Source organism: Phyllobates terribilis, unplaced genomic scaffold (genome assembly GCF_046119375.1).
Source record: "Phyllobates terribilis strain yellow unplaced genomic scaffold, ASM4611937v1 Scaffold_10__3_contigs__length_209671492, whole genome shotgun sequence".
In the NCBI taxonomy this organism is placed as follows: domain Eukaryota; kingdom Metazoa; phylum Chordata; class Amphibia; order Anura; family Dendrobatidae; genus Phyllobates; species Phyllobates terribilis.
This window is the reverse complement of record NW_027362770.1, coordinates 151,105,093-152,139,120: the sequence shown is the minus strand read 5'-3', so window position 1 is coordinate 152,139,120 and position 1,034,028 is coordinate 151,105,093. Positions and strand designations below refer to the sequence as shown.

General features: G+C 43.4%; 1 protein-coding gene across 3 annotated transcripts; it reads left to right on the top strand.

Annotated features, from left to right (window-relative positions):
• Positions 1–59,620: 59,620 nt before the first annotated feature.
• Positions 59,621–752,073, top strand: TSPAN9 (tetraspanin 9). 3 transcript variants are annotated; one of them, XM_073649938.1, is made up of 11 exons: positions 59,621–59,899; positions 154,797–154,847; positions 201,299–201,339; positions 394,281–394,348; positions 508,533–508,612; positions 711,239–711,430; positions 714,816–714,890; positions 726,743–726,844; positions 726,937–727,068; positions 728,722–728,805; positions 738,914–752,073. In XM_073649938.1, the coding sequence occupies exons 5-11, from the start codon at positions 508,550–508,552 to the stop codon at positions 738,983–738,985; spliced, it is 720 nt and encodes a 239-aa protein (XP_073506039.1). In that variant the 5' UTR covers positions 59,621–59,899; positions 154,797–154,847; positions 201,299–201,339; positions 394,281–394,348; positions 508,533–508,549; the 3' UTR covers positions 738,986–752,073. The 3 variants fall into 3 exon arrangements, with proteins under 3 accessions (XP_073506039.1, XP_073506040.1, XP_073506038.1); XM_073649939.1 differs by lacking the exon at positions 59,621–59,899 and adding an exon at positions 103,530–103,598; XM_073649937.1 differs by lacking the exons at positions 59,621–59,899; positions 154,797–154,847; positions 201,299–201,339; positions 394,281–394,348 and having other exon boundaries at positions 507,833–508,612.
• The last annotated feature ends 281,955 nt before the right edge of the window (positions 752,074–1,034,028 follow it).

Here is a 1,034,028-nt window from a genome sequence, read left to right as displayed (position 1 = left end):
TGTGAGGTGCCTGTCCGTCACTACTATTCAGTTTTAGGGTCCACTCACTAAGCCATATATTCTCTCATGCAAGAGAATAGGGCCAATTATGCTAATGACACTCGGCTCAAACTCTGTCAGAGCTTCAACTGAGTGTGATCCGATTCTCTCACAGCACAGATATGGAGAAGATGGAGAACTTAATTTCTCCATCTTCTCCATAGTCTCTGTGAGTGTTCATCAGACTGCACTTGGATGACATCCGAGTGCAGTCTAATGTTTTACGTGCACCCATAGACTTGTATGGGTGCACATGGTCCGAATATCGAATGAGATTATTTTCTCATGCCGATAATCGCAGATCTGCACTGTCCCAGAGTATAACATAGGGCCGAGTCCTATCTGATAAAACATCACATAGCATTCGGCCGTGTTATACGACAGTGTGAGCGAGCCCTTAGAGTCAAGGAATATTTACATGCAGATGATGATATTACTCTCCAAGTGCATATTTTTTTAGGCGAGTTCATAGTAAATGCTTTGCCTTTTTGACATGTGATCAACTAAAGAACAAGAAAGATTTAGGACCTCCCCTACAGAGAAACGGAAAATAGTTTAGAGGACTTGCATGTCCTTTTTTATTTATTATGAGAAAATCATAAAAGATCCCGTTTTTTAACCATGCTGTGACTTTCTGCTGAGGGAGAGGGAGAGAGCTGCCCTATTCAGAGTCTGTAATAAGACCTGCTGACAAAAGTGTTGAAGATACAGTCTAATGTGAATTAACAATGAAAAAAAGTTAATTTCACAAATGGCTTGTATTTTTTTTAATACAAACTTTTTTGTGTTTACAGCTCCTTTAAAGGGAATCTGTCATCAGGTTTTTGCCACCTAATCTGAGAGCAGCATAATGTAGGGTTAGAGGCACTGATTCCATTAATGTGTCACTTACTGGGCTGCTTAGTGTTGTTTTGATAAAATCATTGATTTGTCAGAAGGTAATTGACTAGTAAGTTCTGTAGGACCCCACCCCCATCACTGATCAGTAGATTTCTGTGTACACTGAGCATGGGCAGAAAGCTGCCAATCAGTGGTGTGGGTGGGGCTATACAGAGCGCAGCATTCAGAGAGCTGCTAGATCTGCTGCAGATGAAACGGTGATTTTCTCAAAATGACAACAAGCAGCTGAAAAAGTGACACATCGCTGGAATCAGGGTATCTGCCCCTATATTGTGCTGCTCTCAGATGAGGCAGCACAATTAATATTGTGCCAAATTAATTTCCCGTGAACTATCACATGATCTATCACAGGGGATCATGTGACATGTCACGTGATAAATCAGGTGTGTGTGTGGGGGGGGGGGGCCGCGCCTTCTAAACTGCCCGGGGCCCTTGCTACTCTTAATTCACCCCTGGTGGTACCTCTTAGTTGGAAATTATTATTTATTTTATTCGCAATTAATTCCACAGACATCATCATTGCTGTCCCTATTTAGGATCACTATTTAGGAGCACATTCCCTATCAGTATGCTTTTGAAGCGTGGGAGAAAACTGGAGAACCTGGAGGAAACCCACGTAAACACGGGAGGAACATACAAACTCCTTGCAGACCTTGTCCTTGGCGAGATTTAAACCCAAGACCCCAGAACTGCAAAGCAACAGTGCTACCAACTAAGCCACCATACTAGTCAACAGTTTCTTCAATGGTATCTCTGGGGGCACAGTAGTTCTCTTTCTGTTGGGCACCTTTGTCTGGCAGCTCCTTTGACAGGCCACCACTGTGGTGCACCTTCACTCTGTGTCAGCTGAAGGTCATCATGGACTTCTTTATCTCCTTGCCTATTTGATGATGGCACTGGTTCCAGCATACTGAGTTCTTTCGGGTGCCTGATGGCCTCTCTTTCTCCCATTAGGCAGTGCTGTCCACAGGGCACATGCTTGAATAAGTAAGAGCTTATGGTGCCAACCGGTACATATATGTTACTTCTCCTCTCTTCTGAGAGCTCCTGATCACCACCTTCACCAGTGGCCCACAACCTCCTCAGACAGCAGACGTTCTCCCGAGTACCCCTCGTTGACAAAGCAGAGCCAAGAGATCTGTCCCCGTGTTTGTACTTGGACCACGCTGCCTCTTATCTATGAACTACTGAACTATCTTGATGTCTCCCATTTGGCCGATGTCTATAGAGCAATCCGGCAGAACTTGAACGGGCGGATGGTTTACATCTGTGTTTTGTTGCTGATCCTCGCACCGGAGCAAAACTGGGGATGGAGCGAATACACAACATCTGGAACTAACAAGATCTGCAACAGGAAACACGGTGATAATATAGTACATATGTTAGCTGCTCGTTCGGCTCAACGTACTAAAGTAAATTTTAGGTTCTGTATTGCACTATTGGGATCATTGTATTATTTGTAGCCGTCATTAATGCTATGAATCAATAATTTAGTCAATTTTGCAAACAGAAAAAAAAGTCTAAGCAAAGCTGCAGGGTCTTTCCGATATAAGACAAATGCAGTTGCTTTCTTCCAAAAACAGCGCCATTCCTGTCCGTGAGTTGTAGTCTGATATTGCAACTCAGTTCCATCTAAGTCAATGAGGATGAGCTGCAATACCACACCTAACCTTTAGGCAGGTGTGGCTAATAGGGCAGCCAGGTTTATCTAATACTTTACAACCCTATTAAGATTTAGGATCACAATATAGTTTAATAGAAGAGATGAGAAGATCGTTCCACGGAGGATCAAGTTCAAATCAAATTTCCCCAAAATTTGACCAAATTCAAACATTTTTTAGATTCGATTCATAGTTCACAAAAAAAAACTTTTCCACACTGCTGAAGCATCAGTAAGCGGGATAATATATATTTTTGCGTTATCATGGTCTTCCCATAATTCTATGCTATGACATTTAGCAGATTATCACACCTTGTACAGTGGTGGTCAGTATCGGGGCCACCACAGATCGGTTCCCAGCGGAGCAGATCTTGTACAGCAGAGTCGTTTTCCATCTCCAGAGTCACTGGGTAAATCTCTCTCTCCTGTAGAGTATAAGCTGTTACGGTCAGTGGAGTCCTCTCTCTCCTGTAGAGTGTAAACTCTTATGGTCAGTGGAGTCCTCCCTCTCTCCTGTAGAGTGTAAGCTCTTATGGTCAGTGGAGTCCTCCCTCTCTCCTGTACAGTGTAAGCTCTTATGGTCAGTGGGGTCCTCTCTCTCTGTCCAGTAGAGTGTAAGCTCTTATGGTCAGTGGGGTCCTCTCTCTCCTGTAGAGTGTAAGCTCTTATGGTCAGCAGGGTCCTCTCTCTCTCTTGTAGAGCGTAAGCTCTTATGGTCAGCGGGGTCCTCTCTCTGTCCAGTAGAGTGTAAGCTCTTATGCTCAGCGGGGTCCTCTCTCTCCTGTAGAGTGTAAGCTCTTATGGTCAGCAGAGTCCTCTCTCTCCTGTAGAGTGTAAGCTCTTCTGGTCAGTGGGGTCCTCTCTCTCCTGTAGAGTGTGAGCTCTTATGGTCAGTGGAGTCCTCTCTCTCCTGTAGAGTGTAAGCTCTTATGGTCAGCGGGGTCCTCTCTCTCCTGTAGAGTGTAAGCGCTTATGGTCAGCGGAGTCCTCTCTCTCTCCTGTAGAATGTAAGCTCTTATAGTCAGCAGGGTCCTCTCTCCCTCTCTCCTGTAGAGTGTAAGCTCTTATGGTCAGCGGGGTCCTCTCTGCCTCTCTCCTGTAGAGTGTAAGCTCTTATGGTCAGAGGGGTCCTCTCTCCCTCTCTCCTGTAGAGTGTAAGCTCTTATGGTCAGCGGGGTCCTCTCTCTCCTGTAGAGTGTAAGCTCTTAAGGTAAGCGGGGTCCTCTCTCTCCTGTAGAGTGTAAGCTCTTATGGTCAGCGGGGTCCTCTCTCTCTCCTGTAGAATGTAAGCTCTTATGGTCAGCGGGGTCCTCTCTCTCCTGTAGAGTGTAAGCTCTTATGGTCAGCGGGGTCCTCTCTCTCCTGTAGAGTGTAAGCTCTTAAGGTCAGCGGGGTCCTCTCTCTCCTGTAGAGTGTAAGCTCTTATGGTCAGCAGGGTCCTCTCTCTCCTGTAGAATGTAAGCTCTTATAGTCAGCAGGGTCCTCTCTCCCTCTCTCCTGTAGAATGTAAGCTCTTATGGTCAGTGGAGTCCTCTCTCTCCTGTAGAGTGTAAGCGCTTATGGTCAGCGGAGTCCTCTCTCTCTCCTGTAGAATGTAAGCTCTTATAGTCAGCAGGGTCCTCTCTCCCTCTCTCCTGTAGAGTGTAAGCTCTTATGGTCAGCGGGGTCCTCTCTGCCTCTCTCCTGTAGAGTGTAAGCTCTTATGGTCAGAGGGGTCCTCTCTCCCTCTCTCCTGTAGAGTGTAAGCTCTTATGGTCAGCGGGGTCCTCTCTCTCCTGTAGAGTGTAAGCTCTTAAGGTAAGCGGGGTCCTCTCTCTCCTGTAGAGTGTAAGCTCTTATGGTCAGCGGGGTCCTCTCTCTCTCCTGTAGAATGTAAGCTCTTATGGTCAGCGGGGTCCTCTCTCTCCTGTAGAGTGTAAGCTCTTATGGTCAGCGGGGTCCTCTCTCTCCTGTAGAGTGTAAGCTCTTAAGGTCAGCGGGGTCCTCTCTCTCCTGTAGAGTGTAAGCTCTTATGGTCAGCAGGGTCCTCTCTCTCCTGTAGAATGTAAGCTCTTATAGTCAGCAGGGTCCTCTCTCCCTCTCTCCTGTAGATTGTAAGCTCTTATGGTCAGTGGGGTCCTCTCTCCCTCTCTCCTGTAGAATGTAAGCTCTTATGGTCAGTGGAGTCCTCTCTCTCTCCTGTGGTGTGTAAGCTCTTATGGTCAGTGTGAAGAATATTCAAGATAATCCCATGTCAATCATTGTGCTGTTTGGCAGGGATTATAGGTATCTTTAATTTGCAGTGTAATTCGACACTCCTGCTAGTGAGGATGCCAAGAGGCAGGGAGTGACATACCTCTGTAGAAGCAAAACGTGGTGATATTAAAATATAACTTTTAATTTATATACAATAAAATAGTCCGATAAAGTGAATATCTACTGAAATCACAAATTATACACGCAAGGTCCTCATGACCGTATATACAAAGACAAGTACATGCACTGATACAGAATTCTACAATGGAAAATTTTCTAGGAATATATATCACCCACTTATACGAGTATACCTTTAGCCAAAGTATATACCCATACAGGTCAAATGCATACCCAGGAAAACTAGTCCATAAGTAACCGTGGTATTGCAGTAAGTCAGGTAAAGATAATTAAATAATACACCATACCTAAGAACCTATACAATTATAATGATGACCAGGTGTACGCAATCTGCACTTGAGAAACATAGAGTGTTTGGAGTCCATAATACAGTACAGACCAAAAGTTTGGACACACCTTCTCATTTAAAGATTTTTCTGTATTTTCATGACTTTGAAAATTGTACATTCACACTGAAGGCATCAAAACTATGAATTAACACATGTGGAATTATATACTTATCAAAAAAGTGTGAAACAACTGAAAATATGTCTTATATTCTAGGTTCTTCAAAGTAGCCACCTTTTGCTTTGATGACTGCTTTGCACACTCTTGGCATTCTCTTGATGAGCTTCAAGTGGTAGTCACCGGAAATGGTCTTCCAACAATCTTGAAGGAGTTCCCAGAGATGCTTAGCACTTGTTGGCCGTTTTGCCTTCACTCTGCGGTTCAGCTCACCCCAAACCATCTCGATTGGGTTCAGGTCTGGTGACTGTGGAGGCCAGGTCATCTGGAGTAGCACCACATCACTCTCGTTCTTGGTCAAATAGCCCTTACACAGCCTGGAGGACCGTCCATTAAGGAGGTATAGCCCATTTTAGATTTTGGGAGTTTTTAGCTGAGAGAGACCAGGGGTGGTGATTTTGGTTCAGCCAGGAGGCAGGAGTAGGAGTGACCCAGATGGGTTAAGAGTCCAGCTGCCCTGGCTCCATTGTCTTTGTCCTGGGAGGTTGCAAGGATACAATGTGTTGGCGAAGTTCTGCAACAAAGAAAGAGGGCCCCACAAGTCTCCCATGTGGCAGCACCTCCCCCACAAGCCAGGCCTTTCATCTGACTGGTAATTGACTTTTAAGTTCTGCTTATATCTTTTGTACCACTACTAGTGTGTTTGCATCTCTGACCTTTATGTGTGTATAACCCTTATGTATATAGTGTAAAGTCTAGTGTGCCCTTACGGCGATTAAATATATAATTTAACCTTGGGCTGCTCCTTTATCTTGATCCACGAACTCTCACATATGTTGTCTGGTCCAACGAACATGCTACCGGGCTGGTTTCTAGCCCGATATAGGTCCCATCTATTAATAGAAACTGCTGACAACTCTCCCAGGCGGACAAGGCTCTGCTTCACTGGAGCTCGTGAAGGAGCCTCTCAGCCTGTCAGGGGTGTGAGCGAGTGTGGTGCCACGTAAGTGACTGAGTGGGCCACCTCTTCTCACTCCCTGGTACCTTCCTGTACCCGTGTTGACAGGGGGTGTCTGTGTAGGACTGTACCAATCTGACCTTACGCGTCCTCGAGGAGGTGCGGATCGTCACGTTGGTGCAAAGGGCAGATCCGTATAACGTCATCCGTCTAGCGTAATAGTGAAGTCTGGCGGGTTGCGGGGTGTGAATCCATTACAAGTGGTAGAAGCGGTGGGATTCTGCGGGGTCACTCTGCTGCCATTTATTCAAGATTGGTGGCAGTGGTGGTATTCTGCGGGGTCTCTCTGCTGCCATTTTTCACATTGGTGCCAGCGATCGGATTCTGTGGGGTCTCTCTGCTGCCATTTCATCACAGTCAGCAAGGTCATCTCTCTCCTGTAGAGTATATGCTCTTATGGTTAGCAGGGTCCTCTCTCTCTCCTGTAGAGTGTAAGCTCTTATGGTCAGCGGAGTCCTCTCTCTCTCTCCTTTAGAGTGTAAGATCTTATGATCAGTGCGGTCCTCTCTCTCTCCTGCAGAGTGTAAGCTCTTATGGTCAGTGGGATTCTCTCTGTCTCTCCTGTAGAGTGTAAGCTCTTATGGTCAGTGGGATCCTCTCTCTCCTGCAGAGTGTAAGTTCTTATGGTTGGTGGGGTCCTCTCTCTCCTGTAGAGTGAAAGCTCTTATGGTCAGCGGGGTCCTGTCTCTCCTGTAGAGTGTAAGCTCTTATAGTCAGCGGGGTCCTGTCTCTCCTGTAGCGTGTAAGCTCTTATGGTCAGCCGGGTCCTGTCTCTCCTGTAGAGTGTAAGTGACGCGCCCCCTGGGCCTGTGCTGTGCAGGGGGATACCCGGAGCCGGATCGCTGGGGGTTGTAGTCCTCCGTGGCGGTGACCCGGTCCGTGCCCAGGGCGGTCAAACCAGTGGCAGTCTGAGTGTGATAATAATGTCCGACTACGCCACCCGTGGATTGCGGTCAGTGGGGACCGCCGCTGCGCTGCCGACCGCTGAGGCTGATGTTGTTTGCGCAGCCGAGTATGGGATAACTCCCCACGGGAGAAGTATTGCCTCAGGGCAGCTAATGTGGATGATGGGAGTGATGGTGTGAGCGTCCCAGTAGTAATGGTGCTGGCGCGGCAAGGAATCACAGAGGCGTGTGGTGCAGTTCAGGGTCTTTACTGATGGTATAAAGCAGACCCTCCCGGGAGTACTGGTTAGCAGTAGGGGCCTGGTCAGTCTGTGAGCAAGCAGGATCTCCCCTGGCCAGGTGGAGTTGTAGGCCTCCCCGACTATCTGCACTCTTTCCTGGCTACCTTGCTCTATGCGGGTAGAAGTAGCCCACGTCCCTGAGTATACCGCGTGGTGCTCACCCGTATGGCCGGTGACTTGGGGCCCTCCCTTAGCCTTCGCTTCACGATGGCGGTGCTGGTCCCTTGCTTGTGACCGTGCCTTCGGGTTTCTAAGGCCAGAGGACATGGAATCCCCTGCCGGTTGGATTCTGCTGCTGGACCTGGATGTCCCCACAGCCTCGGACTCCGTGTCCGGGTTAGTGTCTTCAGCCAAGGCGAGCTCTCTAGCTTCCAGCCTCTGGCACTCGCTCCTGCTCCTACAGAGCTCCTGTTGTCACTTTCCCTCTGTCTGGAACTCAACTCTTTCTGACTTAATCCCGCCCCAGACCCAGTTTATAAGGGCAGATTCCTCCCCTCCCAGGTCTGGGCGGGCAGTGTTGCATGCTTAGGGCTCCTGACCAGAGAAACCTCCCACTTGCTCTCAGACATAATATCTCTATTACTGTGGTAACCAGACCCCTGGGGTGCCACATAAGCTCTTATGGTCAGCGGGGTCTTGTCTCTCATGTAGAGTGTAAGCTCTTATGGTCAGCGGGGTCCTGTCTCTCCTGTAGAGTGTAAGCTCTTATGGTCAGCAGGGTCTTGTCTCTCCTGTAGAGTGTAAGCTCTTATTGTCAGTGGGGTCCTCTCTCTCTCCTGTAGAGTGCAAGCTCTTATGGTCAGTGGGGTCTTGTCTTATGGCGCCCCTGCGGGTTCAGTCGCCACAGAGGTACTGCATCTCACCCAGAGATGTGGTATCCCACTCTCAGGTAAGGATGGAGTACTGCCCGGGACCCAACCACTTTCATACATTACACTCCACTTCAGAGGGCAGGGCGAGATTGCTCCTAAGGGAGAGCAAAGTCCCTGGTCCCTAGCTGGAGGGCGGAACCATGTAGTGGGTGTGGGTGGAGGAGGAAGTTCAGGGGAGCACTTCAGGAGTAGTATAAAAAGGGATGGAACCATCTAGAAGGAGTCAGAGGAGGACAGTGAGAGGAGCAGGAGCTCTGCAGGAGCTCTGCTCAGGAGGAGCGGGCCTGAGTGAAAGAGGCCCAGGAGGTGAGACTGAAGAGAAGAGAGGAGCAGGGAAGAAGGCTCCAGAAGGAAAGAGGGGATCCTAGCGGTACGGGAAGTGCTGGAGGCCACCCGTACGCCCGAATCTACCAGGACGTGGAGGGATCAAGCCGCAGAGGGGACCGGCCCCTAACTATTGGGAATTGCAATATTCAGCTAGAAACCGGAGGCTTCTACATTTCCAGGGTGTAGTTGCCACAGCCGCAATTAATTGGCAAAAAGGTAGCCACACAGGATCTAGGGAACTCCAGGTTGCCGCCAAGATCTGAGGTTACCGGCTTGGGACACTGTTGGCGAGTAGCAGGGCAGGAGGGTAAGAAACGACCGAGAAAGGAACATAGACAGGGGTCCTCTTAAGTGCTCTGAATTACCTGAGGAATTGCTGAACCCCTCCTCTGGTGAACGCAGGACGACGTGGGTGGTTATAATCTGCAGTTGTAACCAGGAGCAACGTGATAATCGTGAGTAAACCCTGAAGACTGCACCCCACTGTCTCTGTAAATTATTGCTGCGCCATCATCCCCTGCACTACACTGCACAACAAGCGCTACCTCATCATTTACCATCACAGCAACGCCCTGGAGCTAAGTTCTACCTGTGGAGAGCTGAACCAACTCTGCTGCATTACCAACAGCTCCAGAGGACCTGCTCCGCAGCAGCTGCTCCATATAGCCGCATACCACAGGTGGCGTCACGAACATTAAACTATAAAAACTATAAATCCCCTTTTATTGACCGCCCTGGGTCACGAACCGGGTCACCGCCACTGTGACATCCCCCAGCACCGACCGGCGCGGCTACCGAGTACCCCACGGCCCAGGGGGCGCGTCAGTCTCTCCTGTAGAGTGTAAGCTCTTATGGTGAGTGGGGTCCTGTCTCTCCTGTAGAGTGTAAGCTCTTATGGTCTGCTGGGTCGTGTCTCTCCTGTAGAGTGTAAGCTCTTATTGTCAGTGGGGTCCTCTCTCTCTCCTGTAGAGTGTAAGGTCTTATGGTCAGTGGGGTCCTCTCTCTCTCCTGTAGAGTGCCATTATTAGTGGGATCCTCTCTCTTTCCTATAGAGTGCAAGCTATCATGATTAGTGGGGTCCTCTCTCTTTCCTGTAGAGTGTAAGCTCTTATGGTCAGCGGGGTGCTCTCTCTATCTCCTGTAGAGTGTAAGCTCTTATGGTCAGTGGGGTCCTCTCTATCTCTCCTGTAGAGTGTAAGCTCTTATGGTCAGCTGGGTCATCTCTCTTCTGTAGAGTGTAAGCTCTTAAGGTCAGCAGATTTTTCCCTTTCTCCTCTCTGTATTTTCTGAGCAATTACAAGTTTTACAGCATTATGTTTGTACTAATTTATTTGTCAGTATCTAGATGGATCTTCAAAGTTATGGCTGCCCTCGAACCTCCATGGCCAAATAATTTTAGGAAAATATCATTTGTGTAATGATTTATTGTTTGAACTGATCTCTATACTCTTTAATGCTATCTATCTAGCGTGGCGCGGGGTGGTAGCCATGGGTGATTTTCTTCCGCTTCATGCCCCGACACTCTACATGAAAATGGGGGTCATGGCTGGGTGTGTGGACTGGCCCGGACCAGATGTTGTAGAGTTCAATGCGGGAGACCACCACTGACAAATAAACTGTCTTTTACTGAACATTAATGTAGGGAGAAGTATATACAGTAGATAGCGGGTGCAAAACTTTGTGAACGTTTCACTTAGAACATAAGACATTTTTATACAAATTCCCATTCCTCCCTGAGCTTCTGTGGCCGTTAGTTTCTACCTCTAGCTTCACCACCCAGCACAACACTTCGGGAGCTTCCCTAGTCTCCAGCAGCAGCACCACTAATCAGTAAGCGAGAGTCCTATTCTTCAACCCGTAGTTACACATCCTTTTCCCATTAGGGGAGCTACTTATGCCCCTCTTGCCCGCACATAGCTTTTCTGCTTGCCGACGCCTTGGAACTACCACACAGGGCATACTCTTTTTGTTCCACCTTCCTTCTCAGAACTGTTCCATCATTTTACTGTCATATAACTCCATACCGTCCTCTTAGGATCCCTGCCTCAGACATTGTCTCCGGAGAATCACTAACTCCTTTTAGCACTTTTCCTTGTCTCCACCATGGATCACGCTATCCATTGCCTCGGTCTCCACTCACATTAGGGACACCCAATTCATGCGGTTATACTAGCTAATCAGACCAAAGGTCTGCTTCTTACACTTACATGGATGTAAGCATGAACTGAGGTGACTCAAATATAAATTTTGAAGGCTTCCAATAAAAGATCCCTCATAAGTCCAACTTTATACAACATGTTCAACCAAAATCCAGTTTATATGTTCAGCATGAAGGAGTACTGCAGATCTCATTTTGACAAAAAGCCCACTCTACTGATACTACAACCTCCACTATAGGTCGTACTGTACACTGACCCTCATTCGCTGAGTCTGAGAAAGGAAGGGAAGTGACCACCTTGCATAGTAGGCTTGATTTGGTTGTCTCACTTAGCAGCTCCTCACTTGGCACTGATGTAGTCGTAGTCTGGACTGGAAGCTTGGAGGGAACACAAACAAACATCAAGATTAGTTCACAAGTGACCAATGGGCAGACACTTGATGCACGTTACAATGTGTTTCGCCGTTCTGTCCAAGAGGTACACAGTCTTTAGTTGAGACAAATATAATGTTTCATCAGCGCAATGTATACAGGCATCCTATGAAATGTCATGGTGACTTTCTGTGAACCCTCTCGAATCTTTGATAGTCTTGTTTCCTTTTTTTGGCCGCCACACCATTAGTCGGACCACTCTTGGCATATTTAGTGGCACAGGTCACACCGCTGGCATTCAGCACAAGGTCAGCGAACTCTCTTGATTTTAGTGGTAAACGTGTCTACAATAGTGATTGATTGAGAATGGGTCCAAATGCGTGCATTAGAAAGGAGCAAGCTTGTGTCTATGCTAATCGGATTTGCGTCAAATTTTTAGGAATTCGTTGAACCTGGAGAATTTGAACAATTGGATACTCGGTTTGCTACAATCGCTTACAATGGCCATTTTACACATTGCTGAAGATTGGATCAGCCATAAAAGGATCACTTGACCTGGGGTGCAATAATATCTTGCAAATATCTTATCGCATAGTGTAGCATAGTCAAGGAGGGACTATCTCAGCCAATATAAAAGCAGAGGCAGAAAATGCAGCAGCATCTTTGTGGTGAATATATATAGTGAGAGGACGTCACAGCTCACAGCCATATAGATACAGAGAAAAGCCATAAAATACTGAAGAAACTGTACATACAATGTGTGACAGTCCGACAGTGAAGGAGATTAGTGTGGGAGGAGAAGAGGACAATGCAGATTTGATTGACAGGGAAGGATAGGAGTGTGACAGTGTCATATACAATTTTTGAAGGTAATTGGAAGGAAGCTGGAGAATTTGAGTTTCAAAAGATTCACTCATCTCTAGTGTGTATATGTCATAGATATTTAAGGATGCCAATGTATAGAGTTCCCTTTAGGGAAAAAAAGAGAGAAAGTAGCACTTTCTGAGCGTAGTATAATGAAAACTATTAAACCAAATGAAGGGAATATTCTCGCCCTGGTGAAGTTGTGCTAGGGGCACAACTCCACAAAACACTATTTTGAAATCGAAAAGGTGCCGCCAAACTGGTATGCTGTAGAAATTACCTCCAAAGGGAGTTTCGGCAGAGTGTGATAAAATAGGAACACCAGTTAAAAGGAACTCCCGTATTGTTGTGCAAGGATGAATTGAACCAGATGAAAGTGAAAAATAAAAAAAAATAAAAAAATATATATATTTTTGTTTAAAAGTACAATGTGTTTCGACTGTATCCAGCCTTCCTCAGGTGTTTTCCTCAGGATACCTGAGGAAGGCTGGATTCAGCCGAAACGTGTTGTTTTTAAATAAAAAAATGTATATATTTTTTATTTAATTTTTACATTTCACTATCCCTCAACAATACAGGAGCGCCTTTTATCTGATTTCCCTACTCTAAATATCTAGGAATTAATGCTTCTCAATGAGGAGAGTGCCAAACTAGCTTAGGGAGACAAACGAGAAAGGCAATGTTTCCTGGGAAAATGGTATGCAAATAACCTCTGCCAAGAGTGTGATTACTTTCCAATACCTTCCAATAGGTGGCACTAGAGGGCCAGCTTTATTCCTCTTGATATGATTTACATAAATGTGAACATTGACTATTCGTGTTCTCTACATCTCTGGATTTCCTACTCCTCGGGAATATGGCACAATCCAATAAATATTGATTACAATTTCAAGTTAAAGAAATATCAGACCAATTAAAGTGTCTATTAAGCATCCCTTTAAATTCTCGGGTCTCTTTGCAGAATCCACATTTCACCCTTTTTTTCCCCCTTTATTTATCTGTTATTTTTATGTGTCATTTCTCCATATTTTATTCCCACTAATTGAGTGTGAAAATTCAATAAAGCATTAAAAAAAATAGCTAAGAATAGTATTTGTTTTCTGCTCTTTCTCTGCTGAGGTTAAACAGACTTTCTTCTCATTCTTCACCCAGCAAGAGCTCGGAATAATTATGTGAACCCCCAGGGAAAGATAAAGATAGCGCACAAGCCTATAAATACTGAACACTAAACGAGAAGACCACTTCAGCACTGAATGTGTACGCCGCAATTTAGGAGAATGTGGTTTTTGCGACCATTAGGTGGCACTGTTTTACTGAAATCTATGGAGCTGCCTTGTGTCTGGTTTCAACGCGTTTTGGACCAGTCTACATGGATCATGATTTTTAAAGAATAATGATCGATGCAAAAGTCACCAATTTTTGAAATGCAAATTTTTCCTATGTCCTCAGAAGAAGGCAATAGGAAAAATTTGCATTTCAAAAATTGGTGACTTTTGCATATGGTATTTATAACATTTATGGTTACCCACTCATTACTAGACCCCAAATAGTCTATGTACCGACTGTAATAGATAGCAAATACCCTACTTTATCACCTTTACCTGTTGGCACTCAACGTTTAAGAGATGATCACCTATCCTTTACAATGCTAGTATCTCCATCGATCCTTACAATGGGAAATAGGGTGGTGGGTAGGCATCGTGCCACCAAGGCTTTATTCATTTTTTATGGGACAGCTTGAGTAGAGTGCTCGCTAATATCCAGCAGTCCCGTAAAGAACGAATGGAGAGGTGGCACGGACTCCGAAGGAGCGTTTCTGAACCCCGTTCTTGGGATCGGTGGTCCTAACTTTAAATGTTACCACTTACCCTTTAAACTCTAAGTCACCACTGTACCCCTAAACCCTTTCATTGAGATCTATGGTACTTGCTTAGTTTTCCAAAATGTCCACGAAGCTCTCGGGGGACAAAGGATCTTCTGGAAGAGTTGACAAACCTCCCAGACATCACCATGGAACATCCAAGAAAGCAAAACTGCTGATGGCATCAGGATATTCATCATCTGACAAAGCCCCGGTATCCAGCTTCACATTGAATTGGAGGGAAATGGGGTATGTATGGAGGACGGCCTTTAAAGATTGGCATGGTTATGCAAGATATATTGTTTTGTGGGTCGTTCTCTCCTGCAGGATCTGTTCGAAAACTTAGCAAGTATGAGGAAATATTTAGATTACCAAAGAAATTCTTAGGGCTGGCCATCTTTACGGAACAGTTGTCAGAAGAACCACTAATATTAATCAGGAGCAAAACTATCGTAGATAGGAACAGTTGAATCCAAAAATACCCAAGAGCCCCCTTAGCTCATAAAATGTCATCTTATAGGGATGGGAAAAAAGATTTGTGGTACCCAATCGCAACCTTAGGTCCGGTTCTCTTTTGCAACTGGACTTCATTCCTAGAGGAAACATCACCTGGACATCTCTGTCTCTTCTGAAGACTTTATAGGACCCATGACGTCATGAAGTTCATCGTGCTTCGAAGTCACGTCATCGATGACATGACTTCGAAGAACGATGAACTTCATGACATCACGGGTCCTATAAAGTGAAAGAGGTGCCCAGGAGATGTCGGGCAGAGGAGAACCGGATGAAAGGTTGGGAGGATCGGGAACAACAAATCTTTGCGCTCATCTCTTTTTACTTCCTTCTCCAGTGGACATCATGTGTGCAGTTTTACCTTTCGAAAAAGGGGTAGCCCTATAAACAACATGGATGACCTAAATAATAAATATATAATTACTGGGGGATCCAAAGTCCCCTGTGTAAATGAAGCAGTAGTGAGCATGTGCGACCACCAAGCCTATAGATAGCGACTAGAGTAGAGGTCGCACATGCTCACAACTGTTCATTCACATAGGGAACTTTGGGACCCCTGTTTTTTGCGATCAGTGGGGGTCCCATCAGTCACTTGTCTTAGAGATCATACATTTACCTCCCTAAGTTCTCTTTCGGGTGTGCGTTTAATTGGTCTACGAGCTATCCGGATGCAAAACCGATAGTAGGCAGATGGCACACTTACCACTGCATACCACTTAGTATGCACCGAGTATAGCGGGTACTCAAGGGACATGTCCGAGTCCCCGCGGCCGCATGTTCGACATCCACAAAACATGTTGGGATTGCCTGACATGCACGGGCAATCCCGCGTATTTTGTGGCTGTCTAACCGCTGCGAAACATGCGGTGTGGATTCGAACATGTTATTCAAGCACCCGCGATACTTGGTGCACACCCGAGCATCCTCGGCAAACTCAAGTAACGAGCACTTGCGCTCATCAGTAAACTTTACCTAGCTGCCCCATTGGATACTATGGAGAATGAAGAATAGCGCAGCCTATAGCTCTGTTCACATCACGTCTTTTAAACTCAGGTGAACCCGATGAGTTTTTTTTAAGCAGAAGACGCAACAGGAAAAATGTTTTTTGTCAAGATCTTTTTTTTTTTTTTTACTGTCATTTTCTGCTCCTTTTTTTTCATTCAATTGAATAATGAAGAACAGCAATGACAAAACCCTCTAAAAAAAAAAACGCCCAGGGCGTCTTTTGTGTTTTCCCATTGATTGTGAAGTGGAGAGTATCTTCGGAGTGGAAATCGCCAGAGGAATAGACGTCTCTTTTTTTTTTTAATCGTTAGGCATTTTTTAGAAAACTGAAGTGGTTAAAAGATGCTCAAAAGCCTGAACATGTGAACAGCAAGTTGTTTTTACGTAAAAATGTTCAACGCTTTTTCAGGGGGATTTCGTGGTGGAATCCTCCTGAAAAAGCCTTGGTGTGAGTTTTTGCTTCTGCTTTCTCATTACTGGATATAATGACTGTTACAAAATAGATGAATCGTTTTCCACCGAGAAGCATATTTCCGGCAGTATGAACACGGCCTAATTTGCATTTTTATATTGTCTCTCCAATTGTTCCATTGATTACAGGGAAATCACGTTAACAGATGGGGCAATTCTAGGACACGAAGCATCAAACCGGTCCAGCTCCAGTCATCCAACTCATCCCGGCGGCGGCCTCTACTGTAGACAGGTAGAGACGTCCATGAAGTTACGTAGAAAAAGCTTTTGTTTGCTTTTGAAATAAAAATCTCAGGCTTCGCTGTTTCCTGATCATGTGGATCCTGTAAACAATAAAGCCACAAGTCTCATCCAGACGCGAGCCTGGCGCTCGCCGCGGGCCGCACGGATCAACCTTTGTCCTCATCGCACCTTTCCCAAACTTTGATCTCCTCTAATGATTTTTTAAACATGTTCGCTACTTCTGTCCGACGGGGAGTTTTGTTACACATCATTCACAGCCTCTCGCCCATCAAAAGAACAGCTGGATACAGGGAGGCAAAAACAAGCCCCTCGTCTTCTGTGCTGTCAGAACCCAGAAAAATTATAATGATGGCTTTTATCCCTGAACTTAAAAAACTCTAAAAGTTCTCGAAGCGTCAATATATATAATGCGTCAACAGAAAATGACCTATTGTTTTAAATCAGGTTTTTTACAGTGTTTAAAATGATTGTTCATATATATATTTATTTATTTATTTATTTTTTTCATAATCTATATGAAAATAGCTGAAATCTTGCATTTTCACACTGTCCACCAGGCCTAATATTAGACTCATATTTCCTGTTCTTCACATGGACATTAACAGCAATAGATGAACTCAGAGCCTATCTACTGTATATAGAGGTGTTATCAGTCATTGTACAGGAGGAGGAGGAGGTGAGCTGTGACATCACCTATTGTGAATGATGGATCCTGTGTTATCTACTGTATATAAAGGTGTTATCAGTCGTAGAGGAGGAGGAGGAGGTGAGCTGTGACATCACCTATTGTGAATGGTGGATCCTGTGTTATCTACTGTATATAGAGGTGTTATCAGTCATTGTACAGGAGGAGGAGGAGGTGAGCTGTGACATCACCTATTCTGAATGATGGATCCTGTGTTATCTACTGTATATAGAGGTGTTATCAGTCATTGTACAGGAGGAGGAGGAGGTGAGCTGTGACATCACCTATTGTAAATGGTGGATCCTGTGTTATCTACTGTATATAGAGGTGTTATCAGTCATTGTACAGGAGGAGGAGGAGGTGAGCTGTGGCATCACCTATTGTGAATGGTGGATCCTGTGTTATCTACTGTATATAGAGGTGTTATCAGTCATTGTACAGGAAGAGGAGGTGAGCTGTGACATCACCTATTGTGAATGGTGGATCCTGTGTTATCTACTGTATATAGAGGTGTTATCAATCATTGTACAGGAGGAGGAGGTGAACTGTGACATCACCTATTGTGAATGGTGGATCCTGTGTTATCTACTGTATATAGAGGTGTTATCAGTCATTGTACAGGAGGAGGAGGTGAGCTGTGACATCACCTATTGTGAATGGTGGTTCCTGTGTTTTCTACTGTATATAGAGGTGTTATCAGTCATTGTACAGGAGGAGGTGAGCTGTGACATCACCTATTGTGAATGGTGGATCCTGTGTTATCTACTGTATATAGAGGTGTTATCAGTCATTGTACAGGAGGAGGAGGAGGTGAGCTGTGACATCACCTATTGTGAATGGTGGATCCTGTGTTAACTACTGTATATAGAGGTGTTATCAGTCATTGTACAGAAGGAGGAGGAAGTGAGCTGTGACATCACCTATTGTGAATGGTGGATCCTGTGTTATCTACTGTATATAGAGGTGTTATCAGTCATTGTACAGGAGGAGGAGGAGGTGAGCTGTGACATCACCTATTGTGAATGGTGGATCCTGTGTTATCTACTGTATATAGAGGTGTTATCAGTCATTGTACAGGAGGAGGAGGAGGTGAGCTGTGATATCACCTATTGTGAATTGTGGATCCTGTGTTAACTACTGTATATAGAGGTGTTATCAGTCATTGTACAGAAGGAGGAGGAAGGGAGCTGTGACATCACCTATTGTGAATGGTGGATCCTGTGTTATCTACTGTATATAGAGGTGTTATCAGTCATTGTACAGGAGGAGGTGAGCTGTGACATCACCTATTGTGAATGGTGGATCCTGTGTTATCTACTGTATATAGAGGTGTTATCAGTCATTGTACAGGAGGAGGAGGAGGTGAGCTGTGACATCACCTATAGTGAATGGTGGATCCTGTGTTATCTACTGTATATAGAGGAGTTATCAATCATTGTACAGGAGAAGGAGGTGAGCTGTGACATCACCTATTGTGAATGATGTATCCTGTGTTATCTACTGTATATAGAGGTGTTATCAGTCATTGTACAGGAGAAGGAGGAGGTGAGCTGTGACATCACCTATTGTGAATGGTGGATCCTGTATTATCTACTGTTTATAGAGGTGTTATCAGTTATTGTACTGGAGGGGGAGGAGGTGAGCTGTGATATCATACCCTGCCTGAATTAATGGCACGAGCCGCTCAAACCCGCTGAGCTGATTGATTGGATGCAGCGCTGTCTATGTGACAACAGCGACACAGTTAATTACCGCCAGTGGGAACAGTGGCAGGGGCTCAGTACTGGACCCAAAGAGGGTAAGTAAAGCACAGTTTGTTTGTTTTAAATTAACTGCAGCAAGAGTACAAGAGTTTTTCAAAACCTGAAAACTCCTTTAAAGGATATGCAATCTTTTTTCCAATGCATTCCAATATAAAAAAAAATATTAAACAGCTTTGCAAATGGTCTTAATAAGAAATAAAAAAGTAGCCTACCATTTTGTGTCCACAGCTTACATGCGGATCCATGTGCCTTCATGGCAACAGACTATGAACACTGCATTGTCGGGTCCTGCACTTTTACTCACTTAATCTACAAAATATCTTTTGGGCAACTAAATTTTTGCGAAGAGAAAATAAAAAAATTGAAAAATGTCCAGTGTATTAATGTCGCCACTAGGTGGCGCTGTGCTATCAGTGGCAAATTGATGTGATGCATAAAGGGAAGGCTACATAGATAATTAACAGTCTGCAGTCACCGCCTTATTGGGGAGTGAGGTGCAGGAATCTGAACAGGTGAGAAGGACAGGAATTCGGAGGACGCCATTTGTAGACCAAGGACTATTGACTATCTTCATTCCGAGCATCTGCTGTTTACTTAGTCTCAGTCCATGTGTTGGCATTGGACATGTGCAGAACCCATGTTTGTCCGGCACGGGGGACCTGGATTTTGGTGACACACGTAGAACCTTTATGGTGTATGGAAGCGATTCCCAACCATTTGCCGACCAAATAGATGGAATTTTTTTGTGCCACTTTTAAATTCCTTCATCTTAGTCATCATTCAGACGTCCAACTTTTATGTGTTTTTTTTCACAACACGAACCCGTTATGTTTACACCTCCATGTTTTTTTGCAGACCAGTTGATCCACTTTTAATCCGAGTCCCGGATCAAACCATTTAAGTCAATGGGTCCTTGAAAAAAACAATATTGCTTAAGAAAAATTACAGAAAAAAAGAAGGCACAATTGACCAATATATGAGAGCCCAACAGCCATCGACAAGGCGTACCTTATTGTTAGGACCCTAACCTGATAAGTCACCTCTCTTACAAGCCTAAGGTGGTTTTAATTAGCTGGATCCTTCCTGGCCTATAAATTGTAGGTTTTTCAACCCAGGAGAGGTGACTTATCAGGTTAGGGTCCTAACAATAAGAAACGCCTTGTCGATGGTTGTTGGGCTCTTACATATTGTACCTTCTTTTTTCTGTAATTTTTCTATAGCAATATTGCAGTTCCATTTTTCCAATATTTTTCCAATATTTTTTTTCCAATATTCCTAGTGTTTACCTATTTTCTATGGAAGTAATGCAGTTCCAATTTTCTAAATGTATTATCCTTAGCATTTCACAGTGCAGCTAAATTTTGCCACTGGTGAAAAATGGTCCGTTTTTTTTCCAAATACAGGAAAAAAAAAAGTTATTGTCTTCTAATACTATGCTTACCCGTTCTGTCAGTCTGTGACAATCGGAATGCACTCAGACGTCATCCAAGTGACCTCTGATTTTTTAACGGACTCATAGACTTGCATTGCCAATTTCGATCTGTATTGCCAAGTTTTTAGCAATAAGATTCGGATATGACTTTAAAGAAGGCAACCATTGTAATATAATGCAATTTTATTCCGCAGACCATTTAGTCCAAGGAAAAAAATCAGACATGTGCACATCTGCATAGAATATCATAGGTGCGAGTGCTATCCGTGAAAACCACAGATAACGCACGTACGAGAAAATTGGTCGCGCGCACAAGCCCTTAGGCTATGAACACACATTTAGCCAAGTTTTCCCAGGCCAAGCCACTTCAGAAAAACGCTGGCGGCCTATTTCCTGAAGCGATTTTGCCACCAGAAGGTCAATTTGCAGACATGTGTTTCAGGGTGTTGTCCTTCATCAGTGCAAAGTATGAGATCTGATTTGGCCAGGTGAGAGGCTTAAGACTAGTGTCTAAGGTGTAATGTTTCTCCTTGTGGAGAGTGACAAAGCAAGCCAGGCATGTCAGAGTGAGGAGACTTATAAGCCATGCATCCTCCCCTGGGAAATTAAATATGCAAATTGTCTCTTCAGAGAGGAAGAGGTCTAGAACTCTAGCGCCACCTATTGGAAGCAGCAGTCCTAAAAGTCAATATTGACGAGCCTTGCAATCTGACTTAGGATAAAAGCCACGCAAGAATCTCAATTTGCCGACACGGTGTATCGGGTGTTGACAAGACAATTTGAATATTTAATTTCCCAGAAAGCATGCATGGCTTATAAGTCTCTTCACTCTGACATGCCAGGCTTGGCTTGTCACTCTCCACAAGGAGAAACGTTACCCCTTAGACCTCAGTCCAGAGCCTCTCACCCAGCCAAATCAGATCTCATACTTTGCACTGATGAGGAGCAACACCCCGAAACACCATGTCTGCAAATTGAGATTCTGGTTTGGCTTTTATCCTAAGTCATATTGCAAGGCTCAATAAAGAGTCGATATTAACTTTTAGGATCAATGCTTCCAATAGCTGGCACTAGAGTTTTAGTCTTCTTCCTCTCTGAAGAGACAATTTGCATATTTAATTTCCCAGAGGAGCATGCAAGGCCTATAGGTCTCCTCACTCTGACATGCCAGGCTTGGCTTGTCACTCCCCACAAGGAGAAATGTTACCCTTTAGACTCCATTTGCATCATATATTTTGTTAGTTGCTTTTTTTTTTGGAAAATGTGGCCTGTTGGTTTGTTTATGCTGAACATTGTGTACATAGTTACATTTTTGGCTCATAACAAATGTAAACTAGCTGTGAAAAATAAAACAAATAAAAAAATAAATACTACCCGATCAGTAGCAAAAGGAAAAAGATTTGGAATTGTAGATGTTGCTTAACTGTGACAAGTCATGAGAAAATATATGTAAAAAAAAAAGCCAAAATCAATAAAGTACTTCTATTCTGAAAATTTTAAGTATTTGCTGCATCAAAAAACCTGTCTTTTGGCAGGAAAAAAAATACATGACTGCCTGCTTCAAAAAAACAGCACCACCCCTGATTACAGGTTTGATTTGGAGAGAGCTGCAGTACCGCACACGACCTGGAGATTGGAGTGGTGCTGTTCTATGGAAAAATGCTGTCAGGTTTTTTTTTTTTTTTTCCTGGACGATTCCAAAAAGTGACCATCAGTTATAATCATAATCTAGCATTAAGGCCGGCTTCACACGTCCGTCATTCTCCGCGATGTGTGGACCGGCCGCCAGTCTCCTGGCCCAAACTGATCATATATGAGGCTGCTGAGTCCGGCTCGGGAGACCAGCAGCCGGTCTGTACCTGGACGGTGACTGACGGAGGTGTTAAAGCTGCCGAAAACGGTTCTCTTAAGGTCAACCCTTGTTTATGTGGCCATTAGGGTAGATGGACTTCATAGATTTTGCTTGAGATTCCTCTGTAGTAAGCTTCTCAATAAGGGCTAGTGCAAGAAGTGGCTAAGCCTTGTATTATATGATCTCCCCCTCAGCAGAATCAAGTGTACTGACACCCCCCATCTACCGTACTCACAGCGCTGAATATACAGTTTGAGCCCCCTATATTCAGTATGAGCCCCCACATAGTCCCCCTATATATAGTATGAGATCCCCCTATACTCAGTATTACCCCCCACATAATCCCCCTATATATAGTATGAGCTCTCACATAGTCCACCCTATATACAGTATGAGCCCCCCTATATTCAGTATGAGCCCCCACATAGTCCCCTATACATAGTATGAGCCCCCACATAGTTCCACTATATACAGTATGAGCCCCCTATATTCAGTAGGAGCCCTCACATAGTCCCCCTATATATTGTATAAGCCCCCACATAGTCCCCCATATACAGTATGAGCCCCCTATATTCAGTATAAGCCCCCACATAGTCCCCTATACATAGTATGAGCCCCCACATAGTTCCACTATATACAGTATGAGCCCCCCTATATTCAGTAGAAGCCCTCACATAGTCCCCCTATATATAGTATAAGCCCCCACATAGTCCCCCATATACAGTATGAGCCCCCTATATTCAGTATGAACCCCCACATAGTCCCCTATATACAGTATGAACCCCCACATAGCCCCCCTATATTCAGTATTACCCCCCACATAGTCCCCTATATATAGTATGAGCCTTCACATAGTCCCCCTATATGCAGTATGAGCCCCCTATATTCAGTGTGAGCTTCCACATAGTCCCCCTATATTTAGTATAAGCCCCCACATAGTCCCCTATATACAGTATGAGCCCCTATATTCAGTATGAGCCCCCACATAGTCCTCTATATACAGTATGTGCCTCCTATATTCAGTGTGAGCCCCCACATAGTCCCCCTAGGTTCAGTATGAGCCCCCGCATAGTCCCCCTATATTCATAGTGCCTCCTATATTCAGTGTGAGCCCCCACATAGTCCCCCTAGGTTCAGTATGAGCCCCCACATAGTCCCCCTATATACAGTATGAGCCCCCACATAGTCCTCTATATACAGTATGAGCCCCCTATATTCAGTATGAGCCCCCACATAGTCCCCCTATATACAGTATGAACCCTCACACAGTTCCCCTATATACAGGGTGTGTCCCCTCCCCATAGCCCTCCTATGCGCCGCAAAGACACCACTTCTGTCTCAGTCGCACATGCTGAATGGTAGAAGAAGGAGCTGGCGGCTCTCTGCTCCACCATTATATTCACCGCTATTTGCATCCTCAAGATGTCGGGACACCAGGTGGGGGATGGGGGTCTCATGGTGTGGCCCTTGGGCCAGTGTTTTCAGCCCTTCAGCTGCCTTGGTCCTCAGGCGGCACTGGAACAGTCAAATGGCCGAATATTGTCCACGGGACTCACTTTGCCCAGGTCCGTCCTGGCAGAATAAGTCCTTCAGGGCAATCTAGATAGATCTAGTACACGGAACAATATTATGTGTTACTTGCCCTCCCAAAATGTTGTCCCAGTAAGACCCCCTCTAAATCCACAGTTCCAGTACCGGGGTTGACCATTTACCCTGATGGTCCAAAAGTGGTTCCCAACCTTTCTGTTGAAGGTGACTCTACAAGGTCATCTAAGACCTTATTAGGGTCTCATCAGAACCTCAATTAGTAAAGAGAGCGCACACATAGAAGGAGCCATTCCGTAAGTAGTCTAACAATTTAAGTGTAATACTTTATTTCCCCTGCGGGGGTGCTGCAGAGAAATAGAATACTTGTGAATAGATTCCTCCCCACTTAGATCATCAGTGATCGCCCTTTTTTATGTTTTTGAACCCTTCTAACAAAAGGGGCTTGTTGGAAGCAGAGAATAAGGCTCATCAGCGCAAGACTCAACATTGTCTGCACTTATACACAACAAACACGGCGGAGACATTTTTAGTGACCTCCCCGCTATCAGGTTTGTTTGCCTTTGCTCTGAGCCACATTGTGTGGAACAATGGAGAGGGATGAGGCTTGTTGAGTGATGCTCTGCAGAGTCTGGTGAGAACAACTGCAAGTGCCAGGTGATGAAAGATGCAACAACTGTGCAACCTGGAGAACGCACACATGTCCGGGGGGCCTGCAGTTTGTGTTACCAGTGGGGACGGCATCCTAATCTGGCTCATACTCCATGGGTTAAATGCCTGTGAGACAGAGAGCAGTGCAAAAAGGAAAATGGGAAACAGCTACGGATGATCCTTTTCTTTCTCATCATTAAATTACTTCTTTAAGTCTGTGTTCACATGCAGCATTTTTTATGCTGTTTTTTTATGCAAATTTAAAGCTGCTTTTCTCATGCAAACATTTTTTTTTCAATTTTTGTTTTCCTAAATTAATTTGAGAACTGATGCGTTTTTTAACCCCTTAAGCCCCGAGGGTGGTTTGCACATTAATGACCAGGCCAATTTTTACAATTCTGACCACTGTCACTTTATGAGATAATTACTCTGGAATGCTTCAACGGATCCCCCTGATTCTGAGACTGTTTTTTCGTGACATATTGTACTTCATGATTGTGGTAAAATTTATTCGATATCACTTGCGTTTATTTGTGAAAAAAACGGAAATTTGGCGAAAATTTAGAAAATTTTGCAATTTTCAAAATTTTAATTTTTATGCCCTTAAATCAGAGAGATATGTCACACAAAATAGTTAATAAATAACATTTCCCACATGTCTACTTTACGTCAGCACAATTTTGGAACCAAAATTTTTTTTGTTAGGGAGCTATAAGGGTTAAAAGGGTTAAAAGTTGACAAGCGATTTCTCATTTTTCCAACAAAATTTACAAAACCATTTTTTTAGGGACCACATCACATTTGAAGTCACTTTGAGAGGTCTTTATGACAGAAAATACCCAGAAGTGACACCATTCTAAAAACTGCACCCCTCAAGGTGCTCAATACCACATTCAAGAACTTTATTAACCCTTCAGGTGCTTCACAGGAATTTTTTGAATGTGGAAGAAAAAAAATGAACATTTAACTTTTCTCACAAAAATGTTACTTTAGACCCAATTTTTTTTATTTTCACAGGGGTAACAAGAAAAAATGGACCCCAAAATTTCCTGTGCAATTTCCCCTGGGCACGCAGATACCCAATATTTGGGGAAAAAACACTGTTTGGGCGCACGGCAGGGCTCGGAAGGGAAGGAGCGCCATTTGACTTTTTGATTGTAAAATTTGCTTGAATAATTAGTGTTATGATCTGCTACAAGCACTAAGGAAAGACAGGAGATCTGTCCCTACAATAGAACTAAACTGGATCCCTACGATGTAACGGGGAACCTAATCCTGCGATCAGACCCGCTAAAGTCCTCGGCTAGTCTGTACGAAGACCTATAGATGCAAGGGAGGGATCCCTACAAGAACTAGGGACTGGGATAAAGTTGGACACCTCCTAGCAGAAATTGTAGCAGTCAAAGACAAACACACAACAAAGAACATAGAGGTCCGAAGACCTAGAAAACTAACAGAGAACGGTAACAGAGAACCAAGCTAGCTCAAGAGTAGTAAATACAATGAAGTCCAGCAAGGCCAGGAGGGCGGAGCCAGATTAAATAGGCAAAAATGGTCATGTGACCAGCAAACTGGAAAAAACCTAACAGGAGAGTTCTAACAGTACCCCCTCTTCTAAGAGGATCCTCCGGATCCCCTAGGACCGGGCTTATCAGGAAACCTCCTGTGAAACGCTCTGACAAGTCTGGAAGCAGAAACATCATCCGCCCTCACCCATGAGTTATCCTAGGGTCCGAAACCCTTCCAAGCGACGAGATACTGCAAACTCCCTCTATACCGTCTAGAATTTAGGATGCGGGAAATTTCATATTCCCCGTCCTCCACCACCGGAGGAACAGTGGCAGAGGCGTCGCCAACCGACACATCAGCTTTTTTCAACAGAGAAACATGAAACACCGGATTAATCTTCCAGGAGGTAGGAACCTCCAACCTAACAGCAGATTGGTTAACTATCTGAAGCACCTTAAAGGGCCCTACAAACTTGGGACCCAATTTTTTCGCAGGAATCCTCAATCGCAGATTCTTAGAGGACAACCAATCCATGTCACCAATAGCAAACGAAACCTCTTGCCGTTTCCTATCAAAGTACCTCTTAGATTTTTTGTTAGCCTCCTGAAGATTATCACGCACATCCGTCCAAACTCTCTCCAAATCACCGGAAAAACTCTCCTCCTCCGGCACAGCCGATACCAATTTGGAGAATGACCCAAAAGACGGATGTCTCCCAGTACAGCAAAAAAAAGGCGAACACCCAGCAGAAGAGGATGTATGGTTGTTAAGAGCAAATTCAGCAAGTGGCAGAAACTCAGACCACCCCTCTTGATTGTCTCCCACAAAGCAACGCAAGAACTGCTCAACATCCTGGTTCTTTCTTTCTGTCTGGCCATTAGACTCAGGATGATATCCGGATGAAAACGACAAATGAACTCCCAACCTGTCACTAAAGGCACGCCAAAAACGAGCCACGAACTGAGGTCCCCTATCAGAAACAATGTCAGTAGGAACGCCATGTAGTCTGACAATTTCCTTGACAAAGGCCTTAGCGAGTGTCTTAGCGCAAGGCAGTTTGATGAAGGGAACCAAGTGACACATCTTGCTAAAACGGTCCACGACCACCCAGATGACCGTGAAACCCTCAGAGGAGGGAAGGTCAGTAATAAAGTCCATAGCCAGATGTGTCCAAGGTGCACTAGGAACCTCCAGAGGGCAAAGCAACCCCGCAGCAGGAGCATGCGAAGACTTAGATCTAGCACACACAGTATATTGACCCCCCCAACTTAATGACTTCCTTCTGCCATCCAGGCCACCAAAAACTGCGACCCACAAGTCTCTTGGTCTCAGAAATTCCTGGATGACCTGCCAACCGAGACTCATGACACTCAACAAACAAATCTCTCCTAAAGGTCCTAGGCACAAACAACCTCCCATGGGGAGTGTTAGATGGGGCATTCTCCTGAGCTTTAAGAATCTCATCCTCCAAAACGGAGTCCAAAGCAGCAATCACAACACCTTCTTGTAAAATGCTCTCCTCCTCCTCCTCAGCACTGACCATGGGAGAAAAGCTGCGAGACAAAGCATCCGCTTTAACATTCTTGGTACCCGGGATGTAAGTAACGGAAAAATTAAACCGCGAGAAAAAAAGTGCCCACCTAGCCTGACGGGCATTCAAGCGCTTGGCAGCATCAAGATAGATCAGATTTTTATGATCAGTGAAAACCTGAATGGGAAATTCAGCACCTTCCAAGAGATGACGCCAGTGTTCAAATGCGAGTTTAATAGCCAGCAATTCCCGATTACCAATATCGTAATTAAGTTCAGTCTCAGAAAAATTTTTGGAAAAAAAGGCACAGGTATGTACTCCATCCTTGCTTTCCTGAGACAACACCGCACCAACCCCCACAGAAGAAGCATCAACCTCAACCAAAAACGGCTTAGTCACATCAGGCTGCATAAGGATGGGGGAAGAGCTGAACCTCTCCTTTAGAAACACAAAAGCTTCAATGGCCTCAGTAGTCCACTGAACCGCATTAGCACCTTTCCTAGTGAGATCAGTCAGCGGTTTGACAATAATAGAAATTTTTTTTATGAATTTTCTGTAATAATTGGCGAAACCCAAAAACCCCTGTATCGATTTCAAACCAATAGGCCTAGGCCATTCCTGCACAGCTTGAACTTTAACCGGGTCCATCTCAAAACCTTCACTGGAGATAATGTAACCCAAAAAACTAATTCTCTGTACAGCGAACTCACATTTCTCCAGCTTAGCAAAAAGCGAATTGTCCATTAATAACTGTAAAACCTCACGTACGCTCCGCCAATGAGACTCCAGATCAGGCGAATAAATCAGAATGTCATCCAAATACACAACCACATTTTTGCCGATCAAAGGTCTAAGGATGTCATTAATAAGATTCTGAAAAAATACTGGAGCATTGGTGAGACCAAAAGGCATAACCAGATTCTCAAAATGACCCACAGGAGTGTTAAAAGCAGTCTTCCATTCATCACCCTCCTTCATGCGCAACAAATTGTATGCCCCCCGGAGATCAATTTTAGAGAACCACTTGGCCCCCACTAACTGGTTAAACAAATCAGGAATCAATGGCAGTGGGTAAGGATTGTGTACAGTAATTTTATTAATCTCACGAAAGTCCAGACAAGGACGTAAACCGCCATCTTTATTTTTAACAAAAAAAAATCCAACAGCCACAGGAGACTTGGAAGGCCTAATGTGACCGGCGGCCAAGCTTGTCTGTATGTATTCCTCCAAAGCCTTTCTCTCAGGAATAGTAAGATTAAATAAACGACTTTTAGGAAGAGTCGCTCCAGGGACAAATTCAATGGTACAATCATAGTCTCTATGGGGAGGCAAAACTTGCGACTCCTCCTCAGAAAAAACTCTCCAAAAATCCTGAATAGGTACAGGCAATTCCCCTTTTTCCACCGCAGCAATACGTCCGCTACAACACTTGTCATAACATTTAGGGCTCCAGGACTTAATTTCATTGGTAGACCAATCCAGTACAGGATTATGCAATTTTAACCAGGGCAACCCCAATATTACTGGAGAAGGCAAATTGTTCAATACTACCAAATCCAAATTCTCTTGATGAACACCATTAATAGTGAGGGGAAACTCACAGACCTTGTGAGTAACACTCTTCAAGGGAGAGCCATCAACAGAAACCACAGCAATAGGGGATGACAAAGGTTTAGGTTTTAATGTAAGTTTTTCCAAGAATCCCCCATCAATCAGATTCAGAGTAGAACCACAATCCACAAATACCCGAAATTCAATTAATTCTTCCTGAGCAGCGGTAGTAGCAGATAGGAATGCTCCCTTTGTATTTAAACAGTCTATACGTGCATAACTGACCATTTTTTTTTTCTTTGTTCATACGAAGCACACAGTTCTTAATAAAATGACCAGAATTTCCGCAATAGAAACACAAACCTTCAGAAAGCCTGCGGTCTTTTTGCTGAGAGCGGGGTGTCATCGCCTCAATCTCCATCGGCTCTCCTTTGTCAGCACAGACCCTCTCAAGACTCGGAGCAGACATAGCAGAGGATTTGCTCTCATTAACCTTTGCACGCAGTCTCCTGTCCACCCGTATAGCTAATTGCATAGCCTCCTGCAAGTTTCCAGGTGTGGGATAAGCAATCAGCAAATCTTTAACCCTTTCACCTAGCCCCGCAAGAAACAAACTTTTCAAAGCTGAATCGTTCCACCCCACCTGGGCAGACCACCGACGGAAGTGAGAACAATACTTTTCCACATTACCTGATCCCTGCCTCAAACGTCTCAATTCAGACTCAGCAGATGAGACACGATCAGGATCATCGTACAACAAACCCAAATCAGAAAAAAAACTATCCACTGATCTAAAGCACGGATCACTAGGTTGGAGAGAAAAAGCCCATCCCTGAGGATCCTTGCGCAAAAGTGACATTATGAACCCTATGCGCTGTGATTCATCACCAGAGGATCCGGGTCTTAAACGAAAATACAATAAACTAGCATTTTTAAAAGAAAAAAAATCTTGTTGTTCACCAAAAAATAGATCAGGCAGACGTACCTTTGGCTCTACCAAATGTGCTCCAGAACAGCTACTCACGTGTTGTTGGAGCTCGGCCACTTCCAGAGAGAGTCCCTGCAAGCGTTGAGCCAAATCTTGAACCGAGACCATGATGGAAACTGGAGGTCTTTCCTTAGAGAAATTTTTTGGGCTGGACTTACTGTTATGATCTGCTACAAGCACTAAGGAAAGACAGGAGATCTGTCCCTACAATAGAACTAAACTGGATCCCTACGATGTAACGGGGAACCTAATCCTGCGATCAGACCTGCTAAAGTCCTCGGCTAGTCTGTACGAAGACCTATAGATGCAAGGGAGGGATCCCTACAAGAACTAGGGACTGGGATAAAGTTGGACACCTCCTAGCAGAAATTGTAGCAGTCAAAGACAAACACACAACAAAGAACATAGAGGTCCGAAGACCTAGAAAACTAACAGAGAACGGTAACAGAGAACCAAGCTAGCTCAAGAGTAGTAAATACAATGAAGTCCAGCAAGGCCAGGAGGGCGGAGCTGGATTAAATAGGCAAAAATGGTCATGTGACCAGCAAACTGGAAAAAACCTAACAGGAGAGTTCTAACAATTAGCGGACGCCATGTTGTGTTTGGAGAGCCCCTGTGTGCCCAAACATTGGAGCTTCCCCACAAGTGACCCCATTTTGGAAACTAGACCCCCCAAGGCACCTATCTAGATGCATAGTGAGCACTTGGAACCCCCTAGGTGCTTCACAAATTGATTCGTAAAAATGAAAAAGTGTTTTTTTTTTCACTTTTACGAATCAATTTGTGAAGCACCTGGGGTTCCAAGTGCTCACTATGCATCTAGATAGGTGCCTTGGGGGGTCTAGTTTCCAAAATGGGGTCACTTGTGGGGGAGCTCCAATGTTTGGGCACACAGGGACTCTCCAAAGGCAACATGGTATCCTCTAACAAATTGAATGGAAAATCGGCTCAAATTGTTAGCGGACACCATGTTGCGTTTGGAGAGTCCCTGTGTGCCCAAACTTTGGAGCTCCCCCACAAGTGACCCCATTTTGGAAACTAGACCCCCCAAGGCACCTATCTAGATGCATAGTGAGCACTTGGAACCCCCAGGTGCTTCACAAATTGATTCGTAAAAATGAAAAAGTGAAAAAAAAAACACTTTTTCATTTTTATGAATCAATTTGTGAAGCACCTGGGGTTCCAAGTGCTCACTATGCATCTAGATAGGTGCCTTGGGGGGTCTAGTTTCCAAAATGGGGTCACTTGTGGGGGAGCTCCAATGTTTGGGCACACAGGGACTCTTCAAATGCAACATGGTGTCCGCTAACAAATTGTCGGCCCAAATTGTTAGCGGACACCATGATGCGTTTGGAGAGCCCCTGTGTGCCCAAACATTGGAGCTCCCCCACAAGTGACCCTATTTTGGAAACTAGACCCCCAAGGCACCTATCTAGATGCATAGTGAGCACTTGGAACCCCCAGGTGCTTCACAAATTGATTCGTAAAAATGAAAAAGTGAAAAAAAAAACACTTTTTCATTTTTATGAATCAATTTGTGAAGCACCTGGGGGTTCCAAGTGCTCACTATGCATCTAGATAGGTGCCTTGGGGGGTGTAGTTTCCAAAATGGGGTCACTTGTGGGGGAGCTCCAATGTTTGAACACACAGGGGCTCTCCAAACGCAACATGGTGTCCGCTAACAATTTGAGCCGACAATTTGTTAGCGGACACCATGATACATTTGAAGAGTCCCTGTGTGCCCAAACATTGGAGCTCCCCCACAAGTGACCCCATTTTGGAAACTAGACCCCCCAAGGTACCTATCTAGATGCACAGTGAGCACTTGGAACCCCCAGGTGCTTCACAAATTGATTCGTAAAAATGAAAAAGTGAAAAAAAAACACTTTTTCATTTTTATGAATCAATTTGTGAAGCACCTGGGGTTCCAAGTGCTCACTATGCATCTAGATAGGTGCCTTGGGGGGTCTAGTTTCCAAAATGGGGTCACTTGTGGGGGAGCTCCAATGCTTGGGCACACAGGGACTCTTCAAATGCAACATGGTGTCCGCTAACAAATTGTCGGCTCAAATTGTTAGCGGACACCATGTTGCATTTGAAGAGCCCCTGTGTGCCCAAACATTGGAGCTCCCCCACAAGTGACCCCATTTTGGAAACTAGACTCCCCCAAGGCACCTATCTAGATGCATAGTGAGCACTTGGAACCCCCAGGTGCTTCACAAATTGATTCGTAAAAATGAAAATGTGAAAAAAAAAACACTTTTTCATTTTTATGGATCAATTTGTGAAGCACCTGGGGGTTCCAAGTGCTCATTATGCATCTACATAGGTGCCTTGGGGGGTCTAGTTTCCAAAATGGGGTCACTTGTGGGGGAGCTCCAATGTTTGGGCACACAGGGGCTCTCCAAACGCAACATGGTGTCCGCTAACAATTTTAGCCGACAATTTGTTAGCGGACACCATGATGCATTTGAAGAGTCCCTGTGTGCCCAAACATTGGAGCTCCCCCACAAGTGACACCATTTTGGAAACTAGACCCCCCAAGGCACCTATCTAGATGCATAGTGAGCACTTGGAACCCCCAGGTGCTTCACAAATTGATTCGTAAAAATGAAAAAGTGAAAAAAAAAACACTTTTTCATTTTTATGAATCAATTTGTGAAGCACCTGGGGTTCCAAGTGCTCACTATGCATCTAGATAGGTGCCTTGGGGGGTCTAGTTTCCAAAATGGGGTCACTTGTGGGGGAGCTCCAATGTTTGGGCACACAGGGACTCTTCAAATGCAACATGGTGTCCGCTAACAAATTGTCGGCTCAAATTGTTAGCGGACACCATGTTGCGTTTGAAGAACCCCTGTGTGCCCAAACATTGGAGCTCCCCCACAAGTGACCCCATTTTGGAAACTAGACCCCCCCAATGTCACGCTGTCTCTGTATACTGGAGGTAGGGGGCCTAAGCTGACCCTAAGCTGGGGCCCTGACTAGTCCCTCAACCTGGAGGTACTGTTAAAGGTACAGAGGTCCAGGCCGCCAGCGTAACCCCTACCTCCTGAGGATCCCTGCACCTAAGTAATCTAGTCCTGAGAAGGACCCCGATCACAACAAAAGGGGACAAGTAATAATATGCCCACACACAGTACTTAGACGAACGAGACAGTACAAGGGAAAAACCAAAACCACCTTGCATACAACAACTACACAACTACAACAGAGGGAACACCAACGGGAAAGGAGATAAATGGTAAAGCGAGGAAGGGAAAAAACACTCCAAATACACTTATCTCAGAAACTCCAAACACCACGATCCGCTCTGTTAGTCTGAATGAAATGCTTTCACCGACACTTCCCAAACAGACCAGCAGGCATTTGAAGGAGTCTCACTACAGCAGTATTGATTGCAGCTGGGCGAGGCTGGACCTCGTCTAGCACAGAGAGAGAGAGAATTAACTCCCTCACTGCCGAAAAACACAAAGCACCAACAAGTCAGCTGCGAGAAGTCAGGCTGTGTACTCGTGACGATCTTCGTGGCGACACACCCGTGACAGTACCCCCCCTTCTACGAGGGGCTTCCGGACCCTCAGGGCCAGGTTTATACGGGTGAGTCGTGTGGAAGGCCCGAACTAATCGGTCTGCGTTAATATCCGACGCAGGAACCCACATCCTCTCCTCAGGACCATACCCTTTCCAATGAACCAGGTACTGAAGGGACCGGCGATTAAAGCGTGAATCGATGACCCTCGATACCTGGAACTCCAAGTTACCATTGACCACCACTGGAGGGGGAGGTAAAGGTGACGGTACCACCGGCGCCACATACCTCTTAAGCAACGATCTGTGGAACACGTTGTGAATTTTAAACGTAGGGGGGAGGTCAAGACGGAATGCCACCGGATTAATAATAGAACTGATTCTGTACGGCCCGATGAACCTGGGACCCAGTTTCCAGGAGGGAACCTTAAGTTTAATATTCCTGGTAGACAACCATACCCGATCGTTCACACTTAGGTCCGGACCAGACACTCTCCTCCTATCAGCCATACGTTTGTATCGGTTCCCCATAGTATTCAGATTCTTCAGCACCCCTCTCCATACTGAAGCGAGTGATGAGGAAAATCGTTCCTCCTCAGGAACCCCCGAAGAGCCCCCCCTACTGAAAGTACAAAACTGGGGGTGAAAACCATATGCCCCAAAAAACGGGGACTTACCAGTGGACTCGCTCCGCCTATTATTAAGAGCAAACTCTGCCAGAGGTAAGAAAGAAGCCCAGTCCTCCTGGTTCTCTGACACAAAACACCGGAGATATGTCTCCAAGCTCTGGTTCATACGTTCCGTCTGACCATTGGTCTGAGGATGAAAAGCCGATGAGAATGACAAATGCATCCCCCGCCGTGCACAAAACGCCTTCCAGAACTTGGACACAAACTGAGACCCCCGATCAGACACCACCTCAGAGGGTACCCCGTGAAGCCTCACAATCTCCCCAATGAACACCTGCGCAAGAGTTTTAGCATTAGGGAGAGCCGGAAGAGCGATAAAATGTGCCATCTTGCTGAACCTGTCCACTACAACGAGTATGACCGTTTTACCCGAAGACGGAGGGAGGTCCGTAATAAAGTCCATAGACAGATGAGTCCAAGGACGCTCCGGGATCTTCAAAGGTAAGAGGGCCCCAGACGGACGGGTATGTGAGGTCTTAGAGCGCGCACAAACCCCACAGGACGCGACAAAAGTTACCACCTCCTTATGTAAGTTAGACCACCAAAACCGACGCGAGAGGAGATCCACAGTTGCTGTACTCCCCGGGTGTCCTGCAAAAACTGAGTTATGGTGTGCCTCGATCACCTTTTGTCGCAACTGATCTGGAACAAACAGTCTCCCCGGAGGTCCAACAGGGGCGTCCCCCTGAGCCTCCAATACCTCCTCCTCCAGCTCAGAGCATACTGCCGAAACCACCACCCCCTCCTGAAGGATAGGAATCGGGTCGTCCGTATTCCCGGCCCCAGGGAAACTATGAGATAAGGCATCCGCCTTTACATTTTTTGACCCAGGACGATATGTAACGACAAAATTAAACCTGGTAAAAAACAATGACCACCTAACTTGTCTGGGATTCAGACGTTTCGCGGACTCCAGATATAGCAGGTTCTTGTGATCGGTGATGACGGTGACCGGATGGACTGCCCCCTCCAAAAAATGGCGCCACTCCTCAAAAGCTAACTTAATGGCCAAGAGTTCCCTATTGCCGACATCGTAATTCCTCTCAGCGGACGACAATTTTTTAGAGAAAAAGGCGCACGGATGCCACTTACCAGGGGACGAACCCTGTGACAATACTGCTCCCACCCCTACCTCGGAAGCGTCTACCTCTACAATGAATGGCTGTGACGCATCAGGTTGAATGAGTATGGGTGCCGAGGCAAAACATTTTTTCAAGGAGGAGAATGCTTGACAAGCCTTGTCAGACCACCTAGAAAAATCCGTCCCCTTTTTAGTCATGTCTGTGAGAGGCTTAACCATGGACGAGAAATTACGAATGAACTTCCGGTAATAATTAGCAAACCCCAGGAAACGTTGTAGTGCCTTAAGATTCTCTGGCCGATCCCACTCAAGAACTGCCCGCACTTTCCCAGGGTCCATACGAAAACCGGACGCTGAAACCAGGAAGCCTAAAAACTGGAGTTCCTGTACGGCGAACACACACTTTTCCCATTTGGCATACAGTTTATTATCCCGCAAGATCTGTAACACCTGCCTAACGTGCTCCTGATGAGACACCAGATCCGGCGAGTAAATTAAGATATCATCCAGATATATGACAACAAACTGTCCCACCAGGCGGCGAAAAATGTCATTAACAAAGTGTTGGAACACCGCCGGGGCATTAGTCAGACCGAATGGCATGACAAGGTTCTCATAATGCCCCTCCGGAGTGTTAAACGCCGTCTTCCACTCATCCCCCTCCTTCATCCTAATCAGATTGTACGCCCCCCTGAGATCCAACTTAGAGAACCATTTGGCGCCCACGATCTGATTAAAGAGATCGGGAATAAGTGGGAGCGGATACGGATCTCGGACCGTAATCCGATTAAGTTCACGGAAATCCAGGCAAGGGCGTAGGCCTCCATCTTTCTTCCTAACAAAGAAGAACCCCGCAGCCACCGGTGAAGATGAAGGTCTAATATGCCCCTTAGCCAGACTTTCTGAAATATAATCCTTCATGGCCTGCCTCTCAGGACCAGAAAGGTTATACAACCTAGCTTTAGGTAACTTGGCCTCAGGGAGCAGTTTTACAGAACAGTCATACTCGCGATGAGGAGGTAGTTCCTGACACCCTTTCTCCGAGAATACATCCTCAAAGTCCGCCAGAAATGGAGGTAAGACCCAAGGAGTAACCGCACCGATGACCGTGTTCATGCAGTTTTTATTACAGAATTTACTCCATTGGCTTATCTCTCTGGTTTGCCAATTAATAACCGGGTTATGCTTAGCTAACCAAGGAAGGCCCAACACTATAGGAGTGGGAAGACCCTCCAACACGTAGCAAGACAACAGTTCTTTATGTATCGCCCCCACTTGAAGTTTTACGTCATGCACAGCTTGCAAAAAACTTCCCTGACCGAGAGGCCTGGCATCGATCGAGAATATGGGGATGGGTTTAGCCAACTCACTCAATCGCATACCTTGAACCCGGGCAAACCGAGCATCAACCAGATTAGCCCCGGCCCCACTATCCAGAAGAACAGATATCCTCTCAGTTCTCGTACCCACCACCACCTCCACCGGTACGAGAAACTGAGACGAACCTAGGGACGAAATACCTACTCCCAGATTGCCGTCCACCACACAACCTGGGATCAACAGTTTTCCGACGACTCTTCACTCTGCAAGGGACGGGATGGACACCCCCCAATAAAATGTCCCTTTCTCCCGCAGAAGAAACACCTTCCTGTCTTATGGCGCACCACCGGTCCCCTCCCCCGAATTGCATAGGCTCCTCTGGACTGACCAGGGGAACCACCATATGAGGGGACCTTGTAGGAGGTGGAGTCATCACAGGGGGTAGAGTTATCCCGCACCTCTCCCGAAGCCGTCTGTCAACGCGAATAGCAAGGGCCATAGCGGCTTCCAGTGACGCGGGAGAGTCATACTGTGCCAACACATCCTGTAATTTGTCGGATAAACCATGACAAAACTGGCTCCTAAGAGCCGGGTCATTCCACTGGGTGTCCGTGGCCCACCTACGGAACTCCGAACAGAATTCCTCCGCCGGACGATCTCCCTGCTGGATCCTACGTAACTTAGACTCAGCAAGGGAGATCCGATCTGGGTCATCATATACGAGTCCCAGAGCAGCGAAAAACCTATCCACTGACTGGAGAGCCGGGGAGCCCGGGGGAAGAGAGAACGCCCAAGATTGTGGGTCCCCTTGTAGGAGCGAGATGACAATTCCCACCCTTTGTTCTTCACTCCCCGATGACCGAGGCCGCAGCCGAAAGTACAACTTGCATGCCTCCCGGAAAACAAAAAACTTGTCCCGCCCCCCAGTGAACCTGTCAGGGAGAGCTACTTTAGGTTCTGGTCCGGCTTGCTCCTGAGGATGCAAAACCTTGGACCTAACGTCCGCCAGCTCCATGGACAAACTCTGCAACTGCCGAGCTAGACCGGCTACTGGATCCATGGTAGCTGGAGAAAAACTAAGTGGGTCGGTGAAAATGTCACGCTGTCTCTGTATACTGGAGGTAGGGGGCCTAAGCTGACCCTAAGCTGGGGCCCTGACTAGTCCCTCAACCTGGAGGTACTGTTAAAGGTACAGAGGTCCAGGCCGCCAGCGTAACCCCTACCTCCTGAGGATCCCTGCACCTAAGTAATCTAGTCCTGAGAAGGACCCCAATCACAACAAAAGGGGACAAGTAATAATATGCCCACACACAGTACTTAGACGAACGAGACAGTACAAGGGAAAAACCAAAACCACCTTGCATACAACAACTACACAACTACAACAGAGGGAACACCAACGGGAAAGGAGATAAATGATAAAGCGAGGAAGGGAAAAAACACTCCAAATACACTTATCTCAGAAACTCCAAACACCACGATCCGCTCTGTTAGTCTGAATGAAATGCTTTCACCGACACTTCCCAAACAGACCAGCAGGCATTTGAAGGAGTCTCACTACAGCAGTATTGATTGCAGCTGGGCGAGGCTGGACCTCGTCTAGCACAGAGAGAGAGAGAATTAACTCCCTCACTGCCGAAAAACACAAAGCACCAACAAGTCAGCTGCGAGAAGTCAGGCTGTGTACTCGTGACGATCTTCGTGGCGACACACCCGTGACACCCAAGGCACCTATCTAGATGCATAGTGAGCACTTGGAACCCCCAGGTGCTTCACAAATTGATTCGTAAAAATGAAAAAGTGAAAAAAAAAACACTTTTTCATTTTTATGGATCAATTTGTGAAGCATCTGGGGGTTCCAAGTGCTCACTATGCATCTACATAGGTGCCTTGGGGGGTCTAGTTTCCAAAATGGGGTCACTTGTGGGGGAGCTCCAATGTTTGGGCACACAGGGGCTCTCCAAACGCAACATGGTGTCCGCTAACAATTTGAGCCGACAATTTGTTAGCGGACACCATGATGCATTTGAAGAGTCCCTGTGTGCCCAAACATTGGAGCTCCCCCACAAGTGACCCCATTTTGGAAACTAGACCCCCCAAGGCACCTATCTAGATGCATAGTGAGCATTTGGAACCCCCAGGTGCTTCACAAATTGATTTGTAAAAATGAAAAAGTGAAAAAAAAAACACTTTTTCATTTTTATGAATCAATTTGTGAAGCACCTGGGGTTCCAAGTGCTCACTATGCATCTAGATAGGTGCCTTGGGGGGTCTAGTTTCCAAAATGGGGTCACTTGTGGGGGAGCTCCAATGTTTGGGCACGCAGGGGCTCTCCAAACGCAACATGGTGTCCGCTAACAATTTGAGCCGACAATTTGTTAGCGGACACCATGATGCATTTGAAGAGTCCCTGTGTGCCCAAACATTGGAGCTCCCCCACAAAAAAACACTTTTTCATTTTTATGAATCAATTTGTGAAGCATCTGGGGGTTCCAAGTGCTCACTATGCATCTAGATAGGTGCCTTTGGGGGTCTAGTTTCCAAAATGGGGTCACTTGTGGGGGAGCTCCAATGTTTGGGCACGCAGGGGCTCTCCAAACGCAAAATGGCGTCCGCTAACAATTTGAGACGATTTTCCATTCAATTTGTTAGCGGACACCATGTCGCGTTTGGAGAGCCCGTGATATGCCTAAACAGTGGAGCTCTCCCACAAATGACCCCATTTTGGAAACTATACCCCCCAAGGATTTTATTAAGGTGTATAGTGAACATTTTGAACCCAGAGGTACGACACAGAATTTGTTTACATTAGGTCATCATATTGAATAAGTTGTCATTAGTCTTGAGCGCAAGTGCTCGCTACTTGAGTTTGCATCGGGTACTCAGGTATGCACCATGTACAGCGTGTGCTCGAGTGACATGCTCGAGTCCCTGCTCCGCATGTTTCACGGTTATTAGACACCCAAACAAAAACATGCGGGGATCGCTCGTGCATGACAGGCAATCCTCGTAAAGTTTTTTTGGCCGCGAAGCATATGGGGCAGAGACTCGAGCATGTCACTCAAATACCCACGATACTCAATGCATACCCGAGCACCCGATGCAAACTCAAGTAGCGAGCACTTGCGCTCAACACTATTCGCCATATCGTCATCTTTTAGTCTTACTTTTGAAAAAAATCCCAACCCCATCTCAACCCTAACCCCAACCCTAACCCCAACCCCAGCCCTAACCCTAGCACAACCCTAACCGTAGCACAACCCTAACCCTAGCACAACCCTAGCCCTAGCATAACCCTAGCCCCAAACCCAGCCCTAACCCTAGCCCAATCCTAACCCAAGAGTTTATTTTTGATGCCGTTCCTTGTGCGGTATAAGTGATTAGACGACTTTATTCTTCGGGTCGGTGTGATTACAGCAATACCAGAATCATATGGGGTTTTTATGACTGACAGCTGTCACACACTAAAAGACGCATTTTTTGTAAAATCTAGTTTTTGCATCGCCATATTTTGAGAGCTTTAATTTTTCCAGATTTTGGCAGACAGTCATGTGACGGCTCGTTTTTTGCGGGATGACTTGACGTTGTTATTGGTGCCATTTTCAGGCACGTGACATTTTTTGATCGCTTTCTATTCCGATTTTTGGGAGGCAGAATAAACAAAAACCAACAATTCAGCAATTGTTTTTTTTGTTTTTTTTTATTCTGTTTCGCGTGTGGTAAAATTGATAAGGTAGCTTTATTCTTCGGGTCAGTACGTTTACAGCGGTACCACATTTATATCGTTTTTCTATGTTTTGCACTTTTACATAATAAAAGCAATTTTATAGAAAAAAAATATTTTTTAGCATCGCTTTATTCTGAGAGCTATAACTTTTTTATTTTTCGGATGATGGAGCTGTATGGCAGCTTGTTTTTTGCGGGACGAGATGACATTTTCAGCGGTACCATTTTTATTTATATTCGTCTTTTTGATCGCGTGTTATTCCATTTTTTGTTTGACGGTATGGTGATAAAGAATTGTTTATTGCTTCGTTTTTTTTTTTTTTTTTTTTTTTTTTACCGTGTTCACTGAAGGGGTTAACTAGTGGGACTGTTTTATAGGTCAGGTTGTTCCGGACGCGGCGATAGCAAATATGTGTACTTTTATTGTTTTTTTTTTATAATAATATTTATTGATGGGTACATTATATTTTTATTTTTGGTGGATTATTTTTTTTATTTTTTTTTTATATTTTTGCAATTTTTTTTTTTTCACTTTCTGGAAGCTTATATAGCTTATTACTGTGTCCCACTCTGGGACTTTCACTTTTTTTTCTCTGATCGCCTGCATGGCACAGGAATGCAGCACCATCCCTGTGCCATGCAGGCTGTCAGCGCCGGACAGGGAGAAGATTGTTTGGAGATGCACTGCGCATGTCCAAACAATCTTCCTGCTGTCTGGTGACCCGGATGTTGTCATGACGACATCGGGTAGTCATGGCAACACCCGGGAAGCCTTTGCAGACAGCGCTGGAAGCCGGAAGAGGAGGTGAGTATCTGCGATCACCTCCCCTTGCCCCCGCAATGCTGCGATCGACTTCGATCGCAGCATCGCGGGGGTTAATGTGCTGGGAGCGGTGCAGGACCGCTCCCTGCACATAGTATCGGGTGTCAGCTGTGACAATCAGCTGACACCCGGCGGCGATTGAGCCCGCACAGCCTGTTTGCGCGCGCGATCGCCATGACGTACTAATACGGGTCTGGCTCTTAAGCCCCAGGGCACAGACGCGTATTAGTACGTCAGATGTTGTTAAGGGGTTAAATCTGCATGCCGAGGTGGGGAGACTTTTACGCTGCAATACTCCACTGGGAAATACGCAAATTGTCTCTTCAGAGAGGAAGAGGACTAGAACTCTACTGCCACCTATAGGAAGCATCAATCCTAAAAGTCAATATCGACTCTCTGACGAGCCGTGAAAAATAACTTAGGAGAAAAGCCAAACCAGGAAACACAATTTGCAGACACTGTGTTTCGAGGTGCTGCCCCTCATCAGTGCAAAGTATGAGATCGGATTTGTCTGGGTGAGAGGCCAGGAGGAGGAGGAAGTGAGCTGTGACATCACCTATTGTGAATGGTGGATCCTGTGTTATCTACTGTACATAGAGATGTTAACAGTCATTGTACAGGAGGAGGAGGTGAGCTGTGACTTCTCCTATGGTGGATCCTGTGTTATCTACTGTATATAGAGGTGTTATCAGTCATTGTACAGGAGGAGAAGGTGAGCTGTGACATCTATTGTGAATGGTGGATCCTGTGTTATATACTGTATATAGAGGTGTTATCAGTTATTGTACAGGAGGAGGAGGTGAGTTGTGACATCACCTATTGTGAATGGTGGATCCTGTGTTATCTACTATATATAGAGGTGTTATCAGTCATTGTACAGGAGGAGGAGGAGGTGAGCTGTGACATCACCTATTGTGAATGGTGAATCTTTTGTTATCTACTGTATATAGAGGTGTTATCAGTCATTGTAAAGGAGAAGGAGGAGGTGAGCTGTGACATCACCTATTGTGAATGGTGGATCCTGTGTTATATACTGTATATAGAGATGTTATCAGTCATTGTACAGGAGGAGAAGGTGAGCTGTGACATCACCTATTGTGAATGGTGGATCCTGTGTTATCTACTGTATATAGAGGTGTTATAAGTCATTGTACAGGAGGAGAAGGAGGAGGAGGTGAGCTCTGATATCACCTATTGTGAAATGTGGATCCTGTGTTATCTACTGTACTTAGAGATATCAGACATTGTACAGGATGAGGAGGAGGTGAGCTGTGACATCACCTATTGTGAATGGTGTATCCTGTGTTATCTACTGTGTATAGAGGTGTTATCAATCATTGTACAGGAGGAGGAGGTGAGCTGTGATATCAGATATCAATCATTCTACAGGAGGAGGAGGTGAGCTGTGACATAATCTATTGTGAATGGTGGATCCTGTGTTATCCACTGTATATAGAGGTGTTATCAGTCATTGTACAGGAGGAGGAGGTGAGCTATGACATCTCCTATCGTGATTGGTGGATCTTGCATTATCTACGGTATATAGAGGTGCTATCTGTCATTGTACAGGAGGAAGAGGAGATGAGCTGTGATATAACCTATTGTGAATGGTGGATCCTGTGCTATCTACTGTGTATAGAGGTGTTATCAGTCATTGTACAGGAGGGGGGAGGAGGTGAGCTTTGACATCACCTATTGTGAATGATGAATCCTGTGTCATCTACAGTATATAGAGGGGTTATCAGTCATTGTATAGGAGGAGGAGGAGGAGGTGAGCTGTGATCTCATCTATTGTGAATGATGGATCCTGTGTTAACTACTGTATATAGAGGTGTTATCTATCATTGTACAGGAGAAGGAGGTGAGCTGTGACATCATCTATTGTGATTGGTGGATTCTGCCTTATTTACAGTATGTAGAGGGGTTATCAGTCATTGTATAGGAGGAGGAGGAGGTCAGCTGTGATCTCATCTATTGTGAATGATCGATTCTGTGTTAACTACTGTATATAGAGGTGTTATCTATCATTGTACAGGAGGAGGAGGTGAGCTGTGACATCACCTATTGTGAATGGTGGATCCTGTGTTATCTACTGTATATAGAGGTGTTATCAGTCATTGTACAGGAGGAGGAGGTGAGCTGTGACTTCACATATTGTGAATGGTGGATCCTGTGTTATCTACTGTATATAGACGTGTTATCAGTCATTGTACGGGAGGAGGAGGAGGTGAGCTGTGACTTCACATAATATTAATGATGGATCCTGTGTTATCAGCTGTATAGCAGTGTTATATGTCATTGTACTCCTGCCTCTTATGATAAGGAAACTGAAACACATTTGTGAAAGGACAAGAACAATGAGTCTAGAAAAGCCACAGTGGCCATTGTGAAAATTTATAAGATTACTAATTTTTATTTTTAATAAAGTTGAAAACACATTTAATTTAAGCATTTGGAAAGAGAAAAAAAAGAGAGAAATTAGAATGGAAGCAAAGGAGGGAGTGAGAGTGTGAGACAGAGAGAGAAGAGAAAGCGAGAGAGAGAAAGACATAAGGAAAAGAATGTGAAAGATATAGAAGACAAAGAAAGAGCATAAGTGGGAGGAAAGAAAAAGAAAAAATAAGTGAGGCATGAGAGTAAGAGAAAGAGAAAGGGATAAGAGAGAAGTAACAAGAGAGGGAAAAAGAGAAAGAAGATGCATGGGAGAGAAAAGAAGACAGGAAATGACTAAGAGAATGAGAGAAAAAATAAGAGAAATAGAGAGAAGATAAAGAAAAAGATGGAGAAAGAAAATATGGGGGGAAAATGATAAAAAGCAGGTAAGAGGAAAGAAAGAAAGAAAGAAAGAAAGAAAGAAAGAAAGAAAGAAAGAAAGAATTAGTAGAAAGAGAGAGAGGGTAGTGAAAAGAGAACATAAAAGAAATAGGAGAAAGTAAACATGAGAGAAAGAGAAGAAAGAAAGATGGAAAGTGAGAAGGATAGAGAGAGAAGATAGGAAGAAAAGGAGAGAAATGAGTAAGGCTGAATTCAGACGTCCATAAAACATGTCTAATGGGCTGTGTGGTCTGGATCCGTCCATGTCCTGACTTGAGCTCACAGCTTCATATGTATCTATCAATCTGCTCAGTTCGAGTCAGGAGCTCCACGGCCGGTCATCATTTCATGGTGTTTCCTGGATGTCTGAATTTGGCCTAAGTTAGAGAGAGATGGGAATGATAACGAGAGAGAAAAAAGAGAGAAAGGGGGGAAGAGAGAAATGGAAAAGTGAGGAGAGCATTAAGTTGAAAAGAGAAAAAGAGAAGCAAAGAGAGAAACACATCAACTCACGTTTCACTAACAATGGTCTTCATCAGGAGTTGTGTTGTTTTATCCTGTCCAACTTTACCGGCATCAACCACATAAAGTGTCTTGATACACGTTTCACCAATAATGGTCTTCATCAGGAGTTGTGTTGTTTTATCCTGTCCAACTTTACCGGCATCAACATATAAAGCGTCTTGACACATGTTTCACCAACACTGGTCTTCATCAGGAGTTGTGTTGTTTTATCCTGTCCAACTTTACCGTCATCAACATATAAAGCGTCTTGACACACGTTTCACCAACAATAATCTTCATCAGGAGTTGTGTTGTATAATCCTGTCCATCTTTACCAGCATCAACATATAAAGTGTCTTGACACACGTTTCACCAACACTGGTCTTCATCAGGAGTTGTGTTGTTTTATCCTGTCCAACTTTACCGTCATCAACATATAAAGCGTATTGACACACGTTTCACCAACAATGGTCTTCATCAGGAGTTGTGTTGTTTTATCATGTCCAACTTTACCGGCATCAACCACATAAAGTGTCTTGATACACGTTTCACCAACAAAGGTCTTCATCAGGAGTGGTGTTGTTTTATCCTGTCTAACTTTACCAGCATCAACCACATAAAGTGTCTTGATACACGTTTCACCAACAATGGTCTTCATCTGGAGTTGTGTTGTTTTATCCTGTCCAACTTTACCGGCATCAACATATAAAGCGTCTTGACATACGTTTCATCAACAATGGTCTTCATCTGGAGTTGTGTTGTTTTATCCTGTCCAACTTTACCAGCATCAACATATAAAGCGTCTTTGTAACGGGTCTGGGAGGCGGAACCTCTGAGCTACTATACAAGGGGGCGGTCCTTGTAAGGGAGCGGGTGGCAATCAGGGATGACGGGCAGGCAGTCACAGCAGGTGACCGGGACAGTCTCTGAGTGGACGGGCTGGGAGTTACGGCAAGTGACCGGGGCAGTCTCTGGGTAAAGGGTAGGTACGACCTGTGATGGCAGAGCCTCCGGGTAGGCTAGCAGGCAGATGGTAGATGTGTGCTCCCAGGTGAGCAAGCGAGAGTCTCTGGAATGGTAGGTGGTCACAGCACGTGACGGCGAAGCCTCCAGGTAGGCTAGCAGGCAGGTAACAGGTGGGCGCTCCCAGGTGAGCGGGCAGGAGTCTCTGGAAAGGCAGATGGTCACAGCACGTGACGGCGGAGCCTCCAGGTAGGCTAGCAGGCAGGTAACAGGTGTGCGCTCCCAGGTGAGCGGGCAGGAGTCTCTGAAAAGGCAGATGGTCACAGCACGTGACGGCGGAGCCTCCAGGTAGGCTAGCAGGCAGGTAACAGGTGTGCGCTCCCAGGTGAGCGGGCAAGCTGGTCCATAGACAGACTGACAGGAGTTGGAAGGCAGACCGTCGGACCTCAGGCTAGCAGGCAGGTGACTGGATATCAGGCAGGACAAAGGCAGCAAGCTGGCAGGAATCTGGCAGGTAACTGGCAGGTAACTGGCAACGGGACCTGAGGGCTGAAGCACAGGTGAGACACAGGTGCAAACAACATTGCTCGGGCACCTCCATTTTGGAGGAGGTGCCCTTTATATGGGAGGTCCTCCGGCAATTGGCCGGGGACTCCTTAGGACGGCGCGCGCGGTCCCTTTAAGAGAGGGGGAGCGCGCGCGCGCCCTAAGCACACTGCCGGGGAAGGAGCGCGCGCCGGAAGCAGCGGGGAGAGCAGCGCTGGAGGACGCCGCGCCAGGAGCGGGGAGGTGAGAGGGACGGCGTCTCTGCCTAGAACGGGGCAGAGACGCCGATGCTACAGTACCCCCCCCTTTAGGCCCCCTCTTTTTTAGGCCAGAAAGAAATTTTTCAAGGAGAAGCGGGGCGTTGATGTTCTCCCTGGGTTCCCAAGTTCTCTCCTCAGGACCAAACCCCTTCCAATCTACCAGAAAAAAGGTTTTTCCTCTTACCCTCTTGGAGGCCAGAATACTCTCTACCTCAAAGATGTCATCAGCGGAAACCGGAGCAGGAGGGGCACCTGGATTTTTGGAAAAAGAGTTAAAGACAACGGGTTTGAGGAGAGATACGTGGAAGGAGTTGGGGATCCGTAGGGTGGCCGGGAGTTTTAATTTGTAGGCCACAGGGTTAATTTGCCTGAGGACTTCGAAGGGGCCGATGAATCGAGGACCCAACTTGTAGGAGGGTATTTTGAGCCGCACATGTTTGGATGAGAGCCAAACCTTGTCTCCCGGACGGAATTGGGGCGGATCCAGACGTCTCTTATCAGCATATCTCTTCATCCGCTCAGAGGAGAGAAGAAGAGCGGACCTGGTGCTCTCCCAAATAGTAGAAAATTCGCTGACAAGAGACTCCGCAGCAGGGTTGTCCACAGAAACGGAGACAGGAAGTGGAATCCGGGGATGTTGGCCACCAACTATAAAGAACGGGGATTTGGAAGAGGACTCGCTCTCATGGTTGTTATAAGAGAACTCGGCCCACGGTAGAAGATCCACCCAGTCCGAGTGGTGAGCATCCACGAAGTGCCGGAGGTAGCTGGACAAGATCTGATTGATCCGCTCCACTTGACCATTGGACTGAGGGTGGTAAGCGGAGGAGAAATCCAGGGTAATGTCCAGCAGCTTACAAGTGGCTCTCCAGAAACGAGAGGTGAACTGAACCCCACGATCCGACACGATGTGGAGGGGCAGACCATGGAGACGGAAGATGTGGCGGATAAAGTCTTTAGCCAACTCGGGTGCAGACGGAAGACCAGGCAGGGGAATGAAGTGGGCCATCTTAGAAAAACGGTCAGCGACAACCCAAATGATGGTACAACCGGCAGAAACTGGAAGGTCGGTGATAAAGTCCATAGCGATGTGTTGCCAAGGAGCAGCAGGTACGGGAAGGGGCAGGAGATGGCCGGCAGGTAGATGTAGGGGAACTTTGTTACGAGCACAGGATGAACAGGCCGCGACGAAGTCTACCACGTCCTTACGTAGGGTAGGCCACCAGTAATGCCGGGCAATAAGTTGAAAGGTCTTTTTTTGGCCAGCATGGCCAGCTAGTTTAGAAGAATGTCCCCAGCGAAGAACCCTCTCCCGATCTGGCACAGCTATGAACGTCTTACCGGGTGGAAGACGAGTTAGATCCAAGGGAGCCACATTCATCACCTTGGAGGAGTCGATGATGTGCGTAGGTTCCTCCTCTTGATCGGAGGACAGGAAAGACCGAGACAAGGCATCAGCTTTGACGTTCTTGTCCGCCGGACGGAAATGAAGAGTGAAGTCGAAGCGGGCAAAAAACAACGACCACCGGGCCTGGCGAGGATTGAGCCTCTGGGCATTTTGGAGATATGCCAGGTTTTTGTGATCCGTGTAGATAATTACCGGGTAGAGAGCCCCTTCAAGCAGATAGCGCCACTCTCCTAGTGCCAATTTGATGGCTAGCAATTCCCGGTCTCCAATGGAGTAGTTGCGCTCCGACGAGGAGAAGATTTTGGAGAAGAAGCCGCACGTTACCATTCTCCCGGTAGAAGACTTCTGGGAGAGCACCGCTCCGGCTCCGGAGGAGGAAGCATCAACCTCCAGGTAGAATTGTTTATTACAGTCCGGACGGTGCAGGACGGGAGCAGAGGCGAAGGCTTTCTTTAGGGAAAGGAAGGCCTCCTCGGCTTCAGGCGACCATATCCTGGGGTTAGCCCCCTTACGGGTAAGTGCAGATATGGGAGCAGTCCGAGACGAGAAGTGTGGGATGAAAAGACGATAATAATTAGCGAAGCCCAGGAATCGCTGTATCACCTTCAAACCTTCAGGACGAGGCCATTTTAGAACGGAAGAGAGCTTCTCGGGATCCATTTGCAGACCTGTTTGGGAGATGACATAGCCCAAGAACGGAAGGGAGGTCTGATCGAAGAGGCACTTCTCGTATTTGGCGTAAAGGTGGTTCTGCCGAAGCCTAAGCAGGACCTGACGAACATCCCTCCGGTGTGTGGGGAGATCCGGAGAGAAGACCAAGATATCGTCCAGGTATACCACTACGCAGGAGTACAGGAGGTCACGGAAGATGTCATTGACTAGTTCCTGAAAGACCGCGGGAGCATTACAGAGACCGAAGGGCATCACAAGGTACTCGTAGTGACCGTCCCGGGTATTGAATGCCGTCTTCCACTCGTCTCCTTGACGGATACGGACCAGATTATACGCTCCTCGAAGATCCAGCTTGGAGAAGATCCTGGCGCCCTTGAGCCGGTCAAACAATTCGGAGATGAGTGGCAGGGGATATTTGTTTTTTACCGTAATGAGATTGAGTCCTCTGTAGTCAATACAGGGACGTAGCGAGCCGTCTTTCTTTTTGACAAAGAAGAATCCGGCTCCAGCCGGGGAGGTAGATTTTCGGATAAATCCCCTAGCCAGATTCTCTTCAATGTACTCAGACATGGCTCGGGTCTCGGCTGCAGATAACGGGTAGATACGCCCACGGGGAGGAGTGGTGCCAGGTACCAGGTCGATCGGGCAATCGTATGGCCTATGGGGCGGCAACGTCTCAGCTTCCTTCTTACCGAAGACGTCCGCATAGGGCCAGTAGGGAGCCGGGAGACCAGGTAAATTAGCTGGAGTAGGCTGAGGGCGAAGTGGACGGACCGGAACCAGGCAGGTCCTATGGCAGTCAGGACCCCATCGGAGTACTTCACCGGACCGCCAGTTCAATACGGGTTCATGTGTCTGGAGCCAAGGTAGACCTAGCAACAAGGAGTGAGAAAGTCCGGACAGCACATGGAATGAGATCTCCTCAGAGTGCAGCATTCCCACCTGTAGGGTTATAGGTTCGGTGACGAGCAGGATGGTCTCCGAGAGAAGTCTTCCATCCACGGAAGCAACTGACAATGGCTCCGCCAGGGACTGGGTGGGAATATGGTATCTCTCTACCAGAGACTGGGCGATGAGGTTTCCAGCAGCTCCAGAATCCAGATGGGCGAGTTCGAAGAGACGGTTTTCTCCCCAAGCAATAGAGACCGGTAAGGTCAGAGACGGAGAGGACTTACTTTTGTCTAGGACGACCTCTCCGAGTGGTCCTAGACACTGGCGTTTCCCGGCTTTTCCGGGCAGGAACGGATGAAGTGCTTCTTACTGCCACAATAGAAACAGCTTCCCTCGGCTCGGCGAGATTCTTGGCGAGAACCGACCATCTTGGTCTGGTCGACCTGCATAGGCTCAGGAGAGACGGAGGGAGTGACGGGTTGCTGAAAAGTTGGAGCTAGGCGTGGAAACCTCCTCTCACGGGTGACCTCTTTGGCACGCTCCTGGAACCGCAGGTCAATCCGGGTGGCAAGAGCTATCAGGTCATCGAGGGTGGTAGGAATGTCCCGACCGGCAAGTTCATCTTTAATACGGCCGGACAGACCCTCCCAGAAGACTGAAACCAGAGCGTCATTATCCCAGGCCAGCTCCGAGGCAAGGGTACGGAACCGTATGGCATATTGGCCCTCGGTGAGGCTTCCCTGACGGAGGCGTAGCAGTGACGATGCGGATGAGGTCTTCCGTCCGGGTTCGTCGAAGACTTTCCGGAAGGCCGTGAGAAAGGCAGGCAAGTTGGACACCAGGGGGTCTCCTCTCTCCCATAGAGGATTTAGCCAGGCCAGAGCCTCTCCGGTGAGATGGGACATGATGAAGGCAATTTTGGCCCGGTCGGAGTTAAACTGGTGGGACAGGAGTTCAAAGTGCAGGGTGCACTGATTTATGAAGCCCCGAGCCTGAGCGGAGTCGCCTCCGAAGCGAGGAGGTGCAGAAAGCCGGGGTCCGGGGTAGGATACCATAGTGTTGGTGGACAGCGGAGCTGTCGGATTGCGAATCATGGCGCTGGCGGAGGTTGCTGGCGGAGCAGTCAGAGTGTCCAGGCGAGAATTGACATTCCGCAGGTGACCCAGGATGGACTCCTGTTGGGACCTCTGGCGGGACAGTTCATGACACAGGTCCGAGAGCGAGGGAGCTTGGGTGCCACCGGGTTCCATGGCCCGAGCAAACTGTAACGGGTCTGGGAGGCGGAACCTCTGAGCTACTATACAAGGGGGCGGTCCTTGTAAGGGAGCGGGTGGCAATCAGGGATGACGGGCAGGCAGTCACAGCAGGTGACCGGGACAGTCTCTGAGTGGACGGGCTGGGAGTTACGGCAAGTGACCGGGGCAGTCTCTGGGTAAAGGGTAGGTACGACCTGTGATGGCAGAGCCTCCGGGTAGGCTAGCAGGCAGATGGTAGATGTGTGCTCCCAGGTGAGCAAGCGAGAGTCTCTGGAATGGTAGGTGGTCACAGCACGTGACGGCGAAGCCTCCAGGTAGGCTAGCAGGCAGGTAACAGGTGGGCGCTCCCAGGTGAGCGGGCAGGAGTCTCTGGAAAGGCAGATGGTCACAGCACGTGACGGCGGAGCCTCCAGGTAGGCTAGCAGGCAGGTAACAGGTGTGCGCTCCCAGGTGAGCGGGCAGGAGTCTCTGAAAAGGCAGATGGTCACAGCACGTGACGGCGGAGCCTCCAGGTAGGCTAGCAGGCAGGTAACAGGTGTGCGCTCCCAGGTGAGCGGGCAAGCTGGTCCATAGACAGACTGACAGGAGTTGGAAGGCAGACCGTCGGACCTCAGGCTAGCAGGCAGGTGACTGGATATCAGGCAGGACAAAGGCAGCAAGCTGGCAGGAATCTGGCAGGTAACTGGCAGGTAACTGGCAACGGGACCTGAGGGCTGAAGCACAGGTGAGACACAGGTGCAAACAACATTGCTCGGGCACCTCCATTTTGGAGGAGGTGCCCTTTATATGGGAGGTCCTCCGGCAATTGGCCGGGGACTCCTTAGGACGGCGCGCGCGGTCCCTTTAAGAGAGGGGGAGCGCGCGCGCGCCCTAAGCACACTGCCGGGGAAGGAGCGCGCGCCGGAAGCAGCGGGGAGAGCAGCGCTGGAGGACGCCGCGCCAGGAGCGGGGAGGTGAGAGGGACGGCGTCTCTGCCTAGAACGGGGCAGAGACGCCGATGCTACAGTCTTGACATACGTTTCACCAACACTGGTCTTCATCAGGAGTTGTGTTGTTTTATCCTGTCCAACTTTATCGGCATCAACCACATAAAGTGTCTTGATACACGTTTCACCAACAATGGTCTTCATCAGGAGTTGTGTTGTTTAATCCTGTCTAACTTTACCGGCATAAACCACATAAAATGTCTTGACACACGTTTCACCAACAGTGGTCTTCATCAGGAGATATATTGCTTTATCCTGTCCAACTTTACCGACATCAACATATAAAGCATCCCAAGGAGTGTTTCACCAACACTGGGCTGCGTCAGGAGGTATGTTGTTTTATTCGGACCAACTTTATGCCCCTAGGGGTTGTCACCCTGTTTCTACACACCCTGTCATAGGAATCTATTTTATAATTTGATGTGGTTTCTGTAACAATACAGAACAATATAAGCTGAATTTTCAAAGACCTTATACAAGGTCCTTATATCAATTTGAAAAAAAAAGTGTGCTATCACTTTAAGAAAAAAAGTGATTATTTTTTTTCTTTACCAAAACTTTTATAGAATTTAATAATTAAAAAATACCCTGTCACAAGACTTTTGTCCGGGTAAATAGTGCGCCATATGCGAGAGGATCATCCATATTTATTACATTCTGGCCGGCAGTCTTCTGTGATCCACACATCTTAAAGTGACAGACACATTTTTTCTCAGTCAGCTGTGGCATCTGCCCTTAATTAATAACGATTATTCATCGGTGATGAGACATTACACATACTTCGAAAATTAAAGATCTGGGATGATGCAGATGACATTTATGCATTCATAATTCCCTGCTGTTTGCTTGATATTTACAGCAGGAGCATTCGGGAGATTGTTGCCCTCCTGTGTTATCATATTTCACATATTGGAAATAAATATGGCTTGATTTCGTGGAATTAAAAAAATAATAATAATTAAAAATATGAAGCATATCCATGCGCACGTGGCAGAACTTTCTACAGCTACATAGTAAAAGTCCTTTAAATCAATAGTACAAGTGAATATAAGAAACTTAGTAATATATCTGATCAGATGAATCTGCTTCTTTCTCCACTTATCAGCCACTTCTCCAAAAAGTTGGAACCTCAAACTATTATCACTGATCCTTTAGTGGGGGCCATAGATTTTGTTGGGAAGCTGGCCAAGCCTATGACCAATGTTGGGTCACAACAAACGCCAAGACCTGTTCACCCATGTTGGTAGTAGGACCATCTTGTAGATTCCCACCTCTGCCTTCATCTAATGGTGGGGCAACATGCAGACTTTTATAACTCAGGTGCTGAGTGAATTGGCCCAGTGACAGCAGGTCAGTATTCTATAGGCGCTATACAGGACCCCTGTGAACCTCCTACTACCTGCTGGCATCCCCAGCTCCTCTTTTGGGTAGTTGACCTGGCTCAGAGTCACTCCAGGCCAGCTAATCATATGAGTAGCCACAGTAGCCGGATTCCCATCCAGCGGCCACGGACTGTACAGTGTAAGCTCTTATGGTCAGCGGGTTCTCTCTCTGTCTCTCTCTCTCCTTTAGAGGGTAAGCTCTCTTGGTCAACAGAGTCATCTCTCTCACTCTTATAGAGTGTAAGCTCTTATAGTCAGCAGGGTCCTATCTCTCTCTTCTGTAGAGTGTAACATCTTATGGTCAGTGGGGTCCTCTCTCTCCTGTAGAGTGTAAGCTCTTATGGTCAGTGGGGTCCTCTCTCTCTCTCCTGTAGAGTGTAAGCTCTTATGGTCAGTGGGGTCCTCTCTCTCTCTCCTGTAGAGTGTAAGCTCTTATGGTCAGTGGGGTCCTCTCTCTCTCTCTCTCCTGTATAGTGTAAGTTCTTATGGTCAGCGGGGTCCTCTCTCTCCTGTAGAGTGTAAGCTCTTATGGTCAGTGGGGTCCTCTCTCTCCTGTAGAGTGTAAGCTCTTATGGTCAGGGGGGTCCTCTCTCTCTCTCCTGTAGAGTGTAAGCTCTTATGGTCAGTGGGGTCCTCTCTCTCTCTCCTGTAGAGTGTAAGCTCTTATGGTCAGTGGGGTCCTCTTTCTCTCTCCTGTAGAGTGTAAGCTCTTATGGTCAGCGGGGTCCTCTTTCTCTCTCCTGTAGAGTGTATGCTCTTATGGTCAGTGGGGTCCTCTCTCTCCTGTAGAGTGTAAGCTCTTCTGGTCAGCAGGGTCCTCTCTCTCTCTCTCTCTCCTGTAGAGTTTCAGCTCTTATGGTCAGCAAGGTCCTCTCTTTCTCCTGTAGAGTGTAAGCTCTTATGCTCTGCGGGGTCCTCTCTCTCCTGTAGAGTGTAAGCTCTTATGGTCAGTGGTTTCCTCTCTCTCTCCTGTAGAGTATAAGCTATTCTGTTCAGCAGGGTCCTTTCTCTCTCTCCTGTAGAGTGTAAGCTCTTATGTTCAGCAGGGTCCTCTCTTTCTTCTGTAGAGTGTAAGCTCTTATGATCAGCGGGATCTTCTCTCTCTCCTGTAGAGTGTAATCTGCTACGGTCAGTGGGGTCCTCTCTATCTCTTGCCTGTAGAGTGTAGAGTGTAAGCTCTTAAGGTCAGCGGAGTCCTCTCTCTCTCCTGTAGAGTGTAAGCTCTAATCGTCAGCAGGGTCCTCTTTCTCTCTCTCTTGCCTGTAGAGTGTAAGCTCTTATGGTCAGTGGGGTCCTCTCTCTCTCCTGTAGAGTGTAAGCTTTTATGCTCAACAGGGTCCTTTCTCTCTGCTGTAGAGTGTAAGCTCTTATGATCAGCGGGGTCTTCTCTCTCTCTCTCCTGTAGAGTGTAAGCTCTTATGATCAGCGGGGTCTTCTCTCTCTCTCCTGTAGAGTGTAAGCTCTTATGGTCAGCAGGGTCCTCTCTCTCTCCTGTAGAGTGTAAGCTCTTATGGTCAGCGGGGTCCTCTCTCCTGTAGAGTGTAAGCTCTTAAGATCAGTGGGTTCCTCGCTGTCTCCTGTAGAGTGTAAGTGTCAAGGGTGTATCAGAGGTGACAGACAGTCATCCTGCAGTTGGAGATGGAGATCTCTACGTGTGGTATTACAGACATCTTAGTAGAGAGGCTGTCTCTAGGACCTAGCGGCTACCTCCTTCTAGTAATTAGCTCCCTGGCCTGGGTGTATACATACCTGGTGTGTCTGAGAGGGAGGTGCCGGCGATATTCATTTCTACTTGTGAAGGCTTAGCAAGAGCAGTACTTCGTCCTCTCTGGAGCTTGAGGCAGAGTTCGCATTTATCTGAAGTTGTCTAAAGCTAAGCATTCTCTCCCTGTTTGTCTACCCATGTTGTCTATAGAGTTTAGTGGAGATCGACTAGTGCTCATCTCCTCACATCCCTAGCCTTAGCCATACTCCTGGGAAAGACAGGGCGAGGCACGCGTGTAGTGATTGCTGAAGAGGCAATATAGGGACGGTAGTTGAGACAGGGTGACACTAGACCAGACTAGGAGGTCTCCACTTCCCCCTTTTTTTCGTGTCTGGGCTCCCTTTCCCTCTGTCTTGCACTAATTCTTTCTTACACCTGGCGTGACAGTAAGCTCTTATGGTCAGTGGGTTCCTCTCTGTCTCCTATAGAGTGTAAGCTCTAATGGTCAGTGGGTTCCTCTCTGTCTCCTGTAGAGTGTAAGCTCTTATGGTCGGTGGGTTCCTCTCTGTCTCCTGTAGAGTGTAAGCTCTTATGGTCAGTGGGTTCGTCTCTGTCTCCTGTAGAGTGTAAGCTCTTATGGTGAGCAGGGTCCTCTCTCTCTCCTGTACAGTTTAAGCTCTTATGGTCAGCGGGGTCCTCTCTCTCTCTTGTAGAGTGTAAGCTCTTATGGTCAGTGGGTTCCTCTCTGTCTCCTGTAGAGTGTAAGCTCTTATGGTCAGTGGGTTCCTCTCTGTCTCCTGTAGAGTGTATGCTTTTATGATCAGCAGGGTCCTCTCTCTCCCCCCAAGTGTATTTTCTGAGCCCTTACTAGCATTTCAGTATTGAGATACATGTGAGTGTATTTACTGCAAACCAATTTTCTGGGGTAAAAATCAGCGAGGTCAGTGAATTCACATTTCAAAAGATCCACTCATCTCTAATTTCTGGGTTCCTTTCTCCTATGTGACATCCTGGTCTCTGACAACCCTTTAAATTATTACTTTATAACAATTGCTATATTTTCCACTATTCTTGGGCATGAGTCATCTTCCGTACAACATTTTATTCAGTTGTCTCTGTCTTTGGTAAACCAGGGTGCATATACAATAAATGACCATCCAAAAACGTCTGGCTTTCTTTGCTTCCAGCATGGTAAATCTGCCTAGGTACGGATCAGGCTAGGACTGGATATGGCAGGACTATGACGGCTTTATATAACGACCAAATTTTAATGTCCTTATTAGGGTCACAAGACCTGAACCCACTCCACCCTCCGTTGCAATTTTAATGAACCAAACTTCAGACATCACAAAACTCTACGGTGATGGGGTAAGTGGGGTCAATAGAATCAGGTCTGAGAACCAGGTCCAGTTTCTCACAGCGTATTCAAGTGAATCTGTTTGTAGTTCCTTTGAATATTATGGGAATATAATTGGAAAAATGTACTTCAAATTGGTATCCATTTAGCATAAGTTTGTGTAAGTTCAAGGTGACCTGTCAAATGCCTCTGACATTACCTCCCTAGGTCTTTTAAAGCCGGCTTTGGCAGAGGTCAGGCACTTTGCTGTTAAGTAACATTGACCATAGTTGGCTTAGGTTTGTCAAGAATTTGCTACTTCTCTTGGTTGAGCTCCAGCCTAGTGTCCATCATCTCCTCAGCTTCTCTTGACTTTCATGAAATGACCAGAGATAATAGCAAGCTCAGTTCAGGTGCTTGGAGTTATCCACACCAACCTCTCAGCAAGGTAACAACTTCTTGCAATTGTTCACGTCAGACTTCAGCAATCAAGGTAACATAACTTTTCAAGCATATCTCCAGCTTATCTATAATTCATTGCATTGCTACAATTAATCATTTCCTTGCTGGAAGATATCAGACTGAATTTGATTTTCTGTTGCTTTGCTGCTATTAACCATTGCCCTGCTTAAAGATGCCAGAATGCATTTATTTCTCACTTACATTGCTGCTATTAACCAATTCATTATTAGAAGATAAAAAACTGCATTTACTGTTGGTTACTCCTTTTTTTAACCATTCCTTTGCTGGAAGTTATCAGACTACATTCCGGTGATTAACTGTTTCCTGACGGAAAACCGGTAGAAACGTTGGTGCAACGCAAAATGACCATCGTCCTCCACGCTCCCTGCTTCTCAGTTTATATCCTGTGATATGGAATAAAGGACTATTTTATGGAACGGTGAGTGCTGCTTTTTCTTTGTTTTTCTGGCATCTTATGCCGCTACTGCCTCATCTGTGCTACCTTCTCCACTTGTTTATTTGCCGTCCTGCATACCCTGTTATGCTGGCCCTCACTGATCCATGTGTCATCCATCAAGACCGGATCTGCTGCACTGACTCCTCCAGTCCTTGCTGCGCACCTAGACATACGGCTTAGAGAATCCACCTAATAATAATAATCTTTATTTATATAGCGCCAACATATTCTGCAGCGCTTTACAATTCAGTGGTTCATATACAACAGTCATAAGTAACAATTAAAGATAATACAATAATTAAAGCAAAAATATGACGACTCTGCTCGTAAGAGCTTGCAATCTACAATGAGGTCGGGGTGACACAAAGTACAGGGGTTTATTTACAATGATGGTCCAGCCATCTTGAGGGAATGGGGGATAGATAAATAGTGCTTTTAGGTGTGGTGGAGACCTATGTTCAGAGAAATAGAGAATGGACTATATATAAAAAGGACGTTGATTAGGAAACGTGATAGGCCGCCCTAAACGGATGTGTTTTTAGGGAGTGCCTAAAACTGTGTAAGTTGTGGTTTGTCCTAATTTCTTGAGGTAGAGCATTCCAAAGAATGGGTGCAACTCGGGAGAAGTCTTGGAGCCGGGAATGGGAGATACGGATTAGTGCGGATGTTAGCCGAAAGTCGCTTGCGGAGCGTAGAGTACGGGTAGGTCGATAAACAGAAATGAGGGAAGAGATGTAGGGGGGTGCCGCACTGTGGAGAGCTTTGTGGGTGAAAACAAGCAATTTGAATTGGATCCTATAATTCATGGGCAGCAAGTGCAATGACTGGCACAGAGCGGAAGCGCCTGAGTAACGATTAGCCAGATAGATGACCCTGGCTGCAGCATTAAGGATGGACTGGAGAGGGGAAAGTCGAGTGAGGGGGAAGCTAATAGAGAGTTACAGTAGTCAAGGCGGGAGTGGATCAGGGCAACAGTGAGGGTTTTTGCTGTTTCCAAGGTGAGAAAGGGGCGGATTCTAGAGATGTTCTTCAGGTGCAAGCGACAAGAGCGGGCAAGAGATTGTATGTGGAAGGTGAAGGAAAGATTGGTGTCAAACACAACACCCAGAAAGGCGTTATTGTGATGCCACACACGGAGAGGGAGATGTTTGATTTAGGGAGGTGAGCAGACAGTGGGAGCAGAAGAAGTTCAGTTTTGGAAAGGTTGAGTTTCAGATAGAGTGCGGACATGTTGTTGGAAACTGCGGGCAGACAGTCACTGGTGTTCTGTAGTACAGCGGGGGTAAGGTCAGGGGATGAGGTGTATAGTTGTGTGTCATCAGCATAAAGATGGTACTGAAAACCAAATTTGCTGATGGTCTGTCCAATTGGGGCCATGTAGAGAGAGAAGAGAAGAGGGCCAAGGACTGGACCCTGAGGGACCCCAATAGTGAGAGGAAGGGGGGGAAGAAGTAGAGCCAGCGAACGATACATTGAAAGAGCGGTCAGATAGGTAGGAGGAGAACCAGGAGAGAGCAGTGGCCAATTGAGTGGAGCATAGAGAGTATGAGATTGTGGTCAACAGTGTAGAAAGCTGCAGAGAGCTAACCATGTATACCCATAACATATTGATTGGACATGAGTTGTCGGAAGGAATAGTTGTTGGCCAACTGAGTGATTAATTGGCTGATCAATTGATCGAGCAAGCAGATGATCATGTGTTCAGTTGGCTGATTGAGCAAACAGTCTTTCAATCCAATACTAATCGGTCAATTCAGCAACCAATCAATCGATCCAGTAATCCAATGACCACTACCTAATATGTATAGCAGTGTAGAGAGGGAGAAACAGAGAGAGAGAGGGAGAGAAAGAGGGAGAGCGAGAGAAGAAGAAAGAGAGGGAGAGAAAGAGGGAGGGAGAGAGAAAAAGATAGAGAGTGGAAGAGAAGGACAGAGAGAGAGAAAGGGGGAGAAAGAGGAAGAGAGAAATAGGGAGAGAGAGAAGGGAGGGAGAAATGGAAAGAGGGAGAGAGAGGGACAGAGAGAGAGAAAGAGGGAGAGAGAAGGAGAAAGAGGGAGAGAGAGAGAAAGGTAGGGAGATAGGGTGAGAGAGAGAGGGAGGGAGAAAGAGAAAGGTGGAGAGAGAGAAAGGGAGAGAGAGGAGAAAGAGAGGGGGAAAGAGGTAGTGAGAGGGGGGAAGAGAAAGGGGGAGATAGAAGGAGAACAAGAGGGGGGGAGAGGGAGAAAGGTAGGGAGAGAGGGTGAGAGAGAGAGGTAGAGAGAGAGGGGGAGAAAGGTGGAGAGGGAGGGAGAGAGAGGAAGAGAGAGAGAAGGAGAAAGAGGCAGAGGAATAGAAAGGGAGAGAGAGATATTTTCCAGTTCCAAAGTCCGGGTCTCCATTGTTTTCTATGGGGTTCGGGTTCAGGTTAGTTTGGGTACAGTTCTGGTACCAGAACCCGAACTTCCACGGGTCCGCTCATCCCTAATTGTCACCCAACCTTCCCAGAATCAGACATCATAAAGTAGCAGCTGAACAAGAATCTCATCAACTGAGCTTTTTTTTTTTTTTTCGGACTTAATTCCTTCTAACATTAGACTTTCTAGACATATCGCCGCAAGCAAAAAATCTCCGATAAACCACGTCCAACCTAAACACAAGGAAATAGTTTGGCGGAAGAAAACTGCACACTAAGCTTCGCAGATCTGGAAAAAAAAATAAGAAAAAAAAATGAAATGTTCCAGGGATTCCAATCTAAATACAAATGTGAATAATTTTGGCCAAACGCGTTTTGGGACAATACTGGCAGAATTACGATGCTGGTATTTGGAGATGCAATGAGCGTTTATGAACCGGGGCATTGTTTATTTCCTGGCTCTTGGTCGGTTTTGATCCTGAAGGCTTTTAATCTTTGGGGAATGTGTGTGTTGTGAGGGCCTTGTCATTACAGGGAAGGCAGGGCAGGGGAAGGAGGAGGACTTCTGCTAGGAGGAAGGAGGATCAGAGGAGCTCAGTCACAAGAAGAGGAGGAGTTCCCATACTCAGTGACCCTGCTACACTGTAACTGAATCCCAATGTGGCTGCACTTTTTTATGCCAGAGGAGCCTGTTGCTCCATCTCCCTCTCCCCCAACCATTTCCGCCTGTAGCAAACCAGTGACTCCCAGTAACAAATGACTGGTTAACGCAGGAAAGTCCCAACACCATTCCCAACTTTGCATTTTCTTTTATAAAATCCGCTCTTTTTCTTGGGATCTGTCTCCTTTTCCCCTGGACTCTTGGAATACACATTCTTCCCAAAGGTAAGAAAATGACTTTTTCATGTAAATTCCAGATGTAGCAGAGCTGAGGTTGTTGTGAGCTCACATTTACAGATTGCAACATTTGAGCATCATGGTAACTTTCTTCACCTGCATTTGTGTCTAGGTAAAATCTGGAGTTGTGCTGGACGACAAACTTAACACCGCAACATCTGACAAACTCAGCACTGCTATGTCGCTTTTTTTTTTCCGTACAAATTGCTGGCAGAAGGTTGAAAGCCGCATGATTATTATTAGTCTGTAGTTACTTGATACAGATTGTATTTTACTGGTTTGTCAGGAATTTGGGAATGTGATGGTTATGGATTAGATTGTGAGCTCTTGGGGTACAGGATCTCTCCTCGGATCTAAGCATTTGGGAATGTGATCGTTATGGATTAGATTGTGAGCTCTTGGGGTGCAGGATCTCTCCTCGGATCTAAGCATTTGGGAATGTGATGGTTATAGATTAGATTGTGAGCTCTTGGGGTGCAGGATCTCTCCTCGGATCTAAGCATTTGGGAATGTGATGGTTATGGATTAGATTGTGAGCTCTTGGGGTGCAGGATCTCTCCTCGGATCTAAGCATTTGGGAAAGTGATGGTTATGGATTAGATTGTGAGCTCTTGGGGTACAGATCTCTCCTCGGATCTAAGCATTTGGGAATGTGATGGTTATGGATTAGATTGTGAGCTCTTGGGGTGCAGGATCTCTCCTCGGATCTAAGCATTTGGGAATGTGATGGTTATGGATTAGATTGTGAGCTCTTGGGGTACAGGATCTCTCCTCGGATCTAAGCATTTGGGAATGTGATCGTTATGGATTAGATTGTGAGCTCTTGGGGTACAGATCTCTCCTCGGATCTAAGCATTTGGGAATGTGATGGTTATAGACTAGATTGTGAGCTCTTGGGGTACAGATCTCTTCTCGGACCTAAACATTTAGGAATGTGATGGTTATGGATTAGATTGTGAGCTCTTGGGGTACAGGATCTCTTCTCGGATCTAAGCATTTGGGAATGTGATGGTTATGGATTAGATTGTGAGCTCTTGGGGTACAGATCTCTTCTCGGACCTAAACATTTAGGAATGTGATGGTTATGGATTAGATTGTGAGCTCTTGGGGTACAGGATCTCTCCTCGGATCTAAGCATTTGGGAATGTGATGGTTATGGATTAGATTGTGAGCTCTTGGGGTACAGATCTCTTCTCGGACCTAAACATTTAGGAATGTGATGGTTATGGATTAGATTGTGAGCTCTTGGGGTACAGGATCTCTCCTCGGATCTAAGCATTTGGGAATGTGATGGTTATGGATTAGATTGTGAGCTCTTGGGGTGCAGGATCTCTCCTCGGATCTAAGCATTTGGGAATGTGATGGTTATGGATTAGATTGTGAGCTCTTGGGGTGCAGGATCTCTCCTCGGATCTAAGCATTTGGGAATGTGATGGTTATGGATTAGATTGTGAGCTCTTGGGGTGCAGGATCTCTCCTCGGATCTAAGCATTTGGGAATGTGATGGTTATGGATTAGATTGTGAGCTCTTGGGGTGCAGGATCTCTCCTCGGATCTAAGCATTTGGGAATGTGATGGTTATGGATTAGATTGTGAGCTCTTGGGGTGCAGGATCTCTCCTCGGATCTAAGCATTTGGGAATGTGATGGTTATAGATTACATTGCGAGCTCTTGGGGTGCAGGATCTCTCCTCGGATCTAAGCATTTGGGAATGTGATGGTTATAGATTAGATTGCGAGCTCTTGGGGTACAGGATCTTTTCTTGAATCTAAGCATTTGGGAATGTGATGATTATGGATTAAATTGTAAACTCTTAGGGTGCAGGATCTTTTCTCAGACCTTAGCGTTTGGGAACGTACCATAAGAGCTTACCATCTAATTTTAGACTGTTACCTCTTAGGAAAAAGGGGCTTCTATCTGCTCTTGTAGGTTTAATCAGCATTTCTTTTCTAATGTTACTGTATTTGCTGCTTTATATTTGTGGCTTCTTTATAGAAATAGGATATTATTATTATTATTGTTGTTATTATTATTTATTTATTATTATTTTATGTTGCTATTATTATATTATCAGTATGTTGTTGTTATTATTGCGATAATATAAATTCAGAACTATAGGTATTTTGTGTGTATGTTGCACACATGAGCCTTTCACTGCATTGTCATAGATTGTCAGCTACATAATACATATATGTATATATATATATATATATATATATATATATATAGTAATATTTATTTAATAATTAATTAATCACTAAATAATAATAATTATTATTATTATTATATTTACATGCTGTTTGCAGAACTAAAGGTTTCCATGTCTTAGGCCAATGACCAATTCCTGCTATATATATATGACATATATGCCGCATTTTCTGGACTATAAGACGCACCGAATCTTAAGATGCACCCCAAATTTGATAGGACATGTTTATGTTGGGAGCAGTATATATAGATATAGATATACAAACCAGTATCTAATTGATTGTGCAGATCTCTGGTTCTGAGATGCTGGGACTTTTTGGTTATGTTCACACTTAGCATAAATGCTGCATTTTTTTTTCTGCTGCTTTTTATCCGGATATTTTCTGCAGGTGTCCACACATAAATACATAATAACAATATTCCCTGATTATTGCGTGTTTTTTTTTTTTAGCATTTTAGGTACGTTTTTGGTGAGCTGCGCAAGAAACGTAGTTGCAGAAAAGCGGATGGGATTTATAGAAATCTCGTGCCCATTGTGCTTTTTTTTATGCTGCATGAACCGACCCGCGGTGCGGTTTTGAAATCCGCAACGTGTCAATTTCTCTTGAGTTTTACTTGCAGATTTTCCACATAGAATTCCCATAGATGGGTAAAATCGGCCAGTAAAAAATGCACTAAAAATGCATATAATCCGCACGTGACTGTATCAGTAAAGTTTATAAATATCAGGAAGTATCAAAAAACAAAGCAGCTTTATTTAAAGTATGAAACACCAAAAAGAGACAAAAAAGCGTTAAAAACGCATATAAAAAATGCACTAAAAAAACGCAATTAAAAAAAAATGCAAGTAAACTAATGTACATAATAGGTGCAGAATATCTGCAAAATCAAAAACTCACTAAATACTCATCATGGGAATGTAGCCTTATTCGATGGGTTTTTGATGCTGTTTTGAAGCTGTTCACACAAAGCTTTTTTTTTTTTTTTTGAAGATCTGCTCCTAAATCCCCATGAAAGGCAGCTTGAAAAACTATTGGAAAACTTTTCCCACTGATTTCTATGAGAAATCTATTTTTACTCTTCATATGATGAGTTTTTTTTAGTGTATTATTCGTGCAAAAAAAGTTTTGAAAAAAAAAAGTCACTTCTTTGAAGCAGATCCTGATGGAATCCGCTCCAAACTAGGCACTGTCCAATCAGAAAGCTGCAACAATTTTTTAGGTGGAAAAAAAAAAAACTTTTCAAAAATACTAAAGAAAAAGAAAAACTTCTACCAAAAAGCGTTTTATACTTGAAAAACTCATCATTTTTATTTTTTTTTAAAACTCTACAACTAGTTAATTCGTCTTTGTAGTGTTGTGTCTGCCTTTCCTGGACCGTCCCCCCTTCCTCCATTCTTCCTGCTCCGAGCTGCTTCCTGTGTATTGTTTAAGGGGAAAGAAAAGCAAAACATCTCCCAGTAATTCTCATGTTACTTAAAGGTTCAGCATCATTTCAATCTCCCTTTAATTAACATTTCAATCATCATCTGGCAAATGATAGTTTTAGAGATTCTTGGACTGGTTTTGGGAAATTTTTAGCTGCAGGTTTTATGTTACTTTTTTTTTATTTTGAAACATTACATGACAAAAAATAATCCAGAATATTCCATAATCCGGCACTTCTCTGGGCTCTAGCCTCCGGTAATTACTGTACTTGTATTATAGCACAACAGTTACATGTGTCAGGGAATTGTGTCTATATTTGCAAAAAGACAAATGAATGTTTTATGATACAGCCACAATGCCCCTATAACAATGACTACCACAGTTCCCTAATTACCAACCACAATGCCCCTATAACAATAACTACCACAGTTCCCTAATTACCAACCACAATGCCCCTATAATAATGACTACCACAGTGCCCCCATTACCAGCCACAATGCCCCTATAATAATGACTACCACAGTGCCCCCATTACCAGCCACAATGCCCCTATAATAATGACTACCACAGTTCCCTAATTACCAACCACAATGCCCCTATAATAATGACTACCACAGTGCCCCCATTACCAGCCACAATGCCCCTATAATAATGACTACCACAGTGCCCCCATTACCAGCCACAATGCCCCTATAATAATGACCACCACAGTGCCACCATTACCAGCCACAATGCCCCTATAATAATGACTACCACAGTGCCCCCATTACCAGCCATAATGCCCCTATAACAATAACTACCACAGTGCCCCCATTACCAGCCATAATGCCCCTATAACAATAACTACCACAGTGCCCTCATTACCAGCCACAATGCCCCTATAACAATGACTACCACAGTGCCCCCATTACCAGCTATAATACCCCTATAACAATAACTACCACAGTGCCCCCATTACCAGCCATAATACCCCTATAACAATGACTACCGCAGTGTCCCTAGTGCCAGCCATAATGCAGCTATGCATAATTTTTCTCTCCCAAAAATTACAATTTTAAATATTTCCTAAAAGTTTATTTAGAAAAAAATAAAATAAAATTCCAAAAATTAAGTGTGTATATACTATTGGACTTTGGATCTATTTCGGGCTACTACTACCCCCAGCTTCCCCATGTGGCCCCGGGCTGAGGCAGGTTATTAATTAAGCAGCGGTAGATGAGTATAAATAACTCTAATGGGAGAAAAGACTCACAGGTTCTCTACACTCTGCACAAAGTGCAGCTGTTGCCTCCATAACGCGCGTCCCCCCATGTGAGCACAATGGAGACTCATGGGAAGAGTTTAGGACTTTTCCTGTAGATATCAGGGGGAAACCCCATTTGCTAATACAAAGGTAAATTACATTTTTGGGATATACCCTCTACAGCAATGTGGCCCCAGAGAGCAGATCTCGGGCATTGTTTGATACCTCCAGGATCAGCCATGTTCATGTATCATAAACGTTATTTGTATAAAACTGGAAACATTTTTACCGAAATTCTGTAGTGACATTTTTTTCGCCTATCCACCCTATTTCATGGCGATGCCAGTTTCCTGTCCCCATCGGTAGCATCGTCTGGAGTTGACGCCATCCAGACACAAGAGAAACCTCCCAGAAGTGGTTGCTTTTGTGAGGGTTTTAGGAAGCTTTTGTGGCATCCAAGAGAATTTCCAACTCTTCTGAGAGTTCCGAAGAGTTGACAAGTATGTACTGTATATCCTATATGGGCACAAATTGGGTATTATGTTTTTACAGTAGTCTTAGTGAGAAGCAATGTGGCCGCCATGACAGCCTAGGCTGCTTTCATAGAGTCAAGGGATTCAGCACTCCGAAAAAAGACTAAAGACCCCCATACACAATAGAGAAAAGTTGACCGAAACCAGGATCGTACTGACAGTCTAATGTTTGTGGTGGTCTTCCGACTCTCTGCCAACAGATGATGTCGGGAAACAAAAGGATGTGGTATGTTGGATTTTCAACAACTCCTTTTCTTCTCCTTGGAGGTAAGCCTCTGCCAGAGGATTCTGGAGGGCACAGAGGATTCTGGAGGGCACAGAGGATTCTGGAGGGCTCAGAGGAGTCTGGAGGGCACAGAGGAGTCTGGAGGGCACAGAGGATTCTGGATGACACAGAGAAGTCTGGAGGACGCAGGAGTCTAGAGGACACAGATGATTCTGGAGGACATAGATGATTCTGAAGGGCACAGAGGATTCTGGAGGGCACAGAGGATTCTATAGGACTCAGGGGATTCTGGAGGGCTCAGAGGAGTCTGGAGGTCCCATGGGATTCTGGAGGGCACAGAGGAGTCTGGAGGGCACAGAGGAGTCTGGAGGGCACAGAGGAATCTGTAGGACACAGAGAAGTCTGGAGGACACAGAGGAGTCTAGAGGGCACAATTCATTCTGGAGGGCACAGTGTAGTCTGGAGGACACAGGAGTCTAGAGGACACAGAGGACACAAAAACGCTCACCCAGCTCCAGCTAAATGAACAAAGACCGATGTGACAGCACTGGCATGATAGCAATGGATTGCTTATTTTCTTATTTTCTCATGTTCTCTGATGTTTGAAAAAAATAGTTTTAGATATTGGACAACCTCTTTCAACACTGGTGTGAGAAAAGGATAAGTTTTATAGGGGTTGTCTCTGATTTCTATCTTCAGGAGTGCACTGTTCCTCTGCCTCCTGGCTTTTTGCCTGATGATTGACAGTTCTGACTGGCGGCATAACCATGGTTGAGCCAGTGGCTCGAACTGTGCACTGTTCCATGCTGCAAGTAGAGGCAGTTTTGCCTCCTCAGCAATAAAGAAGCACATAGACACCAGATTCAGCCTTCTTCAGAGCAGCACTTGCAAGCTGCAGAGCAAACAGCTTGCAAGCGCTTGGTCCTCGCCTAGGAGACCACATTTTAGGTGAGCAGTACACTACAGAGTTAACAATCCCTCTGTTCTTGAGAATTTTTAAGAGGTAAATTGCAAGCTTGCTTTTTTTTTACCAAAGACTTTATAATTTTACTAATTTAAGGAGTTGAGACAATCCCTTTAAGGTTTGAGGATGTAAAAATGAACTAGTATGACCAGTAGGGGGCAGCATCTGTGGCTGTGTTTTTGGAACTATCCTTGGGTCTAAGGTGTAATGTTTCTCCTTGTGGAGAGTGACATGATGTAAAGCTTGGCATGTCGGAGTGAGGAGACTTATAAGCCATGCATGCTCCTCCTGGAAATTAAATATGCAAATTGTCTCTTCAGAGAGAAAGAAGACTAGAACTCTAGCGCCACCTATTGGAAGTAGCAATCCTAAAACAAGTTATGTAATATGACTTGGGATAAAAGCCAAACAGAATCTCAATTTGCAGATGTGGCACCCCAGGGGTCTGGTTGCCACAGTAATAGAAATATTACGTCTGAGAGCAGGTGGGAGGTTTCTCTGGTCAGGAGCCCTAAGCATGCAACACCGCCCGCCCAGACCTGGTAGGGGAGGAATCTGCCCTATATAAACTGGGTCTGGGGCGGGATTAGTGAGTTCAGTCAGAGCCTGGAGACAGTTCCAGACACAGGGAGAGTTACAGCTGGAGCTCTGTAGGAGCAGTAGCTGAAGACCAGGGGCTGGAGCTGAGCAGAGATATAGCTCGCCCTGGCAGAAGAATCTGATAACCGGACACCGGAGTCCGAGGCCGTGGGGACTGATATCCACCCAGCAGCAGAAACCAGCCGGCAGGGGATTCCAGGTCCTCTGGCCATAGAAGCCCGGAGGCTCAGTCACAAGGAAGGGACCAGCACCGCCATCCAGGAGCGGAGGCTAACAGAAGGCCCCAAGTCACCAGCCATACGGGTGAGCACCACACGGTATACTCAGGGACGTGGGCTACTTCTACCCGCATACAGCAAGGTAGCCAGAAAGAGTGCAGATAGACGGGGAGGCCTACAACTCCGCCTGGCCAGGGGAACTCCTGCTTGCTCACAGACTGACCAGGCCCCTTATGCTAGCCAGTACTGCCGGGAGGGTCTGCCTTAATATCACCAGTAAAGACCCTGAACTGCACTGCAAAGACTCTGAGTCGTTCCAGCTTCATCGCCGCACCAACACTACTAGTGCTGGGACTCCCGTGCATTATCACCCTCACCATCAACTACACAGCCCTGGGGCTCCACTCTTCCCGTGGGGAGTCACACTACCTCAGCTGCACACACCATCAGCCCCAGCGGTCTGCCTTGCAGCGGCGGTCCTCGCTGACCGCAATCCACGGGTGGCGTAGTCGGACAATTAACCTAAAACCCCCACAAAATACCGCCATCGGCCTGACCACCCTGAGCCACGGGACCGGGTCACCGCCACGGATTCTACAACCCCCAGAGACCCGGCTCCGGGTATCCCACACACGTCCACACTAGGCCCAGGGGGCGAGTCACAGACACTGTGTTTCAGGGTGTTACACCTCATCGGTGCAAAGTATGAGATCTGATTTGGCTAGGTGAGAGCCTCTGGACTGGTATCTAAGGGTAACGTTTCTCCTTGTGGAGAGTGACAAGCCAAGCCTGGCATGTCAGAGTGAGGAGACTTATAAGCCATGCATGCTCCTTTGGGAAATTAAATATGCAAAGATCCCAGAGGAGCATGCATGGCCTATAAGTCTCCTCACTCTGACATGCCAGGCTTGGCTTGTCCCTCTCCACAAGGAGAAACGTTACCACTTAAACCCCAGGAACTATCCTTTAAATTTTGGAAGTCCCGTCATTGTTTAGAAATGTTGTGTAAAGGGTCATAAATATTTGACTAAGTGCAAAAGTGGATCATTGAGTCATCAGGCTTCTTACTCTGTGCTGCTGGGGGCACTAGTAAATTATTTGCATTTATTTGGGGATGGTGTTTTTTTTTGTAAGTGACCGTAATGTGAACTAACAAATGATATCTTCAGGAAACCAAATCACTGATTGTCCAAACATGTTTCCTACAAAAATAACATGGAAAAAAATTATATTTCTGATAATTTTTTTAGGGTTTGCCAAGAACCGGAAGTCATAGTTAAGGGGTCTACGGGTGGGGGAAAACTTTATGTGTGATTGTCTGGACTTCGCCCCATTCTCTTTGCATGGCCCAGCTACACATATGGATGCAACTTCCTCAAACTTCTGATTGTTCAGGGTCCTGGGCAGGTTCGGACTGACCCACTGGAGAGCAGGAGAATCCTCCGGTGGGCCCCCCCATGTAGTAATGGTCTCTCTCCATCTCAACATTGATTTAACAAACTACCCCGTTTATTATTATATAGAAATATAGGCAAATTTGTGGATGAGGGTGATGAGATATTTGCATGTAGCTGAACAGTGGGCCAATGTTACTGGTGGGCCCTTGGCACCCCAGTCCGGCACTGGTCCTGGGGGTCCGGGTGGCTCTATAAAATAAAATCTAGCTTCATTTCAGTGTAAAAAATAAATGAAATAAATGACTTTCGTGCCAGGAAACCATCGACAAGCAGGCCAGATGCTTAATAGATCTGAAAAATACTAGAGATGAAAAATATGATTTGGGCTTCCTATCCGGTGTTCCATGGCAGACAGATTTCACTTTGGCGGCCGGCAGCTTTGGCCCGGGATCTTGGAAGCCTCTGAGCCGTGACGTCATGGGGCATACTGGATGCCAGACATAGAATTGAGGACCGGCTGCCATGGAGGACCAGACTTGACTTTTATCCAGATTTTGGAGCCACTGGAAAGCGCTGCTTCTGATCAGGAACCTTTGAAGAAAAGCTACAATGCATGGTTTTCTGTTCATTTTACTGGGTTCATTGGACTCAGTGGGGGGTGAATTTACTATAAAGCGAGGATCAGGTCCTATAGAAAGCTAAATAATGAGATTAATGGCGCCGTAATAAGTAACTGATCACTACTGTATTGTTCCGGGTTATTTTCGGACTCTGGATTCCCCTTGTGATATCGTATTTTGGGCAGATTGGGAAGCTCGCCTTAAATACCTTTTAAGTTAATTATGGCCTTGTATGTGTCTCGCTGACAGCTCACTTATTTATTTTTGACCCCTTGGAAGACTGACACCCATGTATAGACCTAATGGTTTATTTAACAGGTTACTTCATGTCATGATCGGCTCTTGCTTTATTGGACTTTTACAGACTGTATACACCCTGGATCTGTCACGATTGATTGACGTATGGGTGGCTAAAATATAGGGGCAAATAACCATGTGGACCCTCTAGTCCTAGGTTTCAGGGGTATATCATTAAACATCATGAAGACCAGGTGGCTCAGTGGTTAGTAGCTTTGTGTTGCAACTCTGGGGTCCTACCATCCTCGGTTCAATTCCCACCAAGGACATCATATTTCCAAGAAGTTTGTATGTTCTCCACAGTTTTAACTTGCCTGTCCAAAACAAATGTCAGCAGAAATCTATCAGAACTAGCTCACTGACTGATCCCCGCTTAACTCATTCTACATCCAGAAATAAATTGTGTAATACATAGGCTATGGAAGGCAAATGGTGCAAACTTTTTAATGAAACCTAAATGCAAAATCGATTTTTAGCCAAAATTACATGCATTTAACCCCTTTCCGACCTTGGACGTATGAGTACGTCCAAGGTCGCATCCCTGCACCCCATGCCGGCTCTGGTGATGCGCCCGCTTGTTTCCGGGCACATGACAGCTGCTCTGATCAGCTGTCATGGTCCCCTAACAGTCGCGGGTGGAATCTTAATACACCCGTGGCTGTTAACATGTGAAGTGCCATGGTCAATCTCTGACAGCGGCATTTAACATAGCTGTGGCGGGAGGACGTCATTAATCCCACCCATGAGTGCTGCACAGCAGTCAGCACTCATAGCATGTGAGCACTTTAGCTACACACAGTAGGGCTGAAACCCCGCTGTGTGTAGCAGAGGTGATCAGATGTCTCCCATGGTGAAAAGTAGAAAAAAAATGTTTTAAAGAAAATAAAAAAAAATCTAAAAGTTTAAATCACCAGCCTTTTGCCCCATTCAAAATAAAACAATAAAAAAAAAAATCAAAAATACACATATTTGGTATCGCTGCATTCAGAATCGCCCGATCTATCAATATAAAAAAAGATCCGAATCCGATCGGTAAACGGCGCAACGAGAAAAAAAATCAAAACGCCAGAATTACTGTATTTTGGTCGCCACAACATTGCAATAAAATGCAATAACGGGCGATCAAAACATCGGATCTACCCCAACATGGTATCAATAAAACCATCAAAAAATAAGCCCTCAGCTGGCCCCAGATCTCAAAAAAATGGAGACGCGATGGACTGGTCTCGGAAAATGGCGACTTTTTTTTTTTTTTTTGCAAGCTTTCGATTTTTTTTTACCACTTAAATAAAAAAGAACCTAAACATGTTTGGTGTCTACAAACTCGTAATGACCTGGAGAATCATAATGGCAGGTCAGTTTTTGCATTTAGTGAACATGGTAAAAAAAAAAAAAAAAAAAAAAACAATGGTGGAATTGTACTTTTTTAAAATTTTCACTGCAAAACCAATGGCGTACAAGTTGTCCTGCAAAAAAACAAGCCCTCACACGCCCACATTGATGGAAAAATAAAAATGTTATGGCTCTGGGAAAAATGGAACAAAAAACGAAAACGCAAAAACGGAAAATGGGTAAAGGGGTTAAATAAGAAAACAAAATGTTCCCAAAGGTGGACAACCTCTTTAACTACTTCTAGACCGCTCATAGATGACACAGACACAGCCGGACTCCCCATAGAGAAGGTAGAGATGGTTTATTACCGTCTTTGCCTTCTTCGATTACTGTATGCTCAGTGCTGAAGAAGCGCTGTGTATATAGACCATACGAAGAGCTAGGACCCAGCGGCCATGTGATTTCAGGGTGTAGGGATGGAGCAGGAGCTGCTGGGTCCTAGGAGATCCAGTCCGCTCTGCTATGCTGCCAAGATGCAGAATTTCCACTGTAACTGGGGTAATATACCCGGTTACAGGAAAAATCAGGTAAAAAAAAAAGCAAAAAAGTATTTAAATATTGAAATGTCTTTTACAAATTTATTTGAAATAAATAAAAAAATAAATACATATATAAATAAATGAATAAAAAGCAGGAAAAAAAAAATAAAATAAATATAAGAAACCCCCCTATGCCTATCCAAATCACTTTTACTAGCTCCACCCCTGTAGGAAAAGAAACGTGTCTGATATATAAAAATAATAGAAACTAATTTTAAAATGTATTTCAGTGTTCCTATGTGGTGCTAAAAATAAAATAAATTAAAAAATGTGAAAAACAGACACATAGTTCCTTTATTTTCCCGCTGATATTGCCTGATATCAGCAAAATAAAAAAGTACGAAAATAAAAATCATGAAAAAAGATGCAAACATTTTTTTTTAATATTTAAACGAAAAAAATAAATGTCTCTTTAAACCTCATGTATGAAAAAAAAGCCAAAAATGTGCCCATATTCCCTTTATTTTCCCACTGATATTGAATGATATCAGAAAAAAAAGGGGAAAAAAAGTACAAAAATAAAAATCATGAAAAAAGATGCAAAGATTATTTTAATATCTAATCGAGAAAAAAAAATAAAAAATGCGGCTCCTTATACCTTATGTTTTAAAAAAAAGCAAAAAATGTGCCCATATTCCCTTTATTTTCCCACTGATATTGAATGATATCAGAAAAAAATTGTACAAAAATAAAAATAAAAAAGTCATGAAAAAAGATGCAAAAAATTTTTTAATATCTAAATGGAAAAAAATGTCTCTTTAAACCTCACATATGAAAAAAATACAAAAATGTACCCGGTCAAGAACGGGGGTAAATGTCCTGGTCTTGAAGTGGTTAAAGGCGCCATTTGGAAAAATCAAGTTGATATCGTAGTGGAGGGCCGCATTGACTTCCTCGGTGTTACTCAAGGTTGTCTGCATGGTTGCCAATGTCCCACCCCAAAGTGGGCATTCTGGAGTTGGGCGGGGGTGTTCCTGGGAGGTGTTGGGACATTTTTGGGAGGGGCAGTTGTGAAATTGGGGATAGGACTTAAACATCCTCAGAAATGTATAATTCTGTTTTAGAGCTTTTTGAGTTAATAGTGCAGGGTTCCCAGATCCGGGTGGAAATATTTGGAATGAATGGAATGAAAAATTGCAAAGCTGACAGTTTATAACAATGTTTATTTTATTAAGCTCATGAAATTGGAACGAAAGGACGACAAAGTTAACAAAAATGGCCCTTTCTCGTTTCAAATGTTCACAGTTAATTAGGAAAAATTCCGCGAGAGTCGATGAACTTAAAGTTATGTGTGTAGATTCCTAACCTTCTCCCTCCTACACAGAGCAAATCTTGACATAGAAGTTTAAAGAAACTTTTTAGAAACTTGCTGCAGTGAAAGCCAAGAAGATGAAATGTAAATCATCTAACCAAAATATGTATTTAAGCCATTGCTATGGGGATTGTCCAAAAATAAAGGCTGAATAATATCAGGTCGTCATGAATACAAATTAAATTGATGCTCTAGTTTATGGATTAAGGATCCGTCATTTGCCAAAAATCTGTATTTTTTTTACATTTTGAAATGCCGCTCTGTTCTTCTGAATCTGACAATGTTTTTTTTTATTTTTTTTATTCCTGTGCCTGAAAACCGCCTCCTCTTCCCTGAAAGTAAATCTAGTCTTGTTAGCCAAGTGGGTGTGATTCTCTAGAACACTACCATAGAGAAGAGTTGATGATCACACCCCTTTGGGGATTTATATACAGGAAAAATGGGGTTATATCTCAGGAATAGAGAGAAGCTGGAACAAAAGAAATATTCAATGTACAAGAGGGGGAGGAGGTGAGCTGTGACATCATCTATTTTGAATTCTGGATACTGTGTTAACTTCTCTATATGCAATAGATATCGGTCATTGTGCAGGATGTACAGGAGGGGGAGGTGAGCTGTGACATCACCTATTGTGAATGGTGGATCCTGTGTTATCTACTGTATATAGAGGTGTTATCAGTCATTGTACAGGAGGGGGAGGAGGTGAGCTGTGACATCACCTATTTTGAATGATGGATGCTGTGTTAACTTCTCTATATACAATAGATATCAGTCATTGTACAGGATGTGCAGGAGGAGGTGGAGGTGATCTGTGATATCACCTATTGTGAATGGTGGATCCTGTGTTATCTACTGTATATAGAGGTGTTATCAGTCATTGTACAGGAGGAGGAGGAGGTGAGCTGTGACATCACCTATTGTGAATGGTGGATCCTGTGTTATCTACTGTATATAGAGGTATTATCAATAATTGTACAGGAGGAGGTGAGCTATGACATCACCTATTATGAATGGTGGATCCTTTGTTATCTACTGTACAGAAGTATTTCATTTTAATCTTGTTTGTGATGATAATGAGACTGCTGAAAAGTGTTCTGTAGAGTCTAGTATTAGACCTAGTGGACAGTGTGAAAATTGTAAGATTTCATTGTTATCACCAGCATATCTTCCCAGTAAATAGGATTTTCTTGCAGCAACTTGCAACCTGTATGGGGACTGAATAAATAATTATTCCTCCTCATACAATTTTCTCATGTAAAAGAGCCTTTAAAGGAACTATGATCAAATTATCATTTGCTATAGGCGAATGTAAAAAGACCCTTAGACCTAGGCCGGCTTAACTTGTCCTGGTCTCACAGTCCTTGTCTGGACCGGTCACGCGTCCCCTGATCTCATTTTATCAGGAAATCTCAATTTATGAAGGTCTAAAGAGGCCTTACTTAGTGGCGCTATAATAAAAAAAAGTACTAGATAATTGCTCAAAGTGCAATTCCCTAATAAAAAATAAAAAAACACGTCTCCCCTTTTTGCCGCTCAGAAGCAATATGTAAATGCAATCTCTTGGCCTGTACTTAAGATAAATCATTAGCTTCCAAAATAATGAGCCACAAGCCGTCGCTCTTTCATTTTCTGCCAGTGTTCATCATTATCTTCAGCTGTTGCGGCTTATGGATGTGGCAGACGGTAGCCATTCCATTAACCATCCAAGCTCTGAGCCCTGCCCCATCCAGTAGTCGCATCCCGCTTACAGGGAATGCTCTGTGGGGATTCTTGGAAAATATAATGGTATTAACCCCTTCTGCACACCTTTGTGCCGATAAAATGGCCGAAACATTTCAAACACAGCTCCTCCACGAACCCCACAAATACATTTTGCACTGTTAAAGTATATCCTAATTACTTCTTCTTCATTGCAAGATAAGAAAGGTTTAATACTATTTATACTATAATTACAAAAAAAAAACATTGTGGTAGATTTCTCAAAACATTGTCTTTGTTGCCCATAGCAACCAATCTCTACGCAACTTTCATTTTACCAGAGCTGTTTTAGAAATGTAAGCTGTGCTCTGATTGGTTGCTATAGGCAACAAAAAAAAAAAAGAGGCCTACTGTGTGGAAGCCGTTGCGTAGACCACCCTACAGTTCTTAATAACCCCAATTGGGACAGGCAGCCTAGTAATAATCACAAATAACATGGGTTACGGGCTCCATTCTCTAGATAGTTGTAGGTTTTCATACCCTGATGAAAGGCTACCACAAATTTAAAGGGGTATTTTCAACTTTGGAAATTATCCCATATCCACGGGATACGGGATAACTTTCTGATTGCTGGGGGTACGACTGATCTAAAGAGGCCATGTGAATGGAGTTCGATGGTCACTTGATTAAATGTATTGGCACCGTTGGTACTATGCTGGTCATTGGCACTCCTATAAGGATTCGGGGTGGGGGTCCCAGTGGTCAGACCACTAGCGATCCGGAAGTTATCCCCTATCTCATGGATAGGGGATAACATCCAAACTTCAGAATACCCCTTTAAGCAACATTATGTAATAATATGTACTTTCAAATGAATTTGAGAATATATTTATAGGATTTTTTGGGGGGGATTTTAATATTGATAACCTGTTTTTAGGATAGAATAACAGACTGGTGGCTCTCCGGTGTCATTACCGATCACCTGATTGATGGCACTATTATGCACCAGATGTGACACAGCTCCATACATTGTGTCGCAGATGTGAATGGTACTGGTATTCATAAATATGGGCAATCTAGACAGCCCCATTAATCAGCTGATAGATGTAGGTGTCTGGAGTAAGACCGATCTGATTAGCTATCTCGCCCGACTACTCCATAAAAAGCAGTTCTCCCTCTCCTGAGCGCTCCTGTTTTCTCTATGAGAGAGCCGTTGCCGCACAATACTACTCAACATGGTCCTAAAAGGGTCTACTCATTCTTCACTGCTAATTATTATAAGGTCCAGAAGTGGTGAAGACCATTTATTGGGACCCCATGGTTCTTCTCTTATCTCACCAATAGCATAAGGATCATCCACCAAAAATCGGACGTGCAGAATGACCCCATACATGTCAGACTGTCTGCCGAACTGTGGATCTCGGTGTCTAATGTGTATGGGGGGCCTTTAGACTAATCCGATATTGATGACCTAAGGATAGTAAAATCCTGAAAAATCCCTTTCTAGTCAAAGGTTTCCTTCACATCTCCATTTTATAGTGTTTGTAGCACTGAGGTATCTTCTTGTCACTTGTCCCGACCTCACAAGTAGAATTCCCCTTTCTGACGTTTGCTAATATTCAGATGTGGCTAATTTGTTTTTCTAGCACACAGCACCTGTCCACGTAACAGCCAAAAATGTCCCTAAATGCCCATTAGGCTGCAATAAAAAAAATATGGTGGACACCTTGTACCCCTAAGCGCTGAGCAGACAAATTAGAAAACTCCAACTCTGGAGCTACTTTACTGTATAACTAAATATATGTTATACTGTATATTACTGTACACAGGGACAAAAGCTGTCAATCAGGTGGCAGGTGGGTGGGAACATCCGCAGCTCATCCTTGTCACTGGTGCTACACTCTGGTGGCCCTGTTGGAAATCTTCCGATTTAAAAGGGAAGTAATTAAGATGTGTCTTTCATTTGCTGTAGTGTAACTAGAATCAGATGAGCACTGGTGGAAAAATTTGGACCATGGCCCCCATCTGCATATTGGTCAGATATATGAGCCCTTAGAGCGTTCTAGAGCCTATAAAAACATGCGCATCCCCCCTCCATGTAATAATGTCTCCCATTTTGTTTCTTTCCTGTAATAATGTCCCCTGTCCTGGCCTCTTTCATTAATAATGTCCCCTCTCCTGGCCTCATCCAGTAATATTGTCCCTCTCTAGCCCCTTCCTGAATGAATGTCCCATGTCCTGGACCCATTCATGAATTAATGTCCCCCATACTCGGCGCCTTCCTTGTATAAAGTCCTCCATCCTCGGCCCCTTCCTGGTATAATGTCCCCATCTTGGGCCACTTCCTTATATTAAGTTATTAAGTCATCCATCCTGGGCCCCTTCCTGGTATAATGTCCCCATCCTGGGCCACTTCCTTATATTTAGTTAAGTCCTCCATCCTGGGCCCCTTCCTGGTATAATGTCCCCATCCTGGACCACTTCCTTATATTAAGTTATTAAGTCCTCCATCCTGGGTCCCTTCCTGGTATAATGTCCCCCATTCTGGGCCCCTTCCTGGTATAATGTCCCCCATCCTGAGCCCATTCTAGTAATAATGTCCATCTCCTGGCACCTTCCTGTAACAATTTCCCCCTCCATACTGGGCCCCATACTATAACAATATCCCCCATCTTGAGCCTCTTCCTAGTATAATTTCCCCCTTCCTGAGCTGCCATGTGCGCCTGTGACGTGCATGCTGACATCAACTACCAGTCGTTGATTGGCCGGCGGCATGTATTGCTGTACAGGGAACTGCGCCGCAATATATTTCAGCTGAATGCACATCTGAGGAAGCACATCCAGCTGAAATAGCCATTGACGTCAGCGGGCCCCCCTTGGGCACGGGCCTGGTCATGATTACAGCCTCTACAACCGTGATCGTTAGGCCTCTGTCTACTGCATTGCTTTTTAGCCAACCACTGTGTCTACGTTCTTCAATGTTGCCCATTTCTTAGTGTCTTTAATGCTGATTAATACAGGTAGATAATTATTCATCATAAAATGCCATCCTTGAGGTGTCTGATTGGCTCCAAATTTACTCTGTAGCAGGACAACGACCCCAAACATACAGCCAATGTGATTAAGAAATCTCATCAGTATAAAAAAAGTCCTGCAAGGGATAATATGACCCCACATGGTCTTCAGTCCAACATCATGGAATCTGGAAGGGATTACATAAAAACACAGAAAGATTTGCACAGTCAACATCCAGAGAAGATCTGTGGTTGGTACTCCAAGATGTTTGGAACAATCTCCCTGCTGAGTTCCTTCAAAAACCGTGTGCAAGTGACAAATGTATCCAGAAGAACTGATGCTGTTCTGAAGGCAAAGGGCAGTCACATAAAATATTGATTTAATTTAGATTTCTCAATTTCTTTGTATTTTGTTAATTGATTAAAATAAGCTATCAACACTTCTAACTTCGAAAGCATTCTAACTTTGCAATATTTTTTCCACACCTGCCTAAAACTTTTGCACTGTACTGTGTATGTCATCTGCTTTCCAGGTGTATGCGTTTGACTTATAAAAAGCCTTATCGTACTGCTACACTTTGGTGACTTTAGGTGTCCTGGCCCTTTAAATCTTTGCTTGAAAAATTTGTTTTCATGACTTTGACAGTGATCAATGGTAGGACTGCCTTTAATCAGGCCTGCATTCACTTCCTGAGCTGTTCATATAATGAGGGTGGTTACAATGGGGCAATTCTAGGGGGCGAGTGCTAATATCATAGAAGATTCTTTGGTGTCATTATCTTGTCTGTTTTTATTTTCTTTGAGTAACTTAATCTCCAGTTAGAGAGGGACAAGGACAAGAAACCATTGATGATAGTGGTAGTTTATGCAATGTTTTATTTTGGAGAAAGCAGAAAAGAATTTTATATATTTTTTTTACTTTTGAATTCATTATGCTTGTTTTTATATAGCTAATATCCTATTCTTATTAATAAGTCCCACGTGTGATGGTGAGGTTGACTTGACAACTTTTTCGCCCAGTGTGCAGTTACGTCGCTCCACATCCACTGTCAGATTAAACACTAAGGGGTTGTCCAGTACTAAGCTATTGAATGGGAGCTGAGCTGCAGTACCGGAAATGACCACTATAAAGTGTATTGAGTTACGGTGTTCCAGTTCCATAGACTAAGTCACTCGCTCCAGTGGCCTCGGGACCTTGTAACAACTGATCAGTGGGGGCGCATGGTGTCAGACTCCCACCAATCTGAAATTCCTGACTTATCCTGAGGTTAGATTTAGATCCAGGGACTTTAAGTTGTGCCTCTGCCGACTTGTGAATTGGTGTAACTACTTCTAAAGACTATGGTCATTTTTCCATTTCTGGATCTAAATAAGTTGAAGCTGGTTCCACTCATCTGTTAGCCAAAATGGAGAGAAGCTACAGCGCACAGACTGTCTTGCCCTCTGGAGGACCCATAATGCTCATTGATTTCAGTGGGCACTGTGCAATACTTCATTTCTCCAGTGGTGGTGCTGCAGAGAAATAAAACACTTGCTGACTCCGCAGATCACAGCTGATCACTGGGAAATCTAGCACTGGGACTCCCTTGTCATTGGGTGACCTTCCAGGCACATGTTCATAAATGATATTTTTGAGATGAAGTCCAAGATGTCTGTATAAATCTGGGGCGTATGTCCAGAGCAATGAAAAAAAAAATAGAAACAACTTTTCTGCATACCTCTGACATGGAAATAGGTACAGTACAGACTGTTACTGATGACTAGATGGGTACATAGACCTCATTTTCTGCTGCCGAAATATGCTTAGGCTTCTTTGGATGGATAGTTGTAATAGTTGAAATCTCAGTAGCCTCAGTAATGTTACTAATAGGAACATGTGTTACTCTGGATGACCCAGCGGGAGCAGAAACGGGCATGTCAGTATATTTATATATATATATATATATATATATATATATATATATATAGTATATATATACCGTGTATATACAGTACAGACCAAAAGTTTGGACACACCTTCTCATTTAAAGATTTTTCTGTATTTTCATGACTATGAAAATTGTACATTCACACTGAAGGCATCAAAACTATGAATTAACACATATGGAATTATATACCTAACAAAAAAGTGTGAAACAACTGAAAATATGTCTTATATTCAAGGTTCTTCAAAGTAGCCGCCTTTTGCTTTGATGACTGCTTTGCACACTCTTGGCATTCTCTTGATGAGCTTCAAGAGGTAGTCACCGGAAATGGTCTTCCAACAATCTTGAAGGAGTTCCCAGAGATGCTTAGCACTTGTTGGCCTTTTGCCTTCACTCTGCGGTCCAGCTCACCCCAAACCATCTCGATTGGGTTCAGATCTGGTGACTGTGGAGGCCAGGTCATCTGGCGTAGCACACCATCACTCTCCTTCTTGGTCAAATAGCCCTTACACAGCCTGGAGGTGTGTTTGGGGTCATTGTCCTGTTGAAAAATAAATGATGGTCCAAATAAACACTAACCGGATGAAATAGCATGCCGCTGCAAGATGCTGTGGTAGCCATGCTGGTTCAGTATGCCTTCAATTTTGAATAAATCCCCAAAGCACCCCCACACCATCACACCTCCTCCTCCATGCTTCACGGTGGGAACCAGGCATGTAGAGACCATCCATTGACCTTTTCTGCGTCGCACAAAGACACGGTGGTTGAAAACAAAGATCTCAAATTTGGACTCATCAGACCAAAGCACAGATTTTCACTGGTCTAATGTCCATTCCTTGTGTTCTTTAGCCCAAACAAGTCTCTTCTGCTTGTTGCCTGTCCTTAGCAGTGGTTTCCTAGCAGCTATTTTACCATGAAGGCCTGCTGCACAAAGTCTCCTCTTAACAGTTGTTGAAGAGATGTGTCTGCTGCTAGAACTCTGTGTGGCATTGACCTGGTCTCTAATCTGAGCTGCTGTTAACCTGCAATTTCTGAGGCTGGTGACTCGGATAAACTTATCTCAGAAGCAGAGGTGACTCTTGGTCTTCCTTTCCTGGGGCGGTCCTCATGTGAGCCAGTTTCTTTGTAGCGCTTGATGGTTTTTGCAACTGCACTTGGGACACTTTCAAAGTTTTCCCAATTTTTCGGACTGACTGACCTTCATTTCTTAAAGTAATGATGGCCACTCGTTTTTCTTTACTTAGCTGCTTTTTTCTTGCCATAATACAAATTCTAACAGTCTATTCAGTAGGACTATCAGCTGTATATCCACCAGACTTCTGCACAACACAACTGATGGTCCCAACCCCATTTATAAGGCAAGAAATCCCACTTATTAAACCTGACAGGGCACACCTGTGAAGTGAAAACCATTTCCGGTGACTACCTTTTGAAGCTCATCAAGAGAATGCCAAGAGTGTGCAAAGCAGTCATCAAAGCAAAAGGTGGCTACGTTGAAGAACCTAGAATATAAGACATATTTTCAGTTGTTTCACACTTTTTTGTTAAGTATATAATTCCACATGTGTTAATTCATAGTTTTGATGCCTTCAGTTTAAATGTACAATTTTCATAGTAATGAAAATACAGAAAAATCTTTAAATGAGAAGGTGTGTCCAAACTTTTGATCTGTACTGTATATAATATATATATATATACATCTATTTACAGAACACATATTAAAATGATTGCCTGATCATCCTATGTGTTTGGGGGCACCTGGTTATCTCGAGTTTTCACACTTGATCCTTTTGTTCTCCAAAGATACAACCCACCACCAGAGGATTGCGCATCTCATATCAATTCATTGTCGGAGATAGCAGTACAGCACTGAGCTATCCCTGACCGTCCCGTAGAGAATGAATTGAGGTGTGCATGCTCAACCTCTGCTTGTTTTAGATGGGGCCCTGCACAGCCCCCTTCAAGGAATCCATGGGCGTCCCAAAGAACGAAATCCCAAGTGATCAGTAAGTTATCCCATATCCATAACTTATAAACTTGGAACAAACTCTTACAATAGGACCTGTCACCAGGTGTAAATGCTGATGTTCTCCTGAATCCGGCGATGTTCTTCTTTTGTTCCTGCTCCTCTCCGTTCCTGAGATATGGACCCATCTTCTCTGCATATAAATCTAGTCTTGTTGTTTAAGGGGGCATGGTCCTCAAGTAGATGACCCCAGAGAAGAATTGAGGGCTAACAAGACTACATTTACATATAGAGAAGAGAGGGTCATATCTCAGGAACGGAGACACGCAAGAACAAAAGAAAAAGATCGCCGGATTCAGGAGAATAGTGACATTTACACCAGGTAAAAATAATTACATATTTATGGAAAGTTAAAGGTCCCCTTTAATGGAGTATTCTCAATTTTGAAAACTATCCACAGGATAGGGGAATACTTTTCAATCTCTGGGCATCCGACCATAGTGATTCTCAGTGATCTGCGGAACCAGGGCCCTGAAAATCCCCATGTGAATGGAGCAGTGGTCGATCATGTGCACTGCTGTTCCATTCACTGGAGAGGGCCGAGGGCTCCATTCATCTGGTCTTTGGCACTCCTATTAAAATAAATGGAGCAGTAGTGCCCATGATAGACCACCACTCCATTCATTTCTCAAAGATAGGTGGCGGTTGAACCCCCAGCTATTAAAAAGTTGCCCAATATCGTGTGTATAAGGCTGCGTGCCCACGTTGCGGATTACAAGCGTTTTTGATGCGGAATTTCCGCAGCAGAAACGCTTGTTAAACGCTAGGTAATCCGCACCCCATGGTCCCCAATGAGAATCCGCAAGTCCTATGTCCATGCTGCGGATTTTTCTGCAGCGTTTATGCTGCGTTCAAAAATCTGCAGCATGTTCATTAATTTTGCGTTTCCGCAAGCGGAATTGCCTTATTCAATGCATGAAAAAATGCAAGGCAATTCCGCATGTCGAAAACGCGCGAAAAACGCGCGACAAACGCTTGCGGAATTCCGCATGCATTTTTCCGGGAGAGGGCTTGCAGAAATGAAGCAGAAATTTTCTGCTTCATTTCTGCAACGTGGGCACATAACCTAAGAGACAACTTCCAAACTTAAGAAAACCCCTTTAAGAAACAAAATTTTCTCCTTTAAATTATTGAAGTTGTTCTTGATGTAGTTTTCATTATAATAGCCTCAATTATAGTTTCAGGTTTAGACCTTTAAGTTCAAAGAACAAAGGCCCCTGTGTTCCCTGTCTATCACTTTTCTTTGAAAGAATCAATGTTTTAGGTTCACAATGGAGAGAAGTTATCGCTCGTCGAAAAATATGACATCAGCTTCTTCTTAGTCTCATAGGAATGTGTAAATGAATAACTCAATCTGGCTCAGAAAGTGTTAAAAATTAGTCGAAACATATAAAGGCATTGTAATCTGCAGCCAAGAATTGATTAAATCTGAAATATGATGAGTAAGATGAATAAATAGATCTGACACTTATTTCTGTACAAATTATAGATTTATATAGGAGCATAATAAATGTTATTGCCTTAACAAGTTGTACAGTATACTCTGGATGAATCCAGCTGAAAAGGAGAGTAGGGAGGAGCTTTATGAGCTGAGTGTTCCGTTGATGCTGATTGGCTGAGAGCTGCCAACTGACACGATTGTCTTCAGAATGCTCAGCTCTCTTGTCCATTTCAGTTGGATGCAGTCACAGTTGCAAACTCTTGTAATTGATAGTCATGAAGCAAAAGAGAAAATTTCAAATTCCCATGTGGGCATCCTCTGTCACAGTCCACCAAAGCCTTTACTAGTAATATTGTAATGTAATATTCCTATTATAGAAGCCCAGGACTGCAGGGAATTCATTCTATTCAGTTACCGTCATCATGGATAATTGTAATTGATTCCAGTCAGTAACTGAGGCATTAAGATTTTAAATAGAAAGTGGCATGGATATGTAAGCCAAAATGATGCGACGTCTAGCCGCCACTTTGCACTTCGATAAAATTCTTACACCATATTGACTTTTACCTACGTAACATTTTCTAGGTTAATTGTGTCTTTGAGGGGTAAAGCTACTTACCTTGTATTGATCCTAAGTTGCATCCTATATCACAGCTTCCATTCTCAATTCTGTTGTTTGCAACTGGAAACAGTCAACAAGCCTGCTGTCAGAAACCCCCTAAAATTCAAAGGAAATATGAGGGTGGCCATACACCTTAAAATAATGTTAGCCGAACCAGCAGATTTTAGCACAACCATCTAGTTTGTATGGAGGTGTACCGGTTTACCTGATTGCATATGTAAGCAGGAAGATGGATCGGGCTGTTGAATTTCAACATGCCCAATCCTTTTGCTCTAAAAAAAAATGGTGTCCAGCAGAGGCTTATTCTCCTCTCCCAAATTCTGCCAAACTGACTGTGATGAAAGCCGGCCGGTGGGTGCAGCTCTCTGGCGCCCCCTTACCTCTCAGGTCAGTCAAGGTACTGCACCTAGAGAAAGTAGTGCCAGGTAGCTGCAACCAGCGCAGGGAACACGGTAGTGTGTTATCCCTTCAACGTCACTACACAGCACAACTCGCTAGCGCCCTCTTAGCCTCAGGTCAGTCAAGGAACTGCACCTAGGATAAGCGGTCGCCAGAGAGACTGTCCTGTAACCTACTGGGTATCGGGGCCCTCTGTAGTGAGGGCGGTATATATATCTTCCTTGGCCGCGCCAGGAATATATATATCTGAACCTCCGACCGTCACTACTAGCCTTCCCCAATCCCCAGTTGGTATGCTGCCACCAGTCCCTATTTTAGATATACGCCCAGTCCGTGAATGGGCCTATATCGGGTCAGGAACCAACCCTGGGTAGCGTTTTGGCTTGAGCCGAGCTCACACGGACGTGCGTTCGTTATGCAGAATAAAAGGCAGGCCCACAATTACTTGAGGTAATTGATTATAATAATACACTAGATACACGATATACAACTAAATATACACAGGTATAAGGTCAGGCTAAACTATACAACAATGGAATACAACACACAGAATCACCACAGCATATCAGTTACCGGTTTCTTGATTTTCTTGTGACGCAGGGAGAGGATTCTGCGATCGCAGGCACGGTTCTTTGTTACAGGCTGAGGCCTACCACCGCATGGTCAAACTGCTCCTCCCCTTGGTGGCCTCAGCTGGTGCTCAGATGTTCAGCACACCACTCTTGGGTCAAGACTGACTTGTCTCTTGTCTGTCCTGCTATCTTACCTGCCCCGTCCCGCCCACTGCTGGTGAGGTCAGCTGGCTCAGTCTCCACCCTCAGGTCTAACTTCGATCAGAAGCCCAAATTCTATGGAACCCAATAACTTCTTCTGGGATGGTCTCATGATACCCCCAGGGGTTCCCATGGATTCGGGCCGCCGTAACCGACCTTTTGATATCAATTATGATACCATACGGTCCTCAGGAATGGCTCCGCGCTATATCTTGGCTTCCAGAGCACGTACAAACGTCTACCGCGGAGGCTTGTGTGCGCAATGGCTCCGGGACGCCGTGATATTTTTTTATTGGCCCATCCCACGCAACATGCGTGTACTATTCATGTTTCTATATCTTATGCCTCCATGCTTGTGACAGACAAAGAAACTAGTCCTATGGGACAAATGGTCAGGTACAGATAGACGAAGCACCCCCCCCTGCTGGCTGTGTTTCCTCTCGAAGTCTTTGAAGCTCCTAGCATTCAAGTGTTAAGTAGGCTTCTTATCTTACAGGAGCCTGGATGGGGGGAAACTATCTAGTTGACGTTTTAACAGAAGGTCCCAAGGGTGGGGGCTGCTGAAGTGTGGCCATCCCTGGATATGATTTATCATTACCAAGATGGCGGCTACAGGTTCATCACACCTCCCCCTATACGAGGGCGCGAGGGGGTAGCACATTCCTGTGTTCCCCCGTGCGTCCTTCTGCACCCTCCCCTTGCCGGGATAACCCGTCAGCGTTACCGTGGTCACGGCCTCTTCTGTGGCGAATGGAGAAGTGGTACTGCTGGAGAGCGAGGCTCCAGCGTAGCAACCTGCCATTCGACCCAGAGACCGTGTGTAACCAGCTGAGGGGGTTGTGGTCCGTCTCCACGGTGAAATGGCTCCCGTACAAGTAGGGCTGCAGACGCTGCAGGGCCCATACAATTGCCAGGCATTCTTTTTCCACCGTGGAGTAAGCCACCTCCCGGGGCAGTAGCTTCCTGCTCAGGTACAAGACAGGATGTTCCTGGCCTGTCGTGTTGACCTGACTTAGCACAGCACCGAGGCCAAAGTCACTGGCGTCGGTCTGTACCACAAACGGCCGGTCGAAGTCGGCAGCTTGCAGTACAGGGGAGCTACTTAGGGCGGCCTTGAGTGCCCCGAAAGCTGTCTCGCAGGCGACTGTCCAGTCGACTGCGACGGGCAGCTTCTTCTTGGTGAGGTCCGTCAGGGGCTTGGCCAGGGTGCTATAGTGTGGGACGAACCTCCTATAGTACCCGGCGGTCCCCAAGAAGGACATCACCTGCTTTTTGGTCCTAGGAGTGGGCCAGGATGCGATGGCCTCCACTTTCCCCGGTTCTGGCTTCAGAACCCCCCCGCCTACCCGGTGACCCAGGTAGAGGACCTCACTCATGCCCAGCTGGCACTTTTCCGGCTTGATGGTCAAGCCTGCCCGGTGGATCCGACCGAGCACCTGCCGCAGGTGCTCTAGGTGATCCTCCCAAGTGGGACTGAAGACTGCAATATCGTCCAAGTACGCAGCCGCGTACCCTTCAAGTCCCTCAAGCAGCGTATTGACCATCCGCTGAAAAGTGGCAGGGGCATTCTTCATGCCGAATGGCATCACTGTGGACTCGTACAGTCCAAAAGGGGTGATAAAGGCAGAGCGTTCCCTTGCCGCGGGGGTCAGAGGAATCTGCCAGTACCCCCGGCTCAGATCCATGATGGTCAGGTACTTAGCCCCGGCCATCCGATCGAGCAGGTCATCGATGCGTGGTATGGGGAACGCATCGGTGGCCGTTACAGCGTTGAGCCCCCGGTAGTCCACGCAGAACCGTGTAGTTCGGTCCTTCTTTGGTACGAGGACTACAGGCGAGGCCCACGCGCTGCTGGATGCCTGGATCACCCCCAGCTTCAGCATCTCGTCTATCTCTTGGCGCATGTTTCCCTGCACCTCGAAAGAGACCCGATATGCTGAACGCCGGATCGGCGGGTGATCGCCAGTGTCCACGTCGTGGACAGCCATCTCAGTCCTTCCGGGCAGGCTGCTGAACAGCCCCCGGAAGGGGTGCAGGGTGGTCCCCAGCTGGGACCGTTGGTCCTCCGTGAGCTGGTGGCCAACCCCCACATCCTCGATGGACCCACCCGCCTTGGCTTGGGTGAGCAGATCCAGGAGGGTTTCTACCTCTCCTTCCTCGGGAAGGTTGCACACTGGGTGGGCAGTCGCTTCCCGCTCATGATGAGCCTTCATCATGTTCACGTGGAAGGCCTTCCTCCTTCCACGGGCGTGATCCAGGGTGACCAGATAGGTGACGGCATTGAGTTTCTGGTGCACGAAGTAGGGACCTTCCCAGGCTGCCTGAAGCTTGTTCTGTGGTACGGGGACCAGTACCCACACCTTTTGACCCACCTGGTAGGTCCTCTCACAAGCATTCTGGTCGTACCACCGCTTCTGGTCGGCCTGGGCCTGGGCCATATTGTCCTGCACCAGCTTTGCCAAGGCCATCATCCTGTCCCGGTGGCGCACGACATACTCGATGACCGACACCTCGGGGGTGGCCAAATCCCCTTCCCATGCTTCCTTCACCAGAGCCAGGGGGCCCCGTACCCGTCGCCCGTACAGGAGCTCAAAGGGGGAGAACCCCGTTGAGGCCTGCGGAACCTCCCGGTAAGCAAATAGGAGGTGTGGGAGGTAACGCTCCCAGTCTCTCCCGTGGGAGTCGACCAACATCTTAAGCATCTGCTTTAAGGTGCCATTGAACCGCTCACACAGGCCATTAGTCTGTGGGTGATACGGGCTGGCCACCAGATGTTGCACCTGCATTTGCTTACAGAGGGACTCCATCAGCCGCGACATGAACTGGGTCCCTCGGTCGGTGAGCATTTCTTGGGGGAAACCCACTCTGGAGAAGATCTCCAGTAAGGCGGTAGCCACCTTGTCGGCCCGAATGGACGACAAAGCTACCGCTTCCGGGTACCGGGTGGCATAGTCCACTACCGTGAGTATGAAGCATTTCCCGGAGTGGCTGGGAGTGGACAGAGGTCCAATAAGATCCACAGCAACCCTCGAGAAAGGCTCTTCGATGATTGGCAGAGTTACCAGTGGGGCTTTGGGGCGCGGCCCCGCCTTCCCCACCCTCTGACAGGTGTCACACGAACGGCAGTAGGCACCCACCGTGGCTCCCATCCCAGGCCAGTAGAAATGCTGAGCTATCCTGGCCTTGGTTTTAGCGATCCCTAGGTGTCCGGCCATCGGAATCTCGTGTGCGATCCGCAACAATTCCGCCCTGAACGGATAGGGTACCACTAACTGTCGGTCCCTGGGCCACGCCTCCGGTGAACCCTGCTGGACCGTTACCCGGTACAGCCGTCCCTGGTCCCAGACCACACGCTCGCAGTCTGACTCCATGGGAGGCTGTGCCGCCTGTTCCTTGAGAGCTTTCAGGCTGTCGTCTGCTTCCAACGCAGCCTGAAATTCCTGACTTGATGTGGCCAGAATCGACGAAACTGCCACATCCTCCGTCAGCCCCTCCGGGCATGTCACCTGGCCGCTGTCTGACCCGGCAGACACTTGGTCAGAAGTGGGGAAGCCGTCGGACCTCTGCAAGGCTCCTTGGGCTCCGGCGCTCCCACTCCTGGTGACAGCGGCTATGACCGCTGTGACCGTGGGTAGTGCCTGCTTCCCCTCTGTTTCTGACCAAGCCGCCCGATCAGGCAGGCTTCCTAGGCCTTTGGACATCTCGGATGTGGGGAACTCCTGCCCTGGGGTCTTACCTGGCGGCTCCTCTCTTGGGACACCCCCACCTCCCATGGCCTGTTCCTCCCCCTGCAGTGGGCCTATACTCAGCAGCCTGGATACCCCTGGGAGCCCTACACTGCCGGTAGCTGCCCCCCTCTCCATCCCTGAGCTTCCCTCTACAGAATCCTGCCCGCCCCCTCCCTCACCGGAGGACAAGAGGTCACGGCACGCCGGCTGAGCACCTCTGCGGGCATCCCCACACTCCCCACCTGCTTTCACTAACCCTGTTTGTGTTGTGTCTGTGCAGGTGTTACCCTCAGGTTTCACTCCCTCCTCCTCAGCAGGACACACACTACATACAACATGGTTGGCATTAGCAGCAGACAAATCAATACACTCTTGGGGGGCCGAAGTTGGGGGTTCAGAGGGTACATACTGCGATACTAGACGCCCCAAGTCGGTCCCTAATAAAACATTTGCGGGAATATTTGGCGTTACTCCCACCTCCCGCATCCCCCTTCCGGCACCCCAGTCCAAATACACCATGGCAACGGGAAGTGCCGGCTCCACGCCTCCAACCCCGGAGACGGAAAGAGTCTTTCCTGGTACCAAGTCCTGGGGGGACACCACCTCAGGCCGTACCAGTGTTCGTTCAGCGCCCGTGTCCCGCAGTCCCATGACCGCAGAACGGCCTATGGTGACGGGTTGGATGTTGTCCAGGGACCTACCACCACCCCCTCCCACACACAAAACATTGGGCGCTCTCTGGGACTGGGATGGGGTCTTTTGGCGCTGGGGACACTCAGCCCTAAAGTGTCCTGGTTTGTTGCATAGATGACAACGTCTTACATCTGGTCCTTGCCTGGAGAGGGCAACAGGGGGATACACCCCTTGTGTTCTAGGGGCCGGGGAAACAGGGGCATGACTGGGCTTACCCCCTCTCCAGGTGCTGCTGGCAGACTTCTTCAGCTCAGGCGCCCTGTTATTGGCATACTCGTCTGCCAGGGCGGCTGTAGCAGAAGCCCCTGTTGGTTTTCGGTCACGGAGGAACTGTCGGAGGTCCTCTGGGCAGTTCCACAAGAACTGCTCCGTGACGAACAGTTCCTGGACCTCCTGGCGGGTAGTAAGCGCTAGACCCGAGGTCCAGTGCTCTGCGGCTCTCAACAGCGCCCGCATATGATCGGTCCAGGTGTCCTTGGGGCCACGCAGCAGGCTCCGGAACTTCTGGCGGTACGACTCGGGAGTGAGGTTGTACTGCCGGATCAGGGCCCGCTTGATGCAGTCGTAGTTCTGTACCTCCCCGGCAGGTAAGTCCCCCAAGGCATCCAGGGACTTACCCCTCAAACGGGGGGTCAGGTATCTGGCCCACTGATCCCGGGCCAGATGGTGCTGAAGACAGGTCCGTTCAAATGCCACCAGAAAGGAGTCCAGGTCCCCATCCTTCTCCAGTAGAGGGAAGTCCTCAGCTCGGACTTTGGACGACTTGGTCTCCTGATGGGTTGGTTGCTCTAGCGGAAGCCCCCGCTGGGCCAGGTCCAGTTGGTGCTGGCGCTCCGCAGCTCGCTCTGCACGCTCCGCAGCCTCCCGGCGCTCTGCAGCTTCACGCTCCGTAGCCCGCTCCGCAGCCCGCTCTGCACGCTCCTCCTCCGCTGCCTTCTCTGATGCTGCCAGGAGGGTTTTGTAGACGGCATCGCCATGAGACTGGAGACTTGCCATAGCCGCTTGTAAAAGGGCTTGTGATCTGGACAGGCTGGGCTGGGTAGGTGGTGGGCAGCCCACTGCGGGACCGTATACTGGGGACTGGCTCCCTGAGGTGCCCGGGCTGGACTCCTCCTCGCCATGAGTAACAATGTCCTCCCCTCCTGCCACACGGACCGTAGCATTAGCCTCTTGCAGGGTCTTGCTCCTGGTGCCGTCTGCCATCTTGGTAACCGACACCGCTGCAACCCTGAGTTTGCACACACCTTGTTATACTTTTAGCCTGACCGTCTAACGTTGGGCTGACCTTAAGACTCCAGCAGTGGAAGTTACCACTGGCAGTCTTTAGTGCCTGGGAGTAGGGGTCCCACAACACTATTATTCTGCAATCCCACCGCTCTGCCACCAATGTGATGAAAGCCGGCCGGTGGGTGCAGCTCTCTGGCGCCCCCTTACCTCTCAGGTCAGTCAAGGTACTGCACCTAGAGAAAGTAGTGCCAGGTAGCTGCAACCAGCGCAGGGAACACGGTAGTGTGTTATCCCTTCAACGTCACTACACAGCACAACTCGCTAGCGCCCTCTTAGCCTCAGGTCAGTCAAGGAACTGCACCTAGGATAAGCGGTCGCCAGAGAGACTGTCCTGTAACCTACTGGGTATCGGGGCCCTCTGTAGTGAGGGCGGTATATATATCTTCCTTGGCCGCGCCAGGAATATATATATCTGAACCTCCGACCGTCACTACTAGCCTTCCCCAATCCCCAGTTGGTATGCTGCCACCAGTCCCTATTTTAGATATACGCCCAGTCCGTGAATGGGCCTATATCGGGTCAGGAACCAACCCTGGGTAGCGTTTTGGCTTGAGCCGAGCTCACACGGACGTGCGTTCGTTATGCAGAATAAAAGGCAGGCCCACAATTACTTGAGGTAATTGATTATAATAATACACTAGATACACGATATACAACTAAATATACACAGGTATAAGGTCAGGCTAAACTATACAACAATGGAATACAACACACAGAATCACCACAGCATATCAGTTACCGGTTTCTTGATTTTCTTGTGACGCAGGGAGAGGATTCTGCGATCGCAGGCACGGTTCTTTGTTACAGGCTGAGGCCTACCACCGCATGGTCAAACTGCTCCTCCCCTTGGTGGCCTCAGCTGGTGCTCAGATGTTCAGCACACCACTCTTGGGTCAAGACTGACTTGTCTCTTGTCTGTCCTGCTATCTTACCTGCCCCGTCCCGCCCACTGCTGGTGAGGTCAGCTGGCTCAGTCTCCACCCTCAGGTCTAACTTCGATCAGAAGCCCAAATTCTATGGAACCCAATAACTTCTTCTGGGATGGTCTCATGATACCCCCAGGGGTTCCCATGGATTCGGGCCGCCGTAACCGACCTTTTGATATCAATTATGATACCATACGGTCCTCAGGAATGGCTCCGCGCTATATCTTGGCTTCCAGAGCACGTACAAACGTCTACCGCGGAGGCTTGTGTGCGCAATGGCTCCGGGACGCCGTGATATTTTTTTATTGGCCCATCCCACGCAACATGCGTGTACTATTCATGTTTCTATATCTTATGCCTCCATGCTTGTGACAGACAAAGAAACTAGTCCTATGGGACAAATGGTCAGGTACAGATAGACGAAGCACCCCCCCCTGCTGGCTGTGTTTCCTCTCGAAGTCTTTGAAGCTCCTAGCATTCAAGTGTTAAGTAGGCTTCTTATCTTACAGGAGCCTGGATGGGGGGAAACTATCTAGTTGACGTTTTAACAGAAGGTCCCAAGGGTGGGGGCTGCTGAAGTGTGGCCATCCCTGGATATGATTTATCATTACCAAGATGGCGGCTACAGGTTCATCACACTGACCATGCAAGTGAATGGGGCATGGGCAATAAATCTAGCTTTTGTTCGATAGCTCTCTGAAGTGTGTGGCTTACTACACACATCTGAAAGGATGCAGCCTCCTTACACCTCCATGTCAAACAAGTCACTCTCCACAAGGAGAGACGTTACCGCTTAGACCCCTGTCAAAGGCCTCTCATACAACCAGATCAGATGTCTTGCTTTGCACTGAGGAGGGGCAACAGCCTGAAACACCTGTCTGAAAATAGAGATTCTGGTTTGGCTACTATCCCAAGTCATATGGCAAGGCCCGTTAATGGGTCCATATTGACTTTTAAGATTGTTATATTGAGTAGTTGGCGCTAGAGTACAAGTCTTCTTCCCCTCTAAAGAGGCAATTCACATATTTAATTTCACAGATTAGCATTGCGTGGCCTATAAGTCTCTTTACACCGGCTTGTCAGGCATTTCATTCTCCACAACGAGAGACATTACCCCTTAGACCCTATTTGCAGATTCTGGGATATTTCACCTCTGAAACATGTATATTTATGATTGCAGCTCTGGAGTATATTAAGGGCTGTAAATGAAGTCCAGTAGAAATGCAGATACACATTTATACTGCTTTTCATGTAGATTACAGAAAATACGTTTGTAAATGGAATACTTTCTCTTGGTAAACACAAGAATTGGGTCTAATGATCGGTTGAAGAGCCTTTTACAAGAACTAAATATTAAGCTATTAGAATAGAATGGCTCGGAGTGTAATTATACAGCTGCAATTATACTTAGTCGCTATCTGGAGTTACAGAACATTTCAAGCATGACGTCTAATGGAAAAAAAAACAAGTGGATTCATGAAAGTAAAAAAATAAAAAATGTTAACTTTTTAAAAATAACATTGGAGAGTCATTAATGGCGGGATCATTAACTATGATTGTTATTGGTCATACACATGAGTTGTCTGTTGAGCAATCGCTCCTCACCTCCCCATACACATGAGCGGTTGGCTCCATGTGGAAAGAGAGGCATGCTGCTGCTATTTCTTTGGTTTTTATCCTACGTCATGTGGCAAGGGTCCTTAAAGAATGAGTATTGGCTTTTAGGATTGCTACTTCCATTAGATGGCACTAGAGTTCTAGTCCTATTTCTCTCTGAAGAGGCAATTTTTCATATTTAAATTCCCAAAGGAGCATTACATGGCCTATTAGTCTCCTTACACTTGCATGTCAGGTATGTCACTCTCCATAAGGAGAGACATTACCCCTTAGACTGCAATCAGAGGCCTCTCATACAGCCAAATCAGATCTCATACTTTGCACTGAGCAGGGGCAAACACCCTGAAACACATTTGAGATTTTGGTTTGGCTTTTGTCTAGGCTCGGTAAAGGGTTGATATTGATTGACTTTTAGGATTGCTACTTCCAATAGGTGACAATTTGCATATCTGAAAACAAAAGGGTTGAAATTCCAATTGTCCAACTCTTCCCCGACATCATCTGTCAGGGGTGAGTTAAGAGGCCCACATATAGTACACATCAGGTGGTCCCCTAGTCCTATCGAAATTGGCAAGTTTGACCAACTTTAGGTTTGTGGCCACTTTACGTAACAAGACAGAGCATTGTTGTGTACCATGAGCACCACTAGACTAGATGCTGTAATAGAGGAAAATCAGCTGGAAACATAGTAAGACCCTGACTCTGAAATATGACTAGAAGTGTTGAAAGTCTCCTGATCTTATCGAACAATTTGCCAGCAGAGTGGAAAATCTCAGTCCCTTATGAGTCGGCAGTGATTGGATTTGTGCAAGGCAAATGGAAGTCAGCTGAGCTGCAGAACAGATCTTGTCATTACACATGAGCTCACAATTACTGTAAAAAACGCACACAGTGAATGATCTGAAATCTGTCCCACCAGAAACCAGTGTAATGAAAAACTGGAGAATTTACGAAAGAGTTTTTTTTTTATGTACTCAATGATTCACTGATGAGCTGAAGAACTTTGTCTCCCACTAGAGAAAGTTATTCGGAAGCCCTGGAGACCATCTATAAAGACTAATTTTAGCCATACACTTGGGAAATGTGTTGCCCCAATCAGTTGGCTTGGCTGAAGAGCTCATGTGTTGGACGTCCTCCTGACAGTATCCCTGATGGTAGACTTTGGTGGGCGCCAAATGGTAGATTTTGGTAGACGCCCTGACAGTAGATGTTGAGGGAAACAGGAATTGATAATGTTGGATGTCCCCATTGAAATATAGCCATACGGTACTTGGCCAAGAGTTTTACCAACACAAAATTGCATGATAACTAAGGACTTAAACGTGAATTTAGCTTGAAATATTCTAAGCCCTAGTCAACTCTTCTGGAAAATATGGATGGCTCCAGAAAAAAAGTAGAGACTTTTAGGACTCTTGGAAGAATTGAAAAAGTGCATCCTAAAATCTCCACAAAACCTCCCAGAAAACTGAGTTTCCAGAAGGTTCAACTGGTGGATGGGGCATGTAGGAATTTTAGCAGGGGCTTTGTAAGAGGTGTGAAGAGGTTTCAAAGAGGCGGCAAGGGTGTGTCCCATTGGAAAATCTAAAATAAGCCTTACATGTAAGATGACCATTGGCCAAATTCTTGTTCGGTTGACACCTCCCCATCAGTGGTCATAATGTTTATTCCAATAGTGAAATGGGAATAAAGTCCAGCTAGACACCGTTGGTGGATCTCATGTCCCGCAAGATGAAAGATTATTTTTATTTTACTCATTTCCAAACCTAGGGAGACTCATGGGCTACTTCATATACATTACTTTTTTGGCTGATTAGTTTTGATATTCTGCAACTAGTTGATTTTTTTTTCGAGTCCCTCAAGAGCAACATTCACTTAGAATGAGGAAGGCAGCTATAGGCAGCTATACAAAACCTTCCTGACATACATCACTCGTACATTTAGTTAACCCATAAATGGCTTAATTGATGGTAAAATATTAACAATGATTATAGGACAATTACAAGTTGCCTTTGAGGGACTTGTAAAAGTTCATGGTATTTTCACTGTAAAAACTTTGAGATGTTCCATATGCACTTATACATCTCAAGCTAAAGGCAATGTGACATCAGAAGAAAAGCCTATTGTTTAAGTCATAATTTTGTGTTAAATGTATTGCCTTTTTTTAATTTTGACAGTTTTTTTTTTATTTTCCATATCACAATCTGTATTAGAAATAAAAATAAGAAATGTTGCAATTTTTACACCAGCCACTGGGGCTCTTCTTGACTCCTGCTTCCTGTTCTTTCAGGAAATTCACATGTACATTAGCAGCAATAAACTGACTCAGATCCTATCTTTTTGCACTAATCTAATGAGCATGTGCAAAGGTCATTGTGAAGTGCGGGGGTGGTGGTGAGCTGTGGCATCGCCTATTGTGAGTGGTTGATCCTGTGTATATACAGCATGATGATAATAACCAGTCTGAAAATTATTGCAATTACACATGTTTTATTATACTCATGTCTATTTCCTTCGTGTATATTGGAACAACACAAAAAACAGAAAAAAAGGCAAATTGGACATAATTTCACACAAAACCTCAAAAATGGGACAAAATTGCTGGCACCCTCAACTTAATATTTGGTTGCACACACTTTGGAATAACTAACTGCAATCAATCGCTTCCTATAACGCTCAACAAGCTTCTTACACCTCTCAGCTGGAATTTTGGACCACTCTTCTTTTGCAAACTTCTCCAGGTCTCTCATATTTGAAGGCGTCTTCTCCCAACAGTAATTTTAAGATCTCTCCACAGGTGATCAATGGGATTTAGATCCGGACTCATTGCTGCCACTGCAGAACTCTCCAGCGCTTTGTTTCCAACCATTTCTGGGTGCTTCTTTAAGTATGTTTGGGGTTTCATTGTCCTGCTGGAAGACCCATGGCTCAGGACGCAAACCCAGCTGTTTGACGCTAGGCACTACATTGTAACCCAAAATCCTTTGGTAATCTTCAGATGTCATGATGCCTTGCACACAGTCAAGGCACCTAGTGCCAGAGTCAGCAAACTAACCTAAAAGATTTTTGAACCTCCACCATATTTGACTGTAGGTACTGTGTTCTTTTCTTTGTAGGCCTCATTCCCTTTTCAGTAACCAGTAGAATAATGTGCTTTACCAGAAAGCTCTGTTTTGGTCTCATCTGTCCACAAGACACTTTCCCAGAAGGATTTTGGCTTACTCGTGTACATTTTGGCAAACTACTGTCTAGCTTTTTTGTGTGTCTGTGTCAGCAGTGGGGTCTTCCTGGGTCTCCTGCCATAGCGTTTCATTTCATTGAAATGTCTATGGAGAGTTTGTACTGACACTCATGCACAATGAGCCAGCAGGACAGCTTGAATTTCTTTGAAACTTGATTGGGGCAGCTTGTTCACCTTCCGACCTATCCTGTGTTGTTACCTTTCATCAATTTTTTTCTGCCGTCCACGTCCACTGAGGTTAGCTTGCTACAGTGTCATGAGTTGTAAACTTCTTGATTATGTTGCACACTGTGAACAAAGGAACATTAAGATCTCTGAGATGAACTTGTAACCTTGAGATTGTTGACATTTTTCAACAATTTTGGTTCTCAAGTCCACAGACAGTTCTCTTCTCCTTTTTCTGTTCTCCATGCTTAGAGTGGCACACTCAGACAAATAATGCAAAGATTGAGTCAACTTGTCTCCTTTTTATCTGGTTTCAGGTGTGATTTTTATAATGACCACACCTGTTACTTGCCACAGGTGAGTTTGAATGAGAATCACATGCTTAAAACAAAGTTGCTTACCCACAATTTTGGAAAGGTGCCAACAATTTCATCCAGCCCATTTTTGGGGTTTTGTGTGAAATTACGTCCAACACTAGCCACAGATTTTCAATGATGTTCAGATCAGGGGACTGTGAGGGCCATTGTAAAACCTTCAGCTGGCGCCTTTTGAGGTTGTATATTGTGGATTGTAACTTGTGTTTAGGATCATTACCCATTTGTAGAAGCCATCCTCTTTTCAACTTCAGCTTTTTACAGATGGTGTTATGTTTGCATCAAGAATTTGTTGAAATTTCATTGAATCCATTTTTCCCTCTACCCGTGAAATGTTCCCCGTGCCATTAGCTGCAAGATAGCCCCAAAGCATGATTGATCCACCCTCATGCTTAATGGTTGGTGAGATGTTCTTTTCCTGAAATTCTGGGCGCTTTTTTCTCCACACATTCCTTTGATCATTGTGGCCAAAGAGTTGTATTTTAGCTTGTTTCCAAAATGCATCCGGCTTGTTTAGATGTTCTTTTGCATACTTCTGATGCTGAATTTTATGGTGAGGACACAGGAGAGGTTTTCTTCTGATGACTCTTCCATGAATGCCATATTTGTGCAGGTGTCTCTGAACAGTAGAACAATCTACCACAACTCCAGAGTCTGCTAAATCATTCTGAAGGTCTTTTACAGTCAAAGGGGGTTCTGATTTGCCTCTCTAGCAATCCTAAGAGCAGCTCTCACTGAAATTTTGCTTGGTCTTCCAGACCTTATGTTGACCTCCTCTGTTCCTATTACATGCCATTTCTTAATTACATTTTGAACTGAGGAAAGTGCAACTAGAAAACGCTTTGCTATCTTCTTATAGCCTTCTCCTGCTTTGTGGGCCTCCACCATTTTCATTTTCAGAGTGCTAGGCAGCTGCTTAGAAGAACCCATGGCAGGTTAGAGGAGGCTGGGTTTTTATAAAGCTGGGAAATTTACATCACCTGGCCTTTCCTAACGATGATAGTGACCAAGCCATAACCCTAATAGGCTAATTAAGGTCTGAAATCTTAATCAAAGTTCACGTGACATAACATTGCTGGAAAGGCGTCGGCCCCTGAGGTGAGTACATGCTGTTTTTATTTTACATGGGGGAATATGTTAATTGAGAAGTTGTTGTCCAAGTAATGGACAACCCACTTAAGTGCCATGTGAATGGGAAGAAACAGTCTCCTAACTCTTCCTCTTCCCACTCAGACGGCACATGACTGCTGCAACCAATCGATAACCACTGATTGGTTGCTGTGGTCATGTAGCATTCCCCTGCTGTAAAAATAAGTGAGGAGATCACTAGGGGACATGGACAACAGGGCCAGTTGTTGAGTATTTTTGTTTTCATTTTAAGATCACTACGTACCTAATTTTTTCAGTAACATAAAGTAGTGAACACTTCCTTTAAGGATGGACACCTCTGAATAATGTTATACCAAGCAAAAGCCCGAATTCAGCAACCGATAGTCAAGAATGTTTTATCGAGCTGCGGAATATGGTTTTTATGATGGCAAATCGGACTAATTTTACAAGGTCCACTGAAAAAAGAATATCTTTAAAGGGAACCTGACCGCTCATATGGGCAGCTTATATTAGACACTGGCTGTATTATTTCAGCCATATATGTTTAACTTTGGAACTCTGCGATCGGGGACCAAACCTTCTTCTCCTCACCCGCTACCTGTATTGACAAGTCTCTCTCTATACGTGCTCCAGGGGGAGACCTGTCACTCAAGAAGAACAGGTAGAAGGAAGCCGCCAGGGACCCACCTTTCCGACTAGTCACTGATGCAATTTGGTCCCCTGCAGCTTTTATAGTATTTTTGCAGTGTTTCAGAGTCAAACCATGGATTGGATAGCATGTATAATCTGTCAGCTTCCCTTTAAGGCCTGATACAATATCAGCCAAAGGCAGACAATAGCAGAAAAAATCCTTTGATAGGATTATTCTTGGTCATCCTTTAGTATCCCATACAGATACTTGGTATGAAAGATGTCCACTGCTCTACTGAAATCATACACTCGTATAGCTTTGGTGACCAAGGAAGGTGATGGCATAATCCTAAAAATTGGAAAGTCGTACAGAAGGTTATCCTTTATCTATGACTGCCTTTAAGCTTGACTTCAATCATCCCTTAATTATAATTACCTAAGTGGTCTTTGATGTAGTAGACCTCTTAGAGGTTCTTCTGGCTTGATGACTCAAGAACATGTGCCACCAGTGCGGTGGGCATCAGGGCTGTACTTTGTGGAGCTTTTCATCTTTGACTGCTACTGTGCCGGTCCCAGTTAACCAAAAAAGATACTCACAAGATGACTTTGTGCATTGTATTGTAATTTTCATTCCACATTATCACTAAAGGCTTCCTACACCCCACCACGTTCAAGGCAAGGGATATGGTTACTTTGATGTAGTCAAAAGATAATTAATTGTCTCGTTATTCACCCCGGCCACATCCTCTGTTTGCTAAATTCCTTATGCAAATGAGAATCTTGATTTTTTTTTCTCTCTCTTTCTTTTGGATCTTTAAATGGATGCTATCAAAAAGCCAAAAACCATGTGTGTTGGGGAGTGATATCATTTTGCAAGCTCGGATAATTATCACTGTTGATATTACAATGATCCGCTCCCCTTTAATTAACTTCGCTGATTGGAGTCATTCGTAAACTCTTGTATGTGCATTTGAAGCTGTAATGATAAGAAAGAAAATGTTTGTCCTGCTCATTTAAAGGATTTAAAGAACTTCTAAATCCAAATTACTAGCGAAATTACAGAATATAAAGGTCTCGGGCACACCATGGTATTGTGGCTATGGGCCACCTTCGAGATGTACCAATCCAGAATTATAGCCCCCAAAGAGGAGTATATGGTGCCCAACTATACTTCTGATTTCATGCAGATGCTTGATTATTCTCTGTATTAAAAAATACCTTCATAAGGTTTCGTGCTATATGGTGGAACATGTAGCGCTAAAAGGGGTTGTCCTATGAAGACCACCGCTGTCCATATGACCTAATAGAAAACAATGACGACATCGTAACAAGAGGAACCCATGAGCCAGAACAAGAATTGCTGAAAGGGCAGCTCCCATTCTGGCAGCCATGTAATAATACACTTCCCCAGCAGCAAATACCTGGCTGGTCATGGCTATTTGTCAGAGGTGCATGAAATATTATGATCGCCCTGGGGGTCGCATTCTATCACAGGGTTTATGCTTCTCAATCCAAGGCAACAAAAATTAGGCACAGAGACCCTGATTTCAGTGGTGTATCACTTACCGGGCTTCTTGCTGTAGTTTTGATAATTTCACTTGTATTTTCTGCAGCTCTGCTAGTCCTCTCATTGATGAGCTCTGCCAAGCCCCATCCTTACAATTGATTGACTGCTTTCTGTCTACACTGTATATTGGACAATAGCTGCCAATCAATGTTAGAGAGCTAATGAGAACTACGTAGGTGGAGCTCATCACTGAGAAGACTAACAGAGCTGCAGCGTTTTCTCAAAAGCCTAGTAAGTGACCCAGCTTTAGGATCAGGAAATCTGCCCCTACATTATTATTCTCTTAGATGGGGCAGCAAAAAAACTAGTGACAGATTCTCTAAGGCTTTGTAGTACAGAGTTACAATGACTTGTTATATCTCTGTAGGGTCTCTGCTCACATGACTTCACTGGGAACATGAGACCTAAGGATCTGTTTAGAAAATGTGAAGGTCTAGACACTCGTTGATGTGCATTCCTAAATCTCTGATTCATGGTCACTCTTGTCATCATAATACCAGAGAATCCAATGGTGAGGCCCAAGCTCTGACATAATAGTGGAACCAAAGGGTCTAGTAGAAGACAACCCCATTTGGAGTTGACTTAGCTGCCAATCATCTATCACTAGGGTATGTTCTCTGAGGAGTGATTAAAAAACCCCATTACCAATAATGCAATATGTCCTGTATATGCAATGATTACAAGAAAGTTCACAATGAAATGAAAGGTGAATATGTGCATGTTCTTTATGTCTTTATGGGCAGAGAACAGGACCTTATTGGACCCAAGGAACTCTAATCCAATAGAAATATGGTTCCTAAATATATCTGCAGGGCAAGGTAGATTTCCTTCTTCGAGCTTAGGAAACTGTTCAGCTTCCCATAAACATGAGATAAATGTCAATGGAAATGGTCCATTTTGAATACTTCGGCCCATCAACATTTGGGAATTATATGGGAACGATCGTTTATGATGGTCGATGGAAGAATATTGAACATCAAAAATGTGATATGCTAAGCTGGTCATTCGCATAAGATAAGTATCGCCTGGAATGAGGACCATCAGTTTACACTAAGCATTCCGACCATCGACATACCCTAGGCCATTTCAGACGTCCATGATCATCGGTCCAATCTTGGATATCAATGCCTGAACTGACCGCGTGTCTGCTGAACCGAGCGTGACACCCTTATGGAAATATATGAAGCTGTCATGCAGTGATGGCCTTAAATACAAAATCCCCAAAAAATAATAATGGAATTTATTTTTTTACCATTTCACTCAACTTTAAATGTTTTCTCTCTTTTTCTATACACTATATAGTAAGATGAATGGTGTAATTTAAAATGAAAAATTGTCTAGGAGGAAAGGTTTTATGGTAAACATGTTGGTTGTCACCAAGGATGCTTAGGTGTACACTAAAAAATGGCTGAGTAAAATTGGGGCATGCTGGGCTGTCAATATTGTGTATGGGATAGCCCAGCCACCCAACCAGGGAATGGGGCTCGCTGGCTATCCACATGCTAATTTAGGAGTTCCCACCAGCCCAATCAGGTGTCACCTTTCTGGGTGATTGCCTGGCTATTTAGCTGGCTGGCAATGGTCAGACCATTGCCACTCATAGTTTTGCTCGGAGGTGTGTGTATCTTGTGCTTTTGTATTCTGCTGTTCTGATCTTATGCTACCTGACTTCGGACTTTGCCTTTTGACTATTTGTTTGCCTAGCCTCTTTGTCTTGATCTGCTACCGTTTTGAACTTCTGAATTTAGTCTGTGTTTTCTCTTTTGTCTTGCCTTTCTACCTTTGACGTACACTCTTGATATTTGACTCTGGACTTCTTGACTTCCCTGTCTCACTGCTTGTCCGTGAGAAGTGCCGATAGACAGCGTCATTTTGCACTTCATATACATCAAGAAATGGGTGACTGTTGACTGTTCGTTTGCCTAGCCCCTTTGTCTTGATTTGCTACCATTTTGAACTTCTGAATTTAGTCCGTGATCTGTTTTCTCTTTTGTCTTGCCCCTCTGCCTTTGACATATACTCTTGATATATGACTATGGACGTCTTGACTTCCCTGCCTCACTGCTTGTCTGTAAGAAGTGACGATAGCCAGTGTTATTTTGCACTTCATATACATCAAGAAATGGGTGACTGTTGACTGTTCGTTTGCCTAGCCCCTTTGTCTTCATCTGCTACCATTTTGAACTTCTGAATTTAATCTGTGACCTGTTTTCTCTTTTGTCTTGCCCCTCTGCCTTTGACGTACACTCTTGATATATGACTATGGACGTCTTGACTTCCCTGCCTCACTGCTTGTCCATGAGAAGTGACGATAGCCAGTGTTATTTTGCACTTCATATACATCAAGAAATGGGTGACTGTTGACTGTTCGTTTGCCTAGCCCCTTTGTCTTGATCTGCTACCATTTTGAACTTCTGAATTTAGTCTGTGACCTGTTTTCTCATTTGTCTTGCCCTTCTGCCTTTGACGTACACTCTTGATATATGACTATGGGCGTCTTGACTTCCCTGCCTCACTGCTTGTCCGTGAGAAGTGACGATAGCCAGTGTTATTTTGCACTTCATATACATCAAGAAATGGATGACGCTTGGTCAAGGGATTCGCATGTCCATGCAGAGTTTTTGTCTTGTATCTTGACCCTCTTTGATGGCTACAAGATCTGTCCCCTTATGGTCAGTTGCACACTGTTGAAGACCACCAGTTCTACAACTGTAGCAAGTAACAATAATTTTAGCCCCATTCTGTTTCTCGATCTATCATACATAGATACATACATACATACATTATGCAGGATGTTTGGCGGGATGCTCTGTATAATCACACTCTATACCCACCACTTTCTAGTCTCCAGTGACATTAAAGAGGCTTAACATTTCATGGAGAACAGAAATCCATTCTAATGATATTCTGAAGCTTTTTTTTTTCCTCTTTCTGGGCTACTAGCAAATCTTGCTTGTCATTTGAAATGATACTAAAAATAAGAATCCTTGGGTCGTCTTCATCTATTCTTCTTACAGCTGAACGCAATCATTTAATTTGGCTAATTTCCCAAAAGACATTACAATGCAGAATCAGATTGCAAGTTTCTTTTTTTGTCATATTTTTGCACTTCTTCTATTTAAAGTCTCATTATAATCTCACAATGAAGATATCTTTATAACATACAGTACTTGGAAAAAACGATGAAAGATGGAAACCATAAGGCTACACTTAAAAGGGTACACTGCTACACTTTGAAAGGGTTGTCCACTACTTTGGCAGCCCCTTCTCAATCAGCATGTTTGCCCCCAGTAAAATAATAACACCTATATGCACATCCGATTCTGGCTCTGTTCCTGGGCATCGTGTTGACATTGAAGAGGAAGTGGGTGGCCAACTGCAGTTCTCACTTCCTCTTGATTCGTCCGAAGTCGGAAAGAATGAAGCTAGCACTGATAGCAATGTCACACGATCGTCAAGAAAGCAACTGCCTACACCGGTGAGCATAAGTGTTGTTATTTCACTGGAGGCTAACACATTGATTGAGAAGGGGTTGTCCGAGTAATGGACAACACCTTTAAAATAATTTCTTGGGGGTTGTCAAGGTCTCTAGAACTAGAAGCATTGGAGGGGCAGCTGCTGTTTGATATCACTGATTGAGATTGTTTATTCATATAGACCTATACTTACCAACAGAACTAAAAATTTTGGACATTTAAACCCCACCCTCAGGAATGACCTCCAAACATTAAAGGGGTTGTCCGGCGAACAAAGTACATTTGAATTAATAGATAATTAGATTGGTTAAAAAAAATATTCCTGTGCTGAGGTAATCTTATAAATGTGCCCCTGTAATGTACTATGCAATGGCTGTGTCCGACCATGCAGAGCTGCTCCACTTCATTGTCGCCACATACCACAGCTCCTGGCAGGAGCGGACATATCATTGCCAGGTGCAACCTGTGCAGTTGCACAAGAGGTAGAGGAGTCCTTTTCCACCTCAAAAACATGTGGAATTGTGCATTATGATGACCTATTATGGTGCAGAGGGTCCATATTTTGTTCTTGCACAGGGGTCTTCTTCTGTCCATGTGCACCAGTGGGCGATAGCCTAAGTCACTTATGATAAGTAAGTATACAGAAAAAATAGCAGGGGCTCACAGATGCTGCTTTCTGAGGTAACACATTTCCCTGCTTGTTTTACCATAGTAGTGAATGTTTCTGTTGTGTCACCAGTCCTGTGAGTTAATTATAAATCACGTGACTGATGTAGAAGCTCTAGCAGCCACTGATCTTTAATGTCACTGACTTGATTTTTGATGATCTCAGAGAGCTAGAGACGCAACAGAAAAAATCACTCCTGTGATAAAACAGGCAGGAATATATGTTACCTCAGGCAAGGAAATTTGTTACCTCAAAAAGTAGCAGCATTGAGCCCCTGCTGTTTCATCTGTATACTTATTTATCATAAGTGACTTATGCTATTTCTCCTGGCCAGGAAATGTGGTATCTGCTGACCATAAACTGGAGCAGCTCTGCACGGCAAAACACAGCCATTACACAGCAGGTGCACATTTATAAAATGATCTCAGTACAGGAACATTTTTATTTAACACATCCAATTATGGAACTTATAATTATTCCAAGATCTATTAATTAAAATGCACTTTGCTAGTGGGGAAAACCCTTTTTATCAGTGCCCAATTTTGGGTGAGGTTTTGCGAACCTTAGTTCTTTAGCGGTCAAATTTACAGACTGCTTGGCAAAATTAAGGACTGATGGCAATTATGTAGGTTTTGTCTTTAAAAATCACCTTACACATCAGATAAACGGTTGTGATATCTGCTAAGGGAAATTAAAGCTGGCCATACCCATTAGACACATAGATAGAACTGTCATTCAGCAGATGGCTGTCTCTCTAAACTCCCTTGTGCAAAGCAACATTCAGCCAAGCGTTCTTGTGTTCTCTATGAGAGATCCACTGTTAGAATAATTTGGCTTATTTTCCGGCCATACAAAAGGATTGGGTGATTGAATTCCAACCACTGATACTTATGTCTCCCAACATGATTTATTGGGGGACAGTTGAAAGGCCCCCATTCATGTTAGATGGCTGGCTGATCCTGAAATTGGTGGGTTCACTGACTTTTATTATGTGTATGGGGATCTTACCATTTATAGGGACGAGGCTCCAGATGATCCTCCTTGTAGGCCAATGCTCTGGCACAATAATAAACCTCAATGGTTCTGCAGAAGACATTTCAGTTTGAAGCATCTGGCAGCGGCCTATCTTCCAATTTGAAGCTCACTTTGGATCCATTCATTGGCCACAAGAGTCTGTGATAACACAAAGTTGAGAAGACACTTAAATGTAGACGTCAAAATGTTTTGTATGGATGGAGGATGGCCTTCAGAATAATTTCACTGGTAGGTCAAAATAACTCCATGTGATGCTGCGCTAGATTAAATGTCTTATTTTCAAACTCTGCTTGCAGAAAAACAGGAGACCTTTTAAACTCTTGGAAGAGTTGGCAAATCTTCCTCATTTTACAGAAGCCTTTTCAGAAAGCAGCGATCCACAAATGTTTTCTGTTAATGGTGCTGGTGTGCCACATAGTTAGACTCAACTCTAGACTCTAGTGTACTTTTGGGGGTGGGTAATATTAGTGGAAGAGGGGGTGGTCTTCAAAAAACTTATTAAGGGGACTGGGAAGGGTTGTGGAAAAGGGCGCAGACTGCAAAAAAGGGGAAAAAAGGATTAAGGCCCCTACACACATTAGACTAAAATTGGCCACACTTGAGTGCTCCTGTGTATCGAGGAGTCTTGGAAGATAATTCTAGGCCAAACTAACAGTTGGCTGGAAGCCATCTAATATGTATTGGACTCTAGTTGGTACCAAAAGATAAACGACAACAGAAGTGTTTGATTGCTGCTCATCGCCCTCTTTTTATGGCAGTATGCATGCCCGGCTGAGTATGGAGAGTTTAACCTACAGATATGGGCATCTTAAAACTGCACTATAAGACCTCAGTCAGACGTCTATTTTTCTAACGTACAAGAAAAACGGCCTGATTATTTTGATCAGCGTTTGATCCAAGTGTGATCAGTTTTTCTCTCACGTGGAGAAAAAAAAGTATCTCCATCTTCTCCTTTCTGATAGTCCATGAAAATTGGACCACGCTCGGATGTCATCCAAGTGTGGTCCGATTTATTCACGAAGCCATAGACTTGCATTGCCGATTATGATCCAACCCTCGGATCAAAATCGGACATGTGTCCATGATTTTCCACGAAAACTCATGGACATGAGAATGGCCCCATAGACAATCACAGGAACGAGGGTTATCCATGAAAACCACGGATGCCACTCACACACAGAAAACGGATGTCTGAATGAGGCCTTAATCAAATACATGGGAGATTCCTACAAAAATCAATGAAAATTGGGCTGGATCGGACACCTTTTTTCTTATGTGTATTGTATAAGGATCAGAAAAAAAGTTTCTACTCTGAGGGACTTTTAAGGACCAGGAGCTGAGGAGGGAGCTGAGAGTTGGTGTCGTACGGGGATGGAGCAGGTTGCATTGAGGTCACCGAAACCTTCCTGGTTTCCTAACAGTTGTCTGTATTTAGTGTGTGGCCGGGAGATGGTGATTTGCACTGGGTGACAGCTGGAAATACATTGCATGAAGACTGGACTATTTTTAGTAGCTACTGTACTTGTAACGCAGAGCAAATGCTGAATGATACATCTGTAATAATAGTTCTCGAGTATTTCATGACATTACCTAACAGTTATAACAGTTTTTGGCATTGGGGGTTCTGTGCCTACAAGATCCATGAAGGATATGACAATTTTATGGTATACTAGCTGTACTACCCAGCTTCGCCCGGGTTAATAACTGCTGTTACCAAAATAGAATGTGTTAACAAAAATTTATTCTCCACACAAAAACCACAAAACAAATAGATAGAAAGTTCATTGGCTCTTGAGAAAGCAGTTCTTGTTCTCTTGTCTGCAAGCCTCGCTTCCCTCTCCTCAAAAAGTTCATTGGCCCTTGAGGAAACAGCTCTTGTTTTCATGTCTGCAAGCCTCGCTTCCCTCTCCTCAGAAAGTTCATTGGCCCTTGAGGAAGCAGCTCTTGTTTTCATGTCTGCAAGCCTCGCTTCCCTCTCCTCAGAAAATTCATTGGCTCTTGAGGAAGCAGCTCTTGTTTTCATGTCTGCAAGCCTCGTTTCCCTCTCCTCAGAAAGTTCATTGGCCCTTGAGGAAGCAGCACTTGTTTTCATGTCTGCAAGCCTCGCTTCCCTGTCCTCAGAAAGTTCATTGGCTCTTGAGGAAGCAGCTCTTGTTTTCATGTCTGCAAGCCTCGCTTCCCTCTCCTCAGAAAGTTCATTGGCCCTTGAGGAAGCAGCTCTTGTTCTCTTGTCTGCAAGCCTCGCTTCTCTCTGCTCAGAAAGTGCATTGGCTCTTGAGGAAGCAGCTGCTGCTCTCATGTGTGTCAGCCTTGTTTCTCGGTCTTCACATTTTTCATTGGCCCGTAATGCAGCTTTCCTTTTCGCATCAGCTGACATTCGTGCCATGAAATTCCTTTTCTTATGAGGCATTATTGTGGTAAAAATAGTCTGTAACTGGCAGTTTCTATATCCTCTCACATAGAAGTAATGTGACTGACATCAGCCTTTCCACCAACACACCCTAACTGACATCTTATTACCTTACACAAGCTTTGTTATACTGAGAATGTCCTTTGTTGCCTATATTAACCAATCACATCTCAGATTAATTAACTGTAGCAAAATAGAAGCTGAGCTGTGATTGGTTGCTATTGGCAGCCTGATAAATCTTTGTGAGATGCGTTTTGTGTGTGCTGAGGGTGGTATATGTGTTCAAGCACGTGGTAGTGTGTGGCGCATTTTGTGTGTGTGTTCATATCCCCGTGTGTTTTGAGTATGAGTATCCCATGTCGGGGCCCCACCTTAGCAACTGTACGGTATATACTCTTTGGCGCCATCGCTCTCATTCTTTAATTCTCCCTTGTTCACATGTGGCAGATGTCAATTTGCCTCCAACACTTTTCCTTTCACTTTTTCCCCATTATGTAGATAGGGGCAAAATTGTTTGGTGAATTGGAACGCGCGGGGTTACAATTTCGCCTCACAACATAGCCTATGACGCTCTCGGGATCCAGACGTGTGACTGTGCAAAATTTTATGGCTGTAGCTGCGACGGTGCAGATGCCAATCCCAGACATACACACATACATACATACACACACACATTCAGCTTTATATATTAGATTTTGCAGTATGTAGGAGAGTGAGATGAGCGAATCCTTTGATATGAGCATTCACCAGATTTGACAATTTTTTCCAAAAGTATTACAATGCCTCCGATTGCTCTGAAAAGATGCATGTAACACTCTGAGGTCTCCTAGGACTGTATCCAGCCCCTTCCAAACTTTTTAACACAAACACAGCTTTAGTAACATCAAAGTGACCTCTGCCTATGGGTAAAAGGATGGTAGATATTAATACAGTGACTCTCCTTTCTCTGTCCCTATTAAATAAATTTGTATTATTCCTTTTCCCGTTGCACACTAATCTTCTTCACTGCTGTGCTGTTACACACTACCTGTACAGCTTCTTCAGTGTTTATGGCTTTCTCTTCCCATCTCTATGACTGAGCTGTGAGCTGTGACGTCCTATCACTATCCAGGTTCACCAAAAGGTGGCTGCTGCATTCCCTGAATCAGCTTTTATACAGGCTGTGCTATACTGTGTGATGTGTTTAGGCTTCCTGGCATTATTGAGAAGCCCGACTGGTCACGCCACAGGTCATGTGAGTTGTTTCTGTCTGATGCAATCTTCTGAAATAAGTAGATGATTTTCGCAAATCACATATTGTTGGAGATTTGTCGGGTTCATAGAATTTCTAAAAATTCTATATAAATTTGTTTTTGCATTGAATTAATTCACTCATCTATAGTGAGCAGGGGTAGATCCCACTTAATTATAATGGGTTTTTCAGGTTCCAAAAACATCTTTAGGAAATTACCCAGAATTAGGAAAAAAAAAAAGGCCGCAACCCTAAACAAGCCACAAAAATAGCCCCCCCACCCCCCAAAAAAACAAAAAAGATATAGCTAATATGTGATCAATGAATGGTGCAGTGGTGCACATTCAAAGGGTGAGAGATGGGACCATTGTTCTAGTGATGATATTTATGACCCGTTCTATTTAATCAGCAAAAATAAACTTTCCCATATATTTCCCATTTACGGTTATGAACAAAGAAGTGGTACTTTGTGATGTTTTGATCTATTTTTTTGGGTGAAAATTTACTTAAGTTTGGAGCAATCATCTAGACTCAAAACTTTTTGTTTGAAGACGAAACCCTCCAGGGAAAAAAAGAGTATCTGTGGATGAAGACTACAAAAAAATTACATCAATATTCTATTTTCCAGAACCTAAGTGGCTAGCTGAACAAGGGTTTGGCCAATCGCCCAGCCAGTAGCTCTCTCTCAATTCCTCCATACGCAGGTGAACCAACTCTGCTGAGATAGCAGTTGCCGGACTCCTCACAAAACCAAAAGAATTCGCAGTCCGAAATCAGATATGCCTTATCCTTATCTACTTCAAAATCATCTGTCAAGGGAGAGTCAAGAGGGCCTCATACACATTAGACCATTATTGCACAACCTTTGGACCAAGGGTGGCCCGCAATACCATACTGTGTGGCCTTCAGCTATCTCTGACTCCTCTTTGTTTATGAACACCTCATCTTGACTCCATTTTTCTGAAGTTCCAGAAAGGGAACCCACACTTAGAATACCCCTTCAAATTTTAGGTGGCCTTGAGAGTAGTAAAATCACAAAATTTGGCAACGTGGACCAAAAAAGGTTGTGAACCTCTGCTTTAGATTGTTGGACAAGCCTGCCGATATTGGTGGATTTGGCCAACATTAGTTTAATGTGTATGGGGATTGGGAGATCCCAAGATCTCCATGTCTGCTTCATCAGGGGAATGAGACCATTAGCATCTGAACAGTTCTTCTTTCTTCTCTGTATATTAGGAGTATTTCTTGCTGGGTGCAATTTTTGCCAAAAATTTTATAACATTTCTGCAGAAGGGTTGCTGTTTTTCTAAAACTATTTTGCCAAAAGATGCTAAAAAATCTCCCCACAAAATGTCTGCAAAGTGTGAAAATAGCCTTATTCAGGGGGTTACTAAATGTAGATTCTAAAGGTGTCAGTGGAGGAGATGCAGTTGACCATAAAACATAACATCTGCTTCATTCAAACCATGTAATTTTAAGGGATCCAGAGCGAAACATCTCAGGTATTTCCCTTAACAAAAATAGTAAAAAAAACATAAAAAATAATACATAGAACTATAAAAAGTAGTGTTGGTATAGTAAAATAGAATAATTAAAACTGTGATTTTATCAAAACTGGAGCACGCAACCAAGCAAGGAACACATCGCTGGAATCAGGGTCTCTGTCTCTACATTATGCTGCTCTCAGATTAGGTGGCAAAAATCTTGTAGCAGATTCCCTTAAAGCACCCTCAGTAACAGCTCCCTTGACACCCCCATTACTAAGTCCTATTATTTGCTAATTACAGTATTACAGGGCCCACTAATCGTTGGAATATTTTTCAAATTGTCCTTTTTAGAGGTCTGAAGGTATTTTAGCATCATTATGATCCCAACCATAAATGGAGGTTTTCTGGCGTTTTCACGAGCTTCTTTTCCATTAGTTGATCTGACTTTGGAACAGTCTGCACATTCCATACAAGCTTTCCGTCTCTACCTTTTCTTGTACTAGCCCAGACCTGCTGGAAGATGATGAGTAATAATAAATAGACAAATCCATACATCGCGCTTCTACCTGGGTCATTAACACTTTTAAGCGAGCACCACCCTTGTTTGAAGCTAAGATGAAAGCTGTGTACTAGAAACTGGATGGGTCGGCATATTCATAATGGTGAAAACTAACACAGTCTACAGAAAACCTTCTCTACCACTCAGTTGGGTATTGTAGCGTTTTGCTGGGATTCTTAGAATGTCTCAACTTCTTCTCAACTATTGCTCTGGACACAATGTGTGACATTGAGCCTTTACTGACCAAAACATTCTTTTGTTAGCTAGTCAGCTCATTCAGGACCTGAGTGAAGATGAAAGGATTGTCCACTTTGGACAGTACCTTCTTGTAAGAAGAGCCCATCATTGATAAGTTGAGTATCCTACTGATGATACCCCCTAGGATTAGATGGAAATTGTGGAGGAACCCATGTCTTTTGCATCCTGGTACCATCTCTTCCTCAGGTAAATGATGCACACACACACACACCCAACGTTCCATATGAGGTAAAAGCAAATCAGACCAAACCATTGTCTCCCATTGCGCCATGGTCAGTCCTGATGCTGATGTACCCATTAAAGACCCTTAGAGCAGTGGGCTTTCTGATCGGTCTGCATCTATTAAGACTCGTACATTCAACTCCAGTTCCTCAAGTTCTGAGACTTTTCCATTATAGCCAGCACTGACTTTTCAACAAAAAACAGATGGACTAACCCTCACTACCCATGCACATCAATGAAACTTGTAGGTTCACTGGTTGTGCTACTGTTGTTCTACCTTTTGAATACTTTTGGAAGGTACTAACTAGAAATGAATGAATCTGTGAATCCAATTTTGCCTCCAATTGTAAAAAAAAAATCCCCAAATCCTAATTTTTTTGTTATTTGATTCATGCAACTCTAGCTAGATAGTGGCTGGACTATAATTTTCTGAATTGTAGAGGGGGTAAAAAAAATAAAATAGTATACTCAACGCTCAACTGTCCTGCTGACTCCCTCCCCAGTACTCCACTGGTGTCCTCTCCCCAGTCCTCCCTGGCAGTCCTCTCCCCAGTCCTCAAGCGGCTCCGGTATCTTCTGGTCTTCATGGCAGACAATGTCCTAGTCTACCTCTTTATTTACCCTCCAACGGTACTTCTTCTGCTGGATAGGCCTTGGATGATGCATTTCATGATGATATTAGGGCATCACAAAGTGTGTTTCTCAAGACTATGATTCAATTTTGGACATCGCGTGTCGTGATGTCATGATATCACATCATCATGAAGTGTGTCGCCCGAACCCCAGTGCTGAAAGCTCAGGTGCAGAATGATTGAAGAGGATTTCACCTGCCATGAAGGCCAAAAGAGACTAGAGGCTAAGGGGGTAAACCAAGGACTGGGCTGGAAACTGTGCGTTTAGACAAGTGAGTGACGGGGGTCAAACTCCTATTTCTTTAATTTTGTTAACCTGTATGTTTACTATACTCTGGGGTCTGGTGAGACTTGAGCAGAAAAAGTCACATTTGTTTCATATGAAGTAAATTCGACACAAGTCAAATTTTCTGGCCAAATTTGAGTGAATTTCAGAATTTGGATTTCAACAGATTTGCCGATCACTTGTTTTAACCACAGTTTACCGAGAACAGTCTACCAAGTTCTGGAGTTTTCAAGATGTTCTGGCCCTATCTTCTAGCTATCACAATTTGACCATTGCCAAAGTTGCTCAAACCTTTATGTTTGCATAGCTTTCCTACATCAACTTCAAGAACATACTGTTCGCTTGCTGCCTCATATATCCCACGCTTTGTAACCAGATGATCAATGATATTCACTTCACTCTATCAGTGGGTGATCAGTGAATATTATCTCTTTGTCATAGATGAAGGAACGTCCTAAAGTTCTTCCTATTCATGGTCATGTTTCTGACTTAAAGGGGTTATTCCTATCTTCATAAATGGATATTGTTGGATGTTGCAATTTACTGCTTCTTAAAATTTTCATCCATTCTTGAGTTAAATTTTTCTTTTCTTTTGTTTACAGCTTGTTGTCTTGGAGACCGAGCACCTCAGCTATACAGTCCTTACAAGGTATTTTCTATTGAGCATGTAAGCACAGTTTTGAAGCTGGCCAAGGTCTGTGGAGAGTTCAGTTGCCTCCTAATCCCGGCCTGCTTCAGCACAGTGCTTACAATCTAGACAGCAGTGGTGGTCGGTCTCCAAGCCAAAGAGCTGTAAACAAACAAAAAATGTGAATATCTCAAGAACAGCTGAAAATTTTAACACCCAGTAAAATTACAAAAGTCCTTGTTTTAACAAGCACTGTCTGACAATATCCATCTATAAAGATGAAGAATTACCCTTTAAGGTTGGTGAGACCGGTATTAGGAAATTGATGTCTCGCTATAGGTCACAAGACCTTTTGTCACGGCTCTGTTGTCTGATATTCCGAGGCTATGGGCTCCTTCTGTATCCCTGATGCTAGGGGCGCCCTAGCTGTCCCTCCTCCCCGGATTACTTCTAATGGTGAAGACGTCGGGGCCACATATCAGCCCTTATCTGTCCCCTTCCCCACCCAGGGAAGTGGGTAGTAGTTGTATATAAGAATGCACAAACCAGACTAACAAGGGAAAATGTACAGGGATACATGAAAATACCAATCATACAAATATCCACTCACAAACAACCGAGTGGAACACCGGTAAGTAAAGGGAAGGAACAACAAAATAGGAGATGATGAGGATAAGATGACACAGATAAATCACCAATCAAAAGTGTTTAGAACAACACTCCAAACGCCTCCTCAAACAACAAAAACCTAAACTCCACACCAGGCAGTATGAACTAACACTGGCAATCTGATTGCCAGAAGTGAGTATATATAGGAGAGGGGAGTGGCCAACACTGATCAGCTGAGACCATCAAAGCAGGAAAGCTCCAGCAGCTCTCAACTGACTTAACCCCTGCACTGTTAATAGAAACCTGCACCATTTAATATGATTATGAAGTGCTTCTAATCAGTGAAGGAGTAGGAGAAATCAGACACTGTGGTCTTCTGGTCCCTCTCTGTCGCGGTAAACCCGTGACAATATCTATCTAGCTATTTAGAATTTTTACAAGGGTGCCTACAAGCTCTTTAAGTTCTGGAATGTTTTGAAAGGCAAAAAGCAGCTTACAATTGTAAACCAATAAAAGGATCTCTAAGATGTTGGTCAAAAATGGACAATGACACCCTTCATCCATAGTTTACAGAACAAATACCTTTCAGCAGAAGCATAACTGTAAAGGATGAAGAGATTGCAGTCGCACCTAGGTCTAAAGCCTGATAAGGCTAAGGACCCAGTAAGACCCAGTAGCTTGAAGTTATGCCTCTGCTTACTCCCTTTTTTATCATAATCGCAAATTTTATGAGCCAGCTCTCGAAAATCTTCAAACCCATGTTAATCCTGTGACAAGAGGCAGTATTCCATTTTTATAAATAGTCGTACATATTTGTGTTCTGATAACCGGATTGTTTATTTGCTTTGCAATATGTGCGGTTGTAGATTTATTTATTTCCCCACTTAACTTTACTGCACATCTGATGTGATAAGGCGTTCCTCCGAGAGCGTTTTATGGCCGCCGGAGAGACAGAATATGAAATGTGTTGATAAACATTGAGGCCTCGTCCGTTCCCTTAAGTACACTGGCTTCCTGTCTGATGTTCTGATCGGCGGATTTCTAACACGCGGCTCTACAGAACCAACGTCCGCCTGCGTTGTTTGCTCTATAAAAATAAATCTGTTCTGGCAGCTAAGTACGATGGCTTACTCTCTACGTAGATATACAGGAAATAACCTGGGAAGAAAAAACATTGAGCTAAAAAAAGAATTTAGATAGAATTATCTGGACTATGAAAGGGGTTATCCAAAGCAGACGTAAATGTTATAACTGAAAAAAAAATACTCACTTCCCACGGTGACCCAATAGCAATGTTTCGGCTGTCTTCCTAGTCTTTACATGTGGCCAGTGTCAGACTGAAGAACATTGGGCCCACCAGACAATTTGATTCTGAGGTCCCGCCTTTTATCCCCCACTCAAGAGCCCCATAGCTCTTGAAGAAGAAGCTAGGGCCCACCGGAGGATTTTCCGGTTCTCTGGTGGGCCAGTCCGACCCTGCATTTGGCTACTGCAGCAAATCAGGTACATGCTGTGCTACCATCACTGAGCGTTGGCATGGGACCAAAAAAACTAGGAAGACCGCCATGACATCAGAGTTGAATTAAGAAGTAAGAAAGTTTTTTTCGTTTTATAAAATTTTCTGCTGATTTTTTTGTTTACAAGTGGGATAACCATTTTAACGCTGGATACGGCTTACTAGTTGGATTGAGAGACATATTCACTATCATACGCAAAACAACATTTTATGGGTTCTGTTTTAAGAAGTAACTTTTCTCCTTGTGGAGAGTGGCAAGCCAATCCTGGTATGCCAAAGTGAGGAGACTTATAGGCCTTGCATGCTCCTCTGGGAAATTAAATGTGGAAATTGTTTCTTCAGAAAGGAAGAGGACTTGAACTCTAGCGCCACTTATTGGAAGCAGCAATTCTAAAAGTCACTATTGACTCTTTAATGTTCCTTGCAATATGACCTAAGATGAAAGCCAAACTAGAATCTCAATTTGCAGACACAGTGTTTCAGAGAGTTGCCCCTCATCAGTGCAAAGTATGAGATCAGATTTGGCTAAGTGAAAGGCTCCGGACTGGGGTCTAAGGGGTAACGTTTCTCCTTGTGGAGAGTGACAAGCCAAGCCTGGCATGTCAGAGTGAAGAGATTTATAAGCCATGCATGCTCCTCTGGGAAATTAAATATGAAAATTATCTCCTCAGAGAGGAAGAGGACTGTTTAAAAGGAATCTACATAATGTTGAGTCTTCCAGTAGTCCTAAGATGGTCTGTATTATCTTCGGAGCTGCAATCACAATTCTGCTGCTTGTGATTAGAAATAAAATATGTGTGATGGGACACATCCCTATTAGTTTGAAAACTTTTTAGGTACTCCTAGAGCTGACTAAGAAGATTCTCAGGAGCCTAATCCAGTGGCCATGTTGGTAGACGCCGTAATCGGAGCCTTACGAACTTCCTACTACCTGTGATATCCCTATCACCTTTTCTGATTAGTAGACTGCCGCAACATCGTTCATGCGTTGCGCCTCAACATAATGACGTCACAGTGATCTTCTAATCAGAAGAGGAGCCAGAAATGTTGCATGCAGTAGGAGGATCACAGGGCTCTAGTCTGGTGGCCATGGACTACCAAGATGGCCGTTGTGCCGTTCCAGACCCTTTCTTTTTACTTTACAGCAACTCTTAGTTGGCGTACTTTCCACCACGATTATTAGTTGCAAAATTTGTAGGTGCAGAGATTGGCGCAGTTATCGCCAAAGTCGAGGTGCATGGACAATAGTAAATCATGTTTGGAAAATGTGATCTTTTTGGTCATATTCTTCTTTGGACAAGAGAAACCTAAAGTGTGATTGGCTCCTACATCGACTTTAATATAAGAGGCCATATTGAATTATCAATGGATTCTGGGGAAATAACAATTTGAAAAGGTGAATGCAGTTCTCGAATGCCATTAATCTTTTTTTTTTCTGGGATAATATAAAACATTGCAAAAGGTGAAAAATACGTGGCTCACATGGACCAATAATTCTACGACTACCAATTTTTGTAAGTCAGGGAAGAAAATTGAGGGAAGAAAATTAAATCAAATTTATCATGCAAGAAATTGATTGTGAAAATTCCTATTTCTTTTTTTTCTCATTGTGAGGGGTCTATATTTAGGCACAGACAGTGCAACATTCCCCCCCCCCAGCATGGGAATAATGAACAGGCGAGAGTGGACAGTGACCTAGAGCACATTTGGATGGGCATAGACCCAGTTGCTCAATTACTCAGTGGTCAGCTGCCATAAGGATGCACTAGTTAATTGGTCGATAAAATTGCCAGCCCATGATGGGGTTAATGAGGGAAGTGAGTGTTGAAAGTTACGGCTGATACTGGCATTCTCAGCTGCTTAGGAATGGCATCTGTGATACTTCTGTAGAATGTCCCGGTCATCGAAATGAAAGAAATTTTTTACATAAAGTTATAGCCTTTGATTGTGATGGCCGCGGTAGTCTATTTACATTGGCGCTGTCTATGGCCGTTAGACTTTATTCACATATTTCCTCTGTTCATTCCCATCAGCGTGCCTGGGCTTCTTGGTCCTATAAGAGAAAAGAATATTTTTGAAGGTTCATCCTCCATCTATACAGAACATGTGCTCATCCACTTTGGCATTGTCTTCTACTGGACCTTTGTGACCCATCATTGCCTTAGGTTCACTTTAGGGTTGTCTTCTGCTTGTCCTTTAGGGTCTTTTTTTGTCAAGTCTTCTTTGTGTTGTCTACTACTGGACCTCTGAGATCATTTTTGTCTTAGATCCATTTTGGTGATTTTTTCTGATGGTCCTTCTGGGCCCATTTTTGTGTCAGGTTCATTTTCTGCTGAATCATTATGGCATATCACAAGTTTAGGTTCACTTCTTCTGCTAGTCTTGTGGAGCCCTTTTTTTCAAGTCCATTTTGAGTTGCCTTTTGCTGGACTTTTGAGACCATTATTGTGTTAGGTCCATTTTGGTGATGTCTTTTGATGGTCCTTCAGTGCCCATTTGTGTCCAGTTAATTTTCTGCTGAATCTTTATGGCACATAACTAGTTTAGATTCACTTTTGGGTTGTGTTCTACTTGACTTTCCAGAGGTCATTGTTGTGTTCAATCCACTTTGGTGTGTGTTATACTGGACCTTCATGGCATGTCACTGTTTTAGGTCCACTTTAGGGTGATCTTTTGCTAGTCCTTGTCGAGCTCATCATTTTGTCAGTTCTACTTTGGTGTTGTCTTTTGCGAGACCTTTGCAAATCATCAATGTTTTAAATCCATTTTTGGATTGTCTTCTACTGGTCCTTATTGTGCTCCTCATTACAGTATTTCAGGTTCACTTTGGTGATGTCTTCTGCTAGACTGTTTTACATCCGTTTTAGGGTTTTCTTTTGCTGATCCTTGTTCGAACCATCATTTTGTCAGTTCTGCTTTGGTGTTGTCTTTTGCTAGACCTTTACATCTCATCAGTCTTTTAGGTCCACTGTAGGATTGCCTTTTCCTGGTCCTTCAGAGCTCATTATTCTGTCAGGTCCACTTTGGTGTTGTCTTCTGCTAGACTTTTGTCACTCATCACTATGATACTGTAGGTGCACATTAGGGTTGTCCTTTGTTTGTCCATTGGAACCCAATATTGTGTCAGGTCTACTTCGTGGTTGTGTTTGGCACATATTATTATGTCAAAGCCTAGGGTCCTTTGGTTTTCTGGTGGGCCAACCTAATCTTGGTTGTGGCTCTTAGTTCTGAACTATATAACCAAAAACATAACAGTCTCATATTGTACACCAGAATGTTATCATCTTTGACACTACTGTAGCAAAACTTTGCCGCTTGCCATCCACATGGGCTACTTATGCAGCTTGCGATATGAGAAACAATGACGTTTTCTGTCCATCACATTTTACATCTAAGTTAGTGGGATGACAGTGACAATAGAGGTTGTCTGTCATTCCAGTGTTATGTCATCCATCATCTATTGACTTCAATGATAAAACGAATGTATGTAATGTCATTGAATGGTATTGACCATCGGGAACTCCACCACTCACCAGAATGAAGGATAAAGTTGAATTGGGCTGAGGTATCAAACAATGGAATTACAGTAGGTTTCACCAGCTTTGGCTAGTCGTCTCTATCCATATGAGAAGTCTAATACTGGAATCCCAATGGGATCCCAAAACAATTAGCATACTTGCCAACTTTTTCATGACATCCGGAAGGCTCAAGGTAAAAGGGACTCCTAAAAAAATTGGCAAATCTCATGGGCTCTTCACAAACGTGTTGCCAAAGAGAGACGTGGTCCTTGAAAAATGGAGTGTGTTTACTCAAAAAAGTACCCATGGGACTGCTTTGTTGTGTCACGTGTCATTTGGCTTCAGCATTTACTATTTCGTTAGCCATGATCTGCAACCAAACACCGGCGCGTGAAGTGAGCATCCACTTTTATTTTAATTGGGGTCCTTAGTTGATTAAGCTGGGGTTGTCCAGTAGTGAGCAACCCCTTTAAAGGATTTGGACCAAGCTCAGTTACCACCTATCCATAACCGAAATCTTTAAAGAGGTTGTCCACTACTTTTTCATTGATGACCTATCCTAAGGATAGATCATCAATGTCTGATCGGTTGGGGTCCGACAGCTGGCACCTCCACCGATCAACTGTTATCGGTGCCGGACGGAAATATTCCATTGCGATGCTGGTCGTCTTCTTGTAGTGGCCGCAGCCGGGTACAACACAACCATCTCCTATTGATTTGAATAGGAGGCTGATGTGTAGTACCCAGCCTTGGCTACTATCAGAAGACGATCAGCTCTGCAAGTAAGTATAACAGCTGATCGGCGAGGGTGCCAGGTGTCGGACCCCAACCGATCAGACATTGATGACCTATCCTAGGGATAGGTCATCAATGAAAAAGTAGTGGACAACCTCTTTAAAAATGGTGCCGCTACAGGTGAGTATCCATTTTTTTTTAAATTGGGGTCCTAAAATGATTACCCTGGGATTGTCCAATAGTTGACAGACCCTTTAAGTCTTGTCTAGATCCACCCAAATACCGTTCTACCATAACTAAAGCAAGACTATGACCATATTTTATTACCAACCATCAAAAACTTTGTTCTCGTATTCCCAAAAATTGGTTGTAAAGAATGACAACAAAAAAAATGCAGAATTGTCGCTTCATTTGTAACACTCAGAAAAGGATTTCCTTTCTCTGCATCTTTTCATAACAAGTTTTCGAGCTCGGGCAAGCGACCAACACGTTATAATTTATGAAACTGTTTTTATCTGGCGGTGTATTTGTGCCAAAAATAACATAGTATTTTATACAAGTAGAAAGAAGAAAAACTGTGGCCTTTTATGAGTGACTTATTAATTTACAGCTCGCCTGTGTATTGTTACACATTCAGATTTTGCAAGTTGGATTAACTTTCATTGTTCTCCGAAAACCAATTAAGTGTATTCGTGTGCTGTAATCACGAGGGAGAGAGACAAAAATAACTGTTTACTCCAACGGGAAACTTCGGTTTGTTACATACTGAGAAATTCCACCTTAAATTCCACCTTAAATGCACTTTTAAATGGATTTATTTATACAGAATAAAGGAGTGATTAATTGTTAATTCCATTAATTATGAAATTTCGGTTATAGCTATTCTAGTATGCCTCACCGATTACTGCCATGCGGTGAGTATTGTTAAATTAAACCATTTCTTATTTGCCCATCCCCCACCCAACAGATCATATTGGGAACGTTTGGCTCTCCTGATGGCGCAATGTATATTACTGTCCAATCTCAATTTCTGGTTTCATAAGCTGAATGCCTCTATTTAGTACATGTTCAGAAGCAGCATGGAGGTCATTGTCATCAGTGTAGCTGTAAATCCGTCATTGGAATGAGAGAAAACACATCTTACATACACAACACACACAGACATGAGGGATTCCTGCTCTCCAGTCTCTATGTATTACATGTTCAGAAGCAGCAGCAGTATGGAGGACATCATGATCAGTGTAGCTGTGAATCCATCACCGGGATGAGAGAAAACAAGTCTTCCATATACAGCACATACAGACGTGAGGGATTCTTGCTCTCCTGTCTCTATGTAATACCTGTTCAGAAGCCTCAGCATGGAGGACATTGTGATCAGTGTAGCTGTGAATCCATCACCAGGATGAGAGAAAACATGTCTTTCAAATACAGCACACACAGACATGAGGGATTCTTCCTCACCAATCTCTATGTAGTACATGTTCAGAATCAGCAGCAGCATAGGGGACATTATCATCAGTGTAGCTGTGAATCCATCACTGGGATAAGAGACAACACATCTTACATACACAACACACACAGACATTAGGGGTTCCTGCTCTCCAGTCTCTATGTAGTACATGTTCAGAATCAGAAGTAGCAGCATAGAGGACATTATCATCAGTGTAGCTGTGAATCCATCACTGGGATGAGATAAAACACTTGGTAGAAAGCAGCAGGGGAACAGGTCTGCGTGTGTCTGTGCCTCTCTCATTGACTGTTTCTCGGCTTAGACTAACTGTAATCTGATTCTTCTTCACCAATCTCTATGTAGTACATGTTCAGAATCAGCAGCAGCAGCATAGAGGACATTGTCATCAGTGTAGCTGTGAATCCATCACTAGAATGAGTGAAAACACATCTTACATACCCAACACACACAGTCATTAGGGATTCCTGCTCTCCAGTCTCTATGTAGTACATGTTCAGAATCAGCAGCAGCATAGAGGATATTGTCATCAGTGTAGCTGTGAATCCATCACTGGGATAAGAGAAAACACAGCTTACATACCCAACACACACAGACATTAGGGATTCCTGCTCTCCAGTCTCTATGTAGTACATGTTCAGAATCAGCAGCGGCATAGAGGATATTGTCATCAGTGTAGCTGTGAATCCATCACTGGGATAAGAGAAAACACAGCTTACATACCCAACACACACAGACATTAGGGATTCCTGCTCTCCAGTCTCTATGTAGTACATGTTCAGAATCAGCAGCAGCATAGAGGATATTGTCATCAGTGTAGCTGTGAATCCATCACTGGGATAAGAGAAAACACAGCTTACATACCCAACACACACAGACATTAGGGATTCCTGCTCTCCAGTCTCTATGTAGTGCATGTTCAGAATCAGCAGCGGCATAGAGGATATTGTCATCAGTGTAGCTGTGAATCCATCACTGGGATAAGAGAAAACACAGCTTACATACCCAACACACACAGACATTAGGGATTCCTGCTCTCCAGTCTCTATGTAGTACATGTTCAGAATCAGCAGCAGCATAGAGGATATTGTCATCAGTGTAGCTGTGAATCCATCACTGGGATAAGAGAAAACACAGCTTACATACCCAACACACACAGACATTAGGGATTCCTGCTCTCCAGTCTCTATGTAGTGCATGTTCAGAATCAGCAGCGGCATAGAGGATATTGTCATCAGTGTAGCTGTGAATCCATCACTGGGATAAGAGAAAACACAGCTTACATACCCAACACACACAGACATTAGGGATTCCTGCTCTCCAGTCTCTATGTAGTACATGTTCAGAATCAGCAGCAGCATAGAGGATATTGTCATCAGTGTAGCTGTGAATCCATCACTGGGATAAGAGAAAACACAGCTTACATACCCAACACACACAGACATTAGGGATTCCTGCTCTCCAGTCTCTATGTAGTGCATGTTCAGAATCAGCAGCGGCATAGAGGATATTGTCATCAGTGTAGCTGTGAATCCATCACTGGGATAAGAGAAAACACAGCTTACATACCCAACACACACAGACATTAGGGATTCCTGCTCTCCAGTCTCTATGTAGTACATGTTCAGAATCAGCAGCGGCATAGAGGATATTGTCATCAGTGTAGCTGTGAATCCATCACTGGGATAAGAGAAAACACAGCTTACATACCCAACACACACAGACATTAGGGATTCCTGCTCTCCAGTCTCTATGTAGTGCATGTTCAGAATCAGCAGCGGCATAGAGGATATTGTCATCAGTGTAGCTGTGAATCCATCACTGGGATAAGAGAAAACACATCTTACATATACAACACACACAGACATTAGGGATTCCTGCTCTCCAGTCTCTATGTAGTACATGTTAAGAATCATCAGCAGCAGCATAGAGGATATTATCATCAGTGTAGCTGTGAATCCATCACTGGGATAAGATAAAACACTTGGTAGAAAGCAGCAGGGGAAAAGATCTGCGTGTGTCTGTGCCTCTCTCATTGACTCTGCTCCTGGCTTAGACTAGCTGTTATCTGATTTCTCAGTGAACTAGCAGTCTGTCTTCTTTTCACCAAGTCAGAGTTTGGATGTTTTTCATTGTGAATAATGAGTTCAGGAGACAGGCAGAAGGCGAAAAAGTGTGTCATAAGTGGAGACAGAAGTCGATTTCTCTGATAATATGTATTGCAAAGTTCCTCATATTTTCTTGTATTATTTATTTATGCAAAGTCTTCTGAAACAGTGACCATTTAAAGGGATCCTGTCAGGAGGAATTTCCACCTAAATCTAAAGGTATGGCTGTACAGGCTCTCTCACGCAGTAAATCGATACCTTTGCTGTAGAAATCTGCTTTGCAATCAATGAGAAATCCGGCATTGAATTACATGCAAATGAGCTGCAAATGCATTGGGGCGTGACACAGAACGTTAGCTCTCCAACCCTTACTCCTATTCCTAGCCATGTGTCTACCTTCTGCGTTTGATTGACAGATCAATATGGCCTCTGTTATCTACTACTCCTCATTGAGATCTCATGGAAACGCTGGACAGATCTGTCAATCAAACGCAGGGGGCAGGCACCCAATGGAAAGTGAGAGAGGGCTGGACAGCTGGAAGTGTTTTGTCACGCCCCAATGCACTTGCAGCTCATTTGCATTTAACTTCAAAGCCATATTTCTCAGCGATGGCAAAGTGGATTCTACACAAAAGGTATCAATTTACTCATTGCAAGAGCGCTTGGACAGGCATATCTTTAGTTTTAGGCAGAAATTCCTCTTGACAGGTTCCCTTTGAAGGGAATGTCCAAGTGATTGACAGTATTTGTAAAGGAAAGTAATAGTCATCTTCACTGACCCACCTCGTTCTAATGACCACCCTTTCCCTGTTGGTCTCTACCTTCTGGTCTTATCTTGACAGACCAGAAATGACCAAAAATACATGCTTAGCCAATCACAGGCTGAAGTGAGTCACGGCTGCTGCTCATTGGCCAAGCGGATATTTCTTGACTTTTCGATAGGACATTCCATGGGCCAATTTCCTGTCCTGCGAGTTTACCATAGATTGGAAAGTTAACCAAGGCTGGACCTCTATTTCCTACCCACATATTCTGGGCCTATGAGAGGTAAGATCTTGATAAACGTACATGCCCTAAGTAGGAGCAATGGGGTGGCGGCCATTAGTAAAAGAAAGCAATAGTCATCTTCACTGACCCACCTCGTTCCAATGACCACCCTTTCCCTTTTGGTCTCTACCTACTCATCTTATCTTGACAGACCAGAAATTACCAAAATACATGCTTAGCCAATCACAGGCTGAAGTGAGTCGCGGCTGCTGCTCATTGGCCAAGCGGGTATTTCTTGACTTTTCGATAGGACGTTCCATGGGCCAATTTCCTGTCCCGGGAGTCTAACATATATTGGGTGGTTTACCAAGGTTGGACCTCTATTTCCTACCCGCATAGTCTGGGCCTATGAGAGATAACATCTTGATAAACATACATGCCCCAAGTAGAGGCAATGGGGTGGCGGCCATTAGTAAAGGAAATCAATAATCATCTTCACTGACCCACCTCGTTCTAATGACCACCCTTTCCCTGTTGGTCTCTACCTATTGGTCTTATCTTGACAGACCAGAAATGACCAAAAATACATGCTTAGCCAATCACAGGCTGAAGTGAGTCGTGGCTGCTGCTCATTGGCCAAGCGGGTATTTCTTGACTTTTTGATAGGACGTTCCATGGGCCAATTTCCTGTCCCGTGAGTATACCATATATTGGTAGGTTTACCAAGGTTGGACCTCTATTTCCTGACCGCATAGTCTGGGACTATGAGAGGTAGGATCTTGATAAACGTACGTGCCCCAAGAAGGAGCAATGGGATGGCGGCCATTGGTGCTTATGGTTGTATCTTTCCCTTTCTAGGAGACAAATATAACAAATATACATAATATCAAAAGACTATACAAGACAACGACCTCCTTATATTTCCATTCCTTCATTTTTGGATGGGGGGTTGGGTTGAATATGTTTTCCTGCCACATGTACAGTATAATAATCATGTGTCGGGTTACTGGCATATGTTATCTGTTTTCCCTTTTTTTGCTATGGTGTCTTGATGTTACCAACACCATATGCTAATAATTTCCAGCGTCGATCTTGGAGGCAGCGACACAGCTTCTAAATCGCTGGATTCCTGGTCGATGAGTCTGATCCACGGGAAACTCACATCTGTTAGTGGCTCCTAAATTATTAAAAAAGGTTATTAAAATCGGGTTTCCCCAGTCCAAAATCACTTAACCAAGCGGCCGAAGCAATGACCGATCACAAGTTTTATACAGTTGCTTAGGATATGACATATTGTACTGTGCTTCACCTATTGCTGCTTCTATTAGGTACTGTTATAGTACACTAATGTATCCCATAACAGTCCAGGCACAATACCATAAAAACAGTGCCAGCCACAGGTGCATTATCACAGTGCCAACCACAGGTGCATTATAACAGTGCCAGCCACAGGTGCATTATAACAGTGCCAACCACAGGTGCATTATAACAGTGCCAGCCACAGGTGCATTATAACAGTGCCAACCACAGGTGCATTATAACAGTGCCAGCCACAGGTGCATTATCACAGTGCCAGCCACAGGTGCATTATAACAGTGCCAACCACAGGTGCATTATAACAGTGCCAGCCACAGGTGCATTATAACAGTGCCAACCATAGGTGCATTATAACAGTGCCAGCCACAGGTGCATTATAACAGTGCCAACCACAGGTGCATTATAACAGTGCCAACCACAGATACATTATAACAGTGCCAACCACAGGTGCATTATAACAGTGCCAACCACAGGTGCATTATAACAGTGCCAGCCACAGGTGTATTATAACAGTGCCAACCACAGGTGCATTATAACAGTGCCAACCACAGGTTCATTATAACAGTGCCAGCCACATGTGCATTATAACAGTGCCAGTCAAAGGTGCATTATAACAGAGCCAACCGCAGGTGCATTATAACAGTGCCAGCCACAGGTGCATTATAACAGTGCCAGTCAAAGGTGCATTATAACAGAGCCAACCGCAGGTGCATTATAACAGTGCCAGTCAAAAGTGCATTATAACAATGCTAACCACAGGTGTATTATAACAGTGCCAGTCAAAGGTGCATTATAACAATGCTAACCACAGGTGCATTATAACAGTGCCAGTCAAAGGTGCATTATAACAGAGCCAACCGCAGGTGCATTATAACAGGGCCAACCACAGGTGCATTATAACAATGCCAGTCAAAAGTGCATTATAGCAATGCTAACCACAGGTGCATTATAACAGTGCCAGTCAAAGGTGCATTATAACAGAGCCAACCGCAGGTGCATTATAACAGTGCCAACCACAGGTGCATTATAACAGTGCCAGCCACATGTGCATTATAACAGAGCCAACCACAGGTGCATTATAACAGTGCCAACCACAGGTGCATTCTAACAGTGCCAACCACAGGTGCATTATAACAATGCCAACCACAGGTACATTAGAATAGTGCCAACCACAGGTGCATTACAACAGGGCAACCACAGGTGCATTATAACAGTTCCAACCACAGGTACATTATAACAGTGCCAGTCAAAGGTGCATTATAACAGTGCCAACCACAGGTACATTATTACAGTGCCAGTCAAAGGTGCATTAGAATAGTGCCAACCACAGGTGCATTATAACAGTGCCAGTCAAAGGTGCATTATAACAGTGCCAACCACAGGTTTATTCTAACAGTGCCAACCACAGGTGCATTATAACAATGCTAACCACAGGTGCATTATAACCGTGCCAGCCACATGTGCATTATAACAGTGCCAACCACAGGTACATTATAATAGTGCCAACCACAGGTGCATTAGAATAGTGCCAACCACAGGTGCATTACAACAGTGCCAACCACAGGTACATTATAACAGTGCCAGTCAAAGGTGCAGTATAACAGTGCCAATCACAGGTGCAGTATAACAGTGCCAACCACAGGTGCATTACAACAGTGCCAACCACAGGTACATTATAATAGTGCCAACCACGGGTACATTATAACAGTGCCAACCACAGGTACATTAGAATAGTGCCAACCACAGGTGCATTACAACAGGGCAACCACAGGTACATTATAACAGTGCCAACCACGGGTGCATTATAACAGTTCCAACCACAGGTACATTATAACAGTGCCAGTCAAAGGTGCATTATAACAGTGCCAGCCACAGGTACATTATAACAGTGCCAGTCAAAGGTGCATTAGAATAGCGCCAACTACAGGTGCATTATAACAGTGCCAGTCAAAGGTGCATTATAACAGAGTCAACCACAGGTGCATTATAACAGTGCCAACCACAGGTGCATTCTAACAGTGCCAACCTCAGGTACATTATAACAATGCCAACCACAGGTGCATTATAACAGTGCCAGCCACATGTGCATTATAACAGTGCCAACCACAGGTACATTATATTAGTGCCAACCACTGGTGCATTAGAATAGTGCCAACCACAGGTGCATTACAACAGTGCCAACCACAGGTACATTATAACAGTGCCAGTCAAAGGTGCAGTATAACAGTACCAATCACAGGTGCAGTATAACAGTGCCAACCGCAGGTGCATTACAACAGTGCCAACCACAGGTACATTATAACAGTTCCAACCACAGGGACATTATAACAGTGCCAGTCAAAGGTGCATTATAACAGTGCCAACCACAGGGACATTATAACAGTGCCAGTCAAAGGTGCATTATAACAGTGCCAACCACAGGTACATTATAACAGTGCCAACCACAATTGCTTTAGAATAGTGCCAACCACAGGTGCATTAGAATAGTGCCAACCACAGTAGTATAATAAAAGTATCAGAGATGGTGCAATAAAAAAGTGCCAATCACAGTAGCATAAAAAAGTGCCAGCCTCAGAAGCGTAATACCATTGTAAGACACGGTATCATAAAAACAGTGCCAGCCACTGACACATTAGAATATTGATGGTAACAGTAGTGTAATAAGTGTCAGAGACAGTACCATAAAAACAGTGCCAGTCACAGTAGCATAAGTACAGTATCAGCCATTTCTTTGTGCTGCTTTAAGCTTCGAAAGCCATGAAGCAGCTAAAAGAAGTGACCGGTCCATTCTTCAGCCGGCACTATTTTATATGTAAAATTAAAGGGAAAAAAAGACCCCAGCGCTGCAATAGTGGCAAAAAAGTTTTCTGAAAAGATGCTTCAGGAAAAAACCCACCGGCGGGCCATATGCCCATACCCGACCAGTGCCAGCAGTCCTAAATGTGAGTGTTTTGCAAATTCAGACATGGAATGGGGGTGGTTAACTTAATCCTTACAAAAAAAAGTTTGTTGGACAGTCATAGGGGTGGGACGCAAACTTCTTTACTTTACCAACTTTATGTATATTTGCCTTATTGGTTTTTTGGAAAGCTGGGTGACAGTCCCCATCCAGGAGATAAGTATGACTACAGGAAATCGCCGTCCATTTCTTGCCCAGTGTGTTCTACTTTATCAGATATAAATGGATTTTAATATTTTAGATGTAGGTATTAACTTTGTGTTAAAGTGGTGTGAAAAGATAATGTAGGCGTTGTAAAATGTAACGGCGGCTATTAATCGGTAACGACTCATCCTTAATTACACTGGTTAGAAGGACTCCTAGTTGCACCAGGAACATTGACGCATCAAGATTTTGTCTTCAAACGTAAGCATAAAAGCAGAGAAACTAAAGATAAAAAAATTTAAATAATGCATATATCAGCCATCATTTGCTGGCTCAACATGTGTGTATAGTATAATGCACAGCCCATAGTCATCCATGTAGTATAATGAACAGCCCATAGTCATCCATGTAGTATAATGAACAGCCCATAGTCATCCATGTAGTATAATGAACAGCCCATAGTCATCCATGTAGTATAATGAACAGCCCATAGTCATCCATGTACTATAATGCACAGCCCATAGTCATCCATGTAGTATAATGAACAGCCCATAGTCAACCATGTACTATAATGCACAGCCAATAGTCATCCATGTAGTACAATGCACAACCCATAGTCATCCATATAGTATAAGGCACAGTCCATAGTCATTCATATAGTATAATGCACAGCCCATAGTCATACGTGTTGTATAATGCACAGCCCATAGTCATCCATATAGTATAATGCACAGCCCAAAGTCATCCATATAGTATAATGCACAGCCCATAGTCATCCATATAGTATAATGCACAGTCCATAGTCATCCATGCAGTATAATGCACAGTCCATAGTCATCCATGTTGTATAATGCACAGCCCATAGTCATCCATGCAGTATAAAGCACAGCCCATAGTCATCCATGTAGTATAATGCACAGCTCATAGTCATCCATGTAGTATAATGCACAGCCCATAGTCATCCATGTAGTATAATGCACAGCCCATACTCATCCATGTAGTATAATGCACAGCCCATAGTCATCCATGTACTATAATGCACAGCCCATAGTCATCCATGTAGTATAAGGCACAGTCCATAGTCATACATAGCAGTATAATGCACAGTCCATAGTCATCCATGTTGTATAATGCACAGCCCATAGTCATCCATGCAGTATAATGCACAGTCCATAGTCATCCATGCAGTATAATGCACAGTCCATAGTCATCCATGTTGTATAATGCACAGCCCATAGTCATCCATGCAGTATAAAGCACAGCCCATAGTCATCCATGTAGTATAATGCACAGCTCATAGTCATCCATGTAGTATAATGCACAGCCCATAGTCATCCATGTAGTATAATGCACAGCCCATAGTCATCCATGTAGTATAATGCACAGCCCATAGTCATCCATGTAATATAATGCACAGCCCATAGTCATTCATGTAGTATAATGCACAGCCCATAGTCATTCATGTAGTATAATGCGCAGCCCACAGTCATCCATGTAGTATAATGCGCAGCCCACAGTCATCCATGTAGTATAATGCACAGCCCACAGTCATCCATGTAGTGTAATGCACAGCCCATAGTCATCCATATAGTATAATGCACAGCCCATAGTCATCCATATATTATAATGCACAGCCCATAGTCATCCATGTACTATAATGCACAGCCCATAGTCATCCATGTAGTATAATGAACAGCCCATAGTCATCCATGTACTATAATGCACAGCCAATAGTCATCCATGTAGTATAATGCACAGCCCATAGTCATACATAGTAGTAGAATGCACAGCCCACAGTCATACATAGTAGTATAATGCACAGCCCATAGTCATACATAGTAGTATAATGCACAGCCAATAGTCATCCATGTAGTATAATGCACAGCCCATAGTCATCCATATAGTATAAGGCACAGTCCATAGTCATTCATATAGTATAATGCACAGCCAATAGTCATCCATGTAGTATAATGCACAGTCCATAGTCATACGTGTTATTTAATGCACAGCCCATAGTCATCCATATAGTATAATGCACAGCCCATAGTCATCCATATAGTATAATGCACAGCCCATAGTCATCCATGTAGTATAATGCACAGCCCATAGTCATCCATGTAGTATAATGAACAGCCCATAGTCATCCATGTACTATAATGCACAGCCCATAGTCATCGATGTAGAATAATGCATAGCTCAAAGTCATCCATGTAGTATAATGCACAGCCCATAATGATCCATAAAGTATAATGCACAGCCCATAGTCATCCATGTAGAATAATGCATAGCTCAAAGTCATCCATGTAGTATAATGCACAGCCCATAATGATCCATAAAGTATAATGCACAGCCCATAGTCATCCATGTAGTATAATGCACAGCCTATAGTCATCCATGTAGTATAATGCACAGCCCATAGTCATTCATGTAGTATAATGCACAGTCCATAGTCATACATAGTAGTATAATGCACAGTCCATAGTCATTCATGTAGTATAATGCGCAGCCCACAGTCATCCATGTAGTATAATGCGCAGCCCATAGTCATCCATAAAGTATAATGCACAGCCCACAGTCATCCATGTAGTGTAATGCACAGCCCATAGTCATCGATATAGTATAATGCACAGCCCATAGTCATCGATATAGTATAATGCACAGCCCATAGTCATTCATATAGTATAATGCACAGCCTATAGTCATCCATATAGTATAATGCACAGCCCATAGTCATCCATGTAGTATAATGCACAGCCCATAGTCATCCATGTAGTATAATGAACAGCCCATAGTCATCCATGTACTATAATGCACAGCCCATAGTCATCCATGTAGTATAATGCACAGCCCATAGTCATCCAAGTAGTATAATGTAGAGCCCATAGTAATTCATAAAGTATAATGCACAGCCCATAGTCATCCATGTAGAATAATGCATAGCTCAAAGTCATCCATGTAGTATAATGCACAGCCCATAGTCATCCATGTAGAATAATGCATAGCTCAAAGTCATCCATGTAGTATAATGCACAGCCCATAGTCATCCATATAGTATAATGCACAGCCCATAATGATCCATAAAGTATAATGCACAGCCCATAGTCATCCATATAGTATAATGCACAGCCCATAGTCATCCATAAAGTATAATGCACAGCCCACAGTCATCCATGTAGTGTAATGCACAGCCCATAGTCATCCATATAGTATAATGCACAGCCAATAGTCATCCATGTACTATAATGCACAGCCCATAGTCATCCATGTAGTATAATGAACAGCCCATAGTCATCCATGTACTATAATGCACAGCCCAAAGTCATCCATGTAGTATAATGAACAGCCCATAGTCATCCATGTACTATAATGCACAGCCAATAGTCATCCATGTAGTATAATGCACAGCCCATAGTCATACATAGTAGTATAATGCACAGCCCATAGTCATCCATATATTATAATGCACAGCCCATAGTCATCCATGCACTATAATGCACAGCCCATAGTCATCCATGTAGTATAATGAACAGCCCATAGTCATCCATGTACTATAATGCACAGCCAATAGTCATCCATGTAGTATAATGCACAGCCGATAGTCATACATAGTAGTATAATGCACAGCCCACAGTCATACATAGTAGTATAATGCACAGCCCATAGTCATACATAGTAGTATAATGCACAGCCCACAGTCATACATAGTAGTATAATGCACAGCCCATAGTCATACATAGTAGTATAATGCACAGCCAATAGTCATCCATGTAGTATAATGCACAGCCCATAGTCATCCATATAGTATAAGGCACAGTCCATAGTCATTCATATAGTATAATGCACAGCCAATAGTCATCCATGTAGTATAATGCACAGTCCATAGTCATACGTGTTGTATAATGCACAGCCCATAGTCATCCATATAGTATAATGCACAGTCCATAGTCATTCATATAGTATAATGCACAGCCCATAGTCATCCATATAGTATAATGCACAATCCATAGTCATCGATGTAGTATAATGAACAGCCCATAGTCATCCATGTAGTATAATGCACAGCCCATAGTCATCCATGTAGTATAATGCACAGCCCATAGTCATCCATGTAGTATAATGAACAGCCCATAGTCATCCATGTACTATAATGCACAGCCCATAGTCATCGATGTAGTATAATGCACAGCCCATAGTCATCCATGTAGTATAATGCACAGCCCATAGTCATCCAAGTAGTATAATGTAGAGCCCATAGTAATCCATAAAGTATAATGCACAGCCCATAGTCATCCATGTAGAATAATGCATAGCTCAAAGTCATCCATGTAGTATAATGCACAGCCCATAGTCATCCATGTAGAATAATGCATAGCTCAAAGTCATCCATGTAGTATAATGCACAGCCCATAATGAACCATAAAATATAATGCACAGCCCATAGTCATCCATGTAGTATAATGCACAGCCTATAGTCATCCATGTAGTATAATGCACAGCCCATACTTATCCATAAAGTATAATGTACAGCCCATAGTCATCCATATAGTATAGTGCACAGGCCATAATCATCCATATAGTATAATGCACAGCCCATAGTTATCCATAAAGTATAATGCATAGCTCATGGTCATCCATATAGTATAGTGTACAGCCCATAATCATCCGTGTAGAATAATGCATAGCCCACAGTCATCCATAAAGTATAACGCACAGCCCATAGTCATTCATGTAGTATAATGTCTCTAATAGTCATTCATGTAATATAATGCACAGCCCATAGTTCTCCATAAGGTATAATGCACAGTCCATAGTCATCCATTTAGTATACTGCACACCCCATAGTCATCCATGTTGTATAATGAACACCCCATAGTCATACATGTAGTACAATGCAGAGCCCATAGTCATCCATGTAGTATAATGCACAGCCCATAGTCATCCATATAGTACAATACACAGCCCATAGTCATCCATGTAGTATAGTGCACAGCCCATAGTTATCCATTTAGTATAATGCACAGCCCATAGTCATCCGTTTAGTATAATGCACAGCCCATAGTCATCCATATGGTATAATGCCTAGTCCACAGTCACCCATAAAGTATAATGCACAGCTCATAGTCATCCATGTAGTTTAATGCACAGCCCATAGTCATCCATATAGTATAGTGCACAGCCCACAGTCATACATAGTAGTATAATGCACAGCCCATAATCATCCATGTAGTATAATGCACAACACAAAGTCATCCATGTAGTATAATGCACAGCCCATAGTCATACATGTAGTACAATGCACAGCCCATAATCATCCATGTAGTATAATGCACAGCCCATAGTCATACATGTAGTACAATGCACAGCCCATAGTCATCCATATAGTTCAATACACAGCCCATAGTCATCCATGTAATACAATGCACTGCCCCTAGTCATACATGTAGTATAGTGCACAACCCATAGTCATCCATATAGTATAATGCACAGCCCATAGTCATACATGTAATATAATGCACAGCCCAAAGACATCCATGTAGTATAATGCACAGCCCATAGTCATACATGTAGTATAATGCACAGCCCATAGTCATCCATAAAATATAATGCACAGCCCATAGTCATACATGCAGTACAATGCAAAGCCCATAGTCATCCATGTAGTATAATGCACAGCCCATAGTCATCCATGTAGTATAATGCACAACCCATAGTCATCCATGTAGTATAATGCACAACCCATAGTCATCCATATAGTATAATGCACAGCCCATAGTCATACATGTAATATAATGCACAGCCCATAGTCATCCATGTAGTATAATGCACAACCCATAGTCATCCATATAGTATAATGCACAGCCCATAGTCATACATGTAATATAATGCACAGCCCAAAGACATCCATGTAGTATAATGCACAGCCCCTAGTCATACATGTAGTATAATGCACAGCCCATAGTCATCCATGTAGTATAATGCACAGCCCATAGTCATACATAGTAGTATAATGCACAGCCCAAAGTCATACATAGCAGTATAATGCACAGCCCACAGTCATACATAGTAGTATAATGCACAGCCCACAGTCATACATAGCAGCATAATGCACAGCCCATAGTCATACATAGTAGTATAATGCACAGCCCATAGTCATCCGTGTAGTATAATGCACAGCCCATAGTCATACATAGTATTATAGTGCACAGCCCATAGTCATCCGTGTAATATAATGCACAGCCCATAGTCATACATGTAGTATAATGCACAGCCCATAGTCATACATAGCAGTATAATGCACAGCCCATAGTCATACATAGTAGTATAATGCACAGCCCATAGTCATACATAGTAGTATAATGCACAGTCCATAGTCATACATAGTAGTATAATGCACAGCCCATAGTCATACATAGCAGTATAATGCACAGCCCATAGTCATACATAGTAGTATAATGCACAGCCCATAGTCATCCGTGTAATATAATGCACAGCCCATAGTCATACATGTAGTATAATGCACAGCCCATAGTCATACATAGTATTATAGTGCACAGCCCATAGTCATCCGTGTAATATGATGCACAGCCCACAGTCATCCATAGTAGTATAATGCACAGCCCATAGTCATACATGTAGTATAATGCACAGCCCATAGTCATCCATAGTAGTATAGTGCACAGCCCACAGTCATCCATAGTAGTATAATGCACAGCCCATAGTCATACATAGTAGTATAATGCACAGCCCATAGTCATACATAGTAGTATAATGCACAGCCCATAGTCATCCGTGTAATATAATGCACAGCCCATAGTCATACATGTAGTATAATGCACAGCCCATAGTCATACATAGTATTATAGTGCACAGCCCATAGTCATCCGTGTAATATAATGCACAGCCCACAGTCATCCATAGTAGTATAGTGCACAGCCCATAGTCATACATAGTAGTATAATGCACAGCCCATAGTCATACATAGTAGTATAATGCACAGCCCATAGTCATACATAGTAATATAATGCACAGCCCATAGTCATACATAGTAGTATAATGCACAGCCCACAGTCATACATAGTAGTATAATGCACAGCCCATAGTCATACATAGTAGTATAATGCACAGCCCATAGTCATACATAGTAGTATAATGCACAGCCCATAGTCATACATAGCAGTATAATGCACATCCCATAGTCATACATAGTAGTATAATGCACAGCCCATAGTCATACATAGTAGTATAATGCACAGCCCACAGTCATACATAGTAGTATAATGCACTGCCCACAGTCATACATAGTAGTATAATGCACAGCCCACAGTCATACATAGTAGTATAATGCACAGCCCATAGTTATACATAGTAGTATAATGCACAGCCCACAGTCATACATAGTAGTATAATGCACTGCCCACAGTCATACATAGTAGTATAATGCACAGCCCACAGTCATACATAGTAGTATAATGCACAGCCCACAGTCATACATAGTAGTATAATGCACAGCCCATAGTTATACATAGTAGTATAATGCACTGCCCATAGTCATACATAGCAGTATAATGCACAGCCCATAGTCATACATAGTAGTATAATGCACAACCCATAGTCATACATAGTAGTATAGTGCACAGCCCATAGTCATACATAGTAGTATAATGCACAGCCCATAGTCATACATAGTAGTATAATGCACAGCCCATAGTTATCCGTGTAATATAATGCACAGCCCACAGTCATCCATAGTAGTATAATGCACAGCCCATAGTCATACATAGTAGTATAATGCACAGCCCATAGTCATACATAGTAGTATAATGCACAGCCCATAGTCATACATAGTAATATAATGCACAGCCCATAGTCATACATAGTAGTATAATGCACAGCCCACAGTCATACATAGTAGTATAATGCACAGCCCATAGTCATACATAGTAGTATAATGCACAGCCCATAGTCATACATAGTAGTATAATGCACAGCCCATAGTCATACATAGCAGTATAATGCACAGCCCATAGTCATACATAGTAGTATAATGCACAGCCCATAGTCATACATAGCAGTATAATGCACAGCCCACAGTCATACATAGTAGTATAATGCACATCCCATAGTCATACATAGTAGTATAATGCACAGCCCATAGTCATACATAGTAGTATAATGCACAGTCCATAGTCATCCATAGTAGTATAATGCACAGCCCACAGTCATACATAGTAGTATAATGCACTGCCCACAGTCATACATAGTAGTATAATGCACAGCCCACAGTCATACATAGTAGTATAATGCACAGCCCATAGTTATACATAGTAGTATAATGCACAGCCCACAGTCATACATAGTAGTATAATGCACTGCCCACAGTCATACATAGTAGTATAATGCACAGCCCACAGTCATACATAGTAGTATAATGCACAGCCCACAGTCATACATAGTAGTATAATGCACAGCCCATAGTTATACATAGTAGTATAATGCACTGCCCATAGTCATACATAGCAGTATAATGCACAGCCCATAGTCATACATAGTAGTATAATGCACAACCCATAGTTATACATAGTAGTATAGTGCACAGCCCATAGTCATACATAGTAGTATAATGCACAGCCCATAGTCATACATAGTAGTATAATGCACAGCCCATAGTTATCCGTGTAATATAATGCACAGCCCACAGTCATCCATAGTAGTATAATGCACAGCCCATAGTCATACATAGTAGTATAATGCACAGCCCATAGTCATACATAGTAGTATAATGCACAGCCCATAGTCATACATAGTAATATAATGCACAGCCCATAGTCATACATAGTAGTATAATGCACAGCCCATAGTCATACATAGTAGTATAATGCACAGCCCATAGTCATACATAGTAGTATAATGCACAGCCCATAGTCATACATAGTAGTATAATGCACAGCCCATAGTCATACATAGCAGTATAATGCACAGCCCATAGTCATACATAGTAGTATAATGCACAGCCCATAGTCATACATAGCAGTATAATGCACAGCCCACAGTCATACATAGTAGTATAATGCACATCCCATAGTCATACATAGTAGTATAATGCACAGCCCATAGTCATACATAGTAGTATAATGCACAGTCCATAGTCATCCATAGTAGTATAATGCACAGCCCATAGTCATACATAGCAGTATAATGCACAGCCCATAGTCATACATAGTAGTATAATGCACAGCCCACAGTCATACATAGTAGTATAATGCACAGCCCATAGTCATACATAGTAGTATAATGCACAACCCATAGTCATACATAGTAGTATAGTGCACAGCCCATAGTCATACATAGTAGTATAATGCACAGCCCATAGTCATACATAGTAGTATAATGCACAGCCCATAGTCATACATAGTAGTATAATGCACAGCCCATAGTCATACATAGTAGTATAATGCACAGCCCACAGTCATACATAGTAGTATAATGCACAGCCCATAGTCATACATAGTAGTATAATGCACAGCCCATAGTCATACATAGTAGTATAGTGCACAGCCCATAGTCATCCGTGTAATATAATGCACAGCCCATAGTCATACATGTAGTATAATGCACAGCCCATAGTCATACATAGTATTATAGTGCACAGCCCACAGTCATCCGTGTAATATAATGCACCGCCCATAGTCATACATGTAGTATAATGCAGAGCCCATAGTCATACATAGTAGTATAATGCACAGCCCATAGTCATACATAGTATTATAGTGCACAGCCCATAGTCATCCGTGTAATATAATGCACAGCCCATAGTCATACATGTAGTATAATGCACAGCCCATAGTCATACATAGTATTATAATGCACAGCCCATAGTCATCCGTGTAATATAATGCACAGCCCATAGTCATACATGTAGTATAATGCACAGCCCATAGTCATCCATTGTAGTATAATGCACAGCCTATAGTCATACATAGTAGTATAATGCACAGTCCATAGTCATCCATAGTAGTATAATGCACAGCCCATAGTCATCCATAGTAGTATAATGCACAGCCCACAGTCATCCATAGTAGTATAATGCACAGCCCATAGTCATCCATAGTAGTATAGTGCACAGCCCACAGTCATCCATAGTAGTATAATGCACAGCCCATAGTCATACATAGTAGTATAATGCACAGCCCATAGTCATACATAGTAGTATAATGCACAGCCCATAGTCATCCGTGTAATATAATGCACAGCCCATAGTCATACATGTAGTATAATGCACAGCCCATAGTCATACATAGTAGTATAGTGCACAGCCCATAGTCATACATAGTAGTATAATGCACAGTCCACAGTCATACATAGTAGTATAATGCACAGCCCATAGTCATACATAGTAGTATAATGCACAGCCCATAGTCATACATAGCAGTATAATGCACAGCCCATAGTCATACATAGTAGTATAATGCACAGCCCACAGTCATACATAGTAGTATAATGCACAGCCCACAGTCATACATAGTAGTATAATGCACAGCCCATAGTTATACATAGTAGTATAATGCACTGCCCATAGTCATACATAGTAGTATAATGCACAGCCCATAGTCATACATAGCAGTATAATGCACAGCCCATAGTCATAAATAGTAGTATAATGCACAACCCATAGTCATACATAGTAGTATAGTGCACAGCCCATAGTCATACATAGTAGTATAATGCACAGCCCATAGTCATACATAGCAGTATAATGCACAGCCCATAGTCATAAATAGTAGTATAATGCACAGCCCATAGTCATACATAGCAGTATAATGCACAGCCCATAGTCATAAATAGTAGTATAATGCACAACCCATAGTCATACATAGTAGTATAGTGCACAGCCCATAGTCATACATAGTAGTATAATGCACAGCCCATAGTCATACATAGTAGTATAATGCACAGCCCATAGTCATAAATAGTAGTATAATGCACAACCCATAGTCATACATAGTAGTATAATGCACTGCCCATAGTCATACATAGTAGTATAATGCACAGCCCATAGTCATACATAGCAGTATAATGCACAGCCCACAGTCATACATAGTAGTATAATGCACAGCCTATAGTCATAAATAGTAGTATAATGCACAACCCATAGTCATACATAGTAGTATAATGCACAGCCCATAGTTATACATAGTAGTATAATGCACTGCCCATAGTCATACATAGTAGTATAATGCACAGCCCATAGTCATACATAGCAGTATAATGCACAGCCCATAGTCATAAATAGTAGTATAATGCACAACCCATAGTCATACATAGTAGTATAGTGCACAGCCCATAGTCATACATAGTAGTATAGTGCACAGCCCATAGTCATACATAGTAGTATAATGCACAACCCATAGTCATACATAGTAGTATAATGCACAGCCCATAGTCATCCATAGTAGTATAATGCACAGCCCATAGTCATACATAGTAGTATAATGCACAGCCCATAGTCATACATAGTAATATAATGCACAGCCCACAGTCATACATAGTAGTATAATGCACAGCCCATAGTCATACATAGTAGTATAATGCACAGCCCACAGTCATCCATAGTAGTATAATGCACAGCCCATAGTCATACATAGTAGTATAATGCACAGCCCATAGTCATACATAGTAGTATAATGCACAGCCCATAGTCATACATAGTAGTATAATGCACAGCCCACAGTCATACATAGTAGTATAATGCACAGCCCATAGTCATACATAGTAGTATAATGCACAGCCCATAGTCATACATAGTAGTATAATGCACAGCCCACAGTCATCCATAGTAGTATAATGCACAGCCCATAGTCATACATAGTAGTATAATGCACAGCCCATAGTCATACATAGTAGTATAATGCACAGCCCATAGTCATACATAGTAGTATAATGCACAGCCCACAGTCATACATAGTAGTATAATGCACAGCCCACAGTCATACATAGTAGTATAATGCACAGCCCACAGTCATACATAGTAGTATAATGCACAGCCCATAGTCATACATAGCAGTATAATGCACAGCCCACAGTCATACATAGTAGTATAATGCACATCCCATAGTCATACATAGTAGTATAATGCACAGCCCATAGTCATACATAGTAGTATAATGCACAGCCCACAGTCATACATAGTAGTATAATGCACAGCCCATAGTCATACATAGTAGTATAATGCACAACCCATAGTCATACATAGTAGTATAGTGCACAGCCCATAGTCATACATAGTAGTATAATGCACAGCCCATAGTCATACATAGTAGTATAATGCACAGCCCATAGTCATACATAGTAGTATAATGCACAGCCCATAGTCATACATGGTAGTATAATGCACAGCCCATAGTCATCCGTGTAATATAATGCACAGCCCATAGTCATACATGTAGTATAATGCACAGCCCATAGTCATACATAGTATTATAGTGCACAGCCCATAGTCATCCGTGTAATATAATGCACAGCCCATAGTCATACATGTAGTATAATGTCAGCCCATAGTCATACATAGTAGTATAATGCACAGCCCATAGTCATACATAGTATTATAGTGCACAGCCCATAGTCATCCGTGTAATATAATGCACAGCCCATAGTCATACATGTAGTATAATGTCAGCCCATAGTCATACATAGTAGTATAATGCACAGCCCATAGTCATACATAGTATTATAGTGCACAGCCCATAGTCATCCGTGTAATATAATGCACAGCCCATAGTCATACATGTAGTATAATGCACAGCCCATAGTCATACATAGTAGTATAATGCACAGCCCATAGTCATACATAGTAGTATAATGCACAGCCCATAGTCATACATAGTAGTATAGTGCACAGCCCATAGTCATACATAGCAGTATAATGCACAGCCCATAGTCATCCGTGTAATATAATGCACAGCCCATAGTCATACATAGTAGTATAATGCACAGTCCATAGTCATCCATAGTAGTATAATGCACAGCCTATAGTCATACATAGTAGTATAATGCACAGTCCATAGTCATCCATAGTAGTATAATGCACAGCCTATAGTCATACATGTAGTATAATGCACAGCCCATAGTCATACATAGTATTATAATGCACAGCCCACAGTCATACATAATAGTATAATGCACAGCCCATAGTCATACATGTAGTATAATGCACAGCCCATAGTCATCCATAGTAGTATAATGCACAGCCTATAGTCATACATAGCAGTATAGTGCACAGCCCACAGTCATCCATAGTAGTATAATGCACAGCCCATAGTCATACATGTAGTATAATGCACAGCCCACAGTCATACATAGTATTATAATGCACAGCCCATAGTCATCCATAGTAGTATAGTGCACAGCCCATAGTCATACATAGTAGTATAATGCACATCCCATAGTCATACATAGTAGTATAGTGCACAGCCCATAGTCATACATAGTAGTATAATGCACATCCCATAGTCATACATAGTAGTATAATGCACAGCCCACAGTCATACATAGTAGTATAATGCACAGCCCATAGTCATCCATATAGTATAATGCACAGCCTATAGTCATACATAGTAGTATAATGCACAGTCCATAGTCATACATAGTAGTATAATGCACAGCCCACAGTCATACATAGTAGTATAATGCACAGCCCACAGTCATACATAGTAGTATAATGCACAGCCCACAGTCATACATAGTAGTATAATGCACAGCCCACAGTCATACATAGTAGTATAATGCACAGCCCACAGTCATACATAGTAGTATAATGCACAGTCCACAGTCATACATAGTAGTATAATGCACAGCCCACAGTCATACATAGTAGTATAATGCACAGCCCACAGTCATACATAGTAGTATAATGCACAGCCCATAGTCATACATAGTAGTATAATGCACAGCCCATAGTCATACATAGTAGTATAATGCACAGCCCACAGTCATACATAGTAGTATAATGCACAGCCCACAGTCATCCATGTAGTATAATGCACAGCCCATAGTCATACATAGTAGTATAATGCACATCCCATAGTCATCCATGTAGTATAATGCACAGCCCACAGTCATACATAGTAGTATAATGCACAGCCCATAGTCATACATAGTAGTATAATGCACAGCCCATAGTCATACATAGTAGTATAATGCACAGCCCACAGTCATACATAGTAGTATAATGCACATCCCATAGTCATACATAGTAGTATAATGCACAGCCCATAGTCATACATAGTAGTATAATGCACAGCCCATAGTCATACATAGTAGTATAATGCACAGCCCATAGTCATACATAGTAGTATAGTGCACAGCCCATAGTCATACATAGTAGTATAATGCACAGCCCACAGTCATACATAGTAGTATAATGCACAGCCCATAGTCATCCATATAGTATAATGCACAGCCTATAGTCATACATAGTAGTATAATGCACAGTCCATAGTCATACATAGTAGTATAATGCACAGCCCACAGTCATACATAGTAGTATAATGCACAGCCCACAGTCATACATAGTAGTATAATGCACAGCCCACAGTCATACATAGTAGTATAATGCACAGTCCATAGTCATACATAGTAGTATAATGCACAGTCCACAGTCATACATAGTAGTATAATGCACAGCCCACAGTCATACATAGTAGTATAATGCACAGCCCATAGTCATACATAGTAGTATAATGCACAGCCCATAGTCATCCATAGTAGTATAATGCACAGCCCATAGTCATACATAGTAGTATAATGCACAGCCCATAGTCATCCATAGTAGTATAATGCACAGCCCATAGTCATACATAGTAGTATAATGCACAGCCCATAGTCATACATAGTAGTATAATGCACAGTCCATAGTCATACATAGTAGTATAATGCACAGTCCATAGTCATACATAGTAGTATAATGCACAGTCCATAGTCATCCATGTAGTATAATGCACAGCCCACAGTCATACATAGTAGTATAATGCACAGTCCATAGTCATACATAGTAGTATAATGCACAGCCCACAGTCATACATAGTAGTATAATGCACAGTCCATAGTCATACATAGTAGTATAATGCACAGACCACAGTCATACATAGTAGTATAATGCACAGCCCACAGTCATACATAGTAGTATAATGCACAGCCCACAGTCATACATAGTAGTATAATGCACAGCCCACAGTCATACATAGTAGTATAATGCACAGTCCATAGTCATACATAGTAGTATAATGCACAGTCCATAGTCATACATAGTAGTATAATGCACAGTCCATAGTCATACATAGTAGTATAATGCACAGTCCATAGTCATACATAGTAGTATAATGCACAGCCCATAGTCATACATAGCAGTATAATGCACAGTCCATAGTCATACATAGTAGTATAATGCACAGTCCATAGTCATACATAGTAGTATAATGCACGTCCATAGTCATACATAGCAGTATAATGCACAGTCCATAGTCATACATAGTAGTATAATGCACAGTCCATAGTCATACATAGTAGTATAATGCACAGTCCATAGTCATACATAGCAGTATAATGCACAGTCCATAGTCATACATAGTAGTATAATGCACAGCCCATAGTCATACATAGTAGTATAATGCACAGCCCATAGTCATACATAGTAGTATAATGCACAGCCCATAGTCATACATAGTAGTATAATGCACAGCCCATAGTCATACATAGTAGTATAGTGCACAGTCCATAGTCATACATAGTAGTATAATGCACAGTCCATAGTCATACATAGTAGTATAATGCACAGTCCATAGTCATACATAGTAGTATAATGCACAGCCCATAGTCATACATAGTAGTATAATGCACAGCCCATAGTCATACATAGTAGTATAATGCACAGCCCATAGTCATACATAGTAGTATAATGCACAGCCCATAGTCATACATAGTAGTATAATGCACAGCCCATAGTCATACATAGTAGTATAATGCACAGTCCATAGTCATACATAGTAGTATAATGCACAGTCCATAGTCATACATAGTAGTATAATGCACAGTCCATAGTCATACATAGTAGTATAATGCACAGTCCATAGTCATACATAGTAGTATAATGCACAGTCCATAGTCATACATAGCAGTATAATGCACAGTCCATAGTCATACATAGTAGTATAATGCACAGCCCATAGTCATACATAGTAGTATAATGCACAGTCCATAGTCATACATAGTAGTATAATGCACAGCCCATAGTCATACATAGTAGTATAATGCACAGCCCATAGTCATACATAGTAGTATAATGCACAGCCCATAGTCATACATAGTAGTATAATGCACAGTCCATAGTCATACATAGTACTATAATGCACAGCCCATAGTCATACATAGTAGTATAGTGCACAGCCCATAGTCATCCATAGTAGTATAATGCACAGCCCATAGTCATACATAGTAGTATAATGCACAGCCCATAGTCATACATAGTAGTATAATGCACAGCCCATAGTCATACATAGTAGTATAATGCACAGCCCATAGTCATACATAGTAGTATAATGCACAGCCCATAGTCATACATAGTAGTATAATGCACAGCCCATAGTCATACATAGTAGTATAATGCACAGTCCATAGTCATACATAGTACTATAATGCACAGCCCATAGTCATACATAGTAGTATAGTGCACAGCCCATAGTCATCCATAGTAGTATAATGCACAGCCCACAGTCATCCATAGTAGTATAATGCACAGTCCATACTCATCCATAGTAGTATAATGCACAGCCCATAGTCATCCATAGTAGTATAATGCACAGCCAATAGTCATACATAGTAGTATAATGCACAGTCCATAGTCATACATAGTAGTATAATGCACAGCCCATAGTCATACATAGTAGTATAATGCACAGCCCATAGTCATACATAGTAGTATAATGCACAGCCCATAGTCATCCATAGTAGTATAATGCACAGCCCATAGTCATACATAGTAGTATAATGCACAGCCCATAGTCATCCATAGTAGTATAATGCACAGCCCACAGTCATACATAGTAGTATAATGCACAGTCCATACTCATCCATAGTAGTATAATGCACAGCCCATAGTCATCCATAGTAGTATAATGCACAGCCAATAGTCATACATAGTAGTATAATGCACAGTCCATAGTCATACATAGTAGTATAATGCACAGCCCATAGTCATACATAGTAGTATAATGCACAGCCCATAGTCATACATAGTAGTATAATGCACAGCCCATAGTCATACATAGTAGTATAATGCACAGTCCATAGTCATACATAGTAGTATAATGCACAGTCCATTGTCATACATAGTAGTATAATGCACAGCCCATAGTCATCCATAGTAGTATAATGCACAGCCCATAGTCATACATAGTAGTATAATGCACAGTCCATAGTCATACATAGTAGTATAATGCACAGCCAATAGTCATACATAGTAGTATAATGCACAGTCCATAGTCATACATAGTAGTATAGTGCACAGCCCATAGTCATACATAGTAGTATAATGCGCAGCCCATAGTCATCCATAGTAGTATAATGCACAGCCCATAGTCATACATAGTAGTATAATGCACAGCCCATAGTCATACATAGTAGTATAATGCACAGTCCATAGTCATACATAGTAGTATAGTGCACAGCCCATAGTCATACATAGTAGTATAGTGCACAGCCCATAGTCATACATAGTAGTATAGTGCACAGCCCATAGTCATCCATAGTAGTATAATGCACAGCCCATAGTCATCCATAGTAGTATAATGCACAGCCCATAGTCATACATAGCAGTATAATGCACAGCCCATAGTCATACATAGTAGTATAATGCACAGCCCATAGTCATACATAGCAGTATAATGCACAGCCCATAGTCATACATAGTAGTATAATGCACAGACCATAGTCATACATAGTAGTATAATGCACAGCCCATAGTCATACATAGCAGTATAATGCACAGCCCATAGTCATACATAGCAGTATAATGCACAGCCCATAGTCATACATAGTAGTATAATGCACAGACCATAGTCATACATAGTAGTATAATGCACAGCCCATAGTCATACATAGCAGTATAATGCACAGCCCATAGTCATACATAGCAGTATAATGCACAGCCCATAGTCATACATAGTAGTATAATGCACAGCCCATAGTCATACATAGCAGTATAATGCACAGCCCATAGTCATACATAGCAGTATAATGCACAGCCCATAGTCATACATAGTAGTATAATGCACAGCCCATAGTCATACATAGTAGTATAATGCACAGCCTATAGTCATACATAGTAGTATAATGCACAGCCCACAGTCATACATTTATTAGTATGGCCACTGATTAAAAAGAAATACTCACTTTCCCTCCGCTACCCCGCCTCCCGACATCCTCTTGTGATGCCGGCAGTTGACTTCAGCGTGTGACAGTAGCACATGACATCACTTGGGGACCTGATAGGTGCCAAAATTATGATATGACTTCCTAAGTTACAGATATGTCCTTCATCACCTTTACTCTTGGCTTCACAGGAATGGCGGACTATAACCTGCTTTGAGAAAACTAAACCTATTTTTAAGATACTCTGTTGGAAGAAATGTATTCTATATGTGGTCACCTAGTGGTTGTGATAAGTTTTGCAGCCTATCTAAGGTTTTGCTTTATATAATTTTGGCAGCATATGGAATCTTCACTAGTAGTGTTGAGCTCGATGGAAGCTTTATAAATCTGTATGGAGTGAGCTCCCTTGGTAGTGGTAGCTGGTAGCTGCTCTGATGGTGTCATGGAAGGCAGAGCTAATGCTAAAACGCGCTCCTTAGCAATCATGTACGCTACCTCTTGATTTCCTAAACCTTCTGAACAGACTTTGTACATTCTTGTAAAAAAGGGAATTTGCCAAGTGAAAGCTTCCATGTTCACTTTCATGGTTTTTTTTAGTGCAAATTATTACATATGTACATACATACACACTGCACATACATACACATATATACACACACACTACACATACACATGTATATACACACTTACTGCACATACATACACATGGATACATTAACACACTGCACATGCATATACATATATACACTGTGTGCAGAATTATTAGGCGAGTTGTATTTTAGAGGATTATTTTTATTATTGATCAACAACTATGTTCTCAATCAACCCAAAAGACTCATAAATATCCAAGCTTAATATTTTTGGAAGTTGGAGTGTTTTTTTTTAGATTTGGCTATCTTAGGAGGATATCTGTGTGTGCAGGTAACTATTACTGTGCAGAATTATTAGGCAACTTAATAAAAACTAAATATAATCCCATCTCACTTGTTTATTTTCACCAGGTAAACCAATATCAGTGCACAAAATTTAGAAATAAACATTTCTGACATGCAAAAACAAAAATCCAAAAAATTAGTGATCAATATAGCCACCTTTCTTTATGATGACACTGAACAGCCTTCCATCCATAGATTCTGTCAGTTGCTTGATCTGTTTTCGATCAACATGGCGTGCAGCAGCCACCACAGCCTCCCAGACACTGTTCCGAGAGGTGTACTGTTTTCCCTCCCTGTAGATCTCACATTTTATGATGGACCATAGGTTCTCTATGGGGTTCAGATCAGGTGAACAAGGGGGCCATGTCATTATTTTTTCTTCTTTTAGACCTTTACTGGCCAGCCACGCTGTGGAGTAGTTGGATGCATGTGATGGAGCATTGTCTTGCATGAAAATCATGTTTTTCTTGAACGATATCAACTTCTTCCTGTACCACTGCTTGAGGAAGTTGTCTTCCAGAAACTGGCAGTAGGTCTGGGAGTTGAGCTTCACTCCATCCTCAACCCGAAAAGGTCCCACAAGTTCATCTTTGGTGATACCAGCTCATACCAGTACCCCACCTCCACCTTGCTGGCGTCTGAGTCGGAGTGGAGCTCTCTGCCCTTTACTGATCCAGCCTCTGGCCCATCCATCTGGCCCATCAAAAGTCACTCTCATTTTATCAGTCCATAAAACCTTTGAAAAATCAGTCTTAAGATATTTCTTGTCCCATTCTTGACGTTTTATCTTATGTTTCTTGTTCAAAGGTGGTCGTTTTTCAGCCTTCCTTACCTTGGCCATGTCCCTGAGTATCGCACACCTTGTGCTTTCTGATACTCCAGTAACGTTGCAGCTCTGAAATATGGTAAAACTGGTGGTGAATGGCTTCTTGGCAGCTTCACGCTTGATTTTCCTCAATTCATGGGCAGTCATTTTGCGCCTTTTTTGGCCAACATGCTTCTTGCGACCCTGTTGGCTATTTGCCATGAAACACTTGATTGTTCGGTGATCACGCTTCAAAAGTTTGGAAATTTCAAGACTGCTGCATCCCTCTGCAAGACATCTCACAATTTTGGATTTTTCAGAGCCCGTCAAATCTCTCTTCTGACCCATTTTGCCAAAGGAAAGGAAGTTGCCTAATAATTAAGCACACCTTATATAGGGTGTTGATGTCATTAGACAACACCCCTCCTCATTACAGAGATGCACATCACCAGATTTACTTAATTGGAAGTTGGCTCTCAAGCCTGTGCAGCTTGGAGTAGGACCACATGTATGAAAAGTATCATGTGATCAAAATACTCATTTGCCTAATAATTCTGCACACAGTGTACACACATATTGCACATACATACACATGTATACACACACATTGCACATACATACACATATATATACACACTACGCATACACATGTATATATATATACACACTGCACATACAGTACAGACCAAAAATTTGGACACACTTTCTCATTTAAAGAGGAAGGACGCAAACGAAACGCGCGTCGGGGTGAGTTGTCCACATACATAGCAGGAGCACAAGCTGAGCCAGCGTCCCAAGCCCTTACATTGGTATGAGGTAATTTAATCTATATACTATACACCAATTCAGCCATTCATTATCGATTCATTGTGGCATATCTTGATCTATTGGGTTTTATATTCAAATCTCTGTACCTTTCTATATATATTTTTCAATTTTGTTGCCATGAATACCTTTTGGTGTCCTCTACCTATTGTATGATTCATTAGCTGTCTTGTGACACATCCAGCCTCATATTGATACTTTTCTATCCTATATATTTATGCATATTATTTGGCTAATTGTGCCTTTAAATAAAAGGATGTGATCATTTAGACAGTCTGATTAACTGTCAGTCTGATATATTCTGACACCTCTATACTCATATGCATATATACATCTATGTGCTAGTAATTGATTTGGGTTTTGCTAATCGCTTTGGTTACTCATATATATATTATATATTTTTTAGTTTACTTGTGCTATGTAGTGGATGTTCTTTTCTGTGCCACCACATATTATGTTTCAATAAAGGTTTCTCTTTTAAATATGGCCGGTTTGTCGGACAATCATTATAGGGTTTTGCTTTTTGTTATTATATTTCAAGCATACTCCAAATATCAGTCAGCTGAACACTTCTTCCCTTTCATTATACAGATCAGTGGGGGTCTCAGCCCCTATGATCCCAACCGAAGAACACCTCTATCATACCACTATAAACATATTATTATTTTTTTTAAGTGATGGGTACCTTTTAACAGTCTTTGTTGGAAGTACTTCCCCTTTAATCATCGGAACATCAGTAGTAGATTGTGCATTGTTTGGTAAGTCGCTGCATTGTTTCCATTTCTTGATGCCTGGACAGAAATTCTGCACTTGACTAATATAACTGACGAGCCCTGCTAAGAAATCTCCCTGCTATGTTATGGGCACATGAAAGTGAGTCTGATCTTCTCCTTTGAACATTTGCATTTCGCTGTGGTGGGTCCGATATAGGAATGTATTATTTCACCATCGGATAATCCAATCACCCCCTGTAATCTGCAGAGCCTTCAGAGCGGGGCCATCATTGGTGACTGCAGAGCATCAATTCTGTAAATCCCTTGTTTTATAAAAAGTGCAGGAAAAGTTGTTAAAAAACATTTAAAAGTATCAAAAAGTCCTTATACAAAGTCACAAGTGGACACGATAACAGGACTCACATTTTTCTGATATTTTGAAGACCCCAAAGTTAGTAAATTATAAGGTTTTAATGCATAGAAATCAATTTGCAGGGCCCGATCATTATACCCTTGCCGTCGGACAGGAACCCCGAGAACTGCCTCCTACTTTCCAACATCCACATTCAGTGTTGGACTGGGGTGCAAAGGGCCCACCACTAACCAACTCCAGGGCCCCACTTTTTACCTACATGCAAATGTGACATTATCCTCAATAAATCTGCTCATATAAGAGGGTGGTGGCCCATTCTTGCACAGGGGCGTCCCACCAGAGGATTCCCCTGTTCTCCGGTTGGCCAGTCCAAGCCTGTCAATAGCTCTTCCTTTGATTAGCTGGCCTGGCACGATGTCATCGTTGCAGCACATGTGACGTTGTGCCAGGCTGGGTAATCAAAAGAAGATCCATGGATATCGGGAAATAGGAGATGTTTCTTGGGACTCCTGTTTGTTGAGACTCCTGTACGTTGCTGATAGACCGGTTCCTACAAATCAATTTGCATTAACTCTGTTGAGCCCCATTCAATAGAATGACGCTGACCTGCAATTTCAGACACAGCACAAAAGGAAAGAGTGGCGCCGTTTCTCTTAAAAACATTTTTTTAAAGGGATTACACCCTTTCTGCAAGTCTTGGGTTATTTCTCCATCGGCTGTACCATTTGCAGCACTTGTGCCTACATGGATTTTCTGAACTCCCAATCCTCATTATTTTAGATTTCGCTGCTGGTCCCGAGACTTTCCATATTCTACGTGTTATATTAAGTGAATCATAGAGATACAACGTGGAAAGAAGAGATGTTAAGTAAATGGAGCCTTATAGAATTAGGAGTCGGAGTTCCACTTAATATGATATGTGACATTTACACAGCCGAGTCCCATATCTCTTCTCCTGATTTCATTACCTGCAAGAGACGTAATTATCTGCCTAAACTAATTCCCATTGTAATTATAGGTATAAAACAAGGTGATTGGACGATGCCGGGGCCTATAAATATCACATAGCAGTTTATTAAATTATCATGCTTTACTCGCTAGATAGAATATATAGTGTCTCTTTCAGGCAACAGTCCGGAATTTTTAATAGTGAACAGAAGATAACATGTAGAGTTCTGCAGAAGGACATCCTTGCCATAAATTTTAAATTGTGTAATTATATCTGCATCCACTAGAGGGAGCTCCCTGCAAATGGGTTTAATATTGAGTTTGTGAGCTCCCTGTAGTGATGGTTGCAGGCAACATAATTTTAAATTGTGAAATTATATCTTTCTTCACTAGGGGGAGCACACTGTTTAAGGGTTTAGTATTGAGATGTGAGCTCCCTCTAGTGTTGGTTTTTTTTCAACATAATTTTAAATTGGGAAATTATATCTTTCTTCACTAAGGTTCACTGTATACGGGTTTAACATTGAGTTTGTGAGCTCCCTCTAGTGGTGGTTGAAGGCAACAGAATTTTAAATTATGAAATTATATCAGCCTCCACTAGAGGGAGCTTACTGTATACATGTTTAACATTGAGTTTGTGAGCTCCCTCTTGAGTTGGCTTCATGCAACAGAATTTTAAATTGTGAAATTATATCAGCCTCCACTAGAGGGAGCTTACTGTATACAGGTTTAACATTGAGTTTCTGAGCTCCCTCTAGTGGTGGTTAAAGGCAAAAGAATTTTAAATTGTGAAATTATATCTTTCTTCACTAGGTGGAGCACACTGTTTAAGGGTTTAGTATTGAGTCTGTGAGCTCCCTCTAGTGTTGGTTTTTATTCAACATTATTGTAAATTGGGAAATTATATCTTTCTTCACTAGGGTTCACTCTATATGGGTTTAACATTGAGTTTGTGAGCTCCCTCTAGTGGTGGTTGAAGGATACAGAATTTTAAATTATGAAATTATATCTGCCTCCACTAGAGGAAGCTCGCTGTATACGGGTTTAACATTGAGTTTGTGAGCTCCCTCTTGAGTTGGCTTCATGCAACAGAATTTGAAATTGTGAAATTAAATCTGCCTCCACTAAGAGAAGCTCACTGCATCAGGGTTTAATACTGAGTTTGTAAGCGCCTTCTAGTGTTGTCTGCAGACAAGATCATTTTAAATTGTGAAATTAAATCTTCTTCCACTAGGGGGAGCTCACTGTATTCGGGTTTAATATTGAGTTTGTGAGCTCCCTCTAGTGATGGTTGAAGGCAACAGAGTTTTAAGATGTCCACTAGGGGGAGCTCACTGTATAAGAGTTTAATATTGACTTTGTAAGCTCCCTCTAGTGATGGGTGAAGGCAACAGAATTTAAAATTATGAAATTATATCTTCTTCCACTAGAGGGAGCTCACTGTATACAGGTTTAATATTGAGTTTGTGAGCTCCCTCTAGTTGTTGCAAGCAACATAATTTTAAATTGTGAATTATATCTGTCTCCACTAGGGGGAGCTCACTGCATAGGGGTTTAATATTGATTTGTGAGCGCCTTCTAGTGTTGGTTGAAGGCAACAGAATTTTAATTTTTGAAATTATATCTGCCTCTACTAGGAGGAGCTCATTGCATTTGGGTTTAATATTGAGTTTGTGAGCTCCCTCTAGTGATGGTTGAAGGCAGCAAAATTTAAAATTGTGTAATTATATCTGCCTCCAGTAGAGGGAGCTCACTGCATATGGGTTTAATATTGAGTTTGTGAGCTCCCTCTAGTGTAGGTTTTTAGGCAGCAGAATTTTAAATTGAGAAATTATATCTTTCTTCATTGTGGGAGCACGCTGTATAAGGGTTTAATATTGAGTTTGTGAGCTCCCTCTAGTGATGGTTGAAAGCAACAGAATTTTAATTGTGAAATTATATCTACCATAGCTCACTACATATGGGTTTATTATTAAGTTTGTGAACTCCTTCAAGTGATGGTTTAAGGCAACAGAATTTTAAATTGTGAAATTATATCTACCTCCACTAGGAGGCGCTCACTACAAAAGGGTTTAATATTGAGTTTGTGAGCTCCCTCTAGTGTAGGTTTTTAGGCAACAGAATTTTAAATTGAGAAATTATACCTTTCTTCACTAGGAGGAGCACGCTGTATAAGGGTTTAATATTGGGTTTGTGAGCTCCCTCTAGTGATGGTTAAAGGCAACAGAATTTTAATTGTGAAATTATATCTACCATAGCTCACTACATACGGGTTTAATACTGAGTTTGTGAGCTCCTTCAAGTGATGGTTTAAGGCAAATTAAATTATATCTTCTTCTACTATGGGGAGTTCACTGTAAGGGTTTAATATTGAGCTTGTGAGCTCCCCCTAGTGGTGATTGCAGGCAATTCAGCTGTGTAAAGGAAAATAGGGAATTTAGAGATGGTTGCAGGCAACAGAATATTAAATTGTGAAATTGTATTCAACGCCACAAGGCCACAAGGGAGACCTCACTGCATATAGAGTTATTATTGTTTGTGAGCACCTCCTTGTGGATGTTTCAGGCAAACAGAATTTTAAATTGGTAAATTACATATCCCTCCACTAGATGGAGCTCACTAAATAAGGGTTTATTATTAGGTTTGTGAGCTTTCCGTAGTGGACTTTTTTATTTAGTGCAAAGACTATGGCCTTTATCAAGGGGGCGTGTCTCACAGGATCCTCGGGGGCGTGTCTTTTAGGCTTCTCTACACTATTCCCCTGTGACACACGCCCCCTTATATGGATCATAAAAAGGAATGGTCAATATAAAGGTCCATATCACTAGAACTGTATGGCGGATTTCAAAAAAACAAAAAGCAGAATACTCAGGGGAGCGGCAGGAATAAAATAGGGGCAAAACATCCCTCCTTCTCCAATGTTAATGTGCTGTGAGCTTCCCCAGGTAACATACCTGAATACTTACTGCTTAAACCATAGCAATCCACTGACTATTACTAACCCTATCCATACACATTATTTTGACCTGTGTATGTTATAGATGTGGGTGTCCAATTTGTAACCCCCAACCGTGACCCAAACCACAAAGCCAGTTGTGGCAGATTAATTGTGACCAATTATGATACGGCTGACCAATTATTTTGAATTGGCGCCATGTAATGCTACATCTCGCCTGTAGAGGTCACTTTGTATCACTTGTAATTCTTTTATGTAAGCTGTTGTGCTGTAATGTAATCATATGTCATGCCTCACATGAAATATGGAGTCACCTGCTGTGCTGGATGAAATGAAAATGATACTTCCAGCTTTTACTACATCTCTGCTCTGTCATGACCCGTGTTTCCGCTGACTTTAGGACTTTTATGATAATATATGATGATTTTTTCATTTTCTCTCTTTTCTAGAAAGAAAAAGAAAACAGACAAATCTCGGGGATTCAGTTTGCAAATTTCACGGTAAGTGGGACTGAGGGGTTCCGATTTTCCGAAGAAAAATCCACAAGTGTTAAATCAGGTCCTTAAGAGTTAGGCTGACCATACTCTACCAATGCCTCACAGCCACTGGAAATTGTTAAAGGGGTCTTCCGGGACATGGGATGGGGTGTTAGTTTAACGTATACTCCAGAACTAGACCTTTTTTGTTCCATAAGTAGCACCTCTCTTCTTGTCCATGGGATGTATCTGGCTTATCCAATGAAATGCAGTACCAGAAACATCCCATGGACAAGAGTGGCGCTGTCATCTTTGGTGTCCAGTTAGAGGGGCTGCAATGGAGGAGCATAGATATCAACCCACCTATGCAATGTTTGAGGGACCAATCCCCTTTCTTAAGCATGAGTGAAAAATTCTCATGTCAGATCTAGTCATCATCAAGTAGTTGAAAATGCCCATAAATAAAATTGATTAAAGGGGTTGGCCACTACTTTTTTATTTTTTATTGATGGTCTATCCTTGATGGACTATCCATTGGAGCTGCAATCAACTGATTGGTGTCCGTGCCGGGTGTTGGATCTTAAGGATAAGCCATCAATGTCAAAGTCTATTTTAGCTGAAAGGCTAAGTCGTACTTGTCCTTCTGCAGACAGGGCAGAGGGGAGAGGCTCCTGCTGCAGTCAGTTGTCCTACAGCAAGACACAAGAGGAGGAGGTGGGAGGAGCTGATCTCCTGAAGAACAAATAGAAGGTTTCTTCACATGTTTCTCAGCTTTAATTGTAAAATGAGACAAAATTGGATTAAAGAAAAGGAGATTACAAAATTGCAGGAAATATGTTTTTGTGCATTTTCTATGCTTAGTTCTTCTATTGGACCCCCAGGGAGATAAACTACAGGACAATTATTATTTTAATTCTTCAAACTGTGGAAACCAATGTAATGGTACCATGGTAACCAGAGCTCCAAATCTTCAGTACAAACCCAGGATTAAAGGATCCCTGTAATTTTTGACAACTTCATCATTTGATAAATAATATTGTAAATGGGTATCCTGCCATCTCTACAGGATGGGGATGGGTCTTTGTCTCTCTACAGGAAGTGGGGGCGGGTCTATGTCTCTCTACAGGAAGTGGGGGCGGGTCTATGTCACTCTACAGGAAGGGGGGGCGGGTCTATGTCTCTACAGGAAGTGGGGAGGGTCTGTGTCTCCACAGGAAATGGGGATGGGTCTATGTCTCTCTACAGGAAGTGGGGGTGGGTCTATGTCTCTCTACAGGAAGTGGGGGCGAGTCTATGTCTCTCTACAGGAAGTGGAGGTGGGTCTATGTCTCTCTACTGGAAGTGGGGGTCTATGTCTCTCTACAGGAAGTGGGGGCGGGTCGATGACTCTCTATAGGAAGTGGGGATGGGTCTTTGTCTCTACAGGAAGTGGGTGTGTTTTTTTGTCCTTTTGCAGAAAGTGTAGCAGGTCTTCTCTCTGTAGAAGAATTGTGATGGTTCTGTGCCTCTCAACAAGAAGCAAGAGGTTGGTATTTGTCTCTCTACAGGAAGTGGGGCTAAGTCATTGTCTCTCTGCAGGAAGTGGGGACAGGTCTTTGTCTCTCTACAGGAAGTGGGGACCGGTCTTTGTCTCTGTACAGGAAGTGGAGACAGGTCTATGTCTCTCTACAGGAAGTGGGGACAGGTCTTTGTCTCTCTACAGAAAGCAGTGGTGAGTCTTTGTCTCGTTACGGGAATGGGGGCTAATGTTTGTATCTCTATGGGAAGTGGGGGCACATCTTTGCCTTTTTAGAAGAAGTGGGAGTCAATCTTTGTGTCTATGGAAAGTGGGGACAAGTCTTTGTGTTTCTTTAAGAAGTGGCAATGAGTCTGTCTCTATGAAAAATGGAGGTGGGTCTTTATATCTCTAAAAGAAAGTAGGGCAAGTCCTTGTGTCTCAACCGGAAGTTGGGGCAGACCTTCGTCTCTCTACAGGAAGTGGGGGTGAGTCCTTGTGTTTCTACAGGAAGTGGGTGTGAGTTTTGTTTTTCTCTCTACTCCAGCCTTTCCGTTTTTTAAGTTGGCTTTCAATGCAGAGCTGGCCTTCTGGGAAGTGAGAGAAATTAAGTCCTAGCACCTGTAGTGCTGAAGAAGATTGGATGACAAATTACGGAGCATGCAAATCAGGCAATTCTTGGACATATTAGCGTGATATCAGCTCCAAAACCAGTTTTTACTGTGTCGAATAAGATCACCAGACCATGTTTTTCAACAAGTGTGTGAAAATACAGGTATCCTTTAAATGATTAAATTCTGCCTGCCTGTAATGGCCACTAGAGGGCATATACTGCATATTTAGATCATTGTATAAACAGCTCCCCCTAGTGGTTAGTGCAGGTTTATTTCACAGGCTTTATAAATAATATGCTGTAAGCTTCTCAGCACCCCCTAGTGGTTAGTGCACGTTTATTTCACAGGCTTTATAAATAATATGCAGTAAGCTCCTCAGCTCCCTCTGGTGGTTAGTGTAGGTTTATTTCAAAGATTTTTTAAACAATATGCTGTAAGCTCCTCAGCTTACCCTAGTGGTTAGTGCTGGTTTATTTCACAGGCTTTATAAATAACTAGATGGTGGCCCGATTCTAACGCATCGGGTATTCTAGCATATGTCTCCCGACCCTCCTTTATAATGCCCCATGCAGGAAGTCACATCCCCCGTATATAATACCCCATGCAGGATGTCACATCCCCCGCATATAATGCCCCATGCAGGATGTCACATCCCCCGTAGATAATACCCCATGCAGGAAGTCACATCCCCCGTATATAATACCCCATGCAGGAAGTCACATCCCCCGTATATAATACCCCATGCAGGATGTCACCTCTCCCCCTTATAATGCCCCATGTAGGATGTGAGCTCTCCCCCCATATAATGCCCCATGCATGATGTGACCTCTCCCCCCATATAATGTCCCATGCAAGATGTCACCTCTCCCCCATATAATGCCCCATGCAGGATGTGACCTCTCCCCCCATATAATGCCCCATGCAGGATGTCACCTCTCCCCCATTTAATGCCCCATGTAGGATGTCACCTCTCCCCCCCATATAATGCCCCATGCACCAAGTCATATCCCCTGTATATCCATCCCCCCAGAGTGCTCCATGCTGGTTCCCTATGGCCCCATACAAAAAAAAAAAATCCAATACTCACCTCCCTTCTCAGCTGCTTCTCTGGACTCCAGCGTAGCCCGCATGTTGACGCTGTGCGCTGTGACCGGTCAGGAGAGAGCGCGGTGTAAAGACGTCACCGCGTCCTCTGACCTGAGACGTCACAGAGCAACAGCGGAAGACACAGGAGCTGCTGCGGAGGCACGGGGAGGGGTAAGTATGACGCCGGGTGCCGGGGTCCTGATCGAGTGGGGGGAGGGACGGGAGGAGAGGGGAGGGACGGGAGGAGACGAGAGGAGAGGGGAGGAGAGGGGAGGGGAGAGGAGGGGAGGGGAGGGGTAAGTATGACGCCGGGTGCCGGGGTTCTGATCGAGCGGGGGGAGGGACGGGAGGAGAGGGGAGGGGAGGGGAGGGGAGAGGAGAGGAGAGGAGGGGAGAGGAGGGGAGGGGAGGGGTAAGTATGACGCCGGGTGCCGGTGTCCTGATCAAGCGGGGGGAGGGACGGGAGGAGAGGGGAGGGGAGAGGAGAGGAGGGGAGGGGAGTCACACTTGTCCTCTGGAGATGAGCGGCCGTAGCCGCTGATGTCCCGACGATAGCCGCATGTAGGTCAGCGGCGCCTGCGGTCGGGGGACTTATGCTGCGAGTAGCCGGCTGCATCTCCCGGCTGCATCGCCGCTGACCTCCGTGTCGCACATGAGCCGCTAACAGCCGCCATGTTTTTCAGAAATGCTGCATCGCTGATTGGCCGCGGCCGGACCAATCAGCGACCCGGGATTTCCAGGACAGACAGACAGACAGAAAAACAGACAGACAGATAGACAGACAGACAGACAGACGGGATAAGACAATTATATAGTAGATATGCTGTAAGCTCCTCAACTCCCCTAGTGGTTAGTGCAGGTTTATTTCACAGGCTTTATAAATAATACGATGTAAGCTCCTCAGCTCCCCCTAGTGGTTAGTGCAGGTTTATTTTACAGGCTTTATAAATAATACGCTGTAAGCTCCTCAGCTCCCCCTAGTGGTTAGTGCAGGTTTATTTAATAGTTTTTGAAACAATATGCTGGAAGCTCCTCAGCTCCCCCTAGTGGTTAGTGCTGGATAATTTCATAGACTTTAATTTTGGGACTAAAGGCTCATTTTACTTTATTGAAAAACCCTTTTCAGAGCGAGATCATTAGTATTTTGAACATGCCTCCTCCGTGATCGCTTCCCCAGTGTTATGTTAATGTTCTGGCATTATAACTTGTATATCTAGTAGTAAATGTCACAGACCTATCTCGGAGTTTCGCTTACATTTGTAGCTGTTCAGCCGAGAGGTTCACATACCTTGCATGCTGAATAAGCCGCTGTCACAATGGGAGCTGTGTCTGTGCTTTGTGTCTGCTAGGTTGTCATATCGGGGCTCGGTGTGTGACACATCGTCTGCGAGACTTCTGCGTGTGAAAATGACAAGTCAACAGCTCCATCTGCAGACCTCTCCGAACTTTGCCTAGAACAGCTCTGTGAATTAGGATATTCCATAGACAGTTTATAGGGAATTTATATCCAAATACTCATAAAATAAAAATTAAAAAATAAATATCCCTGTTCTTCATCAATTAATTCCTTGCGTTTCTTATTTTGTATGGTATTGAAATTAAAACTTAAGAAATGTATAAAGAAATCTTCTCTGTGTGGCTCATAACCTCAGCCATGTCCACCCTCCTTATCCTTACTGTTCTGTGTGGCTGTAAGAAAACTGACTGCAGCAGGAGCCTCTCCCCTTTGCTCTATCTACAGTAAGAGAAGAGCTTGATAAGCTCCACCTCCTAGGCTGAGTGGAAGGGGCTTTAGTCTGCCACCAGGTGAAGCTAGAATTGATCAGCAAGGAATAGAACCTTATTTTTTTGTCCAGGATTTCCACAGGACTGCCTGTTTCAGGATCATGCCGACTAATGAGGTTGTCTGGTTTCATCCCAGATTACTGATTCCTGTTGATCACCCTCCGATTGTTGGACATGTTTACACTCGCTTAGCCATGATTGCGATCATTATGGTTATTATCACCATCTTTAAAAGACACAAACCTGATAATGAATATTTAAAGGGATTGTTCACTGAAAACAAGTTATCATCTATCTATGGGATAGGTGATAAATTGCTGATCCATGAGGGTTTGACTGCTGGGATCCACACTGATCCCCAAATTTGGAGTGACAGGTCAGATGTCCAACCACCTACCCATTCATTCTCTATGGGGCTGCTGAAAAAAGCCGAGAGCATCGCTCGTCTACTCAGTTCGCGCATGTGCTCAAGTTTGCGCATGCGCATTGCTGCTGGGATAAAAACTGGGATAAAAGTTCCCCGTTCTTCCAATCCCATCCTGCATTGGATATGGATTGGTGATAATTTGTTTTCAGCAGACAACCCCTTTAAATTTTCATTATCAAGTTTGTGTTACTTAAAGGGCATCTTAAATGTGGTGATAATCTCCAGACTGTTTTCTAGGAGTGGGACTTTAAAGGGAACCTATCAGCAGTTATTGTAATCTTGTTATGTAATCTGAGAGCATCATGATGTAGGGGCTGAGACCCTGATTCCAGTGATGTCTCTCTTACTAGGTTGTGTGTTGTTGTTTCAATAAAATCGGTGTTTTATCAGCAAGAGATTATCACTATAGGACTAGGTGTCTCATGCATCCTAGTCCAACCATGCCCCCACCCACCAACAAAATAATTGCACCAAATATAAAAGGTCGATATCTCTGGAACCATATGTCAGATTTTAGAAAGGAAAAAAACTGAATATTCAGGGGAACAGTGGGAATAAAATAAGAGCAAAAATGGTTACTTTTTACCTGGTGACCGGTCTTCTTTAAAATTGGCAAAATCTGCACCTTCCAAATGCATTACTAAGCAGGAAGCAGCTCCTTTAGGTACAGAATTGGGAAAATATCATTTTTTTTGAACACTTTAACTTATAACAGATTTTTTCCTTAATTTGAGCCCTATGAGAACCTATGGACTTTCCATATGGAACCTTTTCTGTCTCTGCAACTTCACCAACCACCACTAGATGGCGCCTAAAACATATGTCACTTGTGTATGACATCCTGTTAGCGTCTTATGTTTGATGCTGTTACAAATAAGACTCCTTCCAATTATGATCGTGGATCCACATTCATCCCAATTAGGTTTCGTTAAAAAAAAAAAAGAGAGAATGGAAAAAAAAAAATATTCATACTGAATTGTAGCCTGAAAACCTCAGCAAGATTTTTTTTTTTTTTTTTGTTTATGTCTGCAAAAATGCCAGACTGGTGCAATACATCAGTTCTAAGTTAATGAAGCAAATCACAATTCATTTAATTTGCATGCAGAATTTGCAGTGAAGTTTCGGGACGATTGCCAGCTCTTGTAAACGCTTCAGCTGCCGCTCAGGCCGCTCGGCTCGTACTAATCATTAGATCATGAGGAATGCGCTGCGCTCCTATGTGATACAAGCAATGCACAGGCTATAATAAATTATCCATATACTGGGATCGTCCATGCCCGCCGTGCAGAATACTCAATGCGCTTTACTGTTGTGGTCCAGCATTACTATTTATGCTTCCTGATGTGGAAATTTCCCGTAATCTTAGGCTTCTGGGTAGATTTTACCTAGACTTGAAAGTATCGACCCAACATTAATGATCTCTGAAAGCTTCATTGTGGCTCATATGTCACCTCTGAGGTCATCTAGTGGTATAGATGGTCATGTAACATGTTTAGCCACATCCCAGTTGGTAAAATAGGAATTTTAAGCCCCGCCTGCAAGACCACCCAAAAATCTCGAAAGAACACACCCACTTTGGGTGGAATTTATGCAAACTAACCACTTTTTTTACCGGGACATTGCCAGCATTGCTTTCAAAAACTCAGCATAGTCCCAACCAGGCTTGGACTGGCCCACAGGAGGACAGGGGAATCCTCCGGTGGGCCACCACCCTCTTATATGAGCGACTCTCTTGCCACCATACATTTGGAGACAAGTTTAATCAGCCCAAGAGAACAAACGACAGGTGCAGTTAAGCTAAAGAATACCCCTATTTCGGGACTTTATGGCTCAGACCCTATAATTGCTTTTTTTGGCCTGTATTCAGGTTCTTAAAGTGGACCTGTCACCAGATCAAAAGTGTCCTGTTTTTGCTCATATTTTATTCCCGCTGCTCCCCTGTGTATTCTGTTTTTTGTTTCTTTAAAATGCACCATACGGTTCCTGAGATATGTGTCTTTTTATTTAGGTGGTCATTTTTATGGCCTTTAGCAGGAGGCTTGGCTTACAGGGTTCTCAGGGGGCGTGTCTTTAGGCTGCTTTGCAAGCCACACCCTCTTATTAAGACCTTAAAAATTAGCACCAAATAAAAAGGCCCGTATCTCTGGATCCATAGGGCGGACTGGAAAAAAACAAAAAACGGAAAACTCGGGGGAGTAGCGGGAATAAAATAAGAGCACAAACTGGACACTTTTGAACTGGTGATAAATCCTCTTTAAAAGTATTGTCCCATGTATATCCACAGGATAGATGATAGATGTATGATCACTAGGGGTCAAACCAATAAGACCAATGGTCCCAAAGTCCTCTGTGTTAATGGAATACTACTACTCACCCATTCACTGTCTATAGTAGTGATGGTCATACAATCTAATTACAATTCCATTCACACTGGAGAATTTTTATCCCTATTTTTAGGATTGGATGGAGTCTCAGCACTAGAGATCATACATTTATCATCTGTTTTGTGGATAGGTGATAAATGTTGGTTATGAGACAACACCTTTAAGTACCGCTGCCCCCTCTCTCTTAGCGTTAATGGGGGGGTCTCAGCACTGCCCCAACCATCACCACTAGAGATGAGCAAAATGTTATGTGCTACCTTGGTCCAGCATTAACTTTGGCATTCGTGGTATCTAGACCAGGGGAGTGGGAACATCCTCCGCCAGAATGCCGATATCTTGGGCTCCTCTTGCATCTTCTATGCTCCTAATCATTAGTTCTCACATGACATCAAGAAGTGCAACATGCACAAAGCCATGACGTTGAGGGACCTAGTAATCTCAAAAGGTGCCAAGGATTCCGGCTTTTGAGTGGCAGCTGAGGAAGTACAAATATTTTTGCTCGTCTCTATTTACCATTGATCACATCTCCACTAAGAGTCAAACAAATTTTTCTCGGCTGGCGAATGTCAAACAAACCAAAACCTTAGGAATCGGCAAAAATATTGTGCCATAACAAGTAACTTCTGGATCCCGAAGTTAAAATTGGAATAGGTTTCCACTTGACAATATTCACCACCATAAGAAGCTCATGGCTACAAGAAATGAAAGATATATGTCACGGGTATGTCAGACAGTCATTCTGGACCAAGCTGTAGAAGGTCATTGTGCTTGGCTCTGCAGGCACCTTCTTGATCTTTCCATCTCTGCAGTACAGTGATATCCTGCTCTCGCTAGGACCTAGAGGATCTAGCAGTTACCATCACCATTTGCTGCTAATTGACACACCCTTGCTGGATGTTTAAATACCTTCAGTCTCTCCAGAGAGTTACCGGTGATAGCTCTATTTTCCTCTTCAGGCTTGATGTAGTAGTAGTTGGCTAGTCTTCTTGGAGTTCCTTTGGAGGATAGTTAGCTTGAGAAGACACCTGAGAGATCACGCCAAGTGTATTCCCTTGTCTGTTTACCTGTTTGTCTTTAGTTTCAGTGGGGACTGACTAGTACTCACCTCGCCCCCTCCCTACCTAGGGCCTATCGCTAGGGGTAGTCAGGGATTAGGTTTCCTGCTCGGTGATAGGTGCGGAACCTATTTAGGGATGTTAGGAGAGTCAGGGTGTTGTCAGATCTGCCTAGGGGTCTCCACTCCCGCTTTCCCTAGTGTGTGGGCTTCCTCCTCCTCTTCCCTTCGTTGTGCACTTAGTCTTTCCCTCACCTGGCGTGACTATATGGTTCCCATGATCTGCATGACAACTTCCTACTTGGCCCGAAGCAAGCTACAATGGTCGTGGTGGTTATACCCTTGTTCCTGGGATTAGATTTCGTTTGTCGTGCGTCCTTTCCTTCCTTTATACTATTTTTATAAGCGAGCGGATGAAAACATAATAAGACCAGATGATGGATCATATTCTATGGGATCAATAAACAAAATGTAAATGCTTTATTTAAGATAACATTGGGGGAAAAAAACAATAAAAAGTCATATAAAAAAACAGTATAAACACCGGCATGCTGGAATGTAATAGCGACACAACTTTTGTTGGCAATACATAAAGAATAGCAGACAACCGGTAGTACACTGTATTTTCCGCTTTGGCATAAGTCATAAAAAGCCATATAAATGCCGATATAAGGTAACATATTCCTTAAGGATCAGGGCAACTCTATATCCCCCAAAGTGCCATACACTCTCCAAAAACAGACCTTCCATTCAGGGTCTACGTACTCATCACAGCCCGGTGGGGTCGCGAGAAGGCGAATTCCCTCCTATAATAAATCCACGACATCGCCAACGGTATAATATAAATTCTCATTTTACAGAGAGAAGGGAAGGAGTTGTGCTCAGTATATATATATATATATATATATATATATATATATATATATATCTTTTTAATGTGAAGCACTTTTGTAGGATGGGACGTCAAAGAGCGAGCATTCATAGTGGAAGTAACACATCTATTTGGACAGCTGTGTTGTAACTTTCTGTATTTTCGGGAGAATTGTAAAAATAGTTAAAGCAGATCGAGCTGTGATCTATGGGTTATGTAGCCATGCTTATTGACTGCTGCTCGAGTTGAGCAAAAAAAAACGTTGGTAGTCCACGGCCACCGGACCAAAACCCTGCGAACCTCCTCCTACCTACCGGCATCCCAACTCACCTGCTGATTAGTCACCGTTGCGGTTGACCCAGGCAAAACGTCGCACCCAAAGCGGCCAATAAACCAGGGTCCTGCCAAACATTTTTCCCAACTCTATCTAATGAAAGACGATGTTTAAAGGGGTTATCCGGGACTGTTTTTTTTTTAACAATGTGCCTGAGAACTAACAGGCAGGTAGTACCCGGCGCCGATCTCCGTCGGCACAGACCGCTCATGTCATGTCGACAGAGCAAAGACTTCTCTCCTGCTTTGCTCTTTTATCTGGATGTGACTGCTAACGTCATACTAATGACAGCCGGCTCCCCGCTGCCAAACTGCGGGCAGCTATCGATCAACAAGACGTTAGAAGTTACTCCTTATCGACAGAGCAGCCCGGAAGAAGAAGAGCTGCCCGGTTGATGTGGAGTAGCTGAATTGCTGGCGGTAGCCGTCAATGAAAGTTGAAGTTTTTAAGCCATAGTTAAAAAAACAAAAAAAAGCCCTGGACAACCTCTTTAAGTCATTTTTTTTGGAACAGGTGAGAACCTGGCTCAAGGATTATCTACAAAAAGGAGAAAGGAGGCTATCAATTTTAAAGTGCTTCTGTAATTTGGAGAAGACATTTTCATACACCCTATTGGGCGTCTTCTGCACAGGATCTTCATCTGTTTGTCATAATGGGGACAAGAAGACCTGTCCTGTCCTCCATTACACAAGCCACCTATTGTTTTTTACAGGCAATTTGTAATGCTCTATATCCCCAGTGGTGGCGCTGCAGAAAAATTGAATAGTTATTTCTTGGTTTCTTCACAGATTACAGCTGATTACTGGAGGACTGGAGGATCAGTGGAGGTCCTTGTTCCAGGGACAGTTTAAGTTCAAATCCTCTTTCAGATGTCCGTTTTTTGCGTGCAAGTGCTATCCATGTTTTTCGCGGATAGCACTCGTACCTGCAATAGTGAATGGAGTCATTTACATGTCCGTGACTTTCTGCGGACCGAGTGATCCATGCAAAGTCACAAACACTTGTCTAATTTTGATCCGAGTGTCGGAATGGCATCGGGAATGCAAGTCTATGGGTCCGTGAAAAAAATTGGACAGTACCCAAGTGCGTTTCGATTTTCATGCACTGTTACATAGGAAAAGAATAGAGAAAAACTGATGATGCACGGATCAAACTCGGGTGAAATTCTGACGAAAAATAACTGATGAAACTCGGTCAGTTTTTCTCATACTTTGAGGGGAGGGCACTTTTTGAATAAAGAGATTGGCAGTGCTGGGTGAAATACCGTATATAAGTCACTGCATTGAGTTTAGGATTTTTGGAAATTTGTAACAAATTATTAAGAAAGTGTTCAACCTTTTTAAAGTCGAGGAAAAACAAAACAAAACCGGTATTCTGATGTTTTCATCTCTAAGGCCCCAAGTGTTTACTCCAGGCTTCTGGTGTTTAGCACTTTGAAAAGTTGCCAAATTTTTGTGAACTGCGAAGTTGTGACATTTGGCATTTTCACGCCATTTTTGGCCAGCTCTGTCAAAAAGGGTGTAGCTAGGGAGGAGCCAGGGTGGGACGCAGCGTGATGACGCCCGCCTGGCAAATTCATTAAAAATGACGGTGTTCCAGAAAAGTTACCCTGGTCCCTGCAAACCACTGATAAGTGGATCTGGCCTTATTACTTCCCTCATTAACACTGGCGTGCATAGCAATGAATCGAAGCCTAAGGGTATGTTCACACATGAAAAAATTACCCTGTGCAGACTCTGTTACTGTTGGTCATTTTGTTGCAGATCCTCAGCAAAATTCACATTTATTACATGGGTGAAATCCATGAGTTGACGCAGTTTTCGCTTGCAAAATATCATCTTCGTGTAGGTGAGATTTTGGAAACTTCATTCACTTTGCTGCTACTCTTATCCGCGTCAAATTTTTCGTTCCCAAATCCAAACAGAAAATTGAATCAAATCCACAATGTGTAAACGAAGCCCTAAAAGCAAATGCACTCTGTGGTTTTTTTTTGGTGCAGATTTTGTGTGCCGAAAATCCTACCTGCTGATGTGATGAGATTTTAAAAATTGTTGCAGATATTTTCCTTACAGAAATTGACCTGCAGTTGCTGATTTTTTAATTCACAACAATTCCTTTTCTGGATTTTCATTGTAGAATTAACTTTTTCCAATGCATAGAGCAAAATCCAAATGTGTCACAGATACTGCGGCTGGAAAATCTGCATCAAATTTGCTACATGTGCATTCACCTTAAGGGTACTTTGCCACCGGACATCTGTGGCGTCAACCTCCCTGTGGTGATATCTATTGCACCGTTTACCACTGGAGATATCCTTGTGAAAATATACAATTACATTCGCAGAATAAATGGACAAATTTTTTGGACAAATTTTTTGCTATATGGGAATGTACCCTTAGTATGATGACCGACATGTGGCCATCTATGCCCAGCGCGGGTCCACCTTCCTGCCTAATAGTGCACGGATTAAAGAACAAATACCATTTCACACTATAAACTTGAGCTCCTTGAACATAACTTGAGCTGCTGATTGATCTTTTTGGAAGTCCCTGGGTTTCTGCTCGGGTGATCTTCTATATTTTATATCATAGCTGAGTGTAGAGTTGCAGTGACATCCCCGACAATCACAGCTGCTTCACCCAGCCCTTGCCTCATCGCCGAACCATGCTTGATTACACTAGAGATGGTCACGCTAAATACTTCTTGGATTGTTTCAATTTCCGTGAGAGATTCACCCGTGTTTGGTGAGCTGGGGGGTGGTAATGACTTTGGAATTCAATAATTTGTGACATTTTCTTTTGTCATGTGACTTTTTATTTCTTTTTTTTAACCAGTTCGGTTCTATATATGTGGATTTTTAAAATGTCTATAGAAAAGCATTGTCTTGCTGCCCTCATCCCCCATAAGATGATATAGCAGTCTAATATTTTCAGAAACTGTCTATATTCTCATGCTCAGAATGTTATAATTCATTCTTATGCAAGTGTCAATTCATTTTTATTAGTATTATTCCTGTACTACAAGAGCTGGAACTTCCTTTCTCTCTATTCCTGGCATTTATTGCTCCTACCATTGTCCAATGGCCTGTTTGCAGGCCTTTCTGTTAAATCTGAATACAGTTTGATGGCCAGAAGAGCAGGAACAGAGAGACACAGTCCCACCCCTACTTCCTCTAAAGAGACACAGTCCCACCCCTACATCCTCTAAAGACACAAAGTCCCACCCTACTTCCTGTAGAGAAACAAAGCCTCACCCCCACCTCCAGTAGAGAAAAAAAGACCCACCCCCACTTCCTGCACAGACAAAGACCCATCCACCCTTCCTGCACAGAGACAAAGCCCCACCCCCACTTCCTGCACAGAGACAAAGCCCCACCCCCACTTACTGCCCAGAGACAAAGACCCACCCCCACTTCCTGCACAGAGACAAAGACCCACCCCCACTTCCTGCACAGAGACAAAGCCCCACCCCCACTTCCTGCACAGAGACAAAGACCCACCCCCACTTCCTGCACAGAGACAAAGACCCGCCTCTACTTCCTGTAGATCGAAAAAGACCCACCTTACTCCCTGTGGAGAGACAAAGACCTATTCCCATTTCATGTAGGAAACAAAGACCTTTCCAAACTTCATATACAAAGACAATGACCCATCTTACTTCCTGTAGAGAAGCAAAAACCCATCCTCTCTTCCTGTATAGAGACAAAGGCCCCGCCCTTACTTCCTGTAGATATATAAAGACCCACCCCATCTCCAGTAGAGAAAAAAAAAACTTTACCTGTTTTTTTACAGAGATAAAGACCCATCCTTATTTCCTGTAAAAAGACAAAGACACACTCATCCTTCCTGTTAAGAGGAAAAGACCCACTCTACTCTCTGTAAAGAGACAAAGACCCACCTCCACTTCCTCAAGGAAACAAAAACTCTCCCACGTTCCATACTTCTGGTAGAGATGCAAAAACCTACCTCACCTCTGGTAGAGAGACAAAGATCTGTCCCCTTCTCCAGTAGGGAAACAAAGATGCATCCCAACTTCCTGTAGCGAGAGAAAGACCCACTACCACCTGTGGTAGAGTGAAAAAAAGACCTATGCCCACTTACTGTAGAAAGACAAAGATAAACCCCCACTTCTTGTAAGAAACAAAGACCCTCCCCCCTTCCTGTAGAAAGGCAAAAATCCACCTCACCTCTTATAGAGAGACAAAGATACACCGCCCACCTCCAGTAGAGAAACAAAGATCCATCCCCACTTCCTTTAGAGATACAAAGACCCCACCCCAACTTCTTGTAGAGAGACAAAGCCCCACCACCACCTGTGGTAGAGTTAAAAAAGACCTGTGCCCACTTCCTGTAGAAAGACAGAGACCCACCCCCACCTCTTGCAGGAAGCAAAGACCGTCCCCTCTTCCTGTAGAAAGTCAAAGACCCACTCTACTTCCTGTAGAATGGCTGAAATCCACCGCACCTCCAGTAGAGAAACAAAGGCCTATCCCCACTTCCTGTAGAGATACAAAGACTCCACCCCAACTTCCTGTACAGAGAAAAAGATACCCCTTACTCCCTGTAGAGAGACAAAGTCCCAACCCACCTCCTATAGAGAAACATCGACCCATCCCCACTTAATGTAGAGAGACAAAGATCCTACATCTATTTCCTATAGATAGAAAAGACCCGCCCTACTAGGTGAAGAGAAACAAAGACCCACCCCACTATCTTCTGTGCAGACAAAGACTCTCCCCCAATTCCTGTAGAGAAAGGAAAACTCACACCTATTTCCTGAAGACAGACAAAGAGATGTTCTACTTTTGTAAAGGGATAAAAACCCACCCCACCACCTGTAGAAAAACAAACACCTGTTCCTCCTTCTGAGAAGAAACAAAGACCTGACCTGTACTTCCTGTGGAGAAATAAAGACCCACCCCCACTTTCTAAAGACCCTACCCCTACTTCTCGTTAAGAAAAAAAGAATTGTGTCCTCTTCCTATAGGGCGACAAAGACCACCCCCACTTCCTGTAGAGAGAAAAAGATTCTCCCCACCACCTTTAGAGAAACTTAGACCCGCCCCCACTTCCTGTAGACAAAGATCTGCCCCCACTTCCTATAATTTGTCTTGCCATTTCTGCTGCTAGAGAAGGATTACTCTTTACTCCGAGCAGAAGACAGCAAGTTAGACCGAAGGAAGACACCAAGCGGTCTTCACTTTGTAGTGATTTTTCAGAATTAAGGTATAAACATAATTTTTGAAGACGCAGTTGGCTTAAGGGGGCCCGGTTGACTGATCTCTTAAATGCCCGGAAAGGGGCAGTGAATAGAATTACTGCCCCAGGGTAAGAAAGTCCTAGCTGTATAGGGGGAAACATAGCGGTGTCACAGTACGTTTTCTGTTCAGCGTTTCATCATTTCTCACCGCCATCCTTTTAATTCATTTCATATTCATATTTGTTCTTGTAAATTTACAGTCGTCGACTACATCGTGTATTTACGACGCAGCAAAGGACACAATTTTAGATCCACTAAGACGGCTTATTAGAACACGCGCGGATTTGTACAGATTAAACATTTATGCAAATATTTGCTTTTCAAATATATCATTGTAGCTAAACAACATATGTTGAGGGGGAATGTTAATTTTTAAGCATTTTTTTGCTAGATAGAATTACAGATATGGGAGAATGTGTTGCAGAAACTGATAAAGTGCTGGTTGGCAATATCTAAAAAGTATGGAATAAAGGAACAAAGTACAAAAGGGTGGAGTTGTCCTCTAAATGGGAACTGTTAGCAGGTCAAAATTGGCCAGTTTTTTTGTCTAATTTTATTCTTGCTGTTTCCGTAAGTATTTTTTCTGTATTTTTTCTTAAATCTCCATAGAGTTCCAGAGATATGGGCTTTTTATTTGCTGCTGATTTTTATGATCTTTAATAAGGAGGCGTGGCTTACATGGTAATTATGCAGTACAGCCTAAAGACACGCCCCAGAGGATCCTGTGAGTCACGCCCCCTTAATAAAGATCATAAAAATTAGCAAATTAAAAAAGTCCATATCTCTGGAACTATATAATAGAATTGAAAAAAAAAGAGCGGAATACTCAGGTTTTTTTTTCAGATTATTTTTAAAATTGGGAATGATCTAAAATAAAGAATTATGTGATGTATAGGTGACTAATAGATGGGTTGCCATCACTTGTCGGGTCATCAGAATGTTTATTTCTTTATTTTAGGATTTTCCCTATGATATGGTTCCATCAAACAGAAATCTCAAAGAAAAAAAAATAAATCCTGAAACATCACTCTGTGGGCAGTGTCTTGTATTGCAGTTAATCTTCATTTGAGTGACTAGGACTGAATTGTAATACCAGACACGGCCTATGCACACAAAGGGAGCTGTTTCTGAAAAAATAAAAATTAAAACAGACCCTGTATTATATGTACAGGTGATCCAAGGGACAAAATATAAAGCTCTTGACCCCAAATGTAAAATCTGGAATTAGGTCCCCCACCTACAGTACCATGTTCATCTTGTATGGGATTTGGGCTCCCTCATGCGACAGAATCTGAGTGTGATTGTTTCCTGTGCACCCTTTAAAACGATGCCACAGAAAAACAGTAATATTAGAGGCATATTATAGTTGTACCCAGATTTTGTGTAGCCACCATTTTGGTACATAATATTCTGTTTTATGAGCTGATCATTTGTATTGCATAGAATAACTAGCAGTGACCACAGTTTTTACATGTATAAACAGCATAGTCAATAATACAGCTCACCAAAACAGGATGTTCCCTAAAACAAATAGAAATTACCTTACCAATACAGAACGTACTACACCAAAGTACCAAATACCTAACCAGTACAGGAAGTGCCTCTGCAAAAGAGGAAGTTCCTTAAAAAAAAGACAGAAATTCCAAGGACAACATCTGCATGGAGCTGGTATGTTCTCCCAATGTTTGCGTGGGTTTCCTCTGGGTTCTCCAGTTTCCTCCCACATTTCAAAGACATTCTGATAGGGAATTTAGATTGTGAGCCCTAGTGGGCACAGTACCCATAATGTCTGTAAAGAACTGTGGAATTAATGGTGCTATATAAGTGAGTAAAATAAATAAATAAAATAAATTACCTTACCAATACAGGACGTACCAGAACAAAATGGGAAGTACCTAACCAGTACAGGAAGTATGTCTCCAAAATATGAAGTTACTTACAGTACAGGAAGCAACTCACCAAAACAGGATGTTCCTTACAAAAACAAGAAGTACCTCACCAAAACAGGAAGTCTCTTACAAAAAAACAGGAGTTACCTTAGCAATACAGGAAGTACCTCACCAAAATAAGAAGTACCTAGCCAGTACAGGAAGTACCTTTCCAAAACAGGAAGGTCCTCACTATTATAGCAAACATATAAGATAACTGAGGGCTAAGGTCAAGGTAAAAATTTAGAAGAAGGATTTCCATGCTTAAAGGAGCAAACTTTAGGTAGTCAATTAGTTGGTTTTATTACAGGAATGAGGTCTGGAAAGGGCCTCACCTGTACAGGAAGTACCTCACCAAAATAGGAAGTTGATTACCAAAACAGGAAGTACGTAATCATTACAGGAAGTATTTCACAAATATGAGAAATATCTCATCAAAAAAGGAAGTTCCTTACCAAAATAAGAAGTACTTCATCATTATGTGAATTATGTCACCAATAAAGGAAGTACCTCACCAAGACAGGAAGTAGCTCACTAATAAAGCAAGTACTTCAGATAATTGAAATCTAAGTGCATTGCAAACAAGTAGAAGGGAAATTCCTAAGCCTAAAGGAGAAGCGTAATCTATAGGTAGTCAATTAGTTGCTTTTATTACAGGAATTTATTCAAAATTGAAGGTATACTGAACCAGCATGGCTACCACAGCATCTTGCAGCGGCATGCTATTCCGTCCGGTTTACTTTTAGTTGGACCATCATTTATTTTTCAACAGGACAATGACCCCAAACTCACCTCCAGGCTGTGTAAGGGCTATTTGACCAAGAAGGAGAGTGATGCGGTGCTACGCCAGATGACCTGGCCTCCACAGTCACCAGACCTGAACCCAATCGAGATGGTTTGGGGTGAGCTGGACCGCAGAGTGAAGGCAAAAGGGCCAACAAGTGCTAAGCATCTCTGGGAACTCCTCCAAGATTGTTGGAAGACCATTTCCGGTAACTACCTCTTGAAGCTCATCAAGAGAATGCCAAGAGTGTGCAAAGCAGTCATCAAAGCAAAAGGTGGCTACTTTGAAGAACCTAGAATATAAGACATATTTTCAGTTGTTTTACACTTTTTTGTTAAGTATATAATTCCACATGTGTTAATTCATAGTTTTGATGCCTTCAGTGTGAATGTACAATTTTCATAGTCATGAAAATACAGAAAAATCTTTAAATGAGAAGTTGTGTCCAAACTTTTGGTCTGTACTGTACTTAAAGGAGCAGAGTAAACTATAGGTAGTCAAGTAGTTGCTTTTAGTACAGGATTTAGGTCTGAAAGGGACCTCACCAATACAGGAAGTACCTGATCAAAACAGGAAGTTCATTACCAAAACAGGAAGTACATCATCAATACAGGAAGTATCTCACCAATACAGGAAGTACCTCAACAAAACAGGAAGTACATCAGATAATTGAGACCTAAGGGCAAGGCAAACATATAGAAGGAGAATTTACTCTGTTTCCAAGGAACAGAGTAAACTATAGAAAGTCCATTAGTTGCTTTTATTACAGGATTTAGGTCTGAAAGGGGCCTCACTACATGAATACAATACAAGAAATATCTCAACAGAAGAGGAAATGCCTTAACAAAACAGGAAGTCCTTCATCATTGCAGGAAGTATGCCACCTATACAGGAAGTACTTCACCAAAACAGGAAGTACCTCATCAAAAAAACAAGTACTTTAGATAATTGAGAGGTAACTGCAAGGCAAACAAGGAGAATTTCCATACCTAAAGGAGCAGCAGAAACTATAGGTAGTCAATTGGTTGGGATTATTATAGGAATTACGTCTTAAAGGGACCTCACCAAAACAGAAAGGAAAGCTCTTTACCAAAACAGGAAGTGCTTCATCAATACAGGAAGTAGCTCACCAATAAGAAAGTACCTAACCAAAACAGGAAGTACCTAATCAAAACAGGAAGTACCTCACCAATATAGGAAATACATAACCAAAATACCAATACAGGAGATACCTCAGATAATTGACAATTAAGTGAAGGATATTACAAGTGCTAAAAGGAGCAAAGTACACTATAGGTAGTTAATTAGTTGGTTTTACTACAAGAATTAGGTCTAATAGTGACCCCTAAAACTTATTCTCAACCTTTCCCGGCAAAATGGGTGACCCTTGATGGAAAATAATTTACATTCAAGGCAGAAAACCATGATGACTTTCACGCAAGGTTGGGGCCAGTTGCTCTTTGTAAACTCATTACATGACATGTGTCCCTTTAGCTAATGGCGTGAATTGGTACATTTGTTTTAATGAGTGAAATATTTGATTTATGAGCCCACCAACCCTCTCAATGCTTGTGGAGGCCATTACCACGCTTATTTTTTTTTTTCTAAAGCATTTAATTTACTAGACGCTGTCTCCATTATGGTTTTATGGATTTGCAAAACGCATTTGTTTTCATGGCTTTTCATAAACTAGCCCTTGAGTACAGTAAAAAGAAATGCGACAGTACTTAGTATTTTGAATATTGAATTTTTACAGCAGAACGGTAGAATCCGTGGCCTGCGCTTAATGATGCCAAATTCTGCAGATGGCAGCATGGACGACGTTGAATGTGGAGCTTACAATCACATGGTTAAATGTATTTTAATATCAATTACTGTTAGTACATTTGACAGCTGCTCCATTATAATTGTGGTGGCTAGAAAATATGTGTGCATGCTCAAAACCGACTAACCTCATTATACTGATGGTAATAAACATTTATGGGATGTATTTTTCCCTAAAAAATAAAGCTTTTCCATCTTGTGTGACTTTTTACATTTTAAAGCCATCTGGTAATTCCAGTTTTAGGTTCCGACCACCTTTCAACAGTTAGGCCAAGGATCTCCCATAGATTGCAGACACCATGTTCATCATATTTTATTCCAAAAAAATGTTCTTCATTGGTTTAAAACACCCCTCTGTAAAGAGAAAACGTAATTGCCATGTCCATCCTGAGACTCCTGGTCCAATAATACAATTTAATAGCTACAGTAAAGACTAACACGGAGGCAGAGTATGGGCAAAAAGTAGGTTCTCCTTAGCAAAAGGAAATTTGGTTTAGTTAAATGACAACCCTATAGTTTAATTCATTTGAAGCCCATGTATTAGCTTTGTAAGTAGAACCATAGAATGCTAGAATGTTAAAGTTGGAGAGGACCTCCAGGGTCATCGTGTCCAACCCCCTGCTCAATGCAGGATTCACTAAACCATCTCAGACAGATGTCTGTCCAGCCTCTGAAGACTTCCATTGTAGGAGAGCTCACCACCTCTCATGGAAGCCTACCCTTTAATGAAGACCCAGTGTTCAAATTCAGTGGATATCCTATGGTTTCCTTCTGTAGAGACCTTATGGTTTGGTTCGGTAGAAACTGTGTTCTAGATCAGTACAGACCTATATTTCAGCTCTGTAGATACCCTATGGTTTAGAGCAACACAGACCCTGTGGTTTACTTATAGTGTCGTTTGGTAGCTACATCTTCTGATAGTTCAGTACAGATCCTATATTCTAGCTCTGTAGGTTCTCTATAGTTTAGTTTAAAAAAAAACCCTATAGTTCATTTCTGCAGAGACCTTATGGTTTAGTTTGGATGTGACTCTATGTTCTAGATCAGCGTAGATCTTAGGTTCTAGTTTTGTAAACACTCTATGCTTTTACTTTTTTACTTCAATGAGGACCCTATGGTTTATTTCTGTAGAGACTTTCTGGTTTATTTTGGTAAAAACACTATGTTTTGGAGTCCCTATGTGTCACGCCAGGTGTTAGTCCAACACAGAGGGAAAGGGGAAAGGGAGCCCAGACACTATGGAAAGGGGGAAATGGAGACCTCCTAGTCTGGTCTAGTGTCACCCTGTCTCAACTACCATCCCTATATTGCCTCTTCAGCAATCGCCGCACGCGTGCCTCGCCCTACTTTCCCTGGCGTATGGCTACAGCTAGGGATGGAAGGAGATGAGCACTAGTCAACCTCCACTAAACACTATAGACAACTAGGGAAGACAAAACAGGGGGAAACTGCTTAGCTTTAGATGACTCCAAATATGCACACGGCCTCAAGCTCCAGAGAGGACGAAGTACTGCTCCTGCTAAGCCTCACAAGTAGAAATGAATATAGCCGGCGACTCCCTCTCAGACACACCAGGTATATATATGACGCGCCCCCTGGGCCTGTGCTGTGCAGGGGATACCCGGAGCCGGATCGCTGGGGGTTGTAGTCCTCCGTGGCTGTGACCCGGTCCGTGCCCAGGGCGGTCAAACCAGTGGCAGTCTGAGTGTGATAACAAATGTCTGACTACGCCACCCGTGGATTGCGGTCAGTGGGGACCGCCGCTGCGCTGCAGACCGCTGAGGCTGATGTTGTATGCGCAGCCAAGTATGGGATAACTCCCCACGGGAGAAGTATTGCCTCAGGGCAGCTAGTGTGGATGATGGGAGTGATGGTGTGAGCGTCCCAGTACTAATGGTGCTGGTGCGGCGATGAAACACAGAGACGTGTGGTGCAGTTCAGGGTCTTTACTGATGGTATAACGCAGACCCTCCCGGGAGTACTGGCTAGCAGTAGAGGCCTGGTCAGTCTGAGAGCTAGCAGGATCTCTCCCTGGCCAGGTGGAGTTGTAGGCCTCCCCGTCTCTCTGCACTCTTTCCTGGCTACCTTGCTGTGTGCGGGTAGAAGTAGCCCACGTCCCTGAGTATACCGTGTGGTGCTCACCTTTATGGCCGGTGACTTGGGGCCTTCCGTTAGCCTCCACTTCACGATGGCGGTCCTGGTCCCATGCTTGTGACCGTGCCTCCGGGCTTCTATGGCCAGAGGACATGGAATCCCCTGCCGGTTGGATTCTGCTGCTGGACCTGGATGTCCCCACAGCCTCGGACTCCTTGTCCGGGTTTAGTGTCTTCAGCCAAGGCGAGCTATCTAGCTTCCAGCCTCTGGCACTCGCTCCTGCTCCTACAGAGCTCCTAGTTCTTGCTTTCCCTGTGTCTGCTGTCCTCCAGACCTGACTGCGTCTCTGTCTGGGACTTCACTTCCTAATCCCGCCCCAGACCCAGTTTATATAGGGCAGATTCCTCCCCTTCCAGGTCTGGGCGGGCGGTGTTGCATGCTTAGGGCTCCTGACCAGAGAAACCTCCCACTTGCTCTCAGACATAATATTTCTATTACTGTGGCAACCAGACCCCTGGGGTGCCACATATACACCCAGGCTAGAGAGCTAATTAGCAAGAGTGAGGAAGCCGCTAGGTCCTAAAGACAGCCTCTTATCTAAGAAGCTGTCTGCAATGCCAAACGTAGAGATCTCCTGCAACCCACTACAGGACGACTGTCTGTCACCTCTGACACACCCGTGACAGTATGGTTTAGTTTGGAGGAGAACCTAAGTTTCAGTTTAGTGGAGACCCTATGGTTTAGTTTGGAGGAGAACCTATGGTTCATTTAAGTGAAGACCCTCTGAAGAACAACTGAAATGGCAGTATAACAGTAAGTGAATTATAAAAGTTTCATCTGACCGATTCCAGACACTTGAAGACTTTTGAATATTCTTCATTTCTTACACTGTATTTAATTAAGAATAATTTAGACTTTTACCAGTAGATAACTTTTTTTCTTAAATTCACATTTCATTTTCATTAAATAAAAAATCTATGAAATGGAAAGATCCATTGAAGATGAAAATAGAAAGTTCAAGATGGAAATTTTGCTAATTGTAGTATAATCTAGCAATGTCCCCAGTATAAATTAATGTATATCAGCTATGATTATCTCCCTCGGGGCCACTGACCCTAATTAATAAGCAAGTAACCAATTAACTTTGCAGAGTATGAGAATTATGTCTCACCAAGAAAACCTGACCTATAAATGGTCTCTGGGGGCTCTCTTTGGACAGTTTGATTCATATAATAAAGGGGTCGGTCAGTGACATTAGAAGGAAAATAATCATTAAAAAGCAATAATTGACTTCTGAAGTTTTTGTGGGTCGCACCTAAAGCACCATCTTCCTTTCTGTGACTAATTGTAGAATAAAGACAGATGTCAACCTTTCTTCCCGATAATACTGTTTTCAAGAAAGGCAAAGGTAAATATACATGTAACCGAAAGGCTCTGGGACTATTAAAGTTGGTATCTTACCACTCAGACCTGTACTGATCAGCAAGACAAAGTGAAGCATTACAGCACAATACAGGAACCCATAGCCATTCCTCAATATCTGAGTTACTCAAGTATGCATGTGTAAGAGGTTGGAAGGCGGAAGATGAAGTTAGTCAACGTTTCACAGCACTTGCAACCAAATGCTGCCATCCACTGGTTGAACCGAACAGACAGGAACTGAGAGATGGAGAGAGTATTCCCTGAGGGAAGAGCTTGAAGGGGACACCGGGTCAGATAACAGCTGTGGCGCAGTTGCTAAATATAAAAGGCAGGGATGGCGAAGCGGGAACGCGCCAGGATGTGAGAAGATGAAGATGCGTGAGCTGTGTAAAGAGCTTGTGGTCATCCCCGAAGTGGAGCTACCTGAGAGTGACTGTATACTAGAACAAGCGAGATGTCGTTGGTCAAGCACTGAAGTCCAGACTTCATCAGTCAAGGCCCAATGTCCAGACTTTGCCGGTCAAGACCCAACGTACAGACTTCTCAGGTCAAGACACAATGCCCAGACTCCCCAGGTCAAGCACCGAAGGTCGGACAGAACAGCTAGATTACATTTGCGATGCAAAAATGTAAGATTGATAGATATGACATTCAATTTGCAAGTGGTAAATTGTTGCACCCACTCATGGATAACGTGCCAGCCATCCCTATCAAAATCAATTACACAGATGTCTACAGAGTATAGTAGGTTGTAACAGACTGTAAGGAGTTAACAAGAAGACACTTATGACACCGGAGAACTTCTAGTCTATATGTGAATAAATTCCTGTTTCCGCGCCGGTTCCAGTTATAGAATGTAAATACTGTCACCTTCCCTGACATATCTGATATTAGATCGAGAATCTGAACTACGAACGCTGTATGAAATATACTATCACACCGTACCCTTATGTGACTGCCTCTGTCTCAATCATTCCCGTATCCTAACCCTAACCCTCCAGCTATAATTACATTGGGGAATATCAATTTACGAATTTGCTTTTTAAGAAGTTTATCTATCTATTATCTATCTATCTATCTATCTATCTATCTATCTATCTATCTATCTATCTATCTATCTATCTATCTATTTCTATCAATCCATCTATCTCAGTATAAATGTTTCTTGGAAATATCGGCAACATCAAATATGAAAGCTTGATTTGATAGAAACATAAAGTCGGCTTGTACATATCGGATTTTGTATTGTCACTGTGCCAAGCTATGCCCACCTGATATACTGGCTCATATGTCTTATCCACAGTCTTAGATATTCCATGCAGGTGGCATCTCTATAAACCCTTCTTGTATTACTCTGCTTACAGAGTCTAAGGGGTAACTATTACGGATCCGGGTGGTGGAACCTCTGTGCTGCGGTGCAAGGAGGGACCAGAGGGGCGTAACTAGGTATCAACTCGAACCGACCATGGCCGTATGGCTGCTCAATCGACTCCGTCACCAGGGAGGGACCGAGCAGAGGGACCAGGTGCTACTCTGGGGACCGACCTTGTATGAGAGCAGGTGACTCCCACGCGTCAGAAGGCAGGGACTGACCGGTACAGCAGATGAGCACGGCAGTCAGGCTGATGGGTGATCCGGGCAGATGGACTGGCAGGCATGGCAGGTAACAAGCAGGAGCCTCCAGGTAGGCGGGCTGGTAGGCACGGCTGGTAACAGGCAGGTGCTTCTAGGTAAGCGGGCTGGCAGGCATGGCAGGTAACAGGCAGGAGCCTCCAGGTAGGCTGGCTGGTAGGCACAGCAGGTAACAGGCAGGTGCTTCCAGGTAAGCAGGCGGACCGAGCCCATAGACAGACTGGCGGACTGGACTGTAGACAGACTGTCGGGCTGGAGAGTAGAAAAGCAGGCGGACTGGACTAGAAGTCAGGTTGGCGGACTGGACTTGTAGTCAGGCTGGCTTGTTGGACTTGTAGTCTGGCTGGCGTGCTGGACTGGTAGTCAGGCTGGTGGGCTGGACTTGTAGTCAGGCTGGCGGGCTGGACTTGTAGTCTGGCTGGCGGACTGGACTGGTAGTCAGGCTTGCAGCGGGACCTGAGGGCTGAAGCAGAGTATCACACACAAAGCTACAACCTTGCACGGGCACCTCCATATTGGAGGAGGTGACTTTTATAGGGGAAGTTCTCCGGCCATTGGCCGGGGACTTTTTAGGACGGCGCGCACGGCCCCTTTAGCACAGAGCCGGGGAAGCTGCGTGCGCCAGCAGCAGCTGCAGGGAGGCCAGAAGACGCTGGAGCAGAACCGCGGCGGTAAGGGGCACTGCATCTCTGCCGGGCAGAAGGCAGAGACGCCGATGCTACAGTAACGATTCTTCTTGTGGAGAGTGACATGCCAGTGTAAGGAGACTTATAGGCAAATCAAAATTAAATATGCAAATTGCCTCTTCAGAGGGGAAGAGGACTAGAACTCTAGTGCCACCTATTGTATTGGAAGTAGCAATCCTTTAAAGAGCCTTGCCACATGACTTAGGATAAAAGGCAAACCAGAATCTCAATTTGCAGACACGTGTTTTGGAGTGTTGCCCCTCATCAGTACAAAGTATGAGATCTGACTTGGCTGTATGAGAGGCCTCTGACTGGGGTCTAAGGAGTAACGTTTCTTCTTGTGGAGAGGAATATGCCTGACATGCCAGTGTAAGGAGACTTATAGGCCATGCAATGCTCCTCTGGGAAATTAAATATGCAAATTGCCTCTTCAGAGAGGCATGTCCCCCTCCACAAGGCATGACAGGCATGTCACTCTCCACAAAGAGAAACGTTACCCCTTAGATCTGAGTCAGCGGCCTCCCATACAGCCTGTAAGTCTCCTTACACAGGGTGTGTCTTCTGATTACTAGGTCCTGAGTGACATCATGCATTCATTCCTCCAGGGAGTCGTTGATGATGCCGGTAGCACGTGATTCACTTGGCTCTGGTCGGGTGACCACTTTGATAGTCCATGTGCATTAGACCTGGTTTTAGTGAACCCCCTCCTATTTGCCAAGATCCCTAGTGGCTCTTCTGATCACTAGGTCCTGCATGACACCATGCATTCATCATGTCAGGGAGATGCCATCAGGATGCGTTTCACTCGGCTCTGGTCAGGTGGTCATTGTCTATCGAAGTAAATGCTGGACCGGAGTCCTACAAATCTTCTTTCTCAACTGCAGTGGTGGGGTGTGACGATGCAGCGTAAAATCTTAATTATGCCAGATATACTTTCTGATGGCAAGTATACCTTTATTTTTATGTTGACTTTTTAACCTGTGATCTTCTTTGGTTGATTAATACAGACTATTGTTTGAATAATCCTGAATGTTGATTTAAAGAGCCCCTGCTATACCAACTATAAAAATAGATTAGCTCAAACAATGAGAGCTGACCCATGTGAGTAATGCCCTCCCTAACCCCGACCTGTGACTGATGACCTTTATTTGCAAATAGAAAAAGGGTTCAGAAAGACTTTACAAGGAGAATGAGAGACATACTTCAGGAAAGTAGATGGATAGCATGGCATCCAAAGAGACAAAGATTTGGATTTTACATGATTCTAGCCTAAGGGTATCGTCCAAGGACTGGAAAGATTCGGATCTGCTCCATTGACCATCAGAGAGACGTAGATACATTTTGGGGAGACCAGGGTGGGACGAGGAAGTCACCTGGCCCAATGGATATGTTGTTTGGGGTTGCCATGAGGGACTCACTGGTCACCTGGAACTCATGGAGACATTCGGAGAAGTCAGATCGAGACCCACCGGTCATCTGGCCCCATGGAAACTCTCGGAGAGGCCAGGGTGGGACTCTCGGGTCTCCTGGCCTTGTACCTCGATAGACTGCTAGCCTCCTAAGCTTATCTTCTCTCTGTGGGGGCCTGCCGGAAGCGGGGGGCCATTGGTTGAGGTAGTTGGCCCTGGAAGTCCCAAAGTCGCAGCTGTTCTATCCCAGGCAGGTGCAGCGGAAGGGTGAGACTGAGTAATGTTGCACCATTTTAGGCATTTGCCGGGACTGTTCTATGTGTTTATTGTCCGCTTTGTGGTTCAATAAAGTATTGCTGTTTAACCCTCACCTTGTGTTGTCTGAGTAGTGTTATGCCCACGGAAGACCCCGGGTCTTCACATGGGGTTTGAAGTCAATCCTGGGCAATGGACTTGGGGTTGGAACTTCAGCTGGTCAACATCAGTAGTGGTAAGTATGCCTTAATTCTCTGGATTGGTGCTGGTCCCAGAGGTTGGATTCCTACTGATCATAAAATGAAGCAGGAGGTTGGACACAATGACCCTGGAGGTCCCTTCAAACTCTAACATTCTATGATTCTAAGTCATATATTAGCAATATGATGGGAATACTGCTTTAATATATTGTGGTGGGTTTCACAACATCTGTCTTCTGTAGGCTTCCCTTTATACCTGTTAAGTGTCCTCCTCTCATTCATACTATACTATGACTACAAGCGTCCTAGGCAGAAGCCTACCGTGTCTTAAAGTAAATCCAGTCTTAATGATGATCACTCTAAGTACTGAACAGTTATGGAACTTTCTAACATTCATTAACTTGAAGGCACAAGAGTGTCCAAATGATTCCTATCATCAGATAATAACCATGTTTGTCCTTTACCTGATTTTCATAATGAAATCTTCAGTGTACGCTTTCCCCCCTCCCCGGCCTTCCAGATGATTTGTTCACACTTATTATTAATTGAAGCGCCCAAGTGCGCTGTCACAGCCAAGCGCTTTGTAATTAATTCACATTAGAACCGGGATCAAGGTGAAGTATTTTAAGATAATTGCATAAAAGCAATAGCGACCACAAATTAAATTGATTTATATTGTAGCATTTTGGATCCGGGGGAACCTGTCACCTCACTATTCTGTAGGTTAGCTCATAATTTACGTTAATATGCTAATCCCGACCGTATTGATAGTGTTTAGTGGCAATTCAGTAGTTAAGTACCGGAATTAAAAGGCTACGACCTAAGCAAATCCATTCAAGGCGCCAATAACTTTTATTTTTCTACCTTGAGGAATTTTTGAAAAGAGAGTAAATGAAGCTCAGAAAAAACATTATTTTTTAAATCAGTTCACACAGACATTTCATAATATCTCAGGACGTCTTGTGAAAAAAAATATGGATGTGATAAAATTCCTTCATTCTGTGAGCTTTTGATTCTCAATGTCAATTATTGGATGTCTTCTCTTCATATAGAACCAACATATCCCATAGTGAGTAGATTGTAATTGATATCGGATCCTTGGGGACATAACCGGGAGAAAGAAGCTTACCGGGCATGTGCAACAGGTGCCAATGTGTCATGCTAGGTATGAGAAGGACCAAGCGAATGACGACGGGAAAAGGGGGGAAGCCCAGCAACTAGGGAAAGGGAGAGTGGAGACCCCCTAGGAAGATCTAACAAGATCCTGACTCCCCTATCATCCCTAAATAGGTTCTTCACCTATCGCTGAGCAGGATACCTAAACCCCGGCTGCCCATAGGTAGGTTGGGGGAGGGGTGAGCACTGGTCAGACCCACTGCAACTAAAGACAAACAAGGGAAACAAACAAGGGGAAACACTTAGCTTTGAGAAGACACCAGAGAGATCACGACTACAATCCACAAAGGAACTCCAAGATTAATCTACCCGAATGCTAGTACACCAGACCTGAACAGAGGAATTTTACTGTATCTCTCTGGAGACACTTAGGATATTTAAAGATCAAGCAAGGGTGTGTTAATTAGCAGCTGAAGGTGGAGATTACCATTGGGTCTTAGAGAGGGAAGGATGATGAAAGGATCAAGAAGGTATCTGCAAGGCCAATGAATTTTTGCTTCATATATCCTTAGGATAGGTCATCAGTATCAGTTTGGTGGAGGTATGATTCCTAACACCCTCACGATCAGCTGATTGAAGGGGTCCCGGCACACCTGAAGTGTAGTGGCCATGAAGAACTTCATGAAGTTCTCTTTTCTTCAAGTGAATTTCAGAAAAATATTGCACTAGCCATCACGGCCACTACAAAATGTAAAGAGTTGTGCCACTCCTGGCGTCCCTTTTATCTCAAGATCATGAGTAGGACTCCCACCAATCTAATACTGATAACCTATCCTAACAATAGGATGATCAATATTATAGTCCCCTAGACTTTCCCCAATTACGATTTAGTTCCTCTAGAACAAAGAGATTTTTCAGTTTCAGAAAACCTCTGTCTTCCGGTTGCAATTTGTTTAAAAAATTATGCTTTACTCAACCTACCCAGGTCCAGGGTTGAGTCTCCGCCTTTGCTCCCAGTGTCTGCAACACTTACATCAAAACAGCAGGCAATAGAAGTTATCTTGAGCAGCAGAAGAAACTCTGCTCTGGACCAGGAAAGGGTGAGTAAGGCGCTTTTTTTTTCAAACATACTGCAACCAGGGATGAAGGATTCCATAACTGGAATACTGGTTTAACGTATCAGAATTCTTTTCAAGTTTGGGAGAAAACTGGAGAATCCAGAGGAAACCTTCACAAATATGGGGAGAACATAGAAGAATCTGCAGATATTACCCCTGACCTGATTTGAACCTAGTACCTTAGCACCCACCCATAGACAAATTATAGGACTATTAGGATTAGGAATGTGGCCAGAAATTAATATTGGGGTCCTTTTTTCTTTGTTGTAGTGGACATCAGACCTCTGTCTCGTGGTGCCCACATGGCACATTGTCTTTATACGCCAGCAGCCGTCCTACAGACCAGTAGGGACTATTCTGGTCTCCATAATGATGCAGATCCAGCATAGACGACAGCTATCAGCAGCACTTGTTTATAGACAACGGCCCAAACAGCCAAGCAAACATGGCACCAATCTGGATCTTGGTAGTCTGGGGGTCTTCCTATGGAAAAATGAGTATGGAAGTGTTGTGTTGTATGTTGCTAATGGCAGTGTAAAAATAACACATAACTATCTTGCGTTCTCGATACATACGGTAGGCCTATTGTTAGGGTATTGCCAGTTTTGGAGCCATAAATATTCATTCCATCTAATGGCTGTAAATCCTCTACGATAATCTGATCCTAGATCAACTATGTCCGGTATGCGCATTTAACACTGTGAACTTGGCATGAACCTATGTGCCCGTGATAGCGTATATCACTGCCATAGTAGTTATCATGGACTAATATCCTTGAGACTTTGTGTTTAAGTTACTGTATCAGTTTCCTTATCAAAAATATAGTGAAACCACACATTTGAGAATTACCGTAAAATAGGTGGTACTTGTCACTTGCCATAAATATGTATTTTTTTTACGTAGTGTAAATGCCGCTGTTCTCCTGAATCCGGCGTCATTTTTCTTTTCTTTCTACGCCTCTCTGTTCCTGAGATATGCCCCCTTCTTCCTTGTACATAAAATTGTCTTGATAGCCAACTGGGTGTGATTTTCAAGAAAACACCCACAGAGAGGAGTTGAAGACCATGCCCACTTTGCTCAAAAGATTAGAATTATATACAGAGAAGAAGGGGCCATATCTCAGGTACGGAGAGGCGCAGGAACAAAAGAAAAACATCGCCGGATTCAGGAGAACAGCGGCATTTACACCAGGTGAATTTTTTTTTTACATATGTAAGAGGGAAGACCGGGGTGTAAGTACTTTCAGAACAAGGGATCCGGAACTGCCGGGGCCGTGCCTCTGGTTGCAGGGGGAAGACAGACTGCGAGCACAGGAGTCAGGTAACCGGGAAGCTGGGGGCTTTTCCAGAGCCAGAGCTCAGGGGTCAGGTGACCGGGGAGCTGGGGGGGCGTGTCTTGGAAGAGGGAGAAAAGGGAGTTTTTTGTGCAGGAAAGCAGGGATTTGACAGTTGAGGTCAAGCCCCGCTAGAGGGAGAAGAGACGCAGGGTCCGTGGAGCCGAGCAAGTGAGGTGCAGTTTTATGGACTAGGAGCTCAGCAGGTCAAACTGGAGATTGCCCGCTACCGCCAGAAGACGTGGAGCCGAGCAAGTGAGGTGCAGTGTTATGGACTAGGGGCTCAGCGGGTAAAACCGGAGACCGCCCGTTGCCGCCAGAAGACGTGGAGCCGAGCAAGTGAGGTGCAGTGTTATGGACTAGGGGCTCAGCGGGTCAAACCGGAGACCGCCCGCTGCCGCCAGAAGACGGAGCATTGTTTAGGCGGGGAAGCCAGAAGAAAACAACACCGGCATCAGCCGGCAACTGCCTTGTGGGGAACAAGAGTCAGCTAAGTGTAAAACTGCCGATTACAACCATGTCGACTCTGCTACATCCAGCCAAACTGTGAATTGTCGTTTATAGTCTGTTACCTGCTACTCCCCTTGTTGTCCCCATATTTCCCCTGTTACTCCCTGCGTGGAGATTGATCCTGTTACAATAAATCCCCCCTGTTTATTAACCCTGTACTGGCTGCTCTGTGTTTCTGTGTCACTGCATCTAAAGCACCTGTGTTACATTTAGCGTAGTCAGCAGGATGCAGTCTTTAGACACAGACACTGCTGATCAGTCCATCCTGGGAGCCCCTAGATCTAGCTTGCCGCTGGGGGCCATGCTTAGCAATCTCCCAAAGTTCACCGGGGACAATATGATGCTGTGGGACTGGGTTGAGAGAGTTAGGAGTATGTTACGTATGCATCCGATGACCCCAGCTATGCGAGCCGAATAGCCCTACTGGCCCTGGACGGCGAGGCCCGGCACTCCGTGATGTACTGTCCTCCTCATGACCGGGTTACTGTAGAAAAAGTGGTGCGGATATTGGAGGAGATGCATGGGAATCCCATCGTGCGAAGACGGCGTTCATATTACCCATGGGACTGTTCGAGTTCAATCGGATGCCCTTCGGCCTAACTAACGCCCCCGGGACATTCCAGTGTCTGATGGAGATGTGCCTGAGCGATTTGAACTTCGAGGCGACACTGATTTATCTTGACGACATAATTGTCTATGCCGCCACCTTCGAGGAGCACCTCCAGCGACTGGAGCAAGTACTGAGTCGCCTACAGAGTCATGGCCTAAAGGTGAAGCCCCAGAAGTGCCACCTGTTCCGCAAACTGATCGAATATCTCAGTCATACTGTGTCCGGTGAAGGAGTCAGGCCCACCCGGGAAAAGGTGGCTGCCGTACAGGAGTGGCCTTCCTCGAAGACAGTGAAGGATGTTCGGGCCTTCCTGGGACTTGCCGGGTACTACCGAAGATTCGTGAAGAACTTCACCCGCATAGCCAACCCATTGCTAGAGCTACTTAAGGGAGTGCCGGCGGGCTCGAAGAATCAGGCGATTCGGTGGGGAAGCAGCCAGGAAGAGGCCCCAATACTTGCCTATGCGGATTTCTCCCAACCATTCATACTCCACACTGATGGAAGCCAACATGGTCTGGGAGCCGTGTTATCCCAAGTACAGGAGGAGAAAGAGCGCGTGATTGCGTACGCCAGTCGCTCCCTTCACGACTGTGAGGGGAACCCAGATAATTATAGCTCTTTCAAATTAGAGTTGCTGGCTCTGGTTTGGGAAATGATTGAAAAGTTCACAGAGTATTTGTCCGGGTCTGAAGTACTGATGAGAAAAGATAACAACCCCCTGGCTCACCTGGAGAATGCGAAATTGGGGGCCCTGGAGCAGCGATGGGTGGCCCGCATGGCCAGGTACCGGTATAAGATCGCCTACCGGTCTAAGGCAGAGAATACTCACGCCGACGCCCTCTCCAGAGTAACATATGAACGGCCTGATCATGACCGCGATGAAGATTTGGAGGCGGATGAGGTCCCTGCTTCCGAAGTTTCGTGGGACCGCTAGGCGCGGCGCAGGGACAGATCGGAGAGACGTCAGAAGAACAAGTGCTAGGGCAGCCAAGAGACGACTGGATCCGACTTCAACAGACTGACAAAGAAGTCGCCCAAATACGTCAATGGGCGGCTTTGAGACAGGTCCCCAGTCGAAAGAAGAGAAGTACCCTGTCCCCGGGGGCCTTGAAAATGCTGGGACAATGGGAGAGACCTTGTTTGCGAGACGGGCTGCTGTACCGATGGGTACAGCTACTGCGAGAGTTCGGGATCACTTGGCAAGTGATCACAGAGAAGTTGGTCGGAGTAGTGGCTAAGGAGGCTTATGAACGAGGGGCTCACTTCGGACCAGAGAAGACATTTCAGTGGTTGCAGAGGCTGGTGTATCACCCCCAACTGCGAGCAACAATAGAAGACACTTGTTGAAGATGTCGGAGCTGTGAGCTGGTTAAGCCCCCGGAGCAGCGGGTCCCCATACAAACCATTGTGACTTCTGCCCCCTTGGAGGTGCTGATGATCGACTATTTGACTTTTGGACCCGCGCATCTCGGGTATGAACATTGCCTAGTGATGACAGACCACTTCACAAAGTTTGCGGTGGTGACACCGACCAGAGACCAGACCGCCGAATCTGCTGCGCAGGCCATCTGCCGAGACTTCATTCGGGTGTACGGCTGCCCAAAGAGGATCCATTCCAATCAAGGTGCCTGCTTCCAGGGCTGGGTGATGGAAGAGCTGCACCGGTTGTACAGGATTGAGAAGTCACGGACTACTCCTTACCACCCTCAAGGAAATGAGGCCTGTGAACGCTTTAATCGGACACTGATCCAAATGCTCCGCATATTGGAGGAAGATCGAAAGGTACGAGGCCTGAGTTTGTGGCCGAGCTGGTGTGGGTCTACAACAACCGAGTGAACAGTATGACGGGGTTCACTTCTTATACCTTACTGTTCGGGCGAAAGGGGCGAGAGATTACTGAGTTAGAGCTGGACCCTGAGGACAACTATCCACGGACGGGGATGTCTTCCTGGGTCCGGGAACACCGGCATCGACTGCAGACCCTCCGACGGTTGGTACAACAAAAGTTTCGGAAGCTCAAACATCATGAGACATTGCCTCTTCGAGGGACCGCTCTGAGGCCCGGGGAGCAGGTGTTGGTTCGAGACAGGCGGCCCCGAGGCAAATTGAGTAGGCGGTGGGAACGGACCCCGCACCGAGTGAAGCGCAGGGTTGGCGCTGAAGGATCTGTGTATGAAGTTCAACCCGAGGGGGCTGAAGGAGCCCCTACCAGAGTGGTTCACCGTAGTATGCTGCGGCCCTGTCTGTCTAAAGATGACGAAGATGAAGAAGGATCACCTGCTTCTAGAGAGGGTCCTGTCACAGTTGCTCCAAGCCACGATGTGGATGAAGAAGAATTGTTGATTCTACCTCCAAGCCCCAGCACTCGATTACCTGCAGTCCCCAGTGCAGGCGGCAAGGGAACACCATCGGTTCAAGCCACCGGGTAGGCGGAGATTGGGAATCCAAGTGTCCCTGCACCCCCCATCGGTCAAACTGAGTTACGCCAGTCAGAACGGACAACAGCAGGAGTGCCTTCTCACCGTTACGAACAAGATCAATTTATATGGCAACGTATCGTCCAGGAAGTCCAAGAATGTGAACATTTGGTGAAGGAACTCTCGCCCGTGGAATGGCAAGTTAAAGGAGAGTGGGAGTGTAAGGGGGAAGACCGGGTGTAAGTACTTTCAGAACAAGGGATCTGGAACTGCCGGGGCCGTGCCTCTGGTTGCAGGGGGAAGACAGACTGCGAGCACCGGAGTCAGGTGACCGGGAAGCAGGGGGCTTTTCCAGAGTCAGAGCTCAGGGGTCAGGTGACCGGGGAGCTGGGGGGCCGTGTCTAGGAAGAGGGAGAAAAAGGAGTTTTTTTGCGTGGGAAAGCAGGGAGCTGACAGTTGGGGTCAAGCCCCGCTAGAGGGAGTAGAGGCACAGGGTCCGTGGAGCCGAGCAAGTGAGGTGCAGTGTTATGGACTAGGGCTCAGCGGGTAAAACCGGAGACCGCCCGCTGCCGCCAGAAGACGTGGAGCCAAGCAAGTGAGATGCAGTATTATGGACTAGGGGCTCAGCGGGTCAAACCGGAGACCGCCCGCTGCCGCCAGAAGACGGAGCATTGTTTAGGCGGGGAAGCCAGAAGAAAACAACACCGGCACCAGCCGGCAACTGCCTTATGGGGAACAAGAGTCAGCTAAGTGTAAAACTGCCGATTACAGCCATGTCGACTCTGCCACATCCAGCCAAACTGTGAATTGTCGTTTATAGTCTGTTACCTGCTACTCCCCTTGTTGTCCCCATATTTCCCCATATTTCCCGTTACTCCCTGCGTGGAGATTGACCCTGTTACAATAAATCTCCCCTGTTTATTAACCCTGTACTGGCTGCTCTGTGTTTCTGTGTCACTGCATCTAAAGTACCTGTGTTACACATATTTATTTCAACAAGTCTGATTAAAAGAGTTGTCCATAAACTAACCTCATAAGTTTTTGTTAGTACGCTAATTGTAGTGACAGGATCATACTTGACCGCTGCTCCATTCAGAGAGCAGCCATTACATACCTCACTAATGGGAGCGTGGTTGGACTTGGAGGCACGAGACACCTAGTCCTGTAGTGATAATCTCCTGCTGATAAAACAATGATTGTATTGAAACAGCATAACAAAGTCCAGTAAGTGACATCACTGGAATCAGGGTCTCTGCCCCTACATCATGCTGGTCTCCGATTACATAGCAAAAACCTGCTGACCGATTCCTTTTAAGTTCTTATACAGACTTTTGCCCGTGCTCTTCTTCAGCAGCCACTTTAGAAACAGCAGGCTTGGATGTCATAGAGGTTAGGATAAGATCTCAGTGCTGAGATGCAGTATCCTCTTGTACTGTGCTAGCTGTAACTGGCCACGACTTAAATAGAAGTTACTACCGGCGGTCCTGGGTACAATGTCCCCTTCAGCACTTCCTGAATCATCTTATGCATCTGGTGTCTCTTTGAAGGTAACAGAGAAAATAGTTCTGTATATCACAGGAGTTAGAGGTAGATATTAGATAGAGATGGTCAATCTGGGGGATATTTGGTCAACAGATGCCAATGTAGCCTAGCTGAGTTATTTTTGTGTGCATTTTTACATAGGACTGCTGATTCACCAACTACTCTCGTCGCACAAAAATAACACAGACCTTACATATTACATTTAGCAATATCACATCTGTATATACAGTGCAGACCAAAAGTTTGGACACACCTTCTCATTTAAAGATTTTTCTGTATTTTCATAGTCAAGAAATATATATACAAACCAGAGAAACCTGACCAGCACCTCCTAGTGTGAACTGGTGCCAGCTGCCGTAACTATAAAATATATCAAAAGAATGCAGCAGCACTCCATATGGCCAAGATACGTCTTAACAATGAAAATAATGAAAATATTAGATCTAAACTATTTTACTTAACAACAAGTACTTACAAATAATGAAGGTTTTTAGCGCATAAAGTGGCCAATTTTGATATATATATATATATATATATATATATATATATATATATAGTACAGACCAAAAGTTTGGACACACCTCATTTAAAGATTTTTCTGTATTTTCATGACTATGAAAATTGTACATTCACACTGAAGGCATCAAAACTATGAATTAACACATGTGGAATTATATACTTAACAAAAAAGTGTGAAACAACTGAAAATATGTCTTATATTCTAGGTTCTTCAAAGTAGCCACCTTTTGCTTTGATGACTGCTTTGCACACTCTTGGCATTCTCTTGATGAGCTTCAAGAGGTAGTCACCGGAAATGGTCTTCCAACAATCTTGAAGGAGTTCCCAGAGATGCTTAGCACTTGTTGGCCCTTTTGCCTTCACTCTGCGGTCCAGCTCACCCCAAACCATCTCCATTGGGTTCAGGTCTGGTGACTGTGGAGGCCAGGTCATCTGGCGTAGCACCCCATCACTCTCCTTCTTGGTCAAATAGCCCTTACACAGCCTGGAGGTGTGTTTGGGGTCATTGTCCTGTTGAAAAATAAATGATGGACCACCTAAACGCAAACCGGATGGAATAGCATGCCGCTGCAAGATGCTGTGGTAGCCATGCTGGTTCAGTATGCCTTCAATTTTGAATAAATCCCCAACAGTGTCACCATCAAAGCACCCCCACACCATCACACCTCCTCCTCCATGCTTCACGGTGGGAACCAGGCATGTAGAGTCCATCCATTCACCTTTTCTGCGTTGCACAAAGACACGGCGGTTGGAACCAAAGATCTCAAATTTGGACTCATCAGACCAAAGCACAGATTTCCACTGGTCTAATGTCCATTCCTTGTGTTCTTTAGCCCAAACAAGTCTCTTCTGCTTGTTGCCTGTCCTTAGCAGTGGTTTCCTAGCAGCTATTTTACCATGAAGGCCTGCTGCACAAAGTCTCCTCTTAACAGTTGTTGTAGAGATGTGTCTGCTGCTAGAACTCTGTGTGGCATTGACCTGGTCTCTAATCTGAGCTGCTGTTAACCTGCGATTTCTGAGGCTGGTGACTCGGATAAACTTATCCTCAGAAGCAGAGGTGACTCTTGGTCTTCCTTTCCTGGGGCGGTCCTCATGTGAGCCAGTTTCTTTGTAGCGCTTGATGGTTTTTGCAACTGCACTTGGGGACACTTTCAAAGTTTTCCCAATTTTTCGGACTGACTGACCTTCATTTCTTAAAGTAATGTTTGCCACTCGTTTTTCTTTACTTAGAATTTGTATTATAGCAAGAAAAAAGCAGCTAACAGTCTATTCAGTAGGACTATCAGCTGTGTATCCACCTGACTTCTGCACAACACAACTGATGGTCCCAACCCCATTTATAAGGCAAGAAATCCCACTTATTAAACCTGACAGTGCACACCTGTGAAGTGAAAACCATTTCCGGTGACTACCTCTTGAAGCTCATCAAGAGAATGCCAAGAGTGTGCAAAGCAGTCATCAAAGCAAAAGGTGGCTACTTTGAAGAACCTAGATTATAAGACATATTTTCAGTTGTTTCACACTTTTTTGTTAAGTATATAATTCCACATGTGTTAATTCATAGTTTTGATGCCTTCAGTGTGAATGTACAATTTTTATAGTTAAGAAAATACAGAAAAATCTTTAAATGAGAAGGTGTGTCCAAACTTTTGGTCTGTACTGTATATATACTGTGTATATCTGTTCTTGTAAACCTGTAATACATTAATTACCAATAAAGGTAATTTGTTAAAAATCGGGAGCCTTAATGATGGACCTTTTTCTCGCCCTATCTGCCTAGAGCAGGATTTGCTGAGCAGATTAATATATAGTTTAGTAGGAAAAGATTCAGTAGAACTTTGTATTTTATAGATGTAATTTTCACCTTCATATCAGCATAGGCATCCGGTGGGCGGAATGACTTGATTGACCGCCTACTGGACTCATAAGATGAGAGGGAGGCAGAATTTACATCAGTAAAATAAATGTTGTGTGGAATATTTTCCACAAAGCTATATGTCAATCTGCTCAGCAAATCCTGCTGTATAACATTTTCATAAGTTCCTTATATCATTTTCAAGCCCCCTTTCCAAAAAGGGGGCTCAAAGTGGTTGTCCACCTTTGTGGACAATATTCTTTTTAATACTTATATGCATTTATTTGGGGCCAAAACTCAGTTTTGAAATTCGGTTTCATTTAAAATTTTGCAACTTTTAATGAAAACCATTGCAAAAATGATTTTGGGCTCAAAATAAATGCATTTAAGTAAAAATTCTTCCCAAAAGTGGACAACCCCTTCAATTCTAAACTTCTATATCTGACTGGTCTTTGGGTCACTAGAAGCCATATTCAGATAGGTCCCCTTGTGGTGGCTGCAAGACTGATAAGAGTTTGACGTTTGAAGCACCACCGATAAGGTCAAAAGATTCTTCTGGGATACTTTCATTTGGTATGGAATTTGTTAGTCTCACAAAGCAAATTGAAGAATATTTTGCCTGTCTTCTTATGGGGGAGTAAAGAAGACAGGTGAAACCCGCGTCGGGGTGAGAGATGCAACTGGCATTTGTTTCAAAGGCCGCCACTTAGGTAAAAGGCTATTGATTATATGTATGGCTAAAGTCCCACCACCACTCTCCCAATGGCCGATGAGATATATTAGAGTAGCTGTTGGTAAATCAAGAAACCAAAAATATATATGACTTATTCTTGTCATTTTGGACCCTGGTGGGTGGTTCCCAATGTTAAAAAAGGTCTTACAGGTTAGTCATCTCTTTAGAATGGACCCTAATGGCAACCAATGGCTTCTTGCAGCTTGGTCTCCTATATCTGCTCCAATGGTTCAGTTTACTGGTCTGATCTTGTAACCAAACACCTTGGCCAAGGAAACCTGACTTGGTGCATCTACTGGTATTGACCACCCAGGCTCCCTGTTGGCACCACCAGCTATGTTCCTGCTTCATCCAAAGTAAACACCTAGTGGTGATAATTTTGGTGCCGGAGCCTTGGTTCATCAAATGAACCTATGGTAGTTTGGTAAATCATTACAGCCCTGGAGGAGGTGCTACAGATTGGTTTGGCCCATTCTCTTACGCATGGACAATGCAAACAGGCAAAAACCCAGTAATAATAGAAATAGGGTGGTGGTGTGGAAAGGAGAGGATCAGTACGAAAGGAAAGAGCTATAGGAAGTTAAGAGAGGTTAGGAAGGTGAGGAGCAATAAAAAGGTAAAGAGAGACAGGAAGGTGAAGAGCGACAGGCTAAGAAGTGATAGGAAGATGAGGAATGGTATGAAAGTGAAGAGCAATAGGAAGATGAGGAACATTTTGGATGGTGAGGACGGAGGTCTAGAAAGGTAACAATGTATTAGAAAGTGAGGAGCAATAGCAAGGCCAGGAACTGGTGAGGAGTGAAAGGAAGGTGAAAAACTATAGGAAGGTAACGAGCAATAAGGATGGAAGCTGTAGGGAGATTAAGAGGAAGCTGAGGAATTATATGAAGGTGAGCATTTAGAAGATTAAAAGCTATAGGAAGGTGAGCAGCAAACCAAAGGTGAGGAACAGTAAGAAGGTGAGCGATAATAAGGTGAGTAGCAATAGGAAGATGAGGAGGAATCAGTAGGCAAGGAGTGATAGGAGGATGAGGAGCAATAGGAAGACAAGGAGTAATAGAAATGTGAGAAGCTATAGATGAGGAGCGATAGAGAGGTGAAAAGCGATACAAAGGTGAGGAGCTATAGAAGGTTGAGGAGCGACAGAAAAGCGAGGAGTGGTGGAAGGGTAAGGACTAAGGAATGGTGCAAAGCTAAGGAGTGATAGAAAGGAGAGGAACGATGGAAAGGTGAGTGATAGAAAGGTGAGAAGCGATAGAAAGGTGAGGAGCCATAAAAAGGTGAGGAGTCATAAAAAGGTGAGGAGCATTAAGCGTGAAGGAAAGGTGAGAAGCAATAGAAAAGTGAGGAAGAATCAGGAGGCAAGGAGTGATAGGAGGGTGAGGAGCAATAGGAAGACAAGGAGTAATAGAAGTGTGAGAAGCTATAAGTGAGGAGCGATAGAGAGGTGAGGAGCGATACAAAGCGAGGAGTGATAGAAGGGTAAGGAGTGATAGGAGGATAAGGAGTGATAGGAGAGTAAGGAGTGATAGAAAGGTGAGAAGTGATGGAAAGGTGGGAAGCAATAGAAAAGTGAGGAGCAATCAGGAGGCAAGGAGTGATAGGAGGGTGAGGAGCAATAGGAAGACAAGGAGTAATAGAAGTGTGAGAAGCTATAAGTGAGGAGCGATAGAGAGGTGAGGAGCGATACAAAGCGAGGAGTGATAGAAGGATAAGGAGTGATAGGAGAGTAAGGAGTGATAGAAAGGTGAGAAGTGATAGAAAGGTGTGGAACGATAGAAAGGTGAGGAGCCATAAAAAGGTGAGGAGTCATGAAAAGATGAGGAGCATTAGAAAGATGAGGAGTGATGGAAAGGTGGGAAGCAATAGAAAAGTGAGGATCAATAGATGGAGAGGAACTATAAAATGATAAGGAGTGATAGAAAGGTGAAGAGCGATAGAAAAGTGAGGAGCGATAGCCTACAAGTCATAGGAAGATGTGGAGCTATGGGAAGTTGAGAAGCTATAGAAAGGCTTGGAATAATATGAAGGTAATTAGCTTTACAAAGATTGCCACAACCTTAGTGTGATGGTCTTCTTCACCAGTCGTCGTCGGGGCCCCAAAATGACTTTGCCAAGTTCCCCCTTCCCCTCTTTGTTTGCTCTTCACTTTTTCTCTAAATTTACTTTATGATTTAGGAAAACATTTTACAAAGTATTTAAAATGTACATTTGGAAGCCGCTGTTATTACCGGAGTGCATTATTTTGACTAACAGAAGCCGGAGCAGCATGAATCTTCATAATGTTTTCACGTAATCTTCAATCTGAAAAGAAAGAGAAAAAAAAAATTGGAAATGCAATAGAGTAAGTCATGTTGATGAATGTGTCCCGGCGGAGGGTAGAGCATTTGTTTGTCCTGGCTTACGTTCAGCTCCATTTCTATGCCTTTCTCTACAGCCTTGTAGACCTCCCATGTCTTGTCGTCTAAATAGTTATCAGCAGATGACTTCAGAATAGATTGTGAACCGGGTGATTGTAATATAGAACTTCCTGCCGAGATCTCACTATTCTTCTCGCTTCATACAATACTGCCAGAATAATACTGCATGGAGGGAAGACTATGGCCGAATACTCACTCTGTATCACTGTCTGACTGCCTACATGAAGACTGACAAGAACAGGACCCGGCGCCTCACACAGCCCAGTATATGGCTCATTACAGCACATAGGAAATATCCTGCTCGTTATCTATAAAGGAACATTAGTCAGTGATCGTCTACAATGTGAGATCTCCGATACACAGGCTGCGGCCTGGATCATGTGCACTGGTGTGTGAGATATCTACTGTAACCTCAGCTTATCTGCAATTCATTCTGTCATCTATCTATCTATCTATCATCTATCTATCTATTATCTATCTATTATCTATCATCTATCTATTATCTATCTATCATCTATCTATTATCTATCTATCATCTATTATCTATCTATTATCTATCATCTATCTATTATCTATCATCTATCTATTATCTATCTGTCTATTATCTATCTATTATCTATCCATGTATCAATCCATTTATTTATTTATTCATTCATCCATTTATCCATCCCTTTCGCTCTACTATCAATCTATCATTCACAACTATCTATTCATCTATCAATCCATTCATTTATCCATCCATCCATCCATCCATCCATCCATCCATCCATCCATCCATTCATTTATCCATCCATCCATTCATTTATCCATCTATCCATCCATTTATCCATCCATACATTGATCCATCCATTCATTTATCCATCCATCCATTCATTCATTTATCCATCCATCCATTCATTTATCCATCTATCCATTCATTTATCCATCCATCCATTCATTAATCCATCCATATATCCATTAATTTATCCATCCATTCATTAATTTATCCATCCATCCATCCATTCATTTATCCATCCATCCATTCATTTATCCATCCATCCATCCATCCATCCATTTATCCATCCATCCATTTATCCATCCATCCATCCATTCATTTATCCATCCATCCATTCATTTCTCCATCCATCCATTCATTAATCCATCCATCCATCCATCCATCCATTTATCCATTCATCCATTTATCCATCCAGCCATCCATTCATTTATCCATTCATCCATTTATCCATCCATCCATCCATTTATCCATACATCCATCTATTATCTATCATCTATCTATCTATCTATCTATCTATCTATCTATCTATCTATCTATCTATCTATCTATCTATTATCTATCATCTATCTATCATTTATCTATCAATTATCTATCATCTATTATCTATCATCTATCTATTATCTATTACCTATCATCTATCTATTATCTATCTATCCACAGCTATCTATCAGTGACAAATGAGAAGTGACAAACTTAATCCTCCACTAAGTATGACTAATCTAACCCAAGTTGAGGTACAGAAACGCCTCAGTAACATTAAAATAAACTAATCACCAGGACCTGATGGCATACACCCACGGGTACTAAGGGAACTAAGTAATGTGATAGACAGACCGTTATATCTTATATTTAAGGACTCTGTTGAGACTGGGTCTGTGCCACTTGATTGGCGACAGGCGAATGTAGTGCCAATATTCAAAAAGGGAGCAAAAAGTGACGCCGGAAACTATCGGCCGGTGAGTCTGACGTCCGTTGTGGGCAAAATTTTTGAAAGCTTCATTAAAGAGGCAATTACGGAGCATCTTGATGCTAATAATCTATTAACCCCGAACCAACATGGATTCCTGCCAAACAAACCTGATTGACTTCTACGAGGAGGTTAGCTCTCGAGTAGATCAGGGGGAACCAGTGGATGTCGTGTATCTCGACTTCTCAAAAGCGTTCGATAGCGTGCCACATAATAGGTTGGTATACAAAATGAGAATGATGGGGCTGGGGGAAAATGTCTGCAAGTGGGTAGCTAACTGGCTAAAGGATAGAAGGCAGAGGGTGGTTATAAATGGAATATACTCAGATTGGGTAAGCGTCACTAGTGGGGTACCACAGGGGTCTGTACTAGGCCCAATGTTATTTAATATCTTTATTAACGACATAGTCAACGGGATAAATAATAAAATGTCAATATTTGCAGATGACACAAAGTTATGTAAAACAATTAATACAAAAGAGGACAGTGCAGACCTACAGAGGGATTTGGATAAGCTGGGTAGGTGGAGCATTAAATGGCAAATGAGGTTTAACGAGGAGAAATGTAAGGTCATACATATGGGAAGGAAAAATGGAAGTCACCAGTACTCACTGAATGGGAAATCATTGGGGAATTCAGAGATGGAGAAGGACTTGGGCATCTTGATTGATAGCAAACTAAATTGGAGTGCCCAAAGTCAGGCGGCTGCTGTAAGGGCAAACAGGGTAATGGGATGTATCAGAAGAGGTATAGCTGCAAAGGAGGAGAACATTGTTCTTCCACTGTACAAAGCACTGGTCAGACCACACTTGGAATACTGTGCTCAGTTATGGGCCCCAATATATAGAAAGGATATAAATGAGCTTGAAAAGGTACAAAGGAGGGCAACAAAATTAATAAAGGGAATGGAGGGACTGCAATACCCAGAGAGGTTGGCAAAACTAGGACTATTCAGCCTGGAAAAGAGAAGGTTGAGGGGGGACATAATAAATGTGTACAAATATGTTAGGGGACAGTATAGAGATCTTGCCCGGGATTTGTTCAAAAAGAGGGATATTACGGTAACAAGAGGGCATTCACTAAGACTGGAAGAGAAAAGGTTTCAGCACCAGCATAGGAAGGGGTTCTTTATGGTAAGAGCAGTGAGAATATGGAATTCACTGAGTGAGGAGACGGTAATCTCGGATTCACTAAACCAGTTCAAGCGGGGACTCGATGCATTTCTAGATACCAGGCAGATTAGGATTGGCTAAATCATTTGGGTTTTTGCCCTCCTCTGGATCAACTTTAGCAATTACAGAACTAATAGGTCGAACCTGATGGATGCAAGTCTTTATTCAGCTTTACAAACTATGTTACTATGTTAATATGTTACTATCTATTTATCTATCTTATATCTGTCACGGCACTGTTGCTGCATATCTGGGGCCAGGGGCTCCTTCATTATCACTCAAGCTAAGGACGCCCTAGTCTATCTCTGCTTCCTAGATTACTTCTGATGGTGAAGACGCCGGGGCCACGTGCATTGCTGTGCTCCTGTATTAACCCTTATCTGTCCCATCCCCCACCCAGAGAAGTGGGGAGTAGAAGTGTATAAGAATACACAAACCAGACAAACAAGGGAAGACAGACAGGGATAAATGAATATACCAATCATACAAATATGCACTCACAAACAACAGAGTGGAACGCCGGAGAGAAAAGGAAAGGAAACTAAACAGGAGAGGATGAAGGTGTGCACACAGACAAATCACCAAGCAACATTCTTATGAACAACTCTCCAAATGCCACCTCCAACAACCAACACTTCCAACTCAATAGACCAGGCAGTATGAACTAACACTAGCGATCCCTGAATGGTGAGTATATATAAAAGAGGGGAGTGGCCAACACTGAACAGCTGAGACAATCCAGGTAGGAAAGCTCCAGGAGCTGTAACTGAACAGATTAACTCTTGCACTGCTAGCAAAAACCTGCACTGTTTAATATGATGGTGAAGTGCTTCTAATCAGCGCAGGAGTATATGAAATCAGATAACACGGTCTTCTGGCCCCTCCCTGTCGCAGTAAAACCGTGACAATATCTATCTAGCTATCTATAATTTTTTGCAGGGGTGCCTACAAGCTCTTTAAGTGCTGAAATGTTTTGAAAGGAAAAAAGCAGCATTAGATTGTAAACCAATAAAAGGATCTCTATGGTGTTGGTCAAAAGTGGGCAACTTTTACTCTTAATTTATCCTTGTTGTTCCCCTGAGTATTCAGGTTTCTTTTTATAAATCCGACCTACTGTTCCAGAGAGATGGGTCTTTTTATCGGTGCTACTTTTTACGGTCTTTATCAAGGAGGCGTGGCTTTCAGGGTAATTATTCTGAGCAGCCTAAAGACACGCCCCCGAGGATCCTGTGAGCCACGCCTCCTTAGTAAAGACCATAAAAAGTAGTACTAAATAAAAAGGTCCACATCTTTGGAACTGTATGACGTATTTAAAAAAAATGGAATACTCAGAGTAGCAGGGGGAATAAAATAAAAGCAAAAACTGACCATTTTTTGACAGGTCCCCTTTAAGGGGTTTTCAGGATTGGGAAAACATGGCTGCCTTTCTTTTTCCAGAAAGAGCACCACTCGTGGCCACAGGTTGTGGTTGGTACTGAATGTAAGTTCAATTAAAGGAGTTTTTCCTGGGTAAATTATAGATGGCCTATCGTAGTCCATTTAATATAAAATTAATGAGGGTCTGATTCTCTGTTGAAAGGAGTGACGAGAGTCGGGCCCCACTGATTTTTCATAATAGTGGCCTCATGCTATCAATATTGTGATCTTGACAAAAAATATTTAAAGTGAATGATGCTGAGATGCAGTACCACACACAACCTGTGATCAAATGTGGCGCTGTTTCTAGAAGATGATATTTTATGCACTATAAATATCATTTACAATCCACATGTCTGAATGAAACCTTATAAGAGATTATTGAATTCACTCGATTCACTTTTATTTTTATATATATATTTTTTATAGAACTTTCCTAGAAAAACTCCACTTTACCAGAACTGTTCCAGGTAAGTCCCATAAATGCTGTGTGGCTGTTTTTGGCAGGTCTGAGCTCCATTTACAATGTGTAACATATCGCAGCTGGACGTCTGAGCTGACCAAGAAAAATAAGTCCATGTGTAGTTTTATGGCTGATAGTGGCAGGTCCAGGAGCTGGACGGTAAATGACAACTTGGAGAATAATAAATCTCCGCTGACACTTGGAGGCACCAGATCTACAGAATCTGAACGGCTAAAGACGTCTGTGAATGCGCGACCGTCATTTACTCGTCAGCCACCTCCTGACATTGAGATTCACATTTTCGATTTTATAAAAATAAAGATTTTTTCTATTATTTTCCTTAATTTTTATTATATTTTTATATTATTTTATGGCATTCATATTTTATGTCGTTCATTATATCACGCATTTATTTTTTAATTTATTTAATCTGTATAATTTTTTTGTATTTTTCTTATTTTTTATAGGATGGGTTTATTATTATATTGATTTATTTTCATGTGTTTTTATTATTTTATTTTTTATTATTTTATTTTTTATTACATTTTCATGTTATTTTTGGGCCTTCATATTTTATGCCATCTATTTGTTCAATTATCATGCACGGACTATATTTATTTTTATTTATTTAATGTGTATATATTTTTTTAATTTTTATGTTATTTTTTGTCATTCATTTTTTATGCCGTTCATTATATCACACGTGTATTTTTTTATTTGTTTAATGTGTCTAATTTTTTTTATTTTTCTAATTTTTAGTGCAGTTTTTTAAGTATTGCATTGGATTATTTTCATGTGTTTTTTTTTTTTATTACATTTTTATGTTATTTTTTGACATACATATTTTATGCCATCTATCCATTCATGTTATCATGCACATGAGTTATTTATTTTTTGTATTTTTGTTATTTTTTGCCATTCATTTTTTATGCTATTCATTATATCCTGCATTTATTTTCTTTATTTAATGTGTCTAATTTTGTATATTTTTCAAAATTTTAATTGCATGGGTTTATTATTCTGTTGGTTTATTTCCATGTGTTTTTTTTAATTAGATTTTATGTTATTTTTTTACATCAATATTTGATGCCGTCTATTTGTTCATTTTATCATGCATGTGTAACGTGGGCGAGGTACTCAACTCTTGCGCCCCGGTCGGGTGTGTGGGTTTGTGCTGTGGGGTCGTAACCTCTCTGAGTTATAAATTCGGGGCTGTATTGCTACTTGTCCTCTCCTAGGACCCATCTCCGATTAATCACTCCGCCTTTCGGTAGGTTTTCCTTCTCTCTTTACACCGGATCACGCTAACCTCTGTCTTGGTCTCCTCTCACTTCGGGACACCCACGTCATGCAGCATTACTTACTGTCCAGACTTTAGGTCTACTTCAGATACATACTGGGCTCTATCTGTCGTCCTGACAGAAAACTCATGTCTTCAAGGGGGAACGAGGGCCATATGTCCATCTCCTTACACATGTATGATTTTTTATTATTATTTATTTAATGTATATATTTTTTGGTATTTTATTCATTTTTTATTGCATTGGTTTAGTATTGTATCAGTGTTGCATTAATACAAAACTGATTATATTGAAAGGTGATGTCCTTATCCTGAAAGTCGCGTCCGCAGTAATTGCATGTGAAGCCATATGACCCAAGGGGGGCAGCCAAAGGATATTTATAATATAAACATAGTGATAAATAGCGGGCATGCTTTATGAGGGGATACCGTGATATGTGGTCCTGTAATATATATGCCGTATGTAACAGATCTGCCTGTTTCCATCGCCCATTTATATATATGTGCAGGTCTGTATTTGGCCAAAGTAATGCTATGCACTAAATCTGCCTAATCCGCCCTTCTCTCCCGCGCCCCCTTGGATTACAATCTACTTTACAGTTTCTGGTACCTACGAGCCTATAAGAAATGATTAGAACCAGATAATAAAACTAACTTTTTATGTATGTGGAATCTACAGCACCAACTCTGCACATCTACTAAAATAATAATAAAAAAATAAATTCTACCGTTTTATGTATACAGCTCCTATGCAGAGCTATACATTTCAATGGTAACAGACTACATACAGAAATTATATTTTGCGGTCATGTTTTATTCCATTCTCCTTTCTCTGTTTTCTTTTTTAATTCATACTTGCCGTACTTTTTTATCCATGCCCACACCTTGTCCACGTGTTGTTTTTTTTACACCCTTTACACCTTCTTTCCAGGAGGAATTGGCAGTGACCCGTAAATTTGCCAAAATCCTTTTCCCGGAAGCCTCTTTGACATTGACAAATATCTACCAATCTACCAGAGCTATACATAGCTTTGCATATAAGCTGTATACTCGGAATGACACAGATAGCCTTTAAGGAGGACCTCTAACTTACCTAAAATATGTATTATGTAAATGCCACCGTTCTCTCGAATCCGGAGATGTTTTTCTTTTGTTCCTACGCCTCTCCGTTCCTGAGATATGGCCTCTTTTTCCCAGCTAAGCTTATTAGCCAACTGGGCATTGCCCTTAAGAAGCACTCAAAAGAGTTTAAGATGACGCCCACTTGTATAACAAGAGTAGATTTTTATGCAGGGAAGAAAGGGCTGCATCTCAGGAACGGAGAGGCGTAGGAAAAAAAGAAAAACATCGCCGGATTCAGGAGAACAGCGGCATTTACACCAGGTACAAAAAAATTACATAATTATGGTAAGTGACAAATTATTTTTAAATGGCAGTCTTCACGGTATATTTAGCATTTTATTCATGAGCCTTGTAAATGTAACTTTTTTCCATTGATTAAAGGGAATATGGATATGCTGTATGCTCGAATCCAGATGAGATATATACCCAAAAGTAACAACAAAATAAAATGACATTCAGATATTTTATCAGATATATCTTCTCTATAGACCCCACAGATATAAATCAGACCCACGGGTAAAGATCCTGTAATTTTGCAACAGCTCTTATTTCAATGTGTGACATGGACCATATGGCGATATGGTAACAGTATCTAGATATCTGTGCGGTGATTTACTAAATGGCGGTATTATTAGACAAATAACCGGATTAACACACACAGTTTGTCTGATCACTCAAACCCCAAACTACAAAGCCACAGATACAGGTCGGGGCAGCTGGGAAAATGCAGGAATGTTCTCATCTGGTGAAACGGATCCGCTTCTAGGCTTTGATATAGAACTTAATGGAGTCAGATCAAGAGGGGAGTAAAATAAGAGACATCGGAATATCTGATTCATACCGGCATATTTACTGGAAAGTTCCTTTAATCTGGAAAAAATAGTCACAGCGCCAGATAGTCAGGAAAAATACCAGACTATTCTTTGGGCAGAGATCAATGGCAAAGCCTTGGCAATGAGGAAGGCGAAGCTTCATGCCAGAAACTTGTGATGTGAAAATTAGATGCAAAAGTTGTGGTCGCACTTTATACTGTGGGCCCCACCCAAAGATACAGCCCTGAAGCACGACTAGTATTAGAACCTTCATCTGTTCACTCCACACATCATACCCCTTAAACACATGTAGAGCATGCACCGTTATTACTGACTTCTGACCCCTATATACAGACCCCTAAAAAATACTGACCCATAAATACAGATTCTACCAGATCCCTCTAAATAGAGACCCCAAAACAACTCCCTTACACTAACAGAGGTCCTAGAACAAACCCCCCGAAACTTACAAAGACAATAAAACAGATCCCTAAACTAATAGAGACCCTAAAAGTAGAACATAATCCTAAACTTAGAGATATCCTAAAACAGACTCCTAAAATAACAAAGATCCTAAAACAGACCCTCTTAGCTAAGAGACCCTACAACGGACCCTCTAAGCCAAGAGACCCTAGAACGCACCCTCTAAGCTAATAGAGACCCTACAACAGAATCTTAAACTAAGAAAGACCCCACAATCGACTCTTAAACTAATATAGACCCTATAACTGACCCCCTAAACTGAGATCCTAGAACAGACCCCTAAACTAACTTAGTTTATGGAGTCTGTTCTTGGATAAATCTAATAGGGACCCTACACCCTCTAAGCCAAAAGAGACCCTACGACAGACCCCCTATATGAATAGAGACCCTAGATCAGACTCCTAAACTAATAAAGACCCTAGAACAGACCCCTAAACTAAGAAATATCATAGAACAGACCCCATAAACTAATAGAGACCCTATATCAGACTCCTAAACTAATAGAGACCCTAGTACAGACCCCAATAACTAATAGAGACCCTATATCAGACTCCTAAACTAATGGAGACCCTAGTACAGACTCATAAACTAATAGAATCCCTATAGAAGACCCCAAAAACTAAGAGAGACCCTAGAACCGACCTCATAAATTAATAGAGACCCTTAAACTATGGTAATAGACACTCTAGAACAGACCCTCCAAACTAATAGAGACCCTAGAACAGACCCTCCAAACTAATAGAGACCCTAGAACAGACCCTCCAAACTAATATAGACCCTAGAACAGATCCTCCAAACTAATAGAGACCATAGAACAGACCCCTAAACTAATAGAGACTCTGGAACAGACCCCATAAACAGACTCTTAAACTATGGTAATACTCTAGAATAGACCCTCCAAACTAATAGAGACCCTAGAACAGACCCTCCAAACTAATAGAGACCCTAGAACAGACCCTTAAACTAATAGAGTAACTATGGTAATAAACATTCTAAAATGGACCCTCCAAACTAATAGAGACCCTAGAACAGACTCCTAAACTAATAGAATCCCTATAGAAGACCCCAAAAACTAAGAGAGACCCTAGAAACGACCTCATAAATTAATAGAGACCCTTAAACTATGGTAATAGACACTCTAGAACAGACCCTCCAAACTAATAGAGACCCTAGAACAGACCCTCCAAACTAATAGAGACCCTAGAACAGACCCTCCAAACTAATATAGACCCTAGAACAGACCCTCCAAACTAATAGAGACCCTAGAACAGACCCCTAAACTAATAGAGACTCTGGAACAGACCCCTAAACTAATAGAGACCCTAGAACAGACCTCTAAACTCTAAATTAATAGAGACCATAGAACAGACCCCTAAACTAATAGAGACTCTGGAACAGACCCCATAAACAGACTCTTAAACTATGGTAATACTCTAGAATAGACCCTCCAAACTAATAGAGACCCTAGAACAGACCCTCCAAACTAATAGAGACCCTAGAACAGACCCTTAAACTAATAGAGACCTTAAACTATGGTAATAGACACTCTAAAATGGACCCTCCAAACTAATAGAGACCATAGAACAGACCCCTAAACTAATAGAGACCTTAAACTATGGTAATAAACACTCTAAAATGGACCCTCCAAACTAATAGAGACCCTAGAACAGACCCCTAAACTAATAGAGACCCCAGAACAGACCCCTAAACTAATAGAGACCCTAGAACAGACCCCTAAACTAATAGAGACCCTAGAACAGACCCCTAAACTAATAGAGACTCTGGAACAGACCCCATAAACAGACTCTTAAACTATGGTAATAGTCTAGAATAGACCCTCCAAACTAATAGGACTCTAGAACAGACCCTAAAATCTAATAGAGACCCTAGAACAGACCCCTAAACTAATAGAGACCCTAAACTATGGTAATAAACACTCTAAAATGGACCCTCCAAACTAATAGAGACCCTAGAACAGACCCCTAAACTAATAGAGACCCTAGAACAGACCCCTAAACTAATAGGGACCCTAGAACAGACCCCTAAACTAATAGAGATCATAGAACAGACCCCTAAACTAATAGTGACCCTAGAACAGACCTCTAAACTAATAGAGACCCTAGAACAGACCCCTAAATTAATAGAGACCCTAGAACAGACCCCTAAACTAATAGAGACTCTGGAACAGACCCCATAAACAGACTCTTAAACTATGGTAATAGTCTAGAATAGACCCTCCAAACTAATAGGACTCTAGAACAGACTCTAAAAACTAATAGAGACCCTAGAACAGACCCCTAAACTAATATGGACCCTAGAACAGACCCCTAAACTAATAGAGACCCTAGAACAGACCCCTAAACGAATAGAGACCCTAGAACAGACCCCTAAACTAATAGAGACCCTAGAACAGACCTCTAAACTAATAGAGACCCTAGAACAGACCCCTAAACTAATAGAGACCCTAGAACAGACCCCTAAACTAATAGAGACTCTGGAACAGACCCCATAAACAGACTCTTAAACTATGGTAATACTCTAGAATAGACCCTCCAAACTAATAGGACTCTAGAACAGACCCCTAAACTAAGAGAGACCATGGAACAAATCCCTAAGTGTAATAAAGACCATAGAAGAGAATCCTAAACTATGAGAGACCCCACAACAGACTCTTAAACTTAGACTCTAAAACTGAGCCCCTACACTAAGACCTTGGAACAGACCCCTAAGCTAATAGAGACCCTAGAACAGACCCCTAAACTAAGAGATGTCCTAGAACAGACCCCTTAAGCTAACAGAGACCCTAGAACAGACTCCCTAAATTCATGGAGACTCTAGAACAAACCCCCTAAACTAATAGAGACCCCACAACAGACCCCTTAAAGACAGACTTTCTAAACATATGGACCTTAGACTACATGTTCCGGTATACAGAGCCTGGACAAGACCGTGTTTGAGACCTTAGCCCATATCCCCCTTTATATAGACCCCAGTCCAAACCCCCCTTTTTAAAAATCCCAGACCAGACCCATTTATTATAGATTCTAGACAGGTCCCCAAACCATCTTATATAGAGACCCCAAAGCAGATCCCTCTATATACAAGCCCATGTTACCCGCCCCCAGACCAGTCCTTCTTCAGACTCCGGACCATTACATGGCCCTGACCAGATCCATTAATACAGACCCCAGACCATTTGTTTACAGGTCTCAGACAAGACCCCCAACATACAGACCCCAAACCAGACCCTATCTGTTCACAGACCCTCTGTTGCTGGGCTTTCTAGACTCCTCTCTGCTGTGTGTGAATACTTATGATTCCCGTCAGACCCTGGAAACTTGCTCGTTACTTTTCCTATTATTTCGCCTTTTCTGAGCTTGCAGTTAATTTGCAAATCATTTCCAATATTCTGAATAATGGTTTCGAGCTGCCGAGACAAACACCTTGAATACTTAATCGTTCTTTTTATGAAACAATAGCGAGCGTTAATAATAACGGCGGCCAGGCTCCCCCCCCCCCACCGCACTGCGCTCGCCATGTTCTTTGTAGATGACTTGGCACAAGTACTTATTAAGTGCAGACAATATTGCTTTATCCCGTAGTGTAAAGCATGGCGGAGTGCTGGCCTGAGGCTGCTGCTATCTGTGCTAATACAGACTTTATTAGAAGCCTCAGACGGAAGGGATACATTACTCTGCGTGGGAGCTGTATACACAAAATATGCCTTTGTGTTTATTAGGACTGGAGGGCAGGAAGCAGGCTTTTTGGGGTGCACGTTATTATGTTAAAACAAAAATGGTGCCATTTTAAGAAATGGGCGAGAATAGATCTTATAAAAGGATGTACTGAAAAAATAAACACACCACACAGTGCCCAAATAATACTGTTATGCAGTGTAGAAATAAACATTCCCACAGTGCCCATATAATACTGTTATGCAGTGTAGAAATAAACATTCCCACAGTGCCCAAATAATACTGTTATACAGTGTAGAAATAAACACATCACACAGTGCCCATATAATACTGTTATACAGTGTAGAAATAAACACACCACACAGTACCCATATAATACTGTTATACAGTGTAGATATAAACACACCACACAGTGCCCATATAATACTGTTATACAGTGTAGAAATAAACACACCACACAGTGCCCATATAATACTGTTATACAGTGTAGAAATAAACGCATCACACACTGCCCAAATAATACTGTAATACAGTGTAGAAATAAACATTCCCACAGTGCCCATATAATACTGTTATGCAGTGTAGAAATAAACATTCCCACAGTGCCCAAATAATACTGTTATACAGTGTAGAAATAAACACATCACACAGTGCCCATATAATACTGTTATACAGTGTAGAAATAAACACACCACACAGTACCCATATAATACTGTTATACAGTGTAGATATAAACACACCACACAGTGCCCATATAATACTGTTATACAGTGTAGAAATAAACACACCACACAGTGCCCATATAATACTGTTATACAGTGTAGAAATAAACGCATCACACACTGCCCAAATAATACTGTAATACAGTGTAGAAATAAACACATCACACAGTGCCCATATAATACTGTTATACAGTGTAGAAATAAACACACCACACAGTGCCCATATAATACTGTTATACAGTGTAGAAATAAACACACCACACAGTGCCCATATAATACTGTTATACAGTGTAGAAATAAACATTCCCACAGTGGCCATATAATACTGTTATGCAGTGTAGAAATAAACATTCCCACAGTGCCCAAATAATACTGTTATACAGTGTAGAAATAAACACATCACACAGTGCCCATATAATACTGTTATACAGTGTATAAATAAACACACCACACAGTACCCATATAATACTGTTATACAGTGTAGATATAAACACACCACACAGTGCCCATATAATACTGTTATACAGTGTAGAAATAAACACACCACACAGTGCCCATATAATACTGTTATACAGTGTAGAAATAACCGCATCACACAGTACCCATATAATACTGTTATACAGTGTAGATATAAACACACCACACAGTGCCCATATAATACTGTTATACAGTGTAGAAATAAACACACCACACAGTGCCCATATAATACTGTTATACAGTGTAGAAATAAACGCATCACACACTGCCCAAATAATACTGTAATACAGTGTAGAAATAAACACATCACACAGTGCCCATATAATACTGTTATACAGTGTAGAAATAAACACACCACACAGTGCCCATATAATACTGTTATACAGTGTAGAAATAAACACACCACACAGTGCCCATATAATACTGTTATACAGTGTAGAAATAAACACACCACACAGTACCCATATAATATTGTTATACAGTGTAGAAATAAACACACCACACAGTGCCCATATAATACCGTTATACAGTGTAGAAATAAATGCACCACACAGTGCCCATATAATACCGTTATACAGTGTAGAAATAAATACACCACACAGTCACCATATAATACTGTTATACAGTGTAGAAATAAACACACCACACAGTGCCCTTATAATACCGTTATACAGTGTAGAAATAAACACATCACACAGTGCCCATATAATACCGTTATACAGTGTAAAAATAAATACACCACACAGTGCCCATATAATACCGCTATAAAGTGTAGAAATAAATACACCCCACAGTCACCATATAATACTGTTATGCAGTGTAGAAATGAACACACCACACAGTGCCCATATAATACTGTTATTCAGTGTAGAAATAAATGCACCACACAGTGCCTATATAATACTGTTATACAGTGTAGAAATAAACACACCACACAGTGCCCATATAATACTGTTATACAGTGTAGAAATAAACACACCTCGCAGTGCCCTTATAAAACAAATATACAGTGTAGAAATAAATACACCAAACAGTCACTCTATAATACTGCTATACAGTATAGAAATACACCACACAGTGCCCATATAATATTGTTATATAGTGTAGAAATGAATACACCACACAGTGCCCATATAATGCTGTTATACAGTGTAGAAATAAACACACCACACAGTGCCCAAATAATACTGTTATACAGTGTAGAAATAAATACACCACACAGTGCCCATATAATACTGTTATACAGTGTAGAGATAAACACACCACACAGTGCCCATATAATACTGTTATACAGTGTAGAAATAAACACACCACACAGTGCCCAAATAATACTGCTATACAGTGTAGAAATAAACACACCACACAGTGCCCATATAATACTGTTATACAGTGTAGAAATAAACACACCACACAGTGCCCATATAATACTGTTATACAGTGTAGATATAAACAATCCCCGCATTGCCCATATAATACTGTTATACAGTGTAGATATAAACAATCCCCGCATTGCCCATATAATACTGTTATACAGTGTAGAAATAAACACCTCACAGTGCTCATATAATACTGTTATACAGTGTAGAAATAAAAACACCCCGCAGTGCCCATATAATATTGTTATACAGTGTAGAAATAAACACACCACACAGTGCCCATATAATACTGTTATACAATGTAGAAATAAACACTCCACACCGTGTCCATATAATACTGTTATACAGTGTAGGAATAAACACACCACACAGTGCCCATATAATACTGTTATACAGAGTAGAAATAAACACACCACACAGTGCCCATGTAATACTGTTATACAGTGTAGAAATAAACACACCACACAGTGATCATATAATACTGCTATACAGTGTAGAAATAAACACATCACACAGTGCCCATATAATATTGTTATACAGTGTAGAAATAAACACATCACACACTGCCCATATAATACTGTTACACAGTGTAGAAATAAACACATCACACACTGCCCAAATAATACTGCTATACAGTGTAGAAGTAAACACACCACACAGAGCCCATATAATACTGTTATACAGTGTAGAAATAAACACACCACACAGTGCCCATATAATACTGTTATACAATGTAGAAATAAACACACCACACAGTGCCCATATAATATTGTTATAAAGTGTAGAAATAAACACATCACACCCTGCCCATATAATACTGTTATTCAGTGTAGAAATAAACACACCACACAGTGCCCATATAATATTGTTATACAGTGTAGAAATAAACACACCTCACAGTGCCCATGTAATATTGTTATACGGTGTAGAAAAAAAACACATCACACAGTGCCCATATAATACTGTTATACAGTGTAGAAATAAACACACCACACAGTACCCATATAATACCGTTATACAGTGTAGAAATAAACACACCACACAGTGCCATATAATATTGTTATACAATGTAGAAATAAACACATCACACACTGCCCATATAATACTGTTATACAGTGTGGAAATAAACACACCACACAGTGCCCATGTAATATTGTTATTCGGTGTAGAAATAAACATATCACACAGTGCCCATATAATACTGTTATACAGTATAGAAATAAACACAGCACACAGTACCCATATAATACTGTTATACAATGTAGAAATAAACACATCACACAGTGCCCATATAATACCGTTATACAGTATACAAATAAACACACCACACAGTGCCCATATAATAATGTTATACAGTGTATAAATAAACACATCACACAGTGCCCATATAATACTGTTATACAGTGTAGAAATAAACAAACCACACAGTGCCCATATAATACTGTTATACAGTGTAGAAATAAACACACCACACAGTGCCCATATAATACTGTTATACAGTGTAGAAATAAACACACCACACAGTGCCCATATAATACTGTTAAACAGTGTAGAAATTTACACATCACACACTGCCCATATAATATTGTTATACAGTGTAGAAATAAACACACCTCACAGTGCCCATGTAATATTGTTATACGGTGTAGAAATAAACACATCACACAGTGCCCATATAATACTGTTATACAGTGTAGAAATAAACACACCACACAGTGCCCATATAATATTGTTATACAGTGTAGAAATAAACACATCACACATTGCCCATATAATACTGTTATACAGTGTAGAAATAAACACATCACACAGTGCCCATATAATATTGTTATACAGTGTAGAAATAAACACATCACACACTGCCCATATAATACTGTTACACAGTGTAGAAATAAACACATCACACACTGCCCAAATAATACTGCTATACAGTGTAGAAGTAAACACACCACACAGAGCCCATATAATACTGTTATACAGTGTAGAAATAAACACACCACACAGTGCCCATATAATACTGTTATACAATGTAGAAATAAACACACCACACAGTGCCCATATAATATTGTTATAAAGTGTAGAAATAAACACATCACACCCTGCCCATATAATACTGTTATTCAGTGTAGAAATAAACACACCACACAGTGCCCATATAATATTGTTATACAGTGTAGAAATAAACACACCTCACAGTGCCCATGTAATATTGTTATACGGTGTAGAAAAAAACACATCACACAGTGCCCATATAATACTGTTATACAGTGTAGAAATAAACACACCACACAGTACCCATATAATACCGTTATACAGTGTAGAAATAAACACACCACACAGTGCCATATAATATTGTTATACAATGTAGAAATAAACACATCACACACTGCCCATATAATACTGTTATACAGTGTGGAAATAAACACACCACACAGTGCCCATGTAATATTGTTATACGGTGTAGAAATAAACATATCACACAGTGCCCATATAATACTGTTATACAGTATAGAAATAAACACAGCACACAGTACCCATATAATACTGTTATACAATGTAGAAATAAACACATCACACAGTGCCCATATAATACCGTTATACAGTGTACAAATAAACACACCACACAGTGCCCATATAATAATGTTATACAGTGTACAAATAAACACATCACACAGTGCCCATATAATACTGTTATACAGTGTAGAAATAAACAAACCACACAGTGCCCATATAATACTGTTATACAGTGTAGAAATAAACACACCACACAGTGCCCATATAATACTGTTATACAGTGTAGAAATAAACACACCACACAGTGCCCATATAATACTGTTATACAGTGTAGAAATAAACACATCACACACTGCCCATATAATATTGTTATACAGTGTAGAAATAAACACACCTCACAGTGCCCATGTAATATTGTTATACGGTGTAGAAATAAACACATCACACAGTGCCCATATAATACTGTTATACAGTGTAGAAATAAACACACCACACAGTGCCCATATAATACTGTTATACAGTGTAGAAATAAACACACCACACAGTACCCATATAATACTGTTATACAATGTAGAAATAAACACATCACACAGTGCCCATATAATACCGTTATACAGTGTAGAAATAAACACACCACACAGTGCCCATATAATAATGTTATACAGTGTACAAATAAACACATCACACAGTGCCCATATAATACTGTTATACAGTGTAGAAATAAACACACCACACAGTGCCCATATAATACTGTTATACAATGTAGAAATAAACACATCACACAGTGCCCATATAATACAGTTATACAGTGTAGAAATAAACACACCACACAGTGCCCATATAATAACGTTATACAGTGTACAAATAAACACATCACACAGTGCCCATATAATACTGTTATACAGTGTAGAAATAAACACACCACACAGTGCCCATATAATACTGCTATACAGTGTAGAAATAAACACACCACACAGTGCCCATATAATACTGTTATACAGTGTAGGAATAAACACACCACACAGTGCCCAGATAATACTGTTGTACAGTGTAGAAATAAACACACCACACAGTGCCCAAATAATACTGCTATACAGTGTAGAAATAAACAAACCACACAGTGCCCAAATAATACTGTTATACACACCACACAGTGCCCATATAATACTGTTATACAGTGTAGAAATAAACACACCTCACAGTGCCCTTATAAAACCGTTATACAGTGTAGAAATAAATACACCAAACAGTCACTATATAATACTGCTATACAGTATAGAAATAAACCACACAGTGCCCATATAATATTGTTATATAGTGTAGAAATAAATACACCACACAGTGCCAATATAATGCTGTTATACAGTGTAGAAATAAACACACCACACAGTGCCCAAATAATACTGTTATACAGTGTAGAAATAAATACACCACAGAGTGCCCATATAATACTGTTATACAGTGTAGAAATCAACACACCACACAGTGCTCATATAATACTGTTATAAAGTGTAGAAATAAACACAGCCCGCAGTGCCCATATAATATTGTTATACAGTGTAGAAATAAACACACCACACAGTGCCCATATAATACTGTTATACAGTGTAGAAATAAACACACACACAGTGCCCATATAATACTGTTATACAGTGTAGAAATAAACACACCACACAGTGGTCATATAATACTGCCATACAGTGTAGAAATAAACACATTACACTGTGCCCATATAATATTGTTATACAGTGTAGAAATAAACACATCACACACTGCCCATATAATACTGTTATACAGTGTAGAAATAAACACATCACACAGTGCCCATATAATATTGTTATACAGTGTAGAAATAAACACATCACACACTGCCCAAATAATACTGCTATACAGTGTAGAAATAAACACACCACACAGAGCCCATATAATACTGTTATACAGTGTAGAAATAAACACTCCACGCAGTGCCCATATAATACTCTTATACAGTGTAGGAATAAACACACCACACAGTGCCCATATAATACTGTTATACAGAGTAGAAATAAACACACCACACAGTGCCCATATAATACTGTTATACAGTGTAGAAATAAACACACCACACAGTGGTCATATAATACTGCCATACAGTGTAGAAATAAACACATTACACTGTGCCCATATAATATTGTTATACAGTGTAGAAATAAACACATCACACACTGCCCATATAATACTGTTATACAGTGTAGAAATAAACACATCACACAGTGCCCATATAATATTGTTATACAGTGTAGAAATAAACACATCACACACTGCCCAAATAATACTGCTATACAGTGTAGAAATAAACACACCACACAGAGCCCATATAATACTGTTATACAGTGTAGAAATAAACACACCACACAGTGCCCATACAATACTGTTATACAATGTAGAAACAAACACACCATACAGTGCCCATTTAATATTGTTATACAGTGTAGAAATAAACACATCACACCCTGCCCATATAATACTGCTATACAGTGTAGAAATAAACACACCACACAGTGCCCATATAATACTGTTATACAGTGTAGAAATAAACACATCACACACTTCCCCTATAATACTGTTATACAGTGTAGAAATAAAAACACCACACATTGCCCATGTAATATTGTTATACGGTGTAGAAATAAACACATCACACAGTGCCCATATGATACTGTTATACAGTGTAGAAATAAACACACCACACAGTGCCCAAATAATACTGCTATACAGTGTAGAAATAAACAAACCACACAGTGCCCAAATAATACTGTTATACACACCACACAGTGCCCATATAATACTGTTATACAGTGTAGAAATAAACACACCTCACAGTGCCCTTATAAAACCGTTATACAGTGTAGAAATAAATACACCAAACAGTCACTATATAATACTGCTATACAGTATAGAAATAAACCACACAGTGCCCATATAATATTGTTATATAGTGTAGAAATAAATACACCACACAGTGCCAATATAATGCTGTTATACAGTGTAGAAATAAACACACCACACAGTGCCCAAATAATACTGTTATACAGTGTAGAAATAAATACACCACAGAGTGCCCATATAATACTGTTATACAGTGTAGAAATCAACACACCACACAGTGCTCATATAATACTGTTATAAAGTGTAGAAATAAACACAGCCCGCAGTGCCCATATAATATTGTTATACAGTGTAGAAATAAACACACCACACAGTGCCCATATAATACTGTTATACAGTGTAGAAATAAACACACACACAGTGCCCATATAATACTGTTATACAGTGTAGAAATAAACACACCACACAGTGGTCATATAATACTGCCATACAGTGTAGAAATAAACACATTACACTGTGCCCATATAATATTGTTATACAGTGTAGAAATAAACACATCACACACTGCCCATATAATACTGTTATACAGTGTAGAAATAAACACATCACACAGTGCCCATATAATATTGTTATACAGTGTAGAAATAAACACATCACACACTGCCCAAATAATACTGCTATACAGTGTAGAAATAAACACACCACACAGAGCCCATATAATACTGTTATACAGTGTAGAAATAAACACTCCACGCAGTGCCCATATAATACTCTTATACAGTGTAGGAATAAACACACCACACAGTGCCCATATAATACTGTTATACAGAGTAGAAATAAACACACCACACAGTGCCCATATAATACTGTTATACAGTGTAGAAATAAACACACCACACAGTGGTCATATAATACTGCCATACAGTGTAGAAATAAACACATTACACTGTGCCCATATAATATTGTTATACAGTGTAGAAATAAACACATCACACACTGCCCATATAATACTGTTATACAGTGTAGAAATAAACACATCACACAGTGCCCATATAATATTGTTATACAGTGTAGAAATAAACACATCACACACTGCCCAAATAATACTGCTATACAGTGTAGAAATAAACACACCACACAGAGCCCATATAATACTGTTATACAGTGTAGAAATAAACACACCACACAGTGCCCATACAATACTGTTATACAATGTAGAAACAAACACACCATACAGTGCCCATTTAATATTGTTATACAGTGTAGAAATAAACACATCACACCCTGCCCATATAATACTGCTATACAGTGTAGAAATAAACACACCACACAGTGCCCATATAATACTGTTATACAGTGTAGAAATAAACACATCACACACTTCCCCTATAATACTGTTATACAGTGTAGAAATAAAAACACCACACATTGCCCATGTAATATTGTTATACGGTGTAGAAATAAACACATCACACAGTGCCCATATGATACTGTTATACAGTGTAGAAATAAACACACCACACAGTGCCCATGAAATATTGTTATACAGGGTAGAAATAGACACACCACACAGTGCCCATGTAATATTGTCATACAGTGTAGAAATAAACACATAACACAGTGCCCATATAATACTGTTATACAGTGTAGAAATAAACACACCACACAGTGCCCATGTAATATTGTTACACAGTGTAGAAATAGACACATCACACAGTGCCCATATAATACTGTTATACAGTGTAGAAATAAACACACCACACAGTACCCATGTAATACTGTTATAGTGTTGAAATAAACACACCACACAGTGCCCATATAATATTGTTATACAGTGTAGAAATAAACACATCACACACTGCCAATATAATACTGTTATACAGTGTAGAAATAAACACACCACACAGTGCCCATGTAATATTGTTATATGGTGTAGAAATAAACACATCACACAGTGCCCATATAATACTGTTATACAGTGTAGAAATAAACACACCACACATTACCCATATAATAGTGTTATACAATGTAGAAATAAACACATCATACAGTGCTCATATAATACCGTTATACAGTGTAGAAATAAATACACCACACAGTGCCCATATAATAATGTTATACAGTGTAGAAATAAATACACCGCACAGTGCCCATATTATACTATCATACAGTGTAGAAATAAACACACCACACAGTGCCCAAATAATACTGTTATACAGTGTAGAAATAAATACACCACACAGTGCCCATATAATACTATCATACAGTGTAGTAATAAACACACCACACAGTGCCCATAAAATACTGTTATACAGTGTAGAAATAAATACACCACACAGTGCCCATATTATACTTTCATACAGTGTAGAAATAAACACACCACACAGTGCCCATATAATACTGTTATACAGTGTAGAAATAAACACACCACACAGTGCCCAAATAATACTTTTATACAGTGTAGAAATAAATACCCCACACAGTGCCCATATAATACTATTATACAGTGTACAAATAAACACACCACACAGTGCCCATATAATACTGCTATACAGTGTAGAAATAAACACACCACACAGTTCCCATATAATACTGTAATACAGTGTAGAAATAAACACACCACATAGTTCCCATATTATACTGCTATACAGTATAGAAATAAACACATCACATAGTGCCCATATAATACTGTTATACAGTGTAGAAATGAACACACCACGCAGTGCCCATATAATACTGTTATACAGTGTAGAAATAAACACACCAGAAAGAGTCCATATAATACTGTTATACAGAGTAGAAACAAACACACCCCGCAGTGCTCATATAATACTGTTATACAGTGTAGAAATTAACACACCACACAGTGCTCATATAATACTGTTATACAGTGTAGAATTAAACACACCACACTGTGCTCATATAATACTGTTATACAGTGTAGAAATAAATACACCACACAGTGCCATATAATACTGTTATACAGTGTAGAAATAAACACACCACACAGTGCCCATATAATACTATCATACAGTGTAGAAATAAACACACCACACAGTGGCCATATAATACTGTTATATAGTGTAGAAATAAACACACCACATAGTGCCCAATAATACTATTATACAGTGTAGAAATAAATACACCACACAGTGCCCATATAATACTATTATACAGTGTAGAAATAAAAACACCACACAGTGCCCATATAATACTGCTATACAGTGTAGAAATAAACACACCACACAGTTCCCATATAATACTGTAATACAGTGTAGAAATAAACACACGACATAGTTCCCATAATATACTGCTATACAGTGTAGAAATAAACACATCACACAGTGTCCATATAATACTGTTATACAGTGTAGAAATGAACACGCCACACAGTGCCCATATAATACTGTTATACAGTGTAGAAATAAACACACCACACAGTGCCCATATAATACTGTTATACAGTGTAGAAATAAACACACCACAAAGTGCCCATATAATACTGTTATACAGTGTAGAAATAAACACACACACACAGTGCCCATATAATATTGTTATACAGTGTAGAAATAAACACACCACACAGTGCCCATATAATACTGTTATACAGTGTAGAAATAAACACTCCACGCAGTGCCCATATAATACTCTTATACAGTGTAGGAATAAACACACCACACAGTGCCCATATAATACTGTTATACAGAGTAGAAATAAACACACCACACAGTGCCCATATAATACTGTTATACAGTGTAGAAATAAACACACCACACAGTGGTCATATAATACTGCCATACAGTGTAGAAATAAACACATTACACTGTGCCCATATAATATTGTTATACAGTGTAGAAATAAACACATCACACACTGCCCATATAATACTGTTATACAGTGTAGAAATAAACACATCACACAGTGCCCATATAATATTGTTATACAGTGTAGAAATAAGCACATCACACACTGCCCAAATAATACTGCTATACAGTGTAGAAATAAACACACCACACAGAGCCCATATAATACTGTTATACAATGTAGAAATAAACACACCACACAGTGCCCATACAATACTGTTATACAATGTAGAAATAAACACACCACACAGTGCCCATTTAATATTGTTATACAGTGTAGAAATAAACACATCACACCCTGCCCATATAATACTGCTATACAGTGTAGAAATAAACACACCACACAGTGCCCATATAATACTGTTATACAGTGTAGAAATAAACACATCACACACTGCCCATATAATACTGTTATACAGTGTAGAAATAAAAACACCACACATTGCCCATGTAATATTGTTATACGGTGTAGAAATAAACACATCACACAGTGCCCATATGATACTGTTATACAGTGTAGAAATAAACACACCACACAGTGCCCATGAAATATTGTTATACAGGGTAGAAATAGACACACCACACAGTGCCCATGTAATATTGTCATACAGTGTAGAAATAAACACATAACACAGTGCCCATATAATACTGTTATACAGTGTAGAAATAAACACACCACACAGTGCCCATATAATACTGTTATACAGTGTAGAAATAAACACACCACACAGTACCCATGTAATACTGTTATAGTGTTGAAATAAACACACCACACAGTGCCCATATAATATTGTTATACAGCGTAGAAATAAACACATCACACACTGCCAATATAATACTGTTATACAGTGTAGAAATAAACACACCACACAGTGCCCATGTAATATTGTTATATGGTGTAGAAATAAACACATCACACAGTGCCCATATAATACTGTTATACAGTGTAGAAATAAACACACCACACATTACCCATATAATAGTGTTATACAATGTAGAAATAAACACATCATACAGTGCTCATATAATACCGTTATACAGTGTAGAAATAAATACACCACACAGTGCCCATATAATAATGTTATACAGTGTAGAAATAAATACACCGCACAGTGCCCATATTATACTATCATACAGTGTAGAAATAAACACACCACACAGTGCCCAAATAATACTGTTATACAGTGTAGAAATAAATACACCACACAGTGCCCATGTAATACTATCATACAGTGTAGTAATAAACACACCACACAGTGCCCATAAAATACTGTTATACAGTGTAGAAATAAATACACCACACAGTGCCCATATTATACTTTCATACAGTGTAGAAATAAACACACCACACAGTGCCCATATAATACTGTTATACAGTGTAGAAATAAACACACCACACAGTGCCCAAATAATACTTTTATACAGTGTAGAAATAAATACCCCACACAGTGCCCATATAATACTATTATACAGTGTAGAAATAAACACACCACACAGTGCCCATATAATACTGCTATACAGTGTAGAAATAAACACACCACACAGTTCCCATATAATACTGTAATACAGTGTAGAAATAAACACACCACATAGTTCCCATATTATACTGCTATACAGTGTAGAAATAAACACATCACATAGTGCCCATATAATACTGTTATACAGTGTAGAAATGAACACACCACACAGTGCCCATATAATACTGTTATACAGTGTAGAAATAAACACACCAGAAAGAGTCCATATAATACTGTTATACAGAGTAGAAACAAACACACCCCGCAGTGCTCATATAATACTGTTATACAGTGTAGAAATTAACACACCACACAGTGCTCATATAATACTGTTATACAGTGTAGAATTAAACACACCACACTGTACTCATATAATACTGTTATACAGTGTAGAAATAAATACACCACACAGTGCCATATAATACTGTTATACAGTGTAGAAATAAACACACCACACAGTGCCCATATAATACTATCATACAGTGGAGAAATAAACACACCACACAGTGGCCATATAATACTGTTATATAGTGTAGAAATAAACACACCACATAGTGCCCAAATAATACTATTATACAGTGTAGAAATAAATACACCACACAGTGCCCATATAATACTATTATACAGTGTAGAAATAAAAACACCACACAGTGCCCATATAATACTGCTATACAGTGTAGAAATAAACACACCACACAGTTCCCATATAATACTGTAATACAGTGTAGAAATAAACACACCACATAGTTCCCATAATATACTGCTATACAGTGTAGAAATAAACACATCACACAGTGTCCATATAATACTGTTATACAGTGTAGAAATGAACACGCCACACAGTGCCCATATAATACTGTTATACAGTGTAGAAATAAACACACCACACAGTGCCCATATAATACTGTTATACAGTGTAGAAATAAACACACCACAAAGTGCACATATAATACTGTTATACAGAGTAGAAATAAACACACCCCGCAGTGCTCATATAATGCTGTTATACAGTGTAGAAATGAACACACCATACAGTGCTCATATAATACTGTTATACAGTGTAGATATAAACAATCCCCGCATTGCCCATATAATACTGTTATACAGTGTAGAAATAAACACACCACACAGTGCTCATATAATACTGTTATACAGTGTAGAAAAAAGCACACCCCGCAGTGGCCATATAATATTGTTATACAGTGTAGAAATAAATACACCAAACAGTCACTATATAATACTGCTATACAGTATAGAAATAAACCACACAGTGCCCATATAATATTGTTATATAGTGTAGAAATAAATACACCACACAGTGCCAATATAATGCTGTTATACAGTGTAGAAATAAACACACCACACAGTGCCCAAATAATACTGTTATACAGTGTAGAAATAAATACACCACACAGTGCCCATATAATACTGTTATACAGTGTAGAGATAAACACACCACACAGTGCCCATATAATACTGTTATACAGTGTAGAAATAAACACACCACACAGTGCCCAAATAATACTGCTATACAGTGTAGAAATAAACACACCACACAGTGCCCATATAATAATGTTATACAGTGTAGAAATAAATACACCGCACAGTGCCCATATTATACTATCATACAGTGTAGAAATAAACACACCACACAGTGCCCAAATAATACTGTTATACAGTGTAGAAATAAATACACCACACAGTGCCCATATAATACTATCATACAGTGTAGAAATAAACACACCACACAGTGCCCACAAAATACTGTTATACAGTGTAGAAATAAATACACCACACAGTGCCCATATTATACTTTCATACAGCGTAGAAATAAACACACCACACAGTGCCCATATAATACTGTTATACAGTGTAGAAATAAACACACCACACAGTGCCCAAATAATACTTTTATACAGTGTAGAAATAAATACCCCACACAGTGCCCATATAATACTATTATACAGTGTAGAAATAAACACACCACACAGTGCCCATATAATACTGCTTTACAGTGTAGAAATAAACACACCACACAGTTCCCATATAATACTGTAATACAGTGTAGAAATAAACACACCACATAGTTCCCATATTATACTGCTATACAGTGTAGAAATAAACACATCACATAGTGCCCATATAATACTGTTATACAGTGTAGAAATGAACACACCACACAGTGCACATATAATACTGTTATACAGTGTAGAAATAAACACACCAGAAAGAGTCCATATAATACTGTTATACAGAGTAGAAACAAACACACCCCGCAGTGCTCATATAATACTGTTATACAGTGTAGAAATTAACACACCTCGCAGTGCCCTTATAAAACAAATATACAGTGTAGAAATAAACACACCACACAGTGCCCATATAATACTGTTATACAGTGTAGAAATAAACACACCTCGCAGTGCCCTTATAAAACAAATATACAGTGTAGAAATAAATACACCAAACAGTCACTCTATAATACTGCTATACAGTATAGAAATACACCACACAGTGCCCATATAATATTGTTATATAGTGTAGAAATGAATACACCACACAGTGCCCATATAATGCTGTTATACAGTGTAGAAATAAACACACCACACAGTGCCCAAATAATACTGTTATACAGTGTAGAAATAAATACACCACACAGTGCCCATATAATACTGTTATACAGTGTAGAGATAAACACACCACACAGTGCCCATATAATACTGTTATACAGTGTAGAAATAAACACACCACACAGTGCCCAAATAATACTGCTATACAGTGTAGAAATAAACACACCACACAGTGCCCATATAATACTGTTATACAGTGTAGAAATAAACACACCACACAGTGCCCATATAATACTGTTATACAGTGTAGATATAAACAATCCCCGCATTGCCCATATAATACTGTTATACAGTGTAGATATAAACAATCCCCGCATTGCCCATATAATACTGTTATACAGTGTAGAAATAAACACCTCACAGTGCTCATATAATACTGTTATACAGTGTAGAAATAAAAACACCCCGCAGTGCCCATATAATATTGTTATACAGTGTAGAAATAAACACACCACACAGTGCCCATATAATACTGTTATACAATGTAGAAATAAACACTCCACACCGTGTCCATATAATACTGTTATACAGTGTAGGAATAAACACACCACACAGTGCCCATATAATACTGTTATACAGAGTAGAAATAAACACACCACACAGTGCCCATGTAATACTGTTATACAGTGTAGAAATAAACACACCACACAGTGATCATATAATACTGCTATACAGTGTAGAAATAAACACATCACACAGTGCCCATATAATATTGTTATACAGTGTAGAAATAAACACATCACACACTGCCCATATAATACTGTTACACAGTGTAGAAATAAACACATCACACACTGCCCAAATAATACTGCTATACAGTGTAGAAGTAAACACACCACACAGAGCCCATATAATACTGTTATACAGTGTAGAAATAAACACACCACACAGTGCCCATATAATACTGTTATACAATGTAGAAATAAACACACCACACAGTGCCCATATAATATTGTTATAAAGTGTAGAAATAAACACATCACACCCTGCCCATATAATACTGTTATTCAGTGTAGAAATAAACACACCACACAGTGCCCATATAATATTGTTATACAGTGTAGAAATAAACACACCTCACAGTGCCCATGTAATATTGTTATACGGTGTAGAAAAAAAACACATCACACAGTGCCCATATAATACTGTTATACAGTGTAGAAATAAACACACCACACAGTACCCATATAATACCGTTATACAGTGTAGAAATAAACACACCACACAGTGCCATATAATATTGTTATACAATGTAGAAATAAACACATCACACACTGCCCATATAATACTGTTATACAGTGTGGAAATAAACACACCACACAGTGCCCATGTAATATTGTTATTCGGTGTAGAAATAAACATATCACACAGTGCCCATATAATACTGTTATACAGTATAGAAATAAACACAGCACACAGTACCCATATAATACTGTTATACAATGTAGAAATAAACACATCACACAGTGCCCATATAATACCGTTATACAGTATACAAATAAACACACCACACAGTGCCCATATAATAATGTTATACAGTGTATAAATAAACACATCACACAGTGCCCATATAATACTGTTATACAGTGTAGAAATAAACAAACCACACAGTGCCCATATAATACTGTTATACAGTGTAGAAATAAACACACCACACAGTGCCCATATAATACTGTTATACAGTGTAGAAATAAACACACCACACAGTGCCCATATAATACTGTTAAACAGTGTAGAAATTTACACATCACACACTGCCCATATAATATTGTTATACAGTGTAGAAATAAACACACCTCACAGTGCCCATGTAATATTGTTATACGGTGTAGAAATAAACACATCACACAGTGCCCATATAATACTGTTATACAGTGTAGAAATAAACACACCACACAGTGCCCATATAATATTGTTATACAGTGTAGAAATAAACACATCACACATTGCCCATATAATACTGTTATACAGTGTAGAAATAAACACATCACACAGTGCCCATATAATATTGTTATACAGTGTAGAAATAAACACATCACACACTGCCCATATAATACTGTTACACAGTGTAGAAATAAACACATCACACACTGCCCAAATAATACTGCTATACAGTGTAGAAGTAAACACACCACACAGAGCCCATATAATACTGTTATACAGTGTAGAAATAAACACACCACACAGTGCCCATATAATACTGTTATACAATGTAGAAATAAACACACCACACAGTGCCCATATAATATTGTTATAAAGTGTAGAAATAAACACATCACACCCTGCCCATATAATACTGTTATTCAGTGTAGAAATAAACACACCACACAGTGCCCATATAATATTGTTATACAGTGTAGAAATAAACACACCTCACAGTGCCCATGTAATATTGTTATACGGTGTAGAAAAAAACACATCACACAGTGCCCATATAATACTGTTATACAGTGTAGAAATAAACACACCACACAGTACCCATATAATACCGTTATACAGTGTAGAAATAAACACACCACACAGTGCCATATAATATTGTTATACAATGTAGAAATAAACACATCACACACTGCCCATATAATACTGTTATACAGTGTGGAAATAAACACACCACACAGTGCCCATGTAATATTGTTATACGGTGTAGAAATAAACATATCACACAGTGCCCATATAATACTGTTATACAGTATAGAAATAAACACAGCACACAGTACCCATATAATACTGTTATACAATGTAGAAATAAACACATCACACAGTGCCCATATAATACCGTTATACAGTGTACAAATAAACACACCACACAGTGCCCATATAATAATGTTATACAGTGTACAAATAAACACATCACACAGTGCCCATATAATACTGTTATACAGTGTAGAAATAAACAAACCACACAGTGCCCATATAATACTGTTATACAGTGTAGAAATAAACACACCACACAGTGCCCATATAATACTGTTATACAGTGTAGAAATAAACACACCACACAGTGCCCATATAATACTGTTATACAGTGTAGAAATAAACACATCACACACTGCCCATATAATATTGTTATACAGTGTAGAAATAAACACACCTCACAGTGCCCATGTAATATTGTTATACGGTGTAGAAATAAACACATCACACAGTGCCCATATAATACTGTTATACAGTGTAGAAATAAACACACCACACAGTGCCCATATAATACTGTTATACAGTGTAGAAATAAACACACCACACAGTACCCATATAATACTGTTATACAATGTAGAAATAAACACATCACACAGTGCCCATATAATACCGTTATACAGTGTAGAAATAAACACACCACACAGTGCCCATATAATAATGTTATACAGTGTACAAATAAACACATCACACAGTGCCCATATAATACTGTTATACAGTGTAGAAATAAACACACCACACAGTGCCCATATAATACTGTTATACAATGTAGAAATAAACACATCACACAGTGCCCATATAATACAGTTATACAGTGTAGAAATAAACACACCACACAGTGCCCATATAATAACGTTATACAGTGTACAAATAAACACATCACACAGTGCCCATATAATACTGTTATACAGTGTAGAAATAAACACACCACACAGTGCCCATATAATACTGCTATACAGTGTAGAAATAAACACACCACACAGTGCCCATATAATACTGTTATACAGTGTAGGAATAAACACACCACACAGTGCCCAGATAATACTGTTGTACAGTGTAGAAATAAACACACCACACAGTGCCCAAATAATACTGCTATACAGTGTAGAAATAAACAAACCACACAGTGCCCAAATAATACTGTTATACACACCACACAGTGCCCATATAATACTGTTATACAGTGTAGAAATAAACACACCTCACAGTGCCCTTATAAAACCGTTATACAGTGTAGAAATAAATACACCAAACAGTCACTATATAATACTGCTATACAGTATAGAAATAAACCACACAGTGCCCATATAATATTGTTATATAGTGTAGAAATAAATACACCACACAGTGCCAATATAATGCTGTTATACAGTGTAGAAATAAACACACCACACAGTGCCCAAATAATACTGTTATACAGTGTAGAAATAAATACACCACAGAGTGCCCATATAATACTGTTATACAGTGTAGAAATCAACACACCACACAGTGCTCATATAATACTGTTATAAAGTGTAGAAATAAACACAGCCCGCAGTGCCCATATAATATTGTTATACAGTGTAGAAATAAACACACCACACAGTGCCCATATAATACTGTTATACAGTGTAGAAATAAACACACACACAGTGCCCATATAATACTGTTATACAGTGTAGAAATAAACACACCACACAGTGGTCATATAATACTGCCATACAGTGTAGAAATAAACACATTACACTGTGCCCATATAATATTGTTATACAGTGTAGAAATAAACACATCACACACTGCCCATATAATACTGTTATACAGTGTAGAAATAAACACATCACACAGTGCCCATATAATATTGTTATACAGTGTAGAAATAAACACATCACACACTGCCCAAATAATACTGCTATACAGTGTAGAAATAAACACACCACACAGAGCCCATATAATACTGTTATACAGTGTAGAAATAAACACTCCACGCAGTGCCCATATAATACTCTTATACAGTGTAGGAATAAACACACCACACAGTGCCCATATAATACTGTTATACAGAGTAGAAATAAACACACCACACAGTGCCCATATAATACTGTTATACAGTGTAGAAATAAACACACCACACAGTGGTCATATAATACTGCCATACAGTGTAGAAATAAACACATTACACTGTGCCCATATAATATTGTTATACAGTGTAGAAATAAACACATCACACACTGCCCATATAATACTGTTATACAGTGTAGAAATAAACACATCACACAGTGCCCATATAATATTGTTATACAGTGTAGAAATAAACACATCACACACTGCCCAAATAATACTGCTATACAGTGTAGAAATAAACACACCACACAGAGCCCATATAATACTGTTATACAGTGTAGAAATAAACACACCACACAGTGCCCATACAATACTGTTATACAATGTAGAAACAAACACACCATACAGTGCCCATTTAATATTGTTATACAGTGTAGAAATAAACACATCACACCCTGCCCATATAATACTGCTATACAGTGTAGAAATAAACACACCACACAGTGCCCATATAATACTGTTATACAGTGTAGAAATAAACACATCACACACTTCCCCTATAATACTGTTATACAGTGTAGAAATAAAAACACCACACATTGCCCATGTAATATTGTTATACGGTGTAGAAATAAACACATCACACAGTGCCCATATGATACTGTTATACAGTGTAGAAATAAACACACCACACAGTGCCCAAATAATACTGCTATACAGTGTAGAAATAAACAAACCACACAGTGCCCAAATAATACTGTTATACACACCACACAGTGCCCATATAATACTGTTATACAGTGTAGAAATAAACACACCTCACAGTGCCCTTATAAAACCGTTATACAGTGTAGAAATAAATACACCAAACAGTCACTATATAATACTGCTATACAGTATAGAAATAAACCACACAGTGCCCATATAATATTGTTATATAGTGTAGAAATAAATACACCACACAGTGCCAATATAATGCTGTTATACAGTGTAGAAATAAACACACCACACAGTGCCCAAATAATACTGTTATACAGTGTAGAAATAAATACACCACAGAGTGCCCATATAATACTGTTATACAGTGTAGAAATCAACACACCACACAGTGCTCATATAATACTGTTATAAAGTGTAGAAATAAACACAGCCCGCAGTGCCCATATAATATTGTTATACAGTGTAGAAATAAACACACCACACAGTGCCCATATAATACTGTTATACAGTGTAGAAATAAACACACACACAGTGCCCATATAATACTGTTATACAGTGTAGAAATAAACACACCACACAGTGGTCATATAATACTGCCATACAGTGTAGAAATAAACACATTACACTGTGCCCATATAATATTGTTATACAGTGTAGAAATAAACACATCACACACTGCCCATATAATACTGTTATACAGTGTAGAAATAAACACATCACACAGTGCCCATATAATATTGTTATACAGTGTAGAAATAAACACATCACACACTGCCCAAATAATACTGCTATACAGTGTAGAAATAAACACACCACACAGAGCCCATATAATACTGTTATACAGTGTAGAAATAAACACTCCACGCAGTGCCCATATAATACTCTTATACAGTGTAGGAATAAACACACCACACAGTGCCCATATAATACTGTTATACAGAGTAGAAATAAACACACCACACAGTGCCCATATAATACTGTTATACAGTGTAGAAATAAACACACCACACAGTGGTCATATAATACTGCCATACAGTGTAGAAATAAACACATTACACTGTGCCCATATAATATTGTTATACAGTGTAGAAATAAACACATCACACACTGCCCATATAATACTGTTATACAGTGTAGAAATAAACACATCACACAGTGCCCATATAATATTGTTATACAGTGTAGAAATAAACACATCACACACTGCCCAAATAATACTGCTATACAGTGTAGAAATAAACACACCACACAGAGCCCATATAATACTGTTATACAGTGTAGAAATAAACACACCACACAGTGCCCATACAATACTGTTATACAATGTAGAAACAAACACACCATACAGTGCCCATTTAATATTGTTATACAGTGTAGAAATAAACACATCACACCCTGCCCATATAATACTGCTATACAGTGTAGAAATAAACACACCACACAGTGCCCATATAATACTGTTATACAGTGTAGAAATAAACACATCACACACTTCCCCTATAATACTGTTATACAGTGTAGAAATAAAAACACCACACATTGCCCATGTAATATTGTTATACGGTGTAGAAATAAACACATCACACAGTGCCCATATGATACTGTTATACAGTGTAGAAATAAACACACCACACAGTGCCCATGAAATATTGTTATACAGGGTAGAAATAGACACACCACACAGTGCCCATGTAATATTGTCATACAGTGTAGAAATAAACACATAACACAGTGCCCATATAATACTGTTATACAGTGTAGAAATAAACACACCACACAGTGCCCATGTAATATTGTTACACAGTGTAGAAATAGACACATCACACAGTGCCCATATAATACTGTTATACAGTGTAGAAATAAACACACCACACAGTACCCATGTAATACTGTTATAGTGTTGAAATAAACACACCACACAGTGCCCATATAATATTGTTATACAGTGTAGAAATAAACACATCACACACTGCCAATATAATACTGTTATACAGTGTAGAAATAAACACACCACACAGTGCCCATGTAATATTGTTATATGGTGTAGAAATAAACACATCACACAGTGCCCATATAATACTGTTATACAGTGTAGAAATAAACACACCACACATTACCCATATAATAGTGTTATACAATGTAGAAATAAACACATCATACAGTGCTCATATAATACCGTTATACAGTGTAGAAATAAATACACCACACAGTGCCCATATAATAATGTTATACAGTGTAGAAATAAATACACCGCACAGTGCCCATATTATACTATCATACAGTGTAGAAATAAACACACCACACAGTGCCCAAATAATACTGTTATACAGTGTAGAAATAAATACACCACACAGTGCCCATATAATACTATCATACAGTGTAGTAATAAACACACCACACAGTGCCCATAAAATACTGTTATACAGTGTAGAAATAAATACACCACACAGTGCCCATATTATACTTTCATACAGTGTAGAAATAAACACACCACACAGTGCCCATATAATACTGTTATACAGTGTAGAAATAAACACACCACACAGTGCCCAAATAATACTTTTATACAGTGTAGAAATAAATACCCCACACAGTGCCCATATAATACTATTATACAGTGTACAAATAAACACACCACACAGTGCCCATATAATACTGCTATACAGTGTAGAAATAAACACACCACACAGTTCCCATATAATACTGTAATACAGTGTAGAAATAAACACACCACATAGTTCCCATATTATACTGCTATACAGTATAGAAATAAACACATCACATAGTGCCCATATAATACTGTTATACAGTGTAGAAATGAACACACCACGCAGTGCCCATATAATACTGTTATACAGTGTAGAAATAAACACACCAGAAAGAGTCCATATAATACTGTTATACAGAGTAGAAACAAACACACCCCGCAGTGCTCATATAATACTGTTATACAGTGTAGAAATTAACACACCACACAGTGCTCATATAATACTGTTATACAGTGTAGAATTAAACACACCACACTGTGCTCATATAATACTGTTATACAGTGTAGAAATAAATACACCACACAGTGCCATATAATACTGTTATACAGTGTAGAAATAAACACACCACACAGTGCCCATATAATACTATCATACAGTGTAGAAATAAACACACCACACAGTGGCCATATAATACTGTTATATAGTGTAGAAATAAACACACCACATAGTGCCCAATAATACTATTATACAGTGTAGAAATAAATACACCACACAGTGCCCATATAATACTATTATACAGTGTAGAAATAAAAACACCACACAGTGCCCATATAATACTGCTATACAGTGTAGAAATAAACACACCACACAGTTCCCATATAATACTGTAATACAGTGTAGAAATAAACACACGACATAGTTCCCATAATATACTGCTATACAGTGTAGAAATAAACACATCACACAGTGTCCATATAATACTGTTATACAGTGTAGAAATGAACACGCCACACAGTGCCCATATAATACTGTTATACAGTGTAGAAATAAACACACCACACAGTGCCCATATAATACTGTTATACAGTGTAGAAATAAACACACCACAAAGTGCCCATATAATACTGTTATACAGTGTAGAAATAAACACACACACACAGTGCCCATATAATATTGTTATACAGTGTAGAAATAAACACACCACACAGTGCCCATATAATACTGTTATACAGTGTAGAAATAAACACTCCACGCAGTGCCCATATAATACTCTTATACAGTGTAGGAATAAACACACCACACAGTGCCCATATAATACTGTTATACAGAGTAGAAATAAACACACCACACAGTGCCCATATAATACTGTTATACAGTGTAGAAATAAACACACCACACAGTGGTCATATAATACTGCCATACAGTGTAGAAATAAACACATTACACTGTGCCCATATAATATTGTTATACAGTGTAGAAATAAACACATCACACACTGCCCATATAATACTGTTATACAGTGTAGAAATAAACACATCACACAGTGCCCATATAATATTGTTATACAGTGTAGAAATAAGCACATCACACACTGCCCAAATAATACTGCTATACAGTGTAGAAATAAACACACCACACAGAGCCCATATAATACTGTTATACAATGTAGAAATAAACACACCACACAGTGCCCATACAATACTGTTATACAATGTAGAAATAAACACACCACACAGTGCCCATTTAATATTGTTATACAGTGTAGAAATAAACACATCACACCCTGCCCATATAATACTGCTATACAGTGTAGAAATAAACACACCACACAGTGCCCATATAATACTGTTATACAGTGTAGAAATAAACACATCACACACTGCCCATATAATACTGTTATACAGTGTAGAAATAAAAACACCACACATTGCCCATGTAATATTGTTATACGGTGTAGAAATAAACACATCACACAGTGCCCATATGATACTGTTATACAGTGTAGAAATAAACACACCACACAGTGCCCATGAAATATTGTTATACAGGGTAGAAATAGACACACCACACAGTGCCCATGTAATATTGTCATACAGTGTAGAAATAAACACATAACACAGTGCCCATATAATACTGTTATACAGTGTAGAAATAAACACACCACACAGTGCCCATATAATACTGTTATACAGTGTAGAAATAAACACACCACACAGTACCCATGTAATACTGTTATAGTGTTGAAATAAACACACCACACAGTGCCCATATAATATTGTTATACAGCGTAGAAATAAACACATCACACACTGCCAATATAATACTGTTATACAGTGTAGAAATAAACACACCACACAGTGCCCATGTAATATTGTTATATGGTGTAGAAATAAACACATCACACAGTGCCCATATAATACTGTTATACAGTGTAGAAATAAACACACCACACATTACCCATATAATAGTGTTATACAATGTAGAAATAAACACATCATACAGTGCTCATATAATACCGTTATACAGTGTAGAAATAAATACACCACACAGTGCCCATATAATAATGTTATACAGTGTAGAAATAAATACACCGCACAGTGCCCATATTATACTATCATACAGTGTAGAAATAAACACACCACACAGTGCCCAAATAATACTGTTATACAGTGTAGAAATAAATACACCACACAGTGCCCATGTAATACTATCATACAGTGTAGTAATAAACACACCACACAGTGCCCATAAAATACTGTTATACAGTGTAGAAATAAATACACCACACAGTGCCCATATTATACTTTCATACAGTGTAGAAATAAACACACCACACAGTGCCCATATAATACTGTTATACAGTGTAGAAATAAACACACCACACAGTGCCCAAATAATACTTTTATACAGTGTAGAAATAAATACCCCACACAGTGCCCATATAATACTATTATACAGTGTAGAAATAAACACACCACACAGTGCCCATATAATACTGCTATACAGTGTAGAAATAAACACACCACACAGTTCCCATATAATACTGTAATACAGTGTAGAAATAAACACACCACATAGTTCCCATATTATACTGCTATACAGTGTAGAAATAAACACATCACATAGTGCCCATATAATACTGTTATACAGTGTAGAAATGAACACACCACACAGTGCCCATATAATACTGTTATACAGTGTAGAAATAAACACACCAGAAAGAGTCCATATAATACTGTTATACAGAGTAGAAACAAACACACCCCGCAGTGCTCATATAATACTGTTATACAGTGTAGAAATTAACACACCACACAGTGCTCATATAATACTGTTATACAGTGTAGAATTAAACACACCACACTGTACTCATATAATACTGTTATACAGTGTAGAAATAAATACACCACACAGTGCCATATAATACTGTTATACAGTGTAGAAATAAACACACCACACAGTGCCCATATAATACTATCATACAGTGGAGAAATAAACACACCACACAGTGGCCATATAATACTGTTATATAGTGTAGAAATAAACACACCACATAGTGCCCAAATAATACTATTATACAGTGTAGAAATAAATACACCACACAGTGCCCATATAATACTATTATACAGTGTAGAAATAAAAACACCACACAGTGCCCATATAATACTGCTATACAGTGTAGAAATAAACACACCACACAGTTCCCATATAATACTGTAATACAGTGTAGAAATAAACACACCACATAGTTCCCATAATATACTGCTATACAGTGTAGAAATAAACACATCACACAGTGTCCATATAATACTGTTATACAGTGTAGAAATGAACACGCCACACAGTGCCCATATAATACTGTTATACAGTGTAGAAATAAACACACCACACAGTGCCCATATAATACTGTTATACAGTGTAGAAATAAACACACCACAAAGTGCACATATAATACTGTTATACAGAGTAGAAATAAACACACCCCGCAGTGCTCATATAATGCTGTTATACAGTGTAGAAATGAACACACCATACAGTGCTCATATAATACTGTTATACAGTGTAGATATAAACAATCCCCGCATTGCCCATATAATACTGTTATACAGTGTAGAAATAAACACACCACACAGTGCTCATATAATACTGTTATACAGTGTAGAAAAAAGCACACCCCGCAGTGGCCATATAATATTGTTATACAGTGTAGAAATAAATACACCAAACAGTCACTATATAATACTGCTATACAGTATAGAAATAAACCACACAGTGCCCATATAATATTGTTATATAGTGTAGAAATAAATACACCACACAGTGCCAATATAATGCTGTTATACAGTGTAGAAATAAACACACCACACAGTGCCCAAATAATACTGTTATACAGTGTAGAAATAAATACACCACACAGTGCCCATATAATACTGTTATACAGTGTAGAGATAAACACACCACACAGTGCCCATATAATACTGTTATACAGTGTAGAAATAAACACACCACACAGTGCCCAAATAATACTGCTATACAGTGTAGAAATAAACACACCACACAGTGCCCATATAATAATGTTATACAGTGTAGAAATAAATACACCGCACAGTGCCCATATTATACTATCATACAGTGTAGAAATAAACACACCACACAGTGCCCAAATAATACTGTTATACAGTGTAGAAATAAATACACCACACAGTGCCCATATAATACTATCATACAGTGTAGAAATAAACACACCACACAGTGCCCACAAAATACTGTTATACAGTGTAGAAATAAATACACCACACAGTGCCCATATTATACTTTCATACAGCGTAGAAATAAACACACCACACAGTGCCCATATAATACTGTTATACAGTGTAGAAATAAACACACCACACAGTGCCCAAATAATACTTTTATACAGTGTAGAAATAAATACCCCACACAGTGCCCATATAATACTATTATACAGTGTAGAAATAAACACACCACACAGTGCCCATATAATACTGCTTTACAGTGTAGAAATAAACACACCACACAGTTCCCATATAATACTGTAATACAGTGTAGAAATAAACACACCACATAGTTCCCATATTATACTGCTATACAGTGTAGAAATAAACACATCACATAGTGCCCATATAATACTGTTATACAGTGTAGAAATGAACACACCACACAGTGCACATATAATACTGTTATACAGTGTAGAAATAAACACACCAGAAAGAGTCCATATAATACTGTTATACAGAGTAGAAACAAACACACCCCGCAGTGCTCATATAATACTGTTATACAGTGTAGAAATTAACACACAACACAGTGCTCATATAATACTGTTATACAGTGTAGAATTAAACACACCACACAGTGCTCATATAATACTGTTATACAGTGTAGAAATAAATACACCACACAGTGCCATATAATACTGTTATACAGTGTAGAAATAAACACACCACACAGTGCCCATATAATACTGTTATACAGTGTAGAAATAAATACACCACACAGTGCCCATATAATACTGTTATGCAGTGTAGAAATAAATACACCACACAGTGCCCATATAATACTATCATACAGTGTAGAAATAAACACACCACACAGTGGCCATATAATACTGTTATACAGTGTAGAAATAAACACACCACATAGTGCCCAAATAATACTTTTATACAGTGTAGAAATAAATACACCACACAGTGCCCATATAATACTATTATACAGTGTAGAAATAAAAACACCACACAGTGCCCATATAATACTGCTATACAGTGTAGAAATAAACACACAACACAGTTCCCATATAATACTGTAATACAGTGTAGAAATAAACACACCACATAGTTCCCATATTATACTGCTATACATTGTAGAAATAAACACATCACACAGTGTCCATATAATACTGTTATACAGTGTAGAAATGAACACACCACACAGTGCCCATATAAAACTGTTATACAGTGTAGAAATAAACACACCACACAGTGCCCATATAATACTGTTATACAGTGTAGAAATAAACACACCACAAAGTGGCCATATAATACTGTTATACAGAGTAGAAATAAACACACCCCGCAGTGCTCATATAATGCTGTTATACAGTGTAGAAATGAACACACCATACAGTGCTCATATAATACTGTTATACAGTGTAGATATAAACAATCCCCGCATTGCCCATATAATACTGTTATACAGTGTAGAAATAAACACACCACACAGTGCTCATATAATACTGTTATACAGTGTAGAAAAAAGCACACCCCGCAGTGCCCATATAATATTGTTATACAGTGTAGAAATAAATACACCAGTCACTATATAATACTGCTATACAGTATAGAAATAAACCACACAGTGCCCATATAATATTGTTATATAGTGTAGAAATAAATACACCACACAGTGCCAATATAATGCTGTTATACAGTGTAGAAATAAACACACCACACAGTGCCCAAATAATACTGTTATACAGTATAGAAATAAATATACCACACAGTGCCCCTATAATACTGTTATACAGTGTAGAGATAAACACACCACACAGTGCCCATATAATACTGTTATACAGTGTAGAAATAAACACACCACACAGTGCCCAAATAATACTGCTATACAGTGTAGAAATAAACACACCACACAGTGCCCATATAATACTGTTATACAGTGTAGAAATAAACACACCACACAGTGTCCATATAATACTGTTATACATGGTAGATATAAATAATCCCCTCATTGCCAATATAATACTGTTATACAGTGTAGAAATAAACACACCACACAGTGCTCATATAATACTGTTATACAGTGTTGAAATAAACACACCCCGCAGTGCCCATATAATATTGTTATACAGTGTAGAAATAAACACACCACACAGTGCCCATATAATACTGTTATACAGTGTAGAAATAAACACACACAGTGCCCATATAATATTGTTATACCGTGTAGAAATAAACACACCACACAGTGCCCATATAATACTGTTATACAGTGTAGAAATAAACATTCCACACAGTGCCCATATAATACTGTTATACAGTGTAGAAATAAACACACCAGAAAGAGTCCATATAATACTGTTATACAGAGTAGAAACAAACACACCCCGCAGTGCTCATATAATACTGTTATACAGTGTAGAAATTAACACACAACACAGTGCTCATATAATACTGTTATACAGTGTAGAATTAAACACACCACACAGTGCTCATATAATACTGTTATACAGTGTAGAAATAAATACACCACACAGTGCCATATAATACTGTTATACAGTGTAGAAATAAACACACCACGCAGTGCCCATATAATACTGTTATACAGTGTAGAAATAAATACACCACACAGTGCCCATATAATATTGTTATGCAGTGTAGAAATAAATACACCACACAGTGCCCATATAATACTATCATACAGTGTAGAAATAAACACACCACACAGTGGCCATATAATACTGTTATACAGTGTAGAAATAAACACACCACATAGTGCCCAAATAATACTTTTATACAGTGTAGAAATAAATACACCACACAGTGCCCATATAATACTATTATACAGTGTAGAAATAAAAACACCACACAGTGCCCATATAATACTGCTATACAGTGTAGAAATAAACACACAACACAGTTCCCATATAATACTGTAATACAGTGTAGAAATAAACACACCACATAGTTCCCATATTATACTGCTATACATTGTAGAAATAAACACATCACACAGTGTCCATATAATACTGTTATACAGTGTAGAAATGAACACACCACACAGTGCCCATATAAAACTGTTATACAGTGTAGAAATAAACACACCACACAGTGCCCATATAATACTGTTATACAGTGTAGAAATAAACACACCACAAAGTGGCCATATAATACTGTTATACAGAGTAGAAATAAACACACCCCGCAGTGCTCATATAATGCTGTTATACAGTGTAGAAATGAACACACCATACAGTGCTCATATAATACTGTTATACAGTGTAGATATAAACAATCCCCGCATTGCCCATATAATACTGTTATACAGTGTAGAAATAAACACACCACACAGTGCTCATATAATACTGTTATACAGTGTAGAAAAAAGCACACCCCGCAGTGCCCATATAATATTGTTATACAGTGTAGAAATAAATACACCAGTCACTATATAATACTGCTATACAGTATAGAAATAAACCACACAGTGCCCATATAATATTGTTATATAGTGTAGAAATAAATACACCACACAGTGCCAATATAATGCTGTTATACAGTGTAGAAATAAACACACCACACAGTGCCCAAATAATACTGTTATACAGTATAGAAATAAATATACCACACAGTGCCCCTATAATACTGTTATACAGTGTAGAGATAAACACACCACACAGTGCCCATATAATACTGTTATACAGTGTAGAAATAAACACACCACACAGTGCCCAAATAATACTGCTATACAGTGTAGAAATAAAAACACCACACAGTGCCCATATAATACTGTTATACAGTGTAGAAATAAACACACCACACAGTGTCCATATAATACTGTTATACATGGTAGATATAAATAATCCCCTCATTGCCAATATAATACTGTTATACAGTGTAGAAATAAACACACCACACAGTGCTCATATAATACTGTTATACAGTGTTGAAATAAACACACCCCGCAGTGCCCATATAATATTGTTATACAGTGTAGAAATAAACACACCACACAGTGCCCATATAATACTGTTATACAGTGTAGAAATAAACACACACAGTGCCCATATAATATTGTTATACCGTGTAGAAATAAACACACCACACAGTGCCCATATAATACTGTTATACAGTGTAGAAATAAACATTCCACACAGTGCCCATATAATACTGTTATACAGTGTAGGAATAAACACACCACACATTGCCCATATAATACTGTTATACAGAGTAGAAATAAACACACCACACAGTGCCCATATAATATTGTTATACAGTGTAGAAATAAACACATCACACCCTGCCCATATAATACTGCTATACAGTGTAGAAATAAACACACCACACAGTGCCCATATAATACTGTTATACAGTGTAGAAATAAACACATCACACACTGCCCATGTAATACTGTTATACAGTGTAGAAATAAACACACCACACAGTGCCCATGTAATATTGTTATACGGTGTAGAAATAAACACATCACAGAGTGCCCATATAATACTGTTATACAGTGTAGAAATAAACACACTACACACTGCCCATATAATACTGTTATACAGTGTAGAAATAAACACACCACACAGTGCCCATGTAATATTGTCATACAGTGTGGAAATAAACACATAACACAGTGCCCATATAATACTGTTACACAGTGTAGAAATAAACACACCACACGGTGTCCATGTAATATTGTTACACGGTGTAGAAATAGACACATCACACAGTGCCCATATAATACTGTTATACAGTGTAGAAATAAACACACCACACAGTACCCATGTAATACTGTAATACAGTCTAGAAATAAACACACCACACAGTGCTCATATAATACTGTTATACAGTGTAGAAAAAAGCACACCCCGCAGTGCCCATATAATATTGTTATACAGTGTAGAAATAAATACACCAGTCACTATATAATACTGCTATACAGTATAGAAATAAACCACACAGTGCCCATATAATATTGTTATATAGTGTAGAAATAAATACACCACACAGTGCCAATATAATGCTGTTATACAGTGTAGAAATAAACACACCACACAGTGCCCAAATAATACTGTTATACAGTATAGAAATAAATATACCACACAGTGCCCCTATAATACTGTTATACAGTGTAGAGATAAACACACCACACAGTGCCCATATAATACTGTTATACAGTGTAGAAATAAACACACCACACAGTGCCCAAATAATACTGCTATACAGTGTAGAAATAAAAACACCACACAGTGCCCATATAATACTGTTATACAGTGTAGAAATAAACACACCACACAGTGTCCATATAATACTGTTATACATGGTAGATATAAATAATCCCCTCATTGCCAATATAATACTGTTATACAGTGTAGAAATAAACACACCACACAGTGCTCATATAATACTGTTATACAGTGTTGAAATAAACACACCCCGCAGTGCCCATATAATATTGTTATACAGTGTAGAAATAAACACACCACACAGTGCCCATATAATACTGTTATACAGTGTAGAAATAAACACACACAGTGCCCATATAATTTTGTTATACCGTGTAGAAATAAACACACCACACAGTGCCCATATAATACTGTTATACAGTGTAGAAATAAACATTCCACACAGTGCCCATATAATACTGTTATACAGTGTAGGAATAAACACACCACACATTGCCCATATAATACTGTTATACAGAGTAGAAATAAACACACCACACAGTGCCCATATAATATTGTTATACAGTGTAGAAATAAACACATCACACCCTGCCCATATAATACTGCTATACAGTGTAGAAATAAACACACCACACAGTGCCCATATAATACTGTTATACAGTGTAGAAATAAACACATCACACACTGCCCATGTAATACTGTTATACAGTGTAGAAATAAACACACCACACAGTGCCCATGTAATATTGTTATACGGTGTAGAAATAAACACATCACAGAGTGCCCATATAATACTGTTATACAGTGTAGAAATAAACACACTACACACTGCCCATATAATACTGTTATACAGTGTAGAAATAAACACACCACACAGTGCCCATGTAATATTGTCATACAGTGTGGAAATAAACACATAACACAGTGCCCATATAATACTGTTACACAGTGTAGAAATAAACACACCACACGGTGTCCATGTAATATTGTTACATGGTGTAGAAATAGACACATCACACAGTGCCCATATAATACTGTTATACAGTGTAGAAATAAACACACCACACAGTACCCATGTAATACTGTAATACAGTCTAGAAATAAACACACCACACAGTGCTCATATAATACTGTTATACAGTGTAGAAAAAAGCACACCCCGCAGTGCCCATATAATATTGTTATACAGTGTAGAAATAAATACACCAGTCACTATATAATACTGCTATACAGTATAGAAATAAACCACACAGTGCCCATATAATATTGTTATATAGTGTAGAAATAAATACACCACACAGTGCCAATATAATGCTGTTATACAGTGTAGAAATAAACACACCACACAGTGCCCAAATAATACTGTTATACAGTATAGAAATAAATATACCACACAGTGCCCCTATAATACTGTTATACAGTGTAGAGATAAACACAGCACACAGTGCCCATATAATACTGTTATACAGTGTAGAAATAAACACACCACACAGTGCCCAAATAATACTGCTATACAGTGTAGAAATAAACACACCACACAGTGCCCATATAATACTGTTATACAGTGTAGAAATAAACACACCACACAGTGTCCATATAATACTGTTATACATGGTAGATATAAATAATCCCCTCATTGCCAATATAATACTGTTATACAGTGTAGAAATAAACACACCACACAGTGCTCATATAATACTGTTATACAGTGTTGAAATAAACACACCCCGCAGTGCCCATATAATATTGTTATACAGTGTAGAAATAAACACACCACACAGTGCCCATATAATACTGTTATACAGTGTAGAAATAAACACACACAGTGCCCATATAATATTGTTATACCGTGTAGAAATAAACACACCACACAGTGCCCATATAATACTGTTATACAGTGTAGAAATAAACATTCCACACAGTGCCCATATAATACTGTTATACAGTGTAGGAATAAACACACCACACATTGCCCATATAATACTGTTATACAGAGTAGAAATAAACACACCACACAGTGCCCATATAATATTGTTATACAGTGTAGAAATAAACACATCACACCCTGCCCATATAATACTGCTATACAGTGTAGAAATAAACACACCACACAGTGCCCATATAATACTGTTATACAGTGTAGAAATAAACACATCACACACTGCCCATGTAATACTGTTATACAGTGTAGAAATAAACACACCACACAGTGCCCATGTAATATTGTTATACGGTGTAGAAATAAACACATCACAGAGTGCCCATATAATACTGTTATACAGTGTAGAAATAAACACACTACACACTGCCCATATAATACTGTTATACAGTGTAGAAATAAACACACCACACAGTGCCCATGTAATATTGTCATACAGTGTGGAAATAAACACATAACACAGTGCCCATATAATACTGTTACACAGTGTAGAAATAAACACACCACACGGTGTCCATGTAATATTGTTACACGGTGTAGAAATAGACACATCACACAGTGCCCATATAATACTGTTATACAGTGTAGAAATAAACACACCACACAGTACCCATGTAATACTGTTATACAGTGTAGAAATAAACACACCACACAGTGCCCATATAATATTGTTATACAGAGTAGAAATAAACACATCACACACGGCCAATATAATACTGTTATACAGTGTAGAAATAAACACACTACACAGTTCCCATATAATATTGTTATACGGTGTAGTAATAAACACATCGCACAATGCCCATATAATACTGTTATACAGTGTAGAAATAAACACACCACACAGTACCCATATAATAGTGTTATACAATGTAGAAATAAACACATCATACAGTGCCCATATAACACCGTTATACAGTGTAGAAATAAATACACCACACAGTGCCCATATAATATTGTTATACAGTGTAGAAATAAACACACCACAGAGTGCCCATATTATACTATCATACAGTGTAGAAATAAACACACCACACAGTGCCCAAATAATACTGTTATACAGTGTAGAAATAAATACACCACACAGTGCCCATATTATACTATCATACAATGTAGAAATAAACACACCACACAGTGCCCATATAATACTGTTATACAGTGTAGAAATAAATACACCACACAATGCCCATATTATACTATCATACAGTGTAGAAATGAACACACCACACAGTGCCCATATAATACTGTTATACATTGTAGAAATAAACACACCACACAATGCCCATATTATACTATCATACAGTGTAGAAATGAACACACCACACAGTGACCATATAATACTATTATACATTGTAGAAATAAACACACCACACAGTGCCCATATAATACTGTTATACAGAGTAGAAATAAACACACCCCGCAGTGCTCATATAATACTGTTATACAGTGTAGAAATGAACACACCACCCAGTGCTCACATAATACTGTTATACAGTGTAGAATTAAACACACCACACTGTGCTCATATAATACTGTTATACAGTGTAGAAATAAACACACCACACAGTGCCCATATAATACTGTTATACAGTGTAGGAATAAACACACCACACAGTGCCCAAATAATACTGCTATACAGTGTAGAAATAAACACACCACACAGTGCCCAAATAATGCTGTTATACAGTGTAGAAATAAATACACCACACAGTGCCCATATAATACTGTTATGCATTGTAGAAATAAATACACCACATAGTGCCCATATAATACTATCATACAGTGTAGAAATAAACACACCACACAGTGCCCAAATAATACTGTTATACAGTGCAGAAATAAACACACCTCACAGTGCCCTTATAAAACCGTTATACACTGTAGAAATAAGTACACCAAACAGTCACTATATAATACTGCTATACAGTATAGAAATAAACCACACAGTGCCCATATAATATTGTTATATAGTGTAGAAATAAATACACCACACAGTGCCCATATATTGCTGTTATACAGTGTAGAAATAAACACACCACACAGTGCCCAAATAATACTGTTATACAGTGTAGAAATAAATACACCACACAGTGCCCATATAATACTGTTATACAGTGTAGAGATAAACACACCACACAGTGCCCATATAATACTGTTATACAGTGTAGAAATAAACACACCACACAGTGCCCAAATAACACTGCTATACAGTGTAGAAATAAACACACCAAACAGTGCCGATATAATACTGTTATACAGTGTAGAAATAAACACACCACAAAGTGCCCATATAATACTGTTATATAGTGTAGATATAAACAATCCCCACATTGCCCATATAATACTGTTATGCAGTGTAGAAATAAACACACCACACAGTGCTCATATAATACTGTTATACAGTGTAGAAATAAACACACCCCGCAGTGCCCATATAATATTGTTATACAGTGTAGAAATAAACACACCACACAGTGCCCATATAATACTGTTATACAGTGTAGAAATAAACACACACACAGTGCCCATATAATATTGATATACAGTGTAGAAAAAAAAAACACACCACACAGTGCCCATATAATACTATTATACAGTGTAGAAATAAACACTTCACACAGTGCCCATATAATACTGTTATACAGTGTAGGAATAAACACACCACACAGTGCCCATATAATACTGTCATACAGAGTAGAAATAAACACACCACACAGTGCCCATATAATACTGTTATACAGTGTAGAAATAAACACACCACACAGTGATCATATAATACTGCTATACAGTGTAGAAATAGACACATCACACAGTGCCCATATAATATTGTTATATAGCGGAGAAATAAACACATCACACACTGCCCATATAATACTGTTATACAGTGTAGAAATAAACACATCACACAGTGCCCATATGATACTGTTATACAGTGTAGAAATAAATACATCACACAGTGCCCAAACAATACTGCTATACAGTGTAGAAATAAACACACCACACAGAGGCCATATAATACTGTTATACAGTGTAGAAATAAACACACCACAGTGCCCATATAATACTGTTATACAATGTAGAAATAAACACACCACACAGTGCCCATATAATATTGTTATACAGTGTAGAAATAAACACATCACACCCTGCCAATATAATACTGCTATACCGTGTAGAAATAAACACACCACACAGTGCCCATATAATGCTGTTATACAGTGTAGAAATATACACATCACACACTGCCCATATAATACTGTTGTACAGTGTAGAAATAAACACACCACACAGTGCCCATGTAATATTGTTATACGGTGTAGAAATAAACACACCACACAGTGCCCATGTATTATTGTTATACGGTGTAGAAATAAACACACCACACAGTGCCCATATAATATTGTTATACAGTGTAGAAATAAACACACCACACAGTGCCCATGTAATATTGTCATACAGTGTATAAATAAACACATCACACAGTGCCCATATTATACTGTTATACAGTGTAGAAATAAACACTCCACACAGTGCCCATGTCATATTGTTACACGATGTAGAAATAGACACATCACACAGTGCCCATATAATACTGTTATACAGTTTAGAAATAAACACACCACACAGTACCCATGTAATACTGTTATACAGTGTAGAAATAAACACACCACACAGTGCCCATATAATTTTGTTATACAGTGTAGAAATAAACACATCACACACTGCCAATATAATACTGTTATACAGTGTAGAAATAAACACACCACACAGTGCCCATGTAATATTGTTATATGGTGTAGAAATAAACACATCACACAATGCCCATATAATACTGTTATACAGTGTAGAAATAAACACACCACACAGTACCCATATAATACTGTTATACAATGTAGAAATAAACACATCATACAGTGCCCATATAATACCGTTATACAGTGTAGAAATAAACACACCACACAGTGACCATATAATAATGTTATACAGTGTAGAAATAAACACACCACACAGTGCCCATATAATACTGTTATACAGATTAGAAATAAACACACCACACAGTGCCCATATAATACTGTTATACAGTGTAGGAATAAACACACCACACAGTGCCCAAATAATACTGCTATACAGTGTAGAAATAAACACACCACACAGTGCCCAAATAATACTGTTAAACAGTGTAGAAATAAATACACCACACAGTGCCCATATAATACTGTTATACAGTGTAGAAATAAATACACCACACAGTGCCCATATAATACTGTTATACAGTGTAGGAATAAACACACCACACAGTGCCCAAATAATACTGCTATACAGTGTAGAAATAAACACACCACACAGTGCCCAAATAATACTGTTAAACAGTGTAGAAATAAATACACCACACAGTGCCCATATAATACTGTTATACAGTGTAGAAATAAATACACCACACAGTGCCCAAATAATACTGTTATACAGTGTAGAAATAAATACACCACACAGTGCCCATATAATACTATCATACGGTGTAGAAATAAACACACCACACAGTGCCCAAATAATACTGTTATACAGTGTAGAAATAAATACACCACACAGTGCCCATATAATACTATCATACAGTGTAGAAATAAACACACCACACAGTGCCCATATAATACTGTTATACAGTGTAGAAATAAACACACCACAAAGTGCACATATAATACTGTTATACAGAGTAGAAATAAACACACCCCGCAGTGCTCATATAATGCTGTTATACAGTGTAGAAATGAACACACCATACAGTGCTCATATAATACTGTTATACAGTGTAGATATAAACAATCCCCGCATTGCCCATATAATACTGTTATACAGTGTAGAAATAAACACACCACACAGTGCTCATATAATACTGTTATACAGTGTAGAAAAAAGCACACCCCGCAGTGGCCATATAATATTGTTATACAGTGTAGAAATAAATACACCAAACAGTCACTATATAATACTGCTATACAGTATAGAAATAAACCACACAGTGCCCATATAATATTGTTATATAGTGTAGAAATAAATACACCACACAGTGCCAATATAATGCTGTTATACAGTGTAGAAATAAACACACCACACAGTGCCCAAATAATACTGTTATACAGTGTAGAAATAAATACACCACACAGTGCCCATATAATACTGTTATACAGTGTAGAGATAAACACACCACACAGTGCCCATATAATACTGTTATACAGTGTAGAAATAAACACACCACACAGTGCCCAAATAATACTGCTATACAGTGTAGAAATAAACACACCACACAGTGCCCATATAATAATGTTATACAGTGTAGAAATAAATACACCGCACAGTGCCCATATTATACTATCATACAGTGTAGAAATAAACACACCACACAGTGCCCAAATAATACTGTTATACAGTGTAGAAATAAATACACCACACAGTGCCCATATAATACTATCATACAGTGTAGAAATAAACACACCACACAGTGCCCACAAAATACTGTTATACAGTGTAGAAATAAATACACCACACAGTGCCCATATTATACTTTCATACAGCGTAGAAATAAACACACCACACAGTGCCCATATAATACTGTTATACAGTGTAGAAATAAACACACCACACAGTGCCCAAATAATACTTTTATACAGTGTAGAAATAAATACCCCACACAGTGCCCATATAATACTATTATACAGTGTAGAAATAAACACACCACACAGTGCCCATATAATACTGCTTTACAGTGTAGAAATAAACACACCACACAGTTCCCATATAATACTGTAATACAGTGTAGAAATAAACACACCACATAGTTCCCATATTATACTGCTATACAGTGTAGAAATAAACACATCACATAGTGCCCATATAATACTGTTATACAGTGTAGAAATGAACACACCACACAGTGCACATATAATACTGTTATACAGTGTAGAAATAAACACACCAGAAAGAGTCCATATAATACTGTTATACAGAGTAGAAACAAACACACCCCGCAGTGCTCATATAATACTGTTATACAGTGTAGAAATTAACACACAACACAGTGCTCATATAATACTGTTATACAGTGTAGAATTAAACACACCACACAGTGCTCATATAATACTGTTATACAGTGTAGAAATAAATACACCACACAGTGCCATATAATACTGTTATACAGTGTAGAAATAAACACACCACACAGTGCCCATATAATACTGTTATACAGTGTAGAAATAAATACACCACACAGTGCCCATATAATACTGTTATGCAGTGTAGAAATAAATACACCACACAGTGCCCATATAATACTATCATACAGTGTAGAAATAAACACACCACACAGTGGCCATATAATACTGTTATACAGTGTAGAAATAAACACACCACATAGTGCCCAAATAATACTTTTATACAGTGTAGAAATAAATACACCACACAGTGCCCATATAATACTATTATACAGTGTAGAAATAAAAACACCACACAGTGCCCATATAATACTGCTATACAGTGTAGAAATAAACACACAACACAGTTCCCATATAATACTGTAATACAGTGTAGAAATAAACACACCACATAGTTCCCATATTATACTGCTATACATTGTAGAAATAAACACATCACACAGTGTCCATATAATACTGTTATACAGTGTAGAAATGAACACACCACACAGTGCCCATATAAAACTGTTATACAGTGTAGAAATAAACACACCACACAGTGCCCATATAATACTGTTATACAGTGTAGAAATAAACACACCACAAAGTGGCCATATAATACTGTTATACAGAGTAGAAATAAACACACCCCGCAGTGCTCATATAATGCTGTTATACAGTGTAGAAATGAACACACCATACAGTGCTCATATAATACTGTTATACAGTGTAGATATAAACAATCCCCGCATTGCCCATATAATACTGTTATACAGTGTAGAAATAAACACACCACACAGTGCTCATATAATACTGTTATACAGTGTAGAAAAAAGCACACCCCGCAGTGCCCATATAATATTGTTATACAGTGTAGAAATAAATACACCAGTCACTATATAATACTGCTATACAGTATAGAAATAAACCACACAGTGCCCATATAATATTGTTATATAGTGTAGAAATAAATACACCACACAGTGCCAATATAATGCTGTTATACAGTGTAGAAATAAACACACCACACAGTGCCCAAATAATACTGTTATACAGTATAGAAATAAATATACCACACAGTGCCCCTATAATACTGTTATACAGTGTAGAGATAAACACACCACACAGTGCCCATATAATACTGTTATACAGTGTAGAAATAAACACACCACACAGTGCCCAAATAATACTGCTATACAGTGTAGAAATAAACACACCACACAGTGCCCATATAATACTGTTATACAGTGTAGAAATAAACACACCACACAGTGTCCATATAATACTGTTATACATGGTAGATATAAATAATCCCCTCATTGCCAATATAATACTGTTATACAGTGTAGAAATAAACACACCACACAGTGCTCATATAATACTGTTATACAGTGTTGAAATAAACACACCCCGCAGTGCCCATATAATATTGTTATACAGTGTAGAAATAAACACACCACACAGTGCCCATATAATACTGTTATACAGTGTAGAAATAAACACACACAGTGCCCATATAATATTGTTATACCGTGTAGAAATAAACACACCACACAGTGCCCATATAATACTGTTATACAGTGTAGAAATAAACATTCCACACAGTGCCCATATAATACTGTTATACAGTGTAGAAATAAACACACCAGAAAGAGTCCATATAATACTGTTATACAGAGTAGAAACAAACACACCCCGCAGTGCTCATATAATACTGTTATACAGTGTAGAAATTAACACACAACACAGTGCTCATATAATACTGTTATACAGTGTAGAATTAAACACACCACACAGTGCTCATATAATACTGTTATACAGTGTAGAAATAAATACACCACACAGTGCCATATAATACTGTTATACAGTGTAGAAATAAACACACCACGCAGTGCCCATATAATACTGTTATACAGTGTAGAAATAAATACACCACACAGTGCCCATATAATATTGTTATGCAGTGTAGAAATAAATACACCACACAGTGCCCATATAATACTATCATACAGTGTAGAAATAAACACACCACACAGTGGCCATATAATACTGTTATACAGTGTAGAAATAAACACACCACATAGTGCCCAAATAATACTTTTATACAGTGTAGAAATAAATACACCACACAGTGCCCATATAATACTATTATACAGTGTAGAAATAAAAACACCACACAGTGCCCATATAATACTGCTATACAGTGTAGAAATAAACACACAACACAGTTCCCATATAATACTGTAATACAGTGTAGAAATAAACACACCACATAGTTCCCATATTATACTGCTATACATTGTAGAAATAAACACATCACACAGTGTCCATATAATACTGTTATACAGTGTAGAAATGAACACACCACACAGTGCCCATATAAAACTGTTATACAGTGTAGAAATAAACACACCACACAGTGCCCATATAATACTGTTATACAGTGTAGAAATAAACACACCACAAAGTGGCCATATAATACTGTTATACAGAGTAGAAATAAACACACCCCGCAGTGCTCATATAATGCTGTTATACAGTGTAGAAATGAACACACCATACAGTGCTCATATAATACTGTTATACAGTGTAGATATAAACAATCCCCGCATTGCCCATATAATACTGTTATACAGTGTAGAAATAAACACACCACACAGTGCTCATATAATACTGTTATACAGTGTAGAAAAAAGCACACCCCGCAGTGCCCATATAATATTGTTATACAGTGTAGAAATAAATACACCAGTCACTATATAATACTGCTATACAGTATAGAAATAAACCACACAGTGCCCATATAATATTGTTATATAGTGTAGAAATAAATACACCACACAGTGCCAATATAATGCTGTTATACAGTGTAGAAATAAACACACCACACAGTGCCCAAATAATACTGTTATACAGTATAGAAATAAATATACCACACAGTGCCCCTATAATACTGTTATACAGTGTAGAGATAAACACACCACACAGTGCCCATATAATACTGTTATACAGTGTAGAAATAAACACACCACACAGTGCCCAAATAATACTGCTATACAGTGTAGAAATAAAAACACCACACAGTGCCCATATAATACTGTTATACAGTGTAGAAATAAACACACCACACAGTGTCCATATAATACTGTTATACATGGTAGATATAAATAATCCCCTCATTGCCAATATAATACTGTTATACAGTGTAGAAATAAACACACCACACAGTGCTCATATAATACTGTTATACAGTGTTGAAATAAACACACCCCGCAGTGCCCATATAATATTGTTATACAGTGTAGAAATAAACACACCACACAGTGCCCATATAATACTGTTATACAGTGTAGAAATAAACACACACAGTGCCCATATAATATTGTTATACCGTGTAGAAATAAACACACCACACAGTGCCCATATAATACTGTTATACAGTGTAGAAATAAACATTCCACACAGTGCCCATATAATACTGTTATACAGTGTAGGAATAAACACACCACACATTGCCCATATAATACTGTTATACAGAGTAGAAATAAACACACCACACAGTGCCCATATAATATTGTTATACAGTGTAGAAATAAACACATCACACCCTGCCCATATAATACTGCTATACAGTGTAGAAATAAACACACCACACAGTGCCCATATAATACTGTTATACAGTGTAGAAATAAACACATCACACACTGCCCATGTAATACTGTTATACAGTGTAGAAATAAACACACCACACAGTGCCCATGTAATATTGTTATACGGTGTAGAAATAAACACATCACAGAGTGCCCATATAATACTGTTATACAGTGTAGAAATAAACACACTACACACTGCCCATATAATACTGTTATACAGTGTAGAAATAAACACACCACACAGTGCCCATGTAATATTGTCATACAGTGTGGAAATAAACACATAACACAGTGCCCATATAATACTGTTACACAGTGTAGAAATAAACACACCACACGGTGTCCATGTAATATTGTTACACGGTGTAGAAATAGACACATCACACAGTGCCCATATAATACTGTTATACAGTGTAGAAATAAACACACCACACAGTACCCATGTAATACTGTAATACAGTCTAGAAATAAACACACCACACAGTGCTCATATAATACTGTTATACAGTGTAGAAAAAAGCACACCCCGCAGTGCCCATATAATATTGTTATACAGTGTAGAAATAAATACACCAGTCACTATATAATACTGCTATACAGTATAGAAATAAACCACACAGTGCCCATATAATATTGTTATATAGTGTAGAAATAAATACACCACACAGTGCCAATATAATGCTGTTATACAGTGTAGAAATAAACACACCACACAGTGCCCAAATAATACTGTTATACAGTATAGAAATAAATATACCACACAGTGCCCCTATAATACTGTTATACAGTGTAGAGATAAACACACCACACAGTGCCCATATAATACTGTTATACAGTGTAGAAATAAACACACCACACAGTGCCCAAATAATACTGCTATACAGTGTAGAAATAAAAACACCACACAGTGCCCATATAATACTGTTATACAGTGTAGAAATAAACACACCACACAGTGTCCATATAATACTGTTATACATGGTAGATATAAATAATCCCCTCATTGCCAATATAATACTGTTATACAGTGTAGAAATAAACACACCACACAGTGCTCATATAATACTGTTATACAGTGTTGAAATAAACACACCCCGCAGTGCCCATATAATATTGTTATACAGTGTAGAAATAAACACACCACACAGTGCCCATATAATACTGTTATACAGTGTAGAAATAAACACACACAGTGCCCATATAATTTTGTTATACCGTGTAGAAATAAACACACCACACAGTGCCCATATAATACTGTTATACAGTGTAGAAATAAACATTCCACACAGTGCCCATATAATACTGTTATACAGTGTAGGAATAAACACACCACACATTGCCCATATAATACTGTTATACAGAGTAGAAATAAACACACCACACAGTGCCCATATAATATTGTTATACAGTGTAGAAATAAACACATCACACCCTGCCCATATAATACTGCTATACAGTGTAGAAATAAACACACCACACAGTGCCCATATAATACTGTTATACAGTGTAGAAATAAACACATCACACACTGCCCATGTAATACTGTTATACAGTGTAGAAATAAACACACCACACAGTGCCCATGTAATATTGTTATACGGTGTAGAAATAAACACATCACAGAGTGCCCATATAATACTGTTATACAGTGTAGAAATAAACACACTACACACTGCCCATATAATACTGTTATACAGTGTAGAAATAAACACACCACACAGTGCCCATGTAATATTGTCATACAGTGTGGAAATAAACACATAACACAGTGCCCATATAATACTGTTACACAGTGTAGAAATAAACACACCACACGGTGTCCATGTAATATTGTTACATGGTGTAGAAATAGACACATCACACAGTGCCCATATAATACTGTTATACAGTGTAGAAATAAACACATCACACCCTGCCCATATAATACTGCTATACAGTGTAGAAATAAACACACCACACAGTGCCCATATAATACTGTTATACAGTGTAGAAATAAACACATCACACACTGCCCATGTAATACTGTTATACAGTGTAGAAATAAACACACCACACAGTGCCCATGTAATATTGTTATACGGTGTAGAAATAAACACATCACAGAGTGCCCATATAATACTGTTATACAGTGTAGAAATAAACACACTACACACTGCCCATATAATACTGTTATACAGTGTAGAAATAAACACACCACACAGTGCCCATGTAATATTGTCATACAGTGTGGAAATAAACACATAACACAGTGCCCATATAATACTGTTACACAGTGTAGAAATAAACACACCACACGGTGTCCATGTAATATTGTTACATGGTGTAGAAATAGACACATCACACAGTGCCCATATAATACTGTTATACAGTGTAGAAATAAACACACCACACAGTACCCATGTAATACTGTAATACAGTCTAGAAATAAACACACCACACAGTGCTCATATAATACTGTTATACAGTGTAGAAAAAAGCACACCCCGCAGTGCCCATATAATATTGTTATACAGTGTAGAAATAAATACACCAGTCACTATATAATACTGCTATACAGTATAGAAATAAACCACACAGTGCCCATATAATATTGTTATATAGTGTAGAAATAAATACACCACACAGTGCCAATATAATGCTGTTATACAGTGTAGAAATAAACACACCACACAGTGCCCAAATAATACTGTTATACAGTATAGAAATAAATATACCACACAGTGCCCCTATAATACTGTTATACAGTGTAGAGATAAACACAGCACACAGTGCCCATATAATACTGTTATACAGTGTAGAAATAAACACACCACACAGTGCCCAAATAATACTGCTATACAGTGTAGAAATAAACACACCACACAGTGCCCATATAATACTGTTATACAGTGTAGAAATAAACACACCACACAGTGTCCATATAATACTGTTATACATGGTAGATATAAATAATCCCCTCATTGCCAATATAATACTGTTATACAGTGTAGAAATAAACACACCACACAGTGCTCATATAATACTGTTATACAGTGTTGAAATAAACACACCCCGCAGTGCCCATATAATATTGTTATACAGTGTAGAAATAAACACACCACACAGTGCCCATATAATACTGTTATACAGTGTAGAAATAAACACACACAGTGCCCATATAATATTGTTATACCGTGTAGAAATAAACACACCACACAGTGCCCATATAATACTGTTATACAGTGTAGAAATAAACATTCCACACAGTGCCCATATAATACTGTTATACAGTGTAGGAATAAACACACCACACATTGCCCATATAATACTGTTATACAGAGTAGAAATAAACACACCACACAGTGCCCATATAATATTGTTATACAGTGTAGAAATAAACACATCACACCCTGCCCATATAATACTGCTATACAGTGTAGAAATAAACACACCACACAGTGCCCATATAATACTGTTATACAGTGTAGAAATAAACACATCACACACTGCCCATGTAATACTGTTATACAGTGTAGAAATAAACACACCACACAGTGCCCATGTAATATTGTTATACGGTGTAGAAATAAACACATCACAGAGTGCCCATATAATACTGTTATACAGTGTAGAAATAAACACACTACACACTGCCCATATAATACTGTTATACAGTGTAGAAATAAACACACCACACAGTGCCCATGTAATATTGTCATACAGTGTGGAAATAAACACATAACACAGTGCCCATATAATACTGTTACACAGTGTAGAAATAAACACACCACACGGTGTCCATGTAATATTGTTACACGGTGTAGAAATAGACACATCACACAGTGCCCATATAATACTGTTATACAGTGTAGAAATAAACACACCACACAGTACCCATGTAATACTGTTATACAGTGTAGAAATAAACACACCACACAGTGCCCATATAATATTGTTATACAGAGTAGAAATAAACACATCACACACGGCCAATATAATACTGTTATACAGTGTAGAAATAAACACACTACACAGTTCCCATATAATATTGTTATACGGTGTAGTAATAAACACATCGCACAATGCCCATATAATACTGTTATACAGTGTAGAAATAAACACACCACACAGTACCCATATAATAGTGTTATACAATGTAGAAATAAACACATCATACAGTGCCCATATAACACCGTTATACAGTGTAGAAATAAATACACCACACAGTGCCCATATAATATTGTTATACAGTGTAGAAATAAACACACCACAGAGTGCCCATATTATACTATCATACAGTGTAGAAATAAACACACCACACAGTGCCCAAATAATACTGTTATACAGTGTAGAAATAAATACACCACACAGTGCCCATATTATACTATCATACAATGTAGAAATAAACACACCACACAGTGCCCATATAATACTGTTATACAGTGTAGAAATAAATACACCACACAATGCCCATATTATACTATCATACAGTGTAGAAATGAACACACCACACAGTGCCCATATAATACTGTTATACATTGTAGAAATAAACACACCACACAATGCCCATATTATACTATCATACAGTGTAGAAATGAACACACCACACAGTGACCATATAATACTATTATACATTGTAGAAATAAACACACCACACAGTGCCCATATAATACTGTTATACAGAGTAGAAATAAACACACCCCGCAGTGCTCATATAATACTGTTATACAGTGTAGAAATGAACACACCACCCAGTGCTCACATAATACTGTTATACAGTGTAGAATTAAACACACCACACTGTGCTCATATAATACTGTTATACAGTGTAGAAATAAACACACCACACAGTGCCCATATAATACTGTTATACAGTGTAGGAATAAACACACCACACAGTGCCCAAATAATACTGCTATACAGTGTAGAAATAAACACACCACACAGTGCCCAAATAATGCTGTTATACAGTGTAGAAATAAATACACCACACAGTGCCCATATAATACTGTTATGCATTGTAGAAATAAATACACCACATAGTGCCCATATAATACTATCATACAGTGTAGAAATAAACACACCACACAGTGCCCAAATAATACTGTTATACAGTGCAGAAATAAACACACCTCACAGTGCCCTTATAAAACCGTTATACACTGTAGAAATAAGTACACCAAACAGTCACTATATAATACTGCTATACAGTATAGAAATAAACCACACAGTGCCCATATAATATTGTTATATAGTGTAGAAATAAATACACCACACAGTGCCCATATATTGCTGTTATACAGTGTAGAAATAAACACACCACACAGTGCCCAAATAATACTGTTATACAGTGTAGAAATAAATACACCACACAGTGCCCATATAATACTGTTATACAGTGTAGAGATAAACACACCACACAGTGCCCATATAATACTGTTATACAGTGTAGAAATAAACACACCACACAGTGCCCAAATAATACTGCTATACAGTGTAGAAATAAACACACCAAACAGTGCCGATATAATACTGTTATACAGTGTAGAAATAAACACACCACAAAGTGCCCATATAATACTGTTATATAGTGTAGATATAAACAATCCCCACATTGCCCATATAATACTGTTATGCAGTGTAGAAATAAACACACCACACAGTGCTCATATAATACTGTTATACAGTGTAGAAATAAACACACCCCGCAGTGCCCATATAATATTGTTATACAGTGTAGAAATAAACACACCACACAGTGCCCATATAATACTGTTATACAGTGTAGAAATAAACACACACACAGTGCCCATATAATATTGATATACAGTGTAGAAAAAAAAAACACACCACACAGTGCCCATATAATACTATTATACAGTGTAGAAATAAACACTTCACACAGTGCCCATATAATACTGTTATACAGTGTAGGAATAAACACACCACACAGTGCCCATATAATACTGTCATACAGAGTAGAAATAAACACACCACACAGTGCCCATATAATACTGTTATACAGTGTAGAAATAAACACACCACACAGTGATCATATAATACTGCTATACAGTGTAGAAATAGACACATCACACAGTGCCCATATAATATTGTTATATAGCGGAGAAATAAACACATCACACACTGCCCATATAATACTGTTATACAGTGTAGAAATAAACACATCACACAGTGCCCATATGATACTGTTATACAGTGTAGAAATAAATACATCACACAGTGCCCAAACAATACTGCTATACAGTGTAGAAATAAACACACCACACAGAGGCCATATAATACTGTTATACAGTGTAGAAATAAACACACCACAGTGCCCATATAATACTGTTATACAATGTAGAAATAAACACACCACACAGTGCCCATATAATATTGTTATACAGTGTAGAAATAAACACATCACACCCTGCCAATATAATACTGCTATACCGTGTAGAAATAAACACACCACACAGTGCCCATATAATGCTGTTATACAGTGTAGAAATATACACATCACACACTGCCCATATAATACTGTTGTACAGTGTAGAAATAAACACACCACACAGTGCCCATGTAATATTGTTATACGGTGTAGAAATAAACACACCACACAGTGCCCATGTATTATTGTTATACGGTGTAGAAATAAACACACCACACAGTGCCCATATAATATTGTTATACAGTGTAGAAATAAACACACCACACAGTGCCCATGTAATATTGTCATACAGTGTATAAATAAACACATCACACAGTGCCCATATTATACTGTTATACAGTGTAGAAATAAACACTCCACACAGTGCCCATGTCATATTGTTACACGATGTAGAAATAGACACATCACACAGTGCCCATATAATACTGTTATACAGTTTAGAAATAAACACACCACACAGTACCCATGTAATACTGTTATACAGTGTAGAAATAAACACACCACACAGTGCCCATATAATTTTGTTATACAGTGTAGAAATAAACACATCACACACTGCCAATATAATACTGTTATACAGTGTAGAAATAAACACACCACACAGTGCCCATGTAATATTGTTATATGGTGTAGAAATAAACACATCACACAATGCCCATATAATACTGTTATACAGTGTAGAAATAAACACACCACACAGTACCCATATAATACTGTTATACAATGTAGAAATAAACACATCATACAGTGCCCATATAATACCGTTATACAGTGTAGAAATAAACACACCACACAGTGACCATATAATAATGTTATACAGTGTAGAAATAAACACACCACACAGTGCCCATATAATACTGTTATACAGATTAGAAATAAACACACCACACAGTGCCCATATAATACTGTTATACAGTGTAGGAATAAACACACCACACAGTGCCCAAATAATACTGCTATACAGTGTAGAAATAAACACACCACACAGTGCCCAAATAATACTGTTAAACAGTGTAGAAATAAATACACCACACAGTGCCCATATAATACTGTTATACAGTGTAGAAATAAATACACCACACAGTGCCCATATAATACTGTTATACAGTGTAGGAATAAACACACCACACAGTGCCCAAATAATACTGCTATACAGTGTAGAAATAAACACACCACACAGTGCCCAAATAATACTGTTAAACAGTGTAGAAATAAATACACCACACAGTGCCCATATAATACTGTTATACAGTGTAGAAATAAATACACCACACAGTGCCCAAATAATACTGTTATACAGTGTAGAAATAAATACACCACACAGTGCCCATATAATACTATCATACGGTGTAGAAATAAACACACCACACAGTGCCCAAATAATACTGTTATACAGTGTAGAAATAAATACACCACACAGTGCCCATATAATACTATCATACAGTGTAGAAATAAACACACCACACAGTGCCCATATAATACTGTTATACAGTGTAGAAATAAACACACCACACAGTGGCCAAATAATACTTTTATACAGTGTAGAAATAAATACACCACACAGTGCCCCTATAATACTATTATGCAGAGTAGAAATAAACACACCACACAATGCACATATAATACTGCTATACAGTGTAGAAATAAACACACCACACAGGTCCCATATAATACTGTAATACAGTGTAGAAATTAACACACCACATAGTTCCCATATTATACTGCTATACAGTGTAGAAATAAACATATCACACAGTGCCCATATAATACTCTTATACAGTGTAGAAATGAACACACCACACAGTGCCCATATAATACTGTTATACAGTGTAGAAATAAACACACCACACAGTGCCCATATAATACTGTTGTACAGTGTAGAAATAAACACACCACAAAGTGCCAATATAATACTGTTATAGAGTGTAGAAATAAACACACCACACAGTACCCATATAATACTGATATACAGTGTAGAAATAAACACACCACACAGTGCCCATATAATACTGCTATACAGTGTACAAATAAACACACCACACAGTTCCCATATAATACTGTTATACAGTGTAGAAATAAACACACCACACAGTGCCCATATAATACTGTTATACAGTGTAGAAATAAACACACCACATAGTACCCATATAATACTGTTATACAGTGTAGAAGTAAACACACCACACAGTGCCCATTTAATACTGTTATACAGTGTAGAAATGAACACACCACACAGTGCTCATATAATACTGTTATACAGTGTAGAATTAAACACACCACACTGTGCTCATATAATACTGTTATACAGTGTAGAAATAAACACACCACACAGTGCCCATATAATACTGTTATACAGTGTAGAAATAAACACATCACACAGTGCCCATATAATGCTGTTATACAGTGTAGAAATAAACACATCACACAGTGCCCATATAATACTGCTATACAGTGTAGAAATAAACACACCACACAGTGCTCATATAATACTGTTATACAGTGTAGAAATAAACACACCACACAGTGCCCATATAATACTGTTATACAGTGTAGGAATAAACACACCACACCGTGCCCATATAATACTGTTATACAGTGTAGAAATAAACACACCCCGCAGTGCTCATATAATACTGTTATACAGTGTAGAAATGAACACACCACACAGTGCCCATATAATACTGTTATACAGTGTAGAAATAAACACACCCCGCAGTGCTCATATAATACTGTTACACAGTGTAGAAATGAACACACCACACAGTGCCCATATAATATTGTTATACAGTGTAGAAATAAACACACCATACAGTGCCCATATAATACTGTTATACAGTGTAGAAATAAACACACCACACAGTGACCATATAATACTGTTATACCGTGTAGAAATAAACACACCACAGAGTAACCATATAATACTGTCATACAGTGTAGAAATAAACACTCCACACAGTACCCATATAATACTGTTATACAGTCTAGAAATAAACACACCACACAGTGCCCAAATAATACTGTTATACAGTGTAGAAATAAACACACCACACAGTGCCCAAATAATACTGTTATACAGTGTAGAAATAAACACACCACACAGTACCCGTATAATATTGTTATACAGTGTAGAAATAATCACACCACACAGTACCCATATAATACTGCTATACAGTGTAGAAATAAACACACCACACAGTGCCCAAATAATACTGTTATACAGTGTAGAAATAAACACACCACACAGTGCCCAAATAATACTGCTATACAGTGTAGAAATAAACACACCACACAGTGCCCAAATAATACTGTTATTCAGTGTAGAATTAACACATCACACTGTGCCCATATAATACTGTTATACAGTGTAGAAATAAACACACCACACGGTACTTATATAATACTGTTATACAGTGTAGAATAAACACATCACACACTGCCCATATAATACTGTTATACAGTGTAGAAATAAACACACCACACAGTACCCATATAATACTGTTATACAGTGTAGAAATAAACACACCACACAGTACCCATATAATACTGTTATACAGTGTAGAAATAAACACACCACACAGTACCCATATAATACTGTTATGCAGTGTAGAAATAAACACACCACACAGTACCCATATAATACTGTTATACAGTGTAGAAATAAACACACCACACAGTACCCATATACTACTGTTATACAATGTAGAAATAAACACACCACACAGTACCCATATAATACTGCTATACAGTGTAGAAATAAACACACCACACAGTGGCCAAATAATACTGTTATACAGTGTAGAAAGAAACATACCACACAGTGCCCAAATAATACTGCTATACAGTGTAGAAATAAACACACCACACAGTGCCCAAATAGTACTGTTATTCAGTGTAGAATTAACACATCACACAGTGCCCATATAATACTGTTATACAGTGTAGAAATAAACACACCACACGGTACCCATATAATACTGTTATACAGTGTAGAAATAAACACATCACACACTGCCCATATAATACTGTTATACAGTGTAGAAATCAACACACCACACAGTACCCATATAATACTGTTATACAGTGTAGAAATAAACACACCACACAGTACCCATATAATACTGTTATACAGTGTAGAAATAAACACACCACACAGTACCCATATAATACTGTTATGCAGTGTAGAAATAAACACACCACACAGTACCCATATAATACTGTTATACAGTGTAGAAATAAACACACCACACAGTACCCATATAATACTGTTACACAGTATAGAAATAAACACATCACACAGTGCCCATATAATACTGTTATACAGTGTAGAAATAAACACACCACACAGTGCCCAAATAATACTGCTATACAGTGTAGAAATAAACACACAACACAGTGCCCATATAATACTGTTATACAGTGTAGAAATAAACACACCACACAGTAAGCATATAATACTGTTATACAGTGTAGAAATAAATACACCACACAGTGCCCAAATAATACTGCTATACAGTGTAGAAATAAACACACCACACAGTGCCCAAATAATACTGTTATACAGAGTAGAAATAAACACATCACACTGTGCCCATATTATACTGTTATACAGTGTAGAAATAAACACACCACACAGTGCCCAAATAATTCTGCTTTACAGTGTAGAAATAAACACACCACACAGTGCCCAAATAATACTCTTATACAGTGTAGAAATAAACACATCACACTGTGCCCATATAATACTGTTATACAGTGTAGAAATAAACACATCACATAATGCCCATATAATACTGTTATACAGTGTAGAAATAAACACTCCACACAGTGCCCATATAATACTGTTATACAGTGTAGAAATAAACACACCACACAGTGCCCAAATAATACCGTTATACAGTGTAGAAATAAACACACCACACAGTGCCCATATAATACTATTATACAGTGTAGAAATAAACACACCACAAAGTGCCCATATAATACTGCTATACAGTGTAGAAATAAGCACACCACACAGTGCCCATATTATACTGTTATACAGTGTAGAAATAAACACACCACACAGTGCCCATATAATACTGCTATACAGTGTAGAAATAAACACACCACACAGTGCCCATATAATACTGTTATACAGTGTAGAAATAAACACATCACACAGTGCCCAAATAATACTGCTATACAGTGTAGAAATAAACACACCACACAGTGCCCATATAATACTGTTATACAGTGTAGAAATAAACACACCACACAGTACCCATATAATACTGTTATACAGTGTAGAAATAAACACACCACACAGTTCCCATATAATACTGTTATACAGTGTAGAAATAAACACACCACACAGTGCCCATATAATACTGTTATACAGTGTAGAAATAAACACCACACAGTGCCCAAATAATACTGCTATACAGTGTAGAAATAAACACACCACACAGTGCCCATATAATACTGTTATACAGTGTAGAAATAAACACACCACACAGTACCCATATAATACTGTTATACAGTGTAGAAATAAACACACCACACAGTGCCCATATAATACTGTTATACAGTGTAGAAATAAACACATCACACAGTGCCCAAATAATACTGCTATACAGTGTAGAAATAAACACACCACACAGTGCCCATATAATACTGTTATACAGTGTAGAAATAAACACACCACAGTGCCATATAATACTGTTATGCAGTGTAGAAATAAACACACCACACAGTTCCCATATAATACTGTTATACAGTGTAGAAATAAACACACCACACAGTGCCCATATAATACTGTTATACAGTGTAGAAATAAACACATCACACAGTGCCCAAATAATACTGCTATACAGTGTAGAAATAAACACACCACACAGTGCCCATATAATACTGTTATACAGTGTAGAAATAAACACACCACACAGTACCCATATAATACTGTTATACAGTGTAGAAATAAACACACCACACAGTGCCCATATAATACTGTTACACAGTGTAGAAATAAACACACCACACAGTGCTCATATAATACTGTTATACAGTGTAGAAATAAACACACCCCTCAGTGCCCATATAATACTATTATACAGTGTAGAAATAAACACACCACACAGTGCTCATATAATACTGTTATACAGTGTAGAAATAAACACACGACACAGTGATCATATAATACTGTTATACAGTGTAGAAATGAACTCACCCCGCAGTGCTCATATAATACTGTTATACAGAGTAGAAATAAACACATCACACAGTGCCCATATAATACTGTTATACAGTGTAGAAATAAACACATCACACAGTGCCCATATAATACTGCTATACAGTGTAGAAATAAACACACCACACAGTGCCCATATAATACTGTTATACAGTGTAGAAATAAACACACCACACAGTGCCCATATAATACTGTTATACAGTGTAGGAATAAACACACCACACCGTGCCCATATAATACTGTTATACAGTGTAGAAATAAACACACCCCGCAGTGCTCATATAATACTGTTATACAGTGTAGAAATGAACACACCACACAGTGCCCATATAATACTGTTATACAGTGTAGAAATAAACACACCCCGCAGTGCTCATATAATACTGTTACACAGTGTAGAAATGAACACACCACACAGTGCCCATATAATATTGTTATACAGTGTAGAAATAAACACACCATACAGTGCCCATATAATACTGTTATACAGTGTAGAAATAAACACACCCCGCAGTGCTCATATAATACTGTTACACAGTGTAGAAATAAACACACCACACAGTGCCCATATAATACTGTTATACAGTGTAGAAATAAACACACCACACAGTGCCCAAATAATACTGTTATACAGTGTAGAAATAAACACACCACACAGTGCCCAAATAATACTGCTATACAGTGTAGAAATAAACACACCACACAGTGCCCAAATAATACTGTTATTCAGTGTAGAATTAACACATCACACTGTGCCCATATAATACTGTTATACAGTGTAGAAATAAACACACCACACGGTACTTATATAATACTGTTATACAGTGTAGAATAAACACATCACACACTGCCCATATAATACTGTTATACAGTGTAGAAATAAACACACCACACAGTACCCATATAATACTGTTATACAGTGTAGAAATAAACACACCACACAGTACCCATATAATACTGTTATACAGTGTAGAAATAAACACACCACACAGTACCCATATAATACTGTTATGCAGTATAGAAATAAACACACCACACAGTACCCATATAATACTGTTATACAGTGTAGAAATAAACACACCACACAGTACCCATATACTACTGTTATACAATGTAGAAATAAACACACCACACAGTACCCATATAATACTGCTATACAGTGTAGAAATAAACACACCACACAGTGGCCAAATAATACTGTTATACAGTGTAGAAAGAAACATACCACACAGTGCCCAAATAATACTGCTATACAGTGTAGAAATAAACACACCACACAGTTCCCAAATAGTACTGTTATTCAGTGTAGAATTAACACATCACACAGTGCCCATATAATACTGTAATACAGTGTAGAAATAAACACACCACACAGTGCCCATATAATACTGTTATACAGTGTAGAAATAAACACACCACACAGTGCCCATATAATACTGTTATACAGTGTAGGAATAAACACACCACACCGTGCCCATATAATACTGTTATACAGTGTAGAAATAAACACACCCCGCAGTGCTCATATAATACTGTTATACAGTGTAGAAATGAACACACCACACAGTGCCCATATAATACTGTTATACAGTGTAGAAATAAACACACCCCGCAGTGCTCATATAATACTGTTACACAGTGTAGAAATGAACACACCACACAGTGCCCATATAATATTGTTATACAGTGTAGAAATAAACACACCATACAGTGCCCATATAATACTGTTATACAGTGTAGAAATAAACACACCCCGCAGTGCTCATATAATACTGTTACACAGTGTAGAAATAAACACACCACACAGTGCCCATATAATACTGTTATACAGTGTAGAAATAAACACACCACACAGTGCCCAAATAATACTGTTATACAGTGTAGAAATAAACACACCACACAGTGCCCAAATAATACTGCTATACAGTGTAGAAATAAACACACCACACAGTGCCCAAATAATACTGTTATTCAGTGTAGAATTAACACATCACACTGTGCCCATATAATACTGTTATACAGTGTAGAAATAAACACACCACACGGTACTTATATAATACTGTTATACAGTGTAGAATAAACACATCACACACTGCCCATATAATACTGTTATACAGTGTAGAAATAAACACACCACACAGTACCCATATAATACTGTTATACAGTGTAGAAATAAACACACCACACAGTACCCATATAATACTGTTATACAGTGTAGAAATAAACACACCACACAGTACCCATATAATACTGTTATGCAGTATAGAAATAAACACACCACACAGTACCCATATAATACTGTTATACAGTGTAGAAATAAACACACCACACAGTACCCATATACTACTGTTATACAATGTAGAAATAAACACACCACACAGTACCCATATAATACTGCTATACAGTGTAGAAATAAACACACCACACAGTGGCCAAATAATACTGTTATACAGTGTAGAAAGAAACATACCACACAGTGCCCAAATAATACTGCTATACAGTGTAGAAATAAACACACCACACAGTTCCCAAATAGTACTGTTATTCAGTGTAGAATTAACACATCACACAGTGCCCATATAATACTGTAATACAGTGTAGAAATAAACACACCACACGGTACCCATATAATACTGTTATACAGTGTAGAAATAAACACATCACACACTGCCCATATAATACTGTTATACAGTGTAGAAATCAATACACCACACAGTACCCATATAATACTGTTATACAGTGTAGAAATAAACACACCACACAGTACCCATATAATACTGTTATACAGTGTAGAAATAAACACACCACACAGTACCCATATAATACTGTTATGCAGTGTAGAAATAAACACACCACACAGTACCCATATAATACTGTTATACAGTGTAGAAATAAACACACCACACAGTACCCATATAATACTGTTATACAGTATAGAAATAAACACATCACACAGTGCCCATATAATACTGTTATACAGTGTAGAATTAAACACACCACACAGTGCCCAAATAATACTGCTATACAGTGTAGAAATAAACACACAACACAGTGCCCATATAATACTGTTATACAGTGTAGAAATAAACACACCACACAGTAACCATATAATACTGTTATACAGTGTAGAAATAAGTACACCACACAGTGCCCAAATAATACTGCTATACAGTGTAGAAATAAACACACCACACAGTGCCCAAATAATACTGTTATACAGAGTAGAAATAAACACATCACACTGTGCCCATATTATACTGTTATACAGTGTAGAAATAAACACACCACACAGTGCCCAAATAATTCTGCTATACAGTGTAGAAATAAACACACCACACAGTGCCCAAATAATACTCTTATACAGTGTAGAAATAAACACATCACACTGTGCCCATATAATACTGTTATACAGTGTAGAAATAAACACATCACATAATGCCCATATAATACTGTTATACAGTGTAGAAATAAACACTCCACACAGTGCCCATATAATACTGTTATACAGTGTAGAAATAAACACACCACACAGTGCCCAAATAATACCGTTATACAGTGTAGAAATAAACATACCACACAGTGCCCAAATAATACTGCTATACAGTGTAGAAATAAACACACCACACAGTGCCCAAATAATACTGCTATACAGTGTAGAAATAAACACACCACACAGTGCCCAAATAATACTGTTATTCAGTGTAGAATTAACACATCACACTGTGCCCATATAATACTGTTATACAGTGTAGAAATAAACACACCACACGGTACTTATATAATACTGTTATACAGTGTAGAATAAACACATCACACACTGCCCATATAATACTGTTATACAGTGTAGAAATAAACACACCACACAGTACCCATATAATACTGTTATACAGTGTAGAAATAAACACACCACACAGTACCCATATAATACTGTTATACAGTGTAGAAATAAACACACCACACAGTACCCATATAATACTGTTATGCAGTATAGAAATAAACACACCACACAGTACCCATATAATACTGTTATACAGTGTAGAAATAAACACACCACACAGTACCCATATACTACTGTTATACAATGTAGAAATAAACACACCACACAGTACCCATATAATACTGCTATACAGTGTAGAAATAAACACACCACACAGTGGCCAAATAATACTGTTATACAGTGTAGAAAGAAACATACCACACAATGCCCAAATAATACTGCTATACAGTGTAGAAATAAACACACCACACAGTTCCCAAATAGTACTGTTATTCAGTGTAGAATTAACACATCACACAGTGCCCATATAATACTGTAATACAGTGTAGAAATAAACACACCACACGGTACCCATATAATACTGTTATACAGTGTAGAAATAAACACATCACACACTGCCCATATAATACTGTTATACAGTGTAGAAATCAATACACCACACAGTACCCATATAATACTGTTATACAGTGTAGAAATAAACACACCACACAGTACCCATATAATACTGTTATACAGTGTAGAAATAAACACACCACACAGTACCCATATAATACTGTTATGCAGTGTAGAAATAAACACACCACACAGTACCCATATAATACTGTTATACAGTGTAGAAATAAACACACCACACAGTACCCATATAATACTGTTATACAGTATAGAAATAAACACATCACACAGTGCCCATATAATACTGTTATACAGTGTAGAATTAAACACACCACACAGTGCCCAAATAATACTGCTATACAGTGTAGAAATAAACACACAACACAGTGCCCATATAATACTGTTATACAGTGTAGAAATAAACACACCACACAGTAACCATATAATACTGTTATACAGTGTAGAAATAAGTACACCACACAGTGCCCAAATAATACTGCTATACAGTGTAGAAATAAACACACCACACAGTGCCCAAATAATACTGTTATACAGAGTAGAAATAAACACATCACACTGTGCCCATATTATACTGTTATACAGTGTAGAAATAAACACACCACACAGTGCCCAAATAATTCTGCTATACAGTGTAGAAATAAACACACCACACAGTGCCCAAATAATACTCTTATACAGTGTAGAAATAAACACATCACACTGTGCCCATATAATACTGTTATACAGTGTAGAAATAAACACATCACATAATGCCCATATAATACTGTTATACAGTGTAGAAATAAACACTCCACACAGTGCCCATATAATACTGTTATACAGTGTAGAAATAAACACACCACACAGTGCCCAAATAATACCGTTATACAGTGTAGAAATAAACATACCACACAGTGCCCAAATAATACTGCTATACAGTGTAGAAATAAACACACCACACAGTGCCCAAATAGTACTGTTATTCAGTGTAGAATTAACACATCACACAGTGCCCATATAATACTGTTATACAGTGTAGAAATAAACACACCACACGGTACCCATATAATACTGTTATACAGTGTAGAAATAAACACATCACACACTGCCCATATAATACTGTTATACAGTGTAGAAATCAACACACCACACAGTACCCATATAATACTGTTATACAGTGTAGAAATAAACACACCACACAGTACCCATATAATACTGTTATACAGTATAGAAATAAACACACCACACAGTACCCATATAATACTGTTATGCAGTGTAGAAATAAACACACCACACAGTACCCATATAATACTGTTATACAGTGTAGAAATAAACACACCACACAGTACCCATATAATACTGTTACACAGTATAGAAATAAACACATCACACAGTGCCCATATAATACTGTTATACAGTGTAGAAATAAACACACCACACAGTGCCCAAATAATACTGCTATACAGTGTAGAAATAAACACACAACACAGTGCCCATATAATACTGTTATACAGTGTAGATATAAACACACCACACAGTAACCATATAATACTGTTATACAGTGTAGAAATAAATACACCACACAGTGCCCAAATAATACTGCTATACAGTGTAGAAATAAACACACCACACAGTGCCCAAATAATACTGTTATACAGAGTAGAAATAAACACATCACACTGTGCCCATATTATACTGTTATACAGTGTAGAAATAAAGACACCACACAGTGCCCAAATAATTCTGCTATACAGTGTAGAAATAAACACACCACACAGTGCCCAAATAATACTCTTATACAGTGTAGAAATAAACACATCACACTGTGCCCATATAATACTGTTATACAGTGTAGAAATAAACACATCACATAATGCCCATATAATACTGTTATACAGTGTAGAAATAAATACTCCACACAGTGCCCATATAATACTGTTATACAGTGTAGAAATAAACACACCACACAGTGCCCAAATAATACCGTTATACAGTGTAGAAATAAACACACCACACAGTGCCCATATAATACTATTATACAGTGTAGAAATAAACACACCACAAAGTGCCCATATAATACTGCTATACAGTGTAGAAATAAGCACACCACGCAGTGCCCATATAATACTGTTATACAGTGTAGAAATAAACACACCACACAGTGCCCATATAATACTGCTATACAGTGTAGAAATAAACACACCACACAGTGCCCATATAATACTGTTATACAGTGTAGAAATAAACACATCACACAGTGCCCAAATAATACTGCTATACAGTGTAGAAAGAAACACACCACACAGTGCCCATATAATACTGTTATACAGTGTAGAAATAAACACACCACACAGTACCCATATAATACTGTTATACAGTGTAGAAATAAACACACCACACAGTTCCCATATAATACTGTTATACAGTGTAGAAATAAACACACCACACAGTGCCCATATAATACTGTTATACAGTGTAGAAATAAACACATCACACAGTGCCCAAATAATACTGCTATACAGTGTAGAAATAAACACACCACACAGTGCCCATATAATACTGTTATACAGTGTAGAAATAAACACACCACAGTGCCATATAATACTGTTATACAGTGTAGAAATAAACACACCACACAGTTCCCATATAATACTGTTATACAGTGTAGAAATAAATACACCACACAGTACCCATATAATACTGTTATACAGTGTAGAAATAAACACATCACACAGTGCCCAAATAATACTGCTATACAGTGTAGAAATAAACACACCACACAGTGCCCATATAATACTGTTATACAGTGTAGAAATAAACACACCACACAGTACCCATATAATACTGTTATACAGTGTAGAAATAAACACACCACACAGTGCCCATATAATACTGTTACACAGTGTAGAAATAAACACACCACACAGTGCTCATATAATACTGTTATACAGTGTAGAAATAAACACACCCCTCAGTGCCCATATAATACTATTATACAGAGTAGAAATAAACACACCACACAGTTCTCATATAATACTGTTATACAGTGTAGAAATAAACACACGACACAGTGATCATATAATACTGTTATACAGTGTAGAAATGAACTCACCCCGCAGTGCTCATATAATACTGTTATACAGAGTAGAAATAAACACATCACACAGTGCCCATATAATACTGTTATACAGTGTAGAAATAAACATCACACAGTGCCCATATAATACTGCTATACAGTGTAGAAATAAACACACCACACAGTGCCCATATAATACTGTTATACAGTGTAGAAATAAACACACCACACAGTGCCCATATAATACTGTTATACAGTGTAGGAATAAACACACCACACCGTGCCCATATAATACTGTTATACAGTGTAGAAATAAACACACCCCGCAGTGCTCATATAATACTGTTATACAGTGTAGAAATGAACACACCACACAGTGCCCATATAATACTGTTATACAGTGTAGAAATAAACACACCCCGCAGTGCTCATATAATACTGTTACACAGTGTAGAAATGAACACACCACACAGTGCCCATATAATATTGTTATACAGTGTAGAAATAAACACACCATACAGTGCCCATATAATACTGTTATACAGTGTAGAAATAAACACACCACACAGTGACCATATAATACTGTTATACCGTGTAGAAATAAACACACCACAGAGTAACCATATAATACTGTCATACAGTGTAGAAATAAACACTCCACACAGTACCCATATAACACTGTTATACAGTCTAGAAATAAACACACCACACAGTGCCCAAATAATACTGTTATACAGTGTAGAAATAAACACACCACACAGTGCCCAAATAATACTGTTATACAGTGTAGAAATAAACACACCACACAGTACCCGTATAATATTGTTATACAGTGTAGAAATAAACACACCACACAGTACCCATATAATACTGTTATACAGTGTAGAAATAAACACACCACACAGTGCCCAAATAATACTGTTATACAGTGTAGAAATAAACACACCACACAGTGCCCAAATAATACTGCTATACAGTGTAGAAATAAACACACCACACAGTGCCCAAATAATACTGTTATTCAGTGTAGAATTAACACATCACACTGTGCCCATATAATACTGTTATACAGTGTAGAAATAAACACACCACACGGTACCCATATAATACTGTTATACAGTGTAGAAATAAACACATCACACACTGCCCATATAATACTGTTATACAGTGTAGAAATCAACACACCACACAGTACCCATATAATACTGTTATACAGTGTAGAAATAAACACACCACACAGTACCCATATAATACTGTTATACAGTATAGAAATAAACACACCACACAGTACCCATATAATACTGTTATGCAGTGTAGAAATAAACACACCACACAGTACCCATATAATACTGTTATACAGTGTAGAAATAAACACACCACACAGTACCCATATAATACTGTTACACAGTATAGAAATAAACACATCACACAGTGCCCATATAATACTGTTATACAGTGTAGAAATAAACACACCACACAGTGCCCAAATAATACTGCTATACAGTGTAGAAATAAACACACAACACAGTGCCCATATAATACTGTTATACAGTGTAGATATAAACACACCACACAGTAACCATATAATACTGTTATACAGTGTAGAAATAAATACACCACACAGTGCCCAAATAATACTGCTATACAGTGTAGAAATAAACACACCACACAGTGCCCAAATAATACTGTTATACAGAGTAGAAATAAACACATCACACTGTGCCCATATTATACTGTTATACAGTGTAGAAATAAAGACACCACACAGTGCCCAAATAATTCTGCTATACAGTGTAGAAATAAACACACCACACAGTGCCCAAATAATACTCTTATACAGTGTAGAAATAAACACATCACACTGTGCCCATATAATACTGTTATACAGTGTAGAAATAAACACATCACATAATGCCCATATAATACTGTTATACAGTGTAGAAATAAATACTCCACACAGTGCCCATATAATACTGTTATACAGTGTAGAAATAAACACACCACACAGTGCCCAAATAATACCGTTATACAGTGTAGAAATAAACACACCACACAGTGCCCATATAATACTATTATACAGTGTAGAAATAAACACACCACAAAGTGCCCATATAATACTGCTATACAGTGTAGAAATAAGCACACCACGCAGTGCCCATATAATACTGTTATACAGTGTAGAAATAAACACACCACACAGTGCCCATATAATACTGCTATACAGTGTAGAAATAAACACACCACACAGTGCCCATATAATACTGTTATACAGTGTAGAAATAAACACATCACACAGTGCCCAAATAATACTGCTATACAGTGTAGAAAGAAACACACCACACAGTGCCCATATAATACTGTTATACAGTGTAGAAATAAACACACCACACAGTACCCATATAATACTGTTATACAGTGTAGAAATAAACACACCACACAGTTCCCATATAATACTGTTATACAGTGTAGAAATAAACACACCACACAGTGCCCATATAATACTGTTATACAGTGTAGAAATAAACACATCACACAGTGCCCAAATAATACTGCTATACAGTGTAGAAATAAACACACCACACAGTGCCCATATAATACTGTTATACAGTGTAGAAATAAACACACCACAGTGCCATATAATACTGTTATACAGTGTAGAAATAAACACACCACACAGTTCCCATATAATACTGTTATACAGTGTAGAAATAAATACACCACACAGTACCCATATAATACTGTTATACAGTGTAGAAATAAACACATCACACAGTGCCCAAATAATACTGCTATACAGTGTAGAAATAAACACACCACACAGTGCCCATATAATACTGTTATACAGTGTAGAAATAAACACACCACACAGTACCCATATAATACTGTTATACAGTGTAGAAATAAACACACCACACAGTGCCCATATAATACTGTTACACAGTGTAGAAATAAACACACCACACAGTGCTCATATAATACTGTTATACAGTGTAGAAATAAACACACCCCTCAGTGCCCATATAATACTATTATACAGAGTAGAAATAAACACACCACACAGTTCTCATATAATACTGTTATACAGTGTAGAAATAAACACACGACACAGTGATCATATAATACTGTTATACAGTGTAGAAATGAACTCACCCCGCAGTGCTCATATAATACTGTTATACAGAGTAGAAATAAACACATCACACAGTGCCCATATAATACTGTTATACAGTGTAGAAATAAACATCACACAGTGCCCATATAATACTGCTATACAGTGTAGAAATAAACACACCACACAGTGCCCATATAATACTGTTATACAGTGTAGAAATAAACACACCACACAGTGCCCATATAATACTGTTATACAGTGTAGGAATAAACACACCACACCGTGCCCATATAATACTGTTATACAGTGTAGAAATAAACACACCCCGCAGTGCTCATATAATACTGTTATACAGTGTAGAAATGAACACACCACACAGTGCCCATATAATACTGTTATACAGTGTAGAAATAAACACACCCCGCAGTGCTCATATAATACTGTTACACAGTGTAGAAATGAACACACCACACAGTGCCCATATAATATTGTTATACAGTGTAGAAATAAACACACCATACAGTGCCCATATAATACTGTTATACAGTGTAGAAATAAACACACCACACAGTGACCATATAATACTGTTATACCGTGTAGAAATAAACACACCACAGAGTAACCATATAATACTGTCATACAGTGTAGAAATAAACACTCCACACAGTACCCATATAACACTGTTATACAGTCTAGAAATAAACACACCACACAGTGCCCAAATAATACTGTTATACAGTGTAGAAATAAACACACCACACAGTGCCCAAATAATACTGTTATACAGTGTAGAAATAAACACACCACACAGTACCCGTATAATATTGTTATACAGTGTAGAAATAAACACACCACACAGTACCCATATAATACTGTTATACAGTGTAGAAATAAACACACCACACAGTGCCCAAATAATACTGTTATACAGTGTAGAAATAAACACACCACACAGTGCCCAAATAATACTGCTATACAGTGTAGAAATAAACACACCACACAGTGCCCAAATAATACTGTTATTCAGTGTAGAATTAACACATCACACTGTGCCCATATAATACTGTTATACAGTGTAGAAATAAACACACCACACGGTACTTATATAATACTGTTATACAGTGTAGAATAAACACATCACACACTGCCCATATAATACTGTTATACAGTGTAGAAATAAACACACCACACAGTACCCATATAATACTGTTATACAGTGTAGAAATAAACACACCACACAGTACCCATATAATACTGTTGTACAGTGTAGAAATAAACACACCACACAGTACCCATATAATACTGTTATGCAGTGTAGAAATAAACACACCACACAGTACCCATATAATACTGTTATACAGTGTAGAAATAAACACACCACACAGTACCCATATACTACTGTTATACAATGTAGAAATAAACACACCACACAGTACCCATATAATACTGCTATACAGTGTAGAAATATACACACCACACAGTGGCCAAATAATACTGTTATACAGTGTAGAAAGAAACATACCACACAGTGCCCAAATAATACTGCTATACAGTGTAGAAATAAACACACCACACAGTGCCCAAATAGTACTGTTATTCAGTGTAGAATTAACACATCACACAGTGCCCATATAATACTGTTATACAGTGTAGAAATAAACACACCACACGGTACCCATATAATACTGTTATACAGTGTAGAAATAAACACATCACACACTGCCCATATAATACTGTTATACAGTGTAGAAATCAACACACCACACAGTACCCATATAATACTGTTATACAGTGTAGAAATAAACACACCACACAGTACCCATATAATACTGTTATGCAGTGTAGAAATAAACACACCACACAGTACCCATATAATACTGTTATACAGTGTAGAAATAAACACACCACACAGTACCCATATAATACTGTTATACAGTATAGAAATAAACACATCACACAGTGCCCATATAATACTGTTATACAGTGTAGAAATAAACACACCACACAGTGCCCAAATAATACTGCTATACAGTGTAGAAATAAACACACAACACAGTGCGCATATAATACTGTTATACAGTGTAGAAATAAACACACCACACAGTAACCATATAATACTGTTATACAGTGTAGAAATAAGTACACCACACAGTGCCCAAATAATACTGCTATACAGTGTAGAAATAAACACACCACACAGTGCCCAAATAATACTGTTATACAGAGTAGAAATAAACACATCACACTGTGCCCATATTATACTGTTATACAGTGTAGAAATAAACACACCACACAGTGCCCAAATAATACTGCTATACAGTGTAGAAATAAACACACAACACAGTGCCCATATAATACTGTTATACAGTGTAGAATAAACACACCACACAGTAACCATATAATACTGTTATACAGTGTAGAAATAAGTACACCACACAGTGCCCAAATAATTCTGCTGTACAGTGTAGAAATAAACACACCACACAGTGCCCAAATAATACTCTTATACAGTGTAGAAATAAACACATCACACTGTGCCCATATAATACTGTTATACAGTGTAGAAATAAACACATCACATAATGCCCATATAATACTGTTATACAGTGTAGAAATAAACACTCCACACAGTGCCCATATAATACTGTTATACAGTGTAGAAATAAACACACCACACAGTGCCCAAATAATACCGTTATACAGTGTAGAAATAAACACACCACACAGTGCCCATATAATACTATTATACAGTGTAGAAATAAACACACCACAAAGTGCCCATATAATACTGCTATACAGTGTAGAAATAAGCACACCACGCAGTGCCCATATAATACTGTTATACAGTGTAGAAATAAACACACCACACAGTGCCCATATAATACTGCTATACAGTGTAGAAATAAACACACCACACAGTGCCCAAATAATACTGCTATACAGTGTAGAAATAAACACACCACAGTGCCCATATAATACTGTTATACAGTGTAGAAATAAACACACCACACAGTTCCCATATAATACTGTTATACAGTGTAGAAATAAACACACCACACAGTGCCCATATAATACTGTTATACAGTGTAGAAATAAACACATCACACAGTGCCCAAATAATACTGCTATACAGTGTAGAAATAAACACACCACACAGTGCCCATATAATACTGTTATACAGTGTAGAAATAAACACACCACACAGTACCCATATAATACTGTTATACAGTGTAGAAATAAACACACCACACAGTGCCCATATAATACTGTTATACAGTGTAGAAATAAACACATCACACAGTGCCCAAATAATACTGCTATACAGTGTAGAAATAAACACACCACACAGTGCCCATATAATACTGTTATACAGTGTAGAAATAAACACACCACAGTGCCATATAATACTGTTATACAGTGTAGAAATAAACACACCACACAGTTCCCATATAATACTGTTATACAGTGTAGAAATAAACACACCACACAGTGCCCATATGATACTGTTATACAGTGTAGAAATAAACACATCACACAGTGCCCAAATAATACTGCTATACAGTGTAGAAATAAACACACCACACAGTGCCCATATAATACTGTTATACAGTGTAGAAATAAACACACCACACAGTACCCATATAATACTGTTATACAGTGTAGAAATAAACACACCACACAGTGCCCATATAATACTGTTATACAGTGTAGAAATAAACACATCACACAGTGCCCAAATAATACTGCTATACAGTGTAGAAATAAACACACCACACAGTGCCCATATAATACTGTTATACAGTGTAGAAATAAACACACCACACAGTACCCATATAATACTGTTATACAGTGTAGAAATAAATACACCACACAGTGCCCATATAATACTGTCATACAGTGTAGAAATAAACACACCACACAGTGCCCAAATAATACTGCTGTACAGTGTAGAAATAAACACACCACACGGTGCCCATATAATACTGTTATACAGTGTAGAAATAAACACATCACATAATGCCCATATAATACTGTTATACAGTGTAGAAATAAACACTCCACACAGTGCCCATATAATACTGTTATACAGTGTAGAAATAAACACACCACACAGTGCCCAAATAATACCGTTATACATTGTAGAAATAAACACACCACACAGTGCCCATATAATACTGTTATACAGTGTAGAAATAAACACACCACAAAGTGGCCATATAATACTGCTATACAGTGTAGAAATAAACACACCACACAGTGCCCATGTAATACTGCTATACAGTGTAGAAATAAACACACCACACAGTGCCAAAATAATACTGCTATACAGTGTAGAAATAAACACACCACACATTGCCCATATAATACTGTTATATAGTGTAGAAATAAACACAGCACACTGTGCCCATATAATACTGCTATACAGTGTAGAAATAAACACACCACACAGTGCCCATATAATACTGTTATACAGCGTAGAAATAAACACATCACACACTGCCCATATAATACTGTTATACAGTGTAGAAATAAACACACCACACATTGCCCATGTAATATTGTTATACGGTGTAGAAATAAACACATCACACAGTGCCCATATGATACTGTTATACAGTGTAGAAATAAACACACCACACAGTGCCCATGAAATATTGTTATACAGGGTAGAAATAAACACACCACACAGTGCCCATGTAATATTGTCATACAGTGTAAAAATAAACACATAACACAGTGCCCATATAATACTGTTATACAGTGTAGAAATAAACACACCACACAGTGCCCATGTAATATTGTTACACGGTGTAGAAATAGACACATCACACAGTGCCCATATAATACTGTTATACAGTGTAGAAATAAACACACCACACAGTACCCATGTAATACTGTTATAGTGTTGAAATAAACACACCACACAGTGCCCATATAATATTGTTATACAGTGTAGAAATAAACACATCACACACTGCCAATATAATACTGTTATACAGTGTAGAAATAAACACACCACACAGTGCCCATGTAATATTGTTATATGGTGTAGAAATAAACACATCACACAGTGCCCAAATAATACTGTTATACAGTGTAGAAATAAACACACCACACATTACCCATATAATAGTGTTATACAATGCAGAAATAAACACATCATACAGTGCTCATATAATACCGTTATACAGTGTAGAAATAAATACACCACACAGTGCCCATATAATAATGTTATACAGTGTAGAAATAAATACACCGCACAGTGCCCATATTATACTATCATACAGTGTAGAAATAAACACACCACACAGTGCGCATATAATACTGTTATACAGTGTAGAAATAAACACACCACACAGTAACCATATAATACTGTTATACAGTGTAGAAATAAGTACACCACACAGTGCCCAAATAATACTGCTATACAGTGTAGAAATAAACACACCACACAGTGCCCAAATAATACTGTTATACAGAGTAGAAATAAACACATCACACTGTGCCCATATTATACTGTTATACAGTGTAGAAATAAACACACCACACAGTGCCCAAATAATACTGCTATACAGTGTAGAAATAAACACACAACACAGTGCCCATATAATACTGTTATACAGTGTAGAATAAACACACCACACAGTAACCATATAATACTGTTATACAGTGTAGAAATAAGTACACCACACAGTGCCCAAATAATTCTGCTGTACAGTGTAGAAATAAACACACCACACAGTGCCCAAATAATACTCTTATACAGTGTAGAAATAAACACATCACACTGTGCCCATATAATACTGTTATACAGTGTAGAAATAAACACATCACATAATGCCCATATAATACTGTTATACAGTGTAGAAATAAACACTCCACACAGTGCCCATATAATACTGTTATACAGTGTAGAAATAAACACACCACACAGTGCCCAAATAATACCGTTATACAGTGTAGAAATAAACACACCACACAGTGCCCATATAATACTATTATACAGTGTAGAAATAAACACACCACAAAGTGCCCATATAATACTGCTATACAGTGTAGAAATAAGCACACCACGCAGTGCCCATATAATACTGTTATACAGTGTAGAAATAAACACACCACACAGTGCCCATATAATACTGCTATACAGTGTAGAAATAAACACACCACACAGTGCCCAAATAATACTGCTATACAGTGTAGAAATAAACACACCACAGTGCCCATATAATACTGTTATACAGTGTAGAAATAAACACACCACACAGTTCCCATATAATACTGTTATACAGTGTAGAAATAAACACACCACACAGTGCCCATATAATACTGTTATACAGTGTAGAAATAAACACATCACACAGTGCCCAAATAATACTGCTATACAGTGTAGAAATAAACACACCACACAGTGCCCATATAATACTGTTATACAGTGTAGAAATAAACACACCACACAGTACCCATATAATACTGTTATACAGTGTAGAAATAAACACACCACACAGTGCCCATATAATACTGTTATACAGTGTAGAAATAAACACATCACACAGTGCCCAAATAATACTGCTATACAGTGTAGAAATAAACACACCACACAGTGCCCATATAATACTGTTATACAGTGTAGAAATAAACACACCACAGTGCCATATAATACTGTTATACAGTGTAGAAATAAACACACCACACAGTTCCCATATAATACTGTTATACAGTGTAGAAATAAACACACCACACAGTGCCCATATGATACTGTTATACAGTGTAGAAATAAACACATCACACAGTGCCCAAATAATACTGCTATACAGTGTAGAAATAAACACACCACACAGTGCCCATATAATACTGTTATACAGTGTAGAAATAAACACACCACACAGTACCCATATAATACTGTTATACAGTGTAGAAATAAACACACCACACAGTGCCCATATAATACTGTTATACAGTGTAGAAATAAACACATCACACAGTGCCCAAATAATACTGCTATACAGTGTAGAAATAAACACACCACACAGTGCCCATATAATACTGTTATACAGTGTAGAAATAAACACACCACACAGTACCCATATAATACTGTTATACAGTGTAGAAATAAATACACCACACAGTGCCCATATAATACTGTCATACAGTGTAGAAATAAACACACCACACAGTGCCCAAATAATACTGCTGTACAGTGTAGAAATAAACACACCACACGGTGCCCATATAATACTGTTATACAGTGTAGAAATAAACACATCACATAATGCCCATATAATACTGTTATACAGTGTAGAAATAAACACTCCACACAGTGCCCATATAATACTGTTATACAGTGTAGAAATAAACACACCACACAGTGCCCAAATAATACCGTTATACATTGTAGAAATAAACACACCACACAGTGCCCATATAATACTGTTATACAGTGTAGAAATAAACACACCACAAAGTGGCCATATAATACTGCTATACAGTGTAGAAATAAACACACCACACAGTGCCCATGTAATACTGCTATACAGTGTAGAAATAAACACACCACACAGTGCCGAAATAATACTGCTATACAGTGTAGAAATAAACACACCACACATTGCCCATATAATACTGTTATATAGTGTAGAAATAAACACAGCACACTGTGCCCATATAATACTGCTATACAGTGTAGAAATAAACACACCACACAGTGCCCATATAATACTGTTATACAGCGTAGAAATAAACACATCACACACTGCCCATATAATACTGTTATACAGTGTAGAAATAAACACACCACACATTGCCCATGTAATATTGTTATACGGTGTAGAAATAAACACATCACACAGTGCCCATATGATACTGTTATACAGTGTAGAAATAAACACACCACACAGTGCCCATGAAATATTGTTATACAGGGTAGAAATAAACACACCACACAGTGCCCATGTAATATTGTCATACAGTGTAAAAATAAACACATAACACAGTGCCCATATAATACTGTTATACAGTGTAGAAATAAACACACCACACAGTGCCCATGTAATATTGTTACACGGTGTAGAAATAGACACATCACACAGTGCCCATATAATACTGTTATACAGTGTAGAAATAAACACACCACACAGTACCCATGTAATACTGTTATAGTGTTGAAATAAACACACCACACAGTGCCCATATAATATTGTTATACAGTGTAGAAATAAACACATCACACACTGCCAATATAATACTGTTATACAGTGTAGAAATAAACACACCACACAGTGCCCATGTAATATTGTTATATGGTGTAGAAATAAACACATCACACAGTGCCCATATAATACTGTTATACAGTGTAGAAATAAACACACCACACATTACCCATATAATAGTGTTATACAATGCAGAAATAAACACATCATACAGTGCTCATATAATACCGTTATACAGTGTAGAAATAAATACACCACACAGTGCCCATATAATAATGTTATACAGTGTAGAAATAAATACACCGCACAGTGCCCATATTATACTATCATACAGTGTAGAAATAAACACACCACACAGTGCCCAAATAATACTGTTATACAGTGTAGAAATAAATACACCACACAGTGCCCATATAATACTATCATACAGTGTAGAAATAAACACACCACACAGTGCCCATAAAATACTGTTATACAGTGTAGAAATAAATACGCCACACAGTGCCCATATTATACTTTCATACATTGTAGAAATAAACACACCACACAGTGCCCATATAATACTGTTATACAGTGTAGAAATAAACACACCACACAGTGCCCAAAGAATTCTTTTATACAGTGTAGAAATAAATACCCCACACAGTGCCCATATAATACTATTATGCAGTGTAGAAATAAACACACCACAGAGTGCCCATATAATACTGCTATACAGTGTAGAAATAAACACACCACACAGTTCCCATATAATACTGTAATACAGTGTAGAAATAAACACACCACATAGTTCCCATTTTATACTGCTATACAGTGTAGAAATAAACACATCACATAGTGCCCATATAATACTGTTATACAATGTAGAAATGAACACACCACACAGTGCCCATATAATACTGTTATACAGTGTAGATATAAACACACCAGAAAGAGTCAATATAATACTGTTATACAGAGTAGAAACAAACACACCCCGCAGTGCTCATATAATACTGTTATACAGTGTAGAAATTAACACACCACACAGTGCTCATATAATACTGTTATACAGTGTAGAATTAAACACACCACACTGTGCTCATATAATACTGTTATACAGTGTAGAAATAAATACACCACACATTGCCATATAATACTGTTATACAGTGTAGAAATAAACACACCACACAGTGCCCGTATAATACTGTTATACAGTGTAGAAATAAATACACCACACAGTGCCCATATAATACTGTTTTGCAGTGTAGAAATAAATACACCACACAGTGCCCATATAATACTATCATACAGTGTAGAAATAAACACACCACACAGTGGCCATATAATACTGTTATACAGTGTAGAAATAAACACACCACATAGTGCCCAAATAATACTTTTATACAGTGTAGAAATAAATACACCACACAGTGCCCATATAATACTATTATACAGTGTAGAAATAAAAACACCACACAGTGCCCATATAATACTGCTATACAGTGTAGAAATAAACACACCACACAGTTCCCATATAATACTGTAATACAGTGTAGAAATAAACACACCACATAGTTCCCATAATATACTGCTATACAGTGTAGAAATAAACACATCACACAGTGTCCATATAATACTGTTATACAGTGTAGAAATGAACACGCCACACAGTGCCCATATAATACTGTTATACAGTGTAGAAATAAACACACCACACAGTGCCCATATAATACTGTTATACAGAGTAGAAATAAACACACCCCGCAGTGCTCATATAATGCTGTTATACAGTGTAGAAATGAACACACCATACAGTGCTCATATAATACTGTTATACAGTGTAGATATAAACAATTCCCGCATTGCCCATATAATACTGTTATACAGTGTAGAAATAAACACACCACACAGTGCTCATATAATACTGTTATACAGTGTAGAAAAAAGCACACCCCGCAGTGGCCATATAATATTGTTATACAGTGTAGAAATAAATACACCAAACAGTCACTATATAATACTGCTATACAGTATAGAAATAAACCACACAGTGCCCATATAATATTGTTATATAGTGTAGAAATAAATACACCACACAGTGCCAATATAATGCTGTTATACAGTGTTCAAATAAACACACCACACAGTGCCCAAATAATACTGTTATACAGTGTAGAAATAAATACACCACACAGTGCCCATATAATACTGTTATACAGTGTAGAAATAAACACACCACACAGTGCCCGTATAATACTGTTATACAGTGTAGAAATAAATACACCACACAGTGCCCATATAATACTGTTTTGCAGTGTAGAAATAAATACAGCACACAGTGCCCATATAATACTATCATACAGTGTAGAAATAAACACACCACACAGTGGCCATATAATACTGTTATACAGTGTAGAAATAAACACACCACATAGTGCCCAAATAATACTTTTATACAGTGTAGAAATAAATACACCACACAGTGCCCATATAATACTATTATACAGTGTAGAAATAAAAACACCACACAGTGCCCATATAATACTGCTATACAGTGTAGAAATAAACACACCACACAGTTCCCATATAATACTGTAATACAGTGTAGAAATAAACACACCACATAGTTCCCATAATATACTGCTATACAGTGTAGAAATAAACACATCACACAGTGTCCATATAATACTGTTATACAGTGTAGAAATGAACACGCCACACAGTGCCCATATAATACTGTTATACAGTGTAGAAATAAACACACCACACAGTGCCCATATAATACTGTTATACAGAGTAGAAATAAACACACCCCGCAGTGCTCATATAATGCTGTTATACAGTGTAGAAATGAACACACCATACAGTGCTCATATAATACTGTTATACAGTGTAGATATAAACAATTCCCGCATTGCCCATATAATACTGTTATACAGTGTAGAAATAAACACACCACACAGTGCTCATATAATACTGTTATACAGTGTAGAAAAAAGCACACCCCGCAGTGGCCATATAATATTGTTATACAGTGTAGAAATAAATACACCAAACAGTCACTATATAATACTGCTATACAGTATAGAAATAAACCACACAGTGCCCATATAATATTGTTATATAGTGTAGAAATAAATACACCACACAGTGCCAATATAATGCTGTTATACAGTGTTCAAATAAACACACCACACAGTGCCCAAATAATACTGTTATACAGTGTAGAAATAAATACACCACACAGTGCCCATATAATACTGTTATACAGTGTAGAGATAAACACACCACACAGTGCCCATATAATACTGTTATACAGTGTAGAAATAAGCACACCACACAGTGCCCAAATAATACTGCTATGCAGTGTAGAAATAAACACACCACACAGTGCCCATATAATAATGTTATACAGTGTAGAAATAAATACACCGCACAGTGCCCATATTATACTATCATACAGTGTAGAAATAAACACACCCCGCAGTGCTTATATAATACTGTTATACAGTGTAGAAATGAACACACCACACAGTGCCCATATAATACTGTTATACAGTGTAGAAATAAACACACCCCGCAGTGCTCATATAATACTGTTATACAGTGTAGAAATGAACACACCACACAGTGCCCATATAATATTGTTATACAGTGTAGAAATAAACACACCATACAGTGCCCATATAATACTGTTATACAGTGTAGAAATAAACATACCACACAGTGACCATATAATACTGTGATACCGTGTAGAAATAAACACACCACAGAGTAACCATATAATACTGTCATACAGTGTAGAAATAAACACTCCACACAGTACCCATATAATACTGTTATACAGTCTAGAAATAAACACACCACACAGTGCCCAAATAATACTGTTATACAGTGTAGAAATAAACACACCACACAGTGCCCAAATAATACTGTTATACAGTGTAGAAATAAACACACCACACAGTACCCGTATAATATTGTTATACAGTGTAGAAATAAACACACCACACAGTACCCAAATAATACTGCTATACAGTGTAGAAATAAACACACCACACAGTGCCCAAATAATACTGTTATACAGTGTAGAAATAAACACACCACACAGTGCCCAAATAATACTGCTATACAGTGTAGAAATAAACACACCACACAGTGCCCATATAATACTGTTATACAGTGTAGAATAAACACATCACACACTGCCCATATAATACTGTTATACAGTGTAGAAATAAACACACCACACAGTACCCATATAATACTGTTATACAGTGTAGAAATAAACACACCACACAGTACCCATATAATACTGTTATACAGTGTAGAAATAAACACACCACACAGTACCCATATAATACTGTTATGCAGTGTAGAAATAAACACACCACACAGTACCCATATAATACTGTTATACAGTGTAGAAATAAACACACCACACAGTACCCATATACTACTGTTATACAATGTAGAAATAAACACACCACACAGTACCCATATAATACTGCTATACAGTGTAGAAATAAACACACCACACAGTGGCCAAATAATACTGTTATACAGTGTAGAAAGAAACATACCACACAGTGCCCAAATAATACTGCTATACAGTGTAGAAATAAACACACCACACAGTACCCATATAATACTGTTATGCAGTGTAGAAATAAACACACCACACAGTACCCATATAATACTGTTATACAGTGTAGAAATAAACACACCACACAGTACCCATATAATACTGTTATATAGTATAGAAATAAACACATCACACAGTGCCCATATAATACTGTTATACAGTGTAGAAATAAACACACCACACAGTGCCCAAATAATACTGCTATACAGTGTAGAAATAAACACACAACACAGTGCCCATATAATACTGTTATACAGTGTAGAAATAAACACACCACACAGTAACCATATAATACTGTTATACAGTGTAGAAATAAATACACCACACAGTGCCCAAATAATACTGCTATACAGTGTAGAAATAAACACACCACACAGTGCCCAAATAATACTGTTATACAGAGTAGAAATAAACACATCACACTGTGCCCATATTATACTGTTATACAGTGTAGAAATAAACACACCACACAGTGCCCAAATAATTCTGCTATACAGTGTAGAAATAAACACACCACACAGTGCCCAAATAATACTCTTATACAGTGTAGAAATAAACACATCACACTGTGCCCATATAATACTGTTATACAGTGTAGAAATAAACACATCACATAATGCCCATATAATACTGTTAAACAGTGTAGAAATAAACACTCCACACAGTGCCCATATAATACTGTTATACAGTGTAGAAATAAACACACCACACAGTGCCTAAATAAGACCATTATACAGTGTAGAAATAAACACACCACACAGTGCCCATATAATACTATTATACAGTGTAGAAATAAACACACCACAAAGTGCCCATATAATACTGCTATACAGTGTAGAAATAAGCACACCACGCAGTGCCCATATAATACTGTTATACAGTGTAGAAATAAACACACCACACAGTGCCCATATAATACTGCTATACAGTGTAGAAATAAACACACCACACAGTGCCCAAATAATACTGCTATACAGTGTAGAAATAAACACACCACAGTGCCCATATAATACTGTTATACAGTGTAGAAATAAACACACCACACAGTTCCCATATAATACTGTTATACAGTGTAGAAATAAACACACCACACAGTGCCCATATAATTCTGTTATACAGTGTAGAAATAAACACATCACACAGTGCCCAAATAATACTGCTATACAGTGTAGAAATAAACACACCACACAGTGCCCATATAATACTGTTATACAGTGTAGAAATAAACACACCACACAGTACCCATATAATACTGTTATACAGTGTAGAAATAAACACACCACACAGTGCCCATATAATACTGTTATACAGTGTAGAAATAAACACATCACACAGTGCCCAAATAATACTGCTATACAGTGTAGAAATAAACACACCACACAGTGCCCATATAATACTGTTATACAGTGTAGAAATAAACACACCACAGTGCCCATATAATACTGTTATACAGTGTAGAAATAAACACACCACACAGTTCCCATATAATACTGTTATACAGTGTAGAAATAAACACACCACACAGTGCCCATATAATACTGTTATACAGTGTAGAAATAATCACATCACACAGTGCCCAAATAATACTGCTATACAGTGTAGAAATAAACACACCACACAGTGCCCATATAATACTGTTATACAGTGTAGAAATAAACACACCACACAGTACCCATATAATACTGTTATACAGTGTAGAAATAAACACACCACACAGTGCCCATATAATACTGTTATACAGTGTAGAAATAAACACATCACACAGTGCCCAAATAATACTGCTATACAGTGTAGAAATAAACACACCACACAGTGCCCATATAATACTGTTATACAGTGTAGAAATAAACACACCACACAGTACCCATATAATACTGTTATACAGTGTAGAAATAAATACACCACACAGTGCCCATATAATACTGTCATACAGTGTAGAAATAAACACACCACACAGTGCCCAAATAATACTGCTGTACAGTGTAGAAATAAACACACCACACGGTGCCCATATAATACTGTTATACAGTGTAGAAATAAACACATCACATAATGCCCATATAATACTGTTATACAGTGTAGAAATAAACTCTCCACACAGTGCCCATATAATACTGTTATACAGTGTAGAAATAAACACACCACACAGTGCCCAAATAATACCGTTATACATTGTAGAAATAAACACACCACACAGTGCCCAAATAATACTGTTATACAGTGTAGAAATAAACACACCACAAAGTGGCCATATAATACTGCTATACAGTGTAGAAATAAACACACCACACAGTGCCCATGTAATACTGCTATACAGTGTAGAAATAAACACACCACACAGTGCCGAAATAATACTGCTATACAGTGTAGAAATAAACACACCACACAGTGCCCATATAATACTGTTATATAGTGTAGAAATAAACACAGCACACTGTGCCCATATAATACTGCTATACAGTGTAGAAATAAACACACCACACAGTGCCCATATAATACTGTTATACAGTGTAGAAATAAACACATCACACACTGCCCATATAATACTGTTATACAGTGTAGAAATAAACACACCACACATTGCCCATGTAATATTGTTATACGGTGTAGAAATAAACACATCACACAGTGCCCATATGATACTGTTATACAGTGTAGAAATAAACACACCACACAGTGCCCATGAAATATTGTTATACAGGGTAGAAATAAACACACCACACAGTGTCCATGTAATATTGTCATACAGTGTAGAAATAAACACATAACACAGTGCCCATATAATACTGTTATACAGTGTAGAAATAAACACACCACACAGTGCCCATGTAATATTGTTACACGGTGTAGAAATAGACACATCACACAGTGCCCATATAATACTGTTATACAGTGTAGAAATAAACACACCACACAGTACCCATGTAATACTGTTATAGTGTTGAAATAAACACACCACACAGTGCCCATATAATATTGTTATACAATGTAGAAATAAACACATCACACACTGCCAATATAATACTGTTATACAGTGTAGAAATAAACACACCACACAGTGCCCATGTAATATTGTTATATGGTGTAGAAATAAACACATCACACAGTGCCCATATAATACTGTTATACAGTGTAGAAATAAACACACCACACATTACCCATATAATAGTGTTATACAATGTAGAAATAAACACATCATACAGTGCTCATATAATACCGTTATACAGTGTAGAAATAAATACACCACACAGTGCCCATATAATAATGTTATACAGTGTAGAAATAAATACACCGCACAGTGCCCATATTATACTATCATACAGTGTAGAAATAAACACACCACACAGTGCCCAAATAATACTGTTATACAGTGTAGAAATAAATACACCACACAGTGCCCATATAATACTATCATACAGTGTAGAAATAAACACACCACACAGTGCCCATAAAATACTGTTATACAGTGTAGAAATAAATACACCACACAGTGCCCATATTATACTTTCATACAGTGTAGAAATAAACACACCACACAGTGCCCATATAATACTGTTATACAGTGTAGAAATAAACACACCACACAGTGCCCAAATAATACTTTTATACAGTGTAGAAATAAATACCCCACACAGTGCCCATATAATACTATTATACAGTGTAGAAATAAACACACCACACAGTGCCCATATAATACTGCTATACAGTGTAGAAATAAACACACCACACAGTTCCCATATAATACTGTAATACAGTGTAGAAATAAACACACCACATAGTTCCCATATTATACTTCTATACAGTGTAGAAATAAACACATCACATAGTGCCCATATAATACTGTTATACAATGTAGAAATGAACACACCACACAGTGCCCATATAATACTGTTATACAGTGTAGAAATAAACACCAGAAAGAGTCCATATAATACTGTTATACAGAGTAGAAACAAACACACCCCGCAGTGCTCATATAATACTGTTATACAGTGTAGAAATTAACACACCACACAGTGCTCATATAATACTGTTATACAGTGTAGAATTAAACACACCACACTGTGCTCATATAATACTGTTATACAGTGTAGAAATAAATACACCACACATTGCCATATAATACTGTTATACAGTGTAGAAATAAATACACCACACAGTGCCCATATAATACTGTTTTGCAGTGTAGAAATAAATACACCACACAGTGCCCATATAATACTATCATACAGTGTAGAAATAAACACACCACACAGGCGCCATATAATACTGTTATACAGTGTAGAAATAAACACACCACATAGTGCCCAAATAATACTTTTATACAGTGTAGAAATAAATACACCACACAGTGCCCATATAATACTATTATACAGTGTAGAAATAAAAACACCACACAGTGCCCATATAATACTGCTATACAGTGTAGAAATAAACACACCACACAGTTCCCATATAATACTGTAATACAGTGTAGAAATAAACACACCACATAGTTCCCATAATATACTGCTATACAGTGTAGAAATAAACACATCACACAGTGTCCATATAATACTGTTATACAGTGTAGAAATGAACACGCCACACAGTGCCCATATAATACTGTTATACAGTGTAGAAATAAACACACCACACAGTGCCCATATAATACTGTTATACAGAGTAGAAATAAACACACCCCGCAGTGCTCATATAATGCTGTTATACAGTGTAGAAATGAACACACCATACAGTGCTCATATAATACTGTTATACAGTGTAGATATAAACAATTCCCGCATTGCCCATATAATACTGTTATACAGTGTAGAAATAAACACACCACACAGTGCTCATATAATACTGTTATACAGTGTAGAAAAAAGCACACCCCGCAGTGGCCATATAATATTGTTATACAGTGTAGAAATAAATACACCAAACAGTCACTATATAATACTGCTATACAGTATAGAAATAAACCACACAGTGCCCATATAATATTGTTATATAGTGTAGAAATAAATACACCACACAGTGCCAATATAATGCTGTTATACAGTGTACAAATAAACACACCACACAGTGCCCAAATAATACTGTTATACAGTGTAGAAATAAATACACCACACAGTGCCCATATAATACTGTTATACAGTGTAGAGATAAACAGACCACACAGTGCCCATATAATACTGTTATACAGTGTAGAAATAAGCACACCACACAGTGCCCAAATAATACTGCTATGCAGTGTAGAAATAAACACACCACACAGTGCCCATATAATAATGTTATACAGTGTAGAAATAAATACACCGCACAGTGCCCATATTATACTGTCATACAGTGTAGAAATAAACACACCACACAGTGCCCAATTAATACTGTTATACAGTGTAGAAATAAATACACCACACAGTGCCCATATAATACTATCATACAGTGTAGAAATAAACACACCACACAGTGCCCATAAAATACTGTTATACAGTGTAGAAATAAATATACCACACAGTGCCCATATTATACTTTCATACAGTGTAGAAATAAACACACCACACAGTGCCCAAATAATACTTTTATACAGTGTAGAAATAAATACCCCACACAGTGCCCATATAATACTATTATACAGTGTAGAAATAAACACACCACACAGTGCCCATATAATACTGCTATACAGTGTAGAAATAAACACACCACACAGTTCCCATATAATACTGTAATACAGTGTAGAAATAAACACACCACATAGTTCCAATATTATACTACCATACAGTGTAGAAATAAACACATCACATAGTGCCCATATAATACTGTTATACAGTGTAGAAATAAACACACCAGAAAGAGTCCATATAATACTGTTATACAGAGTAGAAACAAACACACCCCGCAGTGCTCATATAATACTGTTATACAGTGTAGAAATTAACACACCACACAGTGCTCATATAATACTGTTATACAGTGTAGAATTAAACACACCACACTGTGCTCATATAATACTGTTATACAGTGTAGAAATAAATACACCACACAGTGCCATATAATACTGTTATGCAGTGTAGAAATAAATACACCACACAGTGCCCATATAATACTATCATACAGTGTAGAAATAAACACAGCACACAGTGGCCATATAATACTGTTATACAGTGTAGAAATAAACACACCACATAGTGCCCAAATAATACTTTTATACAGTGTAGAAATAAATACACCACACAGTGCCCATATAATACTATTATACAGTGTAGAAATAAAAACACCACACAGTGCCCATATAATACTGCTATACAGTGTAGAAATAAACACACCACACAGTTCCCATATAATACTGTAATACAGTGTAGAAATAAACACACCACATAGTTCCCATATTATACTGCTATACAGTGTAGAAATAAACACATCACACAGTGTCCATATAATACTGTTATACAGTGTAGAAATGAACACACCACACAGTGCCCATATAATACTGTTATACAGTGTAGAAATAAACACACCACACAGTGCCCATATAATACTGTTATACAGTGTAGAAATAAACACACCACAAAGTGGCCATATAATACTGTTATACAGAGTAGAAATAAACACACCCCGCAGTGCTCATATAATGCTGTTATACAGTGTAGAAATGAACACACCATACAGTGCTCATATAATACTGTTATACAGTGTAGATATAAGCAATCCCTGCTTTGCCCATATAATACTGTTATACAGTGTAGAAATAAACACACCACACAGTGCTCATATAATACTGTTATACAGTGTAGAAAAAAGCACACCCCGCAGTGCCCATATAATATTGTTATACAGTGTAGAAATAAATACACCAGTCACTATATAATACTGCTATACAGTATAGAAATAAACCACACAGTGCCCATATAATATTGTTATATAGTGTAGAAATAAATACACCACACAGTGCCAATATAATGCTGTTATACAGTGTAGAAATAAACACACCACACAGTGCCCAAATAATACTGTTATACAGTGTAGAAATAAATACACCACACAGTGCCCATATAATACTGTTATACAGTGTAGAGATAAACACACCACACAGTGCCCATATAATACTGTTATACAGTGTAGAAATAAATACACCACACAGTGCCCAAATAATACCGCTATACAGTGTAGAAATAAACACACCACACAGTGCCCATATAATACTGTTATACAGTGTAAAAATAAACACACCACACAGTGCCCATATAATACTTTTATACATGGTAGATATGAATAATCCCCGCATTGCCAATATAATACTGTTATACAGTGTAGAAATAAACACACCACACAGTGCTCATATAATACTGTTATACAGTGTTGAAATAAACACACCCCGCAGTGCCCATATAATATTGTTATACAGTGTAGAAATAAGCACACCACACAGTGCCCATATAATACTGTTATACAGTGTAGAAATAAACACACACACAGTGCCCATATAAGATTGTTATTCCGTGTAGAAATAAACACACCACACAGTGCCCATATAATACTGTTATACAGTGTAGAAATAAACATTCCACACAGTGCTCATATAATACTTTTATACAGTGTAGGAATAAACACACCACACATTGCCCATATAATACTGTTATACAGAGTAGAAATAAACACACCACACAGTGCCCATATAATATTGTTATACAGTGTAGAAATAAACACATCACAGCTGCCCATATAATACTGCTATACAGTGTAGAAATAAACACACCACACAGTGCCCATATAATACTGTTATACAGTGTAGAAATAAACACATCACACACTGCCCATGTAATACTGTTATACAGTGTAGAAATAAACACACCACACAGTGCCCATGTAATATTGTTATACGGTGTAGAAATAAACACATCACAGAGTGCCCATATAATACTGTTACACAGTGTAGAAATAAACACACCACACAGTGCCCATATAATATTGTTATACAGTGTAGAAATAAACACACCACACAGTGCCCATGTAATATTGTCATACTGTGTAGAAATAAACACATAACACAGTGCCCATATAATACTGTTACACAGTGTAGAAATAAACACACCACACGGTGTCCATGTAAAATTGTTACACGGTGTAGAAATAGACACATCACACAGTGCCCATATAATACTGTTATACAGTGTAGAAATAAACACACCACACAGTGCCCATATAATATTGTTATACAGTGTAGAAATAAACACATCACACACTGCCAATATAATACTGTTGTACAGTGTAGAAATAAACACACTACACAATGCCAATATAATATTGTTATACGGTGTAGTAATAAACACATCGCACAATGCCCATATAATACTGTTATACAGTGTAGAAATAAACACACCACACAGTACCCATATAATAGTGTTATACAATATAGAAATAAACACATCATACAGTGCCCATATAATACGTTATACAGTGTAGAAATAAATACACCACACAGTGCCCATATAATATTGTTATACAGTGTAGAAATAAACACACCACAGAGTGCCCATATTATACTGTCATACAGTGTAGAAATAAACACACCACACAGTGCCCAAATAATACTGTTATACAGTGTAGAAATAAATACACCACACAGTGCCCATATAATACTATCATACAATGTAGAAATAAACACACCACACAGTGCCCATATAATACTGTTATACAGTGTAGAAATAAATACACCACACAATGCCCATATTATGCTATCATACAGTGTAGAAATGAACACACCACACAGTGCCCATATAATACTGTTATACATTGTAGAAATAAACACACCACACAGTGCCCATATAATACTATTATACAGTGTAGAAATAAACACACCACACAGTGCCCATATAATACTGTTATACAGTGTAGAAATAAATACACCACACAATGCCCATATTATACTATCATACAGTGTAGAAATGAACACACCACACAGTGCCCATATAATACTATTATACATTGTAGAAATAAACACACCACACAGTGCCCATATAATACTGTTATACAGAGTAGAAATAAACACACCCCGCAGTGCTCATATAATACTGTTATACAGTGTAGAAATGAACACACCACCCAGTGCTCACATAATACTGTTATACAGTGTAGAATTAAACACACCACACTGTGCTCATATAATACTGTTATACAGTGTAGAAATAAACACACCACACAGTGCCCATATAATACTTTTATACAGTGTAGGAATAAACACACCACACAGTGCCCAAACAATACTGCTATACAGTGTAGAAATAAACACACCACACAGTGCCCATGTAATATTGTTATACGGTGTAGAAATAAACACATCACAGAGTGCCCATATAATACTGTTACACAGTGTAGAAATAAACACACCACACAGTGCCCATATAATATTGTTATACAGTGTAGAAATAAACACACCACACAGTGCCCATGTAATATTGTCATACTGTGTAGAAATAAACACATAACACAGTGCCCATATAATACTGTTACACAGTGTAGAAATAAACACACCACACGGTGTCCATGTAAAATTGTTACACGGTGTAGAAATAGACACATCACACAGTGCCCATATAATACTGTTATACAGTGTAGAAATAAACACACCACACAGTGCCCATATAATATTGTTATACAGTGTAGAAATAAACACATCACACACTGCCAATATAATACTGTTGTACAGTGTAGAAATAAACACACTACACAATGCCAATATAATATTGTTATACGGTGTAGTAATAAACACATCGCACAATGCCCATATAATACTGTTATACAGTGTAGAAATAAACACACCACACAGTACCCATATAATAGTGTTATACAATATAGAAATAAACACATCATACAGTGCCCATATAATACGTTATACAGTGTAGAAATAAATACACCACACAGTGCCCATATAATATTGTTATACAGTGTAGAAATAAACACACCACAGAGTGCCCATATTATACTGTCATACAGTGTAGAAATAAACACACCACACAGTGCCCAAATAATACTGTTATACAGTGTAGAAATAAATACACCACACAGTGCCCATATAATACTATCATACAATGTAGAAATAAACACACCACACAGTGCCCATATAATACTGTTATACAGTGTAGAAATAAATACACCACACAATGCCCATATTATGCTATCATACAGTGTAGAAATGAACACACCACACAGTGCCCATATAATACTGTTATACATTGTAGAAATAAACACACCACACAGTGCCCATATAATACTATTATACAGTGTAGAAATAAACACACCACACAGTGCCCATATAATACTGTTATACAGTGTAGAAATAAATACACCACACAATGCCCATATTATACTATCATACAGTGTAGAAATGAACACACCACACAGTGCCCATATAATACTATTATACATTGTAGAAATAAACACACCACACAGTGCCCATATAATACTGTTATACAGAGTAGAAATAAACACACCCCGCAGTGCTCATATAATACTGTTATACAGTGTAGAAATGAACACACCACCCAGTGCTCACATAATACTGTTATACAGTGTAGAATTAAACACACCACACTGTGCTCATATAATACTGTTATACAGTGTAGAAATAAACACACCACACAGTGCCCATATAATACTTTTATACAGTGTAGGAATAAACACACCACACAGTGCCCAAACAATACTGCTATACAGTGTAGAAATAAACACACCACACAGTGCCCATGTAATATTGTTATACGGTGTAGAAATAAACACATCACAGAGTGCCCATATAATACTGTTACACAGTGTAGAAATAAACACACCACACAGTGCCCATATAATATTGTTATACAGTGTAGAAATAAACACACCACACAGTGCCCATGTAATATTGTCATACTGTGTAGAAATAAACACATAACACAGTGCCCATATAATACTGTTACACAGTGTAGAAATAAACACACCACACGGTGTCCATGTAAAATTGTTACACGGTGTAGAAATAGACACATCACACAGTGCCCATATAATACTGTTATACAGTGTAGAAATAAACACACCACACAGTGCCCATATAATATTGTTATACAGTGTAGAAATAAACACATCACACACTGCCAATATAATACTGTTGTACAGTGTAGAAATAAACACACTACACAATGCCAATATAATATTGTTATACGGTGTAGTAATAAACACATCGCACAATGCCCATATAATACTGTTATACAGTGTAGAAATAAACACACCACACAGTACCCATATAATAGTGTTATACAATATAGAAATAAACACATCATACAGTGCCCATATAATACGTTATACAGTGTAGAAATAAATACACCACACAGTGCCCATATAATATTGTTATACAGTGTAGAAATAAACACACCACAGAGTGCCCATATTATACTGTCATACAGTGTAGAAATAAACACACCACACAGTGCCCAAATAATACTGTTATACAGTGTAGAAATAAATACACCACACAGTGCCCATATAATACTATCATACAATGTAGAAATAAACACACCACACAGTGCCCATATAATACTGTTATACAGTGTAGAAATAAATACACCACACAATGCCCATATTATGCTATCATACAGTGTAGAAATGAACACACCACACAGTGCCCATATAATACTGTTATACATTGTAGAAATAAACACACCACACAGTGCCCATATAATACTATTATACAGTGTAGAAATAAACACACCACACAGTGCCCATATAATACTGTTATACAGTGTAGAAATAAATACACCACACAATGCCCATATTATACTATCATACAGTGTAGAAATGAACACACCACACAGTGCCCATATAATACTATTATACATTGTAGAAATAAACACACCACACAGTGCCCATATAATACTGTTATACAGAGTAGAAATAAACACACCCCGCAGTGCTCATATAATACTGTTATACAGTGCAGAAATGAACACACCACCCAGTGCTCACATAATACTGTTATACAGTGTAGAATTAAACACACCACACTGTGCTCATATAATACTGTTATACAGTGTAGAAATAAACACACCACACAGTGCCCATATAATACTTTTATACAGTGTAGGAATAAACACACCACACAGTGCCCAAACAATACTGCTATACAGTGTAGAAATAAACACACCACACAGTGCCCAAATAATACTGTTCTACAGTGTAGAAATAAATACACCACACAGTGCCCATATAATACTGTTATGCATTGTAGAAATAAATACACCACATAGTGCCCATATAATACTATCATACAGTGTAGAAATAAACACACCACACAGTGCCCAAATAATACTGTTATACAGTGCAGAAATAAACACACCTCACAGTGCCCTTATAAAACCGTTATACACTGTAGAAATAAATACACCAAACAGTCACTATATAATACTGCTATACAGTATAGAAATAAATCACACAGTGCCCATATAATATTGTTATATAGTGTAGAAATAAATACACCACACAGTGACCATATATTGCTGTTATACAGTGTAGAAATAAACACACCACACAGTGCCCAAATAATACTGTTATACAGTGTAGAAATAAATACACCACACAGTGCCATATAATACTGTTATACAGTGTAGAGATAAACACACCACACAGTGCCCATATAATACTGTTATACAGTGTAGAAATAAACACACCACACAGTGCCCAAATAATACTGCTATACAGTGTAGAAATAAACACACCAAACAGTGCCCATATAATACTGTTATACAGTGTAGAAATAAACACACCACACAGTGCCCATATAATACTGTTATATAGTGTAGATATAAACAATCCCCGCATTGCCCATATAATACTGTTATGCAGTGTAGAAATAAACACACCACACAGTGCTCATATAATACTGTTATACAGTGTAGAAATAAACACAAACCCGCAGTGCCCATATAATATTGTTATACAGTGTAGAAATAAGCACACCACACAGTGCCCATATAATACTGTTATACAGTGTAGAAATAAACACTCCACACAGTGCCCATATAATACTGTTATACAGTGTAGGAATAAACAAACCACACAGTGCCCATATAATACTGTCATACAGAGTAGAAATAAACACACCACACAGTGCCCATATAATACTGTTATACAGTGTAGAAATAAACACACCACACAGTGATCATATAATACTGCTATACAGTGTAGAAATAAACACATCACACAGTGCCCATATAATATTGTTATACAGTGTAGAAATAAACACATCACACACTGCCCATATAATACTGTTATACAGTGTAGAAATAAACACATCACACAGTGCCCATATAATACTGTTATAGAGTGTAGAAATAAATACATCACACAGTGCCCAAATAATGCTGCTATACAGTGTAGAAATAAACACACCACACAGAGGCCATATAATACTGTTATACAGTGTAGAAATAAACATACCACACAGTGCCCATATAATACTGTTATACAATGTAGAAATAAACACACCACACAGTGCCCATATAATACTGTTATACAGTGTAGAAATAAATACACCACACAGTGCCCATATAATACTATCATACAGTGTAGAAATAAACACACCACACAGTGCCCATAAAATACTGTTATACAGTGTAGAAATAAATACACCACACAGTGCCCATATTATACTTTCATACAGAGTAGAAATAAACACACCACACAGTGCCCATATAATACTGTTATACAGTGTAGAAATAAACACACCACACAGTGCCCAAATAATACTTTTATACAGTGTAGAAATAAATACCCCACACAGTGCCCATATAATACTATTATACAGTGTAGAAATAAACACACCACACAGTGCCCATATAACACTGCTATACAGTGTAGAAATAAACACACCACACAGTTCCCATATAATACTGTAATACAGTGTAGAAATAAACACACCACATAGTTCCCATATTATACTGCTATACAGTGTAGAAATAAACACATCACATAGTGCCCATATAATACTGTTATACAATGTAGAAATGAACACACCACACAGTGCCCATATAATACTGTTATACAGTGTAGAAATAAACACACCAGAAAGAGTCCATATAATACTGTTATACAGAGTAGAAACAAACACACCCCGCAGTGCTCATATAATACTGTTATACAGTGTAGAAATTAACACACCACACAGTGCTCATATAATACTGTTATACAGTGTAGAATTAAACACACCACACTGTGCTCATATAATACTGATATACAGTGTAGAAATAAATACACCACACATTGCCATATAATACTGTTATACAGTGTAGAAATAAACACACCACACAGTGCCCGTATAATACTGTTATACAGTGTAGAAATAAATACACCACACAGTGCCCATATAATACTGTTTTGCAGTGTAGAAATAAATACACCACACAGTGCCCATATAATACTATCATACAGTGTAGAAATAAACACACCACACAGTGGCCATATAATACTGTTATACAGTGTAGAAATAAACACACCACATAGTGCCCAAATAATACTTTTATACAGTGTAGAAATAAATACACCACACAGTGCCCATATAATACTATTATACAGTGTAGAAATAAAAACACCACACAGTGCCCATATAATACTGCTATACAGTGTAGAAATAAACACACCACACAGTTCCCATATAATACTGTAATACAGTGTAGAAATAAACATACCACATAGTTCCCATAATATACTGCTATACAGTGTAGAAATAAACACATCACACAGTGTCCATATAATACTGTTATACAGTGTAGAAATGAACACGCCACACAGTGCCCATATAATACTGTTATACAGTGTAGAAATAAACACACCACACAGTGCCCATATAATACTGTTATACAGAGTAGAAATAAACACACCCCGCAGTGCTCATATAATGCTGTTATACAGTGTAGAAATGAACACACCATACAGTGCTTATATAATACTGTTATACAGTGTAGATATAAACAATTCCCGCATTGCCCATATAATACTGTTATACAGTGTAGAAATAAACACACCACACAGTGCTCATATAATACTGTTATACAGTGTAGAAAAAAGCACACCCCGCAGTGGCCATGTAATATTGTTATACAGTGTAGAAATAAATACACCAAACAGTCACTATATAATACTGCTATACAGTATAGAAATAAACCACACAGTGCCCATATAATATTGTTATATAGTGTAGAAATAAATACACCACACATTGCCAATATAATGCTGTTATACAGTGTACAAATAAACACACCACACAGTGTCCAAATAATACTGTTATACAGTGTAGAAATAAATACACCACACAGTGCCCATATAATACTGTTATACAGTGTAGAGATAAACACACCACACAGTGCCCATATAATACTGTTATACAGTGTAGAAATAAGCACACCACACAGTGCCCAAATAATACTGCTATGCAGTGTAGAAATAAATACACCACACAGTGCCCATATAATAATGTTATACAGTGTAGAAATAAATACACCGCACAGTGCCCATATTATACTATCATACAGTGTAGAAATAAACACACCACACAGTGCCCAAATAATACTGTTATACAGTGTAGAAATAAATACACCACACAGTGCCCATATAATACTATCATACAGTAGAGAAATAAACACACCACACAGTGCCCATAAAATACTGTTATACAGTGTAGAAATAAATACACCACACAGTGCCCATATTATACTTTCATACAGTGTAGAAATAAACACACCACACAGTGCCCATATAATACTGTTATACAGTGTAGAAATAAACACACCACACAGTGCCCAAATAATACTTTTATACAGTGTAGAAATAAATACCCCACACAGTGCCCATATAATACTATTATACAGTGTAGAAATAAACATACCACACAGTGCCCATATAATACTGCTATACAGTGTAGAAATAAACACACCACACAGTTCCCATATAATACTGTAATACAGTGTAGAAATAAACACACCACATTGTTCCCATATTATACTACTATACAGTGTAGAAATAAACACATCACATAGTGCCCATATAATACTGTTATACAGTGTAGAAATAAACACACCAGAAAGAGTCCAGATAATACTGTTATACAGAGTAGAAACAAACACACCCCGCAGTGCTCATATAATACTGTTATACAGTGTAGAAATTAACACACCACACAGTGCTCATATAATACTGTTATACAGTGTAGAATTAAACACACCACACTGTGCTCATATAATACTGTTATACAGTGTAGAAATAAATACACCACACAGTGCCATATAATACTGTTATACAGTGTAGAAATAAACACACCACACAGTGCCCATATAATACTGTTATACAGTGTAGAAATAAATACACCACACAGTGCCCATATAATACTGTTATGCAGTGTAGAAATAAATACACCACACAGTGCCCATATAATACTATCATACAGTGTAGAAATAAACACACCACACAGTGGCCATATAATACTGTTATACAGTGTAGAAATAAACACACCACATAGTGCCCAAATAATACTTTTATACAGTGTAGAAATAAATACACCACACAGTGCCCATATAATACTATTATACAGTGTAGAAATAAAAACACCACACAGTGCCCATATAATACTGCTATACAGTGTAGAAATAAACACACCACACAGTTCCCATATAATACTGTAATACAGTGTAGAAATAAACACACCACATAGTTCCCATATTATACTGCTATACAGTGTAGAAATAAACACATCACACAGTGTCCATATAATACTGTTATACAGTGTAGAAATGAACACACCACACAGTGCCCATATAATACTGTTATACAGTGTAGAAATAAACACACCACACAGTGCCCATATAATACTGTTATACAGTGTAGAAATAAACACACCACAAAGTGGCCATATAATACTGTTATACAGAGTAGAAATAAACACACCCCGCAGTGCTCATATAATGCTGTTATAGAGTGTAGAAATGAACACACCATACAGTGCTCATATAATACTGTTATACAGTGTAGATATAAACAATCCCCGCATTGCCCATATAATACTGTTATACAGTGTAGAAATAAACACACCACACAGTGCTCATATAATACTGTTATACAGTGTAGAAAAAAGCACACCCCGCAGTGCCCATATAATATTGTTATACAGTGTAGAAATAAATACACCAGTCACTAGATAATACTGCTATACAGTATAGAAATAAACCACACAGTGCCCATATAATATTGTTATATAGTGTAGAAATAAATACACCACACAATGCCAATATAATGCTGTTATACAGTGTAGAAATAAACACACCACACAGTGCCCAAATAATACTGTTATACAGTGTAGAAATAAATACACCACACAGTGCCCATATAATACTGTTATACAGTGTAGAGATAAACACACCACACAGTGCCCATATAATACTGTTATACAGTGTAGAAATAAACACACCACACAGTGCCCAAATAATACCGCTATACAGTGTAGAAATAAACACACCACACAGTGCCCATATAATACTGTTATACAGTGTAAAAATAAACACACCACACAGTGCCCATATAATACTGTTATACATGGTAGATATGAATAATCCCCGCATTGCCAATATAATACTGTTATACAGTGTAGAAATAAACACACCACACAGTGCTCATATAATACTGTTATACAGTGTTGAAATAAACACACCCCGCAGTGCCCATATAATATTGTTATACAGTGTAGAAATAAGCACACCACACAGTGCCCATATAATACTGTTATACAGTGTAGAAATAAACACACACACAGTGCCCATATAATATTGTTATACCGTGTAGAAATAAACACACCACAGAGTGCCCATATAATACTGTTATACAGTGTAGAAATAAACATTCCACACAGTGCTCATATAATACTGTTATACAGTGTAGGAATAAACACACCACACATTGCCCATATAATACTGTTATACAGAGTAGAAATAAACACACCACACAATGCCCATATAATATTGTTATACAGTGTAGAAATAAACACATCACACCTGCCCATATAATACTGCTATACAGTGTAGAAATAAACACACCACACAGTGCCCATATAATACTGTTATACAGTGTAGAAATAAACACATCACACACTGCCCATGTAATACTGTTATACAGTGTAGAAATAAACACACCACACAGTGCCCATGTAATATTGTTATACGGTGTAGAAATAAACACATCACAGAGTGCCCATATAATACTGTTACACAGTGTAGAAATAAACACACCACACAGTGCCCATATAATATTGTTATACAGTGTAGAAATAAACACACCACACAGTGCCCATGTAATATTGTCATACTGTGTAGAAAGAAACACATAACACAGTGCCCATATAATACTGTTACACAGTGTAGAAATAAACACACCACACGGTGTCCATGTAAAATTGTTACACGGTGTAGAAATAGACACATCACACAGTGCCCATATAATACTGTTATACAGTGTAGAAATAAACACACCAGAAAGAGTCCATATAATACTGTTATACAGAGTAGAAACAAACACACCCCGCAGTGCTCATATAATACTGTTATACAGTGTAGAAATTAACACACCACACAGTGCTCATATAATACTGTTATACAGTGTAGAATTAAACACACCACACTGTGCTCATATAATACTGTTATACAGTGTAGAAATAAATACACCACACAGTGCCATATAATACTGTTATACAGTGTAGAAATAAACACACCACACAGTGCCCATATAATACTGTTATACAGTGTAGAAATAAATACACCACACAGTGCCCATATAATACTGTTATGCAGTGTAGAAATAAATACACCACACAGTGCCCATATAATACTATCATACAGTGTAGAAATAAACACACCACACAGTGGCCATATAATACTGTTATACAGTGTAGAAATAAACACACCACATAGTGCCCAAATAATACTTTTATACAGTGTAGAAATAAATACACCACACAGTGCCCATATAATACTATTATACAGTGTAGAAATAAAAACACCACACAGTGCCCATATAATACTGCTATACAGTGTAGAAATAAACACACCACACAGTTCCCATATAATACTGTAATACAGTGTAGAAATAAACACACCACATAGTTCCCATATTATACTGCTATACAGTGTAGAAATAAACACATCACACAGTGTCCATATAATACTGTTATACAGTGTAGAAATGAACACACCACACAGTGCCCATATAATACTGTTATACAGTGTAGAAATAAACACACCACACAGTGCCCATATAATACTGTTATACAGAGTAGAAATAAACACACCCCGCAGTGCTCATATAATGCTGTTATACAGTGTAGAAATGAACACACCATACAGTGCTTATATAATACTGTTATACAGTGTAGATATAAACAATTCCCGCATTGCCCATATAATACTGTTATACAGTGTAGAAATAAACACACCACACAGTGCTCATATAATACTGTTATACAGTGTAGAAAAAAGCACACCCCGCAGTGGCCATGTAATATTGTTATACAGTGTAGAAATAAATACACCAAACAGTCACTATATAATACTGCTATACAGTATAGAAATAAACCACACAGTGCCCATATAATATTGTTATATAGTGTAGAAATAAATACACCACACATTGCCAATATAATGCTGTTATACAGTGTACAAATAAACACACCACACAGTGTCCAAATAATACTGTTATACAGTGTAGAAATAAATACACCACACAGTGCCCATATAATACTGTTATACAGTGTAGAGATAAACACACCACACAGTGCCCATATAATACTGTTATACAGTGTAGAAATAAGCACACCACACAGTGCCCAAATAATACTGCTATGCAGTGTAGAAATAAACACACCACACAGTGCCCATATAATAATGTTATACAGTGTAGAAATAAATACACCGCACAGTGCCCATATTATACTATCATACAGTGTAGAAATAAACACACCACACAGTGCCCAAATAATACTGTTATACAGTGTAGAAATAAATACACCACACAGTGCCCATATAATACTATCATACAGTAGAGAAATAAACACACCACACAGTGCCCATAAAATACTGTTATACAGTGTAGAAATAAATACACCACACAGTGCCCATATTATACTTTCATACAGTGTAGAAATAAACACACCACACAGTGCCCATATAATACTGTTATACAGTGTAGAAATAAACACACCACACAGTGCCCAAATAATACTTTTATACAGTGTAGAAATAAATACCCCACACAGTGCCCATATAATACTATTATACAGTGTAGAAATAAACATACCACACAGTGCCCATATAATACTGCTATACAGTGTAGAAATAAACACACCACACAGTTCCCATATAATACTGTAATACAGTGTAGAAATAAACACACCACATTGTTCCCATATTATACTACTATACAGTGTAGAAATAAACACATCACATAGTGCCCATATAATACTGTTATACAGTGTAGAAATAAACACACCAGAAAGAGTCCAGATAATACTGTTATACAGAGTAGAAACAAACACACCCCGCAGTGCTCATATAATACTGTTATACAGTGTAGAAATTAACACACCACACAGTGCTCATATAATACTGTTATACAGTGTAGAATTAAACACACCACACTGTGCTCATATAATACTGTTATACAGTGTAGAAATAAATACACCACACAGTGCCATATAATACTGTTATACAGTGTAGAAATAAACACACCACACAGTGCCCATATAATACTGTTATACAGTGTAGAAATAAATACACCACACAGTGCCCATATAATACTGTTATGCAGTGTAGAAATAAATACACCACACAGTGCCCATATAATACTATCATACAGTGTAGAAATAAACACACCACACAGTGGCCATATAATACTGTTATACAGTGTAGAAATAAACACACCACATAGTGCCCAAATAATACTTTTATACAGTGTAGAAATAAATACACCACACAGTGCCCATATAATACTATTATACAGTGTAGAAATAAAAACACCACACAGTGCCCATATAATACTGCTATACAGTGTAGAAATAAACACACCACACAGTTCCCATATAATACTGTAATACAGTGTAGAAATAAACACACCACATAGTTCCCATATTATACTGCTATACAGTGTAGAAATAAACACATCACACAGTGTCCATATAATACTGTTATACAGTGTAGAAATGAACACACCACACAGTGCCCATATAATACTGTTATACAGTGTAGAAATAAACACACCACACAGTGCCCATATAATACTGTTATACAGTGTAGAAATAAACACACCACAAAGTGGCCATATAATACTGTTATACAGAGTAGAAATAAACACACCCCGCAGTGCTCATATAATGCTGTTATAGAGTGTAGAAATGAACACACCATACAGTGCTCATATAATACTGTTATACAGTGTAGATATAAACAATCCCCGCATTGCCCATATAATACTGTTATACAGTGTAGAAATAAACACACCACACAGTGCTCATATAATACTGTTATACAGTGTAGAAAAAAGCACACCCCGCAGTGCCCATATAATATTGTTATACAGTGTAGAAATAAATACACCAGTCACTAGATAATACTGCTATACAGTATAGAAATAAACCACACAGTGCCCATATAATATTGTTATATAGTGTAGAAATAAATACACCACACAATGCCAATATAATGCTGTTATACAGTGTAGAAATAAACACACCACACAGTGCCCAAATAATACTGTTATACAGTGTAGAAATAAATACACCACACAGTGCCCATATAATACTGTTATACAGTGTAGAGATAAACACACCACACAGTGCCCATATAATACTGTTATACAGTGTAGAAATAAACACACCACACAGTGCCCAAATAATACCGCTATACAGTGTAGAAATAAACACACCACACAGTGCCCATATAATACTGTTATACAGTGTAAAAATAAACACACCACACAGTGCCCATATAATACTGTTATACATGGTAGATATGAATAATCCCCGCATTGCCAATATAATACTGTTATACAGTGTAGAAATAAACACACCACACAGTGCTCATATAATACTGTTATACAGTGTTGAAATAAACACACCCCGCAGTGCCCATATAATATTGTTATACAGTGTAGAAATAAGCACACCACACAGTGCCCATATAATACTGTTATACAGTGTAGAAATAAACACACACACAGTGCCCATATAATATTGTTATACCGTGTAGAAATAAACACACCACAGAGTGCCCATATAATACTGTTATACAGTGTAGAAATAAACATTCCACACAGTGCTCATATAATACTGTTATACAGTGTAGGAATAAACACACCACACATTGCCCATATAATACTGTTATACAGAGTAGAAATAAACACACCACACAATGCCCATATAATATTGTTATACAGTGTAGAAATAAACACATCACACCTGCCCATATAATACTGCTATACAGTGTAGAAATAAACACACCACACAGTGCCCATATAATACTGTTATACAGTGTAGAAATAAACACATCACACACTGCCCATGTAATACTGTTATACAGTGTAGAAATAAACACACCACACAGTGCCCATGTAATATTGTTATACGGTGTAGAAATAAACACATCACAGAGTGCCCATATAATACTGTTACACAGTGTAGAAATAAACACACCACACAGTGCCCATATAATATTGTTATACAGTGTAGAAATAAACACACCACACAGTGCCCATGTAATATTGTCATACTGTGTAGAAAGAAACACATAACACAGTGCCCATATAATACTGTTACACAGTGTAGAAATAAACACACCACACGGTGTCCATGTAAAATTGTTACACGGTGTAGAAATAGACACATCACACAGTGCCCATATAATACTGTTATACAGTGTAGAAATAAACACACCAGAAAGAGTCCATATAATACTGTTATACAGAGTAGAAACAAACACACCCCGCAGTGCTCATATAATACTGTTATACAGTGTAGAAATTAACACACCACACAGTGCTCATATAATACTGTTATACAGTGTAGAATTAAACACACCACACTGTGCTCATATAATACTGTTATACAGTGTAGAAATAAATACACCACACAGTGCCATATAATACTGTTATACAGTGTAGAAATAAACACACCACACAGTGCCCATATAATACTGTTATACAGTGTAGAAATAAATACACCACACAGTGCCCATATAATACTGTTATGCAGTGTAGAAATAAATACACCACACAGTGCCCATATAATACTATCATACAGTGTAGAAATAAACACACCACACAGTGGCCATATAATACTGTTATACAGTGTAGAAATAAACACACCACATAGTGCCCAAATAATACTTTTATACAGTGTAGAAATAAATACACCACACAGTGCCCATATAATACTATTATACAGTGTAGAAATAAAAACACCACACAGTGCCCATATAATACTGCTATACAGTGTAGAAATAAACACACCACACAGTTCCCATATAATACTGTAATACAGTGTAGAAATAAACACACCACATAGTTCCCATATTATACTGCTATACAGTGTAGAAATAAACACATCACACAGTGTCCATATAATACTGTTATACAGTGTAGAAATGAACACACCACACAGTGCCCATATAATACTGTTATACAGTGTAGAAATAAACACACCACACAGTGCCCATATAATACTGTTATACAGTGTAGAAATAAACACACCACAAAGTGGCCATATAATACTGTTATACAGAGTAGAAATAAACACACCGCGCAGTGCTCATATAATGCTGTTATACAGTGTAGAAATGAACACACCATACAGTGCTCATATAATACTGTTATACAGTGTAGATATAAACAATCCCCGCATTGCCCATATAATACTGTTATACAGTGTAGAAATAAACACACCACACAGTGCTCATATAATACTGTTATACAGTGTAGAAAAAAGCACACCCCGCAGTGCCCATATAATATTGTTATACAGTGTAGAAATAAATACACCAGTCACTAGATAATACTGCTATACAGTATAGAAATAAACCACACAGTGCCCATATAATATTGTTATATAGTGTAGAAATAAATACACCACACAGTGCCAATATAATGCTGTTATACAGTGTAGAAATAAACACACCACACAGTGCCCAAATAATACTGTTATACAGTGTAGAAATAAATACACCACACAGTGCCCATATAATACTGTTATACAGTGTAGAGATAAACACACCACACAGTGCCCATATAATACTGTTATACAGTGTAGAAATAAACACACCACACAGTGCCCAAATAATACCGCTATACAGTGTAGAAATAAACACACCACACAGTGCCCATATAATACTGTTATACAGTGTAAAAATAAACACACCACACAGTGCCCATATAATACTGTTATACATCGTAGATATGAATAATCCCAGCATTGCCAATATAATACTGTTATACAGTGTAGAAATAAACACACCACACAGTGCTCATATAATACTGTTATACAGTGTTGAAATAAACACACCCCACAGTGCCCATATAATATTGTTATACAGTGTAGAAATAAGCACACCACACAGTGCCCATATAATACTGTTATACAGTGTAGAAATAAACACACACACAGTGCCCATATAATATTGTTATACCGTGTAGAAATAAACACACCACAGAGTGCCCATATAATACTGTTATACAGTGTAGAAATAAACATTCCACACAGTGCTCATATAATACTGTTATACAGTGTAGGAATAAACACACCACACATTGCCCATATAATACTGTTATACAGAGTAGAAATAAACACACCACACAGTGCCCATATAATATTGTTATACAGTGTAGAAATAAACACATCACACCTGCCCATATAATACTGCTATACAGTGTAGAAATAAACACACCACACAGTGCCCATATAATACTGTTATACAGTGTAGAAATAAACACATCACACACTGCCCATGTAATACTGTTATACAGTGTAGAAATAAACACACCACACAGTGCCCATGTAATATTGTTATACGGTGTAGAAATAAACACATCACAGAGTGCCCATATAATACTGTTATACAGTGTAGAAATAAACACACCACACAGTGCCCATATAATATTGTTATACAGTGTAGAAATAAACACACCACACAGTGCCCATGTAATATTGTCATACTGTGTAGAAATAAACACATAACACAGTGCCCATATAATACTGTTACACAGTGTAGAAATAAACACACCACACGGTGTCCATGTAAAATTGTTACACGGTGTAGAAATAGACACATCACACAGTGCCCATATAATACTGTTATACAGTGTAGAAATAAACACACCACACAGTGCCCATATAATATTGTTATACAGTGTAGAAATAAACACATCACACACTGCCAATATAATACTGTTGTACAGTGTAGAAATAAACACACTACACAATGCCAATATAATATTGTTATACGGTGTAGTAATAAACACATTGCACAATGCCCATATAATACTGTTATACAGTGTAGAAATAAACACACCACACAGTACCCATATAATAGTGTTATACAATATAGAAATAAACACATCATACAGTGCCCATATAATACCGTTATACAGTGTAGAAATAAATACACCACACAGTGCCCATATAATATTGTTATACAGTGTAGAAATAAACACACCACAGAGTGCCCATATTATACTGTCATACAGTGTAGAAATAAACACACCACACAGTGCCCAAATAATACTGTTATACAGTGTAGAAATAAATACACCACACAGTGCCCATATAATACTATCATACAATGTAGAAATAAACACACCACACAGTGCCCATATAATACTGTTATACAGTGTAGAAATAAATACACCACACAATGCCCATATTATGCTATCATACAGTGTAGAAATGAACACACCACACAGTGCCCATATAATACTATTATACATTGTAGAAATAAACACACCACACAGTGCCCATATAATACTATTATACAGTGTAGAAATAAACACACCACACAGTGCCCATATAATACTGTTATACAGTGTAGAAATAAATACACCACACAATGCCCATATTATACTATCATACAGTGTAGAAATGAACACACCACACAGTGCCCATATAATACTATTATACATTGTAGAAATAAACACACCACACAGTGCCCATATAATACTGTTATACAGAGTAGAAATAAACACACCCCGCAGTGCTCATATAATACTGTTATACAGTGTAGAAATGAACACACCACCCAGTGCTCACATAATACTGTTATACTGTGTAGAATTAAACACACCACACTGTGCTCATATAATACTGTTATACAGTGTAGAAATAAACACACCACACAGTGCCCATATAATACTGTTATACAGTGTAGGAATAAACACACCACACAGTGCCCAAACAATATTGCTATACAGTGTAGAAATAAACACACCACACAGTGCCCAAATAATACTGTTCTACGGTGTAGAAATAAATACACCACACAGTGCCCATATAATACTGTTATGCATTGTAGAAATAAATACACCACATAGTGCCCATATAATACTATCATACAGTGTAGAAATAAACACACCACACAGTGCCCAAATAATACTGTTATACAGTGCAGAAATAAACACACCTCACAGTGCCCTTATAAAACCGTTATACACTGTAGAAATAAATACACCAAACAGTCACTATATAATACTGCTATACAGTATAGAAATAAATCACACAGTGCCCATATAATATTGTTATATAGTGTAGAAATAAATACACCACACAGTGACCATATATTGCTGTTATACAGTGTAGAAATAAACACACCACACAGTGCCCAAATAATACTGTTATACAGTGTAGAAATAAATACACCACACAGTGCCCATATAATACTGTTATACAGTGTAGAGATAAACACACCACACAGTGCCCATATAATACTGTTATACAGTGTAGAAATAAACACACCACACAGTGCCCAAATAATACTGCTATACAGTGTAGAAATAAACACACCAAACAGTGCCCATATAATACTGTTATACAGTGTAGAAATAAACACACCACACAGTGCCCATATAATACTGTTATATAGTGTAGATATAAACAATCCCCGCATTGCCCATATAATACTGTTATGCAGTGTAGAAATAAACACACCACACAGTGCTCATATAATACTGTTATACAGTGTAGAAATAAACACACCCCGCAGTGCCCATATAATATTGTTATACAGTGTAGAAATAAGCACACCACACAGTGCCCATATAATACTGTTATACAGTGTAGAAATAAACACTCCACACAGTGCCCATATAATACTGTTATACAGTGTAGGAATAAACACACCACACAGTGCCCATATAATACTGTCATACAGAGTAGAAATAAACACACCACACAGTGCCCATATAATACTGTTATACAGTGTAGAAATAAACACACCACACAGTGATCATATAATACTGCTATACAGTGTAGAAATAAACACATCACACAGTGCCCATATAATATTGTTATACAGTGTAGAAATAAACACATCACACACTGCCCATATAATTCTGTTATACAGTGTAGAAATAAACACATCACACAGTGCCCATATAATACTGTTATAGAGTGTATAAATAAATACATCACACAGTGTCCAAATAATGCTGCTATACAGTGTAGAAATAAACACACCACACAGAGGCCATATAATACTGTTATACAGTGTAGAAATAAACATACCACACAGTGCCCATATAATACTGTTATACAATGTAGAAATAAACACACCACACAGTGCCCATATAATATTGTTATACAGTGTAGAAATAAACACATCACACCCTGCCAATATAATACTGCTATACCGTGTAGAAATAAACACACCACACAGTGCCCATATAATGCTGTTATACAGTGTAGAAATAAACACATCACACACTGCCCATATAATACTGTTATACAGTGTAGAAATAAACACACCACACAGTGCCCATGTAATATTGTTATACGGTGTAGAAATAAACACATCACACAGTGCCCATATAATACTGTTATACAGTGTAGTAATAAGCACACCACACAGTGCCCATATAATATTGTTATACAGTGTAGAAATAAACACACCACACAGTGCCCATGTAATATTGTCATACAGTGTAGAAATAAACACGTCACACAGTGCCCATATTATACTGTTATACAGTGTAGAAATAAACACTCCACACAGTGCCCATGTCATATTGTTACACGGTGTAGAAATAGACACATCACACAGTGCCCATATAATACTGTTATACAGTTTAGAAATAAACACACCACACAGTACCCATGTAATACTGTTATACAGTGTAGAAATAAATACACCACACAGTGCCCATATAATTTTGTTATACAGTGTAGAAATAAACACATCACACACTGCCAATATAATACTGTTATACAGTGTAGAAATAAACACACCACACAGTGCCCATGTAATATTGTTATATGGTGTAGAAATAAACACATCACACAATGCCCATATAATACTGTTATACAGTGTAGAAATAAACACACCACACAGTACCCATATAATACTGTTATACAATGTAGAAATAAAAACACCACACAGTGCCCAAATAATACTGCTATACAGTGTAGAAATAAACACACCACACAGTGCCCAAATAATACTGTTAAACAGTGTAGAAATAAACACACCACACAGTGCCCATATAATACTGTTATACAGAGTAGAAATAAACACACCACACAGTGCCCATATAATACTGTTATACAGTGTAGGAATAAACACACCACACAGTGCCCAAATAATACTGCTATACAGTGTAGAAATAAACACACCACACAGTGCCCAAATAATACTGTTAAACAGTGTAGAAATAAATACACCACACAGTGCCCCTATAATACTGTTATACAGTGTAGAAATAAATACACCACACAGTGCCCATATAATACTGTTATACAGTGTAGGAATAAACACACCACACAGTGCCCAAATAATACTGCTATACAGTGTAGAAATAAACACACCACACAGTGCCCAAATAATACTGTTAAACAGTGTAGAAATAAATACACCACACAGTGCCCATATAATACTGTTATACAGTGTAGAAATAAATACACCACACAGTGCCAAAATAATACTGTTATACAGTGTAGAAATAAATACACCACACAGTGCCCATATAATACTATCATACGGTGTAGAAATAAACAAACCACACAGTGCCCAAATAATACTGTTATACAGTGTAGAAATAAATACACCACACAGTGCCCATATAATACTATTATACAGTGTAGAAATAAACACACCACACAGTGCCCATATAATACTGTTATACAGTGTAGAAATAAACACACCACACAGTGGCCAAATAATACTTTTATACAGTGTATAAATAAATACACCACACAGTGCCCCTATAATACTATTATACAGAGTAGAAATAAACACACCACACAGTGCCCATATATTACTGCTATACAGTGTAGAAATAAACACACCACACAGTTCCCATATAATACTGTAATACAGTGTAGAAATAAACACACCACATAGTTCCCATATTATACTGCTATACAGTGTAGAAATAAACATATCACAGAGTGCCCATATAATACTGTTATACAGTGTAGAAATGAACACACCACACAGTGCCCATATAATACTGTTATACAGTGTAGAAATAAACACACCACACAGTGCCCATATAATACTGTTGTACAGTGTAGAAATAAACACACCACAAAGTGCCCATATAATACTGTTATAGAGTGTAGAAATAAACACATCACACAGTACCCATATAATACTGATATACAGTGTAGAAATAAACACACCACACAGTGCCCATATAATACTGCTATACAGTGTACAAATAAACACACCACACAGTTCCCATATAATACTGTTATACAGTGTAGAAATAAACACACCACACAGTGCCCATATAATACTGTTATACAGTTTAGAAATAAACACACCACATACTACCCATATAATACTGTTATACAGTGTAGAAGTAAACACACCACACAGTGCCCATTTAATACTGTTATACAAAGTAGAAATAAACACACCCCGCAATGCTCATATAATACTGTTATACAGTGTAGAAATGAACACACCACACAGTGCTCATATAATTCTGTTATACAGTGTAGAATTAAACACACCACACTGTGCTCATATAATACTGTTATACAGTGTAGAAATAAATACACCACACAGTGCCCATATAATACTGTTACACAGTGTAGAAATAAACACACCACACAGTGCTCATATAATACTGTTATACAGTGTAGAAATGAACACACCCCTCAGTGCCCATATAATACTATTATACAGTGTAGAAATAAACACATCACACAGTGCCCATATAATACTGTTATACAGTGTAGAAATAAACACATCACACAGTGCCCATATAATACTGCTATACAGTGTAGAAATAAAAACACCACACAGTGCCCATATAATACTGTTATACAGTGTAGAAATAAATACACCACACAGTGCCCAAATAATACTGTTATACAGTGTAGAAATAAATACACCACACAGTGCCCATATAATACTATCATATGGTGTAGAAATAAACACACCACACAGTGCCCAAATAATACTGTTATGCAGTGTAGAAATAAATACACCACACAGTGCCCATATAATACTATCATACAGTGTAGAAATAAACACACCACACAGTGCCCATATAATACTGTTATGCAGTGTAGAAATAAACACACCACACAGTGGCCAAATAATACTTTTATACAGTGTAGAAATAAATACACCACACAGTGCCCCTATAATACTATTATGCAGAGTAGAAATAAACACACCGCACAGTGCCCATATAATACTGCTATACAGTGTAGAAATAAACACACCACACAGGTCCCATATAATACTGTAATACAGTGTAGAAATAAACACACCACATAGTTCCCATATTATACTGCTATACAGTGTAGAAATAAACATATCACACAGTGCCCATATAATACTGTTATAGAGTGTAGAAATAAACACACCACACAGTACCCATATAATACTGATATACAGTGTAGAAATAAACACACCACACAGTGCCCATATAATACTGCTATACAGTGTACAAATAAACACACCACACAGTTCCCATATAATACTGTTATACAGTGTAGAAATAAACACACCACACAGTGCCCATATAAAACTGTTATACAGTGTAGAAATAAACACACCACATAGTACCCATATAATACTGTTATACAGTGTAGAAGTAAACACACCACACAGTGCCCATTTAATACTGTTATACAGTGTAGAAATGAACACACCACACAGTGCTCATATAATACTGTTATACAGTGTAGAATTAAACACACCACACTGTGCTCATATAATACTGTTATACAGTGTAGAAATAAATACACCACACAGTGCCCATATAATACTGTTATACAGTGTAGAAATAAACACACCACACAGTGCCCATATAATACTGTTACACAGTGTAGAAATAAACACACCACACAGTGCTCATATAATACTGTTATACAGTGTAGAAATAAACACACCCCTCAGTGCCCATATAATACTATTATACAGTGTAGAAATAAACACACCACACAAGTGCTCATATAATACTGTTATACAGTGTAGAAATAAACACACCACACAGTGATCATATAATAATGTTATACAGTGTAGAAATGAACACACCCCGCAGTGCTCATATAATACTGTTATACAGTGTAGAAATAAACGCATCACACAGTGCCCATATAATACTGTTATACAGTGTAGAAATAAACACATCACACAGTGCCCATATAATACTGCTATACAGTGTAGAAATAAACACACCACACAGTGCCCATATAATACTGTTATACAGTGTAGAAATAAACACACCACACAGTGCCCATATAATACTGTTATACAGTGTAGGAATAAACACACCACACCGTGCCCATATAATACTGTTATACAGTGTAGAAATAAACACACCCCGCAGTGCTCATATAATACTGTTATACAGTGTAGAAATGAACACACCACACAGTGCCCATATAATACTGTTATACAGTGTAGAAATAAACACACCCCGCAGTGCTCATATAATACTGTTATACAGTGTAGAAATGAACACACCACACAGTGCCCATATAATATTGTTATACAGTGTAGAAATAAACACACCATACAGTGCCCATATAATGCTGTTATACAGTGTAGAAATAAACACACCACACAGTGACCATATAATACTGTTATACCGTGTAGAAATAAACACACCACAGAGTAACCATATAATACTGTCATACAGTGTAGAAATAAACACTCCACACAGTACCCATATAATACTGTTATACAGTGTAGAAATAAACACACCACACAGTGCCCAAATAATACTGTTATACATTGTAGAAATAAACACACCACACAGTGCCCAAATAATACTGTTATACAGTGTAGAAATAAACACACCACACAGTACCCGTATAATATTGTTATACAGTGTAGAAATAAACACACCACACAGTACCCATATAATACTGCTATACAGTGTAGAAATAAACACACCACACAGTGCCCAAATAATACTGTTATACAGTGTAGAAATAAACACACCACACAGTGCCCAAATAATACTGCTATACAGTGTAGAAATAAACACACTACACAGTGCCCAAATAATACTGTTATTCAGTGTAGAATTAACACATCACAGTGTGCCCATATAATACTGTTATACAGTGTAGAAATAAACACACCACACGGTACTTATATAATACTGTTATACAGTGTAGAATAAACACATCATACACTGCCCATATAATACTGTTATACAGTGTAGAAATAAACACACCACACAGTACCCATATAATACTGTTATACAGTGTAGAAATAAACACACCACACAGTACCCATATACTATTGTTATACAATGTAGAAATAAACACACCACACAGTACCCATATAATACTGCCATACAGTGTAGAAATAAACACACCACACAGTGGCCAAATAAAACTGTTATACAGTGTAGAAAGAAACATACCACACAGTGCCCAAATAATACTGCTATACAGTGTAGAAATAAACACACCACACAGTGCCCAAATAGTACTGTTATTCAGTGTAGAATTAACACATCACACAGTGCCCATATAATACTGTTATACAGTGTAGAAATAAACACACCACACGGTACCCATATAATACTGTTATACAGTGTAGAAATAAACACATCACACACTGCCCATATAATACTGTTATACAGTGTAGAAATCAACACACCACACAGTACCCATATAATACTGTTATACAGTGTAGAAATAAACACACCACACAGTACCCATATAATACTGTTATACAGTGTAGAAATAAACACACCACACAGTGCCCATATAATACTGTTACGCAGTGTAGAAATAAACACACCACACAGTACCCATATAATACTGTTATACAGTGTAGAAATAAACACACCACACAGTACCCATATAATACTGTTATACAGTATAGAAATAAACACATCACACAGTGCCCATATAATACTGTTATACAGTGTAGAAATAAACACACCACACAGTGCCCAAATAATACTGCTATACAGTGTAGAAATAAACACACAACACAGTACCCATATAATACTGTTATACAGTGTAGAAATAAACACACCACACAGTAACCATATAATACTGTTATACAGTGTAGAAATAAATACACCACACAGTGCCCAAATAATACTGCTATACAGTGTAGAAATAAACACACCACACAGTGCCCAAATAATACTGTTATACAGAGTAGAAATAAACACATCACACTGTGCCCATATTATACTGTTATACAGTGTAGAAATAAACACACCACACAGTGCCCAAATAATTCTGCTATACAGTGTAGAAATAAACACACCACACAGTGCCCAAATAATACTCTTATACAGTGTAGAAATAAACACATCACACTGTGCCCATATAATACTGTTATACAGTGTAGAAATAAACACATCACATAATGCCCATATAATACTGTTATACAGTGTAGAAATAAACACTCCACACAGTGCCCATATAATACTGTTATACAGTGTAGAAATAAACACACCACACAGTGCCCAAATAATACCGTTATACAGTGTAGAAATAAACACACCACACAGTGCCCATATAATACTATTATACAGTGTAGAAATAAACACACCACAAAGTGCCCATATAATACTGCTATACAGTGTAGAAATAAGCACACCACGCAGTGCCCATATAATACTGTTATACAGTGTAGAAATAAACACACCACACAGTGCCCATATAATACTGCTATACAGTGTAGAAATAAACACACCACACAGTGCCCAAATAATACTGCTATACAGTGTAGAAATAAACACACCACATTGCCCATATAATACTGTTATACAGTGTAGAAATAAACACACCACACAGTTCCCATATAATACTGTTATACAGTGTAGAAATGAACACACCCCTCAGTGCCCATATAATACTATTATACAGTGTAGAAATAAACACATCACACAGTGCCCATATAATACTGTTATACAGTGTAGAAATAAACACATCACACAGTGCCCATATAATACTGCTATACAGTGTAGAAATAAAAACACCACACAGTGCCCATATAATACTGTTATACAGTGTAGAAATAAATACACCACACAGTGCCCAAATAATACTGTTATACAGTGTAGAAATAAATACACCACACAGTGCCCATATAATACTATCATATGGTGTAGAAATAAACACACCACACAGTGCCCAAATAATACTGTTATGCAGTGTAGAAATAAATACACCACACAGTGCCCATATAATACTATCATACAGTGTAGAAATAAACACACCACACAGTGCCCATATAATACTGTTATGCAGTGTAGAAATAAACACACCACACAGTGGCCAAATAATACTTTTATACAGTGTAGAAATAAATACACCACACAGTGCCCCTATAATACTATTATGCAGAGTAGAAATAAACACACCGCACAGTGCCCATATAATACTGCTATACAGTGTAGAAATAAACACACCACACAGGTCCCATATAATACTGTAATACAGTGTAGAAATAAACACACCACATAGTTCCCATATTATACTGCTATACAGTGTAGAAATAAACATATCACACAGTGCCCATATAATACTGTTATAGAGTGTAGAAATAAACACACCACACAGTACCCATATAATACTGATATACAGTGTAGAAATAAACACACCACACAGTGCCCATATAATACTGCTATACAGTGTACAAATAAACACACCACACAGTTCCCATATAATACTGTTATACAGTGTAGAAATAAACACACCACACAGTGCCCATATAAAACTGTTATACAGTGTAGAAATAAACACACCACATAGTACCCATATAATACTGTTATACAGTGTAGAAGTAAACACACCACACAGTGCCCATTTAATACTGTTATACAGTGTAGAAATGAACACACCACACAGTGCTCATATAATACTGTTATACAGTGTAGAATTAAACACACCACACTGTGCTTATATAATACTGTTATACAGTGTAGAAATAAATACACCACACAGTGCCCATATAATACTGTTATACAGTGTAGAAATAAACACACCACACAGTGCCCATATAATACTGTTACACAGTGTAGAAATAAACACACCACACAGTGCTCATATAATACTGTTATACAGTGTAGAAATAAACACACCCCTCAGTGCCCATATAATACTATTATACAGTGTAGAAATAAACACACCACACAAGTGCTCATATAATACTGTTATACAGTGTAGAAATAAACACACCACACAGTGATCATATAATACTGTTATACAGTGTAGAAATGAACACACCCCGCAGTGCTCATATAATACTGTTATACAGTGTAGAAATAAACACATCACACAGTGCCCATATAATACTGTTATACAGTGTAGAAATAAACACATCACACAGTGCCCATATAATACTGCTATACAGTGTAGAAATAAACACACCACACAGTGCCCATATAATACTGTTATACAGTGTAGAAATAAACACACCACACAGTGCCCATATAATACTGTTATACAGTGTAGGAATAAACACACCACACCGTGCCCATATAATACTGTTATACAGTGTAGAAATAAACACACCCCGCAGTGCTCATATAATACTGTTATACAGTGTAGAAATGAACACACCACACAGTGCCCATATAATACTGTTATACAGTGTAGAAATAAACACACCCCGCAGTGCTCATATAATACTGTTATACAGTGTAGAAATGAACACACCACACAGTGCCCATATAATATTGTTATACAGTGTAGAAATAAACACACCATACAGTGCCCATATAATGCTGTTATACAGTGTAGAAATAAACACACCACACAGTGACCATATAATACTGTTATACCGTGTAGAAATAAACACACCACAGAGTAACCATATAATACTGTCATACAGTGTAGAAATAAACACTCCACACAGTACCCATATAATACTGTTATACAGTGTAGAAATAAACACACCACACAGTGCCCAAATAATACTGTTATACATTGTAGAAATAAACACACCACACAGTGCCCAAATAATACTGTTATACAGTGTAGAAATAAACACACCACACAGTACCCGTATAATATTGTTATACAGTGTAGAAATAAACACACCACACAGTACCCATATAATACTGCTATACAGTGTAGAAATAAACACACCACACAGTGCCCAAATAATACTGTTATACAGTGTAGAAATAAACACACCACACAGTGCCCAAATAATACTGCTATACAGTGTAGAAATAAACACACTACACAGTGCCCAAATAATACTGTTATTCAGTGTAGAATTAACACATCACACTGTGCCCATATAATACTGTTATACAGTGTAGAAATAAACACACCACACGGTACTTATATAATACTGTTATACAGTGTAGAATAAACACATCATACACTGCCCATATAATACTGTTATACAGTGTAGAAATAAACACACCACACAGTACCCATATAATACTGTTATACAGTGTAGAAATAAACACACCACACAGTACCCATATACTATTGTTATACAATGTAGAAATAAACACACCACACAGTACCCATATAATACTGCCATACAGTGTAGAAATAAACACACCACACAGTGGCCAAATAATACTGTTATACAGTGTAGAAAGAAACATACCACACAGTGCCCAAATAATACTGCTATACAGTGTAGAAATAAACACACCACACAGTGCCCAAATAGTACTGTTATTCAGTGTAGAATTAACACATCACACAGTGCCCATATAATACTGTTATACAGTGTAGAAATAAACACACCACACGGTACCCATATAATACTGTTATACAGTGTAGAAATAAACACATCACACACTGCCCATATAATACTGTTATACAGTGTAGAAATCAACACACCACACAGTACCCATATAATACTGTTATACAGTGTAGAAATAAACACACCACACAGTACCCATATAATACTGTTATACAGTGTAGAAATAAACACACCACACAGTACCCATATAATACTGTTACGCAGTGTAGAAATAAACACACCACACAGTACCCATATAATACTGTTATACAGTGTAGAAATAAACACACCACACAGTACCCATATAATACTGTTATACAGTATAGAAATAAACACATCACACAGTGCCCATATAATACTGTTATACAGTGTAGAAATAAACACACCACACAGTGCCCAAATAATACTGCTATACAGTGTAGAAATAAACACACAACACAGTACCCATATAATACTGTTATACAGTGTAGAAATAAACACACCACACAGTAACCATATAATACTGTTATACAGTGTAGAAATAAATACACCACACAGTGCCCAAATAATACTGCTATACAGTGTAGAAATAAACACACCACACAGTGCCCAAATAATACTGTTATACAGAGTAGAAATAAACACATCACACTGTGCCCATATTATACTGTTATACAGTGTAGAAATAAACACACCACACAGTGCCCAAATAATTCTGCTATACAGTGTAGAAATAAACACACCACACAGTGCCCAAATAATACTCTTATACAGTGTAGAAATAAACACATCACACTGTGCCCATATAATACTGTTATACAGTGTAGAAATAAACACATCACATAATGCCCATATAATACTGTTATACAGTGTAGAAATAAACACTCCACACAGTGCCCATATAATACTGTTATACAGTGTAGAAATAAACACACCACACAGTGCCCAAATAATACCGTTATACAGTGTAGAAATAAACACACCACACAGTGCCCATATAATACTATTATACAGTGTAGAAATAAACACACCACAAAGTGCCCATATAATACTGCTATACAGTGTAGAAATAAGCACACCACGCAGTGCCCATATAATACTGTTATACAGTGTAGAAATAAACACACCACACAGTGCCCATATAATACTGCTATACAGTGTAGAAATAAACACACCACACAGTGCCCAAATAATACTGCTATACAGTGTAGAAATAAACACACCACATTGCCCATATAATACTGTTATACAGTGTAGAAATAAACACACCACACAGTTCCCATATAATACTGTTATACAGTGTAGAAATAAACACACCACACAGTGCCCATATAATACTGTTATACAGTGTAGAAATAAACACATCACACAGTGCCCAAATAATACTACTATACAGTGTAGAAATAAACACACCACACAGTGCCCATATAATACTGTTATACAGTGTAGAAATAAACACACCACACAGTACCCATATAATACTGTTATACAGTGTAGAAATAAATACACCACACAGTGCCCATATAATACTGTCATACAGTGTAGAAATAAACACACCACGCAGTGCCCAAATAATACTGCTGTACAGTGTAGAAATAAACACACCACACGGTGCCCATATAATACTGTTATACAGTGTAGAAATAAACACATCACATAATGCCCATATAATACTGTTATACAGTGTAGAAATAAACACTCCACACAGTGCCCATATAATACTGTCATACAGTGTAGAAATAAACACACCACGCAGTGCCCAAATAATACTGCTGTACAGTGTAGAAATAAACACACCACACGGTGCCCATATAATACTGGTATACAGTGTAGAAATAAACACATCACATAATGCCCATATAATACTGTTATACAGTGTAGAAATAAACACTCCACACAGTGCCCATATAATACTGTTATACAGTGTAGAAATAAACACACCACACAGTGCACAAATAATACCGTTATACATTGTAGAAATAAACACACCACACAGTGCCCATATAATACTGTTATACAGTGTAGAAATAAACACACCACAAAGTGGCCATATAATACTGCTTTACAGTGTAGAAATAAACACACCACACAGTGCCCATGTAATACTGCTATACAGTGTAGAAATAAACACACCACACAGTGCCGAAATAATACTGCTATACAGTGTAGAAATAAACACACCACACAGTGCCCATATAATACTGTTATATCGTGTAGAAATGTAACACAGCACACTGTGCCCATATAATACTGCTATACAGTGTAGAAATAAACACACCACACAGTGCCCATATAATACTGTTATACAGTGTAGAAATAAACACATCACACACTGCCCATATAATACTGTTATACAGTGTAGAAATAAACACACCACACATTGCCCATGTAATATTGTTATACGGTGTAGAAATAAACACATCACACAGTGCCCATATGATACTGTTATACAGTGTAGAAATAAACACACCACACAGTGCCCATGAAATATTGTTATACAGGGTAGAAATAAACACACCACACAGTGCCCATGTAATATTGTCATACAGTGTAGAAATAAACACATAACACAGTGCCCATATAATACTGTTATACAGTGTATAAATAAACACACCACACAGTGCCCATGTAATATTGTTATATGGTGTAGAAATAAACACATCACACAGTGCCCATATAATACTGTTATACAGTGTAGAAATAAACACACCACACATTACCCATATAATAGTGTTATACAATGTAGAAATAAACACATCATACAGCGCTCATGTAATACCGTTATACAGTGTAGAAATAAATACACCACACAGTGCCCATATAATAATGTTATCCAGTGTAGAAATAAATACACCGCACAGTGCCCATATTATACTATCATACAGTGTAGAAATAAACACACCACACAGTGCACAAATAATACTGTTATACAGTGTAGAAATAAATACACCACACAGTGCCCATATAATACTATCATACAGTGTAGAAATAAACACACCACACAGTGCCCATAAAATACTGTTATACAGTGTAGAAATAAATACACCACACAGTGCCCATATTATACTTTCATACAGTGTAGAAATAAACACACCACACAGTGCCCATATAATACTGTTATACAGTGTAGAAATAAACACACCACACAGTGCCCAAATAATACTTTTATACAGTGTAGAAATAAATACCCCACACAGTGCCCATATAATACTATTATACAGTGTAGAAATAAACACACCACACAGTGCCCATGTAATACTGCTATACAGTGTAGAAATAAACACACCACACAGTTCCCATATAATACTGTAATACAGTGTAGAAATAAACACACCACATAGTTCCCATATTATACTGCTATACAGTGTAGAAATAAACACATCACATAGTGCCCATATAATACGGTTATACAATGTAGAAATGAACACACCACACAGTGCCCATATAATACTGTTATACAGTGTAGAAATAAACACACCAGAAAGAGTCCATATAATACTGTTATACAGAGTAGAAACAAACACACCCCGCAGTGCTCATATAATACTGTTATACAGTGTAGAAATTAACACACCACACAGTGCTCATATAATACTGTTATACAGTGTAGAATTAAACACACCACACTGTGCTCATATAATACTGTTATACAGTGTAGAAATAAATACACCACACATTGTCATATAATACTGTTATACAGTGTAGAAATAAACACACCACACAGTGCCCGTATAATACTGTTATACAGTGTAGAAATAAATACACCACACAGTGCCCATATAATACTGTTTTGCAGTGTAGAAATAAATACACCACACAGTGCCCATATAATACTATGATACTGTGTAGAAATAAACACACCACACAGTGGCCATATAATACTGTTATACAGTGTAGAAATAAACACACCACATAGTGCCCAAATAATACTTTTATACAGTGTAGAAATAAATACACCACACACTGCCCATATAATACTATTATACAGTGTAGAAATAAAAACACCACACAGTGCCCATATAATACTGCTATACAGTGTAGAAATAAACACACCACACAGTTCCCATATAATACTGTAATACAGTGTAGAAATGAACACACCACATAGTTCCCATAATATACTGCTATACAGTGTAGAAATAAACACATCACACAGTGTCCATATAATACTGTTATACAGTGTAGAAATGAACACGCCACACAGTGCCCATATAATACTGTTATACAGTGTAGAAATAAACACACCACACAGTGCCCATATAATACTGTTATACAGAGTAGAAATAAACACACCCCGCAGTGCTCATATAATAGTGTTATACAGTGTAGAAATAAACACACCACACAGTGCTCATATAATACTGTTATACAGTGTAGAAAAAAGCACACCCCGCAGTGGCCATATAATATTGTTATACAGTGTAGAAATAAATACACCAAACAGTCACTATATAATACTGCTATACAGTATAGGAATAAACCACACAGTGCCCACATAATATTGTTATATAGTGTAGAAATAAATACACCGCACAGTGCCAATATAATGCTGTTATACATTGTACAAATAAACACACCACACAGTGCCCAAATAATACTGTTATACAGTGTAGAAATAAATACACCACACAGTGCCCATATAATACTGTTATACAGTGTAGAGATAAACACACCACACAGTGCCCATATAATAATGTTATACAGTGTAGAAATAAACACACCACACAGTGCCCAAATAATACTGCTATGCAGTGTAGAAATAAACACACCACACAGTGCCCATATAATAATGTTATACAGTGTAGAAATAAATACACCGCACAGTGCCCATATTATACTATCATACAGTGTAGAAATAAACACACCACACAGTGCCCAAATAATACTGTTATACAGTGTAGAAATAAATACACCACACAGTGCCCATATAATACTATCATACAGTGTAGAAATAAACACACCACACAGTGCCCATAAAATACTGTTATACAGTGTAGAAATAAATACACCACACAGTGCCCATATTATACTTTCATACAGTGTAGAAATAAGCACACCACACAGTGCCCATATAATACTGTTATACAGTGTAGAAATAAACACACCACACAGTGCCCAAATAATACTTTTATACAGTGTAGAAATAAATACCCCACACAGTGCCCATATAATACTATTATACAGTGTAGAAATAAACACACCACACAGTGCCCATATAATACTGCTATACAGTGTAGAAATAAACACACCACACAGTTCCCATATAATACTGTAATACAGTGTAGAAATAAACACACCACACAGTGCCCATATAATACTGTTATACAGTGTAGAAATAAACACACCACACAGTGCCCAAATAATACTTTTATACAGTGTAGAAATAAATACCCCGCACAGTTCCCATATTATACTACTATACAGTGTAGAAATAAACACATCACATAGTGCCCATATAATACTGTTATACAGTGTAGAAATAAACACACCAGAAAGAGTCCATATAATACTGTTATACAGAGTAGAAACAAACACACCCCGCAGTGCTCATATAATACTGTTATACAGTGTAGAAATTAACACACCACACAGTGCTCATATAATACTGTTATACAGTGTAGAATTAAACACACCACACTGTGCTCATATAATACTGTTATACAGTGTAGAAATAAATACACCACACAGTGCCATATAATACTGTTATACAGTGTAGAAATAAACACACCACACAGTGCCCATATAATACTGTTATACAGTGTAGAAATAAATACACCACACAGTGCCCATATAATACTGTTATGCAGTGTAGAAATAAATACACCACACAGTGCCCATATAATACTATCATACAGTGTAGAAATAAACACACCACACAGTGGCCATATAATACTGTTATACAGTGTAGAAATAAACACACCACATAGTGCCCAAATAATACTTTTATACAGTGTAGAAATAAATACACCACACAGTGCCCATATAATACTATTATACAGTGTAGAAATAAAAACACCACACAGTGCCCATATAATACTGCTATACAGTGTAGAAATAAACACACCACACAGTTCCCATATAATACTGTAATACAGTGTAGAAATAAACACACCACATAGTTCCCATATTATACTGCTATACAGTGTAGAAATAAACACATCACACAGTGTCCATATAATACTGTTATACAGTGTAGAAATGAACACACCACACAGTGCCCATATAATACTGTTATACAGTGTAGAAATAAACACACCACACAGTGCCCATATAATACTGTTATACAGTGTAGAAATAAACACACCACAAAGTGGCCATATAATACTGTTATACAGATTAGAAATAAACACACCCCGCAGTGCTCATATAATGCTGCTATACAGTGTAGAAATGAACACACCATACAGTGCTCATATAATACTGTTATACAGTGTAGATATAAACAATCCCCGCATTGCCCATATAATACTGTTATACAGTGTAGAAATAAACACACCACACAGTGCTCATATAATACTGTTATACAGTGTAGAAAAAAGCACACCCCGCAGTGCCCATATAATATTGTTATACAGTGTAGAAATAAATACACCAGTCACTATATAATACTGCTATACAGTATAGAAATAAACCACACAGTGCCCATATAATATTGTTATATAGTGTAGAAATAAATACACCACACAGTGCCAATATAATGCTGTTATACATTGTACAAATAAACACACCACACAGTGCCCAAATAATACTGTTATACAGTGTAGAAATAAATACACCACACAGTGCCCATATAATACTGTTATACAGTGTAGAGATAAACACACCACACAGTGCCCATATAATAATGTTATACAGTGTAGAAATAAACACACCACACAGTGCCCAAATAATACTGCTATGCAGTGTAGAAATAAACACACCACACAGTGCCCATATAATAATGTTATACAGTGTAGAAATAAATACACCGCACAGTGCCCATATTATACTATCATACAGTGTAGAAATAAACACACCACACAGTGCCCAATTAATACTGTTATACAGTGTAGAAATAAATACACCACACAGTGCCCATATAATACTATCATACAGTGTAGAAATAAACACACCACACAGTGCCCATAAAATACTGTTATACAGTGTAGAAATAAATACACCACACAGTGCCCATATTATACTTTCATACAGTGTAGAAATAAACACACCACACAGTGCCCATATAATACTGTTATACAGTGTAGAAATAAACACACCACACAGTGCCCAAATAATACTTTTATACAGTGTAGAAATAAATACCCCACACAGTGCCCATATAATACTATTATACAGTGTAGAAATAAACACACCACACAGTGCCCATATAATACTGCTATACAGTGTAGAAATAAACACACCACACAGTTCCCATATAATACTGTAATACAGTGTAGAAATAAACACACCACACAGTGCCCATATAATACTGTTATACAGTGTAGAAATAAACACACCACACAGTGCCCAAATAATACTTTTATACAGTGTAGAAATAAATACCCCACACAGTTCCCATATTATACTACTATACAGTGTAGAAATAAACACATCACATAGTGCCCATATAATACTGTTATACAGTGTAGAAATAAACACACCAGAAAGAGTCCATATAATACTGTTATACAGAGTAGAAACAAACACACCCCGCAGTGCTCATATAATACTGTTATACAGTGTAGAAATTAACACACCACACAGTGCTCATATAATACTGTTATACAGTGTAGAATTAAACACACCACACTGTGCTCATATAATACTGTTATACAGTGTAGAAATAAATACACCACACAGTGCCATATAATACTGTTATACAGTGTAGAAATAAACACACCACACAGTGCCCATATAATACTGTTATACAGTGTAGAAATAAATACACCACACAGTGCCCATATAATACTGTTATGCAGTGTAGAAATAAATACACCACACAGTGCCCATATAATACTATCATACAGTGTAGAAATAAACACACCACACAGTGGCCATATAATACTGTTATACAGTGTAGAAATAAACACACCACATAGTGCCCAAATAATACTTTTATACAGTGTAGAAATAAATACACCACACAGTGCCCATATAATACTATTATACAGTGTAGAAATAAAAACACCACACAGTGCCCATATAATACTGCTATACAGTGTAGAAATAAACACACCACACAGTTCCCATATAATACTGTAATACAGTGTAGAAATAAACACACCACATAGTTCCCATATTATACTGCTATACAGTGTAGAAATAAACACATCACACAGTGTCCATATAATACTGTTATACAGTGTAGAAATGAACACACCACACAGTGCCCATATAATACTGTTATACAGTGTAGAAATAAACACACCACACAGTGCCCATATAATACTGTTATACAGTGTAGAAATAAACACACCACAAAGTGGCCATATAATACTGTTATACAGAGTAGAAATAAACACACCCCGCAGTGCTCATATAATGCTGCTATACAGTGTAGAAATGAACACACCATACAGTGCTCATATAATACTGTTATACAGTGTAGATATAAACAATCCCCGCATTGCCCATATAATACTGTTATACAGTGTAGAAATAAACACACCACACAGTGCTCATATAATACTGTTATACAGTGTAGAAAAAAGCACACCCCGCAGTGCCCATATAATATTGTTATACAGTGTAGAAATAAATACACCAGTCACTATATAATACTGCTATACAGTATAGAAATAAACCACACAGTGCCCATATAATATTGTTATATAGTGTAGAAATAAATACACCACACAGTGCCAATATAATGCTGTTATACAGTGTAGAAATAAACACACCACAGTGCCCAAATAATACTGTTATACAGTGTAGAAATAAATACACCACACAGTGCCCATATAATACTGTTATACAGTGTAGAGATAAACACACCACACAGTGCCCATATAATACTGTTATACAGTGTAGAAATAAACACACCACACAGTGCCCAAATAATACCGCTATACAGTGTAGAAATAAACACACCACACAGTGCCCATATAATACTGTTATACAGTGTAAAAATAAACACACCACACAGTGCCCATATAATACTGTTATACATGGTAGATATAAATAATCCCCGCATTGCCAATATAATACTGTTATACAGTGTAAAAATAAACACACCACACAGTGCTCATATAATACTGTTATACAGTGTTGAAATAAACACACCCCGCAGTGCCCATATAATATTGTTATACAGTGTAGAAATAAGCACACCACACAGTGCCCATATAATACTGTTATACAGTGTAGAAATAAACACACACACAGTGCCCATATAATATTGTTATACCGTGTAGAAATAAACACACCACACAGTGCCCATATAATACTGTTGTACAGTGTAGAAATAAACATTCCACACAGTGCTCATATAATACTGTTATACAGTGTAGGAATAAACACACCACACATTGCCCATATAATACTGTTATACAGAGTAGAAATAAACACACCACACAGTGCCCATATAATATTGTTATACAGTGTAGAAATAAACACATCACAACTGCCCATATAATACTGCTATACAGTGTAGAAATAAACACACCGCACAGTGCCCATATAATACTGTTATACAGTGTAGAAATAAACACATCACACACTGCCCATGTAATACTGTTATACAGTGTAGAAATAAACACACCACACAGTGCCCATGTAATATTGTTATACGGTGTAGAAATAAACACATCACAGAGTGCCCATATAATTCTGTTATACAGTGTAGAAATAAACACACCACACAGTGCCCATATAATATTGTTATACAGTGTAGAAATAAACACACCACACAGTGCCCATGTAATATTGTCATACAGTGTAGAAATAAACACATAACACAGTGCCCATATAATACTGTTACACAGTGTAGAAATAAACACACCACACGGTGTCCATGTAATATTGTTACACGGTGTAGAAATAGACACATCACACAGTGCCCATATAATACTGTTATACAGTGTAGAAATAAACACACCACGCAGTGCCCATATAATATTGTTATACAGTGTAGAAATAAACACATCACACACTGCCAATATAATACTGTTGTACAGTGTAGAAATAAACACACTACACAGTGCCAATATAATATTGTTATACGGTGTAGTAATAAACACATCGCACAATGCCCATATAATACTGTTATACAGTGTAGAAATAAACACACCACACAGTACCCATATAATAGTGTTATACAATGTAGAAATAAACACATCATACAGTGCCCATATAATACTGTTATACAGCGTAGAAATAAATACACCACACAGTGCCCATATAATATTGTTATACAGTGTAGAAATAAACACACCACAGAGTGCCCATATTATACTGTCATACAGTGTAGAAATAAACACACCACACAGTGCCCAAATAATACTGTTATACAGTGTAGAAATAAATACACCACACAGTGCCCATATAATACTATCATACAATGTAGAAATAAACACACCACACAGTGCCCATATAATACTGTTATACAGTGTAGAAATAAATACACCACACAATGCCCATATTATGCTATCATACAGTGTAGAAATGAACACACCACACAGTGCCCATATAATACTGTTATACATTGTAGAAATAAACACACCACACAGTGCCCATATAATACTATTATACAGTGTAGAAATAAACACACCACACAGTGCCCATATAATACTGTTATACAGTGTAGAAATAAATACACCACACAATGCCCATATTATACTATCATACAGTGTAGAAATGAACACACCACACAGTGCCCATATAATACTATTATACATTGTAGAAATAAACACACCACACAGTGCCCATATAATACTGTTATACAGAGTAGAAATAAACACACCCCGCAGTGCTCATATAATACTGTTATACAGTGTAGAAATGAACACACCACCCAGTGCTCACATAATACTGTTATACAGTGTAGAATTAAACACACCACACTGTGCTCATATAATACTGTTATACAGTGTAGAAATAAACACACCACACAGTGCCCATATAATACTGTTATACAGTGTAGGAATAAACACACCACACAGTGCCCAAACAATACTGCTATACAGTGTAGAAATAAACACACCACACAGTGCCCAAATAATACTGTTCTACAGTGTAGAAATAAATACACCACACAGTGCCCATATAATACTGTAATGCATTGTAGAAATAAATACACCACATAGTGCCCATATAATACTATCATACAGTGTAGAAATAAACACACCACACAGTGCCCAAATAATACTGTTATACAGTGCAGAAATAAACACACCTCACAGTGCCCTTATAAAACCGTTATACACTGTAGAAATAAATACACCAAACAGTCACTATATATTACTGCTATACAGTATAGAAATAAATCACACAGTGCCCATATAATATTGTTATATAGTGTAGAAATAAATACACCACACAGTGACCATATATTGCTGTTATACAGTGTAGAAATAAACACACCACACAGTGCCCAAATAATACTGTTATACAGTGTAGAAATAAATACACCACACAGTGCCCATATAATACTGTTATACAGTGTAGAGATAAACACACCACACAGTGCCCATATAATACTGTTATACAGTGTAGAAATAAACACACCACACAGTGCCCAAATAATACTGCTATACAGTGTAGAAATAAACACACCAAACAGTGCCCATATAATACTGTTATACAGTGTAGAAATAAACACACCACACAGTGCCCATATAATACTGTTATATAGTGTAGATATAAACAATCCCCGCATTGCCCATATAATACTGTTATGCAGTGTAGAAATAAACACACCACACAGTGCTCATATAATACTGTTATACAGTGTAGAAATAAACACACCCCGCAGTGCCCATATAATATTGTTATACAGTGTAGAAATAAGCACACCACACAGTGCCCATATAATACTGTTATACAGTGTAGAAATAAACACACACACAGTGCCCATATAATATTGTTATACAGTGTAGAAATAAACACACCACACAGTGCCCATATAATACTGTTATACAGTGTAGAAATAAACACTCCACACAGTGCCCATATAATACTGTTATACAGTGTAGGAATAAACACACCACACAGTGCCCATATAATACTGTCATACAGAGTAGAAATAAACACACCACACAGTGCCCATATAATACTGTTATACACTGTAGAAATAAACACACCACACAGTGATCATATAATACTGCTATACAGTGTAGAAATAAACACATCACACAGTGCCCATATAATATTGTTATACAGTGTAGAAATAAACACATCACACACTACCCATATAATACTGTTATACAGTGTAGAAATAAACACATCACACAGTGCCCATATAATACTGTTATAGAGTGTAGAAATAAATACATCACACAGTGCCCAAATAATGCTGCTATACAGTGTAGAAATAAACACACCACACAGAGGCCATATAATACTGTTATACAGTGTAGAAATAAACATACCACACAGTGCCCATATAATACTGTTATACAATGTAGAAATAAACACACCACACAGTGCCCATATAATATTGTTATACAGTGTAGAAATAAACACATCACACCCTGCCAATATAATACTGCTATACCGTGTAGAAATAAACACACCACACAGTGCCCATATAATGCTGTTATACAGTGTAGAAATAAACACATCACACACTGCCCATATAATACTGTTATACAGTGTAGAAATAAACACACCACACAGTGCCCATGTAATATTTTTATACGGTGTAGAAATAAACACATCACACAGTGCCCATATAATACTGTTATACAGTGTAGTAATAAACACACCACACAGTGCCCATATAATATTGTTATACAGTGTAGAAATAAACACACCACACAGTGCCCATGTAATATTGTCATACAGTGTAGAAATAAACACATCACACAGTGCCCATATTATACTGTTATACAGTGTAGAGATAAACACTCCACACAGTGCCCATGTCATATTGTTACACGGTGTAGAAATAGACACATCACACAGTGCCCATATAATACTGTTATACAGTTTAGAAATAAACACACCACACAGTACCCATGTAATACTGTTATACAGTGTAGAAATAAACACACCACACAGTGCCCATATAATTTTGTTATACAGTGTAGAAATAAACACATCACACACTGCCAATATAATACTGTTATACAGTGTAGAAATAAACACACCACACAGTGCCCATGTAATATTGTTATATGGTGTAGAAATAAACACATCACACAATGCCCATATAATACTGTTATACAGTGTAGAAATAAACACACCACACAGTACCCATATAATACTGTTATACAATGTAGAAATAAACACATCATACAGTGCCCATATAATACCGTTATACAGTGTAGAAATAAACACACCACACAGTGCCCATATAATAATGTTATACAGTGTAGAAATAAACACACCACACAGTGCCCATATAATACTGTTATACAGAGTAGAAATAAACATACCACACAGTGCCCATATAATACTGTTATACAGTGTAGGAATAAAAACACCACACAGTGCCCAAATAATACTGCTATACAGTGTAGAAATAAACACACCACACAGTGCCCAAATAATACTGTTAAACAGTGTAGAAATAAACACACCACACAGTGCCCATATAATACTGTTATACAGAGTAGAAATAAACACACCACACAGTGCCCATATAATACTGTTATACAGTGTAGGAATAAACACACCACACAGTGCCCAAATAATACTGCTATACAGTGTAGAAATAAACACACCACACAGTGCCCAAATAATACTGTTAAACAGTGTAGAAATAAATACACCACACAGTGCCCATATAAAACTGTTATACAGTGTAGAAATAAATACACCACACAGTGCCCATATAATACTGTTATACAGTGTAGGAATAAACACACCACACAGTGCCCAAATAATACTGCTATACAGTGTAGAAATAAACACACCACACAGTGCCCAAATAATACTGTTAAACAGTGTAGAAATAAATACACCACACAGTGCCCATATAATACTGTTATACAGTGTAGAAATAAATACACCACACAGTGCCCAAATAATACTGTTATACAATGTAGAAATAAATACACCACACAGTGACCATATAATACTGCTATACAGTGTAGAAATAAACACACCACGTAGTGCCCATATAATACTGCTATACAGTGTAGAAATAAACACACCACACAGTGCCCAAATAATACTGCTATACAGTGTAGAAATAAACACACCACAGTGCCCATATAATACTGTTATACAGTGTAGAAATAAACACACCACACAGTTCCCATATAATACTGTTATACAGTGTAGAAATAAACACACCACACAGTGCCCATATAATACTGTTATACAGTGTAGAAATAAACACATCACACAGTGCCCAAATAATACTTTTATACAGTGTAGAAATAAACACACCACACAGTGCCCATATAATACTGTTATACAGTGTAGAAATAAACACACCACACAGTACCCATATAATACTGTTATACAGTGTAGAAATAAATACACCACACAGTGCCCATATAATACTGTCATACAGTGTAGAAATAAACACACCACACAGTGCCCAAATAATACTGCTGTACAGTGTAGAAATAAACACACCACACTGTGCCCATATAATACTGTTTTACAGTGTAGAAATAAACACATCACACAGTGCCCATATAATACTGTTATACAGTGTAGAAATAAACACATCACATAATGCCCATATAATACTGTTATACAGTGTAGAAATAAACACTCCACACAGTGCCCATATAATACTGTTATACAGTGTAGAAATAAACACACCACAAAGTGGCCATATAATACTGCTATACAGTGTAGAAATAAACACACCACACAGTGCCCATGTAATACTGCTATACAGTGTAGAAATAAACACACCACACAGTGCCGAAATAATACTGCTATACAGTGTAGAAATAAACACACCACACAGTGCCCATATAATACTGTTATATAGTGTAGAAATAAACACACCACAAAGTGCCCATATAATACTGTTATACAGTGTAGAAATAAACACACCACACAGTGCCCATGTAATATTGTTATATGGTGTAGAAATAAACACATCACACAATGCCCATATAATACTGTTATACAGTGTAGAAATAAACACACCACACAGTACCCATATAATACTGTTATACAATGTAGAAATAAACACATCATACAGTGCCCATATAATACCGTTATACAGTGTAGAAATAAACACACCACACAGTGCCCATATAATAATGTTATACAGTGTAGAAATAAACACACCACACAGTGCCCATATAATACTGTTATACAGAGTAGAAATAAACACACCACACAGTGCCCATATAATACTGTTATACAGTGTAGGAATAAAAACACCACACAGTGCCCAAATAATACTGCTATACAGTGTAGAAATAAACACACCACACAGTGCCCAAATAATACTGTTAAACAGTGTAGAAATAAACACACCACACAGTGCCCATATAATACTGTTATACAGAGTAGAAATAAACACACCACACAGTGCCCATATAATACTGTTATACAGTGTAGGAATAAACACACCACACAGTGCCCAAATAATACTGCTATACAGTGTAGAAATAAACACACCACACAGTGCCCAAATAATACTGTTAAACAGTGTAGAAATAAATACACCACACAGTGCCCATATAATACTGTTATACAGTGTAGAAATAAATACACCACACAGTGCCCATATAATACTGTTATACAGTGTAGGAATAAACACACCACACAGTGCCCAAATAATACTGCTATACAGTGTAGAAATAAACACACCACACAGTGCCCAAATAATACTGTTAAACAGTGTAGAAATAAATACACCACACAGTGCCCATATAATACTGTTATACAGTGTAGAAATAAATACACCACACAGTGCCCAAATAATACTGTTATACAGTGTAGAAATAAATACACCACACAGTGCCCATATAATACTGCTATACAGTGTAGAAATAAACACACCACGTAGTGCCCATATAATACTGCTATACAGTGTAGAAATAAACACACCACACAGTGCCCAAATAATACTGCTATACAGTGTAGAAATAAACACACCACAGTGCCCATATAATACTGTTATACAGTGTAGAAATAAACACACCACACAGTTCCCATATAATACTGTTATACAGTGTAGAAATAAACACACCACACAGTGCCCATATAATACTGTTATACAGTGTAGAAATAAACACATCACACAGTGCCCAAATAATACTGTTATACAGTGTAGAAATAAACACACCACACAGTGCCCATATAATACTGTTATACAGTGTAGAAATAAACACACCACACAGTACCCATATAATACTGTTATACAGTGTAGAAATAAATACACCACACAGTGCCCATATAATACTGTCATACAGTGTAGAAATAAACACACCACACAGTGCCCAAATAATACTGCTGTACAGTGTAGAAATAAACACACCACACTGTGCCCATATAATACTGTTATACAGTGTAGAAATAAACACATCACACAGTGCCCATATAATACTGTTATACTGTGTAGAAATAAACACATCACATAATGCCCATATAATACTGTTATACAGTGTAGAAATAAACACTCCACACAGTGCCCATATAATATTGTTATACAGTGTAGAAATAAACACACCACAAAGTGGCCACATAATACTGCTATACAGTGTAGAAATAAACACACCACACAGTGCCCATGTAATACTGCTATACAGTGTAGAAATAAACACACCACACAGTGCCGAAATAATACTGCTATACAGTGTAGAAATAAACACACCACACAGTGCCCATGTAATACTGTTATATAGTGTAGAAATAAACACAGCACACTGTGCCCATATAATACTGCTATACAGTGTAGAAATAAACATACCACACAGTGCCCAAATAATACTGCTATACAGTGTAGAAATAAACACACCACACAGTGCCCATATAATACTGTTATATAGTGTAGAAATAAACACACCACACAGTGCCCATATAATACTGTTATACAGTGTAGAAATAAACACACCACAAAGTGCCCATATAATACTGTTATACAGTGTAGAAATAAACACACCACACAGTGCCCATATAATACTGCTATACAGTGTAGAAATAAACACACCACACAGTGCCCAAATAATACTGCTATACAGTGTAGAAATAAACACACCACACAGTGCCCATATAATACTGTTATATAGTGTAGAAATAAACACACCACACAGTGCCCATATAATACTGTTATACAGTGTAGGAATAAACACATCACACTGTGCCCTTATAATACTGTTATACAGTGTAGAAATAAACACATCACATAATGCCATTATAATACTGTTATACAGTGTAGAAATAAGCACTCCACACAGTGCCCATATAATACTGTTATACAGTGTAGAAATAAACACACCACACAGTGCCCAAATAATACCGTTATACAGTGTAGAAATAAACACACCACACAGTGCCCATATAATACTGTTATACAGTGTAGAAATAAACACACCACAAAGTGCCCATATAATACTGCTATACAGTGTAGAAATAAACACACCACACAGTGCCCATATAATACTGTTATACAGTGTAGAAATAAACACACCACACAGTGCCCATATAATACTGCTATACAGTGTAGAAATAAACACACCATACAGTGCCCAAATAATACTGTTATACAGTGTAGAAATAAACACACCACACAGTGCCCATATAATACTGTTATACAGTGTAGAAATAAACACACCACAGTGCCCATATAATACTGTTATACAGTGTAGAATTAAACACACCACACAGTGCCCATATAATACTGCTATACAGTGTAGAAATAAACACATCACACAGTGCCCATATAATACTGTTATACAGTGTAGAAATAAACACACCACACAGTGCCCATATAATACTGCTATACAGTGTAGAAAGAAACACACCACACAGTGCCCATATAATACTGTTATACAGTGTAGAAATAAACACACCACACAGTACCCATATAATACTGTTATACAGTGTAGAAATAAATACACCACACAGTGCCCATATAATACTGTCATACAGTGTAGAAATAAACACACCACACAGTGCCCAAATAATACTGCTGTACAGTGTAGAAATAAACACATCACACAGTGCCCATATAATACTGTTATACAGTGTAGAAATAAACACATCACATAATGCCCATATAATACTGTTATACAGTGTAGAAATAAACACTCCACACAGTGCCCAAATAATACCGTTATACAGTGTAGAAATAAACACACCACACAGTGCCCATATAATACTGTTATACAGTGTAGAAATAAACACACCACACAGTGCCCAAATAATACCGTTATACAGTGTAGAAATAAACACACCACACAGTGCCCATATAATACTGTTATACAGTGTAGAAATAAACACACCACAAAGTGGCCATATAATACTGCTATACATTGTAGAAATAAACACACTACACAGTGCCCATGTAATACTGCTATACAGTGTAGAAATAAACACACCACACAGTGCTCATATAATGCTGTTATATAGTGTAGAAATAAACACACCACACAGTGCCCATATAATACTGTTATACAGTGTAGAAATAAACACACCACACAGTGCCCATATAATACTGTTATACAGTGTAGAAATAAACACACCACAAAGTGCCCATATAATACTGCTATACAGTGTAGAAATAAACACACCACACAGTGCCCATATAATACTGTTATATAGTGTAGAAATAAACACACCACACAGTGCCCATATAATACTGTTATACAGTGTAGAAATAAACACACCACACAGTGCCCATATAATACTGTTATACAGTGTAGAAATAAACACACCACAAAGTGCCCATATAATACTGTTATACAGTGTAGAAATAAACACACCACACAGTGCCCATATAATACTGCTATACATTGTAGAAATAAACACACCACACAGTGCCTATATAATACTGTTATATAGTGTACAAATAAACACACCACACAGTGTCCATATAATACTGTTATACAGTGTAGAAATAAACACACCACACAGTGCCGAAATAATACTGCTATACAGTGTAGAAATAAACACACCACACAGTGCCGAAATAATACTGCTATACAGTGTAGAAATAAACACACCACACAGTGCCGAAATAATACTGCTATACAGTGTAGAAATAAACACACCATACAGTGCCCATATAATACTGTTATACAGTGTAGAAATAAACACATCACACAGTGCCCATATAATACTGTTATACAGTGTAGAAATAAACACACCACACAGTGCCCATATAATGCTGTTATACAGTGTAGAAATAAACACATCATACAGTGCCCATATAATGCTGTTATACAGTGTAGAAATAAACACATCACACACTGCCTATATAATACTGTTATACAGTGTAGAAATAAACACACCACACAGTGCCCATATAATACTGTTATACAGTGTAGAAATAAACACACCACACAGTGCCCAAATAATACTGCTATACAGTGTAGAAATAAACACACCACACAGTGCCCATATAATACCGTTATACAGTGTAGAAATAAACACATCACACAGTGCCCATATAATACTGTTATACAGTGTAGGAATAAACACACCACATAGTGCCCATGTAATACTGTTATACAGTGTGGAAATAAACACCACACAGTGCCCATGTAATATTGTTATACGGTGTAGAAATAAACACACCACACAGTACCCATATAATACTGTTATACAGTGTAGAAATAAACACATCGCACACTGCCCATATAATACTGTTATACAGTGTAGAAATAAACACACCACACAGTGCCCATATAATACTGTTATACAGTGTTGAAATAAACACACCCAAATAACACAGCCAGACTGTTGTTTAATTAAGACCCCCATCCATCTCTCCATCTTTTGTTGTAGGTTTAGGGATTAATTATGGCCACCCAGACGCCCCCCCCTAAACCACCCATTAACCCATTCCCCTCCATGTGTTTATAATGTAGATTCATTACTTAGACTTTTATTATAAGCAGCAGCAGACGTGAGCGGGAGATGAGATGATGGCGGTATATTGTAGGGAAGGAGGGAGTAGTAATTTCTGCAAATGAGACGTCTGCGGATGAAACACGTTGCTGTCTGATTCGCCCTCGTCCGCCGGATTCGTTATATCTGTCAGATTCGTTTAATGCCAACGCGATTTTGATTTCCTTCACTTCATTGTAATCTATTATTGTCTGTGCCGGTTGTCGGGTGACACGGGGGGCTGCGCCGCTTCGGCAATTGATAGTGACTGATTAACTTGCTGGGACTTGTCTCATCCTCAGAATCCAGTCTGAATGTCGGAATCCGGCGACTTTCACGCCGCGTTTCGCATTTTCTGTTTTTTTGGTGTCGGTAAACTTCACATCATCAAATGTAAGTTAAATTAATTTTCCAGGATGAACTATAGAGGAAATAGCTATTCTGGGACATTTTTTTTGCTGTTCCACTGTTGTTCTTCCTGGAAATATATTGTCATTACAACAGGGCATGACTAACATTGTCAGCAATGATTGGAGGAGGACATTCTGTGTAGGGACACGCTTCATTGACGCACCCTATGAAATAACAATTTTCTGTTCCCATGTTATTCCTCTAGGAAATATAAGGTGGATACATTTCCTGGAGGAGCAACAGGGGAAATAGCTATTCTGGAACAGATTCCTTTTTTTTTTATTATTTCTGTTTCCCTTTTGTTTCTCCTGGAAATGTATTCACTTTACATTTCCCGGAGGAATAACGGAGGAAATAGCTATTCTGGAACATATGTGTATTTTTAATTCCTGTTCCCCTGTTGTTCCTCCTGGAAATTTAAGGTGGATACATTTCTAGGAGGAGCAACAGGGGAAATAGTTATTCTGGAACACATTTCTTTTTTTAGTATTGCTGTTCCCTTTTTGTTCTTCTTGGAAATGTATTCACATTACATTTCCAGGAGGCACAACATGGGAACAGAAAATAAAAGTTCCAGAATTATTATTTCATAAGGTGTGTCAATGAGGCGTGTCCCTACACAGAATGTCCTCATCCAATCATTGCTGACAATGTTAGTCATGCCCTGTTATAAGCTAAATACATTTCCAGGAGGAACAACAGGGCAACAGCAAAAAAAAAAAAAAAAAGTAAACAAAAGTAATCAAGATATGTTCTAGATTAGTAATTTCCCCTGTTGGTACTCTTGGAAATGTATTCCTCTTAAATTTCCAGGAGGACCAACAGAGGACCAGGAAAAAAAAAATAGACATATGTTCCAGAATAGCTATTTCACCTGTTATTTCTCCTGGAAATGTAACGTAAGGTAAATACACTACCGTTCAAAAGTTTGGGGTCACCCAGACAATTTTGTGTTTTCCATGGAAACTCATACTTTTATTCATCAAATGATTAGAAAATATAGTCCAGACATTGACAAGGTTAGAAATAATGATTTTTATTTGGAAGAATAATTTTCTCCTTCAAACTTTGCTTTGGTCACAGAATGCTCCTTTGCAGCAATTACAGCATTGCAGACCTTTGGCATTCTAGCTGTTAATTTTCTGAGGTAATCTTGAGACATTTCCCCCCATGCTTCCTGAAGCCCCTCTCACAAGTTGGATTGGCTTGATGGGCACTTTTTGCGCACCATACGGTCAAGCTGCTCCCACAACAGCTCAATGGGGTTGAGATCTGGTGACTGCACTGGCCACTCCATTACAGATAGAATACCAGCTGCCTGCTTCTTCCCTAAATAGTTCATGTATTATTTGGGGGTGTGCTTTGGGTCATTGTCCTGTTGTAGGATGAAATTGGCTCCAATCAAGCGCTGTCCACAGGGTATGGCATGTCGTTGCAAAATGGAGTGATAGCCTTCCTTATTAAAAATCCCATTTACCTTGTGCAAATCTCCCACTTTACCAGCACCAAAGCAACCCCAGACCATCACATTACCTCCACCATGCTTGACAGATGGCGTCAGGCACTCTTCCAGCATCTTTTCAGTTGTTCTGCGTCTCACAAATGTTCTTCTGTGTGATCCAAACACCTCAAACTTTGATTTGTCTGTCCATAAAACTTTTTTCCAATCTTCCTCTGTCCAATGTCTGTGTTCTTTTGCCCATATTAATCTTTTCCTTTTATCAGCCAGTCTCAGATATGGCTTTTTCTTTGCCACTTTGCCCTGAAGGCCAGCATCCCGGAGTCGCCTCTTCACTGTAGACGTTGACACTGGCGTTTTGCGTGTACTATTTAATGAAGCTGCCAGTTGAGGAGCTGTGAGGTGTCGATTTCTCAAACTAGAGACTCTAATGTACTTGTCTTGTTGCTCAGTTGTGCAGCGGGGCCTTCCCACTTCTATTTCTACTCTGGTTAGAGCCTGTTTGTGCTCTCCTCTGAAGGGAGTAGTACACACCGTTGTAGGAAATCTTCAGTTTCTTGGCAATTTATCGCATGGAATAGCCTTCATTTCTAAGAACAAGAATAGACTGTTGAGTTTCACATGAAAGTTCTCTTTTTCTGGCCATTTTGAGAGTTTCATAGAACAATCAAATGTAATGCTCCAGATTCTCAACTAGCTCAAAGGAAGGTCAATTTTATAGCTTCTCAAATCAGCCAAACCGTTTTCAGCTGGGCTAACATACTTGTGCAAGGGTTTTCTAGGCTTTTCTAAACATCCATTAGCTTCTTACACAGTTAGCAAACACAATGTACCATTAAAACACTGGGGTGGTGGTTGTTGGAAATGGGCCTCTATACACCTATGTAGATATTGCAATAAAAACAAGACGTTTGCAGCTAGAATAGTCATTTACCACATTAACAATATATAGAGTGTATTTCTGATTCATTTAATGTTAGCTTCATTGAAAATAAATGTGCTGTTCTTTCAAAAATAATGAAAGGTCAATACATTTCCAGGAGGAACAATATGGGAACATCAATAAAAAAAAAAAAATGTTCCAGAATAACTATTTCCCATGTTGTTCCTCTTGAAATGTCTTCAGTTTACATTTCCAGGAGGAACAACATGGGAACAGAAAAAAATATATGTTCCAGAATTGTTATTTTATAGGTTGCGTCAGTGAGGCATGTCCCTACACAATGTCCCTGTCCAATCACGGCTGACAATACATTTCCAAGAGGAACAACAGGGGGAATGACTATTTTAGAACACATTTTGTTTTTTTATTTATTTTTGCTGTTCACCTGTTGTTCCTCCTGGCAATGTACTAACCTTACAACAGGGCGTGACTAACATTGTCAGTAGTGATTAGAGAGGGACATTCTGTGTAGAGACACGCCCCATTGACACACCCACTTACTTTTCAATAGGGCGTGGCTATCGTAATCAGCAGCACTGATTGGACAGAAACATTCTCAAAGACAAAGGAACGGTAACATGTAGTTGTCAATTAGGTCATACATTTCCAGGAAGAATAACAGAGGAAAAATATTCCCAAATTATTTTTTTTGGGGGGAAGTATCAGAGATATGTCAGGACAGATCCTTTATGTAAATCCAATGCACTAAACTATAGCATTGTCGATTTAGTCATACATTTCCAGGAAGAATAACAGAGGAGTGGCACAATTTTAAGAAGAAAAAAAAATGCTCCAAAATCCATCTCACTAATCTATAACATTGGGCCAATAAAATACCTGAAATGTTGGAAATAAGTGTCATTTTGGATCAAATACTGATTAATTCTCCTGTCTTGTCCTCTGTTATTCTTCTTGGAAATATATGTATCCGTTAAGAACCTGGCACAACCATTCCCCTTTAAAAATAGGGTGTGACTAATATTGTCAGTACTGATTGGCCAGGAACATTCTGTGCAGGGACACGCCTCATTGGAAATGGACAGAAACACACAGTTGCGGATTTAGTCATTTCCAGGAGGAATAATAGAGGAACGACACTTGTCTTTCAAGGACAAACTCCTTTCACTGAGCAATAACAATGATTCAATAAAGTAAAATAAAATTTTGGATTTTTTCTTAAAATATTTAATCAAATACTGATTCATTCTCCTGTCTTATCCTCTGTTATTCCTCTTGGAAATGTGTGCATCAGAAAAGATGCTACAGAATTTTTTCAAACATTATTTTCCCCGGATTTTCTAAATCAGATACGCCAGCAGAGGGACATACCTAATTGATAATGGAACGATAACACCTAATTGCCTATTTAGTGATTTCCAGGAGGAACAATAGAGGAATGGCACTTGTTTTTTTAAGGTCAGTCTCCTTTCACTGATCTATAACACTGGTCCAATGAAGTCAAATTAAATGCTGGAAATTGTGAAATATTTTATCAAATACTGATTAGTTCTTCCGTACTGTTCTCTGTTATTCCTCTTGGAAATGTGTGCATCAATTAATAACTTGGCACAATCATTCCCATTTAAAACAGAGTGTGACTAATATTGTCAGTACTGATTGGACACTAATGAATAATGGAACGATAAGACCCAGTTGCCTATTTAGTCATTTCCAGGAGGAATAATAGAGGTGACGCGCCCCTGGGCCTGTGTCGCGCTGCGTTGCGCACGCGGGAGCCTACCCGGAGCCGGATCAGTGGAGGGTTGTAGTCTCGTGGCGGTGACCCGGTCCGTGCCCAGGGAGTCAAACTAGACGGCAGTCTATTAGTAGTAAATAGTTGATGACTACGCCACCCGTTGAGTGCAGCCAGGAAGCTGCTGCTGCAGGGCAGACCGCTGAGGCCGGTGGTAGGATTGTGCAGCGTGATAGTATAACCCCCAACGGGAGGGGTATGGCCTCAGGGCAGCCGACGTGGATGATGGGGGTAGCAGGAACCACTCAGAGACGGTACGGTGTAGTTCAGGGTCTTTACTGGTAACAACGACAGACCCTCCCGGAGTACTTGCTAGCAAACGGGGCCTGGTCAGTCTTTGAGCAGATGGGATCTCCCCTGGCCAGGCGTAGTTGCAGGCCTCCCAAACTGACTGTACTCTTCTGGCTACCTTGCTAGAAGCTGATGTAAGTAGCCCACGTCCCTGAGTGTACCGTGTGGTGCTCACCCGTATGGCCGGTGACTCGGGGCCTTCTAATGGCTTCCGCTCCACGATGGCGGTGCTGGTCCCACGCGTGTGACCGTGCCTTCGGGCTTCTGGGCCAGAGGACCTGAAATCCCCTGCCTGACGGATTCTGCTGCTGGGTAGGAGTTAGTCCCCACAGCCTCGGACTCCGGGTCCGGTAAAGAATCTTCTTAGTCAGGGCGAGCTCTGCAGCTGCCAGCCCCTGACTCCTTGTAACTCTGCTGTTTCCTATGCTGCTTCTTGTCTCCACTCTCCTTGTCTGACTCACCCTGCCTCAGCCCCGGGTTTATACAGGGGAAGTTCTTCCCCTCCCAAGACTGGGCAGGAGGTGTGGCATGCACAGGATCCCTGACCAAAGGACCTCCCACCTGCTCTCAGACATAACATTACATTACTGTGGAAAACCAGACCCCTGGGGTGCCACATTCCCCCCTAGTGAAATTTAGTACTCCGGGACTAAACACATTTAGAAAAACATAACAAAGTATAACAATAACAATACTATAAGAAAAACACATAAGATGGTTACGGCGTGTCCGCAACCGGATGCAGTCTTTGAAGAAAAGCAAAGGTGTCCATTTCACCAACACAGGGAGACGTAACCAGGTAGGGGTCTGTCCTACCCCGAGTCCTTAACAGTCTCTAGTCCATCCTGGGTTACGCTCCAACTATATACAAGGATTCCCGGTAAATCCACCAAGGTTTCCTAAAAACAACTGGAAACACAAAATTATACACAAGCAACAATACACAAATAAACATAAATAAAACTATTTTTACACTTCAAATTCTCCAGCGTGCGGGTAACTGGCCTCTAGTGGCCCTAGTGGACCTACGGAGCTGACTGTCTGGCCCTGAACTACAGGGTGTAGGAGCTGTCAAGGGTAAACTGGGCAGCTGTCTACCGGCTCTTTGTCTCACTAGGGGTACGGCAGGCTCACTATAAGCAGAGGGTTGATTCTCCTGTTCTACTCGTGTGGAGTCTTCTGCCTCCTGGACCGGCTGTTCTTCCAGCTCTACCCGTTGCTCCGTAGGTTCTTGGGATGATGGTTGGAGGAAGGTGAGTACGGGTACCACAACTGCACCATTGACTTGAGTCCAAGACCGAGGGAAGTCCCCGAGCACGGTACTAACCATATCTTCCCTTTCTCCCACGGGTCGATGGTCTTCTTGTTCCTCTTCAGGGTTCCTCAGTTGTTCGGGACACTTCTTCAGGTGGTCCCGGGATACAATGGCTGTGGTTTCCCCTCCGTCTTTACTGATGGTACAGACCTTCGGGTTCTCGTGGCTTGAGGGCAGTACGGTGTACGGGTCCTTCTCCCACTGGTCATCCAACTTGTGGAGCCGTCTTTTCCTCTTCAAGACCTGCTCTCCGGGTACCAGGGGAACAGCGGGAGCATACTGGTTGTAAGTCTTCTCTTGTCTTTCCCTAGCCTGACAGAGACTTCGCTCCACGCTCTCTTGTACTCTCCGGTACTGCTGCTGCCTCTCTGTGTCCCAGTCTGTTTCTGGTGAAGTGTCCTCAGGTGTCAGGACTCCCATTTCCAGGTCAACAGGTAACTTACCAGGTCTCGCCCTCATTAGGTAAGCCGGGGTACAGTTGGTGGAACCTACCGGGATGTGGTTGTATAGGTCCACCAGATCGGGCAACTTCTCAGGCCACAGACTGCGTTCTTCCAGGGGCAATGTTTTTAGAAGATCCATTACCACCTGGTTCATTTTTTCACAAAGTCCATTAGTTTGCGGATGGTAGGGTGTCGTCCTAATCTTCCGGCAGCCATACAGATTGCAGAATTCCTGGAAGACCTCCGCTTCAAAGGCAGGTCCCTGGTCCGTCAGCACTTGGTCCGGGTACCCGTGTGGACGGCAGAAGTGCTGCTGGAAGGCTCTAGCTGCTGTTTGAGCCGTTAAGTCCTTGACGGGGACGACAACCAAGAACCGGGAGTAATGATCCACGATGGTTAACGCGTAGACGTAGCCACTTCTGCTTGGGGTCAGTTTTACATGATCCAAGGCTACCAGTTCCAACGGTTGCCGGGTGACGATGGACTGCAGGGGAGTCTTCTGGCTGGCCCGGTCCTTCCTTCTCAGATTGCACGGGCCACAGTCTCTGCACCACTTCTCGATGGTTCCCCTCATGCCTACCCAGTGGAACCGCTCGCGCAGCAGGAACTCCAGCTTTTTCCACCCGAAGTGTCCAGCTCCGTCGTGGTATGCCTCCATCACCATGGCTGCGTCTCTTCGTGGCACCACTACTTGCCAGAGTAGTTCATGCGTCCGGGAGTTGACCATTCTGCGGCACAACTTCCCCTTGTAAAGGAATAGTCGACTCTTCTCCGCCCATAGTTGTTTGGCTTCCTCCGGAGCGTCTGGTTCAAGGCGAGCCTCCGGCCGAGTCAGCATCTCCTTCACCAGTCGGACGGCAGGGTCGCTGTCTTGCGTTTCCGCCCAGTTGTAGTGGGGTAAGGGGTTCAACGTAGCAGCCTGCTTACCCCTTACCCGGTGGGAATACTGGATAGTCCCATGACGGTGGAACGCAGGGAGTTCAACTTCTTCCAGTCCCTCCGGATCTTCTCCTTCGTCCGGCAGGTTGGGCATCCTGGACAGGGAATCCGCGTTAGTATTGGAGCGTCCTGCCCGGTATTTGATTGTGAACTCGTAGTTGGACAGACGGGCCATCCACCTCTGCTCCAGGGCACCGAGTCTTGCCGTGTCCAGGTGTGTCAACGGGTTGTTATCCGTGTATACGGTGAACCGGGAAGAAGCGAGGTAATGCCTAAAGCGCTCGGTGACTGCCCATACCACGGCCAGGAACTCTAGCTTAAATGAGCTGTAATTCTCGGGGTTCCTTTTGGTGGGTCGCAGTTTTCGGCTGGCATAGGAGATTACTCGTTCTCTCCCCTGCTGAATCTGGGACAGTACGGCTCCTAGCCCGATGTTACTGGCGTCGGTGTAGAGGATGAAGGGCTGGCTATAGTCCGGGTACGCCAAGATTTCATCCCCCGTGAGGGCCATCTTCAGCTGGCGGAAGGACTCTTCTTCTAGCTCTTCCCATTTGAAGGGCGGCTTCTGGTTCTTGGCCTTTCGGGACTGGCCTATCAGGAGGTCCTGCATAGGCGCTGCCTTTTTGGTGAAACCGGGAATAAACCTTCGGTAGTAGCCTACCAACCCTAGGAACTGCCGCACTTCTTTTACGCTGGAGGGGCTTGGCCATCCCTTAATTGCGGTGATCTTATCGGGGTCGGGAGCCACTCCGTCAGCGCTCACCACGTGTCCCAGGTATTGCACCTTTGGTTTCAGGAGGTGACACTTGGAGGGTTTCACCTTTAGGCCGTAACTCGCCAGAGCTTCGAACACCTCCGCCAGGTGTTTCAGGTGGTCCTCATAAGTTTTGGAGTATACGATGACATCGTCCAGGTACAACAGGACCGTCTCGAAGTTTCTGTGGCCCAGACAGCACTCCATTAATCGTTGGAAGGTTCCTGGGGCGTTGCAGAGTCCGAACGGCATGCAGGTGAACTCGCTAAGTCCCATCGGGGTGGTGAATGCGGTCTTCTCCCGGTCCGCCTCTGCTACAGGAACCTGCCAGTACCCGCTAGTGAGATCCAAGGTAGAGAAGAAGTTAGCAGATCTTAAAGCAGCCAATGACTCCTCTATCCTTGGTAAGGGGTACGCATCCTTGTGTGTGATACGGTTGATTTTCCGGTAATCTACACACATCCTCATGGTGTTGTCTTTCTTTTTGACTAAAACTAGTGGGGCTGCCCAGGGGCTACAGCTATCCCGGATTACCCCAGCCTCCTTCATGTCTCTAAGCATCCCCTTGGCGTGTTGGTAATGTGCAGGGGGTATGGGTCGATACCTCTCTTTTATGGGAGGATGATCTCCCGTGGGGATGCGGTGTTCTACCCCCTTGACTCGCCCGAAGTCTAACGGGTGTTTACTAAACACTCTCTCATACTCTTGAACCACCCGATAGACTCCTTGTTTCTGATGTGAGGGAGTGGAATCAGTACCCAAATGTAGTTGCTGACACCAGTCCTCCATGTCTTTCTTAGAGCCGTTACCTTCCTCCGGGTGAGATGGAGGCAAGGGTTCCACAGATTGTATAGAATTTTGATTAGTGGTATATAATTTGGCTAGCGTGGCATACCGGGGCAGGTACACTTCCCTCTCCCCGATATTTATTATACGAATGGGCACCCTCCCATGGCGTACATTGACCACCCCCCGTGCTGTCAAAATGGTGGGCCTACTGTCTGAGTAAACTGGTTCTACCATTGCCTGGTAATCTCTACCTCTCAGACCAATAGCTGCCCGGCACCAAATCATCATTTCACTTTTTGGGGGCATGGCAATAGGAAAAGGGTCACACATTCTTACGCTACCAATCTCACCGCCGGAGAGTTCCACTTGTTGCCGTTGCATCAGTGCCCGGATCTCTTTCTGGAGCACCCGCTGCTCGCCGGAGCTGGCGTTCTTGGCAACCTGCTGTAAAAGGAAAATCACCTCTGCAAGACAATTTTCAATTACGTTAGTTCCTAGAGTTATTTTTGGGTGACTCTCATGTTTATCAATATCTACAATGATCAGTCCCTGTGCGGCCAGTTCGACTCTACCGATTTTGAGGGTCACCTCTTTAAATCCGATCTGTGGCACGGGCTGGCCATTGCTGGCGATGATACTCAAGTCGTCGTCAGGGTAGCGGGTAATATCCGAGTCATTCCAGTACTGCTTGAAGAGCACGTACGGGATGGTGGTGACCTGTGACCCGGTATCCAGTAGGGCACTCATGGGAATGCCATCCAGTACCACAGGCAAGACTGGACGTCCTCCCACATATCTGTCGCGCCAGTTCGATGGGCCTGGTGATCTTTTTCCTGGGGGTTGGCCCTCTACCCCAGGTTGTGCCCGTTTAAAGAACAGTACCTTGCCATATGTCCGGGTTGATTGCAGCGGCGGCAGATGGGTCGTCCGTCCTCGCTGTATCGGTCACTGGGTCTTCCTCTGGCCGGTGGGGTCCTCCTTGGTCGACGCCACGGGATGTCCTCCGGTCCGGATGCCAGCTGGATCTTCCCTGGGGTGGAAACCTGTAAAGACTGCACAGTTCGGGTTAGCGCAGCAACGCTCTTAGCTAGCTCTTGGACCTGATGGTGTAGGTCTGGAGCCGGGTCATTGTCCAATGCCTGCGCATCAGCTCCCACAGGCCCTGCCGACAAGGGCGCCGCCTCCTGGTGGTAAGTGATAGCTGGGCGCCTGTGGGTAACAACGCCACCCGGTGCTGGTTCTCGGAGCACCCGGATAGCTCTATCCTTGAACTGTGCAAAGTCCAGATGGGGATCCTGTAAGGCCATTGCCCGCAACTGGGTTCGGTGGGCATTGCAATATAAACCCTCTATAAATTGTTCAGTCAATAGCCTGTCCTCGTTTCCCACCCCATCAGGGTCGGTCTGCTTTATGGCCCTCAGGGCCTCTTGTAGGTTTAGTGCATAGTCCCTTATACTCTCATGCGCTCGCTGCTTGCACCCGTAGAATCTAAGCTTAATCTCGGCTGAGGTGCGGGTATTCAAGGTGTCCTTCAGCCGGGTTAGTATCCCTGCGACAGTCTTCCTCCCAGGTGGCCAGGATTTTACTTCCCTTTTGGCTGCCCCGGTTAGTTGGGCCACCAGGATGCTCACTTTTTGCTCTTCTGTGAGGGGGTACACCTGGAAGAGGCTATCCAGCTTTTCTCTAAAGTCATGCAGGGTATGTGACTCCCCTGAGTACTGGGGTAGCCAAGCTGCTCCCGGGATATAGGGCATGGTGAAGGGCATAACTGCAGCAGCGGTAGCGCTGGCGGGGGTTGAGGCAGTGAAGCTCTCCTCCGTATCCGACATCTTCCTCCCCCCTAGTGGACCGTGGCCTACCTTGCGATGATCCTCTTCCGTAGGCCGCGGCTCCGCAGTGGATCGTCAGGGTTGAGGACCTTCCGTCGCGCTCCTGTGACGTCGGCGTCTGCTGGGCTCCTTCCAGGACCTTACGCAACGTCCGGACGTGAGGCGGGGCTTCAGTTCTCGCGCGCTTTCGGAGTCCACGCCCCTCTTCTTCCCGCGCGGCGTCCTCAAGATGGCGTCCAATGGCGGGAAAACTCCACGGATGGCGGGAAGAAGGTCGAAGATGGCGCCGGATGGCGGGAAACCTTCACCACTGGTAAGTTTGAACAGTCTTTGCTTTTCAGGCACGCAGTACCCGGTGGTTGCGGGCACGAAAACCTGCCGACTACGCCAAAGTTGACGCGCCCCTGGGCCTGTGTCGCGCTGCGTTGCGCACGCGGGAGCCTACCCGGAGCCGGATCAGTGGAGGGTTGTAGTCTCGTGGCGGTGACCCGGTCCGTGCCCAGGGAGTCAAACTAGACGGCAGTCTATTAGTAGTAAATAGTTGATGACTACGCCACCCGTTGAGTGCAGCCAGGAAGCTGCTGCTGCAGGGCAGACCGCTGAGGCCGGTGGTAGGATTGTGCAGCGTGATAGTATAACCCCCAACGGGAGGGGTATGGCCTCAGGGCAGCCGACGTGGATGATGGGGGTAGCAGGAACCACTCAGAGACGGTACGGTGTAGTTCAGGGTCTTTACTGGTAACAACGACAGACCCTCCCGGAGTACTTGCTAGCAAACGGGGCCTGGTCAGTCTTTGAGCAGATGGGATCTCCCCTGGCCAGGCGTAGTTGCAGGCCTCCCAAACTGACTGTACTCTTCTGGCTACCTTGCTAGAAGCTGATGTAAGTAGCCCACGTCCCTGAGTGTACCGTGTGGTGCTCACCCGTATGGCCGGTGACTCGGGGCCTTCTAATGGCTTCCGCTCCACGATGGCGGTGCTGGTCCCACGCGTGTGACCGTGCCTTCGGGCTTCTGGGCCAGAGGACCTGAAATCCCCTGCCTGACGGATTCTGCTGCTGGGTAGGAGTTAGTCCCCACAGCCTCGGACTCCGGGTCCGGTAAAGAATCTTCTTAGTCAGGGCGAGCTCTGCAGCTGCCAGCCCCTGACTCCTTGTAACTCTGCTGTTTCCTATGCTGCTTCTTGTCTCCACTCTCCTTGTCTGACTCACCCTGCCTCAGCCCCGGGTTTATACAGGGGAAGTTCTTCCCCTCCCAAGACTGGGCAGGAGGTGTGGCATGCACAGGATCCCTGACCAAAGGACCTCCCACCTGCTCTCAGACATAACATTACATTACTGTGGAAAACCAGACCCCTGGGGTGCCACAGAGGCACGGCACTTTTTTTTTAAAAGTCAAATTATTTTCACTGATCTATATAACAATGGGCCGATAAAGTAAAATAAAATAGGGGAAATTTTTAAATATTTTAACTAAATACTGATTATTTCTCCCGTCTTGTCCCCTTTAAATTTTTGAGTCACTCAATTAGTGCAGAAGTTGGAGAGACTTTGGGTGCAGTATTTCCTACATGCCAGGGGGGGGCGCTGATCACAGCCTGCGTCCTGGCACTATGGGGTCTGGGAATAGTGCAGATTCCCTGGCGGTCACAGACAGGGGCTAGTCCTGACCGGGCACTTGACTCAGTGACAAGGACAGATATAGCCCTGGATGATGTATCCTCCGTGGGGGGGGCCGGACCTCCCTGCGGTCACAGGAGAATGCTCTTCTCTTAGTGCTGGGCTTATACTATACACTTTCTATACAATTCTGGAGCATTTTTTATGCTGTTCCTCTATTATTCCTCCTGGAAATGTGTAAATTACTTGACAAGAAGGGTGCTCCTTTTTTAATGTGCAGTGAGTCTCTACACAGTTTGATATTTTTACCATGAAATTGTATCACCCAGTTATCAGTTTGGACATTCATTTCCAGGAGGGATAACAGAGGAGATTTCAAATTAAACTTAGCTCTTTTTTTACATATCTGTTTCATTAAATTCCTTTGTTCTCCATGAAATACAAAAACGGGAGGCTTATTTCATAGAGTGCACATCCCCTGTAATCCCTCCTGGAAATGTAAGGACTCTACTTTCTGCACTTCCTCTTTAACCCCCCCTGGAAATGTAAGAACTTTACTATATGCCCTTCCTCTGTAAATCCTCCTGGAAATGTAAGAACTCTACTTTGTGCACTTCCTCTGTAAATCCTCCTGGAAATGTAAGAACTTTACTTTATGCACTTCCTCTGTAAATCCTCCTGGAAATGTAAGAACTCTACTTTGTGCACTTCCTCTGTAAATCCTCCTGGAAATGTAAGAACTTTACTATATGCCCTTCCTCTGTAAATCCTCCTGGAAATGTAAGAACTCTACTTTGTGCACTTCCTCTGTAAATCCTCCTGGAAATGTAAGAACTTTACTTTATGCACTTCCTCTGTAAATCCTCCTGGAAATGTAAGAACTCTACTTTGTGCACTTCCTCTGTAAATCCTCCTGGAAATGTAAGAACTTTACTATATGCCCTTCCTCTGTAAATCCTCCTGGAAATGTAAGAACTCTACTTTGTGCACTTCCTCTGTAAATCCTCCTGGAAATGTAAGAACTTTACTTTATGCACTTCCTCTGTAAATCCTCCTGGAAATGTAAGAACTCTACTTTGTGCACTTCCTCTGTAATCCCTCCTGGAAATGTACGAACTTTACTTTATGCACTTCCTCTGTAAATCCTCCTGGAAATGTAAGAACTCTACTTTGTGCACTTCTTCTGTAATCCCTCCTGGAAATGTAAGGACTCTACTTTCTGCACTTCCTCTTTAATTCCTCCTGGAAATGTAAGAACTTTACTATATGCACTTCCTCTGTAATCCCTCCTGGAAATGTAAGAACTTTATGCACTTCCTCTGTAATCCCTCCTGGAAATGTAAGGACTCTACTTTGTGCACTTCCTCTTTACTTACTCCTGGAAATGTAAGAACTTTACTATATGCACTTCTTCTGTAATCCCTCCTGGAAATGTAAGAACTTTATGCACTTCCTCTGTAATCCCTCCTGGAAATGTAAGAACTCTACTTTGTGCACTTCTTCTGTAATCCCTCCTGGAAATGTAAGGACTCTACTTTCTGCACTTCCTCTTTAATTCCTCCTGGAAATGTAAGAACTTTACTATATGCACTTCCTCTGTAATCCCTCCTGGAAATGTAAGAACTTTATGCACTTCCTCTGTAATCCCTCCTGGAAATGTAAGAACTTTAGTTTATGCACTTCCTCTGTAATCCCTCCTGGAAATGTAAGAACTTTACTTTATGCACTTCCTCTGTAATCCCTCCTGGAAATGTAAGAAATCTACTTTGTGCACTTCCTCTGTAATTCCTCCTGGAAAATGTAAGAACTTTACTTTATGCACTTCCTTTGTAATCCTTCCTGGAAATGTAAAAAAAAAACATAAAAAATTGACAGCTCTCCTGACAGGTTTATTTTAATCTATTCCTCAATGAAATACCAATTCAGAAGCCTCATTTTTTTAAAGTAAGGTTTATGCAGTTCCTCTGTTATCCCTCCTGGAAATGTGGGACTAATTTGATTGTTGGTGTTACCATTCTCCTTGTCAATGGGATGTATCCCTAACCATTCTGAGTTGTCTTTAACAGGGAGGTTTTCCAACCAGTTTTTAATTTATTCATACATTTCCAGGATGGATAACTGAGGAACAGCACAAACCAGTATTTGATAAAAGATGCTACAGATTTCAGCTATCCTGACAGGTTTGTTTTAGTCTATTCTCATCTACCCATAGAAATACCAATTCAGAAACCTCATATTTTAGAAGTTTTTTTTGCAGTTCCTCCATTATCCCTTCTGGAAATTTATGACTAAATTGACTGTTGGTGTTATCATTCTCTTCGTCAATGGGTTGTATCCATACATATACTGTCTTTTCTTAATGGGGAGGGTTACACCCAGCTTTCATTTATTCATACATTTCCAGGAGGGCTAACAGAGGAACAGTATAAAGCAAAGTTAAATAAAAGATATTACACAATTCAGCTATCTAGACATGTTTGTTTTTAATAAATTCCAGTATTTCTCATGAAATACCTATTCAGAAGCCTTATTTCTAAGAACTAAACTCTATGCAGTTCCTCTGTTATCTCTCCTGGAAATGTGTGAATAAATTGACAGCCAAAGTCCCCATTCTGTTTGTCAATGGGATGTCCAATCAAGTGTGTCAATGGCAGACTGTGTAGAGACATCTCCATGGGGAAAGGCAAAGCCTAGCTGTCAATTTAAAAAAAAAAAACATTTCCAGGAGGGGTAAAAGAGGAACAGCACAAAACAGAGTTCAATAAAATATTTTATAGAATTATCCTTTCCAGACATATCTGTTTTAGTACACTCCCATATTCTGCATGAAATGACAATTTTAGAGCATCTCTACTTTGACCCTCTGTTGTCCCTCCTGGGAATGAATGAGTAATCTGAAAACTGGGTGTTGCCATTCCCTTGTCCATACCCACTGTGCAATCAATGATAAAACTGTGTAGAATAACATCCCACGGAGCACGGTAATACCAAGCTGTCAATTTAGTTCTACATTTCCAGGAGGGATAACAGAGGAACGGCACAACAGTGAGTTCTAAAATGCTCAGAAGTATCTACTAAAACAGATGGAATTAAGCCCATAGAGATCGTTTGTAAATTGCCGACTTCTCTGAGTCATTTCTCTACACCCAAAAATGCAAATTTTCCTTTCGTACAACAAATAAAAAAAAGATTATTATTCGTTTTATGCAGAACGGAGCGAAAGAAATAAGGGATTATTATTACCGATCTCCTCCGCCCTCCGCGTATATAGCAGGAGGAAGCATCCAAGGATTGTTTTTTAATATGGTTTCACATAAAAGGTTGGATGACAAACATCTTCAAGGAGTTCAACCCCTATTATGTGCGGCATAAAGCAGGATGGAACAGCCGCTCGCTCAGTGAGCTCTGCTCGCTCTGCGGCTGCTGCCAGGGGATTATACACAGTGACATATTATTTTTTAGCCAATAGATTACTCATCTAAATGGCGATAAATAAAGATTACCCAAAATAAGGTGCACGTAAGCCGTCCAGCATTGTTATGGGTGTTGTCTAAAAAATAGAGTGAGGAAGCACAGGAATTGTGGAGGAGTGAGGAAGCACAGGAATGGTGGAGGGATGAGGAAGCACAGGAATGGTGGAGGGGTGAGGAAGCACAGGAATGGTGGAGGAGTGAGGAAGCACAGGAATGGTGGAGGAGTGAGGAAGCACAGGAATGGTGGAGGAGTGAGGAAGCACAGGAATGGTGGAGGGGTGAGGAAGCACAGGAATGGTGGAGGGGTGAGGAAGCACAGGAATGGTGGAGGGGTGAGGAAGCACAGGAATGGTGGAGGAGTGAGGAAGCACAGGAATGGTGGAGGGGTGAGGAAGCACAGGAATGGTGGAGGGGTGAGGAAGCACAGGAATGGTGGTGGACTGAGCAAGCACAGGAATGGTGGAGGAGTGAGGAAGCACAGGAATGGTGGAGGGGTGAGGAAGCACAGGAATGGTGGAGGGGTGAGGAAGCACAGGAATGGTGGAGGGGTGAGGAAGCACAGGAATGGTGGAGGGGTGAGGAAGCACAGGAATGGCGGAGGACTGAAGAAGCACAGGAATGGTGGAGGAGTGAGGAGGCACAGGAATGGTGGTGGACTGAGGAAGAACAGGAACGGTGGAGGGGTGAGGAAGCACAGGAATGGTGGAGGAGTGAGGAAGCACAGGAATGATGGAGGGGTGAGGAAGCACAGGAATGGTGGAGGGGTGAGGAAGCACAGGAATGGTGGAGGGGTGAGGAAGCACAGGAATGGTGGAGGGGTGAGGAAGCACAGGAATGGCGGAGGACTGAAGAAGCACAGGAATGGTGGAGGAGTGAGGAAGCACAGGAATGATGGAGGACTGAGGAAGCACAGGAATGATGGAGGACTGAGGAAGCACAGGAATGGTGGAGGAGTGAGGAAGCACAGGAATGATGGAGGACTGAGGAAGCACAGGAATGGTGGAGGACTGAGGAAGCACAAGAATGATGGAGGACTGAGGAAGCACAGGATTGGTGGAGGACTGAAGAAGCACAGAAATGGTGGAGGACTGAGGAAGCACAGGAGTGATGGAGGACTGAGGAAGCACAGGAATGGCAGAGGACTGAGGAAGCACAGGAATGGTGGAGGACTGAGGAAGCACAGGAATGGCGGAGGACTGAGGAAGCACAGGAATGGCCGAGGACTGAGGAAGCACAGGAATGGCGGACGACTGAGGAAGCACAGGAATGGTGGAGGGGTGAGGAAGCACAGGAATGGTGGAGGAGTGAGGAAGCACAGGAATGGTAGAGGGGTGAGGAAGCACAGGAATCTGGAGGAGTGAGGAAGCACAGGAATGGTGGAGGGGTGAGGAAGCACAGGAATGGTGGAGGAGTGAGGAAGCACAGGAATGGTGGAGGGGTGAGGAAGCACAGGAATGGTGGAGGAGTGAGGAAGCACAGCAATGGTGGAGGGGTGAGGAAGCACATGAATCTGGAGGAGTGAGGAAGCGCAGGAATGGTGGAGGGGTGAGGAAGCACAGGAATGGTGGAGGAGTGAGAAAGCACAGGAATGGTGGAGGAGTGAGGAAGCACAGGAATGGTAGAGGGGTGAGGAAGCACAGGAATGGTGGAGGAGTGAGGAAGCACAGGAATGGTGGAGGGGTGAGGAAGCACAGGAATGGTGGAGGAGTGAGGAAGCACAGAAATGGTGGAGGGGTGAGGAAGCACAGGAATGGTGAAGGAGTGAGGAAGCACAGGAATGGTGGAGGAGTGAGGAAGCACAGGAATGATGGAGGGGTGAGGAAGCACAGGAATGGTGGAGGAGTGAGGAAGCACAGGAATGGTGGAGGACTGAGGAAGCACAGGAATGGTGGAGGAGTGAGGAAGCACAGGAATGATGGAGGACTGAGGAAGCACAGGAGTGGTGGAGGAGTGAGGAAGCACAGGAATGGTGGAGGAGTGAAGAAGCACAGTAATGGTGGAGGAGTGATGAAGCACAGGAATGGTGGAGGACTGAAGAAGCACAGGAATGGTGGAGGACTGAGGAAGCACAGGAATGATGGAGGACTGAGGAAGCACAGGAATGGTGGAGGACTGAAGAAGCACAGAAATGGTGGAGGACTGAAGAAGCACAGGAGTGATGGAGGACTGAGGAAGCACAGGAATGGCAGAGGACTGAGGAAGCACAGGAATGGCAGAGGACTGAGGAAGCACAGGAATGGCAGAGGACTGAGGAAGCACAGGAATGGCGGAGGACTGAGGAAGCACAGGAATGGTGGAGGACTGAGGAAGCACAGGAATGGCAGCGGACTGAGGAAGCACAGGAATGGTGGAGGACTGAGGAAGCACAGGAATGGCAGAGGACTTAGGAAGCACAGGAATGGCCGAGGACTGAGGAAGCACAGGAATGGCAGCGGACTGAGGAAGCACAGGAATGGTGGAGGACTGAGGAAGCACAGGAATGGCAGCGGACTGAGGAAGCACAGGAATGGCAGCGTACTGAGGAAGCACAGGAATGGTGGAGGACTGAGGAAGCACAGGAATGGCAGCGGACTGAGGAAGCACAGGAATGGCGGAGGACTGAGGAAGCACAGGAATGGCAGCGGACTGAGGAAGCACAGGAATGGTGGAGGACTGAGGAAGCACAGGAATGGCAGAGGACTTAGGAAGCACAGGAATGGCGGAGGACTGAGGAAGCACAAGAATGGCAGCGGACTGAGGAAGCACAGGAATGGTGGAGGACTGAGGAAGCACAGGAATGGCAGCGGACTGAGGAAGCACAGGAATGGCAGCGTACTGAGGAAGCACAGGAATAGCGGAGGACTGAGGAAGCACAGGAATGGCAGCGGACTGAGGAAGCACAGGAATGGCGGAGGACTGAGGAAGCACAGGAATGGCAGCGGACTGAGGAAGCACAGGAATGGCGGAGGACTGAGGAAGCAAAGTTGTTAGCTAACCATAACTTACAAATTGCAGGGGATCCTTCCACTGGATGCCCCACCAAGAACCTGTCACCTCCTAAAAATGGGGCTCTGGGTCCTGAAAGCCAGGCTAAAAGGAGCGGTAGGGCACATGCTTGACCTCAGCTCCATTCATTGTCTACAGGACTGTTGGAAACTGTGGAGCGCTGTTCTGGGCTTTCTCCAGCAGTAGCAGTCCTATAGACAATGATTCACGTGGAGGTTGAGCATTCAAGATGGGACTGATCCTCAAGATCCATAACCGTCTTCCATGGGGAACCTCAAGTAGAGAGTAAGCTACCCCCCCCTATCCTGTAAATTTGGGATTACTTTAAATTCTGGGAATCGTCTCTTTGTAGGGTCTGCAGTGGGATCTCTGAAGGTCAAGGAACCTATGGAGAACTCCCTTTTCTATGGCCCCTGCAATAAAACAAGGGGAGAATGGTCCAAGAGTCAAGGATGGGCGAGCACACTTTTCTCTATGTACGCCCCTGAACATGTCACCGCATTTTTATGAAGGACCACAAATCCTGAAATCCTGTAGGTTCTTGAAATTTGCTGGTGGGTAACCGGAGCCCACTTTTACTCCGCTCCCAATTAACCCCTTGCATGCTACACGTGTCCCTTAAAAACCTTCATCTCTAGACCCTTCTCGGCCCCCATTAGAAGAGGGCATGCTATATTTGTAAGGCCGGTGTCCTTCACGTCATGTGTCACATGTATGCTGCAGTCGTCATTCCTGCAGCAGATGCCTAATGGACGGCCGCGTGTAGAGGGTCGCTCTGTGCCAAGATCCATTACCATGTGGGATCCGCAGAGTCGGCAGGCGGTGGTATTTCCTGACTGCAATCTCCCTCTTGGCATTTTTTCTCCACAGTGCGACATATGACAGGCACCGTGTGCTGACATACATAGTGCGCTGCTGACTCATGCATCAGTGACATGATAAATGGTGTCCCCGGGGAGAGCAGACTCACTGCTTCTTGGCCCGCCTAGGGCTGAAAGGGAATGGGACTCATTGTTTAGGGTTTTTTAATTTTAATTTTTTTTATTATATATTTTTTTACATTTTCCATATCACTACATAGAAAAATTAGAAATCTTGCAATTTATACACTGGACATTAGACCTTATGCTAGTCTCACTCTTCCTTTTATTCACAGAAGACCTTTCAGCAGTCTCAGTATCATCAAAGACAGGTTTACAATGACTGATAACACCTCTATATATAGTAGATAACACAGGATCCACCATTCACAATAGGTGATATCACAGCTCACCTCCTCCTCCTCCTCCTGTACAATGACTGATAACACCTCTATATATAGTAGATAACACAGGATCCACCATTCACAATAGGTGATATCACAGCTCACCTCCTCCTCCTGCACAATGACAGATAACACCTCTATATACAGTAGATAACACAGGATCCACCATTCACAATAGGTGATATCACAGCTCACCTCCTCCTCCTCCTCCTGTACAATGACTGATAACACCTCTATATATAGTAGATAACACAGGATCCACCATTCACAATAGGTGATATCACAGCTCACCTCCTCCTCCTCCTCCTGTACAATGACTGATAACACCTCTATATACAGTAGATAACACAGGATCCACCATTCACAATAGGTGATATCACAGCTCACCTCCTCCTCCTGTACAATGACTGATAACACCTCTATATATAGTAGATAACACAGGATCCACCATTCACAATAGGTGATATCACAGCTCACCTCCTCCTCCTGTACAATGACTGATAGCACCTCTATATACAGTAGATAACACAGGATCCACCATTCACAATAGGTGATATCACAGCTCACCTCCTCCTCCTGTACAATGACTGATAACACCTCTATATACAGTAGATAACACAGGATCCATCATTCACAATAGGTGATGTCACAGCTCACCTCCTCCTCCTCCTGTACAATGACTGATAACACCTCTATATACAGTAGATAACACAGGATCCATCATTCACAATAGGTGATGTCACAGCTCACCTCCTCCCCATTTATGCATGCTTATATAACGCTTCTATACAAACAATTAGGGTCTGAGTCTATTGCTGCTTATATCCATGTGCAGAAGTTGCCAGTGTGAAAATCCCAAGACTATTATTCTAATATGGATGGTGATAAAAAAAAATGAAAAAATAAAAATAATAAAAAATTGAAAAACCCAACTTTAATAACTCATTATCTGAGAACACGTTATTTTTTAATTTTTTAATTAACCCTTTAGTTTTTTTTCCTAAAGTACCTCGTAGTGAAATATTGATTTGCATATAGGTGGATATATGCAAATCAGACCCGGTCTTTTTTTTTTTTTTAATTCTAGTGCTTTTCATTCCAGAGAGAGATCTGTGCTCGCTGCTTCATACAATTTTAAAGTAGAGCCCCAGGCAAGGGTGAAGAGCCAAAATTTCAACCCGGTCTTATTAAATCTCATTAGTACGAGATATGGATTTTGGCTCCGGTGCTGCAGTGTGAAATTGTACGAGTCCCTGGGCAAAGAAGTCTTATAGATTACAAAATTGTACATAGAGACTCATAAAATATACAAAGGTGTCTGGTATTGGTTAAATAAAGTACTCGATTGGTTAAATAAAATATTTACTCTGAACCAAACTTTTTTTTTTTAATTATTGGAAATATGAGGATTTAATGAGAATGTTCCCTTAAAGGGACCTGTCACCAGGTACAAGGTTTCTTGGATGCAGTTTTTTTTTGATCGCCTCTTATTGCCAAAAAAAAGTAATTCTGGCGTTTCTATTTCTTTTCTTGTTACACGATCAGATTCATTTATTCTAGATTTTTATAGATCGGACTTTTACGAACGCAGCGATACCAAATATGTGAATTATTTTTTTTTTAATTGCTTTATTTTTAATGTGGTAAAAAAGGGGCATTTTTTTTATTTTTTTCATATTTTTTTTCTCTTTTTGCTGTGTTTAATAGTCCCCTTAGGGGACTTGAACCTGCAGTCGTCCAGTAGCTTGTGGTATACACATAGATGTGTTGACAGGACTCCAAGAGACCGTGACTTTTTTGGACTTTGTGAAAAACAAATGATTCTTGCGTTTACTATTGTGTGTGTATCACTTTTTAACGGTTTGGACTGTTTGGAATTTATTAACTCTAAAAACTCTGGGATTTTTTTCAAAGCCATATTGACCTGACACTTAAAGGGGTTTATTATTTTGTGCATGGGGCCCAGCTAAGGACTAATTGTTAGTTTCTAACTATCTGCACAGGGAAGATCTGTTACGATTCTGCTTCTTCAATTCACCGTTCGTCAACAGAGCAGCTCTTCTTCTGTTCTGCTCTGTCGAAGGGGCGTAACTGCAGAAGTTGTGCTGATTGACTGCTGGCTCCCTGCAGCTACGCAGCGGGGATCCAGCTGTCAGTCAGCATGACATCGACGAAGATGCCCCCTCAACTGAGAAGAGAGGAAGAGAAGATTCTTCTCTGACGACTTTACGTCAGTGGAAGCTGCAGAATCGTCAACAGGAGTGGCCATGACCACACTGAGCCAGCGGAGATCAGTGGCGGGCAGAACAGGCAGGTAGTTAGCAAATACCTACTTGTCAGTTCTTAGCCCCATACGCCAAAATAATAAAAGTTCCAGATACCCCCTTTTAAGGCTGTTGTCTATGTGCTCTTCATCCATACCTAATGTCGCGCAAGGTGAGGGAAAGACTAAGTGCACAATGATGAGAAATGGGGAAGGAAGCCCAACAACTAAGGAAAGGGGGTGTGGAGACCCCTAGGCAGATCTAATATCACCCTGCCTACCCTACCGTCCTTATATAGGTTCTTCACCTATTGCTGAGCAGGAACCTAATGAATGTCCTTAGAGCTTGGCCCTAGGTAGGGAGTGAACAGGGTGAACACTAGTCAGGCCTCACTACAAACTAAAGAAAACAAGGTAAACAAACAAAGGGGATACACTTAGCTTGAGCAGACACCAGAGCGATAACGCCAACTGTCCTCCAAGGGCAACAAAAGAGGAAACTAGCTGACTGCTAGTGCTCCAAGCCTACACAGAGGTACATAGAACTATCACCGGCGACTTTCTGGGGAAACAGAGAGTTTTTAACAAGCAAGGGTGTGTCAATCAGCAGCAGAAGGTGGAGGTCTCTGCTGGGTCCTAAAGGAAGAAGGATATAACTATACTACAGAGATGAGAGGATAAAGAAGGCATCTGCAATGCCAAGCGCAGTGACCTTCTACAGCCGGATCCAGAGCGACTGTCTGTTACACCTGACACACCCATGACACCTACTGACACAATTTGAAGAGGTGACCCTTTGTGGAGTAAATGGGGCCACTCAAACCGCTCTAAAGTTGACAGAACCATCCAATTTCAGTGGGATCGGCGACTGTGTAACGTGTATGTTGGCCCCCCGACTTTCCTCTGGCACATGAGGGAGTGAAGGGTCTGGCCTGTTGGATATGAAGTTGATGATCCTTTTGTCATCAGGAGATAAGCAGCTGCAAAAAGAGTCTAGTACCAAAAAATGCTAAGTAGGCAATGATGAAGAAGAGATGTAGAATTGTGAATACAGCTCTGGAGGTAATGAGCATAAAAATACTGAAATATGGGAGGATGGTTAGTACAAGATGATTACAGCAAAGTAGGAGTGTAGCTAGGGCATGGTTACTGGGGCAGGTACCATTGTGCCAGGAGGCTGCCAACAAATGAAAGGCTATGACTCTGTATCGGTAGATTCCATGTATATAGTGAGAGAGTTAAAGGGGGTTATCTCAGAAAACAACAGATTACCATAAAAGAGAGTGAGCCTTGTAACAAAGTTAGTTTTTTTGCTTTGATAAACCCAACCCATGTATTTATTACATGGTTGACCATTCATTTGGGAGTCCAGTATGCAATACCTTATTTCACCAGCAGTGGCCACTGCAGGGAAATCTATTACAAGCAGCAATCACTGTGATTAATCATCAGAACTGCTTATTTAAAGAGAACCTGACAGGATGAAAATGTTTTTTTGATCTGCAGACAGTTTTTTATAGAACATGATGAGATGAAACTTGAGATTAATCAATTAATCAATTGTTAGACTAATCTTTTATCTAATTAATAGATTTAACTTGTATTTTATTAATTGAGATCCTTGGTGTTTGTAGACATATGAGTCCAGTGGGCGGTCCTGTTCAATGATTGACAGTCTTCCATGTATGACTGTGCATGCAGATATAACTGTCAATCACTGAGTAGGACCGCGAACTGGACTCATAAGAAGATTGAACTTCACTTTAAAGAGAGAAGGAAACTTCTTTCGATAACTCTTAATTCGGAATAATAAACTGATCTACCAGGAAGCCCCAAAATATATTTTAACTCAAAGCCCAATATTTTGAAAAGCCCAAAATTCTGAGAAGGGGTTGAGTGCAAAAAGTCTAAGTTTTGTAGTCAAAAGTTCAAGTAATGACTTTGCAGTAACAGATATTGACCTCGAGGGACTCCATTAATTTTGATGGAAGGAACGCCAAACCGATCTGAAAATCTGCTAATCTGGCATCAGACAGTGCTCATGCATGCCAGGTTTTAGGTGTAATGGTAGTTTCTGTATCTTCCGTATGTTAATAGGGTCACCTTGGTGTCTGCTGTAGATGAGCGTCTCCCGGCTGTGGCTGTATTTATAGCAATGTGGAACCTTTATTGTCGTCAGTCGCCTTCCACTAGAGCGTTAGTTTAGAATGAAGTCATTCGGGGAGATTATATTGTGTGACATCGGTATTGCAGGATATGAAACCAGCTTTTAAAAGTCATTATGGCTTTGACCCCTCGGTGTCAGGCGCTCTCGTTCCTTCTATTCTTAGATTTCTTTTGTCATCTGAAACGGAAAAGAATCAAAGAGAATTCATGTTTTTAGGGTTGTTATTTTTTTCCTCATCGGAAGAATGAAAATAAGACTTTGTTCTTGTCGTTGAGTAAATGGTCCCGATGTCTCAATTCATTACCGTCGTGGAGGAAGGCAACGGGCGTAAGCTTCCTTTACCGTAATGTAGGACCAGGCTTCAATGGGCTTGGAAGGCCCATGGTGATGGGGATAAACGTCCTCTATGCATGTCATCCAAATGATAGGATATTCGGGTGACCCACATAAACCTTGAGTAGACCCTATTTGTCACCCACCAATCAGCAAGTTATTACCTATACTTTGGATAGATGATAACTGCTTTTCACTGGACAATTCCTTTTAAAGCCATTTTACGCTGGGTCAATAAAAACTGGAAAGGGATCATAGAATCCTAGAATGTTAGAATTGGAGGGGACCTCCAGGGTCATCGTGTCCAACCCCCTGCTCAATGCTGGAGCCACTAAACCATCTCAGACAGATGTCTGTCCAACCTCTGTATGAAGACTTCCATTGAAGAATCATTAATAGGTGGAAAAGGAATCCAGTCAACTGATGAACAAGTGTTTTGCTCGTTTTTCATCCCATCAGTGGCAGGTTTACACGGCCTTGTGATTGGGAACGAACACTAGTTTGGCCAATTCTTGGTCGATTGAAAGAGCTATTACACCTTTCTATGTTCTCCCCATGTTTGCATGAGTATCCTACATACAATAGTCTCCTCACTTATTTCTCAGCTCCCCATGACATTGACCTAATGGGATTTTTTGTCTTTGCCTGAGATTGTATTCACATTGTGAACCCTTAGACTTTTTCGTAAACCCTTGTAGGATTCTGTTCCTTACGTAATAAAGGATGAACCTGGACTGAATACATCTAGTTAGCATCAACCCTGTGTAATAATTCATAGTATACCCACACCTAATCCAACGCAACAGTGTATTATCCATAAACCCAACCATTTTGGCCAGAATTGAAGCATCCTAGATCCTCCATGGATGACATATTGCTTCTACCATTGTGGCGTATGTATTGATCAGCCAAGACATTGGTCCTATTGAAATGTACTAGAAAAGTTTTCAGGAACCTTACAAGTTTACATAAGGTAACATATTCCTGGCGGAGGAATCCTTTAAATGTGGATGAACAATCTTGGTAACTAGATGACGATTTTGGACCTTGAGACCTTGAGATGAATCCACCTTTCCGCATCCTCGGTTCTTCATCTTGCAGCCTTTTTAAATAATTCTCATTTGTCACCCTCTGTGACTAATAACTAGTATCTGTAAATTGCATCATTGTTATTCATGGAAAAGAATTGTAAAGATCCTTTGTGCATTTCCAGTCATTGCATTCAAACAAATGACAAAAAAACCCTTTGAAAATTAATGGAAATCTAAACAATCAGAACTTTTTGATATAATTATTATTTTTTTTTTTGTTGAATTGATTTTTTTTTACCAATATGATTCCCAATACGATTACTAATACCTAATGAAAGGGAGTTTTTCTCCAAAAGACTAATGGCTTAAGTCTTTGGGGTCCAACTAGTAAAATCACTACAGTCCCACAAATGAGTGTGCTCCGTCCCTGGTCGCAGTGGAGATGTGGCTACTAAGGTTAACGAGAAGTGTGGAAATATAAAGCAGCACCCTCACAACAGTGGTCATTTAATGGCAACCTGTTATCAGATTTATGCTGCCCAAAACATGGGTGGCATGAATCAGACGCCGATTGCAGCCAGACATGCAATAGGTAGAGTAGATGCCCACCTAAAATGTTATTTGGAGAGGCACAATTTATAGACTAAAACAAAACCAAGCCTTGCATGTCAATTTTTGCAGAAAGAACCATTGACCACCCAACGGCTTCGGAAATCAAGTGTGGTGGAACATAGTCTGAAAATCCTGCCCTGTCCCACCTCTGCTTAAGCAAGTATCCTTCTCCTATATACTAACTAATGAATCCCATAGTATGTCCTTCTGTACTACATTTTTACTTCAACATTTCGACGTCACCAACTGTCCATTTGGCAGCTAATATGCTAAACTTTTAAAGACTGAAGATGTTGGAGCAAACTGTGAAACCAATGCCTTGGCACCAAGAGAACCGGTTCCTCCCCAGCTTAAACTGACTGTCCTACTCCTACATGCTAACCAACCCTGTAGCATGTTCTTCTACACTTCACATTGTCTTCTACTTTTACTGTAGGTCACAATGATTGTGCATCATGCTGAACTTCAGAGACAATGGGTGGTGGAGTATATTCACAAAACCCTGCCTTGGCATAAAACAGAACTTCTCCCGCCCATGCTTAAATAAGTTAGCCAACTCCCACATACGATTTATCGCCATAGCAAGTCTTTCTGTTCTTCATTTTACTTTTGGTTCTTAACAGTTGTCCATCCAGCAACTATCAAGACTGAGCTACAGGGACTGAAGGTGGTGGGGCGTACTTTTTAAATCCCTTTCTTGGCACCAAGAGAACTTGTCCCGCCCCTGCTTAAACAAGTTAGCTAATTCTTACATACTAATTAACCTCACAGCATATACAGTATGTCTGTTCTTTATTTTACTTTTGGTTCTTCTTAACAGTTGCCCATTCAACAACTATCAAGACTCGGCTTCAAGGACCGAAGGTGGTGGGGCATATTTTTTAAATCCCTTTCTTGGCACTAAGAAAACTTTTCCTGCCCTTGCTTAAACAAGTTAGCCAACTCCTACATACTAATTAAGCTCACAGCAAATCTTTCTGTTCTTTATTTAACTTTTGGTTCTTAACAGTTGTCAATTCAACAACTATCATGCTAAGCTTCAGAGACCGAAGGTGGTGGGTCATATTTTTAAATCCTTTTCTTGGCACCAAGATAACTTGTCCTGCCCCTGCTTAAACAAGTTAGCAACTCCTACATACTAATTAACCTCACAGCATATATTTCTGTTCTTTATTTTACTTTTGATTCTTAACAATTGTCCATCCAACAACTATCATGCTAAGCTTCAGGGACCTAAGATGGTAGGGCATATTTTTAAATCCCTTTCTTGACACCAAGAGAACTTGTCCACCACTGCTTAAAAAAGTTAGCCAACTCCTACATACTAATTAACCTCATAGCAAATCTTTCTGTTCTTTATTTTACTTTTGGTTCTTAACAGGTGTCCATTCAACAATTATCATGCTGACCTTTCGAGACCAAAGTTTGTAGGGCATATTTTTAAATCCCTTTCTTGGCACCAAGAGAAGTTGTCCTGCCCCTGCTTAAACAAGGTAGCCAACTCCTACATACTAATTAACATCACAGCATATATTTTTATTCTTTATTTTACTTTTGGTTCTTAACAGTTGTCCATTCAACAACTATCAAGACTGGGCTTTAGGGACTGAAGGTGTTGGGGCATATTTTTAAATCCCAAGAGAACATGTCCTGCCCCTGCTTAAATAAGTTAGCCAACTCCTACAGACTATTCAACCCTAAAGCATGTCTTTCTGTTCTTCACTTTTACTTTCCCAACAATTATTTTTCTTTTACTTACTCCAAAATTGTAAAAAAAATATGCTTTAAAAAATACACGTCTCATGGCTCAGGTCTGGAGATATCGTAATGCAGGCTCATCCCATAATAGCAGGGTGATTTGATCATGGCATACACGCTTAATTCTCTACGCCAAGAGTTTTTTTCATACAAGTAAGGAAAGATATTACAACAAACCCTGAAACACGATTGTAAAATCCCAGCTTTTATTTATGGAATCTGTGCACAATTTTTCATGCCAAAGTCTAAGTGTTAAAATCAAATACAGTTTTATGGATACTCGCTAATCCCTATTGCCTGCAACCAGCTCCTAGATGCAATATATTTCCAGAGCTCAAACGGCTTTAGCTGTCCCACCGTACTGAGTCATACATCGTGTACGGCGAGCGAAGGACGGCAGTCTGCAGCTGTTTAAGGGCACTGAAGCTCTATTCTGGGTTCTGTTGCTGTGGGAGTCGAAAATAGGGGAAAATCTATATATCACAATAGCCGCTTCATACTTTTGAAGAGGTGATATATATAACTATATATGGGAAGTCACAAATTATTTCCGTGGTTGAAATTACGCCAAAATCTAGAAATATATATTAGGCAAACTTGTCACTACATATTTTGCTTATTAATGGTGGTATATATTGAAATTCGGTTGGGCAACTGCATCAGCAACTCCGAGGTCAAATTGATGTATTATCGGACCCCTTTGCATGTCTTTAAAGGGAATCTGTCAACATGTTTTTCTATTAAATCTGAGAGCAGCATAATATAGGGCAAGAAACACAGATTCCAAAAATGTATCACTTACTGGGCTACTTGGTGCAGTTTTGATAGAATCTCTGTTTCATCTGCTGTAGATGAAGCAATGATCAGAATGCTGAGCTGTCTATAACCCCGCCCACACCACTGATTGGTAGCTTACTGTGTACACTGACAACAAGCAGCCAATCAGTGGTGGGGGCGTGGTTCCACAGATTAGCTGGACTGCTGTGCATGTGAGACCTAGTCAATCACTGACAAAATACTGATTCTATTGAAACTACAACACACAGCCTTGTAAGTAACACATCATTGGAACCAGGCTGACTTGCCCTATATTATGCTGCTCTCAGATTAAATACTAGAAACTTGCTGACAGAATCCCTTTAAAATGTTGCAAATTTCAGCATTCAGCACTCACACATTGTGGGATAATGAACTATTTAACTCTGAAGATACAAAAAAACAAAACTTCTGAGAAGTCATACAGTACAGATGAAGAAAACTCTGTCAGTTCACACATCACCATCTGCTGTCTGCTCAAAAATGCCCCCAACAGCATAAGCCTGCAGCTGTTGTATACTCCTACCAAACAATCCCTTAAAGTGAAGCTGTCATTGCAGATATAACTCTCTCTGAAATGTTCCTTAAATCATAAAGCAAAATGGAAAAATGATAGCCTGTGCCTCCTATGAAGAGTATAATGGATGGTCGTGGTGACCTTGACAAGTCAGCTCCAGAGGCATCCAGCGCGGTTTGATTTTCACAGACTGGCATAATGGAGAAGGTGGAGAAACTTTTTTTTTATCTCTCCATCTCCTAGAAAATCGGATCCCCTTGTGATCAATCTGTAGCATAATCGGACCGCTTTTCTCGGATGGAGAGAAAACGGTTGTGAGACCTAAATCTAAATGTAATTACAGGTTCTCTTTATAAAAAAGCTGAAAGGAAGCACAATTGACCTTCGAGGCTTTAGGACAGTACCTAAAGTTTATGGTCAGAAGAGATTTACAGCCCCTATGTCAGATATACTGTCAGCAAAAAGAATTAACTTGAGGATCCAGACCACTCGTAGTTCAGCCCTGGTACTAAAACCCTACATTCTCATGAGATAGGGGTTGGTCAAACGATCTTCAAGCCTAGAGCTATCCCTCCCAACTTCTCCATACATTGGATAGCTTAGTTCAGCTGACCAATCATGTTTGTCTATGAGAAAGCCACTGTTAGACTCCTCTGGGGCTGGCTTATCTCCAGGGAGGACAAAAGGAATGGTTGTTAGTATTCCAAAGTGCCAATCCTTCTCTTCCAATCATCTGAAAAGGAAAGTTTGGACCCCAGCATACTCAGTAGACTGTTGTCCAATCCCGCCTTAGGCAAAGACCCAGTTTCCCACTCACTTCTATCGGAGCGTGACTCCCAGGGTATCATGCAATTTTAGTGTTTGGTGGGATTATGCATCTAAAGGTCCACGTACTATAATCGTTAATCAACAACCCACACACTGGCATTAAAATGCTCACTACTCATCAATAATATATAAAAAAAGGGCATATACAAGTCAATATCATAAGGATTGGTTCCATCCTGAGCTTACAAGAGTTTCAAGAGACATATCCAACCCAACCCAAAAAAACCCATCAAATCCATAAAATCTATTTCTGAAACATATCAATCTGTATTTTGATGACCACTTACTGGATGACTACCTGACAAACTATGGCTACACACTGGAAATAGGGTTCACGTAGCCCTGGGTAGGTAAGGTCACACTACTGTAGGTTTTAGAAGCCAAGGAAAGCACTCATGGAACACAAAACTTTATTCTTAATTATACCAAACATATTCTTCTGTAGGTCAAGGAACATGAGCAATTGTTCATATGAGCCTGTACGTTGACTCTTGTTATATCTTAATGTGTGGGATGCCTGCTGATTAGGTATAATATTACCCCCCTGTGGTTTACTAGTCTACAGATCTTGGAGGACAAATACACAGTTTAATTGAACAATTAATGTTTGTTAATTTGTTGAATGCCTGCTGATTACATATTGTATCAGCCCCTGCAGTTTATTAGTCTATACAACTGAAAAGACAAATATGCAGATTAATTGAACAATAGAAAAAAGAGGTATTACCTCCCCTCAATCCTGTGGGAGAATGCCCTGAATGAGAGCTGTGGGTATAAAAGGGGCCTCTGTCCCTCTCCAGTGACACTCTACAGGACAGCCGCCAAGAAACCATGGCTCCAACTGGTGAAATACAGATCTGCTCCACTGCCCAACAGTGAACCAACGAAGAAGTTTGGAGAGCCCAGGTTGGGACATTCAGGTCACCTTGCTACATACCTCACTGTACTCTGTCAGCTTCCTAAGCTTGCCGCTACCTCCTCTTTGTGGGTGCCCTCCAAATGCAGGGTGCTACTGGTTGGAGTAGTTGGCCCTGCATGCCCCGAAGTCACAGATGTTCTAATCCCCGGTGAGCCAGCAGAACGATGAGATTCTGGGATTTACACCTTCTTGTGTAATTGCTCAGACTGCAATATATGTTTATTTACTGTTGGTGATCCAATAAAGTATTACCGCAGTGTGTTACCCTCACCCTGTGTTGTCTTAGTAGTGTTCGGTGGGCGTTCAGTGGGATGAGCCCTGCCCCGTGCGGTCTTTCTAAAGACAACTAGGCCAGCGGACGAGAGCACCCACCGATCCTCGTGTCTCCACAGGTGCCAATGCCAAATTTCAAGGATCAGTGACCACCTCTCAAATATTATTTATTCAACTCTCATGTGGAGACTGAAAATGGTTCGTAGTATTTGCCACAATCAACATGGATGTTACAGCATATATCCAAATAACGTCGTCTATATACCGACGATCATGATAACTACACCAAACGATGTCTTTTTTAAAAATTGTTTGCAAAATGCAAAGTTATCTAAGCCTTTTAAGAATGTCTTCTGCTTCCCACCAGCTTTATTCATGCTCTCAACAAACGGCAACATTAGTAGGTTTTCATAAAGCCATGCATTTAGCTCTAAATCATAGCCTTGCCTTGACTTAATGTTGTTATATATTCACATTTTGAACCCATATGCCTCCATGAGAAAACTGCTGAGCTTAATTTTTTTTTTCCTTTTAGTTATTAAAAAGGAATTTGTTGCCTGGCATTTCATTTCAGGAGGTGAAAATTCTTTTTCACAGCTGTTTTGCTTAAGTGACAAAGTGGCCGTATCTTGTCCGCAGCCAGCAGAAAAGCAGTTTATCTTCTGACTCCACACCGTGATGTCTCTCTCTCTCTTTTTTTTTTTTTATAAGCAGAATGATTAAATCTTGGATGGGTAATAAACCAATGCGGAATACAGCCGGGGAATAAACATCTCAGCTGAGGACTACTTCAAGGAACAAATCACCGGAAAGATCTTTCCCGACATTGCACTTCTATATTCATAGGGAATGGAAACCTTACAACGATATCATTAAAGAACATTTCTCTCTCTAAAATCTCCAGCAAATATAAATTCTTAAGTCGTCGTCTTTTGACAGGTTGTCGAAAAATTCTTTTAATCTGATTTTTAGTTGAGTTTTTTTAAAAAAGCTAAAAGTCAACCGTAATGTCCACCATTACAGCTCTGTAGGGGTTACCATTCGACGTCTAGACTACTTGAATCTTTCATGTTTTGCCTTGATATTATAAAGAGGGACATAGTTCTTCATAATTAGGTATATTTGTCTTAAGGACTCAAGGAAATTCTACCTGTAACGGTGACCAAATTGGTTACTAATAAAGACGAGCGAATCTTTTGATTTTCCAATTTGCTAACTTTGCAAAATTTTCCCAAGAAATTAGATTCTCTGCAAATCGAAACCTCCAATTGCCCTGGAAACCATGTAGGACACTATTCTCATTTCCTCACACACTAATTTTCATTTCTGCTGTGCTGTCACACACTATCTGTACAGTTTCTTCAGTGTTTTATGGCTTTTTCTTCCTATCTCTATGACTAAGCTGTGAGCTGTGGTGTTCTCTTACTATGGCTGCTGCATTCCCTGCCGCTGCTTTTATACAGGCTATGATAGTCCCTCCTGCTTGGTTTTGCAATATATTGGGATGTGATACCTAAGCCTTTTCTGTCTGAAACTATTTTATGCAAAGTGTGAAATGGCAGCAACCATTTTAGGTAATTCTTTGCTACTTGCGGTTTCTGTTATTGTCGACAGCGCTGCAGCCAATCAGTGAGCTCAGCAGTTCTGCCCATCATGAGCTGTTCAGGGATACTGATCTCAGTTATTGGCTGCCGTGTTGTCAATGTATGTTTGTTTCGAGTGGTAGAAAACAGTAACAGCTCATCTTCTAGCAGCTACTTTTAATGACCCCGCAGCCTGGTCATAGTTAACTTTGGGTATATGTACAATATTTTATTTTTATTTCCTATGATCATTTTCCATTAGGGAAGGGCACATCCTAATTTTAGTCTCCTGCCCTACCCTGTGTACAGTGAGGTGTGCTCGTGCTTCTCTTCTGAGTAGCTGGAACAATACAGTCCTAAATGTGTCCGGAGACATTAGTAGCCTATAAACACTATCCGTGGCCCAACACGTGTTTGGATCTATGAAGACAAATAAGGTTAAAAGGTGACTCCACAGAAAATATTTTCTGTTGCCCTTAGTTGGTAGGGTCAGCTGTGAACTGTAAGAACATAATGATTCTGTAAAATAAAATGCCTGGTGGTAAAGGATATTGGGCGCATATAAAGCATTTTTGTAAAAAGACAAACTTTTCTTTTTAGAGAAATCACATGAGTAAAAATACCTCTTAGTTGGGGGCCTGTGATTTCTGGCAGCTCAGAGGTTAATTTGGTAACCGTGTTAGTCCTGTTGCCAAATCAGGAATGTAGAAGTGGTCATGACTGGTATTTTATGAAGGGCTAGTCAACTAGAGAGCCGGAGCACAGGAGAGCCAGAGCACAGGAGAGCACCAACTTTACTGCTCTCCTGCTCTCCAGGGCTCCTGCTCTCCTATTCTCTGGCTATCCATGACTGCTGCTCTCCTGTCCTCTGTCTTTAACTGCAGCTCTCCTGTGTTCTGGCTGTTCAGTGATGCTGGTCTTCTGTGCTCTGGCTCTGCAGCGCTGCTGCTCTCCTGCGCTCTGGCTCTCTGGCGCTGCCATTCTCTTGTTCTCCTTCGCTCTTGCTCTGCTGCTTTCCTGTGCTCTGGCTCTCTAGCGCTGCTCCTCTCCTGTGCTCTCGCTCTCTAGCACTGCCACCCTCTCGTTCTCCTACTCTCTAGCACTGCTGCTCTCCTGTGCTCTGGCTCTCTGGCGCTGCCAATCTCTTGTTCTCCTACGCTCTAGATCTGCTGCTCTCCTGTGCTCTGGCTGTCTAGCGCTGCCACTCTCTTGTTCTCCTACTCTCCAGCGCTGAGGCTCTTCTGTGCTATGGCTCTCCAGTGCTGCTCCTCTCCTGTGCTCTGGCTCTCTAGTGCTGCCACTCTCTTGTTCTCCTACTCTCCAGTGCTGCTGCTCTCCTGTGCTCTGGCTGTCTAACGCTGCCACTCTCTTGTTCTCCTACTCTCCAGCACTGCTGCTCTCCTGTGCTCTAATTCTCTAGCGCTTCTGCACTCCTAGGCTCTGGCTCTCCTGCACTGCTACTCTCCTGTTCTCCTACTGCCAAGCGTTGCTGCCCTCCTATGCTTCAATTCTTCTGCACTGCTAAGCTCTGGCTCTCCTGCACTGATACTCTCCTGTTCTCCTACTCTCCAGCGTGGCTACCCTCCTGTGCTCCTATTCTCCAGTGCTGCTGCTCTCCCGTGCTCTAATTCTTTAGCGCTGCTGCACTCCTAAGCTCTGGCTCTCCTGCACTGTCGCTCTTCTATTCTCCTACTCTTCAGTGCTGCTGCTCTCCTGTGCTCCAGCTCTCCAGCACTGCCGCTCTCTTGTGCTCTGGCTCTCTAGCGCTGCTCCTCTCCTGTGCTCTCGCTCTCTCTAGCACTGCCACCCTCTCGTTCTCCTACTCTCTAGCACTGCTGCTCTCCTGTGCTCTGGCTCTCTGGCGCTGCCAATCTCTTGTTCTCCTACGCTCTAGATCTGCTGCTCTCCTGTGCTCTGGCTGTCTAGCGCTGCCACTCTCTTGTTCTCCTACTCTCCAGCGCTGCTGCTCTTCTGTGCTATGGCTCTCTAGCGCTGCTCCTCTCCTGTGCTCTGGCTCTCTAGCGCTGCCACTCTCTTGTTCTCCTACTCTCCAGTGCTGCTGCTCTCCTGTGCTCTGGCTGTCTAGCGCTGCCACTCTCTTGTTCTCCTACTCTTCAGCGCTGCTGCTCTTCTGTGCTATGGCTCTCCAGTGCTGCTCCTCTCCTGTGCTCTGGCTCTCTAGTGCTGCCACTCTCTTGTTCTCCTACTCTCCAGTGCTGCTGCTCTCCTGTGCTCTGGCTGTCTAACGCTGCCACTCTCTTGTTCTCCTACTCTCCTGCACTGCTACTCTCCTGTTCTCCTACTGCCAAGCGTTGCTGCCCTCCTATGCTTCAATTCTTCTGCACTGCTAAGCTCTGGCTCTCCTGCACTGATACTCTCCTGTTCTCCTACTCTCCAGCGTGGCTACCCTCCTATGCTCCTATTCTCCAGCGCTGCTGCTCTCCCGTGCTCTAATTCTTTAGCGCTGCTGCACTCCTAAGCTCTGGCTCTCCTGCACTGTCGCTCTTCTATTCTCCTACTCTTCAGTGCTGCTGCTCTCCTGTGCTCCAGCTCTCCAGCACTGCCGCTCTCTTGTGCTCTGGTTCTCTAGTGCTGCCGCTCTCCTCTGCTCCTGCTCTCCAGTGCTGTAGCTCTCCTGTGCTCCGGCTCTGCATGGCTGCTGCTCTCCTGTCCTCTGGCTCTTCAACACTGCTGCTCTCCTTTACACTGGCTCTCCAGCGCTGCTGGTCTCCTTTACTCTAGCTCTCCAGCCCTGCTGCTCTGTTGTTGTGCTTTGGCTCTTCAGTGCTGCTGCTCCCCTGCGCTCTCTCTCTCCAGCGCTGCCGCTCTCCTGTGCTCTGGCTCTTTATTAGCGGCGAGCACAACTATGGAACGGAAGGGCACAGAAGAAAGAGAAAAAACTATTCCAGAATCATTTGAGCAGTGTAATGTGGAGCGGGGTGAGGTACTCATCTGTTGTGCCTCAGCACGTTACTTAAAGGTGAACTTGTGCTGTAAGGGAGCTACGCTCATGTACGCCACATGTAACCGATGTTGCTGGTTTGCCAGAACCAGATGTTTTACAGTTCAATGAAGGAAACCACCAATTGAAAACTGAATGGGAACTTGGTAGGGAATATAAACAAGAGATAGTGGGTACAAAGTCTTATGAATGTTTCTTTCACAACTCGGAGCATTTTCCACACAATTTCCTCCCTTCGCTTCTTTATTGTTCTCTATCTTCACTATTCTTCTATACTTTTGCTACTTGTTCTCTGTTTCCACTGTTTCTCACTACTTCACCACAACAAAGCTGATCACTACAGCCCTGTTTAGCAAGAGTCATGTACTCATCCCGCGGTTCCATGTCTTCTTTCCCCTAAGGGTGCAAGTATGGCCGGTATTTATCTTCTCTAGTTCTGACGCTCTGGAACTCCCGTCTGGGGCATTTTCTCATCTCATGTACTGAGTCCTGTCTAGGCCCGTTACCTTCATGAGTTATAAACTCTGGGCCTTTCTGCTAGGTGCCCTCTCCCAGGACCACTGTCTCTTAGTCACTTCTGCTCCGATCACACTATCTCTTTCCTTTCGGTTTCCTCTCCCCCCTGCGACACCCTAGAATGTGGTTCTGCTGATGTTGGAACTTAGATCCACTTTCTATGCACTCCAGGCCCTATCTAATGGTCTAACAGGAACTATCTCTTGTCCCTTCATTTAGCCCCTCTCACACTGGGCTAATCCTAACCATTAACTCTTGCTTTCCCTATCAACTAACTGTTGCTGAGAAGAATACAGCCTCATAAACAACAACACAGATCACTAAATATATAAACATCAAGGATTAGGGTCCTCCATTTTGGAGACATGTGGAGGTCTCAGAGCTAAGATTCACACTTACAGTATAAGACATTTATGGCACATCCTTTGTTATAAGGTGACTATATCCCATAAGGTCTGCGCTTTGCCCAGTAAATCCATAGTCTATGATAATGGAATTTTTTTTTGCACAATCACACTCAATGGTCCATTAAATACACTTGGTTTATTATGTATAAATTCATTTTTTTTATTGTCTTTGTTCCCTGTAACTACTGCATTGAGGAAGCGAATATGCTAATTTCATTGTTAAGGCAGTGTTACATATTACAGGTGAGGGAGCGCGGATCCAGTATAACACAGATTGCTTCTAATGGGCTGTGAAACTAAACAGTTCCTGAAATCTCCTGGTGCAAATGACAGCTTCAAACTGTGCCATCTTTGTTCCCTTGTTTGCAATAGGATTAAGCAGCTTTACTGCTGTTGTAAAAGTAACGCTATCAAATTAGCCGCATCTATAAAATCAAATGTTTTCTTTGTTGCCTGTAGACCACCAACTCTATAGATGTGGAATTAATCTTGTGGTGGTCTATACAGGGTGAATACTCTGAAGTAGTTGTAGGGTGAGGAAGCATGACACTGCTGAATGGCTACAAGAGGCATGGAAGACCCATCAGAGTATCAGAGGAGTCTGCTGCAATGACAATAGGTGATGTCACAGCTCACCTCCTCCTCCTTCTGTACAATGAATGATAACACCTCTATATACAGTAGATAACACAGGATCCACCATTCACAATAGGTGATGTCACAGCTCACCTCCTTCCACTCCTATACAATGACTGATAACACCTCTATATACAGTAGATAACACATGATCCACCATTCACAATAGGTGATATCAGAGCTCACCTGCTCCTCCTGTACAATGACTGATAACACCTGTATATACAGTAGATAACACAGGATCCACCATTCACATTAGGTGATGTCACAGCTCACCTCCTGCTCCTGTACAATGACTGATAACTCCGCTATATACAGTAGATAGCACAGGATCCACCATTCACAATAGGTGATGTCACAGCTCACCTCCTCCTCCTGTACAATGACTGATAACACCTCTATATACAGTAGATAACACAGGATCCACCATTCACAATAGGTGATGTCACAGCTCACCTCCTCCTTGTGTACAGTGACTGATAACACCTCTATATACAGTAGATAACACAGGATCCACCATTCACAATAGGTGATGTCACAGCTCACCTCCTCCTCCTGTACGATGACTGATAACACCTCTATATACAGTAGATAACACAGGATCCACTATTCACAATAGGTGATGTCACAGCTCACCTCCTCCTCCTCCTGTACAATGACTGATAACACCTCTATATATAGTAGATAACACAGGATCCACCATTCACAATAGGTGATATGACAGTGACTCGCCCCCTAGGCCGTGGGGCACCCGGAACCGGGCTTCGGTGCGATGCTGGGGGTAGTAGTGGCAACCCGATCCCGTGGCTCAGGGTGGTCAGACCAAGTTGTGGCAGTCTATTTATAGATTTGTGAATGTCCGACTACGCCACCCGTGGATTGCGGTCAGAGATAACCGCCGCTGCAGGGCAGGCCGCTGGGGCTGGTGTAGGTGTGCAGCACAGAGATAGGATAACTCCCCACGGGAAGAGTGTAGCCTCAGGGCAGTGTAGGTGGATGCTGGGGGTGATAGTGCAGGCCGCAATAGTAAGAGTTCAGAGTCCGCTTCAAACAGTTCAGGGTCTTTATGGTAGGAATTATTAATGACCCAACAGGAGTACCGGTTAGGAATGGGCCTGGGTGTCTGAGAGCATTCGGGGAACCCCACTGGTCAGGGTGAGTGTGAAGGCCTACCGTTCTCTCTATGCTCTTTCTGACTATCCCCCTCTTCGTGGTGTAATAGCCCACGTCCCTGAGCTGGCCGTGTACTTCTCACCTGTATGGCTTGCGACTCGGGCCTTGGTTACCTTTTGCTTTCTCCTCGCTGTACTGGTCCCTCTGTGTGGCGGAGCCTTCAGGCTTCTTAGGCCAAGGGACCTGAAATCCCTCGCGGGTTGGTTCTCTGCTACTGGGATAATAACCCTGACAGCCTCGGACCCCAATGTCCAGTTAGAATGGTTCTCTCAGCCAGGACCGGCTCTTGTCGCCTCTGTCCCTGGCTTGCAGTTTCTCCTCTGCCTCACGGACTCCTCAGCTGCTGCTGACCTGTCCCTCTTCTCTGAGAACCCTTCTGGTCACTTCAGAAGTGGGTTCTGGTCTCTCTAACCCTGGCCCAGATCCAGCTTTTATAGGGCTGCCAGCTCCCCCTACTTGCCTGGGCCAGGAGGTGCTGCATGCTAATGGTCCCTAACCAGGGAACCTCCCTCCTGCTCTCAGACACAGATTATTGTTTGTGGCATCCAGGCCTGGGGTGACACAACAGCTTACCTCCTCCTCCTCCAGTACAATCACTGATAACACCTCTATATACAGGAGATAACACAGGATCCGCCATTCACAATAGGTGATGTCACAGCACACCTCCTCCCCCTCCTGATCATGCTTAGATAATGCTTCTATATAAAGATAGTGTCTGAGCCAGTCTATTGCTCCTAATGTCCATGTAGTTGCTGAAAAGAACATGAAGTAGGCCTAGTGGTCAGAGTGTAAATGTAAGATTTTTTTCTATATAGATATTGATGTAAACATAATAAAAAATACTTTTAACATAGAAAATCTGATTTGAGCAATGAGATAATGTCTGATGATACTTTTTCTCTGAATACTTTAACCAGTTCAGTTGGACATGGTGGACAGATCCTTTAAACCAGTTGACATGGTTTTGTGTCTCGTAGACCCATGCCAGATTTGGTAGAACCCTACGTCTTGAGATTTTGGCTGTGTTGGATGTACTGGAAAGTATTTAGCAGTAGACCAGAGGTCTTCAATCTATGTTGGAGAACCAAAGGCTATAGACCACTGGAATAAGCAATAAACCATAACTGGTGTAAAAAACAGAGTCAAAAGACGTCTCGTCAACAAACGGTGAACTCTGAGGAGAACCATAACACTTGAGATTTTGGCTGTGTTGGATGTACGGGATAGTATTTTGCAGTGTTGGAGAACCAAGAATCTGTGTTGGAGAACCAAAGGTTATAGACCACTGGAGGCCATGCTACCAAAAGACGTCTGGTCAACAAAGGGTGAACTCATTGAGAATAACCGTATGACTTCTATTTCTTCCGTAATGGTCTCCTACTATGGATGACATCGTTTTTTTCTTTGGTAGCCATTGGTCTAGAGCAGCAGACAGGAGACATCTCCTTCTCTCCGAAGAACCAAACATAACATTGCCTCGCACCTGAGCCGTATGATTGCACATTACAAGAATTCGGAGTCTTATTCCCCCAGTAGATAGATTGATGTATTAGTAGCCTAAACTCTCAGACATTTTGGCACTGTTTCCACTGTGTGTAGTGTCTGATCTGTAGCCACCGAACTCCCTGTAATTATTTTATTGTGTGCTTCATGGAGGGTCGACGGGCTTAGCTACAGAATTGTCCTCAGAGGGAAAGTCTGTTTTTTGTAACTTTTCATGATCCACAAGCTGGAGGTAAGACTTTGCAGTAATCCCAATTTAGTAAATGGAAGACAGATAAGTGCTAATGTTCTCTGCAACTTATTTCCTTTGAAAGTCGAAACCAAAATCCTTTTTCCCATACATCCTATTCACCTGAGATATTGGGGGTGCTTGATGGGCTCCATATAACTGCCGTCATATATAGCTGTCACATTGGGGAACTCTACGTATAAAAGGATTCTTCCATAAAATATTTCCCATCGGTATGATCGCTGGGGGTCCAACTGATGGGATTTGAACTGATCGAGAGAGTTGGGGTCTCAAAGTCTCCTGTGTGAATGGAACAATAGTGAGCACGTGCAACCTCTGCTCCAATCACGGTCTATAGGAGTCGTGGTTGCACATGCTCACTACTGCTTCGCTCACATAGAGGACTGTGGGCCTCCCAATTTCAAGATCTGACGTGATCTCAACAGCTGGACCTCATCGATTATACATATCTCGTGTGTAGGTGCTTGATGTTTTTCGTACAACCTCTGTATTGTTAGGGAAGTTCACTAGTGTAGTCGTCCAGAGTTGTAATGATGGTGGTTGAGTGGCTGAGATAATCAAGTATGGGTGAGACAAAGGGAACATCAAGAAATGACACACCAGCAATAGTTATTGTATGATTTTCAGTGGACTCCCCTCCGGATCTTAGGGTGTCTCTTTCTAAGACTTCTCTTGAAAGCGGGTAGACTCAGTTTCCCACCCATCAGGCTACCCGATCACCATGGAGAGATCCTTCCTTAGACTCCTAAAGCACATTTCGCCGCTGGACTGCATAGGTTCATCATGAGGTCGACGATAGGTTAACCTCTTGACAAAACCGCAGTCCAACGGTGAAACGCGCGTCGAGGTTCCTCTGTGCCTAACTTAATGACCAGGATGTCTCAAGGTATTATTGGGAGGCCATATGTTTTGCTATTTCGATTTTAAGGTACTATATTAGATAGTTTTGCCTCTTTATTAGAATTGGCATTACTTAATGACATCCTCTTTTTTTTATACTTTGTGCTCAAGAACAAAACTATAGACAGTCCAGAATCAGATATGCCAGATCCTTATCTCCCCCCATAAACATCTGTCAAAGTAGATTCAGCGCCCCATAGAACCCCTCAATATCAGTGGGTTTGGCCAAAATTAGTCTTATGCATATGGGAGCGTCTTCCTTTGGATTTGCCCATCCTAGCTACTACTCATTTTCTCTATCGCCTTTGATGCCAGCTTCCAGCAATTCCCTGGCTTGAACCAGCAAGAGAATCACGTAATATTTTATAGGCTCATACCCAAGTTCTCAAGCAAGCCGGAATATTACCCCCTTATAGATACATAAATCCACGCCTAACACTTTGGCGCCATCTTCTGCACCTCCCCGTCAAATCACACCAGGCTTCTTTCTAAAAAGAAGAACTGTGATAATAGCCTCCAGCAAGAATACCTTGAGACATCCTGGTCACTACGTTAGGCACAGTGGAACCTCGACGCGCGTTTCTCTGCTGGACTGTGGTTTTGTCAGGAGGTCAACGTATCATCGACCTCCTGATGAAACCACGCAGTCCAATGGTGAAACATGCTTTGGGAGTCTGGGTAAGGATCTCTCCATGGTGATCGTTTAGCCAGATGGGTGGGAAACTGAGTTGGGAGTGCCGACTCTTTTAGGTGCCATGTCACCCACCTAAAAGGAGACACCACAAAAAGAGGAAAGCAACACCAACATAATAAAACATAACATAGAGAGTAAAAATATACAGCAAGAGCATATGTACAAGATAATACAACATGAACGCTGACCAAAAGAGCAACCCAATGGACGAGCAACACATCTGTTTTTTTCGAATACCCACCTGGTTTCTACATTATCCCTTATTGAGATTTTTCAATTATTACATCAATAACCTCTAAAATAAAAGTCCAGTTCCAGCTCCATTTCCATTGCAGCTGGACATGCATGCAGAATATCACATAGTGTAAAATGCACGTTGCGAGCGTTGTCGGCTTCCCGCTGTACCTGCGGTTGGTTTACAGTTTAATTTTAAGTTGATATTCACATCCAAGGTTATAGAAAAGGACAATGAGTTGTAAATAAATGGATGAATTCATGAATAAGGAATGCAAAGATGATCACTTGTCAGAAGCCGTGGACCAAAGCGGTCTTTTTTTCGCAGGGTGAGATGCCGAAAACTCTTCTTTGGTGATAGAAATAGCAGAAATGGTCACAATATATTAAAAAACAATTCTAAACATTGTGACAAATTTACCCAATTATTATTATAATTGTTATTATCATCATCAATTTATGCGGCACATCGTCAAAACTAGTGTTAGTGCGCAATGGTCACAATAAAAGTCCAATAAAATTCAGAATTGTTTGGTATCTATTTATCTATCTCTCTATTATCTATCTATGTATTATATATGTAGCTATAAAAACTGGCTAGCACCTCCAAACAGAATAAAGCAAGTGTGAACAGATGTAAGCTGCTGTGACTACATAATATGCAAAAAAAAAAGCATACAGCAGCACTCTGTAAGCACTAAGATGCATGCAAACATTGAATATATGACATTTGGACTGCATTACTGCTGTATATACTTATAAAAGTTACTTAGCTTACAAATTGGTCAATTCATATGTGCCCACCAGCCTTGACAAGACGCACATTTCTCTGGTAAGACCCTAAACCTAATATTTATCACAAATGCTTCTACCAGCTAAAAGCCTACAAATAGCTGATAGGATTCACCAATTGGGAGAGGCATGATTGATAAATATTAGGTTTAGGGTCCCATTTAATAAAGGTCACGTTTTTGTGGCTTGTGGTCTCTCATTAATTGCCTATTATTTTTTTTCCAGTTTATGGGTAGAGTTTTGTTATTCCAGATGTTTTCGGCTGATTCTTCATGGGCGACTTTTTAAAAATTCTCAAAATGTGATTTAACTCCACTCCTGTGCCCCCCTGGAGTGATTTTCTGCACATCAAGGCAAAAATATTCAAAAAGTTGCAAAACTAATGATTAAGATTGGAAAAAAGCCCATTTTTTACTTTGTGCAAATTTTATTTTGATGAATTTGTCACAATAAACATCAGCAAATGCCACGAGAAAAAAAAGAAAACCACAAATGATGAATCGGGGCAAGTGTCTCCATACCATAAATGCTTCCAAATGGTACTATTGTTTATAGAGGCAAAGATACACTAAAAAGGCGTCTGTCATTAGGATCAACCCCCGTAAGCCATTTACATGGGCATTCTGGTCATAGAAAGTAGAACAAAATGATACCTTGATATCTGCGTTCTGATGTCTTATTCCAGCGAAATCCACATTTTTTGTTTATGCAAATGAGCTGTTAAGATCTATGGGCCGGACATAGATCTCCCCAAGAATCTATCTCCAGAGATTATTGTAAATGAAAGGGGGAGTTATCAGTGTGATATGTAATGACTGACAGTCTACTCCAGGGATGTCAAACTCAAACACACAGAGGGCCAAAATGAAAAACTTGGACAAAGTCGTGGGCCAACCAGTATAATGTATATATTATACAGTATAATGGGACCCACATAGTCCGCCATACAGAATAATGGGCCCCACATAGTTCTCAATACAGTATAATGGGCCTCACATAGTTCTCCATACAGTATAAGGCCCCACATAGCCCTCCATACAGAATAATGGGCCCCACATAGTCCTCCATACAGAATAATGGGCCCCACATAGTCCGCCATACAGAATAATGGGCCCCACATAGTTCTCAATACCGTATAATGGGCCCCACATAGTCCTCCATACAGTATAAGGCCCCACATAGTCCTCCATACAGTATAATGGGCCCCACATAGTACTCCATACTGAATAATGGGCCCCATATAATCCTCCATACAGTATAATGGGCCCCACATAGTCCTCCATACAGAATAATGGACCCCACATAGTCCTCCATACAGTATAATGGGCCCGACATAGTCCTCCATACAGTATAATGGGCCCCACATCGTCCTCCATACAGAATAATGGCCCCACTTAGTCCTCCATACAGTATAATGGGTCCCACATAGTCATCCACACATAATAATGGCCCCACTTAGTCCTCCATACAGTATAATGGGCCCATATAATCCTCCATACAGAATAAGAGCCATACACAGTCCTCCATACAAAATAATGGGCCCCACATAGGGGTGGTGGTTCTGGTGTTGCGGGCCAAATAAAACCACCCTGCGGGCCAGATTTGGCCCATGGGCCAGAGTTTGACACGTATGGTCTACTCTCATAATTACACATAACTCTGCAGTGAGAGCAGAGTTAACACAGTACAGCAGAAGTGAAATTTGTCCCATTACAAACACATTTGCAGCAGCACTTGCCTTCTCATAGTGCTGTCATATCTTCTGCAGAGTTGTACCTGATTGTAACTAACACAGTAAAGCGGAGTTGAACTTTGCGTCATTACAAACACAACAAACACATTTGTAGTTGTCCTCTCACAGTGCTCCGGTTTCTATCTCACAGGCGACCAGTGTAGGTTAAGAGCAGTACAGTAGAGCTGACAGCACTGTGAGAAGACAACTGCAAATGTGTTTGTAATGAGACAAGGTTCAACTCTGCTGTACTATGGTAGCTCTGATCTCATTGCAGAGCTGTGTGTGATTATGAAAGCAGACTGTCATTACATGTCTTACACTAATGACATATTTTATTAAAATAATCTCTGGAGGTGGATTCTCAGGGAGATCTATGTCCGGCCCATAGATCTTAACAACTCATTTACATATTAAGAAAAATGTGGATTTCTCTGGAATAAGACCTCGGATCTCAGATATAAAGGTATCATATTATTCAGCTTTTTATGACCTACTTGTCTATATAGACGGCTTAGGAGGTCTGATCCTACTGACAGATTCCCTTTACTCTGTCTCCAGTTGGCGATGCATTATGACAGTGCGCACCATCTGGAGGCCAAAGCTAGAAAACTACAGCATGGGCAAATTTATTCGTCCCTAGTCATAAATAGTCCACAGACTGGCATATTATATATATATATATATATATATATATATATATATATATATATATATATAAAACTATAGACATGTTTTATAAGTAAAATAATGGATTTAACAAAAGTTTGAATGTAATTAACGAAAATGATAAAGTCCTAATAACCGGCATGAAAATTCTTGATCCCCCCATTCATGACTCTCTGCTTCCCAGCTCCAATGACTTTGAAGCACGCAGTTATATTTCTTCCTTGACAGTATTATTTAGTACCTGCATTATTATTTATTGGATAAATGTAAGAAAAAGTGGCTTCATAAAGAGAAATGTATATCTGCTTCCATTTTCCCCGCACAGGCAATTCTTCTTGTATCTTTCTCTCTAAATAATAGAATACTCGGCTTTTGTTCCGTGACCTCTTTTTTTTTTACGCTTTTTTTCTCTAATCTTCCATTGCAGGACTCGTCGGTGTGCAGACCCGAGGATTGATTCATTTGCAACATCTGGATATCCAATTATAGAAGCAGGTGAGTTGTAAGAGCAAACAGAAGGTCAGAGAAAAAACTTTATTTTATAGGAATCACTCAAGGAAGATGATTTAATGGACTTTTTATTTCAGAAATATTCATTATGGCATATAGATGTTGAGGAAGTTACGTTTTCTAATACAGGGCCCTAATGTGGCACCCATAGTCGTTTATAGGGTCTGACTGATGCATGTTCCTTCAGGTGCTGTAAAAAAAGGGGTTTAATACTATTATTTTTTTTGTTTGTTTCCATGATTCATCGTGTCACTTGCCATAACTACACACATTTAGTTTCTGGTGTAAATGCCGCTGTTCTCCTGAATCCGGTGATGTTTTTCTTTTCTTCCTGCGCCTCTCCGTTCCTGAGATATGGCCCCTTCTACCCTGTATATAGATCTAATTTTGTTAGGCAAGTGGGTGTGGTCTTCATGAAGACCAAGCCCTCTTGGCTTATAGGCCTAGCTTTATATATAGGGAAGATGGGTCCATATCTCAGGAACGGAGAGGCGCAGGAACAAAAGAAAGACATCGCCGGATTCAGGAGAACAGCGGCATTTACACCAGAAACTAAATGTGTGTAGTTATGGCAAGTGACAGATCTTCTTTTAAGACATTTTCAATTTACTCACTGTTGAAATAGTACTCCAATTTGTATATCTTGACCTTGGTCATTCTGTTCCGACCTTTTAGCCTCTATAAAGTCCTTTACACCGTTCCCAAAAGTCACCCCCCAGTTGACAGGATGTCAGTAGTCACAAGTCTCCTTCTGTCAAACTGTAAATTTTCCAGTGACACAATTTTGGAACCTCAATCTCATAACTGAGAAGGCACACTGTTCCTATGACAGCGGAAAGGTGCATTGTACATAGGGTGGAAATTATTTTTAGCATGAAATAGATAATGTTAACTGTAGATCCTTAAAGGGAATCTGTCAATGGGATCAACCCTCCTAAGTCACCTATATGGGAATGTAGTTCATGGGAAGCTGAATAAATTGATACCTTGATATCTGCGATCCGATGTCTTATTCCAGAGAAATCCACTTTTTTCTTAATATGTAAATGAGCTGTTAAGATCTATGGGCCGGACATAGATCTCCCTGGGAATCTGCCCCCAGAGCTTATTTTAAATGAAAGGGAGAGTTACCAGTGTGAGACATACAGATAAGGAGAGCAGACTGTCAGTTATTACCTATCTCACACTGGTAACGCTCCCTTTCATGTAAAATAAGCTCTGGAGGCGGATTCTCAGGGAGATCTATCTCCGGCCCATAGATCTTAACAGCTCATTTACATATTAAGAAAAAAGTGGATTTTTGTGGAATAACACATCGGATCGCAGATATCAATATATAATTTTATTCAGCTTCCTATGACCTACATGCCCATATAGGCAGCTTGGGAGGAGGGTTGATCCTACTGACAGATTCCCTTTAATAGAAAATAATGCAGAAGGTGATAAACAAATACAATGGCAGCATTTCCATGAGTGAAATATTTTTTTTTATTTAAAAAAAACAGTCAGAGATTCTGCCCTTGAAGAGTGACTACTAGTGATGAGCGAGTGTGCTCGTTTAACCCTTTCGCCGAACACGCTCAGGTGCTTTCTGAGTATCTTCGGCGTGCTCGTATATTAAGTTCAAGTCCCTGCGTCTGTATGATTTATAGCTGTTAGACAGTCTCAACACATGCAGAGATTGCCTGTTTGTTTGGGAATCCTCACATGTGTTGAGGCTGACTAACAGCCATAAATCATGCAGGGACTCGAACTTAATATACGAGCACGCCAAAGATACTCGGAAAGCACCTGAGCATGCTCGGCGAAAGGGTTAAACGAGCACGCTCGCTCATCACTACTGACTACATTTTTTAATGTATTATTTATCGATCGGCCTTTGCAAAAGTTTTTGTAATATACTTCAATACCTTACATTGCCCCAAAGACATTTTCCCACAGACTATGCTGCCGTGCTGTTTTAACTGCCTAGTTTGTGCTCTCGAAGAATCTTCTTTCTACTGCCGCTCAACAAGAATCCATACTCTACTTACAAACAGAATTTAGGAATTCCCATGTCTGAGTCTCTCTTCTCCCTTCCCTTGTAATTGGCCAAGGAACATTCGTAATACAGATTGTTTGGAAATAGAGATCTGATGTTGGTTGAGTAGCAGTTGAAAGAAATTAAGATTAAAAGCGTCTCTTATGTTATTCTCGTTGCTCCCCTGAGTATCCAGTTTTGTTTCTTTTTAATCCACCATCTGGTTCCAGAGCTATGCACCTTTTTTATTCAGTGCTAATTTTTATGGTCTTTACCTAAAAGGGGCGTGGCTCCAGGGGAATAGGGCAGAGAAGCCTAAAGACACACCCCCGAGGACCCTGCAAGTGATGTCCCTAATAAGACACGCCCCTGAGGATCCTGTAAGTGCTGTCCCTACTAAGACATGACCCTGAGGATCCTGTAAGTGCTGTCCCTAATAAGACACTCCCCGACGATCCCGTAATCTCATTTTATCATACATTTAAGAAAAAAATTAACAAAAAGTAGACTTATACCCCAAAATAATAATCAACTCGCATCCGGCAAATCTAAAATATATTTTCTTCATCTCTTTGGCTTCTTTGGAACATTTTTGACACCGGTTACTCAAAAAAACAAAAAACTTTTAAGATAGTATATGGGAGAATTGGGAGAATTCCTTCAGGATGCAGGTGGGAAGGTCCCTGATATATTTGCTGTCGCGGGACACATGAAGGATATATTATTTACGTTCAGTGGTCTCCAGAGTTTCTAATCAATGGTGAAGGTGGAAGGTTGGATATTGTCCATGGTTTAGTTGATGATTTTTTGTCTTTGCCATTTCATGTTGTGACATTAATATTGATTTTAGAAGATGTTAGAATGATGTTCAAGAAGGTTGATAATTTGGACACTATTTCGTGTCCATATTGAAAGTGTTGGCCAGAATTAGAAAAATATGACCACCTTCTTCCAAAAAAACGAGGGTTCCGTGTGCGGTTATCTTTTTCCGTATGAACTTCAAAGGAGCTTTCCCGTAATACCAGGAAGCACCCATGGACCGTCGTGTCACAGCCTTGATTTTCTAATTCTAGAGAATCCCTTTAAGACTTCTACGGAGGTGAACTTTTCTCAAACTAGATCCCTTTCGGTTTGGTAAGAAAGTTTGGGCTTTTATTCTTCACTTGATTTTTTTTTTTACTTTCTACAAATCGGATTTCTCTTTGTTTTTCTTGTTTTATTAAAATATGCAATTTTATTATTTTCTTTTCAAAGATTTCTTTAAATTGCCTTTTGGTGAATTTAACACTTTTGCCGTAAGACTGTACGGGGGTCTAACGATGTTTTACTTGTTCAATCGTTCAGTTTATGATTTGCAGAATATATCAGTAGCTCACAAATTATATTGTACCTTCAGAAATCTTTGACGTTGTTCTTGGTAATATAATAAGGATTTCATTACATGCATCTTATTTCTCAGAAGGACTCAAAATGAACATTAACTGCAGATTTCTTGCTTGTCCTAACAATAAAAAATCTCAAAATTAGGTTGGTTGAGCGAATAAGAAAACATGTCGAAAGCCATATAATGGGGTCCAACTTAAAGGGTTATTCCCCCCAAAATAACAAGTTATCCCCTATGCCAAGGATAAGGAATAACTTGCTGATCACTGGGGGTCTAAATGCTGGGACCCCCAGTGGCTTTAGATCCTCCAGAACAGAGCCGTGTAGCCCCATCCTGAATGGAGTACGGAATCCGCTGCATTCATTGCCTATGAGACTGTCAGTCCCATAGACAATGAATGAAATGAAGGCCACACATGTGTCAGGAAGTGACTTAAGTGCTCAGATTTTAGGGTAGTTAAGCCCTGATTTCGGGATAACAAATTATCTCACGGATAGGATCGATTTTTGGGAATAACTCTTTAATATCATGCCCATACCCATCGGGGCTTTAATTCCATGCTGTCCTTTTTTTCAGATCTGGGGTAGGTGAACAAACAATATGCACTTTTTTGAGAACCCTATCCTATATTGAGGGTGACCTAAGGTTTGTTTGGTCCGTTTCCCTAAACAATGTACACTGCCCTTCTTTTCAGTGTAGGATTATAAAATGGAAATTTGGGGAAGCCTAGACCTCCTATCTTTTTGAAGGAGCATTTTGTAATTGGACTACCTATGCTTCCGAGAGGGCATTCAAAGTAATTTTTGGCCCATCTCTTTGGGGTTTGGGAAGCTAACACACAACAGGACTTTTTTTCACTTTTGGACCATCCTATACTTTAGGTGGACTTTATAATGAATCCCCATGTAAGGGTGTCCTCTTTGAACCCTATGCTATTCTTCCTACAGGGGTTGGCAAGATGTTAGGTTGGCCAAGGCAATCATTTTTATCCAAACCTAGCAGAGGACACCCTTGTTGTTTTACTTTTTTTTTTTCGAAAATGTATCCGTGTGCTCTACAAACAATTTAATTTTTACCCTCTTTTATAGAACCATGTATTTTAATTGATAAATGATTTTAATTTTTAAATTCATCAACTTTTTTTTTCAAAAAACAAAAACACCAATTATGAAGTCTAAATATAAATCTATGAAACAAGCCGGCAGCACTTTGCTTCCCATCTCATTTCTAGAATAAAATGAAGTATTACCAAACAATTACATCCAGATCAGATGATCTAGACTCGAGAATCGGGGGAGGGCTTCTTGTATAATTTTGCCGCTAGCTAAATCTACAAACGACTTTTAAGTGCTGAGTTGTTAAAAAGCGCTATTGTGAATTTATATGGGCGGTAAATGAGAGATGCTTCACAACTGAGATATGAAGGAATATGATTACATTGTCATTTATAGGCATATGGATCAACTATTCCAAACTTGTAAGGGAAGTAACTGCTCAGTAGTGATTTATGGCAGGAAGAGCCAAGCTTTTTGACAATATTGTGTTTATCTTTCTTTAAAATGTAATTTTCTTTGTTACTTAAAGGATTTCCTGGACTAAAACATTGATGACCTATATGAAATCCTAAAGATAGTTCTTCAGTGTGCTAAGGATTGGATCATCAATGTCTGAAATCCTTAGGATAAGTCATTAATGTCCCAAAGATTTGGTCATCAATGTCAGAAATCCTAAGGATAGATCGTCAATGTCCTAAGTATTGGGTCATCAATGTCTGAAATCCTAAGGGTTGGGTCATCAATGTCTGAAATTCAAAGGATTGGGTCATCAATGTCTGAAATCCTAAGGATAGGTCATTAATATCCTCTAGGATTTGGTCATCAATCTCTGGTATCCTAAAGATAGGTCATTAATCTTCTAAGCGTTTGGGTCATCAATGTCTGAAATCCTAACGATAGGTCATTAATGTTCTAAGTATTCGGTCATCAATGTCCGAAATCCTAAGGAAGTCATTAATGTCTGAAATCCATAGGATAAGTTATTAATTTCCTAAGGATTTGGCCATCAATGTCAGAAAGCTTAAGGATAGGTCATCAATGTCCAAAGTATTGGGACATCAATGTCTGAAATCCTAAGGATAGGTCATTAATAGCCTCTAGAGTTTGGCCGTCAATCTCTGGTATCCTAAAGATAGGTCATTAATCTACTAAGCGTTTGGGTCATCAGTGTCTGAAATCCTAAGGATAGGTTATTAATGTTCTAAGTATTTGGTCATCAATGTCTGAAATCCTAAGGAGGTCATTAATGTCCTAAGGATTGGGTCATCAGTGTCTGAAATCCTAAGGATAGGTCATTAATGTCCTAAGGATTGGGTCATAAATATCTGAAATCCTAAGCATAGGTCATTAATGTTGTAAGGATTGGGTCATCAATTTCAATAAATCCTAAGTATTGGATCATCAATGTCTAAAATCGTAAGGATTGGGTCATTAATGTCCTGACCTGAGGAATGGGTCATCAATGTCTGATAATCAAATCCTTAGTACATTAATGACCTATCCTTAGCATTTCAGACATTAATGACCCAATCCTTATGATTTCAATGTCTGAAATCCTAAAGATAGGTCATCAATGTCCTAAGGATTGGGCCATCAATGTCTGAAATCATAAGGATTGGATCATTAATGTCTGAAATCCTAAGGCTAGGTCATCAGTGCCCTAAGGATTTGGCTATCAATGTCTGAAATCATAAGGATTGGGTCATTAATGTCTGAAATCTTAAGGCTAGGTCATTAATGTCCTAAGTATTCAATCATCAGTGTCTGAAATCCTAAGGATAGGTCATTAATGTCCTAAGGATTTGGTCATCAATATCAATAAATCCTAAGTAATGGGTCATCAATGTCTGAAATCCTAAGGATAGGTCATCAATGTCCTAAGGATTGGGCTATCAATGTCTGAAATGCCTAAGGATTGGGTTATCAATATCTGAAATACTTAGGATAGGTCAATAATGTCCTAAGGATTTGACCATCAATGTCTGAAATCCTAAGGGTAGGTCATTAATGTCCTTTCAGTCATCAGTTTCTGAAATCCTGATGATAGGTCATTAATGTGCTAAGGATTGGGTCATTACGGTCTGAAATCTTAAGGATAGGTCATCAATGTCCTAAGGATTGGGTCATCATTGTCTGAAATCCTTAGGATAGGTCAATAATGTCCCAAGGATTGGACCATGAATGTCTGAAATCCTAAGGATAGGTCATTAATGTCCCAAGGATTGGGCCATCAATGTCTGAAATCGTAAGGATAGGTCATTAATGTCCTGAGGATTGGGTCATCAATGTCAATAAATACTACATATTGGGTCAGCAATGTCTGAAATCATAAGGATAGGTCATCAATATCCTAAGGCTTTGGTCATCAATGGCAATCAATTCTAAGTATTGGGTTATCAATGTCTGAAATCCTAAGGATAGATCATCAATGTATTTACGATTGGGCCAACAATGTCTGAAATCGTAAGGATAGGAAATGGAAAGAGTGCTATCTGTGAAAACCATGGATATAGTAGTCATACAAGAAAATTGGTTGTGTGCACAAGCCCTTAGGGTCATTCCTGTGCTTTCCTGCACTTAGGGAAAATATTCAGTTCAAGGATCAACTTGCCTCTGAGCATCCCACCAATTGCCCCACCAGCTCCCCAGATACACCTCTATATTACCCAGTTGTAAAGTTGTATCTTTTTAATTAAAGTCTGATACAGGACCTCCTAACTATAATTTGATGAATTGATTTGTTGGACTATTTTTCGACTTTTTTTTCATCTTGGTGGAAAATTGAGCTTTTTTCCTCAAGAGATTTCTATATTATTATGATCACATTTAAGGTCTTGACCTGCAGCATTAATGTTTCGTTGCAGAGGTTTAAAGGTCCCTTGATAGTGGATCAATCAGACCTGACGGTTGGAGGAGTTTAGGAGTAATATTTTCTTAGGATGTCATCTGAATGCAGTACGATTTTTTTCACGGACCCATTGACATGAATGGGTGAATACCATATGATTTTTGGAGGCAAAACGTGCATGCAACAAGTTTTTTCCTCGGTTTATTTTTTTCCCCGCCTTCATATGTTCGGGAGAGTCAGGAGACCTCCATACACATTTGATTGTCAGCCATTGCTGCCGATATCTGCAGGTTTGGATGACTTTAAGGATCATTCAGACAAACATATTATATATGTGAGTGCTGTCTGTGTGAGTGACAATCCAGGCCTGGCATGTAAATGTAGGAGACATATTGGCCTTGCATGTTTCTCTGGGAAATTGAATATGCACATTGCCTCTCCATAGAGGAAGAGGACTAGACCTCTAGCGCCTCCTATTGGAAGAGCCATCCTAAAAGTCAATATCGACCCTTTAACGAGTTTTGCCATACGACATGGCCGATAAGTCTCCTCACTCTGACATGCCAGACCTAGCTTGTCACTTTCCACAAGGAGAAACGTTAAACCTTAGATCCCAAAATAGGATAGTATATGGGCAGTAAAAATAAAAATCGCAACATGCACTAGTTTCTTCTGTTTTTTGGATAAGACTCACCCCTTCAAATTTATGAGTGGGCAAAAAAAGCGGATGTAAAAAAATGGACATACGCATTAAATACGGATGGAATACAAATGTCATTACAGGATGAGTTTGCCATCAATATTTGCAGATGGTCTCTGATTTTCCTGTTTTATTACAGCTATAAAATAGTTGCACTGCACAAATATTCGCGCAAGATGTCCAAAACCAAAAGTCACCGTGTAGCCTTCAGCTGCCAGGAGGGTGACTACGAGAAGAAATCTGAACCAGTTGAACACTAAATAAAGTTGCCCATAAAGTCATGGCTGCGTATAAGTCTTCCAGGCTGGAGACATTTTCTCATTATTTTGCAGCTCCTTCCCCTTTCATCGAATTCTGTCATTTTCTGTGGTAAATGAAAAGTGCCATTTCTCCCCGCGCTCCCTTCTCTCTGAAAGACATCGCAGCGGGAGCCGCACTTCACCGCACATATTATTCTGTCTGTGCAGACGGGGAACTTTTCAGCATCTCAAGTTGATATTTTCCGAGGGCTTCAGTCCTTCATCTTTAATAGACAATTATTTAATCTTTTGCCCCAGTGTTTACTTCTGGGGCAGAGAAGTATCCCTGGTCAAATTTGCCTTTTGATAACTATCTAAGCTCTCTACATCTATCTATCAATCTATATTTCTGTCCAGTGGCTCAACTAGAGTCCGATGGGCCCCCATACAAAATTGGGACCTAAGCCCCCATCTGCATGTTGTATGGGTCCTTGTAGCATTCTAGATCCAATAATGACATGCGTGTTCACCCACCATGTATTAATGTCCCCCGTCCTGGCTGTTTCCTGTAATAATGTCTCTCATCCTAGGCCCCTTCCTGGCATAATATCCCCTGTCCTTGGCTTCTTCCTGTTATAATGTTCCCCATCCTGGTATAATATCCCTCTTCATGGGCCCCTTTCTGGTATAATGTCCACATGCTATAACAGTGTCCCCCATCCTGAGCTTCTTCCTGGTATAATGTCCTCCATACTTTAACAATGTCCCCCATACTTGGATCCATTCTGGTACAGTGACCCCCATTCTTGGTCCCTTCCTGGTATAATATCCCCTGTCCTGGGCCTCTTCCTGTTATATTGTTCCCCATGCTGGCCACTTCCTGTAACAATGTCCCACATCCTGGTATAATATCCCTCATCATTGGCCCCTTTCTGGTAGAATGTCCACATGCTGTAACATTGTCCCCCTCCTGAGCTTCTTCCTGGTATAATGTCCTCCATCATTTAACAATTTCCCCCATCCTTGGACCCATTCGGGTATAGCGACCCCCATCCTTCTCCCCTTCCTTTTATACTGTCCCAATCCTGGGCCTCTTCCTGGTGTAATGTCCTCCTTCGTGGGCCCCATTCTGGTATAATGTCCCCCATCCTGAGCTCCTTGCTGGTATATGGTCCAGGTATAATGCTCTGCCACCTTTTTCCAGTACATTCAATTAAATAAATAATTCTTCTTACCTTTCTCCGTTCCCATGATGTGTGGTGTCCTTCTCTGTAGCTAATTTTAGGGTTCCGGTACGGGCAGTGCATGACGTCACTGCCACTGCTGTCAGCTTCTGGCCCCTGATTGGCCAGTAGCGTGTACTGCAGTGCAGGGACCCGATGTGTCCCTACGCAGCAATACACACCAGCTGAATGTGCTTCCTCAGACGCACATTCATCTGAAATAGGTGCTGGTGTCAATGGACCCCCCACCTGCACAGGCCCATTCACGGTGACACCCTCTGTGATCGCGATCATTATGTCCCTTTATCTGTCTATCTATCTATATATCATCTAAAATTTAAAGGAGCTTTATTTGCAGGACCAAATACACATTAGTTTTGCCAAAGCACCTGTACAGTAGGGAGTAGGGATAGGGACTGTATGGGGATGATAGATAGGGACTGTAGGAATAATGGATGGGGCACATCCAGGGTGGGGGTTATGGAAGTCCATGGTAAATCATAGTTCTCTTTCTCGCAGCCTACGGCCGCGCTCACATACCGAGCTGCTGAGTATTTGGTGCGGTGTAGCAGGAAGCGGGTCTCATCCTCCAGGTCACAGTGTGGGCACAGTCTGTCCTACCCGGGCTTGTAGCTCAGTCTGTGCCAGCCGGACTCTATGGGCAGATTGTGGGCACTGAGTCTATACCGGCTCAGGATCTGGCGGTCTCTGGGGTCCGGGAGTTTCTCCAGATATGGAGCCAGTCTATAGTCTCTCTGTAGACTCCGGTACATGGTCAGTTTCTGTGAGGTGATGATATCGTTACTCCAATCACTGACAAATCTCTCCTGTCCCTCGTCTACCATCTTCCTAATTCTGGCTTTTGACAGGCTGCTGTGATTGGTGTTTCGGTCAGGTTGGGTTTGGGTGAGCTTTTCCAGGGTTCTTAGTTTTCATAGATATAGTCACATGGCTACTAGACGTGCACGGCCTTACTCAATGCAAGTGTATTGAGCGAGACTCGACACGTCTAGTCGGAATGTGCAATCGCATTCTTGAGGTCACTTGACCACCCACTCCTGGCACCAGTACCGGAGAATCCTGACAGTGCACACTGTGCGTGACGTGAGGATTCACATAGAGTGACTGCAGACTTGCAAATAAATTTGTCTATTTTATTGAATAAAGATCCCTTAAAAAAATTGCCTCGAAAGATCGGCATGGGTCATATTATTATCCTGTTAAGACCTGCAGTGCTGTGACCTGTCCCTATGTCTGGGACGCCTGTGCTATAATTGCTGTAAGCAGAGGATGGCTGGAAGGGAGATGAGTAACGCCACGTCTGCTGTATACTCTGCACTCAACACTGTGTAAAATACAGCACTAATTTAGCTAACAATATACCCTGCGTAGAAACTCCCCTGAAAGTCAGCATTAATGGCTGTTAACAATCTTTAGCATCTGCCAGTGGCAAGTGAATAATTCTCGCACAATCAATACTTTAGCTTAGTGCTGCTCCTCCACCTCAGGCTATAGACATTGTGGGGCTTCCTATAGACACTGGATTAAATAGAGGAACTGGCGCGGTTAATGCTGGGTACTAGGTGGGGGCCCCTGTCAGGGGACTCAGATATCAGACTACGACAGCAAGTCTAACATTTTCTTCAGGTATAAATTCCAAGATGAGCAGTGCATGGCCTAAAAGTCTCCTTACACTCTCCACAAAGAAAAAGTTTACCCCTGAAATCCCCTATCAGAGGCCTTTCACCCAGCCAAATCAGAGCTCCATATCAGGAGTCAGGACTGCGTTGTCGGCAAATTTCATCCATAGCTTTAGCCTTCATTTTTAGGCCATTCTTATTACTTGCCCCACAAACTCCATTCTCTAACTCACTGACTGAAGAAGCCTCCTGGAATTGCTGGTTTTCTGGGGGTTTCAAGTTGCTTTGGTGGGACTTGAAAGATCTTCTGACTCTTCGGAAAGTCCAGGGTGTCCCCTTTTATTCTGGTATTTTTGTACAGGCCTCGATGTTTCTCTTGATCTCTTTCTTAAGTCATGGTAGCCTGCTTATTTTAATGGGACGTAAACAGGTTTCTCTCGGGAGGCACTGGCCAACAATAGGTCCACATGGAGATACTGGGTTACCTATAGGTTGCTGTAAAATTGTGCCATACCAAACTTCTTTTCTCGGTAAAAAGTGGAAAATGAACTTTTCCTTGGCTCTGTGTCACCATAAAGACCTGTTCTGAGGGTAGAGAACCTCAAGGTTCTTTTTTCCTCCTTTATTCTGCTTCCTTTTTTTCATCCCTTCTGCTTCCTCTTTTGTGATACTTATTTCTTTTTTTACACCTCTACTTGTTTTTCTTTGTCTTCCTTCCATTCCTTCCTATCTATTCCCTCTTCCTTCCTTTATTCCTTAATTCTTTTCTTCCTTTCCTACCTTCCTTCTTTTCTTCATTTTTTTGTCTTTTTCCTTCTTTTCTACCTCAACTATAAGTTGTTGTAAAATTCTGAGAGTAGAGAACTTCAAGGTTACCCAAACTCATCCTTGACTTGCCCTGACTTTATATGATGTCTTCATATGAGTGAAGATGACCAATGATTAATCAGATGAGTAAAATTCCTTGGTTGTGATCGGAGCTTTCTGTAATTTCACATTTATAAGGAGAGGACGGACTCTCCAGACCATGAGAGAAGATATCGCATCTCAGGAGGCATCAAATTTCTTGAAATATTTGGCAGACCCTTACATGGGACACTTGGAGATTACATAATTTGAGATTCCGAATGGGAAGGTACAGAGTGCCACAGGGAATAAAATGTAATAATTGTGAGGTCCATGTAAAAAGTATTGATTGCTTTCTCCAACTCGAAGTTCGGGTCTACTCGAGACTTCCTCATTCCACTAATCAGATAGATTCCACAGGAGTGATATGTACACTCTGGATGGTCGGGTTACACGGTTGTCTTCACGCGCTTTGATCATATATAATTCTCCATAGAAACCTGGGAATTGCTTCTCCATTAGGTTGAAAGGATTTATTTCCATGTAAATCATGGAGGGCAGCCACCTCTTTGAATAAATGGTTAATAATGTGGTTACTTCTCTCCAAGATTCTTGCACAGTAATGTAGTTCAATGTCAGGAAATCAATACCCTGTAATAAATTGTAGAGATACAGCTCCAATTACATCCAATTCCTCGTTAGTACTACATTAAATCATCAAGGGCTATGGTGAGGCTGGGTGTCCATACAGAGCAGTAACATCACCTTGGAAATATTTGAGACCTCTATGGGACATTGATGTGTGGAGTCCCAATGTGACCCAAGCTAATTTATATAATGAACTTGGACATGGCCTTCTTACCACCCTGTATTATATAGCAGGGCTAGATGATGACAGCAGCCACATGTTCCCAGTGTGTTCATGATCAGAGCTGCATCATGTACCTTTGAGGTTGGCCTGAAGATGTCAAACAAGGCTAACATTAATGGGTAATGTCATAAGTCCCGATTTCTAATTTGTATTAGTTGATGTAATGTATCTCTGTGTGTGTGACTGCACACTTTTAGATCTGTCAAACCTTGACTTTAGGTCTTGATTTCATAATGTCAACCAATGTTGGAACATTGAAACAAAGGAAATCTATTCTAATATTATTAAAGGCTATTTTTATTGGTTATACTTTCATATTATATTTTCTGAATAGTTTTAATTAAAAATTTTCCATCATTTGGTTGACGTAGAGTCTGTGTAACACCATCACATACCTGGCTGTGCTGCTGCTTCAAACAGAGATCTGACTTCTGTTCTTTGCCTCCCTCCTCTTAATGTTAGAGATGCTATCAGAGAATGGAAACAGTTATGAGATCGATCAGATTGTGGAACGTGAGGAAAGCATCCAAACCTTCAGGAAATGTAGATTACACATTCTGCATTGTGTCTAAGAAGAGTGCATCACACAGGCTGAGTATCAGTAAAGAGAAAAAAGAGCACTCACAGCAGACTGTAGGATGGGGCGATCCCACACTCCTTGGCATCAATCAGCACAAGGAAGAGGAAATCCCTCTTGGGCTGTAGAAGAAAAAAAGTCACCAAAGTAATAGAGTTGAGAACTAATAAAGACAACAACATCCAACTTGAACACACATTCCTCAGTTGAAACAATTATTACTTGAGGGATGTGTGAGTAGTAGAGCTGGTGAATATTGCTTCAAAGGACCTGGTTCATCAGTGACCTGAGTAATCTACGTTCATTGGACAGAAGCCATGAGAACTACCTCTTACCTGACAGCATCTCTGGCTTCTTTTTTGATTAAAAGGCCTGGTGCAACGTTTTGGTGCAGCTGAATGTGCTGACAACAAAATCACACAAAAATCATCAATGGAAATCAAATTTATTAACCAATGGAGGCCTGGACTTGGAGTCACGCCCAAAATTAAAGTGGAAAAACACAATACAGGCTGATCCAACTTTGATGTAATGTCCTTAAAACAAGTCAAAATGAGGCTCAGTATTGTGTGTGGCCTCCACGTGCCTGTATGACCTCCCTACAACGCCTGGGCATGCTCCTGATGAGGTTGCGGATGGTCTCCTGCGGGATCTCCTCCCAGACCTGGACTAAAGCATCCGCCAACTCCTGGACAGTCTGTGGGGCAACGTGACGTTGGTGGATGGAGCGAGACATGATGTCCCAGATGTGCTCAATCGGATTCAGGTCTGGGCAACAGGCGGGCCAGTCCATAGCTTCAATGCCTTCATCTTGCAGGAACTGCTGACACACTCCAGCCACATGAGGTCTGGCATTGTCCTGCATTAGGAGGAACACAGGGCCAACCGCACCAGCATATGGTCTCACAAGGGGTCTGAGGATCTCATCTCGGTACCTAATGGCAGTCAGGCTACCTCTGGCAAGCACATGGAGGGCTGTGTGGCCCTCCAAAGAAATGCCACCCCACACCATTACTGACCCACTGCCAAACCGGTCATGCTGAAGGATGTTGCAGGCAGCAGATCGCTCTCCATGGCGTCTCCAGACTCTGTCACCTCTGTCACATGTGGAGAGCGAACTACAGGATCAGCCTGTAGTGTGTTTTTCCACTTTAATTTTGGGGGTGACTCCAAATCCAGGCCTCCATTGGTTAATAAATTTGATTTCCATTGATGATTTTTGTGTGATTTTGTTGTCAGCACATTCAACTTTGTACAGAACAAAGTATTCAATGAGAATATTTCATTCATTCAGATCTAGGAGGTGTTATTTGAGTGTTCCCTTTATTTTTTTGAGCAGTGTATATATATATGTACTAGATGGTGGCCCGATTCTAACGCATCGGGTATTCTAGAATAGGTATGCGGCCGACCGTGCGCAGTCAGCAGAGCGGTATTTAAATTTGGCGCCAAAATCGCTGATTGGTCGAGGCTGGCAACCGTGACCAATTAGCAAAGCGGTGTTAAAATTTGGCGCCTATATCGCAGATTGGTCACGGCCGGCGGTCGCGACTAATCAGCAGAACGGGGTTTAAATTTGGCGCCAATAATGCTGATTGGTCGCGGCCAGCGAACACCACCAATCAGCATAGCGGGGTTTAAGTTTGGCGGCAATAATGCTGATTGGTTGCGGCCGGCGGTCGCGACCAATCAGCAGAGCATTATTTAAATTTGGCGCCAATAATGGTGATTGGTCACGGCCACGACTAATCAGCAGAGCGGTGTTTAAATTTGTCGCCAATAATGCTGGTTATTCGTGACCGGTAACCGCGACCAATGAGCAGAGCGGTGTTTAAATATGGCGCCAATATCGCTGATTGGTCGCGGCTGGCCACCACGACCAATCAGCGAAGCGGTGTTTAAATTTGGCGCCAATATTGCTGATTGGTCACGGCCGGTGGTTGCGACTAATCAGCAGAGCGGTGTTTAAATTTGGCGCCAATATTGCTGATTGGTCGCGGCCGGAGACCGCGACTAATCAGCAGAGCGGTGTTTAAATTTGGCGCCAATACTGCTGATTGGTCGCGGCCGGCGACTGCGAGCAATCAGCAGAGCGTTGTTTAAATTTGTCACCAAAATTACTGATTGATCGCGGTGGCCGGCCGCGACCAATCAGCAGAACGTTGTTGAAGTTTGGCGCCAATCTCGCTGATTGGTCGCGGTCGGCCGGCAGCCGCGACCAATCAGCAGAGTGGCGTTTAAATGTGTCGCCCATCTCGCTGATTGGTCGCTGCCGGCCACCGCGACCAATGAGCAGCGCGGCGTTTAAATTTGCCGGCCATCTCGCTGATTGGTCGCGGCCAGCCACCGCGACCAATCAGCAGAGCGGCGTTTAAATTTGCCGCCCATCTTGCTGATTGGTCGCGGTCGGCCACCGCGACCAATCAGCAGAGCGGCGTTTAAATTTTCAGCCTATATCGCTGATTGGTCGCGGTGGCCGGCCGCGACCAATCAGCAGAGCGGCGTTTAAATTTGCCCCCCATCTCGCTGATTGGTCGCGGTGGCCGGCCGCGATTAATCAGCAGAGCGGCGTTTAAATTTGCCGGACATCTCGCTGATTGGTCGTGGTGGCTGGCCGCGACCAATCAGCAGAGCGGCGTTTAAATTTGCCGCCCATCTCGCTGATTGGTCGCGGTGGCCGGCCGCGACCAATCAGCACAGCGGCGTTTAAATTTGCCGCCCATCTCGCTGATTGGTTGCGGCCGGCCACCGCGACCAATCAGCACAGCGGCATTTAAATTTACCGCCCATCTCACTGATTGGTCGCGGTGGCCACCGTGACCAATCAGCAGAGCGGCGTTTAAATTTGCCGCCCATCTCGCTGATTGGTCGCGGTGGCCGGCCGCGACCAATCAGCGTCGTATTATTGTGGGCCCGGGAGCGGCGCTGCTTGTGCGGCTCCGTATTAGTGAGGCCTGGGTAGCGCCGCTGCCTGTGCGGCTCCTTCTGCTGCGAGAAGCCGGGAGATGAGCGGCTGCTCGCAGCAGAAGCATCCCGACCGGCGGCGCCGCTCCCCGGTCCTCCATTCACACTTGCTGTCAGGAGATCAGCGGGCCAAGCCGCTGATCTTCCGACGTTAGCCGCATGGAGGTCAGCGGCGCCGGTCGGGGTAGTTGTGCTGCTAGCGCCGCTCATCTCCCCGCTGCATCGCCGCTGACCTCCGTCCGCCAGATGAGCCGCTAACGGCTGCCATCTTTTTTCAGAAATCCCGCGGCGCTGATTGGCCGCTGGCGGACCTATGAGCGACGCGGGATTTCCAGGACAGACAGACAGACAGATAGACAGACAGACAGACAGACAGACGGGATAAGACAATTATATACTAGATGGTGGCCCGATTCTAATGCATCGGGTATTCTAGAATATGTATGCGGCCGACCGGACGCAATCAGCAAAACGGTGTTTAAATTTGGCGGCAATATCGGTGATTGGTCACGGGTGGCGGCAGCGACCAATCAGCGAACTGTGTTAGTGAGGACAGGAGAGCTTGTTTAAATTTGGCGATAAAATCGACCAATCAGCAGAGCGTTGTTTAAATTTGGCGGCAATCTCGCTGATTGGCCTCGGCCGGCCGGCGGCCGGGACCAATGAGCAGAGCAGTGTTTAAATTTGGCGCCAAAATCGCTGATTGGTAGCGGTCGCTGGGGGCCGCGACCAATCAGCACATCGGTGTTTACATTTGGCGCCAATCTCGCTGATTGGCCGCGGTCGGCCGGCAGCCGCAACCAATCAGCAGAGCGGCGTTTAAATTTGCAGTCTATATCGCTGATTGGTCGCGGCCGGCCACCGCGACCAATCAGCAGAGCTGCGTTTAAATGTGCTGCCCATCTCTCTGATTGGTCGCGGCCGGCCACCATGACCAATGAGCAGAGCGGCGTTTAAATTTGCCGCCCATCTCGCTGATTGGTCGCAGTCGGCCGCCGCGACCAATCAGCAGAGCGGCGTTTAAATTTGCCGCCCATCTCGCTGATTGGTCGCGGTGGCCGGCCGTGATTAATCAGCAGAGCGGCATTTAAATTTGCCGGACATCTCGCTGATTGGTCGCGGCCGGCCACCGCGACCAATCAGCAGAGCGGCGTTTAAATTTGCCGCCCTTCTCGCTGATTGGTCGCGGCCGGCCACCGCGACCAATCAGCAGAGCGGCGTTTAAATTTGGGGCCCATCTCGCTGATTGGTCGCGGTCGGCCACCGCGACCAATCAGCAGAGCTGCGTTTAAATTTGCCGGCGATATCGCTGATTGGTCGTGGTGGCCGGCCGCGATTAATCAGCAGAGCGGCATTTAAATTTGCCGGACATCTCGCTGATTGGTCGCGGTGGCCGGCCGCGATTAATCAGCAGAGCGGCGTTTAAATTTGCCGCCCTTCTCGCTGATTGGTCGCGGCCGGCCACCGCGACCCATCAGCAGAGCGGCGTTTAAATTTGCCGTCCATCTCGCTGATTGGTCGCGGTCGGCCACCGCGACCAATCAGCAGAGCGGCGTTTAAATTTGCCGGCGATATCGCTGATAGGTCGCGGTGGCCGGCCGCGATTAATCAGCAGAGCGGCATTTAAATTTGCCGGACATCTCGCTGATTGGTCGCGGTGGCTGGCCGCGATTAATCAGCAGAGCGGCGTTTAAATTTTCCGCCCATCTCGCTGATTGGTCGCGGTGGCCGGCCGCGATTAATCAGCAGAGCGGCATTTAAATTTGCCGGACATCTCGCTGATTGGTCGCGGCCGGCCACCGCGACCAATCAGCAGAGTGGCGTTTAAATTTGCCGCCCTTCTCGCTGATTGGTCGCGGCCGGCCACCGCGACCAATCAGCAGAGCGGCGTTTAAATTTGCCGCCCATCTCGCTGATTGGTCGCGGTCGGCCACCGCGACCAATCAGCAGAGCGGCGTTTAAATTTGCCGGCGATATCGCTGATAGGTCGCGGTGGCCGGCCGCGATTAATCAGCAGAGCGGCATTTAAATTTGCCGGACATCTCGCTGATTGGTCGCGGTGGCCGGCCGCGATTAATCAGCAGAGCGGCATTTAAATTTGCCGGACATCTCGCTGATTGGTCGCGGCCAGCCACCGCGACCAATCAGCAGAGCGGCGTTTAAATTTGCCGCCCTTCTCGCTGATTGGTCGCGGTGGCCGTCCGCGACCAATCAGCAGAGCGGCGTTTAAATTTGCCGCCCATCTCGCTGATTGGTCGCGGCCGGCCACCGCGACCAATCAGCAGAGCGGCGTTTAAATTTTCTACCAATCTCGCTGATTGGTCGTGGCCGGCCGCGATTAATCAGCAGAGCGGCGTTTAAATTTGCCGCGCATCTCGCTCATTGGTCGCGGCTGGCCACCGCGACCAATCAGCAGAGCGGTGTTTAAATTTGCCGGCCATCTCGCTGATTGGTCGCTGTGGCCGGCTGCGACCAATTAACAGAGCGGCGTTTAAATTTGCCGCCAATCTCGCTGATTGGTCGCGGTAGCCGACCGCGACCAATCAGCAGAGCGGCGTTTAAATTTGCCGCCCATCTCGCTGATTGGTCGCGGCCGGCCACCGCGACCAATCAGCAGAGCGGCGTTTAAATTTGCCGCCCATCTCGCTGATTGGTCGCGGTGGCCGGCCGCGACCAATCAGCAGAGCGGCGTTTAAATTTGCCGCCCATCTCGCTGATTGGTCGCGGCCGGCCACCGCGACATATGAGCACAGCGGTGTTTAAATTTGCCGCCCATCTCGCTGATTGGTCGCGGCCAGCCACCGCGACCAATCAGCACAGCGGCTTTTAAATTTGCCGCCCATCTCGCTGATTGGTCGCGGTAGCCGGTCGCGACCAATCAGCAGAGCGGCGTTTAAATTTGCCGCCCATCTCGTTCATTGGTTGCGGCCGGCCACCGCGACCAATCAGCAGAGCGTTGTTTAAATTTGGCGCCAATCTCGCAGATTGGATGCGTCTGGCGTACGCGACCAATCAGCAGAGCGTTGTTTATATTTGGCGCCAAGCTCGCTGATTGTTCGCGGCTGGCGTCCGCGACCAATTAGCACAGCAGTGTTTAAATGTGGCGTCAAAATTGGTGATTGGTCGCGGCCGCTATTTAAATGTGGCGAACAAATCGGTGATTGGTCGCGGGCAGCGGCCACGACCAATCAGCAGAGCGGTGTTTAACTTTAGCGCCAAGATCACTGATTGGTCGCGTGCGGAGAGCGCGACCAATCAGCGAATCGTATTGGTGAGGAGCGGGGAGCGGAATTGTATTAGTTAGGACCGGGGAGCGCCGCTGCCTGTACTGCTACTTCCGCTGCGAGAAGCCGGGACATGAGCGACTGCTCGCAGCAGAAGTATCCCGACCCGCAGCGCCGCTCCCCGGTCCTCCCTTGACACCCTAGCCTCTGATGTCCCCACAGTATCCGCATGGTGTTACTAAGGTCCGGACATTTGTGTTAAAAATCGCTGATTGGTCGCTGGCGCTGGCCGGGACATCAGCGGCTAGGGTGTGAAGGGAGGACCGGGGAGCGGCGCTGCAGGTCGGGATACTTCTGCTGCGAGCGCCCGCTCATGTCCCGGGTTCTCGCAGCGGAACTATCCGCACAGGCAGCGCCGCTGACATCCTTGCGGCTAGGGTGTGAAGGGAAGACCGGGGAGCGGCGCTGACATCCAATTGGTCGCGGCTGCTATTTAAATGTGCCGCACAAATCGGTGATTGGTCGCCGTCTTGGCCCGCGACCAATCACTGATCTTGCTGCCAAAGTTAAACACTACTGTGCTGATTGGTCGCAGATGCTGCCCGCGACCAATCACCGATTTGGGCGCCAAATTTAAATATCGGCCGCGACCAATCACCGATCTTGGCTCCACATTTAAACACCGCTGTGCTGATTGGTCGCGGCCGATATTTAAATGCGGCGCCCAAATCGGTGATTGGTCGCGGGCAGCGTCAGCGTCCGCGACCAATCAGCACAGCGGTGTTTAACTTTTGCGCTAAGATCAGTGATTGGTCGCGGGCCAAGACGGCGACCAATCACCGATTTGTGCGGCACATTTAAATAGGTCGGGTCCGAAGACTGCGACCAATCATCGAATCGTCTTGGTGAGCACTGGGGAGCGCCGCTGCCTGTGCGGGTACTTCCTCTGTGAGAACCCGGGACATGAGCGGGCGCTCGCAGCAGAAGTATCCCGACCCGCAGCGGCGTTCCTGGTCCTCTCTTCCGCATGGAGGTCAGCGACGCCGGCGGTCCTTCCGCTGCTACCGGCCGGGAGATGAGCGCCTCGCGCCGGTCATCTCCCGGCTGCATCTCCGTCCCGCAGATGGGTTCGGAGGTCGAGGTCCTTCTGCTGTTACCGGCCGTGAGATGAGCGCCTCGAGGCGCTCATCTCCCGGCTGCATCGCCGCTGACCTCCGTCCCGCAGATGAACCGCTAACGGCCGCCATCTTTTTTCAGAAATTCCGCGGCGCTGATTGGCCGCTGCAGGACCAATGAGCGACGCAGGATTTCCTGGACAGACAGACAGACAGACGGGATAAGACGATTATATATATAGATATATACCTACAGTTAATATAAGGCTTGGCCACTGGAGATACCAACAGGATAGCAAGAGTACAACATCAATATCTCACCAGTTATAGGACAATGGATGGAAGAAAAGTATTTATCAATTTCAGTTTTAGATGTACAGTAGATTTTTATAATAATAATAATAATATAATATAGGCATTGAATCGGTTAACATGCAGTCGATGGTTTTTCAATACTATGACAATGACAATAATGCTCAGTGATTTCCTTTTGGTCACAGGTTTAAGGACTTGTAACCCAGCTGTTAATTATCTCAAAGGATCATGAAGTAATGAGATTAATATAACGAGATCACCTCTAGGAACACCTTGGATTCTTCCTGCAGGTTATACAAATATAATACCACGAAGGAGGAGAACAGGACTAATCAGTTTACTCACCCTGATCATGGAAGTAAGAAGACAGAGGAGATAGAAATGTGTGTAACGTCCCGACTTAGGCTATGTGCCCACGCTGCGGAAATGAAGCAGAAATTTCTGCTTCATTTCTGCATGTCCTCTCCCGGATAAACGCATGCGGAATTTCACACGCGTTTATCGTGTGTTTATTGCGCGTTTTCCACATGTGGATTTGCCTTGCGTTTTTTAATGCACTGCAAAGGCAATTCCGCTTGCGGAAACGCAAAATTAATTGACATGCTGCGGATTTTTCCGCGCATCAAAAACACTGCGGAAAAATTCGCAGCATGGGCATTGAACTTGCGGAATCCTCTTGGGGACCATGGGGGCGGATAACATAGCTTTTCACAAGCGTTTCCACTGCGGAAATTCCGCAGCATATACGCTTGAAAAACGCTACGTGGGCACATAGCCTTACAAGAGCAGTAAAAAACCTGGAGTCAAGAAAACAATTGTTAAACATTTACATCATTAAACCTTAGAATAGATACATAATAATAAGAAAACATCATGCAAATAATCTTCTTTCTCCTTCCTCTTCATTCTTATAATCTTCTTTCTGCTGTTTCTTTTTCTGCTTTTTTTTGCCGGCGTTCCTTGTCATTTTTTTATCTAATTTGTTGCAACTTCATTCACTCCATTCTATTCCTCTTCTTGTTTTTCCATTTTAACTTGTTTTCATCCTGCTTCATTCTTTCCACTTTTTATTTTTTATCTTTGTCTTTTCTTTATTCCTCCTTCATTCTACTTCCTTTTTTTGTCCATTTTATATCTTCTGTTTCTTCCTTCGTATTCCATATTTCTTTTTTTCACCTCTACTTGTTTTTATTTGTCTTCCTTTCATTCCTTCCTTCATTCCTATGTATTTCCACTGCATTCCTTCCTTTTTTCCTCTATTTCCTTCTATCCTTACATCTATCCTTTCATTCTTCCTTTTCCTTCCTTCCTTCATTCATGCTTCCCTCCTTTCCTTCCTTCCCTTTTTTCCGTCCCTTCTTTCCTTTTTTTCCTCTTTTGTCTTCCTCCTTTCCTTCCTCTTTTGCCTTCCTCCCTTACTTTTTTCCTTCCATCCTTACATCTAACCCTTTTTTCTTTGTTTCTCTTCCTGCATTCTTTTCCTTTCTTCCCTCATGCTTCCTTTCTTCCTTCCTTCCTATCTATTCCCTCTTCCTTTCTTCCTTCCTTACTATTCCCTCTTCCTTCCTCCCTTCCTTTCTATTTTTTCTCCCTTCCTACCATTTTTCTTTCTTTCTTCTTTCCTATCTATTCCCTCTTTCTTCCTCCCTTCCTTTCTTCCTTCATATCTATTCCTTCTCCCTTTTTTCCTATCTATTCCCTCTCCTTTCTTCATTCCTTCATATCTATTCCCTCTTCCTTCCTTTCTTCTTTCCTATCTATTCCATTTTCTTCATTGCTTCCCATTTATTTCTTCTTTTTATTTAATTCTTTTTTTCTTCCTTCCTCCCTAGACCGACCATTATGCCTCCCATAGTCCAGTTATGCATGTTTTAGACGCGCCCCTTATGCTATCCACTACTGGTGTGCCCCTTTTTCTGTTTTGTACATTTTGGCTGCAGAACATTTATTCTATATGACAAATCCAACAGCCCCAATAAACCTTCATTTTTTCTCATTAAAGTACACTCTGCACCCCATCTTGACTGAAAAAAAACAGAAATGTGGAAATTTTTGCAAATTTATTAAAAAAGAAAAACTGAAATATCACATGGTCATAAGTATTCAGACCCTTTGCTCAGTATTCAGTAGAAGCCCCCTTTTGAGCTAGTACAGCCATGAGTCTTCTTGGCAATGATGCAACAAGTTTTTCACACTTGGATTTGGGGATCCTCTGCCATTCTTCCTTGCAGATCCTCTCCAGTTCCGTCAGGTTGGATGGTGAACGTTGGTGAACAGCCATTTTCAGGTCTCTCCAGAGATGCTCAATTGGGTTTAGGTCAGGGCTCTGGCTGGGCCAGTCAAGAATGGTCACAGAGTTGTTCTAAAGCCACTCCATTGTTATTTTATCTGTGTGCTTAGGGTCATTGTCTTGCTGGAAGGTGAACCTTCGGCCAAGTCTGAGGTCCAGAGCACTCTGGAAGAGGTTTTCATCCAGGATATCTGTGTACTTGGCTGCATTCATGTTTCCTTCAATTGCAACCAGTCGTCCTGTTCCTGCAGCTGAAAAACACCCCCATAGCATGATGCTGCCACCACCATGTTTCACTGTTGGGATTGTATTGGGCAGGTGATGAGCAGTGCCTGGTTTTCTCCACACATACCGCTTAGAATTATCACCAAAAAGTTTTGTCTCATCAGACCAGAGAATCTTATTTCTCATTGTCTGGGAGTCCTTCATGTGTTTTTGAGCAAACTCTATGCGGGCTTTCTTGAACTGAGGACAGGCTTCTGTCGGGCCACTCTGCCATAAAGGCCCGACTGGTGGAGGGCTGCAGTGGTAGTTGACTTTGTAGAACTTTCTCCCATCTCCCTACTGCATCTCTGGAGCTCAGCCACAGTGATCTTGGGGTTGTTCTTTACCTCCCTCACCAAGGCTCTTCTCCCACGATTGCTCAGTCTGGCTGGATGGCCAGGTCTAGGAAGACTTCTGGTGGTTGCAAACTTCTTCCATTTAAGGATTATGGAGGCCACTGTGCTCTTAGGATCTTGGGTAATGCAGAAATTCTTTTGTAACCTTGGCCAGATCTGTGCCTTGCCACAATTCTGTCTCTGAGCTTTCTTGGGCAGTTCCTTTGAGCTCATGATTCTCATTTGGTCTGACATGCACTGTGAGCTGTGAGGTCTTATATAGACAGGTGTGTGATTTCCAAGCCAAGTCCTATCAGTTTAATTAAACACAGCTGGACTCCAATGAAGGTGTAGAACCATCTCAAGGAGGATCACAAGGAAATGGACAGCATGAGACTTAAATATGAGTGTCTGAGCAAAGCGTTTGAATACTTATGACAATGTGATATTTCAGTTTTTCTTTTTTAACAAATTTGCAAAAATTTCTACTTTTCTGTTTTTCTCAGTCAAGATGGGGTGCAGAGTGTACTTTAATGAGAAAAAAAATAACTTTTTAGAATTTACCAAATGGCTGCAATGAAACAAAGAGTGAAAAATTTAAAGGGGTCTGAATACTTTCCGTACCCACTGTATATATGAAATGTAAAAGCTTAATATAAAAATAATTTACAACAAACTAAATAAGTAAAAAAATACTCTAAAAAGAAAGAAAAGAAAATAGAAAGTATCTGAAAGACTAGATAATAAAAAGTGTAAAAAATAGATGAACTAACTACACGGCCCAGACGGCTTGTCACAGACCCAGATACAGAAGCATTTATTTCAAGGTTACACAGTCCCGTTAGTGCACTTATCTTGTCTACAGTTATTGATGGACTTTGGGGAGAGACATTTACAACGGATTGATATTTGGAGAGCACATGACACGCACACGAGCCGGAGGCAACGGACAGAATCTCCACAGAAATCAAAGCTGTTAGACCATGTTTGAGAAATCAGTGAAAATAAACATTTGGTCTGGCAGCTAATTAGGAATTAATGCCATGTCTATTTCTAAATCTTTCGATGTGACAGGAGAATCTCGCAAAATTGAAACTTATCTCATGCATGGAAGCCGGCAGCACTAGTTTTAAAGGGTTTTTCCACAACCATTACAAAATCAGTCCCTGTATTCTCCCTGCTCAAAAAAAAAAAGAATTCCAATATCATTACCAAGTATCAAAAATTCTGACACCATCATCTGGAGCTTGGAGAAGGAGTTGGCCGACAAACTACAAAGGAGCTTGGCTGGGCAAAACTAGCCATGGCTGATAGGTCATCACGAGGGATGATGGATATTGTAGTAAAAAAAGATATTTGGGTTCCATTGTAAGTTGTTTTTTTTAACAGCCTTCGGGTCGATCTCGAGCCATGGTGACTCGATGGATGAAGGATCTGTAGGAAGATCAATGTTGCGCAAGCCTAGGTAGGTCCACCAGGGTCTTCTCCATCGTTATCTTGACAGTATCAACCCATTGGGTTGCTGGTCTCCCTCATCGCCTTGTTCCTTCTATTCTTCCTACCATGAGGCCCTTCTCCAGTGATTGCTTTCTTCACATGATGTGTCCAAAGTAGGCAAGTCGTAACTTGGTGATCCTTTGGGAAAATTGATTTTACTGTTGGGAAAACCCCTTTAAATATGGTATACAAATGTGAATATTCCATATTGGGTTCAGTTCACATTGTATGCGCAGTACATATTCATTGCAAGGGCCAAAAAAGCTCCAAGCTCATATAATAATTGTACCAGTAAGGCCCAATTGACTTGATACCGATTGTGGCTGGTGCAGCAAAGTGTCAACTTAGTGTACAGTAGGGAATAGTTTTCATCTGTTGAGGGATGCTATTCACTTATATCTCAGGTTAGTAGAAAGACATGTTGGTGGTTACTAAGAGGTTAAGGTTCCTTCTATCTACTACCATAAGGATGTGGAAACTGACAATATGTTCATAACGCCTTCTTCTAAAAACTTCAAGGGCCGTTGACTAGCCATTTCTGTTCTAACCTCTCCAGCTACTGTTATTGGACCAGGTCAACATCATCTACCTTACCAATGGGTAATAGGAACCTGTATATGGCTCTCGTATACCCTGACTTTGTAGCTTTAGCAAAAAAATTTGCAGAAAAAGCAAAAAAAGAAAACAAATGGGAAACAGGCCAATGGGTCATGAACTGTTCCTCAATTACAAGGGCTAAGAAAAATCAAAGAAGTCTTAAAAGTTTCAGAACCTCTAGATCCTAGGGGATATTTTTTTAACAAGATTTATGGAATGGCATGATCGTCTATGATACTTAGTAGGACAGTCCTACAGGAGTTGTTCTTGATTGAGGAAACTAGCCAAGGGGTCATGAAACCATCCTCTCCTACAAGATTAGAGAACTATTCCTGAACCTCCAGACCAGGGATCACCAACCTGTGGCTCACAGATCCATGAGGTGTGGCTCACGGCTGTCTGCCATCTTGGTGCATTAGCACCTGACCTAGCATCTAGCTATGAAAGGAAGGTCTCCAGATGGTGACTTTTATGAGTAGCCCAAAACAGAAGAGCAGATCTGGATGTGCATATAATTGTAGTGGAGACAAAGAAATATAGTAAGCTGGAGATAGGAGGATACTGTTAGATAGAGGGGGGCTTGAAGCTGGATGTTATAGTATGGAGGGTATGCTTGATGTGAGAATACTAAATGAGGTTGAAGGTAGAACCTTTGGATGTAATATTTCTGACAATATGGGTACAATGTCTCCATGTGCTTTTTGTGGGGAAGCTTTCAATGTCATACCGGTAATAATGCGTGTCTACTGTGAGGGGAACCTGAATGTGTCTCGCGACCTTCCCTCAGAGTTGAATGTACAGTAGATCTCAAAAAAAGATTGATGGACGACTTCTCTAGACACATACAAATTATTTAGCAAGTTATTTGGAATGATATGACCATGTATAATAACTGTAGGCCTATCCTAAAATGTAAAGGGTTGCCCAAGATTGGTAAATAAGGGTTTGCCCTTTTGCCAGAAATAACGCCAGTTTTGTCCTTAGACAATACCGTTTCTGGCCCATAGCTCAAGGCAAGAGCCACCTCTGCCTTTACTCAACGTACACAAAAATTATAGTTACTATATACCCCTCATTATAGGTTTGACCTCATTCTGTAAGCTCAAACAATCTAATAGCCCCTGTGAACCTTTCCAATCTATTCCAAGCCAAGCCAAATATTAAAACAACTTATTTTAGGATAACGGAGCTACAAATCTGGGTGTAATTCCGGGATATGATTAGCTTCTCGATCACAGAGTTATATCCCTGTGTCTAGGTTTCCAGAGTCAATAATTGGTGTGTGTTTGATAAAACATCACGCTGGTCTCGAGAGTGGAGACCTCATTACTGAAAGTACGTGGGCCTGGTTTTTGGACGGCAGTCAATTGCTTGTTCTATTCTTCACTTCAAGTCCTGGGCGGGTGGTGGTGGTGGTGGTAACGCTGCCTTTGCATTTTCGAAACGCATAAATGAGCCCTGTTGTTAATGACGACAGGGTCATAAAACTGTAGATTAGGTACACCTGTAATGCTTTTGCATTTAGAAAGCCTCATTAATTTGATTAATCTAGAATATAAAAAAAAGCTAAACAACCCATTCAGTAGTACTCCTGCTATTGTATATATATGTGTACGCTCCAAGCGCAAATTGTATTTTATGTAAAGAGAGAAATGCGATTGCAGCGGGAATGTTTCAGACCTAGGTGGCTTTTTAGCCTTTTACTAAACTATATGAGACAAAGATTGATTTAGAGCCATAGGCCTTAATTTGTATGGCTGCACATGCAGTCTCTTTGGTTCTATACTACATAGCTGTAAACACCCGGTGTGCCGCCATATGGCGCCTCGCTGCCTCTATTTGGCATTGTATTACAGAGGTACTCTCCCATGAGATCATTGCTAGACTAGATGTTCTGGCTCACCTGGTGAGTTGGATATGCTAAGCCCTAGGACAGGTTGAACAACTGAGACAAGAGGCATTGGTGCTGAGATACAGCGGAGTAGGATGTGCAGACATTCAATTTGGAGCCTTGTTTCAAGCCAGCCAGCTTGATAAGAAGAGTTGAATGTGCAGTCAGCACCTTGATCCAAGAGGTAACGTTTCTCCTTGTGAAGAGTGACATACCAAGCCTGGCATGCCAATGTGAGGAGGCTTTTAAGCTCCTCTGGGAAATTAGATATGCAAATTGCCTCTTCAGAGAGGAAGAGGACTTGAACTCTAGTGCCACCTATTGGAAGTAGCAATCCTAAAAGTCAATACCAACCCTTTAACGAGCCTTGCCGCATTACTTAGGATAAAAGCCAAACCAGAATAGGTACCACTAAGCATACAGGGGCGTAGCGATCACTGTCGCAGAGATCGCGACCCGGCCCCTGCAAGTGGGGGGCCAGCCGACACCAGGGCAAACTTCAACTTAATGTGCATCCTCGAACGCAAATTCAGCTGAAGTGTATTGCGATGCAGAGACCTGCCAGGTCTGAGTAGAATTTTTTTTTTTTATGCATTAAAGAACAGCAGCAGAATGGGAACATATTCCAGGATGGGGGAGATATATGCCAGGATGGAGGAGATATATACCAGGATGGGGGAGATATATACCAGGATGGGGGAGATATATACCAGGATGAGGAACATACATACCAGGATTGGAGATATACATACCAGGATGGGGATATATATACCAGGATGAGAGACGTATATACCAGGATGGGGAACATATATACCAGGATGGGGGAGATATATACCAGAATGGGGGATATGTATACCAGAATGGGGGATATATATACCAAAATGGGGGATATATATACCAGGATGGGGGAAATATATGCCAGGATGGGGGACATATATACCAGGATGGGGGATGTATATACCAGGATGGGGCCCAGGAAGGGAAACATATATACCAGGATATGGAACATACTAGATGGTGGCCCGATTCTAATGCATCGGGTATTCTAGAATATGTATGCGGCCGACAGGGCGCAATCAGCAGAGCGGTGTTTAAATTTGGCGCCAAAATTGCTGATTGGTCGAGGCCGTCAACCGTGACCAATCAGCAAAGTGGTGTTAAAATTTGGCGCCTGTATCGCAGATTGGTCACGGCCGGCGGTCGCGACTAATCAGCAGAGCGGGGTTTAAATTTGGCGCCAATAATGCTGATTGGTCGCGGGCAGCGAACGCCACCCATCAGCAGAGCGGGGTTTAAATTTGGCGCCAAGAATGCTGATTGGTTGCGGCCGGCGGTCGCGACCAATCAGCAGAGCGTTATTTAAATTGGGCGCCAATAATGGTGATTGGTCACGGCCGCGACCAATCAGCAGAGCGGTGTTTAAATTTGGCGCCAATAATGCTGATTATTTGCCACCGGTAACCGCAACCAATCACCATAGCGGTGTTTAAATTTGGCGCCAATATCGCTGATTGGTCGCGGCTGGCGTCCGCGACCAATCAGCACAGCAGTGTTTAAATGTGGCGTCAACATCGGTGATTGGTCGCGGGCGCTATTTAAATGTGGCTCCCAAATCGGTGATTGGTCGCGGGCAGCGGCCGCGACCAATCAGCACAGCGGTGTTTAAATTTTGCGCCAAGATCACTGATTGGTCTGGTGCGGAGACCGCGACCAATCAGCGAATCATATTGGTGAGGACCGGGAAGTGGAATCATATTGGTGAAGACCGGGGAGCGCCGCTGCCTGTGTGGCTACTTCCGCTGCGAGAAGCCGGGACATGAGCGACTGTTCGCAGCAGAAGTATCCCGACCCGCAGCGCCGCTCCCCGGTCCTCCCTTGACACCCTAGCCGCTGATGTCCCCACAGTAGCCGCATGGTGTTACTAAGGTCCGGACATTTGTGTTCAAAATCGCGGATTGGTCGCGGGCGCTGCCCGCGACCAATCGCCGATTTGAGCGCCACATTTAAATAGCGGCCGCGACCAATCACCGATCTTGGCGCAACATTTAAACACCGCTGTGCTGATTGGTCGCCGACGCTGCCCGCAACCAATCACCGATTTGAGCGCCACATTTAAATAGCGGCCGCGACCAATCACCGATCTTGGCGCAACATTTAAACACCGCTGTGCTGATTGGTCGCCGACGCTGCACGCGACCAATCACCGATTTGGGCGCCACATTTAAATAGCGTCTGCGACCAATCAGCACAGCGGTGTTTAAATGTGTCTGCAAGATCGGTGATTGGTCGCGACCGCTATTTAAATGTGGCGCCCAAATCGGTGATTGGTCGCAGGCAGCGTCCGCGGCCAATCAGCACAGCGGTGTTTAACTTTTGCAGCAAGATAAGTGATTGGTCGCGGCCGAAGACCGCGACCAATCACCGGTTTGTGCGCCACATTTAAATAGCGGCCGCGACCAATCACCGATCTTGCAGAGACATTTAAACACCGCTCGCGATCAGCGAGAGATCGCGACCAATCAGCGAATTGTATTGGTGAGGACCGGGGAGCGGCGCTGCCTGTGCGGCTACTTCCGCTGCGAGAACCCGGGACATGAGCGGGCGCTCGCAGCAGAAGTATCCCCCCCCGCAGCGCCGCTCCCCGGTCCTCCCTTGACACCCTAGCCGCATGGAGGTCAGCGCCGCTGCCTGTGCGGCTACTTCCGCTGTGAGAACCCGGGACATGAGCGGGCGCTCGCAGCAGAAGTATCCCGACCCGCAGCGCCTCTCCCCGGTCCTCCCATGACACCCTAGCCGCATGGAGGTCAGCGGCTCCGGCGGTCGGGAGATGAGCGCCTCGCGCCGCTCATCTCCCGGCTGCATCGCCGCTGAGGTCCGTCCCGCAGATGAGCCGCTAACGGCCGCCATCTTTTTTCAGAAATCCCGCGGCGCTGATTGGCCGCTGCCGGACCAATGAGCGACGCGGGATTTCCTGGACAGACAGACAGACAGAAAGACAGACAGAAAGACAGACAGACAGACGGGATAAGACGATTATATATATAGATATCTATACCAGGATGGGGCCCAGGATAAGGGACATATATACCAGGTTGGGGGATATATATATACCAGGATGGGGCCCAGGATAAGGGATATATATACCAGGATGGGGGATATATATATACCAAGATGGGGCCCAGGATAATGGACATATATACCAGGGTGGGATATATATATATCAGGATGGGACCAGGAAGGCAAACATATATACCAGTGTGACATTCAGAAGTAGTGCCGTTGCTTTAAAAGCATTGAGCAACTATTAGAAGTAACAGAAGCACAGGAGACAGGAAGTGTTGTGCTCCAGAAGCATCCAGCAACTAGAGGGGTTAACACAGTCACAGGAGAAGGGAAGTGTTTTAGCAGAGCCCCAGAGGGATTGTGGGGAAGTTGTTTACTGTCTGGCTGGGAAAAGAAAGATGGTGTGTGTGTTCTGTATCTCACAGACTTGCCCCTGCAAGTGAAAGGATTCAAGTCAGGAGTGAAGCTAAGCACAGGTCAGGTAGAGTTCCTGAACTATCGATGCAGAGTATTGTCAGGCAGAATGATAAGGACTGGAAGAAATGGTATCCCAGGGATCATCTCCCTCAGCAAACTCTCCCCCCTCCTCCATCTCACTGTGCTGTAAAGATTGCTGTGTTCATTAATGTGCCTTTGCATTAGAACTGTGCTGTCCTGTACTACTGGGAAGACTGTGAACTGCTGTGCTGCTAAGGAAACTGTCCTGTTTGTCACTGGAGCCTGTTGCTCATAAGACTTAACTTGCACTGGCTGTGCGGCTTCTTATTAAATGCTACTGTTCTACCATTTATGAGGACTCTTGTCAAGTGTGTCTGGTCAGCAAGTGAAACAACCTATGTGTCTGTGCCTGAGGGTCAATACCCCTGTGTGTCTGAGAGAATCTGCAGCACATGGTCTATGGTCGCCCTGAGTAACGGTTCCCCCAGGATTCCAAAGATTTCATGTAACCTGTCTCGTCCCTATCTGAACCTAGCGGCGTGCGTGTAACACCAGGATATAGAACATATACATATACAAGGATGAGGGACATATATACCAGGATGGAGGACAATTATACCAGAAAGGAGCCCGAGATGGGGGACATTACTACATAATGGGGGAGGTGGTGAAACTTGTATCCTTATAGCAGGGGTTAGGATTCTTGTTTCTGCCAAGGGCCATTTGGATATTTATACCATCCTTAGGGGGGCTGTACAAATTGCGCACTAACTCCGCCCACAAAGTACGTCCTGATGCTTGCTCTGGTGTCAGGATGTAATCTTTGATTGCACGCTCCTAAGGGTTCAGTAGTGAACCCTGCATGCACATGCTCACAGAGCAAGAAGAAATTGAAAGCCGGAGGCCATCAAAACACAGCTGCCGGATCCAGCACTGTGGCCCCAGAATCTCCCCGGGGGCCAAATAAAAGGTCATCAAGAGTCGTAAATGGCCCTCAGGCCTGAGATTCCCCACCCTGCCTTATAGGATTTAGAACACTGCATCTGACCAACATGGGTTGGAGGGGGGTCCAAGTCAAAATCTTGCACCAGGGCCCATTGGACTCTAGTTACTCCACTGATAATAAAAATAGGTAGAAAAAAATACACAAATACAGTCATAGTCATGTTCTTTTGGCACTTGACTATCTTCAGCATCTTCTGGATCCCACCACCCTCAGGTCCTCCAGCTCATGCAACTTCATGGGGCCTAGTCAGCACAGAGGGTGCCAAAGATGGAATAAGATGCCTGAGATAGCCCAAGTGAAGAATGAACGAAGAAGAAGACTGATGAGGGCCATTTTCTCTATTCCTTCCTGCCTTGAATAATTTCGAAAAATACCAGCCTACTGGCCAAAAATTTTCCTCGCTTCACCTGAAGCCAATCTCAAAAAATTTGGATTTTGGTAAATCATTTTTTTTTTTTATATCGAGGCAAAATCCATTCATCTATAGTAGAGAATTTTGGACAATATTAAAAAGTGGACAATTCCTTTAAGGCTTGGTCACTCAACTGAGAATCATAGAGAAGATATCAGTCAATAAACTGAACAATGCTAATAATATGTTCTTTAAAGAGTCTTTGAATTTGCGCCGTACTCCGGCCATTTGTCTTAGTGATCAATGAACGTAGAAGGGAAAACAGAAGTAACATTAAATTCCTCCGGGAACGAAGAAATTACCTCTCGTTGGCTCTGCCGGAACAGCAATTGCATAACTTCTCCATTCAATAAATGATCTATTTTTAATTTTCGCGGTTACAAAATCCCGGCTCTGTATATCACCGTGTAACGGATATATAAGAAAAGAGTGGGATGATCTGTGCAGGTTTACCGTTCGGCGCAGTTGAGCACTTGTCCGCTTTGATTAAGTGTTACATATCCTTTACCCAGAGACGGCACGAAAATGAGACTTCTGTGTCCTGACAACGGGATTCATAATATTCGCTGCCATCTTTTATCTTTCAGATTCCAGAAACAGATCAAAACCCAATATCTAAGCTCGAGGAAGCGTAATCAAGTTTTATGATTAAATCTAATCCTGATAGATTAGTGGGAACAAATGCTCGTGGTCAGAAGTGTTTGGAGGAATTCGTTTCATTATGCAGCAGCTAAGGAATCGCTTCCTACTGCCGGAGACCCATTCACAACTTTTTTTTATCACCTTTTTCTGCCTGTACATAAAATAACAAAGTATATATGTATATAAATTGTTACATTGTTGCATAAAATCATCATCATCAGAGGATGAGGAGGAGGTGAGCTGTGATATCACCTATTGTGAATGGTGGATCCTGTGTTATCTACTGTATATAGAGGTGTTATCAGTTATTGTACAGGAGGAGGAGGAGGTGAGCTGTGACATCATCTATTGTGAATGGTGGATCCTGTGTTATCTACTGTATATAGAAGTGTTGTCAGTCATTGTACAGGAGGGGGAGGTGAGCTGTGATATCACCTATTGTGAATGGTGGATCCTGCGTTATCTACTGTATATAGAAGTGTTATCAGTCATTCTACAGGAGGAGGAGGTGAGCTGTGACATCACCTATTGTGGATGGTAGATCCTGTGTTATCTACTGTATATAGAGGTGTTATCAATCATTGTACAGGAGGGGGAGGAGTTGAGCTGTGACATCACCTATTGTGAATGGTGGATCCTGTTTTATCTACTGTATATAGAGGTGTTATCAGTCATTGTACAGGAGGATGAGGAGGTGAGCTGTGACATCACCTATTGTGAATGGTGGATACTGTTATCTACTGTATATAGAGGTGTTATCAGTCATTGTACAGGAGGCCGAGGTGACCTGAGACATCACCTATTGTGAATGATGGATCTTGTGTTATCTACTGTATATACAGGTGTTATCAGTCATTGTACAGGAGGAGGAGGTGAGCTGTGACATCACCTATTGTGAATGGTGGATCCTGTGTTATCTACTGTATACAGAGATGTTATCAGTCATTGTACAGGAGGAGGAGGAGGTGAGCTGTGATATCACCTTTTGTGAATGGTGGATCCTGTGTTATATACTGTATATACAGTGCTGGCCAAAAGTATTGGCACCCCTGCAATTCTGTCAGATAATACTCAGTTTCTTCCTGAAAATGATTGCAATCACAAATTCTTTGGTATTATTCTCTTCATTTAATTTGTCTTCAATGAAAAAAACACAAAAATAATTGTGCTAAAGCCAAATTGGATATAATTCCACACCAAACCTAAAAAAGGGGGTGGACAAAAGTATTGGCACCCTTTGAAAAATCATGTGATGCTTCTCTAATTCGAGTAATTAACAGCACCTGTAACTTACCTGTGGCACCTAACAGGTGTTGGCAATAACTCAATCACCCTTGCAGCCAGTTAACATGGATTAAAGTTGACTCAACCTCTGTCCTGTGTCTTTGTGTGTACCACATTGAGCATGGAGAAAAGAAAGAAGACCAAAGAACTGTCTGAGGACTTGAGAAACCAAATTGTGAGGAAGCATGAGCAATCTCAAGGCTACAAGTCCATTTCCAAAGACCTGAATGTTCCTGTGTCTTCCGTGCGCAGTGTCATTAAGAAGTTTAAAGCCCATGGCACTGTGGCTAACCTCCCTAGATGTGGACGAAAAAGAAAAATTGACGAGAGATTTCAACGCAAGATTGTGCGGATGGTGGATAAAGAACCTTGACTAACATCCAAACAAGTTCAAGCAGCCCTGCAGTCCGAGGGTACAACAGTGTCAACCCGTACTATCCGTCGGCGTCTGAATGAAAAGGGACTGTATGGTAGGATCCCCAGGAAGACCCCACTTCTTACCCCGAGACAGAAAAAAGCCAGGCTGGAATTTGCCAAAACTTACCTGAGAAAGCCTAAAACGTTTTGGAAGAATGTTCTCTGGTCAGATGAGACAAAAGTAGAGATTTTTGTGAAAAAGCATCAACATAGAGTGTACAGGAAAAAAAAGAGGCATTCAAAGAAAAGAACACGGTCCCTACAGTCAAACATGGCGGAGGTTCCCTGATGTTTTGGGGTTGCTTTGCTGTCTCTGGCACTAGACTGCTTGACCGTGTGCATGGCTTTATGAAGTCTGAAGACTACCAACAAATTTTGCAGCATAATGTAGGGCCCAGTGTGAGAAAGCTGGGTCTCCCTCAGAGGTCATGGGTCTTCCAGCAGGACAATGACCCAAAACACACTTCCAAAAGCACTATAAAATGGTTTGAGAGAAAGCACTGGAGACTTCTAAGGTGGCCAGCAATGAGTCCAGACCTGAATCCCATTGAACACCTGTGGAGAGATCTCAAAATGGCAGTTTGGAGAAGGCACCCTTCAAATATCAGGGACCTGGAGCAGTTTGCCAAAGAAGAATGGTCTACAATTCCAGCAGAGCATTGTAAGAAACTCATTGATGGTTACCGAAAGCGGTTGTTCGCAGTTATTTTGGCTAAAGGTTGTGCAACCAAGTATTAGGCTGAGGGTGCCAATACTTTTGTCCGGCCCTTTTTTGGAGTTTTGTGTGAAATGATCAATGATTTGATTTTTGTTTCATTCTCTTTTGTGTTTTTTCCTTGCAAGCAAATTAAATGAAGATAATTATACCAAAGAATTTGTGATTGCAACCATTTTCAGGAAGAAACTGAGTATTATCTGACAGAATTGCAGGGGTGCCAATACTTTTGGCTAGCACTGTAGATGTGTTATCAGTCATTGTACAGGAGGGGGAGGAGGTGAGCTGTGACATCACCTATTGTGAATGGTGGATCCTGTGTTATCTACTCTATGTAGAGGTGTTATCAGTCATTGTACAGGAGGGGGAGGTGAGCTTTGACATCACCTATTGTGAATGGTGGATCCTATGTTACCTTCTGTATATAGAGGTGTTATCAGTCATTGTACATGAGGAGAAGGTGAGCTGTGACATCACCTATTGTGAATGGTGGATCCTGTGTTATCTACTGTATATAGAGGTGTTATCAGTCATAGTACAGTAGGAGGAGGTGAGCTGTGACATCACCTATTGTGAATGGTGGATCTTGTGTTATCTCCTGTATATAGAGGTGTTATCAGTCATTGCACAAGAGGAGGAGGAGGTGAGCTGTGACCTCACCTATTGTGAATGGTGGATCATGTATATTGAGGTGTTATCCCTCATTGCAATCATGTCTCTGATGATAAAGAGACTGCAGAAAAATCATCTGTACTGATATGAAGTGTAAGTGTAGGATAAGGCCTAATGGCTAGTGTGAAAACTGCATGATTTCAGATATTATTTTTAATGAGAGTATATAAACCCTCATTTTCCTGAAATGCGACTCAATCATTGTTTCAACCCCTAGACCACCAGGAACTTTACCATTAACATATTCATTTCCAAAGACCACCAGGACGTTTACTGTTAAACCTTTCACTATTAAAGGCTTTGGTGGTATACATTTTTAGTGTATTATTTCGGCCTACTTTACTTGTTTCCTAGGTCCTGATTTTCTATAATATTGACCCCACAGCACTGAATGGTAGATGGGAATATTCCCGCTTGGCTTGATCTCCTCTTGACCTGACTGTGTGGGAAAGATCTCATGTTATCGGTATTATCGTTATTAACTGCAGAGATCAATGTCGATGAAGAGTTCTTCCGAGTGTATTACAATGGTTTTATCTGGGGGGTATATTTTCTCTAAGGAGCTGTCTCAGCATTAGGATGCATGCAAACAGAGATTATGTGCCATAGGGTCCATGTCAGGAACAGCTGGCTCACATGTTGCTTATACAGATAGGAATGGAAGGAATGCCTGGGAGAAGGCCGAATCCAATGAAGTTTTGCGACAGGTGGAGAAAGAAAAAACTTCACACAAGGACATTTCCCCCCATCTTGTAACCTTAGATAACGTAAGAAAAAAATAAATGCAATTTCACATCTTTTTTTTGTTGGCTTTTTATACATTTGAAAGGGAGCACTTTAATAGTCCCCTCTTTTTATATACTCTCTTTATATACTTTTATATACTCTTATATACTTTTTATATACATTTTATATACTCTTTTCATATACATTTTATATACTCTTTTCATATACTTTTATATACTTTTTAGATACATTTTATATACGGTACTCTTTTCATATACTTTTATATACTTTTTATATACTCTTCATATACTTTTACATACTTTTTATATACATTTTATATACTCTTTTATATACTTTTTATATACTCTTTTCATATAAGTTTATATACTTTTTATATACATTTTATATACTCTTTTCATATACTTTTATATACTTTTCATATACATTTTATATACTCGTTTCATATACTTTTCTATACTTTTTATATACTCTTCATATACTTTTACATATGTTTTATATACATTTTATATACTCTTTTTATATACTTTTTATATACGCTTTTCATATAAGTTTATATACTTTTTATATACATTTTATATACTCTTTTTTTATACTTTTATATACTTTTTATATAGTCTTTTTTCAAGATCTCTGCTTTTTGTAAGTGAAATATATACTGTATATTTTTGCATTTTAATTGTAAAACACTCAACCTAATCTGGTCTTGCTCAACGATGCTCCCGGTGTGTTATTGCCTACAGCACTGGCATCACAATGACACCGCTGCAGCCAATCAGTTAGCTCAGAGGCTCTGCCCAATTTGACACCACAAGTCACTCAGAGCTGATGATTGCATGCAGTTCTGTCGACAAGACATCGGGGATGGGAAGATGGTGGAGATTCTGCTCTGGACCAAGGAAGGTTGAGTAAGGCTGTGTGCACACGATGCGTTTTTAATGCGTTTCCGCAGCGTTTTTGCAGCTGCGGAAACGCTGCGGAAACGCATTAAAAACGCATGGTAGAAGGGCAGCAATGTTCACCAATGATAATCCGCATGTGCAGTGCCCATGCTGCGGATTTTTCTGCAGTTTTTATGCTGCGCTCAAAAATCCGCAGCATGTCCATTAATTTTGCGGAAGCGCTGCGTTTTCGCCGCCATTGACTTGCATTAGAACGCGCCAATACCGCAAGACTGCACCTGTACTTGTGTAATTGGCGAGTTCTAATGTGCGGATGGTACCCGAGTGTGGAGAAGATGAGACTCTCCTCCACACCCAGGTACCATAAAAAAGCTGTAAAAACAAGAATAAAATAAAAAATAAATGTATACTTACCTTCTGTCGGCCCGCGCACCGCTCCTGCTTGCTTCCCGGCACTTTGCAGTGAGTTGAAGGACCTGCTCTGACGTCAGAGTCATGTGACGGGTCACGTGACGCTGACGTCGGCAGGTCTTTCAATTCACTGTTGCCGGCAAGGGAGAACGGAGTGAGCGGGACACTGGGGGCCATCGGAGGGTAAGTATACATTTGTTTTTTTATTTTTACTACTCTCTCGGGTCACACTATATAAATCCATGCTGTTTGCATGGATTTATATAGTGTGACCTAGTTGTCACAAGCACTTTCCAAGTGATGCTAATCGCTTGGGAAGCGCTTGTCAATCCACATGCGGAAATGTCAGTGGGACCGCTTCATTTCCGCATGTCCCTGGCAGGAAAATGCATGTACAATCCGCATCCGTTTTTTTCTGCCAGAGATATGCAGAAACACTCAGGAACAAATCCTGAGCATTTCTGCAGTGTGCACATAGCCTAAAGCTCAGGTGTTTTTTAAACAGCCAGGGGACAGAGGGTTTCCGAATCTGGAAAACCTCTTTAAAGCCATGCTTGATCCATTGTTGCCACAGGAAATAAGCGGTGTCTGGCAGCCACTTACTTCCCTGTCCCTATTAAGAAACATTGACCGAGCCTATAGTGCATGTGTGGGGGTAATGGGATTGGAAGGGGGTAATGGGATTGGAAGGGGGTAAGGGAATTGGAAGGAATAGCTTTTCACCAAACAAGATTTTGGCCAACAGCTCTTTAAGGCATGTTTAACACATCAGACAATCAGATTCATGGTCCCGGTGTGGACCATAATGTCCGGACTGGCCGGTGGTCTCCTGACCCTAACTCTGCCTCTGTTATGCCTGTGATTGTCGGATGTGTGACCTGGCCTACGGTGTATGGCCACTTTCAGATTCTATGCATATGGCAAAGAAACATGAAAGGACCTTCTTACAGTCCCGTAGGTCTCACATCACCAGATGGTGCACCCATATGGCACTTTACTTGTCCGTACAAACAATGCTCCCCTCGTAATATGACATGCGCTGGAACATGCCAAAACACCATGTGCTTTCAAAATGGCCATCTACGATCATATTCAGTGGCCAACTGCAATATGCCAGTAAGTTTACCCCCTCTTGACAGTTGGTATGGCTGCAGGAGTACACACCGATATGACATGTTGTTCTGTTGATGTGAACTTGCTGGGATTGATATCCTCTGGCTTCTCATAATCCTCTCCTGGACGTCTGCAAAAACGAGGGCTGTCTGAACTTGTGATTGTCTATTTTAATTGGCATTAACCATGGATCTCATGTTAACGCTCTTCTGTACCAAACCATTTTTGCTCAACGTTTACTTGTTGGGAATTATATACAGTATATAGCGGGTACACAACTTGATGAACGTTTCTTTCACGATAAGGAGCATTTTTCACGCACGGTTTCGATCCCTTCCTCTTTACTCGCTTGTCCTCTTCCTTCAACATTCCTTTCTACTTCACCACAAGCCAGCTCAATACTACAGTCCACTTAGCAAGAGTCCTATTCTCAGCTTACGGTTCCACTTCTTCTTTCCCCTCTAGGGAACTATATTGTCACGCAAGGTGTAGGAAAGAATAAGTGCAACAAGAAAGGAAGGTTGAAAAGGGGGCCCAGACTTTAGGGAAAGGGGGTAGTGGAGACCCCCTAGACTGACCTATATCACCCTGTCTTCCCTAATGTCCCTATATTGGTTCCGCACCAATCGCCGCACAGGAACTTTGCCCTGTCTTTCCCTGGCGTTTGGCGATGGCTAGGGAAGGTAGGGGATGAGCGCTAGTCGATCCCCACTAACAACTAAAGACAACAAGGGGGAACAAACAAGGGAAGATAGCTTAACTTTAGTCAACTTCAGAGAGATGACCACACGTCCTCTTAGCTCCAGAGAGGAAGAAGTACTGCACTAGCTCCAAGCCTTCACAAGGGGTCATGTGAGTATCGTCGGCACCTCCCTCTAGCAAATAGCAGGTATTTATACACCCAGGCCAGGGCATTAATTAGCAAGAGGGAGGTCGCCGCTGGGTCCTAGAGAGACAGCTTCTAAGAAGGTGTCTGTAATGCCAAAGTGAAGAGATCTCCTGCAACCAACTGCAGGGCGACTGTCTGTCACTTCTTACACACCCGTGATATATATTGCCAGTATGGCCGGGACTTATCTTCTCTGTCCCTGACGCTCTGTAACTCCCGCACTCTCTTTGTCTTACGTACTCTGTCCCATCTAGGACTGTTACCTCTGTGAGTTATAAATGCTAGGCCGTACTGCTAGGCGTCCTGACCCAGGACCCGTCTCGATCGATCACTCTATTTCTTCGGTCACTTCTCTTCCACTTTCCGCTAGGATCTCACTATCTCTTTCTCTCAGTCTCCTCTCATGTAAGGGACACCCACGTCATGCGGCATTGCTCACACTAGACCTTAGGGCTGCTTTCTACACACACTGGGCCCTGTCTAATGTTCTGACAGGAAATGGTCTCTCTCCCTTCATCTCTGGGCTAATACCAAACTTAACTGTAATTGTCCCTGTTAACTACCTGTTGCTTGGCAGAATACAACACCAACACCATAATGCATTTCACAGTTCACATTATACAAAACACACTTGTTCTTCAAGGGGGAACTTTGGGCAATATCTACATCGCCTTTCACATGTATACTGCTTTTTGCTGGAAGGGAAGAGTTCAGAAATTGAGAAGCAAAACAGATAGGTGTTTCTGTGAATGAACCTGTGTGTATATCGGCCTCCACGATCATAATTCGCCATGTTGGACACGTTCTCAAACATCACTACTGCCCTTCGCAAAGAACTATTCGATGTCAGTGAAGACTATGACGGGGTCCTCAGTCATTTTCTAGCCGATCTTATAAAGTGGAAGCTGAGCGCTGACTGGTTGCTATGGTAAAATGAAAGCTGGACGCTGACTGGTTGCTATGGTAAAATAAAAGCTGAGCACTGACTGGTTGCTATGGGAAAATGAAAGCTGAGTGCTGACTGGTTGCTATGGTAAAATAAAAGCTGAGCGTTGACTGGTCGCTAGGATAAAATGAAAGCTGAGTGCAGACTGGTCGCTATGGTAAAATGAAAGCTTAGTGCTGACTCGTTGCTATGATAAAATGAAAGCTGATCGCTGACTGGTTGCGATAGTAAAATTAAAACTGAGCGCTGACTGGTTTCTATGGTACAATAAAAACTGAGCGCTGACTGGTTTCTATGGTAAAATAAAGACTGAGCGCTGACTGGTTGCTATGGTAAAATTAAAGCTAAGCTCTGACTGGTTGCCATGGTAAATTGAAAGCTGAGTAATAATTGGTTGCTATGGACAGTTTTACGTCAGACAGTTCTGATGAAGGAGGCCCGATAAGACATCATCCCATACAATCCACACCAGGGAAACACAGGGCCGGTTTCCTTGGCCCAACCTATACAATGTGTATGAGTATGGTGCCTAAGAGACTGGTGGAGAGGCACGATCAGGGGCATAACTGAGGGGACTGATGGGACATGTTCCCCAAGTGCTTGGGGATTTTGCATCATTACCAATATTTCTGGGGACGTTAAAGTCCTACTTCAAACCCCACTCTCCCCTTTAGATAAACCACACTCCTTTCATCTCAAGACTCTGTTGACGAGTATGCGCCATCTTTCTTGGATTGGATATTTAGATATAGGCCTAGAACCATAAATCTTTGCCCTAGATAGAGAATATTATAGCCATGACTCTGGGCAGGATGCCTTGTGTCCTCTATCATACTAATAGATAGCTATATGTGCTCATATGGTAGTTACTCGGACCGGAAGTCTAGCGGTTTCTAGGTAACTTAAAGTACCACAGCCAGGTATGTCATAGAATATAAAATATATTGACTCTCCAAACTTATATCACTCTAATTAACCCTCGTGGAGGCAGCGATGGTGTTGAAGTTCATGATAGATAGGGATCAAGTGCCCGGCACGAGGTAGACTTTCTAGACAATTGTTGAAAGCAATTATCGATCGGCGCAGTTGCCGTTTCCAGTTTGGCCTAAGTGCTTCGGAGGGCTATGTGTCATCAGCTTACATCTTAGAGGAAAGGAAATACTCTGCCTGGAGCCCATTATTTGTAAGCCGGGTATGCATAATGCATATTGTTTAGACCTCAGACAGCTGATAGTCGAGTGTCCACCCCAGTAACCAGTGTCAATTTGTTCAGAACTTTTTTTGGAATCATTGGTGGTCATGAAATACCAAGATGTTGAGATATCCAGAACATTTACATCCAAATATAATACGTATTTAACTACGCTCAGGGACGTGGGCTATTTTACCACTAAAGGGGGAAATAGTCAGAAAGAGCTTAGAGAGCACGGTAGGCCTACACCCTCACCCTGACCAGAGGGGCTTCCCGAGTGTTCTCAGACATCCAGGCCCCCTTCTAGCCGGTACTGTTGTTGGGTCATTACCATCTGTTATAATAAAGACCCTGAACTGTTTAAGCGGACTCTGCATTCTGACCGTCGCGGACGGAACTATCACCCCCAACATCCACCTACACTACCCTGGGGCTACACTCCTCCCGTGGGGAGTTATCCTACCTCTGTGCTGCACACCAACACCAGCCCCAGTGGCCTGCCCTGCAGCGGCGGTTATCCCTGACCGCAATCCACGGGTGGCGTAGTCGGACATTTAAAGCACTGATTGATAGACTGCCACAATTTGGTCTGAGCACCCGGAGCCACGGGATCGGGTTGCCACTACTACCCCCAGCATCGTACAGAAGCCCGGTTCCGGGTACCCCACGGCCCAGGGGGCGAGTCATATGCAGTAAGCTCCCGCTAGTATCAGTTGAAGGGAGCCATTATGGTAATATTAAAAGGTTAATCTAAAAAACTGAATCCATATTTTAAAGGATAACTTGCTTATAGATGGGGGGTAAAACCAACGATCTCACTAATGGGGCTCAGGGACGTTCTTCAGCCATGTTCTTAATGGAGCAGGGTGTGCATGCTCAAGTTCTACACCACTCATTGTCTATGGGACTGTTGAGCGCTTCAATCAGCTATTTTAGTCAGTTCCATAGTCAATGAATGGAGTAGAGGCCTCACATGCGGTATTTTCACCTCATTCTGCAGCCCCATCCTTGAGGTTCTAGAGCCGTATTCTCATTATTTCTGGGGTCCTAGTAGTTGGACCCCCAACAATCACCAATTTAAACCCTATCTTATGGATAGGGGATTACTTCTAGCCCTTAAATATGTTTCCTCCCAACAATTGTGGTAACATGTTCTAACACTATTGCCAGTACACCTCTGGATGATCTAATTTGAAGGGATCTGAAACAAAATAATAGGGTTATATAAAATAGGGATAAATTCCCCCATAGGATCACCAGCCCCAATTTTTGGGTGGAGTTCAATAAACTGGGGCTGAGACATGGCCAAATTTACTGGGAACGTTTCCAAAAATTTGGAACTTTGATATTCTATGAGCTTAGGCTGATCCAACACCTGTTGTTCCCAGGAGAACTTGGTCAAATGAATCATAGAATCATAGAATCATAGAATAGTAGAGTTGGAAGGGACCTCCTGGGTCATCTGGTCCAACCCCCTGCTCAAAGCAGGATTCACTAGATCATCTCAGACAGATGTCTGTCCAGCCTCTCTTTGAAGACGTCCATTGAAGGGGAACTCACCACCTCCCGTGGCAGCCTGTTCCACTCATTAATCACCCTAACTGTCAAAAAGTTTTTTCTAATATCTAATCTGTGTCTCCTCCCATTTAATTTCATCCCATTGCTTCTAGTCTTTCCTTGTGCAAAAGAGAATAAAGATGATCCTTCTACAATGTGACAGCCCTTGACATATTTGTAGACAGCTATTAAGTCTCCTCTCAGTCTTCTTTTTTGCAAGCTAAACATTCCCAAATCCTGCAACCGTTCCTCATAGGACATGGTTTGCAGACCAGTCACCATTCTGGTCGCTCTTCTCTGAACTTGCTCCAGTTTGTCTATGTCTTTTTTAAAATGTGGTGCCCAAAACTGTACACAGTATTCCAGATGAGGTCTGACCAAAGAGGAGTAAAGACCGATAATGACTTCACGTGATCTAGACTGTATGCTTCTGTTAATACATCCCAGAATTGTATTTGCCTTTTTTGCTGCTGCATCACACTGTTGACTCATGTTCAGTCTATGATCTATTAGTATACCTAAGTCTTTTTCACATGTACTGTTACTTAGCTCTATTCCTCCCATTCTGTATATGCTTTTTTAATTTTTATTGCCCAGATGTAGTACTTTGCATTTTTCCCTGTTAAAAACCATTCTGTTGGTTGCTGCCCACTGCTCCAGTTTATTTAGGTCTTTTTGAATGAGTATTGGGCCAAATGGATGGAGTATGTTAAAATCCAAATGCTTGATTCTTCTCTCAACCAACATCATCAGTTGGAGAAGAACCGGGAAGCCCCCATACATATTAGATAGAGATGGGCAGTCATGTCAAAATCATTTAAGTTCCAAAGTCCTATCCTCAGGATCACTGGGGGTCTCAATGGTCAGACCTCCATCAATCAGTAAATTACTACCTACCCTGTGGCTAGGTAAATAAGTTTTTATCTTGGGAATAACCCTTTAATCCAATGCGTATGGCCCCTCAAATAACTATGTTATTCCATGGACTGGCCTAATCTGCAGTAAATGACTAGGAACCCATGGATGTTTGGGTTTGTTGGGTTCGACTGACCTTGTTTGGTTACCAGAACTTTACCCGAACTTGAACCCGAACCCAAACCTCATAGAAGTCAATGGGGACCCAAACTTTTGTGCTGTAAAAGGGCTATGGGGCTGCCAAAGGAAGCACAGTATCCCCCACAGAATCTCTCTCTCAGAATCCGAACTCCGAACACTAAATCAGACTTCTGGAAAACGGGAGAAGTCTGTGTTCGGAATTCAGCACCGGATACCTACGAACCCAGAACTTTACAGTTCGGGTTCACTTATGTCTATAAATGACCGACCACATTCTCTAGGTGTACTTTCTATTAAAAATATCTGATGTACCTAAAAATGTAAAAACATTACTGTAGTAAGGTGCACGATTAATAGAAGGTGCATTAGTGCATTAGACCATTAAAGCATGTGGTGGCATCCTCCCTAATGACGGGTAATGCATCCCTTACCAAAAACACAGCCCAGCCGTGACCAAATTTTTGGGATTATGGCCACATTGCCTCAGAAATGGTCAGTCTTATATAGTAAACTAGAAGGAAAATGATGCACCTGGATTCCCGTTTCCATACGTAAATAAGAAGGATAATGAAAAAAAGATGTAATGCCATGAAGTGGTTGTGATGGGCGATAAATCAACGTAAGTGGTAGAGACATTGATTAAAATCTTCACATAATTGAAACTATAGAGATGATTTTATTAGCCGGTCCTGAGTGCACAAATCACTTTGGTCAACTCTAAGCCGGGTAGATGGATTCTTGACAGCAGCAGAGACGAGTCGTATTTCTTGAAGATGTTCATTTTCAACTTAAGATCTAATAATGTTTTCTGTGACAGTGACAGCTTTAAGGAGCGAACGATCCCGACGACACTAATGAATGCGGCATCGGAATATGTTCCCTTCAGCGCACTTTATTTAGATTGATTTATGGACATGAGTGCCTAGGCTGGAATTCACATGGGGTCTGGTTTTTCCTATAAAAAGTGTGTTACATCTACAATTTCAAAAAAATGGCTTTAATTAAATGTAAATTGATATATGAGTTTGATACAAGAACGTATATAGTGTGTTTTGGAGGTTTTTTTTTAATAGGTTCAATACGGGAATCATACAAGTTGATCTCTATGTGAAAGATATATCATAAAACTTTACGTGGACACGGGCATGTAACAAACTATGTTATTTAATATATCTTATTAGTAGTTACACACCTTTTTTCATTGAAGCAGAGCCCCGTATTCCAATATAGACATGTCTTTAGCCACTAGTGACCATTAGAGACCTCACAGGAGTTTAGCAAAGTTGTTGCAGCAGAATCTGACGCATATACAGTATGCCAATGGACCTAGTTTGTACTATATGGATTTTCCCTTCGGGAAATTAAGCATGCAAATTGTCTCTTCAGAGAGGAAGAGGACTAGAACTCTAGAGCCACCTTTTGGAAGCAGCAATCCTAAAAGTCAATATCGACTCGTTAACAAGCCTTGCCATATGACTTAGAATAAAAGCCAAACCAGAATCTCAATTTGTAGACACAGTGTTACAGTATGTTGCCCCTCATCATATGAGATCCAATTTGGCTAGGTGAGAGGTTCTGGACTGTTGTCTAAGGGGAAACGTTTCTCCTCTTCCTCACTGAAGAAACAATTTGCATATTAAATTTCCCAGGGGAGCATGCATGACTTATAAGTCCCATCACTCTGACATGCCAGGCTTGACTTGTCACTTTCCACAAGGAGAAATTTATTAAAACCACAACGCGTTTCAGCTGTAACCAGCCTTCCTCATGTTTCCTCCTGGATTCACATTTCGCGGGACAATTGTTCAAAGACATGTCCAATTTTTGTTCCGACTTGCTAGGTAAATTTACTGCACTGTAACACAGTAGTAGTAATGCTGATAAGGTTTTAGGCTGGGACTACACGGCAACTTTGGCCGCGACACAAGTTCCATGGTCAAAGTCCGATATGTGCCGCTGCCACTTTACAGCAAATTATAAGTGAGTGGGGTTGTATGGTGATCCCTAGAGATACCGCAACAATCAAGTCGCTAAAAACTCTATCGGATTGGAACCAAGCACCAGAGGACATGTTTATATAGTTTTTAGGCATGCACCTCTCCGTACTGCCCTCTATTACCTTTTTCCCACCCACAGAATGTGATCTTATAATGGATAATTCCAGTAATATACACATATAACCTTCTGGAAGGGCTGCTTTCTGGATGGTTTCAGTGGTATCTGAAAGACTAGCCACTTTTCTGGAGGGCTATGAGGTCTCCCTGTTTTTCCAGGAGAGTTGTCAAGTATAAGAGGCAGAGATGAGGGGATCGATTCGTGGGACTCCGGTCTAGCGTCCAAGTCAGTTGCACCTGGCACTAGACAAAAAGCCCACGAATCTCTTACCATCCGGCGTCCCCGGCACGCCTTTTTATTAGCCAGGGCTGGTGCGATGTCATGTGTGCGTCATGTCACACTGATGGCATCACGCCAGTCCTTTCAAATCAATGACATGCCAAGGATGCTGGAAGATAAGCAATTTGCGGGCCTCTCGTCTAGCTACCAGGTGCCATTGACCTAGACCAGTGCCCGCAAATCGATACACTCATCTCTAGTTAAAGGCCTTGTATAAAAGTTGTCTTTGGGACCACCCACATATTGGCTCCATAAGGCATACAAGAATCACATACTTCCCTTTTAAAGGGAACTTTTCAACATGTTTTTACTTGTAAAAAAAATGGTATGGCTCTATAACCACTTTTATCCCAATAAAAATGATACCTTCTTCGTAGAGATCCGATGTTCCAGTCTTGAGAAATCTAGTGTAGAAGCCATATGCAAGTGAGGTTGGAAGTGCTCTGAAGGCTTAGAAGAAGCTAAGTGCACTGACACGCCCCCTAATTTGCATATGGTTTCTACCCTAGATTTCTCATGACTGGCACATCGGATCGCTACAAAAAAGGTATCGTTTTTATTGGAGAAAAATTGCCTATATAACTAAACCACTACTTCAATATGTAAAATGTGCTCTCAGGTTCCCTTTAAATTGCATATTTTGGTACTGGTTCTGTAGGAAGCAATTAAGTAACCATTCACTTACATTTTCCTGATGCGATCAATACCCTGGAACGTAGTGCGGAAGGAGGTTATTTTGTAACTGTCAGACTTTTCATACCAGGCTTAATTAAATCCACTATTTTACAGAGTTGCTGTATTAGCATATTATGACTTTTAACTTTTTTTATTGGTTGGGGCAAGTTTTTCTTCTTTTTGCATAAATCATAAGTTTTCCTACCAGGAATGATTGGGTTGAGGTTGCAGATTATTGCGGAACGTTGAGTGATTATCATCGGAAAGTCCAGGCTGTGTTTACCGAACGAAACTTACAATAAACATCCCGAGAGCCGGGGAGCACATATTTAATGTATGAGGAATGTAATGACATTTTTTGCAGGCAATTTCAGGCTCATCAAAATGACTGTTTGGCAACGTGACTACTCGCTGGGTGTAAGAGGATACCGTAAGAGGAGTCTAATGCTCAGGGCACGGATCCTTGGCACCAAGGAGGTCTAAATCAGGTGCATTTTATTTACAGAATGTGCCAAATCGCTCTCTGTAGGTGCACGCTTTCATTTAGAACAAGCGCTTCAGTATGTAAATGGCTATTGATATTTGCTGTATAATCAATAGGCATTAACTGAACGGCGTGAGGGCAACCGTGAGAAATCAGAACAATGTTCGGAGATTAAACTTTGCTACTTGTGATATTAAAGGGCCAGTGACACGTGTAAAGCACTCTTGATTGATTGGATCGTTGCTCCATCCCGTTGCAGATTTCAGCTTTCAGCAGAAATCACATTGTCGGAGAATGAACAGTTTTACTTGAGTTATACAGCGACCATCATCATCATAACATGATGGATTACAAGGAAGAGCTAAAACACACGAACCAGAGATGTCATGCACTACCGTATCTACAAATTCTAACAATGAACACAGCACCATCTGCTGTCTGCTCCACAAGGTTTCTCCAAAAAATAAGCCTGCAGCTGTTGTAAACGCAACAGATCTACCAATTTGGCAAGTCTTGAAGTACCAGGTCCTAGATAAAACCTTCATCAGGACTTGATCCCTTTGATATTGCATACACTGAGATCAGACTGAAGAAAGAAACCATAAAACAGCATCCATAACATCCCCACAATGCCCCTATATTATAATTCCATTATGTGAGGGATGTGTCTTTTGACCTACTGAGAAACAGGGGTAAACTATGTCCTTGTCCCTTGACATTCACCCACTATAAAGCTGTAATTGAAAGTACTGTACCCAAACAAACATTAAAGCTGGCCCTACACGTGTGATTAATGTTGGCCAAGCTAGCTGATTTTGGCAGAACTGGTTGACCATCTAACAGGTATGGGGGCCTACTGACTTTCTCCTATCCGATGCTGTGGGGAAAAGGATTGGACATGTTGGATTTCAATGCTTAGTCATTTTTTATCTCAAGACTCATTTTGGCAGAACTGGTTGACCATCTAACATGCAAGGGGGCCTACTGACTCTCTCCTGAGACATGATGTTTGGTAAAGAATTGGACATGTTGAATTTCAATGCCTGGTTATTTTTGATCTCAAGACTCATTTTGGCAGAACTGGTTGACCATTTAAAATGCATTGGGGCCTAACGACTCTCTACTGACAGATGATGTATGGTAAAGGATTGGAAATTTTGGATTACAATGCATTTTTCTTTTGGTTTTTGGGGCGATAAACTGCTGCCAGATACATTTGGCCCTCATGCACATTATCGACAGGGTTGGACTAGTGTGTATGTGGGGTGGCCAACTGATGATCAGGAAACATGTTGATGGCACATATCCGATTTCGGACTGCCGATTGCATTGACCTCCCAGAAATAAGCCGCTTGCCGATGTTTCAGTCTGTGGCTTTCTTATAGTGGGCAGCGGAGCGCTCAGTCGAAGAGCACTCCTGTATATGGGATAGTCGGCTGAGATGGCTTTCAGCCAAACGATCGGCCAACAGCTATCTAATGTGAATGGCCAACTATACTCCACTTTCCCGATTCCGACACACTCGAATTGTGCATATGTATACATGTGCACACTCCAAGTATGTCTGAATAGGGAAAGTGGAGTAAAGCTGGCCATACACATTAGATGGCTCTCGGCCAGGTGATCAGGAGAGATAGTCGCCAGTGGAACAAGTGTTCGTGAACTGCTGTTTCATGTGTTTGGCCAGTTCAACTTCTATGGGGAAACTCTAAAGCCATATACATTAGATTCCATATTTTGATCATCTAACATATATGAGAACTCTCCCCCAGTGGATAATCTCTGGATAAAGAGGGCACATTGAATTACAGCGTCCTATAGTTTTGTTCCCAGGAGAGATAAACCGGCACTCCAATTTTCACCATTCAGAATAAGCAGGGTAATATGGAAGTTGAGATACCTATTCGACCCGTAAGGCCAGCTAAGATTCTTCAGATGACTCAATACTTTCTTGACTTTCATCTTGACTCAAGTGGCATCAGAATCTGATGCACAAGTCTTTACGAGCCAATAATGATATAAAACTACCAGTTGTGTTCTTCCTTGGCTTGTCTATAGCTAACCCCCTTGGGTATTGTATTGTGAGATCATTAGGACAAGTCAATAAGATTGACAGGATAGCTTCAGGAGGAGATGATATTTATATATGGACGCTTAGAAGAACAATGGCCTCTGTAATAAATGTTACTTCTGCAGGAAGAATGATTTGCGTGATCACTGAAAAAGGGTTAAGGTTCACCCTTTAATAGAAAAAAAAATCAATTGTAATTATTCTGTCCAAATGAAAAAGAAATAAATAAAAAATTTAGATTGTTACCCAGAGCCAAGAATTTTAGGAGGTGGGTTTCTACCTTGGATGTCTGTCACTCTTGAAACCACAGTAGGCACTTACTATAGTTTGTGCCCAGCACTGGAGAATATAGTATTTAGGATTTTGGAATCTTTTAGAAACTTTCGCTTCCTACTATAGAGTTTTTATTAAAGTTTTTCTTCATGAATGTTCTGCTTGTGAGATGGATCTCACAATGTTTGGATGGTTCTTCCGTGGCAGAGATTGGGGAGCATGGTGGTGGTGGAATCTCATATATACAGATTTTTTTTCCTGTTTATGGCCATGGTGATAGAGACTAAATATTGTCAAGGAGATAATTGACCATGTCCGAGAAACTAAATGTGGTCATACATCTACCTTAAAGGGGTTGTCCACTATCTTGACAACCCCTGTTAAATGAAATAGTTCCTCTTGTAACAAAAATATTAATTTGCTCACCTCCTGCACTGGCATTGTTCTAGCAATGTTGCCTCCAGGTCTTCAAGGGTTCATGTGACATTGTTATGCTATGTGAGCCCTGCTGCCAATCAATGGCCACCATTGGGCTGCTCTGCTGTTGCTTCATCCATTGGACAAATGTTGGACAAGCGGAAGAAGTGAGAGCGAAGCAGCTCAATAGTAGGGCTCACATGGCATAGCAATGTCACGCGATCCTCGGCAGACCACGCTGGAATGGCGCTGGTGTGGGAGGTGAGTGTATGATTTTTTTACCGTAATTTACAAGGGGGCCTACTTAGTTTAAAAAAGGTGTGCTCTAGGTAGTAGACAACTCCTTTAAATAGCCATAAGTCAACAGATACTCTTTCTAACAGCCCTCATAATCATTCATATGTCAATGGGAAGAGGGAAATACAGTAAGCCACTAATAGGCACCTTTGGTGGTGACATCTTCTATAAAAATAAAGGATAGGGCATGGCAAAAACCAAGATGCCCAACCCTTGTTGTCAATGGGGAGAGGGAAATACAGTAAGCCACTACTAGACTTATATTCCAAGAAAATATAGGATAGGGCATGGCAAAAATCAACCGATAAACATTAGGTGGTCGGCACGTCCCACTTAAATTGGCATGTTCAGCTAACACTTATCTAATGTGTATGGCCACCTTGAAATCAGATACTGATGAACTTCAGGTCTCACTTTTATTGAGAAAGGCCTTCAAATGTACTAGTGAAAAAAGGAAGAACTCTGACTTCTCTGTGAGATCAAAAAACAGGAAAAAACTATTCTGACGAAATGTGTAAGTAGGACCGATCTCCATGTATGGTCACTTTTGGTCACCCTACCATTAGATCCCTTTTGCACCACATTCTTCCACTCCATGGACTCACTTCTTCATCAGGAGAACCCCACAGTGCTCTTACAATGCGCTTTATTCTCCACTCTCATCAGTAGCAGTATCACTGTTTTAAGACTACCGTCCTGAAGAATACCATACCAGTTCTTAGCAACGACTGCAGTATCGGTCATGAAAGAAGTCAATTCCGCTATTATAAATTGGGTTTTGTTTTTACGACGTTCAGTACAAAATAAAAATAACCTGGAAACTTGATTCTTCAGGTCAGTACAATGACATTGAAACCAAACTTTTAAACAATTTCTTAAATTTTAAAGGCAAAAAACCCTAGAACTTTGTGAAATAACTTTTTTTTTGTTTGTGTCACCATTTTTTGAGACCCGTAACTTTTACAATTTCGCCAATGGAGCTGTAGTAGGACTTGTTCTTTAAGTGAATGGCAGACTTTTTTATTGATACCATTTTCATTTACATACAATATTTTGATCGCTTTTTGTTGCTTTTTTGAGGGCGTGGGGTGGTAGTGTGGTAACCAAAAACAGGCAATTTGCCATTTCAATTTACTTTTTTTTCTCTTTATGGTGTTTACCATACTGGTTCATTAATATAGGATTCAATAGATCAGACTTTTACAGATGCGGCGATACCATTTTTTTTAAAATTCCTCTATTTTTACACTGGTAAAAGGGGGGGAGGGGGTTTCAACCTTTTGAATATTTCTTTTTGTATTGTCAAAAACTTTTTTTTTTTGTATTTTACTTTTTTAGTCCCCTTAGGGGATTTGGATCTGTCATTTCTATAGACTTTTATGGATGCAGCAATGCCAAATATTTTTTTTAATTCCTTTTATTTTTATACTGGGAAAATGGGTGTTTTAAAACTTTTATATTTATGCATTTAATTTTTTATCTTTTTTTTTTTGTATTTTACTTTTTTAGTCCCCTTAGGGGATTTGGAGCTGTAATTTCTATAGACTTTAATGGATGTGACAATGCCAAATTTTATTTTAATTCCTTTTATTTTTGCACTGGCAAAAGGGGAGGTTTAAAACTTTTATATTTATTTAATCTTTACTTTTTTTAGTCCCCTTAGGGGATTTGGATGTGAAATTTCTAAAGACTTTTACGGATGCAACAATGCCAAATATTTTTTTTTAATTCCTTTTATTTTTACACTGGGAAAAGGGGTAGTTTAAAACTTTTATAGTTATATATTTATTTTTTTATCTTTACTTTGTTTTGTTTTTTGTCCCCTTAGGGGATTTGGAGCTGTAATTTCTATATAGTTAAAATGACATTCTCTTATGAAGCCTAACCACGGACTGGACCAGGAGGGCAGCAGCAGGGAGTAATCAGCTGCCATGGCTTCTTATTGGCACTCCGCTATCATGTCGTGGAGCGAGTGGGTTGATAGGAGCTGGTCCAGTCCATTTAAATGGTGGCATCTAAGTGGTTAAACCACCGCAATCAGATCTAGCTCTAATCGCTGCTGTTAGTACGGGCTCATCACACTGGCTCCGTTCACCCGCATCCAACGTAAGATGTATTTTTATATTAAAGGGTCTATCACCTCTAAAATAAATATCTCCAGACAGAGTATCGCAAAATCGTTTTTTTTATCCAAAGAATATCATCTCTCAGCATTCATTTGGAGAAATGTAAAGCCAAGAGGAAAGGTAAGGAAGGACAAATCTCTTTAGTTTTTCAACAGCTGGCTATACCGGTTGACGACCACGGCTTTACCGGCATTGCATGAAAAAACACAGTTGCACATGTTTCCCACAGATGACATTGCAAGAATAGTAACAGCTGAACATTATCCGGGCTCCAAATCTCAGGCCATTTGTTATTTTGTCTTTATCTGCATGTGCACAGACTGTGACCTGTTTCAGGTCCGGGAGTTAATGGTGAGATCTCGCATCCTGAATGCTCCTAGTTTATGACACTTTATAAATTGGAGCTGTTTTTCCTTCTCTTCCTGTCCTAATGACTCAAGTGTCATCTCATTAACGAACACAAACACGTGTGACCCGTGAACTCGGGATAGGGGAGGCCTACTATGTTTTAATATTCACAGGATGTTCGAGAAAATTCATAGGTTTTTATTTTTTTGGGGTGGTTGGAGGGGGGCTTTCGAAAAGTAATTGCCTTTTTTGGAGGTAATAAAAATATAAACAGGCTGATTCTGGCTTCATCAAATTTAAAAAAAAAAAAAGAAACATAAAAGACAAAAACAATTGGATCTTAAAGTTATAGTCAAAAAAACATCAAATATTTTGTGCAGCTGTTTCTTATCGTATTTTCTTAGAAAGCCGGGTAATGACCAGTATGAAGGCCATAAAGCCTCCCATGTGGTTAATCACCTGTCTACACCCATAAGCAAATTTTCTATACAGAAGTTCGGCATCTAAGTCGCTACTCCGTGTCAGCCGGATCCAAGCAGTACGAACTTCTTCAGCTGGTACTCGAATTTCAGTATTTAGGAATTGCGGGTAATCTGCGCTGCTGGTGACGTATCCAAGAAAGGAATCTGATCCTTTAAAAGGTTAACAGTGCGGTTTTGTTTCGACATGTTACGAAGTGCTCTCACTTCTTCATCAGGAGAACCACACAGTGCGCTTTATTCATGACACGATTCAAAGTGCTCTCACTTCTTCATCAGGAGAACAACACTGTGCACTTTATTATTAATGCGTTTTGAAGTGCTCTCACTTCTTCATCAGGAGAACCACACAGTGCACTTTATTATTAATGCGTTTCGCAGTACTCTCACTTCTTCATCAGGAGAACCACAAAGTCCCTGTGTTGTTTTGTGTCTCACACAATCACATCAAGTGAGCAGTACCACCTCTCGCTTAACGCAGTTATCTGAATAACACCCTATTGCGTTCAGTTGTTCCCACAACTACTTCTCTGTACTCAAATTTTGATACCCCGAGGTGCCTCTTGAAGTTACTTGACCCCCTTTACATCATGACATGCGTTACTCAATAACGTCAAGGTGTTATTGGAGTCTTGTGATCATGAGAGGAACCTAGGATGCCGGTATTTAATTGCCGGCCAAGGAAATTCACGTTTCTCTTTGTCATGTGTCTGTGTTCGAACCTTTGAGCCTGAGCTTTGTTGTCGGCTTCTCTGTCCACCGAGCCACAGCATTTACACGTTTTCTCCAGGTGTTTAGTTTCTATTATCATTGTTTTAGTCTTTTTAGGATAACAAGTGTTTTCATTTACTCATTTGTCTTCCCTATCACCTTTCAGGTGCAACTTTATATATGTTGCCCCTGCTGGAATTTCCTGCTAGTGATAGTCTCATTTTGTTGTCCAGCCATACTGCTGTAGTTTAAGCCAGGCAGTGAAAGACCAGCCAGGGTTTATCTCTTTGTTGTTTAAGTTCTTTACCCTGAAACTATCTTCTGTTTCTTTTTAGGAAGTAGGCGGCATATTTTCTAACAGTACATACTTAAAGGGGTTGTACACTACTATTGAAAATAGCCCAATGTATTTTTATGATGAATAGAAGCTTCTTTGTAATTACCGTGAGACGTGACTAAGCGCTGGGGTGGCTGCTGGGTTGTGGGCGGGGTTACCCCCCGCGTCACACCCTGCATCCACCATGCGCTTTCCCAATGAATGGGGAGAGGGAGAGCACGCGGTGGATGCCGGGTGTGGCGCGCTGGGTAACTCCACCCACAACCCAGCAGCCACCGTGGAACGCAGAAGAGGGACCGTTGGCTGCAGCCTGGACTTGTCGTGACATCAGCGGATGTCAGCACCGGCTGCAGCAGGGGGTCACGTGATGCCTGTGAGCGACCAGTGAGAGCGCCGCTCACAGGCAGAAACTGCAGAGGAAGGTAATTACAAAGAAGCTTCTATTCATCATAGAAATATATTGGGCTATTTTCAATAGTAGTGGAAACCCTTTAACCCTTTATTTTTTATTTTGTGTTTTTTTTTCTCATTCTGGGATCTTTTTCTATTTCAGCACATTTTCCCTTCTGTAGGTAATTTACACTCTGCTCTGCCCTCCGGTTCTTTAGGAGGTATGAGTTTCGCTCAACAGCCTTTCAGGCAGCACAGGTCCACGTTGCCTTCATCTACTCTGTGGTTAGAGCTATCTCAGCTCAAGCATAAACCACTGGGGAATCGGGGGGGTCACGATCTCAAGTCGTACAGGAACTGGGAGGGTCAGTTGAAATTTTTAATGTGTTACCTATTTTCCCAAGTGAGTTGCTACATTGTTATGACACACTGGTTCGGCTTCTACGATGGACCAAATTGGACGCCACACCAAGGTCCTACGAGTCTCTATTAATAAAGATTGGTGACAATCATATAGATGCTCTAAAGTGGTTGTCCACTTTGGACAATTTCATTTTGTTAAAAGTACTACTCTACATTAACCTGATCACAGGATGTAATTTGAAGGGAAAACTGGTAGTGTTCAATTGTCCCTGTAAGTATTACATGGTTCTCATAAATATAGATATTTCTTGATAGTTCTTGGGTCCTCCAGATTTTGGCCACCCAGATGGAGAGGCACTTTTTTTCAGCCCTTCTGTCTGGAAGATGAAAGTCCTAAATTGAGGATCACAATTTTTTTATCTCATATTTCCCTAAGACAGTACTTGAAAATGGGTTTAAAGGGAATCCGACAGCAGGTTTTTACTATGTAATCTGACAGCAGCATGATGTAGGAGCAGAGACTCTAATTCCAGTGATATAGGGAAAAAAAGACCCATACATAGGTCGAAACGCGTAAAGTTTTATGTTCATGTGGGATTGGTTATCCCTGTCTGTCTTAATCTCTACAAATGTTTTTATGAGGATTTGAATAAAGCAAGAATTTTTTTAAACATTAAGAAGATGTGCTGGATATTTTTGGATCATTATTGCATGTGTCTAATTCCAGTGATGTATCACTTGGTTTACTGGATGCAGCAGTTTTGATAGAATCACAGTTTTCTCTGCTGCAGATCTAGCAAAGCTCGGAATGCTGAGCTCTTGGAATGTTGAGCTCGGAATTCTGAGCCCTTGGAATGTTGAGCTCGGAATGCTGAGCCCTTGGAATGTTGAGCCCTTGGAATGTTGAGCCCTTGGAGTGTTGAGCTGTGTATAACCCCGCCCAGACCACTGATTGGCCGCTTTCTGTGTACACTGTATATTGACAGAAAGCTGCAAATCAGTGCTGGGGACTTGCTTGGACTAGGAGGCACGAGACATCTAGTCCTGTAGATATAATCTCCTGCTGATGAAAATCTGATCTAATGAAACCGCACATCACTGGAATCAGGGTCTCTGCCCATACATCATGCTGCTCTCAGATTACATAGCAAAAACTTTCCCTTTAAGCTTTAGGCCTTAGCTATATAAAAGTATATAACCTCTTTAAAGGAATGAATTTCGAGTTGATTCATATAACTATTGGCCTCACCCTTGAAGACTTGTTAAACACTTAAAGGGGTCTTCCCATCTCGTACAATTATAGTATGTCTATAGAACAGGCAATAAATGTATAGTAGATAATAGTAGATGAGAGTCCTACCTATGGGAACAAGGCTCTGATGCTCTCTGTAGTAAGAGAAGAGATGGTCAACGTTATCTTTCTTTTGTACGGAAATTCCGACCACCTCGTTGCAAAAAGCAGCGCACAACAAGGCTCAGCACCATTGTGAAGAAAGCTGTGGGTTCCATTGGTGAGATTCACATCTACTAAACATTTATGACATGTCCTGTGGATTTGCTATAAATACAGTATGTGAGATGGAATAATCTGTAAACTAAGAGGAGATGTAAATATTTTCTTTTTTTGTCCATATTTTTGTCTAGTATATGGCGGTGTAGTTTACGCTATGTGCGGCACTAGTAGTGCACTGCAGGATATCAATCAGCTGACGCTGTTGATACCTATGTAAATGAAAGGAGATCTCATCACTTAATGAATGTCACCTTTTCAGCGCTACACTTCAATTCCCTTTATTTTCAGTCCCGTCTTGAATCCCTCTTGCTGAATATAATTAGATTACCAATCTCCAGCGTTGGACATACTTTCCTCTTGTGTTTTAAGCACTTCTAGGCTTAGTCATAAAGGCTAAATTTGAGATGCAGCGTAAATCCTTACCATAATTATTATTTACTGAGGTGTAGAGATGAGGTCGGTGCAGATTTAGTGGCTTTCTATTGGTTTTCGAAAGGCCAAATAATTGTTGATTTTGGGGAGATCGACAGGGGCGTTGCTATAGCCGGTATAGCGTTGCAAACGCACCCAGGATCTGGAGCATAGGGGGCCAAAAGGTCCATTTGGCCCATATGAAAAGACTAGTAAAGGAGTTGTCTGCTACTTTTACATTGATGACCTATCCTTAGGTCATCAATGTCTGATCAGCCGAGGTCCAACACCCGGCTCCTCGACCGATCAGCTGTTATCGGTGTTGGCGGCGGCAGCCACCGGCCAGAAGTACTCACTTGCCGAGCTGCTTTGTCTTCTGGTAGTGGGCGAGGCAGGGTAGTGCACATCCGCCTCCTACTCAAATCAATAGGAGGTGGATGTCTGGTACCCTGCTGTGGCCACTATCAGAAGACGGAGCAGCTCAGCAAGTGAGTACTTCCAGCTGGCGGCCGACACCGAGAACTGCTGATTGGCGGAGGTGCAGTGTGTCGGACCCCAACTGATCAGACATTGATGACCTATTGTAAGGATAGGTCATCAAGGTAAAAGTAGTGGACATCCTCTTTAATTTTAAAGACCCATGATAATTGGAGGCCCTGTTGAAGATTTTGCACCTGGGACCCTGAGCTTCAAGTAGCGCCACTGGGAATTGGTCCACTATCTTCTGAGTCTTGAGGTTCTCGAATCTCCCTCAACAAATGATATTGGTCTAGAGAAGAATCATCTTGAATTTCATCTCCTGATGCTTTTATTCCTTTCTCTTCACTGAAAATACATGTATGCTCAGCCAAACTAGGAAGGAGTTGTGGTTGATATCAAACAGCTATTGAAAGTGTATGGGAACAGTAATTATAGGTAACGAGAGGATCAACTACCCAACCTCAGTGAGGAGTTTGTATGGAGCAGTGTTCACGCGATTGCACTCTAGTCAGTGTCTATGGGGCTGATGGAAACAGTCGGTATAGCACAGGGAGAAGGACTGGAGGTTCAAGACCCTTGTTCTAGTGATTGGTAAGGGTCCCAGAGATCAGATCTTATTGCATATCCTACGTTTCCATTGTGGGACAACCCCTTTAATATATTTGTTATATCTGAATCTCCCTTCAAAGAGGACCTATCACTTGCCATAAACATGTAATTTTTTTAACCTGGTGTAAATGCCGCTGTTCTTCTGAATCCGGCGATGTTTTTCTTTTGTTTCTGTGCCTCTCCATTCCTGAGATATGACCCCCTTTTCACTATATATAAATCTACTCTTGTTAAACAAGTGGGTGTGGTCCTCCTACTCTGGTTGAGTTTTCTTAAGAACCACACCCAGTTGACCAGAAAGGCTAAAATTATATGCAGTGAAAAGAGGACAATATCTAAGGAACGGAGAGGCGCAGGAACAAAAGAAAAACATCCCCGGATTCAGGAGAACAGCGGCATTTACACAGGATAAAAAAAAATTTAAATTACATATATATGGCATGACAGGTCCTCTTTAAGACTAGGACTATTCTGATAACAGAGGAGGAAAGTTATTAGGGAAATCAGCTTAGGTTCACCAAAGGTGAAGAACCCTATATAGAAGACTTCATCAGATGGGTCCTGTACTTCATCAAGACCCCTACATCGGCACTAATTACATCAAGCCTAATTACTCCATTGGGAACTTTTCAGACAAGAGAAACAATTACGGTCATTGAAGGCAATCTTTGATCCATGATGTTTGCCCGCAGTCCCGCAGCCGTCACAGATCCTTAGAACATTTTCAATGTATTCCGGAATTCATCTAAATCTTTACAGTCAGTACAATTTCGGAATAAAAATCTTAACATCACCTGGAAGAAATCTTTACAACTGTATTTTAGTATTTCCCCCTTCAGGATCCTACTTTAGAAGCCCAAGTAAACATAAATTATTTGGCTTAAGAGAGCACAAATCTCCCGCTAATCTGTCTTGCAGGGAGGAAGATATCAAATTACCATACACATTACATTTGTGGACTGTGTGAACACCTTCATCAGGACAAATGACAAATTTAATGTATATAACAAATTCATATTTTTCTCTACTGCCGGTAGATGAAGCTGGGGATTCGTGTTATTTTTCACTTAATGGTATAGTTTTTCTGTCTGCTCCAGGAATGCAGACATTCTTCGATCTTCCTAATAACTGCTCCTAATGGACACAAAGAGAGACCATGAGTGAGTAATGATGGCAGACTTTATACATATGAAAAAAGTTATTGTCCGACAGGACGCATTTACAAAATTAAATAGCACCTGCAGAGGATTACTCATTTCTTGGGGGGGAGCTTTTCAAGAGGGTTGTCAGTCTAACCCAGTTTTAGTACCGGCACTCTCATTTAGAATTTTAGAAATAGGACAAAAACATTTTTTAGGCTATATTATAGAACAGAGTTAAAACCAAATCCACTCTATCGGTCATGGTGTCTCCATTAGGCGACACAGTAGATGGTCAAGTTTAAGGATGGTCCCAATTTAGAAGATGGTGGTTGTCCAGGAGATACTTTTCTTTTAAAAAAAAAAGTTTTAAAAAGATTCAAACTGAAAGAATTTTTAGAAATTTGAATTCTCCAACTGTTTTGAATTTTTCCAGTAAATTTGATTCATGGCAATGCGGATCGAAAGTAATCCAAAGCCTTCAATTGCCTTGAAAAGACACGTGTAACACTCTGAGGTCTCCTAGGACTGTATCCAACTAATTTCAAGCTCTTTTATACAAACACAGCCTTAGTAATGTCAATGTGACCTCACTATATGCCTGTGGTTGGCTGTTGTTCACTGCTGTGCTGTCACACACTATTTTGTACAGTTTTTTTTCAGTTATTTGCATTGGTTTTCTCTCCTTTTCTTTAAACTATGAGCTGTGACATCTTTCCACTCTCCAGATTCACCAGAAAACGGCTGCTGCATTCTTTGCCTCGGCTTTTATACAGGCTATGATAGTCTCTTTTGATAACACAGGTCTACAAAAAAAAATGTTTCAGGTGCCAAGGTTTTTTGAATGGACTTAGGGTATTTTGAGGGTGCTGAATTCAAAAATCGTATTACTTTTGTTGAATTGGTTCTAGTTTTTGAGATAATTCATCCATGAAAATAATGCATTCCCCCAATGCAACTTGTGTGTGATAACAAATGCAATAGCTTTTGGTCTTTTGGTAGCGACAATTTCAGTCAATTTGCTGACCACAAATTGCAAATTGTTTGAATTCCTAAAAATTCGATTTGCATTGAATCAATTCTATAATCTCTAATCTTACCTCACCAGTATCCCATAGCTCCCAATCTGATACTTACATGCTCCCCACTTTAGTCTTTTTCCTGGTTCTATCTCAACACTTGGGAAATAGCGAGATACTCCCCCTGAACCAGTCACCCAATCACTGGCTAAGGAGGGTCCTCAGTGCACCCAGTGATCGGCATCTGACCATTTCCATTGTACTGTGATAGGACCAGGAAGTAGAGATCAGTAGAGACCGGGTTAAACATTAAAGTGGGAGCTGTGACGGCTGGGTAAGAGAATTATTACTTCTTTGTTTTTTTCCACCAATCTTATCCCTTTAAAATTTATCCTCTGGAGAACCCCTTTAATGAGGTTGTGTGCTCTCAAAATAGTATTTTCAAGTACCCTATCAGGGAATTCAGAATGAATCAAAGGAGGACTCTCATCTGTTAGCAGCTATGGAGAGCCTGCTTTGGATGACCTGGCATGGCAATGCTTCATTTCTCCTGCGGAGGTGCTGTTGTGAAATTAAACACTTGCTTCTGGATTCCCCTTCAAGGATGGCTGATTTCTAGGGGTCCAAAAGATAATCTCTGTGTCAAGACTGGTTTGAATATCGGCAATGCTTTGTTGTAGGCGAGTTCTGATATAGAAGATATCACGTATGGAGCCTCAGATGATGCCTGTTCAGTTCTGTGGATGAACGCAGATAGGAGTCTGGTATTTGGAAACAATTACCCAAGGTCAGGTATTGAACACAAAACTATTCTTTAAAGTGATCACAGTCTAATGCTCAGAAGAGCAAAGGATTAATCTGCACCAACCTCCGGCACGGATTAACTTCTCATGTCAAGTGATGTCTCACCTCAGGCAACATGTCAATAAATTCTCCCCCTATGTGTGTAAATAAATTCGACATTAGCGGAGGAGTTTCTGGATCTCTTAAGTAGAACTTATACTTTGGGAAGCCCCTCTCCATATGGCATTGCCAGTAACAAAGTAGCTTTGCTTCTCGTTAAAATGAGTGAAAAGCCCCTGCAAAAAGTGGCTTTCACTTGGGTGGCCCATACCCATGGCTCCAATAATGATCATGTAGGGCTTCATTCAAAAACAGTAAATGGCTGATTTCCATGTCGATAACGGCTAGTGGACAGAGGTTGCCCAGTTTGAACGAAGAGAGCTCCTTGATAAAATATAAGCCAAAGATGGAAACCCACCAATGGTCACTAATAGATAATGAGATCAAAAGACCTTTGTGGTAGAAGAGAGGACCCTCATCATGACAGACACCCATGTGCTGGACACTTGCTTCTATGAGCTGGATACGTACCACTAACACACTGGACACGCGCCTTCAATGAGTTAAACGCATACCATGAACACAGTGGACAGATGCTGGACATGTACCACCCACATGTTTTTCCACAGCTGTATACAAACTACTTACACACCAGACACATGCCTCTTATGAGCTGGACACATATCACCTACACATTGGACTCATGCCTCTTGCAAGTTTGACACCTACTGTTATATTCCTCAGCATCTGTACATGAAAGACTTAAACACTGAACACATGACCCTTATAAGCCTTACACATGAACCACTTACATACTGGACACATACCTCTTATGAGCCTTACACATACCACTTACACACTGGACACATGCCTCTTATGAGCCTTACACATACCACTTACACACTGGACACATGTCTCTTATGAGCCTTACACATACCACTTACACATTGGACACATGCCTCTTTTGAGCCTTACACATGTCACTTACACACTGGACACATGTCTCTTATGAGCCTTACACATACCACTTACACACTGGACACATGCCTCTTTTGAGCCTTACACATGTCACTTACACACTGGACACATGCCTCTTTTGAGCCTTACACATGCCACTTACATACTGGACACATGCCTCTTACGAGCCTTACACATACCACTTACACACTGGACACATGCCTCTTTTGAGCCTTACACATGCCACTTACATACTGGACACATGTCTCTTACGAGCCTTACACATACCACTTACACACTGGACACATGCCTCTTTTGAGCCTTACACATGCCACTTACATACTGGACACATGCCTCTTACGAGCCTTACACATACCACTTACACACTGGACACATGCCTCTTTTGAGCCTTACACATGTCACTTACACACTGGACACATGCCTCTTTTGAGCCTTACACATGCCACTTACATACTGGACACATGCCTCTTACGAGCCTTACACATGTCACTTACACACTGGACACATGCCTCTTTTGAGCCTTACACATGCCACTTACATACTGGACACATGCCTCTTACGAGCCTTACACATACCACTTACACACTGGACACATGCCTCTTTTGAGCCTTACACATGCCACTTACATACTGGACACATGTCTCTTACGAGCCTTACACATACCACTTACACACTGGACACATGCCTCTTACGAGCCTTACACATACCACTTACATACTGGACACATGCCTCTTACGAGCCTTACACATACCACTTGCACACTGGACACATGCCTCTTACGAGCCTTACACATACCACTTACACACTGGACACATGCGTCTTTCGAGCCTTACACATACCACTTACATACTGGACACATGTCTCTTACGAGCCTTACACATGTCACTTACACACTGGACACATGTCTCTTACGAGCCTTACACATACCACTTACACACTGGACACATGTCTCTTACGAGCCTTACACATACCACTTACACACTGGACACATGTCTCTTACAAGGCTTACACATGTCACTTACACACTGGACACATGTCTCTTTTGAGCCTTACACATACCACTTACACACTGGACACATGTCTCTTACGAGCCTTACACATACCACTTACACACTGGACACATGTCTCTTACGAGCCTTACACATACCACTTACACACTGGACACATGTCTCTTACGAGCCTTACACTTGTCACTTACACACTGGACACATGCCTCTTTCGAGCCTTACACATACCACTTACACACTGGACACATGTCTCTTACGAGCCTTACACATACCACTTACACACTGGACACATGCCTCTTACGAGCCTTACACATGTCACTTACACACTGAACACATGTCTCTTTTGAGCCTTACACATACCACTTACACACTGGACACATGTCTCTTACGAGCCTTACACATACCACTTACACACTGGACACATGCCTCTTACGAGCCTTACACATGTCACTTACACACTGAACACATGTCTCTTTTGAGCCTTACACATACCACTTACACACTGGACACATGTCTCTTTCGAGCCTTACACATACCACTTACACACTGGACACATGTCTCTTACGAGCCTTACACATACCACTTACACACTGGACACATGTCTCTTACGAGCCTTACACATACCTCTTACACACTGGACACATGTCTCTTACGAGCCTTACACATGTCACTTACACACTGGACACATGCCTCTTTCGAGCCTTACACATACCACTTACACACTGGACACATGTCTCTTACGAGCCTTACACATACCACTTACACACTGGACACATGTCTCTTACGAGCCTTACACATACCACTTACACACTGGACACATGCCTCTTTCGAGCCTTACACATACCACTTACACACTGGACACATGTCTCTTACGAGCCTTACACATGTCACTTACACACTGGACACATGTCTCTTACGAGCCTTACACATACCACTTACACACTGGACACATGTCTCTTCCGAGCCTTACACATACCACTTACACACTGGACACATGTCTCTTACGAGCCTTACACATACCACTTACACACTGGACACATGCCTCTTTCGAGCCTTACACATAACACTTACACACTGGACACATGTCTCTTACGAGCCTTACACATACCACTTACACACTGGACACATGTCTCTTACGAGCCTTACACATACCACTTACACACTGGACACATGTCTCTTGCGAGCCTTGCACATGTCACTTACACACTGGACACATGTCTCTTTCGAGCCTTACACATACCACTTACACACTGGACACATGTCTCTTACGAGCCTGACACATACCACTTACACACTGGACACATGTCTCTTACGAGCCTTACACATACCACTTACACACTGGACACATGTCTCTTACGAGCCTTACACATGTCACTTACACACTGGACACATGCCTCTTACGAGCCTTACACATGTCACTTACACACTGGACACATGCCTCTTTCGAGCCTTACACATACCACTTACACACTGGACACATGTCTCTTACGAGCCTTACACATACCACTTATACACTGGACACATGTCTCTTACGAGCCTTACACATACCACTTGCACACTGGACACATGTCTCTTACGAGCCTTACACATACCACTTACACACTGGACACATGTCTCTTACGAGCCTTACACATACCACTTACACACTGGACACATGTCTCTTACGAGCCTTACACATGTCACTTACACACTGGACACATGCCTCTTTCGAGCCTTACACATACCACTTACACACTGGACACATGTCTCTTTTGAGCCTTACACATACCACTTACACACTGGACACATGTCTCTTACGAGCCTTACACATACCACTTACACACTGGACACATGTCTCTTACGAGCCTTACACATACCACTTACACACTGGACACATGTCTCTTACGAGCCTTACACATACCACTTACACACTGGACACATGCCTCTTTCGAGCCTTACACATACCACTTACACACTGGACACATGTCTCTTACGAGCCTTACACATACCACTTACACACTGGACACATGTCTCTTACGAGCCTTACACATGTCACTTACATACTGGACACATGCCTCTTACGAGCCTTACACATGCCACTTACATACTGGACACATGCCTCTTACGAGCCTTACACATATCACTTACATACTGGACACATGCCTCTTACGAGCCTTACACATGTCACTTACACACTGGACACATGCCTCTTACGAGCCTTACACATGTCACTTACACACTGGGCACATGCCTCTTTCGAGCCTTACACATACCACTTACACACTGGACACATGCCTCTTTCGAGCCTTACCCATACCACTTACACACTGGACACATGTCTCTTACGAGCCTTACACATGCCACTTACATACTGGACACATGCCTCTTACGAGCCTTACACATACCACTTACATACTGGACACATGCCTCTTACGAGCCTTACACATACCACTTACACACTGGACACATGTCTCTTACGAGCCTTGCACATGTCACTTACACACTGGACGCATGCCTCTTACGAGCCTTACACATACCACTTACATACTGGACACATGCCTCTTACGAGCCTTACACATGCCACTTACATACTGGACACATGCCTCTTACGAGCCTTACACATGCTACTTACATACTGGACACATGCCTCTTACGAGCCTTACACATGTCACTTACACACTGGACGCATGCCTCTTACGAGCCTTACACATGCTACTTACACACTGGACACATGTCTCTTACGAGCCTTACACATGTCACTTACACACTGGACACATGTCTCTTACGAGCCTTACACATGTCACTTACACACTGGACACATGTCTCTTACGAGCCTTACTCATGTCACTTACACACTGGACACATGCCTCTTTCGAGCCTTACACATGTCACTTACACACTGGACACATGCCTCTTTTGAGCCTTACACATGTCACTTACACACTGGACACATGCCTCTTACGAGCCTTACACATACCACTTACACACTGGACACATGTCTCTTACGAGCCTTGCACATGTCACTTACACACTGGTCACATGCCTCTTTTGAGCCTTACACATGCCACTTACATACTGGACACATGCCTCTTTTGAGCCTTACACATACCACTTACACACTGGACACATGTCTCTTTCGAGCCTTACACATACCACTTACACACTGGACACATGTCTCTTACGAGCCTTACACATACCACTTACACACTGGACACATGTCTCTTACGAGCCTTACACATACCACTTACACACTGGACACATGTCTCTTACGAGCCTTACACATACCACTTACACACTGGACACATGTCTCTTACGAGCCTTACACATGTCACTTACACACTGGACACATGTCTCTTACGAGCCTTACACATGTCACTTACACACTGGACACATGTCTCTTACGAGCCTTACACATGTCACTTACACACTGGACACATGCCTCTTACGAGCCTTACACATGCCACTTACACACTGGACACATGTCTCTTTCGAGCCTTACACATACCACTTACACACTGGACACATGTCTCTTTTGAGCCTTACACATACCACTTACACACTGGACACATGTCTCTTACGAGCCTTACACATGTCACTTACACACTGGACACATGTCTCTTACGAGCCTTACACATGTCACTTACACACTGGACACATGTCTCTTACGAGCCTTACACATACCACTTACACACTGGACACATGTCTCTTTTGAGCCTTACACATACCACTTACACACTGGACACATGTCTCTTACGAGCCTTACACATACCACTTACACACTGGACACATGTCTCTTACGAGCCTTACACATACCACTTACACACTGGACACATGCCTCTTTTGAGCCTTACACATGTCACTTACACACTGGACACATGCCTCTTACAAGCCTTACACATGTCACTTACACACTGGACACATGTCTCTTACGAGCCTTACACATGTCACTTACACACTGGACACATGCCTCTTACGAGCCTTACACATGTCACTTACACACTGGACACATGCCTCTTACGAGCCTTACACATGCCACTTACACACTGGACACATGCCTCTTACGAGCCTTACACATGCCACTTACACACTGGACACATGCCTCTTACAAGCCTTACACATGTCACTTACACACTGGACACATGTCTCTTACGAGCCTTACACATGTCACTTACACACTGGACACATGCCTCTTTTGAGCCTTACACATGTCACTTACACACTGGACACATGCCTCTTACAAGCCTTACACATGTCACTTACACACTGGACACATGCCTCTTTTGAGCCTTACACATGTCACTTACACACTGGACACATGCCTCTTACAAGCCTTACACATGTCACTTACACACTGGACACATGTCTCTTACGAGCCTTACACATGTCACTTACACACTGGACACATGCCTCTTACGAGCCTTACACATGTCACTTACACACTGGACACATGCCTCTTACGAGCCTTACACATGCCACTTACACACTGGACACATGCCTCTTACGAGCCTTACACATGCCACTTACACACTGGACACATGCCTCTTTTGAGCCTTACACATGTCACTTACACACTGGACACATGCCTCTTACAAGCCTTACACATGTCACTTACACACTGGACACATGTCTCTTACGAGCCTTACACATGTCACTTACACACTGGACACATGCCTCTTTCGAGCCTTACACATACCACTTACACACTGGACACATGCCTCTTACGAGCCTTACACATACCACTTACACACTGGACACATGTCTCTTACGAGCCTTACACATGCCACTTACACACTGGACACATGTCTCTTTTGAGCCTTACACATACCATTTACACACTGGACACATGCCTCTTTCGAGCCTTACACATGTCACTTACACACTGGACACATGCCTCTTTCGAGCCTTACACATGTCACTTACACACTGGACACATGCCTCTTACGAGCCTTACACATGTCACTTACACACTGGACACATGCCTCTTACGAGCCTTACACATGTCACTTACACACTGGACACATGCCTCTTTCGAGCCTTACACATGTCACTTACACACTGGACACATGTCTCTTACGAGCCTTACACATGTCACTTACACACTGGACACATGTCTCTTACGAGCCTTACACATGTCACTTACACACTGGAGACATGCCTCTTACGAGCCTTACACATGTCACTTACACACTGGACACATGCCTCTTTCGAGCCTTACACATGTCACTTACACACTGGACACATGTCTCTTACGAGCCTTACACATGTCACTTACACACTGGACACATGCCTCTTACGAGCCTTACACATGCCACTTACACACTGGACACATGCCTCTTACGAGCCTTACACATGCCACTTACACACTGGACACATGCCTCTTTTGAGCCTTACACATGTCACTTACACACTGGAGACATGCCTCTTACGAGCCTTACACATGTCACTTACACACTGGACACATGCCTCTTTTGAGCCTTACACATGCCACTTACACACTGGACACATGCCTCTTACAAGCCTTACACATGTCACTTACACACTGGACACATGTCTCTTACGAGCCTTACACATGTCACTTACACACTGGACACATGCCTCTTACGAGCCTTACACATACCACTTACACACTGGACACATGTCTCTTTTAAGCCTTACACATACCACTTACACACTGGACACATGTCTCTTACGAGCCTTACACATACCACTTACACACTGGACACATGCCTCTTACGAGCCTTACACATGCCACTTACACACTGGACACATGCCTCTTACAAGCCTTACACATGTCACTTACACACTGGACACATGTCTCTTACGAGCCTTACACATACCACTTACACACTGGACACATGCCTCTTTTGAGCCTTACACATGTCACTTACACACTGGAGACATGCCTCTTACGAGCCTTACACATGTCACTTACACACTGGACACATGCCTCTTTTGAGCCTTACACATGCCACTTACACACTGGACACATGCCTCTTACAAGCCTTACACATGTCACTTACACACTGGACACATGTCTCTTACGAGCCTTACACATGTCACTTACACACTGGACACATGCCTCTTACGAGCCTTACACATACCACTTACACACTGGACACATGTCTCTTTTGAGCCTTACACATACCACTTACACACTGGACACATGTCTCTTACGAGCCTTACACATACCACTTACACACTGGACACATGTCTCTTTTGAGCCTTACACATGTCACTTACACACTGGACACATGCCTCTTACAAGCCTTACACATGTCACTTACACACTGGACACATGTCTCTTACGAGCCTTACACATGTCACTTACACACTGGACACATGCCTCTTACGAGCCTTACACATGTCACTTACACACTGGACACATGCCTCTTACGAGCCTTACACATGCCACTTACACACTGGACACATGCCTCTTTCGAGCCTTACACATGCCACTTACACACTGGACACATGCCTCTTACGAGCCTTACACATGCCACTTACACACTGGACACATGTCTCTTACGAGCCTTACGCATGCCACTTACACACTGGACACATGCCTCTTTCGAGCCATACACATGTCACTTACACACTGGACACATGCCTCTTTCGAGCCTTACACATGTCACTTACACACTGGACACATGCCTCTTACGAGCCTTACACATGTCACTTACACACTGGACACATGTCTCTTACACACTGGACACATGCCTCTTTTGAGCCTTACACATGTCACTTACACACTGGACACATGTCTCTTACGAGCCTTACACATACCACTTACACACTGGACACATGTCTCTTACGAGCCTTACACATACCACTTACACACTGGACACATGCCTCTTTCGAGCCTTACACATGCCACTTACACACTGGACACATGCGTCTTTCGAGCCTTACACATACCACTTACACACTGGACACATGTCTCTTACGAGCCTTACACATGTCACTTACACACTTGACACATGCCTCTTTCGAGCCTTACACATGTCACTTACACACTGGACACATGTCTCTTACGAGCCTTACACATGTCACTTACACACTGGACACATGCCTCTTTTGAGCCTTACACATGTCACTTACACACTGGACACATGTCTCTTACGAGCCTTACACATACCACTTACACACTGGACACATGCCTCTTTCGAGCCTTACACATGCCACTTACACACTGGACACATGCGTCTTTCGAGCCTTACACATACCACTTACACACTGGACACATGTCTCTTACGAGCCTTACACATGTCACTTACACACTTGACACATGCCTCTTTCGAGCCTTACACGTGCCATGTACATATTGGACTCATGAATCTTACTAGCTTGACACATACTACTTACACATTTAAAACATACCTTTCATGAGGTGGACACATACTAATTACACAATGGACACATGACTCTACTGAACTGGACACCTACCACTCACGTTTCTCAGCAGCCGTACTTGAACCACTTACACACTGGACACAGGCTTCTTATGAGCTGGACACATACCATTCACACACTGGACACATGCCTCTTAAAATTTGTTATCTACCTCTAATACGCTAGACACCTGCTTTTTACAAGCTGGACCACTTACATATTTGACACATACGTCTCTCGAGATGGATATGTACCACTCACACAATGGACACATTTGGCCTCCAAAAGTTGCACATATGCGGCCCATGCTCACAAGTTGGACATAAGCATCACTCATACTTGGCACATGCTACACAACCTCCACTCTGACAGCCTGTCACACTACACATCATTCACATAAAGATTTCAGACTTTCTTTGTCTAGTTTTGACTATTGATAGATCCTTGCAGCCTCCCGAAAAGAAACCACATTCTGATATTGCAAAGCCACACCTATATTAGGCTCCTTCCCCTCCTGGCAGCAAAGCAATGTTCCCAAATTGCCAAATGCTATCTGAGCTCCACAGTTTTAGGGAAGAACCCCAGGTTCCTGTGCAACTGCAACATCTCTTCCCCCAACCCACAAAAATCCCATGCATTGAATTCAGAAGGTATTCACAAGTATTTTTATAAAACCTTTGCCCTGGATGTATAAAACCATTAATCATTTCACAATTCTGTAAAATTGGAAAAAATTCTAGTCAAAACCTGAAAAAAGGAACCCTTTTCTGTCTGGGGGCTCTGGATCGGCATCTGTTAATGTATTACGAAACTTTATGTTGAACTATCTTTTCAGTATTAAAAACTGACCATTCATCTACGAAGCTGTCAATGTATAATTTCTATCTCGTAATTTTCTACGAGTAATCTGGGAAAATTCCTCCATACCTTTGTTAGGTCATATTTCTCTTTCCGTCCTTTTGCCCATAGGGATCATGTCGAAAAGTAATTTGTTCTATTATGGACTTCACGTCTCGGAGTCTGCGGTGAATTTATGTCCCATTCAGTCAGGCAGTAGAGGAGAAGTAGATACCATGGTTTTTTTTTTTACTGTGCTTGGAAAAACACATGAACAACTAAGCCTGAAGCCCCAAGTTGTGTGTATCTACAAAAAGGTGGCTACTACCTTTTCTGTGGAGCCAAGGGCAGCCAACAGCTAGGAAAAATCAAAACATTTAGGCAATTTTTGTGTGCACAAGTCAATGATGAGTGAAAAAGTCAACCAGTTTGAGTTAAAGAGTCAATGGGGTGGTGATCATCATAAGATGCAGTTGACAAGCACAAACATTCCCAATCCAAAAAGTCATTGGAGCTCATGTCCAACTTTGAGAGTCCTCAAAATTTACAATGATGTGTGTGAGGACAAACTCAAAGTCACCGTGACCTAATTATTGTACTAGGTCTAGGTTTCCTAATCCATAGCCCACTTGTGTCTCTTTCGGCCATAAATGTCAATGAGTTGGTTGACTTTGCGATATAAAATTTTAGTCAACGGTTGGATGAACCTTTATGTTTAGTGAAAGCCTGATCAGAAAAGTGGGTCAGTACCACCATAGTGCACAGTCTATGACTTGATCAACAGTCTACACATAGTCTACAAAGCCCAAGCCTTCCTGATAATCTATCCATAGAGATTAAATCTACTGTGCATACAACAGAGTGGACAATAATGAGGTCTTCCACTCGCAAGTCTTATCAGAGCCTGAGATTGATCAAAAAGTGTCTCATGATCCCTAAAAACCCTCGGAGATGTCATAGAACTGGCTTGATATCCCCTACAAAGCTCCAGAGCCAACACACAATGAGCTCACGATTTCCTACAGAGGCCTAGTGCCATCTTAGATCAAAGCAGTCTAAAGTAATAGTTCATCCTAAAGCAGAAGAAAGCAGTCTCTGAGCCATTAAAGTTGACAACCAATTAGCGGTTGGCTTATATTTTTCGATATTTTCTTTCAAGCCAATCATCTGCTGATAGGCACAAGGTTCTTCTTATTTGGACTAGTTTTCTACAAACTTTTAAAGATAAACAGTGAACAAAAAAAAATTTTTGCAGACCCACATAAAAAACCTCCACAGCTTGTAATCATAAAACCTTTGACCTTGTAATAGAGTAGGATTAATAACACGCATGTCTCTCTGCTAACCATTTCAAACACGCCTGCACTTTGCAGATCAAACCAATCAATACAGCAGCTTCGCTGGGGACAGGGCTTCAAGCAAATGCATAGTGTATACTTTTCAATTGATTTGTGTTCAGATTGTTCTAGAATTGCTCTATAACTCTTCGCGGTGTGTCAGGAGTGAAAAATGCAAAAATGCCTACGATTGGTAGAGTAACTATTTGGTAAAGGTCAGACAATGCTGGAAGAAAAAGCCAAGTATTTTCTTACTTTCCATATATACAACCTAACTTCGAAACAGTTACAAAAATCAGAGTCCAGTTGGTGTCGAAAGATTTTTTTTTTACTTTTCGATACTAGCTTTTTAATTGTTCTACCTCACATTGTGATGGCACAACAAATAGTTAATTTCTGGAAAAAGTTTCTTGTGAGTCAGATATGGTGGAGCTTTGGGCCGCACCACTAGAGCTAAAGTTGAGTAATGTTTCAAGGAGATCATAAAGTGTTGACTTGAATGTACAATAATGACATTAGGTGGCCGATTTGGACCGTTCTTTCAAGACTGTTGGTGTCTGATGTTGAAGGACACTGACTGATAGCAGATTTTTGTGGGTTAATTCGATGGTCCATGTTGGATTATTGTTGAGTGCAGTCAGCGATAACATTTTGAAAGTTTTTCATGGCCAACTATAGATGGTCACCTCATCAATAATAGCTCAGCCAAGGTCACAGATCAAGGACACAATTTGTTGTTCTCAGTTATGACCTTGTCAATCAGAACGACCGCCTTCACAGACCAACCATGAGCTACAAGTCCTTTAGAAACTGGATGTTTGAAGTCTCAGTGTATGGTCAACTTTAGATTAATGTGGGCCATACATGGCCTATTTCTATGCAATTTAGAAACATCAGTTTTTGAAGTGGAGAGATAATAAGATCTTTCAACAACCTTGAGCTTTCTCCTGAAGATAAGTAGATGTTGTAGGAATCTTTGGTGATGGAGTCCATCAACAATAAGTTCTTCGAAGGGTGACCCAATAATTTGACCAACAATGAACAAAACTTATTTGGAAAGGAAACCTAGAATATAGGTTTAGTTTCCCTGCAGGGCCACTGAGGGGGAAGTAAAGAATTTTTTGAGTCCTCCCTGCAGAGCTGTTCCCTTCTTTAGTTATTAAATGGGGGTTCTGAATAAGGGACCCAAACTTGGTCCTTGAAGCCTGATTTTGGTTTTATCAGCTGTTCCTAAATTCAAGATGATAGGTCTATTGATGAACCTCATAATTTCATCTTTGTAGTATGATCATATTAGATAATTTTCATATATTTTTTATTGTGTCCCCACCAAAAATCATTTGTGGTCAGAGTATCATAAATTTTAAGGTTGTAGGTAGACATAAGTCCATCGAGAAAGCCGGTCAACCCTTCCCAGAGGAACGCAAAAACCCTACTAGGCAGATGCTAATTGTCCCATATTAGGGGGGAAATTCCTTCCCGACTCCACATGCAGCATTCAGATTAGTTCCCTGGATCATCGTCCCATCACAGAATCTAGTACTAGAGATGGGCGGATCGATCCGCGAAGGATCGAGTTCACGTCAAATTACCTGAAATTTGCGGTTTCATTGCAAATTCTAATATTTTAAGATTCTATATTTATCTATATTTATGTTGTTTGCTCATATGCAGTATTTGGATATTACTGGTTTGGTTATTATGCCTACGGGGTTTAGGTGATTTTTACCATATATCCACCTCATGTGATATATATTATTTATTTGCATACTGTACATTATGTCTATCAGAGTTAGGTGATTTTTATACGCACTCACCTTATGTGACATATAGTGTCCATCTACACATTATATTAATTTGCTATATGTACTTGTTTTTTGATTAATCTTTATTGTTAGTTCCGCATTATCATTGAACTTTATTCACATGTTTTTAATATTTTTTTTGCTATTGGTTAACCATGTGATTGTTTGATACATCAGAATTAAACTCTATTATGTGTCTATGTGATCAACAGCCATTTGACTTTTTAAGTGTTTTTAATGTTGTCTTTTGTTTCAAGTGCAAAAAACATTCATTATTTTAGGTGATCCCTTTTTGCATACTTCTCTTTATTTTCACAGAGTCATTTTTCATCTCCAGAGTCACTGGTTAAGTCTCTCTTTCCTGTAGAGTGTAATCTCTTATGGTCAGCAGGGTCCTCTCTCTCTTCTGTAGAGTGTAAGCTCTTATGGTCAGCAGGGTCCTCTCTTTCCTGTAGAGTGTAAGCTCTTATGGTCAGCAGGTTCCTCTCTCTCCTGTAGAGTGTAAGCTCTTATGGTCAGCAGGGTCCTCTCTCTCCTGTACAGTGTAAGCTCTTATGGTCAGCAGGGTCCTCTCTCTCCTGTAGAGTGTAAGCTCTTATGGTCAGCAGGGTCCTCTCTCTCTCTCCTGTAGAGTGTAAGCTCTTATGGTCAGTGAGGTCCTCTCTCTCTCCTGTAGAATGTAAGTTCTTATGGTCAGTGGGGTCCTCTCTATCTCTCCTGTAGAGTGTAAGCTCTTATGGTTAGTGGGGTCCTCTCTCTCTCCTGTAGAGTGTAAGCTCTTATGGTCAGTGGGGTCCACTCTCTCCTGTAGAGTGTAAGCTCTTATGGCCAGTGGGGTCTGCTCTCTCCTGTAGAGTGTAAGCTCTTATGGTCAGCAGAGTCCTCTCTCTCCTGTAGAGTATAAGCTCTTATGGTCAGCTGAGTCCTCTCTCTCCTGTACAATGTAAGCTCTTATGGTCAGCGAGGTCCTCTCTCTCCTGTAGAGTGTAAGCTGTTATGATCAGTGGAGTCCTCTCTCTCTCCTGTAGAGTGTAAGCTCTTATGGTCAGTGGGGTCCTCTCTCTCCCCTGTAGAGTGTAAGCTCTTATGGTCAGCAGAGTCCTCTCTCTCTCCTGTAGAGTGTAAGCTCTTATGGTGAGCAGGGTCCTCTCTCTCTCCTGTACAGTGTAAGCTCTTATGGTCAGCGGGGTCCTCTCTCTCTCTCTTGTAGAGTGTAAGCTCTTATGGTCAGCGGTGTCCTCTCTCCCTCTCCTGTAGAGTATAAGCTCTTAAGGTCAGCGGGGTCCTCTCTCTTTCTCCTGTAGAGTGTAAGCTCTTATGGTCAGTGAGGTCCTCTCTCTCTCTCCTGTAGAGTGTAAGCTCTTATGGTCAGCGGGGTCCTCTCTCTCTCCTGCAGAGTGTAAGCTCTTATGGTCAGTGGGGTCCTCTCTATCTCTCCTGTAGAGTGTAAGCTCTTATGGTCAGTGGAGTCCTCTCTCTCTCCTGTAGAGTGTAAGCTCTTATGGTCAGTGGGGTCCTCTCTCTCTCCTGTACAGTGTAAGCTCTTATGGTCAGCGGGGTACTCTCTCTCTCCTGTAGAGTATAAGCTCTTATGGTCAGTGGGGTCCGCTCTCTCCTGTAGAGTGTAAGCTCTTATGGTCAGTGGGGTCCTCTCTCTCTCTCCTGTAGAGTATAAGCTCTTATGGTCAGTGGGGTCCACTCTCTCCTGTACAGTGTAAGCTCTTATGGTCAGCGGGGTCCTCTCTCTCTCCTGTAGAGTGTAAGCTCTTATGGTCAGCGGGGTCCTCTCTCTCTCCTGTAGAGTATAAGCTCTTATGGTCAGCAGGGTCCTCTCTCTCTCCTGTAGAGTGTAAGCTCTTATGGTCAGCGGGGTCCTCTCTCTCTCCTGTACAGTGTAAGCTCTTATGGTCAGCGGGGTCCTCTCTCTCTCCTGTAGAGTGTAAGTTCTTATGGTCAGTGGGGTCCGCTCTCTCCTGTAGAGTGTAAGCTCTTATGGTCAGTGGGGTCCTCTCTCTCTCTCTCCTGTAGAGTATAAGCTCTTATGGTCAGTGGGGTCCGCTCTCTCCTGTAGAGTGTAAGCTCTTATGGTCAGCGGGGTCCTCTCTCTCTCTCTCCTGTAGAGTGTAAGCTCTTATGGTCATTGAGGTCCTCTCTATCTCTCCTGTATAGTGTAAGTTCTTATGGTCAGCGGGGTCCTCTCTCTCTCCTGTAGAGTGTAAGCTCTTATGGTCAGCGGGGTCCTCTCTCTCCTGTAGAGTGTAAGCTTTTATGGTCAGCGGGGTCCTCTCTCCTGTAGAGTGTAAGCTCTTATGGTCAGCGGGGTCCTCTCTCTCCTGTAGAGTGTAAGCTCTTATGGTCAGCGGAGTCCTCTCTCTCCTGTAGAGTGTAAGCTCTTATGGTGAGCGGGGTCCTCTCTCTCTCTTGTAGAGTGTAAGCTCTTATGGTCAGCGGGGTCCTCTCTCTCTCCTGTAGAGTGTAAGCTTTTATGGTCAGCGGAGTCCTCTCTCTCCTGTAGAGTGTAAGCTCTTATGGTGAGCGGGATCCTCTCTCTCTCCTGTAGAGTGTAAGCTCATATGGTGAGCGGGGTCCTCTCTCTCTCCTGTAGAGTGTAAGCTCTTATGGTGAGCAGGGTCCTCTCTCTCTCCTGTAGAGTGTAAGCTCTTATGGTCAGCGGGGTCCTCTCTCTCCTGTAGAGTGTAAGCTCTTATGGTCAGCGGAGTCCTCTCTCTCCTGTAGAGTGTAAGCTCTTATGGTCAGCGGGGTCCTCTCTCTCCTGTAGAGTGTAAGCTCTTATGGTCAGTGGGGTCCTCTCTCCCTCTCTCCTGTAGAGTGTAAGCTCTTATGGTCAGCGGGGTCCTCTCTCTCCTGTAGAGTGTAAGCTCTTATGGTCAGCGGGGTCCTCTCTCTCCTGTAGAGTGTAAGCTCTTATGGTCAGCGGGGTCCTCTCTCTCTCCTGTATAGTGTAAGCTCTTATGGTCAGTGGGGTCCTCTCTTTCTCCTGTAGAGTGTAAGCTCTTAAGGTCAGCGGGGTCTTCTCTGTCTCCTGTAGAGTATAAGCTCTTATGGTCAGCGGGGTCCTCTCTCTCTCCTGTAGAGTGTAAGCTCTTATGGTCAGCGTGGTCTCATCTACACCACATATTTTTTTTTGCTTTCCAGTGTAGAGATTTGTGCAAATTTTAACAACTGCAAATCGAATTTTTGGAAGAAATTTGGTGAAGTCGGTGCTGCTCATCTCTATCTAGTACCTCTAGTCTACTTTGATGTTTTTTTTAATTACTACTAACTGTACTTCTTTTTAAGGAATGTGTCGGTTTTGGGTACTTTCCAACATTTTATCACTTTCTGACTCCGGAGGGTGTGGACATGCCTGTCTCCCTCTCTGCTAGATTGTGGAGACAATAAGGCGCCGAACTACTGGCAGCCCATTGCAGCAGCAGAAGCTTCTACTTTATTTCAGTTACAGTTTTGTTACAGTTATTTTATTTTATTATTTTATTACCTTCTTTGGATTGCAACGTTCCTGTATACTCATATATTGGGGATGGAAGATACAACACTTCCCACACTATCAACTGCTGCTGGGCACACAGCACGAGATCTGCACCTGGATCTTCTTCCACCACTTACAAGTCTCCTGCAGGTACAGACACTCTGGGGCACGCAATACGGACCATCTCAGCTAATGCTACTGAAGGATGTGTGACACCCCAGGGGTCTGGTTGCCACAGTGATAGAGATATTACGTCTGAGAGCAGGTGGGAGGTCTCTTGGTCAGGAATCCTATGCATGCCACACCTCCTGCACAGTCCTGGGAGGGGAAGAACTTCCCCTATATAAAACTGGGGCTGAGGCAGGGTTAGTGAGTAGAGAAGAAGTAGAGACAGAGAAAAGAAGCAAATATACGAACAGAACATCAGGAGCTCTGTGGGAGCAGTGTTACAAGGAGTCAGGGGCTGGCAGCTGCAGAGCTCGCCCTGACTGAGAAGATTTCTTACCGGACCCGGAGTCCGAGGCTGTGGGGACTAACTCCTACCCAGCAGCAGAATCCGTCAGGCAGGGGATTCCAGGTCCTCTGGCCAAGAAACCCGAAGGCCCCGAGTCACCGGCCATACGGGTGAGCACCACACGGTACACTGAGGGACGTGGGCTACTTATACTCGCCTCTAGCAAGGTAGCCAGAAGAGTACAGTTAGTTTGGGAGGCCTACAACTCCGCCTGGCCAGGGGAGATCCCATCTGCTCAAGGACTGACCAGGCCCCAATCGCTAGCCAGTACTCCGGGAGGGTCTATCTTTGTCACCAGTAAAGACCCTGAACTACACCGTACCGTCTCCGAGTGGTTCCTGCTACCCCCATCATCCACGTCGGCTGCCCTGAGGCCATACCCCTCCCGTTGGGGGTTATACTATCACGCTGCACAATCCTACCACCGGCCTCAGCGGTCTGCCCTGCAGCAGCAGCTCCTTAGCTGTACTCAACGGGTGGCGTAGTCGTCCAACATCTACCGCTGATACATCGCCGCTCAGTTTGACTCCCTGGGCACGGACCGGGTCACCGCCACGAGACTACAACCCTCAACAGATCCGGCTCCGGGTAAGCTCCCGCGTGCGCAACGCAGCGCGACACAGGCCCAGGGGCGCGTCAACTTTTGGCGTAGTCGGCAGGATTTCGTGCCCGCAACCACCGGGTACTGCGTGCCAGAAAAAGACTGTTCAAACTTACCTGTGGTGAAGATTCCCGCCATCCGGCGCCATCTTCAGCCTTCTTCCCGCCATCGGTGAAGATTCCCGCCATCCGGCGCCATTTTCAGCCTTCTTCCCGCCTTCCGTGGAGTTTTCCCGCCGTTGGACGCCATCTTGAAGACGTCGCGCGGGAAGAAGAGGGGCGTGGACTCCGAAAGCGCGCGAGAACTGAAGCCCCGCCTCACGTCCGGACGTCGCGTAAGGTCCTGGAAGGAGCCCAGCAGACGCCGACGTCACAGGAGCGCGACGGAAGGTCCTCAACCCTGACGATCTACTGCGGAGCCGCGGCCTACGGAAGAGGATCATCGCAAGGTAGGCCACGGTCCACTAGGGGGGAGGAGGATGTCGGATACGGAGGAGAGCTTCACTGCCTCAACCCCCGCCAGCGCCACCGCTGCTGCAGTCATGCCTTTCACCATGCCCTATATCCCAGGAGCGGCCTGGCTACCCCAGTACTCAGGGGAGTCACATACCCTGCATGACTTTAGAGAAAAGCTGGATAGCCTCTTCCAGGTGTACCCCCTCACAGAAGAGCAAAAAGTGAGCATCCTGGTGGCCCAATTAACTGGGGCAGCCCGAAGGGAGGTAAAGTCCTGGCCACCTGGGGGGAGGACTGTCGCAGGGATACTAACCCGGCTGAGGGACACCTTTGATACCCGCACCTCAGCCGAGATCAAGCTAAGATTCTACGGGTGCAAGCAGCGAGCACACGAGAGTATAAGGGACTATGCCCTGAACCTACAAGAGGCCCTGAGAGCCATTAAGCAGACCGACCCTGACGGCGTGGGAGACGAGGACAGGCTGTTGACTGAACAATTTATAGAGGGTTTATATTGCAATGCCCACCGAACCCAGTTGCGGGCAATGGCCTTACAGGACCCTCATCTGGGATTTGCACAGTTCAAGGACAGAGCCATCCGGGTGCTCCGAGAACCGGCACCAGGTGGCGTTGTGACCCACAGACGCCCCACTACCACTTACCACCAGGAGGCGGCACCCTTGTCGGCAGGGCCTGTGGGAGCTGATGCGCAGGCTTTGAACAATGGCCCGGCTCCAGACCTGCACCATCAGGTCCAAGAGCTAGCTAAAAGCGTTGCTGCGCTAACCCGAACTGTGCAGTCTTTACAGGTTTCCACTCCAGGGAAGATCCAGCTGGCATCCGGACCGGAGGACATCCCGTGGCGTCGACCAAGGAGGACCCCACCGGCCAGAGGGAGACCCAGCGACCGATACAACGAGGACGGACGACCCATCTGCCGCCGCTGCAATCAACCCGGACATATAGCAAGGTACTGTCCTTTAAACTGGCACAACCTGGGGTAGAGGGCCAACCCCCAGGAAAAAGATCACCAGGCCCATCGAACTGGCGCGACAAATATGTGGGAGGACGTCCAGTCTTACCCGTGGTACTGGATGGCATTCCTATGAGTGCCCTACTGGACACCGGGTCACAGGTCACCACCATCCCGTACGTGCTCTTCAAGCAGTACTGGAATGACTCGGATATCACCCGCTACCCTGACGACGACTTGAGTATCATCGCCAGCAATGGTCAGCCCGTGCCACAGATTGGATTTAAAGAGGTGACCATTAAAATCGGTAGAGTCGAACTGGCAGCACAGGGACTGATCATTGTAGACATTGACAAACACGAGAGTCACCCAAAGATAACTCTAGGAACTAATGTAATTGAAAATTGTCTTGCAGAGGTGATTTTCCTTTTACAGCAGGTTGCCAAGAACGCCAGCTCCGGCGAGCAGCGAGTGCTCCAAAAAGAGATCCGGGCACTGATGCGACGGCAACAGGTGGAACTCTCCGGCGGTGAGATTGGTAGCGTGAGAATGTGTGACCCTTTCCCTATTGCCATGCCCCCAAAAAGTGAAATGATGATTTGGTGCCGGGCAGCTATTGGTCTGAGAGGTAGAGATTACCAGGCAATGGTAGAACCAGTTTACTCAGACAGTAGGCCCACCATCTTGACAGCACGGGGGGTGGTTAATGTACGCCATGGGAGGGTGCCCGTTCGCATAATCAATATCGGGAAGAGGGAAGTGTACCTGCCCCGGTATGCCACGCTAGCCAAATTATATACCATTAACCAAAATGCTATACAATCTGTGGAACCCTTGCCTCCATCTCACCCGGAGGAAGGTAACGGCTCTAAGAAAACAATGGAGGACTGGTGTCAGCAACTACATTTGGGTACTGACTCCACTCCCTCACACCAGAAACAGGGAGTCTATCGGGTGGTTCAAGAGTATGAGAGAGTGTTTAGTAAACACCCGTTAGACTTCGGGCGAGTCAAGGGGGTAGAACACCACATCCCCACGGGAGACCATCCTCCCATAAAAGAGAGGTATCGACCCGTACCCCCTGCACACTACCAACACGCCAAGGGGATGCTTAGAGACATGAAGGAGGCTGGGGTGATCAGGGATAGCTGTAGCCCCTGGGCAGCTCCACTAGTCTTAGTCAAAAAGAAAGACAACACCATGAGGATGTGTGTAGATTACCGGAAAATCAACCGTATCACACACAAGGATGCGTACCCCTTACCAAGGATAGAGGAGTCTTTGGCTGCTTTAAGATCTGCTAACTTCTTTTCTACCTTGGATCTCACTAGTGGGTACTGGCAGGTTCCTGTAGCAGAGGCGGACCGGGAGAAGACCGCATTCACCACCCCGATGGGACTTAGCGAGTTTACCTGTATGCCGTTCGGACTCTGCAACGCACCAGGAACCTTCCAACGATTAATGGAGTGCTGTCTGGGCCACAGAAACTTCGAGACGGTCCTGTTGTACCTGGACGATGTCATCGTATATTCTAAGACTTATGAGGACCACCTGAAACACCTGGCGGAAGTGTTCGAAGCTCTGGCAAGCTACGGACTAAAGGTGAAACCCTCCAAGTGTCACCTCCTGAAACCAAAGGTGCAGTACCTGGGACACGTGGTGAGCGCTGACGGAGTGGCTCCCGACCCTGATAAGATCACCGCAATTAAGGAATGGCCAAGTCCCTCCAGTGTAAAGGAAGTGCGGCAGTTCCTCGGGTTGGTAGGCTACTACCGCAGGTTCATCCCCGGTTTCACCAAAAAGGCAGCTCCTATGCAGGACCTCCTGATAGGCCAGTCCCGGAAGGCCAAGAACCAGAAGCCGCCCTTCAGATGGGAGAAGTTGGAAAAAGAGTCCTTCCGCCAGCTGAAGATGGCCCTCACGGGGGATGAAATCCTGGCGTACCCGGATTACAGCCAGCCCTTTATCCTCTACACCGACGCAAGTAACATCGGGCTAGGAGCCGTGTTGTCCCAGATCCAGCAGGGGAAGGAGCGAGTAATCGCTTACGCCAGCCGAAAACTGCGACCCACCGAAAGAAACCCTGAGAATTACAGCTCATTTAAGCTAGAGTTCCTGGCAGTGGTGTGGGCAGTCACCGAACGCTTTAAGCACTACCTCGCTTGTTCCCGGTTCGTCGTGTACACGGATAACAACCCGTTGACACACCTGGACACGGCAAGACTCGGTGCCCTAGAGCAGAGATGGATGGCCTGCCTGTCCAACTACGAGTTCACCATCAAATACCGGGCAGGACGCTCCAATACCAACGCGGATGCCCTGTCCAGGATGTCAAACCTACCGGACGTAGGAGAAGATCCAGAGGGACTGGAAGAAGTCGAACTCCCCGCGTTTCACCGTCATGGGACTATCCAGTATTCCCATCGGGTAAGGAGTAAGCAAGGCGCTACGCTTAACCCCTTACCTCACTACAACTGGGCGGAAACGCAAGACAGTGACCCTGCCGTCCGGCTGGTGAAGGAGATGCTGACTCGGCCAGAGGCTCGCCTTGACCCAGACGCTCCGGAGGAAGCCAAGCAACTGTGGGCAGAAAAGAGTAGACTGTTCCTTTACAAGGGGAAGTTGTGCCGCAGGATGGTTAACTCTCGGACGCATGAACTAATCTGGCAAGTAGTGGTGCCACGACGAGACGCAGCCATGGTGATGGAGGCATACCACGATGGAGCTGGGCATTTCGGATGGAAGAAGCTGGAGTTCCTGCTGCGCGGGCGGTTCCATTGGGTAGGCATGAGGGGAACCATCGAGAGGTGGTGCAGAGACTGTGGCCCGTGCAACCTGAGGAGGAAGGACCGTGCCAGCCAGAAGACTCCCCTGCAGTCCATCGTCACCCGGCAGCCGTTGGAACTGGTAGCCTTGGATCATGTAAAACTGACCCCAAGCAGAAGTGGCTACGTCTACGCGTTAACCATCGTGGATCATTACTCCCGGTTCTTGGTTGTCGTCCCCGTCAAGGACTTAACGGCTCAAACAGCAGCTAGAGCCTTCCAGCAGCACTTCTGCCGTCCACACGGGTACCCGGACCAAGTGCTGACGGACCAGGGACCTGCCTTTGAAGCGGAGGTCTTCCAGGAATTCTGCAATCTGTATGGCTGCCGGAAGATAAGGACGACACCCTATCATCCGCAAACTAATGGACTTTGTGAGAAAATGAACCAGGTGGTAATGGATCTTCTGAAAACGTTGCCCCTGGAAGAACGCAGTCTGTGGCCTGAGAAGCTGCCCGATCTGGTGGACCTATACAACCACATCCCGGTAGGTTCCACCAACTGTACCCCGGCTTACCTAATGAGGGCGAGACCTGGTAAGTTACCTGTTGACCTGGAAATGGGAGTCCTGACACCCGAGGACACTTCACCAGAAGCAGACTGGGACACAGAGACTCAGCAGCAGTACCGGAAAGTACAGGAGAGCGTGGAGCGAAGTCTCTGTCAGGCTAGGGAGAGACAAGAGAAAACTTACAACCAGTATGCTCCCGCTGTTCCCCTGGTGCCCGGAGAGCAGGTCTTGAAGAGGAAAAGACGGCTCCACAAGTTGGACGACCAGTGGGAGAAGGACCCGTACACCGTACTGCCCTCAAGCCACGAGAACCCGAAGGTCTGTACCATCAGTAAAGACGGAGGGGAGACCACAGCCATTGTATCCCGGGATCACCTGAAGAAGTGTCCTGAACAGCTACGGAACCCTGAAGAGGAACAAGAAGACCATCGACCTGTAGAGGAAAGGGAAGATATGGTTAGTACTGTGCTCGGAGACTTCCCTCGGTCTTGGACTCAGGTCAATGGTGCAGTTGTGGTACCCGTACTCACCTTCCTCCAACCAGCATCCCAAGCACCTATGGAGCAACAGGTAGAGCTGGAAGAACAGCCGGTCCAGGAGGCAGAAGACCCCACACCAGCAGATCAGGAGGATCAACCCTCTGCTTGAGGTGAGCCTGCCATATCCCTAGTGAGCCAAGGGGCCCATAGACAGCTGCCCAATTTACCCTTGACAGCTCCTACACCCTGTAGTTCAGGGCCAGACAGTCAGCTCCGTAGGTCCACTAGGGCCACTAGAGGCCAGTTACCCGCACGTTGGAGGATTTGAAGTGTATAAATTGTTTTATTTGTGGTTACCTGTTTTTCTTGTTGCTTGTGTATAATTATGTGTTTCTAGTTGTTTATAGGAGTCTTTGGTGGATTTACCGGGAATCCTGTGTACATAGTTGGAGCGTAACCCAGGACGGACTAAAGACTGTTAAGGACTCGGGGCAGGACAGACCCCTACCTGGTTACGTCTCCCTGTTTTGGTGAAATGGACACCTTGCTTTCTTCAAAGACTGCACCTGGTTACGGACATGCCGTGACCACCTTTATGTGTTTCTTTATTGTATTGTTATTGTTATATCTTGTTATGTTTTTCTAAAATATGTTTAGTCCCGGAGTACTAAATTTCACTAGGGGGGAATGTGACACCCCAGGGGTCTGGTTGCCACAGTGATAGAGATATTACGTCTGAGAGCAGGTGGGAGGTCTCTTGGTCAGGAATCCTATGCATGTCACACCTCCTGCACAGTCCTGGGAGGGGAAGAACTTCCCCTATATAAAACTGGGGCTGAGGCAGGGTTAGTGAGTAGAGAAGAAGTAGAGACAGAGAAAAGAAGCAAATATAGGAACAGAACATCAGGAGCTCTGTGGGAGCAGTGTTACAAGGAGTCAGGGGCTGGCAGCTGCAGAGCTCGCCCTGACTGAGAAGATTTCTTACCGGACCCGGAGTCCGAGGCTGTGGGGACTAACTCCTACCCAGCAGCAGAATCCGTCAGGCAGGGGATTCCAGGTCCTCTGGCCAAGAAACCCGAAGGCCCCGAGTCACCGGCCATACGGGTGAGCACCACACGGTACACTGAGGGACGTGGGCTACTTATACCCGCCTCTAGCAAGGTAGCCAGAAGAGTACAGTTAGTTTGGGAGGCCTACAACTCCGCCTGGCCAGGGGAGATCCCATCTGCTCAAGGACTGACCAGGCCCCAATCGCTAGCCAGTACTCCGGGAGGGTCTATCTTTGTCACCAGTAAAGACCCTGAACTACACCGTACCGTCTCCGAGTGGTTCCTGCTACCCCCATCATCCACGTCGGCTGCCCTGAGGCCATACCCCTCCCATTGGGGGTTATACTATCACGCTGCACAATCCTACCACCGGCCTCAGCGGTCTGCCCTGCAGCAGCAGCTCCTTAGCTGTACTCAACGGGTGGCGTAGTCGTCCAACATCTACCGCTGATACATCGCCGCTCAGTTTGACTCCCTGGGCACGGACCGGGTCACCGCCACGAGACTACAACCCTCAACAGATCCGGCTCCGGGTAAGCTCCCGCGTGCGCAACGCAGCGCGACACAGGCCCAGGGGCGCGTCAGATGCATGCTGCTACCCACAGCCTGTGACAGGGATACAGCCATATGTGAGCGGTGGAGGTCACTGCATACGATCTGCCATGGAGAGGACTGGTGTGACGGGTGGAAACAATGACGGGATGGTGGACCCTAGGTCTGTTGCTAAACGAGCAGTGTATTCTAGGGATTGTCTTCTGGAACTGCGCAGGATAAAGTCTTCTCCAGCAGTGGCAATACTGAATGTTCCACGGGAAATAAGGAGACCTTTCAGAGGCTGCAGAGCAGGCAAGAAGATCAAGTCCTGGAGGAGAAGGTTTAAACCAGTGGTCCCATCCATTATCATGGGTAACGTACGATCGCTGGGAAATAAGTCGGATGAACTGCTGGCTCTGAGTAAGACCCAGAAGGAGTTTAGGGAATGCAGTCTCATGTGCTTTACAGAAACCTGGCTGCATGAGGAGGTCCCAGATTCATGTGTCTCGGTACCAGGGTTTCAAATGGTTCGGGCTGATAGAGAGAGAGTTAGATGCGGCAAGAAAAAAGGTGGAGGAGTGATACTCTACATTAACAACAGATGGTGCAATCAGGGGCATGTAACTGTTAAGGAGAAACATTGCTGTCCAAATATTGAACTGTTAGCAGTGGGCCTCAGGCCTTACTATCTGCCTAGAGAATTCACTCTTGTTATTGTAGTTGTGATGTATATACCACCATCTGCGAACCCAGAGGCTGCTGGGGATGTGTTGTCAGGGGTGATGGCCCGGCTTCAGACTAAACACCCGAACTCTCTAACTGTAATTTCTGGGGATTTCAATCGAGTAAAGATCTCATCTGCAATACCAAAGTTCTATCAATATGTCAAATGTCCTACACGGGACAACAACACACTGGATCTCCTCTTTGCTAATGTTAAGAATGCTTATTCATCGGCTGCATTACCCCCCCCTGGGGAAATCTGACCACAACCTCATACTATTGTCTCCTGCTTACCAACCAGACGTCCGCAAACAACCAGTGACAATTAAAAAGATAAGGAAGTGGTGTCCAGCAGCAGAGGAGGCGTTACTTTGATTGTACAGACTGGGAGGTGTTGTGTACCATGAAAGAGAATTGTGATGTTAATGAGATTACTGGCAGAGTTACTGATTACATCAACTTCTGTATGGACATAGTAGTACCTGTTCAAGAGATTCGGTGTTATGCAAACAATAAGCCATGGATTACAAAAGAGTTGAAACATTTACTAAACATGAAAAAACTGGCTTTTAAAAGGAAGGACAAGGAGGCATTGAAAATTATACAGCGAGACCTAAAGGGGAAAATTAAGATTGCCCGTGAGGCATTCAGAGTTAAATTAGAAAATCAATTTGCACAAAAAAGCTCCAGAGAGGTGTGGGCTGGAATGAAGCTAGTGACTGGGTTTAAGGCAAGGTCAGAGCAGGGGGGTGGTGGACTTAGAATGGCTAATGAAATGAATGAGTTCTTCAATAGATTCAGCAATAAAGGTGCGGTAGCAGCAGGGAAGGGGGAGGAGGCCGGGTAACAACTAGGTAAATTAACAGGGGGTGAAATAGATCATTTCTCGGTCTCCAAAAATGACGTGAGGGACCAGTTTAGTAAGCTGGCCATTGGCAAAGCAGCAGGGCCTGACGGTCTCAGTCCACGTGTCCTCAGAGTGTGTGCAAATCAGTTGTGTACTGTCTTCCAGCATCTCTTTAACCAGAGCTTACAATCAAAGAGAGTACCAGTGCTATGGAAGACTTCCTGCCTGGTGCCGGTTCCCAAGACTACCTTCCCGGCTTCCCCGGGGGACTATAGACCGGTGGCCTTAACATCGCATGCGATGAAGTCCTTGGAGAGAATAGTAGTTGCTCACTTGTGTCCGAGGGTGATGGCGCATACTGATGCTCTTCAGTTTGCGTACCGGCAGGGACTGGGGGTGGACGATGCTGTAGCGTCTCTGCTACAAACAGTACATTCCTTTTTGGACAATGATGGAACCACTGTGCGTGCTTTGTTCTTTGATTTCTCTAGTGCGTTCAACACATTAAAGCCACTCTTACTGCGTGGAAAGTTGATTAAAATGGCGGTGGATGAGGGACTTGTGAATTGGATAATTGACTACCTGTCGGATAGGCCACAGTTTGTTAGGTGGGGGACGGCTACATCAGATAGTGTACTGAGCAGTGTCGGAGCCCCGCAGGGAACAGTGCTGTCGCCATTCCTCTTTACATTGTACACAGCTGACTTTCAGTATAAATCAGACCGTTGTCACCTCCAGAAGTACTCGGATGACTCTGTGATAGTTGGCGGTATTGGGAAGGACCAGGATGAAGAGGAATATAGAAGGGTGGTTGCGGACTTTGTAGTATGGTGCCAGGCTAACCATCTAGAACTAAATGTTAAGAAAACCAGGGAGTTGGTGATGAGCTATGGAAGGTGCAAGAAGGTATGCCTACCTGTTACCATTGACGGTCAGGATGTGGAGATGGTGGACAGTTTCAAATATTTGGGGGTTTACCTGGATAGCAAGCTAGACTGGAAGTGCCACATGGAGAAGGTCTACAAGAAGGGGATGAGTAGATTGTACTTCCTAAGGAAGTTAAGGTCTTTTAATGTGTGTGGCAAAATGCTTGAGGCGTTCTACCAATCCATTGTGGCTAGTGCCACCTTTGCGGCAATAATTTGCTGGGGTAACAGTGTGCGTGTTGCTGACGCCAACAAGCTCAACAAACTTATAAAGAAGGCTAGCGCGACGGTGGGCCTACAGCTTGGGACTTTTGAAGAGGTGGTAGAGGATAGGATTAAGAAGAAGTGCAGAGCTATAATGGGCAACAACACACACCCGTTTTATGAACTGTTTGCGAAACAGAAGAGGACATTCAGCAATCGCCTAATACAACTAAGGTGTAAAAAGGAAAAATACAGGAGATCGTTTGTTCCAACAGCTATGGGGGTGTTTAACAAATGTCTGAAAAGCAATGTCTAAAGCATTCCAAATGTTATGTTATCATATGTGTCATGTTCGAGATCTGTGTTCTGCTGCTGTGATACCGCAATTTCCTCCGGGATAAATAAAGTATATCTTATCTTATCTTATCTTATAATGTCCATTATTTCTCAGTATTATTTGCCATATCAGTTTCAATCTATAGTCCATTTACAAATGTACCTCATTGACTTCAGAAATGCATTACCTCTCTAATTTTCTCACTTTCTCTCAGTTTCCAGGCAGAAGTAGTAGAAGTAATGTCAATGCTGAGGAAAATGTCTCACGTTGGAGCTTTTACTTCTTATTGTGCTCTTCCCATCTAAGTGTTTTCAAGTAATTATAGTTTATCTGCCACTAATTCGGAGCCTCTTCTAGGCCGGCGTAACTAATACTAAGGTAATGTAGCCTAATAGTTCATTAGGGTGACCAAACAGAAGATGCCTCAATGATAAGCCGATAAAACATCTGCTCCTCAATGGGCTTTAAATGGTGAAGACCGTCCTTCCCTTTGGTCATTGAAAGAGGATTGATTTATTTTCATCTGAAGGAGGTTTTTCTACACGTGGAACATCACTCTTAGCCCTATCATAAAATTGGACCAAGCCATGAACATTAACGAGGTTGGTCTTATAACTACATTCCTAGTCTTCTATGTATAAATGGATGCTTTGGCTTGTTGGACCACCAAAGACAAGTTATTCTTGTTCTTAGGTCCTCCTTTGTTTAGATGATTAATTTTTAAGAATCCCAAAGCATTTCGGGTCTTCTATTACAATCAGATGGTTTCTATTGACTTTAACAGACTTTAGCCCTCCTACACAAAGTGATTGGCCTTGGCTTATTGGCCATGAAGTACTGGCAACTACTGGAGGTTCCTTTAGTAGGCTTGTGTTGACGCAGAGAATTTGTACTCAAAATGTTCAAATTGTCTCTTCAGACAGGAAGAGGACTAGAACTCTAGTGCCACCTATAGAAAGTAGCAATCCTAAAAGTCAATATCGACTTCACCAGAGGAGCATTGCGGCTTAAAAGTCTCCTCACCTCGGCATGTCAGGCTTGATATGTCCTTCTCCGCAAGGAGAAACGTTACCCCTTGGATCCTACTCAAAATGTTAAGTTTTGGCACACCAGATATTAGAGATGTTGTCAAAATTTGACCATTATATCCCATGACATGTCATTCTCCGTAAGGAGAAACGTTACCCCTTGGATCCTACTCAAAATGTTAAGTTTTGGCACACCAGATATTAGAGATGCTGTCAAAATTTGACCATTATATCCCTACCGGCATGCTTTCTTTCTGTTATGACATCCATTTAAAATAAAAAAAAAAAAACAGCCATATTGGTTGAATCAGCTTCTCGGACACTTAGGACACATCCAATCCTGTTGTCTCAACTGTAAGAATGACCTACTGGCTTACTAACATTTAGCCAATCTTGGGTGAAAATATTTTTTAAAGATCATGGAAAAAAAGCCCAAATGCTAAAAATAAGGTGAATTCTTCACTCTATCCTTGGCTTCCAAGGCCAATTTTGGGCCATTGCAAGAACATGTCAACCAGTGAGATTCCTATGGCACATCATAACTATCTCTCTCACTCAATCAACATGTCATTGATATGGATGACACTTGAGTAATGGGGGATCTTATTAGTAATGGATTTTTTTTTCTCTTTTTTGGGCTGAACGACATGTTTTTTTTTCGGAAACACCTTTAATGAGAGAAATCTTCTCCATTCTTAAAAAAATGAAGCCATTGGTTGGTCAGTGAGAGTCAAACAGATGCACGAGCCGTATGTGTGATTTTCTTTATTAGCTCCCAGCAGCTGCATAGCCGATAGCTGGTTCATGCAGTCAGCTCCCGCCAGGATCTATCTCTTGCCCAAGACGTGCCATTTGCATAGCGAGTGTACCACATTAAGGCCTTTGTATTTTTAATCAAAGTACATTTGCAAACTTTAAAAAAAAAAAGAATTTAATCCCTTTCTGACGGAACGGATCACAAAACAAATAATTGCATTGTCTGATCCGGTGTAGGTAGAGAACAGGATTGTATTTTATTCTCAGCCAAATGACTTCCGATCCATCTTCTGGACGTAAAAACCATAATGATGTAGCAGCAAGACACCACTCTAGTATGGAGCACTGTGAAATTTAAACCTTTTTCATGATAACCTTTGGAGTAGTAAATTAGAAGTTTTATGAAAATCATATTTCTTGTTAAGCGTCTTGGATTACACGAGGTCTTCAGGGGGAGAAAAACAATTTTGACTTTTTAATGACACAGCTTTATTATTTGGTTTTGACAAACTAGACCGAAGTTGGTATTTCTTTTTATTCTTCTTCAATTTAGGAACCTTTTATCGTGATGTTTTTTTTTCTCCACAGCAGTGTTCAGAAGCGTAAGACGGTAATTTTTCATTAGGTCATTCAGTGAATGGTTTAGTGGGGAGGGTTTGACTTTTGGGCATTAAACCGAGCTGAGCTGTAGTAGGGATAGAGTAGATGTATCTGTATGAAGTATGAAGGGGTTGTGATACTTCTGGTCACCACTGCTCCTTCGTTACATGGATTGGACAGGGACTGGATGGTTTGGTGGTCCTTCCTAAGTCCTGGAAGACCTCTTTAATTAATGATTATTTAATGATTACCTGGAAGTGGGCCTTAAAGGTCTAAGAACCACTGAATGAAGGAAAGGCAATCAATGGTTGTTAAGTTCTGGAGAACATCTTTAGAAATGACTACTTGGTCAACAACCAATGATTAAAGATTGGTGGTCCACCCTAAAGAAGGCCATCAATGTTTTAGGAGTAACTAAATTTTTTTTTTCAATTTATTGATCAGTCTTTGAAAAGTTATGAATCTTTGTAATACAGTGGGGAAAAAAGTATTTAGTCAGCCACCAATTGTGCCAGTTCTGCCACTTAAAAAGATGAGAGAGGCCTGTAATTGACATCACAGGTAGACCTCAACTATGAGACACAAAATGAGAAAACAAATCCTGAAAATCACATTGTCTGATTTGGAAAGAATTTTTTTTTCAAATTTTGGTGGGAAATAAGTATTTGGGCAATTACTAACAATCAAGATTTCTGGCTCTCACTGACTTGTAACTTCTTCTTTAAGAGGCTCCTCTGTCCTCCACTCATTACCTGCAGTACTGGCACCTGTTTGAACTTGTTATCAGTATAAAAGGCACCTGTCCGCAACTTCAAACAGTCACACTCCAAACTCCACTATGGTGAAGACCAAAGAGCTGTCGAAGGACACCAGAAACAAAATTGTAGCCCTGCACCAGGCTGGAAAGACTGAATCTGCAATAGGCAAGGAGCTTTGTGTGAAGAAATCAACTGAGGGAGCAATAATTAGAAAATGGAAGACATACAAGACCACTGATAATCTCCCTCGATCTGGGGCTCCACACAAGATCTCACCCCGTGGGGTCAAAATGATCTCAAGAGCGGTGAGCAAAAATTCTAGAACCACACGGGAGGACCTAGTGAATGACCTGCAGAGAGCTGGGACCAACGTTACACAGGCTACCATCAGTAACACACTACGCCGCCAGGGACTCAGATCCTGCAGTGCCAGACGTGTCCCCTGATTAAGCCATTACATGTCTGGGCCCTTTCTAGACAGCATTTGGATGATCCAGAAGAGTATTGGGAGAATGTCATATGGTCAGATGAAACCAAAGTAGAACTGTTTGGTAGAAACACAACTTGTCATATTTGGAGGAGAAAGAATGTTGAGTTACATCCAAAGAACACCATACCTACTGTGAAGCATGGGGGTGGCAACATCATGCTTTGGGGCTGTTTCTCTGCCAAGGGACCAGAACAACTGATCCGTGTACATGACAGAATGAATGGGGCCATGTATCGTGAGATTTTGAGTGCAAACCTCCTTCCATCAGCAAGGGCATTGAAGATGAAATGTGGCTGGGTCTTTCAGCATGACAATGATCCCAAGCACACCGCCAGGGTAGCGAAGGAGTGGCTTTGTAAGAAGCATTTTAAGGTCCTGGAGTGGCCTAGCCAGTCTCCAGATCTAAACCCTATAGAAAACCTTTGGAGGAAGTTGAAAGTCCGTGTTGCCCAGCGACAGCCCCAAAACATCACTGCTCTAGAGGAGATCTGCATGGAGGAATGGGCCAACATACCAGCAACAGTGTGTGCCAAACTTGTGAAGACTTACAGAAAATGTTTGACCTCTGTCATTGCCAACAAAGGATATATAACAAAGTATTGAGATGAACTTTTGTAGGTGACCAAATACTTATCTTCCACCAAAATTTAAAAAAAAATTCTTTCCAAATCAGACAATGTGATTTTCAGGATTTGTTTTCTCATTTTGTCTCTCATAGTTGAGGTCGACCTATGATGTTAATTACAGGCCTCTCTCATCATTTTAAGTGGGAGAACTTGCACAATTGGTGGCTGACTAAATACTTTTTTTCCCCACTGTATACTCCATTATTGTAGCTTGCTTCCTTTTCTCTCAAACTCAGTTCTGAAAGGGCTGTTTTAATTGCCTTGTTCACGCATTTAGAATAGCTGTTTTGAACTGTAGATCTTAAAAATATCAGTAGTCCTGTGTGAGCTTCTCTGCTCTCCCATGTTCAGACACTACTTACAAACACTCTCACTGTCTGAGCATGCGGGAGGAGAGCAGAGAAGCTCACATTCGAGTTTGGAGGAGGTACCTTAAATAGTTAGTGTCCTTCGGCCGTTGGCCAGGGACACTTTAGGACGGCACGCGCGATCTCTTTAAGAGGAGGGGAACGCGCGCGCCCTAAGGACAGTGCCCGTGAGATCTGCACGCAGTGCGTGCACCCCGGATAGCATCAGCGTGGTGGGAGGACACCGGAGCAGGACACTCCGGGCAGGGACACGGCAGTAATGGGGTTGGCGTCTCTGCCGGGGGATGGGAGCAGGAGGCGGAGACACCGGAGCTACACAGCTACTCGAACTGCATGAACAAGGCAGGTAAAACAGCCCTTTCAGCATGGAGAAAGGAAAGCTAGATAAGGTAGTGGAGTATATTACAAAGGAAAAAACAACTCATCAATAAATAAAAAAATGTTTAGCTCTTTTAAACTTCTGGTCAATACTTTTACCAATGATTAGCTGGAAAGGGACTCTGAAAGTCAAATAGCCAATGATTAAAAATTGGTGGTCCTTCTTAAAGAGCTTTAAATATAGTGTCATAGTGTCAATCTGCAAGTAAATAGCGTTAGAAATTAACCTTATTCCTCTTGGGATCTGTCGACTTCAGTCATACAGATGTGTCAGACAGCATTGTGAGTGGCGGCTGTAAGCACTCCCCGGCACTTGGATTGACAGCCGACTCTACAGTGTATTAGTGCATAGCTATCTGTCAGTCAAAGTTCAGGGGTGTGATACAGACGCCGCTCACAGTGCCGAGAGTGGTGACTGTAGCTGCACCAGCACACCTATATTACTGAATGCCAGAGGCTAACAGGAGATATAAATTAAATTTTCTCCCCAAAAGCCACCCTTTCAGTACAGTGGTTAGGTACCTTTCTAACGCTATTTACCTGCAGATTGACCCAATATCTTCAGGTAATAGCATCAAGGTCCCTTTAAGAAAAGGCCAACATTGTTTAAAGGGGATATAATGGACTTTGTTAAAAAAAAGTGCCTAAACACTAACAGGCAAGTAGTTGCTACCTACCTGTCTGTTGTGCCATTCTTTCCCGGTAAAGAGCAGTCACAGACCACTCCTGCCGGCGATTCAGCTGCCTCTGTTGATGTCACGTCGACAGAGCGGCGGCTTCTTTTCCACCCTTCCCTGTCGAAGCGGCATGACTGCCGACATCATACTGATTGGCAGCCAGCTTTCCTAGGGGATCTGGATGTCAGTCAGAATGAAGTCGGCAGTCATGCCTCATTGACAGAGCAAGGTGGGAAAAGAAGCCGCTGCTGTGTTGAGATGACATCAGTAGAGGCAGCTGAATCGTCAGCAGGAGTATCGCGATTCTCTGGAGAAACTGAGGGTATTTAAAGATCCAGCAAGGGTGTGTTAATTAGCAGCAGAAGGGGGAGATCACCGCTAGGTCCTAGAGAGGGAGGGATGATGAAAGGATCAAGAAGGTGCCTGAAAGGCCAAGCGCAGTGACCTTCTACAGTCGGATCCAGCATGACTGTCTGTAAAGCCTGATACACCCGTGACAGCCAGGCACAACAGACAAGTAGGTAGCAACTACTTGCCTGTTAGTGTTTAGACACTTTTTTGTTTTACAAAGTCCCCGATATCACCTTTAAGTCATGGAGAACTCCATTACCAACAATCAGCTGGGAAGGTATCCTGGAAGTCAAGCAAAAACTGAGTAACGAGTGATGGTCCATCCTAAGGAAACGCCATCAATGTGAAAGTGCTGGAGAACCTCATTACCAATGAGAAGGGCTCAATGATATTTCAGGTCATTGTTGTGCAGGAGCCATAGACACTCATTATGCTGACATACGGTTACTCTCTTGAACACCATATTGTCCATAATATGGCGTACCACAGTAATAAGCATCTAAAGTCCGGAAAACAATTATTTCCAATTAAGTGGGCCATTTTTTCCCAAACAGTCACCCATCCAGATGTCACATCACATGACTGTGGCAGCCAATCATGATAAAGCCATGTGATGTAACATCTCAATGGGCATTACGTCACTCCTCCAAGGACCAACGTCAGGAGAAGCAGCGGACTACTGTACATTAAAGGGATTTTTCTGAAATCCACTGTGATCTCGGAGAATCTCTTTAGTGTTTTCACACAAACGTAAATTTGTCCACATATTGATAACTAAAAATGTCCACTACAACAAATGTCAAGTAAAATAAATAGTTTGGCCAAACTTTTCCCAAGGTTCTAACTTCTGATTAACAAATTTATGGCCAGTTTTACATTTTAGGAGGAAAAGCCCTTTAAGTCAGTAGTTTAGGAGCAAAAAGAAATACATTGTATTTTTTTTTTATTACTTATTACTAAAACAAACCTTTGCAGCTAGAAATCCAATCTGTAATGTGCTCTTTTAAATTTCTACATCTCATATTTCTAGTTAAACCACATCAATTTACTGTGATACCTATAAGAACATTACTTGCTTTCACACTCGCCTTCCAGGATTAACTATAATGCTTTATGGAACCTCGTGGGATTAACCCAGTACGAACCGAAATAAATGAAATAAGTGTAGGGTCGGGCTCTGGGCCAAAGACAGAAACCCTAGCAGAATGCATGAACCTTTAAAATAATTGAAACAAAGAGTATTGGTATTGAAAAAAAGCAAGTAGGATCCAGTTTTGGAGTTGATTAGTTTTATTGGACAGTTTATTATACTAGCTGCCCTTATGTCACTTAAAGTGGACCTGTCACTTGACACAAATATGTATTTTTTTTAACCTAATCTAAATGCCGCTGTTCTCCTGAATCCGGTGATGTTTTTCTTTTGTTCCTGGGCCTCTCCATTGCCGAGATATGACCTCCTCTTCCCTCTATATCATATCTAGTTTTGTTAGACAACTGGGCGTGATCATCAACTCTTCTCTTAAAGACCACTCCCAATTGCATAAAGAAATTCGATTTAGCTACATGAAAGAATAAGGCCATATCTCAGGAACGGAGAGGCGCAGAAACTATTGAAAAACATCGCCGGATACAGGAGAATAGCACCATTTTTTTTGTAGGTAAAAGATTACATAGTTATGGCATTTGGCATATCTTGTTTAAAGGGATTTTCTTAGTGGGCAACCATGTCCAAAATTGTCCATTAGGGCATATGGACTTCTTAAAGGGGGCGCTATTAGCTAGAGAGGAGAGATGCTGCAATCAGCAGCTCTTCCTTAGGCAGACTCGGCCTTTTCTTGTTTTACATGGTCTTCCATTCATTTGAAAATTTAAGGGGAACTAAATGGCCAGCTGAGACTTTAGCTGATTAGGTCACTCCACTAAATACTCTATCAAGGTGCCAGTCAGAGAGTCAAAACAGAGATCTCTGCCTGAGGTTACCTGTTGTAGCAAAGCCAGGTAGGCTAGAGTTAAATTCTAGCACTGCAGATCTTGATTAGCTGCACCTGACTTGCTTTAACTAAGAACCAGGGGCTGTGTTCATTAGGTGTGTCTGTCTGCTGGATGTTGAGCAGAATCGAGTGTGCTGCTGATGAGTGACCAGCCAAAATGTGAGCTGTAGCTGAGAGAAAGACGTGCAAGGGTCTCTTTCTGGATGGAAGCTGCATTGGTCAGCTAGGAAAGCTGAGCAGTCTGTGTGTTGGAGCTGCAGAGAACGGTGTGGAAGCTGGAGTTGAACTGTGCCTGGAGCTGAACACTTCTGTTTGGCAATAGATGGTGCTGGAGCTCAGGCTGAACGTCTTTTTTTGTATGAAGTTTGCTCTGGCAGAAAGTACTATAATCTTTTTGGGTGAGCCCACACTAATATATGTGTCCTGCTAAATGAACTGTTTATTTGTGGTGATACCTTTGTGCCCGGAAGAGGCTGTTTTTGGTTTTGAATCCATTGAAGTTTTACGAAAACAATAAAACTGCACCTGTTTGGACCAAACCGCATTGCCTGTGTGAACGCTACCTAATGTGTACCTGAGTGAGTGAATCCCTACACTGTCCATAGGCTCCTGACTTCTCTCAGCTCTGCTCTTTTAGTTTCTGAGGAATCAAGGGGTGGAGGCGCTCTCTCTATCCCTCTATTGGGCATATAAGAAGGGAATTTAGTTGATTTGATTGCACTCACTATATTAATTTAGATAGAACATCATAATCTGAACTCTATTGGAAGAATTTATTAGAATCTGACTTTTTTAATCCGATCTTAATAAAAAGTCAGCTGTTGTAAAATGAACCTTATTTTTAAGATGGGCACAAATTTTTAAAGGGTCGTCAAACATAAAAGATTAATGACCTATTCTTTCAGTCCATGTGCAAGAAAATCATGGCTTTGAGTTAAATATTACAACAATTTTTGGCGTAACTTATAGTAAACTTTTTTGAAAAATTATGCGAAAGATGAAAATTTTTGTGCCATCAATTGTGCCTGGTGTAGGGGATATGATAAATTCCCCCTTCTATCATTGTCAATTGGTTTTCTGATGCTGGGACCCCCAGTGATCAGTGAAGGAACCAGATAGGGAGTATTGTATTTCACTGCAGTGCCTCCGCAGGTAGAATGGAGCATTACATCTAGTCCCCATGATCACTAGTCCTCCAGAGAGATAGAGATGTTCTTTGTAACTTGTTTCCCGTTCTGGCTAATATATATATTGGGACCCCGATCTAATAACTCATAATAAGGGTATTTAAAAGGAAGTTTTCAAAACTAAATAGACCTTTAATTCGAAAACACCACACTTCCCCGTAAACCACGAATTCTTGGTCCGTACATGGACCGTGAAGATGGACCGTGTAAAGTTATAAAAAGAAAAGGATGTAACTTGTCATAATCATTTAGATTAGAATACCTGGGAAAAGCTGAGTAACAGCACTTCTGGCCACTGTCATATCTGCCAGCTGTCGGGAGATCATTTATTACCTACGTAATAGACCAAGAAAAGATTTCACACAAGAGGACGACTCAGGGGTATTTCTTTTACTCCTGAGAAATGTCTTTGGAATTTATATTTTTAATGAAATAACCCGGAGAGTTCGGTTTTATTTAATGCATTTGACATTTTCAAGTTTCAGCTTTTAAGATTTATTTCAATATTACCATTTCCATTACACAGTTGACCAACCCAAGGTAATGAACAAATTATATACAATTTTGCAAAACATTCTTAAAATGTATCTAGATGGATTTGTCTTATATACGAAGCGCTTAAAGGGAATGTGACATCAGAAAATGACCTATTGTTTAAATGAGTTGTCAACTACTGGACAACCCCTTCTTATATTCTTAAATACTCCCATATAAGCCCCAAATACCCCCATATAAGCACTGACCTAGACCATGGACCAGGGTTGCGCAAAGCGTTTGTCTCATCTCTACCACAAAGGTCTATTTCTTATAAGTTGATGATATGTTAGTTGACAATGAGGCGCCATCCTGGTGCTATCACCACCCTTACAGTTCTTCTTCTTCACCAGAGAAGGAACTATGGTCAGATCAATACTCTGCCATCCCATTTGCTGATGGATAAGTAGGTTTGAGCCAAACCAATTAAGGGCACCCACAGGGTCTAACAGGCACATGGATGACAACAAGTATTGTGGCGAATAGAGATCCTACATGGGTAGACATCCAATAGGGGGGGAATCAATAGGGGCGGACGTGCAGTACTCAGCCACGGCCACTATTTAGACGATGGAGCTGTGTATCTCCGCAACTCAGCAGTTCCAGCCGCCGCCCACACCGGGAACAGCTAATCAGCGGGAGTGCTGGGTGTCGCACCCCCACCGATTAGACATTGATGACCTGTTCTAAGGATAGGTAATCAATTTTTAGGTCCAGGACAACCCCTTTAAGAAAATGTGACCCAAGTAGGCATTTTTTAGAGGTTTTGTGGTCATTTTTAGGCCCTTAAAATAACCTGTGAATGGGTATCTGGATGTTGGGAGCGTTACAAATTTGCCTTTGTGATGTATATATTTGTAATTGCACTGCTTTCCAAAAAAATCTATATATAAGAGAGTGATTTTTCATTTTTGGAACATAGAAATGCTTTTAGTGTAATGTTCAGAGCAGACATCAAATATTACATCTCCCCGCCTGACCCGGCCGTCATCAGACATACAGCCAGTAATGGTAAATGAAATCACTGGTAACGGATCCCTGACACAAGTGTAATTATGATAGATAGAGCTCAGATGATGATTACGACCCGACCCCTATATCATTCCACATAGTGAGAGTAACAGGTCAGAGAGGTAAAGATCACCAAACGCTGCCTGATTAATACAGACACAGAAATTCCTATGTATTATGGGGTCCCTTCACTCTGCAAAGCGGCAGTTGGGATATTTTTAGTAAATATTTCCAAAAATTCAAAAACATTCTAAATTCCAATTAGAGTGTGAATGAATGAATGACCTGGTGATACAAGTCATAAAGGCGTCATCAGGCTTACGGTCTTTTAAGTCATTCCTTAATTATTTTGACACCCACATGGATAGAATCCTTGGTAATAGCCACAAATAGCAGCCTTTACCATGCCCAAAAGGGGTCACCGAAGACCCGGATTGGTAAATCTATTGTTAGGCATTTTCTTGCCTGTTTAGTCATTCTTTTCAAATTTTTCAGCCATTTTTTTGCTAGAGACCTTACGACTAGAGATGAGTGGAAGTTCGGGTTCTGGTACCCGACCAGAACTTTAGTCCAAAGTTCGATTCGGTTGCCAAAACTGTACCCGAACTTGAACCATAACCCAAACCCCATTAAAAACAAAGGGAATCCGAACTTTGGAGCAGGAAAAATCTCTCTCTCTCTCCTCCCGGACTTCCCCTGGAACTCCGGACTTCCTGGAGAAATCAGTGTTCGGAGTTTAGCACCGGACACTAGCTGTCCGGTACGAACCCCGAAATTTAAAGTTTGGGTTCGCTCATCTCTACTTACAACCACTACCTGTCCATACGTATAATAGGATACCTGGGAATACTCTACCATGTAGCATCCATGATAGAACCACCTGAGACAAAAATTCTCAGCCTCCTTTTGAAGAGGTATAAAGGGATTCTCCGGCCTTAGGCTACAAGTCTGCAGTCTCTCTATATGACTACAGACTTGTAATCCTCATAGTCTACACAGTGCGCGCTGTCAGGATTTTGCGTGCGGGTGCAGAGAGCAGGGGGTCATGGGACTGCAGGTGTATGATTTGCATACTTCCAGCCACATTCCAACTAGACGTCTCTGGTCTTGCTTAATACACTTGCACTGAGTGAGGCTGCACACGTCTAGTCGGCACATGACAGCATGTATGCAAATCACATACTTGCAGTAACGTACCTGCCACTCCTGGCGCCGGCACTGGAAAATCCTCACAGCACACCTTGCAGGCAGTTTGAGGATTCACAGGACTGCAGTCACATACAAGGACTCCAATCTTGTAGCCTAAGTCCGGACAACCCCTTTAAGTCCGCACTCACACTGTGTGACTTCAAACTTTTGAGTCCTCACAGAGCGCACACTGTGGAAATAATTTGCATAAAAATGGTCTATTCGGAATGTGATCGAAAGTATGCGATTTGCATTTAGTCGGTTTTAGTCCGGCATGTTTAGTTTGAATGTGGCTGGAAGTATGCAAATCACATACTCTCGGTCACATGACCACCGACTGGCGTATGCATTGGAGAATCCTGACAGCATGCAATATGAGGATTCACAAATCTGCAGTCATATAGTTCAGAACTACCGCTTTAATGGCGATATGTCATCAGAATATGACATTGTTTAAATCACATTTTTGTGTTAAAAGTATTTTTTAAACACTTTTGATAATGTTTTATTCCTTATCACAATTTGTGTTAAAAATAAAAATTGAAATTTTGCAATTTTCACATCGGCCACTGGGGTTATTCTATTACTTCACATGTACATGAACAGCAACAGACAGACTCCTCCCCTATCTTTTGTATTGAAGCATCTAATGAGCGTGTGCAAAAGTCATTGTGATAAAATAGATGAACTGTAACATGGACTATTGTGATAGGTGGATAAAGGGTTATTATCTGGGCATAGAGAGGTGTTACTTATTATTGTGATCCTGCGTCTGATGATAAGGAAACAGCTGAAAAGTCCTCCTAAAAGGACAGGAAATAGCAGCCTAAAATAACCCCAGTGACCAGTGTGAAAATAATTAATTATAATTGTTTTTTTTTATTTTATACAGATCATTATATGGAAAAATAAACTTTGCCAATTTTTTTTTTTAAAAATGCATGTAAAAAAATTTGATTTAAACAATCGGTTACTTTCTGGGGTCACCTTGCCTTTAATAGCCTTTGAAAAGCGTCAATCATGGCATAAGCGCCTATTTTTCATGGGACTTTTCTAAAAAATGGGACTGATTTGCATAAAAATGGGCATTTCTTGCCAATCTTTGGTGACTTTTCTGGGCTGGCTTAAAATGTTTTGCTGGCTACTGGGAGGTCTGATTTTTGTCTGGTTTATATGGAGAGGCTAGACACGTGGGAATATTGACACTTCTTTGGCACATGGCTATTGGAATTGCCAGGGTAATTGTGACAAATGATGGTGAATGTGTTTTTCTGCGTTATCACTAGTTGCTGTAGTTTGGAGGTTATTTTCTTATTTGGCCGACCATTACATCATGTTGCAGCATAAATATACACAATTCTGCAGATCAAGGTGAAAATTTAGGTCTCCCACTCGTGCAATGACTGCAAATGCCGAGCCGATGTAGAGATAAATAGCGAGAATCTGCCATTCATGGGGCTGCAAATTCTAAATGTGTCTGTGTGATTTATCTGTGCACTCTTAAAGTGGTTGTCCAGTTTATAAGACCAATATCATGTCTCTCTGAAGGTCTGTGTCCTATCTTTTATTATGCAGACTAACCACTATGTTTAATGCTTTTGTAATTCCTAATCCCCCCTGTTGGGGTGCTGTAGGGAAAATATTTGCTTACCAACTGATTTCCCCAAAGATCACTACTGATCGGTGGGGGTTCCAGTAGTGGAGCAGTTTATGATCAGCTTTTTGTTAAGAGACCCTTGTAAGAAATAAGGATTTCCAAAGTGGAAACCACCTTTATGGGAATTGTCCACTTGAAGAAAACTATAGGCTATAAGCTTTTGTAGTTATAAGAAAACAAATTGTGTATTACTTACCCTTCCCAGGTCTAGCACTGAGTCTCTGCCGCTGCACCGGTCTCTTTTGTTTGTCTGCCGCACTGAGTTCCACCACTGCTCCTGTTCTCTGTTGTTTGCAGCACTGAGTCTCCGCTGCTGCTCCCAGTGTCTGTTGTTTGTCTGCAGCTTTGAGTTTCCGCGTTGCTCCCAGATGATATTGTTTGTCTGCAGCGCTGAGTCTCCGCCACTGCTCCTTGTCGCTGTTGTTTGTCTGTAATGCTGAGTCTCTGCCATTGCTCCCGGTGTCTGTTGTTTGTCTGCAGCGCTGAGTCGCCATCACCGTTCCTTGTGTCTGTTGTTTGTCTGCAGTGCTGAGTCTCCGCCGCTGCTCCTGGTGTTAGAACTCTCCTGTTAGGTTTTTTCTATTATGCTGGTCACATGACCGTTTTTGCCTATTTAATCCTGCTCCGCCCTCCTGGCCTTGCTGGACTTCATTGTAATTTCTACTCTTAAGCTAGCCAGGTGCTTAGTTTCCTTTCTCAGTCAGTTTAGCTAGGTCTTCGGACCTTTATGTTCTATGTTGTGTGTTTGTCTTTTACTGCTACAATTTCTGCTAGGAGGTGTCCAACTTTATCCCAGTCCCTAGTTCTTGTAGGGATCCCTCCCTTGCATCTATAGGTCTTCGTACAGACTAGCCGAGGACTTTAGCGGGTCTGATCGCAGGATCAGGTTCCCCGTTACATCATAGGGATCTAGCTTAGTTCTATTGTAGGGACAGATCTCCTTTCTTTCCTTAGTGCTTGTAGCAGATCATAACACCTGGTGTCTGTTGTTTGCAGCTTTGAGTCTCTGCCGCTGCTCCCAGATGATGTTGTTTGTCTGCAGCGCTGAGTCTTCGCCACTGCTCCTTGTCACTGTTGTTTGTCTGTAGTGCTGAGTCTCTGCCATGCTCCCGATGTCTGTTGTTTGTCTACAGCGCTGAATCTATGCCGCTGCTCCCTGTGTCTGTTGTTTGTCTGCAGTGCTGAATCTACGCCGTTGCTCCTGGTTTCTGATGTTTGTCTGCAGTGCTGAGTCTCTGCCGCTGCTCTTGATGTCTGTTTTGTTGTTTGTCTGCAGTGCTGAGTCTCTGCCGCTGCTCCCAGTATCTGTTAGTTGTCTGCAGTGCTGAGTCTCCACCACTGCTCCCGGTGTCTATGTTTTTGTTGTTTGTCTGCAGTGCTGAGTCTCCGCCGCTGCTCCTGGTGTTTGTTGTTTGTCTGCAGTGCTGAGTCTCCGCCGCTGCTCCCGTTGTCTGTTGTTTGTCTGCAGTGCTGAGTCTCCACTGCTGCTCCCGGGGTCTGTTGCTTGTGTGCAGTGCTGAGTCTCCGTTGCTGCTCCTGGTGACTGCTGTTTGTCTGCAGTGCTGAGTCTCCGCCGCTGCTCCCGTTGTCTTTTGTTTGTCTGCAGTGCTGAGTCTCTGCCGCTGCGCCCGGTGTCTGATGCTTGTCTGCAGTGCTGAGTCTCCACCGCTGCTCCCGATGTCTGTTGTTTGTCTGCAGTGCTGAGTCTCCACCACTGCACCCGGTGTCTGTTGTTTGTCTGCAGGTCTGAGTCTCCACTGCTGCTCCCAGGGTCTGTTGCTTGTGTGCAGTGCTGAGTCTCCGTTGCTGCTCCTGGTGACTGCTGTTTGTCTGCAGCGCTGAGTCTCCGCCGCTGCTCTCAGTGTCTGTTGTTTGTCTGCAGTGCTGAGTCTCCACGGCTGCTCCCGATGTCTGTTGTTTGTCTGCAGTGCTAAGTCTCCACTGCTGCTCCTGATGTCTGTTGTTTGTCTGCAGTACTAAGTCTCCACCGCTGCACCCGGTGTCTTTTGTTTGTCTGCAGCGCAGAGTCTCCGCCACTTCTCCCGAACTCTACTATTTGTCTGCCATTGCTCTCGGTATCTGTTGTTTGTCTGCAGCACTAATGTCATGTTGACAGCACTGCAGACAATCAGTGAGCTCAGTAGCTCTTGCCCATATGGTGCTATTCCCCAATAATGCAGCATCTGATAAAACATGACACAAATTTTTTAAATTCTTCCACAATTAGAGATAATTCAGACAACTGCCACAAACTACTGACCTGATGTTAGAACCTTGCTGTTAGGTTTTTTTTCCTTTGCTGGTCCCATGACCTTGTTGGCCTATTTAATCCTGCTCCGCCCTTCTGGCTTTGCTGGACTTCATTGTATATCTACTTTCTAGCTAGCCTGTGCTCTGTATCTAACTCTGTTAGTTTGCTTGGTCTACGGACCTCTATGTTCTATCTATTTTGTTTGTTCGTCTGTCTGCTACTATTTCTGTTAGGAGGTGTCCCATATTCCTCCCAGTCCTTAGTACTTGTAGGGATTCCCTCCTCACATCTATAGGTCTCCGTACAGACTAGATTAGGACTTTAGCAGGTCTGATCGCAGGATCAGGTTCCCTGTTACATCGTAGGGATTCAGCTGAGTCTTATAGTAGGGACAGATCTCCTCTCTTTCCTTAGCTTTGGTAGCAGAACATAACAGTAAGTCCAGCCTGCAAATTCTCTAAGGAAAGATTTTTTTTTTTTTTTTTTTTTTGTTCCATCATGGTGTCGGTTCAGGATTTGGCTAAACACCTGCAGGGACTCTCTCTGGAAGTGGCCGAGCTCCGTCAGCACGTGAGTAACTGTCCTGGAGCATATTTCTTGGAGCCTAAGGTATGTTTGCCGGATTTATTTTTTGGTGAACATCGAGAATTTTTTTCATTTAAAAATGCTTGCTTATTGTATTTTCGTTTGAGACCCAAGTCCTCTGGGGATGAATCCCAGCGCGTAGGGTTCATAATGTCACTTTTGCGCAAAGAGCCTCAGGAGTGGGCCTTTTCTTTGCAACCTAGTGATACATGCTTCAGATCAGTGGATAGTTTTTTTTCTGCTTTAGGACTATTATATGATGATCCTGACCGTGTGGCATCAGCTGAGACTGAGTTGAGACGTTTAAAACAAGGATCAGGTAATGTCGAAAAATATTGTACTCATTTTCGTCGTTGGTCCACTCAAACAGGGTGGAACGATTCTGCTCTGAAAAGTCTATTTCTTGCTGGGCTCAGTGAAAGGGTTAAAGACCTGCTAATTGCTTATCCTACACCTGAGGATTTGCAACAGGCTATGCAATTAGCTATACGGGTGGATAGAAGACTGCGTGCTAAGGTTAATGAGAGCAAATCCTCTGCTATGTCAGTTTCTGGTTATGATAATGTGTGTACTAACAGTGGTGAACCGATGGAGATTGGATCGGTGGCACCTCGCTCTCAAGAAAAAGACCGTCGTTTTTCAGAAGGCTTGTGTTTCTATTGCGGAAAATCTGGTCATTTGATTAAAGGCTGTGAGCTTCGTATGAAGAAAGAAAAAAAAATGGTCAGTCACGCCCGTATTGCCTGTTTAAATTCCAAGGGTATATTTTTAGCTGCTTCCACGATTGCTCAGGAAAAATTTATGGAATTTCGGGTGTTTGTTGATTGCGGGTCTACACTGAATGTAATTGATGGGGGATTCGTGGAAAAACTCAATTTAAAACCTGAACCTTTATCATCCCCCATTGCTGTGGTTTCTGTGGATGGCTCCCCTTTGAAGAATATTACTCTCAAGGTCAGTGAATTTCCTCTCACTATTAATGGTGTTCACCATGAGAAATTGGATTTGGTAGTGTTGAATAACTTGCCTTCTCCAGTAATATTGGGTTTGCCCTGGTTAAAATTTCACAATCCTGTACTGGATTGGTCTACCAGTGAAATTAAATCCTGGAGCCATAAATGTTATGACAAGTGTTGTAACGGGCGTATTGCAGCTTTGGATAGGGGAGAATTGCCTGTTCCTATTCAGGATTTTTGGAGAGTTTTTTCTGAGAAGGAATCGCAGGTTTTGCCTCCCCATAGAGACTATGATTGTTCTATTGAATTTGTCCCTGGAGCGACTCTTCCTAAAAGTCGTTTATTTAACCTTACTATTCCTGAGAGGAAGGCTTTGGAGGAATACATACAGACAAGTTTGGCCGCCGGTCACATTAGGCCCTCTAAGTCTCCTGTGGCGGTTGGATTTTTTTTTGTAAAAAAAAAGGACGGCGGTTTACGTCCTTGTCTGGATTTTCGTGAGATTAACAAAATTACGGTACGCAATCCTTACCCACTGCCATTGATTCCTGATCTGTTTAACCAGTTATTGGGGGCCAAGTGGTTCTCTAAAATTGACCTTAAGGGGGCATACAATCTGTTGCGCATGAAGGAGGGTGATGAATGGAAGACTGCTTTTAACACTCCTGTGGGTCATTTTGAGAATCTGGTTATGCCTTTTGGTCTTACTAATGCTCCTGCATTTTTTCAGAATCTGATTAATGACATCCTTAGACCTTTGATCGGTAAAAATGTGGTTGTGTATTTGGATGACATTTTGATTTATTCGCCAGATCTGGAGTCTCATTGGCGGAGCGTGCGTGAGGTATTACAGTTATTAATGGACAATTCGCTTTTTGCTAAGCTGGAGAAATGTGAGTTCGCTGTACAGAGAATTAGTTTTTTGGGCTACATTATCTCCAGCAAAGGTTTTGAGATGGATCCGGTTAAGGTTCAGGCTGTGCAGGAATGGCCTAGGCCTATTGGTTTGAAATCGATACAGAGGTTTTTGGGTTTCGCCAATTACTACAGAAAATTCATAAAAAATTTTTCTAGTATTGTCAAACCTCTGACTGATCTCACCAGGAAAGGTGCTGATGCGGTTCAGTGGTCTTCTGAGGCCATTGAAGCTTTTGTGTATCTCAAGGAGAGGTTCACCTCTGCTCCCATCCTTATGCAGCCTGATGTTACTAGGCCGTTTTTGGTTGAGGTTGATGCTTCCTCTGTGGGGGTTGGCGCAGTATTGTCTCAGGATAACGGGGATGGATTACATCCCTGTGCCTTTTTTTCAAAAAAATTTTCGGAGACTGAACTGAATTACGATATTGGTAATCGGGAATTATTGGCTATTAAACTCGCATTTGAACACTGGCGCCACTTCTTGGAAGGTGCGGAATTTCCCGTTCAGGTTCTTACGGATCATAAAAATCTGATATATCTTGATGCTGCCAAGCGCCTGAATGCCCGTCAGGCTAGGTGGGCACTGTTTTTCTCGCGGTTTAATTTCTCCGTTACTTACATCCCTGGTACTAAGAATGTTAAGGCGGATGCCTTGTCTCGCAGTTTTTCTCCCATAGTCGGTGCTGAGAAAGAGGAAAACATTTTACAAGAAGGTGTTGTGATAGCTGCTTTAGACTCCGTTTTGGAAGATGAGATTCTTAAAGCACAGGAGAATGCCCCATCTAACACTCCTCATGGGAGGTTGTTTGTGCCTGGGACCTTTAGGAGAGATTTGTTTGTTGAGTGTCACGAATCTCGGTTGGCAGGTCATCCCGGAATCTCTGAGACCAAGAGACTGGTGGGTCGCAGTTTTTGGTGGCCTGGATGGCAGAAGGAAGTCATTAAGTGGGTGCGCCAATGTACTATATGTGCTAGATCTAAGTCCTCACATACTCCTGCTGCGGGGTTGCTTTGTCCTTTGGAGGTCCCCAGTGCTCCTTGGACACATTTGGCTATGGACTTTATAACTGACCTTCCCTCCTCTGAGGGTTTTACTGTCATCTGGGTGGTCGTGGACCGTTTTAGCAAGATGTGTCACTTGGTTCCCTTCGTCAAACTGCCCTGCGCTAAAACTCTCGCTAAGGCCTTTGTCAAGGAAATTGTCAGACTTCATGGCGTTCCTACTGACATTGTTTCTGATAGGGGTCCTCAGTTCGTGGCTCGTTTTTGGCGTGCCTTTTGTGACAGGTTGGGAATTCATTTGTCGTTTTCGTCCGGATATCATCCTGAATCTAATGGCCAGACAGAAAGGAAAAACCAGGATGTTGAGCAGTTCTTGCGTTGTTTTGTGGCAGACAATCAAGAGGGGTGGTCTGAGTTTCTGCCACTTGCCGAATTTGCTCTGAACAATCATACATCTTCTTCTGCTGGTTGTTCGCCTTTTTTTTGTTGTTCTGGGAGACATCCGTCGTTTGGGTCGTTCTCCAAGTTGGGATCTGCCGTGCCTGAGGAGGAGAATTTTTCCGGTGATTTGGAAAGAGTTTGGACGGATGTGCGTGGTAATCTTCAGGAGGCCAACAGAAAATCTAAAGACTACTTTGATAGGAAACGACAGGAGGTTTTGTTCGCTGTTGGTGACATGGTTTGGTTGTCCTCTAGGAATCTGCGGTTGAGGATTCCTTCTAAGAAATTGGGTCCCAAGTTTGTAGGGCCCTTTAAGGTGCTTCAGGTTGTCAACCAATCTGCTGTTAGGTTGGAGGTTCCTACCTCCTGGAGAATTAATCCGGTCTTTCATGTCTCTCTGTTAAAAAAAGCTGTTGTGTCGGATGGTGACGCCTCTGCCTCTGTTCCTCCGGTGGTGGAGGACGGGGAATATGAAATTTCTCGCATCCTTGACTCTAGACGGTATAGAGGTAGTTTGCAGTATCTTGTGGCCTGGAAAGGTTTCGGACCCGAGGATAACTCTTGGGTGAGGTCAGATGATGTTTCCGCGTCCAGACTTATCAGAGCGTTTCACAGGAGATTTGCTGATAAGCCTGGTCCTAGGGGATCCGGAGGATCCTCTTAGAAGGGGGGGTACTGTTAGAACCTTGCTGTTAGGTTTTTTTTCCTTTGCTGGTCCCATGACCTTGTTGGCCTATTTAATCCTGCTCCGCCCTTCTGGCTTTGCTGGACTTCATTGTATATCTACTTTCTAGCTAGCCTGTGCTCTGTATCTAACTCTGTTAGTTTGCTTGGTCTACGGACCTCTATGTTCTATCTATTTTGTTTGTTCGTCTGTCTGCTACTATTTCTGTTAGGAGGTGTCCCATATTCCTCCCAGTCCTTAGTACTTGTAGGGATTCCCTCCTCACATCTATAGGTCTCCGTACAGACTAGATTAGGACTTTAGCAGGTCTGATCGCAGGATCAGGTTCCCTGTTACATCGTAGGGTTTCAGCTGAGTCTTATAGTAGGGACAGATCTCCTCTCTTTCCTTAGCTTTGGTAGCAGAACATAACACCTGACCCCAATGCTGGAGCCGCTCCTGGGAGTCCCTAATATTTTTATATCCGAAAGTTATACTATTATTACTATATTATATTGATCTAATATATTATTATTCTAATTACTGTTATTAGTTTATGATTCCTCATATATTATGATAAATTAGTACACAACTGATGGTCCCAACCCCATTTATAAGGCGAGAAATCCCACTTATTAAACCTGACAGGGCACACCTGTGAAGTGAAAACCATTTCCGGTGACTACCTCTTGAGGCTCATCAAGAGAATGCCAAGAGTGTGCAAAGCAGTCATCAAAGCAAAAGGTAGCTACTTTGAAGAACCTAGAATCTATATATATAATCGTCTTATCCCGTCTGTCTGTCTGTCTGTCCAGGAAATCCCGCGTCGCTCATTGGTCTGGCAGCGGCCAATCAGCGACTTGGGATTTCAGAAAAAAGATGGCGGCCGTTAGCGGCTCATCTGCGGGACGGAGATACAGCCGGGAGATGACCGGCGCGAGGCACTCATCTCCTGGCCGGTAGCAGCAGAAGGACCTCGACCGCCGGGTCGGGATACTTCTGCTGCGAGCAGCCGCTCATTTCCCGGCTTCTCGCAGTGGAAGTAGCCGCACAGGCAGCGGCGCTGACATCCATGCGGCTAGGGTGTCAAGGGAGGACCGGGGAGCGGTGCTGCGGGTCGGGATACTTTTGCTGCGAGCAGCCGCTCATCTCCCGGCTTCTCGCAGTGGAAGTAGCCGCACAGGCAGCGGCGCTCCCCGGTCCTCACCAATACGATTTCGCTCCCCGGTCCTCACCAATACGTTTCGCTGATTCGTCGTGCTCTCCGGCTGCGACCAATCAGTGATCTTGCCGCAAAAGTTAAACACCGCTGTGCTGATTGGTCGCGGCCGCTGCCCGCGAACAATCACAGATTTGGGCGCAACATTTAAATAGCGGCCGCGACCAATCACCGATCTTGGCACCACATTTAAACACTGCTGTGCTGATTGGTCGCGGACGCTGCCCGCGACCAATCAGCGATCCTGGAGCCACATTTAAACACTGATGTGCTGATTGGTCGCGGCCGCCGCATGCGACCAATCACCGATATTGCTGCCAAATTTAAACACTGCTTTGCTGATTTGTCGCGGTTGCCGGCCGCGACCAATCAGCGATTTTGGCGCCAGATTTAAACACCGCTCTGCTGATTGCGCCTGGTCGGCCGCATACATATTCTAGAATACCCGATGCGTTAGAATCGGGCCACTATCTAGTATAAGACATATTTTCAGTTGTTTCACACTTTTTTGTTAAGTATATAATTCCACATGTGTTAATTCATAGTTTTGATGCCTTCATAGTCATGAAAATACAGAAAAATCTTTCAATGAGAAGGTGTGTCCAAACTTTTGGTCTGTACTGTATATTGCACACTATTATTATTATGTTGTAGTTTGCTCAATTTTATTATTACTTATTAATTTATGTTTTGCATACTTTGTTATTATTACTTTTTACATTATATATTGCATGCTTTTATTACTCATTTTTATTTTTATTCATATTATTATTATTTTATTTTTATTATTATTTTTATTTGATTACATGTTATGTTATAAATATTTGCCCCCTATTATTACTATTATTACATTATATATTGCACGCTTTTATTACTAATTTTTATTCATATTATTATTATTTTTATTTTATTACATGTTATGTTATATATAATTGCACCTTGTCTTACTATTATTACATAATATGTTATATATTGCACACTATTGTTATGTTACATAGTATGTTGCACACTTTTATTTATTATTGTTATATCTTGTGCACTATTATTATTTTTACATATTATTCCATCCTGCCTAGAGAACTGATCACATTCGCTCCTTGCTCTTCATTTTTTTGAGCAGCCCCCCCACCCCTCTCCCCATCCTGACATTGGAGAGATTCTCTGCCGTGCACATGTATAGTCAAACTTAAATGAATAAGCCTTTTAAAGATATTATGTCATGTAGGCCGTGCCTGCGAGTCCCTTTTGCAGCCTCCATTGGCTAACTGCGGAGTGGGGAGGGCTCGGCAGAGTAAAGCTGGATGACTTGAGCGCTGCTTCAGGGATTTCTGTGGGATTACCCACTAGTGCAGCAGCAGCTGCTGATGCTGCTCCTCTGTACATCAGACACCGCAGCCTAACACAGATCCTGCAGATCCTACGGCAGGGACATAAGCCACCGGGAGACTTCCCAACCTGGCCAAAGTCTCATCGGTGATGCCGTTAGGTGATGCCGCGATCTGCAATTTTTCTTTTATTTTTTTATTATTCCCATTGAAAGTTAAACGACCGATCGGATAATTCGAGTTTAGACCCAATTCTATTTGACGGAGACGGAGAGCGGCCAACCTTCTCCCCCCATTATCACCCTCCTTCTGGGTGTAGGACAGTGACTGTCGGCTAGTGTATTATTATTTTTTTTCCTTTTTTATTGTGCGCCGGATTTAATGCTGAGACATGCAAAACACTAGCTCTGGGAACGGTGAAGCTAAAGACTATGGAAAAGTCGAGTAGCGAAGACTCTTCTATACACCGGAGTCCGTCCGTGGACAGCAGGGACTCAGCTAAACCTTCTACCTCAAGCAGGGAATTTGGTAGAGGATTCACAGCCGGAGCTTTTTATGGCAATGCAGGATCTCGTACACCGAGCAATGCTGGCGTAAAAAGGGACAAGTACTCTGCACCCAAAGGAGGCAAATATGTGGTCTTTTACCTGGATCTATCCTTTGTTTTTCTCCTAGAATTTAAGAAGTGCAACATGGCGAGAGGCTGCCTGTGTTGTTTGAAATACATGATGTTCCTCTTTAACTTGATTTTTTGGGTAAGTTCCATTTTTTACATCCTTACTTCAACTTGTACCGTAATTTTTCATCGCACCAAACCTATGGCACAGACGTCTCCAATTCATTACACCAGCAATGGGGACGGGAAGGGTTAAAGAAAAGGGGTCAGCACCTAAGGAGTTAAAAGTAAACGTAATTTTACATGGGGAGGGGGTCTCTTCTTTTTCCCAATATCTACTTTTGCTCGGATCGGATTGCACCAAACTATTCCGATTCGATGCATATAACATGTTCTATTTATTGGAGGAAAAATTAACAAGGAGGGGTTCTTCTTCACAATTTCATTCATTGGCAATATATTCCCAATTTTTTTTATTTTTTTTAAAAGTTAAGAAATGTTAACATTTTACATAATGTATCTACTTTTGCCCGGATGGGATTGCACCAACCTATTCTGAGTCGATGCATATTAAATGTTCTATTTATTGGAGGAAAAATTAACAAGGAGGGGTTCTTCTTCACAATTTCATTAGTTGGCAATATATTGCAAAATGTATTAAAAAATGTAAGATATGTTAACATTTTACATGTATCTACTTTTGCCCAGATCGGATCACACCAACTTATTCTGAGGCGCCGCATGTAGAAGGTTTTATTCGTGGGCAAAAAAATTCCCAAATTGTTTAAAATTTTTCTTTCTGTTTTTACAGAAATGTATACTTTGCCTTAACTGTATAGCACCAACTTATTCCGATGCGCTATATGTAGTCTCTATGGGGAGAGGGGGGTAGAGGATATCTGATTTAACTATTTCATGCTCAAATGCCACACCAACCAGGGTCTGTGCCAAAGAGTTCGATAAAATTTGCGGGGGGGGGGGGGGGGGGTAAGTTGGGGATGTCTTTTACACTTTCATTCTATTAGTTGACAATAAATTCTTCATATTTTTTTTTTGGGGGGGGGGGGGGGATTTGTAACTTGCTACACATTATTTATGTACATACCAGTCCTTATTGGCTCAGATGGGAAAAGAATATTTTAACAAATTTTCAAGTTTCACATTTTGGGGGAAAAAATTGTCATTAAAAGTAATAGTGTATCTAGTTCGCCTTGTGTTGTATAGCACCAACCCATTCCGAGGTGGTGCATATAGGATATAAGCAATGCCTATGGTGGAAAGGGGTGTGTGGAATATATGATTTAACTATTTCATGCCCAATTAGATAGGCTGTCACATTTTCATTCTGTTGGCAATAAATTTCCCCAAAATTCCCAAATTTCATATATTTGGGATATTGTAATTATACATAATGCATTTACTTCTTCACCTTGCTTGTATATCGCAAACCTATACCATAAGGGAAGAGGGAGGGAAATATCTGATTTAACTATTTCATGTCCAATTTTACAGAAATGGGATAACATGCAACCGTGGTGGCATGCAGGACAATGTACTAACGTATTTGTATAATGTGGTATTAAGGGTGCTGCTCGATTTATGTAAAGGGGGTTTATAAAGGCTGCAGAAATCCACACGTGCTGCAGAAACGGTCCTATGTAAAAGAGCATAATCCTACAGGAAAAATAAGTGTATGGTTAGTAGGTATCAAAATCCTCCCAAATTTACAAAGCCTAAGGCTAATTTCATTCCAACTTGTCTAGTGTCAGGATCGCCCCTTAAAGCCATAGCTCACTCCCAGCTGCAGAGTCTTTGCAGCTATTTTCAGCACTGAGTGACCCCAGACGGCAAAGGTTTGGGTAAGGATAATTACATGGTGTATGCCCGATGGGCACGGACTGCAAGAATGTATCAAAGCTTTCCCTATTACCTGCTCTGATAACTTTAGGGGACCGGGGAAATAGAAATATGAGAGGAAGGTTGCACCAGGGACTCTGCAGGTATAGAGGGGGGTGAGATAGGAGGATGCAGCAAGATGAGCGCTGCCAGGTATTTGCTATGAAGAGGGGATTTATGGCTGAGCTATGGGCACAGCTTGGAAATATATGGATGTAGCCGAGCTGAATTTGTCATTTAACTCTTTTGGCATAAATCATGGTCAACCTTTAGGCTTTGTCCAAACGTTGCAGCAAAACCCCAATTTTTCAATTTTTCGGTTAAAAAATGTTGCGTTTTTCTACCAAAAGAGAGAATTGATGACTGAGCTATGGGCACAACTTGGAAATATATGAATGTAGCAGAGCTGAATATGTCATTTAACTCTTTTGGCGTAAATCATGGTCAACTTCTAGGCTTTGTTCAAACGTTACAGCAATTTTAAAATTTTTCATTAAAAATGTTTGCATTTCTACCAGGTATTTGCCATGAATAGGGGATTTATGACTGAACTATGGGCACAGCTTGGAGATATATGGATGTAGCAGAGCTGAATTTGTCATTTAACTCTTTTGGCGTAAATCATAGTCAACTTTTAGACTTTGTTCAAACGTCGCAAAAACCCCCCAGAAATTTTCAATTTTTCATTTAAAAAATGTTGCATTTCTACCAAAATAAAACACAACGTGGCCCCCAACGCAACCCCATGATGTAATTGGGAATATGGAGGTCATTTATGGATGTAGCAGAGCCGAATTTAACTCTTTCGGGGTACGTCTCGATAACTTGTATAAAACATTGGAATTTAATGTTTACCCCTCCAAAGTGATGTGTGGACACGTGTTGGCACTTCCTCCATGATGGCTGCCATTGGCTGAGGTCCTAGTGATAAGACGTCCGCCAACGTATGGTGCTATCATAATGATGCTTGACAAACTGGGCTCTGCTGCATTCGAAAGGGCTACAAAAATTAAGGATAAGAGAAAAGATATCTTAACTGATGGGCACACTTGATATGGAAAGAGTTGATGGACTGTACGCCCCCCTTGATACACCCCCTCTTTTTTATTTCTAGGCAGCCCCTATAGAAGGCAGGCTCGGGTGCAGAAGTGCTGGTTAAGAGTTAATGGACTGTACGGCCCCCTTGATGCCTCCCCTCTTTTTTTAGTTCTAGGCAGCCCCTATAGAAGGCAGGCTCGGTGCAGAAGTGCTGGTTAAGAGTTAATGGACTGTACGCCCCCCTTGATGCCCCCCCTCTTTTTTATTTCTAGGCAGCCCCTATAGAAGGCAGGCTCTGTGCAGCAGTGCCGATTATGCGCACAGCTCCCACTAATCAGGGAAAGATAGATGTCCTCATGCCGCATTATTAGTTAGTGAAAGCCCCTATGTGGCACTTTATATCATCGATTACTCCGGCACATTCTACTGCCTTCAGGCATCCATACACGAGCATTAAATACTTTATATGGCGGTATAATAATAGAGTGTAACACTGGCAGAAATGATGAACTATTGCTAATTCATCACGCATTATTCGAATGGCGCCAACTCATTGCACAGAATGCCTTGACGGTGGGATCTCTTCCCAAAGGGGTTCACAATCTAATGAACGTGAGCTCAGTGAACTGACAGTCTCTGTTTGCCCAGAGCTTTCCCTATGGCTTTTATGTGTATGATTATTTCTAGGGGGACATAAAACACATAGAAAAATAATATTCTGCTTTTTCTTCCAGAACAGTAGAAAATGATCAAAGGCTCTGGAGTTACCCCCATGGGGTATATTCTGCCTGGGTTAACTACTTGGATTCCTGATGGTTGATTTTTATATTTTTGTATTACATTGATTTCTAGTGGATTTTATTCCTCCCCGCTGCACAAAATTAATTGATTTACAAAACCAATTTTGGGTTAATAAATGAGGGGAGGGGGGGAACCTTGTACATAAAACTACTCTATTTTCAAAGAGTCTCTCTGGAGGTCCCATTCTGTCCTTTGATTTCAATTAGAAAAGTGTAATGCCTTTTTTCTCCTGTAGTGGTGCTGTAGGGAAACTGAACACCTGCTACTAAGCTCCCCTGCTGGCGATCTCAGTGATCAACATGTAGTTTTGGGATTTTTCTAACAAAAGGAGGTTGATAAGCCTTTTAAACTGATAAAGGGGATCCTGCTGTGGAATTAAATTGTTGGCTTCCATCGATTTCAATGGTTATTTGTACATTTCCTGTGCACCTTAATTGAGAGAGCTAATGAGTTTTAGGAGTCAAGATTTTCCATCATCCTGTAAAGATATATATCCAGGCCAAGGCAAAGAGACTAGTTGGCGCCACCGAATAACGGGCAACATAACCCATATAGAGTATTTGAGAAACAGTTACATAAATTACTACTTAAAGGGGATCTGTCACTTGCACTAAATATGTAATTTTTGTACCTGGTGTAAATGCCGCTGTTCTCCTGAATCCGGCGATGTTTTTCTTTTTTTCCTGCGCCTCTCCGTTCCGGAGATATCACCCTCTTTTCCCTGTATTTAGATTTAGTCTTTTTAGCCAAGTGGGTCTGATCCTCGAGTGTTTTTAGAGATCACTCCCACTTGGCTAAAAGACTAGATTTATATATGGGAAAGAAGAGGCCATATCTCAGGAACGGAGAGGCGCAGGAAAAAAAGAAAAACATCGCCGGATTCAGGAGAACAGCGGCATTTACACCAGGTAAAAAATAAATTACATATTTATCGCAAGCTATACAGGTCCTCTTTAAAGGGACGGTCTCATCCAGACATTTTTTCCTATTTTTCTCTGCAGTCAAGCATCGTATTTTGTGGTGTATATCACTAGTTTATCTGAGATTGCTGCACACCATCTGCCGTGGCTTCTTACACAGATTAAACTTGTCTGAGCCGAGGTCTTATGCTTATGGCTTTTAATTATGACGCCGGGATTTTGATCTATACCAAATAAGGAATATACTGGATGCATAAAGTCAGGGAGTCTATGTGCTTTATACGCAGCCTACTGGCACCAGGTGGTGACTCGATTTTGTGATCACACCCGGCACGGATATAGAGCACTGTCAGGGTTTCCACCCTAAAACAATTCCTGGTATCTCCTGATTGGCTACATGATACCGGCACTCCCAGCTGATTATTACGCACTAAGTTAAAGGGATCTTGGAATATGTAACCGTATTTAAAGGTGCAGTGTTTATATCTTATGTAAGGGCATGTATCAACATGATGGTCGTACATAAAGTGTTGATCATGAGGGGAAGATTTCTTTACATAAGCCCACTAAACGGCTGATAACAGGGAGCAATAGAGAGCACAGAACGGCAAATGTAGATAGGAAAGTCTTTAGGTTAAAAATTAAGATCGATCATTTGCGTCATCATGATTAACTCCAATTTGAAGAAGGGGAAGCACGGTCCGATGTTGGGTGGGGGGAGGGGGAGCGCTAATACCGAATCCTCCTCGATGTGACGGACTAGTTGTTATGTTGCGCTCTTACGACTTTAGCTTTCATGCGGGATAAATTTTCAGCTGTGCTGTCAGTGACATCCAGGTGACAGAAGCCAATGTCGGAATTAGAGAGGGTGTGAGAGCGCTACAGATGAGGTTATTTGGAAGCAAGGAAGACAGAATAGGGAGCCGAGTGCTGCTCCGGGAAACAAAATTCAGCTTTTTTTTTTATTAATATTATTATTTTTCAAACCTAAAAACAGCCATATACAGTGGTATTAATGTGAAATTGATTTATAAAGGTATTTTACAGCTCTGAAAAATTCTGGGGACATCACGGGGACCCGATCTGGGCCCCGTCATGCTCTGCGTTCTTCCTATGCAAATGAATGGAAATTCCAACAACCTCCACCTCCAACCGATCACATCCGCTATCCTATGGATTTGCCATAAATGTACAAGATAAAATACCCTTTCATAGACCCATAACAAGCTTCACTGGCTATCCCTTTTATAGGGATTATTTGAGATTGAAAAAAAAAAAAAAAAAAAAGTGACTGCTTTTTACAGAAATAGCGCCACTCTTCTTTAGTGGCCAAGTCTGGTATTGCAGCTTAGCAAAGTCATTGCAAAAATTGAAATAAAATAAGCATTATTTTTAGTATATATACGGTAATACCATGCACAAATTCTTGAGAATTTCCAATGTTTATGATCCCAAATGACCAAGGTTTTTGCAAAAACAATATAGCGATGGGTGAAAAGATTAATAATAGGACATAAGAAAATTAAAAAGGAAGGAAGTTTACTTTTTTTTCCTCCCAGGACAGCGCCACTGTGGTTTACAGGTCAAGTCCGGTATTGCAGCTCATTAGTTGGGCTAAACTGCAATACCATAAACCACCTATGCACAAGGGTGGCGCCATTTCTAAACAAAAATAATAACTAGGACAATTGTGACAGCTGCACCCAGATGACCTAAACTTTTGCAAAAACAATATGGTCATGCCGGGTTGGGGTGGAACAGCTGTCCCCGTGAGTCAGAAAAGACAACAACCCTTAGGCCACAAGTTTTGCAAGGTCACTACAGGTGTCTGATGGAAAAACAACAGGTGGGGAGTCGTCCATGGCCTGTGTGGTGGGAAAGGAGCTGCTGGCGGTATCACCCCATTAGTAGGTCATTTTCGCCCTTAAAGATTAATAGAACTGGCCCCTTTAAAAAATTTCCCATCCCCCCATTCCCTCTGATTAGGACAGATGGCTGAGATCTTTCAATCAGGTTCAGCTTATGATACGGCGACGTCTCGGTGTCATGTCACCAGTCCGGCCCCTGACACGGGCGCTCCATAAAAATAGCCAAAAAAATATATATTCCCCCTAAAAGTCTCATCAATTTTCTCCTTTAGTTCGCACTGATGCAATCTAAATATTTTGGTAATTCCCCCTCCCGGTGGGAATTTATTGGTATTTTTTTCCCAAATGTATAGGAAGTTTTTGATTTATTGCTGTAATTTTACAGCTCACCCGACTTTAATTAACTATTGCTTCTTCATTACTGGTATTTCACAGCGAAGGCATAAATCATCATTTCGGTATCACGTTTCCTGGAATGAATCACCCCCTTTTTGATGGTAATGGGGGTGGTGGGATATTTCTATACAGCTGTGATGAAGCACTTATATTAAGACCTCAAAAAGTCACATACAGCTCTTGTGATCAGGTGATTACCTTATAATTCCAAGTTAGCGAGCACACTGCAGTCACATATTCAATGTAGCGAGCACACTGCGGTCACACAGTCCATGTAGCGAGCACAGTGCAGTCACACATTCCATGTAGCGAGCACACTGCGGTCACACAGTCCATGTAGCGAGCACACTGCGGTCACATATTCCATGTAGCGAGCACACTGCAGTCACATATTTCATGTAGCGAGCACACTGCAGTCACATATTCCATGTAGCGAGCACACTGCAGTCACATATTCCATGTAGCGAGCACACTGCAGTCACATATTCCATGTAGCGAGCACACTGCAGTCACATATTCCACGTAGCGAGCACACTGCAGTCACATATTCCATGTAGCGAGCACAGTGCAGTCACATATTCCATGTAGCGAGCACAGTGCAGTCACATATTCCATGTAGCGAGCACACTGCGGTCACACAGTCCATGTAGCGAGCACACTGCAGTCACATATTTCATGTAGCGAGCACACTGCAGTCACATATTCCATGTAGCGAGCACACTGCAGTCACATATTCCATGTAGCGAGCACACTGCAGTCACATAGTCCATGTAGCGAACACACTGCAGTCATATATTCCATGTAGCGAGCACACTGCAGTCACATATTCCATGTAGCGAGCACACTGCGGTCACACAGTCCATGTAGCGAGCACACTGCAGTCACATATTCCATGTAGCGAGCACACTGCGGTCACACAGTCCATGTAGCGAGCACACTGCAGTCATATATTCCATGTAGCGAGCACACTGCAGTCACATATTCAATGTAGCGAGCACACTGCGGTCACACAGTCCATGTAGCGAGCACACTACAGTCACATATTCCATGTAGCGAGCACACTGCGGTCACACAGTCCATGTAGCGAGCACACTGCAGTCACATATTTCATGTAGCGAGCACACTGCAGTCACATATTCCATGTAGCGAGCACACTGCAGTCACATATTCCATGTAGCGAGCACACTGCAGTCACATATTCCATGTAGCGAGCACACTGCAGTCACATATTCCACGTAGCGAGCACACTGCAGTCACATATTCCATGTAGCGAGCACAGTGCAGTCACATATTCCATGTAGCGAGCACAGTGCAGTCACATATTCCATGTAGCGAGCACAGTGCAGTCATATATTCCATGTAGCGAGCACAGTGCAGTCACACAGTCCATGTAGCGAGCACAGTGCAGTCACATATTCCATGTAGCGAGCACAGTGCAGTCACATATTCCATGTAGCGAGCACAGTGCAGTCATATATTCCATGTAGCGAGCACACTGCAGTCACACAGTCCATGTAGCGAGCACACTGCAGTCACATATTCCATGTAGCGAGCACACTGCGGTCACACAGTCCATGTAGCGAGCACACTGCAGTCATATATTCCATGTAGCGAGCACACTGCAGTCACATATTCCATGTAGCGAGCACACTGCAGTCACATATTCCACGTAGCGAGCACACTGCAGTCACATATTCCATGTAGCGAGCACACTGCAGTCACATATTCCATGTAGCGAGCACATTGCAGTCACATATTCCATGTAGCGAGCACACTGCAGTCACATATTCCATGTAGCGAGCACACTGCAGTCATATATTCCATATAGCGAGCACACTGCAGTCACATATTCCATGTAGCGAGCACACTGCAGTCACATATTCCATGTATCGAGCACAATGCAGTCACATATTCCATGTAGCGAGCACACTGCAGTCACATATTCCATGTAGCGAGCACACTGCAGTCACATATTCCATGTAGCGAGCACACTGCGGTCACATATTCCATGTAGCGAGCACACTGCGGTCACATATTCCATGTAGCGAGCACACTACAGTCATATATTCCATGTAGCGAGCACACTGCAGTCACATATTCCATGTAGCGAGCACACTGCAGTCACATATTCCATGTATCGAGCACAGTGCAGTCACATATTCCATGTAGCGAGCACACTGCAGTCACATATTCCATGTAGTGAGCACACTGCGGTCACATATTCCATGTAGCGAGCACACTGCGGTCACATATTCCATGTAGCGAGCACACTGCGGTCACATATTCCATGTAGCGAGCACACTGCAGTCACATATTCCATGTAGCGAGCACACTGCAGTCACATATTACATGTAACGAGCACACTGCAGTCACATATTCCATATAGCGAGCACAGTGCAGTCACATATTCCATGTAGCGAGCACACTGCAGTCACATATTCCATGTAGTGAGCACAGTGCAGTCACACAGTCCATGTAGCGAGCACAGTGCAGTCACACAGTCCATGTAGCGAGCACAGTGCAGTCACACAGTCCATGTAGCGAGCACAGTGCAGTCATATATTCCATGTAGCGAGCACACTGCAGTCACATATTCCATGTAGTGAGCACAGTGCGGTCACACAGTCCATGTAGCGAGCACAGTGCAGTCACACAGTCCATGTAGCGAGCACACTGCAGTCACATATTCCATGTAGCGAGCACACTGCAGTCACATATTCCATGTAGCCAACACAGTGCAGTCACACAGTCCATGTAGCAAGCACACTGCAGTCACATATTCCATGCAGCGAGCACAGTGCAGTCACATATTCCATGTGGCGAGCACACTGCAGTCACATATTCCATGTAGCGAGCACACTGCAGTTACATATTCCATGTAGCGAGCACAGTGCAGTCATATATTCCATGTAGCGAGCACACTGCAGTCACATATTTCATGTAGCGAGCACACTGCAGTCACACAGTCCAGGTAGCGAGCACAGTGCAGTCATATATTCCATGTAGCGAGCACACTGCAGTCACATATTCCATGTAGCGAGCACACTGCAGTCACATATTCCATGTAGCGAGCACACTGCAGTCACATATTCCATGTAGCGAGCACAGTGCAGTCACATATTCCATGTAGCGAGCACAGTGCAGTCACATATTCCATGTAGCGAGCACACTGCAGTCATATATTCCATGTAGCGAGCACACTGCAGTCACATATTCCATGTAGCGAGCACACTGCAGACACATATTCCATGTAGCGAGCACACTGCAGTCACATATTCCATGTAGCGAGCACACTGCAGTCACATATTCCAAGTAGCGAGCACACTGCAGTCACATATTCCATGTAGCGAGCACACTGCAGTCACATATTCCATGTAGCGAGCACACTGCAGTCACATATTCCATGTAGCGAGCACACTGCAGTCATATATTCCATGTAGCGAGCACACTGCAGTCACATATTCCATGTAGCGAGCACACTGCAGTCACATATTCCATGTATCGAGCACAGTGCAGTCACATATTCCATGTAGCGAGCACACTGCAGTCACATATTCCATGTAGCGAGCACACTGCAGTCACATATTCCATGTAGCGAGCACACTGCGGTCACATATTCCATGTAGCGAGCACACTGCAGTCACATATTCCATGTAGCGAGCACACTGCAGTCACATATTCCATGTAGCGAGCACACTGCAGTCATATATTACATGTAACGAGCACACTGCAGTCACATATTCCATATAGCGAGCACAGTGCAGTCATATATTCCATGTAGCGAGCACACTGCAGTCACATATTCCATGTAGCGAGCACAGTGCAGTCACACAGTCCATGTAGCGAGCACAGTGCAGTCACACAGTCCATGTAGCGAGCACAGTGCAGTCACATATTCCATGTAGCGAGCACACTGCAGTCACATATTACATGTAACGAGCACACTGCAGTCACATATTCCATATAGCGAGCACAGTGCAGTCATATATTCCATGTAGCGAGCACACTGCAGTCACATATTCCATGTAGCGAGCACAGTGCAGTCACACAGTCCATGTAGCGAGCACAGTGCAGTCACACAGTCCATGTAGCGAGCACAGTGCAGTCACACAGTCCATGTAGCGAGCACAGTGCAGTCATATATTCCATGTAGCGAGCACACTGCAGTCACATATTCCATGTAGTGAGCACAGTGCGGTCACACAGTCCATGTAGCGAGCACAGTGCAGTCACACAGTCCATGTAGCGAGCACACTGCAGTCACATATTCCATGTAGCGAGCACACTGCAGTCACATATTCCATGTAGCGAGCACACTGCAGTCACATATTCCATGTAGCGAGCACAGTGCAGTCACACAGTCCATGTAGCAAGCACACTGCAGTCACATATTCCATGCAGCGAGCACACTGCAGTCACATATTCCATGTAGCGAGCACAGTGCAGTCACATATTCCATGTGGCGAGCACACTGCAGTCACATATTCCATGTAGCGAGCACACTGCAGTTACATATTCCATGTAGCGAGCACAGTGCAGTCATATATTCCATGTAGCGAGCACACTGCAGTCACATATTCCATGTAGCGAGCACACTGCAGTCACACAGTCCAGGTAGCGAGCACAGTGCAGTCATATATTCCATGTAGCGAGCACAGTGCAGTCACATATTCCATGTAGCGAGCACACTGCAGTCACATATTCCATGTAGCGAGCACACTGCAGTCACATATTCCATGTAGCGAGCACACTGCAGTCACATATTCCATGTATCGAGCACAATGCTGTCACATATTCCATGTAGCGAGCACACTGCAGTCACATATTCCATGTAGCGAGCACACTGCAGTCACATATTCCATGTAGCGAGCACACTGCGGTCACATATTCCATGTAGCGAGCACACTGCAGTCACATATTCCATGTAGCGGGCACACTGCAGTCACATATTCCATGTAGCGAGCACACTGCAGTCACATATTCCATGTAGCGAGCACAGTGCAGTCACATATTCCATGTATCGAGCACAGTGCAGTCACATATTCCATGTAGCGAGCACACTGCAGTCACATATTCCATGTAGCGAGCACACTGCGGTCACGCAGTCCATGTAGCGAGCACAGTGCGGTCACACAGTCCATGTAGCGAGCACAGTGCGGTCACACAGTCCATGTAGCGAGCACAGTGCGGTCACACAGTCCATGTAGCGAGCACAATGCATTCACACAGTCCATGTAGCGAGCACAGTGCAGTCACACAGTCCATGTAGCGAGCACAATGCATTCACACAGTCCATGTAGCGAGCACAGTGCGGTCACACAGTCCATGTAGTGAGCACAGTGCAGTCACACAGTCCATGTAGCAAGCACAATGCGGTCACACAGTCCATGTAGCGAGCACAGTGCGGTCACACAGTCCATGTAGCGCGCACAGTGCAGTCACACAGTCCATGTAGCGAGCACAGTGCAGTCACACAGTCCATGTAGCGCGCACAGTGCGGTCACACAGTCCATGTAGCGAGCACAATGCGGTCACACAGTCCATGTTGCGAGCACAATGCGGTCACACAGTCCATGTTGCGAGCACAGTGCAGTCACACAGTCCATGTAGCGAGCACAGTGCGGTCACACAGTCCATGTAGCGAGCACAGTGCGGTCACACAGTCCATGTAGCGCGCACAGTGCGGTCACACAGTCCATGTAGCGAGCACAATGCGGTCACACAGTCCATGTTGCGAGCAAAATGCGGTCACACAGTCCATGTTGCGAGCACAGTGCAGTCACACAGTCCATGTAGCGAGCACAGTGCGGTCACACAGTCCATGTAGCGAGCACAGTACAGTCACACAGTCCATGTAGCGCGCACAGTGCAGTCACACAGTCCATGTAGCGCGCACAGTGCAGTCACACAGTCCATGTAGCGAGCACAATGCGGTCACACAGTCCATGTTGCAAGCACAATGCGGTCACACGGTCCATGTAGCGAGCACAATGAGGTCACACAGTCCATGTAGCGAGCACAGTGCGGTCACACAGTCCATGTAGCGAGCACAGTGCAGTCACACAGTCCATGTAGCGAGCACAGTGCGGTCACACAGTCCATGTAGCGAGCACAGTGCGGTCACACAGTCCATGTAGCGAGCACAGTGCGGTCACACAGTCCATGTAGCGAGCACAGTGCAGTCACACAGTCCATGTAGCGCGCACAGTGCGGTCACACAGTCCATGTAGTGAGCACAGTGCAGTCACACAGTCCATGTAGCGAGCACAATGCGGTCACACAGTCCATGTAGCGAGCACAGTGCGGTCACACAGTCCATGTAGCGCGCACAGTGCAGTCACACAGTCCATGTAGCGAGCACAGTGCAGTCACACAGTCCATGTAGCGCGCACAGTGCGGTCACACAGTCCATGTAGCGAGCACAATGCGGTCACACAGTCCATGTAGCGAGCACAGTGCAGTCACACAGTCCATGTAGCGAGCACAGTGCGGTCACACAGTCCATGTAGCGAGCACAGTGCGGTCACACAGTCCATGTAGCGAGCACAGTGCGGTCACACAGTCCATGTAGCGCGCACAGTGCAGTCACACAGTCCATGTAGCGAGCACAGTGCAGTCACACAGTCCATGTAGCGCGCACAGTGCAGTCACACAGTCCATGTAGCGCGCACAGTGCGGTCACACAGTCCATGTAGCGAGCACAATGCGGTCACACAGTCCATGTTGCGAGCACAATGCGGTCACACAGTCCATGTAGCGAGCACAATGCGGTCACACAGTCCATGTAGCGAGCACAGTGCGGTCACACAGTCCATGTAGCGAGCACAGTGCAGTCACACAGTCCATGTAGCGAGCACAGTGCGGTCACACAGTCCATGTAGCGAGCACAGTGCAGTCACACAGTCCATGTAGCGAGCACAATGCGGTCACACAGTCCATGTAGCGAGCACAGTGCGGTCACACAGTCCATGTAGCGCGCACAGTGCAGTCACACAGTCCATGTAGCGAGCACAGTGCAGTCACACAGTCCATGTAGTGCGCACAGTGCGGTCACACAGTCCATGTAGCGAGCACAATGCGGTCACACAGTCCATGTAGCGAGCACAGTGCAGTCACACAATCCATGTAGCGAGCACAGTGCGGTCACACAGTCCATGTAGTGAGCACAGTGCAGTCACACAGTCCATGTTGCGAGCACAATGCGGTCACACAGTCCATGTTGCGAGCACAGTGCAGTCACACAGTCCATGTAGTGAGCACAGTGCGGTCACACAGTCCATGTAGCGAGCACAGTACAGTCACACAGTCCATGTAGCGCGCACAGTGCAGTCACACAGTCCATGTAGCGCGCACAGTGCAGTCACACAGTCCATGTAGCGAGCACAATGCGGTCACACAGTCCATCTTGCGAGCACAATGCGGTCACACAGTCCATGTAGCGAGCACAATGCGGTCACACAGTCCATGTAGCGAGCACAGTGCGGTCACACAGTCCATGTAGCGAGCACAGTGCAGTCACACAGTCCATGTAGCGAGCACAGTGCGGTCACACAGTCCATGTAGCGAGCACAGTGCGGTCACACAGTCCATGTTGCGAGCACAGTGCGGTCACACAGTCCATGTAGCGAGCACAGTGCAGTCACACAGTCCATGTAGCGCGCACAGTACGGTCACACAGTCCATGTAGTGAGCACAGTGCAGTCACACAGTCCATGTAGCGAGCACAATGCGGTCACACAGTCCATGTAGCGAGCACAGTGCGGTCACACAGTCCATGTAGCGCGCACAGTGCAGTCACACAGTCCATGTAGCGAGCACAGTGCAGTCACACAGTCCATGTAGTGCGCACAGTGCGGTCACACAGTCCATGTAGCGAGCACAATGCGGTCACACAGTCCATGTAGCGAGCACAGTGCAGTCACACAGTCCATGTAGCGAGCACAGTGCGGTCACACAGTCCATGTAGTGAGCACAGTGCAGTCACACAGTCCATGTAGCGAGCACAATGCGGTCACACAGTCCATGTAGCGAGCACAGTGCGGTCACACAGTCCATGTAGCGCGCACAGTGCAGTCACACAGTCCATGTAGCGCGCACAGTGCGGTCACACAGTCCATGTAGCGAGCACAATGCGGTCACACAGTCCATGTTGCGAGCACAATGCGGTCACACAGTCCATGTTGCGAGCACAGTGCAGTCACACAGTCCATGTAGCGAGCACAGTGCGGTCACACAGTCCATGTAGCGAGCACAGTACAGTCACACAGTCCATGTAGCGCGCTCAGTGCAGTCACACAGTCCATGTAGCGCGCACAGTGCAGTCACACAGTCCATGTAGCGAGCACAGTGCGGTCACACAGTCCATGTAGCGAGCACAGTACAGTCACACAGTCCATGTAGCGCGCACAGTGCAGTCACACAGTCCATGTAGCGCGCACAGTGCAGTCACACAGTCCATGTAGCGAGCACAATGCGGTCACACAGTCCATGTAGCGCGCACAGTGCGGTCACACAGTCCATGTAGCGAGCACAGTGCGGTCACACAGTCCATGTAGCGAGCACAGTGCAGTCACACAGTCCATGTAGCGAGCACAGTGCGGTCACACAGTCCATGTAGCGAGCACAGTGCGGTCACACAGTCCATGTAGCGAGCACAGTGCGGTCACACAGTCCATGTAGCGAGCACAGTGCGGTCACACAGTCCATGTAGCGAGCACAGTGCGGTCACACAGTCCATGTAGCGAGCACAGTGCGGTCACACAGTCCATGTAGCGAGCACAGTGCGGTCACATCTTTGACCACTTCTATAAGCCAAGGTTTCCCCTTTTGCAGTAGTTGGTGATTTTTCATTTGCCGCAGGGACAGATTATATAAAGAAGGAACCAGTCGGAGCCCCGGGGCTTATCATGGTGCTGAGATATGTGACTGTCATGCTCTTCTCAGTCTTTCCTGACAGCGCTCTGGGCTGAAGGCTGCATCCTCCTCTTCCCTGCAGTCCTCACTATCAGGTGTTTTCTACTGATGCAGAAAGTGATACACTGTGAGATTTACAGATTGCTGAGCTTGTAGATGTGAGTGTACAGAGGAAGCCTGGGAGGGATAATATCGAGCTCGGGGATGGCGGCAGACAAGGCAGAATCATTCACAAGCTGCCGTCTATTTCTTTCTGAATTTGTCTTTTGGAGCGGGGTTATTTTTTATAAGGTTGGCACTATCAGTAGGTGTTCAGCTTCTGAAACCATCCCCATCTTTCCCCTGTAATATTATACAGCTTACTGCCCTGGTTCATAGAGGGTGATCCGAAGGGAGGGGGAAGTTATGGACATGAATTGTCTTTTTGAAACAACCCCTTTCATTTAGAACAATGGGGTACAACATAGGAGAGAATGGAAAGACACAAGAACTACGTCTCTGGTGTGGAGGAAACCTACGCAAACACGGGGAGAACATACAAACTCCTCGCAGATGTTGTCCTTGGTGGGATTTTAAACCAGGACTCCAGCGCTGCAAGGCTGCAGTGTTAATCACTGAGCCACCGTACAGTGCTAACCACTGAGCCACCGTGCTGGTGGTACTAGTTGAGCACTGTTTGATGGAACAAGCCTTGCACTGTACTATGGCATTATTTGAGCACTTTATGGCAGCACTATCTGATCACTGTACGATGATACTTTTTGAGCACAGTATGGCGATATAATCTGAGTTCTGTATGGTGGTGCTATCTGAGCACCCTATAGTGGTACTATACGAGCATTGTGTGGTGGTACTGTCTTGGCACTGTATGGTACCCTTATTTGTGCACTTTATGGTATTAATATTTGAGCACTTACAGAGGTACTATCTTGGCACTGTATGGTGGTATTATTTCACCTTTGTATGGCAAAATTATTTGGGCTCTTTATTGTAGTACTGTCTAAGCACTGTATGGTGGTACTATGTTAGCACTGTATGGGGGCATTATTTGAGCACTTCATAGTGGCACTATCTGAGCACTGTATGATGGTACTATCTGAGCACTGTATGGGGGCATTATTTGAGCACTTCATGGTGGTACTATCGGAGCACTGTATGGTGGTACTATCTCAGCACTACATGGTGGTTCTATCTGAGCACTCTATAGTGCTACTATCTGAGCATTGTATGGTGGAATTATTTGAGCACTTTATGGAATTACTATCTGAACACTATATGGTGGTTCTATCTGAGCACTGTATGGGGGTATTATTTGAGCACTGTATGGTATGGTGATACTATCTGAGCACTGTATGGTGGCATTATTTGAGCGCTGTATGGTATTACTATCTGAGCACTGTAGGGTGCTACTATATGAGTATTGTATAGTGCTACTATCTGGTTATATTATTTGAGCATTGTATGGTGCTACTATTTCAAGCACTGTTTGGTAGTATTATATGTGGACTCTATGATGTAATCATGCAGCAATAATTCAACACCTAATATCACCTACAGAGCGGAGGTCGCATTGGATTGGTTTTCAGTATTATTAGTTATATGGAGTTAGTGGGTTCAAGACGGTTCAGGCAAGAATTTTGTAAGCAATGGAGGAGTGCAAGAGGTGAAAGAGTTGTGTAATGGAGTCCAGGTAGGGCAATATTCGACTGTGATAGGCGAGAGATGTCAGGGTTGCAGTAGTCCATTCGGGACATGATGTGGGCACCTGGTTGCCTCCTGCCATTGTTCCTTTCCTCTTTCCATAATGAGATCAGCAGGTTTCCTGTTTGCACTACGTGATGTATATCTATAGACGCACGGTATAATATATTTATACACTTCTGTAATTTGTCTCCATTGAAGTCCCATATTGCATTTTCTTGGAGGAATCTCTGTAAACAGCGAAGCCCAAGACGCACAGTTCAATCTTCCTTGTTAAATTACACAATAGCTCACCGACGATCTCCGAACTGTGTATATCAGACCGGAGATGGGGTGACAGTCACTCAAGCAGTACACTTGTACTGTTCATTATGCCCTTGTCTAGATTTATACCCTCCACCATGTAAGCATAAACAGTACATTATCTGCAAGATATGTGAACGGGAAGGTTAAAAGTCAGCGGTGTGCATCAAGCGGCCGGCTGTCAGCTCCCACTTTTCCCTATTTCAATCAATAGTAAGCGCTGGAGCTTTTCCTACCGTTTTTATGTGAAGTGGTTACGGTAGAAATCATAGGAAAGTATCTAATTTATACCAGTCTATTCTATGTCAAAAGATAGAATAAAGCTGTATATTATGTCAAAATAGCCACCAAAGCAGCTATTACTGGTGCTCCAGGTGCCCACCTGGTGTGGGGTCACCCAACTAAAATATTTCAACTTTCACGTTTCATCATTACAAGACAACAAGCTCCTTGCCTCCTATACTGTATGTGATGGGGCATTATACTGTGTGGAGGGTTGTGTGGGGGCCATTATACTGTGTGGAAGGTTGTGTGGGGGCCATTAAACTGTCTGGAGGGTTGTGTCGGGGCCATTATACTGTCTGGAGGGTTGGGTTGGGGCCATTATACTGTCTGGAGGGTTGTGTGGGGGCCATTATACTGTGTGGAGAGTTGTGTGGGGGCCATTATACTATGTGGAGGGTTGTGTGGGGGCCATTATACTATACTAGATGGTGGCCCGATTCTAATGCATCGGGTATTCTAGAATATGTATGCCGCCGACAGGGCGCAATCAGCAGAGCGGTGTTTAAATTTGGCGCCAAAATCGCTGATTGGTCGAGGCCGGCAGCCATGACCAATCACCAAAGCGGTGTTAAAATTTGGCGGCTATATCGCAGGTTGGTCACGGTCGGCGGTCGCGACTAATCAGCAGAGCGGGGTTTAAATTTGGCGCCAATAATGCTGATTGGTCGCGGCCGGCAACTGTGACCAATCAGCAGAGCGGTGTTAAAATTTGGCGCCAATATCTCTGCTTGGTCGCGGCCGGCCACCGCCACCAATCAGTGAAGCGGTGTTTAAATTTGGCGCCAATATCGCTGATTGGTCACGGCTGGTGGTTGCGACTAATCAGCAGAGCGGGGTTTAAATTTTGAGCCAATACTGCTGATTGGTCGCGGCCGGCGACCGCGACCAATCAGCAGAGCGTTGTTAAAATTTGGCGCCAATATTGCTGATTGGTCGCGGCCGGCGACCGCGACTAATCAGCAGAGCGGTGTTGAAATTTGGCGCCAATACTGCTGATTGGTTGCGGTCGGCGGTCGCGACCAATCAGCAGTATTGGCGCCAAATTTCAACACCGCTCTGCTGATTAGTTGCGGTCGCCGGCCGCGACCAATCAGCAATATTGGCGCCAAATTTTAACAACGCTCTGCTGATTGGTAGCGGTTGCCGGCCGAGACCAATCAGCAGTATTGGCGCCAAATTTAAACCCCGCTCTGCTGATTGGTCGCGACCACCGTGCGCGACCAATCAGCGATTTTGGCGCAAAATTTAAACCCCGCTCTGCTGATTGGTTGCGGTCGGTTTAAATTTTGCGCCAAAATCGCTGATTGGTCGCGCACGGCGGTCGCGACCAATCAGCAGAGCGGATTTTAAATTTGGCGCCAATAATGCTGATTGGTCGCGGCCGGCGACCGCGACCAATCAGCAGAGCGGGGTTTAAATTTGCCGCCCATATCGCTGATTGTTCGCCGGGGAGCGGCACTACCTGTGCGGGTACTTCCGCTGCGAGCAGCTGGGAGATGAGCGGCTGCTCGCAGCAGAAGCATCCCGACCCGCAGCGCCGCTCCCCAGTCCTCCGTTCACATTTGCCGTCGGGAGATCAGAGCGTTCTTTAAATTTGGCGCCAATCTCGCTGATTGGTCGTGGTCGGCTGGCATCCGCGACCAATCAGCAGAGCGTTGTTTAAATTTGGCGCCAATCTCGCTGATTGGTCGCGGCTGCCGTCTGCGACCAATCAGCAGAGCGTTGTTTCAATTTGGCGCCAATCTCGCTGATTTGTCGCGGTCGGCTGGCGGCCGCGAACAATCAGCAGAGCGTTGTTTAAATTTGGCGCCAATCTCGCTGATTCGTCGCGGCTGGCGTCCGCGACCAATCAGCAGAGCGTTGTTTAAATTTGGCGCCAATCTCGCTGATTGTTCGCGGCTGGCAGCCGCGACCAATCAGCAGAGCGTTGTTTACATTTGGCGCCAATCTCGCTGATTGGTCGCGGTCGACTGGCGGCCGCAACCAATCAGCAGAGCGTTGTTTAAATTTGGCGCCAATCTCGCTGATTGGTCGCGGCTGCCGTCGGCGGCCAATCAGCAGAGCGTTGTTTAAATTTGGCGCCAATCTCGCTGATTGGTCACGGCTGGTGTCCGCGATCAATCAGCAGAGCGTTGTTTACATTTGGCGGCAATCTCGCTGATTGGTCGCGGCTGGAGTCCGCGACCAATCAGCAGACCGTTGTTTAAATTTGGCGCCAATCTCGCTGATTGGTCTCTGCTGGCAGCCGCGATCAATCAGCAGAGCGTTGTTTACATTTGGCGGCAATCTCGCTGAATGGTCGCGGCTGGAGTCCGCGACCAATCAGCAGAGCGTTGTTTACATTTGGCGGCAATCTCGCTGAATGGTCGCGGCTGGAGTCCGCGACCAATCAGCAGAGCGTTGTTTAAATTTGGCGCCAATCTTGCTGATTGGTCGCGGCTGCCGTCGGCGACCAATCAGCAGAGCTGTTATGTTCTGCTACCAGAGCTAAGGAAAGAGAGGTGATCTGTCCCTACGATAGAACTCAGCTTAATCCCTACGATGTAACAGGGAACCTGATCCTGCGATCAGACCTGCTAAAGTCCTAAGCTAGTCTGTACGGAGACCTATAGATGTGGGGAAGGAATCCCTACAAGTACTAAGGACTGGGAGGAATATGGGACACCTCCTAACAGAAATAGTAGCAGACAGACGAACAAAACAAAATATATAGAACATAGAGGTCAGTAGACCAAGCAAACTAACAGAGCAAGACTCAGAGCACAGGCTAGCTAGAAAGTAGATATACAATGAAGTCCAGCAAAGTCAGAAGGGCGGAGCAGGATTAAATAGGCCAACAAGGTCATGTGACCAGCAAAGGAAAAAAAAACCTAAGAGCAAGGTTCTAACAGTACCCCCCCTTCTAAGAGGATCCTCCGGATCCCCTAGGACCAGGCTTATCAGGAAATCTCCTGTGAAACGCTCTGATAAGTCTGGACGCGGAAACATCATCCGACCTCACCCAAGAGTTATCCTCGGGACCGAAACCTTTCCAGGCCACAAGATACTGCAAACTACCTCTATACCGTCTAGAGTTAAGGATGCGAGAAATTTCATATTCCCCGTCCTCCACCACCGGAGGAACAGAGGCAGAGGCGTCACAATCCGATACAACAGCTTTTTTCAACAGAGAGACATGAAATACCGGATTAATTTTCCAGGAGGTAGGAACCTCCAACCTAACAGCAGATTGGTTGACAACCTGAAGCACCTTAAAGGGCCCTACAAACTTAGGACCCAATTTCTTAGAAGGAATCCTCAACCGCAGATTCCTAGAGGACAACCAAACCATGTCACCAACAGCGAACAAAACCTCCTGTCGTTTCCTATCAAAGTAGTCTTTAGATTTTCTGTTGGCCTCCTGAAGATTACCACGCACATCCGTCCAAACTCTCTCCAAATCACCGGAAAAATTCTCCTCCTCAGGCACGGCAGATCCCAACTTGGAGAACGACCCAAACGACGGATGTCTCCCAGAACAACAAAAAAAAGGCGAACAACCAGCAGAAGAAGATGTATGATTGTTCAGAGCAAAATCAGCAAGTGGCAGAAACTCAGACCACCCCTCTTGATTGTCTGCCACAAAACAACGCAAGAACTGCTCAACATCCTGGTTTTTCCTTTCTGTCTGGCCATTAGATTCAGGATGATATCCGGACGAGAACGACAAATGAACTCCCAACCTATCACAAAAGGCACGCCAAAAACGAGCCACGAACTGAGGACCCCTATCAGAAACAATGTCAGTAGGAACGCCATGAAGTCTGACAATTTCCTTGACAAAGGCCTTAGCGAGAGTTTTAGCGCAGGGCAGTTTGACGAAAGGAACCAAGTGACACATCTTGCTAAAACGGTCCACGACCACCCAGATGACAGTAAAACCCTCAGAGGGGGGAAGGTCAGTTATAAAGTCCATAGCCAAATGTGTCCAAGGAGCACTGGGAACCTCCAAAGGACAAAGCAACCCCGCAGCAGGAGTATGTGAGGACTTAGATCTAGCACATATAGTACATTGACGCACCCACTTAATGACTTCCTTCTGCCATCCAGGCCACCAAAAACTGCGACCCACCAGTCTCTTGGTCTCAGAGATTCCGGGATGACCTGCCAACCGAGATTCGTGACACTCAACAAACAAATCTCTCCTAAAGGTCCCAGGCACAAACAACCTCCCATGAGGAGTGTTAGAAGGGGCATTCTCCTGTGCTTTAAGAATCTCATTTTCCAAAACGGAGTCCAAAGCAGCTATCACAACACCTTCTTGTAAAATGTTCTCCTCTTTCTCAGCACCGACTATGGGAGAAAAACTGCGAGACAAGGCATCCGCCTTAACATTCTTAGTACCAGGGATGTAAGTAACGGAGAAATTAAACCGCGAGAAAAACAGTGCCCACCTAGCCTGACGGGCATTCAGGCGCTTGGCAGCATCAAGATATATCAGATTTTTATGATCCGTAAGAACCTGAACGGGAAATTCCGCACCTTCCAAGAAGTGGCGCCAGTGTTCAAATGCGAGTTTAATAGCCAATAATTCCCGATTACCAATATCGTAATTCAGTTCAGTCTCCGAAAATTTTTTTGAAAAAAAGGCACAGGGATGTAATCCATCCCCGTTATCCTGAGACAATACTGCGCCAACCCCCACAGAGGAAGCATCAACCTCAACCAAAAACGGCCTAGTCACATCAGGCTGCATAAGGATGGGAGCAGAGGTGAACCTCTCCTTGAGATACACAAAAGCTTCAATGGCCTCAGAAGACCACTGAACCGCATCAGCACCTTTCCTGGTGAGATCAGTCAGAGGTTTGACAATACTAGAAAATTTTTTTATGAATTTTCTGTAGTAATTGGCGAAACCCAAAAACCTCTGTATCGATTTCAAACCAATAGGCCTAGGCCATTCCTGCACAGCCTGAACTTTAACCGGATCCATCTCAAAACCTTTGCTGGAGATAATGTAGCCCAAAAAACTAATTCTCTGTACAGCGAACTCACATTTCTCCAGCTTAGCAAAAAGCGAATTGTCCATTAATAACTGTAATACCTCACGTACGCTCCGCCAATGAGACTCCAGATCCGGCGAATAAATCAAAATGTCATCCAAATACACAACCACATTTTTGCCGATCAAAGGTCTAAGGATGTCATTAATCAGATTCTGAAAAAATGCAGGAGCATTAGTAAGACCAAAAGGCATAACCAGATTCTCAAAATGACCCACAGGAGTGTTAAAAGCAGTCTTCCATTCGTCACCCTCCTTCATGCGCAACAGATTGTATGCCCCCTTAAGGTCAATTTTAGAGAACCACTTGGCCCCCATTAACTGGTTAAACAGATCAGGAATCAATGGCAGTGGGTAAGGATTGCGTACAGTAATTTTGTTAATCTCACGAAAATCCAGACAAGGACGTAAACCGCCGTCCTTTTTTTTTACAAAAAAAAATCCAACCGCCACAGGAGACTTAGAGGGCCTAATGTGACCGGCGGCCAAACTTGTCTGTATGTATTCCTCCAAAGCCTTCCTCTCAGGAATAGTAAGGTTAAATAAACGACTTTTAGGAAGAGTCGCTCCAGGGACAAATTCAATAGAACAATCATAGTCTCTATGGGGAGGCAAAACCTGCGATTCCTTCTCAGAAAAAACTCTCCAAAAATCCTGAATAGGAACAGGCAATTCTCCCCTATCCAAAGCTGCAATACGCCCGTTACAACACTTGTCATAACATTTATGGCTCCAGGATTTAATTTCACTGGTAGACCAATCCAGTACAGGATTGTGAAATTTTAACCAGGGCAATCCCAATATTACTGGAGAAGGCAAGTTATTCAACACTACCAAATCCAATTTCTCATGGTGAACACCATTAATAGTGAGAGGAAATTCACAGACCTTGAGAGTAATATTCTTCAAAGGGGAACCATCCACAGAAACCACAGCAATGGGGAATGATAAAGGTTCAGGTTCTAAATTGAGTTTTTCCACGAATCCCCCATCAATTACATTCAGAGTAGACCCGCAATCAACAAACACCCGAAATTCCATTAATTTTTTCTGAGCAATCGTGGAAGCAGCTAAAAATATACCCTTGGAATTTAAACAGGCAATACGGGCATGACTGACCATTTTTTTTTCTTTCTTCATACGAAGCTCACAGCCTTTAATCAAATGACCAGATTTTCCGCAATAGAAACACAAGCCTTCAGAAAATCGACGGTCTTTTTCTTGAGAGCGAGGTGCCACCAATCCAATCTCCATCGGTTCACCACTGTTAGTACACACATTCTCATAACCAGAAACTGACATAGCAGAGGATTTGCTCTCATTAACCCTAGCACGCAGTCTCCTATCCACCCGTATAGCTAATTGCATAGCCTGTTGCAAATCTTCAGGTGTAGGATAAGCAATTAGCAGGTCTTTAACCCTTTCACTGAGCCCAGCAAGAAATAGACTTTTCAGAGCAGAATCGTTCCACCCTGTTTGAGTAGACCAACGACGGAAATGAGTACAATATTTTTCCACATTACCTGATCCCTGTTTTAAACGTCTCAACTCAGTCTCAGCTGATGCGACACGGTCAGGATCATCATATAATAGTCCCAAAACAGAAAAAAAACTATCCACTGATCTGAAGCATGTATCACTAGGTTGCAAAGAAAAGGCCCACTCCTGAGGCTCTTTGCGCAAAAGTGACATTATGAACCCTACGCGCTGGGATTCATCCCCAGAGGACTTAGGTCTCAAATGAAAATACAATAAGCAAGCATTTTTGAATGAAAAAAATTCTCGGTGTTCACCAAAAAATAAATCCGGCAAACATACCTTAGGCTCCAAGAAATGTGCTCCAGGACAGTTACTCACGTGCTGACGGAGCTCGGCCACCTCCAGAGAGAGTCCCTGCAGGCGATGAACCAAATCCTGAACCGACACCATGATGGAACAGAAAAATCTTTCCTTAGAGAATTTGCTGGCTGGACTTACTGTTATGTTCTGCTACCAGAGCTAAGGAAAGAGAGGTGATCTGTCCCTACGATAGAACTCAGCTTAATCCCTACGATGTAACAGGGAACCTGATCCTGCGATCAGACCTGCTAAAGTCCTAAGCTAGTCTGTACGGAGACCTATAGATGTGGGGAAGGAATCCCTACAAGTACTAAGGACTGGGAGGAATATGGGACACCTCCTAACAGAAATAGTAGCAGACAGACGAACAAAACAAAATATATAGAACATAGAGGTCAGTAGACCAAGCAAACTAACAGAGCAAGACTCAGAGCACAGGCTAGCTAGAAAGTAGATATACAATGAAGTCCAGCAAAGCCAGAAGGGCGGAGCAGGATTAAATAGGCCAACAAGGTCATGTGACCAGCAAAGGAAAAAAAAACCTAAGAGCAAGGTTCTAACAAGAGCGTTGTTTAAATTTGGCGCCAATCTCGCTGATTGGTCGCGGCTGGCGTCCGCGATCAATCAGCAGAGCGTTGTTTACATTTGGCGCCAATCTCGCTGATTGGTCGCGGCTAGAGTCCGCGACCAATCAGCAGACCGTTGTTTAAATTTGGCGCCAATGTCGCTGATTGGTCTCTGCTGGCAGCCACGCCCAATCAGCAGAGCGTTGTTTAAATTTGGCGCCAATCTCGCTGATTGGTCGCAGCTGGCGTCGGCGACCAATCAGCAGAGCTTTGTTTAAATTTGGCGCCAATCTCGCTGATTGGTCGCGGCTGGAGTCCGCGACCAATCAGCAGAGCGTTGTTTAAATTTTGCGCCAATCTCGCTGATTGGTCGCAGCTGGCGTCCGCGCCCAATCAGCACAACAGTGTTTAAATGTGTCAGCAAGATCGCTGATTGGTCGCGGGCAGCGTCCGCGACCAATCAGCACAGCAGTGTTTAAATGTGGCGCCAAAATCGCTGATTGGTCGCGGGCAGCGTCCGCGACCAATCAGCACAGCAGTGTTTAAATGTGGCGCCAAGATCGGTGATTGGTCGCGGCCGCTATTTAAATGTGGCGCCCAAATCAGTGATTGGTCGCGGGCAGCGGCCACGACCAATCAGCAGAGCGGTGTTTAACTTTAGCGCCAAGATCACTGATTGGTCGCGGGCGGAGAGCGCGACCAATCAGCGAATCGTATTGGTGAGGACCGGGGAGCGGAATCGTATTAGTGAGGACCGGGGAGCGGCGCTGCCTGTGCGGCTACTTCCGCTGCCAGAAACCGGGAGATGAGCGACTGCTCGCAGCAGAAGTATCCCGACCCGCAGCGGCGCTCCCCGGTTCTCCCTTCCGCATGGATGTCAGCGCTGCTGCCTGTGCGGGTACTTCCGCTGCGAGCAGCTGGGAGATGAGCGGCCGCTCGCAGCAGAAGTATCCCGACCCGCAGCGCCGCTCCCCGGTCCTCCCTTCCGCATGGAGGTCAGCGGCGCAGGCGGTCGGGGTCCTTCTGCTGCTACCGTCCGGGAGATGAGCGCCTCGCGCCGGTCATCTCCAGGCTGCATCTCCGTCCCGCAGATGAGCCGCTAACGGCCGCCATCTTTTTTCAGAAATCCCGCAGAGCTGATTGGCCGCTGCCGGACCAATGAGCGACGCGGGTTTTCCAGGACAGACAGACAGAAAGACAGACAGACAGACAGACGGGATAAGACTATTATATATATAGATGGAGGGTTGTGTGGGGGCCATTGTACCATGTATAGGGTTGTACTGGGACCATTATACTGTGTGGAGGGTTGTGTGGTGGCCATTATACCATGTGGAGGGTTGGGTGGGGTCCGTTATACTGTGTGTAGAGTTGTGCCGGGACCATTATACTGTGTGGAGGGTTGTTTGAGGGCCAACATATTATGTGGACAGTTGTGTGGAGGCCATTTTACTGTGTGGAGGTTTATGTGAGGGGCCATTATATTGATTGAAGAGGTAGCGGGGGCCATTATAACGTGTGGGGCATTATCCAGTGTGGGGGTTTGTGTGGGGGCCATCACGCTGTATAGGGTTGTGGGGAGCACTATACTGTATGGAGGGCCACTAAACTGTATGGAGGGTCACTATTATATATGGAGGGCCATCATACTGTATGGGGGCCATCATACTGTGTGGAGGGCTGTATTGGGGCCATCATACTGTGTTGGGGTCACTGTGGCGGTATCATATTTTGCAGAGGTATTAATATAGTGTCATTATTCTGTGCGTATGGGGGTATTTTACTATTACTTACAAATTTGTCGGCATTATACTTTATGGGGGCTATGAAAGTGTTATCTTAGTGCATGGGAGCACTAAGGAGTTTCAATAGGGGCAAAATGACCTTGTAGGGGCTGCAAAGTTGGGGAGATATGCTCTTCTGTGACTCTGCTGAAAATTATTTTTTTGTCTGTGTGTTTGTGAGGAAGGCAATTAGGACTTCTGATTATGGGGTCCCATGATTTCTATGTATGCCCCTGTGTGTAATACTTCATTTTTTTTATCTAGAGAGAAATTGAACACTTGATCCCAGCTTCTCTTAAAATGAATCTGTCACCAGGTTTTTGCTATGTAATCTGAGAGCAGTATGATTTAGACAAAGACCAAGGCAAAACAGGCCAAAACCAAATTGAAAAAAGGGACCAAACAGAGATACCCTACTACTGACATCTAAGTAAATTGGAACCAGATTAATAGATATCAGCTAAATTACCCCAACCAGATAAAAATACAAAAATATCAATATCTAGAGATGCCAAAAGAAAAAAACGTTAGTCATATATATATAGTGGACTTATCTGATCTTTGGTCCATTTAAGGTCCCAACAGGTGCCTTAGGTACTGGTCCTTTGGTCCTTAAAAAAAGTGACCGACCAATTTTATAATCCCGCAGTGTGCAAAGGTTCTTGATTGTGGACTTCAAACGAAGTGTCCCATCTAATTCAGCACCCACATACTTGGTCCCTCCAGATGGTTTAATACCAGCAGCATTTCAATGATCCCAACAAAGTTTAAGTAGTCCCTTTCCATAGTCCCAACGCGTTTCACTTCCTCCTCAGTCTGGGGTTCATCAGGGGACGGTAATATTAGAGGAGAAAACCACAATAGGTCCAAGAGAAGAAATCAATGCATTCTAGCCGGAAAATAGCTGTGCCGGAAAATAGTTGTGCTGGAAAATAGCACAGCTATTATTGGGGGGGCCCTACTAATTCTACCCCGATTTCCAATGACCGATCCTTTTGTTTCTCCCCCGGGAGTCTATCAAGTGGCACTCTTATAGGATCTGAATTTTCCTTGGAATGGAAGGATAGGGATTGATAGCCGCCTTACAGAATGGCATTTTTTATTGGACCATGTAGGGCTGAAGGTAGCACTTAAGTAACAAGTATATTGAAAACGGTCGAACTTTCGTAGATGAGTTCTCACTACCGTAAGAATTGATATATGAAGGATTCATGGACATTGAAAGAGTTAAAGATCCGTCTGCCATATCCGATATCTACATGGATGTGTCAATTCATTGCTGAGCGGTTTTATTGCCTTTTGCAGCTCGACAAGGAGGAGATGACACTAATGTTGTGTGTAGATGGGTCTTCAACAAGCGCCTTCTCTATCCGCACCTCAATAACGACTTCCATTGATGCCAGGCAGTCGTGCAATTTGCATAAGCATCATGAGCCGGGATGTAATGAGCATGAAGATTAGAGGAAATTGTGTTATTAAATTGGACATTGATGAAATGAAGCAGAGACAGGAAAAAAAAGGATCACACTGCGAGCCGGCTGTAAAACCCAAAATCAACTTGACATTTTGCATTTGCATAGAAACATTTATCTCTACACCGTTACATCAGCGAAAGTCAGAAGAGAAGTCCGAAACTGCCCAAAAATGGATCAAGCCCATAAATGTCCTCAGCAGTGGATGGACCGACTAAACCACTAAGGGTCTCATCCAAAAATCATTGGCCCCAAAACTAAGAATGTTCTATTATATAAACCCAGATCTGGCTGTGTAGTGAGGAGTAGGAGGAGCTGGATTATATACATCTGGTAGAGCAGATACAATGTGTCCTCCATGACAGGGTCGGCATCTATATATATAATCGTCTTATCCAGTCTGTCTGTCTGTCTGTCCAGGAAATCCCGCGTCGCTCATTGGTCCGGCAGCGGCCAATGAGCGCCGCGGGATTTCTGAAAAAAGATGGCGGCCTTTAGCGGCTCATCTGCGGGACGGAGCTCAGCGGCCATGCAGCCGGGAGATGACCGGCGCGAGGCGCTCATCTCCCGACCGCCGGCGACGCTGACCTCCATGCGGCTAGGGTGTCAAGGGAGGACCAGGGAGCGGCGCTGCGGGTCGGGATACTTCTGCTGCGAGCGCCCGCTCATGTCCCGGGTTCTCGCAGCGGAAGTAGCCGCACAGGCAGCGGCGCTGACATCCATGCGGCTAGCGTGTCAAGTGAGGACCGGGGAGCGGCGCTGCGGGGCGGGATACTTCTGCTGCGAGCAGTCGCTCATGTCCCGGGTTCTCGCAGCGGAAGTAGCCGCACAGGCAGCGGTGCTCCCCGGTCCTCACCAATGCGATTCCGCTCCCCAGTCCTCAGCAGTACGATTCGATGATTGGTCGCGATCTCTCGCCGCGACCAATCACTGATCTTGGACCAAAAGTTAAACACCGCTGTGCTGATTGGTCGCTGCCGCTGCCCGCGACCAATCACTGATTTGGGCGCCACATTTAAACACTGCTGTGATGATTGGTCGCGGACGCTGCCCGCGACCAATCAGCGATTTTTAACACAAATGTCAGGACCTTAGTAACACCATGCGGCTACTGTCGGGAGATCAGCGGCTAGGGTGTCAAGGGAGGACCGGGGAGCGGCGCTGCAGGTCGGGATACTTCTGCTGCGAGCAGTCGCTCATGTCCCGGCTTCTCGCAGCGGAAGTAGTGGTACAGGCAGCGGCGCTCCCCGGTCCTCACTAACACGATTCGCTGATTGGTCGCGGTCTCCACACCCGACCAATCAGTGATCTTGGCGCTAAAGTTAAACACCGCTGTGCTGATTGGTCGCGGCCGCTGCCCGCGACCAATCAGCGATTTTGGCGCCAAATTTAAACAGCGCTCTGCTGATTGGTCGCGGCTGACGGTCGCGACCAATCAGCAGAGCGTTGTTTAAATTTGGCGCCAATCTCGCTGATTGGTCGCGGCTGGCGTACGCGACCAATCAGCAGAGCGTTGTTTAAATTTGGCGCCAATCTCGCTGATTGGTCGCGGCTGGCGTACGCGACCAATCAGCACAGCGTTGTTTAAATTTTGCGCCAAAATCGCTGATTGGTCGCGGCTGACGGTCGCATACATATTCTAGAATACCCAATGCGTTAGAATCGGGCCACCATCTAGTAAGAGTAATAATACTATTGAGAAAAGTTCTGTCACTTCTGATTATCCTTTGTTTAAGTTTCTCCTGATGACAGTGAGAAATAAAGCCTTGTACACATGAAATGTTTCTCTGAGATATTATCTACATACAAGCAGGAGATGTGATCGATGGGGCACACGAATAAGAGAAAGGGGAAGCAGAAGAAAAGTCATGAAGGGATGTATGAAAAGAGGTGATCGGATGGAAAAGTAGGAGATTAGAGGAGAAAAATGTGTCTAATATTCCAGCTATCTATTATTCTATCCATCTATTATTATTATTATTATTATTATTATTCATTTTTATAGCACCATTGATTACATGGCGCTGTACATAAGAAAGGGTTATATACCAAATACAGATATCACTTACAGTAAACAAACTAACAATGATAGAATCTATCTTATTCCATCTATCATCTATCTATCATCTATCTATTCATCTATTATCTAACATCTGTCTATTTATCTAGCTATCATTCCATCCATCTATCTATCCTGTCTATATCTAGCCTTTATCGATCTATTATCTATCTATCATCTATCTATTATCTATGTATCTATCTATTATCTATCTATTATCTATCTATCATCTATCTATTATCTATCTATCCATCCAACTATCTATATATTATCTATCTATTATCTATCATCTATCTATTATCTATATATTATCTGTCTATTATCTATCATCTATCTAGTATCTATCTACCTATTTATTCATCTATTTATTATTTATCATTCCATCCATCTATCTATCATTTCTATATCTATCTAGCCTTTATCTATCTATCTATCTATCTATCTATCTATCTATCTATTCATCTCTCTAGTATCTATTATTTTATCCATCTATCTAGTATCTATCATCTATCTCTATCATTCCATCCATCTATCTATCCTTTCTATATCTATGTAGCCTTTATCGATCTATCAGTCTATCTATCAATCTATCTATCTCTCCATCCAACCAATGGCGGACACGAACAGAAAAGGGCCCCTGTGCAAGAACAAAAAATGGGCCCTTCACAGCCCAAGAGCTCCTAAAAATGCAAAATTGCAACTGCTTTGGAGGTAGAAATGGTCCCCTTACCTCTTGGGCCCCTGTGCGGCCGCACATGTTGCCCCAATGATATGTCCGCCTCTGCATCCAACTATCTATACATTATCTGTCTATTATCTTTCTATCTAGTATCTATCTATCTATTATCTATCTATCTTCTATCTATCTATCCTTTATCTCTATCTATTTATTATATATCAATGTATCTATTATCTATGTATGTATCTATCTGTTATTTATTTATTGTCTATTATTTATCCATCTATCTATTTATTATCTATCTATCTGTTATCCATCTATCTATCGTTTATCTATCCATTATCTATTATCTATCTATCTATCTATATATCTATCTATCTATCTATTATCCATCTATCTATTTATTATCTATCTATCTGTTATCCATCTATCATCTATCTATCTATCGTTCTATCTATCATCTATCTATTATCTATTATCTATCCATTATCTATTATCTATCATCTATTATCTATCTATTATCTATCTATCTGTTATCCATCTATCTATCGTTTTATCTATCATCTATTATTTATCTATTATCTATCTATCTATTATCTATCTATTATCTATCTATCATCTATGTATCATCTATGTATTATCTATTATCTATCATCTATCTATTATCTATCTATCTATTATCTATCTATTATCTATCTGTTATCTATATATCTATCTATCTATTATCTATCTATCTATTATCTATCTGTTATCTATCTATCTATTATCTATCAATCATCTATCTATTGTCTATCTATTATCTATCTATTATCTATCTGTTATCTATCTATCTATCTATGTATTATCTATCTATCTATTATGTATCTGTTATCTATATATCTATCTATTGTCTATCTATCTATCTATCTATTATCTATCTGTTATCTATCTAACTTTCTATCTATGTATTATCTATCTATCTATTATGTATCTGTTATCTATATATCTATCTATCTATCTATCTATTATCTATCTATCCATCATTTCATATATTTTTTGTTTTCTTCCTCTCTTCCATGTGATACATATTCATAGCTGCATCAATAACTTTCCAATGCCGCTAACTGCGAGCAGTTCTGGGTGACTAATGCTGTCATCACTCACATCTCAGATATGACTTTCCTCTCCTACGACAAGAAATGACACAGACCACAACAAGATGAGGGAAAATATATTACTTTACTCCATTCACTTTCGACAGCTATAGGTGCAGAGGAAATTAGACAGAAGAGCCCTGCGGAACAAGAGATTTAATCACCGTTTTTCCAGGCATCATTGTGCAATCTGCTGAAGGACAACCTCAAGACGGATCCCGGAGTTTTAAATGGACAGGGGGAAAATTTCAGCAAAATGTCCAGTGACAGTTGGCACTTAGCCTAACAAGTACAGATTGGACAGCTGCTCTGGTCGCGGCTAGAGAAGAATTGGCCATTAATCAGCTTTTATCTCTTCCCACCATAGAAGTTCACTCCCCTTCATCCAGTTTCAGTCTCCATCTATTTCACTGTGTAGGAAAATAATCCTATTGTTAAGTGGAGTGAAGCAGACACATGTAGCTGCGGTTATTGTCCCCCCGGGTGGTGGCAATGTGCACCAATGTTCTGTGTGCCATCATCGATATCCTTTGGCCATCACTCAAATTGACTTCTTGTCCACATTCCTAGACGGTCGCATATCTGCTGCTTAACGTCACGTATTTTCTATAGTTATTGCCTATAGGACATTTATTTAAAGGGGTTGTCCTATTTAGACAACCCATTATCATATATCCTACATATGCTGGACTAATTGTAGATGTCCACTCATATCTTGGCCATAGTGGCGAGTAGCTACAAAGCTTCTCTTGGGAGGACCAACCCTGTCCACATTACAAATACAACCTAGGCTTTGTGCAATACCTTATTTAGCCTGTGGGGGCACTGCAGGGAGATTGAGCACTTACTGCCACAAATCAATTGATCATTGGAGGTCCCAGCATGATCAACTTATTGTCTAGGGATCCTTCTAGATAAAGTTCAGTAGATCTCCTAAAATTCAGCAAAAATACAACGTGAATCAAATCCACTGGGAAGAACTTAAAAACTAAACTATTATGCCCTCACCTCTCCTTGGAGCTACCCAAACCTGTCCATCTAACGTAACTCCCCAAAATTTCCCTTCAGGCTTATTCTTATTCTTCTTCTGCTGCTGTAGACTTGGCCCAAGCTGTCACTTGGGGTACGACGTACATCAATGGGGTCAGCATCCAACACATCGGAAGAATGAGAAGAAGCCTAAAGACTCTTGGCAAAGAGGGTTCATCAGAGGACTAGCCAGGGATCTACTGTGGCAGGGCAAGTATGTTGAGGTCTGAGGATAGAATAATAATATATTGTTTTTTAACCCCTTCCCAGCCATCAGAATCCAAATGACACCTGGCTGATTCTTTTAGAATAGATTCACTCATCTCTACTTCGAACATTTAGGGATTGTCCAAAGTGGACAACCTTTTTGAGGCGTAAGGTCATAAATGTCCGTGTGAGAACCATCAATCATTGCTGAGTGCTAGGGCTTCCAAACTTGTATTCCAGGAGTTGAAAATGCCATCTTTTTTGTTATGAAATGGCCTGTTGATATTTTATGCTCTCCGTGGTCAGTGCAGCATGAATTTACTGACACATAACCCTTAATGGACATCTACAGAAAACTGTTAGTCACATGAAAAAAGCCCCCGGTTACACCGGCGAGGCCTCTACGAGCTTGTTCCAATTCATTCTCATTCGTAGGGTTTTCTATTTTGATGTGTCCGTCATAAGGTAAAGAAATCCTTCGAGCTATTCACCCGGGAGAAGGTCATCGATGTAGCTACATCAGCTGTTTAAGAATAGGGACACATGATATTCTGTAGCACCTAGGGCTTAGCAAGCCAACTCCACCTTAGCACGAGGCTTTGACAAGAGAAAGTTGTGTATTAGTAGGGTGACCTTATACCATCAAATGAGTCTGATTAGGTATGGACCTAGAGGTACCTTCGTCTACCCTTGGATTTCTGTTGCTGTTTTGCAGTTTGTACGGCTGCAGATCCAAAAAATGTTACCCCAAGGTCTTTCAATGGGCCTAATCCTAATGCTGCTTAGTACTGTGATAGCACCAAAATTCCAATGAAACTCCGAGCGCAGAAGAAGATGACTTTTTCTTCCAGGAGCAGGAAGTGACTTGTCATTTGGAAACTAACCCTACTCACTTTTGCTGACATTCCTCATATATTACCCTGTGCAACATTTGTTGAAAAGTACTAACGTCTGAGATGTGGTGGCGCCAAAATTGTTAAACTCAAAAGCAGCAGAGGATTATTGTTTTTCTTTTAGCAGGAGGCAGTGACTTTTTACCCTCCTCTCTTTTGTTGACAATCTTCTTGCATTACTCTGTGTAGCATTTCTTGGAAGTACTGGCTTGTCAATTAGTGGTGGCACTAAATTTCTTATGAAACTCGACAACAGCATTGGATGACTATGTTTCTTGTAGCAGAAGGCAGTGACTTGTCATTGAATTTGGAAACTTACCCTCTCTTTTGTTGACATTCCTCATTTATTACCCTGTGTAACATTTCTTTGAAAGTACTATCTTTTCAGTTTGCATTGACATCAAAATTCCAATGATCCTCAAGAGTAGCAGAAGAGTTCTGTGTTTCTAGTAGGAGGAGGCAGTGACTTACCATTTCTTTTGGATACTTACCTTCTTCTCCTTTGTTGACATTTCTCATGTATTACCCTGTTTTTCATTTCTTGAAGAGTGCTGGCTTCTCAGTTTGTGGTGACACCAAAATTCTTATGAAACTCAACAGCAGCGTCAGATGACTGTGTTTTATGTAGGAGGAGGCAGTGACCCCTCATTTAATTTGGAAACTCACCCTCTCTCTCTTTTCTTGACATTCCTCATGTATTACCCTGTGTAATATTTCCATGAAAGTTCTGGCTTTTCAGTTTATGTTGACATCAAAATTCTGATGAACCATGAGAGCAGCAGAAGATGACTGTTTCTTGTAGGAGGAGGCAGTGACTTGTTTCCATTGCTATTTTGTTGACATTCCTTATATACAGTACAGACCAAAAGTTTGGACACACCTTCTCAGTTAAAGATTTTTCTGTATTTTCATGACTATGAAAATTGTACATTCACACTGAAGGCATCAAGACTATGAATTAACACATGTGGAATTATATACTTAACAAAAAAGTGTGAAACAACTGAAAATATGTCTTATATTCTAGGTTCTTCAAAGTAGCCACCTTTTGCTTTGATGACTGCTTTGCACACTCTTGGCATTCTCTTGATGAGCTTCAAGAGGTAGTCACCGGAAAAGGTTTTCACTTCACAGGTGTGCCCTGTCAGGTTTAATAAGTGGGATTTCTTGCCTTATAAATGGGGTTGGGACCATCAGTTGTGTTGTGCAGAAGTCTGGTGGATACACAGCTGATAGTCCTACTGAATAGACTGTTAGAATTTGTATTATGGCAAGAAAAAAGCAGCTAAGTAAAGAAAAACGAGTGGCCATCATTACTTTAAGAAATAAAGGTCAGTCAGTGTGAAAAATTGGGCAAACTTTGAATGTGTCCCCAAGTGCAGTTGCAAAAACCATCAAGCGCTACAAAGAAACTGGCTCACATGAGGACCGCCCCAGGAAAGGAAGATCAGGAGTCACCTCTGCTTCTGAGGATAAGTTTATCCGAGTCACCAGCCTCAGAAATCGCAGGCTAACAGCAGCTCAGATTAGAGACCAGGTCAATGTCACATAGAGTTCTAGCAGCAGACACATCTCTACAACAACTGTTAAGAGGAGACTTTGTGCAGCAGGCCTTCATGGTAAAATAGCTGCTAGGAAACCACTGCTAAGGACAGGCAACAAGCAGAAGAGACTTGTTTGGGCTAAAGAACACAAGGAACGGACATTAGACCAGTGGAAATCTGTGCTTTGGTCTGATGAGTCCATATTTGAGATCTTTGGTTCCAACCACCGTGTCTTTGTGCAACGCAGAAAAGGTGAACGGATGGACTCTACATGCCTGGTTCACACAGTGAAGCATGGAGGAGGAGGTGTGATGGTGTGGGGGTGCTTTGCTGGTGACAGTGTTGGGGATTTATTCAAAATTGAAGGCATACTGAACCAGCATGGCTACCACAGCATCTTGCAGAGGCATGCTATTCCATCTGGTTTGCGTTTAGTTGGACCATCATTTAGTTTTCAACAGGACAATGACCCCAAACACACCTCCAGGCTGTGTAAGGGCTATTTGACCAAGAAGGAGAGTGATGGGGTGCTACGCCAGATGACCTGGCCTCCACAGTCACCAGACCTGAACCCAATCGAGATGTTTTGGGGTGAGCTGGACCGCAGAGTGAAGACAAAAGGGCCAACAAGTGCTAAGCATCTCTGGGAACTCCTTCAAGATTGTTGGAAGACCATTTCCGGTGACTACCTCTTGAAGCTCATCAAGAGAATGCCAAGAGTGTGTAAAGCAGTCATAGAAGCAAAAAGTGGCTACTTTGAAGAACCTAGAATATAAGACATATTTTCAGTTGTTTCACACTTTTTTGTTAAGTATATAATTCCACATGTGTTAATTCATAGTTTTGATGCTTTCAGTGTGAATGTACAATTTTCATAGTCACGAAAATACAGAAAAATCTTTAAATGAGAAGGTGTGTCCAAAATTTTGGTCTGTACTGTATTACCCTGTGTAGTATTTCGTTTCTCAGTTTGCGATGTCACCAAAATTCCACTAAAACTCAACAGCAGCAGCAGCGGATAACTGTGTTCCTTATAGGAGCAGTAAGTGACTTCTCATTTAATTTGAAAAATTACCCTTCTCTCTTTTGTTCACATTCCTGACGTGTAACCCCCCTGCACAGTTCCTTAAAAGGTACTGACTTCCCAGTTTGTGGTAGCACTAAAATTCCAATAAAACTAGACAGCAGCAGAGGCTGACTGTGTTCCATCTAGGAGGAGGCAGTGACTTTTTTATTCATTTAGAAACTTACTCTCCTCTTTTGTTAACATTCCTCATGTATTATCTTGTGTAGCATTTCTTGAAAGGTTCCAGCTTCAAGTTTGTGCAGGGAAACTTACAGAACGTGTGCCTTGGGAAAAAGTGTTCTACCTATAGGTGGTAAAATAAGTTTGTTGAGATGGAAAATACAAAATTTTTATTTACGTTGATTTTTTTTCCAGTTTTCCTCTATTAAATAGTTGCCTAAAATCTGCTTATTATTTCAAGTGCTATAAATTAATATTTAATTTCCATTCAATTTCATGGCTGTTGAGCACAGCTTTAATGTGAATAATTATAGGTTTGCATATTTCAATTTATATACATGAAAAAGTCACTGATACGACGGCTAATGGAGTCATTCATACCTCTCAATTACCATGTGCCGGGCTATGTGGTTTTGAAAATAGTGCCACTTCTGTCTGCAGGCTGTATATGGTATTGCAGCTCAATTCCATCAATTAATTAGGACTAAGCTGCAATACCACATTTTTCCTATGGCCATTAGTGGCGCTAGGCCCACAAAATATCCTGTGCATGTGCAGCTACAAAGAAAATCTTCCGTTTTATATGTCGCTTCTCCTTTAAATAGTCATTATCTCTGCGCATTATCCCAAAGGTCATGCTGTTCACCGATTCATATCGCCTTCCCTCATCTTGTAATTTACAAAGCATAATCTATCTTCCCAAACTCGCCCCCTTCCTTTCCATAACCGCGCGGCCTAGCTGTTTAATACCCGATCATTTATTTTCCCACCTGAGTTTTTTGGAGCTGCAGTATTAACCCATTCACATCTTGGGGAAAAATTGGTCCATTTTGTTATCCTGGTATGTAAAGTAACAATATAAATAAATCTAATGTGAATATTAGTATTTTATTCATTTATATAGCGCCAACACATTCTGTAGTGTCGTACATCACATTCACTGCACATAGAGGGACTGACGGGAGTGATTGATATCTATCTATTATCTATCTATTATCTATCTATCATCTATCTATCATCTATCTATTATCTATCTATCATCTATCTATTATCTATCATCTATCTATTATCTATCTATCATCTATCTATTATCTATCTATCATCTATCTATTATCTATGTATCTATCTATCATCTATCTATTATCTATCTATCTATCTATTATCTATCTATTATCCATCTATTATCTATCTATTATCTATTATCTATCTATTATCCATCTATTATCTATCTATTATCTATCTATCATCTATCTATTATCTATCTATCTATTATCTATCTATTATCTATCTATCATCTATCATCTATCTATTATCTATCATCTATCTATTATCTATCTATTATCTATCTATCATCCATCTATTATCTATCTATTATCTGTCATCTATCTATCATCTATCTATTATCTATCTATTATCTATTATCTATCTATTATCCATCTATCATCCATCTATTATCTATCTATTATCTGTCATCTATCTATCATCTATCTATCATCTATCTATTATCTATCTATTATCTATTATCTATCTATTATCCATCTATTATCTATCTATTATCTATCTATTATCCATCTATTATCTATCTATTATCTATTATCTATCAGCTATCTATCTATCATCTATCTATCATCTATCTATTATCTATTATCTATCTATTATCTATCTATCATCTATTATCTATCTATCATCTATCTATTATCTATCTATTATCCATCTATTATCTATCTGTTATCTATCTATTATCTATCTATCATCTATCTATTATCTATCTATTATCTATTATCCATCTATCTATCTATCTATTATCTATCTATTATCTATCTATTATCTATCTATCATCTATCTATTATCTATCTATTATCTATTATCTATCTATCTATTATCTATCTATCATCTATCTATTATCTATCTATTATCTATTATCCATCTATCTATCTATCTATTATCTATCTATTATCTATCTATCATCTATCTATTATCTATCTATTATCTATTATCTATCTATCTATTATCTATTATCTATCTATTATCTATCTATTATCTGAAAAAGCTCAAACTCCTGCATTGAAGCATTTATTCCGACTCCATGGCCCGGTGTGAGACTCTGGGGGCTGCACGTTGTTCACCAGAGACCCGCACTGTGGCTGTTGCAGAATGAATCCTGAGAGGATCAGATGATGGCAGCTGATATTTATCTACAGATCAGTCTACCTATGATTCCCCTTTGTAAAATTCTGCGCACAGTGCTGCAATGCTGACGGTTTAAGGTTCAGCAACTTTGCCATCATCTTCCTCTAACAGCAGCGCTGGATCAGCTCCAGACCATTATGTCTTCATTCAGGTGGAGCCGCTGCCGATGTTTGTAAAATGCAAACGTTTGTGTTCAGGGCGGCTGCTTGTAGAAATATCACCCCCGTATTCAGTGCACACTGCCTGATATATGTATCTAATGTGTATACAGCCACAGAACAGGTCATGATCATTACATCATCCTAATGATGAGTATTAACATGCAACAGTCATAGAACTACAGAATATTCTAACAGTAATATCTATCTATCATCTATCTATTATCTATCTATCATCTATCTATTATCTATCTATTATCTATCTATCATCTATCTATTATCTATCTATTATCTATCTATTATCTATCTATCATCTATCTATCATCTATCTATTATCTATCTATTATCTATCTACTATCTATCATCTATCTATTATCTATCTATTATCTATCTATTATCTATCATCTATCTATTATCTATCTATTATCTATCTATCATCTATCTATTATCTATTATCTATCTATTATCTATCTATTATCTATCTATCATCTATCTATTATCTATCATCTATCTATTATCTATCTATTATCTATCTATCATCTATCTATCATCTATCTATTATCTATCTATTATCTATCTACTATCTATCATCTATCTATTATCTATCTATTATCTATCTATTATCTATCATCTATCTATTATCTATCTATTATCTATCTATCATCTATCTATTATCTATTATCTATCTATTATCTATCTATTATCTATCTATTATCTATCTATCTATCTATTATCTATCATCTATCTATTATCTATCTATTATCTATCATCTATCTATTATCTATCTATTATCTATCTATCATCTATCTATTATCTATCTATTATCTATCTATCATCTATCTATTATCTATCTATTATCTATCTATCATCTATCTATCTATCATCTATCTATCTATTATCTATCTATCATCTATCTATTATCTATCTATTATCGATTATCTATCTATCTACATCCATGGGCTCTTTAGGTACTGGGTTAATTGCTAGTATATGATAGTATGTAACATGTCTCCCTAAATACCCCGGGCAAAGTGGGGTTAGAAGTAGATCTCTGTGACAAGATTTGGTGACGGAAGTAACTGCCGTCTCTAAACCTGAATATAAGGTAAAGCTTTAGTATCCTCCATCGCTTCCTGAGCTGCTGCCTCCGTGTATTCTGGAGATACCCTGTGATGATACATAATTGCTCCCGTAAAATAGCAGTAAAGAGTGGTTTATAATGACATATAAAAGTATAAAAAAGTGACCACACGGTGCACACCAATAATCTAGAAGGTAGAATCATCGGAGATGTAAAATCAGAGTCTCACCAAAAGTAACAGCAGGTAATAACTGTGTACTAATGTTATCTGTGGTATAATCTATACATAATGTATATAAACATAGAAGGATTGATGGATGAGATAGATGGATGAGGTGGATGGATGAGATGGATGAATGAGATGGATGGATGAATGGGATGGATGAGATAGATGGATGGATGAGATGCATGGATGAGATGGATGGATTTGATGGATGAATGGGATGGATGAGATAGATTGAGGGATGAGATGGATGGATGAGATGGATGAATGAGATGGATGAGATAGATGAATGAGATGGATGGATGGATGAGATGGATGGATGGATAGATGAGAGATGGATGAGTTGGATGGATGGATGGATTAGGTGGATGGATGAGAGATGGATGGATAGATGCGAGATGAATGAGTTGGATGGATGGATTAGATGGATGGGTGAGATAGATGAATGAGATGGATGGATGGGTGAGATGGATGGATGAGATGGATGGATGGATGGATAGATGAGAGATGGATGAGTTGGATGGATGGATGAGAGATGGATGGATGGATAAATGAGAGATGAATGAGTTGGATGGATGAATGAGATGGATGGATGAGTTGGATGGATGAGATGGAGTGATGAGATCGATGGATGGATGAGATGGAGGGATGAGTTGGATGGATGGATGAGATGGAGGGATGAGATTGATGGATGGATGGATGGATGGATGAGAGATGGATGAGTTGGATGGATGGATGAGCTGGATGGATGAGTTGGATGGATCAGATGGAGTGATGAGATGGATGGATGCATGAGATGGAGGGATGATATGGATGGATGGATGAGAGATGGATGAGTTGGATGGATGGATGAGATGGATGAATGAGATGCATGGATGAGTTGGATGGATGGATGAGATGGAGTGATGAGATGGATGGATGGATGAGATGGAGGGATGAGATGGATGGATGGATGGATGAGATGGATGGATGAGATGGATGGATGAGATGGATGGATGAGATGGATGGATGAGATAAATGAGATGGATGCATGGATGAGATGGAGGGATGAGTTGGATGGATGGATGGATGAGATGGAGGGACGAGATGGAGGGATGAGATGGATGGATGGATGAGAGATGGATGAGTTGGATGGATGGATGAGACAGATAAATAGATAGAATGAAGTATTTAGGATATCAATCCAAGGACCTCAATGGCTCATTCATCTAAAAGTAAATACAAAGAATTAGATTTTAAATAGATAATTAGATACCATATATTAGTACTAGATATGGAGCTAGACATGTGATACATATACAGCTCTGTCAAAAATTAAGAGACCACTGCAAAATTTTCATTTTCTCTGTTTTTTCTCTTTATAGGGATATTTTTAAGTAAAATGTACATTGTTGTTTTAGTCTATACTGACAACATGTCTCTGAAATTCAGCTAAAAATGTTGTATTTATTTGCTGCAAATGATAAAGCGTCAAAATAATAAAAAAGAAACAGAGTGCTTTCAGACCTCAAATTACTCATGTTTTAACTCAGGAAGAGTTCAGAAATCAATATTTGGTGGAATAATCATGATTTTTAATCCCAGCTTTCATGCTTCTTTCCATGATTTCCATCAGTCTTTCCATGTTTTCCAATAGAAAACTGTTCAGTGGTCTCTTAATTTTTGCCAGAGCTGTATATACTGTATGCACAGCTCTTCCACATCTATATATATATGGCGCCCCCGAGGGTTCGGTCGCCACAGAGGTATTGCATCTCAACCAGAGGTGTGGTACCTCACTCTCAGGTAAGGAAGGAGTATGGCTCAGGACCCTAACACCTGCATTCATTACACCACACACATTTCCGAGGGCAGGGCGAGATTGCTCCTACGGGAGAGCACAGTCCCTGGTCCCTGGCTGGAGTGGGGAGGAACCACAAGTGAGGGAGAACCATGTAGTGGATGGGGTGGAGGAAGTAGAAAAGGGGAGCACTTGCCAGGAGTAGCATAAAAGGGGATGGAACCATCTAGAAGCAGACAGTCAAAGGAGGAGAAGTGACAGAGCAGGGGCTCTGCAGGAGCTCTGCTCCGGAGGCGGGCCTGGACAGTGAGGCCCAAGTCTGAAGGAGAAGGAGAGAGGAGCAAGGAAGGCTCCAGAATGATAGAGGGGATCCTAGGGGTACGGGCAGTGCTGGAGGCCACCCGTACGCCTGAATCTGCAGGAACGTGGAAGGATCAAGCCGCAGAGGGGACCGGCCGCTTAACTAGTAAAGGAGGAATTCAAGCCTCAGCTAGCAACCGGAGGCGTCTGTACTTTCAGGGTGCAGACACCCACTACCACAGTTAACAATCGCCGAAAAGGTGGCCACATAGGGCCCAGGGGACTGCAGGTCGCCCGCCAAGACCCGAGGCCACCGGCTTGGGACACAGACTGTGAGGCGCAGGCAGGAGGGTGAGAGCCAGAGCAGGAAGACGACTGAGGAAGGTACACAGAACGGGGTCCTGGTAAATACTCTGGAAATACCTGAGGGTGGACTGAGCCCCTCACTGAGTAAGCGCAGCACGCCGAGGGAAGTTGCACTGGTACCTGTAACTTGAACTGCAATAACCGTGAGTAAAGACCCTGGGACTGCACTATACTGACTCTGTGGTTACTACTGCGCTACAACACCCTGCACAACCACCATCATCCACACTCTGCCCTGAAGCTAACTCTTCCTGTGTACTTCCTTGCTGTAATACCACCAGCTTCAGAGGACTGTTCCGCAGCGACGGCCCCCTTTAGCCGCTTTCCACAGGTTGCGTAGTCGGGCTCTTTAATAAAACCCATATACAATTCCCCTTGGATTGACCGCCCTGGGTCACGGACCGGGTCACCGCCACTGTGACTACAACCCCCAGCATCTACCGGCCCGGCACCGGGTACCCCACGGCCCAGGGGGCGCGTCATATACATTATAAAGTGACTATATATACTATGTATATATATATATATATATATATATATATACAGTACAGACCAAAAGTTTGGACACACCTTCTCATTTAAAGATTTTTCTGTATTTTCATGACTTTGAAAATTGTACATTCACACTGAAGGCATCAAAATTATGAATTAACACATGTGGAATTATATAGTTAACAAAAAAGTGTGAAACAACTGAAAATATGTCTTATATTCTAGGTTCTTCAAAGTAGCCACCTTTTGTTTTAATGACTGCTTTGCACACTCTTGGCATTCTCTTGATGAGCTTCAAGAGGTAGTCACCGGAAATGGTTTTCACTTCACAGGTGTGCCCTGTCAGGTTTAATAAGTGGGATTTCTTGCCTTATAAATGGGGTTGGGACCATCAGTTGTGTTGTGCAGAAGTCTGATGGATACACAGCTGATAGTACTACTGAATAGACTGTTAGAATTTGTATTATGGAAAGAAAAAAGCAGTTAAGTAAAGAAAAACGAGTGGCCATCATTACTTTAAGAAATGAAGGTCAGTCAGTCTGAAAAATTGGGAAAACTTTGAAAGTGTCCCCAAGTGCAGTTGCAAAAACCATCAAGCACTACAAAGAAACTGGCTCACATGAGGACCGCCCCAGGAAAGGAAGACCAAGAGTCACCTCTGCTTCTGAGGATAAGTTTATCTGAGTCACCAGCCTCAGGAATCACAGGTTAACAGCAGCTCAGATTAGAGACCAGGTCGATGCCACACAGAGTTCTAGCAGCAGACACATCTCTTCAACAACTGTTAAGAGGAGACTTTGTGCAGCAGGCCTTCATGATAAAATAGCTGCTCGGAAACTACTGCTAAGGACAGGCAACAAGCAGAAGAGACTTGTTTGGGCTAAAGAACACAAGGAATGGACATTAGACCAGTGGAAATCTGGGCTTTGGTCTGATGAGTCCAAATTTGAGATCTTTGGTTCCAACCACCGTGTCTTTGTGCGACGCAGAAAAGGTGAACGGATGGACTCTACATGCCTGGTTCCCACCGTGAAGCATGGAGGAGGAGGTGTGATGGTGTGGGGGTGCTTTGCTGGTGACACTGTTGGGGATTTATTCAAAATTGAAGGCATACTGAACCAGCATGGCTACCACAGCATCTTGCAGCGGCATGCTATTCCATCCGGTTTGCGTTTAGTTGGACCATCATTTATTTTTCAACTGGACAATGACCCCAAACACACCTCCAGGCTGTGTAAGGGCTATTTGACCAAGAGGGAGGGTGATGGGGTGCTACGCCAGATGACCTGGCCTCCGCAGTAACCAGACCTGAACCCAATCGAGATGGTTTGGAGTGAGCTGGACTGCAGAGTGAAGGCAAAAGGGCCAACAAGTGCTAAGCATCTCTGGGAACTCCTTCAAGATTGTTGGAAGACCATTTCCGGTGACTACCTCTTGAAGCTCATCAAGAGAATGCCAAGAGTGTGCAAAGCAGTCATCAAAGCAAAAGGTGGCTACTCTAAAGAACCTAGAATATAAGACATATTTTCAGTTGTTTCACACTTTTTTGTTAAGTATATAATTCCACATGTGTTAATTCATAGTTTTGATGCCTTCAGTGTGAATGTACAATTTTCATAGTCATGAAAATACAGAAAAATCTTTAAATGAGAAGGTGTGTCCAAACTTTTGGTCTGTACTGTGTATATATATATATATATATATATATACATATATATATAGATATATATATCTATATATATACACATTGTGGGTTCTTATTCATGCACACAATTTCATTACAAGGCAAATCTAGAAATCTGCAGCAATTACCATTCGTTAGGATTCATTAAGTCGTTTGCTTCATTGATCACTAACAATAAGCCGGGGCATTGCTATTGCTGAGAGCAGACACGGTGTATAGCGCTTCTCTCTGCACGACAGTGCTATGTAATAATAGTAATGTCTGTATACGGTACAATGTATACGGCGGCTGGAGGAGTTCTGTGTCTCCTGGATGAAGACATTTCATAAAATCCCTCATCCACTTGATCCTTGGCCGCCTGAGTAATTCTTGATGAATCTTTTTCTTACAGTGGCTTCGTAAAGAGGATTTGTCACTACTCCGACCTCTAGAAATTAGGGCATGTGTAAGCCGGGCTGGTGGGTGCTGCTGCCCCCGGGACGCGGCCCCCAGTGAACACAAATTGTTATAATGAGCTGCCACATTCACTGGCATAATATTAGTCGGATACTGAGTCATCATTGTAGTCTGGATATTATAAATAGAGATGAGCGGTGTTCGACTAGAACTGTTCGCCAATCTCAAATTCGAGCTGTTTTGGGCGGTGTTCGAGTTGTTCGACGAACCCGAACGATTTGCAAAAAATTCGGCTGTTCGAGGTTATGTTCGATAACTGTTCGTGCACCAAAAGCGTGTCCTGCATGTCTGGCGCTATTTAGAGCACCAATCATGCAGGGATTGTCTGCCACTCACTGTAATGCCACAGCCATGGTGGTTGTGGCATTACAGTGATTGCCCAAATCGATGGGAACAGTGCCAACAGTGAAACATGAAAAGCCGGCAATTCAGCAGCGGCATACACCTGTACCCGACAATTTAGAACCGAAAGAATAGAGCTTCACACATAGATTAGATAGATATAAACATGTCAGCCACATATATACGAAGTACAGTGAAAGTGCTGCTTACTGTACTTGTCATTTAGCGTAAAGGATTTATCAAAAAAAATAATAGTGTTTTCATGCACCGTCTCTTTAAAAAAGCCGGCCGGCAATTCAGCAGCGGTACCCGACAATTTATAACAGACAGAATAGAGCTTCACACATAGATTAGATAGATAGAAACATGTCAGTCACATATATATGAAGTACAGTGATAGTGTTGGTTACTGTACTTGTCATTTAGTATTAAAATAAAGGATTTATTATTAAAAAAATTGGCGTGGGGTTCCCCTTAATTTTAGGCTCTAGCGGAGGTTAAGCAGACGGCTGGGGCAGATGTTTGAAGCCTGGGAAGGGGGTAATACCCACGGAGCTTCCCAGGCTACTAATATCAGCCCCCAGCTGAATACATAGCCTTTACTAGCTATTAAAATGGGGGACCCCCCCAAAAAAATGACGTGGGGTCCCCCCTAATTTAATAGCTAGCAAAGGCTAGGCAGACAGCTGGGGGCTGATATTAATAGCCCAGGAAGGGTGCCATGAATATTGGCCCCCTCCCAGGCTAGAAACACCAGCCGTCAGCCGCCCCAGAAATGGCGCATCCATAGGATGCGCCAATTCTGGCACTTAGCCTCGCTCTTCCACGCTGCCCTGGTGCGGTGGCAGGGGGTAATAGGGTTGGGGTTGATGTCAGCTTATAATGCCAGCTGACATCAAGCCCAGGTTAGTAATGGAGAGGCGTCTATAAGACACCCCCATTACTAACCCCATAGTCAAAGTTAAAAAAAACACAAACACCCAGAATAAAGTCCTTTAATTGAAATAAAGACACAATCCTTTATTGTTCTAAATTAAACCATACTTACCGTCACGCCCATTCCAGCTGAAGCCAACGATCTCCTGCAATAAAAGAAAAATAACAAAGCAACCTCATCCTTACCTTTCCATGGTTCCCACGACAGCTTCAGCTCTGCTACATCGAGATGACAGGCTGGACCGCAGCAGAACGCTGCCATCCAGCCTCTCATCCCGCAGACACTGAGAAGCGCAGGCTTGCTTGCGCTGCTCAGCGTCTCTCTGTGACGACATCCAGATGAGCCGAGTTCATGTCCAATGAACTCGGCTCACCTCATGCACGTCACTGACAGCGTGGGAAAATTCTCACGCTGAAGCGGTGAGTGCAGGAGAATTCTCCCACGCTGTCAATGACGTGCATAAGGTGAGCTCATGTCCAATGAACTCAGCTCACCTCCTGCACGTCACTGACAGCGTGGGAGAATTCTCCTGCACTCAGCGCTTCAGCGTGAGAATTCTCCCACGCTGAAGCGCTGAGTGCAGGAGAATTTTCCCACGCTGTCAGTGACGTGCATAAGGTGAGCTCATGTCCAATGAACTCAGCTCACCTCCTGCACGTCACTGACAGCGTGGGAGAATTCTCCTGCACTCAGCGCTTCAGTGTGAGAATTCTCCCACGCTGAAGCGCTGAGTGCAGGAGAATTTTCCCACGCTGTCAGTGACGTGCATGAGGTGAGCCAAGTTCATTGGACATTAACTCGGCTCATCTGGATGCCCTCACAGAGAGACACTGTGGAGCGCAAGCAAGCCTGCGCTTCTCAGTGTCTGCGGGATGACAGGCTGGATGGCAGCGTTCTGCTGCGGTCCAGCCTGTCATCTCGATGTAGCAGAGCTGAAGCTGTCATGGGAACCATGGAAAGGTAAGGATGATGTTGCTTTATTATTTTTCTTTTATTTCAGGAGATCGTTGGCTTCAGCTGGAATGGGCGTGATGGTAAGTATGGTTTAATTTAGAACAATAAAGAATTGTGTGTTTATTTCAATTAAAGGACTTTTTTCTGGGTGTTGTGTTTTTTTTAAATACTTTACTAGAAATTCATGGTGGTCATGTCTAATATTGGCGTGACCCCATGAATTTCGGGCTTAGGGCCAGCTGATAATGCCAAGCTGGCCCTAACCCCTTTATTACCCAGTGAGCCACCGCATCAGGGCCCTGGATGAGTTGGGTACAGCGCCAGAAGATGGCGCTTCTATGAACGCGCCATTTTCCGGGGTGGCTGCGGACTGCAATTTGCAGCGGGGGTGGCCCAGAAAGCTTGGGCCTCCCTGCGCTGCGGATTCCAGCCCCCAGCTGCCTAGTTGTACCTGGCTGGACACAAAAACAGGGCGAAGCCCCACGTCAATTTTCTTTAAATTATTTCATGAAATAATTAAGAAAAAAAGGGCTTCCCTATATTGTTGTGTCCGGCCAGGTACAAATAGGCAGCTGGTGGTTGGGGGCAGCCCGTTCCTGCCTGCTGTACCTGGCTGGACACAAATATAGTGCGAAGCCCCACGTCAATTTTTTTTAAATTATTTCATGAATTTCCTGAAATAATTTAAAAAAATTGAAGTGGGGCTTCGCACTATATTTGTGTCCAGCCAGGTACAGCAGGCAGGAACGGGCTGCCCCCAACCACCAGCTGCCTATTTGTACCTGGCCGGACACAACAATATAGGGAAGGCCTTTTTTTCTTAATTATTTCATGAATTTCATGAAATAATTAAAAAAAAAGTACGTGGGGCTTCGCCCTATTTTTGTGTCCAGCCAGGTACAACTAGGCAGCTGGGAGCTGGAATCTGCAGCGCAGGGAGGCCCAAGCTTTCTGGGCCCCCCCCCCGCTACAAATTGCAGTCCACAGCCACCCCGGAAAATGGCGCGTTCATAGAAGCGCCATCTTCTGGCGCTGTACCCAACTCATCCAGGGCCCTGGTGCGGTGGCTCACTGGGTAATAAAGGGGTTAGGGCCAGCTTGGTATTATCAGCTGGCCCCAAGCCCAAAATTCATGGGGTCACGCCAGTATTAGACATGACCGCCATGAATTTCTAGTAAAGTATTTAAAAAAAACACAACACCCAGAATAAAGTCCTTTAATTGAAATAAAGACACAATTCTTTATTGTTCTAAATTAAACCATACTTACCATCACACCCATTCCAGCTGAAGCCAACGATCTCCTGCAATAAAAGAAAAATAATAAACCAACCTCATCCTTACCTTTCCATGGTTCCCACGACAGCTTCAGCTCTGCTACATCGAGATGACTGGCTGGACCGCAGCAGAACGCTGCCATCCAGTCTGTCATCCCGCAGACACTGAGAAGCGCAGGCTTGCTTGCGCTCCTCACTGTCTCGCTGTGACGGCATCCAGATGAGCCGAGGTCATGTCCAATGAACTCGGCTCACCTCATGCACGTCACTGACAGCGTGGGAAAATTCTCACGCTGAAGTGCTGAGTGCAGGAGAATTCTCCCACGCTGTCAGTGATGTGCATGAGGTGAGCTCATGTCCAATGAACTCAGCTCACCTCCTGCACGTCACTGACAGCGTGGGAAAATTCTCCTGCAATCAGCGCTTCAGCGTGAGAATTTTCCCACGCTGTCAGTGACGTGCATGAGGTGAGCCGAGTTCATTGGACATGAACTCGGCTCATCTGGATGTCGTCACAGAGAGACGCTGAGCAGCGCAAGCAAGCCTGCGCTTCTCAGTGTCTGCGGGATGACAGGCTGGATGGCAGCGTTCTGCTGCGGTCCAGCCTGTCATCTCGATGTAGCAGAGCTGAAGCTGTCGTGGGAACCATGGAAAGGTAAGGATGAGGTTGCTTTATTATTTTTCTTTTATTGCAGGAGATCGTTGGCTTCAGCTGGAATGGGCATGATGGTAAGTATGGTTTAATTTAGAACAATAAAGGATTGTGTCTTTATTTCAATTAAAGGACTTTATTCTGGGTGTTTGTGTTTTTTTTAACTTTGACTATGGGGTTAGTAATGGGGGTGTCTTATAGACGCCTCTCCATTACTAACCTGGGCTTGATGTCAGCTGGCATTATAAGCTGACATCAACCCCAACCCTATTACCCCCTGCCACCGCACCAGGGCAGCGTGGAAGAGCGAGGCTAAGTGCCAGAATTGGCGCATCCTATGAATGCGCCATTTCTGGGGCGGCTGACGGCTGGTGTTTCTAGCCTGGGAGGGGGCCAATATTCATGGCTCCCTTCCTGGGCTATTAATATCAGCCCCCAGCTGTCTGCCTAGCCTTTGCTAGCTATTAAATTAGGGGGGACCCCACGTCATTTTTTTTGGGGGGGTCCCCCATTTTAATAGCTAGTAAAGGCTATGTATTCAGCTGGGGGCTGATATTAGTAGCCTGGGAAGCTCCGTGGGTATTACCCCCTTCCCAGGCTTCAAACATCTGCCCCAGCCGTCTGCTTAACCTCCGCTAGAGCCTAAAATTAAGGGGAACCCCACGCCAATTTTTTTAATAATAAATCCTTTATTTTAATACTAAATGACAAGTACAGTAACCAACACTATCACTGTACTTCATATATATGTGACTGACATGTTTCTATCTATCTAATCTATTTGTGATGCTCTATCTTTCTGTTCTAAATTGTCGGGTACCGCTGCTGAATTGCCGGCCGGCTTTTTTAAAGAGACAGTGCATGAAAACACTATTATTTTTTTAAATAAATCCTTTACACTAAATGACAAGTACAGTAAGCAACACTCTCACTGTACTTATTATATATGTGACTGACATGTTTCTATCTATCTAATCTATGTGTGAAGCTCTATTCTTTCTGTTCTAAATTGTCGGGTACAGATGCTGAATTGCCGGCCGGCTTTTTTAAAGAGACGGTGCATGAAAACACTAATATTTTTTTTAATAAATCCTTTACACTAAATGACAAGTGCAGTAACCAACACTGTCACTGTGCTTCTTATATGTGTGACTGACATGTTTCTATCTATCTAATCTATGTGTGATGCTCTATTCCTTCTTGTCTAAATTGTCGGGTACCGGTGTATGCCGCTGCTGAATTTGCCGGCCGGCTTTTTTAAAGAGAGTGTCTTCTGAGCAGTTTGTCAGCTTTTGGACACCTTTGCAGGTGTTTTCTATGTGTTTCTATGTGTTTTTGTTTGCCTGCCATTGGTTTTAACGGTGTTCGACGGTGTTCTAAGGTGTTCGACGAACAGTTCGACGAACAGTTCCTCGAATATCCCGGTGTTCGACGAACCGAACCGAACCCGAACACTACGGGGGTGGCTCAACACTAATTATAAATTACAGTCACGGACTTTATTATATGATATCGGCTCTTACAATAAAGCTTCCCATGTAGATGTGCTCATCTTTACTTGCTCAACATATCTCATCAACATAGGAAAAAAAACAACTGATTTTGTGGTATTCTGTCAAGAGAAGTTGATACCCTGTATCTACATGTGGCCGCCAAGTGGTTATGACGTGAATTACACCCTGATGAAAGTTTTTTTTTTTTTTCTAGCATCATGATAAATGTGTTAAATTGAAGTAATGAAATTCTCAAAAAAAGATAAAGGAGGACAAATCTGATGTGTCCAAATATAAATCTATGTAAAAAATAAATTTACCCCCCAATGTTGACCTCACAGCGAGTCTTAAGCTTATCTTTGTACTTTAAACTGGTTTGAAACAGGAAATTTCAAAATAATTTTTCTAAAACAGCACCACCCTTGCCTACAGGTTGTGCCTGGTATTGCAACTCATCACTGCTATACCCTACAAACTTATGGACCAAAGGTGCTTTGTTTCTTAAAAATGTAATCCAGCCAATGGTTCTGTTTCTTAAATCTTAGCCAACCAATTTAACCCCTTCCTGACATACATCGAACATGATCATGGAGTGGGCTCAGGTGCTGAGCCTGCATCAACACAGCAGGTGCTGGCTGTTTTATACAGCCAGCACCAGCCTCTAAAACCCTGACCAGAGCTAGCACCAGTCGTTGTGGTTTAACCACTTAAATGTCCCTGTCATGGCAGCTGGATTCCTCCTGAAGACCCCCGTGACTGCTATCTTTGTACCCCTATCAGGCGCAGCCGGTGGGCTTCATTGGAGATCGTAAGTGTAACTACTGCAATACGGATGCATTGCAGTGTAGAGTCCAAAAATCCCTTAGGATAAGTAAAAAAAATAAAGAAAAGTGATAAAAAAAGTTTAAAAAATATGAAGAAAATAAAAAAAAAAGTTTCAATCACCCACTTTTTCCAGTACAAAAAAAAGAAATGAATAAATTAAACATATTCATTGTATCCACAAAACTTCAATATATCAAAACATCAAATGATTTATCCTGTAAGGTAAAAGCTATAAAGAAAAAAATTTGAAATGCCAAAATTGTCATTTTTCAATCACCATTCCTCCCCCCAAAAATACAATAAAATGCGATAACAAAAGCAAGACCGCCAAAACAATGGCATAGTTGCACTTTTTTTTACAATTTCACCGCATGTGGGGTTTTTAAGCATTTTTTTAAACTAAATTATATGGGGAAATGAATGGTGCCATTCAAACTTACAACTCGTTTCGCAAAAGAAAAGAGCACTCACATGGCAATAGAAAAACATTGCAGTATACAGTTCAAGAGTCCCTTAGGAGAATTTAAAAAAAAAGGAAAGTAAAAAGTAATACAAAAAAGTTTTAGAAATATTAAGAAAATAAAAGTTTTTCCAGTTCGAAATTAAGGAAATGAAGCGTAAAAAATTATGGCGAAAAAAAAAAGAAAAGTAAAAAGTACTGCAAAAAAGTTTTAAAAATATTAAGAAAATAAAAGAAAATAAAAGTTTGGATCACCCTCCTTTTTTCCAGTACAAAAATAAGGAAATAAAAGCTAAAAATGAATGGTGGAAAAAAAGAAAAAAAAAGGGAAAGTAAAAAAAAAGTTGTAAAAATATTAAGAAAATAAAAGTTTGAATCGCCCTCCTTTTTTCCAGTACAAAAATAAGGAAATAAAGCCTAAAAAATAATGGCGTAGGAAAAGAAAAAGAAAAGGGAAAGTAAAAAGTATTATAAAAAAGTTGAAAAATATAAAAAAAATAAAAGTTTGAATCACCCCCCCTTTTTCGATAACAGAAATAAGGAAATGAAGCCTAAAAAATAATGGCGGAAAAAGAAAAAAAGAAAAGGGAAAGTAAAAAGTAATACAATTTAAAAAAAAAAAAAAAATATTAAGAAAATACATGTAAAGACATTTTTGAATCACCCTCCTTCTTCCAGTACAAAAATAAAGAAATAAAGCCTATTTCACTATTTCACCGCACTTGGAATTTTTGAAAGTTTTTCGGTACATTGTATGGTAAAATGAATGGTGTTAACTCATTTCGCAAAAAAACGAGCCCTCATATGGTCATAGAAAAACAAAAAATTATAACTCTTGGAAGAAGGGAAGGAAAAAAAAATGAAAAATTTTCCGCAGCCGGAAGGGGTTAGAGAGATTAAAGAGATGTACCCTGGTGACCGTCACATGCACAAAGATAAATGACAGGGCTAATGACACGCCTGATGTCCTGCATTACCCCGTGTACATACACCGATTCTGCCAGCTGCTTCCTTGGCAATAATTTCCCTGATTTTTTTTTATTCAGATTAGTAAGTTTTTCCAAAGATGCTCAAAAAGTGAATTTTCTCCTGTTCGTCAGCCCTAAGATTTAGCTGTGTGAGCTGGAAACGGTTGACATAAGCCTCTGGGGACAAGCTGCAATGGGGGAACGTTCCCTGCTTCAGCAATCTTAAGGATTTTTTTTTTTGCTTCTTATTGGTATATTGCATTATGTGGTTGACCCAATCCTTAGTGACAGCTTGTCGAGCTGATTAATGCAGACTCTGGAGAATAGCTATCTGCTGTCTGATTGATTCACTGTGCCAATGCAATCCTCTCCTACATTTCCCGTAGTGCGAACGATAAACAAATGATTTAATGAGTAACCAAAATCCATTTGCTTGAGCTGCTGGTCGGAGATGTTAGAAGAAATGGCCAAAAATAATCCCAAAATAACTTGAAATCAGCCTATTATTTGTTTTTACAGGGTCTCCAGATAATTTTTTTTTATGTACCCGTTAATTATGTAGCCTACTTAACAGAAACAGCGCCTCTTCTAGTCGATAGGTTGTTTCTAGTATTGCAACTCAGCTCCATTCATTTAAATGAGACTGGGCTGCAATGTCGGACAAGAGAGGCGCCGACCTGTATTAAAATCAACATGATATGTGTCAAGGGACTATTTACCTAAAATATATATATAGGTTGCCCCTTACTTTACAGCGGCGGCAGACATACCACATGTGCGGCCAAAAACCTGTCCATTGGGGAGCATTGCAGGTTTCTAAAGTGCTGCTGTGACTGTTCCACTTTCTCAAGATGTTGAAGGAAGGACCCCTGCATTACTCTCTGCTCATTAGATGTTTTTATATTTAGTTGTCCGTCCCAGTATTCAAACTCACAACCTCCAGCCTGGTAGGCAGCAGCTTTAGCTGTGAGCTAAGAGTTGTAGAGTTTTTTTATGTCTAAAAACATAAATGGTATTCTTCTACTTTACAGGCACATTGTACTGGTACATAGAGCTATATCTCTGTATACCTGAAAATTTGTGTGTACCTGTCCAATATGTAAATACTTTTTATGACAAAAGTATTCTTGGAGTGATACCTTTATTGTCTAACCAGAACAAAATATATATTTGCAAGCTTTCTCAGCACAGAGGCTCCTTCTTCAGGCCGGATTACAAATGAATTAATAAGATAAAAGCACAACATTTAAGAGATATTGCAACACGACATTTGTTCATGAGGTGGAAGGGATGATGCCTCCTAAAGATAAGGCAAGGAAATCAAATTAGGCATGGAGAAATGGGGAGGTGGTGGGAATGTTCACTTAGTTATCTAGAGTTCATCTGGTGGAGGTGTGAATTGTATCCATGTAGTGGGTCATAAATCTAGGTGTTAAATTGAGTCCTATTGTCAAGCAGTTGAACATTCTTATCAGTTGGAATTCCCACGTTCTTCTCTTTCTGTCGTCCTTAAAACTACCTTTTAGTATTAAGACTTTTAGATCTGTCATACAGTTTCCCGGTCCAGAGAAATATTTTCCCACAGGCGTGTCCAGTTCCTTATTGTGTGGTCTGTGTAAATTCATCCTTGTTTGTAGTTTTTGCATGGTTTCGCCAATATAGACACCTCCCGGGCACCATTGTATCATGTACACCATATTGGAAGATGTACATGAAAAGAAATCCATGATCTTATAGTCCTGATTTGCGTTTGGTATGTGGATCGTATTTGATGGTAATATGTGGGTAGAAGTCTTGCCCTTCACTGAAAATGATGAGAAGACATTTCTGACAAGTAAATTCCTTAAGTTAAGGGGCTGTTTGTAGGAGAGAAGTGGTAGTTCTGGGAATATTTCTTTCAGTTTGTGGTCTCTGTGGAATATGGGTTGGAGATCAGCACCAATTTTCCTTAAGATGTTCATGTGGGGGTTGTATGTGACCACAAGAGGCGTCCTGTTTCGTCCTCATTCTGTCTGTAATCCAGGAGGCTGCTTCTTGGGATCCTTGTAGCTCTATGGATCTGCTCATCTATTACCAATGGATGGTATCCTTGTTGTAGGAATGTATTCCTCAGTGATAGCAGCTTTAGTTTTCTGTCCTTACTGTCTGAACAGATTCGAATGTACCTCAGAGCTTGACTGTAGATGATGGATTTTTTTGTGTATCTTGGATGAAAGCTCTTCCATCCATCTAAGATATGTCGGATGTCCTGAGGGCTTATGGTCAATTGATGTTTGTATGGTGTTGTCTTTAATGTATATGGGCTGTGTCCAGAAAATTTATTTGGGACTTTGAGAAGTTGAGGGTGAGCTTGATGGTTGGGTCACATAGAGTAACTGCAGACTTGAGACCCAAGTCTGGACAACCCCTTTAATAGAACATTGGTCGCACTTACTAACTACCACTTTATTAACACAGGGCATATTGGGACCCCTGTTTTGAGATAGGTAGGGATCCCAATGGTCAGGCTGCCAACGATCATACATTTTAAGCCTATCCTATGTATAGGTGATTACCCCATCACTTTAAAATCATGGAAAACCCCTTTAAATATGGCTTGAAATAGACAATCACAAAAACCAATAGATTACATTAGACTTTTTTAGCAAGTATAGGGAAAACTCATAATTTCATAATATGCATGTCTTGGGCACCAGGACAATCCTAAGCCCCGTATTACTCAACATTCAGTATCTGATATTACAAGTCCAAGGTTTAAATCGTCTTTTCAAGGATCTGTCATTTATTTGAACCGGCACCAAAAAAATAAATTGTGCTCATAGAATAGGTAATCTCGCTGTATTGTATGTGTCAATCATAAATGCCCCGGTGACAAAAGAGACTGCAAAAAAGTTACATCAGGAAATAATCAGATTTAGTGGGAAAATTACCTTTCAAATCTTCAATCTCAGAACATTTTAATGCAGTCAAATCATTGTTCAATCTGCAATTCCGGAGTCACGATTGTAAAAACGTGCGGTCGATGGTAAAGTTTAAAATGGGAAAAAAAAAACTTTCCCTCTATGGTTTGAAAGGAAGGTCAGAAGGAACATCTCCAAGATGACCTTTACCGTAGGTCTGCCCTTCCAATTTTGAGAGAGCATGAAAAACCCATCACCTTAAATAACTCGCTAGTTCACTTTGTGCTGGCTTATATCTTACATTTTTTTCGGAGAGATACAGCACTCACAATAAAGACCTCTCTCAAGTTCAGATCTTTTTGAAGGAAGCTTTGAAGACAATAATAATAAGAATTCAGAAGAGATCCATTTTTGGGAGTTATTTTTTTCTGGAATATACAGTGGGTACAGAAAGTATTCAGACCCCTTTAAATTTTTCACTCTTTGTTTCATTGCAGCCATTTGGTAAATTCTAAAAGTTCATTTTTTTCTCATTAAAGTACACTCTGCACCCCATCTTGACTGAAAAAAAACAGAAATTTAGAAATTTTTGCACATTTATTAAAAAAGAAAACTGAAATATCACATGGTCATAAGTATTCAGACCCTTTGTTCAGACACTCATATTTAAGTCACATGCTCTCCTCAGATCAGATCTCCTCTGATCCTGAAATTGAAAGGGATGCAGTGCCACCGACCTACAACTGTGAAAGCGAACTTCAGCGCATCTCCTTCTGAATGAGTTGATCAGTGGTCAGATTTAGAATGAAGGGGCTCCATCCAAGTGAATTGATCAGTGGTGGTCAGGCTGAGAATGAAGGGGCTCCATCCGAGTGAGTTGATCAGTGGTGGTCAGGCTGAGAATGAAGGGGCTCCTACCGAGTGAGTTGATCAGTGGTGGTCAGGCTGAGAATGAAGGGGCTCCATCCGAGTGAGTTGATCAGTAGTGGTCAGGCTGAGAATGAAGGGGCTGCAGTGCTTTAAACCAAAAACTATACAGGGGAACTTCAGCACAGCTCTATCTGAATGTGTTGATCAGTGATCAGATTGAGAATGAAGAAGCTCCAGTGAATTGATCAGTGGTGGTTAGATCCTGAGAATCAAGGGGCTGCAGTGCTCTCAATGATCAACTGTGCAAGGGAATTGCAGCACAGCTCCATCCGAAGGAGATGATTAGTACTAGTCAAACTGAGAATGAAGGTGCTCCATCTGAGTGGGTTGATTAGTGTTGGTCACTTCCTAAGAATGAAGGTGCTGTAGTGCTCGCGACCAATAACTGTGCAGGGGACCTACAGTACATCTCCATCCGAGTGAGCTGAACAGTGGTCAGACTGAGAATGAAGGATCTCCATCATATTACGTTGATCAGTGGTGGTCAGACTGAGAGTAAAGGGGTTCCCCAGCAACCTTGCAGGGGAACTGCAGAACAGCGCCAACTCAGTGACTTTTTCAGTGGATAGATCCTGAGAAAGAAGGAGCTTCATTCAAGTGAGTTGATCAGTGGTCAGACTGAGAATGATGGAGCTCCGTCCGAGTGAGTTGATCAGTGGTCAGACTGAGAATGAAGGAGCTACATCAGAGTAAGTTGATCAGTGGTGGTCAGACTGAGAGTAAAGGGGTTCCCCAACAACTGTGCAGGGGAACTGCAGCACAGCTCCACCTGAGTGAGTTTTTCAGTGGTTAAACACTGAGAAGGAAGGAGCTTCATCTAAGTGAGTTGATCAGTGGTCAGACTGAAAATGATAGAGCTCAATCCAAGTGGTTAGACTGAGAATGATGGAGCTCCATCCAAGTGAGTTGATCAGTGGTCAGACTGAGAATGATGGAGCTCAATCCAAGTGAGTTGAACAGTGGTCAGACTGAGAATAGTGGAGCTCCATCCAGGTGAGTTGATCAGTGGTCAGACTGAGAATGATGGCGCTCCATCCAAGTGAGTTGATCAGTGCTCAGACTGAGAATGATGGAGCTCCATCCAAGTGAGTTGATCAGTGGTCAGACTGAGAATGGTGGAGTTCCATCCAAGTGACTTGATCAGTGGTCAGATTGACAATGATGGAGCTCCATCCAAGTGAGTTGATCAGTGGTCAGATTGAGAATGATGGAGCTCCATTCAAGTGAGTTGATCAGTGGTCAGACTGAGAATGGTGGAGCTCCATCCAAGTGAGTTGATCAGTGGTCAGACTGAGAATGATAGAGCTCCATCCGAGTGAGTTGATCAGTGGTCAGACTGAGAATGGTGGCGTTCCATTTGAGCGATTTGATCAGTGGTCAGACTGAGAATGATGGAGCTCCATCCAAGTGAGTTAATCAGTGGTCAGACTGAGAATGATGGAGCTCCATCCAAGTGAGTTGATCAGTGGTCAGATTGAGAATGATGCAGTTCAATCCAAGTGAGTTGAACAGTGGTCATACTGAGAATGATGGAGCTCCATCCAAGTGAGTTGATCAGTGGTCAGATTGAGAATGATGCAGTTCAATCCAATTTGTAAATGTTTTTTCCCAGCAATATGCGCTCCTGAAGGATGATGATGGAACTTGATATTCGGATTCAAAGAATTTTTATTTCAAACTAAAATACAACCGGTTTCGACTTCTTTGAGTCTTCCTCAGGTATAACATCATGCATGATGTTATACCTGAGGAAGACTCAAAGAAGTCGAAACCGGTTGTATTTTAGTTTGAAATAAAAATTCTTTGAATCCGAATATCAAGTTCCATCATCATCCTTCAGGAGCGCATATTGCTGGGAAAAAACATTTACAAAGTGGTATTGCCTATGAAAGCTCTGTCCAGTGCTCTCATCAGCTCCCAGATTTCTGCAGCAAACTGAATGGAAAGAGGAATGGAGTGATCCACTGATTGGATTTACATGCTTTACCTCAAGATACCAAATAGGTGAGTGGATTTATACTGAGTATATACCCTTGGAATCTAACTACTACACTTAGAAGCCTGCGCTTCCTATTTTCTCTCCCTACAATCCCCTCGCAGTTCAATCCAAGTGAGTTGAACAGTGGTCATACTGAGAATGATGGAGCTCCATCCAAATGAGTTGATCAGTGGTCAGATTGAGAATGATGCAGTTCCATCCAAGTGAGTTGATCAGTGGTCAGACTGAGAATAATGGAGCTCCATCCAAGTGAGTTGATCAGTGGTCAGACTGAAAATGTTAGAGCTCCATCCAAGTGAGTTGATCAGTGGTCTGAGAATGGTGGAGCTCCATCCGAGTGATTTGACCAGTGGTCAGACTGAGAATGAAGGAGCTCAATCTGAGTGGGTTGATCAGTTGTGGTTAGACCCTGAGAATGAAGAGGCTGCTGTGCTCCCAATGAACAACTGTGCAGGGGAACTGCAGCACAGCTCCATCTCTGAATGAGTTGATCAGTGATCAGACTCCTTGAGCTTTGATGCCCACTAATTATAAAGTGATGGCATATTCAAAAACCTTTTAAGATGGAAATGCCTCTTTAGTATCTCCGGTAATCTTAAGTTCTGGTATCAAGGTCCAACTATTGCGCCTAAGCGCCGCCATACACAGTAGATAGCTGTCAGCTGATTTGTCATTACGCAGACAGCTATCTCTTCCGACTCCCTCATTCTCTGGCACATTGACCTTTTTTGTGTTTCTATGAGAGCTGTTGCCAGATTCCTCTTCTTATCTTTGGGTACAACAAAAGGATCGGCCGTAAAAAATGCAACCAGACGGATCCTTCTCCCTCCAAGCAACATCTGTGGGAGGAGAGTCCAGTGACCCCCATACACATTAGTTTGCCAATATCAACACGTTTAGTCAACTTTAATCTAATGTGAATGGAGGTTTTAAGTGTCTGAGGATTGTCTGGTGAGCCAATGCTCAAAAATAATTATTGACTCAAAATGTCCAGATAAAGACATTTTCCCTGGTGGGCCAAAGGAACATCATTTTGACAGTAGCTGTTGATATAATGTAGCTTTCTTAGTCTAGGTTTGATTTTTCCACTGGATAATTCTAAAATATATCATCTCTTGAGAATGTATAATCAAAAAATTTCCTTTTGTGCTAAATGTAATTTTAAAAAATTAGGGCAATGATTTTTTTTTCATATCTTGATTTGTGATAAAGAAAAAATGTAAATCTTGGAATTTCCATCCTCACCACCGGGGTTATTTTAGACATATATTTCTTGTTCTTTGAGGAAGAGTTTTCAGCAGTCTCCTTATCAGCAGAGGCAGGGTTACAATGACAGATAATACTGCTATAATCAGCTGATAACTCACGATTCACCAATCACAATAGATGATATCGCAATTCCCCTTTCCCTTCATAATGATCTTTGCACATGCTCATTAGATGCTTCAATATACAAGTTAGGGGAGGAGTTTTGATGCTAATGTACATGTGAATTTCCTGAAAGAACAGGAAGTTAGAGTCTAAAATATTCCCAGTGGCCGGTGTGAGAATTGCAAGATTTCTATTTTTTATTTTTAATATAGATCGCCATATGACAAAAAATAAAATAAAAATTGATTTTTAAATAATACATTTAAAACAAAAACCTAATTTTAAATAATAGATAATTTTCTGATCTCACATTTCCTTTAAAATTCATTTGTTAAAACGTTAAGATTTTTTATTTTCAAGGTTCTGAACTGCTGCATATTATGGGATTTTTTTTTTCTTGACATTGAACTCTGCAATGAAGACGCTCAGTCGTTCAGAGATATGGTTTGATAATTACCTAAGAGTCTGCTAATTGAGAATTGATTATATTTTATGATCCCATGTTCCCAGAATAACTACTGAACAGCTGACCATAAATTTAGACAAGTCAACCAGAAGATTGTGAACATTTGTATTGCATAGCAAAACTGAGCTCCTGCTTTTAATATTTAATTATAATGATCTCGACCATATAAAAACCGGTTTTCTTAGACCGATGTAAAGGAAAAAGCAAAAAGCGGAATATAGAGTTGTGGGTACTTCAGCTAAAAATGACACCGAAGATGATATGACTTTATATTCTCAAGGTCATACGTAGAAATCTCCTTAAACAGCCTTCAGCACTTTCAAAGCTACCTTATCTAACTGCTCTTTGTCTTTTTTTATAACATTTGAATGCATAACATTTTACCTGTAAGTCATATATATACATTTATTCCCGAGAAATAAATAGGGTTTTTTGTGGCTATTGTATTTAATTTCCTTTTTAGGAATTCAGGCTACATGATAAAATAGCCACCATGTTTAAAAGGACACCAATCACATCTCAACAAGAAGTATTTCATTTCTCTGCAGTGCCTCCGGAGGAGAACTGAAGTATTGCATAGCTTCTATTAAATGGGCTGTCAATTCAATATGTGGACATCCTAAGTCCTCCAGAAAGAAAGACACTCTTGAGATAAGGGTCTTATTTGGGCGAAGCAAAGAGAAATCAATGGCTTGTCCATGGAATATGAGGCCAATCCAAGTTCTCCAGAGCGTGAGACACTCTTGATAATAGATAAGAGTCTTAGATGGGAGAAGCAAAGATCATTTAAAGTGGTTGTCCAGGACTTTTATATTGGTGGCCTATCCTTAGGATAAGTTATCAATAGCTGATAGGTGGGGATATGACACCCGCCCCCCGCACTGATCAGCTGTTCTCAGCTCTGGTGGTGGCTGGATGGATGAGTTCCGGAGCTGCAGACCACAGCTCTATCACCAGGTACAGCACAGCTCTATCACCAGGTACAGCACATCTGCCCCCTATTTGAATCCATAGTAGGTAGATGTGCAGTAACCGGCTGCGACCACTATGCCGTTAACGGAGTTGTGCTGTGCAGCTCTGCAAATCAAGACATTTGGCCACCGCCAGCAGAGGGAACAGCTGATCGGTGAGGATGTTGGTAAGGATAGACCATCAATTTAAAAATTCAGGACAACCCCTTTAAGTTCAGAGTCCCTAAATGGATATCTGAATCTGAAACCACTTTCCTATAACACCATTGCCCAAATCGTACGGAAATAGGTTGCCAATACAAGGCTTATAATTGGTCAGTCAAGAGAAGAGATGCAAGTCATTGGCATATCATGAGTGCTCTTCTCTTTCCATTCTTAGAATATTGGATGTTGGTGGTACCAAGGAGAGTTGTCTTAGGTACCTGCTCTTTTCAATCGCATGAATCTTGCCTGCTTTTTTCCTGGATATTTCATAGGTGCAGGAGCAAAGTATGTTAACATTGACAAACCACTTTACGTTCATCAGTTGACCTCCATAATGTATAAATATCATGACATTTAGGGTAACGGCATTGGTCATTCTTCATGTGCAGTAGATGATTAATAGTGATATTAGAAGCTGAATGAGATGTTGCTGGTGGTATTTTGGTGCCATTTTACCCTTTATTAATCATTCCGATGTTACATATATACTGGACACAGAAGTGAAATTGTTGGGTAGGAATATCTTTGGCCCAGAAGTGGAAATTATTGTAAGGGTCCACTACTTACTGTCTTGCTGGACCTTTGCATCACATTACTTCAGAAGATCAGTCCACCAGAGGATTCTTGATGTTTCAAGGTTATTTTAGACTCTACCTATCTCACATTTCCATAGTTCTATATTTTTATAGGCTGAATTCACATTTACTAACCTGACGTTATGCATTGGTGGTGTCTCATTCTTCGAGAACCCCCAAAAATTCTTCAAAATATTTCTCTTTTTTTATTTCATTTATTTGTGTTATTTTATATTTTATCATACTTTTGATTACAAAGTCTTGTCTAAAAGGTTTGCTAGGTAGAGGAAATAAGATGTCTTCTAGAATATCTACACTTGGTGGACCAGGTGGCTCTTTTCTCTTGTCAACATCTACCCTAAGACTCCTCGGAAACAACTGTTGCAACCACCGAACCGAACGCCTTCTGTTTCCCCAAGTGAACTGTAATGTCCCCCTCCTCTACTCAGGAAATGACTCAGATTTACACTTCCTAGGAGTTAGCTGCTGGGAAGGCCAGATGGTTCTCCATCATCTCTTGTTACCATAACGTAGCTTTAAAATGTTCAGCCCAATTTAATCTTCCTTCCAAAGCCAAGAAAACCCCGGGGACTGGTCATAAGCTATATGTCCTAAAGAACCCAAGGAGACATAATTCTTTGCAGTTATCTTCACTGGGCCATTCCCATGTGGTCAGAATGTCACTTTGGAATATCGGGAAGACAATACTTCAGATTAATGTGTGACCAACTGAATGAAATCCAGATAATTGTTTCTTTTTATTGCAAGCCCTCTCTTGAAACCACATGAGATGCAATCACAGTGGTTGAAATGCTGGGAAATGTTAAATCTATAGACTATAAATTGACTCGAGGCTTTTAACATGTTCATGTTTATTTTTGGACTGCACATGATTGCTTATTTTTGGACTCAATGTTATGTGATTTTTTTTCTTAAAATTACTGTACAAAGAAAAGTGTTTGAAAGTTCATAGGTGACTTGGGCACCCAAGGAATTATGTTGTCAAGTAGATTTATAGGGTTTCTACTCTTTTATATGTTCTACACCTCATGTATAGCCTCAGAAGAAGGCCTATTCGCCCAGGTCCACCTTACCTATAAATTGCGTTGCATTTGTTGTGTAAAGGGGGATTAGTGGGATCTTTAATAATCAAGACAAATCATCAATATCAAATTGCTGAGGGTTTAACTTGGCCCGTGAACAAGCCCAAATGTGAATCAAGGTTGGAGGGTTTCTAGGTGAAAAGTAGTCTACTTTGGAAAGTAGTGACATTAGGATAGGTCATCTTTAACAAATCAGTGAGGATCCTATTTGTAGAATCCCCAGTGATCAGCTGCTTGAAGGTGCCACAACACACCGGAAGTGGAACAGCTCGTTACACTGTGTAGTGGCCAAGAACGGTACTTCAAGCTCTCTCCCATACATGTGAATAGGAGTAGCTTATGGTAACATTCTTAATACCTAGCCTTGCCGCTTCCGTTGCGTCACAGCACTTTCAATCAGCGGATCAGTGGGGGTAATGGAAATGGGATCCTCTGTGATTTGATAATGATGACCTATCCTAACATCACCTCTTTTCACCCAGAACACCTCTCACTTAGGAAGCCTCCCATCCTATATACAAATATTAATAGGACATAGGGGTTTATTCACTAGTGAAAATAGTTCTCAATTGGGGGGTGGGGGGGTGACGGCAGGGAATGACAAAATGGGACTTGCACTAGGCTTTTTAGATACATTTTTCCGAAATTGTTCCCTTGAGTCGTTCATTTTATTTTTTAAAAATTGCTTTTGTAGTCAATAAAAAAAATTGGATTTTTTTTTGCTGTTCATTTATGCCCTGTCCCTTTTTTTGACAATTTTCAAAACTCTTTATATTTAATACATTTTCAGTTTATATTGTATTTGCAATATTCTTGAAGGCTTCCTTGGGGAAATATGCAGTAGCTAGCCACTTGAATTAAGTGTTTGCATCCTCTTGTCATGGAGGAAGGGCCTTGTGAAATTTAATGAGTTGATCTGACTATAATTTCTTTGACCTTTGGTCACGATGCACGTGCCGGTTGCTATCGATTCCTGGTACGCTGCTGCTGGATGTTAACTGGATTATTGCTGTACGCTGCAGGATGAGCCCAAGTAACGACAGACATCAAAGTAAAATATAATAAAATGCCAGTGGTTAACGAGATGCCCAAACCAACATTGTTTTATGAGATTTTAATAGAACCGGGTACATTTTCTACAAGCCGATTACACAACGAGCAGAGGGGCAGATATCACCTAGACTGACTATGAATTGCCATAGTTATGACCTGTCCACACAGTGGTGAGGGGCCCTAAATGTCACCGCTAAGTGGGAGAGCATCCTATTAGAAGAAAGCCTAGGTCTAGTTTCTCCATGAGGACACTTGTAAAAAAATTGATCCCAGTGACCAAATGGAGATTCTGGGCCCCCATGTCATTTTGTAGACCAGTCAGACCTTGGGCCCAAGCTCACCTTTGGGCCACTACTGACCATTCTCTACACTCCAAGCTATGAAGTATCCATAATATGACATTGTTCTACCTCTTGCCTAATGAGGGCCAAACTTGGTTCCCAACAGGGTTCCCCTTCTTTTACAAAAGTGTAACTGCACAGAACCTAATTAGTATTTGGGTTTTGGGTCACCTTTGAAAAACTTTTGACAACAGAGATGTGTCTGAAATTTTTATCGGTAGGCGTCTGGGTTTTAAGGCCCTCATTGATCACTAAAATCAAGGAGATAAAGTGCATGGCTGAAGAAGGACTCCATCTTCACATGTGAAAAAAGCAAAGAGCTTCAGCTAATTTTATCAATTGCTGGTGGTCTCGACATCAAAATCCCCACTGATCGGAACTTCTCACATGTCTCGATGACATGTCAAAGTTGTTTTTATCCATTTACGCTTTAAAGGAGTTTTTCGGCTTTCTTACTTCTGGATCGGGAGCCCATCAGAATCGGCAGACATCACCTACGCGTCCAGACTTGGCTGATGGACACTCTCAGAACCTCTCACCTTCCAATGTTAGCGGCGCTCAATCCCTTGAGATTACAAGGTTGAGATTAGAAAACAATTCGAATCGGGCCACCATCTAGTATAGACATAACCCTTGAACAAAAGTGGCACTGTTTCTTCGAAAACACAATTTTTTTTTTTTTGCTTATTGTCTATTCACTTGGCCTACAACATAACCTGGCATAAACGTCTGTGCTGTCCTGGCAATCATTATATATTTAGTTGTGTTGCATCTCAACCGTAGGCAACAATTATGTCATGCTGCTTGGCCAGGCTGCAGCCACGGGCAGCTTCCTAGAACCTTGTGAGATGACATTTTGCATTCGTCCTCTTGGTCGCAACCTGTCCACTTCTGTGTTTTCCATGTCAACTACTCATTAGTACGGAGAGCACTGACCCGAATCTTATACCCAACATGGCGGCCAGAATCCTAACTCAAGTAGATACACAAGCTAACATAGTTTGTTAGTGTTTCTCCTTGATGATCGTGCACAGGTATAAAAGAAATTCAATTACCCACGGCGGCGCCCCCACCGAAACATCTGAAAAGATGATTTTCCGCAAAGTGTCGCTTTATCGCCCGCAGCCAAACCAAGGATAACACATTATTCGTCTTTCTTCGGAGTAAACCACTCGCTTGCGTTCTAACGAGGATCCACTTTCAGGCGATTCCGTCGCTCTTTTCACTGAGCATACTTTTAATTACTTCGGAGAACGCGATAGACAAAACACGGCAGATGTAAGGAAAAAAAAAATCATTCTTGCATTCATAATTCTGAACAATTGGGCAATGACCTGATTATAATTACTGGAAATGTGAAATGTAAGGTTGTTTTGTTGCAGCTGGTTTATTAGCATAAAAGTTCTATGGGAACGGGGGGCGGGGGGGGATGTTGCGTTACCGGATTAACCCTTGAAGTGACAATTTTAAGTCTTCAGGGGCGGTGAGATGGGTGGTAGAAATATGAATGGGAACTTTGTTTCCGTTTCTTTTTATTATTATTTTGATTTAGGCAAATGTTTTAGCCTGCTGAGCTTTTTTCATTTTATTTTTGTTTTATTTATTATTTTTTTTAAAAAATTGGTAGTGGACAACTGGGTTAAATAGAATAAAATAAAAACTTACAATAAAATTACAATAAAACTTACAATAAGATACTTACATTTTATATAATAAAATATAAAATATATATACGGTGTATATATATATATATATATATATATATAGATATATATATATTATAAAATACAATAAAACTTTCAATAAAATACTTACATTTTATGTAATACAATATAAAATATATATAGGTGTGTATATATATATATACATATATATATCTATATATATATATAATAAAATACAATAAAACTTACAATAAAATACTTACATTTTATGTATTAAAATATAAAATATATATACGGTGTATATATATATATATATATATTATAAAATACAATAAAACTTATAATAAAATAAAACTATACAGTCCAGCATGCTAAAAACTAAAAAAAAAAAATAATAATTCCCACCTTATTCCCCTTATTCTCCTGTGCTAGTATTAGTCATGTTCCTCTTCCTCCTCATCCCCGGTCTCAGAGTTTCTTCCCAGAGTGTGACCGCTGCAACCAATCACTGACCACAGTAGTGACATATTGGTTACTGCTCTGGCCAGAGGTCAGACCTCCATCCTTCCCTGAAGGGGAAGCAGGGAAACTGTAAGAAAAGCGGGCAATGATCATAGAGAGGCATCAGGAAACTGCTAAAGGTGAGGATGATTATTTTTTGTTTTTTCACTGTTATATTTCAGTATAACTTTTTTTTTAAATAGTGTGAAAAACCCCTTTGTAGATAATTTCTACTTTCACTCTACTGTCACAAAAACTTTTTTTTAATCCCTATTTACATAAAATTCAATATTTTCCATTACAGTATGGTTTTCTACATTGTAGCAACCAGACTTTACTCTGTTATATATTTTTTTCATGTTATATAGTTACATAACAACTAATCTGAATTTGATTTAAAAGGGTTAAAAAAGTAATGAACAAAATGGCAGTTTCCTCCAGAAATAGCGCCATCTCTGTAAGTTAGGTTGTGTTTGGTATTGCAGTACATCAACATTAAAGTGAATGAGACTGAGTTGCAATACCTCATATAACCTGTGTTTAATTGTGGCGCTGTTTTTGGAAAAAAACAGAAAAATAATATTATGTAGCAACTGGAATTTTTCTTTTGACTGCTTACTAGATTATAGATGTTTGAGCTTCGTATGGAAATATACTACTGAGCGGAGGAATTCTCAGAACGCTGTAAGATATCCCATATGCTCGGCTTGTAGGATGATTACACGCAGTTATGTCAGTCAGGCAAGTCAGCTGTGTATATTGCTATACCATATGGAATCCCCTAGGTCCGGACTTCAAGCCAATTTGTTACTCACTAGTTACTAGAATGGCAAAATCTGTCTCTGAGTAATGCCTGAAATAAATCATGCTTAATGCATCAAAAATAACTGAATAAGTGGATTAATGGAGAACATGTTAAGGTTGATCTCTCATCACTCCTGACATATTTTTTTGTAGTAAATATAATTATAATCTCCATAAAATAACAATTATGGAACATCTTTTCTTTTCATTATACTTTGTTCCGTTCTTTTTCCTAGAAATTTATGAATAATTAGAACACTGGGTGTTACCAGTTAGGGGTGTGTCTCTAACGCTGACCAATCAGTGCTAGCAGACTATATAGAGACACACCTCCTAGAAGGCAGAGACATTTTACTATCAGCTTTGCCTTCCAAATCGTTGTATACACAGCTCTAAACAAGTGCGGTGTATAAGATAATTGGAAACACTGACAGTGCTTCCTCCTCCGGACCCAGCGGTCATGTGATTACTGTTTATGGAAAAGAAGCAGGAGCTGCTGGCTCATAGGAGACCCAGACAGATCTGCTGTGCAGCCAAGAGGCAGAATTTTCCACTATAACTGGGTCTAATATACTGTTCCAGCCCCAGTTACAGAGGAAATCAGGTAAAAAAAAGTAATTAGGACACTGGCTGTTACCAGTTGGGGATGTGTCTCTAAAACTTACCAATCAGTGCTAACAGTATCAGATTATATAAAGACACAACTCCTACAAGTCAGAGACAGTTTACTACCAGCTTTGACTTCCAAATTGTTGTGTACACAGCATTAAACAAGTGCAGTTTATACAGTAATAGGTTAGTGCTTCCTCCTCCGGACCCAGCGGTCATGTGTTCACCGATCATAGGAGACCCAGTCAGATCTGTTGTGCAGCCAAGAGGCAGAATTTTCCACTTTAACTGGGTCTAATATACTGTTCCAGCTCCAGTTACAGGAGAGATCAAGTAAAAAATAAGTAATTAGAACACAGGGTGTTAATGTAGCACCCTGAGGATTCGGCTGCTACAGGGGTATTGCACCTCAACCCAGAGGTGTGATATTCCACTCCCGGGTAAGGATGGAGTGTGGAACTGAGCTCGGTAGGCTGCATGCACTACACACATCCCATTTCCGAGGAACAGGCCGACGGTACTCCCACTTAGAAATGTGCAGGTACGACCGATTCTGTTCCTGGCTGGAGTGGGAGGGGGGTGGTACATCCCAAGTAGTGTAGGGGCAGATAGGGGGAGCAGCCTGGGTAAAGATAGGAGCTCATTGGGTGCTGGTCACCTGAGCTCACACATAGAGGGTGTATATAAGGTGGGCACCATCAGAGAACAGGGTCAGTCTGTCAGAGCAGAGCAGAGGAAGAGGAGCAGAGAAGCCCTAGAGAGAGAGAGAGAGGAGAAAGCAAGAGAGACCCAGAGGGGGAAGCAGAAGAGAGGACTCTAAGACCCCAAATTCAAGCTACGGGTGAAGAGTCGGCATCAGGGTACCGGAACCCAAGCTGGTGGGGGCAAAAACACACCCCAGCCAGAAACCGGAGGCCGTGGGCAGCGTCTGCCACGGCCACCCACCACATCCACCACGAAGGCATACCACGTGGAGGGTCAGGGAACCCAAGGCCAAGGGTCTCCCAACAGAAGGCCCGAGGGAGCTGGACCTGGGTGGATCAATAGTGGGGACGGCCAGAAGAAAGGACAGAAGGAGAGCTCAGGGTCACGCTCCGGACTCGCTTGGGGGTTGGCTGGATCCAGGACCTGGTGGACGCAGCACGGCTCGGGAGGTCACTTGAAGCTGGAGTGACCGGAACATCAGCAGTGAGTAAATACCCTAAAACTGCACAACCCGACTCTGTCTTCCTTTAACATCTATGCTGCACCACCACAACCCCCATCCTCTGTACCTGACCCCCTGAGGCTATACCCCACCCGTTGGGGGTTATACCATCACAAGCTGCACCTACACCATCAGCCTCAGCGGACCCTGCTGCAGCGGCGGCCATAGTGACCGCAACACAATGGGTGGCGTAGTCGACAATAAAGAACTTATAACATCTGTAGGACTGCCACATACAACTGAGTTTGACACCCTGGGCACGGACCGGGTCACAGCCACTCGGAAGACTACATCTCCCATCTGATCCGGCTCCGGATATTCCCCCTAAAGAATATGGCCCAGGGGGCGCGTCAACTTTGGCGTAGTCGGCAGGATTACGTGCCCGCAACACCCGGGTACTGCGTGCCTGAAGAAAAGAACGAGTTTACCTCAAAAAGAAGTCTCCTGCCGGTTCCGGAGGGTCCCCGCCATCGGACTCCATCACAGGTCGATTCCCGCCGGTTGTCCGCCATTAACAGCTTTTTCCCGCCATCTGCAGAGTTTCCCGCCACTGGGAAGCGATTCCCGCCATTTCCAAAGGTTTCCCGCCTTGGAAGAGCGGACGCCATTATGGGCGTGCCAGAGGGTGGCGAGAGGCCACCTCCCATCGTGGGCCAGGACCGAAAATGGCGCCAAAAGTGGAAACCGCCCCCACCAACAGAGACTGTGATGCTAGAGGTGTCTGTCAGCGTGAAAGAACAGCCCCTGGAGCTGACAGTCACCAAGTGGCCCCGGGACCGCCCTCGAAGGGGGAGGAGACGAAAGGAGAGAGCAAAGATGGGTGTCGCTTGGAGCAGTCTAGAGCGAGCGCACCCGGAGGCAAGAAGCCTGGAGAAGAATATCGGAGGAGCTTACCCGGAGATGGCGAGAAAGCAGAGCAGCACCGGCCCGTTGGCCAGGAGCCTGCTAGAAACAGGAGAGAGAGAGCAGAGCAGCACCGGCCCGCTGGCCAGGAGCCTGCTAGAGACAACTGAAGGAGAGCAGAGCAGCACCGACCCGTTGGTCAGGAGCCTGCTGGAAACAACGACCCCACTAGGCCTAGTGGAGGTCCTAGCACAGCTCCCCCGAGACCGGGAGTGTGCGCAGACCGCTCTGGAGGGCCTCGCAAGGAGGATGGCCCGGGTGCAGCGAGAGACGTTGGCGGAGTGGAGCCGAGAGATGGCCCAGCAGACCGAGACCTGTCAGCGGAGCACGCCACCCGAGACGAGGAAACAGACCGCCTCTGAGGATGGCGCGGGAGGATTGAAGGCCGGAGACGGCGCCGAGAAGGGAGCCGAACGAGTGGAGGCAGGTAAAGGGGACGTCTATACCCCAAACCGGGAAACCGCGTACCTGCCCCAGCTCCCCGTCGCAGAGCCCGAAGTCTATCCTGCCGTGCCCGTCGCTGCAACGTCACCGCCGCAGACTAGGCCTCAAACGGGAGCCGCGACCCCCGTGACGTCACACGCCTCGACCCCGAGCGTGACCAAGCAGGAAGTACCACCAGCCTGGTCGCAAGGCCTAGTACCCCCGGGCGCCGCAATACCAACAGCGCCCCCTACCTCCGCGGAGCCCCCGGCCTGGTCGCAGGGCCAAGTAGCCCAGGGCGCTGCCGTCCTTACGGTGCCCTTTACCTTCCAGATACCCCAGGCCTGGCCGCAAGGCCCGGGCAACCCGGGCGCTAACACCACCGCGCCCATAAGACCAAGAGTGCCGCATCTGGGAGAGGACCTGTACGCCCAGCATACGTGCCCGGATGGGCAGCCATTTATATGGCCACCGGAGTTCCACCATCCCCGACTCCGGAGAGAGAGACCCCTGGATGAACCCCTGATCCCGGCTCCAAAGCCCGTTAAGAGGATCTCGCCCCCGCTAGCGGAAGCGCAGTTCGAGTGGGACCCCACCGGAGAAGATCTCATGGGGTTCACTCAAGAGACTCGGGCAGCTGCAGCGGAGCGTGCTGAGTGCTGCCGCCAACAGCTCAAGGACTTTGAGAGGGAGCGGAGAGAGAGGCGGGTCCGGGAACAGCAAGCTCAAATAAGGAGCGCGGAGCAGAAGAGCCGGGCCAGGAGAGACCCCCGTGCAGCGCATAGTCCCCGCACCACCGGGACTGTGATAAAGTTTAACATGCAGCATGGGTGGGGCTTCATCCGAGACCACCGCACCCTAGGCGACGTCTTCGTGACGAGGAGAGACGTTGAGTCCCACCTACCGGAGGGACACAGAGGTCGTGACCTTTACATCGGGGACGAGGTCACCTTCACCCGGCACAAGTGTGCCAAAGGACCCTACGCCCTCCATGTGCATCGTCTGACGGAGGAAGAGCTGCGGTGTGAGGAGGAAGAACAAGAGGACCCGGACGGGTCTGAAACTAGAGCCAAAGGTAACAATAAAGAAAGAGCAGGAGGACGCCGTCGCTAAGTACAGCGAAGCAGGAGCTGTATATAGTTGCCCGTCGGGGCACAGTAAACTGAAACTGAAACTGTTACTGTTGCTAAATATAGTCCCCGTTGGGACCAGCATCTGTGAACTGTTTACCCGTTTATTCCTTTAATCCCACTGACCGAGGACTGAGAGCGGTCATCCCTATTCCCATTACCTGGCCGAGGACTGAGAGCGGCCATATCCTTGTAAATAGTTGCGCGTCCTAAAGCGCCCCCTACCGGTTTTATAGGAAAACCAGTTTTCCAGAGAGACTGTCGCACTTTACCCGGTCACACGTTGCACAGTGACCGGAGGAGGAGCCAGAGGCGACGAGAATGTTTTATATTGATATATATATATATAATGTTGTTTTATATGTTTTATATGTTTATGCAAAAAAAAAAAAAAAATTGTATGTTTTGTGGTGTTATGTCTTACAGCCCGAGGACGTGCTGTGATTTACCAGGGGGGAATGTAGCACCCTGAGGATTCGGCTGCTACAGGGGTATTGCACCTCAACCCAGAGGTGTGATATTCCACTCCCGGGTAAGGATGGAGTGTGGAACTGAGCTCGGTAGGCTGCATGCACTACACACATCCCATTTCCGAGGAACAGGCCGACGGTACTCCCACTTAGAAATGTGCAGGTACGACCGAGTCTGTTCCTGGCTGGAGTGGGAGGGGGGTGGTACATCCCAAGTAGTGTAGGGGCAGATAGGGGGAGCAGCCTGGGTAAAGATAGGAGCTCATTGGGTGCTGGTCACCTGAGCTCACACATAGAGGGTGTATATAAGGTGGGCACCATCAGAGAACAGGGTCAGTCTGTCAGAGCAGAGCAGAGGAAGAGGAGCAGAGAAGCCCTAGAGAGAGAGAGAGAGGAGAAAGCAAGAGAGACCCAGAGGGGGAAGCAGAAGAGAGGACTCTAAGACCCCAAATTCAAGCTACGGGTGAAGAGTCGGCATCAGGGTACCGGAACCCAAGCTGGTGGGGGCAAAAACACACCCCAGCCAGAAACCGGAGGCCGTGGGCAGCGTCTGCCACGGCCACCCACCACATCCACCACGAAGGCATACCACGTGGAGGGTCAGGGAACCCAAGGCCAAGGGTCTCCCAACAGAAGGCCCGAGGGAGCTGGACCTGGGTGGATCAATAGTGGGGACGGCCAGAAGAAAGGACAGAAGGAGAGCTCAGGGTCACGCTCCGGACTCGCTTGGGGGTTGGCTGGATCCAGGACCTGGTGGACGCAGCACGGCTCGGGAGGTCACTTGAAGCTGGAGTGACCGGAACATCAGCAGTGAGTAAATACCCTAAAACTGCACAACCCGACTCTGTCTTCCTTTAACATCTATGCTGCACCACCACAACCCCCATCCTCTGCACCTGACCCCCTGAGGCTATACCCCACCCGTTGGGGGTTATACCATCACAAGCTGCACCTACACCATCAGCCTCAGCGGACCCTGCTGCAGCGGCGGCCATAGTGACCGCAACACAACGGGTGGCGTAGTCGACAATAAAGAACTTATAACATCTGTAGGACTGCCACATACAACTGAGTTTGACACCCTGGGCACGGACCGGGTCACAGCCACTCGGAAGACTACAACTCCCATCTGATCCGGCTCCGGATATTCCCACTAACGAATATGGCCCAGGGGGCGCGTCATTAACAGTTGGGGGGGTGTCTTTAACACTGACCAATCAGTGCTAAGAGTATCAGACTATATAGAGACACACCCCCTAGAAGGCAACCAAGAGGCAGAATTTTCCACTTTAACTCGGTATAATATACTGTACCAGTTACAGGGGAAATCAGGGGGAAAAAAAAGTATTTACCAGTAAGTGTTTAAATGTTCCTCAAAGGTCTTTAAGGACCTTATGAGTGGAATAATGTATGAAATAAAAGAAAAACAAATAAATACTTCAATAAATAATAAAAAAAACCTGACAAAAATAAATAAAAAGCTGCTGGTAATCCAAATTGCTGTTTCTAATCCTGCCTCCGTTAAAAAAAAAATGTGGCCAATGTACAAAAATAAATATAACGGAAAAGGGAACACATTTGAAAATATATTCCAGTGCTCCATTATAGCTATAAAAAAATTTAATATTTGAAAAATAATAGAAGCGTTTTTTTTTTTTTACTGTTCCACGGATATCTCCCAATATCAGCAAAAAAGTTAAAAAGAGAGTAGAAAAGTAACATGAAAATTGCGTATCATTGAAAAAATATCCAAAAATTATATGAATTTTCAAATGAGACAATTTTTTACAGTTCTTTAAATTGACTGTAGAAAAAAAAATGTGCATGGTCTGGAAGGGGAGATGGGGGGTAAATGGCCTGGTCTTGAACTTAAGGACTTTCTCCTGCACTATCACTCAAGGATCAAGAATTTCAGAGCTTCTCATGGTCTTCAGCCTGTTGATCTTAGTGTCCTCAACACAGAAAAAGAACAGAAAGTGATGACCTACTCCATCCACTGGAAGCAGTATACAGAGACCATGACATATAATAACTATGTTCTTTGCCGGTGTTTTGGGTGTTGCATAGGACTGTGATACATCTCTCATTAGATATTATCCATCTCCCAACTGTCTAACTAGGAAGCATTGTGATGTCTACTTCTTGTAGCTCGTTCCCATTGTTCATAGTGGAAAATCACAGGCTAGACGGCCATTGCTTGATGGCCTAACATGCATTATTTATAGTTCTTTCATTAAGGGACCAGAACAAATTTACTGTCCCTGGTGACCGAGCTCAGATTTTAGGTTACATCCCACACTGGTCCAGAGTCACAGGCCCATCTGTTTTTAGTTTGTGGTCCCTTTTTCATCATGACGCTATGGTCAAAATTTACAGTTGAAACCTGGGAGCCAGATGTGGCTCTTAGGGACATTTAGTTTGTCCCTTGACCTCCCTTACTAGTCTACAACTTTTATAGCAGTATATAATTATTTAATAGTGTCTCCCCATGCACCATAAGCATCCCCAAACGCAATAGGATAGCCGAGACTTCACCGTGAAAAGTTTAATATAGAGACGTGCTAAATTGAGGCAAGTTCTCAACTTCCCCCTTCGATCAACTTCTCAGCCTCTAGTTTCCTTCAAGATTTGTGCATGACCACCTCCTCCCTTCTTTCAGCCACCATTGGCTGGCACTAAAGTTGACAATATTGATGATCAGTTGATTGAAGGGGTTGCTAGCTCTGTGTTTTCTGCACAGCACCGTACATTTTGTAGTGGCTGTAGCTGGTATTGCAGATTAGTTTCATTCTCTTGAACGGGACTAAGTCATTGAGAGCTGCAGTGCTGGGCATAGCTGCTACCAAATATATAGAGCTTTACCTGGAAAAAGATGGAAAGGCCATAGAGCTTGAAGACGGTCCAAGCGGCCTGTTGGTTAGGGTGCTAAGAGTCAGCTCCCCACCAATCTCATATCAAAGTCTTGGAAACCCCATTGAAATAATGAAGGGAATTTGAAGCTCTGTAAAGTAATGGGTATGAATGAATAAATTACTGCCACCATTGTTACCGCCTGTTTTATAGTATTATAGGAAGATGTATATGAGTCTCCAACCTTATAATGTCCCATATGGCGCTGTCTGGTCCGATAGGCATCTCTGGTCTTGATCCGGCGTCTCAAACGCCGTTCTCTTTTCCTGTTTCATGTGATTGATGCATCCTATGTCATCCACATAGTGTCCTCCCATTGTGCTCATGCACAGGTGTATGTTGCTCTGTCCTACGTTGCGACTAGAGAGGAGGCGCTGGACCAAGACTAGAGACACTCTTGGGACCGGAACGCTCTGTATGGGGGGCATTGTAAAAGATATTTTTGGGGTTATGCAGAGGGTGTTGGAGACTCATATAAATCTTCCTAGAATACTGTAAAACAGGTGGTAAAGGTGGTGCCCGTAGTTTATATTGAGAAAACCTGATGACAGGTTCCCTTTCATCCCAAGCATATGTCATCAATATTGAGGAACCCTCTTTAGAGGGTTTAGGAAAGTTAAGTAATATGTATGAATAGTAGATATCAATGTCAACCACTTCCACATTCTAATTTTTGCCTTCCGCCATGTGTGGTGGCCACCAAAGTACTTGGGATGCCTCCACCTCCACCCCGTGTTTCCCTGGCTTCCTACAGGAGTTTTCACCATTTTAGTGGTCTACTCTACACCAATATATTTCTCTCTAGCTGTTGCAAATGTTCAGCTCTCAACATGCCGGGAGTTGTAGTTTCGTAACAGCTGAAGAATCACACGTTGGAGACCTCCACTCTACGTTCCATCACCGACAATAATAACATTCTCTGAAATGACTTCTCTGCCATTATGCACATTTCTGGAGACATTACCATTGACATTTGGAGAGGAACTGATCCTATTACCCAAATGACCATCCTTGATTGATGACCTTCATATGTATTGTTGGATTTCTTTGCTCGGCGTATGTATAGTTGTGTTTATTTGGCCTTAAACCACAATGACTTGAATATTTTTCAGACGTACATTTTGCCAGGAAACAGACTAAATGTAATAGAAGTGACTTTATCTAAATGTGCACTATATGAGCGTATGAATAAAATATCTGCGTTAATTCAATGAACTTTGCCTAAAGCGCCCGCAGCTCATTTCTATGAACATGCCTTCGCAAATATGCCTTTTATTGCTCCATATTAAAGCAATTTGTTACAAGAAACTTAAGCACCATCTTGCCTCAAGACCTGCACTGAGAGTAAAGTGATTTATGGCATTTTGACCCCCATGTGGGTCAAAGTATTTTGCATTTTGTAATGTATCTCTGTCTTAGTGATCGATAGAGATGTTGATAATTATTGAAGGGGTCTTCCACTTTCAAAAAAAGTTGCCTCCAAACGACTGAATACAAAACAAAACACAGATAGTACACACCTTTCCCCTGTTCAGCACCAGCTCCCCGTCGCTACTCCAATCCCTCTGTGATGTCATTTCTACCCCTGTAGCCAATCACTGAGCTCAGCAAACTCAACACAAGCTAAGCGATTGGCTGCAGCCGCGATGTCTACTGTGGTTGTGACTTCTCTGATACAGCCAAAATACAAAGATCAGCTTCGGGGAGCAAGGCCTGGAACAAAGGAAGATGAATATGATCTGACCACTATTTTGAAAGTGGAAACCACTTTTAATGAGTGGATGCCTCATTGGTATGAATGAGGTCTATGCCAGTATACTTTTTTTTACATCAATTCTTGAGGATTTGGAAAGGTGCTCAACTTTGGGTCTGTGGTCCAGGATCAGTGGTTGCTAGAAGGTCAGAGCCAAAAATTTACAGTACATATGTTATTTTTGATGACTTTGTAGAATTTTCTATAGAAATAGTTATTATTGTTGGTAGAATGGATCAGAAATTGTCTAGACAATCATGACAATATCTAGTATCTTATCCTGAGTTTTTCCTTGACGTCCTAATGTGTAGCTGATTTTTTTTTTTATGGCCTTCGGCTTGATCTCGAGCCATGGCAACTTGATGGATGAACAATCTGTAAGAAGATGGATCTTGTGCAAGCCTTGATAGGTCTACCATGGTCTTCTCCACCGATGTCTTGACAGTATCAAGCCATAGGGTTGCTGGTCTTCCTCTTAGCCTTGTTTCTTCTATTCTTCCGACCATGGTCTTCTCCACCGTTGTCTTGATAGTATCTGTAACGGGTCTGGGAGGCGGAACCTCTGAGCAACTTATACAAGGGGGCAGTCCTTGTAAGGAAGCGGGTGGCGACCAGGGAAGACAGGCAGGCAGTCACAGCAGGTGACCGGGACAGTCTCTGGGCAAACGGGCAGGAGGTCACGGCAAGTGACCGGGACAGTCTCTGGGTAAACGGGCAGGAGGTCACAGCAAGTGACCGGGACAGTCTCTGAGTAAACGGGCAGGAGGTCACGGCAAGTGACCGGGGCAGTCTCTGGGTAAACGGGCAGGAGGTCACAGCAAGTGACCGGGACAGTCTCTGGGTAAACGGGCAGGAGGTCACGGCAAGTGACCGGGGCAGTCTCTGGGTAAACGGGCAGGAGGTCACGGCAAGTGACCGGGGCAGTCTCTGGGTAAACGGGCAGGTACGACCTGTGACGGCTGAGCCTCCAGGTAGGCTAGCAGGCAGATGGCAGATGAGTGCTCCCAGGTGAGCAGGCGAGAGTCTCAGGATAAGCAGGTGGTCACAGCATGTGACGGCGGAGCCTCCAGGTAGGCTAACAGGCAGGTAGCAGATGAGCGCTCCCAGGTGAGCGGGCAAGAGTCTCTGGACTGGCTGGTGGTCACGGCACGTGACGACGGAGCCTCCAGGTAGGCTAACAGGCAGGTAGCAGATGAGCGCTCCCAGGTGAGCAGGCAAGAGTCTCTGGACTGGCAGGTGGTCACAGCACGTGACGGCGGAGCCTCCAGGTAGGCTAACAGGCAGGTAGCAGATGAGCGCTCCCAGGTGAGCAGGCAAGAGTCTCTGGACTGGCAGGTGGTCACAGCACGTGACGGCGGAGCCTCCAGGTAGGCTAACAGGCAGGTAGCAGATGAGCGCTCCCAGGTGAGCAGGCAAGAGTCTCTGGACTGGCAGGTGGTCACAGCACGTGACGGCGGAGCCTCCAGGTAGGCTAGCAGACAGATAGCAGGTGAGCGCTCCCAGGTGAGCGGGTAAGCTGGTCCATAGACAGACTGACAGGTGTCGGAAGGCAGACCGTCGGACCTCAGGCTAGCAAGCAGGAAAGCGGATGACAGGCAGGAATCAGGCCGCAAACTGGCAGGAAACTGGCAGGCAACTGGCAGGCAACTGGCAGGTGACTGGCAGGTAACAGGCAGGTAACAGGCAGGTAACAGGCAGGTAACTGGCAGGTAACTGGCAGGTAACTGGCAGGCAACTGGCAGGTAACAGGCAGGTAACAGGCAACGGGACCTGAGGGCTGAAGCAGAGTAGTGAACAGTGCAACAACATTGCTCGGGCACCTCCATTTTGGAGGAGGTGCCTTATATATGGAGGGATCCTCCGGCCATTGGCCGGGGACTCCTTAGGGCGACGCGCGCGGCCCCTTTAAGAGAGGGGGAGCGTGCGCGCGCGCGCCCTAAGCACAGTGACCGGGGGAGAGCGGGCGCTGCAAGCAGAGCGGGAGGAAGCCGCCGGGCACGGAGCAGAGAGGTGAGGGGAACAGCATCCCTGCCTAGCAGGAGGCAGGGACGCCGACGCTACAGTACCCCCCCTTTAGGCCCCCCCTTTTTTAGGCCAGACAGAAATTTAGCAAGGATGAGAGGGGCATGGATGTTCTCCCGGGGCTCCCACGTTCTCTCCTCAGGACCAAACCCCTTCCAATCTACCAGAAAAAAGGATTTTCCTCTTACCCTTTTGGTGGCCAGAATGTTCTCTACCTCAAACTCGTCTTCAGCAGAAACCGGAGCAGGAGGCGTACCTGTAGACTTGGAAAAGGAGTTAAGTACCACGGGTTTGAGAAGAGATACATGGAAGGAGTTAGGGATCCGTAAGTTGGCCGGGAGTTTCAATTTATAGGCCACCGGGTTGATCTGTTTGATAACCTCTAGTGGGCCGATGAACCGAGGCCCTAACTTATAGGAAGGAATCTTGAGCCGGACATATTTGGATGAGAGCCAGACTTTATCTCCGGGACGGAATTGTGGAGGATCCAGGCGTTTTTTGTCGGCGTGTCTCTTCATCCGCTCGGACGACTGAAGGAGTGCGGATCGGGTACTCTCCCAAATGGAGGAAAATTTGCTAACGAGAGATTCCGCGGCCGGGTTGTCCACAGAGGTGGAGACAGGAAAAGGGATCCGAGGATGCTGACCGAAGACTACAAAAAACGGGGATTTAGAAGAAGATTCGCTCTCGTGATTGTTGTAAGAGAACTCGGCCTATGGTAGGAGATCCACCCAGTCTGAATAGTGGGCATTAACGAAGTGCCGGAGGTAACTGGTCAAATTCTGATTGATCCGCTCCACTTGACCATTGGACTGTGGGTGGTAAGCGGAGGAGAAGTCCAGGGTGACGTCGAGCAGTTTACATGTGGCTCTCCAGAAGCGTGAGGTGAACTGAACCCCACGATCCGACACGATGTGGAGAGGCAGACCATGGAGACAGAAGATGTGGCGGATAAAGTCTTTAGCTAGCTCGGGAGCAGACGGGAGGCCTTGCAGGGGAATAAAATGAGCCATTTTGGAAAAGCGGTCAGCGACCACCCAAATGACCGTACAACCGGCAGAGACGGGAAGATCTGTTATGAAGTCCATAGCTATATGTTGCCACGGGGCAGCAGGCACAGGCAGAGGCAGAAGGCGGCCGGCAGGCAGGTGTCTCGGAACTTTGTTGCGGGCGCAGGACACACAAGCAGAAACAAAGTCAATTACATCCTTGTGCAGGGTAGGCCACCAGTAGTGCCGGGTAATAAGCTGGAGGGTCTTTTTCTGACCGGCGTGCCCAGCTAGCTTAGACGAGTGACCCCAGTGTAGAATCTTCTCCCGATCGGACTCCGTTACGAACGTCTTACCGGGAGGGTGACGATTTAGGCCCACGGGGGCTACCTGCATTACTCTGGCGGGATCGATGATGTGTTTAGGCTCCTCCTCAAGATCAGACACCAGAAAGGATCGGGACAGGGCGTCAGCTTTGATGTTTTTGTCAGCCGGACGAAAATGAAGAATGAAATCAAAGCGGGCAAAAAACAAAGACCACCGGGCTTGGCGCGGGTTAAGTCTCTGGGCGCTCTGGAGATATGCCAAGTTCTTGTGGTCAGTGTAAATTATTACCGGGTGGAGAGCCCCCTCGAGCAGGTAACGCCACTCCTCCAGTGCCATCTTAATGGCCAACAATTCTCGGTCTCCTATAGAATAATTGCGCTCAGAAGAGGAGAAAAGTTTGGAGAAAAAGCCGCAGGTTACCTTTCTTCCGGAAGAAGATTTTTGGGTAAGTACCGCCCCAGCTCCGGAGGAGGAGGCGTCAACTTCTAGGAAGAATTGTTTGTTGCCGTCCAGACGATGCAGCACCGAGGCGGAAATGAAAGCCTGTTTTAAGGAAAGAAATGCCTCCTCTGCTTCGGGCGGCCATTCTCTGGGGTTCGTACCTACGGGTGAGAGCAGAGATAGGGGCGGTCCGGGAAGAGAAGTGCGGTATGAACAGGCGGTAATTTTTGGCGAAGCCCAGGAACCGCTGAATAGCCTTCAACCCCTCTGGTCGGGGCCACTTCTGGATGGCAGACAGTTTCTCTGGATCCATTTGTAGACCTGTCTGAGAGATTATGTAGCCCAGAAATGGAAGAGAGGTCTGCTCAAAGATGCACTTCTCATATTTAGCGTAGAGGTGGTTCTGCCTGAGCCTGAGCAGGACCTGACGAACGTCCCTCCGGTGAGTAGGAAGATCCGGAGAGAAGACCAAGATGTCGTCCAGGTACACCACCACGCAGGAGTAGAGAAGATCACGGAAGATGTCATTGACCAACTCTTGAAAGACGGCAGGAGCGTTACAGAGACCGAAGGGCATCACAAGGTACTCATAGTGGCCGTCCCGGGTATTGAATGCCGTCTTCCACTCATCCCCCTGACGGATACGGACCAGGTTATATGCCCCACGGAGATCCAGTTTGGTGAAGATTCTAGCCCCCCTCAGACGGTCAAATAATTCAGGAATAAGCGGAAGGGGGTATTTATTCTTCACAGTAATCTGGTTTAGGCCTCTATAGTCTATACATGGACGGAGTGAGCCGTCCTTCTTTTTGACAAAGAAGAAGCCTGCTCCTGCCGGGGAGGTAGATTTCCGGATAAATCCCCGGGCCAGGTTCTCCTCAATATATTCAGACATGGACCGGGTTTCAGCAGCGGACAAAGGGTAGATTCGCCCACGGGGAGGAGTAGAGCCGGGCATCAGGTCGATTGGGAAGTCATATGGTCTATGAGGAGGTAAAGTCTCTGCCTCTTTTTTATTGAAGACATCCGCATAAGACCAATAGGGAACCGGAAGACCGGGCAGATTGGTTGGGGTAGGAGAAGGACGGGCAGGACGAGCGGGAACTAGACAAGTCTTATGGCAGTCCTGTCCCCAGCGAAGGACCTCTCCGGTCTGCCAGTCAAGCACGGGTGCATGTCTCTGGAGCCAAGGCAGGCCAAGCAAGAGGGCGTGAGAGAGTCCAGGCAGAACATGAAAGGAGTTGCTCTCAGAATGCAGCATTCCCACCTGTAGAGTCAGAGATTCGGTGATGAGTTGGATGGGATGTGGTAAGAGGCCCCCATCCACGGTGGCGACAGATAAAGGTACGGCCAGAGGTTTGGTGGGAATGTGGTATTTTTCTACCAGGGATTGAGAGATGAGATTTCCAGCAGCTCCAGAGTCAAGTTGAGCCAGTTCAAAATAGCGGTTCTCTCCACAGAAGATAGAAACAGACAGCATCAGGGATGGAGAGGGTTTACTTTTGTCTAGGGTGACCTCTCTGAGCGATCCTAGACACAGGCGTTTCCCGACCTCTCAGGGCAGGAACGGATCCGGTGCTCCTTACTGCCACAGTAGAAACAGCTCCCCTCGGCACGACGTAAGTCTTGACGGGTCTTGACCATCTTGGTCTGGTCGACCTGTATAGGCTCAGGTGAATGTGCCTGGAGAGTGACGGGTCTCTGGAAGGTAGGGACTAGACGTGGAATCCTCCCCTCACGGGTGACCTCCCTAGTGCGCTCCTGGAACCGGATGTCAATCCGGGTGGCAAGTGTAATCAAGTCGTCGAGAGTGGTAGGAATGTCCCGACCGGCGAGTTCATCTTTAATACGGCCGGACAGACCCTCCCAGAAGACGGACACCAGGGCGTCGTTATCCCAGGCCAGCTCCGAAGCAAGTGTACGGAACCGTATGGCATATTGGCCCACGGTGAGACTCCCTTGACGGAGGCGTAGCAGAGATGAGGCGGATGAGGTCCTCCGTCCGGGTTCGTCGAAGACCTTCCGGAAAGCCGTGAGAAAGGCTGGCAGGTCGGACACCAGAGGGTCTCCTCTCTCCCATAGAGGATTTAGCCAAGCCAGGGCCTCTCCCGTGAGATGGGACATGATGAAGGCTACTTTGGCCCGGTCGGAATTAAACTGGTGGGACTGGTGTTCAAAGTGCAGGGTGCACTGGTTAATGAAGCCCCGAGCTTGAGCGGAGTCGCCTCCGAAGCGAGGAGGTGCAGAAAGCCGGATTCCAGAGCAGGATACTATGGTATTGGTGGTTGCTGGTGGGGCAGTCAAAGTGTCCAGGCGAGTATTGACATTCCGCAGGTGACCCAGGATGGACTCCTGTTGGGACCTCTGTCGGGACAGTTCATGACAAAGGTCCGAGAGCGAGGGAGCTTGGGTGCCACCGGGTTCCATGGCCCGAGCAAACTGTAACGGGTCTGGGAGGCGGAACCTCTGAGCAACTTATACAAGGGGGCAGTCCTTGTAAGGAAGCGGGTGGCAACCAGGGAAGACAGGCAGGCAGTCACAGCAGGTGACCGGGACAGTCTCTGGGCAAACGGGCAGGAGGTCACGGCAAGTGACCGGGACAGTCTCTGGGTAAACGGGCAGGAGGTCACAGCAAGTGACCGGGACAGTCTCTGGGTAAACGGGCAGGAGGTCACGGCAAGTGACCGGGGCAGTCTCTGGGTAAACGGGCAGGAGGTCACAGCAAGTGACCGGGACAGTCTCTGGGTAAACGGGCAGGAGGTCACGGCAAGTGACCGGGGCAGTCTCTGGGTAAACGGGCAGGAGGTCACGGCAAGTGACCGGGGCAGTCTCTGGGTAAACGGGCAGGTACGACCTGTGACGGCTGAGCCTCCAGGTAGGCTAGCAGGCAGATGGCAGATGAGTGCTCCCAGGTGAGCAGGCGAGAGTCTCAGGATAAGCAGGTGGTCACAGCATGTGACGGCGGAGCCTCCAGGTAGGCTAACAGGCAGGTAGCAGATGAGCGCTCCCAGGTGAGCGGGCAAGAGTCTCTGGACTGGCAGGTGGTCACGGCACGTGACGACGGAGCCTCCAGGTAGGCTAACAGGCAGGTAGCAGATGAGCGCTCCCAGGTGAGCAGGCAAGAGTCTCTGGACTGGCAGGTGGTCACAGCACGTGACGGCGGAGCCTCCAGGTAGGCTAACAGGCAGGTAGCAGATGAGCGCTCCCAGGTGAGCAGGCAAGAGTCTCTGGACTGGCAGGTGGTCACAGCACGTGACGGCGGAGCCTCCAGGTAGGCTAACAGGCAGGTAGCAGATGAGCGCTCCCAGGTGAGCAGGCAAGAGTCTCTGGACTGGCAGGTGGTCACCTCACGTGACGGCGGAGCCTCCAGGTAGGCTAGCAGACAGATAGCAGGTGAGCGCTCCCAGGTGAGCGGGTAAGCTGGTCCATAGACAGACTGACAGGTGTCGGAAGGCAGACCGTCGGACCTCAGGCTAGCAAGCAGGAAAGCGGATGACAGGCAGGAATCAGGCCGCAAACTGGCAGGAAACTGGCAGGCAACTGGCAGGCGACTGGCAGGTAACAGGCAGGGAACAGGCAGGTAACTGGCAGGTAACTGGCAGGCAACTGGCAGGTAACAGGCAGGTAACAGGCAACGGGACCTGAGGGCTGAAGCAGAGTAGTGAACAGTGCAACAACATTGCTCGGGCACCTCCATTTTGGAGGAGGTGCCTTATATATGGAGGGATCCTCCGGCCATTGGCCGGGGACTCCTTAGGGCGACGCGCGCGGCCCCTTTAAGAGAGGGGGAGCGCGCGCACGCGCCCTAAGCACAGTGACCGGGGGAGAGCGGGCGCTGCAAGCAGAGCGGGAGGAAGCCGCCGGGCACGGAGCAGAGAGGTGAGGGGAACAGCGTCCCTGCCTAGCAGGAGGCAGGGACGCCGACGCTACAGTATCAAGCCATAGGGTTCCTGGTCTTCCTCTTCGCCTTGTTTCTTCTATTCTTCCGAACATGGTCTTCCCCACCATTGTCTTGACAGTATCAAGCCATTGGGTTGCTGGTCTTCCTCTTCACCTTGTTTCTTCTATTCTTCCGACCATGGACGGCTCCACAAGCATTCAGTCTATACCTTTTGAAGGTGTTTGAGCAGTGTATGTGGCTTTATCACACATCAGAAAGGTTCCAGAGGAACTGAATCATGACAATATCTAGTAGCTTATCTTGAGCTTTATCTTGACGTCCTACTGTGAAGCTGATAGGGTCTGTTATTCGAGAGGATCTCCTTGTGCTCTGTTTGCAGAAAAGCCAAGCAATTTATACATATTTAAATAGTTCTTTTTGTTCCGGGGCTCCGGTCTGATGCTCCTTCCCACACGGATATGCAATCCCCGAAATAGGCTACAAGTACCGAAAACTATTAGACTGGAGAACTTAGAGTCTGTCCAAATTAAACAAGCCATCCTTCGAAAACTTTGAAGACTCAAGCTCCACAGTTCATAATATTCTTCCCAAAAGAACAGATCTGAATTAGCCCTAGAACTGAGAAGATATCAGTCAAGACAACAGGATGATTAAGACCTAAACCCTCGGAGCAAACACAACCAAGAATAATGAAGAACTCACATACTTTTCTACGTAAGCTATATTAGTGAACGTGTGAAGTCTAAGACCACCTATGATGCTCCAAAATGAGCAGGTCATAATTTGTGGTGGCTAGTTAGGAATAGGAACTGATCCACAGCACCAGACAGTGGCCACCACACCGTGTACAGAGCTTTGCTGCTCCACTCTTTACATGCTACCATCGTGGATCGTGACCGATATGGATTAGTGTGTCATACCCCACTGTTCTTATTTGACAACCCATCCTAAAGACAAATCATCAATGTAAAAGTAGCAGACAACCCCTTAGAAAGGTATTTATGAGCACAGAATGACTGTGCAAACCAAGCTGAAGTGCTCGGTGCACCCTTGGCATAGCCAAACAGTTCAGTGGTCCCATCCCACCTACTCATTTTTCATCTATCTTCTCTTTCTCGAATGACAGCTCTGGCTTTAAAGGAGCCAGAAAATGATGGAGAAAGATAGAAAATAAGTAAGTGGGAAAGTGCACTCAGCTACTTGGTCACTCCAAGGGTGCACTGGGCATCTGTGCTTGGTTTGAACAGTCATTTTGTGCTTAAAAATGTGATCTTATTGTCACAGATGAAAAATCGTATTAGTATCTAATTGTCACAGATGAAAAATATCATCTTCTTATCACAGAAGAATAACATCTATTGGGTTGCCTTGGACACTTTTTTTCCACCTGTAACTTAGAATCAAGCTAAGTAATGATGAGTGGTACTACAAATTGTGTAAACATCCTAAAAAGCTAGAATTTTGCCCCCACATTCTCACCCCATTCAGTCCACAAATACCCCCGTGTGATCCGCTCATCAATTTCTCTCTTTATGCTCATTTTCTTCCATATCATGACTCTCCCTTCAGCAGTCGGAGCGTTTGCTATAATTTATGAACTTTCAAAACATACTGATGCCAATAAATAAAAGATGATTGTAATAAATGGTCATTTCTATTTAATGTCTCACCGCTGTAGCCTGACGAGCAGAAAGCCATTTTTCACACTTTAAGAACCTAATCAGTCTCTCGTGCTATTGACTTTCTGTTGTCGTCCCGCTAAGCGCTCGCCCTTTTTTGCATTCTTGATGGATATATAAAACTGATGCCGTCAAATCCGTTCTAAAAGAGATAAAAAAAAAAATGAGTAAAAAAACAAGCGAAAAATATATCACTCGCACCGGATTATTACAGAAATTGATTATAATTCAACTATCCTAATCGGCGTTCTCTTACAGTATGTACGTACTTACGTGGAGACCGGAGTAATATATGTACAGATGCAGCAGACCTGAGTTTGACAGATGTAGTAGAACTGATTTTCTCATTTGGTACAACCGATTGTTAAATAGGTTGAAACAAGACACAGGTCCATCAAGTTCATCCTTTCTCGGCTAATTATACATTACCGCAACATTATTTATTACACACAATGCCATTTAGTATGAGAAAAGCATCCGGCCCTTTTATAATTGTAGGTATAGTATCTGCCGTTACAACTCTTGTGGCTGGCATTCCATAGTTTGATTGCTCTAACTGTAAAGAACCCTTTCCTGTTTAGTTGACAGATACACTCTGACTGCTCTAACTGTAAAGAACCCTTTCCTGTTTACATGACAGATACAGTCTGACTGCTCTAACTGTAAAGAACCCTTTCCTGTTTACATGACAGATACAGTCCGACTGCTCTAACTGTAAAGAACCCTTTCCTGTTTAGTTGACAGATACAGTCTGACTGCGCTAACTGTAAAGAACCCTTTCCTGTTTAGTTGACAGATACACTCTGACTGCTCTAACTGTAAAGAACCATTTCCTGTTTACATGACAGATACAGTCTGACTGCTCTAACTGTAAAGAATCCTTTCCTGTTTACATGACAGATACAGTCCGACTGCTCTAACTGTAAAGAACCCTTTCCTGTTTAGTTGACAGATACAGTCTGACTGCTCTAACTGTAAAGAACCCTTTCCTGTTTAGTTGACAGATACAGTCTGACTGCTCTAACTGTAAAGAACCCTTTCCTGTTTACATGACAGATACACTCTGACTGCTCTAACTGTAAAGAACCCTTTCCTGTTTACATGACAGATACAGTATGACTGCTCTAACTGTAAAGAACCCTTTCTTGTTTAGATGCCAGAATCGCCTTTCCGAACGTCCTCTGGTACTATACAAGTTCCTTGGAAGGAATATATCACATGCCAGTCCTTTATGTTGATCAAACTTGTATTTGTACATATAAATGTAAGCACCTATGAAGCAGCTTTTTTTCTAAGCTAAGCAAGCCCAACTTTTCTAACTTCTTATTATAAGGGAGACCTTCCATCACATGTAATAGTCTAGCTTTTGAATCGACTCTAGATTCCCAGTATATTTTTCATCATGTGATTTTTTTTTACATAGGACTGCAATTAATTCTTCTATGTTACAGATGCATCCACCCTTAACTTTTCTTCAATTTTTTTTTTTTTTTTTTTTTTTTACAATGCAACCTTAATTCATTATCGCCATTTACTAGCAAAATTCTCGATAGGCTGCAATTCACATCACAACCATTGGGTGGCCACATATAGACACATTTAGCATACACATCTCCTGACAGAGCATGCAGCTGGCATATATAGACAGACACATATAACATACACATCTCCTGAAAGAGTATTTTTGCTGGCATATATAGACAGACATATATAACATACACATCTGACAGAGTATGCAGCTGGCATATATAGACAGACACATATACCATACACATCTCCTGACAGAGTATGCAGCTTTCATATATAGACAGACACATATATCATACACATCTCCTGACAGAGTATGCTGCTGGCAAATATAGACACACACATATACCATACACATCTGCTGACAGAGTATGCAGCTTTCATATATAGACAGACACATATACCATACACATCTCCTGACAGAGTATGCAGCTTTCATATATAGACAGACACATATATCATACACATCTCCTGACAGAGTATGCTGCTGGCAAATATAGACACACACATATACCATACACATCTGCTGACAGAGTATGCAGCTTTCATATATAGACAGACACATATATCATACACATCTCCTGACAGAGTATGCAGCTTTCATATATAGACAGACACATATACCATACACATCTCCTGAGAGAGTATGCAGCTGGCATATATAGACAGACACATATACCATACACATCTCCTGACAGAGTATGCAGCTGGCATATATAGACAGACACATATACCATACACATCTCCTGACAGAGTATGCAGCTGGCATATATAGACAGACACATATACCATACACATCTCCTGACAGAGTATGCAGCTGGCATATATAGACAGACATATATATCATACACATCTCCTGACAGAGTATGCAGCTGGCATATATAGACAGACATATATAACATACACATCTGACAGAGTATGCAGCTGGCATATATAGACAGACACATATACCATACACATCTCCTGAGAGAGTATGCAGCTGGCATATATAGACAGACACATATACCATACACATCTCCTGACAGAGTATGCAGCTGGCATATATAGACAGACATATATATCATACACATCTCCTGACAGAGTATGCAGCTGGCATATATAGACAGACACATATACCATACACATCTCCTGACAGAGTATGCAGCTTTCATATATAGACAGACACATATATCATACACATCTCCTGACAGAGTATGCTGCTGGCAAATATAGACACACACATATACCATACACATCTGCTGACAGAGTATGCAGCTGGCATATATAGACAGACACATATACCATACACATCTCCTGACAGAGTATGCAGCTGGCATATATAGACAGACACATATACCATACACGTCTCCTGACAGAGTATGCAGCTTTCATATATAGACAGACACATATACCATACACATCTCCTGAGAGAGTATGCAGCTGGCATATATAGACAGACACATATACCATACACATCTCCTGACAGAGTATGCAGCTGGCATATATAGACAGACACATATACCATACACATCTCCTGACAGAGTATGCAGCTGGCATATATAGACAGACACATATACCATACACATCTCCTGACAGAGTATGCAGCTGGCATATATAGACAAACACATATACCATACACATCTCCTGACAGAGTATCTCAAAATAAAGTTTCTTTTTGACATCTCATTCTATTTTTTTCAGCACATGTTGAGCCAAGAGGAAAGGTTGGAAAAGTCCATCATAAAAACAGAGAATCCTCCAGTGGACCCAGACATGGACTTAATACTAGCTTTAACCCCTTCCCAACATATGATGTACTACTACGTCATATGTCGGGTAATTGTCTTTGATGCAAGCTCAGAAACTCCACGCGCCTAATGACCCCCTCCCCATGACATATGGTGCCAATGGATTGCGATGGGAGCTGGCATTCGCTCGACAGTGCTTCTATAAAGAATAACCTGTGGCTAGGGTTCATAGGAGAATGTGATTTTTATAATTTACTGTTTGGTATTGCTGTATATGGCATAAGAGATCAAACAAATGCAGGAGTAAAAAAAAAGTAAAAAAAAAAGGTAAAAAAAAAAATGAAAAAAAATATCCAAAATTAATTTCCTTGTCTTTTTTCATCATTAAAAAATAATAAAAAAAATAAAATAAAGATATATGCTTTCGCCATGTCCAGAAAAGTCCAATCTTTCAAAATATAAAATTAGTGAACCCGATCAGTAAACGACATAAGGATAAAACAAAACAAAATGCCAGAATTGCTGTTTTTTGGTGGCCGAAACTACGCAAAAAAAAAGGAATAAAAAGTGATCAAAACATTGTATCTAACCCAAAAGGATATCAATAAAAACTAGAGGTCGGCACACACAAAAAAAAATCAGTAGATCGAAAAATGAAACGTTACGGGTCTCAGAAAATGGCAACGGAAGTGAATTTTTATTAATTTTTTTTTTACAAATTGTTGACATTTTTTTTCACCATTTAAAAAATAATTACGTTTGTTATCACCGCATTTATACTGACCTACAGAAACTTGTCATTCTTTCTACATTATGATATATTTGCCCTGGTGGGCCTGAGGAACTCCAGTCTGACAGTGAGCTAGGCACTTCCAAAAATGATGGTTGGTACTGAACTGCTTCCATCTAAACTAGCATTTGCTTGCAGCTGCCACTAGGGGGATCCTTGCGCTCCTTGTCTTCAATACTATGCTTAGCTCCCCCTAGTGGTGGCTGAATGCAACTGAAATTTTATAATTTGTTGAAAGACTGTAGTGGATTTGTGGCTGTGAAAAAAAATTCCCATATTGCCCTCTATAAAAATATATAAGCTATATTAAAGGGAATAGGTGCTATGGGTCGCTCTATATATATACAGTATATATAAAGATATATCTTGCTATTATCATGCAAAATGTACATGCAGCTCATACCCTCGACAGCTGTCACATCGGCTTTATTTCACCTTTTGCCCTTCCCATAAAAGCCCATTTGATTAGTATCATCGGTCACAACGATTGTGGATTTTGTCGCGGCCATTGGGGAATTTTGTCGCGTCGTGTTTTATTTATGGCGGCTACCTGATTATTTCATGTTGTACATGGGCTGTATGAATGCGGGGGCCACCGCCTGTGTTTCCTTTAGGATGTAAGATTTATGGAAATCCATTTGAAAAGTGATTTTATCCCGATTCGCTGCAGAGCAGAATTCTGGGTAAAAAAGTGCAAATGAGCAATTTCTACGCATTGATTGTAACTTTATCAATGGATTTTCTAAATTGCATGCTCTTCACTGCTGCTCTGCCCACACGAGGACATTAAATATTCACAGAGCTCGGCGACTCCATGGTAGGCCACAGCGATCGTTGAAATTCGATCATTACTGCCAATAGATTCGCATTTTAGATGGTTGTATTTACTGCAAAAACAATGATGTGGATGCGATAAAACAATCAGAATCAGCTTTTTTTTTCATTTGCATTCTCGCAATACATTCTGCAAAGGCTAGGAAAGAAAATCTGATTTCTGGTCCTGCGTTCATCCTGAGCTTTCTGATTCGTGAATAGAATGCTAAATATGCAGTGAATACTGACACTAACTCAAATCAGAGCAATTGGAGAGAAAAAAAGTCTCCATGTATAATACTCTTTTGTGCCAGAAGTGACACTTCTAAAGTTATACTTCATTGATTCCTATCTACTGTATTTAGAGATCTCTAGGGATGTTCTTTGAGTCCAGTAGTTGTCATAAGGGACTTGGGAGCCTGTACAGAAATTATGTGATCTCGTAGCCAAACCTACAGGAAGCCTCATAAAAAAATACTTATAGATCTCCAGGGACCATATAAATGTAAATTGGGGGTGGCAGATCGTTGACAACGTGCTTAAATAGTGTAATATTTTTGCTGATTCCTGTCTCTTTTGTTCCTGCTTCAGCCACCTTTGTTGTGGATGATGTGTGAAAAGATCAGTCCTGTTTATTTCCTGGGAAATTTTGGGCTATCTGTTTTTTGATAGCACCTTTCTGAGAGCCTTGAGTGGGGCTATTTAAACTCCTGAGTCTCTGACTTCCACTGCCAGTCAATTAGTTTTGCGACCTGACTTGTGCTCTTATACTTGCTTCTGCTGGTTTCCCGATTCCTCTTGTTTTCTGACCTCTGCGTAAATTTTGACCATCCACTTGTCTTGCAATTGTCTTCCTGACATGACCTCTTAGCTTTGACCCTGCTTGGCGACTCTTCCTGCTTCTGTTTCGCTCTTACAAACAGTAGCCCTTCTGTGGAGGCAATCTACAGGACCAGATCCCCGTACATGGATTAAAGGGTGGATAGTCGGGGCTTCTCTAAAATCTGCCAGACGGAGTGGCTCGTGCCAAGTTTGACCATCCTCTTGTGTTCCGATTCTCTTCCTGACGTGACCTCTTGGCTCTGACCCTACTTGGCGACCCTTCCTTCTTCTGGTTCGCTCCTCTGGATGGTAGAACTTCTGTGGAAGCAATTTACTGGACCAGATCACTGTACATGGATTAAAGCGTGAAGGTTGGGGCTTCTCTGGAATTAGTCAGACAGGCTCGTGACAAGTTTGACCATCCTCTTGACTTCCGATTCTCTTCCTGATGTGACCTCTTGGCTCTGACCCTGCCTGGCGACCCTTCCTTCTTCTGGTTCACTCCTCCAGATGGTAGAACTTCTGTGGAGGCAATCTGCTGGACCAGATCCCTGTACATGGATTAAAGGGTGAAGGTTGGGGCTTCTCTGTAATCTGCCAGATGGAGTGGCTCATTCCAAGTTTGCCATTCTCTTGCCTTCCGATTCTCTTCCTGATTTGACCGCTTGGCTCTGACCCTACTTGGCGACCCTTCTTGCTTCTGGTTCGCTCCCCCAGACGGTAGCCCTTCCGTGGACGCAATCCACTGGACTAGATCCATGTACATGGATTAAAGGGTGAAGGTCAGGGTTTCTCTGGAATCTGCCAGACGGAGTGTCTCGTGTCAAGCCTGTCCGTGGCCGCCTTTTTTAGCCTGTGGCCTCTGACAGTCATGACACATAGCATCCAAAGGAGCAGTAGAAATGTTCCGTGAGCCGTCAGTGAAGCTTTGCAGCTCAGTGTTCCCCTCCGATGGTCAGTTGCCCGTAAAGATGTAACAACACCTTACATCATTATGATTTTTGTTGAGTTTCCACTTTAAATCTCAAAGGCAAATTTACATCGCCTTTTGTGTTCTTCTCAGTGTAAATATTTTATTGCGCCGCATTTAATGAATTTAATGTCGTTGTTTGTTAACTGACTCGGAATGGCCGTCTCAGCTTAATAAACTATTGTACGGCTCGGAAATACATAATGGTAATAACGCAAATCTACAACCCGGGATACATTGAAGACTAAGGCAATTACGTTACACTGATTTGCAGTTTATTATGTATTTTGTGTGTTGACCATATCGGCTTCCCCAAACCTTTCCTTCCCATCGGGGCATTGGCCACCGTAATCCCGAGCACCCATTACAATCCGGCAGCCGGATTACACCATCGTTTTTCTCCCTTTCTATACTGTCATTTACATATTAGATTTCCATGGTTAGCGCAAAACTTTTATTGATCAAATTGAAGGGCAGCTGGGAGGAAATATATTTTATAAGGTTTTACAGTTATTCCGCACTGGTTTAATGAAGCGTGGGGATGATTAGGGGTTTAGTTCGCAGCAGTTTTGAATATTCAGCGTCGGAGGATTAGTTACTGTCATAAACTCTTTTTGTTCTCCTGGCCAGAATACCGGGTGTGATTTATGAAAATCTGTATCGGTTATAGAGGGAGTCGTTAATAAAGATGGCCGCCTGCATTGATAATGCGGTCATTGTGAGGTTGGCTTTTTTTTGGTTATTTATCTATAAATGTTCTTTAGTGTTGTTGGACTGTTTAACTGTCTTGGATGTTGTTTCTAATCGGAATTTTTAAGAGGCTATAAAAGAGTAGAAAAACATGGCTGCTTTCCTTCGAAAAATGGGCCAATGGGGCAGCTCAGCCCAATTGACTTTAATAGAGTGCAGCTGCAATACTAGATATTGGTCAGGTGTGGCGCTGTTTCTGAAAGAAAGCAGTCATGTTTTTGTCATCCTGTACAATCAATTTGATGTTCTGTTGTGTGCTGTATGGAAGATGGCAGCAAGCAATGATGTTCGTGAAAAAAGGGCCCAATCCAAAGATCAAAAATGGTGCCTAATTTTAGCTCATGCTAAGACCACTAAAAGGGCTTCCCTTATGGTGCTTATTAAAAATTCTGCACGCTTAAAGGGTTTTTCCCAAAATAGCCATTCCCAGGATAGGGAATAATTTGCTGATTGCTAGGTATTCTAAGAATGGGGCTCTAGTACCTGAGAAATGGGGTTTGTGGAGCCCCATCTTGAATGGAACAGACCTCTGCCCCATTCATTTTTTATGGATTTCCTAGAAATAGCTGAGTTTGCTTTCTCTGGCAATCCGATCCAGCTGAGGCCGATGAAGGACACCTCTCATTCAAGATGGGTCCCTACAAAGCTCAGTTCTCTTTTTTCAGAACCCCATTCTTGGGATCACTGGGACCACCAGCAATCAGCAAGATATCCCCTATCCATAGGAAATAAGGAATAATTTGCTATTTTGGGACTAACCCTTATTTGAGGACTTGCTTTTCTGCCACCCTTCCCTCTCCAGTGATCCTTGGGTTGACTCCTCACACCCTTGTTTCTTACATTGTAGAATCTACAAAGGCTAAGAGGTGAGACCAGGGTTTTTTGGGGATCTGCCACTCTCTAGGGTATTAAATCAGCCTTTGTGTTTTGGGGTGACCCACCACACCCTACTTAACTTGCTGAGGCCAATGGCAGGTCTACGTACTGTTTCTTTCCATATATCTCCGATAGATGTTAGTTGAGTGGTCAATCAATGGACAGCCATCCTGCCATAGACATGCATGCTTGACTTTGTTGAGGGCGTATATATTTTAAGAGACCTTTCATGGTGGCAAATGTGGTGGCTTATAGTCCCTCATCACAAACATGACTGATCCTTCCTTACAGATGGTGTTAGAGAGAGTTTTTGTAGGCCTTCATCCATAAACAGTAGATAATCTTGCTTTAATGTGTGTGGGCACAAGTTATCAATTTTCCTGCAGTGCCCCCACAGAGTAAATCAAACATTACCTGCTGCCTATTAAAAAAATTATCTTTGTGTTTTTGTGACTTATCTTTCTAAAGATTAAGATTTGAAGTAATAGATTTTTTGGGGGTCTTTTTGTGACCTTTTTTTCCACCCAATTTGCTTCAGATTAAATTTTTTTATTGCCCTAGATATTTTTTTTTCGAACACATATCTGAAAATTTTATTCCAAGCCTTAAAAAAAATAGCATATGTCAGTTCCCGCTCTTGTGGCTTTTCATCTCAATTCCCAAATCACTGGAAATGTAAAAGTCATGCCGAGGTAAATGATACACATCAATCACCGTGAGCATAAATCTCCAGCCCTTTGCTTGTCTCATTATGGATGTGCATATTGATTGATTAATTAAGCGTGTTACAAGTAGTCTCATGACCCAACCATCGAGATGACTCCATTCCAACGACTTAAAAAGTAGCATTTTTGTGGCTTATTACAGTATCAAGGAATATCTAATGGTTATTCCCAAGATACCTTCTTACTGATAGCTGTACGGGAGAAGAAACCATCATTTAATAGGAAGGAGCAAAGTTCCTTGTAAGATCTTTTGAAACAAGCCAGTACAAGATGATGCTCATTACGACCCGACGTTTTCAAAAGCAAACAGACCTTGTAAGTGTTATATAATTTCAAGGATATGTTCCCTCCAAGGATGCAATCTTTTTACAGATGTTAAAAATGCCATTCCGAAAAAAGAAAACTTCTGTAATGTTTCTTGCACTAGGATGACTGAAATCCCAAGCTGAAATTACAGGAACATAAAATGCTGTCGTATGGGAGATGGAGTCTAGAAGGCTACAACTCTACAACTCAAAGGGACGTAGAGGAAGGCCAGGTGTTACCCATAGTTATTGTCATACGGATATGTTTTCTGGCGTACAGCAAACTATTTCAGGCATGGATACATTTTGGAGAATCCAATTCTAATAGCAATGGATGAAGATAAGGTGGCCATACACCTTCAGTAAGTGTTGGACAATCCCCGATCTGTCTACAGCGGTCCATCCCAACCCAACATAAACTAGCTCACTTGGCTCAGCCAATTACATGAGTTCGGTATTGGGAAAAGGAAAGAAGTCACCGGGAGATATCTTCTTTTCCCTGACAGCCTGAACAAACTCAACTGAGCACATCATACTCATTAGATGGTCTTCCAGTCCTTCCAAAATAGCCATGCTTGGCCAACTTACGTCCAATGAGTATGGCCAACTGTAGGCTTTATTTTGTCTGGGGCAAAGATATTGTTTGATGGCCCTTCCCTACAATCTTAGTATTCATGAATCCCTGTATGCCAAAAGAGGTTCAACCCTGTCTTCTTCTATGCCTTGACAAAACTTTACCCCTCCCCAATGCAAACTCAACCTGTTGCCAAAATAAAATTTATTCTGGTTCTTACTAAAATTGTATTACTCAACTGTTGCTGCTCACTATTTCTTGTTCTAAGGATGCATGACTTCCTTTCTCCAGCACATGCAGTGTGGAGTTCTTAAAAATGGCAAGCAGTGGATCCCATCCCTAAACTAAATATAACTCTGTCCATCAGGTTTTCCTAAACAAGTCTGAGAACACTTAGCCCCTTGACGAATCTAGGTGCGAAACGCGCATCAGGTGCAGTTGTTTTTCTGACTAGTGAGGTTATTTATGCCACTGTGCATTTCTATCTGTTATTTACCCTTATTTGACATCCTTTATTTATACTTCGATCTTAGATCCCAGAGTAAGTAAAATAAACCACAAAATACATAAAAAGAAGAAGACAGTAGATAGGTGCAGAGAAAAGAACAGATACTGCAGTGAAATAAACCTTAACTAGAATTTCTCTGACTGGTGATAAACTACCACACAATGTCTAAACATCCAAATCAAATTATCAACAGCAGAAAATGCCAGCAGGGAAAAAGAATATAAAGCTGCACCCGAAAGGTGATAGGGCAGACAAATGAAATCACCTGTGTTTTGCTAAACAGACTGCAGCCACAACCTAAACACCTGAAAAAAAGGTGTGTCGGCAGACAGAGAAGCCGAAAATAAAACACAGGCTCAAGGGTTCAAACCCAGGAGCGTGACAGTGCCATTTTAAATATTGTTCCAATAAAATTATATTATTTTATTCTGTATATTAATGTGCTTTGCACTGCTTTCGTCTAGGTTTTTCTTGTATTATTGTGCCTATTGGCCTTACTTTATGCTCAACAGACTATGTAGGTTTATATACTTATATAAAAGGCTTGATTTTTTTTGCAAGCGAGAAGTATTTTCAATGGCACGTCAATGGGATGAGAAAGCGCCACCTCACTATGCCAAAACGCTTAGAAGCAATAACTGTTAACTGCAGCATCTAAAGAGGTTAAATTACTGGGATTGGTTTTATCTCTGTGCCAGCTGTACGTTACATTTATTTCTCACCTGTTTACTAATAATTTATCCTTTGTGATACTTTTTATCATCCTGGAACGAAAACAGGAATCAAGTTTCCTGCAGGACATTGTTTTGGATGTATGTAATACTGTACGCAACCGATCAATACGCCCTAGAGAAAACCACCGCCGTCCTTACGGCAATGTGACCTGATATGACAGGAGGGTCACACATAGAAGCCAGGATAAGATATCATATTTAATTTTTAATAGGATTTAGAGGCTGAACATGCAGTAAATATTGCTTACTGGTACGAATGAAATATACTGCTGTTACGAGATAGTGTAAGTATATAAGATTACACGTCGTTAAGTCGGTCTCATTGCTAATATATCTGGAATCTCGCAAAGTATTTCAGTGGATTTTAAATGAACGAGCCGAGTATTTACTAGAGTTTTTGCATATTTTATAACGCCACATAGAAATATACGTTGAATAATGTATTAACAATTCCATAACTTTTTAACATTCATCTCCAATTTTATTGTACTTTTGAATATTGATACACCGAGTGTTTTATCGCCCATAACTCATGGCTTCCGAGGCGTCGTTATAAAGGATTTGTCAGGTTCAGCATTCTTCAAGCGATGGTGCAATGCCATAGATGAGAAAGAAGCAGACATGTTTGGGCTTAGGTTCCTACTACTTATGAAAATCAGCTAACGCGTTTCATGGCTTCAACTCTGATATAGAGTAAGGAGTTTCGTGACACAAATTATAATGTTGCGCCCAGGGGATGGGGATGACTCGGCGCCCGGGCCTTGTTGTGGCCTGACTCTGGGGGATGTTGCGGTGGTCGGCTCCTGGGCCCGTACCCTGGGCCTCTCTTTAAAAAGGGGAATGTCTATTGGGATAATGGGTTTGTAAATGTTCGTGACGCCACCTGCGGTGTCTGGTGAGGATCACCAGCGCTGCGGCAGCCCACTGAGGCCGGTGTTAAGACAGCTTGCGTGGTATAGCTCCCCCCAGTGGAGCTAGGCCTCAGGGCAGCGGGGAAGAAAGGATGCAGGACAGATGGGACCCAGCCGGGTCAGAGCAAGAACAGAGACAGACACAATAGTCACTTCAGTACCTTTTACTGATGGAAATTCAGGCACATCCCGGAGCACTGCAGGGTGAAGGGTGCATAACAGGATCCTCCCCAGTGAGCGGGTATAGGGGCTCCTGTTTCCTGCCTTTGTGTAGTAAGTTTCTGACCTGCCTAGAGCTAGGCCTAACTTGGTTTCTGTTCTGCACATGCTGACTTTGTGGTAGGCCCTTCTCTTGGAGTACGCGCTCCCAGCTTGTGGGGCCTCCGTGACTCCTGGCTCTGGTACATATCAGCTCTTGGGTGATCCTGGGACTTGAAGTCTTCCGGGGGTCTCCGGTTGTCTATACAGGGGGATATACGGCTCTGTAGACGCGGACCCGGTGTCCGGTATATTGTTTCTGGGGTGAGCTTGTACAGCTCCTCTGCCCCCAATGCTACTCACTCCTCTAGCCTTCCGCCTACTCGGGGCCCTCACTATGCTATGCACACTAGCAGTTAGCTGGCTGCTTCTTCTGCCGCTCTTATGGCGTCGGCACACCTTAAGCTCTAACTGAGCTCCCTGAATCTAGCTAGCAGGAGCCTCGTGCTCCACTGCTGAACTATTAACTGAGTTCTCTAGACTAGACTGAGCTCCACTGCAGACTGACCTCTCTCAGGCTTCTCTACTGCAGGAACTCTTCAGAGGAACTCACTGCCTAGCTCCACCTTCCCTATTTATATCCCTAACGGGCTCCCTCTGGTGGTCTGAGGTGGAAGGTGGAGGCGTGTGTGTGCTGTGGTTGCCTCTTGTGGAGGAATCCGTTAATGCACCCCTCTAGGATCTGTGGCTCCAAGCGCAGCTGGGCACCACAATAACACCCCATAAAAGTAAATATGTAAAATATTGCATCATGATTCTTGTACTGCATCTTGGGTCATAAATAGCTTGTAACAAATTGTATCAATACAAAATCTATAGCAGGAGCCTACACCTACCATTTACAATACTGTTCAGCTTTCGCTTTTCTCTTGGCGCTAGATGTCCTAGAATGGGTGATACCAGATAATAAGATTTCGTAAAAAAAACATCATGAGTTTATGATACTCTGTCAGGAAATATTTATGCTGTAAGTGTCCGTATGTGGCCACCCAGTGGTTTTCATACTTTGAGAGATTGAAGGGAATGTGTCATCTGTAAATGACCTATTGTTTAAATTAGGTTTCAATGTTAATTTTTTTAGTTATCAGTGCTATGGAAAATAGAAAAAATATATATCTTTATAAAAAATATATAAATCTTCCAATTTTCAAACTAGTCACTAAGCCTTAATACAGACTCATACTTCCTTTTTTGTACAGAAGACTTTTCAGTAGTCCAAGAGACAGGATTAGAATGAAATTTAACACCTCTATATACAGTAGATAACACAGGAGCCACCATTCACAATAGGTGATGTCACAGCTCACCTCCTCCTCCTGCACAATGACTGATAACACCTCTATATACAGCAGATAACACAGGATCCACCATTCACAATAGGTGATGTCACAGCTCACCTCCTCCTCCTGTACAATGACTGATAACACCTGTATATACAGTAGATAACACAAGATCCACCATTCACAATAGGTGATGTCACAGCTCACCTCCTCCTCCTCTTGTACAATGACTGATAACACCTCTATATACAGTAGATAACACAGGATCCACTATTCACAATAGGTGATGTCACAGCTCACCTCCTCCTGTACAATGACTGATAACACCTCTATATACAGTAGATAACACAGGATCCACCATTCACAATAGGTGATGTCACAGCTCACCTCCTCCTCCTGTACAATGACTGATAACACCTCTATATACAGTAGATAACACAGGATCCACCATTCACAATAGGTGATGTCACAGCTCACCTCCTCCTCCTGTACAATGACTGATAACACCTCTATATACAGTAGATAACACAGGATCCACCATTCACAATAGGTGATGTCACAGCTCACCTCCTCCTCCTGTACAATGACTGATAACACCTCTGTATACCGTAGATAACGCAGGATCCACCATTCACAATAGGTGATGTCACAGCTCACCTACTCCCCATCCTGCAAGATTTTTTTTTTTAAATATAGAAAAAATAAAAAATATACAATTTTTTAAAGAAATTCTAAAATAAATCTCTGATTTAAAAAAAAATAGGTTATTTTCTGATGACCCAAGAAAATTCAGGAACAGTAAGGGTGGACCCACCTATATGTGGCAGAGGGTGAGGAATACCTCAACCCCACTCCTAAAATTAGATGATACATCAGACAAGGAGAACATAGACGACGTATGGCCTCGGTCCAAACAAAAGGTTTGATGGACCCTTGCAGCCTAACAGACCATGTGAAGGGTCTCTTGGTTCTAGGGCATCCGAAAGTCAGGACAGCCAACACATCAGCCATATTTTATGCCGTAACTCAACGTCTAGGTCCTGCCTGATTATCTTTTTTTCGAGGACCATGTCTGAGTCATACAAATATTGTTTTCTCCCTTAATGGCTTCCACTAATTGCCGTTCACACAATGACTCATCTTCACGCTGAATCTGAACATTGGGTTGAATTGGTGTCAGATTTAATTAAGGTACAAATATGTTGAGTCCGTATTTAGCAATTGTTATTTTCCAGGGACGCCCATGGCAGTCACATTAACATTACTTTCCCTTGCAGAATAGTCTTCCCTCCACTTGTTTTCCTCGCCTTTATTACTTGTTTATATCCTGGATTAGCAATAATTGGGACAATTCCACCTTCTAACTCCCGAACGTTAATGTTTTGTTATTTTTAGAAACTTCATCCCAGAATTTTTTGCCAATTAGTGAAATCATCCAAAGTTGACTTTTCTCTTTCTAGAAATTAATAAGGATAGATTTCTTTTATTTTAGAAAGCAAATTAAATAAAATGCTCCTATACGGATTATATTCAGAAATAAAATTCAGAAAAAAAAGCATAAAAGTGTAAAAAAAAAAAAAAAAAACAACAACTCCCTTTTATATATTGTACTAATTGACTTAAAAATGTAATTTTAAACTCATTGCATTAACTATTTTGTACTGATCCTGAGTTACAATGTATTTTAGACTTCAGAGCTGAAATCTTCCAGCCTTTGTTGATCACTCAATGTCAGCACAAAGCTTACTCTATTGATTTGAGCCATTTTTAAGAAGTTTTGTAACTGTGTAAATTCATTCCAGTACTTATTTGAAAGTATTCCTAAATTACAGTCGGTTTTAGGCTTCAGAGCTGCATTCAAAATTCTACAGGCTTCAGAGGTGAAATCTTCCAGCTTTTCTTGCTCAATTAATTTCAGCAAATAGCTTACTTTATTGATTTGTGCCATTTTTAAGAAGTTTAGCAACTGTGTAAATTCACTATCCCTAAATTCCTAAATTACAATCTGTTTTAGGCTCCAGAGCTGCATTAAAAATTCTATAGGCTTCAGAGGTGAAATCTACCAACATTCCATGCTGACCTAATGTCAGCTCTTCTATATATATAATCGTCTTATCCCGTCTGTCTGTCTGTCTATCTTTCTGTCTGTCTGTCTGTCTGTGCTCCCCACAACCCTATACAGCGTGATGGCCCCCACACAACCCCCCACACTGGATAATGCCCCACACGTTATAATGGCCCCTGCTACCTCTTCAATGAATATAATGGCCCCTCACATAACCCTCCACACAGTAAAATGGCCTCCACACAACTCTCCACATAATATGTTGGCCCCCAAACAACCCTCCACACAGTATAATGGTCCCGACACAACTCTACACACAGTATAACGGACCCCACCCAACCCTCCACATGGTATAATGGCCACCACACAACCCTCCACACAGTATAATGGTCCCAGCACAACCCTATACATGGTATAATGGCCCCCACACAACCCTCCATCTATATATATAATCGTCTTATCCCATCTCTCTGTCTGTCTGTCTGTCCTGGAAATCCCGCGTCGCTCATTGGTCCGGCAGCGGCCAATCAGCGCCGCGGGATTTCTGAAAAAAGATGGCGGCTCATGTGCGGGACGGAGATGCAGCCGGGAGATGACCGGCGCGAGGCGCTCATCTCCCGGCCGGTAGCAGCAGAAGGACCCCGACCGCCGGCGCCGCTGACCTCCATGCGGAAGGGAGGACCGGGGAGCGGCGCTGTGGGTCGGGATACTTCTGCTGCGAGCGGCCGCTCATCTCCCAGCTGCTCGCAGCGGAAGTACCCGCACAGGCAGCGGCGCTGACATCCATGCGGAAGGGAGGACCGAGGAGCGCCGCTGCGGGTCGGGATACTTCTGCTGCGAGCAGTCGCTCATCTCCCGGCTTCTCGCCGCCGCACAGGCAGCGGCGCTCCCTGGTCCTCACCAATACGATTCCACTCCCCGGTCCTCACCAATACGATTCGCTGATTGGTCGCGCTTTCCGCCCGCGACCAATCAGTGATCTTGGCGCTAAACTTAAACACTGCTCTGCTGATTGGTCGCGGCCGCTGCCCGCGACCTATCACAGATTTGGGCGCCACATTTAAATAGCAGCCGCGACCAATCACCGATCTTGCCGACACATTTAAACACTGCTGTGCTGATTGGGCGCGGACGCCAGCCGCGACCAATCAGCGAGATTGGTGCCAAATTTAAACAACGCTCTGCTGATTCCGCGTGGACTCCTGCCGCGACCAATCAGCGAGATTGGCGCCAAATTAAACAACGCTCTGCTGATTGGGCGCGGAATCCAGCCGTGACCATTCAGCGAGATTGCCGCCAAATTTAAACAACGCTCTGCTGATTGGTCGCCGATGGCAGCCGCGACCTATCAGCGAGATTGGCGCCAAATGTAAACAACGCTCTGCTGATTGGTCGCGGCTGCCAGCTTCGAACAATCAGCGAGATTGGCGCCAAATTTAAACAACTATCTGCTGATTGGTCGCGGACTCCAGCCGCGCCCAATCAGCGAGATTGGCGCCAAATTAAAACAACGCTCTGCTGATTGGTCGCGGAATCCAGCCGTGACCATTCAGCGAGATTGCCGCCAAATTTAAACAACGCTTTGCTGATGGATCGCGGATGCCAGCCACGACCAATCAGCGAGATTGGCACCAAATTTAAACAACGCTCTGCTGATTGGTCGCCGACGGCAGCCGCGACCCATCAGCGAGATTGGCGCCAAATTTAAACAACTCTCTGCTGATTGGTCGCGGCTGGAGTCCGCGACCAATCAGCGAGATTGGCGCCAAATTTAAACAACGCTCTTCTGATTGGTCGCGGACGCCAGCCGCGACCATTCAGCGAGATTGGCGCCAAATTTAAACAACGCTCTGCTGATTGGTCGCGGCCGCCAGCCGACAGCGACCAATCAGCGAGATTGGCGCCAAGCCGCGCCCAATCAGCGAGATTGGCGCCAAATTTAAACAACGCTCTGCTGATTGGGTGCGGCTGCCAGCCGCGACAAATCAGCGAGATTGGCGCCAAATTTAAACAACGCTCTGCTGATTGGTCACGGCCGCCGACCGCAACCAATCAGCAGTATTGGCGCCAAATTTAAACACCGCTCTGCTGATTAGTCGCAAACACCGGCCGTGACCAATCAGCGATATTGGCGCCAAATTTAAACACCGCTTCTCTGATTGGTGGCGGTGGCCAGCCGCGACTAATTAGCATTATTGGCGCCCAATTTTAACACCGCTCTGCTGATTGGTCGCGACCGCTGGCCGCAACCAATCAGCATTATTGGCGCCAAATTTAAACCCCGCTCTGCTGATTAGTCGTGTTTGCTGCCCGTGACCAATCAGCATTATTGGCGCCAAATTTAAACCCCGCTCTGCTGATTAGTCGCGACCACCGGCCGTGACCAATATGCGATATAGCCGCCAAATTTTAACACCGCTTTGGTGATTGGTCACAGTTGCCGGCCTCAACCAATCAGCGATTTTGGCGCCAAATTTAAACACCGCTCTGCTGATTGCGCCCTGTCGGCCGCATACATATTCTAGAATACCCGATGCATTAGAATCGGGCCACCATCTAGTTATATTAATAATGATCTTATTAAATTATAAAACACTCAAGTTGTTAGGGTTGTAGGGTTGTGTTTTTAGACAAAGCTTGTTCACTGATTCCAGTTGCAACCAGCAGAATTATAATTTCAGCTCTGGGTTATAATACAAATTTAGATGGAGATTGCCTTTTCTCTATAAAATTGTAATATTATATTAAAATATGTAATATTTTCAGATCTAAGCTCACATCTAGCTTAGAAAATCCATCAATTAATTGAGGGGTCTTCTGCTCAGAACCCTCCTCTACTAGCCAGCGGAAATATCTTAAACGAGTGATTTTCTCTCTGGAAGACCCAGCACAACCATGCAATGCATGGACAGCCTATGAAAAATGAGTAATACTTCAATTCTTCTGTGGAGGTGCTATTGGGAAATTGAACAGTTGCTGCTAGATTTCCCAACAGATTAGAGTTGATTGCTGGGACTTTGTGATCCGCAAATTATCGGGAAACATTGTAACAAAAATGTCCAAAGCAGACAATCCTTTCCGTACTATTCCTAAGCATTGCTATATAGGGATGAGTGAATTTGATTTGTTTTGATTTTCCCGCCAAAATTTGAATTCACCAGGATCTGAATTTTTCGGGATCGGATTATTTTTTATTTATTATGCTTTGGGATCTGGAGAGACATAAGAGGGTGAAAAACAGCTAATTGGGCACTTTTAATTCGGACTAAATTTATTCTGACCGAATCGAATCTGCCTGAAACAAATAGCCCTTCTCTATCGGGATCTATTAGGAAAATGTGAAAATAATAGCGAGGATCCTTTCTCTAGAACTCTATTTTTACTAATCAGTAAAAACTTCTAAAAAAAGAGTATCTCTCACTCTGGAGGACCCGACATGTGTAATACTTTAATTTCTCCTGTGATGGTGCTAAAGGGAAATGAAAGACTTGCTGCTTAGTTTCTCTACAGATCAGAGTTGATCACTGGGGACCCAATGATTGACCTATTGTCTGAGGTTGTCAGGCTATTTCTAATCATGGAATTTTTTTCGTTGACCCATAATACTGAGGATCCTTTCTTTAGAACTCTCTTTTTAATAGTCAATAAAAACTGCTAAAAAAAAGAGTGTCTGTCTCTCTGGAGGACCCAACATGTGTAATACTTAATTTCTCCTGCGACAGTGCTAGAGGGAAATGAAAGACTTGCTGCTCGGTTTCTCTACAGATTAGAGTCGATCACTGGGGACCCAATGATTGACCTATTATTATCAGACGTTGCCAGGCTATTTCTAAGCATAGACTTTTTTCGTTGACCAATTATACTGAGGATCCTTTCTCTAGAACTCTCTTTTTAATAGTCAGTAAAAACTACTTAAAAAAAGAGTGTCTCTCACACTGGAGGACCCAACATGTGTAATACTTAATTTCTCCTGCGACAGTGCTAGAGGGAAATGAAAGACTTGCTTCTCGGGTTCTCTACAGATCAGTTGATCACTGGGACCCAATCATACAATCATAGAATCATAGAATGTTAGAGTTGGAAGGGACCTCCAGGGTCATCTGGTCCAACCCCCTGCTCAAAGCAGGATTCACTAAATCATCTCAGACAGATGTCTGTCCAGCCTCTGTTTGAAGACGTCCATTGAAGGAGAACTCACCACCTCTTGTGGCCGCCTGTTCCACTCATTGATCACCCTGTCAAAAAAAAATTTCTAATATCTAATCTGTGTCTCCTCCCATTCAGTTTCATCCCATTGCTTCTAGTCTTTCCTTGAGCAAATGAGAATAAAGATGATCCTTCTACAATGTGACAGCCCTTGATATATTTGTAGACAGCTATTAAGTCTCCTCTCAGTCTTCAATGATTGGCCTATTATCAGAGATCGACAGGCTGTTTCTAAGTATGCTATTTTTTTCTTGACCCATGATACTGAGGATCCTTTCTCTAGGACTCTCTTTTTACTAATCAGTAAAAACTGCTAAAAAAGAGAGTCTCTCACTCTGGAGGACCCGATATGTGTAATGCTTAATTTCTCCTGCGAGAGTGGTAGAGGGAAATGAAAGACTTGCTGCTCGGTTTCTCTACAGATCAGAGTTGATCACTAGGGACCCAATGATTAACCTATTATTATCAGAGGTCCTCAGGCTATTTAATCAAATAATTTTTATTGAGTTTTTCAAGATTATAAGGTCAAACATTTAAACCAGGGATAATAAAATAAGAGAATTAACTGTCCTCACACTATTTCTAAGCATTGCATTTTTTCGTTGACCCATAAATCTGAGGATCCTTTCTCTAGAACTCTCTTTTTACTAGTCAGTAAAAACTTCTAAAAAGGAGTGTCTCTCACTCTGGAGGACCCGACATGTGTAATACTTAATTTCTCCTGCAAAAGTGCTAGAGGGAAATGAAAGACTTGCTGCTCGGGTTCTCTACAGGTCAGACGATCACTGGGACCCAATGATTGACCTATTATCAGAGGTTCTCAGGCTATTTCATGGCATTTTTTCGTTGACCCATAGCTAGCAATCTTATAAAGCCAAAAAGTAAATAAAAACACAATTAATACATTTTTTTGAGGGAACTGTTAGAATCTAGATGCAATAAGGGAATGTGAAGCCGCAGATGACGGCGGTAAAGTAATTGCTTCTCGGCGCTACGTTCACCATGTAAGTAGATTTATTCCAGCTGTGCCGAGTTCAAACAGGCAGCTGTTACTGTGGAGTCGGAGGTTATTACTGCCTCCATATGCAGCTAATTCCACTTTTTTCTGAATTTAACAAAAAAAAACACAAAAAAATTCGCATTTTCTCATCCTGTTTACGAGGCGGTGGGAGATGTTTGCTTACCGTCATAAACTACAAAGCTGTGAACGGAGGAGAAAAACCTAATAAAGGAGGATTAGTGATAAACACCTGTCACCATCTCTCTTCGTTTCATCGGTAGATGCTTTAAGCGAGGGGAAAAGTAAAAAAAACGGATTCATAATTTGCACATTAAAATCTGTTTGAATTGGCTTGGTTGGGTCATGATTTCCCTTGCAGCTGTGTATATAATAGGTATGTATGGGTATATACTATGTATAGTAAAATGTCTATATGGGCTGATAAAAGATGCATTAGAGATGAGCAAAATCGTGTTACAATTTTAGGAATTTGTTGAAACTGGTGAATTCGCACAATTTGCAATTCGCTAAGCACTAATCACCCTAAATGGTAAAATTTGGACATTCGCCCCAAACCGCATGTTGATCATATGTATGGGCACTTGTAGTATTATAGATCCTATAAAGACATATGTGTTCATCCCCCTTGTAATAATGTCCCTCTTTGTGGCACCTGCCTGTAATAATGTCCCCATCATGGCCCCTTCCTGTAATGATGTCCCTTATCCTGACCCCTTCCTGTAATAATGTCTCCATCATGGCACCTTCCTGTAATGATATCCCTCATCCTGGCCCCTTCCTGTAATAATGTCCCCATCATGGCCCCTTCCTGTAATGATGTCCCTCATCCTGGCCCCTTCCTGTAATAATGTCTCCCATTGTGGCACCTTCCTGTAATAATGTCCCCATCATGGCCCCTTCCTGTAATGATGTCCCTTATCCTGGCCCCTTCCTGTAATAATGTCTCCATCATGGCACCTTCATGTAATGATGTCCCTCATCCTGGCCCTTTCCTGTAATAATGTCTCCCATTGTGGCACCTTCCTGTAATAATGTCCCCATCATGGCCCCTTCCTGTAATGATGTCCCTTATCCTGGCCCCTTCCTGTAATAATGTCTCCACCATGGCACCTTCCTGTAATAATTTCCCCATCATGGCCCCTTCCTGTAATGATGTCCCTCACCCTGTCCCCTTCCTGTAATAATATCCCTCATCCTTTAGGCCCCTTCTTGGTATTATTTCCCTCATCCTGGGCCCCTTCCAGTAATAATGTCGTCCGTTGTTCTCCAACATATTTAAAAAAATAAATAAATAAACGATCCTTCTCACCTCCTCCCTCTCACATGATGTGCGGCGTCCTCTTTTCTAGCCATGTCCGCATGCCTGCCACGGGGGCATATGATGTCACTAACATGCTCTGCCCATAAAGAGGAAGATGACATCAGCTGCCAACCTAGGATTTTCTAGCGGCATCTATTGCGGTTCAGCAAGCCAGTAGGACACTGCATCACAATACATTGCGTTCGATGGTGCACATCCAAGTAAAATAGTCCCTGGCATCGGCGGACCCCCCTCCCACATGGGCCCAGTTGACGTTGCACGATCATTACACCCCTGCCGCTACCATTTTAGGCATTTCAGAATATTGCATCAGCCAGTAATGGATTACATGACCTCAGGACCAGCCAGACGAGCTTCCCCATAATGCCTTGCAGCTATCACATGGTATAGCATAGCGAATCAAGAGAAACTATTGTAGCCTGTATAAAAGCAGAGTCAGGGAATGCAGCAGCCATTTTAAGGTAGAGTGTTTGCAATCAGTAGATTGGTGATGCCTGTACCCCAAGAGGCTTAGTGCAAGCAAGCCATTCTGCCTCGGCTCAGTTATGTAAACAGGACCTTTCATCAAATTTTTCATGTTGAACTGGACACATAATGTAATAGTGGCTGCAAAGTGGAATATTTTTTTTGTATTTTTATTTATTTATTTTTTTTTAAATTTTGCTTCTCCGTTTATGGAGATATTATCTGTCAATGGATTTGGCATGCTGTGAGTTAACGTTTGTTATGTCCAAGTGGGTGTTATCAGATAGTTTTCACTGGGGGCGTGTACTTCTTCTCCCTGTATCATGCTGGCCAATCATAAGCGGGCGGCAACACTCAAAGAAGAACACGCCCCCCCCACCATAGTCTAGGGAAAGTTTCTAAGTGTGTGAGGTTTTAAGGGTACAGCTCTGAATCTTTATCTTCCTGACATTATCTGGGGGAGGCCCCCATACATTTGGACCTGTCGGAATAGGCTAGTTAGACTAATGTGTATGGGGGGCGCGTTAACTCTCCCCCGACAGTAGATGTAAAAAGGATTGGACATATTGGATTTTAACATGCTCGATCTTTGACCTTTACAGAAGGTACGCCATTGCCTGACTTGTATGGCAGCAGCTTACTCTTTCTTCTCTCTCCATTGAGAACACATGCATAATTGGCCGACACAGTTTTACGACTTTCTCCCTACAGATTGTGAGACCATTGGTAAAATAAGATGTATGGTAATATTAATGGCAGTCATTTACCCAGAGTAAAAAATAAATGAGCTACACCTTTTTTTATCCCTTTTTTTTACTTCTACAGTCCTGATTAACCACAACGTTCCCATTTTTTGTATGTCGGGCTGTAAAAGATTTAACGTAAAGGCTGCAGAAGGGGAAAGAATGACAAATTGAAATTCTCAGGGACGCGTTACAGCTAAAGAGAACCTGAGAGCTTTTCTCAGAAATTGTCAAATTTTGGAAAGCCCAATTAAAGTGTAAAATAAGGAAACTTACAAGGCTAAATGCTTTTATAGTGCTGGCGTCGTGCTGGGCGGACACACTGTAGTCGCTTGGGTCACGTGCTGCGCTCCCACAATGGCCGGATATTTTACTGCAGTTTGGTGCGGTTCCATTTTTCTCATAACTACACAGAGAAATGTAACAGTAGCGGACATCCCTATGTTTCCAAGATATTAACTTGTAACAGGCGGCCATAAATATACATAAAAATACAATGTGCCCATCTGGTTACATCAGTTTATCAATCCGGTGACATCATCAATTAATTAATTAATCCGGTGACATCATCAGTTTATCAATCCGGTGACATCATCAATGTATCAATCCGGTGACATCATCAATTTATCAATCCGGTGACATCATCAATTTATTAATCTGGTGACATCATCAATGTATCAATCCGGTGACATCATCAATGTATCAATCTGGTGATATCATTAATTTATCAGTTCAGTGACAACATCAGCAATCCAGTTCCATTAACCTTTCGCAAACGTTATCAGCACATAAAGAAGTTTGAGTATCAGTGTATTGATTATGATAACAGTGTATTAATATGAGTCAGTAGAGAAATTATACAGCTCGTAGTCATCACAGTGCTGTATATGAGAGCAGAGCTGTATCTGCTGGATAAGTCCCGGGGCTCAGACCCCAATCATCAAACATCATTTGCCGATCTCAAGGATATCTTTATGTTTAAGTACCGGTGTAGAGCTGCTACATAACAGCACACATCACATTGTATTCCAACTCTCCAGCAATTACTGTTAGTGTTAGGTCATCAAGAGAAGCATTAAAAGCTTTAGGGGTTCTAGATAGTTAGAAAGTGATAGATAGATAGATAGATAGATAGATAGATAGATAGATAGATAGATAGATAATAGATAGATGATAGATAATAGATATATAATAGATAGATAGATGATAGATAGATAATAGATAGATAATATATAGATGATAGATAATAGATAGATAATAGATAATAGATAGATAATAGATAGATGATAGATAATAGATAGATAATAGATAGATGATAGCTAGATAACATATAGATGATAGATAAGAGATAGATAATAGATAGATAATAGATAGATAATAGATAGATGATAGATAATAGATAGATGATAGATAATAGATAGATAATAGATAAATGATAGATAATAGATAGATAATAGATAGATAGATAGATAATAGATAGATGATAGATAATAGATAGATGATAGATAGATAACATATAGATGATAGATAATAGATAGATAATAGATAGATAATAGATAGATGATAGATAATAGATAGATAATAGATAGATAATAGATAGATGATAGATAATAGATAGATAATAGATAGATAATAGATAGATGATAGATAATAGATAGATAATAGATAGATAATAGATAGATGATAGATAATAGATTGATGATAGATGATAGATAGATGATAGATAATAAATAGATGATAGATAGATAATTGATAGATGATAGATAATAGATAGATGATAGATAGATAATTGATAGATGATAGATAATAGATAGATGATAGATAATAGATAGATAATAGATAGATAATTGATAGATGATAGATAGATAATTGATAGATGATAGATAGATAATAGATAGATGATAGATGATAGATAATAGATAGATGATAGATAATAGATAGATGATAGATTATAGATAGATGATAGATAGATAATAGATAGATGATAGATAATAGATTATAGATAGATAATAGATAGATGATAGATAATAGATAGATGTAGGATAGCTGGCGGCTGTATGGCAGTGTATGGCAGCAGTCTCTGTCCCCTATGTCGGCTCTGTGCTGCAGTGAGTTCTTGTACTTTGCTTCCTGTCTGTGCCGCCGCTCTGCGCTCAGACTTTGCAGTAATCACTATGTAAGGTCATCGGGAAAGGCATTAAGTGCTCCGGGCGGCTCTAATTGTTTCATTTACATACTGAAGTGTTCTGTGAAAACTGAAGAAGAAGTGACTGCACCGAGTCGGTGTAATTGCGGCACGATGGCGCTGCTGTGTCCTGTGATGTCGTCTACAGAACATCACCTTACAGGGGAACCTCGGCCCATAAACGAGAAACTTAGGTCCAACTTCACGGCTTAATCAATATTCACTTGTGAGCATTGAGGCACAAGGCACACCACTGTCACCACTGTACACGAGTTCTCTCCCATTGTTTGCCTGATTATTCCTCTATGGATATAGTAAAGCCTCCATATTTGTCACTAGGTGGCTTCCCGCTCGTTATATGTCATTCTAATTGGAGATGACCGGCCAGAAGAGAATGCTAAAAAACTGAATGTGAAACCGGATTTTAAATATCTTCTTTCAATGCTGAGATATGATTGATTGAAATTACAGGCCCAAAGCCTGAGGCTGCACTACTGAGGAATTCTGATTTATAGGGGAAACCTTATGTGGATACAGCAATATCTATAATGTTAATGTTAACGGCTGGAATAGCAGCAGTGATGTGTATGTGATGGCCACAATCTGAGGTCTCTGTATCAAACGCTTCTCCTGGCAATGCTGCCATCACACTCTCTCAGTAGTGCAGCCTCAGACTCGGGGCCATAGGCGGATTATAATGAGGTCAATCCGGGCTACCGCCCGGGGCCCGGGACTGCCATGGGGCCCGGGGCTCCCAGAGACCTGTGGCCGGATTGACCTCATTATAATGTGTGACAGGAGGGCCCGGGAGTCAGAAGACGTTATCTGCTCTGCTGTGTCCAGCGGTGCTGCGAGGATGAATCACCAGCTGCTGACTGTGTAAGTGCAGTAGAGGAGGCTCCGCCCACCTGCTCCGGCCTCCGGCAGAGCACAGAGCCAGCTTACAGCATGGCCACTGCTCTCCCTGCCCCCTACCCGTGTCTTGTTACCTCTCCGCTCTCCCCCTCCTGCCCTGCAATTACACCAGAGCTCTGCAGTCGGGCCTCAAGAGGAGGGGAGGCCGCCCCACAGAGAAGATGGAAGAACCTGCATCATGTACAGAAAGGGTAAGTCCATGTGCAGTGTGTGTGTGTTTATATATATATATATATATATATATATATATATATATATATAGTGTGTGTGTGTATGTATCTATATCTATGTATTTGTGGACCATCAGGCCCGGGCTGCTTCCCCTGTGCAGGACTGCCGACACTTCACCTGACATGGCCGTGAGCTGTGTCTGGTATTAATGACACGGCAGGGGCGACACTGCGCCTATAATTGTGCTTGTGTATTGCCCCTGCCGCGCCATTACTACCAGACACAACCACACAGCGCACGGCCATGTCAGGTGAAGTGCCGGCAATCAAGCAGCGCCAGAGGTCCTACACAGATGCTGTAGAAGCAGCCCAGGCCCCAACGGCGAGTGGGCCCCTCTGATGGTCCAGGGCCATGTCTGTGACACGCCGGCGGCCCTGCACTGATACATGCATGAGGAGCTGCTGGACAGGACAGTTTTATGTGTTTATAAGATATGTACGTATGCATGTGTCTGTGCGCATGTCTGCATACCGTGTGCATGTGTGCGCATATCTGCATATCGTGCGTGCACACGTGTGCTGGCCCGGTCGCATCACAGCTAGAAGACATGGCCCTGTGCGCGGCAGTGTCTGCTCGCGTGACGTCATGCAGTGCGCCCTTCACTGCTTCTTACCACCAGAGAGGAGCTGGACGACTGGAGCCGAGCAGGGGGACGGTGAGTGATGTGTCAGTGTGTGCAGATATCATTGTGTGATATGTCTGTTTATATGTATTTTTGTGTTTCAAATGTGTTTATGGTTAGGTGCCCACGATGCAGAAATGCTGCATATTTTTTCCGCTTCTCCCTGGCAGGAAAAACACATGCGGATTTTACATGTGTTTTTCCCGCCAGGTCTAGCGTTCTTCACATGCATTTCTGCATGCGGGCTATCAAGCACTTTCCAAGCGATTTTAGCATCACTTGGAAAAGTGCTTGACAACTTGGTCACACTATATAAATCCATGCAACCGGCATATATAGTGTGACCAAGTAATAGTTAAAAAAAAAAAGAATAAGAATGGTAAAAAATAAAGATTATACTCACCTTCCGATGGCCCCCGGTCTCCTCAGCGATGCATCCGGTGTGTTGGGCGGCTCACGGTGGTGTGAAAGGACCTTTCATGACGTCATTTAGTCATGTGACAGGTCACGCGACAGCCGATGTCAGCTGTCGTGTGACCTGTCACATGACTAAATGACGTCATGGCAGGTCCTTTCACACCACCGCAACGCATACAACAGACTGGACGTATCGCTGAGGAGACCGGGGGCCATCGGAAGGTGAGTATAATCTTTATTTTTTTTATTTTAAATTCTTTTTTTTACAGGTTCTATGGTACCCGGGTCTGGATGAGAGTCTCCTGTTCTCCAAACCCGGGTACCATCCGCACATTGAATCGCTTAATATCCGCATGTGCACATGCAGTCATGCGGATATTAAGCGATTCAATGCAAGTCAATGGCGGCAATTACACTGCGTGTCCGCAAAATTAATGGACATGCTGCGTTTTTTTCCGCAGTGATAATCCGCATTGGAAATTTCCGCAGCATGTGCACAGCTCATGCGGATTATCATTGGAGACCATGGGGCACGTATTACCTAGCGTTTTTTCAGAGTTTTCGCTGCGGAAATTCCGTGGCAAAAACGCTTGAAAAATGCACAGTGGGCACGCAGCCTATGCGTGTATGTATTTGTCTTTGTATATGTCTGTTTATGTTTGTTTGTGTGTGTGCGGCCTCCTGCTGTATCTGGGGGGGGCGCCGTGCGGCCCCCGGCTGTATCTAGGGGGGGGCGCCGTGCGGCCCCCGGCTGTATCTGGGGGGGGGGGCGCCATGCGGCCCCCGGCTGTATCTGGGGGGGGGGGCCGTGCGGCCCCCGGCTGTATCTGGGGATGGGGGCGCCGTGCGGCCCCCGGCTGTATCTGGGGGGGGCGCCGTGTGGCCTCCGGCTGTATCTGGGGGGGCGCCGTGCGGCCTCCTGCTGTGTGTAGGAGGATGCGAAAGCTCATATTATACAGTATGAGACCCTACATACATAGGGGGATGTCAGCATACTTAATTGTGCTCAATATTAAGTCATACAATTAATATAAAAAATAATTATAATTAATATTATTATTATTTATTATTATAGCGCCATTTATTCCATGGCGCTTTACATGTGAAAAAGAGGGTATAATACAAGAACAATTTCAATAATCTTGAACACAATGTGACAGCGACTGGTACAGGCGGAGCGAGGACCCTGCCCGCGAGGGCTCACAATCTACGAGGGATGGGTGAGGATACAGTAGGTGAGGGTAGAGCTGGTCGTGCAGCGGTATGGTGGAGCGGTGGTTACTGCAGGTTGTAGGCTTGTCGGAAGAGGTGGGTCTTCAGGTTCCTTTTGAAGGTTTCCACGGTAGGCGAGAGTCTGATACGTTGGGGTAGAGAGTTCCAGAGTAGGGCGGAAGCACGGGAGAAATCTTGTATACGGTTGTGGGAGGAGGAGATAAGAGGGGAGTAGAGCAGGAGATCTTGTGAGGATCGGAGGTTGCGTGCAGGTATGTAACGGGAGACTAGGTCGGAGATATATGGAGGAGACAGGTTGTGAATGGCTTTGTATGTCATGGTTAGGGCTTTGAACTGGAGTCTCTGGGCAATGGGGAGCCAGTGAAGAGATTGACAGAGAGGAGAGGCCGGGGAATAGCGGGGGGACAGGTTGATTAGTCGAGCAGCAGAGTTTATGATAGATTGGAGGGGTGCGAGAGTGTTAGAGGGGAGGCCACAGAGCAGGAGGTTGCAGTAGTCAAGGCGGGAGATGATGAGGGCGTGCACTAGTGTTTTTGCAGATTCATGGTTTAGGAATGTGCGGATCCGGGAGATATTTTTAAGTTGGAGTCGGCAGGAAGTGGAAAGGGCTTGGATATGTGGTTTGAAGGAGAGTTCCGAGTCCAGGGTTACCCCGAGGCAGCGAGCTTGAGGGACTGGGGAGAGTGGGCAGCCATTGACTATGATGGATAGGTCAGTTGGGAGGATTGAATGAGATGGCGGAAAGATGATGAATTCTGTTTTGTCCATGTTAAGTTTTAGAAATCTAGCAGAGAAGAAGGATGAAATAGCAGACAGACATTGTGGGATTTTGGTTAATACGGAGGTGATATCGGGTCCAGAGAGGTAGATCTGTGTGTCATCAGCATAGAGGTGATAATGAAAGCCATGAGACTCTATGAGCTGTCCCAGGCCTAAGGTGTAGATGGAGAAGAGCAGGGGTCCTAGAACTGAACCTTGGGGGACACCGACAGATAGGGGGCGAGATGAAGAGGTGGTGTGTGAGTGGGAGACACTGAATGTCCGGTCTGTTAGGTATGAGGAGATCCAGGATAGGGCCAAGTCTGTGATGCCGAGAGATGAGAGAGTCTGTAGTAAGAGGGAATGGTCCACTGTGTCAAAGGCAGATGACAGGTCTAGGAGGAGGAGGACAGAGTAGTGTCTCTTAGATTTGGCAGTTAGTAGGTCATTTGTGACTTTAGTCAGTGCAGTTTCAGTAGAATGGTGCGGTCGGAAACCAGATTGTAGGCGGTCAAAGAGGGAGCAGGAGGAGAGGTGGGAGGACAGTTCAGAATGGACATGTTGTTCCAGTAGTTTTGAGGCATAGGGGAGAAGTGATATGGGGCGATAGCTAGACACAGAGGATGGGTCAAGGGAGGGCTTTTTGAGGATGGGTGTGATTGAGGCATGTTTGAAACATGAGGGGAAGACACCAGTTGTTAGTGACAAGTTGAAGAGGTGGGCTAGGGCTGGGATGAAGATAGTGGTAAGGTTTGGGATGAGGTGGGACGGGATTGGGTCAAGTTTACAGGTGGTGAGGTGTGATTTGGAGAGTAAGGAGGAAAGTTGATCTTCAGAAATGGTGGAGAATGTAGTTTTGGAGGAGGAGGGTTGGGTAGGTGTGGGGAGGGGCTGTGGGGGCTTTAGGCAAAAGCTTTGTCTGATGGTGTCAATCTTCTGCTTGAAGAATGAAGCAAAGTCTTCGGCTGAAATAAGAGGAGAGGGAGGAGGCACTGGGGGACGGAGGAGAGAATTGAAGGTGTTGAATAGTTGTTTGGGGTTGTGGGACAGGGAGGATATGAGAGATGTGAAGTATGTTTGTTTTGCTGCAGTGAGTGTGGACTTGAAGGTAGTGAGGGACTGTTTGAATGCGATGAAGTGCTCATGGGAGTGGGACCTTTTCCATCTACGTTCAGCAGCCCTGGAGGCCCATCGCAGTTCTTTAGTTAGGCTGGTGTGCCAGGGTTGTCTGTTGATTGTGCGAGTCTTGGTATGCATGAGGGGGGCGACCGAATCGAGAGCTGCAGCTGTTGTGGTGTTGTATAAAGTGGCAGCAGCATCTGCATCATGTAAGGAACTAATGTCTGTAAGAGGGAGGAGGGATTCAGAGAGAGAGTGTAGGTCAAGGTGTTTGAGATTTCTACGAGGGTATTCAAGTTTGTGGAGTGGGAATTGTTGCCCCGGGGAGGAGAGAGAAGAGAATGTGAGTAGGTTGTGGTCAGAGAGAGGGAGAGGTGAGTTAGAGAGGTTAGATAGGGAACAGAGGCGGGTAAAGATGAGGTCCAGCGTGTGGCCGTCTTTGTGGGTGGGTGTGGAAGACCACTGGGTAAGACCAAAGGAGGAAGTGAGGGATAGAAGCTTAGAGGCAGCTGAGAGGGAAGTATCAATGGGGATGTTAAAGTCGCCCATGAGGATAGTGGGGATGTCAACAGAGAGGAAATGAAGTAGCCAGGTGGTGAAGTGGTCAAAGAAAGTGGTGGCTGATCCTGGGGGGCGGTAGATGACAGCCAGTTGGAGGTTGGAGGGAGAGTAGATGCGCACACAGTGCACTTCAAAAGACGGGAGAGTAATTGCGGGCGGCAGTGGGATCTGGGTGAAGGAGCAGTTTTCTGAGAGGAGGAAACCTATTCCTCCACCGTGCTTGCCGTTGGGGCGGGGGGTATGGGAGAGGTGGAATCCGCCATACGAAAGTGCAGCAGGAGAGGTTGTGTCGGAGGGGGTGAGCCAGGTTTCAGTGATTCCGAGGAAGGAAAGCTTGTTAGTGATGGAGAGATCGTGAATGTAGGAAAGTTTATTGCAGACAGAGCGAGCGTTCCATAGAGCTCCTGTTAGTGGAACTGGGGAAGCGGGGGCTGGGCGGATGGGTGTAAGGTTAGAAGGGTTACGAGAGTTTGGGATAGATCGGGGGTAGGAGGTGGAAGTGAATGTAGGGATGTGGTGAGGAGGGCCAGGATTTGGAGAGATGTCGCCGGCAGTAAGGAGGAGCAGAGAAAGCGTTATTAGGTGGGAGCAGGAGAGGGCATGAGGTGGCTGTCTGTGTTTGGAGACAAATGATTGTATGTTGTGGAATAGCTCTGAGGAAGAGGTGAGATGGGTGGGGAGAATGGAGGGAGAGATGAAGAGTTCCTTTCCAGGTGTAGGGATTAGGGGTGGTTGAAAGAAGTGAAGGATTAAGGGGGTGAGAGTGAAAACAAAAACAAACATTGTTTACTGTGACTTAGTATCCAGGTACCTTCAGTTCACTTCAGGTTCAATTCAGGATTAATTCAAATTTCAGACACTTCAGCTCATGGACACTTAAGCTGAGGGACACAGACTTCAGTCTGACACAGACTCCTAGTTCTCAATATATGGCCATTAGTATATAGTAGGAGCAGAGAGATATAGGGAAGGCTGCATGGAAATCAGGATGGAAAAGTTGGGTCACGTACCTGTAAGAGGAATGGATAAACAGAGATGCTGATTAGAGTGCGGTGGTGGCCGGTAAGGTACAGTCTGCATGCATCATATTATTCAGGATTAATTCAAATTTCAGACACTTCAGCTCATGGACACTTAAGCTGAGGGACACAGACTTCAGTCTGACACAGACTCCTAGTTCTCAATATATGGCCATTAGTATATAGTAGGAGCAGAGAGATATAGGGAAGGCTGCATGGAAATCAGGATGGAAAAGTTGGGTCACGTACCATTAGTATATAGTAGGAGCAGAGAGATATAGGGAAGGCTGCATGGAAATCAGGATGGAAAAGTTGGGTCACGTACCATTAGTATATAGTAGGAGCAGAGAGATATAGGGAAGGCTGCATGGAAATCAGGATGGAAAAGTTGGGTCACGTACCTGTAAGAGGAATGGATAAACAGAGATGCTGATTAGAGTGCTGTGGTGGCCGGTAAGGTACAGTCTGCATGCATCATATTATTCAGGATTAATTCAAATTTTAGACACTTCAGCTCATGGACACTTAAGCTGAGGGACACAGACTTCAGTCTGACACAGACTCCTAGTTCTCAATATATGGCCATTAGTATATAGTAGGAGCAGAGAGATATAGGGAAGGCTGCATGGAAATCAGGATGGAAAAGTTGGGTCACGTACCATTAGTATAGATTAGGAGCAGAGAGATATAGGGAAGGCTGCATGGAAATCAGGATGGAAAAGTTGGGTCACGTACCATTAGTATATAGTAGGAGCAGAGAGATATAGGGAAGGCTGCATGGAAATCAGGATGGAAAAGTTGGGTCACGTACCATTAGTATATAGTAGGAGCAGAGAGATATAGGGAAGGCTGCATGGAAATCAGGATGGAAAAGTTGGGTCACGTACCATTAGTATATAGTAGGAGCAGAGAGATATAGGGAAGGCTGCATGGAAATCAGGATGGAAAAGTTGGGTCACGTACCATTAGTATATAGTAGGAGCAGAGAGATATAGGGAAGGCTGGATGGAAATCAGGATGGAAAAGTTGGGTCACGTACCATTAGTATATAGTAGGAGCATAGAGATATAGGGAAGGCTGCATGGAAATCAGGATGGAAAAGTTGGGTCACGTACCATTAGTATATAGTAGGAGCAGAGAGATATAGGGAAGGCTGCATGGAAATCAGGATGGAAAAGTTGGGTCACGTACCTGTAAGAGGAATGGATAAACAGAGATGCTGATTAGAGTGCGGTGGTGGCCGGTAAGGTACAGTCTGCATGCATCATATTATTCAGGATTAATTCAAATTTCAGACACTTCAGCTCATGGACACTTAAGCTGAGATTCTGAGCGTCATAGAGGTTTCATATTTAATATCTATCTTCATGAATATTGGTGACGGTCAAGATGATGTCTCCCTCTTGGATGTGGGACCCCCCCACACCAAGATATGGAATCTGAAGGATTTTTTAGGTCTTCTGCAGCTGGGTGGGCTCGCAAAGCCGAGCCCCCTTGTAAGGTAAATAAGGGGTGTTCCCCAGAGTTTTGGCTGCTTGCTAAAAACCAGATCGGCCATTTTTCAAGCCATTCCAACCAGGGACGCAGACGCATGCACTACACGCTGCGTGAAGGAATCAAGTCTAATTTCCGGGGAGCCGTCCCCCCCACAGGATCTGAGACCATCACCTTGTGAAGCAGGTTTTGCTATTACTTATCCCTTTTATTTTAATAACTGTTTATGCATACATGTAAATTGTCTCCTTTATAATATCTTGTATATATTTTGTAAACACTGCCCACCTTTTGGGAGTAAATCATTAATTATTTACCAGTTTCTTTCTTCTTGTCCTATGTCGAGCAAACACGTTCCTCACTCGCTAATTCACGTTACCTACCAGGTACCCGATCCACCTGTTAAGCGATCGGTGGTGGCAGTATACCAGTATTTATGTGATATTGTGGTTTGAGGGTGGCTGGTCGGAGGTATATATACGTTCCTGGAAGGAACTGGTGGTATATATACGTCCTGTCACATCACGTGCCGCAATAGTCGACATAAATTAGAGCAGCTGCACCCGTGCTTATCCTCTGTCAATACCGTGTTTGACCAGCAGGATAAGGGGGCGCCAGAGAGCTGCAAGGTCTGACCCAAGAGTGGGTGTTGTTTTCATGACAAATTAATATTGTGCAGAATTAATTTCACATGAACTATCACATGATCTATCAAAGGGGGATCATGTGACAAGTCATGTGATACATCAGGTGTGTGTGTGGGGGGGGGGCCACGCCTTCTAAACTGCCCGGGGCCCTTGCTACTCTTAATCCACCCCTGCTCGGGGCCTTTAACTTCAATCAGTCCTATCTCAAGCCATAGGGGGGATATTAGAGAGCGACTTTCACTGTTTTAATATCTAGCTATCATCCATCTATCATCTATCTAAAAGGCAAAAAAAAACTGGGCAGCACTGAATAGCAAATTCCATGCAAAAAAACTGATGTGTTTATTAGCCCATGTGAACAGGTGGCAATGTTTCAGCCTTTGTCTCACTTGCTCTTGAGCCAAAGCCTTGCCACCTGTTCACATGGGCTAATAAATACATCAGTTTTCTGCACAGAATTTACTGCCCATTTTTTTTGTTTGTTTATGTGTCTACACTGGTGGGTTGCAAGCTGTGAGCTGGCACCTATACCTGTATCTTTGCTTGTGCTTCTCCATTTTTCTTTCTTTCTTTCTTTTTCATTCATTATTCTTCTTCATTCTTTCCTTTCCCTCTGCCCAGTTTTACCTTTCTTTCTTTCTTTCCTCTACTTTTCTCCTCTTCCTTTCTTCTCTTCTCTCCCATTTTACTTTCTTTCTTTACTCCCATTCCTTTCTTATCCTCTCTTTCATTTTTTCATCCCTTCCTTTTCTTTTCCTCGTCCCATCTTTCATTCCTTACTTTCTTTCCCTCATCTTCCTTACTTCCTTCCATCTTATCCTGTCTTATTTCCTTCTTTCCTTTTCTCCTTCTCCATTCTTTCCATCTTTTTTTTCCCTTTTTCCTCCCCTTCCAACCTTCTTTTCTTTCCTTTCTTCCTTTTCCCTTCTACCATCCTTATCTCCCTCTATTTTTTCTTCCTTCATTTCCCTTCTTAACACTTTACGATCCTCTCCTTCCTTTCATTCTCTCATCACCTTCCTTCTTTACTTATTGTTCTTTCTTTCTTCCTTTCTTTCTTTTATTTTTCTTCATTCTTTCTTTCTCCCTTTCTTACATTTTTTCTTTCTTTTGTTCTTTCTTTCCTTCTCCCTTTCTCTCTTTCCTTCTCTCTTTCTTACATTTTTTCTTTCATTCACTTTCTTTCTTTCGTTCTTTCTTACTGTACTTTTGTTCTTTTTGTCTTTCATACATTTTTTCTTTCATTCGTTCTCTTTCAATCTTTCCATTCTCTTTTTCTTTTTCTGTCTTTCTTTCTTTCCTTTATTTTTCTTTGTTCTTTCTTTCTTTTTCCCTTTCTTACATTTTTTCTTTCTTTTGTTGTTTATTTCTTCCTTTCTCTCTTTATTTCGTTCTTTCTTTCTCTCCCTCTTACATTTTTTCTTTGTTTTGTTCTTTCTTTCCTTCTTTTTCTCTTTTCCTCTCTTTCTTTTTCTCTCTTTCATTCTTTTTCTTTCTTTTTCTCTCTTTCTTTTTCTGTCTGTCTTTCTTTCCTTTATTTTTCTTTGTTCTTTCTTTCTTTTTCCCTTTCTTACATGTTTTCTTTCTTTTGTTCTTTCTTTCTTCCTTTCTCTCTTTATTTCGTTCTTTCTTTCTCTCCCTCTTACATTTTTTCTTTGTTTTGTTCTCTTTCTTTCCTTCTTTTTCTTTCTTTCTTTTCCTCTCTTTCTTTTTCTCTTTCATTCTTTTTCTTTCTTTTCTCTCTTTTTTTCTCTCTTTTTTCTTTCTTTCACTCTTTCTTTCTTTCACCTGAGCATCTATCTCCAGGCCCGCTTCTTGTACCTCTGTGACATTATATGATATAATTGGAGCGGTATCTCGGAGGTCTGACAGTCGGCCGCCTCCTGATAATTGATGAAGAGCTAATGATTCCTGTCTCCATGCACAGCGCGGTAGGATCCGATGAACGCTCACCTGCACTATATATAGCTCTCATCTTCCGCCTATAAATATTTTCCCTTTCTCTAATTTTCCTATTCAGTGACTTGCAGATAATGATATTTGCGCTGGAGCCGGTTTTTATTCCCATGTACTTTATGTTCATTATACTAATAACATGTGTATGACTTGTTTGCATCCACTTGGGCTTGTCTGCAGATTGTGCCGTGTGCTGACAGCTAAATTCCTCTTTATTTAATTGGAAAGCTGATAAATATGCAGCTACGAGCCCGCCAGATTGGGTTTATAGAAGGTCTTAAAACTAGAAAATTAATTTGTCAATTACTCAAAGTTCAGGAAGGAAAGAAACTTGATCGAATCAGCTTAGGTTTTTTACATATGTCACCACCTAGGTGGCGCCATCTCTAGTACCCACTAGTTTGGATGAATACACCTGAACCCTTTCCTACAGCACTTACAACTTTAGACTGATGGCTTACTTAATTTTGGAAGTTCAACCTACCCATTAATGTATTTTTTTTATTAGAGTTTTTCTCTCCAATCCAATATTACCAGATCTAGGGTTGGAGAAATTTTTTTCTTAAGAATCTCAATCCTGGTTTTATTGTCAAGAGAGGTCGAATGTAACAGCATACAAAACACGAGGCAATGTCAGTAAACCTAGCTTGGGTCAAAGTCTACCAAGTTGGGAGAAAAACTCAATATTATGTCTACCATCAGGACATGGTCTACTGTTGGTTAGAAGGATCCACTGCTCACAGAGTGTCCTGCTGCTGGGGCCAACGGAAACCAGCTAGAATCTATAATAGAATTGTCTGCAAACCTAGCATGGGTCAAATTCTACCAACTATGGTACTTTATGGCGAACAACCCAATATTATGTCCACCATCAGGACATGGTCTACTGTTGGTTAGAAGGATCCACTGTTCACAGAGTGTCCTGCTGCTGGGGCCAATGGAAACCAACTAGAATCTATAATAGAATTGTTGGTAAACCTAGCATGGGTCAAAGTCTACCAAGTATGGTATTTTTGGAGAACAACCCAATATTATGTCCACCATCAGGACATTGTCTACTGTGGGTTAGAAGGTTCCACTGCTCACAGAGTGTCCTACTGCTGGGGCCAACAGAAACCAACTAGAATCTATAATAGAATTGTCTGTAAACCTAGCATGGGTCAAATTCTACCAAGTATAGTACTTTATGGCGAACAGCCCAATATTATGTCCACCATCAGGACATGGTCTACTGTTGGTTAGAAGGATCCACTGTTCACAGAGTGTCCTGCTGCTGGGGCCAACAGAAACCAACTAGAATCTATAAAAGAACTGTTGGTAAACCTAGCATAGGTCAAAGTCTACCAAGTATGGTATTTTATGGAGAACAACCCAATATTATGTCCACCATCAGGACATTGTCTACTGTTGGTTAAATGGATCCACTGCTCACAGAGTGTCCTGCTGCTAGGGCCAACAGAAACCAACTGGAATCTATAATAGAATTGCCTGTAAACTTAGCATGGGTCAAAGTTTACCAAGTATGGTACTTGATGGAGAACCAACGAACATTATGTCTACCATCAAGCTATGGTCTACTCTTGGTTAGAAGGATCCACTGCTCACGGAGTGTCCTGCTGCCAATGGAAACCAACTAGAATCTATAATAGAATTGTCTGTAAACCTAGCATGGGTCAAAGTCTACCAAGTATGGTACTTTATGGAGAACAACCCAATATTATGTCCACCATCAGGACATGGTCTACTGTTGGTTAGAAGGATCCACTGCTCACCGAGTGTCCTGCTGCTTGGGCCAACAGAAACCAACTGGAATCTATAATAGAATTGCTTGTAAACCTGGTATGGGTCAAAGTCTACCAAGTATGGTACTTGATAGAGAACCACCCAACATTATGTCCACCATCAGATCATGGTCTACTAATGGTTAGAAGGATCCACTGCTCACAGAGTGTTTTGCTGCTGAGGCCAACTGAAACCAACTATAATCTATAGGAGAATTGTCTGTAAACCTAGCATGGGTCAAAGTCTACCAAGTATGGTACATTATGGAGGACAACCCCATATTATGTCCACCATCAGGACATGATCTATTGTTGAGTAAGAGGAATCAGTATCCTTTTAACTCTATAGGGTTTCCCCATATTGACAATCTGGGTCCTCCAGAATGAGAGATGCTCTTTTGAGGATTTTCTTCACCCTGGTTAGTAGATGAAAATCCTGGATAGGGAATCCTTCCTAATTAACTATATCTATATTAGAGCTCCAGTGATTTCATACCCTTTACTAATGTGTAAAAGTATGTAAAAAAAGACTCAGTTGACCTTGGTCTACCTGCCCCGTGACCACTGGACCAAAGCTCTGTGAAATGCAACCTTTTCTGATTAATAGGCTCCCCACAATGTCATGTGTACATCACGCCGTAAAATAATGACATTGAGGGCCTATAATCAGAAGGAGCACTGGCGATGCCACAGGTAGGAGGTTTTCAGTGTAATGCACACGCCCGGACTGAGCGGCGTGTGCGTGTGATTCCACTGGACCGTGCCGGAGAGTGAATGCCTGGAGGGGCGTAACTAGGTATTCACCCGATCCGACCAGGGTCGCATGACGGCATACGGCGCCAGTGCACCAAGGAGGAACCGAGCAGAGGGACCAGGTGCTACTCCAGGACAGACCCCGGACACGGCTGTTGACCCACACAGGGGAATACAGGAACAGGCTGGTTAGGCTGGCGCACAGACTGGTGGGTATAGGCAGGCACGACTGGTATGCAGGCAGGCAGGTATGCAGGCAGGGGGGTACAGGCAAGCACAGCTAGAGTGCAGACAGGGAGGCACTAGCAGGTAGGAACACTGGCGGGATAGGACCCAGTACACACTGGGACTCAGGAACAATACAGGCAGAGGGGTATAGGCAAGCACAGCTAGAGTGTAGACAGGGAGGCACTAGCAGGTAGGAACACAGGCAGGATAGGACCCAGTACACACTGGGACTCAGGAACAGAACCACAGATGTGGCGGACAAACACAGCAGAGTGAGGCCGCCCAGAGAGGTGAGCGAGAACAGGGCAGGACAAGACCGCCTGGAGCGGTGAGCAAGAGTAGAGCAGGACAAGGCCGCCAGGAGCGGTGAGCAAAGGGTCAGAGCTGAGCGAGACTGCCGGAGCAGTGAGCAAGAGTAAAGCAGGACGAGACCGCCCGGAGCAGTGAGCAAAAGGGTCAGAGCGGAGCAAGGCTGCCGGAGCAGCGAGCAAAGGAGTCAGAGCAGGCTAGAACCGCCGGAGCGGTGAGCAAAGGAGTCAGAGCAGGCTAGAACCGCCGGAGCAGTGAGCAAAGGAGTCAGAGCAGGCTAGAACCGCCGGAGCGGTGAGCAAAGGAGACAGAGCAGGCTAGAACCGCCGGAGCGGTGAGCAAAGGAGTCAGAGCAGGCTAGAACCGCCGGAGCGGTGAGCAAAGGAGTCAGAGCAGGCTAGAACCGCCGGAGCGGTGAGCAAAGGAGTCAGAGCAGGCTAGAACCGCCGGAGCGGTGAGCAAAGGAGTCAGAGCAGGCTAGAACCGCCGGAGCGGTGAGCAAAGGAGTCAGAGCAGGCAAGGCTGAGCAGGGGGGACAGGGCTCTGTTCACACAGAACAGACAGGAAGGGAAAGGCAGAGCCAGATACCCACAGGGTACTTGCAGTGAAGTAGCGAGTGGATCACAAACTCACAAACGGGAGTACAGAGACAACAAGCAGGAGTTAGGTACGAGTTCAGACTCTGCAGAAAAAGGAAGGGAACGGACATAGAGGCAAAACAGGTAAAGGATAGGAGAGAGTTCAGACTGGAACTGAGTGTACGGAGGAGACCGACACTGCAGCGGAATACAGGAGCAGGTCTGGGAATACAGCCCCCAAAGAGGCAGGACGAACAGGCAAGGAGCGTGTTCAGACAGGACAGACAAGATACAGGAGCGGGTCTAGGTAATCAGCCCCTAGAAGGCGGGAGGAACAGGCTAGGAGCGTGTTCAGACAGGACAGACAAGATACAGGAGCGGGTCTAGGTAATCGGCCCCTAGAAGGCAGGAGGAACAGGCTAGGAGCGTGTTCAGACAGGCCTGGAAATACAGCCTCCAGGATAGGCAGACAAGAGAACACAGAACGGGACCTGGCACCTTCAGAGTGCAAGCACACACTGAATGAAACACTATGCTCAGGCAGGGATTGATTGGAGCAGCTGAGCTATATACCAGGTGACAGACAGCAATAGGCTGAGGACGCACAAGAGGTGTGACCCACAGCAGGTATAAAAAGCAGGAAGTGATCGGGCGCCGCCCTTAAGCAGCAGAAACAGACACAAACAGACAGCATGGAGGGAAGCCAGAGAGACATTCTGGACTGGAGATCAAGTGCGCGCTCTTGCACAGTGGGAGATGGACCACTATGCAAGGACGCCGCCAGGTATGTTACATTCAGTTTTCCGGACCAGCGTCCATGTTGCCATTGCACCAGAGTTCTGCTCAACTCTACTAATGTGTCTTAGAAAAGAGCAAAATTTAACAATACTGGTCACTGCTGTAGTTTGGGCCTCCTGCTTTGACTATGATTTCCAACACTAATTGGGTATGAAAAGGGGTGCAGTCAACTATTGATTGGTTCTTCTTCTTTTCTCCATGTAGTGGTCTTCAGAAGTACTTCAAATGGTGTGGTCCTTGAAGGTACCCACCCCTTGCTTGATAGGTTGTAAAGGAACTTGAGCTAAAGTAGAGGTTCACTTTTTAAAAGAGTTGTCAAGTTTACAAATCCTAGGCAATTTAGGTGGTGGCCACATCTATTAGCTTGGGTAGAATGTGAACCCCATACCATGGCCTGAAGCGTCTTAGGACTTGTCTCCCATGAAGCTCTTGAAAACCAAACCAAGAGCATCTCCTTCTCTGGAGGACTGGACATGTCCATGCATTTCATAAACCGTTCATTGCTTTCAGTAGGCACAGTGTAATGCTTTATCTCTCCACTGATGGTGCTGTAGAGAAAATTGAACACTTGCAGATTCACAACAGATTACCGGAGATTGCTGTGAAATGCTATAAGATTTCATATGAATAGGATTATGAATACAAAACTGGATCGGTATGGAGGACGCTTGTACATCATCTATGCCTAAACAACGGTCATTCCTCCATGGTGTTTAAATCAACAGACATACATATTTCCTATTGATTATGGAAGAGGTGCCATTAGGGTAATTGGCCTAAATATCTACAAAGTGCTCTACCCTTTCATTTCTATCTCAGAGTTTACAATTTCAGATTATTTTATATGCTGTATATGGCGATAATATTCATTATCACAGTAGGATAGTGGGAAAAGAACATTCTAATGACTGAAGTCTAATGGTCGACCTTGGTAATGGACATTTCCAGATATAAAATATTGCGCTGCTTGATTCTTTTATTTTTCACCTTTGCTATTTTAGAAATATGGTAAATAGGAAATATATTGTGTTAGGGATTGTAATCAAGTAAATTGCGACTGTCTGAAAATACTCGACCTTCATTGGCGCTGGAGTTTACCGTATATAAAATCCTAATTCTACACTCGCTTCCAGACAAACTGTTCCTCTTTCCATTGCCGAATACTGAAATTAGAATTTCAAAAGGCAAATAATGGAAAGCAAAAACATCAACCAAAATCACGAAGAAGGAAACTCAAGTGTCCTTATCCTTCTGCATCTTTTATGATTAAAAGCTCAAATACAGTCTATACTTACAGAACTGTTTAAATCAAAAAATAATTCCAAATGACATATTAAAAGGGTAAAAAAAATTGTTGTTAAATGGCAAAAAATACCAATACTATCTAATAAATTCACTCCACTTCCAGTGCTCCCTGACAAGGTCTAGGTGTGCGTCTATCTGTATGACTGCTATAGTCAACGACTGGACTCAACAATCTTATAAACATATAAGGAAAACATTGTAATCCCCAGCACCATAGAAAAATTAAAAATTTCAATTTTATTCGAAGGTTTCCATTAAAAATAAGTAAGATTAAAAAAGGGAGTGAGTAAAACATATTTAAACTCACGCGTTTCGGACTGTAACAAGTCTTTACCCATAGAACTCGTTAACAGTTCGAAATGAATAAGCTTTAAATATGTTTCTTCATTGCTCTTTTTTTTCTTTTTACTTTTTTTTTAATGAAAACCATAGCATAAAATTGGAATTTTTCATTTATCTATGATGCTGGATTACAATCTTTCCTTTATACAGTACAGACCAAAAGTTTGGACACACCTTCTCATTTAAAGATTTTTCTGTATTTTCATGACTATTAGAATTGTACATTCACACTGAAGGCATCAAAACTATGAATTAACACATGTGGAATTATATACTTAACAAAAAAAGTGTGAAACAACTGAAAATATGTCTTATATTCTAGGTTCTTCAAAGTAGCCACCTTTTGCTTTGATGACTGCTTTGCACACTCTTGGCATTCTCTTGATGAGCTTCAAGAGGTAGTCACCGGAAATGGTCTTCCAACAATCTTGAAGGAGTTCCCAGAGATGCTTAGCAGTTGTCCCTTTTGCCTTCACTCTGCGGTCCAGCTCACCCCAAACCATCTCGATGGGGTTCAGGTCTGGTGACTGTGGAGGCCAGGTCATCTGGCATAGCACCCCATCACTCTCCTTCTTGGTCAAATAGCCCTTACACAGCCTGGAGGTGTGTTTGGGGTCATTGTCCTGTTGAAAAATAAATGATAGTCCAACTAAACGCAAACCGGATGGAATAGCATGCCGCTGCAAGATGCTGTGGTAGCCATGCTGGTTCAGTATGCCTTCAATTTTGAATAAATCCCCAACAGTGTCACCAGCAAAGCAACCCCACGCCATCACACCTCCTCCTCTGTGCTTCACAGTGGGAACCAGGCATGTAGAGTCCATCCATTCACCTTTTCTGCATCGCACAAAGACACGGTGGTTGGAACCAAAGATCTCAAATTTGGATTCATCAGACCAAAGCACAGATTTCCATTGGTCTAATGTCCATTCCTTGTGTTCTTTAGCCCAAACAAGTCTCTTCTGCTTGTTGCCTGTCCTTAGCAGTTGTTTCCTAGCATCTATTTTACCATGAATGCCTGCTGCACAAAGTCTTCTCTTAACAGTTGTTGTGTCTGCTGCTAGAACTCTGTGTGGCATTGACCTGGTCTCTAATCTGAGCTGCTGTTAACCTGTAATTTCTGAGGCTGGTGACTTGGATAAACTTATCCTCAGAAGCAGAGGTGACTCTTGGTCTTCCTTTCCTGGAGCAGTCCTCATGTGAACCAGTTTCTTTGTAGCGCTTGATGGCTTTTGCAACTGCCCTTGGGGACACTTTCAAAGTTTTCCCAATTTTTCGGACTGACTGACCTTCATTTCTTAGAGTAATGATGGCCACTCGTTTTTCTTTACTTAGCTGCTTTTTTCTTGCCATAATACAAATTCTAACAGTCTATTCAGTAGGACTATCAGCTGTGTATCCACCAGTCTTCTGCACAACACAACTGATGGTCCCAACCCCATTTATAAGGCAAGAAATCCCACTTATTAAACCTGACAGGGCACACCTGTGAAGTGAAAACCATTTCCGGTGACTACCTCTTGAAGCTCATCAAGAGAATGCCAAGAGTGTGCAAAGCAGTCTTCAAAGTAAAAGGTGGCTACTTTGAAGAACCTAGAATATAAGACATATTTTCAGTTGTTTCACACTTTTTTGTTAAGTATATAATTCCACATGTGTTAATTCATAGTTTTGATGCCTTCAGTGTGAATGTACAATTTTCATAGTCATGAAAATACAGAAAAATCTTTAAATGAGAAGGTGTATCCAAACTTTTGGTCTGTACTGTATGTTTATCTGCCTACTTGGGGACTCTAGCCTGGAAGAATCCGAGAACCGTCAATTTGGAGATTTTTTCAGTATTTCTTTCGATGCAGCTGTGAGCTAATATACTATTTTTTTTTCACCTATCAGCAATGTTATGCCAGCCTTTTGGGGCACATGAATGGCTGCAGCGTTCACATGAGTAGACAGTACCTGACCTCTGTGAAGAAGTAAAGAGAGACCAGCGGGAAGCACAAGAGTGTCCCTGCTGGAGCAACTAGGTATACTATCAATTAAGTAATGGTTCCTGCTTTATGCCATTGCCTTTAGCCAAATTTTTGTCCATCCACAATACCCTAGAAATAATAGAGGAGGATATCCCATGTAAGACTCTCGCCTATTAGCCTATTAGCCAAAAAGGAGAACAGGTTCTTTTCACTGAAGGACCTGGTGTAATACTTTATTTCACCTGCGGTGGCACTGCAGGAAAATTGAACGCTTGTAGCTGGATCACCCTACAGCTGGTCAATCAAGATCTCAGCATTGTGGTCAGTGGACCCTTATAACAAAGAGCTAGTTTTAAAGTTGTTCAGGGTAAAACATATCTTTCTTTAATAATGGATCCTGTTGGGGTCTCACATACCTGAGGTTCAAAAAATTATAGCAGGAACCTGTCATGTCCCCAACGCTAGGAACCTACAGATGTAGGGTTAATCTGCAGATTAATAGCGTTACCATGCTGCCCGGCCACCTTACTGAAAGCATGACTACCGGGAGAAAATGAAATTTATTCCTCCCAAGAGCCGCCAGCTTTCAGTTATAGAGATGTGCAAGGAGTGGCTAAAATCATTGCGCTGTAAGTGCACCCGGCACTTTTATTAGCCGCTCGTTCTGTCATGCATCCGTGTAGAGCAAGCTGTCAATCAAAGTGCAGGAGTGTGCTTTCAGCCGCCGCTCACAATGCTTTGAGCGATGACTGTAGCCGCTCCGGGCACGCCCCTATGACTGAAAGCCGGCGGCTGCCGGCAGGAATAAAGTTAATTTTCTCCACTTTTAGTGCGGTGGGCCAAATAGCATTGTAATGCTATTAACCTGCAGATTAACCATATATCTGCAGATTCATAGCGTTTGGGGACTAGACAGGTTCCCTTTAAGATCTGGAGGTTATGGATGATTCAGAAGGGAAACTGTGTGTAAATTTTAAGAAATGGGGGAGACATTTATGAGGGTATGGTAAGATACTTGATCATAGGAAGAACAAGGCTATAAAAATTAGCATGCTACCCTTGTAAAAAAAATATATATATATACATCTTCTCAAAAAATTTCCTCTGCATCCACTGTCTTCTTAGCCCTTTGATCTTTGTGGGAGTTCACCGGACACCAAGACTCCTCGGAGACTACAACTCTGCTTTATGTCATAAACTGAAAATAGAAGCTAAAATCTGCCAGCGGGCAGCAGACCCCTTGTAGGTGTCCAAGAAAGATGCTACGGAGCCATTCAGGCGGCCTTATTGATATCTGACCTGCGTCAGACAACCGTGGACAGTCTTGACACAGGAAATTCCTGGTTTCTCATAACCCCCATACCTTGTTTTCCAATAGGTAAATCTCTTTCAGCAGTGATTATGTCAGCAGGAGAAGCTGAGAAGTTTACGGCACAAATAGATCAGGAGGTGAAATTACAGTAAGACGCTATTCTTAAAATAGCATCCAGCCTGATACGTATTTATTTTTTCATTCTTGATGGATGTCCAGGTTATTGGGAATAAGGAGCAACTTAAAAAGATAATATTGACCTCAAAGGACTTGGAGACCTCTAACATCAGCTTTTGCTCTGGAGGACCCAAAGTATTCATATGATTAGCTGACGTGTAATACCAGATTCGTCCTGCAGTGGCCGCTATAGGGAAAATGTCTAACTGGTGGAGGCTTATCTCAGCATAATCTGTGGTTTACAGATAGTCTATTCAGAAGTCCACATATGATGTGAGGGTTTTTCATCTCCATAAATTACTTCATTGTTAGCAATTATGTAAAGTGGGAAGTTGGTGTAGGGTAACTTTTTGGCCATGCAATGCTCCTTAGGAATTTAAAATAGCCAAGTGGGAGGCTATTCATAGAATAAAAGGAAAGAAACTCAAGTGCAAGGCCCTTTAAAGGGTTGATATTGACTTTTAGGATTGCTACTTACAATAGGTGGCAAGAGCATCTTTGAAGAGGCAACTTGGATATTTAAATTCCTAAAGGGCATTGCATGGCCAAAATATGGTCTCCATATGTCAGCTTGGTGCTCTCGACAAGGAGAATCGTTGCCCCTTAAATCCGCTGTCAGAGGCCTCCCTCGCAGCCAAATCATTTTTCCTGCTTTGCACTGATGAGAGATAAACACCCTGAAACACGTCTCTGCAAATGGAGTGTCTGGCTTGATGTCTAATCCAATATAATGTGGCATTGTCCTTTAAAGGGTTGATATTGACTTTTAGAATTGCTACTTCCAATAGGCGGCACTAGCATCTCTATCCTCTACCTCTTTGAAGATATTTAAATTCCTAAAGGAGCATCGAATGGCCTATAAGTCGCCATATGTCAACTTGGTGTTCTCAACAAGGACAATAGTTCCCCCTTAAATCTTCTGTCAGAGGCTTCTCACCCAGCCAAATCAATTCCCCTGCTTTGCACTGATGAGAGGTAAACACCCAGAAACAGTGTCTGAAAATGGAGTGTCTGGTTTGGCTACTAATCCAAAGTCAATTAAAGGGTTAATATTGAGTTTTAAGATTGGTACTTCCAATAAGTGGCACTAGAGTTCCAGTCAAATTCCTCTTTGAAGAGGCTACTTGCTCGGGTAAGTAGAGAAACAGCTGGAAGATCAACAGGACATAATATAAAATCATAATAATGTCACCCTACAAGTAATGTGAAAGGGGTGGGGAACAAGGAGATGTTGGCCAAAACACTGGTAACATGAATCAACTCTAGTAAGCGGACCCATTTTACATTTTGTTGTATGTCTTAAACCCTATGTATACCCTTTTTGCAAGAGCTGTGGAAAAAATGACCAACATGTTGACCATGTAAGATGTTAGACCTATGCATGCAAGAGTGGAGCTAGATTGACTGCAGCATGCAAAGGCAGAAGTTTCCTTCTGTAGCTACAATCTCTTTTAAGGCTATGCCCCTACACACCTTTTAAAATGTCTCCTGAATATGAAGCATCTCAGCTTCATGGACAAGAAACTTTCTTTCCAGGAGATTTCAGAAGGCTTTGGCAGAGCCTAAGTTATTTGTCAACTCTTCCAGGAATCTAGGAAGTCTCTCCTATTTCCCTGGAGCTTGCAGATCATTCTGGGAGAGTTGCAAGTATACATCATAGCCAAATGATTGAAAGGGGTGGTCCGGAACTTTTACATTGATGGCCTATCCTTAAGATAGGTCATCAGTATCTAATCAGTGGGGGTGATCCGCAACCGAGTACTTCTGGCCACCACTGCACTAAGAACAGCTGATAGGCTGGGGTGCCGGGTGTCGAACTCCCACCAATCAGATGTTGTTGACCTATCCTAAGGTTATGCCATCAATGTAAAAGTCTCGGAAAAACCTCTTTAATTCATGACCATTTTCAGGTTGTGTGCAAAATGGCCTTTATATCATCCAACAGTACTTAGACATGCTTTTTGCTGTGCCTCTTGAATCTTGCCTATGCCTATGATAAACATATACCCTTAGTGTAAATGGTATTGCCACTTAATCGCCCCATGCCTTTGTACCCATGATTCTTAAGGCTCCCATACACATCAGACTAACTTCATCATATAAATGGTTTCTAGCCGACAGTCTAATTGTCTAATGTGCATGGTGGCCCCCGACAGATGATGATGTGGAAGAATAAGATCCGGCATGTCCGATTTTAGGCTACCGATACTGTAATTCTATTAAAGATAAGTCGCCGCCAGAGGAATCTGGCAGCGGCCCTCTCATAGAGACCACAGGAGTGCTCAGCCGAGTGAGCTTTCTTGGTTATGGGTGAGTTGGGTGAGATAGTGCCGGTCGAGCGGTTGGCCAAACCATTGTTCGATTGAAAGCCATCTATGGCTGCACGTCGCCATCTATACACAGCAGGAGGCCGCACGTAGCCATCTATACACAGTAGGAGGCCGCACGTAGCCATCTATACACAGCGGGAGGCCGCACGTAGCCTTCTATACACAGCAGGAGGCCGCATGGTGCCATCTATACACAGCGGGTGGCCGCACGTAGCCATCTACACACAGCAGGAGGCCGCACGTAGCCATCTATACACAGCAGGAGGCCGCACAGCGCCATCTATACACAGTGGGAGGCCGCACGTAGCCATCTATGCACAGCGGGAGGCCGCATGTAGCCATCTATACACAGCAGGAGGTCGCACATAGCCATCTATACACAGCAGGAGGCCGCACGTAGCCATCTATACACAGCAGGGGGCTGCACATAGCAATCTATACACAGCAGGAGGCCACACGTAGCCATCTATACACAGCGGGAGGCCGCACGTAGCCATCTATACACAGCAGGAGGCTGCACGTAGCCATCTATACACAGCAGGAGGCCGCACGGTGCCATCTATACACAGCAGGAGGCCGCAACGGTGCCATCTATACACAGCAGGAGGCCGCACGGCGCCATCTATACACAGCGGGAGGCCGCACGGCACCCCCCTGGAGACAGCGGGAGGCCGCCCGGCGCCCCCCCCTGAGACAGCGGGAGGCCGCATGCAGTCACGTACACACGCAAACATATACAGACATATACAGTACAGACCAAAAGTTTGGACACACCCTCTCATTTAAAGATTTTTCTGTATTTTCATGACTTTGAAAATTGTACATTCACACTGAAGGCATCAAAGCTATGAATTAACACATGTGGAATTATATACTTAACAAAAAAGTGTGAAACAACTGAAAATATGTCTTATATTCTAGGTTCTTCAAGGTAGCCCCCTTTTGCTTTGATGACTGCTTTGCACACTCTTGGCACTCTCTTGATGAGCTTCAAGAGGTAGTCACCGGAAATGGTTTTCACTTCACAGGTATGCCCTGTCAGGTTTAATAAGTGGGATTTCTTGCCTTATAAATGGGGTTGGGACCATCAGTTGTGTTGTGAAGAAGTCAGGTGGATACACAGCTGATAGTCCTACTGAATAGACTGTTAGAATTTGTATTATGGCAAGAAAAAAGCAGCTAAGTAAAGAAAAATGAGTGGCCATCATTACTTTAAGAAATGAAGGTCAGTCAGTCCGAAAAATTGGGCAAACTTTGAATGTGTCCCCAAGTGCAGTTGCAAAAACCATCAAGCGCTACAAAGAAACTGGTTCACATGAGGACTGCCCCAGGAAAGGAAGACCAAGAGTCACCTCTGCTTCTGAGGATAAGTTTTTCCGAGTCACCAGCCTCAGAAATCACAGGTTAACAGCAGCTCAGATTAGAGACCAGGTCAATGCCACACAGAGTTCTAGCAGCAGACACAACAACTGTTAAGAGAAGACTTTGTGCAGCAGGCATTCATGGTAAAATAGATGCCAGGAAACCACTGCTAAGGACAGGCAACAAGCAGAAGAGACTTGTTTGGGCTAAAGAACACAAGGAATGGACATTAGACCAGTGGAAATCTGTGCTTTGGTCTGATGAGTCCAAATTTGAGATCTTTGGTTCCAACCACCGTGTCTTTGTGCGACGCAGAAAAGGTGAACGGATGGACTCTACATGCCTGGTTCCCACCGTGAAGCATGGAAGAGGAGGTGTGATGGTGTGGGGGTGCTTTTCTGGTGACACTGTTGGGGATTTATTCAAAATTGAAGGCATACTGAACCAGCATGGCTACCACAGCATCTTACAGCGGCATGCTATTCCATCCGGTTTGCGTTTAGTTGGACCATCATTTATTTTTCAACAGGACAATGACCCCAAACACACCTCCAGGCTGTGTAAGGGCTATTTGACCAAGAGGGAGAGTGATGGGGTGCTACGCCAGATGACCTGGCCTATACAGTCACCAGACCTGAACCCAATCGAGATGGTTTTGGGTGAGCTGGACTGCAGAGTGAAGGCAAAAGGGCCAACAAGTGCTAATCTCTGGGAACTCCTTCAAGATGGTTGGAAGACCATTTCCAGTGACTACCTCTTGAAGCTCATCAAGAGAATGCCAAGAGTGTGCAAAGCAGTCATCAAAGCAAAAGGTGGCTACTTTGAAGAACCTAGAATATAAGACATATTTTCTGTTGTTTCACACTTTTTTGTTAAGTATATAATTCCACATGTGTTAATTCATAGTTTTGATGCCTTCAGTGTGAATGTACAATTTTCAAAGTCATGAAAATACAGAAAAATCTTTAAATGAGAAGGTGTGTCCAAACTTTTGGTCTGTACTGTACATACACGCATAAACACATTTGAAACACAAAAATACATATAAACAGACATCACACAATGATATCTGCCTGCACACACACACACTCACACACACGGCACTCACCATCTCCCGGCTCGGCTCCCGTCGTCCAGCTCCTCTGCGGTGGTAAGTAGCAGTGCAGAGCGCGCACTGCGTGACGTCATGCTAGGAGACATGGCCACGTGGCCGTGTCTCCTAGCTGTGACGCGGCCGGGCCAGCACACAAGGAAGTTAACAGGTGCAGTGCTGGCCCGGCCGAAGAAGAAGCAGCGGCCGTGCGCAACTGCTGTGGGAGTGGTCCAGGCCCCCCGCCTCTGACTGCCGGTATGTGCCGCAGCACCGCACATATTATAATAAGGGCAATCTGGCCATGGACCCCCCGGAACCCTGGGGCCCCGGGCGGTAGCCCAGATTGCCCTCATTATAATCCGCCTATGACCACAGGTGATGGCATGAGATCCAAAGCCGGTAGTTGTGCCCATGTGGTATAAATAACCAAGGGGTTATTTTCACATTCAGTTATCATTCACATATAGTCAAAAAAAAAGAAAAATAGCAGCCATCCTAACGGGCATGAGAAAGGACAAAAACATTATTTTGATAAATCCTATTATAAATGTGGCAGATAATTACCCGGTGCTATTAGGAGAGCTAATGGCTAATTAAAGCCACTCAGCAATTTTCCATTGTTATCTCTTGTTTCCTAAAGCTAAACCTTGTGTTATTAAGCAGAATGAGGCTATTCTTCTATATAAAAGCAATTTACAGCGCCAAAGAGTCAGGTCACATGCATTAATAAGGAGAGCCATCAGAGCGGTCCACACAGGGCTAAGTGCCGTGATCTAAGCCATATTATGGTGAATTATGGCTTTAACAGCCACTTCCTTTATCGTTGTCTTTCGAGAATGATCAGTGTATCAAGTTATTGCCAAATTTGTGGGCTACTGTGATAAAGTATATTAGATAAAATAAATTTAAAATGGTAAAGAGACTTAATGGACATGTCTACATTGGTGCCTCCTTCTGTTGCTGGTTTCCCATAACCACTCGGAATAGAAAGACTCAGGCCCAATTCATCAAGACTGCCATTCTTCTCACCGGTCTTGATGAGGGGGCTGCTGAATTCATAGTTGACTGATTCATTAAGGGACATGTTGGAAAAGCGTCGTATGCCCCAAACGTCTCATCAGGACTGGAGTAAGATATCCGGTGTAAGGCATGCCCCAGCAATGAATTAGACAACAATGTCTTGTCCCACCCTAGCTTCGTCCATTTTGGATGAGCTGACCGACACTGACGTTTCACAAAAGCTTTTTTACAGTGCGTTGTGCCAGAATTTTAGTGTAATTTTTGTAGATGAATCAGACTTTTAGTGTCTATATTCCTCTTCTTGGGTTAACATTGTAGAGATTTTGGATGGGGAATCTCTCATACCATTAAAAGTAATACAGTCAATATGGCCCAGGCCTCCTCTTTCCAATCCCCAAATGCAGCCTCATTAATCGTATAAGAGTTGAGCAAAAATAATTTGCATTGCCCTGGTGCAATGTCTAGTCCAGTCCCCATTTACAGCCGGACTTAAGCAGTCTTCACTTCTCTGGCTGATATCCTTGGCACCTCTTGCACTCATGATATAATGACATTTGAGGAGGCTTAGTGACAAGTCTTGCGTGATGTCATGATGCCCAGTAAACTCAAGTGGCACCCAGGATGTCGGGCCAAGGATTCTGGACGTAGAAGTGAAGATTACCCTGTGCTGGCTGCCATGGAGGACCAGATTAGATGCCAAACCAGGGTATCAAGAATCCTTTTACTCAACTCTTGTTTACTCAACTCTTTCTTTTTACTTTTTTTACTCAACTCTTTTTTGCTCAACTCTTACGGTAAAAGTTGACCTTAACAGCACCAGGTAGATGTCAGATTATGAAATGTTATGGATCTTTGGATTTTATGGTAAACTATATAAATCTTAAAGAATAATTGCGATATCAAAAAAACACTTGGCATGTCATAGTTAAATGAGGATTATGAGATTATGAGATGGTTTGATCAAGGGGTTGGACACGATGACATGGAGGTCCCTTCCAACTCTAACATTCTATGATTCTATGATTGATCAGAGGGTGGCAATCGATCACTGGAAAAAATGGACAAAAGTTCTCATCAGAGAACTGCTTTCCTTGGAGACTGAAGATAGTCTTATAGAAAGTCTATGAGCCAGTCTTTAGATAACCCCATCTTCACGAGGAGGCAAACTCTCGAATGAACCTTTTTGCACCTCTTTTTTTTTCAGTGATAGATGAGAGTTCCAATACCCAAATCCCCACCGATCAAAATTTTTGATGTCGCCATGATATGTCCAAACTTTTTAGAATTGAAAAATATGATCCTATGAGAATTCTAAGGTTCTGAAAAATACAAAAGTATACTCGTTCGTCAATTGAATGAATGGTCAACTGTCGGATTCGGTAAAAAAAAAGGCATTTTAGACTTTATCGGCCAATGAGGTGGTGAGTGCTTATTGTCGCCAAAAATTATCCAACAAGCCAATTAGTCTTTTGAAGAATTACGATATTTTGTCTGACGGGCATCAGTCGAAAATGAACAATCATTGGTTTCACCAATCCAGCCAGCAAATGTTTAACTCCAACAGAGACTCCCATAAAGACTATACATCTATAATGCGCAAATAAGAAGCAGTAGGTAAAAGTGAAAATAACCATATAAATGATTAATCTCATACCTCCAATAATGTCTGCCATTAGTGATAATCAGCTTTAAAAAAAAAAAATTTGCCACTAGAAAAATGTTTGGTTGAAAGCATGGATCTACGAGATTTAATAGAGCTTTCTAATCTTGCCATGTGTGATCTGGCTAATGTTTTTTTTCTTTTATGTCCATGTTGGTAATTACTGACTGTGTAAATGTCTAGACAAAAAGCCAGTTCTACAGAAATGGACCCCAGATGCTGGTTCATACTTTCATAAAAATTTAGAAATCTCCTTTATGCAGCGCGTCAAACAGCTGCCAAGAAAACCTGGAACTCTATCCAGACTCTCGTGTACGATGCAAAGGAAAAATAAAATCTTTGAACCTGTTTGAAACATTCATTACCAGGTAGAAAATTTTTCAATAATTTCTTAGTTATTTCTCAATGTTCATTGCTTATTTTTAAGTAATGCTAATATTTTTGTACAATTATTGTTTAAATTCAAATTAACGTTTAGAATTTTAATATAAAAAAAAATGTACCGGTAATTTAGAAATATAATTTAAAGGGAACCTGTCAGCAGGGTTTTAGACCACAAAATAACGTCACCTGTATAAAGTTCCTATAATTTAGTTGCGTCTTTACCTTTGTTTCATAAGCCGGTGTTTCCATTTTATAGAAATCTATCAGCAAATTTTTAGAATGATGAGGCGCAAGTGCAAGAACTTTGTCCTGCCTCTTATGAGCTCTTTCCCCGCCTGTAACCGGCCTCCTTTCAGTGACTGACAGGTTGCTCTTCTCTGTGACCTGCTCCTTCGCCCAAGATCACCGATGGATTGATAGTTCGGCTCTCACAACGTTACCAGGACCTCACCGGGCATGTGCCAACCCCACTTGAGCGAGATCTCGGGCAGGAAATCAGTTCACTGAGAAGAGAGACCTGTCAGTCACTGAAAGGAGGCCGGCAATGGGCGGAGAAAGAGGGAGAGAGGCCGGAAAGCTGTAAGTGCAGGGCCAAGCTCCCTGCACTCATAGCTAATTACCATTAAAATTTGCTAGCATATTTCTGTAAAATGAAGATACCGTCTTAAAAAACAAATGTATGGACGTTACATAGATGACGTTAATTCGTGGTCTAAAAAACGATGACAGGTTCTCTTTAAATGCAGACATTTTGAAATTATAATTTTATATTTTTCAACCTTTAGCTTCAAGTTTATTAAGTTAGGATTTGTGCAATACAAAATTTCTGCATTAAGAAATTTTTTAAATAATATTTTCAAAAAAATGATATTAATATTACAATTTTTAATGGAGTCATAGAATTTTTATTCATTCATGTCACTGTTACAATATTTATTTGTAATTAATGGAAAGAAATGGAGAAAATGCTTCTACGGATTCTATCAGTGTCTCTAACGCTTCGCCAGTGGACGGAGCAGTAAGGAGTTAATGTATTTGCTTATAGCAGACAAACAGCTCAGATTTGGCTCAGCAGCAGAGACTCTCATGGTTGTTTAGACAGGAGGGTTGTATGTGGGGAATGCCAGTTTTTCTTTCTCGACATCTGTCATTCGCAGCAGGCAGGAACAACATTATCCTACTTGTTGCAGAATAATAGTTCTTGGTCCTGGGGTTTGGATTAGACCTTGCTGACATTACATTTCACCAAATATTATATTGCATTTGTTAACAGCAATACACAATCTAGTGTAATAGATTTGAAATGACAAAAGTCCCATAAAGCAGCCATTTATAATAAAAATAGGATAATATGCTCCTATTTATGTTCGAAAATCCCAAAATGCTTAAAGGAGTTGTCTACCTTTTGAAAAAAAAATGTATTACTTACATGCATATATTTTTGCCTAAAAATAATTTTTGTAGTTGGATTTCTTTAAAAAATTGGCAGACTGCACCAAAGACCACATCAAAGTTAAATGTACAGGGAAACAAAGAGCTTATAAAAGCCAAACAGTGAAATTTTTTTTAATGAAATGCAATTGCAAAAAAATATTTTTAGCCCCAAATACATGCATTTAAATGAATAAAAAAAGGTATCCCATGGTGAACAACCCCGCTTCTCAAGCTTCTCAAAGGCTACTATAAGGCTAAATTAGCCTACTACTGTCCCACACAAATGTTTCATGACTGTATAAAACAGCTTTTGTGTCTTGCCTTAGCTTATAATTACTATTCCCTCAGTTTCTCTAATCAGCCCCTTTGAGTAATTTAGGCATTGCGCATGTGCATGAGCATCCTTTTTTGAGCATGCGCAGTTGAGTTGGACTTTGCCCAGGAAGCCATGTTGACGAGACCCTGGAATGACGAGCCCAGCAAAGAAGGATGTCAATCATGCCCAATTACAGGAACGGAGACTGAACTGGTTGGGGGAAATGATACCCCAATGGGCTAGTCCTGGTTAATTAGCATAAAACGAGCTACTCATTTAAAGTTGTTTATTACTATAAAGAAATATATGTGTCTGGTTAAGGAACTTTGTTGTAATGAAGTAATAGGCCCAATTGTATCTTATGCTGGCGGTTTGGGAGTTTTGGGGGACCTAAAAGGTTATTAAATCATATCCCATCCAAAAAATCCCCCAATTAGGATACTTGACTATAATTAGGATGGAGAGTATTTCCAAAGAGTATCTCCTGCCCTGGAGGACCCAGCATGTCCATGCATTACATAGGACAGCCCAACGATTTCAATGGGAATTGTGTAATACCTAATTTCTCCTGCAGATGTGCTGTTGTAAAAATCAACACTGGTTGAAAGATTACTCTTCTGGTTGGATTCCATCTGGGCATCATGTGATCATCTGATGATCAAGTGATCTTTTTACCATTGAAAAATGGACAATGTCATGCCAGGGAAATGTGGTTCACACTTTTCATGTTGTAGAACATTGGAAACATCCTGATACCCCCATAATTCATTTTCCATTTTCTCCATATGTCCCTCTATGGTTTATACCCAATTACATCACTTTTCAAGTCATTTCATCCCCTTTTTTTTCTTTGTTGTCGAGTTATAAATTTTAGATTTGCATCCGAATCCTCCGGGGCTTTGGCTTACGAGTCAGTATGTGTAAGTATTGGGACAGAAAACAATGCTATAGGATTGCATTGCCTTCAGGTCTACCACCTGTGAAATTATCTGTATTCTCCGTGCCAGGAAAACCCGGTAACCCATTAATTCTCATCAATACTCCATTATCTCTCCAAATCTGAGAATAATTTAAGTTTTTGGGGGGGTCATTTATAAACACAAAGTTTCATTTGACAACTTTCAAGGTTACTTTTTTCTTCCAGTCCTCGTTGACTCTCCGTATTTAATGAAGTCAGCTAAAGAGCACGGCTCAGTCAGACCCAGCAGAGCAGCCCAACCTGTAATATAATTTAATTTTTGTTATCTGAAACACCGAGAGATAGATTGGCTCGCCTAAGGACACACGAAGTTGGTCTTGGAACAATAGGATTTGGTTCTCATTATAAAATCTCGGTCAATGTATCGCCGTTCTGCCTAGTGATTATAAAGCTTGCACCGTAAGGACACGCTGGATACAAATGTGGCTTTGTGCTTCTCCTTTTCCTCTTAGTTAACATTCATAAAGAATGTTATTCTAAATTGAAAAAAAAAAAAAAGTACATTGGTAACAAAACAATGATAAAATAATTCGGCCCCGGGCATATATTCTGTTCGGCTTGTGAAGGTCCTAGGGGGCCAGAAACAATGAATAATCTTAACAGCTTTCAAATATTTTCACTCCATGATGAATCAAGATAGGAATGCTGAAACTGAGTTCATTATGATCTGTCTTGAGAAGAAAGGATAAAAAAGGACATGTTTGACCGGTCAATCTAGGAGAAGGCGGGGGAAGGACCTGACAGCTGAAACATTTTGCTTGATCCACGGGCAACATCTATCAGACAATGGCTGTATGATTTCAGCCATGTATGTTTGACTCTGAGTCTTTTCAGAGAAAAACCTACATTAAAAGCTGCTAGGGACATAGCCGCATGGGAGACTTATCGAGAAGGTGGTTTCTTGATGGCTTCTACCCTTCCATTGCCAATGACTAACAGGTCTCTCCTTATACACGCGCTCTATGGGAAACCTGTCACTCGGGGAGCAGGCAGGGAGAAGCCACCATGGACCAAGCCATATGGGTGAGTAATTCAGAAGACAGTTCCCCGGTGGCTTCTCCCTGCCCACTGCCAATGACTGACAGGTCTCTCCCTAAACATGCATGCCAGGAGAGACCTGTCACTCAACAGGAGCAGCTAGGGACCAAGCCAGATGGCTGACCAGTCAAAAAGGCGGTTTCCCTGGTGGCTACTCCCTGCTCGCTGCCAATGACTGACAGGTCTCTCACTGTACATGAACGGAGGGAGAGACCTGTCACTCAAGGGTAGCGGGCTGGTAGAAGTCGCTGTGTACTAGTCGAGAAGAAGACTCCTTTGTGGCTTCTCCCAGTCCGCTGCCTATGACTGAAATGTCTCTTCCTATATACGCATGCAGAGAGAGACCTATCACTCAAGGGGAGCGGCCAGGGACCAAGCCACATGGGGAACTAGTCAAGAAGGCAGTTTCCCGATAGCTTCCCTTCACCTGCTGCCCATGACTGACAGGACTCTCCCTGTACCCACTGAGAGGCCCAATTATTAGCCCTCACTCTGTAGGTGGGCTCTGTATCATGGATCCTTTAGTAGCCTCCAAGCTGTATGATGGTCCTCCTAAGTAGCCCCCACACTGTTTCATGGCACCCTTAGTAGCCACCACTCTGTAGGAGGACCCCATTAATAGCCCCCATTTAGTAAGAGGGCCCAGTTAGTAATCCCAACACTGTACCATGGCCACTTTAGTAGCCCCAATTCAGTATGATGGTCCCCCTTAGTAACCCACACTGTGTATGTGGGCCCGCTCAGTAGCCCCCATGCTATATGATGGCCTCCTTAGTAGCCCCCACAATGTGGGAAGGCCCCCTTAGTAGCCCACATGCTGTATGATGGCCCCCCTAGTATCCCTCACGCTGTGTGATGGCCTCCTTAGTAGCCCCCACTATGTGTGAGGGCCCCCTTAGTAGCCCCCACTCTGCATGATGGCCCAATTAATAGCCCCCACGCTGTACTATGGCCCCCTTAGTAGCCCCTACACTATTATGATGGCCCCCTTAGTAAGCCACACACTTTTATGTCCCCCTTAGTAGTGGCACCCACACCATAATATTATCTATTATCTTAAAATAAAAAACAATTGACAACATTATTTGAACCCATAAAAATTTTATATCTAGAGATGAACAATCGCTTCGCACAACTCTGATCCACTGTCCAGGTCAGTGGTCTCTTGTCGTGGATAGTAGCTGTGCAAATTTCCTAAACTTCCAGGTTCTCCAGCACGGTATTTGATTTATCGGCCTAGGCCTGGTTAATCATAAGCCGAGCCTGGAAAACTGGACAATAAGAAAATGTGGACCATGGACTAGGACCATGGACTAGGGTTAGATGAAGCATTCCGCTCATTTGTACTTCTATCATATTGGAAAATCTTCATGTCTTGTATTGTATTGCTCGTTAATGATGACATTTTAATTAATTTCCAGTAAGTAATCATCTGGATACTTGGATACCCCCACCCTTAAGAGCATAGATGACTTTGAGGGATATCACAGGGACATTTTCTGAATAAATCTAGGGTGACATTGCTACCTGTGCCCTTCAGTACCTTCTAAAAGTGTTGTGCAACTAAGCTGACACAGCATTTTCTGTTATTTAAGTCTTTCTTGTTCCACCAATAGAAGTCAATAAATGTCAATCTGTCCTTGGCTTCTACGACATGATGGCTCAAAGAATATTTGCATTAGACGTTTTCTAACTGCATTACGGGTCATCTTTATTCTTGCTTGTATGCTTATCTGTGGACTTCTACATTGTACAGTGGTCTCTTGTGGGACATTTTTACCACTGATTTATAGAACCAATGTTATTTTTTTGCCTAACTATAGGCTTCAAAATGGAACAGGAATGAACCAAGTGGGCTTCAAGGTTATATACATCTCAGTCTTGGTAAATCATGTCATATCTACAAGAGGCCAACACATAGTTTCTCCCCTAACCTTCTAGTCTTAAAGAAAACCTGTCACTCGAATTATGCTGCCAAACCACGGCCACCAAGAATCAGAGGTATTTTGAAGTGTAGTTTGAAGAGCCGGCTGGGCACCATAATAATAGATGAGTCTAATCCGGTGACATAGGAAAATACCTGTCAATCGCATGGAACAGAGCAGGAAAAAGTAGAATCAGGACGGTACTAAGATAAACTAGTCTCTCTGTATAGTCCACGGCTGGCTCTTCATGCTATATTTTGTCTGAATACCGAAAGCGAAAGCATACCTAGTTGCAATCGTACAGCCAGGCTCTGATTCATTCTGCCTGTAGTTTTGGCTGCATAAATGGATTGATATGTTCCCTTTAAAATAGCCTTTAAAGTTGGCTTAACCTGTCCATTGCATTAAGACTAGCCGATCATCTAATGAGAATAGGATGGTTCTGACTTTCCCAATGGCAGATGTAGGGAAAAAGAAGGATGGCGCGGCTGTATTTCAACATATTCAATCATTTTGCTGTGAGATAAGTCTCCTCCCCTTGGCCAAAGAGGTCAATCATCCAATTAGTATGGCAGAGACATTTCAGGAGAAAGAAGGATCAGGCTGTTGGATATCAACAAGCCCTATTGTTTTGTTTCCAGGTAAGAAAAACCACCGTCTCTCGGCCAAGGGGGTCAACAGTCAACAGTAGGGATAGCTATTGGCTGAAAGATATCCAAAGTATTGGCTATCATTAGAAGAAAAGTAGGAAGAAAAGTGGCACATTTGAACTTTGGCGCTGAAGAAGACTTCAACAGATTCCATGGACAGTGAGGATCACCAACAGAGACATCTTTGACAATGTCAAGCCAAAACTATTGTTGAAAGCTAAGATAACCAAGCAAAAATTAGCTTTTTGTCCACATTATGTAGAGTCAATCGTTGGAGAAAGATGTCATACTCAGGATCAGTCAGTGGCCCTAAAAGAAGAGAACAGCCAAGAACTCCCAACATTTCATGAGAAAGAAGGATCAGGCTCTTGGATTTCAACATGCCCGATTGCTTTGTTTCCAGGTGTTCCACCTCTCGCCCAAAGGAGTCAACAGTAAGGATAACTACTGGCTGAAAGCTATCTAAAGTATTCGGCCATCTTTAGAGGAAAGGTAGTAAGAAAATTGACGCATTTGAACTTTGGTGCTGAAGAAGACTTCAACAGATTCTATGGACAGCGAGGATCACCAACACGTCTTGGACCAAGTTAAGGGAAAAGAGTCTCTGGAAGCTAAGATAACCAAACAAAAGTGAGCTTTTTGGCCACATTATGCGGAGTAAATCGTTGGAGAAAGACATCATGCTTCAATCAGTCAGTGGCAAAAAAGAAGAAGGACAAGAACCCACCATTAAGAGCAACATGGAAATGACCATTGGCGAACTAAAAGAAGCAATAGAATTGCCTGGCCAGTAATGATTGATAGAATGACCAAGAGTCGTACTCTACTGGGCGGATAAAAGAATGAGAAAAAAAGAGATTCCTCAAGTCAAATATTTTCAATTAACCATATCTACTTACTATAATTTTTTTTTAGGGTGTCTCATCTCGCTTTGTATTCCCTTCACCTATATAGAAATGAGAAGTTACATCTTGGTTGCACCTTTGATAGCCGAGTAAATCTTTAGAACACACCAAAAGCCTCGAAACATCTGTTTATATTCTGGATTTGCGACACAGTAATATATCTTTATAGAAGAGTTGTAGCTTAAAAACATTTTCATTTTCCTCCGCCGAAGGTTTTGTTTCCCTCCTGAATGTAAGCAGGGTGTTTACTGACAGTTATTAATGATTGCACCGTAACACAAACAAGCAGATTGAGGCGAAATGAATATACTTGTTATAGTTGCCAGATACATTTTCACTTTCCCATATATTTGTTTTAAAAGCACTGGGTAATGTGATTTTTACGCATTTGAACTGCAGCCTAATTTCTTCGCAAAGACTAATATAATTTTATCGCTTTCTAAAGTAGATCTGTAAACAGGCAGCACTCTTAAATTAAAGCAAATTCTGCTGCAGAAAAATAAAAAAAAGGAAAACCAAGAAAGAAAAAATAATGAAAAGCTCTAAAGTCTCAGGGCAAAAAGGCACAAGAAAATATGTCGGTTGCCTACAAAGTACGATGATCAGATTCAGCAAGATGCCATCTTTAAAGTAGTGAGCCAGTGACAACAAACCCACTTAACCCATTAAAGCCACCTAACGTTCTGGGTCCATCAGATGTTGGTGGGATTTGGGTGTTTTTGGTAGGTTGGTGGTTGAGCTATCAATGATTTTTGTTGAAACCTACAGTAATCTAGAACCAAATACCATGCCTAAAACAGTGGGTTTGGGTTAAAAGGGTTGTCCACTTTTGCTTTATTTTAACAAATGTGCTGGAGGAACACTGGAGCAGTGGAATTGAATTTGATTTTAATTTTACCAAAATCCACATTTTTTCACCTCTCCCGCTTCTCCGTTCCTCACTGTACCCCATCCTGTCCTCTTTTGATCTTCTTATTGTCGTCATGAATGCTGAAATCTCAGGCCTCTTCATTGGGACTTCTGCCACTGATGAGGCCTAGGATAGTTCTGTGCATGCCCTGATAAGGTCATGATGTGCACCTTGACTGTCCAGGGCGTCTTCAAAGCCAGTCTAGAATGAAGAGGTGCCGAGATTTCCAGGTGATGGTGAGGAGCAGAGGTGCCATAGAGATGAGCAGCAATGTTTATTATGCTCTAGAGAAGCTCTAGAGCAGAGATCCCTCACCTGTAGCTTGGGAGCCACATGTAGCTCAAGGGACAATGATGTGTGGCTCACGGCTGGTCTTTAGATGGTGTCTTTTATGAGTAGCCTCACACAGAAGAGCAGATCTGGATGTGCACATGTTGGCCTTGCAGTTGGAGAGATAAATTAAGTAAGTCTAAACTTGACATAGGATGAGAGAGGGGGAGAGAGACCCAGGGAGCTTCCACGTAGTAACTTGCAATAAGTTGAGGTTGGAAATATCACTGGTGGGTGCCGATCCTGTTGGTGAGCACAGCCTAAGTAGAAGAAGGAAGGATTCGTTTCGGGACACCAGCCAAAACAAAACATTCCTTCTTCTACTATGGACATAGGATGACACTCGAATGAGGATAAGGTGGGAATCCCTGGATGTAAGTATTCTGCATGGTGTGATTTCTGTGGGGAAGCTCTGGCTGTTAGTGCACTAATAATGTGGGCTTTGGGTGTTACTACTGTGGGAGGAGGGGGTTCTCTGGATATTGCTCGCGACCCTCTTTCAGAGATGAATGTGGCTCTCAAAGTAAGAAACACTGCTCTAGAGCATAATAAGGGACATTAATTTTGCTAGAGATGAGTGGATCAAATTCATGGGATTCCTGTCCAGTGTCGAGGTCAGTGGTACCAGGCTGCTAGATGGGAGGCCCACTAATCTCTTACCTTCTGGCATCCCCGGTATGGCATTTGATTTGACAGGGCTGACACAACGTCATCTGTAGAATGTGACGCATAGATGACAGGGCTGTGGAGTCGGAGTCGTGGAGTCGGACTCGGTGTCCATTTTGGTGGAGTCGGAATCGGAGTTGGTATAAAATGGACGGACTCCAACGCCTAAAATATATAATAAATTGGTTACAGTAGTTCAATGCTGTTTGTGGGGAATATTTTTTTCATAAAAAATTGGGAAAGTTATGAAATGTCCTATAAATGTCTGTCCTATGCCTGATCTTAGGGTCTAGACTTTTCGCTGAGATGAATCTGTGCTACTGAAAATTTATCACTTAAACATGAGCCATGTATGAGGGAGTCGGAGTCGTAGAGTCAGAGTCGGAGTTGGGGTCGGTGTCATGGAAATTAATGAGTCAGAGGTTTGGCTTACCGACTCCACTGCCCTTACAGATGAAGTTGCGTCAGTCTGGCTAAACAGAAGCCACGACGGAGATGCTGGAAGGTAAGAGATTTGCGGGCCTCCCATCTAGCTGCCAGATACCACTGACCTAGATGCTGGACCGGAGTCCCACGAATCGATCCGCTCATCTCTACAAACTTTGCTGACAATCGAATTTCCTTGGAAAGTCATCACGATCTGGCAAATTAAATTTTTTCCAGATCCGCTCTTCTCTACAGGCAAGAAATGCTTTTTTGTCATTCCTATATTCTTTGACAATCTCAGGCATCCCTTCAGGCATAGCTGGATGCAGAGGTATGAGTTGAACTCAGGTCATGGCGCTTGAGTCAATGGCCCCTCCACCACATAGGATGACACCTGTCCTATAACTGGCACATCGTGGTAGGTGGAAGAACCCATTCAGAGTTTTCATTGGAACTCCGCAGCTTCATGTTTCACCTCTACCCTTGAACAGAGGTCCCTCAGACATCTGCCATGTCTTCCTGATTGATAACTACCCCCTTGAGACTTTTTTCAGAAACTCCAGACCTGATTGAAGTTGAATTCATCCCGCTGAGCATATAATACATAGTTAAGCTGGTAGATCGCATCAGTGTATGTCATTCATTGATGGTAATGCGAGACGTACTTTTGAATAAACATTTAAGTGACTATTATGTCTCCATTCAGAAGACAAGCTATAATATGGGTAATTTGTAAGATAGTTAAACGGAGTGCATCATTTCATCTTTCCATCATGCCTGAACAAATCACAAAGCCGAATATGACAGGCATCATTCTTTATTTTCCACTACTTATAGAGTCAGATGTCTCCTGTTTTCAAAACGAGCATTATATCAATTGTCTCACATAAGACATTGCAATATCGATCCTTGACTCCTCGAAGAGTACATTACAATCTTCTTTCAAGTTTAGCCCTAGCCAGTGAATGATGTCGCATTGTACTACATTTGCTTTCAAAAATGCGAAAAGTATAAAAACAAATCAAAAAGAAAAATATTCTACGCTATTAACTCATCATTACCAGTCTATCTCCTGGGTATCCTACCTTCTGCTTTGGCCTTCAAGCTTCTTGGTGTCATGTTTATAAATCTGTATTTCTACGATTATCTCCATGTATTTTATAACTGGTAATCAGCTTTTCCATTTTGCAATGATCCCCATCTTACATTATGCTCAAAGTAAGAAAGAGCTTGAGTCTGGTAGTTGCTACTACAATTAGGCTCCAAAAATGAGAAGGTTGGACTTGAGTTGGTCAATGATCTTCTTGATGTTCATGATGGCATTCTTATCCTCTATTGTCATGTTTTTCAATTTGGAATAGGAACAAAGAATACAACTATATGTTGTCAGCAGGTTTTTACTATTTAATCTGAGAACAGTGTAATGTAGAGGCAGCGAGCCTGATTCCAGGGATGTGATACTTGCTGTAGTTTCAACAAAATCAGTATTTTATCAGCAGGAGATTATCACTGCAGGACTAGGTGTCACGTGCACAGCAGTCCAGCTAATCTGTGTAACCCCGCCCTCACCACTGATTGGCAGCTTTCTGGAAAAGTACACAGGAAACTGCCAATCAGTGGTGCGGGCTGGGTTATATACCACTGCAAGATCTACAGGGATCCTATCAAAACTGCAGCAAGCAGTACAGTAAGTGACACATCACTGGAATCAGTGTCTCTGCCCTTACATCATGCTGCCCTCAGAATCCCTAGCAAAATCCTGATGGAAGATTTTCTTTAAACATCCCATACACCTTAGATGGCTGTAGGACAAACAATAGTTTGGCCGATCGTTCCACCAGGGGTTATCTCACCCGACTCTCCCATACACAGGAGTGCTTGCTTGTCCTGTGTTCTATGGCAATGGCTTTTCCCCTTAGTGAAAAAAGGGTCCCCATACACATTAGACTGTCAGTTAAACCCATTGATTTTGGCGGGCTCAGACGATGTTAGTCTAATATGTATGGTGGGGGGCTGAAAAATAGGTCATGTGCAGATACCCTAAGAGTTACTCCAGCTTTGGTGGACTCAAGCAATTTATCTATTATATGGGAAGTTATTAATCTGAATGGATGCAATATAATAGATTTCCCCAATTGTCAGGAATTCTGTAACTATGAAAACCCCAAGCCCGATTAATCAAAAGTGGCATAAAAAGCTTTAAAAATTTGCTAAATTTTGGTGCATCTTGAGGCTGCACTAAAATTTTCCAACTTTTTGGAAAAACGCCATTTTTGATCAGTTCCAACAAGTTGGTGGACCTAGGACAAGATGGGGTTGTGTCGACTGACACTTGTCAAATTCATGATGAGAGGCGGCGTTTGCTACACCACAAATAACAATCTGGTAGGGACTGGAGAAAAGTTTTTGGTGAGGCGTGAAGATCAATACCGGCGTGAAGATCGCCGATCTTGATGAATTGGGGCCTTTGTCCTGGTGGGACAACCACTTTCAGCTTTATTTCTATTCTGTATAGCACCAGTACATTGATTGGTAAAATATGATAACTCGACTTTCACAAATCGAAAATACCCCGAAACAGACAACTATTGTAATTGGAGGTAACTCCAAATCCCAAAGTATAATAAACGAAGGGCCAGGAAGAGGACAAAAAATGAGAAAACACCATACTCACCTGTCTTAGGCGCGTCCCTAACCTGTCTTACCTCCTCTACTTTCTTGCCCAGTCCTTCGTCATCCTTTCAGATTTTCTTCCGATCTCCGGTCTTCTGTGTTGACTAGGTTTTATGCACATGTTTCACCACAGATGTGGCATCATCAGGGGATGGGACTATAGCTAGAAACATTCCAGCTATAGTGCCATCCCCTGATGATGCCGAATCTGCGGTGAAACATGTTGGGGGGACGTGTGCTCTAAAAAAAACTGTCCTGTTTGCCCTATAATTTTGTCACCCCGGGTTGTCACTAAGTAATATTTTGGCAATCGCCTCTACATTATATTAGAATCATTTAGGCCATATAGGGACAGAATGTTTCATGTACAGTATTACCCCACTATTTTAATCTATAATAAAAGTTACGTTTTAGGAGTTGTTAGTGAGGGTTCCTGTTGGGTTATCCCAAATTGTAAAGAATTGGTTTTATGCTGTCACACAGGGTGCGATTTTGCAAATCTGAATTTTTCATAAAATTTTTGACAAAATTTTGTTTAGATTTGATTCACTCATCTCTAGTTTAACCGCATCCTACAGAACACAAATCGATCCATTGACTTTTAGTTCTTTCCATTTGCTTTTCTGCAACGGAATTTCGAAAGGCATTTATTTGATTGCCTGTTATTGGCAGCGCGGATGTCGTTCGAGCTGCCATTTTCCTGTCTCTACACCCTGACATGTGTAGCCATTACTACTGTGCAGTTCTGTGAGAACGTTTGATACAGGCAACAGTGCTATTATATTCCTCTAGAGCGCACATATCTGTGCCATAAGTCATCCAGTATTCATGGTGTCACTGCCACGGGAATGTCGGAGTTATGTACTTCTCTTGGCATAGACATGCTAATCACCCACTTGGCATGGTTTTTGTTGTAGAGTGTTCATCACGGCAGCCTGACGAGAAGCAGATGACATCAAATGCCATACACCAGCGCCCTCTCAGGGTTTTTTCTATGCTTCTTCAGAACATGTTGCCAACGAAGCTCTTGTTCTTTTTAAGCATGAGGCTTCAAAGAGGACCATCAACATTTTGGCTCCTTGAAGTGATGATGAGTTGATTTGTTGACATTTTTGTCTTTGAGCCCTTAGTGTGTGTGGCACTAAAAATCCTTTATAATTTCTAAAGCATTGATAAATAGTGTAAGGTTATATGAAGTACAGGTTCTTAAAGGGATTGTCTATCTTTGGGATTTTTGTTTTACTTTAAAGTGGTTGTCCGCTACTAGGACTTGATCTAAATGTTTGGCGCCGATAAAAAAGAAAAAGCCTATACTCACCTCCCGTGCCAGTCCCATTCCAGCTCTGTCAGCACTCGTGGTTCTCGGGTTCCAATCAGCGCCGGCATCACTGTCCCCGCCTAAGTACGGATTGAACATGAAGAGGAAGTCAGAGATCAGCTGCAGCCCTGGACTTCCTCTCCATGTTCAATTCGACAGGAGGTGGGGACAGTGATGTCAGCGCTTATTGGGCGCCGGGCTTACATGTCACAACAACCGCACGGGAGCCCCGGAACCGCGAGAGTCTTCACTGCTGGAATGAAGCCGGCACGGGAGGTGAGTATAGGCTTTTTTATTTTATCGGGGCCAAGTGTGGGGTATGACAAGGAAGTGTCCAAGTATTAGACAACTTCTTTAATGCATGTATTTGGGGCTAATAATTTTTTGGGACCATTAATATTTTTTTCAGATTGGTTTTTATTACAAGTGTTGCACAGAATGGCTTTTACAGATACTTTGTTTCCCTGCACATTAAGCTTTGATGAGATCTGTGGTCATAAATTTAGCAGCTCAGAAGAAAAGACAGATAAAAGAGTTAGAAACTCTCCTACTGGATCATCAGAATGAGTTCACTGATGGATTCTTAGTTAACCCATTCTGCAGCCAGCAATGGACAGTGCAACACAGAGGCTATTTTTTCATAAATCAATAGTACACGTGGAAATATGAAACTAAGTGATATATCTTATAAGAGAAATCTGCTTCTTTTTCCTCCTGGACTGATCTTTCATTCTCAAAATTCTCAATTAACGGGTAAAATCTGTCTTCAGTGAATACAGATTTTCCCATTACTGAGAGAGGAGATGATAGTTGGTGCTCATAAAGTTCTATGGAGAACTGTAACTGTCGTTTCAGGAGAACTTGCAGCAGAATGTCTGTGTGTTCCTCTAGCTCCTCCCTAAAATGTCTGTGTCTGCCTCTAGCTCCTCCCTAGAATGTCTGTGTCCGCCTCTAGCTGCTCCCTAGAATATCTGTGTCTTCCTCTAGCTCCTCTCTAGAATGTCTGTGTCGGCCTCTAGCTCCTCTCTAGAATATCTGTGTCCGCCTCTAGCTGCTCCCTAGAATGTCTGTGTCTGCCTCTAGCTCCTCTCTAGAATATCTGTGTCCACCTCTAGCTCCTCCCTAGAATGTCTGTGTTCACCTCTAGCTCCTACCTAGAATGTCTGTGTCCACCTCTAGCTCCTCCCTAGAATGTCGATGTCCACCTCTAGCTCCTCCCTAGAATGTCTATGTCTGCCTCTAGCTCCTCCCTAGAATGTCTGTGTCCACCTCTAGCTCCTCCCTAGAATGCCTGTGTCCACCTCTAGCTCCTCCCTAGAATGCCTGTGTCCACCTCTAGCTCCTCCCTAGAATGTCTGTGTCTGCCTCTAGCTCCTCCTTAGAATGTCTGTGTCTGCCTTTAGCTCCTCCTTAGAATGTCTGTGTCTGCCTCTAGCTCCTCCTTAGAATGTCTGTGTCTGCCTTTAGCTCCTCCTTAGAATGTCTGTGTCTTCCTCTATCTCCTCCTTAGAATGTCTGTATCTGCCTCTAGCTCCTCCCTAGAATGTCTGTGTCCACCTCTAGCTCCTCCCTAGAATGTCGGTGTCCACCTCTAGCTCCTCCCTAGAATGTCTGTGTCTGCCTCTAGCTCCTCCCTAGAATGTCTGTGTCCACCTCTAGCTCCTCCCTAGAATGTCGGTGTCCACCTCTAGCTCCTCCCTAGAATGTCTGTGTCTGCCTCTAGCTCCTCCTTAGAATGTCTGTGTCTGCCTTTAGCTCCTCCTTAGAATATCTGTGTCTTCCTCTAGCTCCTCCTTAGAATGTCTGTATCTGCCTCTAGCTCCTCCTTAGAATGTCTATGTCAGCCTCTAGTTTCTCCCTAGAATGTCTGGGCCTGCCTCTAGCTCCTCCCTAGAATGTCTATGTCAGCCTCTAGCTCCTTCCTAGAATGTCTGTGTCTGCCTCAAGCTCCTCCCTAGAATGTCTGTGTCTGCCTCTAGCTCCTCCCTAGAATGTCTGTGTCTGCCTCTAGCTCCTCCCTAGAATGTCTGTGTCTGCCTCTAGCTCCTCCCTAGAATGTCTGTGTCTGCCTCTAGCTCCTCCTTAGAATGTCTGTGTCTGCCTTTAGCTCCTCCTTAGAATGTCTGTGTCTGCCTCTAGCTCCTCCTTAGAATGTCTGTGTCTGCCTTTAGCTCCTCCTTAGAATGTCTGTGTCTGCCTCTAGCTCCTCCTTAGAATGTCTGTGTCTGCCTTTAGCTCCTCCTTAGAATGTCTGTGTCTTCCTCTATCTCCTCTTAGAATGTCTGTATCTGCCTCTAGCTCCTCCCTAGAATGTCTGTGTCCACCTCTAGCTCCTCCCTAGAATGTCGGTGTCCACCTCTAGCTCCTCCCTAGAATGTCTGTATCCGCCTCTAGCTCCTCCCTAGAATGTCTGTGTCCACCTCTAGCTCCTCCCTAGAATGTCGGTGTCCACCTCTAGCTCCTCCCTAGAATGTCTGTGTCTGCCTCTAGCTCCTCCTTAGAATGTCTGTGTCTGCCTTTAGCTCCTCCTTAGAATGTCTGTGTCTTCCTCTAGCTCCTCCTTAGAATGTCTGTATCTGCCTCTAGCTCCTCCTTAGAATGTCTATGTCAGCCTCTAGTTTCTCCCTAGAATGTCTGGGCCTGCCTCTAGCTCCTCCCTAGAATGTCTATGTCAGCCTCTAGCTCCTTCCTAGAATGTCTGTGTCTGCCTCAAGCTCCTCCCTAGAATGTCTGTGTCTGCCTCTAGCTCCTCCCTAGAATGTCTGTGTCTGCCTCTAGCTCCTCCCTAGAATGTCTGTGTCTGCCTCTAGCTCCTCCCTAGAATGTCTGTGTCTGCCTCTAGCTCCTCCCTAGAATGTCTGTGTCTGCCTCTAGCTCCTCCTTAGAATGTCTGTGTCTGCCTTTAGCTCCTCCTTAGAATGTCTGTGTCTGCCTCTAGCTCCTCCTTAGAATGTCTGTGTCTGCCTTTAGCTCCTCCTTAGAATGTCTGTGTCTGCCTCTAGCTCCTCCTTAGAATGTCTGTGTCTGCCTTTAGCTCCTCCTTAGAATGTCTGTGTCTTCCTCTATCTCCTCCTTAGAATGTCTGTATCTGCCTCTAGCTCCTCCCTAGAATGTCTGTGTCCACCTCTAGCTCCTCCCTAGAATGTCGGTGTCCACCTCTAGCTCCTCCCTAGAATGTCTGTATCCGCCTCTAGCTCCTCCCTAGAATGTCTGTGTCCACCTCTAGCTCCTCCCTAGAATGTCGGTGTCCACCTCTAGCTCCTCCCTAGAATGTCTGTGTCTGCCTCTAGCTCCTCCTTAGAATGTCTGTGTCTGCCTTTAGCTCCTCCTTAGAATGTCTGTGTCTTCCTCTAGCTCCTCCTTAGAATGTCTGTATCTGCCTCTAGCTCCTCCTTAGAATGTCTATGTCAGCCTCTAGTTTCTCCCTAGAATGTCTGGGCCTGCCTCTAGCTCCTCCCTAGAATGTCTATGTCAGCCTCTAGCTCCTTCCTAGAATGTCTGTGTCTGCCTCAAGCTCCTCCCTAGAATGTCTGTGTCTGCCTCTAGCTCCTCCCTAGAATGTCTGTGTCTGCCTCTAGCTCCTCCCTAGAATGTCTGTGTCTGCCTCTAGCTCCTCCCTAGAATGTCTGTGTCTGCCTCTAGCTCCTCCCTAGAATGTCTGTGTTTCCTCTAGCTCCTCCCTAGAATGTCTGTGTCAGCCTCTAGCTCCTCCCTAGAATGTCTGTGTCTGCCTCTAGCTTTTCCCTGGAATGTCTGTGTCAGCCTCTAGCTCCTCCCTAGAATGTCTGTGTCTGCCTCCAGCTCCTCCCTAGAATGTCTGTGTCAGCCTCTAGCTCCTCCCTAGAATGTCTGTGTCTGCCTCTAGCTCCTCCCTAGAATGACTGTGTTGCCTCTAACTCCTCCCTAGAATGTCTGTGTCTGCCTCTAGCGCCTCCCTAGAATGTCTGTCGGCCTCTAGCTCCTCTCTAGAATGTCTGTCTGCCTCTAGCTCCTCCCTAGAATGTCTGTGTCTGCCTCTAGCTCCTCCCTAGAATGTCTGTGTCTTCCTCTAGCTCCTCCCTAGAATGTCTGTGTCCACCTCTATCTCTTCCCTCTTCCTCCATAGAAGTTTATGAGCACCAACTGTCATCTATGCTGAATGCAGATTTTACCCAAGAATCCAGGAGGATTATATCTGATAAGGTATATTACAAAGTTGCTTATTTTCATGTGTACTTTTGATTTATGAAAAAAAAAGAATAACTGTAACTCTTTAAAGCTCTGGCTCTACAACAAGATTTTATTACCATGGGATTTTTTTGTTATAAGATAATAGAAAAGAAAATCTCAGCAATCTATCACATTTTGCTTTAGTTTTATATACTGCTTTTGCGAATGACTGTAGCATCTGCTTTGGTAGCAGTCATAGCCTTTCCTGATAAGCATCAATAAATCATATATATCCACCTTCAAGGGAGCGGAGTATCTCTGTAAATCATAGCAATCTGTTTTTTTTTAACCTAATCGATAAAACTTCTCACTCCCCGCTCCTCTGTAATCCTGCCTCTAACTGGATCAGAAAGTGTGAGATTGCTTGCGGTATTTTGAAGTAACTGATGTGGGAACCGGGAGAATCTTCGAACACTTTCCCATAAAGGTCATCGTGCTATTTATGCGCCAGGAAACATGGTGTCCGCCGGTATCGTTGGAACAATTATACCATTCTCTCTCTCGTCTATTTTAATAAGGAGTCGTAACTGAATTTTTTTTTTTTAGTCGTTGAGCTTTATGTGTTAATTCTTATGATTAACAATTCGCTTATGTTCAGTGTAAAATGTTTTATTCTCACTTGAAAATCTAACTTCCTTTAAAATAATCACAGATGATAGTAGTCAGGATTCCCATTCATTTTGTGAAGTCATAAGCCACTTGCAACTTATTTCCCATAAGAATAATAGAAGTTGCAGAAGGGGAACAATCCCTAAGTGCCCATAAGTTTTAAAACCGGTGAAAAAAAATGCTGAAAAAAAACAGTTTTCTCATTTGGCTTAAACATACGTTAAACTTTCCTTTCTTTATTATTTCATTACTTCCTTCTTTCCTTTTCTTTCATTTCCTTTCTATTGCTTTACTTTCCTTGCCTTTCCCTTCTTTCCTTCATTATCCCTTTCCTCCTTTAATTCCTTTCCCTCTCTCCAGTATTACCTTGCTTCCTTTCTTCACCTTTTTTCTTCCTCTCCTTTTCTCCACTTCCTTTCTTCCCTTTTCTCCCATTTTACTTTCTTTCCTCCCTATCCCTCTCTTTTTCCCTTCTCTCACTTAGTTCATCCTTTTCTTTCCTCCCATTCCTGCCTTATCCTTTCTCCCATTTTCCTTCCTTTGTTTCTTTATTCCCTTCCTATCTTTGTTTCCTAACTTTCCTTCCTTTCTTTCCGTCTCTTTCCCCCTTTTTTATTCCCTGCGATTCCTTTTCCCCTTCCTATTTTTCCTTCTTAACTTTCCTTCTTTTCCTTTATTCTCTCCCCTCCTCTTCCTTTCTTCCTTCTTTTTTATACTACTCTATTTTCTTCTTTCCTGCCTTTTTCCTTCTGTTAATTTTTTCCCAAACCTTCTTCCTTTTCCCTTCTACCATGCTTACCTCCCTCTTTTTTTGTCCTTCATTTTCCTTATTAATAACTTACTATCCTCTCCTTCCTTTCTGCCATCACCTTCTTTCTTTACTTGTTTTCCTTTCTTTCTTTCTTTCGTTGTTTCTCTATCTATCTATCTATCTATCTATCTATCTATCTATCTATCTATCTATGTTCCTTTCTTTCTTCTTCCCTACATATTTCCTTGTGGTGTTTGCTGCGATTTTGTTCTACACATTTCATGCCTGTTGATTCCACCAGATTCCAGAGTCTTAGGTTGCTATCTATCTGGAATCTTTTGCATGTGATGACCACAGCTGAGTGCAGGTACTAAACTGTATTAAGTTCTATGTAAGCCATATCTCGATGTCCAGTATGTTTCCATTTAGATTAGAATACCCAACGGTGACGGTCTGTCTGCCGTCGGTGTAACCCTAGGCTTGGACTTCCCACTCTTAATCCTCTCAATGGAAGGAGTTTAATGTAAGTCATCTGGAGAATTTCGAGCTGTAATCCTCAAATCAAGAACAACAGGCAGTATCATCATAAGCTGTTGGCTAATTGAACGTATAGGAAACGTAACGACCGTTTTATATGTCAAGGACTTAGTGTCATGTCACCTAATTGGCTGCACTCTACATGAACCTATATGCAGGAACAATACGTTAGAAGCATCTGTTATGGAGCTGCAACCTCCACAGGACCTCAATGTTCCTACTGAACCAAAGACGTTTTAGGAAGGCACAATAACTGCTGAAGATTGGCAGCTCCTCTCAGATAATAAAGTTGCTGCTGTAAAAGTCAGCTGTTCTGCACTGTGGGCCCTGCTGGCCGTCATGAACTATGTGGTCTCCTGGCCAAGAAGCTCATATCAACTTGGCAAGTTCTTCAATGTCTATGTTTGGAATCTCCCGAGTCATTTTAAGTTGACTTAGAAGAACCCAACGCTCAGGCAGTCAGATGAAATGGAACAATATAATCTAAGACCAAAAAAAAATACATATACTGTATTTAGATTATCAAAATATCTTCTTGAATGAACGCCATACTTTTTTGGATGCTCACACACCTGCAACATTTCACATTTGTTTTAATCGACCTGTCGGTGATTTCCAATTAACAAGTCAAACAGGCTAGACACTTGTTCGGTTTACATCCAAATTTGCAAGTTTTAACATAAATTAGCTCACTTCAGTTTGTCAAATCCTGTCATTTTAATTAGATTTTTTTTTGGTGGGGGAAAGAGGAAGATGAGGACAAGAAAAAAGTAAAAATACATTTTGGAACAAACGCTTGGTGGTAGGATCTCAGTCCCCGGTACTGATGGTTTGAGCCATAGAATCGATTGTTTGGTAAAGTTGAGATCTTTTTTACTTTTTGAGAACTATTTATCAGCAAATAAGTAAATCTGAGGTGCACAATTTTTGGGGGGTGGGTTTGGGGTTTCTAGATGGAAATTTGGAACATATAGATGTCTTGCGCCATTATTGACTGATCTCAAATAACCTTTTGGGGCTCAAAAGGTTAGAAGGAAAAGTAAGGAAGACACATCGATGTCATAACCATATTAATGTTGATAGTTTTGTAATGCATAGATGTGCCTTGACCCCAAACTGCCAATTACTTCCTGTAATTCCCAGAAACACCCACTTTTGGGCGAGGTTTAAATAAAGTCTGCCCAGAATTCCCAGGAAATCGGGGATGGTTGGCCACTATGACAGTAGAATATCCAACAAGCTCATGTAGATGTGATATCCGATGTCTACAAACCTTTGGTATGGTAAAGGAGACACCCTACATAACTCCCAATCTAACAGGAGGACTCCCGGAGATTTGGGAAATCTTCTGGGCCGTTTGGAAACTTCTGGAAAAGCAGCGCTTCTGAAAGGTTTCTTGTTCGTGATGTTGGGATGCTCCACCATCAAATGGAGCCATGGGATCATTCAGAGGGTCAGTAATGAGGTATGAATCGTTGTGGCTCCAAAAAAGGGAGCTTGGACAAAATTTCAGAGGTTCACCACGATAAGCTATCTCCCTAGTGACAACCACAAAAAGTTGGCAAGTATGATTTAACTGTTATGATCTGCTACAGGGACTAAGGAAAGACAGGAGAACTGTCCCTACAATAGAACTAAACTAGATCCCTACGATGTAGCGGGGAACCTGATCCTGCGATCAGACCCGCTAAAGTCCTCGGCTAGTCTGTACGAAGACCTATAGATGTGAGGGAGGGATCCCTACAAGAACTAGGGACTGGGATAAGTTGGACACCTCCTAGCAGAAATAGTAGCAGTCAAAGACAAACACACAACAAAAAGCATAGAGGTCAGAAGACCTAGCAAAACTAACAGAGAACGGCAACAGAGCACCAAGCTAGCTCAAGAGTAGTAAATACAATGAAGTCCAGCAAAACCAGGAGGGCAGAGCCGGATTAAATAGGCAAAAATGGTCATGTGACCAGCAAACTAAAAAAACCTAACAGGAGAGTTCTAACAGTACCCCCTCTTCTAAGAGGATCCTCCGGATCCCCTAGGCCCGGGCTTACCAGGAAACCTCCTGTGAAACGCTCTGACAAGTCTGGAAGCAGAAACATCATCCGCCCTCACCCATGAGTTATCCTCAGGTCCGAAACCCTTCCAAGCGACGAGATACTGCAAACTCCCTCTATACCGTCTAGAATTTAGGATGCGGGAAATTTCATATTCCCCGTCGTCCACCACCGGAGGAACAGTGGCAGAGGCGTCACCATCCGACACATCAGCTTTTTTCAACAGAGAAACATGAAACACCGGTTTAATCTTCCAGGACGTAGGAACCTCCAACCTAACAGCAGATTGGTTAACTATCTGAAGCACCTTAAAGGGCCCTACGAACTTGGGACCCAATTTTTTAGAAGGAATCCTCAATTGCAGATTCTTAGAGGACAACCAAACCATGTCACCAACAGCAAACAAAACCTCTTGCCGTTTCCTATCAAAGTACCTCTTAGATTTTTTGTTAGCCTCCTGAAGATTACCACGCACATCCGTCCAAACTCTCTCCAAATCACCGGAAAAACTCTCCTCCTCAGGCACAGCCGAAACCAATTTGGAGAATGACCCAAAAGACGGATGTCTCCCAGAACAACAAAAAAAAGGCGAACACCCAGCAGAAGAGGATGTATGGTTGTTAAGAGCAAATTCAGCAAGTGGCAGAAACTCAGACCACCCCTCTTGATAGTCTGCCACAAAACAACACAAGAACTGCTCAACATCCTGGTTCTTCCTTTCTGTCTGGCCATTAGACTCAGGATGATATCCAGATGAAAACGACAAATGAACTCCCAACCTGTCACAAAAGGCACGCCAAAAACGAGCCACGAACTGAGGTCCCCTATCAGAAACAATGTCAGTAGGAACACCATGTAGTCTGACAATTTCCTTGACAAAGGCCTTAGCGAGTGTCTTAGCGCAAGGCAGTTTGATGAAGGGAACCAAGTGACACATCTTGCTAAAACGGTCCACGACCACCCAGATGACCGTGAAACCTTCAGAGAGGGGAAGGTCAGTAATAAAGTCCATAGCCAGATGTGTCCAAGGTGCACTAGGAACCTCCAGAGGGCAAAGCAACCCCGCAGCAGGAGCATGCGAAGACTTGGATCTAGCACACACAGTACATTGACGCACCCACTTAATGACTTCCTTCTGCCATCCAGGCCACCAAAAACTGCGTCCCACCAGTCTCTTCGTCTCAGAAATTCCTGGATGACCTGCCAACCGAGACTCATGACACTCAACAAACAAATCTCTCCTAAAGGTCCTAGGCACAAACAACCTCCCATGGGGAGTGTTAGATGGGGCATTCTCCTGAGCTTTAAGAATCTCATCCTCCAAAACGGAGTCCAAAGCAGCAATCACAACACCTTCTTGTAAAATGCTCTCCTCTTCCTCCTCAACACCGACCATGGGAGAAATGCTGCGAGGCAAAGCATCCGCTTTAACATTCTTGGTACCCAGGATGTAAGTAACGGAAAAATTAAACCGCGAGAAAAAAAGTGCCCACCTAGCCTGACGGGCATTCAAGCGCTTGGCAGCATCAAGATAGATCAGATTTTTATGATCAGTGAAAACCTGAATGGGAAATTCAGCACCTTCCAAGAGGTGACGCCAGTGTTCAAATGCGAGTTTAATAGCCAGCAATTCCCGATTACCAATATCGTAATTAAGTTCAGTCTCAGAAAATTTTTTTGTAAAAAAGGCACAGGGATGTACTCCATCCTTGTTTTCCTGAGACAACACCGCACCGACCCCCACCGAAGAAGCATCAACCTCAACCAAAAACGGCTTAGTCACATCAGGCTGCATAAGGATGGGGGAAGAGCTGAACCTCTCCTTTAGAAACACAAAAGCTTCAATGTCCTCAGAAGTCCACTGAACCGCATTAGCACCTTTCCTGGTGAGATCGGTCAGCGGTTTGACAATAATAGAAAATTTTTTTATGAATTTTCTGTAATAATTGGCGAAACCCAAAAACCTCTGTATCGATTTCAAACCAATAGGCCTAGGCCATTCCTGCACAGCTTGAACTTTAACCGGGTCCATCTCAAAACCTTCACTGGAGATAATGTAGCCCAAAAAACAAATTCTCTGTACAGCGAACTCACATTTCTCCAGCTTAGCAAAAAGCGAATTGTCCATTAATAACTGTAATACCTCACATACGCTCCGCCAATGAGACTCCAGATCAGGCGAATAAATCAGAATGTCATCCAAATACACAACCACATTTTTGCCGATTAAAGGTCTAAGGATGTCATTAATAAGATTCTGAAAAAATGCTGGAGCATTGGTAAGACCAAAAGGCATAACCAGATTCTCAAAATGACCCACAGGAGTGTTAAAAGCAGTCTTCCATTCATCACCCTCCTTCATGCGCAACAAATTGTATGCCCCCCGGAGATCAATTTTAGAGAACCACTTGGCCCCCACTAACTGGTTAAATAAATCAGGAATCAATGGCAGTGGGTTAGGATTGCGTACAGTAATTTTATTAATCTCACGAAAGTCCAGACAAGGACGTAAACCGCCATCTTTTTTTTTTACAAAAAAAAATCCAACAGCCACAGGAGACTTGGAAGGCCTAATGTGACCGGCGGCCAAGCTTGTCTGTATGTATTCCTCCAAAGCCTTTCTCTCAGGAATAGTAAGATTAAATAAACGACTTTTAGGAAGAGTCGCTCCAGGGACAAATTCAATGGTACAATCATAGTCTCTATGGGGAGGCAAAATTTGTGACTCCTCCTCAGAAAAAACTCTCCAAAAATCCTGAATAGGTACAGGCAATTCCCCTTTATCCACAGCAGCAATACGTCCGTTACAACACTTGTCATAACACTTAGGGCTCCAGGACTTAATTTCATTGGTAGACCAATCCAGTACAGGATTGTGCAATTTTAACCAGGGTAACCCCAATATTACTGGAGAAGGCAAATTATCCAATACCACCAAATCCAAATTTTCTTGGTGAATACCATTAATAGTGAGGGGAAATTCACAGACCTTATGAGTAACACTCTTCAAGGGAGAGCCATCAACAGAAACCACAGCAATAGGGGATGACAAAGTTTTAGGTTCTAATCTAAGTTTTTCCAAGAATCCCCCATCAATCACATTCAGAGTAGAACCACAATCCACAAATACCCGAAATTCAATTAATTCATCCTGAGCAGCAGTAGTGGCAGATAGGAATACTCCCTTAGAATTTAAACAGGCAATACGGGCATAACTGACCATTTTTTTTTCTTTCTTCATACGAAGCACACAGTTCTTAATAAAATGACCAGAATTTCCGCAATAGAAGCACAAGCCTTCAGAAAGCCTGCGGTCTTTTTCCTGAGAGCGGGGTGTCATCGCCCCAATCTCCATCGGCTCTCCATTGTCAGCACAGACCCTCTCAGGACTCGGAGCTGACATAGCAGAGGATTTGCTCTCATTAACCCTTGCACGCAGTCTCCTGTCCACCCGTATAGCTAATTGCATTGCCTCCTGCAAGTTTCCAGGTGTGGGATAAGCAATCAGTAAATCCTTAACCCTTTCACCTAGCCCTGCAAGAAACAAGCGTTTCAAAGCTGAATCGTTCCACCCCACCTGGGCAGACCACCGACGGAAGTGAGAACAATATTTTTCCACATTACCTGATCCCTACCTCAAACGTCTCAATTCAGACTCAGCAGATGAGACACGATCAGGATCATCATACAACAAACCCAAAGCAGAAAAAAAACTATCCACTAATCTAAAGCACGGATCACTAGGTTGGAGAGAGAAGGCCCATCCCTGAGGATCTTTGCGCAAAAGTGACATTATGAACCCTATGCGCTGTGATTCATCACCAGAGGATCCGGGTCTCAAACGAAAATGCAATAAACAAGCATTTTTAAAAGAAAAAAAATCTTGTTGTTCGCCAAAAAATAGATCAGGCAGACGTACCTTTGGTTCCACAAAATGCGCTCCAGAACAGCTACTCACGTGTTGTTGGAGCTCGGCCACCTCCAGAGAGAGTCCCTGCAAGCGTTGAGCCAAATCTTGAACCGAGACCATGATGGAAAACTGGAGGTCTTTCCTTAGAGAAAATTTTTTTTTTTTTTTTTTAAGGCTGGACTTACTGTTATGATCTGCTACAGGGACTAAGGAAAGACAGGAGAACTGTCCCTACAATAGAACTAAACTAGATCCCTACGATGTAACGGGGAACCTGATCCTGCGATCAGACCCGCTAAAGTCCTCGGCTAGTCTGTACGAAGACCTATAGATGTGAGGGAGGGATCCCTACAAGAACTAGGGACTGGGATAAGTTGGACACCTCCTAGCAGAAATAGTAGCAGTCAAAGACAAACACACAACAAAAAGCATAGAGGTCAGCAGACCTAGCAAAACTAACAGAGAACGGCAACAGAGCACCAAGCTAGCTCAAGAGTAGTAAATACAATGAAGTCCAGCAAAACCAGGAGGGCGGAGCCGGATTAAATAGGCAAAAATGGTCATGTGACCAGCAAACTAAAAAAACCTAACAGGAGAGTTCTAACATTAACATCGTCAACTATAGATGCCTGGATTCTCCTAGGGCTCATCCAAACTTTGAACAAAAATAAAGCTTCTCATTTTGTTGGGTTTTTTTTATGATTCAAATCCACCGTCAGCCTTTAAAATCAAGACGAGGCTTTTATTTTTCTGCTTCAATCCCCATCTACAAGTCATTACACTCCGACTATTCTTATCATAGGTGTGTTTCGTAAGCTCTTAGCACCCAAGAGTACAACAACAGAGGAGAACTGGCAGCAGACAATGCAATGTTATCGGAAATATATCATGTTTTATCTAAAATCTGATGTTCTCGGGGCTTTACTTGGCTTACGCCTTATGAAAGAAAATGTGATTGTAAGATATCACAAACAGGATTTTGGGTTTTACGGCTTCTATATTGGCCTTTCTCTTGTTTGACAGTGACAGGTTTATTGCTCAAATATTGTAATACATCTAACATGGAGATGCAATGAATTGTGTTATGTCTTCTGCTGCTAGAAAATCACTTTAAAACCAGATCCCAGCTCAGAATATGCTGAATAATAGAGATGTAAGATGTGGTTTATAGGAAGTTGTATGTCTGGGTAACTTTTCATACAGAGATTTGCCATAGAGCTTTAGTGCAATAAAGGAAAAATAAAGTTGCATATTTATATCATTTATCCTTTATAATATTGCACCATTGTGCGACTTTAGCCTCTGATATCATTACTTTATCAATGGCAGAGTTATAAATGGATAAATGGTCTCTGTACTTTCTTACAACTTCATCTCATTTTATAGACAATATGTTTAATAGAATATCCATAAATCATTTAATTAAAAAATGATGCAGTCTTACTGTCAGGTATGACAGACAGTCATTCTGGATCCAACTGTAGAAGGTCATTGCGTTTTGCTCTGTAGGCACCTTCTTGATCTTTTCATCTCTGTAGTGTAGTGATATCCTTCTCCCTCTAGGACCAAGCAGTGACCTCCATCTTCTGCTGCTAATTGACACACCCTTACTGGATGTTTAAATACCTTCAGTCTCTCCAGAGAGTCACCGGTGATAGCTTTATTTTCCTCTGTCCAGGCTTGATGTACTAGTAGTTGGCTTGTGTCTCCTTGGAGTTCCCTTAGAGGATAGTTGGTGTTATCTCTCTGGTGTCTTTTAAAGCTGAGTGTTTCCCTTGTCTGTTTACCTGTTTGTCTTTAGTTGCAGTGGGGCCTGACTAGTGCTCACCCCATCCCCTCCCTACCCTGGGCCTATTGCTAGGGGCAGTCAGGGATTAGGTTTCCTGCTTGGCGATAGGTGCGGAACCTATTTAGGGACGTTAGCGGAGCCAGAGTGTTGTCAGATCTGCTTAGGGGTCTCCACTCCCCCTTTCCCTAGTGTTTGGGATTCCTCCCCCTCTTCCCATTGTTGTGCACTTAGTCTTTCCCTCACCTTGCGTGACACTTACCCCTGAAAAATCAAGTTACGACGAGTAGGTGTCTCCCTTTGCTGTCACTTGCCTGTTGTTAAGTGTAATCTGCCTTCAGCAGAACCTCTGCTCCTGCTCTCCTGTCTGAGAGACCCCCACTGATCATCAGAATGGGAACTTCTGAAAGAAGCTGAAGTGCTCATGCTTGAACTTTGCTCCATTCATTCTCTTTGGGATCAGTGAACAAAAACATTGAATTTCATTCTTTTTCTAATCTATTCATTGTTTTAGACATTACTCGAGAGAGGTCTTTACTGGTTTTGAGCCTCTGTATAGAAACAGGAATGTCTCTATTCACTGACTGCAAGCAGAAACTATCGGTTATCAATCATAATTATGTCTATGGTACTAAAATAATAGGTTAATGGAAAATGTTGGGTTGGGACATTTACTGGATCTGCATGGTAGGCTACAAACTACAGTGGACCAGAAAAAGCCAAATAGTACCCAAGTGGCTTTTTACTTTAGAAAGTTAAAAGGACCTGTAAATATTTCTTTTTTACCTGCTCTAATTACCGCTGTTCTCCTGAATCCGGCGATGCTTTTCTTTTGTTTCTGCGCCTCTCTGTTCCTGAGATATGGCCCCTTCTTTTCTGTATGTAAAGCTAGTCTTGTTACCAAGCGGGCGTGGCCCTCTACTGGATTTTGTGGGAGTATTGTTTTGAGAACCACGCCCACTTGCCTAAAAAGACTAGATTTATATACAGGGAAGAGAAGGCCATATCTCAGGAACGGAGAGGCGCAGAAACAAGAGAAAAACATCGCCGGATTCAGGAGCTCAGCGGCCATTACACCAGGTACGAAAAACACATTTTTATGGAAAATAATAGGTCGTCCATAAAGCCCTATTTTTTGGATGTTGACGTTAGTTATATGATGTTACTGTCTGCAGAAGCAGAGTCCTAGTAAATATAGCTTTGCTTCGGCTGAAGATATATGAATGTTTTTTTTGCTATACTACATATTGTCCTTTTTTGACCAATTTTAGGTTTTAGATCTTTATAAAATGTGCTGAAAGGTTATAGATATAGGGACGCATGGAGGAAGATTTAGCTCGGATCATACTATAGAGTACAAGAAAGAGAAAGAAAACCCAACTAATTCCAAATCTCATCCAAGCACGTGGAGCTTCCGGAAAAGCCCAGGCTGGATGGCTGCCAGGAGGCGTCTCGAGATACTATCTCATCTCGAAACAAGAAGTCTAATAATCTCGCTAAGCACAAGGAGAGAAATGAAGTATAAACAGGGCAGAAATGCATCAAAGTAATGTCACTTTGTCGCCGCGTCCTCCTCTGTTTAGCCGCCTGCGTCGCACTCAGCGCTGCTGATTAAGATGTGCACCATTCATCTTGCATTTCTGCTTTTACCCAGCAACGTTTCAAGTCGGAGGAATTCCTTAGTTCATGATGAGTCTTAAGCGCTCTATACATCAAGATGTTTCAGATGCATTTATTTACTCGTGTAGGAAATTTGGAGTCAATTTTGCCCTAAAGGGACAGACTTGAAAAAAAAGTGAAATTGAAAAACAGGAAAAAATGGGGGTATAGAAAGAAGGCGGTTAAGGGATTGGAGTCAGGCTGGTCGGACTGGCCGACCGGGGAACAGGTAAATCCCTAGGTAGTCCCCTTTACTTCTATATGAGCATTAGTTGGCACAATAATACACTTCATTTAGTATGTAAAGACAAGAGTGGCATCTCATGATGTAATATTTGCATATAACTGAACATTGGAGTGCCAGAATCACTGAGAAGTAGGTGACCTGAATAAATAAGTTTTACCCTTTAAAGGGCTCATCTGTCTTTTAGGATCCCACAATATTTAAAGGGTCCCTGAAAATAGGGTGATCTCTGGGTGTCCTACTGCTGACATCGACAGTGATGAGCTCTAATCTGCAAGCAGTAAATGTTAAATTTCCCTACAGCGCTACCACAGGTGAAATAAAGTATTACATGGTTAAAATTTAAATTAAAGGGGAGGGACAAAAGAAGCAAAGGATTAGGCTCACCCAAGTAAATCTCAGGCCAATTAAACTTTTTAACTGAATAATGGTGGAAAACAGAAGTAGACGTGTTGAATTAATTAGTATTGACCTTTAAACAGATTATGCACTTTTTCAATCCATAGTGATCAGTTCTAATCTGTGGGCAGTAAGTATTTAATTTCCCTACAGCACCACCACAGGTGAAATAAAGTATTACATGGTTCTAATTTATATTACGAGAGGGGCAAAAGGAGAAAAGGAATTGGTCCACCCAAGTAAATCTCATGGCAATTAAACTTTTTTGGAGGCACAGAGAAGTAGGTGACCTTAATTAATACAGTTTGCCTTTTATAGGGCTTCTCCACTTTTAAGATACCAGTAGTACGTGTTTGATTTCCCTACAGCACCCCCACAGGTGAAATAAAGTATTACTTAGCTCTAATTAAAAGTAGCAAAGAGGGAAGGGCAATATAATCAAATAATTTTCTCATGCCAGATGAGCTTTTTTATCTGAATAATGGTGTCATATTGAAGAAGGTGACTTGAATTATTCAGTTTTGTCCTATAAAAGGCTTATCGATCTTTGGCAATCCAATTTTGTTTAAAGAAGCCCTGAAAATAAGCTGATCACTGGGTGTCCTGCTGCTGAGATCTTCAGTGATCAGCCCTAATCTGTGGGTAATAAGCTTGGGTTGTAAGTGTTTCACTTCCCTACAGCTTCCCCACAGGTGAAACAAAGTATTACATGGTTCTAATTAAAAGTAGCAGAGATGGAAGGGCAATAGAATCAAGAATTTGGCCTGCCCAAGTAATTTTCTCAAGTCAGATGAGCTTTTTATCTGTATAATGGTGGCATATATACAAGCAGGTGACCTGAATTATTCAGTTTTGTCCTATAAAAGGCTTATCTATCTTTGACAATCCCATTGTGTTTAAAGAATCCCTGAAAATAAGCCGATCACTGGGTGTCCTGCTGCTGAGATCTTCCATGATCATCTCTAATCTGCGGGTAGTAAGTGTTTGATTTCGCTACAGCATCCCCACAGGTGATACGAAGTATTACATGGTTGTGATTAAAATCAACAGGATATCCGTGTAATGCACATGCTTCTGAGGTCCTCCAGGGAGGAAGACGCTCGTTGCAGGAGGAACAATCCCACCTCTTACCCACTCTAATAACTCATAATGGCCTAATAGGGTGTTTGAAAACTAGTTACTAATATAGCAGCCGGACCGTGTAGTGTGATTGATTTAGTGTGTGATCCCGAATTCATTAGTATTTTAATTATGCACAGATTTTGTAAGGCAGGCAGTTCAGTTAAACATCTCATTTCCGCTGCCCCAGTGATGTATCACAGCTACCTCGATGTTCTCCTGTATCCTCGGCTGGTTTTACTGTACAATGTCTCTTTCTTGCATCTCTCGCAGATAGCGAGTAATGCAATTTTAATGTTTATTAAGGCACTTAGTTCATCACTTTGATGCAAAGGACTTGACGGCAGACAAGAACCAATTGACCCATCTAGCGTGCAGAGCTTCCTATTTGCTTTAAAACCCTTCACATCATTAGATCGCTGGCCTTGTTTCACGTTCAATAGAGAGACGGGTAATGAGCTATAGTACCGCGCTCCTAAAGAAAAGTTTTAAAGGAATCTCCATCCAAATCTGTTTTTTTTCTTTCTCTTAGAATTTTTATCATGATTGGCACTTTGCATGCCATTTATATAAACCCATTATATCTATCACATTCATTTTAATTATGAAGTTACCAGTCATTTGAAAATTTACTCTATTCATTATACTCTCCTGTTAATTTCTGGATTTGAAGACCAAGATCAAGTCTTTATAATAGTTGAACTCTGCATTTTTCTTTAATGCACAGTGCCAACTTCCCTTGCTGTCAGGCAAGGTGTGGGAAAGACTAAGTGCAACACAAAGGGAAGAGGGGAAGGGAGCACATACTCTAGGGAAAGGGGGGAGTGGAGACCTCCTAGGCTGATCTGATATCACCCTGTCTCCCCTACCATACCTATATTGGTTCTTCACCAGTCGCCGCACAGGAACCTAAACCTTGTACTTCGCTAGCACTTGGCCCTGGATAGGGAAGGGGGGATGAGCACAAGTTGATCCCCACTAACAACTAAACACAACAAGGTAGACAGACAAGGGGGAAAAATAACTTAGCTTGAGCCCACTTCAGAGAGATAACACACACATCCTCTTAGCACCAGAGAGAAAGTAAACAGACTGCGCTCGCTCCAAGCTTTCACCAGGAAACATGTGAATATCACCGGCACCGCCCTAAACTATTTAAACACCCAGTCAAGGGTGTCAATTAAATCAGGAGGGAGGTAGCCGCTGGGTCCTAGAGTGATACAGCTAAGAAGGTGTCTGTAATGCCAAACGAAGAGATCTTCTGCAACCAACTGCAGGGCGACTATCTGTCACACCTGACACACCTGTGACACTTGCATTGGCATAAAACCAAATGTTAAATTTCTAGATTTCTTTACTCACCACTAGGGGAAGCTTAAGAGCTTACTGCATACTGTTTATATATTAACCTAATAAGTAATAACTCAGTATGAAACCAAACTTCCTCTAGTGGTGGCTGCTAGTAACTACAATTTTATTTTTGAACAGATTTTTACAAAGTATTTTGCACTGGAGAATGGAAAATATATTAAGAGGTGCAAATGTCTTAAATTTAGTGGGTATTTTTTGTGATTTTGTCAGAAATTGGTATCTGCTATAGGTGCTACATACATTTTTGCCTGTTAGTCAATTAGTAAGAGAATAAAAAAACTACCCATAATATGAGAAGGAGATTTCTAAATATAGTCTATGAAATATCGCGATTATTAATTATGTTTTCTTCATTAATGAGGGCAAAGGTCTGTAGCTCCAAGGTCTAAGATCATCATGTCACGGTCTCTTTAATCTCTCCGGAGCATATTTCTTGTATGTCGATTTTGATAATGAACACGTTGGATTCTTGTTGTGAGCCCATAAATCATTTAGAGGGTGACCTACTTACCGAGGAGCTCTGGCCAAAATCCCAAACCAAATATCAGAACGAAGATTTGACTTTTAAAATTGCAGCGTAGACACGAGGTGAACAGGGGGGTATATATATGTACAGTGTATATATACATAGATATATGATCGTCTTCGCATTATTTAGATGTCAGCTAAAAACAAAAATTGCCTATGAAATTAGAGTCAGATTAGAATGAATAATGAATAGGTATAAAAGGTCTTTCCAATTTTTGGAGAGTTGAATGTGAGTTCAACCTTGGAATTCTCCAAAGTCTATAAGGTCATCAACTCTATAAAGTTGACTTTCTAATTTTTTTTTTTTTTTTAACCATGGCTGATAAATATTTAAATCCCTTTCCTAATATTGAACTGGAGGAGATAGCAAAATGTTTAATCTTTAATATTTAAAGGGTCTAGACTAAAGGGGCTGTAGCTTCAGATATAACCCATCTGAGATTTCAGCCAGCAAATTTCAGCGAGAGATGCCTAGCTTTAAGTGTTTAGGGCATTGTTCCCCAACGCCGGTCCTCAAGAGCCACCAACAGGTCATGTTTTCAGGATTTCCTTAGTATTGCCAGGTGATAATTGCATCACCTGGACAGACAAGAATTCTTTCACCTGGGCATTACTAAGGAAATGCTGAAAACTTGACCTGCTGGTGGCTCTTGAGGATCGGAGTTGGGGAACACTTGTATAAGGGCTTCACAACTTTTCCATGACTTTATACGGCTAGGAAACAAAATGGATTGGGCATGTTGAATTTCAGTGCTGAATTATTTTGCTCTTTTGGTACATGAGGTGTCGGGCATCAGCTCACTCCTTCTTGAGATGTCAAGCACACCATAGCTCCCCATACATATCAGATACGTGTAGAGCATTCGGTTGACATCTGTCCCTCTTAAGTCCCCCATACACGGGAAAACTCTGTGTAGCCCAAAACTCCTGTGTTTTCTATGAGAGACGCACTGACAAAGGATTATCTCCCGGAGAGCAAAAGGTTCCGCTATCAGCAATTCGATGTGCCAGATCCTTCTTTTCCCCCACGACATCATCTGTGGGTGGAAAGTCAGGGTGTCCCTATACAAAGTAGAATGTTGGCCGATACCACAGATACTGAAGGGTTCAGTTGACTTTAGTCTAATGTGTCTTTAGCTGAACCGATTGGCCATGTCTTTGGATGGGTTGGAACAAATGGTTATTGGCTGAATGAGCGTTCGTCTGAATGAGCGTTTGTCCAAAAAATATTGAAGGTTTTCGAGCCCACATGAAGACACTTATATCTGCAGAGAAGCTGAGAACATCAAACAATAAGAGATTTTAGTTAAACTACTTAGCCAACAAACATGGACCAATGATCACCAATCCTAGAGTAATATTCTGGTTTATGCATTGCCGTTCTGTTGGATTGATAGATATAGCCAAGTGCCATATGCACTTTCTCCATCAGTCCTGTAGATTTTCAGTGGAGCAGTAGAGCACACATATGGAGGACATGAGACCCCTAATCTCGTGATCATAGAGATCCAAACTAAGCAATCATATATTTACAACCTAATCTGTGGAAAGGTAATAAATAGAGCTGGACAATTCGTTTTTTGTTGCCCTGGTCTGAACTTCCATGGCATCCTGCTGCTTTCTAAGCTCTGCAAAGCCTTGACCTCATGACATCATGAGGCTTAGTAAGCGTTAGAGATGCCCAGGATGCCACAAAAGTGAGGACCGGAGTGGATGATGGACCAGGTCAGCGCAAATCGAATTTCTCATCTCTAGAAATAAATGTTCGAGGCCAACCTTTTTAAGACTATTGCAATGGTTTCCATCCAAGTTCCTCCATCATCCATGGACTATGTCTGGTATTGCACCTTAACCTCATTAAGGGGCTGTTCTACATTACCATCAACAGCCTATAGATAAAAGTGGCGCTGTTTCCAATGTTTCTTTTTCTACTTTTCCTTCCTTTCATTGCTCATCCTCACAGCAATGGTGGTCATAGCCAGTAATGAATTAGGCCCATATCTTGATCATTTCATGAAAGGTTGAAGGATTTTCTTATTCATTATTCATCAAGGTGCTCGTTATAATTAGTGCAGCTTATCTTCCAAATAAGTGTTCATCGACCATAAAGAAGCAATCCCTCCTTACTGTACTGTGTGCATGTTAAACATGGGATGTTGGGACACGTCTTGATTACAATGACAGAGAATGATTGCAATTAACAATTCCAAGCGATAAAACCAATGTTTTATTAATTCTGACAGCAATGTTTCCCCAGGCAACTGCATGTGTACTGCTTATTCCTAGCTGGGCGCCTCGTTCATTTTCTGTTCTTAAAAGTCTTGGTAATTGAAAGAGCGCGATGAGTAAAGAGAAAAAAAAAATCAATCTTCATGAAACCATACTCGAGTTACGAATTTAATAGCTTGAGAATGTAGCTACTGACACAGCAAGTACCAAACAGACTTCCTAGGAAACCGTCAATAGTTTTGTCATTTACAATATTACCTTGCCTGCTGGAGCCTAATGATTGCCGGGGCACCACATGTTGTAAATGGATTATTTAAAGGTGTCAACTATAGGCAAACAAATGGGATACCTAATGTGATTATACACTCACTGTTATGAGTCTCAGATGGGCTATAGAAAATAATAATAATATACGCGAGTTTATTAAAAGGATGACAGCAGCAGAAGGAGACTATGTTGATTTTTGTTGGAAGTCAGTGACCTGTTCTTTTGTTATGTTAGTGAAGACAAGGCTGTATGTGATAGGTTTATAGTCCTAAAGTGGGTGGGGGATAGAACACTGCAAGCCAATCAGATCACAGTAACAGCTGGGGATGAGTGTTTTGATCTTGCAGGACACAGTGACCCATCCATTCATGCCATTTTGTTCGCAATAGGGCTGCACGTAACAGGTATATCGTCATGAAGTGATGGTGGAGTATTCCAAGTCAGTTGGATCATGGGAACGATTATAGCCGCAGAAGAGAACTGTTTGGATTTTGTTGAGGCTAGTGACCTGTTTTTTCACTTGAAGACTAGGCAGCATATGATAGCTGTATAGACCTAAAGTGGGTGGGGATAGAGATCTCTAAGCCAATCAGATTATGATAACAGCAGAAGATGAGTTTTTTTAAATTGCAGGACACAGTGACCTAACCACTTATGCCACATTTTTGTAGTAGGACTTCATGTGACAGGTATATAGTCATGAGGTGATGGTGGAGTACTCCAAGTCAATTGGATCATGGGAATGATTATAGCAGCAGAAGAGAACTGTTTGGATTTTGTTGAGGATAGTGACCTATTTTCCCACGTGATTATGTTAGTGAAGACTAGGCTGCATATGATAGGCTATTAGTCCTAAAGTGGGTGGGGATAGAGCATTCTAAGCCAATCATATCTTCATAGCAGCAATAGATGAGTTTTTTTTTATCTTGTAGTATACAGTGACCCATCCATTTATGCCATTTCATTTGTAATAGGACTGCATGTGACATCTATATAGTCAAGAAGTGGTGGTGGAATATTGCAAGTCAGTTGGATCATGGAAATGATTATATCAGCAGAAGAGAGGACTGTGGGGATTTTGTGGAGGCTAGTGACCTGTCCACTCATGTAATTATGTTATGAAGGATTAGCCGCATGTGCAGGTATATTATAATGGAATAGAACACTAAAACTAATCAGCTCATTAAGATGATGATAACAGCAGGAGATGAGTGTTTTGAATATGTTGGAGATAGTGACCCATCCAGTCATGTCATCAGGTTAGTGAAAAAAAGGTTTCATATAATCATGAAGTGGGTGGGGATAGAGAATCATGATCAAATCATATCATTGAAATCATGGAGCAGCGGGAGATGAGTGTGTTTTCTTTTGCTGGAGGCAGGGACTTCATCCATATTACATTAGTGAGGACAGGGCTGTAATGGGGAAATGTTTCTAAGTCATATACTAAGTCATAAACTCCAGCTTCTAATTTAGAAAGGTAGTGTGTTGATTTTAGGGGGGCAGGGACATGTCTGATCTAAAATGATGTTTGTTTGTAATACTTAAATGTGTTCGGGGAAGTTAAAATTTGAGGAGTGATGGAACCACATAGATGTAACAGCAGAAGGGACAGGACACAGAACCTAGCAGTGAAGTAAAAAATAATAAGTATTGAGCATGATGATTTTCCCTTGTTGTGGATTGATTGAGCGCTTATAGGGAATGGGGGTCTTCTATGCTCTCTCTAAACGTAGCCCCAACCATAAGAAATACTTGGTAATATTTATGTGCAGTATGAATGTGCCTTAACCCGAATCTCTCTAAATCCTTAAGATCCTTTGTTTTTGTGATGGAAATGTCAGAATTCCGCGAGAGATGTGGCATCGAGTCTTTTCTGACTGACACTTTTGAAGTCACTGCCTCATATACAGTTCATTGAAGGATCTCTTATCGTGAACAATTTCAGGTTTCATGATTTGCTCAGGGAGATAGAAAAGGAGACTTTTTCCTTGTATAATATTTAAAGGTAGTCTGTTAGCAAAAAATTACTGTTCAAACTAAGCACAGTCACTGGGTGCACCTATGCCATGGCCAAACAGTTTAGTGTACCTTTCCTTCTATTGGTTATCCATCTATTTCCAACTTTTTCTTCCTTGAATGACAGCTCTGAATTTACAGGAGCAGAGATAGATGGAAAACAAGTAGATGGGAATGTGTTGGGCCACGTCAAGGGTGCACCGAGGAGTGGTGCTTGGTTTGAACAGTTATTTTTGTGCTGACAGACTCCCTTGAAGACTTTTTTCCTGCATCCATGAATTGCCATATATTGGATCCCTGTGGCATAGTCCCTTACCATTTTGTCAAAAGCTTACTATTGGCTTGTAATGTACTTCTGTATGCCTTTGATTTTACCTAACAAATTCTATAAATGAGATATTCACCACTAGAATCAATAAGGGCACCATGTAGAATTACAGACCCATGAGGTGTGAATAGGTCTGTAACGCAGACCCAAGGACCTCACGTGAATGAGCTTTGCGCAAATGAAGTTGGAATAGACCATACCATGTGTGAAACAGTCAGGGGAATCATATGCGAGGGATGGTATGTATCCTCCACGATGCGCATAGAGGCATATTGAACCCACTGGAGTGCATTGCAATCACAGACACAGCTGTGGTTGCAGTGCAGAATAAAAGTAAGTTTAGACTTGGTCAAGCTATTTGACCAAGTCAGATTTAAGAAAACCCGACACGAGCTTTTATTTTTGGAGTGATCTACAGGATGGTAGTGGGGCGGATCACTCCCTCCAGCCCGGGTCTTACAAGTGGCTCACGGCCACAGTTTTCATTTAAACTTTCAGCAAAGGTTTGGGTGTGTCAGTGTTGGGATTGCTAGCAGCAGAGTAGGAAGCACTGTGCACTGCAAGCCTGTGTGAAGGCTGAACACAGGCCTGAGAAGGCAACATAACTGATGTACCCATGAGGGACATGGCGGTGCAGTGTCCCACGGCAATGAGGTTGTTTTGTACAAACGGTATTGGAGGATCCGGCTGCGATCCAGAGGATAAAGCTGCCTTGAACTATATGAGCTTTTGGACAATAAAAACTTTAAGTTGGACATTCTTGGGTCACTGCCTGTTAAATTGTATAGTGTGAACAAAGCCGCACTACACATGTTATATTCGTACTAACACATGATGTAGCTTTTAGGAGCATTGGTTGCCCCCAGGTCTTGATGCCATAAGCAGGAACCAAAAATTATCCATGTTTCACAAACCCAAGAACAAAAACAAAAATGTCTCCTCTTGTCCAAAAATTATCCATTAACAATGCCCATGCTCTTTCTATAGCTACATCTGCCCTATTCATACCTATATGCACACTCACTTGGCTGAACATCTATGTGTTCTCTATGGTGAAAGTTAGAAATTGTTGAATTTTCCAATTAGTGAAAGGGAAACTCTCCCCATAGAGAACACATACACGCTCAGCCAAGTGAGTGTGCATTTAGGTATGAATGGGGCAGAAGTAGCTATAGAAAGAGCATGGGCATCATTAATGGATAATTTTTGGACAAGTGGAGATATTTTTTTTGTTCTTGGGTCTGTGAAACCGACCATGCTCGTTCATCCTTATTCCCCACCTTTGCTCTGTTGTGTATTAGCTCCTTGAGTCCTGTCTCTTCAAATCTAGCAGCTGTCTGATGGTCCTACATTGTGGTTCTAGATTAAGATTTCATTTTTCATTTGGATTTGTGTATGGCCACTAATCCTATACTTATGTTGCCTCAAAATATAAGCTTTTTTGGGGAGACATGTTCTACGATATAAAGATTAGATTGTTTGGGCAGCCGCACTGGTTATGTCATTTAGAGTAATCTCTCGCATTACAGGAATAGGAAGTTTGGGCTGGGTAATGGTAGAGCTTTTTGGCAACAGCAAGTAGGATGAACTTCATTGGCACTTCATAAAATATTAAACATTAAAAGGAATAACAAGGAACGGCCTAAGTGCATCTGTTGTGCAATTAGATAGGATATCTGCTCCGGAATACATAGCATGTGTTAGTGTCCATAGCTCTGTAGGGGGCAATGGCTAATACAACAGTTGCTCGGAAGCTGGAATTTTCCCAGAATTGACACTTGTTGTAAAGTAGCCAAAGTGACCCGTGTTGTTACTCTCAGATTTCCTTGGCTCTAAAACTGATATGACGAAATCAACATCATTGTTCAACCAGATTCTAGACGAAATACTGTACATTTTCTCCTGGGCAGCACCAAGAAGACACACAGATCCAAAGCTGACCGTGCAACGATCCGAACAATGACTTTTCATTTTCTGAAACTTAAGAAAGTTTTCAAAGTCTTTGTTATTGGTTTGAAGATGAAAATCTGTTACATTGGACAAAAATTCTAATGTCTTTTGGCCAAACCCCTTGGTCTTTTGGTGCCCTTCCCCTATGGCACCACTGGCTTTTACCAAACCATTTATTGTCCCTCAAGATTAATGTTAGTGACTCAGGTGATATTGGAGGGAGAGAAAGATCCGGTCCATTGGATTTTAATTGGCTGATCCTTTGTTCTCTGGGAGATAATCCAGATCTCTTACAGATAACACAGGAAATCTCAGCTGATCTGAGTTTTCCTCTGTATGGGAAAGTCACTCAAATGGTAATTTGTTCGACAGCTATCTAATTTGTAAGGGGGCCTTTACTTTTACTGATCAGCTAAGATATTTATTTTTCTTACTTATACAGCGCAATTAATTCCACAGTGCTGTACAGAAATTATTATCACTGTCCCCATTGGGGCTCATAATCTAAAGTCCCTATCAGTATGTCTTTGGAGTATGGGAGGAAACCGGAGAACCAGAAGGAAACCCATGAAAACTTGGGGAGAGCATACAAACTCCTTGATGTTGTCCTTGGTGGGATTCCAACTCAGGACCCAAGGCAAGGCTACAGTGCTAACCACTGAGTTGCACATCCTTTCTTCATGACTGCAGCCATATATTGAGTGGACTTCACTTTACAAAGCCCACTGAATCCCATCCTATTACGAATATCCCTTTTAAAGGAGTTGTTTCATGAAAACACCCCACTTCTCCAAAGACAGTTGCCTTGGCCATCTGCTAATCACCATTTGTCCAGGCACTGAGACCGGGAATCTTTATTTGGCCATACAAGGAAAATGTAGTCTTAAGACCAGCCCAGTCTAATGAAAGAGCAACCATGTAGAAAATTAACAGGCTAGGTCCACCAATGGTCCACTCTATAGGTGACAACTGTTGGACTTTGGGGATCACTAATGTGGACCTTGTCTCACCTGCTTCAACTCAGCCGCAAGACCTTGAGCAGAAGGAATTGAAATGAGCCCTGGTTGTGCATGTGCCTTGCCACTCCATTCTGTCTAGTAAGTAACAGGATGTCTCTGAGAAGGTCTTCATCAAGTTGAGGTGGCATTGAGGTGGAAAAGGTGGTCATCACCAGACTCACAAAGAAATGTTATATTTAACCATTTCCAATGAGTATTTTGCTAGATATTTTGACCTAAAGCTTGTGGATCAACTTTATCTGTAAGTATTTTTGACTCTTGTGCTCATTCACATGGGACAATCCCTAAACCAACGCTCTTAAGAATAGCGTTAACTTATCCTCAGCCGCTGGTAATGGCTTGTAAGCTATAAAAGTCCATTTTGAACATCTTCCCAGTGTTTTTCCCCTCCCAACTCACAAAGTTTATCTCCACGCACTGTTGAGTTCACCCGTCAGCAGCTCGCTGTATCGATTTGATGAATTCCATGCGGTGTAACGAGAGTTGCTGCAGCTGACATCTCCTTTCGCTTTGTATCTTCTCAGATTTTACTTTATTGATCTCGGCCATCCAAACTGTTCATCTTACTGCACATCCATTATTGGAATTGTGCTTCTTCAAGCTCAGACATATTTTAATGATCTTTTGGGTTATCTTATCACTTCAAAGTGTGTAGACCAGATTGTGGAAAGGACAAAATATATAAGGAAGGAAAGATCTAAGTTAACCCCACAACTGATCTGTGGCCATATTAATGATACTTAATCCTCTGTAAAATCTATAGGAAAGATAGCAGAGAACTAAAACCTTGGCAAAACTTTACCGATGTAGTAAAGACACACTGCAGACTTTTGTGGCAAACCTTAAACTTCTAAGGACCCAGGCCACTCTTATAACATGGACAAAGCTATGTCTGAAACCATAAGATAATGCAATATTTAATTTTTTGCACTTTTTAAATGTGCTACATTAAAAATGTTGGAAGTATTTTAATCCGAATTGGCTGAAAAATCCAACATTTCGCTGTACGTTCGAATACTACATCAAGCAGGAGCGGTGTTTCCATGTTGGGGGTTTTCAAAAGAGCCAAAATTAGGGTTAACTTGTTATTCCTATCACTCTTAGGGTGTCCCTTATTTATGGGGTAAACTAATATTTCAGTGCAGTGGAAGGTGGACCTCTTATATTGCCCAATCTATCAGTCCTATCTCGGGTCCCGAAGTTGTAAATGTTTTCGTTGATTTACGAAAGGTGGAAATCTCTTCCCTTAATGAAATTCTACTTTTGTATTCCATGCTGAGAGGTATTTGACCATAAAAACAGTTTTTTTCCTCCAGTCCATTATTTCTAGATTCTTGAATAGTTGGACTGACCCTTCCGACTACCAGATGGTGCTCGAGTAAATTTTAGTTCCTGTTCAGTCTTGGGCTACTGGTCTTCAGATCTTCAGCTCAATACCAAGTTGGCCATGAAAAGAAGGAAGAGAAAAGAAAGCTTTGCAGTACTCAAACCAAGGTTTTATTTATTTTAAGGCCATATTGATCAAAACTGGATTTGCAACTACTTGATTCACTACAAAAAGCAAGTACTGTAAAGCCTCAAATTGCCCTAAAAAGATGTATGTAACGTTCTGAGGTCTCCTAGGACTGTATTCAACCCCTCTCGAGCTCTTTAACACAAACACAGCCATAGTATTGTCAAAGTGACCTCAACAAATGTGGCTGTGGGTAAAGGGATGGTAACTGCTCTTCACTTCTGTGCTGTCACACACTATCTGTACAGTTTCATTAGTATTTTATGGCATTCTCTCCCTAAGCTGCGAGCTGTGACGTCCATTCACTATCCAGATTAATCATAAAATGGCATCTATGGCTATGTGTAAACAGATGGTAACTGTTCTTTGCTGCTGTGCTGTCACACACTATCAGTACAGTTTCATCAGTATTCTATGGCATTATTCCCTATCTCTATGACTAAGCTGTGACGTCCTCTCACTAACCAGATTTATCATAAAATGGCATCTATGGCTATGTGTAAACAGATGGTAACTGTTATTTACTGCTGTGCTGTCACACACTATCAGTACAGTTTCTTCAGTATTTTATGGCATTTTGTCCCTATCTCTATGACTAAGCTGTGAGCTGTGACGTCCCCTCACTATCCAGATTTATCATAAAATTGCATCTCTGGCTATGTGTAAATGGATGGTAACTGTCCTTCACTGCTCTGCTGTCACACACTATCAGTACAGTTTCTTCAGTATTTTATGGGATTTTTCCCTATCTATGACTAAGCTGTGAGCTGTGACATCCTTTCACTATCCAGATTCATCATAAAATAGCATCTATGGCTATGTGTAAACAGGTGGTAACTGTAACTGTTCTTCACTGCTGTGCAGTCACACACTATCTGTACAGTTTCCTCAGTATTTTATGGAATTTTTTCCCTATCTTTATGACTAAGCTGTGAGCTGTGACGTCCTCTTACAATCCAGATTCACCATAAAATAACATCTACGGCTATCATAGTCCCTCCTGATTGCCTATGCTATGCCATGTGATATGATAGCTGATATCTATTGAGTCTTCTCTTGCAGTCACAATTTTTTTGTCTTGCTTAAAATGGCATTGGTAGTATTTTTTGCGATTCACGCAAATTGAATTACCAATTGGACTTCTTTAACTTCTACCATGCTAGACCCCGTTGATCAAGCTTATCTCTGATTGCCGAGCATTGACTACAGATAGGAAGTCGAATGCCATCTTCTCAACCGAAGAGCAGCCGCGAAAACGATTCGCGTTTCTCCGTCCCAATGCCAATGAACATAACCTCACCAATTGACCTTGTTAAAAAACGCTGCTCTTTCAGAAGCGACCTGCCTTGCCTCATAAAGCCGCAAATGCTTTAGGACGGGGTAATGATGCAACCTGTTTACATTATTATTGCATATTCCACATGCAGTTTAGATTAATTGGCGAAGGAATAAATTAAATAGCAAAGCTCCTGTTTAGAGTAATCGCTTGGTGTCATTAAAACTTTATGATGTCATAAAATCCCCACAGAAATGCCTTAATAATAAATGACACACGGGGCGAAAACCGCTGAATTACAACCTGTTTTATACGACTCGGCTGTTCCGCCTTTTAATGTATTTTACTTTATTCTTTTTCTTTTGTATATTGCGAGATATTATGTTTGGATTAGATGGGATTGATTTTCCCATCTTCAATCCCTTTAAAGTTGTCTCGTATCATTGTAAACCATTTAATATCGACAAAGGTGTTTTGTCGGCTTTAGTGATTTTGCTTTTTGTTTTTTTTACTTTGCCTGCGATATAAAATGTTTGTAGTTTATTATGTTTATTATGTTAATATATGGTGTAATGGCGGACTATGGTAGAATAAGAATTTACATAGACCATATGGTCTCGGTATAATCAGCTCTGGTATGAATGGAGCTTTTATTGTACAGAATATCTAATTCTATAGAATATTTATAGGGCTACAAGGTTATTGCAGAATTTGTGTGTATGATGTGACTGACTTAGCGCTTGTCGGTGACATTGTACAGTCCTTGATATATGCAAGTGAGTATCGACAAGGAGATATTAACGAGTGCTGAAACTGTTCTGCGCTCTGATACCCTCCCCGGTTTCCTTCAGGTTTTTTTTTTTTTTTTTTACTTTGCAATAGATGAGAAAAGAATGGAAACTGAAAATGAGATGGCATAAAAATTGACCCACTTGCGATACCTGAACAATTTTTTTCCAAAGCTGCAGAGTGGATGTGATTTAACTCCCTCACACTTAAACTTTTAATGTGTCTGAGAATAAAAAAAAAAAAGAAGAATATTCTACTTAATTAATATTTCCTCCTTTTAAAAATCAGAAAATATCTCAATTATGCCCCTAACCTGGGAAATGTACTGTATGAGGGAAACCCCTGTTGTTCTCTTCTGGAGGACTCATGTAATACCGCACTTCTCCTGTAGTGGCTGCTGTAGGAAAAATGTGCAGCTGCTCACAGCTTCTCCAGGCGATCAGATCTGATTGCCAGGAATCTGGACCAGAACTGATCTTCAGCGGCATGTTAACTGGAGAAGGGGCTGTTTAGAAGATGTTATGCACCTTAAAAATTTGTTTTTTTCCTCCCAATAGTCATAATTAACATGACCTAAAGGCCATGTGGCTACATAACTCTAAGAATACTCAATCCATAACATTTTTTGTTAATTTTCGTTTTGTTTCTTTTTGCACAATTTGCTGGCAATGTAATATCTATCGGGATGCCCGACATGTCAATGTACCCTCTTAATCTTTAAATAAACATAAGAAACATCTAACTCCCAGTTAATGCCTTACAGATGTGTCCATCGGATAGTAGCTGTTCTTCACTGCTGTGCTGTCACACACTATCTATACAGTTTCTTCAGGATTTTATGGCTTTCTCTCCTTATATCTACGACTGAGCTATGAGCTGTAACGTCCTCTAACTATCCAGATTCATCATAAACTGCCAGCTACATTCCCTGCCTTTGCTTTTTTACAGCTTTGCCAAATAATTCCAAATATTTAGATTTGCAGCTAATCGATTGGCTACAAATCTCAAGTACTACAAAGCCTCCAATCCAGCTCCCAGTTAATGCCCTACATATGTGTCCACTAGAGATGAGTGGATCTTTTGAAATTAGAATTTACCAAATTATTCCAAAAACGTTCAATTTTCATCTAATCGATTGGCTACAAATCTCAAGTATTAGAAAGCCTCCAGTTGCCCTAAAAAGATGTATGCAAACACAAATTAGTAATGTCAAAGTGACCTCAACATATAGGGCTATGGGTAAACGGATGGTAGCTGTTCGTCACTGTGCTGTCACACACTATCTGTACAGTTTCTTCAGTATTTAATGGCTTTCTATCCCTATCTTTATTACTGAGCCGTAAGCTGTGACGTCCTCTCACTATCCAGATTCATCGTAAAATGGCAGCTACATTACCTGCCTTAGCCCCATCTGATTGACTGTACTATGCTATCTGATATCATAGCTGCAACACATTATGGGGACGCCTGATGTCTTTTGAGCCTTCTCTGGCGGATTCAATCTTTCGTCTTGTTTAAAATGGCATTTTTTTAGCTATTCACGTGAATTGAATTGTCAATTGTTCCTCTCATTTCTACCGACCACTCTTTCTGGAAATTTTGACTCAATTTTTACCACAATATAAATTCAATACATAGTAACAGAATGTTAGCAAACTCTCAAAAGTCTGGAGTTCACATCACTACCACTGAGTGGTCAGATACAGATACATACAATATAAACATCTCCCAACAGAATATCACAAAATTATGTTTTTATTCGAAGCTGCTAATCTTGCACCACTTGTCTTGGAATATGTCAAGCCAGGATGTAATTTAAGGATGGACACATCTGTACTTTAGTTTATTGAATTTATATAACATATAGTAATATGAAGAATCACAGTTAGGTAGCTATTTTTTGAGTCACTGTAATAGTCACAACAATCTGACCTCTCTCCTCCCTGTTTTGTTGGATTATGGGTAGGGATGAGCGGACCCATGGAAGTTCGGGTTCTGGTACCCGACTTAAATATTAGTCCAAAGTTCGATTCGGGTAACAGAATTGTACCCGAACTTGAACCAGAACCCGGACCTCATTGAAACCAATGGAGATGTGAACTTTGGATCTGGAAAAAAATTCTCCCTCTCTCTCTCCCCGGAACGCCAAACTTTGCAACGGACTTCCGGGAGAAGTCCGTGTTGGGCGTTTAGCACCGGACACTAACTGTCCGGTACAAACCCCGAACTTCTCTAATTATAGGTTCCAAAAGATATTCATAAAAGGGGTTGGCCACCATTTTTGTTTTAAGAACATCCCACCATGGTCAAACGATAAAAAATAATGCATATACATTTACGAATCCCCCACTTCTCCCCTCTTTTTGCTCTCAGAGCTTCACTACTGAGACCAGTGACTTGCTCGATCACATCAATGTCCAAAGAAGAAGGGACCGACAGCATTCTGCAAATTGAATGCCCGTTGACTCCAAGGAACCAACTTGGAAAAATTGCAGCATATAAAAGGAAAAACAGCATCCAATCTAGGGTGTTCAAGGTATAAAAATTGTAGTTTATTCCGCCAGATTACAACTTTTCGACCATTCGCCGATCTTTATCAAGTATGATATAGATATGATTTTGATACCTTAAACACCCTGGATTGGACTCTGTTTTTCCTTTTATATGTTGCTCAATCACATGTCCGTACGGCCAGACCGGGATGTATAGGGATGATCTCCTTACTTCCTGTTCTATCTCCATGGAAATGTCACCACTGCAGCCAATCATGTTAACCCAATTGGAAGCTCTAAGATCAGTGCTTATTATTTGTTTTTATCTTATTTTTTTTTTTTTTTAGTCTGTGCCAGGTATTTTTATTTTCTTTTTTTAACCAACAACAAGAACAAGGGTCAACAACCAAAAATTGTTAACCCAATGAAGCTTGGATTTATAGCAAAAAACAGCAGTAAAAAGCAACAAGCTATGGATAAAAAAAAAACAATGCCGATAGAAAATACTGCCGCTACCATTTATATGTGAATTGTTTTAAGTGACGGGAGAGTAATCGGTAACTCTACCACCTTGTATTGCTCTTCTGAAATCATTTCCACCTTTACTGCACATTGTTATGGTCCTAAATGGAATTAAAGACCATACTTTATGAGATACCACAAACCCAAAAGTGACCTGTTTTAGGAGGCTTCTGTTAGTGAAGAAGACGTTATAACTCTTCTAATATGAGGTGCGTTAAACAAAATGTTTATTTTTTTTCAGATAAGAGCAAGAATAAAGCTATATCATCTATCACTGTTCCCAGGCTGGTTTTCTGTTCCATTATATGACCGAGAAATTTAACATGGCATATAACAACATGGCAGACCCTTTAAAGCGTCTTATTGCTGCAATAAATATGTTATTTTATACTTTCGCTGACAGAGTGAAATGAAAAATGATATAATGTTGGGTTATAGGTATTACTGTAAGTGCTTACTTAGCAGAATATATGTCGTAAGTGTAGTTTCTTAGACCAATTGTTATCTACTGGGAAACAAAGCGATCTCTGACATGTTAAACGTGCGCCGAAATTTATGGAGTTTAGTGGATGAAAGGCCTGGTTAAGAAGTATAACTTTCATCTGGTACTACTTTCATGTGATAACTCTTTGTAAGTGTCGATATTACTCTGAGTCGGTCAGCAAATGCATTATTGATTACCCTTCCATAGACAAAGATGCCCAACAAACTTAAAAGTTTGGTGTTCGAAACGCAGAGCAGTCCTTTTTAATGTTCGGAGTTCTGGGAAAAGTCTGGACGAGAGATAGAGAGAATTTTTCTAATCCAACGTTCGGATTCCCGTTATTTTCAATATGATTCGGGTTCTGGTTCAAGTTCGAGTAAAGTTCTGGTAGCCGAACCATACTTTAGACTAAAGTTCAGGTCGGGTACCAGAACCCGAACTTTCACGGGTCCGCTCATCCCTACCCAACACTTCTTCCTTATCGACTTCCATTGTCGTCTTTTCCTTCATCCTTCTTCATCATCATAACTTCTCCATACTCTTCTCCATCGTAAAAGTCTCATCACCAATAGCTTCTCCAGCCAGATATGAAAAATGCTCAGTCTCATGTATATAGAGGATAATATTATGGTATATGGTAGTCCTGAAAAAGCTTCTCAGATTAGCCGCAACCCTCTATACACATGAACTCTTGGGGCATCCATGTGTTTTCATTGGCACACAATAGCATATCTAGTAGTGGCTTATTTAACCCTGAGAACAAAGGTTTGGGAGTTGAAAATCAACAGCCCGATTCTTCTTTCTACTGATGTCATTTATCGGGAGAAAGTCCTCTTTACGATTAAGAGGGCCATTCGGCAATGTCAAAGTCAACAGTTTTGTCCAACTTTGCTCAGATGTGTATAGGAACCTTAAAAGAATCATCTCCCATCAGATGAAAAAATATTCTGTTACCCTCCATCTCTCTTCTTCCCCACATGTATTTTCTGAGCAATTACAAGGTTCCACTATTGATATCACACAAACTTATTCAATGCAAATCACATTTTTAGGGAAAATTTGGCGAAGTTGGCAAATTTGAAATCTTAAAGATCTGCGCACATCTACTCTTCTCCATATATAATGTCTCATCCTTTGTATATTAAGACATGTCCACCAGTGGACATAACTTGAGGCTGTGAAGTTCCAGTGCAAATTCTCCAACAGGACCCCCAACTATCACAATTCTTTAGTAGTATTGGTCTTCTATATGGGCCAAAGGACTTTTTGGGTCATGCAAGGCTTCATGACCAAGTTGCGTCTACAACCTCTGTACCCACTATAGGTACACCCCTGGTGTCTACCTTAACTTCCTGTAAATTTCATTCAGGACTAGTGATGAGTGAGTATGTTCTGTGAACAATTTCGGCGAGCATGCTTCGGTGCTCGCCGAGTATCTTCATCGTGCTTGAGTGTTATGTTTGAGTCACTTCGTGTATATGATTTGCGGCTGTTTGACAGCTTTAATACATGTGAGGAATGCCTAAGAAACAGATATTCCTCACATGTATTAAAGCTGTCAAACAGTCGCAAATCATGCGCACAGAGTGACTCAAACATAACACCTGAGCATGCTGAAGATACTCGGAAAACACCCGAGCATGCTGTTAAATCTCGAGTAACGAGCATGATCTCTCATCACTATTCAGGACCCCCATTTGTCATGATGTTTAATCAATACATTATAATGACATAATTCGGAAAACTCTTGACAAGCTTGCAACTCGCATCACAATCACTAGGTGGCCATATATAGATATATATTGCATAAACATCTCCTGACAGAGTATTGCAAAATCATGTTTTCTTTAAAACTGACCACTTATCTCAGGATATGTTGTGCCAGGAAGAAAGGTAATGAGGGACAGATCTGTAGTTTTCCTATATACTGAATGGACAATGTAATGTCTTAAATGAACGTCTCTCTTCAGAACAAGTTTATTTTATAACACAAGACTGTTTAATGAAGCAAAGTTTTTCACACCTTTTGATCGGCGCTGTAATTAATTTGAACTTTGTAGTGACACATCAGTAACAGGGAGATTCGAAGGCTAAAGCTCGCTGCTCAATTCTCAGCCACTTCTAATGAAATAATTGCCCACAACACGTTCTGTTGTGCTATCAAATCTAATTAAATTGCAAAATGTTTAAAAAAAAAATTCAATTATTTCTCAAGGTTTCATCGTTTCTATTACTGTCTTTTAACTTAATCCAAACCTCAGACACTGGTTGACTTTAGAACATATTGTGTGCACTTTACAAAGTAGATATGTTGAACCGTATTTGTCCTGGATTGGAAAAAAAAGTAATTTTTTTAGTTTTTTTGCAATAGGCACTTGCCAACGGTTTGTATTTGGTAGCCCAGTACAATTCCCTTCAAGTGAAAAGGGCTAAGCTGCAATACCAGATACAGCCTATAGGCAAGAGTGGTGCTCTTTTTGGAATGAAAAAAAACAAACAGACCCCTTCTTTTCTATTTGTGGACAATCTCTTTAAAGGGAACCTGTCATGTCCCAAAATGCTATTAACCTGCAAATATGGGGTTAATATATAGGTTAATAGCATTCTAAAGCTGCCCGGCCGTTGCACTGAATGCCCTACAAGGCTACCAGGAAGAAATTAACTTTGTTCCTCTTGGCAGCCTCCAGTTTTCAGTCATAGACGAGCAGTTCGTATCGGGTGGCGGCTGTGCACTCCAGCACTAACTGACAGCCAGCTTAACAGTGTATTAGTACAGAGCTGGCTGTCAGTCAGTGCCTGGGCGTGGATACAATCGCCGCTGCTGCCCCCACCAGTACCACCACTCAGTATAATTGGCTTACACCAGCCCCCTAATCAGCATGATGGCCCACACCAGCCCCCCAATAAGTACGATTGGCCCCCTCCTGCCCCACCACTCAGTGTTATGGCCCCACCAGCCCCACCACTCTGTATGATTGGCACCCACCACCCCCCAAAATCAGTTTAATTGGCCCCTTTCAGCCCCCCATTCAGTATGTTTGGCCCCCACCACCCACAATCAGCATAATTTCCCCTCTCCAGCCCCCTATTCAGTATTATTGGCCCCCATCATCCCCCAGTCAGTATGATTTGCCCCCTCCAGCCCCTTATTCAGTATTATTGGCCGCCACCTTCCCTCAGTCAGTATGATTGACCCCCTGCAGCTCCCCATTCAGTATGATTTCCCCCCCACCCACAATCAGTATGCTTGCCCTCCTCAGCACCCCATTCAGCATAATTGGCCACCATCCCCCCAATCAGTATGATTGGCCTGATCAAGCCCTCCATTCAGTTTGATTGGCTCCCTCCAGTCCCCCGACACACTGCTTTTGTCTGTGCAGTGTTAGTACTGAGACTCCACACTACAGGAATGATTTAGCGTACAGAGTCTCAGACTCACAAGCGCAGGCTGAATGGTGGATCAGGAAGATTTCAGGTGCATGATTCACCATTCTATTATCCGCATCCTGAGGTTTCGGATACCACTGAAATTTTGATGACAGGAGAGGGGAGTGTGCCCAGTACTGAGCAGCACTGAGCCCTCTCCAACTCACAGGCCTCAGACCGGCTAGATAGGCTGCCACTATGGACGGCGGTCCTAAAGGTGGGACGTATGTTTAGCATATGCTGTTGATATGCCGTAAATATCCAAATTGTGTAACACCCCTTTGAGACAAATAATTATCGCTTGCTATGTACAACATGGTTTTGCACAATTAGCAGTAGAGTTTTGACACATTTTAGAAGATTTATTCAAATTTACCAAAATTTTAAACTATCAAAGGCAGCAAGAATCCGTGGAAAAAAAGTGGAAATAAAAATGGAAAATATTCTGGGTAACACAATTATTATGTGTGACAAAGTTGTACCATTCTGTATAATTATGAATTTTAACACTTTTTAAAAATCTTACCCATTGTGCTCTTTAATAAAACTTTCAGAAGATTTATTAAAATTTACCAAAATTTTAAAGTATAAAATGCAGCAAAAATATATGGAAAACTTGTTTACAAAAAGTAGGGGAGTATTCTGCACAACACTTTTATTATAAGTGATACATTTGAACCGTTCTGCACCACCACCACCAGCTCCCCAATTAGTATGATGGCCCCCTCCAGGCCCACCACTCAGTGTTATGGCTCCCACCAGCTCCACCACTCAGTATTATGGCCCCCACCAACGCCATCACTCATTATGATTGGCTCCCACCACCCCCCAATCTGGATGTTTGGCCTGCTCCAGCCCCACTACTCAGTATTATGGCCCCCACCAGCTCCATTACTCAGTATTATGGCCCCCACCCCTCAGTATGATTGGCCCCACCAGCCCTCCATCAGGATGATCGCTCCACCAGCACCTCAGTGTGATTGGCCTTCTCAAGCCCCCCAATCAGTATGATTGGCCCCCTCCAACCCCACCCCTCAGTATTATGGCCCCAACGAGCCCCACCACTCAATATAATGGCCCCCATCAGCTCCACCACTCAGTATTATGTCCCCCACCCCTCAGTATTATTGGCCCCCACCTGCCCTCCATCAGGATAATCGCTCCATCAGCCCCTCAATCAGTGTGATTGGCCTGCTCCAGCCCCCCAATCAGTATGATTGGCCCCCTCCAACCCCACCCTTCATTATTATGGCCCCAATGAGCCCCACCACTCAGTATTATGGCCCCCATCAGCTCAACCACTCAGTATAACGGCCCCCATCAACTCCATCACTTAGTATGATTGGCCCCCACCATAAATCAAAAGATTCATTAAAATTTACCAAAATTTTTAATTTTTACATGCAGCAATAGTCCTTGGAAAAATGCAGCAAAAAAACTGGTCTATCTTGTGCAACAAGTTTATTATGTGTGATAAATTTGTGCCGTTCAGCACTGTTGATAAATTGTCCCCATTGTGACCTTTAATAAATACATTTCAAAAGATTTATTAAAATTTACCAAAATTTTAAATGATCATATGCAGCAATAGTCCTTGGAAAAATGCATAAAAAAGTGGGACCATCCTGTGCAACACGTTTTATTATGTATGATGAATGTGTGCCCTTCTGTCGATAAATGGGGCCCTATGCACCACTATTCAGTAATGCCCATTTTGCTTAGGAAATCTCTCTCATTGGCTCTCATAATGATACCTCTCTTCATGGCTGCTGGCACAGATATAGATATTCACTGAATGACTGTGACACAGTGAATATTCTTTTTGTTTAAACGGAGTGACCTTGTTCTTGAAGCGCCTTGCTGCTGCCAAATCATCCGGCGGAGATAAGTTACTGGGTAATTAATACCCTGGAACATATTCCTTTCAGCATTGCGAGAATTTACCAGTATGTGGTGTATGGGCATAAAAAGCATTCTGCCCCGACACATGCTACATATTTTCAGCCTCTTCCTTTTCTTCTTTTTTTTTTTCACTTTTCCAATTTGCAATCTACTGAAATGTATTCAGGTGTAAAGAAATATATAAATCATTCCCTACCAAACCCATAGAGTTCCACAATAAAGAAATAAATCACAAAGGCTCAAAATGGAAATTAATATTTGAAGGTTTTTTTTTTATTTTCCAAGCATCTCTGTGAAACCAATTGTACCAGTAAAAATAGTCTGTACTATTATCCTGCTGTTATACATCACACCTTCATTCAACTTTTACCAACTGATTAAACATCCCTTTAATCCAGCCTCTGATAGTCTGTATATTCCTATAGGTTGTGGAAGATAAGGCAGAGGAGCTGGCTTTAATCACACAGCCTATTAATTTCAAATGGAATACCTTGTAATACTTCATTATTCCTGCGGGAGTGCTGTAGGGAAATCAAACTCTTGTGCTTGAAATCTCCCACACTGCTGGAACTTAGAGCAACCAGTTAATATTGCTTAGGGGAAATTGTCGATGACATCTCTCTAGGTAAAATGTGGTATTAGAGGGTTCCCAATGAAGGACCAGAAAATATTCTTTACAATTGCAAATTGAAGTTGTTTAATTTGGAGTACCAACTCTATGATATATCATGGAATCTTAAAAATCTCCATGGGCCCATATGTAAAATTGGACAATAGAGTTCTACAGCTGCTATATTACTTATCCCTATCTTACTGATTTGGAATAGAACCATGTTTAATATCTCGAGAAATATTTTAAACTTCCTGTCCTCTGGAAGGAAGGTCCCTAATCAAGTCTATGCAATGTGAGAGACAGTCTCATGTACATCAGACAGGACTTCCTGTCTCTACCATAAAGTATATGTAGTCATATGTATTGAAGGCCTATCCAGACAATCTCTTTGAAGTCATGCCATATTTCTTAATGGTAATATGTCATCAGAAAATAACTTACTATTTAAATCTTTTTTTTATCATGTATTTTTAAAAATATATACATATGTATATATTTCATATTATGATCTGTATTTAGAAAAAAAAAAAGATCTTGTAATTTTCTGGCTGTGTAAGGGCTATTTGACCAAGGAGGAGAATGATGGGGTGCTACGCCAGATGACCTGGCCTCCACAGTCACCAGACCTGAACCCAATCGAGATGGTTTGGGGTGAGCTGGACCACAGAGTGGAGGCAAAAGGGCCAACAAGTGCTAAGCATCTCTGGGAACTCCTTCAAGATTGTTGGAAGACCATTTCCGGTGGACTACCTCTTGAAGCTCATCAAGAGAATGCCAAGAGGGTGCAAAGCAGTCATCAAAGCAAAAGGTGGCTACTTTGAAGAACCTAGAATATAAGACATATTTTAAGTTGTTTCACACTTTTTTGTTAAGTATATAATTCCACATGTGTTAATTCATAGTTTTGATGCCTTCAGTGTGAATGTACAATTTTCAAAGTCATGAAAATACAGAAAAATCTTTAAATGAGAAGGTGTGTCCAAACTTTTGGTCTGTACTGTACATCTCCAGAATCAGGATCTCTGCCCCTTATATCATGCTTCTCTCAGATTAGGAAAAATCTGGTGACAGATTTCCTATAAGGTCCCTTTTAAAAGGTCCTGTCATTTGTCATAAATGAGATTGCACACCATTCTCACCCCAGCTCTGACAAAGTTGATGGGGAAGGAGTGTGGCGACCCATGCTCGTCAAATTCATGATAATCGACGACTTTTGTCTACACCACAAGTCGTATTCCAGCAGATGCAGGAGTAAGATTTGTCGCGAGGCACAAATAGCGGCACATGTCACTCCGCGCCTCGCCTGATTCATTAAGAGGTGCGTGCCACCACATCAAGACCGGTAAGAGAATCTCTGGTGTTGATGAAACGCTTCCATTATCACAAGGAGATGAGGGCAAAAATGTACCCAAAGAGTTTATTGGATAAGGTCTTTAAGGGGTTGTCCACTACTTGGACAACCCCTTCTCATTCCTGATGTTTGGCCCCGTTAAAATAAAAATACCTATACTCACTTCTGGTGCTGGCGCCATTCTAGCGTTGTCGGCACTCGCCCTCCCAGGGCTCACGAGAGGTTATCATGTCACGTGAGCTCTGCACCCAATCAGCACTATCCCTGCTTTCAGACAAATCGAAAATCAAGAGGAAGTCAGCAAGTAGCCACAGTCCAGAAGGCAAGGATAGTGAGACTGGCGCTGATTGGGCTCTAATTCACATGAGCCCCGGGAACGCGAGTGCCAAAACCGGTGGAATGGTGCTTACATCGGATGGGAGTACAAGTGTTTTCATTTTAACGGGGCCAAACATGAGGAATAAGAAGGGGTTATCCAAGCAGGAGACAACCCCTTTAAAGGAACCTTCCTGGTGTAAGAGTTTATTGGATAAAGTCTTAAAAAAGCCACTCTGGAATTTACTTTAATATTTTATTGGACCCCCAAACACCAACACTGATATGTAGAGGTTTTGTAGGACCAGCTCTAGCAGACATAATAGGCTATGACTGTTCCTTGTACTACAGCTTATCTCAAGCTACGCCACCCTTACTTGAATAGGGTGAGTCATGGTGCCTGACAGATCCACATGCAATTATCCCTCTTAAGACATACGTGTCAAACTCCAGCCCGTAGACCAAATCTGGCCCGCAAGGTGGTTATATTTGGCCCACGACACCGGAACCACCACCCTTATGTGAGGTCCATTATTCTGTATGGAGGACTATGTGAGGCCCATTATACTGTATGGAGGACTATGTGGAGCCCATTATACTGTATGGAGGACTATGTGGGGCCATTATACTGTATGGAGGACTATGTATGGCCCATTATACTCTAAGGATCACTATGTGAGGCCCATTATACTGTATGGAGCACTATGTGGGGCCATTATTCTGTATGGAGAACTATGGGGGGTCCATTATACTGTATGGAGGACTATGTGGGGCCATTATTCTGTATGGAGAACTATGGGGGGTCCATTATACTGTATGGAGGACTATGTGGGGCCCATTATTCTGTATGAGGGATTATGTGGGGGCAATTATTCTGTATGGAGGACTTTGTATGGCCCATTATTCTGTATGGAGGACTATGTATTGCCCATTATACTGTATGGAGCACTATGTGAGGCCCATTATATTGTATCGAGGACTATGTGGGGGCCATTATTCTGTATCGAGAACTATGGGGGGTCCATTAGTCTGTATGGAGGACTATGTGGGGCCTATTATTCTGTATGAAGGACTGTGAGTATCCTTGCTCAAAATCACAATGTTGAATAAAATGTCTTAAGAAAATAAATCACGGATCAAATAAATTTTGCTTCTCATTGGAATGAAAAATACGCACCTCTGTATTGTAAGGCAGGACTAAGCCTATGGCTTAGTTGCGGCAGCAGCACAATTGCAGAGCTGCAGTCAGTGTCATTGCAAGCTCAGGTTTTATTATCCCAACCAATCACTGTCTCCATCAAACCGATTGCGGAAAATTCTTAAATGATGGTGGGAAGGAGATAGATTGGAAGGCCTGGTACTGCGGTTGTAAATATTCACCCTGCCGCACTCGTTATTTCACTCTAGTGGCTTTAATTTATGTATAAAATTATACACCGTAGTAGTGACATTGATCTCGCATTGATAAACTGGCCAATATTTGTGTGGCGTTTGTGTAGACTTCATCTTGTGGCTTGGTAACATTAATCTTTGGCGCCAACGTGCATGTTATACATACGTACACATTTTTTTCCTCCGACTTTTGATTAATAGAGAGTAGATTGAGTGGGCAGGTGACAAATTCAGCACTATACCCTGTTCAATATTTCCACTTTTGTGTCTACTTTGCAGATAGAATTTGACTTAAAGGAACACTTCGCTTCACAGCATTTTTATCTTAGCGTTTGATTCTTAAATGGTACTTTGTTTTATATACCGTATACCATATTTACCTTTCATTTTGTGATTTTTTTTCATCTCGCTAAATACTAAATTTTTCTGGTTTCCTATTCCTTCTCCTGGTTTCTATGGTCTAGTGAACTATGGTAACTTTCTCCTTAGAACCTCATAGATCTGATATTTTTGACCCATTCTGACACCTGGCACCCCTACCGATCAACTTGTGCCATTGCCGAAAGATCAAAGTATGAAAAACCACAGTTCGATATGTTGTGAAGTGACCGATCTTGACTACTACAGCTCAGTTCCCGATCTTGACTACTACAGCTCAGTTCCCGATCTTGACTACTACAGATCACTTCCCGATCTCGACTACAACCGCTCAGTTCCTGATCTCGACTACTACTGCTCAGTTCCCGATCTCGACTATTACAGCTCAGTTCCTGATCTCGACTACTGCAGCTCAGTTCCCGATCTCGACTACAACCGTTCAGTTCCCGATCTCGACTACAACTGCTCAGTTCCTGATCTCAACTACTACAGCTCAGTTCCCGATCTCGAATACTACTACCACTCAGTTCCTGATCTTGACTACTACCACTCAGTTCCTGATCTAGACTACTGCAGCCCAGTTCCCATTCGCTTCAACAACCACATTCCACCATGACATAATTCCATCCCTGCCATTGACTTCTTAGTAGCCGTATAGTCTCACTTTAGACATTTACTGTATACTCACTGTTCCAACTTATCAGAAACATTGGTGTCCCTTCCTACCCATTTGCTAAATCAAAATCTTTTCCATTAGAGCTTTTCGAATAAATTTCAGTGAGTTCTACTTGTATTTTATAGAAATTTGTATTTTCTAGAAGGCAGATTCTTTGTAATTCACTCCACACGAATTAGGCAAAATGTTGACTAGCTGGCTGCCATTTTGCTGAAATATGGAGAATCGGCAAAAGTTTAAAAAATTACTCAAAATACGAATTCACATCACCGCTTTCTTTTCTGGCCACCTCTACTTCTCACTCTCCATTGTACGGTCCTTGGTGCCTCTTCTTACCGCTGCTGCGTAGTTAAACTCCAAGCATCTTCACAATAGGCCATGACCTCTGGCCACAACTAGGCCCGGATGTCCCTGCGCATGCCCTCCAGGGTAAGTCACGGTCTAGAGTGTGCGTCACAAGGTCGTGACGCAAATTGGCGCATGCTAGGCCGAGACTTCTGATATAGAGTCAAGATGCTATGGTTGGAGTGTGAAATTGCGGCAATAAAAAGACCTCTGGGCAACAATGAGCAGCGGACGTGAACAATGAACTATTAATTTTTTTTATTGTTTTTTTCTACATCTTACATCTTTTATGCTCTGGGGTCTCTCCAGACCCCAGACCATAAGGGACATTAAATTTGTGGAAAATAATCTTGTTGCCAATCAAATTTCCCAATTTCCCAGATTTGGCAAATCTGAATCCGCTCATCTCTAGTTTCCATAACTTTCTCTATTAATGGGGAAAAGAGTAGTCACAAATCTACTAAGGCTGCTCCTTTATTTTTGGCCTTTTCCATTTAATGGACCGCCATTTTTCACAAGAGAGGTGATAAGTGTGGATACCACTTTGAGTCAAACCCATTTTTTGTGACGTTGTGGCATCATTCTTGTAGAGAGTAGAGTTGCATCTGAGCTGTGGAGCCTAAGCCCTCAATGAAGAGACCATAAATGATGATGCCAAGTTGGTGGCCTTGCTACAGATTGGTCATTTCACTCGTAGAATCCCATAAAATGTTTATCTCAAACCCAAACATTTTGTAGAAAAGTTGGACCACTATCTATCTTATGTGTATGAGGGTTCCTATGGGTGCTTCTCTGATAGATAATGTCTGGGGACAGAAGGATCAGGATTGTTGAATACCAAATTCTATTCAATAGGTCACCCCAAGGGTGTTTGGTGGCGGCTCACTCTCCCCTCCCCATATAAAACACATGCACATTCAGCCGAAAATAAGCACGCATATATATGGGAAGGGTTAGGAGGTATAACTGTTGGCCACAGCTGCGTAAGATGTACAAGCACTTTAAGACTGTTTACTTTGTCAGTAATATGTTTTGTTTTCCATTTACAATTATCTTCACCGGCCTTTCAGAAATAAAAATGTTGCTTTCCGCAAAATAAGCTGTTGCCTTAAACTTGATGGAGCTCATTTTTCTTTACTCTCAGAAAAAAATTGAAATAATTGCTGTAATATCCTCTGGTCTGGGTTTTACGCATAGCTTCCTTTATAGTCCTTGTGGTCAATTACATCGGTCTTTTACTTAAAATAAGGGGGAAATGTGCAGTGAAGCAGTAGGGCCACTTAGCAAGTTATATTAAAGGGCCATAAAAGAGAAATAGGCACTCAACTGAAAATCTGTAGTCACGTTCTCCGTGTCATAATTTAATCAGAATTTTATAGCATTTTGAGGGCTTCACGTAAAAAAAAGTCATCCTTCAGAAGAACTATTTGACAGGTTTGAGTTCTTACAACTATTTTCTCAGAGTTTAATATTCAACCTAAAAAATGTGAGTGATTGAGTAGTAAATTAGAAAGCAATTGTAACTAAATTCCTATGGGAGCCATTACTTCAAATCCAATTCTCTCTTGATTTACAGTAGGCAAAGTCTTTAGTGATAAATGGCAGAAGAACTTGTAGAGGCGAGTAGGGGATAAATGATTAGGGGAAAACTCTAGCCAACATAAAAAAAATTACCAAAAAATATGTTGCGAGAATATCTGAATCTGCTCCATCATAGAGCTGAGAACTGGGCCATGTAAGGAGATTTTCCAGAATGTTAGAAAGTTTTTTTTATTTTTTGTCACTAGCTTTCCATTTTTGGAAGTTTGAGACTATATCTCAAGATGTCCAAGGTTGGGCATATGTCCAACCAATAGCTGAAGTTTAGGTGCCCGTACCCATGGCATGTTCAACTGACCACTATCTCTCCCAACCACTCCATACACATGAACGCCCAAATCAGTCAAGTGCTCATGTTTTCAAAGGGGATATGGTAGGACATTGGTAGCGTTATCTCCCCAAAAAGGAAAAAGATCGAGCAATTAAATTTAAACCTGATTTTTCTACCTTCCTTAACATTTGACCGATGAAAGTCAGGGAGCCTCCGTAAACAAAACATGGTTGGCCGATCAGAAATCATCAAGTCTTTGTCAAACATTTTAATTGAAAGTGTATGAGGACTTTAAGTATGATGTTTACATGTCAATGGTTGTCCAAAATTGACTATGGACAGTCAATCTTTGTGTGCTTGCTTTGTCATTGTTTCCTATTTGGGGAATTTCCACCCACAATTCTAGTTTCTATTAATATGAGTAGCACCATTTTAGACTAGTCAATTGGCTGAAACATTATTGTTGATAGTATGTTCTAAGAGGCACAGAAAATTAGGCCAATCTTCCCACCTTCCCACCCAACTAAAAATTGTGTGAAGACATAATCATTCATTCTGCCAATGGCTTCTTTCATTTTGGGATGACAAATTGAAAAGGAAAGGAGGTTAAACATGGCGTGGTGCTAAATTTTCCTAGTGCTTAATAGCCGTAAAGGAAGGATGCTACTGAAGCTGGTTGCCCTACTGCCAGACACAGAATTGTAGGAAGGAGATGTCAATTTGTGTAACAGTCACAATAGGACCAGACGAGAGGACCTGAAGGGAGAAATTACTAGGGAGGTGAGAGTGTAATAAATTTAGGTTTCCTTTAAAACCTACCCAGTCTTGGGGATTTTTGACTGTGGTGTTTTGACAAAAAGAAAAGAACTCCATCTGTGGCCATCTTTAAACTGTCAATTTTTTTTACGTAAATTTGTATGTTAGTGTAAAAAATATTATGTTGCATTGTGAATATAATTAACCATATAGAAAATCAGCAGTAAAATCATTGAATGTTTTCTATTTTTCTTTCTTCTAGCTCTGTGGCTGTGGATTGCTAGGAGTGGGAATATGGCTTTCTGTATCGCAAGGAAACTTTGCAACATTTTCACCCAGTTTCCCTTCGTTGTCGGCAGCAAATCTAGTTATTGCCATTGGCACAATTGTCATGGTGACTGGTTTCCTGGGTTGTCTTGGTGCTATAAAGGAAAACAAGTGCCTCCTCCTAAGTGTAAGTTACTATAATTGAACTGTACATAACATTATGTCATTGTGGAAGTCATTTAGAATGGATGATAGAAATAGTGGTGTAGCCTGTTGTTATGACCTTGTTATGACTTACGGTGTAGTCATTGGACCATTTGTATGGGTATGACCAATATTGTCACTCTCAGCAAGGGGTGTAGATATTTTGATGCTATTTTCACATTGAACTTAATTAAAATATAATATGCAGTGACCTGTTAACCCCCCTCCCCTTTAGGTGGCTACACCTAGACAAAATTCTTAGAGTTCTTATGACTAAATATGTTAAAATTTACTTTAAGCAGCACATTTATTTGTTATCGGCCAATTCTAGAATTTTTGCAGCGTTCTACAATCCAGCTATCATTAGAATTTTTTTTTGTAACATTCTCTGATCTGAATTTCGCATCAGTAGACTTTCTTGCAATATCCCCTTGCAATATATAATCACTAGTAAACCTTTTTGGTCACATTACTTGATCTGACCATCAGTGGACCTTTCTGTTTGCATCTCTTGATGTGACCATCATTAGAATTTTTTTTGTAACCTTCTGTGATCTGACTATCGATAGACCTTTTTGTTCGCATCCCTTGATCTGAGCATCAGTAGACTTTTTGGCAATAGCCCCTTGCAATATATGACCACTAGTGGACATTTTTGGTCACATTACTTGACCTGACCATCAGTAGACTTTTCTGTATGCATCCCTTGATCTGACTATTGTTAAATATTTTTTTGTAAAATCATTTGATCTGACAGTCAGTAGACCTTTTTTGCAAAATGCCACGGTCTTACTGTTCGTAGACCTTTTTTGGAACATCCCCTGATCTGACCATCGGTAGACCTTTTTTTGAAATAACATCTGATCTGATCATCTGTAGACCTTTTTAATTACAGTTATATGAAAAAGTTTGGGCACCCCTATTAATCTTAAGCTTAATGTTTTCTTAAAATTGGTGTTTTTGCAACAGCTATTTCAGTTTGATATATGTAATAACTGTTGGACACAGTAATGTTTCTGCCTTGAAATGAGGTTTATTGTACTAACAGAAAATGTGCAATCTGCATTCAAACAAAATTTGACAGGTGCATAAGTTTGGGCACCTTTATCATTTTCTTGTTTTAAATACTCCTACCTACTTTTTACTGACTTACTAAAGCACTTTTTTGGTTTTGTAACCTCATTGAGCTTTGAACTTCATAGCCAGGTGTATGCAATCATGAGAAAAGCTACTTAAAGAGGCCACTTGCAAGTTGTTCTCCTGTTTGAATCTCCTCTGAAGAGTGGCATCATGGGCTCCTCAAAACAACTGTCAAATGATCTGAAAACAAAGATTATTCAACATAGTTGTTCAGGGGAAGGATGCAAAAAGCTGTCTCAGAGATTTCACTGTGAGGAACATAGTAAGGAAATGGAAGAACACAGGGACAGTTCTTGTTAAGGCCAGAAGTGGCAGGCCAAGAAAAACATCAGAAAGGCAGAGAAGAAGAATGGTGAGATCAGTCAAGGACAATCCTCAGACCACCTCCAGAGAGCTGCAGCATCAACTTGCTGCAGATGGTGTCACTGTGCATCGGTCAGCTATACAACGCACTTTGCACAAGGAGAAGCTGTATGGGAGAGTGATGCGAAAGAAGCCGTTTCTGCAAGCACGTCACAAACAGAGTCGGCTGAGGTATGCAAAAGCACATTTGGAGAAGCCAATTTCTTTTTGGAAGAAGGTCCTGTGGACTGATGAAACCAAGATTGAGTTGTTTGGTCATACAAAAAGGCGTTATGCATGGCATCAAAAAAAACACAGCATGCCAAGAAAAACACTTGCTACCCACAGTAAAATTTGGTGGAGGTTCCATCATGCTTTGGGGCTGTGTGGCCAATGCTGGCACCGGGAATCTTGTTAAAGTTGAGGGACGCATGGATTCCACTCAGTATCAGCAGATTCTTGACAATAATGTTCAAGAATCAGTGATAAAGTTGAAGTTACGCAGGGGATGGATCTTTCAGCAAGACAATGATCCAAAACATCGCTCCAAATCTACTCAGGCATTCTTACAGAGGAACAATTACAATGTTCTGGAATGGCCATCCCAGTCCCCAGACCTGAATATCATTGAACATCTGTGGGATCATTTGAAGAGGGTTGTCCATGCTCGGCGACCATCAAACTTAACTGAACTGGAATTGTTTTGTAAAGAGGAATGGTCAAAAATACCTTCATCCAGGATCCAGGAACTCATTAAAAGCTACAGGAAGCGACTAGAGGCTGTTATTTTTGCAAAAGGAGGATTTACTAAATATTAATGTCACTTTTCTGGTGAGGTGCCCATACTTATGCACCTGTCAAATTTTGTTTGAATGCAGATTGCACATTTTCTGTTAGTACAATAAAACTCATTTCAAGGCAGAAACATTACTGTGTCCAACAGTTATTACATATATCAAACTGAAATAGCTGTTTCAAAAACACCAATTTTAAGAAAACATTAAGCTTAAGATTAATAGGGGTGCCCAAACTTTTTCATATAACTGTACATTCCTTGATCTGACCATCAGTAGAACTTCTTGATCACATACCTTGATCTGACCATCGGTAGACATTCTTGATTATATACCTTGATCTAACCATTGGTAGATGTTCTTAATCACATTCCTTGATCTTACCATCTGCAGACCTTTTTTGTAACTTCCCCTGATCTGGTCATTGGTGTACCTTTTTGGTCACATCTCTTCATCTGACCATTGGTAGGCATTTTTAGAACATCCCTTAATCTGACCTTCTGCAATTCTTTTTTGTGACATCCCCTGATCTGATCATCTGCAGACCTTTTTTGTAACACCCTCTGATCTGACCATCTGTAGACCTTCTTGATTACACACCTACATCTGACCATCAGTAGAGCTTCTTGATCACATACCTTGATCTGACCATCGGTAGAACTTCTTGATTGCATACCTTGATCGGACCATTGGTAGACCTCTTGATCACATACCTTGACCTTACCATCAGACCTTTTTTGTAACTTCCCCTGATCTGGTCATTGATAGACCTTTTTGGTCACGTCTCTTCATCTGACCATCGGTAGACATTTTTTATAACATCTCTTGATCTGACCATCGGTAGACCACTTTGGCCATGCATTCTCAGAACATTAAAAGCTTTAATGTTGGAGTTGTTTTTTTTTTAGCTAATTCTCTCTCGTCCTACCAACCAAAAATCTGATATTTTAGAAAAAAAATCAGAAATGATTTGAAGTTCCTCAACCCAGTAATGTAATTAATTTTTTTTTTGCAATTAGATTATTGTAAAATATATCATTTTTTGATTAAAATATTAATGGCAAAAATAAATTCTCTTTCTTTTTTTTTCAGTTTTTCATCATTTTACTGATAATTCTTTTGGCTGAGCTGATATTGCTTATCCTATTCTTTGTCTATATGGACAGGGTAAGTAATCTGTTTTTCTTTTCAATTTCAGCAAATTCATATTGGTCTTAACTGTTCTATCTGGAATGAGATACAAAAGGGTTTAATTTTTTCTTTTCCTAAAATTGCGCCCTTCGTGGGCTATGTCTGGTATTGCAGTTCAATTATATATTGTGCTGTAATACCAGACACAGCCTATGAAAACAAAAGTGGCACTAAAAGCTAATTTTGTATGTTTTTTTGTTACCTTTTAACTTGCTCGGAGGATCTTGCGTTTCTGTATAACATTGTTTTACTGTTTGTGTTTTTTTTGTGGTAAGAAGGTCTTTATTCTGTGCAGGTGGCTTGGTGGATTCCTAAATTGTCGTACCCAGCTGTATAAAATATAAATAAAAATATCAAATGTAAAATTTTAATTTGGTATCCCTTTAAATTATCACTCTCCTCATATTAATAACCTGGAACAATAGGGTAGACAGATGTTATATGCCCTGAAATTGGACTCAAAACTTTGTTCTCTGTTCATTTCCAACATGCCGAAAATAATAAACAGCTGTCACTGAAATATGCTTTATTGGATTGTCTTTTATGAAATGAGGCCCCGTTATTCAGTATTGTAATGGTGGGTATTAGCATTTTAAATACCTATTGAGAGGATTAAACCACTCCATAAAACTGAGCCGATTCCACTTGTGTGATGTGAAAGCGTTCCGTTCTCCAGTGACAGAACATTTTATAGGCCTTGTGATTAATAGTCGGCCGGAGTCGTCTCACATTAGACAGTTTATCAATCCTATGAAGCCATTCAATGACACTGAAAATGTGTGTTTATCAGACATTAAACCCTATAAACCGAAGTCTCCATGCCACTTGGACAACCTTTCCATATTTAGTAGACACCGAAGAATATAGGGCAGAATTACCAAAACTGTCTAGAAAAAAGATTGATAAATAAGGCCCTATGTAATATATATTCTTCTGCTACAGTAACACTACTTTATAGAGGACCGCTCACTTGCTCAGGAGAAACAAAGTTAAATGTCTTATTAAAAAAAATTCCTGAGCTCCCCTGATTCTGCCGCTCTTTTCCGTTTTGTGCTATGTTGTTCCATTGCAGAGATATTCACATTTGTTGCTCTTGAAGCACACTATGTGAAATCTCTGCTTGTAGCGCAACTGAGTGTTTCTTCAAAGTTATCTCTGGGGGTGTGTGTTTTAACCCCTCCCTCCCAATTACAGTCCTAGCAGTCAAACAGTTTCAGATGCTGCTGAGCCGTGATTGACAGCATCAGGGAGAGAGGGGTAAAAGGTCACACCCCAGAGAAGATTTTGAAGAAACACCCAGTTGAAATCTGAAATTTCACATAGTGCGCTCCAGGAGAAACAAATGTAAATATCTCTGCAATGGAGCGACGTAGCGCAAAATGGAAAAAAGAGTCACAATCAGGGGAGCTCAAGGATTTTTTAACTCTAATTTTTGGACTAAGGTCCTCTTTAAATCAGCATCAATAGGACCAGGTACTGTCTTATCAGTATCAGTATAGTACAATTAGCAAAGAAAATTAGATACAACTCATAAAGTAGAGAGCCTTTAACCCCTTCATGACCAGGAAATGTTCTGTCTTTGCTCTTTTTGTTTTTCTCCTCTCCTTCTTCCCAGAGCCGTAAGTTTTTATTTGTTCTTCAACATCGCCATACGAAGGCTTATTTTTTATCGGACGAGTTATAGGTTTGAATGACACCATTCATGTTACCATAAAATATACTGAAAAAACGGGAAGCAAATATCAGGTGTGGTAAAATGATGAAAAAAAAAGACACCGCGATTCTGCAATTATTTTATGGGTTTTCGTTTTTTCAGCATTCATTAGCCTTCTTCATACACCTGCCACGACCATGTGATGTAATTTTATGTGTCACAAAGGGGGCAAAAAGAATGATTAGATAAAAAAAGGATTTGGGGTTCGATAAGTACAGATCTAGCCGCTATCTGTGCGGAGGTGGCTGAACATATGTTTTTCTCTGTTGAATACTGTGGGAGTTCCCAAACCAGAATTCCAATAACACTGAAGTCAATATAGAGAGCTGAGAATTCGTGACCACCTCTCCACTGACAGTGGTGACAGCACGAAGCAGCACCGTGATTTGACCCCTCCCATGTTATCTGATGTTGCTGTTGGCGGAGAGGTGGCTGTCAACAGGGAAAAACAGCCTAAAGGTGGCCGTACATATTTGTATCTCTGTTGACTGCTATTGGAGTTCCAAAAATAAAGCCTTGAACTCCAATAATACAGAAGACAATTAAAGGAGTCACACATGCACCGCCGCTCCAGATGACATTTCTCATATATAGATAGTAGATACCCTACCTGGTGCCCTTGGTTTGTTTCCCACTGCCTCGTTCGCTCACATCGGCATTCTGTTTCCCCTTCTTCCAAGGTGGCATGGCAAGACTAAAACATGTCTTCCCTGAGTTTCCTGTGCTGTGGAGTAGAGAAGGCAGGGGAGGCTTGGCTTAGACTTACCAATGTGCTCTCCGTGCCACTGTGGTGGCCCTTCCTATTGTCCTCCATTTGCTTCCCGCTGCCTCCTCCGCTCACATTAGCATTCCGTTCCCCCTTCTTCGAAGGTGGCATGGCGAGACTAAAACATGTCTTCCCTAGCTTTCCTGTGCTGTGGAGTAGAGAAGGTTTGGATTAGACTTACCAATGTGCTCTCCATGCCACTGCGGTGTCCCTTCCTGATGTCCTACATTTGCTTCCCGCCGCCTCCTCCGCTCACATCGGCATTCCATTCTCCCTTCTTCCAAGCTGGCATGGCGAGACTAAAACATGTCTTCCCTGCCTTTCCTGTGCTTTGGGATAGAAAAGGCAGGGGAGACTTGGCTTAGACTTAACAATGTGCCCTCCATGCCATTGTGGTGGCCCTTCCTGATGTCCTCCATTTGCTTCCCGCTACCTCCTCCGCTCACATCGGCGTTCTGTTTCCCCTTCTTCCAAGGTGGCATGTTGAGACAAAAAAATGCCATTGTGGTGGTGTGACGCTCACAGCCCTCACCCTGGGAAGTGGGGCCGTCCTGGAGCAGCCCCAAAAGAAGGAGGTCCGCTGTGAGCGCCTGGAGGTGCGGACCAAGGCCGCAAAGTCGCGGGCACTTTCCAGATAGATCAGGATCACCTGTTGAGACCCCTCTGGTGTGTGTGTTCCTCTCCTTGGTGAGTTCTCCCACTAAGTCTTCGCTTGACTGTTTGTGTGGTTAGAACTAGGTGTAAGGCCGGGTCCCACTGGATAAACGCAGGTAGAGAGGTACAGGTGGCGTATGCCGCTCCGTCCGTATCCCTCCTGGGATCCACTAAGCCTCCGGGCTTTTCTGACTGAGACGTTAAGTAGCAAAGTCAGATATCGGGGGCCGGTCACCCCTCTTGCAGCCGGAGTGCCTCTGACTAGGCCAGAATAAGAAATACAGGTGGCGTATGCCGCTCCATCTGCATCCCCCTGGGATCCTTTTGCCTGTGGAGCTTGCCTCCTCTGCTCCCCTCCAGGCCTTCTTGGGTAGGGACCTTGACCGGGTAGAGACAGTGGTTAACTCTGACCCGCTCCCCGTCTCAAGGCCAGAGAACGAGGATCATGTATCTTCAATAGGCTGCAGGTTCTTAGCAGAAAGCCACATTCAGCGATGAAGATCACAATCAAAGACCTTGAACTTAAGATGGCTGAAGATTAAATATGAATGGGTAAGTGTACTCTAAAAGTGTGTTCTCCACCCTCACCCACTACATGGTTCCCCCTATCTTTGGTAAACACCCATCTCCTATATCCGGGACCGGGGCAGCACCCTGGTGCATTTAGGCCCCCTACAGGACAGGAGTGGTGTAGTGTTGAATGGTGAAGTAGGGTCCTGAGAAGTGCTCCATCCTTACCTGGAAGAGGAGATACCACACCTCAACTGAGGTGCAGTACCCCTGTGGCGACTGAACCCTCAGGGGCGCCACAGTGGCCCTTCCCGATGTGCTCCATTTGCTTCCCGCTGCCTCCTCCGCTCACATCGGCATTCTGTTCCTCCTTCTTCCAAGGTGGCATGTTGAGACAAAAAAATGTCTTCCCTGCATGTCCTTTGCTGTGAGATAGAAAAGGCTGGGGAGGCTTGGCTTAGATTTACCATTATGCTCTCCATGCCACTGTGGTGGCCATCTTGGAGGTAGGAGGAAAGAAATGTCGATCTAACTGAAAGAGGCAGCTAGAGGCAAATGGATTGCACCAGGTAGGGTGACTATACTTGTGAAATGTATAGTTACTTTTCCATCCCAGGGTAGAGAGTCACTTGAACTAGGGCTTTTTTTCCTTTTATGGTGACCACGGAGTTTTTTCTTCTGCACATATTTTTTATACCATTTTTATAACCGGTTGAGTGTTTTTTTTTCTCTGTTCAAATGGCAAAGTTAATGATGTAAAATGGAAGAAAAATTAATAAAAAAAATGTAAATCCATTAATTAAAATTGGAAGGATTTGAAATATTAATATTAATAATAATACTTAGAAAAAAAACTTGAAGAAGATGTACAGAGAGAGACCTAAATTTTCCATGTAGGTTTTAATAATAACAATAATAATACTTATTATTATTATTATTATTATTAATAATAATATAAAAACCTACATGGAAAATTTAGGTCTCTCTCTGTACATCTTCTTCAAGTTTTTTTCTAAATAATGGAAACCATGATGCAGTGCTGAATTGGCGATATGACATCTACCAATGGCACCCAACAAGTTTGCTTTTTACCAAAGTGCCCAGCATTTTGACCCAAAAAAGTGATTTATTTTTATTTTTATTTTGTTTATAAAATGTGATAGAATCTGCAGTGTGGGCTTTATTAGGATCTTCCCGTGCAGATGTGAACGGAGCATAGTCTGATAAGGAAAAAAAATGTCTGTTTTTATATTCTGGCATATTTAATCTCAATAATTTATTTTATTAAAAGCAAAATTATTAAAATTTGACTTAAAAAATATTTTAAAAATTGGCAAAAAAAACCTTGATGTGATAGTTTTTATCATCTTTTTTGACTCCTTTTTACCAACTAAAGATGTAATTATGAATTAATATCTTGAATATACTTGATGAGTGCTCAATGACAAGCGACTGAAGATTTATGTTAATATACCAAACAAAGCCACTGCATTCATTTAGAGGAAGAAACAGAAAATGGCTTGCACTCATCTGTCTTATAGCTTTTAAGATCTTTCTTAGTTAGAAACAAGTGCTACTGAAAAACAAACACTTTTCTTATCATTACCTACCGCTCCGTCTTTTAAGTAGTGTCTCATTTGCATTTCAAAGTGGAAGCCTTTTTGTAGGGATCTCTTATTTGGAGAAGCAATTGCCAGGGCGTCTAACAGGATTTGAGGGACTTAAAAATTGCTTGAGAAGAACTTCAAAGTTTGTACAGAAGATTCCAAGGAAAAGATGGAGTTTGTAATAACGGTAGAAGTAATGGGTCCTATTTAGGCCAATTAAAAATCTTTTTAATCTTCTGGTTGGTAGCTAAAAAATCATAAAGACTGTATGCACATGACATCCTCCCAACTTGTACCGAGTTGGAATACAGCATCCCTCATTGGGTCAAATTTGTAAGAAAAAATGGAGGAATTCTCCTTAAAGGGGTTGTCGACTACTTGGACATCCCCTTCTTGAGCTAAATGTTTGGCCCCGATAAAATAAAAAAGCCTATACTCCAACAGTGTCGGCACTCACGGTCCCGGGGCTCTCGTGCTGTTGTTGTGACACGTGGCGCCGGTGCCCAATCAGCACTGGTGTCAATGTCCCCACCTTCGGACAGATCAAACATGAAGATGAAGTCCGGGCTGTGGTTGCTCTCTGACTTCCTCTTCATGTTCAATTCGAGAGGAGGTGGGGGCAGTAACGCCAGCACTGTTTGGGCGCCGGCCTCACGTGTCACAACGACAGCATGGGGGCCCCAAGGAGAACAGTGCAAACACGGGAGGTGATTATAAGCTTTTTTATTTTGTCAGGGCCAAGCGTGGTGGATGATAAGGAGTTGTCCAAGTAGTGGACAACTTCTTTAAGATGTTATATTACAAAGTAAAGGAGTAAAGCCCCCCATACATAATAGATAACTGTTGTCCAAATGATCATTTGCTCAATCATTCGTCCGGCAGCTATTTCTCCCGATAGCCCAATACACAAGATTTCTTGTGTTCTCTATGAGAGAGCCGATGCCATACTCTTCTGGCCGTGGCTTATCAGCCGTCAGAAATCTGGTGTGCCAGATCCTTCTCTCTCTCCCAACATCATTTGTCGGGGAAGAGTTGTGAGACCTCATGTACATTAGATTATTGGCCGATCAGGTGGGTACAGCTGATGTTAGTCAAGTGTGTATATGGGACTTACGGTACAACCCCATATGATTTCCAGTTCTTTGTTCACCTGACTGATGAGGCCCATGATTGGCTGCAGTGGCCTGCTGACTTGAAAGGAGCATCATTACTTCCTAGGTAACTCCGGCCGGACAGTAAGCAATGATGTGCTGTACCAGTCACTGGGGACGCAGACAGAAAAAGGCCCCTGTGCTGGGACAGACCCTTTGCAGTCCAATAGCTCTTCACAATTCCACCTACTTTGAAGGTGGAAATGGGCCCCCTGACTCCTTGGGCCCCTGTGTGGCCGCACAGGTTGCAGCAATGGTATGTTCGCCCCTGGTACTAGTCATCTGACTGCTTCAGCCAGCCATGGACCTCAAAATGAGACGCCATTGCTTGCTGACCCGCCAGAGACACCCCGAACAGCCTGCTCTGAAACCATGGGAGTTAGATCTTGTAATTGAGAAACCCTTTAATAATTTTTACCTATCCAATTATTCCGTAAATTATTTTTAAATTGGGCAATACCTTTAATGATCAATAAAAAAGAAATCCTACATATCACGCCCATCCATCAATTAACAAGGACACTTTTTTTTATAACGGTGACCCATCCAGCTACGAACAGGTCAGTGTGAAATAGGAATAGATTTTTATTCCTTGCAAAGGTAATTAAGTGTTTATAGACACAACTCCCAAAAAGAGTTGTGGTATAATCCCTTCCCCAAAATCCAGGCAGTGACAGGGAAGTAGCCAATGAGCCATTTGTGTTGATTGAATAGTGTTTATAGTGACTTCCCTACCTTAACTATAGACATCTAGGTCAGTAGAACTATCATTAAACCTGTAAACTTATAATGAGGTGACTCTGCTTATGGTGTCAAAGTCTACACGGTAAAGTTGGGCTGGGCATTTAGTCTATATAGCTTTCCACGGGCAGGTGTCTAAACAGTCATGCCTGGGTCCTGCTCTGCCCCCCATCTATTGAGGCCTGCTGGCACATAGAGAGGTTTAACACTAGAAATAGGACTATCCTGATTGGGTACACCTTGTCGCGGTGGGATGATTTTATGCTTTTTTGATCAAAATAGTGTCAACTAAGTACCCGCTCTTACTTACATGCACTATAACTATGTACCTTTTTATTTATTGCAGTGTACTTGCTCATTTTGGGTGAACATGCACTTACAAATTGCAGCTATACCAATATGAGCTCCAGCTTTGCTTTTCCAAAGTATTGCTGAAAAAGTAAAAAAAAGTGCTCTGCAGAGAACAAAAAAGTGTCAGCCTAGTTGACAGTGAAAAAAACTATCATGGAAAAATAAAAAATTATAATAAAAAGCTGATTTTCTCATGAGACATTTACTTAAAGGGGTTGTCCACTACTGGGACAAACCCTTCTCATACCCCACACTTGGCCCAGATAAAATAATAGAGCTTATACTCACCTCCCATGCTGGCGCCATTCCAGTAGTGTCAGCACTCGCTCTCATGCGATGTTGTGACATGTGACGCGTGAATTCCTGTCGAATTGAACATGAAGAGGAAGTCCAGGCTGCGGCCGCTCTCTGACCTCCTCTTTATGTTCAATTCGTACGAAGGCTGAGACAGTGGACACTAGCACTGATTGGGCTCCTGGCTCACGTGTCATAACACCGCATGAGAGCGAGTGCCGACACCGCGGGAATGGAGCCTGCATGGGAGGTGAGTATAAGCTTTTTCTATTTTATTGGGGCCAAGCATGGGGTATGAGAAGTAGTTGTCCTAGTTGTGGACAACCCCTTTAAAGAATTACTTTTAACTATGCAAATATTTCCCATTAGGCTATGTTCACACATGTTGGGTTTTTCAGCATTTTTTGCTGCAGATTTTTATGCAAATTTTCAGATGCATTTTGCAGTACCAGCAAAGTCAACAAGAAACCAGAATTCTCTGTTCACACATCTTGGTTTTTTTTTTGCTGCGTATTTTGTGCCTTGGTTGGGTTTTTGGAAAATAGAGCATGTCACTTCTTTCAGCATTTTTTCACCCACAGGAAGTCATGGGTGGTGAAAAGAACGCTCCAAAATTTGCAACAGCTTTTTTTTCCGCATTTTTAATGCCAAAATAGAACGGGGTTCTTTTTTTTCACAGAACATTATGTACATGCATAAATAGAGACAGAAGAACTGAGAAAAAAACGCTGAAAAACCGCTGTAAAAACGCACAAAAAGCGCATCAAAAAATGCAGCAAAACCAGTGTTTTTGACGCAGCTGATTTCCTGCCAGAGATCAGTTATGTGTGAACATAGCCTAACTCCTCAATGAATTGGATTTTACAAGTTTTCCCCAGAAAAAGGATTCTAAAAAAAAAAGAATAAAATAATAATGAAACATGGACTTCATAAAATCCAGATGTTTATTGTCCACAAGTGGAGAGCAATGCACAATTGGTTTTTCATATCAGAAGCGCTTGTTTCACAGACCTTGCATTACGCACGCTCTACTGCACATTAATTGAGAAACACTCCTTTGACGACGCTGCAATCGAGAGCATTAGCCGGGAAGAAATGTAGGTTATATACAATTTTGGATGAACCGTTGCCCTCTTTTAAGCAACCAGTTATTTTAAAAACCCATTGTGGAAAGTATTCACGCGGTCACAGCTCATATATTTGACTTTGTCAAGTTGAATAAAGGTCATTCTGTGCGGATTTTTTTTACAGTGCTTGTAAATCCGGTCATATTTTTGTGTAAGGCGTATTATTATTTGCTTTCTCGTTTTCCCATAACGTTAAGTGATGAATTTGTTTTGTGAACCCATAATTGACTGCAAATCCGAATCCCATATATAAATCAGATCTCTCCCATCTATCAATTGTCAATGGCACTTTTTATTTACAAAGGTGACCTAACCGGCTATTAACAGGTCAGGGCGAAATAGAAATAGTTTTTTTTTTTAGAAAAGAGGTAATCTGTCTTTAGTGATCCCTTTTGTCAGAAGAGTGTGGCGATACATCTTATAATCTTAATCAGCCAGACGGTTAGATTTGTTAAACCAAGAGAAATACATTATTGTGTTTCTGTTGACTTGTAAATGTATGTGTATTTCTGTGGCTGGTCAAGAAGGACAGTGACTCAGTGTGGAACAATAAATGTTTGCTAAATATGTTGAATAACCTTTGTGTGGACCCTGTGGCTTGTTGACTCACAAAACAGGAGGACAAACTACGCAAATTCATTAAATGCTCAAACAATGAGACCCTTTCCTCCCAACCTGTGAATGATGACCTTACACAGATGTAAATATAAACAGGGTTGTCTGTAGCGCTGCAAGCAGAATCAATGAGAATCAGAAATACTTTACAAGGAGAATGAGAGCCATCCTTCAGGACAGTAGACGGATAGCACGACATCTCCATCCAAAGAGACACGGATTTGGATTCTACATGATTCCGGGTTAAGGGTATATGGCCCTGACTGGAAAGATATGGATCTGCTCCACTGACCATCAGAGAGCCCATAGATACATTTGGGGAGAAAAGGTTGGGACGATGAAGTCACCTGGCCCCATGGTAATGTTGTTTGGGATTGCCAGGTGGGACCCTCCGGTCACCTGGAACCCATGGAGACATTCGGAGAAGCCAGATTGGGACCAGCCGGTCATCTGGCCCCAAGGAAACTCTTGGAGAAGCCAGGGTGGGACCCTCGGGTTTCCTGGCCTTGTACCTCGATGGATTGCTAGCTTCCTAAGTTTGCCACTACCTTTTCTCTGTGGGGGCCCTATAGAAGCAGGGGGCCACTAGTTGAGATAGTTGGCCCTGGAATTCACAACTGTTCTATCCCAGGTGGGCCAGCGTAAGGATGAGGACTGTGTAATGTTGTACCATCTTGATTATTGGCTGGGACTGCTCTGTGTGTTTATTGTCCGCTTTGTGGTTCAATAAAGTATTGCCACACTGTTTTACCCTCACCCTGTGTTGTCTGAGTAGTATTACACCCACGGAAGACCCTGGGTCTTCACAAAGAGTTTCAGGAAAATAAGCTGCTCATAAGGTATCTCTCTAGGACACGAAGGAATCATCCATGTCCTGCAGAAGTTGCAGTTATTCGGTAGTGCCCCCGAAGAGAAAATTAAGTATTGCATGTGGGGCGCCAAGGAATCATCTATGTCCTGCAGGAGCGGCAGTTATTCTGCAGTGCCATCGAAGGGAAAATTATGTATTGGATGTGGGGCACCAAGGAATCATCTATGTCCTGCAGGAGCGGCAGTTATTCTGCAGTGCCATCGAAGGGAAAATTATGTATTGCATGTGGGGCACCAAGGAATCATCTATGTCTGGCAGGAGCTGCGGTTATCCTGCAGTGCCCCCGAAGGGAAAATTAAGTATTGCATGTGGGGCACCAAGGAATCATCTATGTCCTGCAGGAGCTGAAGTCATCTTGCAGTACCCTCGAAGGGAAAATTAAGTTTTACATTTCCATTAATATCGGAGCCTTGTAGTACACAGATGTGCCAAGTCCTACAGAAAAAGATGCTCTTCCTCGTAGTTTATTGATCAATACCCCAAATAAAGAGTCTCCCTTTTTCAATATATTGAGCCTTAACAGTAGCCATAACTATCTTTCTTAGCTTCTTCTCTAGTGCACTCCCATTCCGTTTAGACGGGAAAATAATAGCAACATTTTTATCTATCATTTGGTAGCTTGTGGGAAGTCCAAGGTAGGAGAACTGCTCGTTGCATCTGTTGAGTCATATGTGTGGATTTTCCTCTTTGGGACCACCTTAAAGATTTTATAAGAGAGTTACATTGACAGAAATGAAGCAGTGCCTGACATCGAAAAGTGGGAGCTCTATGTTAAAGATCAATTTGGGCCCATACAGTGTAGGGTTTTACCACCGAGGACTTATAGAATATTGGAGTTGGAATGGACCTCCAGGGTCATCGTGTCCAACCCCCTGCTCAATGCAGAATTCACTAAACCATCTAAGACAGATGTCCGTTCAGCCTCTATCTGAAGACTACCATTGAAGGAGAACTCGCCACCTCTCGTGGCTGCCTGTTCCAATCATTGATCACACTTACTTAATAAAATGAGTTGTTGTTTCCCCCCCTTTACACTCTTTTCAGAACCTTTGGACCAATTCCCCACCCTGAACTTTGCATTGTCTAGAGTGGTGGTCATGGTTGCTCATAGAGTCCCCTTTAAGAAATGACTTAAAGTCCTCTACTGTGGCTCCTCAATGGCAGTACACTGAAGATAGATGCATCAAATATGTTAAGAGGAATTGTCAATGTGTCAAAAAGTGAAATCTAAGCCAGCTATGAATTGGTGTAGATTTGTGGTATAATTTGTGTCATTTTGGGGCCATATCCCTCCCTCAAGCTCTGTCTACTTTTATCAAGTCTTTTTGAAAACCAACAGGAAAATTCTTTTTGCAACAAAAAAAATAGCTTTTGTGTGTCAGAAAAATTGAATTCCTGCCTGAAGCCTTTCGTTCTTTTTCTTCTAGGTCGATGAGAATGCCAAGCAGGATCTGAAGGATGGTTTATTGCTTTACAATACGGAAAATAATGTTGGGCTGAAGAACGCTTGGAACATTATACAGGCTGAAGTAAGTTTTTGATCTTCATGTGTGCATTGGATATTGTACATTTTGGTGCACGTCGGGGAGATATTTATGTGGTTTTATCGGGTTGATTTCAGATGCACTGTTGTGGAGTGACAGATTATACTGATTGGTATCCAGTGCTGGGAGACAACACAGTTCCAGATCGATGCTGCATGGAAAACTCTCAGGATTGTGGACATAATTCGACCAGCTTAGTTTGGAAGACAGTGAGTAAAATTTGCAAGTGATACCTTGGGTCTAAGGGATAACGTTTCTCCTTGTGGAGAGTGACATGCCAGTGTGAGGAGACTTATAGGCCATTCAATGCTCCTCTGGCAAAATAAATATGCCAAATTGGAAGTATCAATCCTAAAAGTCAATATCAACCTTTTAACGAGCCTTGCCACATCAGAATCTCAACTTGCAGACACTTGTTGCAGGGTGTTGCCTCTCCTTAGTGCAAAGCATGAGATTTGATTTGGCTGTATGAGAGACCTCTGACTGAGGTCTAAATGGGTAACGTTTCTTCTTGTGGAGAGTGACATACCTGACATGCCAAGGTAAGGAGACTTATAGGCCATATGATACCTTAAAACATTTTTCCTGACATAGTGCTCTCAACTCCAACGCTCAAAGCAAGTTTCACAGACATTTGCGTGAGACCCTTAGAAACTGCACACCGCATGACCTTTATGTTGGACCATCTGTATCTAGACTTTGCCTATCATTAAACTTATCTAATATTACAAGATAAACTTTTGACCATTCACCATCTGTAGACAAAAAAATGCATAAATATCTATGGATCAGAAACATTTTGTTATTCTCATTTCAAAGAGTAGAATATTATCATCTTTGTGTCCTCCAGTTGGATCTCCAACCTTTATATTGTTGGCTTTTTTTATCACAGTCCAATGGGTGGTCCTATTTAATGATGGACTATGACTGTACAAAGCAAGAGAAAATAAGCAGATTGCTGAAATCGCTGTCAATCATGAAATCATTTCAAGGGTGCCAACACTTTTGACCATGATTGTATATCACACACTGCCAAAAAGACAGGTCTACATGTACAATGTAGTAATCTAAAGTGCATGTGGATAAGTAGATAATGCAAAATCAAGAACATCAAAAGATATCTTCAACAAATAACTGGACGCGTTTCAGCCCATCCAAAACTTTCATCAGCAGGCAGTCAATTATTAAAGAATGTAGAGATGGTTGTGAATCCATAGCTCTATTCATTTGTATCAGAGATATGAAAATTGATGACCCAACACATATATCTCAGCAAATTTCGGAGGCACCATTTAAATGAATGGAGGAAGCCAGGCATGCGCAGCCTCTTCTTCATTCCTCACAGAGCTTGTCAGGTTCCTGTTTTAGTGGTTGATCCAACCGAAGCAACTTTTGGCTCAACCAAGCTCTCCTGTGTCCTCTATGAGACAACTGCTGCCAGAACCATTGGCATCGGCTTATCTTCTCTCCGAACAAACCACTGGTTCCTTCTCCTCCTCAATCATCTCTCAAGAGAGAGTTGGGAGTCACCCATACACAACAGATTCCCGGCCAAACTTGCCAAAATTGACTTTTATCTAATGCGTATGTGAGTCTTTAGAGCTGTCAACTGTTCAAGTAAATCCTGTGAGCCAAGAATATAAAAGCTAAGTATATGTTAGTTATTATTCTATATATTTTTGAACTCTTTTCCACTCTTGGGTATATTTGTTCTTTGTAGATATAGTATTTTCTTGAACATTTTAAGCCTTTGCTTATTTGTAAGTACAAGAAAATGAAACAGTTCAAGGATGACCTCATTTTCCCATAGAGAAACATAACATCTTATATCAATTAACTTTGATGTTTGCTTTGGTCGGTAGGGTTGTTATGAGAAAGTGAAGATGTGGTTTGCCGACAACAAGCTTGTCCTTGGGACAATTGGGATGTGCGTCCTCATAATACAGGTATGTAAGCTGATTTTTTATTATCTCATCCAATACTGTTAAAGGCATATGTACATCAAGCAGGGTCAACTGATCATTCAAAGTACCAAAGAACCCTTCCCAAGGTCAAGGCTCTGACAGTAGTGGATCCCAAAAGGTCCATCATAACAAAACTCCATTTAGAGCTCACTTTGAAGCCAATCACTTGCCACTAGAGAATTTGTTATGGGATGGTTTACAAATAACCCATTATTTGTAGCTGATCACAAAGTGTCCTTTTGCTGCAATTACTTTGGGAACCTGACAGCTCGACTTCAATTTTCTAGCAGCTCTTCCAGAGGGGAAATGAAGCATTACACTGTTGTCCATTAAGGATGAGTAAAAAGACTCTGAACCAATCAAATTAGTTTAGAATTTCCCCAAATTATTGGGACTTCGATTTTTGCTTATTGAGCAGCTTGGCAACAAGTAAAGAGATTAAAAGAGAAGAAAGTATCATACTCATCTAGCCTCTCACCTGTCTCTACAGCTCCCTGTCGGTCCTCCACTCACTTCCTCAGGCTCTGATCTCTCCACTCTTCTCCAAAGCTTCCAGTTTTTCGTTAAAGGTATTGTCCAAGCTTAAGGTTCAAGTCTGCAGTCACTCTATGTAATTTCAGACTTGTGAATCCTCAGAGCTCACTGTCATGATTCTCCAGTGCTGGCGCTGGGTGTGGGTGAGCATGTAACCACGACTATGTGATTTGCATAGAAACAGTCACCTGCCTACTAGACGTGCACGGCCTCACTCAATGCAAGTGAATTGAGTGAGGCCGGATACGTCTAGTTGGAATGTGGCCAGAACTATGCAAATCACATACTTGTGGTTACATGACTGCCCGCTCCTGCCACTGACACAGGTGGATCCTTACAGAGCGAAGTGTGCACACTGTGAGGATTCACAAGTCTGCAGTCACATAGAATGACTGCAGACTTGAACCCCAAGCCCTTTAAGTTTAGACGAAGGTTCTGACATCATGATAACATGCACCGCCCAAAGCAGTCACATGGGGCGTTGCATGTCATGACACGGGGCATCGCATCACATGGGGCGTCGCATATCATAACATGCTACGTCCCATGTCATGACATGCGTAGTGCCAGCGAAGAGGGAATAGGAGACCGAAGCTGGTGCAAGTGCCTTAGAAAGCCAACAGAGGACTGGTGGGGAACAGTGGTGGCAGGATCAGGTGAGATAATTATGATGTTTTATAGTTTTTTAACCCATTCCTGATCTGATTATTATGCTTTGCAGTCAGGAGAGCAAAGTGCATAGAAAACAGTTTTTTTAATGACAATCAGAGCTAATTCAATTCATATAGAATAAATTTGATGCATATTTTCTGGCCGAATACGATCAAATCTGCCAAAATCGAATTTTGACCGATTTGCTCACCTCTATTGTTCATGAAATGCAAATTTATCGCCGCTCTCTTATCTGGATAATAGATGAGGTTCATCTATTTGTTATTGGTCAGTGGTCTCCAATGTAATGATGCAAAACCTAGCCATAATCTTTCTTCTTCTGTATGGTTCCTGAGATCCTGGGTCGATATATACTAGATAGATACAAGGTATACGCAAAAATTGAATATAGGAATTTTTGACTGCATTACTGCTATATAGACTGTACTTATAAAATTGGCAAATGATGATATAAAATGGCCAATTCGCGTGCCCACCAAAAACGGCAAGGTGACCTTTTCTTGGTGAGACTCATATTCTCTCAGTCATGGACCAAAATCTTACAAGGGCAAGTAGGATCCAGCGATATATAACAGCAGCTTTAGACTGTCGAGAGCCTCAACATAACCCTCACCTGAGAACATCCCCCCTAAGCTTTGTCCCCTTGTAATATTCACACGGGACGCACAGAATCTTTGGTGGATGGATTTCAGCTACAGCTTTTATTTTGATTTAATGTGTATTAACTCATTTATCAACAACCAACCAAAATTCAACCAAAATTTCCTTAAACCGGATTTAAAGTCATAAGTCAACCTCTGGCCTCCTAAGGGTTTAAGTCCACCATCAAGTCTTCAAAGGATATCATTTACTGACCTCCTGCTGTGACTTAAAAGGAATCTGTCAGCAGGATTTCACACCCAAAACTATTTATATGCGCATGTAGATCTTTCAAAGACAAGTCCAGCAATTTCTCTACATGGCCAATTCATTTCTCCGTTACTGAGAAGTCAGCATTTGAATTGATATGCCCGTGAAGTTAAAGTGCTATGGTAGATCTGAAGCCTCTGTCACTCCAACTCTACTCCTAGCTGCCTCCTCCTGCTTGACTGACGACTCCTTTGCCTGAAGTCACACAGTATAAAGGTTATCAGTCAAGAAGGAGGAGGCAACACATTAGAGCTGGAGTGACAGAGGCTTGAGATCTACAAATAACTCTTAAGCCTCATTTCCATATCAATTCAAACTCTGTTTTTTCAGTAACAAAGGAATGGGCTGGTAAATGATGAAAATCCGATCCAAAACATTAATGAAAATTGGTCTCTCCACTGAGAGAAGGGAGAGGTAGAGAAGCGAGAGCTGTCAGAACCAGAAGCGGAAACTCTGAGGCATTTTTTTTAACTTTTTTTGCTAGTTACTCAGCTAAAAGAACTTATAGACGCTTTGCTGAAGCAAAGTGGAAGACATTTTTTTAATAAATGTATTTTAATTAAGACTAATTAGAAAGAAAGCAAATGCGGAATAAAAAAAAAAAAAAATGCAAAGGTGTTTTATCGTGGACAGTCACAGCTTTTATCATGGACAGTCCAGAACTGAAAATGTTAAAATAAAATATCTAATATAAACTCCCCAGTAAAGTTTCCATTTATAGAATGTTGGATTTTCACAGAGAAATCAGTTTAGGGGGAACGAAAAGTGGTTGTTACCCTCTGCAGATATAATTTCAGATTATAGCTAGCACAGCTGCTGTACAAGCACAAGGCAATCAGTTATAGGACAAAGAGGTGGTATTAAATATATTCCCTTAAGCGTTGTTTTTACACAGGAAGCCAATATGGTCGGTTACTTGTTCAGCAAGATGATGGATGGACAGATAGATACTAAACAGATAGACAGATAGATAGATAGATAGATGATAGATAGATAGATAGATAATAGATAGATAATAGATGATAGATAGATAATAGATAGATAATAGATAGATGATAGATAGATGATAGATAATAGATTGATAATAGATAGATAATAGATAGATAATATATAGATAGATAATAGATAGATAGATATAAAGGATATATAGATAATAGATAGATAGATAATAGATAGATAATAGATAGATAATAGATAATTGATAGATAATAGATAGATAATAGAAGATAGATACTAGATAGATAATAGATGATAGATAGATAATAGATAAATAATAGATAGATGATAGATAGATAATAGATAGATGATAGATAGATAATAGATGATAGATAGATAATAGATAGATGATAGATAATAGATAATAGATAAATAATAGAAGACGGATAATAGATAGATGATAGATAGATAATAGATAGATAGATAATAGATAGATAGATAATAGATAGCTAATAGATAATAGATAGATTATAGATAATAGATAGATAATAGATGATAGATAGATAATAGATAGATGATAGATAGATAATAGATAGATGGATAATAGATAATAGATAGATAATAGATAGATGATAGATAGATGATAGATAGTTGATAGATAGATAATAGATAGATAATAGATAGATGATAGATAGATAATAGATAGATAATAGATAGATAGATATAAAGGATATATAGATAATAGATAGATAGATAATAGATAGATAATAGATAGATAATAGAAGATAGATACTAGATAGATAATAGATGATAGATAGATAATATATAAATAATAGATAGATAATAGATAGATGATAGATAGATAATAGATAGATGATAGATAATAGATAGATAAATAATAGATAGATAATAGATAGATGATAGATAATAGATATATAATAGATAGATAATAGATAGATGATAGATAATAGATAGATAATAGATAGATAGTAGATATATAATAGATAGATGATAGATAATATATAGATAGATAATAGATAGATAATAGATAGATAGATAATAGATAGATAGATAGATAATAGATGATAGATAGATAATAGATAGATGATAGATAGATAATAGATAGATCATAGATAGATAATAGATAATAGATAGATAATAGATAGATGATAGATAATAGATAGATAGATAATAGATAGATAGATTATAGATAATAGATAGATGATAGATAATATATAGATAGATAATAGATAGATGATAGATAGATGATAGATAGATCGATAGATGATAGATAATAGATAGATAGATAATAGATAATAGATAGATAATAGATGATAGATAATAGATAGATAATAGATAATAGATAGATAATAGATGATAGATAGATAATAGATAGATGATAGATAGATAATAGATAGATAATAGATAGATCGATAGATTCTGAATAGAAGGATATATAAATTCTAGATGAATGGATGCATTGTAGGTAGTTGTATTTTCTACATAACAAGGTCTATCCTGCTGCACTGTTAATGAAGTACATGTCGGCAGATCCAGCGTCCTTATTATCTCTTACATGTAAGGAATTATATATTTCCCCTTTAGTGCTCCTTCACCGGTCTTAAGGGCAGATATAACCGTGTCTCTGTAGGGTCGTCTTTGCAAAGTTGCTGACTTACGTATTATCCTCCCATCATTTTTTGTCATTTTTTTTTTTAAATAGGTCATTTTGTCTGTTTTATTGCAAATTGTTCCCTGAAATATAACTGCCCTACAGGCTCCTTAGTGGCGATGCCAAAGGTAGGAGCTATATAATAAATGCTCTATAAACCCGGATAATCTTTATGGTACAAAACTGGGTCATGGTGCATGGGTGACACCTTTTATACATTGGCATTTTTGAGAAATATTTGGAAAGAATTAATACATTCTTAAAAGAGAGATCAGCAGGTCGCCTCCTTCTGCAGAGAAATATTTGCACAGTATTAGATTTAATTGCAATATATTGCGGTTATATTTATGTGACAGTATAGGACGTTAATGTCCGCGGTTGATTGGGTTTACAGCACCTCTGCAGATAGCGTTATTTAACTTTGTTGAAATCTGGCCTCAATGGAGCAAGAACGGTCTGAAATTTGCCTAAAGGCTCTCACTTTTTTATTGTTCCTAAGCTCAATTAAGCTTTATTTAAACCCAAATACCTTAGGTGTAAAATGTATATGGAGCATACGACGGTCAGCCGTGTATCCGCAGCTCGCGGAGGGGTAATGCATGCCTCATTTAACCTTTGCAAAGATGAACCTTTCCACTGATACATTTTCTAAAGATAGAAGCGGGTTTCTTTGAAGAGTTACGGCAGACGTTACTTCACCTCTGAGCTGCGACAATCATGTAACGTTATGGCAGAGGCTTATAGTACACGTGTAAGGAGACTAGCTTTCATTTTATAGGTTACTTAAATAGTCCACCCTCCCACCCATCCCTTCCTTAAAAAACCCAATAACTTGGCGTAACAAAGAGCATTTGATAAATGAGACGCCATCTGTCATTTGCAACAACTGCTCCTTTAGGCTCCGTTCACATTAGTGTTGGTGGTTCCGTCACAGATTCCATCCTATTTGCTAGAAAAAGAAAAAAATAGCATGGCATGCGTCACTTTTCCAGTAAAAGACCCTCAAAAATGCCGTATTTTAGGTGTAACGCTGTATTTGTTACAACAACTTTGGGCTCTGTTCACATCCATCAAAGCTTGGCCACAGCAGCCTTTATTAAAGCAAACAACATAAATAACAAAAATCAACCATATTGAAAAAAATGGAGGATGGTCCTCAAAACCCCTGAACTATGACGGGAAGTATATGAACACATTTGCTCATGTCGTATTTTACCTCTAGCCGTTTTTGGCACCAACTCAGAGGCACCTGTTAGCCAACCTGGCGATTAAACATGAACGCACTGTCCACGGGCCCTTCCAGCTCTTAACTCGATAGTTTCACTACCCATCATCACTTAATTGAGTTCACTTGGGATGGGGTATAACCTTGTGGGCTCCCCACCCCCCAAGCATGATCCGCCATTAACCATCTCCACCAACTTCGAGGACCTCTCCCCTCGCCCCACTACTGTGACAGAAAGACTGAAATTCTCCCAACTGATCAAAGCATAATAAAAATGGACACGATTCTAAATCTGAACCACCCTAGTGAAAAGAACCCATTTAACAAAGGGAGGATGGGTTGTAGATTGTTCCCCTCAGGGCTGTACCTAAAATGATTGCCCCCTGCTAATGGTCCCCACCCTTTTAACCCCCCTCCAACGCCTATGTTCCTCCCACTCTGATGACACCCCTCATCAGTTCAATTAACTTTTCCTGTCCCCAAACCCCCCGAGGGTTCGGTCGCTACAGAGGTATTGCATCTCACCCAGAGGTGTGATATCTCACTTCCAGGTAAGGATGAAGTACTGCTCAGGACCCTAACACCCACATGCACTACACCACATTTCCGGGGGGCAGGGCGACAATGCTCCCAAGAGTGAGCACAACTGTCCCTGTCCCTGGCTGGTGTGGGGGGAGGGAACACCTAGAAAGGGGGAACCCGGTAGTGTGTGGGTGGGGAGAGTAGATCCAGGGTGCACTGTATAGAAGATATATAAGGTGGGCACCATCTTAGAGTCAGAGTTCAGTTCAGTCAGAGGGAAGAAGTGACAGAGAGTGGCCTCTGTGGAGCTCTGCTCCGGAGGCGGGCCTAGCCTGTGAGGCCCTGCCAGGACTGAGAGAAGAGGAGAGAAGGAGGCTGGGAGCAGGGGCTCTGTATGGGCTCTGCTCCGCAGGCAGGCCAAGCCTTAAGGCCTGGGCCTGGAGGAGAAGGAAGCAAGGGAGAAGAACGGAGGAAGCTCTAGGAGAAGACTGAAGGGACCCCAGGGGTGCGGACCGGCCAGCCGCCACCGCACGCCCGCCGCTACCAGAGTAGGGGGGTCAGGCCAAGAAAAGGGAACCGGATCCCTCATCTAGTGGAGGAGAGCAACTACCCTCAGCTAGTAACCGGAGGCCGTGGCATTGCACGTGTTACGGCCCCTCACTACACCTGTTAGGAAGGCACCACATAAGGCCCAGGGAAACGGAACATACGTTTGCCCGCCAAGGCCCGAGGCAGCTGGACAGAAACGTGGTCAATTGTGGGGTACAACAGGCCAGAGAAAGGACACACGAAGGGGGTCCTGAAAAGCATTCAAAAGGTACCTGGGAGTTGGCCGAGCCCCTCACCTGGTGAGCACAGCACGACGTGGGCAGCCATTACCTACAGAAGTGGCTTGGAGTGTAAAACTGTGAGTAAAGACCCTGGACTGCATCACTGGACTCTGAGTCATTACTGTTGCTCCCACGCACCATCACCCCCACCATCTGCGCTCACTGCCTTGAGGCTATACTCCTCCCGTGGGGAGTTATACTACCCACTGCTGCGCACACAACATCAGCCTCAGCGGTCTGTCCCGCAGCGGCGGTTCCTAATAACCGCAATCCACGGGTGGCGTAGTCGGACAGTTTAACATTAAAAACCAAGTAAACAGATCCGCCACTGGTTTGACCACCCTGAGCCACGGGACCGGGTCGCCGCCACGGAGACTACAACCCCTGACATTACACAGAGACCCGGCTCCGGTTATTCCCCCACACACGGCCCAGGGGGCGCGTCAGTATCAAGCCATTGGGTTGATGGTCTTCTTCTTTGCCTTGTTTCTTCTATTCTTTTGACCATGATGTCCTTTTCCATATGATGTGTCCAAGGTAGGCAAGTCGTAGCTTGGTGATCCTTGCTTTGAGTGACATGTCTGGCTTGATTTGTTCCAAAACTGATTTGTTTGTTATTTTTGCCATCCGTGGTATTGGCAAGTATAGAGCCTAGTCTGACTCTGCGTTTAGCCTTTTCCCAGTCTGAGATGCCTGATTTCAAGGAATATTAGATTGAAATCAACAGTTTATAAATAGTGATGATGCCACCCAACCGGATTGGCTAAATTGGACAACATGGTCACAGTCACAGCACTTCTGTACCACAAAGAGCACTAATATGACCACATGTTTCATCTCAAACTATTTGTCTCAAACTATTTAGTCTAGGAGGTGCCATAATTGGGGTACCACCTATGTTTTTGAATATGACAACGATAGCAATTAAGCCTAAGCATCGGGATCAGCTCTTATTAGTAGATATGGTCAGAATTAATTACACCGCAAACAAAATCGCATTTGTAAGAACTTTCATGTGCAAGATTTCTGCATTTTCTGTTTTACATTTTCAGGCTTTTGCTATTTTAGCGTACTGTCAGCATTTGTGACAATCAGCATTTATGTGCAGGAAATGATCTTAATCCCTCTGGCAATGTAAGGTCTCAACACATCTACATTATTTTTCTTACTTAATTCTAACCTTCTTGAACAATCAATGCAGCCAGTGCGGCTCTCTGCTAGCATCCGGAATATAGTGATCGTGGCTAATTGGAGCAAATGACAAAATGTTATTATTATAGTAAATAGAAACATCAGCCCTCGCTACTCACATGCCATCGACCTCAAAACAGAATTCTACAATACCAAAAGTATTGATTGGACCATTGCCGAAATGTTCATAGAAAGGACAGGTAGCCCAGAGGATTATTGTGGCCTACTTGATGGCTGAAGTTCAAGGCAAGAGACAATCTGCCCAAAGGTTCAGAAATGTAAATACGAGTCTACCACTACACAACAGTACAACCCTATATCCATTGCTTTTCACTCAAAAACTAATCCAATGAGACACAGTCAGAGACAAATTTAGGCCTCTAGGTAGCCCTGAGGATTGGTGTGGCTTGCTTGATGTCTGAAGTCCCAAGACACGAAACAATATGCCCCAAGGTTCAGAGATCTAAATACACAGCAATACAGCCCTGTACTCATTTATATTCACTCGAAGGTCTAAAGCAATGGGACACAATCAGATCCAAATTAAACTGTAGGTACAAAAGATCTTTGGATGGTCTTGTGGGAAGGAGTGGCCTACATGTTTGGGGGAGTTCAAGGCACTAGATAATTTGCTCACAGGTTCAATTTTCAAGCTAGATGATGGTAAGAGTTGCACCAATCCCCCTAAATCCACTTCATTTACGTCAAAGTCTATTTCATTGGGACATAATTAGACTAAGATTAGCTGTAGGCACAATAGACCCAGGGGGAAAGTTTGGCTAAATTATGGTAGAACCTACAGAGCTAGTCATTCAGCTCATAGGTTTGGAAACAATGTACATAATATTAGCCAAAAGTTGAATTTATAGAAACTAATTCCCAGTCCTCCATCTTTTCTCATTGTGGTCAACTGAGCTGAAAAGTTCATTTGGGTTATGTCATGGTGGTTTCATTGAAATGTAAAGCTTCTTCCCTTGTATAGCAGAGAGGTTAGGATAGACCTACATCCTCAAAACCTTAGCCACTCTCTTTAATCCGGTGATCACTAAGCTGTATCTCTGCTACCATTGTTAGTTTTATTTATTTTCCTCAACAGATGTAATAAAAGACATGTCATGAAAGGATATCTTATCAATCTATTTTTGCAGAAAGATATTTGAGACCCTTTCATTTTAATGCATGTACATTTTACTTGGGGGAAGATATCATTTTCTGGTTTAGGGTCGGACAGAAGAACGCATTCTCACATTTTGCAAGGTCGGATTTCAACTTCCGAGCCAAGAGAGAAGTTATTGTTGTCCTTTTATATCAAGTACTTGAAATAATTGCACAAAGGTCTTTCATCCAACCATCTCCGGATCAATATAATTACAAGGGTTCGAGGGAATTAGGAAAACTTTTGACGGACGCATCTTTTTTTAAACTTGATAAAGACGTTACTCGGTAAACAGATTTTACTGTGCCTTGGATACCAGAGTCGGAACAACGGGCCATGAAAAATAAAGTAATCCCGTTGTATAAATTGAACCTGTTTATCCACAGGAGGTTTCTATCTGCGGGATATAATATTGACTTAATTCCATTTGTTGTCTCTTTCAGATACTTGCGATGGCCTTTTCTATGATCCTCTTCCAGCAAATCCACTGGACTGGCAAAAAATACGACGCCTAAGGGCGTCTAAAAAAAAAAAGACCTCTGTATACAGTTAATAGAATACACTTTGCCATAAAACAATGTCAAGAACCAAGGAATCCGAACATTGGTCACCAGACTACCGTCACAGCCGAAACTTTACCTGACTTATGTTTTTACACCTGCTATTAATTTGCCAAAGAAGAAAGGAAATGTTTAGAGCCAGTTTCCCCGCTCTAAAACTCTTCTTGAACGTCTGAAAAAGAAAAGACTGAGCTTTGCTTACTAATAGACTTAAGACTTCTACCAATACATGACGGATATGCTTATGCTTCTGGAACATTTTTGAATTTCGAAAAATATAGATCGAAGAACTCTACAAAAATGGATGACTTAAGAAAGCCATTGAAAACTGGAGCCCACCACATCGGTGATATGGGCCAGTTTGCATGGAATGGACAGAGAAATTTTTTTGTACCTTATGGGACACGTTTCTTTTGTTACTCCGATTAGAACTAGCGTTTTCGTTGACATGTTTTTGAACTTTTTTGTCTTTCTTTCTTTCTTTTTTGGTCATTTACCACAAAATTACAGAATTCTGTATGATCTTTAAAGGGTGCGCCTGCAGTAAGTAGGGTCCGAAATGACCATTAGTGTTTCTATTTCAGATACGGTGTAAAAATTGAGAAACTGTTTTTGGTTTATATACCGTAGCCAAGTTACCTTTCAGCTAAACAAACGTAAAGTTTACATCAAAGATGTCACTGTTTTTTACAATGTAAAGGTATATTGATTATATTGAGTTATTTTTATAGACATGTATTGAATTCAAATGTTCATTTTGTCATTTTAAAGTGTCGTTCCACCTAAATTATATTATCAGGCATGAAAAAGTGATCGCTATTCTGAGCACAAAATGTGTCCTAAGTGATTGTCCGCCACAGAGCAATAATGTGTTTCGATCACCTTGGACTGAAGGACTCTAAGGGTATGTGCACACTGAGGTTTTTGTGGAGTTTTTTCGGAGCCGTTCCACATCAAAAACCATTTGAAATATCACTAAAAAACTGATTCATTTCTATTGTAAAATCACTTTTCTGTTCACACTTGCAGTCTTCTAAGCATTTTTTTTCCTATTCAGCTTCAGGAAAAAATGACCGGTGAGAAAAAAAAAAGTGCTTCTCTGAAGCAGCTCTCGATGAAATCCGCCCCAAACTAGGCATGGTCCAATCAAAAGGCTTAAACAAAAAAGTTTCAGGAAAAACTTTTCCAAAATCTTTCAAAAACTCTTCAAAACCACTTCAGGAAACAAAAAAATGCCTCCCAAAATTCTCCAAAGAAGAGGCGTTTCCTGAAGCGATTTCTACTACAAAGCTCGTCATTTTTGACCTTCTAAAAAAAAAACACTCTGTGTACACATACCCTAAGGAAACCTGAATGTGGCTCTTGCCTCAAAGCATTTTTGCTAGAAATATCATTGTAATTATAGTGTTAGTGTCCCTATTATTGCCACAAGACAACCCTTCTACTCCCCTTGGATCAAGTAATGTTCTATAAGAGGATGAGTATTTGCAATGCACACCAAAATTTGACTGCATTATGCATATTTACTGACATCTACATAAGTAAAATTTAAGCCCTTCTCCAGGACTGACCTGAGAATGACCCAAAAAGAGTGGGCACTCCCGCTTTTGGGCAAGGTTTATGTAAACCCACACCCCTTTTCAGACCAGAATTGCCTGAATTTGCTAGGATTCTTTCCAAAAATGTTGGACTTTCTTTGCAAATTCAGAAATGTTGGCAAATATAGTTACGAATGTAAAAATGGCTCCTAATTCTGTTTTGACATCTCTTCGGATTGTATCTCCGTAGACATATGATTTGGGTGGAAATTCACTTTAAAGCAGCAATCCATTTGCGATATTTCATAATCTCCGAGAGGCATTATCATTACAGTGGATACTTGTCATAATAAGTATTATGTACCTGAGGACAAAAAAAGTGCACGTTATTATTCCAGAGGGACTCGGAAAGAAGGTCTTGCGAATCTAGACCAGAGGTCCCCAACCGCCGGTCCGCGGACCAGGACCGGGCCGTTGGGGTTTTTCAGCCGGTCCGCGGCGCCGCTGACAGCTAGCTCCGCGGCCCTGCGCCTGGTCAGAGCTCGCTCTGTGTGGATTTATAATGTTTTCTGCCATAGCCGTGACAGCTCGCAGCTCCTGGCAGAGAACATTATGCAGGACGGGGTGGGGCGTCGGGCGGGTCTTAATGACGCGGCCCTCCACAGCACAGCATGGTGTGTTCCTGACGGGGTGGGGCGGCAGGCTCTCCTCACTGACACGCCCCCGGCAGAACATGTTATGTGGGGCGTGCTGGGGCAGCAGACTGGCTTCAGTGACGCGGCTCCCGGTACCGGTGTTCAGTGTGTAGCGCTGCTAAGCAGCAGCGCTGTATACACTGACGCTCAATGTACAATGCTGCTACTTAGCAGCGCTGTACACCGAGGTCCCGCCAGCATCCTCCCCATACAGCTCCACCCCTCCATAACCCCACCCCCATATGACCAAAGCCCCGCCCCCACCCCCACCGGGCCATGGAAAACTGGTCTTCCTTATAGCCGGTCCCTGGTGCAAAAAAGGTTGGGGACCTCTGATCTAGACAGTTAGCAAATAATTGGGTAGATGATGTTGGCACTGATGAAAATACGTTTCTGTAAGTCGCAATTCATGATGTACCGAGCTGATGTTGCATCGAAAGAAACAATGACTTTTAGCTATGGAGGAAGTTTTCTAATGGATGTCTATGTTCAAGGAACCTAAAGTACGTTTGGAGCCTAAAATTCGGTGGTAGGCTCAACCAAATGTCATGACCATGAGACCTATCATGAAGTCTGAACCAGTAGTGAGGCACGTGAAGTCAATGGATTTTCTAGGAACTGATGGGGTAGTCATTTTATTTACCTAACCAGTATTCACAAGAATGTATCCTATCCGCTCACTAGTAGTCAGCGATACCTCAAAAGGTGACCACGAGTGGCCAGATTCTACAGCTAGATCAAGGTCTTGTAGAGGCAAACATCTGAGAACGATACTTTTCTGAAAGGAAAAGGAGAATGTTTGTGGCTCATAATGGCCACAGTCGAGCAGATGTTCTTTGTCCATCAGTTTTGATACGATATCTGCTGGCCACCATGAGAAAAAAGCATGTGGAACCGTTTGCATGGATTATTGCTCTATCACATACCAAATACAGATGCGTCTTTCCTTACCTTTCCTCTTGGCTCGATATATCCTGAAACGAGTTAAAAAAAAAAATTGTGATACTCTCTCGAGAAATGTTTATAGTATATGTGTGTCATTTTGTGTTACTCTGTCGGGAGATACTTATATTATATGTGTGACTTTCAGCCCGGGGAGGGTTTTGCTAGCATGTCATGCTCGCGATAATGTATTGAATTTGCATTTTAAGAAAATCGAGGAAAGGTAAAGGAGGACAAATCTTTATGTAGACAGACACTGACCTGTTTTTTTGCACACATTCATTTCCAATGCATTTACAAACCGTGTAATATATTTCAAAGGACATTCCTGCTAAACACTTCACCACATACCTCTAAGTCTCATTGCTGCTTCTTTTAACAATGCCCGTAATTTGGTCTGTTGTGTGGGCACTGCTTACGTTTTGCTGCTTTACAAGCTCATGACAAATGAGCGAGAAGAAATAAGCAGCTTCTGTTGATGTTATTCTATTCATCGTGGATTTGCCGTACATCGCAGCTTTTATCTATTCGAACTCATGAAATGGAATGAGTCATGTACCGCGTTAAACGGATAAGGAAAAACATTGCAAAAAAATGTAATTAACTCGAAAATATGTGACATTTTGAAACTTGTTTATCTTCTTTGCTACTGAGAATATGACTGTGTTACTAGAAGCTTCCAGTCACATGGTGCTCTGGGTGGTGTTTTCTCATGTGACTCCAGTCGTAGAATCCTCGTATTAAATGACATTCCAACGTAGAGGTGAAATTGAAATAATTGCTCAGCAACTAGTCATTTGCTTAGCAGTACAAACAGCATACCCTATATTGACATAGCTAACAATTAGATATGTTGACCTAAGCAAAATGCTTCGGATGACCCAGGTCTAGTGGCAATGACGGTAGTCCGTGGTGGCCAGAACAGAGCACTACAAACTTCCTACTAACTGTCGGCATACTGGGCGCCTCTTCTGATTAGCAGGCTTGGAACATCATATTGTCATGTCACACCTCACTTGAAGATGTTGCAGGGGTCTACAAACCAGAAGAGGAGCCCAGGACACCGGCAGGCAGGAGGAAATTCACAGGGCTCTGGTCTGGCTGACACATACTACCAACGTAGTACCAACGTACCCAATCAAATTCCAGAATGCTCACTTTTAGTCTGGGGTTGTCGGGGTTTGGCACAAAAGTCTGCAGTCACCCTGTGTGGCTGCAGACTTGTGAATTTTCAAGGCATGAAAGAGTGTTCTGCCAGGATTTTCCGAATTCTGGCATCAAGAGCGGACCTCTCTAGACATGCGCTGCCTCGCTCAGTATACAAGTAGATAAACCCTTTAAAGGAAAATGATCGCTTTGAAAAAATCACGTTATTTATATTTGTTGGAAAACATTCAGTAGAACTAATAATATATTCATTATTTCTTCACTTTGCTTACTATTTGTTTAAAAAGTCCAGTAGGCGGTTCTATTCCTACTGAGTAGGACCGCCTACTGGACTCCTAACCACAGAAGAAGGGGATTTTTTAATGAATAAATTACTAGTTACACTAAATCTTTTGCCATTAATGAATTTCAATTTGCTCAGCTTCTCTTGCTCTATAACATGCTGCATGCAAATTGAATTGCATTTTAAATAAGATAGGGTCCCTTTAAAAAAAATGGAGGGTGGAATAAATTCTATAAAATGCTAGAGCCAGATGGTGATTGGCAGGAGCTATTGGGCAATTCTGCACCTGTCAAATGCAATGAATGGCACTAAAAGTTGTACGTTACGCAAAGAGCTCCGAAGAGAGAATTCATGCCCTAAACTTGGCATAAGACACTTTTGCTGAGCGTGTTCCTTTAACATCGAACAGTTGTTAATTAGGATATTCCATTTTATGTCATTCAATGCACCAAAAAATAATGTAGATAGATGGAAATGCTTGCAACATGGCCTGACATGTAGTCAACAGAGCTCAAGTAATGATATGTGAATATCTGCCTTTGAACATCATACCATTTTTAGGTACAGCATCTCGTGCTGATTAATTTTCCAATATATCTTTATTATCTCGGGAGCTTCGCTTTTCTAATACAGAGGTCCCAATCCTCTGCACACAAATAGAGCTAAATCAATTTTTTTACACCTAAAGCCACCACTAGAGGGAGCCTAAGAGTTTAATGCGTACTGTTTTATTATAGAGTTCCTGAGCTCCCTCTAGTGGTGGGTAGACAGAATATTTTTCATTAACTCTAGATATAATAAAAACATAATCAGCACAGAGCGTTGGACCTATGTAGAAAAAAAATGGCTTTCAAGGGTGGGAATTTACTGAAAAGCGTACCTAACAAATAATAGCTTCACAACAGTATGATGTGAATGTATTTGGATAAATTATAAATCAGACGTGTCATAATCATGTTATCAGGGGGTTGCCACAATTGGGAATGCATGGCCACCTCTCTATTGTAAGCTGACAACAGGAACTCATCGTTTTCAGAATTATTTAGGAAACTAACTGGGTCACAAGATCAGCAGTGACTTTTTAGGGCCAAGGATAACCGTTCTAAAAAAACATACTGCAAAATTGTAAATGTTTTAGAAAATACTTTTCAGGAACTTAGTGGGAAGTGACTGGTATTTCTTCTTGTATAAATCTAGCATTCCTTTGAAATTCCGAATATTGTTTGGAAGAAAGAGGTAAAGACGTGTTATTAAAACTACATCCACAATTCTGTGCTAATTCATTTTCCATTCTGTCCACTAGAGGGAGCTTAAATAAGTAGACAGTCAGCTCTTACTCTCCCCCTATTGGTGACTACAGGCAGCCAGAATTTATTCTTTTATCATATATCTATGGCTATGTTGAGGGAAACTTCAAACCTTAAAGAGATATATTAGAAAATCTGTATAGAGTGTTGGACCTAAGCATGAAATGGTCTTAAAAGGTGGACATTGACTCTAAGAGGGGTTTTCTCAAAATCATAAATGGTTAAAATTGCAAAGTGCTTGTAAACACAGGCAATTTTAAAATGTACTTCTTATTAAAAATCCTATTGGATTTTTAATTATGTTGTTTACTGCTCTTTGCTACCTCTAGTCTATCAGCAGTAGATGGTTTCCAAAGCAAGGAGCACAGCGCTTACAATTTCTTTTCTATAGAGTTTGTCAGCGCTTCTCTGAAGCTCGCCGGATTGCTAAATCCAGCCAGGTTCATTCGATTGCTTGCAGCATCAGAAAGCACACAATTCAATCAGGTTGCCGGTCAGGAGCACACCATCCCAAGCAAGCAAGACGTTGGGAGACAAGGGAATGGTGCGCTCCTGAAGATCTTTGTAGAGAAAACCCCTTTTAAGTACCATACCACCAAGAATATGTTTTTGGTGATTATAATGTTGGTCAAAGATCAAAAACACAAAGCAAGGCATAGAGTCATAACCAGAAAGGTTTAAAATACAGTTTACTTTAAATTTTAAGTGTTATTAAAAAAATACATAAGAAAATGGGACCATGTCAAATTTACATTTTCACAATGTAAACTGACGTAAGCATATTTGCTGCTAAAAATAAATTTATTTACTGAGGTCGAGGCCTAATTTAGAGTCTTCTCTAAAATAGAACTTTTTCTTGAACGAGATTTTTAGATAAACCACTGTTGGCGTCTATGCCGACCCTTCACCATTTAAAGGAATTGTCCTTTAAAACCTATAGAGTTAATAAAGAGGGTTCCTTATTCAGGACTCCCTACAAAGAGCACTTTGCTCTCAGGAGGACCGTGCACATCCATGGATTAAATAGACAGCCCAATGTTTTCATGTGCAATACTTTGTTTCTCCTGTGGTGTTGCTGTAGAAAAACTCTACGCTTACTGACAAGTGATTACAGTTGATCACTGATGATCAACTTATCCTTGGAGGACCGGAAAACAAAAGTAGATTGGAGAACCTACATCAAGTTGACGTTATTGATTTAGTTATAGACTTACTTGACTAGTCCTTCATTTTTAACCCTTTTTAATCAAAATACCTTTACATTTTTTTTTTTGTCTTTGTAAATTACCCCATAAAATCAGATCTTTTGACTAGATGTTGTGGCAGACCCAGAAGTTCCATAGAACCTTCTCTCACTCCGGGCAAAATTTGGTTCATCAAACCACCCATGCACCTAATTACCCGGGCCAAGACAGAGTTTCTTGTTAGATGTGGAGTGGAGTTGGGGGGTGGAAGCACTAACATCCTGGGAACATGCTCTCTTTCCACCATCAACTATACCCCTGGTCAGACCCATGTAATCATTACCTGGGAGGTTAATGAGTGGACTAGACAACATTATCTAGATAAATCGCTCACAAGTTAAGGGTTGGTTGTTAAAGGTGTTAAGTTTAAGGGGTTGTATGAGAAATAGCACCACTCTTGTTCATAGGCGGTGCCTGGTATTGCAGTTCCGCCCCATTTAAATTCAATATTAACATATTTACATCTAAAATCTGGTAAATTTTCTAAAAAAAAATAAAATAAAGTTAGACCTTAAGAATATTATTGTTATATTATTAGTATTTGAGTTACAGTATTGATCCTTTTTGAAGTTCATCAAGATACTTGATAAATCTGAAACGTACCTACCGGTTGGTTTTTGTAAAATGTATTTATGTAACACATTCTTAAGAAAAAAAAATGTAAATTTACAATGATTAAATTGCATTTCTTTCAAATTATTTTTATAACATTTTATTTTGCTGTGGTGGAATAACCTATTTATTTTTTTGCATTTTTTTTTTTTTTTTTTTTACAAATTAGAAAATGTTTTTTGTTTTTAGAAATTGTTAAAATAGAATTAGATAGGTCGCCGGGATGTTTTTTTTTTTTTTTTTTCCGGCATGTTAGATTTTAAAAAGGTACAATATTACTTATATACAGTGTACTGTAAAATAACTGAATACATAGAATCACAAAAACCAACCATACAATATTTTGTAATATTTATCACGTGAAATATGATTTTAAATATGTTTAGATTATTTCTTAGATTATGCATTATTATTATTTTTTATTTTTAAAAAATTGCACCTTTTGCTTGTTATTACAGTGCTTAATGGTTTTAAAAAAAATACAAAAAAAAGGAAAAATTTTCTTGGTATTTTAAGCATTTTTTTTTCCAGTTTTTAGCATGTTTTTGAGTTCATTGATCGAGTCAAGGTACTTTACAATAAACATATGTTGAGGATATATTCACAGGTCAAACCTTACCTTTTTCAATTTTCAAAATTTAGAGATATTAACTTTTTTTCAGTACTCAAATTGTGAGAATTTGTTACCTTTTGTTATTTAAAAATTATGGCTTTTGTTCAAAATGGCACTTTTTTCCCCTTTTTTTTCATTAGGATTCTGCTGTTTTTGAATAATGCACTCAAAAACACTGGAAACCTGATGGAAAGCTGATGGACCCTAGTCGGTGGGATCAGCAAGGATCAGTTGGGATCCATTACAGCTGTGCTGGCTCAATTATAAAAGGAAGTTATGGCAGTAGTGTGAACAGAGCCTAATTCTGCTGCCTGTAAAATTATTTTTCTAACAATTAAAAATCTAAAAAAAAAATAAAAAATATGTAAATACAGCATCTGACAAAAGAAAAACTGAATATTTAAAGTGGATTCTTAAATTAAAAGTATTGAAAAGATGAATCTGTAAATTAAAAAGTCTAGAAAACAATTAATCTCTAACATAATTGCCGCTACAGTGTTCCAAAAAATACATTAAATAGTCCAAAATTAATAATAATCAACAATTGTCTATTCAGAATTTTGGAAGAATTATTTTACATTTGCAAAAATAAGAATATATTTTTTATTTTTTTGAATTTTCAAAAGAAATTCCTTGATAACATAATTGTATTCTGCACAGTTATATATTAGATATAGCAATTATTTAGAGGCTGCAATAACAAAGTTATTGGGTAGTTTTAGAATTTCTAGAGATAATAGAATTGACTGAAGGCAAATCAAATTCACCTCCAATTTTACAAAAAAATTAGGTTCACTAAAATCTAATTTTTTTTTAATTTCTTTTGGCAAATCAAGAGCTGGGAAGGCATGTGAAACACTTTTTTACTCTGCTGGAACTTCTCCGTACCTATTCCACCACTGCCGGTCCTCCAATCGGGACTTTTGTCTATCTTCTACTTTCTTTTTGGCCAGGTCTTCGATTCACTAGGCCACAAGTCGTCATGTGGAACGTGATGCATGACCGCATGCGGCGCGATGCATGTTCTCGGCGTGTATCACACCTCATTTGATGATGTAGAGCCTGATGAATGGAAGACCCCATCAGAAGGGAGATAGAAGACAGAAGCTAGAAGCGTTGATCTGGTGGGGGAACAGGAGAGCTGAGGAGAGATGACTATAAGATTTTTCTTTTAACTTCTTCCCTACACAATTCAAATTTATTCGATGCAAATCAAATTTTTCCCCCTAGGCTAAGCAAATCTGCTCAAGTCGAATTTGGGGGAAATTAGCTGAACTCTACAAATTACATGTGTTATAAGAGTTTGCATACAATGTGCTCTTAATTATTGCTTTTACCACCAGATATCATCATTCACGACATTCGTCATGATTTTTTTTTTATTATATTTTACATTTTCAGATTTATTTTAATGAAAAGTAAAATCAACAGAATGATTTATTTTATATGGGATTTTGTGTAAGATGCAAACGTAAAAGGGCATAGTCAATTATGGAGCACTGATTTTTTTTAATTTGACCCAAAACTTTAAAGAGTAATTCAACTTTCATTTTTTTTTTTTAATCATTTTTTCCTGCAATGGAAAGTTATGAAATTTGCAAATGACTTTATTAGGGAATTTGTCTTCAATCATGTAAGTGGCTTCCAAACCCCTGCTTTTCGTCAGTCTATTTGCCTGTTTCAACTGAATTTATATCAGAACGTTCTCATCTGGAGTACGGATGATTGCAGTGAAGCGGTCATCACCTGTTTCCTTTTCTGACCCTTTCACTGCCATCATTTGTACTCCAAATGAGAACGTTCTGTTATAAATCTAGTTAAAGTCAGACAAATAGCCTGGGGAATAAAGATAAATTAATCCCCAAATAAAGTGAATTTGCAATGTATCATAATTCTAAAAAATAAAGTTTAGTTACTATTTAAAAGCTAATATTTTAAGGAGTCCTTTACTCCTCAAATCATAACTAATTGATAATTACACTAACAAAGCTGATATATAGGATTAGAAATGTTATTATTCTGGTTCAAGTAAATCCAATCAAACCTTAATGACTGTTTAGAAGTTAGGAGAACCTTTCACATGGAGCGATGATCGCCAAAGCGAATGGTCGTTCCTGATCCTTTGCCAACGTGAATCTGCCCAGCGATCAAATGAGAAAAAAACGTATTTTTTCAATTGTTTGCATCCTTTATGCAGGCATGGGTCTGGATATTGACTGTAGCATATCCCCTCATGTCAATAGGGGACATGCTGCAGAAAATAATGTAAAAACATACGACGGGAGGGAGAATGAACGATCGCGCAAACGATCATTCGAAAGAACCTTCCTACAGATGATTGTTGCTGTAGATGGAAGCAAACAAGCTCATATATCATCAGTTGGCTTGCTTGTGGGAAATTTAGTGGTCAATGTAAGGCCACACTGCAGCTGCTTTTGACCATTTGTATTACAGCCGAAATAATCAGACAAAACTTTGTTCAGTTCCATAGAACCATAGAAAGTCTGGGTATTGTTGCCCCCTCTGAATTGGCATCATTTTTTATACGTTTTTAATAAAGAAAAAAATTATAATTTTTACAAAAAAAATGCACGTGAAAAAAACATAAAGATCACTTGACTAATTATCACAAAAAGTATGTAATTCATTATTTAGAATGTTGGATTTATTTCATATAGCTTATAGCTGCCATCTACAAATTACTATATATTTTTTTCACATTATTTTTTTATTTTATTTTTTTTTCTGAGGGAGGATTCTGCAATCAACTGAATTTATTTTTTTTTCTTGCTTAAATATCTGTTGAGCTTTTATTTCATTTTACCAATTTACACATTGTTTGTGCATTTTATCATGCTATGCATGCTGCTACTCTATTTTTAAGCTAGCCCACTCTCTGCTTGAGGATATCCTTTCCAATATAAAAGGCATTGTTTGCTAGGTTTATATTGAAACTTATTTATAAAGAATGTTTTTTTGTTTTACATGTCCATAGATATTTTTATAGAAATTAGTTAAAATTTTTTGCCGGTTTGGTCAGGACTAGAGATGAGTGAATCTGGATCAAAATTCGAATTCTCCTGTTCGCGTATAATTTCTCGGGAAATTCGATTCTTGGAAAAGTTATTCTTCTTGAAGTTAATTTCCCTTATTATGCTCCGGGGTCTGCAAAAGATGAAATCAATATATATATCACCACTCACCTCTCCGGCCTCTCCTCTCCTCATCGTCACCTGGCCGGTCCTCATCACATCTTCAAAATGTAGCTGTTCATGTATACTTATGGGTATGATGAGGCCCAAGAGGGTTCTGCACAATGACGCATCAAAGTTCATGGCGTCATGGCGTGCGAAGAGACCTTCCGGCCTTATCAAACCCAGAAATCCAGTGTGAGAGCCCCAGGGAATTCAACACGATCTGAAGATGCAACAAGGACCAGACGGGTGACGGTGAGGAACGGAGGGGCCAGAGAGGTGAGCAATAAGGTAAGTTTAAGAATTTTATGTTTTACATTTTGATGACCCTTGACTGTCACAAAAAAGAGCGGCCAATTGTGCCGAATTCAAAGCAAATTTTTAAAAATCTACAATTTTGGGAATTTTAATTTTTTGTCAAATTTGAGTAGAATTCAATTACACTCGAATATACTCGCTCATCTTTAGTTAGGACACATTAAGTAAATGGAATTGCCGGATTAGTATTGGCTTTTTAAAAAAAAATGCAGAATTGATTCACCCATATTGCTTTATTTTATGGAGTAATACATTTCTTAATGGGTGAATGAGAAAAAATTATTTGGTCTTCTATATTTTTATTACTTATTGTGCTTCTTTCGTAGGGACAGCTGTTTTGGAGGCAAAAAGTGCTGTGCAATTCCATTTTATAATGGGGCAAAAAGTTGCAACTAAATTTGTTAAAATTGCAAGTTTCCAATTTGGGGGATAACCATGAGGTGGCTTGCAACTTTTTTTTTTCTTCATAGGTAAAAGTTATCACAGTTTACTGCCATTGTATTTCATGGGGTGCATAGATATTAGTGTAACCATTAGAAATTGCGGCCATAATGAACTAAACTTTAAAGTATAAAGAAGAAACTGTATTTGCACAAATAGGTATCACAATGCCTAATTCTACTGAAATTATTACAAATATTCTGTTAAATATAATACAAAAAAACGGGATCTTTCAAAAATGTCAAATTTGTAAAGTCGTTCAGTTCTGTAAAATTGGTCCTACATAAAGTGTCAAAAATTGATTTGATAAATAAATTGTTCTCTATAGGTAGCATTATGAAGGTTTACGAAATCTGTCAAGTATATCATATGTGATATATTGTACAGATTACATTGGATTGGCTCATCTAAAAAAAAACAACCTAAATTAAAAAAAAAACCATCAATCCTTTAACTGGGTAGTACGTTTAACCCTGTGTATAAAAGTTGAAGATATTTTTGTATGCCCTGCCAAATTCAATATTTTTTTTGATCTGGTAGATATTAGGATCCCAATGTGCCATTCCATCCAAGTTTTCTTTCACTCCAGTGTTCCTTCTATGCAATACTTACGTTAGCCTTTGTACAAATTATTTTGTATTAGTAATAATAATGATAAGAAAAAAAAAATAAACCATGTGGTATAATAAGTTTGATGGTCAGAGTCTATTTTTAACAAGCTGTATATATTCTCAAATTCAAGCTGCAAAATTTAAGGCGATTTACTAACAAAAATTGTCATATTTAGCCTTGGTTTACTTTTACATTTGTGAGATTCACTGTGCTTACAGAGGATGATGGATAGACAAGAAGGTCAGACCTTTTACAAAACAGAAGGTTTTGCAAGATGTTCCTGGTATGAAGTGGTTAGTGCCAATTTAAGATGGGAAGGATAAACCTGTGAATGGTCAACGGGGTCAGAGATGCCAACCAAAGGACATTTAGTTCAGTTCCACCAAAAATCTATTAATGGTCACGTTGGTAGTCTGTGATCGTGGAGTCTTGAAAACCGATATTTAAGAAAGATAAGAAGATGGATCCAGGCAACTGCCATCCATTAGGTTTGACATCAGTGGTGTGAAAAATTTTTGAGGGCATTATAAGAGATGACCTGCAAAAATATATTGCAGAGGTTAATATATCTGACAACCAACATGGAGTCATGAAATATAAGACATGTCTGACCAACATGCTGGGTTTCTATGAGAAGGTAAGTGCAAATCTGGAGGTTAGTCATGCGTCTGATGTGATATATCTGGACTTTGTAAAGGCATTTGATACTGTACCACACAACAGCCTTGTACTGAAGCTCCAGAAGCAGAGACTGGGGGACACTATATGTAGATGGGTATAAACATGAAAATGGTACATTATCTAAATGGTCTAAAGTCAGCAGTGAGGGCCACAAGGATGAACAGCGGGAACCACAAGGATCAGTGTTAGGTCCATTTCTTTTTATTCTCTTTATTAATTGTTACGCTCACGCCTGGATTTTCTGGCGTGAGCGTGGTTAGTGGTCCCACTGGGCCATGAACCGAGGAGTGCCTGAAGGGTCGTGACTAGGGGCATCGCCAGATCCCTTAGTCAACTCCATGAACCAAGGAGAGACGAGGGAGGTGACCCAGGTGTTACTCCAGGGCAGACCCCGGTCACACAGCTGTTGACCCACACCGGGTACACAGGTACAGGCAGGTTTGACTGGTGAGCTGGCAGACGGGCACAACTGGCAAGCAGGCACCACTGGTATACAGGCAGGCAGGTACTGGTGGGCACGGCTGGTATACAGACAGGCAGGTACTGGTGGGCTTGGCTGGTATACAGACAGGCAGGCAGGTACTGGTGGGATAGGGTCCAGTAAAGACTGGGATACTGGAGCAGAGCCCCAGGTGCAGACGGGGGAGCGGGGCAGAGCAGAGCCACAGGTGTAGACGGGAAGCGGGGCAGAGCAGAGCCGCAGGTGCGGACGGAAAGCGGGGCAGAGCAGAGCTGCAGGTGCAGACGGGAAGTGGGGCAGGGCAAAGCAGAGCTGCAGGTGCGAACAGGAAGCGGGGCAGTGCAGAGCAGAGCTGCGGGTGTGGACGGGAAGCAGAGCAGAGGCGCAGGTGTGGAAGGGAAGCGGGGCAGAGCAGAGCCGCAGGTGCGGACGGGAAGCGGGGCAGAGCAGAGCCGCAGGTGTGGATGGGAAGAGGGGCAGACCAGAGCAGAGCCGCAGATGCGGATGGGAAGCAGGGCAGAGCAGAGCCGCAGGTGCAGACGGGAAGCGGGGCAGAGCAGAGCAGATCCGCAGGTGCTGACAGGAAGCAGGGCAGAGCAGAGCCGCAGGTGTGGACGGGAAGCAGAGCAGAGCCGGGGAACAGACAGGGTCAGGAAAGCGCAGGTAAATAGCTAGAACACAGGATATATACAGGGGCAAGGAAATGGGACAAGCAGAGCCAGATACACACAAGGTACTTGCAATGAAGTGGCGAGTGGACACAGAACTCACAAACAGAAGTACAGAAACAACGAGTTGGAGTTAGGTACTGGTTCAGACACTGCAGATAAGGAGGAAGGTACTGGAATAGACACAGGAGGTAGAGGGAAGGATCTAACATAGAAGCAAAATGAAAGACAGGCTAGGACACAATTCAGACTGGAACAGACACAGGAATGAGATACAAGTACGGGTCTGGGTACTCAGCCTCCAGGGTGGCAGAGCTAGATAGCGACAGGACTGGACCTGGCAACTCAGTGGTTGCAAATAGCACACTGAGATAAAGTGTTGCTCAGGCACCTCCGACTGAGTGGAGGTGCATTAATTATCCAGTGACTCACAGCAATAGGCTGGGGGTGCATTAGGAATGCGCGCACTGTTCCTTTAAGAACCAGGAAGTTCCGGCGCCGCTGCCCTAAGCCAGCAGACAAGAGACATGCACATAGTAAGTAGAAGAGCATAGTGCGCAGCCTGGACTGGTAGGTAAGTTGGTGGTCTTGCATGGTGGGAGATGGTAAGCCATGCCAGCACGCCGCCAGGGATGTTACATTAATGACCTTGTGGATGGGATTGAGAGTAAAGTGTCAGTCTTTGCTGATGACACAAACTGTGTAGGATAATAAAAACTGAGCTTGACAGTGTAATATTACAGAATGACCTGAATAAGATGTCTGCATGGGTAAACATGACGCGCCCCTGGGCCTTCTGTGTCGTGCGGCATCGCGTGCACGGGGGCTTACCCGGAGCCAGATCAGATGGGGGTAGTAGTCTCGTGGCGGTGACCCGGTCCGTGCCCAGGGAGTCAAACTAAGTGGCGAGTCTATTAGCAGTAGATGTTGGATGACTACGCCACCCGTTGAATGCAGCTTTGGAGCTGCCGCTGCAGGGCAGACCGCTGAGGCCGGTGGAAGGATGGTGCAGCGGGGATGGTATAACCCCCAACGGGAGGGGTATGGCCTCAGGGCAGCCGAAGTGGATGATGGGGGTAGCAGGAACCACTCAGAGACGATGCGTGTAGTTCAGGGTCTTTACTGGTGACAAAGATAGACCCTCCCGGAGTACTTGCTAGCGATCGGGGCCTGGTCAGTCCTTGAGCAGATGGGATCTCCCCTGGCCAGGCGGAGTTGTAGGCCTTCCCAGCTAACTGTACTCTTCTGGCTACCTTGCTAGAGGCGGGTAAAAGTAGCCCACATCCCTGAGTGTACCGTGTGGTGCTCACCCGTATGGCCGGTGACTCGGGGCCTTCTAATGGCTTCCGCTCCACGATGGCGGTGCTGGTCCCACGCGTGCGACCGTGCCTTCGGGTTTCTGGGCCAGAGGACCTGCAATCCCCTGCCGGTCGGTTTCTGCTGCTGGGTAAGGATTAGTCCCCACAGCCTCGGACTCCGGGTCCGGTGATAACTTCTCAGTCAGGGCGAGCTCTGCAGCTGCCAGCCCCTGACTCCTTGTAGCACTGCTCCCACAGAGCTCCTGTTGTTTCTTCCTATGCTGCTTCTCTTCTCTACTCTTGTTCTCTCTCTCTCTCAACCCTGCCTCAGCCCCAGGTTTTTATAGGGGAAGTTCTTCCCCTCCCAGGACTGGGCAGGAGGTGTGGCATGCATAAGATCCCTGACCAAGAGACCTCCCACCTGCTCTCAGACATAATATTGCTATTATTGTGGAGACCAGACCCCTGGGGTGCCACAAACACATGGCAGATGAAGGTTAATGTTGATAAATGCAGAGAAATGCACGGCGGCCAGGGTAATCGTATTGCTGCATATACTAAGGATTACACAACAAGAGAAGTTACAAGTAAGCTAAGCAGCAGTACTCAATGTCAGGCAGAAGCTGCAAAAGCAAATACAATTTTAGAGTGTGTGAATAAAGACGTAAAATCCCATGATCCAAATGTATTAGTCCCCCTCTATGAAACATTTGTCAGGCTAGAACATTTTATCCAGTTTTGGGCTCCACATTTTAAAAAGGATATTGGGAAGTTAGAGTTGGTTCAAAGGCGGCATCTTGATTATTACACGGGATGGAAGGCCTCTCCTATGATGAGAGGTTATAAAAGTTACAATTGCTTAGCTTACAAAAAAGACACATCAAAAGCAATCTCATTTATATGTATAAATACATGTGTGTTAAATACAAGGGCCTAACATATAACTTATTTTTTTCATAGTTTCTGCATCTCCCTGGCAGAAAAAACGCATGCAGATTTTACATGCGTTTTTTCAGCCAGGGACAGGCGTATGTCACGCTTTTTGCACATGCAATTTCGCATGCTGGTTGTCAAGCGCTTTTCCAGGCGATTTTAGCATCACTTGGAAAAGTGTTTGACAACTTGGTCACACTATATAAATCCATGCAACCAGCATATATAGTGTGACCAAGTTAATAGTTAAAAAAAAGAATAAAATGGTAAAAAAATAAAAAAAAAACATTATACTCACCTTCCGATGGCCCCCGGTCTGCTTCTCCGGTCTCCCCGGTGGCTCCTCGCAGTGGTGTAAAAGGACCTTCCATTATGTCAGTTAGTCATGTGACAGGTCACGCGACCGCCGACGTCAGCGGTCACGTGACCTGTCACATGACTAAATGACGTCATGGAAGGTCCTTTTACACCATTGCGAGCCATCAGGGAGCCTGGATGCACCGTGCATGAGACCAGGGGCCATCAGAAGGTAAGTATAATGTTTTTTTTTAATTTTAAATTCTTTTTTTTTACAGGTACTATGGTACCCGGGTCTGGAGGAGAGTCTCCTCTTCTCCAGACCTGGGTACCATCCGCACAGTGAATCGCTTAATATCCGCATGTGCACATGCAGTCATGCAGATATTAAGCGATTCAATGCAAGTCAATGGCGGCAAATACGCTGCGTGTACGCAAAATTAATGGACATGCTGCGGATTTTTCCGCAATGATAATCCGCAGCGGAAATTTCAGCAGCATGTGCACAGCACATGTGGATTATCATTGGGGAATATTGCAGACCTTCTACCAAGAGTTTTTTAAGTGTTTTCGCGGCAGAATTGCCGCTGCGGAAACGCTTAAAAAACACATAGTGGGCACACAGCCTTACAGTTAGAGTAGTCAGACTGTGGAATGCCCTACTGCAAGAGGTAGTAATGGCAGATACTATACCCGCATTTAAAAAAAAGATCTAGATGCTTTTCTCACAACAAATGGCATTGTGGATTATAAACAATCTAGCGATAGAGAATGTATAACTGGTGAAAAAAGGTTGGAGGTTTTTTTCAACCTATGTAACTATGTAAACCTTCTCCTACCTGCTGGCAACTATGACTAGTTGGCTTGGCATGACGTCATTGTTGGGATCGACACATGAACCGGGATCCTGGGAATCTTTTTGCTCAACTCTAGTTGTGAACACATAAAGCAAGGCTGCATAGCCAGAGACCAGTTAGAGTGCCCATGCTGAGCCCTTTTCACTGCACAAAGTTTCTCCACCTGACCATCAGTGTGATGTGCTGGGAAAACAACCTAAACCATGGAAGTACCAAAGTGCAAGTTAGAAGAATTACAGAGTCTACTGCTAACATCTTAATGCCTGATACTACCGGACTCCTTCAGAGATCTTATCGAGTCTTTGCCCCAATGGGTCAAAGTTGTTTTGTTGGCACAAGGAAGACCTCCTCAGTATTATACAGAAGATTACATATTACGCATAACGTGGCTCTGTCTGGGTTGCCTGGTATCTCGAAATATGGGGCTTCCTTGGACAGGCTTTGTGTTAGTTACTCTGACTATTAGGTCTCAGGGTAGTCCTAGTCCTCATCCTTTAACACCTGTACAAGGAATGTGAAGTTATATAATGGGTTTGGGTTGAGTCCTCGAAGTAGTTGCTGGTCTGTGGAGTGGCCTGACAGGAATGGTCAGATTGCAAGTCAGAACCAGGAGAGCAAACAAAGGACAATATCTTTCAAATAGCCAGTAAATGAGCTGAAGTCAGAATGGAGAACAAGATTCAACCAGGCTGAGCAGGAGCAAAACAACAGAAGTGAACCAGAGCTAGTTTAAGCTATAACTGGCAGTGGAAAAGTGAGACTAACCCCACCCAGGGCTAAGCTAGTCAGGAATTAACCTCAAAGCTTTCAGGCTGGGAGGTGCCATAAGTGCCATAAGTAAAACATAACTTCTGTGTTGTAGCCCCGCGTCACCCTATCTAGATCTTAAAGTGGTTGCAGAATGAGGTCTGACAGCCCCATTTCTTGACAGTCAGTGGTAGGGTATTCATAGGTATGTCATGACGTTCCTCTTAAAATTTTTCTCAAAAATTAATATGCGTCTAATTTACGCAATATACAATAAATTATTATAGCCACATTGGTTTTACTAAGAGACAAATTGCTGTGGTACCACCGCTCAGTAACTATATTTAAGAGACCCCTCGCTATGAATGAATAATTATTTATGGTCTCTTTAACTTCAAACAATTTATCTAATCCCGAAAATAGCACCGCGGATCCATGTCAGAGGCAGGAGAGATTCCCAGCCAGCCAAATTAGGATGAATGACACTACCGTAAATAATGAAGATTGCAAACACTGCCTCCATATAATTAACAAACAGCGTGATGCAATCATAGATGCAACTGACGGTATTATGGATACGCGAGAGGTGGGAAAAAAAATGAGGAAATTTAATTCATCTCATGTGCCCCGTCCTCATTCACGAAATGTTAGGCTCCCTGCCTCGCAAAATTTGTTTGATGAGAGCTGGCTTTTTTCCAACCTCGAGGCGTTTATGTAAACACAATATTTCCGGATCCTGCATAGTAAATTAATCACAGAGACAATACGATTATAGGATAAAATGTTTTTGAAAGAAAAATTAAAATTACAGCAAAAGAAATTCTCTATCAAAATGTTTTACACAACGTTATTTCCAGGTCACCTTTCCCCTTGTGAGGACTGGTGATTTCTGAGTAGGATTTCCGTTCTTTCAGCTGCAGCTGCCTAATCAATTATATCTGGATCTGGGCCGATAGTCTAAGCCCCCAGGTGTTTCGAAATGTGGTTGATAGCTGATTTAGGGAGCCTTCGACCGGAAAACTTGTCAATCATCTGCAGACTCTTGGGTTGTCTGTTCAGCTTTATGCAGTATTCTCACTTTATTACTGTAACATTATGGAGTAGAACGTTACCTCATATTCTGTAATATAAGGGGGCAGAACGTTACCTCATATTCTGTAGTATCAGGGGGAAGAACGTTACCTCATATTCTGTAGTATCAGGGGGAAGAACGTTACCTCATATTCTGTAGTATCAGGGGCAAGAATGACTCGCCCAGGGGGATATGGGGGAGACTCGGTACCCAGGCCTTTACCTTCTGGGGATGTGACGGCAGTCGGCTCCCGGGCCCGTACTCTGGGGTCACTCTTTAAAAGGAGGTTTGTTAACAGTTTGTCTTGTTACGCCACCTGTGGCTCCTGGTAATGGGTACCACTGCTGCGGCAGACCTCCGGGGATGATGGGATGGCAGCTGGGATGTTCCTGCTCCCCACAGGTGGAGCGGGCCCCCGGGGCAGGGTTGATGGAGGTGATGCAGGTGAGAGGTGGCCCGGTCGGGTCAAGGGGAATGACGGACACGCACTCTCCCCAGTGAGCGGGTATAAGGCCTCCTGATCCGTTTCTTCCAATCCCTAAAGCTTCTGGCCAGCCTGGAACTTGGCCTAGCTTCTATGCTGTTTCACTTTATCACCTGTCGGCTTGGTAGTAGGACTTTTCTCTGGCAACCACTATCCCTGGACGCTGGGGCCTTCGTGGTTCCTAGTCCTGTAACTGATGGTAGATTCAGGATGACCAGGGGTCTGGAAGCCTCCTGGTATGCCAGTTGTCCCTACTGGGTGTAGAGAACCCTGTAGGCACGGACCCGGTGTTTGGCTTGTGTCCTGGGGTGAGCCTGAGATGCTCCTCTGCCCCCTTAACTCCTCTCTCCTCTCTCCTTGCCTCGACCACACTCGGGGCCCTCAACACAGCAGCAGATGTGCTGCTCCTTCACTGATCTAAGTGTCAGCACCCTCTCTCTCAGACTGCTCTCTGACTGAACTGCCTAACTCCACCCTCCATATATATATATCCCTAACAGGGCTCCCTCTGGTGGTATGAGGTGGAAGGGTGGAGGTGTCTGTTTGTAGTGAGGGCCTCTTGTGGAGAAGTCCATCCATGCACCCTTTTTGGGTCCTGTGGTACCTGTAGTAGCAGGGTGCCACATTCCCCCCTAGTACAATTCAGTACTCCTGGACTGAAGCATTTTAAACAGGTAACGAAAAGTAACAATAATAACTACAATAACAATGTTACAGTAAGTCCCGTCACCAGGTGTCCATTTCACTGATGAAGGTGCAACATAAGCAGCATGAGGGACCTGTCTGAAAACCCTCAATGTAGGCCCTGGGCGTGGCTACAGGGCCTAGGTAATCTAGGTCTTGGACCACGTCTTCGGCCACGCCAAATGGGTTTTTGTTCTGTGGTCTTTTTATGAAACAAATAAGGGGGCACTTTGATAAGTGCAACTATTTACAATGGACAGTTTTTGGCTGCTCACAGTCCTCAGCCTACAAGTCTTTATACCCTTACGGGTAACTAAATGAACACATTATTTTCAGTTCACACAATAAATAACAGTAGGCAATACCCAACTGGGTAACTATTTACAATGTAGGCATTTTGTACTTATTCCCTATACCTGGCAGGGATTTGGCCTTGTGTGCTGCGTGTGGACCTTCGTAGCACTGGGGTGATGCTGGTGTCTGTGCATGCAATCTCTGTTAACCTATCAGATCTACATGCGGGTAAATTATAAAACTGCCCCAATCTCTCTATGGGACTGGCAAGTACACTGTTTATTGGGCCTTCATGCTCTGCTTCAACTGGTGATCCTCCTCTTACTGGGGACTCTTCCTGTTCCTGAGCAGGTTCTTCTAGGACGCTCATAGGTTCTTCTGGTGGTCGACAGAAGTGTATTACTGGTATGATAACTGCTCCATCGAGTTGAGGCCAGTCCGCAGGGAAGTCTCCTAAAACTGTATGAACTACATCTTCCTTGGGTTTTTCCGGTACTACAAGAGGTGCTTCTTCCTCCTGTGTCTTCAGTAGACCTGGGCACAATTTCAAGTGGTCTCTTGAGACTGTTACGGTTGTCTTACCTCCATCCTTGCTGATCAGTCAGGTTTTGGTGTTGTCAAATTTGGAATTTAACACTGTGTAGGGCTCTCTTTCCCACTGGTCATCGAGCTTGTGACCTCTTCTTTTCCGCTTTAGCACTATTTCTCCGGGCGCCAAGGGTTCTGCTGGTGCGTGCCTGTTATACTGATCTTCTTGTCTTTCCCTGACTTTGTTTAGGCTGTCTTTAACACAGGCCTGTACTTTCCTGTACTTCTCTTGCCGACTTGTGTCCCAATCTTCAGTGGACGTACTGTATCTGCAGCAGGTTCTACCACTCCGAGCTCCAGGTCCATGGCCAATTTTCCAGGTCTTGCTCTCATGAGGTACGCTGGGGTACAATTAGTAGAACTCATGGGTATGTGGTTATACAGGTCCACTAGGTCAGATAGTTTGTCTGGCCACTGGTTCCTCTCTTCCAAAGGTAGGGTTTTTAACAGGTCTATAACGATGTTATTTATTTTCTCGCACATACCGTTGGTTTGCGGATGATATGGCGTAGTCTGGATCTTCTTGCACCCATACAGGTGACAGAATTCTTTGAATAGCTCAGCTTCAAAAGCAGGGCCTTGATCTGTTAGCACCTTGTCCGGATATCCATGGGGTCTGCAGAAGTAGGCTTGGAACTTTCTTGCTGCAGTTTCTGCTGTCAGATCCTTGACCACCAGCAACTGGGAATAGTGATCCACCATGGTCAGGGCATAGGAATAGCCTGATTTGCTGGGTGACAGTTTGACGTGATCCAGAGCGACAATCTCCTGGGGTTGGGTTGTTTTGATGGACTGCAAGGGTGCTTTCTGGCTGCCGTAGTCTTTCCTTCTGAGGCTACAGGGCCCACAATTTCGGCACCACCTTTCTATGGAACTCCGCTTTCCAACCCAATAGAATCGGTCCTTCAGCAGGGTTTCCAGCTTCTTCCAGCCAAAATGACCTGCTTGGTCATGGTAGGCCTCTAACACCATCTGGATATCCGTCCTGGGTACAACAATCTGCCACACCATTTCATGGGTTCTGGGGTTGACATACCTTCTGCACAGCTTTTCTCTGTAGATGAACAACCTGCTTCTCTCATTCCACAGGTGTTTGGCTTGTGGAGGAGCATCCTTCTCTAGATGAGAACCTTCTTGGGTTATCAGTTCTTTGATGAGGCTGACAACCGGGTCACTGTCCTGGGTCGCCTTCCAACTGTGATGAGGTAAAGGGTTTAGCGTCTTACCATGACGTCTTCTAGAGGTGTGTTGCTCGTGGACCATTCCATTTCTGAGGAAAGCAGGTAATTCAATTTCTTCTAGGTCATCCACTTCATCCTCAGTGTCCGACTGGTGGGGCATTCTTGACAGGGCATCAGCATTGGTCCCGGTACTTGATTGTGAACTGATAATTCAACAACCTGGCCACCCAACGCTGTTCCATGGCTCCCAACCTGGCTGTCTCCAGGTGTGTCAAGGGGTTATTGTCGGTAAAGGCTGTGAATTTAGTTGAGGCTAGGTAATGCTTTAATCTTTCAGTGATAGCCCAGACCAAGGCCAGGAATTCCAGCTTGAAGGAACTGTAATTCTCCGGGTTCCTCTCAGTAGGGCGAAGTTTCCTACTGGCATAGGCAATTACCTTTTCTCTGCCGTTTTGCTTCTGGGACAACACAGCTCCCAGTCCCTCATTGCTGGCGTCGGTGTACAACAGGAAAGGTTGGCTGTAGTCGAGGTAAGCCAGGATTTCCTCACCGGTTAGGACCTCCTTCATTGATGCAAAGGACTCAGTCTGCTCTTTGCCCCACTGGAATGGGGGACTTTTACCTCTTTTGGACTGTCCTACCAGGAGATCTTGTAGAGTTGCTGCCTTTTTGGTATAGTCCTTAATGAACCTCCTGTAGTACCCGACCAATCCCAAAAATTGACGTACCTCTTTGATGTTCCTTGGTTCAGGCCACTTCTGGATGGCAGTGACCTTTTCCGGGTCTGGTACTACTCCCTCTGAGCTGACTACGTGTCCCAGGTACTGAACCTTCTGTTTGAGCAGGTGGCACTTAGAAGGCTTTAGTTTCATCTCATACCGGGACAACGCCTCAAATACCTCCGCCAGGTGCTTTAGATGGTCTTCATACGTCCTCGAGTACACGATAACGTCATCCAGGTATAGCAGCACTGGATCAAAGTTCCGGTGTCCCAAGAAACACTCCATCAACCTCTTGAACGTTCCGGGTGCATTGCAGAGTCCAAATGTCATTCTGTTGAATTTGCATAATCCCATCGGGGTGGTGAAGGCTGTCTTCTCCCTGTCTTCCTCAGCAACAGAGACTTGCCAGTACCCACTAGTGAGATCCAATGTAGAGAAGTAATAGGCAGGTTTTAGGGCAGCCAGGGATTCCTCTATACAGGGCAAAGGGTATGCATCTTTATGTGTTATTCGATTAATTTGTCTGTAATCTACACACATCCTCATGCTACCGTCCTTCTTTCTGACCAGAACCAGGGGAGCTGCCCAGGGGCTACAGTTATCCCTTACTACCCCTGCCTTTTTCATGTCATGCAACATTTCTTTGGCTTTTTGGTAATGTGCTGGTGGTATGGGTCTGTAACGCTCCTTAATGGGTGGATTATTACCGGTGGGTATGTGGTATTGTACCCCTTTAACCCTTCCAAAGTCAAGTGGGTGTTTACTAAACACCTGCTCATATTCCTGAACCACTCTGTAAACACCGTGTTTCTGATGAACAGGAGAAGCATCAGTCCCAACATGGAGCTGTTGACACCATTCCTCCAGCTGAGGTTCGGAGTCATTGTCCTCCACTGCATCCGGTGGGGTCAAGGATTCCACTGTGTGTATGGCATCATTATTCACACTATACAGTCTGGCAACAGTGGCGTATCGTGGCAATTTAACTTCCTCCTCCCCACAATTTAGGAGACATACGGGTACCCTCCCATTGCGTACATAAACTACCCCTCTAGCAGTTAGGAGTGTAGGTCTGTGCTCTAAATTGATGGGCTCTACTACCGCCTGGTAGTTCTGTCCCTTGAGACCGATTGCTGCCCTACAACAAATTAGCATTTCACTTATTGGGGGAATCCCAATGGATATCGGGTCTGTCACCCGTACATTACCAATCTCACCACATGTTAGTTTTACCTGTTGCAGGTACAGGAGGGCGTGAATTTCCTTCTGGAGTACCTTCCTCTGCCCTGGTTTGGCAGTGTCAACAATCTATTGGACTAAGAACAACACTTCTCCCAAACAGTTACCAAGAACATTTGTACCAAGTATCATATATGGATTTGTATCACCAGGGTTAGACTCTATGACAATCAGTCCTTGGTCTTTTAGTTCCACTCTCCCCACCTTCACTGTCACGTCCTTAACCCCTACTAGGTTAAGAGGAAGGCCATTGGAGCCATACACAGAGAGATTTGAGGCTGGCGGGTGGAGTTCATCTATGGACCAGTACCTTTTGTAGAGGACATCAGGTATGATGGTTACCTGTGAGCCGATGTCCAGTAGTGCAGGTGTTGCTATGCCGTCCAGCACTATGGACAGGAAAGGCCTTCCTCCTACAAACCGGTCGTACCAGCTTGATGGGCCTGGTTGATCTACTCCTGGGTGTCGGCCCTTGGCCCCAGGGTTTACCCGTTTATCGGACAGATCCATGCAGTGTGGCCTGCCTTGTGGCAATGGTAGCAATGAGTTCTCCTGGAGGGCGACGTTGGTCATTGGTCCTCCCACGGGGTGGCGTTGTCCTCCTTCTTCTCCTCATCCAGGGGACATCCTCAGGACTGTCGGCGAATAGGATCCTTCCATTCGGCTCGGGCTCCGTCTGTAGCTGCAGGGCGCTCAGGACTAGTGTTGAGCCACCCCCGTAGTGTTCGGGTTCGGTTCGGTTCGTCGAACACCGGGATGTTCGAGGAACTGTTCGTCGAACACCGTTAAAACCAATGGCAGGCAAACAAAAACACATAGAAACACATAGAAAACACCTTCAAAGGTGTCCAAAAGCTGACAAACTGCTCAGAAAACGCTTTCTTTAAAAAAGCCGGCCGGCAATTCAGCAGCGGCATACACCGGTACCCGACAATTTAGACAAGAAGGAATAGAGCCTCACACATAGATTAGATAGATAGAAACATGTCAGTCACACATATAAGAAGCACAGTGACAGTGTTGCTTACTGTACTTGTCATTTAGTGTAAAGGATTTATTAAAAAATATAATAGTGTTTTCATGCACCGTCTCTTTAAAAAAGCCGGCCGGCAATTCAGCATCTGTACCCGACAATTTATAACAGACAGAATAGAGCTTCACACATAGATTAGATAGATAGAAACATGTCAGTCACATATATATGAAGTACAGTGACAATGTTGCTTACTGTACTTGTCATTTAGTGTAAAGGATTTATTAAAAAATATAATAGTGTTTTCATGCACTGTCTCTTTAAAAAAGCCGGCCGGCAATTCAGCATCTGTACCCGACAATTTATAACAGACAGAATAGAGCTTCACACATAGATTAGATAGATAGAAACATGTCAGTCACATATATATGAAGTACAGTGATAGTGTTGGTTACTGTACTTGTCATTTAGTATTAAAATAAAGGATTTATTATTAAAAAAAATTGGCGTGGGGTTCCCCTTAATTTTAGTCTCTAGCGGAGGTTAAGCAGACAGCTGGGGCAGATGTTTGAAGCCTGGGAAGGGGGTAATACCCACGGAGCTTCCCAGGCTACTAATATGAGCCCCCAGCTGAATACATAGCCTTTACTAGCTATTAAAATGGGGGACCCCCCCAAAAAAATGACGTGGGGTCCCCCCTAATTTAATAGCTAGCAAAGGCTAGGCAGAGAGCTGGGGGCTGATATTAATAGCCCAGGAAGGGTGCCATGAATATTGGCCCCCTCCCAGGCTAGAAACACCAGCCGTCAGCCGCCCCAGAAATGGCGCATTCATAGGATGCGCCAATTCTGGCACTTAGCCTCGCTCTTCCACGCTGCCCTGTAGCGGTGGCAGGGGGTAATAGGGCTGGGGTTGATGTCAGCTTATAATACCAGCTGACATCAAGCCCAGGTTAGTAATGGAGAGGCGTCTATAAGACACCCCCATTACTAACCCCATAGTCAAAGTTAAAAGAAAACACAAACACCCAGAATAAAGTCCTTTAATTGAAATAAAGACACAATCCTTTATTGTTCTAAATTAAACCATACTTACCATCACGCCCATTCCAGCTGAAGCCAACGATCTCCTGCAATAAAAGAAAAATAATAAAGCAACATCATCCTTACCTTTCCATGGTTCCCACGACAGCTTCAGCTCTGCTACATCGAGATGACAGGCTGGACCACAGCAGAACGCTGCCATCCAGCCTGTCATCCCGCAGACACTGAGAAGCGCAGGCATGCTTGCGCTCTGCAGTGTCTGGCTGTGACGGCATAAAGATGAGACGAGTTCATGTCCAATGAACTCGGCGCACCTCATGCACGTCACTGACAGCGTGGGAAAATTCTCACGCTGAAGCGCTGAGTGCAGGAGAATTCTCCCACGCTGTCAGTGACGTGCATAAGGTGAGCTCATGTCCAATGAACTCAGCTCACCTCCTGCACGTCACTGACAGCGTGGGAGAATTCTCCTGCACTCAGCGCTTCAGTGTGAGAATTCTCCCACGCTGAAGCGCTGAGTGCAGGAGAATTTTCCCATGCTGTCAGTGACGTGCATGAGGTGAGCCGAGTTCATTGGACATTAACTCGGCTCATCTGGATGCCCTCACAGAGAGACACTGTGGAGCGCAAGCAAGCCTGCGCTTCTCAGTGTCTGCGGGATGACAGGCTGGATGGCAGCGTTCTGCTGCGGTCCAGCCTGTCATCTCGATGTAGCAGAGCTGAAGCTGTCATGGGAACCATGGAAAGGTAAGGATGATGTTGCTTTATTATTTTTCTTTTATTTCAGGAGATCGTTGGCTTCAGCTGGAATGGGCGTGACGGTAAGTATGGTTTAATTTAGAACAATAAAGAATTGTGTGTTTATTTCAATTAAAGGACTTTATTCTGGGTGTTGTGTTTTTTTAAATACTTTACTAGAAATTCATGGTGGTCATGTCTAATATTGGCGTGACCCCATGAATTTTGGGCTTAGGGCCAGCTGATAATGCCAAGCTGGCCCTAACCCCTTTATTACCCAGTGAGCCACCGCATCAGGGCCCTGGATGAGTTGGGTACAGCGCCAGAAGATGGCGCTTCTATGAACGCGCCATTTTCCGGGGTGGCTGCGGACTGCAATTTGCAGCGGGGGTGGCCCAGAAAGCTTGGGCCTCCCTGCGCTGCGGATTCCAGCCCCCAGCTGCATAGTTGTACCTGGCTGGACACAAAAACAGGGCGAAGCCCCACGTCAATTTTCTTTAAATTATTTCATGAAATAATTAAGAAAAAAAGGGCTTCCCTATATTGTTGTGTCCGGCCAGGTACAAATAGGCAGCTGGTGGTTGGGGGCAGCCCGTTCCTGCCTGCTGTACCTGACTGGACACAAATATAGTGCGAAGCCCCACGTCAATTTTTTTTTAATTATTTCATGAATTTCCTGAAATAATTTAAAAAAATTGAAGTGGGGCTTCGCACTATATTTGTGTCCAGCCAGGTACAGCAGGCAGGAATGGGCTGCCCCCAACCACCAGCTGCCTATTTGTACCCGGCCGGACACAACAATATAGGGAAGGCCTTTTTTTCTTAATTATTTCATGAATTTCATGAAATAATTAAGAAAAATTGACGTGGGGCTTCGCCCTATATTTGTGTCCAGCCAGGTACAGCAGGCAGGAACGGGCTACCCCCAACCACCAGCTGACTATTTGTACCTGGCCGGACACAACAATATAGGGAAGCCCTTTTTTTCTTAATTATTTCATGAAATAATTTAAAAAAATTGATGTGGGGCTTCGCCCTATATTTGTGTCCAGTCAGGTACAGCAGGCAGGAACGGGCTGCCCCCAACCACCAGCTGCCTATTTGTACCTGGCCAGACACAACAATATAGGGAAGGCCTTTTTTTCTTAATTATTTCATGAATTTCATGAAATAATTAAAAAAAAAATACGTGGGGCTTCGCCCTATTTTTGTGTCCAGCCAGGTACAACTAGGCAGCTGGGGGCTGGAATCTGCAGCGCCGGGAGGCCCAAGCTTTCTGGCCCCCCCCCCCGCTGCAAATTGCAGTCCGCAGCCACCCCGGAAAATGGCGCGTTCATAGAAGCGCCATCTTCTGGCGCTGTACCCAACTCATCCAGGGCCCTGGTGCGGTGGCTCACTGGGTAATAAAGGGGTTAGGGCCAGCTTGGTATTATCAGCTGGCCCCAAGCCCAAAATTCATGGGGTCACGCCAGTATTAGACATGACCGCCATGAATTTCTAGTAAAGTATTTAAAAAAACACAACACCCAGAATAAAGTCCTTTAATTGAAATAAACACACAATTCTTTATTGTTCTAAATTAAACCATACTTACCATCACGCCCATTCCAGCTGAAGCCAACGATCTCCTGCAATAAAAGAAAAATAATAAACCAACCTCATCCTTACCTTTCCATGGTTCCCACGACAGCTTCAGCTCTGCTACATCGAGATGACAGGCTGGACCGCAGCCATCCAGCCTGTCATGCCGCAGACACTGAGAAGCGCAGGCATGCTTGCGCTCCTCAGTGTCTCTCTGTGACGGCATAAAGATGAGCCGAGGTCATGTCCAATGAACTCAGCTCACCTCATGCACGTCACTGACAGCGTGGGAAAATTCTCACGCTGAAGTGCTGAGTGCAGGAGAATTCTCCCACGCTGTCAGTGACGTGCATGAGGTGAGCTCATGTCCAATGAACTCAGCTCACCTCATGCACCTCACTGACAGCGTGGGAAAATTCTCCTGCACTCAGCGCTTCAGCGTGAGAATTCTCCCACGCTGTAAGTGACGTGCATGAGGTGAGCCGAGTTCATTGGACATGACCTCGGCTCATCTTTATGCCGTCACAGAGAGACAATGTGGAGCGCAAGCATGCCTGCTCTTCTCAGTGTCTGCGGGATGACAGGCTGGATGGCGGCGTTCTGCTGCGGTCCAGCCTGTCATCTCGATGTAGCAGAGCTGAAGCTGTCCTGGGAACCATGGAAAGGTAAGGATGAGGTTGCTTTATTATTTTATTTTTATTACAGGAGATCGTTGGCTTCAGCTGGAATGGGCGTGATGGTAAGTATGGTTTAATTTAGAACAATAAAGAATTGTGTGTTTATTTCAATTAAAGGACTTCATTCTGGGTGTTTGTGTTTTTTTTAACTTTGACTATGGGGTTAGTAATGGGGGTGTCTTATAGACGCCTCTCCATTACTAACCTGGGCTTGATGTCAGCTGGCATTATAAGCTGACATCAACCCCAGCCCTATTACCCCCTGCCACCGCACCAGGGCAGCGTGGAAGAGCGAGGCTAAGTGCCAGAATTGGCGCATCCTATGAATGCGCCATTTCTGGGGCGGCTGACGGCTGGTGTTTCTAGCCTGGGAGGGGGCCAATATTCATGGCTCCCTTCCTGGGCTATTAATATCAGCCCCCAGCTGTCTGCCTAGCCTTTGCTAGCTATTAAATTAGGGGGGACCCCAAGTCATTTTTTTGGGGGGGTCCCCCATTTTAATAGCTAGTAAAGGCTATGTATTCAGCTGGGGGCTGATATTAGTAGCCTGGGAAGCTCCGTGGGTATTACCCCCTTCCCAGGCTTCAAACATCTGCCCCAGCTGTCTGCTTAACCTCCGCTAGAGACTAAAATTACGGGGAACCCCACGCCAATTTTTTTAATAATAAATCCTTTATTTTAATACTAAATGACAAGTACAGTAACCAACACTATCACTGTACTTCATATATATGTGACTGACATGTTTCTATCTATCTAATCTATGTGTGAAGCTCTATTCTGTCTGTTATAAATTGTCGGGTACCGCTGCTGAATTGCCGGCCGGCTTTTTTAAAGAGACGGTGCATGAAAACACTAATATTTTTTTTTAATAAATCCTTTACACTAAATGACAAGTACAGTAAGCAACACTGTCACTGTACTTCATATATATGTGACTGACATGTTTCTATCTATCTAATCTATGTGTGAAGCTCTATTCTGTCTGTTATAAATTGTCGGGTACAGATGCTGAATTGCCGGCCGGCTTTCTTAAAGAGACGGTGCATGAAAACACTATTATATTTTTTAATAAATCCTTTACACTAAATGACAAGTACAGTAAGCAACACTGTCACTGTACTTCATATATATGTGACTGACATGTTTCTATCTATCTAATCTATGTGTGAAGCTCTATTCTGTCTGTTATAAATTGTCGGGTACCGGTGTATGCCGCTGCTGAATTGCCGGCTTTTCATGTTTCACTGTTGGCACTGTTCCCATCGATTTGGGCAATCACTGTAATGCCACAACCACCATGGCTGTGGCATTACAGTGAGTGGCAGACAATCCCTGCATGATTGGTGCTCTAAATAGCACCAGACATGCAGGACACGCTTTTGGTACACGAACAGTTATCGAACATAACCTCGAACAGCCGAATTTTTTGCAAATCGTTCGGGTTCGTCGAACAACTCGAACACCGCCCAAAACAGCTCGAATTTGAGATTGGCGAACAGTTCTAGTCGAACACCGCTCATCTCTACTCAGGACAGTGGTCAAGGTTTTACTTACCTGACGCACTTCAGAGCGCAGGCTGTCCAGCTCGCTAGGGGGCGCTGTTTGCACTTTTGTCTCAGCCGCTAATGAAGGGGCAGTGAGTGCTGTGGCCATTGGGGTGGCCCCACCCTGGTAACGCTGGATAGTAGTACCTGATGTTTCCAGGAGCTGAAGGCCCTTAATAGCCATGTCCTTCAGGGTGTCAAAGGTGGCATTTGGATGATCTAAGGCTCACCACCGTACAGTTCGGCTCTCCTCCTGGGACCTTAACCCCCGGATGAATTGTTCTATCAGCATTTTGTCCTCATCATGTATGCTGGCTGGATTAACCTGTTTCAGGGCCCACAGGGCCTCTTGTAAACGCCAGGCATAGTCCCCGATACTGTCCTCAGGCTTCTGGGTACAGTCGTAGAACCTCATCCGAAGATCTGTCTCAGTGCGGTTTTCAAAGACAGTTTGCAGTCTCTTAAATATAATGGATACTGATTCCTGGTCTGCGGCTGGCCAGGTTTCAACTTCCCGCTCTGCGGCACCAGTCAATTGTCCCCGCACAACAGCGGCTCTCTGTTTACCAGTCATTGAGTACATGTCCAGTACACCGCATATTTTTCTTTTGAATCCAGACAGGGTGTCTGGTTTGCCGTCATACTGGGGAAGCCATTTCGCTCCGGGGACGTACAGCAGGGCCATGGGTATCACTGGAGTAACGACCCCTGCTGGTGGGGCAGCCGCTCCGGCCTGAGCAGCGCCGGGTGCAAGTTGAGCATCGAGAGCGTTAACCGGTGCTCCGGCGTCTTGCTGGTCATCGGCCATGGTTGCGCCCCCCCTGGTAAACCATAGCCTACCTTCTTTACTTTTATCAGGTAGGCCGCAGCTCCGCAGATCACGGTCTCCTTCCAGGATCTGACGCTTCCTGTTGCTGCGTCAGAGCCACGCCTCTGTGGTTCTCGCGGTTACGCCTCTCTTCTTCCCGCGCGGCGACGCGGTAATGGCGGCGATGTTCACCACAGTTTAAACACAGTTCAAACATGGCACACAGTACCCGGTGACAACGGGCATAAAATCCTGTTCGTGACGCCAGGAAGAGATGACTCGCCAGGGGGATATGGGGGAGACTCGGTACACGGGCCTTTACCTTCTGGGGATGTCACGGCAGTCGGCTCCTGGGCCCGTACTCTGGGGTCACTCTTTAAAAGGGGGTTTGTTAACAGTTTGTCTCGTGACACCACCTGTGGCTCCTGGTAATGGGTACCAGCGCTGCGGCAGACCTCCGGGGGTGATGGGATGGCAGCTGGGATGTTCCTGCTCCATAAAGGTGGAGCGGGCCCCCGGGGTAGGGTTGATGGAAGGGATGCAGGTGAGAGGTGGCCCGGTCGGGTCAAGGGGAATGAAAGACACGCACTCTCCCCAGTGAGCGGGTATAAGGCCTCCTGATTCATTTCTTCCTCTCCCTAAAGCTTTTGGCCATCCTGGAACTTGGCCTAGCTTTTATGCTGTTTCACTTTCTCACCTGTCGGCTTGGTAGTAGGACTTTTCTCTGGCAACCACTATCCCTGGACGCTGGGGCCTTCGTGGTTCCTAGTCCTGTAATTGATGGTAGCTTCAGGATGACCAGGGGTCTGGAAACCTCCTGGTATGCCAGTTGTCCCTACTGGGTGTAGAGAACCCTGTAGGCGCGGACCCGGTGTCCGGCTTGTGTCCTGGGGTGAGCCTGAGATGCTCCTCTGCCCCCTTAACTCCTCTCTCCTTGCCTCAGCCACACTCGGGCCCTCAACACAGCAGCACACGTGCTGCTCCTTCACTGATCTAAGTGTCAGCACACTCTCTCTCAGACTGCTCTCTGACTGAACTACCTAACTCCACCCTCCATATATATATCCCTAACAGGGCTCCCTCTGGTGGTATGAGTTGGAAGGGTGGAGGTGTCTGTTTGTAGTGAGGGCCTCTTGTGGAGAAGTCCGTCCATGCACCCTTTTTGGGTCCTGTGGTACCTGTAGTAGCAGGGTGCCACAAGAACATTACCTCATATTCTGTAGTATCAGGGGGCAGAACGTTACCTCATATTCTGTAGTATCAGGGGGCAGAACGTTACCTCATATTCTGTAATATCAGGGGGCAGAACGTTACCCCATATTCTGTAGTATCAGAGAGCAAAACGTTACCTCATATTCTGTGGTATCAGGGGGCAGAACGTTACCTCATATTCTTTAGTATGAAGGGGAAGAACAATACCTCATATTCTGTAGTATCAGGGGGCAGAACATTACCTCATATTCTGTAGTATCAGGGGGAAGAACGTTACCTCATATTCTGTAGTATCAGAGAGCAGATCGTTACCTCATATTCTGTAGTATCAGGGGGCAGAACATTACCTCATATTCTGTAGTATCAGGGGGAAGAACGTTACCTCATATTCTGTAGTATCAGAGGGCAGAACGTTACCTCATATTCTGTAGTATCAGCGGGCAGAACGTTACCTCATATTCTGTAGTATCAGGGGGCAGAACGTTACCTCATATTCTGTAGTATCAGGGGGCAGAACGTTACCTCATATTCTGTAGTATCAGGTGGAAAAACGTTACCTCATATTCTGTAGTATCGGGGGACAGAATGTTACCTCATATTCTGTAGTATCGGGGGGCAGAATGTTACCTCATATTCTGTAGTATCAGGGGCAGAACGTTACCTCATATTCTGTAGTATCGGGGGGCAGAACGTTACCTCATATTCTGTAGTATCAGAGCAGAACGTTACCTCATATTCTGTAGTATCAGGGGCAGAACGTTACCTCATATTCTTTAGTATCACAGAGAAGAACGTTACCTCATATTCTGTAGTGTCAGGGGCAGAACGTTACCTCATATTCTGTAGTGTCAGGGGCAGAACGTTACCTCATATTCTGTAGTATCGGGGGACAGAATGTTACCTCATATTCTGTAGTATCAGGGGCAGAACGTTACCTCATATTCTGTAGTATCGGGGGGCAGAACGTTACCTCATATTCTGTAGTATCAGAGCAGAACGTTACCTCATATTCTGTAGTATCAGGGGCAGAACGTTACCTCATATTCTTTAGTATCACAGAGAAGAACGTTACCTCATATTCTGTAGTTTCAGGGGCAGAACGTTACCTCATATTCTGTAGTTTCAGGGGCAGAACGTTACCTCATATTCTGTAGTATCAGGGGCAGAACGTTACCTCATATTCTGTAGTATCAGGGGCAGAACGTTACCTCATATTCTGTAGTATCAGGGGCAGAACGTTACCTCATATTCTGTAGTATCAGAGCAGAACGTTACCTCATATTCTGTAGTATCAGAGGGCAGAACGTTACCTCATATTCTGTAGTATCAGCGGGCAGAACGTTACCTCATATTCTGTAGTATCAGGGGGCAGAACGTTACCTCATATTCTGTAGTATCAGGGGGCAGAACGTTACCTCATATTCTGTAGTATCAGGTGGAAAAACGTTACCTCATATTCTGTAGTATCGGGGGACAGAATGTTACCTCATATTCTGTAGTATCGGGGGGCAGAATGTTACCTCATATTCTGTAGTATCAGGGGCAGAACGTTACCTCATATTCTGTAGTATCGGGGGGCAGAACGTTACCTCATATTCTGTAGTATCAGAGCAGAACGTTACCTCATATTCTGTAGTATCAGGGGCAGAACGTTACCTCATATTCTTTAGTATCACAGAGAAGAACGTTACCTCATATTCTGTAGTGTCAGGGGCAGAACGTTACCTCATATTCTGTAGTATCAGGGGCAGAACGTTACCTCATATTCTGTAGTATCGGGGGGCAGAACGTTACCTCATATTCTGTAGTATCAGAGCAGAACGTTACCTCATATTCTGTAGTATCAGGGGCAGAACGTTACCTCATATTCTTTAGTATCACAGAGAAGAACGTTACCTCATATTCTGTAGTTTCAGGGGCAGAACGTTACCTCATATTCTGTAGTATCAGGGGCAGAACGTTACCTCATATTCTGTAGTATCAGGGGCAGAACGTTACCTCATATTCTGTAGTATCAGGGGCAGAACGTTACCTCATATTCTGTAGTATCAGAGCAGAACGTTACCTCATATTCTGTAGTATCAGGGGCAGAACGTTACCTCATATTCTTTAGTATCACAGAGAAGAACGTTACCTCATATTCTGTAGTTTCAGGGGCAGAACGTTACCTCATATTCTGTAGTATCAGGGGGCGAAATGTTGCCTCATATTCTGTAGTATCGGGGGCAAAACGTTACCTCATTTTCTGTAGTATCAGGGGCAGAACGTTACCTCATATTCTGTAGTATCAGGGGGCAGAACGTTACCTCATATTCTGTAGTATCAGGGGCAGAACGTTACCTCATATTCTGTAGTTTCATGGGGCAGAATGTTACCTCATATTCTGTAGTATCAGGGGCAGAACGTTACCTCATATTCTTTAGTATCACAGAGAAGAACGTTACCTCATATTCTGTAGTATCAGGGGCAGAACGTTACCTCATATTCTGTACTATCAGGGGCAGAACGTTACCTCATATTCTGTAGTATCAGGGGGCAAAACGTTACCTCATATTCTGTAGTATCAGGGGCAGAACGTTACCTCATATTCTGTAGTATCAGGGGCAGAACGTTACCTCATATTCTGTAGTATCAGGGCAGAACGTTACCTCATATTCTGTAGTATCAGGGGGCAAAACGTTACCTCATATTCTGTAGTATCGGGGGCAAAACGTTACCTCATATTCTGTAGTTTCAGGGGGGAAGAACGTTACCTCATATTCTGTAGTATCAGGGGCAGAACGTTACCTCATATTCTGTAGTATCAGGGGGCAAAACGTTACCTCATATCCTGTAGTATCGGGGGCAAAACGTTACCTCATTTTCTGTAGTATCAGAGGGTAGATCGTTACCTCATATTCTGTAGTATCAGGGGGCAGAACGTTACCTCATATTCTGTAGTATCAGGGGCAGAACATTACCTCATATTCTTTAGTATCACAGAGAAGAACATTACCTCATATTCTGTAGTATCAGGGGCAGAACGTTACCTCATATTCTGTAGTATCAGGGGGCAAAACGTTACCTCATATTCTGTAGTATCGGGGGCAAAACGTTACCTCATTTTCTGCAATATCAGGGGGCAGATCATTACCTCATATTCTGTAGTATCAGGGGGCAGAACATTACCTCATATTCTGTAGCATCAGGGGAAGAACATTACCTCATATTCTGTAGTTTCAGGGGGCAGAACGTTACCTCATATTCTGTATTATCAGAGGGCAGAACATTACCTCATATTCTGTAGCATCAGGGGAAGAACATTACCTCATATTCTGTAGTATCAGGGGGCAGAACGTTACCTCATATTCTTTAGTATCACAGAGAAGAACATTACCTCATATTCTGTAGTATCAGAGGGCAGAACGTTACCTCATATTCTGTAGTATCAGAGAGCAGATCGTTACCTCATATTCTGTAGTATCAGGGGGCAGAACATTACCTCATATTCTGTAGTATCAGGGGGAAGAACGTTACCTCATATTCTGTAGTATCAGAGGGCAGAACGTTACCTCATATTCTGTAGTATCAGCGGGCAGAACGTTACCTCATATTCTGTAGTATCAGGGGGCAGAACGTTACCTCATATTCTGTAGTATCAGGGGGCAGAACGTTACCTCATATTCTGTAGTATCAGGTGGAAAAACGTTACCTCATATTCTGTAGTATCGGGGGACAGAATGTTACCTCATATTCTGTAGTATCGGGGGGCAGAATGTTACCTCATATTCTGTAGTATCAGGGGCAGAACGTTACCTCATATTCTGTAGTATCGGGGGGCAGAACGTTACCTCATATTCTGTAGTATCAGAGCAGAACGTTACCTCATATTCTGTAGTATCAGGGGCAGAACGTTACCTCATATTCTTTAGTATCACAGAGAAGAACGTTACCTCATATTCTGTAGTGTCAGGGGCAGAACGTTACCTCATATTCTGTAGTGTCAGGGGCAGAACGTTACCTCATATTCTGTAGTATCGGGGGACAGAATGTTACCTCATATTCTGTAGTATCAGGGGCAGAACGTTACCTCATATTCTGTAGTATCGGGGGGCAGAACGTTACCTCATATTCTGTAGTATCAGAGCAGAACGTTACCTCATATTCTGTAGTATCAGGGGCAGAACGTTACCTCATATTCTTTAGTATCACAGAGAAGAACGTTACCTCATATTCTGTAGTTTCAGGGGCAGAACGTTACCTCATATTCTGTAGTTTCAGGGGCAGAACGTTACCTCATATTCTGTAGTATCAGGGGCAGAACGTTACCTCATATTCTGTAGTATCAGGGGCAGAACGTTACCTCATATTCTGTAGTATCAGGGGCAGAACGTTACCTCATATTCTGTAGTATCAGAGCAGAACGTTACCTCATATTCTGTAGTATCAGGGGCAGAACGTTACCTCATATTCTTTAGTATCACAGAGAAGAACGTTACCTCATATTCTGTAGTTTCAGGGGCAGAACGTTACCTCATATTCTGTAGTATCAGGGGGCAAAATGTTGCCTCATATTCTGTAGTATCGGGGGCAAAACGTTACCTCATTTTCTGTAGTATCAGGGGCAGAACGTTACCTCATATTCTGTAGTATCAGGGGGCAGAACGTTACCTCATATTCTGTAGTATCAGGGGCAGAATGTTACCTCATATTCTGTAGTATCAGGGGCAGAACGTTACCTCATATTCTTTAGTATCACAGAGAAGAACGTTACCTCATATTCTGTAGTATCAGGGGCAGAACGTTACCTCATATTCTGTACTATCAGGGGCAGAACGTTACCTCATATTCTGTAGTATCAGGGGGCAAAACGTTACCTCATATTCTGTAGTATCAGGGGCAGAACGTTACCTCATATTCTGTAGTATCAGGGGCAGAACGTTACCTCATATTCTGTAGTATCAGGGCAGAACGTTACCTCATATTCTGTAGTATCAGGGGGCAAAACGTTACCTCATATTCTGTAGTATCGGGGGCAAAACGTTACCTCATATTCTGTAGTTTCAGGGGGGAAGAACGTTACCTCATATTCTGTAGTATCAGGGGCAGAACGTTACCTCATATTCTGTAGTATCAGGGGGCAAAACGTTACCTCATATCCTGTAGTATCGGGGGCAAAACGTTACCTCATTTTCTGTAGTATCAGAGGGTAGATCGTTACCTCATATTCTGTAGTATCAGGGGGCAGAACGTTACCTCATATTCTGTAGTATCAGGGGCAGAACATTACCTCATATTCTTTAGTATCACAGAGAAGAACATTACCTCATATTCTGTAGTATCAGGGGCAGAACGTTACCTCATATTCTGTAGTATCAGGGGGCAAAACGTTACCTCATATTCTGTAGTATCGGGGGCAAAACGTTACCTCATTTTCTGCAATATCAGGGGGCAGATCATTACCTCATATTCTGTAGTATCAGGGGGCAGAACATTACCTCATATTCTGTAGCATCAGGGGAAGAACATTACCTCATATTCTGTAGTTTCAGGGGGCAGAACGTTACCTCATATTCTGTATTATCAGAGGGCAGAACATTACCTCATATTCTGTAGCATCAGGGGAAGAACATTACCTCATATTCTGTAGTATCAGGGGGCAGAACGTTACCTCATATTCTTTAGTATCACAGAGAAGAACGTTACCTCATATTCTGTAGTATCAGGGGCAGAATGTTACCTCATATTCTGTAGTATCGGGGGCAAAACGTTACCTCATTTTCTGTAGTATCAGGGGCAGAACGTTACCTCATATTCTGTAGTATCAGGGGGCAGAACGTTACCTCATATTCTGTAGTATCAGGGGCAGAACGTTACCTCATATTCTGTAGTATCAGGGGCAGAACGTTACCTCATATTCTGTAGTATCAGGGGGCAGATCGTTACCTCATATTCTGTAGTATCAGGGGCAGAACGTTACCTCATATTCTGTAGTATCAGGGGCAGAACGTTACCTCATATTCTGTAGTATCAGGGGCAGAACGTTATCTCATATTCTGTAGTATCAGGGGGCAAAACGTTACCTCATATTCTGTAGTATCGGGGGCAAAACGTTACCTCATATTCTGTAGTTTCAGGGGGCAGAACGTTACCTCATATTCTGTAGTATCAGGGGCAGAACATTACCTCATATTCTGTAGTATCAGGGGGCAAAACGTTACCTCATATCCTGTAGTATCGGGGGCAAAACGTTACCTCATTTTCTGTAGTATCAGAGGGCAGATCGTTACCTCATATTCTGTAGTATCAGGGGGCAGAACGTTACCTCATATTCTGTAGTATCAGGGGGCAAAACGTTACCTCATATTCTGTAGTATCGGGGGCAAAACGTTACCTCATTTTCTGCAATATCAGGGGGCAGATCATTACCTCATATTCTGTAGTATCAGGGGGCAGAACATTACCTCATATTCTGTAGCATCAGGGGAAGAACATTACCTCATATTCTGTAGTTTCAGGGGGCAGAACGTTACCTCATATTCTGTATTATCAGAGGGCAGAACATTACCTCATATTCTGTAGCATCAGGGGAAGAACATTACCTCATATTCTGTAGTATCAGGGGGCAGAACGTTACCTCATATTCTTTAGTATCACAGAGAAGAACGTTACCTCATATTCTGTAGTATCAGGGGCAGAATGTTACCTCATATTCTGTAGTATCGGGGGCAAAACGTTACCTCATTTTCTGTAGTATCAGGGGCAGAACGTTACCTCATATTCTGTAGTATCAGGGGGCAGAACGTTACCTCATATTCTGTAGTATCAGGGGCAGAACGTTACCTCATATTCTGTAGTATCAGGGGCAGAACGTTACCTCATATTCTGTAGTATCAGGGGGCAGATCGTTACCTCATATTCTGTAGTATCAGGGGCAGAACGTTACCTCATATTCTGTAGTATCAGGGGCAGAACGTTACCTCATATTCTGTAGTATCAGGGGCAGAACGTTATCTCATATTCTGTAGTATCAGGGGGCAAAACGTTACCTCATATTCTGTAGTATCGGGGGCAAAACGTTACCTCATATTCTGTAGTTTCAGGGGGCAGAACGTTACCTCATATTCTGTAGTATCAGGGGCAGAACATTACCTCATATTCTGTAGTATCAGGGGGCAAAACGTTACCTCATATCCTGTAGTATCGGGGGCAAAACGTTACCTCATTTTCTGTAGTATCAGAGGGCAGATCGTTACCTCATATTCTGTAGTATCAGGGGGCAGAACGTTACCTCATATTCTGTAGTATCAGGGGCAGAACATTACCTCATATTCTTTAGTATCACAGAGAAGAACGTTACCTCATATTCTGTAGTATCGGGGGCAGATCGTTACCTCATATTCTGTAGTATCAGGGGCAGATCGTTACCTCATATTCTGTAGTATCAGGGGCAGAACGTTACCTCATATTCTGTAGTATCAGGGGCAGAACATTACCTCATATTCTTTTGTATCACAGAGAAGAACGTTACCTCATATTCTGTAGTATCGGGGGCAGATCGTTACCTCATATTCTGTAGTATCAGGGGCAGAACGTTACCTCATATTCTGTAGTATCAGGGGCAGAACGTTACCTCATATTCTGTAGTATCAGGGGGCAAAACGTTACCTCATATTCTGTAGTATCGGGGGCAAAACGTTACCTCATTTTCTGCAATATCAGGGGCAGATCATTACCTCATATTCTGTAGTTTCAGGGGGCAGAACGTTACCTCATATTCTGTATTATCAGAGGGCAGAACATTACCTCATATTCTGTAGTATCAGGGGGCAGAACATTACCTCATATTCTGTAGCATCAGGGGAAGAACATTACCTCATATTCTGTAGTATCAGGGGGCAGAACGTTACCTCATATTCTGTAGTATCAGAGGGCAGAACTGTTGGCATATGCAACAGATTAGGACTTATTGTAAGCGAAAGGAGGACTTTATGCTAACCAGACAGCAGATGGCGATAGTGTGTATAGTTATATGCTTGCTGTAATGTAGGGGGGAAAAGCTCTCAATTGTTGGTTGTTTTTACTTCCTGTGTGTTTTCTTTCTTTCCTGAATGTGTAAGCAGCACATGGACTGTGTGACACTGAATTGTATCTCATGTTTAACCAGCATGAAGTAAATACTGTTTACTCAAGATATCTTGCTGATTGAAGCTCTCGTAAGTACAGCGGTGACTGTAAGAAGATGCACTCTGCGACCGGTTATGGGCCCAGGCCGGAACCCAGACACTAAAGCCCAGACACTACAGACCCACACTACAAGAGGATCCTGGTTTATAACCCCAGATAACGGAGCACACAGATAAGCTCTGTAAGCAGAAGGAAATAAATCCAGATACAGAGTGACAGAGGAATTCATGATCCCAGGAGCTGGATATAATTACAGAGAATTCAACACAGGCAGGACATACAGGAACTATCAGCAAGAAGAAAAAACAGGAGAATATCTTCAGTAGAACTCTCTAAACAAGTAAGACTATATAAAGATGATGAGTAACACAGAACTGAAATTCACAGTAGCTAAACTGAATAGTGAAAATTATCAGTTATGGAAATTCAAGTAGAGATGTTGTTATCTAAGGATGATTTATGGGAAGTAATTGTTACAGAAAGACCAGAACAAGATAATCAGACATGGGATAAGAAGAATAGACAAGCGAGAGCCACCATTAGCTTATTAGTGGATGATGCTCAATTAATACATATAAGAAATGAAGAAACAGCTAAAGAAATGTAGGAAGAATTAAGAAAACTGTATGAAAGACCTAGCTTGAAGCACAAGTTATTTTTATTAAGAAAGCTAAAAAAAAAAAAACCTACAAAAGACAAAAGACAAAAATATATCTCATACCCTACCATCATTATATATAAATGTAAAGCAAAGTTGCATAATAAATATAGGGTACTTAGTGAACTATTTTTGATCAAAAAAAGTATACAAGCCGTCCCACCAGCGGCAAGGTGACCCTAAATTGGGACGGTACCTATACTGCCTATATTAAAAACCTTACTGTATATCAAAGTTGAAGCAATGCATATAAAAGGGTAGACAAATAGGACCGGGTCCCAACTCCAGACCACCCAGGCCCGTGGTAAGCTACATATATACCAGTCAGCTCAACAAAGGGGATGCCACACCCTTAAATTGCACAGAATGCAAACAAGACAAAAAACCAGGCAATGTGAACTGAGGTCTAAGATGGTAGACATGCAAGAAATAGGAGCATGTTCACACTAGCAAAAAAGAAACAAAACCTACAAAAGACAAAAGACAAAAATATATCTCATACCCTACCATCATTATATATAAATGTAAAGCAAAGTTGCATAATAAATATAGGGTACTTAGTGAACTATTTTTGATCAAAAAAAGTATACAAGCCGTCCCACCAGCGGCAAGGTGACCCTAAATTGGGACGGTACCTATACTGCCTATATTAAAAACCTTACTGTATATCAAAGTTGAAGCAATGCATATAAAAGGGTAGACAAATAGGACCGGGTCCCAACTCCAGACCACCCAGGCCCGTGGTAAGCTACATATATACCAGTCAGCTCAACAAAGGGGATGCCACACCCTTAAATCAAAAATAGTTCACTAAGTACCCTATATTTATTATGCAACTTTGCTTTACATTTATATATAATGATGGTAGGGTATGAGATATATTTTTGTCTTTTGTCTTTTGTAGGTTTTGTTTCTTTTTTGCTAGTGTGAACATGCTCCTATTTCTTGCATGTCTACCATCTTAGACCTCAGTTCACATTGCCTGGTTTTTTGTCTTGTTTGCATTCTGTGCAATTTAAGGGTGTGGCATCCCCTTTGTTGAGCTGACTGGTATATATGTAGCTTACCACGGGCCTGGGTCAGTCCAAGAACCAAGCATATTGATGTGAAATATCATTTCTTGAGAGATCATCAGGAACAAGGAGTCAGCAGACATCTTCATGAAGGCGTTGAATGCTGATAAACACCAGAGACTAATAAAAAAGTTGGGTTTGATTGAATAAGTCCTTACTGTTGAGAAAGGGTGTTGGCATATGCAACAGATTAGGACTTATTATAAGTGAAAGGAGGACTTTATACTAACCAGACAGCAGATGGCGATAGTGTGTATAGTTATATGCTTGCTGTAATGTGGGGGGAAAAAAGCTCTCAATTGTTGGTTGTTTTTTCTTCCTGTGTGGTTTCTTTCTTTCCTGAATGTGTTATGTCAGCAGCACATGGACTGTGTGACACTGAATTGTATCTCATGTTTAACCAGTATGAAGTAAATACTGTTTACTCAAGATATCTTGCTGATTGAAGCTCTCGTAAGTACAGCGGTGACTGTAAGAAGATGCACTCTGCGACAAGAACATTACCTCATATTCTGTAGTATCAGGGGGCAGAACGTTACCCCATATTCTGGAGTATCAGGGGGCAAAACGTTACCTCATATTCTGTAGTATCAGGGGGCTGAACGTTACCTCATATTCTGTAGTATCAGAGGGCAGAACGTTACCTCATATTCTGTAGTATCAGTGGGCAGAACATTACCTCATATTCTGTAGTATCAAGGGGAAGAACATTACCTCATATTCTGTAGTATCAGGGGGCAGAACATTACCTCATATTCTGCACTATCAGAGGGAAGAACATTACCTCGTATTCTGTAGTATCAGGAGCAGAACGTTACCTCATATACTTTATCATTATGGGCAGAACTTTGTCTCATATTCGGTATCCCATCACACAGACTGTTACCTCATTCATTATCATTACTGGGCAGAACATTACCTCTTTATTTTAATCTGTGAAGACAATTGTAATGTCCTATAACTTTCAGAATGATGCAGGGCGTTGCTATGCAATAAGGTTTGCCTTTTAGAAATTTGTCCTACTTCTCTCCCTGTCTGCCTTCCTAGCTCCGATGTCAGTAACCCCTCCCTTCTTCCTTATCTCTGTATAGCAGCCATCTGAAGAATCTCATATCTTGCATCACTGGTTCAGAATAGTCTTTTTTACCTTGTGCAGCTGTTGAAGCTACTGCTATTGTGTATAACTACAAGAATTCAGTTTGAAAATAAACCTTCTTCTGGAATCTTTATACAGGCCTCTATAGTCGAGTCAAGCTATCTGATGAAATATCTTCGTGTAAGTACTGGTACATAGAGACAGCCCAGTGCGCCCTACACTTGCAGCCTAGTTATGGAGTCAGAATAACAACTATTATAAAAATAGTTATATAAAACCAAAGATGAGGACAGAGATGATGAGAAAACCAAAATGGGTTGAACAATATTAGAACAATATTAGAAAAACATGACTACTGCATGGGTACATCATTCATTTTAGCGTGCCATCCTCTTGTAAGTTTACCTTGCACATCGGTAAACATTGATGAACATAAAGTGTTGACATGTCCTGGAGACATGTCCTGGAGACAGGGCCGGCGTCACCACACGGCACACCAGGGAAAGTGCCGGGGCCCTGAGCAAGCGGGGGGGCACTCACCATCGGGGACAACGGCAAACTATGGGGCTTGTGAGTCTGAGGACCTGGTGACATTGGGTGAGCGAGCACTGGCACCGGGCTTTAAACAGTTTGAAATACTTACCTCTCCTTGTTCCTCCGAAGCGCCGGTGTCTTCCGCGTCTTCTGACTGTGACATCTCAGGGCAGAGGGAGCGATGATGTTACTACAGCGCGTCCTCTGTACTGAGCAGTCACAGTGCAGAGAGCCGGAAGACCCTGAGAAGTCCGGAGCAGCGGCAGCAGGGAATGAGGAGAGGTGAGTATTTGATTTTTTTTAATGTATGGAGCATTATATGGGGCCCATCTGTATGGAGCATTATATGGGGCCCATTCTGTAAGGAGCACTATATGGGGACCATTATTCTGTATGGAGCATTATATGGGGCCCATTCTGTATTGAGCATTATATGGGGCCCATTCTGTATGAAGCATTATATGCTGTCCATTATTCTGTATGGAGCAATATATGGGGTCCATTATTCTGTATGGAGCATTATATGGGGTCCATTCTGTATGGAGCATTATATGGGGCCCATTCTGTGTAGAGCGCTTTATGGGATCCATTATTCTGTATGGAGCATTATAAGGGGTCCATTATTCTGTATGAAGCAATATATGGGATCCATTATTCTGTATGAAGCAATATCTGGAGCTCATTATCCTGTATGGAGGACTATGTAGTGCCCATAATTCTGTATGGAGGACTATGTAGTGCTCATAATACTGTATGGAGAACTTTGTAGTGCCCATAATACTGTATAGCGGACTTTGTGGTGCCCATAATACTGTATTGAGTACTATGTGGGACCCACTGATCTGTATGGATGACTATGTGGGGTCATTATTCTGTATGGAGCACTATATGGGGTCATTATACTGTATGGAGGACTATGTGGGGCCCATTATACTGTATGGAGGACTATGTGGTGCCCATAATTCTGTATTAAGGACTACGTGGTGACCATAATACTGTATGGAGGACTATGTGGTGCCAATATACTGTTTGGAAGACTACACTGTGTGCAGAATTATTAGGCAAATGAGTATTTTGATCACATGATACTTTTTATACATGTTGTCCTACTCCAAGCTGCATAGGCTTGAGAGCCAATTACCAATTAAGTAAATCTGGTGATGTGCATCTCTGTAATGAGGAGGGGTGTTGACTAATGACATCAACACCCTATATAAGGTGTGCATAATTATTAGGCAACTTCCTTTCCTTTGGCAAAATGGGTCAGAAGACAGATTTGACCGACTCTGAAAAGTCCAAAATTGTGAGATGTCTTGCAGAGGGATGCAGCAGTCTTGAAACTTCCAAACTTTTGAAGCGTGATCATCGAACAATCAAGCGTTTCATGGCAAATAGCCAACAGGGTCGCAAGAAGCGTGTTGGCCAAAAAAGGCGCAAAATAACTGCCCATGAATTGAGGAAAATCAAGCGTGAAGCTGCCAAGAAGCCATTCACCACCAATTTTGCCATATTTCAGAGGTGCAATGTTACTGGAGTATCAAAAAGCACAAGGTGTGCGATACTCAGGGACATGGCCAAGGTAAGGAAGGCTGAAAAACGACCACCTTTGAACAAGAAACATAAGATAAAACGTCAAGAATGGGCCAAGAAATATCTTAAAACTGATTTTTCAAAGGTTTTATGGACTGATGGAATGAGAGTGACTCTTGATGGGCCAGATGGATGGGCCAGAGGCTGGATCAGTAAAGGGCAGAGAGCTCTACTCCGACTCAGACGCCAGCAAGGTGGAGGTGGGGTACTGATATGGGCTGTTATCATCAAAGATGAACTTGTGGGACCTTTTCGGGTTGAGGATGGAGTGAAGCTCAACTCCCACACCTACTGCCAGTTTCTGGAAGACATCTTCTTCAAGCCGTGGTACAGGAAGAAGTCGGTATTGTTCAAGAAAAACATGATATTCATGCAGGACAATGCTCCATCACATGCATCCAACTACTCCACAGCGTGGCTGGCCAGTAAAGGTCTAAAAGAAGAAAAAATAATTACGTGGCCCCCTTGTTCACCTGATCTGAACCCCATAGAGAACCTGTGGTCCATCATAAAATGTGAGATCTACAGGGAGGGAAAACAGTACACCTCTCGGAACAGTGTCTGGGAGGCTGTGGTGGCTGCTGCACGCAATGTTGATCGAAAACAGATCAAGCAACTGACAGAATCTATGGATGGAAGGCTGTTGAGTGTCATCGTAAAGAAAGGTGGCTATATTGATCACTAATTTTTTTGGTTTTTGTTTTTGCATGTCAGAAATGTTTATTTCTAAATTTTGTGCACTGATATTGGTTTACCTAGTGAAAATAAACAAGTGAGATGGGATTATATTTAGTTTTTATTAAGTTGCCTAATAATTCTGCACAGTAATAGTTACCTGCACAAACAGATATCCTCCTAAGATAGCCAAATCTAAAAAAAAACACTCCAACTTCCAAAAATATTAAGCTTGGATATTTATGAGTCTTTTGGGTTGATTGATAACATAGTTGTTGATCAATAATAAAAATAATCCTCGAAAATACAACTTGCCTAATAATTCTGCACACAGTGTATGTGGGGTTCATTATACTGTATGGAGGACTATGTGGGGTTCATTATACTGTATGGACGACTATGTAGTGCCCATAATACTGTATGGAGCACTATGTGGTGCCCATAATACTGTATGGAGGATTATGTGGTGCCCATAATACTGTATGGAGGACTATGTGGTGCCCATAATACTGTGTGGAGGACTATACTGTCCAGTCTGCACTGTGCGCTGCGAAGATTCACCGGTTTCTGAGCTATTGTAGAATTTACAATAGATATCACTCATATGATGTAAGAAGTAAGTGAAATCTTTGGCACTGTACCATACCTATATTTCTCTGCCATGTCTGTGCATCAAAAATCGTGGTGTGTGTTAAAGGGGCCCACTGAGACTCTTTCGCCCGGGGCCCACAAGAGAAGTTTGTTTTAAACTTAGAGCCATGGTTTCAAAAACTGGCCATAAATATAAGTACAAGTATCAGCAATAATGCAGTAGATCTTACATACATTGGATCATTTGTGCCATCAACATTCCAGACTAAATGGCAGATCAGGGGGACAATTTAAATATAAATATCAAAGTGGTCCCTTATGCAACATAGCAATGATAGGCAATAGAAATGAGCAAATGTGGTCGCCACTACTCAGTACTCACCTGAGCGTCACTCGGCGAGTATTTCCGGGTTGCTCAGGTGGGAGCTCGGGTCCCCGCCCTGCATGTTTAGCGCTCTTTAGAGAGCCAATGAACACGCAGGGATTGCTTGCTACGCACTGTAATGCCATAGCCATGTTGGTTGTGGCATTACAGTGATTGGCTGGCCGCATAGCATCATCCGGTCTATTTAAGACCCGGTGGCGCTAGGCTCGACACAGTCTACCCGGGAAGCAGGCAGAGTAGGGAGAGCTGCTGCTGAATTAGGGAGAGATTTGCTTCTTTATAGTTAGTAAAAGTATTCCACAGTATATCTATATATCCATCTGAACAGTCCTTCTGAGGACTAATCCAGCTGCATATATTCAGTGGTGACAGCAGGAGTTAGGCAGGTAGGCAGGGTTTGTGGCAGACTGCAGTGCATATAGAATAAGAGGGTCCTTTGCACATTCTGACTGATCCTGCTGTTACAAATATTTGCAGACATACCCCAAGGCATCAGGGGCCAGGGATATTTTTTTTATCTTAATCCTGATTATTTGCTTAAAAAGTAATCCAGAGTACACCATTTTTCTGCTCCATTTGCTTGTTAGCACTGCAGAATACAGCCAGATCTTTTCCATATTACAGCGATAAAAATCCAGAAATTTGTAGTGAACGTGTAAAATATTGGCCTCCATTTACAGCTTGTTGCAGTATGTCAGTGAAGCTATTCACACATGGTCGCTGTGAAGAATAGTAACCTACAAGCCCGCTATTTAAAACCGTGGTTGTCAGTCAGACGTATCACTTATAACTGCGGTCCAAATTCAGCCATTTCTGACATCCATTTACATTTTGTTGCAGTGTGTCAGTGAAGCTATTCACACGAGGTCGCTGTAAAGAATAGTAACCTACAGGCCCGCTATTTAAAACCGTGGTTGTCTGTCAGACGTATTACATATAACTGCGGTTCAAATCCAGCCATTTGTAGTGAACGTGGAAAATGTTGTCCTCCATTTAAAATTGGCAAGGCACGTGGCAAGGGACGGGAAGTGGACGTGACGGTGATGGTGCATGCAGAGGTCGAGGCCGAGGCTGTGGGCAAGATGAAATTGTGCCACAACAAACACCCACATCTTGTCGCTCGTCCTTCCTGTCCCAATTACTAAGGGACCGCAGCACACCACTATTGAACAAAGAGCAGTGTTAAAAGGTTGTTGGTTGGATAACAGATAATGCTTCCAGTCACTTTTCCACCACCACCACCCTGTCTTCCACACGGTCAAGTCTCAGTAGCCGTGAGTCTGGACCACATATTCCTCATCCTGATCCTCCTTCCTCCCACCATGCCGAGTGCCCGGAGGCAACTGATCCCACACTTGAACACTCCGAAGAGCTGTTCACTTTTCCATTTATAGATCCTAAAAGCTTCAAGTGGGTCAAGAGGAGAACACGTGTAGCGATGCCCAAATATTTAAGCAGCCACGGTCACATGAATGCAACGGTGGGAAAGTGCAAATACTGTTGCAAGAGATGGATGATAATGAGATACAATTGCCAGAAAGTCAGGAGGAGGACCAGGGTGCGGAAGTGGTGGATGATATAGTAACTGACCCAACTTGGCAGGGGGACAGGCAGAGCGATAACAGCAGCACACAGGGGGAGTGAGGCGTAGCACAACAGGCAGGAAGAAGCACTGTGGTGGTCGCAGACAGAAGGCGGGAAAGCATTTCCCGTAACACCAACACGACGGAAGTTGCCAGTACAACTGTTAGGTCGCATATGCCCTCATGCGTGGGGTACTCTCACAAGGAGGGAAAAGTTTGGGAAGATGCTGAGGGAGTACCTTGCCGACCGTACCAGTGTCCTCCGTGATTCCTCCGTGCCTTATAATTATTGGGTATCCAAGCTGGACACATGGCCTGAACTGGCTCTCTATGCCTTGGAAGTCCTGGCCTGCCCTACCGCTAGCATTTTGTCAAGAGCGGGTTTTTAGTGCCGCTGGTGGAATTATAACTGATTGGCACATCTGCCTGTCAACTGAAAATGCTGACAGGCTGACTCTTATAAAAATGAACACGGGCTGAATTAGGCCAGATTTCTCAACACCACCAAATGATAGCAGCGTAACATAAACTCAAATCAAGTGTCTTTTTTTGGGAGGTCTATTCCCATGCACCTCTTCACACCCAGACATGGGTATACGCTTCCTGATTTTGTCTATTTGCTCTTGTCCTCCTCCTTCTCCTCATCATCCTCCATAACCATATCATTCACCACCATATCTACCATATCACCTCCTATGTCTCTTGCAAGGGGCATTGCAGTGCCTCCAAATTTTTGGCAGCCGTTGCATTCACCTCATAGGCAAACAGTATGGGAGATCCACTTCCTAATAATGGGAACATTATTTTCAGGAGGCCCTCCTCTACGTCTCTTCCAAGGGGCTCTGGAGTGCCTCCAAATTTTTGGCAGCTGTTGCAGTCACTGAACAGTATGGGAGACCTGCTCCTTTCTAATGGGAACATGTCATTACTGAGGCCCACCTCTATGTGTCTTTAAATTGTTATTGGGGTTTTTCCCAAATTTTGGCAGCCATTGTACTCACTGCATACCCTATAACTGTATAGCATACCCGTTCCTTTCTAATGGGAACATGTCATTACTGTGGCCCAGCTCTATGTGTCTGTAAATTGTTATTGGGGTTCTTCCCAAAATTTGGCAGCCCTTGCAGTCACTGCATGGACATTACCACTATAGGAGACCCACTCTTTTATAATGGGAACATTTTTTTTACTGAGACCCTCCTCTATGTCTCTTCAAAATGGTATTGGGGTTCGTCCAAATTTTTGACAGCCCTTGCAGTCACTGCATACGCAATAACAGTATAGGAGACCCATTCTTTAATAATAGGAACAACAAAGCATAGCCGAATGATGGCCCTCTAACAATAATGAGGGCCGACTGCTGGCCCTTTAAAAATAGTCTTTGTGAATTTTAGAGTCCCTCCTTCATAAATGAAACAGGATGTGTCTGATGATGTCTCACACACCACATGGCCAGATAAGGTTGTAAAATGTTAAAATGACATTTACCGGTGAATGCATTTTTCACAGTTGAAAGCAATGCAAAACTGCAAAAATGCTTCAAAACCGCCACGTGTGAACATAGCCCAAGGTGTGGAGGAGTATTTTTGTTTTTGCTTATTTATTTTGCCTTATATACAAGTCATCACCCTGGAAAGGATGTTCCTTAACATTTTTCCCAGGAAAATCCATTTTGGTTTCATTTTTGTATGTTTTATTGTGAGTCCGTAAAAGTGACGTAATACTCTGACAACGTTGTTGACAGCAGTGATCTGGGAGTCAGAAATGCTTCCAGGGGTCTTCCCCATGCTGTACCCATGTAATTTGAGCACTGTTCCCATCGATTTGGGCAATTTTTAGGCCTCTGCAGACCGCCGGGAGGAGCCGCCTGAAAAATGCTCGAGTTTCTCATACACTTACATTGGGCTCGTTGTTCGGTCGAGCACTCAAGTATTTCAATGAGCTCGACCCGAGCAACGAGTACCCGAGCATTTTAGTGCTCGCTCATCACTAATAGGCAATGATCAGCCGATAATGCCATACATGTGAGCTTTACCTCCCCTAAGAAATCTCTGGTACCCGTAAAACCTACTTCTTTACTCAACTCTTGTCTGCTCGTAACACAAGACTTCTCCAGTTCATCCACCATACTTTATACACCCTAACCAGTCAGACTTTCACTCATCATTGAATCTTAAAATCCATCCTGACAGATCACATTTTTGATAGACAGTAGTCAGTTTTTTGTCCATCACAAAATATTTTCTAAATGGTGTCAGGCCAAAATTGTCCATTTTGTCTGACTTTTAGCTTATTTGTAGGGGCTGCTTTAAGAGGATGTGTCATTACAAAATGACCTATTGTTTAAACCATGTTTTTATGTGGAATATATATTTAAAAAACAAGCAAACAGTAATCTTGCAATTTTCAAAATGGTCACTAGGCTTAATTCTAAAAACCCACTTCCTTCCAGAGTTTTCTGCTCACGCTCTGAGCTGGGAAAAGGTCATTGTGAAGGGAGGAGGAGGATGTGAGCTGTGACATAACCTATTGTGAATGGTGGATCCTGTGTTATCTACTGTATATAGAGGTGTTATCAGTCATTGTACAGGAGGAGGAGGAGGTGAGCTGTGACATCACTTATTGTGAATGGTGGATCCTGTATTATCTACTGTATATAGAGATGTTATCAGTCATTGTACAGGAGGAGGAGGTGAGCTGTGAAATCACATATTGTGAATGGTGGATCCTGTGTTATCTACTGTATATAGAGGTGTTATCAGTCATTGTACAGGAGGAGGAGGTGAGCTGTGATATCACCTATTGTGAATGGTGGATCCTCTGTTATCTACTGTATATAGAGGTGTTATCAGTGATTGTAGAGGAGGGGGAGGTGGTGAGCTGTGATATCACTAGTTCTGAATGGGGATTCGGTGTTACCTACAATGTACAGAGGAGTTATCTGTCATTGTAATCCTGTCTGTGATGATAATGAGACTGCTGAAAAGTTTTCTGTACAGAACAAGGAGTGTGAGTCTAGTATTAAGTCCTAGTGGTCAGCATGAAAATTGCAAGATATATATTTTTTTAATATAGATAGTGCCATGGAAAATTGAAGAAAGAAAAGTATTTTTTTTTTCTTTCTTTCAAATGTTTCAAAATACATTTAATATAAAAACCTAAGTTATTTTCTGGTGACAAATTCTCTTTAAAATATTGGTCTCCAAAAAATGACAATTCCCACCATAACTTTCAAGCCAGAATCATTATTTGGGGGCTAGGAAGTAAAGGATTAGAAAAACATGGTTGCTTTTTTCCTTATTACAGCGGCACATTTGTCTGCTTAATCTGCAAAGTAATTGATCTAAGACACGATACCAGACACAACCATGGTCAGGAGAGGCGCTGTTTCTGTAAAAGAGCAGCCATGTTTTTTTTTAATCCTGCACAACCCCCTTTAAATTTCACAGCATTATTTAATAATAAATGAACAATGTGAACACATTCGATTTATTTTCCAGCTACTTGTATCGTTGACTTTCCACCTTAGACCCTAGCGAAAAGATTTACGGTAATTAAATCCTCCCCTGGTTCTTCTCTGTCTGCAGTTTATTTGAGGAGTTCATTTTATTTCGGACGATACATAACATTTTGCATAGTCTCGATTTGGCAATTATAGTGAGAAAGAGACAGATACAATATGAAGAAGGATATATTCTGAAATGTGGAAGAATAATGAGAGGCAGGAGCCGTTATTTAGGGCCCGGGAGATTTACACCCGCTGATAAATCTCGTTGGTCATCACCTTTCGTGTTCTGACAAAGAAGGTCAGAGAGTAATAGGAAAAGTCAGGAGAGTTCCGTGCGTCAATACAATATATATCGTATCTGTAGAATATATAATGTGCCTTATATCTGTACACACCTCAGCTGCTACAGGACCTCATAATACACACCTCAGCTGCTGCAGAACCTCATAATGCACCTCAGCTTCTGCAGAACCTCATAATACAGCTCATCTGCTGCAGAACATGATAATACACATTTCATCTACTGCAGAACCTCATGATACACCTCAGCTGCTGAAGAACCTCATAATATACACCTCAGCTGCTGGAGAACCTCATAATATACATCTCAGCTGCTGCAGAACTTCATAATACACCTCAGCTGCTGCAGAACCTCATAATACAAACCTCAGTTGCTTTAAAATCTCATAATACACATCAGCTGCTGCAGAACCTCATAATATACTTCATACTGAGAAAACATCATAGTGATAATCAGTGGCGTAACTAGAGTCCGATGGGCCCTGTGCAAAATTTGGACCTGGGCGGCCCTACCCTGCATGTTTGTCAGATATATGGGCCCTTGTAGCGTTCTAAATACTATAAGGACATACATGTTGCTTTCCTCCCCTATTATGGGTATACTAGATGGTGGCCCGATTCTAACGCATCGGGTATTCTAGAATAGGTATGCGGCTGACCGGGCGCAATCAGCAGAACGTTGTTTAAATTTGGCGCCAAAATCGCTGATTGGTCGCTGCCGGCAACCGCGACTAATCAGCAAAACGGTGTTTAAATTTGGCGGCAATATCGGTGATTGGTCACGGGTGGCGGCCGCGACCAATCAGCGAACTGTGTTAGTGAGGACCGGAGAGCTTGTTTAAATTTGGCGATAAAATCGACCAATCAGCAGAGCGTTGTTTAAATTTGCCGGCAATCTCGCTGACTGGTCTCGGCCGGCCGGCGGCCGTAACCAATGAGCAGAGCGGTGTTTAAATTTGGTGCCAAAATCGCTGATTGGTAGCGGTCGCCGGCCACCGCGACCAATCAGCACAGCGGCGTTTAAATTTGCCGCCCATCTCGCTGATTGGTCGCGGTCGGCCACCACAACCAATCAGCACAGCGGCGTTTAAATCTGCCGCCCATCTCGCTGATTGGTCGCGGCCGGCCACCGCGACCAATCAGCAGAGCGGCATTTAAATTTGCCGCCCATCTCGCTGATTGGTCACGGCCGGCCACCACGACCAATCAGCAGAGCGGCGTTTAAATTTGCCACTCATCTCGCTGATTGGTCGCGGTCGGCCGGCCACCGCGACCAATCAGCAGAGCGGCCTTTAAATTTGCCGCCCATCTCGCTCATTGGTCACGGTGGCCGGCCACGATTAATCATCAGAGCGGCGTTTAAATTTGCCGGCCATCTAGCTGATTGGTCGCGGTGGCCGGCCGCGATCAATCAGCAGAGCGACGTTTAAATTTGCTGCCCATCTCGCTGATTGGTCGCGGTCGGCCGGCCACCGCGACCAATCAGCAGAGCGGCGTTTAAATTTGCCGCCCATCTCGCTGATTGGTCGCGGCCGGCCACCGCGACCAATCAGCGTCGTATTAGTGTGGGCCTGGGAGCGCCACTGCTTGTGCGGCTCCGTATTAGCGAGGACCGGGGAGTGGCGCTGCCTGTGCGGCTCCTTCTGCTTCGAGAAGCCGGGAGATGAGCGGCTGCTCGCAGCAGAAGCATCCCGACCGGCGGCGCCGCTCCCCGGTCCTCCGTTCACACTTGCTGTCGGGAGATCAGCGGGCCAAGCCGCTGATCTTCCGACGTTAGCCGCATGGAGGTCAGCGGCGCCGGTCGGGGTAGTTGTGCTGGTAGCACCGCTCATCTCCCCGCTGCATCGCCGCTGACCTCCGTCCGCCAGATGAGCCGCTAACAGCCGCCATCTTTTTTCAGAAATCCCGCGGCGCTGATTGGCCGCTGCCGGACCAATGAGCGACGCGGGATTTCCAGGACAGACAGACAGGCAGACAGAAAGACAGACAGACGGGATAAGACAATTATATAGTAGATATATCCCCCATCCTGAACCCATCTGGGTATATATGTCCCCCATCTTGTGCCTATTCAGGTATATAGTTGTGCTCAAAAGTTTACATACCCCGGCAGAATTTTTCCTTTCTTGGCCTTGTTTCAGAGAATATGAATGATAACAAAAAAACTTTTTCTCCACTCATGGTTATTGGTTGGGTAAAGCCATTTATTATCAAACTACTGTGTTTTCTCTTTTTAAATCTTAATGACAACCAAAAACATCCAAATGACCCTGATCAAAAGTTCACATACCCCGGTGATTTTGGCCTGATAACATGCACAGAATTTGACACAAATGGGTTTGAATGGCTACTAAAGGTAACATCCTCACCTGTGATCTGTTTGCTTGTAATCAGTGTGTGTGCATAAAAGCTGAGTGAGTTTCTGGGATCCAGACAGACTCTTGCATCTTTCATCCAGCCACTGACGTATCTGGACTGTGAGTCATGGGGAAAGCAAAAGAATTGTCAACAGATCTATGGGAAAAGGTAGTTGAACTGTATAACACAGGAAAGGGATACAGAAAAATATCCAAGGAATTGATAATGCCAGTCAGCAGCATTCAAACTGTGATTAACAAATGGAAAATCAGGGGCTCTGTAAAAACCAAACCACGGTCAGGTAGACCAACAAAAATTTCAGCCACAACTGCCAGGAAAATTGTTCGGGATCCAAAGAAAAACCCACAAATAACATCAGCTGAAATTCAGGACTCTCTGAAAACTAGCGATGTGGCTGTTTCAAGATGCACAATAAGGAGGCACTTGAAGAAAAATGGGCTGCATGGTCAAGTCGCCAGAAGAAAGCCATTACTGCGCAAATGCCACAAAGTATCTCGCCTACAATACGCCAAACAGCACAGAGATAAGCCTCAAATCTTCGGGTACAAGGTAATTTGGAGTGATGAGACCCAAATTAATTTTTTTGGCCACAACCATAAACGTTACATTTGGAGAGAGGTCAACAAGGCCTATGATGAAAGGAACACCATTCCTACAGTAAAGCATGGAAGTGGATCGCTGATGTTTTGGGGATGTGTGAGCTACAAAGGCACAGGAAACTTGGTAAAAGTTGTAGGAAAGACGAATGCAGCATGTTATCATCAAATACTGGAAGCAAATTTGCACTCATCAGCCCCGAAGCTGCGCATGGGACGTACTTGGATGTTCCAACATGACAACGATCCAAAACACAAGGCCAAGTCGACCTGTCATTGGCTACAGCTGAACAAAGTGAAGGTTCTGGAGTGGCCATCTCAGTCTCCTGACCTCAATATTATTGAGCCACTCTGGGGAGATCTCAAGCGGCAGTTCATGCTAAACAGCCCAGGAATTTACAGGAACTGGAGGCTTTTTGCTAAGAAGAATGGGCAGCTTTTTCATCTGAGAAATTAAAGAACCTCATCGACAACTACCACAAAAGATTTCAAGCTGTCATTCTTGTTAGAGGGGGCAATACACGGTATTAAGAACTGGAGTATGTGAACTTTTGATGAGGGTCATTTGGATGTTTTTGGTTGTCATTAAGATTGAAAAAGAGAAAACAAAGTAGTTTGACAATAAATGGCTTCACCCAACCAATAACCATGAGTGGAGAATTGTTTTTTTGTTATCATTCATATTCTCTGAAACAAGACCAAGAATGGAAAAATTCTGCCGGGGTATGTAAACTTTTGAACACAACTGTATATGCCCCTTATCCTAGGCCCCATCCTGATATATCAGTGGCCCATCCTGGTATATATGTTCACGATCTTGGGCTCATCCTGATCTATATACAGTACAAACCAAAAGTTTGGACACACCTTCTCATTTAAAGATTTTTCTGTATTTTCTTGACTATGAAAATTGTACATTCACGTTGAAGGCATCAAAGCTATGAATTAACACATGTGGAATTATATACTTAACAAAAAAGTGTGAAACAACTGAAAATATGTCTTATATTCTAGGTTCTTCAAAGTAGCCACCTTTTGCTTTGATGACTGAAAAATAAATGATGGTCCAACTAAACGCAAACCAGATGGAATAGCATGCCGCTGCAAGATGGTGTGGTAGCCATGCTGGTTCAGTATGCCTTCAATTTTGAATAAATCCCCAACAGTGTCACCAGCAAAGCTCCCCCACACCATCACACCTCCTCCTCCATGCTTCACAGTGGGAACCAGGCATGTAGAGTCCATCGTTCACCTTTTCTGCGTTGCAGAAAGACACGGTGATTGGAACCAAAGATCTCAAATTTGGACTCATCAGACCAAAGCACAGATTTCCACTGGTCTAATTCCTTGTGTTCTTTAGCCCAAGCAAGTCTCTTCTGCTTGCTGCCTGTCCTTAGCAGTGGTTTCTTAGCAGCTATTTTACCATGAAGGCCTGCTGCTCAAAGTCTCCTCTTAACAGTTGTTGTAGAGATGTGTCTGCTGCTTGAACTCTGTGTGGCATTGACCTGTTGACCTGGTCTTTAATCTGAGCTGCTGTTAACCTGCGATTTCTGAGGCTGGTGACTCGGATAAACTTATCCTCAGAAGCAGAGGTGACTCTTGGTCTTCCTTTCCTGGGGCGGTCCTCATGTGAGTCAGTTTCTTTGTAGCGCTTGATGGTTTTTGCAACTGCACTTGGGGACACATTCAAAGTTTGCCCAAGTTTTCAGACTGACTGACCTTCATTTCTTAAAGTAATGATGGCCACTCGTTTTTCTTTACTTAGCTGCTTTTTTCTTGCCATAATATAAATTCTAACAGTCTATTCAGTAGGACTATCAGCTGTCTATCCACCAGACTTCTGCACAAGACAACTGATGGTCCCAACCCCATTTATAAGGCAAGAAATCCCACTTATTAAACCTGACAGGGCACACCTGTGAAGTGAAAATGTAGCGCCCCGATGGTTCGGTTGCTACAGGGGTATTGCACTTCAACCAGAGGTGTGATATTCCACTCCCAGGTAAGGATGGAATGTGGACCAGGGCTCAGTTAGCTGCATACACACACTCACCCCATTTCCGGGGGACAGCTCGACGGTGCTCCCATTTTATGCAGGCACAACTGACCATGTCACTGGCTGGAGTGGGGAGGGGGGAGAGAACCCAGTGATGTAGGAGCAGAAGGGGACGCTTTCTGGAGCATAGTAAGGAGCTCATTGGGTGCAGGTCACCTGAGCTCAAACACAGAGAAGCAGATAAAAGCTGGGAGCCATCTTTAGAGTTGAGTTCAGTCAGAGTAGGAGGGAGAGAGAGAGCTGACAGGGAGCCGAGGCTCAGCCTGAGTTCAGCTCCACGAGGCAGGCCTAGAGAAAAGGCCGGGGCCAGAGAGGAGAAGAGAAGAAGGATAAGGAAGAAAGGAGAAGAGACAGAGGAGTGGAAGGGCTCCAGAAACAAGAAGGCAGAAGGGACCCTAAGAGAGCAGAACGGACAGCAACCGTTGCATACCCCATTATACCGGGTGGAAGGGTCAGGCCGTGGAAGGGTACCGGATTCCCAAGTTGGTGGAGGTAAATCATCCCTCAGTCAAGAACTGGAGGTCATGATCATTTATTGGAGCGACCCCCCGCCAAACCTGCTAGGAAGGCACCATATAGGATAGCGGGAAGTGAAGGCCATCGCTTACCCGACATGGTCCGCGGTAGCTGGACAGAAGTTTGGTCACTGGTGGGGCACGAGAGGCCAGAGAAAGGACAGAAGGGGGTCCTGTGCCATACTCCTGAATTGCCTGGGGGTTGACCGAGCCCCTCACCTGGTGGACACAGCACGGTTTGGGCAGTCATTGCTGACAGAAGTGACTTGGATAACAACTGTGAGTAAAAGACCCTGGACTGCATCATTGGACTCTGTGTGATTTCTGCTGCGCCTGCACCATCACCCCCAGCATCCACTTACACTGCCCTGAGGCTAGACTCTTCCCGTGGGGAGTTATCCTACCCCTGTGCTGCACACCAACACCAGCCTCAGCGGTCTGCCTCGCAGCGGCGGTTATCTCTGACCGCAATCCACGGGTGGCGTATGGCGTAGTCGGACATTCAAAACACTGATAAATAGACTGTCGCCATTTGGTCTGACCACCCTGAGCCATGGGATCGGGTTGCCACTACTACCCCGAGCATCGTACAGAAGCCCGGTTCCGGGTACCCAACGGCCCAGGGGGCGAGTCAAAAACCATTTCCGGTGACTACCTCTTGAAGCTCATCAAGAGAATGCCAAGAGTGTGCAAAGCAGTCATCAAAGCAAAAGGTGGCTACTTTGAAGAACCTAGAATATAAGACATATTTTCAGTTGTTTCACACTTTTTTGTTAAGTATATAATTCCACATGTGTTAATTCTTAGTTTTGATGACTTCAGCGTGAATGTACAATTTTCATAGTTATGAAAATACAGAAAAATCTTTAAATGAGAAGGTGTGTCCAAATTTTTGGTCTGTACTGTATGTCCCCCCATCCTGAGTCTATCCTTGTATATATGTCCACCATCCTGGTATTTATGTCTCCTATCCTGGGCCCATCTTGGTATATATTATAATGTCCCCCATCCTGGTATATATATATCCACCATCCTGGTATATACACTACCGTTCAAAAGTTTGGGGTCATTTAGAAATTTCATTATTTTTGAAAGAAAAGCACATTTTTTTTCAGTGAAGCTAACATTAAATGAATCAGAAATACACTCTATACATTGTTAATGTGGTAAATGACTATTCTAGCTGCAAACGTCTTGTTTTTATTGCAATATCTACATAGGTGTATAGAGGCCCATTTCCAACAACCACCACTCCAGTGTTTTAATGGTACATTGCGTTTGCTAACTGTGTAAGGAGGCTAATGGATGTTTAGAAAACCCTAGAAAACGCTTGCACAAGTATGTTAGCCCAGCCGAAAACAGTTTGGCTGATTTGAGAAGCTATAAAATTGACCTTCCTTTGAGCTAGTTGAGAATTTGGAGCATTACATTTGTTTGCTCTATGAAACTCTCAAAATGGCCAGAAAAAGAGAACTTTCATGTGAAACTCAACAATCTATTCTTGTTCTTAGAAATGAAGGCTATTCCATGCGAGAACTTGCCAAGAAACTGAAGATTTCCAACAACAGTGTGTACTACTCCCTTCAGAGGAGAGCACAAACAGGCTCTAACCAGAGTAGAAATAGAAGTGGGAGGCCCCGCTGTACAACTGAGCAGCAAGACAAGTACATTAGAGTCTCTGGTTTGAGAAATCTACGCCTCACAGCTCCTCAACTGGCAGCTTCATTAAATAGTACACGCAAAACGCCAGTGTCAACGTCTACAGTGAAGAGGCGACTCCGGGATCCTGGCCTTCAGGGCAAAGTGTCAAAGAAAAAGCCATATCTGAGACTGGCTAATAAAAGGAAAAGATTAATATGGGCAAAAGAACACAGACATTGGACAGAGGAAGATTGGAAAAAAGTTTTCTGGACTGACGAATCAAAGCTTGAGGTGTTTGGATCACACAGAAGAACATTTGTGAGACGCAGAACAACTGAAAAGATGCTGGAAGAGTGCCTGACGCCATCTGTCAAGCATGGTGGAGGTAATGTGATGGTCTGGGGTTGCTTTGGTGCTGGTAAAGTGGGAGATTTGTACAAGGTAAATGGGATTTTGAATAAGGAAGGCTATCACTTCATTTAGCAACGCCATGCCATACCCTGTGGACAGCGCTTGATTGGAGCCAATTTCATCCTACAACAGGACAATGACCCAAACACACCTCCAAATTATACATGAACTATTTAGGGAAGAAGCAGGCAGGTGGTATTCTATCCATAATGGAGTGGCCAGCACAGTCACCAGATCTCAACCCCATTGAGCTGTTGTGGGAGCAGCTTGACCGTATGGTACGCAAAAAGTGCCCATCAAGCCAATCCAACTTGCGGAGGGGCTAAAGGGAGCATGGGGTGAAATTTCTCAAGATTACCTCAGCAAATTAACAGCCAGAATGCCAAAGGTCTGCAATGCTGGAATTGCTTCAAAGGAGAATTCTGTGACAAAAGCAAAGCTTGAAGGAGAAAATTATTTTTTCTAATAAAAATAATTATCTCTAACCTTGTCAATGTCTGGATTATATTTTCTAAACATTTTGCAACTCATTTGATAAATAAAAGTATGAGTTTTCATGGAAAACACAAAATTTCCTGGGTGACCCCAAACTTTTGAATGGTAGTGTATGTCACCCGTTCTGCCGCTGTTCTTTAACTCATAAAAAAAAATAAACGATTCTACTCACCTTCCTTCATTCTGTTGTTGGCGAGAAGCCGGCAGCTGACTTCAGCATGCAAGTGACAGGCAGCACATGACGTCACTGCCATGCGCCGCCAGTGACTTTTCACATTGACGTCAGCTGTCGGCCTCTGTCTGATTGGCTGACAGCTTGTATTGTGTGCAGGTCTCTTTGCCGCAATGCATTATAGCTCATCCAACTAAAGTATGGGCCCCCCTCTCGTACGGGCCTGGTTGCGGTGGCACCCTCTTACGTTACGTACCCGGTGATAATCCTAAAACAGCACACAGTAAACTCTTTAGTGCCGCTTGAAGTGGTTATAGGCAAACAAAGTTATTTAAAGTTACATGATGAAATTTTAAGTGGTTTAAAAATGAATAATTCCTTTAAATTTCCCAACATCAAAAAATCCTTGTCTATTACAATCGCGACCTATCAGGGTGAACTTTGGGAAGATGACAGCCAATGCATGACGAAGACCCGGTCCTTGTCTCTGAGGTCTATGTAATTTAGGAGAGGAGCATTGGGAATCCAAGACTAATGGCTGACATGTAATGACATAACTGAGAATGATAAGTTTTCATTATCACCACATAATTAAAAGACACAAATTATCTTATGCAAATCACTGTTTACCAGCTGTTTTCCATAGCCGGCAATAATACTTTTTCTTGTATTCATTTCTTTACCCTGCTGCATTCACTCTTCTGTAGACCCGTCTGTACATCGGGTAATTTATGATCCCTGCACTTAACCTTTAAAATCGAAATTTATGGGATGGAGACACCACAAGGATCCATCTGTCTTACCATTTCAGCGCAGGTAAATGAGTATACAAGGTCTATGATTTGCAAATGATCTTATTAAAAATGTATAGCTTCCTTGTATGAATTTATATTCGCCCTTTACTATGCTAATAGAGAATTAAAGGTATTAGGCGTTTGTCTTAAATTTGCTTCCTATGGGACAATACAAAATTTAGATTTAGATAAGACGCAAGCGAAATACGGAGACTTATGAAAACTGTTTTAAAAAAAAAAACATATCCTTGTTGCCCATAACAACCAATCGCAGCGCTGCCTTCATCTCTTGAAGAATGAAAGTTGAGCTGTGATTGGTTGCTACAAGCAACTTGGCAGTTATTTTTTTAAACAATTTTCAAAAATCTGCCCAAAGAATATAGACCTCATTTGCATGGTTGGAGGTCCCTGAGTAATAAATTTGGGTCTACTGGAAGCATAATCATAGAAACGTAAAGGCCTATCCCCCCCCCAAAAAAAAGTCATTCTCCATCCTCAGGATAAGGGTTAACTTGATGATCGCTGCTGGTCTGACTGCTGGAACCCACAACAATCCCAAGATCATGGCTCTGGAACTCTGAGAATGGGGCTCTTCATCCTCATCCTGAATGGAACATAGGTGTGTCTGCTCGGCTTTTACTCCATTCATTGTTTATGAGTCTACTGGAGAAAGCCGAACACAGTGGGTGGCTTTCCCTGGCAGTCCCATAGAAATTGAATGGAGCAGAGGTCAAGCATGTGACTCGCCCTCTGGGCCGTGGGGCACTCGGAAGCGGGCAATAGGGAGACGATGGGGGTAGTAGTGGCGACCCGGTCCCGTGGCTCAGGGTGGTCAGACCAGTGGCAGTCTTTTAGATGTTTTAGATAATGTCCGACTACGCCACCCGTGGATTGCGGTTATTAGGAACCGCCGCTGCAGGGCAGACCACTGGGGCCGATGATGTATGCAGCTGGGATGGTGTGACTCCCCACGGGAAGAGTGCGGCCCCAGGGCAGTGTAGTGGATGGTGGGAGTGATGGTGGTGAGAGTCCCAGTACCGTTAGTGCTGGAGGAGCGAAAGAGCACACAGACAACGTACTGCAGTCCAATGTCTTTTACTCACAGTTCAGGTGCTCCGGGTCACTTCTGCGCAAGCAGTGACCACCCAAGCCGTGCAGTGTCCACCAGGTGAGGGGCTCGGTCAACCCCCAGGCAGTTCAGGAGCATGGCACAGGACCTCCTTCAATCCTTTCTCTGGCCTGCCTCACCAGTGACCCACTTTTGTCCAGCTGCCACGGACTTGTGCGGGTAAACGTGGGCCCCGTTCTCCGCTGTCCTATATGGTGCCTTCCTAGCAGGTTTGATGAGGTGTCGCACCAATAAATGATCACGACGTTCGGTCTTTGGCTGAGGGTAGTTTCTCCTCCACCAACTTGGGATCTGGCACCCTTAATCTGCCTGACCCTTCACCCTGTATTCTCGTGGGTTCTTAGGGTCCCTTCCACCTTCTTGTTCCTGAGCCCTTCTGTTTCTCTGTCTCTTCTTCTAGTTCTCTGTTCCTTCCTGTTCCTTTCTGTTCCTTTCTCGTGGAGCTGGGATGAGACTTAATCACAGCTCCCTTTCACCTCCTCTCTCTCTCTTCCACTCTCCTCCTTGGCCTCTATCTAGGCCCACTCTGGAGTAGAGCTCCTACAGAGCCTCTACTCCCTGTCTTCTCCTCTCTCTGCACAGACTGAACTTTGATCTAAGATGGTGCCCACCTTTTATACCTCCCTCTGACCATGAGCCCAGGTGACCAGCAACCAATGGGCTCCTTCCTACGCTCAGGAACCAACCCCTATCTGCCCCTACAGCACTGGGTGTTCCACCCCCCTCCCCACTCCAGGCAGGGACATAGTCGGTCGTGCCTGCACTTCTGTCTAATGGGAGCACCGTTGAGCTGTCCCTCGGAAATGGGGTGTGTGTGCTGTATGCAGCTAACTGAGCCCTGGTCCATACTCCATCCTTACCCGGGAGTGGAATACCACACCTCTGGCAGAGGTGCAATACCCCTGTAGCGGCCGAGCCCTCGGGGCGCTACACATGTGCACCTCCATTCCATACGGAATGTGCTGAAAAACCCAGTTCTTAGAATTCTAGACCACGATCTTGGGCTTATTGTGGGTCCCAGTGGTCAGATGCTCAGTGATCAGCAAGTTAGCCCTTATCCTATGGGATAACATACTATTTTGGGAATAACCCTCTAAAGGTATCCAGCTGATTTCTAAAGGATTTAACGATAGCCTAATAAGTACCCGAGAAGCCCCCCTGTCCTAATGTCTGAAAACGTCTTGTTGTTTGTACCTGTCAAACCTCCTGCAGAACCTGTTCCTGAGAGGTTTTCTTCTGTTGGCAGGTGTCGCCATATTCATTCTGCGGGGGCCGCTGGTGATAGAAGATATGATGGAACCAGAAGTTCTGGACGGCGCAGGCTCCGTTATCCATTTAGATTAGGGTGACTGGGATCTGCATTGCTTTCCAGTCTGGCAGTGTGTGTGTGTGTGTGTGTATGATGTCCAGCTGGAGTTATCAGCTCTCTGTTCCAGCCAATTGGAGAGCACCACACCCTACTTAAGCTTCCAGCTTACTGCTGGAAGCTGCTAGATATAGCCTTGTGCTCCTCTGGTTTAAGCCTTTCTGTTTAGCTCCTTGTTGGTCATTGTTCCTTGTTTTGTCTTCAGCTTGTGTTTCTGACTATTATTTTGGATTCTGATTTTCTACTTTTCCTGCCCTCTTGTTTCTGACCTGGCTACCCACACACTCCTGCCATCCTGCACCACTATACAGCAGCTTATTCTGTGATCCCAGGGGTTAAAGGGTGAAGGCCAGGGCAACCCCTGGGATCTGGTAAACAGAGTGGCTTATGGTAAGCCTGTCCATAGGAGCTATTTTAGAGCTGACAACAACTGACAGAACATCTTTACAGTATCACATCTGAACATTTATCATCTTGGAAAAGTGGAGATCTCCCTGACTCCTGAAAGAATTTTCAAATCTCCTGGATGGTACCGAAACCTCCAGGAAACCAGTTCTGGAAAATTTCTTGTCACATTTGCACATTAAGGGGGTGAGAACAGCCTATAGGGTAGGTGGGAATTGGTTTGGCCTCTGAAAAGATGTGGGGCTTTTACCACAACTTTTGAGCAACACCATGTCTGATCCTTCTGGAGAAAGGTAGATCTCCCTGAAAATTGAAAGATTTTGCAAATCTGTAAGCCACCAAAACCTCAGAGAAACCAACAATTCTGGAAGATTTCTTGAGTCAATCACACATTTGGAGGAATATAATGAGCCATGATGGAGGTGGCAATGGCCAACTTTTCTGTGACACTTTACCTGATCATTGTCATCCATATGACTCGCCCCCAGGGCCGTGGGGTATTTGGCAGCCGGGCCTATGGCTGCTTGCAGGGGATATCACCGTGGCTGGCCCGGTCCGTGACCCAGGGCGGTCAGTGCAATAAGGGGATATTTATAGCGGATTTGTCGTGACGCCACCTGTGGTGTCTGGTGAGGATCACCAGCGCTGCAGCAGTCCTCCGAGGCAGGTGTTAGGGCAGCTTGAGATGGAACGGCTCCCCACAGGTGGAGCGGGCCTCAGGGCAGCGTGGGGGTAGATGGATGGTGGTACAGGGGAGAGACGGCAGGACGGTTCCGGAAGAAAGGACAGACACTCACACGGGGGTGCGCTTCAGTACCTTTACTAATGGTGATGCAGGCACGGTCCAGGGTACTCCAGGCGAAGGGTGCACTTTTGGACTTCTCCCCAGTGAGCGGGAATAGGGCCTCCTGATCGTCTGCCTCCACTTGTTAAGCTCTGACCTGCCTGGAGCTAGGCCTAGCTTGGTTACTGTCCCTCTCTTGCACCTGCTGACTTGGTGGTAGGGCCTTCTCTTTTGGAGATCACTCTCCCTGGTCGCTGGGGCCTCCGTGACTCCTAGCCCTGGTAATGCAGTCAGCGTTTGGCAGCCTGGGACCTGTAGTCCTCCAGGGATTCCGGTGATTCCTACTGGGTATAATGAGTCCCTGTAGGCGCGGACCCGGTTTCCGGTTTACAGTTCAGGGTGAGCCTGGTATGCTTCTCTGCCTCCTTTGTTACTCCTTCCTTCTTCTCGCCTTCGGCCACACTCGGGGCCCTCACTAGGCTTCAGTGCTGCTGGAGGCCTAGCTTGCCTCACACAGCAGCCTGCGTGCTGCTCTCTCTCTGAACACGCTGCAACACTCACTGAGACTAAACTGAAACTAATCTGAGCTGCCTGGCTCCACCTTCCCTTTATATATCCCTATCCGGGCTCCCTCTGGTGGTGTGAGGTGGAAGGTGGAGGTGTTTGTTTGTAGTGAGGGCCTCTTGTGGAGAAATCCATCCATGCACCCTTCTGGGTTCTGTGGCACCAATGCGCAGCAGGGCGCCACACATAAAATAGAGTTCTTCCCCAACTCCTTGAAGAGTTGGCAAATATAGTCACCATCCAAAACAGCACTTCTGGAAGACAACTTATGCCAATCGCACATTTGGGGATGAGAACAAACCATGAAGGAGGCGGGAATGGGTTTGGTCTCTGCAAAGAGACGTGGCAATGATTACAAGTTTTACGTGGTACCTTGCCTGATCATAGTTATCTCGAAAATAAGAGAATCATCTCTGACTTCTTGAAGAGTTAGTAAACCTCCTAGTAACCATCAAAATCAGCATTTCTGGAATATTTCTTGTGCCAATCACATAGTTGGAGGAAGATAATGGGCCATGATGGAATTGGGAATCACCAACTTTTCTGTGGGACTTTGCCTGATAATTGTCATCCCTAAAATCAGGGATTCCTCTCCAGCTCCTTGAAGAGTTGGCAAATCTCCTAGTCAACATTAAAACCAGTGCTTCTGGAAGATAACTTATGTCAATCACATATTTGGGAGCGAAATGAGCTATAGAGGAGGTTGGAATTGTTTGTTCTCTGAACACATTTTTGTTGACATCCTTTACACGCTAAAAGCCTAAATCTCCAAGTTGGCAGCATGTCATTTGATCAACTGTGAGATAAGTTGAGCAAGATGTATCAAGCCGCTGCTCATTACCTTCTTACTCTCAAAATCAGATTGTTTTATTGACCACCAGATCTGCTTCTTTTCATAGTGCCGACAGTGTACGTATATGACCATCACTCCATTCAAACTCCCCTTGAATGGGGACATATTAATTTATCATCTCAACTTATAATGATATGCACCACGATTCTCAATCTCGTTCTCATCTGTTGAGATAAATGGTTATTATTTTAATCAACATTGGCATGTAACTAGTGATGGGCGAGCACTAAAATACTCGGGTGCTCGATGCTCGGGTCGAGCACATTGGAATACTCAGGTGCTCGACCCGAGCAACGAGCCCAATGTAAGTCTATGGGAAACTGGAGCATTTTTCAGGCGGCTCCCCCTGCCCAAATCGATGGAAACAGTGCTCTAATGACATGGTAACAGCATGGGGAAGACCAGTGGAAGCATCTCTGACTCCCAGGTCACTGCTGTCAACAACGTTGTCAGAGGTATTACGCCACTTTTACGGACTCACAATAAAACATACAAAAACGAAACCAAAATGGATTTTCCTGGGAAATATGTTAAGGAACATCCTTTCCAGGGTAATGACTTGTATATAAAGCAAAATATATAACCAAAGACAAAAATGCTCCTCCACACCTTGGGCTATGTTCACACGTAGCGTTTTTTATGCGTTTTTTCACTTTCGCATTGCGTTTAACCGTGACAAATGCATTCACCAGGAAATGTCATTTTAACATTTTACAACCTTATCTGGCCATGTGGTGTGTGAGATATCATCAGACACATCATGTTTCATTTATGAAGGAGGGACTCTGAAAGTCAAAAAGCCTATTTTTATAGGGCCATCAGGCGGCCTTTACTATTTTTAAAGGGTCAGCAGTCGGCCCTCACTATTCTTAGAGAGCCATCAGCCGGCTATGTTTTATTGTTCCCATTACTAAAGAGTAATCCTATACTGTTATTGCGTATGCAGTGAGTGGCAGGGCTGCCCAAAATTTGGACGCACCCCAATACCACTTTGAAAATTTGGACACACCCCAATACCCCTTTGAAGAGACTTAGAGGAGGGCCTCCTGAAAACAATGTTCCCATTATTAGGAAGCAGGTCTCCCATTGTGTTTGCCTATGCAGTGAATGCAAGGGTAGCCAAAAATTGGAAGCACTCCAATGCCCCATGGAAGAGAAATGAAGGTCAGAGGGGCTCCTGAAAACAATGTAACCATTATTAGGAAGTGAGTCTCCCATTGTGTTTGCCTATGCCGTGAATGCAAGGGTTGCCAAAAATTGGGAGGCACTCCAATGCCCCTTGGAAGAGACGAGGAGGTCAGAGGGCCTCCTGAATTTTTTTTCCCTTTATTAGAAAGTGGGTCTCCCATTATGTTTGTTTATGCAGTGAATGCAAGGGTTGCCAAAAATTTGGAGGCACTCCAATGCCCCTTGGAAGAGACGTAGAGGAGGGCCTCCTGAAAAAAATTGTTCCCATTATTAGGAAGTGGGTCTCCCATTGTGTTTGCCTATGCAGTGAATGCAAGGGTTGCCAAAAATTGGGAGGCACTCCAATGGCCCTTGGAAGAGACGTGGAGGAGGGCCTCATAAAAAAATGTTCCCATTAGAAAGGAGCGGGTCTGCTATACTTGCAATGTCCATGCACTAAGTGTATGGGCTGACAAACATTTACCCCTGGGGGGTATACATGAACATACTGTATAAAAGAATTTTTATGGGCATCATAAACACCCTTTTGAAAAATTATGTGGATGTTGCATCACGGACCACGATCACCCTGGTGATATGGTGGTGGAGGATGAGGATGAGGAGAAGGAGGAGGACAAGAGCAAATAGCCAAAATCAGGAAGCCATGTGTGGGTGTGAAGAGGTGCATGGGAATACACTTCCCAAAAAAAGACACTGGATTTGAGTTTACGTTACGCTGCTATCATTCGGTGGTGTTGAGAAGTCTGGCCCAATCAAGCCCTTGTTCATTTTTATAAGAGTCAGCCTGTCAGCATTTTCAGTTGACAGGCGGATGCGCTTATCAGTTAGAATTCCACCAGCGGCACTAAAAACCCGCTCTGATGAAATGCTGGCGTCAGGGCAGGCCAGGACCTCCAAGGCACAGAGAGCCAGTTCATTCTACGTATCCAGCTTGGATACCCAATAATTATAAGGCACAGAGGAATCACGGAGGACATTGGTACTGTCGGCAAGGTACTCCTTTAGCATCTCCCCAAACTTTGCACTTGTTGTGAGAGTACCCCGCGCCTCAGGGCTTGTGCGATGGGAGGGGCTGAGAAAATTCTCCTAGAACTTTGACAGTGTTCCCCTGCCTCTGCTGGATTGAAGTTGTGTCTCTCTTGCCTGAGATGCTCGGAGCTCGCCGAGTACTTGCGCGATGCTTGGGCTTGAGCTCGGGTCCCCGTTCTGCATGTTTGGCGCTATTTAGAGCGCCAATCATGCAGGGATTGCCTGCCACTCACTATAATGCCACAGCCATGGTGATTGTGGCATTACAGTGATTGCCCAAATCGATGGGAACATTGCTCACAGTGAAACATGAAAAGCCGGCAATTCAACAGCGGCATACACCGGTACCGACAATTTAGAACAGAAAGAATAGAGCATCACACAGATTAGATAGATATAAACATGTCAGTCACATATTTAATAAGTACAGTGACAGTGTTGGTTACTGTATTTGTCATTTAGTGTTAAAATAAAGGATTTATTAAAAAAAAAATGGCGTGGGGTTCCCCGTAATTTTAGTCTCTAGCAGAGGTTAAGCAGACGGCTGGGGCAGATGTTTGAAGCCTGGGAAGGGGGTAATACCCACGGAGCTTCCCAGGCTACTAATATCAGCCCCTAGCTCAATACCTAGCATTTACTAGCTATTAAAATGGGCGACCCAAAAAAAAAATTACGTGGGGTCCCCCTATTTTAATAGCTAGCAAATGCTAGGCAGACAGCTGGGGGCTGATATTAATAGCCCAGGAAGGGTGCCATGAATATTGGCCCCATCCCAGGCTAGAAACACCAGCCCTCAGCCGCCCCAGAAATGGCGCATTCATATGATGTGCCAATTCTGGCACTTAGCCTCGCTCTTCCCACTGCCCTGTAGCGTTGGCAGTGGGGTAATAGGGCTGGGGTTGATGTCAGCTTATAATGCCAGCTGACATCAAGCCCAGGTTAGTAATGGAGAGGTGTCTATAAGATGCCCCCATCACTAACCCCATAGTGAAAGTTAAAAAAGACACCAACACCCAGAATAAAATCCTTTAATTGAAATAAACACACATTCCTTTAATGTTCTAAATTAAACTCTACTTACCGCATCGCCCATTCCTGCTGAAGCCAATGTCTTCTGCAATAAAAGTAAAATAATAAACCAACCTCATCCTTACCTTTCCATGGTTCCCAGGACGGCTTCAGCTCTGCTACATTGAGATGACAGGCTGGATTGCAGCAGAGCGCTGCCATCCAGCTTGCCATGCCGCAGACACTGAGAAGCTCCTCAGTGTCTCGCTGTGACGGCATCCAGATGAGCCGAGTTCATGTCCAATGAACTCAGCTCACCTCATGCACGTCAATGACAGCGTGGGAGAATTCTCCTGCGCATGTGGTGTCGGCAAATGACGTCACCGCTTGAGCAGGAGAATTCTCCCACGCTGGGATGGCATAGAGATGGCAGGCTGGATGGTATCAGAACGCTGCCATCCAGCTTGTTATCCTTCAGAGACACTGAGAAGCTCCTCATGCTTGCGCGCCGCAGTGTCTCTGAAGGATGACATCCATGTCCACTCCTGAGGTCTTATGTGTGGAATCAGAACTGAATACCGACTGCCTTGTTGATGCTGGTACTCAACAACTGCCCTTTTCTGCTCACAAATCCCTCCTAACATCTGCAGTGTAGAGTTCCAACGCGTGGGGGCATCACACACCAGTCTGTGAGCCGGAAGCTGCAAACGCTGCTGAAACACGGAAAGGGCGGCGGAAGCTGTAGGTGACTTTCTAAAATGGGCACACAGGCGGCGTAATTTAACAAGCAGATCTGGCAGCTCCGGGTAGGATTTGAGAAACCGCATGAACCACGAGGTTAAGCGCATGGGCCAGGTATGGTACGTGTATGAGCTCGCCTTGAACCAGAGCCGCCACCAGGTTCCGGCCATTGTCACACACGACCATGCCTGGCTGTAGGTTCAGCGGTGTGAGCCACAGATCTGCCTGTTCTTTCAGAGCTGTCCACAACTCTTCAGCATTGTGCGGTTTGTCACCTAAGCATATTAGCTTCAGCACAGCCAGTTGCCGCTTGGCCGAGGTAGTGCTGCAGTACTTCCAGCTTGTGACTGATGTGGTCATTTAAGAGATGGAGGCTGAAGAGCAGGAATGAGGCTGAGGAGGATGAGGTGAAGGAGTTGTAGACTGTGGGGGAAACCCTGATTGACCTAGGGCCCGCAATCCTTGGCGTCCGGAGGACGTGTTCCATCCCAAGGTCCAACTGGGTCCCAGCTTCCACTATGTTAACCCAGTTTGCCGTCAGCGAGATGAATCTTCCCTGCCGACAAGCACTTGTCCAAGTGCCTGTGGTTAGGTGGATTTTCCCTATAACTGCGTTGTTAAGGGCATGGCTAATGTTTTGGGACACGTGCTTGTGTAATGCGGGGACGGCACACCGGGAGAAAAAGTGGCGGCTGGGGACCGAGTTCCGAGGGATGGCCGCCGCCATCAGGTTGTGGAATGCTACCGTCTCCAGGATCCTAAGAGGCAACATTTCGAGCGCAAGCAGTCGTGAAATGTGGGAATTTAGTAGTGTGGCCTGTGGGGCGTTGGCTGCATATTTGCGCTTGCGTTCCAAGGACTGGGGTATGGGCAGCTGAACACTGTGCTGAGACAAGGACGTGGACGTGCTTCCTGATGCTGCTACTTGAGAGTGTGCAACGACAGGTGCAGGCAGGAGGCATCTTCACATGCACCATGGACGGGGGATTAACTTGCATGCACAACAGCGGAAGAAGCAATGGTGCCACCCGCAGACACTGTTCCTGGATCCTGGGGTTCGGCCCACAAAGTTGGGTGCTTTTCTGCCACGTGCCTGATCATGCTGGTGGTGGCCAGGCTGCTAGTTTTGCCACCCCTGCTGATGCTGGCCTGGCAGGTGGTGCAAATGGGGTTATCGGCAGAGTCTTTAAAAAACAACCAGACTCGGGAAGACCTAACAGTTGTACTGGCTACTTCCTTCGTGTTGGTGTTACGGTAAATGGTTGCCTGCCTTCTGTCTGCGGCCACCACACTGCTTCTTCCTGCCTGTTGGGGTGCTCTGCCTATCTCCCCCTGTGTGCTGCTGTCCTCACACTGCATGTCCTCCTGCCAGGTTGGGTCAGTTACTATATCATCCACCACCTCGTCTTCCACTTCTGCACCCTGGTCCTCCTCCTGACTTTCTGGCAATTGTGTCTCATCATCATCCACCTCTAGTGACACTTTCCCACCGTCGCCTTCTTGTGATTGTGACTGCTCAAATATCTCGGCATCGCTCCTCTTACCCCACTTCAAGTGGACCGGGCGAGAGGCCAGAATCTATAAATGGAAAAGTGAACAGCTCTTCAGAGTGTCCTCGTGTGGGACCAGTTGTCTCCGGGCACTCGGCATGGTGGGAGGAAGGAGGATCAGGGTGAGGAATATGCAGTCCAGACTCACAGCTACTGAGACTTGACCATGTGGAAGACAGGGTGGTGGCAGTGGTGGTGGCTAAGTGACTGGAAGCATTATCCACTATCCAACCAACAACCTTTTGACACTGCTCTGGGTTCAATAATGGTGTGCTGCGGTCCCCTAGAAATTGGGACAGGAATGTCGGGCGAGAAGATGTGGGTGTTTGTTGTGGCACAATTTCAGCTTGCTCATGGCCTCTGCCTCTGCATGCACCATCACCATCACGTCAGGTCCCTGTCCCTTGCCACACGCCTTGCCCATTTTAAATGGAGGACAATATCTTCCATGCTCACTACAAATGGCTGAATTTGGAGCGAAGTTATATGTAATCCATGTGATGGAGAAACCACAGTTTTAAATACCTGGCTGGTAGGTAACTATTTTGAACAGCAAACCGGTGCCAAAGACTATGCTGACACACTGAAAAAAAAATCAGAATGGAGGCCAAAAATGGCAGTATTTTCAGCGCAATTATATGTGATCCATGTGACGGACAAACCACAGTTTTAAATAGCTGGATTTTTAGCGCTGTAATATGGAAAGGACCTGGCTGTATTCTGCAGTGCCAACAAGCAAATGGCGCAGAAAAACTGTGTTCTCTGGATAGCTTTTTAAGCAAATAATGAGAATTAAGATCTCCAAAAAATTATTCCTGGCCCCTGAGACCTGGGCCTTTGTCTTGAAATATCTAACAGCAGCAGAAGGCAGAACTGGAATGGAGCCTCTTGTGCTATATGCACTGCAGTCTGCTATATACCCTGCCTGCCTTTATACACTGCCTGCCTGATATCTCTGCAGATGGATTAGTGCTCAGAAGGACTGTTTGTTGAGATGGATATGTGTAATGTACTTGTTTTCTCCCTACACTACCTAATACACAACCCAATCTCTCCCTAGCTCAGCAGCACCTCTCCCTACACTGCCTGACTGCAGAGTAGACTGATAAGCATGGCGGCAGATGACGCAGTGCAGCCAGCCAATCACTGTAATGCCACAACCAACATGGCTGCATCATTATAGTGAGTGGCAGGCAATCCCTGCTTGTTTATTAGCATTCTAAAGAGTGCCAAACATGCAGTGAAGGGACCCGAGCATCCGCCAGAGCGTCTCGCAAGTACTCGGTGAGCTCCGAGCATCTCGAGTACTGAGATGCTTGGGCGAGTACTGAGTACTTGCGAGTATGCTCGCTCATCACTACATGTAACCACTTTTTTTTAAACCTCCGGGGACTCTCGTTTTCTACGAGTGTCAACGATAAGACTGATTATCCTTTAGCTCATCACTCACTGTTTCTTCCCTTGACCTGAAAATATTGCTTAATTAATATTAAAGGCTTGAGATTGACTCTGGGTCTTGAGAATCAATTTAATTAACTTGTACATTGGTAACGCCATCTTATTGATTATGCAATCCGACCAGCTTCTTCAAACAATGAAGGCTAAATTAAACTGGACAAAAACAGAAGAATAATCAAACACAATTAAAATTGTCAAAATGTCATTTGTTTGGGTAATGTGGAGAAATCAATGCAATGGCTATAATGAAATTTAGCACATGGGTATCATTGGAAAACCATTTCTGTGTATTTTGGTTCCACTTCCACACAGAACGATAACTAGGCTTTATCCAAGGCAAAAGTTAAATTTTTTGCCCTAGCTTTGTACTCTGGCCGAGGCTTCTTGTCAACCCCTCGAGTACTCAACACCAGTGACTCCCGCCCTGGTAGAAACCACCTCTGCCTCCAAAATATGCTTGTCCAAGCAATCAAGCTCCAAAGAAGCTTAGACTGCTGAAGTCTGGGGCCACCTAATTATTTATACCCAAATCGAGAATGGCAGGAGACAAATAATTACATATGGACATTTGGTCTTCATGCCATAATTTTCACATATGAATTCATTTAATATTAGTTTTAAAAAATAATAACATGGAGACAACATGTTTACTGACAATTTTATTTTTTGAGAAAAAAATAAAACAATATCTAACCATTAGACAGTCAAATTCTGAAAAGCTAAGTCAACGTTCCTCAACTGATGGCTGTTTTCTTAGTTTTTGGAAAACACTATCATGGCGTATGTGAGTAAATGTGTGTTTTTTACACTTTTTGAGAAAAATAAAATATATTTTAGAGCTCATGGTTTACTCTTAGATACATTACAACCCCTGGCAAAAATTATGGAATCACCGGGCTCGTAGGATGTTCATTCAGTTGTTTAATGTTGTTGAAAAAAAGCAGATCACAGACATGGCACAAAACTAAAGTCATTTCAAATGGCAACTTTAGGGCTTTAAGAAACACTAAAAGAAATCAAGATTAAAAATGTGGTACTCAGTAAGGGTGATTTTTTGCAGACCAAGCAGAGGGAAAAAATTATGGAATGACTCAATTCTGAGGAAAAAATTATGGAATCACCCTGTAAATTTTCATTTCCAAAACTAACACCTGCATCAAATTAGATCTGCTCGTTAGTCTGCATCTAAAAAGGAGTGATCACACCTTGGAGAGCTGTTGCACCAAGTGGACTGACATAAATCATGGCTCCAACACGAGAGATATCAATTGAAACAAAGGAGAGGATTATCAAACTCTTAAAAGAAGGTAAATCATCACGCAATGTTGCAAAAGATGTTGGTTGTTCACAGTCAGCTGTGTCTAAAATCTGGACTAAATACAAACAACATGGGAAGGTTGTTAAAGGCAAACATACTGATAGACCAAGGAAGACATCAAAGCGTCAAGACCGGAAACTTAAAGCAATATGTCTCCAAAACAGGAAATGCACAACAAAACAAATGAGGAACGAATGGGAGGAAACTGGAGTCAATGTCTGTGACCGAACTGTAAGAAACTGTCTAAAGGAAATGGGATTTACATACAGAAAAGCTAAACATAAGCCATCATTAACACCTTAGCAGAAAAAAACAAGGTTACAATGGGCTAAGGAAAAGCAATCGTGGACTGTGGATGACTGGATGAAAGTCATATTCAGTGATGAATCGCGAATCTGCATTGGGCAAGGTGATGATGCTGGAACTTTTGTTTGGTGCCGTTCCGATGAGATTTATAAAGATGACTGCATGAAGATAACAAGCAAATTTCCACAGTCATTGATGATATGGGGCTGCATGTCAGGTAAAGGCACTGGGGAGATGGCTGTTAGTACATCTTCAATAAATGCCCAAGTTTACATTGATATTTTGGACAGTTTTCTTATCCCATCAATTGAAAGGATGTTTGGGGATGATGACATCATTTTTCAAGATGATAATGCATCCTGCCATAGAGCAAAAACTATGAAAACATTTCTTGAAAGAAGACACATAAGGTCAATGTCATGGCCTGCAAATAGTCCGGATCTCAATCCAATTGAAAATATTTGATGGAAGTTGAAGAAAATGGTCCATGACAAGGCTCCAACCTGCAAAGCTGATCTGGCAACAGCAATCAGAGAAAGTTGGAGCCAGATTGATGAAGAGTACTGTTTGTCACTCATTAAGTCCATGCCTCAGAGACAGCAAGCTGTTATTAAAGCCAGAGGTGGTGCAACAAAATACTAGTGATGTATTGGAGTGTTCTTTTGTGTGTTTGTTTTTCATGATTCCATAATTTCATGATTTCAGAATTGAGAGATTCCATAATTTTTTCCCTCTGCTTGGTCTGCAAAAAATTACCCTTACGGAGTACCACATTTTTAATCTTGATTTCTTTTACTGCTTCTTAAAGCTCTAAAGTTGCCATTTGAAATGACTTTAGTTTTGTGCCATGTCTGTGATCTGCTTTTTCCAACAACATTAAACAACTGAATGAACATCCTCCGAGCCCGGTGATTCCATAATTTTTGCCAGGGGTTGTATAATAGATTTGGATAATATGTGTAACACCCCTTTAAGCTGAGTCTGTGGGCAGGTTGTCCGGTAGTTCTCACCTCAATATGGTGCAGTGCCGCCACTCGAATTTTGCTGGCAGCTGTTGTGTGATGCAGAAGGGTCTTCCTCTTCTGCCAGGGGTCGACTCTGGAAACCCCAGTCCACACTCTGTACACACTCACAAAAGATGATGTTGAAACAACACGTTTATTTACAGAGGAATAAATGATGTTAAATTCAGAGGGCATAACAATGAGCAGCAAAACATATAATATCACACAATATATGATACAGCTTCAAAATGTGCTTTGCAATAGGTCTGAATGTTAATGATGATATTTCCCTTTTAAGTGAAAGCAGACACACTCCTAACTAATAACACCCAATAATGGCTGCAGCAATGCCAGTAGCACAGTCAAATGATGGGGCCCAGTTGTTAGCGTGCTTTGCAGAAGCCGTTCATGCATGAAATGCAATAGGAATAAGATCCCCTCAGCAACAGTTCTCTTATTAACTCCTCAACAGTAGAACCACAAGTCACATAATAGCTACTCACTACTTGATGTAGCAGATTTGGGTTCACACAGGGATCCAGCTTGGGGCTGCAGGGTACGGATGCCTTAGACACAAGGGATGGATTGTGGACTTGTTCCCTTAGCTAGGCCAGGCAGCTATGGAAATCCCCTGGTAACCTGGCTGGTATGCAGATGTGTTTTGAATGCAGGATCATCTCCACTCACACACTGAGTGGCTGGTCACTCTGTGCCTCTGTCCCCTGCCCTCCTGGATCAGACTCTCACATGTCTGTAATGGAGGATTTCATACTTTTCTTCCCCTGCTGCTAGCTCCACCCTTCTTCTCCAACCTGCTCAGCAAATCAGTATTTTCCTCTGCTGCTTCTCCTCCCCTATGATGCAGAAAGAAGCAATGTCTACTGGGAATTGTAGTCCAGGTCAGAGCAGCAAGAGAATCAATAATGTCTGCTGCTGTGAATGCCTGTGTGATTCCAGCAGCTCCAATCTCTGTATGCATATTCTCTCTGCAAATGTTACTCTCCCCCTGGTGAGTCGCTGTAGGCCCCAAAGCACAAAATGATGACTAACCACCTGAAATAGAAACTTGTGGTAAAGCATCCTGACTAACACCATAACCAGTCACATGTACCTTACTCCCATGACTTATGGGTAAAGAGAGGAAATATAGCCACATACCATTGAAATACGGGGGTACTAGTCTGGAAGCTTCAGTAATATGACCAATCTGGTCATGTGTTACCATTGTGGGGTGCCTAGTGTCTTGTTTGGGACGAGTGTGCATGACAGGGACTCCCTCATCGACCCCCAACTCTTGACTTGCAGGCTCAGGTCCCATAACAGTCACCTCTTCCCTTGGTAATTCTGAATCCCCTGAACTCTCCCCCAACTGGGGACGGCAAGATATTTTTGGTTGATACCAAACCATGTTCGGCCTTACAGGCAGTACAAGCCGATTAGGATAAGTTTTGGCGGTCCCTCTTTCATTCTTGGGCTTCTCAACTTGTTGCCAAAGTCTTCTGCCATGGTGAGTTTCTTGTCGACACGCCAAGTGCAGGATTTACAATAGTCCTTAATGTCAGCTCTCATTCTTGGCCAGTAGAAGTGAGCGGCTATACAATCAATGGTCTTCTTAGCATCCAGGTGCTCATGGTCATCAATCAGCACAGCAGTCTAATGACCATCTTCTGAAACAGAGTGGGAAGCACCAACTGTCTACGAACTCCTCCATTTTTACGCTTGACCTCCCAATATAGCAGTCCATTTCTCACAACTAGGGACTACAACAGCAGATTCTTCTGTCTTCAAGGCGTTCCTCTCAGGCCTTTGGCCCTTTTTCACAGACCATCGATTTACTCCTATAAAAGGATCTTCCTGCTGAGACTTCTCAACCTGGCTTCGCATCATTGGTGGCAGAGAGAAAGTATTCACCTTAGCCAACTGGTAGGACAAATGTGCAGATGGTTCCTCTGAAACTCCAGACAGCTGAGCACTGTCCCATGATGGAACGTTCTTGCATAGGATCTGGTGAAACATGACTTCAGTCCCAAGGCTAGGTACTTACAGTTTGGAAGGGGAGCCAGTACAGTATTCTTCATCTCTAGACAACCATTTCTCATAGTGGGGGGAAGACCGGGACGTCTTTAAACCCCACCGTTTTGAGCACTGACGAGCCATGTGATTGGGATTCCCACAGACAAAGCATCCCTTTTCTTCTGCATCTCCGATCCAACGCTGACAATCATTCATCCATCTTGAAGACTGTTGTCTTTCATTAGCTGATTCAACAATTAGTTTTAGCCACTCCACTTCCCTAACCTGGGAATTTAGAAGTTGGGCAATTTGCTCCATTTGCTTCTCAATGATCTTCAGGAGTGTCGCTGGCTTGACTCTGGATTTACAGTGACAGCAGCCACTTGCTTGATTGTCTGCTCTCTGGCTGCTAGAATAGCTTCCCCTTATCGCACCTCCTTAAGCAACTGATGGAAGCAACGGAGTATCTGCGCTTTATTACAGCACCTCAGTCATTGAGCAATTGAATCATGGGTCAGAGCCCCCCATAGCACTTGTTCCAGACGACATTGGTCAACTTGTTCAGGGCTAAGTCCAACCTTAGATACTATTCTGTGCACCAGTTTGTCCAGCCGATAAAGATAATCTGACATTTTCTCGCCAGAGTCCTGGTGAGTGGTGCAGAGTTTATATAGGAGGTCTATGGCATCCTCTGAAGATCTTAAAGCATCTTCTAGGGCAACCATGTAGTCTTAATAGGAAAAGTGTGGCTGGCTTTGCCAAGCAGCTTGTACCACTTCCATAGCAGGACCTTTTAGTCTCTCGACAATTCTGCTTCTTCACAGCCTTGGTGTACTGCCATTCTTCTAGGTACTGCAGAGCAGCATCCCTCAACGTGTCATACCCTTCTTCACCAGCTGGGATGGGAGTGAGACCTGAAAAAGTTCTCAGATGATAGTAGGCCCGTTCAGGCAGCAATTTGGTAAACTGGGCAACTAACTTCTCCATGGCTGCCACCACCACTTTCACAGTAGTGACAGTTTCTTCAGGTTTGTCACAAGCAGGGGTGGGAGGTGGACATTCAATAGGCTCCCAGGCTGTGTGCTTGATTCTGGAGACAATGCCTCTGCTGCAGGCGTCTCAGGTCAGGTGATCTTCCACTATTGCCCATGTTTAAATTGCTCAGCCATAACTAATGGGAAGTACTTCTTCTCCAGGGTCCTTTTAGTAGTGAAAATGCTGCTGCTGATAATTGACTCCCTTCATTACTCCGCCTGTCAACCACTCTGGGATGAACAACTTCTTGGAGTTGGTTCACGATCCATAGTACCTCTTTATCAGATGCATTCGTGAGTTCACCACATACTGCAAAACTGTGTTTCTCGGTTATGCTCATCTCCTTACACCATGTGGACACTTATTCTTCAGTTAGAGCCTCCATACTTGCGGTACCTGTCTTGATCTATCTCAGCAGTGCCTCCACCGCAACACCCCTTTAAGCCACCTCTGTGGGCAGGGTGTCTGGTAGTTCTCACCTCAATATGGCGCAGTGCCTCCACCTGAATCTTGCTGATAGATGTAGTGGGATGTAGGAGGGTCTTCCTCTTCTGCCAGGGGTCGACTCGGGAAACCCCTGTCCACGCTCCATACACACTCACAAAAGATGAGGTTGAAACAATTAACAGGTTTATTTACAGAGGAATAAATGGTCTTCAATTCAGAGGGCATAACAATGAACAGCAAAACATATAATATCACAAAATCTATGATACAGCTTCAAAATGTGCTATGCAATAGGTCTAAATGTTAATGATGACACTTCCCCTTTAAGTATATATTGAAAAAACGTGGCACTCATATGACTCAATAAATTCTTTCTCAATTTTAATAGAGGGAGTTGAAGTACAAAAAGCAAATGTTTCGGTCACAGTTGACCTTCATCAGTGTACAGTAATATGCAACCAGTGAGTTTGTAATGGACAGGTGTCCAGTAGGTGCGGTAGCTCTAGTGCAGTATAGGAATATAAGAGGAGGTCCTGGCAGTCAGAACACGGTGTCCATCGTTAGTTCCTTTAGGTGCCAGGAACTAACAGTGATTAGTTCCTGGCACCTACAGGTTTCATATTACTGGTTGTGTGGCACCCCAGGGGTCTGGTTTCCCACAGTAATGTAATGTTATGTCTGAGAGCAGGTGGGAGGTCCTTTGGTCAGGGATCCTGTGCATGCCACACCTCCTGCCCAGTCTTGGGAGGGGAAGAACTTCCCCTATATAAACCCGGGGCTGAGGCAGGGTGAGGAGTAGAGAAGAAGTAGAGACGAGAAACAGTCATAGGAAGAAACAGCAGAAGCTCAGTGGGAGCAATACTACTACGAGTCAGGGGCTGGCAGCTGCAGAGCTCGCCCTGACTGAGAAGCTTTCTTACCGGACCCGGCGTCCGAGGCTGTGGGGACTAACTCTTACCCAGCAGCAGAAGCCGACCGGCAGGGGATTTCAGGTCCTCAGGCCCAGAAATCCGAAGGCACGGTCACACGCGTGGGACCAGCACCGCCATCGTGGAGCGGAAGCCATTAGAAGGCCCCGAGTCACCGGCCATATGGGTGAGCACCACACGGTACACTCAGGGACGTGGGCTACTTATATCCGCTTCTAGCAAGGTAGCCAGAAGAGTACAGTCAGTTTGGGAGGCCTACAACTCTGCCTGGCCAGGGGAGATCCCATCTGCTCAAGGACTGACCAGGCCCCGTTCGCTAGCAAGTACTCCGGGAGGGTCTATCGTTGTTACCAGTAAAGACCCTGAATTACACCGCACCGTCTCTGAGTGGTTCCTGCTACCCCCATCTTCCACGTCGGCTGCCCTGAGGCCATACCCCTCCCGTTGGGGGTTATACTATCACGCTGCACAATTCTACACCGGCCTCAGCGGTCTGCCCTGCAGCGGCAGCTCCATAGCTGCAAATCAACGGGTGGCGTAGTCGACACTCAAATAACATCTATCAAGACTGCCACACACTGAGTTTGACTCCCTGGGCACGGACCGGGTCCCCGCCACTCGGAGACTACAACCCTCATCTGATCCGGTTCCGGGTAAGCCCCCGTGCGCGAGACGCTGCGCGACACAGCAGGCCCAGGGGCGCGTCAACTTTGGCGTAGTCGGCAGGATTTCGTGCACGCAACCACCGGGTACTGCGTGCCTGAAAAAGAGACTTTTAAAACTTACCATCCGTGAAGTTTTCCCGCCATCGGTGAAGATTCCCGCCATCCGGCGCCATTTTCAGCCTTCTTCCCGCCATCTGTGAAGATTCCCGCCATCCGGCGCCATCTTCAGCCTTCTTCCCGCCATCCGTGGAGTTTTCCCGCCATTGGACGCCATCTTGAGGACGCCGCGCGGGAAGAAGAGGGGCGTGGACTCCGAAAAGCCCGCGAGAACTGAAGCCCCGCCTCACGTCCGGACGTTGCGTAAGGTCCTGGAAGGAGCCCAGCAGACGCCGACGTCACCGGAGCGCGACGGAAGGTCCTCAACCCTGACGATCCACTGCGGAGCCGCGGCCTACGGAAGAGGATCATCGCAAGGTAGGCCACGGTCCACTAGGGGGGAGAAGGATGTCGGATACGGAGGAGAGCTTCACCGCTTCAACCCCCGCCAGCGCCACCGCTGTCGCGGTCATGCCTTTCACCATGCCCTATATCCCGGGGGCAGCCTGGCTACCCCAGTACTCCGGGGAGTCACATACCCTGCAGGACTTTAGAGAAAGGCTGGATAGCCTCTTCCAGGTGTACCCCCTCACAGAAGAGCAAAAAGTGAGCATCCTGGTGGCCCAATTAACCGGAGCAGCCCGAAGGGAGGTAAAGTCCTGGCCACCTGGGGGGAGGACTGTCGCAGGGATACTAACCCGGCTGAGGGACACCTTTGATACCCGCACCTCAGCCGAGATCAAGCTTAGATTCTACGGATGCAAACAGCGGGCCCATGAGAGTATAAGGGACTATGCCCTGAACCTACAAGAGGCCCTGAGAGCCGTTAAGCAGACCGACCCTGACGGCGTGGGAGACGAGGACAGGCTGTTGACTGAACAATTTATAGAGGGTTTATATTGCAATGCCCACCGAACCCAGTTGCGGGCAATGGCCCTACAGGACCCTCATCTGGGATTTGCACAGTTCAAGGACAGAGCCATCCGGGTGCTCCGAGAACCGGCACCGGATGGCGTTGTGACCCACAGGCGCCCAGCTATCACTTACCACCAGGAGGCGGCGCCCTTGTCGGCAGGGCCTGTAGGGGCTGATGCGCAGGCTTTGAACAATGACCCGGCTCCAGACCTGCACCATCAGGTCCAAGAGCTAGCTAAAAGCGTTGCTGCGTTTACCCGAACTGTGCAGTCTTTACAGGCTTCCACTCCAGGGAAGATCCAGCTGGCATCCGGACCAGAGAACATCCTGTGGCGTCAACCAAGGAGGACCCTACCGGCCAGAGGAAGACCCAGTGACCGGTACAACGAGGACGGACGACCCATCTGCCGCCGCTGCAATCAACCCGGACATATGGCAAGGTACTGTCCTTTAAACTGGCACAACCTGGGGGTAGAGGGCCAACCCCCAGGAAAAAGATCACCAGGCCCATCGAACTGGCGCGACAAATATGTCGGAGGACGTCCAGTCTTGCCTGTGGTACTGGATGGCATCCCTATGAGTGCCCTACTGGACACCGGGTCACAGGTCACCACCATCCCGTACGTGCTCTTCAAGCAGTACTGGAATGACTCGGATATAACCCTCTACCCTGACGACGACTTGAGTATCATCGCCAGCAATGGTCAGCCCGTGCCACAGATCGGATTTAAAGAGGCGACCATTAAAATTGGTAGAGTCGAACTAGCAGCACAGGGACTGATTATTGTAGACATTGACAAACACGAGAGTCACCCAAAGATAACGCTAGGAACTAATGTAATTGAAAATTGTCTTGCAGAGGTGATTTTCCTTTTACAACAGGTTGCCAAGAACGCCAGCTCCAGCGAGCAGCGGGTGCTCCAGAAAGAGATCCGGGCACTGATGCGATGGCAACAGGTGGAACTCTCCGGCGGTGAGATTGGTAGCGTAAGAATGTGTGACCCTTTTCCTATTGCCATGCCCCCAAAAAGTGAAATGATGATTTGGTGCCGGGCAGCTATTGGTCTGAGAGGTAGAGATTACCAGGCAATGGTAGAACCAGTTTACTCAGACAGTAGGCCCACCATCTTGACAGCACGGGGGGTGGTTAATGTACGCCATGGGAGGGTGCCCGTTCGCATAATCAATATCGGGAAGAGGGAAGTGTACCTGCCCCGGTATGCCACGCTAGCCAAATTATATACCATTAACCAAAATGCTATACAATCTGTAGAACCCTTGCCTCCATCTCACCCGGAGGAAGGTAACGGCTCTAAGAAAACAATGGAGGACTGGTGTCAGCAACTACATTTGGGTACTGACTCCACTCCCTCACATCAGAAACAGGGAGTCTATCGGGTGGTTCAAGAGTACGAGAGAGTGTTTAGTAAACACCCGTTAGACTTCGGGCGAGTCAAGGGGGTAGAACACCACATCCCCACGGGAGACCATCCTCCCATTAAAGAGAGGTATCGACCCGTACCCCCTGCACACTACCAACACGCCAAGGGGATGCTTAGAGACATGAAGGAGGCTGGGGTGATCAGGGATAGCTGTAGCCCCTGGGCAGCTCCACTAGTCTTAGTCAGAAAAAAAGACAACACCATGAGGATGTGTGTAGATTACCGGAAAATCAACCGTATCACACACAAGGATGCGTACCCCTTACCAAGGATAGAGGAGTCATTGGCTGCTTTAAGATCTGCTAACTTCTTCTCTACCTTGGATCTCACTAGCGGGTACTGGCAGGTTCCTGTAGCAGAGGCGGACCGGGAGAAGACTGCATTCACCACCCCGATGGGACTTAGCGAGTTCACCTGCATGCCGTTCGGACTCTGCAACGCACCAGGAACCTTCCAACGACTAATGGAGTGTTGTCTGGGCCACAGAAACTTCGAGATGGTCCTGTTGTACCTGGACGATGTCATCGTATATTCCAAGACGTATGAGGACCACCTGAAACACCTGGCGGAAGTGTTCGAAGCTCTGGCGAGTTACGGCCTAAAGGTGAAACCCTCCAAGTGTCACCTCCTGAAACCAAAGGTGCAGTACCTGGGACACGTGGTGAGTGCTGACGGAGTGGCTCCCGACCCTGATAAGATCACCGCAATTAAGGAATGGCCAATCCCCTCCAGCGTAAAAGAAGTGCGGCAGTTCCTCGGGTTGGTAGGCTACTACCGAAGGTTTATTCCCGGTTTCACCAAAAAGGCAGCACCTATGCAGGACCTCCTGATAGGCCAGTCCCGGAAGGCCAAGAACCAGAAACCGCCCTTCAAATGGGAGGAGCTGGAAGAAGAGTCCTTCCGCCAGCTGAAGATGGCCCTCACGGGGGACGAAATCCTGGCGTACCCGGATTATAGCCAGCCCTTTATCCTCTACACCGACGCCAGTAACATCGGGCTAGGAGCCGTACTGTCCCAGATCCAGCAGGGGAAGGAACGAGTAATCGCCTACGCCAGCCGAAAACTGCGACCCACCGAAAGGAACCCCGAGAATTACAGCTCATTTAAGCTAGAGTTCCTGGCCGTAGTATGGGCAGTCACCGAGCGCTTTAAGCATTACCTCGCTTCTTCCCGGTTCACCGTGTACACGGATAACAACCCGTTGACACACCTGGACACGGCAAGACTCGGTGCCCTGGAGCAGAGGTGGATGGCCCGTCTGTCCAACTACGAGTTCACAATCAAATACCGGGCAGGACGCTCCAATACCAACGCTGACTCCCTGTCCAGGATGCCCAACCTGCCGGACGGAGGAGAAGATCCGGAGGGACTGGAAGAAGTTGAACTCCCTGCGTTCCACCGTCATGGGACTATCCAGTATTCCCACCGGGTAAGGAGTAAGCAGGCTGCTACGTTGAACCCCTTACCCCACTACAACTGGGCGGAAACGCAAGACAGCGACCCTGCCGTCCGACTGGTGAAGGAGATGCTGACTCGGCCGGAGGCTCGCCTTGAACCAGACGCTCCGGAGGAAGCCAAACAACTATGGGCAGAGAAGAGCCGACTGTTCCTTTACAAAGGGAAGTTGTGCCGCAGAATGGTTAACTCCCGGACGCATGAATTACTCTGGCAAGTAGTGGTGCCACGAAGAGACGCAGCCATGGTGATGGAGGCATACCACGACGGAGCTGGACACTTCGGGTGGAAGAAGCTGGAGTTCCTGCTGCGCGAGCGGTTCCACTGGGTAGGCATGAGGGGAACCATCGAGAAGTGGTGCAGAGACTGTGGCCCGTGCAACCTGAGAAGGAAGGACCGTGCCAGCCAGAAGACTCCCCTGCAGTCCATCGTCACCCGGCAACCGTTGGAACTGGTAGCCTTGGATCATGTAAAACTGACCCCAAGCAGAAGTGGCTACGTCTACGCGTTAACCATCGTGGATCATTACTCCCGGTTTCTGGTTGTCGTCCCCGTCAAGGACTTAACGGCTCAAACAGCAGCTAGAGCCTTCCAGCAGCACTTTTGCCGTCCACACGGGTACCCGGACCAAGTGCTGACGGACCAGGGACCTGCCTTTGAAGCGGAGGTCTTCCAGGAATTCTGCAATCTGTATGGCTGCCGGAAGATAAGGACGACACCCTACCATCCGCAAACTAATGGACTTTGTGAGAAAATGAACCAGGTGGTAATGGATCTTCTAAAAACATTGCCCCTGGAAGAACGCAGTCTGTGGCCTGAGAAGTTGCCCGATCTGGTGGACCTATACAACCACATCCCGGTAGGTTCCACCAACTGTACCCCGGCTTACCTAATGAGGGCAAGACCTGGTAAGTTACCTGTTGACCTGGAAATGGGAGTCCTGACACCCGAGGACACTTCACCAGAAACAGACTGGGACACAGAGAGGCAGCAGCAGTACCGGAGAGTACAGGAGAGCGTGGAGCGAAGTCTCTGTCAGGCTAGGGAAAGACAAGAGAAAACTTACAACCAGTATGCTCCCGCTGTTCCCCTGGTACCCGGAGAGCAGGTCTTGAAGAGGAAGAGACGGCTCCACAAGTTGGACGACCAGTGGGAGAAGGACCCGTACACCGTACTGCCCTCAAGCCACGAGAACCCGAAGGTTTGTACCATCAGTAAAGACGGAGGGGAAACCACAGCCATTGTATCCCGGGACCACCTGAAGAAGTGTCCCGAACAACTGAGGAACCCTGAAGAGGAACAAGAAGACCATCGACCCGTAGAGGAAAGGGAAGATATGGTTAGTACTGTGCTCGGGGACTTCCCTCGGTCTTGGACTCAAGTCAATGGTGCAGTTGTGGTACCCGTACTCACCTTCCTCCAACCAGCATCCCAAGCACCTACGGAGCAACAGGTAGAGCTGGAAGAACAGCCGGTCCAGGAGGCAGAAGACCCCACACCCGCAGACCAGGAGGATCAACCCTCTGCTTGCAGTGAGCCTGCCATATCCCTAGTGAGCCAAAGAGCCGGTAGACAGCTGCCCAGTTTACCCTTGACAGCTCCTACACCCTGTAGTTCAGGGCTAGACAGTCAGCTCCGTAGGTCCACTAGGGCCACTAGAGGCCAGTTACCCGCACGTTGGAGGATTTGAAGTGTAAAAATTGTTTTATTTATGTTTATCTGTGTATTGTTGCTTGTGTATAATTTTGTGTTTCCAGTTATTTTTAGGAATCCTTGGTGGATTTACCGGGAATCCTTGTACATAGTTGGAGCGTAACCCAGGATGGACTAGAGACTGTTAAGGACTCGGGGTAGGACAGACCCCTACCTGGTTACGTCTCCCTGTTTTGGTGAAATGGACACCTTGCTTTTCTTCAAAGACTACACCCGGTTACGGACATGCCGTGACCACCTTTATGTGTTTCTTCTTATTGTACTATTATTGTTGTTATACCTTGTTATGTTTTTCTAAAAATATGTTTAGTCCCGGAGTACTAAATTTCACTAGGGGGGAATGTGGCACCCCAGGGGTCTGGTTTCCCACAGTAATGTAATGTTATGTCTGAGAGCAGGTGGGAGGTCCTTTGGTCAGGGATCCTGTGCATGCCACACCTCCTGCCCAGTCTTGGGAGGGGAAGAACTTCCCCTATATAAACCCGGGGCTGAGGCAGGGTGAGGAGTAGAGAAGAAGTAGAGACGAGAAACAGTCATAGGAAGAAACAGCAGAAGCTCAGTGGGAGCAATACTACTACGAGTCAGGGGCTGGCAGCTGCAGAGCTCGCCCTGACTGAGAAGCTTTCTTACCGGACCCGGCGTCCGAGGCTGTGGGGACTAACTCTTACCCAGCAGCAGAAGCCGACCGGCAGGGGATTTCAGGTCCTCAGGCCCAGAAACCCGAAGGCACGGTCACACGCGTGGGACCAGCACCGCCATCGTGGAGCGGAAGCCATTAGAAGGCCCCGAGTCACCGGCCATACGGGTGAGCACCACACGGTACACTCAGGGACGTGGGCTACTTATATCCGCTTCTAGCAAGGTAGCCAGAAGAGTACAGTCAGTTTGGGAGGCCTACAACTCTGCCTGGCCAGGGGAGATCCCATCTGCTCAAGGACTGACCAGGCCCCGTTCGCTAGCAAGTACTCCGGGAGGGTCTATCGTTGTTACCAGTAAAGACCCTGAATTACACCGCACCGTCTCTGAGTGGTTCCTGCTACCCCCATCTTCCACGTCGGCTGCCCTGAGGCCATACCCCTCCCGTTGGGGGTTATACTATCACGCTGCACAATTCTACACCGGCCTCAGCGGTCTGCCCTGCAGCGGCAGCTCCATAGCTGCAAATCAACGGGTGGCGTAGTCGACACTCAAATAACATCTATCAAGACTGCCACACACTGAGTTTGACTCCCTGGGCACGGACCGGGTCCCCGCCACTCGGAGACTACAACCCTCATCTGATCCGGTTCCGGGTAAGCCCCCGTGCGCGAGACGCTGCGCGACACAGCAGGCCCAGGGGCGCGTCAGTTGCACTGGTTGCATATTACTGTACACTGATGAAGGTCAACTGTGACCGAAACATTTGTTTTTTTGTACTTCATCTCCCCCTATTAAAATTTGAGAAAGAACTTATTGAGTCATATGAGTGCCAAGTTTTTTCAATATATACTATTGGTTTTGACCCTACTTGTGCACAAATCCACTTCTGGAGTGCGGTAGTTTTTTTGTACACTTCCCCTTTAAGTGACAGCAGACACGCTCCTAACTAATAACACCCAATAATGGCTGTTGCAATGCCAGTACCACAGTCCAACGATGGGGCCCAGTTGCCGCGGTTGTTGGCGTGCTTTACAGAAGCTGTTGATGCAATAGAACAAGATCCCCTCAGCAACCGTTCTGTTAACTCCTCAACAGTGGAACCACAAGTACCATAATAGCTCAGCAACAGTTATCTTATCAACTCCTCAACAGTGGAACCAAAAGTCACATAATAGCAACTCACTCCTTGATGTAGCAAATTTGGGGTCACACAGGGATCCAGCTTGGGGCTGCAGGGTACGGATGTCTTAGACACAAGCGATGGATTGTGGACTCGTTTCTTTAGTTAGGCCAGACAACGACGGACATCTCCAGGTAACCTGGCTGGTCTGCAGATGTGATTTGGTTGCAGGATCATCTTCTCCACTCACACACAGGGCAGCTGGACAATTAGCACTCACACTGTGCCTCTGTCCCCTGCTCTTCAGCATCAGACTCTCACATGTCTGTAATGGAGGATTGCATACTTTTCTCCCCCTGCTGCTAGCTCCACCCTTCTTCTCCAACCTGCTCAGCATATCAGTTCCTTCCTCTGCTGCTCCTCCTCCCCTGTGATGCAAAGAGGAGATATGTCTACTGGGAGTTGTAGCCCAGGGCAGTGAAGCAAGAGAATCATTAATGTCTGCTTCTGTGAATGATACCAGAAGCTCCAGTCTCTGTACACATAGGTCTCACTGCTGGTGTTACATATGATTTCATTAATGTTTCCTATATTAAATGCTTCTTCTAAAAAAGATTGTTTGGCATGGGTGGACTGCCTCTCCTTAAAGAGGAACTGTCACTTACTAAAATAAATAAGTTAAATACCTTGTAAAAAATCCTGATCTCCCCTAATTCCGCTGCTTTTTTTCCACTTTGTGCTGTGTCGCTCCATTGCAGAGATAGTCTCACTTATTGCTTTTGGAGAGAACTATGTGAAATCTCTGCTTGCAGACCAACTGAGCGATTTGTCAAGTCTTCTCAACTGGATCCTATACCTTGAATAACTTGAGTAACCAGACATGGAAAAGATACAATAAAATTGAGACTATACAGCACTTTAAACACTAGGGATGACCAGACATGGAAGATGTACAGTAAAGTGGAACCTTTAACATGGCTGCAAGTAGACTGGGCCCTATATCTTGAGCAGCATGGAAAAAGGTACATTAAATAAGGATCTACAGTATATCTTCTTGTAGTCAAGGGTTGACCAAACATAGAAAACATGCACTTTACTTGGTACTGTACCCTGTATTAAGACCAACAGGTGTGAAAAGAAAAAGGTAAAAGTAAAATTGAATGGAACTGGTACATCAACCTTGAACATAAGAATAATTAGATATGGAAAGTGTGATGTGAATTAGGACATATTCCACAGTTACCATACACGATATTGAAAAATTAAGAATGGGACCTTTACCAACACCAAAATGGGTGACCAGACATGAAAATTGGGCCTACACCCACACCAACATTAATATTCACTGAACAGACATAAAATTGGGGCCTACACCAACACCAACATGTGTGATCAGACATAAAACTGGGGCCTACACCAACATGGATAACTACTGACCAGACATGAAATTGGGGCATACACCAACACTAACATGTGTGACCAGACATAAAACTGGGGCCTACACCAACATGGATAACCACTGACCAGACATGAAATTGGAGGCCTACATAAACACCAACATGGATAACCAGACATGAAAATTGGGGCCTATACCAACACCAACATGTGTGACCAGACATAAATCTGAGGCCCACACTAACATGGATAACTACTGACCAGACATGAAATTGGGGGCCTACACGAACGCCAACATGGATGACCAGACATGAAAATTGGGGCTTACACCAACACCAACATGTGTGACCAGACATAAATCTGAGGCCTACACCAACTTGGATAACTACTGACCCTACATAAAATTGTGGCCCGTACGAACACCAACAGGGGTGAGTGACCATACATAAAACTGGGGCCTACACCAACAACTAACATAGATGACCAGACATGAAAATTGGGGCCTATGCCAACACTGACCTGGGTGACCAGATTTAAAAAATGTACACTGAACTGGGACTATACCTTTTACCTGTCTTGGTGGCCGAGAAGAAAAAATATATAATTGAGGTCTATATTTGACCACTGGTCAACAACTCTAAATTCCAGTACTATTTTATAATGTACGTTACTCAATTACAGAGGGTTGCGTGTAGGATCCAAACGTCAATATCTTCCACCTTTTCACACAACAAAATTTGCAGAGCCATCTATGAAACTAGGTATATTTCTCTATCAGATATTTTCATTACGGGTAATTTACATAAATTTTGTTTCTCTGGCTTGCTGCCTTCTCGCAGGATTCATTGAGTGAACACGGCTCTGTGAGAAATTGAATTTTTCTCTCCCTGAATTAAATAAACAAGGATCTGTACACCGGGAGACAAATAAGATCATTGTACAGAGAAATAAATTGCAATCTTTTTCTGCTCTGATAACTCCAAAAAAGAGTAAATATGGTAACCATTGTACTTGTGTATTATGATATCGCCAGGATTGTATTCAACATAACGGGGTTTCATAGTGAGAGGCATTCATTAAGTGCACAGCGGTTGAAATTGCCCCTGTATTGCAATCTGTATCAGTGGTTATACGAGCGAAGTCATGTCAGGAAGTCTAATAGACTTCAACAGTCCAGGACATTCAGCCATGACCACATGTAGCTCTCAGTAAGCGATCCCTTGTGTCCTTTAAATTGTATCTGCCTTGCTCTATTAGGGCAGAGATCTGTGACTCCAGCTTAGCCATAGTGTTCAGCTTCTGTATAATTTCTGTTGCTGTTATAGGCTCAGGCTATTGCTCCCACCATACTTTACATCGCAGCTTATCTTGTTTAGCTGGGTTGCTGTAAATAAGTAACGGACATATGCGTTTCAATTGTGAGAAGGAAGAAGTCGGCATATCCATCCAACGATAGATAAAATTTGTCAAAAATTTATTGGAAAATCTTTAAAAACATGGATTCCAAGAATATAAAAGCCTGACGCATTTCAGGCATCCAAGCTCCCTTAGTCCTACGACTTAGTCCTACGACTAAGGGCATTTGGATGCCAGAAACTCGTCAGATTTTTACATTCTTGGAATCCATGTTTTTAAATATTTTCCCAAAACATTTTTGACAAATTTTATCTATCGTTGGATGGATGTGCCGATTTTCTTCCTTCTCACAATTCAATTACTTGGCTGCACTTCACCAGCAGGACCACCACCTTCCATACAGATTTCAACTTCCAGCATTGGACTGTATGGCATGGTGAGCTCAGTATCCCTCTAAAAAAGTCTAAAAAGTCCCTAAAGTTCACCCAGAAAAATTATTTCCATTACAGCAATTAAATGACAAATGAAAAAATTATAGTCCGAATTAAATGTATGTTACGTGGGGGGCGGTGGCGGCGGTGGAGCAGGGGTCACAGGAGGGATAGTCCCTTTCTCAGGAAGTTGGCAGCGGCAGAAGTGGGGCAATACTATGGGCCCTGGGGTGGTCCAGCTGTGCGATGCTGCCGGTCTGGTGTCGGCGGGGAGGAAGAGCGGAGTGCATTGCTTTCCCAGTGGAGGGCTTCAGGGAAATGGCCGCCAGAGGAGGCGCATGCGCGGATTGAGATCTCAGCTGGGCCAAGATGCCAACCTGTGCATGCAACGCCTCCAGCGAACCGCAACTTCAGGGAAATGGTTGCTGGGAAAGCAATGCACTCCGGTCTGTTCACCACCGACACTAGTCCTGCAGCCTCAGCACAGTTCTGCCACTGCCAGCTTCCTGAGGAAGGGACCCTGCCTCCTGTCATCCCTCTCCACCACCACTCCAACCCTCCGGTAACCTACATTTAGACTATAAGACGCACCCCCCCATTTTCCTCCCAAATTTGGGGGAAAAAATGTGTATTAGGCTGAGTTCACATGATGCGTATTTAATGCGTTTCCGCTGCGTTTTTGCAGTTGCGTAAACGCCGCGGAAACGCATTAAAAACGCATGGTAGAAGGGCAGCAATGTTCCCCAATTAAAATCCGCATGTGCTGTGCCCATGATGCGGATTTTTCCGCAGCGTAAACGCTGCGCTCAAAAATCCGCAGCATGTCATTTAATTTTGAATAAACGCGGCGTTTTCGCCGCCATTGACTTGCATTAGAACGCGCCAATTCCGCAAGACTGCATCTGTGCTTGCGTAATTGGTGCGTTCTAATGTGCGGATGGTACCCGGGTGTGGAGGAGAGGAGAGTCTCATCCACACCCAGGTACCATTAAAAAAGCTGTAAAACAAGAATAAAATAAAAAATAAATGTATACTTACCTCCTGTCGGCCCGCGCAGCGCTCCTGCTTGGTTCCCGGCACTTGCAGTGAGTTGAAGGACCTGCACTGACGTCAGAGTCATGTGACGGGTCACGTGACGCTGACGTCGGCAGGTCTTTCAATTCAAAGTTGCCGGCAGCCGGGAGAACGGATTGAGCAGGACAGCGCGGGCCATCAGAGGGTAAAGTATACATGTATTTTTTATTTTTACCATTCTCTCGGGTCACACTATATAAATCCATGCCGGTTGTATGGATTTATATAGTGTGACCTAGTTGTCAAGCTCTTTCCAGGTGATGCTAAAATCGCCTGGAAAGCGCTTGTCAATCTGCATGCGGAAACGCATGTGGAAACGCATGTGAATCCGCATGTATTCCGCAGGAAAAACGCGGCACAATCTGCATGCGTTTTTTCTGCCAGGGAGATGCAGAAATGATGCAGAAATTTTCTGCTTCATTTCTGCATCGTGTGCACATACCCTCATAGTCAGAAAAAAATAAAATATTTACTTCCTGCTCACTTTTGGCTTAGGAGTAGTGTTGAGCCACCCCCGTAGTGTTCGAGTTCGGTTCGGTTCGTCGAACACCCGTGTGTTCGCCGAACTGTTCGTCGAACTGTTCGTCGAACACCTTCGAACACCGTTAAAACCAATGGCAGGCAAACAAAAACACATAGAAACACATAGAAAACACCTTCAAAGGTGTCCAAAAGCTGACAAACTGCTCAGAAGACATAACTAACACATGGAAAAGTGACAAGTACATATAGTCATGCGAAAATAAAAGAGGTGGAGGAGTAAAAGGAGGGGGAGACACAGATATAGGCATGTCATGCCCTTCTAAAATCCAAAAAGTGAGAAGCCGACACGGCCAGTCCGCTCCTGCCCGTGCCACCTCCGTGTCGCCGGGTTTGTGCCAGAGCCGCGGTGAACCCTGACGGCCAGCCCCCCTCTCCCAATACTGGTGCCTGTCCGCTGGTGGGTCGAGCGAGCCCCCCTGTGGTGGAGGCAGCTCTAAGCTTTTTAATTTAAATTGTCTCTCTAATTTGAATGAATACACTTTAAATCCATTTACAAGGATCTATTGGAGGGCAAGTCTCATGCCAGCAGCCGCGGTAATTCCAGCTCCAGTAGCGTCCACTAAAGCTGCTGCAGTTAAAAAGCTTTTATAAGGATCGAGCTCGGCTGTCCACCGCAAGGCATCCTACTGCCAGTCCCAGCCCCTATGCCTTGGGGTGCCTCCTGATGCTCTTCACTAAGTATCCCATGGTCCCGAAGCATTTCCTTTGAAAAAATTAAGTGTCTAAACTACAGGTGGTGCAGCTTGCTTAACAGCCGGGATAATCCGCTCACTAGCAGACACTGCTACTAGGCACAAAGTATTTCCTGGGCTAGATGCAGTTAAAAATTTGTAATTAGATACTCTCGTTGGATGCTGAGAAAGCATTCCATAGAGTCTCCTGGCACGCCATATATGATTCTCTTAAAAAGCTTGGGGTAGGGGTCTAGGGGACCCTTTTATAGCCAAAATCACGGCCCTGTATCGCAATACGTCACCTAGGCTGAAGATAAATGGAACTGTAGCACCCTGAGGGCTCGGTTGCTACAGACGTATTGCACCTCACCCAGAGGTGTGATATCTCACTCTCAGGTAAGGATGGAGTGTGGATCAGGACCCGACACCTGCATGCATTACACCACATTGCCGTGGGGCAGGGCGACCAATATGCCCCTGAGATGGGCACGACAGTCCCTGTCCCTGGCTGGAGTGGGGGGAGGGAACACTGAGGAAGGGGAACCCTGTAGTGCAGGAGCAGGGAGGAAGCAGTTCCTGGGTGCATTGAGAAGGGAGTATAAAAGGTGGGCACCATCTTAGTTCAGTGCAGAGAAGTCTGAGCAGAAGTGGCAGGGAGCAGGGGCTCTGCATGAGCTCTGCTCCGGAGGCGGGCCTAGTAACAGAGGCCCAGGCCTGGAAGAGGGAGAAGGAAGGAAGAGGAGCGGAGAAGGCTCCAGGAACGAGGAATGAAGGGATCCCAGGGGTGCGGACGGGCGAGTCGCCACCGCACGCCCGAATCCACCTGCGTGGAGGGGTCAGGCCAAAGGGGGAGACCGGTCCCCGAACTAGTGGAGGCAGGAAACGACCCTCAGCTAGAAACCGGAGGCTCTGACATTTTATGTGGCGCAGCCCCTCGCTACACCCGCTAGGAAGGCACCACATAGGGTCAGGGAAACTGGCGCCAAGTTTACCAAGAGGAGGCCTGAGGCAGCCGGACAGAAGTGTTGGTAAGAAAGGCCAGACAAAGGACACACAAAGGGGGTCCTGTGAAGTGCTCCAAAGTTATCTGGGAGTTGTCTGAGCCCCTCACCTGGTGAGCACAGTACGACGTGGGCAGCCGTTACCTGCAGACGTGGTCTGGATAATAAGAACTGTGAGTAAAGGCCCTGAACTGCATCACTGACTCCGTGTCGTTACTGCTGCTGCCCTGCACCATCACCCCCATCCTCCGCATACACGGCCCTGAGGCTATACTCCTCCCGTGGGGAGTTATGCTACGCTCTGCTGCACCCACAACACCAGCCTCAGTGGTCTGCCCTGTAGCGGCGGTTCACTCTGACCGCAATCCACGGGTGGCGTAGTCGGACATTTAAACATGAAAACCACATAAATAGTTCCGCCACTGGTTTGACCGCCCTGAGCCACGGAACTGGGTCGCCGCCACGAAGACTACAACCACCAGCATCCACCAAAAAGGGTCCGGCTCCGGGTGTCCCAAGGCCCAGGGGGTGCGTCAGAACATTTTCATCACCTTTCACAATCACCAATGGGATAAGGCAGTGATGTCCTCTGTCCCCTCTCTTATACATCCTAGTGACGGAGCACCTGGTCTCATCAATTCGCCATAACCCCAATATTAGGTGGATTGAGGTGGGAGGCACCGAGTACAAGTGCTCTCTATTTGCTGATGATGTCCTAGTATATATCACTCAATCACATATATCCATCCATGCTGTTATGGCTGAAATAGATCACTTTGTTACATGGTAAAATTTTAAAATCAATGCAGCGAAGTCTGAGGCCCTCGATGTCTCCCTCCCCAAATCCATATAGGATTCCATCCAGTCCAACTTTCCCTTTGCCTGGCCCTCACAGGGTATCAAATACTTAGGAATTCCTATTCATAGAGACCTCTCCCATCTATGTTATCTTAATTTTGGGCCCTTTATTGAACAACTCCATACAGACCACGGTTGGCAAGTTAGAACTGTAAGATTCACTACGTGAACCACTGGTGTTTTGTGGAAAAGCACATGTACACTGCGTTCCAAATTATTATACAAAAAGTGTTTAGGAGTGATAAGGGAAGAATTTGTTTGTTTGTCAGTTAAACTCATTGATGGTGATGTGTGTCAGGGCTCTTTATATCACTGTAAGCAATTGCAGACACCTGTGCTAATTAGTTTGGCAGGTGTGTCCAATGAAAGGCAAGACTACTTAAGAAGGCTCTCTCACATTATTAAGCAGCCTACATTTTCTGCCAAAATGGGAAAGAAAAAGGATGTGTCGGCTGCTGAGAAGCAACAAATTGTGGAGTGTTTAGGTCAAGGCATGACTACAATCAACATTGTGCGATGATCAGGATGAAGTGTCTTGGCAATCAAGAAGTATGTAGCTGATTCACAGTACACACGTGTGCGTGCTGATAAGGGCAAATTGAGGACTCTTTCCTACAGGCAATTACGTCAGGTTGAAAGAGCAGCGGCAAAAAAGCCTTGTCATAGCAGCAGACAAGTTTTTGAAGCTGCTTGTGCCTCCAACGTCCCCCGAACAACAAGATGCAGGGTCCTTCAGAGGTTTGCAGCTGTGCATGCGCCATCCTGTCGACCTCCTCTATCCACTTCACACAAGCAGAAACGGCTCCAGTGGGCCAAACATTACATGAAGACTGATTTCAAAACTGTTTTGTTCACGGATGAGTGCCGTGCAGCGCTCGATGGTCCAGATGGATGGAGTGGAGGATGGCTGGTTGATGGACACCCCACGCAAACACGGCTACAGCGCCAACAAGGAGGAGGTGGAGTAATGTTTTGGGCTGGAATCATGGGGAGAGAGATTGTCGGCCCCTTTAGGATCCCTGAAGGCGCTAAAGATGAACTCCATAATGTATGTGGATTTTCTCAAACAGCACTTCCTGCCATGGTTCAAGAAGAAGAACCGTGTATTTCACAGCAAGATCATTTTTCTGCATGATAATGCACCATCTCATGCTGCACATAAAACATCTGCATCTCTGGCTGATATGGGCATAAAAGGGGACAAACTTATGGTGTGACCCCCATGCTCCCCTGACCTCTACCCCATTCAGAACCTTTGGAGCATCATTAAAAGGAGTGTCTATGATGGCGGGAGGCAGTTCACATCTAAGCAACAGCTCTGGGAGGGTATTCTGTCCTCATGCAAAACAATTGAAGCAGAAACCATCCAAAACCTGACAAATTTAATGGACGAGAGAGTTCAGAAGCTCCTTTCGAACAAGGGGTCCTATGTGAAAATGTAACATCACCTAGAATAAAGTTTTGAGTTGAAAACTGTTTGATTTCAGTTTCTAACAACCTGCTAATGCTTATAATTTCAAAAATGACCATTTTTTTGGTCTTTATTAAAATGAAAAGGTTGATCGAAAAGTTTGGGGGATCTAAGAGTGTGGCAACCCAGTAGTCATGATTACTTCGAATTCTGACAATATGAGGGTCATGCTGCAGGTAGTGCAGCAAGAAGGCACTTATGTGCCTTGCGCATCTCGGAGCCCCAAAATTATTTTCCGGGCTAGATGCAGCTAAAAATTATTTTTAATTTTAAATCTGGTGAAGCTTTAGTATAGATGGCCTAATAGGATCAGTGCTGCACACTGCTACAAAGCCCAAATTATTTTCAAGTCAAGATACAGATAAACATGATTAGTAATTTGAAAGCTTAAAACGGTTGGTAGGGTGATTTTAACCAATCATCAAGCTTTTACTCTCCCCAGGATGACACAGGGGTAGAAAAGTCGTTTCGGATCCATGATTTGTTCATCTTTATGAACGTGAGTCTGTCTACATTATCAGTGGAGAGCCGCGTGCGCTTATCTGTCAGCACACCACCAGCAGCGCTGAACACACGTTCAGACAGAACGCTGGCTGCGGGGCATGACAAGATCTCCAAGGCCTAAGTGGCTAGCTCCGGCCATTTATCCAGATTGGAAGCCCAAAAAGAGCAAGGGTCCAGTGACACAGTCGTGGCTTCAATGTTTACTTGGAGATACTCCTGTACCATCGTCTCTAGGCGTTGACTATGTGTCAGACTTCTTGTCTCCTGTGGCCTTGCAAAGGATGGGCTAAAAAAGTGGTGAAATGATTCCGCAAAATTGATGTTACCAGCAGATACTGTGGTTCTGTTACGGTTTGAGTGCTGAACACTTGACGGTCCCACGGTTGGCAAGTTGGAACTGTGAGATTCACTACGTGCACCACTGGTATTTTGTGGAAAAGCACATGTAAGATTCTGCAACAGTCTCTGCTGATACTCCTGCATGCGTGCATCCCTTTCTATGGCAGAAATAATTTCTGCAAATTTACTTTTGTACCGGGGATCTAACAGTGTGGCAACCCAGTAGTCAGGATTATTTCTAATTCTCACAATTCGAGGGTCATGTTGCAGGTAGTGCAGCAAGAAGGCACTCATGTGTGTTGCGCATCCAGGAGCACCAAGTCCCTGTTGTGTTGGTGGCGAGGTAACAATCATGCTTCCTTCCTCTGTCCTCTCCCCCCAACCTCGCACAACAGAAATGTGATCAAGGTCTCCCTCATCTGATGAGTCTTCCATCAGTTCGTCCTCCACTTCTTCCTGGGCTCCTGCACCTTCCTCACTAGTTTGGCTGCTACCATGCGCCCTGGTAAAACCATCTCCCCCACCCTCACATGCCTGCCGCCTTGGTGCTGCCGACCGTCTGGACCTTGCAGATGTTAGCCCTTCCGCATACAACTCCTCCTCCTCTACTTCCTCCACCTCCTCTTGTGCCACCACCTGACTCCGAATTCTGTTTAACATGTGCTCCAGCATGTAAATCACCGGAATAGTCATGCTGATAATGGCATCGTCAGCACTAAACATCTTCGTCGCCATTTCAAAACTGTGCAGAAGGGTGCATAGGTCCCTGATCTGAGACCACTCCTCCAGCGTGATTTGCCCCACCTCTGAATCTCGTTGGCCCAGGCTATACGTCAGAACGTATTGCACCAGGGCTTGTCGGTGCTGCCACAGTCGCTGCAACATGTACAGAGTTGAATTCCACCGGGTAGGCACATCGCATTTTAGCCGGTGAAGTGGTAGGCCCAACGACTTCTGTAGAGATGTAAGTCGCTGAGCTGCGGGATGCGAACGGCGGAAGTGAGCACACAGCGACCGTGCCCTCTGCAGAAGGCCATCTAGTCTGGGATAGTGGGCTAAAAATTGCTGGACAACCAGGTTCAACACGTGAGCCATACAAGGCACGTGTGTGACATTGCCGCGGCGAAGGGCCGCACCCAGGTTTGCAGCATTGTCGCACACGGCCTTCCCTGGTTTCAGGTCCAGTGGAGACAACCATTCATGAAATTGGTTCTCCAGAGCTGACCACAACTCCTCAGCTGTGTGACTCACATTTCCCAGACATTTCAATGTAAAAACCGCCTGATGACGTTGAGCCCTACTGCCAGCATAGTAAGGAGGTGTGCAGGATCCCTTCTGTGCAGTTAGAAAGCTTGTGGCATGACCAGACAGGCTTTGGGTGCAGGGGGAAGACCGAGAGGAGGTTGAGGAGGCAGAAGCAGTGGAGGAACTTTGACATAAAGAGGATTGACGCACAACTCGTGGGGACGGCAAGACTTGGACAGCAGCCCCTTGTCCTGCTGTCACCATAGTTACCCAGTGCCCAGTCAGCGACATGTAACGCCCCTGTCCATGCCTACTCGTCTAAGTGTCTGTGGTGAAATGCACCCTGTCACACACAGAGTTTCTCAAAGAAGCGGTGATGTTGTGTGCGACATGCTGGTGGAGCGCAGGCACACCTTTCTTTGAGAAGTAGTGCCGACTGGGCATCTGGTACTGGGGCACTGCGACGGACATAAGGTCTCGAAAATCCTCTGTGTCCACCAGGCGGAAAGGCAGCATTTCTGTAGCCAAGAGCTTGCAGATGGTGAAATTCAACCTCTTAGCTTTCTCATGGCTAGGAGGAAATGGTCTTTTACTTGTCCACATCTGAGGGACCGAGGGCTGGCTATTGTGCTTAGACGGGGTTGATAAGGGTGTCCCCGGCAAACTGCCGGTCTGTGAGGAAGATGCAGGCGGACATGTTAGGTTGCCTTGATCCAAAGGTGGTGCTATCGATGTCGGACAGCGCTCAACACCAGCTGGTGTTACCACCTCCAAAGAAAATAATGACCTGCCAATCACGCTGGCTGTTGCGGGTAAAGAGGTGGCAGGTCTGCGCCCCAAAACAGGTGTGACTGCTGTCCCCCCAGTCACAGAGGATGAAGAGGCCGCGGATGCACAAGATATGGCAGACGGTGATTGGCCCGGCCGGCTAGGCCGCATTGTAGCACACTGAGCTTCCCACTGCAACTTATGCTTCATGTCCATGTGCCGGTTCATGCATGAAGTACTCAAACTATGTATTTTTTGGCCTCTACTTAGCTTTTGCTGACAAATGTTACAGATAACACGAGTTGGGTCATCTTTATCGATCTGAAAAAATGCCCAGGCTATGCAAGGCTTAGCACCCATGCGACCTGAAGAGCCACCACGACTTGTGGTGAGAGGCAGAGTTGTGTTTGAGGATGCAGTTGTTGACGTGCTTCCAGTACTACGTCTCTGTCCAGGAAGGCGCAACCTGACCTCGTCGTCACTAGCATCTTCCTCCACCTCCTCTGCTGACCTCATCTCTTGGCTGACTGTGGGTTGACAGTAAGTGGGATCTCCGACCTCATCATCATCACCCTGTGCGTTATCACACCCGTCGTCCTCAGAGCCAACCTGTTCCTGCCCTGACAAAAAACTAAAGTTGTCGCTCCAATCAGGTATTTGAGTCTTATCATCGTCTTCCTCATTGTCTCCACCAACAGGAGTTACAGTTTGGGAATGAGGGTCTACATTATGGTCAGAACCTTCTGCGTCTGGTCCTGGATCCGACTCATAAAGATTCTGGGCATCAGTGCAGATCATTTCTTCGCAGGGGCGGACACAGACTGTAGTGGGCCCCTGTGCAAGAAATTTTGGGGGGCCCCCCCTGCCCTTCATAAGGCAACAAAGTTATGTAAACATAACCCCCCATGTGCATCTCTCACCCCCCCATGTGCAGCTCTCACCCCACCCATGTGCAGCTCTCACCCCCCGTGCATCTCTCATCCCCCCCATGGGCATCTCTCATCCCCCCCATGTGCATCTCTCATCCCCCCCATGTGCATCTCTCATCCCCCCCATGTGCATCTCTCATCCCCCCCATGTGCATCTCTCACCCCCCCATGTGCATCTCTCACCCCCCCATGTGCATCTCTCACCCCCCATGTGCATCTCTCACCCCCCCATGTGCATCTCTCACCCCCCCATGTGCATCTCTCACCCCCACCGTGCATCTCTGATTCCCCCCACTCCTAGTTAATTAATTGTATTTAAAAAAAATAAAACTTGTTATACTTACCCCCATGCAATCCCTGCAGAATCCTGGCGCTCGTCCACGTCGCTGCCACCAGGTTCTCCTGACGTTCGGCCATGTGACGGCGCCACATACATAGCCATCAGCTTTTGCTTTGGCCAAAAGATTTTTAAAGCCGCCACCACGATAAGGTAGACTCTTCTGGGCGGGCCCTACTCTAACCTATTAAAATTTTCTTAAAATATCCAATACTCTTTTTAGATATATTTTTATTTAGTTTTCTTTAAGGGAATGTGTCATATACATTTTTTTTTCAAGTGACCAATAATACCACATACAGGGAATACCGCCACACCATGACCAGACCACATATTACCACAACATAGTGACTGAATAATACCACACAGAAGGGAGAAAAACTGCCACACCATGACCAGACCACATATTACCACTAAATTACGAATATTACCACCACATTACTAATATTACCATAAGTGTCATTATACACGGGAGCTCTATACATGGTATGTATAACGTAAGTGTCCAGGTAATCTAGTGATCACCAGTGAAATTATACACAGGAGCTCTGTATATAGTGTCAGTGTACAGGTAATACAGTGATCACCAGTGACATTATACACAGGAGCTCTGTATATAGTGTACAGGTAATACAGTGATCATCAGTGACATTATACACAGGAGCTCTGTATATAGTGTCAGTGTACAGGTAATACAGGGATCACCAGTGACATTATACACAGGAGCTCTGTATATAGTGTCAGTGTACAGGTAATACAGTGATCACCAGTGAAATTATACACAGGAGCTCTGTATATAGTGTACAGGTAATACAGTGATCATCAGTGACATTATACACAGGAGCTCTGTATATAGTCTCAGTGTACAGGTAATACAGTGATCACCAGTGACATTATACACAGGAGCTCTGTATATAGTGTCAGTGTACAGGTAATACAGTGATCACCAGTGACATTATACACAGTGTACATGTAATAGACTGACTCACCGGTGACGTCTCTAGGTGAAGTCCTTCATCTTCGCTTTTCTCCTTCATCCAGCACAGACCGCCATCACGTCTTCCAGCCAGGACTCGTCTCTGCATAAAATAACACAGTTATCTAGAGCACATTCCCCAACTTCTACATTACGCAGCTGAATACAGACGTGCATCCACCATCAATATATGGTTAGTTATTATGCAACCTACCATTCCAAATATAAATTGTAATCCACCACTGTGCCCCCATTAACTGTAAATAGGCACTTAATATATAATTTAATTAGAACCTCTACTCTTTCCGCCAATTTGTTACCAGTCACACTCCTGCATCCGCAACGCCCCCTACTCTATACTTCCTGCTCCCCGCATTCAATATTTACATGCACCCCCTGCCCCAATTCATTATATCATGTCCGTGCTCTCCCCACCCCATCATCATTTATCATTTACTCTCCCCCACCCCACATTCGTTATGTGCAGCTCATTATCCCCCTACTCCCAATTCCCCCATGTGCAGCTCTCAAACCCCCCCATGTGCAGCTCACATCCCCCCCATGTGCACATCTCTCACCCCCTCCCCCACATGTGCCCCTCTCTCATCCCCCTCCCCCACATGTGCCCCTCTCGTCCCCCTCCCCCACATGTGCCCCTCTCTCATCCCCCTCCCCCACATGTGCCCCTCTCTCATCCCCCTCCCCCACATGTGCCCCTCCCTCATCCCCCTCCCCCACATGTGCCCCTCCCTCATCCCCCTCCCCCACATGTGCCCCTCCCTCATCCCCCTCCACATGTGCACCTCTCTCATCCCCCTCCACCACATGTGCACCTCTCTCATCCCCCTCCACCACATGTGCACCTCTCTCATCCCCCCCCACATGTGCATCTCCCATCTCCCCCCCCCACACATGTGCATCTCCCATCCCCCCCCACCACATGTGCATCTCCCATCTCCCCCCACACACACATGTGCATATCCCATCTCCCCCCACACACACATGTGCATCTCCCATCTCCCCCCACACACACATGTGCATCTCCCATCTCCCCCCACACACACATGTGCATCTCCCATCTCCCCCCACACACACATGTGCATCTCCCATCTCCCCCCCACACACATGTGCATCTCCCATCTCCCCCCCACACACATGTGCATCTCCCATCTCCCCCCCCACACACATGTGCATCTCCCATCTCCCCCCCCACACACATGTGCATCTCCCATCTCCCCCCCCACACACATGTGCATCTCCCATCTCCCCCCCACACACATGTGCATCTCCCATCTCCCCCCCCACACACATGTGCATCTCCCATCTCCCCCCACACACACATGTGCATCTCCCATCTCCCCCCCACACACATGTGCATCTCCCATCTCCCCCCCCACACACATGTGCATCTCCCATCTCCCCCCCCACACACATGTGCATCTCCCATCTCCCCCCCCACACACATGTGCATCTCCCATCCCCCCCCCCACACACACACACACATGTGCATCTCCCATCTCCCCACCCCCCCCACACACACACACACACACACATGTTCATCTCCCATCTCTCCACTCCTAGTTAATTGTATTTTTAAAAAAAATAAAACTTGTTATACTTACCCCCATGCGATCCCTGCAGAATCCTGGCGCTCGTCCAAATCACTGACAGCAGGTTCTCCTGACTTCCGGCCATGTGACGGCACCGTCACATGACCGGAAGTCAGGGGAATCATGAAGGCGCTGCTGCAACAGCGCAGCTCAGCGCTGAAATGTCCCGGATCCGGCGCATAGCATGGGGCCGGGGGCCCCATGAGGAGAGAGACGCACAAGAGGGGGGCCCCCGAGGGGGCCCCTACCGGCCGGGCCCCATACTGGAGTCAGGGCAGTCATGCCCTGATGGCGGCCCTGCTGGAGGCTGGAGGGGCCCCCTCTCCCTCGGGGCCCCCGTTCAATGAACCGGCTGCACGGGCGGTAGTTCCGCCCCTGTTTCTTCGTCTGGATTCACAGAAGCGCTGGAGTCGACCTCTGATTCCCAGGCTATAGTATGAGTAAACAGCTCTGCAGACTCAACCATCTGTTCTACCTCATACTCAGACGGGCAGCTGGAGATTTGGGAGCTGTGAGGAAGCAAGTGCGATTTGGGTGACACCTTTGAGGACTGGAGTATTTGTGATGTTGAAGTTGATGTGGAGGAGAGCCCACTTAAAGGAGCACTTGATATCCGTTGAAGCACCTGCTGTTTTTGTGCCTCATCTGGAATTTGTAGCGATTGGCGTGGCCGTAAGAAAGGGATCTTATCACATTGTCCGCTAAAAGAAGTAGACATTTTAGTTTGGCTGGAAGATGGTCTTTCTTCTGCAGATGTTACTGTTGCTTTAACACCTACCCCACGGACACAACCTTTTTTCCCCTTCCCAACACGCCTATTCCCCTTTCCACCAGCAGCAGGCCTTTTTCCACTCATTTTGGTGGTTAACTAATTCACAACTCTGGAGTTGTTTGCACAAAAAAACAATGGATGGTAACTGAGCAGAGCTGAGTGGCCAAACTGTGGTATTAGGCCAAAACTATTGGCTGGGTTAGATGCAGAAAAAAATTATTTTGAATTTGCAACCTGATGGAGGTCAGTATAGATGGACTAATACAAATAGTCCCACACACTGCTAGAAGCCCAAATATTTTTTCAGAGGTACTGTAGATGCAGATAAAAATTATTTTTAATTTGCAACCTGATGGAGGTCAGTATAGATGGACTAATAGACCAAGTCCCACACACTGCTAGAAGCCCAAATATTTTTTCAGAGCTAGATGCAGAAAAAAATTATTTTTAATTTGCAACCTGATGGAGGTCAGTATAGATGGACTAATAGACCAAGTCCCACACACCGCTAGAAGCCCAACTATTTTTTCAGAGATAGATGCAGAAAAAAATTATATTCAATTTGCAACCTGCTGGAGGTCAGTATAGAAGGACTAATAGAACAAGTCCCACACACTGCTAGAAGCCCAAATATTTTTTCAGAGCTAAATGAAGAAAAAAATTATTTTTAATTTGCAACCTGATGGAGGTCAGTATAGATGGACTAATAGACCAAGTCCCACACACTGCTAGAAGCCCAAATATTTTTTCAGAGCTAGATGCAGAAAAAAATTATTTTTAATTTGCAACCTGATGGAGGTCAGTATAGATGGACTAATAGACCAAGTCCCACACACCGCTAGAAGCCCAAATATTTTTTCAGAGCTAGATGCAGAAAAAAAATATTTTTAATTTGCAACCTGATGGAGGTCAGTATAGATGGACTAATAGACCAAGTCCCACACACCGCTAGAAGCCCAAATATTTTTTCAGAGCTAGATGCAGAAAAAAATTATTTTTAATTTGCAACCTGATGGAGGTCAGTATAGATGGACTAATAGACCAAGTCCCACACACTGCTAGAAGCCCAAATATTTTTTCAGAGCTAGATGCAGAAAAAAATTATTTTTAATTTGCAACCTGATGGAGGTCAGTATAGATGGACTAATAGACCAAGTCCCACACACCGCTAGAAGCCCAACTATTTTTTCAGAGCTAGATGCAGAAAAAAATTATATTCAATTTGCAACCTGCTGGAGGTCAGTATAGAAGGACTAATAGAACAAGTCCCACACACTGCTAGAAGCCCAAATATTTTTTCAGAGATAAATGAAGAAAAAAATTATTTTTAATTTGTAACCTGATGGAGGTCAGTATAGATGGACTAATAGACCAAGTCCCACACACTGCTAGAAGCCCAAATATTTTTTCAGAGCTAGATGCAGAAAAAAATTATTTTTAATTTGCAACCTGATGGAGGTCAGTATAGATGGACTAATAGACCAAGTCCCACACACTGCTAGAAGCCCAAATATTTTTTCAGAGCTAGATGCAGAAAAAAATTATTTTTAATTTGCAACCTGATGGAGGTCAGTATAGATGGACTAATAGACCAAGTCCCACACACTGCTAGAAGCCCAAATATTTTTTCAGAGCTAGATGCAGAAAAAAATTATATTCAGTTTGCAACCTGATGGAGGTCAGTATAGATGGACTAATAGAATGATGCTATGCCCAAAAGATTTTACTTCACTAGGTGCAGTAAAAAAATTGGTATTCTATACACAGGTGGTATATCTTGCAACACAGATAGGCTACTCCACTGACTAACACACTCTGCAATAGGCCAAAAAGGATTAGCTTTGCTAGATTCAGCCAAATGCTGTGAAAAAAACTTGCACAGCACTGGCACAGACCTGCCTGGCAAAAACTGATAGGAACTCATGTAACCTAGTCCTGAAAAGGACTCCAATTACAATTAGTCTTTACTCCCACAACCTATCTATTTAAGAGCACAGACCTCCCTGATAAAAGTCGTAGGAAATGCTGTAACCTAGTCCTTAAAAGGACTGCAATCACAACTATTCCCTACTCCTAAGCTATCTGTAGATTTGTGCGAAAATTGGCTTGAAATTAACAAGGTATAGCGCACACAGCAACAGCGGTGCCGTCTAACACGCAGCTGCAGCAGTGAGAAAATGGTGGCGACGGGGAAAATGGCTTGGTCTTATAGGGCAAGGACATGTGACATACACTGCCAATGACACATGCCCTTGCTTGTGTGAAAAAAAGCACTTCGCTCCGTGTGTGCGCTGCTGATAGGCTGACAGATTGCACCTCCCCACTGTAAATGCGGGAAAGAGAAAAAAAAATGGAGATCTTCATTGTTCCTGCAGAGATCCATCCCCTGCCCCTCCCCCCGCCCCGCTGTACACTCAAACTGCGTATTAACATTAATTTTCATCATTACTGAGAAAAAATCCAGTTATGATTTTGGTGCACGAACAGTTATCGAACATAACCTCGAACAGCCGAATTTTTCTCAAATTGTTCGTGTTCGCCGAACGGCTCGAACACTGCCCAAAACAGCTCGAATTTGAGATTGGCGAACAGTTCGAGTAGAACAACGCTCATCTCTACTTAGGAGTCCAGAGATAGCTGTCAATCAGGAAGACAGACGGCCCACTGTGCTTGGAAACTCAGTGTAAGAGGGATTTAAAATTGTAAAAACATTGAACTTTTACTGATTCTTCGCCCATAAAACTACACTGTGTTCCAAATTATTATGCAAATAATATTTTCTCAGATTTTCCCAAATTACCTATATGAATTGCAGTCATTGTAATTTTCCAGTCAAATAACTATTAGAGTACAATTGAAAGGTTTTTGTACAAACTGCCTATGATAACAGTATATTTTTAAAAAAATAAAAAACTCAAACTGCACTCAAAATGCATGTTCCAAATTATTATGCACAGCAGAGTTTTCAACCTTTTCATTTTAATAAAGAACAAAAAAATGGTCATTTTTGAAATTATAAGCATTAGCAGGTTGTTAGAAACTGAAATCAAACAGTTTTCAACTCAAAACTTTATTCTAGGTGATGTAACATTTGCACATAGGACCCCTTGTTCGAAAGGAGCTTCTGAACTCTCTCGTCCATTGAATTTGTCATGAGACGGGGCATTATCATGCATGAAAATGATCTTGCTGCGGAATGCACGGTTCTTCTTCTTGAACCATGGAAGGAAGTGCTGTTTGAGAAACTCAACATTATGGAGTTCATCTTTACCCCTTCAGGGATCCTAAAAAGGCCGACAATCTCTCTCCCCATGATTCCAGCCCAAAACATTACTCCACCTCCTCCTTGTTGGCGCCGTAGCCGTGTTTGCATGGGGTGTCCATCAACCAGCGATCCTCCACTCCATCCATCTGGACCATCGAGATCATTTCATGCATGATAATGCCCCGTCTCATGCTGCACATAACACATCTGCATCTCTGGCTGCTATGGGCATAAAAGGGGACAAACTTATGGTGTGGCACCCATGCTCCCCTGACCTCAACCCCATTGAGAACCTCTGGAGCATCATCAAAAGGAGTGTCTATGATGGCGGGAGGCAGTTCACATCTAAGCAACAGTTCTGGGAGGGTATTCTGTCCTCATGCAAAACAATTAAAGCAGAAACCATCCAAAACCTGACAAATTCAATGGACGAGAGAGTTCAGAAGCTCCTTTCGAACAAGCAGTCCTATGTGCAAATGTAACATCACCTAGAATAAAGTTTTGAGTTGAAAACTGTTTGATTTCAGTTTGTAATAACCTGCTAATGCTTATAATTTCAAAAATGACCATTTTTTTGTTCTTTATTAAACTGAAAAGGTTGAAAACTCTGCTGTGCATAATAATTTGGAACATGCATTTTGAGTGCAGTTTGAGTGTTTTATTTTTTTAAAAATATACTGTTATCATAGGCAGTTTGTACAAAAACCTTTCAATTGTACTCTAATAGTTATTTGACTGGAAAATTACAATGACTGCAATTCATATAGGTAATTTGGGAAAATCTGAGAAACTATTATTTGCATAATAATTTGGAACACAGTGTAGATATCAATCTGCTCCGCTCCTAATAGTCTAAGAATATTAATTTTCGGTCCCCCATAGTGTGGGGTAAATACAGATGGGTTTAAAAAACAAATAATTTGTAATGACTTAAGAGACCCCATACACAATAGATAGCTACCATCGTTCAGCCGATCGTTCGCCCAACAGCTATCTCTCCTTATTCCTCCATATAGAAGAAAGCATGCTGTAGCGAGCACCCCTGTGTTCTCTATGAGAGAGCCACTGCCAGACTCTTCTCTTGGCGGCATTATTTCAATGATCGGTAGTCCAAAATCAGACATGCTGGATCGTTAACACATCCCATTTTACAATCTATATTGTGAAATTTCCATGCTGGTCATTGGGGCTTCAGGAAACAACCTATGTACATAGTCACAATGTTCAGGCATAGACCCATCATACATATAAGATTGCCTTCTGAGCACATTGAATTTGACGGGTTTGGCCGACCTTACTCTACTTTTTATGGGGACCTTTAGTTTCATATTGTACTGTCGTGACTATAGACCGGTGGCCTATAACATCGGGGGACTATAGACCGGTGGCCTTAACATCGCATGCGATGAAGTCCTTGGAGAGAATAGTACTTGCTCACTTGTGTCCGAGGGTGATGGCGCATACTGATGCTCTTCAGTTTGCGTACCGGCAGGGACTGGGTGTGGACGATGCTGTAGCGTCTCTGCTACAAACAGTACATTCCTTTTTGGACAATGATGGAACCACAGTGCGTGCTTTGTTCTTTGATTTCTCTAGTGCGTTCAACACATTACAGCCACTCTTACTGCGAGGAAAGTTGATTAAAATGGCGGTGGATGAGGGACTTGTGAATTGGATAATTGACTACCTGTCGGATAGGCCACAGTTTGTTAGGTGGGGGACGGCTACATCAGATAGTGTACTGAGCAGTGTCGGAGCCCCGCAGGGAACAGTGCTGTCGCCATTCCTCTTTACATTGTACACAGCTGACTTTCAGTATAAATCAGACCATTGTCACCTCCAGAAGTACTCGGATGACTCTGTGATAGTTGGCGGTATTGGGAAGGACCAGGACGAAGAGGAATATAGAAGGGTGGTTGCGGACTTTGTAGTATGGTGCCAGGCTAACCATCTAGAACTAAATGTTAAGAAAACCAGGGAGTTGGTGATGAGCTATGGAAGGTGCAAGAAGGTATGCCTACCTGTTACCATTGACGGTCAGGATGTGGAGATGGTGGACAGTTTCAAATATTTGGGGGTTTACCTGGATAGCAAGCTAGACTGGAAGTGCCACATGGAGAAGGTCTACAAGAAGGGGATGAGTAGATTGTACTTCCTAAGGAAGTTAAGGTCTTTTAATGTGTGTGGCAAAATGCTTGAGGTGTTCTACCAATCCATTGTGGCTAGTGCCACCTTTGCGGCAATAATTTGCTGGGGTAACAGTGTGCGTGTTGCTGACGCCAACAAGCTCAACAAACTTATAAAGAAGGCTAGCGCGACGGTGGGCCTACAGCTTGGGACTTTTGAAGAGGTGGTAGAGGATAGGATTAAGAAGAAGTGCAGAGCTATAATGGGCAACAACACACACCCGCTTTATGAACTGTTTGCGAAACAGAAGAGCACATTCAGCAATCGCCTAATACAACTAAGGTGTAAAAAGGAAAAATACAGGAGATCGTTTGTTCCAACAGCTATGGGGGTGTTTAACAAATGTCTGAAAAGCAATGTCTAAAGCATTCCAAATGTTTTGTTATTATATGTGTCATGTTCGAGATCTGTGTTCTGCTGCTGTGATACCGCAATTTCCTCCGGGATAAAATAAAGTATATCTTATCTTATCTTATCTTATCTTGTGAGCAGGGGTGGTCTTAAAAGATCAAGGGCCCAAGCCCGAAAGTAAATGTTTCACCATATGACCCAATACCTCCCCCCTCCACTTAAAAGAGGATCTATACATACATAATTATTGTACACCACGTTTGCTAACTATAAAACACACTATACAAAGACCAATATTAAGAAAATTTAGCACATTTTAGATAATTTCTCAAATTACCGTTACTCCCATAATGCCACTAAAGGAAGAAGAAAGCTGGTTTAACACTTACATCATTCACTGTCTGAGTATAGACTGTGATGTCAAGACCAGCCATGAGTTTCTTGACTCGATCATCAAAGTCTTGTAGACCTCTTCTTGAAAGCGCAAGGGGTAACTTCTTACTGATCGCTTCTAATTTTGGCTTGTAAACAGCTGAAAAGGCGGACTTATCCAAAGTGGTGGAGTTTAGGAGGTTGCCCTACAGTCAGACACAAGATTGTGAGAAGGACATGGCAGGAGGGAATAGCTGAACTACTGGACACATGTAGAAGAGGTGGAACTTATCAAAGGGGTGGAGTTTATCAATATTTGTAACCCATTGGAGACTGAGCAGTGACGGAGAGCTTCTGCTACAGGAGGTTGACCTACTGCCAGACACAAGATTGTGAGAAGGACATGGCAGGTGGGAGTAGCTGAACTCCTGGACACATATAGAAGAGGTGGAACTTATCCAAAGGGGTGGAGTTTATCATTATTTGTCACCCATTAGAGATTGACAATGATGGAGAGCTTCTGCTACAGGAGGTTGCCCTACTGCCAGACACAAGATTGTGAGAAGGACATGGCAGGTAGGAGTAGCTGGACTACTGGACACATATAGAAGAGGTGGAACTTAGCCAAAGGGGTGAAGTTTATCATTATTTGTCACCCATTGGAGACTGAGCAGTGATGGAGAGCTTCTGCTACAGGAGGTTGCCCTACTGCCAGACACAAGATTGTGAGAAGGACATGGCAGGTGGGAGTAGCTGGACTCCTGGACACATATAGAAGAGGTGGAACTTAGCCAAAGGGGTGGAGTTTATCATTATTTGTCACCCATTGTAGACTGAGCAGTGATGGAGAGCTTCTGCTACAGGAGGCTGCCCTACTGCCAGACACAAGATTGTGAGAAGGACATGGCAGGTGGGAATGGCTGAACTCCTGGACACATGTAGAAGAATTCTTTCAAGATGATGAGGGGAAGAACTGAAGTTTTTTTTTAAATGCTCTTTTAAGAGGGAAATGTAATCTAGGGACAGATGGTGGCAGTCACTGTTATTTATGCTGTGAGCTACTACTAAAGTATATTTCCTTTGTGCGGGATACTGACTTGTCCTCGAAGGTCGTTTGCATTAATAACACATCAATGGTGTTAGGGAGATTTTCTCTTCAGGTCTAAACTGCAGAGAGATTAAGAGATTAACTCTGCAGCCTATTAACATGTAAGGTTGTGAGGAGCATCTGCCTAATGCACTTAGCAAACTGGAGGAGATAGAAATGGGTTTTTCGGATGTCTAGAAGAACCTGATCGCATGAGCTGAGACTAGACTGCATTGCGGGCAGTGAGATGTGACATAGAAAATACCGCGTCTATGGAGCCTTCTTCGTTATGGCCGTGAAAATTACTTAATACTTCATTGAAATCACAGCACGGTGGCTTTATGATGCCGAGGCCTTTGTGTAATGAACTGAAATCTAAAATAGAGTGACGCATCTGAATGACTATTGTATCCGTAAGGTCACCTCTCTCGCGCTAAGTAGTGTAGTTGTAAGTCCTTTGTGTCAATGCAAAGTACAATGTTGTACTGTAGGATAAAGTTTTGCATTAGCAGATACTTAAAAAAAAAAGAATGGAAGAGGTAAAGTTGTCATGATCAGTATTTTTTTAGAGCCTTTTTTGTCTCCAGGAAGAGCACCACTGTTGTTGATGGGCCTGGACTGGTATTGCAGCTCAGACCCATTCATTTTAAGGATTCGCGCACCCATTCATTCAGACCCATTCATTTTCGGTCCTAGTGCAATGCGACAAAACATCAGATCGCACTCGGACCAATCTTATTCTGTTGTGCTGTGCACGTCTGATATTTTCCTAGGACCGAGCTGGTGCGAGAAAAAGTTTCTGCATGCCCAAGTTTGATCCCATATTCAGATCGCACTTGGCCATGCAAACCAATGAGTCCGTGGAAAACTTCAATTTTCAAGGACTCACAGAATGTTGAAGAAGGAGAGATTTTTTTTCCCATCTCCTCCTCATTCGAGAAAATTGGATCATACTATGAGCACACTCTGATCAAGCTCTGATCAGAGTATGATCAAAGTGTGATTAGCATAATCGAATCGATTTTCTCAGATGAGAGAATATACCGTATTTTTCTGACTATAAATTTAGGAGGAAAATTCAGGTGCGTCTGATAGTTCAAATGTAGCCTACCAGAAGAGGGGGGGAGGTGGCTGTGGTGGGGCGGGGTCACAGGAGGCAAGGTCAATTCTGACAAATGCCGGCGGCGGCAGAAGTGGGGCGATGCTGCGGGCCCTGGGCTGGAAGGAGGGGTGTCGGCGATGAGGCACGAGTGGAGTCCCTGCTCTGCACATTGATTTCTCGGAGCTGGGCTTCAGGAAGATGGCTGCTGGACGCAGCGCATACACAGATTTGGACCTTGGCTCAGCCGAGAACTCAATCTGCGCCATTGGAGACAGCCATTTCCCTGAAGTCCACAGCTTCAGGAAAACGTTCGTCGGAGGCACAGGAGGCGAGTATAGTTTTTTTTATTTTATCGGCGCTAAACATTTAGTTCAAGTAGGGGTTGTCCTAGTAGTAGACAACCAATTTAAGCTAGAAGTTTTCAGTTACCCTATGTGATTGCAGACTTGTGAATCCTCATAACCTACATGATTTGAGGATTCTCCGGGAGTGGGTAGGCACGTGACTGCAATTATGTGATTTGCATACATGCCGTCACAAGCCGACTAGATGGGTCAGGCCGTATTTAATACAAGTTATTTTATTATTCTTGGGGTTTTTTTGGAGGGGGGGGGGGTCAGACTTTTGCTATAGGGCCATATGATTTCTATATATCCCCCTGGTGTTAAAATAAAAATTTGAAATCTTGAAACTTTCCCATTGGTCACTTGTTTTTGTTTTCACTCTAACTTCCTGTTGTTTCAGGAAACAACACATGTACATAGCCATAATGCTTAGACCCAGAACAAATCTTTTATATTGAAGTGTCTAATAAGCAAGTGCAAAGATCATTGTACTGACAGGGGAGCAGGGTCAGTTTTTGTCAATGGTGAATCCCATGTTATCAGCTGTGTTACATATCATTGTACATCTGTCACTGCTGATAAGGAGCCTGCTGAAAACTCTTCCTGAAAGGACAGTTAGTGTAGGTCTAAAAAAATACCCAGTGGTCAGTGTAAAAATTGCAAGATTACTGATTTTATTATTCTTTGTTTTGTTGCCAAGGATTGTCATATGAAAAGTAAACATTGCCTAATATATATACACACTACATACACATATATATACAGTACAGACCAAAAGTTTGGACACACCTTCTCATTTAAAGATTTTTCTGTATTTTCATGACTATGAAAATTGTACATTCACGCTGAAGGCATCAAAACTATGAATTAACACATGTGGAATTATATACTTAACAAAAAAGTGTGAAACAACTGAAAATATGTCTTATATTCTAGATTCTTCAAAGTAGCCACCTTTTGCTTTGATGACTGCTTTGCACACTCTTGGCATTCTCTTGATGAGCTTCAAGAGGTAGTCACCGGAAATGGTCTTCCAACAATCTTGGAGGAGTTCCCAGAGATGCTTAGCACTTGTTGGCCCTTTTGCCTTCACTCTGCGGTCCAGCTCACCCCAAACCATCTCGATTGGGTTCAGGTCTGGTGACTGTGGAGGCCAGGTCATCTGGCATAGCACCCCATCACTCTCCTTCTTGGTCAAATAGCCCTTACACAGCCTGGATGTGTGTTTGGGGTCATTGTCCTGTTGAAAAATAAATGATGGTCCAACTAAACGCAAACCGGATGGAATAGCATGCTGCTGCAAGATGCTGTGGTAGCCATGCTGGCTCAGTATGCCTTCAATTTTGAATAAATCCCCAACAGTGTCACCAGCAAAGCACCCCCACACCATCACACCTCCTCCTCCATGCTTCACAGTGGGAACCAGGCATGTAGACTCCATCCGTTCACCTTTTCTGCGTCGCACAAAGACACGGTGGTTGGAACCAAAGATCTCAAATTTGGACTCATCAGACCAAAGCACAGATTTCCACTGGTCTAATGTCCATTCCTTGTGTTCTTTAGCCCAAACAAGTCACTTCTGCTTGTTGCCTGTCCTTAGCAGTGGTTTCCTAGCAGCTATTTTACCATGAAGGCCTGCTGCACAAAGTCTCCTCTTAACAGTTGCTGAAGAGATGTGTCTGCTGCTAGAACTCTGTGTGGCATTGACCTGGTCTCTAATCTGAGCTGCTGTTAACCTGCGATTTCTGAGGCTGGTGACTCGGATAAACTTATCCTCAGAAGCAGAGGTGACTCTTGGTCCTCCTTTCCTGGGGTGGTCCTCATGTGAGACAGTTTCTTTGTAGCGCCTGATGGTTTTTGCAACTGCACTTGGGGACACATTCAAAGTTTGCCCAATTTTTCGGACTGACTGACCTTCATTTCTTAAAGTAATGATGGTCACTTGTTTTTCTTTACTTAGCTGCTTTTTTCTTACCATAATACAAATTCTAACAGTCTATTCAGTAGGACTATCAGCTGTGTATCCACCTTACTTCTGCATAACACAACTGATGGTCCCAACCCCATTTATAAGGCAAGAAATCCTACTTATTAAACCTGAGTGTGCAAAGCAGTCATCAAAGCAAAAGGTGGCTACTTTGAAGAACCTAGAATATAAGACATATTTTCAGTTGTTTCACACTTTTTTGTGTGGTGTGTCCAAACTTTTAGTCTGTACTGTATATCTATATATATAATCGTCTTATCCCATCTGTCTGTGTGTCTGTCTGTCCAGCAAATCCCGCGTCGCTCATTGGTCCGGCAGCGGAATTTCTGAAAAAAGATGGCAGCCGTTAGCGGCTCATTTGTGGGACGGAGCTGAGCGGCGATGCAGCCGGGAGATGAGCGCCGCGAGGCGCTCATCTCCCGGCCAGCAACAGCAGAAGGAACCCGACCGCCGGACCCATCTGCGGGATGGAGATGCAGCCGGGAGATGAGCGGCGCGAGGCGCTCATCTCCCGGCCGGTAGCAGCGGAAGGACCGCCGGCGTCGCTGACCTCCATGCGGAAGAGAGGACCGGTGAGCGGCGCTGCAGGTCGGGATACTTCTCCTGCGAGCGCCCGCTCATGTCCCGGGTTCTCGCAGCGGAAGTATCCGCACAGGCAGCGGCCGCGACCAATCAGCAGAGCGGTGTTTAACTTTAGCACCAAGATCACTGATTGGTCGCGTGCGGAGAGCGCGACCAATCAGCGAATCGTATTGGTGAGGAGCGGGGAGCGGAATCGTATTAGTGAGGACCGGGGAGTGCCGCTGCCTGTGCAGCTACTTCCACTGCGAGAACCCGGGACATGAGCGACTGCTCGCAGCAGAAGTATCCCGACCCGCAGCGCCGCTCCCTTGACACCCTAGCCGCTGATGTCCCCACAGTATCCGCATGGTGTTACAAAGATCCGGACATTTGTGTTAAAAATCGCTGATTGGTCGCTGGCGCTGCGCGCGACCAATCACCGATTTGGGCGCCAAATTTAAATATCGGCCGCGACCAATCAGCACAGCGGTGTTTAAATCTGGAGCCAAGATCGGTGATTGGTCGCGTCCGATATTTAAATTTGGCGCCCAAATTGGTGATTGGTCGCGGGCAGCGCCAGCGACCAATCAGCGATTTTTAACACAAATGTCCGGACCTTTGTAACACCATGCGGATACTGTGGGGACATCAGCGGCTAGGGTGTCAAGGGAGGACCGGGGAGCGGCGCTGCCTGTGCGGATACTTCCGCTGCGAGAACCAGGGACATGAGCGGGCGCTCGCAGCAGAAGTATCCGGACCCGCAGCGCCGCTCTCCGGTCCTCCCTTCACACCCTAGCCGCTGATGTCCCCACAGTATCCGCATGGTGTTACAAAGGTCCGGACATTTGTGTTAAAAATCGCTGATTGGTCGCTGGCGCTGCCCGCGACCAATCACCGATTTGGGCGCCAAATTTAAATATCGGCCGCGACCAATCACCGATCTTGGCTCCACATTTAAACACCGCTGTACTGATTGGTCGCGGACGCTATTTAAATGTGGCGCCAAAATCGGTGATTGGTCGCGCCCAGCGTCGGCGACCAATCAGCACAGCGGTGTTTAAATGTGGAGCCAAGATCGGTGATTGGTCGCGGCCGATATTTAAATTTGGCGCCCAAATCGGTGATTGGTCGCGGGCAGCGCCAGCGACCAATCAGCGATTTTTAACACAAATGTCCGGACCTTTGTAACATCATGCCGATACTGTGGGGACATCAGCGGCTAGGGTGTGAAGGGAAGACCGGGGAGCGGCGCTGCGGGTCGGGATACTTCTGCTGCGAGCAGTCGCTCATGTCCCGGGTTCTCGCAGCGGAAGTAGCCGCACAGGCAGCGGCGCTCCCCGGTCCTCACTAATACGATTCCGCTCCCCGCTCCTCACCAATACGATTCGCTGATTGGTCGCGCTCTCCGCACGCGACCAATCAGTGATCTTGGCGCTAAAGTTAAACACCGCTCTGTTGAATGGTCGCGGCCGCTGCCCGCGACCAATCACCGATTTTGGCGCCACATTTAAATAGCGGCCGCGACCAATCACCGATCTTGCCGCCACATTTAAACACTGCTGTGCTAATTGGTCGCGGACGCCAGCCGCGACCAATCAGCGAGCTTGGCGCCAAATTTAAACAACGCTCTGCTGATTGGTCGCGGACGCCAGACGCGTCCAATCAGCGAGATTGGCGCCAAATTTAAACAACGCTCTGCTGATTGATCGCGGTCGCTGGCCGAGATCAATCAGCAGTATTGGTGCCAAATTTAAACAATGCTCTGCTGATTGGTCGCGGCAGTCAGCCGCGACTAATCAGAGATTTTGGCGCCAAATTTAAACCCCGCTCTGCTGATTGGTCGCGGTCGCCGGCCGCGACCAATCAGCAGTATTGTCGCCAAATTTAAACACCTCTTTGCTGATTGGCCGCGGTCGCGACTAATCAGCGATTTTGGTGCAAAATTTAAACACGCTCTCCATTCCTCACTAACACTGCTCGCTGATTGGTCGCGGCCGCCGCCCGCGACCAATCAGCGAGTTTGGTGCCAAATTTAAACACCGCTCTGCTGATTGGTCGCGGCCGCCATCCGCGACCAATCAGTGAGATTGGCGCCAAACTTAAACAACGCTCTGCTGATTGGTCGAGGCCGGCGACCGCGACCAATCAGCAGAGCGATGCAGAGCGGGGTTTAAATTTGGCCCCAAAGTCGCTGATTAGTCGCGTCTGACGGCCGCAACCAATCAGCAGAGCGTTGTTTAAATTTTGCGCCAAAATCGCTGATTGGTCGCGGCCGGCGGCCTCGACCAATCAGCGATTTTGGTGCCAAATTTAAACCCCGCTCTGTATCGCTCTGCTGATTGGTCGCGGCCGCGACCAATCAGCAGTATTGGCGCCAAATTTAAACACCGCTCTGCTTATTGGTCGCGACTAAGCAGCGATTTTGGTGCCAAATTTAAACACCGCTTTGCTGATTGGTCGCGGTTGCCTAAGGCGACTAATCAGCGATTTGGGCGCCAAATTTAAACGCCGCTCTGCTAATTGCGCCCCGTCGGCCGCATACCTATTCTAGAATACCCGATGCGTTCGAATCGGGCCACCATCTAGTGTATATATATACAGTGTATATTGCAGAGATTCAAGCTTTCTGGTAGTGTTTGGGTAGACAATAACACTTGGTTCTACTGTAAAACAGTCTTATTTTTATTTATCCATCATAAACCATTAACAGAGTTCACATGAAACCAAGATAACCTTTCCTTGGCTTAAACGAATAACAACACAATGGTCTCACTCGTGTAGCAATCCAGGCATTGCTTTACTCTCAGTTTGGTCAGCAATAATGAACACACTGCAGCTCCCACGTATTAGACACACCTGAGACACTTCAGCTGCCTTTTGTAGGACTTGCAAAGCCCAGACTGGAGATATGGGAGCGACCTTTCCCACCCAGACTTTTTTGGTCGCTCCTAAATCCCGGACCCAAAATCTGGTCTCAGTAAAAACCTTCTCAGCAACCTACCATTGCTGGAGCCTTCAATTCCCAGACTTATATCACGGAGACACACACCTGCCATTCAGGACTTTTCCTCCTACTCCATTAATATATAGATATACAGTATGTACATTGATATGCATGAATAAATTGATAAATAGGTGTGATGATTTCCCTTCTCAGTGCATCATGTTTATACACAATTGTGCAATGTTTAGCTATATTTTAGATATTTTTTTGTTTTAGTTAATACATAAAAATATTAATTCTCCAGAATATTTTTTTTAGTGTTCCTCCTGGAAATGTACAAATATATTAACAACTGGGTGTTACCACTCTCCTTGTTGATTGGACAGAAAAATGCTGCACTGGCACTGGGAATGGTAATTGCATCCAGTACTGCAGCTTATCATTGACCAAGTTCCTAATTTGCTCATAGGAGCACCTTTACAACTTAGACAGAGTTATATTGAAGTTACATATGTCTGGTTTCGAAAACTCATTTTCACATACTGCATTAGGAACTTTTGAATTAATAGAAGGGGAAATCACATTTATGACCCATTCAGGACTCTTAAAAAGAGAAATTTTAAAAAAATCCTTCAACTTTTCAGGATGCAACACAACTGAAGGCAGCCTACTAATTTCAGTAGGAAATGTATAATACTCAATTTCTCCCATGCAGTGAAACTGAACAATTGCTGCTAGGTTTTCCCTTGAAATAACAGGTGATCACTGGGGGTCTCGGAAGGACATAACATGAATATCCTAAAGAGGGAACCTTCCTCCCAAAAAATGTTTTGTCCAAAGCAGACAGCCTCTTTAAAGTGTCTTTGTTTTCAAAACGAGCAGTCATGTTGCTATTTCTGGTCATTATAAGACTTGTATCTGGCATTTTTCCTCTCTGCAGAGGCTCTTTCTCTAATTGTAAGCTGTCTCTGAGATATGAGGGATGGATAATATTTGCCATGATGTTTCCCACGCAAAGCACAAATAGATATGAGGGATTCCTGCTCTCCTGTCTCTATGTAACACATACTCAGGAGCAGGGGCAACATAAAGGTAATACAGAGCAGTGTAGCTGTGAATCCAGCACTGTGGTGCCTCTTTCCCCTCACTCTCTCTTTGCTCCTCCTTCTTCCCTTCTCCATAGACTTCAGTAGTCAACTGTAATCTGATACCTCAATGAACTTACAGTCTGTTAGGTCCACAAGATGGATTTTAGCTGTTTCTCCAAGTGAATGATGAGTTCAGGAGATGGAAGGAGGGGAAAAAGTGGCTAATAAGTGGAGAAAGAGGCATATTTCTCTTATGAGATTTAGTACAACGTTTCTTATATTTGCTCATACTATTGATTTATGAAAAGTTTGATAAAACTGTAAAGACCATTTAACTTTTCTCGTGTGTAATATTTCCATGGTAATGTAGCAATAAACCTCTGTATATGCTACAGGCTCACCTGGTGAGGTGGATTCTCTAATTCATAAGTCAAGGTGAGCATCACAGACCAGAGGTGAAGGAGCTGTGCCAGTCCACAGAAGGCAATCCGGAAAGATTATTAAGAATGCATTATGAGATCGTCTTGATCCTATAATGGTGTGGCCCTGAGCCAAAGTTTCAACAAATAACAAAGAAAAAATATGTGAGACATTCAACCAGTCCGAAAAAAATGTTATGGACAAAGTTGAAAATGTGCAGTGCATTGGTTCAACTTCACAAATCCCCAGCAGGTCTTAGGATCTCCATAAAAGTGTTCATGAGTAGGCAAAGGTGGAGATGTTCCCCATGAAGAATATCTTGGATTAGAGGATGGCTGTTGCATGTGTTGAGGAGCCGGACGTGTAACAACAGGAGTTTGAGGCAGTGAGTCCAAACGGACTAGGAGGTCTCATGCAAGCTGCATGATCAGTCTAGATAAGTCCTCCAATGGCAATAGTGTTGATTCCTCTTCATGTTTGAAATCCATGGTGTGGGTATTCTGTTAACGACTCACTTGGTGAGATGGGTTCTCTAAGCCAAAGTTCACAGTGAGCAGCATGGACTGGAGGTGGAGGATCAGCGGAATGGGTCTTGCCGGATGGCACGTATATCAGCAAGGACCAAGATATCTAAGACAGCAGGAAGACAGGCAGTCTAGGAAGCACTGGATGAAGCAGACCCAAATGTTAGGATACACATAGGAAGAGTAGATGTATAGACAATGCAGAAGTTTTAGCGTGGATAGTAATGATGTAATAGCAACTGGTACTTGCTTGTAGAGGTGTGGTTACACACAGGAGTAATAGATGAATAGCCAATCTGGTAACTAGCTTGCAGAGTTATGGTTTATAGCACAGATGTGGAGGGAACATTTAGGAAGAAAATGGTTAACCACAGGTTAGCAGTGAAGTATTGTCACACTTGCTTTCAGAAGTGCAGTTCACATGTTTATCGCAGAAATATTTTGTCGAACTGTTAAACTAGCTTGCAATGATATGTTACCTTGATTGCAGAGACTGTGGTGTAAACAGTGCCAAGAACATATAAAAGAAGTCGGTAATCTGGAAACTTGGTTGCAGAGATAGATGTGGACTACACCTAGGTAAAGTGAATTGAGCTTAGAAATGCTGGTAGATAAATGGAAGTCAGGAGTAGCAGGAGATAATTATGCACCTGGCTACAGCTTGAGCTCAGTGGAAGGTGAGGCAACTTCTGACAAGCAATGTTATCTGAATACTCAGATGGCACACAGCTGGCTTTAAAAGGCCCTGGGTGTTGTCAGAAATGTTTGCCAGGTTACAACAGTAAACTAGTACAAAGGGAGCCAGCCATAGGTAACGGAAATAAGGCCCGGCACCTGAGCTGGGACAGGTGAGTTACAGTATAATTGCATAATAAGGAGTTTTTACCCCTGTGGTAGATATAGTGCCCGATATATTGGACTCCCAGAAACAGATATTAGCTCATCTTTACTACTTCACTCCTGTCATAGCTCTAGATGTGTTGAGAAAAATATTAATTTTCAACTGTGATTTCAATTACAGATGTAAAAGCGCTTTAATAAAACGACTTGTTTAATCTCAGTGCATATCTCCTTGTCACCAGGCAGAACTTTTCCCCTGACTGCTCAGCTTTTAGCTATTACTCAGCAATTGGGTTTTTATGTGACTTATCTCTGATTTACTACTTTTCCTTAATTTAAAACTATTATTTGGGGTGCCTGGAGACAATAAGAGTAAATCTTTTGTTTCTTCTCTAAAACCGAAGACACTTGCACAGTCAATCAAATTCACAGCAGCTATGCACAAAGCTGACTGTTGTCTGTGCTCCTACATAAAGGCATCAATAATTTACAATCACATGTAATAATTTAATTGCATAACATAATATCTTCATTTAAGAGTAACTTTTACAATGTAATCAAGAAAGTTTTCTGGCGTCTTTGAGATATATTGAATACTGATTGTATCTCAAGTGTTGAAGCAGACTCCATCCCAATGAGGACTCCCTCCCAACCATTGAAATCACATGTCCTGCCTATATATTAGGTATGTCACTATTACACCCACTCCCAATACAGAATCTACAGTAGATACGATACCTATTCTTGTCCTTTCCTTCTGAGATGATGCTTGCCCCAACACTTGTTTTCTGAAGAAGCCTTCGACAAGTTGTCAATCCATCACTATCTGAAGTGACAATTTGAACACATTACTTTGTCCACACTAGTTATTACCCTGGGCACTATGCCTTATATTTGTTAATTTTTTGTAATGGTGGCTCTCTATTGTTAAATTCTGAGCATATACTACAAGACGTCAGTTTCCCAGCACAGGCGGCGCAATGACATCCCTGCACTCCGCAGCCTGCTCTGTGTGCAGGAAAGAAGAGGTGTTAGGACTTGAACCCAGCAGCTCTGGTGCACAAGGCGGCAACTCTTCTCATTGAGCTATTCAGCTCGCTGGACAGTTCACGGCTAACTTAGATTCTAGTATCTGTATTGTTCCTGAGCAGCTCCACCCTGATTGGCTTCATCCTGATTGAACACCCTATTTAAACCCGGCCTGGCACCTCCTTCCTTGCGAGATTATTGAGCTCCTAGCCTCTAGCCAAGCTCTCCCTTCTGCTGCTTCATACAAGTTATACTGCTTACCTGTGTATAGATTCCTGGCTTCCCTGACAACTCTACTTGCTAAACCCTTCAAGTTATGCTGCTTACCTGTGTACCGATTCCTGGCTTCCCTGACAACACTACTTGCTAAACCCTTCAAGTTATACTGCTTACCTGTGTACCGATTCCTGGTTTTCCTGACTACGCTACCTACCGGTGCTGCCCCTAGTGTAGTGGTTGCAATATCAATACTCCAACCCAGGTCAGTTGCTAACAAGAGGACTCAGTCTCTTCAACGTTCATACTTGACTACTCTCTCAGAAGATCCAGGAGACACCTGGAGATAGTGGACACCTTCTGGAGTTGTGAAAGAATTGGAAAATATCGAGGATGTCGGGGAACCCTACCTAGTGCGCAATGCCAGGATGCTTCATCATCTGAATTTGCATGATAGGATATTTTGTAAAATGATGAACACTGTGAAGATGTGAGGTTGTGGGTTGTAATAATCACCTAGGCAGGTTAAAGATACAACTATGTTTTATTCCATACGTCCATGGTTTTACAATAACTCCGAGTAGATGGTCAAAATACATTGCCCTTACTCCACAAGATCCCCTTCCCGGGGCCAGTAGTCTCACTGCCCCCGTACCAGGCGATTACCACTGTCTCCTAACTTTTGGTTGGCCAACAAATTTCGTATCTCTCACCAGTATAGTCTATAGTCACAGTCCATGCTCCTCCAGACAATAGATAACCTGACCGAAGCCCATGAATCCAGCAGCAACAGTCCTCAAGAAAGTTCCTCAAATCCAGACGACAGATCCCTCAACGATAGCACGTGGATCCAGCCCAGCCAGCAACCAATCTCCAAACTCCAAAGACTATCCATACATGGGCACCAGGAGCTCAGCCATAGATCCTCTCCTCTTAACGTCACTCTACCAACTGAGCCACTACACCTGTGGCTTAGTTGTCCTCCCTCCCTGGCATCAGCCCCCTGAATGGGCAGAAGTGTTAATGTGGTGCCCCTGAGGGTTCAGTCGCCACAGGGGTACTGCACCTCAGACCGAGGTGTGGTATCTCCTCTCCGAGGTAAGGAAGGAGCACCTCTCAGGACTCAGCCATCCATTCAACACTACACCACTCCTGTCCTGAGGGAGGCTTTAAGGCACCATAGTGCTGCCCCAGCCGGGATAGAGGAGATGAGGGGGAACCAAAGATAGGGGGAACCATGTAGTGGGTGAGGGTGGAGGATGCACCTTTAGGTTACACTCATCCAATTCATATTTAACCAGCGGCCATCTTAAGTTCAGGGTCTTTGGTTGTGGGTCTTCGGCTGGAAGGCAGCGCAGGGCCTCATCTGACTGAAGGCTTACGGTCCTCGGTCTCAGGCCTCGAGACGAGGAGCGGGGTGGAGTGATCGGCGGTGGAGTATTGGCGCCTCCATCCCGGCCAGGATCCTAGAAGCAAGAAGGCCAAGGCGGGGAGCAGAGGAGAAAGCTCCGTAGGCGGGGAGCAGAGGAGAAAGCTCCGCAGGCGGGGAGCAGAGGAGGAAGCTCCGTAGGCGGGGAGGAGAGGAGGAAGCTCCGTAAGCGGGAAGCAGAGGAGAAAAGCTCCGTAAAAAGGGTACCGGCCCCCGATATCTGGCTTTGCTACTTCATGTCCTAGTCAGAGAAGCCCGGAGGCTCAGTGGATCCCACCGGGTAACGGACGGAGCGGAGTCGCCACCCGTACCCTTGTTCTGTGCATAGTCCAGAGGGAGACCCAGCCTTGTAACACGCACCACATACGGACAGGAGAGGACCTAGTGGGAAAGTCTAGGAACACTACGGTGCAGGGGGTCCTGGTTGCTGCACCTGAACTACCTGGAGTGTGCTGAACCCCTTCCTGGTGGCCGCAGAGCGCCGTGAGGAGCAAGGAGAAGCCTTGCAGCTGACACCTATCAATGTGAGTAAAGCTTGGAAGACTGCATCCATTGCCTCCGGTCCCTTATTTCAGCGCGACACCACACCGCACCACCCACTACGACCCCCCTCATCCGTCTTCTCTGCCCTGAGGCCCTGCTCCGCCTGTGGGGAGTAGTACCATCTTCTGCTGCCACTACATCCCGCCTCAGAGGACTGCTGCAGCGCTGGTGGCGAATCACCAGACACCACAGGTGGCGTAGTCGTTTAATCCACTCGATTACCACCGTCCCTCCTAGCCCTTATTTTTGATTGTGACAACCCTGGGCACGGGCCGGGCCTAGGTCACGACTGGATCCACCTTCCATCTGGAGGCCCGGTTCCGAGTACCCCCATCTCTCAGGGTGGGCTAGCGAGTAGCGAAGTAGGCGTCACATTAACACCCTCCCAACCAAAGCTAACTGTGCATTGGTGGAGGTATTTTTTCTCAGGCCGAACCCATCAACTGGGACTGCATGTGAGACTCCCTGTGGCGATGGCTCCGCTGGGTCTATATCCCCATCCACACAATGGGCCTAGTGGCTGTGAGAACAATGGCTTGAGGCCCCTGAGACACTAACGAGATTAATGGAATGATTACTTTACCTTTAGCAATTTCCTGTCGGGCCTTATGTATACTGTAACGGGTCTGGGAGGCGGAACCTCTGAGCAACTATACAAGGGGGCGATCCTTGTAAGGAAGCGGGTGGCTCCCAGGGAAGACAGGCAGGTAGTCACGGCAAGTGACAGGGACAGTCTCTGGGTAGAAGGGCAGGTAGTCACGGCAAGTGACAGGGACAGTCTCTGGGTAGAAGGGCAGGTAGTCATGGCAAGTGACAGGGACAGTCTGTGGGTAGAAGGACGGGTACTCACGGCAAGTGACAGGGACAGTCTCTGGGTAGAAGGACAGCAGGCAGGTGACTGGTGAGCGCTCCCAGGTGAGCGGGCGAGAGTCTCTGGACAGGCAGGTGGTCACGGCAAGTGACGGCAGAGCCTCCAGGTAGGCTAGCAGGCAGGTAGCAGGTGAGTGCTCCTAGGTGAGCAGGCGAGAGTCTCTGGACAGGCAGGTGGTCATGGCAAGTGACGGCGGAGCCTCCAGGTAGACTAGCAGGCAGGTAGCATATGAGCGCTCCCAGGTGAGCAGACAAGAGTCTCTGGACAGGCAGGTGGTCACGGCAAGTGACGGCGGAGCCTCCAGGTAGGCTAGCAGGCAGGTAGCAGATGAGCGCTCCCAGGTGAGCGGGCAGGCTGGTCCATAGACAGACTGACAGGTGTCGGAAGGCAGACCGTCGGACTGCAGGCTTGCAAGCAGGTAAACGGATATCTGGCAGGTATCAAGCAGGAATCTGGCAGGTGACTGGCAGGTAACAGGCAGGAATCTGGCAGGTGACTGGCAGGTAACAGGCAGGAATCTGGCAGGTGACTGGCAAGTAACTGGTAACGGGACCTGAGGGCTGAAGCAGAGTGAAGGCTTTGCAACTGTGACACCCCAGGGGTCTGGTTGCCACAGTGATAGAGATATTACGTCTGAGAGCAGGTGGGAGGTCCTTTGGTCAGGGATCCTGTGCATGCCACACCTCCTGCCCAGTCTTGGGAGGGGAAGGACTTCCCCTATATAAACCCGGGGCTGAGGCAGAGTTAGTGAGAAAGAAGACAGAACAAGAGTAGAGAAGAGAAGTAGCATAGCAAGAAACATCAGGAGCTCTGTGGGGAGCAGTGTTACAACGAGTCAGGGGCTGGCAGCTGCAGAGCTCGCCCTGACTGAGAAGATTTCTTACCGGACCCGGAGTCCGAGGCTGTGGGGACTAACTCCTACCCAGCAGCAGAAACCGTCCGGCAGAGGATTTCAGGTCCTCTGGCCCAGAAGCCCGAAGGCACGGTCACACGCGTGGGACCAGCACCGCCATCGTGGAGCGGAAGCCATTAGAAGGCCCCGAGTCACCGGCCATACGGGTGAGCACCACACGGTACACTCAGGGACGTGGGCTACTTATTCCCGCCTCTAGCAAGGTAGCCAGAAGAGTACAGTTAGTTGGGAAGGCCTACAACTCCGCCTGGCCAGGGGAGATCCCATCTGCTCAAGGACTGACCAGGCCCCTATCACTAGCAAGTACTCCGGGAGGGTCTATCTTTGTCACCAGTAAAGACCCTGAACTATACCGCACCATCTCTGAGTGGTTCCTGCTACCCCCATCATCCACGTCGGCTGCCCTGAGGCCATACCCCTCCCGTTGGGGGTTATACCATCCACGCTGCACCATCCTTCCACCGGCCTCAGCGGTCTGCCCTGCAGCGGCAGCTCCATAGCTGCATTCAACGGGTGGCGTAGTCACCAACCATCTACTGCTAGTACATCGCCGCTCAGTTTGACTCCCTGGGCACGGACCGGGTCGCCGCCACGAGACTACAACCCTCAAGAGATCCGGCTCCGGGTAAGCTCCCGCGTGCGCAACGCAGCGCGACACAGGCCCAGGGGCGCGTCAACTTTGGCGTAGTCGGCAGGATTTCGTGCCCGCAACCACCGGGTACTGCGTGCCTGAAAAGCAAAGACTGTTCAAACTTACCAGTGGTGAAGATTCCCGCTATCCGTGGAGGTTTCCCGCCATCCGGCGCCATCTTCTACCTTCTTCCCGCCATCCGCGAAGTTTTCCCGCCATCCGGCGCCATCTTCGACCTTCTTCCCGCCATCCGTGGAGTTTTCCCGCCATTGGACGCCATCTTGAGGACGCCGCGCGGGAAGAAGAGGGGCGTGGACTCCGAAAGCGCGCGAGAACTGAAGCCCCGCCTCACGTCCGGACGTTGCGTAAGGTCCTGGAAGGAGCCCAGCAGACGCCGACGTCACCGGAGCGCGACGGAAGGTCCTCAACCCTGACGATCCACTGCGGAGCCGCGGCCTACGGAACAGGATCATCGCAAGGTAGGCCACGGTCCACTAGGGGGGAGGAAGATGTCGGATACGGAGGAGAGCTTCACTGCCTCAACCCCCGCCAGCGCCACCGCTGCTGCAGTTATGCCCTTCACCATGCCCTATATCCCGGGAGCAGCTTGGCTACCCCAGTACTCAGGGGAGTCACATACCCTGCATGACTTTAGAGAAAAGCTGGATAGCCTCTTCCAGGTGTACCCCCTCACAGAAGAGCAAAAAGTGAGCATCCTGGTGGCCCAACTAACCGGGGCAGCCAAAAGGGAAGTAAAATCCTGGCCACCTGGGAGGAAGACTGTCGCAGGGATACTAACCCGGCTGAAGGACACCTTTGATACCCGCACCTCAGCCGAGATTAAGCTTAGATTCTACGGGTGCAAGCAGCGAGCGCATGAGAGTATAAGGGACTATGCACTAAACCTACAAGAGGCCCTGAGGGCCATAAAGCAGACCGACCCTGATGGGGTGGGAAACGAGGACAGGCTGTTGACTGAACAATTTATAGAGGGTTTATATTGCAATGCCCACCGAACCCAGTTGCGGGCAATGGCCTCACAGGATCCCCATCTGGACTTTGCACAGTTCAAGGACTCAGCCATCCGGGTGCTCCAAGAACCGGCACCGGGTGGCGTTGTGACCCACAGGCGCCCAGCTATCACTTACCACCAGGAGGCGGCGCCCTTGTCGGCAGGGCCTGTGGGAGCTGATGCGCAGGCTTTGGACAATGACCCGGCTCCAGACCTACGCCATCAGGTCCAAGAGCTAGCTAAGAGCGTTGCTGCGCTAACCCGAACTGTGCAGTCTTTACAGGTTTCCACCCCAGGGAAGATCCAGCTGGCATCCGGACCGGAGGACATCCCGTGGCGTCGACCAAGGAGGACCCCACCGGCCAGAGGAAGACCCAGTGACCGATACAGCGAGGACGGACGACCCATCTGCCGCCGCTGCAATCAACCCGGACATATGGAAAGGTACTGTTCTTTAAACGGGCACAACCTGGGATAGAGGGCCAACCCCCAGGAAAAAGATCACCAGGCCCATCGAACTGGCGCGACAGATATGTGGGAGGACGTCCAGTCTTGCCTGTGGTACTGGATGGCATTCCCATGAGTGCCCTACTGGACACCGGGTCACAGGTCACCACCATCCCGTACGTGCTCTTTAAGCAGTACTGGAATGACTCGGATATTACCCGCTACCCTGACGACGACTTGAGTATCATCGCCAGCAATGGCCAGCCCGTGCCACAGATCGGATTTAAAGAGGTGACCATCAAAATCGGTAGAGTCGAACTGGCAGCACAGGGACTGATCATTGTAGACATTGACAAACATGAGAGCCACCCAAAAATAACTCTAGGAACTAATGTAATTGAAAATTGTCTTGCAGAGGTGATTTTCCTTCTACAGCAGGTTGCCAAGAACGCCAGCTCCGGCGAGCAGCGAGTGCTCCAGAAAGAGATCCGGGCACTGATGCGACGGCAACAGGTGGAACTCTCCGGCGGTGAGATTGGTAGCGTAAGAATGTGTGACCCTTTCCCTATTGCCATGCCCCCAAAAAGTGAAATGATGATTTGGTGCCGGGCAGCTATTGGTCTGAGAGGTAGAGATTACCAGGCAATGGTAGAACCAGTTTACTCAGACAGTAGGCCCACCATTTTGACAGCACGGGGGGTGGTCAATGTACGCCATGGGAGGGTGCCCGTTCGCATAATCAATATCGGGGAGAGGGAAGTGTACCTGCCCCGGTATGCCACGATAGCAAAATTATATACCATCAACCAAGACTCTATACAGTCTGTGGAACCCTTGCCTCCATCTCACCCGGAGGAAGGTAACGGCTCTAAGAAAGTAATGGAGGATTGGTGTCAGCAACTACATTTGGGAACTGACTCCACTCCCTCCCACCAGAAACAGGGAGTCTACCGGGTGGTTCGAGAGTATGAGAGAGTGTTTAGTAAACACCCGTTAGACTTCGGGCGAGTCAAGGGGGTAGAACACCGCATCCCTACGGGAGATCATCCTCCCATAAAAGAGAGGTATCGACCCGTACCCCCTGCACATTACCAACACGCCAAGGGGATGCTTAGAGACATGAAGGAGGCTGGGGTAATCCGGGATAGCTGTAGCCCCTGGGCAGCCCCGCTAGTTTTAGTCAAAAAGAAAGACAACACCATGAGGATGTGTGTAGAATACCGGAAAATCAACCGTATCACACACAAGGATGCGTACCCCTTACCAAGGATAGAGGAGTCATTGGCTGCTTTAAGGTCTGCTAACTTCTTCTCTACCTTGGATCTCACTAGCGGGTACTGGCAGGTTCCTGTAGCAGAGGCGGACCGGGAGAAGACCGCATTCACCACCCCGATGGGACTTAGCGAGTTCACCTGCATGCCGTTCGGACTCTGCAACGCCCCAGGAACCTTCCAACGATTAATGGAGTGCTGTCTGGGCCACAGAAACTTCGAGACGGTCCTGTTGTACCTGGACGATGTCATCGTATACTCCAAAACTTATGAGGACCACCTGAAACACCTGGCGGAGGTGTTCGAAGCTCTGGCGAGTTACGGCCTAAAGGTGAAACCCTCCAAGTGTCACCTCCTGAAACCAAAGGTGCAGTACCTGGGACACGTGGTGAGCGCTGACGGAGTGGCTCCCGACCCCGATAAGATCACCGCAATTAAGGGATGGCCAAGCCCCTCCAGCGTAAAAGAAGTGCGGCAGTTCCTCGGGTTGGTAGGCTACTACCGAAGGTTTATTCCCGGTTTTACCAAAAAGGCAGCGCCTATGCAGGACCTCCTGATAGGCCAGTCCCGGAAGGCCAAGAACCAGAAGCCGCCCTTCAAATGGGAAGAGCTAGAAGAAGAGTCCTTCCGCCAGCTGAAGATGGCCCTCACGGGGGATGAAATCTTGGCGTACCCGGATTATAGCCAGCCCTTCATCCTCTACACCGACGCCAGTAACATCGGGCTAGGAGCCGTACTGTCCCAGATCCAGCAGGGGAAAGAACGATAATCGCCTACGCCAGCCGAAAACTGCGACCCACCGAAAGGAACCCCGAGAATTATAGCTCATTTAAGCTAGAGTTCCTGGCCGTGGTATGGGCAGTCACTGAGCGCTTTAAGCATTACCTTGCTTCTTCCCGGTTCAACGTGTACACGGATAACAACCCGTTGACACACCTGGACACGGCAAGACTCGGTGCCCTGGAGCAGAGGTGGATGGCCCGTCTGTCCAACTACGAGTTCATAATCAAATACCGGGCAGGGCGCTCCAATACTAACGCGGACGCCCTGTCCAGGATGCCCAACCTGCCGGACGAAGGAGAAGATCCGGAGGGACTGGAAGAAATTGAACTCCCTGCGTTCCACCGTCATGGGACTATCCAGTATTCCCACCGGGTAAGGAGTAAGCAGGCTGCTACGTTGAACCCCTTACCTCACTACAACTGGGCGGAAACGCAAGACAGCGACCCTGCCGTCCGACTGGTGAAGGAGATGCTGACTCGGCCGGAGGCTCGCCTTGAACCAGACGCTCCGGAGGAAGCCAAACAACTATGGGCAGAGAAGAGTCGACTGTTCCTTTACAAAGGGAAGTTGTGCCGCAGAATGGTTAACTCCCGGACGCATGAATTACTCTGGCAAGTAGTGGTGCCACGAAGAGACGCAGCCATGGTGATGGAGGCATACCACGACGGAGCTGGACACTTCGGGTGGAAGAAGCTGGAGTTCCTGCTGCGCGAGCGATTCCACTGGGTAGGCATGAGGGGAACCATTGAGAAGTGGTGCAGAGACTGTGGCCCCTGCAACCTGAGAAGGAAGGACCGCGCCAGCCAGAAGACTCCCCTGCAGTCCATCGTCACCCAGCAACCGTTGGAACTGGTAGCCTTGGATCATGTAAAACTGACCCCAAGCAGAAGTGGCTACGTCTACGCGTTAACCATCGTGGATCATTACTCCCGGTTTCTGGTTGTCGTCCCCGTCAAGGACTTAACGGCTCAAACAGCAGCTAGAGCCTTCCAGCAGCACTTTTGCCGTCCACACGGGTACCCGGACCAAGTGCTGACGGACCAGGGACCTGCCTTTGAAGCGGAGGTCTTCCAGGAATTCTGCAATCTGTATGGCTGCCGGAAGATAAGGACGACACCCTACCATCCGCAGACTAATGGACTTTGTGAAAAAATGAACCAGGTGGTAATGGATCTTCTAAAAACGTTGCCCCTGGAAGAACGCAGTCTGTGGCCTGAAAAGTTGCCCGATCTGGTGGACCTATACAACCACATCCCGGTAGGTTCCACCAACTGTACCCCGGCTTACCTAATGAGGGCAAGACCTGGTAAGTTACCTGTTGACCTGGAAATGGGAGTCCTGATACCCGAGGACACTTCACCAGAAACAGATTGGGACACAGAGAGGCAGCAGCAGTACCGGAGAGTACAGGAGAGCGTGGAGCGAAGTCTCTGTCAGGCTAGGGAAAGACAAGAGAAAACTTACAACCAGTATGCTCCCGCTGTTCCCCTGGTACCCGGAGAGCAGGTCTTGAAGAGGAAGAGACGGCTCCACAAGTTGGACGACCAGTGGGAGAAGGACCCGTACACCGTACTGCCCTCAAGCCACGAAAACCCGAAGGTCTGTACCATCAGTAAAGACGGAGGGGAAACCACAGCCATTGTATCCCGGGACCACCTGAAGAAGTGTCCCGAACAACTGAGGAACCCTGAAGAGGAACAAGAAGACCATCGACCCGTAGAGGAAAGGGAAGATATGGTTAGTACCGTGCTCGGGGACTTCCCTCGGTCTTGGACTCAAGTCAATGGTGCAGTTGTGGTACCCGTACTCACTTTCCTCCAACCATCATCCCAAGAACCTATGGAGCAACCGGTAGAGCTGGAAGAACAGCCGGTCCAGGAGGCAGAAGACTCTACACAAGCAGACCCGGAAAATCAACCCTCTGCTTATAGTGAGCCTGCCATACCCCTAGTGAGCCAGAGGGCCCATAGACAGCTGCCCAGTTTACCCTTGACAGCTCCTACACCCTGCAGTTCAGGGCCAGACAGTCAGCTCCGTAGGTCCACTAGGGCCACTAGAGGCCAGCTACCCGCACGTTGGAGGATCTAAATGTTTAAGCTATCTTATAATGTTTACTTGTTTTTAGTTGCTTGTGTATAATTTTGTGTTTCTAGTTCTTTTTAGGAGTCCTTGGTGGATTTACCGGGAATCCTTGTACATAGTTGGAGCGTAACCCAGGATGGACTAAAGACTGTTAAGGACTCGGGGCAGGACAGGCCCCTACCTGGTTACGTCTCCCTGTTTTGGTGAAATGGACACCTTGCTTTTCAAAACTGCACCCGGTTGCGGACACGCCGTAACCATCTTATGTGTTTTTCTTATTGTATTGTTATTGTTATACCTTGTTATGTTTTTCTAAAAAAAAAAAAAATATGTTTAGTCCCGGAGTACTAAATTTCACTAGGGGGGAATGTGACACCCCAGGGGTCTGGTTGCCACAGTGATAGAGATATTACGTCTGAGAGCAGGTGGGAGGTCCTTTGGTCAGGGATCCTGTGCATGCCACACCTCCTGCCCAGTCTTGGGAGGGGAAGGACTTCCCCTATATAAACCCAGGGCTGAGGCAGAGTTAGTGAGAAAGAAGACAGAACAAGAGTAGAGAAGAGAAGTAGCATAGCAAGAAACATCAGGAGCTCTGTGGGGAGCAGTGTTACAACGAGTCAGGGGCTGGCAGCTGCAGAGCTCGCCCTGACTGAGAAGATTTCTTACCGGACCCGGAGTCCGAGGCTGTGGGGACTAACTCCTACCCAGCAGCAGAAACCGTCCGGCAGAGGATTTCAGGTCCTCTGGCCCAGAAGCCCGAAGGCACGGTCACACGCGTGGGACTAGCACCGCCATCGTGGAGCGGAAGCCATTAGAAGGCCCCGAGTCACCGGCCATACGGGTGAGCACCACACGGTACACTCAGGGACGTGGGCTACTTATTCCCGCCTCTAGCAAGGTAGCCAGAAGAGTACAGTTAGTTGGGAAGGCCTACAACTCCGCCTGGCCAGGGGAGATCCCATCTGCTCAAGGACTGACCAGGCCCCTATCACTAGCAAGTACTCCGGGAGGGTCTATCTTTGTCACCAGTAAAGACCCTGAACTATACCGCACCGTCTCTGAGTGGTTCCTGCTACCCCCATCATCCACGTCGGCTGCCCTGAGGCCATACCCCTCCCGTTGGGGGTTATACCATCCACGCTGCACCATCCTTCCACCGGCCTCAGCGGTCTGCCCTGCAGCGGCAGCTCCATAGCTGCATTCAACGGGTGGCGTAGTCACCAACCATCTACTGCTAGTACATCGCCGCTCAGTTTGACTCCCTGGGCACGGACCGGGTCGCCGCCACGAGACTACAACCCTCAAGAGATCCGGCTCCGGGTAAGCTCCCGCGTGCGCAACGCAGCGCGACACAGGCCCAGGGGCGCGTCACAACAACATTGCTCGGGCACCTCCATTTTGGAGGAGGTGCCTTATATATGGTGAAGTCCTCCGGCCATTGGCCGGGGATTCCTTAGGACGGCGCGCGCGGCCCCTTTAAGAGAGGGGGAGCGTGCGCGTGCGCGCGCCCTTAGCACCGTGGCCGGGAAGCAGCGCGCGCTGCCAGCAGAGAGGGAGGAAGACGCCGGGCACAGAGCGGAGAGGTGAGGGGAACAGCGTCCCTGCCTAGCAGGAGGCAGGGACGCCGACGCTACATATACATGATCCAACCAGCACGGCTTCCTCTGCTTGCTGTCACTGAATGGAAACATTGATACCTGAAGCTGAATACTTTCCAGGTGAAATTAGTGCACTTAAACGGACGAGCAAGCAAACCTCTAATAAAACAGCAAGCAAATCTCTAATAAAAGACAACAAACACCACGGCGGAAAACCCAGTAAACCCCATTGTAGTCATTGCATCCGGCGAGCGCTGTTGGTCCTGGGTGCAGAACAATGGAAATAAGATACAGGTGCAGAAAATGTGTGATACTGAATATAATTGTGTCTGTAATATCTTGTCACTTTGGTAGTAAATCTGAAGAGGAAAGGAAATATAACATTAATAACTCGAACTCACGATCATAATCCACTAAAGGAAATTTTTAATGGAGGCCAGAAATGGCAGTATTTTCTGACACTGTATATGTGAGCCGTGTGACGGAGAAAACAGAGTTTTAAATAGCTGGATTTCTAGCTCTGTAATATGGAAAGGACCTGGCTGTATTCTGCAGTGCCAACAAGCAAATGGCGCAGAAAAACGGTGTTCTCTGGATTGCATTTTAAGCAAATAATGAGGATTAAGATCCAAAAAAAGTATTTCTGCCCCCTGAAATCTCGGCCTTTGTATGGAAATATCTAACAGCAGCAGAAGGCAGAATTGGAATGGAGCCTTTTGTGCTATATGCACTGCCGTCTGCTATATACCCTGCCTGCCTGCCTATATACACTGCCTGCCTGATATCTCTGCAGATGGATTAGTTAGTCCTCAAAATGACTGTTTGTTAAGATGGATATGTGTAATGTACGATTTTTCTCCCTACACTACCTAATACACAAGCAAATCTCTCCCTGACACAGCAGCAGCACCTCTCCCTACACTGTCTGATCCGGAGTGACTGTGACGAGCACAGTGGCGCCCGCTCGGATATAGACCTGATGACGCTGTGCGGCCAGCCAATCACTGTAATGCCACAACTAACATGGCTGCGGCATTACAGTGGCAGGCAATCCCTGCATGTTGATTGGCGCTCTAAAGAGCGCCAAACATGCAGGGAGGGGACGCGAGCTCCCGCCGAGCATCCCCGGAAATACTCGGTGAGCGTCGAGCATCTTGAGCAGTGAGATGCTCGGGAAAGTACCGAGCAGTAGCGAGCATGCTCGCTCATCACTACTTACAATCCACAATCTCAGAATCTTACAGACTGCAACTGGAAATATGAACTAAAATGTGTATGGCTTAGTTGGCATTATAATCATTTGTTAAACAATTGTCCATTAAAGTCTATGGGGATCCATAGAAAACATTAAATACAGACTTTGTACTTCAGTTTTGCATCCAAGTTTCATCCGTTTTCAACTGATCCATTGCTAAGTTATTATTATCATTATTATTTACCTGCCTTCGGCTCGATCTCAAGCCATGGCGACTTGATGGATGAACAATTTTAAGAAGATCGATTTTGTGCAAGGCTAGATAGGTCCACCAGGGTCTTTTTGATTTTATCGAGCCTTTGGGTTGATGGTTTTCCTCTTTGCCTTGTTCCTTCCATTCTTCTGACCATGATGTCCTTCTCCAGTTATTGCTCTCTTCATATGATGTGTCCAAAGTAGGCAAGTCATAGCTTGGTGATCTTTGCTTCAAGTGACATGTCTGGCTTGATTTGTTCCAAAATTGATTTGTTTATTGTTCTTGCCATCCATAGTATTGATAATATCCTTCTCCAGCATCACATTTGAAAGGCGTCAATTTTTCTTTCTGCTTCTTTATTGCCTCGGCTTTGCACCTGTATGTTATTACAGAAAAGACCAGACTATGTGTCTTCATCGCCAGTGAAATGTTCCTCGATTTGAAGACCTTATCCACTGACTTCATTGTTGATTTGGCCATTGCTATTCTATTAAATTCAGGTGTCATTGTTACATCTTGAGTGATCATTGAGCTGAGTAGGTTGAAGTCCTTTACAACTTCCAGTTCATCTCATCTCAAATGTGTCCCGGTCATACCTGACAGTAGTCAATATCTTTGTCTTCCTTGTATTGAGTAGGAGTCCCATGTTCAAGCTTTCCATCTTGACACTCCGTAATAAGTCCTTCATTCCATCTACTCCTGTTGGTAAAATTCAATGTAAAAATAAAAGTTCAGACAGTCTATGTCCTTCAGTGAAAAAAAAATGGATAAGAAAAAATGGATTCAAGTACGAAGACGAAAAATCTGTATGTTTCTCTTGTATGGTAACACTTAGACAGGTGTGTGAATGCGGCCAAAAAAGAAAATATCATCAGATACATAACTGTCATTGCTCTGCTGTAGATTTCAGTATTAATTACATGGATCTACAATGTGATAATTAGCGCTGGCATAAAATGACAGTCAAATTAGCGCTGGTGTCACTGTTCAACAAAAGGTGAGGCGAGAGCACTTGTTTAATGCAAAAAACGGGTAAAAAAATCTGTAAATAAATGTCTTCTAATTTACGAGACAATTATTTCTTTTCATCATTATTAGGATTCTGAGAAAATATGTGCAAATTCCAGCTGGTTGTTAAAAAGGTATTCTTATCTCATAAATTGACAGTACGGTTTTATGATCGCGGAGGTTCAACCGCTGGCATCCGATCTGGAGGATTAAGGGGCTGCAGAGCTGCTTGGGGTAGTCCAGAGTGCTGCTATACTGAGGAACGCTAGCAAAGCTCATTTCAAGAGTTTTGGGCCACTCTACAGCTCTCTGCCCAACCAGGTGACTGTGAATGCAGTGCATGAAAAATGGCTCCTGGAAGAGGTCCTAAGACCCCCCAAAATAGTGGTAAATTGTACTGTAATGCAAACAGTAACTTCATTATAGCCTGCTCATCTTTGAAGGTTGTGCTATTGTGTCACCCTGGCCTGGATGCCACAAAATGTAATAAAGCTGTGTCTGAGAGCAAGGGGGAGGTTCTCTAGTCGGGGGAACATTAGCATGCAGTACCTCCTGTCTCAGGCCAGTAGGGGGAGCAGGCTGCCCTTATAAAAGCTGGTGCTGGGGGCAGGGTTAGGGAGAACTGGATGACCTGTCTCAGTACTGAGACTTGTCCCGGAGCAGAGCAGGGACAGAAAGTTGTATTGCACCTACGAGGAAGTGTGGCAGGAGGAGAGCCACAAGCCAGAGACAAGAGGCGAAGAGAGCCTGTCTTGGCAGATAAAAGACTTAATTTACCAGACTTTGGTGTCTGAGGCTGGGAGGATTCCACATTCTCCAGCAGATAACCAGTCCGCAGGGGACTGTATGTTCCTTGGCCTAAGAAACCTGGAGGCTCTGCCACAACAGAAGGGACCAGTAAAGCCGTACCAGGCCGGGAGCAGAAAGGAACCCACGTCGCAGGCCATACAGGCGAGAGTACACGGAAAGATCGGAAACGTGGGCTGTTACCCTATAAGCAGGAGATAGCCAGAAGGAGCACAGAAAGCACGGTAGGCCTACACCCTCACCCTGACCAGGGCCAATTTCCCCATTGCTCTCAGACATCCAGGTCCCCTCCTAGCCGGAACTGTTTATGGGTCAGTTTACCTGTTTTAGTAAAGGCCCTGGACTGCAACCTGTTGTCTGTGTGCTCCTTCGCGCCTCCAGCACTACCGGTACTGGGACTCTCACCACCATCACTCCCACCATCTATCATACTGCCCTGGGGCCGCACTCTTCCCGTGGGGAGTCACACTACCCTAGCTGCACACCTCATCAGCCCCAGCGGTCTGCATGCAGCGGCGGTTCCTAATAACCGCAATCCACGGGTGGCGTAGTCGGACATAATCATCAGCGCATAACGGACTACCACTGGCCTGACCACCCTGAACCATGGAACCGGGTTGCCACTACTACTCCCATCGTTCCCCTACTGCCCGGATCCGAGTGCCCCACGGCCCAGGGGGCGAGTCACTATTGTTTAGGCACAACACTAGTCCTAGTTCTAATTATATGTGTTCTCCAGGCTACTCTTCCTCGATATCCCGACAGCAAAAAAATATCTTTAGTTTACGCTCACAAATATCAGTGTATATAATAAAAAGGCGATGATTACAGGTGCCCGGATGAATGAATATGTAGGGTTTCAGAGCCATTGATTATTCTGTGCTACTGAAGTCTATTTTTACAACTCGTTTTGAAAGAGAACCGCTTTCTTTATATGACCTGTCGAAGATAGCAGATCACTTCGAAATGTGTTGTCAAACTAAACTTTAATAGCTTGGGATAATCAACATCTCTGATCTCCTGGAAGGATTGGAAAATCTCATAGCTGCCAATAAAACCTTCTAAATATTCCAAAAAGATTCACCAGAAATCAACACTTCTGCTAGGGTTCTTGAATGTAACACCAAGATGCTCCATCATCAAATGGAGCTTAGGCATCCAAAGCATTACGATGGCATGAAAGAGACATGGCAGGAGCATGTAGGGGGTGTTACCCGAAAGGGTGCATGGTTATTTGTGAAACTGGCCTCCCAGAATTGCAACTTTAAAAGTTGTCATACTTTATAAGTTTTTACCAAAAGTTTCCAGAAGGGGCTTAAAATGACAGTAGCTGCACCCTTGCCTGAAACCACACCACTCCTTGACTCTTCCCTGCCTTCTCACATCCCATTCCTTGCCTCTACACACCACATTTCCTGAATGAGAAAACTTGGTTTTCAGGAGCATTCAGGCAGTTTTGAGATTTGCCGAGTATTCCGTAAGATTCTCGAACATTCCGTTACAGTTGGCAAGTTTGTCATATGGTCTCCAACAAAGATGGTCCTCCAGCTCTATTAGATAGGGCTGGGACTAGAAAGGAGTCCCTAATTGTCATCATCCCTAAGGTTTAGCACTATAGCTCAGTGACAGTCATTGATTTTCACTTGGAGCACTAATTGCAGCCATATTGGTGGTATCCCAGCATTTTCGGAAATATATATAACAGCTGAAAAAAATATTTGACTGTACAAATATATGGTGTCGAATGTATATTTCTGCACCATCACCTTCAGAAATGTTTCTCTATTAACCAGTCACTCCTATCTACCTGCACATATTCCAGCTGTATTAACTCACATCCACAGTACTTATGTCATAAGCCCCCTCTATAATTTTATGTCTTTGGCAGGAGGGGGAAGCCCACTGGGGTATATTTTGACTTTTGGCCCGAAGCCAAATTTTATTTTCCATCTGAAGTAATAGTCACAGAAACAGGTGGCAAAAAGATTTAATATGAAAAGGGATTTTATAAAACTGGGGCTAAACACCTGTCTGAAACCAGATCCTTCCTGCACAAATCTGCTGATGAAATGGAGAAAAGGCTCAATGATTTCCCAGGGTTTTTCAAGGCTTGTCACAAATTTTAACGGCGACAGAATAATTTGGTGGTAATACGGGGCGCAAATTATGAAGAAATGAATATAATCTAATGCAAAATACTGTATATTGCGGTGGCAGAATGACCTTTTGGGCAATTGAGCATTATCCTAGGATTTAGGAATTACAAGGACCCATGCTCTGTCACTTAGAGACTACTCCAATATGCACTGCATAAAAATAAGGGAACATGTAAGCATCAAGGTATAAAACCAGTTACACACAGCTGACTTCCAAGGTTCGAGTGATGTCTGGAGTGGACCAACCAAGGGTCTCGAACTGTGAAAGTATGTAGATGAAGTTGTATGAAACTGACCTAACCCCAAGTCAATTAAAGTGCAAATCTAAAAAGTTATTCCTCCTCCTATAGATAGGGTGTAACTTGCTGATCGTTGGCAGTCAGACAAGCAGGAGTCCCAATGATCTGGATATCGGGGCTCTAGACCCATGAGAATGTGGTTTGCCGGTCCTGTTCTGAATGGAGAAGAGGTGCACATTCTTGACTTCTGCACCTTTCATTGTCCACCAGACTGAGTACATTGCTTGGCCACTTCCGGGAGTCTCACAGACAATAACTGCAGCACAAACCGAGAATGCACACCTCCACTCCATTAAATATGGGCCTGTTTGGGGATTTCAGAGTCATGATCTCAGCAGCGCTGGAGGTCCCAGTGGTTGGACCTCCTGATCTTCTGGACTAGAACATTATGTATCAATACATCTGACGCTACCAAGCATCACCACAGACTCTCCAGGAGTTCACTGATCGTCTGCCTTTGATTTTAATTTTTTACTTTGTTTTTTTCGGGGTGATTTTGAATTCTAGTGCTCAATCATTGGGCCACCCTGGTTTCCATTGACCGTTGATACAATATAACACTAAAATTTTTTTTGAGAAGTATATATATTTATAGGGGTCTGCGTTCAATTTTTCTTACATAGAGCATCAAAAATTGGGCATTGCAAAGCAAAAGATCATAGAATCATAGAATCATAGAATGTTAGAGTTGGAAGGGGCCTCTAGGATCATCGTGTCCAACCCCCTGCTCAATGCAGGGTTTACTAAACCATCTCAGACAGATGCCTGTCCAGCCACTGTTTGAAGACTTCCATTGAATGAAAATTCACCACCTCTCGTGGCCACCTCTTCCACTCATTGAAAAGCCTCACTGCCTGCTCAATGCATATTCTCACAGCATATAGATATTTAAAGGTCCAACTATAGTTATACTTGTGCTCCGGGTGTAAAAAATAAATAAATAAATAAATAATTAGTTCACAAAAGAAAGGGTAATAAAAAAAAAAGATTTTTAATCAATCCCATATTGCACTAGTGCCAATGCTCCGGTGGTCCACACTGGTCTACGTTTCTGTAAGCCATTTCCAACATAAGACTTAAAGGGGTTGTCCAGTCAAAAGTGATAAGGTTAAAGTCACTCTGTGTGACTGCAGACTTATGAGTCCCCCCTTGCGCATGCACTGTGCGCTGCGGGGATTTGCCGGTGTGAGACCCAGTAACGGAGGGTATGTATGTGTTATTGTAATGGAGGCAAGAGAGCCTTTAAGAGAATTCTTTCAGGATGCTTCAAAGATAGAGAGAGATTGCCATCTGCTGGTCAGGCACAGTCAAGCGGAACCAAGATGTGCAAGGGAAGTTGAAGGGGGAGCAGATTTAGACGCTGGACCCAGTCAGGTGACTTCCAGGAAGGAGTTCCTGGGTATAAGAGGCCAGCACGCCAAGCCTGAGGGGGTTTTGGTGCCAAGCAGCAGAGAGGAGCAGACGTGCTCCCTACGTGCTGAGAAGTCCCGCGTGGCTGGCCTAAACCAGAGGCCTGCGAGGTGCCACAGCTGGACACCGGTGGATGAGTTCCGGATCCCTCACAGATGTGGCCCGAGTGCTGTGTCTACTGAGGAGAGTCGGAACCTGCTTGCGGTGCTGAGTGAGTTCGCGGAACCCGACGTCGCCTGCCGACAGACGAGGTCTGGACCCCCCTATCCACGGCTTGAGAGACTGCCTCCAGCGGCTAGGAAGAGAGGAGTTGGGAGACGGCTGCGTGAGGAAAGTCACACCAGTGAAAGCAGAGGAGCTGCATACGTGAAAAGGCCGTCACTTCTACTGTTCACTCATGGTACTGGGACCAGTTGGGTTTAGGTACTCCGGTTGGGAGGGGAACAGTTGGGTTGGAAGAAGCTAAAGGTGATTTAATTGACTTTGTCCGGAAAACACTTTCGGCCTAGCGGGAATAACCAGTGACCCCTGCTAGGGCTATATACAGAGTTAAAGAACTGACGTGGGAACTCCCATGATTGGGTGCACCACAGTACCTTGAGAGACTTCGTATTTTGTTAATAATTCAAATTACCGTTCATTACCCCTGTTGCTATTCCCTTGTTCAGAATACCTGTTATATCTACATATATAAACTGTTTATATTCATTTCTGACTGTCCTCGCCTTGTGTCTCTGTGTGTTGCATTCTGGCACCTGCATTACATTTGGCGTAGTCGGCAGGATGCAACATTCAGACGCAGAGATGGTGGATCAGTCTGTGGCTGGGTCCGGCTGGAGCCATATACCCCTGGGGGCTATTCTCAGCCATCTTCCCAAGTTCACGGGGGATGGCATGTCACTGTGGGACTGGGTAGAAAGACTGAGAAGTATGCTACATATGTATCCCCTTGATCCCCTAGCCCAGGCGGAACTGGCTCTCCTAACCCTTGATGGAGAGGTCCGGCAAACTGTGATGTACCGACCACCTGGGGACAGTGGCAACGTGGACAAAGTGATAAAAATTCTAGAGGACATGCACGGTGACACCACGGATTTGGGACACTTGCGTCTACAGTTATTTCAGCAGGTCCAAGGGGAAAATGAGACCATAAATCAGTATGTTAATGCATTACAGGAAGTGACGGCCCATATCGTTAAGAAGGCTCGAGATGGGAACCGAGGACTGGAACCATTGAATGAAGTGTTGTGTGACCAACTGATTGCTGGCTTGAAAGACCCTTCCCTGAGGCAAATCTTGAAGGAGCGGCTGCACTTGAGCCCTAATCTGGGCTTCCTGGAGGTTGGAGCTGAATCTAGAGTCCTGGAGAAAGAAGTTCCTGTTCTCAAGGCCACAGTTATAAGTCATGAGGCAATTGCCCCTGCATTCACCCACAAAGAGCCTGATTGGGTACGGGAGATACGTCAGGAAATTCGAGATATACGGGGTGAGCTGAAGACTATTAGAAAGACCCCTGCTGCCCCCTTGCCGATGGACCGTACTACCCCACGTGAATAGAGACCAGAGCGAGAAAGACGTTCCTACCAGGCCCCAGCACGTCATGTACCCGACCTATCGGTAGAACGAGGACCAGAGTGTTGGACCTGCGGCGGTGGGGGCATATCTCCAAGGACTGTCCAAACCGAGAAAGGAGGAGGCGGGGGCAGCCGTTAAACTAAGATGCCCCATGGTTGTGGAGCATACCGTGGGGTCTCGAGCTTCAGAGAGTGGAAGAGGAAGCTCTGAAGACATTGTCTCCGAGAGGCCCATTATCTGGGCTGAATTTAATGGGCAGCTGATACGCTGTCTAATGGACACTGGGTCTCAGGTGACCACTATGCCTGAGACGTATTTCCAAAGTCACTTCCTGAAGTTGCTCGTTCCTGGCGGGAACCCACTGTCAAACTGGTGGCGGCTAATCAACTACCTATCCCAGTAGCAGGAGTAGTATGGATGTCTGTCCGGGCATGCGGAAAGGACCTCGGTCGGAAAGGGATTATACTGACCACAAGGCCCGGAGGCGATGAGCTCATTGTAACCCTGGGCATGAATGTGCTGAAGGAGGTCGGACAGTTCCTGGCTGAGGGCTCTAACAAAAACAACTGGACCCACGCCACTCGTGACCCAGCTAACAAGAGAGTATTCCAGCATCTCATGTGAGTCAGTCAAATTCAAAAATTGCCCGCTACCTCTCAGTACTTTGGTAAGGTATCGATACCGCCCGAAGCCACAATGACACTGCCAGTGGGACAGACTGTACTCACTTTACCGGTACTGACACATGTGTCCTTAGAGGGCGTGGACATTCAGATTGAACCAATGGAGGGAGAGGAAGCGCCCTCTGGACTCCTGGTTGCTCGGACCCTGGCCACTGTGCGGCAGGGGATCGAGTGCCCATGCACTGCATCAAGCTAAGAGGCACGAGTTTACAGTTGTTGCCCCGACAAGAGGTGGCGCGAGTTTGCATAATGCCAGAGGCCCTTACCAGAGCTGTGGCTATAGGGCTGGCACCTGTGGAAGGAGAGCCATGGACCCTGGAGGTGTCCCTCAACAGCCAAGAGAATGGAAGAGAACTGTTGGCTGGGCGCCATCTCTTGGAGAAAATGGAGGCTAATCTTACTGAGTTTTCTGCTGGACAAGTCAGACAGATCGAACAACTTCTACAACGGTATCAAGGAGTGTTTGCACAACATGAAGACGATTTCGGGTGCACTCGGGACATTCAGCACGAAATTCCCCCCGGAAATACTGCTTCCATTCTAGAGAGATATCGGCAGATCCCACCTCAAATGTACCAGGAGGTGAAAGAACTGTTGTCCCACATGTTGCGGAACGGTGTGATCCGCGAAAGTCAGAGTCCTTGGGCGGCTCCTATCGTGCTGGTCTGGAAGAAGGATGGTACCCTGAGATTTTGTGTAGACTATCGGAAGCTGAATGCATGTACAGTGCGGGACTCCTATCCACTCCCCCGAATTGAAGAGTCTCTATCTGCACTAGGAAGAGCCAGGTTCTTCTCTTCCCTCGACCTTGCCAGTGGCTATTGGCAGGTCACAGTAGCTGAGAAGGATCGTCCGAAGACAGCTTTTGTCCTCCCTATGGGCTTGTTTGAGTTAAATCGGATGCCATTCGGGCTAATAAATGCATCGGGAACCTTCCAAAGACTGATGGAGAGATGCTTGGGGGACCTCAACTTTGAAGCCACTTTAATATATCTGGACGATATAATTATCTATTCCGCTATGTTTGTAGATCATCTCCGCCGACTGGAACAAATGTTAGAACTGTTTCAGAGGCACGGCCTGAAAATTAAGCCTCGTAAGTGTCGTCTCTTCAAGCGAGAAATTTAATATCTGGGGCACACTGTGTCCAGTGCAGGAGTGCACCCCACTGCGGAGAAAGTAGCTGCCGTGCAAAAGTGGCCCACACCCGCCAATCTAAGAGAACTGAGGGCATTCCTGGGGCTCACTGGATACTACTGCAGATTAATTAAAGACTTCGCTAAGATTGCAATCCCGCTCAATGAATTGCTGAGAGGAACGGCTGGAGGAGCCAAGTGGCAGCCCATTCAGTGGGGCCCAAGACAAGAAGAGGCATTCCGAGCATTGAAAATGGCGCTAATGCATGCCCCAATTCTGGCCTACACTGACTTTTCGCAGCCTTTCGTGTTGTACACTGATGGAAGTGTAGCATCTGCGTCTCTGCCTCCTCTAAATTAATCCGGTGGCTTACTAGCTGAAACTCCCAGCCTCCTTACGGATTCCCAACTCCTTTCACGTGTCTCTCCTCAAACCGGTTGTCCTTAATTGTTTCTCTGACAATCCAGGTACCACCCCAGCTCTAGTCTCCACTGAGGACGTCTTTGAGGTAGAAAACATTTTGGCCACCAAGAGGGTAAGAGGAAAGACTTTCTTTCTTGTGGATTGGAAGGGGTTTAGCCTGAGGAGATGTCTTGTGAGCCCAGGGAGAACATTCATGCCCCTCATCTTCTAGAAAAATTTCTTGCGGGCTTAAAGAAGAGGGGGCGTAAAGGGGGGGGTACTGTAGCATCGGCATCTCTGCCTCCTGCCGGACAGAGATGCTGTTCCCCTCACCGCCGCGGTCCCGGTCCGGCGTCGTCCTGTCCTCCTGCTGCTAAGGCGCGCACTGCGCGCAGCTTCCCGGGTACTGTGCTTAGGGCACACGCGCGCACGCTCCCTCCCTCTTAAAGGGGCCGCGCACGCCATCCTAAATAGTCCCCAGCCAATGGCCGGAGGACTGCCCCTATATTAAGCACCTCCTCCAAAATGGAGGTGCCTGTGCAAGGTTGTTATTTGTGTACTAACACTCTCCTCAGCCCTCAGGTTCCTTGCCCGCCAGTCCGTCTAACAGTCCTGCCCGCCAGTCTGTCTAACAGTCCTGCTCGCCTGTCTAACAGTCCTGCTCGTCAGTCTGTCTATCAGCCATGTCTTCCAGTCTGCCAGTTACCTGCCGTGCCCGCCAGCTAGCCTAACCAGAGCACCTGCCAGTTACCTGTCGTGCCCGCCAGCCAGCCTATCTGGAGCACCTGCCAAGTTACCTGCAGTGCCAGCCTACCTGCCGTGCTCACCCACTGTACCGGTCAGCTCCTGTCATCTGACCCGTGGGAGTCACCTGCTCTCACACAAGGTCGGTCCCAGAGAGGCACCTGGTTCACCTGCCTGGTCCCTCCTTGGTTCACGGAGTCGACTAAGCCGCCGTGTGACCTGGGTCGGTCCGAGTAGGCACTTAGTTACGCCCCTCTGGTCCCTCCTTGCAGCAAAGCACAGAGGTTCTGTTAGAACTCTCCTGTTAGGTTTTTTCTATTATGCTGGTCACATGACCTTTTTTGCCTATTTAATCCTGCTCCGCCCTTCTGGCCATGCTGGACTTCATTGTAATTTCTACTCTTAAGCTAGCCAGGTGCTTTGTTACCTTACTCAGTCAGTTTAGCTAGGTCTTTGGACCTCTATGTTCTATGTTGTTTGTTTGTCCTTTTACTGCTACAATTTCTGCTAGGAGGTGTCCATCTTTCTCCCAGTCCCTAGTTCTTGTAGGGATCCCTTCCTCACATCTATAGGTCTTTGTTCAGACTAGCTGAGGACTTTAGCGGGTCTGATCGCAGGATCAGGTTCCCCGTTACATCGTAGGGATCTAGCTTAGTTCTATTGTAGGGACAGATCTCCTGTCTTTCCTTAGTGCTTGTTGCAGATCATAACAGTAAGTCCAGCCAAAAAAATTTCTCTAAGGAAAGACCTCCAGTTTCCATCATGGTGTCGGTTCAGGATTTGGCTCAAAGCCTGCAGGGACTCTCTCTGGAGGTGGCCGAGCTCCAACAACACGTTAGTAGCTGTTCTGGAGCGCATTTTGTGGAGCCAAAGGTACGATTGCCTGATTTATTTTTTGGTGAACAACAAGATTTTTTTTCCTTTAAAAATGCTTGTTTATTGTATTTTTGTTTGAGACCCAGATCCTCTGGTGATGAATCACAGTGCATAGGGTTCATAATGTCACTTTTGCGCAAAGAACCTCAAGGATAGGCCTTTTCTCTCCAACCTAGTGATCCGTGCTTTAGATCAGTGGATAGTTTTTTTTCTGCTTTGGGGTTGTTGTATGATGATCCTGATCGTGTCTCATCAGCTGAGACGGAATTGAGACATTTGAGGCAGGGATCAGGTGATGTGGAAAATTATTGTACTCACTTCCGTCGGTGGTCTGCTCAGGTGGGGTGGAACGATTCTGCTCTGAAAAGTTTGTTTCTTGCTGGGCTAGGTGAAAGGGTTAAGGATCTGCTGATTGCTTATCCTACACCTGGAAACTTGCAGGAGGCAATGCAATTAGCTATACGGGTGGACAGGAGACTGCGTGCAAGGGTTAATGAGAGTAAATCCTCTGCCATGTCAGCTCCGAGTCTTGAGAGGGTCTGTACTGACACTGGAGAGCCGATGGAGATTGGGGCGATGTCACCCCGCTCTCAGGAAAAAGACCGCAGGTTTTCTGAAGGTTTGTGCTTTTATTGCGGTAAATCTGACCATTTCATTAAGAACTATGTGCTTCGTATGAACAAAGAAAAAAAAAAGGTCAGTTACGCCCGTATAGCCTGTTTAAACACTAAGGGTGTATTTCTTTCTGCTACTACCGCAGCTCAGGAAGAATTAATGGAATTTCGGGTATTTGTGGATTGTGGTTCTACTCTGAATGTGATTGATGGGGGATTCTTGGAAAAACTTAAATTAAAACCCAAACCTTTGTCATCCCCTATTGCCGTGGTTTCTGTCGATGGCTCTCCCTTGAAATGTGTTACTCACAAGGTTTATGAATTTCCCCTCACTATTAATGGTATTCACCAAGAAAATTTGGATTTGGTGGTATTAAATAATTTGCCTTCTCCAGTAGCTTTGGGGTTGCCCTGGTTAAAATTGCACAATCCTGTACTGGATTGGTCTACCAATGAAATTAAGTCCTGGAGCCCTAAGTGTTATGACAAGTGTTGTAACGGGCGCATTGCTGCTGTGGATAAAAGGGAATTACCTGTACCTATTCAGGATTTTTGGAAAGTTTTTTCTGAGGAGGAGTAGCAAATTTTGCCTCCCCATAGAGACTATGATTGTACCATTGAATTTGTCCCTGGAGCGACTCTTCCTAAAAGTCGTTTATTTAATCTTACTATTCCTGAGAGAAAGGCTTTGGAGGAATACATACAGACGAGCTTGGCCGCCGGTCATATCAGACCCTCTAAGTCACCTGTGGCTGTTGGATTTTTTTTTGTTAAAAAAAAGGACGGCGGTTTACGTCCTTGTCTGGACTTTCGCGAGATTAATAAAATTACTGTACGCAATCCCTACCCACTGCCATTGATTCCTGATTTTTTTAACCAGTTAGTGGGGGCCAAGTGGTTCTCTAAAATTGATCTCCGGGGGGCATACAATTTGTTGCGCATGAAGGAGGGTGATGAATGGAAGACTGCTTTTAACACTCCTGTGGGTCATTTTGAGAATCTGGTTATGCCTTTTGGTCTTACCAATGCATCAGCATTTTTTCAGAATCTTATTAATGACATCCTTAGACCTTTCATCGGCAAAAATGTGGTTGTGTATTTGGATGACATTTTGATTTATTCGCCTGACCTGGAGTCTCATTGGCGGAGCGTACGTGAGGTATTGCAGTTATTGATTGACAATTCGCTTTTTGCTAAGCTGGAGAAATGTGAGTTCGCTGTACAGAGAATTAGTTTTTTGGGCTACACTATCTCCAGCGAGGGCTTTGAGATGGACCCGGTGAAAGTTCAAGCTGTGCAGGAATGGCCTAGGCCTATTGGTTTGAAATCGATACAGAGGTTTTTGGGTTTCGCCAATTATTACAGAAAATTCATTAAAAATTTTTCTATTATTGTTAAACCACTGACCGATCTCACCAGGAAAGGTTCTAATACGGTTCAGTGGACTACTGAGGCCATTGAAGCTTTTGTGTTTTTAAAGGAGAGGTTCATCTCTGCTCCCATCCTTATGCAGCCTGATGTGACTAAGCCGTTTTTGGTTGAGGTTGATGCTTCTTCTGTGGGGGTCGGTGCGGTGTTGTCTCAGGAAAACAAGGATGGAGTACATCCCTGTGCCTTTTTTTCAAAAAAATTTTCTGAGACTGAACTTAATTACGATATTGGTAATCGGGAATTGCTGGCTATTAAACTCGCATTTGAACACTGGCGTCATCTCTTGGAAGGTGCTGATTTTCCCATTCAGGTTTTCACTGATCATAAAAATCTGATCTATCTTGATGCTGCCAAGCGCTTGAATGCCCGTCAGGCTAGGTGGGCACTTTTTTTTTCGCGGTTTAATTTTTCCGTTACTTACATCCCGGGTACCAAGAATGTTAAAGCTGATGCTTTGTCTCGCAGCTTTTCTCCCATGGTCGGTGCTGAGGAGGAGGAGAGCATTTTACAAGAAGGTGTTGTGATTGCTGCATTGGACTCCGTTATGGAAGATGAGATTCTTAAAGCACAAGAGAATGCCCCATCTAACACTCCCCATGGGAGGTTGTTTGTGCCTAGGACCTTTAGGAGAGATTTGTTTGTTGAGTGTCATGAGTCTCGGTTGGCAGGTCATCCAGGAATTTCTGAGACCAAGAGACTTGTGGGTCGCAGTTTTTGGTGGCCTGGATGGCAGAAGGAAGTCATTAAGTGGGTGCGTCAATGTACTGTGTGTGCTAGATCTAAGTCTTCACATACTCCTGCTGCTGGGTTGCTTTGCCCTCTGGAGGTTCCTAGTGCACCTTGGACACATCTGGCTATGGACTTTATTACTGACCTTCCCCCCTCTGAGGGTTTCACGGTCATCTGGGTGGTCATGGACCGTTTTAGCAAGATGTGTCACTTGGTTCCCTTCATCAAACTGCCCTGCGCTAAGACACTCGCTAAGGCCTTTGTCAAGGAGATTGTCAGACTCCATGGTGTTCCTACTGACATTGTTTCTGATAGGGGACCTCAGTTCGTGGCTCGTTTTTGGCGTGCCTTTTGTGACAGGTTGGGAGTTCATTTGTCATTTTCATCTGGATATCATCCTGAGTCTAATGGCCAGACAGAAAGAAAGAACCAGGATGTTGAGCAGTTCTTGCGTGGTTTTGTGGCAGACAATCAAGAGGGGTACTCTGAGTTTCTGCCGCTTGCTGAATTTGCTCTTAACAACCATACATCCTCTTCTGCTGGGTGTTCGCCTTTTTTTTGTTGTTCTGGGAGACATCCGTCTTTTGGGTCATTCTCCAAATTGGTATCGGCTGTGCCTGAGGAGGAGAGTTTTTCCGGTGATTTGGAAAGAGTTTGGACGGATGTGCGTGGTAATCTTCAGGAGGCTAACAAAAAATCTAAGAGGTACTTTGACAGGAAACGTCAAGAGGTTTTGTTTACGGTTGGTGACATGGTTTGGTTGTCCTCTAAGAATCTGCGGTTGAGGATTCCTTCTAAAAAATTGGGTCCCAAGTTTGTAGGGCCCTTTAAGGTGCTTCAGGTAGTTAACCAATCTGCTGTTAGGTTGGAGGTTCCCACCTCCTGGAAGATTAATCCGGTGTTTCATGTTTCTCTATTGAAAAAAGGTGATGTATCAGAGAGAGACGCCACTGCCACTGTTCCTCCGGTGGTGGAGGACGGGGAATATGAAATTTCCCGCACCCTTAATTCTAGACGGTATAGAGGGAGTTTGCAGTATCTAGTCGCTTGGAAGGGTTTCGGTCCCGTGGATAACTCATGGGTGAGGGCGGATGATGTTTCTGCTTCCAGACTTGTCAGAGCGTTTCACAAGAGGTTTCCTGATAAGCCTGGGCCTAGGGGATCCGGAGGATCCTCATAGAAGAGGGGGTACTGTTAGAACTCTCCTGTTAGTTTTTTTCTATTATGCTGGTCACATGACCTTTTTTGCCTATTTAATCCTGCTCCGCCCTTCTGGCCATGCTGGACTTCATTGTAATTTCTACTCTTAAGCTAGCCAGGTGCTTTGTTACCTTACTCAGTCAGTTTGGACCTCTATGTTCTATGTTGTTTGTTTGTCCTTTTACTGCTACAATTTCTGCTAGTAGGTGTCCATCTTTCTCCCAGTCCCTAGTTCTTGTAGGGATCCCTTCCTCACATCTATAGGTCTTTGTTCAGACTAGCTGAGGACTTTAGCGGGTCTGATCGCAGGATCAGGTTCCCCGTTACATCGTAGGGATCTAGCTTAGTTCTATTATAGGGACAGATCTCCTGTCTTTCCTTAGTGCTTGTAGCAGATCATAACAGGTTCCACCACCCGGATCAGTAACAGGAGGCTTGCATAGACTGGGAGCAGTGCTGGCTCTAGGAGGAAAAGTCGGGTGATCGCGTATGCCAGCAGGTCGCTCCGAGATATGGAGAAGAATCCGGACAACTACAGTTCGTTCAAGCTGGAGCTACTGGCACTGGTGTGGGCCATGACCGAGAAATTTGCTGAGTACTTGTCGAGGTCAGAAGTGCAAGTGCTGACAGATAACAACTGTTTGGCCCACTTGGAGAACGCCAAGCTGGGTGCGTTAGAGCAGCGGTGGGTAGCAAGGATGTCCAAACACCAGTATAAAATCGCCTATCGGTCCAAGGCTGTGAACACTCATGCAGATGCCCTGGTCACTCAGACGGGGCCGAAGAGGGACAGAGATGAGGAGCTCGAATCTGACGAGATTCCGGATTTCAGCCAGTTCGCCACTGCTATAGTCGACGCCCAGGAGACCAGAGAGGAGCCAAGGCCCACTCAAATTCTGGGCCGCTCAAGAGACGAGTAGATACATCTGCAACAATCTGAACCAGAGCTGGCAAAGCTGAGAGAATGGGTCGCTCTGGGTCAAAGACCCAACCAGGAAGCCAAGGCCGCTTCACTTCTAACTACCCTACAAATCCTAGGCCAGTGGGAGAGGCTCTTCCTGAAGGATGGCTTGCTATGCCAAAGAATCCAGCTGCCTCGAGAGTTTGATGTTACCTGGCAAGTAGTAGTTCCAGAAGTGCTGGTAACGCAGCTAGCCCAGGAAGCTCATAGAAGAGGTGCTCACTTCGGTGTGGAGAAGACCTTTGGGTGGTTACAACGGCTGGTGTATTGGCCGCAACTGCGGAAAGAAGTCGAAGGGGTCTGCCGAACATGTCACCAGTGTGAGTTGAACAAGCCCCTGGATCAAAGAGCTCCCATTCAGACCATCTGAACTTCGGCACCCTTGGAAGTACTGATGATTGACTACCTGATGATCGGAACTTCATACAATGGTTATGGACACTGTTTGTTAATGACTGATCACTTCACCAAGTTTGCAGTAGTGACGACTACCTGAGACCAGACAGCAGAAGCCACAGCTACGGCCATCTGTCAGGATTTCGGGTGCCGGAAGCGAATACATTCTGATCAGGGGGCCTGCTTCCAAGGATGAGTGATGGATGAACTATACTGTATCTATGGGATCGACCGATCCCGAACAACGCCCTACCACCCTCAAGGGAACGTCGCATGCGAGCGCTTCAACCGAACCCTGTTGCAAATGTTGCGAACACTGGAAGCGGACAAAAAGATGAAGTGGCCCGAATTCGTGTCCAAGCTGGTGTGGGTGTAAAATAATCGAGTTCATGCGACTACTGGCTACACCCCTTACATGTTGCGGTTTGTAAGGAGTGGGCGAGAAATTACTGAACTAGAGCTAGACTCAGAAGACTCCGGCCTGGGCAGTAGCCCGAGTACTTACATTCGAGAACACAAGTGCCAGTTTCATACGGTAAGAAGATTGGTTGTGCAGAAGTTTCAGGAAATAGAGCATGCAGATCGGCCCCTGACCTCGGGTGGATCACTCCAGCCAGGAGACCATGTGCTGGTAAGGGTCAAATGATTTGGGAGTAAACTGGACCATCGTTGGGAGGTGATACCATATTGGGTGGTGAAGAAGATTCACCCAGACAACTCAGTCTACGAGGTTAGGCCCGAAGGGGATGACGCCGTGACACCCAGGGTGTTGCACAGCAATATGCTGCGACCTTGCTCCTCTGAAGCAGAGGCCTGTAATGGAGTTGGTCCTTCAAATGAATTGGCTGAAGTGCCACATACAGGAACCTTCGGGGATGAAGAAGGATGGGCCACAATGCAGTTGGGCCCATCAGAACAGTCGATGCCAACCCCGAGTGGGACCCAGAATGAATTGAGAAGTGACTTGCAATCCCCAGTGGTTGATTCATTGGATATCCCGGAGTCACCTCCGCAGGAGGAGCCCTGCAGAACTGAGCGGGCTAACGCCGGAATTCCTCCTAATCAGTATGCTCAAGAAGAGTTTATCTGGTCTCAGATCCAACAGAAAACGGAGGAGTGTGCCCAACTCCTGTCTGAACTTGCACTGCCTGGAAAAAGACATCAATCCCTCAAGAAATCCACTCGCCCGAGGACTGGCGAACAAAAAGGAGGGAGGAATGTAATGGAGGCAAGAGAGCCTTTAAGAGAATTCTTTCAGGATGCTTTAAAGATGGAGAGAGATTGCCATCTGCTGGTCAGGCACAGTCAAGCGGAACCAAGATGTGCAAGGGAAGTTGAAGGGGGAGCAGATTTAGACGCTGGACCCAGTCAGGTGACTTCCAGGAAGGAGTTCTTGGGTATAACAGGACAGCGCGCCAAGCCTGAGGGGGTTTTGGCGCCAAGCAGCAGAGAGGAGCAGACGTGCTCCCTACGTGCTGAGAAGCCCCGCGTGGCAGGCCTAAACCAGAGGCCTGCGAGGTGCCACAGCCGGACACCGATGGATGAGCTCCGGATCCCTCACAGATGTGCCCCAAGTGCTGTGCCTACTGAGGAGAGTCAGAACCTGCTTGCGGTGCTGAGTGAGTTCGCGGAACCCGACGTCGCCTGCCGACAGACGAGGTCTGGACCCCCCTATCCACGGCTTGAGAGACTGCCTCCAACGGCCAGGAAGAGAGGAGTTGGGAGACGGCTGCGCCAGGAAAGACACACCAGTGAAAGCAGAGGAGCTGCATACGTGAAAAGGCCGTCACTTCTACTGTTCACTCATGGTACCTGGACCAGTTGGGTTTAGGTACTCAGGTTGGGAGGGGAGCGGTTGGGTCGGAAGAAGCTAAAGGTGATTTAATTGACTTTGTCCGGAAAAGACTTTCGGCCTAGCGGGAATAACCGGTGACCCCCGCTAGGGCCATATACAGAGTTAAAGAACTGATGTGGTGACTCCCATGATTGGGTGCACCACAGTACCTTGAGAGACTTCGTATTTTGTTAATAATTCAAATTATCGTTCATTATCCCTGTTGCTATTCCCTTGTTCAGAATACCCTGTTATATCTACATATATAAACTGTTTATCTAGTCGGACGCGCCCACTGGGCGTTAACGTCAGTAGACGGGGCATGGCCTCACTTCAGGTGTATGGAGCGAGGCAGCACTGAATGGCCGGGATTTTGTATAACACATACATACCCTCTGTTGCCAGGTTTCATACCGGCGAATCCCCGCAGCGCACAGTACATGCACTGGGGGGATTCATAAGTCTGCAGTCATACTGAATGACTGCAGACTTATCACTTTTGACCGGACAACCCCTTTAAAAGTTGGTCCAACATCGGATCTACATGTATGTTGTGGGCTCTATTTTTCTTCAAATTTCATCATTTAAATGAAAAAGAAAAAAAACTTTACAAAACTTTACAAATTTGGTACTGTCGTTAAAGCAAATATCCCCAAAACGATGACAACATTTTGAGATTTTTTTTCCACCATTTCACCCAACTAAGATTTTTTTCTGTTTTTTTCAGTACATTATATGTTAAAGAAAATGGTGTCAATTAAAACTATGACTCGTCTAGCTAAAAACAATCACTTACATGGCTGGGTTGATGGAAAAATAAAAAAGTTTGGTTTCTCGGAAGATGAGGAAGGAAAAAGCGAAGGCGCAAAAACGAAAAATGGCTGCTGCAGGGAGTGGTTAAGCTAAAGATAAATCTCTTGTCCTAATTAGAGATGAGCGTTGTTCTACTCGAACTGTTCGCCAATCTCAAATTCGAGCTGTTTTGGGCGGTGTTCGAGCCGGTCGGCGAACACGAACAATTTGAGAAAAATTCGGCTGTTCGAGGTTATGTTCGATAACTGTTCGTGCACCAAAATCATAACTGGATTATTTCTCAGTAATGATGAAAATTAATGTTAATACGCAGTTTGAGTGTACAGCGGGGTGGGGGGAGGGGCAGGGGATGGATCTCTGCAGGAATAATGAAGATCTCCATTTTTTTTTCTCTTTCCCGCATTTGCAGTGGGGAGGTGCAATCTGTCAGCCTATCAGCAGCGCACACACGGAGCGAAGTGCTTTTTTTCACACAAGCAAGGGCATGTGTGATTGGCAGTGTATGTCACATGTCCTTGCCCTATAAGACCAAGCCATTTTCCCCGTCGCCACCATTTTCTCACTGCTGCAGCTGCGTGTTAGACGGCACCGCTGTTGCTGTGTGCGCTATACCTTGTTAATTTCAAGCCAATTTTCGCACAAATATACAGATAGCTTGGGAGTAGGGAATAGTTGTGATTGCAGTCCTTTTAAGGACTAGGTTACAGCATTTCCTACGACTTTTATCAGGCAGGTCTGTGCTCTTAAATAGATAGATTGTGGGAGTAAAGACTAATTGTAATTGGAGTCCTTTTCAGGACTAGGTTACATCAGTTCCTATCAGTTCTTGCCAGGCAGGTCTGTGCCAGTGCTGTGCAAGTTTTTTTCACAGCATTTGGCTGAATCTAGCAAAGCTAATCCTTTTTGGCCTATTGCAGAGTGTGTTAGTCAGTGGAGTAGCCTATCTGTGTTGCAAGATATACCACCTGTGTATAGAATACCAATTTTTTTACTGCACCTAGTGAAGTAAAATCTTTTGGGCATAGCATCATTCTATTAGTCCATCTATACTGACCTCCATCAGGTTGCAAACTGAATATAATTTTTTTCTGCATCTAGCTCTGAAAAAATATTTGGGCTTCTAGCGGTGTGTGGGACTTGGTCTATTAGTCCATCTATACTGACCTCCATCAGGTTGCAAATTAAAAATAATTTTTTTCTGCATCTAGCTCTGAAAAAATATTTGGGCTTCTAGCAGTGTGTGGGACTTGGTCTATTAGTCCATCTATACTGACCTCCATCAGGTTGCAAATTAAAAATAATTTTTTTCTGCATCTAGCTCTGAAAAAATATTTGGGCTTCTAGCAGTGTGTGGGACTTGGTCTATTAGTCCATCTATACTGACCTCCATCAGGTTGCAAATTAAAAATAATTTTTTTCTTCATTTATCTCTGAAAAAATATTTGGGCTTCTAGCAGTGTGTGGGACTTGGTCTATTAGTCCATCTATACTGACCTCCATCAGGTTGCAAATTAAAAATAATTTTTTTCTTCATTTATCTCTGAAAAAATATTTGGGCTTCTAGCAGCGTGTGGGACTTGTTCTATTAGTCCATCTATACTGACCTCCATCAGGTTGCAAATTAAAAATAATTTTTTTCTGCATCTAGCTCTGAAAAAATATTTGGGCTTCTAGCAGTGTGTGGGACTTGGTCTATTACTCCATCTATACTGACCTCCATCAGGTTGCAAATTAAAAATAATTTTTTTCTGCATCTAGCTCTGAAAAAATATTTGGGCTTCTAGCAGTGTGTGGGACTTGGTCTATTAGTCCATCTATACTGACCTCCATCAGGTTGCAAATTAAAAATAATTTTTTTCTTCATTTATCTCTGAAAAAATATTTGGCCTTCTAGCAGTGTGTGGGACTTTCTCTATTAGTCCATCTATACTGACCTCCATCAGGTTGCAAATTAAAAATAATTTTTTTCTGCATATAGCTCTGAAAAAATATTTGGGCTTCTAGCAGTGTGTGGGACTTGGTCTATTAGTCCATCTATACTGACCTCCATCAGGTTGCAAATTGAATAAAAAAATTTTCTGCATCTAGCTCTGAAAAAATATTTGGGCTTCTAGCGGTGTGTGGGACTTGGTCTATTAGTCCATCTATACTGACCTCCATCAGGTTGCAAATTAAAAATAATTTTTTTCTGCATCTAGCTCTGAAAAAATATTTGGGCTTCTAGCAGTGTGTGGGACTTGGTCTATTAGTCCATCTATACTGACCTCCATCAGGTTGCAAATTAAAAATATTTTTTTTCTGCATCTAGCTCTGAAAAAATATTTGGGTTTCTAGCAGTGTGTGGGACTTGGTCTATTAGTCCATCTATACTGACCTCCATCAGGTTGCAAATTAAAAATAATTTTTTTCTTCATTTATCTCTGAAAAAATATTTGGGCTTCTAGCAGCGTGTGGGACTTGTTCTATTAGTCCATCTATACTGACCTCCATCAGGTTGCAAATTAAAAATAATTTTTTTCTGCATCTAGCTCTGAAAAAATATTTGGGCTTCTAGCAGTGTGTGGGACTTGGTCTATTAGTCCATCTATACTGACCTCCATCAGGTTGCAAATTAAAAATAATTTTTTTTCTGCATCTAGCTCTGAAAAAATATTTGGGCTTCTAGCGGTGTGTGGGACTTGGTCTATTAGTCCATCTATACTGACCTCCATCAGGTTGCAAATTAAAAATAATTTTTTTCTGCATCTAGCTCTGAAAAAATATTTGGGCTTCTAGCAGTGTGTGGGACTTGGTCTATTAGTCCATCTATACTGACCTCCATCAGGTTGCAAATTAAAAATAATTTTTTTCTGCATCTAGCTCTGAAAAAATATTTGGGCTTCTAGCAGTGTGTGGGACTTGGTCTATTAGTCCATCTATACTGACCTCCATCAGGTTGCAAATTAAAAATAATTTTTTTCTTCATTTATCTCTGAAAAAATATTTGGGCTTCTAGCGGTGTGTGGGACTTGGTCTATTAGTCCATCTATACTGACCTCCATCAGGTTGCAAATTAAAAATAATTTTTTTCTGCATCTAGCCCAGCCAATAGTTTTGGCCTAATACCACAGTTTGGCCACTCAGCTCTGCTCGGTTACCATCCATTGTTTTTTTGTGCAAACAACTCCAGAGTTGTGAATTAATTAACCACCAAAATGAGTGGAAAAAGGCCTGCTGCTGGTGGAAAGGGGAATAGGCGTGTTGGGAAGGGGAAAAAAGGTTGTGTCCGTGGGGTAGGTGCAGAAGAAAGACCATCTTCCAGCCAAACTAAAATGTCTACTTCTTTTAGCGGACAATGTGATAAGATCCCTTTCTTACGGCCACGCCAATCGCTACAAATTCCAGATGAGGCACAAAAACAGCAGGTGCTTCAACGGATATCAAGTGCTCCTTTAAGTGGGCTCTCCTCCACATCAACTTCAACATCACAAATACTCCAGTCCTCAAAGGTGTCACCCAAATCGCACTTGCTTCCTCACAGCTCCCAAATCTCCAGCTGCCCGTCTGAGTATGAGGTAGAACAGATGGTTGAGTCTGCAGAGCTGTTTACTCATACTATAGCCTGGGAATCAGAGGTCGACTCCAGCGCTTCTGTGAATCCAGACGAGGAAATGATCTGCACTGATGCCCAGAATCTTTATGAGTCGGATCCAGGACCAGACGCAGAAGGTTCTGACCATAATGTAGACCCTCATTCCCAAACTGTAACTCCTGTTGGTGGAGACAATGAGGAAGACGATGATAAGACTCAAATACCTGATTGGAGCGACAACTTTAGTTTTTTGTCAGGGCAGGAACAGGTTGGCTCTGAGGACGACGGGTGTGATAAAGCACAGGGTGATGATGATGAGGTCGGAGATCCCACTTACTGTCAACCCACAGTCAGCCAAGAGATGAGGTCAGCAGAGGAGGTGGAGGAAGATGCTAGTGACGACGAGGTCAGGTTGCGCCTTCCTGGACAGAGACGTAGTACTGGAAGCACGTCAACAACTGCATCCTCAAACACAACTCTGCCTCTCACCACAAGTCGTGGTGGCTCTTCAGGTCGCATGGGTGCTAAGCCTTGCATAGCCTGGGCATTTTTTCAGATCGATAAAGATGACCCAACTCGTGTTATCTGTAACATTTGTCAGCAAAAGCTAAGTAGAGGCCAAAAAATACATAGTTTGAGTACTTCATGCATGAACCGGCACATGGACATGAAGCATAAGTTGCAGTGGGAAGCGCAGTGTGCTACAATGCGGCCTAGCCGGCCGGGCCAATCACCGTCTGCCATATCTTGTGCATCCGCGGCCTCTTCATCCTCTGTGACTGGGGGGACAGCAGTCACACCTGTTTTGGGGCGCAGACCTGCCACCTCTTTACCCGCAACAGCCAGCGTGATTGGCAGGTCATCATTTTCTTTGGAGGTGGTAACACCAGCTGGTGTTGAGCGCTGTCCGACATCGATAGCACCACCTTTGGATCAAGGCAACCTAACATGTCCGCCTGCATCTTCCTCACAGACCGGCAGTTTGCCGGGGACACCCTTATCAACCCCGTCTAAGCACAATAGCCAGCCCTCGGTCCCTCAGATGTGGACAAGTAAAAGACCATTTCCTCCTAGCCATGAGAAAGCTAAGAGGTTGAATTTCACCATCTGCAAGCTCTTGGCTACAGAAATGCTGCCTTTCCGCCTGGTGGACACAGAGGATTTTCGAGACCTTATGTCCGTCGCAGTGCCCCAGTACCAGATGCCCAGTCGGCACTACTTCTCAAAGAAAGGTGTGCCTGCGCTCCACCAGCATGTCGCACACAACATCACCGCTTCTTTGAGAAACTCTGTGTGTGACAGGGTGCATTTCACCACAGACACTTGGACGAGTAGGCATGGACAGGGGCGTTACATGTCGCTGACTGGGCACTGGGTAACTATGGTGACAGCAGGACAAGGGGCTGCTGTCCAAGTCTTGCCGTCCCCACGAGTTGTGCGTCACTCCTCTTTATGTCAAAGTTCCTCCACTGCTTCTGCCTCCTCAACCTCCTCTCGGTCTTCCACCTGCACCCAAAGCCTGTCTGGTCATGCCACAAGCTTTCTAACTGCGCAGAAGGGATCCTGCACACCTCCTTACTATGCTGGCAGTAGGGCTCAACGTCATCAGGCGGTTTTTACATTGAAATGTCTGGGAAATGTGAGTCACACAGCTGAGGAGTTGTGGTCAGCTCTGGAGAACCAATTTCATGAATGGTTGTCTCCACTGGACCTGAAACCAGGGAAGGCCGTGTGCGACAATGCTGCAAACCTGGGTGCGGCCCTTCGCCGGGGCAATGTCACACACGTGCCTTGTATGGCTCACGTGTTGAACCTGGTTGTCCAGCAATTTTTAGCCCACTATCCCAGACTAGATGGCCTTCTGCAGAGGGCACGGTCGCTGTGTGCTCACTTCCGCCGTTCGCATCCCGCAGCTCAGCGACTTACATCTCTACAGAAGTCGTTGGGCCTGCCACTTCACCGGCTAAAATGCGATGTGCCTACCCGGTGGAATTCAACTCTGCACATGTTGCAGCGACTGTGGCAGCACCGACAAGCCCTGGTGCAATACGTTCTGACGTATAGCCTGGGCCAACGAGATTCAGAGGTGGGGCAAATCACGCTGGAGGAGTGGTCTCAGATCAGGAACCTATGCACCCTTCTGCACAGTTTTGAAATGGCGACGAAGATGTTTAGTGCTGACGATGCCATTATCAGCATGACTATTCCGGTGATTTACATGCTGGAGCACATGTTAAACAGAATTCGGAGTCAGGTGGTGGCACAAGAGGAGGTGGAGGAAGTAGAGGAGGAGGAGTTGTATGCGGAAGGGCTAACATCTGCAAGGTCCAGACGGTCGGCAGCACCAAGGCGGCAGGCATGTGAGGGTGGGGGAGATGGTTTTACCAGGGCGCATGGTAGCAGCCAAACTAGTGAGGAAGGTGCAGGAGCCCAGGAAGAAGTGGAGGACGAACTGATGGAAGACTAATCAGATGAGGGAGACCTTGATCACATTTCTGTTGTGCGAGGTTGGGGGGAGAGGACAGAGGAAGGAAGCATGATTGTTACCTCGCCACCAACACAACAGGGACTTGGTGCTCCTGGATGCGCAACACACATGAGTGCCTTCTTGCTGCACTACCTGCAACATGACCCTCGAATTGTGAGAATTAGAAATAATCCTGACTACTGGGTTGCCACACTGTTAGATCCCCGGTACAAAAGTAAATTTGCAGAAATTATTCCTGCCATAGAAAGGGATGCACGCATGCAGGAGTATCAGCAGAGACTGTTGCAGAATCTTACATGTGCTTTTCCACAAAATACCAGTGGTGCACGTAGTGAATCTCACAGTTCTAACTTGCCAACCGTGGGACCGTCAAGTGTTCAGCACTCAAACCGTAACAGAACCACAGTATCTGCTGGTAACATCAATTTTGCGGAATCATTTCACCACTTTTTTAGCCCATCCTTTGCAAGGCCACAGGAGACAAGAAGTCTGACACATAGTCAACGCCTAGAGACGATGGTACAGGAGTATCTCCAAGTAAACATTGAAGCCACGACTGTGTCACTGGACCCTTGCTCTTTTTGGGCTTCCAATCTGGATAAATGGCCGGAGCTAGCCACTTACGCCTTGGAGATCTTGTCATGCCCCGCAGCCAGCCTTCTGTCTGAACGTGTGTTCAGCGCTGCTGGTGGTGTGCTGACAGATAAGCGCACGCGGCTCTCCACTGATAATGTAGACAGACTCACGTTCATAAAGATGAACAAATCATGGATCCGAAACGACTTTTCTACCCCTGTGTCATCCTGGGGAGAGTAAAAGCTTGATGATTGGTTAAAATCACCCTACCAACCGTTTTAAGCTTTCAAATTACTAATCATGTTTATCTGTATCTTGACTGGAAAATAATTTGGTCTTTGTAGCAGTGTGCAGCACTGATCCTATTAGGCCATCTATACTAAAGCTTCACCAGATTTAAAATTAAAAATAATTTTTAGCTGCATCTAGCCCGGAAAATAATTTTGGGGCTCCGAGATGCGCAAGGCACATAAGTGCCTTCTTGCTGCACTACCTGCAGCATGACCCTCATATTGTCAGAATTCGAAGTAATCATGACTACTGGGTTGCCACACTCTTAGATCCCCCAAACTTTTCGATCAACCTTTTCATTTTAATAAAGACCAAAAAAATGGTCATTTTTGAAATTATAAGCATTAGCAGGTTGTTAGAAACTGAAATCAAACAGTTTTCAACTCAAAACTTTATTCTAGGTGATGTTACATTTTCACATAGGACCCCTTGTTCGAAAGGAGCTTCTGAACTCTCTCGTCCATTGAATTTGTCAGGTTTTGGATGGTTTCTGCTTCAATTTTTTTGCATGAGGACAGAATACCCTCCCAGAGCTGTTGCTTAGATGTGAACTGCCTCCCGCCATCATAGACACTCCTTTTAATGATGCTCCAAAGGTTCTGAATGGGGTAGAGGTCAGGGGAGCATGGGGGTCACACCATAAGTTTGTCCCCTTTTATGCCCATATCAGCCAGAGATGCAGATGTTTTATGTGCAGCATGAGATGGTGCATTATCATGCAGAAAAATGATCTTGCTGTGAAATACACGGTTCTTCTTCTTGAACCATGGCAGGAAGTGCTGTTTGAGAAAATCCACATACATTATGGAGTTCATCTTTAGCGCCTTCAGGGATCCTAAAGGGGCTGACAATCTCTCTCCCCATGATTCCAGCCCAAAACATTACTCCACCTCCTCCTTGTTGGCGCTGTAGCCGTGTTTGCGTGGGGTGTCCATCAACCAGCCATCCTCCACTCCATTCATCTGGACCATCGAGCGCTGCACGGCACTCATCCGTGAACAAAACAGTTTTGAAATCAGTCTTCATGTAATGTTTGGCCCACTGGAGCCGTTTCTGCTTGTGTGAAGTGGATAGAGGAGGTCGACAGGATGGCATATGCACAGCTGCAAACCTCTGAAGGACCCTGCATCTTGTTGTTCGGGGGACGTTGGAGGCACAAGCAGCTTCAAAAACTTGTCTGCTGCTATGACAAGGCTTTTTTGCCGCTGCTGTTTCAACCTGACGTAATTGCCTGTAGGAAAGAGTCCTCAATTTGCCCTTATCAGCACGCACACGTGTGTACTGTGAATCAGCTACATACTTCTTGATTGCCAAGACACTTCATCCTGATCATCGCACAATGTTGATTGTAGTCATGCCTTGACCTAAACACTCCACAATTTGTTGCTTCTCAGCAGCCGACACATCCTTTTTCTTTCCCATTTTGGCAGAAAATGTAGGCTGCTTAATAATGTGAGACAGCCTTCTTAAGTAGTCTTGCCTTTCATTGGACACACCTGCCAAACTAATTAGCACAGGTGTCTGCAATTGCTTACAGTGATATAAAGAGCCCTGACACACATCACCATCAATGAGTTTAACTGACAAACAAACAAATTCTTCCCTTATCACTCCTAAACACTTTTTGCATAATAATTTGGAACGCGGTGTACATGTGCTTTTCCACAAAACACCAGTGGTTCACGTAGTGAATCTTACAGTTCTAACTTGCCAACCGTGGTCTGTATGGAATTGTTCAATAAAGGGCCCAAAATTAAGATAACATAGATGGGAGAGGTCTCTATGAATAGGAATTCCTAAGTATTTGATACCCTGTGAGGGCCAGGCAAAGGGAAAGTTGGACTGGATGGAATCCTATATGGATTTGGGGAGGGAGACATCGAGGGCCTCAGACTTCGCTGCATTGATTTTAAAATTTTACCATGTAACAAAGTGATCTATTTCAGCCATAACAGCAGGGATGGATATATGTGATTGAGTGATATATACTAGGACATCATCAGCAAATAGAGAGCACTTGTACTCGGTGCCTCCCACCTCAATCCACCTAATATTGGGGTTATGGCGAATTGATGAGAGCAGGTGCTCCGTCACTAGGATGTATAAGAGAGGGGACAGAGGACATCCCTGCCTTGTCCCATTGGTGATTGTGAAAGGTGATGAAAATGTTCTGACGCACCCCCTGGGCCTTGGGACACCCGGAGCCGGACACTTTTTGGTGGATGCTGGTGGTTGTAGTCTTCGTGGCGGCGATCCGGTTCCGTGGCTCAGGGCGGTCAAACCAGTGGCGGAACTATTTATGTGGTTTTGATGTTTAAATGTCCAACTACGCCACCCGTGGATTGCGGTCAGAGTGAACCGCCGCTACAGGGCAGACCGCTAAGGCTGGTGTTGTGGGTGCAGCAGAGCGTAGCATAACTCCCCACGGGAGGAGTATAGCCTCAGGGCAGTGTATGCGGAGGATGGGGGTGATGGTGCAGGGCAGCAGCAGTAACGACACGGAGTCAGTGATGCAGTTCAGGGCCTTTACTCACAGTTCTTATTATCCAGACCACGTCTGCAGGTAACGGCTGCCCACGTCGTACTGTGCTCACCAGGTGAGGGGCTCAGACAACTCCCAGATAACTTTGGAGCGCTTCACAGGACCCCCTTTGTGTGTCCTTTGTCTGGCCTTTCTTACCAACACTTCTGTCCGGCTGCCTCGGGCCTCCTCTTGGTAAACTTGGCGCCAGTTTCCCTGACCCTATGTGGTGCCTTCCTAGCGGGTGGAGCAAGGGGCTGCGCCACATAAAATGTCAGAGCCTCCGGTTTCTAGCTGAGGGTCGTTTCCTGCCTCCACTAGTTCGGGGACCGGTCTCCCCCTTTGGCCTGACCCCTCCACGCAGGTGGATTCGGGCGTGCGGTGGCGACTCGCCCGTCCGCACCCCTGGGATCCCTTCATTCCTCGTTCCTGGAGCCTTCTCCGCTCCTCTTCCTTCCTTCTCCCTCTTGCAGGCCTGGGCCTCTGTTACTAGGCCCGCCTCCGGAGCAGAGCTCATGCAGAGCCCCTGCTCCCTGCCACTTCTGCTCAGACTTCTCTGCACTGAACTAAGATGGTGCCCACCTTTTATACTCCCTTCTCAATGCACCCAGGAACTGCTTCCTCCCTGCTCCTGCACTGCAGGGTTCCCCTTCCTCAGTGTTCCCTCCCCCCACTCCAGCCAGGGACAGGGACTGTCGTGCCCATCTCAGGGGCATATTGGTCGCCCTGCCCCACGGCAATGTGGTGTAATGCATGCAGGTGTCGGGTCCTGATCCACACTCCATCCTTATCTGAGAGTGAGATATCACACCTCTGGGTGAGGTGCAATACGTCTGTAGCAACCGAGCCCTCGGTGCTACAGTTCCATTTATCTTCAGCCTAGGTGACGTATTGTGATACAGGGCCGTGATTTTGGCTATAAAAGGGTCCCCTAGACCCCTACCCCAAGCTTTTTAAGAGAATCATATATGGCGTGCCAGGAGACTCTATGGAATGCTTTCTCAGCATCCAACGAGAGTATCTACTTACAAATTTTTAACTGCATCTAGCCCAGGAAATACTTTGTGCCTAGTAGCAGTGTCTGCTAGTCAGCGGATTATCCCGGCTGTTAAGCAAGCTACACCACCTGTAGTTTGGACACTTAATTTTTTCAAAGGAAATGCTTCGGGACCACGGGATACTTAGTGAAGAGCATCAGGAGGCACCCCAAGGCATAGGGGCTGGGACTGGCACTAGGATGCCTTGCGGTGGACAGCCGAGCTCGATCCTTATAAAAGCTTTTTAACTGCAGCAGCTTTAGTGGACGCTACTGGAGCTGGAATTACGCGGCTGCTGGCATGAGACTTGCCCTCCAATAGATCCTTGTAAATGGATTTAAAGTGTATTCATTCAAATTAGAGGGACAATTTAAATTAAAAAGCTTAGAGCTGCCTCCACCACAGGGGGGCTCTCTCGACCCACCAGCGGACAGGCACCAGTATTGGGAGAGGGGGGCTGGCCGTCAGGGTTCACCGCGGCTCTGGCACAAACCCGGCGACACGGAGGTGGCACGGGCAGGAGCGGACTGGCCGTCTCGGCTTCTCACTTTTTGGATTTTAGAAGGGCATGACATGCCTATATCTGTGTCTCCCCCTCCTTTTACTCCTCCACCTCTTTTCTTTTCGCATGACTATATGTACTTGTCACTTTTCCATGTGTTAGTTGTGTCTTCTGAGCAGTTTGTCAGCTTTTGGACACCTTTGAAGGTGTTTTCTATGTGTTTCTATGTGTTTTTGTTTGCCTGCCATTGGTTTTAACGGTGTTCGAAGGTGTTCGACGAACAGTTCGGCGAACACACGGGTGTTCGACGAACCGAACCGAACTCGAACACTACGGGGGTGGCTCAACACTAGTCCTAATGCCAAATGATTAAATGTAATATGATGGATCTCTCTTCTGCCTCATGTCTAGGTTTCATTTCCTGTTATGCCCTGGACATAGTTTATCAGATATCTTGATATTAATATAGATTACAGGCAATATAATGTGTAAGCCTCTAAATAAAAGATAAAAAAATACTTACTGTGGCCTGAACCAATTAGTCATTGATGTTTGTCATCTAAAAGCCTACAGTTCCTCCAACGATCCACTTAAGAATCTCTAAGGAAATGCACTTTATTGTGTAGATTCACAATTCCAATATATTATAAAATATGAATGCTCTGTGCTATATTATTATTAGCTTCATTCACTTGCAGGCTGTAGACACCATTCATTATGTTATGGGGCACCATAGGGGGGAGACTTGAATTACTGCAGCCCTTTACTTCCTCCCTGTTTAGGAGCTTATAGAGTGAAATTGATGAAGACAAATAACGGCAGATAGGAGAAGGAACAGATAGTGACTTCCTCCTGAGATGGCTGAACTCCTCCTTCCAGGTTTTTACCATATGAGACTGAAGAACATTGGGCCCACCAGATTATTTGATTCTGAGGGCCCACCTTTCTCCCACACTCAAGAGCCCCATAGCAGCTGCAAGGTTTGCACTTTGAACTCTCCTGAAGAAGAAGCCAGGGCCCACCGGAGGATTCTCCGGTTCTCTTGTGGGCCAGTCCAACCCTGGATAAGACCACCACCTTCAGCCCTCATACACTGCATTTTATAATCCTATACATAAGCCCCCATTCCGGCCTGCAAGACAAGATGTTTTATTATACTCACCTGAGGGGCGGTCGGGTCCGAGGGGTGTTGTTTGTCTGGCTCCTCCCTTCTGGCTCAAATGAGGCTGTCCTCCGCGACAGACACCTGCCCTCATGTGGTCCCCTTTCTACATGTGACAATATCTGGGGTGAGTTACCATTGTCCTGCTTATGATTTACATTATGGTAACTGACTAATGGTACAGGACTATGGTATACGTGATCCCCATATGTTTAGTGGTATATTGAATTGTCCATGTACCTCTTTCTGCCCCGGTCTATTTCTCTTTTCTGCCCCTACTGCTTTTTCATTTTTATTTAATATTTCTTACATTTCCTCCTTCCTAGGAGGATATGTGTGCAATACTTGTATGTTTTATGGTATTTATGTAACCTTTTGAATATATCCATATTATCCTTCCTTTGGGCTATAGATTAAGTGGGGTCTTTTGATCTGCATGTCTGCACTTTACATTACATTTTTTGCCATTAATAAATGGAGTTTTATATGAATTACTAATAAAGCTTTTTTATGCCAATACGCTCGTTTCTCCTCCTGTTTATATATATTTTGTTCGAGTTGGCGACACGGATATGGGGTGTGAGTGGTATTTCCTCCACACCGCCTTTGTGTGAATCTCAATATGTGGGCTAGTGTGTTTCTTATCCCTGTACTTGGCTGCATTCATGTTTCCTTCAATTGCAAACAGTCGTCCTGTCCATGCAGCTGAAAAACACCCCCATAGAATGAAGCTGCCACCACCATGTTTCACTGTTGGGATTGTATTGGGCAGGTGATGAGCAGTGCCTGGTTTTCTCCACACATACCGCTTAGAATTATCACCAAAAAGTTCTATCTTCGTCTCATCAGACCAGAGAATCTTATTTCTCATAGTCTGGGAGTCCTTCATGTGTTTTTGAGCAAACTCTATGCGGACTTTCATATGTCTTGCTCTGAGGAGAGGCTTACATCGGGCCACTCTACCATTTAGGCCCCACTGTTGGAGGGCTGCAGTGATAGTTAACTTTGTGGAACTTTCTCCCATCTCTCTACTGCATCTCTGGAGCTCAGCCACAGTGATCTTGGGGTTCTTCTCTACCTCTCTCACCAAGGCTCTTCTCCCACGATTGCTCAGTTTGGCTGGACGGCCAGGTCTAGGAAGACTTCTGGTGGTCCCAAACTTCGTCCATTTAAGGATTATGGAGGCCACTGTGCTCTTAGGAACCTTGAGTAATGCAGAAATTCTTTTGTAACCTTGGCCAGATCTGTGCCTTGCCACAATTCTGTCTCTGAGTTCCTTGGGCAGTTCCTTTGAGCTCATGATTCTCACTTGGTCTGACATGCACTGTAAGCTGTGAGGTCTTATATAGACAGGTGTGTGCCTTTCCAAATCAAGTCCAGTTTAGTTAAACACAGTTGGACTCCAATGAAGGAGTAGAACCATCTCAAGGAGGATCACAAGGAAATGGACAGCATGTGACTTATATATAAGTGTCTGAGCAAAGGGTCTGAATACTTATGACAATGTCATATTTCAGTTTTTCTTTTTTAATAAATTTTGCAAAAATTTCTACATTTCTGTTTTTTTCAGTCAAGATGGGGTGCAGAGTGTACTTTAATGAGAAAAAAAATGAACTTTTTAGAATTTACCAAATGGCTGCAATGAAACAAAGAGTGAAAAATTTAAAGGGGTCCGAATACTTTCCGTACCCACTGTATATTCTATACAAGAGTAATGTAGTATAGGTTTCACATATTCAATGTTTGCATACATCTTAGCACATACAATCTGCAACTGCCCTTTTTGGTTTGTAGATAGATAACTTGCTAGTCATGTGATTGTGGCACCCCAGGGGTCTGGTTGCCACAGTAATAGGAATATTACGTCTGAGAGCAAGTGGGAGGTTTCTCTGGTCAGGAGCCCTAAGCATGCAACACCGCCCTCCCAGACCTGGGAGGGGAGGAATCTGCCCTTATAAACTGGGTCTGGGGCGGGATTAGTGGAGTCAGAGCCTGGAGAGGGAAAGTTACAGCAGGAGCTCTGTAGGACCAGTAGCTGAAGACCAGGGGCTGGAAGCTAAGCAGAGATATAGCTCGCCCTGGCAGAAGAATCTAGGAACCGGACACAGGAGTCCGAGGCTGTGGGGACTGATATTCACCCAGCAGCAGAAACCAGCCGGCAGGGGATTCCAGGTCCTCTGGCCATAGAAGCCCAGAGGCTCAGTCACAAGGAAGGGACCAGCACCGCCATCCAGGAGCGGAGGCTAACAGAAGGCCCCAAGTCACCAGCCATACCGGTGAGCACCACACGGTATACTCAGGGACGTGGGCTACTTCTACCCGCTTACAGCAAGGTAGCCAGAAAGAGTGCAGATAGACGGGGAGGCCTACAACTCCACCTGGCCAGGGGAACTCCTGTTTGCTCGCAGACTGACCAGGCCCCTTATGCTAGCCAGTACTCCCGGGAGGGTCTGCCTTAATATCACCAGTAAAGACCCTGAACTGCACTGCAAAGACTCTGAGTCGTTCCTGCTTCATCGCCGCACCAGCACTACTAGTGCTGGGACTCCCGTGCACTATCACCCTCACCATCAACTACACTGCCCTGGGGCTCCACTCTTCCCGTGGTGAGTCACACTACCTCAGCTGCATACCCCATCAGCCCCAGTGGTCTGCCTTGCAGCGGCGGTCCGCACTGACCGCAATCCACGGGTGGCGTAGTCGGACAATTAACTTAAAACCTTACAAATAGACTGCCACTGGTTTGACCACCCTGAGCCACGGGACCGGGTCACCGCCACGGAGACTGCAAACCCCAGCATCCCCCAAAGACCTGGTTCCGGGTAACCCACTACACGTGCACACTAGGCCCAGGGGGCGAGTCATGATTACAGCAGCATAGGCACAGAGGATCTATGAGCAGTGTTAGAACTCATTAACATTGTACGAATTGTGTCTGAATACGACCACCGGTCAGCTACAAATTTGCCGGTCAGCAGCTTTAATAGCCTGTTTAGACATGGAATAGATGAATCCAGTGCACCACTCTGTTGTCTGTGCAACCCTCCACAAGGTTGTAGCAATACAGAGAAATCCAGGAATCAGTACTTCAGACTTCCTCTTTTTGGTAACTTTAATATAGCAGAAAAATCACAATGTTTCAACTCGTGCAGGACCTTTATCAAGCCATAGAAAAAGAGAGAGATGCATATCTCTTTTATCTATGGCTTGATAAAGGCCCTGCGCAGCCAAAACGTTGTGATTTTTCTGCACTACTAAAGTTACCAAAAGGAAGACATCTGGAACCCTGGTTCCTGAATTTTTCAGCCCGTTTAGACAGTCAAACCATATGTGTTAGGGAACAGAAGGGGGAAAGAAGTGTGAAGGGTCAGTAGTGGGAGAGCATGAGGGAATAGTATGGGGAAAAATGTATGGAAGGAGACATCTGTGAGAGAATATTATGGGTTGAGAAAAGTGTGAGGGGGCACAGTATAGAGACTGGGTGGTGTCAAGGCCATTATATAGAGGGGTTCAGTTTAAGAAGGAGAAAAGAGTTAGGTGGCACAATGTAGAGACTGGGCAGTGTGGGGGGCAGTATAGAGATAGGGCAGCATGGGGGGACAGTGTGAGGGCACAGTGTGGAGGGGACAGTATGCAGAGGGGGGGGAGTGTGAGGAGGAGCACTGTAGGGAGACTAGGCAGTACGGGGGGGGGTGTGAGGGGGCAGTATGAAAAGGGGACCCAGCATGGAAATGGGTCAGCATGGTTGGGGACACTTAATTTAGGGGCAGTGTGGAGGCCATGTACCATCAGAGGGACAGTGGGGTGGACATACTGTAATTTGTTCAGGAAGTACAATGAGGGGCAATCATGTATTCACGGGCACAGTGTAGGGCAAATATTTTTTATTTAGGAGCATTATAATCGCAATGTTATTTTTAAGGGCACCGTGTCGGAATGTGAAGCAGGAAAAAGAATTAAGAAATCCATATTTTTCTTAATAAGTAAATGAGCTGTTACAGTCTATGGACGGGACATAGATCCTCCTGAGAATCTGAGCCCAGACCTTATTTTAAATGAAATGAGATCTTACAAGCAGGAGACATGTAGATCAGGGAAACAGACTGTCAGTCATTACATGTCTCATACTAGTAACAACCCTAATTAAAAATAAGATCTGGAGGCAGATTTTCAGAGAGAACTAAGTCTGGCACATAGATCTTAACTACTCATTTACATCAGATTGCAGATATCAAAGTATAATTGTATTCAACTTCTATGATCTGCATGCCTATATAGACAGTTTAGGAGGGTTAATCCTACTAACAAGACATACCGTTAATGATGCGACACAATTGTATATGAAGCTGACCTAACAGTCAATTGATCGCTGTACTAAGCGTGGTGATATATTCATATACTAATGATGGTTCTGACGCTGTATGCTTGTACTAATGGTGGTTCTGGTGATGAATTCCTGTACTGATGGTGGTTCTGGTGACATATTCCTGTACTGATGGTGGTTCTGGTGATGTATTCTTGTACTAATGGTGTTTCTGGTGATATATGTCAGTATTAATGGTGGTTCTGGTGATGAATTCCTGTACTGATGGTGGTTCTGGTGACATATTCCTGTACTGATGGTGGTTCTGGTGATGTATTCTTGTACTAATGGTGTTTCTGGTGATATATGTCAGTATTAATGGTGGTTCTGGTGATGTATTACTGTACAGCTGGTGGTTCTGGTGATGTATTGCTGTACTTATAATGGTTCTGGTAATGTATTCTTGTACTGATGGTGGTTCTTGTGATGTATTCCTTTGCTGTTACTGGTTCTGATCCTGTACAGATGTAACAATCCATAACTTATAAAATTATGTGATACATGGCCATGTTAACAAAGTATTGTGCTGTCTGACAAGTTAAGGTTTACTATATTTGTATTTATGTTAGGAGCATTAACAAGGTTGTCCAGGCTTGTGATGAACGTTTGCAGGCGGTCATGTTAACGCAACTATGCGATTTGCATACTTCTGGTCACATTCCGACTAGACGTGCTGGGCAGTGCACATCTAATTGGCACGTTACTACATGTATGCAAATCTCATATTTGCAGTCACATGACCTGCACACTATCAGGATTCTCTGGTGTTGGTAGCAAAAGCGGGAGGCACCTGACCTCATTTGCAAGCTTGCCATTTGGCAATTTTTTTCTCAATTCCTAGTTTTGTAGCTAATAAATTGAATGGGGCTGGGCTGCAATAACAGATGCCACCAATGCACAAGGGTGGCACTGTTTCTAGTCTCAAACTTTATCAGAAACCTAAGCAGTAATTCTCTGCTGGGACTATGCTAAAAATCTATGCATTTCATCATTTGCACAAGCCTTTGCTTTGCACTATTCGTCAGGGAAATTACTGCAGGTTTCTGTGTTAATGACTTTGCTTGACTATTTGCAATGCCCAAGAGATGTCAGTGATTTGGCTGGAATCCTATGATGAATGTCTATAGTGGGACTAATTGACTATTGTGATGTGTCATGTATTTGACTTTGTTAGTATTAATTATTTAGCTTGTTCATGTTCTTTTTTTTTTCCTTGATTCTTTATTTCTCATGTCAATACAGATAAATAATTAATTTATACTGCTGGTTCCTGCAGGCTAATGAAATAAGCACATGGTATATATCAGTACTTATGTTGGGTTGTGCATACTAAGTATATGTATACATACATTCAGTTTGGCATTTATATTTAAAGAAGATTTGGCACCTAAATAATAAAACAAGGATATAAACCCATCAGCCATAACATAAAAAACAAGTAAAGTAAATACCATTAAGAATCATAGAATCATAGAATCATAGAATGGTAGAGTTGGAAGGGACCTCCTGGGTCATCTGGTCCAACCCCCTGCTCAAAGCAGGATTCACTAGATCATCTCAGACAGATGTCTGTCCAGCCTCTGTTTGAAGACGTCCATTGAAGGGGAACTCACCACCTCTCGTGGCAGCCTGTTCCACTCATTAATCACCCTAACTGTCAAAAAGTTTTTTCTAATATCTAATCTGTGTCTCCTCCCATTTAGTTTCATCCCGTTGCTTCTAGTCTTTCCCTGTGCAAATGAGAATAAAGATGATCCTTCTACAATGTGACAGCCCTTGACATATTTGTAGACAGCTATTAAGTCTCCTCTCAGTCTTCTTTTTTGCAAGCTAAACATTCCCAAATCCTGCAACCGTTCCTCATAGGACATGGTTTGCAGACCAGTCACCATTCTGGTCGCTCTTCTCTGAACTTGCTCCAGTTTGTCTATGTCTTTTTTAAAATGTGGTGCCCAAAACTGTACACAGTATTCCAGATGAGGTCTGACCATTGATTATCTCGTTACCATGGCTGGTGTTAGAGATAAGCAAATATATTCAAGTGGAATTGAATTCTCTTTGAATATCACAAAAAATCCACCTTTGCCAAAATGCAGACTTTTTTGTAATTCGCCTCCGCTGCTGGCAGCCATTTTGCTGAGCCGTAAAGGGCCATCAAAAGGTTAAATGGGGGCCACCCATTCAGTCCTCATTGCATCTTCTTATCATTTCAGCTTGTGCTGAATCCTTGGGTCTCTTCTGGGACTTCCAGTTCTGATGAAGTCCTTGACCTTTTCACACATGTTCACGCAAGGTCATAGTGACGCGCCCCCTGGGCCATGTTCAGGGGATACCCGGAGCCGGATCTGACAGGGGTAGTAGTCCTCGTGGCGGTGACCCGGTCCGTGCCCAGGGTGTCAAACTAAGTGTGTGGCAGTCTTTGTAGATGTTGTTAAGTGTCGACTACGCCACCCGTTGATTTGCGGTCACAAGGCCGCCGCTGCAGAACAGTCCGCTGAGGCCGGTAGTATGTGTGCAGCGATGGTGGTATAACCCCCAACGGGAGGGGTATGGCCTCAGGGCAGCTGGTGTGGATGATGGAGGTAGTGGTAGTGCAGAAAGGAGAGTCAGAGGCGTGAGATGCAGTTTCAGGGTTTTTACTCACAGTAGTTCTTTCAGTCACTCTGGCCTTGAGTGACCACCTGAGCCGTGCTGCATTCACCAGGTGTGGGACTCGGCTAACCCCCAGGCAGTTCCGGAGCGTGGTCATAGAATCATAGAATCATAGAATGGTAGAGTTGGAAGGGACCTCCTGGGTCATCTGGTCCAACCCCCTGCTCAAAGCAGGATTCACTAGATCATCTCAGACAGATGTCTGTCCAGCCTCTGTTTGAAGACGTCCATTGAAGGGGAACTCACCACCTCTCGTGGCAGCCTGTTCCACTCATTAATCACCCTAACTGTCAAAAAGTTTTTTCTAATATCTAATCTGTGTCTCCTCCCATTTAGTTTCATCCCATTGCTTCTAGTCTTTCCTTGTGCAAATGAGAATAAAGATGATCCTTCTACAATGTGACAGCCCTTGACATATTTGTAGACAGCTATTAAGTCTCCTCTCAGTCTTCTTTTTTGCAAGCTAAACATTCCCAAATCCTGCAACCGTTCCTCATAGGACATGGTTTGCAGACCAGTCACCATTCTGGTCGCTCTTCTCTGAACTTGCTCCAGTTTGTCGATGTCTTTTTTAAAATGTGGTGCCCAAAACTGTACACAGTATTCCAGATGAGGTCTGACCAAAGAGGAGTAAAGACCGATAATGACTTCACGTGATCTAGACTGTATGCTTCTGTTAATACATCCCAGAATTGTATTTGCCTTTTTTGCTGCTGCATCACACTGTTGACTCATGTTCAGTCTATGATCTATTAGTATACCTAAGTCTTTTTCACATGTACTGTTGCTTAGCTCTATTCCTCCCATTCTGTATATGCTTTTTTCATTTTTATTGCCCAGATGTAGTACTTTGCATTTTTCCCTGTTAAAAACCATTCTGTTGGTTGCTGCCCACTGCTCCAGTTTATTTAGGTCTTTTTGAATCCTCTCTCTCTCTTCTCTAGTATTAGCTATCCCTCCTAGCTTTGTGTCATCAGCAAATTTAATCAGTTTACCCTCAATTCCTTCATCTAAATCATTGATAAAGATGTTGAACAATACAGGTCCCAGGACGGAGCCCTGTGGTACCCCACTTGAGACATTCATCCAGCTGGATGTGAAGCCATTTACAACCACCCTTTGAGTCCGATCACTAAGCCAGTTATGAATCCACCTAACAGTTGCCTGGTCCATTGCATACTTGGTCATTTTTTCAATAAGGATGATGTGAGATACTTTGTCAAATGCTTTGCTGAAGTCAAGATATACTATATCTACAGCATTTCCCTGATCCACCCAGTCAGTGATTCTGTCATAGAAGGAAATTAAGTTAGTCTGACATGACTTGTTAGTTACAAACCCATGCTGACTCTGGTTAATCACTTCATTCTTATCCATGTACTTACATACATGTTGTTTAATAATTTGTTCAAAGATCTTTCCTGGTATAGAAGTCAGACTCACCGGCCTATAGTTCCCTGGGTCCACCTTCTTCCCCTTTTTGAAGATAGGAACAACATTTGCTCTTCTCCAGTCTTCTGGGACTTCTCCTGTTCTCCAAGAATTTTCAAAGATTATGGAGAGTGGTTCTAAAATTTCTTCTACAATCTCCTTCAGTACTCTGGGGTGTAATTCATCTGGACCTGGAGACTTGAACTCATTTATTTTAGCTAAATATTCCCTCACAATCTTTCTGTTTACTGATAACTTGGATTCCTCTATTCCTTTAAAAGGACAGTGAATATCAGTTGATGTTACATTTTCTTTCTGAGAGAAAACAGATGCAAAATAGGAATTAAAAAGTTCGGCCTTCTCAACATCCTCTCTTACCATTTCTCCATTTTCATCCTGTAAAAATCCTATAGCATCTTTGACTTTTCTTTTACTTTTGACATACCCCCAAAATCCTTTTTTATTGCTTTTGACATCTCTTGCAAGCCTTAATTCATTGTCAGCTTTAGCTAACCTGATACGTGCCCTGCAGGATCTGCAGACTGCATTATAATCTTCTTTAGATATGCCTCCCTCTTTCCATTTAATAAACATTTCTTTCTTTCTTTTTAGCATGTGTTTAAGTTCTGTGTTCATCCATCCTGGTTTCCTTAAATGCTTCCCATTCTTCCTACTTTTCGGGATTGTTAACGATTGTGCTTTGAGAATCTCATTTTTAAAAATTTCCCATCCTTCCTGGACATTTTTGTCCTTAAGGACATCCAGCCATTGGATCCCTCCTATTCTCTTTCTGAGTCTCTTAAAATCTGCCTTTCTAAAATCTAACCTTGAAGTTTGAGTCTTCACATGTCTTCCTCCTCTAGTTATCCAAAATTCTATAATAGCATGATCGCTGCCTCCTAGGGTCCCAGCCACCTTTACCTCCTCAACCATTTCCTCCCTGTTTATAAGAATTAGATCCAAAGTAGCAGATCCCCTTGTTTTCTCCCCTACCTTTTGGAAGATAAAGTTGTCAGCAAGAGAGGATAAGAATTTGCTTGACCTGTTAGTTTTACTTGAGAGAGATTCCCAACAAATGTCTGGATAGTTGAAATCTCCCATGACCACTACGTCATATTTTTTGGAGAACTTGGTCATTTGATACATAAAGAGTTCATCCATATCTTCAGCTTGCCCAGGTGGCCTGTAGTAAATGCCTACAATGGTGTCCTTTCCGTTGTTCTCTCCTTGTATTCTTACCCAAACAGTTTCCACAGAACTCCCAGTCTCTGAAGCTTCAATCTCTGTGCAGATATACGCTTTTCTAACATACAATGCAACACCTCCTCCTCGTTTATCAAGTCTGTTTCTTGCAAATAAGTTGTATCCTTTTAGCCTTTTATTCCAATCATGTGTATCGTCCCACCAAGTTTCAGTGATTCCAATGACATCATATTCCTTTTCCTGCATTAGTAGTTCCAATTCTCCTTGTTTGTTGCCCATGCTTTGTGGATTTGTATAAAAACATTTTAGTTTGTGATTGGTTTCTCTTCCTCCCATATTTTTATTATTTAGATTTTTTTGTCTTTGTTCTTCTTTTCCACTTCCAGTAGCAGAGATCTCAATAGTATTTGTCAGCTGTATGGCTTTTTCTGGCCTTTTGCTTCCCTTCCCACATTGTTCTAGTTTAAAGCTCTTCTGATGAGTGTAGCAAGGCGACTTCCAAATACATGTTTTCCAGTCTTCGTAAGGTGCACCCCATCTCTAGCAAGTAGTCCATCGTATAGGTAATTCATTCCGTGATCCAGAAATCCAAATCCTTGTTGACGGCACCATCGACGTAGCCAGTTGTTCACCTGTAGAATCTTATTCCACCTCATTGTTCCATGGCCATCCACTGGGAGGATGGATGAGAAGACCACCTGCGCTTCCAATTCTTTCACTTTCTTGCCTAAGTCTTCAAAGTCACTGCAGATGGTTTCCAGGTCCTTTCTTGCGGTGTCATTTGTCCCCACATGTATTAGCAGGAATGGGTAGTGATCTGTAGGTCTGAAGAGTCTTGATATCCTGTCAGACACATCTTTAATTTTTGCTCCTGGAAGACAGCACATTTCTCTTGAGGTTATGTCTGGTCTGCAGATAGCGGCCTCTGTTCTTCTTAACAGGAAATCCCCCATGACCACCACTCTCCGTTTTTTCTTCACAACATTCTTCTTTCTCCATCCAGGAGGATTCTGAGGGCTTACAAGGTTATTCATTGCTGGCAAAGTCTTATCTTGCTGTATTTCTTCATGGTTCTCCTGTGTGAGAGCCTGGTACTGGTTCCTGAGCAGTATGGGTGCTGACTGCCTCTCGATCCTCCTGCTTCTGTGGGTCACATGCTTCCATTCCTCTGTTTCGTCAGGTGCAGTTCGAATTTCTTCTCTTTCTGAATCATGAAGAGATAATTCTGCTCTGTCTAAGAACTCTTCACCTTCCTTAATGATTTTCAAGGTAGTTAACCTCTCTTCTAGATTTCGCAACTTTTCCTCCAACAGGGACACAAGCTTGCATTTCTGGCATGTGAAGTCTGGCTTTTCCACTGGCAAGTCTGTGAACATGTAGCAGGATATGCAGCTCACCAAATGGCTCCTGGACTCTTCCATGTTCTTATTGTTAATGTTCTGAAAACAGTGAAAAAAGCTTAAAAAAAAAAGCTTCAAAATGCGCGCGCCGGTAGGCGCGCGGTTTACCGATGTCCTCTTTTCAGCTCCAACAGCCAAAATCCAGTGTTCTTTGAGCTTGCGGAGACTCTTCACTTACCCCAAAATGCAGTGGGAATATGCAAATTATCTCCTCAGGACTCCTCCCCTGGTTTACCGATGTCCTCTTTTCAGCTCCAACAGCCAAAATCCAGTGTTCTTTGAGCTTGCGGAGACTCTTCACTTACCCCAAAATGCAGTGGGAATATGCAAATTATCTCCTCAGGACTCCTCCCCTGGTTTACCGATGTCCTCTTTTCAGCTCCAACAGCCAAAATCCAGTGTTCTTTGAGCTTGCGGAGACTCTTCACTTACCCCAAAATGCAGTGGGAATATGCAAATTATCTCCTCAGGACTCCTCCCCTGGTTTACCGATGTCCTCTTTTCAGCTCCAACAGCCAAAATCCAGTGTTCTCAGTGGTCCTGAGCTCCCTTCTCTTTCTCTCTCTGCTGGCCGTCCCCACCAGGGATCCACCTTTGTCCGGTTCCCTTGGGCCTCCTGGTGGCAAAACCTTCTCTGGCTTTCCTGACCCTACTCTTGGTGTACCTTCCTGGTGGATGTGGTGAGGGTCGTGGCAAAGCTTGACCACGACCTCCGGTTCCTGGCTAAGGGTTACTTTTGCCTCTGCCAGCTTGGGATCCGGTGCCCTCTTCTGCCAACCCTTCACCCTTCTGGCTTAATTCTGGGATCTCAGGGTTCCCTCTGACTCTGCGTCTCTGGGCCTTTCTTCTTCCTCTCTGCTTCAGGCCTGGCCCTGGAGCTGGGCCCAGCAGGAGCCACAGCTCCCTGTCAGCCCTCCTGGCTGAGCTCCTCTGCTCGGCTTCTCCTCAGGCTGAACTGACTGACTGACTGACCCTGATCTAAGATGGTGCCCACCATATATACTCCCTCTATGTGTGAGCCCAGGTGACTAGCACCCAATGAGCTCCTAACTCTATGCCCAGAGCCCCTCCCCTATCTGCCCCTACACTACTGGGATGTTCCACCCCCCCTCCCACTCCAGCCAGGGACAGACGCTGTCGTACCTGCACATTTATCTGGTGGGAGTACCGTAGTTCTGTCCCCCGGAAATGGGATGTATGTAGTGCATGCAGCCTTCTGAGCTCAGTCCCACACTCCATCCTTACCCGGGAGTGGAATACCACACCTCTGGGTCGAGGTGCAATACCCCTGTAGCAGCCGAGTCCTCAGGGTGCTACAATAGCGCACCCCATGATGATGAGGTTGTGACCTTAATGTTGTGAATAACCATCCCTGGCCTCATCAGAGCTGGAAGTCCCGGCCCAGCATGAGGATGCCCAGGGATTCGTCCAGGCTAATGGTACCAAATAACACAGGACACTGTAAGAGGTCCATAGTCCTTACTAATGGTGCAAAAAATTCCATAGGACACCTTCAGAGGACCATGGTCTATGTTAATGATGTCAAATACAACAAATACCACATGGCCCCTCCAGAGGTCTATGGTCCATGCTAATAATGCCGAATACCACAGAACACCTTCAGAGGTCCATAGTCCATGCTAATAAGCCATATATCATAGGATATCTTCAGAGGTGCATGGACCATGTTAATGGTGCCAAATGCAACAGTATAACGTCAGAGATCCATGGTCCATGCTATTGGTGCCAAATACCTCAGGACACCTTTAGAGGTCTAGAGTCCATGCTAATAAGCCAAATAACACAGTATACCTACAGAGGTAAATGGTCCAAGCTAATGGTGCCAAATACGACAAATACCACAGGATACCTTCAGAGGTCCATGGTTCATGCTAATGGTGCCAAATGCATCAGGACACAATCAGAGGTCCATGATCCATGCTAATAGGCCAAATACCACAGGACAACTTTAGAGGTCCATGGTCCATACATGAGAACACCTTCAGAGGTCAATGGTCATAAGTAATGGTGTCAAATACCTTAGGATACATTTTTGGGGGCCAACTTGAGTACTAGGCAGACCTTTGCAGAGACCAAGGCTTAGGTCGGGGTCATCCGGCTGTCGATTCTATCATGCAAGAGAATTGGGCCAATTATGCAAATAACAGTTGGCTCAAATTCTATCAGAGTTTGATCCGAGTGTCGGTGCACTGTGCTCCGATTCTCTCGCATGATAGAATCACAGCACAGGTGCGGAGGAGACGGAGAAATTAATTTCTCCATCTCCTCCATTGCCAGCTTCTGCGGTAATCGAACTGCACTTGGATGACATCGGAGTGTCATGTTTCATATGCACCAATAGATTTGTATGGGAGCGTGCGATCCAATTCTCTGATTTCTCATGCCGATCCAATTCGAATCGGCATGAGAAAATAATCATAGATCTGCAGTGCCCCATAGTATAACATTGGGCCGAGGGCTATCCGATAAAACATCGGATAGCACTCTCTCAGGTGAGCAAGCCCTTATAGTGATCTAGATAAACATGTTCTATGACTGTCAAGCTTAAGGTCCACTAGATGAAAGCCCACATAGACCTGGAACTGACTCTGGTTTGGGTTTAACACACTCCAAGCTATAGCGGCCATAATATTTAAACCACCTAATATTCTGTATTTACTTCTTGTTCCTCCAAAACTGCTCTAACTCCTTCAGGCATGGACCTCTGAAGCCAGGGTCGGACTGGGGCACCGGGACACCGGAGAATTTGCACAGGGGCCCGCTGGTTAACATGGCCGCCGGTGCACTGGGGCCCAAAGGTGGAGGGGGGGCCTTGCTGTGCACCTGATGAGGGCAATCTGGTGGCCTGCTTCTTGGGCCCCCAGGCTCGAGGGGCCCATGGCCAGATTTCCCTCTCATGTGGGGCGGCGGCGGGCAGGGAGCGATCCCTCCGCCCTGCTGCTGACAGGAGAAAATGGCAGCGGGTCGAAGGGATCTGTCCTCTGCTTCTTGCCCGGCTCTTCCTCCATGACACAGGCTCGCGCTGCTTGATGAAGTCATCATGCTGCGCGGGCCTCTGTCAGGGAGAAAGATGTCGGGCAGGAAGCAGAGGATGATGCTGCGGGGAAACGATTAGACAGGGTAAATGTTGTTGTTTTTTTTATTTTTAACTAGAGCGATGGTAGTGGAGGAGGTGGGGGGAGAAGGGGGAGAAGAGGGAGAGCAATGGTGCTGGAGGCGATGGGGGGAGAAGAGGGAGAGCAATGGTGCTGGAGCAGATGGGGAGAAGAGTGAGAGCAATGGTGCTGGAGGAGGTGGGGGGAGATATTGGAATGGTGCTGGAGGAGGTGGGGGAGATATGGCAATGGTGCTGGAGGAGGTGGGGGGAGATATTGGAATGGTAATGGAGGAGGTGGGGGAGATACGGCAATGGTAATGGAGGAGGTGGGGGGAGATATTGGAATGGTGCTGGAGGAGGTGGGGGGAGAAGAGTGAGAGCAATGGTGCTGGAGGAGGTGGGGGAAGAAGAAGGAGAGCAATGGTGATGGAGGAGATGGGGGGAGAAGAGGGAGAGCAATGGTGCTAGAAGAGGTGGGGGAAGATATGGCAATGGTGCTGGAGGAGGTGGGGGGGATATTGCAATGGTGTTGGAGGGGGTGGGGGAGATATGGCAATAGTGTTGGAGGAGGTGGGGGGAGATATGGCAATGGTGCTGGAGGAGGTGGGGGAAGATATGGCAATGGCGCTGGAGGAGGTGGGGGGAGATACGGCAATGGTGATGGAGGAGGTGGGGGAGATATGGAAATAGTGCTGGAGGAGGTGGGGGGAGATATGGTAATGGTGATGGAGGAGGTGGGGGAGATATGGCAATGGTGATGGAGGAGGTGGGGAGATATGGCAATAGTGTTGGAGGAGGTGGGGGGAGATATGGCAATGGTGCTGGAGGAGGTGGGTAGATGTGACAATGATGATGGAGGAGGTGGAGGGTGATATGTCAATGGTGCTGGAGGAGGTGGGGGGAGATATGGCAATGGTGCTGGAGGAGGTGGGGGGAGATATGGCAATGATGCTGGAGGAGGTGGGGGGGAGATATGGCAATGATGCTGGAGGAGGTGGGGGGAGATATGGCAATGGTGATGGTGGAGGGAGATATGGCAATGGTAATGGAGGAGGTAGGGGGAGATGAGATATGGTAATAGTGCTGGAGGAGGTGGGGGGAGTTATGGCAATGGTGATGGAGGAGGTGGGGGAGATATGGCAATGGTGATGGTGGAGGGAGATATGGCAATGGTAATGGAGGAGGTAGGGGGAGATGAGATATGGTAATAGTGCTGGAGGAGGTGGGGGGAGTTATGGCAATGGTGATGGAGGAGGTGGGGGAGATATGGCAATGGTGATGGAGGAGGTAGGGGGAGATATGGCAATGATGATGAAGGAGGTGGGGGAGATATGGCAATGGTGCTGGAGGAGGTGGGGGAGATATGGCAATGGTGATGGAGGAGGTGGGGAAGATATGGCAATGGTGATGGAGGAGATATGGAAATGATGCTGCAGGAGGTGCGGGAGATATGGCAATAGTGCTGGAGGAGGTGGGGGCAGATATGGCAATAGTGCTGGAGGAGGTGGGGGAAGATATGACAATGGTGCTGGAGGAGGTGGGGGGAGATATGGCAATGGTGATGGAGGAGGTGGGGGAGACATGGCAATAGTGCTGGAGGAGGTGGGGGGAGTTATGGCAATAGTGCTGGAGGAGGTGAGGGAAGATATGGCAATGGTGCTGGAGGAAGTGGGGGAAGATATGGCAATAGTGCTGGAAGAGGTGGGGGAGATATGGCAATGGTGATGGAGGAGGTGGGGGGAGATATGGCAATGGTGATGGGGGAGATATAGCAATGGTGATGGAGGAGGTGGAAGGAGATATGGCAATGGTGATGGAGAAGGGAGATATGACAATGATGGAGAAGGTGGGACAGAGCAATTATGGGGAATTATTTGGACGCTACATGCTGTTAACATCGGGTCTGGTCACGGTGTGGTGGTATTTCTCCCTTGTATGTGGTATTATTCGGTCACTATGTGGTAATATGTAGGCCAGTCATGGTGCGGCAGTATTTCTCCCTTGTATGTGATACTATTGGTGTTGGTATAGTGGATTGTGTTGTGTATGGTGGTCATTTGTTCTCTCTGATATTTAATTAGGAGAAGATTCTTTATTTCTTTAGTGATTAAATACTTGGAACAAGATGCACTTACAGGGGTTCTCCGGGGAAAACAAGCAATCACCTCTCCACAGGTGATAAATAATTGATTAGTGGGGGTTTGAATTCTGGGACCTGCACCGACTGGTAGAATGTGGAGTTTTTATTCCCATTAGACTGGAGCTCATGTGCGACTTGGCCACTGATCCATTCATTCTCTCAGTGGCTGCTCTTGTTTTTTTTCTGGAAGCCCCAAAGAGAATGAATGGAGATGTGATCAGACGTCCCACCTGCCACTGCATTTCAAAATAGGAATATGTGTCCTGTCAGGGATAAAACTTCCCCATTCTACCAATAGCTGCGTTTTCCAATGTTTGGAGGCAAACGATCAATAAGTTATTACCTATCCTGTGGAGCTCATGAATGGGCAATAACTTGTTTTAACCAAAGAACCTCTTTAATGCAAACTACCGTAATTGTACATCCCAGTTATAGTGGTGCACAGTAGATGTGCAGGAGCCGCCTGTGATTTACAGCAGACTCTCCACTATAACAGGGATAACAGCTAACAGGTATTGGCATATAGCTGTAGGGTGGGCCCCGAGGATCAATTCCCCCTGTGGGCCCCAGACACCCGAGTCCGACACTGTCTGAAAGTATCATATTATATTTTGCACCATTACCATGGACCTCTGACGATGTCCTGTGGTATTTGGCACCATTAGCACAGACCATAGACCTGTTAAGTTGTCCTGTGGTTGTCCTGTGGTATTTGGCACCATTAGCATGGACCATGGACCTCTGTAGGTGTATTGTGTTATTTGGATTATTAGTATGGACTTTGGACCTCTAAAGGTCTCCTGAAGTATTTGGCAACATTAGTATGTGCCATGCACCTCGAAAGATATCTTGTGATATTTGGAGTATTATTATTATTATTTTTTAATATAGCGCCATTTATTCATTGGTGCTTTACATGTGAAAAGGGGGTATACATAATAAAAAACAAGTACAATAACCTTAGACAATAGAAGTCACCGACTGGTACAGGAGGAGAGAGGACCCTGTCCGCAAGAGCTCACAATCTACAAGAGATGGGTGAAGATACAATAGATAAGAGTAGAGCTGGTTGTGCAGCTGTAGTAGTGGTGGAGGTGATAGTCTGCCCCTGATACTGAAAAGGGTTAAAAGTATGTTCCTGAAGTTAGAACCCTCTGGGGTTGAAATTTGGCCTAGGTTGGGTTAACTGTAACAGCCGGCCCAGTAGAGGGAGGGGGAACTGAGTGCTAGTGTCAAGTGCAGGAAGTGAACACAGTCAGTAGTTGTGCAGTGCTGCAGAAACCAGCAGGTTCTGTAAGGGCTGCTAGGGTAGATGTGAGCTTAGAATCCCGGACTGTGGATCACCAAAGAATCCCTCCGCAAGAGTCCCCTTATCTGGCCTGGGAACCTCGAGATAGTCGTCGGGGGCCTGAGGGCACGTTCTGTCTGTCTGAGGCTACAGAAGGAGTCAGGACTCAAGTACTCACAGTGGAGATAAATGGGATCCAGATATACAGTCATGGTCAAAAGTATTGAGAATGAGACAAATAGTAATTTTTCCAAAGTTTACTACTTCATTTTTTGTAATGCCAATTTGCATATACTCCTGAATGTCAAAGAGTGATCAGCTTAACAGCAATTACTGTACTTGCAAAGTCAATATTTGCCCAGAAAATGAACTTTAACCCCCAAAACACATTTCAACATCATTGCAGTCCTGCCTTAAAAGGAGCAGCTAACATCGTTTTAGTGACTGATCCATTAACACAGGTGTGGGTGTTGATGAGGACAGGGCTGGCGATCAATCAGTCATAATTAAGTAAGAATGACATCACTGGACACTTTAAAAGGAGGCTGGTTCTTGGTATTATTGTTTCTCTTCAGTTAACCATGGTTATCTCTAAAGAAACACGTGCAGCCATCATTGCACTGCACAAAAATGGCCTAACAGGGAAGAGTATCGCAGCTACAAAGATTGCACCTCAGTCAACAATCTATCGCATCATCAAGAACTTCAAGGAGAGAGCTTCCATTGTTGTCCAAAAGGCTCCAGGGCGCCCAAGAAAGACCAGCAAGCGCCAGGACCGTATCTTAAAACTGTTTCAGCTGCGGGATCGGACTACCAGCAGTGCCGAGCTTGCTCAGGAATGGCAGCAGGCTGGTGTGAGTGCTTCTGCACGCACTGTGAGGCGGAGACTCTTTGAGCAAGGGCTGGTTTCAAGGAGGGCAGCAAAGAATCCACTTCTCTCCAGAAAAAACATCAGGGACCGACTGATATTCTGCAAGAGGTACAGGGAGTGGACTGCTGAGGACTGGGGCAAAGTCATTTTCTCTGATGAATCCCCTTTTCGATTGTTTGGGACATCTGGAAAACAGCTTATTCGGAGAAGAAGAGGTGAGCGCTACCACCAGTCTTGTCTCATGCCAACTGTAAAGCATCCTGAAACCATTCATGTGTGGGGTTGCTTCTCAGCCAAGGGAATCGGCTCACTCACAGTCTTGCCTAAAAACACACAGCCATGAATAAAGAATGGTACCAGAATGTCCTCCAAGAGCAACTTCTCCCAACCGTCCAAGAGCAGTTTGGTGCCCAACAATGCCTTTTCCAGCATGATGGAGCACCTTGCCATAAAGCAAAGGTGATAACTAAATGGCTCATGGAGCAAAACATAGAGATTTTGGGTCCATGGCCTGGAAACTCCCCAGATCTTAATCCCATTGAGAACTTGTGGTCAATCATCAAGAGACGGGTGGACAAACAAAAACCAACAAATTCTGGCAAAATGCAAGCATTGATTATGCAAGAATGGACTGCTATCAGTCAGGATTTGGTCCAAAAGTTGATTGAGAGCATGCCAGGGAGAATTACAGTGGTCTTGAAGAAGAAGGGGCAACACTGCAAATATTGACTTGCTGCATTAACTCATTCTAACTGTCAATATAACCTATTGGTACTCATAATATGATTGCAATTATATTTCTGTATGTGATATAAACATCAGACAAACACTAATAAAAACCAGAGGCCAGCAGATCATGTGAAAATATAATTTTGGTGTCATTCTCAAAACTTTTGGCCATGACTGTACTGTCGTTGGTGAGGAAGAAACTCTAGGGCTAGAGAAGAAAGCAACAGAGATGCGAATTGTCCTCCACAAACTTCCATTGTCCTCTAGTTCTCATTCACATGATCATTTCTGAGAAATTATTCCATGTGCCGTATCTCCTAAGGGGACCATCGGCATATAGTCGTGTAGTTCCCAATATTAAATCTGAAATTTTGGGGCATCTTAAGTTTCCTCAAGGAACAACCCCAACACTGAATAGAAGTGACCCATTATTTGCTTACATTCTGTTTTCCAGATAGTCTCACAGTGGTTAGCAATTACCAAAAGTGGTCCAAGGAAGGACAACCATTTGGGTCGCGGACACCCAAGGATTACTGAAGAGCACTGAATGTTTTTGGCAGTGTTCGTCATTTTTGGAGCGTATAATCATGTGTTCTAAAAAAAGGATGGACGTCACATAGTCAGAGGCCACACACAGTCCAAGATGACTCACTGAATGACGCTGACCGGGGTTCATTTGGAATCTTGTTTTTTAGGGATTCCGTTGGAAACTTTGATGTAAGTACAGTACAGACCAAAGGTTTGGACACACCTTCTCATTTAAAGATTTTTCTGTATTTTCATGACTATGAAAATTGGACATTCACACTGAAGGCATCAAAACTATGAATTAACACATGTGGAATTATATGCTTAACAAAAGGGTGTGAAACAACTGAAAATATGTCTTATATTCTAGGTTCTTCAAAGTAGCCACCTTTTGCTTTGATGACTGCTTTGCACACTCTTGGAATTCTCTTGATGAGCTTCAAGAGGTAGTCACTGGAAATGGTCTTCCAACAATCTTGAAGAAGTTCCCAGAGATGCTTAGCAGTTGTTGGCCCTTTTGCCTTCACTCTGCGGTCCAGCTCATCCCAAACCATCTCGATTGGGTTCAGGTCTGGTGACTGTGGAGGCCAGGTCATCTGGCGTAGCACCCCATCACTCTCCTTCTTGGTCAAATAGCCCTTACACAGCCTGGAGGTGTGTTTGGGGTCATTGTCCTGTTGAAAAATAAATGATGGTCCAACTAAACGCAAACCGGATGGAATAGCATGCCGCTGCAAGATGCTGTGGTAGCCATGCTGGTTCAGTATGCCTTCAATTTTGAATAAATCCCCAACAGTGTCACCAGCAAAGCACCACCACACCATCACACCTCCTCCTCCTCCATGCTTCACGGTGGGAACCAGGCATGTAGAGTCCATTCGTTCACCTTTTCTGCGTCGCACAAAGACACGGTGGTTGGAACCAAAGATCTCAAATTTGGACTCATCAAACCAAAGCACAGATTTCCACTGGTTAAATGTCCATTCCTTGTGTTCTTTAGCCCAAACAAGTTTCTTCTGCTTGTTGCCTGTCCTTAGCAGTGATTTCCTAGCAGCTATTTTATCATGAAGGCCTGCTATACAAAGTCTCTTAACAGTTGTTGAAGAGATGTGTCTGCTGCTAGAACTCTGTGTGGCATTAACCTGGTCTCTAATCTGAGCTGCTGTTAACCTGCGATTTCTGAGGCTGGTGACTCGGATAAACTTATCCTCAGAAACAGAGGTGATTCTTGGTCTTCCTTTCCTGGGGCGGTCCTCATGTGAGCCAGTTACTTTGTAGTTCTTGATGGTTTTTGCAACTGCACTTGGGGACACTTTCAAAGTTTTTCCAATTTTTCGCACTGACTGACCTTCATTTCTTAAAGTAATGATGGCCACTCATTTTTCTTTACTTAGCTGCTTTTTTCTTACCATAATACAAATTCTAACAGTCTATTCAGTAGGACTATCAGCTGTGTATCCACCTGACTTCTGCACAACACAACTGATGGTCCCAACTCCATTTATAAGGCAAGAAATCCCATTTATTAAACCTGACAGGGCACACCTGTGAAGTGAAAACCATTTCCAGTGACTACCTCTTGAAGCTCATCAAGAGAATGCCAAGAGTGTGCAAAGCAGTCATCAAAGCAAAAGGTGGCTACTTTGAAGAGCCTAGAATATAAGACATATTTTCAGTTGTTTCACATTTTTTTGTTAAGTATATAATTCCACATGTGTTAATTCATAGTTTTGATCCCTTCAGTGTGAATGTACAATTTTCATAGTCATGAAAATACAGAAAAATCTTTAAATGAGAAGGTGTGTCCAAACTCTTGGTCTGTACTGTACATCTCAGCCAGGATGCACTACTAGCAACAAAATGATGCCATCTGTAGGAAGCAGCACTCTTTGGTTGAGGATAGAGATAGGGCCATAGACATCAAAACCACTAGAGGTATAGGTTAAAGAAGTGATGGACATGTGTAGGAACTGATATGTACATACTGTGAAGCTCTGCACCCTTTCCGAAATCAATGATTGCAATCTAAAAAAAAGTTGGTGCACTTCTGCCCTATGGAAAGGTGCTCTGCCCGAACTTTAGTTTTCGCTCAAGAGCCATAATACTGGTTTCTATTGTTTCAGGCTCTATTAATTCATTTTACCTGAGTGAGTCGTCTCTCCATAACAAGACTTGACATTGATGTATTACTGCACACCCAACTGCACCAAAGGTTTTTTCCCAGATCCCTGCAGTTGTACCTTGAGCAGGACCTAGTTTTGACACAGCGCTGTGGTTAATGTCCCCAGACACACACACACACACACAAACAAAAATGACTAGAAATCTATAGACTTCCACAAAGGTTGAAGAACAAAGATGGAAAAACAAAGTTTCTAAATGAAAAAAAAAAAAATAAAGAAAAGAGAAGAGATAGGAGGCAGATAAATGAAGGCCTGATAGCTTTTAAATAGAGATGAGTGAATATTTTGAAATTGGAAATTATTAGCGTCACTAAATATTTCCCAAAAATTTAATTGGAGGCAAAAGTACTGCAAAGCCTCCAAATGCTTTGAAAAGACATGTATGATTTTCTGAGGTCTCCTAGGAATTAATCCAACTCCTTTTTTCGATCAAAAATGTAGTATTACTAATTGACTTCAACATATACTGTATGGTTATGGGTAAACGGATGATAGATGTTCTTCTCTGCTGCGCTGTCACACACTATCTGTATAGTTTATTCAGTTTTTTTCTCTATATCTAAGCTGTGATGTCCTTTCATTATCCACATTCACCATATTATAACTGCTACATTCCCTGCCTCTGCTTTTATATTGGCTACGATAGTTTTTGATTGGCTGTGTTATACTATGTGATATGATAACTACAAGGCATTATGGGGAAGCGTGCATGGTTGCTCCCAAGGTCATATGATGCAATCTTCTGGCATCGAAACCTTCCAGAAACTTGATTCCTGAGATTTCCTTGGGGGTTTAGGTTGTACTTAGAAGATTTGTAAAGTCCTCCAAGAGTCTGAGATGTCTTGCTCATTTTCTTTGAACCTTCTAGATGTACCGGGAGATTTGACAAGTATGAATTACATTTTTTAAGGGCGTGGGTCCCTAATAAAGGATATAGAAATTCTTTTGGCAATTCAGAGTTAATGGACAGAAAAATGTCTATTGACTAATGCAGCAAGCAAAACTTAAAAAAGCTGAAATGCCAATACAAGTGAAGTCCCATGTACTGTATACACATAGCTTTTTTTAAAACGACACATATAGGAGTGGGGTGTTTTTTGGAGTGATTTTACCCTCTACTGTCTGTATACTTTTAGGACTCATTCAGACACCCATTTTTTCTCCATTTTCATCAGCATTCTTTATTCGATTTTCATCCAGTTTTGGTCCCTGTGTCTATTTTTACCATTGGCGTTTCATCCGTTTTTCTCATATGCAAAAAAAGAAAAACTTAATCTCCAAACCTCTGCTGCTCATTTAACCTCAGCACTTGGAGGACACATGGATGGCATTCATGCGCTGACCGTTCTTTTGGTCGATTTGAATGGATAAGTTTGATACGTGACTCTGTTCATAAACGGACGTATCACTCAGCTTGGTCCATAGAAAAAACACAGATGTGCAATCTAACACATAAAATATGATGGGTACATGTTCAGTCCATGAAAAATACGGAATAGTACAGTTCGTGAAGAATAGATGTGGGAATGAGTCGGTCATCTGAGGACTTGTGGGGATGTGATCTGTGTTGCTCAGCAGTACAGTCATGTCCTGATGAAGAGACTGACAGCAGGAGTGGGACTGGAGGAGGCGCCAGCATCAGACAGAAAGACTCTGATACTGTTGTACTGTTACTTAGATACTGAAGAAAGAAAGAGAGAGGGAGAAATAAAGAGAGAGAGAAAGAAAGAAAGAAAGCAAGAACTAGAGAAACTGAGGAAGAAAGAGAAATGGAAAAAAAAGACAAAAAAGAAAGTGAGAAAGAAAGAAGGAAGGAGCGAAAGAAAGAGAAAAATGAAAACAGGAGAGAAAGTAAGACAGAGAGAGAGAGAAAGTGAGAAAGAAAGAGAGAGACTGAAAGAAAGAAAAAAGTAGGAGGGAAGGAAAAAAGAAAGAAAGAGAGAGAAAGAGAGAAAATAAGAGAGAAAGAAAGAGAGAAGGAAGGAAGGAAAGACAGAGAAAGAAAGGAGAGAAACAAGGAAAGAAAGAGCAAGAGAAAGCGAGAAAGAAAGAGAGAGACTGAAAGAAAGAAAGAGAAAGTAGGAAGGGAAGAAAAGAAGGAAAGAAAGAAAGAGAAAAATAGTGAAAATGAGAGAGAAAGAGAGAGTAAAAAAAGAAAAAGAGAAAAAAAGAAGAAGAAAGACAGAGAAAGAAAGAAAAAGAGAGAATGAGAGAGAAAGAGAGAGAGGAAGAAAGAAAAAGAGAGAGAACGAGAGCGAAAGAGAGAAAGAGGAAGAAAGACAGAGAGAAAGAAAGAAATAGAAAAAGAAGGAAAGAGAAAGAAAGAGAAAAAGAAGAAAGGAATGAAAGAGAGAGAAAGTGAGAAAGAACGAGAGAGACTAAGAGAAAGAAGGAAAGAGAAAAAAAACAGAGAAAGAAAGAAAAGGAGAGAGAACGAGGGAGAAAGAGGGAAAAGACAGAAAAAGAAAGAGAGGAAGAAAGAAAGAGTGCGAGAAAAAAAGAGACAGAGAAAGAAGGAAAGAAAGAGAGCAAGAAAGTGAGAAAGAAAGACAGACACAGAAAGAAAGACCAAGAAAGAAGGAAGGGAAGGAAGGGAGGATTGAAGGAAAGAAAGAAGGAAGGAAGAAAGGAATTAAGGAAAACATGAGAAAGAAGAGGGAGAGAGAAAGAAAGGAAGAAAAACAAAAGAAATACTGTAATGTAGGAAGGGAATAAAGACGGAAGGAATGAAAGAAAGGGAAACATATACGAGAGAGAGAAAGAGAGAGAAAGAAAGAACAGATAGTAGAATAGAAAGTTCAGATTTTTTTTTTTGTATTTAAGATTAAAATATTAATATCAGTCCAGATATAACTTACGTACAGACGGAGCCGACACAGTGGAAGGTTGCAGGGATAGTAAGACATAGTACACTGATTAGGACACAATTGCCCTCTTAATTCAGTCGATATCACAGATAATTAGCGCTTAACTACTAGTACAGTAAGTAGTGATAACATCCGTTGATGGTGACAGATTGCGGAGGCTGTGATAACCGCAGCTATTTATGTAACATTTTATTTTTTATCACATTTTCAGACGTTGTCTTTTGTCATAGAGTAGAATGTGTCGGTGTAAGCCATGCATGGTGACCATTAGCCCCGTAGCCTTAATAAATCTATAGTTTCCATGAGCGTGCTGAATATATCGGCATCATTGGGGGCTGACATAGCTACCAGAGACAAGTGGCCTTGTGGCTGGAGGCCGTTCCATTTAGCACTGGGTTGTGTGGACATTAGGCACTGTGTCAATACAGAATGAAGAATGAACCGTTCGTTATTGAAAAGAAATAACACAGTGACAGTGTCCCGACCTGATAAACTATTCAGCCAAGACTATTTACAGCGAACATAAACTATTACCATGATATATTACTTCTCTGATAAATCATTATGGGGATAGATATGGAGAGACTCACTCCAGTTTTGTGTTTCTCGTTGTTTGAAGTACCAGAGACATCACTCATGTCAATGGTAGATAAATAAGGAGATAAATGTGGTGCCTGCACAGCCGATACACCCAACAAAAACCGAATGCTCTGGTGACTCCATAACTGCAGAGTCCAGACCTCCTCTGGTATTAACATCAGCACAAACGCTGCGCCCCTGCCGGGAGCTTCATGGTCGAGCAGCTGCATGCAGTCTTACATCACCAAGCACAATTCCGGGCATCGGATGGAGTGGTGTAAAGCCTCCACCACTGGACTCTGGAGGAAACGTGTTCTGTGCAGTGACGGATCACACTTCTCTATCTGGCATTTGATGGAGGAGTCTGGGTTTAGTGAAAGCCAGGAGAATGTTAGCCGCCTGATTGTATTGTTGTTATGACACTGGCATGGCACTGCTGGAATCCAGAGGCCGAAAGAACACAAGCAGGAACAGCAAGCGGTAGTAGAAGTTCTTGGAGTTAGCAAAGGAGTTGTAGGAAAAAATCTGTAGATAGGTGAGAACAGTCTGGGTAAGACAGTCCAGGGGCTGGAGACTGGAACTGGGCTAACAGCTAAACACAATACTCAAGCAATGAGTGAGAGATCCATGTGGCTTTAAGTAGGTCCAAACAGAAACAAGATGGATTCCACAGGTTCAGTATTTGCCATCTTAGTAAAAGGCAATTGCAGAACACAGCAGCAGCCTTCAGTGGTAAGGAGTGGGCTTGTTGCACAATTATTAAGGTGAACAATAGCAGCCAGTAGTAGTCAAACTGTTACGGGTCCGGGTGGTGAAACCTCTGTGCTGCGGTGCAAGGAAGGACCAGAGGTGCTTGACTAAGTACCTACTCAACCCGACCAAGGTCGCACGGTGACTCAGTTGACTCCGTGAACCAGGGAGGGACCGAGCAGGGGACCAGGTGCCACTCTGGTACCGACCTTGTGTGAGAGCAGGTGACTCCCACGGGTCAGATGGCAGGAACTGACCAGTACAGCGGATGAGCATGGCAGGCAGGCTGACGGGTGGTCCCGGTCGACAAGCAGGCTGATTCGGCTGATAGCCAGACGGGTGCTCCGGGTAAGCAGGCTGGCGGGCACAACGGGTAACTGGCAGGTGCTTCCAGGTAAGCAGGCGGGCAGAGCCCATAGACAGACTGGCGGACTGGACTGTAGACAGACTGTAGACAGACTGTCGGGCTGGATTCTAGTCAGACTGGCGGGCTGGACTGAAGAACAGACTGGCGGACAGGACTGACTTACAGAGGAACCTGAGGGCTGCAGCAACAGTTATAACACAGAGCAACAACCTTGCATGGGCACCTCCATATTGGAGGAGGTGCTTTAAATAGGGAAAGTCCTCCGGCCATTGGCCGGGGACTTTTTAGGATGGCGCGCGGCCCCTTGAAGAGGGAGGGAGCGCGCGCGCGCACTAAGCACAGTGCCCGGGGAGCTGCGTGCACCAGCAGCAGCAGGGAGGCCAGAAGACGCCGGACCAGGAGCGCGGCGGTAAGGGGAACGGCGTCTCTGCCTGGCAGGGTGCAGAGACGCCGCTGCTACACAAACTATGGAAGGCCAGCAGGAATCCTGACAATTGTGCCCGCTGTACAGTTTGGTGGAGTAGAATAATGCTATGGGGTGTTTTTCATGCCCCCTTAGTTCCAGTGAAGGGAAATTTAAATACTTCAGCACAAGATATTTTGGACAATTTTTGATTCCAGCTTTGTGACAACAGTTTGGGGAAGGCCATTTTGTGTTCCCCATTACTGTGCCGAGCGCATAAGGTCCATATAGACATAGTTGGAGGAGTTTGATGGAAGAACATGACCGGCCGTACAGAGCCCCGAAAGGGAGATTATAAGACCTGCCATCTCCTCAAACATCAAGGTCTGACCTCACAAATGTTCTTCTGGATGAAAGGGCAAAAATTCCCAGAGACACCTCCAAAATCTTCTAGAAAATCTTCCCAGAAGAGAGGGAGCAGTTACAGGTGACAGTAGACTTACTTGAATTTGGCCAGGAAATTCAATCTGTTTCAAATTTATTCAAAAGGAATTGACTGTTCCTTAATTGTCGGTATAATACTTTTATTCTGCTCTGAGATTCCTCCAGACTCCAGAGCATAAAAACGGAGGGGTTCAACATTCAAAAAAATGTTATACTTACCTCGCCCCTCACATGCCCTGCTGCCACTATGCCTTGCTTGGTCCTCTACTGTTTCATTCCCAATCTTCTTCTCTTCAGTCTTCACTTTTTGATACCTTTGGGGCTGACTAGTCATTCATCACTCATGATGACGTGAATCGTGCCGCAACACCTTTTTAGCTTTTTTTCTTTAAGAACACTCGTAAAAGGGTTAAGTATAGCCTGAGATTATTAAATTCATTCACGCGGTGGTTTCATCTTACCCATTTACAACATCCAATATTGTCAACACTGTTTAATTAAAAAGTTTCACAAGCCGCAATTGATGTGTTGCACTCTAAAAATATCGCCAGGTTTATCATGCTCAAGTAGGTGTACAGAACTAGGGAGCAATCTGTCATTCATTAAAGTTTGCTGTGTCTTTGAGACGGGATCAATAATTTCAGTTAAGCTTTGGAAATTATTTCTCATGCTCAAAAGCAATAATAGCAAGGGATAAAAACCTACGGGGAAGAAATAATGAACAGGTACTGTGCAAATCAGAGTGGTACTTATACAGCCCAGCGTATCTCTATCTCTTCTTGTTGTGGGGGCAGGGAAAAATATCAATTTCCGTGGGATAACATTTCAAGAAAAAAGAATACATCTACAGCATAATGTAGGTTATAAGCTCTAGACTTTGTGTTTTGCAAGTAGTAAGGTTTTTTGATTTCGGAAAACCTTTGTCCCCAGCAGCAGCTTGATTTTAAAAAAATGTGCTTTACTATTCTTCCCTTGGACTAGCACTGAGTCTCCACGGCTGCTCTTGAGGTCTACAGTGCTAACATTACATCGACGGCGCTGCAGCCAATCTGTGAGCTCAGCGGCTCTGCTGTAAAATTGGGTGGAGCCGATGAGCTCAGTCATTGGCTGCAGAGCTGTTGCCGTAATGTCAGCACTGCAGACAATAATTTCTGAAATGCGTTCCCCATATTTAATGGGGATCCACAACAATATTAAAAAAAAAAAGCTAAAGGATTCGGAAATTACATTTAAAAAAAATTCCTAAGTTCTTTTAATTAGGAGGTGGACAGCAGTGTGAGCAGCCTCTTCTTACCTCAGCACTCTTGGTGTCTCCAGTATTACATCAAATAGGGTGGACAGTAGTGTGAGCAGTCTCTTCTTACCTCAGCACTGCTGGTATCTCCAGTATTAGATCAGACAGGGTGCACAGTAGTGGGAGCTGCCTCTTCTTACCTCGGCACTCCTGGTGTCTCCAGTATTAGATCAGACAGTGTGGACAGTAGTGTGAGCAGTCTCTTCTTACCTCAGCACCCCTGGTATGTCCAGTGTTAGATCAGATAGACGTGGTGAATAGCAGTGTGAGAAGCCTTTTCTTACCTCAACACCCCTGTTATATCCAGTATTAGTTCAGATAGACAGGGTGGACAGCAGTGTGAGCAGCCTTTTCTTACCTCAGCACCCCTGGTATTGCCAGTATTAGATAAGATAAACAGGGTGGACAGCAGTGTCAGCAGCATCTTCTTACCTCAGCACCTCTGGTATCTCCAGTATTAGATCTGACAGGTTGGACAGCAGTGTAAACAATCTCTTCTTACCTCTGCCCCCCCTGGTATCTCCAGTATTAGATCAGACACATTGGACAGCAGAGTGAGCAGCCTCTTCTCACCTCATCACCCCTGTTATATTCAGTATTAGATCAGATAAACATGGTGTACAGCAGTGTGAGCAACCTCTTCCTGCTGCACTTGCTCACCGACACCTGTTCTATTAACATTTTAGGACAGGTTTCTGTCAGTGTAACAAGACAGCAGCCATATTAATTCTATAGTAATTGGCTCTCCAAACAAAATGAGTGTGATTTACAAAGTAATGGTATCTAAGAATTCATTTATAATGGCATTTCCTTCGTAGGAGAACCCCTTTAATGCAAAAAGGAGAACATGATAATTTTATATGGAGAGATCCATTTTTCATGGCTTGTGAATGAAGCAGGGATGAGTCTCTGATTTCACATGTCTCACAATGTGTTATGTATATTTTTACTGCCGATAAACCTACACAATTATCAGAGCAGAAAATAAACAGTTCAGTGGCTAATTCAACTTTGTTACACCCAGCCTTGCTATGGGAAAAATAATCTGGACCTTTTAGCTTTATGTCTCCGATTTCTCAAACAGTTTTCGCCAGAATTCTGTCACAGAACTGAAATGTTGCAAAATCTTTGCAAAACTTGAAGTTTTGGCTTTTTTACGACAGTTTCGAACAGCTCTGTCAAATTTTTGAATAGTATGGGTAGCTTCGCAGTAGGTGGTCTGGCTGATCACGGCCAACAAATTCATCATAGTTTACGGCATAATTTTGGAAACGATTCATCATTATTTTTTGCCCTTTTTTGGCATAAAAGTTTGGATTTTAGGAAATTTTATTTTTGGGCCATTTTCACGGAAGTTTTTTTAATCTGCATTATTTTTTGGTTTTGCTCAAAAATGTTCATTATCCAAATGTTTTGGGCTAATTGACCGCTTGCAACTTTTCATACTTTCGCAAACTATTTACATCTGCTGAATTCTAACATTAGACATTTTAACCACTTCATTTTTGCTCTCTCTCTACCCCACAGGAGCTTCTTCGAAGAACCATAAATTTTTTATTTTTCTGCCGGCATAGCCGCGTGAAGGCTTGTTTTTTAGCAGGATGAAGTAGAATTTTGAAAGCCACCATTCGCTTTACCATATAATATACTGAACAACAGGAAAAAATATTCCTTGTTCAATGAAATGGTGAAAAAATGCTATTTCACCATTGTTTTGTTTTTTTAGTTTTGTGATAACACAAGCAGGGTGTACTTGGTATTGTGCAGGCTCAGCTCCTCTATATGGAGCTGACGCGCCCCCTGGGCCGTGTGTGTGTGTGGGGATACCCGGAACTGGACCTTTTGTGGATGCTGGGGGTTGTGGTCTCTGTGGCGGCGACCCGGTCCGTGCCCAGGGCGGTCAAACCAAATGGCAGTCTATATGCTGAATGTCCGACTATGCCACCCGTGGATTGCGGTCAGAGTGAACCGCCGCTGCAGGGCAGACCGCTGAGGCTGGTGTTGTGGGTGCAACTGAGGGTAGTATAACTCCCCACGGGAGGAGTATAGCCTCAGGTCAGTAAATAGGGATGTTGGTGGTGATGGTGCGCGGGAGCAGCAGTAACCACACGGAGTCTGTCATGCAATTCAGGGTCTTTACTATTGGTGGTATTAATGGACCCGTCCGGAATACACGTTAACAATGGAGGCCTGGTCAGTCTGAGAGCAACTGGGAAATCCCGATGGTCAGGGGGAGTTTGTAGGCCTACCGTGCTGACTTCACTCTTTCTTGGCTATCCCGCTGCAGTGTAGTGGTAGCCCACGTCTCTGAGTGTACCGTGTTGTTCTCACCCGTATGACTGGCGACTCGGGCCTTCCGTACTTCTCACCCCTCCGGGGCAGTAGTGGTCCCTCTTGTGTGGCTGAGCCTCCGGGCTTTCTTGGGACAGAGGACTTGAAGTCCCCTGCATGGTGGTTTTCTGCTGCTGGGCTTATAACCCTCACAGCCTCGGACTCCAGTGTCTGGCTTTGTATGTCTCTAGCCAGGATGAGCGCTTCTAGCTCCCCTCCTGGCCTCGTGTTCCTCCTCTGCCTACAGGGACTCCTCAGCCTGCTGCTGACCTGTCCCTATCTGCAACTTCACTGGAACCTTGTCTCTAACTGGTCTGTCTAACCCCGCCCCAGATCCAGTTTATAAAGGGCAGGTTTCTCCCCTCCCTGGACTGAGGCAGGAGGTGCTGCATGCTAATTGTCCCCAACCAGGGAACCTCCCACCTGCTCTCAGACATGACATTGCTGCCACTGTGGCGACCAGACCTGGGGTGCCACAGAGCTACCAGAAAAAGCAGAACATAGCATTCGGCAGCCTCATAGGAAATAAATGGAGAGGTGGTTGAGCATGCGCACACTTCTTTTTAAGGCCTCATTCACACTTCTGTTTTCCACATATCAGTGCTATCCATTTTCACTCATCTCTGTTACAGTTTATAGGGCTGTTCACATATCAGTAATTTCTTGCGGACCAAGTGGTCAGTGCAAAATAGTGGAGACATGTCCAATATTGATACAAGAGTTGGGAATGAAAGCCTATGACTCTGAAAATAGGAGAAAGTGGAGAAACTTTTTTTCTCATCAGTAAAAAAACTGATGAAAGTCTGACTAAACTCTACTGAAACTCTGATGAAAATCAGTGATGAAACTCGGACCGTTTTTCTCATATGTCAAGAAAAATTAGGTTTGAATGACGCCTTAAGCGGATAAAAGTTTCCCTTCTGGAAATTGTTGCTGCACCCAGCAGTTGGACCCCCACTGATCAATAATTTATCACCTATCACTGCCGCTCCATTCATGTATAATAATAATAATCTTTTTATTTAAATAGCGCTGACATATTCCACAGTACTTTACAATTCAGACAATTGGCATTGTCCCCATTGGGGCTCACAATCTACATTCCCTATGTAACGGGTCTGGGAGGCGGAACCTCTGAGCAACTATACAAGGGGGCAGTCCTTGTAAGGAAGCAGGTGGCTCCCAGGGGAGACGGGCAGGTAGTCACGGCAAGTGACAGGGACAGTCTCTGGGTAGAAGGGCAGGTAGTCACGGCAAGTGACAGGGACAGTCTCTGGGTAGAAGGACGGGTACTCACGGCAAGTGACAGGAACAGTCTCTGGGTAGAAGGACAGCAGGCAGGTGGCTGGTGAGCGCTCCCAGGTGAGCGGGTGAGAGTCTCTGGACGGGCAGGTGGTCACGGCAAGTGACGGCAGAGCCTCCAGGTAGGCTAGCAGGCAGGTAGCAGGTGAGTGCTCCCAGGTGAGCAGGCGAGAGTCTCTGGACAGGCAGGTGGTCACGGCAAGTGACGGCGGAGCCTCCAGGTAGGCTAGCAGGCAGGTAGCAGGTGAGCGCTCCCAGGTGAGCAGGCAAGAGTCTCTGGACAGGCAGGTGGTCACGGCAAGTGACGGCGGAGCCTCCCGGTAGGCTAGCAGGCAGGTAGCAGGTGAGCGCTCCCAGGTGAGCAGGCAAGAGTCTCTGGACAGGCTAGCAGGCAGGTAGCAGATGAGCGCTCCCAGGTGAGCGGGCAGGCTGGTCCATAGACAGACTGACAGGTGTCGGAAGGCAGAGCGTCGGACCGCAGGCTTGCAAGCAGGTAAACGGATATCAGGCAGGTATCAAGCAGGAATCTGACAGGTGACTGGCAGGTAACTGGTAACGGGACCTGAGGGCTGAAGCAGAGTGAAGGCTTTGCAACAACATTGCTCGGGCACCTCCATTTTGGAGGAGGTGCCTTATATATGGTGAGGTCCTCCGGCCATTGGCCGGGGACTCCTTAGGCCAGCAGAGCGGGAGGAGGACGCCGGGCACGGAGTGGCGAGGTGAGGGGAACAGCGTCCCTGCCTAGCAGGAGGCAGGGACGCCGACGCTACAGTACCCCCCCCTTTAGGCCCCCCCTTTTTTAGGCCAGACAGAAATTTATCAAGGATGAGAGGGGCATGGATGTTCTCCCGGGGCTCCCACGTTCTCTCCTCAGGACCAAACCCCTTCCAATCTACCAGAAAAAAGGTTTTTCCTCTTACCCTTTTGGTGGCCAGAATGTTCTCTACCTCAAACTCGTCTTCAGCGGAAACCGGAGCAGGAGGCGTACCTGTAGACTTGGAAAAAGAGTTAAGTACCACGGGTTTGAGGAGAGATACATGGAAGGAGTTAGGGATCCGCAAGTTGGCCGGGAGTTTCAATTTATAGGCCACTGGGTTGATTTGTTTGATAACTTCTAGTGGGCCGATGAACCGAGGCCCTAACTTGTAGGAAGGAATCTTGAGCCGGACATACTTGGATGAGAGCCAGGCTTTATCTCCAGGACGGAATTGTGGAGGATCCAGGCGTTTTTTGTCAGCGTGTTTTTTCATCCGCTCGGACGACTGAAGGAGTGCGGATCGGGTACTCTCCCAAATGGAGGAAAATTTGCTAACGAGAGATTCCGCAGCCGGATTGTCCACCGAGGTGGAGACGGGAAATGGGATCCGAGGATGCTGACCGAAGACTACAAAAAACGGGGATCTGGAGGAAGATTCGCTCTCGTGATTATTGTAAGAGAATTCGGCCCATGGCAGGAGATCCACCCAGTCTGAATGGTGGGCATTAACGAAGTGCCGGAGGTAAGTGGTCAGGATCTGATTGATCCGCTCCACTTGACCATTGGACTGTGGGTGGTATGCGGAGGAGAAGTCCAGGGTGACGTCTAGTAGCTTACATGTGGCTCTCCAGAAGCGTGAGGTGAACTGAACCCCACGATCCGACACGATGTGGAGGGGCAGGCCATGGAGACGGAAGATGTGGCGGATAAAGTCTTTAGCCAGCTCGGGTGCAGACGGGAGGCCTGGCAGGGGAATGAAATGAGCCATTTTGGAAAAGCGGTCAGCGACCACCCAAATGACCGTACAACCGGCAGAGACAGGGAGATCTGTTATGAAGTCCATAGCTATATGCTGCCAGGGGGCAGCAGGTACTGGAAGAGGAAGGAGGCGACCGGCTGGCAGGTGTCTCGGAACCTTGTTGCGGGCGCAGGACACACAGGCAGAAACAAAGTCTATTACGTCCTTGTGCAGGGTAGGCCACCAGTAGTGCCGGGTGATAAGCTGGAGGGTCTTTTTCTGACCGGCATGGCCAGCAAGCTTAGACGAGTGACCCCAGTGTAGGATCTTCTCCCGATCAGGTACCGTTACGAACGTCTTACCGGGAGGGAGACGATTTTGACTCACGGGGGCCACCTGCATTACTCTGGCGGGATCGATGATGTGTTTAGGTTCCTCCTCAAGATCAGACACCAGGAAGGATCGGGACAAGGCGTCAGCTTTGATGTTTTTGTCAGCCGGGCGAAAATGAAGAACAAAATCAAAGCGAGCAAAAAACAAGGACCACGGGGCTTGGCGCGGGTTAAGTCTCTGGGCACTCTGGAGGTAAGCCAAGTTCTTGTGGTCCGTGTAAATTATTACCGGGTGAAGAGCCCCCTCGAGCAGGTAACGCCACTCCTCCAATGCCAGCTTAATGGGCAATAATTCTCGGTCTCCTATAGAATAGTTGCGCTCGGAAGAGGAGAAGAGTTTGGAGAAGAAGCCGCAAGTTACCATTCCCCCGGAAGACGATTTTTGGGTAAGTACCGCTCCGGCTCCAGAGGAGGAGGCATCAGCTTCCAGGAAGAATTGCTTGTTGCCGTCCGGGCGATGCAGCACCGGGGCGGAAGAGAAAGCCTGTTTTAAGGAAAGAAAGGCTTCCTCAGTTTTGGGCGGCCATTCTCTGGGATTAGTGCCCTTACGGGTGAGCGCAGAGATTGGGGCAGTCCGGGAAGAGAAGTGCGGTATGAAGAGGCGGTAGTAGTTGGTGAAACCCAGGAACCGCTGAATAGCCTTCAACCCCTCTGGTCGAGGCCACTTCTCGATGGCAGACAGTTTCTCAGGATCCATTCGTAGGCCGGTCTGAGAAATTATGTAGCCCAAAAACGGAAGCGAGGTCTGCTCAAAGAGGCACTTCTCATATTTAGCGTAGAGGTGGTTCTGCCTGAGCCTGAGCAGAACCTGACGAACATCCCTCCGGTGTGTGGGGAGATCCGGAGAGAAGACCAAGATGTCGTCCAGGTACACCACTACGCAGGAGTAGAGAAGGTCCCGGAAGATGTCATTGACCAACTCTTGAAAGACGGCGGGAGCGTTACAGAGACCGAAGGGCATTACCAGGTATTCATAGTGGCCATCCCGGGTGTTGAATGCCGTCTTCCATTCATCCCCCTGACGGATACGGACCAGGTTATATGCCCCACGGAGGTCCAGCTTGGTGAAGATTCTAGCCCCCCTCAGACGGTCAAATAATTCCGGAATGAGCGGAAGGGGGTATTTATTCTTCACCGTGATCTGGTTAAGGCCTCTATAGTCTATACAGGGACGGAGTGAGCCATCCTTCTTTTTGACGAAGAAGAAGCCTGCTCCCGCCGGGGAAGTAGATTTCCGGATGAATCCCCGGGCCAGATTCTCCTCAATATATTCTGACATGGATTGGGTCTCAGCAGCGGACAAAGGGTAAATGCGCCCACGGGGAGGAGTAGCGCCGGGCATCAGGTCGATTGGGCAGTCGTATGGTCTATGAGGGGGTAATGTCTCTGCCTCCTTTTTATTAAAGACGTCCGCATACGACCAATAAGGAGCCGGAAGACCAGGTAGATTGGCTGGAGTAGGAGAAGGATGGACAGGATGGACGGGAACTAAACAAGTCTTATGGCAGTCCTGTCCCCAGCGAAGGACTTCTCCGGTCTGCCAATCAAGCACGGGTGCATGTTTCTGAAGCCAAGGTAGGCCTAGCAATAGGGCGTGAGAGAGTCCAGGCAGAACATGAAAGAAGATGCTCTCAGAGTGCAGCATTCCCACCTGCAGGGTTATGGATTCGGTGATGAGTTGGATGGGATGTGGTAAGAGGCCCCCATCCACGGCAGCGACAGATAAGGGTACAGCTAGAGGTTTGGTGGGAATGCAGTATTTCTCTACCAGAGACTGAGAAATGAGATTTCCGGCAGCTCCAGAGTCAAGTTGGGCTAGTTCAAAATAACGGTTCTCCCCGCAGATGATAGAGACCGACAGCAACAGAGATGGAGAGGGTTTACTCTTGTCTAGGACGACCTCTCTGAGCGATCCTAGACACAGGCGTTTCCCGACCTCTCCGGGCAGGAACGGATCCGGTGCTCTTTACTGCCACAGTAAAAGCAGCTCCCCTCGGCACGGCATAACTCTTGACGAGTTTTGACCATCTTGGTCTGGTCGACCTGCATAGGCTTGGGTGAGTGCGCCTGGGGAGTAGCAGGAGAAGGGACAGGTTTCAGAAAGGTTGGGGCTAGACGTGGAAACCTCCTCTCACGGGTGACCTCTTTGGCGCGTTCCTGGAACCGGATGTCAATCCGGGTGGTAAGAGTTATTAAGTCGTCGAGAGTGGTAGGTATGTCCCGACCGGCGAGTTCATCTTTAATACGGCCGGACAGACCCTCCCAAAAGACAGACACCAGGGCGTCGTTATCCCAGGCCAGCTCCGAAGCAAGGGTACGGAACCGTATGTCATATTGGCCCACGGTGAGATTTCCTTAATGGAGACGTAGCAGAGATGATGCGGATGAGGTCTTCCGTCCGGATTCGTCGAAGACTTTCCGGAAAGCCGTGAGAAAGGCTGGCAGGTTGGACACCAGGGGGTCTCCTCTCTCCCATAGAGGATTTAGCCAAGCCAGTGCCTCCCCCGTGAGATGGGACATGATGAAGGCTACTTTGGCCCGGTCGGAGATAAACTGGTGGGACAGGAGTTCAAAGTGCAGGGTGCACTGGTTCATGAAGCCCCGATCTTGAGCGGGGTCGCCTCCGAAGCGAGGAGGTGCAGAAAGCCGGGGTCCGGGGCAGGATGCCATGGTATTGGTGGGCAGCGGCGCTGCCGGGCTGCGAGTCATGACACTAGCGGTGGTTGCTGGTGGAGCAGTCAGAGTGTCCAGGCGAGAGTTGACATTCCACAGATGACTCAGGATGGACTCCTGTTGGGACCTCTGACGGGACAGTTCATGACATAGGTCCGAGAGCGAGATAGCTTGGGTGCCACCGGGTTCCATGGCCCGAGCAAACTGTAACGGGTCTGGGAGGCGGAACATCTGAGCAACTATACAAGGGGGCAGTCCTTGTAAGGAAGCGGGTGGCTCCCAGGGGAGACGGGCAGGTAGTCACGGCAAGTGACAGGGACAGTCTCTGGGTAGAAGGGCAGGTAGTCGCGGCAAGTGACAGGGACAGTCTCTGGGTAGAAGGGCAGGTAGTCACGGCAAGTGACAGGGACAGTCTCTGGGTAGAAGGACGGGTACTCACGGCAAGTGACAGGGACAGTCTCTGGGTAGAAGGACAGCAGGCAGGTGGCTGGTGAGCGCTCCCAGGTGAGCGGGCGAGAGTCTCTGGACGGGCAGGTGGTCACGGCAAGTGACGGCAGAGCCTCCAGGTAGGCTAGCAGGCAGGTAGCAGGTGAGTGCTCCCAGGTGAGCAGGCGAGAGTCTCTGGACAGGCAGGTGGTCACGGCAAGTGACGGCGGAGCCTCCAGGTAGGCTAGCAGGCAGGTAGCAGGTGAGCGCTCCCAGGTGAGCAGGCAAGAGTCTCTGGACAGGCAGGTGGTCACGGCAAGTGACGGCGGAGCCTCCCGGTAGGCTAGCAGGCAGGTAGCAGGTGAGCGTTCCCAGGTGAGCAGGCAAGAGTCTCTGGACAGGCAGGTGGTCACGGCAAGTGACGGCGGAGCCTCCCGGTAGGCTAGCAGGCAGGTAGCAGGTGAGCGCTCCCAGGTGAGCAGGCAAGAGTCTCTGGACAGGCAGGTGGTCACGGCAAGTGACGGCGGAGCCTCCAGGTAGGCTAGCAGGCAGGTAGCAGATGAGCGCTCCCAGGTGAGCGGGCAGGCTGGTCCATAGACAGACTGACAGGTGTCGGAAGGCAGAGCGTCGGACCGCAGGCTTGCAAGCAGGTAAACGGATATCAGGCAGGTATCAAGCAGGAATCTGACAGGTGACTGGCAGGTAACTGGTAACGGGACCTGAGGGCTGAAGCAGATAGTAGGTAGGTTACCTCATGACTTAAAAGGGTGGTCTCATAGCTATAAAAGCCTTTAGAAATATCTATCTTTAAGCTGTAACCAATTTTGTAATTTGCTTTATTATAAAATTCCTTACAAATCTCCCTATCCTGTTAGTCTCTACTTGTGGTTTTTACTTTAATTCCTGTGACTTTTCATTTGCGGGTAGTCTCAAATAAAACATCACAGGTGGATGTCCCTACAGTCACTTACCCGCAACTGGAACAGGATGTCATCAGGGGGCTGCGCTACTGTCAGTTACCACAGCTTAGTCTTGGTTGTTCTCTGATGACGTCCTGTTTCAGGGTGGATGATGGAGAAGTGACTGCAGCTTCAGTAGTCGCTGCCTCACTTCATCTGTGCCTGACGCCAACATATTCAATGGCCTCTGTCCTACTTCTGTCTCTACTACTAGCACCTTGAATGGTCACCACCAATATCACTGCTTCTATCACCACCGTCTCTTTCCCTGAAAAAGAGACATCATCAGGGAGCGGTGATAGACGCAGGGTGAGTTACATCAGCCCCAATCCGCAGCTTCTATCTCCACCCTCAAATTAATCATCATCAGGGGGTGGTGCTGCTGTCACTTACACTGCTTCTATCACTGACCCCTGATAAAGTTTAATTTCAGGGAAAGAAACAGCAGTGATAGAAGCAGGAATTGTTGCAGCGTCCACTGATGAAGTGGGTGTCAGAGGCAGAAGTGTGACAGCAGCCACTGAAGATGGGGGCGGCAGAGACAGCAGTGTGGCAACGGCCATTGAAAATGCGGACTGCAGGATTAGAAGTGTGACTGCGACTATTAAAGATGTGAACAATGGACACAGAAGAAGTGTTGTGGCGGTCATTGAAACTGTGATCTCTTCTCCATCACCCCCCACTGTAAAAGAACATCATCAGAGAAAGACAAATTGTAATAAAGCAAATTACATAACTGGTTTGGGCTTTAAACACAAGGTTTGTCTTCTTGACTGGTTTTCTAAATACTATCAAGTGGTAAACAAAAAGTGAATGCACTGGAACAATAACTTAATTGGAGTGTCCATCTTCCTAAAAAAATTTTTTAAAGGAAGGGAATGTTATAAAATAATAGTGAAAAAGTAGGTGTAAATATAAAAATAACAAAAGTCCAAACCGGACTCCATTCCCATGACAGGTTCAGGTGAGGTCACTGTACCAGTCACAGAAGAGGTTGGCCAGAAATTTCAGAAGACTTGGTTGTAAACCTCGTTACAACTTCTGTAATCTAGGAGGTGGGTCCAGACTTACAGAAGTGGACAGACGTTAGGTAGGGCTGTTCGTCATCCGGTCCCCCCAAATTATGGACCCCATAGCAGTTGTCTGATCTTCCTCCATTGGAAAGTATACTCATCAATTCTAATCCCCGTGGCTCCAGCGCAGACAGCTCTGGTCATCTCTACCAAAAAAAGAAATGATGATGTCTTAGTCTTCTATTTTCTGACTGCTATGGCCATTCAATGGCTGCAGCTCTCAGGTGACCAGAATGGGATGTCATCAGCGGTGAATCGAGTGACATCCGGTTCCAGTCACCTGACCGCTACAGCCAATCACAGTCCTCAAAACACCATGAAATATTTCTACGAATATCCATCCACCAATCCAAGGATCTATATATAGCTTGTGATGGAAGGTAATAAATACAGTAGATCTTTCTCATAAAATGCCCTCTTGTTGCTTCTGTAGAACAGAGGTCTACTTGAGTTCTAATTACACCAAAATATCTTTCCAAAAACATCATATTCCTAAATTTCATAGCAATTTAAGTTTTGGGGTTTTGGTTTTTTTTCAAAATCAGGGTCAGACTGGCCCACTATTGTACCAAAGATTCCTCCAGTAGGCATAGCCCTCATGGCTTTGACGCTCCGGAAAGGAGAAACCCTAATTTTAAGTTAACATTGGGTCCAATTACTTGTCATTATTGCCATTAGGGTCTATTTCTTATGGGATGGCCAAATGGACAAAACGCCCTCTGAGTACAATGATAATAACAAGTCTGTATGGATAGAAGATCATCTGTATCATTGGCTTTTGTGAGCCTGAGGGACCTCATTTCATTTATTGCTCCCAATGCTATATTCATGTGTGGATCATTATTGAAATTTCCCAGCAGTATGCAGCCATTTCCCATAACTAGAGGTTCCTTGGGGCACGTTGCTGTAAACTCTGCCACTAAAAGCTTGACATGTACAATCTATGACATTTATGAGCATTTTGTCTGAGATTCCGACTTTTGTCCCTTTTGTCAAATCACTTCCAACCTCATTGTGACTTGTTAGTGTACTTGGAAGATGACAAGTTATACAGACAGATGCGGCTCATCAGCAGTCATCTTCTGTCCACACACTATGAACATGTGCTATAAAATCAATTTTAATAGATCATTATCCAGCATCATGGTCAATTTTGGACCCGGCAAGCTGTGATGGGGCCAGTTGGCTGCCTTCAGCTGTGATTTGCAGCATTTATAACCATAATGATATCAGGCTGGCTGCCTCATATCCTTGGCATGTACCCATTTTATATAGTAAGCTTCAACCTTCACACAACAACCATCAGTACTTCTTAAGGCAAAATGATAAGAAACTGCTTCGGATGTAATAATGCGATTTTAGGATTTAACTCTTCCTGCATTAATTCTCTTTAGTGAAGAATGTTTTATTTTTCACAAGTTTAGTACAACATTAAAATGGGGGAAAGAATTGTATTCTCCGTTATGCCCTCTAAGCACAAAGCAATAAAAAGTCTTGAGACATGTACATTAAATGATGCATGACGCGTTTCCCAGCTTCGCATTTTACTCCATGTAAAGATTCTTCTTTTAAAGTAAAAACAAAAAAATTGCTGTTAGATGAGTCCTTTAGGTTTGGCTTGGCTTCTCTGGCCCTCTGTGATCAGCCAGGGGAAGATGGTACAATATTTCTTCCTAGCTCTGAATAAGTTCCAGTCGAACACCAGATACTTCTAAACATTTCCATAACCATTTACGAGACACTTTTAAGCCCTGTACCCAATATACATGAGAACCCCCACAAAACATTCTACAAATGTCAACTTTCTGGTACTTTGGTCTGAGCTCCATTATTTTGAACCCAGTTTTGCACAACAATCACACATTAAAAAAGGATGGATGGGTGGAAGAGCTACCTATAGGTTCCCAATGGAAAAAATGGATCTATACATACAGTGTCGGACTGGGGTGTCTGGGGCCCACAGGAGGAATTGATCCTCGGCGCCCACCCTACAGCTATATGCAAATACCTGTTAGCCGTTATCCCTGTTATAGTGGAGCGTCGACTGTAAATCACAGGCGGCTCCTGCACATATACTGTGCACATGCTATAACTGGGATGTACAATTACGGTAGTTTACTTTAAAGATGTTCTTTGGTTTAAACAAGTTATCACCAATCCATAGGCTCCACAAAATAGGTGATAACCTCATGATCGTTTGGGTTCGAACATTGGAAAACGCACCTATCAGAAGAATGGGGACATTTTATCCCAGACAGGACACTTAGTTATCCCCATTTTAAAATGCAGCGGCAGGTTGGACATCTGACCGCAGCCGCATTTATTCTCTTTGTGGCTTCCAGGAAAAAACAAGAACAGCCACTGAGGGAATGAATGGATCAGTGGTCAAATCGCTCATGAACTCCAGTCTAATGGGGAGAAAAGCTCCACATTCTACCAATCGGTGCAGGTCCCAGCCGTCAGTCCCTCACTAATCAATAATTTATCACTTATCCTGTGGAGAGGTGATTACTTGTTTTCCCCGGAGAACCCCTGTAAGTGCATCTTGTTCTAAGTATTTAATCACTAATGGAAATAAAGAATCTTCTAATTAATATCAGATAGAACAAATGACCGCCATACACGACACAATCCACTATACCAACACCAATAGTAGCACATACAAGGGAGAAATACTGCCACACCATGATCAGACCACATATTACCACCACATAGTGACCGAATAATACTGCATACAAGGGAGAAATACCACCACACCATGACCAGACCACATATTACCACCACATAGTGACCGAATAATACTACATATAAGAGAGAAATACAGTGACACCCGTGACCAGACCACATATTACCACCACATAGTGACCAAATAATACCACATACAAGGTAGAAATACCACCACACTGTGACCAGACCACATATTAACAGCATATAGCGTCCAAATAATTCCCCATCATTGCTCTCCCCCACCTCCTCCATCACCATTTCTCTACCTCATCTCCCTCCACCTCCTCCATCATTGTTGCTCTCCCTCATCCCCCCCCACCTCCTCCATGACCACTGTATTAGTTAAAAAAAAAAACAACACTAACCCTCTCTGCTCGTTCCCCCGCAGCATCGTCCTCGGCTTCCTGCCCAGCATCTTTCTCCCTGAAACAGACCCACGCTGCATGGTGACGTCATCAAGCAGCGCAAGCCTGTGTCAGGGAGAAAGTGGTGGGCAGGAAACACAGGACGGATCCCTCCACTCCGCTGCCATTTTCCTCCCGTCAGCAGCGGAGCGGGGGGGATCGCATCGCTCCCTGCCCGCGGCACACTATAAGGGCAATCTGGCCATGGGCCCCCGGAGCCTGGGGGTCCACGAAGCAGGCCAGATTGCCCTCATCAGCCTCACTGCAAGGGCCCCCCTCCACCTTCGGGTCGAGTGCAGGTGCACCGCCGGCCATGTTAACCAGCGGGCCCCATGCGTCCCGGTGCCCCAGTCCGACCCTGTATACATACTGGTCTGATTTTTACTATTACGGCATGGAAAAAGAATATTTTATACAGCATTACACATTCTCTTTAGAAAGGTAAGAGCAAAAATATGACATCACAAAAATTGATAAAAGGATGTGGAAACAAAATTGGATAATACCTTCATTGTGCCTCCAGGACTAGACCCCAATCCTGATGGAAGAGGTATGCTGCCTTCTCGACTAAAGTCTATGTGGTCAGTCAAGCCAGCAGCTCCCTTAGACATCAAAAACTGATCCACATGCTTATATGGCCACTTTACCACCTTTACTTGGCCAAGGAGATTCACTGAACAGACCAACTAGCCATTAAAAAATGATAAGTGATAGAGATCACCTAGGCCTTCAATGTGTTGAAAGCCCAAGTGCAATTGACACACGGTGGGAATGGAGTCCATGGGAACAAAATTTGAAAAAAAGACTTTTTTTCTGCCTCGAGAACCCAGACCATTTTTTGCAGCTACTGTACATATGGAAGAGGAATGTTGCCTTCTTCCCTAATCTTTATCAAGACATTGAGTCAGCCAAGCCAGCAGTTCCCTTAGACATCAAAAAGGACATCAACATTCTTGAAAGGCAGTCTTCTCACTTCTTCTTAGCCAAATTGGTTCACCCACTAGCCATCACAAATGATAAGTGGTGGAGGCCAAAAGGCATTTGTCACTAATATAAGTGGTGTTGGTCACCTAGGTTACTAAGGTAGTGGACACACCAGGACATTTGAAACAAAAGATGGATAGTGTAGGCTACCTAGGTCCCTAATGTGGTTAAAGCACCAGTGCACTTGTCAGGAATGGTGGTGTAGGTTATCTAGGTCCCCAAGAGGATGGAGGTGTCAGGGCACTAGTCATGAATGGTAGGTAGTGCAGGGTAGGCCACAATGGTTCCCAAGGTAGATGAAGACCCAGGACACTTGACGCAAAAGGTGGGTAGTGTAGACCATCTAGGTCCCCAAGGTAGGGAAAGAACAAGGATATTCTAAAACTTGGTGGTGGAGGTCATCTAGGTCCCCAACATGGTGGAGACCCCAAGGCACTAGTCATGAATGGTGGGTAGTTTAGGGCAGGCCACCATGGTCCACAAGGTAGATGAAGACCCAGGACACTTGATACGAAAGTTGGGTGGAGTAGCCCATCTAGGTCCCAAAGGTAATGGAGGCCCCGGGGCATTTGTCAGTAATTTAGGTGGTGTTAACCACCTTTATAATAAAGGTGGTGACCTATATTATAAAGGTGGTGGAGGCCCCGGGACACTGTGGTGGGTGGTGTAGGTTATGCTACCGTGATCCCTAAGGATGGTTGAAGCCAGGACACTTGTTATGAATGGTGGTTGGTGAGGTTCTCCTTATACTTCGATCTTGATACTATATTTTAGATTAATACTGCACAGAACTGGCATTGATCTAAAATACAGCAGTGTACATGATCCCTAGCAAAAACTTGATTGCCAAAAATTGGCCATACAAGCTGCAATTGATTGACATCATTTTATTAATTGCTGCAGGTGCAACTAAGCCCATAGTCCCTTTGGCATAATTCTCGGCCAAGGACCCATGCGATCCATGTCATACCGCCACATAATGCCAATTTACTTCAGTTAAACCTCGCACGGTTAGGAATGCACGGCTAATTGTAAACTCTCATGTGTGTATTTATTGTGTTTTACCGACAAGACAAATAAAGTTATGTTAATGATGTGTTCAGATGATGTTAGGCCTTGGTGATAAAACTGGTCGCCATGGTTACCAACAAGTGCGGTTATAGCTAAATAAGTCTAAATCAAATTAATAAGTAGAAAAAAAAACACAATACACAAAAGCCATTTCCTCTCCCGTGATATTTCATCTCTGAAAGCTGCTGGGGTAATGAAAGAGCAATAAATACATTAGTCTCTGTAAATCCTCCAGATGTGATATGAGGAACGCAAACTGCTTCTTACCAGGAATGTCTCCCAGACCAGAGGGTCTACGATTAGTAATCACTGCCATGGTCGGGGGCTGGAGGAATAGCCGCTTCAGCAGAAAAAAAGCATTATGTGACAGATGTGGCAACACTCGATACGACAGGAGCACGGGAAACACTGAACGGATTAACATGTAGGATCGACCAATGAGCCGTAAATTATGTATTAATGCATATAAAAGAAAGATTTGTGTGTATCACGGGCAGAGCTAAAGGGGGAGGGTAGGGGGCTACAGCCGCTCTCCTTTATCCAGAATATATTGAGGCAGGGGTAAGGTGAAGAAGAAACAATGCTACCACTGAGCTGTGTGTAATATTATGCATGATAGATAGATAGATAGATAGATAGATAGATAATAGATAGATAGATAGATAGATAGATGGATAATAGATAATAGATAGATAATAGATAGATGATAGATAATACATAGATAATAGATAGATAATAGATAGATAATAGATAAATAAATGATAGATAATCGATAGATTGATAGATAATACATAGATAAGCGATAGATAATAGATAGATAATAGATATATAATAGATAGATACATACATAGATAGATACAAAAGCATACAGCAGCACTCTGTAAGCGCTAAGATGTATGCAAACAGTGAATATGTAAAATTTGGACTGCATTCCTGCTATATAGAATAGATAGATAGAAATATAGATAGATAAATAGATAGCTAGACAGTAGATAGGTAGATAAATTGATAGATAGATAATAGATAGATAGATAGATAGATACTAGATAGATAACTAACCAGCACCTCTTAACAAAATAAAGTGTGAACAAGTGCAAACTGAAATGACTGCATAGAATAGAAACAAGCATACAGCAGCACTCTCTGTAAGTGCCAAGATGTATGCAAACATTGAATATGCAAAATTTTGGACTTCATTACTGCTATATAGAATATACTTATAAAAATGAAGGTACTTAGCGCAGAAATTGGTCAATGAAAGTCCACTAACCACGACAAGGCATACCTTTCTTTGATGGGACTGTAAACCTAATATTTATTCTCTGTTTTCTTTTGTTTGCTTATTAAGCAGTTATAGCAGTTTGCTTTATTCTGTTTGGAGATAATAGATAGATAGATAGATAGATAGATAGATAGATAGATAGATAGATAGATAGATAGATAGATGTGAGAAGAATAGATAGGAGATAGATAACTGACCAGCATCTCCAGCAAAATAAAGTAGGTGTGAACAGGTGCAAACTGCCAAGACTTCATAGGATACAAACAAAAGCATACAGCAGCCTCTGTGAGTGCTAAGATATAACCAAACATTGAATATATGAACTTTGGATGGCATTACTGCTATACAGAATATAGTTATAAAATGAAGGTACTTAGCGCACAAATGGGCCAATTTTTGAGAGTGAACCAGCCATGACAAGGTGACCTGTCTTTGATGGGACCCTAAACCTAAAATTTATCAGAGACCTGTCCTTTAAGTTTGTAGGCTTTTAGCCTGGGAGGGGCATGTTTCATAAATAGGTCACCTCTGCATGGTGGGCTCACATGAATTTTACCAATTTGAGAGCTAAGTACCTTTTTTTCATAAGTATATTCTATATAGCAGTCACTCTATCCAAATGTTATAAAGTATATTCAATGTTTGCATACATCTTAGCATATGCCGAGTGCTGCTGTATGCTTTGGTTTGTAGATAGCTATGAAATAGATTTCTAGAGATAGAAAGATAGATAGAAAGATAGATAGATAGATAGATAGATAGATAGATAGATAGATAGATAGGCATAAAATAAACTGAACAAATGTTGGCACCCTTTGAGCGCTGTTTTGCACTACAGTATGTGAACTGCATAGGATTAAATCTTGACACTCTCTGGTTTTGTCTGTCACTTTATTACCACTGTATTGAACAGTTTGGCAGTAAATAGGCATCATATGACATTATTTCAAGTTCGCATTTGATTTTATTGAAAAAAGCAAAAGCATAAATACATCTGAGCAATGCAATGTTTCTGGTCACTGGCAAAGTCGCTTGTAAATATGTGAACTTTGTTGGGATATTTGTGAGTATATATTATATATAAAGTATATGTATATTACTGGTAGTGGTCATCTACATTTTATATATATATATATATATATATATATATAAAATGTAGATGACCACTACCAGTAATACACGCTATTTGCAGTATTTATCTGGCCGCTTGTAAATAACAGCATTGCCTATTTCCCTCATCCTCAAAGGATGGAGCTCTGCTACAGGGCTAAACACTGCCAGCTCTTAAAAATTAATCAATACAGACAGATTTCTTTTCCACTACAGATAAGCACCATGGGGTAAGTAAGAAGGAAAAAAAAGCCTTGAGCTCACACCAGAATTAACCCCCTGTTGATCACCATACAAATCAGAGACCAAATTTTGCAAGTTTAACAGTGAGAACTAATAATCAATTTTTGATGGTTCAGCAGTCATCTCCATATTATCACATAGTAGGATCATAATGAAAAATAAGACCATTATTATAAAGCTGGAGGCAGATAATCCAGATGGCATCACAGCTCCTCCTCCCTCTCCCTGCGCAGCTAGCTCTGCACATGTTATAGAGCATGCTCACTACAACCACCCCATAAAAATAAGGCTTCAGGCTGGCCAAATCTCACATCTAGTGTGTGGTAGATCTCCTGAGAGAGCTGGAACAAATGGAGTGTCTCTTACTTATACAGCTGTGAATTTCACTATTTGCTATCATACGCGAGTGGTCAAAATTGTTGGTACCCCTCTTTTAATGAAAGAAAAACCCAGAATGGTCACAGAAATAACTTGAATCTGACAAAAGTAATAATGAATTAAAAATCTATGAAAATGAACAAATGAAAGTCAGACATTGCTTTTCAACCCTGCTTCCACAGAATTTAAAAAAAAATTAAACTCATGAAATAGGCCTGGACAGAAATGATGGTACCTCTGAAAATAATGTGACAAAAGGGACATGTTAAATCAAGTTGTGTCCACTAATTAGCATCACAGGTGTCTACAATCTTGTAATCAGTCAGTGGGCTACAGATACTCACTGTGCTGTTTGGTGACATGGTGTGTACCACACTCAACATGGACCAGAGGGAGCAAAGGAAAGAGTGGTTTGAGGAGATTAGAAAGAAAATTATAGACAAGCATGTTAAAGATAAAGGTTATAAGACCATATCCAAGCAGCTTGATGTTCCTGTGACTACAGTTGCACATATTATTCAGAAATTTAAGATCCATGAGACTGTAGCCAACCTCCCTGGACGTGGCCGCAGGAGGAAAATTGATGACAAATCAAAGAGACGGATAATACGAATGGTAACAAAACAGCCCAGGATAACTTCTAAAGAGATTAAAGGTGAACTTCAAGCTCAAGGAACATCAGTGTCAGATCGCACCATCCCTCGTTGTTTGATCCAAAGTGGACTTCACGGGAGACGACCAAGGAGAACACCATTGTTGAAAAAAATTCATAAAAAAGACAGACTGGAATTTGACAAACTACAAGTTGACAAGCCACAAACCTTCTGGGACAATGTCCTATGGACAGATGAGACAAAAATGGCAGTTTTTGGCAAGGCACATCAGCTCTATTTTCACACACGGAAAAATGAAGCATATCAAGAAAAGAACACTGTCCCTACTGTGAAACATGGAGGAGGCTTTGTTATGTTCTGGGGCTGCTTTGCTGCATCTGGCACAGCTTTGCTGCATCTTGCACAGGGTGTCTTGAATCTGTGCAGGGTAAAGTGAAATCTCAAGACTATCAAGGGATTCTAGAGAGAAATGTGCTGCCCAGTGTCAGAAAGCTTGGTCTCAGTCGCAGGTCATGGGTCTTGCAACAGGATAATGACCCAAAACACACAGCTAAGAACAAGAATGGCTAAGAGGAAAACATTGGACTATTCTGAAGTGGCCTTCTATGAGCCCTGACCTGAATCCTATTGAGCATCTTTGGAAAGAGCTGAAACATGGCATTTGGAAAAGGCAACCTTCAAACACGAGACAACTGGAGCAGTTGCTAGGGTGAACACTTTGATATGTTCACTAGTTGCCTGCTCCTGGCCTAATGGATATGATCAAGTGCATGCAAGAAAGAATAACATCAGACACACACAGTCAGATGTAAGCTCTCCTCAATCTGCTAAGGCATAGTTCCAAGTGTGTTTTATTCAACCCGAACATAGACTTATATAAACTCTGTAAAGGGGCTCGGTTAGCCCTAGAATGGGAGTAACCAGATGTATTCATTGGTTAATGGATTAGGCAATGGGCAATTCCATGGGCGGATCCATGAGGTCATCAGGGGGCGTGGTCTTGATCAGGTGTCTCCAAGCGACGTGTCGCTCTGTGATTGGTTAGTCCTTCTATAGAATTCAGCTTCCTCCCAGAACTTCCTTGTACAACAGGATGTAGTCATAAATAAAGACTCCACCTTTGCCACATGTACAACAGGATGTAGTTATAGGCCCAGTCGCTATCTTGCATAACAGACCATGGTGTGATGAAACAAGAAATGGTAGCCATGTTTTGATCTAAACAAGCTTATGAAAGGTGAAATAATACACTTTATGGGTCTTTTCTCTCAATCTCATATGTCTTGAGATTAATTAAGTATATGATCCTATGGCTCTCCTCAACACAGTTTGCGCATGAGGAGTGAGCCAAAATACCTGTCGAGAGGTGCAGAAGTCTCATTGATAGTTACAGGAATCATTTGATTGCAGTGATTGCCTCAAAAGGTTGTTCAACAAAATATTAAGTTAAGAAGAACCATCATTTCTGTCCAGGCCGATTTAATGAGTTTAATTTATTTAAAAATTCTGTGGAAGCAGGGTTGAAAAGCAAAGACTGACTTTCATTTGTTCATTTTCAAAGATTTTTAATTTATTACTTTTGTCAGATTCAAGTTATTTCTGTGACCTTTGTGGGTTTTTCTTTCATTAAACGAGGGGTACCAACAATTTTGACCATGTGTATATGAACCACCTAAATTTATGTATGGAACACCTATATTCATAAAGCCTATAAATATATGAACACTCTGGGAAGGCCCTGGAGACTTTGAAAATTGCGAGCCTGTTTATTTTTTATTTTTTCTCCAGCTGTAATCTGAAATCCAGAAACTTTCAGCAGAGGTGATTTTTACCCTAACAAACTCAATAAGATCAATAGGATGGTTTTTGAGTTTAAAATTCTTTTTCCGCATTGTTTCTGGATGAATTTTAAGAAACTGGATTCGTATGAAGGTACAGCTTAGGGCAACAGATCCATTATGCAACTATTTGCATGAGACAATAGAGCTTTTCCATAGAAACACAAGATCACATGACCAGAATTTATAGCTGCAACATCAGGCCACACCATTGAAATGAAGAGAATGTGGGAAGGGAAGCAAAAGGCCAGAAAAAGCCATACAGCTGACAAATACTATTGAGATCTCTGCTACTGGAAGTGGAAAAGAAGAACAAAGACAAAACAATTTAAATAATAAAAATATGGGAGGAAGAGAAACCAATCACAAACTAAAATGTTTTTATACAAATGCACAAAGCATGGGCAACAAACAAGGAGAATTGGAACTACTAATGCAGGAAAAGGAATATGATGTCATTGGAATCACTGAAACTTGGTGGGACGATACACATGATTGGAATAAAAGGCTAAAAGGATACAACTTATTTGCAAGAAACAGACTTGATAAACGAGGAGGAGGTGTCGCATTGTATGTTAGAAAAGCGTATATCTGCACAGAGATTGAAGCTTTAGAGACTGGGAGTTCTGTGGAAACTGTTTGGGTAAGAATACAAGGAGAGAACAACGGAAAGGACACCATTGTAGGCATTTACTACAGGCCACCTGGGCAAGCTGAAGATATGGATGAACTCTTTATGCATCAAATGACCAAGTTCTCCAAAAAATATGACGTAGTGGTCATGGGAGATTTCAACTATCCAGACATTTGTTGGGAATCTCTCTCAAGTAAAACTAACAGGTCAAGCAAATTCTTATCCTCTCTTGCTGACAACTTTATCTTCCAAAAGGTAGGGGAGAAAACAAGGGGATCTGCTACTTTGGATCTAATCCTTATAAACAGGGAGGAAATGGTTGAGGAGGTAAAGGTGGCTGGGACCCTAGGAGGCAGCGATCATGCTATTATAGAATTTTGGATAACTAGAGGAGGAAGACATGTGAAGACTCAAACTTCAAGGTTAGATTTTAGAAAGGCAGATTTTAAGAGACTCAGAAAGAGAATAGGAGGGATCCAATGGCTGGATGTCCTTAAGGACAAAAATGTCCAGGAAGGATGGGAAATTTTTAAAAATGAGATTCTCAAAGCACAATCGTTAACAATCCCGAAAAGTAGGAAGAATGGGAAGCATTTAAGGAAACCAGGATGGATGAACACAGAACTTAAACACATGCTAAAAAGAAAGAAAGAAATGTTTATTAAATGGAAAGAGGGAGGCATATCTAAAGAAGATATGCAGTCTGCAGATCCTGCAGGGCACGTATCAGGTTAGCTAAAGCTGACAATGAATTAAGGCTTGCAAGAGATGTCAAAAGCAATAAAAAAGGATTTTGGGGGTATGTCAAAAGTAAAAGAAAAGTCAAAGATGCTATAGGATTTTTACAGGATGAAAATGGAGAAATGGTAAGAGAGGATGTTGAGAAGGCCAAACTTTTTAATTCCTATTTTGCATCTGTTTTCTCTCAGAAAGAAAATGTAACATCAACTGATCTTCACTGTCCTTTTAAAGGAATAGAAGAATCCAAGTTATCTGTAAACAGAAAGATTGTGAGGGAATATTTAGCTAACATAAATGAGTTCAAGTCTCCAGGTCCAGATGAATTACACCCCAGAGTACTGAAGGAGATCGTAGAAGAAATTTTAGAACCACTCTCCATAATCTTTGAAAATTCTTGGAGAACAGGAGAAGTCCCAGAAGACTGGAGAAGAGCAAATGTTGTTCCTATCTTCAAAAAGGGGAAGAAGGTGGACCCAGGGAACTATAGGCCGGTGAGTCTGACTTCTATACCAGGAAAGATCTTTGAACAAATTATTAAACAACATGAACGTAAGTACCTGGATAAGAATGAAGTGATTAACCAGAGTCAGCATGGGTTTGTAACTAACAAGTCATGTCAGACTAACTTAATTTCCTTCTATGACAGAATCACTGACTGGGTGGATCAGGGAAATGCTGTAGATATAGTATATCTTGACTTCAGCAAAGCATTTGACAAAGTATCTCACACCATCCTTATTGAAAAAATGACCAAGTATGCAATGGACCAGGCAACTGTTAGGTGGATTCATAACTGGCTTAGTGATCGGACTCAAAGGGTGGTTGTAAATGGCTTCACATCCAGCTGGATGAATGTCTCAAGTGGGGTACCACAGGGCTCCGTCCTGGGACCTGTATTGTTCAACATCTTTATCAATGATTTAGATGAAGGAATTGAGGGTAAACTGATTAAATTTGCTGATGACACAAAGCTAGGAGGGATAGCTAATACTAGAGAAGAGAGAGAGAAGATTCAAAAAGACCTAAATAAACTGGAGCAGTGGGCAGCAACCAACAGAATGATTTTTAACAGGGAAAAATGCAAAGTACTACATCTGGGCAATAAAAATGAAAAAAGCATATACAGAATGGGAGGAATAGAGCTAAGCAACAGTACATGTGAAAAAGACTTAGGTATACTAATAGATCATAGACTGAACATGAGTCAACAGTGTGATGCAGCAGCAAAAAAGGCAAATACAATTCTGGGATGTATTAACAGAAGCATACAGTCTAGATCACGTGAAGTCATTATCGGTCTTTACTCCTCTTTGGTCAGACCTCATCTGGAATACTGTGTACAGTTTTGGGCACCACATTTTAAAAAAGACATAGACAAACTGGAGCAAGTTCAGAGAAGAGCGACCAGAATGGTGACTGGTCTGCAAACCCTGTCCTATGAGGAACGGTTGCAGGATTTGGGAATGTTTAGCTTGCAAAAAAGAAGACTGAGAGGAGACTTAATAGCTGTCTACAAATATGTCAAGGGCTGTCACATTGTAGAAGGATCATCTTTATTCTCATTTGCACAAGGAAAGACTAGAAGCAATGGGATGAAACTAAATGGGAGGAGACACAGATTAGATATTAGAAAAAACTTTTTGACAGTTAGGGTGATTAATGAGTGGAACAGGCTGCCACGAGAGGTGGTGAGTTCCCCTTCAATGGACGTCTTCAAACAGAGGCTGGACAGACATCTGTCTGAGATGATTTAGTGAATCCTGCTTTGAGCAGGGGGTTGGACCAGATGACCCAGGAGGTCCCCTCCAACTCTACCATTCTATGATTCTATGATTCATCAGCTCCCCCTCCCTCCTCCATCTGACTACACATGATGACTACACTTTACACATACAGTAGCTTAATGTGTAGTTTTTTCACTATTTGTTTTTGACACCAATCCATAAAAGAATTCTTTTCATGCCCCTATGTATTTTATTGTAATACAGATATACTATATGGATAAAAGTATAGATATACACATCACTCAGCCACAGAGTGAAAATCACGTAAGATTATAGAGCGGGAGAAGAAAAGAGCGTAAAAGTCACCACTGCTCTGCTGACTCCATAACTGCAGAGTCCAAACATCCTCTGGTATTAACATCAGCACAAAACCTGCGCCCCCCCGCTGGGAGTTTCATTTCCAAGCAGCTGCCTGCACCCTTACATCACCAAGCACAATGTCAAGTGTCGGATGGAGTGGAGTAAAGTCACCACCACTGGACTCTGGAGCAGAGCAAATGTGTTCTGTGCAGTGATGGATAACACTTCTCTTTATGGCGTCTGATGGAGGAGTGTGGGTTTGGTGACTCTAGGAGAATGTTACCCGCCTGACTGCATTGTGCCCACTGTACAGTTTGGTGGAGGAGGAATAATGCTCTGGGCTTGTTCTGCAGGGGTTGGCCTTCGTCCCTTAGTTAAAGTGAAGGGAGATCTTAATACTTCAGCACAAGACATGTTGGACAATGTGAGAACAGTTTGTGGAACAGTTTGACCCATTTTTGTTCGCCATGGCTGTGTCCAGTGCAGAAGGTCCTTAAAGACATGGCTGGAGGGCTTGGTGTCTAAGAACATGACCGCCCGCACAGACCCTGGACCTCAACCCCATCCAACACCTTTGGGATGAACTAGAATGGAGATTGTGAACCCGACCACTCCTCCATTATCAGGGTCTGACCTCACAAATGTTCTTCTGGATGAATGGGCAGAAATTCCCACAGACACCTCCAAAATCTTGTAGCACGTTTTCTCAGAAGAGCGGAAACTGTTATATCTGCAGAGGAACCAACTTCATATTAATGTCTATGGATTTAGATGTCCTAAAAGCTCCTGTAGGTGGAATTAGTGTCCTAATACATATAATGTATGTTATATGGCTGTGTGCATGAGCCCATAGAGTTCTATAGGATGTAATATAATCTCAGGCATAGACTGTATCAGCGCTCATATGCAAGGATTTTCATTCCATAATTATCTAATGAATTGCAGAGTAGAAATTCATTAATTTGGCATTAATGTTTTTTTTGTTTTACACTGATGAGTTTAAAAATCTCTGCACAAAGCTTCTGTTTGAAAACATTTCCAAAATTAATTTAATGAGCTAAGGTTAATACTAATGCATTGAAACTGTATCCTGGAAGATAGAAATGTAAGAATTTAAAGGGTACAGTTACACATACGGTAGTAAGCTAGGTTGTCTTTATAAGACAAACACTGCCCTTATGTCCCATGAGTGTATATAGGGAATTGTATAGAGGTCCCTAACTTGGGACCCCATCTATGAATAACTTTAGTTAATAGTTTAAATGGGAAATTACTGTAGGAGAATCTGTATTTGTTGGTGGGGTGTCTACTTCAATCAATCGAATGAATGGGCTGCAATGCCTCAGAATCATATACACCTTTTATTGATTTCTCAGTTGTGGCTCTTATTTTCCATCATTCTGCAAATGTAGCTGTTTCATTTTTATGCTTCATATATCACAGCCTTCTTAAGCTTTTTCTGCATTTAGATCCAAACTTGATGTCATAGTATATTTGTATAGGGAAGCTCAGTTAATTGTCTTGACAAGCGATATATTTCTGGCAATATCCGGCCACCACTAGAGGGAGCTCACTGCATGTGGATATATACAGATAAAGCTCGGACCACAACTGCATTGGAGGCTTTGCTGCAGATCTGGCACTTTCATTATTTTTATTGTTCTGCTACTATGATGGAGCAGAAGAATGGAATAAAAAAAAAAACGCTGATGTGGACAGATTATTGCCATTAGCTTTAATAGGAGCAGTGTAAATCTGTATGCAGTGTGCTCCCCCAATGGTGACGGTAGGTAAATGTGACGCCCAGCTGCGCTTGGTATCACAGATCCAGGAAGAGTGCATTGATGGATTCCTCCACAAGAGGCCCCCATAAACGTTCACACATCTCCACCTTCCACCTCAGACCAGCAGAGGGAGCCCGTTATGGATATAAATAGGGAAGGTGGAGCCAGGCAGAGCAGTTCCTCTGGAGAGTTCAGCATGTACAGGTCTGAATGGAGAGTTGAGCTCAGTTTAGTTGTAGCTCGGTTAGAGCTTAAGGTGTGTCGGCGCCATAAGATCGGTGAAGCACGGCAAGCTGCCGTTAGTGTGAGTAGCCTAGTGAGGGCCCGAGTAGGCCGAAGGCGAGTGGAGAGTTAGTACATAGGGGGCAGAGGAGCTTAACTAGCTCACCCCGAAGAATTTACCGGTCACCGGGTCCGAAGCTTACCGGGATCTCTATGACCCAGTAAGGCATAACCAGAATCCCTGGAGAACTACAAGCCCCAGGATCGCTAAAGTGCTGATACATAACAGAGCCGGGAGACACATAGGCCCCGCAAGCTGAGGCGCGTGTATTCCAAGAAAAGGCCCTACCACAAAGTCAGCCAGCGCAGGGGCGAGATAAAGTTAGGCCTAGTTCCAGGCAGGTCAGAAACTTACTACGCAGAGGCAAGAAACAGGAGGCCCTACACCCGCTCATTGGGGAGGATCCTCATATGCACCCTTCACCCTACAGTGCACCGGGATGTGCCTGAATTTCCATCAGTAAAAGGTACTGAAGTGACTATCGTGTCTGTCCCTGTTCTTGCTCTGACCCGGCTGGGTCTCGCCTGTCCTGCATCCCCCCTTTATACGCTGCCCTGAGGCCTCGCTCCACCTGTGGGGAGCTATACCATCAAGCTGCCTTATCATCGACCTCAGTGGACTGCGCAGCGCTGGTGATCTTCACCAGAAGCCACAGGTGGCGTCACGAACTTTCATAAAACTAACAAACCTATTATCCCAGTATAATATTCATGCTTTTAAAGAGGGACCCCAGGGTACGGGCCCGGGAGCCGACTACCGCGACATCCCCAAGGCAAGGCAAAGGCCCGGGTACCGAGTCAACCCCATCCCCTGGGCTAGTCAGCTTCTTCCTGGCGTCACGAACAGGATCGCATGCCCGCTGCAATGACGGAGTGTTGTGCCCGTTGCCACCGGGTACTGTGCGCCTTTATTGAAGTGAACTGCATATTGACTGTGGTGAAGGTTGCCGCCATTGTTGGGCCGCCGAGCGAGAAGAAGGGCGTAACCGCGGGAAACTGAGGGGCATACCAGCAAAAGAGCGCGAAGCCCCGGACACGCCCCACGCTTCGACGTCAAACCAAGAAGCGCCAAGTCCTGTAAGGAGCGTCGCTGAACGATCTGACGTAGGACGCAAGCGACGCAAGGTCCTGAAGACGACCGTCGCCTGCGGAGCTGCGGCCTACCGGAAGAAAAACTAGAAGGTAGGCCACGGTTAGCTAGGGGGGCACCAGAATGTCCGACGAACAGCACAATGCCGGAATACCGGCCAACGTCCCTGATGTTCAACCCGCGCCCGACGCCTGTAACCCCTGTCATTCCCATAACTCTACCGTATATTCCTGGATCAAAGTGGCTCCCCCAGTACAACGGCAAACCTGATACCCTGTCTGGATTCAAACGGAAGATATGTGGTATCGTGGACATGTACTCCATGACAGGCAAAGAAAGAGCTGCTGTTGTATTAGGACAACTGACCGGTGCTGCGGAACGGGAAGTGGAAACATGGTCGGCCGCAGACCAGGAGTCAGTGTCCGCAATTTTCCAAAAGCTACAGACTGTCTTTGAGGATCTTACTGAGGCAGACCTCCGGATGAGGTTCTACAGCTGTTCCCAACTGCCGGAGGACAATGTACAGGACTATGCCTGGCGTCTACAGGGGGCCCTGCGGGCTCTGAACCAGGTTAGTCCAACCAGCATTGAAAATGAGAACAAAATGCTGAAGGAACAGTTTGTCCGGGGACTGAGGTCTCCAGAGGAGAGCAGGACTGTACGTTGGTGGTCCTTGGATCATCCAGATGCCACCTTTGACAATCTTAAGGACATGGCTATAAAAGGACTGCAGCCCCTGGAAACAAATGCCATCCAGTGTTACCAGGGTGGGGCTACCCCAGTGCCTGCTACACCCACCTTTTCCCCAGTGGCTGCTGAAGCCAAGGTTCCCGCAACGTCCCCTAGAGAGCTGGACAGTCTGCGCTCTGAGGCGCGTCAGTTGAGGAAAACCGTGACCACTGTGCTGAGTGCCCTGCAGCTTCGGACGGAGCCCGAGGAAGGAGGGAAAATCCTGTTAGCTGATAGCCCTGAGGATGTCCCCTGGATGCGAAGGAGGAGGAGACCAACACCACCCTCTACGAGGACCAGTGACCAGCGCCGTCCACAGAAGGACTCTACCTGCTACCGCTGCCGCAAGGCCGGACACACCGCCCAGAATTGTCCTTTAAACGAGAAAACCCTGGGGCCGAGGGCCGACACCCAGGAGTAAACTCACCAGGCCCATCAGACTGGTGCAACAGGTTCGTCGGAGGAAGACCTTCCCTGTCCATTGTACTGGACGGGATCCCGACGCACGCACTGCTGGACACAGGATCTCAGGTAACCATCATGCCTGACGTCCTGTACAAGAGGTTCTGGTCCATGGACGACCTACGTCCGCCAGCTCCAAATCTTTCTGTATATGCCTCAAACGGACTCCCCCTTAACCTACTCGGGGTTAAGAATGTGACTGTAAAGGTGGGGAGAGTGGAGCTGAAGGACCAGGGGCTAATTGTAGTAGAGACTAATCCTGATGACACCAATCCGTATATGGTATTAGGCACTAACATTGTTGGTAATTGTTTGGGAGAAGTTGTGTTCTTACTACAACAGATAGCTGACACTGTCAGACCAAGACAAAGGAGGGCACTGCAGAAGGAGATCCGAGTCCTGATGTATCAACAGCAAGTAAGGTTAACAGACGGTGAAATCGGTAACGTGCGGGTGACCGACCCAATACCTATTGTCATCCCCCCAATGAGTGAAATGCTCATCTGGTGTAGAGCTGCTATAGGTCTTAGAGGACAGAGCTACCAGGCGGTAGTAGAACCCCTTTGCTCTGAGCATAGACCCACGCTCTTAACCGCCAGGGGAGTGGTAGATGTACGTAATGGGAGGGTGCCCGTCCGTCTTCTCAATTGTGGGGAAGATGAGGTCAGATTGCCACGTTATGCCACTGTTGCCAAATTACATGCTGTAAATAACAACTGCATTCACAAGGCGAAGTCCTTAACCTCACCAGATGAAGTGGAGGATAATGACCCTGCAACCCAGGTGGAGGATTGGTGTCAACAGCTCCATGTTGGGACCGACACCACTCCTGCCCATCAAAAACAGGGTGTACACCGGGTGGTTCAAGAATGCTCGCAGGTGTTCATAAACATCCACTTGACTTCGGGAGGGTTAAGGGGGTTCAACACCATATCCCCACAGGTGACCATCCACCCATCAAAGAATGTTACAGGCCTATACCACCAGCTCACTACCAGAAGGCTAAGGAAATGTTGCAGGACATGAGAAAGGCTGGAGTAATAAGGGATAGTTGTAGTCCCTGGGCAGCTCCCCTAGTGCTAGTTAGGAAAAAGGACGGGAGCATGAGAATGTGTGTAGATTACCGTCAAGTAAATCGCATTACACATAAAGATGCATACCCTTTACCACGCATAGAGGAGTCCCTAGCTGCCCTAAAGTCTGCAAATTACTTTTCCACCCTTGACCTCACTAGTGGGTACTGGCAAGTAGCTGTGGCTGAGGAGGATCGGGAGAAAACGGCCTTCACCACCCCGATGGGACTCTGCGAGTTCAACAGTATGCCGTTTGGACTCTGCAATGCCCCCGGAACGTTCCAGAGATTGATGGAGTGCTGCCTGGGACACCGCAACTTCGAGACTGTGTTACTTTACCTGGACGACGTGATAGTGTACTCCAGAACGTACGATGACCACTTGAAACACCTGGCAGAGGTATTTGAGTCACTGTCCCGGTACGGGATGAAGTTGAAGCCCTCAAAGTGCCACCTGCTCAAGAGAAAGGTACAGTACCTGGGGCACATTGTTAGTCCGGAAGGGGTAGCACCAGACCCGGAGAAGGTCACTACCATCCAGAAGTGGCCGGAGCCGAAGAACCTCAAGGAGGTGCGTCAGTTCTTGGGACTAGTAGGATACTACCGGAGGTTTGTAAAAGACTACACTAAGAAAGCAGCTCCTCTGCAAGACCTCCTGGTAGGGCAGTCCCCCAAAGGCAGAAATCCCCCATTCCACTGGGGTAAGGAGCAAGCCGAGTCGTTTCAGGAGAAGAAGGAGATCCTGATGGGCGATGAGATCCTAGCCTACTCTGACTACAGCCAACCGTTCCTGCTGTATACTGATGCCAGCAATGAAGGATTGGGAGCTGTCCTAAGTCAGAAGCAGAATGGCCAGGAGAAAGTCATCGCATATGCAAGCCGGAAGCTCCGCCCGACTGAGAGGAACCCAGAGAACTATAGCAGCTTTAAGTTAGAGTTCCTGGCCTTGGTCTGGGCCATCACAGAAAGGTTCAAGCACTACTTAGCCTCCAGTAAGTTCACTGCCTTCACTGATAACAACCCCTTGACCCATCTTGAGACAGCCAAGTTGGGGGCACTGGAACAACGATGGATGGCTCGGCTGTCAAACTACCAATTTACAATTAAATACCGGGCGGGCCGCAAGAACGCCAACGCCGATGCCCTGTCCAGGATGCCTCACCAGTCAGACACAGAAGAAGAAGTCGATGACCTGGAAGAGATAGAGCTACCTGCCTTTCACCAGAATGGGATGATCCACGAGCAACGAGCCTCCAGGAGGCAGCGTGGAAAGACGTTAAACCCTCTGCCTCACCACAGCTGGAAAGAGACCAAGGACAGCGACCCGGTTGTCAGCCGTATCAAGGAGCTGATAACCCAAGAAGGTGCCTCCCTGGAGAAAGATGCATCTCTCCAAGCAAAGCAGCTGTGGAACGAGAGAAGCCGGCTGTTTATCTACCGTGAGAAGTTGTGCCGGAGGTACGTCAATCCAAAAACCCATGAAATGGTATGGCAGATAGTGGTCCCCAAGACAGACATCCAGATGGTATTAGAAGCTTACCATGATGAGGCGGGGCACTTTGGCTGGAAAAAGCTAGAGACACTGCTGAAGTGTTGATTCTACTGGGTAGGAATGCGCAGCTCCATTGAGAGGTGGTGCCGGGATTGTGGACCTTGTGGCCTAAGAAGAAAAGACTTCAGCAATCAGAAGGCACCCCTGCAACCCATCAAGATGACTCGACCCCTGGAGATCGTGGCCCTGGACCATGTCAGGCTGTCCCCCAGCAGGTCAGGGTACTCTTATGCTCTGACCATGGTGGATCACTACTCGCGTTTCCTGGTGGTCGCCCCCGTCAAAGACCTGACGGCAGAGACAGCAGCAAAAACGTTCCAAGCGTATTTCTGTAGACCCCATGGTTATCCTGAGCAGGTGCTGATGGACCAGGGCCCGGCCTTTGAGGCTGAGTTGTTTAAGGAGTTCTGCCATCTCTACGGGTGTAAAAAGATAAGAACTACACCGTACCACCCACAAACTAACGGTCTCTGCGAAAAGATGAACAACATCATCATCGACCTGCTAAAGACCATACCACTTGAGGAGAGAAATCAGTGGCCAGACCTACAACCTGACCTAGTAGATCTGTGTAATCATATACCAGTAAGTTCCACCAACTGCACTCCGGCATACCTCATGCGGGCAAGGGCAGGGAAGCTGCCCATGGATCTGGAGCTTGGTGTTGTCGAGCCTGAAGCTGATATGACCACTGAGGATTGGGACACGACCAGACAAGAGCAGTACAGAAGGGTACAAGCCTGTGTCGAGGACAGTCTCACTCGGGTGAGAGAAAAGCAGGAAGCTAACTACAACAAAAACGCACCCGCAGAACCCTTCACACCTGGTGAAACAGTATTGAAAAGGAAAAGACAAAACCATAAACTTGACGATCAGTGGGTAAAAGAACCCTACACTGTATTGAACTCAAGATTTGACAATAAGAAGACATGCTTAATCAGTCGAGATGGAGAAAAAACGTCTACAACAGTGTCCAGGGACCACCTAAAGTTGTGTCCAGACATACTGAAAACCCAAGAGGAAGAAGTGCCACTCACAATCCCGGAAGAACCTGAAGAACCAGTAATACATACTGATTTGGGAGACTTCCCGGCAGATTGGCCTCAAATAGGAGGAGCAGTAATCATTCCAACACTCCAATTCTTCGAACAGCCAGAAAACCCTCCACAGCAAGTTGAACCTGTAAGTGCAGAAGAGCCAGCTCAAGAAGTATCCCCGGATGAAGGATCCCCGGTAGGAGCAGAGCAAGAGGGCCCAGCCAATGGTGAACTTGCCAGTCCAAGAGAGAGGTTAAGGCAGTTTTACAACTTGGTTATACGTAGAACTGGTAGGGTAACTGACAATGCAGACTCTGATACCCCACAGACCACCGCACTACGCAGATCAACAAGTAGCACGAGAGGTAAACCCCCTGCTAGGTACACTCAGTAAAATAGTCAAATTCCTAAATGTAGATAGTTACCCCTGGGGTATTAAGCTGTATTAAATTGATTGTACTGAATTATTGTGTATTTTCATGCATATGTATATTACTTTATGTTTTGCCTAATGACTTCTTTGTTTATCTAAGAACTCTGTGGCTGAGGACTGTGTGCAGCCCAAAAACTGCTTTTGTATATAATTGCGCTCCCTGGAGTGCCCTTCTAGGTGACCTCAGAAGGAAAACCTGTCTGGAGTGGCTCTATTGGAAGTCCAACTCGGGATCTTCATACCCTGCAGCCACCCCAGGGCCTACGTTGAGGGTTTGGGACAGGTCCCTCAAACCAACAAGTACTCTACCCTGTGAGACGGACATCCTGCCTGGGAACCTCACCATAGGAGACTTGAACTCTGAGGACACTTTGTATTTGGTTAATTTTGTTATGCAACGTTTAAGCTTGGTGCCTCCCATAAAGGGAAGATTGTTCATGTTTCCTATTGTTATTGTTGTAAAATGTACTTCAGCCCGGGAGTGCTGAGCTTTGCTAGGGGGGAATGTGACGTCCAGCTGCGCTTGGTATCACAGATCCTGGAAGAGTGCATTGATGGATTCCTCCACAAGAGGCCCCCATAAACGTTCACACATCTCCACCTTCCACCTCAGACCAGCAGAGGGAGCCCATTAGGGATATACATAGGGAAGGTGGAGCCAGACAGTGCAGTTCCTCTGGAGAGTTCAGCATGTACAGGTCTGAATAGAGAGTTGAGCTCAGTTTAGTTGTAGCTCGGTTAGAGATTAAGATGTGCCGGCGCCATAAGATCGTTGAAGCGCGGCAAGCTGCCGTTAGTGTGAGTAGCCTAGTGAGGGCCCGAGTAGGCCGAAGGCAAGTGGAAAGTTAGTACATAGGGGGCAGAGGAGCTTAACTAGCTCACCCCAAAGAATTTACCGGACACCGGGTCCGAAGCTTACCGGGATCTCTATGACCCAGTAAGGCATAACCAGAATCCCTGGAGAACTACAAGTCCCAGGATCGCTAAAGTGCTGATACGTAACAGAGCCGGGAGAAACATAGGCCCCGCAAGCTGAGGCGCGTGTATTCCAAGAAAAGGCCCTACCACAAAGTCAGCCAGCGCAGGGGCGAGATAAAGTTAGGCCTAGTTCCAGGCAGGTCAGAAAATTACTACGCAGAGGCAAGAAACAGGAGGCCCTACACCCGCTCATTGGGGAGGATCCTGATATGCACCCTTCACCCTACAGTGCACCGGGATGTGCCTGAATTTCCATCAGTAAAAGGTACTGAAGTGACTATCGTGTCTGTCCCTGTTCTTGCTCTGACCCGGCTGGGTCTCGCTTGTCCTGCATCCCCCCTTTATACGCTGCCCTGAGGCCTCGCTCCACCTGTGGGGAGCTATACCATCAAGCTGCCTTATCATCGGCCTCAGTGGACTGCGCAGCGCTGGTGATCCTTACCAGAAGCCACAGGTGGCGTCGCGAATTTTCATAAAACTAACAAACCTATTATCCCAGTATAATATTCATGCTTTTAAAGAGGGACCCCAGGGTACGGGCCCGGGAGCCGACTACCGCAACATCCCCAAGGCCAGGCAAAGGCCCGGGTACCAAGTCAACCCCATCCCCTGGGCTAGTCATAGCCATTATAACAATGTCACCACGAGTGAAGGAAGCAGATTAGTGTTAGGTTCCTTGCACTAGCTGTGTGCTCTGCCATTGGCAACTAGTATAAAAAACAACTTCTCAGGATGTTTTTTTTTACATATGTCAGTTGATGTATAAGTGTTTGTCCTACAATAAAAAATAATACTTTTTATGTAGAGATCCGATTTGCCAGGCATGAGAAATGTAGCATAAAAGCCATATTGAAATCAGACTGCAAGTGCACTGGTGTCAGAATTGCTGTTGTCCTTCTACAGTTTGACCACTAGTGGCTGCTATTGTTCACCTTAATAATTGTGCTCCAATCCTACTCCTTACCACTGTAGGCTGCTGTTGTGTTCTGCAATTGCCCTTTACTAAGATGGCCGATTCTGAACATGTGGGATCCATCTTGTTTCTTGCTTGGGCCTACTTAAAGCTACATGGATCTCTCACTCATTGCTTGAGTATTGTGTTTAGCTGTTAGACTAGTTCCAGTCTCCAGCTCCTGGAAATTCTTACCCAGACTGTTCTCACCTATCTATGGATTGTTTCCTACAACTACTTTGCTAACTCCAAGAACTTCTACTACCTCTTGCTGTTCCTGATCATGCTCCTTTGGCCTCTGGTTTCCAGCAGTACTACGCCAGTATCATAACAAATGGGGGCGTGTCAATGCTCTAGGAAGTAGCAGTCCCAGTGCATTAACAAGCCTCCAATGCACTTCCAGCCTTATTTGCGAATAGCCTCTACTCTGGATTTCTCATGACTGGCAAATCAGATCTCTGTTAAAAAGGTATCATTTTTATCTGGGGACACAGCTATACCACTACTGCCATATATATTTTAAAAAAACTTACTGACATGTTTCCTTTAAATATGAACATTGAAATTTGGGTTTTTCTTCTCTAAGATCTACGCAGTGCGCTCTCATCAGTATTCAGTTCTTGCTCCATTAAGTGCATGTAAGTTTTTCTAGGATAAAATGCTTTCACATTGTATATAATAAGCGGCACATATATTTTATCACAATTTCTCTTGACGTCATGTTCTTCTATTAGGTAAAAAGAAAATATTAAATACCTTTCTTGATAGGCTTTATGCACATTTACATAAGACTAAAGACAGCTTTGGATATTTTTAATTTGTGTATCACCCATAAAGATGAAGGCGACTGGACTCTCGCAGGACAGTCTCTGCGCCTTTATTCTGTTGATCATTGAGTTGTCTGAAGTTCTGGAGAGGCCTTTAAAGGGTTTGTCCAGGGTTGTGGTCCAAATCTGCAGTCACTCTGTGCACCCGAATTCACACTGACATGGAGGGATCAGGCCGCAGAAGGGGACCTGCCCCAAAACTAGTGGAGAACAACCAGGCTCAGCTAGCCAACCGGAGGCTGTAGCATTTTCAAGGTGTTGCAGCCAAAACCCACAATTACATCGCTGAAAAGGTGTCCACATAGGGTCCAGGGGACTGCATGTCGCCCGACAAGGCCCGAGGCCACTGGCTTGGGACACTGATTGTGAGGCGCAGGGCAGGAGGGTGAGAGCCAGCGCAGGGCAGGAGGGTGAGAGCCAGCGCAGTGAGACGACAGGGAAAAGTACATAGATCGGGGTCCCGTTTAATTGCTCCTGAGATACCGGAGAGATTGCTGGATCCCTACCCCGGAGGACTCAGGACGACGTAGGTGGTTACTCACCGGTAACTGTAACCTGGAGTCTTGAACAACTGTGAGTGTGGCACCCCAGGGGTCCGGTTGCCACAGTGGCATTGCCTCCCTCACAAGGGGTAATGCCATCACTGGAAGCAAGGAGGGGTCTCCTTATCAGACCTGCAGTCTCCTGGCCCCATCAGATGCCCGTCGACACAGCAGCACCATAGGGCCCAGCACCTCCACGTGGGAGCAACACTTACAGAAGGCCTGAGCTGGTTGCCATACGGGTGAAGAAAAAGATGTTTTACTCAGGGACAAGGGCTGCAGCATAGCTTCAAGCAGCAGGGCCAAAGAGAATAGCGCAGAGGGAAGGCCTACAACTCCACCTGGTGAGGTGGATACCCAACTTGCTTCCAGGCTGCCCGGAACTCCACTACCAGCTAGTGCCCGTGCCCCGGTCTGCTCTGTCAAACAGCCAGTAAAGATAAGAGGAAACCGCCATTAAGCTGTGGACTGGTCATTATCTGCGCCATCACCTGCACTACACCACACCAACAACATCTACCTCATAGCATCACTATATCCTGCCCTGGAGCTAAGCTCTGCCTGTGGAGAGCTGAACCAACTCTGCTGCGTCACCATCAGCTCCAGAGGATCTGCACCGCAGCAGCAGCCCCATATAGCCGCATACCACAATTGGCGTCACAAACATTATCTCTATAAAAACTTTATTCCCCTTTTACTTTCCCTTTAATTGACCACCGTGGGTCATGGACCGGGTCACTGCCACCGTGACATCCCCCCAGCATCGACCGGCCCGGCTACCGAGTACCCCACGGCCCAGGGAGCGCGTCATACTTGGCATTACGAACAGGATGAACAGACCCGTTGCAAAGGGTCCTGTGTGTCACAAAGACTGTGTATAAGTGTATAAACTGCAGCCATTATTGTAGCACATGCAGAGTTAATGATATGTGGGGTGTCCCATCATGGGCGGAGCCTCAGAATCCACGCCTAAATAGGCTCCTCCCACTTGCATAGACTGTACCAGAGTTGTCTGTCACTCAGGCTGAAAGGTGCCAGCCTTCCCCTTTGCATTAGACTGAGGGGGGAGATTGTCACATCCCCCTGCAGAGGGCTTGTGATCCCATCTATCCCAGCTGCTGCAGCTCTGTGCTCTGTGATCCCATCCATCCAGCTGCTGCAGCTCTGTGAATACAACTGTAAGGGGGAAGACCAGGGTGTAAGTACTTTCAGAACAAGGGATCCGGAACTGCCGGGGCCGTGCCTCTAGTTGCAGGGGGAAGACCCACTGCGAGCACAAGAGTCAGGTGACCAGGAAGCTGGGGGCGTGTTGAGAGCCAGAGCTCAGGGGTCAAGTGACCGCTGAGCTGGAAGCCTGTCTAGGAAGAGGGAGAAAATGGAATTTTGCACGGGAAAGCAGGCAGTTGACAGTGGGAGTCAAGCCCGACTAGAGGGAGAAGAGACGCAGAGTCCTTGGAGCCGAGCAAGTGAGGTGCAGTGTTATGGACTAGGGGCTCAGCGGGTCAAACTGGAGACCGCTCGCTGCCACCAGAAGATGGAGCATTGTTTAGGAGGGGAAGCCAGAAGAAAACAACACCGACATCAGCCGGCAACTGCCTTGTTGAGAACAAGGGTCAGCTAAGTGTAAAACTGCCGATTACAACCGTGTCGACTCTGCTACATCTGGCCAAACTATGAATTGTCGTTTATAGTCTGTTACCTGCTACTCCCCTTGTTGTCCCCATATTTCCCCTGTTACTCCCTGCATGGAGATTGACCTGTTACAGTAAATCCCCCTTGTTTATTAATCCTGTACTGGCTGCTCTGTTTTTCTGTGTCACTGCATCTAAAGTACCTGTGTTACATTTAGCATAGTCGGCAGGATGCAGTCTTTAGACACAGACACTGCAGATCAGTCCATCCTGGGAGCCCCTGGATCTAGCTTGCCGCTGGGGGCCATGCTCAGCAATCTCCCGAAGTTCACTGGGGACAACATGATGCTGTGGGACTGGGTTGAGAGAGTTAGGAGTATGTTACGTATGCATCCGATGACCCCAGCGATGCAAGCCGAAATAGCCCTACTGGCCCTAGACGGCGAGGCCCGGCACTCCGTGATGTACCGCCCTCCTCATGACCGGGATACTGTAGAAAAAGTGGTGCGGATATTGGAGGAGATGCATGGGGATCCCACCAATGTAGGAGAGCTGAGGATACGGCTGTTTCACCAAGTGCAACAGGAAGGGGAGACTGTGACGCAGTATGTTAATGCATTATAGAGGGTGCATGCCTATATCACTAGAAAAGACGACTTGGGGAATTTGGGAATGGGCCCCCCTGACGTGATCTTAAGGAACCAATTTGTGGCAGGCCTCAGGGATGTGCAGCTGAAGGAGGCCTTGCGGGAGCCCCTGCGCGATAACCCACGTATGACTTTTCTAGAAGTGGGGGTGGAGGCACGTGTGAGAGAGCTGGAGATGGGGGTGACGGCCCTGGCAGGTATGGTCCGGAGTAATGAGGTACCCACCCTGCCTACAGCTGAACCGGAATGGGCTCGAGAGATGCGAAAGGAGATACAGGAAATGCGGGGTGAATGGTCCAGTTTCAAGAAGACCCCTGCACCGACACCAGTGATACCCGGATCGATTGCCCCAGTTAGGCCCTGCAGAAGAGTTCCGTAGAGAAGTGAGGCAGCCCTTCACAGAGACACGACCTGCTGGAAGTGCGGAGGCGCAGGACATTACGCCAGGGGCTGTGCAAGCCGAGGGCGGCCCCTGTCACGGCAGCCGTTAAACTAATGGGCTCCGTGTTTGGGGGACATAGCCCGGAGCCTAAGGAAGGGGAAAGAAAAAGAGGAAGTCCCAAAGACCTAGTTTCCACCGCCCGACTGTCTAGGCCGAAATAAGCGGTCAGGCTGTTCACTGCCTGATTGACACAGGATCCCAGGTGACTACGATGACAGAAGCCTACTTTCAACAGCAATTTCCAGAGATAGCGCGGCCTGAATGGGGACCAGTAATTAGATTCACGGCAGCTAATCAATTACCCATCCCGGTCGCAGGGGTGGTATGGATGAAGATCCGAGTGTATGGAAAAGATGTGGGAAAAAAGGGGTCGTCTTGGTCGCAGGGGAAACCGGAAGTGGACCCCCGGTGACCCTCGGAATGAATGTGCTGAAAGAGATCGGTCAAATCCTGATTAGTGAGCCGAAGGAGATTCCTCTAGACTGGTGGGACCCACGAACCCCCCAAAGGAGGGTTTTTCAATAGTGTTGAGCGAGCATGCACGACACTGCTCGGTACTCGCCCGAGCATCACGCTACTCGGGATGTTCGGCGAGCACCGAGCATTTCCGGGTTACTCGGGCGGGAGCTCGGGTCTCCGCCCTGCATGTTTGGCGCTCTTTACTGAGCCAATGAACATGCAGGGATTGCCAGCCAGTCACTGTAATGCCGCAGCCATGTTGTTTGTGGGCATTACAGTGATTGGCTGGCCGCACAGCGTCACCTCGAGTATTTAAAACTGCCATCTTGGACACAGTCGCTCCGGATCAGACAGTGTAGGGACAGCGCTGCTGATTTAGGGAGAGATATATCCTGCGAAATAGTTAGTGTAGGATCTGTAAAGGCTGCCAGATCAAACAAACAGTCCTTCTTAGGACTAATATCCATCCCAGATATCAGGCAGGCAGGCAGGCTGTATGCGAGACGCAGTGGTTATACCAGCAAACGCTGCATTACAGTCCTGTGTGCTCCTGTTGCTGAATTTGCTGGACTTAGCTCCAGGTCTCGGGGTCCAGAAAAAATCCTTTTTTTTTCATCTAAATCCTCTTTTTTTTTCCTCCTTCACACTATACAAATGCCCGTCTTATTAACCTTTTGGTGTCCCCCCCCCCCCAAAAAAAAAGTGTGTCTCTGATTTTTCAGACACAAATATATTTGTTGAAAATAGTCTGGTATACCCCAGTAAATTATAACTGTGGTTTTGCTGTTCCACGGTAAAAAATCTCTATTATCCTGCTTTTGGCATTTTTTGCCTTAAAAAAAAATTAATAGTGTCTCCTGATTTTTCAGACACAGATATATCTGTTGAAAATAGTCTGGTATACACCAGTAAATTATAACTGTGGTTTTGCTGTTCCATGGTAAAAAAATCTCTATTATCCTGCTTTTGGCATTTTTTGCCGTAAAAAAAAACCTAATAGTATCTCCTTGATTTTTCAGACACAAATATATCTGATGAAAATAGTCTGGTATACACCAGTAAATTATAACTGTGGTTTTGCTGTTCCACGGTAAAAAATCTTTATTATCCTGCTTTTTGCATTTTTTGCTGTAAAAAAAAAACTAATAGTGTCTCCCTGATTTTTCAGACACAAATATATCTGTTGAAAATAGTCTGGTGTAGGCCCGAGAAATACCAGTGTGGTTTTGCAGTTCCACGGGTCAAATCTCTGTATTATCCTGCTTTTTTGCATTTTTTGCTGTAAAGAAAAACAGTAGTGTCTCCTGATTGTTCAGACACAAATATATCTGTTGAAAATAGTCTGGTGTAGGCCCGAGAAATACCAGTGTGGTTTTGCAGTTCCACGGGTCAAATCTCTGTATTATCCACTTTTGGGCCATTTTTACCTAAAAAAAAAAACAGTTTGAGTGTGTCGCTCACTGTTCAGCCGCAAATATATCTATTTAAAATGTTCTGGTATACCCCAGTAAGCAATAACTGTGGTTTTGCCATTCCACCGTAAAAAATCTCTATTATTCAGCTTTTGGTATTTTTTCCGTAAAGAAAAACAGTAATAGTTTCTCCCTGATTGTTCAGATTGTTTAAAAGAGTCGGGTGTAGGCCAGAGAAATAGAACTGTGGTTTTCCTCTTCCACGGCTCTAATCTACTTTTTATTACCCTTTTTCCATTGATAGTGCGAGTGTAAGCTATTTTACTTCCTTTACAATGGGCAAGGTGCGTGGCAAGGGACGTGGAACTGGACGTTCTGGTGATGGTGCGTGCAGAGAACGGGGCCGTGGCCAAGGTGAAAATGTGCCACAACCAACAGCCACATCTTCTCGCTCCCACTTCTTGACCGAATTACTAGGGAAGCACAGAACAACACCAGTATTGCGAACTGATCAGTGTGAACAGGTTATTAATTGGATAGCAGATAATACTTCCAGTTACCTGGGCACCACCACCTCCGGTCTGTCTTCCACACGGTCAACTCTTAGTAGCCATGAGTCTCGAAAGCATACTCCTCCTAACTCTAATGCTCCTTCCTCCCACCATGCCGAGTGTCGTCAGACAGCAACTGATCCCACACTTGGACACTCTGAAGAGCTGTTCGCTGGTCCATTTCCAGATTTGTGCCCCTCGCCTGCTCCACTTGAAGTGGTGGAAGAGGAGATCCCATGTAGCGATGCCCAAATATTTGAACAGCCACAGCCACAGGAAGTCGACGCTGGCAATTTGTCACAAGAGGTGGACGATGACGAGACACAATTGCCAGGAAGTGAGGAGGAGGATCGTGGTGCGCAAGTGGAAGAGGAAGAAGTGGTGGATGATCTAGTAACTGACCCAACGTGGCAGGAGGACATGCAGAGCGAGGCCAGCAGCACACAGGGTGAGGGAGGCGGAGTACCCCAACAGGCAGTAAGAAGCAGTGTGGTGGCCGCACACAGAAGGCGGGCAACAGTTCCCTGTAACATCAACACGAGGGACGTTGCCAGTACTGTGACACTCTTAGCCCTCCCTCGGAGATGGGGGTACTCGGAGCCGGGTCAGATGTTTAGGGGGGTTGTAGCCGTGGCCTGGACCTGTTCCGTGCCCAGGGCCGTCAAATTAAAAGATTTAATGGGCTTTCAGGGTTGGTGTTAATCGAGTGGTTGTATTGACTACGCCACCTGTTGTTTCTGGTGATCCTCCACCAGCGTTGCATTCAGTCCTCTTGTGGGGGTCGTGATGACATTCCACTCGTCCTCCAGTCACTCCAAATTCAAACTATGAGCATGGGTCAACCATTCAAAGAATGAGTCAGACAACAAGCTGGTTCAAACTCAGAGCATGCTCAGAAGGCTACTACAGACAACGTCCTCAGCAATGTTCTGAATTTATTTTTTACATGCACAAATCTAAATACACTACATAATGGGAGGGGAAAGAGGTTGTCCGGAGCGGGGTAAGCCATGAAAGTCCAATGTCTGGCCACTCCTGATTGGTCCACATCTCCTTATCTCAGTCTCTGGGCAGATATTGCAGCCGTCAGCTTATAATCTTGTTTCGTTTCTCTGAAATAAGTCTTGGCAACACTGGAACTGTCTTAGTTTAAGTTTCGATTTGAGTATTACGTAGCAAGGAAAGCTTATTGTTATATGACACAAAATGGTGGTTAGTACATTAGCAAAAAAGCGTATAAAAGTTACAAGAATATAAAAGTTACAAATATATATATTCTCTTTTAGCCCGACATTCCCCCCTAAACACTAAGCTTTCTCTTGCTTCGGGGCCTTTGAGACTGTCCATGTGTGGGGAGAGGGGAGGTGGATTTCTTCACCCAATCATCTTAGAAGCTGCCCCCTTATGGGACGCCCCCAGACAATCGAGCCCTATCCTGGGTGACACATGGAGTTCTCCCAACTGATCCTAAACTGAATCTTTCAATTGGACTTTGTCATGGGGGGTCTGGTCAGACTTGTTCAAAGGAATGTATTTCTCTATATAAGGGGACTATGCAGCACAGGACCACCAGGCCCAATACTAGTAGACCTCCCATTACTAGACAAACTTGTTGGAAGAATCCCTTGAGCCCTCCCAACCAACTTGAGAAGAAGGAGGTATCTACCCCTGTGTGGTAGCTGTCCACCCTGGGACAGACAGTAAGCATATGGAAAGGATATAGAAGAAGGTAGTCATCTTTTATAGGCTCGTTCTGTCTCTCTTGCAGTGGGAGGCGTGAATCCAGGTGCTCTTGCCCTCAAGCTTCAGAGCCGTCGGGGTGGTGAGAAGCACAGTGTACGGTCCCTCGAACCGCGGCTGGAGGCAGTCTTTCCGGACAAACTTCTTCACATACACTAGATCGCCTGGGATGAAATCATGTACCGCATCACCTGTAGATTCTGGGAGAGAAGCAGATACTGGAGAGCGGGTGTTAGTCAATTCTCTAGACAAGGCAATCACAAATTTTACCACTCTATCATGTGTTTCAGACAACTCTTGGGGCCTAATCTCTCCTATCTTGGGTGGGGTCCCAAACAAAATTTTATAGGGAGTCAGCCCATGTTTGGCCTGAGGAGTGTGTGTGATATGATACAATACTATGGGGAGTAGGTCGGGCCAGGGGAGGGGATGATCTTAGGTCATTTTCAAGAGCTGGGTCTTGAGTGTGGAATTCATTCTCTCCACTTTGCCTGAACTGGCAGGATGGTATGGAGTGTGAAGGCCCAAATCTGTTCCCAACATGTTCCAGAGTTCTTCGTAAATATTTGCTGTGAAAGCTGGTCCTTGATCCGATTCTATGACTTGGGGAAACTCCAAATCTGCAGACAATTTCGGTGATCAGTTTCTTGGCTGTGACTTTAGCAGTCATGTTGACAACCGGGTAGGCCTCGGGCCAGGCTGAGAACATATCCACGGCTACCAAAACGTACTCCTATTTTCCTGCTTTAGGCATTTGGATATGGTCGACTTGTATTCTCTGCCAAGGGTAGTCTGGTTTAGCCAGGTGTTGGAGAGGGACCCGTGCCGTACACGTTGGGTTGCAGGTAGCGCAGACAGAGCAGGATTTTGAGTACGCAGTCACAATGGAAGAGATTCCGGGTGCAAAGTACAGTTTCTTGATACATGCCAAGGCTTGATTCTTTCCTCTGTGTGTAGGCCCGTGAGCCCATGCTGCCACAGCTGAGTACATGCGTCTAGGCAAGCAAGGCTTCCCATCCACTTGGTAAAGAGTCGAGTTGACCTTTGAATCTTTGCGACCTGCCAGCACGGCTCCTGCCGCTTTCCATTGCTTGACTTCTTCAGTGGGGGTCTTCCTTTGTTCCTCACACAATTTTTCTTCAGGCATCCTGACCCCCCTGGATTCCACCCGTGTCTCCGCTGGACTTGTATGGTCTTCCGCCGGCTGTTCCTTGGCTCTTGCTCTAGTGAGCGCCACAGCTACGGTTTGCAGGGTCTCCCCCATCTCTTCTTCCTTTTCCTGCCACTTTGATGACACATTCTCCACTGCTGCAGTCTTGGCTGCTTGGTCAGCTAGGTGGTTGCCCCTGGCTTCTCTGGATTCTAGTCTTCCATGAGCCTTGACCTTGATAACAGCAACCTGAATGGGTAGTTCCAGGGCCTTCATTAGGGCCTTAATCCATGAGACATGTTTCACTGGTGTACCTGCAGCTGTGATGAATCCTCTAGACTTCCACAAGAGTCCAGAATCATTACAAATTCCATGTCCATACCTGGAATCGGTATATACATATTCGCCTTTGTTCCTGCTGCCAGGTGGCAGGCCTCTGTGAGAGCCACAAGTTCAGCTTCTTGTGCAGACATGTATGGTGGTAGAGCTTCAGCCTTGAGGACTGTTAGGTCCGTTGTGACAGCATATCCCGTGTGGAACTTCCCTTGAGGGTCTGCGAGCGGATGTGCCACCATATTCTCTGGAGCAGAAGTCTCTTCCTGCAAAATTTTTATATAATCATGAGGTTCCACCAATGGATCTTCACCCTCTTCACCTTCCCCCCTAGAAGGTGGAAGCAAAGTGGCAGGGTTGATAGTCAGACATCTGGTAAATGTTATATTGGAGGGCAACAATAGGGAACACTGCAGCCGCAGGTGTCTTTGGTTGGTGAGATGTTTCGGAAATGTTTGTTGCAGAACAGCTGAGATCATGTCCAAGGACGATATCAGCTGACTTATCAAGGAGAATGTGAGCAGCGTGGACCGCCTTAAGGCACATGGGGGCAGTTCGGGCGACAGGGTCCAGGCGGGCTGAGTAGTAGCCTAAAGGCCGATACTTATGATCATAGCGTTGTGCTAGAACTCCAGAGGCATGACCTTCCGATTCCGAGACAAAAAGGTGAAATGGCTGAGTATAGTCTGGTAAGCCCAAGGCCGGGGCAGAGACAAGAGCCTGTTTAAGGTGGTCAAAACGGTCTGTGTTGATGAGAAACACGTGAATCTTCAGCATGAAGCCAAACTGAGCCTTCATTCTTGAGACAGTCGTACAGAGGTTGCATGAGCTTTGAGGCATCAGGGATCCATTGCCTGCAGTAAGTGATGAGGCCAAGGAAAGTCTGCATAGCGGAATAGGTAGTTGGGAAGGTGATATCCATGATGGCTTGCTTTCTTTCTTCAGTCAGATGTTTAGCACCTTGTGAAATACAATGTCCGAGAAAAATGACCTTGGGCAGACACCATTGGACTTCGCCTTTCGAGACTTTACAGTTAGCTGAGTGAAGAAACCAGAGAAGGGATACTGACATCTCTGGCAAATTTTCTTCAGTGCCACAGAGTAAAAGATCATCCACATACTGTAGAAGGGTGACCTGAGGGTTCTCTTGAACCCATGGCTCCAGAATAGACTTCATAGAATGAGTGAATTGGTTAGGAGAGTTCTGGGCTCTTTGCGGAGTCCTGGTCCATGTAAGCTGTGCTCCTTGAAAGGTGAAGGCAGAAAGAAACCACGAATCTTCATGTAAGGGTATACTGAAAAAGGCGTTGGCCAGATCTAACACCGTAAACAAAGTGGCCGTTGGAGGCAGCTGAGACAAGAGGGTGTTTGGGTTGGGTACCACTGGAGTTTCTAAAATGGTAGCTGCATTGACGGCTCTGAGATCCTGAACCAACCGGTATCTTGGAGGCTCTCCCGGAGCGGTTTTCCTTTTTACAGGAAAGAGGGGTGTATTGCATGGAGATACACATCTGACAAGGACTCCTGATTCCAGGAGGGAAGCGACTTGGGTACTCAAGCTTTGTTCTTGTGCAGCCTTGAGGGGGTATTGTGGCAACCGTGGGTACCTGTGTCCAGGCTTGAGGTGTACCTGGACCGGGGGAACCTGCAGGAGGCCAACGTCCTCTGGCCCGCTGGACCACAGAGAGTGAGGGAACTGTGAGGTTGTATGGTCATCATCATGAGAGGGAAGGCTTTAAGAACACCGCGGTCTTCAGTCCCTTGTTTGGAATGAGGGTCCCGCAAAAGAAGCTCCATACCATGGTTTCCGAAGGTAATTGTTGCCTTCATCCGCTCTAAGAGATCGGCTCCCAACAGGTTGACAGGGCAAGTTTCAGAGACCAAGAATCTTGTGAGTACTCCGGTGAACGGTCCTGCAGACACAGGGACTGTGAGTGGAGAAGAAATATGTTGGCCTTCTACCCCAACACAGGTGAGGGTATCCGGTGATAGGGATACAGAAGGAGGGAGCTGTGCAGAGGAAATGACAGATGTGGCCGCCCCAGTGTCCACCAGGAACTCCAATGGTTGATGGTCCACCTGTAAAATGACAGTCTCTGAGGATGTGGTGAAGGCTACCACACTCCCAACATAACATTCATCCTTCAGAATCACGAGGTTGTCTTCTGTTTCTAGATGATCCCTTGTCATCTCTTCTGTCTTGTTTTCTATATGTGGGAGGAGTATCATCACCTGTGCCTTTAACCATTACCCACTTGATTCCATGTTGGTTGCCAGGGGGTGGGTAGCTTTCTTGAGCTTGATATACCATGGCAGGAGCGGTTTTCTTCTTTGGCTTAGTATCCTTTTCCATTTTTAGCATGGCTTTTTGGAAAGCTTTGACAATGTTCAATACGTCGTTAAAAGAAGAAGAACGAATCTCGGGGCGTACCCTCAGAACGTCATCTCTGAGAGCGTCTTGTAGGCCATCTACTAGGGCCTGAACCAACAGGGCGGCCTGCGTCTTGACGTGAGGACTGTATCCGAGATCCTCAAAATGCATGCTGAGTCTTACAGCATATCTTTCCACTGATTCATCAGGGTCTTGTTGAACATCTTGCACAGACCCAGCTTGATCTGACAAGCGATTCTGAGCCTAGGCTTTTAACTGTTTCATGTATTCTAGGCCGGATTCATACGTACTAAGGGGTCCTGCTTTTATGGAATCCATGGCCTTTTGAAAGCTCTCCGTTTTTGGCTAAGTGAGCCTGGCATTCTGCAGCCAGAGTAGAACCAGCAGCAAGGGAAATTTTGCGAGCCAATTCTCCAACATGGCTCATACAGGTGTTTGCAGGGTTGACTATGGCCCCCACCCGATGTGTAAGAATGTCACCATAGCCTATTGACAGAGTGACAGGGCGTCCTGATGGGTCTACTAGATTCCGGGAGCGGCAGGGGTCCCAGACTTCTGAGGGGCTGAGGGGTGGTGCTCTTTCAGCAGTTGCTTGGAGCAAGGGCCAGAGTACGGGTAATGGATGTGGGGTGAAGGATGCCATAGGAGACGTATGGGGTAAAGGGGGGGGGGGCTGGAGTATCTTGAGCCCATCCCTCATCTGGCTCCGTATCGTCTTGAGTAACAGTATGTTGGCGGAGGGAGAGCAGTCTGGCCTGAAATTCTGGGGAGTTGAGGAGGATATCCCCAGGGTTGTGGGTGACTCCCATAGGAAACAGGGGAAGCGTCTCAGCATCGTGGACTGGAGCAGAGGGTGTCACATTAGTTTCAGATGGGTGCTCTGGGACTGCGGGCTTTTCCACCTGTGCTGGTGGCTGGTAATATGCACCGGACGGATCTAGTAGTGGATATAGGCCGGATTGGGGCTTTCCGGGCCTCCCACAACAAGTAAGAGGTGTAGCAAGATGGCCGTTGGAGGGAGGAGGTGGGAGTGGGGGTGGGATTATTCTTGGGGGCAGGCTGGGCATCGTGCCATGGGCGGCCCGCCCAGAGTGGGTTTTGCTCTCCACACACCCGACACGTCCACCCCTCCGGTAATTTGGCGTCGGCGCCATTATAGGGTGGTGACTGAGGGCTCAGTGTAGTGACAGGCATCAAAGGTGCAACGGCCATTTTGGGGGCACATAACAAATCACATTCTGCAGCTTTCATGTATCCGAACAAAGGCTCGGCATTCTCTGTTCCCCCCTGCACCATCTACTCTAAGATGTGCTTGAGTCTGGTGCAAAAATCCTCACCCAACTTTCCCAACTTCTGTATCACACATTCTTTCTACACTGAAAACTAAAGCCTGCCTGTACTGGATAAGCTTATCATGTTATACAAATTCCTAACATTCTTCTTGCCTTCTTGCCTTCCCGTAACTCCACTAATTGGCTTAACTCCTACAGCAGCATTCCACAACTTACGAAATCTTTCAAATTTAAATATACACAACATTTTCTTATAGAATGCAATGATCTGTCGCGACTCAGATCACTGGTGCAGTCTACAGGTCGCCACTCCTCAGCGTAGAGTACTCCTCAATACACTGATAAGACAGAGAGTACACCTCGATCCGTCCCTTCCCTAACCTTGAATGGCGACTTTACAGTACGACTCACCACGGCACCCTGACTGACAGCAGAACCCCTCCTTATGAGGTTTCTCTGTATAAGACGAAGAGTACACCTCAATTCGTCACAGACCCTTACAGCAGAACCCCTCCTTATGAGGTTTCTCTGTATAAGACGAAGAGTACACCTCAATTCGTCTTCCTTCCTACTACGGCACCACCCGTCAGTGTAGAGTACTCCTCAATACACTGTTTCCTAACCTTGACTTTACAGCAGTCTCTGTGTTAGACGAAGAGTACTCCTCAATTCGTCACAGATTCTGACAGCACAACACCTCCTTTACACTACAATTCAGGAATGCTTTGAAACTTCGACTATCAGTTACGGGAGGCAGCTATCTAAGAAAAGTACAGTGACCGGGGGAGGAGGAGGTGGTGTGCACACGAGCACGCGCAGGCATGCGACGTCACTCGTTTTAACACTTGCTGGTTCAGGACGTGGTGCGGGACGCCCAAGGTCTCACCACTCGACCGGTCACCCACCCAGATCCAACCTGACAATCCCACAGGAACCGCTGCGGCTGACACACAGGCAAGTGAGACATATAAAATACATCTCAACTTACCGTGTTCGATGGAGGTTGATCAGGCCTCAAATTCAGCCACCGCGGTCACCACCAGGGAAGTCAGCAATATGGGTCCGGGAGGGCGGCGTACCGCTAGCCACGCCGCACGTTGAGCGCCATTTGTGGGGGTTGTGATGACATTCCACTCGTCCTCCAGTCACTCCAAATTCAAACTATGAGCATGGGTCAACCATTCAAAGAATGAGTCAGACAACAAGCTGGTTCAAACTCAGAGCATGCTCAGAAGGCTACTACAGACAACGTCCTCAGCAATGTTCTGAATTTATTTTTTACATGCACAAATCTAAATACACTACATAATGGGAGGGGAAAGAGGTTGTCCGGAGCGGGGTAAGCCATGAAAGTCCAATGTCTGGCCACTCCTGATTGGTCCACATCTCCTTATCTCAGTCTCTGGGCAGATATTGCAGCCGTCAGCTTATAATCTTGTTTCGTTTCTCTGAAATAAGTCTTGGCAACACTGGAACTGTCTTAGTTTAAGTTTCGATTTGAGTATTACGTAGCAAGGAAAGCTTATTGTTATATGACACAAAATGGTGGTTAGTACATTAGCAAAAAAGCGTATAAAAGTTACAAGAATATAAAAGTTACAAATATATATATTCTCTTTTACCCCGACACTCTGAGGCGGGATATAGTGGCAACAGAAGATGGTACTACTCCCCACAGGCGGAGAAGGGCCTCAGGGCAGAGGGAACAGGAGGATGGGAATTGTAGTGGGAGATGAGGTGCGGTGTCGGGCGGTGCCACGTTGCAATAATAAACCGGAGGTCTTAGGGGTAGTCTTCCAAGCTTTACTCACGGTAGAATGCACAGCTGCAAGGCATCTCCCTGCTCCTCACGGCGCGCTGCAGCCACCAGGGCCGGGGGTCCGACAACCTCCGGGTAGTTCAGGTGCTTTGGTCAGGACTCCTCACCAGAGTGTTCCTAGACTTTCCCACTAGGTCCTCTCCTGTCCGTATGTGATGCGTGTACTAAGGCTGGGTCTCCCTCTGGACTATGCACAAAACAAGGGTACGGGTGGCGACTCCGCTCCTTCCGTTACCCGGTGGGATCCACTGAGCCTCCGGGCTTCTCCGACTAAGACTTGAAGTGACAGAGTCAGATATCGGGGGGGGGGCGGTACCCCTTTTGCAGCAGGAATCCCTCTGACTAGGCCAGAATAGTGAGGACAGGTGGCGTATGCCGCTCCGTCTGCATCCCCCTGGGATCCTTGTGCCTGCGGAGCTTTTCTCCCCTGCTCCCCTCCAGGCCTTCTTGGGTAAGGACCTTGACCGGGTAGGGACAGCCGTTAACTCTTGCCCGTTCCTCGATTCAAGGCCAGAGTACGAGGACCATGTCCCCATCAACTGCAGGTTCACACAGAAAGCCACGTTCAGTGATGAAGATCACAATCAAAGACCCTAAGCCCAAGATGGCTGGTTATTAAATTTGAATTTTGTACGTGTAACCTCTAAGTGTGTCCTCCACCCTCACCCACTACTAAGTTCCCCCTTACTTTGGTTCCCCCATCTCCACTTATCCTGGCTGGGGCAGCACCCTGGTGCCTATAAGCCCCACTCAGGTGGGAGAGGTGTAGTGTTGGATGCAGAGGTGGGGTCCTGACAGTTACACCATCCTTACCTCGAAGGAGAGATACCACACCTCATTAAAGAAATGCAGTACCCCTGTGGCGACCGAACCCTCAGGGGCACCATAGTACAACCTGTAGGTCTTCCAGAGTCTGGAATTTTTTTAAAGACTCTGCTGATAACCCCAAAAAGGCCATTTGAACCACCTGCCATGCCAGCATCAGCAGGGGTGACAAAACTACCAGCTTGACCACCACCAGCATGATCAGGCACATGGCAGCAAAGCACCCGACTTTGTGGGGCGAACCCCAGGGTCCACAACCAGTGTCAGCGGGTGTCACCACTGCTTCTTCCACTGTTGTGCGTGCAATAGAACCCCCTGTTGTGTGTGCAAGGCAATCCCCTGTCCATACTGCATGCAAAGATGCCTCCTCCTCTCAGTCTTCACTTGTTATGGCAGTTTCTCAAGAAACAGCATCAACGTCCATGTCCACGTCCCACCGCAGCGTTCAATTGTCCATATCCCAGACCTTTGAATGAAAGCGGAAATTCACAGCTAACGCCCCACAGGCCACAGTCCTAAATTTGCACATTTCACGACTGCTTGCATTGGAAATGCTGCCTTTTAGGCTGGTGGAGACGGAATCCTTCCGCAACCTTATGGCGGTGGCCGTCCCTCGGTACTCGGTCCCCAGCCAACACTATTTTGCCCGGTGTGCCATCCCCGCACTACACAAGCACAAGTCCCAAAGCATCTGCCGTGCCCTCAACAACGCAGTTACTGGGAGAGTCCACCTGACAATGGACACGTGGACAAGTGCTTGTGGCCAGGAACGGTACATCTTCCTGAAGGCACACTGGGTAAACATAGGCAAGGCGAGATCACACACGTACCATGCCTGGCTCATGTGCTTAAGCTCGTGGCTCAGCGGTTTCTTAAATCGTACTCCGAGTTGCCAGATCTGCTCGTCAAAGTAGGCCTCCTTTCTGCTCATTTTCGCAATTCGGCTACAGCATCCGCTGCCCTTGCTGTGTTGCAGCAGCGTTTGCAGCTTCCATCACACCGACTGATGTGTGATGTCCCCACACGTTGGAACTCTACCCTCCACATGTTGCAAAGGATTTGTGAGCAGAAGAGAGCAGTTGTGGAGTACCAGCTGCAACAAGGCCGTCGATATTCAAGTCACACTCCACACATAAGACATCAGGAGTGGACCTGGATGTCTGACATATGTACCATCTTGACAAACTTTGAGGAGTCCACCAAGATGGTGAGTGGTGATTACGCCATCATTAGTGTCAGCATTCCACTTGTCTGTCTTTTGCAACGCTCTCTGCAGAGAATTAAAGAGGAGGCATTGCAGCCAGAGTATGATGAGATGGATGAAGAAGCCGTAGTGGTCGATTACACACAGCCCAGCCTCATTTCATCCCAACGTGCATTGGGGGACAATGAGGGAGAGGAGGAGGAGGAGGAAGAACAGGAGCTTGTATCATGCGCTGTAGACGGTAGTACCTGTACAACTGTCCACCGTCGGTTCAGCGTGGGTGGCCTGAGGACAGGGGGGAGAAGGAGGAGGAGGAGAGCATGGTCAGTTGTCATCTTGGTGAGGACACGGAAGTTTTGCCCGTTACCAGTCTGGCACGCATGGCTGACTTTATGTTATGCTGCCTTAACCGTGACCTCCGCGTTGTCAAAATGTTGGGTGACAGTCATTACTGGTTGGTGACACTTTTAGATCCCCGCTACAAGGAGAACTTTCACTCTCTTATTCCTGAGGTGGAGAGGTCTACAAAAATGGGGCAGTACCAGAAGGCCCTTGCTGCAGAACTGTTAAAAAAATTCCCATCTGAACACGCTAGCGGCAGAGGTCACAGTTCGTTGCCCAACCAAGGCGTACATGCGTGAGAGATGCAACTCTAATCCAGCAGAGGCAGGGGAACACTGTCAACGTTCTGGGACAGATTTCTCAGACCCTCCCTTCAGACAGACCCTGAGGCGCAGGGTACTCTCACAAGGAGTGGTAAGTTTCAAAAGATGGTGAGGGAGTACCTTACCGACCGTACCAGCGTCCTCCGTGATTCCTCTGTGCCTTTTAATTATTGGGTATCCAAGCAGGACACTTGGAATGAACTCGCTCTGTACGCCTTGGAGGTCCTGGCCTGCCCTGCCGCTAACGTGTTATCGGAGCGTGTTTTTAGTGCCGCCTGTCAACTGACAATGCTGATGTGGCACACCAGGGGTCTGGTCTCCACAGTAATAGCAATGTTATGTCTGAGAGCAGGTGGGAGGTCTCTTGGTCAGGAATCCTATGCATGCCACACCTCCTGCCCAGTCCTGGGAGGGGAAGAACTTCCCCTATATAAAGCTGGGGCTGAGGCAGGGTTAGAGAGAAGAAGAGTAGAGAAGAAGAGGAGCAGCTTAGGAAAGAAAGATCAGGAGCTCAGTGGGAGCAGTGCTAAAAGGAATCAGGGGCTGGCAGCTGAAGAGCTCGCCCTGATTGAAGAGTTACCACCGGACCCGGAGTCCGAGGCTGTGGGGATTAACCTTGACCCAGCAGCAGAAACCGACCGGCAGGGGATTTCAGGTCCTCTGGCCAAGAAACCCGAAGGCACGGTCACACGCGTGGGACCAGCACCGCCGTCGTGGAGCAGAAGCCACTAGAAGGCCCCGAGTCACCGGCCATACGGGTGAGCACCACACGGTACACTCAGGGACGTGGGCTACCTTTACCCGCCTCTAGCAAGGAAGCCAGAAGAGTACAATTAGTTGGGGAGGCCTACAACTCCGCCTGGCCAAGGGGGATCCCATCTGCTCAAGGACTGACCAGGCCCCGACCGCTAGCCAGTACTCCGGGAGGGTCTATCTTTGTCACCAGTAAAGACCCTGAACTACACCGCATCGTCTCTGAGTGGTTCCTGCTACCCCCATCATCCACGTCGGCTGCCCTGAGGCCATACCCCTCCCGTTGGGGGTTACACCATCCACGCTGCACCATCCTTCCACCGGCCTCAGCGGTCTGCCATGCAGCGGCAGCTCCATAGCTGCATTCAACGGGTGGCGTAGTCGTCCTACATCTACTGCTAATACACCGCCACTTAGTCTGACACCCTGGGCACGGACCGGGTCACCGCCACAAGGACTACTACCCCTATCCAGATCCGGCTCCGGGTATCCCTTGAACATGGCCCAGGGGGCGCGTCTGCTTTTGGCGTAGTCGGCAGGATCCCGTGCCCGCAACCACCGGGTACTGCGTGCCTGAAAAAAGAGACTTTTAAACTTACCTGTGGTGAAGATTCCCGCCATCCGGCGCCATCTTCAGCCTTCTTCCCGCCATCGGTGAAGATTCCCGCCATCCGGCGCCATTTTCAGCCTTCTTCCCGCCTTCCGTGGAGTTTTCCCGCCGTAGGACGCCATCTTGAAGACGCCGCGCGGGAAGAAGAGGGGCGTGGACTCCAAAAGATCGCGAGAACTGAAGCCCCGCCTCACGTCCAGACGTCGCGTAAGGTCCTGGAAGGAGCCCAGCAGACGCTGACGTCACAGGAGCGCGACGGAAGGTCCTCAACCCTGACGATCCACTGCGGAGCCGCGGCCTACGGAAGAGGATCATCGCAAGGTAGGCCACGGTCCACTAGGGGGGAGGAAGATGTCGGATACGGAGGAGAGCTTCACTGCCTCAACCCCCGCCAGCGCCAGCGCTGCTGCAGTCATGCCTTTTACCATGCCCTATATCCCGGGAGCAGCCTGGCTACCCCAATACTCAGGGGAGTCACATACCCTGAATGACTTTAGAGAAAAGCTGGATAGCCTCTTCCAGGTGTACCCCCTCACAGAAGAGCAAAAAGTGAGCATCCTGGTGGCCCAACTAACCAGGGCAGCCCAAAGGGAGGTAAAGTCCTGGCCACCTGGGAGGAGGACTGTCGCGGGGATACTAACCCGGCTGAGGGACACCTTTGATATCCGCACCTCAGCCGAGATTAAGCTTAAATTCTATGGGTGCAAGCAGCGAGCACATGAGAGTATAAGGGACTATGCACTAAACCTACAAGAGGCCCTGAGAGCCATTAAGCAGACCGACCCCGACAGCGTGGGAAACGAGGACAGGCTGTTGACCGAACAATTTATAGAGGGACTATATTGCAATGTCCACCGAACCCAGTTGCGGGCCATAGCCTTACAGGATCCTCATCTGGACTTTGCACAGTTCAAGGACAGAGCCATCCGGGTGCTCCGAGAACCGGCACCGGGTGGCGTTGTGACCCACAGGCGCCCAGCTATCACTTACCACCAGGAGGCGGCGCCCTTGTCGGCAGGGCCTGTGGGGGCTGATGCGCAGGCTTTGAACAATGACCCGGCTCCAGACCTGCACCATCAGGTCCAAGAGCTAGCTAAAAGCGTTGCTGCGCTAACCCGAACTGTGCTGTCTTTACAGGTTTCCACTCCAGGGAAGATCCAGCTGGCATCCGGACCGGAGGACATCCCGTGGCGTCGCCCAAGGAGGACCCCACCGGCCAGAGGAAGACCCAGCGACCGATACAACGAGGACGGACAACCCATCTGCCGCCGCTGCAATCAACCCGGACATATGGCAAGGTACTGTCCTTTAAACTGGCACAACCTGGGGTAGAGGGCCAACCCCCAGGAAAAAGATCACCAGGCCCATCGAACTGGCGCGACAAATATGTGGGAGGACGTCCAGTCTTGCCTGTGGTACTGGATGGCATTCCTATGAGTGCCCTACTGGACACCGGGTCACAGGTCACCACCATCCCGTACGTGCTCTTCAAGCAGTACTGGAATGACTCGGATATAACCCGCTACCCTGACGACGACTTGAGTATCATTGCCAGCAATGGTCAACCCGTGCCGCAGATCGGATTTAAAGAGATGACCATTAAAATCGGTAGAGTCGAACTGGCAGCACAGGGACTGATCATTGTGGACATTGACAAGCGCGAGAGTCACCCAAAGATAACTCTAGGAACTAATGTGATTGAAAATTGTCTTGCAGAGGTGATTTTCATTTTACAGCAGGTTGCCAAGAACACCAGCTCCGGCCAGCAGCGAGTGCTCCAGAAAGAGATCCGGGCACTGATGCGACGGCAACAAGTGGAACTCTCCGGCGGTGAGATTGGTAGCGTAAGAATGTGTGACCCTTTCCCTATTGCCATACCCCCGAAAAGTGAAATGATGATTTGGTGCCGGGCAGCTATTGGTCTGAGAGGTAGAGATTACCAGGCCATGGTAGAGCCAGTCTACTCAGACAGTAGGCCCACCATTTTGACAGCCCGGGGGGTAGTTGATGTACGCCATGGGAGGGTACCCGTTCGCATAATAAATATTGGGAAAAGGGAAGTATACCTGCCCCGGTATGCTACGCTAGCCAAATTATATACTATCAACCAAAATTCTATACAGTCTGTGGAACCCTTGCCTCCATCTCATCCGGAGGAAGGTAACGGCTCTAAGGAAATAATGGAGGATTGGTGTCAGCAACTACATTTGGGTACTGACTCCACTCCCTCCCATCAGAAACAGGGAGTCTACCGGGTGGTTCAAGAGTACGAGAGAGTGTTTAGTAAACACCCGTTAGACTTCGGGCGAGTCAAGGGGGTAGAACACCACATCCCCACGGGAGACCATCCTCCCATAAAAGAGAGGTATCGGCCCGTACCCCCTGCACACTACCAACACGCCAAGGGGATGCTTAGAGACATGAAGGAGGCTGGGGTAATCAGGGATAGCTGTAGCCCCTGGGCAGCTCCACTAGTCTTGGTCAAAAAGAAAGACAACACCATGAGAATGTGTGTAGATTACCGGAAAATTAACCGTATCACACACAAGGATGCGTACCCCTTACCAAGAATAGAGGAGTCTTTGGCTGCTTTAAAATCTGCTAACTTCTTCTCCACCTTGGATCTCACTAGCGGGTACTGGCAGGTTCCTGTAGCAGAGGCGGATCGGGAGAAGACCGCATTCACCACCCCGATGGGACTTAGTGAGTTTACCTGCATGCCGTTTGGACTCTGCAACGCACCAGGAACCTTCCAGCGATTGATGGAATGCTGTCTGGGACACCGAAACTTTGAGACGGTCCTGTTATACCTGGACGATGTCATCGTCTACTCCAAGACCTACGAGGACCACCTGAAGCACCTGGCGGAAGTGTTTGAAGCTCTGGCAAGTTACGGCCTAAAGGTGAAACCCTCCAAGTGTCACCTCCTGAAACCAAAGGTGCAGTACCTGGGACACGTGGTGAGTGCTGACGGAGTGGCTCCCGACCCTGATAAGATCACCACAATTAAGGAATGGCCAAGCCCCTCCAGCGTAAAGGAAGTGAGGCAGTTCCTCGGGTTGGTAGGCTACTACCGAAGGTTCATACCCGGTTTCACCAAAAAGGCAGCTCCTATGCAGGACCTCCTGATAGGCCAGTCCAGGAAGGCCAAGAACCAGAAGCCGCCCTTCAGATGGGAGAAGCTGGAAGAAGAGTCCTTCCGCCAGCTGAAGATGGCCCTCACGGGGGATGAAATCCTGGCGTACCCTGATTATAGCCAACCCTTTATCCTCTACACCGACGCCAGTAACATCGGGCTAGGAGCCGTACTGTCCCAGATCCAGCAAGGGAAAGAACGGGTAATTGCTTACGCCAGCCGAAAACTGCGACCCACCGAAAGAAACCCTGAGAATTACAGCTCATTTAAGCTAGAGTTCCTGGCAGTGGTGTGGGCAGTCACCGAACGCTTTAAGCACTACCTCGCTTCTTCCCGGTTCACCGTGTACACGGATAACAACCCATTGACACACCTGGACACTGCAAGACTCGGTGCCCTAGAGCAGAGATGGATGGCCCGCTTGTCCAACTATGAGTTTACAATCAAATACCGGGCAGGACGCTCCAATACCAACGCGGACGCCCTGTCCAGGATGCCAAACCTACCGGACGTAGGGGAAGATTCAGAGGGATTGGAAGAAGTTGAGCTCCCCGCGTTCCACCGTCATGGGACTATCCAGTATTCCCACCGTGTAAGAAGTAAGCAAACCGCTACGTTCAACCCCTTACCTCATTACAACTGGGTGGAGACGCAAGACAGTGACCCTGCCGTCCGACTGGTAAAGGAGATGCTGACTCGGCCTGATGCACGCCTTGACCCGGACGCTCCGGAGGAAGCCAAACAACTGTGGGCTGAGAAGAGTCGACTGTTCCTTTACAAGGGAAAGTTGTGCCGCAGAATGGTTAACTCCCGGATGCATGAACTAATCTGGCAAGTAGTGGTGCCAAGAAGAGACGCAGCTATGGTGATGGAGGCATACCACGACGGAGCTGGGCATTTCGGATGGAAGAAGCTGGAGTTCCTGCTGCGCGGGCGGTTCCATTGGGTAGGCATGAGAGGAATCATCGAGAGGTGGTGCAGAGACTGTGGCCCATGCAACTTAAGACGGAGGGACCGTGCAAGCCAGAAGACTCCCCTGTGGTCCATCATCACCAGACAGCCATTGGAACTGGTAGCCTTGGATCATGTAAAACTGACCCCAAGCAGAAGTGGCTACGTCTACGCGTTAACCATCGTGGATCACTACTCCCGGTTCTTGGTTGTCGTCCCCGTCAAGGACTTAACGGCTCACACAGCAGCTAGAGCCTTCCAGCAGCACTTCTGCCGTCCGCATGGATACCCGGAGCAGGTGCTGACGGACCAGGGGCCTGCCTTTGAAGCGGAGGTCTTCCAGGAGTTCTGCACCCTGTATGGATGCCGGAAGATAAGAACAACACCCTATCACCCGCAAACTAATGGACTTTGTGAGAAAATGAACCAGGTGGTGATAGATCTCCTGAAAACATTGCCCCTGGAGGAACGCAGTCTGTGGCCTGAGAAGCTGCCCGACCTGGTGGACCTATACAACCACATCCCCGTAGGTTCCACCAACTGTACCCCGGCTTACCTAATGAGGGCAAGACCTGGTAAGCTTCCTGTTGATCTGGAGATGGGAGTCCTGACACCCGAGGACACTTCACCAGAAGCCAACTGGGACACAGAGAGGCAGCAGCAATACCGAAAAGTACAGGAGAGCGTGGAGCGTAGTCTCTGTCAAGCTAGGGAAAGACAAGAGAAAACCTACAACCAGTATGCTCCCGCTGTTCCCCTGGTGCCCGGAGAGCAGGTCTTGAAGAGGAAAGACGGCTCCACAAGTTGGACGACCAGTGGGAGAAGGACCCGTACACCGTACTGCCCTCAAGCCACGACAACCCAAAGGTCTGTACAATCAGTAAAGACGGAGGGGAAACCACAGCCATTGTATCCCGGGATCACCTAAAGAAGTGTCCCGAACAGCTACGGAACCCTGAAGAGGAACAAGAGGACCCTCGACCCGTAGAGGAAAGGGAAGATATGGTTAGTACTGTGCTCGGAGACTTCCCTCGGTCTTGGACTCAAGTCAATGGTGCTGTTGTGGTACCCGTCCTCACGTTCCTCCAACCAGCATCCCAAGTGCCTACGGAGACACAGGTAGAACTGGAAGAACAGCCGGTCCAGGAGGCAGAAGGCCCCACACAAGCAGACCAGGAAAATCAACCCTCTGCTTATAGTGAGCCTGCCATACCCCTAGTGAGCCAAAGAGTCCGTAGACGGCTGCCCAGTTTACCCTTGACAGCTCCTATACCCTGTAGCTCAGGACCAATCAACCAGCTCCATAGGTCCACTAGGGTCACTAGAGGCCAGCTGCCCATACGGTGGAGGATCTAAATGTTCAAGCTATTTTATTAATGTTTACCTGTTTATTGTTGCTTGTGTATAATTATGTGTTTCTAGTTATTTATAGGAGTCTTGGTGGATTTACCGGGAATCCTTTGTGCATATAGTTGGAGCGTAACCCAGGACGGACTGAAAGACTGTTAAGGACTCGGGGCAGGACAGACCCCTACCTGGTTACGTCTCCCTGTGTTGGTGAAATGGACACCCTTGTTTTCCTCAAAAGTTACACCCGGTTGCGGACACGCCGTGACCACCTTATGTGTTGTCTCTATCAGAATGTTATTGTTTACACCTTGTTATGTTTACAAAAGTATGTTTAGTCCCGGAGTACTAACTTTCACTAGGGGGGAATGTGGCACCCCAGGGGTCTGGTCTCCACAGTAATAGCAATGTTATGTCTGAGAGCAGGTGGGAGGTCTCTTGGTCAGGAATCCTATGCATGCCACACCTCCTGCCCAGTCCTGGGAGGGGAAGAACTTCCCCTATATAAAGCTGGGGCTGAGGCAGGGTTAGAGAGAAGAAGAGTAGAGAAGAAGAGGAGCAGCTTAGGAAAGAAAGATCAGGAGCTCAGTGGGAGCAGTGCTAAAAGGAATCAGGGGCTGGCAGCTGAAGAGCTCGCCCTGATTGAAGAGTTACCACCGGACCCGGAGTCCGAGGCTGTGGGGATTAACCTTGACCCAGTAGCAGAAACCGACCGGCAGGGGATTTCAGGTCCTCTGGCCAAGAAACCCGAAGGCACGGTCACACGCGTGGGACCAGCACCGCCGTCGTGGAGCGGAAGCCACTAGAAGGCCCCGAGTCACCGGCCATACGGGTGAGCACCACACGGTACACTCAGGGACGTGGGCTACCTTTACCCGCCTCTAGCAAGGAAGCCAGAAGAGTACAATTAGTTGGGGAGGCCTACAACTCCGCCTGGCCAAGGGGGATCCCATCTGCTCAAGGACTGACCAGGCCCCGACCGCTAGCCAGTACTCCGGGAGGGTCTATCTTTGTCACCAGTAAAGACCCTGAACTACACCGCATCGTCTCTGAGTGGTTCCTGCTACCCCCATCATCCATGTCGGCTGCCCTGAGGCCATACCCCTCCCGTTGGGGGTTACACCATCCACGCTGCACCATCCTTCCACCGGCCTCAGCGGTCTGCCCTGCAGCGGCAGCTCCATAGCTGCATTCAACGGGTGGCGTAGTCGTCCTACATCTACTGCTAATACACCGCCACTTAGTCTGACACCCTGGGCACGGACCAGGTCACCGCCACAAGGACTACTACCCCTATCCAGATCCGGCTCCGGGTATCCCTTGAACATGGCCCAGTGGGCGCGTCACTGACAAGCTGACCCTTATCAAAATGAACAAGGGCTGGATTGGGCCAGACTTCTCATCGCCACCAAATGACAGCAGAGTAACATAAAGTCAAATCCACTGTGTTATTTCGAGAGGTGTATTCACATGCACAGCTTCACACCCACACATGGGTATACGCTTCCTCATTTTGGCTGTTTTATGTTCCTCTCCTTATCCTCAGCCTCCACCACCACTATACCACCAGGGTGACCGTGGTCCCTGTTGCCATTATTGAAAGTTCCTCCGTCCTTATTTTTGTCAGCTTTTACTTGGAAGGCATAAGCAAAGACTGTGGGAGACCCACTCCCCAATAATGGGAATAATATTTTTAAGATGCTGTACTGTATGGCTCTTGTAAGGGGCATTAAAACTGTCTTGTTAAGCTACTGCGACCTCCACCACTTTTCCAAGGGGCATTAAAACCGTCTTGTTAAGCTACTGCGACCTCCACGTCTCTTCCGAGGGGCATTAAAACCGTCTTGTTAAGCTACTGTGACCTCCACGTCTCTTCAAAGGGGCATTAAAAGCGTCTTCTTAAGCCACTCTGAACTCCACAGCTCTTCCAAGGGGTATTGAAATGTTGTTTTTAATTACCTCTAACCTCCACGACTCTTCCAACGGGCATTGCATTTCCTCCTAATTTTAGTCAGCTTTTGCTTTTCAATGCAAAGGCGAAAACTAAGGGAGACCCACTCCCCAATAATGGGTAGAAGGTTTTTAGTACACTGTAGTCCACGTCTGTTTCAAGGGGCATTGCAGTTCCTCATAATTTTTGGAAAGCCTTCCATTCACTGCTTAGGCCAACAGTGTACAGGAGACCCAGTTGCTATAAATGGAAAATACGGTTTAGTTAAGGCCCTCTGACCTCCATGTCATTTCCAAGGGGCATTGGAGTGCCTCAAAATTTTTGATAAGCATTGCACTCACTGTATGCCCTATAACTGTGTAGCCGAACCGCTCCTTTTGTTACAGAAACATATCCTACAAGACATATGTGGTTGACTGGCCTGATATTGATGTGAATGGTCCCTGTTCCTCCTGCTCTTTCTCCTTTGCCACTACCTCATCTATCATTTTTCACCTGAAGCTTTGTTTTAACGGGAGTCATAGAACTGGGATAGTAGCAGGAAAACATCCAGCAATCCTCGGAGGAGGTAGGATATGCGCCAAAACGCTGACCACCTCAGGCCTAGCCGCTACTATATACATGCGCTTGCATTCCAAGAAAACAAAGCAGATGCTAACTTCTATCATCATCATCATGCTCCTCACCTTGGCACTCTCAACTCCCCTGATGGAGAAGCCAGGGCCCACCGGAGGAGTCTGGTTCTCTGGTGGGCTCGTCCAATGCAGCCCTAAAGCAGGCCGGGCTAATAAAAGTGTGTGGGGGGATGTTCCAAGGAGAAATAGGGGCGGCTGGGGACCGTTTATGGACACACGGCTGCCCCCAGGTGGCTGGGGACCGTGTGTAGACACCAGGCTGCGGGGTGGCTGGGGACCAAGTATGGACTCCCGGCCACCCCCTGGCGGCTGGGGACCGAGTGTGCACATCCGGCCGCCGGGAGGCAGGGGACTAAGTATGGATTCCAGGCCGCCAACACAGCCATGAGGTGGTGGCAAGATTCCACCTCCACATGCCTAAAAGGCCCAATTTCAAGTGCAAGCAAGAAAGCAGTATGGTGTTGCAGCCTGGGGGTGGGTGGGTGGCAGGCTGCACACTTACGCTTGCATTCCAAGAAAACAAAGCAGATGCTAACTTGTATCATCATCATCATGGTCCTCACCTCGGCACTCTCAACTCCCCTGATGGAGAAGCCAGGGCCCACCGGAGGAGTCTGGTTCTTTGGTGGGCTCGTCCAATGCTGCCCTAAAGCAGACCGGGCTAAGAAAAGTGTGTGGGGGCATGTTCCAAGGAGAAATAGGGGCGGCTGGGGACCGTTTATGGACACCCGGCTGCCCCCAGGTGGCTGGGGACCGTGTGTGGACACCCGGCTGCGGGGTGGCTGGGGACCGAGTATGGACACCCGGCCGCCCCCTGAGGACTGAGTATGGATTCCAGGCCGCCAACGCAGCCATGACGTGGTGGCCAGATTCCGCCTCCACATGCCTAAAAGGCCCAATTTCAAGTGCAAGCAAGCAGTATGGTATTGCAGCCTGGGGGTGGGTGGGTGGTTGGCTGCATATTTGCGCTTGCATTGCAAGGAATGGTCGAGGTACAATTGAACACTGCCCTGGGACAAGAACTTGCACGGGGATAGTTGCAAGTCTGCATCTTCTGATGCGGAAAGGATCACTTCTGATGGGCACACTTTCAGGCAGTGACCTGGGTGTCAGAGATGCTTCCAGGGGTCTTCCCCATGCTGTTCCCATGTCTTTTCAGCACTGTATGCATGTGTCACTCAGCACATGGCCAGATAAGGTTGTAAAATGTTAAAATGACATTTCCCGGTGAATGCATTTGTCACGGTTGAAAGCAATACAAAAGTGCAAAAACGCATAAAAAATGCTACTTGTGAACATAGCCCAAGGTGTGGAGGAGTATTTTTTGGGGGGTCATTTATTTTACCTTATACACAAGTCTTTACCCTGGAAAGGAACCTCCTCAACATATTTAACAGGAAAGCAGTTTCAGTTTCGTTTTTGAACGTTTTATTGTGAGCCCTTAAAAGTGGCTTAATACCTCTGACCACGTTGTTGACAGCAGTGACCTGGGGGTCAGAAATGCTTCCTGGGGCGATCCCCATGCTGTTCCCATGTCATTTGGGAACTGTCACTTTCGTTTTGGGCACTTTTTGGGCTTTTAAAAGACTGCCGGGGGTGCCACCTCAAAAATGCTCGGGCTTTTAAAAGACTGCCGGGGGTGCCACCTCAAAAATGCTCGGGTCTCCCATAGACTAACATTGGGCTCGTTGCTAGGGTCGAGCACCCGAGTATCACGGCGAGCTCGGTCCGAGCTTCGAGCACCCGAGCATTTCAGTGCTCGCTCTACACTATTTTTCAACAATTAATCTGAGCCGCCCAGGCTCAGGAGACATCGAGTGAAGGGAAGGTCCTGGGAAAATAATAGTACCAGCAGCTACGGCGCTCACATTACCGCCAGGAAAAACTGTACTCACGTTACCCGCACGGACTTGCACACCTCTTGAGGGGGTCGAAGTTCAGATAGAGCCAACATCGATGGACAAAGTACCCCCCGGACTCCTGGTGGCTCGGACACTGGCCACCGTCCAGGACGGCAATGTTATAGTGCGGTGCGTTAATCTGAGCGAAGGTGATCTCACACTCCCTCCCAAGGCATAAATAGCCCAGATTCTGGGAATGCCAGAGAAGTTGGTGCGACCTGATGTGGTACAGCTGTCCGCTGTACGAGGAGAGCCCTGGACTCTGGCGGTCACCGTGCCGCCGGAATCCCACCGTGCTAGTGCGAAGGGGGGACGAAGAATCCTAGAACAAATGCGGGCTGAATTGACGGGACTTTCACATCGACAGGTGCAGCAGGTTGAGGAGGTACTGGAGCCATACCAGGAAGTCTTTGCTCGCCATGAGGATGATTTTAGTTGCACCGAAATATTGTTGAGCGAGCATGCTCGACACTGCTTGGTACTCGCCCGAGCATCACGCTACTCGGGATGTTCAGCGAGCACCGAGCATTTCCGGGTTACTCGGGCGGGAGCTCGGGTCTCCGCCCTGCATGTTTGGCGCTCTTTACAGAGCCAATGAACATGCAGGGATTGCCAGCCAGTCGCTGTAATGACGTAGCCATGTTGTTTGTGGTCATTACATTGATTGGCTGGCCGCACAGCATCACCTCGAGTATTTAAAACCAGGCGCCGCCATCTTGACACAGACGGCTGGGATCAGACAGTGTAGGGACAGCGCTGCTGATTTAAGGAGAGATACACTACCGTTCAAAAGTTTGGGGTCATTTAGAAATTTCATTATTTTTGAAAGAAAAGCACATTTTTTTTCAATGAAGCTAACATTAAATGAATCAGAAATACACTCTATACATTGTTAGTGTGGTAAATGACTATTCTAGCTGCAAACGTCTTGTTTTTATTGCAATATCTACATAGGTGTATGGAGGCCCATTTCCAACAACCAACCTCCAGTGTTTTAATGGTACACTGTGTTTGCTAACTGTGTAAGAAGGCTAATGGATGTTTAGAAAAGCCTAGAAAACCCTTGCACAAGTATGTTAGTCCAGCTGAAAACGGTTTGGCTGATTTGAGAAGCTATAAAATTGACCTTCCTTTGAACTAGTTGAGAATCTGGAGCATTACATTTGTTTGTTCTATGAAACTCTCAAATGGGCAGAAAAAGAGAATTTTCATGTGAAACTCGACAGTCTATTCTTGTTCTTAGAAATGAAGGCTATTCCATGCGAGAAATTCCCAAGAAACTGAAAATTTCCTACAACGGTGTGTACTGCTCCCTTCAGAGGAGAGCACAAACAGGCTCTAACCAGAGTAGAAAGAGAAGAGGGAGGCCCCGCTGCACAACTGAGCAACAAGATAAGTACATTAGAGTCTCTAGTTTGAGAAATTGACGACTCACAGCTCCTCAACTGGCAGCTTCATTAAATAGTACATGCAAAACGCCAGTGTCAACATCTGAACTATTTAGGGAAGAAGCAGGCAGCTGGTATTCTATCTGTAATGGAGTGGCCAGCGCAGTCACCAGATCTCAACCCCATTGAGCTGTTGTGGGAGCAGCTTGACCGTATGGTACGCAAAAAGTGCCCATCAAGCAAATCCAACTTGTGGAGGGGCTTCAGGAAGCATGGGGGGAAATTTCTCAAGATTACCTCAGAAAATTAACAGCTAGAATGCAAAAGGTCGGCAATGCTGTAATTGCTGCAAGGGGAGCATTCTTTGATGAAAGCAAAGTTTGAAGGAGAAAATTATTCTTTCAAATAAAAATCATTATTTCTAAGCTTGTCAATGTCTGGACTATATTTCTACTCATTTTGCAACTCATTTGATAAATAAAAGTATGAGTTTTCATGGAAAACACAAAATTGTCTGGGTGACCCCAAACTTTTGAACGGTAGTGTATATAGCGCAAAATAGTTAGTGTAGGGTCTGCAAAGGCTGCCAGATCAAACAAACAGTCCTTCTCAGGACTAATATCCATCCCAGATATCAGGCAGGCAGGCTGTATAGGAGACGCAGTGGCTATACCAGCAAACGCTGCATTACAGTCCTGTGTGCTCCTGTTGCTGAAATTGCTGGACTTAGCTCCAGGTCTCGGGGGCCAGGAAAAATCCTTTTTTTTTCATCTAAATCCTCTTTTTTTTTTCCTCCTTCACATTGTACAAATACCCATCTTATTAACCTTTTGGTGTCCCCCCCCCCCCCAAAAAAAAAAAAAAAAAAAGTGTGTCTGTGACAGTTCAGACACAAATATATCTGTTGAAAATAGTCTGGTGTAGGCCAGAGAAACAGAAGTGTGATTTTGCAGTTCCACGGTTCAAACCTCTGTATTATCCACTTTTGGGCCATTTGTATCGAAAAAAAACAGTTTGAGTGTGTCGCTCACTGTTCAGGTGCAAATATATATATTTAAAAAGTCTGGTATACACCAGTAAATTATAACTGTGGTTTTGCTGTTCCATGGTAAAAAATCTCTATTATCCTGCTTTTGGCATTTTTTGCCGTAAAAAAAAACTAATAGTGTCTCCCTGATTTTTCAGACACAAATATATCTGTTGAAAATAGTCTGGTGTAGGCCAGAGAGACAGAAGTGTGGTTTTGCTGTTCCACAGTAAAAAATCTCTATTATCCTGCTTTTGGCATTTTTTGCCGTAAAAAAAAAATGAATAGTGTCTCCCTGATTTTTCAGACACAACTATATCTATTGAAAATAGTCTGGTGTAGGCCAGAGAGACAGAAGTGTGGTTTTGCTGTTCCACGGTAAAAAATTTCTATTATCCTTCTTTTGGCATTTTTTACTGTAAAAATAAAACTAATAGTGTCTCCCTGATTTTTCAGACACAAATATATCTGTTGAAAATAGTCTGGTGTAGGCCCGAGAAATAGAAGTGTGGTTTTGCAGTTTCACGGGTCAAATCTCTGTATTATCCTGCTTTTGGCATTTTTTGCCGTAAAGAAAAACTAATAGTGTCTCCTGATTGTTCAGACACAAATATATCTGTTCAAAATAGTCTGGTGTAGGCCCGAGAAATAGAAGTGTGGTTTTGCAGTTCCACGGGTCAAATCTCTGTATTATCCTGCTTTTGGCATTTTTTGCTGTAAAGAAAAACTAATAGTGTCTCCCTGATTTTTCAGACACAAATATATCTGTTGAAAATAGTCTGGTGTAGGCCCAAGAAATAGAAGTGTGGTTTTGCAGTTCCATGGGTCAAATCTCTGTATTATCCTGCTTTTGGCATTTTTTTGCCGTAAAGAAAAACTAATCGTGTCTCCCTGATTTTTCAGACACAAATATATCTGTTGAAAATAGTCTGGTGTAGGCTCGAGAAATAGAAATGTGGTTTTGCAGTTCCACGGGTCAAATCTCTGTATTATCCATTTTTGGGCCATTTGTATCTAAAAAAAACAGTTTGAGTGTGTCGCTCACTGTTCAACTGCAAATATATCTATTTAAAATTGTCTGGTATACCCCAGTAAACAATAACTGTGGTTTTGCCATTCCACGGTAAAAAATCTCTATTATTCATCTTTTGGTATTTTTTCCGTAAAGAAAAACGGTAATAATTTCTCCCTGATTGTTCAGATTGTTTAAAAGAGAAGGGTGTAGGCCAGAGAAATAGAACTGTGGTTTTCCTCTTCCACGGTTCTAATCTTTTTATTACCCTTTTTCCATTGATAGTGCGAGTGTAAGCTATTTTACTTCCTTTACAATGGGCAAGGTGTGTGGCAAGGGACATGGAACTGGATGTTCTGGTGATGGTGCGTGCAAAGGAAGGGGCTGTGGCCAAGGAGAAAATGTGCCACAACCAACAGCCACATCTTCTCGCTCCCACTTCTTAACCGAATTACTAGGGAAGCACAGAACAACACCAGTATTGCGAATTGATCAGTGTGAACAGGTTATTAATTGGATAGCAGATAATACTTCCAGTTACCTGGGCACCACCACCTCCGGTCTGCCTTCCACATGGTCAACTCTTAGTAGCCATTAGTCTCGACCGCATACTCCTCCTCAGCCTGATGCTCCTTCCTCCCACCATGCCGAGTGTCGTCAGACAGCAACTGATCCCACACTTGGACACTCTGAAGAGCTGTTCACTGGTCCATTTCCAGTTTTGTGCCCCTCGCCTGCTCCGCTTGAAGTGGTGGAAGAGGAGATCCCATGTAGCGATGCCCCAATATTTGAACAGCCACGGCCACAGGAAGTCGATGCTGGCAATTTGTAACAAGAGGTGGACAATGACGAGACACAATTGCCAGGAAGTGAGGAGGAGGATCGTGGTGCGCAAGTGGAAGAGGAGGAGGTGGTGGATGATCTAGTAACTGACCCAACGTGGCAGGAGGACATGCAGAGCGAGGCCAGCAGCACACAGGGTGAGGGAGGCAGAGTACCCCAACAGGCAGGAAGAAGCAGTGTGGTGGCCGCACACAGAAGGCAGGCAACAGTTCCCCGTAACACCAACACGAGGGACGTTGCCAGTACAACCTGTAGGTCTTCCAGAGTCTGGAATTTTTTTAAGTCCCTGCTGATAACCCCAAAAAGGCCATTTGTACCATCTGCCATGCCAGCATCAGCAGGGGTGACAAAACTAGCAGCCTGACCACCACCAGCATGATCAGGCACATGGCAGCAAAGCACCCGACTTTGTAGGGTGAACCCCAGGGTCCACGACCAGTGTCAGCGGGTGTCACCACTGCTTCTTCCACTGTTGTGCGTGCAATAGAACCCCCTGTTGTGTGTGCAAGGCAATCCCCTGTCCATACTGCAAGTAAAGATGCCCCCTCCTCTCAGTCTTCACTTGTTATGGCAGTTTCTCAAGAAACAGCATCAACGTCCACATCCACGTCCCACCGCAACGTTCAATTGTCCATATCCCAGACCTTTGAACCAAAGCGGAAATTCGCAGCCAACGCCCCACAGGCCACAGTCCTAAATTCGCACATTTCACGACTGCTTGAGTTGGAAATGCTGTCTTTTAGGCTGGTGGAGACGGAATCCTTCCGCAACCTTATGGCGGTGGCTGTCCCTCGGTACTCGGTCTCCAACCGACACTATTTTGCCCAGTGTGCCATCCCCGCACTACACAAGCACGTGTCCCAAAACATCTGCCGTGTCCTCAACAATGCAATTACTGGGAGAGGCCACCTGACAACGGACACTTGGACAAGTGCTTGTGGCCAGGGATGGTACATCTCCCTGACGGCACACTGGGTAAACATAGAAGAAGTAGGGACCCAGTCGGACCTTGGAACGGAACACATCCTCCCCACACCAAGGATTGCGGGCCCTATGTCTGTCAGAGTTGCCCCCACAGTGTACAGCTCCTGTGCATCATCCTCCTCCTCCTCCTCATGTTCAGCCTCCATCTCAGATATCACCACGTCAGTTACAAGCTGGAAGCACTGAAGTACTGCCTCCTCCAAGCGGCAACAGGCTGTGCTGAAACTCATAACCTTAGGTGAGAAACCTCACACTGCTTGTGAGTTGTGGACTGCTGTGAAAGAGCAGGCAGATCTGTGGCTGAGTCCGCTGAACCTACATCCAGGCATGGTGGTGTGTGACAATGGCCGTAACCTGGTGGCGGCTCTGAGGCGAGGCGAAATCACACACGTACCATGCCTGGCTCATGTGCTTAACCTCGTGGTTCAGCAGTTTCTTAATTCGTACCCCAAGTTGCCAGATCTGCTCGTCAAAGTACGTCGCCTGTCAGCTCATTTTCGCAAGTCGGCTACAGCTTCCGCTGCCCTTGCTGTATTGCAGCAGCGTTTGCAGCTTCCGTCACACCGACTGGTGTGTGATGTCCCCACACGTTGGAACTCTTACCCTCCACATGTTGCAAAGGATTTGTGAGCAGAAGAGAGCAATTGTGGAGTACCAGCTGCAACAAGGCCGTCGAAATTCAGGTCAGACTCCACACATAAGACATCAGGAGTGGACCTGGATGTCTGACATATGTACCATCTTGACAAACTTTGCGGAGTCCACCAAGATGGTGATGACACCATCATTAGCATCAGCATTCCACTTGTCTGTCTTTTGCAACGCTCTCTGCAGAGAATTAAAGAGGAGGCATTGCAGCCAGAGTATGATGAGATGGATGAAGAAGCCGTAGCGGTCGATTACACACAGCCCAGCCTCATCTCATCCCAATGTGCATTGGGAGACAATGAGGGAGAGGAGGAGGAGGATGAGGAGGAGGAGTAAGAACAGGAGCTGGTATCATGCGCTGTAGATGGTAGTACCTGTACAACTGTCATACCGTCGGTTCAGTGTGGGTGGCCTGAGGACAGGGGGGAGAAGGAGGAGGAGAGCATGGTCAGTCATCATCTTGGTGAGGACACGGAAGTCTGGCCCGTTACCAGTCTGGCACGCATGGCTGACTTTATGTTACGCTGCCTTAACCGTGACCCTCGCGTTGTCAAAATGTTGGGTGACAGTCATTACTGGTTGGTGACACTTTTAGACCCCTGCTACAAGGAGAACTTTCACTCTCTTATTCCTGAGGTGGAGAGGTCTACAAAAATAGGGCAGTACCAGAAGGCTCTTGCTGCAGAACTGTTAAAAAAATTCCCATCTGAACACGCTAGCGGCAGAGGTCACAGTTCGTTGCCCAACCAAGGTGTACATGCGTGAGAGACGCAACTCCAATCCAGCAGAGGCAGGGGAACACTGTCAACGTTCTGGGACAGTTTTCTCAGACCCTCCCTTTGGACAGACCCTGAGGCGCAGGGTACTCTCACAAGGAGTGGAAAGTTTGGTGAGGGAGTACCTTACCGACCGTACCAGCATCCTCCGTGATTCCTCTGTGCCTTTTAATTATTGGGTATCCAAGCTGGACACTTGGAGTGAACTCGCTGTGTACGCTTTGGAGGTCCTGGCCTGCCCTGCCGCTAGCATGTTATCGGAGCGTGTTTTTAGTGCCGCTGGGGGAATTATAACTGATAAGCGCACTCGCCTGTCGACTGACAATGCTGACAAGCTGACCCTTATCAGGGTCAGGCCCTTACAAGGGCTGGATTGGGCCAGACTTCTCATCACCACCAAATGACAGCAGAGTAAGATAAAGTCAAATCCACTGTTTTATTTCGGGAGGTGTGTTCACATGCACCGCTTCACACCCACACATGGGTATACGCTTCCTCATTTCGGCTGGTTTATGTTCTTCTCCTTGTCCTCAGCCTCCACCACCACTATACCACCTGGGTGACCGTGGTCCGTGTTGCCATTATTGAACGTTCCTCCTCCTTATTTTTGTCAGCTTTTGCTTGGAAGGCATAAGCAAAGACTGTGGGAGACCCACTCCCCAATAATGGGAATAATATTTTTAAGATGCTGTACTGTATGGCTCTTGTAAGGGGCATTAAAACCGTCTTGTTAAGCTACTGCGACCTCCACCACTTTTCCAAGGGGCATTCAAACCGTCTTGTTAAGCTACTGCTACCTCCACCACTTTTCCAAGGGGCATTCAAACCGTCTTGTTAAGCTACTGGGACCTCCACGTCTCTTCCAAGTGGCATTCAAATCGTCTTGTTAAGCTACTGGGACCTCCACGTCTCTTCCAAGGGGCATTCAAACTGTCTTGTTAAGCTACTGGGACCTCCACGTCTCTTCCAAGGGGCATTCAAACCGTCTTGTTAAGCTACTGTGACCTCCACCACTTTTCCAAGGGGCATTAAAACCGTCTTGTTAAGCTAATGGGACTTCCACGTCTCTTCTGAGGGGCATTAAAAGCATCTTGTTAAACCACTCTGAACACCACAGCTCTTCCAAGGGGCATTGAAATGTTGTTTTTAATTAACTCTAACCTCCACGACTCTTCGAATGGGCATTGCATTTCCTCCTAATTATTGGCAGCTTTTGCTTGGAAGGCAAAAGCAAAGACTATGGGAGACCCACTCCCCAATAATGGGAATAATGTTTGTAATATGCTGTACTGCATGGCTCTTGTAAGGGGCATTGCAAGTTCCTCCGTCCTAATTTTTGGCAGCTTTTGCTTGGAACGCATAAGCAAAGACTATGGGAGACCCACTCCCTAATAATGGGAATAATGTTTGTAATATACTGTACTGCATGGCTCTTGTAAGGGGCATTGCAAGATCTTCCGTCCTAATTTTTGGCAGCTTTTGCTTGGAAGGCATAAGCAAAGACTATGAGAGACCCACTCCCCAATAATGGGAATAATGTTTGTAATATGGTGTACTGCATGACTCTTGTGAGTGGCATTGCAAGTTCCTCCGTCCTAATTTTTGGCAACTTTTGCTTGGAAGGCATAAGCAAAGACTATGGGAAACCCACTCCCCAATAATGGGAATAATGTTTGTAATATGCTGTACTGCATGGCTCTTGTAAGGGGCATTGCAAGTTCCTCCGTCCTAATTTTTGGCAACTTTTGCTTGGAAGGCATAAGCAAAGACTATGGGAGACCTACTCCCCAATAATGGGAATAATATTTTTAAGATGCTGTACTGTATGGCTCTTGTAAGGGGCATTAAAACCGTCTTGTTAAGCTACTGTGACCTCCACCACTTTTCCAAAGGGCATTAAAACCATCTTGTTAAGCTACTGGGACCTCCACGTCTCTTCTGAGGGTCATTCAAAGCGTCTTGGTAAGCTACTGCGACCTCCACCACTTTTCCGAGGGGATTAAAACCGTCTTGTTAAGCTACTGTGACCTCCACCACTTTTCCAAGGGGCATTAAAACTGTCTTGTTAAGCTACTTGGACCTCCACGTCTCTACTGAGGGGCATTAAAAGCGTCTTGTTAAGCTACTGCGAACTCCACCACTTTTCCGAGGGGCATTAAAACTGTCTTTTTAAGCTACTGTGACCACCACTTTTCCAAGAGGCATTAAAACCGTCTTGTTAAGCTACTGTGACCTCCACCACTTTTCCAAGGGGCATTAAAACCATCTTGTTAAGCTACTGGGACCTCCACGTCTCTTCTGAGGGGCATTAAAAGCATCTTGTTAAACCACTCTGAATTCCACAGCTCTTCCAAAGGGCATTGAAATGTTGGCTTTAATTAACTCAAACCTCCACGACTCTTCAAACGGGCATTGCAGTTCCTCCTAATTTTTGGCAGCTTTTGCTTGGAAGACATAAGCAAAGACTATGGGAGTCCCACTCCCCAATAATAGGAATAATGTTTGTAATATGCTGTACTGCATGGCTCTTGTAAGGGGCATTGCAAGTTCCTCCGTCCTAATTTTTGGCAGCTTTTGCTTGGAAGGCATAAGCAACGACTATGGGAGACCCACTCCCCAATAATGGGAATAATGTTTGTAATATGCTGTACTGCATGGCTCTTGTAAGGGGCATTGCAAGTTCCTCCGTCCTAATTTTTGGCAGCTTTTGCTTGGAAGGCATAAGCAAAGACTATTGGAGACCCACTCCCCAATAATGGGAATAATGTTTGTAATATGCTGTACTGCATGGCTCTTGTAAGGGGCATGGCAAGTTCCTCCGTCCTAATTTTTGGCAGCTTTTGCTTGGAAAGCATAAGCAAAGACTATGGGAGACCCACTCCCCAATAATGGGAATAATGTTTGTAATATGCTGTACTGCATGGCTCTTGTAAGGGGCATTGCAAGTTCCTTCTTCCTAATTTTTGGCAGCTTTTGCTTGGAAGGCATAAGCAAAGACTATGGGAGACCCACTCCCCAATAATGGGAATAATGTTTGTAATATTCTGTACTGCATGGCTCTTGTAAGGGGCATTGCAAGTTCCTCCGTCCTATTTTTTGGCAACTTTTGCTTTCAAGACATAAGCAAAGACTATGGGAGACCCACTCCCCAATAATGGGAATAATGTTTGTAGTATGCTGTACTGCATGGCTCTTGTAAGGGGCATTGCAAGTTCCCCCTTCGTAATTTTTGGCAGCTTTTGCTTGGAAGGCATAAGCAAAGACTGTGGGAGACCCACTCCCCAATAATGGGAATAATATTTTCAAGATGCTGTACTGTATAGCTCTTGTAAGGGGCATTAAAACCATCTTGTTAAGCTACTGTGACCTCCACCACTTTTCCAAGGAGCATTAAAACCGTCTTGTTAAGCTACTGGGACCTCCACGTCTCTTCTGAGAGGCATTAAAGCGTCTTTTTAAGCTACTGTGACCTCCACCACTTTTCCAAGGGGCATTAAAACCATCTTGTTAAGCTACTGGGACCTCCACGTCTCTTCTGAGGGGCATTAAAGCGTCTTTTTAAGCTACTGCGACCTCCACCACTTTTCCGAGGGGCATTAAAACCGTCTTTTTAAGCTACTGGGACCTTCCTGTCTCTTCCGAGGGGCATTAAAAGCGTCTTGCTAAGCTACTGCGACCTCCACCATCTTTCCGAGGGGCATTAAAACCGTCTTTTTAAGCTACTGGGACCTCCACGTCTCTTCCAAGGGGCATTCAAACCGTCTTGTTAAGCTACTGGGACCTCCACGTCTCTTCCAAGGGGCATTCAATGCCGTCTTTTTAAGCTACTGGGACCTCCACGTCTCTTCCAAGGGGCATTCAAACTGTCTTGTTAAGCTACTGTGACCTCCACCACTTTTCCAAGGGGCATTAAAACCGTCTTGTTAAGCTACTGGGACCTCCACGTCTCTTCCGAGGGGCATTAAAACTGGCTTGTTAAGCTACTGTGACCTCCACGTCTCTTCAAAGGGGCATTAAAAGTGTCTTCCTAAGCCACTCTGAACTCCACAGCTCTTCCAAGGGGCATTGAAATGTTGTTTTTAATTACCTCTAACCTCCACGACTCTTCCAACGGGCATTGCATTTCCTCCTAATTTTAGTCAGCTTTTGCTTTTCAATGCAAAGGCGAAAACTAAGGGAGACCCATTCCCCAATAATGGGTAGAAGGTTTTTAGTACGCTATACTCCACGTCTGTTTCAAGGGGCATTGCAGTTCCTCATAATTTTTGGAAAGCCTTCCATTCACTGCTTAGGCCAACAGTGTACAGGAGACCCAGTTGCTATAAATGGAAAAAACAGTTTAGTTAAGGCCTTCTGACCTCCATGTCATTTCCAAGGGGCATTGGAGTGCCTCAAAATTTTTGGTAGGCATTGCACTCACTGTATGCCCTATAACTGTGTAGCCAAACCGCTCCTTTTGTTACAGAAACATATCCTACAAGACATATGTGGTTGACTGGCCTGATATTGATGTGAATTGTCCCTGTTCCTCCTGCTCTTTCTCCTTTGCCATCACCTCATCCATCATTTATCACCTGAAGCTTTGTTTTAACGGGAGTCATAGAACTGGGATAGTAGCAGGAAAACATCCAGCAATCCTTGGAGGAAGTAGGATATGCACCAAAACGCTGACCACCTCAGGCCTAGCCGCTACTACATACAGTACATGCGCTTGCTTTCCAAGAAAACAAAGCAGATGCTAACTTCTATCATCATCATCATGCTCCTCACCTTGGCACTCTCAACTCCCCTGATGGAGAAGCCAGGGCCCACCGGAGGAGTCTGGTTCTCTAGTGGGCTTGTCCAATGCTGCCCTAAAGCAGGCCGGGCTAAGAAAAGTATGTGGGGGGGGAGTTGACAGGAGAAATAGGGGCGGCTGCGGACCGTTTATGGACACCCGGCTGCCCCCAGGCTGCTGGGGACCGTGTGTGGACACCCGGCCTCGGGGCGGCTGGGGACTAAGTATGGATACTAGGCCGCCAACGCAGCCATGACGTGGTGGCCAGATTCTGCCTCCACATGAATAAAAGGCCCAATTTTAAGTGCAAGCAAGCAGTATGGTATTGCAGCCTGGGGGTGGGTGGGGGGAAGGCTGCATACTTTCGCTTGCATTGCAAGGAATGGGAGAGGTACAATTGAACACTGCCCTGGGACAAGGACTTGAACGGGGATAGTTGCAAGTCTGCAACGACAGGTGCAGGGTGGGAGGCATCTTCGCATGTAACATGAACAGGGGTTTGGCATGCACACACTACAGCGGAATAGGCTGTCCTTCCCACTAAATGCACTGGGGAGGGTACAGGTAATGTTTTGATATGCGCACTTAATCTTATGTATAAGGCACACTGGGACAAATAGGGGCGACTGGGGACTGAGTATGGATACCTCGCTGCCGAAGCAGCCATGAGATAGTGGCCAGCTTCGGCCTCCTCCAAACTAAAAGGCCCCATTTCAAGTGCAAGCTAGCAGTATGGTATTGCAGCCTGGGGATGTGTGGGTGGCAGGCTGCACTTCCACGCTTGCATTCCAAGAAAACAAAGCAGATGCTAACTTCTATCATCAACATCATGCTCCTCACCTTATCACTCTCAACTCCCCTGATGGAGAAGCCAGGGCCCACCGGAGGAGTCTGGTTCTCTGGTCAGCTCATCCAATGCTGCCCTAAAGCAGGCCAGGCTAAGAAAAGTGTGTGGGAAGGTGACAGGAGAAATAAGGGCGGCTGGGGACCATTTATGGACACCCGGCCGCCCCCTGGCAGCTGGGGACCATGTGTGGACACCCGGCCGCAGGGCGACTGGGGACTGAGTATGGACACCCGGCCGCCCCCTGGCGGCTGGGGACCGAGCGTGGACACCAGGCCGCCGGGCGGCTGGGGACTGAGTATGGATACCTCGCTGCCGAAGCAGCCATGAGGTAGTGGCCAGCTTCGGCCTCCTCCAAACTAAAAGGCCCCATTTCAAGTGCAAACTAGCAGTATGGTATTGCAGCCTGGGGGTGGGTGGGTGGCAGGCTGCACACTTACGCTTGCATTCCAAGAAAACAAAGCAGATGCTAACTTCTATCATCATCATCATGCTCCTCACCTTGGCACTCTCAACTCCCCTGATGGAGAAGCCAGGGCCCACCGGAGGAGTCTGGTTCACTGGTGGGCTCGTCCAATGCTGCCCTAAAGCAGGCCGGGCTAAGAAAAGTGTGTTGGGGAAAGTTGACAGGAGAAATAGGGGCGGCTGGGGACCGTTTATGGACACCCGGCTGCCCCCAGCAGGCTGGGGACCGTGTGTGGACACCAGGCCGCGGGGCGGCTGGGGACCGAGTATGGACACCCGGCAGCCCCTTGGCGGCTGGGGACCGAGTGTGGACACCCTGCCGGCGGGCGGCTGGGGACTGAGTATGGATACCAGGCCGCCAACGCAGCCATCACGTGGTGGCCAGATTCCGCCTCCACATGCCTAAAAGGCCCAATTTCAAGTGCAAGCAAGCAGTATGGTATTGCAGCCTGGGGGTGGGTGGGTGGCAGGCTGCATACTTGCGCTTGCATTGCAAGGAATGGGGGACGTACAATTGAACACTGCTCTGGGACAAGGACTTGCACGGGGATAGTTGCAAGTCTGCATCTTCTGATGCGGCAAGGATGACTTCTGATGGGCACACTTTTAAGCAGTGACCTGGGTGTCAGAGATGCTTCCAGGGGTCTTCCCCATGCTGTTCCCATGTCTTTTCAGCACTGTATGCATGTGTCACACAGCACATGGCCAGATAAGGTTGTAAAATGTTAAAATGACATTTCCCAGTGAATGCATTTGTCACGGTTGAAAGCAATACATAAGTGCAAAAACGAATAAAAAATGCTACTTGTGAACATAACCCAAGGTTTGGAGGAGTATTTTTTTTTTGGTTATTTATTTTACCTTATACACAAGTCTTTACCCTGGAAAGGAACTTACTTAACACATTTCACAGGAAAGCAGTTTCAGTTTCGTTTTTGAACGTTTTATTTTGAGCCCTTAAAAATGGCTTAATACCTCTGACCATGTTGTTGACAGCAGTGACCTGGGGGTCAGAAATGCTTCCTGGGGTGATCCCCATGCTGTCCCCATGTCATTTGAGCACTATCACTATCGTTTTGGGCACTTGTTAGGCTTTTAAAAGATTGCCAGGGGTGCCGCTGCAAAATGCTCGGGTCTCCCATAGACTAACATTGGGCTCGTTGCTCGGGTCGAGCACCCGAGTATCACGGTGAGCTCGGCCCGAGCTTCGAGCACCTGAGCATTTTAGTGCTCGCTCAACACTACACCGAAGCCATTACCCACGAGATTCCCACGGGGAGCGCTGCCCCAGTGCGGGAGAGATGCCGGCAGATACCTCCCCAGATGTATAAAGAGGTCAAGGAAATGCTAGCCCATATGTTACAGAATGGTGTGATATGGGAGAGTCAGAGTCCGTGGGCAGCCCTGATTGTCCTGGTCAGGAAGAAAGATGGGACCCTGTGGTTCTGTGTGGACTATAGACAACTGAATGCCTGTACAGTACGAGACTCTTACCCACTACCCCGAATCGAAGAGTTCTTGTTGGCCTTAGGGAAGGCAAGATACTTCTCCTCCTTGGATCTGGCCAGTGGGTATTGGCAAGTGCCCGTGGCTGAACATGACCGTGCGAAGAGGGCGTTCATATTACCCATGGTACTGTTCGAGTTCAATCGGATGCCCTTCGGCCTGACTAACGCCCCCGGGACATTCCAGCGTCTGATGGAGAGGTGCCTGTGTGATTTGAACTTCCAGGTGACACTGATTTATCTTGACGACATAATTGTCTGTGCCGCCACCTTCGAGGAGCACCTCAAGCGACTGGAGCAAGTACTGAGTTGCCTACAGAGTCATGGCCTAAAGGTGAAGCCCCAGAAGTGCCACCTGTTCTGCAAACAGTTCGAATATCTCGGTCATACTGTGTCCGGTGAAGGAGTCAGGCCCACCCGGGAAAAGGTGGCCGCCGTATAGGAGTGGCCTACCCCTAGGACAATGAAGGACGTTCGGGCCTTCCTGGGACTTGCCGGGTACTACCGAAGATTCGTGAAGAACTTCACCCGCATAGCCAACCCATTGCTGGAGCTACTTAAGGGAGTGCCGGCAGGCTCCAAGAATCAGGCGATTCGGTGGGGAAGCAGCCAGGAAGAGGCCTTCCGTGCCCTAAAAATGGCCCTGACTGAGGCCCCAATACTTGCCTGTGTGGATTTCTCCCAACCATTCATACTCCACACTGATGGGAGCCTACATGGTCTAGGAGCCGTGTTATCCCAAGTACAGGAGGAGAAAGAGCACGTGATTGCATATGCCAGTTGCTCCCTTCACGACTCTGAGAGGAACCCAGATAATTATAGCTCTTTCAAATTAGAGTTGCTGGCTCTGGTTTGGGCAATGACTGAAAAGTTTGCAGAATATTTGTCCGGGTCCGAAGTACTGGTGAGAACAGATAACAACCCGCTGGCTCACCTGGAGAATGCGAAATTGGGGGCCCTGGAGCAGCGATGGGTAGTGCATGGCCAGGTACCGGTATAAGATCGCCTACCGGTCTAAGGCAGAGAATACTCACGCCGACGCCCTCTCCAGAGTGACATATGAACTGCCTGATCATGAACGCAATTAAGATTTGGATGCGGATGAGGCCCCTAGCTTCCAAAGTTTCGTGGGACCGCTGGTCGCGGCGCAGGGACAGATCGGAGAGACGTCAGAAGAAGAAGTGCTAGGGCAGCCAAGAGACGACTGGGTCCGACTTCAACAGACTGACAAAGAAGTCACCCAATTACGTCAATGGGTGGCTTTGAGACAGGTCCCCAGTCGAAAGAAGAGGAGTACCCTGTTCCCGGGGGCCCTGAAAATGCTGGGACAATGGGAGAGACTTTGTTTGCGAAACAGGCTGCTGTACCGACGGGTACAGCTACTGCGAGAGTTCGGGATCACTTGGCAAGTGGTGATCCCAGAGAAGTTGGTCAGAGTAGTGGCTAAGGAGGCTCATGAACGAGGTGCTCACTTTGGACCAGAGAAGACATTTCAGTGGTTGCAGAGGCTGGTGTATCACCCCCAAATGCAAGCAACAATAGAAGACACTTGTCGAAGATATCGGAGCTGTGAGCTGGTTAAGCCCCCGGAGCAGCGGGTCCCCATACAAACCATTGTGACTTCTGCCCCCTTGGAGGTGCTGATGATCGACTATTTGACTGTTGGACCGGCGCATCTCAGGTATGAACATTGCCTAGTGATGACAGACTACTTCACAAAGTTTGCGGCGGTGACCCCGACCAGAGACCAGACCACCGAATCTGCTGCGCAGGCCATCTGCCGAGACTTCATTCGGGTGTACGGCTGCCCAAAGAGGATCCATTCCAATCAAGGCGCCTGCTTCCAGGACCGGGTGATGGAAGAGCTGCACCGGTTGTACAGGATTGAGAAGTCAAGGACTACTCCTTACCACCCTCAAGGAAATGTGGCTTGTGAACGCTTTAACCGGACACTAATCCAAATGCTCCGCACGTTGGAGGAAGATTGGAAGGTACGGTGGCCTGAGTTTGTGGCCGAGCTGGTGTGGGTCTACAACAACCGAGTGAATAGTATGACGGGGTTCACTCCTTATACCTTACTGTTCGGGCGAGAGGGGCGAGAGATTATCTAGTTAGAGATGGACCCCGAGGAGGACTACCCATGGACGGGGATGTCTTCCTGGGTCCAGGAACACTGGCATCGACTGCAGACCCTCCGACGGTTGGTACAACAAAAGTTTCGGGAGCTCAAACATTAAGAGACATTGCCTCTTCGAGGGACAGCTCTGAGGCCCGGGGAGCGGGTGCTGGTTCGAGACAGGCAGCCCCGAGGCAAATTGAGCAGGCAGTGGGAACGGATCCCGCACCGAGTGAAGCGCAGGGTTGGTGCTGAAGGACCTGTGTATGAAGTTCAACCCGAGGGGGCTGAAGGAGCCCCTACCAGAGTGGTTCACCGTAGTATGCTGCGGCCCTGTCTGTCTAAAGATGACGAAGATGAAGAAGGATCACCTGTCTCTAAAGAGGGTCCTGTCACAGTTGCCTCAAGCCACGATGTGGATGAAGAAGAATTGTTGATTCTACCTCCGAGCCCCAGCACTCGATTACCTGCAGTCCCCAGTGCAGGCGGCGAGGGAACACCATCGGTTGAAGCCACCAGGCAGGCGGAGATTTGGAATCCAAGTGTCCCTGCACCTCCCATCGGTCAAACTGAGTTACGCCGGTCAGAACGGACAACAGCAGGAGTGCCTCCTCACCATTACGAACAAGATCAATTTATATGGCAACGTATCGTTCAGGAAGTCCAAGAATGTGAACGTTTGGTGAAGGAACTCTCGCTCGTGGAATGGCGAGTTAAAGGAGAGTGGGAGTGTAAGGGGGAAGACCGGGGTGTAAGTACTTTCAGAACAAGGGATCTGGAACTGCAGGGGCCGTTTCTCTGGTTGCAGGGGGAAGACAGACTGCGAGCACAGGAGTCAGGTGACCAGGAAGCTGGGGGCGTGTTGAGAGCCAGAGCTCAGGGGTCAGGTGACCGGAGAGCTGGAAGCGTGTCTAGGAAGAGGGAGAAAAAGGAGTTTTGCGCGGGAGAGCAGGCAGTTGACAGTGGGAGTCAAGCCCGACTAGAGGGAGAAGAGGCTCAGGGTCCGTGGAGCTGAGCAAGTGAGGTGCAGTGTTATGGACTAGGGGCTCAGCGGGTCAAACCAGAGACCGTCCGCTGCCGCCAGAAGATGTGTAGCCGAGCAAGTGAGGTGCAGTGTTATGGACTAGGGGCTCAGGGGTCAAACTGGAGACCACCCGCTGCCGCCAGAAGACAGAGCATTGTTTAAGCGGGGAAGCCAGAAGAAAACAACACCGGCATCAGCCGGCATCTGCCTTGTTGGGAACAAAAGTCAGCTAAGTGTAAAACTGCCGATTACAACCGTGTCGACTCTAGCCAAACTGTGAATTGTCGTTTATAGTCTGTTACCTGCTACTCCCCTTGTTGTCCCCATATTTCCCCTGTTACTCCCTGCGTGTAGATTGACCATGTTACAGTAAATCCCCCTTGTTTATTTAACCTGTACTGGCTTCTCTGTGTTTCTGTGTCACTGCATCTACACTGTGTTCCAAATTATTATGCAAATAATATTTTCTCAGATTTTCCCAAATTACTTATATGAATTGCAGTCATTGTAATTTTCCAGTCAAATAACTATTAGAGTACAATTGAAAGGTTTTTGTACAAACTCACTATGATAACAGTATATTTTTAAAAAAATAAAACACTCAAACTGCACTCAAAATGCATGTTCCAAATTATCATGCACAGCAGAGTTTTCAACCTTTTCATTTTAATAAAGAACAAAAAAATGGTCATTTTTGAAATTATAAGCATTAGCAGGTTATTACAAACTGAAATCAAACAGTTTTCAACTCAAAACTTTATTCTAGGTGATGTAACATTTGCACATAGGAGCCCTTGTTCGAAAGGAGCTTCTGAACTCTCTCATTCATTGAATTTGTCAGGTTTTGGATGGTTTCTGCTTCAATTGTTTTGCATAAGGACAGAATACCCTCCCAGAGCTGTTGCTTAGATGTGAACTGCCTCCCGCCATCATAAACACTCCTTTTGATGATGCTCCAGAGGTTCTCAATGGGGTTGAGGTCAGGGGAGCATGGGGGCCACACCATAAGTTTGTCCCCTTTTATGCCCACAGCAGCCAGAGATGCAGATGTGTTATGTGCAGCATCAGACGGGGCATTATCATGCATGAAAATGATCTTGCTGCGGAATGCACGGTTCTTCTTCTTGAACCATGGCAGGAAGTGCTGTTTGAGAAACTCAACATACATTATGGAGTTCATCTTTACCCCTTCAGGGATCCTAAAAGGGCCGACAATCTGTCTCCCCATGATTCCAGCCCAAAACATTACTCCACCTCCTCCTTGTTGGCGCCGTAGCCGTGTTTGCATGGGGTGTCCATCAACCAGCCATCCTCCACTCCATCCATCTTTACCATCGAGATCATTTCATGCATGATAATGCGTCACCGCGGAGAACGTGGGTGGTACGCCCTCCATGTTCATAGGGTGGTGAAGGAGGAGAGCATGCCCCGAACATCAAGAGTTAATGACCTGCCTGGTCCATCTAGTGGTGAATCACTCCCCCGGAGGGGGCACCACTATTAAAACTGAACTGCTTAGTTAAAAATTAAGAACTGTATATAGTTACCCGGAAGGGTATTAATAATCATATAATCTGAGTTTGAAAAGTTTATTTAGTGTACCCGGTTAAGGTACAAACACTTACAGGTTGTGAACGTTGAACAGCCAAAAACTTTAAATTGTACATAGTTAGCACTTCTTAATGTGCTTCTTGTTGGTTTTATAACAACCACTGAACAAAAACCCATTTGGCGTGGCCAAAGACATGGTCCAACAAGTGGATCAGCTATGCCCCGCAGCCATGCTCAGGGCCTACGTTGGGGGTTTTCAGATGGGTCCCTCATATTACACCTGCAAGATGGACACCCTGTTAAGGATCTCACTACAGTCTACTGAACTTGTTGAAAGAATGTTATCAAAAATAGTCTTATAATGTTTTATATAATGGTAGTAACATGTAACGTTCATGAAAAGTGCCTCCCATAAAGGGAAGAAAAGTTATGGTTTTTCTTCTATGTGAATGCATTCTAAAAATTATTGTATGTCTATAATACCTGTGCTTTTACTCTGTTCCAGCCCGCGGACTTGCTGTGTTTAACGGGGAAGGGGGGGGGGATTGTGTCGCCCCTCCGGGTCCAGTTGCCACAGAGGTACTGCATCTCACCCAGAGGTGTGGTACCCCACTCTCAGGTAAGGAGGGAGTACTACCTGGGACCCACAAACCCACATCCAATGCACTCCACTTCAGTAGGGAAGGGCGAGATTGCTTCTAAGGTAGAGCACAGTCCTGGTCCCTAGCTGGATTGTGAAACTAGGTAGAAGAGGTGGGTGGAGGAAGAAGTTCAGTGGAGAACAGAGGGTAGGAGTATAAAAGAGAGGGTGGAAGGTTCTGGAAGTGTTCAGAGTTCAGAGTCAAGTTGGGAGCAGGAGCTCAGGAGGAGTAGAGAGAAGAGTCGGGCCTAGTGAGAGAGGCCCAGGAGGAGAGAGAAGCAGTGAGGAGGGCTCCAGACGAAGACAGAGGGGATCCCAGGGGCACAGCAAGTGCAGAGGCCACTCGTGCGCCCGAATTCACGCTGACGTGGAGGGATCAGGCCGCAGAAGGTGACCGGCTCCAAAACTAGTGGAGAACAACCAGGCTCAGCTACCCAACCGGAGGCTGTAGCATTTTCAAGGTGTTGCAGCCAAAACCCACAATTACATCGCTGAAAAGGTGGCAACATAGGGTCCAGGGGACTGCACGTCACCCGACAAGGCCCGAGGCCACTGGCTTGGGACACTGATTGTGAGGCGCAGGGCAGGAGGGTGAAAGCCAGCGCAGTGAAACGACCGGGAAAGGTACATAGAACGGTGTCCCGTTTAAGTGCTCCTGAGATGTCGCAGAGATTGCTGGATCCCTACCCCGGAGGACACAGGATGACGTGGGTGATTACACACTGGTAGCTGTAACCTGGAGTCTTGAACAACTGTGAGTAAAACCTGAAGACTGCACCCAACTGTGTCCTTTAGTGTTGAGCGAGCATGCTCGACACTGCTCGGTACTCGCCAGAGCATCTCACTACTCGGGATGTTCGGCGAGCACCGAGCATTTCTGGGTTACTCGGGCGGGAGCTCGGGTCTCCGCCCTGCACGTTTGGCTCTCTTTACAGAGCCAATGAACATGCAGGGATTGCCAGCCAGTCACTGTAATGCCGCAGCCATGTTGTTTGTGGGCATTACAGTGATTGGCTGGCCGCACAGCGTCACCTCGAGTATTTAAAACCGGGCGCCGCCATGTTGGATACAGTCGCTCCAGATCAGACAGTGTAGAGTCAGTGCTGCTGAGCTAGGGAGAGATTTATACTGCAAAATAGTTAGTGTAGGGTCTCTAAAGCCTGCCAAATCAAACAAACAGTCCTTCTCAGGACTAATATCCATCCCAGATATCAGGCAGGCAGGCAGGCAGGCAGGCTGTATAGGAGACGCAGTGGTTATACCAACAAACACTGCATTACAGTCCTGTGTGCTCCTGCTGGTCAAATTGCTAGACTTATCCCCAGGTCTCAGGGGCCAGGAAAAATCCTTTTTTTTTATCTAAATCCTGTTTTGTTTTGTTTTACCTCAGTCAGACTGTACAAATACCCGTCATATTAACCTTTTGGTATCCCCCCCCCAAAAAAAAAAAATGAGTGTGTCTGTGAGTGTTCAGGCACAAATATATCTGTTCAAAAGAGTCTGGTGTAGTTCAGAGAACTAGATCTGTGTTTTCCTCTTCCACGGTTCAAATCTGGGTGTTATCAACCTGTTTGCCTTTTTTCCATAAAAAAAAAACGTTTGAGTGTGTCGCTGACTGTTCAGACTCAAATATATCTATTTTAACAAGTCTGGTATACACCAGGAAATTATAACTGTGGTTTTGCAGTTCCACGGTTCAAATCTCTGTATTACCCACTTTTTTGTCTTTTTTCCATAAAAAAAACATTTTCAGTGTCTCGCTGACTGTTCAGACACCAATATATCTGTTTAAAAGAGTCTGGTGTAGGCCAGAGAAATAGAACTGTGGTTTTCCTCTTCCTCCTTTTTATTATCCTTTTGCCATTGATAGTGCGAGTGTAAGCTATTTTACTTCATTTACAATGGGCAAGGTGCGTGGCAAGGGACGTGGAACTGGACATTCTGGTGATGGTGCGAGTAGAGGACGGGGCCGTGGCCAAGGTGAAAATGTGCCACAACCAACAGCCACATCTTCTCGCTCCCAGTTCTTGACCGAATTACTAGGGAAGCACACAACAGCACCACTATTGCGAACTGATCAGTATAAACAGATTATTAATTGGATAGCATATAATACTTCCAATCACCTGGGCACCACCACCTCCAGTCTGTCTTCCACACGGTCAAGTGTTAGTAGCCGTAAGTCTCAACTGCATACTCCTCCTCACCCTGATGCTCCTTCCTCCCACCATGCCGAGTGTCGTCAGACAGCAACTGATCCCACAGTTGGACACTCTGAAGAGCTGTTCACTGGTCCATTTCCATATTTGTGCCCCTCGCCTGTTCCACTTGAAGTGGTGGAAGAGGAGATCCCATGTAGCGATGGCCAAATATTTGAACAGCCACGGCCACAGGAAGGCAACGCTGGCAATTTGTCACAAGAGGTGGACGATGACGAGACACAATTGCCACGAAGTGAGGAGGAGGACCATGGTGCGGAAGTGGAAGAGGAGGAGGTGGTGAATGATCTAGTAACTGACCCAACGTGGCAGGAGGACACGCAGAGCGAGGCCAGCAGCACACAGGGGGAGGGAGGCAGAGTACCCCAACAGGCAGGAAGAAGCAGTGTGGTGGCCACAGACAGAAGGCGGGCAACCGTTCCCCGTAACACCAACACGAGGGACGTTGCCAGTACAACCGGTAGGTCTTCCAGAGTCTGGATTTTTTTTAAAGACTCTGATGATAACCCCAAAAAGGCCATTTGTACCACCTGCCAGGCCAGCATCAGCAGGGGTGACAAAACTACCAGCCTGACCACCACCAGCATGATCAGGCACATGTCAGCAAAGCACCCGACTTTGTGGGGCGAACCCCAGGGTCCACGACCAGTGTCAGCGGGTGTCACCACTGCTTCTTCCGCTGTTGTGAGTGTAAGAGAACCCCCTGTTGTGCGTGATAGGCAATCCCCTGTCCATACTGCATGCAAAGATGCCCCCTCCTCTCAGTCTTCACTTGTTATGGCAGTTTCTCAAGAAATAGCATCAACGTCCACGTCCACATCCCACTGCAGCGTTCAATTGTCCATATCCCAGACCTTTGAACGAAAGCGCAAATTCGCAGCCAACGCCCCACAGGCCACAGTCCTAAATTTGCACATTTCATGACTGCTTCTGTTGGAAATGCTGCCTTTTAGGCTGGTGGAGACCGAATCCTTCCGCAACCTTATGGCGGTGGCCGTCCCTCGGTACTCGGTCCCCAGCCAACACTATTTTGCTCGGTATGCCATCCCCGCACTACACAAGCACGTGTCCCAAAACATCTGCCGTGCCCTCAACAACGCAGTTACTGGGAGAGTCCACCTCACAACGGACACGTGGACAAGTCCTTGTGGCCAGGGACGGTACATCTCCCTGACGGCACACTGGGTAAACATAGTGGAAGCCGGGACCCAGTCGGACCTTGGGACGGAACACATCCTCCCCGCACCGAGGATTGCGGCCCTATGTCAGTCAGAGTTGCCCCCACAGTGTACAGCTCCTGCGCATCATCCTCCTCCTCCTCCTCATGTTCAGCCTCCGTCTCAGATATCACCACATCAGTTACAAGCTGGAAGCACTGCAGTACTGCCTCAGCCAAGCGGCAACAGCCTGTGCTGAAACTCATAAGCTTAGGTGATAAACCTCACACTGCTTGTGAGTTGTGGACAGCTGTGAAAGAGCAGGCAGATCTGTGGCTGAGACCGCTGAACCTACATCCAGGCATAGTCGTGTGTGACAATGGCCGTAACCTGGTGGCGGCTCTGAGGCGAGGCGAGATCACACGCATACCATGCCTGGCTCATGTGCTTAACCTCGTGGTTCAGCGGTTTCTTAAATCGTACCCCGAGTTGCCAGATCTGCTCTTCAAAGTACGCCGCCTGTCAGCTCATTTTCGCAAGTCGGCTACAGCTTCCGCCGCCCTTGCTGTGTTGCAGCAGCGTTTGCAGCTTCTGTCACACCGACTGGTGTGTGATGTCCACATGTTGCAAAGGATTTGTGAGCAGAAGAGAGCAGTTGTGGAGTACCAGCTGCAACAAGGCCGTCAATATTCAGGTCAGACTCCACACATAAGACCTCAGAAGTGGACCTGGATGTCTGACATATGTACCATCCTGACAAACTTTGAGGAGGCCACCAAGATGGTGAGTGGCGATGACGCCATCATTAGTGTCAGCATCCCACTTGTCTGTCTTTTGCAACGCTCTCTGCAGAGAATTAAAGAGGAGGCATTGCAGCCAGAGTATGATGACATGGATCAAGAAGCTGTAGCGGGCGATTACACACATCCCAGCCTCATCTCATCCTAACGTGCATTGGTGGACAATGAGGGAGAGGAGGAGGAAGAACAGGAGCTGGTATCATGCGCTGTAGACGGTAGTACCTGTACAACTGTCATACCGTCGGTTCAGCGTGGGTGGCCTGAGGACAGGGTGGAGGAGGAGGAGGAGGAGACCATGGTCAGTCGTTATCTTGGTGAGGACACGGAAGTCTGGCCCGTTACCATTCTGGCACGCATGGCTGACTTTATGTTACGTTGCCTTAACCGTGACCCTCACGTTGTCAAAATGTTGGGTGACAGTCATCACCGGTTGGTGACACTTTTAGACCCGGGCTACAAGGAGAACTTTCACTCTCTTATTCCTGAGGTGTACTGGTCTACAAAAATGGGGCAGTACCAGAAGGCCCTTGCTGCAGAACTGTTAAAAAAATTCCCATCTGAACACGCTAGCGGCAGAGGTCACAGTTCGTTGACCAACCAAGGTGTACAGGCGAGAGAGACCCAACTCCAATCCAGCAGAGGTTGGGGAACACTGTCAACGTTCTGGGACAGTTTTCTGAGACCCGCTCAGCTTACAGGCCCTGAGGCGCGGGGTACTCTCACAAGGAGTGGAAAGTTTCAAAAGATGGTGAGGGAGTACCTTGCCGACCGTACCAGCATCCTCCGTGATTCCTCTGTGACTTTTAATTATTGGGTACCCAAGCTGGACACTTGGAATGAACTCGCTCTGTACGCCTTGGAGATCCTGGCCTGCCCTGCCGCTAGCGTGTTATCGGAGCGTGTTTTTAGTGCCGCTGGGGGATTTATAACTGATAAGCGCACTCGCCTGTCAACTGACAATGCTGACAAGCTGACCCTTATTAAAATGAACAAGGGCTGGATTGGGCCAGACTTCTCATCACCACCAAATGACAGCAGAGTAACATAAAGTCAAATCCACTGTGTTGTTTCGGGAGGTGTATTCCCATGCACCGCTTGACACCCACACATTGGTACACACTTCCTCATTTCGGCTGTTTTTTGCTCTTCTCCTTATCCTCAGCCTCCACCACCACTATACCACCAGGGTGACCGTGGTCCGTGTTGCCAGCATTGCAGGTTCCTCCGTCCTAATTTTTGTCAGCTTTTGCTTGGAAGGCGGCATAGGCAAAGACTATGGGAGACCCACTCCCCCATAATGGGAATAATGTTTTTAATATGCTGTACTGCATGGCTCTGGTAAGGGGCATTGCAAGTTCCTCCGTCCTAATTTTTGGCAGCTTTTACTTGGAAGGCATAGGCAAAGACTATGGGAGACCCACTCCCCAATAATAGAAATAATGTTTTTAATATGCTGTACTGCATGGCTCTTGTAAGAGGCATTAAAACCATCTTGTTAAGCTACTGTGACCTCCACGTCTCTTCCACGGGGCATTGATATTGTCTTTTTATTCCACTGCGACCTCCACCACTCTATCAAGGGGCATTGATATTGTCTTTTTATTCCACTGCGACCTGCACCACTCTTCCAAGTGGCATTGATATTTTTATTCCACTGCGACCTCCACCACTCTTCCAAGGGGCATTGATATTGTCTTCTTATTCCACTGCGACCTCCATCACTCTTCCAAGGGGCATTGATATTGTCTTTTTATTCCACTGCGACCTCCACCACTCTTCCAAGGGGCATTGATATTGTCTTTTTATTCCACTGCGACCTCCACCACTCTTCCAAGGGGCATTGATATTTTTATTCCACTGCGATCTCCACCACTCTTCCAAGGGGCATTGATATTTTTATTCCACTACGACCTCCACCACTCTTCCAACGGGGATTGATATTGTCTTTTTATTCCACTGCAACCTCCACCACTCTTCCAAGGGGCATTGATATTGTCTTTTTATTCCACTGCGACCTCCACCACTCTTCCATGGGGCATTGATATTGTCTTTTTATTCCACTGCGACCTCCACCACTCTTCCACGGGGATTGATATTGTCTTTTTATTCCACTGCAACCTCCACCACTCTTCCAAGGGGCATTGATATTGTCTTTTTATTCCACTGCGACCTCCACCACTCTTCCAAGGGGCATTAAAACTGTCTTGTTAAGCTACTGTGACCTCCACATCTCTTCCACGGGGCATTGATATTGTCTTTTTATTCCACAGTGACCTCCACCACTCTTCCATGGGGCATTGATATTGTCTTTTTATTCCACTGCGACCTCCACCACTCTTCCAAGGGGCATTGACATTGTCTTTTTATTCCACTGCGACCTCCACCACTCCTCCATGGGGCATTGATATTGTCTTTTTATTCCACTGCGACCTCCACCACTCTTCCAAGTGGCATTGATATTGTCTTTTTATTCCACTGCGACCTCCACCACTCTTCCATGGGGCATTGATATTGTCTTTTTATTCCACTGCGACCTCCACCACTCTTCCAAGTGGCATTGATATTGTCTTTTTATTCCACTGCGACCTCCACCACTCTTCCAAGGGGCATTGATATTGTCTTTTTATTCCACTGCAACCTGCACCACTCTACCAAGGGGCATTGATATTTTTATTCCACTGCGACCTCCACCACTCTTCCAAGGGGCATTGATATTGTCTTTTTATTCCACTGCGACCTCCACCACTCTTCCAAGGAGCATTGAAATTGTTTTTTTATTCCACTGCGATCTGCACCACTCTTCCAAGGGGCATTGATATTTTTACTCCACTGCGACCTCCACCACTCTTCCAAGGGGCATTGATATTGTCTTTTTATTCCACTGCAACCTCCACCACTCTTCCAAGGGGCATTGATATTGTCTTTTTATTCCACTGCGACCTCCACCACTCTTCCAAGGGGCATTAAAACCGTCTTGTTAAGCTACTGTGACCTCCACATCTCTTCCACGGGGCATTGATATTGTCGTTTTATTCCACTGCGACCTCCACCACTCTTCCAAGGGGCATTGATATTGTCTTTTTATTCCACTGCGACCTCCACCACTCTTCCAAGGGGCATTAATACCATCTTGTTAAGCTACTGTGACCTCCACATCTCTTCCAAGGGGCATTAAAACCGTCTTGTTAAACCACTCTGACCTCCACCACACTTACAAAGGGCATTATAACCGTCTTTTTAAACCACTCTGACCTCCACCACTATTCCAAGGGGCATTAAAACCGTCTTGTTAAGCTACTGTGAACTCCACATCTCTTCCAAGGGGCATTAAAACCGTCTTGTTAAACCACTCTGAACTCCATGTCTCTTCCAAGGGGCATTAAAGCCATCTTGTTAAACCACTCTGACCTCCACCACTCTTCCAAGGGGCATTAAAACCATCTTGTTAAGCTACTGTGACCTCCACGTCTCTTCCAAGGGGCATTAAAACCATCTTGTTAAACCACTCTGACCTCCACCACTCTTCCAAGGGGCATTAAAACAGTCTTTTTAAGCTACTGTGAACTCCACGTCTCTTCCAAGGGGCATTGAAACCATCTTGTTAAACCACTCTGAACTCAACGTCTCTTCCAAGGGGCATTAAAACCATCTTGTTAAACCTCTCTGACCTCCACCACTCATCCAAGGGGCATTAAAACAAGTCTTATTAAGCTCCTCTGACCTCCACGTCTCTTCCAAGGGGCATTAAAACCATCTTGTTAAACCACTCTGACCTCCATGTCTCTTCTAAGGGGCATTAAAACCATTTTGTTAAACAACACTGACCTCCACGTCTCTTCCAAGGGGCATTAAAACCGTCTTGTTAAACCACTCTGAACTCCACGTCTCTTCCAAGGGGTATTAAAACCATCTTGTTAAACCACTCTGACCTCCACCACTCTTCCAAGGGGCATTAAAACCATCTTGTTAAGCTACTGTGACCTCCATGTCTCTTCCAAAGGGCATTAAAACCATGTTGTTAAACCACTCTGACCTCCACGTCTCATCCAAGGGGCAATAAAACCATCTTGTTAAGCTACTGTGAACTCCACGTCTCTTCCAAGGGGCATTAAAACAGTCTTGATAAACCACTCTGAACTCCACATCTCTTCCAAGGGGCATTAAAACCATCTTGTTAAACCACTCTGACCTCCACCACTCTTCCAAGAGGCATTAAAACCATCTTGCTAAGCTACTGTGAACTCCACGTCTCTTCCAAGGGGCATTAAAACCGTCTTGTTAAACCACTCTGACCTCCACCACTCTTCCAAGGGGCATTAAAACCATCTTGCTAAGCTACTGTGAACTCCACGTCTCTTCCAAGGGGCATTAAAACCGTCTTGTTAAGCTACTGTGAACTCCACGTCTCTTCCAAGGGGCATTAAAACCATCTTGTTAATCCACTCTGACCTCCATGTCTCTTCCAAGGAGCATTAAAACCATCTTGTTAAACCACTCTGACGTCCACCACTCTTCCAAGGGGCATTAAAACCATCTTGTTAAACCACTCTGACCTCCATGTCTCTTCCAAGGGGCATTGAAACCATCTTGTTAAACCACTCTGACCTCCAAGTCTCTTCCAAGGGGCATTAAAACTGTCTTGTTAAGCTACTGTGACCTCCACATCTCTTCCAAGGGACATTAAAACCGTCTTGTTAAACCACTCTGACCTCTATGTCTCATCCAAGGGGCATTAAAACCGTTTTGTTAAGCTACTGTTATCTCCATGTCTCTTCCAATGGGCATTAAAATCATCTTGTTAAACCACTCTGAACTCCACGTCTCTTCCAAGGGGCATTGGAGTGCTTCGAAATTTTTGGTAGGCATTGCACTCACTGTATGCCTTATAACTGTGTAGCCGAACCGCTCCTTTTGGTACAGAAACATATCCTACAAGACATATCCTACATATCCTACAGTTCAATAGGCTGAACTGGATGGACGCTTGTCTTTTTTCGGCCTTATAAACTATGTAACTATGTAACTATGTAAGACATGTGTGGTTGACTGGCCTGATATTGATGTGAATGGTCCCTGTTCCTCCTGCTCTTTCTCCTTTGCCACCACCTCATCCATCATTCATCACCTGAAGCTTTGTTTTACCGGGAGTCATAGAACTGGGATAGTAGCATGAAAATATCCAGCAATCCTCAGAGGAGGTAAGATATGCGCCAAAACGCTGACCACCTCAGGCCTAGCCGCTACTACTTTCATGAGCTTGCATTCCAAAGAACAGAAAGCTAAGGAGACGGATGGCCTCATGATCATGAATAATTTACTCGTTGTGTAGGAGGCCGACCACGGCTGCTGTCTACCTTCTGAACTTTGTGTTGAAGCATGATTGACCCAGGACCCGCAATCCTCTATGTCTGGATGACGTGTTGCATCCCAGTGTCCCACTGTGTCCCGGCTTCCACAATATTAACCCAGTGTGAAGGCGTCAGTGAGATGGACCATCCCTGGCCACATTCACTTGTCCACGTGTTTGTGGTTAGGCCGGGGGTGCCACCGCAAAAATGCTCGGGTCTCCCATAGACTAAGATTGGGCTCATTGCTTGGATCGAGCACCCGAGTATCACGGCGAGCTCGGCCCGTGCTTCGAGCACCCGAGCATATTAGTGCTCGCTCAACACTAGTGTCATTGAATAATTGCTGCGCCATCACCAGCCCTGCACTACACCGCACCAACAACATCTACCTTTTAAAATCTCTATATCCTGCCTTGGAGCTAAGCTCTGCCTGTGGAGAGCTGAACCAAGTCTGCTGCGTCCCCATCAGCTCCAGTGGATCTGCACCGCAGCGACGGCCCCATATAGCCGCATACCACAGGTGGCGTCACGAACATTATCTCTAAAAACTTTATTCCCCTTTTCTTTAATCTTTAATTGACCGCCCTTGGTCGCGGACCGGGTCACTACTACCGTGACATCCCCAGCACCAACCGGCCTGGCTACAGAGTACCACACAGCCCAGGGGGCACGTCAATCACGTGTCAACAGTTGGAGTCACGTGCCAACTACAGTCTGAGCACCATCTGAATCTTAAGCAGGTGAGACTCTAGTCAGCATATGACCCCAAGAACGTAAATCGTACACTTGCGGACACGTGATGATGGTGGGAACTGGGAAGCTGAACCGAATGTTAACGTTGAAGTACATTAAAATGTCCCTTAGGGTGGACAACCTTTTAACCAGTTAGGACAGGAGAGCCTATTACTTATTTGTTCCATTCTTCTCATCATCCTGGGGTTAATTTTTCACAAAGGTTTTTACCTATATTCTGGGTACTCTGGAGGGGCCAACTTTGCAAGGACCGACTCAATCCATGTCGCATTGGGTGCCTCCATTGCATGCTTGCCCTTTGTACCTTCGTTAATATGGAGAAAATAGAGCAAAGGAAGTGTTATTATCGGGGAAAAAGATTTTCTTTTACTTCAACCTCCCGAGGCCTGAAAATAGGACCTTTAAGAGCTGCTCAACTACATAGTTAGACCACTAGCGGGGGGCAGATGCTGAGCTAGCAAATTTGGTTCGTAGACACAAGCTTTTAAAGGTTCAGGGGGGTGCTGTACAGGTTACGCATAATATGGAGTATAGGATGCAGTCCCGAATTCCAGCCAATGGACCTCAGTGCAATTGCAATTTTAGGAGTGATGGAAGCGCTGGTCTGCTCTCTGACACTCTAAAGGATTAAATGTGTGTTTATGAAGGTAGAACTCTCTGGGGCTGCAGTTTAGCCTAGGTAGGGTTAATTATAACTGCCAGCCCAGATGAGGGAGGAGGAAACTGAGAGTTAGTGTCAAGTTCAGGAAGTGACAGTTCGTGTGTTGTGAGAGCTGACAAGCAGCAGGCTCAGGTCAAGGGCTGCTAGGGAAAATGTGGGCTTAGAACCTCGGGGCAGTGAATTGCCAGTGAACCCCTCTGCACGAGTCCCTTTTGCTAGCCTGGAAACCGCAACATAGACATCGGGTCCGGGGGCACATTCTGCCTGCGAAGCTGCAGGAGAAATTGGACTCAAGCTCTCAGAGGCAGAGGGTGATAGAATCTGAATATACTGCTAGTGACAGAGAAGAATCCCTAGGCTAGAGAAGTTAGCAAGATGGTTGCTCTACCTATACCGAGAAACAGGGCTGAAGTTGTGTCTGGTACCTGTTGGAAAGAAGACAACTAGTGATGGGCAAGCACTAAAATGCTCGGGTGCTCAATGCTCGGGACAAGCAAAATGGAATGCTCGGGTGCTCGACCCGAGCAAAGAGCCCAATGTAAGTCTATGGGAAAGCATTTTTCAAGCGGCTTCCCCCGGCGGTCTGCAGAGGGCCTACAAATTGCCCAAATCGATGGGAACAGTGCTCAAATGGCATGGGAACAGCATGGGGAAGACCCCTGGAAGCATCTCTGACTCCTAGGTTATTGCTGTCAACAACAATGTCAAAGGTATTACGCCACTTTTACACACTCAAAATAAAACATACAAAAACGAAACAAAAATGGATTTTCCTGGAACATCCTTTCCAGGGTAATGACTTGTATATAAGGAAAATAAATAACCAAAAACAAAAATACTCCTCCACACCTTGGGCTATGTTCACGCGTAGCATTTTTGATGCGCTTTTGCACTTTTGCATTGCTTTCAACCGTGACAAATACATTCACCGGTAAATGTCATTTTAACATTTTACAACCTTTTCTGGCCATGTGGTGTGTGAGACATGATCAGACACATCCTGTTTCATTTATGAAGGAGGGACTCTGAAAGTCACAAAGCCTATTTTTATTGGGCCATCGGGCGGCCTTTACTATTCTTAAAGGGCCAGCAGTCGGCCCTCGCTATTCTTAGAGAGCCATCAGCCGGCTATGCTTTGTTGTTCCCATTACTAAAGAGTGGGTCTCCTATACTTTTATTGCGTATGCAGTGAGTGGCAGGGCTGCCCAAAATTAGGACGCACCCCAATACCCCTTTGAAAATTTGGACGTACCCCAATACCCCTTTGAAGAGACTTATTGGAGTGCCTCCTGAAAACAATATTCCAATTATAAGGAGGTGGGTCCCCCATACTGTTTGCCTATGCAGTGAATGCAAGGGCTGCGAAAAATTTGGACATACTCCAATGCCCCTTGGAAGAGACGTAGAGGAGGGCCTCCTGAAAAAAAAGGTTCCCATTATTAGGAAGTGGGTCTCCTATTGTATTTGCCTATGCAGTGAATGCAAGGGCTGCCAAAAATTGGGAGGCACTCCAATGCACCTTAGAAAAGACGTGGAAGAGGGCCTCATAAAAAAATGTTCCCATTAGAAAGGAGCTGGTCTCCTTTACTTGTAATACCCATGCACTAAGTGTATGGGCTGACAAATATTTACCCCTGAGGGGGTATACATGAACATACTGTATAAAAAAATTTTTTGCGGGCATCATAAACACCCTTTAAAAAAATTCTGTGGGTGTTGCAGAGGTATTATGCCACTTTTACGGACTCAAAATAAAACATACAAAAACGAAACCAAAATCGATTTTCCTGGGAAATATGTTAAGGAACATCGTTTCCAGGGTAATGACTTGTATATAAGGCAAAATAAATAACCAAAAACAAAAATACTCCTCCACACCTTGGGCTATGTTCACATGTAGCGTTTTTGATGCGTTTTTGCACTTTTGCATTGCTTTCAACCGTGACAAATGCATTCACCGGTAAATGTCATTTTAACATTTTACAACCTTTTCTGGCCATGTGGTGTGTGAGACATGATCAGACACATTCTGTTTCATTTATGAAGGAGGGACTGTGAAAGTCACAAAGCCTATTTTTATTGGGCCATCAGGCGGCCTTTACTATTCTTAAAGGGCCAGCAGTTTGCCCTCGCTATTCTTAGAGAGCCATCAGCTGGCTATGCTTTGTTGTTCCCATTACTAAAGAGTGAGTCTCCTATACTGTTATTGCGTATGCAGTGAGTGTCAGGGCTGCCCAAAATTAGGATGCACCTCAATACCCCTTTGAAAATTTGGACGCACCACAATAC

Bases quoted from the DNA above. Each gene is read 5' to 3' on its own strand.
- TSPAN9 (XM_073649937.1), top strand. From the start codon at position 508,289: ATGGAAAAGTCGAGTAGCGAAGACTCTTCTATACACCGGAGTCCGTCC. The intron at 711,431-714,815 runs GTAAGTTACTAT...TTTTTTTTTCAG, and splicing joins ACAAGTGCCTCCTCCTAAGT to TTTTTCATCATTTTACTGAT. The intron at 726,845-726,936 runs GTAAGTTTTTGA...GGTTGATTTCAG, and splicing joins GGAACATTATACAGGCTGAA to ATGCACTGTTGTGGAGTGAC.